Source organism: Passer domesticus, chromosome 4, assembly GCF_036417665.1.
Source record: "Passer domesticus isolate bPasDom1 chromosome 4, bPasDom1.hap1, whole genome shotgun sequence".
Classification (NCBI taxonomy): domain Eukaryota; kingdom Metazoa; phylum Chordata; class Aves; order Passeriformes; family Passeridae; genus Passer; species Passer domesticus.
In genome coordinates, this window is record NC_087477.1 from 80,031,375 (window position 1) to 81,184,807 (window position 1,153,433).

A 1,153,433-nucleotide genomic window follows, 5' to 3' on the forward strand; every position below is an offset into this window, starting at 1 on the left:
GAGACTTCATTTACAGCCCTGCACTTGAGATTTTTGCCCCTGTTGCAGTATATCACAGAAACTCATTAAACGAGGTGGCTGTGAACCACTTGCTTTGTATCTAAAAATAAGTTCAGGGCCTTATTTCCACCATGGGATCAATCCAAGAGGGAGATGCTTTTCTTAAGGAATCCAAATGCACCATCATGAACACTGCATCTTTTTGCCTCAGAAACCATATGGATTCACAGAGCAGGTGAAAAGGTTGTGAGGGTTTTTACTTCTGTCATCTGTCCCTTCCCTGTAGTTCTTAACTCTGGGCATTGTAAAGGAGGGTTGCACACTAAATTGCACCCACAAAGAGTTCAGGGCAGTACCAGCTGTCTGCAATGCCCCTATTGAATCGAAATAAGCTGATATAAGCTGGATGATAGGATGGCTGGTCTTGTGCTCTCAGAGCTTTTAAACCTCTGTTGAGCTCGAGTGGTGATCAGACTGAAATTTAACAAAATAAAGCTGAGAAACCTGTCTGAAACAACTCTCTCTAGCTTTGGATGAATGCTCTTTATCACTGGCAAACTTAAGCCTTTCTTCTAGGTGTTCACTCTGTGCACTTTATCTGCTCCCAGGATTGCTCCATTGTGAAAAGGAGCACAAGTGTGATACTGCTCTGAGCCACAGTTCCCTTGGGAGGATCTATCAGGCAAAGCTGCTGCTTTCTCAGCTTCTGCACAAAATTCATTCCAAATATATATCCCATATAAAACACATTTGATTTATTTTTTTTTTAAATACACCTCCCTGGCTCCAAGTAAATGCAGCTTCTGTTATAGCTCAGAATTAGAGCCTTGGATCTGAAGCTGGGATAATCATGATCAGACTTACCAGGACATGATGGCTCTGGTGGGGCTTCTATTCCAAATTTTCTACTTTTCCTTCAGAGGGGTTTTTTTAATCTTTTCCACAGGCATGACCTCCAGACAGCTTTTGAGCCATGCAGTTATCTGTGCAGGACATTTGATTTCTATCTTTCCTTTGGTAAATATAGCATTCATTAACAGCCTGACATCAATAGGATCTGTGAGCAGAAACATTTTTTCTGTTAGACCCCAAGACTCCAACATGGGTTGCAGGTATAGAAATTTGGTTTTTTCTAATTTCCTCTCTTTCCTTAGAATAGAGGAACAGGAGGGGAGTGATTGTGTCTCAGCAAACATTGAGACAAAAAAAAACTGAGGAAGAAGTATAAGAATCAGATAATCATTTAGGTTGGAAAAGACATTTAAGACCATTAAGTTCAACTGTAAATCTAATGCTGCCAAAGCCACCACTAACTGGTTAAGTGCCAGAACAGAGGTCCAAAGGAGTGGTTCAAACCTTCATCCTTGGAAAATTTCAACATTCAACTGGACAAAGTCCTGAGTAACATGCTCTGACTTTGAGGTTAATCCTTTTTTTGCATGGGAGCCTTCACTGCAGGCTATATAGTCCCTCATTTTTGTATGAATGCAGTATATAGACTACAAAAAATTGTGAACCAAAGGTGGGATTAAATATGTGCAAATTAAATCCACAAACACAGTCAACAGCTTCTTTAGACCTGTAGTTAGCTCTGTAGAGCATTCCTGCTCACTGGCCTCAGCAGAGGTGGACTGAGATACAGGACAGTGTCTGCAGGTGGTAGTGTTTGGTTGTGCTGATATTTAGCAGAAAAAGGAGCTGATGGCTTTGATTTAGGGTTTGTGATTTTACATAACTGACACGCCAGGCAGAGTCTGTGGATGGATGTTTTCTATCACAGTCAAATCAAAACAAATAATATGGTTAAGGCACCACACAAACTGTTTGTGATATTGTCATATCATTACATGGCTTCTATTTCTGACAAACATTACTTACATTTCAAAGCACTTTTTTCCCCCAGCTTTCCATATGTCAGCTGCTATCAAAATACACTATTTAGAGTTAAGTGGAAAGAAAATTAAAATTATTATTTTTTCCAGTCTCTGATCTTCAAGTGCTCGAAGAAAATCCCAGACACTGCAATGTGTGTTAAATGTCCAGCTTTATCCATAACTCTAGGATAACTCTACTGCCTGCAAATATTGTCCAAGCACTGGAGGATTCCAGCCTCAGCCTTGCAGCAAATAACAAAACTGTACCTTTCCCAGGCATTGCTTCAGTCATTCAAAGCTCATCTAAAATAGAGAGCTCAAGACTGGGATAAAGATTCTCCCATTTGATATAAATGCTAAATATGACTGTCTCTTTGGAGGAATACCAAGCTGTTCTATAGTGTCAATATGTGGTGCTAAAAAGCTAAAAATAAGAAATCAGAAGGAACAATACAGACTCTTACACAAAGTGAGACTGTGGGAAAATTTGTCACAGAACCAAAAGTCTTCTGGGTGATTATTGAGGCCCTATATCTGAAATACCTAATTAAGTTCAGAAGGTACAACCACAGAATGGTTTGGGTGGAACAGACCTTAAAGCCCATCCAGTTCCAAACCCCTGCCATGGCAGGGACACCTTCCACTATCCCAGGGTGCTCCGAGCCCTGTCCAACCTGGCCTTGGACACTTCCAGGGATCCAGGGGCAGCCACAGCTTCTCTGGGCACCCTGTGCCAGGGGCTCACCGCCCTCTTAGGGAACAATTTTTTCCTGAAATCCAGTCTAAACCTCCTCTCAGTTTGAATCCATTCCCTCTTGTCCAATCACTACATGCCTTGTGAACAGTCTTTCTCCATTTTTATTGAACCCTTTAGGGATTGAAAAGCTGCAGTGAGGCCTTCTCCTCTCCGAGCTGAGCAACCCCAGCTCTCCCAGCCTTTCCTCCTAGCAGAGCTTCTCCATCCCTCTGATCATCCTGGTGCCTCCTCTGGACTTTCTCCCTCAGCTCCAGGTCCTTCCTGTGCTGTGTCCCAGGGCTGGAGCAGCTCTGCAGGTGGGGTCTCACCTGAGCAGGGCAGAGGGGCAGAATCCCCCCTCTCCTGCTGGGGGAGCAGCCCAGGACATGAAGGATTTCAAGGATGGGTCATGTCCAGCTCTCACCCACCAGCACCTCCAAGTCCTTCTCCCAGGGCTGCTCCACCTGCTCATCCCCGGTGACTGGTCTGAGAAGTGACATGGGCACATAATCACATACAGTCTTTAAAGTTTCATCAGAACTGCTCCTAAATGGCTGCTTAAAGCAAATTTCAGGTCATAAGGAAAAAGGCATTCATCCAGTGTGCTTCCATTTCATCTAAAACCAAGTTCCAGGGAACACAAAAAGGAGAAAGTGCTGAAAGCATTCCAATATTAAAGAAAAAAACCCACAAACCTTTTTTGCATTAGCTGAAAGGATTTTTAAAGGAGTTCTCTTGACCTATTATGGAAAATGGTTTCTGCCAGTTCAGGTAAGGGTAGTACAGCAACAGGCACAGTGCTAGGAAAGAGAAATCACTCAGATTAATTAGCAATATAAATGCAGATTTCAACAGGTGAGTGACAAGCAATTGCTGAAGCTGGATGTACTTTCAGTCTTAAATTCAGATAGTGATGTGAGACTATGAGACAGCTATAGCATGTTAATGTAAAAAGCTACTCAAAAAGTTAAGATGAAGGTTAAAGCCTGCTTTGAGCATGTACACTTCAGTTCCAAATTTATTGATGGATGTGAATAGAAGAACAGTTTACTCATACAATGGTTTTACAGACCCTGATCTCATGTGTAGGGAAAAGCATTAGTGCCAACCTCATGCTAATAGATTGCTGGGAAACAAGAACAAAGCAAAAGATGATCTGCGTTGCTGAGAGACTCAGAGTTTGATACCAGTGGGAAATTTACTTCAGACAGGTTTACATCATGCAGTAAATAAAGCACTGAGTTTGCAAGATTGTGTGTGTGCTAGCTCACTAGGAAAGTTTGGCCAACAAATCAGTTGTAACCTTGAGTTTGTCATCAGCCTCCCATCCATTATCCTATACTTCCCCCTCTGCAGTAGCACTTACATTACATGTTATATCTCCTATTTTCTACAAGAGATAACCCAGATCCCTCCAGTCTTCTTCAGAGGCAATATTTCTTGATTTCTTATCACACTTCCTGCTTCCTTCTTCAGTTGATCCATATTAGAGTTGATTATTTATATCTAAATGTAGAATTTTGAACCTAAGTATGTCTTTTTTCCCCTTACTCCTTTTTTCTTAAGACTTTGGAATAATTAAATCCAGGTTTAGATGAATTGATTCAATCAGTCTTTGTTCTGAACAAATTATCATGGTGCCAATATTAATGGTGTGTGTTTATTCACATGGGTAATTACTGAAGCCTCAACACAAAATGCTTTCTGGCCTTGTACTTTGGTCTAAAATACCTGATATTTTTTCTAAAAATGACTTCTCCCCTCCAAAAATGTGATATGATCTGTGTAGGCTTTATATTTACCCTTATCCTATTGCACTGATCCAGCCAAATGGAGGCGTCTGAGTGGCCTCAGATCAGAAACAAAATCCAGGCAGAAAAAGGCTGTTAATTCACTGGGCTTTTCTTAGATCTCCAGATTTTCAATACAGTTACAGCTGACCTTGAAACTCTGGATTTGTGGCTGAGGAGATAATGGCAGATAGACTAACTAGTGTTTTGGGATATGAATCTGGAGTTTACTCCCACTGGCAGTATATCATTCTGCAGCTGAGGTATTACTTATCCTGCTACTCTTACCTCTGTCAGCTCTAGGAGTTATCTCCCTCCATGTCATTAAGGGAGAAAAACCCTGTAGAGTGGCATGAAACAATTTACACACTGGAACAAGGAAAAAAAAAATATAAAAGGGTAACATAATTTGTGTGCAAGCCATAAACTGTGTGGCAGTGAGAAAGGATGAGTCTCAAAGAGAGGGAAAACAAGAATGCAGTTACTTTATTACTACAACAGATTAAAACAATCCTAAAATCCTTCAACAGGGTATGTGTGTATGTGTGAAATCCCACACAAACACAAGTCCTTGGATACTTTTTTTAAAATTTCAAAGTATTTCAAGAATACTGATTACCACACACATTTTCTCAAATAAAAGGTAAAACTTATACTTAATATTTTACTGTAGGGAAACAGGTGATTTTAGTGGCAGCTGGTATGTTCAAGATCTTTAGAAAATACACCACTAATCCTTACCAAAATCTAAATTACTGCCTGCATTGAATCCCAATGATCGTGGAAGTAAAGGGAAGAATAATTCAAATGATGCTAAAGAATTTAAAGAATTCTCAAAGTAAAGGCAAGTTTTATTCAAATGATGCTAAATAATCCAAAGGATCCTCTAAGAAAAGGGACTGGTGATGTTGAGATCTGAACAGAGGCACAAATCTTCAAAATTCAGCCTGGAGCAAATTTCAGTGGCTGTGGTCATATTCCAGATTGCTGCAGTTGTTCAGTATTAATATTTTCTCTTATGTTATGTCCAATGCATGTTTGAAGAAACAACAATGGAAAATGAATTTGAAAAAAATGGACCAGGACACAGGAAATAAATTGAAAGTTGGACATCAAAATTACCAGGCAGGGAAATTCTAAAGCATCCAATTTTCACACAGACCTTGGTGATTCAAGAGAACATAATCTTAATCAATAAGCTTGTCTGACACATAGCCAAAGATATGTTTTGTACTTATAGACATTCTAAGAATGATTTGTAAATATTTTGCTACCAAGGTTTATTTTAAAACCTATAATATAATCTAAATATAGAGGGGGAAAGAATCAGAAACTTTCAAAATACTTCTTAAAATGAGATATAGGAAAAGAGTCGGTCTCAAATTCAGGGTCAGTTGGTCTCAAATTGTCCAAGCAGATCTTACTGCTCCACTGCTGCTGAGAGCCTGCCCTGGGCACTGATGAGTGAGACCAAATCACCCACCCCAAACACACAGACAGAGAGGGGGAATGGAGAACACAAAGTCTCACAGCTCCCACAAGAGACTTGGCTTGTGGAAGAATCCTGAAAATCATTGCAGCAGTGATGAGCAGGTAACATTAATATAAATTTGAGTTTTCTCTTTCAGTCTGGGGAGAGGGAAGGCACTCAGGAGAGCTGCAAGGGACTGGATGCTGCTGGGGAGGTCTCAGCCACCAGAGCTACCAAAGGGATGTGTAACTTTGCCTACTTTCATTTGGAGAGTGCCTTTTCCAGCTCACCCCTTGGCATCATTAACATAATTAATAATTGCTAGAAGCTGCCTGCTCTGCCCATGCTGGGAGTAGCAATTTCATGGGTAGCTGCAGATCCCCTGTGTCAAAGTTCCATGGAATGATGGGGTGAGGATGGAAAGTGAGGAATGTGCAGCCGTCTTTCACACACATAATGTTATTCTCCTCATGATGCAATACTTTCTCCAGTCCTTTTCCTGGCTGAACCTAGGGAAACTGAACTCTACCCCCTCCCTGCACATTCATTCTGTTTCTCTGGTCAAATAAGGTTTCAGACTTCTCAAAGCAGCAATATTAACTATATTGTAGTGAAGCCAATTGGATAAGATTGCTAGAGTGAATTTACTGAATATTCTCATTTGGAAGGGACCAACAAGGATCACCAAAGTCCAACTCCTAGCCCTGCACAGGGTCACTCCAAGAATCACACCCTGTCCAGCTAATATTCTGCCCTCACAAAACAGCTGCTTTGCCAGTGAACTGGCTGGTTAGCCAGCCCCCAAATGCCTCAGGTTTTACTTTTTGCTTTTCAGGGTGGCCTTGGGCAATTATTTTCCACTTGCCCAACCTCCCTTTCCCCCTGTACACAGGGTGTGCAAGTGATCTGCTTCTACCAAGTCTTGCAAGAAATTAAGATATTCTTTAACTTTGGAAGCCAACTACTCGCTTAACTGACTCTTATCTCCGCAGGCAAATTTTATTTTGCTGTTAAGAAAAAACAATAATCTGGAAAGGCACCAACAAAGAGCCTTCATTAGTGTGGAATAAAGATTGCCCTTACAGTCTTCCAAGACTGTTGGAAGTAGTACTCTGCCAGCTAAAGAACACAAATTATATGGCAATAATATCTTGCCTGCACTTTCTGAGGAGATCAAACACTTTGTGCTTGCAGATTATGCATTGTTTTTTCAGAATCATAGAATAGCTTGGGATGGAAGAGGCCTTAAAAACCATCCAGTCCAACCCACCTGGAAAAAGCAGGGAAAGAGGAGGGGTCCCCTAGAGAAGAGGACCCACAATAATTATTGCTTACTCTTTAAATCCCATTTCCCTTGGAAAGGGAGCAGCTGTCCAGCTGAGCCCTGCTGGAGAAGGCACCTGCCACATTCTGAGTCCCTGGATTTCCCCTGGGATCACCTCCACACCTCTTGTGTAACTCCCTTCCATGCTGTGCTCTCCTGCTCAACCCTGCAGCTCTGGACTGTGAAAGTGTCATATTTTACAGCTGACAGTGAAGATGACAACGCTCAGGAAATAAATCCTGAGCCCTCTGATATCAACAGGCACCTTCAATCACACGGGGAGAGCAGAGCACCCCAGCAGCTGCTGGCACAGCTCTCCTGACCTCACACTCCCCCAGCTTCCAATGGCCTCGTGCAAGGCAGGAGCAGCTTGGTGACATCAGGAACAATTACTGGTTTGGGTGGGAAAATCTGCATTGCATTATTATTTATCAGTTGGGTATTTTCTCTTTTTCTAAACCTGTGAGTGTTACTGCTGATGTTCTGGGAAGGCAAGCAGAGTAAGCTGACCTCCACCTAATGAACTTGTGCTAATGAATAAAAGAACTGGGCTGTGTTGTGGTCTTTTAAATTTAAGTTTTTGTTTTTTTGGTTTTTTTTTTTTTCTGATGACAGCAATGGTATTAAAACAGTCTTTTTGTACTAAGAAAATGGAATTCATAGCTATAATCAGAATTTTATTCTTATTGGTAAGCTAGAAAGAGAACACAGTCTATAATATCATATTGCTGGTGTGCTTCCACATTCATTGCTTATTTATTTCCCAAGAGCTTAAAACATTTTTACTTTAATCAGTAAAGAAGCAGCAATTTCCCATAATATCTTTCAGATCATACAACATCTATATTGAGGCTATCACGTGTTGTTTTTTCATCTGTGGTGGTTTTGTTTCTTTTGGAGGGATGGAGGGTGTGAAGAGGGAGAAGGAACAGCATTTGAGAAAGAATTGTGTAACTGAAACTACACCCTCAAGCTCTCAGTCAAAAACTCCCAGGCAACAAATTTTGCATCCAAGACACTCAATTTTAAATGAAGAGACACTCAAGACACTCAATTTTAAACTCAGAGATTAATCTCTGGGTTTATTTTAAAAGGAGGAAATAAAAAAAGGGGGCAGAGACTAAAAGAAGAAAAGAAAAAAAAAGGCAGTTATTCCAACTTCAGTAGTTAAATATTGACCCACACTCTGATTTAATGTGTCCTATTCCTGTTTCAGCCTGGTCATGTGCTCCTGATGGGATTTCTGTGAAAACTTGTACATAATCATCAGCAATTTATCTTCATCTGTCAAAAACCATCCAAGTCTCATCCACACCACTAGTGACCTTCCTGTGGCTCTGTCTGTGTATGCAGCTGAAAATTGTCACATTCCGGAGCTTCAGGCAGCACAAAGGCTTCACTGGTGCTGTGTCTAATGGATTCACACACCTCTGCATTCACATTAATATTTACTGCTAATTATTGTTGCCAATACAGAGCAAATAAACGAAGTGTGAGGATTTGTCTGGGTTTCTGAGTGAGGCTAACATTTCACAGCAATATCTTAAAGCTGCAATGCATCCCACAAAGTTTTATCAGACTTGTGCCACACAGCATAAGGGAAATAAATGCCAAAGGCATTAAAATATAGGTTCTTACTGTTCTTTGAAAAAGTGGCTCTGTGATCACATTGTAGCATAGAATGTAACTTTGTATTTCAAATATTTTTGTTCCTGTCTGTGTATGAGTGCATTGATAAGATAATGAAACATAGAAATAAGATATTACTGAACAGCTTTCCTGTGTGCAGCTCTGCCAGTTGGAAAAAGCACTATCAGCAGCAGGAAGAAAGCAGCCAAAAATCAAAGTTTAGGAAGGCTTAGGAAGATTATTGCATTACTTCCAGTGCAAAGGGGATACAGATCTTAAACATATTCCAAATCTATTCAGGCTTCAGAATACTTTGGAATGATCTGTTTTTCTCATTTTTATTGAGAGCTTATATATGAACACATATCCTAAATAACAGGGATTCTGAGAAGCATAAAATTCTGAAGAGTGCGCTACTATTTCCCTGGGCTGAATCAGCCCTACCTAACTCAGGTTTGGTTGGATCCACCAGTCAAGGAAAACAGGGAAAACGGGGAAAACAGGGAAAACAGGGGATGGAAGTTGTGCAGGGTCCTCCAGCAGGTGCCTGCCATGCCTGGTTGCCAAGGACCACAACCCTGCACACAGCAGATCCTGATGGAAGCTCTGGAGCACAGACATTCCATCAGACACAGAGCACATTGTCTGACACCTGATGCTATTGTATTTGCAGGGATGCCCCAACGAAGGAAGGAATGATGAATCTGACTCCATGTTCTCAGAAGAGTAATTTATTACTTTATTATACTACATTTTATTAAAGAATACTATACTATACTGTACTAAAGAATACAGAAAGGATACTTACGGAATGCTAAAAAGATAATAATGAAAACTTGTGACTCTCTCCAGAGTCCTGACACAGCTTGGTTCCAACTGGCCAATGAGTGAAAATAACTCACACTGGAGTCCAGTGGGGAAACAATCTCCAAGCACATTCCTGATGAGCACAACACAGGAGAAGCAAATCAGAAAAGTATTGGTTTCCTTTTCCTTTTCTTTGAGGCCTCCCAGCTTCCCAGGAGAAAAATCCTGGGCAAAGGAAATTTTTCAGAAAATGTGAATGCCACAAGATGCTGTGCTGGCCTGAGTAGGATGTGAACATTCCCAGGAGGTTATTTGGATCAAAGATACAGCCAATCACTTAAAGCAAGCTCAAGGGGAGTCAAACCAATTTTAAAGAACAAACAAAACAAGGTGGGACTAGGGGAATTAGCTTTAAGCTGAAAGAGGGAGGATTTAGATTGGATATTAGAAATAAATTATTTATTTTGGAGGCAGTGAGGCCCTGGAAGAGGTTACCCAGAGAAGCTGCGGCTGCCCCATCCCTGGAGGTGTCCAAGGCCAGGCTGGATGGGGCTTGGAGCACCCTGGGACAGTGGAAGGTGTCCCTGCCCATGGGGAAGATGGTCTTCAAGGTCCCTCCCTAGTTCAGCTACTCTATGACTCTAGGTTATTATCATCTTAAAGCATCTTGGAGCACTCATATTATCAAATATTTCCTGCCAAATTCAATGATGTTTCATTACTTGTTTTCATTCAATTAGCTTTTCCCTTCATGTGTCATTTTGCCCCACTGCAGTCCCCAAATCCTGCAGAAACTATCCTGTGGTTAATGGCTGACATATCTCCAGGTGGAGGACATGATGTCAAATATGTGTTATGGATCCTCATAAAGATCCACCTGCAGCTCACCTTAGAAAAACTTCAAGAGGAAATTCCACTTGCATTGAGCTTATGGATGTAAGATTGGCTGTTGAATGCATTACTGCAGTAGAAAAACAAATGATCACAACAGAACAATGATTTTCCCTCTCTCCAAAAGGAACACTGCAGAAATCCATTCCTGCTGAAGTACATCTTATCCTGAGAGGTTCACAAATAGCAGGTTTTATTCTTGACACTCACTGGTGGCAGGGTGGTTAGTTTTTAGATTTCATCTTTCCAGCAAGGTCATTTCCCCTAGTGAATCAGCACTTTGGCATCTGATTTTCTCTCTAAAATGGGGCAAACAGCATCTAGCATAGCAGGAACACATGGACACACAAAGTTTTGGAGATGAGAGACAAGAAAAGGGTCAGACAACTTCCTTTGTGCCAAGGAAATGATTACACTGACTGGTTGCTTTATTTAGATGTAATGCAGACAGCTTGCAGTGAGTCCATTAGAACTGCCTTGCTCTTAATTACATTGACTTTTAAAAGGTTTGATTAATTATGACAGAGAGTAAAGGTTTCCAGCAGAGAAATGACTGTATCAGAAAACAGCTCCTGATGCTGACCAGACCAGGTCAGTGTTTGAAGCATTTTATGTCCCATAATAAACTGGACAGAAAGTTGTCACTAGCAGGATTGTAGATGTTAAGAAATGTTTACATTTTTCAAAGAGATTTATGATTGCAGAAGACTAGCAATTTCTTTATTTATTTAAATTGGTGGAACCAAGTGAAAGAAAAGAGAAAAATAACAGTTTGGGGGGTTTTTGAAAGCAAATCAGAATATGTATTTATTGTAGAGATTTGAATTGAAATTAAAATTGAATTTAAAAAAAGCTTAATTAAAAAAAATTGTAAAATTCATTCACCGTGTGAATTACAAGGTCTTGAGAGCCTGTGTAAACAGAGTCAGATGTTTTGCATATTCCCACCTCATTTCCACCCCAACCCTCAGTGGCTTTCTCAGGTTGGTGCAGGAACTTTCTGATATCTATGGCACTATTATGAAAAATGATGTGCTTGCCTGAGTTGCATAAGGAACAAATTTGCATTCAATTCCCCAAAGAGCCATCAAAGGTTTACATGTCCTTGAAAGCATCACTTAAAGTGGGATTCATTGAAAACTAACTGATAGTGGAGCTTTTCAATGGCTCTGGGAAGGCAGCAGAGGGAAATTGAATTGCCCTGTGCCAGTGCTGCTGTGTCACCAGGAGCTCTGGCTGGGAGCTGGATGACAAGGTTAGAGTAGCTGCACAAAGTTACAGGACACAGGTCTCTCTGCCTCATTTTCTACACCTTTAATTTAGTGATGGCAGCAATTCCCAGGGCTACTCTATCAGGGCATGCTCATTAACATTTCAAGTCCTGCTACTAATGACAAGTATAGGTGACAGATTTAAGAGAGTGAGATTCTGCATCTGGACTCATTTTACAGTGCTGATATTTGTGGCTTCTTAAATCTTACTGTTGCAGACATTCCCACCTTCCCTGAGTTCAAAGCTTTTTTAAACCCCTGACAATTTCTGGCATTGTTTTTCTCCTTTATATTTATATCTGTCCTTTTTTTTTTTTTTTTTTTTAAATCTCACTACAGTGATTATTTTCCTTTTAAAAGCCTCCTGGAAATATATATTCTACTTTTTTCTTGATAATCAAATTATGGGTATATTTAGTTTTTAGCTTTACTATTTTAGTTAGAACCTACTGTAACATGCAGAATTGGTTTCAATACTGATATTTAAGTCTATTTGAATGATCTTTATATAATTTTTTTTTTTCATCTATGCTGTTACTCTTTCAGCTTTCAGACTAAAGCTTAGAGGAAATAGATTGTAGTACTGACAACACATACTTCTAGAAAATTCTGCTAGAATTTCAAGATATTATTAAATCTGAACTACTCCCCAGTTTCAAAAATACTGGTGGAAAATGTGTAACAAACACTCAGGAAAGAAGATATGATCAAATTAATTGCAATTGAAAAAAAATTCGGAAATGAAGTGACTGCAACCAAATATACTGAGATGAAATGAGGTGCAGTGAAAAGGACAGCAACTTGCCAAAAGGATTCACCCTGAAATCCCCAAATCAGGAAAGAAAGATACAAAAAGGGACAGGAGGAGAAATTGGAGGAATTAAATGCAACAAAAGAAAGAGAGAAAATCTTGGAACAAAGTGAAAAAAAGAACAGTGAATAGGATGACATTAAATGCACAGAAATGGACAAAACTTCACCTAATTGATCTTCATTGAAATCACAAAATTTCATATCCTTTCCTGAAAGCAAGAACTTGAAATCACAGAACAAAGTGGAACAAACACTCTGGAAAGGATATAGGATAAAATCAAATGCAATTGAAAGAAAAAAAATTCTAAATTGAGTGACTATGCCAAAATGTACTGAGATGAAATGAGGTGCAGTGAAAAGAGGTCAAGTGGGGATGAAATCAGGAGAGCATACATCAGCAGTCTTGGGGGTCAGGCAATATAACACAAAAGACACATAGAAAATTCAAGAGTCACCTCATGATGTATTGCTTTCCTCAGTGCCTTCAGAATGGGGCTCTGTCACAAGCACTACAGTGATATATTGGTGCTGTAGCTTCCCCACCCACCCCACCAAGTCCCTTTTCACATCTGACACAACCCTAGGTACAAAATAAACTTTCTCCTAAAAAAATCCTAGTCCCTGAGATGTCCCTTCTGAAGTTGCCACTAAGATTTCAAGCTCAGAAACTGAGGTAATTGCCCTCCCTGGATTTTAGGGCCAAGCTGTCATAGGGGCATTTCAGAAAAATTTTTGGCATTTCATTTCACAAAAACGAAGCATAAATGGTTCCTTGGTGGAAACCACACCTTCAAGACTTTTTAAGCTGTTGCGCTCAGAGGAGGTGTCCAAACAGCAAATTTCCCCATGTACAGAGGCAGCAAAGCTTAGGGGAGCACCATGAGCATATAGGTGCACATCCTGTGTGTTTTCCTGTGGCATTCACATTGTCTGAAAAAATTCCTTTGCCCAAGATTTTTCTCCTGGGAAGCTGAGAAGCCTCAGAGAAAAGGAAAACAATTCTTATCTCATTTGCTTCTCCTGTATTGTGCTCATGTGGAATGTGTTTGGAGATTGTTTACCCACAGATGATTGTTTCATTGGATTCTGCTGTGAGTTGTTTTCACTCTTTGGTCAATCAGGGCCAAGCTGTATTGAGACTCCGGAGAGAATCAGGAGTTTTCATTATTATTTTTTCAGAATTCTGTAAGTATCCTTTCTGTATTCTTTAGTACAATATAGTATAGTATAGTATTCTTTAATATAATATAGTGTTATAAAGTAATAAATTAGGCTTCTGAGAACATGGAGTCAAATTCATCATTCCTTCCTTCCTTTGTCTGGGGGCAAAGTAAATATCAAAGGCTGATTACAGGGAATTAAGGACCCCTGGCAGCGACAGTATGGGCAATCAGAGTGGGAAGCTCCATGAAAAAAACAACACTCTAATAATCATCACCTGAAAAAGCATATTCCCTACTTCAAGTCATGGTCCCACACGAAGCATTAAAAAGAAAGCTGATGTTATATTTACTGTCTGCACAGAAACACCTGTACAGAGAGTGAACCTCAGGGAAAGTTGAAAGTAACTTGGGCACGTGTAAGGACATCTGAGTGAAAGAAGAACTCAAACTTCTCTACAATTAGACCTTCCCCTCACTGCACATATTTTTATCCCTGACAAGAATGCATTTTCTGAAAGTTAAGAGGTCCAACCTCTCATCTACAGTCTTAATTATAGGAGAAAAAATTTACAGCTTAACTGCAAACATCAAAATTTGTTTCAACAACAAGTTCAATTCAAAAAAATATTAAAGTTCAATTACATATATTTGATTTAATAGTTGAATAACAAAACCTTCCTCTTTTCTCTTTCCTGTTTTAACTTGTAGAGGCCTTTGCCAGCATAATACCCACCCTTCCCCTTCCTTTTACCAGGGGCCAGAATGGGCAATTTTTAATTTTTTTTTTTACAGACCTGTCCATACTGATTGCCCCAGTACTTATTTTCTCCTGCCTGTAACATTGTTGTTACATACTGCAGTTATGTGCAATAGATTAAACCTGTTGTAGTAAACAAACCAACTTTCCATCCTTTGGGCAAATTTGTACAATCTCTCCTGCCTTCTCCCCACAGGGTCAGAGGTTCACATCAGAAAATAGAAATCAAAGCACTGAAAGGTGTCAGGTCCTCAGGAGCAACCGAGTCAGAAATTCTCCAGTGGCTGTGGAAAGGGCAGACAGCTTTCCCTGCTGGCAACGATCCTTAAGTTACTGCCTTAATTAAACATTTAGAGTTCTTAGAGATGTGAGGATATATTTCACACAGAACTGTGCTGCAATTGTAGCAGAGGAGTCTCCTCCTGGCTCCCTGTGTTGTGGGCACCTTCATTCCCTGTCTCCTCCTCATGGTTAGGGTTTGATTTGTTGATGTCTCTGTTCCCAAAAGTTCTCCCCCCTCACTGCAGCGACTCCAGAGGAACCCACCAAGGGCATCAGTGGGATGGAGCAGTTCTGCTCTGAGGAAAGGCTGTGAGAATTGGGATTGTTCACCCTGGAGGAGAGAAAGCTTTGGGGTGTCCTCACTGTGGCCTTCCAGGGCCTGAGGGGAACCCACAGGAAAATGGGGAGAGGCTTTACAAGGGCCTGGAGTGACAGAACTAGAAGGAATGGATTCAAACTGAAAGAGAGTGAAGTTAGATTGGATATTAGGAAAAAATTCTTGTCTGTGAGGGTGGGGAGGCCCTGGCACAGGGTGCCCAGAGAAGCTGTGGCTGCCCCTGGATCCCTGGCAGTGCCCAAGGCCGGGTTGGACAGGGCTTGGAGCACCCTGGGATAGTCGAAGGTGTCCCTGCCCATGGCATAGGTGGCACTGGATGATCCTTAACATCCCCTCCAACCCAGGCCATTCCATGATTCTATGATCCTTAACCCACTTTTCTCCATTTCTAGAGCAAATCAAACCTTAACACTTTAGAACTCTTTTTCCTTTCCTATGAAGTTTCTTTGGTGACTTTTTGTCCTCATCTCATCTGTCTTGAGCCTCTCTCTTCCTAACCTCTATGACAGTTCTTTAAAAACTTATTATGTCCCCATCAATTCCTCCCTTCACTGTGACAGTTTGTAGCCACTATAATAAAGACTGCAAAAGTGACCAGGGTCCAGAGGACAAATCCACACAAACAGTTCCTTGGGGTTTATTGGAAGGACATAAATAAACCAAAAATAAAATGGAGTCTTCTCAGCTGAGATAGTGAAAAGCTATCTTGTCCTCTGATATTCAAACATTTGGTAACAAAGGTTTTATTTTTATATATTCCTTTAATTAATAATCAAATTAAGCAAAAGGAACATCTTTTTTGCTTTGTATTTGGACAAGAATTAGCCCAGTGAAGTCTGGAATTGATGTCCTTCTGTACAACAAATGCTGATTACAGTCTCTCCTCTCTAGAAGTAATTGATTTATATTTTTCTAAATGATCATTAGTGAAATATTATTGAACTCATTAAAAAAATACCATAGACAAATTATATTCTGCTAATGAAGACAGAGATTCAGACCTTTCTGTTTTGTATCTCACAGCCCCACTGGAATCTGTCAGACATTTGATGTAATACCACATGAAATTGTATTTACACACCAGCAGGTACATTTATGCCATGTAATCTGAAAAAGAGGGAAAATAGAAAAATTTATTAAACAGGTGTTCAGCAGGAGGAGTGAGACCTCTAACAGCGCTAAGAACCTGGGTCACACTGGATCTTAAAACTACTCAAGGTTTTCAAGTGCTAATGAAATTTCCCTGCTAGAATTCATTATTTTCAACTGGCAGGGACCAGGGAAATTTTCAGAAAAGTTTCTTCCTTGTGTTGTTTACAGCTACTTTTAGATCTTTCACATGGTTTTCAAATTTCAGAAAGAAGGTGGAGGGTAAACAAATATTTTTAAACTAGGTGTGATTTTTTTTTCCTTTTCTCTTTAGTCAGCTTTGTTAAATATATTCACTACATAATCTTGAAAGAAAAAAGGGGAAAAAATTATTAATTCTGCTGAAATATACCAATCTTAGAGGGGTTTGAAAACACCCAGCAGAGCAAGAACATAAAAAAGAATTTTATAGCGTTTGTGAAATGATAAAACCTAAATTCGCAAATTTGTTTTTAGGCTTGCAACCCAGTGGAAGAGGATTTTTTTTTTTCCAAAGTTTCTTTAAAGTAATTCTTGTCACGATCAGTGTCTTGACTTGTGCCATCTTTGAACTCATGCAATGTAAGGAATGGCATCTTAAGATCTCAGCTCCTGTTTTACCAGTCATGCTGCGCACATTGCTTTGATCTCAACCAAATTTAGCTGAACTTTCCAGCAAAACCAGGACAGAACTCATCCAATTGCATGAAAATTTTAGTCTTCTCAACCTAATTAAGGAAGAGGCAGAGAAAAGCAACCTCTTAAAGAAATATTTGGATAAATAACGGCACCAAGTATTCAGTAGAAATTATTGGGCTGTCGCCAGTCCTTTTCTCAGTAAAACCTTCTCTACAGTTAAATCAATTAAATATTTTGGGGGTTTTTTATATTGATGGAAGTGTTTTGTCACTAGGTAATTTCTTTTATGGCATCTTGTTCTTATCTACAGAGTACCCACCTATCTTTATTTCTGCAATTGGACTTTCCTCCAAAGTTCATTGCCTTTAAATTTTTCCCTTCTATGAGTGCAAATGTACTTCAGAAATGCTCCTTACCTCTTCCAGCTCTCCTTCTCTATATGAAAGACGCTTATTTTCCTGTTTTGGGCCTGTTTGGGGATTACTTTCTTGCCTCCTGGGTCTCCTTTCAAAACCTTGTCAGCAAAGATGCAGGATGAGGAGAACTCAGCTTCACTTTCTTTCCATTAAAAAAAAACCAAACCCCACAACAACAACAACAACAACAAAAAAAATTAAAAAAATTAAAAAAAAAAACCAAAACAAAAAAAACCCACAAAAACCAAAGAAGCAAAACTCCCTGCATTTACTCCTAATCAGAAGTAATTTTCAATACATTACTGGAAAATCACACAACCTGACTCCATCTTTCTCAGGACAGCCCACTGCAGGTTGGGTTAGCCCAAACAATGCAAATCTGCTCATGAAAAACTTTTGTCACCATCACTGGGTTTAATTCCATAAGGCCTACACATTCCTCACCCATGGGAACTCCCATCTCACTTTCAGACCATGATCTCAAAAGGATTTCATGACATTGGGAGATTTGTTGTCAGTATTCCCACTCCACTGTAAATTTTGGCTTTGGAGGGCAATGTGGAACCTTGACAGTGATCCTTTTCTCCCTTCAATTGTCAGAAATGAGTTTAATTTGGTGGAATTGCATTAGTGGGAAACCAGATAATGGCCCTAACTCAATAAAGCTCATTATTTGTTTACTTTTCATCTGGCAGTCCCATTGAAGTTAGCCAGCCTTGAGTATATATTCCAGAATAGCAATGCTTTTTTGAGTGAGGATTGGAATACAAAGGTGTTCAGCCTGAATACTTCCCCTCTAATCTAATACAGAAGCATATGTTTATAATTTAGGAGCCTGTGATACAGGACAGAGAGAGAAACACTTGGCATGAATAACTTCACTAATATGCCTGTTATAGAGGGCTTTTTTAAAAACAGAGAATCATCTAAAATGGCCAAATTCCCAGGCACTGTCAAAGGGGGAGCAATGAAAAAGCAGAGTCCAAGTTAAGAGCATGATGTACAATTTGTAGATATTTGCACTGCATTTAGACTGTTGATCACACACACATACAGATCTCCCCTGTAGCAGGATTTAAATGGTTTATTCAGAAGCTGCCCCTTGATCCCCCTCTCCCCTGCTCTCATGTGCAAACGAGTCTCAGACCCCACAGCAACTCCTGCATTTGGCTTTGATCTTTCTCATCAGTTGTCAACCTGCAGATGCCCTGGTCTCTGTAGATTCTGAGTAAAAATAGCAGTCTGAAGAAAATCTCAGTCTTCAGCTGTTATTCCTGAGCAGTTTTAAATTCCTCTAACTTTATGCCTAAATTAAGGGACAATTATGACCAAACAAAGAACCCCACAGACAGGAGCTTCCAACCCCAGGCTGGTTGGTCTGTCTTGAAAAAAAAAGACTCATGGTAGTTTCATAAAATCTTCAATTCACATGAAGAACTTAATTTTAAACCTTCTCAGCTAAACACAGCTGACTGGCTTATCTCTATAACTACTAAGACTGTAATAAATTGATAGTAATTTACGTGGGTGTCCAAATAATGGGGTGTAATGAAGAGATTAGAACAATGTAAAAACTGCTACATCCTATTTTGACTGAATACAGTCTCAAGACAGATTACCAAATTAAAAGAAAAATATTTTGATTGCATTCTATGCGATCAAGGTTTTGTCTGCTTTGGAAATGGCAAGCAGTTAAACTGTATCACTGAAAAGATAATTTGTGAAGGAGCTCTGAAATAATATGCACAAAAAAACCCCAAAAGCCTTCAAAGAAGATGAAATATTTTTCAGGTCTGTCTTTGAAGCAGAGAAAACAAGAATATATTTATACAGCTGATAGAAAAACAAAAAGGCATGATGGTTTAGAAGTTAAAATCACGGGGTTTGTTTTTTTTTTTTTTTAATAGCAAGTGTTTAAAAGCACAACTGAGTCTTTACCATAGTAGAGGATTTAATTTTCTTTAGGATAAGTAGAGGATGGATTGGGCTTGGCCTTACAACTTTTAAGGCAGGTTAAAACCTCAACAGGCTTGCTTTATGACTTTCAGGCCTTATGCCCTGTGTCTTAATTCCCTGTTTCTAAAATAGGGGAAATGGGGTTATTTCTGTCTCCCAGGATTTCTGGGAGGATCAATAACTGAAAGATGCAAAACATTCAGATATGGAGGTGATGTGAACTGTACATCCCCGAGATGGATGGCTGCTGAATGGAAGCCAAACCCTCCGTTTTCAGAATCTCAGAGAGATTTATTATTCTGGTCCTTACACAGGGGAGAGCTGCATAAAGTAAATGTGACCTTGAGATTCTGTGTCTCCTGTTTTGATTGCCTCAGCGCCCAGTAAAAAAAAATCTGTAGATTGACCCAAACCTGCTCAATTTTCTGCTTCATTTTGGGGTCCCAATAAGTGACCAGACTCCTGCACTGGCCAATACCCTCTTGCACTGCCGGTTAAAAGGGAAGGAAAAGTATCATCCTCTTAATAGAGTCTTGTACCTTGCCCTGATGTGATGGCTGAGACTGGAACTCCAAGTGCAATTTGGTGATATTCCAGGTCTATAAAAGACTGACAATCCCACCCAGGAGAGAACTGTGTCACTTACACATGAAAGTGTCACTCTTCATATGTCAGTGACTGTCTCATGCCTTTGCCTCTCAGTTCCTTAAGAGATACAAAAAACACATTTCAAGAGAAATTTTCTCTTTTCTTCCATCCCACCTACCTGATCCATCAAGATATTGCAGCAAAGACCCCTGCAAATGCAGACAAATGGAACAAACTTGTGACAAAATGGAGATGGATATGGTCCTCCTTGTTTTAGCTTTTTCATTGCATTTCAAAATGTTAAAGCAAGTCTACCAATACAACCTACCAAATTCAAAACATGTCTGATACAAGATAAAATCAACAAAAAAATCTCTTTACAGTTGGAGAACTATTGTAGCTGAGTAAGGATTCAGAAAGCAGAATTCAGATCAGTGTTTCCTAAACAGACAAAGTGGAGGGGAGGATGCAAAAATCCACACTTGGAAATCGAGAAATATGGCAAGAAGGAGCAAGCAAGAACAAATCAGAGAGGGCAAGGTGCTAGAAGTCCAGGTTTTATACTCCTCATTTTAACATGAAGAGGGATTAGGAAGTGTTATTACTTCCCTTCTGTTCATTCACAGAACACAGCTAAAATAAGAAAGAGGATTATTTTTTAGCACTGAATGAACAGAAGCTATGGAAACTGAGAAGTAGGGTACAGCATTTATTTTGGTCCTAATTAAACACTTTCCAATTCCACACTGAGGGCAAAGTTCATCTGGTTTGACAGAAATACTGCCAGACAAAAGAGAAAAGGAAGGAGTCTAAAAGGCTGAAATCTCAGCTAATACAGCAGGAATAGTTATGAGATTCATGTTCTTCATACAACAGCAAAGGTATTCAGTGTTTGTTGATTCACTTGACCAAGAATTATGTTACACTCAAAACAAATAAGATATCAGGGAAAGCAGCACATTATTTCCTGCTATTCATGCATAAGCAGTCCAAGAGTTCTCACAAAGCCTTAATATAAGATAATTTAAGTACTAAAATAATAAAAAAATATTTTAATGTTTGGATTAGCCAGTTTAACCACTATACCATGTTTTAAAAGTAAAAACATAAATTGCACTAAAGAATTATCAAGGTCACAACAATCAGACAACGGGCTACTGTGTGCACTGTATTTTCTAATTATATAAGTTTATGTTAATTCTCTTCTGTTTCTTTCCACAGAGAGGGGAGTGCTCAATCTCCTCCTGAATTCTTCAGTGCTTATTACTATAGTAACCAAATGCTTCAAAAACATTAATTAATTTTCAAAATATCTCTCTGGAAAATTAAATCCATCTGGATATGGTCCTGGACAAATGTTTTAAGGGGGCCCTTGTTGAGCAGGTGGTTGGACCAGATGATCTCCAGAGGTCTCTTCCAACCTCAGCCATTCTGAGATTTTGTGAAAAATAACATTGTCCTCATTTTATTGAAGGGGAACAGAGGTAGAGGCTGATTAAGACTGCCTTTTTTTTTTTTTTTTTGCATCTCCCTTTCAAAACACATTTGTATAATATTTTAGGCATAGTTGCCTTTGTCTTTTCAAAGAAAAGCTCTTTCCATCTTTAATTTAGAATTTTTTGCAGATGAGATATAGAGTTTTCCTTGAGTATCAAACAACTGACAGTCTCAGCACTGAAGCAGCACTTTAGGATCAATCAGTCCCAGATCTTTTATTTTTCTCTCCTGCTTTCTCATTATCACGATCATCTTTATTTGTTGATCTCCAAACCACAAGCTATAATCCTATCAAGCTGCTTTCACCAGATAGTTTCGCTAAATTAGCATGCCTACATTTGTATTTAGTGTAGAGGGAAAAGGCAGACACTTCTGTGGCTGTCCTTTCTTCTCCAAAACCTCTCCCAAAAATTTTAGCTCAGGGAAGTCAAAAGAATATAAAGCTTCAGCTCAAAACCAGACTGCATCTTGAAAATTTACAAAAAATTGAACAGAAATATTTACAACAAGGAGAGTCAGGAAACAACATAATTGAGTCTGATGCAGAGAGAAGAAGTTTAATTCACCAGGCATTTAAATCATAGCTGTCTTTTCCCCAGTTAGGTTTAGATGACTCTAAATTAGGATGGGATTTTGTACCAGCTGAGCTTTGAAGGTAAAGAGAGGCTTTGGGGTATGAGTTTCTGCCTAAAGCTTGGATTCTCTACTTGGAATTTTAGGGCCTTTAGGAACTTTATCTTGCCTGACATCACAGCTGAAATAAACCCAGCTGGTATGACACCAACAAATTCAGGGACTTCAGCAGATTCTTCCTGGGAAAGGTCTCTAGCCAAGGGTGGGAATCACAAACCCAGCAGCAAACTCCGTGCAAAGCAAGCTCCAGTGCTGGGCTGGCTTCTTCCAGCTAGGAAGAACTTTGCAGGTAGCTGGGTCTCAGTGCCATGCAACTGCAGTCACTTGGCAGGCAGCAAACCAGAGCAAATTAGCGCCACTGAGTCCAAATCATAAAAAAACCCCTCAGAAACTTCAGAGATTAGCCATCACAAACTTCTAATTTTGTTATATATAGCAACAACAATAGCCAGATAATCATGTACTTGGGAGCCTAGCAGCCACACTAGTGGGTTTTTTAAAAATTATGCTGCTGCCAGACTGAAAATACAAAAGTAACAGGGAGGAAAAGTTGATTTTTTTTCCTACTTAAATTTTATTTTTCTTTCTTGAACTTTCCATAAACTTCCTGGTGATTATCCAACACTACTCATTGGTTACAACCATGTCAGCTTCCAGCAGGTCTGCCAACTTTCCTGGGAGCTGAAGGGCAATTCCACCTACTTGAACACTTCTGTTCACGTGCTGCTCTCAGCTAAGGCAGGCAGGCAATGTCTGCAAACAACCTGGTAGAATTCAGCAACTGAAGCAGAAACAGCTGAGAAGATCCTCAACATTGTCTCAAAGTGCAGTTTTTAGTAATAGTGCCAGCAGATTAATCAAATTTGAGGGGAATTTCAGAAGGAGGACCAAGTGAAGTAGATATGGTTGCAGTAGGAGGAGAGAAAGTAAAATCCTGGGTTTGGGTTGTTTTACCCCAGACTGTATGGAATATGTGCTTTTCTCTGGAAGGAGAGTCTCTATGGTACCTTTATTTCCTGCATTGTCACAGATGTACAAAAACATGTAGAGGGGCAGGAAAAAGAACTTGTACCTTGTAGAAAAATTAGCATTAAAGGAGGTAAATATTTGATTCCTTTGCAGAGTGGTACATGCACTGTTGGCTGACTTTTCTTTCTCCCATGTTCTCATTCCTTTTTCATTGAGGCCACCCCATGTCTGTCTCACACTCCCCAGGAAATGCTGCTCAGTTCATGTTGTTTCCTTTTCCTTGAAGTTATTCCTCTGCCAAAAATGCCATTTTTGCACCTTTAGCCTTTGCTTTTTACCATGACCAGCCCTTCTCTATTCACACTCTGCCCATCTTTCTTTTTTAGGTGAAAATTCCTCAGTGCAGGTTTTGTGGGTGTCTCTGGGTTTGCACAATATTTAGCACCAGTTACCATGCTTTTAATGGCAATTATAACATAACAAAATACACAAGCCATAAAAGGGGTGTGTCTGTCAAGTTTGAAAGTAAGAACAGTCCTAGAAGAAAAGTCTTCAGGCTTGTTCAATCTTGAAAAGAAATTCAGCACGGAATTTTATACATTAATTAGGACAGAAATAAATATTTGAAATAGGATTCTCCTTTTTTTTTTTTTCCAGACTGGCCATGATGACAAAAAAAATTATTCTTCTTTTACTGTGCAAAATTAGAGTTAAGTCCAAGCTAAGCCTGTTTACTTTCTTGAAATCCCATAGAAATATGTCATACTGCAAAGGCCTGAGGCTCAAAACTTCTTTAAAAAGACAAAAAAATCTCAGAAATCAGAAAGTGAGTGTAGTTTCCACAGATTAAAAGTTTTAATGCATCAGATGAATAAAGAGAATGTGTTTGCACCATCTTGATGTCATATATGTGTTCTATGATTGCATTCTAGAAAACCCTTTGAAGACAGGCTAATTTTATTATTACCATTTTATAAGGAGGATTGAGATACAGAAAGAAGGATCTGACATCTTTCTCAAAATCTGCAGTAAGGTCAAAAATTGACACATTCCTACTGTTCCAAACACCATATTCTGCTACCAGTACAAACTGCTAGACAAGAACCTTTTTCAGAAAGTATTAATTGGTTATGCACTAGTGTGGATGTTGCTTTTCATGTGCTACAGATGCTTGGGTACTGTACACACCAGGTTTCATGTCTTTCATAAAACAGATGACCAGGTGTAGAGAACTTCATAAGAATATTTAATATCTCAGCCATTATGAGATTTTTCTTTTTCGTGCAGGTTTTCATAGAGTGAAGCTAAGGATAAAAAGAGATTTAATTTTCTTTCTCTTCTAATGTGCCATTATAATTTATTTAATTGTGCAAACATATATGCTGAAATATATATGAATGTGAAAAAGAATTCTGTGGCATCATAGAATATTAATGTACCCTGCAGCTTTCTTATTACTTAGCTCTGAATTGTACCTGGAGAGGCACTGAGATTACTGATGCAGAAAGCAGCATTTTCTCAAGGTAGGTCTATTGTTTTATAGTCCAGCAGTATGCCTGCCACTGTCACCAGGTGCAGGGCATTCCTGCCATCTGCAACAGCATTTTGTCCTTATATAAAATCTGTTCAGAGCTCTGGTACAAATAACAAAATATTACTCCCATTTAGGGTTTTGTGTGGCGGCCACAGAGCCAAGCTCGAGGGTGATATCTTGGGTTTTAAGTTTTTCTGTTCTGTTTTGGTGTGCAGCTTTAGCTTTATAATAAGTGTCACTAGGATCTTTTCACAGGGTGGTGAAGACAAAGCAATCCTGTTCCAGCTGGAGACTCAAGGACAAGCTCTTCAAACTTCAGGCCCAAAGAACAAGCAACGTGAGAAGAGGAGGGCAGGCAAACAAGGAGGATGTAACTCCATAATTTGAAGCTATTAATTGGACAATTAACTCCTATATGCCAATGGACTAAAAGTTACAAAATGTAAGATCTGGTGACCAAGCTCTCTTTTGCTTCCACCTTGGAGCCATCTGGGCAGAGCCACAACTGTGGCTGTGGTACTGCCAGGGTGTGGCCTTTGAAGGCACTGCAATAAATATCAATAAATATCCTCTTTATTCCTCTTAAATCTCTCTAGCCTCTGTTCCAGCTCCTTAAGGCATCAAAGGGACAGAGAGGAGGGGAAGGTGAGAGAGGGGGCAGGAAGGGGAGGGAGAACCCACTGGTGTCACGAGAGAAACACCCAGTGGGCTGTGTTCATCTTTCAAGACTTCACTTTGCTTGTTCTACTTCTACTTTATGCCATTCCCACACAGAAAAATGATATTCACTGTGAACATAATGAATGCATGTCGAGAGCTAAGTATAAGTAAACATATAAGGAATTTTTTTTTTCTCTAAAGATACAGCAAAAATCACACAAACAGTGCCATAACTGGGAAAACAAGTGCTATAAGAGGAAATTCTAAAATACAGTTAATCCAAATGTTGCTATTTTTTGCAAAAATATTGGGCGTACAGCACATAAAGAGAGTCCCTCAAATAACTTCAATGCTTTTCTGACAGAATATTCTAAAGGGGAGTGACAAATAAACCACCTTTAAAATAGTATTTATCTGGGACAACTGATAATAAGTAGCAGAAAATACAATCTTCCTGTTACTAAATTATATTACTGTAGCCTAAATTCTTCCCAGAGATGTGACTGCTGAAGATACAATGGTTTGTTTTAAAATATCTAATCTGTGCGTATAGTTTTTAATTATTTTGTAAGAAATTACAGATGTATGCTGATTCTTCTGTTCAATAGCCTGTGATATATAATCCATCTATGCATGGCTAAATAAATCACAAAATTCCAACTTTAATGAAGATATATAGATATACATATAAATATGTTTATAAAATATTTTTACACATAGACAGAATACTGGTTGCTAAATAGAGATTAGTTCAGAGATAGATTTGATATTTTAGTCTTATCCTCCTGCATAAGGGCCTAGGAAGATAAATTTGATGCCATCTTCAGCTGGATTTAGAAAGACTCAAAGAATTGTTCTGGCATAACCCTTAAAGCTCAACTGTGTGTAACAACTTCATATTCTTCACTTTGGCAAAAGTTACTTCTGCTTGCATGGATTTAGTGACACAGCAAAATGTCACTGATTCTTCTGCTTGTATAAAGATCCAACATTTCAGAGAGAAAATGTGGCTGTGCTGGAGTCAGAACGAATTTTGCAGTATTTAAGCTGTATTCCTTGCATTTTCAAGTTAGGGCTGAAGACAAATGGCTGAGGCTTCTGACTAAGCCCTGGCTCGAGGGAAAAGAGAAAGCACTGATAGAATTTCCAAATACTTCAGAACATTATACCTTAGGCAGAGAAAGGAGTGGGTCCATTGGTAAAAAAGATTCATCTTAGGAAACAGGTTTAAACTCATTGAAGCACACTGAAATTTTTCTAATGGTTTTAAATGATTTATCTTATATAAGTTTTGGGTTCAATGGTATGATCTTAAAAAATTCCTGACTATGTTTGACCCCAGAGATGTGAAAATATACATCACATTTCTCAAACAATTTCACTAAGAAAAAAACTGTGCACATCAGAAAGGCCAAAACATTTTTGTTTGACATACTCAGAGCAAACTTCCTCACTTTTGCATGGTGAGATGATACCCCTTTCCACTACACCCACAATCAGCATGAATCAGTTTAAAAGAGGCTACACACAACCAGATTTTTGGAGGGGGTCAACTGAAACTGAAACAGTTTGGGTTATTTGCACATCTCCATGTATGAGCTGCATATTCAGCTGACACTGAGCAGCACGTTCAGCAGGAGAAAGAAGTTAAAATAGAGAAAGAAAAAATGACTTTCTGATCACGGTCCTTCCAGATCATTCCTGAAGTACACTGAAGCTTTCACTGCCATTGTCTATACAGTACTTGCCTGCTTTGTCATTAAATGGGTGAATCAATCATCACAGATCCTGAATTCACTGAAGAAATATTGGTTAGAGGAGCTGTGCCAGCTCACGGAAAAATGGCCCATTGACTTCTCCCTCTCAGTGACAAAGGGAAATGTTCTTTCAGTAAAAGGCAGAATTGATGGCCTTTTCTTGTTGATTATAAAGGTCAAAAGGCTGAAGGAAAAATACAGCAACTGGACAGAGAAAAACTATCTTGGCTGAAGAGCCCATGAACTTCCAGTGGCACCAAATGTTTTGTTTTCATTTGCATCGACGCCCTCAGTGAGGTTCACTGACCACCCCTCCGGCCTTATTCACCCCATAACCATAAAAATATAATAATGGTGCTCTCTCACCTTTTGCTACAAATGCAATTCTAAGTTTGAGAGCCTCATTCTGATCAATGAAACAACCACAGCTCATTTCCATACACCAGTGCAGAGCTGCAGAAAGCAGGAGGCACATTTCCCAGTCTGACAAGCTGGGATTTACTGCTGTGGGGGGTATACAGAGTCACAGAATGGTTTGGGTTGGAAGGGACCCTAAAGCTCATCCAGTTTCACCTCCCTGCTGTGGGCAGAGACACCTTCCACTAACCCAGATTGCTCCAAGCCCTGTCCAACCTGGCCTAGGACAGTTCCAGGGATCCAGGGGCAGCCACAGCTTCTCTGAGCACCCTGTGCCAGGGCCTCACCACCTTCACAGGGAAGAATTTCTTCCTTACATCCAATCTAAATCTACCCTCCTTTTATTAAAGCTCTTGCCCTCCCACATAGCTGTGAACTGTACATTGTCCTCCTGGTACATGGAAATAATTTAATTGGGCCTCCCCGTTCCACACTGAAGCAGGCTGTACATCTCACAGAACAGCAGTACACACATGCTGGTAGCCCATCTAAGACTGTATATTTTTAAAAATATGTTGTGAAGCTTTTATCAGTTGTTTCCTTTCACATCCAGCTGCTTGATCTCCCTCCAGTGCTAGTCCTGTGCAGAAAGCCCTTTTCCATCCCAAGCAGGCTTCCTGGGAGCACAGAAACCAATCTTCTTAGGCAAATCAGTTTATGTGCAACTCTAAGCATGTGCTAATTTGAGCTGATTTATTGATGCCAGCATCCCGCCCAGTGTGTGACAGCAGCTGCCCTGCTTTAAAGGATTCATAATCTGCCAGTGGGGGTAAACCACTCTGCATCCTGACATCCTTTCCCTTTTCCAGGCTTTTCTTCTGTGCCAGTTCTTGGGCTCCCTCATCTCAAGGACCACAACTGTGTCTAGCCTGGAGCAGGCTCTCCTGGGGGAGCTTGGAAAGCCTGTTGGCACTCATCTCCCACTCCCCCTGAACCCACACAGGGCACAACCGAGCCCATTGTGTCTGAACAATTTTTCTATTTGTTTTTCTCCCCCTGGGAGTTCACATATTGAGTAAGAGCTTATCTTTCATCTGGATGAAAAGAATTCCATCTGAATTTAGCAGCTTTTCTTACATCTAGCTTGTACTAGGGGGTTTGATCCAAAAACCTATGGCAGCTTTTCCAGTTTTTACAAAGTGATTTGGATTGGGCTTTTAGCAACAGGATTCTCTTCTGATGAACATAATTGTCCCACAGAGGCTGATAAGGTGCACACAGCCAAATCACCCCAGGCTGTCCCTGCCACTCACAAGTTAAGCTAGGTGGCCCTGTGAGTACATCTAAGAGAATGACAACTGTAATGCATCATTTTTTCCAAGTGCTATGGTATTGCAACCTACAGAAGGGTTACTTGATTCACCCCAGGTAAAGAAAAAAACCAAAAAAACAGTCACTGATTGTGTGTTCTGATTTTTCTGATTTGGTGTGTTCTGACCCAGTAATTTCTTTCAGTAACCTCTTGGCTCCACTGGACTGCAGGAACCCCTAAGTAGAAACCAAGGATTCATTCAGCTTATGCCATTCAACCTTATTGTAAAATCCATCAATATTTATGAGCATTATCCTGGAGATAAAGTATCTCTGAAAGTTACTGCACAGTGAACAGGCAAGCCTTGATTCAAAGACAATTTCTAAAGAGAGCTTACACATTCAAACACTTTTCTTTACACCAAAATACTTCAGGAAGATCTGTTGGCTGCTGGTTCTCTTGGTATATGAAGCCAAAGAGAGAAAAGCACATTAAGCTTTCTATTCATGCACAGGATGACTTCCAGTCTTAACTTTTGTGTGCTTCAGCCCACAGCTCTGCATCATGGAATAATCACAGAATGGTTTGAGTTGGAAGAGACCCAAAAGCCCACCCTGTTCCACCCCCTGCCATGGGCAGGACACCTTCCACTATCTCAGGTTGCTCCAAGGCCCTTCCAACCTGGCCTTGGACACTTCCAGGGATCCAGGGGCAGCCACAGCTTCTCTGGGAGCCCTGTGCCAGGGCCTCACCACCCTCACAGTAAGGATTTCTTCCCAATCTACCCTCCTTTCATTTTGAGATGAAACCTTATATATGAACAACTGAGGGAGCTGGGGGTGCTCACCTGGAGAAAAGGCGACTCAGGGGTGCCCTCATCACTCTGCACAGCTCCTGAAAGATGCCTGTGCTCAGCTGGGGCTGGGCTCTTTCTCCAGGCAGCACTGACAGAACCAGAGCACACAGCCTCAACCTGCACCAAGGGAAATATAGGATTTTAGGAAAAAGTTTTTCACAGAAAGGGTGATAATGTTCTGGAATGGCTGCCTGGGCAGGTGGTGGAGTCACCATCCCTGGGTGTGTTTAACAAAGCCTGGATGTGGCACTGGGTGCCAGGGTTTAGCTGAGGTGTTGGGGCTGGGTTGGACTGGATGATCTTGGAGGTCTCCTCCAACCCAAACATTCTGTGATTCTGTCAATTCTATGAATCAATGACTTCTGTACATAGTCAATTTATTAGTGATTATGGTACTCATTAGAATAAAAGGAACCACATAAACACAACTAATTTTTAAAGAAGAAAATATTTTTCTTTCAAATTAATTCTACTTATTTCTTTTAAAAAAATTAAAACCAATGAGAACTGAAATTGCATTATTCAGCCACAGGACTAGTTGATCTAGATTATAAATGTTCAGTACTTTCAAGGGACACATATTCCCTTTGGTTACTCTCTACTGAATTTCCTTCATATGTGAAATCTACTTTGAAGAGACCCTGGCCCTAGAGAACACTAGGCAATGTGCTTGGTGGGAAAGTGTCATATATCAAGTAATAGGAAGTAATGGCATTAATTCCTTCAACAAGCTGAAAAGGAGAATGCAAATCAAAGAGCAACCATGGCTTCTTCCAAGAGGAGGAAATCTGAGTGCGCTGAGGACATTTGAAAATCAGCCCTGTCATATCCTACTTCACAGAGCTCTCTATCAAATCATGCTTCCCATTGCATAGTACCTTAAGACTCCTGGGATTCTTTATTGAATCAAAGGCATTATGACCAGATCCTTGTGGGTGTCTGTCCAATGGGGCACAGCTGAAGAGATTTTTCAGAAGTATCTGCATCTTTCTGTATGACAGAAGGAGCAATATTAAAGTGCTGACAAACATGGATATCTCCCTGCTTTCTTTCATCTTTCTAGATCCCTATATCTATCTTCAGGCACCCAAACCTACTGATAATTCAGGTCATTTGCAATTTCAAGAAAACAACATAATAGACAATATCCCTGTGTGCTGTAACTACAAAGATACAGGCACAGAGCTAAATTCCATTCATCCTCAAGTACAGGTCACCCAGACAAAACGCAGCATAAATTGCATGGCACAAACTCTGCTGATCTATTTATCTGTGAAGCAGAACTTATAATTTGTGGCCCAAAGAGAAAGACAAAAAAAGAAAAAAAAATCACAGCACAAAAAACCCAACCAACCAACCAACCAACCAACCAACAAAAAGAAAAAACAAAACAAAACAAACAAACAAAAAACCCCCAAACAAACAAAAAAAACCAAAGCAAAGCAAAGCAAACATCAAAGTATCTTACAAGTAGATGAAAATGTTGGCAATTTACAATTATATAATATGTCATGCAAAATGCAAATAATGCTGAAGAAAAACTTCTTTGGCACAAGTCATTAGAGAACCACAGCCTCATGAATCAAAGCCAGGGCTCTTCTTGCAGGCAAGAACAATTTCAGATTTTCCTGGCCGTCCTTTTTCCAAACAAATAGCTGTGAAATTCCTACTTCCACAACTTCAGATACTGTTGGATCTATGTCAGCAGTAGAAGGTTGTTTTTATATTTTCTTTTACAGAGGCTGGACCATATAAAAATCCCTTTGAAAAAAAAAAACAAGACCAAAACCCACATGAAGTGTTGATTCCACCTTGCCAATATATCATCTGGTAGAGCTCATCCAACCTGAGTAAGCATGTCAGAGCTAAGCCATGCCAAGTAGTAGCTGGCACAGTTTTCTACCCTCCAGAGCAAGAATTAAACAAGGACCAAGTTTTTTAACTCCTCAAGTTTTCAGTTTTGCTGCAGCTCTGCTTGCCGGGCAGACAAACTATGCTTGGCCCCTCAAAAATGTTTAACACCACTTCCATCAACTGTCCCCATGGTTTGATTAGTGGTATTTAAAGGTCTTTTGCACTTTTACAAACTTAAAAAATATATTTCTTATTGTCAAATTGAGATGAAAATTATACAAACTCACCATTTTTATTACACATTCCCAATTTTCTGTGACCTTGCACTGTGAAGATGACAGACAGCTCTGTGTGCTAGGCTGGTCAATAATAGCTCTGGAAACTGAAAAATCAGTCTTAGGAAAGATCAAGTCTGATCTTAAGAAAGAAAACCTTCACATATACTTGAATCTACATTCAGAGGGTGAGACCTCCCCTGCTACACCAAATACCCCAAGTTTTGTATTAAAATGTCAATAACCCCAGTGAAAATCATGGCAGAGAAGGAAGAGTTAAGTGCAGCTCAATAAATATTATTATCCCCAGCAGGAGGAAGGAAGGACCAAACGTCACCTTGGCCAACAGCAGCTCCTGGTCCAGAATGGCTCAATTTCAGTCGGAGCTGCTGGTGACGCAAATTAATAAGGAGATGAATGAGTTGGCTGCTGTCAAAGGGTTGGCTTGTTTGTCAGCATGAATGCCTCGTAAGATTAAAAGATCTCATCCCCTCTAAAGGCAGGAACTTTGTTATTATGAGTTACAGAAAGCACATGAGATCCCTTTCATTTTAATATAATACTCTGTTAATTCATAATGAAGGATTCAGTTGATACACACACAGTTCAGCTTTTGATGTGCTGTTGAACATTATCTTCTGCTGCTGTTCATTTCTTCTTTTGTTGTGAAAAGAATAAATCCTGTATATCTGCTCAATCCTGCTCATCTTTATAGTCTTTTTTTGTTGTTGTTGGTTTTCTTTTTGGTTTTTCACGTTTTTTTTTTTTGTTGTTGTTGTTTTTTGGGCTTTTTCTTTTGGTCTGGTTTTGGGGTTTTTTTTTTGTTTGTTTGGGAGGTTTTTTTTGTTTTGTTTTTTAATTCTATCACATATATTTATAGTGAATATTAAAAAAACATATATATCTTACTCCCTTGCCCCAAAGCTTTCATTTAGTTTCATGACTCTGTTTCCTGTCTTGCATAAACATCAAACAGTTTATCTGTGAAGACAGTGGCTCATCAAAATCACTTGGAGTAATTTCAATTTCACACTGATCACTCAGATCTGAAACCTCTCCAAGCAGAGATTTTCATCATAACAGAAAATTTGGTCTCCTGTTGGGGTTGTTGATATTTCAGCTCTGTCTCTTGTTAGTTCTTGGAATAGCTGTGTCATGGGGGCTTACCTACAAAATTGAATTGATTGCAACAATGATTCAGGATTAAATAAGATTATTGCATTTCCTTCCAAGTAACATTTTTTCTCCCTTTTTTCCATTTTTATTTTTTTCCTCTCTCTTCACTTGTACTTCAAAACCTGGCCATTTTGAACAGTATAAATTCAGTTCCTGGTTTTGTCCCACCTTTCCACTGCTTTTTTTGCCCCTTTCCTGATGTAGTTTTTCTGTTATTAATTCTCTTGCAGTTGCACCTGGAGTCTTCAATCATGGGAGTGGTGGTGACAGGCAGTGCACAGGTTGTGAAGCATCCCCACAGTTCTCCAATTCAAAAACAAAGGTACAGAAAATGCAGCAGAAAGACAAAAAGGCATTTCTGGAAATCTATGAATGTGTCTCAGCTATTCTGATTTTTCTGGTCATGCTCTGTTCATGGTTTTTGACTGTATTATTGTCCATACACTGATTTGAAAATGTCTTCTGCAGACTGTGAGATCACTGACAGAGATGAAACCTGGTTCTTTGCATATTTGGAGCCATCATAAGAATAAAAATCATTAGTTATACATAGAACACAGTAACTAAGGTGACTAAATTTTGTGATAAGAAAATATTTACTCCTTTCAACTAACTCTGTAAAACTACCCCGAGCCAATTCAATACATGATTGTGAAGTCATTCTTCACAGATTTTCTTCATAATGGAAGAATATTAAATGTTTTAGGTGTTATGTACATAAATTCAACTTTTCTTCATATTTTTTAGAAGTACTTTTGGTTAGCCTAAAACCCTTTGGGCATGTTTTCAAAAAGACACATGTTGCATACTATGGTAATGAATGATCTGAAACAGACTGTGATGTTTAGGTCACCAGAAAGATGAATTGTTTTGAGCAATCTCAATGATGCTATTTTTTTTAAAAAAGAAGCAGATCCTGGATACCATGCATGAATATTAATTTCTCTTCTGAATAATGAGTCTAGCCTATAAATTAGGTGTAAGTTCCATGGTCTATTCCTAAGCAGAAGGGAAATCTTGATGACTTCCAGTGGTCCCTCCCAGGCTGTGTGACTCGGAGTCCTGGATGCTGAATTTATTCTTCAGCTCCTTCTCTTACTTAGAAAAGAAAACAATCTCCAATTTTTTCTAGCTCAGAACTTAATGCATGCTGCCAGGATGCAGAATAAATGCCTGATTTTCCCTGAGAGGATTCAAAACCTTGTCTTTCTCCAGGAGAATGCACAGCACCAGATTATAAATATTCTGGGCTAAAATGTGGAAAGGATATCCCTGACCTCTTCTTTTGAGTTTGTTTCATTTAATATAATGCAATTAAAGATTAGACTGGAGCAGGGGAGAGGGAGGGAGACAGAAAGAGAGACAGAGTTTAAATCTCTAGCCTAGGTGGTTCATGACTTCATCTGGGAAAATTCTGATTTGTGTTTTCTGCTCCAGGGAATAGGACTGTATTTTATACAGTATAGAGGTAAGAATAAAGACAACAAGAAAAAATGCATTCTAATTTAAATCTTCAGACTTTTCCTCACATCTCTACTGTATTATTTTTGTGAAATATGGCTAACATATTTCACATATTAAGCCCAAACATACTATAAAGCAGAACCTTATCATTCCTGATATCCCTAATTTAGAATATCTGTCTACAAATATTCTGTTACAACATATTTTTTAATATGTGCTCTTCTTCTCCTTCATATTACCAGAATAATTTTCCAGCAACAATATCCTTAAACCAACAACCAATTCTCAACAAGCATCTCAGCCTTATTTGATTTCCCATTGAGAGACTGTTATGGTAGTTAATAATGAGTTAATAATTATGTCAGGAATATATTTTAATATGTATTTGTCACATATCACATGAAATAGTCACACTTATAATTTTAAAGATTAAAGAAAAATAGATAAAATCAAAAAGAAGATATATCAACTTAGGCTGCAGACTGAGGGATATTTTTCCTGTTTAAAAAAAACAGAAAACACATAGGGAGGCATACGTTGTTTCCAAGGAGGAAAGTAAGCAGCTCTTTAAATGCTGGCACAAAGCTCTCTTCTTTTTAATTTTCACACTCCTCTCATCTTTTAGAAAATATTGCACTAGGAAATGCTGGACTTACTTAAAAAAACATTGCAGTAGTGCTAATCCTGGCCTCCTTAGCTGCGGGAAGGCTTGAAAAAGCAAAACTCTTCTCACAAGATGGAACATGATTTACTCATCTATTTGCTCATCAAGCTTAATTTATCCTTCAGTGGAAGAGTTGATACAAAGTTCATTTTCACCTCAAAACAATCTTGACAGGCAGGAAAAATCACAATAATTTTTTTTTAATTCTCCTGCATCTCATTTAAGAGAAAGCATTTTGATCTTTTTGTCATCATACTTTGACTCCTCATTGTCATTAAATGTTCGTTCCTCACCTGCCTTTACATTCCCTAATATTCTCTCTCCTAATGCAAGCAAGTTAGGACTCACATCTCCTGACTTTATAAACTTTCACACCTGAGCAAGACACCTCAAGGTCCTTTTTTCCCCTGTCAAAGGCACAAATAACTGTTTTAGAGTGTGATCTTCTTGCCCAAAGGTAGTTGCCTGCTTTAGGATGCAACTAGCAGCACCCTACAGTCACTTGCTCTTTTCATTTACTAAAAGAAGAGCCTTCAGTGACTCACTGTAATAATTTAAATATCTGCACTGTAGAGTCTGCTTGGACAGGCAACCTCATCCCTGACATCAGACTTGGACAATGCTCAGGTCATTCAACAAAAGATTGGAGAACATCTCAGTCTATCAATAGCTTCCTTTTCCCAAAATACACCAGGTTTATTTTTGAGGACAAAACATCTGAAGAACCAATCCCAGTGATGCCAGAAATTGTTCACCTCCCCCAGGAACACGAGAAAACAGCAGCCACCACCTTCCCCCAGTGCACAGGAATAGCCAGAACTTTCCACCAGAAGACAAACCAGCCCCCGAGCACAGCACAGGGAGGGCATTCCCTTCAGAGCCTCTTGTTTTCCCCAGCGTTATTTATTGCTCCTCATTTTACACCAGCTCAGTTGTAGGATGTTTGTCCCTCAATTTGCTTTACACAGGCAATTTATTTCCATTATTTCCACTTCTTTCCACCAAAACAAACCCTCAGATGGCACTTGGGGACATGGGTTTGTGGTGGACTTGGTAGTGCCAGGGTAATGGTTGGATTTAATAACTTTAGAGGGATTTTCCAGCCTAAATGAGTCTATGATTGAATGTGACTCATGTTTAAAAGACTTGCTGTAAGAATATGGGGGTTTATTTCAATTTTTTCTTCCCTGTGTACTCCTTGTATCCAACAAAAAGCTGAGCAGAATAGTCTGCTATCCTCAAGGCTTAATCCTGTCCCATTGCTGCAGCACAAGTGTAAGATTTCATTATTATGCAGAACACAAACCAACCAGAAGAGTTCTTTCTGTGGTCAAAAGTTGGAGCTACAAATTGCAGGGGAATGCAAAGAGTGACTGTTTAATGGAAACTTAAAGCTGTAATAGCAGGTCACAAAACTTCTTCCAACATAACTAGAATTTTGTTGTCACACACATAATTGCCCAAACAATTATGACACTGTCAAGACAAGTGGTGTGGTTGGAGAAGGACAGAAAATTTAGTGGTTTTTACTTTTCCACTCATGTCAGCCATTGATTTTTTTCTTCCCCTCTTATCAGCTTCTCTCTAGTGACCTATTTATTAGATAAACAAGATTCCTCTCCTTTAACTTTTTTTTTCTTTTAATTGCCTGTGATTATGAGAGAAGCACTTGTTTTCAGTCACTGTTTGAGCAGTCTCTCAGCTAAACACTGTGGTTAACCCTCTTTATATTACAGTAATTTTACACACGTCAGAAATGTCAATAAAGCACAAACAGGTAGCTACAAGCTTCTGTCTATTTTATCACATGCTGTATCCACACGGTAAAAGGTGGTTTTCCCTGTAAGGGTTGGAAATTGGTAAGTTGCTGACATTTCAAGATGAGGTTGTGTTGTCTGGGAGGGATGTGCTTTCAAATTGGAAATGTTGATAACTGAGACCTCTGAAGATATGCAAGGATATTATGTGCTCATAGATTGTCAGCTTCCATTAGAAAAAGATTTTATTATAACTAAAATACCTAAATTCAGCAGATCATCTCTTCAGAGTCTCATCTAAAAGACCCATTCTATCTTTGAGCCAGCAAAGGTATTATTAGATTTTTCAACCCAAACTGAAGTCCTATTTTAGATGATTTAAACATCTTTATAGGCACAGTTCCTAGAAATTAAATATCAAATTGTTTGTGTGGTCAAATGATTTGCAAAAGGCAGAGGCAAGAGCTGTGAGATGTAGAAGATCTTTTGGAAGAGTGTGAAAGGCTAAAGGGCATCAAGAGTCATTGGGGCTGTGGGGGTGAAGGGAGACATTGCTGGGAGGGGGAGCTTTGACCACTGCATGCTGCTTTTCACACCACCTGCCCACGTCACTGCAGCAGTGCTGGATCAGGGGTTTTACACTGCTCATCCTCACAAAAACTCCACGTGCATGAGCTGCACGTCAGGGAGCTCCTTCAGCCCTTCTGCAGCCCCTGGCACCTGTGGTGAGTTATGACCCAAAGCTTTGGCCAAGTCCTCATAAATTCTCCTCAAGATCCTGGTCATAAACACCCCCAGTTTAAACTGTCACAGCCCAAGAAATATAAAAATAACAAAAAAAACCTATCAACAATAACAACAACAACAACAATAATAATATACACAGGGTGTATTTCACCTGAGGACATGCTGATTCCTCCAAACCACCCTCCTTCAGTGTCTCTGGACTGTGTCATTTTACTCCCTCATTCACAAATAAATTAAGAATCAGCGCTGTGCACAGGATGTTAAAAGCTGAGAAGGGATTCCTCTGTGAAATTTCCCTGCCAACACACAATTGTAACCCAAACACTGATACCACTGCTAGACAGCACTACCATGGCCTGGCTAGATAAACTAAGATTAAATGGAATCCAGTGACTTGAAGCTAATGGGATTTGGAGTCACTCTTTAACTGCCAGAGGCCCTCAACAGCCTGAGGATTCAACTGGAGGACTGATATTGATTCCTTAAAATGAATACCAGTAATAAAAAAAATAAAATTAAAAAAAAAAGTGTACAAGCAACGAGACAGGATAGGAAGCGGGGGTGGAGCAGATGGGGGATATGGTGGAGAGAGACCATCTTGAGCAAGAACAGGCAGTTCTGAGGAAGGGGAATGCTAAATTATCCATCTTCAGCTAGTCTGTGATGTCTGATAGATGTTTCCTGAGAGTTATGCAACTCAGTAATTGCTGTTAATTTTTTTTCGTGCCATGCTGATTTTTATTAAACCATTCAGCAAATGCTAATTTCGGAGTCGCTTGTCCAATTAGTCACGACACTTCACGGGTATCTCTGCTAGTAAGCAGATCCTTCAGCCTTTGCTCATCCTCAGCAATGCTTTTACCTCCTAAAATAAGGTCCTGTGCTTCCCAGGGGAAAGCTGCTGTGATCTGACTTTTGACATCTCACCATACAAAAGCCCTTTGCTTAGTCTTGTGGTCAATTTCACAAAAGATGGCTCTTGTACATGATACTCTTCATAGAAAATGGGCAAAGTATCCACCAATCTAACTTTTGACAGATGAAACAAACATCTTTGTTTATAACACTTAGGAAAGTAATATATTTTCAGGGAAAGTGAAATAAGAAATTAGTACTTTTCCACTTTAACTAATTTAGATGTGGCTATTACCAATATGCCGCATTCATTCTGAAAGCTGAAAAAACCCTTCCTAATTCTAACTGCCAAAAAAATCCTTCCCAAAACCCTCTTTTTGTCAAATTCTTGAAAGTAAAATATTTTTTTTAAAAAAAGAACTGTTCAATAGAACATTTTCAAACAACACTATTAAGTCTGATAGCAGCTTGCAATTCAATCTTTTTTTACAGGTAGGTATTGCACACAAGACTGATGACTTAATTGGCATAAAGAGAATGTCTAATCTATTGTAAGTTTTAATAATTCCTAGTTTATTGAATTGAGCAGCGAACATTAATTTCTTTATTCTACTTTTATGATGCATGATACTGTAGAAATGGCATTTTACGATATTTCAACTTCTGCTGTGTGTACTGTTTGTAATCTATCTGACCTCAATTTATGCATCTGTAAAACAGAAGAAATAGTTCTGTTTCTTTTCTCCTTTTTTAAAAAAGTAATATTCCACTGATAAGAAGTGTTACATAGGAATCACTGTTAGAGAATTTTCTGTACATTTGCATTTTAATTACAAAAACATCACCATGATTATTCACAATTATTCCAGGACAGGATTATTTTCACAGACACGTTGGATACAAGAAATGCCAGGGATGTGAAGTACATCTTCCTTCACAAAAACCCCTCAACATAAGTTCCAGTAGTTGATCACAGGATAAAGTTTATGCCTCCATTACTACCTGACTCAGCTTCATTCCTTTTCACATCACAAGAATGTGGAAGCTGTCCCTGCCCATGGAAAAGGGTGGGATCTGGATGATCTTTAAGGTCCCTTCCAACACAACCCATTCCATGATTCTGTGAAGAATGACCTGAGACAAACTTGCATTTCTTAGGGACACAAAGCCAGGTGCTCAGCTTTACAGAGAAGTTGTTAATCCATAAACTTGGTGTCTACATTGATGTTTTGCTCTGGGATTTTGTGGAAGCTTGCACACCAAAACAGACAAAGACTTGGAGTTTGGTCAGTGTGTCCTTCCAGTGTTCAAAATGTTGAAAATCATGTTTTCTTCAGTAAAAATGCTTTGTTCAATTTTTTTTCTCTTTCTTTCCAGTTGAAAGAAGAAATTCTGAATAATATTCAAATCATTTTAGTGAGAAAAAGTAATTTATTTTCCCAGGGTAGCACAACTCTTTAAAGCGAGCTTTCACCATAACATTCCATGGAAAAAGTGGTCCAATTTTACAGTTATCTGATTTCTTGGGTTTCAGGACAGACAGAAAGATAATTGCTTGTGTTTCACACCTCATCCACAGAGCAGGAAGGACAGTGCTCACTTAATCAGCTGCCATTTGACACTCATCTTTCAGTTTACTGGGCTGTCCTGTATTTACTCTGCCCTTCAAAAACAAAATTGTTGATTTCTTCCTGAACCATCTAGTGTGCTTATCACTTCAAAAACCCACTACTTCTTAAATATTAATTAAATTACCCTTGCTGGGAGGCAACATGTGTCCATTCTACCAAGGGGGACCTGAAACACAAAGAGATTAAAACTGAGTAAATACAAATAATAAGGATTGTCCAGCCTGAAACACCTAGAATATTTTTTCAGGGTACTTATCCCTATATCCTGAGTTAGTTTTTTTTCCAAGCACAGACTCAGTGGCTTTGGCTGTTGCTGCAGGAGCTCAGACTCCTGCCAGTCACCACGTGGGATGTGAAGGTGAGAGATGCTCAATTAATGGCCATTTGTGCAAAGTTTGCTTTAAGTGATTTGCTGGGCATCACCTAATTGAAGGCAGAAGTGAAAATATCATTTATTCCCTGCTTCACCATGAGGATGTGTCCCCTTCCTGCTATCCTGGTCTTGCTCAGCCCAGCTGCTTACAGAGAGGATAAAGTCTGACAGACAACCTCCTCTAAATGCAGCCATGGTGTATTCCCAGAATTCCATCATACTTGTGGATTAAGACAGAATATTACTGAAAAAAATGTCTGTGCTTAAATAATTTAAAATTGTCCCATAGTTTAGACTAACATGATAACAGAAATTTGGATGTGCAGGTATCAGAGAGTCAGATATCTTAATTATGACTTTTGCCTGATTTTGCTGTGTTAAAGAAGTGCTGTCAGTAATGCTCTGTCTGCGCTGTGATTTCCTCCTTGGCAGTCACTCATCATACTCCATTTCCCTCAGAAATATTGCTCAGCTGACAGGCTCTGGTATCCTTCCACTGTCTTATTTACCTTCTTTGAACAATATTTAATTTGAGGAGTTGGCAGAGTGTGGACACCTATGAGCAAATCATCCTAAAGTGCCTTCATCACCAATAGTGAGAGAGAGGCATTTCCCAGGGCTTGGTTAATCTCACATATTTCATGATTATGTGTGAGGATGTAATGAACTGGAGCTCAGCTGCACCCAGCAGTGTCATCTTTGACTGCAAGATTTACGTGTCCCCATTAGCCCAGATGAATGTGGGGTGATTTCTAGTCCTGGAAAAAAAATAAATCTGAAAACATAGCAATCCCATGTGCCTTGCATCCACATTATTCAAATGGAGAGAGGGTTGGTATTTGGATAAACCAATATTTAGATAAACCAAGTAACTACAGGCACATCAGCCTGACAGTGGTTCTGAGGAAAATAATGGTTGACACAAGATATAGCAGATAAAGAAAAAGATGCCTGAAACAAGATGCTATAAATCACATTTTCTTTTGAAAGTGATCCTATCAAGCTAATTTAATGCCTCCTTTCAGGAAATTGCACATTATTAAAGTGTATGGTGTCAGATTTGCAAACTGAGAGTGCTACAAGACGTTTTTTTATGCCATCACACACCATTTGGGTTAAAAAAACACCCAGAATAATTTCTAACTCATAGTATGAATCTATACCCAGCAATAGAACAAGAGGAAACAGCATCAGGTTCTGCCAGAGGTTGGATACTTAGGAAAAATTTAGGTTTAGGTTGGATATTTGGGAAAAATTATTCACAAAAAGGGTTGGCATCGGCACAGCTGCCTTGGACAGTGTAGGAGTCCCCATCTCTGGAGGGATTTAAAACCATGTGGATGTGGCACTTGGGGACAGGGGTCAGTGGTGGCCTTGGCAGTGCTGGGGAATGGTTGGACTGGATGATCTCAGAGGGCTTTTCCAACCTCAATAATGCTACAATTCTGTGATTCAAATGGGACAGAATTGCTGTTTTTTTTCTCAGCTGGTTCATAAACACACAGCATAGGAAATGTTACTCTTTAAAGGATGTACTTTGGCAAAAAGGCCAGCATCCAAAAAAGAGCCTCTTTTAAACATGCATATTGGGCAAGAGCTCCAGTATGCAGAGCCTGGTGAGTCCTGCCTAAAATACTGTGTGAAGAATGCAGAAATCATCCTGTTTTTAAAATCCTATCAGGTAACAACTTAAAAGAACTTAAAAACATTAACTACTGATGACAGTGTAGTATTCTGGTTTAAATCAGATGATGGTGTCCTTTGTGGAGAAAGGTCTGATTCTTTTCAAAACACACAAAGCTGGAACTATATTTTGTTAATTTTTTCCTACACAGAAAAAAAAAAGTTGTTTTATTTTTTATTTTTTCAAAGAAAGCTTTGTTTGATTTAAAGTTTGACAACAGGAAGATCAGTTCCTCACTGTAACCCTTCAAAGCCTCAGTATATATTTTTCTTATTGTGAGTGGAAATAAATTTGACATTTTGGGAAACTCTAGTTCTTGGACTTCCTCCCTAAATTATATGCTAAGAAAATATGAAATAATGTAACAAATATTTTTCCTCTCAAAGTAAATACTGACAATTTCCTAGTCAAGTCTGCTTGAAAATGTTGCAATTCAAAGCAAGTAATGTTTTAAAAACATTTGTCTTGTATTTATTTAAGGTGGAACTGACAGGAGAGAGGGAGGATTTTAAGGACACAGAATCAAAATAGAGAGTTTTGCTGTCAGTTATAGAACAATATAGTAGGAAGATGTGGAGCACAGAAATCCTTCCAGCCTTCGATATATTTTATAAACTGAACCCTTCACCTGTAGCTCTTAAAATATTATGGCAAATTTATTCTTCATTTCTGGGACAGAGGTGTTCACATGGTGCATCATTTGAATAATATCTTGTCCTTCTTCAGAAAAAGTATCATCCAGGCTCTGTCCAACAGGGCCAGAGGTTGTCAGACAGAGACCAGAGCTGCCAGTGGCTGTTTTGGGCATGGAGCATCACAAGTCATCTCTAACTGTTCTGGGAACACAAGAGCCTCTTCAATTTGCTCTGAAGTGTTTTAAAATACAGAAACCTGATGGTTGCCAGGCTTCATTTTCTCCACCTGTCTGCATTCCCCCCCTCGCCCCGTTTGACATTTAACAGTGTTGATGTCAAGGTGCTCTGTGTTTCAGGAGTTATTCTTAAATATTCTAACTTGAACACAGACAGGAGCTCATTGGTGACACAGATCTCTGATTTCCTTCTTATTTTTATGCTCAGAGCCATTAGCTCTGTGCCTTGTACTTGTGGCTTGCTTATGAGAGGAAGTTTAAATGCAGCAAGGCCTCGGAGTAGAATCAGAAGTCTTGGTGGAATCACAGTGCAATAATAAAAAGATACACACAAGAACAGCTGTAGCCAATATTAAATACTCAGCCATCAATTATTGATGAAATATGCTCCTTGTGCCTGCATGAGAATGCTTTTTGGGATCTTATTATTTAGAATTCTTAGTAAGGCTTTGTCAAATAAATACAGCTTCCTGCAGTGTGAATACCTTAGAAGCTTTAGGTTGTTTAATGTTTGGGTATTTTTTTAGCTTATCCAAACTCACTCATTCAAATCATCTGCTGCTACAGCCAGAGCTGTGAATACAGGACCATATTCACAGAACCAAGCATGGAATGGTTGGGTTTGGAAGGGACCTTAAAGATCACTTTTCTTATCCCCTGCTACAGGCAGGGACAACTTCCACCATCCCAGGTTGCTCCAAGTCCTGTCCAGCCTGGACTTGGACACTTCCAGTGATCCAGGGGCAGCCACAGCTTCTCTGGGCAATCTCTGTCTCACCACTCTCACAGTAAAGAGTTTCCACAGAATATCCAATCTAAATATACCCTGCTTCAGCCTAAAGCCATTCCCCTTGCCCTGTCACTCCAGGCCCTTTCCCAAAGTCCCTCTCCAGCTCTCTCAGAGCCGCTTTGGGCACTGGAAGCTGCTGGAAGCTCTTCCCAGAGACTTCTCTTCCCCATACTTGCTTAGAAAGACCGTCTCATAAATTGGTATGTACAAGCCTGCAGGTTGTTTTAAAAAACCTACAAAACCAAAAATAACCAAACCAACCAACCAACAAAAAACCCCAAAATAAACCAACCAAGCAAACAAAACAAACAAAAACAACCCCATCTGTGGATTAATCTGGGCCAGATGCTGCACTGCTCCAGTTAAACACCAGTGAATTCCCTGTTCCTCTGGAGAGGAGCACAACAACACTGAGTCACTTCTCAAGCGGTTTCACATTTGAAGAATCCAAAAGGCACAAGACTTACAGAGCTGGTGATCCTTTAAAGGCACTCATTGAACACACTGCCAGTGAAAAAGGCAGAGCAAGCTCTTGGAACATGCTCTGCATGCCAGGGATCTCTGCCATGGTGCCAAGCAGTCCTTCAGCTACTCCCACCCAACAGCTTCCCACCCCCTCACTGCAGTGCTTCCCTGGCATCATCTGTGTTAGTCACCAGTGCTGCAACTTGTGCCACAGCCAGCCATTCCAGGGGCCAGGCATTCCCACAGTCCCCTGGCAATGGTGCTAAAGGAAAATCTGGGCTAGCATTTTAAATCTTACACCAAAAAAAAAAAAAAAAAACAAAACAAAAAACCAAAACCAAAAACAAAACAAAACAAAAATATATATACCAAAAATCTCAAACAAAACAAAAAGGTAATCAGCTGCCATTGATTGATTTCACATTGGTTGAAGTAAAGAAAGAAAGATTCTCTTCCCTTCTTTGAAACAAAGCAATGCAAAAAGACCTCGTGGAAAACATGTCCTTACTAGTACAAATTTCAGCTGGGGTCAAATCACTGCTGCTGGAGAAAATAGATGTACAAGAACAAAATTTTTATTCAATATTAGTGCATTGTAAGGTAAGATAATTTATGACTGAAGGGTCATTTTGGCAAAATAATTACAATCAATTTATGATAAAGAGAGGGTGTTTTGAATTGTCTCCTGTTTTATTTGTGCACATAAGGGATGTAAAGTCACTTTAATGTTACTGCGCAGGACAAGAATCCACAGTTATGAAAAATGATACACAGTTTCTTACCAGAACCTCAGACAAAGATAATTACAATAAAAGATATTTGTGACAATTTCAAAAAAGATTAATATAAACTCCGGACAAAATTCTTCACAAGGGGCCTCTCCATTGGTGATATGACTCATTGCTTCAATATTATTCATATTTTACTGGTATCTAATCTGCCAATATATGGATTTTAATATAGAATTAACTGCAGATAGAAGATTTTACATAGCATACTTATGAAGTTCCCATTCATTGATATACATTTATGACCTCAGGAGTGAAGCTCCCGCAATTCCTCCACCACTTATTGTCAAGTTTAAATTGGTTTCTGAAGCTTCCACGGGGAGAGAGCTTCTGTGCTCAAGTGGCCTCCTACAGACACGGTGTCAGATCAGGCAGGTTAATGAGACAGGCAGCCAGAAGTGAGAATAAAGGCAGAGCAAACAGGTTAACAAACCCTCAGCTTTGTGCTGCTCCTGGGCCCCTCCCCAGCCCCAACCTTCGGGCACTGCAGGCAGAGATTTCGTCTCAACACACACACCAGGCAGCAGGAAAAACTTCCACACCTGATCATGGAAATCATCCCCAAAACTCCCCCTTTCAGTGCAGAATTGCTGAGTATCTGAGTAATTTCTCTCAATTTATCTGAGAGAATTTATCTGAGCTTATCTGAGAGATCAGGTAAACTCAGCTTCCCCACTTGATCCCAAAAATCAATCCCAAAACACCTCCATTCCATAGAGAATTTCTGAGTATCTGAGTAATTTTTCTCAGTTTATCTGAGAGATCTGGTAAACTCAGCTCCCCCACTTGATCCCAAAAAATCAACCCCAAACCACCTCCATTCAGTGGAGAAGTTCTGAGTGTTTTGAAGAGGTCAGATAAATTCAACTCCCACATTTCCTGTCTATCCACGATCTGGTTTCCTTCTCCACCTCCACCACCAGTTCCCACGTCTTCCAGACTTCTGTTTATTTTTTAAGCAATCTGGCATTTTGGGGAAAGATTAGTGGCACCTCCAAATGCAACCTAACCCAAGGAATTATACTAAATGCCCAAATACTGCCTTTTATGTCCTACTTGCAGTAAACAACCCAACAGTTTTATGTTACCCAGCACACACACTTCTACACCATGGTCTGCAAGCAAGTTTTGTGAGTCTTACAAAGGCACAAATCTAAAAGTGGAGAAATTCAAGTGTCTGTAACAAATACACCAGCACTTCAGGGTCTATCTATGAGAATTGAAAGCCCAGAGAAAAAAGGATTTCCAGGCAAAGGAAGCTGTTGCTAAAAGGGCCAATGCTGAGTGGTTGGTTCCCACAGTAACACAGTTCAGACACCACACAAGTCCCCATAACATAAAACATGAAACTTAATCTCTCTCATCAAAGCCTACTCTGAGAAATCACACTTTGTCAGGAAGTAAATAAAAATCTGAACTCCCCCTAAATCCCAACAGAGCCAAAGTGAGGGAGGGCAACAATCCAGTTTCCAACTTGAAGTAGCTGGGAAGTGTCCCAAAAGTGTATGGAATTGCTGCAGGGAAAAAGCAGACCCCTCTCCTCCTGCTCTACATTGCTGGCCCACAGTGTGGAGCTCCTGAGGTGTTTTCCTGGGCTATCCCAGCCCAGTTACTCCCTGTAGTAGCCAGGCAGCAAAGTGAGCTCAGTGGTTTAGCAAAGAGGGTCTCAGGTCACTGTGAGTGAAGCCTGACAGGACAATGCAGAGCCAGCTGTCAGCCCTTCTCCCTGGGTAGTCACCACAGAATGGGTCATATAAAAGCAACTTTTGCTTCTGACAAGTAATGCCTTGGAGATGGTCTGGGATGGCCCTGCTTTTGGACAATCCTAATTCACACACCTGAGACAGAGCTGCACATCTCCACCCTACAACACCTGGGACAGAGGCTCCTCAGCCAGCTTGGGATAGGCAGAGATTGCCTGGGAAAAGGGGTGGGGAAGGAGATGATCCCTGGAGAAAGAGAAATTGGGCTCCAGAACAGAGCCAAAAGAAAGGGGAAAGACAAGGGGAGCACCTAGTGCAGGGAAGGGGATCTGAGAGGTGCAGGCATTGAAGCAAATGGAAAGGGAGTTTTTCTGAGGATATTTTCCAGTCAGAAAGCCATAAGTGATTGATGGAAAACAATTCCCTGAATTCAAGGAACCAGATGTGACAGTGCAGTGGACAAAGGTAATTGTTCATACTGGAGTTTTTTTATGACTATCCTGTTTCTTCAAGACATTTTTGCATTTTAGTTCAGAAATATTATGGCATAATGAATCTTGACTTTTACAGTTATTTTAATCTCCTTATAAAAGATCACTATAGAGAAAAGTCATGTCTTTTCTGTGTTGAAACCCTGGATAACTTCTGCAGCCATTGTAAAATGCTGCTTATCAGGGATTTACTTGCTCATAAAAAGGCTGTGGTGCCATTTTACTGCTTCTGGTTTCATGTGCACCTCAGGCACAGCCAGTTTGGTTATCTCCAAGTCATGTTCTGTGGCACAAGACAGATAACATCTCAAAAAACAACACAGGCAATACAGAGGCCTGGACCCATCTGAATAGTCTGAAGTGAAGATCCATGAGAATTCTGAAACTATTAAAACCTTTGTGATATGGATGCACTCAGCCCAAATTTTCTCTTGCAGAAATGTGTGATAAAGGATAAAGCTGTTTGAAAACACTTCCTCTCTCCCATGACACTAAAAAAAGCCTTCCTGATGCCATCACAGTGGGGAATTATAAGATGCCCACCCAATAAGGTTAATATAAATAATGATGCTTCTTCCTGAACACAAAATGCTGAGGAGGTAGGAGAAAAAAAAAAAGTCATAAAATAATAAGTACTGAACTATTTCTTTAAGCAAGAACAGAGCTTTCAATAGCTTGACTGCAAACCTAAAATCCCACAGCTTTGGAAGGAATAAGAAGAAAGTGAAAGCAGAAAATAAAAGAGCAAGGTGCTCTGTAGGATTGAATTAATAATGTAGAAAAACCTCCCAAGTAAGAAACACCAATCCTGAAAGGAAAAATAAAATGTCACTGCAATCTAAAATACTTCATCAATAATAGATGCAATTGACTCTGAATGAGGTCTGTTGGCTCATTTTTTTCCTGTAGAAGTGCTGTAAATGCAGGTTACCTCCCACAAGCTGCCCTTGTCACACACAAGAGAGAGATTCTGCTGCTCAGCTCCAACAATCTGAGAAGCCTCTGCAGCTCCTGCCATCACCCCTGAGCCCCCAAAACCAAACCAAAGAGATGAATGTGAATCCCTCTCTTGGCAAGAGCCTTGCCCACATCCTCACAGGCAGGAATCACCCTCCACTCAGCTGGGGAAGCTCCCGGGGAGCAATTAAACTTAATGGGAGGCACAGCTCCCAAATAAATCTGTATTTATCTCAACCAAGGCCCAGGGAAGCAAAGGTCAGTGTGGCCTCTGCAGTGGGATATTCCCACATCAGCTGCAGCCTTTCCTTTTCTCTTTTGAAGTTTAATTAATGCTCTCTTTTCCTAATCAGCTGCACCAAAGCAGTGAACCTTGATGAGGAGGGGATCATCAGGACACAGCTTAGTATGTCCAACACATGATGCTCTACAGGTCAATTAACAAACCATATTCTCAGGCAGATGTTTTTGGGATTAAAAATAGGATAAATTAAGAGGATTTAGAGCTGCCCTAGTAATTTTCCCTCTCTTTTTCTTCCCCCTTGCACCCCCAAGTTTGAAAGGCATTTGAGAAGGAGAGTAAGGGAAAAAAACTAATTTAAGGTATTTTTGCTCACATTTCTTATTAAAACAAGGCGGTAATTTCTGAAATGGAAGCAAACACTGGTCTTTTACAGTTACATTTGAGTCTGAAAGCAGATTTGTGCTCTTTCTGTAGTGAGGGAAGGGACTAAAAGATCCTTGTGCCTGGCTGTGCACAATTAATAATCTGAGGATAGGAGTCAAGCTAATTTATAAATTCTCCCAGATTCAGCCTGGCCAATACAATCCCAGAGTGAAAACCTTTATCCATGAAATCAGCATACATGTACCATCTGATTTCAGACTGAGACTTGAAAATTGCCCATAATCCACAAAATTTGAATCTGAAGATGTAACAGTTTCTCTGTGAAGGATGGTGACCATGGAGTGCAGCCCTTTCAGGAGGGGAGTTGCAGGTGTTGTGGTACAATATTTGTCGATTTAATAGCTGGAAAAATCAAGAGACATCTAAATATACATCAGGGGGCTCCTTTTTTTAATCTGAGTGGTTTCTATTGACTTGTGCTTTACTGGAAAAAAAAAAAAAACACAACAAACTGCAGATCATTTATTTTTTTGTAAACTTCTTAGGAATCACACAATAAAAATTATCTGAGGAGATTATGGTGACAAAGTAGAATGCTGTAGCAATATATGTCTCAAAATGCAACCCACGACAGTACAAACAGTATTTTTCTTGATGAAATATCTTTAGAAAATTAGCAGAGATGACTGGTTTTCATGTGAGTATCTGTGTGGATGTAGATTTAGACTAATTCAATTTTATTTTTCTTACTATCAACATGGTCAAGGATGTTCAGTGAGAGTCTCCAATATTTGTGTCTTATTCAGGGGACACAGTGGCCAGTGGTTTAGGTTTCTTTCAGTCTGAAAATTTATATAAAACTTTTAAAGACTTTTAATTTTTTAAAAATTATTTTCTTCTTTTATATACAGTATATATTTACACAAAGTGGGATGGGAAACACTTCATCAGCCTGGATAAGCACAATATGCTCATCTGGCTGCAATATCACATTAAAAGACCTTAGGATGATGAAAAGGGTTGAAGAGAGACATTGAAAATCTATCAAACCCCCATGTTTCCTACATTCTTCTGTAAGATCTATTAAAATTTAAATGAAAAAGGCTCTGTACACATTAACATCTCTCCTAAATTTAATATAAAATTAGGTGGTTTTTTTTAAATAAATACATATCTAATGTTATGTTAACCTATTTCTTCGCTTATTTCCAAGGAATTAGTCATAGAACTTCAAGATGACAATACCTGACCATGCCCTGTTTTATTTCAGGATTTTTTTTTTGAGGCCTCTTTCCAGAGTGTTTTCCAGTGCAAAATTCTTTTTCTCCTCCTCCTCCCAAAGTTCCTAATTTGAAAATTTTCAAGGTAGAAAGTGTAATTGCTTTCACACAAATGCTGTCTCAGAGATATGGACTGTGACACATTTTCATGAGTCTTTTAAAAGCAAAGACATTTTAAAAAGGATTGATTTGTGCAAAATAATCAAATCCCAGCCCTAGAATTTTAGTGGGTGAAATAGCAATCCAAGTCCCCTTCAATCAGAAGAGATTCTTCCAGCTTCTTTAGGTTGAAGTGATGGAAGTTTACTCATAAAAGAGAAAGAAAAGATAGAAGTGGATAATTCAAAACAGGAAAGAAGATATAGGGAAATAAAGAAAGAGAAAAGGCAACCTGGAAGGGCTTATCCAATACAGATTTTTGTGACTCCAGGAAATACCTATGATTTCTGAACTTTTATCACTCCTTCCCACAGATAAGTCTTTCATGTGTCCATGCAAAATAGGAGATCAGATGTAAACTGTTTTTTGTTGGTTTTTTTTTTTTTTTCCCCACAATCACTTTACAAAGTCGCTGTTGGAGGTAAAAGGAGAAAGAAAGATTATTTCTAAGAGCTGTAGAAGCACTTGAAGATGCCCACAGTGAGAAAAGCTAAAATCTCTTCCTGAGGACGGGTGACGAGTGAGGACACTCATGTTCAGTGTGCGATAAAGCTGATGTTTGAGATACCTGCAGCACACCCTGTACCCTCAGGCAGGGAATTTTTCCACTACTCCAAACAAACACAAACTTGTGGTTTAAACTGCTCCCAGTGACAGGGATCTCCCACAGTGCTTGGGGGATTTTTGGGACATGACTTCCAGCTAAGGGAGACCATAAATCTTTGCCCTCTGCTCCCCAAATACAGAAAATTGTCTGAGCACCCAAATCAGTTTAGATCAGGGCACTAGGGAAAGCTGGAGGAGCTTTTCTTCCCAGGACAAATAAATGACTCAGTGAAAGACCCCGGAGCTGCCTGAGCCCCAGCTGTGCCCTGTGCAGATTCACAGCTCTGTCTGAAGGAAAAGATGAACCTCAGATGAACCTCAGGTGCATGTGGGCTTCACCGAGCTCTGTGACAAACTCCAGTGATCTTAATTTATTCCACATTTATGGAATAAATAATGGCTCTTACAAGGCCTAATTAATAATGAAAGCTGTGCGTGACAAGGGGCAGAGGGGGTCTGGGAGCTCCTGCAGGTTCCAGGCCCGGGGCTGTGCAAGATGAGGAAACCAGGGCCTGGGGTTCAGCTGAGCCAGACTGAGCTTCCACGGAACCAAAACCCAACCAAAACCAAATATAAACCCACTAAAACTGTGTCTGGGTTCATATGTAAAATCATAGATTAATTTAGGTTGGCAAAGCCCTCTGAGGTCATCTAGTCCAACCATTCCCCCATTCCAGCACAGCCAAGGCCACCACTGACCCACAACCCCAGGTGCCACATCCACACATTTTTTTTAACATTTCCAAGGATGAGAGGCCACCACTTCCCTGGGCAGCCCCTTCCAATGCCTGACAACTCTTTCTGTGAAGATTTTTTCCCCAATATCCAATCTAGACCTCCCCTGGCCCAGCCTGAGGCCGTTCCCTCTCCTCCTGTCCCTGTTCCCTGGAGCACAGCCCAACCCCGCCGGCTGTCCCCTCCTGGCAGGAGCTGTGCAGAGCCACAAGGTTCCCCCTGAGCCTCCTTTGCTCCAGGCTGAGCCCCTTCCCAGCTCCCTCAGCTGCTCCTGGGGCTCCAGACCCTTCCCCAGCTCCCTTCCCTTGTCTGAACATGCTCCAGTTCCTCAGTGTCTGCCTTGGCCCAATATATGTATATATACATAAATACACACACACACACACACACACACACATATATATATAAATTCAGGCACTGGGATCTGCAGAGATCTGAAAAAACTCAGCACATCCCATCCAAAGGTCTTGTGTGACACTCGTGCAATATTCCACCTAAATAAATGCAACAGCTTCTTCCTGGGGAGAAGATTTCTGCTTGTCAGATTTTTGGCCATTTCTCTGTATCCTGGAAATTTTTGTGCAGGTACGCCTAGAGTACACATAATTAAAAAGAGTCACAGTTATAGAAAACTATTCAAATAGGTTATGAGAGATTAAGATTTAAAAGTGGATTTTTGTTTTCATTTTCCTTCTGCTAGCATCCAATTCTATGGTTCAGTGAGGAAACAGAGCCATAAAGATAATTTAATATGACCTCCTCAAAATGCAGGCCAAAGAACCTTTTTTTTAAAAAAATAATTTCTGCATGAAATATTTCAGGAAAAGAAAATAATAGATCAAACACATCCTTCTAGCAGAGTCATTACCTCTGAATATTTTAAGAGGCTTTGGAAACACTACTTTATCTCCTTCCTTGTTTTTAATTTTTAGTGAGCTGGGATAAAGCAGGTAAGTATAAACATTTCACATTCTGCAGTGATTCCACTCTTTTCAAGCCCATTATTATTCAGGACTTACCAAACAACACTGAAACTTTGAAATTTTGCCCAAAGGGGGAAGATAAGATTGGGTAACAGCTACTCACCTATGACACCTCACCTAACATTATCAAAAGGAGGAAACATTCCTCAAGTAATTAAATATTTATTCCTTTAAAGGTATAACTAGAGCACAAAAATACATTTCTACCTCCCACAGCTTTTATCAAGCTGTCAAGTTCTCCGTAACTTGGTGTTAACTGAGTCATAAAGGGAAAAATATCTAAAGCAGGAGAAATGTGTGAACCCTTGCTTGAGGATGCACTTGGTCATTCAGTGAGAAACAGGAAAAAAGTCTTGGTTATTCCTGATCTCTGCAGGTGCAGCTCAGCAGCAAAATCAGGGTGTGCTCAGCTTCCAAAGAGATGCCTGAATTCCTGCTAGGATGTTGTGGGATAATGTGCCTGCTCTTGGACACAGCTTCAGACCTGACCTTTCCCTTCTGGGCAAACTCCTGATGAAGTTTCAACCAACAAACTTTATCCTTTTTGTCTTTTCCATCTTCCTTTCTTCTCCACACACATACTCATCACCTGACAGATTAAATGAACAGCCCACTCTGGTCTGAGGGGTTGTTTATAAAAACAAGAGAGTGTATTTATAAAATGATTGAAAGGAGATACATTGACTTATTTCCATTATAAGCCTTTAATTCAGATTCATACCACGGATTTCATTTTAAAAAATAACCAAACTCCACACCTGCTATTTTTTTGCTTGAAAATCCAACTGAAAATTGCATTTTTTATATGCAGAAATGTCATTTTAAGTCTATCAATATCCATCCTCTGTATTAAAATCAAGTTTCAGAGGGACACAGGAACCTTGCTTTGGCCAGTTGTCTTTGAGATACAGAACAAAGCATCAGATATTAAAATATCCACACAGTATTTTTGTTTTCATGGGACTGTTTCCTTCTGGTTTCCACACCATGGTCTACCTCTTTCTAAGATGTGGAAGAACTGAACTATAGATCAGCATTTGACACTCTGAGGGCAGAGTAGCAGGAAATTACTGGATCAAAGCAAATCTCTGCAGATGCTTTAAACCCCACTCCCTTATTGTCAAAGTATTTGTTCAGCTTTAAACATATGAAAACTATCCTTCCTATGGAGCCAAGCACTTAAACTCAGGTGTGAGTTTAATAGTGAGCTTGAGATCAGTGGGAATTAAGGATTAAAAAGTGCTGTGTCTGAGTATGGACTAAGTTATTTTGCTACACCTCAGACCTGTATTCCTTTGTACTAACGACCTGCTCATTAGCTCCTTGATCTAAAATACACATTTAGCTATGTTAACTCTTCACTTTCAGATTCTCATTTTAATAAATAAACAAGGCAAAAAAGAAAAAAAAAAAACAACTTAGGAAAATTATTTTGAAAGTTATGTATAGGCTTTCTGTGTTCTCTGACTTCTTAATTCAGGAACTGTTTCCTTGCTGAAAATGTGTATTATAAATTGAAATACCTTCATTGTCATGTTCCTGTGGCTTATTAAAATGGGAAATTTATCAAATGGGAAGTTTATCAAAATGGAAAGTCAAAAATTCTCTCTATCCTTCTTCTTAGGGCCACAAGTGAAAACCTACAGACATTTCTGACTGATTTTGGTAACTCGGGTGTCTAATTCTCACAGATAAAATACAATACCCGCCATATGAATAACAAAAAGAATGACCTCAGAATTTAAAACCACACTAGAAACTGTCCCCAGCTCAGGAGGCCTCTCTGACCTTCATTCTGATCTTGAAAACAGTCATTTGCTGTCTATTTATCAGCTGGAAGCAACTTATTTAAAGATAACTATGTTCTGTCATTAAGAAATATATAAATATATTCACTTGCATTTCAGGTACAACTTGAACATTTTCCAGGTTGTAGGTACACAGGAAGATGTGTGATACCCACACATTTTGGTTGAGAACCAAGGGGATAGTCATGAGAAAGGGCTGCAGATTTCTGAGTGAAGTTGTGGAGTTCCCTATTTTCAATGGAGAAATGTTGCTAGAGAACATTTCTGAAATCCACATTATTTTTCTATGCCTACCCTTTTTACTACTCTCAAAATTCTTCTAGATCTGTAAGATTTGCAAGATTTCAAGATGGAAAGTCTGTGGGATGAATTCTTAATTGGTGCAGTTAATGGAATTATCATTGTGGCAACTGTGACATTGTGATTATGAATTTCACAATTTACTTATTTTAAGAAAAAAATCATTTTTTTTCAAAATATTGAACTTGCTGTTTTGACAGTTCACTTTGTAACACTGGATTTTTGAGTTCTAAGGGCCAGTGGTTACTTTTTGCTTATTTAGATTCATAGAACAATACAATGGTTTGGGTTGGAAGGGACCTTAAAGATCATATAGTTTAACACTGTCGGTGCCTTACCTGATTTAGACTCTCCTTGCATGACAGCAATTCCAGATTTTGTAATGCTTCTCATGTTTCCATGTACTTTCCCATCCCTTGTTTCAGATGAGTGGATGAAAACTGCATGAACAATTCGAACACAGGCACCCAATATTTCCCTCTGTCAAACCTGTCCTCATCCTGTTGGCTTTACTGTATGAGCTGGGAACTGAGCTGGTTGGTTCCTGGTTCATTTTTTCATGTGCATTACTTTATCATTTATCAACACCACATTTTGTTGTGTGATCATAAAGATATTTAGATCTTAGATGGACAAAAGGCAAACAATCCATCCAAAAGTAGGAGTCTAATGGCCATGGGCTAAGCTGCCCAAAATCACTCTGGATTCTTCCCTCATTGACTGATTTTCCTGGAGCATTTCACAGACACAGTGAATTCACTATTCTGAGGGAGTGACTGGTCCCAGACTCCTTTCACTGTGATCTTTATCCATGGAGCCCCCAGCACTGGAGAGTCCACATGTTCACAGGTTCCTTTAGATTCCATGCTTTCCTCTAAACTTTTTCCAAAGTTGAGATGCCTTTTAGAGCAACAACATAGTTTTAAAGCAGCCATCAAGCTAATCCATCAGAGTTTTAGAGGAAAAACACTTCTGAAGAAGAGCTATTACTTTTCTTCATTGTAAATTGCCTATTTTCCTTTTTCATGCAGCATGCTGGGACATTTTTACTTGTCTATTATTTGCTATTTTTGTCTTTAGACTCTGTATCTGTCTTTTGTCTCTGTAATCTCATCTGTAAAAATCCCTATTACTTTTAGGGGGTTAATTGTTACCAGCAGCAATGTCAGTCTGTGTCAGACTCCAGGGCTTTATAGGGAAAGCTCTGCAAGCACTTTCCCACATCTCATATATTTTGGTCATGTCTACGCTCTCCAGCTCTGATTGGGGAACTGCTTTATTACACAGTACAACTAAAGAAAGCAGAAATAGTAATTTCCTAAAAGACCTCTGAGAGTACATTTCTTTACATAGACTGTGTAGGAGGGCAATAGAACAAAATTTGGTGCTTTGCTATTCTGAGGAATAATCAGCGTATCTGAGACGACATCCAAACATCTCTCAAAAACTCTGCAAGGGCTACACTTGTCACTACTGCTGTAACTCAGTGTTTATCAGTGTTTCAAATCCCCTGTGGGGCCACGAATGTTCCCTTAACTTGATACTATCTAATTATAAGGAAAATTAATAGATATTCATTCTTTTCTTTAATATATACACTCAGACTTTTTGTTGATGATAACAAAGGCTCTGTAATTAAGTAAGTGTTGGTTCAAAAGGGAATAAAAGTAGATATTTGTGCAGTGGATGTTTTACAGGTCTGTAACATTGGCACAATAGGTGATTCCAAGGTTGTGAAGTGCCAACCTCACAAGTGAATAAATTGAATTATCTTTATGATTGTTCTGAGGTGTTGCATTTAAACAAATAATTTCATCCCACATGACACGTCTCATATCTATTGAGAGTTAAATCTGTCTCAGATTTAAACTCTGGTTTTGACCCACTGATCATGTTTGGTGTATTTTGCCTATTAAAAAATGAGAAAATTCACAAAAATTAAGAACAAAAGACAGAACTAGTGACTCTGTAATCAACTGTGATTCAGGAGATACACGTGCATTAAAGGAGACAAGCCAGATTGAGGATTCCAAGGTTAAATGAGTTTATTGAGTTAGTGGTTACAATGGTATGTCAGATACCTGTAATCCAAGCTACACCTACATATTTGCCTCTAAATTCTCACACTGTCAGTTTCCGTGTCTCTAAACATTCCACCACCAGGTCTTCTATTACTAATATAATAATAATAATAATAATAATCAGAATAATAATCATAATATAAAAGGCAATGCCAATCACCATATTGTGCTTCATACTCCACCATAAGGAATTCAATTGGCAAAAGTAAACCTCTGGTCATATTAATGGGATTAATTGAAATGTGAGCAGTCATAACACTACTAGAATATAAAGAACAAAATCTGGTTCAAAAGAAGCATTTTTAAGATGAATTAGTTTGAATCTGTTTTAAAAATTCACATACTATAATGAAGATGACTTAAAAGTTATATCATTTAATTATTGGGCCACACATTGAAGCATATTGGCTAGTACATTTTTGCACTGCAACAGAAGCAATACAAGCTTTATGGTCTACCATTACAATTCCTTTTTTTTTATTTTATTTTTCACTTAATATACCTGCCAACCTAATGTTTCTTGCATGCATAAAAATTTCAGGGTTTAGACTTGAATTTATCATTTATTCCACACGTATAGCCCCGTGACGCAAATTCTTTGGCCAATTTAATGCTATAGTTTAGTTTAAAAAGGAAGCTTGGAATTATGTCCACTTAATATCAGAAGGCAATGCCCTGAACTTTGGGCACTGCAGAGAGTTATTTACTGGAATAGAGTCTCAGGTCGCATGCAAATTGTCACTTTGTCCCCCCCATCCCATGCCAGACGCACACAAGTCGGCAGGTACGCATACAAAAAAGAATAAAAAACCCTCCTGGTAAAGCTCAGTGGTTTAGAATGAATCCATAGCTTTAAATTCACTTAAGGCCTGTACAGGGGAAATATGTTTCTTCTGGGACCCTCTCCTCACTCTTGTCTGATATTCTTCTGGTTTTTCTCTCTTTACTAGAGGTTTCTTCTCGGGGGCCTTCATCTTCCAAGATACAACTGGAGAGTTCACTGCAGCAGTGCCATAGACCTTCTGGTATTTAGTAGAAGCCACATATGATGCTTTCACTGTAAGGACCACAGCGTTCATCAGGTTTTTAGCTGCCTGGATGAGAGAAGTGGCACTGTCCAGCTACAAAGAGAAAACAAAATGAAATATAGCAAGGTTACTACAAAACAATATACAGCAAGGTCATTCCGTGGCTGGATCACTGGGCCATTTCCTGACTGGAGCCTGGATCCTCCCAGATTTCATTAAAGATGGAACAAATCCTCTTCCTCAGAGTACCCTGGAGTATCCATGCAGTGGCAACATCATGCACTGAACAGTAAAGGTAAGACAGTGGTACCTCACATTAATTTTTTTTTTATAAGTTAAAGGAAAAGCTTGTGTTGTCTGAGCATTGTTTTTTTGTTTGTTTGTGGGGTTTTTTGGTTGTTGATTCTTTTTCTACAATTTAAGAAGTTTTCTGTTTTCTCACAAAAAACCCTTTTACTTCTCACTTAAACCTTTAAAAATTTGCTGTTACACGTCAGCTGCAAAACAGGTCAACAGGCATTTTTCCCAAGTGTTCCAGTTTGTTCTAATTATTCCTGTTAGCCCAGGATAACACCCCCAGTGATGTCTACAGGAACAGTGTGAGGCCAGCACTGAGCTTGTTAAAGAATCCCATCTGAAAAGATGAAAGGAGCTTCTGAAACCCCTACAGAAATGAAAAGATGAGACAGTTAACTGCAGGTTTTGGCAGCTCCTGTAATGTGTGAGTTACTCCTGGTCTCAAGGAATGTTACTTTGTGGTTTCCAGGCTTTTTGTACCTTTGTGCTTCTCCCATGCATGAACCTGCCTGAGGTTCCTGGGTGTCCTCAGGATGTAAGAGCCCTCAAGGACTTGCTGAGCTTCAAAACACTGGGACTTCCAGTCAGCAAGCTTCCATCATACTGAAGTGAAGTTCATAATCCTGGCCAAAATTTTCAAAAGGATTTTAACATATAATGGGGACTTCCAAGGCAATGCCTCAATGTCCCACGATGTGAATCAGGTACTTGCCAGATCCAAGTGGATATTCTGAAAGTAATAAATCCTAAAAACATGCTCCTGAGGACTATAGCAAGGCAGGTTACTACTTATGATGTTCAATTATCCCTTTCCTAAAATACTCCAGAGTGAGATACACATTTTCTGTGATAAAGCCTTTCAGATATACCATGGAAGCTGCTTCAATTACTTATGTCTTTCCCAGACTGTAGAAATGATATGGGATGCAGTATTATTTTACCTCTTTGATTCCACCCCACATGCTCAGTAAGTTTTTAGCTATTTTGAATTAGTACAAATGGCCTGTGTCACTCCAAACCCTTCCTGCTCCCTATTTTGGGAGCACATGGCTGTGTAATATAAATGCTAAGCCAGGTAAGCAGGACAAACAGTCATGAGGCCATAACAAAAGCCACACCATACTTCACCTCAAGCATTCTGCATCATTAACAGAAGAGTTCAGGACAAATCTCCTTCTGAAGGGTCAGTGACTGATGTGAACAAAAACAGACATAACAGAAAGCCTGTATTTGAAACCACATTAATATATACTTACCTGGAGTGTTTTATTTCCTCTGCTCTGGCCTTAAACTCATTATGGTTCATCAAATACATAAACAGCTACATACAGTGAGGTGAAAACCAAAAAAAAAAAAGCATTTTAATGACATTCACATACGTGGTGCCATTCCCTGAAATGCACACTTAATTGCCTGCCCCTAGTAAATATTTTTCCTTGGGACTAATTTGTATTTCTGTTAGTAAAAGAAACGAAGTTAAAAGATGGAAAATTACATTACATGGCAGAAACATGACTGCTCAATACGGAGTAATGAAATATAATCCAGTCTAGTGTTATTCTATAACCACACTGCTGCATGATTTATAAGGCAATCTGTATGTTTGTTGGCAAATAACAGATCACACTCTATTAAATTAGGATATTCTAATTTACTGCAGAGATCTACAATCAAGCATTATTCATTGTTAAATGATTCTTTTTGAAACACTGGTGGATTGATATTGAATATAAAGTGATACCATCAAGTAGTGTTTACTTCACAATCAGTGTGGATAAACTGACTGGATTGAGCCTCTATTGCACATTCCTGAATGAATTCTGGTTGCAGAAGGTTTCCAACAGCTCCACATTTTCCACCACAAAAAGCTGTTTCACATATATTAAGAAACAGAATAATTAAATGAAGCATTTTAAAATGAGGGGGTACCAAAATTAGATGTTTAAACCCATACACAGAGTTTGATCTACACCTCTCAACACAGCAATCAGCAATTTTATGGATTGTAGTCATGCAGAATCTTGGACCTCACAATCAGATGCAGGCTGCAATGACACCTTTTAGGAAACCATGTTTTAAAAAATGTTTTGATGCTGTTAGAGTAGATAGGAGCTCCCAGTTTTCACCATTAATAATCACATTTTGAGATGCAGATACTCAGTCTTTAACCCTAATATCCACTTATCTTGTAAAACAGTTCCAAGTCTTGGAACCAGAAAAGAGACATAAAACCCCACCACAGGCTGTAAATGTTCTCCAAAATCTGCTGGTGGTCATTCCATGCATCCAATTTGGCCACCTAAGCACTTCCCATGATTTTCTTACAGCCTCCAGCTCCTTGCTTGTATTATGGCTCAGCAAAGAAGATATAAACTGAATGAACATCATCCCAATTAACATTTAGATCTTCCCACACCACTGTGTTGCTCCAGCTTTAAGCTGTGCTTTGCCACACTGGCACAAAGCTGGAATGAGGCAGCAGTGAATCAAGCCCCATGTGTGTTAATTCCTTACAAAATCTGGGCACAGAAACCTGTGCACTTTTCCAAACATTATGTTAATAATAAAAAAATCATAAGAAGGAAAATTAACATCTCAAATAAAAGCACTGCTAGGAAAATTACTTCACAGTACAGAAGGCAACCTTTACTCCCTGCAATACCCGCAGAATTATAGATATAATGATGGATTTTGGTCCTAACAGCCAAAAGAGCCTTTGGCTTGCTGCTCAAAGTAATGGTGTTCTGCTGCTTGGACTTCTTTTAAAATATGTTTTCCTGCTTTTAGGAAAAAAAAAAAAGCTCTCTCAACCATAAAAGACAAACTTGGGTGACTGTCCCACAAAATTCAGTGAATGCTGAGGAAAATTCAAAATTAAGAATAACTGCACTGCACCTGGTCACTTAGAATAATTAAGGCTGGAAAAGACCTGCCAAGATTCCAGGGGTTTTTTCCCCCCTAGAGAAGATCCCTCAGGTTTTGAGGAGTTTTTGAGCTGCTTATCAGCTGTCCTGCAATTTTCCTGAACGATTTGCAGAATTTTCCAGAATCTTGAGATAATCAAGATTTCTTGTTCCTTTTACACATAATCTAAGTAAAATAATCAACAACTGCAATAACAAAATAGCTGAAGAAATGGGATGGAATAAAGCTGGAAATTTTTGTCCTTAACAGTACAGCAATGAAAAGAGATGTTTTTCCTGCATTGTCACACTGCTGTAATGGGGAAGAATTATAATTTGTTTTAGAAAGGATAAAATCTAACTTCCAGAGATGTCTTCATATTAATAATAAAAAATATCCATAAATATTAAGGGAAATTGAGGGGGAAAAAAAAAATCAATCTGTATTGCCAGTGAGTAAGGATACAGAATGAGTAGTTTTAAAAGAGGTGGTTGCTTAAGAATGTTCTATATTCTTACTGCTGACTTTAATAAACCTTGAAAATGGGTGAAGATACCTAAAGAATTGTAGATAGTTTCTAGTGTCTAAATATTTGAACAATGAAAATAAAATAACCTGTGAAATTACAGGCCAGCTCAGCTGACAGCACTCCCAAATTAAATGATGCAATGTCTGTGGCAGACTCCATAAATAGAGGAAAGAAATGCAGTTAGTGGTAAACAAAGGGTTGTGTGGGTTAAAATACTTTCCAAGTAACCTACATCATATTTTGGTATGATTAAACTTTGAATTGCTTAAAATAATACTGTGGGTATAATTGGATCTTTGAAAGGTCTTTTGCTTAGTAATACATGACAGTTTGATTAAAAACTCAGTTGACACAAAACTAACAAGACACATACACAGAAGGATTCCAGATTCTCCAGCAGCTGCTTCCAGTAGTACATATATACACAAAAAAAAAAAAAAAAATCAGTGCTCAGCAGTGAATTTCACAGTGGGGTCTTGGAGGAACCATTTGGAGTTTTCACAATATTAATATTTCTTCTAATAGCTTGGAAAGAAAGTCACTTATTTGATGAAATTTGCAGATAACAATTGGGAAAGTGTCAAGTCATGCAGAGGGCAAATGATTGATATCTAATTAGCTGTTAAAAGCCACAAATGTAGATTCAATTCTGGCCAGATCTACAGCAGATGATACCTAATTATACAATAAGGAACTTTATTCTCTGCAGGATCCCAGGCAATCACTCCTTGAGTGTACAAAAAGGAGGAGACTGATTAAATACGTTCAATTATCATATTCAGTTTATTGTCTATCCACAGTCATGGGATACTGAGTCTTCTTCTCAATGCAAGAACAATACTGAGGAACTGGGAAAGAACTTAGAAAAACTTAGTAACAAAAACCATATTTTATGGGAAAGACTCAGCCAGCTCTGTTTTTCCCCACTTTCAAATGAATGACTAAAAAATCAGCAAGTATATGGTAACAAAGCTGATCATGTTTCAAGTTCCACATGTGAGACAAAGATAAAACAAAACTTAAAGGCCGAGAGGCGAAGCAGGTCATTTTAGTTATTAATTACCTCAAGTTATTTATTTAGCAGCTATATTAATTAATCACAAGACCTCATGAAAGATTGATTCTATTTCTTGAAATTGTGAAATCAATATTGGATGGTTTTGCTTAATATGTATTAACTAGTGGACATTTTTAGTGCACATCAATTCAGGGAGCCTGGGCAGCAGTTATGCAGGAAGGCAGCTTAGCTGATAACAACAGCCCCTGCTGACCTTGACAGGTAGAAAACCAAAAAATTAGTAAGAGGAGCTATTGATAAATAGAGTTTGGTCTGGTTTACTTTGTACAGATTGGGAGGAGAAATATAATTTATTCTACATGACCTGTAGCTCCTCAAATACTCTTGGCTAAGATTTGATTTGTACATCTTTAGCAGGTGACTTAGGCACTGCCAAGCCTTAAGGATTTCTGTGAATTCTGGGAGAATTCCTTGCTTCTCCTCCTCTCCAAAGGAAGATCACACTTTCCTGGACAAGGTACAGTTGCTCTTATCCCACCCCAAAGGTCAATCAACAGTCTCCAGAGAAAATAAGGCTACAGTTATGCAATTATGAACCTGGATGGTAAATCAGGAATATGGATTTCTCAGATTGTATTCTTATGCAAGAGAACATTTTCCTCTCAACTGCGCTAAATAGTAAATCCATACCTACAAGAGGTATGCCAGAAAAAGATCTTATTTATAAAATCACATCTTAGGTTTCTGTGGCACATTTCATGCATAAAACATGGCCCTGTTAGAGAGACCCAATGCAAGAATGGCTTGTTTGCTATTCAGATCCTCCCTTCCCTTTGGAAGGAGACATCTGCTCTTTATCAGCACTGCTGAGGGTCTGTTTGAGTCAGTCACTTCAAAATCTCACAGGGCTCTTGCTAACTACAGTCCATTTGGAGAAAACTATCCTAAATACTTGAAAATCTCTCTCTCTCTCAAAAGAAGTCTTTATCTGGAATGTAATGTGGTCACAATAATGTTAAAAATGGATCTGTAGCTACACAGAGAAAATTGTATTGCACTTGTCCTTTCCTAGCTATTTGTTTTTACATTTGACTGCAATTAACTTACTCCTTTACACATGATGAATATTTAATTCATTCTGGGGATAGTTGTGTTTTATAGGTGCCCAATTCACTGAATAACCACCCTCATCTGCATTTTTTCAATTACAGGTAAGAAACCCAGGGGATTCCCAAGCCCATTTGGTTGAATTAAACAAAGGCTGCCACATCCAAGGACATCAGAAAGCACAAAAATACAGCAATAACTGTGGATATCTTCTGTCTTCTGTGGACTGTAGTCATTTTAAAACACATTACCAACTGCTGTATGCTAATTTGCAAAAGCAGAAGCAAATAAAAATACTCCCAGAACTGACATTCCCGGTAAAAAGTCAACAGGCATAAGAGAAGTCCATTTCTACCTTTGCTTTACTTACTCCAAGTAAATATTTTAGTATTTTAGAAGCAAAAGGACAAATGACAAAATTATATCCTAATTCATTTGCTTTGAGAAGAACCCTTAATGGGAAAGCTCATATTTTAACAACTGAAATGGTGAAATGACAAAAAGACAATTGGAAACACCTGAAAGTTAACTAATTACCTAATTACCTAATTATTTTTCTGGAAAATAATTACTGCTAGTGTCTCTCCAGCCTGCAGGTTCCAAAGATGGAAAATACTTTTTAAAATTTTTGATAGATATAATTTTTTTCTATTCAACAAATGCATTTACAGTGAATAAATTATTTCTCCAATAAATAATTGCTATGAAAAACCCCCAACAATAATTCATCTAGTTACCAAATATAACATAGGTTATTTCCACAGTATTTAACATTTAATTAATATCTTGTTGCATTCATTTCAGAATTTAATGAGGGAAATTATTTTGACCCATAACAAAAAAATCCCTCAGAAACAATTAATTTTACTTTTTCTACTCATTATCAGCCATTTCAGAGGAGAAAAAAGATGCCAACCCAGTACAACTCTTACCACTCACCAGAACCTCTGTAAGGACAAGCAATCCTATACAGCACTGAATTTTTTAAATTAATTTAAAATTTATTTGCTTTAGCAATCTTTTTTTATGCTACAGCACAGTCTCAGAACTTTCAGAGTCTGCTGCTGAATTAAGTATTAAATTAAGAATTAAAGTATTTCACAATAATCTTCATGCCAAAATATCTGGAAAAACTCTACAGGACAAAGAAGAAATCCTCAGTGAATAAAGCTAAAGGAGTTTTGTAGATGGGGACAGGAAAATTTGGTTGTTTATACCACATGTTTTCTTTGCTAAGGTTGAATGTAGAAAAGAAACACTTTCTACATCAACCCACAACTGAGAAAAAAGGGAACGTGTCTTCTGCCATGATGACTTGTAATATTTTTCTTCCAAATCCTCCTCATTCTGTACAGAAGGAAGGTCTGGAGGATGATGCCAAGGGTGGAATGTCCTGGACAAAGAGCAGCATTGTCTAACGGCCATCACAATTCCAACGCTACCTGAAGCAAACTTGGCATAACCACACTTACAACTTCAAAACCATTCTGCCCCATGGAATTTGCTCTGAGTTTTTGGATGATTAACAGGAAACAGAATTTTGTATGTCTGATTTAAACCTAATATTCAACAAGATAAAACATCTGCAGCAAGATGAAGTCCAAACTGTATCTGATGGGAGAGGCAAACTCCAACTACAACTAAAACTTTTTTATGTTGCCAGAAGGATTCATGAAGAAAATTAGAGTAGGAAGTGTGTCAAAACTCAGTATCAAGTCAAATAAAAAAGCAATTTTTACTAATTTACACAGGGATTCACATGCCTGAAATCTATCCAAGACACAACACGGTCTGAACCTGAGGTCACAGAAAAGCAAGGGCAGGTCTCTGTCAAAAACATCAGTACACATTTCCATTATCATATCCAACTGCAGCTAAATCTGAAAAAAAAGAGGAAATAAATGATCTCTAACTAATCTGTGCTACTAATCTCCCTGCTCCCAGCTGGAGTTCTGACTTATAATTTGAAGATAGAGACACATTTTAAAAGCCAAAAATAGTCTAATGGTCTTTCAGTCTGAGTTTTAGGAGCAAATCTTTTTGTTCTTTATCTAGAGAACAGGTACAATAAAAAGAAGAGAAAAAACCAAATCATGTCTTTCTAACACTCTTACCTGAAATGAGTCCAAATCATGTCTGGTTGGCTGGAAATTGTACTCAGTGACGAAATGCAGGAGACTTTGGATACCAAAAAAATCAATAAAGCACAGAAACACTCTATGCTTTACAAGGGTAAATGTGTTATCTCCTGCTATTCCTCCTGATTTTGTCTCAAAGAAAACAAAATGAAAAGCAGCACAAAGCAGGACTTAAGACTACAATGCTGAAAAATGTGCTATTTCCCAAAATTCTTTTTTAATTTGTACCAGTGTCAGAGTGGTATCTGTATGTGATTTATCTCCACGTCTTCAGCTGTGAGGATCTGCCAGTTTTTGAGGCAAATCTGCTCCTTCAGCTCCTTTCCTATCTCTAAAGTCATGCTTGCCAGGCCAGCACAGGGACACTTTGAAGATAAGTGCTCCACAGGCACAACTGGTTTTCTCAGGAAAAGGCTCGGAAACAATGCATCAAACAAATCAGAATAAATAAAACAAAATAAAATCTTGTTGTAGAATGAGGGATGATACCAGGACAACTATTCCTTGCTTGTTAAAGTTTTCCTGCTGTTGTTCATGTGTATTTTAAGTCTTGTAGAAGCAGATAAAGCTTTGACCATTCAAGATATTGATCATTTTTGAGGTGCTAAAAAGATTTTACTCCCTTGGAGCTGAGGGTCCTTCCAGTGTTGATCAACTCAATCAATGAAAACATTCCTTTCTCTGATTCCCTGAGCACTCTCCAGGACTTTACAACAGTGTGCAATGAAATAAAAAAGGAAAAAAAATCCCAAAAAACTCCACCGTAGTCTTCAAGTGGAAGCTCTATTTCAGTCAGACAGAGATGGCTTAATCATATAGAACAAAAGAATTTTAATGGAAATTCTGCAATTTTATTCCAAATAAATTATTCATTAGTAACTGTTCTATTTATTTGGCCAACTCAATCAATGGTTAAACAACATTCAGTAAGTAACGAGAGCTCCCTATTAGAAGGATTTTTTTTCCCTGGTCAATTACTGAACAAACAATTTGTAAATGCATCTGTTCATTACATTTTTAACTTTAGCTAACACTAAATGTCATTAAAAACCATTAAAACAGGTAGTAATTACCTGTTCTTACTTAGTGCAAGCCAATGAAACCAGAACAAAACAAAAAACATTTGTAAAGGCTGTTGCAATTCACAGGGAAAGAACAAGTAAGGATGACAGCAAATTGAGAATAAATTGGAATGAATAAAATCTCGCTCTGAATTCTAAGGACTCATTTTTATTACTCATGTTTTATTATGCAAATATTCTTTAAGGATGAAAAGAACCTTTTGAGGCCATCTAGTGCAATGTCCTGTTGAAAATTTGAATTAGATTAGGTTGTTCTGGATTTTGCTGAAATTCGGGTATGTCTAAGGATGGAAAATTTCACATCTCTGGGCTAGAGAACTCCACCCTGCACTTGAATTTCACTACCATTTAGTTGAAACATTTTTACCTTATATTTAATTGGTATTTCCCACGTGAAAACTTTGTTTTTACTGCTTTTCCCATGTCCTTATGTCAATGCAACTCTGCCAGGTCTGGGTCTGGTTCTTCCAGACCCTCCTCAGAGGAAGCTGTAAACAACATTTTCTCTGAGCCTTCTTTGTACACATACAAATGTATCTATGACCTGCGAAGATGATGTTGGCAATCTCATTTTCACTGCTAAAAGGCCAAGTGTCCTATCCAAATTGGAAAAAAACCCCTGAAAAACTGTAGAAAAGGAGTAAAAAATTATAATATTTTGGCAAATTTTTAATAGCTCACTGAAATTGTTTAAGTCCAGTACAAGTCCCATCAGAAAATACTTGTGTTAGGGATTACAAATTTTCCTGGAGTCTCTTTTCCTTTGCAGTTCAGTACTTTAGGTAGCATTTTCCCTGAGTAACAAATGCAGTAGTACTGATATCCTCAATAACATCCAAATACTTTGCACCTCAGGATAACCATCCCTCCACAAAACAAATTAATTCAATCACATCTCCAAATCTTACCACTAATCCAGAATTTATGTAAAGGAGATAAAGGTATAGACTTCAAAAGTGTGGTGAAAAAAAGGCATTTGCAGAAGCTCTTTTCTTATACAGTTCTTATTTAAATAGTGTACATTAGTCATGAATAGACACAGACTTGACTGATGCACTTAGCTGGCATCAGAAAAAGTCAAACTTTTAATTATTATTTAAATATTTAATTTTTATTTAATTTTTATTTAATAAACTTATTAAAAAATTAATATTTAAATATTAGACATGGCTGGTGTTACTTGAACCCCCAGAATTTTTTCAGATGCCTCATTGAGCAATTTCTCTAGGAATGAAAGCAGGAAAATCAGGGCTGTTCCTAAAATCCATTGATTTGGCGTGTTTGGTGACCAAGTCAAAGTGTTCAGAGTTTTTGTTTCTGCAAGTCTTATCCTGCACTCAACCTACCTAATTCCAGGTTCTGGACCAAAAGATTCCAGATTCCTTTTCTGCTTGCTGAAGAAGACCATAGAGCACTCGAAATCTTTCATGGGTTCTTTCTCTACAGAGATGGGCCAGAGCACTTCACCTTTAAAACTCAGTTTAGAGATGCTAAATTGCATTAGAATCCTAAAAATACTACAGTGAATCTAGGCAGGTGCTCAACATCTGCAAAGAAAAATTAACTGTCCTTGGATTTGACCTAGTGGTCCAAGAATTCAAGCAACTTAATGAATGTTTTTGTGACTGTTTTCCTTAATTCTCCTTTGGTCCCCAAAAGGGTCAAATGGGCAAAACACACAAACTACAAGACATACAAATCTCTCCAACCTCCAGAACCTAAAGAGATCAGAGCATCAAGACAGAAAATTTACATAGATAAATGCTCCTTAATAAGCAATTTAAAAATTTCTGTTCAGGAAAAAAAATTAGGCATCAGCTCAATTCACAGAAAGTTGAATTTACTTCCATACCAATATTAACCCTCAAAAGAAGCCCAAGGCTAAACTTTCTAACTCTGTACAGTTTAATTCAACTGCTTATGCTTGTGTATTTTTTAAGGTGTTACCAATCTAAGCATTTATCAGTGTCTACCTGAAATAAGAATCTCTACCCTCTGGAAATGGCTCTTGAGTTCCACATTAAGGAAGGCTGGAGTGAACATCCCAGATGCAGATGTTTACACTTGGCTAGATGAGTCACTATTCACACAGCAATAGAGATGAGAGCAAAAACCTCTTCATAATTCAATTAAAATCTTTCTGAATAATAAAATAATCAGTTTCCATTACACCAGAGACCTACTCTCATCTTTTTGCACAGCTTGAGTGGGGCAGCCTCCCACTGTTACTGTAGGATTGCTTTCTAATTCTATCTTTTTCAAACCATACTTAACTTGGGTGAAGTCTTTCTCCAGTTGTTTTTTTTTTGGGGGGGGTGGGGGGGAGGATGCCAGTATTTGTGGTTCATTTTGATTTTTTGGGTGTTGTTTTATTGGTTTTGGTTGGTTGGTTTTGGTTTTATTTTAATTTGGCCATCCAGAGTGGAAACTGGAATATCAAATGGAAGGCAGAGAAACACTGGTATTGAACATTAACAGAGTATTTCAGTACCATACTGTTTTAAAAATACTAAACTAAAAATTTTAAGTTTTGTTTCTTTACATTATAAATAGGAAAAAAATTTATAAAAAAGAAGTATTCTAAAAAATTATTTCAATTCTTACTGCTTTTTCTTTTAGTTACTATTAATAACATTTTTCTTTATACCATTTTTACATTTTAAATGTACTTTATGTTTCTCCTAATCCTATCTCACAACAAGAAATAAATACATAAGTGATTAACCAACAACAAAACCCACCACACTCATCAATACATTAATTAAGAAATCTCCAATTTAAAAAAATCTTAAATTACCAAACCAAAACCACCACAGTCATGAAGAAGCATTTAGTGTTTGAAACCCATTGTGATTCTATAGATCCTTTCTGCCTTGAGCATGGCTCAGCATTATTTGTAGAAAGGAAATAATGACAATATTTATTTCTGCTTTCAGTTTTACCAGGGAACACCATGTGTTTGCTCTGAGACACTCAGATGGGACTGATAAAAATCCAAAGGATTATGATTAAAGAGAATCATATTCAATGTCTTTGAGTGCAACTGTCCCAGGACCAGAAAGTCCAGAGTGCTAAGGCAGTCCAAGTTCAAGTGTAAATGTGTGTAAATTTGTGTTGTAAATTCAAACAAGCTGAGGTCGAGGTTTAAAAGGACTGCAAGTGAAACCAACGTGAAGAGTCCTCTAGAATGCTGTGCACTGTCATTGTGACTTCTGCTTAAACAAGATTAAATCCACACAGTTTGTGTTGAGGCAATGGTGTTAAACCAGCCCAAAACTGCAGTAAGAGAGGGCAGGGGGAGAAGCATCTCTTTGCCAGCTGACATGGTTTGGGAACAGATGGAGCATTTCACAGCTCTCCCTCACTTCTCACAGAGAAAAAGAAGGTAAGAACCAACCCACAAAGTTTTAATTCAACTTGTAAGATAAACCAGCCTGGCAAACAGAGAAAAATTGGGAATTTCACATAGCTGCTTTAGTCATACTGGAAAAAATGCTTGATCCCTGTAGATGATCTTACATTATTAAACTATTGCTCACCCTTTGCCATTATGACTGAGGAATAAATCATCTAAATGTTGATCTCCTTAAATATATAGGTGTAAATAGACTAGTTAATATATTTGGTTTGTTTTGAGATGATTATACACAACGTGCTTGCATGTATACATTTTTTAAGAATACTGCATCAAAAATTTACTTTCAGTTTGTTAATAATTTATGAAGATTTAACTCATTTGAATTAGCATGTATTGGAAGAAATTTCTCAGATATTTGCTTTAAAAGTTTTCATATTAAACATTAAATCAGCTGAAATCTAGGCCTTATAACATTTTAATTTAATGTAATGTACATGTAAATAATATTAAACAAACTTCATAATTTAGTGAACACACATTTAAGCCAAAGCTGTAAATGTAGGAATATGTGCACTTTAGACATTTTATTATTTTTTTTTTAATCATAGCTGCCAGTAAAATAATTTAACAGAGGAATTAGCTCAGTAAATGTAACATTATTTTATTTATTCTCCCAATGTTAAGCTATTCAGCCAAACTCACAGCCTGGGGTTACCTGGACAAAAATCTGTTATTAGAATTGGCACAGACACATTTCAGGTTAATTATTGCAACAGTTCATGTAATTTGGAGTAACTTTCCCTCTACAAACTCCCCACTATACAGAAGTCAGCCAACTGCTAATTTGCTCATCTTACCAGACAACTTTAGAATGCAAATTTTTCTGGATTCAAAGTAATCCACTGACATCTCTGTTCCATGATATCCCCTCAGTGCTGATCACTGTCTCTAATTCACCATCCTTCCTGGATGACACCACTTCTGATTCTCTTTTCCCAATACTTACACCAGTCTTAAAAAGAGTTTCTCTATGCCACCAAAATGCTTTTGTGTCATTGTAGTGAGATTAGGGCACTGTACAGTTGCTCTTTGTCTTTTATCAATTCTGTGCAAAAACTGAAGTCTCCTGCATTATGCAAGAATAATTATGTGAGAAGGCAATTTGATAAACTCATCAGCAAAGGATGTGCTTGGGATCTAAATTAAATTTTACCTCCAAGCATTTGCCTCTGAAAAGAACAAACTTCAAATCATCTTTAAGAGCAGCAATTCCCATGAAGTTTTCCCAGTGAAACATTAGAGATTGACTAACCTGTTTTTTCTTTTCCTTTCCTGAAAAGATTAAAGTTTGCTGGGGAAGCTAAATTTGCCAGGCAAGTTCGTGGCTTTGCAAAGGAAGATTTGAAGATTTCATTTTTTGGTTTACTAAAGGAACAAACAGTAGTAATAAAACACCTTGTGCACATTATTCAAAGCTAGAAAAGCCTGTCAGGGAGACATTTTTATAATCTTTGTCATTATTTTTCTCTTTGACACGGAGGGAAAAAAACCCTTAGTGAAAGTTTTGGTAGATAGCTTTGTAAACAAGACTCTCACCTTCCCTGAACTCCATTTAGATGCCCTGTGCTTGGATACAAAGAGCATCCCTGAGTCATCAGGGAGGAATATCTATCCATCACTATGGACAATTCCCAGCAATGCCACTGACCAGAAGATGGAATGGTCTGCACCCTCACCCAATTGCTCACAGCCACCCAGTCACCTGAAAATAGAAGCACTTCATCAATCAGCCTATGAACCCCCTCTGCTGAAAAGGCCGGGACTGCACTCTCTTCCTGTGATTTATCCAGGACATGGTGCTGCCTTTTAGTGCCTCCCACTGGGATATGACCAGAGCCCACACGAAGCTGGTAAAGAGCTTTAAATGAACAAGAACAGCAAGATTTGCTGTATCCCTAGGGCCCAAAATCTTCATATGATCCTTCTTCTGCCCTTTAGTATGAGAGCTCTGACATCTTGACAGCTTTAATAGGTACCCAGGAGGCAGAACAAGAAAGGAAGATCTTCTTAGTCCATCTTGTCTTTTTTAATATGCTGAGGGATATTAAAACAGTGAAGCAGTAATACTTGGGGCTAAGGGAAATAGGTAACAAGACAATGCTTTAAAGTAAAATTGTAACATTTAGGTAGTGAGACAAAAAACACACCAAGACATTCAGTCAGCAGCATCCCTGTCCATCTCAAGTTCTTATCAAAGAGAAAATAATCAAATGCTTTGATTTATAATTTCAAAGGCTAAGTCTGAGTTACATCTCTTCTGGGTTTTCTGCTTAATGTTATGTCTTCCACAATTTACCTTTGAGTTTTTTTTCATCTATGAAAAAGGTCTTATAAAATGGCTTATTGTCATTACGCAGCTTCATAAATATTCTGGAAAAGGTGAATAAAAACAGTAATAGAGAATATATAAAAAAAGAAATCCTGTCCCATATAAACAGCCATTACCCACAGTTAATAATGATAAATATATAAATAACACCATCTATCTTTAATCATAAAGAGCTTCAGGAAAATTATGGCCCAGCACTGTAATTAAATACTGTAATTAAATTAATGGAAGTTCAGCAACTGAGTTCAAGGGGACCAGAGCCTGCCTTTACACAGGACAAGATAAATATTGATGGATCAGTTTAACCATCAGCCAATGGACCACAATGGCTTTGCAGGTGAATTTAACTCTGGGATTTCTGGACAGGGAGGAAACTCCTCTCCACAGGTGACTGAGACAACACATGCAATTAACTCTGTGAGTACTATGGTTAATTAAAACAAAAAAAAAAAAAAAAGGAAAGAGAAACTATTAAAAAAATCCCCCATTCTCATGTGCATTCCCTCCACCCCCAGACCTGTAAAGACAAAGATGAGACAGGAGGTTACTCACCGTTGAGGAGTCACCGCTTCCAGTCTCAAGCGTAGCTCCCTCAGCACAGGTGGGTGGGTGGGTGGAAAGTTGACTAGCCCTGCCCCCATCTATGACATCACACTCTACCTCATAAAAGGTAGTGAAAGTGCTCTGAACTCCAGTCTGATTTCCGAGAGATACAGAAAAGAGATAGTGAGAGAGAGAGCAAGAGAAATATCTGTGCCGTAGCGTAGAGTGAGGAGAGAGGGGAACGTGTGCTGAAGGAGCTATGCTTGGCCAAGGACACAGGGCCTCCTCCACGATGAGTAACCCCACTGGCTGGGGGTTCCTCTCACTCCTTCCCACAGCACAGGGCCAGCCTGCCAGCCCCACAGGGCTTGCTGATTCAAAAGGGGAACATTTTTGGCACCTTTTGATGACAACCAGAGAGGAGAGAAAGCTCAATCCCAATTAAACGCTGGCTGACATCATATCGGGCATGAATTTGGTCGATAGGTTCCCAAGTGACTCTATGTGTGGTTTTGTACAGCCAAACTGCACAAAAACATCCACACTGCATGCAGCTAAAATTTCAGGGATTGCAACAGGAATTACACTTGTGTTTCCTCCTGTGGGATAAAAATCCAATTCACACCTGTGGATTGACCCTTGAGTAGAGTAATCCAGAGGGTTGGGCCTCCTACACCACTGCATGAGGGAGGGCAGGAAAAGAATTATGGTTTTCTTGCATTGAAAATGAGAACTGACAAACTGTGCTGAAAGAACAAGTGAGGGAAGTATAAAAATTCTGGGCATACATTTATTTACAGAGCACACTTTCAAGTTCCAGAAAATAGCAATAAAATTGCAAAGAGGTGATGTTTTTAAAAATATACATTTTTATACAATGACAGCCATACAGGCTGAGGCACACTTTATTTTTCAAACAACATCCTAAGGACTGATACTGGAGGACTTAAAATGGGATATTCAGTCTACTTTATTGTAAATGGTATTTTTATCATCCAAATTCTGGAAAAGCAGGTTTGGGAGTATACATAATTGCTTATATTATGCGCTGGGATTTTCTTAATAACTTAGCTGTAGACTAAAATTGAAAAAAGAGTGTATTTTTTTTCTGCTGCTACACCTAACTCCATTAAATAAAACTGCTTAGAGAATGGGGGACTTATTCAGTGCCAGTAAAGACTGCTAGTGTAAGAGCCTGCCTTTTGGAAGAGGAAAAATAAATACTGCTTAAATGTCTTTTGAGGGTACATATTATAAGCACATGGAGTTAATATTGATGCTTTCCCTCAGGCTTTTTAGTGCTACAAGGTTCATGTGAATTATAATCTAATAATGATTAGTATTTCTGTCTTAATAATGATTAATGTGCATTCCCTGCTCTGTCAGTGCGTTCTTTGTTTTTCTCTCCTTTCCTTTACTGAAAAAAGGAAGTGTGTGACTCATGTCTAGTACCAGTCACTCCACCTGACAACACAGTCAAGCATTTTCCTTCTTAACCTTCAAAACTTTTATCATCGTGGTTATCCTGCAGTATCTGCAGATGTTGCTTTAAAGCAGTGCATTTATGGGATTAAAAACTCAACAAAAATGAGTGCCCAGTGGGCAAAATGAAGAGTTATTGTGGCTGTTAGAGATGAGATGTAACTGCAGGAACACAATGCAAAACTAGGCTGCAGCTGGGGAATGCTAAGTGATGAGAGTGCTGTTCATAATTTAACTGTTTTCTCTGTACATAGTCTCTTGATTACAAACTATTTGCCTGTTTGAAGACAGACAGGAGGAAAACCTCCTCTGGTCCCCTGTATTGCATTGACTCCTTATTAATATTTATGTCTTATGGCCTGATAAAGAGAAAAGGAAAATCCAATTTTTAAAGGCTTTTATGGTAAAAAGTACCAAGTAGTATTCAGTGAATTCATAACTTAGGTAACCTATGGCTTGACTACTGCACCACAGTTGTTTTTGCCAAATAAAGTAGGAACATATTTCAAACTCCTGTGACCACCAGTCCTGATGGAGTCTATGTGAGGTTGGGCCTTCTGATGAAGAGAAGGATGTTCAGAGGATATAACCTTAAATATCAGAAAAATTACAAATGTAACAGCAGTTCTAAGATCTTGTAAAGAGAGAGTTTAGAGAAATAAAGAGTTAAATTGCCTTTTATTGGTATGAAACATATGGGAATAGCAGAATTAAATCCTGGAAGACTGAGTATGGCCAAGGACATTCTCCAGTAAAAAGAGAAGAAATATGGAAAATTCCATCATGATAAGGTGATATAAACAGATAGACTGATTAGATCTTCAATAGATTGGGTGGCAGATTATACCCCATATGGTATTTTGGGGCTAGTACAACTTAAATCTCAAATCTTGTTTTGATCTGTAGTTGATAAAGAGAATATAAAGTGAAGAGCAAAGTTAAGAGCTGTGCACATAGACCTAAACACATTACTGAATAAAAGCAGAGAAAGAATACATCTCATGAAATTATTTTTAAAAATGTATACATATCCAAGAAAATGCATAAATCTTCCAAATGATTCAAGGAACACAAGATTAATTAAATGAATGCACGGAAATGCAGAGTCAGTAAATGAAGACTTTAATAGCAAGTATTTTCTTAAGGGATGTAAGTTAAGCCTAACAGCATAAGAAAACTATATAAATGCTGGTCAAGTAATTCATTTAGTTAGTTGCACCCAGGCACCAGAAATCAACTTAAAGTAGGGGTCCATGTTTAGTCTGACCTCAAAGATCTGATGAAAAAAAAAATCCCAGTGGGGTTTCTTTCTTGCTTAAAAGAATGAACACGTGGTGGGAAAGGGAGGCACCACACAGGTACCGCTGGGTGCTCTCTGAGGAGTTTGAGCACAGAGAACCAGCCCTGCAGAAGCATCTTCCAGACTGGTGCAGACACAGAAGGTAAAAAAGGATGGATTGTAAGAAATTGAAACGAAATCTGGAAAAGGCCATGTAAAAATGCCAAAGTGACACATATCATAAAAGCCTGAGAGCTTTACACAGACACAACTCTGATCCACAGAGGGCCAGCTGCTCTAGGGCATCAGCATGATGGATAAGTGGGAAAATTCTTTTTGTACATTATCTGTCATAGTTAAGGAATGATGAAATATGGAACATCCCACCTGACACTGAGTAAAGCTGTAACTTCTCTAACTTTTTGACAATGGAAATGTTGAACCCAGTCACAGGTATAAAAAGGGGATGAATGTTTCTGCAGTCTTTGGGCTCAGATATTGATGCTCTAATCCAGTTTGAACAGAATTCTAATTTGGTCTTTGATGAGATTTAGCACACAGTACTTGTATATATCATCTCAGTTTCCAGACACACTACCTGGTAACCCAGTTCACAAGGTTTTGATGATGTATTAGTTAGCATCAGAAAGAATTGATGTTAAAAGAAAGCTTTTGAGAATATCTAACAGTAAGAGGTTAGGATTGATTTTTCTGATACTGGATAGGTTTTTACTTTGACTTCATATCAATGTCTTAATTACATTATACAAAACAAACCCTTTTTCTTGAACAGCTGCTTATCAGTCATGTAAGATTAGATGTGATAACAGAACTTCCTTTGCTTCTGTGAGATACATAAATAATAATTTTAATAATAATATGTCCCAAGTGTGGAAGAAAATATTTCAGAGGTTAAAGACAGAAGGCTACTTTTAACCTTCCTCACTCAGTTAGCTCTCTTCCTAAAGGCCATTATGACCTCCCTCATTTAATGGAAACACATCTCTTTTGTGGATTTTATGAAAAACTTTGTTGTAAACGGTTCTGTTCAGTGTTTGCAGTTGATTTTGCTCAGGTTGGAAAAACATGATGATGTTTTCCCTTGGGTGCACATCTTCTTGTCTGTGAATAGATCTGTGTGTGTGTTACTCGCCTGCAACTCTGGTTGTCAAGGAACACAATTACAGTCAAAATAAGTGATGAGTCTGAACTTTAGCTGTTATTCTTTTAATATCTGCAAAAGCACCATCTGATAGTACATTAGAATGGGATTTAGTGTCACCACTTTCCAACTCAAGGAGTTTAATAATTGCAAGAGCTACAAGATGTACTTCTGTATAAGAAACACAATCCAAAATCTCCTATTGTGAATTAAATCTGTCATTATGGAAATTCAGCCCCCCGTAATTCCATGTGCAAGAAACAAACCTCATTTTCATTTATGGCCTTGGGATGACCCTATTAGCAAATCTATGCTGTGCATTAGGGAGGCCAACTGAGAATGCCCCAGGGAAAAGGAATTCTTATTTAATACAAAATGGTGATGCTTGGTCCCAAACCATCTCTGCTAAAGGCAATAAGACTGGGAAACAAGTGAACATAAAATAGTATCAAAGTCCTCTCTTTCTTTATAGTAATTCTTACAGGAACAGTCCTTTGGGACCATATCTTAGGGTGTGTTAGAATGGTCTTTGAGTTCTGCTAATTATTGTAGGGCTGCTGTAATTTGTGTATCACAAAGCCATTAAATTCCCATTTTCTTCCCAGCTCATTCAGCATGGCCTGGAACAGAAAAACAGGCTGAAGTGAAGCTGTAACCACTGTAGCAGGTGAACCTTGAATTTTTGAGCGGCTACTACTTTTAAAGCAAATGCAGTATGTAATGAAGCACATACAATATTTCCTTCAATTCTCTAACAAGTATTTCCTTCAATTCTCTAACCTTTGTCTATGGTCATATTTGTTTCAAGCCTCATTCTTGAATCTGTAGCATTTTACATTGTTTTCAAGGAATTAAATGGCTTCATATTGTTTGGTGTCAGAAATGCTTTTCTTTACAGAAAATTGTTCTAATGAGAAACTTCAACAAATTTAATCTTCACAAATGCCTGAATATTAGTCATTTGATAAAGCACAAGAGCACGGTCCCCAAAGCCAAAATGCTTCTTAATAAGGATAAAAGTCTGACCTGTCTAAATTTAAACCTACTGAATGCAGACATATAGATAGTGTGTGTGCTTCTTGTCTCCATGAATATATTATAATGAAGACAAGTGCAGTGTAATTTTGCTTTGCAAATTAAATTCTAGATAACATCTTTCCGTTTATGCAGGATATATAATTTCATATTTATGTGTGTTTATACATGCATTCATATAAATTGAGGTATTTTCATAGCCCTAAACATAGCCTTATAAAAAAAAAAATGGAGCTTCAAAAGAACTGAGATTATTGCACAAAAAATATTTTCTTGTTGGATTTTTTAGTTGTGTCTTGAGCTTTGCTCTTCTATTTTCCTTACATAAACTCTGTCTGCCACGTCCACCTTCTTTGATGGAACAATAATACACTAAGAAAAATAGATTACCCTTTCCAGAGGCTTCTGCACAGCTTTTTCTGTGGATCACAGTTATGATCCCCCTGATGCCAAAGCTCAGGGTATGCCCTATCATCCAATCCAGCACCTCTAACAAAGGCAAAACCTGTGAACTCCCTGCCACAGGAACAAGATCCTGCAGGATCTTTCACTTGGCTGAATCAAAACTCTGTAAAAACATCACTTAAAAGAGATCTCTGGAGGAGTCTTGTATAACTGTTAACTTGAAATGAGCTGATTACCAACACTAGATCTTCTCAGCTGCTTCACTGTCTGCTCCAGGCTTGAATCTCTCCAAGGAAGCCAACTGCACAAACCCTCTGAGCTCCTGGTCTGTGCTCCCTTTACTGGGATGCAACAGGTAAGCTACATATAATGAACTAAATTCCTGTTATTGTCAAATATTTGGGAGAGGTCTTGCACACAGCTTTAGAGCCACTACAGGTATATCTATTTGCCTCTTTAATTTTTTTTTTTATTCATCTTTAAGATGTTTCATAGGATAATTAGGAATTCTTCCCCATTTTAACTTTGAGAAAGCCCTATGACAGAGCTTCCGTAAAATACATCATATATAATGAATATATGACCATGAGGGATTTTATCAGCACTCATTTTGATTAACCTGCATAACTCACTGGTGCCTTTGTCCTTTAGGAGTAGTAAATTGACTCAGTGTCAGGATGATAATTTTTTTATGTTACCACATCATCAGGTAGTCCCTTCATGGACAGTGCACTGACGGACATTCTGTGCCAGCAGGAGTTGGAGACTCCTAAATTAGTCAGTTCAAACAATTTTGTTCCAGTTAAAGGTTTATCCAAACCTGTATAAGTATATATGCTTCACATAGCCATATAATTTGGAACTGAGTGCACTTACTATGGCTGTTTTTCACTCTCACGCGTATCAGTCTATCTGCATACATTCAAACACTTATGCAGAGGGTACTTAAATATATCTCCAACTCAAAATGTCCAGCTACAACATCTTTCTGTATTTTTCATGTCTGTTATGTCTCCCAAATGAGATGACATGAGCTACTTGTATACACTGTGTAGATCATGGTTTCACTTTCACAACCCAGCCCCAGCCTTCCTGTCCTGGAAGCTGTCTTTTCACAATGTCAAAATAAAGAACCTGAGATTTTTATTTTCTCTCCCTGCTTGCTGTATTAGGAAAGTAGAGATTATTGTGGAATTAACCAACTTTATGGTCCTGACTTTATCTCAGTCTTTTCCCAACACTGCAGTTCTTTGATTTCATACTCCTATCTTGCTTTGAGTTTGGCTTTCTTCCCCTGAACATTTCATATCTCCTATTTCTTTGGCTTACTTCCTTAGTATTTCCTAAATGCTGTTCTTTACCCTCTGCTTCCACAGAATCACAGGATTAACTAGGTTGGAAAAGACCTCTGAGCTCGTTGAGTCCATCCTATGACCCAGCACCACCATGGCACTGAGTGCCTTGTCCAGTCTCTCCTTAAACACCTCCAGGGACTGTGACTCCACCACCTCCCTCGGCAGCCCATTCCAATGTCTAATCACCTTTTCTATGAAGATGTCCCTCCTAATGTCCAAACTAAACCTCCTCTAGCCCAGTTTAAGATTGTGTCCTCTTATACTGTGGCTGGTTGCCTGGGAGCTGGGGAGAATCCCCTCCCTCCCCTGCTGCCCATGGTGCTTTGGATGCAGCTCAGGGAATGTGTGGTTTCTGGGCTGCCAGTGCACATTGCTGGGTCATGTGGAGCTTTTTCATCAACCAACACCCCCAAGCTCTTCTTCTTCTCAGGTCTGCTCTCAGTCCATTGTCCTCCCAGCCTGTGTTTGTGTCAGGGATTGCCCTGACCCAGCTGCAGGACCCTGCACTTGACCTTGCTGAACTTCATGAGGTCCTTACAAACCCACCCCTCCAGCCTATCCAGGCCCCTCTGGATGATTCCCTCCCCTCCAGCATGCCAGTGGCACCACACAGCTCAGAGCTGTCACAAAACACGTGCTGAGGGTGCACTTGATCCCACAGCCCATGTCAGTGACAAAGATGGTAAACAGTGCCAGTCCCACCCCTGAGGAACACAATCATCCCTGGTGTCCACTTGGACAGTGAGCCCTTCACTACAACTCTTGGAGTGTGACCAATCAGCCAGCTCCCTATCCAGTTTTCTACAGGTTAGAGACAAGGATATGTGAGCCAGTTGTTCCATTTCTATTATAAATTTATAGCAAAACTCATTTTGTCACTAGCTGAGTAACCTTTTTGCACTCCTGAGAATCTTGATGAGAAGGAACCCAACAGTTTTGTCAATTTACCACCTCTCCCTTCAGGAACCTTTCACATAATCCTCAGTTCTTGCCTGGTTCAGGAGAATGAAATTGCTCTCTTTACCAAACTCCAAATCAACACTTTTTCCATTCTCTTAAGCATTTTAAATGCAAAAGTTCTCTCTGATTGCCAACTTTAAAAAAAAAGGAAAACACCCAGTAAGGCTTTCTGTTTCAGGGAAATGAAACACTCCATCAGCGGCTCTTAAGTAACTGCTCTTCATCCAAATTCAGTGAAAGATGGCCTTGATCACTTTTAATAACAGGTGAACCTCAAACTACCTGATTTTTTCTTTGAGTCTATAGAATTAATATGGAGTAACTTGATACTTTACTGCCCACATGATACCAACTTCTTTTTACAGTGTGAGGTAGAGTGATTCAGCCTTAATTAAAAGAAAAGTAGGATATTTAAGCCATTTTTATTAGATGTAAGACACATAAGCAGAATTGATAGGAAAACTGCTGATGAGCTCATCTGAAATAACTGCTGGATGCTCACTGTTTTTCTCTGATAAATAATGAGGCTGATCCATATTTGATGAGGACTGGCTCTTTCTGGTTACCTTACTCTTATCACTGATCACAAATAAGCATGTAATTATTTTGCAGGATATCTGTATTTGTTCATCCTTTTATGCATCCACCCTCCCAATCCAGGTGTTATATCAATTTTCATCATGTCCCACCCAAAACTAATGGGATGGCTCCAGCCCTTTCCTCTTCCTGTTCCTGCTGAATTCCTCATTTAAACTCACCAAGAAAATAACTCCTTGATAAACTCACAATCTTACTTACGCTGTCTTGTATCTTCAACAGAATATAGGAATCCTTCTCTGGGTATCTCAGCTTAGCCTATTATGTTAAGATAAATAGCACTTGGAAAATAACTGGGAACTGGATCCAGGTAAAGTGTATGTTTGGAGTGTGTTTTACCTATTAATTCCATATTTTTAGACGGTGTTAAAGGCACGTGGCTGCTACTCTGTATGACACTGCATATCTGTCTGGTTCAGAAGTTTAAGACTCTGGCAAATTTTCTGATAATACAGCTGATTTTATCTGTAGGTCTCTAAATCAAACCTGAACATGATAAGGAGCTGCCTTGGATAAGGGATTTTTTAAAATTCTGCTCAACCTAATCCTAGAGGAAAAACTGTGGCAGATCTACTAACATAAAAAAGAACTTTAAAAAATGCAAGCTCACAGCCTAAATGGATATTAGGTAAATGAGCTGATCAGCTTCTGAGCAGAAGTAAACAGAACAAGTGGATATTTATTCTAGAATAGGAAATGAATATAAAGATTTGTTTTATTGTCATTCCCTTGCTAACAAGAGGCAGACAGGAATGCTAGAAAAATAAAGCAGCCCTAGAGTTAGAAGTCTGATTTTTTTTTATCCAAATAAGAAACATCATTAAAAGCAACTCTACTGAACAAAAGTAGCTCCCACAAAAAGGCAAGGCCATCAGCAAGAGTTAAGTATATGTAAATGGGATTTACTTCACTGAGAGCAGTGTACTCTCAGCACCTCAGAGGATTCATTCCAATACAATACTGCAAGTGATTATGAAGCAAATATGCATTACCTTAAATAAACCAAAGCAAGAGACAAAGCAAATTATTTTCAAGTGCTTTTACTCTGTAATTTCATTAAAGGAGGTTGTTTATTCTCAGAGGGGAACTAGAAATTGAATATTGAAATCTAAAATTACAGAAACATGTATCTGTTTATGGACCAAGGTCAAAGTAAGTTTTATTAGGACCATGGCTATCATCTACACAGTTAAAAATATTTTTAAAATATGCTTTAATTTTTGATATTAATTTCTTTTTGCTTTTATCTAACATCCTCCTCACCACTTTTGCTTATTTTCTTCCCTGCAATCTTTTTTTGGGTTTCCAGGGCTCCTCACTGAAGAACTGGTATCAGGGTTTTTCTTTATTTTACTTTTCAAAACTCCATTGAAATTAAGAGTCTCACCTTGGAAAATAAAGGGCTGAGCCAAAAGACAGTCTAAATTGTCCTTGCACTCTTAATATTAATGTGGAATTAGTTGATGTGTGCTAACTCCCAATTGCCAGGTCTTACTCAACTGATAAAAATAATTCTGCTATCTGCATGGAGGGAGTTTATTAGGAAAGATCAAAGGAGGAAAAGGAGCAGAGGGGAAAAGGAATGGGAGAAAAAAAAAGAAAAACAACAGTGGGTTCTTTACTGAAATAATTTACAGTTCAGGACAGTGACATTTTCTTACTTTTTCATCTGTTTTCCTATTTGCAGCAAAGTCACTGATGCCAAAAAGGACCCTTCATATGCTATGCTAGAATCATACCAATCTATAGAGGAAAAAAGCAAACAAGATCAGCTTTATGCTTATTTTCAGAGGTAAACCATACTGAACTACTGAATCTCGGACAGAGAAAAAAGAAAAAGAAGTTTCATCAAAAGACATACGGCACATTAAATGTTATGTACACAGTATTTCTGGAGTTGTTGCAACATATTTTTCTCTAACAAAACTGTAAGAACTGTGGGGTGGCTTTCATCTGTCTTTTAGCTTTTAATTGGTTTTATGTCTCTTTCCTTTATATATAAATATGCATACACCCACACAAAGATTCAAACATACATATGCATACATTCATTTCATTTCTAAATATTGATTAATATTCTTAATAATGAAAAAAATTAAGCAGAGATCCTAATCCCCATAATAGTTCTGAATTGCAAGTCATCTTTTGGATCACTGAATTGTCTCATGGTTCTTTGTAAACACAGTAGTAAATTAATATATTGTAATAATTGTCATGGTGCTTGATATTTACATCAAAACACTTCAATATACCACAATTACAGAAACTTACTTCTGTACTCATAGGTTGGGAAGCTTGAGTTCTGGATTTCTATAATACTTCTAACATTGTACTGTATGCAAGTTGCCAAATAATGGTATTTCATTTTAGTATAAATAAAATACTGTTTATTTGTAATTGGCTATCCAAGAGAGAATGAAGAAGAAGATGGAAGCAGAAGCAGCAAGTAGACAAGCAGATGTGGATGTGCACTTGTATACCAGACCTCTGGATAGCAAAGGAGCATACAGTACCCAGCACCCTGAAGATCAACAGCTCAGAAAACACTGTCAGGAAAGCTCTGCACTGACTGGGGCATGTCAGATCACAAGATAATGCTCTCACAAAGGGATGCACAGGAGCTCAACTCACTATACCTCCTCCTGCTCAGAGCACCAGCAGAAGAAGCAAGCTGGGCAATCTTCACATTTTCTCTAGGTCAGTTTTACCGAGTCTTTGGAACAGACCCAAATACTTTCTGTGGTTGAAGCTCATTTTGCCTTTGAAACTGACTGTGAAAACCCCACCAAACAGAAACACAATGGTGATGGAGCCTGGGAAGCAGCGGGTGCCAACAATGCCAGACTGGAATGATGAACTCAAGCAGTTTGGCCACTTATAATTCCACAACGGATGGGGATGTTCCAGGAACGAGGAGATGCGCAAGGCTCACAATGGCTTATTCAGCATCCACAAACACTGAATAAAGAGACTCGAAAAAAGAAACACACACAACCACAAAAGCCAAGCCAGGAGAAGCACTGATTCGGGGAGTTGTTTGAGAGAGATGAACATGACAAGTCGATGGGTATGAAAGGCTGGACCCAGATGGCAGGAGGTAAGAAAAGATCATAGCAATTACGATGCAGAATAGCTGTCAGTGATACAAGGACAGATCACGCCGCTGGTGTCAGGAAAATGGAAGAGGATCTTTTCATTGCTGTGGGAAGATCAAGGTGTTAAAATTACATACGTACATACGTCAAGAAGTGAAGACCAATTGCAGGACAGATACAGGAACCTTTAAGCAGCTCCTTTTAGGATTGTGTATATGACTTCAGAATGCCTGATCCAAGAAAGCCTGGCAATGTTTAAGACCTTCTATAGGGCTTTGCAAAAATAAAAAAAAATGTTATGTGACTGAGAACACTTTCTGTGACTTCTGATATGTTTGAGGAAGGCCAGTGATGCCACTGGGGAATCTCATGGATGGAATGAAGGGCACAAGTTTGTTGTCCTAATCATCTTCGTACTTGATTGGGCTTAAACAATGAAAGGGTGCTTTTTCAAAACCATGTTTGGAAACAATTTGTTTTCAGCATCTTGGGTCTCACAAATCACTATTGTTTTGAAACCACTCAGGAGAGTGGAATATGTTACAAATTTACATACATATGGTCTGTACTTGAGTTAGAGGATAACAAAAGTGTCATGGGGCTAAACTAGTGTCAAAGAAAAAAAAATCACAAAGAACAGTCATTAGTTCTTTGTGATTCTAGCATACTCCCAGAGGCTCAAAGGCCAACAAAGGAGAAGGAAAAAAAATACATTTAAAAAATGTAAAAAAACTCACTGTTTACAATATTAATGCTGCCTGTCTTTATTTCTACAAAAGGTTGTGTGTAAGAAGTTTGTAGTGTTCATTGAACATAACTGAAATAACTGTGTGGTATTAGAGTATATAATCACTGTGTTTGCAATAGTACTTGAAAACAGCATATGCATTAGAATTTAAAGTATTTTGCTGGCCTTCCAGTCTTTTGCTAAACCTAGTGTGCATTGGAACCTGAGTGAATGAATCCCATTAGTCATCACCATCTTAACAATATGCACTTCATAGAGAGTTGGCTTCTGCACAGAGGAAGGAAATTACCAGTAGTAACAAAGGAAAGAAAATTTATAATGAGCAAATATACAAAAGCTCCAAATAATTACAATATTTACAGCTTGGCAATGACTTTCTAGGCTATGAAATTACTTTTCTTTTGGAAGAATGAAGATTCTGCAAGGTTAGTATAAACAAAGGGTACTTGGAGAATCAAATTGCTCTACATAAGTTATTGTAAGGCCTGGAATAATGGTGATAGAATTAAAAAACAAAAACAAAACCAAAAAAACTTGCTTATGAATCAGTGGATTTTTGTTTTGCACATTATTGCAATCAAAAATTCTCCCTTTTAAGTGCTACATGGGAAACAAATGGCTAAACACAAATCCCAGCTTACCCCTGACACAATGAGTTCTCCTCCCAGGTTCTGAACTTCCGCCTTCACTTTGCTGCAGATATTGAGCTGGTGGCAGTACAGGGCAATGCGCTGCAGGTAGGCCAGCAGATCCTGCTTGCAGGCTGAGTCTGGGCACTGCAGACAACACAAATCCTGATTAGATGGAGCTGACTTCATGAGATTGGAAACAGGTAATCAGACAGTGGCAGTGTGTGTGTATTAGGTGGATCTATTCCACTTTGTCTTTACATGAGATACTAAATTAAATCTGAAAACTCAAATTCTACCTTTCATTTAACTCAAGATTTATGAATTGCAACCTAAAGATGCACTCTACCTTTCTGAAAAATGAGAAAGCTCTTTATCAGCATTACGAAAATAATAATTTTAAATTCCACTCTGCATTAATTTATTGTACTGAACAGCCAAAAGGCCAGGTTTAACTTGAAACTCCAGGTTGCCTGCTGGACATCCAAGTTAACATCCAGTATGGACCAGTTAATGTCCAGATAAACCCAGTTCTGAGTGGTTACCCCCACTCCAATGCCAACTCCTGTCTGCCTGGCAGCTCCCCTGGCATTTGTGCAGACGTTCAGAGGATTAGATTAGGTCAAATGTGCTGGATGCTGTGAGGGTTTCATAATCAATAGAACTAGAAGGGGCCCCAGTACAATTTATTCATAGTCTCTGGGACTCTTAATAGAAACTGCATCATCCCTCACAATATCAACAGCATAACAAACAACAGCCTTGTAGTTAATATTCCAAGCCTTGCCTCAGGAGAGCAGACCTCAGTAATTCACTCTGATGAAACAGAGCTGAAAGGGCCCACTGCTAACAGCATGTCTCCAATAAATACTCTTTGGGGCTACCCAGCAAAGTCTGACTGACAATGTTCCTGCATAGCTTGGGGAACAAAGATTCCAAATATGCCTTCTTATCACCTTACAGAGTTTATGCTCAATTAAAAATAAAAAAATATATATCAGAGAATTTCAAGAAAAACTGATAGAATTAAATGCACATGCGTCAACAACATCACAGTTCCAACCTTGAGATCATTGCTCTGGCCCCAGCAGATAATTCTGGAGAGGAATGTGCTCATGGTGAATTAGTTGGATATGTTGTTGTCTATAACCCCAAATGGAGACATTTGGCTTTTTTCTTTCCCTTTAAAATTAGTAATAAACAAAGCTGGAGCTTCACTGTGGCTGCTATAGAGCCTCTCTTCCTCAGACAGCTGCCACGCCTTTCAGGCATTAATCCCTAAAAGACCGCTTCTATGCACTGATATCAATTTAATATTAAAATATTTACTCAGTTCTTGTAGTCTCTGAACTAAAAGGAATGAATTTAAAGCAATATTTCTGAAGAGTTTTTAAGGATTTAAATGTAAATACCTTGGAATGAAAAAAAATGTAAGGGTTCTTTCATTGGAACAAAAATTAAAAACGCAACTGTCCACAAAAAGTTTATATTGCATAAGGGTCTCCAGAGTTTTGTGAAATATCATTAAAGTGCAAACATTAAAACAAATACTTCATTCTCAAAATAATTTCACTGCTTATTATTAGGGTTACAGTCCTCTGAAATTTAAAATATGACTCAAGTCAAGGCACTCTAAGCATAACAAGTCTCCTTCTGTTTCTTTCTTTAAAATATTCCACCTCTGCAAACACTGCAGACCAGGAATTTGATCAGCTGACAGATGGATTTCTTCTTTCTTGTGTTAAAATGAACAGATGCTACATTTGAAGGACCGGAATGGGTTAACTGCAGGAAAAAATGCTTGCTGCTGCTGAAAAAGACCTAAACCAAACATTTCTGAGGCTGCAGGAAGACAGAAGCTTTGGGGATTTTGCCACTCTGGCCCATATTCCATGGCAGGGTGTGTTACACACTGTTACACTCCTACTTGAAGAAGAAAACAACATTCTTATTTTGAAGAGAAAGACTAGAGGCCAGGAAGTTACCAGTTCCCACTTCCAGCAAATTTTCTCTTGATGTCATTGAAATGAAAGAAACTATAGAAAATTTACAAAGGGCGAAACAGGGAATTTTAATTTGTCTGAATCTAAAATTAGCTACGTAGGACCTGGATTTGAAATTTGGCTTTTGACTTTTAATACAACACTTCCTCTTGCTCTCCAGATGAATAGATAAATCTGAAAATATATATATACAGCAAGGTCATCTGTCCGGCTGTGACATTAATTTGGTAAAGGAAGTGGGGACACAGACCCCACAAAATACAAAATGCACTGAGGCAAACCAGAAAATAGGGAGACAGAGAACCTTGAAGGAGTAAAGAGCCAAATCAAGGGAAAATTGCTGGAAGAATAAGCTGAAAAGAATCTAAGCATTCCTAGGCACTTGGCAAGGGGAACAGAGCACCCAAATCCCTACTGCTTTTTTAATAGCAAATACGTTTTGGATGTGATGATCTCACAGGTCTTTTCCAGCCTGAAGGAGTCTCTGTCTAATTCTTTCAGGCCCAGAAGTGAGGATGGGGAACCAGTCAGGCATTTCTGAGCTTTGGAGAGACTCATTTATGACTTTCCTGTTCTGCAAAAGGCTGATGGGTCTAGAAGAACCAATGGGAAGATCAGGATCCAGACCCTCAACAGGTAATTTTCTGGTAAGACAGACTTTTCCTGCAAAAGGCAACTCATCCATGGAGGTTACAGTGTGTTTCAGCTCATTTAGGGGCTACCTGATCAGCTACTGCCCGTGCCAGTTTGTCCATCCTGGATCCTGCCTCTGCAATCTTCTTGGCTGCATTAATGACATCAGAGGTGTTCTTCAGGGGCCCTTTCCCTCTGTGGAATACAAGATAGTTATCCACAATTGCAATAAATCATGAAAAGCAACACTTTTAGTGACCCTGTTTAGTGCTCATTTTTAAAATAGTAACACAAATGTCTTCTTAATTTATTACAATTTTGCCTTTTAAGTACTTTGTAGTACAGCTTGATTAAGAAATCTTTCTGCTATATTTCCTCTCCCTTACAAAATGCCTCATTGGCAATTTAGTCCAATGGTGCCTTCAAGCACATGAGCTGTACTTAATAGTATATGCATTTTTAAGTGCTCATTAAGCCAGTGTTGTTCCTGGAATACACAACCATTTCAAAATGATGTGATTCCCAAGCCAGTGCTAAATGTTCAACCCATCATGTCTAAGGCAAGAATGTCACGTTTTAGAAAACTTTTTTTTAGAAGATTTTTTTGTTGGAAAATAAAGAGAGGTGAAGCATAAACATTATGTTACACACTTGAATGTTACACTTAAAACACATATAATTAGCTTTAGCCCTGATCTTTCACCATGTTTTTAAGATGATGCACAAAATTCTGATTTTAGTCATTAAAACTACCAAAATGTATTAAGACAGGAGGTCTCCACAGATTTCTGTGTTTTCATCAGACTCGAAACTTTAATCCTGTTTGTACCAATAAAAGTGTTGCTGCTCCTGAGAAAGTCTCAACTGGAAATGAGTTCATTTTCCATTTTCTTTAATGTGGAAAATGACAATATGATCAAACTTTTTTTTTAATTAAAGAGAAGACATTTTTTCTAAGCACGACACTGCATTATTTTTGGATTTTTAAAAAATCTATAATGGCAAGAATAACATGCTGAAACATATTTCCATTTTAATCTTCTTTCCAGACTTTCATTACCACTTTAAACAGATGAAATACAAGTATCCCATTTCTGGTGAACTTCAACTGCAGCAAGAATACCATGACCTCATGTGCTTCTACATTAATTACATGAGCAGATCTAACTGTCATAAACTCCATGCATTTGAAAAATTATTCTATTCTAACACTGCTGAGGTTACAGCCAACCAAAAAGGTGTGAAAGGCTTGTTTCTGTTTTAATGGAATATATTAAACAACTTGTTATTGAATCTGATGCAGATAGAGGTGCACTTTGATTTTTTTTTATTTACTTCAAATGTGTCAGTAGTCTTTATCTCATTCTCAAATTAGTTTTGTTCTTTTGATGCTAGAAAATACAATTATAAAACTTCCAATTTCATGCTCAATATATCAAAGGTTGTCTAGGAGGTTGCAGAAACTTTGCATATTCTGGGCTGTTGCTTTAGAACATCTTTTTTTCCAGCCATGATACAATGACACTATCTAGGCAGTTTTCACTCTATTTTTTTGTTGACAGAAGGATCAGAGACACCAAGACAATACAAATACAAAAGTAACACAGGATTCTGTAAAATATCTTCTCCATCCATTTCCACCCCTTGCCACTATCCAAGGTTGCTGCAAGCCCCAACCACCTGGCCTTGAACACTTCTGTGGATGGGGTAACACAAAGAGATGAATAAATGGATGTCTGATTTTAATCCTGAAAAGAAAACCCAGGAAGATTTACATCCTGTTTTGTGTAATCACGTTTTGATAAATACCATTTAAACTTTTGAACCCACTCAAAAAATAAACACTGAACAAAATTTAATTTACTACGGTGATCTGGAATTCAAAGAACCTTGTAAACCTTTCTTCCTGATGTGATTAACAATATGACCATAGTAAAAGACAATAATTCTGTTTACATTGTATCATTAATGAATGGCCTCTGCAATTAGAGAAGAATAAGACATCAATAGAGGAAAGAAATGAAAGCAAAAAAAAATCATTACTGACAGACTCCCATGAAGCATTAGATCAAACCCGTTTCATTTCATTTGGGATTTTTTTTGGAAGGAAGTTCAGTGTTCAAATGGTATAAATAGTTTTGCCATTATTTTTGATTGACACAAATTGTGCTGAAATGTTGAAAGTTCAGAGAGGCACATGCATTTAGATGGGTACTAAACAAAATGTCACTGGAGTGTCTGTAAGGTCACAGACTAACTTTACAAAATGATCTGCAAAGAAAAGAGACTTGCAAATAGCACAAAAACTTCATGTGATTAATCCCACTTGGACAAATACCCAAGGCAGTGTAAATAAGTGTTCCTTGGCTTTGCATCCCTAAAACCACAGCAAATCATCCCAAAAGGGTACAAATCAAGCAGAGAAGGGAAGATGTGGCCCATCTGAGCTCCTCACTGGGGTTATTTTGTCCTTACCTGGTGAAATCTGTCATTTCCATCATAATCATGCACATCTGCTTGGCCAGCACAATGATGTCATTGCCACTGTCATCCCACTTGGCCACCTCTGCATCCAGCTTGCTCTTTTCTTGGTGGAATATCTCCACCTGCTCAGCAATCTTTGCCTTCTCCTCCTGGGGCAGCTGGGCCATGATAGCCTGGAGAAAGAACAGGAGTTGGGAATGAAAAAAAGGAAGATACAGACTGGATCTTTCCAGTGGTCCCAACAGCTTGAGTTAATTTTTATGGAAGTTGAAGATGCCAAGAAAAATCTTGTAGGCATTTGATTTCTGTCATGACAGGTAAAAGCACATTCACAGCATGTTTATGTCTCTTCTTGAACTTTCAAGATGATGAAATTTATATTTATGATGTCGTGATTATTCACCAGTAGACAAAGGAGGATTAAATCTCAATTATGAGGTAGAATAAAATGAGTGACATTTATGGGAAAAGGCAGACTGAATTGCTCTGTCTCCCCTAGTCTCATCCTCTGTCAGAAACACAGGATTTCACATTAACACAACATTAACATAAGCTACGACATGAAAAACAATACATTTGAAGTGAATTGGAACAAATGTATATTTTAATGATATTTAGTGTTCTGATTTTCTCTTGGAAGAGATCCAAAAAGGCACTGAACAGGTTGGTACTGAGCTGCCTCAGCATGAACAAAGCACAAAGTTCTGCTCCCCTCCAAAAACACTCTAAAAAATTATAATAATTACTTTTGAAGATCAAATGGACACTTTGAAAAATGATTTCCAAGTTAAGCTATTATTTGGCTCTAGGGGTTCTGAAGACCACATTATGCATTTAATGGGGTGTGACACATATTTAAGTGTCATTACATTTTTTTCTTGTTTATGTCACTTTCAATCAGCTGAAGTCTTTTTCTACATATTCTTAAAATGCTCTTGGCTTTTAAAAATTTGTAATTGACCTTTTCCCAAACTGAAATTAAAATGGGTTATAAACAGTAGATCAGAAAATGAGAAATTTGCAAGTTAATCAAATTAAAATTCAAGATGAGTTTTAATTAGGCCTTATCAATGTAACTCAGCAGTTTCAAATGTTAGCATAATGTCTTTGCACAGAAAAATGCAGTTTAAGTCAAGTTAATAAATAAATATATAAAATGCACATAAAACAACAGAACTGAGGAATTAACTGAAGTTAAGAGAATGTGATAGGAGTAGTGAAATTTGGGACGTTTATCTGTATGTCTTGCCTGTGGTTTGTTCAGGAGGCTGCTTCACCTGAACACTCTTTAAACTGGTAAACAGTGCTTTAATAATTCTGTTCCAGCTGCTGATGTGCTTTCAAAGCAGCCATAACCTACAGCAAACGCAGCCTGTAAATTCCACTTTTATTTCTACTGAAGACCAACACAGGTCTTTCTACTAAAACACTACCAGCCTTATGGAGTAAGCATGTTAAACAAATCAATTACATTGCAAATAAAAGTATTTTGCATTTTTTCCACAGAAAAGATTTAGCTAAGATTCTGTTCTGCTCAGAACTCCAGACTGGGGACTGGGCAGCTTCTGCTTAGCATTGTTTCCCTTTTAGGTTTTTATGATTTGTTGCTTCCTGTGCCACATTGCAATCTGTGTAATTCAGGAACTGTCTTTATGATATATTATGTTTATACAGTGTGTAGCTGATCAAAGCAGAAGGATTTAAGCACAGCAGTAATAATAACCACAATAAATGTAGCAGAATTTAAGACTCCTAAATCCCCAGGTGAGCTCGATTCTTAGTAAGAAAAATTACTGCAGTCTTTACTTGGGTTTCAGATCAAGAAAGGATGACATGCTACCCAGTCCTAAATGTAACCAAAAGATGAGAAAGGCTGTGAAATCTGACAAAATCATCTGTACTCTATGTCATTTCTGTTATACCTGAGATTTGCTTTAGTAGTCAATACTTTGAATATCTCAAACCGGAGTCTATGCCCTTTAAAATATAAAAATCACAAAAGAGAGTCAACTACATCCAGAACAGTCCTGTCACCATTCTCTCACAGTAAGGAATCTAGGTATTTTTTGCCTTAGGGATGTCATGATAAAACTCCAGTTTTTCTGATACATGGTATGGCTTATTTACTATCTATATTCAATATTCAGGGAAATAATTTTAAGATAAAGCAAAATCTCTTCCCATTTCACTGGATCCATGCCTTGCATTTCTCCCACACCTCTGAGTAAGCTTCTTTCAGATTTTTGTTACTCCACTCTTTCTTTTCAGCGTGTAAAGTCTTTGTGTCAAGCCCCAACCCACAGCAGCTGAAAACTCTCTCCTGGTCCTCTGAGCTTTCACAGCATCTTTGCCTGCTGGTCTTTAGGTTCGCAGCCCTACAAATCCTCTTCCAGACTCCAAGGTAAGAAATGCCCATTCCAGTTACCAACTTTTGCTGGTGTTTGAGTGTGTGGGGAGGATGCTTCTTATTTAGTCCATAGCTTCACTTCTAGCACAACTGAACAAATCAGACTTGTGTGAAACAGCCATAAAAATCATTCAGGTAATTCCCAGTTTCCTGCTGGTTCTCTCCTGGAAAATGTTAAAATGCTTTTCTTAAAAAAAAAAAAACTTTCTTTCCAGTCAAATATATTTTCATGGCACATAAAATTCTATTCTGATATTTTTTTAATAATCTGAGATGAGAAGACTATTCAGTAAAAGGTAAACATTCATCAGAGGGTGGCATAGTCCTGAGTGTTAACAGACTTCACTTCCCCAGCACCTGTGACCCCCGAAGCACTCATCAGCTTAATTTGCAATCCCCATGCACAAGCTGAGGTCACAAATCACAGTGACTGGAGTTTATCATGATGTAATTACCCTGGTAAAATTACATTGACTCAGTAGCAAATGTCTTCAATTACAATTAAATTACAGGGACTACTCAGTAGCTTAAACAGATCTTCTTGACAGGTTTGCACACTGGGAAACATGACTAATGTAAGATTTCTCTGGATACAGCACATGGTGCGCTGATGGGATTTTTTTTTTTTTTTTACATTTGCTGACTACTCCCACAGTTTCGGCACATTCCAAACCTGCAAAGCCTCCTCTTACAGCACTAGCTGGAGCAAGCAGCTGATACTAGGCACCAGAAAAGCCTCAAGACCATTCAATAAATGCTACTTAAATAGGCTTGACATGAAAAAACCCTTCAACAGCTCCATCAGCCTGGTCCCATCCTTTCTTAAACAACCTTAAGGACTGGAAATCACTGCCTTTGCTTCCTGAGGCAGAGATTTATGGGTCACTACTGGACACTCACTGGAGGTGTGTGGGGCTTGTACTCACCCTTGCACTCTGGCCAGCAATGAGCTGGTCATCCTCAGTCTGGACACTGGTTCGGCTGCGCACGTCATAATCCTCCTGCTCAAAGTCTGAGTCGTCCTCGAGCTCCTCAGGGGTCTGGAGAGAGACACAAAAGCCACAGAGAGGAGATGACAAACTTAAAAAGGACACAGACCAAGTCCTCTGCACATTGAGCTCTTATTTCATTGACTACCAGCCCAGGAAATGCTGCTCCGTTCTCCTCTGAAATGAATTTGTCTGCCCCAGCAGTCAGGAACTGAAATTGAATTGTCTTAAAAATTAAATTGTTTCAACCCTAGTTTTCTTTACAAATGGCATTTGTCATTATCTTGCCACAACTTTTCTTGCTGCAATTTCTCTTAACTTTGTTAATATGATGAATGCAGTTCCAGGAACAAATATCCTTTGGAAACACTAACAACTGGAATGCAGTATTTCAAAATAATGTTAGTTCATATATAAATGGACACTAACACTATTATGTTACTGGAAACTGCATGTAATCTTCAAAAGAGAAAGTAAATATCTGGGAAAAAGCAACTAACATCCTGGAAGAAAAATTTATCAAAGCAAATAAAATATTTCCCATTGAAAGAAATTGTACATTATGTGAACTGGTTTTGAAACAAACATGAAATTCATAATCTGTGTAACCTTGTTAGTTCACATGGTCCTTTTCATATACAGAGCTTTGGAATTTGACTCATTCCCCTGCTGAGACAACAATGTCTCCACTGCTGATGCTCCAAATGATGGGAAGGTTTCCTGGAAGATTGATTAAATCAAGTTACATATTTTCAGGCTTCAGATTGTTTAAAATGTTGGAAGGAGGGAGAAAAAAAAATGATGGATCTGTTCATTTGGGGTTTTTCACCTTCTAGCAAAAAGTTCTGAGAAAAAAAATGTACTTATATAGAGAGAGATAGTCTTAAAATCAGTATTTAGTATGATATTTAATATAGATGATGCAAAAAAGTGGAATCTTTAGAAAGAAGATTGTATTCCATTTAATGGTTGAATAGAATCTGGTACAACAGCCTGAGTAAGTTCTGTGGGTACCAAGCATGACAAAGGTAACAGGAAAAGAAAACCACAGTAACTGCTGAGAAATCCTCACCTTCCTGGACAGTCATCACCCCCAGTAACAGCCTGGAAGACCAAAGCACTACAGAAGAAATCATCCAGGCTGGCATTTGGTGCTTGGAGGCAACGTCAAGTTTCCTAGCAGAGGTGCTAATCACTGCCAGTTGTCATTACAGCTCTGTCTGGGGGATGCTCAGTCACCAGGAATGGCTCCAAACCCTCTAACGTAGCACAGAGGAGTCTTCTGGTGATATTTCTGTTCCAGCCTGGCTTCCAACACCAAGTGCACATCCCTGTTTGTAGCTGCACAGTGAAGTGCACGGGATGGGGAGAGTAAAACACAGCCATCTTCGTGTGACTTGGACAGTATGAATTAAATATGTGCTTTGGTGCTGAGCTGGAGGAAGAAACAGCCAAGGGTGACAGTGTGGTAATGAAACTCGGTCTGCACCTCTGAAGAGAGGCATGCACAGAGAGCGTGTGTAACAGGCCAGGCAGGAGAGGAAGTTCAGATGAAAAAATGAATTTACCTTCTCTCTACTGTCACAGGTAAAATAGAAGGGTTAGTACCCATCCAATGGTCTTGTTTTCCAATCACCTCTAATCTCTTTGTTTCCTCTGATCAGATGCCTGAGGGCAGGATGAGACCTTAAAATCTGTCATAAACAAGCAAGCTACAAAGAGAATCCTACAACTCCCTGAGCAAAGAGTGTTTTGTATCACAAGGCTCAGCTTTTCATCTGCCTAGGCTTTGCTGCTTAGAACAAGAAGAGGGTGGAGAGCTTCGATAAACCAGCTGGCTCTTCCTCATCCTCCAAGTCCTCTCAATGAGCCAGTTTCAGTGGTCATTGTAAAGCCAGTACCCTTTCACACCCCAAATATACTCCTCCTAGTTTCTTCTGTCTACAGTTTTATAAATAAGATTATAGAACATAATGTGCAGTCCTTTCCAAGGCTTTCATAGTCGAACTTGAAGTAAAGATGTAATATTCAAAATATTACATCTTGACATGGCAACCAGTAAGGACATGAGGCTGCCTCTCAAAAACAAAAAAATATTCTTAAAATTCTATGCAAGGACTTATTCTTGAAGAATAAGTCCAGAAAAAAATGCATTGCTGTTACCGTCTGGCATTCATGATCTTGAAATCTGTGGCCTTTAAAAGACTGAAATTTAATAGGTATAAATGTTGAACTTGGAGAAAATGTAGTGCAAACCAAAAGGGCAAGTAATGCAACTGTTAGCAATATACTACAAGCCCAAGACATCTTCCTATTTCCCCTCTGTACAAGTGAGATCTAATTCAAAGTGATCTTTCAGATTCACTCTTTTCATGTTTTCAAGTGTGGTGAATTTTACACTCTTATTTTCTTCGCCAAACAGCTGCATTTTGCATTAGGGTTAAGAAGTGGGGTTAAGTTTTCTCTGTTTGCTGCCATTTCAAACATTTTCACATTTTTCACCGTTGCACAATTTCTTTGTCTCAGCTGATCCCCTGGAGATGCAGCCCATATAAAATAGAGTCTCTCTTCTCTTTAGACACAAAGGTACAAAAAAAATTAATTATATTGAATTTGACTTAAAGGACTACTCTTAGCAAGGCCTTCTAAACACACCAGAATTACTCTAATTTTTGTGCACAACTAACAGGACCTTGATATTTAAAACCTTGTTTCCAAGACAACAGAGTCAGAGACTTCATTTCTCTGAGCTGGAAGATGGAAAGACTGATTCTATCTTGCAGACACCTGGATTTATGGTTACACAAACGTAGGAATCACAGATCTGAGGTTGGAGACAGCTTCCAAACAGAGCTGACAGCCACCAGTGGCAGAGGAAGCTCAAGTAATATTCAAAACTAATGAATTTCATGCACTGATTGCTTTCAGCAGAAAAATGGACCATTTCCATAATTTTTAATCTGTTTTGTAGCACAAGCCATAAGAGTTTCCAAGATTTTTTTTTTCAAATACAATATCTCTACTACACACAACATTCATCTAACTCGGAGGAAGTCTTCCAGTGAAGAAGAATTTTCACAATCCCAGATAAATCACACAATAAATATATGCTTTCTCTTTTAAGATGCGTGTTTTATTTCTAATATGAATGTGGTGACTTTCAACTTCCAGGCATTGGAATATATATATATTTTAATATCTCTCTGGCTGTTTGATTGAAGAGCTTGCTGTGAACAAAATATCTTCCATCTATGTCATTTTTTTAATGTTTTGTGACTGCAGTGTGAAGATGTGAATTATACAAGTAACAGTAATAAAATGGCATATATATGCAGATTTATAAATGCTATTTGTTTCATATTTCACCAACTCAAATGTACTTGATGAAGATATAAACCCCACTTTGCTATGCATTTAAAAATTGTAAGATGCAATTACAAGATTTTCAGCACTGTTAACACCAAGTCAAGCTAACCTTGTAATGAGAGCAAAGATGGAAGAGATTAAAAGATCCTCCCCTATTTTTTACAATGAAAATTTCCTCTAATTCTAAAAGACAAGGAGAAAAAAACCCCAGACTTTACAAGGTGCTCTAAATCCAGCTCCACACTATTCTGTACATTTGTTGTGGTACCATTGCAGCCAGAGTGACTCAGCTGCAAGCAGCACCTGAGAGCCTCAATCAGAGACACTCTCTCACTGCAGGTCTTCAGTTGTTTGGTGATTTACAGTCAAATCCAACACTTCAAATTCAATCCGAGGAGCAGCAGGCACTCAATGGAAACACTGGACCCCACGACACCCTTTGGAGACAGGATGTTTCAAAAGATGATGGGATTCTGCATCAAATCTTGTTTTACAGAGGACCTGAAATGTTGCAGCACTTTGGATTTCACCCCCACCCCAGTGGCTACACCAGAGGTGACAAGTCTGGCAGAGGAGAAGAGCTTTAATACACCCAAACAGCTGGGGCTGAGGACCCCACAGTCATTTTTACTGAGGTGTTCTCGCAAGAAAAAGAAAAATCCCTTAATGACAGAATAGAATAGAAATGGAGTTAATAATAGAATGAAATATCCTGAATTGGAAGGAGCTCACAAGGACCATCAAAATCCAGCTCCTGGTCCTGCACAGGACATCCCCAAGAGTCACAATTTGCTCCTAATAGCATAATCCAAATGCTTCCTGAATTCTGTCAGGCTTGGTGTGAGAGACTGAAATGGTTAATGGCTTAAACACTGCTAGAAAAGGACTTTGCCATTACTGCAAAATTGTATAAAGAAGCTGTGAGCACCGAAGCACCATTCAAATCTGCCTCCTGAGGGGAACTGGGCTGTGAGTTAAGCCACCTGATGGGAACTTGAGCAAATGTAAAGGTGGTACTATTGTCCAGGTCTAAAGAGAGGTATAGGGAGAGCTAAACAAGGCTGGGGGAGCAGAATCAGTGTGGTTTGATGGCAGGGAAGAGAGATTTTGGGTGCATGACACAGGGAGTGAAGGCCCACCTTACTGGGCAACCCCAATGCAATGTGCTCTGACTCCATGATTCAGAAGGCTGAACAGATGCTTTATTAAGCTATACTAGATTACACTAATACTATATTAAAACTATTGTAAAGAGATACTATACTACTAAAGAAAAACCTGTGACTCTTACTGGGGGTCACAACACAGCTTTGACTAAATTGACCAATCAATCCAAACAACCATCAGCAGAGTCCAATTAACCACTCACTCTCGGTAAACAATCTCCATAACACATTCCACAGGTGCCAAACAACAGGAACAGCAAGTAGAAACAAGAATTGTGTTCTCCTCTTCTCTGAGCTTCTCACTACCTTCCCCAGGAAAAATCCTGGAAGAGAGAATTGCGTCTCTCTGTGTTCAGAGAATGTGAATACCACACCACCCTGCCTTACACAAACTGGCTCAGTTGTGAAACCCACCCGTGGATGGGCAGCCACATCCATAGAACATTCACATGAGGGGCAGCAGGGGAGGGGTCACAAACCATCAGAAAACCATCAAAGAGCCCCAAAACACTCCCAGACTCATTGCTGAGGCCCTGCAGCAGAGAACTGCATGTGATGCAAAGTGATGCCACAGACCCAGAGTCTGCTCTAACAGAGAGTTTCAAACTTGTCCCCCCAGAGGAGACACCAGGCATTGCCAGGTACCCAAACATACATTAACCCTGTGTTTTGTGGGACCCTCACCACTGAGAAGACCAGAAAAAGAGGATCAATGAGATGCTGTCAGGATCCACGGAGTGGTGATATTTTCTGTTTAATCTGTCATTCTTTTTCTTTCCCATCCTGCCCCTCTTTTTCTTTCTCTCTCTCTACCTCACACTACTGTTAAATAAAATCCATATGATCAACTTCAGTATATGGTCTTGTTTGCACCTTAACAAAGGCAGAGCCATCTCTCTAACAATTTTAATAACCAGATCTCAACACCTGGTGCTGTGACCACTTCCCTGGGGACCCTGTTTCAGTGCCCAAGCACCCTCTGGATGAAGAACCTTTTCCTGATATCCAACATAAACCTATCCTGACACAGCAGCTCCAGCCATTCCCTCGCGTCCTAAGATGCACTCAGAGAGCATCTCCAGGTATCCCCCCCAAAGAATCAAATTTACAGATATTTAAATTCTACTCTGTAACATGAACTAAAACATGGCATGGACATTGACTCCAACAGTGCACTCCTGAGCCGAACAAATGTAACACTCAGGTTGAGCTAGATGCCTCTAAAGAAGAGGCTGCTAATGGCAAAGGCCATGTTTAAAAACAATACATAACAATAAAGTGGCCTTGGAGATGCATAAGAATGAGAAAAGTTGCCATTGTGAGTCCTCTGACTGTAGAGAGGGTTTCTGGCCAGTAGCTGAGGGAATTTCATAAGCAGCTATGAAAACACAAAGTGCAATTTCATCCTTAGACAGTAATAGGAAAGGTGTTGGAATGAAGTTATTATTTTCTATTTTATTTCTGGGTTCTATAATTATACTCTTAAATTCATTTTTACTACTTCTTAACTTGTGAAAGAGATTTTTTTTCTGAATAGATAATAATAATTGTCTTCAATGAAAAAAATTAGTCTCCTTTCTCCTCCAGAGGGACAATAAATTCTCTCCTTTTGAGGGAAAAAGAAAAGATCAGAGACTATCTACCCTTTCTTTCAGCTTACTAAAAGTAATAATACCAACTAAAATTAATTTAAAAAGTGGCTTTATTTACTCTCTGGCATGAGGGGACTCATCTCAGATAAATTCAATCTTTCACAGCTTGCACACAAACAATCACTGCCTGAAAATAATTGTCTCAGATGCTCTAAAAAGTTTGCAAGGCTGGATTTTTTCATTTTTTGCAATTCTGAAAAAGTTTTACCACCTGAATTAAAGGGTGCATAATATTTCACAGATTATTAGATGAAAATATTCTAAAGGCTTTTATAGCCTCATCCTTTTTCAGTGTGAGATGTTCAGATGGAAATGTTAAAGAGTATCTCAAAGTGAAACTAATTTTGTTTTCCACAGCAAACAAGGTTCTGATTCAGCAAACTCTGGTCTGTGTAAGCTTTTATATGTGGATTTTTCCAGTTAACTCACATGGATAATGAGTCCGTTTATGTGCTTTAGTTCTTTGCCTGGGTAAGGAGTATTACATTGAGCTCCATAAATAAGTTAATTGTCTGAAGGCAAAAATAAGTCTTCCTAATCTGGGCAAACAGAATTCATTACCTCATATCATACAATGGGTGGAAAGTCATAGTAATATAATGTAAAAAAGTAACTTGGGATTTTCCCAAGGAGACTGAGAAGCCTGAATGTCAATTTGCTCTCCAGGTACACAGAACAGTCAGGCAGTGACAAAGGAAGTGATCAGGCCTTCAAAAGTCAAAATTTAAACTTAAAAACATCTCACCAGGATAGACATCTCATGCCAAACTCTTGGGGATAACTCTGTTGCTGGAAGATGGAACTCTGTGTAGGGAATTGGAAAACCTGGGTTTATAGGAGATCCCACCTGATGAGTCTGTGCCACAATCACAGTTTGAAATTACTAGAAAAGATTGAAGTGTGCTAAGCAGCTGTTCTTGTCATAAGAAAAGTGAAACTTTTTTTTTTGAAACTGTTGTTACCAACTAAGGAATTGGAAAATCACAGGGAAAACACAGACCCTTCACTATGCTGATCTTTCATTTCCCAGAGTCATAGAATGCTGGAATGGTTTGGGTTGGAAGGGACCTTAAAGCTCACCCAGTCCCACCCTCTGCCATGGGCAAGGACAAATTCCACCAGCCCAGGTTGCTCCAAGCCCTGTCCAGCCTGGCCCTGGACACTTCCAGGGATCCAGGGGCAGCCACAGCTTCTCTGGGCAAACTGCCCCAGGCCCCTACCACTCTCACAGGGAAGTAATTCAAGTAAAGATTTTCCTCCCCTTCCCTTTCCCTTTCCCTTCCCTGCCAAACCTCTAACACTGCACTCCCAGAGAACAGGATGGGTTTGCCCCCACCACAAGCCAGGACTATAATTCAGGCCACCTGGGATGAGCACTGGGTATGAGAATGGAATTTATGTTTGGCAGTTATGAAATTAAGCCTGTCAAAAGCTTTTTCTGTAAATGTTAATGCATAGTGGCAGATGACTAAAATGGAGCTATTTTGGAGTGTTCCAACTGCCTGAAGTCTTACATCAGTGCCATAATGCACTCACAACCACAAGTGCACGCTACCTGTTTGCTCAAAGGGATCAGTTGATGTTTCAGCCCTGTTATTTGCCTCAACATTTCCTCTGTGATTTTCTCCATAGCTTTACTTGTACATGGCTTTCATTAGGGCAGATTCAAGGTAATTTGGGTTTCAAATAACACTTTCAGTTGCTGAAGAGATGGCCAAACCAGGTTTGGTTTGCTGTTTTCCTTTTTTAAGTCTTTGTCTGCTGACTAAAGTGAAAAGCAACATACACCTACTATCACAATAATGATGTTCTGTGGTGTCTTTTATTTGTTTGTTTATTTTATTAAAAGATGTCTAAGCAAATTGAATCAACTGGTTAGTCAACATTGAAATGACGTTTTTTACCTTGGTAAACATTCAAAACCATCCCTGCAGTAGCTCACTGGAGCAGCAAGATAATTTATTCATTTAGATTTTAACCAGACCTACCTCACATCCCAGGCAGCACACATACATTGGGAAAAAACCCCAAATAAACAAAAAATCTACACAAACTTTGAAGAGCTTGGCAAATTAATGCTATTACTATGGAAACAGTAATGAAGTTTGAATCTATTGGCAGTTCTGATCAAAACTTCTAGCTGATTAACATACAAATTGTGATTCACCCACTAAATAACCTCATCTTTTTATTTACTAATTCTTTTGTTGTTGTATATACTTGTTTCATGCCTGTTTCAATGTCAATCTTTTATGCCTTATTACAAAACGAGGCTGATTCCAAGGACCTTTTGCATTCCTCTTATCCATGATGCCTGTAAACCCCAACTTCTCCCTCCCCAGGTGCTTTACATACCCTGATCATCAGGACAGCTTTCCTGATGTCCCGGACTCCGTCGTAGACCAGGCGGGAGGCGTCGATGAACTCGTTCTCCTCGAAGGGCTGGGGCACGTTGGCACTCAGGGCTTCAATGGCCACCTCCACTTGCTCAGCAAAACGTGGCATCACTGGGTTAAACACAAGGAGAGGCAGGAGGATTAGGTTTGTGTTCTCTCCTGAACACTTTGCTGCTGCTCTGGGGCATGGATAGTTTCCAGGAAGCAGAGCACACGCTCCTGGAAATTCCCAGGCAGAGGGAGGCTCATGGATGGGTTTGTACCCACCCTGCCCATGGACAGCTCTGGCACTTTATCTGATAACATGGAAATAACCATCCCTATATACTCTCCTCCAACTGTGCAACAAAGAATAGAAAACTTCCTTCCAAAACTGTGATTTACTAACTTCTAAAAGGCTGCAAGATACCTGAGCAGTTAGTAAAGTTCGTTTAAGAGCTTTACCTCCTGCAATGAGCACAGCAAATATTTGTATCATGTGATCAAAGTCAACTGTAGCCATTATGCCTGCTAATTTACATAACTTACACTCTAGCTTATACTAAATAATAATAATTTTATAAGAGACAAAATGCAAAATCAAAATCATTTGTGAAGGCACCTAAATGAATCTTCTGTTTCTTCACTATCACCATGTTTATAACACAAGACAGCCATAGATATTGGCTAAAAATATTATAAACTGTGGTATGAACTTATTCAATATAGAAATTAAAGCTATTATTTACTTTTGTAAATGGTTTCAGAGCATTGCTTGAAGTAGCAAGAGACTTTTCTTTAAATTTCGTGAAGGATTCCTTTGAAGGTATAATCACCTTCTTCACATTGTGCTTGCAGGAAAATAACTCTTCCCCAAATCAGTCCTTTAACAACTGAAACCAAAATCCTACAAACATGAACATCAGGTCCCACTGATTATACTGCACCGACATTCCTGTACTTGTTTATTCCTCTTCAAAATTTTAACATTAATATTGGAGGACTGTGCTCATAGAGGACAAACATAACCAATGTTTTATTAGAAACCTGGATGAAAAGATGCAGTTGGATTAATTCTTAAGAGTTTGAGGAACTAGGGTCAAGTTTAAGATTTATAGATAGCCATCTTTTCATTATATTCACATCACTTTTATTCTAGCATTTACGTATCCAGATCATGTATCACTGACTTTACTATTTTGGCAATACAATTAGAAGAACAGGAAATTATTATTCCCACAACAGTTATTACCTATTTTTTGTTGTTAAAATATTACCTTTTTTGCCCATCTTTTCCTTAAACCCTATTTTTAATACACTTACTGGTAACCTGAACCCAACTGATGAAAACAAAGGGGAATTTCCAGTGGTTTTATCTTCAAAAGCAGTGACATTCTTTCCCAGGAAGTTCTACTGTGATAGGAAACAACATTTTCTTCTTGACTAAATGTTCTTAAACATTTAGTATCTGCCTTAAAGTAAAACCACAAAACCCCATTATTTAAGAATAGTTTACATTTTGAAGAAGTGGCAGCAACCACGAACTCAAAACTTTCTGTTTCTGGCATTTAAATATTACGCATTGGATGCAAATGAGGAAACTTTTAAAGGGATATAGTGACTCAAATCTAGTTTATACATCACTATATATATATATATCTGTTCATACAGAGAGATGAAAGAACAGATTTGTATTTTCCATGCAGATAAAGTTCAGTAAGTTCCTGGGATACACAGGAGAAACAGGAAAAAGTGACAACAACAGTAGACTTTACAAAAGTAAACATTAACAAAACATTGCCAGGCAGAGGGGAAACATTTTAATTAGAAAAGGATTTTAAGAGAGATGAAAGTTTTGGAAAGAGTATTTAATAAATGCATATATCAAATTGCCTTAATTAATAGAACACTTGAAAGTGTAGTACGAGACTAATATGATTGCATAAGGAAGTCTCAAGACTGAATATCAAAAAGCAATCATTAAAAATGCAATATAAACAAGTAAACCTAAAGAATAAAAAATAAATTATATCAGGTTGTTGGGATAAAACAATCTCTAATATTAGAGATGCAATAAGGAGAGCAATAAAAAATAAAAAAAAGGGAGGTAAAGTACCCTAATGGTTATGGTTAAATTAAATTTAACCTTAAATTTCTGTCTAAAATTTCTTAACTAGCAGAGGTGGTCAGATATTTGATATAATTAATAGTAGGTGCAACAGGCCTGCATTAGGAATGGGCACTTTGAAGAACATCTACATAAGCATAAGGAAATTTATCTTTTACATATGTGTTCAAGTTAACAGTATAGTAAAATTAACCCTGCAGTTCTTAAGAAAAAAAATCAAAGCAATTTCTGAACCATTTTTGGAGAACTCAAGAAAAACATTAATGGTGAAAATTCCAGGGATTTGGGAAAAAAAAAAGGAAGCACTAGTTTATTTTAGATAAAGGCATATAATCCTAATATAAAGGTTATTGTAAAGGTAGAGAAGAAAGGAAGGAAGATTTATATTATATTCAACATAATTTCAGTTGAAATTTTATTTCTAGGTGAAATTTTATTTCACCTAGAAAGAAAATTAAACTTGACATGGAGCAATTAATGTTTAATTATCTGTAAATAATCAGCAGATGCTGGACAGGCAACAGATTAATGGCAATAAGTTGCACCAAGCTTTTACAATATTTCCCCTGACAGAGCAGTGATGGGGAGAAAGCAGATATGACACAGCTGGATTTGTCATGGCCACATATGACATTCTTAGAAGAAAACAAGGAGAATGTAAGTTAAATGGATGTAAGGTGGAAAGTTACACTTTATTCATATTCCTGAACACAAGGTATTCATTCCTGACCACATTTATTACCTCCACTGGGTGTGGAAGCTTCTCTGACCAGTTCTGATTTTGCGGACCTGACTATAATTTAGTCCCTAACTTGCATTATGACATGTAAACATTATCTGCTGTTTCAAAATGGGAATAGATATGAAACTGCTTTATGCTTGCTTGCTTGCCAATCGTATTTTCACATCAGTGCTGACTTTTGATTGGATAAGCAAGAAAAAAACACCTTTAATAGGGGGCTATTACTTATTGCTTCTCTAAGCATATGTTGTCATTTAATGCAGTGAAGGTTTTGAAAATGAGAAAATTGAGTGGACAAATGCATTATTCTCCAGTTAATATTATTGAGCTCCATGAAAAAAAAACCCTCCAGTTTTCCTTTATTATTTACCACACAAAGAAGGATCTTCCTGTGCCAAAGGTGAAAAAACCACAAGTAAAATTCAGGCAAAGGCATGCATTTGAATCTGGAGTTAAAACTTGCAGATGTATCAGACAGAGAATGATTCATTTATTATGCACAGAGAAATTGGCTATAAATTTTAGATTCAGAAGCAAATCAATACTTCTGGGGAAAAATTAAACATTGGTTTCTTAGTTTGAGCTGTGGCCTTGAAAGCAGTCACACATATGCTTAGACTGAAAAATGTGGTCCATTAAAATCTCTCAGCCTAACTACATGAATTAATTAGGCACCTGCATAAATGTTGACAGAATCAGGTCCCAAGTTAATAGAAACACTTCTAATTCATTGACTTTGTCATTCCAACAAAATAAAGATTTGAAAGCCTTTCTGTAGATGAGGTTCCAATGGCACAGAAAGCAAGACCAATGCCAACAAAATCTAGGTTGAACGACTGCTGGAGAAAAATCTGGAAGCAGAAAAGTTGAAATTACTTCCATTTTATCAACTGATTAATTCTTTTGAATTATATTTTTTTTTTTTGGCTGATGCAAAATAGAAATCCAGCATATCACCATGTGTGAATTCATGCCTTGATCAAACTTGCATTTTTTTGTGAACCCCTCTGTTCCAAAAAGAAAATATTTCCTCTGAAGCTCTTCTTGTTTTTCTCCCACCCACCCATATCTCCTACATATTAAAGTTATCAAGCAATTATCTGTTTCCAAAAAATATATTTCCTGTTGACTTTTTCTCCCATGGCAATCAGTTTGTACTGCAATTTTTGTACTTAGAAACATCACTGCAAATTTGTTTAGTGATATGGGAACAATAGATCCCTGATAGACAGAGAAATGCTAGGTTACATAATAAAATTATTGAGATAGAAATTAAAAAAATGTTTGGGCGTTCTTGTTCGTAGCATTAGAACAAAAAGTTTCATTAATATGCAAGATCAAATTAATGCCTTGCTGATTTATTGTGCTTTTATGGCCTTATTATTTAGGAACTTGAATTCCTCAGAATCTTAAGTAGATGTGAATGTTCAGAAATGAGGAAAGGGATAATTAAGACACAAAAAAGCAATAAAGGTCAAGGACCCTTCAGGTGCATGGATTTCTAATTCTCAGTAGCATCAATGGGAGTGAGGAAACTTGTCTGGTTTTGTCTCACATCATACAATTGAAAGTTTTAAATCTTTCCTTATACCAGGCAGAGAACAGTAGATGCTTCCATGAGACAATTAATCACACCTACCCTACACTACAGACTCAGGTTCGGCTGGATAAAATTCTGATTTTCCTCTGCCCACTGAACAGAGAGGGAGGTGTTTGGCTTAGACCAGATGTCTGCTTTAGAGAACCAAGTTTAGGCACAAATCAACCCCATTTGCACCAAATCCTGGCACACTCTTGGCTCTGAATCAGGCTGAGCACAAGGTGGCTCCTTTCCATCCCAATCTCACTGGAACTGATGGGTTCCCAGGGCTCTCATCTCATTTTTCTGGCCAGAAGATAATTTTTGAAAAGCAAAAGCTATTCAAACCAGCAGAGCTATTTCTTAGAGCTTCATTTTGAAAAGACGAGCACTTACTTGACTGTTTTTAGAATCCAGGAGCTTGGATCCAAGGGAAGCATCCTTCTCAAAGACCAGGGGTTGTTCCCTCAGACAAATCAGATATTTGAGCAGCAGAGAAGTGACTGTTCTCCTGTACCCACTGCACCCAGCTGTGCCTTCTGGCTGGCTCTCATACATCTGTATTTAAGCATTTGTAGCCATCCTTAAGAAAACTGATTTTCCCTATGCCATGTTGATAGAGACACATCATTTAAGGTGCCAATCACCTTATCTATGTAGCCCTTTAATGGCTTTAAAAATCTGGTCAGTTGTAGGTAAGACTATTCAAGAATGACATGGCAGTCTAAAGGTTTGCTAAAAGTTTCAGGGTCCCTGAAAATGTCTGTGCTTCTCCTGAACATCATAGTTGTTTGTGTCACATAAATCAAGAAAATTATCCAGAGTGACAGGCAGGATTTTAAAGTTATCAGGAGAGACTAAAAATTTAAAAAAAAAAAAACAAACCAACAACTATGAATGATCAATTACACTACCAAAAAAAAAAAAACCCCAAACAAAACAACAACAAAAAAAATCCCTTAGAAAAAAAAAAGCTCAGCCATTATCCAGATTTGAGAGGTTTTAGTATTAAACATTCATAAAGTTACAGCTTAAAAATTCAGGGCTCTGGATGAAATTTCTTCTGTTATTTTTTTGTGTTTGTGTGACTTGTTTTTTGTTTTGTTTTAAATTGTTAATTTACTTAACGGAAAAAAGCATGGAGTCTACTGAGAACTTCAAGTATTTAAAACAGGTATTTAAAAGATCATTCCTAAGGGATAGCTGACATCCTCTGTCAAAGACAGCACAGTTTCTCTGTTTCCTTTGACAGATGAATAAGGAATGAAATATACCTTATTTAGCTCAAACTATTTGTCAAAGTCTGTTTCTAAAAGAACTGTACATTCCTTATCAGGAGATTCTAAATACTTCACTGAATGTTTTTAAGTCCTGGTCTCATATAATTCACATTTCAGTCGCAGCTATTATTCTGCTAATTGAAAAGAAAAAGCTTTGTAAAAGTCTACTGAAACATTACATAACGTATCTTACAATCACAGAAGCATTTGGGCTGGAAAATATCCCTCAGATCATGAAGCCCAACCCTTAACCCAGCACTGCCAAGGCCACCACTGACCATGTCCCCAAGTGCCACATCCACACAGCTTTTAAATCCCTCCAGGGATGGGGACTCCAAACTGCCCTGGGGAGCTGTGCCAGGGCTGGACAAGCCTTTGGGTGAAGAAAACTTCCCTGCTATCCAATCTACACTTGCTGTGGCCCAGCCTGAGGCCGTTCCCTCTCCTCCTGTCCCTGTTCCCTGGAGCACAGCCTGACCCCTCTGGCTGTCCCCTCCTGTCAGGAGCTGTGCAGAGCCACAAGGTCCCCCCTGAGCCTCCTTTTCTCCAGGCTGAGCCTCCTTCCAGCTCCCTCAGCCTCTCCTGGTGCTCCAGACCCTTCCCCAGCTCTGTTTTGGTTATCAAACCCTGTGTGTCTCACACTGGTGAAATGTTTAAAAGTCAGCTGTAAAATAATGAATAATGAATAATGAGATCCTACAGCAGTTTGCAGTGAACACAAGACTTTCAGGAAGACTCAGCCTTCACTGCCAAACACGGCCCATAAAAACAAAATTCTCAGGCTTCCTTGAATTTATGGCCAAGTCCTGACCCTCTGGCCCACTTGTGTTAAGTCTTCTGACACTTCCCAGAAGGCTCCAACTTTATCTGTGGGTTTATGCAAGCCAGCAGATTGATGTGGGAATGGAAGAAATGGACTTGCCCATGTGCAGCCCAGGTGAGAGGGACATTACAGAAATCAATGGCACGTCTGGAGCTATGGTACCACGTGTTGGGAGACAGGGACACACACACTAAAGGGAAAACTCATCTTCAAACTTTGTCCTGACTGAACTACATTGACAGAAAGATAAATGTCAGGGCAGAAGTGCTGTTTGCATCCTGGCCAGCACAGGAGGCCACTGATTAAGGACAGATCCATCCCAAAGTGGACAGAGGAAGGTAACAAATGTCAGCTGCAGGGACATTTGTATCTCATCAGTTTCAGTCTCACTATCCCCTCTACCTGTGCTCACACTGTAAGCACTCCCAAAACATTATTACTGCCAAACAGAACACCCTTCAGGTTAATATTTCAAATGAAAGCAAACTCTACATAAAATTCCCTCAAGAAAGCAGTCTCATGCTGTTGGAGACCAAGTAGGTTATGTAAAAAGCAAACCACCCTTGCTGGCTTAGCTAGAAGTTTGTGTGTATCAATATGTAGGTGTGTGTAGGCAAGGGGATGCAAGGAATACCAGTGCTTTTATTTTAAAACATTATTGTACAATTCACACTTGTATTCACAAAACATTCTGTTGGAGTTGGTGGATGGATATTGACTCCATTTCTCTGCCTGTATTTTCTAGACCTGGTAAATTTCTTCCTACTTCCAACACCACCCTCCGAATTAAAAAAAAAAGGCTTTTAAGAGCATGAAATATTTTTGAGAACACATTTGAACAGTGACTAAATAATACAGGTTTATGAAAATGGGCATTTCTATTACATTAACCCACTATTCATCATAGAAGGTGTCTGGCACATCCAAAATAGATAACCCTGTGTTTTTAAACTCTCATTGAGTTAATTCACAGCTAAATCTTGAATTTATTGATTATGTAATCCTGTAAATATGTATCAATTCATTGATTATATAATTTATTGATTATGTAATCCTTGTCTTGACCTTCTTCCATTTCTGGAAGATCTTTAGACAGTGGAGAACAAGTGGAAATATCTCCTTGGGGTATTCAGTGAATACCCTCCTATAAGCACAGCCTAACATCTTCAGCATTGATGTGAAGCTGCTGAGCATGGAAAAATATGATTTCTCAGCTGCCCATTAAAATGCCACAGTTTTTCTGAGACAATGAATTAACTCAGAACCCTTCTGTCCATGCAGATAATATAGATTTAAGTGTTCCATTTACCTAGAGTATTAAATAAAAACACCTTTTAGTTTTGTCTCTCTCTCCCAACAAGCCCAAACAGCATTTTCCTTTTGGCAAACTTTGCTGCTGCCTATTCACCTGTTAATGAATGCACTGTACACCAACCACGGCGCTGGCCCTGATGTGACACAAGATTTCCCTTTCTGCTTGCTGAGAATTGATCACTTGTGCTTTGCCTTGTCACCAGCTCTTAATCCATCAAAGGCTTGAACACTCACCCCATGGTTACCTGGTTGCCAAACAGCTGTGGGTGCATGTTAGGAAAAGCCTTTGAAAATCTACATCAATTACGCTATAGTCTCCTTTAGCACCCTATTCCATTTTTAAAAGTGGAGAGAAAAAGAACTAGCGCTTCAGCTTTGAGCTACAGTGGTGATTTATTAATCTCTTATGTCTCATTTAATTGCTTTGTAATGCATTTTATATTATTTCTTAGTGTATTCCTCTGTATATTGATCAAAGTTTCTCTGGTTAAAAATTCTTTGGATCAAACCAAGCAGCAGTGGAACACAATCTTGGGTGTTCTCTGGTCCTTTTGTAAAATACCTTTACTTTAATAATGCATTACATTTTTCTTTTGTGGGTGGCACCTTGACCTTTGCATTCCAGTTTAGCAAAACTTTAAAGAAAATGCTACAGTACTTTGCAGAATAGAAGTCACAATTTGATCAGAACTCCTGTATAAATGATTTCATGTACTCAGGATGATGGTATCCATAAGTTTGACTATAACTACCTGAACTCCCATAAAACATGAATTTAACATCATTTATTTTTTAAATAGGCTCCATTTCACATTTTTTACCTCTCCCTCAGATTCAATATGGGTTTTTTTTTTTTGATTACAGCTATGCTTAAATTCATCTTCTTGCTTCTACATTTTGTTTCCCTTCACATCACTGCTGAAAAATCCATCTTTCCCACATTTTAGTATTAGGTTTGATAACATCATTGAGCTGCCTTTTCCTAGTGATAAATATCTTTAAAGTTTGCCCTACTCACACTGATAAAACTCTCACAGGCTTATTGCTGAATTGCCAGTAGTGCTGATTTTCAACTTCAGCCCATTCTGATAAAGACAAAATAAAACAAATTGTGTCAAAACAGAAGTCAGAGTGACCTACTTAAAACCAGTGAGTTACAAAGTTACTGGGATATTTTTAAAACATGCTAAAAGCTGAAACTCCAATTTCTGGTGTGAATCAGACGATTTCAAATTTCCAGTGTCCCTCACAGGAGTAACCCAAGTAGTATGGTACTTGCTGTTCCAGGATGGTTTCCAGACAGCCCAGTGCAAACCGGAGAAAAAAAAAAAAAAAAAAAAAAAAAAAAAAAAAAGGAAGATTTCACAGCCTTTCCCAGGCAGTTCTGGTCCTACTTGTTCTGCTCTTATCCCTTTCATTTCCCATTCACTTCCTTTCATCACAACCCTGCAATTTCTAATCCAATTTTCCCAGCTCAAACCCAACTCTCTTGGCCTTTAAAGAATGTCATGGCTTTTTCTCCTTCCTGAACCTCAAAAATCTTGGAAAATAGGATCTGGTCTCATTGCCTGTTCCTTGATTTCTTTCTTGGGACAATTATTTTTGTTTAGAAGGTCAGGCTTCTTCTCTTCAGTTTTTACAACTTTTGAAGTAACTGCTGAGTACACTTGAGTCTCCTCCTTGGTGAAGGCAATGGGAAAGTCTCAGCTGGCCTTGACTACTCTGGGTACTGAGCAGGATGAGGGACATCAGTATTCAAACAGCAATTCTGCTCTGTTTCCTCTTACTTCCTTCCCTTTCCTTTTGCCTTTATCCTTGCTTTTAACTTTTTCTTTCTTCTCTTTTCCTTTCCACCCTTCTCTCCTTTTTCTCCCGCCCTGGACAACTTGTAACAGGATGATTTCACAGCTTTCTACAAATCTGAATGACAATATAACACTTAACAGAGGCACCATAAAATAACTCAACCAAACAAAAAGAAAACCACAAAGAAACAACCAAAACCACCTCAAAGCCAACCAATTAACAACAAAAAAAATTTGAACATTGAAGCTCTGGTTTACGAGTAACACGAGTAACATCCACTAAAATCTATGAGTTTGGTGTTTGTTCCCATCGACTCTGTGGTTTTATAGATTTCATCTTTGATTTATAAGAAAATCAGCAAGCAAGAGCTACGTTTTTGGTGTGGTTTTTAAAGGAAAATGAAAGTCCTCTATTTTAAAAGTATGTTAACCAGTCTGTCACTCCCTAAAACTGCTGCCAGAGTAAAGAATCAAGTATCAAGTACTTGGCTTTAAAGGCAGTTTGCTAGACAGGCACAGGCAACAAAGCACTGAAACATTAAAAACCCCACCCCATATATTCCAATGGCTGTAAATTAAAACAACAAACTAATAAAACTTGGAGGTGAGACTGGTTATTGAAGCAATGTTTGCAGCTTCTCAGAAACTATCAGCATCATTTTTATGAGAGATTAATTTTCTCCCCCCTAAAAAAAACCCAAAAAAACCCCCAAAAACAAAATAAAACAAAACACCAAAAAACAAAACAAAACAAAAAAACCCACAAAACCACAAAAAACAAAACAAAACCAAACCATTATCAAGGTACTTGTCTTTCCAAAACACCGTATCCATTTCTCCACTGTGAATCCAACCCAGTACTCACAGAGGTTTTCCTTTTCGAAGTGGACAATTAAAAGCAAATAATAATTATAAGAGAAAGGTAATCTGTTTCTTTCTTTTCCATCATAATTTAAATAAATTTTTCCCAGCTTCCAAAAGCACTTCATTTAAAATTAAATTAAGGTCATTTAAAAAACCCCCAAAAAACAAAACAAACAAACAAAAAAAGGAAGGAATAAAGATTAAAACAGTGAGATGTTCATGACTGTGCTTCTCATAGAGATTTTGATGTGCACATGTGTGGGTGGAACCTGAATCCAAATCAACCCAAATCAATCCCTGCCATCATTCCTGAGCGTTCAATAACACCTGGGCAGGAACTTGAGGTGAGGAGCTGAAAAAATATTGAAATAAATGCATGGATCCATAGGTACCCAGATCAGGGAATAACTGAGGTTGGAAAATACCTCTCAGACCATCCAGTCCCACCATTCCCCCAGCACCACTGTGCTCACCACTGCACCCTGTCCCCAAGTGCCACAGCCACAGGGCTTTGGACACTTCCAAGGATGGTGATTCCAGAACGGCATAGGGGGACTAAATTCCATTTTAATCACTTTATTCTAAGGCACAGTTAATTCTGCTTCTTTTAATCATACAGAAATCATAATCAATGCCTTTGTAAATAGCCTGAAAAGCTGCAGATAGAAATTGTGCTCCAATATTAATGATTCACATTCACAACTGGCAGCAATTGTTTAAGGTTCATCAGCTTCATTGAATTTGGGCTCACTCTATTCCCTGAACTACTGCTACACAATTTGTACATGATATAAAGTTCTTAATATTATAAACATAATATTTTCAGGTTTTTTTAATACTCACAAGTTTATTTACACTTTATAAAATAAAAAAATAAATAAAAAACTTTGACTTGGAGGAACAGGGACTTGTTCTTAACTATAGAATCCCAATGATAACACATTGATGTTGTCAAGATGCACTCAGTCCACAGTTTATAACACTTAGTTATAATTCAAATTATATCAAAAACTGAATTAAATATGGAATATAAGTATTTGCTGTGCATATTATTGATCTATATAATGACACTTTATACCTGCTTGTTAAAAAATTTTAATAAGAAAATTTACAGAAGTTGGGTCACAAATTTTAGCTCAATATAAAGATCAAACATACATTTTGTTTTGTTTAATAAAGAAATCTTAATAGTAGGAAGAATTCTTCATATCTCCTCCTTGACCAAAAGACAACTTTAATAGAAGAGTGCAACAAAATATTTTTCCACATCAATCTGGCATTATTTTCCTTCTGTGAATTCATAAAACCAGCTCATAAACTTTTAAAAAGGAGCAAAATTTACAGTACTTATTCCACTGATCTATTGTAGGGTAATAAAAATAGGCTGACATTAAGCTGGGGCTACAATACCACAAGTAATATTTAATCATCCCCAAATCAGTTTTTAGCTTATTTGTTGATTCCCGTTCTCAAAGTGAACACAGAGACTGCAGAGCTAGAACAATTTTTGCTTTTCCATCTCACAGGGCAATTCCTGAGCTTTTGGTCCAAAAGCCACATTTGATGTGTCCTGAACTGGTGCAATATTCATTTGTTCCTTCTAAAATAATTTTGATGTTTTTAACCTCAGGTGAACAAGTGCAACAAGGCAGGGGAGGATCAGCTCAGACACCCACAATTCATGCACCTCCATCCTCCCAGGGCACCTGATCAGTGTGTGGAGACCCAGCCTGTGAAGTCAATGAAATTTGGAGCATGATTCACCCAAAACCACCCAGAGCCACTGCTTTCAGATGAGAGCACTTGGCAGCACTGCCTGCACTGAATTACTGAGAGCACTGATATAAAGGGCTTTAAAATGACCAGCACAGACCTAATCACCTACACTGAGATGAATCCAATCCCTGCTCTGGCAAGGCAAAAGCAGATTGAAAAAAAAAAAAAAAGAAAGAATATTTCTTCTCATTCTATCAATCTTGCAGACTTTTCTACTTTTATATAATCTATGTATTTTTATACAATCTAGCAGACTTTTATATTTTTTCAATCAGGTGGTGCATTTTCAGTTGCTTATATGTATTTTTCAATGAAAAGTTGTTTTGTTTAGCAACACTTCAGTCATCAACAAGTATATTCACATGCATAGACCAAAGAGTAATGTTTGCAGTGATTTTCTGGAGATGTACAATACATAATCAATCAACTCAGAAGAAAGGGCTGTGTATTATTTATTCAAATCATAGAAACTTTGATGTAGTGGCCTAGTCTTGATGTGTTACTGAATTTCTTCTCTTATATGGCTCCTGTCAGTATCAGTTCTGCAACATCACTGAGAAGAGAATAAAAGACACACTCCCAGCCATGAATTTATTTGTTTGTACCTTGCTTTCAAGATTTCCCTCAGAGTTACCGATCTCAGACAACCAAGTGAAAGTTTCAAATTACTAAAGAGAATTTCAATAATTCTTTCAGCGTTTCACCAAACTCACCAGTTTCAGAGAGCAGTTTGGTAGCTTCCAGCACCTTCTCAGTGTACACCCCAGTCTCATAGTTCTCCATCTCTGCGTTGATGATGTGGATGACCCTGGCTGCGCGGCCCCGGATGGCGCCCGCCGTCCTGTCCAGCGTGTCCACATCCCCCTCTTGCAGGGCAATCACACACTTGTTCACATCTTCCAGGATGTGGTTTTCTGGAATTCGGGTTAAAAATGCACCTGGGTCAACTGCACTCTTCCTCACAGCAAAGCTTACTCATTTGGGCAAATGTCAGGATATTAAAAAATGGATATCTACCTTTATCCAAGCTGTAAAACAAAAGCCCTTCTGTGATATTGTCACATAACAGTAAAAATCTGTGTGATATTTATCTTTAGTAGGGACTGGGCTACATCATCTTAGCTCTGCTGTGTGTCCCAACCTGTAATTCCTTGAAAACCAGTAATTTAATTTCAAACACCACACTGAATTTTATCATAATGAAATTGTAATTAAAATGAATTCAAAAGGGATAGCAGTCAAATATTCTGTAGATTCTATAATAAACAGCTGGGCAATTTTCTGAAGGTGAATTTACACTCTCCCATAAAAGTTTATTACATTTGGCTCATTTTTGCCTAAGTAAGTCAGGAAAAAAACATCACATTGAAAAGACAACAGCAAATGGCCTTTGTAGACAGCACAAAACCTGGGCATGAGCAGTTCATCTCCCTCACTCCTTCTATGCCAGAGAATAAGCTGGAAATTTCTAATAACACACCCTTATAATTATGTGTTACTTTGCATAATCTGAAGCAAGAGATGACAACAGTGACTCTGCTCATAGGAGGTGATATCAAGCATCTTAATTGGATTCTTGGGAGATGCATTGTTATTTTTCTGTCTCTGGATCAGATCATCTACTCTCATGTGCTGCAGTATCAGAATTTATGTAGTATTCTCACATACAAATTAGTGAAAGCATGAAGATTCTGACTAGGCCAGGCATTCTCTGCAGCCAGTAGAGTCAAAAATAATTTTAGTAAGACCAAGACTGAATTTCATACTTGACCAAACCCAGTCTGAGAAATTCAGTGACTCTAAACAGCAACTTGATTTTCTGCTAGAGACACCTCTGAACTGAAAAGGAAATGCTGTTCTTTGTAGTAGTAGTAAAACAGAATTAATCAGTTCACCAACTGTTTTTTGTTAATTATCCTTTGCCACTAGAAAGAATGACTCACTAATCTTCACAGTTAAAAATTCTGAGGTTGGATTATTTGAGGATTTCAGAAATGTTTTACATGATGTTGAATTTTACACTGCAACAACTTTGGATGGAAACTGAAAGTTCCCTGAGCTGTGAATCTGAGTAACTTGCAAGGCAAAATTCTTTGTTTAAAACACTTCCTATACAGAATGAAAAAGAAGTCCTTTGTTAAAATTTTTCTTTGCTGTTTCCATTTCACCAGCACCAATTTGCTTTTATCATGGCACAAACAAATTCTGCCCAACAAGAAGCAAATTTGGCCAGTGCATTTGGAATATGAAATAACTTCTTAAAATTATGGTCAGCTCTCTTTTGGTAGCCACCATATTACTAAAAAATACCTTCAAATGTGACTGTCAATATGAAGAGGAGGAGGTGTCATTTCAGGAGGTACATTTAACCAGATAGTGGTATTTTGAATGCTTCACTGGTTTAAGATCCAAAAATAAAAATACTCTGTGTAAACTGAGGCTTCCAAACTTTACAGCAAGAGCAACAGGATTTCTGTTTCCTCATGTTTAACAGAGATGTCTGTGCAAAGAATTAGGAAAAAAGGAATCTAAGCTTTACGAAATAATACTTCTCAGCTGCCTAGGAAAGTTTGGATTTAAGTGAAAACTCTGTTTGAAGGAATTAAGATTTGAGAAAAAGAAATTTAAAAAGTCATCATCCATTTAAATTACTTCTGGTTTATGGACACAAGCACTTGAAGTAAGCAAAGTCCTCAAACAAAGAAGAAAAAGGACATTTGAGCCAGATTTCCAGCATTTGCACATGGACTGGGTCTGCAGTTTACAGCCTCGTCATCCCTTTCTCTTAGAACTAGTTCTGTCAGAAAGTCTTTGTCAGCTTCAAATCTCAAATAAAAATCAATGTGCTCCCATATTCTGAAGTATCCTACTATTCAGAGAGCTCATTTTCATTTTCTTGCAATGGCTTGCAGGAAACACTTGCAGGGCTGTTGAACAGATGAGTGTAATTAACTAAACCAAACCATTTCCCTGTTAATAAGGGTAACAGGATACAACCAAACAACATAAAGAGTGCAAAAAAGGAAAAGAATGGATTTTTTTTAATTAATTTTTTTTCTTTCAATATTTTTTCCCCATAAACCTCTTTTGGAAAATTTAAGAAATATCAAGGAAAATAATGTAGAACAAAGCAACATTTTGGCCAGACTGTCTCATGAAGTTTGGCTCTTCTGAGATATTCGAGTAAGCAAAGGCCTCTTGGCACACTCTATGTCCTTACTCAACACTGCAATTCACCCTTCTAAGCAAAATAGAAAAATGAGTTTTCTGCAGCAGAAATTAACCCAAGCCATGCACCACTTTGTAACTACACCATTCATTGGGTATGATCAAATTATAACAATCCACTCTGCCACAAGTTGTAGCACTTTACCAGGAGGATGGAGGAAAGACTGGGACCCAGGGTCAGTGTCCTTCTCTTCTCCATCCCTTCTTTACCCTCCCCACCCAAACCATCTTGTGATTCTGTAAAATCCACTTTTCCTCCTCTTTCCTCACAAAACTGCACAAGATTACAACAATTTCTACAAATACTCTCGGCCTGTAACAGGTCTGGAGCTCATTTTTAGAAGGTGGGCAAAATCCTACTTTGTGCGTGAGTTGAAACAAAGCTTGTCCAGGAATAGAAGCACAAATAGGTGCTATTTTCTGGGAGGTGAAGAGGGATTGCTACCAGGGATTAATTAACACGGCGTGGCTGGTCCTACTGAGTAGAGAAAATCAGCATTCCAACCCACACAGACTAATGGATTAATGATGCTTTAGTAATTATAGCTTTTAACTGCTCTGACCCAATACTTTAATTTAGCAGTATATTTTTGGAAAAGCCTCTTGATCCCAGTACCTGAAACAGAGAGGAAATCATCCACTGAAGTGATGTCGTCGACAGCCTCAGTGAGAACTCGCACCTGTTTCTCCCACTGGTCCTTGAACACATCCATGTTGTCCTGGGCTACTTTGCTCTGGGGTCTGGCAGCCAACGTGAGTGCAGCATTAATTACCTGTTAATCAAAGCCATTTGTTACAGGAGGATTGGTAATTTTTTTTTAAATTATGATTATTTGGGGTTTTTTTTTAAGGGAAAGAGCAAATAGATTGTGGACTGTGTTAAAAATACAGCATTTGACATGAAGGATCTCAAGATATGGATGTATTTTTCACAGTTCATGGAAATCAGGCTACAGTCTCATGACAAAGACAAGGCTATGTTCTTCTTCTAATGCTTTTCGGTGCTAAAAGACTTCTCAAGTGGATTTTACCAGGAATCTTCACTCACCTGTGGGCACAGACTATCAATCTGTGTGGCTGCCATACGGACTAACTTCACACCTTCCTCATTATTGGAGATTGAACAGGCCAGATTTGCAACCTGCAATGAAAGCATGAAATCATCAGAATGAGAATCAAGTTTTAGTCAAGTGAGCCATTTCATACCTTTCTTTGTTCTTATTAAGCTTTGCCTGAAATGAAAGAGTTTTTTACAAGAGGAATAATACATCTTCTGTGCTGGTGAACAGAAACCCATGCAGACTATTTCCTTACTAGCAAAATGAACTACCCATCTTCTTTAGATTTTTCTCAGAATCTTCCTTCACTGTAAAGTGTTTCCCATCCTCCTCTATAGCTTGAAAATTATCTGCTGAGAAGCCACATAAGGAATTCAGAGCATTCAGATATCTGTACATTTCCTCTTCTCAGCTCCTTTTCCCTCTTATGAACTACTTTCATCATTAATACAGGCAATCAGGCTCATCTATATGCTCTGAGCTTGGCAAAAGGAAGGGTTTTTGATGTCCTAACACATAGAATCATACTTTTCAACCCATAACCAAAATTGATACTGGGCAGTTACATATCTCTCAAATATCTTCATTGTTTCTGATGGTTTTGTGCATATTACAATAATTTTATTTTTCATGTAGACTTCTTTATTTCTATGTGTTTGTCTGCCCCACAGTGAAATATCCATTAGCAACAGTAAAGTAACTTAGAGATGTGAAATAACTCTGTTGAAACCTTGTTCTGTAATATACATCTGAAGATCTCATTCAAAGGTTTTTAAATCCACATTTACTTGCCCTGTCACAGCTTTGGGAAGGCTATTTGGATAAGATAAAGACTTGGAGAGACATCTGAATGAGATCTAGAAACCAGACCATGTCTCCAGACACAGCAGGGCTGCATCTCTGTGGCTTGGATTCAAGTGGAGGAGCATGTTCTCCCAGCTCAGACAGCTCCTCCAAAAAACCGATTCCCAAAAGTTTTGTGCCAACTCCATGAATCTGCCCTGGGTTTTCCAAACAGCAATTCATGTCCCAGTGCACATTGTGATATTTAAATCACTAAGGTACATTTTGGGATGGGGGAATACAGGATATTTTTTAATCATCCAAAATTATGGCACGTCATTCTAATCTTCATTAAAACAAACTTATAAAATTTTAAATATGCTTCCTTGATATTATTCACTGTGCCTGAAGGCATAACTATCAGTTGGAAATGATTCATGAATTAGTTCAAATGCCCCCATCTTCCCAATTTTCCTCCAGTCTCCCCTTGTGCTATTAATCTGTTCTCATCTTCAGTGCACATCCCTGCCTTAGCCCTGATCCATCTGTTCTGCATGGAACCTATTTCACTTCCAGTTCTGTGCAGCGTGGTTTGCATAAATCAGAGTGCCAAAGCCCAGGCAAGAAAAGAACCCAAGGCTTCAAAGAGTCTTGCAGGCATTTCCTAGTCAAGATTTTATCAGAATGTTGTGATTTTTTATTTTCATTTCATGATGAGACAAATGAGTTGGTCTGTTTGTTAACAGCCTTACAGCCCTCATGTCAAAAACATTCTCCTGAGATGACATCTTCCAATTAATTTACCATTTTCTGTAGTCACTTCTTTGCACACATCAAACAAAACCCTTTCATCTTCACCAGAAACAACAGCTAAGCAGGATAATATTTAGAATTCATTAACATGAGTGGAATTTACAGACTTTAAAAACTAGTAAATTATACTGAGTTTAGCAAGAGCCACCTTCCTGTATTGGAACTAAGTGGCTTTTCAGACTGCCCTTACATTTTGTGATTAACACAATGAGAATTTGTCCCAAGGCTTCAGATGTAGCATTTACTTTTTTGCAGATAGAAATATGTGATGAAGGTGGCTGGGTGTCATGAAATGGCCATCAAACTATAAAGCAAGTCTTTGAGTTCCTCTGGGATGGAGCAATGCAGATATAAGCAGCAAAAAGTAAAACTTAGTAGTTCTCTGTGTCTGTTCATTACTCTTTAAATAGAATATGATAGACAATATTTGGATGTTGCAAAGTGCTTTGCTATTCCAAGAAAGCTACAGACACAACCAGAAAAATATCTTTTTCCCTTTTTTGTAAAATAGAGTTGTACGTTGTTTTGGGTGTTGCTATCAACACAAGAGTACAAATGCAATTATTGCTGCATTAAATATATATCAAATAGCATTGCAGTTATCTGTTTAAAAGAAATAGGGATACTCATAATGTATAATCCTAAATTTAATAGCTTTTTGTGAGATATTTCAAGCCTTGCATAAATCCAGCCCTGCACCATCAGCAGTCAGGCAGCAATACTGCTCCACAATCCAGCAGGGAGTGTGCCAGCCTGCACCACAGCAAGATCTGATTATGTCAAATAAACACACAGATAAGCAATTTCCACAATGGCAGATGCAATCTGGATAAAATTGAATTCAGCACTATAAACCTATGACTTTACCCAAGACTTAATTTTTAAAAGATGGCAAGAAATAGCCTTTACTTGCTCAAGCCTGAGTTTCAGTGCATAAGCATGGACCTGTGAAACAACACAAGCTTTGGGTGCTCAGTCACCAGATACCTCATTTCTTAATTACTTTGATTGACTTTGTTATCAAATACACAGTCAAGTCACCATCAATTAATATTCTTGCCACAGCAAGGTCCACATGTGTGCTCTTACTTGATAGAAACTACAAGGCAATTCCCCCTGCTTAAGCTTATTATAAATTCAGCAACTTCAGATATTTTTCCTACCTAAAATTATGAATAAAAAAATTAATATACAATTTTCATCCCACTTAGCTATCTGGATTAGGTGCCAAACTGATCCCTTTGGAAAATGGGTAAAAAAGGGGAGGGCCCTTCCAGGGGCTGTTCCAGGTGCCAGGTGCCTGCTTGGATCATCCTCTAGATGTGTCTGGTTTATTACAGCTGCCCTGGTGATTGTTGAAAAAGGTATTAGTGAGATAAAAGGTGTTTTACTGGTGAATAATAACTTGTTTGGCATGGGTGTATTTAATAGAACACGTTTGGTGAAGAACACAGAGACTTTTGAGGGTGGGAATTTATTTAATGTGCCACTCCTGGGCTGGATGGAGCAGAGAGCTTGGAAAGGAAAATAAAAAGGCTGTGTATTAGTGCAGCTGCCAATTTATCAGAACTTTGATTTGAAGCCTTTACTTTTGCAGTTCAAATGCTCTGTCTCCACCAAAGCACTGAAGGGCAAGTTTCCTGAGAGGCTACAGAAGCAACCAGGTAGTTAATTTATTTTTCTCTTTTTTTACTAAGTTCCTTGAGAACACTGAACTCAGTGAGTGCCTAAATAGAATTTAAGATTGTATTGAGATCAATTTGAACTGTCTGAAGAGTATTTATATCAAGGAACACATTTTAAATACCAAAATCAATGAACTGTGAATCATTCTCAAAAATATGTGGAGAACTTAATAACAGTGAAACTGCTGTGTAGATGAACATTATTGTCCAGAATTTCAGGTCTGCTAAGCTGCTCTTTTACCATCAAAACAATGGCTGAACACCTTAAACCTGTCCTGCAAGAGCACAGAGAGGTAATGAGCAGGAAGATAAACATCAAGCTTCAGTGATGCTGTATTTTTCTGTAATCACCAAATCCAGTGAACCAATCCTAGAACGGGGGGTGTGAAAAAGCAGGAACCAACTCCTCCATATGAATTTCTATCAGTGGCACTGGCAGCCCAAGATGCTTTTCTGCGCCTTGCCAGTATCTGTCTTTAATCATGTAAGGAGCTCCATCAGTTTCAGTGATTTAAAATACATACAGGACCAGTTCCTATAAAATTTATCTGTCTGTATTTTTTTTTTTTTTATTTTAGCCTCAGTTTCCTGCCGGATAGCAGATTGGGATGGGGAATGACTTTGTTTCTAATGCAAATTTTATTACTCTTTGTGGTGACCTTAGGAGAGGAAAATTTTATTTCTGCCACAAAATTGCACTTCAAACTACAAAAGTAATCAGGGATCTTTCATTTCAATTTACTTCATTTTTACACTGATTAAAATCAGGTGTAGCTACCTTTTATTGTGGTTTTAAATGAGACTATTTTCAATTTTTGACTTGAGCCCTTTGTATTATTAAAGGTAACTATGACTATCAAGATGCATTGTGCTCTTCTGACTACCAAAATCCATTGTCTTCTGGTTCAAAATTAAATTCAAAGATTTAACATGGCCATTTGGAATTCAACCTAAGTGAAATGGTCCAAAAGAAAAATCTATTGCTTAAAGCAAAAATATAAAAAAAGGAAGCAGTATAAGCTGCAACAAAAGAGCAATAGCAACACAAAAGCTGCAGAATATCATATTTTTTAACAATTTTCTTTTATTCTTTTTTTCTTGCCATAAATTGCTTAGAAGAAATGATACTGAAAAGGCTCTGTTGAGCTTCCCCAGTCATTTAACTATTCAAAGGTAGAGAATGTAATCTAGTGTTTTTTTTGTTTCTTAGTTTTCCATAGTTTTTTGTAAATATGTGATTTCTTCTTAAACATTTTTTATTCAGATTTTTCTATTTATGTAATTTATGTTTCCACTGTAATTAACTGGTGGAAGTAATAGGAAGAAAATAAATTGCAAGAAATTATTCTCTATTTAGGAAAATGCAGAGTAATTTACACAAAGCCAAGACACTGGTAAACTGATATGTCTGCACCACACATTTGAGAAGCTGAAACTTTTTGAGGGATTCAGCTTGAGTTGAAAGTGGTTTAAGTCAGAGACTTCTGCAGCACTCACAGGGGACTAAAGACAAGCAAATAATCAATTACCATGTTCAGCTGATGAGACATAACTTGCTGAGCTGTCCTATCTCAACTATTTGTAATTATTTATCCATTCACTTAGTAATTTATCCAGATATTGCTTCAATCTCTGAATCCTTAAAAATTCTGACATATATTAATGTTGGTACTGCTGTAGCAGCCCAGTGATATTCATGGAGCCACAAATAAGAGATATTTTTTTAAAGGAGAGCAAAGTTGAAGCCAAGTTACCCAAGATCTTCAACTTATTTCTCCTCGCTGTGCTCACTCAAGCATTCCATTATGAGCAAAACTCTATTTATCACTGGACAGGATGTTTTTGCACATACACAAACAAGTGCCAAAAAAAATCAAAATGTCACTGAGAGTACACATTGCAGCAGATTCCTGTTCCTCGTCATGCTCTGCAGTGCCAGCTTGTACTGCCATGCAAATATTAGACTGTGGCTTCTCCCTCCCAGCCTATTCCATATGGCATGGGGAGAACCTCATACTGGATAATATGGCAAATTTTCCCTCATTTATATTAACCAGTCACTTCTCTAAATAAGAGATGGATTTTTAAATTCAGCTGTACATATATTTCACATCTATTAAATAATCTAACTGCATGCAAAGCAGTAAAAAAAGGCATTACTTTTATAAATTAATAATGACCTGATTTACTGAGTTTTATGTTTGCTTTGAAAATTTCTAGCACTAAACCCTGAACATATTTAACATGAACTGCTCAGACATTTACAATATGTATCTAAGGAGATTGGTACCAGCAGGATGTTAGAAAGCTACAGTGCATGTCAAGCACAAGAGCTGAATGTTTTATTTCATGTCTTATATGCTGCCCACTGAACCTATGAAAACCTCTTTTCACTCTCAAAAGGTCAACAGCATTTTCTTTCATACTTACTACAGGAATGAGGCTTTTCCACACACTCCAACTCCCTTCAGACTTGCTCTGTATCAGATTTAGTTGGAAAAGCTTTAAAATATTTTTGGTTTGGGTAATGTTCCAAGTGCCTCAGACTTCAATAAATTCAGCAGGTCTTTGTCTGATATTTTTGAAGGAAACCTAAGAGTGTTGGAAACCTCATGTGTACAGAAAGCTCAACTCTAAATGAAAAGATCCTAATTTTAGACTATGTCAGTGAAGTGTTGTTAAATCATTCTGAATCTCCTTCATTTTCCAGGACCATTCTGGTGCATGCCACAATTATGGCCTGTAGGATGGAATAAAAGGGAGATCAGAAATGAAGTACCTTGAAAAGTCCTTCTACTTATTTTCATAACTGAAAAGAAGCCAACATTGGCTCATGTTCAATTATAGAGCTGTCAGTGAAGAACAGAAGAAAAAGGTATCATATTATGTTTGATATTTTACTTTTCATACCAGACAATAATAATGATTTCAGATATAAATAAAAAAAATGTAGAAGTAAATACCATCTCTTCTCTTCTTTCTTTTCTCTTTATATATGGAATTTGATCACAAAACTCTGTCTTCTTGAAACAGGGCAAGTTTTTACACCACATTGATGAGCCTGAACTGTGATAAATGTGCCTGATTGCGAACTCCTTACTGTGTCTAAAGACATTTTGAAAGAAGAGTGGGACAATCTGATTTTAGACCATCTTTCCAGGTCTTTGTGATTTCTCAGCAGGATCATCCCAAGAATTCTCTATGGAAAACAGAAGGAAGCAAATTGATTAAAGAAAAAAGCAGGTGATTGTCTCAGGGCATTTCTCCAATTTAAACATGAGAAAATCATTCTAGAAATTACTTCAGTTTTACTTTTTTTGTTTGTTTGCTTGTTTTGCTTTTTCTGGTGCTGTTGGTTGGGTTTTTTTTTGTTTGTTTGTTTTTTTTTTTCCCCAGGGTTTCAGTTCTACTTTACTTTCATTTGTAAAATTATTCAAGCAATGCTGTTGGACACTTGCAGTGGACACTGCCCAGAACTATCAACTGCATTCTCAGCTGGAACCAATGACCCTGACAGCAACTGCCCCAGCTCCTACTTGAAGATTCAATCTCACAATTAAAAATCCAGGCCTACATCTGTCAGGAATTCTCTGTTCCACTGAATCTCCAAATAGCTTGAAATTCAGGGACTTTAAAAAAGTGGATGTGGATGTTAATCCCCAGAGCTGAAACCAGTGGAAATGCTTTGTGCTGTGACTGAAAACTCCCTCAGGAATTATGGATGATCCTCCCTTGCTTTCTTAAGGCTATGTTTGTCAGCCATTCAGCTGGAATAGAACTAAATGATAGAAGCAGTGGGGAGCCCAGAGATAAGGACAGCAGGAAAGGGGTTCCCTCCTGAGGCTCACTCCCCCAGGAGCTGGGAAGGGAGCAGGGCACTCAGCCTCCTCCCTTCAATGGTTTGCTCACTACCTTGACGTAATTTCTGAATTTTCTCTCTATTTATGTGCACCCACTGCTGAAGAATTAAACAGCAAAGAGCTGGAGTAAGTCAAGAAGAAGAGCAGGACTTAGTTAAGACCAGATTTGTACTTTAATTTTAACTGGCCTTGAGCAATGTAGCATTGCACTGATAGAATGCAGTGAGTCTTTCTCCTACAAGAAAGCAGCTTGTAAAGATGCAGGGGATCTGTTCCTGTTGTTCATCTGTCCAGGTGGATCATGGAGTAGATAACCTGTTTTAAACAGTGCCACTCACATGACTGCTGAGCCTAGATAGTCTAGCTAAAAGTGATTAATTTCATTTACTGACTTTCTGAGTTACAGATAAAGCTGCATTTTACATCACATTGGTACACCTTCTTTCCTTTCCAAGAAAGCAAAGGGAAAATGCCCAACTACAAGAATTCCTTCTTCTGTAGAGGTCAGAGATCAAAGACCCATCTCAGAGCTTTTTCACCTCTGTTAGCAAGACTGAGTTCCTTTTCTATTTAATTTGATAACAGGTAAAGGATTTCAGACACTATTCCTCCATTACTGGTCTATTCACAATGAAACACCAGTGAACAAAGAATGCAGAGGAACACAACAAAAATGACAGCACTGGCTCTGAAATATCAGAGACACATTGTCACACACAACAGAACCTCTCCCCTACAGTAACTGTTATGTTCCAAGTGTGAAAAATGGTCAAAACAATTTCTTAGTCTGGTACATCAACAAAACTCAGGAAATTTTGTGTATTAATCCTTTCTGGTCAATTTGCAACCAAGGCCCCTGCTACTAAAATTCATCATGAATTATGAGCAATGGATCCTGAAATATCCAAGGAGCAAGAGGGCTCCTATGGTGTCCTATGGAAAGAAGATTTACAACACTGCAATGTGTGTGAGTCGATCCCATAAAGCAATTTTGACAACATACCCCTGACAGTGCTGTAATTAATAGATATTAATAGCAAGTAGTTACCAAAGCAATCCATCTATCTAATAACAGTCCACTATTTGGCAAACTGCTCAGTGACCCTGGGACATGGATGCATGCCTGACTAGGCTGTGATAATTAAATGTTAGTTATATTATCAGGGAGCTGTATTTTGACAGCTGTTGAAGAAAAAGAGGGGACTGTGTTGGAACTCAGAAAAGTTCAAGACATTAACAGAAGCTCTGAAGGCATTAACAGTGTGATATCAGACACCCCAGGGCATAAACAAAGCACAAATTATAATCACTGATCCCTGAAGAAACATAACTTGCAAGTTGGGTAGGACCAACCTTATTTAGCTGACCAATGTGGATGGAGCTGAACTTGGCAGGGGATGCAAAGAACAATAAGGGCTTGTAGAGGTACCTCAGCCAGAAAGGAAGGTCACAGAAAGTGCATCCCCCCTGATAAGCAAGACTGGCAAACTGGCAACAGTTTGAACAGAAGAAACTGAGGTACCCAACAACTTTTTTGCCTCAGTGTTCAACAGCAACCTCTCTTCCCAAAGGAGAAAAGGGAGCAAAGTCCCTCCTGCTGACAGAGAAATGAGGTTGAAGGCCAGCTGAGGAAGCCAAATCCACAAATCCATGCACAAATCCATGGGGTCCAATGCACACCAGAATCTAGGGGGAATTGGCTGATGCAGTTGCCAAGGCACTCTCCATCATATTCACCAAGTCATGGCGGTCAGGGCAAGTCCCAGGTGGCTGGAAAAAGGGCAACACGGCTCCCATCTTTACAAAGGGTTAAAAGGAGGACCCTGGGAGCTGACCCTGTCAGCCTCACCTCTGTGCCTGGGAAAATCCTGGAGCAGATGCTCCCAGAAGCTCTGCTAAAGGAGGTGATTCAGGACAGCCAGCACATCTTTGCCAGTGGCCAGCAGAGCTTTGCCAGTGGCCAGCAGGCTGAGGGAGCTGTTTCTGCCCCTCAGTCTGCCCAGGTGAGAGCACACCTGCAGAACTCAGCACAGAGAAGATGTGAACCTGTTGGAGTGGGTCCAGAGGAGAGCCACAGAATCAGAGAGCTGATTAGGGGTGAGTGAAGAAATTTAATTTGGAGTGGGAGTTGAAAGGCTCACAAAGTCCCATTCAGAGAAAGACTGATTTTATATGAACCCAATTTTTGTGCATGAGTAGTTTATGAAATGTTTTTACAATAATTTAGTAATGGCTCAACAGGAATGCAAAACCAAGTCATCTGCCCAGAACCAGAATGTGTAGACAAGGCAACAGAACTGGATGTTCCCTTTCCTATTCCTCCTGTCAGCTTTAACCCTCGCATGGAGAAAGCTCATATTGGCTTAAAACATCATTTAGTTTACTTGTCAGCTTAGAAGCCCTTTTTTCTGCTAACAAATTGCCTTTTCTCTGGAAAAGTGATATTTATGCTGATTATCCTTACAATAAGAGTGTCTGACAGCAAAAAACAAACATCCAGAGCATTTTGCAGAAAAGTTGTATGTTTATATGAGGTATTTTCCAAGTTTTGTATTATAAAAAACTCATCAATCCATTATTCTTGACTTTTTGTCCTGTCACTGTCCATCCTTGTGGTTAGACCAGAAGAAGAGATTTCTTAAATATATTTGTTTACCAGCAGCTGCATTTATTCCAGTAAGGTAAACACAGACGTGAGCACTTGCAGACACTCATCCCCCTTTTTTCAACTACAAACATAATCCTAGGCAGAATTTTACCCTGAATTACTTCTGGTATATCACATATGGTCTCTCTCATATTTATTAAAAAGATGTTGGCCAAAATGTTGGCACTGAGAAACCTCCATGTGCTCTTAAAGATATGACAATGGGCTGAGAAAAACTAGTTTTATATTGACGTCTCTCTTCTCATCTGAAATGGGGAATATGTAAAAAACAACCCCACAGTATTAATTATTCAATGTGCAGGGATGCATATCCTCAAATAATTTCTCCTAATTTAAGACTGCACTCTTAAGGGATTTTGCATAGAATTTTGATTTTGTTATAGTAAACGTGGAAATTTTCATCCTAGTTGTGAACTCAATCATGTTTATTTGACTAAAAACCATCTGAGTCAGTCTTACATTTTTGTCCCAGTTGTGACATGTTTGCAGTTATGTGTATGAAAGCTGATTACCTTTGCAAAGGATCACCATTAGCTGATAAACACCCAAAACCATTTCAACAAAACCCAGATTATTTATTGTGTATTACAGTGATGTTTTTGACTTTTCTGTGGCTCCTCAAAAAAAAAAAAAAAGTCATATGAATGCAGCTAACAAACAACTAGTTTTTAATAATGAGATTTTATATCAAGAGCTCTTCATTTAACTTTCAACATTAAACAAAGAATGGAAACAAACATATATTTAAAAAATCAATACTGACATCAAAATTCTAAACAGAACTGCAGACACCTTTAATTCACTGTGTTTTGATTTATACTCCTCCTGGCACAGAGAGATGACAATAATAAGTCAATTGTCTGTGCTGTTAGTTTAAAAAGCAATAGCACTACGAGTTTGGGATTTTTGGAAATTGCCATTTGAAAGTCAAGGGCCAGTAGGTCCATGATGAAGCTGAAGAGAGTCTCTCCAGCAGTCCACCTTAGTAATTTTTCAAGCTTTTGATTAATTTAATTCAAAGGAACAGAGAAATGAAAATTAAATTCAATGAAAAATTAAAATTTAACAAAAATTAAATTTCAGTGAAGGAGACAAACCTTGTTATCCTCCTAATGCCTCACTGAGGAAAGAGTTTAACTCATGGCTCACAGCAGGGAATCTGAGTAGCTGAGAAATTTCTTAAAATCTGTGGGAAAAAGCTTCACTTGGATCTGACACTTGACTGCAAACTACAAATCTCTAAGAAACCATGATTCATCCTGTCTGGTGTTTACAGAGCTGCTTCTCTGAGAGAAGAAAATCCTTCTTCCTAAAAACCACAGCAAGAACTGCACACCTGAAGAACCTCTGGCTGGGGAGCAGGAGACTTTGGGTACATGAGGACAGGCTTGGAGCTGGAAGATGTCCCAGTTTGCTTCCACAGGGCCTCGTGACCATTGGGATAATTTGAAATTAACACTTTTAACATCAGCCTGGATGTCTGAAACCCTGCACTGGGCCAAGGAGAAGCTGCAGCACTTGGGTTTCAGGTTTCTGTAAGAACCTTTTAGTAAATAATTACTTTTAAAATTAACCACTGGTGAAGGAATGATGAGAGTACATTTCCCCACTGTGTTATTGGGAAGTTATCTTTCATCACACTACAGGTCATCATTCAATTTTCCAAGAACTGTTTTTAGATTAAATGATTTCTGAGATGTCAACCTGGAACAGGAAAAAAATTGAAGGAAAAAAAAAGAAAATGCAAGGAGATATACAATAAAATGGAGTATTATTAAGTCCCATCATGGAGCTTTCAGAATTGATAATTTCACTCAATAATAGTCCAGGTAAGGTGATGGATGTTACCTGTATTTTTTTTTTTTTTTTAACCCACAGATTGCTTATCCGTGAAGCAAGTGAGGAATAACCCTCTGTCCTTTTGGAGCAGGCAAATCTAGTTTATTTCCATGTTGGGACCACGGTGGCTAAATCTGATCAGTTTTTACAGGAGACCAGAAACCACAGAACATCCATATCTCTGCACTGACATTAATATAACACTACCACAAGTTGTGGAAATTGGAGCTGAAAGGAAAGCTGGCAGATGATGCTCCTGTCTGAAGGCAGGATCAGCAGTGCCTGAACCACTGCTGGCAGGTGTTTGTTTCACTTAGAGCCTGCTTTGATAGCAGTTGTATGGATTTCTGTACATGGAACATTTAATTAGGGAAAACAAACAGCAGCAGTGTGTGATGAGGTCAGATTTACTGCTCCAACTGCAAGGAGTGTGCTCCAGTCTGTGCTCAGGGCCCATTCAAATGTATATTAAGAAATTGAGTAATGACAGCAACAGGAGAGTAAAAAAACTCAACCCAATAAATTTGCTCTGCACATTTCTCCTTTGCAGACTCTCTGTGAGCTAAACTAGGTCTGGTCTGTTCAAATTTGTGAGCGAAGACAAGGAAAAATCACATTTACCTACTGTACAGAATATTTGTATCCATTAGGACTATTTTTGCTTATAATATATTCACAGAAGTTTAGGACTTTAAAAAACCCCAAAATTAACAACAAACAACAAACCAAAAAACCCTTAAAATGATATATACCAAAAAGATAACACCAGAGGAGATGACATTTTAAACTAAAAAAAGTTTTGACATCCCTTCATGCTGTGTTTTTTGTATGTGCATTTCTGTGCTTGGAACATGACCCAAGGGATTATTGGCCGAGTCTAAAAAATAATCTTTTAAATTAAATTGCCACATTTTACCCAAGTTCTTACAATATCTTTATGCACTTGGAAGATCAAAGAAAAAATAAAACTAAAACATATCTTTGAAGGATTTTTCTTTTTCTCTGAGAACTGCTTTGTATCATCAGAACAGGTGACATGCTCTGATGTGTTTAATGTGTTGTTGCTTCTCCACTCAGATGTCTGTAATAGCTCAGACTCCCCAAACAATGCAAAAATAATGATGAAAGTTTGATCACTACTTATGTCATCTAAAGTGGATTGCAGTCAACTCAATTCTGAAAACCAGTCCCTGTTCTTAGAGTGAGAAAGAGCAATAGAAGCCCTGAACACTTTAAAAAAGTTAGCAAACTTTAAATATGGATTCTTTAAGTTATGTGTGTGAGAGCAAGAGATAAAGGGGGGTCAAGTGCAACTACAAACCAACAATTCAGCACTTGCACAGTAAAGGTTCTATTCACTGTCTCACTCAATAATTCTCAATACACAAACCCCATCCAGCCTCACACAAAATGATGGAGCCTCTTCACTCAAGTCATCCCCTGAGACAAAGCTGGAGATCCTCAGCTCATGTGGAGCAGCAAAGCTTCAGTGATTTACCTCAGCCCTGGCTCCTAGAACACACTCTGGTCTGTGAATTGTAGCTTTGAATAACTGAGGTAGAAATGAATTCCACAATCAATCCACCAACAGTACAAATGTTTCTGTGTTTTCACTTCTCCATCTGCACAATGGCATTCCAGAATGTTCAAGACACTCTGTGTAGAAGTGTCTCTGTAGTGCCACTCGATGTATTGAAATGAATAATAAAATAGTATTTTCTAAATGTGACAATTGATCACCAAGGCTTTTCTTTCACTGGCATGAACAAGGTATGATTTGCTGGCCAAAGAGCATGTCATAGTCTATATAAAAAAATGTATATACCATTGCTACCAGAAATAGTGGGTAATGCATTACAGAAATACATCAATCCTACATCCTTTTATTCTTCTAACCCTCAACTCTTCAATGGTTAATGTGTTATGTATTCTCTGAACAGCCACCAGCATATATTTGCACTACCACAAACTGGAATTTATTCATCTAGCTGCACAGAGGGATTTGTTAGTTATTGGGGGTCAGTGAACGCAGCTTTATAAACTGATATTGAACAGGAAGGAACTGCATTAGAATGAAGCCAGAATAACAATAAGCCAAAGAGTCTGGTGAGTATTTTTTGCTTCTGCTCTTAAATACACTTTTTTTTCCTACTGTCAGGAAGCTAATCATATATGTCCATATATATGTGTGTGTGTGTGTATTTAAAATCTTTACACTCTTTTCATTACTCTGCTGTTTAGCTCTTTAAAGCCCTTGACAGCTGCTGTGTAACAGGGGTTCCTCCCAGTGACAACAGGTCCCAAAAGGCAGCAGGTGCTCCAACCTCTCACTGCTAAAAGCTTTAATCCTACTTTTTCCTCTGTCTTTCTCCAAAAATGTGTTTCTGATATATCAAATTATTGATTCCTTCTGTGTGGTTTGTATTACAGGATCACCTGCCACAGGAGAATTAATCCTGATTTATGCTGGTGTGAGTGACAGGTGAAATGAGCTCAGTGGTTTTGGGGTAACAGCTGTTGAAAATGTTTATTTGTGTAAGCTCAAGGAAATCAATTCCATTTCTGAGGCAACGGAAAGAGAACTTACCCTAGGCAACTCCCATCTGAGAAACCACCTTTTCTGAGGGAATGACAGACAAATTGTCTGCAGGATATTAACTGCTACTTACACCAACATTACACTGCAGTCTTAAGAAACTCATCAAGAAATGAGGTAAATTCACCCAGAACTGTGCTGTGACACAAGAGTGATATTTGAAAAATATCACACCACAAACACCAGTAGTCATGCAGCCATTCAGGATTATTTAAATATTAAAACTTCAAACAAAAAAAAAAAAAGTATTTTTCAGTATTTCAGTTGAGGTCAAAATTCCTAAATTGTTGTTTCCTAGCTGTCAAAACCCAGTATAAATAAAGGCAAATGGACTTGTGCTGAGGATATTTGAACATTTGATATTTGAAGCTGAGAAAACACTGGTGTATTTAAGATCAGCATTACACATTTCAGAAGTTCACAGAGGAACAGCTGATTTTCACATTCTGTTATTCCCAGTTTAGACAAGCATTCAATTTGAGAAGGGAGCACAGAGGTGATTTAAATTTAATATCTCGATCTCATTTCAAGAGAAAGGCTTAAACGCAAACACGGTCAAGTTGAAAGTCTTAATGTTCTCCTTGAATTCACATGATTTATGGCAGGGCAAAAAAAGCCCTGCAGTGTTTCAACAGCCTGAGAAATGCTGGTTTCATCTACATGGGCTAGAGGAACCCAAATTCAAACTGCAGACACTCAAAGTAACATTTGACACTCAAAGTAACATTTAACACTCCAGCTGAGATTCAACACTGGCATTCAAACAAACATTCCAGCCAGGAATAAATCTTCCTTTGAAAAATCCTAAATATGAAATAGGGCAGATACTGCATTCATCTCCAGTGGTATAATTAGACATACAGGACTGAACTCATGTTCTTATCCTGGATTTATACAGTGCAATTGAAGCCCATCTTCAGTCCTCAGTCAAATGCCAAATATGCTGCTGAGAGGGCTCAAGTGGCAGCTCTTTCTCCTAAGAAATGCTGTTCAAATTGGAATTTAGATGCCCAAATATGCTAGTGAAAGCTTCTCAAGTATTTTGAAGCATTTTTATCCATTTCCAGAATCACTCATTGGCTTTAGTGAGCTGTTCTTCATGTTAGAAGTACACTCATGTATTAACCAAAATTCCATTTTTCCTTTAATAAATGGCTCTTTTTCTCAAGGCATTGAAGTCTCCACTGCCCAGTTCTCTACACATTCACATCAGAATATGAAAGGTGAGTGTATAATGGCAAAATGTGACAACCTTGTGCTCCTTTCTCAGAGACACCTGTACCCAGATTGCTGATATTGTTTTGCAGACCAAAGTCAGTGTATGAGACCATAGGCTTTCATAAAACCCCCCTAAATATGGGTGAAACAGAACAAATGCCAACACCACGAGCTTCAAGCAGCTCCCTGAGAGGTTTTTACAAGCTAATCTTTACCTGCAAAACACAAAGTAAATTTATTAAAATTTATTAAAGAACTAAACAAACTCCCTCATTTTGTCTGCTCTGAGGGAAAAACTTTCCTTTATACAGTGGATAAGCCAATTAGAAAAGAATTCCCACTAAACCCCAGTAATAAGTATTCTATCCAACTTGAGAACAACTCACTCACAACTCACTTTTGGAGTGGATGTTTCTTTTCTGGACTGCAGGCTCTTTTCAAACTAACTGGGAGAATAATCCTCCTTAATATTTACTGATGGCCCAGCTGCTGCTATCAAGCAGTTTTCTGTTTTTAATGAGATAAAACCTCATGTCCACTGTAAAAAGGTAGATAATAATCTGCCTGGTCTGAATTGGGAGAGCATTTTAACTTGGCAGTGATGCCAAAATCTGCATTAGTCTGTTAACAAAACGAAACAAAAAAAAAAATTCATGATGATGAACCAGAGACAATAAGAATTGGAATATTTTTCCTGCTGCTGTACTATTTTTTCCACGCTAATACCACACGTCAGGAAGTAATGAAGGGCAATGCAATTCCAGAAGTGAGGCTCAACTTCTGTCTATAATACTATAAATTTGAAACTCACTTGCTGTAAGTGATTAAAAACTTCTGTGCCCAAAATATGTTCATTTTTCTGCAACTTCATCCAGTTAACAAAACCCATAAAAGTATTTTTACTCAGGCTCTCAGGTTACTAATGCTTTCTGCAGCCAAAGGAACACTTGGGTTTTTCATTCTGCCTTAGCAATAAACACTTGCTTCAGCAGCTCAGAGCAATTTGTAGGAAACCAAATTTACAGAGTCTCAATCTGCTTCTGCTCTCACAGAACGAACAAGAGCCAAGGGAAAATCCTCTCTACCAAAGGGTCACAGCTGGTGACATTTTCCAGCAGGTGAAAGTCTTTGTCCTATCCCATTTCACCTTCCCAATAGCAGTGGTGACTCCTTGATTTTGGAATTTGGTGGGAAGAAGAGTTAGTATTTATCCATCCTTGTGAAACAACTTAATTTTTAGACATTTGGACCATTTCTGTGCTTTGCCTGTGGGTGCACAAACAGCTTTAACCTCTGCAGACAGGTTCCAGAGCACTTTTCACTTCTCCCCACTGCCTTTTGTAGCAAAGCATAAACACTGTGCAGAAAAACCTCTGGGATTCAGTGAAAATCAGAAAAGGTTTTGTTCCAAACCCAAACACAATCAATAGCAAATAATTCTGAACCTCCTTCAAAGGGTATTTGAAATAAAACAGTCATTCTTTGGCAAAACTCAGGCTAAAGCAGATAAAAGTGCTAAAGCAAGGGAATTCTAGTTCTTGAAAATCAAAGCAATCCTATCTAACCATTTATGTCTTAAAAAGGAAAATGTGTCAGCATTTCCTAAATGGTGTATTTCTTCAACAGTGAGCAAAATTTATTTGAAGAGAGTAATTACACACAATCCTTTATGCTGATAATATATGATCCTCCTTTAAACTGCTACAGGGTTCAGAAATTCTAACATATCTACTTTTTCTAATAAAACTAGCTTATTTCTGTAAAAAAAAAGAAAAGAAAAAACCCATCTATATTCCTTCAACCTACATAAAACACAGGATTTCCTTTCTATCTGAAATCACAGATCACATATCTCAATCTGTTGACTTCCAGGTGAAAAGAATGACAGAATGGTTTGGGTTGGAAGGGACCTCAAAGATCATCCCCTATCCACAATTTCCATTATCCCAAACCCCATCCAAGGTGGCTTTGGACAATTCCAGGGATCCAGGGGCAGCCACAGCTTCTCTGGGCACCCTGTGCCAGGGCCTCCCCACCCTCACAGGGAAGACAAGCACAGAAAACTGAACATGAAAAGTTATTTCCTTCACTCCTGGACAACTGTGGCTCTCCAATCACATGGGAAAAAAAAAAAAAAAAGTTTTCATGTAGAAATAACCAAGACCATGTCAACCTGCTGTTTCACTTTCCCCCTAGTGCATGCATTAAATACATGTCAGGATCAACTTTATTTTCTCTATTATCCATAGGTTGTTTTTATCAAATTGACAATTTTTTTTTTTCCCAGAACAGTCTGGTGGTTTTTATAACAGAGTTTATCAGCTGTTTACAAAAGAACCCTGGCATTTCCACATTTCAGCTTAAGGAAGGAAGTGAAGAATGTATCAGCTAAACAAAACTGAGGGGGATGAGTAAAATAGTTCCAAGAGCAATTAGTCAGGGCATTATGTTTGATATTACACACTACTGCAGGAAACATGACCAAGTTTCTAAAATATGCAAGAATTCCCACACAATTTCAAAAGATGATAGTAATACAGTAATTTATCCTGTGTTTTTTCTCCACTAAATCATTATTGCTATTGAAGTAGAAAACATATATGGCTGAGGGTTGCAATTGATTATAAACATATATGACAAATTCAGGAAAATTCTTTCATAACAAGAGAATAAAAACAAAGAAATTGTGCCAGACATACGATCTGTATGTGAAATATGTGCCAAAAATATAGCTGTTTAAATATTATTTTTTTTCTGTTTGGTGGCAACAAGGAAAAAGAATCACCAAAAATTGTGTCAGGTTGATATCAAGTAAATTCCTATTGAGCAGATCCAGCCAACTTTCACAAATATATTTACATATATTTACAAATATATTGGCCTAAAAGTGTATTTCTTACCAGGAAAACATTCATAGGAGATTTCACACAGTTTCTTTCAGGTCCCAGGTTTTTCCAGAATAATTCAAACCTATATTTTTATACTATATGCATTTCTGCATTTAACATTCCCAATGTACATTTGTTTAGAGGTGTCAGGAGATTTTGTGTTCAGTTTTATGGATTCATTCAGCAGCTTCTGAGCTGCTCCCCTGTTATTTTGAAATAAACCCACTACTTTTACCTGCCAGCTCTACCCTTTATTATCAAGGTTATTTTCTTAGTGTTTAGGTTAGCATTTAACATCAACCCAAACATTTAATGAGCTGTCTTATTTTTCAGTGCTCCTTTCATTGAAAATTTCTGCCTATTTTTCATGGAACTGACATTTTGCTGCACCATACTGCCATTTTTCAGCCCCATATAATCACATGCTGTAAATGCAGGTATATTTATCAAACCATTATCATCAATTGCCTGGGAGCTCCAGCTTCTGAGATATTTTATGAATTCCTGAAATTTTTCAGGGCACTGACATGACAAAATATGTGTCACTATGTTGTAAAATAGTTGAAACAGCATAACCAAAAAATGATGTGGGGGAAAAAAAATCATATTAACTACTACCTGCTACTACCCTTATCATGATCATCCTGCCTGTGCACATTTCAGCAAACAGTTTTCTGGGAAGGAACTTTTCTTTTCAAGGCCATTATCACAAGAGTCTCCCGGCACAAAGTGATTTCCACAAATGATTAAACACTATCCCTTCAGATTATCCATGTGCTCCCAGAAGATCTTCCCTTAAAATGCAACTCACTCCTGTAACAAGGGATGTAAAGGGTTGCTTTAGAAAGAGATATTATCCTATGTCTGCATTGTTAAATAAGAGAATTCCATTGAATTATATCAGCTCTTGCTTGAGCTCTCTGATCCTCCTTTATTCAGAATTACAGATATGTCTGCAAGGCCAAAAGTCTTAACTCACTGAGGAACTGCCAAAGAAACCTGGATTTCCTCGATGCCCATCAGACAAAGTAACTGCAGAGCAGGGAAAATATTAAGCAGAAACAGAAATTCTATTGCCTGATCAATGAGAAGGAATTATAACAATCCTGACAGGTTACAAGTACAGATGACAATCTATTGTAAGATTCATTTTTGTGGGAGCAGTTTTCAAACCTAAACAAACCAGATCAGAACTAAAGCATCAAGACAGAAGCAGATAAAGATGTTGAAGAAATAGTGATAACTTAAGAAAATGCAATGAATTTTTAATACAAACCACTGAAAAACTTCACTTAAAACAGTCCCATGTAAAAAGAGGAGCAGAAACTGAGAGGCACAAAGAGTTCCCAGGAAGTTTGGGGAAATAGGACATTAAAGGAAGCTTCAGAAATGTTTTACAAATGCATCCAAAGTAAGTGCTTGGGAAGAAAAAAAAAAAATAACCTCACATTCTGGTATGATTTTTCAAACCAAAATTTAGAAGATTTGTGGTCATTGTCAGAATAAAATTCTGGAATTGCTTTCCAAATTGCTCTTTGATGTAGAACTTGAAATTTCCTGGATTTTACAGATTAGAAATTGGACTGGAATTAGAAATTAGATTATTGAACACTTAGAGAATTTTAATGATGATTTATTTTCTCACACTTTGTTTGTCTGACAATCAGCCTATTATAAGCAGGGTTTTAATTGCCTCCTGTTTAGGCTTTGGTTTGTTTGTTTGCTGTTTTAGTCTTGTTTGTCTTTTCAGGCAGCCTCCTCCACCTTCATAGCAAGTATTCTGCTCTGCTGCTAAGTGCAGGATCTCATATATGCTATGAGAAGAATTTAATTATTTGAAATTTTAATTCTGCTCTGTCTTCTAACACAAGGCTCTCTTAGACTCAAGATGAAAAAATAATAATGATAATTATCATATGCATGACAGAGTTGCAGAATGAGGCACAAACATGAAATTTAATTTAATCAGAACTTCTTGAAGATGATTATTTATATAACACAGATGTATTCTTCACTTTGTAATAAAATTGCTTATGAAATAAAAGTAAGGTTTCAAGCCACAATATTCTTCCTTTATTTCTCTCTCCCCCACGCCTTCTATGAATCATCTCAATAAAGACTAAATAAGTCCCTCTTGTAAGATTCAGATTTCCATTTCTCTATGTACACAAATATAGCGGGGCTTTTTTTATTTTCAAATCCATATTACAACAAAAAATGTCATACTTAGACAAGACATGAAGAAGAGCACACAAGAGCTTGTTTTATTACTTATAGTACTGAAGAAAAATTCACATAGGAAGAATGAAAACAAGTACAAAAATCTATGAAGAAAAAGCTTTAGAAATAGATTTCTGCTTCCTTACTATAACAACTTCTATTGACAGCATCTGTATTATTTAGTTGCATAAAGTTGTTTTGTCCTTTTTTTGAAAGCACTGAAAGAAAATTATGCCATCTAGAACTAGACTTAATAATGTGCTTACATCTGGCAAAGGAAAATCAGTTTTCCAATATCTTTGTAATCAGATCGTGGTATCTGCTTGTATCTGTAACTGTGTGTGTAACATTTGTAGTTGGTTTAATTGAAGAAATCAGAATAAAAGGCCCTTGTACAAAGCACATGAGAGTTTCCCAGCAGCCCAAAGGAAGCAAGCATCAAATATGTTACTGTGCTACCTCAGTCAATTGTTTTTTAAAATTCAAGCATTCCATGTATTCTGCTCAATTTTAAAGAACGTGTCAAACATTTTTAAAAATATGATTCAATGATTATACACACACACACACACACACACATATATATATATTTAATATTCAAACTCCCAATCAGTGTTAGCTGAGTGCATTTACACTCCCACCCAACAAATGGGACAGGAGCCAAAAGGATGGAGCCTAAATTCATGTCTGAAAAATGAATCTAGGATGTGTAAAGGTGTAATAATAATCATCTCTAAAGACAAAAAACTGTTGAGAAAGGGTAAGTAAATGTTAATGAGACCTTTATCCCTCCCTCAGAAGCCAAGGGTACTTTTTAACTGCTTTTTAGTAACTCCTGTCTTTTACATTTTACTAGATATATAAACTTTTAGTGTTTATTTTTCTGGAGGGGATTGCATCCCTGAGTTTTGCAGTGGAGTACCTGAGTTTCTCCCAGAATTCTCTGTTAGAAAATAAAACCTGGCCGGTTAAAGATTTAGAGCTGGTAGCTAATGATCTTACAATCAGCCTAAAAAAGAAGGTAAATCCCCAAAAAATGGGGGCATCAGGAGCTGAAAACAACAGAACAGTGAGACCAAAGAGAAAATCATCTTGAAATGATTGAGATGATGTGGGCTGACCATTTCTTCAGCACCACTTTTCAATTGCCAGTGTTCCAAGCCCTGTTTGTCCTCAGCCTCTTTCCAAAGACAGCGAAAATCATGAATATGACTTTGGAATCTCTCCTAATAAAATCCATGTGTGCTCCTAACAACATTGTTTTCACTTCCTCATCTTGGTTGGAAGAAAAATCTAAGTTTTCCAGGCATTTCATCCCTCTGGTTCTCACTAAAATCAATGGAAATCCCTTCCAATCCCACAAAACCTCTATGAAAACTGCCCTCTCAGCTATTCCCATTGCAGGGTTGCAGCTGGCACTCGTTAGCTTGGTCTAGAGCATAAGAAGTTCTTGGAAGTTTATTTTATGGTAATAAAATCAGTTTAGCTATTTAAATGCTGAAAGTAGAGGTCAGCCAAGATGCAGCACGTCCCATCTGTTGTGTTACAGTTACATGCCAAGAGAGCTTTCCACGCACACAAGATGGAAACAGGAGCATCTTTGACAGACACTGCAAACTAAAATAAGCTTGGGCAACTCGAGCAGGTTAAGATCCAACTGACCCCATGGGCAGTGGCTCCAGGATGTTATTCTTTGGCTGCAGCTTAAAAGAAAATATCAGGGAAACATATCTTCAGCCTGCATGAGGTGGGAAATGCTGATGCTCCCCTAAGACACACGTGCCACTGGTTGTCTCACTTGCAAAGAGACTTGATATGATGGTGTTATTACAAGGGAAGGATTTGATGTAAATGAAGCATTTCAAGCTCTCACCAGAAGGTAATTACATGAACACAACATCCCCTCTGCAAGAAACTGAAGGCAGATTTAGAAGCACACCACAGGAAAGAGCAGCATCTTCTGTGGGAAAAGATTTTGCCACAGACATGACTTTTGACTTTCCAGAGGTTTCACCATATGCAACATATCGTGACCTGTCTAAATGACATGTTTTGCTCCTAATTGTCTAAGATCCTTAGAGTCACATCCAGAGCTGGAAGTGACACACAAGGATCATCAAACCTGACCCCTGTGTCTGCACAGACACCCCAAAAACCCCATCCTGGGCATCCTTGGGAGTGTTGTCCAAACTCTCCTGGAGCTCTGGCAGCCTTGGGGCTGTGCCCATTCCCTGGGGAGCCTGGGCAGTGCCAGCACCCTCTGGGGGAACAGCCTTTCCCTGATATCCAACCTAAATTGCCCTGACCCAGCTCCAGCCATTCCCTGGGTCCTGTCCCTGTCACAGAGATCTCTGTGACCCTGATGAGGTCTGAGCCATCTCCTCCAGACACAACAGACCAGTGATACCAGCTGCTCCTCATCCAGCTTCCCTTCCAGATCCTTCTCCATCTCCACAGCTCTTCCCCTGGCTGCTTTCTAACAGCTTTCTGATCTTAAGTATCAGAAAGCATCCAAGGGAGAGCTGCAAAGAGGGCAGATCCCTACGAAGATGCACTAGGGAGAAAGCGATATTCAGTCAATGCATCCCACATATTTTGCCCGATCCCTCTACTTTGGGATGACAATAAACACCTTCTAAATTCCATCTCCTTACTGTGCTGTCCCAGAGGGTACAGACAATAGCCATCTAAAAGGTTAAATTTGGGCAAAATTAATTTCGTCTTGTATGTCAGCAAGGTTCTAGCTATTTAAAATTAATCCTGGAAGTCTACTATGTTTACTTTTACTGGCTTAAATATAGTAAAGAGTAGGCTGCATCTAATGGTTTCTAAATGCTCAGAGTTTTTTGTTCACTTGTATCTAGTCTACTATTTTAAGTGATATGCAAACAAGTCAACCAAAAGTCAAAAGATATTACGGATAAAATGCAGAAATTGGAACAAGGAGTCTGAAAATCTCACTGATGAACCACTGATAGAAATCACAATGATCAGATCCTTTTTCTCCATCTGCCACAGGTTCACTAATAGGATAGTGCCTACAAAGTGGAGATCATATTAATGATGAAATTTGAAAAGCATTCTGAGTAAAAAAAAAAAAACCAAAACCCAAAACAACAACAACAACAAACCAAAACAAAAACAAAAACCAACAAAAAAACCAAACAAAAAACCCAAAAAAAACAAAACAAAACAACAAAAAAACCCCAAACCAAACAAATGAAAAAAAAACAACCCAACCAACCAAAAAAAACCCACAAAAAAAACCCAGAAGAAAACACGCCAAACCCCCAAAACTGGTGCAGGACAGACATTTGGTGCTCTTGAGCACTAAATGTGTTTGAGGCAAGAAGTATCACCTGAAGAGAACCAGAGCTGTTGTAGTTCTAAGTTCAGTCAAGGCCTGGAGTTCACCCCTGTTGATGGACACTAACATTGTGTCTGTGAGGATGGAGGAAGATTTATCATTTTATCCCAACCAAGCACCTTGTTTTACACGTTCACCTACAGCGTGAAAAATGCCAAAATCATTTGTGTCAAACATTACAAAAAAGAAAGCAATTAAAATTGCTATTCTGCTTTGAAGTTGTTGGAAATAATTGTCCTCTACAAGAGAAAAGACTTTATGAAGGCAGGTAACAACAAAGAATGGGATTGGACTCAGCAAAAACACTGGGGAAGGATTTTTTTGTATTTCTAACTGTGATGCATAAAAATGATGAATCACTCTGATGATTGCTACCAATTTTAGGTATGTTTGGGTAACACCTCATTCATTTGCAAATCAGGAAATTCAAAAAATGGGGACAAAAATGCAAGTTCCTCAGAAGAATTCCGAGTTTTATTAGAAATAAAACTAAAATAAAAGACGATTGATGGACATGATATGGATGAGAAAGAAGGCAACTTCAGTAGCAAAAGGCAAAGACAGAAAGCTGTTAGGTGAGACCAAGGTAAAACTGTGCTTGCACATTTGCTCTCCAGAGCTCCTGGTGCTGCCTGGCTTTTTGCCATCTCATTCTCTGTACACATTTCAGATGGGAAAACTGCTATCAGCGACTTTCAGAAATGAAAATATATGGTGTGACTCAGGAGTGCCTCTCTAATGCAAAAAGGAATGGAAAGGAGAAAAAAAAAATTTACCTGGGTTGGGGTGGAAGGGGGAAATAATGAATACTGGAATATTATAGTGCATTTGAAAGACTCATTAACCTCAATTTTTAATTGAGCAGACAGTAAATAAAGGACTGACTGGAAATAATCAGATTAAATTAATGATCTATGGTCTTAAAGCTTTTATCTGTTAGGCTTTTGAAAATCATCTGTCAGAAATGAGTGTAATTAATACTTACATTGATGTAGAACCTTCTGTATAATGCTGCCAGTGATCTGTTCATCCTATTTATTTATTTACCAGTATCCACTGAAATGGGCAAAGACTACAGGAATACTGACATATTTGTGTGCAAGCCAAGGTAGAAAATTTCATCTGCTCTTGCTTTCTCTCACAAAGACTGGGAATGTGAAGTGTTGCAGCTTCCTATTTGATTATTTACGTGTTTTACTTCTTTAAACCAGTGGGTGTTAAGGTAACTCAGTGATTAGCTGCAATACCATGCATGATTAGAGGTTTAATGTTACACAATATTGTAAGAACTGTGGTCAGTAGCAGCCATTCCTACCTACATTTCAATTTTTAGAACGCAAACCAACAAAATCACCAAACACTTTTGTTCAAAGGGATGTCCTTTGACACTGTTATTACCTGAGAAGGGTCTCACAAAACTCCAGTGTTTTTCCTCTCCTGCATAAACTTCACAACTATATTAGCATCCCAAAAAGAACAATAATCCCTCTGAGGACTGAGTCAAATAAGGTATCATTCATTATTGCTTCTTTCTCATTTCCCCCTCCCCTCTTAAAAATGTCTTTGCTCTACTGTTAATACACACTGCTGAGTACCTTCATGTTCCTTCTGACATTGCAGCAAGAACAATTCCTGTAATAAAAAAGTATCCATGGCACATTCAGTCACACCAGAAACAGTGGTTTCAGACCTTATGGCTGCACTTGCCTGTTCCCTTGGCCATGATAAATCCAAATCTTGATATTTCCAAATCCCCTGAAGCTCTGAACAGTACAAACTGTGTTTTGGGAAGGTAACAGCTGATGTGTTGCACATTCTGCATAGCTACAGTCAAAAACTGTCCTTATTTCATTACAACTAAAAGAAAACTAGAGTCCATGGATTGGTGCCCCAAAGGGCAGGAGTATGAAATTACAGACTATGAGGAGACAGCAACACCTCCATTTCTGGCTCTGTGATAAAAGGTTCTCACTGCAAAGCAGTGACTTGACTCTGTCACCCAGATAAATGACCCCATCATCAGGGTGATGGCAGCAGCCTTTCAGTTGCTCATCCTTCAGAAGCAAGACATGGATCCTACAAACTTCTGACTGCAGGAAGTTGATAAAATCTGGACTTTTCTTCCCTTCTCTATCTTGTGCTTTTTCAAGCATAACATATTGTAAGGAGATTAAGGCTTACAGAAGCACTTTTCCTCAACTTTTGAAGTCTTGGAAGCACTTCATGATCCTCAAAACAGGAATTTTATAACCTGTGTACTGTGAAACTAAACTTACTGTTGAGATTACACTTTCATGCTAAAATCCTTTTTAAGGCTACTTAAAAGTTCCTTAAGAAGTTGTCCTCAGGCTGAAGTTGCTGCTGCCTGCTCTGAGGCCATAGGAAAAAACTTTCTGAGACTTTGAAGAAAATCCACTTAATTGTTTTATTTGATTTTCAGAAGGCCAAGGCTGGAAATAAAGCAGTGAAACCAATGATTTTTTCAGGCTAAGTGATGGAGTCAGTCCTCCTTTATTACCATCAATATTTCATAAAAGATTTTCTAGTGAAGCCTGATCCACAGACTTGTCATAATGTTATTCTAACACAATAGTGAGGTGGTTTGTTTTATCTTTGAAAATTTAATTAAGGTAAAAAATAAATTTTCAAACACTAGGGAGATTTGTTATTAGGCTTATGGTATTTTACTCAGTAATATCTAGATATTTTCTAAATGAGCTTGCTGCTCTTTATTTTATGAGGCTTTCCAACATGTCTTCATAACTGAGCTCAACTTTTCACCTGGGATAATTCTGACTAAGAATACTTTCTTTCTGGATCCATATCTACATGACATGATGAATTTTCTTCTTGAATCCATGGGTAGTCAATAAGAAAAAAAAAAAGGAAAGAAAAAAAAAAGATAAAAAAAATATCTAGCCCCATATGTGCTTGACATTCAGCAGCAGCATTACAAGCAGGTATGAATAAAGCCACTGAAAATTCACCCTAAAACCCCAGCAGCTCTCCCAGATCACTATTTCCCACAGCCTGCTCTGTGCCCATTCATATCACCATCCTGATTTCTCCTAAAATTTCCCTCATGCAATTCTGTAGCAAAAGCTTCCAGCAAGAGATGAATATTTTGTCCAAACAACAACTGTCCTGAGGGAAACAAAGACATGGTTTATCTGACTCTACTGCTTATCTTGAGGATCTGCTTTGACAGAAAAGTAGTTTAGAGCTGCACAGGCCATTCAAGGCTGAGACTATTGGCATCAAAACACAACAACAATAGTTACTGAACCAATTCAAAATGGCAAAAAGTGCATTTTTATTCCTGAAAACACCTGGGATTCTAGGAAAACACACAAAAGAAGCAATGTGGGATATATCTATGACTGGTTTACCATAACCACGATGCTTTCTAGAATCCAGCTAATGGGATAGAGGGGAAAAACCAGGTAAAATCCACTATGACCCACACCTTGCATCAGCTGTAGCAACAGAGACACTCCAGTGCAATTCCAGAGTCTCTTGATACTGTGATTTAAATGCATATTTTGTTCTGGATTAATAAATTAACAAATCAATTTTATTACTCAGTGGTCTGCATTTGAATATTTGACACTTGTATTTTGCTTGCAAAATCTTTTTAAACCAAAAATGCTGTAACTTTTGTTCAAGATAATTTCTAGATAAAGGATTACAATTTCTTGTTCTGCATCAGTTCAAAACTCCATCATTAAACATGCTGTTCCGTGCTCAAATCTTTGACGTGTATTTTCTCTGGATATCTACTCATTTTTGAGCAGGTCTGAATGCTCTCCAATATTTCTGACTCACAATTTCCTTGTAAATGATTTTTTTTCAATTTCCTCAGAATTACTTACAGCTTTTACTGAACTTTCTGACTTTGTATATAGTTCTCCCCCTCCATTTCTTCCCTGAAATGGCTCAATTGTTAATGACAAATTCCCTTTCTCTACACTAATTAGAGCTGCTTGTTTAATTTCCTATTTTGTTGTAACTTTGGAAAAACAGTGTAGGTTCCTGTATTTCATCCTTTCATTGCCCACCACTCCCATTATTTCTCTCACACTTTGTGCTCTAGGACAGTCTATTTAATTGAGCTCTTACAGTGTAAGATGCTCATGAAAAAGCACAGTGCTAATATTTAGTGATTGAAATATAACCCTGCCAATAAATCACAGAACAAAGGCCAAGATGCTAAACTTTTTACAGAGTAATAAAATGTTAACCTGTTTTCAGTAGCAAGAATTTATCCAACACACAGGTTTTAGAAGGCACATTGAGGTACCCATTTTAAAGAAGCACAAGAGAAAAACATCAGTTCTGATTAGAGCACAAATAAAACACTGTACCAAATAGGATATGAGAGTAAAAAAGAAAGAAAGAGGGTAATTAGCTGGGGCTGTATAGAAAACATAATTTCTGAACATCCAGCATGCCAGATGTTGTACTGCACCATGGCATACTAAGGTTACAAACTCAAACAACTGATTTGGAGGAGCTATATCCTTAATTTCTGCATTCCGTTCATTAACAAAAGTACCAAGTGCTCTTGATTGTATTATTAACAAGTTATTGATCACAGAGACCGTGCTGTGATTGGATTGTAAGGGATAGTAGGCATAAATGGATACTAGAGTTTGTAGGAGTCCTGTTATTTTGGGAAAATATGAATCACACAGCACAGAGCATGATCAGACTGAAGTGAGAAGAAATTATTCACTAGAAAAATATTTTTAAAATATTGGTGATTACAAAGGAAGTAATTTGATTTTATCTCTTTTAAAAAGGCCTAAAATAAGAACGGTTAAAAGTTAATTATAAAAAAATCAGGTAACTGGAAAATACTGGGAAATTATTAAGTTTTGATGTAAGGAGGTAACCAGATATTTCTCATGAAAATAAGTAATAGAGAACACATAAATATGTGAAAGGATTACAGAAAAAAATGGGAAGAAGTGTCTGCATTACACTTTTGTTGATAGGAAATCCTCCAGCATTTTTTTCCAAGGTGTAAAACCACATGATAAATAATTTGTTAATGAATTATGACCTTTAAGAAATCAGATAACAGAACCAGCCCAGCACTGGCTTTATGTTTACAGTCCCAAAGCTAAAAATGCTTTCAAGTTGCCATGGGGGATTCTGCAGCAATTTCCCAGTTAGTATTTTTTCAAATTTAATTTTTAATCTTGTACTCTCCTGGGAAGGAAGAAAACCATCATCATTACCCACAAGTTGCTAACTTCATGTAGCATTTGATTCTTATTTACATTACAGAAATACGTGTGAACAAATAAAATTATCCTTCAACCCTTTTGGTGCTGCTGTGAAATGCAAGAGTGCAGCAGCCTAAGAAAAAAGGGATAAATTAATAGAAAATGATTATTCAAGAGAATAATTTCACTGTATATACAGCAATAGTCTCACTGCCTCTGGTGTGATTGTTTACTCAGGTGTTGATAGGTAGGAAGAAATTTTGGGACAGAGTTATATTGCCAAAGAAGCCATAAGATAAGGGAGCTCCTCCCCTTTCCAGCCATCCTGGATTCCTTGGCTTTACTGGAAATCTGCCAAGGGCAGGTGTTGATGGATCAGCATCTGCTGTAGCAAAGTTCCCCATGTCCAATTGTTTCTTTTCCCCCCTATTTCTGTGTCAGCAATGCAGTTTACAGAGCACAGGCTCTGCAACTGCTCCCTGGCCAAGCCTTGGAGTTGGACCCTCACAGCCTGAAAGCAGCGCTGGCTTCTGGACAAAACCAGTCTTGACAATGCAGACATTGAGTATTTACCTCCTTAAATCACCTACCTTCTTCAGAGACAGGAACACCAGAGGCTCTAAAAGTCACAAAGCAGCAGTTGTTTCTGTGTCTCAATTTGTCTAAGGCACTTTGATTCCATTTCAGCATTAATTGAGACACCAGAAGATGAAGCTGGCATGGACCCCAGTGGAGTATCAATACTCAGTAGTTAAAGTCAGTACAAAAAGGAGATAAAGAGTTCACCCACACCAAACTTTCTGCATTACCAGAAAGTTTATCCTGAAAGAACTGGAGCTCATTTTGCCTCAAAAGCATTCACCCCTCCAAGGAGGACAAACACATAAGATTTGGCTGCAGAAGGCACTCAGGAACTTCACTCAGAGTCCAGACTTCTCATTTTCTCACTGCAAATAAGTGGATTTGTGGCTTTAGCTACGTCAGTACAATCCTGATGTTTACTAGGAATTAGGAACACCTGCTGCACACACAGGGAAGAAAGGTCTGGGATGGAAAATAAAACTGAGCAGATGAAACATTAGGACACAAAGGTAGCTCACAGCTTTAATTTCAAATAAAATCTCTCAACTTGGATAAAGAGCTTGAATTAAACAAATCTATGACCTTCTTAACACTCCTTGATTAGAAGCAAGGATTACCACCTCCTAAACAGTACTTCTTAACTAGCTCAAATGTCAGCTAAAAGAAAAATGCAGAGTACAAGCTGATCAGTCTGTAAGATGTACAGATTTTTCAGGGTGCAAGTTGGATGCAGAAGCTATGACAGAACATTGACACTTTTTCTCCATCATCAGAAGCAAACAGCTAGGTGTGCACTCTGATGAAGCAGCAGTGTGCACTTAAAAAAGAAAAAAAAAAAAGAATAGAACATGTCAAGTACGTGTGAAAATATCAGCAGGAACAGTCTTTGTTCCTTGAACTGAAGTTGCAGAAATAAATGAGCCAATTTTTTTTTTTGCTTAGACTTCTTCTTCTGGGTTCTGTCTGTCTTAAATTAAAATCTGTCAGTTCATGAATTTATACAACATTTACAAAAGCACAAAGAAAACACTGTCACCTATAACTTAAGAAGGCCACTAGTGCCTCCTGGAAGGAGCTGAAGTGCCACACGTGAACACCCAGCACTGCATCCACCTCAGGTGCATTGCAGAGTTACACAGATGATCTTCACACTCCCTAGGAGAAAGTCTAGTTTTGCATTTCTTATGAAGCAAATAATCTTTGTGGTTTTCTGAGAGTTATTTCTGGAAAGAAAAAAATACTGGTTTGGATATTAGTTCTGTTAATGCTGATGTAAATTGAGATTAAATCCATTGTCGACCACCAGAGTAAAATCTTCTTTCACAATTTTGCCCCTTTTTTCTCATTGCCAAATGAGCTAAGAAGGGATCACTGAGCAGGCCCAGCTCTTTGTTTTGTGTGCTGTGCACATTGACAATGTTTTTTTCCTCCCCTTCTGTCGTCAGCATGCAATCCTGTTTCCACATTTATCATGGGAAAGATTCGAATCAGTCTGAATTAGGAAGCTCCAAGTAATACAATTCTTAGAAAATGAAAGGTAGCCTGAATTGTGTCTCATAAAGTAGTTGAAACTCTTTTCTTCTTCTTTTTTTTTTTTGCAAAATTAAAAAAAACCCCAAGCCCCTAACTGTCCCAAAGTAACCCCATTACCACCTTTGTGTGGTAGGTGTTAGAATTATCTCTTCAAAGTGGCAATTACATGGAGAAAATTAATAAAGGCTCCTGCAAACTTAATGGACAGAGACACAATAAACCAAAACCAGAATGATTCCGTTAGATTTCATCTGCTACAAATTACCACCCAACCTCATGATATTATTGATGTGTTTTCACTATATCCACTTTAAATCACCACAGATCATTCCCTAACTCAGTTCTTCCACTGGCCAGGTGTTCATACAAGGCAACTTTGATTATTTATCATGTCTCCAGAAATCTTTTAATTTCGTATGAGGTGAAACAGACAGATCCATGTGGGCTCCACAAAATTCTTCATAAAAATCAATTATTGAAAAGCAGTAAGGGACTCTTGAAAAGTTGATTTTTAAGTGCTTAAAATATGATGCTTCATCAGCTCATACTGAAGAAGAAAACACCCCTTCATTCAGGTTTTGTTGGAAATAAGATTAATGCAATTGAGTTTAACTCTTGGAAATGTTCACTGACCACCAAAATGGTGAAGTATTTCCATAAAAGCATTAAAACTCTCCAAAGGGAAACAACTAGTAGAAAATCTCTTGGACATTTACCCATCCTTTTGAGAATGGAAAGTCTGACCCAATCCACTATAATTTGAATTCCAACTGAACAGCCTGCTACCATGGCTCTTAAGAGTTTACTGGATGCTGAAATTCATCAACCAGGAAAATCTGTTAGATTTAATAATTTATTTTTTCAAGAAACAGTCCAGGAAACCAACAGTTAAACCGAAGAACCTCTAGTAAACAGAAGAATGAAAAATAATTAATTAGCTTCTTTGTAGTGCTTTGATAGATGCATTGAATAAATCTGAGCTGATTTATCAGTCAGGATTTTTGTGTGGTAGATATTAGAATTATCTGTCATTAACCTTATGCTACTAATGAAGGTGCTTGGGTAGAGAAGTTAAATGTTAAACTTCCCAAAGTCACATCTGAAGTTGGCATTACAACTCAGGCATTTACTATCAGTCACTGGAGATAATTTCTTAAAAAACATAAAGAGATTCATGAGGTACAGATCATGACCTGGAAAGGCACCATCATTTCTCTAACCTCAGTTTCAGAAAACAGAAAAAAAAATTGAGAGATAGCTGTGAAAAAACATTGCAAGGAAAAGAGTTACCCATCCAAGCTTGGAGTGGTACATCTAAATTCTGTTTTATTATATTATTACGATTTACCCCTGGAATCTGTCTGACAATTTGATTTATTGTGTATGATTTACATTACAGTTAAGTGACACCTCACTCTGTGTTTCCAACAAAACCCATAGACAAATCTAGCTGTCAGTGAATGTCTCAAATAATGACAATCCATCTTTGTTGTTATTAATGTTATGGTAAGAGGTAGGGAAGGGAAAATATTATATAATGAAAATGGCTTTTGAGAGAAGATTTAAATATTCTGGAATATGGACTATGTAAGAAACTTAACCTCATTAAGTCTCAAGCTGAGAAAATATATATTTAAAAATGTATTAGCTATGCAGAGAAAATTCTGCCATTTGTATTCAACAAATATCAAGAAGTGCAATTTTTTCCCCTCAGGTTGGAAAAATGCAGGTTTCTTGTAAAGAAATATTAAAACATGTATTATTTTTTCCTAACCTTTTGACAGGCTGCCTATTGAGCTTGGTAGGACATCCAAAAAATTCAGATTCAGATTTCAAAATTAATGATTAATACTACAGACTTTTCACAGTATTGAACTGGCAGTGCCAAATTCCTCTACCATGAGCAAGTGCAACTCCACGCATTTCAGCAGAGCTGTGTTTGCATATCTTAGCAAGCAATTCTGGCCCCGTGCCTGGGAAAGCATCTTACATTTCATAGTCACTTGATTATGGCTCATCTTTAAACCACACTTTACTATTTGCAAGATACTTAACCCACAAAACCAGAGAAGTCCATCTGCTAAGATTCCATTGTGCATGAGTAAGTAAAAACCATGAAGCTCTTTGAAGTGAAAAATCTAGTATGAAATGGACATAAATATATTCCAAATATGTATTTGCTTCTGCAGACTGATGAACTTAAAATTTAGGGTTAAAAATTTCACTTGCACTAGAAATTCATTTCTTCAAGATGCTTTTTACCTGAACCAGAAATAGTTCTTACTACTAATAGGGCAAGATCCACTTAAAAAAAAAAACATCCTTGGAAAAAAGTAAGAATGCACCCACAAGCCAGTAGCAGCTGTCACAGACATATAGGATTCAATTAAGAATCTGCTTCTAATAGTCTGGAACAACTAAATGGAATAAAAAAATATTAGGTATTAGCCTGAGACATCTATTGATACCAAAATTGTTGTTTTTTGGTGGGGAGCAAGCTAACCACATGTCAAAAATCATTAACCAACCTTCAGTTTGGCCTAAAATACTAATCTAATGTAATGTAAGGCCGAGATTAAATAATTGAAACTGTGCTTTATGTTTGGTTCCAAAGAATCATAGAACGCCCTGGGTTGGAAGGGAATTTAAAGTGCCACCCAGTGCCACCCCCTGCCATGGGCAGGGACATCTTCCACCAGCCCAGGTTGCTCCAAGCCCTGTCCAACCTGGCCTTGGGCACTTCTAGGGATGGGGCAGCTTTTTAGGGGGCATCAGGGTCTCAATCATGCTCACAGTAAAGAATTTCCTCCTAAGAATAAACCTAAATTCTCTCCCTCTGACAGTTTAACAGCATTATAGTTCTTTCTTCTTCCCATTACAGTTGTGGGTTTTCTGGCAGGGAGTTTCTGGCTTTTTTTTTTTAACTACACCCCTAAAACATATTTTTTCCTCCTTTTATGGCATTACCTCTTATGATATTTTTAAAATATCTACTTAGCTATTTTTAACTTTTTAAATAATGCTATTAGACCTGTCATTGCAACACTTTTCTGCAAATCTGTGGAGGATGTGACTGCTATAATACTAACCCCACATATGTTCATGCATATATGCCTACAACTCCACTGCCACTATAATATAACTATGAACAAACATTGTGGAGGGGTTTTCCATTTGTTTGGGGGTTTTTTTTTCCCTCTCTTTATACACCTACCAGCTATTTTCTTTTTCATTGCCACAGCTCCAGTCACAAGGAGGCAGCAATGAATCTTTGCATATACACAGGGGCTGGGAGGGAAGGTTGCTGACAGCCCTGTGATCCTCTTGCAGACAGCAGCAGTAAACCTTACTGGAATCAGTATTGTACAGAAATTTCAGACCACCAAGACCCTCCTTTAGGTACCTACAATTTAAGTACTACACCAAACACCAGATTTCCAGGGCACAATAAGGTACCTTGACTCCCTGTTAGGTACATGGCAAGAATGAGATGCTCCAAAACATTTGAAAACACACACCCACTGTAAAAACATATCCAGACACTTCTTTTTTAGGGAACTACCCAGATTTAGTCAATATTAACCAAGGAACCCTGACTCTTTGCCTCAGGTTCTACAGAATTAGGATGTTTCTTTTAACAGAAGACATTCAGAGGTATAGTTCAGTATCTGTCAGATCAGTAGTTCCATAATTGCATTTCCCTTTGCTAAACAGCACATTGTGTGACAAGAAAATATGTTGCAAAGGGGCTACAAAGCCTTCAAAACATTGCGACTGCAGAAAAATGCCACACAGTGTTATGGAGCAAATCACTGAGTTATATTTATCTTCGAAAACAAGAACCTTTCATAGTTCTTGGCCTGTTGGAGGGCAAACCAAAATTAACATTATCATCATTGTATTAGATGTCCATTCCATGAGTATCCAAGGTTTCAATCATTACATTTTTTACTCCTTATGGTAGAATAAAGCTATTTCAATATCATCCCTGGAGACTTGTAATTGTCACTGGTTGACTTTACAGTGTGTCTCCTCAGAAAGAGAAGGTACTATAAAGATATATATATATATATTAACTACAGACCTTTCAACACCATATATGTTCTTAAGGCTGTGCCTTCTCTGTAGGTCCTTTCCCTATTTCAGTTCAGACTGACAAATAATTAAGTCTAGAGCAGTCCTTGGATAGGACCAGATTGTGAAGCACTGATTTGGCTTTGTACTTCATAGACATTCAGCTCAATTGTACTGTTAGTGAAGCTGAACTGAAATGTAATTCTTGTTGCTCGTGTCTTGTGACAAACTGCTGGACACACCATTCCTAACATGCTCAATTACATTAATGAGCTACTAAAACACAGCATGTTCCTCTGCCCGTCATCCAAACATTTCCGGGGTGACACCGGTATGAAGTCGACCAAAACTCCTGGAAAACACCTCTAACATTTCACCCAGTCTGTAACTTTTCCTGCCTCTCCTGGAGGTGCCAGATGGAAATCTGGCTGTGTCAAGAAGGTCACTTACCTCCACTAACTTGTTGGCGTGTTCACGGAAGACCTGAGCGTATTCCTTCACTTCTTTCTCGTTGCCGCTTTTGGCGGCCTCGATGAGAACCAGCAGAGGGACGTTGGTCTCCAGGAATGAATCTGATATGTGATCCATCACTGCCTTCCGGAGCTGTGACAAAGGACAGCAGACCAGTAAATAAAGGACATTTATCAGCACGCATTCCCACTGTTCATATTGAAACACTGATGTGTTGCATCTTGCAGTGTTATGCAGGAATTTGGATTTTTTTGCTTTCTTTTCTTCAATATTTACAGCAAGCAAAATTAAAAACTTGAGGGCCTAGGCTCTGCAAACCCCTCCTGGGATTTGTGCTGACATACACCTAATCCTACTGGCCTGAATGGATCTGTACAGAATGATGGTGATAACTCATGTAAGACATAGCAAATTGATGAGAATTGAAAGCTCCACACTACTTGAAAAAACAGTTCAGCTCACTAAAAAACCAAATACAGATTAAGGAGCTTAACTCCAAGCAACCATTAAAAAATATTAGCCTGAATATTTCTAAGCCTTCTCTAATTCCTCCAGTGAATAGTATTCCATGCAATAATTAATATTTTGTGTAGCAGATGCCTTGTGCTTTGTATTCCCGTTTGAATAGCTCCAAGAAGTATAAACAGAAATCCTTTTTAGCATTTTCCAGGCAGATTAGAAAACATATTCCAATTTATTCTAAAGGAAGAAAAAAAAAAACACCTTAGAAGTTACTGAAGATTTAACACCTGTTAGTCCATATAAACATCTATTTGAAACAATATTACTGTAAGAATGATATCACTAAACTCTTTCCCACCTTGCTAATGACCACTAATTAATGTCAAACTTCTCCAAAATTTGAAAGACAGCCAGAAAGATGACTGAAATCTTAAACAATTCTTCCTGGAAGCTTAATTGCTCTGCAAGAGTGGATCAGAAACATCTTGATTATGTTTTCTCCAGCTTTTGGGTTGTTAAGAATGAAAAAGTGTGGACTCAAACAGAAGCTAGGAGCTATTCAGCCTGGAGCTGTGGGTACCCATTAGTCTCCTTAAATCATGCATTTTTAGTTAGATGAAGCATCCAGAGAGGTAATTTTCTCTATTCTGCAGCCCAGACAAGAAAGCTTTATCTAGACAAGGTGCCATCAAAACACCCAATCACACTGAAAACTGGCCTATTGTCAGACACTGCAAATACACAATCCAAGATGCATTTGCTGTTTGATGACAGCAATTCTCAGCTCTATTTGAATAAGGAGAAAGCTAACTTTGAATATTTTCCTTCATTCCCTGAGTGGTGCAGTAAAAACAAGCAAAGCAAAATAGCATATATGTGCTTGTAGGAGGCATTCGTTTTATTTCCATCACAACTGAAACAGTCAACATATTAAGCAGTTCTCAATTCTCCTTAAAAATTAATTCTACTCAGATTCAACCTGGAAAGTTTTTTTTTTTCCACTTTCAAAATGATTAAAGGCACTCAGAATAGCTAACTCAGTAACACATACAAACAGGGGGAGGAAAGAAGACAAAAAGAAGAAAAGAATCATCTATCAGAGACCTGACAACAGTTTGGAAGCTGGTGTGTGTTTGCTACCACCTATTACATTTCCATCTTGTACTCTTTATTTTTTCTCCCATCAATCTGCTTCCCTCCACTTGCTGACTCTTATTTTATTCTTACATTAAAAGCTCTTTCAGACCATGCTTTGGGTCTATTTGCACAGCATCTCACACAATGGGACTCTGATCCATGAATAGTTTTCATAGGTACCATCTCAATATAAATAACAATATTGTTCCAAATACATCAAAACATTGTAAGAAAAAGAAGAAAATATATTCTAAGATGCTCAGTGTCAGAGAATAGTGCAGCAGCACAGCACCCTGCATTATAAGGTTGATAGATTTCCAGTCAGTACCTATAAAAATTTTTAACTTAAGAATTCAGACACATGGTGGGATTCTTGGGGTTGCTCTGTCAAGGACAATCAGGAGTTGAACTCAATGATTCTTGTGAGTCCCTTTCAACTCAGGATAGCCTGTGATTCCCTATTAAATCAGTAGTTGCACCTATAGCCAGCATTAAGAGAGAAATACTGCCAGAGAAGGTGCATCATAAATTTGCATAATTCTTCTCTGCAGACATCCATTTCCCAGAGTGTAATCTGGCAATCTCCAGATCAGATGCCTGATTTGTGTGCCCATAGTTAGAGTTTGATGCCCATTGTATCAAAAAAGGCCAAATGGTGGCATTTCCAAAGGAACACACCAAGCTTTTTAAAATTCCATGTGGCTTCCAGCTCATTCTCAGTGAAAGATCCTTAAAAAATTCCACTTGCTCAAGCTGAATATATGCCAGTGAAAACCTGCTGTCCACTGCACTAAAACCCCTTACTTTAAATGCTAAATGAGCACCAACACTTTCCTGTTTGTGTCCTGCCATAAGGAGGGATCTGTTCCAAGGCTTGTATTTATTCAATGAACAGCAATTCAATTTTTAATCCAAGGTAATGTGGTGTTATGGATCAGGTTATAACAATATGCCCCATGGAATTGTAACAGCAGTCTCAGGATGTTCAGTAAGCAGCTTATTTTCATCACTGTTAAATATCTTCAGCCTACAACCGCATACCAGAAATCAATAAAAAGGACAGCAAGAGCATCAGCTAACCAGCAATTTGGGGTTTACCATAGTAAATATAGAGTAGAGCTCTTTCTGAATCAAAAGGATGACTAAAATGGATATCTCATTTCTAATGGTAACCGTGTGTTGTACTCTGAGGTTCATAATTGCAGCAGCTGAAAAAAAAGAGTCTGAATTCTGACTGTCACAAGTTTAATAAATACAAAATTAATACATTCCATTTTTCTTCTGCTGTGTTAATCATAGATGTCAGTGGGATATTTCTGGCCCCTCTTGTAAACAGGCACTATAATTTCTTTAGGAATTTGTTATCTGAGTTTTAGGATGTCCTTGCATTGAAGTTGAAAGGTAGAGTTAACAGGTTTAATGTACGCAAGAGACCACAAATTTTGCCATCCTTCACCACAAGCTGTAAAGAATGACTTGACAAAACCATTTGTTAAATGTGACAGCAGTATGAAGGCAAGACATTCATCCAGGAGCTCAAATGGATACATGACAAGGTAATATTAATGGCACAAGACAAGACATTTAAAAGTACTGGCTCACCATTACCAGTCTATTTGATCCAATTAGGGCTATTCATCAAGGTAAATAACTACTGGGAAAGCAATCTTGTGTGTTCCTGTGCATACTGCAACAAAGTCCAGTCTAAGTGATGGCTTGTGCACCCAGAGATTTCAGTTTCATCCAGGTAATGTCACTTCAGAAGGGAATGGGAGAAGGCTGTGACTTGAATTAGAGAGCAGCAAAAGCCCGTGGTGTTTTATTCCAAAATCAGCACCAGGGCTTTGCTCATGCACCTGCATTAACAAATGCCTTTGCAACGCCTTAATTTATGCTGAGTTCTGATGTAAATATTATGACATACACTATTACTTGTAAGACAACGCTTCAGGGTTTTTTCCCCCACAGGATTTTTAATTTAGAGATGAATTCAAAGCACAAATTCCACCATGTGAAACTTCATTTATTAGAGGAGGAGGCACGTTAAATTAAGGTCTTGCTTAATTCATTTTGTCAGAGAGAAAACTTTATTAATGTACATAAAGCTAACAGATTAATAAATTTGCCACACCAACAAAAAATATAGAAGGAAAATATCAAGACCTGCAAATATTTTTGAAAGCATGAATGGTGCACAGGCAGATTTTATGCCTTTCCAGTTCAGTCAGTTTTGTCAGTTTATGGTGCAGTCAAGTTGCTGTTTTTGATAGCATCATGCTCTACTGTTCTAAGCACTATTTAGGGCTGTTTTATCATTGTCAGTTCACAGCCATAATTGAGCTCAAAGAGGTTAAATGCCCACCAAAACGATGTTTTCCATGGCTATATAACAATTTTAGAACCAAAATGTCTCAGTGCTACTTACAGTCTAGTAGAGAATTAAATGTCTAATCCTGCCACTGGAAGGTAAAGCCACAGCAGGAGATTAATGACTCCAACAGATTGTTAAACTTTATAAAGCCTGGCAGTGCAGAGCTGCCTGTAACAAAAGTTTACCAAGGAGCACCTTATTCACCATTTTCCATTTAACAGGTGTTGCAACCAGCTCCAGTTTGCACCTGCAGAGAGCTCCCAAACAGGCATTAATTCAATTGAAAGGGATGAAAATAAAGCCTTCTCCACTGCAGTTAAGGTGTGTCACCTCCAATATGCTGTGAAATTGAGTTCTGGAGAATAAGGCAGGGACCATTAGAAGCTGCTGCAGTTTGGTGCTAAAGAGAAAGTCTCAGTCAATTCTGCAGACTGTGTCACGTAGGAGGTGACCAAAGAATGGTAACTTGGGGGATGGGGACAGCAACACCACCAGTTATGTCTTGGCAGATTAAACAGCAAAAAGACTAACATTTAGAACACGTATCACACTTGGATACTGAAACTACAGATCTATAGAAAAGATTTAAAAAGTAAGATTTGAGCCAAAGAGAAATCAGGAAGAAATGCTGTTACAAAGACAGGTAATACTTACTAGAATCATGAATTGGCCTGGATCTTAAAGATCATCCAGTTCCAACCCCCTGCCATGGACAGGGACACCTTCCACTGTCCCAGGCTGCTCCAAGCCCTGTCCAGCCTGGCCTTGGACACATCCAGGGGCAGCCACAGCTTCACTGGGCACCCTGTGCCAGGGCCTCCCCACCCTCACAGGGAAGAATTTCTTCCTAAAATCTAATCTAAACCTGCTCCCTTTCAGTTTGAACTTCTTAATATATTTTTAATGCGTGAGCTGTCATCTCTCTACAGAGAAGCAGCCATAATCAGGAAAAGATTTGGGGTGAACTTGCTAACAGAAAGCAAGCTGAAGTGACAATGTTTTACTAAAAATTGAAAGAGTATAAGAAAAGCACACAAAGAACATTCCTCCAAGTCACAGGCCACTACAAAGGATTTCTCAAAATAGTTCATGGCCCAAAGCATGGAGGAACCCAGTTACAAAGTGCTAAGGTACTTAATCCCCATTGATTTAAATTTGTTTGTCTGTTTGCTGGGGTTTTTTTGAGGGTCTAAGGTAGATTGCTTATCAATTTTCATGACAGAAAAACTTTATACTGCCTTTTCAAAAAAAAAAAAAATTCATTGAGGGCAAGCCTCAGGCTTGCTAGCAATATTAGTGAATAAAAAGCAGAGAAAAAAATTATATTTTTGGGGGAATGATAACCACATACCCCCAAACATGTGAGTATTATCAGGGTATGAACTCTTTCATGTCTGGATAGAACAATAAAGACCCAACTCCAATGGCAGTGCTGGGATTCTATTAAATACTTATTATTTCTAAAAATAAAGAATTATAAAGGGGATTAACAGGTAGAGGACAGTACAGAGATTCCCATGAAAAATGTGGGAAAACCAGAAATACAAGTAGGAACTGAGCAGACAGTGAAAAGCATTATGGAAGTCAAAATAACCCAGAAGTGAAAAGACAGTGATTAACTTTTGCATTATGTACGACCTGAAAGAGTAGAATTGTGATAAAGTGAATGTGGGAGGATGAAATTGCAGAACAGGAAATTGCATGTAGGAACAAAGAAGGGAAAAAAACCTATAGGTTATCCCAGCAGAGGAAAAAAAAAAAAAAAAAGAGATAAGACTTTGAAAAATAACCTTGTGAAAACTGAAGGGGACTGAAAAGTATCAACAATGTCACCAAAAGTGCAAACTTAAAGAGTCTGATGTAAAAGAGGTGGAACAAAGAAGAGGGTAATGAGGAAGAATAGAGATAATAGATTAAAAATGCAAAGATTTAACAAAGAACCACAATCTATTGTGTAGCTTAATTCACTGTCTCAGGCCCTGTTGAAATGATACTTAAATCAAGTAGAGCTTTGGAGCTTTATGGGGTTTTTTAACCAAATACAGTAAATAAATAAATAAAAGGGAAAAAGCTGGTCTGGGGAGATGAAATAGCTATTTGGTCAAGATGGGAAGGAAATTTTCTACCAAAACTTATAATGAAGTTATCCTCACTGTGAGCAGTCGGATCCAATAAGCCTTACAGGTTTAATACAATAAATGTCACACGTGTCACACTTGCAGTCCTACCTAACCCAGCTGCAGGAACAGCCTGGCATAGTAAATATTGTCTTCAGCTTCTCCAAGACCTAGAGACTGAGCCCAGTGGAAGCTGATGACAGCTCTTGGGCAGACTTGTCTCTAGAAGTGCCAGACAATGGCTAAAACAAGATTAAAAATTGATTGTGTGCTGCAAAAATGGATTTCTCATCACCCTGTCCAGGAGTCACTCAAAGTCACCAGTGGATCTTGCCCAATGGACAGAGATGATTGATATCTGATACTATCAATTATCACCCATGCCTTTCAAAAAGCCCTTACAGCAGTGATATCAGTCTGGGTTTTGTTCTTGGGTTTGGTTTTTTGTCTTTTTTCTTGTTTCACTTATACTTTGTTTTCTTCTCCTTTGCAGTAATTTTTACACAGTAAGAATTGGAAACTAACCTTTTATATCTGGTTGCTTAATTACAAGTAGAACATAACATTAAAGATATTTCATAACACTTAGAAATAGAGTTAGTGAACAAAATTAATGTCAATTAAGAAACAAATATAATGTTGAAATCCCATTTGGCAACTAAACTCTATGTACTGTGCCACTGCTCATAAAGCCATTAGGAAGATGGAATTAGAGAAGTCTTTGGAAAAGGATTATGTTTTCCTCCACATTTATAATGATCCCTAACTTATGCTACTGCACCAACATTTGAAGGTATTGTTATGAATCCGAACTTCTCTAAGTGCCTTTAGCTGATCTGACTACAGGTCATTCTTGAGATGATACTACAGAACAGTGAAAGCTTCTTTATGTAAAACAATTACCAAGATTAATCTCTTGAAATACATTTCTTGTGTTTTTTTTCTTATTTTTTTTAATCTAGTTTGTGGGTATTTTTATTTATAATGTAGCCACTTTACACACTTCCATGAGCTTCTCCCACATTTACAGTGTTTTTTATCAAAAGGGTTTTTTTTAAAAAAATCCATAATCATTCCTCTGCAGTGATTAGAGAGGTAGGCATCTTCTAAACACAAGGATTTGTTGAAATATCTGAAGTTTTATGAGGGCTCAGTATTTGAGGAATAATGCACAAACTATGTACAGTAATCTCTTCCAATGCAATAGAGCTGCCACTGAGTTCTGCCTCCTAATTCTTCTGAAGGCACTTTGAAAGGCCAACTTTCTGCTCACTTAAAGTGACTTCAGTTAAAAAAAGAAAAAATAAATAGATAAAATCAAGCCCCTATTTCAAAAAGCAAAAGCAGCCATAGTTACTACACCAAGGCTTTTGCCAGAAAAAAAAAAAAAAATCCATCATGAATGTTATGTTGCAGCTCAAAGTTTCCTTTGTTTGATGAAACTGTTTCATACTGCAGCCTTACCCAAATCTACCTGATAGGGCATGGTTTCCTGAAATATGGCACCATATGTGCATCAGTAAACATTATGTGTAGATAAATTAATCCAAGCCTTATAATTAGGCAGTAAGGAAATTACTGCAGACCTGAAAGAGTAAATCAGCAGTATTAAAGCGCTCTCCATTTCCTCTGAAGCACTTCAGAGCACCATAAAAACCTCAATGTCACAGTGATAAACACCTAGAAGTGCTTTTTGAGGGAGACACAGACATGTGCATTCAAAGTTGAAATCAAAATTCTTCTTGAATGTAATTCAAATAACAGCATTCTCCCTAACTCTTTAGATCAGATGTTTGAAAATTTTACTAAAAGTCCTTTCCTGAAGTAAATACTCCAGTTATTCTACCAAATGGGAGCAGACAAAAAGTATTGATCAGCATGCCAGAAGCTCACAGCTCCTCCAGACCATGCTGGTGACATTTAGCGTGTCCCTAATCCTGGGGCCATAAATTCAGTGGAAGCTGGAAGAGCACAGGACTTCATCAAGTGGGGCATTGCTACATCTGCCTTCTAAGCCAGCATCACATCAGAGTCCAACCTAACACCTTTGTACCTAGAAAACAGCTACAAATCTAGAAAAGAACTACACACAATGCAGTGCACCTCTATTAAATGAGTACAAGGCATAAACATGTAGCCCTGGCACAGAAATAAATCTGTACTAGCATTTGATAGACTGCTTTTGGGAAGCCAACTTCCACATTTCCATATTCAAGAGCACTGGAGTCACTGCAGGTGAAAATCAAAGCTATTAAGCAACAAGGAAAAGGTGCTGAGCTTCTCACAAGCAAGAGCTGATACCACAGGTGGCCCTAGGTTCAAAGAGGTTTAGATTAATTTGTGGCTGGCTCCCTTTAAAAAATGCCAGCATTTTGTCAAGATGTACTTTCATGCAACAGAGTGGGGTAATCTCAGCAATAACACTGCACTTCCCCTTGGAACAGCCAAAAACTTCTCCTTGGTTAATACAGCACAGACTCCTGTTGATCATCTATTTAAATGTGACCTTGCTTCAACTCTGCCTTTTCAAAATAAATCTTAATAAACATTACTGCCAGACTAAATTCTCAAGTTACAACCTCCTTGGATGTTCTGCTACTACTTCACACTTGCATGAAGTTTTGCATTTTCAGAACACTGCAGAAGCTCTTACAAACTCACACAGTGTTTTGTGAGCTAGGGAAGGTCTGTGACTATTTAATTCTCTGTTTTCTTCCCTTATTTAAATTATACAGATCTTGAATTAAAATAAAAAGCCCCCTTCAGGATTTATAACCTTACCCAATGTACTCTTGTTTGCAACAAAAGGCACATCAGAGAAGGAGAACAGAGTTCCCCAGCCCCCCCAGTGATTGCTGCACTATCAACTGGCTCTAAGGATAGCTGGAAAGCCAAAGGGCTCCTCACACAAATCTACCTTCAGGGGGCCTCAATTAGGAATCAGATTGTTCATGGCTCCCAATGTATAAAGAACTTACACAGAACACATCCTGGAAACACCCTCCAGAGATGAACTCTCCAGTACTGCCAGGGAGGCTGAAGGAAAACCACTTTTATTTCACCACCTGATTTCTATAACTGACATCAGCTGGTGTGAATGTTCAGAGTTCTCTCTTTCCTCTTCCCCCTATGCCCTCAAGTATGAGTTTTTTGTTTCTTTGGGTGTGCTCTTCATTATCTTTGGGAAGCTGAAAGGAGTTTGTTATTTATTGTATATTAAGTTTGATTTAGAATTGGGTTCACTGTTTTCCACTGAAGATTTTGTTTTGCTTTTTGAGCCCTTATGCTTCCCTTGGGCTCATATCTTAATATTCAGATGCTGTGCACCTCCTAATGCTGGTACAGCACAGAATACCTCAAGTGAGGCAGCTTCACCTTCAAAAGCAACTTATTTTCTGAGCTTCAGATTATTCTTCTAAAACTGGACAGTAAATCTTGCTAATCCTCACAGAGCACAGTAAAGAGAGGATAAACAAAAAAAAAATTAAATCAGTTAATAATGATTTAGAGCACCAAGATTTAATTTCTAGGTGCTGCTGGCCCTCCCTACAGCATTTGCAAGTCATCTGGTCTGGGTGTGAGACAGCAGCTTTGCTGTAATAACAGGATGATAAGATTTCCTCTTTTGGAGGAAGGCCTGTGTTTTCCTCAAAGCATTTGCATTCTGTGAAGAAGCAACCTGTGCATATCTTTGAGTATAGAGATTTAAGCCCACAGACTGAAAACTTATATATGTGTCTATCGATAATATAATTGACATTGTATGGGTTAGGTGTGATAAAATCTGTTCCAACAGAACACATTCTTTCAGTTTTAGGTGTCCCATCAGTCTAATTCCATGAGTTAATATTCATGCTTTTTATTCTGAGAGTCCTTCTAGAGTCTACACCAATTTTTGGCAGGCTTCAAAGTGCTAAACTTTTTTTTTTTTACCCTAAATAGCATTCATAAACAGCAATACAACTTAATCTACGTGGAAGAGAGTAACAGAAAGAGCAAATGGAGACACTGCTGCTCAAGGAACAGAGAGAGATGATAAATAAGCCTAAGAACACACTGCAGCCTGGGATGTAGTTCAAACTGGTGGAACCCATGTTAAACAAAGGACAGAAAATGCCAAGTCCTTTCAGAGACCTATGAATCTGATACAAACTGAGTATGATCAAGGCGTTGTCCCCAAGGTCTTTGTTTTACCAAATTTGCACAAATAAATTACAGGAGGTATTTGTCTCATCAAGCTTTAGGCTTTTGCAAGCTTGACTTGCAGCCTAATACTGAAACAATACCATCAAGGATTTAATGATCATGGTGGGTGCCTTCAAACTCAGGGTATTCTGTGACTAAAAGATAATATAATAATTGTAGATTGAAGGGAGGGATGTTAGAGAATATGGCTGATAGCAGGCTGATGAAAATCATGCCCAGAGTCCACCAAGTGTCTTACAGAGGAATTTGCAAGAGCCCAGCTTAGCACAGGGGAATGTAAATGACTGATCAAATATACATAAGGGTCATGTGAAAGGATGTACTTACTGCATTATACATAAAGAATTGATTAGAGGTGTAAAAAGAGCAAATATCACCTGGATTTTTTTTTTTTTTAATTTGGCTTCTGCAGAGTGTGTGCCTGGTAGAAAGACACCACAGCACGGTCACTGTTAACATTAGATCATGCCTAAATGGCCAAATCTGATCCTGAGTACCCCAAAGTGTGTCCCCATTCCTAGGACACTGATAGTGGCTACTGGAAAAAGCAGAAAAGAAGCAATCAAAATCCTACCCCATCAGAAAGAGGGAAAATTCATCTAAACCAATGCAGAAGCCTTGCAAAAACCTCTCTTACAGCTTTCAGCCTACCAAGGAGCTCTCATTTAATCACTAGTAACAAGGACAAACCCCAGATACACCTGAAAGCCATTTTTGGGAAACTGTATAGGAAAACAAGCTCTGTGGCACTGTGGAAATTACATAAAGGGTTTATTTATGAATAGTAACCTGCTATGGTTATACAATTCCAATGTTAGTGCAGTTGCAGATAGCAGAGGAGAACAGAACCATGCTCTGGGCTTTACTTTTTGGACTTGTGTTCTGAGGGAATGATGCCCATCACAGCAAATCTGCCCTTTTATTTTTCAAACACATATTAATCAGTTGGCCAATTTTAAAACCATCTGACAGAGAGAAAATATCTTAAAAATGGTGAATAGCTGGAGTTTGATGTAAAATTGTCTGGGTAGGAGAAGGGTAACCCAAATCAGTGTCTTGTGGAGGGAAATTCCTTATGTGAAGTCAGAAGCTGGCTGGCCAGAGTAACCACAGAGGTACCAGCTGAGCAGGAGCCAAAAGCAGCCCATCACTCTCTGCATTTCCCCTGGAGTAACAAATCAGCCTCAGATAACGAGGAATGAGAAGGGAGAATGATGGGGGTGAGAAAATGGGAGGAACCATGAGAATCAAGGACCTGACGTTATTGCTGTAGAAAGCCCTAAACAGACAGCACAATGCTAGAGAAACAGAATTTCATTAATTTAGATGTTCACAATTTTGGATTTCAGTCCTGTGTCTACACAACATGGGTTCCTCAGAGGTTTGTAGGATGCTGTCTGGAAAAGACAATCTGAAAAAGCACAATTTTGATAAAAATAAGTGCTGAAGTGGAATGTTTTGCCTCAGACATTGGTATGAAGAATTCTTTTTTCCATATTCAAAACCACTACCTGTATGTAGCTACTAAGAGGATGTTGATGTTATTCTGCTTTTTGTGTACCTGTCCAAAAACCTGAGCTGGATTTTACCCAACAACACACAAAGGCCACAAAACTATAATCAGATGGCAAAAAAAAAAACAAACCCATTTTTGATACTGCATACAGAAATTTAGATATCTAAAAGTAAAATTAATTTATGTGTTCACTCCATTAAAGTGAATGCCCAGGTTGTCAGACTAAATGTTCAAAAGAATTTATCAAAATGCAACTGGTAATGCAGATATTTCAGGACTTTCGACTCCACAGTTCATATTAATATATATGTTTTATAGAAGTTTTCTTGCCTAAAACTGCAAGGAGAAGCAGAAATCCAATATTAAAAAGAAACAGTACTTTTTATTTTTTTCTTTTTTCTACTTTCAGATGAAACATGAAAATTTAAAAACCATCAAAATTCTTTGAAACAAAGGAAAGTCTCCTTGGCCATTTTAAAAATGAGGGTTTAATTTTTAATATTTATTTTTATGTAAATATTTGTATTTGCAATGCTAGGCTAAAAATAAGTTAATAATTTTCAAAATGAAAACTGGAAACTGGAAAGTACTGGAAAAAGTCCACACTAGACTTTTCAAAGCTCTCAGGCTTCTTAAAAAAAATTCTGGATAATTTCTGGAAGTTTTCCACTTTTTAAGAAAATGATACTTTTCTGTGGAGAATTTATTTCATGCAGTATTTCTAAGCAGCTTTAGTAATAACATAAACCTCAGTCTGTAGGAGTTGGATGAATTCTCCTTAACAGCTGTATGACAGTATAATTTCCAGTATAAACTGAGAATTGGTGGTGAAAAAAAAAAAATTTCTGTCCAATTCCTTCCACTTGGAGGCACAGGAAGCCATGAACAGGCAAAAATTAAATAATCCAGGCAGGCTGCTGTAATGGCAGCACAGCTGGGTGGTATTTAAGGCAAAACAAATGGTTTTGGTTATTCCACCTCGAGTGGCTCGTGCAGAATGAAGCAGCTCAGCTTCAGGGGTGGCAGCAGGGACAGCAGGTGGGACGGCAGTGGTGGTGGCAGCAAAACAGTGGTGGTGACAGCACAGCTGCTGCTGCTCTGAGCTGTGCTCCAGGGGCTGTGGCCAAACCCTCTGGTGTGTCCTGCCTGCCTCTCTCTCTCTGTGTCACCCCAGAGCTGCAATGTTCAAAATGTCAGGTGTTCCTGCTGCTCTGGGGTTACCTGTGGCGTTTGAACTCTTGGGTTGGTGTTTCTCTTTCCTCCTATTGAGGAAAAATTAACAAAACAATTGGAATGAACCAATTCACTGCTGGCCTGGCTTGGTGTACCACATGCCTTTGTTTAGCTTTCGGGTTTTGTCTTTTTTTTTTTTTTAACTACAGGCTTGCATACCAGTGGGAAAAAGAGATTCCCAGTATTGCCAACTGACACAACTTCTTATCAGATCCAGTGCTTTCTCCAGCTTGTTCAAAATGAAAGGCTGATTCAGCCTGGAGAAAAGAAGGCTTCCAGATCTTCTAGCACCTTCCAGTGCCCAAAGGTGCTACAAGAGAACTGGACAGGGACTTGTGGAATGGGCATGGAGTGACAGGACAGCAGGAAAGGCTTTACACTGCCAGAGGGCAGGGTTACAGAATCACAGAAATTTTAGGGTTGGAAGGGACCTCTGGAGATCATCCAGTCCAACCCCCTGTCAAGGCAGTGCCACCCACAGCAGGTGACACAGGAATGTGTCCAGGTGGGTTTGGAATGTCTCCACAGCCTCCCTGGGCAGCTGTTCCAGTGCTCTGCCACCCTCAATGTGCAGAAATTCTTCTTCATGTTGAGCTGAAGCTTCTTGTGTTTTAGTTATGGCCATTGGTCCTTGTCCTGTTGGGCACCACTAGAAAGAGTCTGGCACCATTCTGCCTTGGAAATATTTATATGGATTTATGAGATCCCTCTTATTCTCTTTTCCAGACTAAACAAGCCCAACTTCTACAGTATCTCCTCATAAGGGGGATGCTCCAGACCCTTCAACATCTTTGTGGCCTCTGCTGGACCTTCTCCAGTAGCTCCTTGTTTAAATTGTACTGAGGAGCTTGGGTTAGATTTTAGGAAGCAATTATTCCCTGTCAGGGTGGGGAGGCCCTGGAACAGGGTGCCCATAGAAGCTGTGGCCACTCCTGGATCCCTGGAAGTGTCCAAGGCCAGGCTGGATGGAGCTTGGACACCCTGGGCTAGTGGAAGGTGTCCCTGCCCATGGCAGGGTGTTGGATACAGATGGGTATTAGGGTCCCTTCCAACCCAAACCACGCTATGATTCCATGAAAATCCTGTGAGGAATGGCAGCAGTAAGCCATGGGCTGGTGAGGTGTGTCTGCTTCCAAGAACCTGCTCAGTCTGACTTAGCTTGATGTTCTTACTGGCAGTTTATAGTAAGACATATAATTAGATCTCCATAGTCATCTCCTGATTCCCAGGAGAGTTTAAATGATGTAAGTTTAAAAGATGTAATTCTATCAGAATAAGAAATATTGAAGTGACTGTGAATTGTGAGGCAGAATTTTAGCACTGTGTGTTCCATCCACAATCATTTCCCATGTCTGCATGTTATGCAGATAATGAAATCAAATCTCCCAAATAAAGAGCTAAATGACCTGGGAGAAAATGAAAAATCAGTCTTAGATGGGTGAATACTGAAGTCTTGCAAGGGAGCCTGACTACCAATTGGGGAAAAAAAATCTATTTATCTATATTTGTATTTTTCATCACCTAACTCTTGTAGGTTATCTAGTTTTAATGGTGTTAACATTAAACATCCAAAGTCTGAAAAACAAGCTTTAAAAGGGATTCATTAAGACAAAAGGCATGATGGTATTCAAAGCTGGTTGTCTCTCTAATGATTTTGCCCAGAATACAAAAACTGAAATAGTGGGACACTGTATCCTCCACCACAGCTCATTTCCTCTGAACCTTCAGGCCTCTCTCCCCAGCCATCCAACCAAGCCCTTGGTGACACCCTCACATTCTGGAATTTAGCAGGGAGTGCACAGGCAGGTCTGGGCAGCCACACACAGGTACTCTGCTGATTATATTCATGTGATGAAGCAGAACAGTGATCATGATTCTGAGGGATCATGATTTACAGTCAGAATGCACATTGTTGAAAGCAGACTCCGTCTTCCTCTATGTTTGTGCAAAACCCAGCACAATTATGATTTAATCTTGATTAGTTTACTAGCAACTGCCACAATTTAATAAACATTATACCTACGTGATTAACTTCCATAAATATCAGAAACAGTACTAAAAGCTTCATCCCCAAGCAGGAAAATACAATATCTGTGCTTCATTTTACCCACATCCAGAGTTCCAAGCTCTCTGAGGCTGACATTCCACGAGGGTGAATACACATGAGAAGCACACAGCTTATTAAGACAGGTGCCATTTTTATATCACGTTTCAGAGTAAATTTGGCTTTAGGGATGAGTAATTCAGGCAACTGCTGAGAGCCTCACACAGAACTCACTCATGTGTTAGTCTGCTACTTCCTTGAGGCAGTGAGAACAGAGGTGGGAGGCAACACATGGTCCCAGCTCCACTGCAGAGCTGAGGATCCCACAAATTTGGAGGTCAGAACAGCAGAGATCTCTTTTCTGTCATTAGCTGAGCAGCAGATGTGATGCCAGGCTTTATATAGGAGACTCAAAGTGATTCATATTGTCTGTAGGTCCACTGCAATGGGTTTGTTATTTGGCAAAATAAGCTCTGAGATGATCTCCAAACACGTCTGCTAAAGGTTAAGGAGGAAGAGCTGAAATAAGCTGAGTTTTAGCAGTGCAGAGCACTGATTTCAAAATGCCTACAGGGGCCACTCTCTCCAAAATTATCATGCTGCAAATAGGTACTTGAAGATGCATTTAAATCTTTACTTGGTTTGGCAGTTTTCTGGATTTGGGATCACTTTCGCAGAGGCCAGGTAGAATTATTATTTTTTTTATTTTTTTTTGGTTAAAAAATGCAGAACTGGGATAATCTCAAAGGCAGAAAAAGTAGCTAAAAAGAGGCAATCTATCCTGCCTTTACTTGAAGGTGTAAAGAGAAACCTCCCCCTTTTGGTTGCCAATCTCCTTTCACTTTTCCATCTCAAGTTTTTCGAATCAACCTTTCTTTCTTTTCACAAAACACAATGATAAATGTAAGAGAAGAAAGACAAAATGTATGGTTTAAACTAGGGTTTTGCAGTTATTCATAAAATCATAGGATAGCTTGGGGCTATTTAAAGGTCATCTGGTTCATTTCCCTGTGCCATGGGCAGGGCCATGCTCAACGAGATCAGGTTGCTCAAACCCATCCAATCTGGCCTTGAGTGTTTACAGGGATGGGACATGCACCTCTCTGGCAAAATTGTTATTTATTATGACTTTCTGTATCTTCACAGGATCTTTATTTACTACAGTACCTTGGAAGTTCTCTTTGAATATATTTTACTCTTACAATTTTTTCTTTTTCATATTCTGCTCATCTTTCCTGTTACTCCAGTGAGTGTGTTCAAATAAAACACAAATAAGCACATATGCCAGTGTTTTTATGACTGGGGTTTTGAGCTGCCAAGGCAGGGAAGGTCTGGACAATCTGCCTCCTCTCCCACATGGAAAGACCATTGGTGGTTACACTTGGAATGCATTTCCTTCTCCCTTTTTGTTTTTTTTTTTTTGTCACAGGAAATGGTGCTACTTGCTTAATGTCATGCGCAATGTAGGGCCATATCTAAATGAGGACACCAATTCTTTACACCTCCTCATGTGGAAAACCAGCCTGAAGTTGTAAAGCAATGATTTCCCTGGAGAATCAGGAAACATTATGAAAAGCAAGGCTCACCTGTCTCCGAAGGTCTCGTGTTTTCTTGGTCATCTTGTCAATGGCAATGTTGAGTGGGTCTCCCTTCTCCTTCCTTCCAGTCTGTTAAAAACACAAGATTTTAGAGTTAGAGAAAAATCCTCTAGGCGATATAAACTTTAAAAAAAATATAGTAAGGATTCATCAAAGGAAATTATTGCAGCTTTTTTGTTTGCTACCATCAAGTTGTTATTTCCAAAGTAATGTTTTTAACATGTTTATGTGCAGTAGGCACAGAAGATTATTTTAGAACAATCCTAAATGATAAGAACAAAGATTAAGGTGACTCACCGGAGAGTTCAGAACTTTTCCACCAATAAATTATGTGCATATATTATAGCTAATACTCCAAAAAATCTGGCAAGACCTTTCACTATAAAATGAATATTAAGAGTTTCTAATCTCCATCCTGCCAAGCACTGGGAATGTTAAACATGATAATAAGCAGCAACACAGCTTGAGGACAGAAGGAAAATGGTCCCTACGCCTGTAACAGGAATCATATTGGCAGACATTAGGTTCAGTATAAAGAAGAATTCCACTTAAAACACTTTCCTGCAGGAAGTCTCAAAGCAAAACTCCTCACGAAGATTAAAAAGGGGGAAAAAAGCCTTTTGTGTCTCATAACCAATGGGGGGAAAATATGGTTTTCAGGTTCAATGGCACAAAAAGCATTAAGTGACTTTGTTAGCTGTATTACCTTTCTCTTAAGAGAAAAGTACTTCTCTAAAGATTTGTCACATCTTTTGCACATTGAACTCTGTTTGAAAGCTTTTCATCAAGAATCAAAATGATCTTCCATTCTTTCTGGCAGTACTCTTTCCTTCCCAAGGCTGTTTTCAAATGCTTCTATTTAGAATTGTTCCTTGCATATGATTAAGAGCGATTTTCTCTCTCCAGCTGAGCCTAATAGCACACGTTTCTGGGAGCTATTGAGAAGTCACTTTTGGGGTGGGATGGGGATTAAAGACACTCTTTCAATGATACCCTCTCATATGTACACCACAGTTATCAGCCCTACATTGGCACAAGGCCTCTGTTCCAGCCTTTGCTTTAGGCATTCATTCCAGAGAACGCCTGCTTTCTGTTACTGCCTGTAATTCTAATTATGACATGAGGCCAAAGCTTTTATGATCATTTAAAAATCTGTAAAATCCATCCCCTTTTTTTAATTTAGAAATTCAAACATAACAATATCAAGTGCCACCAGAATTTAATACAAAACATAAATTTACCTCTTAGCTTTCTAAAAAGGATCCATTAGAAATTGTGAAGTTAATCACACAAATTGACACCAGAAAACAGAGAGAGAAAGCATTTGCTGTCACACAAGAGGAGGCATCTGTGTCACCCGCTGATATTTTTATCTCACTTTTCTTGTGTTCATCCTTTGACTGAGTTCTTCTGGTCCCCAGCTGAAGAACCACATCTCTTCAGCCTGAGCAATGTCAGCACAGGCTTTTGGTTTTAGATGTCCCAAATTCAGTCCCTGGTATTTTGTTCCAGACAGCAGGTGTCATATGTGCACACAATCGAGCCTGTTTTTCAGGCTGAAATTTCACAATAAAGCTGAGGCAGAAAATTTTGGACCAGGAAGCCTCTCCTGACTGTTGGAATGATTCAGCAGAGACTTCCAGATGACCCAGTCTCAGCCAGGTTCTGGTTTGTTAGACTGCAGAGTTACAGTCTAAGAAAACTTAGAAAAAAAGAAATTAGCTGTGTGCTGTGCACTTGCTAAACCAAGTTTCCTTGGTGACATTCATGTTCTGAAATGCCTTATTTTCCCGGTCAAATAATTCAGTTTATCTAATATTTAAATTCTTCTCTTCCTTCTCATTGTTTAAGCTTTAATGGACTAGATTAGAAAGCTCCATAACCACAGAAGACATGTTAACACTTTTTTTTTTTTTTTTTAGGGCAAAGATAACCTTTGTTTGGCACTTTTTTCTCCTTTATTTTTAATAAAATCAGGGAATAATTTCCTAAACAGGCCAAAATTCCTGTGAGACTAGCATAGTGTGAATAATCAAAGAGCAAACACCAAGACACTTAAGACTACACAGGGATGGTATTTTACAGGTCTCAAATAAAACAAGTTCACAATTCCACTTCATTGACCTCATGCAGGGCAGATATATTTATATATATTGGATATATTCTCCACCAACATGGTGAAGTCAAGCAATTAATGCTTGGCACCCACTTAGGGGGTCAGAAAGTTGTCCTTGAGCAGGAACTTGGGAGTCCTTCCAGGGTAGTCAGCTATGGGACACAGTGACAATAAATAAATTAAGCATTTGATAAACTGCACCATTTAGAGGAGAAAGGCTCCTGGGCATTGGAAAAAAAATAAAGTAGAAATGTTGAGATTGACTTCAAAGTTTGTAATTTAGGTTCCTAATCTGGGTGTTTGGTGTGTCTCATAGGTGGGAACTCTCACTGAGAGCAGGCCCAGGCAGCCTAAATCCAGCATCCCTCCTAAACCTCCCTTCAAATCCATCCGGTAACTTTTCAACTCCAGTTTTAAATAAACAGTGTTTATATAAACAGTGGCCCTTAAGGTACATCCTATTGTGAAACAGAAAACAACTGGGAGCCCTTCTGTGACCCTTAGGCCACACAACACAAACTGTCCACATCCATCTGGCCAGTCCCTTGTCCCTCCAAAGCACAGCAAAGCCTGTTCCACATTGCTGCGTGCAATTGCCCAAACTGTGCCTCAGTCTGCCTGAGATGCTAAATGGGATGTGCTGGAAAACTAAACCAAAACAAGAGATCCAGTTGAGCTCACTCAATGGCAGTATTTTATTAACTCACACAAATATGGCTGAAGTCTCCCATTCTGCACGATTTTTACTTATCCAGGAAGTTTAACTGACTTTCACCTGTTACTTATAAAATGGCCTTTTAGTCTGTATACAAACCCCCTTCTTCAGCATATGATTTCAAAGAAATTTGTTTAGTAAATCACATTATTGAAAAATAACTAGCATGGCATGTGATGCTACATAGCTCCAGGCAGGTCTGTCAAATACCATCTGCTCTGCGCTGAAAATATAAGTTTATTAAAGTTTATTTATTTAAGTCCTTAAATACTCTTATTTTATTGTTGCTCTGTGATAAATTTTTGGCCTTCATTCCTAGAAGGGATAGAAAGGAATTTATTGGTTTCCTGAAAAAATGAAAAAGCTTGGTATTGAGCCATTTGCCATTTCTCTGTTAATCTTTCTCTGCAAAGGGAAGAAAGATACTTTGGGATGAAAAGGAAGTAAAAATTGCTGCTGGCATTGGGTTAAAAGGAGAAGGAGGAGAAATGCACAGAATTCCTTGAATGCCAAACTATCTGTATTCAATTTCCTATGGACAGAATTACATCTATTCATGGTGTAATGAGGAGAACTTTGCAACAGGAGAATATATTAATCAAGTCCCTGATTTCTTGTGACCATTACCAGCATTTGCATACTGCTTGTACTCGAGATATTTTCAAACAATTTTCTCAGTCTGAGTTGCTTCCATTCTAACTTCTTTAGAGCTTTTCCCTGCCCATCTGATTTATTCTCAGCTCAGGATGAGCCAATTCCCACAGGCTCTGGCCAGGGGCTGTGCTGCTGCAGACTCCCCCAGGTCAGGAGAGGATCTTCCACTGCATTTCTACCTCAAGGTTGCAGTTCCCTCCCAGGTCACTCAATGTCAGATCCAGCTCCCTGAATATAATATTCAAGTGGTTTTAAGCAGGATTTACCACCTGACATGAGAAGTTGTGTAGTTTCTCAACACATCCATGTCTGGTAGTGGAAGAAATCAAGGTACAGAGTGTTCTATTACTCCAGAAAATGTCTACAGTCTCAACCAGTGCCAACAGTATTACCTGAACAATAAAGACAGAACACAATCATTTATATCAAACAAAGTCTGAAAAGCCTTACAGGTAAAACTGCATGGTATTAAAGCCAGAATTAATTTATACAGGGAACTTCAACTTCATTTGGTTAGGAAATGAAATAAAATAAGAACAAAATGCACTTAAGGATGATGAGAAATTTCAGTATCTGCTGAATGCTAGAAAGATCTCTGCTAAGGTATAGCACTGGTTTTCTTTTTTACAAAGACCTTTTCCTCTCCTTCCATTTTTCCTTTTTACACTTTAAACTGTTAGAGTAAAATATTAAACTCTCTAAATATGTATCACAACTATTAAGGACATTTACATCCCACAATTTGCTCATTACAGAACTCTTCTGATCAGCATGAGGTACTTAACAGGACATTTTTCTAACCCTAGAGAATATCACAGAACCAAGACAAGGACAACCAGGCCAATCAGCCCAGAGGCTTGGTGCATTTTAGATGAGATATGCTCAACCTTGGAAGAAGATGCTCCAGACTGGAACTGTGTTGTTGGTTTTTAATAATTCCAGATACCACTAATGAGGAAATCACAGAGCTCAAATTTCAGCACATGAAACAGATGAAATTACTACTACCAAAATTATTATGATAAGGACAGATGTTATTGTAAAGAATATCTTTGCATCGAAAAGTTAGGATCACCTAGAAATGTTGGGGAAGCAAAGCCAGTGCTTTCAGCACATTATTATAAAAAAATACCAGACGAACAAGGCTGACAATGGTAAACTGTAAATGAAGGGAATGGAGTGCCAAGAAATACACAAAAAGTGGGGCAGCAGCAGGCTACAAAATAATACCACAGACAAAACCCCAATGTGTATCACAACTAAAGGAGTGATTGTTAGAGAACACTATTTTCCTTTAAAGTTTGCAGTTTAGAAGCTCAGGGATTCAGTTAAACAGTAAAAATATTAACAACAATAATCTATGTAAGATGTTTTGGAACCACCATTTTGAGACATTCCTCTTTTTTTTTTTCTCTGCTGCTTCAGATGTAAGCCAAAATATCTGGGAGAGTCAATCTCTTCAAACATCAAGTGTTGCATGTCCAAGACATCCTCACTTCTGTTTCAAGTAATTTAGCCTCCAGGAGACAGCTGGAAAGATTATCTATTGATCCAAACGCTACCAAACACTGATCTATTTTTATCTTTTCATCATCCCCTAGGTAGAGGGCTACATTATTTACAGGTTATTCAGAACTTCAATATCACAATGTTTTGTTAAGGCACAAATTGCTGCTCAAAAATATATCTGTCCTAATATTTTATTTTAAATGTTGAACATCACTTCTTTAAAACTATGCCAATGCTCAATAACCCTTTTAAAAGTGATGAAGAGAAGCTTAGTACTAAAAGAAAAAACGTTTTGAACAACAAGCATAGGCTGCATCAGTGCTTTTAAGCAGAAATCTAGGTTTAAACATACCAATACATAGTCCCCTTCTGAAAGAAGACAATTCATTTTAGGTCAGGAAAAGGCTTAACAATATATTCCAGGAGAAGTAGAGACTAAATTTCACTGGAAGTTGAAAATTCTAACAATTTTCTAAGGAGATGGGTTAGGAAAACAAGTTTAACAAAATCTGCATGGTTCCTCTAGAGATGATCTGAAAAAGACTTCTTAAAATAATAAGTTTAAGGAAAGATTGAGTGTTAGGAAGTCTCTTGGGAATGTGGTATGAACATGAATTACTGTTGTACTCAGTTCAGTGATTTTATCATATTTTTACTTGTATAAATTATTTTGGTTTTAGAATTTATTCTAAGGAGCTGCATTGGAGGTTCTGCAGTCATCCATTTTCCAGCTTCAATTTTGCTATAGTAACGCCTCCTGTGGAACTAAAATTTGTATGTTCCTATGCCCTCCTAATAATTCATTTATTTTCTCAGGAGAAAGAAAAAAAAGAGATAATATTGCACAAAAAAGGTTGCATGGTAAGGTCTTTAGAGCTTTGTTTAGGTGGTTGCAAAGGAGAAAGGCTAAGTTACCACTGAAAAGGAAAAGACAGAAATCATGGAATAACAGCATGGTTTGGGTGGGAAGAAACATTAAAGCTGATCCAGTTCCACCCCCTGCCATGGGCAGGGACACCTCCCACTAGCCCAGGTTGCTCCAAGCCCTGTCCAGCCTGGCCTTGGGCACTTCCAGGGATCCAGGGGCAGCCACAGCTCCTCTGGGCATCCTGTGCCAGGGCCTCCCCACCCTCAGAGAGAAAAAATTCATCCTAATATCTGATCTAAACCTGCTCTCTAAACCTCTCGCATAAGGCCATCCCCCCTTGTCCTATCACTCCATCACTTGTCAATTTTCTCTCTCCCTTTTTCCTGCAGGTTCCCTTCAGAAGCTGGAAGGCCACAGTGAGGTCAGCCCAAAGCTTTCTCTTCTCCAGGGTGAACAATCCCAAATCTCTTGGTTTTTCCTCCCAGCAGAGCTGCTCCATCCCTCTGACCATCCTGGTGCCTCCTCTGGAATTGCTCCAGCAGCTCCAGGTCCCGCCTGTGCTGGGTCAGCTCTGCTGAGGGGGCAGAGGGCCAGAATCCCCTCTTTCCTGCTGCCCACCCTGCTGTGGATGCAGGGAAATCCCATCTTGGTCACTGAATTACAGCCTCATCCTTCCACAGAAATGCTCAGTTCTCCAATGCCACTCACTAAATAATCTGCTCATAAATGTATGATACAGACTATAAGTTCTCTTTAAATAAAACAATTGCTCCCAGCAGTGTTTAATTACCTTGTGACCAGTGAGTCTATCTGGTTCCAGGGTAGCATGAATAATTACAGCTACAGAGAAAGCTGGGGAAGCCACATCCTTGCAATCTCAGATAGTAAATAAAGTCAATAAAATTAAAATGAACCATGAGCTGGACACAGTATCAGTACCTGAGGTGTGCAAATCTTATCCTTGGCCTGCAGCCAAGCAAGTTTTATCTAGGGCTGTACATAATTAAAACTAAGTATGTAATAAAATAAAGAAATCATAAAAACTGTACCCATTAATGGTTGAAGAAGACTCTCTTGTTATATTTTATGTGTGTTTTTTATGCAGGCCACATCACCACAATATCTAAATGCCTTCAAGTGGTGAATTGGTGAATTAAATGGTTTGTTTAATATCAGCCATGTGCAGTTTCTTCTTTTAACCTCTCCAAAGTGGGAAAACTTGTGTGTAGGGGAGTATTTTAATTGGTTTGTGTCATTATTTTTCTTGTTTTGCATAATTCACTTTTGTAGCTACTTCTTGTCTTTTGGCAATAACCAAAGATTTCCAGAAACATCATTAGTGGCAGCGGTTGGATTTGAAAATCCAGTTAGGATTAGGGCTTGATCATACTGGTTCCCAGGTGGCAGCTGCTATTATTGACTGATATGTACCCATAATCACGTACTGGCATCTGAGCTTCCAAAAAAAAAACCCAAAAAACCAAAACCCCAAAAACCAAAAAAAAAAACTGGCTGAAGAATTTACATATAAAATTATTAGAGGTTGCATAAAATGGAGAACTTTTTTTTTTTACTCTTGAGAATGAAGGCAGGAATGTTTTGGATTTGGTGATTTTTTTCTTTTTAATTTGTAGAGAATATACTGAATAGTTCTGTCTTTCTGTGTATTTTTGAACAAGGGTTTCCAACATCACTGTGGTGAGAACATATTCTTGCTTTTCTAGCTACTAGCCAAGACTGGATTTTACAGCATTCTGAAGCACTGAAAATTAAGAAATGGCATCTGGTGGGCCCTTCCTAAGTGCAAAAGGTTGTGTAACTTTCAAATCTCATTGATTTTTTTATCTCATAAAATACATGTATTGTTTGGAGGGGTTTTTCTTGACAAGGGGTGAAAGCCATGCAGCAATAAGAAATTCTTCCCCCTGCCATCATTAACGAGGTGTGCCATTTAATTAAATTCAGATTATAACGTAGCACTCTCTGTCATTCCAGAAAGCAGTGATAGTGCTCAGGGTAGGGCCATCCCATTTAATGTTGCCATTCTGAAATACTGAATCAAATATAGTTATTTTAGCTCCTTCTATATTCAAGATATAGTGACAGGCATTTTTAGAGCACCCATCTGTCTTGCATATTTATTTTAATACAAAGTACTTATCATCACAGGGGATTGCTTCCCTCCATTGACAGTGGAGGGGAGCTTGAAGCACTTGATGATTAATTCTTAGAAGAATACTGAGGTACTTGACATAAACTGCCTATTTAATAGCTGCAAGGAGTGTCCAGCCCTCCTAAGGATCAGGCTGGAGGTTTTATCTTGGAAAAATGTATGACTTGCATTATTTTCTTTCAGAGAATTAAAAAAAATACAGCATTATAAGGGCATGTTTTTTTACAAGGTTCTGCAAAAGATATTCTTGTCCTCCCAGGATGAGATATTTTTTTAAAAATCCCCTTTCTTCCCACTGTCTGAAAGAAACACAGTTCATAATTTAGATTCAACATTTAATCTTTAACACTTTCAGGTCCTTTCCAAGCTGGCAGCCTGTCACCAGTGGGGCAATATTGATCTTCAGGGATCAATATTGGGCTCAATAGTGTTTAATATTTTCAAACAGGCAAAAGAGAAGTGGGTGGGCTGAAAAGGTCCAGAAAGGGGCCAGGAGGATGATCCAAGCACTGGGAATGCCAAGAGAGGAAAGGCTGAGGGAACTGGGTCACAGAAACACCACAACTTAATGAAAAAAACCAAAAACCCCTCCAGTTACACCTGTATTTCTCTAATCAGGTTAACAGACATAGGGCAACATCACCCTAATTTGGAGCTGAAGTTTGCTGATAACAGGGCGAAACAAGGGAATGCATCTGCAGGAGCTGATTCCCTGAGAGAGGATTTCTGATACGTCCTGGAGAAACCTCTGGCAGTGTGTGTGTAATGTGATCTCTGTCCCTGGGAATGCAGAGGACAGGAGTGTTAGCATGCAAGTCTATTTCTCATCCTCCTTTCTGTCCCACTGTCCTTGGAGCTGATGTCTGTGAAGCTTCCCCTCACTCCTTCCTGATTCAGGGATGATTTTATAGCAATATGTGGTAGAATTTTAATCGGGAGGAATATTTTGTGCAGTTAAAGAACATCTTTTCCTTTGCAATGCCTACTCAAAGAGGGAAACATCAGGGTTTTCATAGAAGAAACTGCACATTTCTATTCAGAAGATGCTGGTACAGAAAATTGATGCTGTTACGCTTAAATGCTTACAAAAAATAGAATTTTTGAAGAAAGAAATGTGAATGATGTAAACTGTTATAAAAACATCAGCCTCACTGAAGCCACACTAATTTACACCAGCTGAGAATCTCCCCACTCATCATTTAAGCAAAATCTTGCAGATGTTTCCATTTAGAAGGTCAGAAATGTTTACTCCAGAATTCAAAATTATTCTAATTTCTTCACAGACTTCTACTTGCAAAGGGTCCACTACAAACTCCTCATTTAACCACCAACTGCTTTGCAGCTGTAAACTGCAATCTGCTTTTAAATTGCTCCTGGATGCCTTCTCTTAATCTAAAATAATGAAAAAGAGGAGATAGTACACATTCTTTTTTCTTTCCATTCAGACATCAAAGCCCTTAGTGAAGGACTATGCAAATAAAAAATGTCAAAATTTACCTACTTAAATGCAAGCTTTTGAGAAAAGTCTATTCTATTATTTTAAGCATAATAATGTTCCTGAGTCATATACAGTTATTATCAAAACCTTGTGCCATGCATTCTGTCGGTGAAAAAGTTGATGCAATATAAGCAACTAAAAAAGAGGAGGGGTAGAGAAGTAGAGAATCTTACAACACGTGATGAACAATACTTCATGCATCTAAACTCTGAAATATATTGACTAAATCTTTGTTGTGTCACAGATTAGTGGAAATACTTGTCAGAGCTCTTAGTGGAGGTGATATCCATGTCTGGTATTTCTGTCAGTTTTATGGTTTATCCACTTTTAAACAGCACCTGTACCTCTTCTCTCCCTGGTTGGATTTAGACTAAAGGGCACATTAGGAGTCACAGGAATTAAATGCAGGATTTCCTGAGACATCTCGGCATTCCTTCAAAACATCCTTTCAGTATTTTCCAGCTCTGTCTCTTGGAGGAATAGCAGAACCACATAATACTGTTTGGTTAGAAGCAAAGCCTTTTTTTTTGTTTAGGCATTTAAGAAACAGGCTCCATTTGGTAACAACATTTGTCTGCAATGTTGGCTTCCACACCGTGGATCTTTATGCATGTTTTTTTTTAGCAAAGAAGCTTTTTAACCAATGAAGTGACCACTGGAAGTTCATCAAAGCACTCACATTTACAGGTATAAAATGAACATTTCTCATGAACATATTGAAGCCCCAACACTGCCTTTCTATTTAGGTGCAGAATTACTGTTCAGGGCACAAAGACAAATATTACACAGAATTCAGCCCCCCTCCCCACCAAATGTCGCCTGTCTGTGCCCTGGAAGCACAGAACTGTTTGGCTGCACTTACAGTGCTTTGATTAACAAATATCACTGAAAAATGGGATTTCAACTGGTTGGCTGCATCGGTCACTATGCAATAGACCTCTGGATGAGATGTGTATTGACTATTACATCTGCATTTCTTTCTTTTTAATTGCATTGTGCTTGTATTCCTTGGGTGATCCATGAGGAAACAAGTGTTGTTTATGTCCAATCAAAAACGTGATCATCACGGCAGGCAGCTGAAAGTCAATGCCAACTCAATATTTCTACTTATAACAGAGGATTAAATACTTTATCCAATGAATTCTTAGGTTTTTTCCCCTTATCTTGCTAGTTTCTTCCAGACCACCCAGGGAGGCTTTTTTTCTCTGTTCATTCTCTTTAATAATCCAACTTCCTCTGAACACTTTATTACAGTACACAGTGAGACAATGTTTGACATAATTTTGGGTGACGTTTCTTGCATCCAGTGAAACCACTGCTGCTTTCCAGTGCTGGACCCCACTTGGCAGCTGCTGTGCTGCCAATTACCTGTGGATGTATCAATCCCCCAATTATCTGGGGATGTGTCAGACTTTCTGAGGGCACGACATGTGCTTGTCAAGAAGGGTTTTCACTCTGACACTCTCCTGTGAAAACCCCAGCTTCAAGCAAACAATGAGTGTGAGCTTTAATTGCACATGTGCCATAACTTCAGCTCCTGTTTGGAATGAATGGAGACAGAGCAAAGAAAAGAACTCAATCCTCATTATGGTAATTAAGCTTTCACTTTGAGTGCAGGCTCCTTTGTGTCCACATGCTCCTTTGCAGGACATCACAACTGTGAGGCAACAGGGATGAAATAAAAGAAAATAAAATTAGAAAAAAAAAAAAAAAGAGTTTTAAAACTCCAACCTGACTTCCAAAATAGTTCAAGAGCAAAGAACCAGCTCTATTTTCACAGAGCAAAGCCATGGTCTATTCCTGCCACTGCCTCAGATCAATGTGTTAAGTGATATCCATTCAAATTACTTGTCAGTTTAATCAGAGGAAGTGAAACACAATTACAGGGCATTAGTGTAAAAGCCAGCACAAAATAACAGAATGTCCATGTGGGATATCTGCAGAAAAAGCCTGTTGAAAATAACTCTGTGACATTTTCATCAACAGTCTTTTTTACAGAAAAAGAAACCCTTTGGAAATGCTATTACAAACTAATTAGGCATAAAATAATGCTTTACTTCTACAGACTGATTAGAGGCCTTATTTCCTCTTGTAGATATCAGAAATATTTTTGGCTTTTGTTTTGTTATTAGAATAAAATTAAATACATAAAGACCTTTACTGAAGTGATAACTGGTACATTTACAAAGCCTCTCTGTGCTCCCTCTCAAGTCAGCAGGAGTTTTGCCATTATTTCCACTGAATGATTGGAGCATTCATTTTTCATGGACACTCCAAATTTCCCTTGAATAAAAGATTTTTTTGGAATCCTCAAGCAGATTACTTGGATTAAGTGGCTGAAATGGGAGCAGGGAAGGGTAGGGATGACTCCTTCTCCTGCTGAAGGCAGGGCTGCACATTTGGTAGATTCCAAAGGACAAACAGATGCAAACCTGTCCTGAAATTCCTGCCTGGAGTCCCCAGGTGGGATCTGCTGGCATGGATACTGTGCCTGGAGTCCCTCTGACTCTTTTACCCCAATCTGCACCACAGCCCAGTTTCACTGGAACAGGTAGAAAAGTACCCAGGTTCAGAGGTGTAAAGGAAATAAGGATTTGTGAAACCCCATGATAGGACAGTAGACTGAAGCCCTACATGATCCTCAGCCATTAAAATTAAAGTGTAGAAGGTAGAATAACTTAGATTTTTTTTTTTCCTAATTTAAAAACCCCTATCAAGGCATGCCTTCAGGACAGAACTGAAAAAAAAAAAAGGCTGGAAAAAGCCTTCTCCTTCCAGACCTAATTGGATTTTTAAGATCCAGAAGAGATGGGGGCCTGGAGTTTACTCAGCACAGTGAATCTCCTGGAATGAAGTGACTTCACTTTTTTCAAGAGCCACAATGCATAGCCCAGGTACAGGTGCCCCTATGGTAAAATCACTTAAAATTATCATCTTGTAATTCTGAGCTCAGGGACTCTGGGTCTTTAATTGGATTTGGCCCTTTATCTTCTATATTCATGAGATAGTAATTAATTTGACCATCCCTGCCTGGTCCACAGGGTAATTGAATGAATAGCTCTGCACAGCACATAAATGCCTCCAAAAAGAGTTATTACTATGACTGTGCAGTGTGACGAGTTAACTCTGCCCCGTTGGTAATGATGGCATTGAAATTCCCAAGGAAAGTGCCACTGGAGCCCATCTCACAGCTAATGGGAAAGGAAGTAAGTGAATATGCAACATGTAAAACCATTGCAAAGTTGATACTCTGCCCTTTAAAATAGTGACAATTGAAGTGTTATCCTATTTTTCCAAGTTTCCTTGCCACAGCTTCATCTTCTGGCACTACTAAAACCCTGAAAATACCTCAGAAAGGGTTAAAAGCAACTTAGTTCTTTTGGTAGATTGCCACAAAGACTTCTTGTAAGAAATGAAGTGGAAAAAATGTTAAGGCATGTTAAATGAAATCACAGCAGACTGAAACCTGTGGTTCCAATGCAATACCTGAAATAAATTTGAAACAGATGCTAATTGGCACCACCTTCACTCTGATGTTCATAAATGAAATGAACGAGACTTCAGAGGTGCCAGAGGAAGACCAGCCATCCAAAGAACATTAAAACAGGCCTGGATTTGGTTTTTCAGCTCCAAAGTTATTTATATCCCTCTGAGTCATCTAGATCCTTCTGAAAATTCATCCAATGAGGCACACGTGTACATTTTTAAAAAGACTGAAAGTCTGTGGAATTGAAATTCTTAAATTACCTGGATGTGCCTTCCATTAGCAATCAGATTGGCTTTGGAGGTGAACTCCAAATCCAGGGTTGTACTAAGTTGCTCTCTGCAGGAGATTTTTCCCTGAGGAATGGGTAATGGTTTGTATCAAGACAAACAGGGTTGTTTGCAAGTCTCAGTGCAAATCATGCACGCCACAGACATCTGCAGCTGTTTGGAACCCCTTTTAATGACAAATGCTTACAAAACTAATTGCATGTGATAAAAGTGCTGACTGACCACTACATCTGGTTTGATCCTTTCCCTCCCAAAAAAACCTGATGTTACAAATCAATCTTATTTTTAATATATAAGGATATCAAGCATTTTAAATAGTGTTAGTCCAATAATTCAGCTTAATTCAGCTTTTAATTCAATCTTCTGTGACTTCAATATCAATTTCTGTATTAATACAATGCAGCATTCCACACTTCCTATTTATTATTCAGTTCTTATATGCCACAACCATAATCCCACTGACATTATCTTTGGTATTATAATTGAATAAATGCCTACTATAAAAATGAATGATTTCACTAAAACAAGAACAACTGAGGAAGTTCTGCATGTTCCACTTGGTTGTGATGTGCACCAAGAGGAGAACAACTGAATCCACAGTCTATGGGAATTTGACTCTACTTCTAATTCCCCTTCCTGGTATCTAATAGCCCACATTTTAGTGAAGTTTTCTTCAGTATGGCAATTAGTGTTAAGGGTGAGTCAATTCCATGATGATCAAACACCTAAAGAAATTTTAAAAAGAAAAAACAAACTAAAGCTCTGCAGGAGAGGCTCTGCGGCTTTCCACACCACATGATGCTTTTCACTTCAAAACTACCAAGTAAATTACTGAGAAAAAGTTGCTGTGAATAAAATGGGCTGCACTGTGTAAAGTAATTATTTCTAAAGTGTGAAATGGGTAGGAAGTATCTCATCTCAAAGTAGTGCCATGATGCATATTACCTCTCCAGTATAAAGTGAACAGTCTTTTTTTTCCTCCTCTTTTCTTTATCTCACAGGAGCAATCACAAGAATGAAAACTTTTATTTTTCTAATGATTTTATGTGTGGGAGAGAAGTGTAAAACTCAACCTGTGAAAAACTCTGCTGTGCTCCACTATTTGTCTTGTGCTAGGATTTCGAGGAGAATTTCTAGAGTTTCATGAACTGTCAGGAAATCACAGAATGGTTAAGGCTGGAAAAGACCTCTAAAATCAAGTCCAACAGCACTGCCGTGTTCACCACTACAAACTCTCAGCAAATTATGAATACATTTGAGTGATACTCCTCATTTAAGGAATTCAGGATAATGATGTGTTTTCCTATGTCAAAGACCAGCATTTCTGTGAGTGTTGAGGGATGCAACTCAGGGAAGATTTGATTTTGGAACAATGCAGGACACTGCTTGCATTAAGTTTGTCTTTCAATCATGTCATGCCACACACCCATTTTGCCCCTCAGTCCTGAAACCAGTGGTAACAAAATGTAATTTTAATTGAAAAGTTTCCTCACAGCATGGAGTAGGAAAATACCCTTCTTGCTTCTGAGAGAACAGAGGGGATTCTTGCCATTAATTAACACCTAGATGCACAACAATGGGCTGCAAGAAGAAAAGGCTGGGGGTTTTTGTTTTGTTATGTTTTTTTAAACAACTGTAATTAAAAGTTGCATGGTTTGAGAAAAAGAAAGGTGAAAACCATGTCAAAATCAAAGAGGAGCTTTCCCCAAGACAAAAGGTGACACAAATTGGTCGTAATGACCTGGCTAAATACTGCTGTCTATTTAAAGAATAATTAAACAGACATTAAAATATTTATGCAACATTCATATGAAAGTCAGTTCCAGATCAAAATCAAGAGATAGCCGAGATTAAATATGAGAATCCTAGTTCAGGTTTAATAGCTGACAAGCAGAATTATTTTTCCTTAATATTTTTCCTTAATAATCTGTTTCAACAACATGCAATACAATTTTTTGCTTTCTTTTGTTCATACACATAAAAGATTAATTGCAAAAAGATCAGAAAGGGTTATTTTCTGAGATTAAAGATCACATGAATATCCAAATGATACTTTGCAGGGCTGTGACTTCTGAACACTCAGAGCCATTCAGTGACTGCCTAAGATAAAGAGCAAAAGTGCATCTACAGAGTGTAAACTCATTCTGGCATCGGTCCTGAAACTATCTTTGAGGTTTGACCTTCAGAAGAACTTCACAGAACACAGATGGGTTGACTAGGGCTGGCCACAGGAAAGTGTTTAACAAGTCAGTGTTGCACAGCAGTTGGAAATGATGCAGAACAGGACTCTAAATAGATCAAGTGAGCTCTGCTGAGATAGCTGTGTGTTCATAGCTTGTTCTCTGGCAGCAGGAGGGGAATGGACAGAACAACTGATTTTTAATAGAGTTTGGGAATTATATGATATTATTTTTTATTTTTAAGACTTTATTATTTAATTAGTTTAATAATTAAATTTTATAATTCAGTAATTTAGTTAAATGTTTGAAATAATTTTATAAATGTGCGTACTTTCAAATACAGTAATTGCTAGGTGGGGTTAGCCTGTATTTAGAGGTAAAATGACAAGTCATTTTGGAAACTTCCCTGTGATGTAGGAAAATGACACAAAGTCACCAATGCTACATCAGGAAAGGCCACTTTGTCACATTCCCTGATTGCTGCATTCCTGCTGGGCATGGACAGGGAGTGGACAACCTCAAATCCATGACCACGTCAGACAAGGTACTGATAAAATTCTCTGGTGAGCCTCTTTCATCTCACATGCTCATGCAAAACAAAAGGAATGAGTTTGTTTACAAAGTTAATATTTCATCTGCTTCTCTTTACACAGAGATCTATGTCTTTTAAAAAAATAATTGCCTTAAGTGCACAACAGTGTGTACACATTTAAAAATACACATATTTTTAAACTCAAAAATGAAATTTCTTTTCTTAGATGACTTGCTAAACCAAGAGAAGAGTGCCCATCAATCATTTAATATAGCTAAATCCTGGTAAAGAGTGCTTTTTTAAAAAACAAAATGAGGCTGGTAGAACTACTGCCTATGCCAGCATTCACTTTGACTGATGAACTTCAGAGTAGTTTATTACAACAAATAGCATCTCCTACTGAAATTCTCTCCTTCTAATATCATTCTGTCTACAAAAACGTGGTTTTGGCATCAGAAACAAATTGCAACAACATGCAGAAGAATGAGTTGTTGCCTCTGAAAGCTATTTCCAAAATACCACATAACTTCCAATTTTATCAAGACAAAAAGAAAGCTGGGTGACACATATTTATTCATCTGTGTGTATGTAATGCTTTTGTAATTCCAATACACCATGTTTTACCATCAAAATAAATCAGAAGAGCCATGTTTTCTTGACTAGTATCATTAATAATTTCAATGCTAAGAAGGACAGGGCCCAATATTATGCACTGTGTTAAATATCTTAATTCAACTGCCATTTTTTTTTACTTTAATGACACTGCCCTTCTCAGCTGGGCAGGATAAGGTCAAGACAAGGACAAGGAGAGATCCCTCACCAGTTCCTGTCATGGGCAAAAGAGAGTTAACTGGGACAAACTAGTTTAAATTATTACCAAGCAAATCAGAGTAGGACAACCAGAAATAAAATCAAATCTCCAAACACCTTCTCTGCAGCCAGATAAATTATTTAGAACAGCAAAAACTGATGTGGAAAAATATTTTCTTCTGAATACAGAATTTTACAAAAACTTTTGGCTTTGTATCCTCATGACTTCTGGCTTAAATTGACTTTTGAATTATATTGACTTAACTAGTTTTGGTATGGCTGCTGATATTTTTTTATTATAAGACAAGCATTATTAGAACTGGTTATTTCTGTAAACCTTGAATCCAGTGAGTTAAATGTGACCATGATTCTTCCCTTCTGTAATAAATCCTAATAACCCAACTGGATTTATAACAGCCTATTATACAGCACATTCATGAATATAGACCAATTTTCAGTTTCCTGGACTAGAAATCATGATCATGTCTAATCTCCTGTGCCTGACAATAAGTTTATGATGTTTAGTGAAAAAGCTCACTGACTTCAGAGGTCACTGAAAGAGAGCAGAAACTATTTTACACAGCACAGTTTTTAGAAAAAGAACCTGAAACAACACCAAAACAGCAACAACAACAACACACCAACAAAACCCAAAAAAACCAACCAAATTAAAAAAACACCTCGTACAAGGAATATAAACCAAATTCTTCTATTGCTTTTTGTGTTGCTCTGTACTACATGGATTTTATGGGCCTTTTGATACCACAGATGTTATAATGAAATAAATACATAAACTCAGAGATTTTTTTCTCTTTTCTCGACTATTTGGGAATTTCAAAGGTCACATTTTGAGGTTGGATGCCCCATTCAAGGTCAAGTTGGACAGAGGTTTGATCTAGTGAACTCACAGCAGAGGGATTGGAACAGATGATTTTTAAAGGTCCACTCTATGATTCATTTGGATTCTGAAGTGTATTTTTGATTCAGTATGTTTGGGTTTTTTTCCTAAACATAGTCATTTAAACTATTTAAAACCTGTCCTTGGTATTACCAGAATGAGAATTAATTCACAAGTCTAAGAAACAAAATTTATATTTCTGAACATGCCCCAGATTTTGTCTCTGCATTCTCCCATTCTCCCACTCTGTGGAGTAGCTTTGAGCTCCTGGTTGAGCTCTGCTGGGAAAAGATGCACAACAGTGGCTGGATCAGCTGGAGAGTTCAGGGAATTGGAATTTGGGCTCAGATCTGATCCCTCACCTCCAAACAAAGGGCAAGACTCTACCTAAACTGTAAATAAAAACTGCAACTTTGTGATTTCCTGCACTGATACACACTGTAAAAACTATTACTTTTTAAAGTAATGCCTTGTATTGAATTGAGCACTGTAAAACAAGCATTTAAATACAATAATCCTTTTAAAAGAATGCATGGAAAATGAACAGATCTGCTTACTGCTTCAAAAACAGAGGGTGAAATGCTCTGCTTTGTAAATATGATCTGCAAATATTTATTTTTAAAAGCCAATAACCTAAACATTCTTCTGCCCAGGTCTTTATTTAAATGTCAATTACTATAGCACCAGAGAGCATTCTTACAGCTAAACGATGCTTCAACCAGCTTGCTTTGATAAATGTTCTATGACCACTATAGACTATCTATAAAATTCTTTTTATTTCATCCATTTGCAAGACTTGCATTGAACTAGCAAACCAGAGGAAGAGGAATAAACCCTCTAGTGATTCCTAGAATGCACTTTATAAATATAGTAGGGCAATTTTAACAAATTTCAACATTTACTATCTTTGCAAAATTCCTCTTTGAGAGCCCTTGTGGGATGATCCCCCTCTTTACATCCCTTTCAGGTGGCATTAGCACACTGTACTGAACTTAATAAAGATAAAATCCATAGATACAATAATGGCTATATGGAGAGTTTGAAATAGACACATAAACCCAAAAGAATGCTGCTTAAAATAAATTTTTAAAAATTTAAAATTAAAAGCCTTTTTTTTTCCTTTTTTTTTGTGTCTTAAGATACTGTGCTTCAAATATCTCCAAGCATGCCCATCAGTTTATTGTTTATTAGAACAAAATCGGGAACATTTTGCTTGAAACGAAGATATGAGAACTCAGAACTGAAATGTTTGGTGATATGGAAACAGCAGAGCTAGCTACAGCAACCACAAAACATAAACAATATTTACCATCCTCCTACTGCACCATCAAAGCCCTTCCCCGTTCTGGGGCAGTTGCCACCTACTCCCTCTGCCTCACTTCAGCGAAGGCTGCAAACACCACCCAACATTTCTTTTATGTTCCACAAACACATGCAAATCCTTGTGCATATGCATAAGCACAGAGACACGCCTCCAGAATGAAGCTCAGCTCCCTCCATCAAGGTCAGCGTCCTCAAACTCCCAGCTCCCAAGCCAAGGAGTCTGATTGGAATGGGCATCCTAGTGGGAAAGGGCAGACTGGGAATGATATTGTCACAGAGGATCCTTTCAGGCTGCAGGGTTCAATCCTTTGCGTCTCCAGTTTGGAGATTCTTACATCTTTTCTACCTTTCTTGACCACAGGTTCAAGGTTTTCTTCTCTAAGTGGCAGTTCTGATGTTTATTGCTGAATTTCTGTCTATTTAAACAATCTCAAATTGACTGCCTGGGCTATTGTTGTTTTCTTACAACAGAATCACAATTCTTTTTGTGTTCCTTTCTTTTCCCTCTTTCCATACACCCACTAAATAACCTGGGTTTCCTCTGACAGGCTGTCCATACTCTGCAGAACACCTGTGTGTGCTCAGGAATCTGCTCTGCTTCCAGAACAGTGTTTTTGTTCCCTTGGCTCAATATATTTTCTTTGCCTTCTTGTTTATCCAAGTCATCCTCATTCACCCATGAAATAATTGCTGGACTTGAGACACCTGAAGAGCCCATGAGGCTCCTGTGGAGACACCTCCTGGTTTGTTAAACTGGAAATGCAGCCCCTCAAAATATCAGACTTAAATCTCCTCTGCCTCATTGCTTCCATTTCTCTACTTCAATGCTGCCCCAAATTTTTGGACCAATTGACTTTTCAGCCTTTACTCTCTCCTGCCATACTGGATCAACACAAAGGTTTATTTTGAACAGTGGGATTGAATGTTGTGCCTTCATAGAGACACATGAATATCAAATGTGGAAAAGATTAAAAAAAAAAAAAAACCCCAAAAAAAAAACCCAAAAGGGAGCATTTCACAAGCCCAGAAAAATATAAAAAAATTTAAATTGTATATATTCTTTTTTAACCAGTGATTTTGCACAGTGATAAGTACGACAGCTAACTGTATTTGTGCAAACTCAATAAAAGGAATTGAAACACAAAATGTTGTAAAATAAATGAAATAATAGCACCAGTCATCTCTGAAATCATTATCGTACTTGAAAAACATAATAAAATTCAAGTGCATGAGACTTTCCTGGAAATTTCCCACACACTTTCTGAAGACATCTGTTCAAAGCAGAAATGTAGGGTAAATTTCTGGAGAGGGAAGAAAAGAAAAACAACAAAAAAGCTGCATCTTCTGGATTTTCCTGATAGATTACACGATACAGAGCAATTTCTTTGGGGCATTTTGTGACCTTTTCCGCTTGTCTGAACCTTTCCTGTGCTCTGGGGTGCTCCAAGAGAAGCCCTGAATCAGCTCTGGGAAGCTTCTCATGAGGAACAGAAATGGACTTTTAGCCTGGCATTCTGTGTCTACAGACCCATCTTTAACTCATTCATCCCATCTAAACCCAGTGCTGGTGATGAAGGGACACCCCCAGCACCCACAGGAACCTTTTGCTGATGCATTGTTAACAAATTTCCTGTCTGTGCTGATATCAGGGTACCATATTGCACTGATCAAACCCCATTAACCACTGCCACAGTTACAAACACAGGCAAGAATTCAATTTAAATGTCATTTTAAATTCCCACTATTAGACTTTGTCACTGTTACTACCCTAATTTTTTTTTTTCCTTACTCCAAGGCTACTGAGCATCTTTATGTTCACAGATTTTAATTTTAATTGCACACTCAACTATCCTAAATTATTAGGCAATGTACCAAGGTAGCGGGAAATTTGCATTATAGTGTTTTCTCCATATGCTAAGCAGGTTAAACTATATCACCCATATGCTAAATTCCTCTCTGCTGTGAGTAAAACCAATTAATATGGTCTTTGTATGCCTGTAACAAACTGCAGAACTGTTCAGATCTGCTGACAGCTTCAGCAGACCTTGAGGAACCAGCACCAGTTTTACTGGGCACATTTTCCTCTCAAAGTTCTAAATATTAAATCACTGGGCCTATATATTTGTATAACTTCTGTCTCAAAACTAACATTTCTACCAGTTCCATCAAATACTTGAAACTTACTCACAATATCAGTACCTGAAAATTTATGGGCTTTCGTCCCTGCTTTTGCCAATATTGTATTTTTCCATATCTGCTTTAACTCCTTCTGAGTCAGTTCTGCCTCTGTGCTCTCTCCTCTCTCACTACTCACCATTTCAACCTCACAACCAATACTTCCCTGCCTTTTAAATCCAGCTGTAATCCCTGGCTCTCCATTTACAAGCCATCCTTTAACCCAACCCCTCACAAAAAGCCAAAGTGCCTTGACCAGCTCAGCTTTTCTGGCCACAACAAATATCTGAGATTCACAGGAGAGGAGAAAGGGTTGCAAAAGCTGTCAGTGGTTCCTGCCTTAAAATTGCAAGTCCAGTAAAATCTTGTCTAGTGCCAGCTCTGAAATTCCATTCTGGCCAAATGATCTGGCCTGATTTGGGAACCAAAATATGGGACAAGGAACAGGCAGAAAACACTGAGGGGGGAACTCATAACTTACAAGGAAGAAAGCTCACACCCAAAAACCATATTGATCTGCAGGGTGAAATGGCTCTTTGGAAGGTGGTGGTGCCAAAACCTCCTCCCAGCCAAGCTCTCCCCAAGTCTGTGGCACAGGTTGGTCCAGGCAAACAAAATACTTTTAAAGATCATATTACAAAGACTCACTCCTCTAACTCATGATACAAAACAAGACATGCTCTGCATTAAGTGTTTCAAGGGACAGACAGATCCCAAAGGCATTAGGATTGGGATCTGCCTTTGGGATTTCTTCTGCAAATGCTTCTGCACAGCTGATGCTCAGGTGCAGAAAAAATACCACCACCACCTTGTATGACCATTGGCATGTGGCCATCTCCTGCTGCAACCCCCAAACCAAAGCAGGACTCATGTCCTGAAGGAAGGAGTAGCAGCCAGATAAAATGAGAAGAAGATCATAATTAGCAAGAGAGATAATAGATTTTACCACCCAGGGAAAAAAAAAAAAATCCCCTAAGCATTTAATAAGGAACATGAGATTTGAAGCTGCACTGAGGGTAGTTTTGTATTATAAAGAACATTTAAAAACTGTAACATGATTCAGCAGAATATTTCCACAGAGACTTTAAGGCTGTGGTGTCAAAAGGATGGAGCAGAACAGCTCTGAATCCACCTGCTGCCAGCCCTTTCCAGACCCCACGGTGGGAATATCTGCCTGGAAAACAGCACAACTTCTCTGGTTCACCAAGGGCTGGGGACAGGGGCCACCTGAGAGCCCAGGTGTCACCAGCCCATGTGTGACAGTGAACCCCTTCAGAGAGGCAGGTTACACAAAACAAATCCTGAGCTACAAATAAAGGAATGAGAAATACAAAAGAATAAGCCAGCTCTGGACAAGCTGCTCGTTTTTCTTTCCATGCCTCACTGAGGTATTATGACCTGGTGGGTATGAAAACCAAATTTCTGTGTGGGGGTGAGCTGAGCAGGATGTTTTGTGCAACAAGAGACAGAAGAAAAGGATTGTATGCCCACAGTGTCAGTTTGTGATTTCTGAAGCAAAAAATCTCTGCTTCAGCATAGGAATCCTGTGTGGTGTTTGTTCTCTTTAGTCTCTGTTTACCTTCTCTATAAGCAGGAATATTTCATGCAGGTGTTTTGAAGATAAATGACACAAAGAAAAATACCGGAATTGCAAAAATACTATTGCACTGGAATCTGCAGATATACTTTAGATAGCTGGAAGTGCCTAGAGTATTGGACAGGTGTCAAATAAATTGTAAGAAATATTATAATAGATCATTCCACATAAGCCAAAGTTTCATGGAAATGCAGTTTAGATAATATAAAAAAATCCTGTCAGTTTGTCATTTATTGCGTGTGTGTGTGACCTTGTAAATAACCATCCCAGCAAACCAGACCAAAGCAAACCTCTTTGGGTATATTCCCAGGAGAATAACACTATGGGAAAAAAAAATAACAGCAGTTTTATTTCAGCTCAGAAAACCAAAGGTGCCAAAGGGTCACCTCAATGAATATATTCTGCATGTGAGATGGTCACTGACTAACAGGGATGAAAAAGGCAGGCAAATATACCCAACTTAATGCACATAATACATTCCAGGCCTTCACTGCAATAGTTAATGCCTTTGAGTGTCCTCAGGGGCACAACTGTCCAGCTCCATCAATTTTTACACATAATGCAGGTAATCAGTAATTCAAATGGTATACTGAGCTCATGGAGACAGAATAGATTAATGTAGTAAGTCTTCTCACAGAAGCTCTACAGCTAGACATGAGAAGGTGTATTTATTTAAAATAGTAGAATCTTATTTCATATTAAAATAAAATTTAGGAAAATCCATAATTCAGCACAAAGTGATTTGTGCATTTAAATGAATGCTTACAATTCTCGAGCTCTGTGGGAAAGGCTGTTACACAATGAAATGTGGAGATGGGAGCTGCAGTTGTGTGGGCACCTGTGGGATCAGAGCAAAAACGAAGAAAATCCCTTTTATTGTGAGTTCTTGCAAATTTTCTTATTTAAATTACAGATCTACAGACTTTCTGGGCAGGCAGAGGAATGAAATATGCATTGCACTGCTTATGCATGTTACCTAAACACTCTTTCCTTCTCGTTACAGGACTCAGCTTGGCTCTAGGAGAGGAGAAATTCTGTTTTGTTCTTCCTGTGTCCTGCTCGTGAGCCTCAGATGGCACAGAGGCACAGTCAGGTCACTGTGACTCAAGCAAAAATTGAGAGGAGAAAAGGAAATCTTGGTGTAGGCAAGCTTTTCCATCACCACGCTTGATGCAGATACTTCCTTCTTTACACAGTTTCATTAACATAATATAATTATCCATGCTGTACAATGCACTTTTTACCTACAACAATTCACTTATAAATGACACAGAAAGGTTTTTTTCCTGGGTCTATCTATGTTTCATTATGTTTCATATCATCATTAATGACTTGGGTGATAGCACATGGACTATCCTTATTAAATTTGGAGGTGACACCGAGCTGAGAAGCACTGAAAGTGCTCAGGAGAGCAGAAAAAAAAAATCCAAAATGATTCTGACAAATTGCACTTATGTTCTCAAAAAGGAAAAAAAAAAAAAAAAAGATGCTATTCCAACAGGGTCATGTGCAAGATGTTCACTCAGTCAGGAAAAACAGCTATAAAACCCAGAACAAGTAGCAGCTCTATAGAAAATCTGCAGGAGAGGCTCCATGGGCTCTTGCACATCACGGGAGGATCACGAGCCACCAGTGTCACCCAGCTGCCACAAAGGCAGGTGCCCTTCTCCAGCAGGAAAAGCCAGCAGCAGCAGGAGAGCCTGTCCTCCCTGTCAGCAAGGTCTCAGCTTCAATACCTTGGGGGTTTTTTTGGCACTGTGTACTCAGAAAATGTGGAAAGTTTAGGAGGGAACCAAAACAGATCACAAGCAGCTACCAAAGATCAGCATAGGGCTGCACCAACAGGAGAAGCCTGGGTGCACTGGGCTTGTTAAACTCCTGGAATGTGAGAAGTGAAACACAGAATTGCAGATTACAGACTACCCTGAGTAGGGAGGGACCCACAGGGATGGCTGAATCCAGCTCCTGGCCCTGCACAGACACCCCAACAATCCCACCCTGGGCATCCCTGAGAGCAGGGATGTCCAAACCCTCCTGCAGCTCTGGCAGCCTCGGGGCTGTGCCCATTCCCTGGGGAGCCTGGGCAGTGCCAGCACCCTCTGGGGGAAGAACCTTTTCCTTGAGAAGCTGTCAGAACCTTCAGGAGGAGCTGATGTGTCAGGAATGACCAAATGAATATTGCCTTAGAGCAAAGACATGGACCAGGTGATTTCTTAAATCTATTGCACTTCCATGGACTAAGAAGTCCAGCAATAAAGCAAGGATGTAGCTTGTCCAGCTATAACAGATAGAAAGAATCATGTAAAACAGAGCAGAGCAACTTTTTAACTCTTATTCAGAGGGTTTTATATTTCTTTAAGGAGGCTGGGAACCTCCAAGTAAAGCATTATTTATAAGGAGGCTCCAAAACAGGGTCAGGGCTGAGACTCAAAGCTTTAAAGGTAATGCAGAAATCCTCATTCCACCATTTTGGTGAGAGTCCACCTCAGCTCCAGAGGATCTACAGATCAATACACATTCTTAAACTCTGTCTATTCTCCATATTCTACAAACACTCAGCACTGAAGTCAAACTTATTTTAGACTTCAAGTAAAAATATTTCAAAAATTAAAATGAGCCCCTAAAATAGCTCCACTGTTGTATTCTATCTTTACTGGTTAAAGTGGAAGCTAAATGTTAGAAGTTTCTGCAAAAGATGATGTCCTACATATTGACTAAAACTCTATTTTTTGTCCTTAAGGATTAAGTGCAACATTGGAGAAATAAATCTTGTGGACTTGATTTAGTAGTGGCCTTGGTGCATCATCTTAAAGGGCTTTTCCAACCTAAATGATTCTGTGGTTCTATACTTACTGCACCTATCAATATTTTTCTGTTTCTTAGTATTTTGATTAAGCTGACTGGATTACACATTTCATATGAGGGTGGTTTTTTTTTTTAAATTCCCACTCTGTGAAATGTTGTTTCAGCTTTATAAACTGTCAAGCAAAACTTAACTACACATGGAATTTACTCCGTTAGCCTTGACCTGATGTTATCTAAACTGGTATTCTCTAAAATTCCAATAGAAAATATTGCAACAGAAAATTGCAGGAAAGTAAATATATTTTTACAGTCTCCTGTAGTTGCTAAACTACTCTATTCTGTTTTGTAGAGAAACATCTGGAATATTGACTTCAGAATGAAAAGGAGTGTGATGTATGGTATATAGCAAAAGTAGACACTTTTTTTCAATTCCTGCAGTTGTTAGGCTAGAAATAAACCATAGAAATGGCTATAGGGGAAATTCCACTGTATATATAAAAGTAATTATTTATATTTAATATTGTGCTACAGACACAGCAGTTAGAGTGCAATATCCATTGTAACACCCACCATTTGCTCCAGATTTTGATGGGGCCTCTTAGGTAATGTCGCATTTGCAATCTCTGAACACAGCACTCAGGGAAAATCCAGTCAGCAGGAAACAATGAGGATGTGAATGTGCTTGTGAGCCATCCAAGGAACTGTCCTTGACAAGCATAAAGGAAAGCCAAACACCTGTCTGCCTATTATCCACTACCAATCTCTTTTAATATCAAACACCTTTGCATTTCAATGGATGCCTCAGTCTGTATAGCACTGAAAGAGAACAAACACTCCCAAACTACTGCATTTGCAAATACCACATCATCAGGTTTTAAAACCAGACCAGCAAAGGGAAAACATGCAATTTTGGTTTGGGCTCATAAACGAAAGATCTTATTATAAGTAACAATTTTATTTTATCTAATCACCAACATGAGAAGATTTTACAAACTAGGAAAAAACAAACAAACTTTTTTTGTTGTTTTTAATTTATTGAGTTACTGAATTCAGAAATACTTGCCCATATGAGTAAGATAGAAATTTTAAGGAAGAAAATTTTTATGAAGGTGTGTCGTGGTTTTGGCTGGGATAGAGTTAATTTTCTAGAGATTTGGATTTAGGATGAGAATGGTGTTGAAAACACACTGATGTTTTAGTTATTGCTTAGCCGTGCTTACTCTAAATCAAGACCTTTCCAGTGTCCCATGCTCTGACAGAGAGCAAACACATAAAAACTGGGAGTGAGCACGGCCAGGACAGCTGACCTGAGGTGGCCAAAGGGATCTCCCATCCATGGGACACCATTCCAGGGAATAAACTGAGGAGAGTTGGCTGGAGGGGCCAATCACTGCTTGGGGATGGGCTGGGCATCAGTGGTGACAAGTAATTGCAATGTGCATCACTTGTTTTGTCCATTATATTATTATATTATTATTATTATTATTATTGTTGTTGTTGTTGTTGTTGTTGTTGCTTTGTTGTTGTTGTTGCTGTTGTTGTTATTATTATTGTTATTATTGTTACTACTACTACTACTACTACTACTACTGTCTTTACCTCAACCCACAAAGTTGAATATTTTTCCCCAGCTCCCTTTCCCATTCTAGCCAGCAGTGGTGGGGAAGGTGACAGTGAGTGGCTTGTGGTGCTCAGTTTCTGGCTGGGGTAAAACCCCAACAACCCTTTGGTGACTGTTTTTCCTCCACAGGTTGAGGTTGATTTTCCATTCCACATCCTCATGTCCTCTCTTGTACAAATGGGGTGGCCTGTGAATGTTGTGAACATTTCTCCTCTCTCCTGAGCAAAGAGATTTTTACTCCCAAGAGCTGAGATACAGCTGGGGAGTAAGTTGAGACCAGGACGGGGTGGGGAGGCCCTGGCACAGGGTGCCCAGAGAAGCTGTGGCTTGGATCCCTGGAAGTGTCTAAGGATAGACTGGATGGGGCTTGGAGCAACCTGGGCTGGTGGAAGGTGTCCCTGCACATGGCAGGGGCTGGAAAGAGATGGATTTTAAGGTCACTTCCAATTCAAACCACTCTGAGATTCCATGATGTGCAGTGATAAGCAATATCTGGATTATTCAGAACAGGACTTGCAGGAAGCAATGATATTTACTACCCCTCTCATAAATACTATGCTCTCACCAGGAACTGTAAGATTTGAATGGCTTTTACCAGTATTTAAGTCATTGCTCTGCTGTGCTCTCTATTTTATTCAGAAATAACTGGCAATGACCTTTCCCAACACACAACATCTTCAGGACACATTCCTACACCACATCCTCACTGATGCAGGTGGCATTCAGTGGCGTTTTAGCAGTGAAAAAAATAGAGTCTTATAGTTCAGGTGCAGGGACAAATCCACAAACGTATGCTCTGCACTCCCTAATAGGAGCAACAAGGTCTTTCCAGCCCTGGAACAGAATTTTTGATGAAGTGCCTGGTGGCGAATTTGAAATACTAGCCTGGGGGCCCCGATGAGACATAATTCATTCCAGAACAAATCCAGCTTCTACATCCATTCCTCTAAAGTCATTATTGACCCAAGGGAAAATGCTGGCCTTAAGCAAGTTTTAATAAAGACTCTGGTGGAGTCGTTTCTGCAGCACTAAATGCGATAATGAGAAACAAGCCACTTAGCTGCAATAGACCCAGGACCTGTATATAACCTGAAAGTCAGTTTTCTGAGGTTCTTGGGATTCCTTCCAGAGATGAAACAGGCATCCAAAAGAGATCTAATTACCTTGCACACTAATTTGTTACATAAAAATCAGTCAGGCTTAAATGGACCAATATTCTGCTTGTCCTATATGAGTGTAATTTATTTTAATACCGTTTCTGTGAAGTAAAAATATCCATAGACTAATCAAGTCTGGGTTGAAAATCAAGGTTTTTACTAAACCAATAAAAGTGTGAACATATAAATCTGGCCTTAAATATTACTCTACTTTAAAACGTTTCTTCAGTTTATTTTACACAAGAAATGTTTGCATCTATGACTGGAAGACTGAATATAAAATAGCAAATTTTCCTACAGACTCTGGCAGATTGAGAGTTTCTTAAGGGATTACTGAAAGTTCTCTATGGATGAAGTAGGTAAAAAATCCCTGATAAGTAGCATGTATTAGTTTTAAGTTAGATTTGTATGTTTTTTTAAAAAATAACTGTCCTTCACTCTGTCCCTTTCTAACCATCAGCCTAAAAATAAAACCTTGCTAGTCACAGTGGAAGTGATTTGAAAATTAAACTACAGTCTTGATAGAGAGAGATAGAGAAAGGACCCTTTGTGTGACTGTTATGATCCTTAGCCTCCATCCCAGGCAGAGCAAGCACAATCTTTTGTGCCTGTGGTTGATGTCTGGCATTCACTCACAGAGAGATGCTTTGTTTTCTGGCTTCAAATTCTACAGGCAAGTACTGAAGTTGTGAAAGTCAGCAGAGGAAAAAACAGAAATAGACTCCTCTGCACTGGTGCTTTGGTGATACAATTGATGGGAGGGAATAGGAGCACAGCGAAGAGAGGCTGAGTGTGGCAGTGCTTCGGGCAGGAGGGAAACAGGAGAATATTCCCATGGCTAAACCATGCAGAGAACCCCTGGGCCAACTCCTGCCCTCACCCAAAACAAGCTGAATCCAGGTATATCATTATGAAATTCACAAATCTACAAATTTTACAGGTCTGATCAAGTGTTTACTATGAGCAGCAAAAATAAATAATTTGGCATAAATCAGGGGAAGATACACTTCATAGCCAGACTGTCAAACCTGAAGCCAGCATGCTGTACTTTCAATCAACCCCTTCTTTTATTTCACACAAAAAAAAAAGTTTGGGGTACTAATCCTTTTTTATTAAAATTCCCCAAATATTTTCTAAAGTTACGGGGGAATCAGTGTGTGCTTCATGATCCAGGAGGATTGACACTCACAGGCCTTTTTTTTAATCATCCTTTCGGAACTGTTTGAGTTGAAATCAGACACTGTGTGGTAATTTCAAGAAAAGTAATATTGACTCACGTTTCTGTGAAACTCGTAGCTATTTATACGAACGAGATGCAGGGGCGGGGGCACGGAAAATATGACTGGTTTGAATGGAGATGAAATGTCAGGAAGACTGGAGTTGCCATCTACTGGAATGTGCAACGAATGACAACTGCCATGCAAAAAATCCTGAATTTCAAGCGTTAGTCACAGTAACAGTCCAGGTACTGCCTGGCTCCCAGACAAAAAAATACACACACAAAAAACCCAATCAAAATTACAAAGTAAATCTCCAAAGACAAAGAATTAATCTCCACTCAGCTTTTGAGAAGTCAGAAGATGCACAAGGAGGCTGTGTCAAACCAATCTTATTTGCCTGTGTCTTTATCCACATTCAGCAATAGATTATATTTATCACTCCTCATCAGAACACTGATAATTGCACTTGCCAGCTTCAAAAGCACAAAAGAATGTCAGAATCTGAAAAGGAGAGAATTATAAATTCTTCAAATATGGGCATCTAATCACCACTGCATTTTTAAACCACCACTTTTTCATACAAGATAATATTTAGGAATATCTTCAGCTGATGAAACACAGAAAAACATAACACAAGTCTTCTTAGAGCTGCTTATCATCAAAGACAGTTAGTCCATATTAATTTTGCTCTTCCAATAATGTGTAGTAAGTTCATACCAGAAAAAAAAAAGTATTCAAGTATTCACTCTTGTGCTTGTAGATGATCTAAAGCAGAATTTTTGTTTCTCACATCCAGGCCTTGCAAAAGACCAATTATTTAGCTAAGAAAGCATATATAGGAAGTCTTTACAGCTGGACAGACAGACAAACCAGACTTCTCCAGGGCAATTCAGAGGAGAAAAGAAAAGAGATATGTCCTGAAAGTGCTGTGACTGAAATGACACCAAATGAGGAGGAGACTTGATGCTGACAGCAGCTACAGCCCAGAAATTCAAGGTATTTGCAGACATCAACAGATCACATCCCACCTCACAAGATCAAAACTATACACCAGGATTTTCTGCAAGCAGTTTAATATTTTCTCATATTTAGTGAAGATGTTTATTAGTCTCTTAATAAATGGAGAGTATGAAGTGACTGGAGAGAAGTATCTGACATGTGAACTCTGTTATTATGATTAATGGAGTTCACACATAAAGGGTTATTTCTGTGGAAAACGTCAGATTGAATAATTACTGGAATTACTCCCAAAGGGCTTTAGAAAATGTTCTGCCCAGTTTCAAGTCACGTTCTTATCACAGTTTTCTTTTGACTAGAGGGTGATCTTTAATTGCAGTTTTAAGTAAAACAAGTACTGTAAGCAATTCATTAAACATTATGAAAAATGATGTATTTCTCTAACAGTCCTTGAAAGCACTTTTTACTTTTTACCTTCATCTTTAGGCAATACAGAAACACCAAATCAATAAATAAAATGGCTTTCTTCTGCCTTTGAAAAAAAAAGCACACTGTCCCTGTTTCCCTGCACCAGACTAGGTATAGAATATCCTAGAATTGATATATAGGAATATTACTGGCAATATTATTAAGATAAGTAGGGAAGAGATGATAGCATTATTTGGTCTCTTGGATTTCTTAAATCTAATCAGTATTTAATGGATACAACGGTGCCAGAAAATCCAGACAGTCAGAGAACATAGCTCAGAAGCTTCTGAATGTGTTTCAGGGAAGTATCCCAAGGTCAGCACTACTTTGCAGAGCTGCAGATGCTTCCAACAGCCTCCACGGTCCTGCAGAGTGAGGGCCAAGGAAAAGCAGCACAGATCAAAGGATAAAGGCTTTCAGAACAGATTTTCTTTGGGCTGAAGGTAAAGAAGCCAATACCACTCAACTGCATCCCACTGGCACTAGGGAAGCTTCTTCCCACTAAGTTTTCAGTGTTTTCTGCTGCTCAGTGCTCTCATGACCCTGTTCCCTGTGGGAACAGCTTCAAGTGAGTTCTGCTGACCTGATGTCAGTGCCTGGCCCAAGCTCAGCTGCACAACAGGCTGCAGAAACCTCATTGTACAGATCCCATACCTGGGAGCACTGCAATACACTGAATTCTTGTCCAACAGTTGCCTTGAACACCAGAACTGTCTTATTTTAATTTTCATTATGGTTAGAGCACAGCTCATGTGGAGCCAGGCTGGGAGAGCTGTGGGTGTTCAGCCTGGAGCAGAGAAGGCTCCAGGCTGACCTCAGAGTCCCTTCACCTAAAGGGGCTCCCAGAGAGCTGGAGAAGGACTTGGGACAAGGAGTGGAGTTCCAGGACAAGGGGAATGGCTTTCCACTGCCAGAGGGCAGGGTTAGAGGGGATATTGGGAAGAATAAATCCTTGACTATGAAGGACAGGTTGTCTAGAGAAACTGTGGCTGCTCCATCCCTGGTGTCTGAGGCCAGACTGGAAAGGGCTTGGAGCAACCTGGAATAATGGAAGATGTCCCTGGCCATGGCATGGGGTGGAATGAGATGATGTCTTTAAGGTCCTTTTCAACACAAAATACCTGTGCTTCTCTGCTTGGGACACAGAAAAAGATCTTCCATGATGGGCAATATGCAGGGACATAGGAAGAGACAATCCCAGAAATTAAGAACTGGAAACAATAAAACCCAACAAAAATCAACAACAACAACAACTGTAGATGCAAGAATAAATAGAGCACAAAACAAACAAACAAACAAACAACAAGAAAAAGATATACAATTAAAAGAAGCAAAGTGAGGGTCTGGACCTGCTTCCAGGATTGATTTTTAGCAGGTCTGGCACTCACTATTGTGCATTGCTGAATCACCTTTTGTCCCCTACCTGCCACAGGTACACAACATCCTCAGCCAGCATTCACAAACCACACCAAGCGTGAAGGGGGGATCATTCAGGAGTTTCACACCAAAGGTTTTCCAAATTTTTAAGATCGCTGCAAGGAACATTACTGATGCAATCATGAAAATTGGTTATTTGTCCACTGCCATGTGTGCATCACACAGCATCCACTTAAACACAAACACGTTTTCATAGACAAAAATATCTGAATAATGGGGAAAAAACTACAATATATCTTAAACCACAAGCATTTTACAGATACTGACCTTTGGTTTTGATTTAGAGGCTCTAACTAATAAAGCTTGGCTTTGCACCAAATCTGAAGAAGAAAATCAAGTACACTCTTGTCAAATCATAATTAATTTGCACTACAAAAAAATAGCAGAACTAAGCCAAGCATTCTTTAAAACTGGTCTGTAGAATTCAAAACACTCCATAAAATGTCCTACATCTTGAAAAACAGGATGATATTTTCCTGCCTTTTCAAATTGATTACGCATCTTTCCACTCATTTAAAATATAAATTGAGTTTTAGGAAACAATAAGCTCTTCATTTTACAGGAATATTAAAGATTCAAAAGTACAGCAGTAGGAGAGGGAATGTGATTATGAAACACAGCTGAAGTGAACCCTAAAGTTTTGTTACTGTCTGCCCCCCAAATCTGCTGTTTCACCATTAAAAACATGGCAGGATCATTGACATTCATACTACTGCACAGATTTTGAGAATGTATTTGGTGTATTCTTTCTAAAACCTTGGAAAATTCAGGATCTTTGGATATGTTACTAGAATTTGGTTTGCTTCTATATATTTATTAAGAGTAACGGAGTAATACAAACTTTTTCTTGCTTTGTTTCTTCATTCTAAGACATGAAAAGTCTTCAAAACACATTGAAGCAAAACCAAACAAGAGTCAGGAATCCATTTTTCAAAGATTGCCATTGGATCTCACAAAATTAAATTAGCTGTTGAGCCAAGTTGTGTTTCTAAGATTACACACACACCACACACAAACCTCCTCCACCATATAAACTCTTCAGTAATGCCTTGAGTATTTTTAAGTTGGTTTAAAAAAAGAAGGTCAGGTTATTCTCTCTTTTTTTTTTAAAGGCATGACTATCTTTTGTTATGCCTTTAAATATGTCCTTCTGAGACTCCTGACCCATGACTATTTCTCTTAGACATTACATCAGTTGCAAATAAAACGTAATGAAACCATAAATATTGCAGGTAGTCAACAAACCATCGTCTTTAGGCTTGCAAAAATCACAATGACTTCTCTCTGAAATATGAGTCTTCATCCTGGTTTCTGCATTATTAATTCTGTCTGTGAGCTAATGATCCAGAGGCCCTCTAATCTCCCTGTAAGATGCAATACACATGCAACCAGGATTTCAATGCATTTTATCCTGAGATTTCCCTTGAGAATATAGATACCATTGGCTGGACAGGGCTTGGAGCAGACTGGGATGGTGGAAGATGTCCCTGCCCACAGCAGGGAATGGAAGGAGATGGTCTTTAAGGTCCCTACAACCCAGGCTATTCTCCAATTTTATGATTCTATTTTTGTGTGGAGTCAGTTCAAATGGTGTTCTATGTGATGGAAGAGAACTCAAGAAAAGTCTTATTCAATTTCAAAATACCAGCACCAATTTCATAACTAACCTGTGTTTCTAGAAATAATGTATCTACAAAGGCCAGCATAAAGTTCTTTTGTAATTTCTGATTTTGGTTTAAAATACATTTGGAAATGAGCACAAGAAATAGATTAAGAACAACTGGTTGTCTAATGCTGGGAACAGATTTTCTGTTCTGGGAAAATTTTCCAAGAGCAGTTCATCCACTTGTAAAAAGACTTTCCAGAAGACTGCCAGGAACAGCTTTTAACTTGTTCATCCTTGATTTTAATAACTGATTTCATAAATTCCTCTCAATTCTCCATATGTCCTGCACTTTGGAAATCTAAAAAGTGTTCACGGCCCCTCAAGGTATTGCTAAAAAGAAGGAAGGGTTTTGCATCACGAAGGTTATTCCAATCTGTTACCAATGACTTCTCTATAGCATGGTGCTACTGCATCCCCAGGTGTGACCTCACAACTTCCCAAGCAACACAAGTTATTCTGGAAAAGGCCACAAAATGCTGGTAAAACATCATGGGTTTAGGGTCATAACTAGTTTGGCTACAGGGGGGATTTTTCACAGTCCTAAACAATCCTGCTATTCTGTCACTTTATCCAACCTCTTGGTAAGTCTGAGTAAATATACCAACAGCCAACCAAGCAGCCAATTGATCAACCCCAGGTGAAACACCTGAGAGAAGCAACATCCATGGAAGAACAGAACCTTTCCATCAAAATGAGTCTCAAAGCACAAATAAAAGACTGTTTAGCACCAGAATTAATAAAAAAATAACCCTCACAGATGAACTATCAACAGTAGCAGAGGGCACAGTAGATGTATTCAAGAGTGTGGATAAGCTGTGGCCCTCTCTGCTTTTAAGAGAATTGGTAATTAATTACAGTTAATTTGCTGGTACCTCCAGAAATCCTTGGGAAGGTCTTGAGATAAACCTTTGTGAAGTGTCTCACTTAGCACTTCTGAAGGTGGAACTAATTGATTTCCAATCAAATATGATCAACTAAAACCTTCACACTTGCTAATCATTGCACTCCACAGCTGCTTCCTCCATGGCTTTCTAAGACATTTTTAGAGATATAAATTAGCAAGGGTTAATCAAAACCCAAGGTTTAAATTTTCACTTTTCCTGCAAACCAGGAGTTCCACCAACTTGGTAACGTGACAGTAACACACCAGCCTTTGCCTAGCCAGGATGTTACATGGTCTTCATGTGTTGATTAATCACAAAAGGATAATTTTACTTGTCTTTTTCCCAATTACCCCTGGCCATTCAGAACCAGTAACACTGTCAAGAGTTTTGCCATCATGTCCAGAAATCCAAAGGTATTTTCACAGATACTTAAGACAGCCAGTCCTTTTTTAGCTTATTCAAGTAATCTATGGGTCATGAATGGAGGAGAGAGCTACTTTTTCATACTCTGGATATGTTGTCCTAAAAACTGACATTTCTGCACTGCACTGACAATTCTGCACATGGGTCTCCTCTGTCAGTGACTTTCTAGAGCTATGCATGACTACCTGCAATGTGGCTGCTGAGGATGGAATGACTGCAATGAGACAGAAAAATGTTTATCACCTTGTCAAAAACAAAAAGGTCATTTACATAAGAATATCTATGATTTAAAGGTAGCCAGAAATTCAATATGCCTGTCAGGTACTGTAAGAATTTAATGATATCTGGAGCCAGCAGGACTATTTTAGTCAAAATATTGCATAATGTTACTCATTTTAATATCTACTAAAACAGACATGTTATAGAACTGGACTTCTTATCAGCTGAAATCCTAAATTTTATACAGAAGGGGCAGCCAAAAATGTTCAGAATGAGAATGACCAAGACAGAAATACAAGAGAAATAACAGATGTAGTTTGCTTTACCTTAGGTCATATCTTTTTTCCCCCTTTTCTGCTCTTAAATGTTTCTTTTATGCAAAATGCCATGGTTCAGCACACTTGAAAATTAAAGACTACCAAAGATCAAGGTTTGAGTCCTTCCATTCATGAAAGGAAATTAAAATCATCACTAAGAGCATCACTTTTTTATTATTCTGATATAAACCACTCAGAAAATGCCAAAAGGAAGAAGTATACTCAGTATTTAATAGGTTGTTTTGCCTTTTCCTATTTTGGTGGAGAATTTATGAAAAGCTGTGTATATGAATAGTTAGACATCAGCAGCCACATTCTGCTCTCATGCACTCTGTCCCAACTCCATCTGTCCAGGACTGGAAATTCAGGTAAGGTGAATACCCAGGCACAAACAGCAAAGGGATATCCAAGGGATTAGCAAGAATTAAATTATTCTGAGGCCAGTTAAGTTATATGGGACATTTAATGGTTGGACTGGATGATCTTAAAGGTCTTTTCCAATCTTGATGATCCTATGATTAATCTGAACACAATATTACAAATGTGTAGAGCAAACACATTGAAAGGTGTTTTTCCTTTCCAGACTGAACAATTCTGACCATGGCTGCCAATGAATTATCCTTGTCATGACTACAAGAAGGAGCTTCCCATCTAACCTTTCTAAAATTTTATTCATGTTGTTCTTCTGTAACCTACTTTGCATTGATTTAATCAAGCTCCTTTAAACACATACAAACTTAGTTTGCCATTCTTAAAATGTTTTATAATAGCACATTTAATAAAGCTAATTTAAATCTGCTAATTTATAGAGACTTGCCAAAGGCTTTGAAACTTCAGAAAATGTGTAAACTTAACAGTTTGGCTGTGATAACAGCTCAGACAGTGGAAATTAAGCCCTTTGCATTACAATCATCTTCAAAGTGGATTCCTGGTTTGATTGCAAAAAGGGTACATTGCAAAAATACAGTAGGACACCAATTTACAAAAGATATTTCACATGCCCCAGTTCTTGAATTTGGTCACTACTGTGCCTCAACATCAGAGCCTCAAACATACACTGAGGTCTCTCATCTTAAAACTACCTGGACTCTTTTTTACAACCAAATTTTGGATAAGAGCAGAGTTTCTTATTCAATAGCCCTCTGTCAGAGCTCTGAGAGAGTGCACTTAGGGCCATTAATTCTGGGTCCCTAATTCTGGTTGTCAGTCTTCCAGCTGCTGCTATATAGGTTTGCTACTGTCTGCTCTAATTCCTGCCTTTGAAAACCAAATGATAATGGATTATATGCCAGAGTGGGAATAGGCACGTTGGTTGGGATCCAAGCTGTATCCCAGGTGATAACAAGGAGAAGCAGTGAAAGAAAAAAAAAATCAGCTAGTCAGTGATGTATCAGGGAGCTTCATCTCTACCAGAAGAAGTCTTTATACATAGCATTTAAATGGTAACTAAGTGATCCTTATCATCATCTGATTTGCAGAAAATGGTAGCTTTCCTTGAAGATATAATTAAAATTTTCAGGGCTACTCTTGCAGACCTCTCCCTAAATTTTTACATGGGAGAAGGCATTAAGGCTTCCCCTAAGAAGACTTGTAGGGTTGCAGATTTTTTAGGGACACAACCTCATTGCTTTGAAGCTTTTTTTCAGTATCTGTGAAGTTCAAGTCATCCTTTAATTTTTTTCCCCTGCTAATTGCACCAAAATATTCATCAAGGCAATCTGGAATATATTCTTGGATGGAGTTTTTTAGTCTCTCCTGCTTCAATGCTTTTTCTGTCGGTTCTGTCACTGCTTTCCCTCCTGCTTTTGTGTACCGAGAAACAGAATTAAGGTGTACTGCAACCAGTGGACACTTGCATAAACAGCCTGCTTTGAATAAAACTGCATGATCTGGGGAGAAAAAAACCACCTTCAGCTCTCCTGTCCAAATGCTAAAACATAGATGAGGTTCATATACTATTAAAGCATCACATTTTTGCTTTGAGACCACTGAAATGTTGTGAAGAGCAGAAAAATGTAAATAAACTCAACAGGGAGCATAAAAGCACATTGATCCCCAGGTTCTGAAACCACAATTTAAATGGTTTATATTTGTAATTTATTTAAGACTGTTTCTGGCAAATCCATTAGTAATGAATCTCCTTCACACATTTTTATTTTTATGCACAAGAGCTTTAAGTTTGCTAGGACTTCTGCAAAGCAACTTTTACTGCATCAAATTACTGCATTCCTTGATCTCTCCCAGCACACACTCACAGCAGCCACACTCAAACACAATGTTTAGCTCTGCAACAGACACCTCCAAAACAAGGAATTTCTTTTAAATTAACACAGCTGTGAAAAAGAAAGCAAATACAGTGGTTTTTCCCTGTCCCTTCAGCATTTTGCATCCGATGTCCACTTAAAATCAGCCCGATCCTCTGCAATCCTTGCATCCTAAAATCCGTGTGGAACTTCTTCATTGGGTATTGATGCAGAATTGGGAGCTGTCAGCTCCGATCGCTCTCACCAGCACAGGGGCTTGAGATTCTATTTCATAATAGAAAAAGATGGCCAGCGTTTTCGTGACAGAAACACCGTACATTTTTCAGTCAGTAAAAATTACAGAGCTCATTGACGATGCCTTTCCCATAGAGAATGAGGACTGCAAAATACCCAGCAAAAGATTTTTTTTTTTTTCTTGGAACACTGAACAAAAATCAGCACGATCTGCTAAACTTATTAAGTAATGGGGTTTGAAACCCCCTCTTTGCATGCTGCCGACACGCTCACAGCAACCTATGCATTGATCTCATTCAAAAAGCACAGTAATCTTTATGCTGCTAGAATTTGAGTTCTGTGTGCCGTAGCATACACTGCAAAGAAAAATGAAAAAAAAAAAAAAAAAGCCTTTAGGAAAGGCATGTGCTGAACACACAAAATATGCAGGATGGAAAAAGACCAAATGTAATTAAAGCTTATATGAAATGAGACATTCCTATTTGCAGAGCTCTGGCTGCATTTTTCAGAGAAAGAATGCACAGAATTTCAAATCATGCTCTATTTAGACAATGTCAGAAGAAAAAAAACCACATTTTCCCCCCACACACCCCTCAATCCCCCACCCAAAGACCAAAAGGCAAATCTCATCATCGGAATTAGAGAGAAAAAGCAATCCAAAAAGACTGGTTTACATATTCCTTCCCAAACCAAGTGATCGAGTCTCTCCCTCTCCCGGCTAATAGCTTATAAATTCAGACTTTAAACAAAAGCATCCGAAGGAAAAAAAAAACCAAAAAAAACAGAAAGAATCCTAATTCTCAAGCTTCCTACTTAGCACTGCCTCGCTTTTGATGATTTGTGCGGCTGTGTGTGCGTGCCTGTTTGAGAAATGGCGAGATAGGCTTAAAGTATTTTCCATTTCATCAAAGAGCATATATTACTTTCCTGGTTCGCTCCGATGTTGGTTTTATGCCCACCCCTTTTCAATCTGCCCATGTCTGAGATGCACAGTGCAGGCGTACAATCATGAGCAGCTTACGACACTCAGTGAACACTGGGTGCCTCTGCATGCTCTAGCAACATACTGCTCAGCTGAAGGGAAGGGATTCTTGCTGTCTCTCTCTGCTCTAAGCATCACCTAACAAGCAAAGCGAACAAAGAATGGGAAATAAAGCGACCCTTAGCCGGTCTGTGAATGAATGGTAACCTCTCTCTGGAGTAAAGGTTGTGCCGGTCCATGGTCGTTGCAAATGATGGACATTAAACAGATTGACAAATCCTGTGGAGTCGTTAGTAAAGAGTTTGGAGTTTTTTTCACGCCACAGTGTTAACTGCAGAGGAAAGGACAGAGGGAGAAGGAGAAGATCAAGCTCATGTACATAGTTCTGAAACTTGCAGGTCCTAGGAGGCAGCTCAAAAGCTAGCTGGACAAGCCTTTCGCTCGTTGAGCAGAAGCGAAGTGAGACATTGTGAGCTTGCCAGCCTTGCACAACATTGAAAGGGACTGAATTTGTAGCACAGAGGGGTCTTTTTTAGCTCTGCATATAATTAGTCCAAACACAAAGGAAGCAACTGAATGGAGGTTGTCACTCTCTGGAAAAGGGTGGGTAAGACACTTTTTAATTAAATTCTTTCATGAAGAAAGATTTTTTTTTTTCCTTTGCTGCAGCATTTAACATGAACAAAATCACTATCATTTTACCTTTGAATGTCTGTGAACTTTAATGCTGCACAGCTCCTGCATGCTGTAAAGTGAAATATTTGCCTCTGTGTTTGTTCTGTTTGCTGTTTTGCTTTGGTTTTCGGGCTTTGTTTCGTTGGTTTGCCTTTTTGGTTTTTTTTTTCTCCCTTAAATAAAATATGATGTAGAATTTGAAAAGACTCAATGGACATTCTCAAGCATATTTGGAAATATTCTTGCTAATGGATTTCCTTCTTATTGGTCTCTGTTTAAACTGGCTGCTGAGGAAGCCCCCGGGGTTGATATTGTGTACGCTGGGTATCTTTTCTAAAATGCTTCCAGCTGTGAATAGTGGGTGTCCACAGCTCTGTCGGTGTGAGGGCAGGCTTTTGTACTGTGAATCACTGAATCTCACAGAGATGCCTCGCAACCTGTCGGGCATGATGGGCTTGTCTCTGCGGTACAACAGCCTTTCAGAGCTGCATGATGGACAGTTCACAGGGTTAATGCAGCTCACGTGGCTCTATCTGGATCACAATCACATTTGCTCAGTGGAGGGGAATGCCTTTCAAAAATTGCGGCGAGTTAAAGAGCTCACCCTGAGTTCCAACAAAATAACCCAACTGCCCAACACCACTTTCCGCCCCATGCCAAACTTGCGCAGTGTGGATTTATCATACAACAACCTGCAGTCTTTGGAGCCTGACCTGTTCCACGGGCTGAGAAAACTGACAACTTTGCACATGCGGTCGAACGCCATCAAGTTCGTGCCGGTGAGAATTTTTCAGGACTGTCGCAGCCTGAAGTTTCTAGACATAGGATACAATCAGTTAAAGAGCCTGGCTCGAAACTCTTTTGCTGGCTTGTTCAAACTCACTGAGCTGCACCTCGAGCACAATGACTTGGTGAAAGTGAATTTAGCCCATTTTCCCAGGCTCATCTCTCTGCACTCCCTCTGCTTGCGAAGGAATAAAGTTACCATTGTAGTAAACACTTTGGACTGGATATGGCAACTCGAAAAGATGGATCTCTCCGGCAACGAAATCGAATACATCGAACCTCACGTTTTCGAAAGTGTACCTCATCTCAAATCCCTGCAGCTGGACTCCAACCGGCTGACCTACATCGACTCCCGAGTCCTCGACTCCTGGAAGTCCCTCACGAGCATCAGCCTCTCCGCCAACGCCTGGGATTGCAGCCGGAACGTCTGCGCCCTGGCCTCGTGGCTGAGCAACTTCCAGGGTCGCTACGACAGCAACCTGCTCTGTGCCACCCCCGAGTACGCCCAGGGAGAGGATGTTTTGGACGCCGTGTACGCCTTCCACTTGTGCGAGGACGCCGACCCCACGAGCGTCAACACCTTCTCCCCGGTGACCAACAACAGCGAGCAGACGCTGGGCTATGGCTCGGCCACCGCCACCTACGACGCGCCCGACGGCGACGAGGACCGGACCACGTACGCCGTCACCATCACCATGCCCGGCGAGAACTCCGAGAACGCCGTGCAGATTCACAAGGTGGTGACGGGCACCATGGCACTGATTTTTTCCTTCCTCATCGTGGTTTTGGTGTTGTATGTCTCCTGGAAGTGCTTCCCAGCCGGCTTAAGGCAACTAAGACAGTGCTTTGTCACACAGCGCAGGAAGCAGAAGCAAAAACAGACCATGCACCAAATGGCTGCCATGTCAGCCCAGGAGTATTATGTTGATTACAAACCCAACCACATTGAGGGAGCCCTGGTGATCATTAATGAGTACGGATCTTGCTCCTGTCACCAGCAGCCAGCGAGGGAATGCGAGGTGTGATTTTCCTTTGGGATTTAAACAGTGTGCAACCAAATAACAGCGTGCAGGCAGACAGTGGCACGGGGTGGGGGGGGTTGCTGGGCTTTGCTGGTGATTTCTGACGTGCACCCCTGCCCAAATTGTTTAAGAGGGGCTGTCCGAGAGACTTGATATTTTAGCTTTATCGTGTCTTAAAAACCTTCAGGACAGCCAATCTTAAGGTTTCATATGCTAATACTCCCTTTGAAGATCTGTCAATATTCAGGAATCTGAGAGTGTAAAAAAGGTACCAATTATTGATCTTTTGTAAACTAAGAAAACTGTTTAAAATAAAAAAAAAAATAGCATTTACAGTTTTTACAGACTGGTGTATATTACATGAATGGTTCCCTGTATACAAAATGCAACAGTTTAACCTCTCTCTTCATGCTGAGTGTTGAAATGAAAAGTCGAGGAGCTAAGAAGCCACGTAAAATAGAAAGTTTAAAATTACCCAGGTGGCTTCCCATTGTAATTAGCACACATTCACGTCCATCATGTTGCTGAAGATATGAAGCATGACACTGGAATTCTATTTTTGTTAATGTGCTACCTGTAACTGGACGTCAGTACAACAAGGAGCCAGAGCACCTCAGAAAGGCTGAAGTTTTGACTGTGTCACTAGGACAGGATTTCTGAGGATTTTTAAGTACAGCTCACTTGTTAGTTGCTGTAAGATCCATAAAAACTGCATTATAACCCCTAAAAGTATTTTGTATCAAAACTGATGATATTAAGACTCACTAACAAAAAACAACCAACAAAACCCAAACAAGTGAAACACTGCCAAAATATGCTCATCAGAATTTTCTTTAATATTAAAGAACAAACAAAAAAAAGTGCTAAATTTAAGGGTTTTTATTTGCATTTACCACTATTATGCTTGTTTTGAGCTATGCCAAGAGCAAAGACCCCCTTGTTTTGTGCCCTGTGGTGCCATGGTGAATGGAGAAGAGCAAAAGCAATTATTTGGGTCTCAGTGGTGAATCTCAAAAGCAAAACCACTGTCAGGGTAGGACAGAGAGTTTTCAGAGAACCCTTCTGGGTCCTGTAGTAAAGGGCTGGCAAAGCCCAGCTCATGTCCCTCCCCTGCACCACCAGCCTTCACTAACAAAACAACCCCAAAACCTCTGCAGAGGCTGGAGGCAAATGTACCCTCCTTACCAAGGACTGAAAAATGGCATTGATGGATATAAGCAGTGATTTCATGATGTAGAATCCCACAGCTGTTTTATCTGACTGCCCTTAAATAAAGGCTTCCTTTCCTTGTATTTTGGATTTTTCATTCCAGAATGTGAACAAGCAAACGATTGATCTTTTCAGCAGCTCCTCTCACACTAATTGATGATGAGGGAGTTTTATAATATCAGGCAGAGCATCTTGAAATTTTCTTCCTACAGCATTACTTGTGAATAAAATGTTATGGATAATGAACTGGGTGACATTTCTATGCTTTGTACATGTTTCTCTATCCTCAGGTTACCACCAAGAGAGGAGCAATTCCAAAATTTTACATGTATTTTAATGTAACACAGATTTTCAGCTTTTTCATTGCATTACAGTGCCATCTACTCTTACAAGGGTACAGCAGACTTCTAAAGCAGAAAAAAAGGCACAGAAGAAATAATCTGCTTTCTTGCATAGCAGATTTTAGCCATTAATTTTAAATGCAAAGAGTGAATTTTGTGTTTCTTTTCTTACTGAAATTATTTTTAAGGAGTCAGAACTTATTTTCCTCTATTTGGTACATCTCATACCATGTATTATAAAACAGGAAAATAACCTCTTAATCAAAATTTTTACTCAAGTGAAACTATAATGTCATCTGTGAAAGCAATGAGATTGTGTACTGGGGGAGGACAGTGCCACAGAAAATTTAATGAAAAACAACTGCTTTTTTTTTTCCTAAAGCCACTGCAAATTCACCCACAGCTTTCAAACAAGCAAGCACTGTTAAACCCAGGCTTTTCTCTCTTTAAACAAATGCACATTTCTTTCTCTGTGCCTCAAGCCCACAAGGGCCTGATCCATCCTAAAACTCCCAAGTGACCTGAGGAGCTGAGTGTGCATGTGCAAGCCTAACAGGAGGGGCAGAGGGAAGGTACAGAGACCCTCCTCTCTTTGGGTTCCTGACCATGCTTGAAGCAAAAGTACTTTATGCCATGCTAAGTGTGGGCCCAGCTATATTTATTTTCCCCATTAAACCCTTCTCTGAAATCAATAGGGAATTTAACTGTGAAAAATTGGCTCTCTAACTTTGGACTGGGCTATGTGCTCCCCAAGCCCCCAGGCAGCACTTGGTTACAGCCACTTGCCAGGAAGCTTCAAAACCAACCAATATTGTTAAAATACTGTCAGCATATGGTAAAACAAAATATGAACTGGGTTTATTTTGATAATGACCCCCTGTTGCTGTCAGGAAATGTGTTGGTGCAGTCATGGTTTTGACCCTGTGAACCTGAGACAAGCCTGATACTAAAAAATAACAAACAATCATCCCGTGGTTGTATTTCTGTGTATTTTTAGCATTTTTGTGGGTTGTATTTGAAACACACGAGTGACTGCACCCCTCTGGAGTCATCCCTGCTGTTTATTGGTGTTAGCAACCTCCAGCTACGTTTGCAAAGATTTGAGCAATTCTGCCTTTGGAATTTATTCACCTCTGTGCTCCATGCATCTCACATTGACAGCCCAAGTAAATGGAACAGAGCATTTTTCTTTGAAGGTGCAGTGATTTCTTGAGTGAGAGCTGATTTGGGGTTTGCCTGTTGCCATTTCTCCTGGAGAGAGGTGATGGCCACCAATGGCTTGCCACCCTGAGCAGGATGATGGATGGATCCCTCCATGGAGAGCACAGCACTTATTAAAGGATGCCTTTCAAAATCCTCATGCAGAAATCTTTTCTAAGGATAATCCCTTCTAGGGACAACCTCCTGGTGATCCCCAGAGGATTTCTGGAGATCTTGACACCCTCTGAATATTTATTGGAGAAAAGAGGGTGTCACTGCCGTTACGTGGCATGAAGGCACTCCACAGGGTGCCCACATCCAGACTGAAAATTTACATGAAATATGTGTGGGCAATAAAGAAATAAAAGAGCCTGTATGTCATTTCAATCCAGCTATTGCAAATCCAGTTATTCATCCTGCTCCAGGCTACTTGCATTGGTGTATATGAGAGTTATTATATTTGTACTGCATTTAGAGCAACTGCAGGGACAGATTTTCCCCAATTCTTTCTTCCAAATTTCATGTTCAACAACTGCCCAGAGATAAGTTACTCCCTCTCTTTTTCTGCCTTATTATGGCCTATTGAATGGCTCCAAAATTCAAAAGGACAAAAAAAAAGAAAAAAAAAAATGATGCTTTTTGGTGAGTTGTGAACAGTGTTTTGTCCATTAAATGCTTGGGGGATATCAAAGGAAGGGAGATATTTTAAATTTTCCCTTTTTGATGTTCCACTTAATAGGACTAATCTCCCTTTTATAACTAAGTAATTAACATTATTTTTTTAATATATTTAACTGTCTTTTTGCACACAAGACAGGGTGAAAGGCAAGCAAAAGCACTACCTTCCCTGAGCTGGTTAGCAGTACCAATGTTACAGATCTCTAATATGCATTCTCTTGCTGCTAATATCAATACCCACTCACAGTGCACCCAGTGCTGAAGGAACTGTTGCTGTGTATGCTTTGAATGTATATAAGGGATGATTTATTTTCCTTTCTGCTTTTTTTCCCTTTCTTTCTGTACTACTTTAAAAAAAATGGTATGAAACCACAGAATCAATGCTAATGTACCACATTCTGTTTCTGGCCTGAAAATATAAAATACAAAGAAATTCTGTTAAAGGTGCCAATTCCCTCCTTTGCCATGTCTGGGTGCTGCAGGGGGTGAGCCCAAGGGATGAGCCATTCCTTGTGGTCACAGCAAGGATGCTCTGGACCAGGCTGATCCAGCTCCCTGCCTACCTGTGCCACAGAAAGACCATGAACCATCCCTAAGGGTATTTTTGTGTGCTTTAATAGATTCTGTTTGTTTTCATGGCTAAGGCATTGAGGGGTAGTTGAAACGAGTCTATTTGATGATTTTCTTCAGTGCTGATAAAAAACGCCAAACAATTCTCATTTGCTTTTGAGATGGACTACATTTGTTCCTTGTGTGAGTCTCATTCTGCATTAACAGCAAAAGGACTCTCTGAGTCCCCCTTCCTCCCCCCTCCAGCTTCTATAGTGGTATTCAGAATGGCAAAAAGGGAGTGTTTAATGAGGAAGCTCATTTCTAGTGCTATTATAATAATAACAGCAGTGATAATAATGAAATTAAGAGGAGACAAAAGATAAGAGGAAAGACTGGAGTAATGGCAACCAAACTCAGGGTGTTTCTGGATTCCTCTGCCTTTTCCTTTTGTAAAGATGGTTAACCTAAAGAAGCAGCACAGATGAAAAACCAAGACTGAGGGTGGGTGGCGAAAGCAGTTTTAAAAACTGTGCAAGCAGGGATGAAACAGCTTCTGCAAAGGAGGGTACACCACTAAATAGCTCCATTCAGCAGCAGAGAGAAAAGGAAGGGGTGAAGGGACAGGATGAAAGGGATGATGAGAGCTGGTGAGGAGGCAAGGGGGGCACTGTGCACACATGGGAAATGAGATTTTTCCGTGCCTTCCCCTCCCACGTTCGGGCTGTGGCAAGGACAACAGCAGGGATTTAAGGAGGATGCCCAGCATCTCTCTCTCTCCCAGCAGAGCAGGGAGGGAGGCGCAGCCGGACACGCTTCCCCAAACACGTGCCCGCAGCCCCGTCATTTCCTCCGCCACCTCCCTGGCTGTCCCCTGGGAGCACAATGTCCCTTCATCATCACTCTGCCTGCCCACCCTGCACTCTGCCTCTGCCACCAATTCTTTGGGCTGCATTTCTTAGCTATCCTAATCACAGTTCACCAAAGACTTGCAGGAAAAGTGGACTTTTCTACCCAAAATACATTTTTCTTTCTTTTTTTTTAATTTTTTTTTAAGAAACCCTCATCCAGAGGGATGGGTGATCTTGAGCTACTGCGAATTCTCCTGCTAATTATATCTACACTCATAGTCAGCTTTCACTTTCACAGCTCTAATGACAAATAGATCTGAGATATTTTTGCTGTGTTCAATTTACCATTATGCACCAAGGTTATACTCTTCCTTGACCTGCCCAACCCAGTGTAATATTAACAAATTGAGCATTTATGCGAGTTCCTTTCCAAGCATGAAGTTGATTAGGAATTTAGGAAATGCTGGTGATTTAAAGATTAACCTTTCATATAATTACTGACATAAACCAGAGCTATTAAGGTATTAGAAGCAACTATTCAGAGCATATTCTACATTAAAAACGAAATCACATTTAGAGACATGCGAAAGACTTTCCATACCAGCCAATTTTTTTTTATTTTTTTTTTAAACAGCAGAAGAAAAACCTGGTGAAAGGAAAGGAGTAAGCACAGCCTACCTCTAAAGTTATAGGGAGGAAAGCAAAGCTATAAAAATAATACAGAAACCAAGCAACAGTCTTCTGCTGGCAAGACACAGCTTGTAATTGGGTGGGTGGCTGTGAAGAGCTGAGATGAATGCTGCAGAGCACTGTAATTTTATTGCACCCTGTCTGCTCTAAAGTGAACATATTCGCAATGAAATCGGTATTTCTGTGAGAACAGGGCAATTGGGTTTTTTGGGGTTTTTTTGTTTTGTTTTGGTTTTTTGGGTATTTTTTGTTTGTTTGTTTTGATCTTCATTAAGATCATAACACTTGCTGGCATTCAGGCACAGTTCTGAGGCTTTAAGTAAATTACTGTTCTTACTCCCTTTGCTGGGGAGATAGCTGGGGGAGACAGTCAAAGGGAAGAGGCTGCACTGAAAGGAGTTTGAGCTCCAAGTCCCAGATTTGCATGACAAGAGGAGAAATTCAGTTGAAAATAAACACCAGCATTTCACCTTTCCCTCCATCTCTCCTCTTCCTAAAAATCCAAATATGTAAATATGATAAAAATCAGAGATAGGTGGCAGTGCTAAAGGATTAATACATTAATGCTATGCATATCTGTGCTTGGCAAACAGCACCTACTATTCTGCTAAGGCACTTTTCTTTTTAAATCATTTCCCTGCTCTCATGTTCTTCACATCCTCACCATACACAGTCACTACTGCCAGAAACATTTCTTTCAGCACGGGTGCTATGGGAACATGACCAATTCCCTTCAGTTTCTGAGCTAACAAAGACTAAATCCAAGATTTCAAAGGCAATAGGTGAGTAGTAAAATCTACTTCATCACTGAATTATCACTTTTAGCACAGCAGATTTCTCTGACTGACGTGATTAGACACTAAGCCCAGTTATTCATTTATTACCAACTTTAATCTGGCCCTTTTTGCTGATGTGCCTTTCTCCTGAGAGCAGAACAGAGCACAACACTGCAGAGAGGGTTGAAAATTTTTTTTGGTAAAATCTAAGATTTATAAAAATATGCATGGACACATCAAATTGATTTAAGGGCTGATCCAATGAAAAAAAAATGCAGCTTATGTATAGCAGATCTTCCTGCAGTAGCACACCTCTGTACCCTAGTGGTTACAGTCAGGTATGAGCAAACATCCTCCTGAGAGCTCGGGGACTCAAACTGAAAACAGATTTCTGAATACCTTTCAGAAGATATATTTTCCCTCTAATTTTTAACCCTTCTTACCCATTCTCACATTTTTCATTCCCAGAGCATCACAGGCAGGGTGAATAAAAAAAAAAAAAAACAAGAGGGGGAGAAGGAAGAGGAGAGCTCTGAAAAATCCCAAACTAAGCTGCAAGAATAGTCCACAGCTCTTGAATTCCTGAGGTTTTGAGCCTTTTCACAACAGTCAGCCCATTGAAACATGTCTGCTATCAACCCTCCTTGCAGGATGAGAGGTAAAGTGAGCTCCCAAGAGTAAACCTGGATCTGTCTTTGTGGTCCAGTGCCTCTCTGACAGCCTGGCTTGCTTAGAGAGCCTGGTAAATATTAAAGAATGTTAATAATAATGAGATAAACCATCTAGGGATTTTTTTACCCACTCTTTTTTTTTAAACTTGGCTCTATGATAAAGCTTATCATGACAGAAAATTTACTTCTCTGATCCACATTATTTCCCAAAGCTTTTTTTTTTCCCACAGCAAACAAATTTGTGGCTGCTGCTCAAAGGTTTGCAATCCTCGTGCTAAAGAGGCCACTGGATGTCAAATGTTTACCTTAATTCCATGTAAATGTCACTCCATATTGGACATTTTGTGTTTCTTTACCAGCAAATTCAGCTGCCTCCACCTTCACAAACCTTCCCCCTGCACCATAACTCCTTTTCCAAACAGCCCAGAACCTGCTGCTCCTGTCAGATCAAATTCCCAAAAAACAACTGGATGTCATGAATTTATTATGTAATTGCTGCAGTCTAATAAATAGGATGTGCATCCCATGGCCTGAGAGATGAAGAAATCATGGAGACAGCAAACAAGCAGGGGGAATGCAGCTGACATTCTCTCTCTGGGGAAAACCCACAAAACAAAATCCCTGCGTGGGACAGTGCTTGAGGAAGGTGGAGGGCACAGAGCACCAGCTGAAAGAAAAGGGGGAATTCATGTGATAGAAGAAATCACTGCTAAAAAATAGTGGGGGAAATTGTAAAGGGGACAGTTTGGTCCCATAACAGAAGAATCAGAAAGAGATTTAGATGAGAACCAACACAGCTGATCCTCACCAGGTGATTACAAAGCTCTGTGGTGATTTCTGATAACAAAACAAGCCTATATAAACCCACATCTGCAGTGGGAAACAGAAATCCACAAAGTCACAGGGAGCTGAACCCTGGTCTTATTCCTCTGTCCATCTTGGCTTTGTCATGATTGGCTTTTTGGTTGATTTTTTTAAAATTTCTGCTTTTTTATTGCACTCATGCACAGAACTGAACCCATGGAGATTGTGCTTTGGCTTCATGGGGAAATATGCTAAGCCAAAAGTTGTTTTCTCAATGGGTGGCACATCTGAAGATGTGAAACAAACCTTCCTATATTGCTTTATGTGTCTATTTCTCTGATTCTAGCAACTGTTGGGAATTACATTAGGTTATACTAGGTGGCAGAATGAAGAACTTCCCAAAAAAGTTCCCTGAGTAGTTTTATGAAGTTACACTGAGTATCTTTCCTAATAAGAGTTGAAAACTCTTTTTTTTTTTCCCCTGGTTCTCTTTTCCCACCATGTAGAATGCTCCAGCCCCAATCTGTCATTTTTCATTAGCACAGGAGTCAAGCTATGGCTATTAATGAAAACTCTTAATGAGGATTTGATGAATAAGTCCTGGAAAATCAAACTTGAAACAAACAAGCTAAAATCTGTGTCAGATCTATTTTTTGTATGCTAGAAATTGGGAAATGAAGGCCTGTATAAAGCACTAGGGAATTTAAAACAACAAATCATATTAGGACTTTTGAAGAGCTTTTGACAAGATATTCAGTTTCCCATAAACAAGACAAGCTCCATTGTCATAGAAAACTAGGTAGGAACTAAAAAATACAGTGGCTTTTTATTCCTACAGGGAAAAAATGGAGCACAGTGTGGTCCCAGGGTCAGGACTGCTGAATCATCTCAGCTATGATCAGGAAATAGATGGCATTTTTCGAATGACAGATTATTTATATTGTGAAAAATAATGGAAATTGTGTGGATGTGCAAAGGGACTTCCAAAGGCTGAAGCTTATATAAGCTTTGATGGATGAAATTCTGAATTGTCAAATACAAAGCAAAAGATAAGATATAAGGGAAACTGTTCATCTCTGCCTCGGTGATGTAAGTTATAGGCAACAGTTGGACAACCCTGTCATCCAGGGTATTGCATTAAAATCTCTGCCCAGTCTGCAGAGAGGGATAAAAAAAGAGGAAAAAAGAAAAGTGGAATAACATCTCTAATAGAGCAGCTCTCAAGAAATTAAATAGTGTGATATAAACCACTCCTATGGCTTCAGCTAGAAAATTCTGTCAAGGGTAAGTTAGAAAGGGATCTGAGTGCTAGATAAGGATAAACTCCTGCCAGGTGAAAGGATGAGTGATTTGGGAAAGTTTGGGAGGAGGGAGGCGAAGAAATCGGACCTACAAGAGCGGCAGGAGAGAAAAACGTGGATCCACCCCCCCTCTAGTGGCCGGTCCCCACCGGCTGCTGCAGAAAGCGCCCGAACCACCGGGCAGCAGCTTTCGAACAAGCACACACCCGTCATTTTTTATCCAAAAAACTTCAATTTGATGTTGCTTCACCGTACATTATTATTTTCTATTCCTCATTAAACTGCCTGCTGCATTCCTGTGTTGTTTCTTGTCATTACTCAGTGCACAAGCTGTTGTGCAGATGGATTTTTTTTTTCCTGCCTGCCTGCAAGAAGAGGATGCAGAGTGTGACAGTGGCCACACACCCCCTCGCATTAGGAACAATCATAAAATTTTAAAAATAACATTTGGAAGTCACTGTATAAGACATCACCAATACCAAAAATAAAAAAGCATTGAAAACAAGGAACAGTTGTACAGTAATGGGAATGTGGAAACAATTTGGTACATACTTCCCTAAAACTTTTTAGATTAAAAAATATACTGTTTTAGGAACAGCATTTGGGACAGAATATATGTTTTGTTTTATTTTTTTATGTCTTACTCATGGACCAGTCACTGAATTTCCATGTTTCCAACCAACCTGCACAGCTGGGGAAACTGAGGCTGAGTGAGCCCTTCACATCCCCACATCCTGAACACACACAAGTTATTCTTGGTCACTTACTCCTTCCTCTGTTTTCTGTAGGACATGCACTAAAACTGGAAGAATCCCCATTTTTACGATTTTTTTTTTCCTGAATAATTCAATATACCAGACCATCTTCTGCTGCTATTCTGTAACAATCTAGCCTGGAACACTTTGTGGACTGAGGAGAGGAGATGCTGAGCTGGGTGCAGAGAGGGGCTGGGAGCACCGAGCAGGAGCTCAGCCCTGTCTCTGGCTGAGGTAACACCAAGCACTTTGTCAGATCTGGGTGTTTTGTCAAACTTGCACATTTTACCCCCCAAAAAAACAAGAAGAAAACACAAGAAACCTGGAGCAGAAGTGAACATCCTTCAGCTGCATCTATTACAGCCCCAAGCTAATTAATTCCAGTGTACCAGGCTGGGCTTGTAGGGCAGATGAGAAGTCACAAGGAGTTGTATTTGCTTCTTGTAAAAATCTTTCCATCAATCTTTTCTCAATCCCTGCTTCAAATGTCACCCTCAGCACTGATTTTTAAGATGCAGCAGGTAAATTTATGTATTTGATAGGGAGAAATATTAACCCTTTCTACAGGTGATTTGCTAAGAAATTGCCTAAGAATGCATTTTTAATTAAGGCTTGTAAGACACTCTTGTATGCATTTTAATAATTAAAGAAGGGCTGCTGCCCTTCTATAAATTATTCTGAAATTACCTGTTGATTATCTAAGATGGTACCTTTTTGTGTCCTGTAATGGCTCAGATGGAGCTCAGAGCACCCTTAATTTAATTCGAATAATTAATTTGTTCAACTGAAACTGAAAAAAAAAATCACAAACAAGGCACATTTTTACTTTTCATATGCTAAATTTAAAGAACAAACCCATATTCAATGTGTCTTGATAATGGGAGCTTGCTAAAAATAGTCAGACAACAGATCATTCAAGATTTGTATATAATGATGTAAGCAATTTGCTCTTCCATTACCAAATTAATTCAAGTTTCTGTACATGGCAAATATTATTTGCTAAGTCTCTTCTGTGTGTATTCTGTGCTTCCAGAGGATTAAAGAAGGAATTTTGTCACTGAAAGAATAGGAAAACAGATTTGCAGATGTAGCAATCTTATAAAACCCTGAGCTCAGGAAAAAAAAAAAAAAAACATTTGCATTGCCACCAAGAAGGAAAAATCATTTCCCAAATTGTCCCAAGTCTCTTCCTACAGAGATTAAAAGGACAATGATGCACTTCCTACGTGACTCTTTTCAGCTGCCTGCAGGAACAGGCCAGCTCCCATTCCCTTCCCATGATTAGGCTCAGGATTATTTCACGCCTGTCTCTTCGTTCCTATATTTGTCATGTTAGGCATTTTTTGCAAGGTGAACACAAGTTATTTTATTCAGAGGTGTGAAAAAAATAATTAAAAAAAAAGAACTGGTTCTTGCTGCATTAGTCAGGTTTCCATCACTACGAAGTAAAGCATCAATTGGGATGAAAACTCTAGAAATCACTTTTTTTTTTTAATTCTTGCCAACTACATAATTACGCCTCAAATGATTTTGTGCCAGGTGGTTTGGCTAACAGATGGAATGGTATATTTGTTCATTCTTCGTAAACCAAGCTCCTTTCAAAAGCTTGTGAGCCAAAAGTATCTAAACTATTGATTGGCAGTTATATATGCCTAATAAGTAATTAAACTAGCTACAAATTACAGTGACTCCTGTGAGTGTTTAAAAAAAATCATATAGAAAATATGTGATTTCCAGTAACATTTTTAAATCATGGCAGATAAAAATATTGGTGTGAAATGATGCACTACAGACAAAGAGCTTTGGTAGGAAGCACCTTAGAAATGTCTAAAGCAGGACACTTTGCATAACAGGGATCAATGGGCTGAGACAGGGACCTGGGAGAACCTCAGGAGGTTCAGCAAGGCCAAGTGCAGGGTCCTGGCCCAGAATGAGCCAATCCCAGGCACAAACACAAGGCTGAGTGCAGAATGGATGAGAGCAGCCCTGGGGAGAGGGAGGTGAGGGTGCTGGGGATGAGAGCTGCACATAACCCAGCCCAGAGTCCCCCGTGGGCAGCAGGGGAGGGGGATTCTGCAGGTGAGACCCCACCTGAAGAGCTGCCTCCAGCCCTGGGGTCCAGCAGCAGAAGGAGCTGGAGCTGCTGGAGAGAGCCCAGAGGAGGCCACAGAGCTGCTCCAGGGGCTGGAGCCAGGCTGAGAGCTGGGGATGCTCACATGGAGAAGAGAAAGATCCAGGGAGAGCTCAGAGCCCCTTCCAGGCTCTAAAGGGGCTCCAGGAGACCTGGAGAGGGACTGGGGACAAGGGATGGAGAGACAGGATACAGGGAATTGCTTCCCACTGGCAGGGAAGGATGGGATACTGGAGAGAAATTCTTCCCTGTGAGGGTACTCAGGCCCTGGCACAGGATGCCCAGAGAAGCTGTGGCTGCCCCTGGATCCCTGGAAGTGTCCAAGGCCAGGCTGGATGGGGCTTGGAGCAACCTGGGACAGTGGAAAGTGTCCCTTGCCTACAGACAGGGTTGGAATGAGATGAGCTTTTTGGTCCCTTCCAACCCAAACCATTCTGTGATTCCATAAGATTAAAAGTTGTTCCAAAGGCTTACTTAACCAACTAGAGCTTGTGAGCAGATGTAACAAATGCAGTCAGGTTCTCAAGACTCTCCCAGACAACACATCCTCAATATAACCACCACTCTGGGAGGGAGAAATTAAACTGAGATCCAGCCACGAGGTAACCTTTGCTTTATCCATCCTGCATTGGGAGTTATCTGGGGCTCATTCATTTCTTGCCTGCACATCCCAGAAGGAAATGGCCAGGAGTCCATTTCACCAGGAGGTGTCACAATGACTGGGAATGTGCTCAACACTCATTTAAGGCACAGAGTAAATCCAGCCTGGCTGGAAGGTGCTGCTCTTGGAGCAGATCATTGTGCTGAGGAGGCACAGCAGGCATTTGATGAACAGCACATGTCAGCAGGTACTTTCAAGCTGGAAACAGCCTGGATTTTCTCCTCCTGTGCCCATCAGCTGGGCTACAAAGGTACAAGAACTCTGTGACAGGGCCGACCCCGTCCCATTAAACATTTCCCTGAACATCTGCAAACATCACTGATTTCCCAGCCTGTGGAATGAGCCTCATCATAGTCCCACCGAGCTGAGGGCAACAACAGATCCATTTCCCACCCAGCCCTCCCATGGGAAAATAGCAATTAATTTAAAGAAAAACAAAAAATGAGAAAAGCTTTTTGTCATAGTATATTAATATCTGTACTATTGCTATCACAGAGCTGTGCCAGAAACATTGATTTAATAGGCACTGGAAAGCAATTACCATGCAAATAATATTAGCCAGCAATTTATAATTTTTTTTAGTGAAGTCCTTGTTTTGGCTAGCAGACCACAGTAACAGATTCCAATAAAACTGGGTAATTGAAAGAAATTGCAAGTGTCTAAATAGCTGTGACACCAAACATATGAAGCAGCAGTTCTCAGCCTGGCCTCTTGGTCTGCTTGTGATTTCAAATATGGACAACCTGGGGAGCCAACAAAGGAACAGCCTACACAGCAAAAAGAGAGCACTGAAGCAACCAGAAGGAAAGATACTGAAGAAAACTCTCTTCATAGTGACATTGGCAAGGAGGGCAATGGAGAATAATGTAGAGGGTTTTAAGCCTCTTAGAAAACAGCATTCCCACCTCAAATCCTTCCTTTTCCCCTGGTTTTATTCATAAGAAAAATATTTTTTGGAGTAAGGCTATATTTTTTGAGGCAATATAAGTTCATCTATTTATAGCACAGGATTGGAGACTTGTTTACATTAACTGAAATGTTAATGTCCATGTTCAGCTTCAGAAGTTGCCCATTGAGCCTCTCGCCTTGGATTGATCAGAGCAATAGGATTTTACCTGAATCACTTTTGTGTTCTTCCTGTGACTACCAGAAAACAAAGTAAGTTGCTTAGCTCACACCAGAGTGCTGTGACATTCACAAAATTAAGGAAACTGCACATTGCAAGACCTCAAATATTTAATTCCCATACAAAAGAGATACTGACAGCTGTGTACTTCGAGACATAACGACATGGCTAACAATTAAATGATGCCTCCTAGGAAATCTGGGGCAGGAAAACATGTCACAGTCGAGTCTGTCATCCCTGGAAAGACCTTTGGAGATCATCATATATGCACGCACTCTCTGAGCAGGGCCAGCAGTAGCCAGAAAGGTCACTGGAAAGCTGGTAGAAAATGCCAATAGCGAAATAGATGAACAATTTTTACAAAAAAACTTTCAAACTATTTGAGACAGCAAAAATCTCTTCATATTTTCAGCACCCAGTTCACTACAGGACTGAATCAAAAAGCAAGGGAAGGGTAATGGGAAGAGTCTGTGCTATGTAAAGCAGGTTTATGCACAAACTCAGCCTGTTACTGAATCCATCCTAATGTAAGTGAACAAACATAAATGCATCATAAAGCACATGCCTCCATTGAAATAAATACCAGTCTCTTAATGTCTTTATGTCTCTAATAATTTTAATTATCTTAATTAGTTTTAATCTCTTAATTATGATAATCTTATCTTAAAAGGATACCTATGCTGGCATGATAACTGAATTAATACTTCAGCATTTTGCAGTCAAAATCTGCCTCATTTCCTCAACAGTTCTTCAGGCAGAATGGCAGCTGACATGACAAAATCAGGCAGGAACACATTTGGCATTTGCCACAAACCTATATCAAGATTCAGAGTCTTGACTCTGTAGCTTTGCCAAGGAGTAGGAGGATTCACAGGCAAGGATCCCAGTTTTAGACACCAGAGTTTTAAATACAGTCGAGGTGGTTAATAAAGCACCAACTCTACACCTGAATTCAGTGCTCAGCGTCAAAGCTGGCATGGATTTTCACAAACTGGTGGCTCATAGTGCTGGGCTGATTCTGTCACTGCTGTTTCAGATGTGACACTTTTTGGCAGAGCACAAACCCAGGGTCACTGAGGAGAAGGTGCCATTACTGTTCCCATCTAATGTGAACAGTGGGATGTCTCTCAATCCAAACATGGATCAAGTTTTTCCCATGGAATGGAGGTTGGCCTAGAAATGCTGTGGCAATAAAGACTAAAACCACAAAATCTGTAGGTGAGTTGATTTCGCTCCTCACCACAGAAGCCCTGGAGGAAGCCAAGCTAATTGAGCATAAATTGTAATCTTCTCATTCTGTGTAGGCTTTCACAGCCAAAAGGTTATTTCTAGACATATCCTAGGTCTAGACGTTGGTAGCTCAGCTCATTTAGGTTCCAAGTCTGAGTTTACCACAGGAATCTAAAAGACTGACAAGGACACCAGGATCACAGAGAAACCAGAGCCTCTTTGGTTATGGAGCTTTTCCCTTTGCCTCATTCCACAGATGGGAGCTCAGCATGGCTGATGCTGATTCAACTGGAGCACGTCTGGAGGGATCTGGAGACAGATTTTTTAATTTTTTTTTTTTTCTCAGACACATCACTCCATCAAGGGCTTGGCTAAATCTTACACCAATCTCTAATTCTTAGCTATCAGTGCAGTGCTCCTCAATAACCTTGTTGCCTTCTTTCACTGTTAAGGGCTACCTTGGGTTATTACAAAGCTTACAAAACACAAGCACTGGTGACCAGACCATTTCCTTAAAACTCTGTGAAAAAGAGTAGATATTTGAATCATATCAATGCTATCAGAGAAGAAAAAAAAATTGTTTTACTTCTGCCATGGTAACTAAGAGACGTGATTCTCAGATCACAGTCTGGTTCATCCAGAAGGTTTCTACTCCTCTAGTGATGTTACAGCCTTCATTTTTCTGAAAGTTTCTGCTAAATTTGTGTATTCAGCTGGCTGACTTCAGATTTTTCAAAGATAAGAGAAGATTCTCCAGAATTTTGCTGGCAAGGGAGTATCAGCTCTCCCCAGGTATCTGGAGGATTCTTGGGAAGTGTGAAGGGCTCTGGACACATTTCCTTGCATCAATAGAAAATGAATGGTCCTACATTTCAGAGTCAAGAAGGAACAGTCTTGAGTAACACAAGGACACACCCCAGCAGAGAGGACAGCAGCTGCTGAATGTGACTTTGAACAGCTACTTCCAGAAGCAGCCATAATTTCAGCAGTAAATTCCACTGAAATCACCTCCAGCAAGGTCCTTCAGCTCGGACTGATTGTGCAATACAAGTTTCCCTAGCAAGGCTCACCAACTGTTGCACTCCAAATTCACACCCCACTTCAGAGAAATTCCCTTAAGTAGGTAAGTAATGCCTTTTGAAAATAGAGATTTGCTTAATGTCAGAAAAAAGAACTCCTTGTAATAAGGTACTGCCACCAGCATATCAAATGGCTGAATTAGAGCTAATTTAATACTTTCAATCTAGGCTGGTGTCACCAGCCCCTAGAACTGCATCAGATGATATTCACGGGATAAGAAACTCTATTCCAGACGAGAGTGGCTCTGAAAAAACAATACAAGATTTTCAAGTCTTTTTTTAAGGGAAACTGTTCAATCATCTTATCTTCTATGCAGAGTAAGATAAGAAGCAATCAGCTCAATTTGGAATAAAAGAGATTTGTATTCCATATTAGAAAGCATTTGCTAACTGTAAATATAGCTCAGCACAGAAGATGAAGAAAGTTTTGTTTGTGCCCAGAATTTCAGCATTTTAATCCTTTATTGCAACTGAACTGAATTAAAACTCCTCCAAATAACTGTCAATATTATATTACTTTTTAGGAACTGGAACATTTTGCATTCTACTTCAAAAAATTAAGACCTTCTTTACTTATGTCACCTCATAATATTTTCTTAATTTAAAGAAACCTACACACACAAACATTTAAGTTAAATATATGTGTGCCTGCATGTGTATTCACAAGTTTCTGACAGCACACAAACTGGTACATAATTAAATCATTAAATTGAATTAAGGGAATTTTCAGGGAACATCTAACCTTGACAATAAAGCTGATGTGTAGAAATCCCTGGGATTGCTGGGGTGCTGGGATTCTGAGTTGTGAAATTCCTGAGTAGCCACCAGCCCTCCAGCAGGTCCGTGGGCAGCTGTGGGGAGAAGCTCACAGCAAGGTTTGATGGAAAAGTTGGTGTCACTCAGAGGGGCACAAACTCACACTTTTACTTGGAAGTGCATCCATATACTGTCGCTAATTCACTTTGGACAGACTGAACACTGCTGCTCTTCAAGGTAATGGAAATTCCTTTGATTGACAGCACAGACAGACCATTGCTTAGTGATTTTGAAAATAAAGTGTAATTGGAGACTGAAACAAGGACATGCTGTCAGCTTTATTCTGTTTCCTTGTTTTATATATAACATAAAGGTAGAGTAGGGCAGAGCTGTAAATCCCTGGGTTTATTTTATTAAGCTCCTAGTTTATAAATTGGACTATTTTTGATCCCTGCTTTTTTCAGTTGCTTTCATTCCAAGATTTTTTGTTATTTCAGTTTAAAGAAGGAAGATTGCCAGAAGAAAGAATGGGCATCACTAACTCAGATTGTTCATATTCAGAGCAGGACTAAAATTTGAACAATTCCAAATGGGTTTGACGGCAGGGATAAGGAACAGCTTAATTCAGCAATGTCTTTATACTTTCATTTCTAAAATATTGCATACAAGTCTATTAAACATTGTTATTCAGAAGCTAAAATGACAGGAGAAAATAATGGAAAGCATTTTAAGAATTTATTTAGCTTACTTGCCTGCAAAAGTCAAAATCAATTGTATCATTCTTGACAAATATGGCTATTATCAACACCCACCACTGATAAGGATTTTGCAGCATCCTCAGGCAAAATACTTCTCTGCTGTATTCTCCTTATTCCTATTACACTCTCCTTAATTCTAATCTAAACCTTTCCTGCTGCAATGTTATTCCAGAACTATTTCTCCCATCCAGTAGCAAAATGAAACCTGTTTATTCTATTCCACTTTGCAGCGGCATTTTTTGTCGTTCAGGACCTGGAGGAAAAATGGGTGCAATTTTCACTTTTCCAGACAAAACACCAGTTCACTCAATCTCCTCTCATTGATCTGATTTTTTCTAGGTCTTTGACCATTATTTTTATGTTCCTTTTCAATCTGACTTTATCTTTCTTGAAGTCCGTTCCCCAAATTGACACAGCATTCAGCAGTGCTCCTACCAATGTGCTGGGGTGATACATCCTGCTTACCCTATCTTAAAATATCTCAGAATATCTCAGAATATACCAGAATATTTTAGAATATCTGGCTGGCCCAGGAACTGGTTATGGTGCACTGTAACTGACTGACATCTTTCCCAAAGAATCACTGCACACTGGATTTGTTGTCCCTTTTTAGAAAATGTGTGTTTTGGTAGGTAAAGAAATAAGGGAAGAAGACCAAGATAAGATATTTAGGACAACAAGGGGGCTGGAGCACCTCTGCTATGAGGGCAGGGGTGCTCACCTGGAGAGGAGAATATTCCATGGAGAGCTCAGAACCCCTGCCAGGGCCTGAAGGGGCTCCAGGAGAACTGGAGAGGGATGGGGGACAAGGGATGGAGGGACAGGACACAGGGAATGGCTCCCACTGCCAGAGGGCAGGGATGGGTGGGGTACTGGAGAGAAATTCTTCCCTGTGAGGGTGGGCAGGCCCTGGCACAGGGTGCCCAGAGAAGCCGTGGCTGCCCCTGGATCCCTGGAAGTGCCCAAGGCCAGGCTGGACAGGGCTTGGAGCAGCCTGGGACAGTGGAAGGTGTCCCTGCCCATGGCAGGGGTTGGAATGAGATGAGCTTTGTGGTCCTTCCAACTCAAAGCAAACAATTCTGTGATTTTATGATTTTACTTTCTTATGAGTAAATACTGAAACTTTGCATATCCACACTTACTTGTAATTTTTTTTTTCCTCAGTGTAGTCTGTGTTTTGTTTAATATTTTACTTGCATTCATAAAATTCAGTTCTGGCAATACTGTGTATACATGAAACCACATTCTTTGAAGGCACCACTTTAGGTGAAGCAGCTCATTCATCTTAATTGATCACACATAAATTCATTTGCACCAGCAGAGCTGTTAATTTATATGCCTATTTCAGCCAGGTACTTAACCAGAAATATCCTTATCCAGACATATCAGTTTTTAAAGTGTCCTAAACTGGGAATAAGCCATTAAATATAAAATAATAATTCCTTCCTCTCACAATCTTCAGTCTGGAAATGCACCATATTGGAAAACAATTTTAGGAATTATTTGAAGGAAATTTTGTATCAGAAAATAATTTACTCATCAGAACAATTATATACTGGGCAAGACACTACTAAGCAATACTACTTTAGAAGTATATTGACGGGGTTTTTTTGTCATATGAAGTGGTTTCATTTTCTTCTCCCTCCCAGGGAATGGCAGCTATCCTGACAGTGCTGCATCTCTTCCTCTGGATGTGGCCCAAGTAAGCTGACATTTGAGAGACATCACAGAGGTGACAGGAACTATATTAACTTTTATGAAAAGCCAAAGCTGACTTCAGAATACCTCAAACAAAATCAATCATTCAGTATTGTGTAAAACAGGGTTAAATTACATCCCAAATATTATTTTAAGGTCTGATTTTTGTTGTAGGTTTTAATTAAACATTTTAAATTAAAAAAAAAAAAATACACCAAAGGACATATGAGGAAGAATGCTTTAATGAGAATATGAATATTCAGATGGGAGACGTGACAGCTAAAGCTCTGTAATGACCTGATTCAAAGGTCACTGAAGCAAACAGAGAGACTTCACATAGCACAAAATCACGGAATGGTTTGGGCTAGAAGGGACCACAAAGCTCATCTCATTCCAACCCCCTGCCATGGGCAGGGACTCCTTCCACTGTCCCAGATTTCTCCAAGCCCCACTGTCCAGCCTGGCCTTGGAAACTTCCAGGGATCCAGGGACAGCCCCAGCTTCACTAGGCACCCTCTGCCAGGGCCTCAGCACCCTCACACAGTAGAATTTTCCCCCAAAATCCCATCCGTCCCTGCCCTCTGGCAGTGGGAGCCATTCCCTGTGTCCTGTCCCTCCATCCCTTGTCCCCAGTCCCTCTCCAGCTCTCCTGGAGCCCCTTCAGGCCCTGGAAGAGGCTCTGAGCTCTCCCTGGAGCCTTTTCTTCTCCAGGTGAGCACGCCCAGCTCTCCCAGCCTGGCTCCAGAGGAGATTTGCTGTTGACCTGATAATTACCAGCCAAGGATCAGCCCCTAATTGTCAATACACACAAAGGTATCTCACACAAACTTCTGTTTTTTATCACAAATTCCCTGTGGTTTTCTTTCCCCTCTGCCTTAAACAGCTGGATGCACACCAATCTCCCTTTCCTTGTCTCCAAAGCTCACAGCTTTGGGCTGTTCTTTCTTATGCACCTTCCCATTCAAACAGCTTCTTCCTCCACACCTTTCTTGCCTGAATTTTTTTTTTTTTTTTTTTGTTCCATCCTATCCTGTCTGTTTGCAGACCTGGCACCAGCATCTCTCCCTTGTCTCTCTCTCGGCTGCAGCTTTAGCCCCTTCCACATTTGTACAAGCAAAAACATCTTCATGGCACCAGTCCAGAAAGGGTCTCTCAATATCTACAGCCCGTGGCTACAGACCTGAATTTATTATTAATTTCTCCATATCTAGCCACATCCTCTTTTTTTTATCTATTACAAGTGTTTTTCTTCTCTTTTTGCTAATTTCATACACACATTTCCTGCAAGTGCATTGCATCCTCAAGGCTCACTTTTACTCAAAGCACGTATTAAGCCAGAATGCCTTCCAAATATACTGAATTTCTCAGTTTAGCTGTAATATCAGGTTTTCAGACATTTGCTCCAGTTTCTGCTTGGGCTGTAATCTCTCTGGGACATGCTTTGTGTTCTCATTTGCATCCTGAATGTAACATTTCATAATTTATTTTTTTTAAATGTGAATTTTGTTGTTGTTGTTGTCACTTGTGACTTCAGCATTAAAGCTGTCACAGTTAGCATTTGGAAAACTTCGGTCTTTAGGAGGTTTCTGTTCAGTCCTAATTCAAGAAAAAATTGCCTGGATTTAATGAAATCTCTGACTAAATCCAGACTGACGTAATACTTCGATCTGTGAACACTGGAACTTTTCCATGACGTAAATGAATCCAGAGAAATAATCTAGAGACATATTAATAACAAGAACATTTATATATATATATATATGTATATGATTTAATGCTAAAGATTATCTGATTGGAGATCCTTTTTTTGTACATGTGTGTGAGTAAGCACAGCCTGGTATGTCCTGAGCTTTACTACTTTTCCATTACATTTATTCCCAAAAATTCTCATGTGGAAGTAGACAGAAATGCTGATTAGAACACATTAGCAACTTTATTTGGTATATTCAGGATTAAATATATCTTTTTACGAACATTCTTTTTTAACTGTCTCATTTTCAGACTTCAGAGCAAGGACTGCCAAGAGTTTGAATCCAATCAATTTCTTTGTGAGTCCACATGAGTAATTTGGATAAACCATCCTTGTATTTCACATGGACACTCTAGGACTGTTCAAAGCAGCAGTTCATCTCTTCATTCCAATGCAATCCCCAGCTGAATTAATGAATTCACTGCCTGGCCTTGAATCTTTAGTGTTTGATTTAGCACAGGCAGGGTAAGTCCCATACATAATCTCCCCCCTGGCACCTCTCTCTCTCCCTCCCATATATAAGTGTATATATAAGATTATAAATACTATATAAATATATAAATGGATATGTATATTCATGCTGAGTGATATTTCTGTTCCAGCCATGCTATCACTATCAGTGAGATAAAACTAATCCTAAGAATTTCTTGAGTTTCTTGTATTACATTTACAATAATTTAATATCATCAAGTAGTTAATACTTATCAGCATCTTCTGGAGCTCTTAGAACTAATTTTAACAGCAGAGAGTGTGCCCACCCTGCTAAAAATATAGATGCAGTGAAGAGAGAGAGCCTTTAGGAGAAAATAAGTTTCTATTATAAGGACAGAGACAAAATACTTCCTTTAGTTCCTCATTAGTTATCTATTTTAATGTAACTGCTGCTGTTGTTTTGCCTTTAGCAAACACAGAGCCTTGGTGAAGGCCCAGCAGTGATCCTCAGTCAGGAGTGGCAAAGATCCCAAAGAGATTTCAGCCCTATCAGATAATAATGCTGCTGCTGAAAGCCCCTTCATTGGGATCTTTAGATGGCTCTGCTAAAACGTTTTTCTTTCTGACTTGCCAGCAGCCAAACTAACAGGACTTCAGTGACAAATGACCTGTTTAACCCTCCAGAAAGGAATCCCAACTTGGCTTTCAGGACTGTTTCCATTTTTATGTCTGAACGACCAGACAAAGACACATCACCTTTCAAGGAAGTTGAATGCAATCTCAAAGTTTGGAGAAGCATCTCAAAAATATCATTTCACCACAGTGTTTTTGTCTTTTTGTTTGATGGCTTTTGGGAAAAGAAGAAGGTATATACAGAATACAATAAAAATCTGATCTACAGCAAGGTTGCCTTAAATTCCTGAGAGGCTATTTCCCTAATTCAGCAGAACAAACTAATCATGTATGTTTTTACCTTTCAGAGGTGGAGTCTGGAAAAAACACCTATCTCCTCACATTTTAAATGTCATTAATGAGTTGATGCAATGGCAGAGGCAAAGAGAACAGGTGTAGCTGGGACTTCTGGAGGCTATTTAATATTTCCTTTTCTCCGTGTCAACATGTCATGACCCTACACCAGCTAAAAGACTTTTGTTTTTGTATCTCAGACTTTTAAATGAAGTGAGTTTTGTTCTATTGCTAAGCTTATCTTAAAAAATTGTGAAGTTTTATTTAGAAAGAGATGTCCTCCTGCAAGGAAGTCTTGACCAAAGCAGTTAATTTTCAAAGATGCATTAAAAAAAAAAACCAGGAGACATCTGCAAAGTCATCTTGTACTTGAAACGCTCTCAGAGAAGCCAACAATATCTCACTGACTTTAGCATCAGATCTACTTCTTTCAGTACAATGACATTATTTTTATCTAAAAGAAACTGGTCAAGAGACTTTTACTGGTTATGTTCACTGAGCTGGATTAAGTCCATATTTGAAACTCTTGCTCAAGACATTGTGGATTTTCAGCTTTAATCCTCCTTGTATTCATTCCATTCTCTCAGAAACCACTGGAACTAAGAGTTACATAATCAGCTTCAACAATTTCTTTTTTTTTTTTCTGCAATATCCATGCTTTTCAAACACCTACATACATATCACATCCTCCTGAGTTGCTCCAGATCCAATGTTTGAACTAATTCTTCATGACAGGATGTCAATGTCGAGCATTATTGAGCCTTAAACAGAGACACTGATTGCCAAATGTAATATTCCAGCATCTTCCAAGCAAATTGTTGAGAGCTGATTGAAGGGAGGGGCTGATTCAGCTGCACTTACCTACTTTTCCAAAAATAGCTTTTTAACCTCTTTTTTTCTGTAACATCGGTTTCTGTTTCTTTGCTCTGAAGGGTGAAACAGTTCATTGCTCTGAGGGCTCATAGGAGAATTATGTCCAATTTTAATCACTGGAGCAGAAAAAGCTGTGAAGCCAAGGCACAGTAAAGACACTCTTGACAAATAATGTGTGGTCTGCTTTCCTTTCCTTTCACAATGTAATGGGAATGAGACAATGGTGCAGCTCAAAGGAAATTTTCATAGGCTCTTGAAAAATATATATTAAATTGTCTTTAAATTTTGAATCAAACGTACTTTAACAACCACTATTAAGGTGGATGATTCATAAAGAGAGGTATTACACAGGTAGGGAAAAACAAAATTGTGAAAAAAAGTGGATTTTTTTTGAAATTATTGTAATATATTGCTAAACCATCTTTATATACATGCATCTTAAGAAAATAATGACAAAAATTCAAGCCAGGCCACAGAAGTGGAAATCTGGCATAATTAATACTCTTTTTGACAACTGTGAAATTTCTGTTTTCAATTTGTAATTCAGCTGAGCCCATGACAGATTTCTCTTCATCATCACTGATTTATGAGCTCATCTTGTCAACTTTTCCCCCCTTCCCACACTATGTACACAAGCTGAGACATTTTTTTAATCCTCAGAACAAAGGACAGCATTTCAAGAAAAACTAACATAACTGCATTTTGAAATTAAGCAGATTTTGTCTGGATGCCACAGCTCAAGTACTCTAAGGAGAGGACATAAACAGAAAGCAAAACTAGCAGAACAGCATATGATCAGAGTCTGAATGTCTCAAACGTCTTCCCCTTTTTCCAGGGTTTTGGGTTTTAGTTTGGTTTTTAGATTTTTTTATTTATTTAATTTATTGGTTGTTGTTTTCCTGTTAGATGGGATCTGATAATTTGCTCATATTCTACTTTAACAGAAGGACTTTCATGAGAAGCAAGCGAGTTGTTGGATCATTAATTAGCACACTGCTACTAAGATATGATTAATAAGATGAGCAATAATGCATCTAACATTGATATCATCCAAAGAGAAATGTTAAATGAATATCTATTTAGGTATCTATAAAACATTAGCTGATAATGGAATATTTCACATTCCAGAGTTAAAAAGTAAGATATTAAAGAGTAACTCCAATAAAAGCTGGAGATTTGAATCTGAATGTTTAATTGGTTTGTGTTAGAGAATATTAACAGATCTAACTGGTCAGTGCTCTGGGAGGGAAGGGGGAGAAGAACACAATGAAAAATAGCCATAAAAATGCATTTCAAAAGTCAAACCAAACAAAAGGGGGAAAGGAGATTCCTTAATATAGCTATGTTTGGGCTGGAAATTTTAAAACTTTTCATTTTAGGCAGAGAAACCTCTCTGAGCATTGAAATATTTAAAAAATTCCAGCATTTAACTTCTCAAAGCAAAACTCATCACCCAGTTCTTCTTCTCTGTCCTTCCTCTTTTACAACTGCAATCATCTTTTTGACCTCACACCTCCAATCTGAAGAATAAAGCTTGGAAGACAAGAGTGTAGCCATGCAATTATGGTACTTTTATTATCAGGTAGTGTGTCCTTGTATGGAGCTGCAGAACAGGCAGGTGAGAGAGCCTGGCTGATTCTTCTGATTAGCTGAATAATCAGGCAGTTGTTTCTCCAAATGACCTTGCCTGTTATGATACAGTTTATTATTATCAGCTTCCTTACACTGCCTGCTCTCTAAATACTCCTCTCTCTATTGTAATCTCTTCCTTGACTCAGGAGAATATATTTTCTCCTTTACTTTTCTTCCACTGAAATTGTCCACATCTCTCATAGTGCTTCCTCTTTGACCTCTTGGATCAAGGTAATTGAATGCTTATCTCTTGTTTTTAAATGATACCATTTAAAGTTTCATTTCAACACTATTTCACACCACATATGATACACACGAGTTTCTGTAACCCTGCCAAGGAAGGAATTTTCTACAGAAACACCAGGGTCAGTTAATGTTTCCAGTTCACTTATCAAACATCACATTAATTCATTCAGCCTGAAATTCAGACAGGAATTTGTTAATTGTATTCAGGGGTCAAGCTTGACAAAAACCTTGTAGGAAGGATATTGTGCAAGAGTTTCTTGGGTACATCCTCCAGGAACAGTGGTGTGGGAAATCCAGTGTCTTTAAACAACAACATTTACAAGAAAAAGGGTATTTAATTTCAATAACTACCAGGTATGTGGTAGCACTTGTATGTGCTTCTTTTTGCTCTTGGTCCTACAGAGACAAATCAGTTTACCTGTCTCAAATGCTAGGAAAAAAAATAAATCAGTGCAAGTAGTTTTGTTGATGTAATTTATGGAGCTAGTTTAGAAAAAAAAAACATGGAATGTCAGCAAAGGGAACTATTTTTATCACAGTCTATTGTTTAACAACCCTTCACGGTCAACAAATGCAGTGCACCTATAAAATGCAAGGCAGCTGCAGGGGATGAACCAGCAGTTAAAAAAACTAAAGAGCCAAAAATTATCCAAACCTCCATCTCCCTGATCCACTGATATTGCATGGAAGTGAAGTGTATATACAGTTTTTACAAAAAGCTGTCAGAGTTTTAAAATTAGACAATTTTAGGATTCATTTAAAGCAATTATTAAAATTAGAAGAGTGAGTGACTGTCCAGAGCTGCAAGCTGAGTTGCTGTGCTCTGGAATAAGCAGAGAAGTGCTCACAAGCTTGAGGTGAAGTCCACAGAAGAATGTTGTGACATGTAACAGACACAGAGGACCAAATTCACACTTAATGAAACTTTTAACTGAAAATTTATAATGGTCCAAGCTACCATAAGATAAAATTTCATAAAAATAATGTTGTAGGGGGGGTTGATCTTGTTTTTGTTTGATTTGCATCCTGATGGCATGGCAAACAATTGATCATTGGGCTCACTCTCCAGTTTCCTGGGGGAATAAAGGAATGGTTGGAAAAAGCCTTGAATTTTTTCCTTGTTTCATTAGGTTGCATCTAGCCACCAAGTATCTGGCTCTGTATTGACTATTTTTGTCTTTCTGCTTCCATTCCTGCTGCTGTCAAGCCCACATCCCTTCTCTCCCCCACTGAAATCTCCATCACCAGCTCTGCCCTTCACCTCCCTACCTGCTCCTCTTCCCAGCACTCTTGCAGGATTTCATCTCCTCCCCTGGAGTCGAAGATACAGCTCAAAGATTTGGGCATTGACAAATATTTCTGTGAAAAGCTTGCTAAAAAGCTTAAGGAAAAGAAAAATCACTACAAGGAGCTGGAAGCCTGATCCAAGGAGCAATGAAGGAGAACCTTTCCCCACCTGGCAGAAAACCTCCAAGGCAGCACAGGGCAGACTCTATTAATGCTTGGCTGAGTAATATTTAGCTTAGAAATCTGCTGTGTGTAACAGCCAATAAATATTTGATCTGTGCTCTTATACTGTGTGTATAGGACTTGCAGAGCCTCCCTGTACTCAGCAAAAGGTGCCCCAAAAAAGGGATGCATGAGATTAAATTGTCCTGATGATTTTACCAGTGACAGAGCTGGTGACCCCTGATCTTGCAGCACTATAACAACCCAATCCCATCCAAAATCCCACCATTCTAAAGAAAAATCACAGCCATTGTCAGCATTTTGCAGCAGCTTCCTAAGTACTGTGTGTATTTAAGCAGGCAAACAATTCAATTTTATGTTATGAATGCTGTTTTGTCTCCCATTTTGTGCTGGAACCTTCAAGAGAGAAGCATTTCTGCTTCAGCCACAGCACCAAATGTGGAGGACAATCAGAGTCTGTGAGGTGGCTGATTTTTCATTCAAGTGGAAACAGCATGACACAAATAGTTGGCCACTACCCCAAAGAATCCATCCTGCCAGGCTGCTTTACAATCCTCCACTTTAGGAGATGGATCACCTGGTTCCTTTCCCTGCTTTTTTTTTGGAGAAATTTTCAACTAACACTCTGTTATTGCCAGGATTCAGGAGCAATTTTTAATAGTCTGTTTTTCACTTGGAGCGTTTGGTATTTTCCTAAGGAGCTGAAATTTCTTAGAAGGTGCTCAAAAATACGTCTTTGAGTAGGTGGCCTATGAATTCTCCTCCTATGGATAGTTTTGAAGTCAGCCAAGAAAAAGTGGTTTTAGTTGTGGGTTGCTCTTCCTTTGAGGATGGATTAAATTCAGGAGAAAACATGATCAGTGGGAAAAGTAAAAAAGGAGCCTCTCAGATGCTAAATGACCTGCCATAGCCTGATAGCCATGGTCTAATGCTATTTATTCATAGACTCCACTTTTTTTCCATTGGAAAAGCTTATCAAAGTGACAAAAGCCATTTAAACCTGACAGAAAACACAGCAGACATGAAGCATTTCTGTACAATCACAGCCAGGTAACTCTGCTCCTCACATCTTCCCTTTGGCTGAATGTGGGATTTCTACATACTGGACCTTATTATCCCTGCATTTCAGAGATCTTTGATGTCTCTGTTCACATTTTGCAAAGAAACTTTTGTTTTCAGTTCTGAGGGTCAGTCTAAGATCAAAAAGCCCTTGGTGATAATCAAAAGCCTAAAGTTTTCTGTGTCTCTGGATCTTTGACTTCAAAACACCTACCAAAAAATCAGTGCAAAAGGAACAGCATGGAATTTCATAGAATCACAGAATTTCTGAGGTAATTTATCCAGATAATCTCTAACAATATAGAGACAGTGTTAATCAGAAGTATTACCTATTAAAAAGTACCAAATTTACACATGCATCAGCTTTGTGTAAATTCATAACCTGAGTTATGAAGTCATCCAGCTCTTTCAAAAACATTTCTCTTTGTCTTTTGTTCCACAAGAAAATCAAGTGCGTTCTCCTAAGGATAGATTTTCCATATATATATCAGAATATTTCAGTTCATAGCATGCATCAACAAGTGGATATATCAAAGTAAAAAAGAAATATCTTTGCTGAGGGATTGGAATAGATGATCAGGATAAAAATTCAGGAAAGGGTCTGTGTAAGCTGGTAGCTGATGTTAGACTGGGATGGGTTTTCTTTAAATCAAGGAACCCTTTCCAGCTCCCTGCTTTCTAATCCTGGGGTCTAAGAAGAATATTAATATGATTAAAGGAGAATATTTTATACAAGCTAATAATAATATCCTTACCAATACTGCAAATTTTTTTATGTGAGACTGTAGAAGAGTCTGCATTCCTGCTTGCCTGTGTTCATCACTCCTGCAAACCTTCACACTTGGGTTTGTTTCTGTCAGAAAGATATTTCCACTTCTTTGGATGGAATAAAGAGATCCAATAAGAACAGGGGAAATAATTACAAAATAAAATGGGAACAAAGCTGGAAAATGAGTGTAGCACAGATCTGCATTTATGGCTGAAATCAGCCTGGCGTGAGCACAGCAGGGACACAGCACCAAAGTCCTCTGAATGTAACAACCACAGCTTTGGAAATAAACTGAAATCATACCTGGCAGGAAAGAGAGGTGGCTCCTTCACATTTTTTGCTGTGGAATATTCTGTAGTTCCAAACTGTTCCTGAGCTAATTTCACAGTTAGTGCTACAAAGGCATGTGCAGGGAGCACCCCTCAGAAACGTGAATAAATGAATTATTTGAATTCATTCATTAAAAGGGAGAGATAGTTCTGGCATAAACCCATTAGTCACTAGCCTGGTTACATAATTTTTCTAGACCTGTTCATGCTGCTCTGTGTCCCAAGCTTACAGGTGACAACAGAGCTCCTCTGGAAAGATAAACTGATCCACAGACACACATTTTTTCCACGCTAATATTCTCCTTCAAAGAACACATAAACAACCGCACTGGGAACTCCTACATAAATCACACAACTCAATAACTTTTCCACCTGCATATTTTTCTAATCCTGTCTTAAAAGATGCTGTGATTCTCCAGAACAGAAAAAGGAAGCTCTTTGTCTCTGCAGATGAACAGCAAACAGAAAATAAAATACACCATAGAAAGTCAATGTTTGGGATTTTTTTCTTTTTAAATATGAAAATTCTGATTCATCAGTATTGGACAATTTTGTCAAGATTTTATTTCTTTTTCCTGAACTCACTCTCTGAAATGAGGAAGACAGACCAAAAAAATTCCAACAGACAAAGAGCAGAATAAATAAATCCCCTTGTTACAGACCAGTGAATGTCTAACCGTGTATGCAAACTGAACGTTTCAGTGGGAGACACTAATTCCACACTTTTATTGTTTTGATTGCCAGGTTCAAATTCCTGTATCAATTCCTATACTCTTGTTATTTTGTGGTAAAAGGCTGGTCTGTGTTTCAAAATACCTTTTCCATTCCACCAAAAATTTTCATGGCATAAGAAATGGCTTTTGTAACTCTCATTTTCAGTAAATTTTTCTGGGGTATAAACATACAAACACACACATATGTGTAAACAAACACAAATTTACCTCCAAGGACAACAGGCAAATAAAAGGCACAACTGAAAGCTACAGAGCAACATTTGAAATTATGACTTGATTGAAACAGATTATTTCCATTATTAGAGACAGCAGTCTATTAATATTAATTTAAGGCTAAATAACTGCAATACTTAGTTATTTGATTAATCAGGCAGCAAGCTCTTCTTGGATCCTCTCAATAAACTATTACAGATCATTGAGGCTGAGATCTCTTGTGGCTGAGAAGCTGGGACAGCAAATCATGCAGAGACATGGGTTTTTCTCCTCCTATATTTTTTCCTCAAGGCTGACAATACACATTTTGAGAAGACGGGCAGAAGAAATTCTGAGCAAATCAGGCCATAAAATTGTACAATTGTACAGTTATGAACAAAAACTTGCTTTTTTTTTTTTTTTCCAGGAAGGTGTATATCTTTTGAAGTCTAGACATTTTGACATTAGACACAAACATTAAAGCCTTCAGATGGTACCTGAGCTGAGATTATGTGTAACCCAACCAGAATCTGAATCAATTGATTTTTAAGACCCTTAACAGTCTTTCCAAGTCCCCACCTGATCCATTTAATTCTGCCTGCTGCCAGGTACCAAAGGGATTATGGCTTTGCACCTGCTAGAAGTAATTGATTTAGGATGAGAGAAGTCTAATTCTAAGCATAGAAGTGATAACCAGATGGGGATGCATTCCTCAAAGAAATCCAAGCCCTCTGTGTGAATAAACAATGATTTAGGGAAAATTAAACCTGGGATTTTGACTCTGAAGGCTGCTGAGAAAGTTGCTTAGACACGGCAGTGAAATATCAGTGATATCAATGCCATTCTCAAAAGAATTGTGAAAATCTGAGGATTGCACTGAAGTTTGTCGGGGGAAGTCCTCCCTCCATCCTCAGGCTTCCCAAATTGTCTACCTGAGCCCTGATCAAGCAGACACCAGCAGCTATTTTTAGGCTGAGCAGCAGATAAGCAATTAGTAGGGTATAAAATTCAATATTAAGTGCATGTTGTGACAGCCCCACTCCCAGGAATTTCCTGGTGCCACCACAGAGACCATTACTGGAGGGGCTGATGAAGATCACCAGATGTACAAGCTTTGTTTCACTGCCAAACAAGTAAAAATAACAGCTGAAAACAAATGAACCTATTAGCATTGACTGAATGGGGAAGGAATTAAAAAATAAATTAATCCCTCCAAATCAGAAGAATTGGGAGGAAAAATCATTAGCAAAATTTCTGCAAAGGCTCAGGGTTTATAAAAGAAGCTTGAGACCCTTTTCACTTCAGAAGCCTCTTAACAAAGTGATATTCTACAGTGTCTTTTCACTTATTTTTGTATATCCAAAGTGAATGTGATCATGTCTTAGAGGAAATTATTTATATAATGAATCATCAGACATCACCAATCTAAGAAACTGTTTTGACCACCTATGTCAAATGAATTGAGTTTTAAAGGTTAAATTGAGTTTTCTATTGTAGTTATAGACTGGTGTAAACTCTGGGAAAAAAAAAAAATTGCAGCCTATATAATTTCTATCATCATTAAAATGTCATGACATTCAGTCCTTAAGCTACAAAGACCATTCTGAAAATTGAAAGGAAAAGAGATTTTGAAATAAATGACATGACCTTCAGTTCTTTACCACTGAACAGAAATTAAGGTGAAATTACATGCTCCTAATACCCACACTGCATTCACATTTCACCAAAAAAAAAAAAAAAGCCACTGAAAGCATTTACAAGAATTCCAAAAGAATTTGATCCCCTAAATTCTTGGATATCTAAAAGTCTAGATGATAATATAGCATACTTATCAGAATCTTATATGTGATATCAACGTTTTTTTACGAAGCTCTTTAAAATCTGTAACACCACTACAGAAAATCACCCCATTTTTAAAGTACCTGTACCCTTCAGTAACTCAGCCACTAAAATATCATAAATAATCATTTCCCACCTATTATCAGTAAGAAACAAAAGTGAGCACAGGTGTGGAATTTACAGCCTTGATGGTGGCTGAGGGCAGATTGCAAACTCCCATCCTCCCGAGACCATTTCCCACTGAGCTATTGGTGCATCAAGGCTTGAAATCAAACACCGGTCCCATGGTCCACACACCATTTTTCTTTCCAGCATATCATTTGATCAGACTGCAGGAATGTGACCTGGAAAATTGGGAAACCCTGAATCATAAATTATCCCAAACCTCTGCCAACAGGACGGGTGCTGGAGCAGCTGGGAAGTTTCACTTTCAATCCAGTTTAAGGTGTGTTGGCACCGCTGAGCCTCGTGCTGCTGCTCAGCCTGAGCTGGGTGACTTCACAGTTGTGTTTTCTCAATATGCAATAGTAACAAAATGTAATAAAAATGTTAATGAGGTAAATTAAGTGCAAGAAGTTAAATGATGCTGATAATATCATAACTTTATGTCAGCTATCTTGTGCACAACATCCACACTGAGTTAAGGGAAGGAGGAGGTGTCAGCTGCTCTTTGTATTCAATGTGACTGTTTTTGAAACCTAAAAAATCTCCTCAGATAATGAATTCACAGTATAAATTCAAAAAGAAAATATTTTTCAGGGGTGTGGAACATCTTTTGTTCAGATGTTAATTTGTTAATTTTGGAGGGAGGGAGGGAGGGAGGGAGGGAGGGAGGGAGGGAGGGAGGGAGGAAGGAAGGAAGGAAGGAAGGAAGGAAGGAAGGAAGGAAGGAAGGAAGGAAGGAAGGAAGGAAGGAAGGAAGGAAGGAAGGAAGGAAGGAAGGAAGGAAGGAAGGAAGGAAGGAAGGAAGGAAGGAAGGAAGGAAGGAAGGAAGGAAGGAAGGAAGGAAGGAAGGAAGGAAGGAAGGAAGGAAGGAAGGAAGGAAGGAAGGAAGGAAGGAAGGAAGGAAGGAAGGAAGGAAGGAAGGAAGGAAGGAAGGAAGGAAGGAAGGAAGGAAGGAAGGAAGGAAGGAAGGAAGGAAGGAAGGAAGGAAGGAGAAAAGCTTGCAATATACCCAAACACATGTCAAAAAGAAAACAGACTGGATATATACTGGTGATAGTAACCTGGTTTCTTACTTGCTCTGTGCTTCTCATGTATTTTCCCAGGAGCTAGAGTGTGCTTGAATTTCCAGGTATTTGAATTGTAGAAAACAGCCAGACTCCCCAGACAGAAATAATTCTCCTTTTGGTAAAATCACAGAGGAGCAAAATGAGAGGCAGAAACTCCACATCCCACTGCCGACTCCCCTGTGCCTTTGCCCAAGCTCACACCAGCCAAAGGAATACACAAGTACCAAAAAGCTTCAAATCCTCACTGCTAAGTTTAAGGTAAGCTCCCTTGGATTTCTGAAAATGCAGAAAACCTCAGTGGTCCCAAATGACAAGTTGTCTCAAACTGGAAGGTCAAAAGAGAGAAAAGAGGGGAAAAAAAAAATAAGAAGGACAAACAAAAGGAAAACTAAAGAGAAATCATTTACGAACTGGCCATGACCCATAGAGTGCTTCAATATACTGTAGGCATTTTTGTCATTTCACAGCAAGCTTTTATCAACTTCACTTGACAGACACAAAAACATACATTTTATAGCAATAAACTGCAAATTCCTACTTTCCAACTTTATTCTAAAATATGTATTATTAATAATCTAAGCACTATACACCTTGAGCTGGGTATTTTCCTGATTGCACACCTAGACTGGTTCATTACTGACATAAATAATGGCATAGAGAGTGCTGGGGTACAATGCAGTTTATACTGAGATCATGTATCTACTCTAAATTTCAATTATATGTATCCCAGTGTGTATAATATATAATAAATATATATATAACTAATACATTTTCTTGCCTCTTCTTCATATTGCAGTCACTTGCAACTCATGTTCCTTTCCCTTAGCTCTATGCATCTCCCTGTTTTATCCACTTGCATTGTTAATATTCCTCCCACACCTGCATTTCCTGACCTGTGGGGGCAGAGGTATCAGTACAGAGTTCAGCACAAAGATGTGGTACTGACTTCCATCACATTTGAATTTATTTGCTTTCAAGAGCAGTGGAGTGCTTCTCAAATAGAGTTAATTCTGGTTCTTTTTTTTCATGGTTGGATCAGACTTGAGTTCACATTGATGACTTCTCACCACCAGAAGCAGCCTAGATCATCTTGGAATTGCCTACACCTTGTTTTCCTTGACTTCCTTGCACCAAGTTTTATTACACCTGGCTGGCTCTAACATTTACACTTTTACCACCATCCTGCTGTACTTTTTTGGTTTTCCACTACACCTGCCCTGCTGCTGGAGGCCTGGAGTTGCTGCATTTGGTGTCTGACCCATCACAGCCTCAGCCTCCTTCTTTCCCAATTCCCAGAACATTCTGAGGGCTGAACCATCAACCCACTGCCCATCTCTTGCCTCCTCTGCTGTATTGGGCTGCCAAAACAACCTCACAGGCTCTCATAGGTTCTGTCTCCTTTTTATTTCTTCTCTTTCCTACATTTCTGTTATTCTCATACTGCTGTTTCTATATTGTTCTGGAAAACCCATCTTTGAGGATGTTCAAGTTTGCCTGGATAAGACCTGGGAGCAATCTGATCTAAGATGACCACAGGCTTGGAACAGAGTCTTTCACAAGTCCTTTCCAACCTAACTTTTCTGTGCTTGCCTCACAACGAAATGGGAAGGAGGATCTGAATTGTTCATTCTGTCTTGATGCTGGGTACTGCTCATGAAATCTTCACAGCACCATCAAATCTACCAAACTTTGCTCTGTATTTTCTTGACTTCCTTTCTTTTGTATGGAACTCTTGCTTACTTTTTTTTTTCCTTTGCCACCATTTGTTACTTCATGGGTACTGACATGAAGTAATCCTGTACCCAAATTCCATGTACAGCTCTCTGTCATCACTATTTGGAACCATTTCATTTGCTCAGATCTGCTTTTCTCAGCAAATGATTCACAATTCCTATGAACACTCCTGCTTCTAATTACAGATTCATTAACATTTTCAAGGCTAGTCCCAAATACCACAGTTCTAACACTGCAGTGTCTTCTCTTTCAATTTTTTATTCCATGTAAGAGAAAATGTAGAGAGCTCGTGAATAATGATCACAAACCACTGAGGGCACGAATCATCAAAACACACATAATTCCTTACCTTAGTGCCTATATAACTTCTTGAGCTATTTCCTTCCCAAAATAAATTTAGAAATGCTTAATTCTAAACTTGCAATTTCTGTTACCGCTATAATCCCAGTGCTTTTATGCTGGTGGGATGGTGACTCTGGCTGCAGCACCTATGGAAATTTATTCCACATTTTGGACTCACCAGACAGTGATCACTGAGAAGAGCTGGTTTCAGGTAACAGCATTTAAGAGACTGTACCAGCACAGAGAAACTCTGGCAGAGATTCTGCAACTGCAAGTTGTCTTCAAGACTGATCTTCCCTTATCTCCTCCAAACATTTATTTCCTACACCTGACCATGTCTCCAGCTTAAAGAGACACCAATGTAAATGCAGAATTTTAAAGATGTAAAAAGTTTGCACAGGGAATGTTGGAGAGCCAAGATTCCCAAGTATATTTAGCTTTAGAGTATTTGGATTAAGAAAAAGTCCGGTCTTTGGGGAACACCAGAGATGGTTTGTCCAGGGAGGGTGTGGCTGCTCCATCCCTGAAGATGTTCAAGGTAAGGTTGGACAGGGTTTGGAGCAGCCTGGTCTAGTGGAAGATGTCCCTGGCAATGGCAGGAGGTTGGAACTGAGTGGTCTTAAAGGTCCATTTCAATTCAAAGTATTCTGGAATTTTCTGATAAGACCCCTCTTTTATATTGTTTGTTTGTTTGTTGGGGTTTTTTTGTTTGGTTTTTTTTTTTTTAATTTATTGGTCTTCATTAATAGAGTTTTTAATGAAGTCCCATAAATAATTCCACTGAGAAGCACAGCTGGAATGCAGATTTCCCAAAGCACCACAGAGCAAATGAGCAACAGAGGATTAACTGAAAGTCTTGAATCACTTTTCTTTACCATAGAAAGAGAAATGTGAAGCTCTCCCCTAAAGGAAAATTTTATGTAAACCAGAGTGGATTACCAGCATGGCCCCAGCTGCTCTTGGATTAAAATATGGATCTGCAGTTGCAGAAATTAGAATCACCCAGAACTCTGCTGAATTGATGTCATGATGCTGAAAGGGATGTATGGAGGATATATGATGCTATAAAGGAGGCAACCTCAGAACCAGATGGTCTGATCAAAACCCTCCCTATGTCTGAGAAGAGTCTTACTGATTTTTATAGGATTTGAATGATTTCTTACTGTAATAGAACTTCCTTTGTTGCTGGAAGATATTCTCCATTATTCTGCATTTATAAGTTCCGCACATGTCTTAGTAATTTCCATTAAAAAATTCAAACCTTCAGCTACAACTTTCTGCTGATTTATTCCCCTTTAATTTCATAGAGATCATTCATAAATAAACCTGATTTACTGTATCAGATCATTTTTTCCCCTAACATCTTCCTAATACCCCAAAATGATCAAGAAGGCAAACTCTATAACACAGTTGGCTCCTTCAGTATCTGACTGTTGAGATGTATTTTAACAGGTAGGGTTCATGTTACAAGTAGTAAGTAAAATATTTCTTTTCAAAAATATTTAACAGTGGAAAAATAATCACTGAACATCTTCATTTTCCTTGCATCAACAAGAAAATATGGCACAGAATCAGAGTAATAAAAGCAGAGCTCAGCAACCCAGTGAGGTAGTTTAAGAATATTTCTGGAATAGTCAAGTGAAGGTAAATCTTCTCTACTGAAATAAAACAATGAAAGTGATGATTTTAAAATATCCCAGAATTGAGTGCATTTCTGAGGCTACTTCATCTTGAAGTAATACTTTCAACATGAACTTAAAAATTTACCTATTAAGAGAAATCTAAATTTTATTTCCAGTTATGGTGAAAAGATGGATAAAACAGAAATGCAGGGAAATGCAGATTAAAGAAAAGAGTAAATACACTTAGGGTTTAAAAATAAGACTCAATAGCTGTTTGCACATTTTTTTCCTGCATAGGTATTACTACAAAATGTAGGTTCCTATCACTGAAGGGGTATTGGGGACAGCCAAAGATGACACAGGTCATCATCAGAAGGCAGGAAAAGGCACTTTATTATTAGAAATCTACTGTTCTTATAGAAACAATGTTGGACTTAAGACCTGATTGGCCTTTAGAAATCTTCTGTCACACTCTTGGTGAACTATGAATAGCACACTCTGGAGAATCATATCTATAAACCACATCTATAAATGGTTACAGAAAGAGAGATAATTGTTTGAATTCTTTCCTCTAAGTTTCACACAGCTTCTACACAGCTTCCCAGGATTTTCCTGGGGGAACCATGTCTCTCTCTGTTCAGAGGATATGTGATTCCACAGGCTCCCTCTGCTTTGTTTTTTTGAAACTGTCCTTCTGAAGTGTATTCCTTGCTTCCTCACATATTCCATTCCATTTTTGATTCTTCAGTCTCTCACTCTCACTTCAGTTCTCTCCCCTTTTTCTTTTCCTGACAGACACTTGAGTGGTTTTGCCCTTGAGCCCCAACCTTTCCAGCAGTTCTCCATCTAGTGGGATCAGTGCTGCTCCAACAGCCTGCAATGCCCAGGGAAAGGGATGGGGGCACAAGGAGCCTGGCCTTGGATACAGCTCCAGACTGGGGCTCATTTCCCACTTACATTCAACTCTGAAATCCAGTTTATTTTACAAAATGTGGAGGACAATCCAAAATTGCTGTTTGTATTACCTGACCACCGTTCCAAGAGTTCTCAACACCTGTGGATTTTACAGAACATCACAACAGGGATTTTATCTTGCCTGTTTCAAACAAAAGTAAATGCACACCAGCAGCTTGGTATTAACACCCAAAGAGCCAGCTCTGCCTAAAGATGCACAACTGAAAGCAAAGATAAATTGATTCAAGTCCTTCCAAGCTCTTGCAACAGACTCTGAGCGCCAATTTGGTAAATAAAGCATTTAAGCCCTCAGTGCTATGTGGGCTGCTGTAAAATTAATATTTGAAAGTCTTTGGCACTGCAAAAAAGGTCTTTAATTTATTTTCACTCTAGGAATCATGGTCAGCATCAGCACAGGAAACTGGCTCTCTGGTTGTTCTTTTAATAGCAATGCTTTTGTGGTACTTCCATCTCTTGATTTTGTTTATTCACTGTGCATGGGGCCCTGAAGCACTGACTCGTAGAAGGTCTGTCCTCAGCACACAAATAAACTCGGATCTCACCATTGGGCTCAGATTTATTTGCAGCTGAGTTAGCATGTCCCAGGAATTTGGAATTTAAGTTGGCTGGGATTCGGGGCCAGCAAAATGAGCTCACCTGAGCCCAGCCAGGAGAGGGTCAGCAAATGTGTCTCCCACCAAGCAATGTGACATCCAGGCTGCATAAACCCCTCAAGAATACAATGCTGATGTCAGTGAAGTTGGGAGAACTTGAGAGGACTGAATGCAAACCCCTTGTTTTAGATTTTGCCAGCTTGTGGAACAAGGAGCCTCTCTCCCTGTTGGATGTCAAACACCAAACTCACTCCTGCTTCAGCTGGTGCATGGCACACTCACATACAGCCACTCAAAGACACAGAAATCCAGACATTTCTATGCCAGTCCACAGAACTCTGCACACCACAACTGCTTTAAGTATATGGCAACTTCAAAATCTGACATGTTGGAATGAAGGAAATATTTAAGGTTGCTTCCTTTTCAGGAGAGATGGGATAAGTGAACAGTCCAGAAATTATTCCTGGAGTCCAGAAGGACTTTAAAAGTGCTATCATCTTTTATCAGTGCTAATTACGCATGGTTGGATCCACCAAATCCTCACCTGGAACATATAAATGGTTATTTCCAAACCGATGTAGTAGAGTTCATAAGGTAGTTTGGGCTCCTCATGAAGGTAATGGACAAGGCCATTCGGGGCAGAGATGGAATTATTGGCTGCCACAGGTGCTCTGAGTGTTTCCAAGTTAGGCTCTGAATTTGCTATCAGTGCCCCTTGGTGAGGGTCTGTAGTGACAAAGTCCCCATACAGGTACAAAGGAGAGCTGCTGTATTGAAAAAACCAGGCCTTTTTCAGCAGTTAGCCCATTCTCATGGTTTTAAATCATGACAAACATAATTCAACCACCACACACTACAATGTGAACACACAATGGTTATATAACTTGTTTTTCTACCCTTAATTCAGCCAAGTCACTTTCTGACAGTCCTGTTCTACTTAGCCAAAGTCATAAGCCTCAGCCATGGTTTTACAAGGCCTCTCTTTCATAAAGCCTTTTTTATCTGTGACACCTTGGTTCAGTCCGTGAAGGTTTGTGTAACACAACTTCTCTGACTCTGAATGCAAAACAGTAGAACCACAGAACAATTTGGGTTGGAAAGGACATTAAAGCTCATCCAGTTTCAATCCCCTGCCATGGGCAGGGACATCTTCCACTATCCCAGGTTGCTCCAAGCCCCGTCCAACCTGGCCTGGAACACTTCCAGAGATGGAGAGAATGGCAACTTGGACTGCTCTCTTGCGTTGCCTGCTGATCTGAATGGGTTTAAACAGCTTTGGAAGCTCATGTTTGTACTGAACACAGTATTTAGGAGGTGAGACCACCACAAAGCAGAGACCAGTGCAGCACTCATGTTGCTCTGGTGCATGTGTGTGTGTTTATCTAATAATTCCAAGCTACCGTGACTCCAGCACCCTGCATCCCTGACCATAAATGCCACTCCACTGGAGAGAAGAGCCTCATGCTCAGGCACAGATCTCTGCTAGCAGTGAGCAGAACTGCTCTGCAAGTCCCATCTGCTGGGAGGTCAAGGCTTCATTATCAGAACGAGTAAATGAGAAATTAAAATGGATTCCGGCCAATTCAGCACATCTGCCATGGAGCAACATCAGCCACTGGAGCTTTCAGGGGAGATGGGTTATTAAATGGAGTCTCTCCAGAGACAGAGAAGGTGTGAGAGGCACAGCAGGGCTGCAGCTGCCTCTTGCTGGGACAAACCCACCTGACCCCATCCTCAGGAACACCCCTGGATGTGCCACAGCTCCCTGTGGTCTGTGACGTGATGGTGCTCCCATGGCTCTCATGTCCAAAAGTGGAGACATAACTAAAGCAACACAAAACTTCCTGGCACATCCCTGCCCATCTGGTACTAACACCCAAATTACAAATTCCTGAGAAATTCTTCAGTGTGGCTCATGAACAAGAGAGTACCAGAGAGGTGACTTCAATCTGCACTTAAAAGAAAAAGAAAATGGAATAACAAACCCAAAGAGTCTGATTTGCAATATGAACCCAAATCACCATGTAAGCACAAACCACAAAGCTAAGCACATGACTGCTGGTGAAAATCTGGTGCTGAAAATGGTGGTTTAGTGATTTATTATGTTAATTTTATGCAGTAAGACTAAGTACCGAACTGTATTTTTACCAGGGAATCAAGTTTGTTTGTAAAACACCTATTTCATTACCCCTGAGCAATCTACAATAGGTCAAAAACATTTTTCATATTTTTCTTTCCAGGTGTTTTGATGCACCAGTAAATCAATGCTTCAGGTTCTCAATAAATGCATGACTCAAAAGATATCCTAAAAAAATTGTTGCTTTTTTTTTTTTTAAATACAACAACAAAACCCCACAGATACTCTGATTTTTTCAGGAAAAAATGCTTTTCTTTTTTTCCATAATATAGGTTGGTTCAATAATTCTCATGTGGAATCATAGAATATGCTGATTTTGAAGGGACCCATCAGATTCATCAAGCAAAACTCGTGATCCTACCCAGGAAACCCCAAGAATCTCACAATGTGCCATGGAAAGACAAGCCTACATTTTCAATAACCAATATTAGTGTATTTATAATTCTAAATCCTAAAATCTCAGCATAAAATATATATTTACAAATTAATTAAATAAAGGCTAAAAAAGGCTTTTGCTTCCTCTTCTTACTGCCCCATTGTGACTAATTCTTTTTTAACAGGATGAATAATTCAGCAATAGTACAAAATTCTCCTATCTGTAAATAGAACAAGAGGAAGAGTGAGATGCAACAGCTCCAGGAATTATTTTTTTTTAATTAACTCGAATGATGACCGGTTTTTTAGGCTCAGGTCCATCCCTGCAGCAGTGGATGCCAAACTCCACTAGGTGTCGTCTACCACTGTATTTCTACTGGGAATATGAAAACGCTGGCTCTGAAGACACCTCACAGTAATATTTCTATATATTAGTCCTTCCTTCTGTTCAGTTCTCAGGATGAATCTATAAACTCCCATTCTATATATTACTTATGCACGTATCTTATTATTACAGCCACTGTCACTACTCTTAATTAGGCTTCTTTTCTAAGAAAATATACTTTCTTGCAGGCATGGAAAGCTGCCACGTCCTCAGAAAAAATGAAATAAAAATCATCAAACTAATTCCAAAGGAAAACAAAACCTGTTTTAAATGACATCCCTTATGCTTGAATGCTGCTGTTTTTTGTATGAACACACCATTTCTGAGATACAGCTAGAAACAATCAGTCAAGGGACCAAGATGAGGGCGTGTCAGGGAGGGTTGGGGTGGAGATCAGAGAAAGATTCTTCTCCCAGAGCATGCTTGGCACTGCTCAAGCTCCCCAGGGAATGGGCACAGTACCAAAGCTGCCAAAACTCCAGGAGAGTTTGGACAACACTCCCAGGGATGCCCAGGGTGGGATTGCTGGGGTGTCTGTGCAGGGCCAGGGTCTGAACTCATCCTTGTGGGTCCCTTCCAGGATATTCTGTGATTCTGTGATTATTTCAGTCTTGTAATAAAAGCCTTCAGTGGTTCTGAGAGCTCAGTGAATACTCTGGAAATACCAAGAGCACCATCAAACCAACATTGCTGAGAGGCTGCCATTTCTTGGGTAAGAGCTGGAGAGGCTGGGTGGTACCAAACCCAGGACAATAGTCCTAAACTGTTCCAGAGATCTAACTTAAGACAGTCTTTGCAACCCGTCCTGTAAAACTCAAATCTACTCTGGTCATTATAAACACAAATCAAACATTCAGCTGAGATTCCAAACCAGAAAATTACAAGACAAATGCTGTTTTCAAATGCACAGTGGAGTTCATGTAACATCAGCATAAAAAGGTATCATTGTTGCTGTCTGAGACACTGAAACTGAAATGTGAAAAAAAAAAAAAAATCCTTTCACTCCTGTCCAAGGCTGATAAACCCCAAATATAAGGACTGAGAGAAAATGGCTGCCAGTGCATTCAGCAGCACAGGGCTGACTGTGCAAGGAAGGGGACCCAGAGACTTGCTGTGTTTACAAGAGTAAATAAAACCAGAAGGATGTAGTATTTTCAACAGCCACTAACTCTAGAAGAAAACAGCAGCCAAGATTGACTCAAGTTAGAGGACAATTCTGCCCAAGAGCAATTAGATATGACAATCAATTAATTTCAGTTAATGCAGAAAAGATTAACCATTAAAAAGGTTAAGGTTTCTGAAATTACTTCTCAGCTGGGAGTATGAACAACTATTTTAAGGTGGACACTTCTCTGCTTATCAAACTTACATCATACAATTCCTGTTGGAAGAGGTTATGAACAAAAAAACAAACAAACAAACAATGGCTTTCTGAAGCAACTGAGATAATATTACTTTTTAATTAACTTTGTAATGTAACCCTGAAAATGAACATGTATCACAAATTAAATTTGATTTTATTTAGTTTATTATGCTTCAACATTTTACTATCTCAAGACTATTCTCTACCTCAAAGAAACAACACACTGTAATATAGTAAATATTTATTTCTGATAAGGAACCAGATAGCATTGCCCAAGTGCTAATTTTCACTCCTTCTTACTGCATTACTTATAATATGTTTCCAAACTCAGGCCTATAGCTAGAGTTTTTAAAATGTTGGTTTAAAATACTGCAGAATTATTAGTTATTTTATTTTGCACAGAGTTCATGCTACACATTGGACATGGGTGGCAGGAGTTGGAATGAGATGGGCTTTAAAGTCCTTCCAGCCCAAGCCATTCTGTGATTCTATGGTTCTATATTTTTTCTGCGGTGGTTCATAAAAGAGCTAGACTGGAAAATTTCCCAGAATTTCTGACTTAAAGGTGACTTTTGAGAATCATATTTAGCCAATTAACTTTAGTTAGTTTATCTGGTACAAAAAAAAAAAAAAAAAAAAGTCAAAAAATAAAAGAGAAAAGCTCTCCCTGCAGTGACTTTGTGGTTTTTTTTGCAACTTCATCCATATAATCAGTGTTTAACTCCACAGAAAACATTTCCCTTATTATTAACAAAGATGGTACAGCCTGGATCACTTCCCATGTGAGTCTCTATTGTATCTTTATTCCTACAGTTTCTCTTTGCCTTTCCTAATAACGACTTCCTTCATTCCAATCCTTATATCAATGACCATAAAATGTTGATGTGTTGGACAAATGATGCAGTGTCAGACTATCTATATGCACTTCCAATTCCATGTGCTGACTTTGCAAATGCCTTCTCTCAACAGTCACTGAGTGGAAAGCTTTACCCAGCCCATAGATACCTGAGCACCTGAAGCAGCCTAAATTCCCACTATTATGGGAAGCTTTTCCTCCTTCACCTCCAATGTGCATTTATTTGCAGTATTTCCTGCTAAGCAGTGGTTTATAAAAGATGCAGTAGTTGGGCTCTGAATAATAACACTGTCACCTGTGATTTCAGTAGGAGCAGTCAAGTCAGTCCTAAAAACCACTTTTTTTTCCCCACAATATCCCTGCACAAGCCCCTCAGCATGGGGAGACCCCTTAATTTCTTCCCAGCTGATCTTTTTCCATCCTGCCTTTTCTGACTGAATCAATTCACTATTATCATTAACCAGAAATTTCCCAATTTCCCAAACTGCTGAAAATTCAAATGATGAGATAAATCTAATGCTCCCAGATACAAACAAAGATTTACTCTGTTGGCAGCTTGGTTTTCCGTGCTCTGCCCTTTAAGGACACAAGGATTCACATAATATCGAAGACTGAGACCATGTATTTTTGAGAAATCCAGAAAAGCATGTCTAGCACTAAATGCTACATTTTGGTTGTGAAATGGAAGAGAAAGTGAATATTCTGGATGTACCAAGAGCACCATCAAACCTGCATTGCTGAGAGGCTGCCATTCCTTGGGTAAGAGCTGGAGAAGTTGGATGGTACAAAACCCACAAAAGTCCTAAACTATAGAGAGTTGTTTTTAATAAAGAAATGTTTCCACAAACTCTTATATCAGGATTATCCTTTTGGTTCCCTTCCATCTCAGGATATTCTATGACTCCATGTCAGCCAGGTCTTATGGTATTTAACAAGCATCACCAGGAGCACAAACAGTGGGATGTGTTTTTCCAACATGGAGCAGAAAGGATGGAGCTTTACCAGAAGGGAGGATAACAGATCAACATGAGGCATTGCTCTTGCATGGCCAAGACCTTCTCATAGTTGAATTTTCAGACATTTTGTACAGTGTCTACCAGTGTAATGATCAAGGTATAATACAAGAAATATTTACACTCCCTTCTTCCTTTTTGAACCCAAATCCTTAATGGATAATGTTGATACTGGACCAGACCTGGGGGAACAGGTTAAAAAAGTGAGAAAAAACACAACACAAACCATTTTGTGGTTCTACAATTCTATGTTTTCTCACAAATTCTTTCCATATCCAATGCCAGGGATGTAAATGCAGAATTTCTGCCTTGTCCTGAAGGGACCACTGTGTCAGCATTGCAACTACTGGCCTCAAAGACCTGCCAGCTTCAGTTGCATAAAAAGTTCAAAGAGTCATTACTTCAGGGGTTTTGCCCGTGTAATTATAAGGAGATAATGAACATTTGGTCCAGGAAATATTAGGAGTTGCACAAAGGGATCACAGCCCCGTGCTGCACACCTGCTCACATGAAAATGTCCCTTTTATCTTTGTACATAAATACACAGCAACCTGTGCAAGGTCTCCAAATTACTTCATTTTCTTGGGAGAAAGAAACTGTAATTGGGTGGGCTGTGCAAGCTCATTCCTCCTCCTGCTAGTTAAGCCAGGGACATTCATCTTTCCACAAAGAGCCCAAATTGTTCCCGTCTGCACTTGAATGTTTTGTTGTCTCATTTTAACTGACCCATCAGACCATAAACAGCGGCACAAGGCCCTCACATCTATTAACTGGTGTCATTAAGAGTCCTTTCTCATTTATTGTTAAGGACTAATACCTCCTAGAGAAGAACTGAAAGTCTCATGAGCAGCCACTCCGAGGCAACACTGATTAAATATAATTCCTCATTAAAAGATACCAAACAGCTGGGCCTGGCTTTTTGAGTATACAGACATTTCCTATTAAGGTTCAAACCAATAAACAAAGTTCCCTTTGTGGTTTTCTTTATCCTGCATTATTCTCCTCCTGGAGCAGGCTTCTGGCTCACTGTGAAGAACATCAGAATTATATCCATGTGACTCTTAAATTTCACCTACATCTCCCAAATAAAAAATATTATTTCCAATATAACTGCTGCCAGAAAACATTCATCAGCTGAAGGCTGTGAAACTTCAATTAACAGGTGACCTGTAGGCAGCATTGCCTGGCTGCAGGCCGTGAGCACACATAAAGCAGCGCATTAAAACCACTGCTACATTAAACAGCTTCACAGGGCACCGAGCACCTGAAGACACTTTGTTCTCTTTGTGCCTTCACAAAGGAGATTGTCCCTTCACCAATCCTGCAGGACACAAATGGTTCTTAGGGAAAGGCTCTGATTGCAGAACACAGAAGGACATTAATAATGGGATCCGGTCCTTTAGCGATGCGTTGCTGTCTGTGTATTTAACAAGGAATTGTACAGCCTGGATATCCAGTAATAAGGTCATCCTTCTTGCCTGGCCTTGTTAATAAAATAATCTCATGCTGACTGAATGGAGGTGGTTCAAAGGGTGCAGCAGGAATGTGCAGGAGGGCTGGGAGGTGATGGAGCCCGATGGCTGCAAACTGTGCCCGAGCTGTGCTGCCCGAGGGGACACGAGAGCAAAGAACAACTCGGAGATATCTGTGGTAGCCTAAAGAGCCTCCTGGAAGATGAACTGCCTACTGCCAGGCACACTTTTAAAAGTTCTAGCTTAGTCTTGCTTTACATTTGTGCAGGGGAGCCACACAGCAACTGGAAAATCCTTAAATGTATTCAAGCACCTGATTAAATGAAACTGTGTGACTATTCTGTTGGACCCAGCAGGGCTGGTATCTGTTAACCAGGAAGTTTATGGAGCTCTTTCACAGAAACAAGTCATACCTGAGCAACTATTCAGAAATTCTGATTCCACAGGTAATGGGATCTGTCCCTAAAGCCTTTCAGAAGCATATCAAGAACGTCCTTCCTGACTATCTTACTTATTTTTCTAATTTAAAAAAAGCAACAAGAAAATTTTTGGCAACATTTGGAAAAGCAAAGTTTTTTCTTGACTGCTAATGATGCAAATGATAAAAACACTCTTGGATCTAATTTACCTTCCACACAGAACTCTTACACAGAAATTGTATTGACTCAGCTGACAACAGAATTTACTCCCAGTTAATAAATAAAAGCCTCTGTATGATATAATCAATGAAACAAACAAGTTGTAGCACTTCTGTATCTCTCTTCATCCACGGTTCTGTTTTAACAGCTTTCCAAGTCTGCCAGACTCTTCTGTGCTAAGGGTTTTTCTGTTTCCATAAGGATTTGATGAATTATGGACACAGTGAAATCTTGTATATCAATGACATTTCTGCTTTGTCTGGTCTTCTCAACTTTCTTACATCTTCACTGCCCTGCAAACTTCCCAAGAATTATTGGGTAGCTGGGTCAGTAGGGCAGCTACCTCCCTTCAGCATGCTTCCTTCACCTTCCAGGGTGAAACCACACCCTGGAATATCAGAGAATAAAGGAACATGAGGGGTCAGCTTTCCCAGGGCTTGCTTCTGCAGAAAGAGTAGAAATAGGGGAGACCTCAAAAATACCAGGTTTATGTGGTTCACACCTTGTTTTTCTAATAGGCACCTTCAGTTGCATTCATTATCCCTTATCAGAGGTATTGAGGGTAAAAACTAAAAAGAACCATCCCAAATGTGAATGTCATTTCCTGTCACCAGGCTGGAAATAAGCCATTATCATAGGAAGTTGTCTAAATTTATCTGGTTTAAGCCAGCAGGTGTAAAATCATAAATCATTAAGGTCAGAAAATAAGAACACTGAGTCCAGCCATCAACCCAACACTACCATGTTCACCACTAAACCAGCTTCCCACATCCACCTTTTGAACACTTCCAGGGATGGAAATTCCACTCCTATCATGGGTAGCCTGTTCCAATGCCTGACCACCTTTTCCATGAATACATTTTTCCTAATTTCCAATCCAAACCTTCCCTCCTACAGCTTGAGGCCATTCCCTTTGGTCCTGTCACTACATGCCATGCAGTGCAGAAAATTTCATATCAATATACAATGGGAGAAAAAACCCCAAAAACATCAGTATATTAATTAAAAAATACTCATTCAAATTAATTGGCTTAAAATGCAGTGATATAGAAGAATCCATTGTTACAGCAGCAGAAATCAATAACTAAGAATAATTTACTGGTCTTGTCCCCAGTCATCACAGCTGCTCTGAACATGGTTTCAGCCTGACTCTTATGTAGGACAACTACCTAAGGACTCCTTGCCTAAAGTTTCATCCTGCTCCTGTTAATATCAACACAATTTAGAAAATCCATCATAATTTGACACCAAAAAGATAACACCCAAGGATATTAAAAAAAACAGTAACTCTGCAACAAATTCCTTGGATTTATTTTAATGACTCCTGGTAAATGAGCTCTGGGGGAGGCAGGTTGACACATCTACATACAGGGGAAAACCAGAAAGGGCTCTACTGAATAGCTCCAAGCAGATTTGAGGCATTGACAACCCAAGTGCATTCCTTGAGTCATTTTATAATATTCAGTTGGAACATTCTGGATGCTTATTTTGATGAATTGGCTCAAAAGCAAAAGCCTACATATGGATAGACTCATCCCAGATGTCTTGCAGACTTCAGATGAACTGCAAATAGTGTGTCCTTCTGACCCAGTTTCATCTGAAGTTTTACCCTTCTCTACAGGAGGAAAAGACTCTGACTCTCCCTGTGATGGTGGATAAAGATTTATTTCCATGATCCAATACTTGGGCATTGAAGCTGAAAAAATTCAGAACACCAATAAACACCTAAGTGAGAATAATAAACCCAGAGGAAAACTGATTAAGGCTCAGTGAAATGTTCAGATCAAAGCTGCAGGGGAAAGGTACAGATGTGCTGGATGTGCTGGATTTTGGGCAGCCCCAAAATCCAGCCTCAGCCTGGGCTGATCCCTCAGTGGGGCCAGCAGGGGAGGGGGATTCTGCCCCTCTGCCCTGCTCAGGTGAGACCCCACCTGCAGAGCTGCCCCAGCCTTGGGGCCAACAGCAGAAGGACCTGGAGAGAGCCCAGAGGAGGCCACAGAGCTGCTCCAAAGGCTGGAGCCCCTGTGCTCTGGGGCCAGGCTGGGAGAGCTGGGGATGCTCACTTGGAGAAGAAAAGGCTCCAGCGGGAATTTCAAAGACCCTTGCAGGGCCTAAAGGGGCTCCAGGAGAGTTGGAGAGGAACTGCGGACAAGGGATGGAGGGACAGGACACAGGGAATGGCTCCCACTGCCAGAGAGCAGGAAGAGATGGGATATTTGGAGAAAGTCTTTGTGATGGTGGTGAGGCCCTGGCACAGGGTGCCCAGAGAAGCTGTGGCTGCCTCTGGATCCCTGGAAGCACCCAAGGCCAGGATAGACAGGGCTTGGAGCAACCTGGGATAGTGGAAGGTGTCCCTTCACAGGGACCAACAGAGGGCTTGGAAGAAAATGTTCTTTAAGGTCTTTTTCAACCCAAACCATTCTGTGATTCCATGATTCTACACCAACTGGTCTGAGCTGGTTAACACACAAAGCCAGTCTAAACCAGAGCAAAGGCAGGGGGAACAGACAAGACCCTCAGCTGCAGCTCAATTTGTCACACTTTAAGTAACTGAACACATGGGATGACTCTTGAAAGGTTCTTGTCTCTTTTCCACTTACTTAAGAGAGCTAAGGCTATGACAGGTTTTTGGTTTTTTTTGGGAGATGAAGTTGGGTGAGATACATTATTCATCACCTTTCAAAGTAGCACTGACTTTATCACCAGACATAATGCAAGTGGAAATTTATGTCATATGTTATGCCAAAGGTCAGATTACACATAATCAGAATGGCCCTTTTGACTTTAAAATCCATAATGGTTACAGATTAGGAGCAGGTCCCTCGAAGGCAGCACAGTTACATGGATGGGAAACTGATGTGAAATGAAAGTCATTCATGACAACTCAGTTATATTTCTTTTTAATAATGGATGTCAATAAAGAAAGCTCAGTTCATTTTTAAATGACTGAACTTTTGAAGCGATCTGCTAATGGCTCCTGTGACATTGACAAAACCTGAACAACATTTATCAGGTACATAAAGCTGAGAACATGGTCTGTGCCTTGCACCAGAGGAATTTTCCCTAAGCTATCCTATGCTTGCTGGAATCTTTAAGAAAAAATGTCTTTTTTACATAATAAATATTATTACTGTCTCAAGAGAAAGATGATATTAAATTCTTCCACTTCTCACTACTTTTTATCTGCATAGAAGATTGTGGTTTGAGTTCTGTCTGGAAAAAATGCACTTTAATAAACATAACAATTTCAGAAGAGTGTGTTAGGCAAAAGGTGAATAACATCAGATTTACACGATTTTAAATAAAGATTGTCTGAAAATATTTTAATTTTTACCCCATTCAGTTTCAACATTTTCACTGGGATTTGCCAGTGTATGCACTGAAATAAGCAGAATGGGATATAACTGTGAACAGGACTAGAATTTAATGGCAAAAGAGATATATCACAATAGAATCAAAGAACATATTTTTCTTAAAAAAAGAAAACATTTTGGCATCTTCAAGGTTCTCCTTTCAATATGACCAAGGGTTTTGCTGTGGCTGCCACATCTCTGAAGTGTCCAAGGCCAGGTTGGACAGGGCTTGGAGCAACCTGGGATAGTGGAAAGTGGCAGGGGTAGAACTGGATGATTTTTAAGGCCCCTTCCTGCCCAAACCATTCTATGATTCTGTGATTGTTTTCCCCATTCATAACAATAAAACAGTTTCTCTGTCCTTATTATTTATTTTTTAATAGCACTTTCCCACTGACAGAATAGAATTATGTACTTTAATCATAAGCTGACATTTTTATTACTATACTGACATAACATAAATAAAATAATAATGTATCAGAGAAATTATCATTTAGCATGGCTAGGATGGGTAGTAATGCACAGTGGGTAACAGAAGCCAGATGTTACAGCTGAAATTTTATCTGAATATCATTAATGTAATTTCATTTCTCTGTAATTTGCTTACCTGAGAACTGGCAAGAATTTATTTTAAAAACCACTTGGACTCTCAGAAGACTTCTAAACTTAAAATTGAACTGGACCAGTCATCAGCGTGTAGTAGCTAGCTCAGGGATTATAGAACACTTTAAAGAAACCCACACTATAATTAAGTTATTGCCTAAATTCTTAGTGCAAAAGTTACAAGTAAAACCCACAGCAGGAAGAGAACACAACATCTTCCAACCATTCATATTGTCCTGCCTCCTCCTAACAAAATGGGCTACAGGGAACCAGTCAGTTCCAAAATGTTTAACAGCCAAAAATCCTTGTTAATCTTTCAAACGAGGAAAAAGATTCTTACTGCCCCCCAAATCAGCTGATTTGAACATCCTTAAGCAGGTGAACTTAATCTCAGTAGGAGCATCCTGTCCATGATGTAGCTCTAGGTGAGATTGCTCAATAATTCATAGCAAGGCAAGCAGAGACAGAGAAACAATGAAACCAGAGTAGGAAGAGGAATAAAGTCTTAATGATCATGAAAAGCCCTGGACTGTAAGGTGAATATTACATAAACACACTCCAAATCTTAGTTACATCCAAAGGTTGCAATTTCAAGATAAATGTTCTCTGGAAGTTATAAGTCTTCTTACTTTTTCAACACAATCACTTCTAGGAAAATGCATAAGTAAAGTATTTTACAGTTTTCTTTAAATTTTGATCAAATTTATTCAGATTTAGATTCTGTTTCTCTTCAATTTACTATCAAAATTTTCTTAATCAATTGTACAATATTTTTGCCTGTTTTTCTCTCCAGAATTACCACATTAGAAATTTTTAAGATTCACCTACTGCACACAGACACATCACCAGGCAAGGGTCAATGAGCAAGATATAATTAAACTTTTTAAGGCTTGAACAGGACCACCACATCAGTAGAATTTTGTGATTGATTCATTAACAGAAGCTCTTCAAGAATCTATCTGGTAACAAGGAAAAAATGCCTCATATATCTGTATCCTGTTAAAAGATCAAAGACAGTCAATTTTGCCAATGAGGGGAAGTTATGAGCAGAATCCCACAGGGATCTGCTTTGCCTCATTGCTCATCTTCATGTCTCTAATTGATCTAGAGCTGGTGAAGGAGTGAAATCTGCTTATATACCAAAATATTCAGCACAGTTAAAACTAGATGGGTATTAAAGTGTTGCATCACTCCAACAGTAGATTTACAACAATATTTCCTATTTTAGCAATTCACTCGGGAAGGAAATCTTGTGGTTGAGTCGTTCTGTAAAAGCACATTTATAAATGAACAAAAATAATTATTTTTAAAGGCTTAGAGAACAACCCAGGGACCATTACCCATTAAGGTGTGGGGGCACCTGTGCCTGCAGTGCCATAGCTGAGCCAAAGAACAGAAAATACAGACAAGAGTAATAAAGGTATGAAAATTTTTCCATTCAAAATGAGCTTTGTGGAGAAAGAAGAGGAAAAAAAAAAAGGCAGACCCATGCATTTATAAACTTAATGGAAAAGGTGACTAGAAGGTAATTATTCATTGCTCTCATTATACAAGACCTTGGGGAGAACTGCACTGAGTGATTAGACAGAGGAAAATAAATACTTTCTAACACACAAATATTTGTCATAGATATCTTGGAGCCATATATTAAAGAACTCCAAAAGCAGTTAAACAAATTCAAGAATTATTACACAAGAATGTCACAGATGCAACTTTTATCTCAGAAATGCCTTGAATGTAAAAGAGAAGGATAACTCAGCACTTATGGATGACTTCAGGAGCTGTTACCAGCTACTCTCAGAGGCAGTTTAGAGATCTTTGATCTCTCTACCTCTGCAGATATATCTCTGTCCTTAATCTCTGGTGAACATCCTCACTTCACTCCCACATTTTCCAACACCTCCAGTTGCTCTCCACAATGCACCCATAATTCCATGCTGTTCCCAAAGCACAAAATCAGGGACTCACAGAATGGTTTTGGTTGGAAGGGACCTTGAAGACCATCTAATTCCAGCCCCCTGTCCTGGGCAGGGACACTTTCCACTAAGCCAGGTTGCTCTGTGCCATCCATAGAATCTCTTCCCATCCAACTCTCCCAAACTCTGATGGGGTCTATTGGATTTGAGGGGTGCCCTGACGTTGGAAGGAAGGAATGATGAATCTGACTCCATGCTCTCAGAAGGCTGATTTATTATTTCATGATACTATATTATATTAAAGAATACTAAACTATACCTTACTAAAGAATACAGAAAGGATACTCACAGAAGGCTAAAAAGATAATAATGAAAACTCATGATTCTCTACAGAGTCTGACACAGCTTGGCCCTGATGGGCCAAAGAGTGAAAACAACTCCCAGCAGAATCCAGTGAAACAATCACCTGTGGGTAAACAATCTCCAAACACATTCCACATGAGCACAGCACAGGAGAAGCAAATGAGAATAGAATTGTTTTCCTTTTCTCTGAGGCTTCTCAGCTTCCCAGGAGAAAAATCCTGGGCAAAGGGATTTTTCCAGAGAATGTGAATGTGACAGGGGTCCAGCCATCCAAACCTTTTCACACAACCCTGAGCTCTTCCCACACTCCTGCCTCACATCCCTTAACCCAGAGAGACCTTTTAGGCTGTCACAGTTCCTTCTGTTTGATGAGGCTCCAAACTGTGCTCTGACAGTGTTGGCTCCTCTCTGATGCTGAGTTCTCCTACAAGTTTCACTACCCCTGGAGAAGCAAAGCCTTTTTTGCAGCTGCTTTCACAAGGATCAAACCCAGCAAAACCCCTGAGACAGAAAGCTGTTCTCACAAACTGTCATTATTCTGGAGGCCAAAAAGGAGGACATGAAGGAGAGCACCAGGTATCTCTGGTTTCCAGGCAGAATGGGTCACAGCCAATGATTTTCAGAACATTTGCTTCTCTTCTCAGTTCTTTGTTTGGGGTGGGGGGAACATCCTGCATCATTTACTAGCACAAAGGGCTCCTCTGAAGTGTGAATGCTTAGTATCTTTAACAATCAAGCAATTTATTCAAATGTCTAAAAATGGATATAATAGAAAATTATTTCCTTTCTGTCACTCAAAAAAAAAATACACTGAGATTCAAACTGAGACTCAATGGTTTCTGTACTGTCATATCTTATCCTAGAGTGGCTTAAATAAAACCCTTGAGAACTCCACCACGAGCCTATCAATGGGTTAGACTTTTGTGTTAAAAATGCTTCTTTTCCAGAAGGCATAAATAATTGCTGGGAGAACAACCAGAAGCCTCATCCAAAGGCATCCTACTGACTTCATCATACCTGGATCAAGCCCAAGGTTTGTATTATAGCTTAATGTATTTTTATACTGTCACTGCAATGAATTCCAACAAAAATAAAGCTCTCAAATGTTAAAGGGGGAAGAACAGGTTACACTGCTAAATCTAAGGAAATTTTGAAATGGAAGCACTACCTACACTCAGAGCATCAATCCTGCTCTTCTATTCCTGTCTACAACAACATAAAAGTCCCACTAGGTATAAAAATCTCCTCCTAATGCTGTCTCCTTTTCAATACATACAAGACAAAATGCACTCCCTAAGCATATTTCCCTTCACAAACTGGTATTTAAGTAACAATTTCATCTCCTCTTCTGCTCCTTGTTTAACTCCTGCATTCCCTTTCTCCAGCTCTGAACGTCTAAAGAGCTTTATAGCACTTTGATTAAATTTGTGAGGGTGTTTATTTCTTGCAATAATTTATGAAATAATCTATCAGTGGAGCTCTCAGCTCCTCAGGACAATATGCTTGTGAAAACACTCTTCTCTTTTAGGGATAAATCAGATTTTTAACTCCCATTGCTGAAGTCAGACCCAGAGGCATCCAAATCACCAGGACTGGAATTCCTTCAGGAATTTTCTTAGAGTAGGTAAGAAAAATGTTTTGATAGTTTTTGTTTAAGGTGGAAAACTTTACCTACAAACAGAAATTATCACCAGACCAAAGAAAACTAATCCAAAATTATGTTCCTCAAGTAATTATTGGTGACTTTGTATTTTGCACTTTCAAAACATGCCAGGGAAGAACTGGTGAGCACATTTCATGAAAATTATCAAGATGTTATGGTGGAAAACATGGGAATTTTTTTTATCAGAGAGGAAAAAGCAGTAAAATCTCATTCCCTCACAAAAGTTGGGTCATCCAGGATCACAAATCTTGAATGTGAGCATTGTTGTTTTGGGGTTTTTTTTCTCAAAACTGTTAGAATTGAGGTGCGATTGTTGGTTTGGAATCCTGTGCTGTACACTATGAATTTTAGAGTGGAATTTTGTCAGAGATATGAAGGACTGCAGGAATAAAAGATTAAGGGCAAGAGGTGGTGAACTCATCAATATTTGTACTTCTGGAGGACCCAACCACTGGCCACAAGGTCCTGCAGCATCACTGCATGGTCCTTCATGTAGGCAGCATTGTTTATTTTTTTCCCTTGCTCGGTGAAAAATGGTGGCAATTATATAAAACTGCAGAGCCACCAAGAATTTAATTTTGTGCTTTAACAATACAGAAATTAGGCACTGACACAGCTTTTCTAAATGAGATTTGCTTCATTTCCCTGTCTCCTAGACAGAATGTTCCCTCCTTCCAGAATAAAATACACCAAAAATCATAATAGCCCAAGGGAATCCCCTTGACCATAGATCCCCTCCAGAACTGGCTCATGGATAGAGAAATGTTGGGAGGCTCCAGATAGCAGCCTGAAGGAAACTCAAGACCCATACCTGTCCTCAAGCATTTCTTCTTTGCCTTCCCCCAGATTTAAACAGAATCATTTATTTTTCACCTTACCCTAGGTTTGCTAATTCCTTCTAGGCTTAAAATTAAGTTTGTTCAGATGTAGGTTAAACATTTTTCAGCTGCTGAGTTAATGCAGATCCCAGCAGGATCTATGTCCTGGCTGGTAAATGCAGCAAACTGAGCCCTGTGGAAAGACTCAGCAGGTAACAGCACCCTGAGAGCAACTCATAGCTTGATCAGTAATGTCAGCATGCCAAATTATGCTCTGCTTAATTGCTAGACACAGAAGGAGAAATATTTCAGTGGAATAGGATTTGTAAATAAGGATTTAAGCATTAGAATTGGGTTGGGTTTGGAGGGGGACTATTATTTTGGTTTCTAACTCGGCCAAAGCTATTACATACTAAGTATGATAAATGCACTGAAAAGTTACTGATTGTGTTACTGAACTAATAAAAAAAAAAAAAAAAAAAAAATAAATAAAAGAGGGAGCATACTTTAATGTCAGTATTGCACTAGATTATAATTTCTGGTGTCACAATAAAATCAGCTGAAATGCCTACCCTTCCTCCAATAATTTATCTTCCAGGGTTTTTTTGCAACGAGTATTAATGCCCCTTGCTGATCTAATGTCAGTGATATCAGTATTTATTGCAGTTTTTGATTAGCTCTGCTATTATAATTCACGGAAAACAAGGCACAGCACAAATAAGGAATGCTGTAAATCTGCAGAGGAAGCAGAAGCAATCAGGTTCCTATCAGGGCTTGCAGTTTAGGCCAGTTCTAATAACACACTTTATTGGGCACTTGGGCTAAGCCCATCTATGCGCTTCAGGTAGGTGCAGAATTTTGTGCTTTATCACATTTAAGCCAAATTTCCAGGTGCATGAACAGAAGAAAAAGTGGGGATTTTTTTTTGTGATAATGTGGATATTTAGGATGGTCCATCTCTGGAAGTGCCCAAGGCCAGACTGGATGGAGCTCTGAGCAGCCTGGCCTAGTGGAAGGTGTTCCTGCCCATGGACTAAGTGAACTTTAAATGTTCCTTTCACCCCAAACCACTCTGTGATTCTGTGATTGTACATCAATGCATCTCCCTTTGAGTTATTTGGAGCAGGCTGGGACTATGATATCTCCTGGAAAATGTTCACATTGTTCCAGTGGCCTCAGGACACCCACTCCTCAAGAGAAATCTAAATGAGAGCTATCTGAGAGTGCAGCAGCAATGGAAACTGATAAATCTCCTGTCAAATCTAACCAAGAATGAAACCCAAACCTCACGGGATGTGGCAGAGCACCCGGTTCTGTAACACAAAACTAAAACAAAACAGAAAACAACATCAAAATGAAAGAACACACACTGCACCTTCAAGCTTTTAAACAGAGTTTGTGGTGGGGTTAAAACTTTTTTTGGAAGATGGGCATTTGTCCCAAGCTGTGTCAAGGTGAGCACCAGAAACAGTCTTAAAAGCAGCACCAGTCCTTCTCTCCCCTTATGGAGTTTTACCAAGTTTTTCAGACTCTTGTGCCTGCTTCAGATGCCAAACCCATTTTGTTTTTCCATCAGTGAGCTTGACATGATGCTTTAATTATTCCTTAGGAGGCAGGCATAAAAATATAGGGGTGCTTAACATAGTGACAGAATTACAATGTGAGTTATGCAAAATTTATTCCCCTTTTAAAATACATAGTTGCAAATTATCAAGGAATTCTAATGATTTAATTTCATGTATTTATTTATTTATTCATTTATGGGCAGGAAAGAGGGGTGACTGCTAGATTTATAAATATATAAACCCTAAAATTATTCTGGCATTTTTGCCTTGTACATATTGGACATAAAGTTCCACAGAAGTTTGAAGGAAGATAACTTGCAATACAAGGCTCTTCCCACTTCTAACACTGGAAATATTTGGCACACTGATTTCTGGAAAATGTAACTTAGAGTGAGAATTCACTTAACCCCAACCCTAATATAAAGAACTTGGTTTATGAGGAAGACAACATAAATTGTAGGGACGAAAAGATCAGAAGCCAATATGTGAGGCTGATTAAATATTCCACAGAAGTCAGTTTTATATCATAATGGAGAATCTGCAAGCAAATTTCCATTGCAAATGTCATTTATCTATAAATATTAATGCATAAATATTAACTAAAGCTATTTCATACAGCTACATTAATAGAACTTGCATATTCACGATGTAAATAAAACAGTTTACTATTTTTAATTTTATTACTTGTAAAACAAGATTTCTGGGCACATTTTATATAACTAAATTATATAATTAACAAAATAAAATTATGGCTCTGTGTGCACAGCATGGAAGATGAGTATCATCATCCCAGGTGTACTTACACTTTGCAGGAAGAATTGTGACCATATTAAAGATAACAGTAAAACATAAATTTCAATGAGCAATATTATACTGCTTTCCAGATATACAATTAAGAATGCTCTGGAGATAACTATAATACTCTAACACAAGTTATTACTATAATCATACTACTGGTTGAAAGCCATTCAAAAAGAACCCTGAAACCTTCCAAGCTCTGCCAAGTGATGCCTGTTTGAGGGTGGAATATGCTCCCAGGATAAAAGGCAGATCATCTTTAGTTGGCAGATTTTAAAAGATCACAGTAGGAGGAAAAATCCTGATTTTCTAGGAAAACGGAATGAAGGACCTGAAATGGTTTTTTATTCATCTTGCAAAACACTGTCAAGAGATGGAGCAGGGGGTTGGAACTGGATGGTCTTTAAGGTCCTTTCCACCCCAAACCAGTCTGGGGTTCTATGGCCCAAATTGGCAATGCTCCACTGAGGCAAGAGTGAATGAAAGCGAAGAGTTGTCAAGTAAATTTGGGGTGGACATTCCCAAAAAAGAGATAATCCAATGAGGACCTGAAAGCAGAGAATGGGAAGGAGCACAAAATTGATTTTACCCAATCTCAGCCACCCCAAAGTTGTGCCTATAAACTACATCAGACAGAACAGAAATCCATGTTCAGAGCCTGATTCCACCCACGCTAACACAGCAGCTAGGGCAGTCTGTGAAATTATCCTCTTGCCTCCTTTTGTTGGCAACATGGAGAACACTGAAATGCTTAATTTTAATTGTCTAAAGAGTGGGTGAATTGCAGGAAGGGCAGGCCTTGACTTTGTACCTTCAGGAGCTCTGCGGGGCTGAGTCAGCAGTGGGGAGGAAATGAAGAAAAATGGGCTCCAACAGAGATTTCCATGACTTTTCTTCATGCTTATAAAGACTAACACAGATAAATTTCATTTCTACCTTGCTCCTGAAGTAGCACAATTACAGGCTGCTCTTTTCTGGGGGTGTCCTGCTCTGAAAGTTGGTCTAAGCATTGTGGTAACTGAATTATGAAAAATATATGAGGTGATCACTTGGAATTGATTTGTTGCCCGTCTGCATTGTCTCACCCTTCACATGAGACTGAAAATAGAATATAAGTTTTTAAAATGCCTCTCAGTTGCCCCATCTCTGAGTCAGAAAAGAGCTTAATCAAACTTGGATGTCCCTATTCCTGGAAGTTATAAAGGCCAGGTTGGATGGAGCTCTGAGGAACCTGGGATAGTGGAAGGTGTCCCTGCCCATGGCAGGGGTGGGACCAGGAGGTCTTTAAGGTCCCTTCCAACCCAAACCATTCTGGGCTTCTGTGATACTTTTGAACTGTACCTGATGACCAAATCCTGGGTGAAACACACTCTGATAGTCAAGATATAAATGTATTAGTGAAAAAAGTTGTATTAGTTTTCATAATCTAAGAATACACAGAGAACTTTTCCAGATGATTGTGGGGCACTGATACCAAATACAATCGAATATTTTCCTGTCATTTATTAACTTTTACTTTCTTTATTGTAAGCAGGAAAAAATTATTGTATTCCATATGCAAATTTATGCATAAAGAACTATCTGCAAACCAGCATAGCTTGGCTCTCTCTAAATATAGAGTATATTTCTCATGAAAAACTAATAAAATACTAAGAAGAGAATTCTGTACTGGTGGCCCCAGCATTAACAGGTGCTCACATCTCTGCTCCCAAACCTTGGAGATGACACAGCCAGTTGAACCATTTTCCCCTACAAATCCTCTATGAATACATAAAATATACAAACAGATTTTTTTCTGTAGTATTTATTCATTTTTTTCTGGAAATATCTGCTGGTTTCATGAACCAGAGCATGTTCTGAGAAGAGCAGATACTCCCTGGAAATGTGATTCAGGTATTTCCATCTGCTCTGTGCCTATCACAGCTTTGCAAAGGGGGATTCTAATAAAGAATTTCCCAGTGCCTACACAGGCAACCCCTTCCAAGATGCACATAGCCTAAAGTCACAGCCTTGGTCATTTTATAATTCAAATAATCTCACTGCAGAAATGCCTGGGAAATAAATAACAACATTTGATTAAGAAGTCAAAAAAAATGCAGCGGCAGCAAATTGTATCCAATATTCTGTTTAGGAAAGTACATAAATGAAGTTTTTGCCTTAGGGCAGGAAATGTAATTTTCTTTCAGTATAGAGCATTTAGCATCACAGGATCCAAATCTAGCTGATAAACATGTCTAGGCAAATAAAAGTCTTTTCCAATAAATCTGAGCACTTTTAATCAACATGCTTATCACAACTAAATATTTATTTACTAATTAAAATCTAAAACACAGGCTTTTAAGATTAAGGGAATCAAGCCAGAAAGTCTGTGTTTGTTGAATATGAGTTCTGTGATGTTTGCAGCCTGAGGTTTGTGGCTGGGAACCATTCTCCACACTTTTTGCATGCCTCTGTGAGCTTGAACATGATCCTACTTAAAAGAGACCACAAAAACCCCTCTCAGTTAAATCTCAACTTCATACAAGGGCGATAGCAGCTCTGAAAATACCTAATTCTGAAAATTTACATTCAGGAAGGTGCAGGGGACACATCCTAATTGTCACAAGAAGTCTGCAATGTCAACCCAACCTCCACCATCCCCTGGGGAGCCCAGCCACAACTCCCACAGCCCCAAGAGACAACTTCAGTATTTCTGCTGGAGGCTTCTGCTTCCTTCAGTCTAGGCCAGGCTTAAGAGCAGACAAACCCATGAAGAAATGGAGTTTATAAAAGCTGACATGGCAAAAATCTTCTAAATTCAATTTAGCAAACAATCGTTTCATTTGGGAATGGAATCTTGTCTGCCCAAGGATGCCAATATCAACTGAAATGTTGCAATTTAGGTTTCTTTATGAGAATCAAATCTCACCTCACTGGCTCTACAGCAATCACTGTATTTTTCAGCAATTTTATTTTCCTCTCACACTTTGTCATTGAAGACCTTAAATAAAATGGTTAGATATTAAAATAATACTGAAAGAATTTAAAAAAAATACTACTAAGGTATTTTCAGTGTTTTTTTCCCTTCCCTCTTTCCAGTTTTGCAGCACAGTCAGAACGTGGCTCTGCTCATAACTCTGAATGGCTCTGGCAAGTGCTGCTGTCACCTGATGATTTTATTTTTATGATAAAAATATGTTCTTAAATTAATTCATCATATTTTGTTTTAATTTTTATTGGATAATTTCAGCTGGTCCCAAGCTCACTGAGCACATCTTGAATCAGTCTCAAACGATCTTAAGTTCTGGTGGTGTTTTTCCCTGTTCAAGTGTTGTTGCTCAAGCCATTCAGTTACACAAAGAAAAACCCAAAACTTGGTGGACAGTCTGATGAACAGCCAGAGTAAAAAGAATTAAATCAACAAATTATATTACAATAAAACAACTGACAGGTGAACCTCAGCTTTGCTAGAACCTCACTAGCTAAGCAATTTGAAACCGTTTTATCTTTGATTTTCTACTCAATCTGCTAAATACTGATATTTACCAATGTTTTATCTGCTACTACAGAACTGGATGATTCCATTTAAGATAACAAATCTTATGAATGGTGCATAACACACTCAAAACTACAGAGAAGAGACCCGAGCAACTCTGCTGTGCTGGGATTCTCCTTGAGGCTCCATGGAGTTTTCTCTTCATTCCCTCCTCGTACCCAGGTACCCTCAATTAAATACTGCATATTCCATGTAAAAGAAACAGCAAATAGGAAAAGGATTATCTTTGAGAAGCACATTTATTAGCCAGGGCAAAAATCATCTTATGCAGGGTTGATTCACAAATACACACAGAGGAGGATTCATAGACAAGAAGGGCAGTCTTTCTAAATATTTCCTTAATTATGAAAACACAGAGAAATACTGAGACAGAGAGAGAGGTGTGAGGGTATCACACACAACCACTTCAAGGTTGTGGTAGCACCAGCTGCTTTGCCTGCCGAGGCATTAAGGCAGTTGGTAGATATGAGCAGTCCTCTCAAATGAATCCCATTACTCAGTTTAAAAATTTAAAATCAGGTACACATCTAACATCATTATGGCAGGAAACTGGAAATGCTGCTGGCACAACACATTTTTGCACAGTTTACATTGCCCACCAAACAGTGATACACAGTCATGCCCCTCAAGCTCTATACTTATTTATTTTTAAACAATTATCTAAGTTTGACACTAAACTATCCATTAACCATGCAATTCAAACCTAACCTAAACTTGCCTGCTTTGCTTGAAGAGTCTTCCCTCTGCTTTTGATTCATTCCTTCATAACTTTTCCTTGTAAAAAAATCCCCCATGCCTGCAGTCCTTCTGCCTTAACAGACTGGACAGTGGGGAGATCTCCTCTTTACTGCCATGGAATTATTGAATTTAGCAGCAGCATATTCAGGGAAGAAACTCCAGGAAAAAAAAAACCTTTACCCTTCCTGGAATGGGCTACTCACAATTTTTTGCAAAGAGAACTCTACTAGAGGGGCTCAGGGACTGCACTGACACTTAAACTGACACAGATCACATACAGAATCACACAGAAAAATAACATTTTCATTTCAAATTTAAAAAAAAATAAAAATAGGCTGCTGAAATTTCAAATTAAAATTTAAATACCTGTAATATAAATATTCAAAACACCTATAATTTTAAGCCAGCAATTAAAATAAGTGGGAAAAAAAAAAGAAAAAAACTCAAACACTTTCCCGAATGTCATTTGAAATAAATTAATCTCTGTGCTGAAATGGAAATTTATTAAGTTTGTCAAGTGTTTTAATGAGACCTTCTTGTTAGAGCTCACACAGAATCGATGTCTGAAGGGAAGTCCAGCTCATCAAGCTGCAGCAGCAAAATTTACTGACATATTCTCTCTCTAATAATATATTATCTTGACTTATTCTTGATATGAGTTGTCTGGTCCTAACAGTAAATACAACCATAAAGCAATGAGAAATCCCAGCAGGATGATGACACTAATTGCACTGTCTTGTCTTGAATTCAAATTTCTGAGCAGTAAATGAGATTACTAGCCTAAAGATAATCTTAATTTAAATGTGCAGTTGCATTTATCTCAGATACAATTTTCCAAAGTGCTTAAAAAAATAATACCAGGCAGGCATTGAAGAGGAACCTTTATTTCTGAAGGTTTCCAAGATAATTAAGGGTCCTCACGTGTTTTGTTCTCTGGCCACATTTTAAAACAAGCAGTAATTTGCAGATCAGAAGAGAAAAATAGAGGGAATTTCTTCAATTGTTGCAACTTTTTCTGCCTTTGATACTGTCTTCTAATTTTTTCCAATGTGGAATGTCTTTGATGAATAGAGAATCACAGAGTTAAAATAGATGAAATTTCAGACCCATGACTTATGGATAGTCCATCTTGAGTCAAGTAATTTTCTTGTAAGGATTGTAAAGCAAGAGAAAACCTTTAGAAAATTAATTTGGAATATTAATTAATTTACCAATCCTAAAAAGAAACTAATGTGCCAGGTTTTTTTTCAATTAAGGGATTATGCTGACAAGCTTAATTAGAAGAATCACAAACAGAAAGTGTGTTTTCAGTGTATTTGCAGATGTGTCTGTCCCCAGAATAAATGAGATTTCTCTGAAAACATTTTTCTTTCTCTTAAACTCAGAAAATATGTGGAATACATGCAGTTAGTAGGGGTCCTACAGCCTGCCTGAGATTTTCAATCCAGACTGATTGCAGATTCTTGGACACAATGTAAAGTTTCAAAAGTGAAAAAAAACCAAAACCAAACACAACAAAATTCAAAACAACCCCAAAGGCATTTGAAAGAAATACTTCAGAATGGATTAAAATCTTGCTGTGACATTTTAAAATGAAGATTTTTTACCAGATATGAGATCAGCATCTTGGTGAAAATATCTCATGCCTTCTTCATGTTCTCTTCTAAATTTCCTAAGCCTTTATTACCCTTAAGCAATATTTCTTACTAATTATGTTAATTCAGAGTGCTTAGGGAGTATTTTCTATACCCCAGAATTCTTCAAGCAGCTTCCCAGAGCAAATTGGATCAGGATTTATTGTATTTCCATTTGGAGCAGAAAATACAATTTCCAACTGCAAAGCCTCTGTACATCACAGGACCTGGAGCCCAGGCAGTGTATTAGAAATTATAAGGAGTGTTAAAGCTCCCATCACTTGAGTCTCCTCTCCCCCAAGTAAATTTACACCTGAGTTTTATGTCTGTTAATGCAATTGGTTTTTTGCTCACAGTAAACATCAGCTTGAAGAGCAAATACCAGGAGTAAGCAAATAATGGAGGAATGTAGCATTTTTTAACAAAAGCCCCCAACATTTTGATCTGAGCACAGAAATACATTTGCAATAGAGATATCTCCCCTGATAGATAGGTAAGGTGCCTATAGCTATATCTAACAGGGTCCCAGAATACAAATCCCTCCTCCTTCTCCCACATTTGAATGCTTCTCCTTGTAGCTCTGCTTGCCTCAGCAGGAGGATTTGTATTGATCTTCATTTGAAAGGCAATTCTTTTTATAATTGATAATTTTTCATCCCTTCCTAACTCCAGGCTGGCATTTAACAACGAAGCCCAGCAGCCTGTGCAAGTGCTGGAATGGAAAGGTCAAGGACAAGAAGGAACTTTTGTGAATTGCAGCTCTCCTCCCATGTTCCTTCCCAAGGTGCTTTTTAAATTAACAAGTCCTGTTGATGCTGGGCAGACATAAAAAACAAAAAAGGACCTGGTTTGTGTTTGAGTTACATGAAATAAAACATTTTGTTCCACCTGGCTCCTGTGCCTGACTGTTGGGGCCATCCCCCGTGCTGGCCTTGGCTTTGCCACCTCACAGCAGCTCTGAAAAGCTGAGTTCTGTCAAGCTGCAAAAAGCAAATGCCAACTGTGTTGTGACAAATGTCCCAAGATGGATAAATCAAGGTCTGCAGAAAAAGAATTCTGTTCCATTCCCAGCCTTGATGGTGAAAATGGTTGGAGGATTAATCAATGAGAACGCCTCCTGTTTTTCAGAGGCACACAAGCACTGAGGCAGACTGAGCCCTTCCTCAGTCAGAGCCCACTCTGCCTTAAAAAGTAATAATAAATCCATGTATGTCACTCCTTCTAGAAGGACCCAGCTTCTATCCAAAAGGATCAATCAATTTATGGTCTAGACATACTATTTTAAAATTACCTTTCCTCTGGGAAGATGCATGTTGGTAAGAGCAAAAGGAACTCCTATTTTCCAGTATAATATTCAGTTATTAGCACTCTTTGCTTCCTTTTTTTTCCCACTAGAACATACATTTGTTAAACATAATCGTTATTCTTTAGCTCTCTGGATATATGATATCCAATTATATTTTCTAAGTAAATGTAAACAATCACTTAATTCAGCATAACTGCACAATATCCTATGATTTATTAATGATGGTGATTTTATAGTCCGCCAATTTTTATAATGATCCCATGAAAGCTGTTCTATTAATTTAAAACATAATTGTTTGAAAAGAAATCTCAGAGATATTATGAATTCTGTGTAATGCTAAAAAAAGACTGATGTTACCTGTTCACATCTATCAGGTAACTGATGATTAATCTCAGCATCCATGGAATTCTATAAAGGAAAGCTTGCATGCACTCATGTTTTTATTTTCCTTATGTTTCCATTGCTATTATACACTTCTGAGGTACGTTCTTTCTTGCTCTTAATTGTGATGGATTTTTTCCATGGTTTATTCATTTCAGGTTTCTTGTTTGTGGTGTTTTGGTTTTCTTTTGTTGTTGTTGTTTCTGTTTTTAATAATTCCTTTTCAAAAATTCCTGGAATTTTAGCATTATGTGTTTAGAAGACAATTTCCATTTCGAGATTTAGCTCGTGGTCTTCGAGTAATTCTTTCATGATTATTTGTAAATATAAACTCTGTGGTGAATCAAGTCTATGACTCATCTAATTAATAAGCATCAAGTGTCTTACAAAAAAGAACTTAATTCAAAACACAGTTTTTCAGCCTGACCTCCTGTACCAGCAATGTCTGCAGGAATGTTAACAAGAGGCAGCTGGGAGTTTCTAGAAAGAAGACTGACAAAGGGAAGGGTGGAGGAGGAATTGTAAACCAGAAACACAAATCTAGAAATCTTCCCTTTAAAAAAAAAAATTCAATACCGGATTATCTGGTATTCTTTTTTTTTAGGAAATGATGGATGCTCTGCTGAGTACTTTTGGTCATTACAGCTTTGAAGGAGTGACATAAAATGTGATTACACATATGCAGTTTTGCCTTCTGTGCTATTCTGTTTCTGCTCTTTATGATTCCTGAAGTACCATGTGCTTGTATGGTGCAGCACAATCAGCTCTGGGTCATACCTAATGATTGGTTCTATGCAATCTAAAAAAAAGATTAACACATTCATTTGCATATAAAAAAATTGCAGATAGGTTAAGGGTTGGTTTAATTTCATTTAAATATAACCATTAGAAATAGGACATCCAGCCTTAGCAGTTATCCAGGCTGTCTTTACAAGGGAGAGAAGGCAGCTTCCTTAGAGGATACAGTCCCAGACAAATATTCTGGATTAGGACATAGTTCTGCTGAACACAAAACCAGATTTGACATTTGCATTTGAGACAACTGGAATGTGAAGTCAAATTCTACTCTCCATGATTTTCCTAAGACTGCATGACATGGCAAAGGCAGAATCCTCAGAGATTGGTCTCATGAGTCCCTTCACCACAGGAACATTCCCTGAACATCCATATGACTCAAATGCTTTCATTTTCAGATGATGCATCCATCACACAGGAGAAACTCAATTCAGTTACCAAAAAATGCCATTTTAGTGGAAACCACAATTGATCCACATGGGTATTTCACAGAACATCACTGATCTGCCCAGAGAAATCAAATTCCCAGAGCCATCCACTCACAGGCCATGGGGTATTGAGTATTTAAATTGTCTGGAGCTGGTAGCACCCCACATTCTAGGGTTTGTTGAGACTGGGTAGAAAATGTGAAAGAAAAGTTCCAGCTCCCTAAATGATAACCAAATATTTAGAAAGATTAGAAAAGTTTGAAAAAAAATTGAACTTGAATGGAAAAAATATATGAGGGGTTTTTTTCAACGTTAAGATTATGCCTACATATCCCTCATCAAGAACTGTAGAAAAATGGGATTTTGTATCTTTTCTTTTTTCACAGAATCCCATCCACTCCTGTTTTTTTCTTCCCTGACCCTATCTATGTCTGCTATAAAATTCTGGTTTGAAGAACTCCTTCCTATCTTTACCCCAAATCTTTCTAAATACAGTAGAAATCTTCCTTGTCCACTGACTAAAGTGTTCCCAAATTGTCTTTTACAGCACTACCTTTTATATATAAAAAAAAATAAGTTATGGCACTTTTAAAAGTAAGTTTTAAAAAGAAAAAAGTGTTACGTGTTTAAGAAAGTCCATTATTCCATTTGAGGAGCAAAATAGCATTCTCATGGTAAGCAATACAAAAAAGCACCATGACTCAGCAGATGCATAGTAGGAATTACAGCTGAGTCTTTCAAGCTGCAGAAGAAAATGTTCAAAAACTGTTGATTTTGATTATAACAACTCAAAGATTTCCATTCCTTTAGATGCAACCATAAAGTCAGACAGGTTATTAAAAAACACAAAGAAAAACAATGTTCAAGTGGGTAATTTGCTGAAGTGAAGCAGAGGTAGGCTTGGCTCAAGAGAAAAAAAAGGATTCCATCAGTTCTTGCAGTTCTGCAATATGCTCTTGGATACTTAAAATTATATGACACATATATTGTGATCCTGACAAATTAAGAGATCCTTTCTGGAGAGTAAAGGCAGGCCTGAAGAGAGAACATCAAAAATAATGTTACATGACTTTGTTTTCTGCATTGCTGGAGGAAAAAGCCCCCATCAAACTGAGCCTTCACAGCATCTGTACAAACACACTCTGCCCTGGGGCTACAGAAGGCAAGAGCTACTTTACCTCCCCTTTTACTTCAATTTTCTAGCTTTATTCTGCCTTTTTTTCCCCTTTTATTTTCTACAAGCGCAGCCTCCTGCTGACTGATGTAACAGCATTTCTTTTATATTTTATTTTATCATCTCCTTTTGTGACTTCACAAACCCAGCTACTACTGGTGTTTTCCTGAGTCAGCCAATCCTGCTGAGCTGAGATGGAGCAAGTGCTCCTCTTCCACACCTCCTCTCAGTTTTACACCATTTCATCCACTATCTCACTTCCCTGTGAGTGAAATGGTCCATCAGTACGTGCTGAATAGAGCAACCATCTCAGGAATGGCTGAAGTCTCCTTCTAAAGAGAATATACATGCTACAATTTATCTTAGCAAAATATACTTAGGGAGGAAGCAAGCGCCCCAACTTCCTTGGCAATGAGTAAACAGCAATAATAATAAATAAAAAAGAGCAGAATTGAAAATGCAGGACTTAAAATGGCCCAAGACAAAATCTGAGCAGCTTGAGGTCAATGAAGTTGGCAATTTAGGCATTGCAAGAAAAAAAAAAAATGAAAAAGACAAAATCATGGTGTTGTAATTAAGACACTCCACTGATGAACAGACGTCTTGCTGGACTTGGGGTATGGCACCAGACTTCTGGAACAAAGATAGTGCTGCTCAATTAAACTGCTTTTCTATCTGATGGTGCTACTTGAGTAGCAAAAAAGTTATTAAATGGGACCATCAGCAAAAATTCTTCTTTACTGCAGCCCAGCTCCTCCTAATTAGATTGATAAAACCCCTTTACTCAGGGGTTGCTCAGAGCATTCTTTAGAGCAAAATTCTTTCTTTAGGATCTTGTGATATCTACTGCAATGCGCCTCCAAAGCATTTCTGAGAATTCCAACTAATGTCCTTATTTTCATCACATTCTAATTTGCTTAGTTTTTTTTTAATCCACACTTTTGGCCTAATATAATTCATATTCTTCAATTCTTGCACATTTTCCAAATGCTGTTGTATCTTTTTGAAACTGCTACAGCCTTTTAAAGGAAAGTTGCACCGTGTCAATAACCAAAAAACAGTGCCAGTGCAATATTTTGTTTGCTTTGAAGAGAAAATTAATGGATAAGCTCATAATTATTTAAAAAGAAAGTGCATCTTAGGAGGCACATGTAGATATTCTTCTGCTGCTGTTTTACACCTAAGAAGAAAAGAGAGAGGGAAAGGCACAAAAACAGGGGGAAGGAAAAAAAGACAATAACAAAGAGAAAGAGAAAGTTAAATGAAATAAATACCAAGGAGATGACTGAAAGTGGAAGGAAAACATGTGAATCTTCAAACATTACTTGGAAAAGAAATATAACCTTCACTCACTTTTTGCTAGACTACCCTTGCTCAGTTTCTTTTTACCTCTTCTGTGGAAAAAACCTCAAGCTTTTCTTGTTTTGGAAAGTATGTCCTCACAACTTAGTATCCTCACCTTGGTTTTGCATGATGTTGACTTTAATTTTTCCCCCAAGTCCTCTTGAGACTTGTCAGAAGATATGAGGAAACAATATCAATCCCTTTATTAAGGTCATTTACCAACCCTCCTGATAATCATTTTGCCAACTGTTTTCTTAATAACCCTAACACTTTTATAATTTCCACTGGTACTCTGAAATTTATCCAAGGGTTAGCAGCCATCAAGATGTCCTCAAGCTAACCTGTTTGTACTTGGCCAAACTATAAGTTTCAGAAAATCATTATTTGAGTCCTTTGCTGCAAGAGCTTGCCAGAAGCATGCTGCTAAAACCTTTCAGATTTATCACAAAGATGGTAATTTTCTACTCACTTGATTTGATTAGACTTTACTTTTCAAAATACCTGCTGGTGGCCCAAAACTAAACAAACTGGAAACAGAAACATATTTCTAACACACAAGTAGTGTCTCATGCTTCTCAAGGGATGCTCTAAGGATTGTATGGAACTGGAATCCCACTTCAGAAAATAAATAACATCAAAACCAAAAAAACAAATCTGGATATGAAAAGAATTTTTTGAACAAATATCATGTGTGTCATCATGTAGAAAGTTAGAAATGGCAGGGTTTGGGTTTTTTTAGGAAAATCAAGCTACAGCTCAATTATCAAATATTTTTTGTGTCCATGAGGTATCTGGAGAACTGTCATGTTGAGTAAACACTGGAAAAGTGAGCAGGGATCTTTGACATCTGATATAACCCAAATTTAGCCAAAACTTTGGATATCAATACTGCCCATGGGAAAAGGTTGTACAGGGAAAATTCCAATCAGCCTGGGTTGTCCTCTTGTCAGAGAGCTTGGCCAAACTGCAGAGCAAAGGGGAGACATCCTGAAGTCATGTCAGAGGTAACTCACAGCACACACAGAAATTCAAGAGCAGCTGTCAGGGGTGAAGGAGATCAGTCTGAGCACCAAGAAAAGGCTGCACACCTTGACAATGCCACATAAAGAAAATCTAGGCAAATTATTTAGCATCAAAACTGAAGAGAGGATCCAAAAGCTCACCCAGAAGGGTTCTTGTATTTTTCCTTTCGTGCTGCCTATTCCTGTTTCCAACTATAGCCTTTCAATTCGCGTAATTAATGAAATAAGGAGTCTAAAGAAGGAGAATAATTCATTATATAACAGGGATTTATCTTGGAACATAAGTCACTGATCAGTGGTTATAATCAAAGGCTGAAATAATTTTAATTAAAAGACAAGTTATGCTTATGGCACCCTTTATCTTCAGCCATTCACTTCAGAGTTTTCTAGGTCTGGTTTTTGGGGTCCTCCCTGTTCCACTCCCTTGATTTCATTTTTCATCAAATCCATTTGTCACAACCAAATCTTTGTGTCTAAACTTTGGTAGTGCAGAGGAGTAAACTAAAAAACCTCCTGAGATCTTTCTCGCTTATATTTTATAATTACTGAATTAATTAATATAATTTAACATCATCACGCTAAAAATAATGCCACTGCTTTAAATTTGAGCAGAACTATTTGATTAAAACCAAAATATTTTGGGTTTATTCTGTTTAGTATGTATTTTCAGCTTAAGCAGGCAACTTTCAAAACAAAAAAAAAAACAACCTTAAATGAAATATCAGACACTATGGATAGCTGAGAAAACTGCTATTACAATATTAAACTCCCATAAACTATAAAATAAAAAAGTATATATTATTTTAGGTCAATGGCAAAGACCTGACGTGTAAAATACAGCATTTAAAGTGAAAACAGCACATTATATATTTGCATTCATTTATCTGAGGAGGCTATACCAGCTTCATAGGTGCATCTTTTCTGTTGGGAAAAGAATTCAAAATATAGCAAAAACTTCCCCAAAAAGCCAACATTTCAATTCAATAAAAAAATGCAACAAAACCCTCCCAAAAAAGCCAAATTCTGCTCAGCCCATACACAGAGAAGAGATGGATGATTTATAAGGCAGAAACCAAAATCCGTGGAAGGAGTTTGCACCGAGCAAGTTAAGCTTTACAAACTCCTGGTTAGGCAATTCTTCCTCCTGCAATGTACAATTTTTCAGCACCACATCTTTTTTCATGTCCTTTCTCCCACAAAATAAATCAGGAATATTTCCTGGTATTTTCCAAGGACAACCAATGCAATATTTACGCTGTATTTTAATAATGCTGAAAGGTACCTTAAGCAGTAAATATTCAGCTTTGCTGCCAGACATTTAATTTTCCTATTTTTAATACCTATTTTTGTACCTTATTATATATATATATTTTAAAAGCTATCAATTTCCTCACATACACACACTGATATTTACACTCATCTATGTTTAAATATCTGTTGAAAGATAACAACCCAACTTTGAAATATTTCTCTTATAAAATACAGACACTTGATAAAATATTATTTATATTAATATATATTAAAGGATCTTAAATTTTAGCATGATATTATCCCCTGTGTAAATCCTATGGGTGGAAAACTTTTCATACAGTCCCTCAGTTTGATCTCGGCTGTGAATTTTCAGGGACTGTCACCCCTCACTGCAGTTGATTATGCAAAATGAAACAAAATTACATGTTTCAAATGATGCTTTTCAGATGCAGCTTTGAGTCAGTTCTCACCAAAACTAAGGTCAGTTGTGAAATCCATGAGACCCATTACCTTGTAAAAACTGTTATTTTTCTTTAGCAACTGGAAAACCTTTTCTTTCCCCCACCCTAAACTAAAGCTAGTGATCTTTTAAAACTCTGGAATGCTTGAATGGTTTGAATTCCATGGATGGATTACACTTCCTAACAACTCAAAGTGCTGAACAACTGCTGAGACTCAAGAATATTGAAGAATCCTATGGAAAAGGACTTTTCCTAAAGATAATGGACACTATAACTTCATAATAAAGCTGGGTTAGGTGAAACATGAAAACAAAGGGCTGTTGTGATAATATTTAACAATAAATTTTGTAAGAATGGTCAAGTTTCTAGTGGTTACAGTGAAGAGTAAAACTTGGAAGATTCTTAGGGATAAAAAATAATAAAATGGGGGGAAAGCATGACAATTTCTATGATATTTGTGTTTCCAGGGAAGGGTCTGGAAGCTGAGGGAGCTGGAAAGGGGCTCAGCCTGGAGCAAAGGAGGCTCAGGAGGGACCTTGTGGCTCTGCACAACTCCTGACAGGAGGGGACAGCCGGGGGGGTCGGGCTGTGCTCCAGGGAACAGGGACAGGAGGAGAGGGAACGGCCTCAGGCTGGGCCAGGGGAGGGTCAGGTTGGATATTGGGAAAATTTCTTCACCCAAAGGATGACCAGGCTTTGGCACAGCTGCCCAGGGCAGTGTTGGAGTTCCCATCCCTAGGGGAATTTAAAAGTCATGTGGATGTGGCACTTGGGGACAGGGTTCAGCGGTGGCCTTGGCACTAATCGGGCTCAATGATCTTAAAGATCATTCTGTGGTTCTAAAACAAGTTTAAAACCATTAATAAATGCTGTGATGACCACATCAAATGGAAGCCATTAAGACAACTACAAATTAATCTTTTGCTTTCTGTTTTAAAAGCATCTTCTCATTTTTAATACCTAAGTGCCTTTGTAAAATACTTCCTAGGAAGTTCTGCTCGTTGCAGTTGCTGCCCTTCAGCTGCAGAGTATTGGAAGACAAGAAAAGTTAAGTGCAAGAATTAAGCACAAGAGGTATTTGCTTAAAGAAAAGATAAAGTGTTCTTGGCAAGAAGAGGGGGAGCTAAAAGCTGATTTCATCTTGCTTTCCCTAAAAGAAAGCACAAAATGGTAATTCTGCAAAGCATCAGTCTGAATGTGACCCTGCGAATGAGAAAGCTGGGCTTTTTTTTTCTTAAATAGTGCTACAGATTTTGTATCTGTTTCAACCTAAAGTTGTGAGTGCAATGGAAATCCCATTTGGGTTGAAAAGTTATTGGAAGCAGAATCTTTTAATGGACAAGGCATTAGACATGGTAAAATAACTTAGGATATATTGCTGTAGACTTCTATGACTTTGAGGAAAATAACAGACAGTACTTATTTTCCCTATCTGCAAAATTCAAAAGTGATACTTTTTTATCTTTTGTCATGTATTTTGACATCTCTATATAAAAGGCAAAAAGACAGATAAGCAATATTAAATTCTTTATTTGTGATGAATGCAATTATCTTCATCCATATACTTTTTATGGCCTTTTTTAAAAATTGAGTAGTTACATGGAGTTTCAAAATCCAACTTCTATTATGCCAAGTGATATTATTTTAGAAAAAGAAAGCATAGAAGATCATTACACTTGACAGATCCAAAGGATAATTTAACCTATCACAAATAGGTGCCTTAAGTAATTTATGACTTTTTTTCCTCTGTGTGTCTCTCCATTGACTGACTGTAGAAGGATGATTATCTTAAATTATGTGCAAAACTTTTCCACAGCTGCACAACCCTATAAACACAGTAAAAAGGATTGGGGATGTAAACTCACAGTTTTGGAGTTGTGAATTATGGAACTGTAGTGTTTGCATGTAAGCTGGAAGCTGAACACATTACAAGCCAGATGAATGAATCTTATCCACATGAGCACAAACTATTAATGTGATAGCAGGGACAGGTGAATTTTGGTGCTACAAAATCACGTTTTTAAGTGGAGGGGTAGAAAAGCATGCTGGAGATTACAATGTAGAGTCTCTGAGTATTTTTTGCCAAAATTTTATTTTAGCTATGGATTATTCCTCTTAGTTGTCTGATGAATTTAGTAATCACTGAGCCACTGCTCAATGGATTTCTGTGGAATCGACGTGACAACCACCTTATTATCAGGGAAGAAAAGTCAGATTGATGTAATTATTTATAAATTCAGATTACACTGTCTTAATTAAAAACATAAAGCAATGGGAATTTTTAAGTTTGAAAAACTTCAACAGAAACACATTTTTCTCTTTTTATATATAGCATTAGGACTTCCATCCAGCACATTCCAGGGTCTAAAGGGGCTCCAGGAGAGCTGGAAAGGAACTTTGGAGAAGAGATGGAGTGACAGGACAAGGAAGCTGTGGCTGCCCCTGGATACCTGGCAGTGTCCAAGGCCAGGCTGGATAAAGTTCTGAACAACCTGGGATGGTGGAAGGTGTCCCTTCCCATGGCAGGGGGCGGAACTGAATGGTTTTCAAGGTCTCTTCCAACCCAAACCATTCTGATTCTGTGACTTCTCTTTAACACTTTAAAGTCTGAATGAATCCAGCTGCACATAGGTCAGTACTCACAGGAAGTTCCTCCCTATTTAGCCCCAACTCAGAAAAACAAAATAACAAAGTCTTCAAGTGAACTATCTGGATGCAAAACCTACACACTGATATGTGCATATAGGTTCCTTTATAAATAAACCACACTGTTCCCCTCAGTTACAAATATACATAATTGCCCAAGCTTAGTTATCTCCCCTTTGAGCTGAAAAGCTGATATAAATAGTTTTCTCCGCACACTTCAGCTACTCAAAATAAGAAAGACATTTTAATATTGCAAAAGTAGCTAAAGCCAATATTTGTTCTGCAGCAAGAGCGTGTGTTGTTTTCTTCTCCACAATATTTTGAGCTGTTATAGAGACATTGCTATATTAAACCTAATGGATATCAAATTAATTCAGCATTTATATTCTGATCATATTTTCTATCTTATATCTGAAAGGATGCATTCAGCTGATAATAACAGGCTACAGGAAACAATACTGATTATTTGGAATTAGAATGGCTAAGTCAAAGCTATTTTATGCTGGAAGGAGCCTATCAATGCCTTAATTTGCCAGGTGCAGCCAAGTCATCAATGCAAGGACCAAGGAGGTGACAAATCAAGGTTAAGTGCAGCAGGATTGGGTGTTTTGTGACAGTCCTGACTTCCTCATCCATTCCTTTGCCTAGGAGAGCATCTGGAAAAGCTATGGAAGTTTCTTCCTCCTATTTTTTAATTATACCAATCCCATGAAAGTAACAGGAATAATCCCTTCTCACAGCTGTGGGATAACTCAGTGTCATACACAGAGACAATCAATAAATTGTAAGAGAACACAACCAGGGCTCATTGCTCAAATCGCACAGGAAATGTAATAAATGGCACATGCCAGCATTGCAGGTATCTCTTTATGTGCATGTAAAGAATGACGTGCGACATGAATTAACTGGCAATGTGAGCTTGTAGCCCAGAAAGCCCCCATGTGCCCCTGGCTGATCCCCCAGTGTGGGCAGCAGGGGAGGGGGATTCTGTAGGTGAAACCCCACCTGCAGAGCTGCTCCAGCCCTGGGGCCAGCAGCAGAAGGAGCTGGAGCTGCCAGACAGAGTCCAAAGTTGGCCACAGAGCTGCTCGAGCCAGGCTGAGAGAGTTGGGGGTGCTCACCTGGACAAGAGAAGGCTCCATGGAGAGCTCAGAGCCCCTTCCAGGGCCTGAAGGGGCTCCAGGAGAGCTGGAGAGGGACTGGGGACAAAGGAGGGACAGGACAAGGGGGAATGGTTTCCCACTGCCAGAGGGCAGGGATGGATGGGATATTGGGAGGGATCCTTCCCTGTGAGACTGGGGAGGCCCTGGCACAGGGTGCCCAGAGAAGCTGTGGCTGCCCCTGGATCCCTGTCCAAGGCCAGGCTGGATGGGGCTTGGAGCAACCTGGGACAGTGGGAGGTGTCCCTGCCCACAGCAGGTGTGGAACAAAATGAGCTTTAAAGTCCCTTTCAACCCAAACCATTCTGATTCTCTGCATAAGCAGAAATAATGTTTCCCTGCTATTTCAGGTGTGGTCTAACAAGGCTGAGTTCAGTGCAATACCCACCCCTCAGCATCCTGGCTGCTCCCCCTTGGACACAGCTATAGATTTCTGGCTCCAAGTGCAGCACTGATGTCCTTGGGCCCATCAGCACTTAATGTATAGGCAAATGCTGCTGCCAGCAATACCCAAATAATGGAAATTTATGAGCCCTTGTTCTTCATCTCCATCACCAACATCATCAGAAAGGTGATGTGTAGAGATACACATTTGTTAGAGACTGGAAGGTTTATTTTCATAAGAAAGGACAGATCTAGCTGCACTACTCACTGTGTTTAGCAATTTTACCCAAAACACATAATAATGACAATTGCCAAGGGAAAATGATCCCCACGCTGGGATCTTTCTGTGGCCTTACATAGCAATCAGTAATTGGCACAATCTCATTTTCAACTCAGAAAGAGGTTTTGACATCACTTGCCCTGGCAACCATTATCTGTCCATTAGATGGGAACAACAGAAAAGCTGAATCACAGAACTATCAAACCCACTCCGTGCTACTGAAGAGTCACAGCTTTGCACTTCTACAGCTTTTTCATGTATTTTAATTGCTTGGCAGTCCCCATTATCTGTATCTGACCAATTATCTGTACTTGATTGCACCACTGCCTATTTTCATATTTCTAATATACTGCTGGGCATTTTTCAAGAGGTAAAAAACCTATTTATCTGCATAAATCAAGATACTAATAACGAGAAATGTTACATTATTCTAACAAAACAATTTAAAACTATGCTTCATACATCAACTGCCTTGGAAATTTCCATGGCTTTTTTGTTCTCTACAGGATAAATTTTCACAATTCTTTCCCATAAAAAAAAAGAGGATTTGAAAGTTTCCAGTTCAGAAATTGTAATGTTCTCCTATTGCTTTTAGGTTTTTCTCCACCATAAAAGACTTGTAGCCTTCTCCAGTGATGAAGGTCGTGGATGGTTTTATCATGCAGCCAAGCAAATAACCAGAATTTGGCCAAGCAGCCCAAAATAATTTTTCAAGTTCTGCAGCTGTCTGCCACAGAGAGGTGATGGAGCCTGGAGACATCACTTTAATTAATCTCTCTTTTCCCTCATCTCCTCTCCATTCGAAGTGGGTAAAAAATTGACCTCATCCATGACTGTAGAGATTGTTTTGAAATTTTAGTAATAATTCACTAATAATTAACTGTCTCAAATCTGCCCAAATGTGAACCAGATAGTCTCTACTCAGCTAAGAAAAAGAGAAAACAAAACAAAAAACATGCACCCAAAATGTAAATCACAGTGACTTTACCTTTGCAGTTGTTCTTGCTCCACGAGGTAAATCTCTTACTCAATAAAAGACAACACATACATGTCTGTAAATAAATACCTGTGTAGCAGTGAAAGTCAGGAATAATACAGTATTTTGGAGTGGAACCTACATCTGGTCTAGCAAACCATCTCCCTGGGCTCATTTCAATCACCTGATTATGATCCTTAACACACCTGCTTTACTTTAGGATTAATAATGTTTACAACTTCCCTCTGAGGCTCGTCTAAGAACAGCAAATAGCCCACAGTGCCCATGGGCTGGTCTGGCTCCAGGTGCAAGCAATGATCCTTTACCACAATGACACTTTTCTAGGTCAAAACAAAACAAAGTTATGTGGAATTCAGCCCTGTGCTAACCAAGTGAAACATCTCAAACTGTTCCCAGCTCCTCCCCACCAGCCAACAAGAGCTAGCTTTCAATTATTGCCTACCACGGTGACTGAATCCAGACAACCATCTTAAAGCAACAACAAAAAAATCTATGCAGTTGAACATTAACAGAATTCATTTTCCAGTGAGTTATACAGCCTAAAACTCATGGGTAGATTTTAGCTCAGGAACTTAGAAGTGATTTTTTTTCTTTCTAAACCTGTGAGTTTGTGCCATCCTGCTGGGCAGGAAACCATCACCTTCCTGGAAGCTCCAGCCTAGGGGACAGCATTGATTTCCCTGGATCTGCAGGGAGAGCAGCACCCCTGTCACTCACTCCTGGCACAGAGGTAAAGCTCCTCACTGCAGGAGATGGGTTTTTATTGCTCAAACTACAGGGGAAAGAACCAAGCACAGAAAATAACAAAAATACCTATGTTCAATTAAAAATAAAGCAGATTAAAGAATATACAAAGATGTAGATAAACACAAAGAGAAATAAAGCTATAGATACAGGAAGATGAGGAAGCAGATCCAGAGATGAGTGTCAAGGAAATTAAGCATTAATAATGCAATGCCTGTCTTGCAGACAAAAGTATTTTTACTCTGAAAAACGATTAGAGGAAGGATAAATAGTTCATAGCAGCTGTTTGACATGTTCACTAAATACGCATTACTGGAAGATACTTCACTATAGTGGCAGTGAAATGGAAGAAGAAGGTTATGAGACCAAGAAAATGTAGGGATTTCAACAGCTGGACCTTTTAAAAATAATTGATATTTCAAATTTGACTTTAGGAGTATAATTTACATTAAAAAATAGCTATTCATTAGGGAATTGGTTTCAAAATTCTCAAATATAACAGATCCATAAAGAATTATCATTTGAAAAATAAAAAGAGCAAAGTGAACTAGCCCACCTGATTTTCAACAAGGACCACAATTGCCAAAAGTAGAAGAAACTGGTTGGAAAAAAAATAATATGCTTATGCCATGCAGTAGACAGTAAAGAAAACTCAGTTTACAAATCTGAGAAAAAAAGAGAATCTGAATCTGGATGGAGCAATCACAACCACTGGAATGAGGCCCTGACATCTCCCAGCAGCTCCTTCACCTTCCCTACCATCATTTCCATTTTTTTTTTCCTTTTTTCTTTTCTTTTTTTAAAAATGTCTTACTGGGAAAAAAAGAAACCAGGAGATGATTTCAGCTGACTCTCGGTGTAAGCCAGGCTGTGAATCTGCTGGAGCTGAGCTTGTCACTGTCCCCTGGGCTGGTTTTCTGCACTGACCTTTCTCCTGCATCCAGGATTTCAATGGCATTGCTGTGCTTCAGACAGAACTGCTGCTCTTCCCTTTGGCACACAAACTCTTCATGCCAAGGCCAAACCCAGACTCCAGGCTGACTTTACTGAAATAAATACCTTATTCTACCTGGGTATCAAGTGTTCACATTATGTTGCAAGTTTAGACACTGGAGAGTGGGAGTAAAAGGACTAAACTCTCATCTCAGTTTTCCCCTGAAGTTGTATAAATTATGATGAAGCTGTTTTTTCAAACCACTTTCCTGTGTGTCTTATACAGCATAACACAAACTCATTCAAAAAGAGATTATTCTTGTTTTTCTTAATCTGGACTTCTAAATTAAGTCCTCCTGCAGTTAACTCTATTTAAATTATTTTTCTAATGCACCATAGGATTCATCTATGTGAGAACACTGTTTCAATTTAACCATTCACAATTTGATTTAGTTGAATGCAACCTTGCTTTATTTCCATTTATCTTGTTACACTTCCAGCTAATGGGGAATTGACTGAAGTTCTGGCTCAGCTGCACAGAAGCAAACAGCTGTAGAGATTTGAGATTCTCCTGCTCTCCAGCTGCTCATTCTGTCCCTCTGCCAGATCTTACTGTCCATGAAAATTTGGCAAAAGTGGGTCTGTCCTATAGCCTCAAGCACTGTCGCTGACATTTGTCCTGAGGCAAAAGAATTTTCACATATTTTCCCTCTCAAATCTACTAAAGATGCAACAACCTTCAGAGAAGGGACACAACAGAGCACAGACAGTGTCACATTTGAAGGTGACTTTGCTCAGCTCCTACTGAACAGCACTGGGTCACATGGAGGGCACCTTAACAAAACTGTCCTTTCAGTGACATGAGAAAAATGCTCTGCACTGTGATGTCCCAAAGGTTTTCAAATATTTTGCATAATTAATAGATTTATCCGGTTCACTTGAATTCCTTTATGTCATGGGAATTTCATGCATTTTGAAGCATCTTGTGGGTCCCTTCCAGCTCAGGATATGCTGTGATTCTATGACCTGCCAGGTTTGTCTCACAGAACCACACACAGAATTATGGCAGAGTTTGGGTTGAAAAGGATCTAAAAAAATCATCCTGCTATGTGCAGGGACACCTTCCACCAGCCCAGGTTGCTCCAAGCCCTGTCCAGCCCAACCTTGGACACTTCCAGGCATCCAGGGGCAGCCACAGCTGCTCTGGGCACCCTGTGCCAGGGCCTCAGCACCCTCACAGGGAACAATTCCTTCCCAATATCCCATCCATCCTGTCCCTACTTAGCACAGTACCATTAAATTATCTCCCTTGCAAGTTTCCAAAGAGGATTTCTTAGAGCTCTCCTGGGAAGGGACAGCAGGGCAATGGAGCTCCTCCATTCCTGAGCAGTTGCTTTTCAGAAGTGACCTTTAAAATAGAGCAAAGCCAGACATCAAGTCCAGGACTAGTTTTTATTTCTGTTTCCTTCCTTGTTTCCTTGCTCAAGATAGAAACCCAGAACACAGTAGCAGGGCAAAAGTTTTAGAATAGAATTAAAAAGTATAGAATTAAAATTTTAGAATGCCTGCCCTTCATAAATGTTCATGTTAGTGGAGTATTTTTATAAAATGAATGTGTATCTTTCCCAAGTTGCCACTTTTCTGTCAGATCTCCCAAAAGACTATTCATGGCATAGTACAGGTGATAGCTCATGCATGCCAAGTATTTTCTCCAAAAACATCCTCCCACCAACATTTCAGGGCTCATGATGTCATAGCAACTACCTAAACTTCCACCCAGCCAGATCTGCCTGGGAGCCCATCTGTCACAACTCCATCTAAAATTATATGAGTGGCTCTTTAGAGAAAACAACACCAAATGTGAGAGATTGTATCATTTAACAATCTAATTTTTTTAATAGATATGGCAACAGTTTGGGCAAAGTCATAGGGAAAGTGGAACAGAACTTCCAAATTGCCTAAATATTTTCATCCTGGTTCTCACAAAAGGTAAATCCTGTGAAATGCACCCAATCATCGTGGTTTAACATGCTGTTAACCACTCCCTTCCAAAACCTCCTGACACTACAGCACAATTCAGGATTTATTTGATTCTATTTCCATGTCTTCATCTTTTTCCCTTAGAACTCAAAGGTTATTTCATACACTACAAAACACCTTCACGTAATTACATCCATCTGACTGCACTGGGGCCGTGGCATCCTTTCACACTGGAGTCTTGAAAATATTTTCTCTCTGAGGACTATTATTCTTCAGGTTTTGAAAAATTATTTATTGCCTGGAGTTTTTCTTAACTGATTAGCTGACAAAACTATATTGTACAGAAAAAAAAAAATAGTAGTATATATAACTTCTGTTTTCACCTATTTGTTTTTAAAATAAAAGACCTTGAACTTTAATAAAGGTGTTTATTACTACAATTCTATTCTTGAAAGTCCAAAAGCTAAACAAGAAATCCTTTAGAAGAACCTCCACATCTCTAATGTTTTATATTCTGGCCCTGCAGGTTTGCTTACGTTAATAGCAGGAGGTTTTAGGGGCTTTTTTAGCTAAATAAATTTAATTATTTTTGAAAGGTGTTTAAGACAGCAGCATTTTGTGATACTAAGAGGAAGAAATGTGGAGCTTATATCTCCTCACTTCAGGAATAAATAGTATATTCAAAGGACTTTTATCTGGCCTTTCTCTCATTGCAAGGTTTATTACCTGACATAAAATTAATCTCTTCACTATTTTCCTGCTGACATTAGACTAAGAGTCATGGGAGACTTTGTTTTCTTGCTTTTTTCCACCTTCTAAACAAGAAGGACTTCAGGTAGCAGCCAAAATATCTAATGGGAAGCTCTTCACTTGGTTAACTGTGGCACTTCAGCATAAGGTAAAATATCACATTCTGTGTTTCTGCATTGAATAAAAGCCCAGCACAACATCTGAGCTGGGCTGGAACAAAGCTGGAACATCCACACAGTGAAATACACTGGGATACCAAGGTGCAGATCTTTTGCTTGGGTGTATAAATCCTGTTTTTTAAACTACCTGACTCACACCCAACAAAGAACCCTTTGGTAAGGTCCATCTGCATAATACCAAGTTACACACACGGGAACTTGGAGGAGAAAAAAGCAAAAAATACTTTTTAGAATGTAATTGGAACCAGTGTTATTCTTGATTAGATCACAATAACACTCTGATTATGAAGGGTGAAGTACCCATGTAAAAATGCTAAAATGATAAGGATATTATATAGTGCAGGTGTCTGAATATATATATATGTTATAAATTTTATATATGTATATATCTATATATGTTATCTATATATAGATAGACATTATCTATATCTATTTCTGTATGCATCTATATATGTATGTATATATATATCTGTATCTATACATATCTATGTCTGTATATATCTCTATATATATGCATGTATATATATATATGGATATATATAGATAGATACAGCTATATATAGATATGTAAAAAAGTGTGAAATCATGCTGAAAACTCAGGTTTCCAAACAATGTTTCACCATACATTTCTCCTGTAATGCCAAAAAAACTATAAACCAGCCCCTGAGAGAAATGTCAGGAATAATTTGAGTGTAATATCACCAAAAGGTGAAGAAATAATCCCATTTCTTTGACTCATCCATGTCTGCAGATTCACCTTGCAAGAACTTTGTTCCACCCCCACCCTTTGCCCATTTACCTCTTTCCCTGGTGCTTTCCCCCCTGCAGGAATCAGAGCTGTGGATGGATCACCAGCAATCCCACAGAGGGAGGGAGCTCCCCACGCCTTCCTACCATGACAGCCTAAATGACCTCTCAGATAAAAGGAAAATGGAAACTGTTTATGAACAACACCACGGAGAAAGGCAAGTTCTGTTAAGCTTTATATAAACCAGAGGGGTGAATTGAAAATTTAACATGAAAGGCAATTTCCCAAGAAAACTGAAACAATTCCATGAGTGGTTGGAGGGAGGAAATAGACTGCTTAGTGGATTAAAAGACTGACAAATATTTCTGAGGAATCTGAAGATGGACAGCAGTATATAAATGCTCAGTGCTGTTCAAAGGAGTCAGTTATTTCCAAACCAGTAAATATGACAATCAGGTATTAGCTTAGAGACTTTATTTGCCTGATAACTACTTTGAGTGGTTTCATAAAAACTTTTCCTGCAGGACAAAGGTATTCAGACATTGAAGCCCAAACCTCATTCCAGTTCCCTTTATGTCCTGATCTGCCATCACTGAGTTTCTTCCCACTTCAACTGGATATAGAGGAGAGGGGGAAAGAAACCACAAGAAAGGAGGATGATCTCTTTAGCATCTCTCCACAACCGATCTTCCCACCTGCACTCCTGAACTTTTCCCTGAAACAGTGAAAACTTATTCCATTCCCCAGAGTTAAGGAATCTTTTCTTCCTTTTGTCCAAGGAGGCAGAATCTGATCTGCAAAGCACTTAATTATGGTATTTAATAATTGGGTTTTCCTGAACACAGAGAGAAAACAGGTTAGACACCAATACTTTTTTAACCTTGATTATTAAGGGAAAAATATAAATGCATTCAAAATTATACATTCTGATTGAGGGGGAAATAAACATTACAAATCATGTGTTTTAATGTTCTGGTGCAGCATTTCATCCATCTGCAAACCACCTCATAGCCTCACACTAATCTGACTTTCTACCTCACTGCAGGTTGACATCTATTGACGTCAGACTTTAAAAATGCTTCAATCAAGACCTCTATAATCCTCATAACTAAAATGTCTTTGTTCTGTTTTATGATCAAACATTTCTGAAAACAGAGCCACCAGTCCCAGCAAGCACTCAGGATGCTCAGAGGTGAGTTAAAGCACAATAAAAAACTCAGTAATCTCCCAAATCTCCTCTGAGAACACGTTTGTTTATCATTGTGCCTGCAGACTCTTACACTGCAAATGTGCTGGCAGCCATTTCTAGCAGACATGAATATCATTTGAAAAGTTTAAAGATGCACAGAAAAAGCAATCAACAGCCTCAATAAGAAATCTCAGGAAAAAGTAAAATGATTTGGTAAACATGAATGACTGATAAGTTCTTCAGTGGAAAAAATAGGTGGAAATCAAGAAGCAATGACCTTTTGTACCCATCCTTCAAGCAGCAGGTTTTAGAAACTTTTGTATTGCCTATAAAATTAGCTAGAAGATAAATCTCACTATGGTGATTTGCTCTTTATAAGTCCAAAGCCAGTGTTCTGAATTCTCACTGTATAATTACTTCAATACAGATAAAGCATGAGTCATCTGTTCTACTCTAACCTTTGCATTTAAATTTGAATTTTATTCCTGCTTATCTTTTTTCCTAAATTGATATTACTGTCTATTATGTTTATTAAAAACAACTTAAAGCCACAATGGATGTCAAACTGCACTGAGGCACCATTTGTTGTGTTATTTTAATTAACATGTCTCAGGGAGATTACAATTATAATAATTTATATTAAACTATGTCAAAGTTTTCTTACTCTAGATGTCAGATTTTGTTTCCTGTTTCAAGTTATGCCTTAATAACCCAGAAGGCTTTTAGTAAATGCTCTGCACACCCAGGTAGGAAACTCAGAGGCACTGTCCTGTTTCTCTGATAACAGCAGAACCCTGCTTGATCAGGCAGTGTCTTTAGCAGGTTCCCAAATCTGCCCCCTCTGGATCTCTTCCTCTTTTCCTTTCCTCAGTGAAACAAAATGCCTAAAACCTAGGAAACACATTCCCAGAATGAGATCAGTCAGAATCCCCTTCTCTCATTAATAAGCAGGTCCTGGGGGCAGGACTGTAATTGAAGGGAAATGAAAAGCCCACCACATCCAGATGAGAAGAGTTTAAGGTTAAGTCCTTGGGATCTCCACATATTTGCCCATGACTTACCACAATCCCTGTAAGGCACACTGGGGCAGCCAGCTGGATCTCAGGGTATTTACATGGCTGCAGGGTGAGCTTCTATGCACACAGAAAAGGTTTAATTCATAGAGTAGAACAGGGTGCTCCTGATGAAGGGAAGTGATTAGCATCTGACTCCATTGATTCACAAGGCTGAACAACTGCTTTATTAAACTATATTATATTGCATTATACTATACTATAACTATACTACAAAGAATACTAAAGAATGGTATACTATATAAAGACACATACTAAAAAAAACCTCCTGACTCTCTCCCCATAGTCAGGACACAGCTTTTTCCAGTTGGACAAGGAAACAAAACAATCTTTAGCAGAATCCAATTGACAAATCAGGTAAACAATCTTTTTAACACAGTCCACATGTGCAAAACAACAGGAGCAGCAAGTACAGATAAGAATTGTTTTTTCTCTTCTCTCTGTGCTTCTCCAGGAAAAACCCCTGAGAGAGAGAATTGTGTCTCCCTGTCCAGAGAATATGAATGCCACAAGTTCATACCTTGTTTGGGTGAATTTCTCACAGTTTGGACCCAAGTATCCATCAGTGGCTGTAAGCCACTGAGAATGGAATAAAATACTCCCCTCTTTAGGCTTAAGGCTTACTTTTTAAAGTTTTTTACCTTCTTCTTCCCTTTTTGGTGACCCAGCCATGAGATCTGCTCTCCTCAGCCATTATGGAACTGCAGAGTGACACTTTCTGCCAATGTGAACAAACAAGAGGACAGCACTTATCCAGCATTCTGAATGGGATTCCCTTCCTTTTGAAGGACTCTTTTCCATGGACAGGAGCTGGCTGGAAGGCTCGGTGTCCATCAGAGCTCTCAGAGGACCCTGCAGGGAGCTGACTCTGGAGAAGGTTTTGCACATCTCTTGCAGAGAGAGCAGGCAGACATGTCAGTCTCAAAGACTCCCACACACCACACTGAGACATTACAGGAATACCTGTTATTTTAATGTCCCTTTTCTTAATTAAAAGATAAGAGGGCCATATATTACCATCAAGATACTCTCACAGTCTGAAAGACTATGAGAGTCTTTCAGCTCTTATTTTCTGGACAGCAGGATGTACTGACATACACAACTTCACTACTGCCAATTAAATTCAACACTGCTGTCTACCTTTCTTTTGGAAATCCAAACAGAACTAATTGACTCTGGATTGCCTTCTTTCTCTACCTTATATATAAAAAAAATTTAAGATAAAGGTTTGGTACCACAGTCAGTCTTAAGATGTATCATGTAATTAATCTGCCACTATGGAAAATCAGACCTTTCTCTGCAGATTTTAATATCAGGATCTTTGAATGGAAGACATTGAAGTCTTACATATTAAAAAAAAAAATAAATCATGAAGTCTTTACACAAAGCCTGTGTTCTGTCTCTGCTTTTGTTCCACAATGCAAGACAACAAGAAAAATTCAATTATTGTGCCTCAATCTATATCCTTCAAATACGTTTAACAAATTCCTTTAATTCTACTGATCTCTTCATTCTCACTTAAAAGCATGCAGTACTTCTGCCTTCTTAATCACTTCTCACAATTCTTTGCTTGTCGTACAACCCTTTTTCTACTGTCTGTTGAATTTTCTTATATATTTTCATGCAAATTACCTGAGTCCTACCATAAATTTCAGGATGTTAGATAACCTTACATAATTATTTTCCAATGGCATAACTCTTTGCATAGTTCTTTATCCACAGTGGATCTAACCTGCAGAAATCATCAGCAGAGAATTCCCTGAGCTTCACCTGAGTCATGTCATTTTGCAGTTTCTGACACACCTGTGGATTTTTTCCCCTCATTTTCTCTAAACTGTTTTTTGCTTTTCTTGACATTTGAATGGGGCTTTTCCCTTTCTCCTTTCCGGTTAAAAAATAAAAATTAAAAAAAAAGAAAGAAAAAGTGGTTTGGATTTCAGAGTCCCTCAGTGCATGTTCAGAATGCCTATTTTGAATATAGAGCCCACCTAGGAAGGAGGAGTTGCAGGAGCTCTTTAGCCTAAAAACTCACAAGTAGAAACAAAAGATCAGCTCAAATCCACCAGCTTTTTTTCAGCTGATGCTCCTTTAACATTCACGTTTGTTGACAGACCACTCCAGTCCCCGAGCAAAATATTTTCAAGCCTGGGACCACTCAAGCTTGGGAGACTCTCCCAAGTGCAAGGCTCTGTTTCATCCCCCTCTACTTAAACTCCTCCATGCCAATGGCATAAAAGAAGTGAAAGAAGAGGTTTCTGTGTGGTTTCACATCCCATAGACCAATGCTGGTCCTGTTAGAAACTGCAGCCTCTCAGGCTCAGTGTCCACGGAGGGAGTGATTGCTGAGCTCAAAAATTTCCCATCCCCACCCGCAGAGGTTTCCTCTAAATCCACTCAACAGTCTCTTCTCAATCTGTGTTAAAGAGCTGAAGTGACACCAAACTGGGGTGGAGGAAGGGCTGCCCCTCCCTGAGACCCTGCCATGGCCCTAAGGAGACCACAACACAAATTCTTGGCTATCCTGAAGCTGGTTGGTGCTGGGAAGGCTGGAGGGAGTGCTTGGAATGGTGCCACTGAAGGAAGATTTTGGGTCAGCTGAGAGGCACATCCTTCCCATCCTTGTTTGCTTCAAGCCCCACCAGCCCGAAGTAGCCAAGCAGAAAGGACAACAAACACAAAATCAGACAAAATGCTTTCACTGTCTGAAACTCACCACACGACCTGGCCTGGCTTTTGTCTCCCTGGCACAGAAGGGCACTCGAGCAAGAGGAAAAGGAAGTGGATAAATGTGCTCTGAGATCTGTCCTCCTGGGAACTCGTTGCTCAAATACCATTTAAGAGTTCCTAACATCCCTTTCAGACCCTTGTGGGGGAGTATTTCTCAGGTGAAGAGCTCTCCTTTCCCTCAATTAGACTCTGGATTTAGAAGCACATCCTATCTCCTACCTCACCATCGGAACTCCTGAGCACAACTTGGCCAAAAGCCGATGGAGTGAAGGAGTGTTTAAAGCACTTCATGGAATTGTGACAGCTTTCCCAGAATAACCTCTTCACTAACTGGGGAGAGACTAAATTAGTTTTTCTAAGAACTGAACTGTCCCAATTTTAGCCCAGATTTTGCTAAAACACAGTGTAAAGAAAGAGTTCACCTTTGACTAACAGCTAAATGTTGCATTTCAGAAAAGGCTAAGGTGGAAAGAAGAAGAGGGACAAAAAAAGGGAAAAACCTAAAAACCCCCAAACAAACAAATAAACAAAAAGCAGCTTTCAGTTCTAAGCATTAAGACAAAACCCAAAGGAGACATTAAGGAAACCCTGAAAATGTCTCTGTTTAAAATCCATTTCCAGGAGAGCTGAATGGGGGCAGAGGAGAGGGAAAAGCTGAGGATTAGGAATTCACCCAGGCAAATTCTTTTCTGTCCTTATCCCTCAGTTTAGCCTTAGTGAATTTGCCCACATAGTCTTTCCCAAATCTTGGGAAGTCATGGAACTGTAACACTGTGAGATTCATAAATAAGAAAAATATTTTGATTTTTTTGTGTATGTCACTACTGATCCTGAAGCAGTTTCCAGATTGATGGCACTGACCTGCACCCAAAAGGTACATATGGATTTTGGCACCATTTCAGTATCAAATTCTTGCAAAGGAGAGTTAGAACACTTTGCTAACAGTGGCAGAGTTTGGCAGAGCCCTGTAATTAATGTCTTGTTGCTTTTCCCTTTTGTCAAAGTAGTCAAAATAATGTCATATGAAATGATTTATTTTTGTTTGTTTGGCAGCTCTCCAGCATTTCAATAGCAGGGAGGCTGCTGTGCTCAGTGTTGATTTGTCCCAGCACATTATATTTGTACAATTTCAACCCTGTAGAACACAGCCAGGCAAGGGAATAACACAAAAGTTTTTTTAATATTCTGCCTTTGCAACAAACAAACAACCCAGAAGAGTGTATTTCAATTTTTGCCTGGGGATTAACATACAAATGTTCTGAAAATTAAGGATATAATTATGTGAAGTCAATTACAATTTTCAATTACTTATTTCCTAAGGCTTTATGCTCAGCAATGTTGGACATTCTGGGCTTGTAGCTCCTCTCAGTCCTGTTTATCATCTACAAACAAAGAAACACAGCAGCCAAATGTCTCAGAATAAAAGGGTTTTAAGTATTTTGCAGGTAACCACAAATGAACAGAGTCGTGTCTCAGCTTCACAAAGTATTTGGGGTGATCTCAGGGCTCCTGACCCCACAAAGCTTTTGTTATGCTGTTGATAGCAACAGAGAGCTCAGGACACACAGATGGGTTTTTTTAGGGTTTAACTAAAATACAAAATAAAGTTACTGATTAATAAAACCAATATGTGTGAGTGTGTATGAGCCTTTGTCAAATCTTATTCACAGTTTATAAGTAATAAAGAAGTGAGAGTCAATTAACTGCACCGAATGCAATCACAAGCCCATGAATTCTTTTTACTGTATTGAGTTACAGCTTTGCATACTAATGGATCATAATCATTTCACTTTTCCCCCTAGAAGTTTCCTCTGCAACATGGTAATTACATAAATTGCAGCTTCTTTTTTTTTTCTTTTCTTTTTAGTGGCTATTAGAAAAACGTACATATGAATTTTAAAAGAAGCATTGTTTCCTTGCTTTTAGGAGATTCTCAGTCTGTACACCCCTGCATCACACCTTCAGAGGCAACACTTTTGGGAATTATCTGCCATTTCCATGACTGGACGAGTCAATTCTAATATTTTGCAGAATTAGGAGAGTCAACAAGTGAGACAAACTGTGCCAGGGGCAAGGTGACAGGGGATGGGGAAGGGATCCTCAGATAAAGCATCGAGTCTGCTCAGGGCATTTTAAGATACCTGAAAAAGTCTTGGAGAAAGGACAAAGGGGAACTGCAACCACATTGGAGATATGGGGAACATCATGTGAGAGAAGATTCTTTGTTTATTCTTCAAAACAGTTCAGAAAAAAAAAAAAAAAAAGATGGGTAGTTCCACATTAAGGACAGTATGAATAACGTCAGTCTGGAGAAGACCTCACCAGGTTGGCAGAACAACTTTTGGGAAAGAATTCTATTGTATTCTGCAATTAAATGAGTATAAGGGACAGGGTCATTTTTAAGGTGTCCTGTAGGTAATTCTGTGGTTCTTTTAAAAGATGATGAAAGGGTAAATCTGAACTGAAGGAAGCCTTAAACTATTTCATGTGGATTTTAAAGTTTTGTGACAGCAAATCAGCTTTTGTTTCTAGGTTACATAAAACAAAGTTTCCTATCTATTTGTTGCATGACTACAAACAGCAAAGCATTTAAATTATGCATGGCTACAAGAACTGCCATGTTTCTCGAGAAAATTACTGAACACCTTTATAAAATCCCTTGAATATCTCAATGTACTAATGACCAAAGTCATTGTCAGTGTTATTCCTGCTATTCACCCATTACAGTTCAGTTTTGAAATCTAAAACGTGCTTGATAAAATGAGATTTTCATCAGTTACCTACTGCCAGCTAGAAAAGCAGAAAATAGAGAAAATGGCCATTTCTATTTCATATTGCTTAATATCCATCACTTTAATGGAAATGAGATAAAGTAGATAATGGCAGTAAGAATTGTATTAACAGCACAGACATATATTACATATTTCTCAGAGGTACCATTGTTGTAGCATTTACATTGTTAATATTAAAATGTCTTGAGCAGCACAATCCAATGTAACCAATATTATAAATATTACCTTTAATATAAAAGAGTTGAATGAGCTTTTAACCTTGAATTTGATACAGTGTTGAAAATAACTTTAATACTTGCATGACCTAGCTCCTTGTGAATAGCTAAGTACTTTTCCCCTCAAATAAATCTTTCTCCAAAGCAAAACTTCCTTGCACTATTCTTAGCTGTAATTTCCACTGCACATTAAGTGATCATAGACCTTTTCTGTACTTCTTTTAAGTATAACTCAGAGGCAGAAATGTCAAATTAGATGAGGTTTTTGAAGCTAATGTTAAATACAAATAAAGACTTTAAGTAATGTTCCATTTTGCAGATGTTCCATAAAGAAGAGTGTACAGGAATGTTATACCCATGTTCATATATCCTGAGTCCAAGTTGAACTGTGGCTTAAAATGGTTTTTGAAACTGAATATTAAAAAAAAAAAAAAAAAGAAAAATTAAAAAAAGGGCCAGCAACAGGGTCAGGAATGAGGCAAAAATGAGAAGTCTGAACACAAAACAGTAATGTCAGGATTAGGAAAAAGGAGACTGTTGACTCCAAACTGCAGAATGCTGCAGCATGTCCAAGGAAGAGGTGGCAGGGCAGAGCTTAGGCAAGGGATAAACTGAAAAATCAGATGAGACTAAGATGATAGTACAATCACACATCCATGCTGGCAGTCAGGAAATTTGATTATGCAGACAAAATTGGGTAGAATCTAAAACACAAATCTGAGTGCCTCTCACTGTGAAGAGCTGGATAACCATGAGGTATAAACGTATCACACAGGTTAGAAATGAAGAGTGTGAAGCTCAGCTGTTTAATCTAGGGACCACTGGTAAGAATTTGTTTTAAGTCAGGCAATCATCAGGTGCAAATGGTACTGGAGGGAAGATCTATTACTCTAAATAAGTTTAATCTACCTGTGAATAAGGCAAGTGCAATACCAGGAGTGTCGGCCAAGCACAGAGAGGAAATAATTGATGGGATTGAGTAAGGCAGAGAGTTTTCATCTGGAACACTTGTCATTTATGTTCCAAAAAGAGGAGTCTGAATGAACAAAGCAGGAAAAAAAGGAGTTAGGAGAGCTTCAAAAAAGAAGGTAAAACAGCTGTGATTGTGCAGTTGTAGCAAAAGGAAGGCTGGGAGAGGCCATTGTAAAATTGCTCTGCTGAAAGATATGGAATGGAATGGTGCAGACTAAGATTTAAGATGAAGGATGTTGTTGGCAGAAAATTAATCCCGTGTGAATTGACAAGCAATAAACGCAATCTCAAAAATACAAAATCCCTGACAGTAACAAGACTGGGGTTCTGAAACAACCCATCATGAAGTGTCAGGACAAAAATAACCCTTAATTTTAATGACAATCTTTGTGGATTTGGAAGCAGGGTTGAAAGACAAGTCTGCAGTATTGGGGGTCTGTTGCTGAGAAATGTAAGAGACTTCTTTTTGGCTTCATTTCTTCTCTCATAAATAGATATTTAAGACAGATCAATTCATTCCCAGTGTGGGGCTTTCACTCCCTAAGCTAAGGCACAAACTCCCATCTCTGTGGCACACGAGAAACAATAGAAAAGTCCACTATTACAAACACAAGTACTGTTTTATTTTTCATAAAATGATGGAGTGATACCACAACCAGGAAAAGAAAAATAGTCAACTTCAGACCTCCCAAGATGACATTAAAAAGTTAAGCAGTACTTAGTCTTCTTTAAGGTGTCATTTCTGCTCAGTGTAACTCTAAGGTGCTTAATGCAGATGGATGGGCTGAGCAGACTCTGCAAAGACAAGGTTTCCTTCTTTACATCCAATCCAAAAGCTTTTAAAATCTCTCTGTCAGGAATGATTTGACTGCTTATCAATTGCATCCCCCTACTACTGCAAAACTTAAAATGAGAGAGGAGCACGGGGAAGAAAAACCACATTTGGAGAACTGACAGTAAAATGAAACGCTGTCACTCTGATGGGCTGCAAAGCTGGGGCTGTACATTAACCTCACTTTGCTCATTAAAGCTCTCAGCCAATTAAAATCGCAGCTGGGCTCTGCCTGAGTGCTGCCACACTTTGGTGCTGCCAACAAGTTCATTTGTGGTGTCTCTCTGTTGGCCTCATGAAGAACAAGTTCTGGGACAGCCAAGGTTTCATGGTTTGCAATACAGATCAACTCCCAGAATAAAAACTACCTCTCTTCACCTTTGATACAGAGGATGTGCAGTGCCTGTATGTAAGAAACAGGTCAAACATTTTTTCCTGGTGTTTTCCTTATGTATGTATTGTCTGAGGTTTCATACAATTCCTAAAGCATAGGATTTCTATGGATAAAACCACACTGCTCTAAAAATGAAAGATTTGGAATAGGACTCACTTCTTTCATATATTAAAGAAGAAGACATACAAAGTTCATAATTTATCCTGGCACTCTTGAAAGAAGAAAACAAATCAGTTTTATCCACAAACAATATATTTATCAACAGACTAAAATGAGAATAATTGAATCAGCTTGTATACATATCCATAGGAACAATCAAACTGATCCCCAGGGTGAGAGCCACCATTTCCCAAATGCTTCTATTCTACGTGTCACTAAAATTAGAATTCTTCTCACATCCTCTCCATTTAGCTCATAGTTTTCATAATGGCCTAATAAATAGCAATAATACTGGATATTTTAAAAAGAACAAACTGGTGGCTTTATTCTCATTTCACAACACAGCCTAAGCAAAGGCAAAAATAAAATAAATGCCAGACATGCAGGCAAGACTGGGAGCAGTTCCATTAAATTCAATAGTTATACATAAAAATACATAAAACGAGGAAAGAAGAAGGACAAATGTCTTTAGATAATGTATGAGAATCACAGTATGAACCGTCTTCTACAAAGAGAAGTTAGTCAGGAGAACTGATTTTTAACTTGCCATTTCAAGCTGAAGGGAGAAAGAATAAAAATTTCAGAGCAGCAGCACTGTCTGAAGAACCTTTTTGTCCTTAAACAGAAAGTCCTAAACAATTTTAAAGCTCAAAGCATGGAAATTAGCATCACAATCCATGGCTTCTACTGCTTTTATCTATGGTTAGAACTTGTTATTTAGCAGGACCATCAACTTGGCATCTTCTGTGACTAAAGCATTGCTTTAAAAAATAAGTCTCATTAGCCAAAGTATTTGCATTATTTTCAAAAGCTTTAAAATATGATATCTTTTCACAATTTAACAAACTGTAGGCATCTTTGATTTCCATCCCTGAATCAACTCAATTTAGCTGGAAGGAGAGGAAAAAAAAGAAAAAGAGGTTTCCTTTGTCAAGATTTTGTAAGAAGTTTTATTTAAAAGACAGGGTTTATAGAAATTTTGTGTTTTAACCTCAGCCTGCAACGAAGTACCATAGGACTGCTCATTCACTGCCCTGCTCCACAGGAATGGGGAAGAAGAGCCCAAAAATGGAAAACCCAAGGCTTAGGATGAAAACAGATGAATAATTGAAATAAAATTAAAATATTGTTGTTATTATTATTATTACTACTAATAATAATTGATGGTGATGATGAAAAGAGAGAGGCACAAACCCCAGGAAACACAAGTGATACACAATGCAGTGGCTCAGCACCCACTGCCCAGCCCCTCCCAGCACACTCCCCCAGTTTATAAACTGGGATGATGTTCTGTGATATGGAATATCCCTCTGGCCATGCTGCACCCCGGTTTCTTTCACTTTTCCAAAGTCTTGGAGCAATGCAATTTTAAAATTTTTTTTGTGTTTTTCTGGAGAAAAGCTGGCTTAGCAAGGGAACTGTTTGCTGCACTGTCTCCTCTCAGCTCCCGAGCAACTCCCCTGTATGGAAACACCGGATTCTTCTCTCTCCTCAACCCCCCTCTCCAGCCTCTCCCAGTTCTCAGTGAGCTGACCAGTAACAGGGACATTTTCCACTGGAAATCCCTGCTGCAGTGGATCAGCTACACCAAATCACCCCATGCAATGCTCCAAAGAGTGCAACTCAAGGCACAGGCACCCAATTCCCAGTTCTGCCTTTTGCCTTTGAGTGATTCTGTGCAGGTCTTACCAACTTTCTGCCCCCTGAGATACAAATATTCAATCTTTTATAAAACAGTTTGAAGTCTACAAAAAAAAAAAAAAAAGGTTTGGGTTTTTTTTGTTGGTTTTTTGGTTTTTGGGGCTTTTTTTGTTGGGTTTTTATGTGGGTTTTTTGTTGTTGCTGTTTTTGGGGGGTTGGGGTTTTTTAAAGTTTTGTTTTGTTTTGTTTTGTTTTTTTACTTTTCATTACTGACCCCTAGATTTTCTAATTTATTTTGGGTCCACTCTTCATTCCAAGTTTGTTAGTAGAGAAGGAGGAAGTGAAACAGGTTTGGCAGCATGCTGAGTTCCAGTACTGGGCCTTTAAGGTGTATATTCAATTCCAAGATCCAGGAAACTCAAGGAGTGGTTCCATGATGAACCCAATCAGTATAATAAATATATTCCAGCTTTATAGTGCCACAGATGCTCATTAAAGACTTGTTTGCTTTTAAGTAAGATTTATTTAAATAATACATCCACCAAATCAATAAAATGCCACCTCTGGCTGCATTTTTTACTCAACTCTCACCTAGCAGTTCAAAATATTCAATAGATTTATAGTGAACTTCATTGTCCCCAGCTGCTGCTGGGTTTTACATCCTTTCACACCTAATCCTCACCATCTGCACATTTAAGATTAGACATGATCCCTCGTGGACCTTGCTGCGTGCGAGCATCCAGCTCAGTGGCTCAGACAAATTTCTCTCATCACTCAAACCACATCCTGTGCACCCACAATTACTTCACAGCATCACAGAGAGGCTCACTGGAGCCACAGAAATACATTCATATTACTTGGCAATTATTCAGCACCTGGGAGGATTATACTTTTAAATTACTTGTAGATTGTTAGAAAATAGATGCTACAGGTTTTCAGGGATTTAAAAAATGAGTACCTGTGGTTAGTGTCTGTTTATCGCCTTATTAACACAGGGCCTGCCTTATTGCACTGGTTTGAGAATTTAAAATAGGAGTCTGATTGGTCAAAACAATCTGTGTGCAAAGTGTATACAAGTACCTTCTAAAGGTCAGTTCTAAAATGCTCATGATGGTTTTGGCATTTCAGATTTTATTTTTGGTAATCATTCAAAATCTCAGTCCTGGTGCAAAAAACCACACAATGCAGTTGGACAACTCTAAATGCTTCAGCCAATATGTGCTGTATAATTCACCTTTCACATCATTGAAAGACACTTCCCCAGCTTTCATCAACACTGCAGAGTTAACAGCTCCATTCTTGGCTACCAGGCCTTTGAAGTCACTGTTATCTCTGACTGCAAAATTGAACATTAAGCTGACATATCAGCTGTTAACTGCATTAAGTGCTGCTGCCCTATTTGTTGTTTTGGAGGTTTTTGAGTCATTTTTCTAAGGAAGAGATCCTAACATCCTCTTTCATGGGAGAATTAAAGCCTGAAGGATGCAGGCCAGCATCACCATCCACGTGATTGTGACAGCCCAGATATGGAGCTACTTTGGTATGTGGCAATTGAAGAAACAGAAATCTGGGGTTACCAAATCAGTGCATGTTTGAGTTCTACTGAACATGTGCAATTCAGCTGAAGAGGACAGGAAATGATGGTGACACTGCTCCAAACCAGGGGAGTGACATAAATTCAGATGACCAGCACAGAGCCACTGTAACTGATTGTGACAGCAACCGATCATCCTGGAAGTTCATGGCATGCTCCACATTCCCAGATGCTTTGGAATGGGAAAAGGGTTTTACATGGGACCAAATTCATCCATGCAAGTGGATCTGAGGGAGGAAAACAATCCTGACTCCTCTGTTTAGATATTCCTTTAATTCTTCTGTCTTTGCTATCATTAATTTCTGCTTAACCAGAGTCCAAGGTGTGCCTTGGATGGGGAGCTAAAATGCAGCCTGTGTCTTAAGAACAAGCTACTATTTAAATTAGAAATTAAATAACGCTAAAAAAAGCCTATGGGAGTTGTCCCAGTCATGAGGTAAAATGAGCAATATTTTAATTTAATAGAACAGTTCTCTTCCTCTCTAAAACTTCTGGCTCTTGAAGAAGTTTCAATCTATGGAACAGAAATACCAATTTTGTCCTAATGTATTTTCCTTGTTACTTTCATAATAATGAATAGTTTTAAATAAGAGAGGAAAAAAAAGTTGTAATTTGTGTCCTGGAAAAACACCTCTATTTTTGGAAAAGCAATGAGCATGATTATCTTCTATTGAAGCTCAAGAATAATAGGTATTAATGATGGCACTTCTCCTAATTTCATAATCCATCCTCCCAGCTGACTGAAGCAGGGTTTATTCAGGGAGCCTCACTGAATTCAAACATTTGAACACCACAAGGTGTTCAGCACTATACAGCACAGCCTAACACTGCAAATACTGTATTTTAGCTCAGTGCTAGATAATGGATTAGCTGTACTTGCAGTCCTCAGTAACAAATACTCTTTAAAACAAAATCAGCCTTTAGAAAGAGTATTTCAAAACAATCAGTGAACCCCGACAGCTTTGGGAAATACAATGCAAAGTCTGCAATAATAAATCCTGCAACTGCATTTTATTGCCTTCAGTGATTTTTCCATGGATCTCCTATCCCCTAATTTTAGAAAACAATTGTCTCACTCATCAGTTTTTTTGAATATAAAAGAGTCATTCCTAGGAACATGAAATATGGATGTCACCCTCTCATGTACAGACAGAATTATTCTCTCTTAGGAGTAACCATAAAAAAGAAATGAGCATTGGCACAAAATTCCTGGTTCATAGACCTGAAACTTTACAGGAATTGTTCTAACAGATGGGAGTCTTACTGTTCTTTGACCCACACAAAATGGGTCAGTTCATGATCTTTTCCAAAGCCAAGGTGCATCTGTTCAGTACCTGCTACTGAACATTCACGTGCAGGTACCTGGAGCTGCAGAGCCCCGCTCACATCCAAGATGGGCAAAACTTTCTGCCAGCCTCAGTGCTGGATTCCTGCCAGCCAAGCCGGAAACTGGTTCTTGAAATGGATCTGCAATTGGGAAGACAGGGCCACTGTTTTCACACACACATCCATCCGCTGAAGGCCAAGAAACTGTTCTTGAAATACCTGGGCACGTTCAGGAACTTCCCAAAGGCATTTGGAGATGGGGAAGGGAAATTGACCTGGCTAAAGCAGGTGAAAATCTGCAGCTGATGTGAAGTGAATGAGACAGGCTTTCTGCTGGCATGACAGCAGATGATGGTGTAATTAAATATTTACCATAATGAGAGGTCACAAGGGAATGTCTGAGCAAAACTCGTATTTGCTCCTGCCTGCTTGGCCCTGCAGCCCTCACCGAGCTCTGTTAACAATGTGTGTGTGTGAGTTAAATGTAATTATACACACACACACTTCCCCCACACGCCAGTTTTCATATGGTGACATTAACATCCCTTACGAATTAATTACACCTAACAAGACACCCATAATTAAGACTTCTGAGGTTTATTATTTCTCTTTTACTATTGGGAAACAGACCCAGGGAGATTAAGTGCCTTATCTAAGTAAATGAATCTCTAAATTACAGTGGGAACACAGTCCAGGGGCCCTGATTCCAAACAAATTGACTACTTAAGCACTGAAGGCTTTGTGCATGGGAATTAAACAAATAGTCTGAGTTTAGTTGCCAGTGTGTTTTTTTCAGGATGAAAAAAATATTTCTGGAACTAGATATTAGCCAAGTTGTGAATCTTTCCGTTAAAAAATTAAATCAATCCAACACCTGTCTGAACTTTTAATTGTGAGTGTTTGCCGTCAGATGACTTTCAGCAACACATTGTCCATTTATGTTCGTCTCTGTGAGAGGCAGGAACAGAGCCTTTACCAAGCCACTGCTCTAATTATTGAAATGTTTTTGCAGATTGAGAAATACATTAGATAAATTATATTTTCTATCATCAGGCTGTCTGATCAATTAAGAGAGGAGCACATACAAGTATTGAGGCATCATCTGGTTATTTTTTAACTTTCAGCTATACAGGACTTGGTAAAAAGCAATGAGATTTCAGAGAATGCTTCCTCTTCTGGATCACAAATAAATACTAATAAAGGTTCTGAAATATGACCTTGAGATGGCCTTTATTTCAAGGCCATTTCTAACAACTAGATAATAAAGTATGGGAAAAATATTTTAAAAAACTGTTATAAGTAATGAAAATTGCAGGAGTAGAGAGGACCTGAAAGACCATCAGTCTAATGCCAAGTGGCAGCTCCCATATTCCTAATGTAAAGAAGCCATCTAACAACCTGCAGTCAAATCCATTAGGGAAACTAATGACCTACTGACCTCAAATCACATTTTATACTCTCTGTTTAATTATAACATCATGAGTAACTGCAATTTAAGATCATCTGCAAGCAGCCCCTTATAAAACTTCTGTATGTGTGAGTTCTAAGGAGCCCTTGTGATGCAGACTGGCACAGGAAATGTCACCTCACCTTTGCACGCCATTCCAACTTGAAAGAGAAGCAGACACTTGTCCTTTTAGGCTTGAAATCCCTCATTATTGATCCACAGAACATTAACATGTTTCATGGCTTGTTTGTTCCCTAAAAATAGTAACTAGATTGTGTTCAAATGCCACTTTTTAAGGAAAAAACAAAACACAACAAAGTGAGACAAGCCTCAGTGCGCAGGTAGGTCAAGGCTGCCCAAAACCCACTTTGGAAAAGCCAAAATAAATGATTCCCCAAAAGCTACACACACCATTTGCCTCATCTCTCAGCCAGTCCTGGGAGCCTGGGAATCCTAAAACTGCAATTTGACTGAGTTTTTGTCTTTCTCTCTCCCCCATCTCTCCAATTTTCCATGTGCACAAACCTTCTGGCAGGCAGGTCATGGCTCAGGGTCTCTTTGGTCTGTATCAGTACCTCTTGCAGAAAAACCCAACATGATAAAACACACAATCAGTGCCTCTATCAATCATTCCAGGAAAAAAAAAAAAAAAGAAAAAAAAATTTACACACTAAGCAGTGATACCAGCAAACCTATGTTTTGGTTTTGTTTGTTTTCTTTTGTTTTTTTCATTTGGTGTAACTGGTCTGGTTTTTCCCTGCAGCTAAAAGAGTAGGAGCAGGCACTCCACAACCACTCTGCTGCTTTCTTCTTTCTCATTTTCCTTTGACTGTGACTTCCTGCCCTGCTGGAACTGCTCTTAAACCAGCCTGGCTGGAGATGCAAAGACAGAAACTCCAGAACAGCCTCCACCAGCAGTACCAAAAACCAGAATCATTTAGACATGTTCCAAGTACAGCAACAAACACAAGTACACAAGCACAGTTTGTCAAACACAGCAGAAGATGAGCTGGGAATCAGCCTTCAAGATACCTGAACTAAAAAAAAGATGAAAGCTGGTCGAACACTGTTATTAGAAAGAATTGAAAATATCAGTCACACAGGAATCTCTGGACAGGCGATACCTTTTCCCACTCCTAAAAATGACAGATAGAAAGGAAACATCCACAAAGCAGCATTGTATTGACTCATCTCTCCAGCCCTGCATTGAAAAGGAATGCCTGGAAGTGCTCTGGTCCCTCTCCTGATCTATTCAGGCCCTTGGAAAGGCTCCACAACCATCTGCAGGCATCAGGAGTTATCAACCACTCCAGCTCCCTGCTCCACTTCTGGGCAAAAAGAGATGAGTGGCAAACAAAAAATGAGAATTAACAAACCTTAAATCCTTAACTGTTGAAACAATGAAGGGCGGAGTGAACTTAGTGTGATAGTCAAGGGTATATTAACAAACACTGTTATACTGACATATAGAATACAAAAATTTGCTAGCTGGGGTACTACTGGTTTTAAAGCTGTTTCCATCTGTGCAGTTCTCAGTGCTGCTTTCTGGTTCATAGGGAGATCATTTTACACTTAGCCCTCAAAATATTTTGATGTATTTTTACAGTCTCATTATAGAAAAGCAGAACCAAGCAGTATCTTTCTTTTCTGCCTGATAATAAACCCAGTTCTGAGCAATATTCCATGTATTTATTTTTTCCCCCCATACTTGAAACCAAAAGCTGCCAGAGCTGAAGATTTACAAACAATGTGTGACATTCTTCTCACCTACATCTCACCTCCTCCTTTAGGACTCCTGCATCATTTTTCCTTTTCTATATTTGTTTAATTGCACCATCTATATCTCTTTTATATATCTACCCCCCTTTACTTCTCTATAGCAAACCACTTCCACATTCTCCATCAGCTTTCTCTTCTCTCCCAGCAGGCAGGTGCTTGGATTCTGCAGTTGTAGTGGCCAAACCTCTTGGCCAATTTTATCAAGAACACAGAGAGGAAAAAAAATTAAATGAGAGAAAAAATAATTACACTTTACCAAAAAGTACAATACAATTTTTTAAGTTGAATAATGATGCTTACACCAATATCAAAGGCACAGTGAGTCGCAGAACTGCAGATCCTCCTGTGCAAGAATTAATGTTGGAAACTAAATCCTTCAACTTCCCAAACTAACTAACAAGACCCAACAAGGTAAATTTTTCATAGTGGACCAAAAGAATGTAGGAAAAAACAATGGGTAAGAGGATTTAAGTGCTGTCAGCTTTTCAAAACAACCCTTCACTTCATGATCTAATGCTTTGACACTCCCTGTCTGAAAATTCAACTTATATTGACATTTTCTTCTTTCTCTCCTGTTCAGTTTAGCCATGAATCACCTGTTCTGCTGCTCCTGGGTGCAAGCTGCTGTTAACAATTTGACATCCCTACCACTGTGCACAAATCACATTCCAGTGCTTGCTCCTGCTGATTGCAAATGGGACACAGGGATCTCTCAGATAAAACTATTTATTATGGGATCACAATGCATGGTTACATTAATGCCTCGGTGGCCAGTAGTGCCTATCTAGCAATAAACATTTTAGGAATAACCAACTCAAATACAGAGGATGAAAATCTGGGATGGAGAATTTATATCTCCTAAAAACCACAGGATTGTCTCCCAGTGAAGTCATAATTCTGCCAGAAAGCTGAGCAGATCTACCAGGTGATTTCAGCATATCTAATTCTTATTTATTTTTTCCACTTCTGCCTACTTGAGTTTTTAAACAACTTTGGGGATCTGTGTCCCAATTCCTGTATTAGGTGTTACTTGAACAAATTCATAATAAATTTGAAACTTTGCCTCAGTTTCCCAGCTCCACCTGACTGCAGCAACAACCATCAGCTCATCTACAGGGCACAGCTGATTTCATCACCCAGGTATCACCAACAACCACCTCACTTTATAAGAGATCAAGGTACATGAAATAAATATACCTGGAGATTTTAAAAAGCTGGCTGAGAGATATTAAAAGCAGATAAAAAACCCAAACAAACAAAAAACTTGACAGTTGGGGTTTTTTCTGTCTTGTGGAGGGGAAAAAGTGAAGACAACCAAGAGAATACTACAATTATTTTGCTTATGAAGAGGAAATATACATGTGAAACACAGAGTTAACAGTTGCTGACTTTGCCTCTTTTTATTTCCAAATTTTACACTTGGAAAATTTAGGTGTGATTTGCTTTTTTCCAATTTCCCCCCAACCTCTAATTAAAAGTCACACTAAAAAAAAAACCCGTAATTCACTGATAAATGTATGGAAACTTTAATAGTTATCAGAATAAGTGTGCTAAATGTGGATACAAAATTAAATGCTAAAAGTAGAGCTATTTATCATCCTCCTTTTACTTTCCCATTCACATAATTTATATACATATATACTTTTTTTTTTTTTGGAGGGGGCCTATATTCAGAATTCTAACTCACATCCTAACAAACACTGATTTTGATTTTTTTTTCCTGAGAACAGCTCTGTACTAAAGAGCAGGAATGTTACACTTTATCATTCCACGATTCAGGAAGCATCACAACATTTGGGACAAACAAAATCGTGCTCTACACGTCTGTCTAAAATAACAATATCGCAGATTTGAGGGCTGAAGGAACCCAGTTCCCCACCCACATCCTTTTATACTATGACTGTTCTTAAGGAACATCATTTCCCTTTTCCAGAGGCAGCATCCCAAGTGCTGATGGCAGAGCCCTCACACTGCAGACACCACACAAATACCACAGCTTCACTTTTTGACGTTAATAGGTTTTCTCTAACATATGATGGAGCAAATGCCTCATTTCTCCCCATCATCTCCCAAAGAGATGCTAAGTGTCTTCAGTCAGCTGTGGCGATGCCACCATGTGTGACAACATTCTCACAGCTCTGACAGGAACAGGAAAATTTCCATAGTCTGGAAAAAGCAACAGCTTATTGTATGCAAGGAAAAGAGCCGGCCAGCTAATAAGAAAAATATTGTTATTTATTTTCACATTAGGAAACTGAGAATCAGACATAACTGCAGCAATGTCATGAGGGATCAGAACACAGGGAAAGCAGTGAGGTTCAACCATGGCTGCTTCAAATTCAACAGCCACCATCATCATCAGTTGTTGATGCTGCTCATCCATAGGGAAGTGGGAGCAAACCACCTGTAAGAAGACATTAGGACATGCTGGACATGTTAACCCATCCCTTTCCTAAGATTCCAGAAGATTCCACACCTGGTGAGCCAGGCACAGTCTCTGCTGCCAGAAGGCAGGTGGTAAAAGCAAATTAAAATCTGCTACCAACATTAAATCATAATTAATGATTACATGATTATTCATTACAATTAGTGATTAGAGGACACGACCCTGCCTTGGCGCACACACTCCAACTCCATCCACGATACTCCCTTTCCCCTTCACATGACACAGTCTTAGAATTCAGGAGAAACACCTTCCAATTCCAGATTTTGAGATAAGAAATTTACCTATCACAAAAGGATATTGTGGCTTCCCCAGTTCAATTTTAAAATGCAATTATTGAACAGCCTGCTCCAGTGGAAGGTGTCCCTGCCCACAGCAGAGGGGCTGAGATGATCTCTGAGGTCCCTTCCAACCCAAGGCATTCAGTGACTCCATGATATCATTTATCTATTATCTCACAGCCAGAAAGAAGTGCACTCCAGTGCATAAGTGCTGTAGCTCCAGCTCATTCTCACATTGCTTGTTGCAGTTTTATTTAGTTACAAAATTTGCATGAAACATTCAGATGACACATGATACATATGTGCAGACACTTCAGTATATTTTTTTTACCCCATTCCTGCTGTTGTTGAGTGAAATGATGGCATCTATCACAAAAGCAGAGTAGACTGTTACAACTCTACTACTAGAGGCAGAATGTGAATAAATGATCCTGAATGGAGAGGTTTTCTTAACTGCTGTTTGTCTTGTGACAAACAAGGCTTGGACTTGGGCTTCAGGCTGCGCCACAAAGCCAGGGCAGATCCCTACCAGTTATTCATTAAGCCAATTTTCTCGTGCACAATAAGCTATTAAGGTCATAATGAATATCCTATAACAGCAGTTGAAGAAAATAGAAGAAATATATACCACAGTCAAGCCCTTTACTGTAGTACATTAAACTTGTTTTCTACTCCATAGGGTATCCACAATTTTATGTCTTTCTTCTACAATGAAGTTTATAAGCAAGCTAGAGGATTTATCCTGATTTCACTCTCTATCTCCACACTAAGAAGACAGAAAAATCAGAGCATGTTCTGCAGCACATTATCTTCTTACAAACAAATCTCTAGCAATTTCAGGAAGAATATAGATTCTCACAGAATTCAGTTAACCTCTTGGGTAAAACTGTATTTCTAAGTATAACTCCATGAATTTGTAGACAACAAACAGGCAGTATAATTTAGCGTTGGCACAAAAATATTTTACTGGGCCGGCATAGCTCACGGCACTAACTCTCTGAAGTACTCAGTAATTCAGGAAGGAAAAATTGAGAGAATGCTGGAATTAATTTACTCTACCACCAGAGATGGGCTCCAGCTCTATATATGGGATACGAAGTTTAGTTTCTTTCAATCCACACATATAATTATGTTCTGTTTTTGTTAAACAGATACTGCAGAAAGGGTTTTGTTTGTGGGTGCTTTTGTCCTGTTCTCATTTGTCTTGGCTCACAGGAAAACAGAGGTATCATGGGAGACAGCTACGAGGTATTTTTTCCCCCCAAACAAACCTTTATAGCATAAAAATATACTTCAGCTTTTGTTTATAAGCCTTAACAATTTGCTGTCATGAAATATGTTGAGTGGATGGAAAAATATAAAGAAGCTAAAATCTTCAGGTTTCAGTTGCTATTTTAGAAACACAGATTTTTGTCTCAGACAGCTTTAATGTCCAGCAGCATTCAGAGAATCACAGAATCACCTCCTGCATCACTGCAATTCAGGAGTAAAGACCCAACATTTGTTTGACACTGCCTGGATGAATTCTCATCTCTTCAGTGGCTTTTCCTGTGCTCCATTTTCTGATGGCAATAATATTTTAATCTGTGTTAACTGGTGACTGTCAAGTGATGTTACAGCATCCAGGTAGGAACAAAGTGATGGCTGCTCCAAGTCTGTTCCTCAAAGGCAAAACCCTAAATCCAATAATAGCAATGCAGTATCCTCCTGCATGGGACCTACCCTACTTTTACAGACAGGTCGTTTCAAAATACCCCCTCCCTTTCTCTACTGTTTGAATTAATTTATTAATTTTCAAATTTTAGCCAGGAGAATCAGGGAGGGTTTAGCCAGTCAATGTTAAAAGACAACTAAATACAGGGTTCTGGTGTAATTTTCACAGACTCCATCAAATCATACATTTTTATCATTTATTTAGTTCAAACTCAACATCTGATGCATGGTTGCCTTTGATTCAGAGTGACAAGAAAAAAGTTTACCGTTAAAGATTAATCATGTTCTTCTGTTCCCACTCTCCTTCTGCTCTCAGATTTAGGAGGATGCACTCAGCTGTAGTTTTATTTTCACGTTATAAAAAAATCTGGTTTAGATTCCATGCATTTGTAATTTACTCTTCCACATTTCTTACTCAATAGTAATGTAAGTAATGCATGTAATAAACACACATTTCATTCATTCCATTTGTACTTGACTAATAAATGGTGACTACTCTCAAAAAGTCCTTCTGTTTATCCATGATTCTAAAATGTGTAGTTTGTCTGTTTTTCTTTGTTCTTCTCACCTTTGAAACATCCTTATGGCCATTACCTCTGAATTTAGCATCACTTGGAAAAACTCTAACTCTGTTTTTGGTACAGGGAGCACTGCTACTTCCCCTCTCCCAACTGTTCCAAGGCCCAGCTCTCACCATCACCATGCTGTAAAAAAATGCTGCACATCTCACCCATCACCCAATGGTCCTGAGACCAAGACATATTTTCCTCTTTTTCCCTGAAAATGTTCAGGGCCACCCTGGGCAGGGCTTGGAGCAACCTGGTTTAGTGGAAGGTGCCCAGGGGTTGGAACTGGGTGACCTTTACAAGTCCTTTCCAGTCCAAACCATTCTATGATTCTGTGATTGTTCTCTTCTACTTTTGATGTTAATCTTCATTTTGTATAAAGCCTGCTGTGTCAGGAGCAGATCTGTCATTCTAAAACTTACCATGTATTTATCAAATCACACTCATTAATAACAAAAAAAGGAATAAACCCTATTTTTTGTCTTTAATAATCTCATTCATTTCTTATCTGAAGCTTAACAAAGCCATATTTTCACAGCAAGTAGCAATCCTTCCCACAGGACTGTCATCAATGTCTACAGAATTGTAGCTTTTATTTTAAATTATATTTAAAAGAGCTTCTGTCATTTCTAGTTGCAAAGATAACTGCTGAAACATGAAAGCAAGAATATCAATGTTGTAGCTGCCTCCTAAGCCTGACAGATGCAATGCCTCTGCTGCTGCTCAGAACAAGATGCTGAGCAGCCATGGTGAAATTGAAAAAAAAAAAAAAAAAAAACCCAAACCAAAACAAAAACGAAAAAAAAAAAAAAAACAAAACCACCCAACCTAAAACTGATTAAAAAGAAAACACTTTCTGAGACTGACTCCCCCCCACTTAGTGTTGCTCCAAAGAAACTTGTGAGAAAACTCCTTTCTTTCCTGCTTGTCAAATATGGCAGGATTTGATGATAAAAAGAGATAATTAGGAAGAAATGGAATTGAAAAATATTCTTCTTTCAAAAGCAAGCACAGGGTCCTGCACAAAGGAGAGGAGAGATAAAGATGGGATCAGAAGGGGGAAGGGGAAGGAGGACAGATCACCCAGCTTCACTCTGTGTTCACTCTCCTCTGGCAAAGTTTATTTTTTCCTTTCTGGACTCCCATCAAGAGAAGCCCATTTCCCCATATGTGACTTTTCAGCTGCAAGGACCTAGCAGGGCCCCTGTCCCAAAGGAAGGAACCAGATCTGTGCCAACTCTTACACACAACACTGCAATCCCTCTGCCTGTGAGGGATGCCATGGCTGGGACACCAAATGGTAAATTCTCTGTGATAACACAATCTGCCCCACTCCAAGAAAAGTAACTCATCTGAATCTGAGACTTAAATCCAATTCTAAAACCATTTATTAAAAAAAAAAAAAGCTACATTCTCTTTCAACATAGAGGTAATCAAATATCTGGGCTGAATTGCTGCTGATGGATTTTACCTGATTAAATTACTACTGGGAGGACAAAAGTATTGGTGAGCTCAGAGCATTGAAGCAGTGAAACACAGAAAAATACTGTGCAACATCAAAATCCTGACAATCAAGGGGTTAATTGCAATGCTAGAATGAAACATATAACACTAATCACCAACATATAACACTAATCACCATTTTTGGCCAACTATTTGCAAATGTTTAGATAAACAAAGTAAATGGATGTGATGTATCCCTTTCAACAAACTAAATACCAGGTCACCAGGAATTAGAAAAATCAGCTATACATTAAGTGAATGAATTAAATAGAAAAGTTTAAAATACAATACATCTTTAAAGAGTGAAGAAACTTCATTTCTGGCCAAAGGAATTGGCAACACTGGAATTTGAACTGAGAAAGCCTCAGTTCTACAATTACATCAACCTTTACTGCAGTTGCAGAGAGTTAAGTTATTGCCCCTGGGATTGACTAAACCCTTCGCTGGAAATGGCCGGAGCATTCTGAGCTGAAAGATGATATTTTTATGGACTGCTGGTTGCTTTTAATTCCTTTATAGCACATTAAAATATAGTCACTCTTTTAGCCATTTTAACCTTGTTTGGCACAAATGGTTGCACTTGAAATTCATCGACTTAAATGGTCCATGGAAGGTGTCATTAAGAACTGCTATAGTGGATTTTTTTTTTTAACTTGCAATGCATTTAATTATTAATGACCCTCTATCATTTATGCCCCATTGTTTTTCAGATTTTCCACATCTTTCACCTTACCTGTTCAAGGAGTTACAGAAGCCAGAACAAAGAATTCCAGCTACAAAGGCATTCACAGTTATCACCAGACCTTGCAACAGTCCTGAGTGTCTGTAGTATGAGTTTTGGTGATTATATCCAAATATCCAAGGTTAGGCTCAATAACAAACTGAGGGCAATACTGTCATTTACACAAGACAATCTGGAGATATTATAGGCTCACACACCACTGACTATATTTGTCATGCATATATATATATATATATATATATATATATATACACATATATGCATTTTTTAAAATTTGTTCTGACTTTAGGATGACCTCTGAAAATAATTGCATTTTTGTTTCTTTGATCTGCAGTATAACTTGAGGAATACAAGTTAGCTCACTGATTTTCAGTAACAAGAGGGCCTGTAACCTTCACAGATTATTAATTTTCCTAAGTTTTCCTTGAACAACTCCAGTGTTGTTGAGATTTAAATCTGTCATCTGGAAATGCTTATCTCCTTTCTGTAAAAGCCAACATCTGAGTGACAAGCAGGGCTTGCCTTTGACTTAAAAAAGGAAAAATTATCCCGTAAAACTATCTTCATTCATCTAGCTTTTCTTTATATGTGTGTTTATGTATGTTAAAACAATTACTTTTGTAACATTGCTGAAGTAGTCAAGAACAATCTGCTTTCTTTTTTCTGTACAAAAACAGAATTGTAAGAAGAAAAACCACTAAACCAAGAGTTATTTATTTATCTTTCTTGGAATCATTACCTATTAGCTATTCCTTTCAAACATTACATATGATTTTTACTGTTCTGTTGATAAAACCGGACCAGGTCTTCCAACAAACATCTTCCCTCTGGTTGCTATTTTCCTGCTGTACACCAAAAAGTAAATTCCTGTTTCTCATCTTGGAGTAATTTATCCCAATCCCGTAAGAGCAGCCCCAAAAAAAGGGCTGAGCCTCACCACCATCACCTCCAACTTCCAAAGGGAATAGCAGGAGCCTGGAAGTGGATCTGGAGAGAGGGAAACAGCTGTAAAAGGAAGCAACTGAATTGAAGGAACAGCAAAATTGAAATTATTGGAGCTCTCAGGGTGACTGAGAGGCAGGGAATTTCAGGTTAAAGGGCTCTTGCAGAGGTGCCCATAATTTTCTCAAGCTTAAGTCAGTGCTACATAAATCAGTATAGAACAAAATACTTTTGGAAAAAATAAAACACCAAAAGATTATTTTGGAGGAAGAGAAGGGAAGAGTACAGCTAGAAACCCAAAATTCTGTATTCCTATGAAATAAAAGCATTTATCTTAAGATATATATTATATATGCCCAGTAGAAAAACAAAAGGGTTTATTACATGTGTGAAGAGTAACAAGAAAATAACATAATTTCTCTAAGACTTGGGTTTTCTGTGAGAGTGTTGATTTATACAGATTTACACAACCTGAGACTGTGTTAAGATCATGGATATATTGACTGAGTCTCATCTCACCAATTTTCTCTCCTAATCTTTGAGGAAAATTATCTGACATGAGGTCATGAAGTCCAGAGCTCCTGGTACCTAAGAATATGTTCTTCCCTTTCCTGGCCAAGCTCTAAACTAATCCTAATCACCACAAAATATCAATTTAGCACTTTCCAGGAGAGCATTAAATGGCACAACTCAGCTTTAATGCCAAATAAGCAGAAACACAATATAAAACCAGAGGTTTCAGTGTTGCAAACTCCTCATAGCCTTGGACATCATCTCTGGACATAAAGGCGATCAAACACACTGAAAGCTCTCCTTTGAACTTTTTAAGTTCTTTATAACTTGTTTGTGATGCTGCTAAATAACCCAAAGAAATAAAGGAATCCATTGACCCACTAAAGAAAAAAATCATATTAAAAAGCAGCAAAGGAGTAAAGACATCTGCAAACACTTTTCATTGCACATCTCTGTACTTTTATGTCTTTCAATAAAGGTGTATTTTCTAGGGAAAAAAGTTGATATAACAGTAAAGTTAAAATTTCAGGAAAAACAAACTGAATCTGCTTCAAGTTCCCAAATATGGCATTAAGGAAGCATAAATGCAAGTCTCTGTTTTGAACAACACATGTATGGAACCACCTTAGAAGTGAAGTTTATATTTTTATGCATTCTGATAGAAATTTGGATTTAATTAGCACAAACTTGACAGAGAGTAGCAGTATCCAGTAATCCACAACAGTGCAGAGCACTGCCCATCATGTACATTTTTCATACCTGCACGAGAAGTATGGAAACAAAACTTGTCCACTGACTTTTTAACAAATGCATTTTCATTTTCAGTCTGCTCCTCCTTTACAAGCTGTGATTTAGCTCAGGCTGGGGAAGCATTCTAGGCAAAAATCACTTCACACTTATTCCATGGATAAATTTTTCTCCTAGACACCTCCTGTTGCCTCTGCTGTTCTATGTTTTCAGAAAGTCGTGGGAATCTTATTAGAAACTGTTTTCCAAGGAATCTGTGCAATTCATGGGCAGATTGAATTGCAGGAAAAAATAAAGTCTAGTTCACCAGGTTTCTTCCAGAGCTGGAATACAGAAGCAGCAGCTTCCATGGGTGTAAACATATATATAAGTGTATATATATATATATTTAGGACTGATAATTCAGTATGAGCAGAACAGAATGTATTTTCTATATAGGAAGCAAAAAAAATCAAAACAAAAGTATGGAATAGCCAAGAATAGTCCTAAAATTTCTGCACAGCAACAGAGAAACCAAAGCTTTCAAAGTCAAATACGAACAACTTTTACAGGGTACTTTTCTTCTTATGCATTCAATATCTTGTCCAGAGTTACAGTAACAATTACTGCAACAATAGCAAGGTTTGCTGAGACCATTCATTACAATTTTATAAGAAAATAATGCGCTAATCCTTCATGTCCTCAGTGAAGAGCAGGTAAACTCTATATTTATTGCTGGGATTTCTTCAATAACTAATCCACACTGAATCATCAATACAGAATGACAGTCAGCAACTCACACCACTGACAGAGCCTATCCTTCCAGCTTTTAATGCCCAAAATTTCATTTATTTGGGCCATTATTTCTCTGTTACTTCCATTTAACTTTTTTGCCTACATTTGGTAATAAAACATAATTACCACAATATGTTTATTTAGATTATTATATATATTATACAGTACTCATTAAAAATGGAAAACTAATGAGGAAAGTTGCTTAAATGTTCCCTCCTGTTTCCCAGAGACTGGAAATTAACATTTTGAAAGTTATGATGCAAACTCATTTTGATATGTTATAGTCTTATTTATAGTCTTTAGCAATAACTAAGTCATATTGTTTCTCAAAATTCGTAATAAATTAAACTGCTGGTGTATTCTGAATTTTGCTACAGCACCTGCCTAATACAGTAAACAATTACTCCAACTATACCACTCATAGAACTCTGTTATTCAAGTTAACAGGCCCAGGAATAATTACAGATATTGCCCACGACTGTGCACAGAGAGCATGAAAACTCCAAATTTAAACAGCCCCATAGGAACTGTGACACAAATACATCTAGACAAATGATAATATCACTAAATAAATAACTAAATGGAAAAGTAAATTCTGGGTCAAATTCTCCAAGAAAGAAAAAAATATCAAACTGGAGAAAGAACAAGGTGGGATTTTCCTTTTTTGATCCTGGGTCTTCAAGTTGTACAGATCTTTAAAAAATGCTACAAACTGCAGTAGCATAAAGTTAATAAATTATTTTGATTTTAGAACAGGAAGATGAATGGGCACAATGGTTTCTTGTTAAATTACTGGGCACTTAGTAACTCTAATTGTACTGCATTCCTACTTTCAGAAAAATAATCCAGCATGATCTCAAAAGACAGTAAGAAATTAAACCCAAATAAAGGATATTAATAACTTCAGAGCACTGGGAACAACCAAGTATCTTTCCTTTTTTTTAATTCTGTTTTTGAGGTGCCAGTGGCATCATGGATTTACTATGTAAAATTCTCTGAATTCTCCCAATTCTACAAGAAGTCCAGTTCTAGCTCACTCTTTTGCATTTCCAAGGGGACAAGAGGCAGAAGAGCTGCTGCATCACTTGGACTGAAAATCATCTCTACTCCATAACCACTTCAAGCAAATTTACTTTCTCATTATACTTGAAATATATAAACTACAAGCAAGCCAGACTATGAGATCACCAACTAATCCCTTTTCCTGCTGCACAAACATGAAACCATCTCCATTTTTCTCAATTTCTCCCCTAAATTTTCTTGTTGCTGCTGAAATGTGTTTCTGGTGGGGGGAATCATAGTGAATTTCATATCCTGTGGTCAAAATGTGAGATTATTTTCACTGCCAGGGAGTTCACTTGAGGCTATATGAATAATGTATTTTTTGCTTCAGTCATACAAAACACTGACCTATTGATCTAGTATGAATCAACAATGACAAATACCAAATTTCCTGCTTCCTTCTCAAAAAATTACAGCTCAAATTATGTAACACACAGAACATCTCAATTTAGCATTACTTGAGAATATCAGAAAAGAGAATTTGGGAAATGTGATTTGTCTTCTTCCTTTGATATTATCAGGAGTTCTTTAAAGGAAAGCATTACAGAACATTTCCTCTCTCTTGATTCAACTCTTAATCCAAAGGTAACAATTGGTTTTTGTACATTATAAATCAACCAGGGTGTTCTAATCAAGTTCATTTTGTGTGTGTGTGTGGGAGGGGGTACAAGGAGTGTGCTTGGGGCTGAATTTATTTAAAGGAAGGCTGAGAAGTTTTCTGGTGAAAGACTCTGTTGATAAATGGTGGTTAGGAGAAGAAAACTGGTTATTCAATGAACAAAGTAGTGTGTTATTTATTTTACTTCATTAGATGCTGAATTCTTCAAACACTGCTAGGAATTAGAACGCTTTGAAACCAATTATTGTAAGTACATTTAATCATGGCTTTGAAGTTACTTTCAACATAGCATGTTCTTTTTGATTAAATTACATCTTTCTGTCATTCCACTACAAGTACCCAGGTCAAGGGCAGAATTTAAAAAAACCCAAACCTTTCAAAAGTCGTAAATAAAAACAACAATAATTTTGCTGGTTTTTTCTGAATTATTTCCACAACCTCCTACTGCTACAAGAGTACTAGTTCCTGCAGAAACTTGAGTACAATTTTGAATGCATAAAAATTACCACAAAATTAAACAATTATGTCATTATATATGGTACAATTAATTCCAAGCAGAGAAGCAGAATAGCAGGGAGCAGAAAGATGAACTAAAAATGCACTTGCAAGGTGCAGGGATTTTTTTTTTTTTTTTTTGAGCAAAGAGTAAAGGAGTTCAATAGACTCTCTCTCACCTTGCTTCTTTGTACATATGGTACTAGTAATTCAAGCTCTCTGTTATGTGATATTTCTCTTTATCATGATAAATGATGGCTGAAAGGAGAAATTTTGGTTCAAGCCTGCCTCTTGCTAGAAAGAAAATTTTGGTTCAGTGATTTAAGCAAGGCAAAGCACCATGAATCTCCTCCCTATTCCTGACTTGGACAGGAGCAACTGGAAATGGGACCAGTCCAGTGAGAGATCACAAACACAGCTCAAGGAGCTCTGCTGATCTCAGTGATCCCCAGTCACCTTCCCTATTCTCAAATGTGCATCTTGTACTTCAGTGATTTCACTGGATTTCAATTGGCTCTGTAAAGCTCTGAGTGAAGAGAAATAATGTTTTTATGCTCTTCTGAGTATTTTTTCTCTTTTCTTTTGATGTAAAGCACTAATACAATAATGCAGGACTGTCCATTACTTTAAGTAAGTCCCAGCCCTGGAAGTGTTCCAGGCCAGGCTGGATGGGGCTCGGAGCAACCTGGGATGGTGGAAAGTGCCCCTGTCCACAGGGGGTGGAACTCGATGATATTTAAGGTCCCTTTCACATTTTCTCACAAATAACCAACACACTAAAGGACAGAAAAATACTTTTTCTTCTACTCTTTCTTAGGATTATTAACTGGCTGCCCAGCTTGTAACAATAAATGGTAAATTACCGTATGGCAGAAATTAATGTATTTGCTAGCTTAGTGTTTTACTTATTTTCTTTTTTTCTTTTCCTTTTTTTTTTTTTTTTTTTTTTTGGCATTTCCATTTCTACAGCTAAAGGGTTGGGAAGGTTAACTGGGTAAGATTTATTTTGTAACTCTGCAGAGAACTTTTACAGCCTTAAATAGCCAAAAGAGTCCCACAGAAACAGAAACAAAAGTAGATCTCAGTGGGCTAATTTGTCTTAGCTTTGTAATAGAAAATAGTACCAAAGCTCTTTATATGAATCACCAGAACTAAAACCAAGAGGAAAGAAGTGGGAAAAGGCAAAGAGAGTCCTGGAGTCAGGAGCTTGTGAGGGCAGTTAGAAATTTCTAGAGAAAAGGTAGGTTAAGGAGGTAAAATAAGCAGCAATACTTTAGCTGATCAAACAGAGATGTATCAGTATAGAAATAATGAGATATCAAAGGGAAATAAAAGAACATGTACTGAATATTATCATCAACACTGGAGAACAAAAGAATGAGAGAACACCTCTTTCTTCTTCAACTCCAAAGCACAATATTCAACAAATCATTGCAGCCTATCCTCAAAATGTCACCCAAGTAAAAGAAAAACAAAACAACACCTTAATGGCACAAAGCAGTGGTTCTGCTTGTTCTTTTTACTTTCTGTCTTAATGACATATTCCATCAGTTCTGAATTTGTCAGAAACAGTGATTACAGGAAGAAAAAAATTCTCTTTTGTTACCATCTACCTTAAACTTCAAAGCAGCAGGGACACTGAGTGAAACACAACTCTATCAAAGTGAGCACTTCTAATCCTTAAGTTTGATATTTATAAATTTACAAGGCTTTCCTAGTCATGCTGCTCAGAATTATCACAGAAAAGCACATCACAGAAACTGTAAATATTCGGAGGCACCTCATTCTATTCTGCCTCAATCTGAGGGTTCAGTGCACACAGCCTATCAAGAGTTGGGGGAAAACCAAAACCCCCAAACATTTACCCTGCCTGCCTCAACAGAGAAAGACTCATTAAATGTTATTAGGTATCACCCACTTGGTGACATTCATTATCTTCAAACATTGGCCAACCAGTTCAAATATACCTTTTATACAAGGAATTTTCTTTAGAATATCCCACAGCCCTGCTCACCCTGGCTGTCCCTGTTAACATCATGCTCAGCCTATCTTTGAACATCCAAATCACCAGGATCTGAAATCATGGCTTAATCTGTTTTGCACAGGAAATTGATAAACCATTCCAAGCTTCCCAATCAATAATTAAATAAATTTCCATTGTGTAACTGAACTACTGGATAATTTCCAAGTAAACTGACAGACCCCCAATATTCGAGCACCCTGAAACTGCAGATTTTGTACTGAGTTCTATGGCAAACAGGAATATCTCTGCTGCAAATACCAAAACCAAACTGATAAGTAAAAAGGTGTTTGCAGTCTGTTTGTTGTGAGCCATATGATTACAAACATTATTTTAATAAAATTTTAATTCTTAAGCCTTTGATACTTGTAATTTCTAAACCAGCAACACATGGCTTTTATTGTGTCCATGCTCAGCTTTTATAGCAGCAATATTGGTGTAAAATATGCCACACTACACAAATTTGCATTATATGGGTTTCTGATTTGTTTTTTAGTTAAATACATCTTCTTCACATTTTACAATGTCAGCTCCTCAAATGGACCAGCTTTAGATAGCTAAATGTAGTGATTGTGTATTGCTAAATCACAGTCAGATTCAACACAAAACAGAATTTAGGAGATTATTGGTTATACCTGGACATTTTTCTTAAAGCCTTTATAAATATTTTCTCTTAATTTTGCTTCGTTTCCTTTGGATTATTGTGCAGACAAACTTTCTGGACTGACTTACAGGAGTCTTGCTGTCTTAGAGCTTGTGATGCTGTCATTGAAACACTTCTGCACAAGGTAACAAAAACATGCAGATAGAGCTGTAATTATGCAATTGTGTAAACTCAGTGACAATGAACTACCAGGGTCCAAAATAATTCCAGAGACAAAGAGGAAGGGTACAGTAGGAAGCAGGACTCCTTTTGGGTTGTAATCTGCAGCCAAATAAATGACAATTTATAAATAACACAATAAAGGCTTTAATAGCTGGGATAATTTTCAACGTATATAGATCAATGCATGTAAAAACACAAGAAGAGCCCCAAAACCCATTACTCTTTTAAACAGGTATAATGTATATAAAGTATATAAACTCTTTTTATATCTACATATATATAGTGCTTCCTATAATATTACCAGAAAATAATAATTATAATATTGCTTTCACATATTCAAAATTTTCTAAATTATTCTGATCTGAATATTCTCATAATTCCTTATTAATTACAAGGCTTCCTGCAATATTTTGCAGATTCTAAGTCACCACATTTCATATATTGATCAGCACTGTTGTATCTAGAGGTTTCATTTCCCACTATAATTATAACTGGACAGCAAATCTGCATCATCTTCCACAGAATTGTCAATACATAGCTAAAAGTAAAAGGAGAGACTTCTACTAATAAAAAAAAAAGAGATAAAAGAAGAGCATGCAAAATATTTAAAGTCTTATCAGAGGAGGAATTAATTTTTAATTTTAAAATATTTTTATTAATCTATCACACACTTTGACATTCAATTTGCTCTACAAAATGGCATCATGTAGAGCTGCCAAAGAAAAGTCACCATGCTAGGAAGCTTGTCAGCTCAGTCTTTTACTTACACTGGAAACAAAACCATCTTTAAAATATTAAATACAGCTGTGGGTTTTAGTCCCTCAGTAACTTCATGGCTGTGACCTTCATAAAAGACTTGGCAATCTCAGAGTCATAGAACTCATCCAGGATATTAAGGAGAGCCATTGAAGGTCAGCACTGAATTATTCTGATTAAATTCAAAATATAAAATCAGATTTTCAGTGTGCGTTTTCTTGCCCTTTCATAATTTAAATTATCCTTGGTAATTAAAGAATACAAAAAATGCCTTAAGAGTGAGATTATCCTATGGTGACCACTGCAGGTGGTTTATAATGTGGCTTATTTTATAACAATGATGTTCTGAATCAGAGTGCAGTGACAAGATAAAGGATAAAAACAACAATCATCAAAACATAATAAAACAATTCTTCCTGCTTCTAATTCATCATCTGGCAAATGTCAAACTGACCATGACCAGGCATCTACAGCAAATTGTCTGAGGGAAAATTTGGTATGCGGTGGAAAAATAAAAGAGATTTGGGAGGAATCAGAAGAAATGCAATTACTTAAAATTCCTAGCTCCATTAGGGTTTTATTCCAGCAATATCAGAGAAGGCATTGTGGGTGTGAAGTGGTTTCAAACCCACAACTGTGTCCCACAGCCACCCTCAGTGCATTAATGGAGCTCTCACAGCAGCCTCAGGAACCAAGATCCTCAGTGGGACCAACCAGAGTGGGATCACCCCACTGCAAGGAGTCATGGAATGGTTTGGGTTGGAAAGGACCATAAAGAACATCCACTAACCCCTGACCTGCAGGGACACCTCCCACTACCCCAGGGTGCTCCAAGCCCCGTCCAGCCTGACCTTGGACACTTCCAGGGATCCAGGGGCAGCCACAGCTGCTCTGGGCACCCTGTGCAGGGCCTCACCACCCTCACAGGGAAGAATTTCTTCCCAATATCTAATCTAAATCTACTTTATTCCACTTTAGTGACACAGCAGCCCAGTGGTTAAGCAGAAAAAAAAAATCTAAATCTTGCAAGCCATAAATAAACACTAACATTTTAAAATATTATGGTCAAATTTACAGTACAATTGTGCAACAAGGACCATCATTTATGAAGAGCAATGTTTTCATTTTAATACCTAATAGTCACACTGTAGGCATCTGCAGTCTGGGCTGAGACCAAAATGCCAACTCAGACAACAAGAAAAATCTAATTTGTCTACCACACTCATCAAAAGAAAAAAAAATCAAAGTGAAAAAGATTAACATCCCCTGGGTGAGAGCTGATGCTTTATGATAGTTCCTATCATGGGTTTTGCAGTATTTTTCAACAAAAAAGAAAAATCAGAAATAAGCCAATTGCTACAGTTCATTCCCCTCATCATTATTTATATTGATGGATGCTTTCTCAACTCTCACATGCAGGGAAGAAACCACATCCTTCACTGCAGAGAACCAGCACTCTGCAGATTTACAAGAGCCTCCTATTTCTACAGAGAACACCAAAATACTTCCCACAGCAAACATTCCAATGTCACAATGCCCTCACTTTCCCACATGGGCTGTTTGTAATAGAGGAGAGGGATGGAAGGAAGGAATTCCACCAAAGCACAAACCACAGTGTGGTGAGACAACAAACACCACCCCAGGTAGCACACACAGCCCTCCTGTTCTAGAATATTCGGTGTTTTTCAGAACTGATTTTGCCATTATTTCTAGGACATGTTTCTGTGGGGGAAAGAAAGTGGTCACTGTTGTCAATAGTTTTTGTGCATGAAGAAGAACATATTGATCTGCACTTTCAGTCTGGCCTGGTAGCTAATATCTAATACCTACCTGTGACTATTTAGCTACATCATCTAATAATAACCAGTGATTTAAGGTAATTTACTCCTCATCTTTAGGACTAATGGAAAAAAAAAAATCCAGCATGTCATTTTTTACACGCTGCAGTTTAGACCCAAAATTCATCTCACTTGGGGACGGCTCTTCTGCTTCCATGAGCTCCATCCAGAGCAGCAACCAAGCTGTACACACATCAAAAGCCACTTGTGCATCCTCAAAATGGCTCCCATGATCCCAACACGCTTTGTCAAACAGAGCTAACTTAAAGAATGATTCTCCATAAGCTTTTGTGGCATCCCCAGCAAAACCTAATCATTCAAAACACACCCAACTCTGATGTCATTGGGAGCTGGTATTTTTGGGTGAGCCTGTCCCAGAGCTCTCTTTACCTCCACTGCCTCAGCCTCCTTACTCACCTCATGGGCTATACACACACAGAATTCCCAGTTTTCCCAAGGTGGAATAGGCCAAGGGACCTGCAGAAGAGACTCAAACCCACCTAAGTGGATTGCAGAGAACATGTCTCCCAAAAAGGGATGTTCAGTGGTGCCCAATGTCTCCAACAAGAGTCATTTGTGGAAGGAAAATAAAGTCTTGTGATATTGTAAATAGGGATAGAGACTGCAGCTGTCTAGAGCACAACTTCATTTCTTGGAAAATGCAAACCACATTGGGAATGCTCCATAATGAGCTCAAGCAAGAGACAGGCCAGAAAAACAGTACTAAAAATAGGATTTTCAGAGCCCTGACATCCTTTGACAATTTAGGAACTACCTGGTTTCATTTCTGAGGCTGCTGAAGTACTCTGAAACTTACATTTTAACAAGAGAATTTCAGGATTATTGTGAGATATCTTGAGTTGCTTCACATCTCACCACCCAAGCTGATCAACCATTTAAAGATACAACAAATAATATGATTTAAAATCAAATATTCAAATACGTTGTGTCTTATCTGCTATAATTAAAAAAACTTGATTTGTTTGTCCAAAGCTGTTTCTCAAAGCACAGCCTGAAAGTACAAAATAACATCAGGTCACTCTTCAGGCTTTCATCCTGTGCTGTGTGCTCCTGTCAGAAGAAAATTATAATGCTTTAAAAAGGAGTTTAAGGAAAAGCCTAGAATCATGTCTAACACAAACCCTGTTCCAGAACAAACAGCCCATAACAGGGTTTTTCTTCAGATTTTAGCTCTACCTCATTAATAGGAAAAGTTCAACTAATTGGAAAGTCAAACGTCCCACTTTCCTTGCATTACTTATTGCCTTTCTAATGAATTTCTACACTTTTACAACATTTCTATCTGCATTACTTGAAATGGCAAAATGATGTCTGTGATTGGACAAGTGTCTTCCCTAATACACCATAAGGTGAGATATCTCATAGTTTGACAGCATTTAACAAGATCTGCTCATTTCTGCAAATCCCCTGTTGCCCAAGCCCTTGATCAGACAGCGTTTCTGTGAAATTCAGCTATCTAATTAGCTTGTTTGATTATTTGAAATAAAATTAAGTCTCCAAACTTGTTAAATCACCATGTACTTTTCCATTGCATTGATTTGCTTCAAGTGGAGAAAAGCTGAGTACTTCTCACCTGAACACTTCTCATCACACAAAAAGAATGATAAATCCATGGTTCTGTACCAGTTTGTCCAAGTTAAAACACCAGGGACAACTTGTGAAGAGTGGTCCAGACCCTGTTTGAGGAAAGGCGCTGTAGGAGATTCCTGTCCCATGTGGATTAGGGGCAGACTGGAGCCAGAGTCACCTCCACCCTCAGCTCTTTACACTTCCACCTCACAGAGGTGAACACTGTGGGGATGGTGACTCCATCACTTCCCTGGGGAGCCTGTTCCAATGTTCAACCACCCATTCAGCAAAGAAATTTTTCTAAAATCCAACCTGCACCTCTCCTGGATCACCCTGAGGCAATTTCTCCTTCTTCTCTCAATTTCTTATCTTCATGCATGCCTGAAACTCAAGGCACTACATCATGTAATCAGTGGCAGAGCTGTCATCCCTTGATGTCATCTGCTTAGCAACCACAGAACACCCCAGGGAATTCCACTCCCATGACAGAATATTTCAATACTTAACAAAAAGAGGATAAAAGATAGTCTGTTCCACATAATCCCATTTTGCTCCTCCATATTAAAATTCTGTTGGACTCACTCCCACTCATGATTAATCTCATTACTCTTCAATTAATTTGGGAAGACCAGCAGCTCATTTTACACTACCATAATTATTTCTATAATGCCAGCCAAAGCAAATTACCTTAATACATAACAAATCAACATGTGATGGCTCACATTAAAGGTTCTTCCTCTCAAAAAAGTACACACAGATCAAGGAAATGGAAGGAACTTACCTAACACTGCAAATGAATGTAGGAGAAACGGAGGAAATGCGTGTCAAACTCACAAACTTATTTTCCCCATCATCACATCCCATTAAACTGCTGGCTGTAACTTTATTACTCTTCCTCATTTTTTTCTCATGCATACACTTCTTATTTTGATCCCCTGTTTGTTGTTAAAATGGCAGTAATGTTTTATAGAAATAGCCTAAAATTAAGGCATTGTGCTTATTGCTGCAAGTTTTCAATTCCTTCCTCGACGTTATTTTCCAACATTACAATGAAACCTCTAGAAAATCTAATTTAAAGAGTAATTATCAGGTTGTATTAAAAACAAATAAAACCAACCCACCCTGATTTGTCATTATTATTCAGCTGTAGCAACTCTCAGCCAAAGGTCACTCAAAGATAACAAACTGGGTGACATCAGCATAAACTTTGCTGTTGTATTTCAGTGCTGCTGCTGCTGGGGGCTGTGACTAACAAACAGCAATAACAAAGTAGATCCCCTCAGTGGAAGCTCAACACTCCAGTCTAGGGCCATTTTCTCTAATTTTAAGGCAATTTTAAGATAATTAATTACCAAAATTCTTGGCTGTAGAAAAGCTCTTGGAACAGGCTGCCCATGGGAGGGGTGGAGTCACCATTTCTGGAAGTGTTCAGGAAAAAAAACAAAAAAACAACCAGAACTGGAACTTCACAACATGGTCTGGTATTTGGTCAAGGTTGGACTTGGTCATGGGGGTCTTTTTCAACCTTAATGATTCCACAGGAATTTGAATCTGATCTTGTTCTTTTCAGCTTTGAGAAGATGCAAAGCAATTCTGGAACTGTCCACCTAAATTTAACACACTGTACTGCACGACTTATCACAACATCTGCCTTCAAATAAATTATTCAGCTGAATATGAGCACTGCCTCCACATTCTTTTAATCAACTTATTAAATTGCACCAAGTTTCTAAACATTATATGTAAAACGACAGGTTAAAAGGATAATCATATACACAATGCAGGACAAGAGTATTCTCTTTTTAAAAAATGACAAAGCTAAATATATGTTTGAGGGCTTAGCATCTCTTCAGAGATCAGTAGATGCAGCAGTTCAGGTTCTACATTAAGAAAATGGTCAGTAAGAGATGGTTATTTGGAAGCTTGGCCAGCAATCAATAAATTAAGAGATCTAAAATAGGATAATCAGGTTGGACATTTAAAATGAACAACAATAATTACTATTTCATACGGTATCTAATTAAATTCAGAAACTCATTGTTGCAGGGGAGCTCAAACATATGAGTGGGTTCAATAAGTCTTCAGCAAAAAGAGTGGATTATGGGTCCACAGATGGCTATTAAAGCAGCAATTCAGATGCTAATTTCAACTCAGGAAGTTTCTAAATCACAGCCTGTGGAAGCTTGGAAGATTTAGCAAGGAAAAGCTCACTCCACACTTTCCAAGCTCCTAGAACTCTTTCTTTAACAATTCTTACTGGACAGGGAGCTGAAGGTCTGGTCTGACCCACTCTGACAGGTGTGTCCCGGTCTTACTCATTCCTTGCATGAGTTTCTCTCTTAAAAATAAATCTGCCTAAAAATAAATTGTCCTTTTTTATCTATTTAAATATAACTATTTAATATCTATTTTAATCTACTTTATATCTATTTAAATTGCCTTTTTTTTTTAATCTTTAGAGTTAGCAGAGGAGCAAGTATTTTCTTGCTCCAGAGGAATGGAGTAATGATACTTGACTTAGCTTGAAAGGGGGGTACAAACTACAGTATTTCCCCCAGATTTTCAAGCACAGCTTTGTTTACCTCTGTGGCCACTCCGGGTTCATGTGCTCCTGTATTGTAAGAGACCTAAAGATCATTTGAAAAGGAAATATATTTCTAAATGGTGGAACTGACATGGAAAATATCTGCAGGTGGTGCTGGTAAAAGTTCTCACAAAAACACATTTGTTTAAGGAATCCAACCATTATAGGAATGATTTTTTTTTTCAAAAGACAATAGCAATCAAAATGCAATGTACTATAAGTAAATTTTTAATATTGTAAAATTTCAGTACTTTAACTGTGTGATTAAATTCGCTGGTTAAGATGGCAAAATAATTACTCATCAAGCCCAGGAAAGTGCTTTTTTTCTGCATGCATGCTCCTGTGACAAAGTACAGTATTTCATTTAATTTTGGAGAAGATTACCACCTACCAGAAAAGGGATATGAAATGCACTAAATCAAATTACAAGCAATAACACTGACTTTGGTGGTTTTTATTTAGTATTTTCATATTTTTAGTTTTGTAGTGACAGCTTGTTTAAATGCAATTGTGTTCTTTGAACATAATAACAACAACACCTGGCACTTAGAAATTCAAATTACGTGTGAATTCTTTTGAAAATAACAATGATTTGATTCACAGGCATCAAGTGGAAACTACCAGTCACAACATGACAGTGAAGAGAAAAATGTTTACCAAGAGGAACAGAGTTATGATACTTGACTCCAAAACTGGGATGGGGTAGAGATTCATGTTCCCAGGTGTTTCCTTACAGATAAAACTCCATAGAAAAACAACTTGGGAACTCCTTTCTCATTTCTTTTTCTCAAGGTACTCTCCTCTCACACAGCTTTCCACCAATTTTTTTCTCAGCTTTAACACAAGAGTCTTGCTTTAAGCCCAAGAATAACATGAATTTTATTTTTTGGTCAGCTTAGAACAGTAACATTGTGCCTGTTCTATCACTTTTTAGTGCCAGGACTTTGTCACTTCAAAGGCACAAGAAAATTCTTTGGGTTTGATATGACTTTTCAAATTAATCTTGAGATTGGCAACTTTGCGACTTGACACTTTCCATAAGTTTGAAGTTGATGTATACTAGTAAAATTACAGAGGAAAGTTAGCTCTTATTTCATATATAAGAATTTAGCTGACAAAAATTCAATAATATGAGCAAGAGATTTCCCAAGTGTCAGCTCAACTCAACAAATAATTGCATGGTGATTAGTACCAATAAATCATTCACACTGCTTCAAAAATATTACAGTATTAAAAAAGGGCGATGAACAAAGAAAGTAGAGACAAAAATTGTTATGAAGTTCTGCTCCATTCTACTGTTTGCTTCCTGACAACTTTGTCTCTATGCTCTCATTCCCTTTTCCTGTCTCAATTTTTGAATACTTTTAAGGTTCAATTCAAGACCCATTACTTTTCCATCCTTTCTCTAACTTTGTGGGAATTTAGACTTAATAAAGAAAAACAAACATGGCACCACTGAAGAAAGCAAAGCAATCCTACTGAAAGAGAGGAAAGCCTCTTGTAGACCTCTTAAATTACAACAAAGTCCGTTTCAAGGAATGTCTCTTAAATATAATCAGTATGGATGCTCTCTGTTCTGGGGACAAGTAAACTGGGATGTTGGAGTCCTGGATGCTGAGAATTTCAGACTTTCTGTGCTGGCAGGCACTGACAACCAAGAGAACGCTGCATTGACCTGAAGCCGTAGAGAAGTCTTCCAAAATTGAATGACAGAACTGGGATTGTGGGAGTGTAGTTTGACAAGAAGTGTGTATTACCATGTGGTAGAAAACTTAGAGTTTAATGTTTCAGAATATAGTGATATATGTGACGCTAAGATAGAGGTTTTTTAAGTGGTAGCTAGTTGTTCGTCTTCACCTTCTTCTTCATGAGTTTAGGTAGTATATTGTAATTAGACAGAAAAGTCCACATTACAAGACACAAGTATTTAGTTATTGAGTTAAAAATAATTTGTGTCATTTCTTAATTAGTTTGGCCTTAAAAAATCTTGCAGAGAAAAATAGTTAACAATTTTGTACCTTGTTAGTGAAATGTTACAGAACTCACACCTTGCAACACTGTGATATAGATAGAAAATAATAAACACCTAAGTCTAAACACAAAATATTATCTCAAGAACTTCAATCCCGACCTTAATAGAAGGAGAAGAGAAGCTGAAAAATAACACTGAGGGAAACCAAAGAATGAAAAAGATGAAGAACAGGTAATTTAAAAGACAAAAGGGAAAAAATATAGTCAAAGCACAAAATAAGTAATAAACATCAGGTTCTGAAAACCAGAAAGGAAAGAAAAGAATGAGACTCAAACAAAACAAGATGTTTCAGTGAAGAAAAGAACACAGCTAAGCTTTTAATTTAGAATGTGAAATACATACAAACAATAGAATGTGCATCCTGCTCTTTCAACACTTTCAAAAATACCTATTAAAAGAACCTTGAACAAGTTACAAGCTGCACTTGTGAAATCTGAAGCTTCATTTTGAAGACTTAGCAAAGACAAAAGCAGAATGTGTTGAAATGCATTACTTGTCTTCTCCTGAACACTGTAATTGTGCTTACTCTGTATTCCTGCATGCAACATTGAATCCCTCAGTCTGCTGCCAGGTTTTCATTCCATATTGTGTATTATCAAAGTGTAAAACTGCTGAATGCGCCCCAGCACAATTTTAATCATTATTATAGACAATGTTCCAAGCTGATGTAATCAAATGCCTTTAATTATGGCAATCAAATACATTATCAGTTTACTATTGCTAACCCATATTGGGTACACAGAACAGCCTGGAATAGCAGGGTCTGCTATTTACACATGGCTTGGTTCAACCTCATGGCAAAATACCTCCTTCAGTTTAGGTGCAAATATTTTCATAGAATCATGGAGTGCCAGGTTGGAAGGGGACTCAAGGATCATCTGGTCCAGCCTTTCTTGGCCAAAGCACAGTCTAGACAAGATGGCCCAGAAACCTGAGCAGCTTTATCTTAAATGTGTCCAGCACTGGGGAATCTACCACTTCCCTGGTGTGACAGATGAGTAATGTGATGGTTGACTCTCACAATTAAAAGGCAAATATTATGTATAGACGTTAAGAGAAGTTTCATAGACTTATAGTTGTGTTTTACCCCTTCCATTGTTATCAGGGACGACCTGGGTTTGGGACATTTGGGAGGGTTGGCTTCTTACTATGGCAGCACCTGACCTCCAACCAAGATTTAAGGAAGTAAACTCCACCACTGGACAGCAAAGGAGTTGAAGACAGAACTTTGGGAGGAGCTAAAGGGTTAAAAGGCAAAACCTCCACTATGTGGATGAGCACATGGTGGGAAAGATCCTTTGCTCCCAGTGCTGTAATATTTTCTGTATTCAGTCTTCTGCTGTATTTTTTTGATGAGGTTTTAATAAACCTTTTAAATTTTTCAGAAGTGAGTATCATTTCTCACACTGGGAAGATTATTCCAATGGCTGAATGTTCCTGATGGGAAAAAATTCTCCCCTTGTGTCTAGCTGGAATCTTCCCACCAGTGACATGTACCCACTACCCCTCATCTTTTTGACAAGCAGGACTTTGGACCCTGCTCCCCCAGTGTCAAGCCCATGTCACTGATCCAGGCAACCCAGGGCCAAAAAACTCCCCTCACCTCTTCTAAGCACGTGGATTCTACCCGGATTCTACCCCTCCAGTATCTCTTTACTGATTAACTTAGAATAAAATTTGCTTTAATGGAAATGTATGCTTTATATACATTTAATCTAAAAAAAAAAAAAGAGATGAGTTGTTTTATGTAAAATTCACAAAACAAAATTATTTATTTATTGCAGATTCCCATTATGGACAGGGGGAAGCACTCCTGGAGAGGACTAAAGTTGCCCAAAGAGACCCTGGAGTTCACCCTTGGAGGCAGAGTGAGAGGACAAGACCCTGAGCAACCCCATTATACATTGAAGGCAGTTTTGCTTTGAGCAGACTTGATCAGAGACCATCCCAGGTTCCTTCCATCAAAAGGTATTCCCTGATTTTGCATTAGCACAGTAATAGCAGTCTTAAACTTGAGTTCTGTGTGCTAATGTTGGGGAAAAAACTCTAATGCTATGATGCTATTGAGAATAAAATTCACGGTGAGAACTACTAAGAGGTCATTAAGTTTCCTTGTTACGTACATTGAGTTTCATTATCCAAATAAATTACAATTTCTTACTAATCAGACAATCTTTGCAGCAAAATACAACAAGAAGCTGACATAGTTACACAAGTGAATCAGTCTGAGGGGGCCGTGAGAGTTGTCATGACATTAGGAATTCTATTTGGGGAAGTAATTATCCACACACGATGCAAATGATCAATCACTGTGAAGTTAGTAACAAATGTGAGGTTTACATGGCTCATTAGTATCCATGATACACAGACACACACACTACAGAAAGTTTCTTTGTCACTGACAATTACAAGCAATGCAATTTTTTTTTTTTCCTTGACTTAAACAGACAGGAATTCTGTGGAAGAAGAAGACAACATCCTCTTCTTTTATCCCAAAATAGTGTCAGGAGTCGGGATTCTTTCTTTGGTGCAAGGCTATAAAAGGAAGGGGCTCATCACCTGTGCTGCTCTCAGAAAACCTGAAGTATTGGAAAGGTAATAGCTCCCTCAGCCAGCAGGGAATAACAACCAGGTCTTGCAGGAAAACTCCAAATTTAGGGTGACATAGACATAAGCACTGGAATATTCACAGGATAAAATCAGCACCCAGTGCTGGGCACTTTTTGCATTTCAAAGCCAGGAAGGGGATTCATTGGCAATACTGACATCAAAGGCTGAGTCACTGAGGGGACTCTCTCACTGACAAGGAGCTTTAAATACTTTCCCCTGCTGCTTTAAGCTCTGAGGCTGCACAGTTTGGGAGATCACAGGTCATGAAAAGGCCGGAATTTAAACAACTTGGGACAAATCTTGGGATATCAGCACCTGAATCTAAAAACAGCAAGGTTACCACAGGAGCAGCATTTACTTCTCAGCATAGCCAAACCCTTCTCTTTAGAGATTATCTTGTTTGTTATTAAAGTAGTTGCCTAATTACAAAGGCAGCTGTATTTCCCTGTAATGACCCTGATTAATGATGTGAATTGACCTCAATTGACTACTGATTTTTGCAATTACCTTTTAAGTGTGATAATGGGTATGTAAATGTTGCATCTGAACACAAAGTACCTCTTCCAGATGCAGAATAAGTTTGTCCATCAGGCATTAGATTCATGTTTTTCTTGGTTTTCATGGTTTTCTGGTGGTTTTTGCCCACTGCTGGCTGTATCAACGCTAGTAAGCAAAGTATCACAGCACCAGGAGAAACTGAGACAAAGGCAAGATTTTACAAGGCTTATGAAATCCTGAACTGAGTAAACTGTCTAGGTCTGAGTCAGAATAATTTTAAAACAGGGTATTTGAAATACTAACTTCTTATTTTGGAGCAGATAAAACTTTTCCTAATAAAAGAAAATATAGCATCAAGCTTATAATTAAGATTATCAGAAGAAATATCAGCACCTTATTACTTATGAGTTGGACATCTACAGACTTTACTAAAAATTGATTTGAACTGTCCTAAAAAAGGAAAATTAGTCCTTCAAAGCCCTGAAAAACCAAAATCCTATTTTAAATCCATGTTCCAAAGCTGGATTTGGATTTGTATGCTGGGAAAAATTAGATATTGATTCTGGGCTGCTTTTTTCACATCCAAGAAGGAATATTGCTACCAGCGCTGAAGATGTTACCTGATGTATACTTGTTAGAAAATTACAAAAGCAACGATGAAAGCCAAAAATATAATTTTATGAGTTCAATGGCTTATGAAAGAATAGGCATTACCTCAAGGCAGAATTTTTGTGCTAAAAGGCAGACTATCAACACAAAAACGTGGCATTTCCAAGCTATCATTTGGCATTTCTTAATTCCCAGGTGACACGTTGGATTTTAGAATGCTGTCGGCTGAAATATGCGATATGAAAAGCCTAGGACCAGGATATCTAAACATGTACTTGGAAAAGAGGGAAACAGAAGTGTCACAATTTTTATAAACACCACAAGACAAATGAAAGAGGAAATGTAGTTAAATAAACGGCCACGTAAATAAAGCCTCTGCAACCACAAGACTACCAGCAACCAAGCAGGAGCTGTACAAGCTTCCAGTTTTAGAAAAAATCACCCTGAGAAGGGAGAGTGAACCAGATATCAGCAGTAGAGAGAAATTCCTTCCAGATTTCACAGCTGGAGCTGTTTTGGCTATAAAGCATCTTCAGCTTCAAAACACAGAAGAACAAATCAGATAATATCAGAGAATTCATGAAGAACACAATAGTTGACCACTCAACACCTCACAGAATGACAGAATGGTTTGGATGGAAAGGGACAACAAAGCTCATCCAGTTCCCACACCCTGCCATGGGCAGGGACACCTTCCACCATCCCAGGGTGCTCCAAACCCTGTCCAGCCTGGCCTTGGACACTTCCAGGGATCCAGGGGCAGACACAGCTTCTCTGGGCACTCTGTGCCTATTTCTCTTTGGTAGAAGAAAGCAGGAGACAAACTGCATTGAAATGCAGCAAGGAACAATCCAAATGTTGAGAAGTTGTATGTTTAATACATATTTTAGGCTTTCAAATATTTTTCTCACTAGCTATTTCCTCTAGTGTTTGTTAACTTGCTATTTGCTAAAGCACTCCAATATTTGCAGTGTCTCAGAACCTCATTAATCACCCTCTAAAAGCATTAAGCCAATCAGTATGTGAGGCACCCACCAGAAGAGAGCTCTGAACTGTGGTGTTGTCACCTACTTCTGTAATAAACTGCTGTCATCATCATTACTCCTAACATCGACCCAGTGTAGATGTTTTACTACATGCTGGTAAAACACCAGGCTTTAAAACTGCCATCTTTTTAGGAAATTATTTCTTCAAGATCCAATTAAAAAAAAAAAAAAAAAGAGAAGAAATTCAGTAAGTTAATAAATGAGTTTCTCAAATTTAAAACTCAGTTGTTTTTCTCTCCTCAGTAGAACTAGCTCATGTAAAGAGAAAGTCATATTTACCCAGTAAGGTATCTCTTTAAATCTTGTTTTAACAAGCTGCATTGACACACAGGAGATTCATATGCAGCATATCAAAATAAGAATTCCTCTGTTTTGTTCTTTGTCTGTGTGTTTGATACAAAAATTAAGGAAAAAAACCTCCTTAAGCTTCTCCTTAAGCTTTAAAGAGGATGATTCACCACAAAGATTTAATTCATTGAAAGGAAAAGACTACAATGCCTTTTGAAATAAAAGCGAGAATACTAACACCAAATCTCAGTTCTACAGAGAAATAGAACTTATGCAACACGCAGCTCAATATCCATAGGTTACTTATATTATTCACAACTTAGTAGCAGCCTACACTCCCATCATAAATTGCAATAAAGCTTTTCTTTATGAGAACATCTCCTTTCATCTCCAACTAAGAATGTAAAAATATACTACCCTACCTAAAATATGAATTGCATCACTTCTAAAAATATACTGGTATCTATATGTGTCCCTTCACTGGAGGAATTTTTAGCACTATAACCAGGCAGTATCCCAACAGCTCTTTCAAGAATTAGCAGGAAGAAGAAAGGGCTAAAATATCTGTTTCACTTGGGTCAGGCAGCCTCACTTAGCATCATATGGTTTCTGCAGGCTGCCAGGCAACAACACTGTCTGGCAATTCTTATCTCCACTTTCTAAATTTCTGAAATTCAAGGAGCAGAACGGCAGAAAACGTGCATTAATGAGCCCAGCATTCCCACTTGGGTACCTTCCTCCCATATTCCCCCCACTGGGTCCCTACTCTAACTCACTGGGTTCGATTTTTGCAGCAGGGCATTTAAACTCCTGTGGTAAAAACAAAACAACAGAGAAAAGGAAAACAGGTTAAAATGCATGAACTTGGTTCAGTACTCATGATTTACTAGTAGTAAATCAGCGAGTATAGCCCAAAGGAATGTTAACAGGTATTCACTGCTTTCAGAAGAACTTTACATGATTTGAATATTGCTTAGCAACACCGACTCTATTTAAAGGGCTGTGACAATAACATATGTATGAGTAGGTCCAGAAAATAGCAGCTTCATGACATCCATAGCGGTGCTTTATCCAGAAAGCTTGATTCTTCTGTTTTATGTCCTTGCTCCCTCAAGGAGCAGGTTCTCATTCCAGAGCCCAAACATGACTTAAAGCATCAAAGCAAGCAGAAGACAGAGAATGTCACACAGACCACTCACTTTTGGCTTCTAATTGCTTAAAACCATGGTTCTAACAAATACATTATCATTAAACTTATTTTTTATCTTTTGACAGAAGAAATTCCTACATTACCAAGTCCTGCCCTGTGCTTCTGAAACACCAGAACATCTTTTAAAATGGATAAACTGAAGGTTTGTTTAACAGAGGAAATAAATAGGAAAAATAGATGCAGTGGGAATTCTGTTGCTGTATCAGATAATGAAGAGGGGACTGGAGAGGTGACACAAAGATGTTCACTCCACCCTAATCCTCTCAACATCCTACTTCGTTCCCACACAGCACTGGACCATGCAAACAAGGTACCAGTCTCTCAAAATAAAATAGTGGCAGCGAGTCTGTAAGATCTATTTATTAAAAACACAACAGGGAACAGGATTTTGTAGGAAGTATTGCCTTTATCAGCTTAATGCAGTGGAATTGCTGCCTGTGTTTTAGAGTTAAACCACAACACGGGATTGAGGAGCGCAGCAGCAACGACAAAAGCGATCCACATATTTCACTGCGGATAGCAGGCATCACAATAGGATAAGACAGGCGTGGAGCGGAGATTTGGGGACATTATTCTGCCCAAGTGGTAAATGGCAGGCGTGATGGGGATGGGAAGAGTTTTGCAGAAGAAGCCATTTGCGGTGCGGGGCTTCGGCCGCTTCCAAAGCCGCGAACGGCGCGGCAGCGCTGCCACCTGCTGGAACTCGGCAAGGAGCAGGAGCAGCGCCCAGGAATGGGGGAAAACAACGGGGAGCGCCTGCTCACAAGGCAAAACGTGGTGTTTATAGCGAGAGCATGCAGATAAAACCCGATCAGATCCACGCATCCGAGAAAAGAGCATCAGTGCACTCTCGAAGTCCTTCAGAACAAATCACATTTAAGGATCCCGACTTCAGCGACTTCTCTGCGCTTGTCAGGAAGGATTCTTTCTTTTCTTTCTTTCTTTCTTTCTTTCTTTCTTTCTTTCTTTCTTTCTTTCTTTCTTTCTTTCTTTCTTTCTTTCTTTCTTTCTTTCTTTCTTTCTTTCTTTCTTTCTTTCTTTCTTTCTTTCTTTCTTTCTTTCTTTCTTTCTTTCTTTCTTTCTTTCTTTCTTTCTTTCTTTCTTTCTTTCTTTCTTTCTTTCTTTCTTTCTTTCTTTCTTTCTTCTTTCTCCTTCCTTCCTTCCTTCCTTCCTTCCTTCCTTCCTTCCTTCCTTCCTTCCTTCCTTCCTTCCTTCCTTCCTTCCTTCCTTCCTTCCTTCCTTCCTTCCTTCCTTCCTTCCTTCCTTCCTTCCTTCCTTCCTTCCTTCCTTCCTTCCTTCCTTCCTTCCTTCCTTCCTTCCTTCCTTCCTTCCTTCCTTCCTTCCTTCCTTCCTTCCTTCCTTCCTTCCTTCCTTCCTTCCTTCCTTCCTTCCTTCCTTCCTTCCTTTTTTTTATTTTTTCCCCCCCAAAGGGTTTGGGCAGTGGTCCAAGACACACAAAAAAAACATAGAAGAGCAAACAGAACACATGCTGGCCCAGAAACATTCAACCTACTGTAATGCAACCCAGCTGTAAATATCCACCATTACCAGAGTTATAGTACCATGAAAACATCTGAAAAGATACTAACTGAAGTGAGTTTTTCGGTATTTCTACTGAATGGAAAGAATATTCTTATTTTTACACAAATTGATCAGACTAACCTGCATTTCAGGCAAAAAAGTAGAGCTTTTCCAAGTAAGAGACAATTTGTGAATAAATTGATATATGAATATTGCCTCACTGCCACTTGCCTTTTTTCTTTACTGTTCTGTATCTCCTTCCTTCCCTCTACATCTTCCTACAATTCCTATTACTTTTAATGTTTCCATGGCAATGACAGAAAAAAAAAAAAGCTTTGTGTATATCTTTCTTTTTTTACACAAAATTTTGGAAGATGGCAAAGGGAAAGAAATAATACCACACATCCCTCAGAGAGTGATGCCAGACTCAGGCCAATAACTGATTATGCAATCACGAGGATCTACCAATTAGCAGCTATTTGTATGCTCATCTTCATAAACATTTAAACTGAGAACAACATCTCTAAAGACAATCTGTTAAAAAAACAGAGGAAGAGAAAGTAAGAAAGTATAACCCAATAGAGAATGAAAATTAAACTATTTAACTAGAACTGTTAAGGGTTATTGGATACTTTCCAGATAACATCTGAAGTGTATTCTGCATTTTTATTTTGAAGTCTTTATATTAAGGCAAAAAGTTGCAGATCTACAGTTAAGAAAAATAGATCTTTGCATCTGGAATTAAAATTAAGTAGGGGAGCCTATCCAACAGCTGCATTTTTTCAACCCTACTCAAAGCAGAGGGTTCTCCTTTAATAGTTCACTTGTTGGAGGAAGAATTCTGCAACTAAGCTGCAATCCCCACATCTCAAAAACCTGCCAGATACACTAAAAACATAACTGAGACCATTTCTTGTAGAAATACTTTAAAATGTAACAAGGAAGAATTCATTCTATTTTTAAAGCACTTTCCTGAAGCACCCATGGATCAATAACAGACATTTCCACCTCTTTCATGGTAACAAAACACCCTGTAGATGTTCAGTACAACCTTTAAAAATACTCAGAGGTGCCTGTGCCAATGTCGTTTAAAGAGAGAATGCCCCACTTGGGGAATTGAAAATACAATGCTTTGGTACTTGCAGCTGTGGGATTCAGGAAATCTGAGCTTTTCTCTCCTCCTGCCCCAGAGCTCCTCCATTTTGGTCAATATATTTCCTCTGAAAATGGAAACTGGGAGACATCCAAAGTATTTGTCAGTTAGGTAAAAGTGAATAAATTGTTCTGGTGTTTTTTTCCTGACCCTTTTTTTTTTTTTTTGTGAGAAAACAATTTCCCAAATTAAGACACTGACTCTAAAATGGTTGTGTCAAGGTTATGTTTAACTGGGAAAGGTAACTGGATTATCCAAAAATTTTAATGAATTTATATGATATTACTTAACTTCTAAACACAATCCAGCTTTTAGTCTTACAGTAAACACAAACATCCAAATCACTACAGTGGTTCCTTTTAAATTTTATTTTAAAATGGTTTAGACCAAAGCTGATTGAACTGTGCCTCAGGCTTTTCTTCTAGATATCCATTTTAAAATCCTTTGGTCTCTTTTACAGACAGCTGAAATTGCTGCAGGACGTTTCATTTCTTTCTTTAGTATTCAAAGTCTGCTAAATGCTGGTTTACTGATATTTAGAGATCTGGTCTATTTTCAGAGGAAAGAGATATTTATATTTCTCAGGGAGTTCAAGTGCCGAATATATGACAAGGCTCTGCAGTATCTACAAGGATGTGAACCCAAGAAATTCCAGTTCCATGAGTCAGATGAAATACTTCCCTGAAGCACTGCTAATGTAGTCATGTAGATATTGTATGTAAAAAGAATCTAGACCATCCTTCAAAAATTCAGATGGGTTGGAAATTGTATCAAAAATTGGCTTTTTCATTCCTATGCAGAATACACATCTTAACTCAAAAGGTTCAAATATCTTTGGGGATATTTTTTCCTCTTCACTTCTAGTCCATAAAGGATCCACCACCATCTTAGACAATGTGAAATGCTCCAAAGCTGTACTCTTGCAAACCAGATTGACAAATAGGTTTGGATGGCAGTTTTTTGAGATTTCAAGATTCCCAAAAACGTCTGTATTTGGGTCTCCACAGAAAATGGAGAACACTGATTAACCCTTAACTTCTACTTTGAACCACAGGGAGTTTATAAAAATTACCACCAAAATGAAAGTTTTCCTGTCCTGAAGTTCTGATGAGATGTTTAAAGCAGCTCTTTATAAGAAAGCAATAAATGTTGGAAAAGTGGACATTACTTATAACTGATTTCCATTCCCTGTCTGCAAGTGCTTACACAATTAACCTTTTGACATGAAGATCTCTTATTAATAAGAAATCTGGAATGTGTGTGCCAAGGAGTTTAGAAGTTAATATGATGTATTACTTGACTTGTCTCCAGAAAAATAAGCACACTGGCCTGTTATTGCCTATCTAACCACCTATTTTGTGTTCAAAACAGAGTTCCTATAATTTGAGTAATCCATCTTGATAGAATATTTTGTGATTAATTCATGTTTTCCCCTATTAAATCACCAGCCAAGTGACAATACATACATTTATATGAGAAAAAATTATCTAAGGAATATTCTGAGTTCTATTTCAGAACGTAATATATGATTTCATGTATTGTTCTTCCTCACTAAAGTACATCATCCTTTCTTCTCACGTTTGGTGGGTGATTTCTTCACTTTGTCTGTGAAGGTTATTGCAATTTACAGAGCCAGATTAATTTTGAAAGCTTTCAGGCCTTCTGGCCCTCTGATGTGAGTTATCTGCAGAAGGAACCACACCCTTCTCTCATTATTTGGAAATTTTCACTGTTACAAGGTACAGTAAGGAGTATGGATGGGTCCTTTTTCCCCTGGAAATGTATGACAGAATAAATTTCCACTAAACAAAAGTGTTTTCTTCCAGAAGCTGTTCATTCCCAAAATAAAGCGCATCTCTTCAGAAGATGTACTTCAAAATAAGAAGACATTTATTTTCCCTTTCCTTTCCTTTCCTTTCCTTTCCTTTCCTTTCCTTTCCTTTCCTTTCCTTTCCTTTCCTTTCCTTTCCTTTCCTTTCCTTTCTCCTTTCCTTTCTCCTTTCCTTTCTCCTTTCCTTTCTCCTTTCCTTTCTCCTTTCCTTTCTCCTTTCCTTTCTCCTTTCCTTTCTCCTTTCCTTTCTCCTTTCCTTTCTCCTTTCCTTTCTCCTTTCCTTTCTCCTTTCCTTTCTCCTTTCCTTTCTCCTTTCCTTTTCACACAGGTATTGTTTCCACTATTTATTAACTTAACTTCTCTAAGTCTAAGAATGTTCGGTCCCAAAAATCTTCTTTTTTCATCCAAAAAGATGAAACACAGATCCCCCCACCCATCTGGTTATTCAGAGGTTTGTGATGCTCATTTCTCTCCATTCCCTTGCTGCTCAGTCAAACAGCACAGAGATCTTCTAGGGCTGGGAACACATACTCCACCAGCATGGTGCAGCTGCTGAGACCATTCCCCACAGAAGCTGCAGGACACAGAAATCCATTTTCCTGAGAAAAGGAGTAACAGCTGGGAGTGAGAGAAGGGCAAATACCCAGAACAGCCAGAGCAGAGCCCAGCCAGGCCAGCCAGCAGCTCTCAGGGCTGCAATTCCCACCTGACACCTCCTAATGCCATTGGGGTGGCAGCAGTGATGGGGAGGGATGGGAAGATAATCATCATGGATCATTAAACCCAGAAAGGCCAGCAAACTGCTAAGAAGAAACTCTCTGAGAGTGAAAAGTATCAATCTAGTCCTTCTTAGGGTATTGCAAGATCTGAATCGAGGTTGGATTTGATGGTATTGGAGGTCTTTTTCAACCTTAATGACTTATGATTTCCCACAGATTTTTCAAACAAGGAAAAAATGTGCAATAAAAAATGTGATTAATGTCAAGACACTTGCAAATACATTGTCCATAACTGTAAATTCTCATACTCTCACATTTAACCAAGGTTTAAAAGTAAAAACAAAACAAAAGCAACCCAAAAATACCAAGCTCGGGATCAGGTGAGAATATATATCAATAGACTAAACATGAGAAAAGATTTAGAGAAGCCCATATAATTCAGAAAGAAACTGATAATGCAAAACTAAACACAGGTTTAAACAGCTATTTTTGAAAACCATGTAAAGGTTTTGAATTAGAAATTATTCTTGATGGTATTTGTAACAGCTTAATCTGCCTATTTAAAATAAATATCGTCTAATTACTTTCCCAAATGTTCTTCTCCTACTTTTAAATGATACAAGCTCATTTAACAACTGGTAGTCAAGCATGTTGCAAACTGCAGAAGATTATTGTGAAGAAAAAATAATTCTGCCATTCTAAAAAAAGTGACTGGCAATTAGTGATTTCAGTTGGCCTTTTCTCCAAAGTGTTTAGCAGAATGTTATATTTAAGCCTTATTAAAATGTACAGAGATTCTAAAGTCTTAAATATAGATTTCCTTGTTAATTCTCTGTAAACGTCAAATAGATAAAACATTAATGTGGAAACAATCTTAGACAATAGAAATGGAATGACCATATTGGGTAAAAAATAAATCATTGTATTAATGCATCAATATGGTCTGTATCACCATTTGATTTTCCAGAGCAGTACTCTCTTGAACACTTAATTTAAACTCTATTTTTACCTAAGAGTAGCTTGAAACCTAACAGGGTCAAGAGAAAATGAAAATGAACACTTTTAGAGTATATTTATATCTATTAAAGTTAAACTGTTGGCTTTTTCCTCATCCAAATTTGAACTGTCAGCTCCTCATGCATCTTTTTCACACACTAGAAAATTCCCTGCTTTCTTTGTCAGAAATATTCTACCCATAATTGATGGCTTGGAGAACACATAGAAGATCCAAACTATTACTGAGATTCTTTAAATTATGTTCTCAACTCATTTATCCATCAATCTCATCCTTTGTATAAAACTAGGGCAATAAAGTTTAATTGTTTTGCTTTTTCATCAAACTGAAAAGGATCATCTGATCCTGATTTTGTTATTCAATATTAACAAGATATCAGTGTATCCTAGAATGACATTTTTTTTACTAGCTTTTATCAAAATAAAGGTGAGCTGGGCTATAGCTTTAGACATATCCAGCACAAATTGTCTTCAAAGGTTTTCCCTTTGGCAAGAGGAATCAGTGATGGCACAAAACCTCAGAGCAACTTTGTGACCACCTTTCTGTGTGTTTCCAGGAGAAGAGAGTTTATATGTGTGAAAAAAAGGAAACAGAAACCCCAAACTCCCAGCAATGACCCACAACCAGATTTCCTGGGGCTGTGCAGAGGCAGTAAAAGTGAGGTTCACATTCTGGCCTGCCTCTTGCTTGCCCTTGCTACCCACAAAAAGAGGATTTAAATAAATCATAGAATCATTTAGGTTGGAAAAACCCTTCATGATCATTGAGTTAACCCAGCAGAACCAAGGCCACCCCTAAGCCATGTCCCCAAGTGCCACATCTACACATAAGAGCCCTTTCCATGGTGAAGTTCCTTTTGATTCTACAACCTCTACAGCCAGTATGGAATAACTAAGCAAAGACTGGATCCAATTAAAGACTCACACTGTATTTTAATTTCTAGACAGTTGAACAAGAAATATGTAGGTATCATGCACCACTTTTTGAAGTATTATATTTTAATATCTATATTATTTTTCAGCTCTGTCTCTGCAGATTGCTGAAGCCACTGCTCTTCCTTGCCCCTCCTGCATCTCCTGCACCAATGGATTGGTGTCCCATTCCCTTCCCCCTTTATTGCCTTTCCACCACTGTATCAAACTGTAACATAAATATTAAAACAGAGAAAAATACAGAGCAGAAAGAGTCTGTGTCACTCAGCAGTGAAGCACATATTGCCTTGTGGAATGGGTCACACACCAAATCAAGGATGCAATGCAACCTCTGGCAAAGACAAAAAGAAATGTTTTGATAAAGTTGCCATTTCCTCCCTTGACTTTGCCAAAACTGAACAATTGCAATTGCTACAGGGTCTCTCACTGACTATATGGCAAACACAGAAAATTAGAAGCACTCCAATTGTAAAGAGTGGAATAATAATATTAAAAATTAATGCAATTAAACTAGGTACTCTCGACTATCCAGCACGGGCATAATCATTTGCCTTCTGTATGTGCTGAGATTAAAGGTTGGAAAAATGCTCTTTTTGGGGAAAATTTCATCAAGCAAAGACAATCCTTGTCCCTTAAATAAGAAGACAGACTACATACATTAAGAAATTAATGCAGGAGGCAAGCCTCCAAGTCAGTGTGGTGAAAGCATTTCCAGAATAATGATAATATTTACTGACTTTCCAAATTTTTATGCTGTGCATAAAACTTTCCAATTATTACAAAGAATAACTCAGAGACAGGTTACAGAACAAAATTACTGGTATGTCTGTGTTTCCTTTTGAGAATGTGTTCATATTAATAAATATCAGTGAGATTAAATCAAAATAATGTGTATGGGGAATTGAGCATGAATTTATTGAATCACTGGGGATTGCTACCATAGTTATTTATAGGAACACAAAACAAAACTGTAATTATATTAAAATACAGGTGAAGCCTACATTAAAGCAGAAGAGGTGTAATGAAGATTAAAGAGAAAATACATCTATACTATTCTTTCAACAAACAGATAAAGACAAAAATTACCATTTCCCATTGAACAGGGAAAAATGCTTTTTCAATTCATTAAGAAGAATGAAGTGAAAAACAGGGTTTGCATACATTAGAAATTCTTGACCGCTTTAAAGATGTTAACAGCAGAAGGTACATTTTGGATCATATTTTGTGATGTTCAAGCTTAAAAAAAAATAAGTATTAAATTCCACTCAGTGTTTTGAACAAAGATAATAATCTCTTATACAGGAAATGAAGAGAGAAATATTTACGTGTACGTTTGTTTCTACTTATTTTCACATTATTCAGACAAATGTAGTTCAGAAACAACAAACAAATATATCTAAAGAAATAAATATTGGTTTTAACCAATCCTGTCCTGCAGAAAATGTAAAATCAACTTATTTTCAGTTATCTTGGCCCTGTGGTTGCAATCCACACACGTGTCCTTGGAAGAGCTGTGGCTGACACTTCCCAAAGCAGGTAAGAGCCCTGATTTCTCCCCGTGCCCAGGCTCTCAGTGGAAGATGGGGGATATAACAGATCCAGTCTGCTCTGATTTCAGAACTCACCTTTCTCTAATAAGAGAACCACAGCTGCTGTTTTAAAAAAGTTCTCCAGGTGAAGAAAACTTCAGGGAGACATTACCTGCAACAAGGACCTAATTAAACTGAATTGATTTCCTCCCAAATGTTTCTCACTACTTATGGTTTAGAAACCTGGCTGCACAGAATACTAGAAAAAAAGGAAGGAACACCCCAAAAAAAAAAAAAAAGTATATTCGAATGGCAATTATTTCTATTCCCCAGCTGCTTCTGGCAGTTATTTTAAAATGCCAGAGAATTCACTGCACTTTGATGAAGGCACTTGTTATTTCTTAGTTGTGAACAAGACAATTCCAGGGCACAAAGTTCAAAAGACAGCATTCACAGAAGGCAATAATTAGACTCAACCACACTAAGATGCTGTTGAAACTGAACAGCTCTGTCTGGTAGTTGTAGGGTCAGAAATTTAATGTTGCACCATTTGGTGTAATGGCTCTGGTAACTGCTTGCTTATTTTCACACCTACAGTGGAAAGTAATTAAAGTCAAATCCTTTTAGATGTAATTAGATGGCAGAACTCATTTAAATTGAAGGCAAGAAAAAGAAGAAAAGTAAAGGATCAGAAAAATGAAGAAAGCATCAGATTTGATAATTAGCAGGTCAGTACCTTCTCTAGTCTGAATTTATTCAGAAAAGAAAATTATTTAGTGAATGCCTGAAAATTACACACTTTTAGATTTTATTTTTCCTTCAAAATATCAAAAATACTAAAGGAAATTAATGTGATTTACCAATTTTAACAGAGCTTTTACATTCTACTCTTAGGAAGTAATTGTTTTAAAATAAAAGTATTAAAAAGTACATCTTCTTATATGGTACCACTTAGTATTTGCTTCAGGCTGGAGAAGAGAAGGCTTTGGGGTGACCTAATTGGTGTCTCCCACTACCTGAAGGAAGCCAGCAAGAAAGAGAAAAAGAGGCAATTTACAAAGGATGGATGGACAGGACACAGGGAATGGCTCCCACTGCCAGAGGTTAGCTGGGATATTGGGAAGGAATTGTTCCCTGTGAGGGTGCTGAGCCCTGGCACAGGGTGCCCAAAGAAGCTGTGGCCGCCCTTGGATCCCTGGAAGCGTCCAAGGCCAGGTTGGAGCAACCTGGGACAGTGAAAGGCATAAAATAAAACAATTACAATTTAAAAAGAAATAAAAGAATTACAATGCTGATGGTTTTCAACGATAAGTAGCACTGATTTAACCTTTGACAGTACCCAAGATGCACAAGGCAATTTTTTTGAACAAAAAGCCCATGGTAGGGGGAGGAATGGGAGGTTCTTTAAGATCCCTTCCAACCCAAACCAGTCTGTGATTCCATGATTCCACTCCTTCCCCTTGGGATAATGGCAAATCCTGCAGCACAAACGGGCTGTGGAGCACAGACCCTTCTCTGCATTTGCAGGAATCCTCCTTTAACTACTGAATTTAATTTCACAACCTTCCTGGACCTCTGAAGAGGTGAAAGCTTGCTTTGGTATTAGAAAGGGAATCAGCATGATTTGACAAGCCATTTGATGTATTTGCCTCTAATAACTCTGGCATTGCAACCTTCAGGGGGACAGAAAGCTGACAGCCAGAGAAAGGACACAAAGAAGAGAATTCTGCAAGCCAGAATTCTTTTTTTAATAAAAGACACCAGGGATTTTCATGAGGGGAAAAAATACATACATTTCTAAGCTTTTTTTAAACCTTTCTCATCTGGAAAACAAAGAATCTCTGATTGTGAGACATACCTAGTGATCAACATAAAAACTTGTAATAGTTTGAGCATAAAGTAGTCAAAAAGTCCATGAAGATAATTGGAGTATCTGATGCACAAATCAATAGTATTTATTTGTTGGAGGGATTTTGACTTCAAAATCACATAAAACTGGGGAAAGAGTCATAGAGAACTAAGACTTTGGAGTCTTTGCAGAAAGAGTCTTCCATTTGTTTTATCCTGGCAATGCCACTTCACCACAAAAACTTTCAAATCTGTTTCTTATTTTTCCTTTTTATCCCTTAATTTAAGTCATGAGTCTTACAGCTTCTTTGAGATTCTTGGCTTGACCATCTCAAATAATTTCATTTTTTTTCCCTCAGAAGTCCTCTCAGAAAGGCCTCAGCCTGGCTCATTGTGCAAACACTGAAGATGCCAGTGCAGAAATGTAGAAATCCCTCTAAAACTCCACATATCCCACTGTCTAACACTAGAGTATTTTATCCTGCATGTAAATCTGGAACAATTGGGAAAATTAATTAAGCAGTGAAGCATATAAAGAAAAGTGAGCAACACAGCCCAATACAGCCATTAAAAAAATCAGAATATTTCTGTAAGCAATTTATTTACACATTTTCCACTTCATTAATTTGAAATGAAAATGTATTTATCAAGTCACTGAAAATCTTCCTCCTTAAATATGCAAATATATCTTCCGGCATTTCCCAATATTGAGTCACACAAGCTGTACATAAACATTGAAACTCCAAAATATCATAAACTTGTTAAAGAGCAAGTTTTTTCCTCAATGTACTATAGAAATGAAAATTTATCAATTACATATTCTCAACTATGTTCCATCTATTGAGACTTAAAATTCTATATATAAGCTTGGCTGAAGACAGATATTAATGCTGGGGAGAAATTCCTGAATTACCAGAGGAAACATTAGGTTCTCTTAGGAATATAAACGTTGATAAGTGTGGCAGTTCCTTAACTAGAAAGGTTTTTAGCTGCATATTTAAGGGAGGGTCATTCATTTAATTTAAATGGCTTTTAACAATGCTAGAATTTTAGTAGCATCTTCATATGCTTGGTACTGCTTGGTACCACCTGGGATAAAAGCATAATAATCTGTGAAAAAAATAAATTAAAATGCTGATGGTTTTCAACTATAAGTAGCATTGATTTAACCTTTGACAGTACCCAAAATGCACATGGCATGTTTTTTGCATAAAAAGCCCAAGTCCTGGTCTTGAAAAGTTTCCCAAAGAAAGCCACAGGCTTCCTTAAACCTGTTCACAGAACTCTGTCACTTCTGGTGCTATTCATCAGGATTAATACTGGAAAACCAGATGATCAATCTTAGTAATCTTACATGGGTAAAATAACAATTAGAAATAGCAGTCAAAGCATAATGTAAGGCAAGAGAAACCTTTTTGAGAACTATTAATCAGTCTGAAATAAATATTTAAGAATTATTAAATAGTTAATCTTATCTTACTTAATCTGTTTTTAAAAACACAGTCCCCTCCCTCAGATGTAGGCATGGCTGTGTTACTGAGAAATTAGGAAATTACTAATAAAGTATTATCTAAATAAAAGACAGTCAAGCAGAATGGCAGCAAAAGATTACATATAACACGCCGGGGTTAATCTCACAAAGAAATAACAATTTCTACTTAGCTTGTTTACAAGTTTACAGAGAAATGCATTTAGAAAGAAACATTTAGGGAGATACTGGAGAAATCCCAAATTTATCAGACACAGACCAGGAAAGCCTGGACTAGTTGGTCCTGCTCTGAGCAGAGGGCTTGAACTGCAAGATGTCCAAAGGCCCTTCCAAACTCAAGAATTCTGTGACAGCAGTGAAGAATGAAGAATGAATCCAACTCATGCTAGAAAGCCAGCTTTGATGTTTGGGGATTTTCGGTTTTTTGAGTTGAAGTGAGAAACACTGAGGTCCAAAATGAGCTCTGGAAATGAGAACATTCATAATCACATCCAGAATCCAAAATTGTTGAAAACTGGGTTTCAGGAGATATTCCCCACTTTTATGCTGTTGAAATTCACTTGGGCATTCATGGTAGACTTCCTTCCAATACATTAAAAGAAACCAGCAGCACTGAATTTTCTGGAGTTCTTGGCTTGCAGAGCCAGGATCTGACCTGGTTCCACAGCCCTGTGTTCTCCCTCTGCTCGTAGGTTTGCCTAGAGACAATTCAGAGTAGACTGATAGATGTAGAAGCAATCTTTTGTTCTCTCATGTCATGACTGTCACAGAAGTGGTCCCATCACTGTTTATTCTTTCCCTGACAAAATCCTGAAGGAAATTTAAAAAATATTAGATGAGCTTGAGCTCTGGTTATCTATTTTGCTAAGACATTTAGTAAATCAATGCAAAACCACCAAAACATTCCCCAGGAATATATATATTTTAGTAGTCCACAGAGGAAGAACAACTTTATTTGTAACTATTATTCCTCCTTATTCAGTGAATGGTTTCAGTAAAACTCAACATTCATTAAAAATTATTCATCTCCCTTGGCCTTTATTCGCTGTTTCATGTTCACAATGAACCTAATGTAGCAAGTGATGTAATCAGACAAAAGCATGTAAGAGCTCTTCCTGCCAGTATAGGCACAATCATATTTAATTAAGAATTTATCATTAGCTGAAGGTATTAGTTAACTATTACAGGCCCACTATATTGTCTAGCTCAGAGAAGCAGCTTCCTCATTAACAAACAAGTGCTTGGATCTAATTGTTGCCTCTTTAATCAGCTCGGTGCATTAGTGTCTCATTAACAGGGCCTCACAGAACAAAATTATTGCTTTGATACCACTGGAAAGGATTAAAAAAAAACATAATAAATTCTTGGATGCTCCATCCAGCATCCACTCACAAAGGAGCAGGTGTAAATACCCTTTAATGACTACCTGGAAAGAGTGAGTGGAATTACATTGCATGGAGTGAAGCCTGGATAGAAGTTTCATTGTGGAGCCAGTATTCCTCAGTGAATTGCACACTTCCCTCTGCAGAGAGCTATTGAAACAGCTCAGGGATGGAAGGATAATGTCCAGCACCTACTAATTTTGTTTTCCATTTCTACAGACATTCTACATTCATATTTCACTTTGATCCCATATATCTAAGCTGACAGCACTCCTTTCTTTTCCAGGCATTACACTACTGAATAAAATAAATGTAATAACCACTAATTTTGCATTTGCTTGGCATTTTTTTACTGGGTAACTTTTTTTTTTCCTTTAATTTTGCAAGAAATCAATGAACAGTCTGGATCCTCTTGCTTTGTTCCCTTCATTTCTTTAATATTCCTTCCACAACTTCATAGATCAGCATGGGATTACCATGGATTCAGGAGATCTGTTGGGAATCATGCCTGTCTGTTTTTATGAGGCATAACTACCTCACAAGCAGAGGGTCCCTAAAATGTTAATTATTTTATACTTAGAAAAAGAAATGTTGACTAATTTATATTAACAAGCAATGTGATGCATTCAGATGATTCCTTTGTTTTCATCATATTAATCTGAATGTCAGCAGGAAAAAAATTCCAACTACCTGCACTCAATCCTTCAAGTGATTTTGACTTGGGGATTCAATGAGTCAGAGTTTCCATCTTTATGTACAGAAATTTATTACGTCCTACAGCTTGGCAGAACATAACAGAACAAGAGATGTAAAGCAATCTCATACTGCTTTCAGAACAATTTTCAATAAATAAATTGTGCAAGATAATGCTGTGGGAACAAAAAATCAAGCTGAAGGAATGTCTGCTATAAAAGTGATTTTGTCTGAATAACAATACTTTAAAAATAGGTCTTTTTTTTCAGAGATGAACTGATTTTTCACTGGAGAATAGGTCAGAAATACAAGTGCAATAAAATATTACTTCAGTTTTTTCTAACATTCTACAATGAGCAATTTGATCCATTATTGCCATTTTGAAAAAGGGAGTAGTTCATATTTAAAAGAAATGTTTCTAAGTAGTTTCTTTTTAGACATTAAAATAGAGACAGGCTTGTTTTCCTTTCATCTCCAAGAGACAATCATTCCAATGTGAAGGAAAACTACTTTGTATTTTTAAGAAATTCTGCTGAAAATGTAGAAATTCTAGATTTCTTTGCAAAAACAATCTTTAGTTTCCAGTTTATGCTCATATACTCACTGTCAAAAAGATGGAACTCAAGTTATTTGTAAGACAAAAGAAACAAGACAGCCCTCAGCGAATGTGAAATTTAAGAAAATATCCAGCAGTAATAGAGAATGTCAAAGGTGTGTCACTGGGGATCACAGGAGCATTTATTTGACTGTCTGTAAGAAATGCACATTGTCAGTGCAATGTGAGCACTGCTGCTCTGGAGGGTGCAATGAGCTGCATATCCACCAGGATAACAGGATTCTGTGTACTGGGAATCAGGGAATCCCAGACTGGTTTGGGATGGAAGGCACCTAATGAAGTGTCTTGGGCTGGAAATGCAAGTTGTGGGTTGTGTATTCTGTTCCCACCTGTCAGAGGTGGGGCAGTTCTCTTCTGTTCTTTGGGCAGTTTTCTTTATCTCTTCCACAACCAATCCTCCCTCCAGGAGATCTCTTCTGTTCATGGGCCATTAATTATTAATTATCTTCTGTTCATGGCCACTGAGTGTCCCTGCATGGCTGATCAAATTCCATCATCCCACTGGGAGATGCTCTGCCCAGGGCAGGAGCCAAGCATTCCTACCTGGATACAATCTGAGCCTGGAACAGCACAGCAGCCTTTGCCCACTGCATTCCCAGAGGAGCAGCTTTCTCCTGCCCTGCATTGCCAGAGGAAGAGCAGGCCCATCCCCAGCAGCCCTGGAGCTGCAGAGGAAAACTCCAGCCTTGTGCAGGATCCCTGCTCCAGCAGAACCACACCACAGCTTTTTTATTAATATTCACAAAGTCATTTGGGTTTTTTTTTTCAGAATACAGCAGGAATTAAAACAGAAGAAAATACAACATAATTTTTGGGACAGTCAAGCTGAATTCAAAAATCTCTCTGAACAAAACAAAACAAAAAAAATTATGACACAGGAAAACATTGTTTCTCAAATATAAACCCCCCAGCATTAGACCTAAATTTCCTGGTTACCAATTTTGGAGATTTAGAAGCTTAGTCTCCAAGTCAGTTTTTCTGCTGAACTTGATAAGAACAACTTTCCCTTGTTCTTGAATTCAACAGTTTAAGATAGAAAAGGAAGCCATTCTGTCCAACTTTTCACACATTTCAAAGATAAAGAATATAACAAGCATTTTTAATTAAAGCTTTAAAATTAAACTACAGGTGTTCTTCATTAAAAATATGGCAGTTTGTGCCTCCTACTAAAATAAAAAGAATAAAAATAATACTTTAAAGTAAGCGCTGAATTATTGTTGTGATGTGGAGCAATGGTTTTCTGCTTTCTCCAATGCTGCACAAAGCTTTGAATTTGCCTTTTCACCTGACACACTCTCTTTTTTTTTTCCCAAATCCTCTCTAATCTCCCTCCTTTGCTCTTTAAGCAGTGCTTTTCCAGACATGGATTTTTATTTTGTTATTTAATAACTATGGAAGCATTAACTTGTGTATATCTTAATACCATTGATCTCTACCTGTCTGTATATTGGCATTTAAAGCCATGATGCTGCTGTTTATTGATTTGCAGCATTCAGTGGATACTGTCACTAAATACAAACAATCTACATGGCCCATCACACTTCTAAAAATAAAAACAGTGAAACCAATATTTTCTATCTTGTTCTTTAAAATGTGCTGTTTACATGTTTACTTGGGTTTATGGTGGGTTTTTTTTGTAAAGTGTCCCCCCTTAAAAATACATGAAAATCAGCATAAAATAAAATAAATAATTTTTATACTAGTAAATGACAACGCCCCGCCAGAATCTTTCTGTTCTTGTCTCAGAAACAAAACATATCAGCTGCAGTATCTACTGACAAGTTAAACTTAAGCAATGTGAAAAGTTCAGAAAACAGCCTAAAAATGTCTATACAATGTTTTGAAGACAGAAAAAGATTAAGGCACTGAGGAATTGGGAAAAACAAGGAAAACAGGCACTGAATTCCCTGCCCACTTTATGCTTAGAGTTGCTTTTTCCATCTATAATATCAGCCTAATTTTTCAGTTAGTGCTCCTGGTTACACTGACACAAATAAAGAAGTGTGAAGAAACAGGGCTTCTATTTAATTTATTTTTCACACAAACATGCAAATGTTTGATTATTCATTTCTTTTATCTTTGCCTAGCAGTGGGAAATCCTTATCAGTAGTGAACAGCACCCAAATTACAGCATGTGTTTGCCTCTTCCGCAGTTCCATTCTATGGCAGTGAACTCCAAATCTTCCCATTAATGACTGCAGAAGGCCAAGATTTAATCTACAAGCTCAACTGTAATAAAGAATTGCAGGCTAAGATGGTCAGCAACACACAGCTCATTTTTCATAGGTACATGAAAAAATAAATAAATTCAGTATAAATCTATCCACCCGCCTGTCAGGGAGTTGTAGAGAGCAGCAAGGTGCCCCCTGAGCCTCTTTTTCTCCAGGTTGAGCCCCTCAGCTGCTCCTTATCAGACTTGTGCTCCAGACACCTTAAAATCATAATTAAATTGATAGAAGAAGGGGACAAAGAAAAAAAATTAGAAAGGTTTTAAATTGAAGAGACTTTAAGCCATTGCTGCCTGACTGGTCAGGAAAAGTGGTCAAAGACATTAGAATGAGAATGATGTTGATAACAAACTGATGTTTTAGTTTTTACTGAGCAGTGTTTGCCTTGAGTCACAGATGCTGCAGCTCCTCACAGTGCCCTGCCAGAGCTGACTGGGGGCACAAGAAGGGGACAAGAGGGGACCCAGCCAGGACAAACTGACCCCAAGTGTCCAAAGGGAAATTCCAGACCCCAGGGCATCATGCTGAGCAGGAAAACCAGGGGAAGTTGACCAGGACACTGTGATTGCTGCTGGGGAACTGGCTGGGCATTGATCAGTGCTGCTGAAATACCCCACTATGCATCACTGCTTCTGAATATTCTTTATCATCATTATCATTATTATCATTATTATTATCCCTTCCATTTCTGTCCTCTTAAACTGACTTTATCTTATCCCATGATTTTTATTTTTTTTTCCGATTCTGTCCCTCATCCCACTGGGGAGGAGCGGGGTGTTATAAACTTTGGGGTGTTAAAAACCTAAATCCTATCCTTCTCTCATTCCCTTTGGAGAACCGAGGAAAGGCAGGAGCCTCCTGCAGCTTCTGTGCAAGCACCTCACCATCACCTTGTACAGCAGAAGAGGACCAAAAAGACAGGAAATGGCTCAGAGGTCCCTTTTATCATTCTCTTGCTCTGCCAAATCACTGATTAGCTACTTTCAGACAATAACAGAAGATTTTGTTGCCAAGGTGACCTCATTTTTGAGAACCCAGATCTGTTCCCGGGTGATTACATTTCCATGCTAGAGCCCTGAAGGAAAAAAAAATCCCCAGTGCTTGTATTTATTTTAATCTCTGTACTCATCTCTAATTTTTAAAGGAGAAATTAGTTACACATTAAAAAAATTGAGTTAGTGGCTCATTAAAGACAGGCAGAATCTAAATGTCCCACTAAATTTATTATGGGCAGGCAGATATTTCCAAATTTGTGTGGCATGAAGACAAGACTGTGAGCAACAGATCAGTCATGTCCTGAATGTCACCTACCCTCCCCTCGGTGAAGGCAGGGAACAACGGAACAATTCCCCTCACTTCCCATCATTTCAATTATCTATTGAATAACATCATCATTATGCCTTCAACACTCACCTGAAGTGCTCACAAGACTGGATAACAATTAGTGTCTTAACACAGAGTGAGAAGGATGAGACACTGAGATCCACACAAGAAAACCTGATTTTCCACAAAGCCCAAGGGAAAAAAGAAGCAAACAGAGAATTGGAGATTTCTCTTACCACACTGAATATGGATTTAAAAGGTTCTCCCAGAATCTAGAGCATAATATTAATTTTGTCTTTAAGGGTATTTAAAAGTTTGGAACACACAGTTTTTTAAATAACAATTAAGAACTCAACACACACAGAAGACTAAAATATTTCAACAAATAAGCAGATTGTGCTGGAAATCACTACCCCCAAACACACACACAAATTTTACTGGATTAAATTAGTCTCAAAACACCAGTGAAAGGCACTTTCAAACCCCCCAAAATAGTTTGGATCCTGGTTAGCAGATGAACTGTACGTAGGGAGGCTGGGATTCAGATCCTCTCTGACTTTTCCCCATTCTGGACAGACATTTCAGTGGTGAGAGGCAGAGGGGAGCAATGAAATTCCAATTCTACTGATCAGCCACATCCTCACCTTCTCAAAAAAAAAAAAAAAAAAAAAAAAGGGAGTGGAACAATGAAGCACAGGAGCCTCTGCTTAGGGCCTGGAGTGGCACAAAAATGCCTTTGGGAATGAAAACAGAATTCATGAACACAGAAAGTTCTTACTCCTAAGCATTATTTGAAAAGCAAATGTTCTACAAACATGGTTCCAGTTGAATCTTATAAGAGTGGCTTGTCACACAGGACAAAAGCAGCACAACTGGATTATTTTCATTATACATCTCTGCATATTTTAAAATGTTTAAAATTCAAAATTCTTCTCACCCTTGCGTGGAACATGACACCTCTCAGAATCTCCAATACAGGATCAACTGCTAAAGAAGGTTCCAAGATTTTTCTGTTCCTAAACAAACCTTTACAATATGAATATTTAAATTACTAACTACTGTCTCCTTTATTAATTAAATGCATACCATTAATAAAGTAGTCTAGAAATGCTAACACCACAATATAAAGTTATATTACTGTGGTCTTCTCTATGAAAATAAAAATGGGACAGTCTACTGACATGCATGATTGAATAGTAAAATATTAAATTACCTCCAGCAAACTATTTAAAATACTCAAATGTGAATTGTTTTCTTCACCAAAATGACACTCTTGCCAATGCCACCTAAGTATCACAGCCAGATATCCAGACTAGATGGGGGTCTTTAAAAACCCACTAATTTTAAACTGGAATACTGTTAAAAAAACTTTTTTTTTTTTTTAAAGGCTTATATCACAAAAATGAATAGGTAAAGAAAGCCTATAGCCTCACAAATCACATTTTCATGGTTTGAACACAGTTTATGTAACACAAAATGTGTTTTAATTTGATTAACTGAAAACACAGCCACAAGTACTGATGCTGTGCCAGAATTCCAAGAACATTCAAGAAAAAGAAGCAACAGAAACTCGAAGGTGAGTCCTTGACTCATAAATTAGCACAACCACAAATTCAAATCACTGTTTTACATATTTGCTCAACAAATACAGGCACTGAGAGATTTGCAGCATTCATTGGGAGTCTCCATTTATTCTTGACACCAAAGAGGCTCCTCATTAGTCTTTTACCTCATGAAAGATTTTCAGAACATCATTTCAGGCAGAATATGCATAAATCAACCTTGCTATTGGAAATGAGAACTGGCAAAGGATTTATCTGCAAGTGTCCTGAAGTTATAATGACACAGGTAACAGTTAATAACATGTTAGTTTATTGGCTTGGAGCCTTCAAGCTTCAAATTTAGCTAATTTATTTGCAAACTGCAATCTTGTCTTTGGGCAGAAACACAGATCTATTGATAATTTAGAAGTAATTACAAATTGACATAGTGAAGTGTGCTTGAGCCTTATTTACACATATTATTTTATTTCTTAACATGCAAAATCAAAATTATTCTGAAAGGAAATTACAGAAGAAATGTAACTTAGGTTTAAAAAGTCCCAAAAATCTAAAAAATAAATTCTAATTAAAAAAAAATTGTTTAAAAGCCTAGTAAGAACTTTAAAAATTATTTATTATTGCATATTTCCACCATTTTTGTTCTTTTCCTTAATAAATTATTTAAAATAGAAAAATAAATTCTCAGGTAGGTGATGAATGCAAGTGGAGGCTAATGTAAGACCATTAAGCTCCAATATAAATTCTATTTGTGTTAACTTTGTGTTAACATATTATAAATATTAATTCCCAATTTCTCAACAGTACATTTTAATTACTGGTATCCTACAAAAAGATTCAAATAAATTTTTGAGGAGCAGAGAATACAATGACAAGCTATCACATCTAGTTCTGCCTGGAAACTCCTGGTTGGCTTCAGCAATTGAAGCTTCTCTGATAAAACACATAAGAGTCATAATATTTTCTTCCATAATATGGAAAAAGAGAGAGTAATTTTATTTGGTGAAGTAAAACATGATTTTCCAGTGAAAACCACAGAAAGAGGATATTTTATTGATTTTTTTTCTTAATCTTATGTATATTATCCAGATATACACTTTGCTTGCAGATTTTAGGGCTCTCACAAAGAACCAATGCACATTTCTTCTCTACTGAATTTACTTCAATAAGTTTCTAAAACACAGTTAACAGCCAGTGTAGTAAAGACCATTTTAAATTTTCCTAACTCTAGAAAAAAAGCAAAGTACTGACACTGTGTCCTTTCTCCATTATATTAAGCAGCAAAAATTACCAAACTTTTAGCTTAAAAGTTTGTACAGGCACACAGGGGTTGATTGAGAGTTATGCATCCCTTCACCCTATCCTTCTACAAGAAATCATTATCTATTTTTAACTAATAGTCTGTTTCTCTGTTTCTCAGCACCTGGCAGGAGTATCAGTTCCATTCCACTCTGCAAAATGCCAGGAATACAGACTTCTGTCAGCTGGAAATGGACAGGATGTCAAACAGGCTGTCACTGTGCCCAAACTCTCTTAAATATCATAGAATCATAAAATAACTCAGTCTGGAAGGGACTTCAGAGGTCATCAAGCCAAATCACCTGCTCCAAGCAGGGCCAGCTGGGAGGCCAAAACAGAGCTCAGAGCTTTATCCAGGAAGGTCTTGAAAAGCTCCACAGATGGAGATTGAACTTGTTCCAGTGCCTGACTCTGCTTTTGGAGGAAAACTGATCATCTTGTTAAATGCTCAATCCCTTCACTGCAGCAAAGTTTCCAATATTTCCTTAGACTTCCCTGCTAGGAGTTCCCTGGAAGTTGCAAGAGCTACTTAGGAGCTCAGGAAGGAAACCACAAACTGGAAGATGAGCCCTTCCCACAGATGTAAAGATTTCCTTGGGGGCTGTTCTGCATCCTCCTATTCCAGTTCACAAGTGAAGACAAAGCTACTTTTAGCTATACAAGCTCTTTATGTCAGGACAACAAAGCAGGTAATGTTTATGGGCAAATAAACACACACCTGTCCTTCAGACAGCCTGGGACAACAATGAGAAAGAGGAAAATCAGATACTGAGCTCCACTCCCTCACCAGCCCACAATGCTCTCCATCCACAGAAAAGCATTTAAAAGAACTCACTGAAAATCACAGAACACCAGAATTTGGGTAGGAAGGGACCTTAAGGATGATGCAGTGCCACCCCCTGCCAAGGGCAGGGACACCTTCCACTGTTCCAGGCTGCTCCAAGCCCCTCCCAACCTGGCCTTGGACATTTCCAGGGATCCAGGGGCAGCCACAGCTGCTCTGGGCAATCTCTGCCAGGGCCTCACCACTGTCGCAGGAAAAAATTTCTTTTCTCTCCAGTCTCCCTGTAGGTCCCCTTTAGGTACTGGAATTTCTTTTAAGTTTTAAAAAGGACAGGAATAAACCATGTTTTCCCAATAGACATGACCCACTTCTGCACCTTTATTTATTTAACTAAATAAATCTACCACGATAGAAAGAAATACTAGCTCTAAAAGCTAAAGAAAACTGGAAATATTTAGAAGTCCCCAAAACCAAAAAAAAAAAAAAAAAAAAAAAAAAAAAAAAAAAAAAAAAAAAAAAAAAAAATTAGGATACAAGGCAAATAACAAAAATTAAGACCATCATAAAGCAAAACCAGATCAAGTTTATAACTTTTTTCAACTATGTTTTTTTTACCATCCCTCTGAGAGAAATGGGATCACAGGTGCCAGACATACTTTAATATCATAAAGTGACAGGTGAAGGTTGCATTTCATATCCCAGTGTCAGGCCCCTTCTGCTCCCTTCCAGCTGAGGTCTTCACGCATTATGTTCCAGGTAAATCTTGTCAGTTATGTGTCAGGAAATTTGGAAAGGAGACAGGGAAATGAAAATGACTCCAGTAAGAGTAATACAGACATCAAGATCGAAATGAAAATGGTAAGGATTGTTCTGAATTCTTAATAACTTATTTGAAAAGGTCATTTAGCAGCTCTGACTTTACGTCCTTCTTCCACAAAGAAGAAATGAATGAAGTAAAATGGGTAAATTTTAGCACTTTATTTTCCCAAAGCTTACTCAATTAGCCAAAATACAATGAAAAATATCCTGTCCTGCCTCTCTTATGATAAAGGTTTGCAGCTCACAGAAAGCTGGGAAAAAATGCTGGGAACCTGAAGCAAAGAATTGGGCATGTAACCATCCATATCTGGTGTGATAGTCCAATCCTTTAGTAACCCAGGAGTAAATAAGTATTCCTTCCACATTAGGCTATGATGGAAGTCTTTGGATTCACAAAAGCCAGTTATAACAATCCTTAGCAAAATGTCATAATTAATGCCAACAAGCCATAATTAATACCTTTGCAAAAGCCTTTGGTATCAGCAAAACAATAAAAGCAAAATTTGCAACTCAAGTGAGGATTTGGATGTCCAGATTTAAATAATGAACTACTTTCATCTGGTATTCAGAAAAGAGGTCAATAAGGAAGCCAAGGGTCTCTCCTCCCCATCTTGACCTGGAAGATCTGGCTGTTGGTCAAGGGTAAACTCTGTTTTTGAAGAAAACCAATGAGGAACCTGAGAAAAGACAGCAATTTTTATTTAAGAAAACAATTAAACAAAACAAGAAATATATCCAACTCTCAGATTGGTGATGTTTCAGTCACTCAGTGATTGAAATCAACAGGATGAATTTCCATTCAATGTGCAGTATTTCGATGTCTTGAAAAGTCCAGATAACTGTGTTTATGTCTGTGTCCAGATTTCTATTTCCCAAACAAAGGGTTATTTTGGGGAATCTTTTTTTTTATGTCTTTCACCACAAATGTGAAGCTATTTAAGAAACTTTGTTAAATATTTTGGAGAATACAAATTTCGCAATGGAGATGTACTTATTTTAAGAACATCTTGCTGTGAATCCAGGAGAGATAAGGTTGTTAGCCAATATACAAGAAGTATTGCTACAACAAATACCTATTTTTATTTATAGCTCGTTGTAATAGAACATTAGAAAACTAGAAAACAGGTTTGTATTCTATTCTTGGTGGACATCACTGCTTTATTACTGAAGATAGATTTAATTTCATTTCCATCAGCTGGTGTTGCACTTCAGTTATTATGGCTCCAATGGGTGTAATGAAATGTCACTGCTCTGCAAGGCGAGAGTCAGGAACAACATTATAAAATCAATACTGTGGTCGGGCTATTTTGGCATTCATAAGACTTATGGGTTACATTACAAAACTCGTGTGCTAACTGCGTTAAGGTCTCTTTCCTTACATCTTCTAGATTTCAATTTTCTATGATATTGAAAAACTTCAAGTGCTCAACACAAATTCTCCACATTTGGCTCTATCCAGCGCTAGTTCCTTACAGAAAGTTTTATAGCTATTGCCTTTTATAATAGGCAAGACCAAAGATGCAGAAAACAGCAAGTTTAATTTGATTTAAGCCCTCTGCTATGTATTGCTGAAAGCTCCCTCCCTTCCTTTCATTAGATTCTTCTTTGGGTTCACTATTGCCAGTCAAACAGGGACTCAAGCAGTGCTTGAATGGCTCTGAAAATGGTTCAGCCTGCACAAGGCTCCATCTGAAATCAAGCCATAATGTCTCCTTCAGCAAGCTCCCCGTGCTGAAAGCTGGGAATTTGGAATAGTTGAGCTCTGCTGATGATCAAGCAGTACAGTCAGGGACACAGTCAAGGCTTGGAAGAGATGATGCACAGTTCAAGCATTGCAGCTGGGCAACAAAACGGTTCCCATTTATGCACAGACAGTGGAAATGTTTTGCTTCTTAAGCTCCAAAATGTGCAAACTGGCTGTTTCTTCCCTGCCAAGGCAAAAATTATTATTCGGGATATGCCTGAAAAAATACCAGCCTTAAAGTGAATAAATATTATACACATAATTGAAGTCACATACTCATTATCCAATGAGCTCATGAATACTCCTTGAAGTACTTGTACTTGCTACTTTTATTAATACAGATGTTAGAGCAATGTATTTCACTGAACCAGAACTGGTTACTCTCTTCCAGACCTATCAATTAACAAAGAAAATAGCCACAGTAAACCAACCTCAGGCTGGAAGAAAACAAACTAACATGGTTGAACAGCCTGAAGAAGAGAAGGCTCCAGGGAGAACCACCCAGCACCTTCCGATGCCTAAAGGGGCTCCAAGAGAGCTGGAGAGGGACTTGGGACATGGACCTGAAAGGACAGGACAAGAGGGAATGGCTTTAAACTGAAAGAGTGCAAGTTTAGATTAGATATTAGGAAGAAATTCTTGCCTGCAAGCATGGTGAAGCCCTTGCACACGGTGCCCAGAGAAGCTGTGGCTGCCGATGGATCCCTGGAAGTGTCCAAGGCCAGGATGGATAGGGAGCAACCTGGGCTAGTGGAAGGTGTCCCAGCCCATGGCAGGGGCAGGAATGAGATGGCGTTTAAGGTCCTTCCATCCCAAACCATTTGGATTTGATGGTCTGTGAGTCTGACTCTGCGTGTGCTCTGTGCTGCTGTCAGAGAGAGGGAACTGCAGGGACATGGCACCACTCATTACTGGAATGCGCACACAGACAAATCCAACCCAAAGAGCTCCTGCCAGCAGAGCTCAACCAGTCCCAGCTTATTACTCTCCTTGTTTCTCTCTAAAGCACAGATATCAATATTAACATGGTGTCTACTACATTTTAATAATGTCATGGAAAAAAAAAGATTGGTGTGTCTCACTGTCAATTTGGGAGAAAAGGCAGAGGCCATGTTTTGACATAAAAGACATGAACAGCAGAGAAATCTCTTAATTGCTGTGCTTTCTTCCTCCTTGTTTTCTTAGATCCACCCTGTAATGAACATGCAATTTTAATCAAAGCCCATTAAAGAAGTATTGCTCCTTTTCTCTCATCAACAAAATAAAAAAATTACACCAGACAGTAAGAACTTATTACAATGACTGGAATGCTGAGGGTCTTCTAAATCTATTTTAGTATGCTTTGAAAAGATACTTCTTCTTTAAGCACAGTCAGTGAGGCTGTAAAGCTGCACCTCACACGATCACTCTGCTGTGCCTCAGCTCTAGGCACGCACCTCAGAACCCAGACACCTGTACTATCAGCTAAATGTTAATGTATTCTGTCAAAACCAGATTACCTTCCCCAGTAAATTATTCAATGTCATTATCCAGCTCGGCCATCTGCAATCCTAATGCCTTGTATTCAAAAACCCAGAGCTCCTGCTGTATTATTTTTGTTTTACATTCCTACATAAATCCGTTAAACTCAATATGTTACAGCGAATCCACAAAATCAAATGCAATCTGCTGGGCTGTAAAACACCAGTTACTGAAAATCGAAGGGTTTATTATAGTAACAATTCAAGGAGTCACTGAGCAGTCTGGGTGGGCTGAAGGTCGAACCACATGCTAAGGAATGAGTTAGATAACCCATGCTGCACAACAAGGTATGTGTTTGCTAAACATAGCATGGCCTTGAACCCATTCGTGTATTTCATATCTAATAAAAATCCGAGCAGTTGGTCTGATTGGATTTTAAGTGATGCAAATTTGGAAATCAAATAGGCAGACTCCCTTTAGACTTGGTCTATTTAAACCATAATTGTAAAGAACTGCAAATTACATTTACGACACCATGGAATTCTCAAGGGATTCGGTAAGAATTTTATCATAGGAGAAGTTTTCATCATTTTAAATTTGTTATTAACAAATCAAAATGTACACAGTGTGTGACGCTCTCTTGTTTTGTTATTGCCATTTTGCTTACATGGCAGTACAAGTGTAACCACTCTTCAGTGAATGGAATGCTCTTTAGTTTTCACAGCCATTTAATTATATGCTTTGACAAAACCCAGTTATATTATTGTCATTCTGTTAGTCTGGCAACACTAAGTAAAGAGATAAAATGCCACTTACATTTCCCAGACTACAGATTAAGGTGTGATTTGGAGACCAGATTCTCATTCTCAATTATAAAGTAGAAGTTTCATTGTCACAAATAAATTTTAAAAGCAATGATGGACTTGAATAACTTTCTTCCTGTCACTTAATACTCAGGGAGAGACCTCATTTGCCTTTGGTTAAGAGAAACAGAAGCTGAAAATGTGACATGCACACACTTTAGCCAATGCATTGCTAAATGGGAACACATAGAAACCAAGAGAAAAGAGAAAAAAAAATATTTTCCCCCGTTATTAGTGTCTCCACCAGAAAATGACCTGTGTCCTAATTCTCCAGGCAGGAGATTTATGAGCATGGGCAAATCACAACAATGTTAACATTTCTGTGCACTTTCACATCCAAAATTCTTTTACTCTGCTCATGATTTGACACTGTTTTTATTCCTCCTCTCTGGAGGGAGTGTATTTTGGCACGGATTCTGAACTGTCTTAGAGGAAAACTCTTTCACTGAAGTAAAGCTTTACTGCACTATTTTATAATATTTTGTGACAAAGAAAAGTTCATTGACAGCAAATTCATTTCCACAACACAGTGCAGCCACCTTGAAGGTGCTGCATAAGGTGTGGGTTTTTTTGTTATCAGGTTTGTTTAAAAAGCACACAGGGAGAGTACAGGATTCCAGACCATCCCTGCTCCAGATCTTCACAGCTAATTTGAGGCAGATTTTCCCCAGCAGGAATTCCCACTGCTTTGAAAGATACTGGTGCTAGGGGGAGACAAGTATAGCAGAATTGCAGCAGGTGGAAATAAAGTGATCATATCTCAATGTATTAGGCTTGATACCTTTAAAATGGTGCAGCACATTCTGTTTTGGTTCAGTATTTGAGAAGTAAATGCAGGTTAAAGTGTGTCATGTCTACAAAACGTGGTTCAAAAAAGTTTTACCAAAGTATAGGAGTTTTCACAACACTCCTTTAATAACTGATTCTATTTCTCCCCTTCCCAACACATCCTGGACTAAGCATCTTGCAAAACTCAGGAGAGGAAAACAAGAGTTAAAAATAAAAGGACGACTGGGTCAAAAGAATGCAAAAATAGCTATTCCAGAGGCTTGTGTAAATCTCTTAAAATCTTAATGCTCTGCAGGCAGTTTAAGTAAGGATCTGGATTATTCACTTTTAAACAGCAAATATCACCTTTGGTTCAGGAACTCCCTGAACCATAAATTGCTGGAGGCTAAGATAATAAATTTTGCAAAGAGGAATCATAATCACAGCATGTTTGCCAGGTTCTTATATTCTTCTTGAGTCATCCCCCGTGACTATTACCAGAGATAAGATACTAGGCCAGATAAAGCTTTATTCTGAGCCCTTTTATGTTCTTATTCCCCCAAATATAACCACCTTCTTTGAAGATAAGACCAATTCTCAGCACTAAGAACCTATACACAATTATCTAACATCATTGAGACAAACTCCCAGAAGATATGAGCAAATCACCATGTGAAGTTATTTAATTCACAGTAACAGACAATCTGCTACATCCACATCTCTCTGAAATGTGGGACTGCTGAAAGGACCATGGCTATTCATTGGCACAATGTGTTTGAAACATTTTCAAAACCATCTTGATAATGTTGCCCTTCACAAGCTGCCTTCCCTTAAATTCTCTTCTCTTTTGGGTTGTTGTCTGCATAGATTTTAATGTCACTTCCAAGCTTCTTTTCTGTATGATCTAGTCATGGTAAGAGGAAAACATTCCAAGAAAATAATCCAGAGCACTTAAAATTCAGTATATTTTGAGGGTAGCAATCTTGGGGGTATCCGCAAGGACCTGGTTCCTCACTTACATGCCTGAGTGATATGAATCCAGCCTCAAATGAGCAATCTCACCCTAAGCACCTGAAGCATCCTAAATTCATAAACACAAGTAAAAATTCAATAGAAGAATTATATTAGAAAGCAAATAATAAAATCACAAAGTGGTTTGGGTTGGACAGGACCTTAAAGCCCACCCAATTCCACCCCCTGCTATGGGCAGGGACAACTTTCACTAGCCCAGGTTGCTCCAAGCCCTATCTAACATGGCCTTGGACACTTCAATAAATGGGGTATATCATTCTTGCACTATCACCTGTGCAAATTCATTGTAGTTTTGCATTTCATGTGTATTTTTATACATGCTCAGAGATGAGGCAACAAGAATGAGTTTAATTATCTACTGAAATAAAATCCAATAATAGGCAAAGACTGTCACAATAACTTCCTACCCAGGAGAGTTTCTAAGGAGGATAATATCCAACAGATACACTACAAATCAGAAAAAATATTAGAAATTGATATGAAACTCTAAGAAGCTGAGTCACCTCAGCCATTTATCTTCTAAGGAAAACTAGTGCTAGCTCCTGTCTCTAAGACACAAAGTAAAAGACCAGAAAAGCAAAGCTATTTACCTAAAAATCTAAATCACCCTAATGCAGTTAGACTACTGTGGGCTTGGCCATCTGGCTTAGAGGCTCATTAGTAAAGAAATGACCCCTTCACATAAAACACAGTTGGGTCATTCCAAGCTAATGAGCCTTCAAGTTTTATTGTTTTGTACACACAAATGGATGTAAATCTGCTTGGGAAGTCTGGCCTTACACACTCCACATCAGGCACACCTTTAATTGATTCACTCACCTCTTTATTTAGTTACAGTGAAAGGACAGGAAAGAAAACAGGAAGAAATTTTTTTAAAAGCCTTTGTATTTCTGCTTTGACATGTATTTCAGTAGTTAAATACTGATATTAAATAGGTTGGGATTTTTTTTTGTTGATTTTTTAAAAATCTGATTTCATAATTTCAATTAGAATTCACCCTGACAAAATGTCAATAATTGAGTATTTGGAAGTATCATGTGACAGCCCTCCAGGCAGAACACACCAGGAGGAACCAGACTCCATAAAATCCAGGACCCAACTCTCACAACATATACAATGAAGTTTTAAATCTTGTGAGTTAATTTTAATGCCTTTCCTGGGGGTATTGAGATACTGAAATCAGACACCTCATATTCCCAAGTGAATCCCTTAGAAATACATGTAAGAATGAACAACATTTCCTGACATGGCTCCATACCCTCACCCTATAAACAGAAATCAAAAATACTGCATGAAGCACAAGGTTTCATGCTCACATACCCAGTCAGAAGAATAAGACATAATTTTGTACTGAATGAGTGGATTTATGACAGACATCAACAATAAAAAATCCTCCTCTCACTTCCTTTCTCTTTTTTTTTTTTTTATAAATTTTTTAATTTATATAGGAAATTTTGAAAAAGTAAAGGCTGGTGTTTACTCTTATGGACTAATATGGTGTGCTAGCCATGACACTGACCTCTGTTCCATCTTAGATAACAAATTATTCACATTAAAGTTTGCCTTGCCAAGCCTTTAGTCATTAGACTATTATTCAGCTCCAAACAATTTTTAAAAAGTGTTTAAAAATAATATAATGGAATAACAAATGAGTTCAAATTTTGTAACTGCTTGAATTTTGTAACTGTTAAAAATTTCTAATAATCTGATTGCATCTCTGTGGAGAACAAAAAGAAGTTACAAGAAAAAAAGGTCATTCACCCAATAAAAATTAAAAATCCACAGCAAAATCAACTTAAGGTGCTTCACAGAGAAAAGAAATACACAAGCAAATGCTCTGGCCATTTGACATCACAGCAGCTTCTGTTCTGCTCTGTCAGAAACAAACCACCCACCACTCAAAAATCTTAGGAAATTCCCTGGGTGAATGGTCTCACAGCTTGGGAAAACTCAGCTTTGGGCTTTTTGTTTCCTTTCCCTCCTAAATGCTATAATAAAAACCAAGTAATGTGATTTTCTGCAGCATCCTGGGTCTAAGGGGCTCCAGGTACAGGGTTATGTCATTCTGTGATCCGTCTCTTCCCAGCAAGAGCTCAGCCAGGGTTCAGTGCAACAGCTTAAGAGTACCAAAGGTTTCATGGCATTAATAGTCTCTGGTTAATTCTACCTTATCTACTTGCTCGGCTTAGCCTTAAAACCCAATTAAAACGTAATTCATCTGATCCCAGGATTGAGGGCATCCCTGGCAATGCATTTGACAGCCTCACAGTAACCACATTATTCCACACCATGTGCTTTAGAGCACATCCCAAAGAGCTCAGCCACTGGCCACTTACAGCTACACAACTGTATTTTAGGGATCTCAGTAAACAGAAATATACAAATTTCATTGCAACTTTAATGCATAATTACAGTCAAGATACATCTGTCTGTGTTGCCCTTCTCTTTGTGCTGTTATTTTTTAAATAAATGCTAGAATTGAACAGCAAAGGCAGCAAAGATCTGGCAAACAAAAAAATATGCTATAGGTATTGTGAAAATGTGAGGTCAGTATGTTACCCTAACCTTAAACACAATTCACTTTATAAAGCAGATAATCTTAAAGCTTTGGTACAGAATCACAGATTAGTTTGGGCTAGGTGGGATATCAATGATCATAGAGTTACAACCCCTTCATGTGAACAGGGAGACAAATTAATTGAAAAATTATAGACCAATTAATTTCAAAAAATGCTTTGTTTCATTCTGTTATACCCAAAATATTGTAAAGCAAAATATTGTAAACAGCTGCAATATCTGTCAAAAGGAAAGGTTCTGAAAAAGTTTCCAAATATGATGAAGATTGAATCAATACTTCAAATTCAAAACATACTCCAATCCAAAAATAAAATTGTTTATTCCTTCAGCTCAGTCATCTAAAAAAAAAAAAGAAACCATCCTCTGACTCTTACTAAGCAAGTTTTCAGGGAACTGATTACTGCAGAGATCTTTTTTGTCTTTCATTCCTCAAAGGAAAATATAAAAACCAACTTCATGTGCTCCCAACATCTGGCTAATACACAACTCTGGAAAAACAACAAGTTACTGTGTCACAAAACGTGATGTCCTTGCATTTCTGTTGCAATTTGGAAGTTGTAAGATCATTTCCCAGATCAAACATCAGACCCCACCAAATACTGATATATCTAGCTTCACGTTATCATATATTTCACTGCTGTAAAACTTGGAAATTATTCTGTATAGGAATGCACATGTTTGCAAGCATTCATGTACCTATAGCTGAAATAATTTACCAAATTTCTATCTGACAGCTCATTCACTTAATACTCATTTTATTAAAATTCTTCTTTTTCTCAAACAACCTTTTGAATCTATTTGCTTCTGAAAAATCCATAGCTACTAACAAGGAAACATTTTCTTTTGTACTGTTACATTTTCCTGGATTACAGCTGTACCACATCAGCATGCAGATCTTTAGTGATGCACAAAACATTTCTGATGTGCAAGCATGCCCTCTTCTGGATATCCAGCACCATCATTTCAGCTGAAAATTCCCTAAATTACAGCAAATTCCTCCAATACTGCCTTGCAGAGCCTTCCTCTCATTTGTAAAAACATTCCTGGCCTAAACAAACAAAAATAATCCAAAGCAGTGCAGGATAAACTGCAGGTTTACACAGAACTGACATATTTTCTGTAGCTTGGATTGCTAATGGCACTAAATAAATACTGCAGTGACATTACTGATAGGAGAAGAGCTTTGACCTTTCTTCAGGTGAAGTGAATCCTTGACTATCCAAATGCTAATCTAACAATGTGTCATTTTTGTCTGACTTTTCAGTGCGACAGACAAACCAACGCCATTCAGAATTTGCCCAGTTACAGTAAAAAATCAGTCCCACTGCTGAGAAGATTCAGGTAGTTTTTAAAGAAAATAAATCAAAAAAGAAATCCCATGTCTTTGAAAATACAGATGTTTTGCACCCCCTTCAACAGTCAAACCCTACATTTATACAATTACTGAAGGATTTTTAATGTGCAACAGAAGATGTTTTGTAGCCTCCAAGGAGACACAGATTTTTGATGTGGTTTTCTAAAAGCTCACTAATTGCAGTAGGCCCGTGCTTCTTTTATTTTGATTCATTCCCAGTAGCTCTATAAATGCATTGGGAATATTTTTCTTTGCATCCAAAAGAATACAACACCCAAAAATGTTAATCTGGATTGTGTAAATATGGAAAGTAAGATTTGGACACCAAAACCAGATATACACTGAGCTAATAATCATATTATAGGTATAATATAAAATGCATGATAAACTTCTCTCATATTGACTTGCAGACATGGAAAAACAACAAAATAATAACCCATAAATGCTAACTTCAGTAGAAATAAAATTAGAGAGGTTATGAATCACACTATATAGACAAGACTGATAGAGGACTTTTTTCAGGTGGACAAACAGCTTTAACAACATCATTTTCAGACAGACTACATCTGAAATTGAGGCAATGCTTCCAGCATATCAAAAGCACTGGTGCAGAAGTCATTACTTCTGTAACCACACATTTTAGAAAAAACAAAACAACTAATTAATTAATGCAAAATTAAATGAGGTAAACATGAAAACCATTGCATGAACATGCAATTTTGGGGGATTGGTGTCCTTTGACTTTAATTGGGGTTCTTCTGAAGAAACAACACATTTTTATTTTCTATGAACACACTGAGTTTAAAATTATCAAGTACTCTCAAAAGGTACCAACAGTACAGTCAGACCTATATGCATGCATACATATATGAGATACAGCAATGAGGAATAACAAAAACATTTCTCAAGAAAAGCAAGTTCCCTGACTATTAATAAAATTGGGGGTCCACTTACTGAACAATTTATTCCCAACTATGGCACATGAGAAATTAATATAATATTTTATAGGAAGGCAGTTTGGGTTGTTCGTCAAAAACAATGAAAAATCATCAGAATTATATCCCACACCATTTTGACTGTTGTGCCATACATTCTGTCATGTGTTGGTTTTGTCCCAGCTTTCAGTTTAATGGGCAAACACCGCAATTATACAATTAATGCAGATTTTTTTAATGTGGGAATGGCAAGGCACTCAAACTTTAATGAATTAAGACTGATATGACCTCAATTTTAATGTTGAGTAGGAGAAGCCCAGGCAGACTAAGCCCTAGAGGAACTGAGAAAATCAGGTTTGGATTTACTGTCAGTCTAGAAAATCTCCATGCTAATTTGGAGGGAAGTATCTTGTTAGAAACATCACTCAACCTAATGCACCAATTCATCCTTAGATTCCATAAACCTCCTCTGCTTTATTTACATTTTAACATGACATACAACACTTTTATATTGACATATCATAGTCTGCCTTTAAAGACAAAGAGCAAAAAGGAGGCAGAACATTCTCTGGTTGGTACCACCAAGGAAAATCCAGCACTGTGGTTCAAAATCACCATTTCCACCCACAAATATTAGAATCACAGAGTCAGAGAATCAGTGAGACAGCTGGTGATGGATGAGATAAGGAAAGAGGGGAACCTTGTGAGGCAGGAACTGTTTACTTGTCCTTATCAGAGAACTCAGCTGTGGTAGCTCCCCTGCTCTGGAATTCCTGGGGCATTCACACGTGGCCTGAAGGTGTTCACTCTGCTGAGGGGCCATGATGGGCCCAGCTGCACTCATGTGACGGGCAGCTGTATGGAATTAGAAGGCATCAAAGACTCCTGAAGTGTCTCCTGATCCACAACATTCCATCATCCAGGTGTCCCTGATCCACAACATTCCATAATCCAGGTGTCCCCTGATCCACAACACAACATCACCCAGCTAAAGCTCCCCACCCCAGGGTGTTCCTACATGAACTTGAGTGAATATAAACCCAACAGATCTGGCCTTTTAAGGGTTTCTTACACCACCTCATGGGTCTAGTTTGTGACAATTATTTTGACCAACTACCAGCAAAATTACACTTACCAAGTCTCGTTGTGAAGCCTTTGGGTGGTGAGATAGAAAACGCACAAGAAGGATAAGAATAAAACTAAGGTGATTTTTGTCCTCTTGTATCTGTTTTCCTCTGCAACCAAATTATTCTACAATAAACACTACATGTGTATATTTACAAAAAACGCTCATTCAGGGTCATTTCACTCTCATCTACCCCAAGGGATTTATTGACAAGAACTGGGCTAGCCTCCCTTTTAGAGTAGATTGTAACAGGTAGCTGTAAAGAGCATATTGCTTTAGTAAATTTAAAAATCTACTCATTCCAAGAGGGATGTGTAAATCTGTAATCACCAGAACCTGAAATCAGGACAATTTTTAAGGATATTTGTCATTTCCAAGCCATGAAGTTTCATTTTGTCAAAGCTTTTAAATTTATTTCTGATTATAAAAAACAGTGTGGTCCTCTGAATCTGATAAGAAAAACAGCACACTCTGAATATAGAATTACAAAACTAGGAAATTCATGAATGAATAAATAAATCAAAACTAGCTTGTGCAATTGTAAATGAAACAGCATTTCTATAAATCTACTGAAAAATAATGGACATGCTTTATGATGAGGGCCTGACATCATCAAAATAGAAGAGACAGAAGGTTCCTGAAAAGGTGTCTCAAGTCACACTGCAGGTTGCATACTGAGACAGTGATTTACATACAATTGTGAGCAGTCAAGGCACTCAGGAGGCATCCATAAGTTCAAAAATCTTAAACTGACCAAGAAGCAATGCATAGGATATTTGGGAAAACCTATCCTATTCCTCCTATAGTATTCCTACCTATCCTATAGTAACTACAGTGTTTCTACTTGTTTCTTTCAAGTACACAAAGACAAAACTGCTCTAAAAGAGCCAAGTGAATAGTAAAATAGCTCATCTGCAGCTTGAAATACAGTGGAAAGCTTTAGACAAGCTGCTGTCCTCTAAAAATTATTCGTCCAGCCAGGAATTTGATAATGTTACCGATGGAAAAACTGCCCTGCTGTGCCAGTCACGCCTGAATCAGTCAATGCTGCTGCTCCAGCAGTCAATCTCTTGTCACTCATCCCTGATTCCTCATCTCAGGACAGCTCTAGACATTCTACTGTCTCATAACTGTAATTTACTGCTCACTGTCACCCAGATTAACCTCATGGAAGTCAGCTCCAGAGCTGAAATGTACACACCAATTATTGCTGATCTTAAATACGAATTGAGATGAAGCTGTTCAATGTGACAGCTGGCAGTATCTTGAGAGTTTATAGATTTTTCAGTTGCTATCGTGTTTTTCGTTCTCCAATCAAGCACAATAACCAGCTGTCTGCTAAGGACATTTCATCTTCATGTACTGCAGCACTCTGTTTTTTCCTTTGAGTGATTCCAATTTTTTACTGATATATTTGTGAAGAGAAGCTGCCAGCAGGCTTGTGCTTTCTCATTTGTTTTTCTGCTATTTTGTTGTTTCAAGAAATAACATTTTCTTCTTTATAGGAAACACAAATTAGAACCTATAGGAACTCAGGAGTGAGCAGGTATCACAGGCAGGTGGTAATTTTAGAGAGTAAGATTTCAAAGAGCAAACATTTCCCCCATGGTAAAGTAGGGTCTTCCTAAAGCACATTGCACAGAATTGTGTCCAGATGGTTCTGGAATATTTCCAGTGAGGGACATTCCACAGCCTCTCTGGGAAATCTAGTTTTCAGATGTGATCTTCACATCTAAACATTAAATCATCAGTAGTAATACAAGACTCCATTAAGGACTGATCATAGAAACATTATCTGTCCCAAAAAAAAAAATTATAATTAAAAAAGAAAAGCTCCTCTGCAATGTCGGCAGGGACTGGGAGCAGGAACACTGGGTAAGAGGGAAAGCAAGGCAGGAGAATGCAAGCTGGCTTAATAATGAGCCCAAAGGCTTTAGAGGAGAAAATCATATTTGAACCAGCTGGGAAATGCCTTTTCAAATGCAGATTTGAATTAATGCCAAGCCAGTACTGGAGTGAGTACAGAGGTCTTTAACACTCATGGCTTACTCACTTGTCAACTGCTTTCCAAATTTATCATTGATACACCCCAGCAACACAACATTCAGTCTGTCTCTGGCACTGAATCTGATGATGTCAGAGGGAATTCAAAGCATCCTTTTTTAAGCATATTTTTCTAAAGATATAATTTCCTCTCTTTCTTATGTTAATCAGACATCAACCCAGCAGCACCCAGAGTTTTGCTAGAAAGGGTGCCCAGCACTGAGTTTGGCAGCATATTTCTGAGCCAGGAGTTTAAGAGCTGGAACTCCCAGGTTCCTGGTATTTTTGCTCCCTGACAGCCTGCAATATAAATCATGAAGGATCCAGGAGAGAAAACCAGCAGGAAACTAGACCCCAATCAGAGCTAACCATCCGTTAAATAAAGCTTTCATTTAGACAAATGGAAAACAATTGCATTAAGAGCTTCTGTGGAGCTGCATTTAGGTCTTCTCTGTAGGACGGAAGTCTAGAAACATAATTTTATTTTGAAATAAATTATGGGATTTATCACATATACATAAGAAGCTGAAAAATACCCTATCAATTTTCTCTGAGAACCCGGGCAAAAAAAAAGTCATATGACACAGCAAACTGAGAACTCTCTTGCCTTTGCTTCCCAAAAGTAACAGTTTCTAAAGTTCAGTTGAGTTCATGAGAGAAATAATAGATACCAAGCTGGGAAAATATTTTGTCAAAGTTACTGATAAGGCAAATGAAGAATATGCATATTTATGGATATACAAAGAATAATGAAGCAGTTTACATCTCATGTCCATAGAATTTCTTGCAGAGAACTCCCAGGGATCTCCCTTACAGAGAGTTTAGGTACTGTGAGACTCTGGTCAATGCAGTAACTGTACAAATATATAATTATTCATAGAACTCGTAAAGAGCCTAGGGACTAATTAAAACCATTATTTGATAGGTAGGAAATGGAGCAAATCAACATTTATCTGAGGAGAAGCAAGCAGAAACCAAAACCCATCTTTTATAACACTAAATAATATAACTGAAGAAGCAGCACCATTTTCACTTACCTAAGTCAAAATCTCCCCTCTCCTTCTTTCTACCAACTTTTTCTTTTCAGATTTTTCTTTGGATGCCAAAATTTTGAAAGTATCTACTTTTTCTTCAACTCATAGCCCTTTCAATCAGCTCTTGAAGATTTGTAAGAAGGACCCTTCTGAACCCAAATCATAGAAGTAGATGAATGAAAAGGAACTATTTTAAGCTGGAGAAGGACTGAACTAACATTGGCCAAACAGCACATTGCCAACACCCTTCCCTTCATTGTCTGCATCTTTAAATATCACCAAAAAGTATTTACTTTGCTGTATGCTCACTTGATCAACACTCATCCCAAAAAAATCATCATTTTTCAGCTATCATCAAACAGAAGAAACCCCAAAATGTGAATGACTGATTAATTTCACAATCTTTAAAGCAAGAGCAGGATTGCAGTGGTTTAAAGCCACACAGGCAGAAGATGTTAAAGACGTGCATCTCTGCAAAATCAACCTTCATCAGACAGGACTGTGTCATGTTTGGTGCGTCCCATTCACTTTTACTCTTTTGAAACTCATGAAAGCTTTAAAACACTTTCCAAGTGAGATCTTTTGTTATACTGAACATGCTCAGAACTTTTGAGAACCCAAGAAAATCAATCCACAGGTTTCAAGAAAATAGGTTTAGTACCAAAGCCAGGGCAGAATGGATGAAATTCAACCCTTAAATAGCAGGAGCTGCCTACAAGCTCAGCATCTGATCTGTCCTGGCTATGTAGACTTAATTAATATATCAGAGAAGTCTAGAGATATTTAACGTACCCCCTGCCCCTATTAGATTATAACAGTTGCCATCTCAACAGCTCTTCAGGCTCTGTTTGCCATATTGATCTATCTCCAGTATTGATCTGGTCTCTGACAATTATAACTGCAGCTTAAGCAACAGAGGCTCAAATGATTTAATGAAGGAAGGAGTCTGGCAATTTATCCATTCCTAGAGCATACATGACATGGAAGTTGGCTGGCAGCTACAAATTGACCCACGGAGGATTAAAATTCCTTGGAGGGGCAGATTGAGGAGTCAATGCTCAAACAAGCATTGGAATTTTTTTAACCTGGTATCTTAAAATTACATCCAGCCTTAAAGAACTGAATTGACACCCCCTACTTTACCTGTCTCTATGTATAAAAAACCTAAGTTTAGGCATAGTAATATGTAATCTAAATCCCATCCGTTGTAACTGCTAACTTCAGTTTAGAAATTATCATTGTCAAATTCTACCACACCAGATCTGCTAAAATCAGAAGTACTGCATTTTATGTAATTTATGTATATATTCAATTTTTATAATGTTTACTGAATAGATATTAAAAAAAATCTTACTTAAGTTGACTACATTTCAGTATAAAGTAGAAAAATAAATAAATTACAGGGGTTGTGCAGCTCAGACTAAGAAGGACACAAAAAGAAAAAAAAATACTTTCAAAAACCATACTGTGGGAAACCATAAAAGCAGCTGCTTACACCATTATGTGTTTAAGTAAAAATGATGAAATTATATTAGCAGCCTTCAGAGTGGGCATAAATGCCTGCAGGAATTTAAAACTTTCCTCCCTCTGTAAATGCAGTCAGAAACACAATAAGAATGTTTCTGGTCCAGGGGCAAATTACACCATTACCAAAACTCTGTATACTGAAAAAGAGACACCACAATAAAATGCGAAGCCACCATTCATCAGTTCTCAAAGTTTTCTCAAAAGACCTTTAAGGATGACACCAGTATTGCTTTTACAAAGCAAGATTTTGTAGGAAGAAACCCAGCAAGCTGTTTTCCACCACAGCCTCACCACCTGGTATTTAATGTTCTCTTTCATAACTTCTAACCCATAACACAGCAGCAAAACTTCACATTCATTCAAGCTTTCACAAGAAACTGTCAACCATCATTTCAAAAAACTAAGAGGCAAATAATGCTTTCCAATTCAAACAGCTATTCCTTGAGGTGACTTGATTACATGGAACAGTATCTTTGAAAAGAAACATTTAAACCTGAACTGTAAAATGAAGTGTCTAAAGGACTGAAATTTGCACTACTGACATTGAATTCCTTCACTCTAACAACTGCAAGAGTACTAATGAAAATAACATTGTTAAAGGTCTATCCTTGAACACCCTCTTCAGCATTATTTTGATGACGATTCCAGCAAAATGGGATCCAAATGTGTCATCAGATACTCTGGGAGCAACCAAAGAAATAGCCAAGTAGAGGATGCTCAGTTTGACACCTCTTGGCAAACATTTTAATTTAAAAAAGGTTGTTGATGTTGCTTTGGTCTTTTCCCCACATCCTCAAAAGGACATGGCAATAGAGCATCTGAGTTTTAATACCCAACACTGGGTAGAGAGAATTTTCTGGGATAAGCTGTGCAGAACAAAGGTTATGCACTGCCAATTCACACCACATTCAACAATCCAATGCCTCTGGAAACCCTACCCAGAGAGTTGTTTTTAAACTGTGAACAGCACTAGTGCTGAACTCACTACTTTCATGGCAACTGAGAATTTCATCACTCCACCAGATAGTGAAACCTTCAGTGGTGTAACCCACATACCAAAAAGCCAACGTCTTGTGAATATCTATAGGTAACATCATAAAAATCAAACACAGTGACCATCCCACAAGGGCAAGCATGCTGAAAATTACCCATATTCATCTTCAATAAAAAAATAATTCTTGGGCCATTTCGCATTTAGATTACTCACTGTTATTTTCATTTTTAAAAGTATTCTACTTCCAAAGGAACTGCTAGTTATCACATAAGAAAAAACTTCAATGCCAAATTCACAGGAAGCACGGAGTTCCTTGGCAGGTACAACAGCACTCGCCATGAGCTTGTGATTGCGCCCAACTCCTGTCAAACACTTGCAACGCATTAAAACGTTCAACAACTCAAACAGCACCACCCCTACGCCCAGCACAGAGCCGTGTTACAACTTCTGAGATACATTAAAGCAGCTGCAGCCTCAGGGGGGCCGAGGCGCCCCGCGTGACTTACATTGTTCATGTACTCGGAGAGCAGGTCCTGCAGGGCCTGGCGCACGGCGTTGCACTCGGCCACGATGCGCTCGCGGCGGTCGTCGCGCGTGCACGAGGAGTCGGCCATGAGCGCCGCCCCGCTGATGATGCTCTCCAGACGCTCCTCCAGGGACGGCCGGAACCGCGCCTCGCTGAACGTCATCGGGTCCAGGATGATCTTGTTCTGGAGGGAAAAGGAAAACAAGAAAATGGTCAGCAGTCGCGGGTCTTTGGCATTTTCAGTGCCTTTGGAGAGGTTTATTTAGTCATTCCCGTAAATAATTTATCATAGAATACCAGGTGGGAAGGGGTCGCAAGGATTATGAAAACCTTCTTGGAGCAATTACTTACCAAATTCCTGAAAAAAGCAAATTTATATATATATATACATGTATATATGCATATATATATATACATATATATATATATATGTATGTATGTATGTATGTATATTAATAATATTGTTACCCAGAGAAGCTGTGGCTGCCCCTGGATCCCTGGAAGTGTCCAAGGCCAGGCCGGACAGGGCTTGAAGCAACCTGTGATAGTAGAAGGTTTTTTATTGTTTCCTATAGATAATTTATCATAGAATACCAGGTTGGAAGTGATCACAAGAATTATCAAAACTTTATTGGAGCAATTATCTACCAAATTCCTAAAAAAGTGAATATTAGAGAAATATATATACACATTTTAAAAAAATATATGTATGTTTGTGCATATATATATATGTATATATATATACACACACGTGTGTGTATGTTATGTGTGTGTATACATATATATATAAATATATTTATATAAAAATTCATAACCTCGTTACCCAGCAAAGCTGTGGCTGACCCTGATCCTGGAAGTCTCCAAAGCCAGGTTGGACAGGGCTTGAAGCAACCTGAGATAGTGGAAGGTGTCCCTGCCCATGGGAGCGGCTTGAAACAAGATGAGCTTTAACGTCCCTTTCAACCCAAACCATTCCATGCTAAAGCAGTATTATTTTTCCACAAATATTCTGAAAATGTCTTGGCTTTTCAAGACATTCATATGCAAGGTATGAGTTTTTTATTCCTGAAGATAGAGTAGGATATTCTCTGTTAGTAATTTCATTTTGATTATTTTAATAAGCAGCCTACACTGCTGAAGTGTTACGATATTCCCTCAATATTTCATGAATTTAAAAAATTGAGGAAGTTAAGACTGCAAGGAAATCATTACTAGATAATGACATTTACACAAAAATACTAAATCTCTGACTTCCATTCTGTAGAGCATCTTTCAACAGCTTTTTTGGGTTTTAGTCAGGAAAAAAATGCTGGATTAGTTAACTAAAAAGGGAGCACTACATGAAGATAATCTAGAAACATCTTCAGTGTGTCAAATAGTCTACTGGTTAGCAAAATATCTTTATTCTACTAGAAAATTAATTTATTTTCAAAGACTCTTGTCTAATAAAGGTTAATTCCAAATTATGATCACTACTAAACAATTGTGTACTGTATCTATCAAACTTATTGCTAAATATCAAATAGGTTTAAACCACATTGTTTCCACTCTTTTCACAGTAAAACTTCATGTAAAGTTATGAGTTTTGAGTCACTGCTGGATTATATTTTGATCTGCTTTTCTGCTTTTGCAGTTCAAGGTAAGAAATACAAAAGCAATAATCACCTGCTCTCACTCTCAGGCACATTTACAACACACTGTAATTCAGGAACCTTTTGTTGAAATCATGCAAAGTCTCCTAATTGCGTATGGACTAAAAATGCTCTGTAGGCTGTGAACTTATTTGAGCTTTAAAAAAGAGAAAAAAATCATTAAATAGGAATTGAAAATGGAAAAGCCTTCTGATTTCTAATAATCACACCTATTTCAAAGCACATAAGATTTGTTAATGAACCACTTTAATTTTTACAATGTTCTGATAACTTTATGATTAGTCTACTTCTTTTAATATCCAAGAGCAATCAGCAAGTGCAAGCCAAATGATACAAGTAATTTGAAAAAAACAAAAGAGCAAAACCAACAATGTATCAAAATGCACATTAAAATTTAGGAACATGAAACATAACCAGCATGTACCTTTAGCACTGAAAATTCTATCTGTTTATTATTAATCAGAAAATGCTCAAATGGATTTATTCGAAGATAAATATGAACTCCACTTTAATATCTTCTTAATTTCAGCAGAATAAGGCTCATAGAAAAGATCTTATTTCTCAAGAAAATTTCTAATTCACACACAGACTGCTCAGACAAAGGAACTATATAAGGAATTACCGTATGGAGCAAGGAACCTCTGAGAAATCTATAACTTCACAGAATCCTCAGAAGTTAAATAATAATAAACGCAAGGAATTTATGGAAATCCATTATTTAATAAAAGGACAAATAGAAGAATTTTAACCAGATAATGTATTGTTCCAGGTCCAGGAACTGCTGACTTGTCAGAAAAAAAATGCTGCATTAGCCAGAATGTGAAATAATGTCTCATATGTATCTTCTGGGGTCTGTGTTTCACAGTAGTAAGCAGAGCAGTTTTACAAGCACCTAAATTAGAAATGACTTCTCCAAGAGTTAGGTCTGTGCATATTTATGTAATGGGGCTTTTGAGCCAAAGGGTAATGCTTGGGATTTTAAGACATCATCTGTATAAATTCATTTTCACAACCTCATATTTCACATGGCAGTAGCAGGACTTTAATTGCACCAAATGAACTATATAAGCCACTTATGGAATTAGCAAGAAAAAAAATATTGAAAAGAATAGCTATTTGTTTCAGATCCCTAACCAATCCTCCTAGAAATGCCTCTCTTTTCCTCCTCTTCCTCACAGCCATAGGTGTAAAGTTCTCTACCTATACAGCAACTTTCAAATGTATCTTACATCTCTCAGCAAGTCATTAATCACATTTTGCTCCTTAGATTTGAAGGCCATGCACTCAAGTCTTCTGTGAAACCCAAAACCCTCCCTGGAATATGGAAATATGCATGTGCATATCTATTTGCATATGCAAATGCAGCATCCTGCACCTGTGGACCTGCACAGGCTGGGGGTGACCTGATGGAGCAGCTCTGGGAAGAATGACCTTGGTGTCCCTGAGCCAGCAGTGCATCCTGGTAGCCAAGAACGCCAATGGCATCCTGGGGTGCTTTAGATAGAGCATTTCCAGCAGTGCAGGGAGGGGATCCTGCCCTTCTGCTCAACCCTGTCAGGCCACATTTGGAGAACCCTGTCCAGTTCTGGGCTCCTCAGGACAGGCAAGACCTGGAGCTCCTGGAGCAGGGCCAGCAGCTGCAAAGGTGATGAAGGGATGGAAGTACCTCCCTGCCCAGGAAAGGCTGAGGGAGCTGGGGCTGTTCAGTCTGGAGAAGAGCCCCAGCTGAGAGGGACCTTCAGCCCTGGGTGTCCCTGGCTGTCCCTGGGTGCAGGAGAGGCAGAGCAGGGCCCAGGCTCTGCTCCAGGGCCCAGCAATGGCACCAGAGGAAGGGGCAGGGACTGAGTCCAGGGAGTTCCACCTGAACATGAGGAAGAACTTCTTCACTGAGAGCACTGAACAGATTGTCCAGAGAGACTGTGGAGTCTCCTCACTGGGGACATTCCAGAACTGTCAGCACACAACCCTGTGCCCTGTGCTCTGCCTGACCAGGGAGCTGGGACCAGGTGACCTCTGTGGTCCCTTCCAGCCTGACCCATCTGGGATTCTTCCATACTTTTTGAGACTTGAAAATGAACAATCTACAGATCAAAGATGAACAATCTACAGATCAAATATCTCCAGTATGTCTAAACCCTGAAACCCAATTCAACATTTTCACAAGCAGATATGTTGTACTCCATGAAAAAATTCAAGAATTTCTTTACAGACTACATACAAATACTATTTAGATTTTAAATAATAAATTGTGTAGCACAGAGGATGCATAATTAACCCAAGCCAGCTTTCCTCACTTTGAACTGTAAAAAGTGAATATACTTCTGTGGTATTTGTAAATAAGGAGAAAAATTTATGATGATCAAAACTTGGCTCATGAAAAATAAAAGTCACTCAGTTGTACTTAATAATTTTTCATCCATGTCCCATAAAACTTTTTATTTATAACTCATTTCTAGTCTTAAATATTATTAAGTATTTCTTTGGGATATCTGTTAATGACAATTCAGAATTACAGAGTAATTTAGGTTGGAATGAACTCCCGAAGGTAATACTTTTAACACATCTTTAAAACACAGACAACTTTGACTTCAAGTCAGGTTGCTCAAGGGCTCATCCAGTGAAGATGGGAATTCCATCCGTGGAGATTTTCCAAACCTCTCTGTCTATTGTTTGAATGCCTGATCAACTTCATGGATGATCATGGGTGACTTTTGTCCTTCCCAATATCCAGAATTTTCTCAGAATCACCTTGTGCCAATTCGTCCCAACACCATGAACCTCAGTTTTGCTTGAAATATAATAAATAATGATGTAGTTACTTTCTAATGAGTAGTTATAAATGCAGTGTAGATGTTTATTTTAAATCTTTCTGAAGTATGTCACAAGAAAAACAGGTTTTGGAGTTTTGGGAAAAAGGAGACAGGATGAAAACCAGCTCCATGACAGCTCCTGATGTTCAGTAACCAAAGAAACACAATTTTTGCTTACAAAAGCTATTATTCTTCTTCAAAGAGAACTTGGTGCCAAAATTCAACTTCAGACTATGTTACTGACACCTATAAAACTCTTACCCATATATTAACAAGGAAATCATATTCTTGGAAAGAAGAAAAAAATAGTTGGCAGGAAATCTGGCTAAATAAATTTCTTTAGAAGTTGCAATTTCCCATCGCTTCTTAAAAGCCAGTTAATGAAAGATGAATGCAAATGAACTGGAACATTTTACATTTCTAATTAGTTAACTAACATTAGAGCCATAAATCAAGGACTGATACTATAATTCAGTCCTTGTAATTAAGTGTTTCAAACCTCTTTATAAATGTTCAGATAACTGTAAACATACATCATTTTTGGCTGCAGTTGCTGAAAAAAAATCCAAGAAAATTAATTTTAATATAACTGAAGATTTGTTTGAAAACTGTCAAAACTTGTGATGAGATCTTCTTTCAATATAGCTAACTATTTTCTCTTCAACTCTTCTTTTTTCCTTAAATTATATCAAGGTGTGTTTACAGAGAAGTTGCCATGTTTTAATAAATATTAGAGACTTCTGAAAATAAACCTCTTCATACTAAGTACTGCTCTAAACCAACTTTGTCTTGCTCAAAAGGCAATAAACTATCTCATAACTAATAAATTAAAGGGCACCACTTCAGAAATTTTTAAAAAATTATAAATTACTCATACTTCAACTAAAAAAATGAAAATAGCCATACACCCTACATAATGTACTGTATAATCAGAGAGCAGATCATTATTGAAACTTTGTGAAATGAGATGAGAATCTCATTTTTAACCATACCAAAAAAAACTTCACAGTCTTTATTAGAAATATAATGGAAAGCAAAAGCAAAATGTTACATTAATAATTTAAAACAATTTTACAACTCCAAAAAAATTAGAATTACTGTATCATTGCCTGCATTTTCCAATTAAATGACTTCATTATTATGTGCAATTGCCTTATTGCTCATGAAAAATCTGCTCATCCTCTGGTTTCTGCACACAGAAAGTCTTAAGGAAATTTCAACAGCTTCTTCAGAACCTCTGCTTCATTTTTTTGTTAAACACGTTAATTCTTCTGTTTAGAATGTGAAACCTTCAGGGCAGAGACCATTTCCTAACATGGTTCTTTTAAAGATTTAGAATCACAGAATCACAGAATGGTTTAAGTTGGGAAAGACCTCTAAGACCATCAACCATAAACCCACCACCATGTTCACCAAGTGCTACCTTGTCCTGGTTTAGGGCAAATTTGGGAGGAAGCCTCCAAAGGGGTCCCACTAGAAAGTAAATTTAAGCAGCCTCTCTCCTCACCAGTTCGGAAGGCATAAATCTACTTTGAGAAAAGTGGAAAAAACTGTTTATTTAACAAGCAAAGTACTCATAAACATGAAAAATTAATAACATTAAACAATGGAATCTCTCATTGTTCTGAAGAGGTGGCAAATTCAGAGAGAGTCTTTTTGTGAGGTGTAGCTCAGCTCACCCAGTCTCTTATCAGTCCCTCCTGTGCTGGAAAATGTCAGACCCCAGGCCTTGGTGGGCCACAGGTTTGAACTTCTGGTGTTGTTTTGGGTTTTCACTTCAGAGAAGGGTTGAATAATTCCAAGAAAAAGAAAAGCCACAGTCCAAGGAACCTTTTTGACTCAGCTAACTAAAAAACTAACTGAAAGGAAAGGAGAGCTCTGTCCTGCTGTCCATGCTGCAGACAACACAGTCCAGGAGGGGGAATGCGGTGGAATCAGGTGCAGTTTCTGCAAACAAACTGTGTGTTTCTTCTCCCCTGCTTTGCTCTTAGAACCAGTCTTAAAAGGTGCAGAACTTAATAGCTAGCATGAACAGAACAATGGGGGATACACAGAACTCACAGAATTCACAGAATTATCAGGTTGGAAGAGACCCTCAAGATAGAATCTAAACCATGCCACATCCAGTCTTTTTTTAAAGACATCCAGGGATGGTGACTCCACCACCTCCCCAGGCAGATCATTCCAGTACTTTATCACTCCTTACATAAAAAACTTTTTCCTGATATCCAACCTGTATTTCCCTTGACACAGTTTGAGACTGTGTCCTCTGGTTCTGTCAGTGCTGCCTGGAGAAAGAGACCAATCCCACCTGAGCACAGCCACCTTTCAGGAGCTGTGCAGAGTGATAAGGTCACCTGTGAGGTGACCCAGCTCCCTCAGTCATTCCTCACAGGGTCTGTGTTCCCAGCCCCTCACCAGCCTTGTTGCCTTCTCTGGATGGGCTCAAGCATCTCAAAGTCCTTCCCAAACTGAGGCCCCAGAACTGGACAGAGCACTCAAGGTGCAGCCTCACCAGTGCTGAGTGTAGGGGAAGAATGACCTCCCTGCTCCTGCTGCCAACATACAATCTCATAAAGTCACCCTAGGACATACATCCTCGGGTTTCTAACACTTCCCAAGACAGTGAATATACAATTGCCCTTAGCACAAGGAAAATGCAATTTTCAAGGTAAATGCCACTGCAAAGTGTGATAGATATTTTTGGTAAACAATGCCACAACCACGAGAAAGCAGGAAAAACTGCCTTTGAGTAAAAGGAAGCATATGATATACTGAGGGACCTAGTTTTTCTAAGTAACCTGGAGACAATACCATATAAATAACAGTGTTTGATGTATTTCTTTCTCAGAAGCACCTGCACTACTGCAGGCAGTAATAAATAAATGCTGTGTGCTCACAGGTTTGGTTTCTGCACCTTTGTCCACGTCTCCTGTGATGCTAACAAGGCTGTTGATTTCCTGTTTTGCAATAAATCAAATGTTCCTACCAGCCACAATGCTGTTTTACACAGACACACCATACAGCTGGAAGAGTGTGACAGTGCAATGCTGAACTGCAGTTTCCAATGAGCTGCTCTGGAGTGATGAAACAACACAGAAATAATTCACAGGGGCTCCAAGAGAGCTTGAGAGGGATTTTCGACAAGGTTATGGAATTACAGGACAGAGGGAACGGCTGGGTTATACGGGATACTGGGAAGAAATTCTTTATTGTGAGGGTGTTGGTGGCTTCCCTATCCCTGGAAGTGTCCAAGGCCAGGCTGGATGGGGCTTGGAGGCACCTGGGATACTGGGAGGTGTCCCTGCCCATGGCAGAGGGTGGAACAAGATGGTTTTGAAGGTGCTTTCCAACCCAAACCATGCTGTGATTCTCTGACCTTTCCCTCTGGCACACCAGGCTGGATGCACCCACAGCAGCTTCACGAGCATCCCTCAGGCAGGAGTGCACAACTACAAGCAGAAGCAACAGCCCCCACCTTCCCAGCCCCCTCTCCTGACTGTTCTCCAAAATTAAATGGAGATGCTGCTTCCCTGAAATAGTGGAGGTGTTCACTTCTCACATACCTAAGCTACAGAAGCATCTCAGAGGTGCTAAATAAACACGGGCAAAATAGTAGCAAGTGTAGTCTAATTAGAACATTTCACTTAGTGCTCTTTTCGAGCTGTTATAACTAACCTGAAAGAAAATTTTTGATTTAGCACTTCATATATTCATACTTACATTAACAAGAAAATAAGAAACCTGCAATAATTTGAATAATAATGCAATAACTACTGCTACAGAAAACACATTTCCTTATAGAAATGATAATTAGGTGATTAAAGTGTGTTTCTTTTCTGTGTTTTTAGTATGTCTAACAAATTTGTGCTTGAGGGTTGATTACAAAAATTCCTTTGCAAATAAAGTGGCCTGCTGCAAACAGATTAAATGTATTTTGATAGGGAAGCACAGGTAGCAGTTGGTGTGTTGGCAAAAGGCTCTTTCTACCACCAAAAAAGTGGTAGCAAAATGCTATGGTTAAACACCAACAAGTATTTTTGATTGCTAAATCTTTCCACAATACTAGTTTACTATACAAGACCATTTCAGAGGGAAAAAAAATAATTCACAGACATAAAAAAAATAAACCAGAAGCCCACTAGATGGTGCTCCTATACAGCAAATACAGCTCAGCAGCACCATTCCCACTGCAAAAGGGGAATGAGAGCAGTAAAATCCTAATCCACAGTTACCCAGGGCTCTTCCCTTCACAGAGATCACATTTTGGCCATGCATTTGCTTCCAAAATCCTGACATCTCCAGTGCCATCCTTTGTACTCTGGAGCTGACCCTTTCCACAGTAATACATAAACAAGCCCAAACATACACAAAAGGGGTTGTAATGGGAAATGCAGCAATAACTGAAAGGAAAAGCTTGTTTGGTCCCACAGCATCATCAGGACCCCAAAAATTTACTCTGAATCTTCCTCGTTTGAGACATCCTCAGACATCCTCTGACACATGGCTCTGCAAACAGGTGAAGCTTTTGGGTTTATGTAAAATGCAACATTTTGCTGTTGGTTGTTATTTTCTTAATATGCAAAGCATGAGCAGTCTGATGTTTCTCCACTCAGAGGAGACCTGAGGAGTGCAGAAAGTGCCAAAGCAACTCACTACTGCATAGAAGTTTTAGAAACACTGATGTGCAGCCTGGCTGCCTTCACACAGGAAATACTTGGCTTGACATTGTTGCAGTGTAAAAGCCACCCCAGCTGCACCAGGGACAAAAAAAAAAAAAAAAAAAAAAAAAAAAATCCAACTTCATTTTGGGGCTCTCAACACAATAAATTTGTGGACATGGGGGAATGAGTCTAGATGAAACCCATAAACTTGATCAGAGAGCTGGAGCCCCTCTGCTCTGGAGCCAGGCTGGGAAAGCTGGGGATGCTCACCTGGAGAAGAGAAGGCTCCATGGAGAGCTCAGAGCCTCTTCCAGGGCCTAAAGGGGCTCCAGGAGAGCTGGAGAGGGACTGGGGACAAGGGATGGAGGGACAGGACAAGGGAGAAGGTCAGTTTGGACAGGGCTTGGAGCAACCTGTGACAGTGGAAGGTGTTCCTGCTTGTGGCAGGAGGTTGAAACAAGATGATCCTTAATGTCCCTTCCTTCCCAAACCATTCTGAGATTCTTCATCCAATATTTCTTCACCTGATATTTCATCCAAATCCATACATGAGGTTATCTGAATTTGCAGCACACTTCCCCAGTGCATTGCTAGTTAAATTCAATATAGAGTTGCTATTATACAGAAATTGCCATTTGCCTGGGCTAGAGCTACTCAAGCTCAACAAGTCTGGTTTCAAATTGCTGTCAGATGTGCAGTAATATTTTTGCAATTGTTTCTTATGAATTTGAGTGGCGAAACAAACGCATTTCAATTCTCCTTTCGAAGCTCACATTTCGTCCTGTTCTCTGCAGCATCACAAATCACTTCTCTGAAGAACACATTTACAAGCAAATTGCAATTCCATAAATGTTCTGCAAAAAATCCATTCTCAGATCATCTAGCAGTTATTTGTCCAAAAAGGAACATTTTAAAGGTAGTCACTTAATGACACAGCATTTTTTCTGTCTCCTACATTTCTGCCACATTTTGACAGCTCCTAATTTTATTACCAAATAAAAAAGAAAAAGCAGTCTTTGCTATTGCTATACCCAGATACTTTGTCTTTTCAGTTTCTCTGTCATGTTTTCCCCTCATTACACACTTATTAGATCTTTCACTCCATTTAAGGTGCACTGCATTCTCTAGCCATGCAAAATATTCCTTAAGGAGCATGAATGCATTCACAAAATATGTTATGATAGTCCATTTATTAATTATGAGCTGCATTTAACAGCCTGGAGGACAGTGACCAGTGTCACCAGACACTTTCTCATCAAATGCAGTCATCTCCCAGATAGCTGACTGGCTCTGTTCAAAAATTTATTAAAGATTGAGTTACTCTGCCTGTAATTTCTCAGTTCAAATGCTGCTCATGACAAAAAATAGTACAATTTCAGTACCCTGGGACCTATCCCAAATACATAAATACCTCAAGCACAAAAAAATCATTTTAACCACCTCTTTCAATTCTGAACCATATCAAATCATACGATCATTCTGAGTTGGAAGGGACCCACAAAGATCAACCAGTCCAACTCCAGGCCCTTCCCAAGACAACACCAAGAGTCTCCCACCCTGTGCCTGAGAGCATTGTCCAAATGCTACTTAACTCCGGCACGTTTGGTGCTGTGACCACTTCCCCTTATATTCCTTTATAAACCAAATTATTTTCGTACTCAGAAGTCAGAGAGCAAAGAGGTGACCCACAGGCTCAGCAGTTGAAGATGTAACAAGGATCAATGCTGTTGGATTGCAACTTTATAGACAAAATACAGAGAAACAATAAATCCAATGTTTAAAAAGATAAAAAATGATAAAACATCAGATAAAACACCATCAGCTATAGGGCTTGCTTGTTTGGATTAATTTATACCAAAACTAAGCACTATATATTTCTTTAAACAAGCAAAATATCATTTTATTGCATTGCTAGAGGCAGAACTTGCACACACAACCACAAAAGACAGGGAGAAAAGTCAGCCAAGCCATCTCATCAGTTCTTTCTGGAGCAATACAGAAAACAACAGATATTTGCTTTTGGCATCAGTGGAGGAAAGGGGTTTTGGTCCTTTTTTCCTTTAGATATCTTCTCCTCCCCTCTCTAAGTCAGGGGATTTATAAATTCTATTTCATTTTATTGCAGATAATCCAAGCCTTGCTTCAAACACAGGAATAATCCTTTTATGGAGTTATGGTGCATGCATAGTAAACAGCTTTATATTTACAACACCATTACACCCACACTCCCACCACTGTACAAGAATGATTACCCTCATTTTTCATATCCAAATCTAAATTACATTATTCAGAATTGCTTAAAATGTAGAGCACTGTAGGTCTGAAACCCCTAGAATCTGAATTTCCACTGTGATTAGCACTTCTGAGGTGTTGTCAGCACATCCCACTGGCACAGCTCCACTCCTCAGGACTCAGGAATTGTAATCCCAGTCCATATTCTGAGAGCAGGCACCCTCCTACTCACCAGAGATCCCAAGTGCCCAGTAAATGCTATTTTTGCCTGTCACTGCCCCCTCTCTATTCCATCATGGAGAACACATTTCCCAACAATCTGTGTGCAGCCCTTGCTGTGGCACAGACAACCATGGAATCACAGAATTGCTTGGATTGGAGAAGCTCTCTCAGATCATCGAGTCCAACTCCAGCCCTGCCAAGGCCACCAATAAGCCAAGTGCCACCATTCCCATGGCTTTTAAATTCCCCCCAGGACTGGGGACTCCAAACTGCCCTGGGCAGCTGTGCCAGGCCAGGGCTGGACAAGCCTTTGGGTGAAGTAAACTTCCCTCATATCCAACCTGACCCTCCCCTGGCCCAGCCTGAGGCCGTTCCCTCTCCTCCTGTCCCTGTTCCCTGGAGCACAGCCTGAACCCCCCGGCTGTCCCCTCCTGGCAGGAGTTGTGCAGAGCCACAAGGTCCCTCCTGAGCCTCCTTTGCTCCAGGCTGAGCCCCTTCCCAGCTCCCTCAGCTGCTCCTGGGGCTCCAGACCCTTCCCCAGCTCTGCTCCTTTCCCTGAACAAAGTTATTCCTAGATATAAATATATATTTTTACATCCACATATATTTTTACTTTGCAGTTAGCAAACACACACCAGTGTCAATGCCATCTATCTTCACCTCAGTTTTCATGAGGCACAGTTTTCTGGTCCTTCTCATTGCATTTCTTCTCACTCAATAATTTCATTCTCTTTCTGTCTACCTCCCCACCACACTCCAGTTTGATGTGCAGGTCCTGTCTCTGCTGCACACCATGAGGGCTTTGGGGAGGACACCAGATAAATCCATCCCACAGTTTAAACTGTGCCAATAAAGCAGTCCCTCAATAACCAGAAGAGATGAGAACTTACCAGATCAAAATCACCATTTCCTGAGTGAAAACAGAGCCTTTTCAGAGTTCAAAGTAAGTTCTTCAAAAATTTATCTATGCAACTTCCATAAATTTGGCCAAATATCATGAGGGGGAAATAAACCGTGCACCCCCATTTGCATTAAGGACTCAGAGATATTTCATAAACATAAAATATATGCCAAATTTTAATAATAAATTACTAATAAGACCAGTAACACCTACTTTTAAATGATCTAAGAGCAAAGCAGCAACATGGAAGTGAAAGGACAAAGCAACAAGGCATTAAAAACGTTCTTTTGTCATCAATCAACTTCAAATAGGACTTTAAAGGAAAAAATCTACTAAGAAACAGATTTTTGAGCTCTCCTTATTTCTATATTTCTATAAATTATCTCTGAGAAGCAATAAATGACAACTATCTTCACAACTTTGCTGCTAATAACTCACAGGTGACTTTACACAATCCCCCAGTGTATAGAGTGTGACAATTATCAAAAGACCTAGTTAAACACAATGGCTGTGCTTCAAATAGGTAGAATAATTATTTGTATTCCATGTGAAGATATTTTGACTGAGAAAATGTTGAAAATATTCACATTGCAGTTATTTGAAGCACTAAGCCACAGAACACTGATTCCAAAATCTGGAATAATGAAGGTTGAGAAGAGTTAAAATAATGGAAAAAACCCTGTAAACTTATTTTTAACACAGAATAATCATCTTGGCATATAACACAGGGTTTAGTAAGCACTTTTTACCAAATATAAACTGATCTCAATTAATATGACTGAGGCTGTAAAATAAATATTCTGCAAAAACATTTTCATTAGAAAATACAAAGTTCCTTTCCCTTGCTGAAGGAATATACTACCACCATACAAAGCAAGGGTTTTTCCTCCACTACCTTTTAACTCATGGCATAGTTTCACTAGTTTGCTAATATTGCTTGTTTTCTTGCTTGTAAAACACAAAGGTAAATTCACAATCATCCCACCATCACCAGCCATAAATTTTGACTTTCCCTGGAGGCAAGGGAATGTCATCTTTGTTGCAAAATTAGGTGTGAATAAATCTCATTCAACAGCTAAGCAGTGAGTTAGAAAATGAATAATACAATTGTTTCAGTCTCTGTATCCTCCTAAGCAAAGTTTTCATTTAGTTTCCTAAAATAAGAAAGAGAGAATTCCCCAAAAAGGCTGTTTTTTCCACATGTAATTATGAACAGAACAGGCTACTATGGCTGCACATCTCCCACACACATGCATGGCTCCTGCAACATCACAGAAAGTGGAAAAGACTTTACCTGAAAAGAAAAAGGATGAATATTCTCATAGAAGCAGGGGACAATATCTGATGTCTTGCACAGTCTTCACTACATTTATTTTCACAAAGCACAACAACTCTCTTTGCATTGAACAACAGTCTTTTTTCCAGAAGGCAGCAGCAGCAGCATCATCAGTTTGGGACAGAGAAGTCACATGTTTTCTGTCCCTGTTTGTCAAACCTTGCTGTCCGTAACATGCAAAGTCCCACACAAAAGCTGCAGCACAGTCAGACCACACAGGGATATTATTCCCAGGATCTTATCCACCAGGGACCAGTGAGCTAAGAGGGCCATGAAAACCCTGAGGAATTCCTTAAATCTTAACCCACAGTAATTGTGCAGGAAAAACCACTGATGTAAGAATACATGGACAAGCCCAGTCCAACATGCTGTGACATGAACCACCTGCACTACACCTCCACTTCCAGCCCTAAATGCAGCAGGACTGAGCAGCTCCTGATGTGACACATTCTGGGATTGCAACCTTGGGTGATAATCAAAGTGAAAAGGACACCATTCCCTAATAGTAACTTCAACAAGTCTTTGCCTTAAGTCAAAATGAAAGACGAAAATGTTGTCAGAGACTGTCTGCAATAACCTTTCTGTTCACTGCCTGAAGTACAATCCTCACATGTGAGATAGGGAGAAATCATCAGACAGGACTGCTAATGAAATTAACAGCTAAGCAATTAGCTGTCTGGAAAGTTGCTTAAGTGAAACCATATCTATTGCTGGAACAGAGGCTGCAGCACTTTGCCCACAGCTGAAATCACTGCTATCAACTCTGTTTGAAAGATGCTTTTTCCATGACTCTGATTAACATAATTCAAGATTCAAGTTGAATGTTAATGTTTCCAGGACACTGAGCTCCATCACCATTTTCATCTGTCTTGTCTTCCTGACTTGCTAGACAAACATGATTTTACCACTCAAGCAACCTCAGATCTTGGTCACATAACTAAACTGGCAGATTAATCAGACTTTGCATTTTCTAGAACCATGTAGTGAGATTTGTCAAGGATCCTAGAGATAACAAGAACTTATTTTTCTCACTATCCCAGCCACTCATATGAGCACAAATAACTCCTTGTAATTCCAGTCCATTAGCAGCAAACAACTATTCCTCACCAAAACCAACACAACTCAATGTCTGCCCTTTGCCTCTGCAGTCTGAGGAAATGGATGTGAAAGAAAAGGGGAATTTGAGTCCTGTATAACAACTTAGTTAAAAGCTCTGTAGATGGTGTGGAGAAACACCTCATTCTCCACACCCTGCTGATACTCACATCAAACTCATTCAAAGCAGCAGCCAGCTCTCCTATGCCAGTGTGGCCCTTGTTCTCATCGGTGGGCGACGTGGCCTGGGCAGCGTTGGAGATGCCAGCAATGGCCTCCTGCACTTGCTTGAAGACGTAGTCCCTGTTGGCCCTCGTGGCCGCCACGTCGGGGTGGCGCAGGAAGGCCTGCGAGGCCGTGTACAACATGGTGGCATTCTTCTTCAGAGCCCCGCGGGCCGCGGCCATCTCGTCCCTGCAGTGAGGATCCTTCAGCTCCTGCACGAGAGCACACAGCTTTCAGAGTCGGAAGCGAAAGGGTTTGTGTTAGAATGCATTGCTTTGAGCATCCGGGCATGGATGCCGTGCAGTGGTTTGGCAGAGATGGAATCCATGGCAGAACCCAGCACAAATCACTGAAAGAATTCCCCTCCTGCCCAAGGAAGTCCTCCTGTGTCACTACAGCTGTTACACTCTGCTCGCAATATCTTACCTAAGAGTCACTTCCCTTTTGCAAAAACCCATTACAAATGTACGCAAAACATTCAAAATTACTCTTCCCAAACAAATGGATTCCTTCTGCTGGTTCCATAATGGCAACACTCCTGTTGCAGCAAGTGACTTGTCTTTCTAATTATTACACCCATGTCCTTTATAAAATTATCATAAGGCAGACCTTTAAAAAAATCAAACTAGAAGTATTACATAGATGAATATCATAGAATGACAGAATCAAAGAATTGACTAGGTTGGAAAAGAGCTTTGAGATCGTTCAGTCCAACCTATGACCTAACACCGTATGGTTTTAGTTCTTAAAGACCTAACAAATATGCCTCTCAATATTTCTATTTTACTTCCCTTCATATTTGTTTTTATTCCTCATATCATTTAGAGTTTTCATATTTAGAATATGAGAGAAAACTTTCTTTTGTCTCCTCTGACAACAAGAATCAGATACTGCATAATATGTTATCAGAATTTTGTATTATTATTATTATTTAACCCCTGATTTTTCTTTTCAGTTATAGTGTATATCATATTGTCCTTGAATGTCTTACAAACATTAAGACAGCCTTCATAATATTAATTAGGAATAACAAAATGTTATTACTTCTACTTTAAAACTATGAACAAACCAGTCTGGAGATCTGAATAGTTTATTTATGTCCACACATGGAATCCATCACCAACACTGAAAAAGGACCCAGATATTCTGGATTTAAAGGCTCTACCCTCTGATTAATTTCAACCACATGTGGCTGACAGGTAACAGTCTTCAGAAAGAATTTTTGCCATATTCTTGTGTCTTCAATGAGAACTTAAAAGATATAAGCATCCATTAACTTTCATATTTTTCTCTTTTTTCCATATTTGCAGCTCTTTTTCCACAGGGGAAGTGTCTGAATGTACAGGAGAGCATTCTCCATATAGTGCCTAGATTGTACATTTTAATTTATTTGCCTTAATCAGATGGTTTGCTTTCTGTGGTCCTGCAAGGAGCAGGGAGATGAGCTTGATAATCCTTACAGGTCTCTTCCAACTTGAGATATTCAATGATTCAATTTTAGTATAACTCTTAAAATGCAATTTTTCATAAAAAAGCCCCACAATCATGATTCAGAAGAAAATTATCATTACTGCAATTCAGAAAATAAGGTAAATAGGTGGATGAATATGGAAAGCCAACTTTCCAAATCCAGTGTTCAATGCAGTACAAAGATGGCACATCCTTGAATTATTGGTGGTATTCAAATATAATTGAAGTTGGAGAGACCTTATACAACTCTACAGTGTCTTGAAAAGAGCACAGTTCAGGGGAAAGCTATCTTTATTTCAAAGTTGCATAATGACCAGCCTTGAATAAATGTTATCATGATTTTCTGGTCTCTTTTTCAGCTGTCTTAGCAATGGATAAATGAATAATTTTTTTAAAATAACCTGAAAATTATTAATAATGGTTTGAAGAACAAAGTAGATTTCTGTTCCTCCTGAACTTGAATTATACTGAACTAGCAAAAAGCTCGTGCTTTACCAGCTGTCAGAGTGACCTGAAATCTGCATAGGTTAGAATTAAATGGGAATAATCATCAAATTAAAACTATCCTTAACCTCTTGAATCACTTCCCTTTTCACCCTTCAATCTGTTAATAATTGAAGCCTCTTGGAAGGTACTCTTAAAAGAAATGGCACTTCTGAAAAACTTCATCACATTCAAAAATAATCAGTGTAATTAAACTATAGGCCATGACATAGCAATTAGTGGTTCATTGTACATTTTAAACCAGACTTGGATATAAAATAGGAGAACTTTAAAATGAAGATGGACTTTTCCAACCCCTCCTGTACTCACCTGTTGTCGCCTCGCAGCGACATAGTTCAGTTTAACCATTTCCTTCCCAAATTCCTTAAAGCGATTGGCTAAATCTTGCTCATTTGTTGCATTTTTCACAGCTTCTAGCGCCTCCTCTACCTACAACACAATAAATCAGCTCTGTCAGCATCTTAATCCACTCTTTGAAAAAATCTGTGACTGTTCCACCCAATACTCTGTCTTACATGGACCCAATTTAGGTTTCACATCCATCACTGTACAGAAGCTTTATGAAAGTCCCATGAACTTTAATTAGGTTTTTAATAGAGCAACTGTCACTCTGCAATTTTGTCTCTTTACTGTGCTTTGGGATCATGTAAAGCTAATGTCAAAGATATCACTGTTTTAATTTCCCTGCCCACACTGATGAAATATTTAATATCTATGGGGTTCAAAACAAAATACATGAGTATGTTCTTAATGTGTGGTACAGGCTTTTTGGGAAAACAAAGAAAGTTATCACTTCTGGACACAAAATATTTAAAAAGGAAATTCAAACTTACCATTAAGGTTTAAATTTACCCTGAAAAATCCAAAACACTATCTTTGTGAAACACATGACAGCTTCCACCCAGAATATTTGCATTATTTCTTTTTTCTCAGCTCTGAGCTTTCTTTCTTTAGTTATTCAACACTGAGAAAAGAACCTACCCAAAAACCCACACCTGACTTATGCAGTGATGCTGCAGCTAACAGACAAAAATATAAAACCCCAGTTATGCCAACAAGTTGATTCACCAAATGTATTGTGAACCTTTACCTTATGCAAAGCAAGAAAAATATCTTAAGGGATAAAATGCTCTTTTCATGCAATGAGTAAAGGAAACATTACTGTGTCTACATGGAAATTCAAAGTTGTACTTCTCTCCCTTGCAAGATAAAAATGCAATTTCAAGCAAAAACATTGAGAACTGAAAAGATGCTACTGATCCTTCTTGATAAAAGTGGTTGTTCAGCTAAAAGCTGCAGTTCATAAGAACATGCATAAAAAATTTTCCCGTCAAAAGGCAAGGGCTTATTGACATGGAGAAAAGCAGAGGTTTGCAGCCCTCCAGACACTGTTGGAAATTGATAAATTCAGCAGTAGCTGGTGTCTAATAGTTTAGAAAAGCACAATTATGTGCAGAACCTGTCTTTTTATTGCTTGAGTTGCTCTGTGTTTTCCTACCACTGAGAGAGTATATTTTCATTTTGAGCTTTTACCTACTTACTGCAGAATTACAAATTACAGGGCAGTGCAGTAGCAAACTCATACATTTCTATTGGAAAATGCATAATTCAGGAACATAAATTCATAGTTATTATGCTGGAAATTATAAACCAAGTTCTGTCAATTTACAAGCTACAAGCTTATTCAGAATCCAAGTTACCTCTTCTTCTACTCTTAACGAGAACAGTTTTTAAAAAATGAACTGACTGCCTTACCATTAACACAAATTGCAAAAGCATCGATGTATTAAATAATTTGCTCTTGCAGAACTTCTTGCAAAATATGCCCATTTTCCTTTTTTTATAAGGAAACATTTTCATTAAAATAGCTGAAAGTTTCATCTTTATTGTATTTGTAATGCCAAGCACAGGCATGACAAACTGATACACGTTTTTCTAAGTCCTTCCCCATATTAAATAGAAATCTTGAAAATTTTGTCAGAGATTCCACTCTGATAATCAGATTTCAAAGGATGCTGATCGTACTCTGTCATGTCAGTCAGGGCTCAAGACCACAAATTCCAAAATCAAGAAATCAGTTACGAGAAATACTAGAAAGGACAGGAGCACAAGCTCTTTTTTAATGATACTTTTATTATTACAATTTCTTTTTTACAAATTCATACTGGAGCAAGTTCTCCATCCTTGAGACAGCACTCAACTTCAACTGATCTGTTCCTCTGATTAACCAGCTTGGAATTAATTACAATAGATCTATAATTCTCTGTGTGCATGACCACATGCTATAATGGTACATGGTTTTTTAATGTGTTACAAAAGCTTCTGCAATAACCACTATTTCTAATTTTAGCAGTGTAAAAGATAACCTGAATGCAATGACCAAGTCCTTCCAGAAAGCACCTGCATATATTCCCTCTAAAATACTAATTAAAATGCACCATTTCCTGGGAAGCCTTTGACATGCTTTCAGAGAAAACTGATTACAGTACAATTCAGCATAAATCAGGCTTCATTACTCTGACATGCAGAATTATTTTAGTTCATTAATTTTATGGGTAACTTACACAAGTCTTTGAAGGTTACCTTTGAGTCAATAGAAGAGCTTTTCCTCCATCAATTTTGTATAGTATAACCACTTTTCCCCCTAGTAATTTGTCTAAAAGCAGTTAGCACTGCAAAGTGGTAAAATAAGGATATTTACATGTCCAATCCTCAGAAATAAATTACCCTTTTTAACATGAAAATAGAAGTCACAGTTAAGGTCCTTATGTTGAATTTTGCTGAAAAGAACCAGAGATCACTGACTTCTGAAACTGAACTTGTAATACCATTAGATAAATGCAGAGATTACAAACCACACTGCCAGACATGGCCCTTACAAATCTGGGGTGCAAACTGTGCAAGTAAATACAGCCACTTAAAAACCAGCACTGGACATTTGTATTTTACATAACAGTGTACTCTGCTTCAAAAGAACTCTCAGATGGGAGAACAGAATTTCTCATTGTCCATGAAAGAGCTTGAATACAAATTTTCATCATAATGTTCAGAAAAAACCTGTTGTTTATGATATTCAAGTGTTGGCCTTGCTAGGAAAGGACAATTTGAATTACAGTTACATGGAGCATTATAGAGAGGAAAAATGTAAAGCATATTGGAGAGAGACACTGCTTACACTGCACGTAACCAGAGCCACATGCTGACAATTCTGAGAGCAGCATTTTATCTATTAAAGCAGAGTTCACTAGAACCTGTGCTGAAAAATCAGCCTCTTTCCTTATGAAAACTGCTTTCCAGCTATTCAGGTTATCTGCACAGTTTGCAAGTTGAAAGGTTCTGTTTTTCCAGAACATGAGATTGTTGTACAGTTAAACTGTCAAAAAGACAAATTAAAAAAAAAAAAAAAAAAAAAGGAAAAAAACCCAAAACACTTTTTGAACAGTTGCTAAAAAGAAGCAACTTTACATCTCCTCTGTTGAATTCACACATGCATTCTGCAGGCTTTAAATATCCTGTATATGATTTTCTGCACAATTTTATTTTGTTTCAGAGGTTTTTGATTATTTGTTTCTGCAATAAAAATGTAACGGTGCAACAGCTAGGGAAGGTGGAAAAATGCATTTCCTACTTTCAACTGAAAATCTTCTTAACACTCCTGTATAAAAATGTGAATGGTGGTGGTCAAAAGTGAATAAAAATCTGTCTAAACTACCTGGTAATCTTTAATTCCTCTTTAATCTTTGATTACACCATTGTACTATTGTCTCTCTCCAAATTAAACATTTGATCTTTAGATATATTCAGAAGTCACAAAGAGAAAAAAAAGAGTAGACAACGAAAGTGCCTAAACTGCGCCAGAAAACAAAAATACTGGGAGAGTAACTGGGATAAGATGTGAGGGGAACAAATGCTTCAGCCACTGAAGACTCACAAGACTCACAGCTCACAAATTTTGCTTTAAGTGTTCAAATATTAATTTCTGCAGAATTAAAAAATGAATGAGACTAATGCAGAAATGTGTTAACTCCTACCTCTGATCAGCACTTCAAGAGAACCACATGGAGAGTAAAGGCTGTGAACAGTCACCTTCCTAACTGATTTATCCCGTTTTTCCACGCACAAAGCACACAAACCCAAGAGAGAAGGTGAAAAACGCCTACGATTTTGAGGTGTGAGAGGAGCCTCATGACATCAGCCATGTCAGCCAGGATGAGCAGGCGGGTGACGGCCGAGAGCAGGGCGCGGGCGGCGCGCACCATGGTGCCCCTCTTCACCGAGGAGCAGGGGTCGTCCGCGAACTCCGACGAGGCGATCCGCATCGTCTCTCCTGGCAGAGGAACACAAACGGCGCTCAGGTTAGCGGTCAGCCTTGTGGCTTTGGTTTTTCCACAGAGCATATAAAATAAGTGCTGCTGGGAAAAAAAATCAGAGAAACACCAAAGCCTTGGGTTGGAAGGGGATTTGAAGCACATCCAGTTCCACTCCACAGATACCTTCCACTGTCCCAGGGCGATCCAAGCCCCATCTAACTTCGCCTTGGACATTTTCAGGGATCCAGGGGCATCCACACCTTTCCTGGGCAACTTTTCCAGGGCCTCACCACCCTCACAGGCAAGAATTCCTTCCCAATATCCCATACAATCCTGCACCCTGGCAGTTTGAAGCCATTCCCTCTTGTCCTGCCACTCCATGCTGTGTCTCAAGTCCCTCTCCAGCTCTCCTGGGGTCCCTTTAGGCACTGGAAGGTACCCCAGGAGCCTCCTCTTCTCCAGGCTGAACAATCTCACTTCTCCCAGAGTGGCTATGATTCACAGATTTTATATTAACCCAACTTTTGCTGTTCTTAAAAGAAATCCTGTTTGTCTCCAGTGCAGAATCTCAAAAAGAAAGTACTTCTAACGTGAAATCAAAGCATATTTACATTGCTTTAAAGACCATTACAACAACATTAAAAAAAATCCCATATGGCAATATTTCCCATAAGACAATGCAAATAGTGAGGGAGAGATTTAAGATGGCCACAGTGATTAATTCCCATCAGAACTATTTTCCTTATTATATTTACCATTAAGACTGCGCCTTCAAATTATAATTTGCAAGCAGAGTATCTTGGATGATAAGCTGAAAATATAAAATTTCAAAATACAATTCAAGTGGCTCATTTCTAAAGCTATATATTCCTCTTATCTTTCCATAGGGTTGGCAAAACTCTCTACAAATTTCTTAGGAGACAATTAACAAACAATCATTGCTAGATAAAAGGAGAACAAACCACATTTCTAAACATACTTAAATGCTATAGTGCTCAGCATCACAGAGCTGAAATTCAAGGTAAAAAAGAAAACAAGGTTTCTGGAGGAGGACCACAGTTTGCTGTCCCTACCGTCCCATGAATTTTTAATGTGTGCCAAAAAACACTGAAGCTAGGAGCAAGGAATTCTTAACCACAAAGATTTTTTCTAAAACATACTTTAAATCAAACAGTTGTTTCAAAAATTTATCCACAACTCTTGGCTGAGAGTGTGCTAAAAATTGGGAATAAGCATTATTATTATTATTATTATTATTATTATTATTAGTCAATGACTCAAATATTTCATGGAAGAGGAGATACTGAGAGAGAGCACAGAACAGCTGAAAGCCCAGCATGTCAGCAAGGGTTGGATGTGAGTCTCCTAACTGGGAATTTGATTCCAGTGCAGGATTGGCTTCATCTAACGAGTGTAACATTGTAAGACATCATCATCCCTCCAATTATTTATTGAGGGAAAACAACAATCCCAGAGCACTGGGATAAGAGTTTGCTCCAAAATGCACTCTTAGAGCACAATGAGCTGATTGAACCCAAGGGGACACAAACAACCACAGGAAATCCCAGCAAGGCTTTCCCTTATTTAAGCTCTAAGTAGGATTCAGATGAGATGGAAGTGATTCCAAGCATCCAGCAGCAAAACCCTTTTAAGCGAAAGTACTGAATTTTAGAGAAATCCAAGCTGAAGTAGCAGACAAAGAAAGCTTTCAATTTTGGAATCGGATGCCTGAAAATTGTTTAACTTCCATTTTGTTACTGAAGAGATTTTAACATGTTCTGCCAAATTAGCAGTGTGTAGCTTCAGATAAATATTTATATAGGACTATGAAAGAAAGAGTAATATTTGATAATTGGCCAGTGGCACCAGGAAAGCAAGAAGGAAAATTATCTTAGTCTTGAATAAACAAGGAGACATACCTTGCAAAAACATTTAAAAATCAACACTCAATAGCAGAGGAAAAATGCACAGAGGGTCAAAAGGAAACATAAACAAACAAAACAAACAAAAAAAATTAAAAAGCTTGGATTAGATATTTAATCTTAGAAAGCTCACATTAGGTGAAATGAAACCCCAAAATGATGAAGTAAAAATTATTAAACAGACATAATAAAATAAGCAAACCAAAAAACTATGAGTATAGAAGTTCACAGCAGGTTGTTTAAAACTTAACAGATCTAGTAGTTCATAATTTAGAAACTAATAACCAAGAAACTAGCAGTTATGGGGAGGAAGGCTCATCTGATTCAGTGCCAATTAACATATTTTTACCCTTTTATGGCAGTGGTATCAAACTACTCTTAGGCTAAAGGTATCAGTGGAGCTTCAGCTAGCCCAATTATGCTTTAGAGAAACCTTTTTATCTGGAAAAAATCAACTGTACATTTAGTTATCCATTTCTTTCCAAATGCATTTCAAGTTGTTCTGTAACCTATATTAAATTACTTTCAGTGAAAATTGGGTCAACACAAGAAACACAGACATCTGAAGCCATCAGGTCTGCTTCCTTGACGCTGCAGTCAGTCAAGTGATAATATAATTAATAATAATCTTAATATGATAATAGCTACACTCATAAACTTATCAAGATTCCATCTTAGAAACAGCTCAGACATTTAACCCCAATTAATCCTATGTGAAGTGGGAAATTCACTCCAGAATGAACTCCAGAATCTGACAGGTTCTTTTCATTAGATACTTTTAATGCCATAATGCCTGTATTTGTAGATAATTTAAATCCATTTCTTCTCATGACCCATTTGTCCTTCAGTTTCACTGTGTTCTTCTTCCACTCTTGGCCCTATTGTCCCTTTTTAGCTTTGTGCATTTTTGTGAGGAGTCCTGACAGACTAAAGGCAGTACTTCAGTCCCTTCTAATTGCACACAATATCCATTTCTATAATCATTACAGCAGCCCCATGAAACAATTCTGCTTCTGGAGTACAAATGATAAGAACTGCAGGTTTCTAGTACCATTTGCAGCTATGAGAAATACTCATGGAATCCCAGAATATCCTGGGTTGGAACTGTAGGAATCACCGAGTCCAGCTCCTGGCCCTACACAGGACACCCCAACAATCCCACCATGTCCCCAGAGCTTAAGAACTGCAAACATCTATCAACAGATGATTGCAAAGGTCACCAAAAAAAGCTGCTGGAATTTCATGAGCAGACTTAAGGTAAAACATCTACCTGTGAGGAAAGCATTGAACCAAGGCTTTCACTGGTTAATAGACAGAGGAAATGTCATTTTTTCTAAAGCCTTGAAGTGTTTATTAAGAGATAGAAGATGGGAACCGAGTAGCAATCCAGAGAACAGCTGTGATCAGTAGGAGATGCTCACAATACACCAAACACCTGGAAATAATTACCAGAACAATGACAAATTGATTGGATGCACCACTCCTGAGCAGTTCCCAAATGGAAGAAGTTAATAAAGCTACAGTCTAATTAATGCATTTCTTTCAGATTTTTCCTTTTGTTCTACATGTCCATGATTAAAAAGACAGAACAAGTGATCCATGACATAATGGAAGTACTTTAGAGTGCTCTCCTCATAATTAGAGCAAAAGCACTGTTATGAAGCTGTCCTAAATTATAATAATATATAGACCCAAACCGAGTTGCACATTCCACATAAGAGAGTGAGGATTATACTAAATGATGATATGATAGATTTGAACAACCCATAATTGTTAATAAGGTATATTTAAATTATGTAAGCAGGTTTTTATTCCTTTCATCATGGATGTTGTCTTGTTAAGAAACAAAAGCAAACCCAAAGATCTGCAATTTTATCCCCCTTGGATTTGTCTAGAAATTCACCAAATAGAGCAGGATCACTCACTTTCCATACCAGTATATATCTGAATAGTCAAATTTTAGGAATAATGACCTGGATTGTTTGTTTCTCACTGTCTGTATTCCTCCTACCTTATTAATCACATTGATTATTTACCACATCTCTTAAAACATCATATTTTGTTTATAGTATTTTAAAAACCATTCTCCATAATTGAACATATTTATTTCAGTATCAACCTCTGTTTGATATTATCTGAATGTGGGAAGTTATTTTTGAGTATTTTTGTCCTGCATACTCACTAAATGCAAATATGCATTAAAAATTCTATTCAGAATTCTAAAAGCTTCACACAAATGGCTTTTTAGTCTTGCCTTTCCTTAAAACCTTTTTCCTAAATCTTTACTGCTACGTCCTCTAAACTCATCTCCTCTTCCACCTGCAGCTGGCATTTTGTTCTCCATTTGTAGGAGGATGACCACTGCTCTCATCATTTTAATGGATTTCAAGGCCAGAAAAGGCAGTCTCTGATCAAGCCCGATCTTTTCCTGTCACATTTCAGCTCCTGGAGCTGTGTCTGGAACTGATTGTACAGACAATCCAGCTCACTTACATTTGACTCACTTTACATTTGATATTTAGACAGAGTGATGGAAGATGAATCACTCTGAATTTTAAAGTACAATGGATATCCTTAAATCTAGTAAGTATTTTAGATTCAATGTTCTCTCTTAGATCCAAGAACACACCACATCATTCACTTCATGGACCATTAAAATATGTAATTTTAATTAACCCAACTACTTCTTTCCTGAGGGGCTGAAAATAGCAAGAATACAGAACTTTTAAGGTATTTAGCCAATATCTATGACAATGTAAGACAATTTATCCACTAATGTTATGTTTTAGAAAGAACTTTTCTAATTAATAGTCAGATTAATAGTACATTTGGAACATCACTGATACACTTAAGTACAATAAAAACCCAATTAAATTTCAATTCAAAACTAAATTGTTTGGGATGTGAGGATACATTAGCATCTCTAATCCCTCTTTGTCTGAAACTCAGTTACTCCAAGGATTAACATCCTTCAGGGACAAACTAAACTGATCTGCCTGCACTGAACTGCAGAGTGCAGGGAACATCAATATGAACATTTTAGATGCTCAGCACTGTGTCTGGGAACACAAAAATGCATTGGACCTCTTGAGATAAATACAGACGCAAATTTAAACACTCAATCTCCACTGAATTATAATGTGGCTTTATTTGTATGCTGGTACAAGTCATGCTGCTGAACTACAATGTTTGATAGAAACATGGAATCATAGAGAGGTTTGGGATGGAAGGGACCATAAAGCCCACCTTGTTTTATCCCCTGCCATGGACAGGGACACCTCCCACTATCCCAGGTTGCCCAAGCCCCATTCAGCCTGGCCATGGACACTTCCAGGGATTCAGGGGCAGCCACAGCTTCTCTGGACACCCTGTGCAAGGCTTCCCCAGCCTGACAAAGAACATTTTTTTTTTCCAATATCCCATTTACATCTACTCTAAGTTGAAATCTCTTCTCCCTTGTCCTATCAGCAAGTAGTTCAGCTACCAATTTTCCTGCAACTTCTATGTTCATATAAAAATTTGAAATCTCTAATTTAAAATAAGTATTTTCTCTTTATCCAAATGCTGCAAGGTTGCACCAAGAAGTACATTCAAAATAAGTAGAATAGTTCATCACCTAAGTAAGAAACTACAGTGGAAAATGTTGGGAAAAGTTGCTGTCTTTCTAGTGAACTGTGTATGGTACATTCATTAAAATCATTACTGTAAAAAAAAGGACTAAAATGAATGGAACTGACAAAGAAAAATCTGTAAGTCTTAGTGATTAACATCTTGAGTTTCATCATTTAATGTGTTTCTGCATAACAATTTATGAATTTAAATAGACCAGTCATTAATAAATTTAATGCATCAGGTATAGAAGGGAACAACATTTGAAAAGCACACAAAATTCATGGAAAAAGAATCACTCCAAGAAAACAACATTCAGCACCAGGCACACAGATTCAACCATTCTGAATATTATTTTCATTCTGGGGCTTGAAGAGCCCCATACAAATACTGTACAGGAAAGCAGGTTGAAGGGTAGATTCTATCTGTGCCCAAGGCACCATGAACTGAGTTCAAAATCATAATTAGAATCAGTTCCATCACTCTCTATCATCACATGAAAAGAAAATACCCAATAAAGAGTTTTTTTTTAAATTGATATTTTTTGAGATAAGCTTCAGTTCAAAGGGTTGGTATTTTCCAGCAAGATGCGTTTTCATAACAAAATTTATCAAAAAATCCCAGTGATGTGTGAAAAAGAGGGAGCAGCAAGTTGATAATGTCAGCACATGGGAAGCACTGTGAGGAGGGGGAAGGATTGATGATGAGATTGATCAATCTGCGGATTATCAACTTCCTGTTTGTTTTGAGGGTCACTTTTGTGCTCCTTCTAATTTATGATTTTCCTTACACTTAGATCCTACCTGAATGTCCTGAAGCAGTAAGAGAAGTAGGGAGCACTGCTTAATCTGAGGAGCAAACATGGCTAAAAGTAAAAAAAGAAACCCTTCCCACAACCCCACAAGAGGACAGGCATGTTAATGCTGGACAACTGAGAGGTTTGCAGCCAAGAAAGAAAAATAACAGAAAAAATTTAAATACAAAAATTTAGAAGGATACTCCAGTATGAGAGAGGATGAGAAAGGAGAAAAGCAGACACGGGAGAGTCATCAGCACAGGGAAAATCGACAGTGTAGACTTACAGTAAGAAAGAGATGAAAAAGAAGACAACATAAAATACAGAGAGAGTATCTGCAGGTTTACACAGAGAAACAGACTTGAAGGTACAAGAAGACTTTAAAAAAATATTTCAATTCTTCTATTAGTTCACATAATCTGCACACATTGTTTATAGTAACCTATAGTTGAGATCCAATGCAGTTATTTTTTTGCCATAAAACAATTTACCAAAGATTCTAAAATCATGCTCAAAGCCTCAGCTTACATGAAGATTATCTTTCCAAAATTGGGAATTACATTTAAAAATTAATTTTTGAAGACTAGAAAACCAATTTTGACTTGGCAGCATTTTAGTAACCTAAGAATTTATTGCCAATTTCAGTGGGAATTCACATACATGCAGTGACACCTATGTGTTAATATAAGAGCTGCTTTATATAACTATACTCGTTGCTTGAATGTTTAAAAACTGCAAGAGCTTCTGCGCAGAGATATAATGAGATAAGTGAGCTTCATGGTGTGAATTTACATTCCATTGCAGAGTTCAAAACACAAAACTAATCTGTAGCCCTCCATCAACACCCAGAAAGGCAGATTGCTGTTGTGCACAGGAAAGGCTCATAAACAAGACATGATTATCATTAAGTTTGTAATAAGAATAGAAAGAAATTATCTTTAGTCTCAGCCTGTATAGGTAATAGAAAAAATGATGGTTGATCATAAATCCTTCGTAAATACCTGGGCATGGCAGAAGGGAGGCTGAGGGGAATCAAGGCTGGAGATGGCTCTGAGCAACCTGGTTTAGTGGAAGGTGTCCCTGCCCATGGGAGAGCATTGGAACTAGATGAGCTTTAAGGTCCCTTTCATCCCAAACCATTCCATGATTCCATGATGTCCATCCTTTACTGGATGCAGAGCAAAATTCAGTCACAAAGGATGAGGAAAATGTTGAGGTACCAAATTCCTTCTTTGCCTCAGTCTCCAACAGTAAGAGGGAGTGTCCTTCAGGTACCCAGCAAGCTGAGCTGAAGGGCAGAGACGGGAACAGAATGAAGACCCCAAAATTGGTTCTACTCCTGTCATTAATGAATTTGTAGAATCCTTTTTTATTTGTTTTCTATGGCAGCAGCCAGATTTCAGTTCTAGCTGGTCTATGGCCCTTGCCATTTTCTCTCTGCATGACCTCCAAATGTCCCTGTAGCTTTCCTGAGCTGCCCTTCCCTTGTCCCTTTTCACAAAGGTCACAGACTCTCCTTTTTCTGCCCAAGTCCCACCCTAATTCTCTGTTCAGACAGATAAGTGTTGAATCAATAAAATAAGGGGAGATTTAAAACCATGAAGTCCACCACAAACAGGTGAAAGGAAGTAGAGGTGACATATTTTCTGAAGAAAAAACACATATATTTCATCACATATTGTAGAAATCACATAATATGAACAGAGGTTTACAACTGACTTATCTGCAACTAAAATACAAAAAAAAAAAAAAGCACCGATCTCAAAGTGTATCGGAACAATTACAGCTGAACGAAATTTGCAAACATCTGAAATCAAAATCAGTGGAAAGCCTACAATTTTATTTTTAGTAGATATGAAAATAATTCTAAATTCCATCAGCTATACAGAACAGTCTCCTTTTCCCATGTTCATATATAAACAGCAGCTGGAATATCTCACACATCTAAAGTCTAAAAAGAATTTTTCTCTGATAAAGGGATTAAAACAGAGTGAACAAGATAGCTGGAGATCAGAATGCTATAATTTGACACTTCTCAGAGGAAATCAGCGCCTGTTATTTGATTATAACATTTTATATTCCCTCACTCTGTAAAGCATTACTGGCCTTTGTAGTATGTGAAAAATGTACTTCAGAAAAAGATGTGTTCAAAATGGTAAATGGAAAGGCAATAAATTAAAGCCTTTTATATACTGACTAAGCATCTTTTAGGACTCAGATATTAGAAAGTATATTTCAAATTTTCATGCTGTCATTTTTAATACTTCTCTTATCGTATACCGCTTTCTGAAACCATATCCAAAATTAAAGCCTAATCTGTATGGGAGAAAGAAGCTTTTATACAACTTTTGAAGCTGGATGACTGCCATGGAAAATGCAGTCAAAAAATAAAGAACACTGAACAAAACGTACTGTAGGCAAATAGGACTGAGCAGGGGGGCAAACAAGACTCCTAGATAGAGCTTAGTGCTCCAGGGACTGCTTGCATCTTTCTCATTAAATGCCACTGGGTTATCACAGAATCATGGAGAGGTTTGGGTTGGAAGACACCTTACAGCTCATCTTTTTCCATCCCCTGCCATGGACAGGGGGACCTTCCACTAGGCCAGGTTGCTCCAAGCCCCATCCAGCTTGGCCTTGAACACTTCCAGAGACGGGGCAGTGTCTTGGTTTAAGACCATTTATACAGTTGGACACTCCAAAATAAGTCACCTCCGCTTAATTCCAACCAATCCCCCTCCACCAGTAAGGAAACATTATGAGTAGATATAAGTGAAAAAACAACTGTTTACTAACAAATGGAGCAACAACAGGCAAAAAACAACAGCAAATAACTGCTAGATACAAAAATACCCAATCTGACAAACCACACAGACACAAAGAGAGACCCAAAATGTTGGAATGAGCCTTCCCAAGATGGCGCCCGCCTGAGGCGGCCGTGGGGCTGAGGGACAAAGGGAAAATGGCGCCACACCCTTCCCCTCCAAAAGGGTGACCGTGGGCCCCAGGAACAAAGAGACAAGATGGCAGCAACCTGTACCAGAAAGGCAGGAGCCCACAGAGCAGTTCTAGAGGCAGACAAAAATTTTCCAGCTCTTTTGGGGCCTGCGCCGCTCCTGCTGCTGGTTCCCGCCATTTATGGGCTCTGCCACAGCCGCCATGGTGTGAGGGGATGAAAGGAGCGCTCTGTCCGCTCAGCCTCACCCCAGGACCTTGCTGACTTCTCTTGCTGCTGCCAGAGTTTGTAAAATTCACCTCAAAACAGTTTCTAATTGCAAAATGGATCTTTACCAGTGGCTGTGGTTGCAAACCATAAAACAAGCACGTCTGAAGAGAAGCTCCCACCTTTGCAAAAGCAGCCATGAAAGGAAGAGCCTCTGCTCCCAAAGCTTCTCTGGGCAACCCGTGCCAGGGCCTCACCACCCTCACAGGGAGGATTTTCCCCTCAGATCTAATCTAAACCTGCCCTCCTTCAGTTTAATGCCATTCTCCCTTTAAACTAAGCTGAAATAATCCTGGAAAATGCATCCAAACCCAAGATCCTCCCATGTTAGATGAATTACAGCAGTATTTACAGTTACATTCTAAATACAAAATATACCACTTTTAAAAACTTAATTCCTTTGTGGAATTTACTCAACAGAATGAAATTTTATTGTAAAAGTTTGTTGTCAATTTGTTTTGTTTTCTTTTTGTTGTTGTTGGGGTCTTTTTTTGTTTTTGTGTGTGTGTGTGTGTAATCATCACAAAGTCATTCTTGCAATTTTCCATTTAGTTTTTGAAAGACTGAAAATTCACTGTTCAGTGATGGAAGCATAAATCAATGACTGAACCTTAAGCTCATCTCCTTGACTCTTTCTCCCTTCAGTATGCTACTTCCCAATTTAAATATCCCAGACAAAGTCTCTGCACCACTCCTGATCTCCCACCAGTTTCCCTATCATTCATCAGACAGCTGGTGAAACTCTCAGTTCCTTTGCTCTGCTAAAAACTTCCATCACTGACCTACAGAGTCATCTGAGGTCAGGCTAAAAGGAATTTCTTTCCAAATACTTTTGATCCGACAGAGTAAAATAACTGATTTTCTAGTTCAAAGATGACTCAAACTTTTCCTTTTTTCCTTTTTCCTTTTCTCCTTCATAACATGAATTTCATGTTATGTTGTGAAATTTTATCTACTTTTTTTTTTATGTTGAAGAAAAAGAATTTCAGTTCAGAATTTCTGCCTAATGAATCAACAGTGATTTCATTTCCAGCACTCAGCTGGGACTCAGAGGAAGTTTCAGTAACACATAAATCAGAGCAGCTTCAAAAAGAGAGGTCGAGATGCTCACCCTGTGGTGCTCTGCAGCTTTACAGAACTTTTCTGAGGGGTCAGGAACTTCAGCTCCAATCTCCACATTGAATTACGCACAGAGGGGACACAAATACAGATTTCATGCATGGAGGAAATCTTGCAGAACATTGCTCATGGTTAGCTCAAAACTTAATTGAAAAGGCTGTACATTAAATGCTGCTGAGGATTACTCACTGTGGATTAAGCCTATCCAGTTTGGGAATTACTGTTGGAAGACAGAACAGAGCAAGATAACTGCCTGTGGTACCCATCCCATCTTATAAGATTTTTTTTTTTTCTTTTAACAATTTTCTTGATTTAAATCCTAATGAAGCTATTTTCCAAATTTGACCTGAATCCAGAAATTTCATGCATACTAATGGTGGCAGAGTTAAATATTTACTGCAAAACATGGCCTAGTTACAGTCCCTTGATAGGGATTCTTTTTTTGTTTTTTAACTGTGCTGCATTTCTGTAATACTTTCTCAAATAAAACCTTTACTAACAGTAATATTTCTTCTAAAAGAACAAGCAGTAATTTTAGGATTTGATTTTAATATTCAAATCAAATATTTCTGGAGGAACCACTACTTCCCCATCTTTCAGTTTCTGAGTATAATTTTATTTTTGACAACTGTGAGAAGTTGTCATGCTAAAGAAATTTTATTCTGATTTTTTCCCAATATAAAGCCACAACAGTATAAAATCTTCAAGGAAGACAATGTAAATAAATATAGGATAAAAAATCTGCCAAATGTATTAATTTATATTACTTTTCAAACTTATATCACTGCTTTTGAAAAATCTGTCTCAAACTGCCATGTTCAGGCAATATATCAAACACCAACTACCATTTATAACAAACATATCCGGGAAATGGAAGTCACTTTCATAAATTTAAACTAACATGAGCTTAAACAAAACACTGAAAAGTTAAATTAATATCAGAACAGCTCCAGCCAAGGCTAAACAGAAATAAATCTTTTGGAAATGGTGCAGAGAACAGAGAAGAAGCAAAGATCCTTGGACAGTCAGCTGGCATTACCAAGAACCAGTATCATCATCAGTTCTCCCAAAAAGCCTAAGCCTAATGTGTACAGAAAGTCATAAAATCATGGAATGGTTTGGGTTGGAAGGGACCTTAAAAGACTGTCTAGTTCCAACACCCCTGCCATGGGCAGGGACACCTGGATGCATTTCATTTTTTCTCCACTTTTAGTCTTCTCCTTAAGGAACAATCCTGATCAGGAACGGAGTGGAGCAGGACAAGACATTGGTGTTGTTGGGTTTGTTTCACAGAAAGATAAAATAGTTTGGGTTAGAAGGGATTTCGAAGGTTACCTAGACCATCCCTTGCAATGAGCAGGGACATCTTAATTAGACTAAGTTGCTCAGAGCCCCATCCAACCTCACCTTGAATATTTCCAGTGATAGGGCATACACCACCTCTTTGGGAAGACAGTTCCAGTGTCTCACAGAATCATGGAACGGTGAGTGCTGAGAGGCTGATGTGTGTGCTCAGCCATAAATATAAATTATATAAATTTATATTATATATGTATTATATACATGAGCTGGGTATGTGTGCTTGTGTGCGTGTACCTACTGGAAATACAGCATCAGTCTCATTCCTGCTCAAAACTGGGGCCATGGAGCTGCAGCAGCCTCACTCCTGGTTTTGGGAACCTCTGACCCTACTTTCCTACACAGCAACTCTTGGAGATGCTCTACAACATCTGCTTTTTCCTCATAAGTGTTTTAAATAATTTTGGAGTAGGAATTTTGATGTCTTTCTGCAGCTCAATTCTCAGAGAGCTGAAAGATAATTAATGGATGGAAGAGTCTGAAAGATGAAGCATTAGCATGGAATAGCATTTAGGGGCCCAGATTTCTCAGGAGGAGCATTGCAAACATGAATAACAATTGAAGTCGCTTCCATACATAACAACCAATTCAAAATAGAAAAGGAAAAAATTTTATTAACAAGCTAAGAGTTTTCAGGCCATGGCTCCAGTGATTTGCTGAATAGAAAACTTCAAATCTTTGTGCTAAAAGCTTTCAGCCCAGGCATGAGCCACCAGCCAGACAAAAAGCAAGTTGCAGAGCACCTCATCACAGATATTATTGGAAAAAAGAGAATATGTTTATTGTACACACAGGTTCTTGCAAAAGTGCAGATCAGGATTCATTGTCCTGTTAAGCAGGACTGCCCACATGCCCACTTCACCTTTCAGGATTAATAGAAATTCTACTTTGTCTAAAAAAACCTGTTTCTCAATAATTTCTTTCCACAGACACTTTTTCCTCTATCAAGAACTAGTACATGCTAACTTCTGTAAACAAAAAAAAAAAGTTCTCATATACTTCAGTGAAAAGGTTTATAAATAAGCATAGGGAGAACATATGTTTAAGTGAAAAGATAAGGGGTTTTTTTGTCTAAAAAAACCAGGTGATCTAGATTCTAGATTCTCTAGATTTCTCTAGAAACCATTTTGCATAGAATTTAGTTCTAGTTTTAAAATTTCATTCAAAAAAATTCAAAACTAGATGGTTAAAAGAATTAAAGCACTAAAAATATTATTTTTAGTATGTTCTGTTAGAGAGAAAAAAAAATGTCAATAAAGTTAAAGTCACTTTCATGTCTCAGAGATGTTCATCCACAATGTCAAGATGGTCACAGAGTACACAGGTCACATTCTTTTTCACAATGTCTATAAATCTGCATGAACAAAAAATTAGGTCTACCTCAACTTTACCCTTTCTTCAAACACAAAAAACATCAATAGCTATTTTCTGTCCCCTGCTGAATTTCATATTATGGTGTGAAATCTTACCTACCATGCTTGAAAAGCAAAAAAATTTAAAACACAACAACCAGCAGCTGGACTGAATCATGTTTTTAATGGAAGTTTCAGCTTTATGCAAGAAAACTTCCAGGAAAATTATATTAAAATCAGGCAGTCACCAGCACATACCTACAGACAGACATTGCCAAAGCCTTTTACCAGATAGAATACATTTACATGAATATAACCTATTTCCTTGTGTTGCTTTCTGCAGCATCCCAGGCTGTGTCCTAACAAATTTAATCAAACTGGAGCCCAGTGGAACTGCAGTTTTTGATAGATTTTTGTGTCAATCATGGCCTGAACTTCTCCTCCACAGGGAATTTCCTTCTTCTCTACTGATCAATAAAAGACCAGTTGCATTTAGACCCTTATGCTGTGAGTATAGCATATGATGTATTTTAATTCCTGTGAGTTCCTCTTCACTTCCCTGCACTTCCCAGGGTTTGTAGCTTCATTCTTTATGGTCATGGAATCATGGAATGGTTTGGGCTGGAAGGAACCTTACAGATCATCTGGTTCCAACCCCTGTCTGCTTGTCCTTCTCTCTAAAATAAAAAGACATGAATGACAAACTTCCACATTTCCCAGGTCCTCTTCGTCCCCCATCTGGGAGATCTTTTACACAACTCTGACAGTTCCAGAATAAACACCCACAAAGCAAAGTATTCAATGGCCCAGCAACTGGATAATCTCACTTAGGTGGTTTTGAAGAGTAAGTGTTCCTATCATGGAATTATTATGGGATACAGAGATACACAGGGATAAGCTTTAGGCATCAAATATTTTGGTCTTTGGTCTTTGTGTTTTTAGAATGGGTTTCATAAATCAAACCAGTTTATCACCAAAGTTTTCTACAGCCAACAGAAATTACACTTCCACACTACAGAAGGAACAAGAATCTTAACACCACGGACACTCTCTTTCATTGCAAAGCATTTTGCAATGATACAGAGCATATGTTCTACACCTATCAATGGAAAGCAGGAGTCCCTTGAGTGAATTGCTGCCTTTAGTAGGACACAACACTACCCAGCAACACAGGGCAGGAAATGAGGAGCACACCAAGAGCCAGCTGTAAGTGCCGCAGACATTTTTAGGTTGACGATGTAATTATCCCAGCTGGAACCCTACCAGGAAATCAGCCAGGAAAACACAGTCTCAGTTCATTAATCCAGCTCTTTATGCCACCCAGCTAAACATATCATTTCACATCACACCAGGGCTGGTCTCATTTACACGGCTCGTGGGTGCTAATAATGGTGTGTGGTGTCTCCTGCTCTCCTCATTATGGGATCGTGTTGAACAGGCCCCAAAAAAAGCTGCTCCACTTTTCTGACAGGCTTTTTTCCCAGCCTGGAGTGTTGACAAGAGATGAATGTCTGTGTCATTTTGTATAATTCTGTTTAAGATCTTTTTCCTCCTCTCTGCTTCTTCATTGTTGTTTGGGTTGTTTTTTCCTAAATATAGGTTAAGAAAAGTAAAAGTCATTTTGTCATGTAAAAAGTCAAAAATTCAGTCTAGATAAGGACTGTGCAAGTTTAGGTTGATGCCTGTAACTCAGAAGAAGGCTCCTGAGGAGAAGCTGAGTCAGCATCACAAAGCCAAAAGGAAAAAGGTCATTAATTCAGAAAGAACATGGGCATTCATGTCACCACTGAAGATGCTGAGCTACAACTTGACACTACACAAAATAAGACATGTAAGCAACAGGAAACTGAAGTAGTTGACAAATGAAAATTAATGCCAGAACAGCCAGGCATCAGCATTAAAAATAAAAAAAAAAATTAAAAAAAACACCCAACCAAAACCACAACAACAAACACCCAGCTGAAAAAATAATCAAAAAAAAAACATAAAACCCCACTAAAATACTGTAAGATCATTGTACATAGAGCATACAGCAAATACTCAACTTATTCCGATGTACTCGCAATTGAGTATTTAAGAAAACCCAAACCACACAGGAACATGAAAACAGTGAAACCAAATATACACAGAGTGGAGAGGAGGAAGAAAATACCCTCAGGATAGAAAAGATTGGAATATTCACTAATCAGTGCTTATATATACAAAATTTAACCCTGCTTTCTCTTATGATCACTTCAGTCCAATGTTCACAAGATTAAAAAAAAACCTAAAAAACAATATATTATGAGTTCTGGGGGAGTAACTCACTGAATATTAGTATTTTACACCCAAATCCTTTAGACTTCTTTTGAAATCTCATTTGGAGATTTCTCAGTCTTGTTCTAACACCCTGGGCTGATGATACTGGCAGATGGTATCTTTAGATTGTAGGACTTACAATGGAATAAACATGAAAGGTACTTAATTCTGCTGCACTAAAAATAATTACAAAGTCAGTAAAACTGAAACATTTTTCCTAGGTATATATTGAAAACATTTTCCCTCCACCATACAGTAAATTTGAAAGCATCTCATACCTATTTTATCTTTTGAAAGAAAATTGTCAGACCTTGTGAGTATCCATTTATTTTATCACCAACACCCAGAAAATAATTGTCTTAATATTGTTATTATACTTATATTTTTAAGCTTTGATACAATTTTTTTATATATTTGAAGCCACAAGTATTTCTATATTGCTCTTTTATCTGGTTGATAATTGTTAGATTGTTCAGAAACATATGTACCATAATCCTCGTTCTACATTTGCACCCACAGGCTTTAAACCACTGATCAGATTCAGCCAAGTGAAAAAAAATCACATCATTTTGTCATACAGCAGAATAAAAACCAGGCTGAAAATGGAACAGTAAGCTTTGGCACTGGGCAAAGTTCTACTCCCATCAAGAATTTTCCCTGTTGGAACCCTGGTTGCTGAGAATTTTAGGCTTTCTGTGCTGCTAGGCACTGACCCCCAAGAGAGCACTGCATTGACCTGAGGCCGTGGAGAAGGCTTCCAAAATGGAATGACAGAGCTGGGATTGTGGGTGTGCAGTTTGATTAGAAGTGTGTGATATCACAGGGTGGAAAAGTTAAAGTTTAAGGTTTTAGAATATAGTAATATATATAAAGCAAGATGGAGGTTGTAGGGCAGAGGCTGGTCCTTCTTGTTTACCTTCTTCTTCACCTTCTTCTCCATGGATTTTGGTTGTTTTGTGTAATTGGATAAAAAAGTCCCCATTGCTGGCACAGGTGGCTGGTTATTGGGTTAAAAGTAAATATAATTGAGGTGTCATTTCTTTATTGGACTGTTTATTCTTAAAAGACCTTGTAGAGAAAGAGATGGAGCTCCATTTTTACCTTGTTAGTGAAGTGCTGCAGAACTCATGGTTTGTGAGACTGTAACATAGATAAGAACTAAGAAAGATCTGAGTCCAACAAGAAGTACCATCTTACACATTTAATCCTGAACCCAGCAGAAAAGAAGAAAAAGAATCCACATTTTTTCACATACCTTGTTTTCGAACATCATCTACAGCAGCAACCAACTCCTCCTTGAGATCCTGGCTCTCTTTAGCAATTTGGTCTCCTTTTTCCAAGAAGTTCTGAGTGGCCTGCTCCACTGAGGCAGCCAAAACATGAGCCTTCTTCGAGCGCCCTTTCTTCTTGCCAGACGGTCCTTTATTGCTCGTGTTCACCAGCGTCGTTACCTTTGGGCAGGAAAAACAGGTTTTTGTCAGTTTGAACAATCCTCTATTTATACGAACACCCAATTCAATCCTCACACTATTTTCTGTGCCCTGGAAGGGATGTAGTGGCCACATGTTTTGAATAGATAAAATTGGAAGTATAAAATCCGGCGGCACGTCCCCCAAAAGAGGGTTTTCCTTTTAACCTGTCCTCAGTCTGGGCTAAGCAAATCACAGCCAAGCAGCAAAAAGAAAAAGATAAGACTGGCAGGTCTGTGGTGCCAAAGCATCATTTTTGTTACTTGTTTTCATTTTTAAAAAATGAAGACACTGATAAAATGGAATCTGAACACACAAGGGTCAGAAACCATTCAAAAAGCAGTTGTCCCTTGAGATAATGTACTGGCAGTGACATGCAAGTAGTAACAAAAACATTGTGGCCATTTTCCAGACATGAAAGGTACAAAGAGCTCCCACTGCAAAGATTATACAGGTTAAAACTCTTTGCCTTAGTGCTGCTTCACTTTATTCCTAATATTTTGTCATAAAACCACAGCAGGGCAGCAAAATGATCCTACCAGTATTTAAACAGAAGAAGGCAACTCTGCCTCCTTGTTTGCAGAATCTCCTGAAGGAATTCTTTATTGAGCTGCCAATAAACTGATTAGAAAGCTTAAAACCACAGCCCAGTGTGTATATCCCACAGCTGAGAGTGGGGCAAAGAGGGAATCCTGCATGACTCCAGCAGTACCAGGCTGCTGCTCTGTAAAACAGGAATATTGAATTGGGTACCATCAGGTGTTAATTGCACAAAAAATGAGCAGAGATGCAGCTCTCCCTAACCAGGATACAAACCAGGGCACCTGTAGTGTTGGATCAGTGTTCTAAGCCACAATTTTGCTGTAAGAAAATAAATGTCTTTGTCTAAATACAAAGTCTTAAATAAAGACATTTGACTAAAAACCAAAAGATTCTAAAACAAGTATTAAAATTCACTGTCTCATCCCTGCTACCAGAAGAGTGCCAAAGTCTGTGGTACAGTTTTGACCAAAAAGCCTTTTATCACGCTCTTTGTGCTACATTTTTTCTTGCAGTCTTTTTTTTTTTTCTTTTTTTTTTTTTGGGGAGGGGGTTGGGTTCCGAATCACATCTTAAAACTACAGACTGTGGAAGAATAAATATATGTACCTATATCTATATATATATATAATCAGGGTTTGAAAATACGATATACATGGATGTAGTGGAAGGAAAAAAAATGTAATCCAGGGCCTTCTTTCAGGAAAGAGTCTGCTTGGCTGCTGGAATGTAATATTCATTCATCATACGGGGTTTTTTCTTCCCCCCCACTGTTTATGTCCAGAAATAATATTTTCTTTATTAGCTTTCCCTTGCAAATATTCCTAAGGAAATTTCCTGAAGATCATTTCATAGTTATCATTGTCATTGGCATCTAGTTAAGGACACCAATAGAAATGGAAATAATTCTAACCCACCACCAAGCAATAAGAAAATTTATCAGAACTACCCAATGTGGAAATAATTATAAAATGAAATAAAATATTTATTACTATTTTCTTTAGGGCCTTTTTGAAATAAAAGAACTTCTTTTTCCTATGGTGCTTAATATGCAGAAATAGATAAAAATCACTTAGAGTGTCTACAAGTGCTCAAAATCTTCTCAGTTAAGAACTTCTGTGTAGAGCAGATGAACATATGCAGGTTCTAGAGATGAAAAGGATCTGGAACTGGCAGAAAACCTTTGCTAATGCTCTGAGCTGCTGAGCCCAGAACTAACACAGTCCATATGAAAATCCAAATTACCACAGAAGATGGAGACTTTTTCTACCACTTCTTGTAACTCACATGTAGGAAACAGCACCCCCAAAGTCAATCCTCTTTTTCAAAAAGAAATACTGGTGTATTCTGTTTGAGCCCGCTTCATAAATGTTTTGCTGTTCTTTTCTTTTTCTTACTTATTTTGTTTCAACCATTACAAAAATAAGTTTCCATCATGTCAAAAGGTGGGACTCAAATATAATCATGGAAGAGTGCCAGCAAGAGAGCACAAGATCAATGGTGCTAGAGGCTTTGTCTGGCTCAGTGATTTGTAAACTTGAAGCAAAGGCTTTAAAATTTTAAACAAAACCTACTGGCATGAAATTAAAAAAAAAAAACAACAAAAAAACAAAAAACTTACTACCCTCTGATCAACAGCATTCAGATGGAACAAGAAGAGAAATTTCCATGTGCGACAAGGACATTCCCCTGGAAAAGGAATTCTGGATTCCAGTCTCTGCACCAACAGGGTTCTGGGTAATACAGAGCTCCCATAGGAAGAAAACCACTCATAAAAACTGGAATATGGCCATTTTACCCACCTTGTGTCAGCTCCTTTAAATTACATTAAATCACGAGTTAAGAGGCTAAAAAAGCAGTCTCTTCCAAAATTAGAATTCCTGTTACATAAAGTCAGCTGTACTGGGACAGGGCAAAGGGGAAGGAAGGCTTCTGATACCTGTGACACAAAAATCCATGGCATCCAAGCCTCCTTCCTATTTTTAAAAATCCAATAACCTATGAATTTATATAAATTGCTTGAAAAAAAATGAAGAAATAATAATAATAACCTTTTATCTTTTTAAAATACCTCAGTTTTTCAGCAGGGCTTTAAAGCTAACTGGTTTATTTAAATATCTTACCCCACCTAAAGTGGTGCAAAAAAAGAATGTCTCTATCAGCTTCAGTTACTAATTAATGCAGAAGTCACCCAAAATTCCGTACAATTATCAAATATATCACTTGATAATTACCATAAGCTCATTTGGCAGCCTTGTAATGATCCTGGCTTTGTGATCACACTAGGGAACCTTGCTCTCTTATTTTATTAAAGAAGCTTCACACAGTCCTAGCACAGATCTCTGCTGAAATAACAGAACTTCACTAATTAATAGTTCAGCCCCATCCTGACTTAAGGCCTCCTTACCCAGCTCCAGCAGCACAAAAGAAAGGTGAGGATGTCTTTGCTAAAAGCAGAAAATTCCATTAACATGGATTTCCCTATGGCAGAGGTCAGGTGTGGGCAGGGAATGCCAGAAGTGAAAGGGAATAGAGCTGGATCACACACTCATCAAATCAATCCCCTGTCAGCGGCTCCAGCTCACACAAGAACATTCCTGGCTCCCTGAATTCAACTGTCTTCCCTACAGATTTCTGAAAGAGATAAGCCACAAGTTTAGGAGTTGTAATTCTCCCCCTTTGCCTTCTCTTTGCTCAGTATGTGCTCAAATTGCATTATTTACCCAAGACTTTCCATAACCACGTTAAAGACAAGCATATATTGACAACTCTTGAGGCAAATATTGATAGACCCTTTTTTTCCCTTTTTAAAAATTTTTTAATTATCCTGCTAATCCTTATGGTTTCTCTCTGGTCCCTCCCACAGGACAGATGCCTTGGTGTTGTGTTTTCCGCACTGGGTGATAAAAGTATTGAGAGAAGCCCTTTGGAGAAAGGCTTGAGGACACTGGTGGCATATGGCACGGGGACTGGACCAGGTGATCTTTAAAGGTCTCTTCCAGAACACATAATTCAATGATTCTGTGATTCTACACATTTAAATATCAATGACAGAGGCTGTTGGGAATTTTTCTAAGAGTGGACAGCATTTATATGTTTCTTTGTTTTTAATAAACCAAAGCAGGCAAATCAAATACAGCCCTGCAAACATTATGAAAACTCTTCAGACAAATTCTTGGCTCTGGTTGTGACAGCTGAAATAAACGTAAAAGAATTTATTTGAAAGATGACTAATTATTTACAAAAATTCACTGTTTTCCCCTATGTCCCTTGTATTTTCAAGTAACTATTATTTGTCCTTCCTAGTGGCATTTTTTGGATGTGAACAGCTACAAGTTATTCCTCTCTTCTCGTGCACTCATAGATCACCAAGGTGCTGGAAACACTTGATGACCTGAGCAAAGATAGCCCTGACATTTCAGTGGAAGAGCCTTTTTTTTTTCTGGATATCAGCTGCCCTTCCACTCCATTGCCCCATCTCATTGCCTCACTGGCTGTACCACGCTCACCCCCCGAGCACTCAAAACCTGCTGCTTCCAAAATAAGTCTGTTGCATCAAAGGGAAAAAAAATCATTACAACTGTCTGGAAACACAAAACCTCTTTTTCCAAACTGTCTCATGGCTGGGTTTGCTTTTTTGTTTGTTTGTTTCCTTTGGCAGAAGAGACCTTTCAAAACACCTGGAGAGAGAAGCAGATTGTGTTGGGCGTTACGGCACCAGCATGGGCATGGGAAGATCTAATTTGATTGCCTGCTCCAAATGAGGTAGAGAACAGACCTGAGCACTGTGTTTGTGACCTTCCCTTGGACCATCCAGCAGCACAGCAAACAGGGATGGGATTTTTGCCCTAAAAATTCCTGGCTCTGCACACCAAAGACTTAAGTTATGATGTGGCTCTCAGCAGCAGCTCATTAGCTGATCCCACTCCAACTGCAAGGTGTTACTGAGCAAAATACAGGAGAAAATGCTTTCAACAACTACTTTTCATTCACATACAAAACATAAAAGCAGCTAAATTGGATTTTTTCCACATTTCTGCAGAGGAGAAGATAACTTGCTGGGCTTTTTTTCCCCATATTTGTGCTTATTTTCTAGTGCCACACAAAAAGAAGGCTATTTTTTCCCTATTACACCAATATGTGTGAACACAGATGTTCTGCTGAGCACAATTCAGTCTGTAGCATAACTCCATTTTTTTGATAATAACTGTTCTTCAATTTTCCCTATCAACTTGAGTAATTTGCCACTGTCCTTACCCCATAAATCATAACAGCTTACATAATTAACTCTTGTAATTATCTCCGCACGATTAGCACCAGCTGTCTACCTAATTCATAGAACTGAAATTCTCTTTCTATTCTGTGTGGATGGATATTTGGATTCTCATTGATGAACAGAACTTTCCCATCCACGCTGAATTCCAGTGGTTTAACCCAGATTTCTGTACTCCTTCCAGCTCCCCTCAGTGTTTGCAAACACCTGTGGGTTAGAGGCATTCATAAATAAGCAGGCTCCTCTCCCTAATGCAGAAATTATTGGCTGGGGTGCTACAAAATGCCAGAGCCACACCTCCCTTTTGGCTGGGAAGCACCCAGACAACTGAGGCAACACTGATTAGAGCCAGGATATTTTATATTTTAATCCAGTGTAGCTTGAGGACAGCAAGCAGCCCTGATTCACGTTTCTGCTGCCAAGCACTGATTCCTGAACATATCTGCATATTTCTATTCTGCCCACATGATGCACCTTTAGGATGTAATTTGGAGATAGCAATACCGTTGCTGCTAATTTTTATTTTTCTTATCAGTGCTCCCACCACTGCAAGAGGTTTACATCCTGGCCAATGTGAATGAATATTATATAAGGCACTTTTAAAGTTCTTCAGCAAGTATTAATTCTCAGTGGAATTTCTGACTACTTGTTATGCTATCAAAAAGAATAAAAAGTAAATAAACCACCCAACACTTACTTTCCTCCTACAAATCTTCACGAGAAACTATCAAAAATGTCTACAGCAGACATACAAGCCTGAAATATGTTTTCACAAAACATATTGTTAAGAAAAAGAAGAATAGAAAAACACAATTAAATGAAGAATCATGGTTATGTTCCTCCTACAAATCTTCATGAAAAATGAAGCCACAAAAACCTGCAGCATGTTTTCACTGACTCTCCCATAACTGTAACAAGAATCAATTCAAATTAAGCTAATAAAATGTCTCCCATAATACAATTTGCCTCTAATTTGTAATAAATTAGACGCAAAGATTATTAAATTCTCCTTTTGTGACAAATTTCTCCTGTTAATTGGCACTAAAGGACTGTGATGCTATTTAGAAGCCAAATATGAATTCCAGGAATTACCTGGTAGACGGGAAAAAGAGATTATGTTAACATTTCACTCATGGAAGACAGAAGATTTATATTCCTCAGGTTCCCCAAGGATTCACTTGCTCCTGTACATTACCTTGAGGTTCCTCACACCATCTTATTTTCAACTGGTAACTCCAGGAGTTGACCATCTCTTGGAACTGGCAGCACAAGCAGCAACATCCATTACAAGATCCCCTCTCTGTGATGGCAGGATTGCAAAACCTCACTTTCAAGAACTAAATAACCCCATTCCTGAGCACATGTTTCCAGTATCTTGTTAGGATTTTGGCAATTCCAGCTTTTGCCAAGAGAGAAAAGGCAAAGCAGGTGTTTAATTGGAGCAACTACAAATTATTTAACAAAACCATTGGCTTGATGTGACTCCTGAAAAATCTGTTCAATGCATTTAAATGCAAGAAAATGATGAATTTTAGAAATTTAAGATGTTCCTCTCGATGTGTAAATCACTGTGGGTTTTCTAATTGCACAAAAGGGCCTGATCCCAGTCAAGTCCAACAGCCAAGGACAGCACAGACTCCACAGATTCCCATAATTTCATTTTTTTTATGTTACACCAAAGCACATTAGGCTGTACCATTTCAAAAATTCATATCTATGGCTTGTGTTAAACATGCATTTTCTCTCATCTCTTTCTTCATTATGCATAAGAGTTGTTCATGATCCCACTAAGATGAAAAGAGGAACAAGAATTCCTCCCCACACAATGGCCTGATTTTGGCAGGATGACCACCTTAGGGGCCAGGCCATGAACTGGGGGCACAGCATTGTCTTGGGGGTAAGAAATGTGGGTTTGAAGTTCCTCAGGCTCAGAGAGAAGTGAACCAGGTCTTCTTCCTTCAGGGGTGACCATTTTAATACCTGGGCTATTTTATAAGAAGGTGGCTGCAACACCAGCATGCTCGGGCTTGAAGAGTGAAGCTCATGAAGAAGAATGGGTCATTTTTGAACCCTGAAGGAAGATTTCAAGCTAAGTCCAAGCAAACATGTGCTCTATTAATCACCACATGATGTAAGCTCCCCTCTGCAGGCTCAGAGCTCAGCATGTAAATTCTGGAAAGGGATGGGATTTCAAAAAGCTCCCTTTCACATCTCTCCCACAACATCTTCTAAATCTCACTCCTAAGCTTCTCTCTTCTCTTCTCCATGTGTTGAAAAGGAGAACTAATCATGTAACTTCTGTTTATGGATTACACTCCCAGAGCTGGGTGCCTAAATGGACTTGGCACCTCCAAATCTTTGAGTCTTCCAAAGCTCTAAATCAAGGATCCTTCTGGGTTTTATATAGCAGAGATTGCATTTTAATTGGAGCAACATTTGGCAAATCCTTCCTCCTTGTGATCCTGTCACTATCTTCCTTCTGTTTCTCATTGTCCAAGTGAGACAACATCACGTATCCATGTGGGGACTTAAAATGCTGAAACCACCAAAGGCAAAGTTATTTGGCTCCAAGTGATCATCTCTGTGCAACTCAGCAGTGGTTTAACAGACCACAATGCACAAAACATTCCTTGAAAGAGTAAAACATGAAGTTCATCTTACCCCAGCTAAAAAAAATATCAAAAAGCTGGAAACTACCTGACAATCAGTAAATGCACATTAAATAAAGTGACCTCAAAGCAGCCAGGAATGTCAACTTCCAGTGCAGTGCTAAATGATCTTGGCAACCACTGAGCAGTAATTGAGATGAAGCAATTTTTTGCATTCAGTGACTTTAGTTAATTTCTCATAGTTAATAAGTTATTACTACTGCAAGCCCCTGCTGACATCTGTTATTTTCCTTGTTAATTAAAACAGTAAATGTCACTGTGTTTCTGCAGTTTTACCAACTTTTAATTTTGGGAAAAACTTTGTTGCGCTACTTTTAGAGGTAGAAGAAAAGCCATCATCATCTCCAGTTTGCTGTCAGGATAAGAAGCCCCCCAAAAAGCTGCCAATATACTATCTGAATGATAAAATAAAAAAGTACAAACCAAAAAGTATAAAGCATCACCTCATAACTCTAATAACTCCAGTTCCCTCCAAAACTGAATACAGCACTTGTAGTCAAGCTTACAAACACAATACATGCAAAATGTGAGATATATAGTCAATAGCTACGTATTAATATCACAAAATTAAGTCTCAAAGGGTATAAAAAAATAAAAGATTGCTGGTATTATGTATTATGTGGGAGAAAATCAATAAGTGAGTTTTCATTTCCATACTCAGTTATCAGCATTAATCAATCAGAAACTAAGCCACCTTGGCCTAAATATTACTAAGTGGATCCTCAAACACTAAAAATAAAAAAACCAAAACCAAGACAAGGAAAACACACATTTCTGTAGCTGAATTAGAACCAAATGCAAGTGTATTTATGCTCATCTCAAAAGCACTAAATCACTTGAGAGCTGTAAAGCAAAAAAAAAGCCAAAAACCTACTTGGCATCACACTGCCTTCTATTCCACTAACAGCCTTTATTTCTCCTGGTTCTTTAGCAGAACAGAGAATAAATCCAAGGGTGTCAGACTGACCCAAGGAAGATATTGCATTTAACCACATGAGGGCACACCACACTAGAGTAATAGAAAAACTCCTGTGAAATCCCTGCATTCATTGTACTTGTGTTGTTTTATTTGATCTATAGGAGAGCCCGAGCCTTGGCACTGTAAACAGCACAAACTTGACAAAGAGAAATTCTTAGCTGATATTTAACACACCATTTTCTTGCCACTTGTCCTTGGTTTAAAAATCTGCTAGCAATCTTAAAAGCAGCAGTATTTAAGATGTAGTTATCAAAGGAACTCAACCACTGAGCAGGCAGCAAGTTGTACTGGCTAGGGGAAAAAAATGAAGGAAAAAGTGAGACAGCAATTGCTTTAGTGAGTTCCACAGCTTTTCAAAACCAATTCTGGGGTTGTGGACTCTCCATCCCTTGAAGTGTCTAGGACTAGGTTGGAGGGAGCTTGGAGCAACCTGGGATAGTGGAAGGTGTCCCTGCCCCTGGCAGGAGTTGGAACTGGATGATTTCAATATCCCTTCCAACTCAAATAATTCTAGAATTACACTGAGGGAATAAAACACCTGCAAGTTTTATTTCCTACCTTACTAGATACCACATCTGGAATAGAAACTTCAGTATTATCTTTCTTTAGGTTTTTTCCTCCAATGACTCAGAAATTGTACAAGGAGAAATAACACAAAAGGATTTAAATAATCCTGAATTGGATACCAAAATAAGATAGCAGGCAGCTACAAAGGAAGGTAGGACAATATTTAAGCTTCTCACAGGCAGCTGATCTCCCCAGGCATCCAGCAGCCAAAACAGAAACACTGGTGCTCCAACTGATGGAACCACCAGGAGTTGCTTCCTCAGGGTAATGTTATTGTTTGTAACTGCCCTAAAAAGCACTGAAAACAATCTCATACATCACTAAATACCAAAGGCAAACGATTCTCAAGAGTTTCTGTTTCAGTTAATGTAAAGTACTGTAAGTGAAGGAAGTAAAATATTTCAGACATATGTGGTGAGTTAGTGCTCTGGTTTCTCTGTAACAACTAATATATCTTTTTTTAATGAAAACCTTTCCCACAAATAACACCAGAAAACCAGAAGCAAGCAATCTTCCACTCTATATATATATATACAGATTAAATAAAAACTCCCCCAGAACTGATACTACTTAATTTTTGGGGGGGTCTATTGTGAATAGTAAGAATAATAATGAAATTAACTTCTTCATGCTGTTCCATTGCACTTAGGCTTATGTTATGAACAGCAAAGAGTATCCTGGTGAGACCGCAAATCCAGAGCACCTATGAATTCCCACTAAGGAAGGCAGAAGAGAGTATTCCCCGAAGGGTGCTTTATTTAGGTTGTTTATTTTGCACATTTCACACACTGTATAAAATCTCCATCGCCAACTTAAAATTCTCAAATTAGCACAGAATCACAGAATATCCTGAGCTGGAAGGGACCCACCAGGATCATCCAGTCCAGCTCCTGTCCTTGCACACACACCCCAGAAATCCCACCCTGGGTGTCCCTGGAGTGTTGTCCAAACCCTCCTGGATCTCTGGCAGCCTCAGGGCTGTGCCCATTCCCTGGGGAGTTGGGCAGTGCCAGCACCCTCTGAGGGAGGAACCTTTCCCTGATACCCAACCCAAACCTTCCCTGGGACAGGTCCAGCCAGTCCCTTGGGCCCTGTCACTGTCACAGAGTGACAGATCAGAGCTGCCCCTCGGGAGGAGCTGCAGACCCTGACTCTTCTCCAGCTGAACAAGCCCAGTGACCTCAGCCACCCCTCGTAGGGCCCCCACAGAATCTTCACCATCTTCATAGCTGCTACATATATCATCATAACTCCATTTAGGCTGGAAGAGGCCTCTGGAATATCTAGCCCAGCTCCTCAACTAAGCAGGGCCACCTTCAAAGTACGATAAGGATTTGTTCCAGTACTGCAATGTCTGGTTCACTCACGAGCCCCAAAAAGGACTCAGTGCTGCAGACATGGTCTTAGAACAACTGCTTAGAGGGGAACTCTCACTTCACTCTGTTATTCTTATGTTAAACCCACCAAAACAGCTCCATGTTGATGTGGCTCTCCAGTCCCGTGTTCTGAATTTTCCAGCAGGACTCTGACATTCTCCCTGCAGGGCAGTGCTAGGTCAGCCTCTACCCAGCCCATGTCACACCACCAGGTGACTCCATCCCCCTGCAGGACTCTGCTTTTGCTGAGCTTCCCTTGGTTCTGCCAGCCCAGTTCCCCACCTGCTGAGATACTCCTCATGCCAGCCCTCCTTCTTGAGCATATCGACCTCCCTCCCAAATTGGTGTTACCTGGAAATTTATTGAGGGTGCATCTCACCCCACTGCCCAGACCAGTGACAAGACATTAAACAAGGTCAGCTTGACCCCAAGCCCTGCAGAATTCCCTAGCAAGTGATGGCCATCAATTTTCCACCCCTACTATTAAAGTCCAGAAGTCCAGCCAATTTCTGACCTCCTCTGTAGTCCCTGTTATCCCCTGAACATTGTAGAGAGACTGAGAAGACAAAGCCTGTATTTCATCTACAGTTAGAAAGCAAAGCCTCTATTTCATCTACGTTTCTCTCTATTGTGTACCTTTTGCAAAGCAATACAGGGGAAAAAAAAACTATCCTAAAAAAAAAAAAAACGCCACCAGAAAAAGAACAGAGTTGTGTTATTACAAACAACTTGTGTGAGAGATTTGATGAAGTCTGTAGAAAGGTTCCTTAAGATTTTTGGTTTGTTTTTCTGGTTTTTTGGGTTGTTTTTAATAACAACAGACTGAGCTTTCAAGTCATTACTATACAGCTCAAATGAGACTCAAAGCTATTTTGTGATGATCATGCACAGGGTGTATCTGCAATTGGAGATCAACCACCTCATCCACTTAAGCTGGGGGGGAGTCTCACATCCCTTTCCAGTACAGGATATTTCATGGATAACAAGGATATGGTGCTAGGCTGGCACACAAACACAGAATCACAGAATCATGGAATGGTTTGGGATGGAAGGGACTTTCAAGACCAGCTGGTTCCAAGTCCCCTGTCATGGGCAGGGATACCTCCCACTATCCCAGGTGGCTCCAAGCCCTGTCCAACCTGGCCTGGGACACTTCCAGGGATCCAGGGGCAGCCACAGCTTCTCTGAGACACCTGTGCCAGGATCTCACAGGGAAGAATTTCTTCCCAACATCTAACCTAAATTTCACCTTTTTCAGTCTAACCCATTACTTCTTGTCCTACCACTGCAGTTCCTGACGAAGAATCCCACTCTGGCTTCCCTGTAGCCCCTTGGACATGGAAAGGTCCTGTGAGGTCTCCACACATTTTTCTCCTCTCCAGCCCAAACTCTCTCAGCCTGTCCTCATAGGGGAAGTTCTCTGGTCCCCTTCTCAACTTTGTGCTCTCCTCTGGACTTGTTCCAACAGTTCCATGTCCTTCGTACACTGAGGACACCCAAAATGTACCCAGCACTGCAAGTGGGGTCTCACAAGAGCAGAGTAAAGGGGGAGAATCACCTCCCTCAACCTGCTGGCCACACTCCTTTGGATGCACATTTATTTTGGAATTTTGTCACTGGGGACCTGCCAAGGCAGAACAGATGCTAATTCAAACAGCCTGTTGTTCAGAGACAGAATTCCAGACATGGCAAAACAGAACGTTTCCAGAAACCTCCTTTGGTCAAACTTGAAGTAAGCACTGGCTTTCTCCCAGGCTTCTCCAGGAACTGATCCATCTCTGTCCTCCTCCTGCTGTTCTAGATATTTTGTCAGAAGAACAGAGAGCAGCAACATCATCCCACACAGAACTAACAGCCACTTCTGTCCCACACACTCCACAGACAGATCTGGTTGAGGAGACATCAACTTTTCTTTTTTTTTCCCCCTTTGTTTGTTTCAACAGAACCATGAGTAATAGATGTAATTATGCCACTGCATATGGCACCTAAACCTTCCTGATCACCCCAGCACCAGGCATTTGTCTGCCTACCTGATCCTTGGGTTTGGGATTGTGTTTTTCTCCCTCATGGCAAAGTTCAGGCTGTTTTTCCCTCCTGCTGCAAATTAAATACTCCTTCCTAACCCACTGTCCCTTGCCATTGCCACCATCAGCATGGATTTTCTGAATAGCAGCACAATACCAGGAACTCTGGATTAAACTTAACCCTGCGGGGAGGGAAACAACAAAATCACAAAATTTGAAGGGCTATAACCTCAACTGGCAGTGACAGCCAAGAAAAGTCTTAGAAATATAAAAGAAAAGAATCTGATATATATTCCCAGCACTAAGTGGCAATTGGCAGAACAGAACAGCAGGTGCCAAAGAGAAGTTGGTGTGTCTGAAACACAAAGTGACATTAAATTGGTTTTCAGCTCATTCTGACTAAAGCAAAGAGACACAAAATAAGCTTTTTACTAAAACCCAAATGCATTAATTAACTCTAAATATATGGACTTCAGGCTGTATTTGTAAGAATAAGCTATTTAACAGAGATGTCATCCTTAACAGCATATAATTCCATACTACATTTTAAAAACAATTATCTCAGTAGGCTATTACTGCTAAAAATTAAAAAGAAAAAGAACAGATCTTTTCAGTCAGCTTCTTAACAAGCACATCTAAACTGTTTTCTTTAATTATTAAAAGGAAAGCCTTTAAAAAATGCCAAAATTCTCCAACACAACTGTTAAGAGTACACAAAGCCCTGTAAGACAAATTTCCTTTCCCACAAAATACTGCTCAGGCAAAGAATGGTTGTTCTTCACAAATGCTACTTAGAAATTTTGAAAACCACTCAACATTAAGTCTTTGGGGATGCAGTTTAATTTCTCTGCCTTCAGAGCAATGCATAAAGTCAGTAGAAATCTGTACATCTCTAAATAGCAAAAAAAAAAAAAAACAAACAAAAAACCCAAAAAAAAAACCAAACAAAAAAAAACCCGCAAGGATTGACTCACAAAAAGTCCAAAAATTTGCAAATAAATCCAGCTGGATGTAAAATATGAGAAGTTTTAGGCAGTTACCACAGGGAATGTAACAGCTGGTAAAAATACCATCTATAGTATAACCTAGGAGACTCCAGAGACTGGGAATAGTAAAATTAAGATTAGTATCTATGAGTGGTTTGTTAAGTACCACAGTCAAAGCAGACAAAAAGGATTAAAAGAACAAGCATTTAGTCAAACTAAACATAAAAATTCTTCCAGTCTGCCACTTGAAAGCTTGCACATTAGGCTAAGTACTGCTCCTACTGCTGCTTCAAGGAGTGTGTTTATACTTGGGTTGGGTATTGTTTGTGTTCTTTTATCTTAGATATAATGAACCTCTTTTTATTAACCGTGTCAATTGATTAAAGTATAATTTAAATATGAATGCATCTCCTGCACTGTTTCTAGATAAATTCTCATTTTTGCTGTTTGCCATAAATTATATGAATATCATTCTCAAGGAAGGAAGAAAATACCTGTTTTTCCTTCTTCTTTTTTTTTTTTTGTTACAAAGAACACAGAGAGAAAATATCCATTATACATTAGAGAAAATATTCCCTTATCATTTTAAAGGGAATTCGATTCTATAGAGTAAAAGATTAAGCCAGGTATGTTTTGGAGTGAGTTAACAGAAGGCAGTTTGCTGTTAAATCACTTTAGAAGATAATTCTACATCACTGAACAAAACCTTCACTAAGATTTATATATCAAATTCTATAATTTGTTATTTATGGGGATTATCCACCAGGATGACAAAATGATGAGTAATTGAAACCAATACTGTTGTATTTGAGGAGATCCCAGACAAAGGAAAGAATGATGGATCTGGCTCCATGTTCCTAGAAGGCTAATTTATTATTTTATGATCTATATTACATTAAAGAATACTATACTAAACTATATTAAAGAATAGAGAAAGGATACTTACAGAAGACTAAAAAGATAATAATGAAAAATTTGTGACTCTCTCCAGAGCCCTGACACAGCTTGGCCCTGATTGGTCATTAAGTCAAAACAATTCACATGAAACCAATGAGACAATCACCTGTTGGATAAACAATCTCCAACCACATTCCAAAGCAGCAAAACACAGGAGAAGCAAATGAGATAATATTGTTTTCCTTTTTCTCTGAGGCTTCTCAGCTCCCCAGGAGAGAAATCCTGGGCAAAGGGATTTTTCAGAAAATATGACTGCCACAAAATACTTTCTTTAATGCAAATGTATGAAGTTTTGGAGGTGCCACCAGGATAAGAGAGATATAAAAGGTTTTTTATTTGATTGTTACAAAACTTTACTGGAAAGATGCCCTGCCAGAGCTGCCACTGCATCTCCTCTCCCACAAGAACAGCTTTTTTTCTGGTCTGCAGCCACAACAGGGATCTTTTTTGGGCAGCAGCACTGGCCCATCATGAACAGCAGTCGATGACTTGCAGCTGCTGGTCCTGCTCCACCAGCAGCCACAGCCACACCAGATTTCCACTTGTCTCAAATAAATTGTCTCATTCACCAACTGACGGAGTTAAACTTGTGCAAAGCCCACTATGGCCAATATCTGTGAATTTAAAACCAAGACCAAGCTGCTCAAATTATTTCATACACATGATCATGCAGTGTTAGCAGAACTAAGAGCCCTTATGCAAAGGTTGTTTGCATCATTTCAGTGTTTAGATGCCGTTTAGGATTTAGCTATCAAAAATTATGATCTTGCACTTTTTCCACTCAATATGTAAATACTGGACCTCTTCAAGGCAATTCTCTTTGGAACTCCTGACATTTAAAATAAAACAATGGTAGAAGCAGCAAATGAACTTTCTTAGTTTAATGCAGGACAGCACATTCAGACTCTATTTCTATTTACTGAAACACTCCATTTAAAAATTCCATCAGGATTGTACTGCGAGCTGGTTTTGCTGTCTTGTTACAATTATTTACTTGCTCCTAATACTTTTTGCCTCAAGTTTTCTCATTAAAAAATAAACATCCAAACCATTCCTGTACACACAATTTTGACGACACAGTGCTAAATAAAAGGAGCTTCCTAAAAACTGAAAAATAAAATTCAGTCTTACAAATTACACTTACTTATTACTACTTATTAAGTAAACAATTTAGTATTTAAAAGGCCTATTTTTAAGTTTGAAGATCTTTGTTAAGTGAACTGGTGTAGCAATAAATCTTAGGCCAAATAAATGTGATTTCTTGTGTTGACAAACCGATGGAAAGGTGAGAAGAGGATTTGGAGGAAGGCGTGGGAGAGGGATATAGAACAGCACATGCCTGACAAAGGTGGTTGGGCTGTTTGAGGTTTTTTTGGATTGTTCTTAATATTGCAGTGGGGAAAAAAAAAAGAATAAACACATCCTGTGGAAAACCCTTTCAAAAGGTTTGATCAGTTCTACATGATACAAAGAAGAGAAGAGAACTGATCAGTGCATACATAAATAAAATCATCAGCACTCTGAAATTTAATTATGCGATTCCTCCAATCTGTGCAAACCAAGAATCTTCATTTTTGATACAAACTGCAAAGTAAATTTTTATAAAATCTGGTTGGTCAGACTGTTTCTGAAACAGGAAAACACCATCTCCAGGAAACAAAAATATATTGATTTATTCTGAATTGTTGAAAGTTAATCCACAACTTGAAGAGAAACTTGGAAGAACAATCTCTCTGCACTCATCCCAGCAGTCGCACAGGTCTGCAACTGAGGGGCAGTGCCAAAAAACACATCCACAGAATTATTGAAGTAATTAATGTGTGAAGGAATTGCTTTTTGCTTACAAGAAACTCTCTGAAGCGTAACAACTGTCTTAACAAACATCTTGAAAATATCAGCAGTGAAGAAGAATGAGTCTAAAAAGAACAAGTGTCTTTTTTGGATCTAGTTATATGAAATTAAGGATGGGATTCCAGACATTGAATAGTTGGAAATGTTTGTTTTTAGGAACACAAACAGATCACTATGCTACACAAGAATAATTAGAAATATTTACATTTCTTGGATGCCACTTTCTCTTTTCTAATATTCCTCTGAGTATTCAAGATTTGTTGTTATTGTTGATTTTAATAATTTGAAAAATTTGCACCCATGACTGTGAATACAAATTAATTAAAATAAAATCAGGAGGAAAGGTTCCATTCTTAAGCAACTAAAATTAACCCAGGTCAGCATCCAAAGATTTCATGCAGTATTAGACAAGCAGAAACTGCTTCAATTAATATATTTAGATTTCCAGAAGAATTGGAAGCTGGTCAGTACTGGAATAAGCATTGATATGTTTATTCTGTTTATTCTCCCCCAAAGGCTTCCTTGGGAATTCAGATTTCATAGAAAATGTTCTAGATATCTTTTTTAAATAATGTTGACTATTGAGTACGTGAGACAAAATTAAATTACATGGTAAAAAACCCCATAATATAACATGAAAACAAGGGGCAAACAATAAACCTTGCCTCTAAATGAGGCAGGATCTGCCTTTAAGTGACAGATGTTGTTTTACAAACACAATTCACACACAGAACACCTTCAATATTCCCCATGTGTCACCACCAAGCAAACTTGAGATCTAAATAACCTGATGCTTACCCACACAGGCAAATGCAGGTGGAAGTAATATGTTCCTGAGGCTTAAATATTCACTTTTATTCATAAATGAAACAGAAGTCACAGAAAGGACATTAAGTGAAACAACCTCAGACAATTACCATAGAAACCCACTTACATCTGTTAAATATTTTTGGCCAGAAAATGAATTCAAGTCATTAAGTATTTATGCTCTCTTAAATACAATCTGTTATAAATGGAAAAATGATTTAATTTAATGCAAAAGCAAAGGTTTTCACACCTGCTGACTTCTGAAAACCCCAAATATTTCCTGTTTAGCCACAGAGGCTCTGAAGGCTGTGGTCTCCCTGCTGTTCCAACATCTCTGATAAAGTTTTTTAGGTCCAGCAGAGGCTGGGAAGGGAGTGAAGCCCAAAGAGGTGCCATTATTCATTAGGCACATGATGCTCCTGCCTGAGTAATGAATCCCAACTTTGCCCTGCTCTGACTTGGGGCACAGCTTGCACTCACAGATAAAGTCCCCATTTAAAATCCCGTTGCCACAAAAAGAGCAGCTGCTGATTTATCTCCAGCTGATGAATTCCCTGATTTTTAAGAAGGTGTTAGGTTGCTTATTAGTCTCAAAACTTGAGCACCAGCTCAGGGGGAAGCCAGAATTTCCTCACCAAGAATATTTAGGCTCTTTCAGACTAAGTGGAAAGGAATAATTTGTTAGGAGAATAAGAAGTCTCAGTGCTGACCTGAAACTATGCAGTCTCTAAAAATAATAAAAAGGAAAACCTACACACACACACTCCAGAGGAGCACATTCCTTCCTTCTGTTTAACACACAGGAAAGAATCATCCTTTCAGAGACAGCAGAGAAATTGCCCAGAAAAATGCAAAACACCATGAAGACTCCCACAATATTTAGTTAAAGTTGCATTTATCATTGTTTCTGATTATCAGTCTCTGTGTGAAGACAACGTGGTTGTTTATTCTTGACCCAGGCCTTGATCTCAATCCCACAACTTAATAAGAATCTTACAGCTTTTTTAGACTAGCACAATCTGACAATCTTTTTCTTCTTAACGAAAAATGTCTTGAGAACTGAAATGGGAGAAAGGTCAAAAAAAAGCATCATAACCTTTCCTGCTTGCACTATGAAAAAAAATCTTAATATTATGCCTTGTGTTTGTTCACATATTTTTTTTTTTCCTTTCAGGAAATTGCTCAGACTGTAATCATAACCTTTCCCAAAGCCCAGAATAATATAACTCAATAATAAATGTAATTAAAATGTAACTGCTAAGATCCCTGGACTCAAGATCTTACATAGAGAGTACCTCTGCTCATCAAAGGTCTCCATCAGTTTTCTTACTTTCTCTTGGGCCTGTGATAGAGATCTTGGAAGTGAAATACTTCAGCCTTCAAATTCAGCTGAAGGATAATAAATAAAAGGACATAATAAATAAAAGGACATAGGAATAAAAGGACAGAGGAAAAATACCCCAGACCTCAAGAACAGTTCTGGCATTTGATACATGAATAAAGTGGAAAGGAAACAGATGGCAGAGTATGCATAAAATCCACTATTATGCTAATGAAATTAATCAAACTAAAGCTGACCACAAAGTAGCACAGAGGACACTTGCTGCTTTTAGGGATAAAATGGGAGACAAACTTCAGTGCTAAAATAAAAAGTTGGCACAGAGAGGAAAAAACAAGGATATACATAAAGCTATTGTTGTTCCAAAGAGATGCTGTGATGTGATTGCCACTGTTCACTGATGGTCAGAAAGGCAAAGGAATGAAATTTAGCAAAACAAAAAGACAAAACAATCATTCTGTCACCATATGCTTGGAAAGGGTGTAAAAATTTGGGCTATCTCACACCAAAACAGGACCCGCTCCACCTCTCTGTCATTCCTGGCACTGGCATGGCAGAACTCTGCTTGAAATGACCCCAAGCTGCACCAGGGCAGGTTTAGATCAGGTACCAGGAAAAGCTTTCTCACAGAAAGGGTTGTCCAGCTTTGCAGCAGACTGTGCAGGGCAGTGGTGGAGTTGCCATGCCTGGGAGTGTTCAAAAAATGTGTGGATGTGGCACTTGGGTACACGGCTTAGTGGTGAACCTGGTGGTGCTGTGCTGATGTGTTGGGAAGGATGAAAGTTTGACAAGAAAGTCTCACAGACATGTGTGCTTGGCAGAAAGATTTTTGCATGTAGAAGCTGGGGAAGGAATAGAGATGGAAGCAAATTTTGATACAGAAGAAAAGAATTGCTGAGCCAGTCTTACTGGATAACCAAGGAGGCAAAGAGTATGTTAGTTAGAAGGGGGTTTTTATGACTTAGAACAAAGGATAAACCCACCTCAAACAAGATGTTTTTACCAAGCAGAAAGATAGCACAGGCAAACAAGTCAGCAAATGTTGCAAGTAGAAAAAAGGTCCCAGAATTTTCCACTGCAAGAAAGCTGAAAAACAACTTCTAGCTTAAACTGTAATGTACTAGCCTTTAGTGATTGGAGAATAGTGACATGAATATGGTAATTATAGTAGTTATGATAGGCTAGAGATAAAAGTTAAGGTATAGATTGGTTCTACTGCATTAAGATGCTCAGCAAAGTATATAATGCTTTTGTAACCTAAACTAAGGGTCTCCAGGCCTGCCTGCAGCTGGAGCTGACAGCTGTAGGCACAGGCTCTGTCACCCACAACCCTGGACTGCTGTAACATCTTGAATGTAATAAACTGCATTTTGAAGAGCCACCTGGAGTCCCGCATCTCTCATTCAGGCTCTTACACTGATGGTTGGACTTGATTATCTTGGAGGTCTTTCCCACCTTTAGTGGCTCTGTGGTTCTGTGAATACCATGCACTGCATGACTTCCTTGGGAAATCTATTTCAATGCCTCCCCAGTCTTACTGCAAGAGAGCTTCTTCCAATATCAATTTGCAATCTTCTGAGCTGGAAATTAACTCCATTATTTCTCTTCCTACCCACTGCTGCCACAGAAAACAAATTGTCCCGTTGCCTCCTTGTGTATTTGAGAACTGCCATGTTCCACTTCACTCACCTTTCCTTAGAATACCTGCTCCATTTTGTCCCATCCTTCACAGAAAGTCATGTCTTCAAGGTTTCTAATCTTAGTTATCACTCTTATCTACACCCCCTGTAACTCAAATCTTTGTTCAATGCAGGGCTTAAACTGGGCATTATATCAAATCTTGGAGGGACAGACACTGATCTCTGCTCTCTGTGACAGTGACAGGACCCAGGCAACAACTGGAGCTGTGTCAGTGGGATTTATATGGGATATTAGGGAAAAGTTCTTCCCCCAGAGGGTGCTGGCACTGCCCAGGCTCCCCAGGGAATGGGCACAGCCCCGAGGCTGCCAGAGCTCCAGGAGAGTTTGGACACCACTCCAGGGAGAGGATGGGATTGCTGGGGTGTGTGTGCAGGGCCAGGAGCTGGATCAATGATCCTGGTGGGTTCCTTCCAGCTCAGGATATTCCATAAATCTTACCTGACCAGTGCAGCCCCACCAGGCTGAAAGGCATGGAAGGAATATTTTTGAGGATGGATTATCTCTGACCCACACCTGATTTAGTGCAGGCCTGTTCAGTAAATCAACAACACTCTTGCCATCCTCATCTATGAGGCATTACAATTCCTTGTCCCCTCTGTGATGGCAGGTCACTGATGTGTATTTATACAGTTAATTACACTTGGCCAAAGGCTGAGTTTTCTAATTGTGTGGACTGAATTAGATTCTATATTTTCAGATTATCATTTGCACTTTGCCAAGGTTATGTTGACTCCTCATTCTGTCTCCCAGCAGGCTTCCAGCCCCAGCTGAAGCTTGGTGTTAAAGGCATTTCTCCATCCCATCATCTGGACCTTTAGTTAAAACACTGAAAAAATCAGAATACCATTCAGTTGACACACCTTTATTGACAGTGAAACAACGGAATAAATCTCAGTCCATAGCAGCTGCACCTCAACCATGGCTTCCCCCTTGACAATGTCACTTCAGGCAGTATTAAAAGTTTTAAACAAGTCACGACACACAGCAGCAGGCTCTCTTTATTTAGTCAAGTTTTGTCCCTGATACAGGAGGTAAGTGCAAAAATCCACGTTTCTTACACCCTGTACAAACACCACAAAAAGTGCTGACGAGAACTAGCTGAGAATCAAACCACTGCCTCAAAAACAGGCAGTGGAACTGGAACAAAAAACTGAGAGGGGAGGGTGACTGGAGAGAGCAAAACTTCCTTCCTCCACACCCCCATGTGAAACCTTCACCAATTTTGTGTTCTACCTCATTTTTTTGTCCAAATCTGAGGCTGAGGAAGTCTTGGCTCTTGCCAGTCAGTGATTCAAGGAGAGTGATCCCTGAAAATTTACCAAGCCAAGCCATCTCCCACAGCCACCTGCTCCTGGACACTGCTGAAGACAGCAAACAGGGCAAGCCCCAGCCTGGCAGCCCTTCCCAGCATCAGATCTCAGCAAAGCATCCATCCTTCAGGGGGTTTGGCTGCTTTTTAACAGGACTCTGCCTCTGAAAGGCAAAGGACTTAACAGAACTTTTGCCTCTGCCGCCTGGATGCAGCAGCTGATAATTCCTGTGTCAGTGTGTTATCCTCTTAAGAAGGCTGGAAGAAAATATCAACAGAACCAATTTTTGCCATCAAAAGATTATTTCCTGGCTACCATAGTACTAGAAACCATATTCAGTCCCACCTGAAAAATCTGTGTAGGAATTGCCTAGAAACTGCGTTGTTCAAGTCCATGGATATGTTCAGAGATGGCCCAAAATCTGCCCAGATCTCCCCAGCTGAGTGAGAGACAGAAAACATTCCTCACGTGCTGTGCCAGGGTATGGCACAAACACCTCTGCTGCAGCATCATTTTAATTACCTTTTTGCAGTCTCTGCATAGTTAAGGCCATGTTGTGTAATTTTTATTCTAACATCTAAAAAAACACCAGAATTTTAAAGCACAATACAGAAATTTAAAAAAAAAAAAGGTTCTATGTCTAATGCTCCTTCACAAGGAAAAGCACTTCTGTTGATTCCATCTTTGAATAATTTGATTTTACATTTATGTGTAGGAATCTGTATCTAAAAGCATACGTGATTTAAAATAAATCTAGGGATACTTGTGGAATCTGCAAGGTAAAAGTTTTATCAGCCCTAATGCTTTTTAAAAATGTATTTTACAGGCAATTTCCTGTCGCACATTAACAGCAAAGTTAACATAAATGTTTAAAATATTTTTGCGCAACTATAAAAAGAATTAAGATTGTATCATTTAAGAAAAATGTCTTTTTAGTAAAGTACAAAAATCAATCCAGGACAGTCCCACTGATTCAACAGGCTAAAAGGAATAAGATCCTATTTTTTTTTTTTTGTTTGTTTGTTTGTTTTGTTTGGTTTTTTGTTCTGGTTTGGTGGTTTGGGTTTTGTGGGTTTTTTTAGGGTTTTATTTTTGGTTTTTTGTTTGTTTTGTTTTTTCTTTTAATTGCCACTTGTTCATAACAACCACCAGTTAAAAAGAAACAGAGGACTATAAGTTCCAGTTCTTACCAGGAGGAATTTCAAGGAAAACCTGTACCCAGCATGGTACTTAAGTATGTCCTTAGCACTAAACAAGTACTTGCAGTAAAATTAGCAGGAATTTCAATTGTTTTCATAAATCAAATGAATAAAAATGAACCAGTAAATCCCAGAGTCATGCAACAGAATTAGAAGATACCACGTTATAAATGCCACAGTATTTCTCACAGCACAAACTTGTAAGGATGAGAAAGTAGAAAATTTAATTCCTCTCAGCTCATAAACAAATAAGTAGAGAATATTAGACTTGAGACAATCTGCTGCTAATACTCTGCTTTCAAGTATTTATGGATTTGCATGAAATTATATCTCCCCTCTTGCTCCAGTTTCACACTCTGGCTGTTGATATTACATTTTACTATTATATAATATTACTACATTATTGTGAAGAGCTCATCAACAGTGGTTTTACCATTTCCAGACCAGTATCACTCAGAAGTGTTTTTGTGCCAGTGTTCTGCAGCCTGTTTGCTGAGCAGACCCCACCAGTGTCCCCATCTCCTGCATGGCAGAGGTGCAGCTCAGGAAGGCACCAGAGGGAGAAGAGGCTGCCCAAGGTGGCATTGGCTGCTTTGGTTCTTCACCCCACTTTGAACCTTTTCCAAACCATGCCAAAGTGATTTCTACACCTCTCTCCTTCAGAAATCTCAAAATTAACAATAAGCAGGAACAAGTCAAAAGCTCACAGGACCTTTTCCCAACATCTCAGTTTTTCATCCACATTTTTTTTTTAAATCATAATTTCACTCTCCTATGTCTGACTATAAAAAAAAATCATTGCTTTGAGTAATGCAGATCTTAAATCAGCAGCATTTTTGTAACTCAATAATGAGAGATTCCCAGCATGGTTTGAGTTGGAAGGGACCTTGCAGAACACCCAGTTCCAATCCCTGCCATGGGCAGGGACACCTTCCTAGCCCAGGGTGCACCAAGTCCAGCCCAGCCTTGGGCACTTCCAGGGATCCAGGGCAGCCACAGCTGCTCTGGGCACCCTGTGCCAGGGCCTCACCAAAAATAACAACATAACACTTGCAAACCTTCCAATTTTAGTTCTTTCTGTTTACAAATACTCCAATTTTGGATGAGCAGATACATTTTGGGTAAAAAGAATGTGTTCTTATTGTGTCCTAATGCAGGGCAACTATGCCAGGAAAAAACAAACACTAGCAAAAATCTATGGAGCAAACACAAATGTTTTACAGACATTTTCTTTGAAAGCATACTGGTGTATCATCCCTGCAGTACCACAGCACCTCAAACGTGTGTCACAAAACAGCAATCTCTCTTCTGAGCTCCGGAACTTTCCAATTGCCTGCGGCACTCTCCAAATACTTGATGTTTTTGTTATTTTTCTTCTTTCATGAAGTTAGTCGACTACTCAGCTGTCTCATCCAGCAATGTTTTATTCCAATCAGCCACTTCAGAAGCAAGGCAAAGGCAGGTCAGGTTCTCATCATGACTAGATTTTGCTGATCTTTTATACACATCTGGTAAGAGACTCAGGGACAGCGTTGTTGTCATAAAAATTTACCTTGGGAGGATAAGTTGTCACATTTACATTTTCTGAAAAATCCCTTTGCCCAGGATTTTTCTCCTGGGAACCTGAGAAGCCTCAGAGAAAAAGGAAAACAATTTTATCTCATTGCTTCTCCTGTGCTGTGCTCATGTGGAATGTGTTTGGAGATTGTTTACCCACAGGTGATTGTTTCACTGGGTTCTGCTGGGAGTTGTTTTCACTCTTTGGCCCATCAGGGCCAAGCTGTGTCAGACTCTGGAGAGAGTCACCAGTTTTCATTATTAACTTTTTAGCATTCTGTAAGTGTCCTTTCTGTATTCTTTAGTAAAGTATAGTTTAGTATTCTTTAATATAATATCATAAAATAATAAATCAGCCTTCTGAGAACATGGAGTCAAATTCATCATTCCTTCCTTCATCTGGGCACCCCACAAATACAGTAATAAGTCTGAAAGCAATTTCTCTTTTGGATGAATTGCTCACCCTAAGTCAGACAAGGCTGTTCTGTGAGCACTCATTCCATGAGCATTTCAGCCCCTGAAAGGTTCTGATTTCCCAGATCCCCATGATTTGCTCCCCAGTGCACCCAGTTCCCATCCCTCCAGCTGCAGAAGGGCTGACTGGCTCCCTGCTCCTCCCATGGGAATAGCTGCCTTATGCTTCCCTGTGTGGAATGCCTTACAAAGATAAAGGTGTGTGCTCAATGAATAAACAGGATACAGCAAACAGAAATGCCTGATGAACAGTGAACCATCATTTGCATCTCACTGTCAAGCATAAGCAATTTTAGAATATTAACTGTGCTGGGGGACACAATATAATCAAAAGTCTTACATGGGGGAAAAATATTCAAAACATATTTTCCAAATTCATTTTAGAAGCAGATCGAACAATCTCATTCAGTAAAACTTTTTTCTTCCCCTTTGTCCTTCTTCCCAACCTTGTTTTTTTGTGTGTGGATGGATCACCCTCCTCTAAAACACCTCCTATAAAAGGAAAAATATTTGAGTAATGTGTGAATCCTGCCATAAAATAATTGAGCATTCAGGTCTAAGGTGGTTAATCAGACTTGATCAATAGGGTCAATAGAATGTGTTGACCTGATCAATATGGAAAATGCAATGCAAAATGCTATTTTTTTATATATATGCACCATGTATCAAGACAGAATCTTAACTAAATCCAAAATCTATTAAACCTAAATCTGGAATAAGTCTCAGAAATATCTGAAATACAGAGATTTAGTTACTTCAAAAGAAAATGTGTCAAGCCAGAATAAAACACAACAAAAAAGCCTCAGATCATGTTTTTTAATGTAAAGTTCTTCAGTAACCTGTACAAGATTTACTAAAGTAAGACTGCAATAAATACATTTACAAGGATAAGCAACATCATAAAAAATCTCATGAAAAGTAAAAATGGGTTGTGCAGGAGTATAAAATGAAATTACAAATGTTAATAAAGGCTTTATGAATATCAAGTTTCCCACATATTCTCAGTGGAAAAAAGTGGGGCTTAATGACTCCTGCAAAAGGCACATTTTGATGCCACAATTAAGTTTTTGATAGTTCCACTCTACAGAAATGGAAATTCTGGAATCCAGCATAGGCTTCCCTGCTGGACTTTTGTGAAATGAGATGCTGATTACACATATTCATTTTCTGGCTCAGTAAGACCCTTGCAGAGTGCTCAGGAGCTGTGGTGACAAATCCATCACCTCACAGAGCGCACAGTGACAGCCCCACAGCCCCACCCCAGCACAGCCCCGTGCAAGTTCAGAGCAGCCACCAACAAGGAAATCAATGGGATAATGTTCTGTACAGTTCTGGGCAGTGAGATGGAGAAAAGGGATATAAAAAAATGATATATTACATTCAATTTTATACCTTCCTTTGAAGCTTCAGCATTCTGATGGCCACATCAGTAACAGACACATTAGGAGAGCTCCTGACTCACAGCAACTGAGTTGACTCATCCAGAGTGTGTGTTACCTTTGTATCTGCCAGCAATTCAATGTGAAATTTGTAACTAAACCTGCAGCTCAGACTGCCAGCTCCACAGAACAATTGTAACATGACTGATTTTCCAATGAAGATTTCTTTAAACCAGCCTCATGAAACTCAATATGCAACCAGCCAACGACTCCAGACCCAACAGGCTGTTAGCCTGAAATGATTTTCTCTAAAACAGGTAATTCTAAACTAATAAATGCAACCCCGCTGATTTCTGCCCTTTCCTGTAATAAAAACACACAAATTCAAAAGCTGTGTCGGAGTCAAGGGTAAGAAAAACCTGGAAGCAGATGTTACCATGGGAGCCTTAAGGAGCACTGACACAACAATTGTAAAAGCAAGGACCTACTTAAAGAGCTTGGCAGAGAAAATCAAGGACCACCACAGAGTGTGGCCTGAAGAAAGGCACAACAACCTCTGGGTTAAAACTGCAGTGACTTTTAATTTTGTTTTTTAAAGCAGAGATTCTGAAAAGAATTTAAGAGGACCCAGGTCTTATATTCAGGAAGAATAAGGAGGAAGGAAAAAAAGAGAAGAAATTATCACAGGACCTAGATTGATGATCTAATAACTAGAGTTTTTGGGTTTTTTTTTTTTTTTGGACATAGGAGGTATTTGAAAGAATAGACAAAAATGGTCAAATGGGAGCAGTAAGACAATCCTTCATAAAGTCACTACAGGAAGCTAAAATCTGAAACTGAACTTCTCACACCCTCGCCTCCAATGTTCCAAAACTGCTTTCCTTCACAAAATTCCATTCCATACAGACTGAGACATTTAATGTTTTCAGTTGTTTTCTTTCCAGTTCAAAAATATTTAATTTAACTCTCTTGACATGCAATTCCCAATTTTTATAGGTATTTTGGAACAGGATGGAACCTGGGGACAAACCCAAGTGATTGGTGAGAGCAAAGGGCTGGAGGGGAGGAGCCCAGGAGGATGAGTATGTTACAGAAACCTAAAGATCCTTTGGGTTTCCTGTCCCAGAAGTCTTGTAGCAAAGGTTGCACAAGACTTTTGAAGGATTTATCCCACTTCAGGGTGAATCAGCTTTAGTAGCATCACTGTTGATGAAAAGGAAAGCTCATAAAGCATCTTCATTTATTCTTAGTTTTTGACATAATTGTTTTCTAATTTCTCTGCTGACAAAAGGATGTATAAAGTCACTATTTGATTATACACAAAACTCTCACAGGTCAGTACAAACTGATATTCCAGGCTTTCCATCTCATTTTCATGAGAGATGGAAAATAAAAGATCTATGGATGTTTAATGTCTTTGCTGGATCATCCAGGGCTGGTGCTGGGTTGTAAAACCAAAACAGTTACAAAACAAAGAAAAGAAATAAAAAGTACTGAAATCAAACAACCAAAGAAACCACAAAGCCCAAAAAAAACCACCCAGAAACCACACAAAAAAACAAAGCACAAACCCCACAGCCAGCACTTCTCACAAACTCTAATGTCCTCTGAGAAAACTGCAGGGCCAATCACTTGAAAAGAGAACACAATTTTGTAACTTGATTGTATCAATTTTACTCTTGGACACTTTCAGTTCAGTGAAAAAGGCTGAGAGGTGTGCAGAACAAGTGCATTACTAATCTCTCATTAAAGCTGTATAAAATATTATGCAGTGATCTGGTACACTGAGCTCAAAATTTCAGACTTCAGTGTCAAAGTGCTTAGTAACTTTTATTCAGTAAAATTTAAACACCTGAAAGAGCTCTAGGATGATGATCACAATAATCATTTCCACTCTTGCAGCTTGTCTACTGCTAGAAGAAACTTAATTTTTAAAAGAGACCGAATACCCTAAAGACCAGTACAACTACTGAAATTTTTACCAGCGTCAAAAAGTGTCAAAATCCATCCTCCTCACCTTTTCTCTAATGAAAACCTAACATTACTTTCTACACAATATTGAAAACTACTAATATTGAAAATGTAAATAGAGAGATGGACTCACAGAATGCCCTTTGAGAGGGTGAAAAAAAACCTGACAGACAACCAAGGTGGAAACACAGGAAAGCCCCTAACAAAGAGACTGAAATCTCCAGCAACCATGTACCAACCAAAATATAAAAATAGAAGATAATGTTCCTAATTTCTTCTAACTGGCCAAGCAAACCAGCAAGGAAGTAGAAACTTCTGTCTGCAGAGCTGTCTGCCACTCAGGGATGGGGACAGATGCAGCTCACAGCTGGACTTTCTTCTTCTGTGCTCAAACACAAGCACAGTTGTGGTAATTCACTTGTGGGGAATTGTGGAAGGAATTTGAGATGGGACTTCTGAGTTGGTTTTGATGATGTGGTTTATTTTCTTATTTTTTACATAGGTAGGAAGGGTGAGTTCAGCTCACATGGTTACAGGATGGTTCAGAAGGACACAAGACTTCTGGTTACATGACTTTTTAAGGTTTTATTGACTAATAAATACTGCTAACAAGGATATTTAAGTTTTAAACTTAATCTTTAAATATTTTGTCTTATGGAGTTATGGTACAGTGTAAGCTTTTTTAGCTAATCATGCTGGAGCACACAAACTTACAGTACTGCATTCTAATATCTTTGTTTACTTTTGCAGCTATTTCAGTTTTTTTAGATTTTAAACTCTAATCTTTCTTCGAATTAGCTTAACTTGTCTCTGCTTTGAACTATGAATCTGCATTCTTGCTTCTTTCACCTAAGTCTGGAAGCCTTTTACAAGGTCTTAGATCAAATCTTGTGTTTAATTCTAAACTTTGGCTTGCAGGCCCAAAGTTCTGAGAGTTCTCTGCATTTCGGATTCCAACACACAATTAAATTGGCTTTCAGGAACTCTTAAAGAGTTGCAGTAACACCATTAAAAATGTTCTGTGGATGAGAAGGGTCATGTGTAAAGTGGCATTGGAATGCTGTTGAATTCAGAAACTCCAAAATGAAGATACCTCTTTGCCAGTGGATTTAATCATCATATCAGTGGCTCAAAAAGAAATGTTTATTTTACAGGGCATGGACCATTATAAAATTAACTCACTGATCACAGTCAACAAGGGTACACCTGCACATTTCCAGCTACTCTAGCAAGTATTTCAGTTCTATCAGTCAGGAACTGCTCAAATAAAAACCATTTACTTTTCCATGAAGGGTAAAAACACTGCCACAAACTTTTTTAATCCACCACACTCCAACAATCAACAATATCACGCTGCACATATGTGAAAACACGGAGTCCCTCGGGTTAAAAAAATATAAATATTACATGCTATGGAAGCATTCATAAAGAACTTATGAGGTGGAACATAGGAATGAAGCAGATTTAAAGAATATGTACCTAGAAGATAGAAAAGAAAGAAGAAAAAGAAGACAGATATATATCTATATCTATATCTATTCTAATATCTATAGATACAAATACTAAAACAGATATAGATGATAGGCCTCATATGAATGCATTTCCCCCAAATCTTTCCATCATTGTCAGGAAAGCACAAAACTACCTGCCAATTAAAGTATTTCAAGCAGAGTAGTAAAAGCTTAATCACTCCACTCTAAGGGTGTAGATATATGTAATTCCCTGGGAAAAAGTTGAATACATTAATACATATTCCCTGGAAACAGCTCCACATTCAGAAGCCATTCAGCACACTGGATTCATTATGTTTTTACATGAACACCTTCCAATGGAAGTATTTATTATTAGCATAAGCAGATACAATACATTTTCATTACTAGGGAGCAAGATGAAATAAATCAGAAAAATTAATTCCTGTTGCAAATCTGGTTTCTCCAAAACCCTTCTCTGAAAACTTACAGATTGTTATTTGTACAAGGAGATAAGGATTTAGAGCAAGAAAGTGCAGAGGCGTCAGCCTTGTCCAGTGGTGAGTCCATCCTGGAGCTGGCTGGAATTGGCTCCAAGAGTGGGGAAGCTTCCAGCAGCTTCTCACTGAACCCTGTGGTCCCTTCCCTTCCAAACCCTTGCCATTCAAACCCAATATTTTTGCTTTATCCTTTTCCACATTACCAGTTTCTTAACTGAAAATTAAGCGGTATTTCTTAAAATTTTATGTATAATCAATTTCGTCTATTTTAATTTTTTAGAAGAGATTTATAAAGAACAATACTCATATCAAGTGTCAAGGTTACTTTGTTATGACTATGCTTTTTTTTGGCTTAACACCCTTTTATTCATGAAGGAAGAGAGGAAATTTCTGCAGATAGTTTTTTGTTCCACACTGACCCAAGAAATTGAATGAGAATGAAAATTATAGCGCTGACTTCATTTAGGATATTAAAAAGACTTATTTTAAAAACACAGATATCTACAAAAAAGAAAAGTTCTACTCAGCAGAGAAATATTCCTTGCGTATTCATCAAAGGTCATCTGCACAATATTGAATTAATCTGTGTTGAATAAGCTAAGCACGAGTTATATATCTTTACTACCCTCATTATAAATTAGTAAAAGGTTTGAAGTTTCATCAATGAGTACCAAATCACTACAAGAATACAGAGAAATAGACTAAATAAGAGAGGAACTCCAATATACAAAGAGGAAAATATTAATCATCTCATTGAAAGAGACAAGTAGAAGAGGATATTTCTTCCCAATCTGAGCATTTGCTGCTCAGACATAATATTCGAGAATACCAACCACTGGTGAGCTTGTGAGAAAAGATATTGAAAATTAATTTACCAAACAGGAAAGTAAATATGCTAATTTACACTATGTGCTTAAGGCACAATTACACCATTTTCTTAAGGCAAAACAGCATCTTAATTTCTCTGCCTGAAAATCAAGGTCATCTTTAAAATACACCAAAATCTCAGATCCTTCTAGTTAAAAAAAAAAATAAATAAAAATAGTTTCATATAACATCAAAATTACCAGACAATCTACTTGGATCCATTAAAGCTTACACGCCTAATGGAATCAATATTCCAAAGAAATTGACAAAGGAAACAAACAGAAATCAAGCCCAAAATATCCATACATGTACCCGTGCCCTGAGTCCTCTGAACTGCAAATAAATCAGTCAGTGCTCAGAAATACATATTGAAGGGCAATGGAACAGAAACTGCCTCTGCCTCTCAGAACATGGATCATTAGAATTAGGTTAATTAACACCTCAAAGCAAAATCTTGTAATTAGGGTATTATTTTTTGTAATTAGGATTATTTTCTATCCTTTCTAACTTTCGCAGACTGATGACACACACAGCTAATGAAGTTAATGAAAAAGAAGAAAGTGAGTAAGATTTTCAGATCACTCTGAAGAATGAAGCTAAGATGGATTGCAAACTTCAATATCCAAATTGCTCCCGAAGTCATTAGAAACATACATATTTAATCACAGAGGTGCTGTTCTAGTTTCTCTTTTCCCTGGCAAATCTGATCGATGACAGAAAATAAGCAACCCTGTCACCCTGTCCTTCTAAGTTCTTCTAAGCCTCCTGATGTTTACAATCCTGTAATGGACTTTCTCACATACTTTATGTAAATAATTAATTGCTTTGCATTCTTTTATGGAGGATGAGAAATTTGATGGACTGTTAGTTTGTCCAGTGTCATTGGAGAGGTGGCACTGCCATCCTCCAATCCACTGTCACTTTTGGATATCTATAAATGCTGGAGTCAGAAAATAAACTTCCCTTCTTTTACCTTGGAGGTTCCAGTGTCCACATTGTTTTATTTTATGTCTTAGAGTGACACAACTCTGTTCCCTCCCTGATTCAGAAAGAGAGAAGACCCATTACTGCAGGGTTTTGTTCTTCCACTAATTATTTCCCCAGTTTTATGACTCCTGGTGGACCTAAAGTATCTCACAGAATTATTAAGGTTGGGAAACACCTTTTAAGATCAACAAGTGCAACCAAGGACAACTAAACCACACCCTCAAGTGCCACATCCACAGGTTTTCTGACCACTTCCAGAGGTGGTGACTCCACTCTCTTAACAACTCCTTCCATGACAAAATTTTCCCAACTTTTTCCCAAATATCCAATTTGACCCTCCCCTGGCCCAGCCTGAGGCCGTTCCCTCTCCTCCTGTCCCTGTTCCCTGGAGCACAGCCCGACCCCCCCGGCTGTCCCCTCCTGTCAGGAGCTGTGCAGAGCCACAAGGTCCCCCCTGAGCCTCCTTTGCTCCAGGCTGAGCCCCTTCCCAGCTCCCTCAGCCTCTCCTGAGGCTCCAGACCCTTCCCCAAGTCCATTCCCTTCTCTGGACTCCCTCCAGCCCTTCAAAGTCTCTGTTATCATGAGGGATCCAAAGTGACCCCAGGGTTTAAAATGCCTCATGAGTGCCACACTTCAAAAATATATCCAATTCTTCATCAAAGATTCAGGTAGCACTAATTTTCCCATCTTTCTAGGAGTACTATTGCAACTTGTATATAATTTACCATTTATTTATATTTTATATTCATTTATCAGTTTGTTTTCAAAGCAGAGGATTTTGTAAAACTAATAAAAAAACCTTCACTACTAGACAACCTCTTGCTGCTACACAAGCATACACTGGTTAATCATAATACCTCTTAACTTACTAAGTTACTACTTGGCCTGCAAATCCCTCTCCAAAATCCTTGCTGAGGGTGTTTAGTGTTTGGATATTTTAGTTTCAGGGTGTGAATCCCATATTCTAGTTTAGTTTGGATTAGAATAACAAAATATTATTTACACTGTAAGTGCTACCAGAAATAGTCTCAAAATCTACACTGGCAGCAAATTTAAGACAATTTCTTTTTAATTGATAAGGCTTTGTATAGATGAAATGCATCCAAAGTCTTTAGGCTTCCATTAAAAGACAAAACTGCAATAATTCACATAATTCTTCTCTGATCTCATTCCAATTTGTCAACAGCTCTTCTGAGAAGGGGAAATCCTTCCAATAATAATCTCATTAACAAACACTATGTTACAACAATAATAACACTTAAATAGAATTTATTTTACACCCAGCAGTTGATGCACTTAGGGATCATTTTATCATGTTATGATGAGCTCACATTCAGTTGGATATTTGAAAACCTATTTTGAACTTGCTGCTTAACAAACCATACCAAGACCTGCTCATACAGTATGTGGCTAAAATTCTTTATTTCAATAAATTTTATTCACATTTAGTGATATTAAAAACATTTTTTAAAGTTATTCCCCTGATAAAGCACTACATTTGTATGAGAAAAATATCCTAGAATTACAACCATTCCAGTTATATAAATTACTATATTAGCACTTGTACCTACTGCAGTAACTCTGAAGTCTTTACTTTAACCACTGGGGAAAAAAATGCCAAATACTTTGAGTAAATGAGAGTTTATGGTATCAACAAGGATTTCCTTATCAGCCAAAATGAAAATCCATTTCTGATTTTGTATTAATGCCACTGCTTTTCAACTAAGGAGCATCTTTTAAAACATAAGGTGATATACCTATCCTGCTTTAATCAGCATTTTTAACATAAAAGAAAACAAATTTATTTGCTAATATACTTGTTAACCCTGAGAAATTTTACAAGTGACAGGCAGTTCACAAAATGTTTTGAAAAAAGCCCAAAACATAGAACTACTTTTCAAGCAAACTGGGAAAAATCATCTAAAAATGCAACCAAAACAAATTTTCCCTCAAAACCTTTAGATGTTCCCCTTCTACAGGGATGACCCAAATTAAAAAAACAGGATTGTTAAGAACCTGCTGAGTTGTGGATTTGGGGACATGAAAAAGACTCATCCCTGTTTCACTAGACCTCTCTATACATCTTCAAGGACATAAGCAGAAGAACACTTAAATAATTAGATTGATCTTCTTGATTAGAGTTTGGAAATCCCAGGCAAGAACATTTTCTGAAAAGTCCTCCATGCAAGCTGCCAGAAAACCATCTGCAGGAATAGAACTGGGTTAGAAAGCTGTCTAGACGAGTTCCAAAGATCCTATTTCAGGAAACAGGATGGAGACAGGATCAGGGACATCCCTGGGCTCCAGCAGTGAAACTGCTCCCACTAATTGTTCCCTACACTCACAGGAAAGAGTCAGCCAGGCTGGACAGGGCTCAGAGCAACCTGGGATAGAGAAAGGTGTCCCTGCCCATGGCAGGGGGTTGGAACAAGGTGATCTTTCAGGTCCCTTCCACCAAACCATTCTGCAAAGAAAATTATTTTGTCCGTATCACAAAAGACAAAAACACTTTCTGCTAACCCCAAGCTGCTAATAATTGCCTAATGATGAAGAAAATTGAGGAGTTATCCAATGCATGGAAAATCCAGCATTTCATATAAAGAATTACAAATTAGAGCAGGTTCGTTTTATCCATCAGCTTTTTCAGTCACAGCTTACTGCACACCCAAGATGCTCCCAGCACAATCTGCATTTCCAGCTACGACACACCAGTGACAAATTTTCTCACATCTTTCCATATTGACTGATGAGCAGGAGAGGAGAAAAAGCAGCCATCATATTGCACTGCTCTGAGTTAAGAACCATCATTCCATAAAAGCAGAACATGGGAGTAAGGGATGAGACCTAAATCTCTCTGAGTCCTCCTTACTGCCCTTGAAAATGCCAACCTGCACATGCACAAAATCCAAAGTACAAACACACTCACAAACACCTCTGAACAGTGAGTAAAATGGGAGACACAGACTGACAAGGACCAAATCTTTCAGGGCACTGCATGCCAAAAATACTCTGCAACTTTCAAGCGTGGGAGAGTAAAAATAGAAAAAACAAAAGGTTCTCCTAGACAGCACAAAAAGTCTCCATGCTGAGAGTATCCCAACAAGAGCTGACACAGAGGCACAAATGCTATTGAAACAATGGTAAACAAGAAACAGGGGTGGCCAGAGTGCAGCAGATGCCTCTCTAAAGATTGAAAAAACATCCTGAAGTAAAAAAGCAGCTGGCAGTGTTCAGTTCAGGAATTATTTTAAGCAATACATAGTAGAGACTTAGGACAAGAGCAAATGGCACAAACTGTACTATGGGAGGTTTAGATTGGATATCAAAGAAAATTTCTTCACTGAAAGGTTGGTCAAGAACCAGAAAAGGCTGCCCAGGCAGTGATGGTGTCCCCATCCCTGGCATGATATAAAAATTGTGTGGATGTGGCACTTGGGAATATGGGTGACCTTGGCAGTGCTGGAGAACAGTTGGACTGGATGATCTTAGAGGGTTTCTTCAATTTAAACAATTGTATGCTTCTATAATGCTAGAGAGAGAAAGGAGGATTCTCTTCCTATTCAACACAATGACTCCATAAAAATGTTTGAAGTTCAGTTTCAGAGAGAAAAGTTCCATATTCCTTTTGTGATACAATTTGACTTTGTCTCCCTGACACGGATCAGCCATCACCTAATCCAGGCACAGTCCAAGCTCCCACACTGTAACTGGCATCTTAAATTTATTGGGAAAAACCCACAAAACAAGCAGTGCAATCAGAACTCCACAGCAAATCTAGAAGGCCAAAAGTGTCTCACACTGAAGGAAAACAGAATCAGTCACAAACAACCTGCAACAGGAACGCTCACCATTATTTGTGCTGTTGTTAAAACTCTCTAATAACAAGTAACAGTCCAAAAATGTAAAAGGTCCTAAAAGGCACAACTGCTGAGTGGTTCTGGTAATAAAGGCACAGTTGTAAAGCAGCCACAAGGCTGAATATTTAAAATTCTTAGGCAAAACTAATGAAAAGAACCACAGACTGACATTAGAAAATTTAAATCTTAGCAACAGAGCAAATCTCATTTTCTTATCTTCAAAAATTTGACACAGCTCCTTCATCTTTTCAGCTCTTTGTACATACATGATTATTTTTTGGTGTTTTTCAAAAAACAGTTGCATGGAATCTGTGGCTTACAGTTGGCAATTATTTCTTTTCTCTTCTTAACATATATATATTGCATTCATATTCATATTTAATTACCACTCAAAACCACCACCAACAAAAAAAAATCCCCTGACTCCTTATGGATAACCTCCAAAAGTCTTATTTTTCAGCTATACATAAAATACCACGTAATTGCAGTTAAAACCTTCCTAAAAATGTAATTCTTCTTCTTAGGAAAACCACCCACAGTCTAACAAATAAAATTGCAACCCACTTGGTAACTATGCACGAAGGTGAGAGTAATAGGCAGCAACCATCAAGAATATGTCTTAGTTATATATTTCTTTATAAGCATGTAATGGAATTAAAAATTATGAGACTGATAGTAGAAAAAAAAAAGGTCAGGAAACAAAACTAGCAATAAATACAATTACCTTATGCTTTTAGCTAATTGTGACACTAAAGCCAGAGAAAACAAACACATTTCAATTAGTAATTTCAATGTTGTGGAGAACAGAAATTCTAATTTTTTTTTTCCAGCATATATTTCTTGGAAAATCCCAGTAATGGCAAGTTAATAAATGGTATGAGAGGCCCTACCTGCTCCTCTTCCACCATGACAACAAGCACTGGGAACAGGGTTCCCCAGCCAGCTCCCATCCTCCCACATCTCTGACAGCCATACAAAGTTTTAATTAGTTTGCTAGTTCAGGGCTTCCTAGAATAAATGCAGTTCTGTCACTTCTAATGCATTCTCATGATAGTTAATGGATTTTTGGATTTTTTTTTGCCTTCAGCTCAAACAACCTTCTTGTCTCATAATTTCTTCTAAATCAGTTCCTAGGTTATCCATATTTTCTCATCTGGAACACTAATGAGCTTGTCTAAAACTCACTTTTAACGCTCCATTCTCCTACCCTGACTCACTGAGGTGTTCTTTGTCAAACCCACATCACATCTCTGCATTACTCTCTGAAGCATCAGTAGAGACCAGTGGATGCACCATCATCTGGAAATCTGTCAGTCATGTGCCTACACATAGGCACATGAGTTCAGAGTCTAAATTCACAAAGGACTAAGTTAGCACTTTTGGAGCCTAAAACCTGTGTACAACAACTTCCAGTTTTTCCAGCATTGTCCAAAATCATACACAGCATGGAGAGCAAGAGGGTACTCTGATTATTCAAATGCAAATGCCAAAATGAAACATGAATTTGTCCTGCTGGTGCTGGAAGTCACAGGATCAGGCAAACTTTGGCTGTAGGGGACTCAGGATTTAATCTGCTCCAAACTGCTGGTCAAAATTCCTCTACAACTCCCTGAAAAGATGTTGTGCCAAGGTGGGAATTGGCCTCTTCCCCCAGACAACCTGCAAGAGAATGAGAGGACATAGCCTCGAGCTGTGCCAGGGGAGAGTCAAATTGGAAATCAGGAGGAAATTCTTCACTGAAAGGCTGCTCAGGCATTGGAACTGCCCAGGGAGGTTGGCAGTCCCCATCCCTGGAGGTGTCCAAGGAAGGGCTGGGTGTGGCACTCAGTGCTCTGGGTGGGGACAAGGTGGGGACTGGGCACAGGTTGGACCGGATGATCTTGGAGGGCTTTTCCAATCTGATTTACTCTATGGAAGTAGGATTGCCTTCAAGGGCTGCTCTGGAACTTTTGTGAAAGTTCTGCTGCATTTTGGGGCCATTAAATCTCTCTCTTCTATCCAGTGACCTGTTTCAATGACTTATGGAAGAACTTCCCATCTCTATGATCTCCTCGTTAAGCAGCTCATTTGAATCCACAAGTGGATTTCAGAGCTCAAACTGAATGGGATTAAATACCTATACATTTATCTATTTATTTATTTGCCAAGATAAAGTTTCCAATTAGATGTTCTCTCTCTCTCAGGAAGGAAATTGCTTTGAAACTTTTTAAGGAGATCCCAATCTTTGCACGTGGCATCTTGTGGAGGCTGCCACTGCACAGGCAGAAGTAAACCAGAGATTATTCCTGACCTGACCAGACTGCAAATGCTATTTCAGGCAGACAAAAAAAACTAAAAAGTCTTTAAAACTGGGATGATAGTTAACTTATCTGAGAAAAAACAGAAAGAGCAGCTGAATAGCCTCAGCTAGAAATGCAACAGATAAAGGCAATCTGAAGGTAACACATTTTTCATCACTTGGAGCTTTCGTGATTACGTTTGTGTGGCTCAGAGAACATGTTTTAGTCAAACATACTCCACTGGAATCAAAGTAGAGGGAAATAAGCAAATCTACTTATTTCCCTAATACAAGAAATCAAATTACATGTTCAAAAAGGAGGTTTTATTTTATTTATTTATTCATATTATCTAGAAGCCTATGAAAAGAAGAAATCAGAATGGAAAAATTCATAAAAGTTGAATAAAACAATAGCCTAACATTTCTCTACCCTCTCTTGACAGCATTTTATTTTCCCTAGTCTCCTTGACACACTGCTAAAATAGAAACACATTGTTGCTCATCAAAATACAATCTTGGGAACATGAGTTTTTGTCTCTGAAGAAATCCATGTCCTGTAGCTCAGCTTGTAATTTCTCGATTTACATTTGCTCAAGCATGGTGTCTACAAAGGTGTAGCTGAGCCCAAAGTTAACCCAGCACCTGGTGAAAATGTGAAGCTACAATGGTACTTCTGAGCTGATGTTTTCTCTTCTCTGGGTAAAGCAGGGGAAAATAAAGCAAAAGGAGAACAGGAAATTCCTCCCAGAGGACCCAGGAACTTGGGTTTCACAACAGAGTTTGGTGAACAGCAGCTTCACTTGCTGATGCTGATCAGTACCAGAGTAATAGAAAACTGGCAACCTCATTTTCAGTTGGTTTCACATTGAATTCAGGATTTCAGTCACATCAAGAACAAAATTATCAGGGTTTATAATGGAAGTTAATTACCATGCTACCACCACGTGGAATGAAAGAACGAACTCTCTGCCTGAGTCTGTAAAGTCATGCACACAGTTAGAGATTTTCATGACCAGAATAATTTCTAGAGAAATAACATAATTTTTTTTCAAAAACAAAAAAAAAGACAACCAGATATCATTTCTTGGGAAGTGTCTCACTGAAAGAGCAGAGGAACCATACAGAGACATCATTTTGGGGGAATTAAAGAAGCAGCTTTCCCTTATTAACAGCAAATCGGAAAGAAAAAGGCATCAGGCCTCTACAAACACTCTAATGTGATGGCAGCATGAAATGAAACAGGTTTATTTGTTTCTGTAATTTGGATGGTTGTTTTTGGTTTATTTTCATTTTGAACCCATCTTTCATGATGAAATAACAAACCAGAAGCACGTCTCAGTCAGATCCTTATCTTTGACTGACTGTTTGTTAAGTTTCTGAATTGCTTTATAAGACAGACATAAGTAAATAGTTGTTGCTACTGTATTCCTGCTCACATTTTGAGACTATAAATTATTTAGAACAAGAGTCTCTAAACATGTTTGAACAGAGCTTCCCAACAGAGATCACGAACAAAAACTGCTCATGGTTTTATTATCAAATACTATTAAGATAATTATGTAAAGAGAGTAAATACAGCATCAGGATGAAGGAAGAAACAAAACAAATCAAGACACTTGCCTGGGTAACAAGTGGCTCCAACAGTCTCTCTACTGTGAGAGTCCTGATTTCCAAACTTTTGGGGTCCCATTTCAAAATGATAGGTGACGTTGCAGAAGTCATACTCCCTGGAACAGATATTGAAAATTATTACTGCAATATCCACATACTGCATAGCATTTATTTAAAGAACAAATATGTATAGCCACATATTAAATACTTCTCCATAATCTTGCTGGTGTTCCTCTACTCCCAGGAACTCCCAGGAGCACCACTGCCACATCCAATGGGTGTTTAGATGTTTATATTCCACATTATTTTTACTCCTGTACCTCCAACTCCACAGCAGATAGGTGTGTCCTGAAGGAACCACATCCCATGGAGGGCACAGGCAGGAGCAGGTTTATCCTGAAGGACTCCATCCCACAGAGAGACCCCAAACTGGAGCAGGGGAAAAGTGTGAGGAAGTTTTATGAACTTACTGCAACCTCATATCCCACTACACCACTCATCGTGAGAGAAGCAAGGAGGTGGAAGAGTCAGATGTGGAATAAAACAAATTCAACAATTCTGTGCATATTTTTGAATCAAACTTTCCCCACAGTATTCAGCATTTCTTAATTCTGCATCAAGAAGAGGAGTACTCCGTTAAAGACAAAACAGATTCTCCAGACCACCTTTGGCTCAAAAGATTAAACAAAGCCCAAAATCAAGTCAACAGCAAATTGCTGTCATTTTATTCACCACTTCAGGTTTTCATGCAATTTTCTAAACAGTTGATTTCATTTTGGAAATTTCAGATACAGAGATGTCCAGCTGTCAGGATGTAAGAAACATCCAATGCACCTCATTGAGCTGGAAAGCGATTTAAGTATTTGGTGACAAGCAAAGCCACATATAAATTAAGTTGTCCACCAAACCAAAGAAGACAGAAAATCTAATAAAAAATCCTCATTTTAAATAATTCTGATTTAAATATTTCCCTTTATTTCAAAATTAAAATGAAAAATTAGAAGTCCTGTATACCATGACAACACTTCACAGGTAAAGACAAGCCAGTAATATCATATTGGATATCATGTGAGATTCAAGTCAGGCCCCTCTGTATACAATATCCCAAAAGTTTTAAATTGTTTTCTTGAGAAAACAATTTTAGTACTTTTCAGTTAGTAATTTTGGTATTATATCTTAGTATTTTTAATCAATAAGCTATTTTCAGTACTAAAATTTACAAATAAATAAACAAATTAATCACCACCGTAATTAAGGGAACAAAATCAAAAGAAATTCAGCTATTGCTCCTTGAATTACAATCCACTTCATGAAGCAGAATTCAGTAAAGTACTTACTCAGGATCTAGCAGCATTATCCAGTATACACAAAATAAATTCTACTGCTCTACTCAGGAGAGTGTTGTGAGGAATCACTATCAATCAATATAAACAGGCTGGTGAGTCTCTGCAGAAGATTCTCACTGGGTTTAAATACTTGCTCAAAATGAGAGGCATATCAGAACTCCCTAATCAATGTATTTATAAATCACATCTAAAACCACTATTAGCCTCCTCTCACTTGCAAACATTTGGTAACAGAATTAACAGATAATATCTAGTGAGTGCTAAAATCACTATTATTCAGTTTCCATTCTTCCACAAAAACCCATTAGGTTTCATGTTTTACAGTGCTGAAAACACCCAGGCGTGATTAAAGAAAATTGTGAGACAGTTTCTAGTTGCTGTAAACATGGGTGATGTGGGAGCTATCATTTTCCCAACAGACAATATTTAATTATCTTTCAGAGACTGTTTCTTTTTTATATAACGTTGGTTGCCACTCCAGTTGGCCTCTGGAATTCAAAAAACAAGTCTGAAGTAGACAATTATTCTAATTGGTTAATTATGAGTTATGATACTGTCAAATGTGTCACAGTCTTTTCACTAAGTACACTCCTCCTCACCAACTATTAGCATGAGTACTCAAACCTGTCATAATTCAAAAACAAATTCAAAGCTCTACCATAGTCCAGAGTCCACAAAAGCAAATTAAGTTCAGTGGATGGCAGTCATGCAGGTGATACTAAAAACAACGTGGGTGATCAGTTGTTACAGCCAGAATATGGCCTCAGGTTCAACCTTTACTAAAAAATAAAACAAATATCCCTCAGAACTCAATATAAAAGGGGGATTTCATTCTAATTTTTATTACTCTTTCTTTTCGTTACTATTAATAAATTTTTCTTTATACCCTTTTAAAATTTTAAACCTACTTTACTTTTTTTCTAATCCTACCTCACAACAACAACAACAAAAAAAAAAAAAAAAAAAAAAAAAAAAAAAAAACAGTAATAATTAACCAACACTAAATCCACCGCAGTGGCTTTCAAATATAAAATGGGAACATGCAAGAAAAAAACCTTATTAAAAACTTATGACACTTTTTCATTCACAGTCAAATCTACACCACGACAGCAAATAAGTAAAAAAAAAAGTTAAATTAATGTATTTTTCTCAACACTCCTTCAGCTGCTGTCACAACAGCAATTTTAAATGACAAGACTAAAGAGAAGTTACCTGCCCAAGTGTTTATGTAAGAATAGATGGAATGTTTCTTCCTTGCAATTTCTACACTGAACTTCCTACACCAAGAAGGCAAACAGGCACTGCTCACTTGGATAAAGGACAGGATGCTCAGAGTATTTTATGACTATTTCACCAAATATTCCCCAAAAGTAGCTTTAAGTACTGCACTGAAAGGAAATATAATTTAATAGTGCTGTAATAATACTTCCATAGAAGTGTACAGACATTGCAGTCCTAATCCTGAAACTAGCTCCAGACTTCCTTCAAGAACATATTTTAGAAATTCTATTGCCTGTGCTTCTTCTTCCTTGAGCATGTGCCAAAATGTCTCTTGTTCTAAGCTTTTAGCTTTTCCTAAATACAGCAGTACAGAAATGTCTCTATCCAGCTCAGTCATGTTCAGTGTGAGCATTTGTTTAGCCAGTCTGTCTTCAAAGCCTATCTGTAAAGAAAATAACTATTTACTTTAGCAAATACTAACAAGTATTTACTTGAACAAGTGGAGCAAGTGCTGCCAAAATCCACATCAGTAGAATTCTCCATTATATAACAGTCCCCAGAAGTCTAACCCCACACCACCCTTACCACCAGCCTCTTCACACAGCATAATTTTACTTTTTGGAACATCCTACGAACCCAAAATGTTCAGCATGTGGAATTGTTTGTCTGTCACACTACAACTCCCTGTTTTTCCTCCACAACAGATCCACTCTCCCTGTGACTCACACAGAGGAGCTTTCTGAGGGTCAAAGCTGCTCACAAGTGACTGCAGCTCATTTCTGGGCTGCAACTCCAACGTAAGAGTAAAAATATTTCAAATCTACATCAGCAAAAGCCATGTTTGCTGAAGCAAAGTGATAATTTTTTTAGAAATATAAACATTGCCAATCTTGAGCAGACCTCCAGCTGTTAGTCCAGCTCACATCTGCAATGCAGACATGAAAGACAGATGGTAAACACTTCATCCAGAATAAGGTAAAAACCCTTTCTACCTGACTCGTAGCAAAGCTGTAGGATTAATCAGCTGGCAGGAATAGACTGGCAATGCTGGCAGTACAAGTCTGTACTTCCAACACTCTACTTGCTACTGGAAGGCAAAAAATTATATTTATTAGTGAAAGAAAGATGTCCAGCAAGATTGAGGAGCAGTAAGGTGAGAGGAGTCAAAAGGCAAAATAGTAATAATTTAGCCTATCTTTCCAAATAGTAAAGTTAAAATACTTACTTTTTAATACTCAATGTTTAACACCTAATGCTTAAGGCACTGACATGGATAAATGAAGAAAATCTGCTTTACATCTGATTCCCCGCCATCAGTCACCACCCTGGATTGCAGTCCCTGTGTCCAGATCAATGGGACACTTCCACATGTGCTTTAAACCAAGCTGATCTCCCAGCTCAGCTCCTCCTGCAGGTTTCTACCTTCTCCCTTGGTGACAGGGCTGTGAATTCCAGCAGGAGCAGGACCTGCCTGAACACTAACTCACCCTACAGAGGTGCTCAGCTCCCTGCCTGCCTCTGCAGCCAAGGTCACAGCAGCACAGGTGACAACCAAAGCTCTCACAAGAGCAGCAGAGGCAGCCTCTCCACACACAAACTGGTTTAAGATGAGTTAAAAACTGAACAACACAGCCTGCACTTCCTTGGTTCTCATCTGAAGATTGAGAACCACGTCAAAACAAACACCTCTCTGCACAGAGACACTTCTGGCAGGAATACGGAATTCCTTCCAGCAGGATACACAAGCTCTCGAGACAGACAGAGAAAAAAATAATCTGACTGATTTCACAGACATTTGCTTCACTGGGAGGTGGAAATCTAAGCACATGAATGGTTATACCCTTGAGTCTGCCTACAGAACAAAACAGCGTTTAGAGATGCACGAGTTGGCTCTGGATTAGCTCAGGCACAGGGGAGGCAGGAGCACAGGACAAACCAGCTCAGACATCAGAAATCCTCCAAAACACAGCCCTGGAGAGCCCAGCCCTGGCTGACCTGGCTGGCAGAGAGCTTCACTGAGACACATATATATATATATATATATATATATAGACCTACATATACATAGCCAAGATGCTGCTCCCTTACATTTATCTGCAGTGCTGAGCAATGCAGCTGCACCTCTGCTCTGACCTGAGCAGCAGAAAGTGAAGCTGCAAGAGCTCTGATCCTCAAGGGAGCCTGGTTTCCAGCACAATTCCCAACCCATTTGCTCATTCTCTGTCTCCACTCACACAGGAATACAAATAGAATACAAATTGAGACAGAAGGACAAAAAGCAGGAGCACATAACAATTTCAGGGAAAGGAAATAAAGCAGAAATGCTAAGAGGACAGAGACTTACTATGAGGAGTAAAAGTGCAGTGGGAAAGGGAATGGAGAACATGCCTTTCTGCAGATAAAAAGCTCTTATCATTAGTCAATGACAGCCCAGCACAGCCTCCAGCAGATCTGGCTCAAACAATCAGAGTTCAAGCAGGCACTTCCCATCACCTTGCTTTAAAAAATGGAGAAAGGAGAAAGGGAAAAAAAAAAATAAACAGAGCAGGATGGTTTGGAGGAGTATAAGGAGTGTCTGTCTCCACACTTGAACAACAACTTCTTGACATACTCATTTATTTTGTTTCATGAATGTGACTCCTCTCTTCTTTCCTAAAACTTAGGTGGGGAAGAAACAAGCCAAACTAAAGCTTTTATGCCCCACTCCCAAGCTTAACCACACAGAGAATTTTTAACGAGCTTTTATAAGCTCTCCATTTCTTTTTGGATTCACAGCCCTCTCCCCTTCCACTAACCCTCCACCTCCACAGCAGAAGGGGAGAGATTCTACTTTGGCCTCAACAAAACCAAGCTCTTACATGGAAGCAGCCCATGGTGCAAACTCAGAATTCTAACCAATAAACCACCAAGGAAGGAGGGAAAAGGGCTTTACAAGGGGAGGATTACTGTGGTAACAGAGACCATGCAGAGTCCCAACACAGGAACGGGCAAGCTAGAAAAAGGCAATGATGGAGTGTGATTGATATTTTTCAGTCACATTAACCAGCTCAGTCTTGGAGGCAACAACAGCCTACACCAAGACCTGCACCAGGTGTGAGGGCAAAGTGCCTTCAGAAATCAAAGAGGCCCTGAAAATCTCCCAGGGAAGGTGCAAACACCAGTGTAAGGGTTGGAGTAACAGAGAGGTTCCACCCTCACCCACCTGCCTGACCCACTGCTGCCTCTGCTTTGACCAAAAAGTGAGAACAGACTTCAAAATTCCGTGCAAACCTTAACTGTATGCAGTGTCCAAATAGTTTTTATCTACTCTATGTCCTAGGAAAATAATTCTACTTTAAGGGCTCACACTCCTACAGCTGAATCTGAATGCCTGTTTGGGCTCTCCCATCATTCAGCACTCAGGTGAAGTTTATTATTTAGAAGATCTTCACTCCAGGGGGATGTTATATCCAATATCCAATATCCAATATCAAATCCTTAAAACACCTAAATTTCTAATGATTGGTTCTCCATGAGAAGCCTGGTGATTTAGGGAGTGCTATTCCTAGGAAGGATGAAAAATAGGATTGTTGGCATTTCTTTGCTTTAATAAATATTCCAAGTAGAACCACATGAAAAGTAATTTACTCCAATACGAGTAAGCAATCAAAGTGCTTGAAAGCTGCTTTGAACAGCCATACATAAAATTCCTAAATTCAAATAATTCATCTTGCATTATTTATACAAGCATGCTTTTTTTCCACTGAGTAACTTTCACAGTCAAGGTAGGGGGGTTTCCCTAAAAGCTCAGTGAAATAGAAGATTTTAAGGAATCTGTACCACAGGCAGCCCAGGCCGCAGCAAAAGGCTGTCCTGTCTCTTCTGTACAAGCACAGATTTTCCCCCAGATCACTCTGTATTCACACAGCTCCTCAACACCTCCTAATAAAAGTTCTCTCACAGCTCTGGACGTGATCAAAGCCCCTGAGCTCAGTGCTGCTGAGAGGCTGGTTCATGTCAGGTCACGCTGCAAGATCAGGAAAACCAAATCATTTTACATCAGGTCCTCGGTGCAGATCCTACACTCTGCCTTCTCTATCCATCATATTTCCCCCCCAAGACGCAAATTTCTACATACAGAAAAGTAATATCTGTAAAAGACACACAAATTACTGTAGATATGCTGAATTTACAGAAATTACCTTCCTTTTTTAGTAATAAAACCATAAGTTTTGAAACTTTTTTTCTACTTAAGGCAACATTAATCACACATCTTGCAGGGGAAAAGAAATCCAAACAAACATTTCTTCACTTCTTCTATTTCACTTCCTACTTTTCTTCATTGTATGAACTTGGTATTAGTAATAGCAGCTCGCATTTTACAAAGGCAGAGAAGTATTGAGAATCTTTGGTTTAAAATAACACATTTGCTCCCCTTACAACAGACTTAGTATCTCAAGTTCCAACAGTTCTTCAACAAGAGTTCTTGAACTTAATCCTAACCATGACTTTGCAAGCTTCTGTTTCTGCATGTAGGGGTCATCCTTTCACCAAAATAATCCTATTTACAATTCCTCATCCTTGGAAACTACAATTAACCTTACCTCTGTATTACCCTGCAGCTGCTCTTCATTCCTCTGAGAGAGAACTCTTCATTCCAGGCAGATCAACCACTGCTGCCTCCAAATGAAACAATTGACAGATTTTCCTATGGAGAGTCAAAACTTCAGGGCGTTTTGAGTTGTTTTTTTTTTTTTTTTTTTAATTTGGTTAGCTTTTTCAGGAGACTGTTTCCCTGCTGGTTTTACTAGAATGGCAAGGCTGTAGCAGCATCTCTACACATATTTCCCTTTCATTAAGTTTTAAATTATCCAATTATTCACCATTTTAATTAAGGGTTGTTTTTTTTTTTCTGTTGTTCCTACAGGTGCAACACTGTTTTCCTTGTACTGAACAGAATCTTTTAGTTATGTGAAGTACAGACACAACCAGCCAAATGCTTGTACAATTTCACTGGATGAGAAGAGTCTCCCCTTGCCCTTGGAAAGTCCACAAGCCTCCACACTGTGGAGAAGGAGCTGTGCCATTTTCCAACTCCATAATTAACACATTAAACAGGATTGGCTCCAAACAACACCCAGTGGAGGCGCAGCTGACATTTTCCTCAGCAATTAATATCTGGGGTCATTAACCACCTCTCTGAACATTCCCACCAACTTCCAGCTGTCACATCGTCCTGATCTGATCTGTGCAGCTGCTCATCAACTGTCTCTGAGAAACTCCTAAAAATCTCAGAGAAATTTATCATCTAACCTTGTGTTCATTAAATCTGCTCTACCTTTAAACATTTTACAGAAAGTTGCTCTAGCCTTAGAAAAACCTGTTCAGAATAGGCCTCATTCTGAGATAAGGCACAGTTGCCACTCTGTAATTATTTACCAACAATCCAAAATAAGGACAAAGTAAAAATCTGCAACAGTTGAACTACATGTCAAGAATAAGAACTGAAACTGCTTAATTCTGCTTGGTCACTTGTTATTGAACACTTTCCTGATGTTATTTTTATGCTGATGGATGTTTTAAATAAAGCACAATGCATGATAATATCCAAAAAGTTTTATCCTCTTGCCCAGTTGTGTGTTCACAGGATTTGCTGTAGTTCTTAGTTGGGAAAAAACTGAAATACAGCGTGGCATAAGAACTGCATCACATTATATTCTCAACTGAATTCATTGAATTAAAGATAATAAATGTTTTCTATTCAGAAAAGTCCTTTATTCAAAAGGAAGGTATGCAGACAATCAGGGAATATGCACAATTTCTAATGTAAAAGATGCCAACTGAAGCCTTTAAAGAATGTAACTTAAAAAAAAAAAAATGGCTGCTTCTCCCAAAACTTATAAACAACTTTGGAAAAATGTCATGTAAAGAGAGAGAGATAAGGCTTCTAACACCTTACCTCTCTCTTATTTTTCCTGTGTATGCAGAGGACTGAAGACAATCCAAAAAAGTCCAAAAAAGCAGCAGAATTATGTCACAGCAAAGCTGACAATTCAACACTAACCTCTCACAAAACAGTGGAAGAAGCTCACACTTGAACATGTAACAAAGTATTACATGGGGGGTAACAAAATTAAACTGGGTATCATACATAGATTTACAGGTATTTATTTAAGAGAACTTTAAAAACCATAAAAATAAAAAATGACTGATTATTGTAACAGACTCCCCAGTAAAGGTGAAGTGAATGAAAGCTGAAATTACACAGGTTCTTCATAGAAATAAACAGCTTTTAAAATATTTTTAAATAGGGAAAAAATATGTATGAGGAACAGGGACCTGAGATGGATTTTTCATCCCTGCTCATTTTAAATTCAGAACTTTACTGTCTCCAAGATAAGGAATACTTTAAACAGAACTGACTTCATTAGAAGATGCAGTGCATGATATGGAGGTGATTACACTAATCACATCTCTTCCTTCCTGCAGGACACTGTCAACAAAAAATAAAAAAAGGCAAAGGATGGAATCTGGCTCCATTTCAAAATGTCCTGTACAGCCATGCAAACACGCTGAAGGTCATTTTGCAGTCCCAAAAAAACAACCAGGTTTCAAGGAAAGTCAATTCACACGCTCCAGCAAGAACTAAACTGCTTTTATCCGGCTGGATTCCAGACCCCTTGAACTCCAGCAGTGAACACCACACAACCTACAGCACTACCTTCCATTAAGATAAGGAGCATATAGATTTAAGAGCTCCCACTAATTATAAATGTGCTGGAATGGGTCAGACAGGCCAGTGACTTTGGGAGATTTATGCTCCATGGCAACACAACTCATGGAGCTGGAAAGGAACTGGCACTGCCTGGTACAATCCACTATTTGTTTAAAGCTACCCATAAAACACAGAGAACTGTTTGGCCATAGAATGGACACATTGGAGGTGGCTTGTTTTAAGCAATATTTCTCCAAATAAAGGGATTCTTTTCAGGGCTAGAGATGATATAATCACAGAATCACAGAATGGTTTAGGTTGGAAGGGTCAAAAAGTTCATTTTGTCCCACCCTCTGCCATGGGCAGGGACATTTCCACTAGCCCAGGTTGCTCCAAGCCCCATCTAACCTGGCCTTGAACACCTTTCCAGACAGAAAAATCACAATCTCGTGGCAGCTGATATTTCCATTACACATACACAGCAGTAGAACAAAAACTCCCCATCATGGTCATTAATTTCCTAACTACCACTATTTTAAAGCTTCCTCCTTTACGTCTTATTATGAACAAACCCAGTTTTCAAGGCAGTAAGTTTCTTTGATTTGGCTCCCATCCCTGTCTTTAATAACTCCAGAGTATGCTGCCAGCCACCACAACGATGCATGAATGTTCCTGGGCTTTAGTGGGGTATTTGCAGCAGAATGAAAGAAAACCAAGCAGATAATTCAATAGTGACAAGTGTCATCACAGTTTCTCTTCACTGCACAGGCATGGAAAGTATCCAAAATCACCATTTGTCCCTGATCAAGGGATGTTCAGCCTTTATGCCCGAGTTCTTTTTTGTTTTGTTCCCTGCATCCCAAGAGGCAGTCAATAGGTGATTCTGCTGCCCTCACTAATCCATGGCATCCTATCACTCCTGCTGCTGCCACGTACAAAGCACTCTAAGCTTATCCCTTGTGGCTGTTTTGTTGTTGTTCACTTGGTTTAAACTACATGTTTACATCCCACTCCTTAAATTCCCCATTTGTCCTCGCTAATTCCTCTGTGCCATCCTATTTCTTCAAAAAAAATTCTTATCACTGTGGCTCCAGCTTTCTACTGTCTGAGAGCAGACTGACTGGGCTGTTTCTCAGCTACTCCCCTCTATTAATGCTCCACTTTGCAACAGAAAATATGATTTATTATCATCAGCCAGTATTTTTTGATTTCTGTGTAGTACTTAGAACTAGGCATGTTTTTTCCCCACCTATTCCTTGAAGAAATCAATCATCCCAAGGACATGGGAGAATTTTTTTTTATCTCAGATGTAATTGTGTTGTCCTCTTAGCTTTAATTTGCTGTCCAAGCCACCAGGACCTGCAACACCTTCAGAACATAAATAACTTTTCAATAATGTTGTGCTTTAGAAAGGCCCAGCATTTTATCTTATAAAAGATATATTTAGATGCCTCAGATTTGTGTTAATCAACATCTGAAATAGGGAGAGAGATAAAAAAAAAACAAAACAATAAAGAAAAGAATCAAAACCAAACCAAACCAAAAAATCAACCAGAAAAACAAACAAAATACAACAAAAAGCCCAAAAAACCAAAAAAACAACCAAACCAAACCAACCAAACAAAAAAAACACCTACAACCCAAAAAACAAAATCCAAGGAAAAAAAAAAAACTTACTGGCAAACAAAATTTGGATTTTTTTTAGTTTTCATGAGTCAACTGTAATACACAAAGATGTGTTAATTCTACCAGCTAGAACATCTATGGTCACTGTTCTAGAAATTTTTGGAATTTTCTTTTTTTGATTTAGCTGCTGATGTTTATGGTGTGACCACAAATGAAGACAACACAGTTCAATAAATTAGTGTCAGTCTAGACTACATCTGCAACTGGTAATTGAAAGACTTTCTCAGATTCATTACTGAGATTTTAATTGGGCCCTGTGTCAACCCCTGCTTTGAGCCACATCTACTCACACCTTTTCTTTCAGCTAGGTGAACCAAAAACACTACAAGGGCTTTGAATTAGTAAAACCAGATTTTATTAGAACACAGCTTGGCCATTACAATAAAGAAAATTCAGGAAGAGAGAATCAAAATGCAAGGGATTTATGAACAAATGTTATCTCCTTTCAGCTGCATCTTCCCAGGGTTGAGCTCTTCCTTTGCCTTTGCTCTCAGCTCTGGCATTTTGTGGAGTTTGCTGGGTAGCACCACATTTTGCCATGTCTTTGGCAGCCACAGAAAGTCCATTTCCACCCTGTTATAACACACTGGCAGGACACCTGACTGGGTATCTATTCATGACTCTTCAGAAGGCATCAGGTTATGGAATGCTACAGGTTCCATTCTCACTTCTGTATCTCAAGCTGCCTTCCTGATCCACTACACAGAAAGAACTCAAACTACAGATAGCCCAACATTTATTATTTTCCTTTACTTTCATGTCATTTCCCTCTCCTCTTATGTTTCCAGGAAACCTAGTTACTGACAATAAATTAACTGATCTCAGGACTGAACACATTACTGAAATGCAAAATGCCAGCCCACAGAATTTGATCATTTACCTGTTCCTCCCTTCTTTCCTTCCAAACAAACAAGAACCATGGAGCAGGATTGCTTTGAAGTTCTTACAATGGCAGTGAAAAATACAGATTAAATTTAACTTTGATAGATGCAAAGTGATAAAAACCAGGAAGGACCAGTATCCTGCCTGCATACATAACGATGGACTCTAAATTGGTTATTAAAACCCAGGAATGCAATCTGTGAATTGTAACAGCTTTCCGTAAATGCCAGTTTAACACAGAGCAGCAACAAAAATAAGGTGAGGAATGATTCTAAAAGGGAACAAGAACAAACCAGAAAACACCATTATGCCAATAGAAAATCCATGTCATTAATATAATTTAGCCATCACCTTCCTAAAAAGAATATTGCAGAACAGAGGAATACAGTGGCAACAAGGGCAGTCAAGGACTCCAAGTAAAAACTACAGAGATCAAAAAGCCTTCACAGTGCAGAACAGAACACCTAAAATCATAGAAACATAGGATATCCTGAGCTGGAAGGCTCCCACAAGGATCATCGAAGTCCAGCTGCTGGTGTGGCACAGGTGAATCCCAACAATCCCACCCTGGGCATCCCTGGGAGCATTGTCCAAACTCTCCTGGAGCTCTGGCAGCCTCGGGGCTGTGCCCATTCCCTGGAGAGCCTGGGCAGTGCCCACCACCCTCTGGGGGAAGAACCTTTTCCTAATAAATAATAATAACCTATAATGTCATGGATAAAATTATACAATGTTTTGCTTTTTTCTTTCCCAATGGAAATAAAAAACTTAACAAAACCTTTTTGGCGTTATCCAGAAAGGTTTGGGAACTCCCTGTCATAGTGCACTACAGATGTGAGAAATTTATATGGGCTCATAAAGTGCCTTATTTCATTCATGAAAGGGAACAGACATGGAAAAACCCACAAAACAGGAAAAAACCCACCTAACAGACTGCCCTGAAGCTGCTGAGCTGCAGGCTGCCTGAGGCTTGAGCGAAGTCCAGGAAAACTATCAGCACTAAAGTGCTTTCCTACACTTTTACTCAGAGGCATCAACCACTTCATCCCCTCATTAAATCGAGTGTAAAACTGTTGTCACCCCAGCCTGCTGCCTACTCTGGGATGGAGAGCAAGACAAATCACTTGGAGACAATCTGCAGCAGATAAGGAAACCTCCAGGGTACAAAAGACTGGGCCAGCTCTTAGGAGTGAGATAAATCTACTCCTTTTCTTCTTCCCATGTGATAAAGCACATGGTGCCAGGCTCTTAGAGCAGGAATGGCTTTGCACTGACAGGGAGGATCAGGAATCAAGGAACCCAGTGGATCTGAGGGGAGACACAGAGATGACAGCTCCAATTTGCCTTTCAAGCATCAGCAGCTTCGTTTACTAAAAGAGGCACACAGAGGAACCATTCAGCTTCACACAGAGGCACTCATGAAAATTAATTTTTGTCATAGACCCACAATGTTCCTGGAAGTGAGGAATCACCACTGAGGAGGGCAGGCATGGAAAAAAAACTCAAGGGTTGAACTGGTGGTGACATTTCCTCCTCCACTATCTACATGGCAGTGACACAGTTGTTCTGCTGTCAGTGTTCTCACATCCTGACAAGAGGGAAGTTCTGACAACTCTCCATGGGCTGCTAGTGCCAAGAGGGATGGAAAACACAGCAGAGGAAACAGATTATAAATATTATATATGATCTACTTATCAGGCAGAAAGAGAAGGCTTTTTTTGTCTTCTAACACAGAACCAATAAGGGTGAAGACCCTCAAGATCAGTACAGTCCAACCTCTGAGTATCACCATTCCCACTTATTTTTAGTGTCAGTTTTAATGAAGGGATGGGACCACAGTTGGGCAAAGAACAATTTATTGCTCAGATAAACACCAGTCTCAGAGGTTGCGAGATTTTAAAGGAGCAAGCAGTCGGCCATAGCTCAAAGTAGTCACATGTTCTTCAATACAAGACCACATAGAATTTTCTAATCCAAGGGATAGTTGCTACAGGGTTGGTTTTGCTTTTCTATCCTATCACCTTTACTTACTTCTGCTGCACTGTGGATACTTTTATCCAATGAGCTGCTATCTCACACGCACACATGAGATATATGTTATATATATTATAACTTCTCAACTCTTAGCTTACTCTATACAACCCCACCCCTGCATTATAAACCCTTCACCATCTCATCAATACAGTTTCTCACTTAAGGCATATTCTTTCTTACAACTACAGAACCATAAGTTTATGATTTTTCTACTTAATGTCTGTGTACTTTATTTTTACATCAATCCAAGCTTCTTCCAAGGCTGCACATCAAGCCCTCCTGTGTCTCTGGAAGTTTCTATCTTTCCATTTCCCACACTCACTAAACCATATTAAGCACCACATACATTGATTTTTTTGAACACATCCAGGGATGGTGACCCCACCACAGCCCTGGGCAGCCCCTTCCAATGCTTGGCCACTCTTTCAGTGAATAATTTTCTCCTACTATCCAGCCTGATCCTCCCCTGGTGTAACTTGAGGCTGTTTCCCATTGTCCTCTTCTCTGCCCTTGTGCCTCCTGAGAGCAAAGAAATATAAAAACCACCTTTAAGTCCCTTTCAGGTTGATCAGCTCCTTATTGTCATTTTAGTTTCACTGTAAAATAAAAAGTTGATATTAAATCAAATATTCCCATTTTTTTTTGCACCCCTTCCCTTCCCTAGCCCCTCCATAGTTCACACATTCCCAAAAGCAGAAACACACATTTAAATCCTCTATGCCACTTTTAATCAATGATGATCTTGCACAATTACTTAATTGTAAGATAGAAGCTAATGAGGAAATTCAAAGGAAAGCTAACTCATTTCAAGAAATAGGATTCTATTTAACAGCACTTAATTGCTTCCTCAGATCACAGAAAGGAAATCAAACATTCCTACCAGCAATTAATTTTTTTAGTATAATCAGAGCAAACTCAACTGAAACCAGATATTAATACGAAAATACTCACCTTCTGAAACTTCAATTTAATTCCAAACACATAAAATACACTGTAATCAAAAATATATCAATAAACTACTACTATTCTATTTCTACCATCACAAAAAAACATCCCTAAACTCTCACAGCAGGTGAAAAATTAATTATGTATGAGGTCATAGTATGAAACCCCAGGTACTGAACTTCCATTACTCTGAATTTCCTTATTAGATAGAAATTTGGGCACATCACTACAGGGCTGGCCTCATAAGGAAACTTTTGAGCAAGGATTGGTAACAATTAGTAAAATTTTGTAAGAAAAAATTAGCTCTACACAATTCCACCAGTTTATTGCAAGTAAGCAAAGTAAATTAAAATAACAACCTAAGGTAAATCTTAGCTATGCAATTCTTGCAACAAAATGCTTCACAACAATGAGCACATTTAATCAATTCCACAAATGAATCTCACCTATTAACACATGCCAAATCCAAGCCACGTTATACAGTTTATAACTGAATTACACAAAATGCTAGTCCCAGAATTTCACCACTATCTTGCCTACTTCTACATGGCAAAATTTGTTTACACAAACACAGGTCTGAAACCTACAACTAAACTTGGAAATTTAAATTAAGGTAGTGTTTGCTAAAAATTACAATACTAGAAATCAGATTTATGGGTCAGAGGCTTTTGCCAGGAATATCACAGCAATACATGTGTGTGCATTATTTTTAAATTTATTTTTCTTGCAAAAATAATAATGAAAAGTACAATTTATAAAAGGCTTAATATTTTATTTCTATTGCCACTGTGATCTCACGCTCAAAGCCTACATTCAAGTCGACCAAATAATGCCATTATTGTAAATATTTCTGGTTATCAGACACATTGACAGCACTTATTTGGCATCATTTATGCCATGTCCTGGGCCTTCCTCTCGTTTCTAATCATCTCAAGACAAAGGCAGCACTCGAGGATGGGATGATCCAAAGGGAGCAGACCTTCAGCATTCATCTTCACTCACTTCTGCACCTCCTGTACAACTCTCTGCAGATGGGGAGCCACAAACTTATCTCTTCCCATTAATATTTTTGATGCTCTGTGTTCCCTCTCAAAACATGGTATTCACGAGAAGAAAGCATAAAATCAGAAGAGATTATTTTGTGGAATTAATTTTGATCCTGCCATCAGTGAGACAAGTGGATAAGAAGAGGGGGAAAATGATGATTTCTTAAATGTTCTTGATACAATCAGTGTACTAATCACCACTGCTGTTCCTTACTCTTATTCAGAGTTATCTATCCATCATCCACTGCTCCATTCTCTCAGAATGCCTTGAGATAATGTTTCATTTTACCAGCCAGAGGCAGAGGAATGCAAAGTAGCTCAGTTATCCTGGGCAGATAAAAGCCATATACGCGGTGTGGACCCAGTCACTTTGGGTTCCATTAAAATAAACTTAATTAATTTAAATGTAGCATTTTCAGGAGCAGCTTTGTACACAGTTGACCTTGCTCCCTGAAACAATCTTCTGCACTGTCCTGTCTGAATCACATAAATTGTCTCCTTTGTCACTTCACTGCACTGTGGCTGTGATTTTTCCTTTTCATATCCTGTCCTTATCAACTACAAACACATCTCATAAATTACACTGTCTCAATGGTATAATTTTGTACTGTTGTTGTAAACTGCAGCTTAAAATTACAGCCAAAAATGTATGGAAATCCAAAGTTATATATAAATATTTAATGTGCCTTCTTGGGAGATAATTTAAATATATTTATATGGCTGAAAAATTGTTGTTGATTTAGGAATTATGAAATTTTATTTCTTTATTATTACTCTCCCCAAATGCAAAACAAACAAATAAAAAAGTGCATGTACATTTAAGTGAAGTAGGAAATTATAGTTATTCCTTCTAATTAAAAGGAAGAGAAAAGCATTTATAGTTCTTCCTGAAATTAAAAAGAACCATTTGACAAGTTACTCTAAATTTCCACATCCATCACAAAAGAACATAATATATGGATAAATATTATTAGGAACACCAGACTGTATAAGCCAGCTTTCTAACATAGGAGACAAACTTTTTTTACCTTTCATGGTTAAACAGGGAAGATACCCTAACTTGTATATCAGCAATTATACACCTTCTACCTCCTTTTCTCAAGTGATAACTGCTGAAGTGTTTAAATAAAAAATTGCACATAACTGATTTGAAATCATATATCTATAGATATGATTATATACATATTCATGCATAATTCTGCATTTTGCCTGCAAAATCAGAAATTCCCTATGACTGCTAGATGAGGAAATTTCAAAGTAATTTCAATTCTGTTTCAAAGTCTATTTCAATTCATAGTTTTGGGACATCCCAGGCATTACCTGCTGTTCCCAATGCCCACTCCCAGCATTCCAGTGCCTACAGAATTTCCAGCCAGGACTGAGAGTGCCACAGCCCTTGTCCAACCTCACCTCCAAGAAGTCCCTCAAAGGTTTCCTCCCCCACAGTCCAGAGCTGAAATGGGATTTGTCCCAGGGTTGTTTTTTAATGTAGCTCAAACTCAGCCCAACACTGCAGGCTGCTGATCCCACAGAATGCTGCAGCATCCAGCCTGAATCCCAAATTCTGAATCATGGCTTGTGCTTACAAGAACCTGATGAGTTTTTCATGCATTTATTTGCCTGCAAGTTACCATTTCCTATTATGCAACATTAGGCATGAGTGGTTAATTAGTTTTTCCCATATGCCAGCACATACGTAAATTCCAATTATTAGCAGTGTTAGCTTACACAAATTACCTTTAAATCCAATATTTGCATATCTTCTGGTCTGCACAGCCTCCTCCAGAAAACAGCATTTATGTTGTGGAAGATTTTATTAGTTCTTTGAAGAGATCTGTGTTTCCTGATATTTAACCAAGTATTTAAATTGTCGTTTGCGTCACCAAGGTCTCCTTCCCTTCAGCCGAGACACTTCACAATTTGAGCCAGGCTCACATATAGTAACTGATGGGCCCAATAATTCTGTTTCAAATGTAACATTATTCCTGCTCAGTGCACCACTAAAACTCATGAACCTGAGAGTGCTGGATGGAACTTCCAGATAAGGCTGAATGACATTTTCAATTTCATTAAAACAAAAAAAAAAAAAAAAGGCAGAGCATTCTCCCACTCAAATCACTGAAATCTCCATTTACTGAACTCCCATTCTTTCCTCCTTTATCAGGAAAATAAGGAACTATATTTGATTAATGACTCCACCACCAATCACAGTGAAATCCTCTGGGCACAGAATACACACTTGCTTTCATACCAGTGCCACACTTTGACTTATTAAGCAGCTACTTTTCCTATAACCTACGTAGAAACTCCACAGGTAATTAAGGTACTTTGTACAAGATAAAATACTCAATTAGATCATAAGCAAAATACAGAGCCAGGTTCTCAAATGAGTACTTACTTTGGAAGGTACAATGGGAAGGGAAAAGTAGTTAAAATATGCCAGCAACTCTCAGAAAGCTAAACAAAAAGCAAAGTTCCCATTGACAGCCACATTATGATCATCAAGATTTTTCATGAAAGGTGTTGAGGGATAAAAAAAAATAAAAGCTAAATTTCATAAAATAATAAGCAGAACAAATCAAGGTAAAATATATTTACTTCACTTAGGACTCTGGTATTATAAAGTACTTCAGCTTTGCTTCATGCTGTGTAACTCCCACAGAAACTTCCAAGTCATTTTCTTGTACTGCAGAAAAATGCATTAATTTCTCCCTTTTTATTTTTTTTTCTGAGGTTTTTTTTTGTTTGGTTTGGGGTTTTTTTCAGGAGGGGTGTTATTGGGGCTTTTTTGTTTTTGTTGTTGGTTTGGGGGTTTTGGGGGATTAGTTTTGGCTTGGGTTTTTTGGGTTTTTTTCAGTTGTTTGGGGTTTTCGGTTTGCTTTGGTTTGGTTTTTGTTATTGCTCTTGTTTTTCTTTACCATCTACGGAAACCTAAGACTTGGGTATCAAGGAGATATTCAAACAAGGTTTTGGACAGAAAGAGTTTCAGTATCTGCCATGGATACACAGATGTTTACTCATGCCAAAATGTGAGAATGGCATTCCCTCTGTAACACAAAGGGAGCGATCATCTGAAAAAAGGACCACACAGAAGACAACCTTGTACCCAAGGAAACAGAACAGCAAAGTATCTCTTTTCACACCACATCACACAAGCAGTTACAAATTCGAAAGGAAGTATGCTAAAAGGACTACTTTCCACTAAAAGAGAAAGGATATGAGTTTACAAGCCCAATATTATGTTTTCATTCATAAAATCTGGGAACGGGGCCAGACCTGCCTGCATACATTCCATTTGACCTTTCAGGAACATTTGTTTCAGTGCAGAACCTCCACACTAATACTTAACTTTGAATTCCACCACTAATGCCAGTCACAGCACCTCCCAGTGAAGCTGGAGTTATTTATAAAATCCTTCAGGGATCATAACCCATCAAGTATCCATCCCACAGATCACACCAGTGAGCCTGGCTGCCTGCAGGAAGTGACAGCTCTGGATGCCAGTGATGCAATTCACTAAATTGTGTTGATTAACAGGGAATCTTGCAATCATGGTGGTGAGTGCTCCAAGGAAACAGCTCCACTTTTCAGTGACTCTTCAGCACAGCAATGCCCAAATTTTTCAGCCAAGAAGAACATTAGCTTAGCCTGTTAATACGAGGTGGCTCCAACTACAGCAAGATGAAGGCAACCTACCCGTGGATGGAAGTCATGGCAGCCAGAAATAAAATAAATTGTGGTGATTGGAGAGTTTACAACTCTGCAGTGCCCATGTGAAACGATGCAGTCCAGGACCCCTCATCCTACCCAAGGCCAGAAGCTTGCAGGGAGCTGTTTCTATCAGAACAACTCCTACACCCCACACTCACTTTCTCTTCTCCTCAGGGACCTTTTGAGAGCCAGCCCTACCACAGGTAATTTTCCTCCTGGGGTGTGTTACACTGGAGTAGAAGCCACTGAATTTTGTTTCAAATATTTTCTTCAGCTTTTGGTTTTATTCAGTAATTTCAAGATGCCACCTCATCCGTGCCATTCTCTTTCTTTGCAACAGACAAACAGCATTTCCAGCTTGCCAAAGGAGAGAATAAATAAATTGGTTTTGTGAGACGTTCGATGTTATGATTTCAGCTATACAGGCGTGTTATGCAAGAAAGGAGAATATATATTACATTTAGAATGAAACTTTGTGTACTCAAAATAAGAGGACTTGGTCATTGAAGTGACTGGAAGCTCATTAATTAAAAACATAAAGGAGGACTCTATTACCATTTCTTTTCATTGTATATAGGACTTTTTTTAAAAAAGCAGCACTTTTACACAGAGCTACTCCAGCAGGGTCACCCCAGGCTGTGTTTGTGCCTGGGATTGCCCTGGCCCACGTGCAGCACCCTGCTCTTGGCATTGCTGAATTCATGAGTTTCTCAAAGCCCAAGTTATTTGCAGTAACAGAAACAATTAATACAATTTATTATTCGTTTGAGTCATGCTATCTCAGCAGATTCATTAAAAACCTTGGCAAAATAAAATTCAAAAACTACTTAAATATTACATGAATTTCAAAGACAAACTAGATTCTAACTGGATTTTTTTCAGACTTTTTATCATGAACCTAATGAAAAACCTGATACTCAAGCCTCATACATTCTCACTCTTCAGATTACTTGAAATAACTTCAGCTTTCTTTTTAGGCTATACTTACTGGTACTATAGTCAATCCACCACATTTAAGTTACAATTATGACCCCGAGTGCTGCAGATTGAGATAGGATTCACAAGGAGCTGGGCAATTCAGGAGTGTGTCAGACACGAGAGGATCTCACAAGAGCAGAGATTTCTGACTGCCCTTACAGACCATGATACAGGCTCTAAACCTGCTTTATTGAAACCAGCAGTAATTTTCTCTATTGCCTTCAATCAGGAAAAGATTTGACTTCCTATTATGTAAGATTGACGATGACTTCGTGGTGCTTAAAAGCACCAAAAATTCTCAAATGTGATTTAGCCCCTAGTCTTTTTGAAAGCCAGCTATTTTTTTCCAGTTTCCAATTTCCTTTTTATTATAGACACACGTTATTGCTTTATTAAGAACCTTTGGAGAATACTTCTAAATTTGGTGCAGCAGATGACTTGTCCCAATTCTTTCTTCTCTGAGTAGTTTTCAAAAACTTTTCTACAACTACCTTTTCCCATCAATGCAGCATTTCAAAGACATTTTTCTTTCTGTTGACAGTTTCTGATGATCATAATTGCATTTTTGCTAGTTTGTTTTAAAGTCAAAAATACAGAGGCCTAGTGCATTTAAATGTTTGAAAATAAAATTAACTATCAAAAAGACAAATAAATGGGAAGGCGATTTTGGATTCCTTTTGGTTCCCTTCATAATATCAAGCCAATGAAGTGTGACAGACTTAGCAGAACTGAACTTTATTCTTAGTCAGAAATAAAACCACTGACCATAAAGCCAACATCCAATGTGGCCTGTTTATTCTCTTTAACCAAATTTTCCTATTTCCTATTTTCTTATTATACCACAAACTCTGAAGTCCAGAGACAATTCGTGAGCAGAATCCCTAAAGCCAAAAGGGATGGGACAGTGCTAAGTGACCCAGGATAGGATGATTATTCCAAGTATTTGCACTAAAAGGTTGACTCCTATTTTTCAGACTTTCTCTGTAATCTCTTATGTTATTTAAATGCCTCATTGCACACACAACAAAAACCCAGTGGAAAAAAAAATAATTTCCATAGCAACTATTCCAAGGAACACAGTTCAGTCATTTGTACCATAAAATTTTACAGACTTTGACCAAGGCTTTTCTTTATCTATTTTTTTTTAATCTGGCTTTATCTATTTTCCAGTGGAAATATTAATATTGGGCATGAAGAAATTTATAGAAACTTATTATTAAAAAATAAACTTCACCAGATGAATGATCCCTAGAGGGACTGTGATTCTAAAGACATTACAAGCAAGAATTTGCTTTAATATTTGAAACATCTACAGTGACACCACATAAAAATAGAATTTATACAGATTTTTAAAATCAAAAAATAATTTTCCAGAGCAAAAAGATACAGAAGTAAAGAATAATTGAGTGCAATGGGTTATTTTTAATTTCTTTTTCCATTTAGATTTTTTTAAAGGTTTGAAGTAGATTAATTTTGTAAAATCGTTGGGGATTTGCACACTTTGCTCCCTCATGACAAGATATTACTATGAGTGCACTGTGTAGGGTATATTCATTCTTTTGGATGAACAAGTACAAACTATCAGCTCCAAACACCTCAGAAGACATTTTGATTCTACTGTGGAAATCATTAATATAATCTTAAGTCTCAAAACATGGGCTATTGAGTCTTAAAACATCAGAGGTGACAAAATGCATGATTTTCCAGAATAAGCTCATTTAAGTGAGATTATTTACTTAAGATCACCTGCCTATATTCTTGCTTCTTACAAAATATATTGGTACTCGTGTTTTTGACAGGAAAAAGAGAAAATTTTCTCCCTTCTTAGGAGAAAATTCCTATCCAACAGTGCAAAATCTCATTGCTTCTTCCTACTAGGGAACTCCCCTGATATAGGAATGAAGGCACATTCCCAGAATAACTTTACTTACACAAGAAAATCCAAGCTAATTTGGTAAACCAGGCTGGAAATCAGAACCAGAAGAATGCAGACACTTCACAAGCAATTTTTTGTTTGCCTGTTTTTACACGACCTACTTGTCCTCCTGTTCAAGCCACCAGATTCGTGTCAAAAACTTAATTATTCCTGGGTAAATTCACTTTTTGCTGCAATACTGAACTTTGCTGAAGGAGCCCACAGTAGAGTGTTAATCAGTATTTATCTAGTATTTATCAGTATTTTTATCTGTTATCAACAGAGCTTCAAATTAGCCCCACTCAGAGCAGAATGCCATGTGAAATAGTGGCTGGAAACAGAACAGACACTATCTTAAGCCCATTCTTCACCATTCTGTAGGAATTCAGATGACAGATCTGAAAAAATAATAATTAAGGATATGCAAACAATGTGACTGAAGCTTCCTCCATAACAGCCAGTCTAAGAAATTCCTGGGTTTAAGGCACTAAAAGTTATTGATGTCTGAGGTTTTTTTTATTAAATTCATTAATAGATAATGGCACTCAAATGCAGAGACATCAAAGCAGTGAATGCTTCAGCAACATCTGAGAAACAGTTAATGGTGAAAGGGAAGTCTTCAACCAAAAGCAAGACAAAGAGTGTTTTTATAACTGAATGGCCACAGAAACTGTTAAGTGATGAAAAGCACACAGAAAAGTGTGTTTACAGGTGCAGAAATAATCCTCCCAGGTACTGGTAGGGACAGACAGGTGACAAAGATCTCAGCCTTTGATTTAGGTCAGCTCATCCTTATGGAAGCTTTCCCATTTAAAGGGGATGTGTTAAACGTGACAGAAAATTCATGTAAGCTTCAAGAGAAAAGGGTGTGGTGGAAAGGGGAAAAGGAGAGCGCAATGTGTTTATCTAAGAAGGATCACAAAGTCATAGAAAAATCAAAATCACTGATTGAAGGGAGTACAGAAGCTTTTCAAAAAGCAGAGAGAAAATCAGGGCACTGAGAAGAGGATTCTCCAATGTGTCCCTCTGCTCCTTTAACCACTGACTTAAGAATTAAAATAAAATATCACAGAACCAGGAAAACCAAATATATCCCAATTTATTAGTCAAAAGGCCTTCACCTGTAAATTATTCACACTGAAAGGCCTATAAATAATGGTGAAATAAAGAAAAAATGGGAAAATTAGAATGTGAAAAACCTAAGTAGAGAACCCACAACTCAGGTTCTCTTTAATATAACCTCTCAAAAATTATCAGTTACAGGAAGGTGTTAATGGCCATCAAAATTAAACAAAATCCTACTCACTAGAACTTCCAAATCCTCCAAGTACCTGGAGCAGCAGCAGCAGAACCATTGAGGTCTCCACTAAAACCAAACCTCATAGCAAGAAAGGCCAAAAAGCCCATTTGATTATGCAAAGCATCCAATTTTAATCAAGCAGTCAGTTGATTACTCCAGAGAGAGAGGTCACTTAAAAATAACACAAAACAGAAATAAACATTGACTCCTGAAAGGAGTGGGGAGGAAAGGCAGGACCAAAGAAAACCTTTTCTATATCAGCCCAAAAAATTATTTAAAAATGTGCTTTTCTCCAGCTTCCCGGCAAATTTCCAAAACTTCTCCAGGGGCAACTGAAATATGGCTGGTTCTGTCATTTTTACTCAGACATCTACACACAAAAACCAAAAATTTGCCCATGGGCGAGTGGCAGCTGCAACAGCATTTGCTCCACCTTTCTTATTTTTGCACAACACAGCTCTGGAGTGAAACCTGGCTTCAAAATCCTGAGAGATGATTTCAAAATTATATAAAATAATATAATATTTAAGATCATCTTGGTAACTTACTTCTGTAAGTTACCAATATTGTCTTAAATTGAGCCTCAAAAATCAGAATCAGGATGTGTCACTCAGTGTCCTTGACACCTGTTCTATCAGATGAATTATTAAACCTGTCCAGATCTCTTCCAATGCAGCAAATTAACCAGATCCTGTTAATTTGAAGAAGAAATCACATCAGAGATCAACAGCAGTGTTTGTTCTCTTAAACACTTATGGATTTTAATCTCATCAGGTTTAGAACTTCTGATCAATACAATGAACTTCAGCTCACCAACATGAAAATTAATGAGCAAAACTGATTTAAATTGCAAGGTTCATAAATTCATAATGAAGATGAAGATAAAACCTCTTTATGGTTTCCTTTTTGCAAGCTTTTGGAAATCTTACCCAAGAACACTTTTCAAAATCGTATTTTATTGTTTGGTTGGTTTTTCTAATAAGTAATATATTAAATTTTAAGCCAATCCTCAGTTTATTTATTACAGAGAGAGCAGGGTAAAAATGCCCTTTATTCTCTGCAGGAGCTCTCGAGGTCAGAACTCCATCTGCATTTTTTAGTGCTATGCATATACTCTAAATCACAGTTGGATTTATGTTCCAGCTTTAGAATTTATATCCCATCTATGTCATGACTAATTCCACACCTCCATTCAAGGTTCAGGCTCTAAATGGTATTTGGAAATGCTGGAAAGTTTTGTTTCTTTTATTCATTTGAGCATTTAAAGAAAAAAAAACAAAACAGTATAATAATCAGAAATCTCCCACTTCTAAAAGTGAAATGATATGATAATATACATACATACCCAAAAAATAAATAAAACCATTTACAGCTATAGATAACATTTGTTGGACAGATTTAAACAGTAAGGAAAATAATGCATCATCCTGCATTATATATGGTCTTAAAATAAGAACTATTTAAATGTCAATTTTCTGTATGTTAATTAGAATTTCTATCCAAAAGTGAAACAAAAAAAGCAAGTCTATCAGATAATGTTATCCAGCACTCTTTAAATGCAAATTATTCCAAAAAATTTAAAATTACGCAAAGGAATCTAAACAGTTCATAAGCAGGCAGACAAAGGAGAAGACAACAAGGGAAATGTAGAATATAACAACATTACGTCAGTCTGTCAAGTATTGACTTCTAATTTTAATTTTAATGTTAGTATTTTCCATAGATATGATGCTTACAATAACTTGTTTTTATAGTGATAGATGAAAACTAATGTTTCAATGTGAATATTGTGGCCCTTTCATTCCCCTTTTATTAGGAATGTAAATGACAGATTGCATTTAAATGTAAATCAACTAGTTTTAGAGGTCACTGATCAAGAAGAATGATTTGCCTTTAGAAAAGCAATTGATGAGGAGGAAAAATGGAACAAACTTCAATTTTTTTTTTTTCTACTCACAATTCTTTAATATGAATGAGAAGTACAACAAGGAAACCACAAAAAGTGAGATACTGGATGCCTTTCCTATGGTGATCTGCATTTAGAAACTGTGGAAAAAACTTTTGGAAAGATCATTTGTGATTACAACAGACACACATTTGACAACATTGTTTAAGGGGTAAGAATCCTGCGTTGTCAAAAAAAATAAGCCTTAAAACTGAGAGGTCTTTTCCTCCCTCTAATTGCTTCACTTTTGGGCCTTGTGGATCACGCATTGCCCCACAGCAAAAGAGAGCAAGGAGTGTTTAAGACACAGCTCCACTGCCTAAAACATCAGCAAAAAATCCCAGAAAAGTGCTGATGGCCTTTCAAATTTAAGTGGTGGCTGCCAGCAGCGTGTGTTTATGTTACACAGATTTGCATGCAGCATTCCTGTGCTCTTTCACACTACCTAATAATTAAAAATAAAACACAGAGGTAACTGTTATTTCCCTTTCCATACAAAATGGGTTATCGTGTTCCATATCAAATACAGAACAAATAGTCTGTGTTTGTAAGAATATTGCTAATCTAAACAAAGTGAAATTAAAAAGTTTTATCCAATGTGTGTTATCTGGAAATATATGGTGAGAAAGAAAGATACAGTGAAATAATAATGATGCTATAACCATTCAGTGATAGGGCAAGACTTCTTTATTATTCTTTAACTACCTAAGAGTATCTCTATTAAATGCAGTTTCAAGATTTTCAAGGAAAAGAATTACGTTTACAATTTATTTCTGTTCTGTCCAAACATTATTCAACTGTCTAGGCTAGTGGCTATAGTTATTTTCAATCTTTATCTTTCTTTCAAGAAAAAAAATACTTTACAACACTAAAATGTAGCTCTAAAGCAGTAACTTGAAGCCATTCTGGGTTTAAACAAGTTTAAATGTAACAGAACTTCTTGGAAGATGGAGCTGAGACAAAGATGAGCAAGATATTCCAACTGGGCAGCTCAGCATCTTTCTCACGTATAATGCCTCCAGAGGAAATGTGGGATAAAATATCTCCCTGTTGGCTTTTACTTTCAGTCCTTGGCAATTTGAGTTTGGCTCCTTGGGGTGACATTAGTGCTTTGCGTCCCGTGGATTGTGGTTGGCTTGCACAGCAATCACAACAACCACAGAATTATTTAGGTTGGAAAATACCTCCACAATCATGGAGCCCAACCTGTGACCAGCCCCCAACAAAGCACTGAGTGCCACATCCAGGTATTCCTTGCACACCTCCAGGGATGGGGATGCCAACACCCCCCTGGGCAGCCCCTTCCAATGCCTGACAACTTTTCCAGAGGGAATTATTCCTGATGTCCAATCTAGACCTCCCCTGGCCCAGCCTGAGGCCGTTCCCTCTCCTGTCCCTGTTCCCTGGAGCACAGCCCGACCCCCCTGGCTGTCCCCTCCTGTCAGGAGCTGTGCAGAGCCACAGGGTCCCCCCTGATCCCCCTTTTCTCCAGCCTGAGCCCCTTCCCAGCTCCCTCAGCTGCTCCAGGGGCTCCAGACCCTTCCCCAGCTCCGTTTCCCTTCCCTGGACAGCTCCAGCCCCTCAGTGTTTCTCCTGCCATTAGGGACACGGAACTGGACACAGCACTCAAGGTGTGGCCTCAGCAATGCCCAGCACAGGGGGACAATCTCTGCCACTGCTATTTCAGAGAGTAAGGAAGGGACAGACTTTAACAGGAATAATTCAGTGAATTCCTAAAGCAGCACATGGGGGATGGAGAAAAGGACTGATCAATCCAACTTCCAATAGTAAGAGATTCAACAGCTCCAGGGCTGAAGCAGAAAAATCCCTCTGACCTAAAATGGTGGGGGTGGGGATGATGTCCTTCAGGCAGCTTTGTCAGTGGATTCAGTTAGGGGGGAAAGTCGTTTTTTGGGATCTGAAAACTGAGCTGGACTTGAGGGACAAATGTGTCAGAGCAGGCGGGTCCCCGCTGGGTAATAATTGACATAGACTCCATGTATTAAGATTTCTTTATTAAGAAACCTGTACTTTTATAGACAGTTACAATACAGCTGGACCTAATTGGCCCTCCAATCAAAACACCATCACCACTGGCTAATTAAGAAACCACCCTTTGGTAAACAAATCTCCATAACACATTCCACATGTTCACAATACCAGGTGCAGCAAGTGAAGATAAGAATTGTTTCCCATTCTTTTCTCTGATCTTCTCACAGCCTTTCCCAGAACGATGCCTGGGAAAGTTGTCTGCTTCTCTCTGTAGTCAGAGAGCTGCTGCCACACAAATGTGGTTGGAAAAGTAAGCTCTGTCTCAAGATAAAATTCTCCAACCAACTTTCAGCCTAAGCACCTTCACTTCCTGGGATAGGGATCATCAACTCAGCACCTCCAACTAAACAAAGAGGCCATATGATCTCTCCAAACCCCCATTTTCCTTATCTCCTAATTTAATAAAACATCTCAAAGCTACATTTCTATGCGGTAGAAATGACAAATCCCCTCTATTTTCCAAATGTGTGTTGGAAAAGAGCACAAATTTCTGGAGCAGGTTGCACTCCAGAGCATCTGAACCCAGCACCCATCAACCATGTGCCAGAGTAACATAAATCACGTGCCCAATATCCCATTTCTGAAACTCTGGAATGATACAGGAATAATCATAACTAAAAGAGTGATAATTATTTTTGTTCCTCAGTATATGAAAGCCAATGTGCATCTAAAAACTTCATATTCTACAGAACTGCCAATCTTTTCAATAAACAGACCAAAGCAGGAAAGATAAATCTGTCAGAGGAGCAATCAGTTAAACTGCCTGACAAAAAACCAAGGCTTTTCATTTTAATACTGATAATTACAGAAATTAAATAATGCTGGCAATGGTATGATGATAATTATACACACAGAAAAAAAAAGGAGCAGATTAACCAAATTACTCAGAGAAAGCTATTTCATGAAAATACACACTTTAATTTTTTTTTTTTTTTTTTTAGAGAGGAAATGGTAATATCACTTTAAAAAAAGGTTATTTGATTATCATCCATTTCTCTCAGAAAACAGAATTTATGACATCACTCACAGATTTCTGATCTACACTCTCCAGGAGCATCACCTTCATATCCATAGTCAAATAACAAAATTTAACACAACTAGGTTTGGCTATAGTCCAAAATTTAATCCAAATAAATAAAAACCAAAAAACACACTGCAAGCCATTTCTTTTTCTTAAAGCAGAACCGGCTGGATGCGCTGCTCAGAAATCTAATTAGATCTGCAACTGAAATTATTTTCTTTTATTCCAGTTGATAGTCCAAGTTTACTACACATTGGCACTCCAGCAAGAACCTGCCCAGCAACATCATAGTGAAAAACTGTCTGCTCATCTTGTCCCACATTTCCTCCCATCCCAGATGCTCCAGGGCTGGAGCCACTCTGCTCTGGAGCCAGGCTGGGAGAGCTGGGGGAGCTCAGCTGGAGAAGGGAAGGTTCCAGGGAGAGCTCAGAGCCCATTCCAGAGCCTGAAGGCGCTCCAGGAGAGCTGGAGAGGGACTGGGGACAAGGGATGGAGGGACAGGACACAGGGAATGGCTTCAAACTGGAAAAATGAAGGTTTAGATTATATTTTAGAAATTAATTTCTAAATGGGTCATGAGGCATTGGACCAGAGAGCCCAGAGAAGCTGTGGCTGCCCCTGGATCCCTGGGAGTGTCCAAGGCCAGACTTCCGGCTTGGAGCCACCTGGGCTGGTGGAAGGTGTCCCTGCACATGGCAAGGGGTGGAACTGGATGTTCTGCAAGGTCCTTTCCAACCCAAACCATTCCATAATTCCCTGACCCATCCACATTTCTTCATGCACTGCAGTGCTGGGCTACTCGAACATCTCCAGTTCCTGCATCTAAGAAATGCTCTATAAAACAGTGCTTTGCTGTTTTGTAGATGTGGGAGGGCTTCTGCTCCCGCCCCACTTCCCTGAACACCCCTTTCACCCTCGAGGCACCCCAAAAGCTGCACCTCCTGAGCTGCTCCCATTGCTCACTTCAAGGACAGCAGCACGTGAACCACAAACGGTGCCTGAAATGCAGCAATGAAACACAGGGACCAAACAGCTTAACTGCAAACTGCAGCTTCTGGTTTCTCATTTTATTCTGGTGTGAACAAATTAGCAAACTGTCATCAGCCTCAGTCAGAACTGAACTGGTGGAGGAAGAGCTGGGAGGAAATTTCAGGTGCCACTGAACTGGAACTTATCTAATGAACTTGCTGGTTTGAATTCCTGGCTACATTAAGTGCTTTTACTCTAAAGGCTTAGAGGGATCTATTACAACAATAAAGGGGAGGGGGAAAAAAACACCACCTTTTTTTTAATTCCAAATTTAAAACATCAAATACATCTGATGCAATTATTTCTTGTATGGAATAACAGGCCCAGGCTTTTCCTTTGTAAATCCCACAGTTCAAATTCACCATAAATTTGCTATTAAATCCATGGATGGGCTCAGTGATCTCAGAGGTCTTTACCTACCTCAGCAGTTCTATAATTCCATGAAGGAAATCAAGAAATCACTGTCTCTAGAACTGTCTTTTCATTCCAGCTTTGCCTCTGCAGGTCCCAGATGAGATTTCTCAATCATTTAAGATTTCATGCCACATAAAGTTTGCTGTACAAATGGGAAATTCAGCATTTAGGCAAATCAGTTCTTTTTAACGCAATAATTATTTCTTTTTATAAAGAGAGAAGTTTACAACAACAAATCTCTAGTTTTTTGGTCATTTGCTTATTTTTTTTAAATGATGAGCACACTGTTGACTTTTAAAGTGTTTGAAAAAAGTTTTTAATAGCACAACTGCACCATGCTTGACTATACTTTTATTGCCTATAAATGGAAAACTAACTCTTATAAATTTTCTAATTCATATAATTATTCTAAAATACGATAATTTCTTAAAACACATATTTTGACTTGAGAGGCATTTTCAGTCCTGCTTAACATCTGAATTCTTCTACCTTTGTTAAATCTCTGCAATGAGTCTAAGTTCCCATCATTCAAACATGTTCTGCTTGAAATCTTTCCTGAAATTATACCTAGAGCATCCCAGACTAAGGGAGGGGAGGGTTTAATATCAAATGTTAAATTAATATGTTACACCTCATGATTTTCAGTGCCAACTTCTATGTATAACTTAACAGTTTCTTCAAAAGCATGCATGAGGGCAGAAATTAATAATTTAATGATAATTGATATTTTTGTCCAGCTTCTGATTAACACTGAATGCAGCAATAAGCAATTGAAATGAAACACTGAAATTATCAAATACTGTTTACATACATCTCCATTCAAACTGTGATTTTATTGTGACTTCAATCTTAATCCATGCAGAAAGAATGCTTAGCCTTGCAGGTGACTTGTAGAAAACTGTTTAGTAAATTGTCACTTGTTCCAATGTATCAATACAGAGCTTATTCAGCCAATATTTGTCCCCTCAAAATCATCAAAATCAACAGAATTATGTTCACTGCTATAAAAAACCAGAAGTGAGATGTAAGAATATCTGCACCCCTAAATCAAATGTGGAACAACTGCCAAAGACTTACATCAACTTTCAGGTGACCAAAATAACCACTCCAAAAAATGTTTTATCGCTTTACTTTTCTTTCACCAAGACTAACAAGCACTGAGCAAATCAAATGCTTTAACTACCTGCTATGAGCACAAAGACCTTCCTGATACAATCCATTATCCACCTGCCTGCAGAAAATCAGCTTAAATGTTCCTAAGATTCCTCAGAAAAAAGATTTTCAGCCTGTTCAGGCTGGCTGTCCATTACTTGAAATAAAATATTTTCCCAAGCATCTCCTATTTTCTACAGGAGAAAGAATTAAAAAACAAAGAAGAAAAAGGAAAAAAAAACAGGTAAAGTGATGGAAATTGCAACAACCACACGAATAAAGAGAACACTAAAAATAGTTCAGCCACAAAATCTGATTATTTGGTAAATTGGGATCATTCATGAAAACCAATGCAATAAAAAATAATCAGAAGTAAAAATAAAAAGGAAATAACAAAACTAACTACTTCTGAAGGGAGTGGGAATAGTGACTAAAAGGTTTTAAAGGTCATATGAAAAGCAACAGAGCTGCCATGGTGCATTCTGTCTGGATACTCAGCTTTTGGAGCAGTTACCAAGAAACAAGAGGTACAGAAGGAAGTCATGTGGCCTCTAAACTTTCTATCTAGAGAATCACACTCCCAGTAAAAAATGAAATTATTATCTATATGTCCCGTTACACAGGTATTATTTTTGGATTTCTTCTTATGTTGTTCAATCCAACCTACACTTAAATCTGCCAAGATATTGCTCTTGTGACATTCTGACTCATCCCTATACCTGGAGCTATGCTTCCCCCCTCCTCTTCTTGATGTTATCATCCTGCACCTCACTGTCTGCACTCTCTGCTAACAGCAACCTCATTCCAGCACATGCACTCAGAAAACTACTACAAAGGTACTTCAGTTTTTTTGTAAAGTCAGTGCTTTCTCAAACTTCTCCCAAGAACTAAATCACCTCTCTGCATCACTCTGCTCACCTTCACTTTTAAAGCTTTTCAAAACTTCACTCAGACACCCACTGGGCTGCAGTTTAATGAGCCTTCCCTGCTGCAGCACTGATGGTTTCAGCAGCATCCACCTGCTCCTCACCACTTCTTCCCATCCACACGCTCTGCTCCCACTTCTGCTCATACAAGGAGTTGTTCAGGTGCAGAACAAACTGAGAGAAACCAAGAAGGAAAAAAAAAATCCAGGTTTGGAGTAAGTATTTCTAAAATGAAAGTTAATTTAGCGCACATCAGCTGTGCACAAATGACAGAGCACAGCTCAGGAGCTGGCACGGGATGAGAATCGTCAACAGCAGCTGCTTGACTTAGCCCTGGAGCTAAGGAATTACTGAAAATAAGCTGTCTGCAACAGGACACTGAGTTCAGCTCCAAACATCCCATAAAGCAGCCGACCAAACTGTTAAACAGGTGACACTGCACCCTCTCAAAGGCTGGGCTTGACACCTGCAAGGAAACTTTTCCAAAGATCTGTTCTCTCTTTGCTTCTTCTCAGCCTCCTCCCAGGGCTTGGCTTGGCAGCACCAAGGAAGAAAATTCAGCACTGGCTGGGATTGGGAAGGGTTGGTACCACAAAGCCTTGCCTTGGTGAGCAATTCCAACTCTGTGTTTGCACTCCATCTACAAAAATCCAGCTTTCACTTCAAACAGAGGGGCTGAGTCTGGTTTTGCCAGGGATTTACACTGCACCTGGCACAAACAGAATGGGAATGCTGCCCAAGACTCAGAACCAAAGGTACTGCAATAAGTGACACCCCAACCTCCCCTTCTCTCTCAAACAGTCATAAAAACCATTACAGAAACCATCTCTACCCACACGACAATGAGGTGAAGTTCTCTTGTTTTCCATCTCCCTCTTTTTTCTTGAAACAGAAATCCAATTTGGAAGTGTAGATGTAATGTTCATCAAATCACAGGCTGGTTTGGGTTGGAAAGAACCCTAAAGATCAGCCAGCTCCCCCCCCTGCCATGGGCAGGGACATCTTCACTATCCCAGGTTGCTCCAAGCCCTGTCCAGCCTGGCCTTGGACACTTCCAGGGATCCAGGGGCAGCCACAGCTTCTCTGGGCACCCTGTGCCAGGGCCTCACCACCCTCATAGGGAAGAATTCCTTCCCAACATCCCATCGCTCCTTGCCCTCTGGCAGTGGGAGCCATTCCCTGTGTCCTGTCCCTCCATCCCTTGTCCCCAGTCCCTCTCCAGCTCTCCTGGAGCCCCTTTAGGCCCTGGCAGGGGCTCTGAGCTCTCCCTGGATCCTTCTCTTCTCCAGGTGAGCACCCCCAGCTCTCCCAGCCTGGCTCCAGAGGAGAGGGGCTCCAGCCTCAGAACATTTTCTCATATGGCAAAAGCCCTGGGATGAGATGAAACACAGGAAGAGAAACCCGGGAGCTCCTGCACCACGACAGAGAGAACCCTGATGTGACATTTCCTTCTCTCTGAACTAAAGTGTCTGGAAGTTTCAGTGCAATTTTTGCAAACCACCTGTCTTCTGGAGCAGGTGGAGAGGCTGTTTGGAGAGCATTTTTCTGCAAATGGAATTTGATTAGTACACGAACCTTCCGTGTAATGTTCTTATAATGAGTAAATTAGTAGGTGATATAAACCTCTGGAAAAGCGAAGACTGTAATGAAAACCTGATTATCCTTTTTACAGTAAGGCTGAACAGAAACTGATGCTATGTTTAAATTGATCATGGTTTTATTCCCACCCCCAGGCAAACTGCATAAACTCAATGAGCAGTGTGATTTCATTAAATATATGTATAATGAACAATTTTCTTGTCCTTTGAAAACAACTGATTTGAAGGAAGACTGAGGCATCATGACTGACAGCTGGGTTCTACAGCCTTTTCACATGCACAGGATTTCCTACTAGTGAATGAAGGTGAAAGAATCACAAACACAGAGAAAGGAGAGGAAAAACAGTCTTTATAATAAACTGGGAGCACATGAATTTTAAACAGCTGAGAGAAATGCAGGGACTTTGTGGAGTTGGTGGGAAGTCTGCTATGCTGAGAAAGCTGTTCAAACATCCCCTCTGCTGAGCCTGGAAGAGGATGCTCAGGACTCCCATGGACTTCAAAGAAATCTGGAGCTGTCATGGATTAGAAACTGCCCTGACCCTGTCCATTTGTACCCAAAGCAGGCCAGCACTTGTCTTGGGAAAGCACTCTAGGAAACGGTGGAGAGAAAATATTTGGCTTTCCAGATACAAATCTCTGCTCTTGGGAAGGAGAGAGCAGCAGGGTATGAGACAAATACACAGAAGTTACTCAGCTTACTTAGCTTTGTCCTAACTCCACAGAGGAAAGAAACCTGGCTGACCTCTAAAACTTAGAAAAATCCCTACACCAAGAAAAAAACCCAGCATTTTAATGTGGAATTTTTCTGTATCTCCTACACAAAGAGGTCTGGAGAACAGTGCTTGATCCTTAAAATATCCATCACTCTACAACTGCACTTTTTGAACCAAGAGACACCTATAAACACATATGGTTACAGGCTCTACAGATCCAGTGAGAGAGGGCCTGTGTCAGGTATTTCACTGAGAATCCTCAAAATTCATTCATCTGGAAAAGCAGCAGCCAGACCCATATGGTCAGATGTCAAAAATCTGAGATGCCTGTGGTTCTGCACTGCCACATCCTCCCTTTCAAAATTATTATGGAAGTTTTAAAGATTACATGTCTCAAAATAACTGAAATTTTAAATACAAAAAAAATTTCAAATTTATTACATGAGGTTCAGTGCAGGGCATTTAAAAGAGTTTAAAGCTTTTTTTCACTGGTGCTATGGTGCTTTTCTCAGAAGGAAACTGATTTCACCACTAATGGATCTAAGAAGAATTTGGAGAAGCAATACAGAAGGGAATAATACAAACTCATAAAAAAAAAAAAGAGAGAGATATTTAACAGAAAATCTAAGACAAAATAGCACAGTAACTGCAGAGTTGTATTTTGAATTGTTTGCAACCTGTCCAAGCAATTACCATCACTCTGTGCTCTGACCACAGAGGAAACCAACATATCTAATCTGGTTTTCAGTCTTCAAAACACCTCTCCAGTCTGACTCTTACTGGAACTGAAAATCCCCCAAGTCAAGGAGAAAGACAGAAAAAGCGTTTTCTTCTTTAGCAACATTAAAACTAGCAGTAACTTCTTGCATAAATACATAAAAATCTGCATTCTGATGGGATTAATTAACAAGTGATTAGTATTTGCAGGCTAAAGGAAATGTGAGAAGAAAATAGGTGACAATGGAATGCCAGTCCTTCAAAAAAAGCAATTTTCCTAACATCAGATTAATTTTTCCACAGGGGAACTTTTCATATACAGTTTTCATCTTGAGAGTAAATCTTTGATCAGTATATGTGAAAAAAATAATCTCTGTGAAGATTAAGAAAACAGAAGAACCTAGATAAACTCAAAAGAGGCAATGAAACTTTCAGGCTATCAGGTAAATAAATTATTACAGGCACCTTGGTGGAATACAAAGAGTTTTCATATAGGATTTTGATGAAAAATGATAGGGTTGAAAAACAAAACAAAACAAACAAAAAAAAAAAAAAAAAGAAAAAAAAGAAAGAAAAAAACCAAGGGTCAAACTGGCACCTTTTCAAAGGAAGCAATATATTAAGTAGTGATACAAATTGGCAAAAAGCAGGCAATGTCAATCCAGGATTTAATCAATGCTCTCTGTGCTATGAAACCTGACCCCTGAGGCAGCTGCTGTATCTGACAGCACAACCAGGCTGAGACCCAACACGAATGCATGGTGAGCTAGAAAGTAATTCAATTTTAGTGACATGGTATCACTCATTGTATGTGTTTCCTCTAAAACACCTTTAACCAACACTTCAGTCTCAGCCACCTTTTCTGGAAGCTTCCCTGTGAACACCCTTCAGAGGCTGCTTCACAACAAGGATGTTCAGCCTCTCCCTGATTTTTCTTCTGGGCTTCATCCTCTTTGCATTTTACCTTTCCTACCTCCTTTTTCTACTGGCTGCCAACTCCCTGCAACACTTCTTGCTTCCAAAGCACTTGAAAAAGATTCATAATTGCTTTTCACATGTTGAACGTTTTTGCAGAATTATTTTTGGCCTCCCGTGTAACGTTTTGGGCTTTGAATACTTGCACATTATGATACTTTTAAAAAACCTTCTCTTGTTGAAAAGTAGCTTTTGCTGCTGTCCTGAGTCCTCATTGCCTTTCCTTCATTTTCTATTTTAATGAATATTATTTATTTTCCTTACTTCATTGAAATGGTTGGACTCTATGATTTCCCAGGTCTCTTCCAACCTAAATGATTCTCTGATTCTGTGAAGTTTCTCAAGAACAAAATCCCAAAGTGTTCTTTTTAATTGCCTTTTAATCATATCTCCCTGTATATGTAGTTCTCTTTGGAGATTAAACACTACCATAGTGAATTTGCCTTGTTCCCCCACCTCCTACAAGGCTTTGAACCAAAATTTCTGTGATCACTGTTTCAGATGTTTTCAACAGTAGCAGTTTTAGTCCCAAACTCCTTCAAAACCAAGTTTTCCTCTCCTGTGATCCCTGACTACACTTCAGTGAAGCTGTCTTCAGAAAAATTCTGCCTCATCCTCTCTGAGCTTTTCCTACTTCATTGCAGAACTTCAGTCCATGCAGTATAATTATACTGCCTGTTAAAACATTATCTCCTTTATTTAATTGGATTCTGAGCTTTCTGGAATGTAAAGCACAGCCTCACATCTTTCCTCTATAACTTGTACAGCATCACCAGTCCCCAGAATGAATTCCTGCCACCACTTTGGGGAAAAAAAAGGAGGCAAAGAGTAAAGTGAAAGAGAAAAGTAAATCATTTCTAATGAATAATATAAATAAATAAATTAAGCAGAACACTCCATCATAAATCTCCCTGTTCAGATTGCAGATTTTATCAAGCTCAGTGACCAGGGGCAAAAATGGCTAATGAAAATGCATTTTTCACCAGTGCACAAAACGAAGGACAACGTGGGAATAACAAGGGGAAAGGTAACTCTACTTTACATGTAAAATGGTTGGCTTGAAGATAGCAACTGATCCCAGAGCCCTCTGAAAAACTAAAGTTCTTCACAGCTTTGTTCAGGGAAAAAATGCAAAATACTTGTATGTCACTATCTATTATACACCTACATTCTTAATGACTCAGGTCCACAAAGGTCAGGCAGAAGCAGAAGATGGATCTGTAGAGTCTCCATGACAGGAGACATGGAATGCTTTCCACATGAAGAGAGTCTAAACACAGCTTATTATTAAATTTTTTAATAAATCACAGATAAGGAATATGATTAAACCCACCCCATCCCTGGAAATGTCCAAGGCCAGGTTGGATGGGGCTTGGAGAAACCTGGGACAGTGGAAGGTGTCCCTGCCCATGGCAGGGGGTGGGACTGAGTGACCTTTTAGGTCTCTTCCAACCAAACCATTCCATGATTTTGTGTGAAGACGGCATAGAGTGGAACAGAGCTCACAACAGCTCCTATGACACAAGAACTGAAATGCACCTCAAATTCTTCACCCATAAGATTTCAAACCATCCAACAGGCAACATTTGTGCCCTCAGACTGGTGGAACCAATTGCAAGCAGGATGCTTCAGAAGTGAGGGGAACATGAAGGAGGTAATCTATGAAACAGTAACATTTCTGTCCTTAATTAAAAACCCTGGTGCAGTTGCTGACCTGCGACTCACCAACATGAACAGCTGGTTCTTAGGGGCTGGATGGAATACCCAGGGATCAATCACACCACACACATCCTCCTGTTTCCAACCACCACCACAGAAAGAAGGACAGACTTTATCATTCACTTTCCCTCTGATCAGCATGTTTAGTATTTTCTGAGTTGCAGAAAACTTTGTGCAACACAGGCTCGGACTTGGGCAGAGTTTGGCATTCCAGAGATGTCATCAGACCAACCCACAATTCCACTAAAATCCTGCACTTGTTCTAACACATAAAAGCCAAGGAACTTCATCAAACTTTCAGTTTTCAGTTCACTTTCAAACTTTTTAGGCATCCACATGTTTGTGTTTATGTTTAGGAATCAAAGCTGCTGAAACAGAGTCAATAGAGGCACTTCAAAAATTCTTCAAAACATCTCAGACAGATATTCCCAGCCACAATAAAATTCCACTGAATTCAACTCATCCCAGTATTTGCTGATTTACAAATGTATAAGACAGCACTTCCCAAGTCTAATTAAAACCTTCCTCACACATCTGTTAAAAGCAAAAACAAACTAAAACCCCCCAAACATCCCCAAAAAGCAGCAATAATAAACTACATGCTCCACTTCCCAAAGCTGGATTTCATTCACAAATCTATCAGGTTTTATTCTCTACACGAGATGACTCACTGCATGTTCACTCCCTTCAATCTTCAAACATTTTGTTAATATATGCAGGAAACAAAGCTACAATGGTTTGCTTATGAAAAGGGAGGTTTTTCTATAAACCTAGAGCTTGCAAAGGTGCAAGAATTTGCCTTGTACAGAAAAGAATATTTAGTATACAGTGAAATATTTAAGTAACAGAGACATTCTTTCAGTGAGATTTATCCATTATTCATACATAATAACAGAGAAATAATGAAATAACAGAAATAATTATAATAATGAAGAATTATTCTACATGAAAGACAAATAATCAGGTAAATTTGGCCAAAAGCTAGAGGGAAATATCAGCCAAATATTGGTAGGGACTGCATGAGATTACCATTTTCTTTACCTAAGAAATGAACAGAAAGGCACCAAGCCCCAAAAGCTCACTTTCAGTCTGAGTTTTATGATGATACACTACTCTTGGTCAAAATGTAATGGAGAAGGCGAAAACACTGAAAACAGTAAAAACCAAAATTTACTCTCGCTCTTTCATCAGCCTGTTTTTATGGTATTTGACAGGAAGCCACCCTAGCAGCCCCTAAAGAGTAAGAACATCACAAATCTTAGTTTTATTGCCCTTTTCATACAAAAAGTTCTTCAAAAGCTCATGTTTTATCCATCTTCCAACTCCAGATTTTTTGACTTTGATCTTAAGTTTTAAACAGACAGGTATTTTCAACTTCTTTTCTTGTTGTGCTTTCCACTTGCACATCATAACACCTAACCTCTCTCACAGAACTCCTTCTACTCATTTTTATTTCTTAATGCAAGCCAGAAAAGTGCCTCCACTACTTTTCCACTCCCCATTCTGTACGTGGCAGAAATCTCTATTTCCTTTGTTTGATTTGAAATCAAAGAGAGTTGTAAGAAACTAGACAGCTCCTCACAATAGCAGAGGAAACATACAGAGAGCTCTGTTTTTCTCAAACACAAGACCTATCATCTTACCTCATCTAGAGAAGAAATAAACTCTACAATTCCTTTAAATCAGGCCATAGGATACAGCCTATATTATCAATCATAACCATTACTCAAATCCAAACAGTTCCAACATCCATAGGCCTTCTCTGGTAATAAAAACAGCAAGAACATTTTTCAAACTGAAATACTATGTAACAGTAGCAGAAAGCAGAGCAAATTAAAAATAGCCAAGTAAAATGAACAAAATATTTCTGTAGGTCCCACCATCCTCTGCTAACTGATGAGGCTGTTACTCTTCTTCCTCCCAGATCTTCAACTAAATACTTACTTCCAGGGACAGGGTTAATAAAACCCTGATGACAAAGGGCTCTTTAACTCTGAATTTCCCCCAGTCTCAGACAGATGCCACAGAAGTCTTGGTGAAAATAGAGACCTGTTGTGATGTGGGGAAAACTCACTTTTTCCTTTAAAACCACTTCAAACCATGTAATCATTTAAAGAAAAAAAAATTACCGAGGTATTTCTGGTTTGTCACCTCCTGGATTTAAATGGAAGTAGAAATATGGGCTCTTTGATCATTACAGAATGTTTATGAAGCTGCACAGAAATAATTCACAGTGCTGGCCTGTGACAGCAAAGCTGTTGGCAAAGCAGCACGAAGGGAGACAGTGATTTAATTTCCAACACCTCAGTGAGCCCTGGGTGGGTGCTAGTACTACAAAAGAGGAGAATCATCCTTGCTGAAGAGGCTCCTCCAAGTTCCTCCTCTAACCAGGGCAGATTTGGGCAGAAGGGCTGTAAAACCCAGGAGTCAGGGATAAAATGTGACATTCTTTCTAGAGGACAGGGAGCTGTTGCTTAGAAACTGTTTACAGACAAATCCTGCTGGTGTACCTAAAAAAAAAAAAAATAAATTAGGTCATTCTTGGCTGTAGGTAGGAGGGATCTTTATTGATATAAACCCCTCCACACCTCTCTTTACTGTCAATAATTAACAATGCTTTAGGAAAGCTGCTTGGATGCTCTTTCAACCAACAACTGCACATTCCCAATGACAGAATTACCCATTTTGAAACAATCTCCTGGGTAAATTGACATCACAGCTCCCTCAGGAGGCTGAGCCCAGGCTCCAGGCATAGACTGGACCATCTTAGGAAGGGACGGCATCAAAATTAAAATCAAAAGGGGGTGGGGGCAAAGTGCAATTAATCTTCTTAGTTGTTGGTGGGGGGGGGGGAAAGAAAAAATTAAGGAAAAAACATGACAATATCACCAGGCCAAAGGAAAGTTCTATTTTTTAAATGCCTGATGAAACCAGGTCTGCTAAAATTGAAAGGGGAAGGGCCACAACACTTCTTTGAAGCCATGAGAGAACAAAGTTTGCCTTGAAGAACAAAAGGTGAGGCTGGAATTGGATCACTTCATTAAGGGAAGTACTAAAAGGAGTTCCTAAGCATCTAAAACAAAGTTGCAAGCAAGCACTCATTGCTCACAGAGAAAACAAATTCGCTCAGAGCAGATGGGAAAGAAAAATTATATCAATCCAGAGCCAGTTTTCTCCTCCGCATAAATAATCCACGCTTGAACAATTTTTCCTCATATAAATAACTACATTTATAAGAAGCCTCAAGTAAGAAGGCTCTTATATCATTATTCACTTAAAAACCACTCCAAAAATTCAGACAAATCACTGCTTTCTAAGTAAAAGAAAATAAAACGCACAGCTTGTGGTAATAAACAGCTCATTGTCATCATTCCACAGAAAGTCACTTTTTTCTCTTCACTTAAAAAGAAACGTAGCACGGGCTTGTTCTCTTATATTGAGCAAATCACATTAAATTAATACAAGTATCAGAACATGGAACCTAATGGGGAGAAGGGACAAATGTCACAGGGTAAACCTCAAAAAACAAAGTTGGTGTTGTAGAACAAGCACCTCTGGTTCAGACTTCAGGGGCAGATCTCAAATCCATCAACCAAGCCCACATTCTCTGCAGTGCCAGCAGAAGGTCACCATGCCATCCTTAAGGCCAGAAAAGCAAGGATCAGGAGAGCCTGTGTAATTTAATTAAAGTTCCTTCATTCTAAGGACAACCACAAGCCTGTGTTGTGACACCCTGAATGACAGACTCTCTTAGGATGACTTGTACAGGCGTAGTTAACATGTAAGACACAAGTTTGGGGGTTATTTCAATGGTTATCACAACCTAACACAGGTTCAAAGTCTGGGAAAATTGTTTAACTCCTTCACTCAATGCATGGCTTCCCACCCAGGGAAGGGGATAAGATCACACTGCCCATACCAGAAACACAGACAAAAACAGCCAGGAAAAAAAGGAGTCTTAACACATCTATTATTATTTGCAAATTCATCCAGAAACACTCTTTGGATTAAAGCAATGCTAATTGTTTAAAAAAATTAAAGATAACGTGGCCCATTTCCCAAAGGCTCCCAAAGCCACGCAGGGGACTTGTGAAGCGTGGAGCAGAGGCCAACCTGATTTTTATTCATATGTTGTTGAGCTTATCTACATGGGAAACAGAATTATGCTCTATTTAGCCCTCTGTCAGGTTGTTCAGGTTTTAAAATAACTGTTAATGAAATCACAAGCCTTCAACACAAACAGCAGCAACAAAAATAGCACCAGGACAGAAAACATTGGACTGCAGCAGCTCTGAGCCAGTGTGGAGCAAAAAAGCTTCTCCCAACATTCAGCTGGCTTGAAATAAAACACAAGGAATAATAGATTGCATTTTACCGAGGCTTCACTACAATGATTCACATTTTGTAACGACCTTCACAGAAATGCAGCTCTTAAAAATTAAATTTTTCCTTTGGCTTAAGAACCTAACTTACCAAAGAGTAATTCAGCATGGGAAGTGCTCATTACTTTGACACATAAGATATCTGGAAATCACCTGAAGCACAATAATTTATCATAATAAAAAACAACATTTCCTATTTTTCAGCTTTTTCACAATATTGTGCAGAACTCAATTTTAACACATTCAAATGGTTTTAGCTTTGAAAATATTTACTGACACATAATTTGCTCTCCATTATTTAGAAATATATAGACATACACTTTTTTAGTCTGAAGTTTAGATTGAATTTTAGGAATAACTCCAAACAAAATTCTTTCTTTAAAAGAATAAAATCACAGGATCATGGGATCACACATCGGTTTGGATTGGAAGGAGCCTTTAAAGATCATTTAGTTCCAAACTTCCTGCCATGGGCAGGGACACCTTTCAGTAAAAGGTGGTGGTGAGTTTTTGCTTTGCATTTTCATGAGAGAGGACTTTTTGATAAATATGGTTTAAAACCCTTCTTTAATGGTGATTAAACATGTGCAAGGACTGTACATGGTGGTATCACTGCTGGGACAGAAGAAATCCAAGTGATTATCACACCTCCACCAAATCCATCTGTTTTATTTAGTGGGATACAAAAATGAAAACACAACAGTTTCTCCTCAGACACCAAAACTTCCTTGGACAAACAAATAACGAGACCTTTCTAACATACTGACTGTGATCACTGCCCTTGACAGACCTTGCATTTCCTTGTGATGTTTTCCACAGAACTCTGTGTTCAGAAACAGGCCCAGAGTTAATTCAGATTCATCACAAAGAATATAAAACACACACGTCTGTAATACCCAGAGTTTAAGACATTTGAAATTCTATTTTCACTTTGCTAAAATGCCTGTTCTCTCATGAAATTTCACCATCATTTCATGTACCCTGCCACACTAAAGACTGACCCTGAGTTGTGGTTCCTCCCAGGGCATCTTTGCATCCATGTGAGCACCTCTGGGGAGAAACACAGTGAAATTTATCAAGTAACTCAGTGCTTTGGTATGGCTGGGGCTGTTTCTGGCACTGAGATATGACCCAGAATATTGTACAGAATCAGAGCTGCATGAGCCCCATGCCCTAAGTGAACAGCAAAGCTGAACACTGCCAGGTCTCTCTGTCATATTTAGGGAACTCAATCCACCTGTAATGTTTTCTTCTACTGGCCCAAAAGGACAACAGAAGCTTCTCACTTCAGAGGAAAAGCAGTCTTTGGATTAAAACAATAACAACAACAAAAAAAAAAAAAGCTCATTAAAATGAAAGGTTGAGCAGTATGTATTGTGTATTTGCAGAAGCTCAGAAATCAGATGCAAAGAGCTGATGTACCAGACACTTATTGCTTTTTTTTTTTAATGTTAAAATGGAAAAAAAAATCCTGCTCACATAAATCATTTGCTTTCTAAAGCATGTAACAGACACAATCAGTGCTCACGACTGCTCTACAAGGTAACACAGAAAAACATTTGAATTTTCCAGAGATAGAAGCAATTTATGTATCACTGTAATAAGACACAAGACTGGCTCCAGCTCCACTTAAAAGACACAAACACAATCCACAGCCAAAGGCAGAACCAGCTCCAGAAAGTGTTGGGTAAGAGCTTTGCAACACTGATGAAAATTCTGTAATTAATTTCAGAGGATCAAGGATTTAATCTTGCATAATCTGAATACCCAAACTAGTCCCTTAAACAAGACAGCCAGAAACCATCTGCAACACTGGAAGAGGCTCCTGGTAAAATAAATCTTTCTACTCAGTCCTTGTTAAGTGTTCCTCATGTTTTGCACATTTCTTTAAATTGGAGAAACGGATTTCAGATTCAAGGCACTGAATTTACTGCAAAAGGAGGATCAAGTGATGACCAGAGTTTAGATTCAATATGGGTGCTTTAGTTTTATTTCAACACATAAAGGAGCTTTACCTGCTCACAAACACGACTTTTTCTTTTTTTGTATTTACATGTTTTCCTCTTAATAAAAGCACCTCTAAATACCTGAAGGTGTTAAAAGTCCTGCTGTGATGTACCTGTCCCCCAGCAGCTGTGCTTTGCTGTATTTCCCACACCTGAGCTGCAATGGCCCAGAGCTGACTTCTATTCCAATTTCCAATTACAGCTAGGTGGAAATTATTAAAACCACTTTTTTTTTTAAAGAGTGATTTCAAAATTCTTTCCTCATTTACATGATCTTGCTTTCACCTCAATGAAAACCAACTTATTAATGAAAAACAGCAACAAAAGAGAAACATCTGAACCAGCCCAGCCAAAGGGTGAGTGTAGAGGGTCACTCAAAATTTTTGGAGATACAATCAGTCTCAGCAGTTATTTCAAGCACACCTGAAGTGTTTAAACTCCAATGTCTTATTTTATAGAATCACAGAATATCCTGAGCGGGATATCACTTCCCAGTCTGTCCACAAATCCAGGACTTGCCCTTGATAGACTTCCTATGTATTCTGGGGCAATGTGGTTTTCAGGCCTTCCTTTAAAAGGTTCCTTTTATGTAATCAAACATTGATTTCTCTGATCCACCCATGTTCTATTCATTCCACGGCCCATCTCACTGTGTTTCAAGAAATATTTCATTACTGTGTACTATGTCCCAAGGGCTGACCAGGAGAAGCTTTAGACATCACAAATTCTGCAGCACCCCGAGGGTGACACCAAACTTTTTCTGGATATTGTAGCAACAGAACAGACCTCACAGCACCTTTAATGTGTTCATGGTGCAGAGAGAGCAAAATAAAGAGATCCCCATTTTTACACCATTATGGAAAACTGATGTTAAAAATACCCATCTCTAGTGTTTCCTCTTCCCCCTGACTGATCTTTTTTTATGAAAAAACAGCCAAGAAGCTGTTCTTGGGCTCTGTAATTTTTTGTTTCTTTTGGCTGACTGTCAACCACCCAGCAAAAATAAACTCATTAAGCTGACAAGAGACCTGAACACACTCATGTTGTCAGTGCATCTCAGCATCACTCTTGTGAACCCAAAAGCCAAAAAACAATTAAAACAAAGTTAAGCTGACTCCACCCTTACGAAGCAACCAAGTTTGCAAAGATCTCTCAGTCCAAAGTCAGTGTCTGGCAGCATCTGAGCTAAAGGGGATGTGCAGCTTCAGCACATGTCAAGCCAAAACAGTTCTAAAACTAGCAGCAAAAAAGGAGAGCATGGAGTGTGGAGCCTCCAAAAAAGCATCACTGCCACAATTAGAGCTCTCAACCTAATTGTGTTAGCAAGCCTACTATTTTTGCACCCAATCCACACTGCTCTCCCCGTGTTCAATCTGTCCAGCTAGCTGGGATTTTTCCTTTGCTGCCACCACATTTGTAGTTTGCTGAGCGGATCCCCAGCTTAAGGCTCACACAGAGCCTTGTAATCAGCGAGGTTTCTACTTAAAAGCAAAAGGGAAAAAAGTTACCATGGCTACTACAGTCACTCAGCTTTCTCAACTACTTGAAGACATTAATTCTGAAGGATTTTTGGCTATGTTTGCACAAAATGTATGCTTCCATACCACTCTGTCATGTAAATTAGGTTGTTCGGCAGTGTTTGAGATCACCTGGGACCATTCAATACCTTTGGCTGGCATTCCAAGAAGACTCCACAAGAAGCAAGGTGATAGTTTCACTGATCACATTAAGGAAATCATAATTAAATATATTAAATATAATTAAAAACAATAATGAAATGTTGTTTCTTACCCAGCCAAATGAAGGTAAATATCTGAACACAGATATTCTTTAGTTCTTAGGCTGAATTTGTAAACAAAATTGGTAGCAAGTACAGAATTAGAGCAAAGCAAACCATAAAGTATTTGCAGAAATGCTCTGGAAATGTACTTAAGTTATTCAGAAGATAAGTAAAGCATACAGAGAATGATAAAATGTGCATAACATTTGATGCTGGTTTTCATCCAAACCCTGCACGAGGACAATCCTGTCCAGGACTTGTGTCCCCATTGCTCTTTGGCACCTCAAAAGCACCTGAGCACTTCCTCCACACTCACCTGCATCCCCTGGGCTCAGGCGTGAATGCAAGGATTGGAATTTGAGTGCGAAAGAAAAAAACCCCAACTTTGTTCAAGGATGCAATTAGTGTGTGAGAGCATCGAGGGATTCAATTTGCTGCCTGAGCCACGCACAGAAATCTCCCTGAGCCACGCAAGGAAAATTAAATCACAGGATAGAAATAGTTCTTCTCTTTCCTTTTCTCCACCTTCCTGCTCCCGCTGGGCATCAGATGTGACCCAGAAACAACACTTAGCAAGGCCAAGAGTCCAAAATTCAATTCAGCTTGAATTTTAGGGGGTGCACAGGCCACCCACGTAAGGCAAGGAACAGCTCAGCAAACTCTGCAGCGCTCCCCCCAAGAGCAGGACATTTGTCAGAGCCTTTTTATCCTGATCTTCTCCCTACTCCACCCCATCCTCCTTCATTCACAGGCTTCCTGAGGATTCCTTGTTCTTAGAAGTATTTCTGGGAGCATCCAAGCACTGGGAATGGAGATGACGGAGATAATAGAGACGTTTAAAATTAGACTAAGCAGCTGTAATTCTGAATTTGCATTTCTGACTTGATTATAGTAAGCACTGAAGACTATCTGCACAAGAATTGGAAAGGAGTTCATGTGCTGCAATAAAAATATATGAATCTCTTTCACTCTGACCCCATTAAGGGGGGGAAAAAAAGAACAAATTGCACTTTTATGGAAGTTCTTTGCTATTCTATAACTTCATTTTAAAGAGTCTCCTATGGATTTTAATTGCAAGAATTAAAGTAACCAGCTTTCCTATATTTTACAATATATTTTCCTTATATTTTACTATTCTCCTGATTACCCTGGATTTTTCTTATTTCATATTTTAGTAGTTATCCATTTCATACTTATCCTTATAAGTCTCTACAGTCTCTTATCTGAACAGTCAACATTTGTAACCATGGGATAACAATTTATGAAGCACTTTGATAAATTCTCTATCAAAACCAAGCACAGATGACAACATTTTACTTAAATATTCTGTCACAATAAAAAATGTTAGAATCAATCTTGTTCTATTTTTTGTAAAAAATGAAATAACCATTTTCATAGTATGATTTTTTACTGAAATGCAGAAGAAAAAAAATAGTATTTGGGTTCTATATTCAAAGTTTCTCCATAAATATCATGAAGAATTAACCATGAGTAACTTATCACAGCTGGTAATTTTATATCGGGAAGAAAAACCTGATAATAACATTCAAGAAAGATAGTATTTAATGACAGAGGACATCACACCTATTTTCTGTTGATTTATGTTCATTCCTTTACTTAAAAATATTAATTTACAGAACCCTCTGAATCAGTTTAACATTCCAGAACAGCCTTGAAGAAGAAATTTCCCTATCCCAAGAATCATACAACAAAATGTTTTTCTGGAAGTAGCAAAGGAGAAAAAAAAAAAAAAACTAATTACATAAAAACAAGTCTCTTGGATTATTTGTTTGCAAATAATTCTTATGTCTCTTTTTGAAAGAGTTTATTCAATTCTCTTAGTGTGGATCCTCTGGAAAGGACACAACTATTGCCACTGACATGATGACACTGCAACAGAACTAAAACCAGTGCTTGTCAACATTTTACTCCGTTTTTGCTTTACTCCACAGTCTAACTTGAAAGTTCAATCTCTAGGAAGAAGCCTTTTGGAGTTTCTTTTGATGTTTGAAAAGACATAGAGAATGGATAAAAGTGGTTTTGTGCACAGGATGGACACAGCTTCTGTGTTTAAAACATAAGGAATATTTCCAATTGATCCTTTCCTTACGAGCACAACAGAGAGAACTGAGAGATTCAGCTGCTTCTGCTGTGCTGAATTGGCTTTAATGGAGAAATGCCATAAAAATGAAATATGCAAGAGTGGGTTTTGTTAGTAAATAACAGCATATTAAAAATTAAGCTTGATTAGTTGTAGAAAAGGGCAAAGTGAATAATCCATTTAGAAGTTTAAGTAACTTAAAAGCTCCTATTTGCAAAAGTCACCTGGGCAATTGGGAGCCTCCCCTGACCAAAACCACTTCCACTTTTTGTATTCAGAATTTAAGTTCCACTTACACTCAAATTGCCTTCCATTTGAACATTGTTGTCTGCATTAAGCATATTGCAACATATGCTTGTTGTTTTTTTAATACAAAGCTTCAAAGAAAAAGGCAAGTCCACAGGAGACAGAAATGTCACATAATAATCACTACATCACCAGTAAAAACAGCAGATTGGAGTATCTACAAAAATATCTTTAAAATACTCTGAACACAGAATTTTTTTGGTATAACTAAAAAATCTACTGGTTTTCTTACCTCTGAAATGCAATCCCTGTGAGATGTTCTTAACGTTACAGGATTCAGCTTCACTTAACTGAGCAATTCTCATTACTTAAGAAGCCTGAAAACTTGGGCAGTCTCTGCTGCAACGTTGAAAATGTCTCTCCCCTGTTCTCTGTAGCAGAATACTAATGCAGGGGGTGATGTGGCTGAAAAGCACAGCTAGACAAAAAATATTCCAAAGGAGGAAAAAAAAAGAAAAAAAAAAAAAAAGCCTGGCTATCAGAAAATGCTGATTCAGCAGAGTTAAAGTACTCCAAGGAAAGGTGTGCTTTGTCCACACAACCAATGAAAAACTACAGAAAAGCTTTCCTCCTGCCCCTTACAAAGTCAAAATGCTTTGTCTCATGACAGCACAAGACATCTGAAACAATAAAATGTGTATGGGGGTAGAGGGAGAAGGGATCTACTAGGGGAAAGATTGTTCATTTTGCTGGCAATTTTAAAATTCACCTGCTTGTTCCATGCCAAAACAAAAAAATTATTCAAAACACAAGGAACACAAAAATCCTGCCTTCCAATCAATTATACTGCTAACTGATGGTCACAACAGTTTATTTCCCCAGAGCAGCTGATCATTTGTTGTATAAATATGACTTCAATCTCTCCTAGTGTTTGGAAACATTCAGGAAAGCCTTTCTGTATCCAACCACTGCCTGGAACCAGATATCACTGCTCGCTCAGTGGCTCGTGTGTGATGCTGAGAAAATCATGAGAAAACTGAGATGTAGAGCTCTTATCCAGAAACCTGATACAAAATTCATTTACAGCTGCAGAGTGCCGAGCCTGCCCAACCAAAGACTTGATACAACAGTGTTATCACTCCGGGATATATTTGGATGTACCATGGATTCCTCTAAGACAGTAAGAAGCTACAATGCAATAACTTAAAATCAGAATAGGATAATGGAATGGGAAGGGACTTTAAAGACCATTTTATTCCACCCCCTGCTATGGGCAGGATAACACCCACTGTCCCAGGTTGCTCCAAGCCCTGTCCAGCCTGGCCTTGGACACTTCCAGGGATCCAGGGGCAGCCACAGCTTCTCTGGGCACCCTATGCCAGGTCTTAACACCCTCACAGGGATTAATTTCTCTGTATTTCTAACCTAAATTTCCCCTCTTTCAGTTTGAACCCATCACTCATCCTGTCACTACAGCTCCTGATGAAGAATCCCACTCTGGATTTCCTGCAGCCCCTTCAGATACTGACAGGTGCTGTGAAGTCTCCACATGACCTTCTCCTCTCCAGACTGAACAGCCCCAACTTTCCCAACCTGTCTCCATGGGGAAGATGCTCTGGTCCCCTTGGCAACTTCTTGGCTCTCCTCAGGACTTGCTCCAACAACTCCATGTCCTTCTTATACTGGGGGCACCAATACCAATGTGAGATAGCATGAGATAATGTGAGACAATTTGAGTTTTTTAACTGAGTTATCAATCACTTTTTTTATACAAAAAAAGTGATTTTATACCTGGTTTCTGGTCTTTGTTGTCACTTCAACCTTTTTTTACAGCAGTCTTTAAAAAATCACGTCTTTTTTACATTCCAGCACTGCTCAGGGCAGGCTGGACCCAGCAGCATTTGCTCCCAGTCAGGTTCAGGTGCTGTTGATCCAGCTGGAGGATCTCACCCATCAGTACTGGAGCTCCAGAGAGGAATGAGAGCCTCAGCAGCTCCTGCTCCCTGCAGCAGCCTGCTGGCTTGGGAAGCTGTGCCTGGGGAATGTTCTCAGAGCACTTAATCCCAACAAATGTAACAAATGCAATGTTTATAGAAAATCAACAAGTTTATCTTAGTCAGGACTAGCTCTCACCCTCCTGTGAAAAACAACTTTCTTCTTGTAACTTTCATCTTCCCATTCTGGTCTTTTTTATATCTCCTTCTTGTATCTTACCTAAAGCAGCTCTGAGGGAGCAATTCCTACAGACCTGAGCCACAAAACTTTCCATCAAGTAATGTCCTAAGCATGCCACTCTAAAGACTGACAGGTTAGTGCTGTTACTCTTCATTTCTGCACGTTGCCCTTCTCATTTACAACTGCATATAGTATTATTTATTTACTTCTTCCTTGTGAGTGAGGCACAGGATGCTCAGAGAAGCTGTAGCCACTCCTGGATCCCTGGAAGTGTCCAAGGCCAGGTTGCACAGAGCTTGGAGCAACCTGGGATAGTGAAGGTGTCACTGCCCATGGCAGGGGTTGGAACTGGATGATCTTAAAATTCTCTTTCAACCCAAACCATTCTGTGATTTTTTTTTTTTATTATTTCTGTATAGATGCCCTTCATCTTCCCATGGCCATTTGATATCATATCTAAATTCAAAGTATTCCTTTGCTTTATACACCTATGAACAAACTGTGGAGCAAGTGAAGAAAGAGTTCAGCTTTCTTTAGCCAAGCCTTAGAACATGCTGTATTAAAAGCAAAGCCTACTCACCTAAAATGTAACAAAACGTCTTTCTGTCGCTCTAGACAGAAAAAAAAATAAAATAATCTCATGCTGGTGTGTTCAGACAGCATGTAATACCTGCAAGGCATTGTCATAACTACTACAATTTGGCCACAAAACAGATTTCAATAAATACTGTGGTTATAATTCATAGGTAACAAGAAGAAAAGTGTTAAGGGATAAAAAATTCATACTTTTTGAAACAATAGGTGTAAAAAACTAATAGGTGAGGATGAAGACATTTCTTGGCAGCAGGAAAAAAAAGCAGGGGGGAACTGCAGGAACAAAAGAAAACTCGGCTGTCACACAGGTGTAGTGCTAAACAGGGACTCTGAGCTACACCAATAGTGCAAAAGGGCAGATACATTCAAAAAATAATTCTGCATGTGCAAAGAAGTTGATGATTCCCTGGTACCTCATGAGAATATTAATTATTTTTCCATCTCATTGCAAATACAACGTTAAAAGTGTTACTTTGCAGTAAATATTTTTGGTCAGCAGGACCAAAGATCACCATGGAGAAGCAGTCACTGAAGTGTCCAAGGAGTTCTCTGTCCTACCAGCATGGATTTTTAGGAATTCTGAAAATCCTGGGGTAATTCCAGCAGTCTGAATGAACACTTAGGTTACAAACATGCTGTGGTTGTAACCATAGGAAGGTTGGAACAATAGCAGTTCTGAACAAAACAATAATTTAAGAGAAATTATAGGGGACTCAACTGATACCTCAGAGCTCTGTAAAAAATAATAGGAAGTAAAATAATGAAATCTGATTTTTTAAAATGATTGCGATTTAATTCCTTGAGATAACTGATACTTCCAATTGGCAGAAATAAGTGTCTGCCTGTATAGACTTCTCTGGCATTAGTGCAGGGTTCTGTGAGAGCCTGACAACAAAACAGAACCAATTAAACTGGTGAAGAACTGGTTAAGTGACATCTCAAAAATAAAAAATAACAGCTTTTTAGAAGAACTCATCACAACATAACTCAGATTATCATGGAGCTCCCCAAAGGCAGAGCCACTACCACAAAACACCTTTTCAATTATTTGTAAGTCTACACCATAATTCATGACATAATTCGCACAAGTATAAATTGATAGAGTGCTACATAACTGAGATAAATCAGTTCCAAAAAGCCATCAGGAGTGTTGGGTATCATCAATCAATGCCAGAAACAGAATGTTATTTAAAAAAGCCACGTACAAAGTTATAAAGCTGCAATCAGGAAAACACATGCCAGTCTAGGGAATGATGAACTCTTGTGGAAAGAAACAGTCCTGCAAAGGGTTTTGCCACAGTGAGAGTACCCAGAGAAAAGGAGATCAAAATGCAGGGCTGCAAATGAAGGTTTAATATGTAAATGTGATGCAGAAGCAGGAGAGTAACAGCAGAGAGGTAATATTTAAACACACAAAACACTCCTGAGACAAAGCTCTGGTGTGCTGCATCCAGCTCACGTTTTCATAAAAATGCTGAAAAAGTGGATTTGGAAAAAACAATCCCCAGAAACTGAGTTGTGAGGAAAATGCATGCAGTGACAAATTTAAAGAGTTTCAGTTCACTTGGTTTTTCAAGTAGAAAAGAGAGGGAATACTGGGTTACAGCAGATAAATACTTCCATGGTAAGAAAATACTTTGAGTTCTTCAGCACAGTGGAGAAAGGCACATCATTAACCAGTGACTGGAAGCTGAAGCCAAATAACTTAATAAACAGCAGATTCTCTACCTCTCACTGTCTTCCGATCAAAATTCCAATTTTTCTGGAAAACATGTTTCAGCCAAATGCACATTATTGCATTCAAGAGTAACTGGATGAAACCCAACTGACTGCAACAGTCAGGGGTCAGAGCAGGAGATCTAATTGCTTCCTTTGGCTTTCAAGCCTCGGTCTACAAATACTCCTGGTTTTCAGTGCTTCAAAGGCATTTCAGTAGTACCATGCATGCTCAACATTAATATTAAAAGAGCTCTCAGCAAATCTGCATGAATTACAGTTGTATTTCCATGTAAGGGCTCGAGTGACACTGGAGCTTTCCTGTTGAGGCTTCTGTCACCAGCAGAGCCCATTAATGGAATTACAGCTACCTTGTACCCAGCTGAGGTGGTATTTCTGTAAACAAGCATTTACACAATCGAGTGCAGAACTTCACCCTTCAAGTCAGTACCTTTCTTCCTCTAGAAAGAATCCTGTTTGACCTGGAGTATGAAAAGGCTGATACAATGCATTGTATCAATCACAGGCACTACAGGTAAGAAAGGAAAACCAGCAGCATTGTAATAGCCACAAAGCCAGGAAAATCTGGTGTTCACACCAGCAGCATTGTTTGAGCCTGCCCCTGTTTATGCTCCTCATCTGCCTGGCACACCAGAATACTCACGGCAGTCTTGACAAGTCCAACATTTTTCAAGAATACATGCCAAGGTAAGGTACAACACACACGTTAAACATCCAGGCTCACAGAGTTGTGCTGTAGCATCGGCTGCTGTGGTATTTGTGGATTTCTAAAACAACAGGGGGTTGAAACGTTTCTATCCTGGTGAAGAATGAGCTAACTACGAATTCAGCAAGCAGAAGTTTGAAAAGGCTGGAATTGTCCTAAGCACGCCTGCAACCAAATCAGTGCTCCACAGGAGAGAGACAAGTGACAGAGTGACAGAGCATCACCTTAGAAAGAACCCAGGCATCACACACAGCCAGCGAGACACCAGGGAGGGCACTCACCCCTCCAACCTCCAGAGGAGGAAGCTCCTGCCACCTCACGCTACACCCCGCTGTAAATATGTATAAAAGTTTCTCTCCCGAAGCCCTGGCACTCGGATGTCCCGCCGAGCATCCCCAAGGTGCCACCTCCCAGATGGGCACGGCAGCCAGGCGAGCCTGGCACTCCCCACCACCACCACCAGCATAGCCGAGCAAAACTTCTCCCACTCCAAGGAGCCCCACAAGGAGACACTTTGGCTGCCGTCGCTTTCCAGCCAACATCCCCGGGGCTCCACGCAAAGACAAAGCCACGCTTTAAACTTTCGCTCCTCGCCCCCGGAGCGGATCCTCTGCCGGGAGCCGGCACCGCTCGGGCTGGGCGCTGCCCGGGATGTGCAGGGAAGCTCTTGGGAAGCTCTCAGACCCTGGGAGAGGCCTAGAGGGAAGGCAGGGAGGGAGGAGGTGCCCGCAGCCCCCTCCCCAGCGCCCAGCCCCGCTCCCCGACCCTTCCCCGCCGGCTCCCGGCGCACAATCGGAGCAGCAGCAAAGCACAGGGACGCACAGGGCGATGGATGAAAGGGAGGAAGGAGCCTCTAATGCGTGAAGAAAGGAGAATAATTTCAAACAATAAAAAAAAAAAATTACTTAAGACAACACGGAGCCAGGTTTCACCTCGAAGTGATGGCGGGTAAATAGATGAATAAGTGAAACAACACACCTTTGACCCTCTCTTTTCTTCCCCAAATATAATCCCCCTCTTCCCATAATACACACACCACAAAATGACCATTAATTCAAATCCATTCTTTACAGGAGGGGGGATTATCTCTGTGACCGACTCTGTCTCTTTCCCTCTCCCGGTCTTTCACTGCGCGAGAATTGAAATTGCATTAAGGAAAAAAAAAAAAAAAAAGGAAAACCGGAGGGGGGGGGGGGGGGGAAGGCAAGATTATTATATCTGGAGGGTGCGAAATGTGGGCACGGGGAGAGGGAGCCTGGGGATGGGGAGGAGTAGAGAAAGGTGGCTAAGGAGAGAAGAAAGGAAAGGAGGACCAGGAAGCGCAGGGAAGGATGAGGGGAAGGCGAGATAAGGGGGAAGGAGGATAAGGAAAGAAGGATGAAAGGAAGGAGGTCGGGAGGAAGGATGAAAGGGAGGAAGGGATGAGGGGAAGAAAGGAGGATGCTTTGCCCTGGCCTCACCTCAGCTCGGTGGGTGGGGGTGGGAGAATCTCTCGCCGCCGCCGCCGCCGCCTCCTCCTCCGCCACCTCCTCCTCCTCCCCAGCAGCGCCGGTCACTGACGGGCCGGGTGTGCGGCGCGGCTCCCTCGCCCGGTCCCCGCCTCCCCGCTCGCCTCGCTCCCTCCTCCCGCCGCCGGCCCGAGCCGCGCTCGCTCGGCTCTGAGCGGAGCCGGGCGCTGCCGCCGCGGCCGCCCCGCCACAGCCACGGGGGGAGGAGGCGGCAGCGCGCCTGCGCCGCCGGGCGCTGCCGACGAGGGAGGGAGGGATGGACCCGCCGCTTTCCCGGCTCCGAGGCCGGCCGTGAGTATGGAGCGGGCACGGCTGCGGCAGGTGGGGGGCTGAGAGCGGGGCACGGGCGCTGCGGGAGCGGGGGCCGCGGCCCCGGTGCGGGCGGTGCGGAGCGGGAGGCGCAGGGGGGGCGGGAGGCACGGGAGGGATGGAGAGGCTGTTTACGAGAGCGGGCTGTGACAGCACGAGGGGAGTGGGCTCACGTTGAAATAGAGTGCGTTTGGGTTAGGTAGTAGGAAGAAATCCCTCTGTATCAGGGCGGCGAGGCCCTGGCACAGGTTGCCCAGGGAAGCTGCGGTTGCTCCATCCCTGGAAGCGCCCAAGGCCGGGTTGGACGGGCTTGGAGCGAGCGGGGACTGTGGGAGGTGTCCCTGCCATGGCAGGGGGTGGATCGAGACGGGCTTTGGGGTACCCTTCCAGCCCAAAGCATGCCGTGGTTTGGGCTGGAAGGCAGTGCCGGCAGCGGGGGCTCTCCAGGCACAGCCGGGTGGCCCCGGGCCAGCGCCGGAGCTGTGGCGGCAGGGCTGGAGCGAGGAGCTGGGGCGTTCTCTGGGTGCGATCCTGCCATGGGCTGCCTCAGGCGCCTCGCAGGGGGAAGGAAGATCGGTGGGTTATGGATGTACCGCCAGGACTGATTGCTGGAGCCTCAGTTCTCCTGTTCAACTACAGAAGATCTGTGTATGTCCTTTCTTCCTTGGGTGTTCTGCAGCCCTACTGACAGGAGGGTGTAGCCAGGTGAGGGTCGGGCTCTGCTCCCAGGGAGCGAGCGACAGGATGACAGGTCACAGCCTTAAGCTGCTCCAGAGTATGTTCAGGTTGGACATTGGGAGGGATTTCTTCACAGAAAGGATGATTAGACATTGGGATGGGCTGTCCAGGGAGCTGGTGGAGTCACCATCCCTGGAGGTGTTTGAGGAAAGACTGGACGTGGCATACAGTAGTGTTGGGTCATTGGTTGGACTCGATAATCTCAGATGTTTTTTCCAACCTAACTGAATCTATGATTTGCTGATTCTGTGCACCAAATACCAGGGTTTGGTCCTCTCTGCAAAGCCTTGCACTTTCATTTCCCCCTTATTTCAACCCTATTGCTCATCTTATCAACCTTATATTTTCCTTTTCACTACGCTGGCAGCACCTTCTCCAGCCTCTTTTGGACAGAACGTGCTGGCACCATCCTGCTCCAAACCCGTGAGCCCCAGTGGTGGAGGATCCCTGTGGAGCGTGGGTGTCACCAAGGGATTTTGCCGTTCCCATGCAGTGCGAATCCCGCTGCCGTGCTGTTGTTCCAGGCATCCTTTGCACCTCTTGTGGCATCCATCTGCTTCCCTGGCTTCTACAGAAACTCATAGGCAACAAGGAGGGGAGGGGGAGGAGTCCTCCTGTGCTTTTACCTTTGCTTGACAGTTTTAGGCTTGCAGGGGATCTTGCCAAAACATTTTCCCTGCCTCAGCCTGTATGGGAATGATGTTGGTGGTACAGGTGACTGATAGGCCTCAAGTAGAGGCAGCAGTTTCCAGTCTTTTTCTTCTCTCTTCCCATATCAAAATATAGTCAGGATCTATATTAATGTTTGCTGTGAATAAGTGAGGAGCAGAGCTGCATAGGAACCTTCTCTCAGGGATTGAAGCCAGGGGAAAAAAATTTCTTAGGCAAGAACTCATTTAAATATGAATTTAAATGTGACCAGATGCTGCATGGCACATACTTGGTGCAGCCATGTAGCTGAAAGTAGTCACAGTCAGTAATGTACATAAATACTTTGAATTATTTTAATCTCACATTGTCAGGTGTGAACAGAGACCATGCTAGGCTGACCTTCCCTTTATGATGAGATGCAAATTCTTGGTGCAAGGCAAACTGGGGATTTAGTTTGTGCTTTAATAGGTGGCACCAAATTCCTGTGGAATTCCAATGGAGCTGTGTTGTTAGGAAACTGTTACCTGCAGACCTTCTGTTTCTTGCCTATATTTTTGTAATCCAAATGTTTTGGATTAAAGGTTGTTTCAGGTAGGGACAGTACCTTCCTTTGGATCTGGCTGGTGTTTTGTGAATATTAATGGCAACAAGGAATGTTCCCAAACAGAACATGGTAAATTACCTACTGCTTTATCACCCTGCATTACTTTGCTAATTGAATGTCAACTAAATGTTCCTCCAGGCATCTGACTGAAATAAGCATGAGCTATAGTGTACGTGTAAGACCACAAATAAGAAATAAGCATGATTATGAAAAATAGTATTTCTCCCCTTCACCATTAGCAAGGCTTCAAATGCATCTCTTGTAAATTTGAACCTAAGGACTCATTCAGCTGGTTTCGTATGTTTTTGTTTAAAGTGTGTCAATTTCAGAAATAAATGAGGTTACTTACCTAGTCCACATCACTTTTATGAGACAGAAGACATGGATTACTAGACTGTTGCTAAGAGATCTCCCAGAGTGCCATGAAGAAATCTGAAGATCTGGAAGAGCTGTATGAACTTACTTTTTTCTCGGTCCTGAAGGAAGCTCTGTCATTTCTTTCTTTCCTTTAGGTTATTAAGTGATTTTTTGAAATCACCCGTATTTTTATCACTGTCTCAAAGAAAAGGAAGAAAACTGAATTTGATACTGCTGTTTACTAAAAATTGAGATAAGCTGCTAAGCTGCTGAGTGAGTGAATGTAGCTCACCCCAGCCAGGGGAGGCCAACTGACAGCTCCAAAGAAATGTTTTTCACTCCATGAACTCTCCCACTGCCAATATCCAGCTACAGAGAGAGAAGAAACATCACCAAACCAGTGGAGATATTGGGCACTTGGACTAGCAAGACAGACAAAAGGACTGTTCTGCTTAAGGGAAAAATGCATGGATGCGCTTTTTTGGTGGTTTTTTTTTAGTTGTGTATCAACTGTGGAGCTGTGGATCCAGAACCCAGTTATTAAGTGGGTTTTGTGCATGATGAACCCTCTGACTGTGCACATTCACCTCCTATAGCTGGAGTAGCCTTTAGCTTTGGAAAAGGCCATCAGGGAAGGAGTGGGATCATTGATTGAACTCTGTAAGGACAGATTGACCAACCAGAAGGAGGATGCACAGGAGAATTTGTGGTGTCTTGTGAGTTCTGGGGACAGTTCACAGGATTTACATGGCAGGATGAGCACTGGGGTTCTCTGAGTGCATTCTTCTTGGAAGAGCTCAAAGCTCCCTGGAATAACAAGGAAATCAAAGGGGTTTAAGTTTCTCTGCTCAAGGAACTCTGCTTTGGTAATTGTGGCTTTACAGGCAGATTGTTGGTTCCAAGGGTATCACACAGCAAATTTCAGCACACAGCAGTCTGGTTTTCAAATGTTAATCTATAGTTTGCTGATGCCCAGACAGATCTGAGCTTGACTTTCTAACTCATATTTTGATTTTTTTTCTTTAATAACAACATTAGAAAGGAGAGACCTTGACATGATATAGTGTAGTATAAATAATTTTCTTCTACCTACCATCCAACAAATGCAGATTTTCTCCATAAGATTACAGGTGACCTGTTCTCTGACAAAGTTACTTTGATAGTGAAGACAACCGTCTAAAACTTTTACCTTTTCCAGCATGCCAAAAGAATTTACATTGAGGATAGACCTAAAATTAAACTGAACATGTTTATAAATATAATTACAATATTATTTCTTCATGCTAATTCTAGCTTTTTGTCTTTTTTTTTTTTTTTAATATAACAATCATTTTATCTCTTTTTTCCCTCACAATTGGCTTACCTGGACATTTAGCTTTTGCTATAATATCTGTCACATAATTTATCTCTTTTTTTCCCTTGTTTTGTTGTATTTTGCTTGCATCTAAGTACTGTACAATACCAGCTTCTTCAGTTAGACTAAATATTTGACATGTTTTCAGTCTTACCATGGCTTAGTCTGCTTCTTGAAGTATTACAAGCTGTGTTTTTATCTCTACATCTCATTCTTCTGAGAATACCACGGCAGGAATTTCCCTCCTTTGCCCAGCATAAAGTGTCAGCATTGTGTCTGTGTACACACAAAAAAACCCTCCACACCTTTTACTCATCTTTTCTGTTGTAGAACTTTCTTCTACACCGGGAGAGATCATTGCTGAAAACCATTTTGATTGTTTGCTTCAAGAACTTTTTTGAGTTCTTACATCTCCTGTTATTATCTCAATACCTCTGTGTCTAAATGGGCTTTCTTCACCACCTGATCCTGAATGCCTGTTCCTATTTGTACAGCATTTATGCTTTAGTGAAAAAGAAAATTTTGGAGAACAGGGAAACTAAGACTAGTGAGGGGTTTTAAGGAAAATAATCATTTAACTAATATCTAAGTGAGAGAAATTGAGGAGGATCTATCTCACAGGCAACTCAGACTGAAAGCTGCAGGTGGAACTTTGAATACTTTAAGCTTCTTTTAGGCCCAGTGATGTTTAAAGACAAACCAACTTGTTTCTTTAATGTAGATAGTTGGCTACCTGTGCTGAAGGGAGTTCCCAAAAGATCTTTCAGTGCCTTTTATAATAAGACATTTCTTTTTGGACTTGACTGAGTGGACATAAATATCCAGGGATTGACTAACATCACTCTCTGTCCCTGAACACATGTGGGAATCTGTATTTCAGTTTGGGTGTGTCATTTTTGACACATTTACTTGAGCGCTGTATTGCTCAAGTAAACGTGTCAAAAATATTTCCTGTAGTGAAGTATTTCCTTCTGTGCTGGGTGTTCCATGAGCAGCACAGTGAAGCCTTCCCATCCTGCAGGATACTTAAATTGGGTATTTTTTGGAGAGTCACTTGCAAGGTGGACTATGACACAGTGGTCCCTGCCATGCCCTCTGCCACCCCTTGCTCTGGCTCAAAAGAACCTGCCAGGCAGAGCATCCAGGGACTTAGCCTGCCTCAGACCCCTGAAGAGACTTGCAGGCAAGCAGCAGATGCAGTTTGTTTGGACAAAAACGCAGGGGGTCTGTCTGTTAATGCCAGAGAGGATGGGGCAGATACCTTCACTGCTTTCAGAAAGCTGAATTTAAAAATTCAGAAGAAACACAGAGAATACACCTGCTGTTTGCTGCTGTTGGACTTAGATCAATGCCCACCATAGCAGGCTGTTAAAAGGACTTTTCCTTAAATAGTTTCTTCTGAAAACCATAGGAACAGGCTTTAAATTTTGTTAAAATTTTCCTTTGAACTTCAGTTGATGCCACCAATTATCAGAGCAGGGGGTTGTGTGTTTGTGGAGATCATCTCTCACCTTTAATTGCAAGGACACTTTGCAGTAGCTTCATTAGGTCTCTGTATTTCCCAGGGAGATAGAGAAAGAAGGGTTTAGAAGTTTTGCATATATTCAGGGAATGTGGTATAAATTGTGGAATATTCAGTTCAAATGCTAGAACTTCTTTTTCTCACATTTATAAAATTAATGTGTTTCTGTCTCAAAGACTGAAACTCAGGAAAATGCATCTTCTCTGCTCTTCTTCCATAACTGCCTTGACTTCTTTAAAGCTGCCTCCATTTCTCTTACCTCAAAGCTTTCTTAGTTGTACATATATCAGAAAAAGAATAATTTTCTTTCTTACAAACCCCTTGTTCAGACAAGCAGCTCTTAGGCAGAGAGTTCTGTTTCCCACGTTGACCGCCACCTTCAAGCTGTTTGTCTCCCATCTGTTGTTTGTAAACACTTCATGCCTCGTGCTGCTGATGTTGTTAGCTCCTTGGAAAACAAGTTCTATTTTCTTATGTTTGCACACTGCATCAAAACAACAGGAAATCTGGCCTTGGCTGGGAAGCCCACGCAACGCCAGGATCGTTTTTTCTTGCTGGGGATCTCAATTAAGGAAACTTGTTGGAGGTAAACAGTGATGATGCAGGCTGTAATTCAGTGTGGTTCATCTGTGCACAGAATTTGTGTTCAGGGAGTCTTATCCAGGAGGGAGAGCAAGGAGAGGGAGACACCAGAGGAGAGGGAACTGGGATGAGTGTGTGAGAGAAGGGACAGGAGGTGGCAGAGGAATGAGGCAGAAGGTGAGCAGATTAAGAGCTGCAGGATGTATTTTTGGCTCTTGCCTTTGCAGAACTAGTTAAAAGTTGTCTTCTGGAACTTCTCCGTCCCTAGAATCCCTTTGTTTTCCCAGCCAAAGAAAAGCATAGGGAGAAGAATTAATATCCAGATCTTAATGTAACTGTCACAAATTAAGATTGACCTTTAATTGTCAGTCTGAGGGGCAGAAGGGTTTCTGTGCTGCCATGGCTGCACATCCAGTTCAGGAAGTATTCTGCTCTTGAAGAAAACAGCCAATGGACTTGCTTCACTTCAGGGAAGTTACTGCCCTCAAACCTTCTGATTTTTCCACTATTATATCTTGTGCTTTCTACATACAGGTGAGATGGAAAGCTGCCCAGTTATTGCTCATCACAGTGAAAATTGCTGGATTCATCAGTGTCCCAGTACTGTTCTTCAGTGTCCTGAGTATTGGGCTAAATTTTGATCCTTTCTCAGGCCTTATTATACAATCTCCTGTTGCCTTTATGAGATTTGTGGAGGACAGAACATGACAGGGATATATGTGACATATTATTTATATGTGACATAATATTGCATGTTGGTAGTCTAGAACAAGAAACTTGGGTTAAGAAACTTTTCTACCTGTATATAATTTCTGATTTGCTCTATGTTAATGATTCTCTGTGCTCAATCAAGGGTTAAAGCAGATGGTTGTGATATATAGTTTCCTAATGAGAAGAAATGCAATCAAATGTATTTTCTATCTTTTGAGCACAAAGCAGTGACCATGATTTGTTTTACTTACAATAATGTTTACAGGAATTATTTCCCATGTTTTAATGAATGTGAACTTTCTAATTCCTTTTTTTTTCTCTTGACAGAAGCCCAAGACAATGCATCCTTCCAGTAACTCCTGTAAAAATGCACAAGAGACTTTGAACAAAAACATGGCCTGAAGAAAGTTAATGAAGTTGTTAATAGTCTGTGTCACAAATGAAAAGACTGTGGATGATTCTGGTTTTTTCCTTCAGGCCTTGATGAGTCATGAAAATGATAGAAAGCTAATTTTTCTAATGGAGCAGGTTCTGTAAGTAAAAGAGGAAAAATGAAGGAAAAAACTAAAATACAGACATTTGATGACAAGAGCTACTACTGGTGGTGACCAGTGTGTTGTAAGCTGGAATTTTCATGAATCTTAATGAACATTTTGACCTAATTTACAGAGTTTTCCTTGTTAATTAACTTTTTTAGAAAGGTCAAACCCTTTTTTCCACTAAAGGTCATGTACTTCAACTAAGAAATATTTTCTTATCTACAGAACAATACAGCAACATAAAATTCAGGTGTTTTTCATTGTGAACATATTAATGGATCATGAGAAATATGCATGGAGTATTTCACACCCCTTTGCCCTGTCTTCATAAAATAATTCCTTTGTGTGTGTGTGTGAATGATTCCAGGGTTATGCAGTTATCCAGCAGCAGGCTCATCCACTGGAGCCTGGAGATGGAGGTAATTTCACACAGAAGGAAAATGACATTTCAAAAACCCACGTGGACCTGAGAATTGTGAGAGAAGTGTGAGAAGAATGCTCCTTATAAAACAAGGGTGCCACATTTAGGTAAAAACCTTGTTTTCAGTATCAGAAATGCTGTGAATGTTTCAGTTGAATTATGCAGCTTTTTTGCTTCTGAAAATGGTTGCACCTCTTGGTCAGTCAGGTCAAGTGGTACCTAAGGGCTCACAGGCCTTACATCAAGCACACCTAAAGCAGGAATGGCACTGCAGGAATATTGACATTTTCAGATCATTCTTCCTATTTGAATAACAGCTGAATGAACTGCCCCTTGAAAAGCCCAAACAACCTAAAGAAAGAAAACAGAAAATGCTTTTTCATTAAATTGGAATCTGCTCAGAAATATTGAAGGGACACAGCAAACTAGAGTGGTCACAGGACTTGCAATAATGTGGGGGAAAAAAACTACCAATATCCTAACTGGGGAATTTCTCTGACAGGAAACTAGAATCCATTCCATTTCACTATTTCTTCATGCAAACTACATAAAATATTTTATAAAACCTGAGTGATTTCCATCACAGAATTTTGGCAATTTAAAGCAAAACATTTTGCTATGACAGTTTCTACAATTCTTTTAGCTTTGTTTTGTATTATAAATATATCAAAACAAAGCCATTTCTGTCCAAACAAAAATTTTCCAGGATTTTAAAAAATATTTCTTATTTGCCAAAGTCAAAATGAAGGCTAATTTCAAATGCTCTGACTTAGATCTGCATAACCATAAACCCACAAGGACATAGCTTTAGTCTTATAAATAAGTAATGTCATTAGATACAGTATTCTTATTTTAATTGACTCTGTTTGCTACTCTGTATAACAGTGACTGAAAAATAAAAGACATTTAACATTGGTGAAACCTTTTCTAGTGGTTTCTGAACTGGAAGTCAGCAAGCACAAGCCACTGCCAAAAATGTTACTGGTTTTGAGGGGTTTGTTTCAGTAGTAAAATGCTAAGTGAAATCTAAGTGGATACAGGTAACTGCATCTGTCCTTTGTAAATAAGAATCAGGTGAAATCTAGAAGACAAAGACATAAAAATAGCACAGATTTATCATGCAGACATCATTGATGAAACCCCACATAAGGAACTCATTTCATTTTCTGCAGGTGGACCATTGTAAGTAAAAAAAGTCTTTTTATAGGGGATATTTACCAAGTTGGCAGTTGAGGCTTTTCTTTCAGAGGTATTGAAAGGACTGGGTATTTTCAGATTTGAGATTGTTTTACATCAGAAGAAAAGACGTTTAAGTTGGAAAAGGAGATGGCAAAGATAGAATTTATTTGTGTGGGGCAATAAAGTTGCTGAATTACAGTTCAAGCAGTTTCTTAAATTTAAATTCATATATATTCCTCCCTTAAATTAACCCAGATGTGTCCTATACATGAGTTAAACATGGGTTTAATCACAGATTATCAACTGATGGCATCTCCTCAGAGGGGCTGACATCTGAGTTGCTTTGTGCTGTAGTCTCTCAAAATGCAAGTCAAGAACTATAACATGGCAGAAATAAATACTTGAATTTTGTCAGGAAAGTAGAAATCATTTGATTAGTGGCAGTTTATTTCCTGGTGATGTGAAGTTGCTGAGAAAGAAGGAAAACGAAATATCCCAAAGCAAGAAACAAGCAGAAACCACACTGAAATAAAAGCAACAGAGGGTAGAATATTCTGAAAAAGCATCTGGAAAAGAGCTGATTTAAGATCAAGGAGATGAGGAACTGCAGGAGCCAGTGGTACCTGCATTTTTTCAGCACATGGTGAAAGGCTTTATTCTCAAAGAAATAGAACACAGACTTTTCTCTTGGTCTCTTCTACCCCAAGCCATGGAGCTGTCTCAGTTACATAAAGCAGATGGGAATGGAAGAGAAAGGTGCTCAGTAGAACTGTGATGAGATGTCACAGAGCCCTGTGAAAAGTGATTCTAATCATGAAATTTTAGGAAAAACTCCCGGTTTGTTGGTTTTTTATATATTCAGGCTCTAGCTAACTTCACTCTTTCCTTCCACCCACACACACTGACATTAATACAACTTTTGCAATTGACTTGAAGGACCAATATACATATATTTTATACTTTTATTTTAATGCTTCAGTGTTTTTTTCCCCTTAGCAGGTTATAAATGCATACAGATTGGGGAGAGTTTGGAGTAATAGGGAGCCAAATGAAAAGTGCTTCTGGGAAATTGCTTATTTATATAAAGCTGATGAGAAAACAAATATTTTATGGGGAGCCCTGACTCTCTTAAGGGATATTTGGCTCAAGGACAGGGTACTTGCTGGAGGACAAATTTAGGTGTGTCTGGTATTGCACTGCTTTGTGCTGAGAGTGGAAAAACAACATCTATCAGGGGCTTTTTATAATATATTTATTTTCTCTAAATGCCAGCAAGTGTTGGGAGTATACAGACTGATTATGTGTCCAGATTTCTGCTGCTACTGAGCCAGTCAGACAATCAGGAAAATATATGTAAAATTTATATAAAACTGGGAGTCAGCTCGTGTAAAACAACTCCTTTCAAGGCTCAACAGGTGTAAATGTACCAGTGGAAAAGACAGGAGTGCTAAGAATCTCTGTAACTTCTGCACTAGCTGTGACCCCGTCTGAGGGAGCAGAGTCATAGAAATCACAAGAACAAATGATAAAACAAAGATGTTCCAGCAGATGTGGAAACAATCAACACAATAAAGCAAAATTTACCATTTAGTGTCTGATTTCTGAAGGTGAGTGGCCAATAGAGGCCATCCCACAAGGTGCCCAACTCTGTTACTGATAATAGCTCAACTTACCCAACAGTAAAATGCTGTCAGAGTAGTTCAAATGTGTGGTTTATTTGACACTGTAAATGCTTTAAAAATCTTGCTAATGATTTAGGAAAAAGACGTGGAAACAAGCAGAAAAAATGAGCATTATCTAAAGTCAGTGTGGGTGTGGTGCCTTGACCCATTTATAGTATTAAGAAATATTCTGCATTAAAGTATTGAATATATATTTTCATTATGTATTGAGTGGCCTAAAATATCTTAAGAGCCTTTTAAGGTAATGTATAATAACATCGCTTCCCCAAAAGTGGGTCAAGGCTTACGTAGTCTGCATTTCCAACGTGGGTCCCTCTTAAAAGGAAAATCCCAATGGTACAGAAGGAGCTAACACAGCAAAAGGGTCCAAATCCTGTATTTTGTGATATCCTTTGACCTTGGTCTGCCCAAACTCAGAGCAACAGTCACAGGATGTGGTCTAATATATATTAATGGCGAATTATCTTGAAATAATTGTCTTCAGTGCTGCCAAAGTGCAATGATGATAATGATGATGCTGCGTACTGGCAATTTATTTTTTTTGCCTCCTGATAAAAACTCCCTATTTCCCATTAAAAGAGCAAGAAGAGGTGAGAGGAGGGAGGCTCCAGGTGACTGCCCACCTGACAGGGTGGTGTAAGAATAAAGGAATAACAAGCTCTGAACGTGACATAACAAAGCACCTAATGGGATTAGCAGGGCTGAAAAGGGAAGGAGTGAGCACAAGTTGCCAAAAGATCCTCCACTTGTTCAATTAAGACCTTAATTCTTCTGCTTGTTATTAGTTGCAGGGAATTACAAAGCCGTAAATTACAAGGTAATTTGATGAGTTACAGCTGCATGGACATCAGATACATGGACATCATTTGAAACTGTAAAAGTGAGATATTGAGCAAATAAGCTTAAATAATGCCCTGTTATGCATCTCACATCTCCCTTCTTGGACATTTTTTGCAGTGTTATTTCCAAACACTAAGTTTCAGGAGCAATTCCTTAGTAGGCAAACATTCAGATATTCCAAGATATTCTAACACACTGAGGACATTTACTTTAAATCTTTTTTTTTTCTCTGTAAGGTGACAGTGGTTATCTCTTGAAAAATTGCCTAATCTCTTCCATGTTTTATCTCCAGATTCCCTCTGAACACTGTATCATTAGAAATTGTAATGAAACTCAAAAAGTGACCAGAATAGTAATTGACAGAAGACTTGGCACCTTCAAAATGAGACTTGGATGCTCAGATAAATGTGGTGGAACAGAGCTGAACTGCCCTTCATGTGAGTTCAGAGCAGTCCTGGTAGGTGTGAGGTTGTGTAATGCACCCATTAAACGTGCCTCATCTGGGAAGACGAAGGGGAAGCATTTTAATGAGTCAATCTAAATTGCTGAAGTAAATGACCATAATGATAGAGACTTGGAAAATTATGTGTGCTTAGATGTGGGACTGCAGCACAGCAGAGGAGGTGCTGGCTCTGGCTGTCACACAGACCTCCTGCATGCTGGCTCAGATGTGCCTTCTGAGCCTTCTGTGCCTTTACATTTCATCCTAGAACCACTTCAGTGTCAGGAAAATGGAAATTAGAGATGCCATCTTCCAGTGCTAAAGGGAAAAGTGGATTGCAGACCAGCAGAGTACAGTTTCAGGCAATAAATGGTTTCCAAGCTCTTCACTTCTCATGCCAAACAGGAGGTCTGGGCACTGTTTCCCCTCTCCTCCTGCTCAGCAAAGAAGTTCCAGCAAATGCAATAAAATTAGGTTCCTAATTTCCACTCCTTTGAGTTAGCCTATAACAATATCCCTCTGTTAGGAACTCTGTCTTACAATCAGGTATCAACTTAAGGCACCCAAATTCTTTAATACCTCTTCTCTTGCCAAGTTCGTCTTTGTCCTGTAAGGTCAAACACCCTTTCCCAGACAAAACTCTGTATTAATGAGAATGAGACATCATTTCTTGCACCACAAATTTAAAGAGAGGGAAGGAAAACCTTTCAGCCATAGACTTTTCTGAACTAACAAGAATAGACTCAAAATTATTTAAGTATGAGAGACTAAAACAGTCAAGGTATTGCAGCTTTTCTGGGAAAGCTCATTTTAATGGACCTCCATGTTCAGTTATGCACAGAATAAGCTCCTCTATGAATAGCATTAAAAGACTCACCTTTCTGTGGATTTCTGTCCTATATTTTCTATACATTCTCCTCAAAAATCTTAAAGTATCTCCAGCTTTTATTGTGCCAGGTTTTTGACCCCCTCACTGCAAGAAATGAGCACATGCTACACAAAGCTTGGCTTTGCCAGTTGTCCTGCTAATACACATATGCTGTCAGACCAGCTGGCTCCTGGCAAACAGCAGAGGTAAATGTCAGGTTCTTTCCTGTCCCTTGCTATGAGGAGAGCACAAAACTATCCCTGAACAGCACAGCAACAGAGTCCACTGACTGAGTTTTGTTTCAATAATCTCCAGTATAGTAAAAAAATAGCAACAAAAGGATCAGACACATAAAGGGAAAGAAGGAAGCCGGTTGTTCTTAATCTCTGATGAGAAATTTAAATTTTGTGGTTTTCATTTAAGTTTTCCCATCTTAATCCAAGCAGTGTTACACAACTGATGAACTGTCTTAGGAGCATTTTTTTTTTTCTTCTATTAAGAAAAGTGTATTTATTTCTTACCAATGAGAAATGAAGGGCCAAACCATAAGATGGGAGAGAGCTGTGTTACTCCATTCAAGTAAGATTTACAACTGGCACATTCTGGTCTGCATATCTGCTTGTGTGAAAGGAAAGTAAATCCTCCTACCTGATTCTGTCATGAGTATCTTGTTAGGGATCAAATTGACCTCCTCCTCCACCATTCACATTTGGGAGATTTTAGCCAGATCAGGTCCATCAGCAAAGTGAGAGGGTTGTGAAATAGTGGGAGAATTGTGCTTTGACGTTTTTGGGGGGGGGTCATGCACAGCTGTGGGATGAGCAAGGATGAATGTTACTCCTGGATTGATCATGGCTCAAGCTGCACCAAGGGAAATACAGGTTGGATATCAGGAAAAAGTTTTTCACAGAAAGAGTGATAAAGTTCTGGAATGGCTGCTCGGGGAGGTGGTGCAGTCACCATCCCTGGGTGTGTTTAACAAAGCCTGGATGTGGCACTGGGTGCCAGGGTTGAGTTGAAGTGTTGGGACTGGGTTGGGCTCGATGATCTTGAAGGTCTTTTCCAACCTGGTCATTCTGTGCATTCTGTGGCTCATAAACTGGGAAGAGAAAATGTGTGGAAAATGTTTTGCTGTAGGAAGAAAAATAATAAGGATTGTTCTTGCTCTGTGGACTGGCCAGGCTGGACAAAACCTCCAGGCTAATTGTGGCTGTTGAGCAGCCAGTGACACCACATGAAAAGAGCTTTAGCAAGGGAACAAAAGCGACACTGTTTTATCTTTACTGCTGATTAAAGTCTGTAACTACTGTAGCTACAAAATTATGCACATTTTAAACAAAAGCCTGCACCATGTCACAAGCAAGAAAAACAAGTCACAGAGTGCAAGGCAAAGCTTTTCTCTGAGGCACTGGTGGTTAACCAGTCCCTCTCCCACAGTGGCTGCAGTGTTATCTGAGCTGGGGACTCACTGCCCTGTGCCAAGCAGTTGCCATAATACAGCTGTTTAACCCTTCCCTGTGCTCAGCTGAGCCACCAGAAATACCAAGCCTGGGGCAGAGAGAAGGGGTTTTAACTGATACTACCTCCAGTGAAACATAGGTTCATCCCAAAATACCTCACCAGACCCCACACCTCCTCCAAACAGTTAAAAAAATCCCAAACCCAGAAGGCCAGACTTTAAAAAAAAATTCAAACAAAAATAATCAATTACATCCTGTTAAAGAAAGGATTTAATACAGCAAAAAACCAAAAATCAGTCATAATTTTAAACAGGTACTAACAGATAAAGAGGTCTGGAGAAACTCTAGAGGGGTTTGCTCAGTATTAAATGATGATGAAACATCTGTACATTCCATCCATCACTGATTATGGGAAAGAACATTTGATTTGGCAAATTACAGAGAAGCTTAACCCTTCAGTTTTTACAGAGGGGGAAAAAAGAACAGGTTATACAGCTTTGAAAATATTCAATTTTTCTTTTGTGTACACAGAAGCAAATTTATGTACAGCTTTTTTGTGTGTACAAGGCTGTTTCTGAACAGCTACTCATTAAAAATATCAGTTTTACTCCTACCATGAAGAGCTTTCAAATATACCAAGGAAATGTGTTTTATTTAAAAAAGAAAATCATTTAATTAGATATAAATGCAGATTCAGATCCTACATATGAAAGGTTTGAGGTTCACATTGCCAACTCAAACCTGTTTTTAGAGCTGTAGTCCCAACTTCAATTCCAGACCATTTTGCCTTCCTAAAGTTAATGTAGAACAAGAAATAACACTGATCCTCAGTGAATCTTTCCTATCCTGATCCATTTAATGTTTGTTCATGTTCATGCTCTGTTCATGTTTATTAACCCTTCAAAAAGCACCTTCACTGTGTTTCCACCAAAGCAATTAGAGAAAAACATCTGGCGACAAAACCCTTGCTAGAACAGGCAACTACAAAGGGCCACCTAATTTGGAGAGTTTTCAGTCTCATCCACAAAATAACAACAATCCTGAATTTTAAGCTGTCATAGAATTGTGGAATGGTTTGGGTTGGAAGGGACCATAAAGACTCAGCTAAATTCAACCCCCTGCTATGGGCAGGGACAGCTTCCACTAGCCCAGGGTGCTCCAAGCCCTGTCCAGCCTGGCCTTGGACACTTCCAGGGATCCAGGGACAGCCACAGCTTCTCTGGGCACCCTGTGCCAGGGCCTGCCCACCCTCACAGCCAAAAATTTATTCCCAATATCCCATCTAACCCTGCCCTGTGTCACTTTAAGTTACCCCACAGCCAAATCTTCGACTACGAGCCAAAAGTCAGTCCTAGCCCAAATATCACTAACTGTGTCTCTAGAAGCTGCTGCCTTAAATCTCTTCAAGATGCAAAGTCTGATTGCTCTTTGCTCAAGCTGACACTGCTGCTTGCAATTCCCTTTCAATCTGAAAAAAGGCCACAATACAGGGGCAATGTTGTAGCAAAGGCATTTTGGGGAGCCTCAGAAGAGCATCCCCTCAAAGCAATTGCCAGCTATGTTCTCCACTTCTACCACGTTCAAAAGACAAAAGTCACTTTGAGAACTTGAATCAGGGTCTAACATTTCCAAAATGCACAGCAAAGCAAGAAGTGTCATTCACTCAAGCCATCACTGAAATGTTTCTAATTACATCCCTGACTAATTACATCACTGTGCCCCTTTTAAGTAGTGGTTTTAAAAGTACAACCCTTGGCTTAAAATTGATTCCTTGTTTTTAGGCAATTCTTCCTATCAACTTGAACCAACAGTGTTTAATCAGGTGATAAGTTTTCAAACAGAATTGCTGGTTATAGTCCCAAACCTGCAAAGTGCTGCAGGATCAGAGGGGGAAGGGACAATAAAAATATTTTAAAAAATGACTGGATCATTCAGCTAGGAATAATTAGTGCAGTTATTTTATATGATATCCTAAGGATATACTGAAACTCGCTGTCCTTTGAGTAATACCAAAAAAGGACACTGCAGATCCCAATTGAAAATAGGCCAGAAATTTGAGATCATTGCTCCCCACCAGCATTTCTGCCAGTGAATGGGACATTTCCATACAGCTGGAAGCCCTGAGTCTCCAAAAATTGTCATATAATCCATTTGATAAGCACTGGAGACACAGCTAATGCTGTGCCATTATCTTTTGCTTAAATAATTTGGCTCTGATGGCATGAAGAAGCCAAACGTCCCTGGAAGTGCCCAAGGCCAGGCTGGACAGGGCTTGGAGCAACCTGGGCTAGTGGAAGGTGTCCCTGCCCATGACAGGGGGTGGAACGAGATTATTTTTAAACTCTCTTCCAACCCAAATCATTCTTTGATTCCATCACAGCTTAAAATTCAGGATCATTGTTATTTTGTGGATACAAGACTGAAAACTCTTCAAATTAGGTGGCCCTTTGTAGTTGCCTGTTCTGGTGGCACAACCACGACCTGTTCTGTTTGGTTCTCTCTCCCACCCTCATCTCCCAACAGCAGCCACGTGCAGTCAACTCACTATTCCTCAAGTAATTGCATACTGATGGCCCAGAGGGTTTGGGAGCTATTTAAAACACACCAACCATACCAAAAGGTGATTTTTCCCTGTCCAAACCATCTCCAACATTATTCAGGCCCTTTAAGTGACACCTTAACTAATTTTTCTGATGTTTAACGTCTTGCTAAAGGCCTAAACTAATGGGTACAGATAAATCCTTGAAGGAATACATCTTCTCTTGCCAACATTCTTGGTAAAATTTATGTTCTTGTTAACAGTTTTGTACTTAGACATTAAACAACCCTTAAGTGCTCCCACTTGGCTGGATAAATAAGGTTTTTGTTCATGTGAATATTTCTGTTCAGCATATTTGTTGAGAGATACCTGACCCAAGTTTAAATCTGGAAAGGACAGGAAAAGGACAACAATTTCTATCCTTTCCTGGAATTTGGTTTGGACTATGAATAAAAAATCCACATTAAGGTCCAAATATTTTTGTGGCAGGTGTTGCACAAACATTAAATGGAGGCATCATTGCCCAGCAAACTTTATAGAGTAAAACAAAAATACATGAAATTGGACATAAAGTCTGAATTTGCACATAAATGAACATAATAAAGTATTAAAACATTTTGTGGTCCATTTATGTCTCTGAGAATGGGAAACTTTTCTATCAAATCTTTTTGATGAAAATAAAAAGCTGAATCATATCAAGCAAAATATGTGCATAATGCTTCAAAAAAAAAATAAAGAGAATGCTGAAAAGGATCATTTCAAACCAAAAGTAGTGTTTAAAAAGTCAATTTCTTTATAGTTAAAGATAGAGTTTAAAAAGGAATTCTAATTACTTTGTTTAAGGTCAAACAAATACTCTTTCAAGTCAAAATCATTTAATCTTTGTTTTCATTTTTTGCCAGGCTGACTAGAAATGAAAGTAAAATGAATTATCACAAGAAAATATTTCAGTCCACAGACAATAACAAAAATGAAATGAGGTAATTAGGCATTTCTAATATTTTTGTTGCTGTTAATACATGATGGAGGTTGGAAGTAAACAAGTACTGGAATGGAAAACATGAGTAGGTTAAATGAGAAAAAAGAGGAATAAACCAGTATTTAAAGAAAGATAAGGTAATAGATTTTTGAATTTTAATATGATACTTTTGCATTTGATGAGAAGTCCAAGGGACAGTGTGGAGATCCAGGATGAATTGACAGCTGGACAGAAAAGTTTGAGAATGCTGGGAAAGATCAGAGTCCTGATGAGTTAATGGATCAAAAATCTGGAGCTGAGAACTGCTGGGGTGTGAGCACAAAGCCAAGAAACCACTCCCTGCTGGAGAGGTGCACTGGGGGCTCCAGCTGAGCCATCCTGGTTTGGGCAACTTCCCCCAAATTTAGGGTTGGGTTCTTCTCGAAACCAGTGAGCGACAGGACAAGAGGAAACAGCTTTGGATTGTACCAGGAGGTTTAATTTGGGTAATGGGGAAAATTTCTTCACCCAAAGGGTTTTCCAGCCCTGGCACAGCTGCCCAGGGCAGTTTGGAGTCCCCATCCCTGGAGGGATTTAAAAGTCATGTGGATGTGGCCCTTGGGGACAGGGTCAGTGGTGGCCTTGGCAGTGCTGGGGGACTGGTTGGACTCGATGATCTTAGAGGGTTTTTGCAACCTTAATGATTTTATATGAGAAGTACCAATACAAAATATAATGGATATAAATGTGCCTCGTTTGTTTTCCTCATGTTCTCATCCAGTTTTCCTGTCAACAGCCCCAGAGGCATTAAGCCACCCTGGGTGGTACATGAGGCACAAGGTCTCAATTCACTTTCCAAAGTAATTCTTATTTGCCAAAGGGGAGAAAAAGTTTAAAACCTTTATTTCCAGGACTGTTTCTGTGCTACCTGAAATCTACAGTGTGATCTGTCTGTTATTTCCCATTACCACACCTATGTGGAAAAAAGCCTCATTAAAGAGGCTGTTTTACTTCCTGCGTTTCAGATATTCAGAGTTTGACATTGCTTTGCTGCTGTGTGGACAAAGGTTATAGTGTTCAAAAGCCATGCTCACCCCTGGATAATTTGCTTGTCTTTATTGCAGTAAATTTGTATATTGATCTTTATTACAGTATCATCTAACAGGATGTTTAGCATCCACACACTGTCATGCAGGGCTCTGCACAGCTATGAGGGAAGAATGCAGAGTAGGTATTATACCACACAGGAAACAATATATTTCTATTTTACGCATGTAATTTATGTTTATATGTAATAAAGAATTATATGTGCCTGAAGAAGGAATTTTCCTAATATCCAATTGACTATAACACTTAGAAAATATTTCCCCTGCTGGGTGGGGTGGGTTTTCTTCCAATTGTCCTTTCATGATTTCTTTTTCCTCTCTTACATTAATTTTTTTGGCAATTTTCTCAGAATTTCCCTGAGATGAATTTTTCTGCCTATTACACACCTCTACTACTTTTTTTTTTTTTTTTTTTTTTTAGTAATCTCACACTTGTTAGCATTTGGAAGGATATCATAATAGCAGAGCAGCCATGCTGTTTTCATTGGCCATTTCAATGAAGAAAAATAGGCTGTGTGTGACATAACAAATAGACATAGAAGAAAAATTAAGTCCTATTTCTCAGAGGAACATCTAAAAGTGAGCCTATATATATAGGCTTAAGTCATCTAAATGACTTGATGCATATTTTTATTTTAGTATCTGCAGGAAGATGGATCCCAGCCCATTAAAACTAAAATTTCCAAAAAGACAGGCACTCTGATGTATCATCTGTCAAGGTAAAGGGACTAAGAACCTCTAGCTGACTGATATGATGGATTTTCACTTTCCTACTTACTTCAAGAAGGAAGAAAGTGTGGAGCTGAACAGCTGGTAACATTTGCTAAAAGATTATGGTGCTGAGATTCTGATTTAAATTTGACTTTTTGGTCGTAAACACATGAACAACACATGAAATGTTCTTATTCCTTAGCATATTTTCACTGGAAAAGAGTGATTCAACTGCTTCCTCTATAAAACCTATATAGGATTAAAGAGCAAAGAGGTCTCCAGCTGAAAAAAAAGACATCTATTTCCTGGAAAAGGAAGTCATGCAAGAGGCTCAAAGCTTTCTTTAGGGTAGCTGCTACCACCTTCTGTAAGACTGTTGAAACACATGTAAATGAGAAGTTTAAAAGTATATATATAGAAATATTTGGCAATATAATGAGACTCTTCCCTACATTGTCCCCGCTAGGTTTAGAGGTCCAAGACTTTCCTGGTGTACATTTGCAGGACAACCACGTGAAAATATCTCTGGCTACTCCACCATATGATGTAAATTTGGAAATATTTTAGCAGTGATGTGAAACAAGCCCACAAGCTGTCACAAATACTGTCAGCACCTCTTGTGTGTGCAAATAAAGAGAATATCCCATGGTATTTGCAGCCTTTGCCCAATAAGGACGTAAACTTTGTGAGTCATTTTGGCAAATTTCAGACGAAAATATTGGCTCACTAAAGGCAGACCAGGACCCTCAAACTTGTTCAGTTAAAAGCAAATCAATCAATCAATCAATTCATAGTGTTTTCCAAGCTTTGTCATCAGACTTTGTCTATCAAAAAGCCATCCAGAAGTGAAAAGCTGAAGCAGCATGTGAAACTCTGATAAATTATAGAATCATTTAGTAGAAAAGACAGCTAAGATCATAGAGGAATACTATTTTAGTGGTTTTCTGAGAGGAGTCTGTAAACCAAATGTGAACAAAATCCATCAGAACTCTGTAAAATCTAAATAATATCTGGATAATAAATGGGGTAAGTGATCAGACTGCACCCCTACATCATTCATCAACAAGAGCTTTCACTGATAAAAAAATAATATCAATAAAACACTGATTTCGCAGAACATTGTGAACCCTTTGGTGAGGTGGCCTGATTTGAGCTGCAGAAACTTCAATAAAACCAGGGAAACCATACAAATAGGAGCAGAAAATATGTCAGATATTTCAGATATGAAACCACGCCTTGCAAAGTAGTGAGTCCAAAACAGTGTTTAGATTTATAGAGGTCTGGAAAGCCTTTTTTACAGCCAAAGACTGAACAATATTGATTTGTTTAGTTTATCTGAGGAAAGATTATGATTAAGTCACCTTCTAATCTGTAAGTAGGAACACGGAGAGAAGACTTCTGATAATGGAAAGCTCTTTAATCTGGCTGACAGAAGCATGGCAAAAGCCAACGGACAAAATCACTTAAATTATTTTGGAAATGAAACACACATTTTAAAACCACGGGGATTCTGCGTAACAGATTACTAAAGCAACTTATTGATTACCCATCATTTTGAATCCTTGGTTTTGTTTTTTTTTTAAGAGTCCTAATGTTGTCAGAAGTTACAGCCTTGATGCAAGAAGCGCTCTGTGAAAGTGCATGAACTGCACCAGTTTCAAATAAAGTGAATGTGTTGGTTTTTTCTGAGTATATAACCTGTAAATCTTCAATATTAGACCATAGTGATGCACATCTGTAGCTTCTGAGATAAGTTGTATCATCCTTTGAGGAAAAATAAACTTCATAGTTGATAATTCTATTATTTTCTTTTCATTTAATGACATCTCCCAGTCTAGTTGGCTGGCTTGTGCCTGTTGGAAAGGAAAGTTGGTGTTATTTAACACTTCCAAAACATATGGCTCTGGGCTTCATTTTGTACACTACAGCTCACAGATTCCAAGAATTAATATCTTGTGTCCATCATTCTCCCACACACATCACTTGTTCTTTTTTTTTTTTTTTTAGTTGTCCCTGATATTTTTTAAGAAATCCAGAAAACTTCCTAGAGAGCAGCAGCACCTAAATACTCTTATAATCTTCATTTCTCTGGTATATTGGGTTGTTTATGCATCTATTGCTGCAGCTGAAGTTTTGCATGTGGTTTTAAAAGTTTCAAGTGGGACCAATATTTGTGGGAATATTACAGGATACTGCTAAAAATATATACTGACAGATCAGTTTAGTGTGCAAGAGGGAAGAATTTGACAGCATTTTCTAATACCTGTAAATTATAGTTCCTTTGTTTAGTAAAAAAAAAAAAATTAAGATAGGATGATTTCACATAGCAAAGCAAATAGAGACACCAAGCTATAAAGGGGGTGTGTGGAAGGTGTCATAAATTGTGCTCATCAAGCACTGGAAGACTTGAGCAGAGGTTTTGTAGCAGAAATGTTCAGGGAGGGCATATCAGTCCTAGTAAATAGAATTGGTGAGAAGTGATTTTTGATAAATAATGCAGGAACTGGCAGTAATTTTAACAAACAGTTCTGCTGGCTGGGAGTGACTCACTCCAGCACAGTAAAGACTTTGTTGTTAAAAGTACTTACACTCACATTAGGAGCCTGAAATCATCCCAGACATAATGGCCCACATTGAAAGAGCAGGAAACATTAAACAGATTGTCCAATCCAGAGAAAATAATCATAGGAAAATTTATTGAAAGGCAGTTCACCAAATAGCTTATCCTGCAGTTCAGTCCAGTGGGTTTTGCTCCCCTCATACCAAGACTCCCGCCTGTGATTTCAACTCAACAGCATGACTCTGTAAAATAGGTCTTTCCAAGACTACAAAACTAGGAGAGATTTTGGGGCAAGGACTGCGTGAGGATAGAAGCAACAATAAAACCCTTGTTCTGTAAAGAGGAGGGAAACCAGTGCAGCAGCAGCATGATTCATCCTCCTTAACTTCAGCCATCCAAAAGGTAGGTGTGGAATCAAAGTTAGTCATTCCTTTTTTGTCACTTGTGGAGGAAGATGTATCCTGCCTGCTTCAGAGAACTACTTTGGGAACTGCTATTTAGGAAGACTTCCCTCTCTCCATTGCCATGGAGGATACCCAGGGGAACAGCCAGCAGAAAGCAACATCTTCCAACCTAAATCCAGACAGGATTGCTCTGTCTCCAGGTTGCCAAGAGAAGCTGTGGCTGTGCCATCCCTGGGATTGTCCAGGGCCAGGTTGCACAGGGCTTGGAGCAACCTGGGATAGTGGAAGGTGTCCCTGGCTGTGGCAGGGGTTGGAATGAGATGATATTTAAGGTCTGTTCCAACCCAAACCATCCTGTGATTCTCAGAAGTCCCTTCATAAAGCCCACTCTGCTGAAACCAAGGCTCTGTAATTCACTCTCTCCAAGGTGTATGCACAAAGGAGTGTTGGTTTCAGCGCCTACACAAGGGTCAGTAAAATAACCAGATAGAAGAAAGATCAGGAGATAAGCAGAGGCAAAGTAAAATTAATCACAAGACCTCAAGAATCACACTTGGCATCTTCAGCCCATAGCAAAAAAATCCCAAATGCCCCACATTCCTAATCTCAGTGAATTGAGGCAAGGTAAAAAATTGTGTTCACATGAGATGATTTAACAAATATACTGTCCCAGCTGCTGAGGGTTCAGGGGGGAAAAAAAAGGTAAAAATTAGCAATGAAAGTATAAAAATGGAATGAAAGAGAAGTTCAGACTGGCATTGCATTAGATCATCATGGGAAAGGAACAGGAAAACTGTGGCAGCACTGAGACATCCCTGGGGTGGTTAAAAACCACTTGGGGACATGGTTTAGTGGTGGCCTGGGCAGTGCTGGGGAAATTGTTGGACTTGATGACCTTAGAGGACTTTTCCAACCTAAATGATTCTGTGATTTCCTTTTTTAACAGCTCTCTGCTTCAGAATGATTTACTGCAGGGTTTGTATTGATTTACAATTATTAGACAGTTATTGTAATTTATGTTGATAAAGCAATAAGGCAGTACTGAAAATATTTATTAAATATGAGAAACTTTGTAGCATTTAGATATTAATCAAAGTTGATCATCTACAGTATATGTGCTAATAAACCATTAGTGAATATTTAACCTGCAAACACAATGAAAAAATCTGATTGATTACCTCCTTCAGGAACAGAGGGACTTTGTGGGAATTTTGAATTATTTAAATTGTGACACAGCACAGGATTTAGGAGTGGGAAGCAATTTTACTGTGAGATTTTCTTTTGTAGTTGCTGAGTTCCTGATAAAAAGAGTGATGGAACTAATTTTGTTTCTTGTTGATTTAAACATTAGCAATCCTGGGGTTTGCAAAAACATTGAAGATAGTTTTAAGGGTGAGTCAGATACTCTATTGTATAATGGAATCATTTGCCTTCTTTGAAAATCAAATAATAAAATAACATAAAATGATATGCATAATAAAAAAAAAAAAGAAAGCCCCCAGTAACTCAGGCTTCTCAGCACTTTGTTGCAGAAGTCAGAGAAGGAAGTATTAGGGGTCAGTTTAGCATTTGCCTAAGAGACCTGATTAATTGGAGATTAAATGATTGTTTGTTCAGCAAATGGTGCAGAAGACTGGGCATGCTTCCCTAACCAGCTGAGCCAGGCTTTGCTAGGCACATCTCCAGGCTAGGGGACACTTCTCATGCTCACCCTGTCCTTGGAAAGTTGGAGGGATGCTGGAAGGGACACAGCCTGGAAAGGAGTTAATCCATTAAAGCCTCCTGGTTGATTAATTTTCTGCTTCAACTCATTTAGATTCTCATTCTGCTGATTGTTTCCTTTCAGGGAGGGCATTTGTGGAAAGGTTATCAACTTCTTGGAAGGACATAGCAAAGCCTCCAAGCACAAACCTAGCCTACTTTTCCAAATAAACAGCTGCAGACAAATCCTGGCTTCATTGATGGGAATGGAATTTTTCAGAGAATCACAGAATGGTTGGGGTTGGAAGGAACCTCTAAGATCATTTAGTCCAACCACTGAAGCAGGTTTTGAATATCTCCAATGAAAAAGACTCCACAACCTCTCCAGGCAGTCTGCTCCAGTGCTGTTACTCTCACAGGATAAATTATTTTCCTCATATTCAGGTGGAATTTCCCATGCTTCAGTATGTATGTGCCCACTCCCCATGGTCCTGTTGCTGAGCACCACAGAAAAAAGTCTGGCACCTTCCTCTTGACACCCACCATTAAGATATTTGTAGGCATTGATAAATCCACTCTCACATGTCTCTTCTTGTGGCTGAACAGCCTCAGCTCTCTCAGCCTTGCACTGTAAGGGACATGCTCCAGTCCTCTCTTCATCATCTCCAGGAGCTCCAGGTTCCTCCTGTCCTGAGGAGTAGAATTGCACACAGCACTTCAGATGTGGAATCTGGAATGTGGCTGAGCAGAGGGGCAGGATCACCTCCCTTAACCTCCTGGAAATTCTCTAATAAACCCCAGGATCCTGTTGGCCTTATTGGCACAAGGACATACTGCTTGCCATGGACACTTCTTGTTCAGCACAACCCCACATCCTTCTCCCCAGAGCTGCTCCATCAGGTCATCTCCACCCTGAGCTGGTGCCTGGGGTTGTTCCCCCCAGGTGCAGGACCCTGCGTTTGAATTTCAGAACTTTGCTAAAATTCGGGACCTTTTTTTGTCCTAACAAATGAATCAAGCACCAATTGCTTTTCGGACAACATTCCACTGGTAAAATAAACATACCTGATGTTTGTTGGATATTTTCTTAGTTCTTCACATATCACAGAATTCCAGAATGGCTTGGCTTGGAAGGGACCTTGAAGATCATCCACTTCCAATCCCCCTACCATGAGCAGGGACACCTTCCACTAGCCCAGGATGCTTCAAGCCCTGTCTGACCTAGGCTTGGACACTTGCAGGGATCCAGGGGCAGCCACAGCTTCTCCAGGCACCCTGTGCCAGAGCTCATCATCCTCACAGAGAAGGATTTCTGGTGCTCAGGGTTATTCTTCCCCAGGTACAGGACTCTGCTATTGCATTTGCAGGGTGCCTCGATGAAGGAGGAATGATGCATCTGACTCCATGTACTCACAGGTTAATTTATTACTTTATGATACTATATAATTCACAGCAGAATCCAATGAAACAATCACCTGTGGATAAACAATCTCCAAACACATTCCAAAGAAGCAAACACAGGAGAAGCAAATAAGATAAGAATTGTTTTCCTTTTTCTCTGAGGCTTCCCAGGAGAAAAATGCTGGGTGAAGGGATTTTTCAGAAAATATGAATGTGACACTCTGCATTTGCCTTTCTTGAGATTCACTGGGTTTCTCTTTACCCAACTCTCCAACCTGTCCAAAGTCCTGCTGAATGGCCCCACAACCTCCAGGTGGATCAGCCACTCCTCCCAGTTCTGTATCATCAGCAAACATGTTCAGGGGACACTGTCCCTTCATCCAGCTCACTGCTGAACAAAGAGAACAGGACTGAAGCCAGCACTGGCCCTTGAGGCACAACACTACCTACAAGCCTCCAAGTGGACTCTGCCACTAGACACAACCCTCTGGGCTCAATGAAAGTGGTCAGTGAAGACCAAAAGTTGGCCTTAAGAAAAATGTTTCAGCCCTGAGCAACGTGTGTATTAGAAGCAGTAAAAATTGGTTGCTTTTTAATTAGGACTGGGGAAAAGAGTAAATGGGCCATAACACACCATGTTCAGCATGGGTGGGACATGCAATGAAAATCCAGTTGCAGTAGAAAACTGCTTTCAGCAGGACAGCATAATATGAGGTGTGAAACATGAAGCTTTGTAGATAGGGAGTCTCACTACACAGAAGTTAGATATAATTACCAAAGGAAATTATAACATTATGGCAGAGATCAAGGACATGTATGATGCATTATGAGAAAGATCAGTCTGAACTGCAAGGGCTTCCCTTAAACTGTCTTAATTTAAGGTTATTTAAAACTTCCCCCAACACCTTATTTAGATTGGCTGCAAAAGTACACTGAGTGTTAAAAATTTCCTCTCTAAAGTTTTGATCTGTGAGCCATTAATATTTCCCTTAATTTAGCTTGTGTGCTATTTAAAAATCTGAATTGCCTCCCTATGGAAATGGATTTCTTGGAGGTAGTTATTCCATTACAGGGGATGATTATTTTGTTGTTCCCCACCACTCCACCAGTTTACACCGCCAGACTATTCTGCTTACTCACAGGAATGAGCCTTCACAAGGATTTTAAAATCCCAATCACAATATTGATACAAAATACTTTCCATTCTTCCTAGGTATTCATGGCACACACTGTAACAATCCATCTGTTACCAGCACCCTGCTCTGCAGAATGTTTAAACTGTGTGAATTAGGAGTAAAAATGGGTAGGATTTCTTTCTTTCACTATACCTGTGATTTGCTTAGCACAGTGAGCACGGGAGGAAGGAGAAAATAGCTTGGCTGATGTGTAGGTTTTGAATTTTTAATATTTTTGACTATTATTGTTAATATTGTCAGCTGTGCTGCCCCAGGAGTACATGAGATAATAATATAGCCAAGCATAGCTGTTAGCAGAGCTCTGATTTTAAAATACTTAAAATAGAGATGTTCTGCTATAGTTTCTCTGAGGACCTTTCTCGTAGGTGTAATCAGTGACAGAGGTATAACCTGTCTTTATCACATCCTGTCAGCAGCACTGATGTTTCCAGGACTTTTCCCCCACCATATCTGTATCGATGATTCATCTGACTGTGTTACTTGGATTTGTTCACAGATTTGTTTCTGTTGTTCAATGTAAAGATGATGTTAATACCCAGCAAAAGTGATGAAATTGTCTTTTACTTCACACTAGTTAATAAATCAATTTATACACCAGTGAAAAGCTGCAAAAAATTATTCTTTTTATCCACAAGACCCTCATGTTCATAGCTTCCATTTGTGTACTAGATATACTGGAGGGTGATAGTGAGAAAAAAAAAAGCAACTCTGTAGGTATATCCAGCGATTTTCTCCTTGGCAGCATTTAAAGAGGAAACAAAAGAAGTTAATTCAGTACGTGCCTCAACGTGGTAAATTTTCGACAGAAATTCTGCTTGCCCCCAACATTTTTACGAGTTCCAGGTGGAAATTCTATGGCCTCAATGATTCTGCAATATCTGGAGACAGCACAACCCATCAAAAGTGCAGGAATCATCCCGATCCTTCCCGTCTGCTGCCAGCAGAATACACAGCCAGCAATTCCCAAAGTCTCCCTCCGGCATTTCTCTGTTGGATTCACATAACATGTCAAAGAAATGATTTTTCTCTTTGATTACTGCAGTAAAATAAAAAGCACTGAAAAAAGCAACATCTGAGAAACTTACCTTGCAGTTCCATGAAAAATCCAGCTCCCTGTAAAGAAGTGTAATGAGGAGGGAGTCACGGTCGTTACTCCTTGTTACAGCACTTTAGAGTAACAATGCCATTTGGAGACCCTTGCAGCAGGAAAGTCAGAAAAAGCAAGTCAGCAATCAACTCCCCAGGCCAATAGACTAAGATATATCAACTCCAACTTTAGTGCATTTGGACTCTAAAGAAGCTCCCTGTGTTGGCTGAAATGCAAAGGCTGGAGCACAGCAATATTTTTCTGTCCTGTTGGCTTTTTCTACCTCTTTCCACCTGGCAGTAACACTTAGTAGTTAAAGCAGGAAATGGAATTCTGGCTCTAAAGGTCTAAAATTGAGTTATTGTCTTAAGTAATCATGGAGACAAATATATATATGTTCAGCTTTAAGGTACAGGTGCTTAAGTTTTGCTAAACCAATTTAGAATTAGGCAGCTAAGCACCTTTCAAAAGCTTACAAATCCCTTTCAATTTCTGGCCCCTCTTTTTTCCCCCCCTTCTTTTAGATTTCTGAGACAACAAGAAACATCTGTGGGCTTTTTTAGTGCTTTACTTTCAGTCCTGCCAATTATGTGCTGTTCTAATTAGAGTCAATGAGAGGTGTGGGCTTCTACTCCCCCTGTTAAAACATCATCAAATGAAACAGGGCATTTTATTCCAGCCTTCTTACTTGATTCAGCACATCACAGGTGTGGCAGTGAAGCTGTGAATATTTTTTTTTTTTGAAGCCCCGAGAAGGAAAGGAGATGGAGATGTATTTGTGCATTAAGAGCTACAATCATTTGATTATTCTGGTTTTACAACAGGTCTAAGTGGAACAAGCACAAACTGACCCAGAGAGCACAGTGACCTCCGAAATGGTGCAGGCCTGGCTATGCAAGGCTGTAACTACAAAAAAAATCTTTTTTAAGAGCTCAAGATAACCTCAGCTCAAGATAACCTCAACTCAATTTAGCATGTTTTCAATACAGCAGGAGGACATTTGAGGTCAAGATCTCAGGATCCCCTGTTCAACACTCACTATTTCCCTTTCCACTCCCTCTAGCCATTCCTGCTACTAGACTTGGCTGGCTTCACACCACACTGAATTGGCAATTTTTTCTCTTTGCATTAGAGAACAAATTCAAAAAAACAGCCATGTGTATCATGGATAGAAAGGCAGGGAGGGGATTTAAATCAGCTGGGAAATTCCGAGGCTGGAAATGCTTGTTTATAACAAAGGGAAACTAATGGGTCTTACTGAGTAGCACGATGTTCAACTCTGCTTTCTCACCACTACTCCCCATCAAACAGGGCTGCAGTTACATATTTGTCTGGGGAGGGATAATGAAGAAACTGTGAGTAGAAAACAAAGAGCTTGTTACCAGTCAAAGATTAGCCCATGTTGTAGCCCAGACATTTTCCCTGCAAGCAATATAGTCAGCAGAGCATAAAACTACATTTTACTGTTCAAGGTGCATTCAAATACAGTGGTGATAGCAGAAAAATACACAACTTTTAATAAGGCAGCAAAATAACTTGGATTTCTTATTTAGCCAGGAGATTAATTTCCTCACAATTTGCCAGATATTCAGGATGGAAAGCAGATTTCTGCTTAGAGCTGTTTGTCCCATCAAAGCCCATTGGGTTGACTTGTGTCAAAAAATTGGGAAGGCAATCCCAATTTAGATACCAGGTGCCTGCTTTGAAGATTGATGATTAACTTAAGAAAATCCAGTGTCCTGGCTTTCAAACCGCAGTGAAATTACATCTGGAGGAAGATCAGACTGGTTTTGTACCCTGCAAAGGGCCATAAATGTCAGTCACCTGTCACACATGATGTTGGCATTTATCACAGTGTATCAGTAGAAAAGAGTAAGTGGTAAACTATAATTCAGGATATAAGAGAATTGATTCTGTATGGCTTCAGGATGTTTTCTAATTAATTATTCAGAGGGGAAAAAAAACCCCAAAAAACAACTGCTGGTTCCCAATGGAAATAGAGAACAAAGTCATTTAATGAGCTGCCATAAAACACAAACAAGTTCAGTTGGCATTATGCAGATAAGCTCAAAGAACTTTTTCAAGATTATAGTTTAAAAGGGGACATATTTCAGAAGTTCTAACAACATTACCTCATCGTCCAGCTGTTTATATTGTACTTGCAGCTCCTTTGAAAAGATGCCAAAATAAAGTAAAATTGAATATTATCTGCAGAGAACTTCTCTGTGGAATAATCACCAGACTGCTTTTCATTATACCACAATTATATCATCAGCATCTAATGATCAGAATGCAGAGCAGCTGATTATTTTCATAATGCAATTACTTCATTACATCTTAGAAAACTCAGCTGCATGCAAACAGTTCTCTCCAAATAACCCATTTGTCTGATTAATCATCTGACGGGAACTCCTCTCTCTTGCCCCCTTTTAAACATTCACCTGTTTTCCCTGTGCTTCCTGTCTAACTTGGTCATTACAGCATTAATCACTCAGGAGGAAAGAGGAAGATGGGCTCTTTCTCAAAACATACAGAGAGATCCACATTTTCCAAGTGAGGCAAACGAAATTGTTCCCAGGGATTTGCCCTTGCCACTTTTTGTGTGTCCAAGTCTCAATGTATGCATAAAAATCAGGTATTTGTGCAGGGGTTTATTAGGTGACAAATGCAGGTGGCTAACACGATGCTCCCTGGTACACACAGTGTCTGGTGGGTGTTTTTTAGGCAGACATTTCCAAATAGCTGACTTTAACCCTCCTCACTGTCAAGAGGAATCTCTAAGGTTTTTGCTAATAACTGCTGTCTTTCATGTGTATTTTAAAATAACTTTAATCCTAGTGGAGCAAACTAGATAAAAATATAAAAGGCTGCAGTGTTTGATTGTTCAGCAGGATCGTTTATACAGAGATGCTGGAATAAAAATAATTAGCACTTCTAGGGACTTCCAGCTGAAGATCCGAAACCTTGTTTGTGGAAAAAAAATTAGTTGGGCTTACATTTACTCCATGCCTTTTGCAAAACTCAGTGACTCAAAGAAGAAATGTGAGGGCCAATGTACTGCTTATTTTAGTTGTTTTTTTGTGCTTTGCTCAAGTTCACAAATCCCAAACAAGAAGGCCAAGGAGGATCACACCTCCAGATTCCTAATCCCTCTCCCCAACAGATAGCCCAGATAGCCACGGTACCTTGAAGGACCAATCACATGCTCAGAAAGGGAGAACTTATAAAAGAAAATATTTTAGGCAAATCTACTGAGGCCTAGACATAAGAAGAACGATATTTAATTGAAAGAGAATCTGAATTAAATGCCCATATGAGAAACAGACTTATGAGATTGTAAAAGAAAAATTATTGTAGCAATTATGATAGTAATAACAATGCTATTAGAGATAGGATTCCTTTTGTAAAGTCTTCTGTCATTTTGGGCGAGTAATTTATTCATTTTAATTTCTGTAGACTGGTATGTTGATAATCAGCTTTACTCCAAAGGGTTTTTCTACAATTTGGAAGGGGAAGAAATTTGTAAAATTGGAGCTCCTTATGCTTGAAATCTAATTACAGCTACAGAATCCCCTCTGTCTAACGTTTTACTTCATAGTGGTCCAAGTCGCATCTATCACAGCTGGGTTTCTCTACAGCTGTTACACCTCTGCAATTTCATTTTGTTGGGTAGGTGATGAACAGCAAGTTTAGGCTTGATTTTTAAACAGAACTTTCCATTGGCTGCATTTTTACAGTTCCTGTTTAAGAAAGTTAAAAACCTTCCCAGCGAAAAATACAGAACCGCAGAATTCCAGAGTGGTTTGGGTGGAAAGGCACCTCAAAGAGCATTGTGTTCCAACCCCTGCCATTGACAGAAACACACTCCACAGAAAAGTCCACCTTCCCAACTTTGTCCAAGCTGGCCTTGGACACTTCCAGGGATCCAGGAGCAGCCACAGCTTCTCTAGGAAACATGTTTGAAGGCCTCACTACCTTCAAAGGGAAGAATTTCACAAAATCCCATCTGTCTCTGCTCTCTGGCCGTGTGAAGCCATTCCCTGTGTCCTGTTCCTCTGTCCCTTGTCCACAGTCTCTCTCCAGCTCTCCTGGAGCCCCTTTAGGCCCTGCAAAGGTCTTTGAAATTCCCCCTGGAGCCTTTTCTTCTCCAGGTGAACACCCCCAGGTCTCCCAGCCTGGCTCCAGAGCAGAGGGACTTCAGCCCTTGGGGCATCTCTGTAGCTTCCTCTGGACCCTCTCTAACAGGTCCAGGACTTTCTTGTGCTGAAGAAGCCAGAGCTGGGATCACCCTGACCAAGGTACAGCTCCTTGTCTTGGATATGATGTTTTCCTGGGCACACTAACCAAGCTTGTCCAGGTACCCCTGGAGGTCTGTGCTCTTTTCTTGCACCCCTCGGCCTCATGTCACCAAGGGTGCCCTCAATTCCACTCTCTGTGGCACCGATAAAGAGCCCTGGTCCCAAGGCAGAGCTCTGAGGGACATCCCTCATTCCTGGCCTCCACCTGGGCATGGATCTGATATCTTATGAAAGCTGACCTAGAGCAAAGACTAGACAGGGCTAAAGAATAAAACAGGGATTTATTAAAAGGCCTCAATGGATGCACCTTGGGCAGCACAAGAGCCGAGCCAGGGTTGCACCCAAGATGAACCAAAATGGGCACAAAATGCACGAGCGCTGATGGGGCCTCTCACTTTGATCTCCTCTGCTCCATTTGCAGATTGCAGTTCATTGCCCAATTAGAGCTCCAGCCCATGAAGTCCCATCCTTCTTGCTTTTCTCTCTTCTGCCCACTTTGTTTGTGCTCTTGGACCTGAGATTTGGATCATTTGTTCTTGGTCCCCAGCTGGAGAAGGAATTGTTTTGTCTCCCTGCTCTATGCAGAGAGCTCACCATCCCCTGATGCGAAGCTCAGAAGTGCACACTAAAGCAGCACAGAACCTGAAAAATAGAAAAGCTAAAACCTGAGCCATTAGATCCACTGACCACAGCTCTCTGGATATGTCCTTTGAGACATTCCTTTATTCCCTTAGCACTCTATAAGTCAAATTTGGTTTCTCTCCAATTTGTACAGAAGGGTGTCATGTGGGACCATCTCAAAGGCCTTTCAGAAATCTGGATGGATGAGGATCTTTCCATCTTCCCTGGGCATATTCCTGCCCCTTATTTGTTTCAAACCAATTTCCACCTCCTCCCTGAATATTTGTGAACAAAAGACTTGTCAATATCTAGTACAGATTTTCCCTGAAGCAGCCAAAATCCCCTTCAAGACATTAGATGTGGTTCTACATATGGGGATATATCAGATCAGGAGCATAAACCCAAAAATAAATAGCACATCTTATCTGCAGGGAGATTCCAATCCAATGCATTAAACTGGTTGAACTGGCTCTTTATGCAGTGCAGGTATAGATTGGAAGAATTTCTGTAAAGCTCATGTAATTAGGGAAAAGGGCAAAAGAGGAGAAAAAAGCTGAAAGCCAAACAGAAGTGAGCTGGAGCTTCTCCCTGTGCTGTAGGAACGTCTGCATATCCTTGCTGGGTGGCTTTTACAGGGTTTTAGGATACAAGAAAGCATTTGGAGGCACTGAAGAAAAGCTGGGAATGCTCCTGACTCAAGCTGTGGAAACTGCTCTCCTTCTGTCCTCAGTGCTGGGGTTCAGGCACCTATCAGGAGCTTCACGTGTGGAAAACACATCCTGCTGGGTCAGCAGGACACAAACATCTCCCTAAACCTGGAGCCAGGACACGAACATCTCCCTAGACCTGGAGCCAGGACATGAGCATGTCCCTAAAACTGGCTCAGCAGGACACAAGCACATCCCTAAACTTGGATCAGCAGGACATGAGCATCTCCCTAAACCTGGAGCCAGGAAAGGCTCAAGCAACTCCTTAAACCTGGAGCCAGGACATGAACATCTCCCCAAACCTGGATCAGCAGGACACAAGCATGTCCCTAAACCTGGAGCCAAGACATGAGCATATCCTAAACCTAGATCAGAAGGACAAAAGCACGTCCGTAAACTTGGATCAGCAGGACATGAACATCTCCCTAAACCTGGAGCCAGGAAAGGCACGAGCAACTCCTTAAACCTGGAGCCAGGACATCAACATCTCCCTAAACCTGGATCAGCAGGACACGAGCATCTCCCTGAACCTGGAGCCAGGACATGAGCATGTCCCTAAATGTGGAGCCAGGCTGCCCCGAGAAAGCAGCAGGCAAGATGCTGGCTTCTCCCTCCATGTACCAGCAAGTAGGTTTGGTAAATACAGAAAGAAATTATTCAGGATTCTCCTTGGGATTCTCTTTCTCAACTGCTCTTATTCCCAGCAGCTCTGGGAGGCTGTTAGTTGAACGCCTTCCCAATTTCTTCAGCACTTTAAGCCAAACCATTTTCACTTAGTCATATTTTACACTGTTTTTTAAGCACATTGTCACAAAAACATTGGCTGAATTTGTAACAAACCCCCTAAATCTGTGGCAAATAAAGCATTTAAACAATCATCTTGGAAACATCTAAGTAAAAACCACCTAGTTATAAACCCTTTGGAGAACTTTAGGGGAACAACAAAGTCTTTTGGATCTTCCCAAAAAAAGCTTGGGAGACAATTTTCTTCAATGTGATATCTTCACATCCTAAACAGAGAAATAAAAAACTCCATCTGTGCCCCTCATTAGGTGCATGTTGTTTATTGTGCAGGTCACACTGGTAGAGTACAAGGGAGATATTACCCTGTGCACATCTTTCTTTTCACTCAGTTGGACTTTTGCCACTGGTTTCAAAGAGAACATGTTATCTCATAAGTAAAGAAAGCCCAGGAAAAACAGAAAAATAGGTCATAATGTCCAAAACAACTGTGATTCAATGCTTCTGGCCAGTTATTTTCCTACACTGTGATTAATTTAAGTTAATTTAATTTAGCTTGTTTTAATAATTGCATAACTTTTATCTGGATGCCCATGCCAGATGGCTCAACCAGCCTGAAAACAGGAAGATGCTGTAATTGTGGCAGCCTAATAACATTTATTTACTACAAGCCTGACTGTCTGTGACACGCATCAGAGATCTGCAATATTGTTCTTTGCACTATATTGCTTCAGTGCACTTCAATTTTAGCAGCACAATCTTTTGCCTCTCCCAGATTTTCTGAGAAAATTTGGATTTTTAATGCACTTTTCCCCTTTTGTGTTTCTTGTGAGAACTCAAAGTGTCACAGTTCTGGGTTCTGCCTCTTTGCCTCTGCAAATCATCAGGTTAAACTCTGTCAGCCTCCTGGACTGATCATGGCCTGGATGATTCCTGTGCCTCAATAATTATCTCATAACATGTGGACAATTAATATATCTTCAGGTTGTTCATTCCCTGATCCAAAATTGAGGAAATATTCTGCCTCCAATTTGTAACAAAAAACATCTTTGCTTTTTAAAGCTGGAAAATGAGTAACTTACTGCTTTCAACCAAGCAGCATTTCCTTTGGTTTGTTTCTGCTTATTTAATTTCCGTTTGCTCACAGTTAGGAAGTCAAAGTAATTTTTAATCTCAGATGTAACATTAGCAATTTCCAATACTTCTTTTCTCCAACCTGTGAGAATCTCATTTGGCCTTGTGCACCCCAAAATTCCTGGCAAAACTCTTGTATGACGTTTTCAGCAACTGAGCAATGAGGCAAATAAGGTGAAAATACGTCTGAATTAGATTATTTGAGGGGAAACATCTGAATTTTGGAGCCATTTTGGTACATTCTTTTCTTTTCTACTAGTTTCTTTTCTTTACTACTTCTTTACAATTGCCACACTGAAGATCACCTGCTCTGGCAGCTGATCCACCTATCAAGCCATGTAGAAAAAAATATGGATTGTCTTGAAAAATCCACTTCTGCTGCTGGTTTGCTGCTCTAATGGAGAAAGAGATTGTTATAAATACACACCCTTGAGTATGTTGATGCAAAACTTTTATTTTCCATCAGTATGAATTTATTTGGGGCATTTGCTGCTGCCATGCCCATCTGTATTGTGCTACCAAAAATCCAAATAGTTTTGTCAAACAGCAACCAGTCCTGTATAAACATCTCTTTTTGTCACTTTTTACAGAAGCAACGTGTCATTTTAATGGTGTTTTTTAGGTAGTGGGGACAGTTTTTATTGCTGAACTGAACCAACTATTTTCCTTAGGAGAACTAAAAATCAATTGACTTGAGGAGAGATTTCATTAACAGGGACCAAACCCTATTTTCAGTGAAATCAAATCAGCGGGAAATTTGCTATGCATGACCAGGGACCCACATTCTAATTACAATTAATCAGTTATCCCGTGTATTTGGCTGCTCTTTTCCTGTTCTCAAATAATTTGCAAATCACACTGAATTTCTTGCATGCTTATTTCTTGTCTGGAATTGTTCAATACTAATTTAAGTGAACCCATTTCAGCTTATGACATGTTCATGCATTATTTATTTAGATTTAAGGGGTATGTTTTCTTTTTCTGAATGAGACAAGGTATTCTTATTTCCTGCATAGGTGTCTGAAATACCAAAGTGGGGATGATTCAAAAAGAAATTATCGTCATTTTTTTGGAACTCTCATTTTGTTTATTGACCAAAGAATGTGTTCAGGTTTTCATTTTCCTTCCCTATTATCTATTAAAAGCCATGGGGAAAAGAAAGATGGGGAAAAATAAAGAAGACAATAGTCAGAAATACTGGTGTGCTTTTTGTTCTTTTTGAAAACCAATGACTGCAAAATGCTGGGCAAAGAGAAAAATAAGATTTCTTGAGAAATGATAGTTCTTTTAAAAAAATGAAATAAAAAAAATCAATGATGTCTCATAGGAGGATGTTGAATAAGAGATGGAAAATAACAATAGTATAATATTGTGCATGTAAGAATATAGGTGCAGAACAGCTGCTCATTGGGAAAATAACTGATTTTAGAGTTCAGTAAAAAACAAGAACTGAACAACCATTCTGAGTCTAAATGAATATTTCTGAATACTGATTTTACAGCATTCAGATAGGTCCTTACTCACTTTCTGGGGAATGGATAAATTAGGACATAAACTCATTGCTGGAACAATTCCCCTTGATATGAATGGACTTTGGATCAAGAAAGAAAATAATGAGTTGGAAAATGAAAAGAAACAATAGAGTGGTAAGGAACTGTCAGGGCAAGTGTGATGGCAACAGCTGGACCCTTTTTGTTTAGGCATAAATCCCAAATTTCTCCCCACAGCTGAAACAAGTGCCAGTACCAGGGACTGGCATCCTGTGGATGCCTCCCAGAGTATTAAGCACAGACCTTTGGGTTTACATTCTAACAGGGGCAATTTCTCTCCTCACCTCCAGTTTCCTGTAGCATCTTTTTTTTGATCCATCACCTCCGTTCCTGGCAGTTCACAGTTTTTTAAGTCATTCAGGAAAATTTACAAATGAACTTTCCCAACATGCTATATCAGATACCTCATTTAATTTGTCTTTATGGTGTCCCAGGATGATTAATTATCTTCTGGAAGTGCTCTGTGTATCTCAGACTTCTGTTTTACTGAATTTTTTAGTGTTACCTCTTTGTTGCCTGAGAGTGCACCTGCTTCTAATTTTATGCAGATGATATACAATTATATCTTTAGAAGGATTCAAATGACAATGTTTCTCTCACTTTTAGTGCTGCCTTTCTAACATAAAGCTGTGGTTTAGTACAGATTTTAACAAAGCTAAAATCAATTAATCATATACCTTGAATTACATCAGCTTAGGCATTGCAAAAGAAAAAAAATTGAGAGCTGGAGCCTCTTCATTCTAAATTGGGACAGTATCAGGGAAAGATTGTATGAATATTTTAATGTTAAGTGCTTTTAAATCACTATGGTATTTTTCTTTTCAACAATTCCCATTCTCACAGACAACTGTAGTGGCAGAATTTTGAAAATCAACTTAGAAATTTATAACAATCTCATTAAAAGCTTAATTTTACAACTCACAGTCATCTAAAAAGTTATTTTAGGCATGTAACACAATGTCTTTGAGCACCACTGGCTCTTTGAATAAAGAATCATTACAATCAAAAGTTGGCTAATGAAATTTAATAGAAAATATTAAGCTATAGATACAAATAGTGTTTTCTGAAGAGGTCGTAGCATGGATAATTCAAGAAATAGGAATAGATAGAATTTTTAAAAATGCAATTATTTTTATATTCTTTTAAACTTCTTTATTTCTTTTTATCATTTTAGCAGATACCTAAGTATTTTCTACATATTGGCAGAAATTTCTTGTTATAATTTTAGCAGATATCCAAGTATTTTCTGCATGTTGGTGACACAAGACTAAGAACAATCCTTGTCAGGTATGTCTAGAGCTATGCCCAGAGGCCTGTGTGTGAAATATTTACTCACTAAATACAATATTTACAATACAATATTTACAATATTTACCATTGCTTCTTCCAGAGCAGAAATGTACCCGTCCTCAAAATACTCCCTAATCCTGCCCTACTGCCAGGTGTGTCCATGCCCACCCTGCCAGATCCATGGGCAGGTTGCCAGGAAATGTGGCATTTCCACTGCCCATCTCCACCTCAGGAAGGAGAGATTAATGCATGCTCCAAGACAATCTTGGATTTGCATAAACTGTTTTGGAGTGACGTGATTAAAGATGGCAATCCAGGCAAAACCGCAGTGAAGTTTTTGTCATTTAATAGCTCTGCAGTGTCCTTAGTAATAATAAAGGAAATTGTGTTACTAAGAGCATGTGTAGATTGGTAAAAGGCATCCATTCCTGGTACAGAAAAAAAAAATTTACTGACAAACCTGCCGTACTGGTTTTCTGCATCCTTTATTCCTTTCCTATTAGGTAACAGAGAAAAAATTATCATTTTTTCTTGGCTACTCTGGGCATGAGAGAGGGATTCCTCTACTATATTCAAATCAAACACAAAAATGCATAGAATATTGGTTTGGGGTTGGAAGGGACCCCTAAGATCATCCAGTCCCACTCCCAGAGACATTTTCTACTGTCCCAGGCTGCTTCAAGCCCTGTCCAGCCTGGCCTTGGGCACTTACAGGGTTCCAGGGGCAGCCACAGCTTCTCTGGGCACCCTGTGCCAGGGCCTGCCCACCCTCACAGGGAGGAACTTCTTTCTCTGCAAGATCCCACAGCCTACACAGAATCTACAGGATTGATCCAAGGGCTCTGGTTCAGGGTCTTGTCCTCAAGCAGAAGGTGGTTGATGAAATCAGGTGCTGGTGGAGCACTGAACACTAATTCTGTACTGTGTGTTACATCAGTACTTATAATTTATTCTATTTAGCCAAGAAGGACACGCACAGACACAGGCTTCAGGAAGACCTGGCTCAGATGAAGAGGGAAATGGTGATTTCATTATCCAGTGGCCTCATCATTTCATGCCTGTTGGTAAAGATACAGCAAACCTCTGGGCTGAGTGATTACTAAATGATACTTTCCACATCTGCCCTTCCATTGCACCCTCTATCCGCTTATCACAGAGTGTAACTGAGCCTTTGCAGCTATTTATTATAATTTTCAGTGGAGCACAGTTGACCTTGTGTTTGTAGACAACTTCTTTTGACCCATCCACTTTAAAGAAAAAAACACCTCCAATCAGTTTATAACGGTGGAACAGAGGGAGGAATATAATGATATTGATGAAATGGATATAAGACTACTGAGGCTGAATTTTAATTCAGTCCTGGTGCTGTTTGCATCTAATAAAATTCCTCTCAGGGAATTTTTTTAAGCTGACCTCTTCAAAGTAAATCACAGCATGATTCACTGTACAGCCAGTTTTCATAATCACAGTGTGTGAGATAAAGCAGAGCTGCAGTCAGGCATGCAGCTACAGGACAATTGCAAACCATCATCCTGCTGGGAACGAGCAGAGAAATTTAATTAAAGCTCCACTTTTCATGAAGAATTGGTGAGGATTCATTCTTCTTGCGTGGAAGAGGAAATGGCACTCAGGATTTCAGCACTCAGGTCCTGGCATTGCCACCAGCCCTCTAAAGGTGGCCTTGCTAATGGAAAGACCATTTTTCCATGGTTGTTCTGCAGCTGGGGATTTCTGGGATGCTCTGTGGCCATTGCTTCATTGCTAAGTGTCTTGGTTTGAAAAGACAGGAGTCTGCTAAGGAAGGCAGGAGCCTCTTCTGAAGTGGAAAATGTAAACCCCCTCCCTCTGAATTATTATAATTTTGAAATTAAGGGGCTCTCAGACAAAGATATGGGAATAGGAATAACAGTTCTTTACTAGAAAATTAAAAATACGAATGCAACAGTACAAACAAAAAAAGACAAACACTGACAGTCAGAGCAGGAGCTGAGCCCTGTGTGTCAGGGTGGTGGCACAGTCCCATCCCATGGGGGCTCAGCCCTCCTGCAGTGCCAGCTGTGCTTCTGCTGGAGCAGGGATCCTGCACAAGGCTGCAGTTTTCCTCTGCAGCTCCAGGGCTGCTGGAGATGGGCCTGCTCTCCCTCTGGGAAAGCAGGGCAGGAGAAAGCTGCTCCTCTGGGAATGCAGTGGGCAGAGGCTGCTGTGCTGTTCCAGGCTCAGATTGTATCCAGGTAGGAATGCTTGGCTCCTGCCCTGGGCAGAGCATCTCCCAGTGGGATGATGGAATTTGATCAGCCGTGCAGGGACATTCCCTGGCCAAGAACAGAAGATAATTAATAATTAATGACCCATGAACAGAAGAGATCTCCTGGAGGGAGGATTGGCTGTGGAAGAGATAAAGAAAACTTCCCAATGTACAGAAGAGAACTGCCCCACCTCTGACAGGTAGGGATAGAATACACACACCCATTTCCAACCTAAAACACTAAGTAATGTAAGAACAGTTCTATGGGGTGTAACATTTGGCCCACCATGTGTATTTTTTAAGTATTTTCATGGTGGAGTAACACCAGTCCTTCAAAAACACGGTGCAGCAGCTTCTCCAAAGCCAGTCCATGATGGGAACCAACATGTGCTAAGCTGACACCAGCTCACTCCAAATTTAATGATTTTCCAAACTGCTCATGCAGCCTGACCTGAGGGAATAAGCTGATACCATCCATGGATTATGAAGCTTCCCATCCCATGGCAAAACTTCAGTGATGTACAAAGTCTGCTTTTGGATTCTACAAAGGCTGGGTGAACTCCACACTGGTGATCTGGGAAGAAGACACGAGTTTTAATGCTGAGTTTTACACCATGAGATGATTTGCAATAAAACTACTTCAAAGAGGAAACAGCTTTAAAATCCATCTTAACTTAAGCTCTTCTTCCTTCTCCCCAGCCTTAATGCAGTTTTATTTGCTTTTAAGATAGGGATTCACTTATAGGATAGTACTGAATGGTTGTCTCAGCCAGTCTCTTTTGAAACTATATTTACCTACTGCATGTGGCCTGTTATGAGGTTTAAAACATCTTTTAGAGGGAGAAAAATCAACAGCAATTGCTGATATCTTCAGCCGTATGGTCCTAATTTCCTCAGATTCAAGGATCACAATGCAGAGGGAGAAAATGCTGAAATAGTAATTTATAAATTTTATAACAGCAAATATGAGACAGAAAACAGCCCCTTACCTACATGTGCTGTGGGTGCAGACAAGGCAAATGGAATACAAATATAGTATTTTTCTAGTGAAAATGAATAGACAAAAAGAAAGAAGACACAGATCTTCCTCATCCTCTTCAGACCCTATTGAGGTATCACTGCTCTCCTGGATGGGAGTGGCTGAATTCTGTTCCTTGCATCACTGTCTCCTCACTGCATAGCTTGAATTGATTACAGCTGGGGCTGCTGGGATCTACCAGTTTGCTCCCCATTAAAAGCAGATTTTTTTCCACTGAGACACCGTGGGAAATACACAAACAGGCCTGTGGGAGTGGAGTCAAACTCCAGAAAAAGAAATGAAAACAACCTTGTAGTTATTTATGGGGAAGATCCTGGTGAGTCTGGAGTCACAGATTGGACTGAATCACTTTTTTTTTTTTTTTTCTCTTCATATCTCTGCTTAGGTTCCTGCTTCCTCATGTCTAGTTATCTACATCTGTGACAGGTGGTAAAGATGTTTGATTTGTCCTTTTTGCTGTTCAGTGTGTGGAGAAAATGCTGGCAGACCAGGATGTTTCCCTGAAACACTCCTGCAGAGGCCCAATTTAACCATCCTCATATTCTATTTCCCTCTCACACTGATTCCCTCTTGCCATGGAAGATAGTCACAGCACTGTGAAATTATAACAGTGTCCAGGCTGCCCCAGAACCAACAGGTGGAAAAAATAAGTTTATTCCTCTAAGGTCAGGTTTTATCTTAAAATAATTCATGCAGAAAAGAAAAATCACAAGGACTATCAGGAGCCAGTGTAACTTCCAAAACTTTAAGATCACAATCTGTAGTACTACACACACATAGGGATCCTGAAATATTTCAGATTATCTGCCACATGCTCCTTGTCAAAGTGGTTGTGCACCACTAAACTATCATTAGAAGCAGAATTTCTTTTATTGTGAGTTTTTAACAGTTTTGCTTTGAATTTAGAAATCTTTAAATGCAATCAGCACAGAAGCCTTTTTTTTTACCCAGGTTTTCTTATCACCAATCCTTCTTTGTACTCCTCTTTATTGTATCTCAAAAGAACAGCATGGTTGGCAGCCACTAGCTGTGACTGTGTTCAGGGCAGGACTGATTAGAAGGGAGAACTTCTTTCAGTGTGGAAAATAAATAAATTCCCACATGCATTTCAGTGCTGCCAGAAATCATCTTTCTATTTACAACTGAATGACCTGAATTACCTTTTTACATATACAGATGAACCAGGTCTCTGAAGGTAATCAAAAGACCACTGCACCATTTTAGATGCTGATCTCTGAAGCAGAATAGCAAGAAGTCCAGAATTGTGTGTAGTGGAAAATTCATGTTTCAAAATGTGTTTGCCAGGCTGATGTAGAACAGAAAGGAAGTTTTCTAAATGCATTTTTGGTGACAAATACAAAACAACCCTTTGCCTTCCTTAGAGCACACAGAGAGTCTGTGTGAGGTGTGGGGAGGCTGGATTCAAATTCCTCCTCCTTGTCTGTTGAAATGACATAGAAAGAAATGATCCTGGGCATTCACCTTCTCAGTCTCCTGGATTTTTCTGTCATTACTCTTTATTGAGCGTTTTCTTGGGGGAAAGTAAGAAAAATTGCATTTGATGGGAGTATTTTTTCACTAAATAAATGTACTCCTTGGGTTAAGTTTTCATTTGGACAAATGATCCCAGGTCTTGTGCACATCTGTGAGTGAAGGTGCCCCTTTTCCCAACCACTTTGTGCACAGCCTGTGCTCCCTGATAACCCAAGGTGTCAATTTGTGGTTGTGCTGGCACAGTGGCACCTCCCTCTTCAGCCTGAGGCAGTGGCAAGGCTGACCCCTCTCACACTCCCCAGCCAGGCTCCCAAACCCCCACTCCCCTGTGCTTCCAGAAAATGCATCCCCAAACCTGAGAAACCCTCATTAAAATTTCAGATACCCACCACATAACTGCCATCATCTGTAAATTCCCCAGCCAGCTCCCTTCTGACAAGGTTTGATATGGTGTAATGCAAAATGCATATTTATCCTTGTTTTTATAACATTTTGTTATTGCCTCCCATCATCAGGCCATACCCTGGAACTGATGAGATTGCAGCTGGTTGGGGCATGCATCACCTAAATTTTATAGAGTGTCTTCTACTCTTGATTTTCAATTGTCACAACCCACCAAAGATGTGCTGTTTCACAGCTTGGGGCTCTAAGTCACAGGAGATAAAGTGCATATTGGAAGAGTAAATTGAGTTTTTTACTTTAAATGGAAGGAAAGTCATAGTTGGGGTAGAGAAGAAATAATAAATCTATTTTCTGGAACAAATAGCAGCTCTCATGGTTTCCAGCAATAAAAGCAGGAAGAAAGGCCTAAAGACATGAACATTTAAACAAACAAGTTGAAGATCTTAAAGAAATGACAGTGGGAGCTCTGAAAACTGCTGCCAACTTTTAAAACAAAAAAAAATCCCTCTTTTATTTGTTTGGGTTGTTTTTGTACAGGAAGGAGGTGGGGAGGGAGAAAGCATTTTAAATAAAGGTTTCCTAACCACATGGGTTGAGGTAGAAAACTATGTTTTCATACTGGTTGCATGAAGAGACACTGTTATTTTAAAAAATTTTAAAGGGGAAGCTGTTAAAAAAATAATGGGGTGGAGAGGACTAATAAAATAACAGCAGATCCTCTGAACTGTGAGGTTTTGGGGAAGAATAAACAACCAAACCCCTGTCCCTGGTAGATGTTTCCCTGCTGGATTGGCTTTGCATAGCCAGGTTTTGGTGGTGAGTGGGATACAAGGGGGGCTTCTGTGGGAATCTGCTGCCATGTCCCTGGAGCCAGTTCCAGGAAGAACAGCCCTGCAGCCCCCAGATCAGTGCAGAAGTTGAATTTGCTTTCCCTGTGACGGTGTTTGGTGGGGGATCTCCCTCTGTGCTTACCTTGACCCATGAACCCTTTGTTAGATTTTCTGTCCCCTGCTGTTCAGGGCAGTGGCAGAGTGGCTTTGGTGGGTGCCTGGTCTCCAGCCAGGGTCAACCACATGTGCCAGGAGAAAAGCTCGGTAGAGGATGTTGCCCAAATCCCTTATTGGGGTCTTCTGTACTCATTGGTGTCCAGGGACTCAACTGCAGCAACAGGAATGTTCACATTTCCCTTGGGCTGCAGGAGCTTTGCTGTGCTTTATAACCCAGATTATCTCCTTCCTCCCTTCTCCTGTGAGAGCCAGAAACCCACCTGCAACTTCTGTCTTGGATGTATCACAGAATAGTTTGGGTAGGAAGGACTTTAAAGCCCATTTTTTCCAGCCTTTGCCATGTGCAGGGACACCTTCCATTATTCCCAGGTTGCTCCAAGCCAAGGATGATCCAGCCTGGCCTTGGACAATCCCAGGGATGGAGCAGATACCCCCTCCTCTCTGAAAAGCTTGAGGAAGGGAAGTATAACCATATTGCAGCTTCCTACTTTGCCTCTTTTTTCTTTCTTTGTTTAATTTATGACCCTTTGGCAAGTTTATGCCAAACCTTCTTCCAGCAGAGGTTCAGCAGAGAGATCTCTGCAGAGACAGGGCCTGCAGCAAAACTGAAAGCAAGGCATAAATATGTTACTTATTTTTCACATCCAATGTAGTCTCTTAAAATCTCTGCACTTTATTTGGAAGCTGAGCAACATGGAGCAGATTCCAGTGTAATATTTCATTAACTCTGTTGGAGTGACACCACTCTGTTGGTGTGCTGTGTTATTTAATACTTAGCCACAGACTCCACTGAGATGTGGAGTCAGATGCCAGCATTCTTGCTAGAAAAAACAATATTCATGTTAGGAATTCACATCACCATTTAATTATTAATTGTGCCTTAATTGGCTGTCATAAATTCATTTGCCCTTTGATCTACAACAATGATTCTTTGGGGTTGTTATGACTGCCTGCAAGCATGAGGAATGACTTTGACTTCAATGCAAAGATGTTAGAATAGTGTTGCTGCTACAGCTGAGGTGACTGAAAGAAATTGAGTTGTGGAGGTAGTGGGAAGGTGAAGTCACAGATTTCCAGCATTTCAAAGCATGAATATTTCACACCAGAGAAGATCTGCCAGAATAGTGACTTCACAAACATCTATTCTTGCAAATGAAAATTAATAGAAAATAATTGATTTGGCCTTTCAGTACCTAAACAGAGTCCAAGAGAGCTGGAGAGGGACGTGGGACAAGGGGGAATGGCTTCCAATTAACAGAGGGCAGAGTTAGATGGGATATTAGGAAAAAACTCTTTCCCTGTGAGGGTGGGCAGGCCCTGACACAGGGTGCCCAGAGAAGCTGTGGCTGCCCCTGGATCCCTGGAAGTGGCCAAGGCCAGGATGGACAGGGCTTGGAGCACCCTGGGACAGTGGAAGCTGTCCCTATCCAAGACAGGGAGTTGGAATGAGATGAGCTTTGTGGCTCTTTCCAATTCAAACCATTTTATAATTCCTTAAAAAGATAAGATTCTATGATAAAGGAAATAAACAAATAAAAAGTAGATCAAAATGAATGAGCCAAAGGGTGCTGCTGTCCCGTTACCCGGCAGCTCAGATAAACTGGGAGGCTGCTCTCGGGCTGAGCCATAAATCTGAGCTGGCTTAGTGCAAAGTGATACCAGCACACAGCACAAATGTCAGCCTTATGAAAGCTTTTCTGAGTGCACGGCCACAGCACCCTGGAGTTGGGGAAGAATCTCTTCAGGGGGGAATGTGGCAGAGGTGTCTGTGCTCGCAGCCCCGGTCCCGGCACGGGCGTCTGGCAGCGCGTTCACCCGCCCAGCAGAGTCTCACATCCCTCCCTGCCACTCCTGCACGTCAGAAGACACAAACTCCTCCACAGAACACTCTGGAACAAGCACAGACATTTGCACAAAGTGCCAAAAGTCACAAAACTACACGGAGGTGCATGAGAAGGAGTATTTTTAGCTCTAGTGGATAGCTCTGCATACATAATCTGTATAAGGATGTTTTTCCTCTGAGTTCTCTGGTGAGTTTTCCACTGGAAAATGCAGGTTATGAACAGAACCTGTCCCAGGCCAGTACAGGAACCAGCTGCTGACTTCTGCACAAGCAAGTTGGTGGAAGATTTGATCCAGGTCAGCAGTTAGAGCAAGAACATCCAACTGCATTACGTAACTTGGCAAACTCCTTCCTTTTCCAGGCTTCTTCATATTCAATATACCTCATTCCCTGCAGCTTGGAAGTGCAAGGAAGAGTCAGCTTTAGGTTTGGATTTCCTACCTCCTGCTCTGAAATAACCTCTCCCCCATCCCCATGTCCCACACATCAGTTTTAAGATCTTTTTGTGCACTACAGGTTTTTGGCTCACATGGATCCGAGCAGGCTGAGGGCAGGATGATACCTGGCTCCCTTTACAAGGAGGAAACTTCTCTCAGGCTTGCTGCTGCAAACATTGCTCTCCATCTCCAAGGAAACAGGCTGGGAGAGTCACTTTCATTGCCCAGCTGCTTCCAGAGATTCCCAGAAATGCTGGGGGTCCCTCTCTCTAAGGCAACAAACTTGGATTTTTGCTTTTTTTCACTGCTGTTGCTCCCAATCTGTTGTGTGACCTTGGCGTGAGTAATTTCCCCTCTCGCTTTGAATTTTGAATTTGTAACTCATTCAGGAGACCTGCTTTCTGCTTTTTTTTTATTGTTTTGTTGCAGGTTTTCTTCTTGTTGTAGGAGTTTTTTAATCACTATTTTTCTTATATTGCTTTTTTAAAAAATTCAAACCACTGTGATTTTATGGCATTCTGAACATCTTCTCTACTACTCCTTGTAATGTGAAGAAGAGAAAATAATAAGCTCTTTAATGCCTGTCATGGGCATCTTCAAAAAGCATCCCTGGTTTCAGAAGGGAATGACTAAATCTAACTATCAGAGGAATTACAGAAAGAAGGAAATGCCATTCTGCTACAGGATTTCTCTTTCTTGTTACAAATAGTGGAAAAATTCTCAATTTTGTTCTGCATCTGTGTGTGCTGGGGGTGGGGAAAGATGGTTTAAAATTTTGTATTTAATCATAGAATCACAGAATGGCTTGGGTGGAATGGACTTTAAATATCATTTTATGTCCCTGCTATGGGCAGGGACATCTTCTACCTTTAACCAAAAGGATCAACCTGACACAGGAAGGATTCAGAGCTATTTTCCTTCTAAGACATCTCACCCTGTGTGTTTGGCAGCTTCTTGTTCAGCCAAACCACCCACCTGCCTGGCCCCCTGCCATGCACTCAAATAAACTGCACTCACCACTTTCACACCTCCAAGTGTCGAGAGGCTCCTCTCTTGGCAATGGCACAGAGAAGAATTTATGCCTGAGCGCTGCTGAGTGACAGGGAGACAGCAGAAAAACCTCTGCAGAAGCACAAATAAAACAGCAGCAAGGAATCCCTCCCGGATGCTAATCTATTATTCCAGTCCCATGAGGAAGGCAGATGTCAGACAGCCCAAATCTATTCCTGGCTCACAGTCTCACCTTTTCGAACCTTGATTCTCCATGCAGAAGGTGAAGATGATCCCCAGATTCAGAGGATGCAAAGAGAATTAAAAGTGCTTGAAAGGAGCTTGCCAGAGTGCCAAATATTTGCAGTAATGAAAAGATACCTACAATATTGGTGATATTTTGGCTGGATACTGAATTAATCATCTGTTAGGATATCTCATCCAATTCAGCCCTTTCTCCTCTGTAGAATCAGAGAATCATTTAGGTTGGAAAAACCCTCTAGGATCATCCAGCTCAAGCATTCCCCCAGCATTGCTAAGGCCACCCCTATTGTATTTGCAGGTACCCCCGTGGCAGGGAGGAATGATGCATCTGACTCCATGTACTCAGAAGGCTAATTTATTACTATACTATACTATATTATATTAAAGAATACTATACTATACTTTACTAAAGAATACAGAAAGGATACTTACACAAGGCTAAAAAGATAATAATGAAAACTCCTGACTCTCTCCAGAGTCTGACACAGCTTGGCCCTGATTGGCCAAAGAGTGAAAACAACTCACAGCAGAATCCAATGGAACAATTACCTGTGGGTAAACAATCTCCAAACACATTCCACATGAGCACAACACAGGAGAAGCAAATGAGATAAGAATTGTTTTCTTTTTTCTCTGTGGCTTCTTAGCTTCCCAGGAGGAAAATCCTGGGCAAAGGGATTTTTCCAGAGAATGTGAATGCTACACACCCTTAACTCCTGTCCCCAAGTGCCACATCCACACAGCTTTTAAATCCCTCCAGGGATGGGAACTCCATCACTCCCTAGACACTCTGTGCCAGGGCTTAAAAAAATCTTTCTGTGAAGAAATGTTCCCCAGTACTCAGTCTAAACCTCTCCTGGTTCACTTCTGCTCAAGGCAGAATTGCATGTGTAGGAATCCATTTTCACATTTCCCTGCTATCTGTGACTGCCTCAGGTTCTGGGCACACGTTGTCTTTACTGGGTTATGAATATCTTCAGGCTTTACTGATTTCAATCAATTTGTTGGCATTGAGCACCTTTGGAAACTGGCAGACTTGTCAGTGTTTCATGGCATCCAGAGCCAGGAGGTTTTTTCTAGATTTTTACAGATTTAATGATTCAGTCAAGGAAACATAGAAGTGTCTTTATGATATCGCAAGGAAAAGAATCCAGAGTCCAAGTTCCCTGATTTAAACTCAGAATTGTAGAATCTGAAAATGGCCAGGCTTGACAGGGAATAGTGGGGGTTTGTTAAATCTTTCCAGGGAAATGGCACGTTTTTTATTTTATTTAATGAAGAGACAGCATATTTACATTACCAGTAGTAATACTTTTCAAATGAAAATGAAGCCATGAATGCACATCCTTCTCTCCCTGAAATTCCCTTCATTCAAGGCAAGCTTTACATAACCTAACATTTCTATACCACTGATATCAGACTTTATTCTTTAGTAATTACTGGAAGTGCACACAGCCACTCAGCATTAGTGCTGTTTCATCTCTCTGAAGGACTGAGATCTCCATGTCTGGGATAAGCTGAATTCTTTGCCTTTGATTCATTGAAACTCCAAGCATTTTGCACTCAGAGCAAGCGCAATAATTTTTTAAAAGTGCTTTTTTTCTCACCAAAGCTCTGGAGTCAGTGGTGAGACAGTCCAGGGAATGGGCAGTGTGGAGCACTCACCATGGCAGCTGCTCACATTAGCATCCTGTGGTCAGTGCCTTTTGCTTCATTATACTCTCCTTGGTTTATCCTCACATCATCTCCCCATGGGAGACTCGGGGCTGCAGCTCGCCCACTGTGGCATTCACATTCTCTGGAAAAATCCCTTCACCCAGGATTTTTCTCCTGGGAAGCTGAAAGGTAGGAAGAAGCCTCAGAGAAAAGGAAAACAATTCTTATCTCATTTGCTTCTCCTGTGTTGTGCTCATGTGGAATGTGTTTGGAGATTGTTTACCCACAGGTGATTGTTTCACTGGATTCTGCTGGGAGTTGTTTTCACTCTTTGGCCAATCAGGGCCAAGCTGTGTCAGACTCTGGAGAGAGTCACGAGTTTTCATTATTATCTTTTTACCATTCTGTAAGTATTCTTTCTGTATTCTTTAATATAATATAGTATAGTAAAGTAATAAATTAGCCTTCTGAGAACATGGAGTCAGATGCATCATTGCTCCCTGCCATGGGGGTTCCCAGCAATACAATAGCCCACCAGCAGCTGAAAGCTGTTTTCCCTCCACCACACCCTCCACACTTCAACCTTGCAGTGTTTGGAGAGCTGGAGGATGGGCAGTCATCATGAAAAATGGGGTTTTGTGTGGTTGTACAAATGAATTTGAGTCGACACCGATTTATTCGCGGTTTTTCTTTATGTCGTGTCAAGCCCCCTTTGGGTGCAATATGAAATTTTTGCTGCTTTTCCTCAGGCCCTCATTCCCTTCTCTCTATATGGGGCTGATTTTAGGGGGTTGATTTGCAGGCTAAAGCACAGTGAGGGAGAGGGGCTGAGTGACACCTGGATGTGCTCCCTTGGTCCCCTTGAGCCTCGGGGCAGCCCTGGGAGCCCAGCACTGCCTCTGCCAGCTGCAGATTTTCCAGCCTCAAACAGATTTGTAGCAATCAGCAGTTCCCAATTTCCAGAGGGACACAGCTACATGTTTCTGGATTGCTGCTCGTTTTTCTCATCTGAAAGCTCTTCTCCACAGGAAAAAAAAAAAAAAAATATATATATATATATATTAAATTTTTTTTTTTTTTTTACAAAGCCAGGGCAAAACCTCACACACTTCAAGAACTTCCTTTTTTCTCAGTTTCCCCTGAGCCTATCCAATGTTCATCAGCCTGTTATCACTTCTGCCCAGCATGATGAGCCCTCTCTGAAAAATAAGACCAAAAGACCAAAACCAGCTGAAATAAAGCATAGAGAAAGAAAAGAAAAATGGCAAAAACCCCAGACTGGCTCTCCCTCCTAAAAAATGATGTTATGAAATGTTAAGAGAAGCTTAGATATCCCAAAAGCTTTAAACCAGACTGGGTTTGTATCCTTTTATATTTCCTTGTGGATATAACATCTTTGTTGAAAAATGGTTGGTTTAAAACAAACCCACAAACTCTTCTGAGGGGAAGAAAAAATACACTTTGAAATTATTGGCTTTTGCAATGTGGCCTATATTTTTAATGCAAATATTTTTAGTGCAAATACAAGACTGTTTTATTACCTCAAAATTCATGGCACTGCAAACACATGAGGAGGTGAAAAGTCAAAAAAAAAAGGGTGTATTTATTCCACATAGCAAAATGGAAACCATTTCAATTTTCAGGAGAATAGTTTTCCTGTGGTTTCACCTGTTACACTTAGATATGTCAAATGATTTTTTTTTTTGTAACACATATGTTCTGACACATTTGAGGAATTACAAAGAATTAATCAGAAGTCTGAGCTGCCAGGTTATGTAATGCAGGAAGAGAAGGAATTGAGGTCAGACAAAATCTGATGCTTGTATGATATTAAGATTATCCAAATAGAAGCAACACTTCTGATTTGCTATTTTTTAACAATCCTGGGGTATACAAGGCAGAAGAACAAGTGTATTCAAGAAGAAATAATAAACCCCCTATGGCAGCTGTCAGAATACAAAAGGCAAAATAAAATGCTTTTTTACAGGTATTTAAAGCCACAAGCATCATTCGGAGCTTGATGTGACTTGAAGATAAAAAGAAAAATCAGTGAGTCTTAAATATGCACAGGAGGAGGAAAATCACAGACACACCACAGGGATGGCATTGAAGCCCTCTCCACTCCAGGCATTCCAGCTAATTGCTCGCTGTGGCAAAGCCCACATCCAATATTCAGTGACTGGCACAGGAGCTGAGATGCTGCTGCTGCTGATTCCTGATGTCGATGATGGAGAGAGAGTCCTTAAAAAGGATAGAAGCTCAGAATCTGTGTGAAATTAAAGAACACAGCTCATAAATTATGATTCATACAATGCATACAGTTATTAACTGCTTAAAAAGCATCTCAAAAATGCTTCTTCTGGTACAGATCCACCTGTCCTCTAACAAGAATTTTAACACCTGGTTTTGATTTAAGCTGGAATAGAGTGAAGGGATGTGAAGGAGTCCCAAATAACAAACATCTTCACAGGACACCCAAGGATACACACGACTGTGATCTCCACTGTGGTGGTGTTTGAGGGTCCCCAGCACGAGAGAAGAGATGAGAATTTTGACTCCATGTTTCAGAAGGCTGATTATATTATATTATATAGCTAAAAAGAATAGAGGAAAGGAAAGGAAAGGAAAGGAAAGGAAAGGAAAGGAAAGGAAAGGAAAGGAAAGGAAAGGAAAGGAAAGGAAAGGAAAGGAAAGGAAAATAAAAAACTCAAGACAGAGTCTGACACAGCTGGACCATCACTGGTCATCAAGTAAAAACAATCCACATGGACCAGTGAAAGATGCACCTGTTGCATTCCACAGCAGCAGGTAATTATTGTTTCTCTTTCCTTCTGAGGCTTCTCAGCTTTTCAGGAGAAAAAATCCTGGCAAAGGGATTTTCCTAAAGTATGGTGACACTCCACCTTAAAATGCAGTGACTTAGGGAATGGTACATTCATCCTTGAGGTGTGAGTGCTGCTCTGAAATCCATCCTCAGCCTGAGAGCCTTCATCTCTTCCAAGAGAACAAGAAAATGTTCAGCCCCTGACACACAGGCATCATTTATGGGGTCATGAAGCAATAGTTTAGGTGAGGTATTTGCCATTGGGCTTTTTTGAAGCTGCTGCTCTTTCCAGCCAAAGAACAAATCAGAGGACCAAGAAACCCCATAATATGAAAAAAAAAACCAGGTTACTGCCAATTTTTGCTGACAGATAAGAGAAAAAGGCAATTCTGCATTCTCTCCATCTTACCTGGACAGCTTAAGCACCTTCTATGACTGCTAAATTACAGGAACTGTCCCAGGAAGCAACTTTGGAAAATCAGAGACCTCCCCATGCTGAAGCAGCAGGCTACAGAGAGACATATTTATGCCATTTTCCCCTCCTGTACACATGCATCAAATAACAGCATTAAGAAGCGAAGTATAAAGTACCCAGAATAGCCCAAAGTGGAAAAAGATCAAATTTCTCTTCTGCAAGGTGAAATAAGTGGGCTGAAACCCTTTCAGAATGAAAAAGGAGGGGAGCTGAGCCTCCTGCTTTCATGCTGAGCTCTCCAGCCACCACCAAATGACATGAAAGGTGCTGAGTGTCACTTTGAAAAGACAGCAGTGAACTCCAATCACTGTTTTCAAAGAGAAGGAAGCAATTTCAGAGCGTCCTTTTATGCAAGGACAGGTTAAATGTTTGTACACTCTCCATGCAAGGGCTGGGTGTGCTGGATGGATTGTTCTGACTTTTTATGAGTAGCCCCGAGGCCCTAAGGCTGAACTGGCCAGAAGAGCCAGAAATTGACAGTGAGATGGGAATGGAGTTTAGAGAGAACCAAACTCCCATTTAAGATGGGTAAAACCATTTTTAAAATGGGTAAAACAGGCTCCAGAACAACCCTCACAGTGTGGAATAACCCCAAAATGTTTTTCAGTGGGCATGGCTATTTTTTAAATCTTGTGTTACACCTCCTCTTCTGTGCAGCGTGTGGGGCACAATCACTTTGCCTCTTTGCCAGGCTCAAGTGATTGGTAGATTTTGCTGTCCATTTGTTTAACATTTCCTCTGCTGAGGGAAACTCACATTGCATTAGACTCTGTTCTGTGTCAGGTTCACCAGGGCAGTGCTGGCATATCATTATATCAGATTGCAATGTAACACCAAACTGCTTTGCCTTAATCATGTTCTATCTTTCAAGGGGCAAAGGTTACCATTTTCTCATTTTTTTCCAACTATAGGAGGATCAAAAAATATCAATTTAACACTGCCCTGAAAATACAAGTCAACATAATGCCCTGTTCCAGAAATATAATGTAAGAAATCAGATTTTTTGCCTCAGAAAAATGGTTCCAAGAAGTACACAGAATAAACAATGACCATATACACTTATTCCTAAAGTGGTTCCATTGGAGTCCTTTGATATGAGCAGAATTAATTGCAGCATTGTGCAGCAGAGTTGGACAAATTGGGGAGAAAGATTTTGGACGTTCCCACAAATGGAAGGCTGAGCAGTTTGTTGCTGAAATCTCTGTGTTTTGTTCAAGAATGTTCAGGTGGGTGCACTGATGTTTATCACAATGTGGGCACAAAACAAAAGCTGCCCAGGGATGCTGTAAGCATGCCAGAACAGTCTCAATGGGACTGCTCTCACAAACATTTTGGAAAGCTCTCTTTTCAAAAAAATCACTTTGCTAGTGCTTTGTGTCATGTTGTGGCCGTGCCTCACCCTTGCATGTGATTTGATTTAGTGGGTCAGTGGAAATTATTTGGGGACACATGGGAGCTGTCCCCTGTCTGCATCACGGGGTGGTCAGAGGGAAATTTCATGGTGCTTTGAGGAGGATTCCACAGGACTGTTCATTTCTGCTCCTCATGCTGCAGGCTGGGTACATTTAAAGCCTGGAGGGTGGTTCAGTTTGCAAATAATGCCTGAGTCACCACTTAGATGGAAATAGAGGGGGGGAATGGATTTTTTATTTTAGAAAGATGTCATGTGAGGATGGTGACACATCCTACACAGATAGACCCTGGATAGAATCACAGAATCATAGCTTGGGTTGGAAGGGACCTTAAAGATCATCTAATTCCAGCTAATAATAATCATCAGCTCTGTTCTCTTAAGAAAATAGGTCTAGAAGTAGAAAAATCTGCCAACTAAAGATAGCTTGGTATGAGAGCAGAGAAGATGATGACACTTCATCACTATATCCTTTAAGGACATGGTTAAATCAGTCATTTTCAGAGACAGTTAAAACACACTCAATTTGTCCTCAAATTTTCCTCAAATTGTCCTCAAAACAAGTTTGTCCTCTACCTCCATGACTGGATCCCACAATGAGAACCATCTAGGGTTTGCCAGACAGGATTTCAGGAGATGGGAGATGCAGGTGGATTCAGATGGAGAAGGGGCTCCTTGGTTCAGGGAAGCTGAAACAAGACAGGCAGTGAAGGATAATTCCCTTTTCAATAGGCAGCTCTTGTGCCAGCTCTGGATGCCTCCTGGAGCAGGGAATGCTTCCCCAACCCCTTCATGGCTGTGTGGCAGCTCAGTGGATGTCACATCTCATGAGCAAGAACTGAGACATTTACAAATGGATGTATTGTTTTTGCAGGGCACCCCATGGCAGGGAGGCATGATGCATCTGACTCCATGTTCTCAGAAGGCTAATTTATTATTTTAGGATACTATGTTACATTAAAGAATACTAAACTATGCTAAAGAATAGAGAAAGGATACTTACAGAAGGCTAAAAAGATAATAATGAAAACTCGTGACTCTCTCCAGAGTCTGACACAGCTTGGCCCTGATTGGTCAAAGAGTGAAAACAACTCACAGCAGAATCCAGTGAAACAATCACCTGTGGGTAAACAATCTCCAAACACATGCCACGTGAGCACAGCACAGGAGAAGCAAATGAGATAAGAATTGTTTTCCTTTTCTCTGAGGCTTCTCAGCTTCCCAGGAGAAAAATCCTGGGTGAAGGGATTTTTCAGAGAATGTGAATGCCACATGGATGCCCAAGTTTGTCATCTTGAAATCGAAGCCAAAATTGTGAAGGTTATTTTCAAAATAAGTGCAATTTATCTTGCACCCCTGATCGGGAAGGAAGATAAAAAACGGTTTTATTGTGGAGTTTAAGGAACATGTTTACTCTTACTATAACCTATATAACTTTACTACATATATATTTTTTTCACTGTATTTTTGGCAACACAACAAGGTAACAAGATTAAGTTATAGTGATTAATGAATAAAAGTAAATAATTTTCCCCACCCACAAACACCACAGCTGGATAGAACAATACATAAGGATGTCATTCAAATTTACTGTTCCCTTTATTTAAGTACTTACAGCAGCAATCAGGATTTCCAAGAGTTTAAGGGGAAAAAAAAGTGATTACAATCAAGAAATCTCCAGCCATAAACTGATTTGAAGCCTCCCTTATTTCCTTCCTTTATTCTTCCCTCTCCCTTCTGTGTGGCAAAAGGCAATGGGAAATGAGTCCCACAAAGCCTGCATTGAGGGATGTTATTTGCATAATTAGTGGCAGTTCTCTGGTTTGTCACATTAATAAACCAGAGGGCAGAGAAGCATCTCAAGGACCTCCTCGGAGACCAGGAGGAGAAAGAGTGCAAAGGTTAAAATAGAGTTCATATAGTTTTTTGGCTCATATATTGTCAAAATAGGAGGAGGAGAGCAGTTTGCCAGCCATATAATTTTGAAATTGTTCTTACAGAGCAAATCCCAGACTTCCTGTGTCCTGGTCCTCTTTAATTCATTAATTATTCCCTCTTAAGGACTCACTGTGTGTAGGGCTGAGGCAAGCCCTGCTTGGAGTGCAGGATTCTGCTGGTGACTTCTTCACTCATACTTGAGCTCAAAGATATCACACAGGATGGATGGATGGAATTAGGCAAAAGAAAATGGAAAATTTCAGAGGAAAAAATCAGAAAAACTATTTTAAAAATTATTTTTAGATGCCACCAGCTGCCAAATGTTGTTTATTTCACCATATACTGACAAGTGAACAGCAAACCCAGGCCCATAGGGAAAGCTGTACCTTACTAAGGCTCTTGGAAAGTAATGTTTGGCTGTCGTGCAATTAAGTTTATTTGAATTAATCAGCTTTTTGAACTGTCTGGGCAAATGTTCACCCTGGAGACAGTTGACTTGTAGCAGTTTTCAGTGATGCGTAACAAAATTACCCTAAAAATCAAACTGGAGGCCTGGGTAAACAACCACCTGTAGGTGAATTCCCATGAGTTATGAAAATTCCTCTCCACAGCAGCCACTGGCCTTAAAGTCACCCTGGTTGGAAGAGACCTCAGGAGATCCTAAGCCAGAATTTCTGCTCAGAGCAAGGGCAGCCCAGAGGGCTCAAGGCTTTACCCCCTCAGCTTTTCAAGGATGATATTCACCCATAGCCAGGCTCTGTGTCTGTCCCATGCACAAAAAATGTGGTATTCACATTCTTTGAGAAAATTCTTTCACCCAGGATTTTCTCCTGGGAAGCTGAGAGGCTTCAGAGAAAAAGGAAAACAATTTTTATTTCATTTTATTTCATTTGTTTTTCTTTGGTTTTGCTCATGTGGAATGTGGTTGGAGATGGTTTACCCACAGGTGGTTGTTTCATTGGATTCTGGTGTGAATTATTGTGAGTCTTTAGTCAATTAGTACCAAGCTATGCTGAGATTCTAGAAAGAGTAATGAGTTTTCATTATTATAATCTTTTTAGCATTAAGTAAGTATCCTTTCTGTATTCTTTAGTTAGTATAGTATAGTATTCTTTAATATAATATAGTATTATAAAATAATTTATTAACCTTCTAAGAACATAAAGTCAGATACATCATTCCTGCCTTCATTGGGGCATTCCTTGCAAATACAACAAAATTGTTCTTATAAATTGCTTCCAGTTTACTTGTTTTACCTTGTATTTGCAATAAGAGCATTCAAAAGACCAGTCAGTGCAGTTTAGCTGATAAATGGCTCTGCTGTAACCACAGCAGTGTCAGTGCTTGCAATATTTCCACAGGGAACTACCTGTACAAACAATATTTAAATGAAGAGGCTGCTGACCCAGATTACAGCCTCTAGATGCTACTGGAAATATAGGAAATAAACACCACAATAATTAAAGTAAATAATCGAGCATTCTACGAGTTAGAAATAGGTTCTTACAGTGTTCTTATCCCCTGCAAATTGATTTTGTCCTATTTTAACTACGATAGCAGAGTAGCTTTAATTTTTATCACCACATAAATAATATAAAATAGGTTTTATTGGTGCCACAGTCCCTTTTTGCAGGGAGGTGATCTTGTAACCATTGAATGCACCAAAAGAAAACTCGGCTGCTTAGCTAGATGTGCAGGAGTAGCTTCCATGAGGACAAGGAGGGATTAAGTTTCTGCAAGCAGAGCTGCCAGCAGTGTATTTCTGTAGTGTGCACATTTTCAAGGCAAGATAGGTCTCTCTGAAGAAAGAAAACAAAGTATTACCCAGAGGTGTTTGGGACATTTCTAAGAAATTGCCTTTTCTTTGATGAAATGCAGTTTCATCAAAACATATTTTTTTTTATTATTTTTCTTGAAGCAAACTAGATATCAATTTTCTCAGAAAAGGCATTTGGGTGCAGGCAGGATTTCTTGTAGAATTGAAAAGAGATGGGGATAAGGGACACAGAGCCACCATCCCCTATTTCAAAGAGCTATTACCTCAGTGGGAAAGAGACAGGAGGCACTGAGTCTTGTATTCCTAACAAAACAGATAAACTGGAGTGGTCTAGGTGCCATAATGAAGCAACATGTGACACCACTTGCTTTCCTTGCTCTACAGTTTTTGTTGGTACCAGTTTACAAAGGGAGCTGAAGAGGCACCTGAGCTTCAACAATGTTCCCTTGAGAAAGTGTGTGAACCACTCAGGGGCTGAGATCCTGGAATGGATTGGAAATAAATGTCTTAGATTTTTTTTTGTCAGAACATGTTAAAACCCTTCCTTCCTTCCTTCCTTCCTTCCTTCCTTCCTTCCTTCCTTCCTTCCTTCCTTCCTTCCTTCCTTCCTTCCTTCCTTCCTTCCTTCCTTCCTTCCTTCCTTCCTTCCTTCCTTCCTTCCTTCCTTCCTTCCTTCCTTCCTTCCTTCCTTCCTTCCTTCCTTCCTTCCTTCCTTCCTTCCTTCCTTCCTTCCTTCCTCCCTCCATCCCTCCCTCCCTCCCTCCCTCACTTTATTCCACAATTATTGGGTTTTTTTGAGGTTTTTCTCCACACACAGACATACTATTTTCCAAATCCCACTTTTTTTTTTTTTTTTTTTTTTTTTTTTTTTTTTTTTTTTTTTTTTTTTTTTTTTTCCCGAGAGAGAAGAGCTGCTTCCTGCCCTGCTCTGATATTAACTGCTTGGTTCCTCAGGTTTGATCCCATTGTTGCTCCCTGCAGATAAATCTTGTTTAGTCAATAGGATTTGCCTGCCTGAAGGAATGCATGATCAACTACATAGAGAAGCATAAAATAGATTTTTGTGTTTCACATCCTTAAAATGTTTTTTGTTGGGAAATAATTCCCAAAGCTCTTTCTGGCTAATATTTCTTTTTCTTCACTGAACTATTTTCTTACACTTTTGCCTTGCTGAAGGATATGAACTGGAATCTCATTTATCAAGTCTTTTGGTCTAAATTTTACTTTTCCTTCCATTTTCTGAGTTTGCTGTACTTTAACATTTATTTCAACATTTTATTTCAACACTTTGGCTCGATGCTTTCTCTCTCAAGAAATTTGAATCCTTGATTCAGACAGGTTGAGCAGTCCAGCACACATTGAAGAAATCTGGCAATATTCCAGAAATCCTTAGAGTATTGCAATATGAGATGGAATAGTGCAGGCCAACTGGAGAACCCACAGTGTAAAACCCTCAGAAGTCTTTAATGACTATGAAATAGATTCAATAACCTGGCCAGAGGGGACATTTCCTCCAAACATCCTTTTCTGTCACTTAGTTGGTTATGTCACTTCTTCGGGCACCTATTTATCTCTAAGTTAGAAAGTTGACAATTATTTTGAAAGTGTTTAAGACCATGAGCTGACAGTTTGTAGGAATATGATGCACATGTTAATTATATAAAAAACTCCTCAGAATTTGACTTTTATCTGTTCATCTTTTGGACAGTGGCCAGCACCATAACTTGTGCAGCAGGACAGGGGAAAACTAGATTTTCTATTTATCTGTATTTCATTGCTTATTTCAATGTTGCCCTCACAGGTTTTGGTGGGTTTTGTTCTTTTGCGTTTTTTTTTTTTTTTTTTTTTTTTCCCTGAATCCTTTCTCTTCACCATAAATTAATTCACATTAGATGACAGTGCTCAAGATGTCTGCACACCTCTGACTTAGGCCTTGGCTTTGTAATATTCCCAGCCTTAAAACCTTTACCCTCTCTGAATATATCTTGGCATTTTGTTTTCTTCTTGACCCCTGCTGTGCACTGAGCAGATGTTTTCATGGACCGGTCTTCAGTGACAGCAAGATCTTTTTCTTGAATAATTACAGTTAATTTATAACTCAGCTATGCATATGAGCAGCTGAATTGTCCTTTCCAGTATGTGTCTCCTCAAATTTGTCTGCAGTGAATTTCATCTGTCATGAATGTTGTGCAGAGAGTTCAGTCTGGCCATCTAGAATTCTCCAAAGTCTTATTTAGTCTTGGCCAATCTAAATTATGTCACATAAACCACATTTTTCCCAGGGGAAAAAAAAAAAAAAAAAAAAGCCCAAAAAAACCCACACACACGCACAAAAAACCCCGAAAAAACCAAAATTATATTTGTCTCAGCTGCTGCCTGGACTTTGCAAGATATTTTTCATGTCAAAAAGAAGGTAGAAGCCATCCTCCAAGGAGTTTGATTTTGAGGCAAGGGATCCACAATACAACTGAAATATTCAGGGTGATCATTAACTATACCTTGCTAAAATAAAATAGTTTTTTAAAGCATAACTATATAATTTTAAATGACTTTTGGTAAAAAACCCCCAACTGTTCGTAGTTACACTTCAGGTTACTCAGTGTCCCTGTAGGAACATTACAGGGTTTCATTCTTTTGTGGATTCCTTTGACAATTATCCATGAAATGTGACTATCAAGTCTCAACCTTTTTTATCTTTTTACCAGTTTTTAACCCCAGGCAGAACCTTACCCCATGATAGATGACTTTCTTAAACAGCTTTTTGTAAGGAATGCCGTTAAAAGCTTTTTAATAAATAATGTTAACTGCTTCTCTTCTCACCACTACTTTAACAACATCCTCAGGCTCAGACCCAGCAGTCAATCCCTATTTAGCAGAACATTGTGCCATGAGCTAAAAACTAAACACACATCCCAGAGTTTGGTGGAGGAGTATTGCATTTGTGGGGTTCCTAGATGAAGGAATGATGAATCTGACTCTATGTTTTTAGAAGGCTAATTTATTATTTTATGATACTATATTATATTAAATAAATCTATACTGTACCAAATAATACAGAAAGGATATTTACAGAAGTCTAAAAAGATAATAATGGAACTCGAGACTCTTTCCTGAGCCTCATCACAGCTTGGCTCCAATTGGCCAATAAGTCAAAACAATTCACACGAAACCAATGAAACAATTACCTGTTGGTAAACAATTTTTTAATCACATTCCAAAGCAGCAAAACACAGGAGAAGCAAATCAGATAATTAATGTTTTCCTTTTTCTCTGAGGATTCTCAGCTTCCCAGGAAAAGAATCCTGGGCAAAGAGATTTTCCCAGAAAATATGAGTGTCACAGAGGAGAGCTGGATTTAACCATGTTTCTAGCTTTGCTGAACAGGTGATTTGCAGAGCAGATTAAGCTGAGCAGGGACTTGGACATCCAAAGTATTCTTTATAATGTTATCTTAATCTCTCAGCCTTCTGCCTTCATCTTTTTTTTTCATCCCAGCCACCTGCTGTGTGTGTAATCCAGGGATTGGAATTTTCCTGGGATACTGAGCACTCTGCTTTGCTACCTGCCTGCCTGTCCCTTTGTACAGGGAAACACCCACCCCCCTTGGTTTCATAAAGAAATGTTGTAGATGTGTGTAGTAAAGTAGTAGTACCCTTTCCTCTCTCAGTGGTTTGGAATGTCAGAGAACTTTCCTGAGTGCCTGAGTGCTGTTTGTGAGGGTAACGTTGGCAGGCTGAGAGGGATGGGGCTGTTCAGCCTGGAGAAGAGAATATTCCAGGGAGACTTTCCAGGACCTTGCAGCACCTAAAAAGGTTCCAAGAGAGCTGGAGAGGGACTTTGGACAAGGGATGGAGTGACAGACAGGGCAAGGGGGAGTGGTTTCCCAGAACCAGAGGGCAGGGATAAATGGGATATTGGGAAGGAATTGTTCCCTGGCAGGGAGGGGAGACCCTGGCACAGGGTGCCCAGAGAAGCTGTGGCTGCCCCTGGACCCCTGGAAGTGTCCAAGGCTGGGTTGGACAGGGCTGGGAGCAACCAGGGACAGTGGAAGGTGTCCCTGCTCAGTGCAGGAGCTGTAAATAGATGATCTCTGATGTCTCTTCTTCTGGGATTCTGTGAACATCCTCATAGAACTGAGATTACCACATTCCAGCCTCGTTTAGCCCTGCTGGAGAAGTGACCATCCACTTTGCCTGGAAGCAGGATGGAAAGTGTTCATTTTTCTGCAGCTAATTCCCAGCAAGAGGAGGTTTCAGTGTGTCACTTGTGCCTGCAAGTCTAACATTCATGGCAGCCCACAGAGTACCCAAACAGCTTTTAGCTGCAGTTCTGTTTTCTTCCTTCTTTGCTCAATTTATGCCAGACCAATATTCTGCAAAGTATTTCAGTATCTGGCAGCACAGAAGATTGATGTAGATCAGGCTTCTCAGTTTCCCCCATCACCAACTTGGCAATGACAGCCAAAGAGAAGAGCCTTTTACAGCACTGAATGAAGAATAAATCTATACAAATTTAATTAACCTCTGCAGAGCTTATTGAATCCTAACCAAGTTTAGTCACAGTTCTGTAAGTTTGGAAGTGCTTGGCATATTTTTGACTCTTGTACAATAGTTTGAGCTGGCTATATCTACAAATCATATTTGTAAAATGAAATTAATAGTTGCTCTTATTGGGGTTTACTGGTGTAGGAATTGCCACCTACATATACAAGCAAAAATACACTTTTGCTATAAATACAGCTTTTATTTATTTTTCTGGAATTCAGATAAGTAAAAAAGAGGAAAGCCAAAATCAACCAAGGTGACATGAATCCATAGATGGAAACAAAATAGCAACATTCTTTATTTTTCTTTCTGACTGGGCTTAACATGTCTGGTGCTCTTTGGGTCCCAAAGATGTCAATGTGAGTTATGTCAGCTCATGCTGAAAGAGAGGATTGAAAATGAGTTGTCTGGATTAATCCACCCCACCTCCTCTCTTTCAAGAGGATTGAGTTTAAAACTTTATTCCAGCACCTAGGACCCCTCAGTGCTACCTTTGTTATTTATTGTTGTTCAAGGCTGTCACTCCTGCACCTCGGGGTCACTGACCAAGGCTCCAGTGCACAAAGGGGGTGGGCAGGAGGTGTTTGGGCATTGAAAGATTGGCTCTGAGGGTGGAAGGAGGGAATTGTGTTGGAGGGAAGTCTGAGGAGGGAATAAAACCATGCTGGAATAGGCAGCAAGGCTTTACTGAGCTGCTGAGGGAAGCCAGGAGGCAGCTCCTTGCACTAAGGACACACAGATAGGCACAAATACCCAAAGTCTTATTTTCCACACACATTCTGATCCCTTGCCCAAGCTCTAGGTGAAATACAACTACTTCTGCTGCATTGGTGACCCTTTCTAACAAAGTGGAAAGGAGTTCTTGCTCCTGCTTTTCTTCCTCTGCAGTTAAATCCTTGTCCAGGTGTTTTGTCCTTTCCTAGAAGCCCACAGGAAGACTCTTCGCCTGACTTAATTTTTTAGAGTCAGACAGCAAATAAAATGCTTTAAAGAAGTCTCATGAGGAAGCCAGGTGTGACAAAGAACCAGAGCTTTAAACAGGGTCTCAGGTGGATGCTTGTAGCAGGCACAAGGCCTGCAAGGCCTTGGAGAACAGAAGCCTGAGCTAGGAAATACCAAGTCAGCATGACTAAGGGTTTGGAAGACCCTCTCTTCCGCCTTTCGGACCCTGTTATCTCTCTGTAGATCCATAGGCCACTTTTTCCCCTGACCCTTACTATTGGACAGTTTTCAATCCCCCTGTAAGGTATAAAAACCCCTAGCTCTGCCCGGTTCGGCAGAGGAGAGCTGTCCCTGGACCCTTCGCGGAGACCCCAATAAAGAACCCTGCGGAATCCACACAGCGCTGCTCTCTCTCTCTCTGCGTCTGCTGCGGCGATATCCAGGGTGACGGCCCCAGGCATGCTAAAAGAGCTGAAATCACTAAAGAGCTGAGCTGCAAATCACTATAGCTGCCTGGGCTGCCTGAACCCCCGCTGGGCGATCCTGGACCCTTCGTGAGCTATCCTGGACAACCGGCCTCCCCGCTGGGCTTCTGCCCCGGGGGGCCATAGATGCTTAGTCTGGTGTCCTCCCTTGGTGCCCACCCAGATTCTGGCTTTATGCCAAAAAGAAGAATTTCCATGGGATAACAGTGCAGGAACCACAGAGGGGATCCATCAGTCATTGCCCATCCAGTGTTGTCATCCCAAGGAGAAAAACAAGGTTCTTTTCCATTAAAAAACACTTTAAAAACATTTAAAAACATCATTGTCACCTCTGTCCTCAGAAGTTAAAGGGAACAAAGTATTTATACTTTTGAAGGTGGTCTGAGTGGACAAACCCCTGAATGAAAATCTGGCCCTGAGGGTCTCATGCCCAGTTTCTGGGTCTGCCACCCACCTTCCTCATCTGCCTCTCCACTCTTATCGTGGATCTCTCTCTCAAACAATATATTTATCTCTTTAACATTTTGCTTTTCTGCAGACATTTTAGCTCCTCTTACTGATTTCTTTGGGGTAAGGTTTAAAGAGTAAAATAAAAATATATTAGAGCTGTAGGGTTTTCTTTTTCCAGTTTTCACCATTAAAAATACCACATGTTCTGTCTTTTTAAACAAAATCTTTTTTTACTTTCCAGTACCTGAAAGGAGCCTACAAGAAAGCTGGAGGAAAACACTCTGTAAGGGCATGGGGTGACAGGACAACAGGGAATGACTGCAAACTGAGAGAGTAGATTTAGATGGGATCCTGGGCAGAAATTCTCCCTGTGAGGGTGGTGAGGCCCTGCACAGGGTGCCCAGAGAAGCTGTGGCTGCCCCTGGATCCCTGGCAGTGCCCAAGGCCAGGCTGGACAGGGCTTGGAGCAACCTGGGATAGTGGAAGGTGCCCCTGCTCATGGAAGGGGGTGAAACTGGATGAACTCTAAAGTCCTTTCCAACCAAAACCATTCCATGGTTCTGTGTTTCCATGCTTTTTATTTTTAAAAATCAAATATAAAGCATATTATTTTGCCATTCATTCATGAACTCACTTGTTTTCTCCAAGACATGGGATGTAAGCTCAGAATATCTAAAAGCCCTTGTAAATCTCCAGAGTAAATATCATGGTCAAAAAGTTCATTTCTTTGCCATGCTGTGACTTTCTTCCTTATAGTGAAAGGTCAAATGTGCAGCAGATTTACTGAGGCCAGGACAATATCCTCATAAATTTTGCCTCCCTGCTATAAAGGGCCAGATCCTTGCCTTATTTTTCTATTTTTCACACCTCCATAAAAATATATAAATGTACTAAAAGACAGGCAGACTTTATGTCCTCTAATTAATAATGTCCTTAAAAATAGAAACAAAAGCAACCCTACAACCCTCTGAAAGGGAAGCACTTCATTGCATGTTTGTCTTGCTGCAGAGAGGAGAAGAAGAAATGGGATAAATAATATGACATGATATGATGCTCTGTGTGGAAAGTGTTCAGATGTTGTGGGGATGATTTTGACTTTGATATAAAAGACTCCAAAGCAGAAGAAAAGTGACCTTGAAGTAGTTTCAGAATTTCAAGTCTACTTGTGAAGCACATGTAACACTTTGTCCCCCTTCTAACTTTAAAATACTGATTTCTGGAGCTGCTGCCCACATCATACAACATCACACAGAGTTCCTCTTCTCTGTCTGATCAGAAATGGGAGACTTTCAGTGCTGAAATATCTTCCTTCAGATCATCAGCTGGCAGAAGCCATCCATTGTCCATTACACACCTCTTTGCACCAGCTGAGCTTCCGACCACAGATGTTTTTTACTGGCAGTGAGTAGGAAATGAGCATTCAAGTGAAGCAGTAAGAGCTCTCTATTAATTATTCATGACAAGTAGAAGGAGAAAGAAGAAGAAGAAAGAGAAGAAGGAGAAGAAAAAGACTAAAAAGAAGAAAAAGATGAAAAAGAAGAAGAAAGACAAAAAAGAAGAAAAAAGACAAAAAATAAGAAGAAAAAAGAAAAAGAAGAAGAATAAGACAAAAAAGAAGAAAAATAAGAACAACAAGAAGAAAATAAAGAAAAAGAAGAAAAATATGAAAAAGAAGAAGAAATAAGAAAAAGAAGAATCATAAGAAAAAGTAGAAGAAAAAAGAAAGAAAAAGAAGAAAAATATGAAAAAGAAGAAAAAGAAGAAGAAAAAGTAGAAGAAAAAAGAAAGAAAAAGAAGAAAGAAAAAAAGAAAGAAAAAGAAGAAAAAGAAAAAGAAGAAATAGAAGAAAAAGAAAAAGAAGAAAAAAGAAAAAGAAGAAGAAAAGTAGAAGAAAAACGAAAGAAAAGGAAGAAAAAAGAAAAAGAAGAAAAAAGAGAAAAAGAAGAGAGAAAAGGAAGAAAAAGAAAAAGAAAAAGAAAAAAAAGAAAAAGAAGAAAAAGAAGAAAAAAGAAGAAGAAAAAGAAGAAAAAAGAAAGAAAAGGAAGAAGAAAAAAGAAGAAAAAGAAATCTACATTGTCCTATTCAGAGAATGTCTGAACTTTTGGATTCCTATGGCACAGGGAGGCAGGAGTGTCCACACTTGCTGTGCTGCATTACTCCTGATTAGGGGAAACAGACTCAGCATGGCTCAGAGCCTTTGGTGACTCATTTTTCATTCCATATGTGCACTCATGTGCTTCACTCACCCTTAGTCCAGCTGGAAGGGATGTGGAGAGAGGAGAAATCCAAGCTAATGTTTGAAAACCCTTTAATGTAGAATAAACTAAACCAGTGTTTTCTGTAACTGAAGGACAACACAGGTTATGTGTCATAGTTTGGGACCAAGGAGGAAGTGCTGGGCCTGTAATGGAGCTGGAGATCTTTGCTTTGCAATGACAAAATTCCTCCATTTGCTTATAAGCTCTTTGTGTCATTAGGTACTGGATTTTCAGCTTGCATGGAAACACTACTGCTCATGCTGCATCCAAATGAAACAAGATCTCAGGCAAGAAAAATTTCTTCTTTAGGCCAAATGGAGAAAAAGCCTCAAAAACTTGACATGATTTTGTGTAAAATAATACAGTGGCTGTATGAAGCCAGTCAGAGATTTCAGTGGTCAGAAGGAACTGGGAAACAAAAATAGTAAAAGTTAAAGTGAAGGTGAGAAGGGCATAAAAATGCAATTTATCACCTGCTTATGAGGTTTGTTACATGAATATCAACACCAGGTGGATTTTTTTGCATATATTCCTCATCTTTTCCAGCAAAATATCATCAGTAGCTCAGTGCACCAGGATACAGGATACTGGCACTTCCCAATATATCAAATATAGACACTCACATTTTGCAGTAATGGTCATTACTCTGGGCTATCGTGCAAATAGGTTTGAATGGATATTTTAAAATTCAACTTTAAACACTGCCAGGAAATGAGGAATGTGTGATCCAGTTGCAGGAAGAGCTGGGGGAAGGAAAATGCTAAATCCAAATGTGCATTTAGCTCAGAAGGGGCACTGAATACTCCCAACCCTTGTGAGCAATACCACGAGATTAGCTCACTGCAGGCTGTCAAGGGCTTGTCAATGTGTAATGTTTAATTATATATATCTTATGTTATAATTACACCTCGTTAGAAGCTTGGCTCGTTCCATTGTCAAGGCATGCTAATAATTGCCATTTCTAGATAAACCACAACCAAATACAAAATACCTATTAGGATGATTATCTTTGCAAGTAGAAAAGAATTAAGCTCAAATTAGGTTTGTTTCTTTTTTTAAGGCATCTAATTATTTAATTTTCTTCTGCTTACTTTACCAGGGTTTTGTTGAGGATAAACATATTTTCTATCCTGGCTCTTAGCCAACAAATGGAAGAAGATGGAGGGTAAAGGAGGAGAGAACCTTGATGATTGATTTGCAGCCTTCATTGCATAAAGGCATAATAATTATTTATTCATTTGTTCTGAATTCCTTAGGTAGGAAAAATGCTCATTCCTAAGAAACAGGACTGCCATACCTGGTGACACAGATCCAGTACAACCACTGCTGTTAGCTGGCTCTCATTAATGACTACAAGATTCTTGTCCAAGTCTAATTTAATTTTATTTTATTTTCCATATGTTGGAACATTTCATAATTTCCTTTTGTTACTCAAAGTGCCATAACTTTGTTGAGGATAAACATAGGTTACTTTCTAGTGCTTCTTAGTCACTTTTTAAAGAAGAAAGGCACTTTTAGATCCTTTATTTAGAAATGTAGTGTTTATTTTCCATTCCACAAGTAAGTGATGGAGAGAGGCTGATCCTTAGCTCGGGTGCTCTGCCCTTCTGCTCTGTGACCTCTGGAAACAGTCTCAGTAGAAAATGAAAATAAAATTTCCACTTAAGAAGTGGAATATTAGTATTTAGTACTCTTTTTTTTTAATAGTATGGGGACCCTTCAGGTGTGTTAGGTCTTATGTAAAGGCACAGAGACTCATCAGGTCCCCGGTGGAAGGTATTTAAAATTAATTTTTCTTGGGTTTGCTTTGGAATTGTGCAGTTTGGCACCAGACATAGACCTGATCCTTTTTCTAGCTGGAATTCTCATCAGAAAGTCTCTCACACCTGTTCAAATGCTACTGAGAGCCTAAAATAGAAGCACCGAGGTCACATCTGCTCTGCACACTGAGAGGAATGGGTGAGAACTTCAAGGCAATGGGAATGAAAAGGAATTTGTCAGTATTGTGGTGGTTACCAGTGGGAACTCTGCCTGTCAGCAGGCCATCACAATGAAAAAAAAACCCTCAAAAAAAAAAAAACCCTCACCATATGTTGGTTTATCTAAGCCATGTCCTTACAGAGCAGTCATGGATGGAGTGGTGGAAATGAGCAACGCCAACATTTTGGCTTCATCAGTGGAGTTTTTGGAATTATTTGGAATTATTTTGGAATTATTTTGGAATAATTCTTAAAAGGTAGCAAGGTGCAGCTCCTCCACTTGTCTGGAGCTTTTCCACTGGTAAGATGGTGCCTGGATATTGTAGCAATGGTCCTCTGAATGGGGAATAGTTAGTATTGACTCAATGATTACAGAAGGTTGATTAATTGTTTCATATTATATTATATTATATTATATTATATTATATTATATTATATTATATTATATTATATTATATTATATTATACTTATTAAGAAGTTCATAACTCTTACAGATAGTCTGATATAGTTTTGATGTAATTGGTTAATCTATCTAAACACTAGCTAGTGTCTAATTAAGAAACTACCCTTTGGTAAACAATCTCCATAACAAATTCTATATGTGCATGACAGCAGGTGCAGCAAGTGGAGATAATAATTGTTTCTCATTCTTTTCTCTGGGCTTTCTCAGAGCTAAGCTTCCCAGGAAAATCCTGGGAGTGAGCTGTGTCTCTCTGTTCAGAGGATATGTGATTACTACACCTGGAAAGCAGCAGTGTTGAGTGACTGGGAGCCAGCAGCTCAACACTGATGGGGACAAGGGAGAGCTTGGAGTGAAGCCTCAGGTGGGGTCATTGCATGGCTCTTGTGTGGGGTCTCAATATATGGAATATAAATGGGAACTAGGCCACAGCAGGTGTAAGGTGAGACAGAAGAGGGAATGGCTTCTAAGGTTTATTTTAATTGGATACTCCCTGTTGGCTTACTTAGCAGAATTTTGGACAAGAAGAAATAAGCTCAGTCTCTGTAGAAATGTTGGGAGACCCAAATGCGACAGAAGAGGAGGGATCTCTGATGGTCAAACCCATCCCTGTTGTATTTCTCCCCTCCTTTGCACTCAGGATTTCCTCAGGAAAAATTCCCTACATTTAGGCCCCAAATTCATAGAAATGAAGATGTAACTGCGATTTGTAGAATGTCTTGTCCTTTAACAATCAGATTTGATGATCTTAAAGGTATTTTCCAACCTTCATCCCTGACTCCATGATGCTGCAGCCACATTACAACAGGGCAGCTCTTGTGTCTCAGGTCTTGGAGTGGCTTTGCTGTCCTCCCCTGAGTTCCTGCAACATCAAAACCTTGTTTACCAGGAAGCAAAATATCAGGAAATGATAGAGCAGAACAAACCCTCAGGAGGCTGGAGATCTGCAGGATAAATTTGGGGGCAGCATGGGCCTGCTTTGCCAACAAACAGCCACTTTTTATGAGACAGTTCTATTAAATAATGATGACTCACTCTCCAGACAGTAATTTATTTATATGCCTTCTTTAATGGTTTGCAAATCACTGCTTTAAAAAATGTCCAGCTGGAAGACAGGGAGGCTTGGGAGACAGGGAATCAGCTTGATAGAGAATCAGATTAAATAAAAATGACATGGAATTTGACAGCCAGGACACATGGTTGGAAATAAAAAACATAACCATCCCCCAAGCAGAAATGCAGCCTCATTGCTGGGACTGGTTGCTGTAGCTTGAGATTCCAGGTTTTTACTGGATCCAGCGAGACAAAAACATTGAGGAAGATGGGAGGAGGAAATGAGACGTTGGCTGATATTTAGTGACAGCATTTCTTCCAGACTGAAACATTGATGAGCTTACATTTTTTCAAGCCAGAAGGGATTACTTTGATATCATAGTCTGAATTAAAAAACATAAAAAGAAATGCTCTGCCTTGTAAGAACAGACCAGTAGAACCAGGAAGAGACAAAAAATACTTTTAAATTATAATTAATATTGGAGAAATGTGTATGGTTCACACACAGAAAATTAGCATATCAACCACAGGGGAGGTTTCACTGCAGGTTGTAGAAGGTGTGACAGCCTGGGTTTGGTATCTGGACTGGCAGGAATGTAAGGACAAGGGGAACAGACAAGGCTAAAATTCCTGTTTGATTTCTAATTCTGGCACCAAGGATGCCTGTGTACCTTGAGTCCCCCAGCAGTGTATGGAGGGTAATGCCCTCCTCATAAGGTCCACTCAGTGTCATGGGTACTGATGCCTTAAGTTTTAGCTCTCATATTTTTCAGATTCTGTGCTGCCTTTTTGTGGAGTTCTAAGATTCATATTAAGTGTTAGCAAGTTCTCTTCACAGGGCCATTAGACAAAACAATCCTTTTCCAACTTGAGAACCAAGGACAACCATTACAGTCTTCAGGCCCAAAAAGCACAAACAACTGTGAATTGAAGAGAGCAGACAGGGGAGGATGGGACTTCACACCCTGAAGCTATAATTGGCCAACTCTCTTAGAATCATAGATTCACTTAGGGTGGAAAATATTTTAAGAACATAGAATCCAATTTTCACCCAGCACTGCCAAAGCCACCACTAACCCATGTCCCCAGTGCCACTTCCATATGGCTTTTAAATTCCTCCAAGGATAGGAACTCCACCACTGCCCTGGGCAGCCTGTGCTGGGGCTGGACAACCCTTTCTGAAGAAATTTTCCCTGGCAAAACTTGACACTATGTCCTGTTGCTTGTTATTTGGGAGAAGAGACTCCTTGGTATGATCTCATGTCAGGGAGTTGCAGAGAGCCACGAGCGGCTCCCTGAGCCTCCTTTTCTCCAGGCTGAGCCCCTTTCCCAGCTCCCTCAGCTGCTCCTCACTGTCTTTAGAGGATAAATCACAGCTGTTCTGGCAACCTGGCCAAACACCAGCACTGTCTATTGCCCCTCCTTAGAGAGGGCAGATGCTTCACTGCAGATTTAAACAGAGCCAAGGCCCTGCCTGGGGGTACAGCCAACCCCAGCCTGCCCTGCCCAAGCTCCCTGGACACGAGCCAGCCCCTGCCAGGAAACCTCAGAGCTCCAGGCCATGCATGGCTGCTCTCCTGCAGGAGCACTAATGCTCTAATGAGGTTATGCAACTTCTGGTGGGGAGCAGTGAGAGGAGATCAGGTCCTGGTGCGTGTGGACATCACCACAGTTTCTCCTCCAGTGTTCACACTTTGATGTTTCCCTTGGTTTGGGATTTTCAGAAAGCTCCTGAGATGCTTCAGTCTGAGAAATCTGAACCCCTGTGTTTTATCCCCCTCCCAGCCACCAACACTGAAATCCCCCTTGCCTTGGTTGACATTCTCTGTGTGTTCATTTTTTTAGGGGTACCCTGAGCTCCTCTGAAGATTCAGAGGTACTTTCATAGAAAGCCAAATGCACATGGAAAGAATGACTCATTAATAACAGAATTCTCCTAATTCCAGAATATTATAGGAGCACAGACTGCTGTAATTTCCACAAATTGATATTTTCCATGTTCTTCCACTAGTCAGGAGGACAGGGTAGCACATCACTTAAAACCAACATTTTTTCATAAATCCAGAGGCACAAAATCAATTGATGCTCTGGATCTGGGCCACAACCTGCTTCCAGGTGACCACCTTGTCCATGGGTAAGTGGTTTTCCTGATGGAAACCATTGCCTATCTTTGCCTTTCCAAAACTTGCCACCTTATCTCAGGAAGCTGTGTGCTTTTTAGTGTAAAATGAATGCACCTCTGGAATTGGTTCACGCTGTCCATGTGCCTATAGAAGGGGCACAGGTATTTGGCTTTCACTAAACACCTTCCCTAAATATCTATGTAGTGACTTTTAGATTTTGGCAGGCCTTGGTGACTTTTGGTGCTGGACACAGATGTGACACAGGGCTCTGATGTGTCACTGAATTCAGGCTTTATTTTTTATTACCATCAACATTTGATTAAATACTGTTGCTTCCAAAAATAATTACATCAAAATTAGGGGGAAAATCAATGGTCTTACATCAGTTCTTTTCTCCTGTGACTCTAAACCTGTGGTGATTTGTACTGAGATTTTGCTGTGAATTTCAGGGACAGAGAAGCATCATCTGTGGAAAATGCTGTGTAAAACCTGTTTTACACGTTGGTTAAGTCAGGTCTCTGCCAGGTCTGTGTTTCTTCCATGCAGTGATCTATCCCAGACCTCAGCATAACTCGATTAATGCTGCATTTCTTCTTAACATTTCCATCAGCAATTCACATCAGTTGGCTGCAAAGCGTTCCATCAATAAATCCTCACCCAATTCCTGCTTTATTAAGTAGAGAAACATCTGGACTTGGGTCTCAAGAGTATGTTTCAGCCCCTACCTATGGAAGGCAGGGCAGTGTGTGGAGGCACAGCACCACCAGGAAGGGCTGCATGCCCTGCAGCTGGGGGTGGGATTCCCCTGGGAGATTTGGGATAATGCTGGTGACAGTGCCCATGGAAAGTGCCTGGATGGAGATGGGGGTTTGTGGAGGGGCTGGCTCCTGCCTGTTGCCTTTCTGTGCAAATCCACACACCCAGGACCACACGGGAGCCAACAAACCGTGACCTTTCAAGGTGCAACCCAGTCCCTCTCATTACAATTATCGTGCCGGGTGCTGTTGTCCTCAATTTGTCCGCTTTTCTGCCTGTTCTTATCTTTTTATTTTCTCCCTGCTGTTCTTCTCTGTGCCTGGATGGCTGTGGAGAGCATTCAGTTCCACTTAGTTGTGATTTCAGGGAAATCCTTCTTGACATGCAGAAGAAGCGAGTTTGGGGATCTTGTTCCCTGTCCTTTTTCTGAAGTGCGTGCATTTCCTTGCACGCTGCTCTGTTGGCTGTACACAGGCTCTGCTCCTCAAGAGACAGGAAGGAATATTGTTTTGGTCTCCAGACACTTTGCAATGTCACAAGCTCTTTGTGAAACACATTTAAAATTTAGCAGTGAGAAAAATGAGGATATGTGTAGGATGGACTCTGCAATGCAGAAATGAGTTCTGGTGATTTTCCATCTTAAATATGAGCTTCAGTGTAACTTAATTATTATTTTTTTAGTATCTTTCCTTAGCTCCAGGTTTCATATCAACATTACAGCACCATTCAATTCCTGCTTGCTTTCATTCGGGGTCAGAGCCAGGAATTCAATGGATTTTCTCCTGTGTAAAACCACACTGAAGAGGGAATTGCAGTTCTTCAGCCTTGGCTCTTTTTCCTCGGCTCTCTTCTAGATTTTTTTCTCAAGAAATTTACACTTGAGCAGTCTGATGGGTATCTGCTAATACATTCTTGGTATATCTTAAAATTTAAACAAGATATGTATATTTTAAAAATGGCTTATTGATAAATTAAATTATCTCTTCCATTGGAACGAAGTGTTTTTAAAAAGTAGAAATTGGACTGTGGAACCTGACATGGTGGAAAATGGTCAAGGAAAGACTTCAGTTATAAAATCACAGTGTACCTGCACAGTCTGCTGCTGTTGAGAAGGTATTCTTGACCTGATATTGATAACTGCTGCAACATTCAGTAGAAATTTATTTTCCCTTCTCCCCCTCCAAGCAAATTAAAGTATTATTTTCATCTACATCCATGGAACTGGTTGGGGGTTTTTTCACTTTGATAGATATTTTTCCACTGCTTTTGGCCCTGTTTAAACAAAGCCTAATAAAACCCTGAATAGCTGTAAATTCTTTAATTTATCAGGTTACTTACTTGCTTTCAGTCCCTGCCTTCATCTTCAGCTTCATTATTATCTACCTGCAGTATTCTGTGTGCAAAATATAGTTTATAAATATGCAGTTCCAGGCAGAAGGATTATGACATTTTTACCCTCATTTTACCAGTCCAGCTCTCATCTTGAGCACAGTGACATCTCCAGCATTTAGAAAGGGTCTTTTCCTGATTTTTTTTTTTTTTTTGTATTCTTGGTTATCATTTAACCAAGAGAACAGAAAGGACACAAAACTCTATGGAAAAACAGAAAAGAAGCTGATTTCCAAGATTTCACAAACCCTTTCATCTTGTTAGGAAAAAATAATGTTATTTATTTTTGTAAAATAATATGAATTGGTTTGACTGGGAAGTAAGACAGAAGTCTCAGCAGGTTTGTGTTGCTGTGATAATCTGAAGCTTTTCAGCACTGTGGGATGTTTCTCCCATAGCCAACCAACACGGTTTTGGCAAATCACAGAATCCTTAAGGTTGAAAAGACCCTCAAGGTCATCAAGCCCAACTTTTGACCAGGTACCAGCTCTCCCCTCCCAAACCATATTGTGAAGTGCCACAACTACTCACTTTTTAGCCACCCCCAGGGATGGTGACTCCACCACTGCCCTGGGCAGCCTGTGCCAGTGCTTGACAACTCTTTTAGTGAATAAATTTTTTCTGATATCCAACCTAAACCTCCCCTGACAGAACTTGAGAACATTTGACCTTGCCCTATGAAATGGCTCATTAGGTGACATCCTATTAGGAAAAATTATTTTCTGTTCCATGTTTGACCCACACTGGCTCTTTCTTGTATCACAAATCAAGGTAGAATCTCTCTTTCCTCACTCACATCTCATTTTAATTTCTTTCTTCTTGCAAACAATAACGTAATATTTTCTGTTTAATATCTTTGTTGAACAGGGCTGGCTAGAAGTGTGTGCACAGCTCCAGATGAGAAAACAGCTGCTTTGGAAGGCACAACTAACATTTCCTGATGGCTCCTTGAAGCATTCAGCCTGAAGCCTCCAGGAGCACATTTGTCTTTTTGATGGCCTTGCCACGTCAGTGCCTCACAGCCATCCCCTGACTGACCAACACATCCTGTCATGTTTTCCTCTCAGCTGTTTGCACTAGAAAACTTGAAGCTTTACTAGATTAATAGTTCCTAATCTCCAAATGTGTGACCTTATCACTTCAAAGTGTTAAATCTCATCCCACTCTGTTATTCCAATTCCCATTAAATTATTTCAGTAGACTGAGTGCCACTGTGTCAGTGATGCCTCTTGTCATCAGTTTAATTAGTATATTCTCAGTTTTGCCAAGTTTATTAGTGAAAGCATTATCAAGACCATTGTCAGCACCCAATACTTGTAATTATCCTCAGAAAATCACTTTTCTTCTTCAGCCCAGTCCACTGACATCCTCTCACTGCCTCTCATCCTCTTACTTACCTCGCAGCTACAGTTCCTCCCTTGTTCTTCCACTGAACTTTCTCTGGAACAACTTATTAAAAATTTCACTTATATTTAAATGAGCTAATCTAACATCTGAACCAGCAGTTTCCAGGAGATGAGTGTCTGTGACAACAAAGAGCTCGTTTCCATATCAGTGACAAAGAAGGAAATGCTTTTCCCTTTGTGATATCAAGATTCCTAACTGGTGACATGTGCCACGCAGAGTTCTATCCCCTTGGAAAGGCAGCTTTGAGTACCAGGTTGGATGACACATATTTTATCTCTGAGGTTCTTCAAAAGGAGCTCCTTCCATGATAAAAAGAATCAGACTTGAGAGACAAGGAAAGGGAGAGCTCCAATCCCTGGCTATGAGAACAGGTTTCCAGCCTTTCTCAAGGCTGGACAAAGCCTTGTGTGACTTGGTCTGACCTCAGAGTTGATCTTGCTTTGAGCAGAGGCTCCTGATAGTCCTTCCAACCTGAATCTTCCTAGCACCCTATGATCCCGGATATTATTTTACACCATCTTTCTAAAAATGTTATCTGATCTCCAGGATATCCACAGCACCAGTGGAGACAAAGACAGTTCTCCAAAGACAAAGCTTCCTCCATAGAGATTCTCAGTTAAAATTAATTGATCTCCACTGGGTTTTTTGGGGTGGATATGTTTTCTTATTTGCAGAACTGAGAATGTGATAAAAAGGAAAAGTGTCTGAGTACCCACTGCTGTTTTTACAGGAGATTTGTTGGTAGTTTTAATTTTTTTTTCTATTTTCCCCACTATAATTTGACATGAAAAGCTCCTTTCACTACTCTGCCTAGAATTGTTGCGAAAAAGCTTTCTGCATGTACATGTTCAGAGAGCATAAAATAAAGTGGCCTGAATTGCTGGGAACAAACCTCAAGCTCCTCACAGACACCCAGAACAAACCACCGTGTGCACATAACACACCACAGTGTCTGCACTCCTTCCCAGCCTATAAACTCTGACATGGAGGTAAAACATGGAAAAATATCACCATGGGACAGGGGGTTGCTGAGGCTGTGATTGCCTGGAGCTAAGGGCTGAAATTTCTTCATGAAACACTGAGACAACTTTTTTTTCCTTCTGTCCTGAGGGCAATATTTCACTCTGCAGCTCCTCAAAACAAAAGGCCAAGGAAATATTACGACAAGTCCCCCAGTGATTTTTTTGCCACACAAACCCATATAGCCCCCATGGTTTTATTCCATTTCCTTTTAAACACCAGCTACTAATGAATAACGGGCAGGTTGAATGTGTTTCATATACGGAATAGAAAATAACTAGAAGAACAAAATGCTTAGGCTGTAAAGCCAAATAAGTAAAACTCAGGAAATGCCACAGTTTAAGCAGTTCATGCAACTTGACCTTGACTTTGTTGTGCCTGGGCTCTGGGTTGCAGTTATTGCATTTTATTTTCCAAAGGCACATGTTGCAATTAGGCTGTTTCATTCTGCTTCTCTCTGCCCCCACTAAGAAGTATCACATTTCCAAAAAAGCTCTGCTTATTTTCACTTGGAGTCCTCAAGCATTCTCGTCCCTCTTGTCCTCAACTTCTGTCCTGCCCCAAAAATGAAATAAAATTAAATAAATCAATCAACAAATCAATGAAAGTAGGGATAAAATACCCCTTGCATTTTTTTTCTGTGAAATTAGGAGAGCCAGGAATATTGCTTATTTCAACATGGCCCTTGTGTGAGAAAGCTGTGTTGGGAATTAAGTGGAAGGTGGCAGTAGAAATCTTTATATTGGTACACAAGTCCTCTGAATAAAAAGCAGTGTTTTCTATTGGAGAAAAGCAGTATTCTCCATTGGGAAAAAAACAGTGTTCTCCTTTGGATTCCTGGGGTCTGGTGCTGCTGGGAGTATTCAAAACTCCAGCTGTGGGTGCTGCTCTTGAGACTGTGGTGAAATAACTCCTGAGGTTGCAAAGGGTTTCTGACACAGGAATGGAATAAGCCACTGAGGCACAGCCCAGCTCCTTTATTGGAGAACCATTCTGCCAATTTTCCCACATTCCTTCCCTTCTTCATCCCTACATAGAATGACAGAAACATAAAGTCATGGAATGGTTTGGATTGGATGGGAGCTGAAAGACAATCCACTTCTAACCCCAACCACAGGCAGCAACAGCTTCCACCATCCCAGGTTTTGCAGAGCTCTGTCCAACCTGGCCTTGGACACTTCCAGGGATGGGGAATCCACAAACATCAAACACTGGGATTACCCCAGGGATGGGCATGATACAAATGCACTGACAAATCATCTTACCCTTCTCATCAGACAGTTTATGAACCTCTTGTGAAACTACCTGTCATAGATTTCTGAAAACAACATTTCTCCATTAGTTTTCTTTCTTGGCCTTGCAAACGCATATGGAGGAAATTAATTTCACACAGTTATTGTCTGTCAGTTACTACTTTATGCGTCAAGAGGTTCATTTGGAAAATTAGGGTGCTGCTCCTTCAAGCATTAAGCAGATGTTCACTGCTCACAGTGAAGGCAGCCCCCTGAAATCCATTAAATTATTTGTGAGTGGGAGGCTAAACAAACCTGCCTGCATTTGCAGGAGCAGGGACCTCTTAGCTAAAAATAATGCATGTTTTGGATAAAAGTCCAAGATTTCCAGTTAAGACAGCTGGTCCAGAACTTGTCATAGAGATACTGTTTGCTCTTTTTTTTTTTTTTATTTTTCCGCAATGATCTCCTATTAACCCTATAAAGGAAAAAGGGCAGAAGATAGACCTAGACACAGAAATAGCAATGGTAATTTGTCTGTTTGTGTTCATATAACCCCAGCATATGGTGGCTCACCCTTCACAATGTTGTCCTCCCCCAATCTGATTAAAATTTACTGAGGAGAGAGCTATGAATATTTTTTTTTTCTTGTTGGCATCACATATTAAAAGGTGACAGCTCTATCATAGCATAGCAGCAAACCTTTGCCTGATGCCTGAATCACACATTTCTCCAGGCTGACAGAACTGTTATTATTCTTACTTTTGGACACATGTGACCACATTGTAGAGCACATTGATGCTCCAATATGCTTAGAAATTTGTACTACCTGCATTTTATTTATGTCATTTTGGAGCAATTTCCATGCTGAGCTCCTTAGGATGAAGTGTAGACCCAATTAAATTGTTCCTATTAATGACTGCCAGTCATTTTCAGACACTTGAATGCAAGAATATTTGCCTTTTTTGATTAGTTTTTTGAAATAAGCAAAGAAAAAAAGTTTATGCTTTTTTTTTTCTTTTTTTTTTTTTCTTTTTTTTTTCTTTTTTTCCAAATGGAATGACAGTCACAGAGTAGTTTGGGCTGGGAGGGACCTTAAATACCATCTAGTCTCAACTCCCCTGCTATGGGCAGGGACCCCTTTCACTAGAAATTTCAAATTTTAAATAACATTTAATACAACCTTTATTTTCTTTCTGATGGAAACAGAGCGGAACTGGAGCAGAACCCAAATGATGTCCCAGGAGAAGAATCAGACTGTCTCTTGAAAGTGATTCAAAGCACTTGAGTGCTTTGTGCCTCAGTTTCCTCATTTGCAGAGTAGAAATACTAATGGCAGGGGTTTGGAGACATCCAAACGAAGGCCAAATCTGTATTTATGCAGAAGAGGCTCATTTAGACCCAGCTGTGACTCAATATCCTTTGGAGATGGATGAGGAGAGCACAGAGCCTTCCCTCCCCACTCAGGAAGGGCACAGCACCCGGGGCCAAGTGCACTCCTCCTGCACTGCCAGTTCTAGTTTTGATTTTACCCAGAGCATTTCTAATTTCCTTGATTAGCACAGCTGAAATCCAGCTGGGAGCCCCTTCTCCTCCCCTCATGCCATGACAGCACTGAAATCTCTGCTGGTCAGGTTTTTCCAGCCTAATGGTCCCTGTTGAAATCACCTCTTGATTTCTGGCAGTGACAAGGGCTTTGTAAGTCCTGTGTCACAGGGACACAAACAGAATTCACTTCCCTAAATCTTTATATTTATAACAAATGTCTTCACCTCTCTGCAAAATTCAGCTCCTTCCACAACAAGCTGCACATTCTAATTCTTCATGAACATCAAGTTTCTGGCCCTGGACTGCAATTGCAGATGTAGAAACAATTGCAACAACAAAGAAAACTCCAAAACTAAACCAGAAAAAAAGGAAAAAGAAAGACCATTGTCTTTTCCATGCAGGCTTATTAGACATCTACCCATGCTAAATGATTATAGAGTGAGTCCTCTAAAATCAAGCACAATTTTTCTCAGGTATTCATTTGTAGGAGATTACAGTAGAAACTGATGGCATAATTTGACTGTTTAGGCCTGAATGCTGTTTATGCCTTTGAAATTAAGGAGGTAGGGAAAGAAGGATTTTGGGAGGGAAAAACCAAGAAAACAATAGGAAAAACTGATTAATATTGTCATGACAAAAGAGCTTCCTTCAGGGGACAACAATCTGGGTTGATGTACTGTGCGTACCAAAAGCAGAAAAGATTTGTGGAGCTTGGCAATTCAACTGCTGCTTTTTCTGGAGTGGTTTTCATATCCTTCTTCTCCCCCACCCCAAGTCAGGAAACCAAGTTCATCCAGAGGTTTGGAAACTGAGGTGTTTCCTGCTGAAGGAATTTGTGTGGTAATATTTGTAAAATCCAGGTTGAGTGGGGCTTGGAAAAGCCTGGGACAGTGGAAGACCTGGATGGTCTTTAAGGTCCCTTCCAACCCAAACCATTCTGTCATTCTATGATTAAATTTTTGATGTAAAGAAGAAAATCTTGCCTGGACTGCCAAGCATATCTCTGCACATTTCTGTTTTTCTTAATCTGTTTCTTCAGAGTCAGTCGACCAAAATTCAGGGGCTTGATTCTGTGCAACAGACAAAAAAAGGAACACTCAATTAGGCAAAGCACAGCAAATGACCTGGCAAGGACCAAGGGTGAGGCTCAGGCAGTAGATGGTCCTGTTTTGGAGACATTTGAACTCCTTTGAGTTCTCCTAGAGAGCTTCAGAGGCACCTGAGCTCAGCTCTGAGCCTCAGTCTGTAACCTGGCACAGCTTCAGCCACAGCAAATTGAATTGAGGTGTTGTTAAGGATGGGAGATCACCTTGAGGCTCTTTGACTTCTTGGTTTGTTGTCTCTTTTCTTCCTTAACAGAATATTTTTGGCTTTGCTGAAGGGTTCAGGCAACATCAGACCAGACTTCTTCTGCAATGACAAAACTCATAGAATGAAAAATGCCTTTTTTTTTTTTTAATTTTTGTTTTTCCCTCTAAAAGAAGAATAAAGTATTGAAAGGAGAAAAAAACTCCTTCCAAGCCAGGATACTGTAGAAGCTGATATATATCCTTAAGCAGACTGATGAACCCTTGGGTCAAATTTTAAACCTTCCCTGCAGGTGGCGACCATTTTCAGAGCCTCTACCTTGCAGCCTCATCCTTTCACAACCAGCTCTTCCCCCCTTGAACCTGAAATTTTCTTTCAAACCTTTACCCATTAAAGATAAAAATGAAAAGGCAAAATCAAAGTGAGTTATTCTAGTGAAATGACAAATGTGATTAGTGTTATTGTAAAGAAGAGGTGGTGGAGCTGCAGTTTTGATCTCTCCCTACTTTGGGAGCCACAACAGACTTTAAGATTTCATGCTCTTGAGCAATGGGCTTTGCCTTTTGAAGTGCTTCCTTTTTTTTTTCCCCACTTCCCTCTTATTTCTCTCTTTTTTTCCCCCCCTTGTTTGGGCAGGAAAACCAGAGAAAACCAGCCTAGGATTTTTCACAGTCTCTAACTGATCTCTAAGCAGGGATGGACCCCACGGTTTGCAATGTGGCCACCAGGATCAAGATTGTGTGTTTTGAGCTGTTGGTTTTGTGTTGAACATGGTGATAACTCTTCCTAAGTCCCAAGGTGCTTTATGGATATAAAAGGGCAAGCCCTGTTTCACAGCTGGGCTGTCTGAGGTGCAGGGAGGTTGAGAAACCACTTAATTTAAGGCAGTAAGTAATGGAGCTACAAATGAATATTCACATCTCCAGGCTCCCATGCACTTATTTTGGAAATGAAGTAAAAAAATATAAAATGTGCAAGAAAACAATAGAATCATAAAACATCCCAGCCACCACCACCATCTCCATCTGCCAACCCTGCTCAGTGCAGAATAAAACCACTTTTTTTCTTATTGCTCCCTGGAGTGCTGTTTGTCATCAGCCTTGCAGAACTTTTCTGCTGTTTTTCTCAGTGTTAATCACAATGGTGGTGGCTCTAAACTGTATTTGAGGGGCTAAAATCTGTGCTTTGCCAGGAGGTTTGTGCTCACAAAACTCCTGGTTTTTTGCTTGAAGTCTGTGAAATTCTCTCAAGGAAAGCTGATCAATGCAAGTGGTTATTAACTAATTAGTAAAGACTTCAGTTGTTAATCTAGAAATCTGCCTGAATCGGGGTCAGTGCAGGATGGAGCCACAGCATCATGTCCTGTCCTTGTGGGGAGAGGAAATGAGAGGAGCTCCTCTGATTTGAGGTGTTTATAGGGCTCTGAGTTCTTGAGCATCTCTTTAGAGCCAACTGAGAGGAAGAAATGCTCCTACAACAAATCACTCATCCACCACCCTCAGACACCTAAAATCCACACTGTGATGGTCTGTATTGTAAATTCCTGTTAGAGCCATTCAAATTGTCAACTCACATGTGGACACTGGCACTACCTAAAGTCAAAATTTAGAAGGAAAGTGAATTCCAAATGAAATTATTTTATCTGCACAGCTGGATGTGGCAATCAGTTCTGTGGTTTAGTTTTTATGGTGTTTGGTCAAAGGTTGGAGTCGATGCTCTCGGAGGTCGTTTCCAACCTTAAGCGTTCTGTGATTCTCTGATTTATTTCTTGGTTTGTTAAGAATATTTTCTTTTCCCTGACTCTATGTAATTTCTATACATGTCTTTACATTTGGATGGAGAAACAATTACAAGAAAAAAAGGCTGAGGAGAGAAAGGGGTTGGATAGAACATATAAATATAATCTAGTTCAAGTCCCAGCCCTGTACAGGACAGTCCCAAAAATCAGACAAAGCTTTAGACACAGTCCCTGTGTCTGAGAGTGCTGTCCAAACACCCACTGGGCCTGGGGGCCATGGTCACTGTCCTGGGCTGTGAGATAAAGGACCTTGGCTTATTTCAAATTTCATTTTGGTGCAAAGGGTCCAAAGCATATGAAATGGAAATCAATAAGGCAGCACTGCACAGGAGTGAAGATGATGATGATGTTGGCAAAATCCTGTAATTATTGACTCTCAATGAAAATAAATGACTGATTAACTCAGTCATTACCAATTATCTGCATGAAGTTTTCTCCTAGAGATCCTGCACTGGACTCAATCACTCTTGCCTACAGTGACAAAAAGAAGGTCTGTACCTCGAAGACCTTATTCAGCCTGGTACCAGTATGAGAACTGGCTGCAGAGACCACTTTTTCAGCACAACACAGGCATCTTTGTGGCCTTTTTGCTGTTTATTGCTGTGAATGAGGGTCCTCTATTGAAGGTAAGAGCTTGGTGGTATGTGTTTCGCTCTGCATGTTTTATTTTGCTCACGTGGTTTTCTCCTTGATTCCAACAAAGTGGAACAGATCAAACCCACGGTTTTATAAGGACAAAAGTCTCAGGCAGAATTTCAGCATTGGGATACAAGTTAAGTACACCTTAAAGAGCCTCTCTTTAGACTGAAAGTTAAAAATAAGGCAGCAAGAGTACTGGTGTCCAGAGCTCACTGTTTCCACCATCAACCTCCCTGTTTTATAGGATTTATAAATCAGCTTTGAAAAGTTTCTCCAGGCTAAATTTTGGCAGAGAAGGTCGCAGGCAAGACTTGGTTTACTAAAACTCATTAAAAATGGTTTGATGTTTTAAATTACACTGAAGCAAGAGAGGAAAAATTCTATTTCTGTGGCTTTCAGCATTTCCTCCCCCACCACCCCATCCAATTTGAATTAAAATGTGTCTGAGTGACTACGCTATGGTACCACTTTCTTTTCTTGTGGTGTTGCCATCAAGTCTTTCTGTGGGTAAAGCAGTCCCTTTCTAATCTCCAGAATGTGCAGCTCAGCTGCTGAACACAGTTGGAAAACATTTCCATTTCAGAAGTGGTTTTTTTGCTTTGAAAACTTTGTGAAATCTGTGGCAACTTAATTCATCTGAGACCAGCTGAACACCCATCTATTTCTTTCTGCTGACCTCAGTGGACACTGGGAGAAGCAGCTTAAGAAACAAAAGGGACTCCTTTGGATGGTTTTTCATTGCAGGTTAGATATGGGTGGCTGGAAATGGGAAAGACAGATGGAATTTTGCTAAACACAAAGGGACCCAAGTGGAAAGAATCCACCATGAATATCCATTTCCAGTGAAAGGCTCTACATTAATTATTGCCACTCAGAGCAGGGATCTTGGAGACCTTGCAGGGGCAGCAATTAGGAAGTGTTTGGAGCCAGAAGGGGTCTTAGGGATCATTAGGATGGGAATGGAGATCCAAACCACCACCACAACCCTGTCTGAATCCTCATTTCTTGTCTCTCCTGAGATTTATGTTATCTCAGAATGGATAATGAACCTCAAAAGGAGGGGAGAAAACCACACAAAGGTGGCAAAGATGGTCAGAGGTGTGTAACAACTTCTGCAATAAGAAAAAATGCTATAAAATAGTTCCTTTAACTTAACAACAGCCAGGATGGACATAATCAGACACACAGAAAACAATGAGAGACATTGAAAAAGTGAGCAGAGAATTACTCTTCCTTTCTTGAAATACAGTGAATAGGGGACATCCAATTCAATTATCAAGCAAGCAGCTCAAAACAAACAAAGTGAAACAGTATTTCATATGGAGCCTAATTAAATTACCCCAGAAAGCTGTGGAAATTTAAATTATTGTGCTCAAAACCTGACATGAATTTTTCAAGGAGTACATATAAGTTTGAAACCATTAACTGCTGTGGCAAGTCCTTATGACACTGTCTGCCTGAAGGATGTACCAGGGAAAAGATTTCACTAAAAATGTCTTAGTTATCCGCTTTCCCTGGAGATCTGCCATGGGATAATATCAGAGGTAAGGAATTAACTTTGATGAATTTTCTATCTCTCTCGACACAGTTGTTTATAGATTCTTTTCTCACTTTATTTTTGGGTTTATAAATTCCAGCCCTGGAAAAATGTGTTTGATTAATTAAGTTTTATAGCCTGTGGGAGGGGAAATCTGTTCTGAAAAGCTTAAGAGAGCACATAAATCTACAAAAGAATGTCCAGCTGAGAGAGAGATTGTAGAGATGGGGAGGGTCAATTTTCAGCAATAATTGTAGATGGATGCATCCAGTTATTGATCCACTTCACCCTCATTCTGCATACTTTCAGGGAGATTCTACATCCACTCCTAAATCTGTGACTGTCCTTGCTGCTGTATGGTTGGGATAATGAATGTGAGCAGCTGGTGCATTCCTGTCACAAAATAAAGCTACACATCCCTTTATGCTGGCTTTGGGAGCAGGATGGAGCCCAGGGTCACACATCTCCTAACCCATTATTGCTGCTGGGAAACAGAAGCAGTTTATTCATCAGGTGTGACAAGGCACTAAATTGCTTTTCAGGGGTGAGCACTGTTAATGTCATAACTTCAGGATTCTTGTGATTATCGAGGAATCGCGGTTTTCACTTAGGAAAAAGAAATTTAAGGATGAGATTCAACCTGCTGAACAGATGGGAATCGTGATATCACAGGATCACAGGATGGTTTGGGTTGGAAGGGACCTTCAAGACCATCCAGTTCCACCCCTTGCCATGGGCAGGGACACCTTCCACTGGACCAGGTTGCTCCAAGCCTCATCCAACCTGGCCTTGGACACTTCCAAGGATGGGGCAGCCACAGTTTCTCCTTATCTCAAGTCCCTCTCCAGCCCTCCTGGAGCCCCTTTTGGCTCTGGAAGGAGCTCTAAGGTCTCCCTGGAGCCTTCTCTTCTCCAGGTGAGCACCCCCAGCTCTCCCAGCCTGGCTCCAGCCCTGGAGCAGTTCCACCGCCTCTTCTGGGCTCTGTCCAGCAGCTCCATGCCATGGGATGCTTAGTCTGGGATTTCTCACAGTCAATGAAATAATGAAATCAGTGAGTCCTTACAGATTCTACCTCGTGAGGCTGCTGGAGTAGTTTTCTCTCTAGGCAGTGACTGAGCGAGATCTCAGCTAGACCTCGAAATTCCAGAAAGCTGGAGATAGCAGAGATAAAACCTACCTTAAAATTTACTTATTTCCAATAAAAGGCTGCTAATAATTAGCCAGAAAGACAAAATACAATTTAAATCACTGGGTAAAGTAGCAAGACATAAAACTAATAATAAATATTTTGATTTTTTTTTTAATTTTGAAGCCATTTATCTTTGTCCAACACACCTGACTACCTTCGGGAAGACATATCAGGAAAAAGAAAGTCCCTATAAAAAGAGAAACTCAGAAGTGCTGGGAATTAATTGTTTGTGGCAGTTTGCCTGTTTTTCACACTGTGTTAACAAGAGACTCTTGTTCCAGAGCACAGGTACCTTGGGAATTTCTTTATTGGTTCAAAAGGTTTACTAAGACCAAGTTATGAGTTGTTCTTTGAGTCCCATCCCAGGTTATTGCTTTTTCTTAGAACAGCAAATTGTGTAACGTAACAAAGTTTTTGAAATAATCTCTGCTCCCACCTAGGAAGGAGCTGCTGTTCTCATAGTAACTGAAGAAAAGCCTAAAGAAATAAGCTGGCAATTACATCAATTTTTAGACATACATAGAAAGAATATCAAATTTATCTGTTCTAGAAACTTCCTGCAGTGGGGGCCAAGCTTTGGGCTGGTAATACCTTCAGGGAATGTTTATCTTTCTAAACATTCCTCAGACATTATTTTAAAATATATTTCAAAAGGTAGGATTCATAACAACAATTTCTGAAGGCTTGGATTAAGTGTGGAGGCAAATAAGAGAACATGCAAATCCCTGCTGTGATTCAGCAGGTTTGGCTTTGTTAAAATACCCCTGTTGAATCTTGCAGAGGACCAAGGTAGATGCACTTTATCCATACAGGACTTTATCTGTGAGATGTTATCACCTGCTTAACTTAATGCATTAAAAGTAGTCAGGTTCATGAATTTAATCTTCAGAGATAGTGAGTTTTCCTTCTGAAAATCCTGCTTTTACATAAAATCAAGAGTGGACTTAAAGAATATAAATTCCCTGTTAAGGTTTGAAGCTTTTTTTTTTTTGTTGTTGTTGTTGAGGTTTTTAGAAAATAGCCACCAAACCTTCTTTAAGATCCTCACTGACATGTACCATATTTTGAAACTGGCTACCATAATCAAGATCAGCAGTGAATACAATCTTGAGAGACAAAAGAAGCTGTTTAAACCACCTGAAACACCTTGTTCTTCTGAAGAATTAAATTTTACTTCAGAGTTTGTTTTTTTTTTTTTTTTCTTAAGAAACAGCCAGATAGTATACATTAAACTCAAACAACTTTTTTTTTTTTTTTCCCAACAGAAATTCTCATTAGAAGAATTGGTTTAAACCAGTTCTACAAAACATTCTCCTAAAAATGAACACTTGAATATGTTCCTTGATGTGGATTTGGCTTCTTATTTAAGAGTACAAACTTAAATTGCTTTCAAAAAAAAAAAAGTGCCCTTCAACACATCAGAATTTCAAACCATTTTGTGAGAGTTTTGGGTGGACACTGTCAGGCACTTTGCTGGTTGCATTTAGAGCAGAGTGAAGAGCTTTAACATGGTGTTGACAACACTGGCTTAAGCCTGTTTGCTTTTGTTCTAAATACTACTGGGCTTTTTTGCCCTAAACCATTGCAAAGTCAAAGTAATGAATGGATAGACATGAGCATTTTATGGCCTTTTGTTTTTGCAGAGAGAGAGAGAAAAGTATTATCTGTCTGTATTGTGTGAAATAGTTGCTGTGCACCCAAGCAATAATTATTAAAAGATGCAGCCAAATATCAGTATGACCTGAAATGCTTCATGCTCTATAAACCACATTCATGAAGAGTGAAGTTGAAGAATCCAGGTGGTGCCTGTGTGAGTGTTCCCCAGGGAAAGTTCATTCCTGGCTGGAGGTGATGCCAGCACTGGGGATCACACCCAGCCAGGGTAAAACTCCTCACCGTGGAGGTGTTTGACACCTCAGAATTATCCAGGGGATGGCTCTGAGAAGAGTGGGATATAGAACAAGGAGCTAAAACATCTTCACAGCCCCAAAATGACTGCCCAGCACTCCACTAGTTCATGGTGAAGCAGTGGGATGTGCAAACAGCAATCTGAGCTGTGACAAAGTTAATGCCTGACACAGGAATTAACAATTTTCATTCTTTACCTCATTGGTAGACAACTAAATGTCCCCAGGTGGAATTGTGGATCCACATCTGTCAACTCTGTGCTGGCCAAGAGTCCTCTGGAAGCTCCCTGAGGACCACCCAGTGCATGTAGATCATGGGCTGAAAACCACAGGCAGTTACCCAAACCTGAATAAACCCGGGATGGAAATCAAAATGAAGTTTCCAAATTCAAGAAGTCCATGGCTGTGTGTCAGAGCCTTCCAAGAGAAGAAATGGCACAGATCCTACTTGGCTTCCAAGCTCCACTGATTTCTGAATGAGATGGTAAAAGTCCTAAGAATTTAATTTTAGGACTACTTTATGTTTTCTAGTATATGTCCTTGAAAAGAAAAAAAAAAAAAAAATGGGAAACCTTTTAAAATTAACTGGAATTTTTGATCATTTAGCAGTCCTAGAAATTATTTTTCAAGCTGCTGATCATTTCTGGGGGGAAAATACTAGATAAAACCAGAGACTTTGTGCAAGGTCCCACATTTGGAGCTGCTTCATAGTTAAAACTGGTGGATATATGGCAGCAAGTTGGAGCTCCTGTATTTCCATGCTGAGCATATGGGCACATGCAACAATTCTGACAATTTTAGAAAGTATTGGTCCCTGCAATGATTCTGTTCTTGAGTTCCCCAGTTTTTTTCCCTAGAGGTCTTCAGTAGATCCAATACCACAACTGTCATTTCTAGGGTGTATTTACCAGTTTTATACCCTGAGATATTTTAATGCAGCCCGCAATAAGTTTGGCTTAAATTACAAACTGCTGACTTTAACAATATCAAGATATGTTGGAAGATTACTTGAAAGATTGAAAGCAACAGACCAAATGTTCATTGAGAAATGCCCACCAATTCTCTTGAGATGGGGTGGCTGAACATGCTTTGATCTTAGTGTGACTTATATTTTGAGGTAAAACCAGATTATCTGAAATAATTCTGAGGGTGACTGACATAACCCATTCAATTGCACACGTGAAGTGACTTGATAATGGCATGGCCATGGTCACACTCCTTGTGAAGGTCCAACTTCCTTTAGATCCATTAAGAAAAAATGTGAATTTGTCCATAAAATCATAGGATCAAGGAATTATAGAATATGCTGAGTTGGAAGGGACCCACAGATCCCAGCTCCTGTAGCTTTGCAATTTCTTCTCAACATATTAATTGTTGAAACAATTGTTGAAAGTCAATTTAGTTAAGCAAGCCCATTTTCAACATATGTAATACATTATTTTCAGGGCATCCTTCTGCTGGCTTGAGCCCTGCTGCAGTTTTAAATTCAAACAGCCTGGAGAGAGGTTTTTTGCCTGAATCCTTTTTCTGTTGAAGGCAATGGCAGAAGTCCACCCACTTCAAGGGGAATGAGATCTGGCACTAGTGAAGATGTTTGGCTAAAGTGCCCTTGCCTGAACATCACTTTCTGGGGATGTGATCCCTGTTTTGCAGTTTGGATCTCTTAAGGATATATCTCTTCTTAGGTACAATGTGCAAAGTTTATGCTTCCATTATGTGCCTAAATTGTTGATGATGACAGCTAAGCCCAACTCTGCTTCACAGAACTAATTTCTCTTATTTTTTACTGGCTAAACTGGAGTTGAGGAACACAGAGGTGTCACACAAGGCATGAGCTCCTGGAAACCTATGTTACCTTTGAGGTACATTAAAGCAATGCAGTGCAGTGCAACAATTTAAATTTTGATCCGGAAAGGGCAATTCCTGTTCTCTCTAAATATCAAATATTCCTATTTAGCCTTTAGGACATATTTCTGCTTCACCAGAGGCAAGTGCTTTTCCTTCCCTTCTTCCACCTGTGCTAAACAGCAGGGAAAAAAAAATCTTTCTTCAAAGATTCTCCCTTTATCCTCTTGGCATGAACATAAGCAGGAAGCAGGAAATTGCTTCCTTGCAAAATATCTGATAAACTGGCACTTAGAGCCTGACAGTGGAAAGACACAGCTTTTTATTTCCTTGGACTGAGGTGGAAATTAAAGTTATGTTAGCTGTCTCCTGGGGTATTGATCACAGCCCTGCTGCCTTTGGAAGGCTGCTGATGTGCACTTTTTGCACAGATGACCTCAGTGAGAAGTGTCCTCAAGCAGAGCCCCCATGCATCCAGCAAGGATTGCTGGATTCCTGTGGAGGGAGCTGTGGCTTGTAGCCTGCTGGCTGGGATGTTTAGAAAGGAATAAGGAAGGCAGGTTGATTTTCCTTCTGCTTTTCCTCTCTGTTTCTTTATCCTAATAATTTTCTTTGTCAACATTTCTGGAGAAAATTATGAATTAAGTGACTGAAATGTTTTGCTGCTCTTTAGGTCTACAATAATGCAGCCCATGGAGGTTTGTTCTCAGCCATGGAAGAGACAGGTTGAAATGCAGACAAAATGCTTACCTGGCTGTAGGATGTCACAGGAGCACATGAAAAGAGTGGGACTGATGGAAGTGGTCTCCACAGGAGGGCTTGTCCCTCTTTCCCCAGACAAGGACAAATTATTTCTGTGCCATTTCAGACAGATTTGATCTCCTTCATTCTACAAAAGTACCCTGCAGTGTTTTTTTCACTCTATCCCTCAGTGCTGGTGTCCTACAGACACTCCTGGTCTCAGCCTCCACTTCCTTCAGCTCCACAGCTCACTCAACAGCTTGATCACTCTCACTCCTCCTTCCTGGATTCCTTCCAACTGGACCATATTTTCTTTCAGCTGTGGTGTCCACGACTGGACACAGTGTTCAGTGGAGCTGCAAGTCCAGTTTAAGCCTCCCTGAGAGTTTTTTTCTCTGCAAGAGCCTTTCTCATCTCTAAGTCCTTCACTAATCCTGGGGTTCCAGCCAAGAGGCAAAGTGTTTGCTTAGAGAACAGCAGGATGCAAATGTTTAGCACAGCTTTCCTCTGGATGAAGGGAAATCTGTTTGTCATATTTTTTTTGAAGATTTGGGTCACTAGGACAATTAAATAGAGGGTTCACTTAAGCTGGCATCAGTCAGATCAGAATGTGATCCCCACTCAGGTGCAAACCTGGCTCCACCTCTGCCCTCTCCCTTCTGGCAGGCACAGGGATGTATTCCCTGCCTTGTGGGGAGCTGCAACGTGCTGAGGTGTGAAAGGAGGGGCTGCTCTCAGAGATGGGCTCACCATGCTGGATATTATCATGTCAAATGTGCACTGAACACTTCAGGAGCAGTCAGAGGGTTTGGTTTGGAACAGCTCCTTGGAATTGGTCAACAGGCAGAGATTTCTGAATGTTTCCCTATCCAGCTTCAGTTTTTTTTAAATTTGTTTTTTGGTGTATGGGTCATTCAAAGCAAAGTTTTGTCAAAATTCAAAGCACTGACCAGATTTCAGTCTTACTTGCTAAAAGCTTTACTGTATCTAGTCAAAATTTTTCAGGTTCATGTGTAAATAGAAAAAAAACAAATAGATTGAGAAGGGGAAAAAACCAACAAACCAGGAGGAGTTTAGAGATGAAATAACAGAATTTTGTGGGATTTTCCTTGCATTTTACTGCAATATTTGAACTATCTCCCTGTAACTAACACTTACCTTGCATCTCCACTGTGTATAGCAGGATGCAGGCTCTAAGCTGAATCCTGTCTAATAGTTCCAATTTCTGTGTGCTCAGGACTGATGGAATCAGACTTCATAGGAGGCAAATGCTTGCTCACAGATAAAATTTCCCTACTTTCCACGGTGAGATTTTCTAATCTTAGCATTTTTATTTGTCATTATGTACAAATATTCAAGGAGATGATTTCAAGAGCAATGACTCCATGGGGGCTATTTCTCTAAAACTGCCCTACAAACCCCTCACTCACAGGCTGCTGATTCATGGGCAGTTAATATCAGATATACAAGTATTAATAAATTCCCTGCAATTCTATTCCTTGAGGAATAGAAAACCAGGAAAACCCTTGGAACACCAGGGCTGATTTTAATCACACCTTACATTTAAATCTGGGTTTGACAATAATAACAATAATATCCATATCAGTCATACACATGTCCACATCAGCTGCCCATGTCATGGAAAGGATAATGTCTTGTCAAGGGAGGAATTTAAAGGCTCTAGATCAGCTTATGAATTTGTATAACATTTTGGGAAGCGTGCCAAAGCTGTAATGCAAGCCTGGCCTTTTTAAAGCCCACTGAATTGTGTTATTAACCTTGGAGTAAAAGAAGAGAGGACCATTTTCAAATTTTATTTTGATAATTATCATGCACAAGCGATAGAAAGCAAACAGCAACCTTCCCCTGGACACCTACTCCTCATTTGCACATTCTAATTACTTACATTTGCATACACATGTGAAAACATGGTGCTTTCCCCATTAGTGCTGATCACATTCCTCATTAAGTTAGTAAATACACTCAAAATACCAACACACTTGTAGCTGAATTTGACATTATTTCATACAGACTAACAGCCAATGCATTCTTGTGGGTTTTGGTTATCTTGGATAGTAATTTTAAAGAAAAAAAACCAACAACCACATGGTTTGATACTGAAAACAAATGAACATGTGCATCTTGGTTGGAAAAGACAGGCGTCTGTTAAGGAAGGCAGGAGCCTCTCCTGAAATGGAAAATGTAAACTCCCTCCCTCTGAATTATTATAATTTTGAAATTAAGGGGCTCTCAGGAAAAAATATGGGAGCAGGAATAACAGTTCTTTATTAGTGAAAAAATAAAAATAAAATATAAATGCAGTAATACAAAACAGCACTACCACAGTCAGAGCAGGAGCTGAGCCCTGTGGGTCAGGGTGGTGGCACAGTCCCATCCCATGGGGGCTCAGCCCTCCTGCAGTGCCAGCTGTGCTTCTGCTGGAGCAGGGATCCTGCACAAGGCTGCAGTTTTCCTCTGCAGCTCCAGGGCTGCTGGAGATGGGCCTGCTCTTCCTCTGGGAATGCAGGGCAGGAGAAAGCTGCTCCTCTGGGAATGCAGTGGGCAGAGGCTGCTGTGCTGTTCCAGGCTCAGATTGTATCCAGGTAGGAATGCTTGGCTCCTCCCCTGGGCAGAGCATCTCCCAGTGGGATGATGGAATTTGATCAGTCATGCGGGGACACTTGCTGGCCATGAACAGAAGATAATTAATAATTAATGGCCCATGGACAGAAGAGATCTCCTGGAGGGAGGATTGGTTGTGGAAGAGATAAAGAAAACTGCCCAAAGAACAGAAGAGAACTGCCCCACCTCTGACAGATGGGAATAAAATACACACCCCCAGGCACATCTTTCATTTGCAACCTCAGACACCTGTGGCTGGGTCACCTCCTGGCTCTGTTCTGGTTTTAGTCTGCAGTTGCCAGGTGCTGGAGAGCTGAGCCGCTGCTGGCACAGGCTGCTCATCTGCACTCAGCTAAAACAGCATTTCCTCCCTGTGAGTCCTGAATCCAGCTCTGGGCAGCCCTTGAATCACTGCTGCATCACCACGGGCTCAGCACAACCCTCTGCTCCAAACACAGAGAGAGTTTGGAGGGGAGGGTGGGAACAAACACATTGCATTCTGCTTGGAAGTTAGGATGGGTGTTGCATAATTGTAGGTGTTGTTCTGTGGGTGAGATTTTGGTGGAGCTGGTTGGTGAGTGCGGAGGTTCAGGCCACCACTGGGGCCTCTTGCTGGCATAAAACTTCAGCTCAGAATATTAGGGATGAATAGGTCATGACACCAAGATGAATACTTAGCTTAAACCCAGAGTTTACATTACAACAGTAATACCTAAATCCAGAACTTTGTGTTGGAAGAGATCTTAAAAACCACCTAGCTCCAACCCCCAAATGTGCTGCATGCTGTGACATAGCTCAGTGCTGGGCTGCTTTGGATTCTCAGAGACATGAGCTCTACAGCAATCCCAGTGTTCTCCTGCCCTGCCTTGAGCTTACATCTGCTCTGTATCAGCAGAGCAAAGCAAAGCAGGCACAGAATACTGACTCCTGCTCTGGGAACACATTCCTGCTTCCAGGTGTGCTGCTGCAAGTAGAAGAGTGCTGGCATAAAGATGTCAATTTGATGAAACCCTTCAGTATTTCAGTGAAGAGAGGGACAAGCTCATTTTTCCTCAAGGAAAAGCTATCAGTGGGGAAGCTGAGAGGTGCCCTTCAAACATGGTGGTGCTTAAAGGATGCTTTAATAATCTACAAGAGACAGAGAGCAGGGGAAAAGGGGAATTACCAGGTAACTACTGTGGTTTCCAAGGCAGGAGAAATTCTGACAAAAGGAGCCATCCAAGCTGTGCGAACAACAGAGGAAATTCAACTTTGAGATGCAAAAATAATGCATAGCATCTTGAAATACTCAAATGTTTATTTTATACAGCTGGCTATGGAAATTCTACATTGTTTCAGCTCTAGAAGATCTGTGAGTCATTATAAATAACTTAATGAAAGTGTTTACTGTGGAGGCAAGGTCAGTGGAACAGAATTGTAAGTGTGCAATGAAAAGCACAATGGGGAATAATAAAGAAAATTATACAAACCTGTGTAAATCAAAATGCTTTTTCACCTTGAATGCCATGTGCGATTCCAGGCACCTAAACTCAAAAGTGGACACAAGAGAAATGGAATTGATTCTGTGATTTGTAGCAACAACTATTAAAAAATGAGATCATTCATCTTAGAGAGGAAAAAATGATCCACATCACTAAAAATATGTATAAACAAATAAGCTATATAGATGTAGCTGTAGAACTCTGTTTAGCATTTTCTTAATTTTTTTAGAACAAATACTATTTCCTGAAATAGAAAGGCAACTTTTTTTTTTGTTTGTTTTTTTGACAGGAAAGAGGAGTAATTCTTGCAGTATAATCATAATTAGCCTTTGGACTGCATTGCTACACGATATTGTGGTGATCATAAAAGCTTAAAGATGCTGTCCAATAGCAGGTAAAAACCTGGGATTCCTGGGGTTTGTATCCTAAATCACTCCTCTTTCCTGGCCTCGTTGCCACCTCTCCCACCTGCTGGACTAAGGAGGTGGCCTGTGTCCCAGGCAGGACACACACACACTGATGAGTTAATAGGTATTTCTCTGAGAGATGAGATTAACATGTTAAAACCTTCCCTCTTTCTTCTTTCTTCCTAAAAGCTGGTGGAGCTTGACAGCTCAGAGACTTCTCTGGTTGAAACTGAGAAAGATGTTCAAAAGGGAAAGAGATAGAAAGGTTATCAGATCAAAAGAAATGAGGATAAAAGAGTCCTGCTTGTCTCTAGAGAAATGTAATTTGCTCTAGGCTGCAGTTCAGTTTTGATCCTGGAGCAGCTTCTGAGGAGCCTGATCCCAGAATGCCACCAGGTCTGGGGAATTGCAAAGGATTCTGTGAGTGTTTCCAGGGTTGGCTGAGCACTCAGTTTGGCCAGTGTTGGAGCCAGGAATGTGCCACTGCTGAGGGTGGCTCTTCCCTTCCTCCTGCCCAGCTCCAGAGGCAGCTGGAAGGGAAGGATGGAGCTGGGCAGAGGCAGGGCTGGATGCAGAGGCAGAGGAGCAGGAGGTTTGCTGGGGCAGAGCCAGGGCTGCTGAAGCCCATATTTGACACAGCAGAACTTGAAAAAGTTGCAGAGCAGCTTGATCAGGAAAGTTTGCCAATCTATTTCTGTTTGCTGGAAAGGTCGCGCATCAGGCAAGGCTTTTTGCTTCCTCCCTAGCTGCAAGAGATACATTCCCTAGTAATTGTGGATATTTACTTTATACTCAGATAAGCCTTTTATTTTCTCTGACATTTTTCCTGAGAAATAAGGATGTCTTGTCTCTGATACTCCTCTTTCAGCTTGCAGCACTAAAAGAGCAGATGCTGCTTCAAGAGAGTGAAGAGTGAGTGCTTCCCACCCAACATCACCTACCTGGCATCAAACAAAACTGTGTGCAGGAATAAAGTGTCTCCAAGAGACATTTTGTTGTCCCTGCACATCTCTTCTGTACAAACACAGTCTGGAAAATAAAATATCTTCTGCCATCACATGCAGCTAGAGATTCTTCAAAGTCAGGAAGTGCAATAAAAAGCAACATTTTTTTGAGCTGTGCAGCATCCTGTGCAAATAGCCCAGATTTTATCTGTACCCTGCTGCTGCTGACAGAGAGCAGTGGTGGAAGATTCAGTGGTACATTTTGATCTCTGCATCCTCTGGTTTGCATCAAAAACTTTTCCATTAGTGCTTCTGAAGCCTACAGTGAAACAAACTCAGGAGATGATTCTGCAAGCCCAGGTTGTAACTTCTTGATGTGCCTTCACTTTTGGGAGCCAACAAAAGATCAGGTGCTCAAGTTTTGAGAAGGAGATACTATGGGGCTCCAGAAAGAATAGATTCCATGAAAAATCCCACTTTTTACCACTGGGATAAATTTAAAGGTGTCTCTAATCTTTCTGAGTATCTGTGCAATATCTGTAAACTCACTTCCTTTTGTGGGAAATATATGGAAAAACCCATGGAGATGAGTGAGGTTTTCTAGGAGGTCAGGCCTATTTCCACCTTATTCAAGGGAGACCAAGTAGCAAAATGTTGAAGTTGGAGGTGTAGAAATATACCCTCAAAATTCCATTTTTTTTTTTGGTAGTTTTAGGAAATGTATGTGTGTGCCAAAGTGTTTCGTTGTTCTTCTGATGTTTTTATCAGATCCATGCAAAATGCAGTTGGTTCCAGCCTTGAAATGCAAATTTGTCTTACACTGCTCTTGCTGCCAGTAGGAAGACTAAAAATACATATGTAATGATGTTCCTGGAACATTTTCAAATGCCTTTAGATGATGATTCCAGTTTTCTTTTTTTCCCTGCTATCCAAAATAGTGTTAATTTTGCAGGCTCATTTTGGCCAAAATGTACGGACTTGCATTTAAATTCAAAATTCCTCTGAGGATAAAATAACTCAGCTATTAGAAGAACTTTGCCAAGTAGGTAGGTCACCAAAAGGGAGCCTGAAACAAAAAAATAAAATTAGGTTTTGCCAATTTATTATACATACATCTGGTTTCGTGATTTTCTTGTTACTTTCAACATTCTTTGCAGTATTAGAATCCCAAAGCAGCCCACAAGCCTGGTAATTCAGGAAGGCTTATAATTGAGGCAGGTCTATTTAATTTCGTTAACAGAGAAAAATGAGAGAAGCAACAAAAAAGAAGCATAATCATCATAACCAAAGGCAGTTGTTACAAAGGCTTCTCACTAATGCCAACAGCAATTTTTGAAAGTGGGGACGTTTTAAGGCTGATGTCTAAAAATATGGGTTTAGGAAAGCATGTATAAGTGACTATTTAAAGTGTCACAGTCAGGGAAATATTCCTGCTAAAACCACACTTTAAAACTGTCCTGAGTGGAGGCAGAATTAGATTGATTCAACATAAAATTCTTTAAAGAGTCTCCATGCTCCTGTGTTTTTTAAATGGGAACCAGGAGCACTCAGACCTCCTGAAAGCCAGGCATTTTAGAGATTTTGATCATGTAAGTCTATAAGGACAAGATGGGACATTTTGAGTTTGCTTCAATGTCACATTTTTAAATACAGATGTAGTTGTAGTTTTCATCTTATTGAACTCCAAGCACCCAGTGTGGATATTTCTGTTGGATTTGTCCACTTTGCCTCCAGGCAATGGAGGGAAGAAGGGATGAATCATCTTGTCCTAGAGCAGTTTTCTAAACCTGGTCACATGAATCTTCCCCTCCAAGGGCACATTCTTCTCCCAGGAGTGTGGGATGGGTGTTGACACCACAGATGTCTGAAATTTGGAGTTACATCTTGTCCTGGATACTAAAATCCAGGCACCATCCTGTGAACACTTTGCTTCAGTCTCTCTCCTTCCCTTCACCGCCTTTAACATATGATACAGCAATGTCCCTTTAATGATTTCTTTTCCACAGGGCTCAGAGGTGGAAGAGATTTATGCTGCTTGGTAAATTTAACTTCATACTCAGTGCAATAAAGAATGTGAAGGTGCACTTAAGAGTTATAAAAAAAATCTTGGCTCTCAAACCATAAAATTTCCGCAATGTGGGTATTTCAGGTGTCTTATTGCTGAATGTGCTCAAAGTAGCCCAAATGGGCATTGATGATAGGAAATCAGTATCAGGAACGTGGTAAATCAATGTGTGGTCTGGAGAGCAGGGTGAGGTTAAATATCCCAAGCAATGATATCAGAAAATGTTTTGAGAGATAACCAAGTAGGAAATTCTGGAGAAAGAGGCTTTAAGTTAAAGCTAATAAAAGATAACATGGCTAAGCTGGAGTGATTCAAGGTGAAATTCAATTCCCAGAAAATTCTTGGTGCTTTGACGAGAGCACAATTTGCTATCCTATCTACAGCTCCTAAACAGGCATGGCAGTATCAATCAGACTTAGAACGAAATATAGTTTGATAATTAGCTGCAGAAAAGGATTTGAAATTATACAGAGCATCAAGAAAGAAAGTAAATAACTGAAATGCTTGGCAAAATTATGTGTGTTTAATGAGAATCAACTTAGCTTCATTTAAAATTGTTGTAGAGACTTAAGGTCATTTCAGTCATCAGACAGTGATGATTTATTCCCTAGAAACGAATAGGCACACTCCAAACCTAAATAGAAATGAAGGATTTGCAGCATATTACAATATTCTGTATCGGCACTGAGCTAGAAGCCTTCCTGAATAAAAGCAAATGACTTTTTGTAGCTGTAGTGTGGTAATTGCTTGAAGAACAACAACAAAAATCTCAACAAAAAAAACCAGCAAGCTATTTCTGAAATACAATGCACTGACAAAATAAGAAATGGAATTGAATGAGAAAAATATATCTGCTGAGGACAAAATCAGACAGCAGGGAGAATTTATAGCCTTGTGCTAATTTCCTACTATCAGACACTGAGCTGGATGGGAAAATGACAGAAAATAATCTTATCTAATAGATGTGGCAGAAGTGATAGGTCTGAAAGATGGCAATCTTCATCTGAGCCAATAACAAAGATTCATATTCATAGAGCCAAATGTTAAACTTTCTCATGAAAATGAAGTGTTTGTACCTAATATATTTAGAAATCGAATCAGGAAGAGCCTCTCCTCCCATCTCATCCCCTATAGCTTTTTGGAATAAACTAAATGGCTTTACTGTGCTCAGGAAATCAGGTAAGTGCCTGCTGAGCCTGTTTGCTCATTTACTCCCATCACCAGCTAAAAGACTTGTAAATGTGTTTGTAAACACTGAGTTATGGGGTTCTGAGTTTGCTGTGCTGCAGGATTATGCAGGTCACGTAGTCCTGTACATTTACTCCTGCAGGTTTTCAAACCAAACACGAGCAGGGTTTATGAGGGGAAGGGGAGGCCCACGTGCTGCACAGAGATGGGGTCAGTGCTTCACTGGCTGACAGTCTGCCCTTTAAAATACAGAGTAGCAGGGAATGAAGCAGCTTTACCAGGATTTAAACCTCAGCCTTTTACTTAACTGCATGAATCTAATTTGGTCTGTTTTGCTTAAGCTTCTGAAAAGCTCAGGAGCACCAAGGGGATGCCTGAGCTGCAGCTTTGGGGTCTCTTGGGCTCTGTGTTGCATTAGGGTCAGCCCAGGCATTGTTAGGAAAATTAACCCACAAACATCAGAGGTTTATGTCCAAAAAGGAGACAGAGGAATTCTTTTACTTTATGTGAATGAAGGGAGAGGCCATGGGGCATTCCCCTGGGGTGTCTCAAATTTCTGGAGGATGCAGCCTCCTTTTTATCCCAATTTCCTGGCTGCATTTCCCTTCTCTCTTTCCCCATTTCTGAGGTACTTGAGAGGTACAGACTTCCCAGAACACCTGATACCAAAGATTTCCCTCTAATGTATAACCCTCCCTTTTAATTTTTAATTGATATGGAATTTCGGGGTTTTTCTTTCCCATTGTTTCTTTCATCTTTGAATATCTAATTTCATTTATCAGCAAACCTAAAGTTTATTTGTAAAGGCAAAGATATTTCTCCATTCATCAATCAGTGGAATCCTTCCCACTGATTTTTTTTTTTTATGTCCCAGTGTAAGTTTTATCTTCCTGCAGACCCACAGCTTGTTTGTAAAGACAAATCTGCTATTCCTCTCAGCATCATCTTCAATATTTCCTACCATAATCTGTGGCAGTGTCCACCTGAAAGTTCCTAGCAGACCTAAAATCAGTGTCATCAAAACTGAATATTTATTCCTTTCCCCACTAAACATCCACTCACTTGAGTTCTTCAGACATAGGCAACTTGTGTTCTCTTCTCTGATTCTCTGCTGGGTGGATTTGGCTTGGCTCTGACTCATCCCTGAGCACTCCTGGCACAGCCAGATCTAAGCTATATATAATTTTGGGTGATGTAATGACTTCAGGATTGAGGAATTCTCTTGGTCAGGTCATTCTCATCTCACACCCTCATTTGGTCTTTCCCCTGACAGCCTCTTCTTCATCCATGTAAATCCTTTTCAAATAGAGGTGAAATGACTGTTCCTGTAGTTCATAATTTAAGGGAATAAGGCACTTCCCCCTTTTTCCTTCTTCTTTTTTTTTTTTTTTTTTTTTTTTTTTTTTTTTTTTTTTTTTTTGCAATCCTTCATTGGAAATCTGCACAGAATTCAGCACAAAACACTTGTGCACTTTCACAGACCCCCACAGCTTTTACCAACCCTCCTGATGGACTCCTGGTTTCCTTATGCTTCCCAGTCAAAGAATCTGTGTGTATTGCAGAAATGTCATGGTTTAGCCATCAAATATTGATGGCCAAAACTGCAGGAGAAACATATCCACTGCTTGTCTTAGGGATGGATGTCTGAAGTGTTTGGTAAGGCCATTTAACACTGAAATATTTACTGTGTGAAAGGAAAGCCCTGCTAGCAATGTTGTGATGGGAGAGTTGGATGCTAACACATTGCTTTATATAGTAAGGAATTATAAATGCAGCCACAAAAAACAAAATCAGATACTGGCCTGGAGTGTGGGCCTAATGTAACCCTATTTGGATTGTTATTAAATCCCATCACCATGTCTATTATAACACAAAGAACTGCAGCTCAGGACTGAGCATGAGAGTGGGAGCAGAACTCACCTGCCTGCTGTCTTTCACATAAATATAGAAGATGAAATCAATTATACAAGAACCACACTCCTTGCTGGCTCATTTCTCTCCTAGCAAGGAATCACAGAAGTTTCCAGAAGTTCATTTCTTCCTAAACTCTTCAGAAGCTGGGACAACACATTATCTAAAGGAGACTGCAGACCTCCAGCATGTCTGAAACCATGAATAATAAAATAAATAAAATAAAATAAATTCACTCACCTGGGATGCGTGATTACTTCTGCACTGACATATTGCTTGAAGCATCCTGCTGTCTTAATTACAGACCAATCCTTGCACTTATAAGGATATCACACATTTATTTTGCAATGTGAATATCACTATATATATTTTTTTCCCCCTGATTTGTGAGGAAAAAATTCCAACCAAGTGTAGCTTGCTTCTGGTTAGCTGGAGTCATAATAGTGAGAAAATGTGTCAAAGAGAGGGAAAAAAGTGTTGGCTTCAGGTAAGATGAAGGCTGAGATTGGTGTGATCTGTTTGGCCTTGAATTGGTTAAAAGACAGGAGTGCAGAGCCTCCTGGCAAGGCAGTGAACAGATGGACAAGTTTGCCCAAACTAGGACTCCTCTCAAGGAGGGAAGTGCTGGAGAATCTGTGATGAAAGAGATATAAATGAATATTCCAGGAAACTGGTAAGATTTGGGCTGTAACTTTAGCTGGTACAAAGTGGAGTTCATGGAGCACTGAGCTGGGGGTTCTACCTGTTGCACTCTTCCTTCTCTCCACTAAATGAAGTGATGGAGAAAAAGAAAACCAGAAAAAAACCCCTACCCAGGTGTGTGAATATCAAAGTATCTGCAGAGATAAGGGGGAGTCAGGGGAGAGCAGAGAGAAGATATTCCATATGGAGGATATGCAGCAAGACAAACCAGGACACCGCAGAATACTTTGCAAATGTATTGCCAGCCTTAAATAAAACATTTTCTGCTAAAAGAAACATTTCAAGAAGATAACTCAAAGCCAGACTGGCTGCAAATCAGTGAGGTAAGCACAGGGCAGCCTGCTAGAAATGTTGGGGGCCACCTTCACCCTCCTTGGGCAAGGTGAGGCAGCTCTTTTTCACCCCTAGACTGGATGTGCAGCTGGCAGGCAGTTTTTGTGCTTCCACTGCATTCAAGGCATGCAGAAACGTTCCCTCCCATGCCATACAGTCTTTTATTGCTCCTGGGCTGCTAAAGGATTATCCGTAATTCAGGTGATTTGCAGAGAATTCCAGTAACAGTCTCTCACTGAGCCCTGTGCAAGAGATAACGATGAAAATGTATTTCAGACTGGAAAAAAGCTTCCTATCTCTTACCCAGTCAAAAGTAATTCCACAGCAGCAAGGTACTGTACTCTGAGATGGATTTTAATCTGCCTTACACCAGTTGAAATTAGAGAAACTTCGGGTGGAATCAGTAGAGTTGTGGTAACATAAATCAAATCCTTTTTCAGCTCTGCATGTAAGGAGAGATTTTTTTTTCCCCTAAATAAAGGAGAATTGAAAGGCAGAGTTCTCTTTCCCTGCATATCTCTTCCCTGAATGTACTGATGAATTTCAGGTAGAATGAGTTAAGACAGGGCTGTGCACAAAGGGGATCAAGTAATGTTGACAAGAAGTAGCTGGTGACAACAGCAGTTAATACCAAGGAGGCTGAGAGAGGATTTAGTGGTTATGGCACTATTACACAGACTACTGGAGATAAGGCAGAGTCAGCCAGCAAAGAGGCAGGAGCAACAGAGTCAGCAAAAGACAAAAGGAATGAAAGGAGCAGCTTAGTCATTAGGAGAGCAAAACCACTTAGAGGTATTTGTGCCCTTCACCCATGTGCTTGGCTGCCCTGGCAGCACAAGAGACTGTGCCACCACAGGAGAATGGAGCCCTGTGGGTGGGAAGGGTATTTATTTCCCATGTTCTATACAGCCAGGCAGTTACATGGCCCCCTCACCAGCATTTTGCCCAGTTTGCTTGGCACTCTCACCACACCTGTGGTTCAGATGGTGAAGGATTTTTCTCCTGACCCACAGGGACCAGCCCTGTGACTCTGCCACTCGCTTTCTACTCCCAATATCACACAGAAACTTTGTGCTGTAATTTACTCCTTCAGACTGTGTCAGGAGATTGCTTTTCATAAGGTCAGTGGCATTTTCAAAGAGCAAAGCAACAGGTTTTTGCAGGATGCAGCTGCCACGTCTTGAGCCGGCACCCAGATGCCATCGCCAGCCAGGCTACAAGGTGTTGGGAGCATTGATGTACTGACATGGAGCAGGGAAAAAAAGAATTTCTAAGTGCTTTTGAACTGCTTGGAGCACTCCTTTAGCCAACAGATTCAAAGAACTGGAGACAACAAGCACAAAACTGTGCTGAATAGGGATGAAAGAAGCATGGATTCAATGCTTTCACCCAGCTGAGTGCATCGAGCTGCAGCCCTGACAACCCCCTGGTCCTGGCACTGAGGAACTGCAGACAAAAAGCCCTGGCCCTGCTGACCAGCACACACAGAGGGGACAGGCTGCCAGCCCCAAGCATGTGTTCTGCCCAGAGGATTGATAATTTTCATCTCTCTTTTTAACCACCCAGAGGCCAAGACCCCCCTGGAGTCTGGTATTTATCTGTACTAAAGAGTAAAATTTCCCTTTTTAATAAGGAAAAGCAGGTGGAGGTTGCAAAGCTGTGGCTTTTATCAACAGAACATCTTTTTTTCCTACTTACTTGCTTAAATGTGAGCATTTAGGGAGTACCACGAAAGAGGTGCTCATCCATGTGTACCCAACTGTCTTTTGGACAAGGAACAATTTGGAAGATTTTACCTTGCAAGAACAAATACTCCTCTTATTTAAGTGAATAAGAATATTCTTTCTCTTCACTACAAATTGCTGTTGTTCAGCATGGAGATTTCAAATGTACAACACTGAGAGTAACACTGAAAGAGGTTTAAAAGCAGGGACAATAGTCCAATTTAACAGAGAGAGAAAAACAACCTTCACCTCCTTTTTGTCTCCCTGATTTTAACATGTGCCACCTGCCCCAAAATCCGTTCTGGCAGCTGGGGACCAACAAGCCAAATGTGGGCACGTGGATTTCCACCAGAAACCTTTGATCCTCAGCCCCATCCCTTGTCCTGGTCAGGGTGTAGCCATCACTGTGGCTTTTTAGGATTGTGGCCACAGTGACCCCGAGGCTATTCCTACTGGCACCAAACTGCACAACAGCCCCAGCAGAGCTGAGGATGAGGCCCTTGGATGTGGTCATGCAATGGGTTACATTTGGCACGAGCTTCCCCTCAGCTCTGAGCAAAGCTGTGCCAGAAGAGTGGTGGGAGCTGCACTGCATTTAAATGAGAGCCTGAAAGGAACTCAGAGCTGCTCAGATGGCAAAGACATCTGCATCAACATCCTCAGCCCAAGAATATAAAAGGCACAGATCTCCAAGTGCCAGGGCACAGTGTTAAGTTCACCACTGGCATGCAAAAATCAAGACAATACAGTCTTGGCTACTGATCTGTTGAGTCTGTTACCAAAAGGAGCCCAAGAAAAAAAAAAAAACAAAAAACCACCCCGAGAAACCATTCAGCACAGAGGACTTCAATGAGACTCTCCCCATCTCCTGCAGCAAGTTCATTTCCCACAGAAAATAATTGACAGAGAATGGCAGTTTCAACCCCTCTGTGTGTGTGAGAGAGAGAGAGACTGTCTCTGTATCTCAAAGCATATTTTTATGAGGTTCTGGAAAGAAGCTGGTCTGGGATAATTGTTGCTGGAGACACTGAGAGGCACTGAAAGCACCAGCAGGCATTTTTGACTAAACCCAAGAAATTCTTAAAATGTAAAACACAGTGTGAAAGTGGGGGGGGGGGGGGGAAGAGAAGAAAAGAAAAAAGAAAGCCCACTAACCTCCCCCAAACCCAAACTCTGCAGTTGTGAAGCCAAAGGAGCCCTCTGAAGACAGACAGTAAAGTCGACTCCCTGCAACTGAGAGTTCTTGCAATCACAGAACACACAAGTGAGAATTTTTTTCTTTCTTCATGACCTGGAAAAAAAAAATCTTTGATATTCTGGAGGGAATTAGGAAAAAAAAAAAATTGAAAGTGAGTGAACTTCACTAACAGCCTTCTCCCCATCCCTGCCCCTTGGCAAAAGGATCTTTTCTGACAGAATGCTCTCCTATTTGAAAATGTTTTTTGCCTGCTATTAACTGTTTTTCTGGATGTTTTCTATCTCCTTTCTGAAGGCTTATCTGTCTAATTTATTTGTATTTCTTAATGTCCAGAGTTTTACCTTATAGACAACAGCAAAATTAATTGTGTGGCTGCAAGGGAGGCCTGGAAATGTGTGATGCTTGGGAGGACCAACACAGGCAGAAGATCTGTAGTAATTATCTTTAAAATAACAACTTAAATCAGTAATGCATTTTGCTCAATTGCTTCTGGTAGGTTATTACTTAGCTGGAAAATTCAGGAGTAAATAACTAACAGGAGTTCTCTTGCCCAGGAGAGAGACATCTCAGCCCTCAGATATTTTACCAAAAAGGAGATATGTCCATATCAACAAAATCCTTTGCCTTATCTTATGAAATATAGGTAGATTTAAAATCTTTCCTCTGCAGCACTTAGCAAGTGAGCCTTATATGCAATGTGAGGAGCAGAGCAGCCCTTTTCTTGTATGGATTATCACACAGGAAATTTTCTTCTCTTTTTAATTATTCTTCCCATATAGTTATGTTTGAGGTCCCCTTTCATACTCCGAGTGGGTAGAAGACACCCTGAGAGTGGGAATGCCTCCCTCCACAGCATGTAAGTAGTTCCTCAGCAGTTCCCTCCTCACAGCAGATTTTTGGATAACACATGGAAACAATTCAAACTGGCATCAGCTGCTAAAGTGGCTACAGCTGCCCATTAAAAAGTAATTGCTTTTCACTGCCGTTAAAAAAAAAAAAGAATTTTCATTTGATTTTTCATCTTTGCTCTACAGTTGAGACTCTTTCATGCACCTGTCAGTATCATGATGTTGTCTGAAGAATGAAATTTCCTCCAAGCATCTGTTTCAGCTGATTGAATATTCTCTTACTGTATAAGATGAGTCCATTGTCTGATGAATGCCTGTGATCTAATTTTTGAACAACATGTCAGGGACTCCTAAGCTTGTGTATGCAAATTCTTTACCTCTATGAAAGAGGCATCATCTTTGCATCTTGATGGATCACTTTCAAGAGATAAGGCAGATGATTAATTTATTACATATATATTTGGTTGAAAATATAAAAGGGTGATTTAACAGAGAGAACAATTAAGATGATGTGAAAAGTTTGCAGAATTAGGAGTGCTGGCAATGCAGATTGGGTTTCCTCACAAAGAGCCTTTGTCAGAGACACATTGATATTCTAGGTAAGTCCAGACACTTCTAGGTTTTTTTTTGTTGTAGCTTTTTATTTATGGTTTACTTTAGATTATCTTTTTTTCTTTTTTCTTTTTTTTTTGGTTGTCTGAGGTTTTACAGTAGCTGCTCTGAGATGTACAAATTACCAAGCTAAACACAAAATGAAGTGGAAATGGGAAATTAGTTTACTGTGCAGTACACTCTGGCTGATGGATGGCTACAGTTCACTTTCAGCTTTCTTTGAAAACAATTCTGCTTTAAAAGTAATCTTTGTGAGCTGACTTTCCTTTTCACTCTCCCAGAAATAAAGAAAAAACAACAAAAAGGCTTGTTCTTAACTTGAATTGACTGGACATCATTACTTTGAGATAAAACCCGGGCTAAGACAAGGCAGTTTGGCACTTTAGCCCAGGCTGTAAATTAGAGCCTCCCTGAGGAGACAGCCCCAGGCTGGTGTAAATCAGGAGCAGCAGCCCAGGGGCTGGGAGAGCACCTCTGATCCAGACAGACTCAGTGACTAGCAGAGCACAGGAGGTTGCTGTGGCTACAGAGGGAATAAAAACAAACACCCCAACTTTTCCAGGAGTTTTCCCACAAATCAACAATGTCCTGTACCAGTGGGTTTAGCAAACCTGCTTTAAGCTGGCATTTAAATAGAGACTGGGCAGGAGACATGACATCAAACAGCCCCACCAGGCTCAGATTATTTAGGTTGCAGCCTCTTTGCCTGCCCACCCAGTCCTTTAGTGCCAGAAACTTTGGGTAATATTTTCCCAAAATGGCCAGAGCCGAAGCAGCTCCATGCTGGCTGAGCAATCCAAGGACCAGTGCACTGCCTAGTGCTACAGAAAATGTTCTGTATTAATGCAAAGCTGCTGCCTGCCCTGCCCTCAGTGAGCCCCTTCACAACCGGATAAACAATTCTGTCTCTCAGGGCTGTTTGATAAAGCTTTAGACCCATCCTGCATGTCCATGAGGTGACATAGTTGCAGGGATATTAAAAAGTACTCTGGCTGCAGTAAAAGCAGCTAGTAACAGTTCCTTGGGGCTCTCCAAAACCGGATTTATTTTATTTCTTTTTAGATCACCACAAGTATCAGCATTCCAACATCAACCTCGTGCATTGTGGAATAATACGAAAAATTCCTTTTGAGATTTAAGTACTGTGGGCAGGTTATGGATCTGTGTTTTATTAAAACAATAGGGATTTTTCTTCATATGCTGATTCATTCAGTTTTCTTTCTGGTTTCATAGAAGAGAAAGTGCCGGAGACAATTACAGGCCAGTTGTCTGGAGGACTCAAGGCAGGTTGTGGTTGTTGTGGGGAGTGCAAGGGGCTCTTTAGCCACATGGTGAATTATCCTGTATGCAATTGCAATAATAGACTGATTTTGGCTGGCAGGAACCTTAAAGAACACCTCATTCCAAACCCCTGATGTGGTCAGGGACACCTCCCCCTAGACCAGCTTAATGCTGAATGCCTATTTCCTCTATTTTGATGCTTAAAACAACATTTTTTTAGGTGACTGCTTAACAAACTTACCACTGATAACAACAGTGACAGCAGCACTAACTCCTACACCAAAAGCTTCACACCTGGTCACAGATGTTTATCCAAATCCTTTGCATTAACCACACAACACAACCTGCACCTCAAATCCCCCCGACCAAGGCTGAAAAGGATTCTCAGGTCCTCGCTGCCAAATTGTTCCTTCTAGAAATAAGTGCTGCTCTGTGAGGTTACAGCAGAGCTCCTGGTAAATGCAACTGGGAAAATCAGGGAATGGCAGCAGATTGTTCCCACCAGGGGTAGTTTATCACTGGATTTGACAAGGAGAACACTGGCAGGCTCTGTGTATCCACAGGGGAGGTGAGGTAATGCAAGCAGAAGCATTAAGTTTCCATGGGGTCACGTTCTCATAGCTGATGGCACAAAATGCAATTAGGGAGGGAGAAAAATTAGATTTAGTGACTTCTCATCTATAAACACAGGAGCTCGAGCTGCATTTTAAAGCAGGGCACAGTGAGATGCAAATGACTGAGTGGCTGCTTCATTTGAGAGACCTGCTCCTCAAGTCTTTGGCCAAGATAAGGAATCAAGGGCAGTTATCTCAGTGTGGAGGAGATTGAAGATTAGAGATCTCTTTTAAAATATTCATAGAATGCTTGAAGCATTCCATGGCTATCAGTGGATATCAGCGCTCCCTGGATAAGATTTCATTCTGAACTACAGACTCTGATGATTTTTTATTCTTATTGAGGACCAGGAAGGGAAGATGGTTCCTCCTTTGTAATGTCTTTGTACTCCTCCTCCAACTTCTGTCTGAAATGAATGTTTTTCCTACAAAGTTATTACATCATCCACTTCACTTAGTGAGGACCTAACCTACACTTTTTAATGTCCAGAACCAATGTAGAAACTAACTTTATTCTTCAGTTTTAAAAATAAATAAATTGTTGTGATTTTATCTTGCTCTATGACTTTGAGAACTGGGGTCTCCAAGTTGGTAACCTGCAAAACTGTGCTCTAACCTCTGTTTGAATTTCTAGGAGCTACAGCAATGATTCTTAACCCGTGTCTGGATTTCTAGCAGCTACAGCAGTGAGTCTTCCTGACAATGATGAGAAAAATGTTTATTTTTGTCTAAAATAATTTTCAAGGAAAGAGTAATTTGATTGTAATGATACAATACCTATTTTTAGATGGCTCTATTTTCAAAAAAAGTTGCCCTCATCATGTTTAAACAAAAAATAAATGTTAAAACATAATTGTCCAAGCCTGTTAATGTTTTTTTGTTCTTTAATGGAACGGAGGAACATTCTGCCAATCCTTCATCAATCCTCTGCTTGCCTTCCACTGAGAAATGAGATGATATAATGTATTTCTAACAGGATTTAAGTTATGTCTCAAATAATAGTTGTGAGGTTGTGTTATCTGAAAGGGGAGGGAAAATAATTGCTTTAATCTTGAGTAGAAACCATTACATTGGGGATTTCCAATGGGACTTTAACCACTTAAGAGTTTAATGTTTGATTTCAGGAAAATAAGGAATAGTTTTACAAGGCTATTCATCTTACCTCAAGATAGATAACCAAACCAGGAGCCTGGATCCTACCTGTTTCCAGTGAAAGAGTTACTTAATGAAGTATGACTTAATTAGTTGGTATTTGACATCTGGCTGTGGGATAAATCCTACCAAAGTGAACATTTTGAAAAGCCAGGCTGAAACCACATCAGAAGGAATATTCACATAGACAGGAAGACATGTATAAATCAGACCACTTTTCCTCCTATGCAGACATCATCACTCACAAATCATCTTTAATGTGGGTTATAAAAATAATCAATGGCCCAATTATAACTTATTTTTTCCCCACAGTACTTCAAACACCTAATGTGTGTAGGCATGCTCAGAAAATCCCAGAAAGTGCCTGTTTGCATCTGGAGGAGCCTGGAGATCTTTGAAAATCTTCTTCTGAGGGGCTTTGAAACTGCTGCCCTGTTTTTAGCCTTTTTTTATATGAACTTTCCTGCTGTTATGTTCATTCCTTACAATAATGAAATGCAGTGTGGTAGAACGAGGGAGAGATTCCCTCCAAATAGGTTTGGAAGCTGCACAGCAGCACTTACAAATTGCTTTTTTTTGTAATGATTCAACAACAAAGACTTGTTAGCTCCAGTCATAGTTGCACATATCTGCTTTGTTAAAGGCTGGCTTTGCCAAACAAAACATCTTGTAGTGTTGCAAGGAAGCTGAAGCTTGGACTTCTTATTCGACAAGAGGCTGCTGGTAAATCCCATAGCATTGCTTTTGTCTTTAAATAAACTATGGTGTGAATTCAACATAAAAGCAGACATGAAGCATGTTGTCTGATATTTTGGCTTGGGTTCTAATCAACAGTGTTTACTCAAGTGAAACATGGTGATAAATACTCTGAATCAGAAGCATGTTGTGATGTGCTGCAAAACCCTTAGTGTTAAATTGGCTTTTTCCCCTCCTGACTGAAACTCTTTCATTGTTTGAACAGAGACAACAAAAAACAAATTCTTCAAGGAACCTTGTAAGTCAAATTCTGCATGTATCAAAGTGTATTCAATGAACCTGAAACTTCTATAACCTAACTTGTAGAAAGCAAATTATTTAAAGAAGATTCAAATTCAAAACCCTGAATTGGATTTTGGCTTTTTTTTTATTTAGGTCTCCAATAAACTCTCATCCTTATGATTTTCTTTATAGTTTTTCCTAATTTCATTTATGCAAGTGAGAATTGGGAATGCCAGCACAGAGTGACAGAGAAGTGTGAAGAAGAAAAGAAGCCTTTGCATAAGACTTGTTTAGATTTTTCTTGATAGTTGCTGTGAATATTTAGAAGAATCATTTCGGCACTGCTGCATTTCATTGTTTGGGCCTCTGGGCAAACCAACCTTCCTTCCTGCCCACTGTCCTTTGTAGCATTCACATTCTCTGGAAAAATCCCTTCACCCAGGGTTTTTCTCCTGGGAAGCTGAGAAGCCTCAGAGAAAAGGAAAACAATTCTTATCTCATTTGCTTCTCCTGTGCTGTGCTCATGTGGAATGTGTTTGGAGATTGTTTACCCACAGGTGATTGTTTCACTGGGTTCTGCTGGGAGTTGTTTTCACTCTTTGGCCAATCAGGACCAAGCTGTGTCAGACTCTGGAGAGAGTCACGAGTTTTCGTTATTATCTTTTTAGCCTTGCGTAAGTATCTTTTCTGTATTCTTTAGTATAGTGTACTATTCTTTAATATAATATAGTATAATAAAGTAATAAATTAGCCTTTTGAGAACATGGAGTCAGATGCATCATTCCTGCCTTCCTTGCTTCCCTGCAAATATAATAGTCCTTTCCTCCAGCTTCCCTTCCTCCCCCTTCAGTCCCTTTAAATCCTGTAAAACCATAAGAAACAAACACTTCTCCCAGGAAAGCAGCAGAAACACAAATCCTGCAGGACATGCTTCCCCAAGCAGGCACAGCCTCCCCAATCAGCCAAGGATCCAAGGAAGGATGAGTCCCTGGTGAAAGCACCCAGGGAGGCTCTGGGGCCTCTGCTCTGTTCTGTGAGCAGCAAACCACAAATTCAGAACTGCTCTATTCTTCCTGTGACATTTACGACCAGATTTTCCAGCTTAGTTCACTGCCTCATGCCCAATGTCCCGAGGAAAATCTAAGCCTTTGAAGCCATTTTCCTTGATGATTTTCACTCCAGTCCATATGTTAGACAACCCTGGAGGCCCTAAGCCTGCCCAAAGGATGCATCAGGATGAAGACAAAACTTTGATAAGGGGAATTTGGGCTTGTTTCTTACATGGTCATCGAGGTCTTTGGAAAACCTGGTCTTGAATCTCAATTTTCCATCATACAGATGGAGAATTATCTTTTTCTCTACTTTCTGTACACCCTGTTTGCTTAAACTCCTTTAGGATGGTCTTTGGCGAAGCACAATGGGACCTTAATCCTGGTAAAGTTCCTGGATTCTTCAATAATTCAGATAGTGCAGAATCATCTCAGTTTCCACAAATGAGTATCGTGCATATAATGTATTGATTTTTTCCCACTTAGTGAGCTTCCCCTTTCTTTTCTCCTTTTTCCTCTGATCTTTTTGATAGATAAAGAAGATACAGATTTATGAGGTCAGAGGCCTAACAGAGAAAGAGCAATTTAACTGAAGCAGTGAAAAAAGAAATCTGAGCAAAAAAAAAAAAAAAATCAATCTGCAAAGGAAGAAAATTCAAAAGATAAATAAGAAGCTGAAGAAAGACCATATTTGAAAGAAATTTCCCCTTTAAAGGAGATGAAAGATGAAAGGAAAATGATCTTTAACATCAAAAAGCACTACCCAAACAGAAGTCCAAGATGATTTTGTTCTAAAGTAGTAAAGGGGAGAAACAATTAGACTTAATATGAAAGATGGAGAGAGAGATGGAGGGAATTTTAACTCAACAGCAAGCAGTGCAAAGAAACAGAATTGGAAAGCAAGTGGGAACTAACAGGAAAGGAAGAACACTTCTAGGCTCAGAAGGCCACACTGAGAAGAATGTTATTTTCAAGAGACACATCTCTAGTTCCTTGAAGCTTAATGGGAATACCTGGTGTGGAAGTTTCAGCTGGTTTTTGACATATCTGCTCTGGGATTTTAACTGGCAGCTGTCTTTCCCATCAATGTTTTGTCCTCACTTTCCCCCTCCCATTCATTACCAAAATGATGAAACCTCATGGTCCATTCCTGGCCAAGGAAATGCAGACTGCAACATCTGTGCAGGAAATGCATTTTCACAGCAGAGCTCATTTTAGTGGTGACCCCACACAGGCAGCTGCTTGGCAATAGACTAAAATCCATTTAAAAATGCCAGCTTGAAAGAGCAGCTGAAGGAAAGCTGGGCACACTCCCCTGAAATATAGGCTAGTGGTAGCTGGGTGCATTTTTTCTTTGAATTTAAAATCAAGAATTCTACTCAGTGACCTTCCCAACTAAATCTGTGTGTGCCAGAATGCATAGAAACCTGGAGGTAAAATAAATGCATTGCTGCCCCCCATCCCACATAGAAAAATATAATAATTATATAATTCAAAGCAATTTTCAAGGCAATTTTCTATTTCTGTTATCATTCACAGTAGGAGCAAATGTCCCAGCAGTGGGTAAATCATAATGCTTACCAATCTTTGGCACAGAAAAACCCCAAAACCCAAAAAAACTCCAATTTTCTTTTGTAAAATGTTTGCTAAAGACCTTGATTTTTTATCATGTAGGCATGGAAAGTGAAGACCTGCCTGTAACCTGTGAAGCACAGAAAATGAATGTTAAAGAATGCATGATGGGTCCCAGTTAGGATAAAATATTAATAATGTGAGTAGGGCTGTGTGGATATTGCAAGCCTGCTGCCATCTAATTAGAGTACATTGTCTCCTAGCAGAGTTATAATACAAATTGTTCTCCTGCATATTCCCAAACTCTCTGCTTCCCATACCCAAAATGCCTCTGAAAATTCAGCATATATTTTTGTTTTGACCTAAAAAAAGCCAAAAAAGCCTTTTTTTTTTTTTTTTTTTTTTTTTTTGTTCCATGGTGAAGGTGAGCTCTCACAGGAATTCAAAGTAAAAACTTTCAGAGTTCTTTTTTTTTTTTTTCATCTGCTGCATAAGGTGATTGAAAATAAGTGTTGAAGACAGAATGTTGCTTGGAATTTTTTAGAGTTGGTGTCTTTCTAAGCATCCTGAAAAGCAGAAACTCTGGATATGTTAAGAAATGGGTTTCTAGCAAATATGTCCCTGGACCTGTGTCTTCCACTTTGCTCTAAACGTTTGGAATTTGGGCAGATGTCTTGTCAGGTTCAAAACCATCTCGAGTTTCACTTGACTCACACAAGCACTTCTCTCATGGTTATTTATTACAGCAATTTTAGATCTTTCAGGAAGAAATTCTTCACTGTGAGGATGGGCAGGCCCTGGCACAGGGTCCCCAGAGAAGCTGTGGCTGCCCCTGGATCCCTGGAAGTGTCCAAGGCTAGGCTGGACAGGGCTTGGGGCACCCTGGGATAGTGAAGGTGTCCCTGCCCATGGCAGGGGGTTGAACAGGATGAGCAGTCAGCTGAAGATGCCAATTTCTCTGAACAGGAGTACACAGGTAAGAAGATTTTTCTAATCTTTTCAATGAGATAAAAGGTTGGATCTTGGCTGTTCTGCAGGGTAAAGAACTGAAAGCTGTGAACCAACTCCCAGGTATGGGACTGTGTCTGAAAAGAATTTGTGGAAAGAGAACAGCCTGAGTACTTGAAGTCGAAGCTTGTAGGTGCAGAAGAATGGATTACAAGTGACCTCACCCCTGATTACAAGTCACAGTTGTACTAATTACCAAAGAACAGCCTTGCCTTTAATGGGTGACTAATAAAGATAAGGGTGATGAAAGGGGTGGACCTGTCAAGGAGAGCCTAGAGGACCTAGAGGAGGTGGAGGAGCCCTGAGCAAGAAGGAACAATCCAGAGAGACACAAAGAAGAATAAAACAAGGAAGAGAGTTGCTGCTGCAGAAGATCTGCTGTAAGGTCAGTCTGGATCTGGTGGAGTTGGAGCCTGCAGCCACAGTCAAGCCAGGTAAAAGCCTGTGGTCAGAGGCAGCAAGGAAATATTTGCAGTCAAATTCCAGCAGGAATAGCCAGCAGTCAGTCTGTCAGAGAAGCCAACAGCAGGAGCTTGCTGTAGTCAGAGTCAGAATGGCTGAACTGTAAAGAAGAATAAACCAGGACCCTTTTCATGCTGTTAAGTGAGAGTTTGTGTCTTGGCTCATTTCTACCCCTAACGAGAGGTCTGCTGCAACACCTGAAACTTAAGGATATCTGAAGGCAACCAATAAAGAAGGAATAATCTACCTATTATCTGAGCTGCAGCACAAAGGAAAAGAAGAGGCCGCCTCCTACCTACAAACTGGAGAGGAAATGAACACTCCCTTACCTAGATCTAGTGGTTTACAGGCACAAAAGTAATTTGTGATATAGTCCACCTTGAACTGGGAATTGATGGTGATTCTTTAGGTTTTAAGGTTTTCTATTCTGTTTTGGTGTGCAGCTTTTAGCTTTATATTAAGTGTTACTAGGATCTTTTTCTTTTGTGGTGAAGACAAAACAGTCCTGTTCCAGCTGGACACTCAAGGACAAGCTCTTCAAACTTCAGGCCCAAAGCACAAACAACATGAAAAGAGGAAGATGGGCAGGCAAAGAGGATGGAACTCCATAATTTGAAGCTATTAATCAGGCAGTTAACTCCTATATGGAAATGGACTAAAATTTACAAAATGTGAGATCTCATGACCAAGCTCTCTTTTGCTTCCACCTTGGAGCCATCCAGGCAGAGCCACGACTGTGGCTCTGGTACTGCCAGGGTGTGGCCTTTGAAGGCACTGCAATAAATATCCACTTTATTCTTCTTAACTCCCTCTAGCCTCTGTTCCAGCTCCTTAAGGCATCAATGGGATAATGATCTGCAAACTTGATCATCTTCTTGAGAGCATCATAAATGAAGATGAAGCTGATCAGGGAGGAAAATCCTTCTTTGGTGAAGTACTTGACCAGGTAGCTGGCATCAGTGACCACAAGAATGAGACACTGGAGGGCTGACCAGAGGTAGAGCTCTAGGTAGTCAAAATCATTGTTCCTGTAACAAAAGCTCACACTTTTAATATTGGCAATAATTGGTATTTAAAAACCACAAGCCAGGCTCAAAGGTACAGCAAAACTAGCTGATAAATTATGCCTTAGAACTGGACATTTACTTTCTTGTCCTGCAGTTGCATTTGGGTGATGTTTGCAAGTTGTCCTTCCCAGAGATTTTTCTCCTTTCCTCAATGCCACATTTACCATGCCTTGGTTTCACCTGCTGTTCTTGAGTGTCAGCACCTCAGCAGTGTGATCCCACACAGGGCACTGTGGGACCCAGGATGAGCCATGCTTTATCACTGTAAAATCATAATTACTGCAATCAAAGGTTCCTGCACATCTGGCAGTGCAGACCTTGATTTTTTTTTTCAGAAGGTCATTTTCCTGTCATCACCTCGCCTGAGTATTTCACACAGGACTGCCTTCTCCTTCACAAGGTATGACAGGGAATGCTTCAGGCCTTGCCAGATGGCTACTACTTCAGGACTGGGAATACTTAGGTGATAGTTTCTCAGTTAATTCCATGTTTCTGTTGGATGTTTCCAACCACCCCTGTCAGAGAATCACTTTCTCCCTCTTTAACAGGAGCATTCAATTAATTTAAAACAAGAAACTAGACTGCAGCTTTACTACAAAGTCTACGTGTATGTAATAATAAATCACAAGCATATTTTGGTTTGCATCTTCCATCTAAGGATGCAAAGAATTTCACAAGAACTCTTGTGTTTGAAGTGATGCTCATGAAAGTGTTAACTTGAAAAAGGCAGCTTTAAAAAAGAAACTGCTGGGGATTTGCCTATGATGAATGTAGGGCAAGATCAGCCATTGAGATTTCACAGTGTTTCTCCCATGATCTATTAAATGTGGTTGTCATGTCCCATCTGACAGGATCTCGTTTCTAACTGGCTTTGTTGGGGATAGTCAGTAGTCAGGGCTTCTCCTGTAATTGAAGACAGACTCAGCCCCTGGCACTGACTGTACCTTCTAGGAAGGCACCAGGCTTTGACTGAAGACCTGACATGAATCACAGTCTACTCTCACCAGTGCAGAATTGTGTCAGATGAATGAGCAAGAATTTCCTGTTAAGAAACTCAGATTGTTAGGCTAAAATTGTTTTGGTAAGAAATAAAAAAAATACTTGCAGATGATCAGCTGAGGTGTGTGGCACAAAGCACTCCAAACACAGATCTCGTCCAAAATGTCCCAAAACTTTTTGCACTTACAGGAAAACACCCAAATATCTGGATTTCAGTTTTGTTTTCTCTAGAGAGTCAGGGTCTCTCTGTTTCCTGTGGTGACAAGTAACAGCTCAGCTCATTTCTTATCCTTGCTATCCATGGGAACACTTTACAGCAAAAAGTGTGGCTTTCCTCATTAGCATCCCAGTCATAAGAGTCATTCTTATCCTCATTATCATCCTAATAAGGGTATTTGAACAGGTGTCTTCTCCAGAAGGACATGACAAATCTCCATCCCTTATAGATACAAAATTCATTAGACATTTCTTTTTCTTTCAGTAATCCATTTACCTTTTGTCACAGACCAGCAGTTTTTAATTCTTGGTTTCTTACAGCTCTTTATCTTCTCGCAGACTGGAGTGGAGTACATGCCTGTCTGATCCAGCAGAAGCTGCTCTCTCCAGTGAGCTGGAAGAAATATGGCTAAACCAGAATTCAGCTGAAAAATAGGACTTCCTGTAGGTACTGCAACACTGGTTTTTGTATTGTTGGGAAGACCTAAGATGCTGTTTTGCTTGGTGCTGCATTGTTTTGTATAATATGAACCAGACAACTGTTTCTTTGCTACCTCTGCTCCGACGCATCTTACATCTTCCTACAAGGTGCCAAATTAACTCACAATTAACAAAAAATGTGAACTTTCAAAGACATGAGCTGCCCCAGGTGATAACCCATTTTTGGCAGAAATCTTTCTTTTTTTCTTGACTCTATGATGAAGTTCCTAATATTGATACTTCAGCAAATGTCCACAGTCAAAGAGTCTGGGGTTGTTGGGGAATTTTTGCTTACTTTGGGTTGTTTTAGCTGTTTGTCTGAAGTGTGGTCCAGAAGACCAAAAATCAGAGCCCAAGTTCCCATACGTACAAACCATGGCAGGGGTTGGGCAATCATTCAGTCTGTGGGACTGAGTTACTGGTGATGAAGCACACCCAAAGCAGTTGAAGGACACAGCAGTGGTTGTAGGAGCTTATCTGAAGTACCTGATCTTACTGCCCAGCCCTGCTTCCTTCCAAGACACTGTTCCTCCCCAAAAAGTAGATTTCTAACAGAATTTCAGAGTGAAGTTGAGTGTGGGAAGAAGGGAGGGTGGAGGGAATGTGTTTTAAGGTTTGGTTTTCCATCTCATCACCCCCACTCTGATCTGATTTTCAGTAAACCAAACCAATTTCCTCGCTCTGATTTCCTCTCCCCTGTCCAGCTGAGGGGGAAGTGACACAGTGGCTTTGGTGGGCACCTGACATCCAACCAGGGTCAACCTGTCACAGACAAAAATACTGGAAAAAGAAATCTCAGGCTCCAGATTCACTCATGAGTCTTTTCCCTTCCCCACAGTCTCCTTGACTGTCTTGGGTGTGTTCATCCACTTAACCCCAGGGTTTTGGCTTTTAATTTCCTTTTTCAAAATTTGTGATTTTACTTTGCAGTAGGACAAACCACTGTCCCTGTGGAATTAGCCTGTTTCCTGTGTTACCAAGATGGAAGAAGTTACAGCTCAAGCACATAGTTTATGATGGGGAAAAAAAAAAAAAGCTGAACTTGCTATGCCATGTGGGAGAAATGGGTTTTAATAAGGGCATAAATTCAAGTCTGCCAATTCCCTGCTTGAGTTTCTCTCAATGTCAGCAAAGCACATTTGTGTTGAACTTTCTCAATTGCCTCGAGTTCAGGCCAGGATTAACTTTGTACTAATCTTCAAAATTGGGAATGGCCTTAACATTTCCTGCAAGGTGAGCTCAGACACAAATACGGGAATCATTTGAATGTCATAAATTACCTCCACTCTCCTCTGTGTGTGTGTGCATGTATAAGTAAATAAACAAGTCCTTATGTTTTGTCCTTCTAAAGAGCCTGTGGAAGATTTTTTCAGTGTTAGGCTGACAAATTGAGTGTTTAATTTCCAAGAAATGCAATCAAATTTTGCCTGCTTCTAAATTCCCCTCCTGTTTTTCAGCTTCCTCTCCCTCACTTCACATTGTCTCCAAGTGCACAACCCATTTCTGTCCTCTGCATCCAATTATGTGTATGATGAATTTTGAAGCAGGAGAATCTCAAATATATGAACACTGAACAAAATTCAGTAAGGTTTTCCATGGCCTAAAGTAAACCAACCAGTTAGTTACTGCATATCTCATCCAAACTTCAACCTTGCATAGGCAAACTGCTTCCCAAAAGTGGGAATCTTTTAATGCACAAAAACCTAAATAAAAAGAAAAAACTCTTATCCTAACTCTTTCAGATCTAGTGCTACCAGGCATTCTGTGTCAGGGCTCTGCAAAAATTTTATTATTAAATTATAAGTTCAACACATTCCTTTGCTAGTCATTCCTTCTTCTAGAGCAGTTCCCAAAGTGGAAGGAATATATCTGATAAGTCAAATAACCTGACAATCATTCTCAAATTCCTCTGTGTATATAAAATTATGCTTAATTTCTACTTCTGCCAAAAAGCATTTAATCATGTGCTTAACTCTGAGTCCCATCAAAGGCAATTACTGTCAGGAGGAGACAATTTGGTGTTTTTGTATGCAGCCCATCTACAGATTCAATATTGAGGTAAGTGCTTGCTTAACATTTTCAGGAGCACTCAAATACCAACAAATTCTGGATGCAAATATATTTGATGGACACAGATTTGATTTTCTCTGTTACAAGCTAGTTAGACAAAACAGTCCATGTGAACTTTCACTGAAATATGTTCAATGTATTTTAAGGCCTTCATAGATTACTGCAATCCTTTATAAAATGCCAGCTTAGTCAAAGCAAGCACTAAGTCAGCTGTGGGCAACAACTTATAAGGACAATGACGGAACAAGTGACTTTGAAACTATACCTATCTATATTCAATTAAATAATGTAGTTTTTAAATTATTACAGCAAAATAACCTGTTCATCTCAAGTTTAATTAAAAAGAAAATATTGTAAAAGTTGTTTCTTACAGTGAAAAAAATTACAAACCACTGATAGTCCAAAGAGAACTGCAAGAAAATTAGGAGTGAATCATGAGCTGGATTCATCTTGGCTGTGTGTTGAGGTCAATGGTTTTCTGAGGAAAGGTTCTCACATGGAATTGCATATGCTTGATCCTACTGCCATACCCAACACATTCACATGTGCAGAGATGGGCTGGGGAAGGGTCTGGAGTACAAATCCGGTGAGAAGCAGCTGAGGGAGCTCAGCCTGGAGAAAAAGTGGCTGAAGGGAGATATTATCAATTTCTACAGCTCCCTGACAGGAACAAATCAGGGGTCAGGATCTGATCCCAGGGAACAAGGAACAGGACAAGGGGAAATGGCCTCAAGTTGTGCCAGAAAGGTTTAGACTGGATATTGGGGAAAATTTCCTCACTCAAAGGGTTGTCCATCCATGGCACAGGTTGTCCAAGGCAGTGGTGGTGTCCCCATCCCTGAAGGAATTTAAGAGCTGTGTGGATGTGGCACTTGGGGACACAGGTTAGTGGTGGCCTTGGCAATGTTGGTTGGGCTTGATCATAAAAGTATTTTTCAATGTAAATTATTATATTATTTTAATTCCTTACTATTTGTCTTAGCACCATGAAGCTGCAGTGCCAGAAGAGGCTTATCCTGTGTTGGGTACTGTGGAAACACACACTGAAAAGGAAGATCTTCCCTGAAGAATTTAAATTTAAAAAGAGACAAAAAACAAATGAACAGCATTACCCTAGGAAATATAGGAAAATAAAGGGATAAAACTGTTCACTATCATAGGACACAGCCTCAGGAGGAGTTTTGAATTTTCAGAGAACAGAAACACATCTGGGAACACATGTACCTGTCACAGTTACATTTGCCCTGACAGCATCGTGCCTTCCTGTCTGTCTAAAGGGTAGGAAAACATAACCTGTGGAGCATCCCTATTCCTCTTTTCCATCTGCTCATGGAGCTTAAATTTTTAGCTTAAACCAGATGCTGGGCATGTCTAAACACACCCAAGACAGCTAAAGCTAGGAAAGATGAATCCCAAGTGATGGGAACTTGAATGAGAGCCTTGCCTCAAAGTCAAGTAGAAAAGGCTGGCATTTCACTTGTTTTTATTTTAAGGTATGTTAAGAAAACTTTTCCCTGCCCTCAATCATGATCCCTTGCCTGAAGGACGACACAGGCTGTCTGAATTTGTGGATGAACACAAGAATGGCTAAAGAGAATGAAGATAGCCCAGAGGGAGCACAGGGAAGGATTATAAACTCAGTTCTGACCTTGCTGAGCTTGAATTGGTACATAATCACACAGAAGATGATGTGAGTTTTGCCTGGAGGGAGACTGGAGTAGAGAGATCAATCTCTGAGCTTCCTGCTTAGAAAGGATGAACATTTTTCCTGAGATTTACCTACAGGTGATTGACAGACCAAGATCAAGAAGGACCAGGGAAAGTGGCCTTATAAAGTGCAGAAAATATTTACCAGATGGGAGGAGGAGGTAGGGTGGAAACAAGAGTCTGAATTCATTTTCTGATTCTGGGCTTGCTTGATGACACCATGGCTACAGCTAAACTGACTCTGGGGTAATCTCTTTTTGTCATTGAAGAGAGGTTCAGAGGTGCTCTAATGCAGCTTCCAGCAGGTAGATATTGAGAAGTCTTCCTGGAAATCCAGGTGTTTTCCAAGTGTTAGTATCTTCTACTTTCAAAGAGCAAGGATACTCAGATTAAGAACACATTCATCTGTTGAGTGAAGTGTTTGCTTTCATTCGTGGAGGCTGTCTCTCTACTGTCAAATTAAAAGGGGAGGGAAAAAAAACCTGCAGACCTGAACTGTCTTTTTGAGGTTTGATATAAGGCATCTAAGGAAAGGTTGTATTTTGGAACACCAAGCCTGCTGAGGCAGCTTTGAGAACTGTACAAGAAGGAAAGAGAGTTCACACGTGCTCCACACAAAGTCCCAAGAGCAGCCCCATTCCCAGACCACTCCTCAGCAGGCAGTAATGAAAAAAAGAGAAGCATGGAACATGTCAGTGATTAAACAGCTTGGGCAGCCATGGATTAGCACTTTAACCAAATTCCCTGCTGCATTTTACATCAAACAGTTCAAGAAGCTGGAGGAGCACTCCTGACATTGGTCTGCTCTTATCATTTATTCCCTGAGGAACAAGAAGAGCAAAATCCACTCACAAAGAAAACTTAAAAGAAAAAAAAATCAACAACTCAGAATTTGTGTGAATCAAATTCTTCAGTGAGAGTCACATCTTTCTTCTGACCTATGCCACCCACTTAAAGGCATTTAACTGAGAGGACTATATTGAGACTTAAGTGATCTTAGGTTTTTTTCCATAGTTAAATGAAGGAAGCAAAATAAATTAGTTATTTAGAAAGTTTAAATTTACCCTTCAAGAATTATTTTTCCTATCCCATATTTGTGTATTTGTGTATTTGTTCAGTATTTAGTCAAACTGTAGTACAATATATAAATACAAAATAATGATATTTTTGTTTATTCTGCAAGTGATTACTGTTCTCCAGTTATTAATCAACACCAGTTATAAAATATTAATTGCCAAATAACTCTGAAGCTGGGATAAAAATCTACAAACCCATGAAGCAAAACTTCCTGTCTGTCAGAAGTAGGGAATAGAAGATGGTTTTCACATTCACAATCACTGCTAACCTAAGAAGAAGCAAAGAAAAGAACATCTTTGCTATATAGAAGGATATATATAGGTGTTGGATAAATGCTAGAAAAAGGAAAAAACATCCAATGCAGAGAGAGAAAAAAAAAGTTCATTTAGTTCTAGGTCACGGGAGGGAAATGAAAACTTCTGTAAAGGCAGTAATAGCAAAACTAATGAATTTGTAATAAAGGATGAAACATTGGCAGAGGTTGTTTGCAGAGGAGTTGGTTTTTACTGTTGTAGAAAACTTGAGAAAAGGGAAAATGAAACCCCAGCAAATACAGAGAACAAAAAGGAGCACAAATGAATGAGGAAAAGGTTCTGCCTGGTCAGGTGGTCATGCTGCTCCTTTCCTCTTGAAGGAATCACTCATACTGTAGGCAGGAGGAGGTGATTTGTATCCCACTGTGCAGAGGTGAAGGCATCTTCTCCACCTGGCACCAAAAACAATGTCTCTCCTACTTCACAAAAGCAGCTTAGAGCAGCAGCATCCCAGTTTCCACTGGGCCAGCTGTGAGTTTGTGTTTTTGCAGTTCACAGCCACAGAACCCAGCCCTGAGCTGGGCAGTGTTAATCACTGACTGATTAATTAATACCTGGAGGTGTTTACCCAACACAATCTCCAGGGATGTCAGGGTTAGTAACAGATCTGTCACCTTGCAGCTCCTGTAAAAGCCTCTCAATGTCATCTTTCAAATTATTTAATATGTTTTTTTTCATATTCCCAGTCTTATGTATAACAGTCTAGGAATGTTTGATCTATGTATTTTTATTTGTGTGCTTAGAAATAAACATCCACAAACACAAGCAAGAACCCATGTATGCAGGTGAGAGGCACTGGGCACTTTAGGTCACTGGAAATTTGGTTTGCTGCCCTCAATCCCATCCTTTTCCATGTGGTCTCATTTCCTGGCTTGTTTTATCAATACAGAACAATTACAGGGTCATAGAATAGAATATCCTGGATTGGATGGGACCTACAAGGACCAGCAATCCACCTCCTGGCCCTGCACAGGACACCCCAACAATCCCACCCTGTGCCTGTCCAAGCATTTCCTGTGCTCTGTCTCTCTGGGGAATCTGTTCAGTGCCCAACACCCTCTGGGGGAAGAACCTTTTCCTAATATCCATCCTAAATCTCCTTTTTGTGCCGTTTCCCTGAGTCCTGTCATTGTTCACAGAGAGCAGAGAGAGGTGCTGCCCCTCATGAGGATGTTGAAGACCACGATGAGTCTCTCCTCAGTTTCCTCTTCTCCAGGTTGAACAAACCTTCAGCCACTCCTCCTACAGCTTCTCCTCTAGACCCTTCACCATTTTTGTGGCCTTCCTTTGGGTGTTATAGCTTCATGTCCTTAATCCTGATTATATCCTTATGACATGGCTCAGGAAAATGAACTGGCCAAAATCTAGATGATGATGAAAATCTGCCTGGTTTCTAACTGCATCAGCACCCTGAGCTATGTCCCTACATGATATTGCATAAAATATCAATGTTTCTGACATATCTGGTAGTGCCAGTTGGAAGATGAAGGCAGGAACATGAGGTTGGGGGTGAAGGAGAGAGTGGCTGCAGGAGTTTGGCTAAACTTAATTTAAACTTAAGCTAAGCTAAGAGTTTGGCTGAGTTAAACCCTGTGGGATTGCACTCTTGGAGTGCATTTAGGGTTGTACAGTGATTTTTAGGGCGTCCTCACACACACCCACACACACACATACAGCCAAGAGCACGTGTGGAAATAAATGTGGCAAAAAACCTTGGACAGACAGCAAAAGTTCTGTTAATAAAATAAATCTTCAGGGAATGATGGTACCTTGTCTGTCTGTAAAGTCTCTAGCACACAATTGCAGCCAAAGGAAAAAAAATATTAAAAGATTAGCAGGCCTCTGGAACAGAGGAGGTTGGCAAGGGAAATGTTCCCAAAGTGAAAAATTTCACATGTGGAAATGAGGTGTGAGCCCTGCCATCAATTTGAGCCGTGGCTGATGGAACACAGCGAACGTGCTGCTGTGAAGGCAGCAGAGACAGCAGCAGATGATTCACAGCCACATGGCTCTCATCCTATTAAATGGAAATGAGGCATCCACAGCCCAGGCTGCAGCTCAGGGGAGGATTGTGGCTGTGGCCATGAAATAGCAACGGGTGAGGGATTTTCCAATTATTCAAACGACAGTGAGTGAGAAGGGCTGCCCTCCAGCTCACGAGTGCTGTGGCCACAGTCACACTTCCAGGAGAGTTATTTGCAAAGCTTTATAAGCTCCCTCACTTCAGCACACATTTAACCCATAACTTTAGGGCTATGGGATATAGGGACTCATCTAGATCCATGAAAATCTCTGCCCTCCCCAGGGAAAAAGTTGTATCATACTGGAAACCCACACTGTGTCTTCTAGTTGAGGCCCAGTCTTCCAGAACCAGTAAAAAGTTCATCAAAATCAATGGAAGTGCTTTTAGTCTTCCATCATCTTTGGATCAGGCTCTTAATGAAACAATCTGTCCCAATGCATTTTCACAATGGGAAAAACAGCTCCAGAGGAAGTTTGAAACCATTGTTCTTCCTTGTCTTTTGTTTTCCATCCTTCACCATCTACTCTCCCTTCTTCAAGTGAGAAATAAGAAGTTTTAAGGTGCCACAGAAAGAAATGACAAGTGAAGTGCAGCCCAGAAAACGTGGAAGCTGTGGACATGGATCACTCCCCATTCCTACCAGCATGAGTAAACCTGTGATGGCTTTGGAACAATGAGTGTGGCCTGAAGCTATTCCTGAGGTGATAATTTCTCAGCAGGAGTGTGGATACAAACACATGAAGGTAAATGCATGTATTGCAAACCCACCTTTTCATTTTCCTCATCCTGCCAGGTACTGAGCAGTGCTGAGTCAGTTTTCTGTGAATTTTGTTCTCTCTTCCTTAGGAAGTTGCTGCCAAAGCACAAGTACTTCAACCAACAAAAACAAGCATCTTCTAGAGAAATAGGAGTGCTACACAAAATCAAATCAAATGGGCTTTAAAAAAAATGGAAAGAAAACACTTCCCATGAAGCTTGACCATCCTCAGCTCAAAATTCATATAATCAGAAGAAATACTGAGATTCTCTTTTCACAGCTTGTTCTATTAACCTGTCTTAAGTGTGGCAAAAGGAATTGCTGAGGATTTGTTGCTGCTTTTTCCCTCTATGCCTGTTCTGCCACCTTTACTGATTGGATGATACATTGGATTTTTTTTCCCAAAAGGAAACAGTTCTATTTAAGCTCAAGGCTTGACTCAAAGCCAGCAGAAGTCATTCAGTGGGTGAAAAGATTTTCAGCCTTTTCTTTTACACGTTCACAGATCACGTAGGACTGCCCTGCCCCTACATCAGACAGTGTGTAATCTACACAGGGATGCATAGATACTGAAATACAGGTACTGAAATAGCATTTCTGTAGCTCTTTGTATAACTTTTTGTGTCTGCAGTCAATGAGAAAACATCTCACCAATTTGAAATCAATATTTAAGCTGGGATCAATGATACTTCCACAGGTGCCAAAATCCTTTTCCATCGACTATTGAGAACCCAGACAATGACCTTAGGTCAGGCACTGAGCTTTTAGATGCATCTACATAAATGAGTAGTCTTTGCTGTAAATTCTCAAGGCTTTCTGCTGCTTTCAGTAGTCACAGGAGAGCTTTCCCTTCCTCTGATACCCTCAGCAGGGCAGCCTGTGAATCAATCTACATACTGCTTCACAGACAAAAACAACAATTTTTTTCTGCATTCAGCAGGAGGGGCTGTAAATATTGTCCTCTTTGCTTTTCTCCACCTTGAGCTGCGATGGGAAAGGCAGTGAGATGTCAGCAGAGAGGAAATGAAGTTCAGGGACACTCAGTAGAATGTCCTGTCGTGTCATGTGGGAGGGATGAAAAGTTAAACTCTCCCCTGTGGTGGAGATAAAAATTTGTCAGGTTCTGGTATGGATGAACATCCCTGTTACCAGGGACATCATTTTCAAATACTGTGCTGCTCCAGGTCATTCTTAAATCACACTGGCTGCTGGAATGATTAAGGTGCATAATGTGAACTCAGAGACTCATGGTTATTCTCACAGACAGCAAAAATATGATCTTATTTTTTTTCCTGCATTAGTGGTCAAAAAATAAGTTAGGATTGTGATAAGAAAATGTGATTTGTGGGTTAGATTTCACTTCTGGCTCTTTTACACTCACCTGGAGTAGTGCCTAAAATGTCAGTAGAGCTGTAGGGTTTCCACAGCTCCCCTTAGTGTGGCTAAAACTCAGACAAAGCATTGCAAACACATCACAGAAAATTATCTGACTGGGGTCCCACTGCTGTGGGGAACAGGAGTCTTTTCCACTGCCTCAGGTGGGTGTGAGGAAGCTCTTGAGCACCTCATTTCAGAAGCAGTCAGATCCTTTTGCAGCCTGGTTGGTTGGAAAAGTGGATGAAAGGTTTTTAAGCTGTTTTTAGTTTATGCTCAAACCTAGCTCAGATCTGCACAAGTCACCTCTGAGCCCCTCTGTCCCACCAGTACACTTGTTTTCTGTGATCCCGTCTTATGTCTGCCAGCCTGCTCTCCACTGCTGTGCATTGAAATAACCTTTCTTTAAGGCTGATAATAAAATAAATGTAACAATACAAAGAATGTTGTATTAACCCCCCCAAATTCTCCTTGTCGACTTTCTGCAGTTAACTTGAAAAGCATAACAAAGTTAATATGCTGTCAACACTCAGCTCTGCAAATCCAGCTGGGATCTAAAGACAACAGATCAAAACCTGTCACTGGAATGGGGGCACAGTGCTGCTGTTGAACAAGCTGTCCCAATATTTACAGGTTGTTTTAAACAATAACAATGTTCTGATTCCCCCACTGATACAATCCCTTGGCACTGAGGGTGCATTGCAAATATCCTGGACATTGGCCCAGTGTCTCCATCTGATCTAAAGCTGCTGCTGGTGGCTGGCTGCAATATTGGATGATGTATGGCCTTCAACTGCTGGATGTGGCAGGAAGATGCATGAAGCCATGTGAGATAAGAAGGTCACAGGCAGAGCTCTCTGGATAAATGCTTCCTGGAGGATCTCTGCTGGCTGATATCAGTCAGTTGTCCCAAGGGGAAAAGAACATTTATGAAAGTCACAGACATAAGTGCATTCAGAACAAAACATCACGCAGAAAGGCTTTGATATAAAAGTGTTTACACTCCATGACTGGGGTTTGGGGTTTTAATTTACTGCTCTGGTCAGGCTAAAAAAGAGCTGCTGAATGTTTAAATGCTTGCAAAATGTTCCTTTACCTTCCCTTAAATAAAATATCTAAATGTATTTATTGTAGCTTCTATCTACTCATTTGAGCTCAGCCAGTGATGTTTTTAACTGCAGCCAATAACAAATGTACAGGTACTGGGTTGGGTAAGTGTAGCATTCACATTCTCTGAACAGAGAGATAATTCTCTCTCTCAGGGTTTTTTCTTGGAGAAGCACAGAAAGAAGAAAGAGAAAACAATTCTTATCTGTACTTGCTCCTCCTGTTGTTTTGCACACGTGGAATGTATTAGGAAGATTGTTTACATGAAGCGATTTGTCCATTAGATTCAGCTAAAGATTGTTTTGTTTCCTCGTCCAGCTGGAAAAAGCTGTGTCCTGACTATTGGGAGACAGTCACGAGTTTTCTTTAGTATTCTTTGGTATTCTTTGTAGTATAGTATTTCTTTAATATAATGTAATATAGTATAGTTTTAATAAAGCAATTGTTCAGCCTTCTGAATCAATAGAGTCAGATGCCAATAATTTCCTTCGTCAGGGGCACCCTGATTTTACTCTAGATAAATTCCTAAGTGCATTGGAACCTTGGAAAAGCAGAAGTGCCTTTAATCTGTTTGTAATTCATAGCTAAGAAATCTGAATCAGATTAAACCCAAAAGGCACAACTAGTAAATTTTTTCCTGTGTGTTGAAGCAAAAAATGCCACAGTAGGACGAGAGGCTGGACATGCCCTAGCCATGGGCACTCACAGCCCAGAATTCTCCATCCCCTGGGCTGATCCCCCAGCAGGAAAGGGGGGATTCTGCCCCTCTGCCCCCTCAGGTGAGACCCCTCCTGCAGAGCTGCTCCAGCCCTGGGAGCCAGCACAGGAAGGACCTGGAGATGCTGGAACAAATCCAGAGGAGGCACCAGGATGATCAGAGGGATGGAGCAGCTCTGCTGGGAGGAAAGGCTGGGAGAGCTGGGATTGTTCACCTGGAGAAGAGAAGGCTCTGGGGTGACCTCACTGTGGCCTTCCAGTGCCTGAAGGGAGCCCACAGGAAAGATGGAGAGACACTGTTGACAAGGGCCTGGAGTGACAGGACATTGGGGAACAGCCTCAAACTGAGAGAGAGCAGGTTTAGATTATAATTAATGTGAGGGTGGGCAGGCCCTGGCACAGGGTGCCTAGAGAAGCTGTGGCTGCCCCTGGATCCCTGGAAGTGCCCAAGGCCAGGCTGGATGGGGCTTGGAGCAACCTGGATTAGTGGAAGGTGTCCCTGCCCATGGCAGGGGTGAGACTGGATCTTTAAGGTCCCTTCCACCCCAAACCATTCCACAATTCTGTGATTCTCTGACAACGAAATGTGCTGCATTGTAAGTATCTGGAAAGTCATGGCAGTAGAGAGGGCTTTTGGACTGATTATTCTTTACAAATAACTGCCTCAGAAGTGCACTCTTTGCAAGAAGGACTGTACTCAAGAGTATTAACAAGGCCTAAGCAGATGTGAATGTCACTGTAATTTCCTTTTTCTGGGGTTTAGTATAGTCCAGATGTCAACAGCTGATGAAATGGATGACCCAAAAGCTCAAAAGTGTTAAGAAATCAAGACATCTTGACAAATAGATACCTGCTTGTCCAATATAACCATGACTCAGTGAAAAGAATTTAATTCATTGCTTAAGTAAGATTGAACATCCTTAGAGGACATTTTGGGAATGCACTTCAACAATCCGTGAAATACATTCAGGAACACAGCTGCAGGGAAGAAATAAAGTGTACACAATTATACAGAGGCTTGAAAAAGATACAAACTGGGCAAATTGTATGAATGTAATTGAATAAAAGCCTCCATTTTCATCAAATTATTCACTATGCACTAGCAAGGTAGTTAAAAATAAAAAGGGAATTTTAAAAATGAATGTTTGTGTTGGGATTTAGGCAAAGAAATGAGGTACCTTAGTGTAGCTATGATATTTTATGAAAAATCTTAGGATTTTTCCTGTCCTGAGGAGCTGAGAGCCTCAGGAAAGAAATGTAAACAATAATTATTTGCTGCTGTGGAATGTAATAGGTGTATCTTTTATTGGTTCATGTGAATTATTTTTAATTAGTGACCAATCACAACCACTTGTGTTAAGGCTGTGAGCAATCACAGGATTTTATTATGCATTCTATTTTATTCTTGGTTTTTGTAGATTTTTTATTATCTTCTTTCTTTGGTTTTTTTTTTTTTAAGTATAGTTTTAATGTGGTATTTTAATATAATATATAACATAATAAATCAGCCTTTTGAGAAAAATGGAGTCAAGCCTCACACATGGGAGGTTCGCCTTTACACCTTAGTCTGTCTATCTAAACACTGCATGAATTTTTGTTGCAATTAGCATATGGAGATCCCAGAAACAGCACTAGAATTGAAGGGTCTTCAACAACATGGGAAAAAGGGATCATTTTGTCTGTGTGCTAAACACAGGAGTGGTGCCAAGCTTGGTGCATCGCTGTTGTAAAATTTGGCCTTGAGTCATAATTGCTAATGCAAAATGCAATTCAACATTAAGGACACCCTAAACAATTTAATGACAAAGATAAGTAACTACTTGATCTAAACTCTCAGGGGCTCATCATTCATTGGACACTTAACTGTGAAAGAAGGTGCAAGTAGGTCTGCCTGATTTTAAATCCTTATCTTAGTAATTGTAGGAGTTAATATATGACTACAAATGAGGAGAAAAAAGGGCAACAGTTCTCAAGAGTTGAGCAACAGTTTTGTCTCTGCTTTTTTGGGTCGAAAAGATGGTGAAAAAGCTGGGGCTGGAGTGAAATGAAAAGAGAAAGTCGCAAAGTTTATTAAATAGAAACTTTGAAAGCACAGATAGATCTGATTGGTCACCATATGACACACAGGCTGAAGTGTAGGGCAAAGCTTGCTTTGAAAGACAAAAAACATACTGAAATGATGTCAAAGTTTACCTGTAGTGAGTGCTATCTGATATTCAGGATCTGTGCTGCCTCACTCTGCTCTTCCCAGACTCTGCCTTTAATGTTGCAGTGTCAAATCTCTTTGACTGCATCATCCTACGGATTTTCCCTGACTGCAGCCAACAGAGCAGCTGAGTCTTGCAGTAGAAATGGAATAAAAGGAAACCCAGATAAAAAGACAGGTAAGAATGGATGAAACCAAAAAAAAGTAGAGAAGAACTGAGGTGAGGGGTGACCTTTTCCACATTCCCAGGCCTCAACACTGCAGGGTAGCAGCCAGATCCTCAAGTACTGTTGAGCTGATAGAGGGAGACCCAGATTCAGCTTCCCAGACTTCACAAGGATTCCCAAATGTAGGATCCTTCTATAATTGGTGGAGACTGAGAGGAATAGTGGATTTGTCTTTACAAACAAGCTGTGGGTCTGCTGGAAGATAAAACTAGCAGTGGAAGATAAAAGAAACAATGGGAAGGATTCCACTGATTGCTGAATGGAAGAAGATATTTGCTTTTACAAATAAATTTTAGGTTTGCTGATAAATGAAATTAGACATGCAAAGATGGAAGAAACAATGGGAAAGAAAACCCCTAAATTCAGTAATAATTAAAAATTAAAAGGGAGGGTTATAATTAGAGGGAAATCTTTGGTATCAGGTATATCAGGAAGTCTGCACCTCTCAAGTACCTCAGCCAATGGGGAAAGAGAGTAGGGAAATGTAGCCAGGAAATTGGGATAAAAAGGAGGCTGCATCCTCCAGAAATTTGAGAGATCCCAGGGGAATGTCCCATGGCCTCTCCCTTTATTCAAATAAAGTGAAAGGACTCCTCTGTCTCCTTTTTGGACATAAATCTCTGATGTTTGCAGATTAATTTTCCTAACAAAACCATCCCACAACCCAAAAGACAGGGAGATACTTGTAATAGAAGATGCCCTACTCTTCCTTTGCTGGTTTTCAGAGCAGGAGTTTATTCATGTTTGCAGAATTTAGCATTGATTTTTGAGGCATGGATCATGGATTTCTGAATATGGGTCGTTGTCAATCCTGAGATAACCTGAAAAGGACTCAGAGGCTTTCAAGGCAGGGCTGGGGGCTCTTTTCTCATCTCTAATCTGTGTACCAAGGGCTAAAGTGTCAAAAGCAGCTACCAGAGGTGACAATCAGATTATTTTAAAAGGTAGAAAGGAAGACTTAGGGAACTACAGACCAGTGAGCCCCACCTGTGCTGGGAAAACCATGGAGCAGATCCTCATGGATGCAATGTTAGGGCATGTGCAAGACAAGGAAGTGATTTGTGGCAGTCAGGAGGGCATCACCAAATTGTGCCTGACCAGACTGGTGCCTTCTAGGAGAGAGTGACTTCAACAGTCAACAAGGAAACACCAATTGGCTTCATCTACCTCTGCAGAGGGGCATAGAAATCACCCTGTAAAGTTGCTTTTAGACTAACAAATCCATGGGTTTTTAATATAAATTCCCAAGTGGATTTCTATTTTTTTTCCTGCTGAAATTTTTGAAATGGCACAAAAAAAGTAAGCTTAGTATCAGGGGTGAATGCAGGCAGTCATGGGCCTTTTGAAATTCTGGCAAGATTTTACAGATCTCAGGTCAGGTTTCTTCCAGAGCACTGCGCTTAGGAAAATAAAATCCTGCTGTGTGTCTTGAGGTAGAGCAGAGTGCAATTAGGCTTATCTGAAATAAAAGGGATATGTATTAAAAATGTCAGATATATTGTGTTGCACTGCATTATTTGGTGATTGAGTGGTTAATTCTACTGGAGAAATATAATTCTGATGTCAAGATGTGAATTATATGGATCTAGCCTGCTGGAACATATCACAGATGTGTGAGAGATATTTTGGTTTTGACTGTAAAATGAATGGTTTAAAGGGAAAGGGAACACACTCAAACCCCTTTCAAGTGATCAGTGACATTTCAGCTTTCATTGTAACCAAAATGTTCTGTGTTTGGATGTTGTAAATATTACTGTTCAGTAGAATAAATGCTTAAAGCAAAGCATATCATGCAGTCTTTTAGGAATGACATTTCAGTCCTGGTCTCCATAAAAACCCACCCCAAGAAACAGCAGTCCAGCAAATAAATAAAACCCAAACCACTGATAAAATAAACCCATCCATGGGAATTAAAATTCTTTCCTCGTCAAAGAGCACAAGGAAAGCCAAGGTTTCTGAAAGCCACTAATTATATTCAGAGCATAGCATGTCCTGAAATTCAGCCTTCTTCAAGGTGTCTCTAGCTGAGCACCTGAAGCACCTGCAGTAATTAATTGCTTTTCCAAAACCTGGATGAGGACCCAGATTCCAGGGAATTCTCCGGGTCAGAAGAGCAATATTTGGTCCATTGATGAGATTTTTCTTCTCATGTCACACTCTTCTGAGGTGCATGAAAGGCAGGAAATGCACAATTTTCAGAGTGAGAGTGGAACTTATGCTGAGCTTGGAAAGCTTCCAGCAGTATTTTAGATGCTACTGCAGTACAGAGAAGCCCAGCAGTAACAAACCTTGTTTGCCATTAGATGTATTTTCTAAAATAAATGTGGAGGTAAAATTGTCAGCAAATTGGACCATCTGAGGCTTTTTACTTTCCTCCTGATTTATAGCAATAACACCCCTGCAAATTTTAAGCTAGCATCAAATCCCTGCAGAATCTTTATCCTTCTTAAGCCAAATAATTGTCTTCTGCAGGAATACAAATTTTCCAGTGCCTCTAGGCTTGCAGTCTTTCATAGAAATTTCTTTTGGATGCTAATTTATTTGGTTATATTACAGAGAGAAAAATCTGTTTGCTACCAGCTTCTGGTAGGGAAAAGTAATGTAAAATTACACCATCAATGTGTATTCCAGAAACATGATGAAAACTAGGAACAGGAGAAGGAAATGATGGATAAGTGGTCCTCCTGAATATATGGGATTCCCCCAAATATTGGGATTATTCACTCTAAGTGGCCAAAGGGGCTACAGAGGACAATGAAGATTAAAGGCTTGGCATGGGTCACTCAGAGGATCAGATTTATTCTTGGGCTGTTGCATCTCTCCAAAGAAATTGGCGCCTTTCAAAGTGGTTATTTGGACTCTCAAAGGCTGGTGTGGGGAAAGGAACACCTCTGGAGGATTTGCTCCTCATCCTAAGGCAGGGGTCTGTAATAGGTAGATAATTTGTCTTCAGAAAAATACATCCAGCTCATACAGTTCTCATTTCCAGCCAGATTTTCCTTCAGCTTTAGTAATTTAAATATTATTTTCCATGAAGAAGCTACTGGTGGGCCAAAAGCCCACTAGCAGCTCAGCTGATGTGACATCTGACAGGAATCAGAAGGACTCCAGCCTCCAGGTGTTTCCAGAGTTTTCCTCTGGCTTATCAGATACCACTTCAGTTTTCAAGTTTTCAAGGCTGATAAAGCAGCATCCTCCTGTTTCCTTTTCTTCTACAATCTCTTGGAGAAATAACTTGACTGGTAGAGCAATGAGTTTTATAACTTTGGTTGCCCTTTTTTTTTTTTTTTTTTTTAATGGAGGTAAATTTATTTGCTCTTTGCATCAGTAAAGATGATCAGTGCAAATCTGGGGTGCTCTAATTGGCACATCTCTAATTGTTTCTTCGACCTTGGGCTGATCCCCCAGTGTGGGCAGCAGGGGAGGGGGATTCTGCCTCTCTGCCCCCTCAGGTGAGACCCCACCTGCAGAGCTGCCCCAGCCCTGGGGCCAACAGCAGAAGGAGCTGGAGGTGCTGGAGAGAGCCCAGAGGAGGCCACGGAGCTGCTCCAGGGCTGGAGCCAGGCTGGGAGAGCTGGGGGTGCTCACCTGGAGAAGGCTCCAGGGAGAGCTCAGAGCTCCTTCCAGGGTCTAAAGGGGCTCCAGGAGAGCTGGAGAGGGACTGGGGACAAGGGATGGAGGGACAGGACACAGGGAATGGCTTCTGACTGCCAGAGGGCAGGGATGGATGGGATATTGGGAATGAGGAATTGTTCCCTGTGAGGATGGTGAGGCCCTGGCACAGGGTGCCCGGAGAAGCTGCGGCTGCCCCTGGATCCCTGGAAGTGTCCAAGGCCAGGCTGGACAGGGCTTGGACCAACCTGGGCTAGTGGAAGATGTCCCTGCCATGGCAGGGGGTGGAACCGCATGGGTTTTAAGGTCCCTTCCTCCTCAAACCATCCCATGATTCTGCGATCCAGACACTTTTCTGTGACACATTCCACGACACTTTTGCATGACTGACAAGTTGTAGATTTATGGAGCATCCTCACATTGATTAATTAAAGTGATTTTTAAGCTCAGGTGTTTTCTCACAGATGCAGTCAAATATGTCTTCAAGCAACTTAAATTCCACTGACACAGGCAGCAGAACTCTAAACCCCCAAGGACTTGCTGACAAAGGGCAAATTAAACCCTTCAAGTTACCTCTGTGAATTCACACCAAGACAGTGACACTGACATCCTGTCTGAGTGGGAAAGGAATTTGTCTAACCTGAAAAAGAGGTACTAAAAAAAAGCCAAAACCCAAACCAACAATCAAAAAAACCTCAAAAACCCATACCAAAACCAAGCCAAATCCCCCAAAACTTCTCATATTGACACTGCTAGACTACTATAAGAAGTAAAATGTCAGTATCAGCAGGAACCAAAGCCTTAAAACTAACTAGATGTCTGACTCATAATGCTCCATTTAGGGATTGTCCCTTTGATCCCTTTGGAAAATAAGCTTATATTTTAAAACATGTGATTTCCTCTTTTATAAAAATGAAAAAAAAAAAAACCAACCCAAAACCAAACCTCCTCTGGTGTTTATGCACCTTGCTCTGAGTAAATAAAAGAGTTACATACTTAAAATCTTCAGCCTGCAGAGCTTTTTTGTGTTGCTTTTTTTTGTTGCTCTTACCTGCCTTTGGACTTAATTACCAAGACTTCATTGTTCATCTGCAGAAGTTTTGGAAACAAGTCATTGTTCCTGCAGCTCTGCAGGCTGTGGGAAATCATATTTCTGAAGCTGCATGGGTCTCAACAAACCAGGATTTCAAAATCTTTATTACCCATAGGTGGCTGCTGCTCCAGTAACCCTATTGAGTTCTCCTTCTCTCTTGCTAAGCAACAAAACAATTAACTTGATCGATGTCTTTGTAAATTTAAGTCAAATTTTCAGCAGTTAGTTACAGAAAATGATAACAACATTACACTTAAGGCTGTGCAGTTTTCATTTCAGGAGAAGTGATAATGTTTCCTGCAAACCTGTATGCTCTGAATTACAGCATTAATTTGAAGTGGTTATTGTAATCCCTGCAATGATTAAAGTTTCTAGGGCAATTTGAAGGTAAGAGAGAAACCTCAGCACTGTTAAGGCAGAAAAAAATTATTAAATGAATCGTTGAGGTGACAGTCAGAGAGTTAAGGCAGACAGATTGTGGACCTTATTCTGTGCTGATTCCCTTCCCTAGAAGTCAGGGGAAATTTTCCCACAGTGCCTTCATTTATAGCAACACCTTTTCAGATGCATTATAATCTAACACTTATTGTTCAAATTCTCCAGCACTTTAAAATTAAAAATCATGTGATTCCACAGTTTGTCCTTTTGTGAATAAGTCACAAAGCAGGATTTTATCTCTGGGATTTTCCTGTCAATGCACATCACACAATGGGGCATTTGCTGCTATTCTGATTTTGCAGCAAGTCTGATTGAAAAATCCTGCTTCATTTCTGAACTGAAAGCAGGAATTAAGGTTGTATCTGTCTTTTTTAAATTTTGTTTAAACCAGGTCTCAGCTGAGAACTAAGGTATGTATTCGCACTTCTTTAAAAATGAAACCAATAATTTGGACAGGTGGCATGTTATATAACTCACATATTGCATAGTTGGCTTGTTTAAAAAAAAATTAACAAAAAAATATTCCTCTTGGTAAGTGCCTGTGAATTGATCTATGCAGCAATGTGCTGCTGTGCTTACAGACCATCATATCCTGAAAGAATTTCCTGCATTTTTATTGAAATAATCTTGGGGTTGTCACTGCTTTGACTGCTACAGCTGCAGTTCATCTTTTCTGGCTTGAGTTTGAGTTGCTTTTGGTCCTTCAGAGATCAAAATTGGCTTTTCAAGAAAAATGCAGCTACTCCTGCGTGGCTGTTGCAGTAGAAGCCTCATTTCTTGGGGGTACCCAGACACTGGAATGGAACCACTTTCTCACTGCTGCAGCACAAATCCATGATGTGGGTTTATGCTTTATGCAGCACAGATGCAGGGAAAAGAGTTACATCAGTGCAGCAACATAATGCAGAGGAAAAGCCCTTTACCTCTGCAAGCCACTCTTCCTCAGAGAAAGGGATGTTGTAAAACACACATCCTCTGTTAGAATCAGTGCTGGTTAGAGGTCAACCCTTCTTGAAGCATTCTAAGAAAGAGGTACCACAAACACAGCTGAGAAAATGTCTGTTTGCTTTCTCTCACACCAACAGGCTTCTCTCTGGTGGCCAGTGAGAGGAGCCCAGGGAACAGCTGGAGCTGTGTCAGGGGGATTTATGTTGGATATCAGGGAAAGGTTCTTCCTCCAGAGGGTGCTGGCACTGCCCAGGCTCCCCAGGGAATGGGCACAGCCCCAAGGCTGCCAGAGCTCCAGGAGAGTTTGGCAACACTCCCAGGGATGCCCAGGGTGGGATTGTTGGGGTGTCTGTGCAGGGCCAGGAGCTAGATCAATGATCCTGGTGGTTCCCTTCCAATTTTAGAGTTTCTAATTTTCTGTGACCTTAATGGTGCTGCCCTGTTGAGTGTGTTGGTTCACAGAGCAGCTCCTGACAACCCCAAATTCAGTGCCTCCATTTCAGATGAGAGATTGCCTCCAATTCACACCCCGTTTCTCATGTAGGCATTGGCCAACACCAAAATTTCCCTTTCTAGAAAAAGGACTTTATGGAAATGTTGGAGCTGCTTTTCTACCCTTCCACAAGGACTCGCTTTTTGTGACTCCTTCCAACTTTCTCCCTACCTGTTCTGCAAGGCTTGCCATGATTTTGACTTTGGTCTGCCAGTAAAATAACTTTGTCTCTACCTGATTACTTTCTGTAAATTATTTGATAATCACAGCTCTTTCCTCCATCTCAGTGAAGTACAAGTGCTTCTTACAATGCTACTGCAGGGCTTGTGAGAACAGAATGTGGGGAAAAAAACCTGGTGTTTCACAGGGGAAGGCAAACCAGGAATGAATTCACAGCAAATATTGAACTCTTAAAGGAGGGCTTGTAAGAAGCACTGAAACTGTGGGGTGGGTGGTTGTGGGTTCTCAAGGTCAGGACTGAAGGCACTTGAGGCAGTATTTCATGTTCAGATTCAGGTGTTTATTATTTCTTATCAGTGAAACAGCCTCATAACCATGAGTTGTGCAGCCTTTCATTAGCAAGGCACAAAATGGCTAATCGCTTGTTACAAGGTCTTTTAAGGCTAAACTATCCAATTCAGAAAGGACACCTACATTATTTTCCCTTTTAACCCAATAACTGATCCCTTGAAGCCCGTAATGCAGACTGTTCTGTCCAATCACAAAACATCACCCAAACCCAACTCAGCTTTTTCTTATGAATCTCTTGAGAATCAGCAGCTTTGGAAAGGACCTCCATGATTATTGAGTCCAACTTTTGACACAACACCACCCTGTCACCCAGAAAAAGAAGGAAGAAGAAGGTAAAGAAGAGCAACCTGCCTCTGCCCTAAAACCTCCATCTTGCTTCGTATTTATTTCTATATTCTAAAACCCCAAACTTTAAGTTTTCCACCCTGTGTTACTACACACGTGTAATCCCACTGCTATCAATCAATTTTGGAAGTCTTCTCCACAGCCTCAGGTCAAATGCAGAGTTCTCTTGTGTGTTTGTGTCTTTCAGCACAGAAAGTTTAAAATTCTCAGCATCCAGGGTTCCAACAGCTGGTGCCAGTGTAGAGCTCTCAAAAATACATAAAACTGTATACCTAAAGCTTAAAACTAGGCCAATCAGAATTCCCAAACACCTACCTAGAAAAAAAATATTTTAAATGTCTACCTATGGCCTTTTTTATCTGTAGTTCAGCAAGGATTCCCTCTTTGTTTATTGTATTGTGACATAAATCTAAATCTAATACAGGTAGTGCCAGGAACTGACCCTGGCTGAGAATCAGTCCCAAAGCCCTTGCTTGAGAATAGAAATTAATATAATAGAGAGGGCTTTATTTCTTTGTGTGTGGTTTTTTTCCCCTCTAGAGCTTAATGAATAAGGATAAACATTCTCCCATCAGCAGTGAGAATGGGAATGACTTCTTCAGTCATGTTTGCACTCATTATTAGCTTCCCAAGAAGACACATGATCTTCTGTCTACAAACCCAGATCTGCTCCTGCTCCTCCCTCCATCCTCTCCTGACTTTTGCAACTCAGTCAATTCCAAAAGTGATTTGAAGGGGAGGAGGTAGGAGATTCAGAGAGAATTCAATATCCTCAGGGTGGTGAAGGGAATTAGCACTCTCTGAATTGAAAAGCCAGGAAGAACTGACATCAGACAATTATCTGGTGGCAGCTGGCCAGCCTCACAGGCACTGGCCCACTGGCTGGCAGGCACCTCTCTGAAACAGGGATAACACACCTTGTTTCTCACCCAGCAAGACAGTGAGAGTCTCAGAGGGAGAGCTGGAATTGATGCTGTGAAGGCACAAGCCTGTAACAAAGCTGGGCTTTTACTTTCTCTGCTCACAGAATGACTTCCTTTATCTTTGCTTCATTAAACTCCCAGGAGCCACATCCATTTCATTCAACAACAATTACTGAATTTACTCAGGAGAAACCAGGTGAAATTTTGAAAACTTAAATTAGATGACTCCAGAAAACCCTCTGGCCTTAATTTCTGTGAAGCTGTGAAAAACACACAGATCAAAAAGGATGAATAAAGTGAATTCCTAAGTGGCCTGTGACAGTGGATGGTAGAAATGGACTGTTTGGCTGGCCATGTTCATTCAGATATGAATCAAGGCCCTGAAACTTTTATAGCCAGTGATAAATACACAACTGAGATTACATTTTAATATTCCTGGCCAGTGTATGACACCTGACACTGCCCAGAGAAGCTGTGGCAAAGTTGGGTTGGATGGGGTTGAGATCAGCCTTGCCTAGTGGAAAGTGTCCCTGCTGGAACTAAATCAGGTTTAAGGTCTCTCCCAACCCTAACAATTCTATGATTCTATCATCAAATTTCAGAAAAGGTGGCTGTGCAGTACAGTGAATTCACTGGATAATGTCACCATGAAATTATTTGCTCAACTCTAATTTCCTTTCCCTTCATGAATGGGATTAGCAACAATGGGATTTCAAGTGGAATGAATGAAACTGTTACAAGAGGGAGCACCTGGGAGAAGAAAATAAGAAAAGCTGGCCAACACACTCTTGTGCTTTAGCTTTTCACCTCTGGAGACTTGACTTCCAATGTCTTTTAGAGCCCAGCAGGGAAGAGGAGACAGAAGAAAAAAGGGAAAATTAGAGGCTGCTGGCCAAAGTTTTGCATAATATGCATCGCCTGAGTATTATTTGCTCCTAAAGAACAATCCCATCAGGGACCCCAGAGCCTGATTCCAATGTGTCTTCCCAATTACAACGTTACCCTGCTGGTCACTGATGGGGGAGAGAGGAGGATCAGGCTCTCTGTACACAGCCCCTTGTGTGGTGCCCAGGCAGGACAGAGCGTATCAAAGAGGATTGTGACTGACACAGCTCTTTTTTAAAGGGATGTTTCGTTTCCCAGAGAAGTGGGAATCTTGCCTAATCCATAATGACCCAAATCGTTTTGCAATACGTCCTTCTAAGCAAGTTTGGCCGTGTAGTTTCTCACTGACAAAATCCCTTGATTTTCTAGGGGTGTAGAAAAAGATTAGTGCATAAAAGACCATCTGTCTCCATGCTGCTGACAGGCTAAAAGATGGACTTTTCCCTCTCTGTGGAGCAGGTTGCAACCCTCCCAATCTGGAGGCAGCGAGCGTTCGTTATCTCTGAGAAACACCAGCCTGCAACAAGCATTTCCTTTCCCTCAATTTGCTGTCCTGGGATAAACCCCTGGCTGCTCCCTGGGCTGACCTGTGTGTGAGCTCCTGGAGCTGCCCACACCCACGGGACACAGGCTCATCCATCAGGTATGGATGGCTTGGCTCCAGGATTGGATATAATCCTGACTTTCTGCCGGGCACACAAGCCTTCCATCAGGAAAGCTTTCCATCCTGATTACTAATAAAATCCTGTGGGAAAGAAGGGAGACTTTCCCACCTGTCAGAGGTAGAAAAAGGACATTATTTCCTGTGTTGTGGCCAGTGCTGTGCACTGAGAAGCAAAGAACTGTGTGAGTCTCATTATTTCTCACACCAGTGTAGCATTTGGGGCCTGGGGCTTTTCCATACTGTCTGCTTTGCAAACTCAAAATAGCAACCACTTCCCTTCCTGGGGGATTGAAGCATGAATAGGTAAGGCAGGCAAAGAAAATAAAGACTTATATTCCTGTTTCAGGGATGGAAAACAGGCATGGAGACACTGAGCACTCTGCCCAGAATACCATGGGGTGTAAGGTCAGAGGTGGAAGACATTCTTTTCCCAATTTCTTCACTATTTCTCTGCAACTTTCCACTTGGGTTTGTCCACATTTTGTCACCCCAGGTATTTGCTGACACACAGAATATAACCACATTTGATAGTTTTTAGCATTTACAGTACAGGAAGCATAATTCACTGTCATGGATCACTCCATCCTTGCTTTTAGGTGTCTCATAAAAAATATAGTTACTTCCCCGTTACACATCACATGCAGTGGGCTAGTTTAATATCAAGTTAATATTTAATAGTTTCCAAAATGTTATGCTATCCTCAGGGAATGATGCTTTCTGAATGTAAAATGTAATCTCATATTTGGTGGATTTGAGTTTTGCACATGTCATTGGATCAGCTGCTGCTATTACCAGATAGGCTTATCTAGATCCTGACAGAGCTAAAAAATTGCATGTGTGTATCTTTGGGTTGTGGGCTGTGTATCCTACCAGCCACATTCAGTTTCTTCATTCTGGTGTCTTTTATTTTTCTTGGAAAGAAGACTTGGTTTCTTGCCTTCTCCCCTCCCTGCATAGTTTTTAGTTATCAGAATTCTCATTTCCCCATCCATAAAGCATGGATAATAAAATAGGGCTGTCCATAATGTGAGATTGAAACTCCTGGCAGCAAAACACAAACCATTGCAGCACTGACATTCCTGGGGGGCCATTGAAGGCAAGAGGGGGCTTACAATACCTTCTTATTGATCCATGTGTTTTTAGGAAGAGGAAAGCTTCAATCATAAAGTGTTTAATGTAAAATTTTTTTAACCAGCAAGAGGAAGGCAAGACCAGGAGGGAAGTAGAAAGCCAGGAGAAATGTTCATGTTTCTTCTAAGTGGAAAAAGGACAGAGACTACAGTGTTGCGTTTTGTGGGGTTTTTGTTGTTTTGTTATTTTGTTGTTGCTGTTGTTGGGGTTTTTTATTGGTTTTTTATGTTATTGTTGTTGTTGTGGGGTTTTTTGCTCCTTTGTTTGGGTTTTTTTTGGGGGGGTTGTTTTGTTTTTTGGGGTTTTTTTGTTTGTTTGGGTTTTTTGTGTTTTGGGGTTTTTTTGTTTTTTGGGGTTTTTTTGTTTGTTGTTTTGGTTTTTTTTGTTTTTCTTTTTATCTGGGGGTTCACATAGTTGTTAAAGCTTGTAAGAAAATCTATCTCAAATCCTCTTTCCTGAGAGAAGGTAGTTTTAGCTCTCACCAGAAAACTTCCAGGCTCTCCAAGAGAGAGCTTTAATAATGTTTTTTGTTTCCACCATGTGTGTAACACACAATCACAGAATAGTTTGGGTTTAAATGGACCTTACACATCATTTTATTCCAATCCCTGGCAGTGGGCAGGGACACCTTCCAGCCCAACACCAATCCTCACACCAGCTGCCCCAGCTCAGGGCTGTGCCATGTCTGTGACAAGCTTGGCAAAGCAGCAGAGTCACAAGGTTGTGCTCTTGGTGCTTTTTCCTACAACTGCTCAAGCTCAAATTTGCCATCGAGGTTTTCCAGCTCTTTGGCCATTTCTGCCCAGTTTGCCAGCAGCAGGAGGCTGTGAGAATGACTGAGCTGCATCAGATGGAAAGTCCTCCCTGCCCAGCATCCTTTTCCAGACAGCAATCAGCTCTGGATGCCTGGGAAGAGCTTGGGAGCAGGTGTGCATGTCATCCTGCTTGCTCAGAGGGCTTGTTCACTCTGTGAGCTCATGGCTTAGAGCTGTGCTAAATGAGAGCTGGTGTTTTCACATTTAGCTCTCCTCAACTTTTTCCTGTGAATCTCTTGAGAATCACCACCTTTGGAAAGGACCTCCATGACCATTGAGTCCAGCTTTTGACAGAATACCACTCTGTCACCCAGACCAGAGCACTGAGAGAATGTCCAGCCATTCCTTGAGCACGTCCAGGGATGCACTCCATCACCTCCCTGATCAGCCCATTCCCTGACTACCCTGTCAGTGAAAAAACTCTATCTGCTGTTCAACCTGAACCTCTCCTGGTACAGACTGAGGACTTTTCTTCTTGTCCTCTCACTGGCTGCCTCTAGAAGAGGCTGATCCTCACCTGGCTACAGCCTTATTTCAGGGACTTGTAGAGAGAGGTAAAGTCTCCCCTGACTGCCTTTTCCCCAGGCTAAACAAACCCAACTCCTTCAGCTGCTCCTGGTGCTCCAGACCCTTATCCATCTCTGTTCCCTTCTCTGGACATGCTCCAGCCCCTCAATTTCTTTCTGAGGGGCCCAAAACTGGACAAAGCACTCAAAACAGCAGTGCCCAGCACAGGGGATGGGCACTGCCCTGGTCCTGGGGCTACACCATTTCTGGCACAGACCAGGTGCCATCAGCCACCAGCCACAGCTGGTGCATGTTGAGCCCCCCATGTCCTTTTCTTCATTTTCCAGCCACTCTGTCCCAAGGGTTTGGTTTATCTCTGCACTGATGTAAACTAGGGTTGGCCCATTATGTCCTGTGCTCACTCAGGCTGGGTACTTCACAACAGCTTTTTAAATGCTTATTTAAACATGGAGAGGCTCTCTGCTGTTCAGGGGATATGGAATTTTTAAAAAGTCTTTGTTTCATTCTGAGAAAGCCATGCTACTTTACAGAGAAGCTAACCCAGATTCCTGCAGCCAGGAAGCTCAGATGGTGAGTTTTAAATACCAGCTGAAAAGAGTGTGAAATGAGTAGATTTCATTTACGATACTTGGATTGTTTGCCTGCTTCATAACCTCTTTGCTAGGAGCAGTTCAAACCCACTCCAGACACTTTTGCTGCCTATGGTTGTGTTTGAGGGTCCCAGGACAAGGGAAGAGATGAGAATCTTAACTCCCTGTTTCAGAAGGCTGATTTATTATTTTATGATGTTGTATTATATTAAAATGCTTTACTAAAACTATACTAAAAGAGTAGAGAGAAAGGATCTTTCAGAAGGCTAGAAAGAAATAGAATGGAATGGAATGAATAACAAAAGCTTGTGACTCTCAGAGAGTCCACACAGCTGGACCATGGTTGGTCATTAAGTAGAAACATCTCACATGGACCAATCAAAGATGCACCTGTTGGTAAACAACCTCCAGACCACATTCCACAGCCAGCAGATAGTTAATTGTTTACATTTCTTTTCTGACGTTTCTCAGCTAGAATAGGAGAAAATCCTAGCAAAGGATTTTCATAAAAATGTCATAGTGACAGCTGCCCACTGTATATCTGCAAGTTTTTCTCACTGCCACCTTCTCAAGGGTTGTGCTTCCACCACTCTTATTTCAAATGGTAAATTTTATGATTGTTGTGGATCTGACAGAAGCAGAGTGAGGTATGTGCAAATTTGTGTCTGTGCATCCATCTGATATGGGCAGCTGGAGCTCTAACGTGGTCCTGCCTTCCTTGCCAGAAGATTAGGAAAGGATTATGAAAGAGAAGGACACCAAGGGAAGCATCATTTCATGTCTGTGCTGCAGCAATCCTCCAGCTGGCATCAGCCTCCATTTGTTCTATGCTTTACATGGGGGATCAACAAGGGAGATGCACAGAGAGAAACCAGGAAAGCCTGGAAGAAGAAGGCAAATTTTCTGGCACTTTTCATTCCTTTATATTCAGTGTAGTGCGAGTCTGCAGGACAACTGCAGTACACGTGGGAAGGTTGGATTAAGGATTTGGGCACTGCCCAGAATTTGTGTTTCTGCTCCACCACAGACTCCCCATGGCCTTGGAGAAAGTATTAATGGCCAGTCCAGGGCAGAAAGATGTGATGCCTTGGGAAGGCTGACCTAGAACAGAGGCTGGACAGAGTTAAAGAATAAAGCAGGGATTTATGAAAAGGATCTCATGGATCCACCTTGGGCAGCACAAGAGCCCAGCCAGGGCTGCACCCAAGATGAACCAAAATGGTCCCAAAATGCACGAGCGCTCCCGGGGTCTCTCCCTGGGATCAGCTCTGCTCCATGTGCACATTGCAGTTCATTGTCCAATTCCAGCTTTAGCCCATCCAGTCCCATCCTTGTTTTTCTCTCTCCAGCCCACGTTGTTTGTGCTCTTGGGCCTGAGATTTGGATCATTTGTCCGTGGTCCCCAGCTAGAGCAGGAATTGTTTTGTCTCCCTGCTCCGTGCAGAGAGCTCACCATCCCCTGATATGAAGCCCAGACCCACACACTAAAGCAGCGCAGAATGTGAAAAATAGAAAAGCTAAAACCTGATGCATCAGGTGTGAACACACCAAGCACAGAGACTCTGTAAGAGGGACCATCAGGTGAGTTTTGTTGTCTCCACAGACACTACAAAACAATGTAGAGACACAGCTTGTGACAGGGCAGGGTGAAAGCTGGTGTAGACTTCTCAAAGTTGGCTACTTTAAGTTAACATGGCATAAATATGGATATTTCCACATCAGATTCCCTTGCAAGGCACAAGGCAGGGCAGAGGACGGAAAACAAGTTCCTAGGTCATTAATTATGACAATGAAAATTAGTTCTACAGCCCAGCCCTGTGCTGATGGAGCACTCACACAATCCCCATCCCATGGCCCAGATCTGATGCCACCCGGTCTCCAGTGTCCCATATATGCAGCCAGTGTCCTCACCACTAAGATGTTCCAGCTCACCTCTGGAAACTGTGTCAGCATCCAGGCAGAAATTCAATATCCACAGGGATGGAGGGCAAGTATTTGTGACTAAACAAATACTGCAAAATATAAAATCATTGGAATTGTGCGGTTATGGGCTTGAAGATCAGCACAGATATGATAAAATTCCCACTAATGTCCCTGAATTCTCTCCTTTTTTGGCTGGAGTCTCTTTCCAAAGAAGTCATGTCTTTGTGGAAGTAAAGCTGCTGTGTCAGGTGACAGCAAGTGGTATGTTTTAAATCCACTACACTGAACATGTTAAAGTCATGGAATTTGTCTGAGGGTTAGAGTGAAAAGGTAGTTTCCCTGGATATGTGCTTCCTGGGAAAAATCTTCAGGATGTGAGACAGTGAGTCCTCCTAGAGCAGAGGAGAATTGCAAAGCATGCAGCTCTTAAAGTTCTGAGAGGCAACCAGAAGCAAGGCATTACACAAATGGACATGAGATGAGCTAAAAGGTCATTTTTATCTTCCATTTTAAACATGCATCCAGAAAGAAACTTGCAAACAGCAAGGCCACCTCCTGCTACCAATTATTCAGAAAGGTAAGAGTCCAGATTGTGCCACAGAGAACCACTCAGACCTTATCATCAAAATGTGACTCTGGCAAAGTGAATACTCTGGGAGGTCAAATGCATTTCCACTCAGGGCAGTATCACTTCCAAGAGCCCGAATGAAGGATTAACAAAGATGACTTGACATTTACCTGGATTCATGTGCAGCTAATAGGGCTGATAAAAGTGCTCCATGAATAATGCATATTGGGTAATTCACAGATGGAAAGATTCATCTTCTTCCATAAGCAGAAGGGGTGGGGGAGGGTGGAAAATCAGACAGAAAAGATTGGTCTTTAGATCCACAATATCTTTATCAGTGTAGAGGCCAAGATTTACTATCTTAAGTGCTTCCATTAAGGAAGTAATTTTAATTACTTAGGAGGTCACAGCCCCTGTCTTTGTTTTGAGAGGGTTTTTTTGTGGGGGGGAAGGGGAAGGTGGGGGCTAAAGTAATTAGCAAAATGTAGCTGGTTTCTTTGGGGGTGGTGGTGCATTCACAGTCTCTGGAAAAATCCCTTTGCCCAGGGTTTTTCTCCTGGGAAGCTGAAAGGCAGTGATAGAGGCCTCAGAGAAAAGGAAAACAATTCTTATCTCATTTGCTTCTCCTGTGCTGTGCTCATGTGGAATGTGTTTGGAGATTGTTTACCCACAGGTGATTGTTTCATTGGATTCTGCTGGGAGTTGTTTTCACTCTTTGGCCAATCAGGGCCAAGCCGTGTCAGACTCTGGAGAGAGTCATGAGTTTCATTATTATCTTTTTAGCATTCTGTAAGTATCCTTCCTGTATTCTTTAGTATAGTATTCTTTAATATAATATAGTATAGTAAAGTAATAAATTAGCCTTCTGAGAACATGGAGTCAGATTCATCATTCCTCCCTGCAAATACAATTGGTGGTACATGGAGAGGCTGAGCACAGTGTCACAAAGGCACAGAACAGCTGAGCTCAGAAGGGACCTCTGGAGAATGTCTGCTCCAAAACCCATGACCACAGAAACACCAAGGTCTCCAGGCAAGCATTAAGGTAAGTTGGGTTTTAAAATCTCTAAGGATGAAAACTCCACAGTTCAATCACCCTGACAGGAAAAATGATTTTTTACCTTGTATTTAAATTGTTTCTTGTATTTCCATTTATGACCATTGTCTTTTGTCCTGTTACTAGACACCACCTGGTCCATTTCCTTCACTTAGCCATCAGGTATTTGAAAAGATCCCTCACAAAGATAAATCAAATCAAATCAATCTCAACTTTCTCTCAAGCCTTTCTTCACTGAGAGACACTCCACTTCTTATTCCTCTTTGAGGCCCCTGAGCCAATGCTACTGTGACCTGTTGTGGCAGCATTTTGACCATGGATGCAGTGATTCCTTGTCTTCCCAGGGAAAGGTGAATGTTTGGGAGAACATTTTCATGTCCCAGACTGCAGCTGACAGGAGCAACCATCCACTCTGTTCTGCAGTCCACAGAAGGGGTGACATGGTGACTACCTGTCACTGTTCATCTGGTGTTCCTCAAAATCCAGCTGTGAAATCTCTTGTAAGAGAGGCTTAGAGAAAAGATGTCTTGCCTGGAGACAGGATTAATGAGGCTGAGTCTTACTGGTGGCCACAGAACTGATTCAGTTTGGAAAATGTGAGGTTTTGTTTGTTACTGTGATGGGACCGCAAATAAAATACAACTTTCCCAAGGATGTGCCTGCATAATTCAGTAATATCCCCTTGAAGACCACAGTGCCCTTTAAATTAAAAAATCAGGATTTTACATGGACTAGAACAATTACATTTTTAATTAGCACAACTCAAAACAATTTGTTAAAGCAGATGAAGAAAGAGAAGACACTGTCTCCTTGTTTCTCCTTTTGATTTCAGTCAGCTCAGTGGTTTTCTGGGTTTCAACAAGTTCTAAATGGCTGCTTTGCTCTCTCCAGCAGTCTCCCAGTCTTGACCTGTGGTTTTCCAGGTCCTTGCTAAGTTCTCTGCCTGTGTCTTTCTGTACCTGCCCTACCCTTCAGTCCTGAAGCCTCCTTGAGAGGAGGTTGAGACCAATTGAGACCAAGACCAATGAAGACTGAGACCAATTAAGCCTTCTTGGGGAGACTAATTAAGCCTGGAACAGCTTCCCAGGGCAATGGTCACAGTATCAAGCCAAACACAGCTCAAGAAATGTTTGGACAATGCTTTATGGCACAGGATGGGATTCTTAGGGTGCCCTGTACAGGGCCAGGATTTGGACTTGATGATCCTGATGGGCCCTTTACAACTCCAAATATTTCTATGTTTTTATGACACTTAGTCCCAGAGGAATGACTCCCTGTCCCTCTGCAGATTTCCATCTGTCCCAGTCACTTTCCAAAGGCATGTGATATATGACACGTGTTTAAAAAGTCAGATATCCTTTGCCATAATTGATCAGCTGAAAAGGCTCTATCTATTCTGTTGATGCAAGAGGGCAGAATGAAGTTCCCCTGGCCATCAAAATTCTCCTTTCCCCACACTTAAAAGTTAATCTCTACTTCAATGCACTGTCCCTGAACCTTGAAGGACATCCACTTCTTCATTTCCCTCTAAATTAGAGCTGGATTTTAGTCTGAAGTTGCATTTGAATGAAGGGCAAAATTCCTCCTGCTTTCAACAGAAAGAAAATTTATTTGCTTGAGTTGAATTTTAGCCAGTCAAGAGTTCACACTTGTCTTGGTAAATAGGAAAAGACATCCCCAAGCTGGTGAGAGGGATTCTGACCAAACTCCCTGCAGCTGCACAGGAGGGTGAAGTCTTCAGGGACACAAAGCCAGGACATCTGTCTCCAACTCTGGAGTCTGCAGGGACAGAACTTGGGTGTGCCTTGACTTCAGTGGCACAACATGCACAGAGCTCCCATCATCACAGCTGTCCTCTGCTACCACCATGGGACCTCAAGGAGCAGTGACACCACTGCCAAGAATGAAACTTTTAGAGCTCCCTAAAGGGTTCAGCTCAGCCTGGGCTGTGCCCACAGACTGGTCCTGAGCAGGTGACACCAGTGTCCCTGAGAAAGGGAGAAAACCCCAAAGAACAGGAAACACTGGCAATCCACGTTCTGCACAAAACCCTCTGGATTGTGTGGCTTCTAAAGCAGGATAATAATGAGGGGCTGGGCTCGTTTGTGTGATGATTTTTAGCACTACAGTCAGCTGAAATTTGGCCTCCTTGTACATTCACACACTGTGTGAGACTGTGTCTGTCTGTGTGTGTGACAGGCACTGGCAGGCACATCTCCTCCGGGACATATTTGTGGAATATCAGCTATTTAGTGCCATCTTGTTCACTCAGTGGGCAAGCCAGAAACAACTGTGGAACAAACCCAAAACAAGCCTTTCCTTTCCTGGAGGATCTGGTGCCAATGCATCTCTTATCTTGCCAGGCATGAGCCAGGTGAAATCACAACGTCCTGTGGAGACTGGTCCTTGCTCTCCATTGGATGTGTGGTATCCCAAGTGAGGTTTCCATGCTGCTCTGATACTGCATCCAAGGCAAGGATTATTGTTTTTCTGTAAATTGTGGCTGGACTTTCACAAGAGGTCACTTCTGGTTTGAGACTGAACTGCTTCTGAGTACATTGGACTGAAGGCAAAGGGAACTGAGATTCAGCTGCTGGAGTGAAGAATGGCAATGATGTGGGAGAGAAAATAATCCATTTGGTGAAAACTGAAATAAATGAGACCACAGTGTGTTCATTTCATGCCAAGTGAAAAAAAAAAATCTTGCTGAATAAAAAATTTAAATATTTGCAACTGGGAGCACCAGGGAGAAAAATAAATAAGAAATAAAGGACCATACTCCCTAACTGGAAAAAAGGAGATGTTTCATTGCCCCAGCTACCAAAACACTGACCCTGGGTAAAGGAGAAACTGATTTCACCTCTGATTTTGCTTTGTTGTGTAGAAAAGTCACATCTCCACATCCTTTAATCTATTTGTTATTGGCTACAAAGGGCGTAATTATTTCTGCTATTGCTTTTCCAGCTTGTTTGTCCATTCTGGGTGTAGCTATCTGGGGACAGAATTCCCACCTCCCGTGTGTGAGTGCTCCTCCAGGTGCTTGGGTTCAGGGACTATTGAACACAGAATGTGACCCCTCTGCTAAGAGGATTTGGTGGAGAAAATACCACTACAAAACTGACCTGAGGCTGCAATCTCTGAAACAAGCAGCTCATCCATGTAAAGCAAAGACTCCAGGCTCCAGGGAATACTGACATAGAGGTAGAGACAAGTCTGAGCTGGGCTCACTAAATCTCTGCTTCATTTCACTAAGGCAGGGAAGAAGAATGAGTTTTAGCAACCAGGACAATTAATAATCAAGCCTTGTGTCAGGTGGAAGTGTAATTAGCAATGCCAGATGGAAGTGCATCAACAGGAGGCATGGAATGCTCCCTCTCCCTTGGAATATGTCACATTGCAGCCACACCACGTCCTCCTCCAGGAAAGCAGGGGCTGAAATCTCCTCAAGCAGAAGATGAAGTTGCATTTTGGTTTGTATTCATGGGCTGACACCACAAGCCCTGGGCAATTGGTTAACATGACCTGCTGTGATTATTTTGTAATTCTTATGCTCCTCTCCCCCTTTGTTTTCTATTTATGCTGCAGCTACTTAGTGAGTTGTCTAAAATCATGAGTAGTTTTGGGGAAAACCTATATGATGCTACCTGTTGGTAAATTAGCTTCTTACCCTTCCATTTCTTATCTATTTCTTATTCTCAAGTTTCTTCCATGGAGGAAACATCCAAATTATTGTGAAAGTAATTTTATTTTATTTTAAAGCAACCCTTCAGTAAACAAGCTGCCTCACTGCAGACTGCTCACTTCCATACAGAGGAGGAGGAACTCATCTAATAATAATTATAGTACAATGCTTCCCTTGAAGCACCCCCAGGAGACTCTCTTTATCTGGGAAAGGTATTGGAATATTCACACCTAATCACCACAACACAGAAATACAGCTCTTTAAAGGGGGAAATCAATTTTCCCTTTGCATTTGAAATACTAACAACGTACTTTGCTGGAACTAAGTGGTTGGATAAGATCATACATCCAGTGCTGATGATCAGTCTGAAAGGGAGGGGGCAAAAGGTGACAGTGGGGTTCAGTGACAGCAGTGACTAAAGAGAAATTTATTAATAAAAGGGAAAAAGGGAAATTGTTAGATGGTTCTCTCTCCTCAGTTCAGTTCCACACCAATACAAAACCCCAACAGTGTTGATCCCTCAGGTTAAAGGTCTGTTTGCCATCCTTTGTGAGATTAACAGGGCTTTTTGCTGTTAGCAATATCCACCGGGATTTGTGGCACAGACAAATGCTCAACACTTACCTGGAATTCTGGTCTCTTTTCCCTCTGCTGTACCCCCTCCTTTACTTGCTTTTGTGAGTTACATTGGTGGCAGCAGTTCTGTCCCCTGAGATCACATTAGAGACTTCCAGAGAAATTAATCTGGTGGAAAATTGCATTGTCAACCAAACCTAATTTTTTTAATGAAAAGCATTTCCTTCCTATAGGGAATTCACAATATCTGCTTAAAAAACTCCAAACAAACCCCCAAACTTAAACACTTTCATCTTGAATATTTCATTCTATGTTATGAGAAAATCTATAGGTGTAGAGTTCTTTTGTTTGCTTGTTTAAGAAAAAATCCATCATCCTACTCAATGAGACTTTATCATCAAGGAAAATATATGTGGATTAGATATTAGGAAGAAATTCTTCCCTAAGAGGGTGGGCAGGCCCTGGCACAGGGTGCCCAGAGAACCTGTGGCTGCCCCTGGATCCCTGGAAGTGTCCAAGGCTGGGTTGGATGGAGCTTGGAGCAACCTTGGGAGAGCGGAAGGCGCCCCTGTTGTTGAATAATCTTTAAGCCTCTTTCAACCCAAACCATTCTGTGATTCTAAGTGCAGAGTGTAGCTTAACAAATTTGGCCTATTTCTTCTCTACAACCTCTTTGTCTCCTGAGAATTTCACTTATGTCCCATTTGTCCCTGCAATCAGCCCACAGTGTTTATTTCTTTCCCTCTGTTTCTTTTTTTTCCCTTCATCCTGGCTTTCCCCTATTCCAAGGTCAGTGTAAAAAAATCCATCTCTGGGAAAACATGGAGAAATCTGGCATTCACTGTTTTTGTAACCCCAAACAGAAACCATATTAAAACCTGAAGTTTAGTGAGTCTATGGATGTATGCATGGATAGTTATGATTTATTGGATGTGTCAGGGGTTCATTTCATCTTTAAATAGGAAAACCATGAGGTGTGACTTGATGACTTATTAAAAAAATGTCACACTACCTAGGAAGAGTGACACCATAAAATACTTGCACACACAATTCCTGAGAGAGGCTTGTCAGGAGGATATCCCAGCATACCATTTAATGGGAAAAAATAATTATTCACGGATTGTTAGTTTTGCTTTTTACAAACAATGAGTCCAGTTAATTTTGTCATATCGCTGGCTTGTGTTTGCAAGCTTCAATCACTCCTTTAAAACAGGCCAGCCTTCCCAGGGCACATGGAGTGAAAAGGCATCATTTTAATGGGCTTGTAGCTAATTAAAATGTGTGACATTCAGAATGTGGCTGGAACGTGGCATAAAAAAGTAATGACAGGACAATACATCATGTCACGGACAAGTGGCTAAATGTGAGCATGTGCTGGCAAACACCATGGTGGAAAATCAGCTTGAACCAGGCTCCTCCAAGCATTCAGGACTCTGCATGTTTCATCCAGAAGTGGTGGATGTGTTTTTACAAGAGATAAGTTTCATGACCTGTTTTGCAATTTTCCAAGGTTCTGTTTCTGATGTCCTGGTGTAGTTTGACCTCTGTCCTCACAGAGGGGTGGCTGCTGTCAGGGACAGCATGGCAAGCAATGTTTGACTCCCAGGGGCAGCATTGCAGGGAACAACAAAGATTTGCGGGTTTTGCCTGATGTTGTGTATTCCAGGCTGCTTGGAATCTCCTTCAGTGCACCTGAAGGTATCTCCTTCAGTGCACCTGCTCAGGAAATGAACACATTCCAGTATCCCAGGTTGCTCCAAGCCCCAGTGTCCAGCCTGGCCTTGGACACTTCCAGGGATCCAGGGGCAGCCACAGCTTCTCTGGGCACCCTGTGCCAGGGCCTCCCCACCCTCAAAGGGAACAATTCCATCCCAATATCCCATCTAAATCTTCTTCGTTCAGTTTAAAGGTGTTCTCATTGTCATATAACTCCACACCCTTTCCAAATGTCCCTCTCCAGGTCTCCTGTACCTTTAGGCACTGAAGGTGCTGGAAGCTCTCCCTGGAGTCTTCCCCAGGCTGAACAATCCCAATTTTCACAGCCTTTCCTTGCAGGAGACACGCCCCATCCCTCTGGTCCTTAGAAGACCAGTTTCAAACAGCAGCCTGGCTTTCAGAAGGCAGCTCACCAAAGAACCCCAGCCTGAATCAGAAAGGCTCCAGAAGAAAATTTGGAAGTGGTGGTTGGATGGGCCAGTTTGGGTTGTGTTTGCACAACCTGTACTAGTGGAAGGTGTCCCTACCTGTGACATGGGGTTGGAACCAGAAGGTTTTTAAGGTCCCTTCCAACTCAAACCATTCTGTTCTATAACTGAGGATCCCAAACAGATGATGAAAGGAAATATTGCTGTATGGGCTGATAAAGTTAAATATTTTTGTGTCCTAGCCTTCTTCCTTTCTGCTTTTCAAACTATTTCTATTTATTGCAGATAATTAATTCTTTTTCTTTCTTAGCTATGAGCGTTGGCTCACACTACTAAAGAGCCTAAAAAGGCTCTTTTGCATTTAAAATCTTGCTAGAATTAACCCCAGATTCTTAACTCCACAGTCAAAATGGACTCCATGCTGAACACAGCAATTCTTTTTAAAAAAGGGAATTAAGAATTTCTATTTGTCTGCTTTTCAAGGAGACTAATATTAGAAAAGGGAAAAAAGGGGATAAAAAAGAAAACAAAATCTACCAGTACTGTTAGATTTATTGCCTTTATTATAATTTCTTTGGCTTATGTAAATTTAACTGAAATTTTTCAGACCATTAATCCATAACACCAACTATAGCCCTCTTTGTTCTTAATTAAAAACGGAAGGATTGATAGAAGAGGGATGAGTTTTTCAGAAGTACTCAATGCTGGCCAAACTCTACTTTTATGAAGTCAGTGCTGAAAACTCCCCCAGAATCTATTGAGAACAGAGCAGAGCTGAGCATTTCTGAAACCCCTTCCAGAGTAAAATGTGGTCGGGAATCATTTCTGAGAGCATTGCCAGGGGTTCAGCATTGTGGCTTCCATGAAGTTCAGTTTATTATTTTTTATTATTTTTATATTCAAACTGGTTTAAAATCTGCATCCCAAATAGATTTTTTTGGACTCTAACTTTTATTTCTTAACTTTTTAACTCTAAGTTTTTGGACTCTTGAGCTGTTGTAGTTGGGTTCAGAAATTTGGAGTGGCTTGCAGAAAAGTGCATTAAAAACACAAGTAGCAGTGCTTGAAAGCTGAAATGAGACAAATAAATGTGGCAGGAATTGATTTAGAAAGTCTCTCTGTGTTTATTACTTGCAACTGACACAAATCCCAAATGTCAGTAGTAGTTTTAACACCTCTGTCCTCTGGTGAAAACCAGAAAGCACAAAAGAACCAAACACAACAGATGACTCCTGGTGCAGAGCTGGGAGAGAGGAGCTACCCTGCAGCATCAGGAAAGAGAATTTATGGTTTAGAACACAACAGTTTAGGCCGGAACAGACCTTAAAACCCATCCCATTCCTTCCCCTGTCATGGGCAGAGACACCTTCTATTATCCCAGGTTGCTCCAAGCCCCATCCGACCTGGCCTTGGGCTCCTCCAGGGATCCAGGAGCAGCCACAGTTTCTCTGGGCACCCTGTGCCAGGGCTCAGCACCCTCATAAGGAACAATTTATTCCTAACACCTGCTCTAAATCTAAACATTTCAACCAAAGTCTTAAAACATCTTAAAATGCCAAAATTCCCTGTGATTCAAAGCATCAAGGCTGGTGTGGCAAAATTTCAAGCCAAGCTGTGCTTTTTTGCTCTTGAGGTTTTGTTTATCTTTGTCAGGGGGAAAGACACAACGTGCTACAGGGACTCATTTCTGAAGGGATCAGATGGGAAACAGGACATAAAGTGAAGAACTGACCTGGTGGCTGTGTCTCTAACTGGCCAAATGCCTGGGAATACACACGCTCCCTTTGCCACCACAGAGGCTGCAGGAGAGGCAGTTTAATGGGGCTCTGCACACAAGTTTTAGAGCCTTTCATAGCACAGATATAAATGATACATTTCATCTTTATGCCACCCTTCTAAATCACTAAAAAGTAAATTCAGTTAATGCTGAAAGGCAGAAGCCCTGAACTGCTGCTTTGCTTTGCTATTTATAGTGTCAGGACCAGCTCTGGCTTAATCTTCTGGGTGTCATTCAATATATTTCTGACCCAACCAGGTAGAACAGAAGACTTGGCTGTATTTCCAAGCTCTCAGAGGTTTTAAGACAATCCCACAGCTTTTGCAGCATGTAGTTTTTGCAGGGTACTGATTAATAATCTCAGGGAGAGTGTAATTGTCCACAGGAAAACACCAGCTGCAGACCAGAAAAGAAAATCACCCCCAAAATTTTAAAAAAATCTAAAACAACAAAAAGGACCAAAAAAAGAAAAAAAAAATAGAAAAGGGACACACTGACTTCATTTTCCCAGCAGATGTCTTTGCTGAAGCCCCTCCCTCCCCCGGCTCCATTTGTGCCATGTTAATTGTCATAACTACGCCCTGTAGCTCCTTGGTAGGAGAATTGTCACAATTAGCCTGTGACTTTGCACCAGCTGTCTTGGCATAGACAAGACAACGTGCTTTGGGCTCTGAACACCTGCAAACCCAGTCCGTGGTGGATGTTTGAATGCTCAACCAAACAGCTGTTGCATTTCAGGCTTGTTCTCTTGGGGAGGCCGGGGGGAGAGAGGTAGAAAAATGTCTATATGCCAGAATGCCGTAATTTTCCCTTTTTGGAGGTTTATTCTGTGCATTCTCTTCCATTGTGCTGATGGAGGGATGGCCCCAGCAGTTATCTGGAGATTACACAATTTGTAGGGTTCCATATGTTGGTAGCTCTGACTAGCTAAACAGAATGGGGGCAGGGGGTGAAAGAGAAAAAAACCTCCACATTTATTTTGATTTATTTCTAATTACTCCCTTTCCAGGGCTCTGAAAGGACAGTTTGGTTTGGTTGCTGCACTTCTGGATGAGTGTGATGTGGGAGCTGGCAGGCAGCACTTTGGCAGTTTTACCCCAGTGAGTGTAATAACCCAACAAGGATTGCCCAGAACAGTGGGATCAGATTCATGGAACGAGCCATGAATGCATTTCTGTTCCCCAGTAACTGTTCAGTGGGATTATTCAAGAGATTTAAACGTGGGTGGCATCAATTTGAAATGCAGATGGCGTATCTTATTAAACACCATTTTAGCTATTTGTAGTGCTCAGAACAGTATTTGCCCTGAATTTAAATAACGATGTACAGTATTTGTTAAAAAACATGCTTGGGCATGTTTTGTTTAATTAGTGGCTTGAAATTTCCTAGCATATGGCTTGTCATTTGCTAAAAAGATACGCAATTATGAAGTTCCTTGAAGTTTTACTATTTAAAAGCAAAATTAACTTGGTGTGTTCAGCAGTTAATGGCAGGCCATTAAATATAGTATTTACTAAACAAAAGACATATAGGAGCAGCTGAGTGTGCCTGTGCCATCTGTACCCTGAGCACTGTACATCTTTTAGTTCACAGGAGGTAGACTGGACCCACTCTGCTCCCACAGTTCATTACCAGAGTTCTCTGCACTTCAGTGCAAATGACATCGTGTCTGGTTATTATCTTTAAAGGCCTGGATGCTGCTTCAGAAGCATCAATTTAATTTCTATACTTCAGGAAAGCAAGCAGACCATCTGCTTAGAAATCCCAGCACTTTCTCAAGAGCAGCAGATACTTCTTTTCCCTGTCAGGTTTTGAATGGCCTTTTAAAGTTTCTGAAACTTTCAGTTGCCTGCCTGTTCATTTTTGATTAGGAAATGGAAATGAGAGTCTGGAAGACTGAAGGATGATGCATGGATTTTTTTTTTTCTCTCCATAACTTACCTGCTCAGCTTCTACTCCTCATCACGACAGATGACTAATTCAGCGTCTGCTCCCCTCCACCAGCTCAGCTCGAGCCAGTTCCTCCATCCAACACCTCCATCATTCCCCAGACCCAGCAGAGCTGATGGAAAGACTTGCCTCAGGCATCTCCACCACCCCTCATTGCAGGCAATATTATGCACTCAAATGAGTCACAGATTGGAGGATTCTCATTTTTTCTCCTGAGAGTGACTTATCTCGGGAAGCGGAGAGGGAAGCAGTGAAGCCTGATGAAGAAGTGAGAAGGGAATGACCCCCAGCCTGACACATTCCTTTCCTTCACAAGTCTGATTTCATGGCTTTATCACACGCTGCACTTCTTCAGGCACAGACAGCAGGATCCATCTCGGTGCATTATAGACATCTACACAAGAGCCAGCCCTCCTAGGCTGACAATTTATGCAAGAAATAGGCTCTTTTAGGATTTACCTCTTCTATACTTTTTCTTCTTGAAGAGGTGAATGGCAGCCCTGAAACCCCTGTTTCTGGTCATTAACTATGAAGGGAGTGTAGGTATTTACACTGAGATACAGACTCCTAGTGAAGAGAACACAAAACTCATGGTTGAAATCTTCAGGTATCGCTGAAAAACTCCTGTGGATTTCAGGAAATTCAGGGTTCTTCTTTGTTTCCTCTCTTACCACTACTGTATCTTTGTTCAGTAAGAACAAGATGCTCAGCCCATCAGAGGGACAACCAAAGCCATGATCCTTTCCAGGGTGAGCTGTCAAGGAGATGAAAAGAGAAAAAAAAACAAACAAGAGGTTAAAAGGTGGGGAATCAGAAGCATTTATCCATATCTCTGTTTCTTTGTGGATGGTATTTATCTTCTCATTTTAGCCAGGGTTGCCAATACTTTTGCTTATATTTTCCCCATCTTTCATCCCACTAGCCTGACCACAGTATCCCACCATCCCTCTGATCTGCTTCACTCACTCTCACCGTGACTTTTTCAGGATTCTCCCTTGATTTCCAGACAGAACTCCTGCCTTTACCACAGTGCTTCCTTCTGCTCACTCCTCACTCTGCCTGCTCCACTCCTTTTCCTGATCACTGCCGATTTCCTACCCCAGCTCTGTTATTTTTTACATGACTGTCTGATATCTCTGTCTAATGAACAACTCGCCCGACTCCCAGCTCCCTGCTAATGAAGATGGAGAGAGCTTTACCTCTTCACTCATAGAACCCTGGGCAATATCACGTAGCAAAAGGAGTTATGATACAAAAATAGGTTCATAATGTGCTCATTTTTTCTTCTTCTGTGACTGAGAGTGACTTCCTCCAGGGGAATGTTTCTTTTGTTATCCACCTTCAGCTCTTATTTCCCTGCCCAGTGATCAATTGTTTTTTGTGGGGCAGAAGGCTCATGCTCTGCACAAATGGGAAAGGAAGGGGAAGGGGAAGGGAAAAGAGAAGATGCACCTTCTGCCAGACCAGATTGTTCATCTAATAAATTGTCTTTGGATTGGTGCTTCTTTTTGACTTTTTAAGGCCTTCAAAGTGCTACTTTTTTGGTCCAGACATGGTGAGTTGAAATACTGTTTGATCCCCTGAGTGGATGTTCCTTGCTGGACAAAGGGACAATTTTTTTCTGCAAATAATTAAAGGGAAGAAGTTACAAAATGCCCCAGGTAATTAATTTTTTTTTGGCATTAAACTGTCACTCTAGCAGCAAAATAAGTCCACACATATCAGAAGAAACCAATGAGACTTGATAGCAAAGCATTAGAGGCATGGTGGAGGGAGGGAAAACACAAACACATTCTAAATAAATATGAAAATATGACTTTTCATCCCTACCCTCACACATTCAAATGGGATTCATTGTGGTTCAATTTTGACCTTTTCAGGTGCCCCAAAGTCTAAACAGTGTTTATGACATCCAGTTAAGGGCAACTCCAAAAATACATTGAATATTCAGAAGAAATAATAACAAGGATTCACCACAAGGAGCTCATTCCTCCAGGTGGTTGAGAACCAATGCTTGGGGTTTCTGTGTTTGGGGGTGTCATTTCCCAAGAAGAGGACATAAAAGACACCTTGACAAGTTGTCATTAAAGATTTCATGGCAATAGCTGTGAGTGCAGGAATTCCTGCTCTGTTGCCCTGGCAAAATTCACATTCAGATGATTACATTTTGCCTGCTTACACTCAGGCTGCATTTTCAATTCCATGTGTCATTGTCCTTGTCTTCTCATCTTAAATTATTGTATAGTGCTGCTGTGCATTATTAAACAGTTGCCACGTTTCATCCCAGTGGATCTTGCATTTAAATGATGGATTTACAAAAGTTCTGCTGCTTTGTTAAGCTTGCCTGTACAGCTGGTTGAGGGTTTACCTCAAGAAAAAAGTTTTCCTTCAAAGAAGACTTGAAAAATCACTGGGTTTCATTAAAAGTTGTCAAAATCTTTTCCCTCTTTCATTTTTTTCCCCAAAGTTTCTGGGTTTTTTTGAATTGAAAATTAAATTAAATAGAGGTATATAAAAGAAGCAGTGTTACAAATCAATGTTATTATTAACAAAAAAGCAAATTTTTCCAATTAAACACTGAAAACCATTCCAACAGTATTTTAGCCATCTGCTTTCTGGATATTACAGTGAAATTAAAAAAAAAAAAAAAGAAAGAAAGAAAGAAGGAATCTATTTCAAGCAACTGAGAATGAAAACAATGGCTGAGCTGCAAACATCACAGCAGAAATCTTAAATTGTTTCCAGCAAGTCCTTTTTGTGCATCATCCTTTGAAACTTGAAAATTTCACAAAGGAAAACTGCCTTTAATTCTGTTTCTTAGCACTTGTATCCATAAAACAAGACCCAAGTGCAGTTTGTTTCTTAGATTAGAAGCTCAATGAGACAGGGCTCACTGCTCCATGAAATTAAGCACCTTGTGTGTAGGCTGAGGGAACATTCCTGAAAATACAAAGTATTAGGATGTGTCCCATGGAGGATGCAGGGGCTGTCTAGGGGGTTTCAAGAAATGGAGAACTTAGTTACAGGCAATGGCATAAGATATAAATGGTATAAGATATCAATATTAGTGGGTGGGTAAAATGAGATGTTGAGGAGAGGGGTTGCCTGTTGGTATTCAAGACCAGGTTAGATGGTCTTGGAGGAACCTGGGGTAGTGGAAAGGGTCCCTGCCCATGGCAAGGGGTTGGAGCTCAAGTGTCTTGGAGTTCCTTTCCAATCCAAACTGTCCTCTGAACCTGTGCCATGATTCCATGGCATCTGTTATGCTTTGCTACTGCTCAGTGGCAAATGAAGAAAGGAGATTGATGGGCCCAGTCAGGGAAACCATCACAGAGTCAGTGTGTTGTGCTATCCTGGGGATAAAACAATCCCCAAATGCAAAATTAGATCAGTCAACACTCTTGGAAGAGAACTCAGACTATTTTAAGACCTGTGGAAAGATCTCTAAGGATGCAGATTCCCTAGAAAACTTTAAAACGCTTTAAAGCATCTCAATTTATTTATAGACGGTTTCACAAAGTCAGCTGCTAAAAGGCAGTGAGATCTGTGTTGGGGAGTCCTTTTAGAAACAATCCATTCCTCAGGATCAGAGTTCTGACTGGAGCTGAACTCCACACTCAAATGTAAATATTTTCTATAGCTTAAAGCACTGACTGCAGAGACAGCCCTAGACAAACACTGATGTGCAGGTTGAGTAGGTAAATTTGGAAAGAAACAGCAAGCCAAGATGTGCCATGCTTTGGAAAGTCATTGCCAAGCCCTACTCTTAGGAAAAATTTCGCTTTGTGTTTTTTTCAGTCCACAGTCTCCTTTTCTGACCATAAATAATTTCCAGCTCTGAGAACAGATGGGATTCTGCCTCCTGGATTTCATAGCAGTTTGTTATGGCTGTTAGGAAGATTTCAGGAGAAGTGCATTACTGATATTAAAAAAAAAAAAAAAAAAAAAAAAAGAGAGGCCTCTCATCACCACCTGTGCTGGATCCAACCTTTGTTTTAAAGGAAAGCTGAGATTGCTATCAAATAATCTGCTTTAATGGGCTGGGACTCCAAGAGAAACATGAAAACGATGTTGGAAGAAAGCACCACTATTCTTCATAATTACCACTTTTTAAATGGAACTGGATTAAGGGAAGTTGCCTCACAAATTAAAGGCAGCCTTGGAGCAGTTTGTAGCTTGAGTGATGGACAAACCAGCAGGAAGAAGTCTTCTGGATGACTTTGAAGGGATTGATCCTTTTTTCATCCAAGTTCAATAAGCAAGGCAGCATCTACGTAAGTGGAATCTTCAAGGATTTTAAAGTGTTTAAGGTGAGGTTGAATAGGGCTTGGAGCAGCTGGATGCAGTGGAAGTTGTTGGATGGTTTTCCAACCCCAACCATCCTGTGATTCTATGAACAGACAGGGATTTTGTGATAGCCCAGTTTTGGAGGTCACTAATATGTGGCTAAATGAGACAAAATTCTTAATGGGCAGCAGGAATTGCATGGGTGAATTCCAACAGTGCAGCTCATTTTATTTTCAGATAATTCCATGAGCATCAAGTAATTAATCCTCAAAGAACCTTAAAGCAGACAGCTGGAAAGGACAGTTAGGCAGACATGCCAGTAAATATTTAACTTCTTCTTCTTCTTCCTTTTGGTTTACTTTACTTTTTTTTTTTTTTTTTTATGGTCTGTTTTTATGGAGTAATTCCACAGGTGGGCTCATTGGTATCAGCTCGTTAGAAGAGGAAACAAATGTGACATGGTAGATAAGATACATTTTCAAAATATAATCCTAGAGGTGATGTAATACCACAAACAGAAATCACCTCTTTCAGTGGCACATTGCAGAGGACAAATGAAACAGCAAAATGTGCAGTGACACAGATGCTCAGGGGACCTGCTTTGAGACTCCTGCTTTAACTACAAAGGCAAGACTGATCCTTCTGTGCAGCAAGGATGTGCCAGTGGAGGGGCTGCCATGGCAGAGAACAGCCACATTAAAGTCTCCCAGCCTCGAGATTCTCTGCTCCTGTTTCCATCCCCTCACCCCTAAGGCCAGGCTGAGGTTCTAAAACTCAGACCTGGCACTCAGACCCACCAGGGAATTCTTGTCTGGGCAATATGAGGCTGGATTTTGGCTCTCTATTGTAAATGCAGGGCTACCAACAAAGGAAAGAATGATGAGGAGGAATCTATCTTATTAAAAGGTAAATTTATTATTATATTAAAGAATATTATACTATAATAAAAATTACAGAAAGGATACTTACAGAAGGCTAAAAAGATAATAATGAAAACTGGTGACTCTCTCCAGAGTCTGACACAGCTTGGCCCTGACTGGCCAAAGAGTGAAAACAACTCCCAGCAGAATCCAGTGAAACAATCACCTGTGGGTAAACAATCTCCAAACACATTCCACATGAGCACAACACAGGAGAAGCAAAGGAGCGAATAATTGTTTTCTTTTTCTCTGAGGCTTCTCTTGCTGCCTTTCAGCTTCCCAGGAGAAAAATCCCAGCTGAAGAAATCATGTTCAGAGAATGTGAATGCCACAGCTCTCCTCATCCCCACCTGTGTTGAGGCACACTCCGTGAGTCCAGCCTGATAGATTTTCTGCCCTTAATTATGCCCTGGCCATCTTCCAGCCAGGCCTTCTGGGACTATGATGTTGTTAAATCTGATTCCCTTGCAGGGTCAGGATTGATCAACACAAAGCTTATTTTTGGCTGCACAAAGGAAATGTTTATTGGCCAATTCCTGTACCAGTAGGAGATGTGAGTAAATCTCCCTGTGCCCTCACAAAGGTCAGCTTTTCAAATTACCCTCCTCCATGTACTGCACCAGGCTGTGACCAAAGGTGTTGAGCACCTTTGTCACACTGAGGAGAGGGAGGGCTATGGTTAACTCAGCACCTTTCAGGAGCAATTCTTCAGGTCCCTCTTATTCCACTTGGGCCAGGATTCAATTCATGCTTCAGCTTAAGAAGGAATCCTGTCTATTTCTGCTGGTTTTGCTTCAGCAGAAATGTGAAACCAATCTGCTGGCTGGATTTCAGCCTGGATAATTACATTTTGCTCACATAAATTACTTTATTAGTTTCAAAGAGGGGAAATTACTCTCTGCTAACTCTTCCAAAGCTATTTGGTAGTGTTAGTAGGGAAGATGAAACTGGCCAACCCACCAGAGAGGTGGCTGTGTTTTGATGGGGGATGAAATTCCCCTTGTAGGGAACGTGTTTTGAGCAGGGAACTTCAGTCCATGCCCAGCCTACATGAAAGATGGAAAGCTATTAGCTCCTTTCTGAAGCCTCACAGCTCTCAGCCTGTGATGTATCTCCCTCAGCCTGACTCTCATGTATCAGACTGGCTCTCTGACAGCTCTTCTGGGATGGCTTAATAAAGCCCTATTAAATCCTCATTTTCCCATTGTAAGCTGGCTGGATTTTGCCTTTCTTTCCTCTATCACCAGCCCCTTTCCTTCAGAATCCACTGGGCATTGCTTCCTGTCATCACCCAGGTTAGCTGCAAGGCTGCTTGGCTCTGCATCCATCACATCTGGAGGAGCTGGGATTTTCCAGACAAGATAAAAATCTTGTTGGTGACCTAAACACCCAGTTGTGCATCCCAGTGTCACACCATCCATCCTGGCCTCTGCCTGGCACAAACTGCAGCTCCCAAATTATTCCCTACTGCTTTGAATGATCCTTCTAGAGCCTGCTGTGGGAACTATGCTTTAACTTATCTTCACCCTTCTATCTTTCTGAGGCAAGCTGGTTTTTCCCCTCTGTACCACATCCAGTATTCTTATATTATATATTGGGCACTAAATCCATCACAAGTTTCATCTTTCTTATTCTTTCCCACCCTTCTTAAATTTCTTCAGTGTTCTCATCTATCACATCACTCATTTCAGCCTTGATATTTCCATTGTCATCACTCTTGGTGTCACTCTCATGCCTGAAATGTCCTAATTTTTCTCATCTTTAAAGTATGAGACCCAAAATGACATCCTGCCTGACTCAGGGAATCAGCAGCATTATCTTTATGATTATTCATGAAACAGAAGTTTTAGGACAGCTAATGCATATGCATAGACTTATTGTTCACAAATTCTGATTGTTCAAACACTCGTTCTGTGAATTGTTGCTGCAGGAGGAAATTTCCCCAGTGTTTGAGGAGCACAGCAAAAGACACACAGGATGGGAAGGTTTTGAAGTGAAATGGGCAAGATTTTCTCGCAAAACTTGTGATATTTGGAGGTGTTGAACTCATTCATTTGGTCAGACCTGGTGTTTTACAAGGGTTTATACAAATCTAATCTGAATATTGCCAGTGGTCCCACAAATTGGGATGTGCAGGAGGGAAAGGATTGGCCTGAATCATTGCATGGGGTGGATTTTCTTTGGGCAGGAATTTTAGGTAATTCCACCCATCAGCTGTGAGCTCGTCTCATTTTGGCTGCTGAAAGGATTATTATTTTTTTTAAATCTTCGCTTTTTCAATTTCTTGAGGTTGCAGCAGTTTTAATGGATTTGAGGTTTCTGACCTTGCACTGTTATTCAAACAGAGATGAAAAGCCCAATGCTGAAAAAAAATGCACAAATAAATTCTCTGAATAACCTTATAAAAATGTGAGATAAAAGAAATATTGTATCAAAATTTCCCTTTAAAAAAGAATGTGTTGCATCATGAACTCCATTTGAAAAGCTGTGGATGGTGAATATTTCAGACAGTGGAAGATCTTCCTCACCAGTCATTTTATTAGCTGATAATGTACAGTGTTTGCCATTTTCATCTTTTGAATATCCCTCTATGATTACTGTTTTTGTCATTAAATACTTAAATACCTTTATTTCATCAATTTGTGCATTTATTCTCCCTCAGTCCTCTCATGGGCAAAGCATATTTATGTAATAATGTGATTTGAACAAACACTAGGATGTAAGAAGAAACAGGGGTGCTGGACATGAACAGAAATTCAAAACATTTGCCCTAAATTACAGCAAAACTTTGGGCTCCTGTACTCCAAGAGAGCTTTGTTAAGGTCATCTACTTGTTAAGCCTTAGGAAAAAGCCACTGGAAAGGAAAATGTGAGTTCCATAAATTATCCTGAAGCCATGAAAAAAATTAAATCTTGAATCAATGGCAAAGAGGATGCATTGCTTTATTTTTTCCTCACTGCATTTTTGTTCTGCAGACCTTAAATATTCCAACTTTTCATTCCAAATTCACTGAGATAGTCTGATCACACCAAGGCTACATGTGTTTCTCCAAAACCAAAATGTGCTTCCCACTGGTCCTGCCTTTTGGTGGGATGAGCAGGACAAAGGGAATCTGCACGTTCTCCTCTGTGGAAAAAGAGACAGACTGCCAGGAGCTGGGAGCTTGGAACCTGGACAGCTGTGCTGTCAAATGCCTGGTGGGCTGGGAAATTTGGGTTTTAGTCAAAGGACTTGCAGTTCTGGTGTGCTTTCCCTATGAAAAGAGGCCAGATGAATTCTCTTGGTGCTGGGAAGCCTGGAAACATCTGATCCTGAAGAATCCACACTCAGAGCTTCCTGAAAATCCACCCAGCAGTCAAGGAGCCCAAGTTCATGGCAAAATTTTCTTGGTCTTCACTGAAAATAGATTCTCTAACTGAAGTTTCAGCTCTACAATTTCTAATGGAAACACATTTTGCTCTCAGAATTCCTAATTTTAGAGTTTCTCCAGAGCTTCAGGGCTGCTTTCCAAGGCTCAGCCTTTCCACTGGGCTGCTGGTTCCTTAACTTTTTTTCTGCTTCTGTTAGGGTTGGGACTGAAAGTGCTTGAGATGGTATTTTGATGATGTTTATTATTTCTTATCTATATTATAGTCTCACAAAGTGTGAGTTTTATAGTATTTTACTAACAAGTTACAAAATGCCCTCAAATCTGTCTTTACAAAGTCTTTTAAGGAAAAACTATCTAATTGAGAAATGATACTTAAATGATTTTTACTTTTAACTTAGTAACTAATTACTTGTGTCTTACAATGTAGATTTTTCTGTCTAATTACAAAATACTACTTAAACCTATGAAGAAGAAAGTGAAGAAGAAAACTAACAACTACCTTAAAAGTTTTATCTTAGCTTTTTATATGTTACTATATTCCAAAACTTGAAACTCTACATTTTCTACTATGTGATATTACACGCTTCTATTTAAACTACACACTCATAATCTCAGTTCTGTTATTCAATTTCAGAAGCCTTCTCTACAGCCTCAAGTCAAATATAGTGTTCTCTTGGGGGTCAGTTCCTGTCAGCACAGAAAGCCCAAAACTCTCAAGATCCAGAGCTCCAACACTGGGCTTACAGGGAAGCAAGGGAAATGTTGACTGCTTCTTTTTCACTGGGAAATTTCCCCTTTCTACATCACTGAGATACACCCACAGAGCTGCAGAGAAATGTTTTCTTCTTTAAAAAAAATTACATTAAAATCCCATAGCAGGTTACAGAAGCCAATTTTGAGATTACCTTTGAAATACTGGGATTCATATTTTACAAATTCTTGCTTTGTCATCAGTTCCAACCTGAGGAAATGCCAAATGGACATGAGCTAAGGTGTGCTGGAAAGGAGGGTTGTGTGGAGAGTCGAGTCTGAGGAAATGCAGCCAGACAATATGACAACAGGGATTAGACTCCATAAAAATTTCAGTGTTGTCCTTGAGAGAGAAGTCCTGGAACAACTGCATTGCATAACAGCACCATCACTTATTAAGTGTGTCTTATAATTGGTTAGGAAGCCATTAATGACAATTTGCTTCAAACCCAAACAGCTGGCTCTGTGACCCTCCAGGTAACAACAAATACAAGAACAGGAGGAACAGGAATAATTCAAATCCACAATATATCCAGTTGCTGTTCTAAATCCTAAGGTATTAACTTTTCATGTATATTTCAATGACAAACCAATCCTGACACTTTTTCTGTTCAAATTTGTAACCACTGATTCTGGAAAACAAAAAGGTGGATTTAGTTATTTGCTTATTTATTTTATTTTATCAGTGCAGTACTAGTTTATTTTGGTGTAATCACTCCCATTTGTGTCTAAAAAAACCCCTCAAGAATGCATTGTGTTCTCAAGACCATCACTATCATAAAACAGCGTAGCTGCACTGAATTTAGAAATGCTGCCATGGTTTATTTGATTTGTAGCAGCTGTGGATCCAGACCTCCATTCTTGGGTGCTTGGTACCAGCATAACCCATTACTGAACTTTACTAGAAAGTTTCTGATCAATAAAAAAAAAATTTTTTCTTTTTTTTCTTCCATGACAAGGATGTTTACTTCTCTTTTAGGATTCTAAGCCTGCAAAGTACTGAAACCCAACTTTCCTGCCATTTTCAAGGGCCTCTCATGGAGTTCAGTGGGAAACTGAGGCTCTTGACCCTCTGCTGGACAGGATCTTAGTGTTGGAAGGAAATTGCCTGGCATCTTGTACAACCTGCTAATGTGCTTGTGCATTCATGCACAGCAATTGATCTTACAAGCTTCTGAGTGTTCACTGGACTTGCCATTATACCATGAATATTTTATAGCTGCACCACTGTAATAACAGTAATTACATTTGCCCTTTTACAGAACCTTTTATATAAGGGTTTCAAGGTGGTTTATGGATGGTAATTAGGCCCCATGGTCTTCCTGTGGAGTAAGAATTATTATTACCTTTCTGCAAATGGGGAAGCTGAGGTACAGAAAATCTGAACTTGACCTTGCCCAAGGTCATATCTCAAATCACTGCCAGGATGAGGAGATGAATTCAAGGATTCCTGCTCCAAGGTTTCTGTACTTATTTATTTGGCTTAGATTATGCTTCTAACTGAAGACAAACTTTTAAGCTTAAAACTGTCAATATTTTCCAATTATTTGGAGTATCGCACATTTTTCCTGTTCTGAAGAGTTGCTGTGCCTCCCATCACATCCACGTGTCAGAAGGTACTGAGATGATTTTGAGGTGCTGCCCCCACAGGCCCTCATCCTACCCAGAGATGCCAGTGGGGACCTCACTAAGGATTAACCCAGGCCTGCAGGTACCAACACAAAACCATTAAAGCCATCCACAGCCCCTGGTTGAAAGGCACTTTTCTCTCAATTGCTTTGCTAATAGTGAAACAATGTCCCAAGGTAGATTGTAAAGTCACTGCCTGTCGTTGAGATGAATGGAAATGACTGGCTGTGATTGCTGCTTTGATAAACTTATTTACTACCAGAGTGCCAGCCCTTGGCTGGGCTGTAAAAAGGGTGTAATTATTATATAATGATTATATAATGAAAAACACCTAATTACCGAGGGGAAAATAAGCACATTCCTGAGTGGTACCTCAGTCTGAGTGGGGTGCAGGCTCACAGTCAGAGCAGGGCAGGGCAGCATTTGGGGAGGCAAAATTCCAGCACGAAATTCCCGAGCAGCGAGCCCACAAACGCAGCAGAAGGAAGCTGTGGTATTTTTATCTCAGTCACAGCTCAGAGGGAGCATGAAGTGTCTCCACTTTTCCAGCTTCAGATTTAATGTGACTGGAACCACATGTGGGATTTCCCTGCAGCTGGGGAGCAGATGGTGCCAGGTTATGCAATGTGGGACGTGGGGACAGCCAGCCAATGCCCCAGCCTGCTGCTCCCCGTGGCACTGAGCTGGTCTGGGAGAGGACAACCCTCAGAAATAGATACATAAATATAGACTGTGTTTTATATTTCTCCAAAAATACAGAATCCCGGCTTCACAGAAGTAACTGGGAAATTATCACTTAATTCTGCCTGTTCAGAACGTCCTTCAGGGAGTTCAGAGATACCTTTGGCACTCAGGAAGACACTGTAATTACTGTAAATGATGTAAAATCCTTTAAGCTATGAGAGATTCGACCAGTCTGATCAATACCTTGCAATAACAAGGTTTAGCTTGGTAAGAACTGTTGTGCAGTAATAACATTGTTTATGATTTATTCTGCTTAGCTTCTAAGTTTTTAGTCCAATAAACCTGTGTATTTGAACAAAACAGAGTGCTAGTGGACTGAGTCTTTTGGACTATGCCACAAGGCAGCAACATGCTCCTGGCCTGGGTGGAGGTTGAAAGGGAATGAGAGTATCAGCACATCCAAGATAAGCAGGGGTAAAAAGAAGATCACCCTAACCACAGAGAAAGTGCAGACAACACACCTTGAGAAAATAATTATTCCCTTAGCACAAGTTTCCCATCTTCTTTTTTTTTTTTTTTTTTTTCACTTTTCTTCCTTGTGGGATCTATGCATGGATCCTACCCCAAACAACAGTGGGGTTTCCTGTTCCTAGCAGGGCTCTATGAGCAGCTTTCCTTTTATTCTTTAAAAGAGGATAATTCATGGGAAAAACAGCCAAAGTAAACTACTTGCCATGTCTTTGGCTATAACTACTTATCTGAAATAAAACATTGGACATGGCAACATCCACTAAGTAATGATCCACAGATTGCAGCTCTCTGCACTGTGTGTTCTGAACAGAACTATATTTTAAGTTCAAGCTCTGATTTGCAAACACCTTAAAATGCCTGGAAATTTCACTGCTGCCTTTTTCTTATTCATTTCAGCTCCTGTGCCTCAGCACCTCTCAGCTTTGATGCATTGAGAATCATTAGTAAGTAAAGCACTTTGGATCTATGCTTCTGAGTTTATGTTTCTGAACACAAGCAAAAACTCATACCCATTAGTTATTTACTGAGCTGGAGACTGCTAAAATATATCTCGAGGAAGTTCAGAATTTTTTTTCATTTCAGTTCATATTATTGGGGGTTTTGTTAATGGAAGTTTCAGCAGGTGAGGAGCTCTTTTATTTTTACATGCACTATATTGCAGTCTAAATGCCATTTTGTTAAAAGCTGTTTATGAACAAAGCACTTGAAAGCAAATGTGAATTGCCCAAAGCATTTTCCCCCATTGTCTGTGCTCTGGGTGATCCCTGAAATCAAAGATTTGATGGACTTTTGTATTTTTTGCATTACAGGTTTTTATCCCATGCATGTAACAAATGAAAACCATGAATTGGAGTGGACGTGGCATTTTGAAAACCACAAAGCACTTGATTTATTCAATTTATGTTTACATAGGGATTATTTCACCCATCAGTGAAATGCAGCTGCCTCTGGCTTGGAAAACGTCAGTCTTTAAAAAGAAACATTGCTAAGTGAAAAGAACTTTATCTCATATAAAACTTGAGGAGGAATGTAGGCTTGCAGAATGTAATTACTCATTTGGATTTTAGCCCAGACACCAAAGCTATCATTGCCTCTTTAGCAAGAGGAACTTGGAATCTTAAGTGGTTGCACATAATGAAAGCCTTGATTCTGCAACCTTTTTGGAAAATAAAATTACTATTAGTAGTACAATGCTTCCCAAATATTTGGATGTAATTGCACTTATGATTTACATCACACTTTGAACAAGAGAACTCCAGAGGCTCTATAAAAGTAAAGGTGGCTTTGATTTCCAGAACAGCCCTGTTCCCTGCTGCTGGATCTCCACATTTCAGAGCCTGAAAAATGTTGTCACAAGGGGAATAAGTGACTCTGCTCTGGCCCCTGCATCCATGCAGAACTTCTCAGTGTTCCAAAAGGGAAGTTTCCTGCATGGATTGCTGCCAGCTGCAGGGATGTGGCACTCAGTAATGACTGTGACAGCAGGAGCTGCTCTGAAGGATTGATTCACCTCACAGCCTATTGATTGTGGGGTTTGTAGCAGCATTTTTAGCACTGGTGTCAAATCATGGATGGATTTGTGATAAAACTTCCAGGATTTTTAGAAGCAGTGAGATTCCAGAGTGGGCACATCCGTTTTCTCTGTGATGTCCAACATCTGTGCAATCATTTCTACCCACAGCAAAATTGGTGAGGGTGTTCCAGCAGTGAAGATGTTGTCTTTTTCCTTCTGTATCCTTGGCATTTTCATCAATTTCTCCAAAGGATTCTCTGTCTTCCCAGATTTTGAGCTGTTGCCAGACTGTCATCTGAAGATCTGTGTTATTTTAACATTGTCCCAAAAATTGGAGAAGAGAAACCTCATCCAAATGGTACTAAACCCCATATTTTACATACTATGCTCATTTCAGAAAACCTATTGAAAAGATAGGAAGAGAGTTATGGAGAAAAGAATGGAAGTTTGTGAGGAATGACACATAAATGAAAAGAATAAGGGTGTAGAGGTTTTTGTTTATTTCTTAAACAAGGAGTTTTGGTCTGTCTTATACTGACAAGACTTTTGGTCAGTGTTACCTTACAAGATGTTAGAGAGTCTGTTATGTGGAATCTCTGTAATAATAATTAAACCCAAAATAGTTCCCCACAGTTTATGATCAGAGAATCATAGAATTAAAGACTAACAGAATTAAGGAATCATGAAATTAAGAAGTCATGGAATGGTTTGTGTTGGAAGGGACCATAAAAACCATCTGATTCCAACCCAGTCATGGACAACTGGGTCCTGACTGAGGAGGGAAGTTGGGCAACAAGACTCCAGAGGTCCCTTTCAAAGTCAACCTTTCTCTGATTCTCTGATGCAGTAATTCTGTGACTCTAAATAACTTTCTGCCTTATGAAACTGAAGATCTCCAAAATAAGATCAGAGATGTAAAAACATCTGGCTTTACAGATTCCCCCCATCTGTCAGAAGTACAAGTTCTTCTAAGACCAGTTGGTCTGAAAATTCTCTTTTCAATGTTTCAAATGCTTTTTCACCTGGTTTAAAACATCCTAAACCAAAAGGGTTCTAATTATACATTGCCCCAGGGAAGGAAAATTGCAGGTTTCCTGCATCCTGCTGTTGGGTTTTGTGCTGCCCATCAGAGAGGGGGCAAGAGGTAGAAACAGGTCAGTGTGTGGTGGAGCAGAGAGCAGCAGGTGAGAAAGAATGACAGAGGAGTCTGAGAAATTGCTGGTAATTGTGGTCCAGCCCTTCAAAAATTCCTGTCAAGAGGCAGAACTAGACACATTTTGTTTTTCAGTAGTCTCTGAGCCTCTCATGGTAATGAGAGAAAATTGGGGGTTTTCCCCCTCTGCTCTGTATGTGTTTGTGGCCACATTGCATAGGGAGGAAGGAGCTGTTTGTTTCCTTACCAATTGATATTTGAAATCTTCTCCCCTTTTAACAAACTCATTCATCTTCACAGCACCTTTGCTACCAGGCAATTTCTACAAATCAAGCTGAACATTCGATCTGTGTTGTTTTTAATGATCTTTCTTGCCAATATTTATAATGTGCTTTGAAAGCTGAGGCAGACCATGGGCTAGATATTTAATATTAATTAATTTGTCACTCCCCAGAACACGCACATGCTGAGGAGACGAGTAAACATGTTTAATTCTACCAGAGGGGTTGGAGGCACTTGTAAATTGCTAATTCATTTTAAAGGTGTCCCTTCCTCCCTTTCTTTGGAGATTCATTTCTTCGTGCTCTCCCCTCCTTTTTAATTGCTGCAATCTCACTTCTGCAACCTGAATTTCACCTCCCTTTTGCCCACACTCCCATTGCCTCTGTCTCTTCCCAGCAAGATTAATAAAACTTTTTATAATTGCTATCAGCACCTATTCAGTAGCACCTAATGGGGCAGGGAGCTTTGGAAAGGCAAGAGAGGGTTTTGGAGAAAACGATCCCAAAAAACAGAGGACACAGAGGTGACTATAATTTTAAAAAATTCATGTTATTTCTATGCTGTGCTAAATGTCATTCAAGAAAGGCCAAGAGATATATTGTGAGTCAAGGCTAAGATAACAGATAGAATATATCAATATTAACAACAGATAAGGCAAAAGAAACCCTATGAGACAGCTTAGATCTGTGTGATAAGGAAACTATAAAAGTATTATGGAGCCGAAGATGATCAGAAAATCAACATTTCCTTCCCTTTTCTGTAACAGAACTGAAATCTTGCCTTCAGGACATCAGTAGCTTTGGGTCTGCTCTCTGACCACGCAAGATTTATTTTTTTTCTCAGAGCATGTAGAGTTGAGTTGAAGCATGGTGGCTTTTGTGCAGAGATATGACAGGTGATAAATTAAATGTCCAATGCAGTGGTGATTATGCACAGATTTTCCCTGCCTCCTGTGTTTATTTTCTGTTTCCCTTTTGCAAAGCAAAATGTCACACTACTGGGGTTGTGTCTCGGTGGAAATCAAAGAGGGTGAGGGTAATTTTGTGTCCTCTCAGCAGCTTTTTGGAGATGGTATTGGTTGGATTTGCTGCAACCTTGAATTGTCTCAAGTTCAGTTCTGGTGATTTTCTTATAAGAATGCAAAAAAAAAAAGTATATAGGAATTGTTTGTTTTTTCTGTCAAATGTCATGTTAAAACTATTAGTCTGAATTAAATTCCTAATTTATATTGGCTTTTTTCTGCCTTTATCCTCTTCCAATAGATCACTATTCCCATGTAGTCTTAAACATTTCCTAGAGCTCTTCCTTAGGATAAAATATCCCTTCCTATATTTTTCCCCTCTCCAGCTGCCTTATTCCTTATGTAATTCCTTCCTTATCATCTCAAGTTAGTACATTTTAAATGTCTAGTTCCCCCTTTCTGGATTAATGTGGGATAAACTAAATCATAGCTGCTGTTGAGAATAGCACAATGCAACTGATGGAATTAATAAGGAAGGAATGAAAATATGTTTTCAAAGTCTGCCCAGCTCTGTCCTAGAAAGTCCTTCAGATGGGTGTGAAGGGAATGCTCTGGGTTTAAGAGATATTAACAAATCCCAATAAACCCAAGCAGATTTCACTGAGCTCTGCATTTCCTGAACTCCCTGTTACCTCACCTCCAGCCTATTGGTGACATGCCAGCAGACTGATTTGCAAAATTTCTGTCTTTATGACATTCTATAAACTACTTTATGGGACAAAAGACAGATATATCCCTGTCTTACAGAGCTTCCAAATTGCAGCTTAATTAAAGGGCTGTGAGACACAAAGGGAAGACAAGGACACAAGATAAAAATCAGAGGGGTGTATTCTTGCACAATGGATTCCCATTACCCTAAAGAGAATCCTACCAGGGAATGGATGTCCCTCAGCAAGATATCTTTTATGACACTGTAAATACAGCAAGGAAATGCTCAAGTTTTCATTCTGTTGGGCAGGGAGAAGGGAAGGTCAGTCAGAAAAGGAGAAAGGAGAGCCTTTAGGGAATAAAAGGGTCCTTGGTACAGGGTGATCCTCGTTGGGCAGATTCCTGGCAAAAAGGCAGCAAAGCTGTGTGGTGGGAGCCAGACTAGGCAGTGAAAAGGCAAGGTGAAAATCTCTGGGTGTGCCAGCAAAAGGACCGAGCCACCTCCCCAGAGCTGCAGGTTCTGCATCCCCCTGGACCTCGCTGTCATGGGAAGTTGCTCCTTGTGTTGGTTCTGTCCTGCTCTTTTTATCTTGCTTTAGGTTTGGGAAGTGGTGCAGAACCTAAAACACAACAAGCACAAAGAGGAGAGAGAAGGGTGGTAAGCCCTGTGGTAATGGCATGTGTATGTCATTACACTTTGTAAATGTGATGTAGTGACAGACAAACTGAAGGCTCTTGGACTCAGCAGCAAAGTGCACATTTATTTCAACCTGGCCTTAAACAGTTGAGAGAGATAAGAAACACACCTGGGGACATGGAAAAGCAGTATTTGGCTACTTTTTGGAGATCTGATTGTGTTTAGACAAATTTAAACTGCCAATAACTATTAAAGCTGTTAAGTTTGTTTATTCAGAATGACAATGAAGGAAGATAAAAAATCCTGTCTTAGGAAGAGGTAGAACAAATCATGCCCAGAAACAATCCTGAATAATGATTTTAGTCAGAGAACCACAGAATACTGAGTTGGAAGGATCTCACAGAGATGGAGTCTGATTCCTGGTCCTGAAAAGGACAACCCCATTAATCCCATCCTGTACCTGAGAGCACTGTCTAAATGAATTCCTTGAATTCTGTCAGGCTTGGTGCTGTGACCACTGCCATGGGGAGCCTGTTCAGTGCCCAGCCACCCTCTGGGGGAAAGACCTGACTAAAGTGAAAGGATTGATTTAAAAAGAATGAACAGATGAACCTTGACTGATGTAAGTCAGGTTGCTTTAGAGCAATTAATTAAATGCAGATAGTTCCTCCCTGTGAGGGTGGGGAGGCCCTGGCACAGGGTGCCCAGAGAAGCTGTGGCTGCCCCTGGATCCCTGAAAGTGCCCAAGGCCAGGTTGGACAGGTCTCTGAGCAACCTGGGACAGTGGAAGTGATAAATTGGAACTTTGGGTGGAAAGTTTGGGGCACTGACTGGATTCAACAGCGAGGATTTTACACCATGAAATATTAGAGAAATGAAGCAATCCAGTCTTTTCAGAGGGATGTGTCCTACAAGGACATCCTGAACAAGCATAACATGCTGGTTTAATTCCCAGCCTCTTATGAATAGCTGGAATATTCTTAGCCAAACAGAATTATGCAGCAAAGCCACCCCAAAAGCTGTTCAAACCAGTGTGTTTTATTGTGAAACTGAGATGGACTGAGAACCCAACTGGTGGCTGTCAGGGAGCTGCCAGTGAGTGATAATTCAGTGCTTTTAGTCACATCCACATTCACATTACTTGGAAACTAACAGAGGCAAAAACAATATGAATAAAGCCAGAGGGGGTTTTGCTGAATTTTATTGAACTAAAAAATGGAGCTATGAAAAGAAGTTGGTCAGGCAATAAGATGTAGGCACAGGAAATTTTCAGCTTCAATAGGAGGATAATTGAAAACTGCCAAAGTTTAACATTAGGCTATTAGTGGTGGTTGAGCCTCAATATTAGAGCTCCAGATGGGGAAGAAATGAAAGGCTTTCCTCCTCCTTGTGGTATGTGTTGCACTGCAAGGAAAGAGAGAAAGTACCTAGAGCAACACATAATTACTTAATACCAGAAAATAGTCCTTCTTTGTTAAAATCAGCAGCTTGTGTTGAGATCCCTAAGTGGCTACCTCCTGGGCACTGTTCTTTAAGCACTATTAATTGCAGCTAATGGTATTAATTGCCTTCTGCATTTTTCTGTCAAACGTGGAAAGAGCTATATATTGCAAATTCTGTCTCTTCCCGATCTTCCTTTTCAGAAATAAGGTTGGGGAAGACTGTGGAGAAGAGGCTCAGAGTCATCCCAGCCCTGTGTGAGGAAAAATCTCACAAATCTCCCCAAGGAGAGTTGTAGCATTTGTGCTCAGACTTTGTAATAATAACAGGGTTTGGTTTAATATTTTATGGAGGGATCTTTTAAATTGGATCAGAATTCTGCCTAAAGTCTTCATTAAAAAGACATCAACCTCCTACCATGCCTAATTCTTCCCATGGAGCTGCAGATTCTGCTGATTTTGTCTCAGGGATAATAAAGCATTGGATCTGCTCATGGACTATAGGATTCAAAGCGACTTCCATGGCAGGGAGAAATGACAGGGTGCACTCCAGTGATATCAGAAGGCTAATTAATTACTTTATTATACTATATTACACTACATCTAAACTGAGTCTGCACAAGCACTCAACTCCACTGAGCAGAATCTTGTGGCTGTCTGCTGACCGACAGTCTGCACACCCGCTTGGCCCTGACAGGCCAAGGAAACAAAACCCCAGCACTTTGGGCAAACAATCTCCATATTGCATTCAGCTTTTGCACAAACACAGGCGCAGCAAATGAGATAATAATTGTTTTTTCTTTCTCTGAGGTTCCTTGCTACGATTCCCAGAAAATATCCTTGGGAAGTTGTGCCTTGCTTTTCTCTGTGAAAAGAGATGTGGCCACAGTGGACAGCACTCATTTCACATGGATCAAAACCCTGGCATGTGCTCAAGTGTGAGTGATGCTGAGCCTGTCCCACACAGCAGCTTAGAGGGGAGCACAAGTTCCCCTGCTCAGTCCCAGGTGTACCTGCATGTGACCATCTGCAACCTCTGCTGGGAGCCTTGTCCATAGAAAAAAAGTCTGACACAGGACTGTGTCTCCAAAATTTGTGTTATTATTGCTCAGGAGCTTATAAATGCCAAAGCCACAAACCATTTCCTATTATCTTTTTGCAACTGGGGCAAGAAAACCACCATGATGTATTGTATTTTTAGGGACCCTCATAGCAGGGAGGAATGATGCATCTGACTCGATGTTCTCAGAAGACTAATTTATTATTTTATGATATTATATTATTTTAAAGAATACTATACTATACTATGCTAAAGAATAGAGAAAGGATACTTACAGAAGGCTAAAAAGGCAATAATGAAAACTCGTGACTCTCTCCAGAGTCCCAACACAGCTTGGCCCTGATTGGCCAAAGAGTGAAAACAACTCCCAGCAGAATCCAGTGAAACAATCACCTGTGGGTAAACAATCTCCAAACACATTCCACATGAGCACAACACAGGAGAAGCAAATGAGATAAGAATTGTTTTCCTTTTCCTCTGAGGCTTCTCAGGTTCCCAGGAGAAAAATCCTGGGTGAAGGGATTTTTTCAGAGAATGTGAATGCTGCAATGATTTATCTGGGATCTATAAACACTGAGCCTGACAAAGATCTGCTGCAGAGGTTCTGCTTCCATTTGCTCTGTCCTGAACTACACAGGGCACAGGGGGAGCATTGTACAGCCACAGGAACAAAATTCCACAGGTTGTTCCTCACTGTGCTGTCATTTATTAATACAAAGATTAATGGATTTCATATATGACTGAATAGGACACCCTTCAAAAACCTCAATGCTCTCAGGCACAGGGTGGAGTTGTTGGGGTGTCCTGTGCAGGACTGGATGAACCTAAAGGATTCTTTCCAAATCCAGGTATCCTCTGATTCCATGGTGATAATCAAGCTGCACTGGACCACACAAGGGAGGGATGCAGAACCTGCTCTTCTAAACCATCTTTTATTCCCATTTGTCAACGTGGGAGATTGTCCATGCAGACAGACAGATGTCAAGTGAGCAGACAGCAAATCTTGGGTATATCAAGATTACTGTCTCCCTTCACTTGTATTTGCACTGGACTTTCAAGTTAAAACTTCAAAACGTAGATGTTTAAGCATTTTAAAATGTTAAAATGTTACAAATTTAATGGGTTTAGATCAAACTGTGGATTTCCTTTAAGTCATGCTACTGTATAAGCATGTTTGCTGCCAAATTTGGAGCAGCAATCAGTGATTTCCAAGACATAATTGGAACAGCTCAATTGGCAAAAATAGGCATTTGAGCACCTACTTTACAAAACTGATGTCAGCTTAAAAATGAAGAATATAGAAATCCTTAGTGACTGCTGAAAAATTTGGTCAAACATAACTCTATAGTCAGGGGCTTTACTTTCTGAAAAGTTAAGACCTTACTACAATGTAATGCAACATTAACAACACTATGTTCTCTTGAATCCATGTGTTTAGTTGCTTTTAGGATTGTTGGTAACATCCCTGTGGGACTCAAAACCCCCAGGGAGAAACTGGTTTCTGTGTGACCATTTCAGTCCAAGGTTTCAGCTGAACCTGCCACAATGGGGGCACACAAAGTCAGAGCAGCTTGTTCCCAGATCAGAGAGAAATTGAGATAGTGGGAACTTGAGCTGTGTTGATACAGATCTTTATCCAACCTGGAAATTAAAAACCTGCTCTCATTTTTAGCGGTACTGATCCAGCAAGTGTTTCCTGCACAAGGCTTGACATGAAAAATAGTTTTAATAAGTACTAGAGATGTGTTTCAAGATTTTCTAAGGGAAAGTGTAAGTTGTGATAAGTCTGGTACAGAGAAAGAAAGAGGGGGGGGAAAGATGAAGAGAGAAGAGAAGAGAAGAGAAGAGAAGAGAAGAGAAGAGAAGAGAAGAGAAGAGAAGAGAAGAGAAGAGAAGAGAAGAGAAGAGAAGAGAAGAGAAGAGAAGAGAAGAGAAGAGAAGAGAAGAGAAGAGAAGAGAAGAGAAGAGAAGAGAAGAGAAGAGAAAGAGAGAAGAGAAGAGAAGAGAAGAGAAGAGAAGAGAAGAGAAGAGAAGAGAAGAGAAGAGAAGAGAAAGAGAAGAGAGAGGGGAAGGAAGGAAGGAAGGAAGGAAGGAAGGAAGGAAGGAGAAGGAAGGAAGGAAGGAAGGAAGGAAGGAAGGAAGGAAGGAAGGAAGGAAGGAAGGAAGGAAGGAAGGAAGGAAGGAAGAAGGAAGGAAGGAAGGAAGGAAGGAAGGAAGGAAGGAAGGAAGGCTCAGAGGCAGATTGTTAAACTCATTTAGCAGCCAAGCAATCCTAAGCTAGCAGCTCTCTGTTATCAATGCGAGCTGTGCTCCAGGCAGAATTTCCTTGGTGCATTATTGACCTTAAAATTACATCCTACCCCCAAATATTGCTCCATGCTGCTATCTTTTATTATACCTGGCTTTCTTACAGCATTTGTTTATCAGTCTGCTCTTCTGTGTTTACCTTCAGCCTTTCAGAAGCAATTACAGAGGATGGACATAACTCAAAATAACAGGTGTAGCACAGAGACAAGAGAGGCTAACAAAGCTCAGGAAAAAAAGGGGATAGTAGAACTGGAAGAAGGAAACAGTAATAGAAATGATGTAGAGGAATCCTGTCACTTCTCATTAGGATTTGACAGCACTGCAGCATAAAATATGCACAAACTGGCCACCCTTGTTCAGAGCAGATGTCAGGTGCACAATCTGTACAATAACACTGAGAGATGCTGGTTCCACAAGGCCAGAAATGACCCTTTAATTGAGTCAGACCTTGGAGTTAACCTCAACCCCTCTTTAAGCAGGTGAAGTTGCTGAAAGGCTCTGTTTAAGTGGAAAGGGGAAGGGCCCAGAGGTGGTACAAGGGATCATCCTGCTGCAGCCAAGCAGGGGTTCTGTGTGATTTCAGGCACCACTGATAAATTGGTAAATCTGTCTTCCTTCCCTCTGAGCCTTGCCTTGAATAGTACAGTAAATACAAATAGAATCCAATTTCCTCCTGATGTGACTTTCTTCAAAGGGTTTTCTTTCTGGAAGGGTTCCCAGGACATGGCTATCCCAATAAAAGCATCATTGTTCCTGCTCCTGTTAACACTAGACAACAGATTTTTCCTGATCTTCATTCAGAGTGAAAAATAATTAATCTCGCCATATCTATTCAAGCAATAGATTCATAAGTAACAACAAATGGGAGAGAGCTATGTTGCTTTCCAGGGACATTTGCACTGTCTTGTGGAGTAGAAAAATACTGTAAAAAATAAAATAAGATGAAGAAAAATTGAAACATTGCAAAAAAATGTGAAATCATAGAATGGTTCTAGTAGAAAAGGACCTCAAAGTTCTTCTGGTTCCACCCCCCTGCCATGGGAAGTGACATATTCCACTAAACTGGATTCCTCCAAGCCCCATCCAGCCTGACCTTGAGCATTCCAAGGTGGCAAACTTGTCCTTGAGTCTTCTTTGTCTTGATATGGCAGCTTGCTGATTTGTCAGGTCTGATCTTGCTGTCTCGGTGCTCAGGGCTGACACAGCCACTCTGAATTTCTCCAGGCTCCTGTCAGGCAGTGGGGTGATGCTGGGAACATGGCAGAGGGATCTTCCCTTATTCCTTTCTTCATAATTAAAATTATGAGCAGCTTCAGATTGACAGCTGAGCAAGCACTGAGCAGAGTCACCCAGGCTAAAGGACACGTGGTTGCCACAATGTCTTTAAGTGGAAAATCAGCTTTTACTCCAGGAATCTCCCTGGGAATCTTTTGGAAGAAGCTGGATTGTGTCCTTTGTGAGTACTGGTGAGCTCCATGTTGCTCTAATGAAGACAAAACCCAAGGAAAAAATTGCAATTGAATATAAGGGGCATTTAAACCCATGAATCTCCTACACATTTTCTACTTTGTGTTGTCTGTACCTCATGGTTTAGTCTGATGGACTTTCTCTGTCATGTGCAGGAAAAACTAGACACAACTTACACAAGGATCAGATGCTGCTTGGCTGAATCCCAGAGCCTTTTGCAGAGCCATCCCTTGATTTGTGGAGACCAGTTAGCATAAGCCATCCTCTCCACCTGTGAAGATGAATGAAATAGCCCCTCTCTGTCTCACAAAAGTATTATAAACCCATTATAAAGATTACAAGGTGCTTGGAGGCAAGGAAGGTGGAAGAATTATTAACAGATTATTGTGTAGGAGTTGCACTGAGACCCCTGAGCTCATTTTCATGTAGACCTACAGTTATTTGTCAACAGCTAATGATTTTTTTACCTCCATCTGCACAAATTAAATTCAAAGTTGTGGTGTAGAGCACATTTGCCAACATGCCTCAGTCAGATCCATTCAAATCCTGGGTTATCCCAGCCCTGGAATCATGTTTTCCAATGCATGTGCTCAAACAGGGCAGATTCAGAGGGACCAGGTTGCCCAAGGAAGTTTTGGAATCATTGTTGCTAGAAATGTTCAAAAGAAGTGTAAATGTGGCACTTGGGGACATGGTTTAGTGGTGGCCTTGGCAGTGCTGAGGGAATGGCTGGACTCAATGATCATTGAGGGCTTTTCAAGCAATAATTATTCTATGATTCTATGAATAAGCTACTTTTGGGAGAGGTAATATTTATTTTTCCTGAACTTGTAATCAGATTTTCCCGTGGATCAGCAGGGAGGCCAGAGAGTATAATGGAAACATTTGCATAGACTTTCATAGGATTTGTGTTGGATCCATAGCATTGTGGGATAACAGAGTGCATTATTACTTCTTCATCTAATAATCCCACACAGCAATGGCCTTACACATATCCCGTTGCTTTCCAAGGATAAAAATACCTCCTTGATCAATTTTGCCTCCCTGTTGAATTATTCTGTCAATTATTCAGTGATTTTGTTTCTCTCATGATGGCTGACATCACAAACATAATTTCTATTTATTTTCAAATAGGTGTGTAGAATTTCTGAAGAATTCAAATCCCCTTTTTCACAACAAACCACCACAGAAAATACGTGTGTGTGGGTGTTTACGTCTTCGTGTGTCCTATCAGTAATTTGGTTCATTTCCCTCTGATACCATCAATGTGTGTTTGTGTGGTTTAGGACTCATAGAACTGCATTTTTCCGTGGCTTCATTAACCATGTCAGACCTTCAGCTGAATGTAATTGCAAGTGCCAGTCAGAAGAAATTCATTTTGTGGCTATCATCATTAGGCAGAACTGCTGGGGGTAGAGGAAACCCACAGAGCAAAACACAGGAGTGGGAGCAGCTATTTCTTTCTCATTTGGTAGCAGGAATTACTCATCAGATCATATTTTTTTTTCTGCTTTGAGCACATTTTCACTTAGTTCTCCATGCAAGGGAATTAAAATTTCAGGGAAAGTGTATCTGAGTAATCCTTCACCCTGCACAAATTTAAGCACAGCTCTTTGATATGAACAGCGAGGAGAGCAGCACACTGGCAATTCACTTTAGAGCTGTGGGCAGTGTTTGGCTCATCCTCTGACCTAAATGGTTCTTGAACAGGCAGGTGCATGGCAGCTGCTTTGGTTGGGGTCCAGGACAAAAGGAGCCTCACTGTGCTACAGATCTCCTCCCCAAAAACTCTTATTTCTTCCCACATGGCCCCAACTCTCCTTTCATTGCACATGGCCCAACTCTCAAACATGCTAAGCTAATATTTGCTGGTTTGGCTGTGAAAAGGGGTTTAAAGTTAATGTAGATAAATAAAATGCCCCCCAGGCCAGATGCCCACCCCAAAATAATAAGATCAGGGCAACTTCATTCAACCTGGCCTTGAACACTTCCTGGGATGGAGCATCCACAGCTTCTCTGGGCAACCTGTGTCAGGGCCTCACCACCCTCCCAGGAAGGAATTTCTTCCTATCAGCTAATTTAAATCTACCCACTTTCAGATTAAAACCTCTACATTTTGTCCTACAAGTACCAGATCTGGGTGCTAGACAGGGTCATTGAAGCTTTCATGGAATCCTTGTGATATCATAGAATTCTGGCATATTTTCTGTGCTGGGAAACCTCAGAAAAAGCAGCCACTCATTCTTCAAGGCCAGGTTGGATGGGGCTTTCAGCAGCCTGGGATAGTGGAAGGTGTCCCTGTCCATGGCAGGGGGTGGAATGAGATGATCTTGAAGGTCCCTTCCAACCCAAACCATTCTAGTGCTCCACGATTCTTTCTGGATCTTAAATTGTATTGTGAAATTACAGTTTTCTTTAGCTCACACTAAACGAAATATTTCAATACCTCAGGAAAATACATCCTGATAATTTTGGCCTCTTTACTCAATGAAGGCAAGGCTGAGTGAGAAGAAGTATTAACTTGTCCTTCCTTACTCTGCTCTGTTACTCCACTTACACCCTTGTCACCATCATATTTTCTGGAAAAATCCCTTCCCTGAGAAGCTGAGAAGCCTCAGAGAGGAAGGAAAACAATATTATCTCATTTGCTTCTCCTGTGTTTTGCTCCTTTGGAATGTGTTTGGAGATTGTTTACCCACAGGTGATTGTTTCATTGGTTTCATGTGAATTGTTTTGACTATTGACTAATAAGGGCCAAGCTGTGTCAGACTCTGAGGAGAGAGTCACGAGATTTTCATTATTATCTTTTACAGACCTTCTGTCTGTATCCTTTCTGTATTCTTTAGTATAGTTTAGTATAGTGTTCTTTAATATAATATAGATCAAAAAATAATAAATTAACCTTCTAAGAACATGGAGTCAGATTCATCATTTCCTTCCTTCATCTTGGAACCCCGCAAATACAAGACACCCTGGTGGTTTTGGAGTGTTCTCAGAAACAAAGTTTGAGTCCCTTCAAGCAGAGAATGAAATTGAACCCAGAAAAGTGCTGCAAAAATTCCATTTTGGGTTCAAGGGGGTTATTTGCAGGGTTCTTTTCTCTGCTCAAGTGCTTTGCTCTCCTATTCACTGCAAACCTGTGGGATTGCTCTCTGCTTTCCTGCTCCAGGAGAACAACTCCCAGACCTGGATTCCTCACACACTCCTGGGTGTTTCATGTAAACCACTCAGGCCCTCAGGCAGAGTCAGAAGAAGAATGTTTACAAGTAATTTGGAGATTCAGATGAGAATTAAATGTGAAACAGGTACTGGCAACCATGCTCTTCCCCTCCAGACAAGTAATTTGCTCATAAACGTGAACAGAGAATTGGGATATTTAGAAGATTTTCAGATTACAAAAATTCTAAATGTCTGTGGGTTTGGGGTGTTTGTGACAGGTGAGAGAATAGGACTTTTTTCTAGCCATCACAATCATCCAGCCCTCAATTTAATCTGTCTCCTTGTTTTGTCCTACACATGGCTGTGTTACAGACTCCAGAATTTTGTGAAAGTCCCAAAGATGCACTGAGAGTGGTTCCTGAATCACAGAGCTCGTTATTTCTCTATCTTTGCCTTAACAAAGAACCACTTTCCACCAGAAGGAATTTACAGGCCAACTTCCAAACTTTGACTGTGACCTTTAATATAAAAAAAGGTGCAGACAGAGTTTGTCTTTGAAATGGGAACATAAAAAGTGCAGCAAGGGGCAAAAGGGCCTCAGATATTACAAGTGAGCTGCAGCTGAAGATGGAAATGAAAGGGAATGACTTAAAGAAAGCATGAGAAGTCTGAAGAGAGCAGAGTCCAATATAAACAGCTTTTCCAAGTGCACTCAATCCTCATTAACATGCTCTGGGGCGTTGTTCCTCCCCTGTGATGGGTTTGAAGAAGGATTTGAAAATTTACTATTGCTTCTAGCAGGTAGGCTTAATTCCCCATCTAAAGCTCACTGAAGTCAAGGAAAAAAAAGGGTTCTCATTGAGGTTGGTGGACCTTGGCTCAGTCTCTCTGACATTTAGCTGAGGTAGCTGAAACTTGCTCCCCTCGAGCCACGCAGAGGTTCTGTGGAACTGAGCTTTCCCTCTCTGTGTGAGGTATAATAGGCCATAGTTGAACACATTAATGAAAAGGGAGGTCAGAAATTTGGATTCCTTGTTAGCTCTGTGTCCTGCTGCTCACATACTCCCTCCCGGCAGTGGGGTGGAGGAGAGAACTGGGAAGGAAAAAGAAATTTGTGGGTTGAGATAAAGATGGTATAACAGGACAGAAAAAGAAGGGAAAATAAAATAAAATAAAATAAAATAAAATAAAATAAAATAAAATAAAATAAAATAAAATAAAATAAAATAAAATAAAATAAAATAAAATAAAATAAAATAAAATTCTAAACTAGTGATGCACAATGCAGTTCCTCACCACCCACAGACTGATGGTCAGCCAGTTCCCAACCAGAGGTCCCAGGCCAACTTTTCCCAGTTTATAAAAGCACCCCATGATGCCATGTGGTCTGGAATATCCCTTTGGATCAGCCTGCCCTGGCTGGGTCCCCTCACAGCTTCTTGTGCCCGCAGCCAGCTCTGGCAGAGCAGAGAGAGAAGCTGAAAAGCGTTTGACTCAGTGCAAACAGTGCTCAGCAGCACCTAAAAATCCATGTGTTATCAACACCATTCTCACACTGAATCCAAAACACAGCACTGTGCCAGCTACTGGGAGGACAACTAGCTCTATCCCAGCCAGGGCACACTGCAAAGGCTCAAAATTTGTTAAGTACTCTAGAAGATTTTGAGGCAAAGTCACAAAACATTGGAGAATATGTATAGGAAATATGTATGTGTGAAAGACAAACAATTGGAAACAATTTATGTTTTTTCTTTGTGATAAAAAAAAAAAAAGAAACAGAAAGAAAGGGGAAAAGGCAAATATCTGGTTCTGTGTTGCTGTAAGCATCTGTTGTAGCAAAATAAGGTGGATGCAGAGCAAGATGCACTGCAGGAGATCAGCACCTGGCCTGGCAGAGCAGCATCCAGGGCTCTGGAAATGGATTCTCAAAAGCAGCATCCTGAGCTAAAACCCATCAGATTCTGCACAGAGGAAATGGCAGAAGCCAACAGTTTAATTTCTCCCAATTCCTCAGAGTATATTTCTTGTAGGGAAATAATTCCTATTTAGGACTGACAAATCTTATGTGTTCTCTCTAAAGTAGGAACTTTCTTTGCAGAGCTTGGCAGAGAGTTATTCCAGGTTTCCACTGCACAGTAGGTTGTTTCCACTTTGTATTTACAAGCCAGCTCTGTTATCAGAGCACCTGCAGGAAGCAGAGCATATCAAGTGCTTGTCTTTTCTCATCACCTGGATTCCAAACCCTGTGCTCAAGGGCAGAGTCATATCATGCAAGGTAAAAGAACAGCTCCTCATTCATTTTGCTGGAAGTTTTCATTGTTCGGACACAAAATGAGTGTGGATCACCCAGAAAAGGTGAAAAGGGGAGATAATTGTGGTGTGAAGCCATTAGGACACTCCTCAAAAAGAGGGTTAGGGTCTGAATTCAGGCTGGAGACAAAGATACTGACATCCTCTTCAAGGGCTAGATCATGCAATAAAAGAATGGATCCGGATTTTTAGCAACTTTAAAACTCATCCCATTCCCAACCCCCTGCCATGGGCAGGAACTCGTTCCACTGTCCCAGGTTGCTCCAAGCCCCATTCCAACCTGGCCTTGGACACTTCCAGGGATCCAGGGGCAGCCACAGCTTCTCTGGGCACCCTGTGCCAGGGCCTCCCCACCCACCCAGTAGATGCATTGTGTAAATGCAAAATGTAAATGTTAAGTTAAATACAGATATGTATTATAAATAGATTTGCAATTGTATAACCTGAAAAACAACTGCCAGAGCAAGGTCACTTTTGACATGGTTACACAGACTTTTTGCTGATTACATTCAGGTGGTGTTGCCTTTTTCTGTCTTTCTGGTCCCTCCACATCTCTGAAGTCAAAAGCCAAAGTTCTCAATATCTCTTCCTCTTTTCTCCTTTTCACCCAGGCTCTGTGATTTGGGTTTGAGATCATGCAAGGTGGGACAGGACACTCAACCTCATTCTTCCAGGCCCTTGCTGAGAGCTCCAGACCAGGTAAAGGCAGGGAAAGGTTCACAGGTTTTCCCTCCCTGTGAGGGAAAACCAGAGGAGTGACTGTGTTTTCTCAAGGGAATGATTTAAAAACCCCAAAACAAATCATCAGCACTGATGCACAAACAAACTCTGCCTTGCAATGGACCTGCAGTTTGACCTCTGCCTGCACCCCACCACACCCCACAGTATTTGCTGTGCTCAGAGCTCTGTTTCAGACATCTTCCACTGAAGGTTTCTGTAGGTTTTCTTTGCTAAGAGAGCTAAATATCCATATCCTCAATTGCTTCCAAAGAGCTCTTTCCAGATCATTATGCTGAAGATTGTTTTCCTGTGTGGAGTTAAAGGAAGGCTGTTACCACTACCTACAGAGCTTGCTCTACCTTGACAGCAATTGTGCTGGTGATTTTTAACTCAAAGGATTCACCTTTTCAACTTTTTATTGCTTTTTTTAGTACTTCTTCAGTGCAATCTTGAGGATAAAATTGGTTTTTATGAACACTGGAATAGAAGAAATGGTGTTAAGTTTAAAAGCCTGATTTTCATTCCATCACCTGAGTTTAAGCCATGTAGTATCACCTTCACTGATGTAAAATGCAAAGCTCCAAACAGGGGAGCAGGAGGAGCAGCAGAGCTGGGAGATGTTTTACACAAACCTGGCCAACCCTTACTACCAGCTGAAAATCAGATGTTATTTTCCCACATCCAGACAACTTGAATTTCCCCCCTCTGCCCAAGAAAAGCAAATATAAAGGTGTCTTTCCCAGAGCTGGACTCAGCCTTGTAAAGAAAATCATCATCTCGACATTATGCCATAACCAATTGAGCTCATTCTGTGTTCTGACCTTTTCCTGGAGGTCTGGGCCATGGAAATCAGATATTATACCTTGCAAGAAGCAGCTGCATCCCTTCCTGGATGACTCTTGAGTGTCCTGACAAAACAGAGACTTCACATAGTTGGTTTTGTCAGTTTTCTATCCCTTTGGCACACATAAAAATATAAAAATATGGGAACCAAAGAAGAAATATTTTAGTTCTAAAGCTCAAAGGTGATAAGACAAAGGATTTCTGGACAGGACAAATATTTCCAAGGATTTAGAAGGTGGGGAAGGGAGCAACAGGCTGCAGGACCAAGTGGTTTGTAATTTTATACAGAGGGGAATTGGTGTTGTAGGTGCTGGAGACACAGGGACAAAGTGCAAGACTGAAAACAAAGGTACACCTTCTCTGTCAAGGCATAAAGGAATCCAAAAGGCATCCAAAGAGAACACATTTAGCAACATGTGGAGTCCAGCTCCCTCCCAGATGTGTCCTTGCAACACATCCCACGCTGTGAGCCCATGGAACATGTTTGGAATATACCAGTAGCCTTCAAAGCTGTTTTTGAGCTAAACACTGTTATTTATGTCCCCAGCTGTGCCAGGGTGATTTCTTCCTATTATTTTTTATTGCAGTGCCAGAGATACATAACAGCTGCTGTACCCAGCCTAATTTTCAGTATGTTGAGCAATGGGATTTCTCTCAGTTTCCTTGTGAGGATCTTCTGCAGCCTCACAGATCAATCTGTGTGGGAGCATCTTTCTTGAGCCCTGCTTCCCTGGGTTCGTCCCATCACTTGTGAAATTCTACACAGACCTTTTCATCAGGAGAATGGATGTTCCCAGAGTAAATTTTCATGTTCTACTCTTCACTCAGGCTAAAGGGTTCTATCTGTGCAACAGGGAATTTCACAGTTATGGAGTCAACATATTTTAAACCACCATGATATATTTATAGGCCTCCTTGCTATACATCGGCATTTTTCCTTAAAGGTTTTTTTTTATTTCTCCCTAGCCTGGTAGAGATTTACAACAAGTTTACAGATCTCCTAACCTTGTTTTATTTATAAATTCAGACACCAAAACCCTACTGCCATAAGAGGAAGGGGTTTGAGGAATTAATCACAAGAATATTATTTTGTGTGTAAGTTCTGTTTTATTCTGGTTTGTCAATCTCCCCTTCAAGGTATCCTTAGCAGAAGCTTTCTGTGTGTAATTGGGTGATGAAGATAGTCAATTAAGAATCCCTGAAAAGTGTTTCTTTATTGACTAACAGCCTGCAGAATTGCATGTTCTTCCTTCCTGAGAAGCAAGGCTCTTCATCATGATTAATTACTGTCAAATCTCCACAGGTTTGTAACAGCAAGATAGAAGATATCTACCATAAATCACCAAATAAAGTATTTATTAGAGAAAATAACAAGAGGAACATTTCAACTGTCCTGATGAATTACATGCAGGTCTTTCTGGCTCAAGTGCCTTCTCTGAGCAGTAATAGAACCCTTTTTTTTTTTTCTTTCCTGTCCTTTTTTTTAGCTCCCTGGAATATTTCCTAGCAGATCTGTTGAAAAAGGGTTCTTACCTTGCACCATTCTTCTACATCTTCCTGTTGTGTCTGGAGCAATGCTTGAAATAATGTGTCAGATTTAGATGTCTGCTATCCACAAAGCATGAAGGTGAGCTTAGAAAGGATTTAGAAAGGAGCTACAGGAGGAAAATCTGAGACAAATACCTAAAAAAATGATTTATTTTCAAAGCTTATGTAGACAATCTGAGCTAAGAAAAAAGCAAGCTCGTTCCTTGATTTTTACTGGCAGCTAAGGGATGTGTAGTGTGGAAACAGTGACAAAGTCATTCATAGGTGAATTTTGAGAAATCATGTCTGGTTTTTTCTGTATAGTTAATAAACACAGAACACTCAGCTTTAAATTGAAGTCTTTCAGCCTTGTAGATACTTCTGTAGAGCATAGGGAACAGCTCAACCTAACTAGAAATTTACCACTGTGTTTTCTACGTCTCTCAAAAACACACAATGGACAATCCCCTTTCCACCTTTTAACTGAGTGACATCCTTACTTATCTATAAGCAAGGAGGCCAATTAAAGGCAGACAATTTGAGGCAAGAGCAAGGTCATGATGGAAGGGGTGCAGCAACAATTCATTTAATGGGAAGGGACTGTGCAATTTTTGAGGAAATTACTTTAGTGGGGAGGTGTCCTGCACTGCAAGATGTGGCTGGGGCTGTGTGTGTTCTATTTCCATCTGTCAGAAGTGGGGCAGTTCTCTTCTGTTCTTTGGGCAGTTTTCTTTATCCCTTCCACAACCAATCCTCCCTCCAGGAGATCTCTTCTGTTCATGGGCCATTAATTATTAATTATCTTCTGTTCATGGCCACTGAGTGTCCCTGCATGACTGATCAAATTCCATCATCCCACTGGGAGATGCTCCGCCCAGGGGAGGAGCCAAGCATTCCTACCTGGATACAATCTGAGCCTGGAACAGCACAGCAGCCTTTGCCCACTGCATTCCCAGAGGAGCAGCTTTCTTCTGCCCTGCATTGCCAGAGGAAGAGCAGGCCCATCTCCAGCAGCCCTGGAGCTGCAGAGGAAAACTGCAGCCTTGTGCAGGATCCCTGCTCCAGCAGAAGCACAGCTGGCACTGCAGGAGGGCTGAGCCCCCATGGGATGGGACTGTGCCACCACCCTGACACACAGGGGGCAGGGCATGTTCTGACTCCATCAGTGTTGTTTTGTATTACTGCATTGTTTATTTTACTTTTATTTTCTTCCCTAATACAGAACTGTTATTCCTATTCCTATATCCTTCCATGAGAGCCCCTTAATTTCAAAATTATAATAATTCAGAGGGAGGGGGTTTTATTTTCCGTTTCAAGGGAGGCTCCTGCCTTCCTCAGCAGACACCTGTCTTTTCAAACCAAGACAGGAGGCAGCTGAGTATCTGTCCTTAATCCTTTTTCTTCAGTCCTGACTGGCTTTGAAGCAGGAAACACTGTCAAGCTTGATGAGGGAAATCTGCTCCACAAGGCTACCCAGAAAGGCACAGCTCCACAAAACCCATTTGCCAGACAGTAAAGACTCAGAAACCCAAAAGATTTATTATTTAAGTACCAAAAGCAGCAGCAGTGGAGCTCACCAATTGTTTTCTCATTAGAATAAAACACTTAGATGTTTGTAGAAGGTAAAGTATCTCCTTTTCTGTGCTGTGCCACCAAGGACACCCACATGGACAGAAACATCTTTGAATCCAGACTTCAGAAAGCAGATCAGCAGGTTCCATGTGAGAAACCAGCCAGTGCTTGTGCTCATTCCCTGCTGAACAACCTGCCCAGCTGTTGAGAATTACAAAACCACCAGGGTTTTGATTGCACACCCCAGTGCCAGCTTCAAGTTCCAATTCCCAGGTGAAGAAATAATCCTGGTGCTCCAGGATTGCAAGGGGTCTGCAACACTGGAAAAAGGGGCTTGACAGAATTTTGGGCTGCCAGATTTGCATTCTCATAGCCAGCAGAGGGAAGTTCACTCTAATCTGAAACAAATGGAAATTTGCATTTCTTGCTTTTCTTTGTGCCCAGTGTTTAGCTGGGACCAGGGCAATCCTGAGGTAAGAATTAGAAATGGTAAGTTATTATAGAACAAGGGAGAAAACCATAACATGGGGAAAATGAATGGGAGAGGTGAAATGACAGAGAAAGGTGTCAAAATGAAGACGAGAAACATGACATCAAACAAATCTTGACATTTTATTCTTAGTTTTAATTGAATCTTGTTAATTTACTCTTTATCCAATATTACATAACAGTTGCAAACATTTGGAGCATCAATTCTTCACAGTCAATGCAAAACAAATGAATAGAATGTTGTATTTTCTTTACTAAACAAGAGAATATTTTCTGATTCCTGTTAAAAATTAAATATTTTGCTGTTTTTATAGAGGACCATAGTTCATTCCTGTTAAATTCAGGGTGTCTTCTTTCTTGGACACGTTGACCAGCTTTAGAAACAATGAGAAACATTTGCTTCTGTATGAATGAAAAGTTATTATGAATTTTCTAGGCTGGTGGGTTCGCAAAATGTGAAATACACATTATGTCAAACCAGAGGAGATGGAGTTGTAATCACTCTGATGTGTGACACGCAATTAACAACGTTTGCAAATTTGCATTTATGAATAAAATTCCAATTGAAACGGATATTCAGCAGGCAGTAATGAGGTTTAGAGGACACAGCCAAGGTATGTTCATACAACAGAAATCAATGAAGCATATGTGCTGAACAAACACATGAGCAGGGATAAAGACATTTCTTAATGAAAAAGTCAGAAAAATTCTGCCATGTAGAGCACTTTCATCATCAGCCTCTGTGTGCTTCTGAAAGGACTGAACCCTGGCAGCAGGACTGGGTGTTGGATCACCTTGAGGGACAGCAAACATTGCTCTGCTCAGGTGAGTTAGGAAACCATGCACAGGATTTTCACACCTCTCCCCATGCCTGCTCCTCCTCAGCGAGCAATCCCCAGCCATCCCTCACTGCCAAACCATCCTGCTTGGAGATGGGCAGGAAGGAGGGGATTCAAGCCCAGCTGACGTTTGAATGTGCTGGAAAATGTTGGTGGCTTTTTTCTTCCTCTTCCCTTTTTCTAATTTGGTGACCCTCCAATGTTTTTCCCTGCAATATTTCATCCAGACAGGTTTGGCTTTATTACAGCCTCAGGCATCCATGCATGCAGGTGTTCCTAAGTAATCCTTGGAAGTACCAAGCATGAGCATTAAGGTTTTGCCTCAGGTGAATTTGAGGAATATTTGAATTGGGCAAGAAAAAGGTATTTTTTTGTGAACACAGTAATGTAAAATATCCATAAACTATAAAAATGTGCTGGAGCACTCAGGGTGCAGGTTTTTCCAACCCAAGTCTACAAATGAGGTACCTACAATTTTTCTAGGAAATAAAATGAAGGCTAAACAGACCTTTGCCAGCTTGAAATGTATTTCAAGGGGATTGGTAAAGCAAAAAAAAAACAACAACAAAAAGAAAAGAAAGAAAAAAAAAAAAAAGAAAAAAGAAACAAACAGTGAGCAAAAAAAAGGTAATTGCAGGAAAAATTCCAAACCCCAGCTATCTATGAAAAGTAGACTAGCAGGTTAGCATAGGAATCAATTGTTAGCACCTCCTGCCCAGGCACATATTGATAAATTGGAAGTAAAGGATAAATTGGAGATAAAGACAAAGAGAAAAATGATTAGTAGGAAGAAGGGACTGACTGCTGAGAGAAGAGCAGAATTAATGAGGTAGAGCTTGACTAAAGGAGAGCTCAGGAAAGGGGCATAAATCTACCTGTCTGTAAACTGAATACCAAACCAATACCAAAGGCAGGGTTCTTTGGGTCAGATCATAGCAAAATTGGGTGATCTGGGAAGGAAAATGGGGAAAAAAGTTCACTAGAAAATGCATGTGGAGGGTGGAAATGAAGATTCTTATCCATTTTGATTGCCTGTGATCTGTATCAGACCCCTTGCTCCAAAGTGCTACATTTGAAACCTCTCAGTTCACTGTTTTTAAATGTAATGTTTTGACTTTATCCCATTTCAAATGATGCTTTAAGATTTCATGTCGTTGTACTTTACTGTTTACAAAAGACTTTTGTGTTTTTGAGCTGTTTTGTTTGACCTGAAACATGTTATGGAGAAGGGCTTTTTATATGGTAAGAAAAACCAAATGTGTTTCCTTTCCAATCAACCTTGATTTCCAATCAACCCTCCCCTCAGTTTGGCAACAAAACAAAATAAAGCAAAAAAAAAATCAATTATTCACAGAACTCTACTCCTGAGGGCACAATTAAGAATAATTGGAAGAAATTAAGCAAGAGAGAATGTTGGTTTCAATAGTAAGGACAGCTTTTGCCCTGGTGAGAAGCACAGGCTTCATCCTGAAAGTCACCCACCGAGTGTTGCTTGTGAGAGGCTCAGTCTCATTCCAGCATCCCATGGGAGCTGCCAGCAGTGTTGGGGCACTATTAAACACCCTGAGAGCACAGTTTAAAATCACACTGGTCATAACTGTTTGGAAACTCTCTTTGGGCCATCAGGCATGCAGGTTGTTTAGTCCAAAAAGGGAGGTGCAAACCAAAATCATCTCACTTCCTGTATCTGTCTTGTACCACTGCTTTTGGTGACAGCTTGTTTGACCCTACTTAATTGGAATTCTAATTTTTTTATTTTTTTTTTTTTTTTTTTTTTTTTTTTTTTTTTTCAGGATCATTGCTGTAACAATTCAGGCAGGATCTTTGGAGTTCTTGGATAGGTGTAAACGAATATTTGTATTTGAGGAGCTTCGAGCTGGGAGAGGTGGAAGGGGACTGGGGGTCAGACTGCAATTAAAGCATAGAACCTTGGTATAGCATACATATGTCTAACAGCAGCACCATATATAGCATATAACTGCAATTAACCCATCTAACTCCAACCACTGGGCATTGGAACTAGAGCAACTGTTGGAACCCTCCTTTGGGGGTGAATTTTGAGGAGCTTTCCAACCCAAAGCATTCCATGATGCCGTGACACACTCTGACCTCCACATGTCATGGTTACCTATGTTTTACTTCTGTAATCCCTTCCCTTCCCTTCCCTTCCCTTCCCTTCCCTTCCCTTCCCTTCCCTTCCCTTCCCTTCCCTTCCCTTCCCTTCCCTTCCCTTCCCTTCCCTTCCCTTCCCTTCCCTTCCCTTCCCTTCCCTTCCCTTCCTCTTTCACTCTTCCCCTTATCCAAAATTCCTATGGAATAGGACCCATTCTTGAAAAATTGCATTGCAAAACTATGTATTTAGTAAAAATTATTCCTGCACCCCTGTGTGTTAATACTGGAAAATAAAGGACTACCTTATAAAAATTTCCATGCCAAGTGTTTGATTTACTGATAAAACTTTTATTTTTTTTCAGACCCTCTGACTATTTTTGTTCCTTCTCAACTGTGGGCACATGCAAACCTTGGCTGCTCCCTTCCCTCAGGGCTGGGACACCACAGGAGGAGGTACTGATATTTTGTAATGTTTTATTTTTAGCTGGGAAGCTGTGCAATATAAAGGTGAGCATTTTAGGAAAGACTGCTACATTTAGAACCAGGTTTTCCAGGCAAAACAGCAATATAAAGAACAAAATTGAAGTTCTGTGCCAAGGCCCATTTTCCAGACACAGTTTTGATTGGCATTAATTATATTTGCAGCCTTTACCAAGGGAATCTCATAGAAGGTTTTCCATTATTTTGTGTGGGAGTGACAGATGCAGGGTGTCCAGCCTCACTCAGTATTATCTCCCATATTGTCCCTCCATCTCCTGGAGTTTCAGTGCAGTGAAATGATTTATTAACATTCACAGCAACTTATCAGCTGCTCCTCAGCCAGATCCATCAAAGTCTCCTGAAAGTTGTCTGAACTGGCTGATCATGAAAAGGGGGGACTTTGGTAGGTTTGGTTCTTTATTCCTTGATTTATTAAACCACTTATAAACAGTGCTGTCGTCACTAAAAATACAGAATAACCTCTTGGAATTTTCCAGGGTGGAAGTGTTTGGGGAGCACTCTTGGTGCTCTGTGATATTGTTCATAATGGTTATCCCTGTCTCCTGTGAAACTTTCTGCTACTAATCAGAATTATTTTGCACTAAATATATTTTTAATTTTCTGTGGCGCTGCTTACAACGTCTTTTACCCTCATTTCATCAGCTTCTCTTGTCAGTTAATCTCAGAATTTCTCAGTCACAGAAGTTGCCCTTTATTTTCATTTCTTAAAGTTTAAAGTTTTCCTCATTTTTCTTTTGTCTTGTTTTGGTTTTGTTTTTTGTTTTTTTTTTTTCAATTTCTTCTTATCTTTCTCTCATTGAGATGAGTGCTCAGTTTATTCCTATTTGATCTTGACTTGGTGGATTTTTTTGACTTTGCATCTATATGCTAAAAGAAAATCTGATTTTTCCATCTTTTTTTTTTTTATTCTTGCCTCTGTTGGTTCATCATTTTGGTCACATTGGGAAATCACCCTGTTGAATGACTAAGTGAAAATATTGCTGCTTAGACCTGTCCTCTATTTATCCTGCACATAATCAGGTTGTGACCACTGGTGCCTTAGCAACCATCATTTTCTAGTCCAGTGATTAATTCAGTTTTAGTCATCATACCCGATCCCCAAAAGAGTTATCTTGCATTCTGTGTGGCACATTTTCTTTGAAAATTCAGGGTATTCTGATGGAAGCAGGCTGGTTGATATTAAATTAACAGAAGAGGAGCAGACACCAAGAAAGAAACTCACAATATGTTTAAATCAGCACTTCACAGAGAAAAATAAAAATGGGGAGAAATGAGGAGGTTTGAAGCTCACACAAAGGGTGCTTAGAATGGAGGCCAAGCAACCCAGCAGAAATGCAGCAAAAATAAATCAAATCTTATCAATTTGCCCACACATCAGTTCATAGAGGTGCACAAAAATACTTTAGCACGTGAGACATATTTAATGAAGATGGTCCCAAAACAGCTGGAAAGCCTTTTCAGTTCAGCAAGCTGTTGGGACATGAATGTGTATTTATTTGCTCTGCCTCTAACTATTTCCAAAGAGCAAACATTTAAGAGTCCATTCTAAGACAAAATCCATCTGTTTCACCAACAGTTTTTAAAAACTGTTTACTTTCTCTAAAATTAACTCGTCTGACACATTGTCATGCTTGGTTACCACAGCAACAGCATCAACAGCCATGCCACGGGATATTAATTTCATCTGAATTTTTACCACCTAACTTTTTGCTTGTATGTGTGTAGATGTGTGTGTATGCAATTCAGAGTTCTGCACCAGCTCAAAATACCCTTTTTTCACTGACAGGCCTCAATAAAAACACCCATACCAATATTTCAGTCCTGAGATTTGTCCTTGCATTTTTATCGAGATGCAACCAGCAGTGTTCTCAGTTCTCTATCAACACAACGTGCAAGGCTCTTTCCTGCTGGACCCCGAGATCCCCTGGGTTTTACACCCCAGTCCTGACACCCCCACAGCACTTGGAGCAAGAGCAGGGGGCTGAGGAGGTGGGAAAATATTTTTGTGACAGCACAGAAGCACAGATTGGAGCTAAGAGCATTTTTACCAGGGTTTTCCCATTTCCTGCTTTCCCCATTGAAAAGAATTTCAAAATAAAATTAGTTCTAATGGGGTCTGATTTATAACAGGAGCTCAGAGGCTTTACCATTATAACATCACCATTATAACAGTGCAGGGAAACTGTGGATTTCAGCAATCTGCCTTAAAAATATGTGTGAGATCTTTCCTTGTCCTCCCTTCCCCCTGTAATTTCACCATCTGCCATCCTCAGCAAAGCAAACCCAGACTGATCTTCTCCTGGTCATTTTACAGAGCTGGGGATTGCGATGCAGGGGAAAAAATCTGCCATCATTTGTAAAGCCTTGTAAAGGTGAGCTTAAAATTTCATTTAAGATGACAGAGAAGTAAAGGGTATATTCAGCTTTGATCTTTCAAAGCTGTCAGTCTGTTGGGTGGCCCTAGAAAGCCTCAACCTGCGAGAACTGGAGTTTAAAAGAAAAAATCAATAAGAAATTATGCTGGCAGTATCAGAATAGATAATTATTTAAAAGATCACTTCCTTATCCAGGAAAAGTGCAAACCAAAGCAAGAGAATGACTTGGGCAACCTGCCCACCCCAGGAGAAGTGAGGAGAACTGGAAAAGCTCCTTAGATCCCATGAAACACCATCCATCAAACCTTGGAGAGCCTGCAAGGAAAAGGGATTGTGAATTAATATCTTGTGCATCATTTACAGAGTGATGTTAAATAAATGCTTCTATAGCTTGCATATTCTAATGGATGCTTCTTCCTAAGTCATGTGTAATTTCTGTGAGTTGAATCAATTTTTATCATAACATTAATGCAGACTACCAAAATGAAAAAGAAAAAAAAATCAAATAAATAAAAATTGTTTTGCTTCATTTACTGATCAAACCTCTGCCTGCAACAAAATTAGAGAAACCCCAACCTCCCAGAGGGTTTATCCTCTTTTCCAGTCCTTTGTGCTCCGTGAATGATACCCAGGAGGAAGATTGGCGTTAGACATCAACTGGGACACCGCCAAAATGCAAAAACAAAAGTGTAAAAGGGAATAAATCCTGTTCTTATAGCGAGCAGACACAAGAGGGTGGTAGAAGCATGTCCGGAAACCTTTTGGCTGTCATGGAAACATCTGAGGCTGGGGAGCAGCGATGTGCATCCATTGATTTGTACCAGCTATTAGGGCTCAGAGGCACCGCTGAGATCTTCATCAGCATTCCGGGTGGGAGGCGAGGCGGGAGTCGGGATGCACGAAGCACACGCCAAATAATCTCCTTCAGGAAGGAAAGGATGGTGCTCTGCCTGAGTGGGGACCAGGCAGAGCAGAGCAAACCGCCAGGTGATGAATAAAAAGGAAAATAAACACAAGCAAGGTGTTACAGACGGGGTGTAGGAGGTGAAGCGCTTCCTTAAAATGAGGGATGCCCACTTCCAGCGGCAGATGGGTTAGGAAAAATCTCCCTGAGATGCTCAGCCAGCAGTAAATGACAATTTGGGTGCTCTCTGCCACTGGGGCTGGCAATACCCATGGTTCTTGCTCCAGAATATCCAGTTGGTCCCTTCTGAAACCAGACTGGAGCAAGACCAGGAATTCAAATGTCCCAGCAAGCTGCTGTTACAGCTGGATGGGCCCTGAGTGCCTTTCCCTGCTCCAGAAACCAGGGAGAACTTGTTTGTTAACATCTCCTACATTCCAGCTGTGCTGAGACCTTGGCTTGAAATGCTGCCCAGTTCTCCTTGAAATTAAATATTGTCCTTTCAAATCCCAGTTGTGGGCACAGGACTTTTCCTGTAATGTAAATGGTGGGTGCTTTATGCCAGTGAGAATTATTGAGATAATTCTTGGATTCTTGGATGTCCCAAAGGATGTCACGTTGCCACTGGAGACAGAAACAATGTTGAGTCACCTCAAATTGAATTTCAATATAGCAGACAAGGGGGAGGTTGGTTGTTGGGATAAAAATCTGTAGCCAGTGCTATTTTCCTAAAAAAACAAATTCTGCTTGATGTGTGTGAGGAAAGGGTGGACCTCAGCTGGCAGAAGGGAACACAATTCCACTGCTGACAGCAGAACTGTCCTGCACAGTCTGGGATCAGCCCATCGACCTTTCCCGCATCCCAAATCAGAAGAACATTTAAAAATGCAGTTGTAATTTTATACTTGAGAACTTTTTCCAGCTGGGCGCCTGTCTCCGTAGTTTTCTCTCTCAACTTAAGCAGTAGAAGAGCTGCAAATCGATTTTATCAGGATTTAATTAAATTTGTGCTGTGACCTGCAATGCAGTGTAATCCACATGAGTGAAATCTCTGATTGCAGTGGGGCTGAGCATGGACATGAGGTTTGTTATTGGGGCCTTTTTGCAATCAACAGGGCCCAGCCTGCATTTCTAATTTATTCAGGATAGCCCTGGGCAAATGAAATTACTTCTCTGCCTGCAGCCTGTCCACTTCAACCTGAGCACATGAGGTAGATTAAATAATGTATTCAGAACTCCAAAAATCTGCACCAACCTTGGAGTTCAGACTAGGATTCCCAAGGGAAGTTCTTCAGTGTCAGGACAAATACCAACACTATGGTAGCATGTCCTTCCCCTCTGAAAACTCAGGGACAAATCAATGGATGTTGTGAATTCTCTGGAAAGGAGATTTTGATTTTGCATTGCCAGCCATTAACACCCAACAGTAATTAGCTTAATTACCATCACTGTAGCATTAAGCAGACACTTTAAATGTCAAAACAGGGATATTTAATTTTTTTTTTATTATAATTGTATTCAAACGTGACAGGCATTCAGCACAATTCACCTTGATGTGAAAGCAGCAGTCAGTCTGATGTCAATGCCAAACTCACTGAATTCTTGTCCTTACACTTTTTTTTCCCCCCGCAACTTATTTTTCACAACTCAGTCCACTGCACAATTGTCTGTACTTCCTTTGGGAGGAAACTTCATTTCCAGAGGGGGAAAAGAAGATTCTAATCACTGTGCTCACCCTGGAGTGCTGAGGATATTTCCAATCCCCCGAGCCACTGGAAACATTTGGCGACTTGAAAAGCAAGGCTGGTGCCCTGGGGTGGATTCCATAGTCTGTGGGAAGATTTGTAGGGTCCAGGAAAAGGCTTTTCCAGCCTGACCAGTTCTGGGATTCTATAAATCCATGTGGGACTCAGCTGCCCCTGGCTAACCACAGCTCACTGAAACTTTCATCAAGGGCTGCTGTTACTGCAAAATTTAGTGCCAAAGTCAACACCAGGATTTGTGGGGTCACTGGAGATGGACGGACACCTACTGACAGGGAAAGGTTGTTTAATCCTAAAGCTTTTTCCATGGAGCACCTTTGGATGTGTGACAGCTACAGAGGGAACCTATATTACATTACAGTAGTGTAATTTATATTGCTGGTGTTCAACCAAAAAGAGAGATATAAGAAGAAGAAACTCTACAAATGAACATTAATACATTGCATGCTTCAGTTCAAGGATTTATTAATATTCATAAATACCTTTAAAAATTAGTCATGTCTCATTTAGTTCATTGATTTCACCCTAACCCCTATGAAATTCCAAAGCATTTGGAATTTCCATAGCATTCCAAGAGGAAAATGTGATATTGGAGGATGCTTTCCAGCAGAGCTTCAACTCTTAGTTATCAGTTTCTCTGGGTCTGGATTGAAAGCACTTGAGACAGTAGTTTATGCTCAGATTCAGGTGTTTATTGTTTTTTATCAGTTAAACAGTCTCATTACTGTGAGTTTGGCAGTTTTTCTTTAGAAGGCACAAAATGGCCAACAAACTCTTGTTACAAGGTCTTTTAAGACTAAACTATCCAATTAAGAACTGACACCTGGATTATTTCCCCTTTTAACCCAATAACTGATCCCACAGAGCCTGCAATGCAGACTTTTCTGCCCAATTACAAAATGCCACCAAACCCATGAAGAAGGAGGAAGAAGAAGCATGAAGAAGAAATCCAGGACAACACCCTGTGCCTTCCATCCACAACATACTAAAAATCCCAAACCCTAAATTTCCCACCTAAGTGATACACCTACACTGCTCTCTATAATCTATTTCACATTTTAATGGATTCTGGTCTATCTTGAAGTCTAGGAAACTTTCTCCGTGAATGAGGGTGAAAGTCAGTGCTCCCCTGGGGGTCAGGGCACCCCAGAGCAGAGAGAGAAATATTCCCAGTGCCCTGGGTTTCCACACTTAGTCCCTGCTAACCCAAGAGAATCTGATTTAGAAAGGTGTCTATAAATTGGAAACTGGCAAGGAGTTTTATAAGGTACCTAAAGCAAACATATTCAAATTGTAATGCTGTATTATCTGCTTCAATATGGATTTCACTGCTCAGTTGCAGACATTTCACTTTGAAAGCATTAACTGAAATGTAGAGAGCCCAGTCCCAAGCATGGTTAATGAAGAATAAAAAAATTCCACTGAATAATTCACAAACATTTAATGTACTGAATAAAGAAAAACAACTTGAGCAGTGCAAAGTGAAACAAAATGTTTAAAAAGTATTACGTGAGAAGTCAATAAAAACACCCAATATTTATCAACAATAATTTAATTTAATAGAATTTTTAATCAAAATATGCCCTTATATCATTCTGTACATAAAGGCATTGAAAATTAAAATTATGCTGGGACATAAAGCCTTATCTTGATGTTGGGATATTTTTAATCTATTTCCAGCTTGTCTCTGGAAATGGATATTGGCTAATATTTAATGCCTTTGTGCTTTAGCATCTCTAACTCTGAAATCAAAATAATGTGGTTTCTGACTTAGCCATTTGAAATTTTTTTAATCAATATGTTTAAAAGATTTCAGGATCTCCATAGAAAAAAGTGAAATATTTTCACTGTCACTATGAAAACCCCATCCTGCACATTCCTACCTGCTTATGTGAAGTACAGACATCGTTTTCTTGGAAAAAAAAAAAAAAAAGTGTTGTCTTGGTGTAAATGGCTTTGTGTGAGCAGCTGAGCACAAATTCCTGATTTTGCTTGGTTTGGCTCCATTGTGAATACTTAAAGAGTCATCCAGGGTTTACGATCATGGAATTATGGAATGGTTTGGGTTGGAAGGGGCATCAAAAATCACCCATTCCCACTCCCTGCCATGTGCAGGGACATTTTCCACTATCCCAGGGTGCTCCAAGCCCTGTCTATCCTGGCCTTGGGCACTTCCAGGGATCCAGGGGCAGCCACAGCTTCTCTGGGCACCCTGTGCCAGGGCCTCACTACCCTCACAGCCAGAAATCTGTTCCCAATATCCCATCTAACCATGACCTCTTCCCAAAGCAGAAGAATAAACATGGGGGTAATGCTTTAAAGACATCTCCATATAAATCCATATCCCACAGGCATCCACTCATACTTTGCAGAAATGATTGCTGTATTCCACATAATTCCTGACAATGGACATTTCCCACTTCTTGAGATTTACTGGTGTCACTGGTGTGGGCTTGAGCAAGGCTGTCAAGCCTTTTGTCAACTTTTTTGTGATGAGTTTGGATCCAAAATCTGCTGAGACTCTGCATCTGTCACCTGTGAGTGATTTAATATCATTCAGTCCCTTGTTTATCAAGATCATTTCACTTCCAGGGAGTTCTTGCTTTCCATGTTGTACACACTTAAGGCTGGAGCATTTCTTTACTTCAGAGATGAGCTTGGGTTAATGCTGCTCTTCATTTCTCTGCCAACTTTGAGTGTTGGAGCTGCTGCTTCTAATTTTTTTGTTTAGCAGGTCCTATCAGTTTTAAATTCATTAATAGACTTGATGTATTAATACTATGATGTATTAGTGCTCTTGATGTATTAATCTTCTGGGAAAGTGGTTTGGACAGAGGACAGAATGAATTCTTGTCTTGTTCCCCCATAATTTAAGCAGTGTTTTCTATGATGATGCCTTGTATTTGGCATTTGTGAGTGCTGTGCCCATTTGGGGCTCTCCAGTGCAAGAAAGGGTGGTGAACATGGTGGAGAATAGAAAAAGACAAGGAAAGGTGCAAGGAATATGGTGTGCTTAGATTTGAAAGCAAGAGCAAGGGTGGATCACTCAATAGACAGAGGTCTTGCTCAATCCAACCTGTTCTGTGATGCTGTGATTTTATACAATATAAAAAAAAAAAAGGCAAATGTTTAACACCATCAAATAAAATCACAAAATCATAGAATTGTTCAGGTTGAAAAAGATCTGCAAGGTCAAGTTCCTGACCTCCAGCCCCTGCTCACCTCCACCAACATCCCCTGGGAACTGCTTTCCTGTCCTGCCATTCAAAAGCTGCCTGAGACTTCTTTTCTGCTGGAAATGGGAAGGAAATCCCTGCACACACCACATCTCATCAAATCCTCCCTGATCTCCACTCACCAAAGTATTGCACCAATTGGGAAAGGGGGATCGGGAAATAAAAGCAATCCTGCCCCATCAAACCACTTCACATCCCTCTTTGGAAGGAGTGTGGCAGCATCAGCCTCCCTGGCTGCAGGATTGTTGGTGGAAGAATGAGATGAGGGCTGGAAAGGTGAGAATAGGGAATTTCTCTGCCAGGATTCAACATGTTCCTACCTCTTAGCCTGACAACAGAGAATACACAAATACCTGAGGCAATTTCCTATAAACAACATAAGTCCACCACACTGCAGTCAGTGTGAAAATCTCTCCAAGAGTCACCAGGTGGATGAGCTGAGCTCACCAGCAAGGCTGTGCTCTCAGCATCCTCATATTCCCATCCTGAATATTGCACCAGGGATACACCCAGCTGCTCTCCATGATAATGGCTTCAATCCAACCAAAGATCCCCAGTTGCCACCCAGTTTCAAGGCAGGTTTTTCCCTCCACATATGTTGTTTTAATCACTACAGTAGGTTAGCACAAGAAAGGACTTTCCTTGAAAACAGCTTCTGAACAAGGCATGTGAAATAAGTGGACTGGCACTGGGAATTCGGATCAATCAGGAGGTCTTGGATAAGGAAAGGAAATTTGTCTCTGTTCTGCTGTAGATTAAGAGAATAAGATATTGATTTTTGCTCTCAGCACAGTATTGACCTGAGGGAATTGCACTTGATGACAGAGTGCAGTGGGGCTCAGGCCTCTCTTTGTATGACATGCAATCTCCAGTGGGCTATGGAATATGAATGGAAAAGTGGGCAATGATTACTTAAAAAATAAAATAAAATAAAATATCAGCAATAGAAACATGTCTGGTAACAAATGCCATTTCTCCAGAGCATCACTCATCCTCATCCATCTGAGCAACATCCCCCTCCAGAACTAATCCTGCAATTACAGGAATGTTTGCTTAGCTAAACACAAAATGCCTCTCGAGTGGAGCAGAGGATTCATGGCCTTATACTTTCAGCAAAGAGAAAGTGAAGCAACTTGGCCAAGCACAATAATCTCCTGATGGATACATTCAGCAAACAATAGGCTTCTGCTTGGTGTTTGCTGTCAGCCTCAGGGGCACCAGCTCTGCAGGGCTGAGGCTTCAGCTGCATCACTAAAATGAAATAAACTCAGCTGTGGCTTCTTACATCCCTTTTCCCCCTTAATGTTGGAATACTGAGGGGAGCAGATAAATTGCTAAAGACCTGCCTCTTTGAAGACTTTCTAGTGCCAGGAGGCCCCAAAAGATGGTGGGAGAAAAGAGTTGTAGGTGGGAGACAAGAAATGAGTGATTCAACCCATGAGAAGAGAGATCACAGGGAAGGAGCTAACATGGGATGGCAGAAATAAGCCACTCTTGGTTTTCATGGAAATAGCTGTTGCATTTTTAACACTTTCTATAAAAATAAGCTTTCATTTGTTTGTTTGCTGGTTTGTCATAAAGAAATAATCCTTCTCATTTTTTTACTTTTTCTACAAAAGCAAGTTTTAGCACAATTTTGAAACGCTGCTCTCATCTCTCCCCGAGGTTTTGGTGTGTTATGTTCTTATTCCATTGAAAAACACAGGGAAAATCTACCCAAAAATTGATAGATTTGCATTTTTAAAATGCCACCAATAAAGCAGTGGCAAACACCTGTTGTATGAAACAGGGGGAAAAATTAAAAGGTCATCAGTTCCTTTTGTTTTGTGGAAGCCTTGTGGGAAAATGAAGCAGTTCAAGGATGAAATATATGCACAGCCATCTCCAAAAAAGGAGACAAACCTCTTCTCTCTGCTAGGACTCCCTGGACAGAATTTTGCCACATGGAGCCAGAATCATGGAATCATTAAGGCTGGATAAGGCCCTTGGGATCAAGTCCAAGTTTAGTACAACCACCAAATATCTCCTGGGTTTGTTTCTAGGTGCAAATGTTGTGTTCAGGCTCAGGCAGGAAGGTTTTCCATTGTCCACCTTTTATCTGCTCTTCAAGGCATCTCCTGAGTACATCAGATCTCAGTTTGTTTCTTGTGTCTGAGGAAATAACATTTAGTGTCTCTCCACCTTGAACATGGTACATGTGCTCTCCATCAGAGACCATGTCAGAGCTTGCTTGTCAGAGAGATCTTTTCCTTGATTTTTGGGGATTTTTTAAGATTATACTGGCAATATCTCCTATCTTGGGCAGAGGGGCAAAGAGTGATTTGAGAGGCCTCAACCATCTTAAATGTTTATAATCTGTCACTACTCTTTAGCAGAGTTGATCTTTAAGCTCCCCCCTCAATAATTGCTGGAGCCAGACAGGGTTAATAATTTCTAATCAAGCATGATTAGCATATAAAATGGTATATTGAGATTTTATAAGTCACTCACTGTGTATTAGCAGATGAAAAATACTCAACATTGAATCCATGCAGAAACAAAATGTAGAATTTTTTAGAGTTAGCGGAAAAAATCAGGAAGATCCATATGTGATTTTTGCTCAAGGTCAGTGTCTATAAAATTCTGACTAACTGAAAATTTGGAACTTTTAGTTCTAAAGGTCCAATTCCAACTATCTTTGGTTAGAACTACCAAGAGGGAAGAAGAGATTCCTCTTTCCTTAACAGTTTCTGAATCAATAAATACAGTGAGAATACTTGACCTAAAGCAGGTTTAGAAAGTCAATTATTCAACACAGCACACATCAGTCCAGTATATTATAAATATTAGGGTTAAATCCCATCCATCGTGTGAAGTTCTGATATACCTATTATAACAGGACTCTAATTTTTTGCCTAATTGAAATATACAATCAATGTAAAGGTTTATAGACTTATTTCTTCCAATATATGGAGGAGAGTTCAGAAATTTGAGTCATGAATATGAAATTCCCTATCCACTAAAAGGAACACAGCCTGCTGGATTTTCCCATGAGATACAGAGTAAAAATCCGTCTTTGTGTCCCTTTTTTATTGCTGTCTGAATATATTTGACATATTGTATGAAATAATCATGCTTGGAGAGTCTTTTTAAAAGACTTTGACAAAATGGGCAAAAATTGAGGATTTTTTGGTAGTGTTTGTGAATGAGGGCCCAGCATTCATTCAGCACAGAGCTGAAATCATAGCACTTCACTCCCTCCCTGAGCTTGCTGAGAGAACTAAATCCAGGAATCTCCAACACCTCGACTGCTGCTTCACTGAGCTCCACAAAACTTTTATTTTATTATTTTAGACAAATAAACAGAAAATGCGATGCGTCTGAAAACTGTGACACAGAGGGGCTGCTAGAAAAGACAGCTAAAATGCCACTTGTCTCTAAATAGGTCTGATGGGAAAGGGAAAAGGAGCATGTTAAGATGGTGTGTGCATATGGAAGGCTCCCATTAATGTGGATGTTTCCCAGAATTGCTCCTGCAGCACTTAAAGACTTTGACGTAAGCTGAAAGAGCAGTAAATTGGGGTAAAAACATTGCTGATCCAAAAAAATGACAACTTCTCATCATCTATGGCCTGAGCATAGAAACTTTAGTCTTTCCTTAGTCAAAATTCTGGAGTTTTAAACTCAGTTTTTTATATGGATGCACCTACAAGAGCCTGCTTTTTTTTTTTTTTTTATTTTATTTTATTTTTTTTAAATGTATTAGATGTTAGCGATTCTCAAATTTTAGTCAAACTAAGCAATTCTTTAGTTAAACTGGGCAGGTGCACCATGTTAAAGCACTCAGTCCATGCTGCAGCTGGGCTTTTATGTGCTGGTTTTTCTTTTTCATTTCCCACCTGCAAAAGTCTGTCATGTGAGCTTGACCTCAAGTTTGATTGCCAGCCATAGACACAAAATGCACATTGCTTTTTATTGCAGTTTAGCTTAAAGTATCTGGGTATTAAATTCCAATGGAAATCTGAGACATGGCTCATAAAATGTCATGAAACACCTTCTATACCTGAGTGCCAGTTACTATCCCTCTCACGTGACAGCCTCTTCCCAAAGGGGTTCTGCAAGGAAAAGATAACCATGCAGCCAGGAGCTTCTTTAATAGACAAGCATTTATTTAAATGTGACTGGTTTTAATAATACAGTTATTTAATAATCCACTTATCCTGTCCCATGACATGGGGTGGAATCCAGATGATGTTTAGGGTCCCTTCCAACCCAAACCATTCTGTGATTCCATGGTTAATGTGGGAGCTTCCTAAATTTTCCTACAAGAGGAGTTTTCCTACAATTTTTATATCATCTTGCTGATCGTGGAATTCTGTTTCCCAAAATATTAATAGTTTTGTTAACTAAGATTTTTAAAAAAAAATTACTGGTAATTGGTAATATTTTCCTTGTTAAATTCTAACAACTCAGTGACTCATTCCTATAAATCATATTACTCGGTTTTCATTAAATCCTTGTGTTTTATGAGAAAATTATTCTGATTTTTAGTACACTGTTCTGACCTCTTCTGTCTAAGCAACACCAGAAAGCTGAAACACAATTTGATATAGGAACCAGGACATCATCTTAACCTGCCTCACATATTCTCTCGGTTTTAAAGAAGTCTTCATATTTCTCTTCTCAGCCTTTTGTTACCCAAACAATCCTTAGGTTGGAGGCTCCCAGCAATTTCAAGCCAGTAGCTGGGACATCTAAGGAAAACATATGGAGGAAATAATGAGGTTTGGTAGTTGTACACATTTTATCACATTTAACTTCACCCCTAGGAGTGAGATAGGGTATTTCAGGGATTCATCTAGGTCCTGTTTCGAGTTCCAGAATTAGGCCAATACAGTTTTTTAGCATGTCCTTCAGATCAGCCCTCTCAAAATCCCTCTGTCTCTCTTTGGTCCAGCTCAGCTAGAGTAAGATACAGCTCTAAAGAGGAGAAAAACGCTTCAAAATTCTGTTTTGAGCAAGTTAATCTGTGATTTCTCAGTGACAATCTGCCTTGCGAATTTGGGCGCTCCTCCGCGGAATTCCGCATGAGCTCTGTGTGCTGCCAATTGCCTGCAATTGTCTTTGCCCTCAAGGGCTGCTGCAGCTGCCTGTGTTCATCCAAATGATGAAGAGGAAGATCCTGAAGTCCTGTTTTTTTTCATTCATTCCAACAGACCTTGGATCAGGTCTTGACGGCTCCTGAACAAAGGGGAACATAAAGAAAGCAGCCTTGTGCAAAGATATTTGGGTAGGGGAAGGAGGGGAGGGAAGAGAGAGAAAGAGGGAAGAGGGAAACAACCTCTTCTTTAGTAGGGATAAAAGATGAACTTTTGAAACTTTCCTGACTTCTCTAAGTTGTCAAAATAATTTCGGGTATGTGCTTGAATATGTTGCAGCTGAAAAACTGCTATTGCTTGACCCCATCAAGACCTCTGCTGAGTTCTTGTCATGTTTGAGAAACTCTTCTTCCAAATGTCCTCAGTAACAAGCCTGATAGCATTTGGAAATAATTGGGCTCCATGTCACCTTTTACTTTTTCCTAAAAGCCATGTAGTTTTCTCCTTATTTCACTTCCTATCCGTGGGCATTTTTTGCTGTCCTGAATCACAGGAGGAAACTCTTTTTAAATTTTTATATTCCTACCTGCATATAAGTTCTGCTGTTGCAGGAAAGTATTCCATGAAAGAGTCATGGGAAAAAATCATCTGAGAGACACCTCAAATGTTATCCCGCTCATAGAATCACAGAATGGTTTGGGTTGGAAAAGACCTTGAAGACCATCCAGTTACAACACTGGCCATGTGCAGGGACATCTTCCACTATCCCAGGTTGCTCCAAGCCTTGTCCAACCTGGCCTTGGACACTTCCAGGGATCCAGGGGCATCCACAGCATCTCTGGGTACCCTGTGCCAGGGCCTCCCCACCCTGTGTGAAAAGAATTTATTATTTTAAGTTCTACCTCATTTCTTGACTAAATTCATGACATCATGAGTTTTGTTTTTCATGCATAAAATGTTACTTCCCATTTGGAAAAGGGAAAAAGTTTGGGAAACAAAGTCTAAGAAAAAGTGCTTCTTGCAGAGGTCCTTAGCCCAGTATAGGGCTGAATATTGTGTTCCCAGGAGCGTTCTCCCTAAAAGCCAAGACAAAGGTGGATAAAGTAACTGATGGGAGAGCTCTAAATTAAAGTGGAGGGTAATTTCTGCAGGGCCTTCCACCCACTGTAGCTCACTCCCCACACACCCCATCAGTGAGCATCACACTATTTTATTTATCATATTAATTAAATAGCATCCAGTAGGTTTTCCAAGCCACTTTGGAGTATCCAAAGCTGATAAATCCACGCTCCTTGTTGCAGCTGTTTACTTACAACTAGAACCAGCCCTCTGAAATAAAAACTTGTAGTTAATCCAATGTCTTAAGAGCAAAAACCTCCACAGAGTTGGAATGTGATTGGAGTTGACTTTATTTCTTCTCACATAACAATGGCCTCCTGTTGTAAATTATCAGTCCCAGCAGTGGAGGATGCCAGCCTGACAAAGCAGACTTTCACCTTGTTTTCCCTCCAGTTGCCCCAGCACTGTTTTTGAAGCTTTTACAGGGAATTGTTTTCCTATCATTTTCAGCAGAAATGACAGGCTGGTCTTTTTGCACATCATTAATGTCATTCCTGCCCCTGGCAGGGTGTGCTGTGCAGAATGAACCTTCCCGTAGCCTGGACTTGCAGGACGTGAGTTTTCTCACATTTTAGCCAACACAAGAGGGGCTGGGGTTTATCCAAATCCATTCCATAATGCCCTAAATTCTTTCCCACCTTATGCCCTGGCTCCATAGTTCTATTTCCAACTGCAGCTCTCCATCCCCAGCACATTCTGCATGACTGAATCCATGGAGAGTGGGATTTCACTGGGATACAGGAGAAGGACATAGGACCTAAAACAGGCCTTGCATCCCTGTTCCAGATTTTCCACTTTGTATATGCCATGTACAGCTGGGAAGGGTTTTTATATGGCAGTTGGATCTACAGTATGTAGGTGAGCCGGGGACTCCTTAGGCTTGCTAGCAATGCTGATAAGAAATTCAGTGCTATTAGAGCTTTCATTCTGAAAATCAAATTCCTAACTCATTTCTGAATGGCATAAAAATATTTAAAATAAACAGAATTTTATAAAGAAATGCCTAATTTTGGGGTGTTTGGAAACTAGTAGAAGTTCACTGAGCGACTAAAATACTTTAAATGACACAGATTTGTTTCCTTTTCCCTCTTTCTTTATTTTGTGTTTCCTTCCTGCCTTTATTTCTTTTTCTTATGGTTCAGGACCTTCACAATTTATGCAACCTTCTAAGTCACTTTAGAAATTTATTTCAGATGACTTGCTCTTTGTGGCTGGTGGAGTTTTCCAAGGATTTTTATGTGGGTGTCTGTGTGTGTGTGTGGAAAAGGAAAGGGAGAGCCTTTCATTGCAGGCAGTGCAAGAAGGACCAAGCCAGACTTATGACTTGCATAAAGAAAAGAAAAACAGCATAAAGGAAATATCTTTTTTGCTCTTCTGAGTGCAAAAATTTAGGGAAGAAAATGAAGTTTTCTTTGTTGGGACTGTGGAAACTTGCCCTAGGCTCTAACTGATGCTTAATCGATTATCCTAGAGCTTCTTTGAGAAATTGCTCTGAATTATACAAACTTATAGAACCATGACTGTTAGAATTACCAAACCTGTGCAACATTTCCCCAAGAGTTCAGTTTCATCCCCATTTCCCCAAAGAATAAACTGAAGCCTGATGATGCTGGATGACTTAAGGGTTGGAACAAGGTGATCTTTAAGTTTCCTTTCAGCCCAAACTTTCTGTGATTCTATGATTTTATGATTTGGGTAGAAAAACATGCAGTTAGGAATAAAACCCAATGAATGTCATGACTCATGCAATAACCAATAATTAATATTTAAGATTATGAAGGAGGAAAAAATTACCACTTTATCCCATGGTACGAGCCTGTCTGTATGTGCACTGTAAATATTTATCCCAGTATGGCTGGCTTTCCATCAGGATAGATCTTTTTTAGCAGAAGGAAGAGAATAGGATTAATGTTGATACTCACATTCGTTGAAGGAGCCTCCACAACCTGTGAAATTAATGTGACAAAACAACATTTTCACACGTCATTTATTTTTAATTTCTTTTCTGTTTTTTTAAAAAAATAGTCTAATTAAAGAAAAGATTGTGAGGGAGAAGAACGAGAGGGGAAGAAATCTCAATTCAGAACTTGAAAGCACCATATTGCAATTTGGGAAGAGAAGAGGGAAAGATGAATTTGCATGTAGATGCCTTTCATATCTATTCAACTAGAAAACTGTTTATGGAATGCTTTAGGCACAGGACGTTATAAACATGATCAGAACTTCAGCCACTCAAAATTACCAATGAAAACATGCTCTCTCCTTAAATGGAGGAAGTTCAGAAGCCAGTGACCCCCCCCCGGGTCAAATGCAACAGCATTGGTCCAAAAAGCAGCAAAATCTCTTTTGTAATCCTTCTCCCTGTGACAGTGCCAGGACCCAGAGAACGCCTGGAGCTGTGCCAGGAGAGGTTTATGTTGGATATCAGGGAAAGGTTCTTCTCCCAGAGGTGCTGGCACTGCCCAGGCTCCCCGGGGAATGGGCACAGCCCCGAGGCTGCCAGAGCTCCAGGAGAGTTTGAACACTCCAGGGATTCTCAGGGTGGGATTTCTGGGGTGTTTGTGCAGGGACAGGACTCGATGATCCTTGTGGGTCCCTTCCAGCTCGGGATATTTTACAACTCTATTAAATGTTTCCTTTCCAAAATTATTTTAACAGATACCCTTAGCTGAATGTACTGAGGCTAAAAATTAATCCATATATGTTGCTAGAACAAAGTGTTTGGTTTCTCCAATTGGAAAACTGAATCGGAACAGAAAAATCAAAAAAGCTGATACAAAATATAAGGGAAGACTAACCATAGCCACAAAAATCTGTTCTTGGCAGCTCTAACATTCATTAGTAGCAAGTGATAAACAAGAAAACTTTCCATTATGCTTCCACATAAAGTGGGAGTTGTCAACACTTAATGCCAAGAGGTCACAACGTTTAATGTCTTTTTTGCTTCAGCCTTCACTAAAATAATTATTCTTGGTCAGATACACTGATAAAACTTGCACAGGGCAAAAAGGCCAATCTGGATAAGGCAAGAGGTAACAAAACCAGGTATAAAACACAGGTGGGTGTTGTGGCAGGTATTAAAAGCTCCCCTATAACTTCATATTGTTTAATTACCTCTATGGAAACAACTGGTTTTAGTAACTCTCAAATAGGTTGTGGTTCTCCTATGGAATGGAAACCTGAATGAATAAAACTACCAAACTAAAAAACCCAAACCAAACCCCCAAAAAACCCACAAACAAACAACCAAAACACCACGCAAACAAAAAAATACCCAACCCAAACCCCGAAACATATTGACTATACTTTTAAAACCCTCTAATTTCAGCACTAAGGAATTATCTTCATCCCCAGGATAAACACAGACACTGAGGAAATCAGGACTTCAGGAGCTAACATGAACCTATTCAGTAACAAGAAATGTTTCAGGCCAGTCTATTTTCCTTTGAAGACACAATTTTAAGGGGAAAAGCTGTTGATGTCAACTCTTTACTTTTATTTTCACTTTCATGCTAACACTTTTTCTGTTATCATGCAGAACATCCTTGTGGTGAGATGTGAAAGCATTAGCAGTGTCCAGAGGGTGTAAATGCTCTGCAGAGAGTTCAAAAAGAGCTGAAAAAACTGTTCTCAGATTGTTAAAGGTTCAGTTCACACAGAGCCACATCTCTGAAACTCTCTTGAGTTTGGTGCTATTACATGTACTCTAACCCTGATTAATAAAATATTATGATTTTAGGGTTATAGACAAAGTAAAATTTTGCAGTACTGGAGAGGGTAACTAGAATGCTGAGTATTATTAATAGAGATGGCAACCATATTTATTACAAACAAGTGCAGCTTTCTATATTTAGACAGTGGTAATCTGCTTTATAAATGCAGAATAAGGAAAACTGGTTCCACAGCAAATCCACTGAAAAGAGATTTATTGTACTTCAAAGTGAAAACTATTAACAAAGTAAAACAAAACAAAAAAAAAAATCACATTTCTGTAAAAGGACAAACCTTATCCACGGTTGAAAAATGCTAATATTTTTATATATGTATACTAATAGTGGTATACTAATATACTTGGATTTTGTTGCCCAGAAAATCTGCAGCTGCCCCAGCCCTGGAAGTGTCCAAGGCCAGGCTGGATGGGACTTGGAACAACCTGGGATAGTAGAAGGTGTCCCTGCCCATGTACAGAGTTGGAAGTGGATGGGCTTTAATGTCCCTTCCAACCCAAGCCCTTCTGTGATGCCATGATTTGAGCACCACACCTGAAACCAGGACAACACCAAAGGGAAAAAAAAATTAAGAAACTGCAGTGATTTGGCCTAGAGAAAACAACAGCAGGTGAGGCTGTGGCCAGGATCTTCACACAGACCACAGGAAAATACAAAGGCAAAAAAATTGTTTTCAGTATACACAGAGATAAGACAAGTTATTAAGAATGATTTCCAGCCAGCAGATCCCTGAGGATAAGAGATAAACTAAATTATCATTTAAGATCCTTTTGCATTTTTATTTTTTATTTCTACTACAAGACCTCTTTGAATCTGATTTTCTATTTCTACCTCCAAGAAGAGAGCAGAAGTTAGTTAGTTAGTTAGTTAGTTAGTTAGTTGTTTGGTTTGCTTTTGGTTTGGTTTGGGGTTTTTTAAGTGGGGTTTTGAACATATATTTTTCTCCCATGATTCTGGATTCTGGGGATCATTTTAGATAGAAAATTGTCTTTCATATATATATATATATATATATATATATATATATATAACAGAAATGAACACTGTACCACTCTGCTTCTCGTTTACAAGCCCACATTTCTTCTTCCAATTATAAGGGAAATTATTGTTGTAACTCCTTTTGGACCTAATCATTAGCCCATTACTTTGGACATTCTTTCACTTTCCTACTTGTTAAGTTGTGGTGTATTTCCCTGGGGCTTGCAATAAATCCATAAATGCCAGCAATTTGACACGGGGATGCATTGTTAGAGCAGCAGGAGAGCCAGGGCAGTTACACAACCAGAACATTTCATCCCACAGGCATCAGGGGCACAAATAATGGCTATTTTATTCCTAGCCCTGTAGAAACCAGATTGCAGATGCTTTACTTGCAGTTTGGAATGTTTGTCCCCATGGGCCAAGGCATTTAGAAATCTGGCACTTTCATGTTGGTGTGATATTTCTCCCAGGCTCCTCAGGAAATCTGACATCATGCTTTGTGACACGTCTTGCAGATAGCATTTTCTTTTCGATTGCTCACCCGAATGTTCCCTGCCTGTTGTACACAATACAAATTAATATCACAAGCTGCTGCTATACCCTGCTGCTAAAATGTAATTTGTTCTTTGTATTTCTCCTGTGAAAAGCTGCTGACGTTCATTTCTAATGCTCAAATTAGAAAAGAAACTCAGAAATGAGGTTTGCAATTAGGCAAGGAATTCGATAAACATCAAAGAATTCATGACTGCTGCCTTTTTAAACCAAATATCAAAATAAATTCCAGAATGTATATGAGTTTGAATAGCCATTTATGCAGTGAATAAAGAATAAGAGAAATGTTTGACTTCAGAAGAGTTCCAATTACAAAAAAAATTATGACAAAAGCGTAAAATTTTAATTATGTGGCAAATATTGCCTAATGTAATCACCATGAAAGGAATGGATGGAAGTGAAGATACACCCACTTCAACTAAAAAAAAACCCAAACAAATGCACAAAATAGTTTTCATTATTTGAAGGCAAGTAAGTGACTGGAATTTTGAGAGAAATGTAGATTAAAAAAAAAATTTAGTTATATCTTACAAGATTACTGTGAGTCAACAGGAACACTTTGTTGAACTGAAACCAAAGAAGCCTTACCCTGATTTGCATATTTGGAATTGTTCTGCTATTTTTTATTTTAGCCTCAGCACGGGGATATTTTTGAGAATTCTCCACACTTTATTACTAGACACAAAACAAGAAAGCAAATGCACAAAACAAATATTTGCTCCTCAGGTGACAAAACTATTCCTACCATGTGGACCCCATGTCAACAAGAACCTTGGGCTTGCAAAACACACTAAGAGAACTGAGCACAATTCATCATTACCTAATTTATTACTTGTCCTGACTTTTGCTGACCAACCAGTTCCAGCAAGCCATTTGAAGCCTGTGGGATTTTGAGGGATAATTACTGGAAACTCTGCTTCCCTATTTTGTAGTCATGCACTACTGTAAACAAGGTGACCCCCGTGGCAGGGAGGAATGATGAGGAGGACCCCATCTTATCAGAAGGCTAATTTATTACTTTATTATGCTATATTATATTAAAGAATATTATACTATACTAAATAATACAGGAAGGATACTTACAGAAGGCTAAAAAAGATAATAATGAAAACTCATGACTCTCTCCAGAGTCTGACACAGCTTGGCCCTGATTGGCCAAAGAGTGAAAACAACTCCCAGCAGAATCCAGTGAAACAATCACCTGTGGGTAAACAATCTCCAAACACATTCCACATGAGCACAGCACAGGAGAAGCAAATTAGATAAGAATTGTTCTCCTTTTCTCTGAGGCCTCTATCACTGCCTTTCAGCTTCCCAGGAGAAAAACTTTGGGCGAAGGAATCATGTTCAAAGAATGTGAATGCCACAGTGCACTTTTTCCATGGAGAGGCTTGCAGGGATATAAACCTCCAGCTCCAAATTTACTAGGGGAAGATGTGAGCTGTGGTGCCACTGAACACCTTTTTGCTCAGGTAGGAGGATGGACAAGTCCTGTGTGTATTTTAAGATGAGAAAGGGCTGTGTCCCAATGACCATCTGGTCTGTCTAGGCATTCCCAAGCCACTGCAGCTGTGATGGAGAGCTTCAGGCTCATGATTCCATGTGGCATCATTCAGGGATATACAGAGGAATATATTTTGGTCCTGGAGTGCCACATATGCCATCCAATTAACCTTGCATGGATCTAGGAGTGCATCACATAAAACTCTGTGCTGCCTCCAGCCTCCATCCCCTGCAGGGCCCTGTCCAGCCTCACATCTCAGCAGTTCAAGGGAGTTGTGCATTTTTCCCTTCGAATGAATTAAGCAATAAATTTATCTTCTACCTAGGGACCTCAGTTTGGCTTCAAGCAGGAACGTGCTCCCAGGTCTCTGATATATTCCTTATAACATTAAATATTTATTAGGCTAAATCAAGGTCTAGATTTTCTCCGCAATTCAGCTTCAGATGTTTCTCCCAGGCAGCAGGAGACTCTAATGCAAGTCCCTTTTCCAACTAATATTTAGTTAATTCTAGCTGGAAGGGGAAAGACTGAGAGATCCCCATTTCACAACAATGTGCATCTCCTGGGCTAAAGTGCACACCCAGCAGGTAGAAAGAATTAGCACAATTTTTCACCCTTTTTCTCAGCTACAGGAGGTAAAAACAAACCAAACTTTGCACCAGCTTTGGGATTTGAAGTGCCTCTGCAACAAAATCTTTAAAGATGACAGTGCAGGAAATTTTAGGGACTTTTTAGTACAAAGCCCTTTGTAGCAGTCTGACACCTGCCACCTTCTCTCCAGCAGTGCCAGCAGCAGCTCAGGCACTTAACTCAGGTTTGTGGAATCTATCAGACAACTGGAGGCCTAATGGGCAGTGCTGAGTTTAACTCTGCTTTGTCAATCTCACAGAAAACACTTGTACTCAGACACTTTTCCCTTGGGAGAGCTCAGCAGTTCTCGTTTCCTGCGCATGGCAGCAAAGAGAAGTCTGCAAGTCTCCTTAAACCAAGAAATAATGGATAAAAGCTTCATTTCTTTTCATTTGTTTCCTGAGGCACACTAACCTGGGCATTGTGCTGAACACATCAGCCTTACAACCCTTTGTGGGCTCCCAGTCCCACTGCACAGAGACATGGAATAAGCATTCTGCTTCCAAGAATTTTTATTCCCAGTAGGAAAGAGACAAAGATGGTTTTGTTATGACATGTAACAGTGCCCACAGAAGCCATACACAGCACCACTAGAAAAAGCAGGAGTGATACTCAGTGGTACCTACAGAATTTTTTCCCAGCAAAAATAAGTGTGTGACCAGAATATTGATCTGAATATGCAGAACAGGGGATGGAAGTGCCAGAACAAGGAGAAAGATTGAGAAAGATTATTTCCAAAAGTACATAGTGACGGGAAAAGGGGGAGTGCATTTACACTGCCAGAGGGCAGGGATAGATTTTGGGATTTTGGAAAGGAATTATTTCCTGTGAAGGTGGTGAGGCCCTGGCACAGGGTGCCCAGAGAAGCTGTGGCTGCCCCTGGATCCCTGGAAGAGTCCAAGGCCAAGTTGGACAGGGCTTGGAGCAACCTGGGCTAGTGGAAATTGTCCCTGCCCATGGCAGGGGCATGGATTGGATAGATTTTCAGTTCCCTTCCAACGCAGTCCATTCTGTGATTCCATGATTATATAGTTTTAGTTAAATATGATAGAGAACAATCACTTTTCCAAGATCCTGGATGTCCAACAACCTCTATTTATCACTTTCTTCTTCCACTGCAGGGCAAGATGTGACACAGAGAAGTGACAACCTGCAATTAGAAATGGGCAGAGTGGGAGACAAGAGGGGTGGAAGGTGGGAAGTACAAACTTGTAAACAAGGCAACGGCCAGAATCTGGTAAAATAGTCCCAACTGCACAGACAATAAGGCAAATTAGTAAGATTGATGCTTAAGTTCTCTTCCTGCTCAAACACCATGGCAAATCTCAATATTCACAGAATCACAGAATCGTTAAAGTTGGAAAATCTTTCTAAGATCATCCAGCTCAACCCTTAACCCAGCACTGCCAAGGCCACTCCTGTCCCCAAGTGTCACACCCACGTGGCTTTAAATCCTTCCAGGGATGGGGACCCTGGAGTGTTGGAGTCCCCATCCTGGGGACTTGTCCATAAAGAAAATGGAAAAGTCCATTTCCATAGAGAAATTTTATCCAACATCCAATCTAAGTATGCCCTGGTGCAACTTGGAAATATGGATTCTTTGGAGTACACAGAGGCTGAATTTCTGTTGATTTATTCAGTTTGGGGGGGTAAGGATACAAAGAAAAAAAATTTACAAAGAAGCAGCTGGCTTTTTTACCTTTTTTTAAAGTTGTTCAGAACAATTTCACAGCTGGTAGCTGCAAGTGAAATGCAGCTATTAAAATGACTCACGAGCACAGGAAAAGCACAGTTTTTAGAAGGGAGATTGCAACCTGGCCAGCAGTACTTGTGAAGAAACTCTGTAATAAAAACAGATTAGCTGGTCAATTTATCAGTAAATAAATTCTTTTTCCACAAAAGAGTCCTTGTCAAGCTGTATGACCAGCATATTCAATTACCTTCCAGAGTAAATATAAACTGCTTTACAAGATTCTTTCCCAGAAATAAAAGAAAGAGGAAGATAGAACTGAATAGAAAATAGTGCCCTAGTAATTTCAGCCTCAGTCTCCCGGACTCCTTTATAGTGCTTTTCTGAGCTCACTTCACTGGAATTCTAATCTTCTATTTTATTAACTATAAATGGGCTTCTAATAATGAGAGCAACATGGAAATTGCAGACGCTCAGAACTTGTGCATGATTCATCCACTTGGGAATGTCAAGGATGGTTTCATTCCTACTCGCAAATCAAACTTCTTTTCCAGAACCCAAATGAACCAAGGTGCCCCACAGTGGCCAAAGCCCCCATTCCCTTCCTAGCAGACATGACTTTGAGTCGGAAAATATCATCAGAGATGAAATATTGCTGATTTTTCCAGTGTTTCCAGAAGCAGAAACATGGTGCAAGCATGTTTTGTGAGCTGCAAAATCCATTCTGGGGCAGAAGGTTCTGGGGATTTAAGAAGAGTTCTTTGGCTGGTTAGGAGTAAAATTTTGGGACAACATTGATGGGAAAATCAGCATTTCAAATAGCTCCCAAGAAGTAATTAATCACAGAATCATGGAATGGTTTGGGTTAGAAGGGACATCAAAGCTCATCCAGTTCCACCCCTGCCATGGGAAGGACACCTCCCACAATCCCAGGTTGCTCCAAGCCCCATCCAGCCTGGCCTTGGACACTTCCAGGGATCCAGGGGCAGCCACAGCTTCTCTGGGCAACCTGAGGACCTCCCCACCCTCACAGCCAGGAATTTGTTTCTAATATCCCATCCTACCCTTCCCTCCTTCAGCTTAAGGTTGATGAGTTGCTTTCCCTCACCAATCTTTGCTGAAGTTCATTTTCTGACATCCTTGCTTGACCACATGCAAGTACTTTAGAATGACTGCTGCCTCTTGGAAAGTATTTTGCAGTTTTAGGATTCTTTCATGATCCTACTATTTGGGTTTGTCATTGAAACTATGTTCACACCATAAAAAAACCCAACCCTTTAATGAAACACTGATGGCAGCCTGAAGTGTATGAATATATTAGTACCTTTCTGTAAAACAAAAAACCCCACACAGAGATAAAATTACTTTCTAAAACCACTTGTTTAAAAAAGAAACAAGAGTAGTACTTGAAACTTAGTACCTCAATAAAAGATTTTTGACATTGCTCATCTCTAAGTCCTTTAGGTTAAGAAAAACAATCTTTATTATCTGGATCATATCTGGATCTTGGTCTCCCAAAAGCCACAACTGTGAGGTAAACCAATGAGAAAATATTTTCTGAGAGATTAATTTTTTTAGAGATTTCCAGAGAGTTTGCAAAGATGGTGATTCACCCCTAATTTTGACTTTATGGGTTTATTCTCACTGGAGAGAGGGGAAAATAAAGATGGAAGGAAGGGAATGATTGAACTTGCAAAATATATATCTACATTTTGTCTGCCCAAGTGTTTGTCAGGGATCTGGTTTTGATTGGGTTCCTCTGAGATTCCCTGAGAGATACCCAGGTTTGGACTTTAAAAAATAAACATACAAGACTGAAACTGATTGTGCTGGAATCCAGTTCTTAGCCAACATTACCATACAGCAATTTCTTCATGTAGGCACATCAGAATTCCCCCAGAAATATTAAATTTTCAGTCATAGAAATGAACAAATATTCTGGAAACTGTTTTGTTTTAATTGTTTGGCTCATCCCCAGCAGGAGCAATGCAATATTGACAGTCCTCCTCCTATCATGGACACAACCAGTGCTGTATTCCAGCCAAGAGGGGAAATATGAGCACATTCTGTGCTATTTTGGCAAAATTAAAAGCCTTGAAATAACTGGGGGAAGCCTCGTGGTAGGCATATTAGAGTTTCACAAGTAGAACAGACAGCCTGCATGAATTTGGGCTGGGTTGACTTTCTTCTGTGACCAAGCTGCAAGAAAATATTTTAGGTTGGCAGCACTCTGAGCTGAAAGATTTGCCTCAGGCTAGAGGTTTCAATTTCTTTCCAAGGAATCTTACTATGGGAATGACAATGATATATCAAAGGTGGGCAAGTAAATCTCCTTGGAGGACTTTTCCCTCAGCTGATATCTAAGAAATCTTGTTCTGTTCAGACTGAACACAGAATACAGTGCTTAAAATGTTCCAAGCACAGGAGACAGCTGCAGAATTCTTGACCCATGTTTAGTAGAAATCAACATGTTGGATGAAAATTTCTCTGTGAAACCTAGCTGGATTGAGAATAAAAACAAACCCAGTCTGGCACAACTTGGCAGATCTAAGGACCTGTGCAGAGTGAGGATTTTCCTTTCTGTGAGCTGATGGCCTGGCTGTGGGGCAGTTTTAGGGATATGTGAAGGTGTGGTGGCTTCACCCCACCCTTAAAATTCTCCAGTTCAGGAGGTTCCTCACTACTCAGCACTGGTGAGACCTCCCTGCTTGGCCAGCTTGGGATCCCAAGCACAAGAGCAACAAGAGCACATGAGAGAGGGTCGTGTGAAGGCCCCTGAAGGTGACCAAAGGCTTGGAGCAGCTGCCACGTGAGGAGATGCTGAGTCAATTAGGGCTGTTTATCCTCCAGGAGGGAAGATCTTACCAACAGGAGTTGGTAGCTGATGACTACCTGATGTAGGGACCCAGATTTTTCTCAGTGGTATCCATTGAATGGACAAGAAGCAATGGGCAAAAACTGAAATACAATGAATTCCATATGAATACAAAAAACACCTTTCCTGTTTGGGATGTTGCATGGACACCTCATAGCAGCCTTTCAGTCTTTGGAGAAGGACACTTCATCAGGAAATGTAGTGACAGGACAAGGGGAAATGGCTTCAAACTGGAAGAATTAGATAGATTTAGATAACATATTAGAAAAAATTTTTTCCCTGTGAGGATGGGCAGGCCCTGGCACAGGGTGCCCAGAGAAGCTGTGGCTGCCCCTGGATCCCTGGAAGTGTCCAAGGCCAGGCTGGACAGGGCTTGGAGCAGCCTGGGACAGCGGAAGGTGTCCCTGCCCGTGGAAGGTGTCCCTGCCAATGGAAGGGGAGTCAAAACTGGATGGTCTTCAAAGTCCTTTCCAACCTAAACCATTCCCTGATTCTGTGAATTATAACAGAAACCACAGAGAAGCATATTCCAGCTTTTTGTACAACAATCCAGCCCCACTGAAGTCCACAAGAATGTAGCTAAAGTATTGTCACAGCTGTGCTTGCAGCAAAGAGGGAACACACAGCCCAGAGCAGCTGAGGATGGAGCAGGGAGCAGAATTTCAACATGCAGACACTGACAACGAAGCTACAAGGCTTTAATCACTGTTTTACATGTGCCACGCACGCCACTCTCTTATTTTGGGAACAGCTTATTACTTTGTCTGGTCTGCTGCAAATGCTAATGCATATAGATGCTAATCAAGATTCCTGCTCTGCTTTCCTGCCTCACCTAATTGGATTGCATTAGAGCTTGTTTGGGAGTTTGCACTCAGAATCACAAGTGGAGTTGGATCACGTCTCCCAGAATCACAAATGGAATTGGATCACATCTCCCAGAATCACAAGTGGAATTGGATCACATCTCTTAGAATCATAAGTGGAGTGGGATCACATGTCCCAGAATCACAAGTGGAATTGGATCAAAACTACCAGAATCACAAGTGGAATTGGATCAGGTCTCCCAGAATCACAAGTGGAATTGAATCACATCTCTTAGAATCATAAGTGGAGTGGGATCACATGTCCCAGAATCACAAGTGGAATTGGATCAAAACTACCAGAATCACAAGTGGAATTGGATCAGGTTTCCCAGAATCACAAGTGGAATTGAATCACAACTACCAGAATCACAAATGGAATTTGATCACATCTCCCAGAATCACAAGTGGAGTTGGATCAGGTGTCCCAGAATCACAAATGGAGTTGGATCAGGTGTCCCAGAATCACAAATGGAACTGGATCACATCTCCCAGAATCACAAATGGAATTGGATCAGGTCTCCCAGAATCACAAGTGAAGTTGGATCAGGTCTCCCAGAATCACAAGTGGAATTTGATCAGGTGTCCCAGAATCACAAGTGGAATTGGATCACGCCACCCTGGTCTCAGTGTGGTGGCAGCTGTGCTGCAGAGGAACAGCAAGCAAGCAAGGTCAAAATCTCAGTGCAGCCAAATAAATCCCTTTGTCTTGCAAATAAATGTTTGCCGGAAAGAAGCCTCAAGAGAAGGACAGCAGCATCTACTCATTTTGGCTTTTTGTGGAGAGAAAGACTGAATGGGTCCCTCTTAGTGGGAAATGAACCTCAGGAGCTCTCCAAAGAGCCAACTTGAACCCATCCATGGGATGTGCAGAAGTTGTGAGCACACCAAGAAGATGAAGAAGCCTGAGAACAAATTAACTTTTAAAGTGAAAAAATAATCTTTACATGGCATCTACTAGATTCAAAGAGAAGGGTGAGTATTAAAGAGGGAAAATAGGTACTGAAAGGGAGATTCTTTGCAAGAAATGAAGGTGTAATAACCCCAAATATGATAATTGCCACTGTCCTGGTGGTTATAGTTATATTTTACATATTCAAACTCAGAGACTGCACAGCAAAAACCCCTTTGGATTTCTTATAAATCAACTCCCCAGTTTATTATGAACACAGCCCAGACTGGGAATCAGCAAGAGCAATGATGAAAGAATTCCTTCTGCTCCTCTGAGAAGCCTGCCAGCTTTCCCTTTGCTAATGCTTCCTTTTTGTGTCTCCAAAGAGTTCAGCCCTATTTGCTGCAATCTTCATTGTGGGTGCTCAGTGTCTGAAATATCCCTGCCAGCCTGACATTGAGTAATAGCTCTCTAAAAATGCCTCAAAGGCCATTTTAAATGTGACAAAATGGTCTGTAACAAAATAGGTAAATGCAAAAACCTCATGGGATTTATATAAAAAGCTCCTGAAGAGGAAACTATTTGCTGTCTGTGTCCAGCTGTTCTGTTAAAACATCTTTTGCTTCAACACTCTTCATAGATACAATGCTGACACACTTTCTTCTGGGGAAATGTAGCTTTTCTCACATGAATGTCTATCACCTCAGAGATAAGACATTACTCTGGTCAAGAAACATTCCAGGAAAAAAAAAAAGTCACATATGGAAGTAGTTTCAGACACTTTATTCTTTTCCAAGGCCTTGCAGAGCCTTGTGGAAGATCCTTCCATGTGTCAATCATCTTCACAGTCCCAGATTCTGATTGAGAGGTGTAATAAAATCTCTGGTAATGGTGGGAAATGGTAAAACAGATCAAAGGAAAAATTTTCTGTGGTTGAAAGTCCTTCTGTCTACATAAACTGATCTATAATCTTTATGTGTTAACTTATATGTGAAATTTTATTCCGTATTCATAAGTACTGAGGGTTGTCAGCCCAACATGAGATGACAGAACAGTCTCTTAAATCACTGTTTTCTCAGCAAGCAACTTCTTGGGACTAGAAAGAAACAATGAAGAAATAATGCTTTAAGATAAAAAACCCCCCTGTTGGATAGATGGTTGCCAAAGACTTCATCTTCTGATAACTATCTTTTTCTGCTTGTGCTGGAACAGAAGCAGAGTTGATGAGCTTTGTTGAGGCACATTTTACGGCTGGGTTTTTTTTTTTGTGACCATGACACACAATCTCTGTGTGCTGTCTGAACTCCCTGCCAAGGCTGAGTGGGGATGAGGCTGCCCTGGGTGGGAATTTTACCTTGTTGTCACTGGAATTTCTTATCAGAGGCAGAGAAGAGTGTGTTATCAACGTGTGAGGATGTGCCACTCTCCCTACCACAGCGAGGAGCACCTCAGAGACACTTTTAGCACAGAAAACTTCACAGGAAGTGAATTTGGCAATCAACCTGGCAGCTTTCACTCCAGTGAAACCATTATTTCAATCAGCCACATCATGTCTTTCTTTTTTTTCCCCCAAAGTAGACACTGCAGGGTGTAGCCTGAGATGTACAGATTTTATTTCATAACTGTTCTGCTTTATATTTCATTTGTTTTAGCTTTTCTCTTAGCTCTGCCAGCTATTGGGAAGCTTTATTATTATTTTTACAGCTTTCCAAATTCATTGCAGGGTTATAACAAGCATTTTGAATGTCTTGAGGCAGTTCCCTCCTGCCTGTTGCTAAACTGCTTTGAGTAATGTGGTTATTCAAAAAATAAATACATCTCTGTGCAATGCATCTAAATGTGATCCTCTCTGAAAATGAGTTTAAATTCTATATCACATCTTTGGCTCAGAGGTTTTGGGGGATTTTTTTAATCCCTCTCTCTCAAGTCTTTCAGTCACAGCTGAACTTTCCAGGAATAAAACTTCCAAGAGTCTTATACATGATACAATGAAATTCTGCAACAGAAATGACACAAACTTTTATCCACTTGTTGGAGTCAGATTATTTCAAGAAATAGGTTCTGCTCAAAGCACCATCTTGTTCCTCTGCTCTGAGTGTTTCTGAAGCAGTCGTGGCTTTCATCACTTCACTTTTAGGGAGCCTTATGCTATTTCTCTGCATGCTGAACTACAGGCAGTGAGGACCTGTCAGTCTGAATTACTTTCATTCTGAGAGTCATTATCAGGAGGGGAGTAGAAGAAAATCTTGTTAAGAAATAACATCCTCTGCTTTTCTGCGTAACCACATTTATGTTTAAAAAAAATCTTTAAAGATACCTGCTTGGTGAGACCTTCTGAAATTAGTAAAAAAGGACAGAGAAAGCAAAATATCTTTAGAGGTTCTCTGCTGCACCCAACTGAATTTTGTGACTAAAAGCCCTTCTTTCAATCACAAACACCTTAAAAAAGAAAATAAAATAGATGCAGAACACATTTGATGTAAAGAAAGGTTCCCTAAGGAAAAGAAGCTTCCAGTTAGCTGACTGTCCTCTTTTAATTCTCGTGTCACTGTGACCCAGCTGCTGCACACCACTGACCAAGCCCCCTTCTCTGGGGCACTGTTAGGAAGTTTGGCTGCAGCAGAGCCCTGCCAGCCATAGGAGATTGTGGTGTTGATAGGGAACAGCAACTTGTGCTCACCCTCCAGTGCAGGAACAGTCCAAATGGGCATCTCAAGGACTCTCAGAATCATTAAGACTGGGAAAGACCTCTGAGATCACCAAGTCCAGCTGTCAACCCAGCACCACCACATTCATCACTAAATCACATCCTCATGTGCCATATTCTCATATTTGGGATTATTTTTCAACATTTTTGGGGGTGATGACTCCAGCACTGCCCTGGGAGTCTTGTTCCAGTGTTTAACAACTCTTTCCATGAAGAAACTTTTTCTGTTATCAGTCTAAACCTCCCCAGATGTATTGTATTTGCAGGGTGCCCAGATGAAGGAAAGAATGATGAATGTGACTCCATGTTCTCAGAAGGCTAATTTATTACTTTTAGGATACAACATTATATTAAAGAATACTATACTAAACTATACTAAAGAATATAGAAAGAATACTTACAAAAGGCTAAAAAGATAATAATTAAAACTCGTGACTCTCTCCAGAGTCTGACACAGCTTGGCCCTGATTGGCCAAAGAGTGAAAACAACTCACAGCAGAACCCAATGAAACAATCACCTGTAGGTAAACAATCTCCAAACACATTCCACACGTGAGCAAAACAGAGGAGAAGCAAATGAGATAAAATTGTTTTCTTTTTTCTCTGAGGCTTCTCAGCTTCCCAGGAGAAAAACTGTGGGCAAAGGGATTTTTCAGAAAATATGAATGTGACACTGATGCAGCTTGAGGCTGTTTCCTCTTGTTCTGTCCCAAGGAGACTCTGGGCCTGAAGAAAGTGTCTGTGGGTCAGTGTTGTCCTGGGAGAGCAGTGGTGACCTTGGTTTGGGTAGACAGAGGGTGACAGGCAGCAATACAAAGATAGAAAATTGTGCAGGGGAGGTGAATGTACTTTGGGTGCCCTAACTCAGCAGCTCCTCTGTTTTACAGCTCTGCCTACACAGCAGCTAAAACCATTTTTCAGTGAAGGACCAGTGAATTCATTTCTAACATCTTTTTAAAAAGATAACCAAGCTGGCTTGGGGAAAGCAGGCACAGGTATCAGGAGATGGCTCACAAAGCTTTGGGATAGGCTTGTAGCTGCTGAGCTAGTTGATGAGCTGCTGATGAAGTTGATTTTACCTGCTAAAGGAGGGAAGATGCTGACAGAAAATTGTGCATTTTGCATTTCTTTAGCAAACTTCATCTTCCGGCAAGAGTTGTTCAGGAAATCTTTTCCATAGTGTGATGATATCTGACAGAAAATTGTAGCTGCTGATAGAGAAAATGGTATGTGCTTAACCAGAAAGGAATTATCCATCTGCTTCTCACTACTAAAAATTATCTGATTATAATGGGAAAGGTCTAAAATATTTCTACAATTTTCAATTAAACACTTCACTGCACAAAGCACTACACAAGATTTTATTTGGGCTCCTGCTCAACATGTAGGAACAAGATGATCTATAAGGTTCCTTCCAATCCAAACCAGTCTACGACTTTATGACCTTTTTTTTTCTGTTTACCAATGTACAGACACTTGTTTTAAAAGTCACTAATTGTCAAAATAGAAATAAAAAAGACAATCTGACTCTTGGAAACAAATGAAAAGAACTTTTAATAACCTTTAATGACAAGAAAGGAATTGAAAAATAAAAACCATGAGGGTAATATGAAGGTCAACATGAAACTTCACATTGAAATGCTGTTCCAGTGTTTAGAGAAGCGTGAGCTGTGAAAATATATTGCTTTTGGCCCACAGAGTCAGACTAATCATGGGACAAGAATGATCCAGCAGAGGTTTTTAATGGAGCTCTGTGCATTGCTGGGATGGGGCTCTGGGAATTCAGTCCCATCTGTGTGATTAATAAACACCCAGTTAATGGGCAGAAGGGACCAGCAGATCAATCATGGTGACATCTTGCAGAACAAAGCTCATGGGAGCTCATCCACTTGTCCTGCACTGCTTCCAGAAAAACATCCAGTCTTGATCCATGGAGAGCCAAAGATGGAAATTCTGCTGACTCCTTTGGGACCTTGTTTCACTCTTAAATATCTCTGTCCTTCCAGTCACTGGAATACCCCTAGTTTAACTTTTCCAGCTGCTCTTTCTCACTGATATTTTCCTTCCCAACCTCAAAAATTGTTCTGCATTTGTGGTTATCTCTCCACAGAAAAAGTAACATTGTTGTAATTATTATCTAATAATAATGTATTCTTATTCTAAGTAATGCTGATAATAAAGGTTTTTTTTCTTCATGGGGTTTTTTTTATAAGACTTTATCAGTGTATGGCACTTCACAGCCCCCCAAAACTTTTTACAGCTCATTTTTTGTATTTCTCCAGGATTGTCCTGGTAGATTTTGCATAATGTGGACACCAGCCTAGTAATGCTCCAAATGTATATGTTCAGTAGATGTCAACAAATTGCAGCTTCTTGTTTGAAAGGTTTCTTCATCCTTCCAAGACAAAATGCTACATTTTTCACACGCTCAGTATTGTAATGAGTGTTACGTTACACATTTTACTATTTCTTTACTTCCTGACTTCATATGGCCAAATGTTGTGTCTGACATGCAAAAAAATGAAATAAACTACTGCATTATTTCAATTCAACTGGTAATTTGAAGAAGTAATGGGAAGCATTGTGTTGCATCTGTGCAGTTGCACCAGACAATTTTTCTAAAGGAAGTCAGTTCTGGTTCAGTCCTCTGCCTTCTACCTCATCTGTTCAGCCTGGATTTACTGATCACATCATCTTCCTCAAGGAGAGGAGGCTGCTGTACTTCCTGATTTAGAGCTCACTCCTCACCCTGCAATCACAGTTCTCACTCTAAGGGTCTGTCACACTGCTGATGGCCTGAACCGTGAAACCTTTTGTGCAAATTCACACCAGAGTTTAAATGCTCCCTGGCTGTGATTGATAGCCCAGCCATGGATGTCTGTCGTGGCTGAACTCTAGCCAGCACCAAGTACCACACAGGCCCTTGGTCACCCCACCCCTGCTCCCCTCCATGGTGGGATGGGGAGGAAAATCAGATAAAAACCCCAAAACCCCATAGGTTGAGATAGGAACAGTTTAATAACTGAAATAATAATTATAATTATAAAGGAAGGATGAGAAGGAGGATGAGAAGGAGAAAAAGAAAGAGAAGGACAAGAGGAAGAAGAAGGACAGGAAGAAAGAGAAGGAAAAGGGGAAGAAGGAGAAGAAAAAAAGAAGAAGAAGATGAAAAGAAGAAGAAAATAAAGAAGTAAAGAAGAAGAAGAAAATAAGAAGAAGAAGAGGAAGAAGAAGACCCAAGAGAAGGAAGTGATGCCAAATACAACTGTTCACCACCAGCCCTTCCCCCAGCAGTGGTTGTCCCCTTGCCCCTTGTCCCCTCCTGAGCAAATCTTCGAGATTAAATATTGTGAATTATATTCTATGGACTGGAATATTCCCTTGGCCAATTTATCCAGCTGTCCTGGCCATGCTCCTTCCCAGAACGTGAAAAACCAAAAAGTGCTTGATGTAGATTAAGCATGACATCGTAACAACTAAAACATCAGTGTGTTATCAACATTATTCCTATACTGAATTCAAAACACAGAACTGTGCCAGCTACTGGGAAGGAAATTATCTTTATCCCAGCCAAAATCAGGACAATGTCCCACAAAGCCTCTTTCTTGGCCTGCTCTGTCTCCCAGAAATGGTCTCACTTGTCATAAGAAACATACTGTTCTCACTTTTGCTTTGTCATCATCTGGCTAAAAATTATGAGTAATATTTTATACAGATGCATTCTGTCTGTCTGGATTTTGTGAAAATGAGGCAATCTGAATTTGATTCCTTCCCCTCTGCAATTTTCTCATGGGGTTCATCAAATCCCATTGTGTTCTCCCTGAAGACATTTCTCTTTTAAGCACTGAGTCAATGCCAAAAAGGTGACAGTCAGGAGAAGATCAGAGAGAACAACACCCACAGGTTTGGTGACTGTCTGTAGAGAGGAAAAAATGAACGAAAGAAGTTTCAAAACATGAGATAAACATTTTATTTTTAAAAAAAATTATTATAAAGTGTGTATTTGTGATACACACACAGTAATCAGAGAGGAGATGTTGCTACTTGCATCAAAACCCTCCCAAAGATTTATAGAGAATCTCAGAGTTACAAAATGGTTTGAGTGGGAAGGGACATAGAGATTATCTAATTCCACGCCCTGCCATGGGCAGGGACACCTTCCACTATCCCAGGTTGTTCCAAGACCTGTCCATCCTGGCCTGGGACACTTCCAGGGATCCAGGGGCAGCCACAGCTTCTCTGGGCACTGCCTCCCCATCTTCACAGGGAACAATTTATTCCATAAATGTAACCTAAATTTCCCCTCTTTCAGTTTGCAAGTAGCTTTTATTATTTTGTTCCTACTTGGAAGTAGAATTTTATTTCCTTAATAAAATCACTCCTGTAATATGGTAACAATGAAGAAAAACCTACCACATTTTCCTTTTTGAATTTGTGATTGGATTTTGTACTTGAGAGGTTTTCATGGCAAGGATTTCCAATGCCATTTAAGCACCTAAATCTGCTGCACTCTGAAGCTGCACCATCTGTTTTTTTCCAGTGTGATCTTGATGTGCTCAATGCAAGCAGCTCAGATACTGAGCTCTGCATATTTACTTTGGTCACATCTCTAGAGTTATTTGCCCTCTTGTTTTCTCACCCTTTTTACCCTAAAGCCCTTCAAAAGGCCCCATGACTCAAATAATTACTTTCACTAAACCATTCGTGCACATGCTGGATCATGTGTCTGTATTAGACTAAATTAAGGTTTTTGGCATTGAGCCCCTGCCCAAAAGAATTCCCTGTATCTGCATCTTGTTACAGGCTGCATCCCATCCAAATGCCAGGCTCAGCTCACAATTTTACAATCCTTTTGAGCAAACACAATGGAATATGGTTATTTTGCAGAATTTTGCTATAAATCTGGAGGAAAAAAATGTCCTTTGGAGGTTTTCTGGTCATGGAAACTTACAGAGCTGCTCACCCACATGAAAAAAACAAAAATTGTTTACCCAGAACTGTTCTGTTGAATCCATCATATTTGTTTGCACACTGTTTGGTTTCACCATAAAAAATAACTCTTTTTTTTTTTTGAATCACAGGACTACTAAAGCAATTGAAAAACATGAAACTAAAGACAAAGGTGATTTAAACCAAAATAGAAATCCCAATTTATACTACTTCATGGTTATTTAAAACAAGCTAATTTAAAACCTAAATAGATTAAAATGTCCTTCTGCAAATGGTTGAAATCCCTGGTGGAGCAAAGACAACCCAGCTGGACTTGGTATTTTTTGTGTTCAGGGGGTCTTTGCTCAGTATCTTGCAGAAAACTGGAGGGTTAATGAGGTCAGACCAATACATTTGTTGGTCAGAAGCAGTCACATTGTCAGAGAATTATTTGGAAACTTAGAAATTCTCAACCTTATGTCTTATTCTGTCCTAATAACAATGATATTTAGAGTAGATTTGATGAAGTAATTAAGTGTCCCACAGATGCAGATTTTTATTAGTTGGGCCATGGTTGGCTTTTACTGCAAACCTCAGCTTTGGGCTTCCAAGTTCCAATGGGATTTCAGAGCCAGGCTTGCTCCAGAGGCTCTCAGACTAGAAATGAGCTGTGAAGGACAACAATGGCAATGGAAGCCCACCTCACACAGAAACATGGAATATCCTGGGTTCCACAAGGACAGTCAAGTCCAACTCCTGCACTGGGTAGCCCCAAGAATCCAGGAGGATGGAGAGATGCTTTGTCTCAGAAAGGAGACAAGGATATTCATAATTCAGGAAGACAATGTTTGGTCTCAGGATATTTCACATTATGGGCAAATTTAATAAGATTATCAGTTTAATGTCTTGCATTTAATCATCCAGAACATCAAAATAGTTTAACTGGGATTTGGGATGGCCATAGAAAGAAAGAAGGACTGAAAAAGATCAGCTGAGACAGCAGGAACATCTCCAGCCTCAGAGGTTTCTCAGAGCAGACAGAATGGGTTTACACAAAGTTGTGCTTGTCCTGAAGCAGGAGGATGGACAAATTGACCTTCCAAGGTCCCTTCAAGCCCTCTCAACTCTGGTTTAATATTTCCTGTACATAAAATAGGAATGGATTAATTCAAATGCAGTAATGGCAGGGTCTGAGGTGGGAGCTGAGAACCACAGGTCTGCCAGGATTGTTGCAAGGCTGCTTTCTTTTCCTGCTCAGCATTCTGTGGTGAAAGGATTTATTCAGGCATTAAACAAGAAGCTCTTTTCATGTTCCATAGCTTGGTGGCAAGTTTAATTTCCTGAAGTTTGTAGAAACATGCACTGAGATTAAGGACCAACCAGAAGCACATCTTCTTCCTCTACCCTAAAGGTTATGGGGCAACATGAGGAAAAGGCAGATGAACCAAAAAGAGACTAGTCACAGCGAGAATAAATAATTTAGCCACCTTCCAGCATTTGATTCTCTCTGTGCTTGAAGAAAAATATTATTAATTCTGATATCATGTAATTCTCCTTTCAGGGTCACATTTACAAACCCCTAAGAGCTGGTTTCAGCTGCAGCACACATTTGTTCTGCCAGGGTCAATCTCTTTTCCAATTATCACCCTCCAGATCCCTTTGCAAACAAAATCAGTGCATGCAACTGGCTGTGAGACTTTTGGGAGCAACAAAGAGAATGAGGTCTTGAAGAAAAGGTCAGTCCTGATCCATACCTGACATCTCTCTCACTCTGTTCTGAAGCTGCTGTGAAGGGTTTCAAACTAAGAAAGACCTGTGTGTGAAGTCTGATCCTTTATTTTGAGTGGTATGGGATGACAGGTAAATCTTAGCTATTTTTAAATTTATTTGCAAACAGAAAGGGTGAATTTGTTTTTGTTTTTTTTTTTATTATTATTGTTTGTTTGTTTGTTTATTTGTTTTGGGGTTTTGGGGGTTTTTTTTTGGTTTTTTTTTGTTTTTTTAAGGAATGAACCTCAGCAGATTGACAGAAATAAATTTAAATCTTTTTAATTCCACATAGATCTAGGCCTTTTTTTCCTATTGCTGGTATCCAGACATACTTCCTGGTAACCTGAGAGCTTTTAGTAGAATATCCCCTCATCCTTGGAAGGGTTCAAGGCCAGATTGGACAGAGCTTGGAGCAACCTGGTCAAGTGGAAGTTGTCCCTGCCCATGGCAGGGGGTTGGAGCAAGATTATCCTTAAGGTCCCTTCCAACCTAAACCATTCTGTGATTCTATATTTGGAAGGGAGGAAAAAAAAAAAAAGAAAAACAAAGAAGGAAAAAAAAAGGCAGAGATTAAATAGATTAAAGATGCCTGAGGAACAAAAAGATAACTTTTCCTGAGAAAGCATCTCTGACAATTTTACTTCAAGTGCAACAAATATCCTAAGCCAGTGAAGAACTGTTGTTGTTTTCAGGACTCCCTTGTGTCTTCCTTATGATAACTCATATTTTTCTCCCTGAAAGACAACACAAGGACAATAAAATACATATGATCCTTGCTCACCAGAATAAGTAAGTGAAAATTTTGGGGGTGATCTATGTTGTTTTTCAAGAATGGGATGTCTCTACAGAAAATATGAAATGAGGCATGAAGATAAGCAATAATTTTTAATCACAGACAGAGTCACTGCTTAATGGAACATACCATTGAAAACAAACAAAATTATAGGGTGCAGTTGATTTAGGATTGTAGTTGAGGATCCAAGCCCAGTGATTTGAATTTTGATTATTCTGGATTTTTTTTTTTTCTTTCAACAGAAAAGGATTGATCAGCTATAAAATATTTCATGGAGACATCTGAACATAACCAAATGACGTTTTTTTATGAGATTTATCTCCATTCCCTTTAGCCATCTCTTTTTATTGAAATCTGAGGAGTTGTGGACCTGAGCAGCTCTAATCCAGGTTTGTCGTGATCTTACACAAGACAGAAAAATCACAGAATCCCAGAAAGGTTTGGGTTGGAGGGGACCTCAAAGATCATCCAGTGCCACCCCTGCCATGGCAGGGACACCTCCCACTGTCCCAGGCTGCTCCAAGCCCCATCCAGCCTGGCCTTGGGCACTTCCAGGGATCCAGGGACAGCCACAGCTGCTCTGGGCACCCTGTGCCAGGGCCTCCCCACCCTCATGGGGAAAATTCTTTTCCAATAGCCCATCTAACCTTGCCCTCTGCAAGTCTGAAGCCATTCCCTTTGTCATGTCTCTTGTCCCCAGTCCCTCTCCAGCTCTCCTGGAGCCCCTTTAAGCCCTGGAAGAGGCTCTGAGTTGCCCTGGAGCCTTCTCCAGGTGAGCACCCCCAGCTGTCCCAGCCTGGCTCCAGCAGAGGGACTCCAGCCTTTGGAGCAGCTCCGTGGCCTCCTCTGGACTCTCTCCAGCAGCTCCACATCCCTCTGATGCTGGGGATGTGCAGCTCTGCAGGAATCACAGCCCATCATTCCCACTGACTGAACCATGGCAGCTCTTTCCACACCAGTCTTGGACACTCCCCATGTGCTGGAGTGTGGCTCCACACACTTTTGGGACCTGATCAACTGTCCTTTCCCCCAGAGGTCTGTTCTGGATCTCTTGGAAATGAGGAAAGCAGTGCCAGTTCTCACTCTCTGTTTTCATACCGGGTGCTGACTCCACTCCCCAGTGACCCTAGAAGGGACAAAGGCCAGAAGTCACCAGTTTCCCTGCTGAGCTCAGATCTCGAGGCATCTAAAGAGAAAGATCCAGAGAGCTTATCACATCTCTTACTGAAGATTTATTAATTGCAGAAATGTATGCCCCGTTCAAGAATTCTGACTTGGCTTTCCCCAGACTCGTGATCTGTGCTGGTGGAAGGGGGAGGCACTGCTAACCTAGGAAAGGCTGAAGCTGTGAGCACCAGGGGGAAGATACCAGCCAAACTTTCTACAAATATTACATGGAAAATCTCTTGACTTGTGTTTACTGAAAGGCTTTAGCTGGGATTATCACTGAGCTCAGTCCATTCCTGCATGAGCTGAAGGACAGGATCTCATGAGCACTGGCCATAAAAGATGCACATTCTTAATCCCTGGACTCAGAGATGGATGTGAACTGCTCTATTCACTCCTCTGAGGGTTCTTAAATGTTAAAATGTCCACATTTGAATCCACTTCCTGCAAGAACATCTTCAGTTACTGGTAGCTGAGGGAAGAAAAAGTAAACAGCTTAAGGTCCCTCGAAAAATCTATTGCTTTTCTTTCCCTGCACTGCAAAAACAAGTGTTAAAGCACAGGGTGAAATGGGTTTTCAGTAACACCAGAGAGGGCAGAGCCAGGCAGGGACAAGGTCGCTTTGGGATGTTAATGAGCTGTTGCTTGACCCTGCCTGTGACCCAGAGCGAGTTTGTGTATTGCATTTATTTAATTTATTTCACCCCTTACTTGCTCTCACAATCCCACAATGCCAGCCAGCCTCTATGGAAATATTGAGCTCTCTCCTGATATTAATTGCTGTGCAGTGTGATTCAACACAAGAAATATGTGTTTCCATGCATGATGGGTGGTATAGGGAGCATCCTCTGTCATTCCAGAATCATGGAATGGTCTGGGTTGGAAGGGACCTTAAAGACCATCCTGTTCCAACCTCTGCCATGGGGCACCTTTCACTGCTTTCTCCAAGCTCCGTCATGATTTAGGGAGACAGTTCATGTTTCTGAGGCAAATTGTGTCTGATTTATGGATTAAGAGGCAGGAACTTGCCTTCTTCTGGGATCTGTCCATGTACAAATGAGCCATAACCACCATCCCCTCTGCTGCCTTAAATTTTTTGCCTAAAAAACTGGAATCAGTATCACAAGCAGCTTTAAAGCTGTGCATATCTCCTTTAAATATCCAGGAGTCATGGGAAGCAACACTTAATGAGGACCTCATTGTACAAATGGCTTCTCTCTGGACAGGGAGAAAAGAAGAGTGAGTTTGGGGACACACAGCAGCCTGGCAAGTGAGGGACAGGAGTGGGCATTTTCCCTGCTGCGACGGAGAGGGGAGGTGCATTCCTCTAATCCTCACAGGAAAACCCACAAGTATCAAATCTTATGACACTGCCCAAACTTGGAGAGTGTTGGACATCAAATACCTTTCACAATTTGCATGAAAACTGGGGTGAAATACTGCCATATCCATGCTGCTGGTTTGGATTATTTCACAGCTTTGCAGCCTCTGGCTCGGGGCATTGTCCCACTGTGCTGAGCTGTAAAAATACAAAATGAAAGGATTCTCTTCTTTCCCAGTCTGACCACATGACAATAAACAGCAGGCAAGTTGAGAAGGAGAGAACACCACGAGGGGATTGCTCAGCTTGTAAGGAGGACAAACAGCTCGTTTCATATAACAGCAAAGGGGAAGAGGCACAAACAAGAAGTGACGTGCTCAGATGAACTTCCCCAAGTCCAGCAGAGTGTGGGAGAGAAAAATTCTGCAGATGTGACAATCTGCAACCTTCACACTTCATAACAGCTATAAAGACACGAAATCAGGAGAGCTGAAGCTCTCTAGCAGAGATGACAAAATAACTCAGAAAGATTATCTGAAAGCACCACAAGTTTCAGATATGACCTGGGTTGACACTGAAGTCCAGATAAAAGCCCACAACTTTTGTCACCTGTGACTGTTTACAGCATTTCCAGGCATTGGAAACAGCTGTAAAAGAGTTAACAGAGCACAAGGCTCATCAGAGACTCAGCCCCAGGTGTTTTGCCTTCCTTTATCCAGTCTGATGGCTCTGACAGCTGAGCCACCTCATTTAAAGGTGCTTGAGGGGTGGTTTAAAGCCTCTGCTGTCAGCTCCCCATGTGCTGCTCCCAGGCACTGCTGGGCTGAGGTGCCTCAGATAACAAATAGAAGTGTCCAAGGGATTAAGGAAGAAAAAAAAATTACTGAAGGGTACTCAAGGGAAGATTAGCAATTGTGAGTAAAACATGTTTAGTGTGAACTAATGATTGGGCATAGGCAGAGAAAGCAAGAGGTAACTGAGTGAGGTTCTTGTAGTGTTTTGGGTGCCTTCAATTCTGTATTAAATGAAGCACATGATAGTCTTAACAGGCAGTTATTTTTTTCTTCTACATGTGCTGCCTGAACCCAGTATTAAACACAAACCAAAGGCACTCTGAGGTGTTGGAAAAATGGAAATAAGGAGCTTCAGTTTTGAAAACGATGCTATAAATCAGTTAGCTGAAAAAAATTACCCGAAAAGGATTAAACCTAACAAGGGCAGCTCCAAGAGAAGTAAACAAGCTCACTGCTTGCTGTTGGGAGATGTTTGCTTGGTGTAATGTGTCTTTTAGGTCACCAGGTCTGCTTAGGTAATCACAGGGAACTGCTCTTGTTAGCAGCATGCCTCTCCTGCACAGAATCTTAAATAGCAAAAGGCTGGTGAACTATGGGGGTGTTTAAAAGAAAAGAATGAAAAATAAGGACATCTTTTAATTAAAAATCAAGGCCATGTAGTTAATCTGGCTACAGCACACCCTCTTCCCATAGTAGAGGAAAGAATCACCTCTGGATGAATCTCTTCTTCCCAATCTGAGTGGCCAGGTATACATTTTACAGCTGGGCTAAAGAGAATGGGTCTAAAGGAGGTCAGAAAATGCAACAGTTAATTTTTAAAATTTTAATTGATGTAAGAAGATGATGCAGCCTCTACTTGGAAATGGCTCTTTTCACATCACAGGCTTGCTAGTGGGTCTTTCTTTCACCTACATGAAACTTTATGATCCCTGAGAAGAAGGGTCTCTAAAGTATGAGTAAGGAAACACAGGGTTCATGATATTTTGGGTTTCTTTAGTATAAAAAGAAGAGAGTGTGGTTTGAAAAGATCAAAGGTGCAAAAAGAGAGAACTCCATGTGGCTGTGTTTGTGGTGAAGGTTGCTTCCTAACCTGCTGAAAATTCCTGGATATTTGATGGAGCACAATAAGGTGATAAGAAACATTTCTGGGTTTAACCCTAAGGAGTGACCTGGGCCAAAAAAGACTGAAGGACTTAATCAATTTTTGCAACTAGAATTGCTGGAGCCAGATGGGCGTTGGTCACTTGTCCTGAGGAAAGAGCTTCAAGTTGTGCCAGGGGAGGTTTAGGTTAGCTATTAGGGAAAAGTTCTTCATGGAAAGGGTTGACTGCTCAGGGCAGTGGTGGAATTACCACCCCTGGAGGGATTAAAAAGCTGTGTGGTTGTGGCACTTGGGGATGTGATTTAGTGGTGTCCTTGGCAGTGCTGGGTTGAGTTGGGCTTGGTATTCCTGAAGGTCTTTTCCATGATTGATAATATTGTGGTTCTTTGACTCTGTTCCCCACAAACCTTTGACATTCAAAGCCTCAAAATTAAGCAATACTAAGCACAAGGAATTAATTTTAAGGTGTATTCCTCAGAGAAGCACTTCCACTGCCACTTGTCTCCTTGGGAAAAAGCCTGCTCCGAAGCCTCCAGTCACATCTTTGATGTATCAGGGTGAGTCTTGTAAACACACGAAAATTTACTGTGCTGCATTGCTCAGGAAGGTGTCACTCCCAGACACTGTGGCTGTCTCTGAGTGCTTTGCAAACATCAGATGATTCTGAAAGGCCTCAGGGTAACTTCTCTGGGCTGGAAAGCTGCACTTTGGAATGCACGGTGGGGAGCTGTGGTTTCCTGAGTGAATGGATTTGTGCAGCAGGTGTCAGCACAGCACAATATTTCATTTCTCCTGGGATCAAGTCTCAATCATTTGGTTCTGGTTGCTCAGCTGTTAAATCGCTTCCTGACGTGTGTGTAATGCAGTCTGTGCCTGCCCCTTTTTGCTGTAATTTCTTTCATTAGTGCTCAGTTGTGTTTTTCTCTGCTTGTTGAGATGGTTCCTTGCCTTATTAGGCTGTGCAAATGCGTGATAATTTTTTTCCGTCATTTAATGTTGCAGTAAAAAGACTGAAAAGAAAATACTGCTGTGCCATAAAATGCGTGATAAATGTTTCAAAGACATTTAGGAACGTGACTCAGTTCTTAGATGACATTTTAGTTATCAGTATTCTAATCCTTGCCGCTTTAGGTCCAGATTTGAAGGCATTTAGGCAACTGATCTCTAGTAAATTAAAAAATAAGAAGAGATAGGTCCTAGATAAACTATCTTTGATTCAGATTTTCACCTGTGAGCTCTCAGATTGTGCTGAATACTAAAGCCAGAGTTGCCTCTCCCCTTTGAGGAGATAACCAGGCAGGAGAAGAAAGAAGAGGAGAGAGACCACGTGGAAAACAGAAGACATGGGATCAAATCTCTTTTCTGATCAACTCTGGAAGATAGTTTCTAAATCCCAGAAAAGAACTATGGGTCTCAGACCATCCTGCAAACACATCTCTTAAAATCTTCACCTGAAATAATTTCATTTTGGATAAATAAATACTCATTGGAAGAAGTGTTTGACCTTGTGTCCTTGCCAAGATATTGGGAAAATACAATGACCAAACAGTAACTCCTCTTCTGGCTTGTTGGTTCTTAGGTGTGTTGGAAACTGAATTATTTGTACAAAACAAAGCAACTTCAGTGCGATTAATTTATCCAAACCTCACATTTGCAGCAGCATCTTTGCAGGAAACCTATAGTTTTTCTGCTTCTAATAAAACAAAAAGAGGTTTTCCAAATCCCAGAGTCCTCTAACAGCGGGACAAAGCCAGATAAGGGTTCTGTGTAAAGGGCTAATCCCAGATTTCCTTTTGCTTACCTTTGGAAAACCCCCAGAAGAGAAATCTTCCCAGGAAACCTGGGATGTCACAGAACTTTCGTGAGCAGTTGGATGATTGTGTTTGTGCCCACTGGCAGACAGAAAATTAGGTACTGCAGGAATATAAATTACGATGGGGTCATGTGGGGGGGGAAAAAGTGGGATTTGGAAGTTTTAGCTGCACCTGAGTACCAGGCTTCAGCATCTAAAGAGCTGCTGATTCTCTCTCCTTTTGCTGTCTCCACTCAGACCAGATGCAGTTTTTGTGGTGTTTGCATCAATGCTTTGGACTTGACATTGGGATGCTCCTGACTCTGGGCTGGTGACCCAAAGAATGATTTTCTGCATTTTATCTGAGCGGATTTTGTTAATTTTCAGCCTTGTTGTTCCCATTACAAGGAGAATCTGACATTCCCTTGGGCTTTTCTTTTGTTGGAAGGCTGCTGTTTGCGGGCATCACCTGCACAGTGCTGCTTTCTCTGCCCAGGAGAAATGTCCTCTCCTTCCCTTGGGTCCTGGTGACCACATCCTTCCATAAACCCCCAAATTGCTGCACTGACAGGTTGGAAAATGAGGAAAGCAGGAATAAGCGATCTTTTTGAAGTATCTTCCAAGTTTAATCAGGAAGGAGCTAGAGCTGTTCTCTTTGGTAAGCTCACGGCTAAATGAATTTACTAAATTACCTTTTTTGATCAGCTAGGAAAACAGTTTGGAACTGACCAGATGCAAAATCCACTGAGCCACATGGGGTGTTTTTATAGCTGTTAGTGAACTTTGGGTAAGAATTTGAGAATGCAAAATTCAAGCATTTGCAAGGAGTGTAATTGAATAGGGTGAAGGAAATTCACAGTTAGAATTGCTGTAAAACATTTATTTTGACATTTTGCGGTGCTGTTTCTTGCAAATTTACCTCTCAATGACACAAAATTTTTGCCAGTTTTGCCTTAAAACTTGAAGCAATTTTTGGTTGGTAGAAATGGTCTGGTAAGTTTTGGCTGAAGTTTGGAGCAGAGTTATGGGGAAATGGATATTTATTTTTTAGTCTTCATTCCTCTGAGAACACTACCTTTTTTAATTTTTTTTTTAATGGCAAGGGAATGACATGTTGCATGTCCTTTGAAGATTTTTTTTTTTTCAAAACACTGTTCATTTACGAGATCCTGTGTAAGGGGCTGGGAAATTATACAAGTGCTTTCCTCCAAGATACCTCCAGATGTTCCCACACATAATCCTAAATGTTGTTAGAGCAATTGAATGCAGGACAATGTCCTAATATGTTCCCTTACTACAGAAGTCACTAGATTTTTTTGCTGTCACTTCCAGCCCTCCCCAGCACCCACCTTTTCATCTACCCTGCATACAAATCTGCTTAGACTGCAGCATTCAAGTGGCAGGGGGTTTCTTTTTGCGTTTCTCCACCAGTCACTACAGAGGGGCTTTGATTCCTTTTTGTGGCTTCCAGGATTCCCCCAAATGACTGTGTAAATAAAAAGATGATCATACAATAAGAAAAAGAATGAGATGCAAATGAAGGCATATTCAAATCAAGGGAACAGGTAAAGTTGTTCTCTTGCCAACTATTTCTGGATCCAGAAAATCCCAAATATTCAGAGCATGGAAATCACAGGAATGTCCTGGCTTGCTGTGTCCTGCTTTCTAGGAGTGCAGGCAGCTGTGGGTGTGATCTTGCCCACAAACACATCAAACAGGTTTCTTCCACTAGCACATGAGTTTCCCAACGTTAAAAATAAATATTTGTTAAGGCTGTTTTGCTGTATTTCTAGCAGGTTGTACAGGTGTTTTATCTAAAGAATTTCAAAATGCTCTTAGCCCTTGTCAGGTTCTTTTACAGTGTGCTTGCACAGCCCCAACACCCTGGTTTGTAAGTTATAAATTACATCAATTGGCATTCATACAGGTGCAAACACTGCAGTCTGGTTTTCCTGAAAGGGAGGATGAGCAGTGAAAGGAGCTGGCATCTGGCTTAGCGCATCCTTGGTCTCCCTCTTCTGGCTCAGCTGGAAGGAGCTGAGCATCCAGGATGTGCTGCAGCTCAGCATCCCCTCCTGCCAGGAGCTGAAGGGACACTGGTGAGAAGAGCAGGTCCGGAAGATTTTTTCCAGGATGTGACTGAAAGCACCAGCACAGAGAACACAGCAGTTCAGAGAACACAGGGAATTTGCAGTCAAGCTCTCCACCCTCCTCTCATTTTTTAGTGCCTTAGCTACAAACTTTGAGAAAATCATCAATATCTCTTTACTACACACATGGAGTTGGGGGAAGGGATAAAGATTTGGAAATATGAGTGGGGAAATATGTTCAGGAGTTCTGTTACTGCTGAGCTCTGGCTCCCATGTTTTACCTGCTGGATGGTATTAAGGGTTTAAAAAGTCTAAAACTCAGACACTAAGTTAAAATACCATTAAAATATCCACAAATGTGGGGGGTTTGTGCATTTTTATACTGGTGCAAGTTTTGTCTCAGCAGGGCTAGAGCAGTGCCCGTCCCCTGTGCTGGGTATTGCAGAGGTACCTGGAATTTTGGGGTCAGTTTGGGACTCCTCAGGACAAGACACTGAGGGGCTGGAGAGTGTCCAGGGGAGGGAACAGAGCTGGGGAAGGGTCTGGAGCCCCAGGAGCAGCTGAGGGAGCTGGAAAGGGGCTCAGCCTGGAAAAAAGGAAGCTCAGGGGGAACTTTCTGGCTCTGCACAACCACTTGAAAGAAGGCTGTATCCAGGTGGGTCTCCCTTTCCAGGTAACAGGACAGGAGGAAGCAGCCTCAAGTTGTGCCAAAGGAGCTTCAGGTTGTATATTAGGAAAAACTTCTTCACCAAAAGGGCTCTCCAGCCCAGGCACAGCTGCCCAGAGCAGTGGTGGAGTCCCCCTCCCTGGAGGGATTTAAAAGCTGTGTGGATGTGGCACTTGGGGACATGTCAGTGGTGGCCTTGGCAGTGCTGGGTTAATGGGTGGACTCTGATTTTAGAGGTCTTTTCCAAGCTAAATGATTCCATGGGTCTCTAAGTCAGCCTGTCAGCAAAATCAGGTGGTAATTTGAGTTTCTTCTAAAGGGATTTTGATGTGAAGAGCACATTTTGTATTCCTTCTCTTTGCCTTTGGCTTTCTGAGCCTTTCTGCCACAAACTGGCCTGCAAGTAGTTTTGTTTTTCCTCCTTATTAAAAAAAAAGTAGTGGTTACAGCTGTTAAAATCTGACTTTAAAAAATGCAACATCAAACTTCTGTATTTCACAATACTGGGGTTTTGTGTATTTTGAAGCTAGGCATTAAACTGTGAGTGACAGCATCACCCACTTGAACTGGCTTCTTTTTCCCCACACCTGGATTACATATGTGTTACAATATGTGACATTTAGAAGGGAATTTGGCAAGGGAAAACTGAAAAATGGGGGTTAGATGGAAGTGTAAGCTCTGAGACACAGGAAGAGACCACAGGAGAAATGGTTTGTCTCTGTTGTGAAACTTCTGCCTCTGAAATACAGGGAATAATAACCCACTCTGGCTCTGTATGGTCCTGCTTCTGACACTTTTGGGACTTTTAACCTCAAATTTTATGGAAGAAACCTCTGCCTATATATGTAAAAAACAATACCAGAAAAGCTGGATTTGTTTTTGCTGTGCTGCTTGTTGCTGCTTTTGATTTTTTCTTCAATGTATGTCTCCTCACTGATAATTTATGTGTGAAATCAAAACAAGACTTCTAAAGTCTGGAAAAGAGCTTGTTCTGGTTATGTTGGGGTTTGAATTGCCCATCTTTGTTTACTGTCTTTGTACCAATATTTCCTTTGGAGAGACATGTGGAAAAGTCCTGCAAGAACCTTCTTGATAGGAACTACAGCTCAGCCCAACACTTGTTCAACATTTTAATCATTTAATGCCACGATTGGACTTTAATAATGATAATGACAAATAAAAGAAGACAACAAGTCTTAATCTTGTTAGGATTAAGAATCTTAAAATGAGAATATCATCTTCAACTTGACAAGGTGCAAACCACCAGTTCCTACAAGCAGTTGCCCATTGGTGCTTAAAATCACAACTTGCCCAACTCTGTAACTGTCTTACCCAGAAAATGGGATTTCTCTTTGCTGCAGCACAGAATAAAGTTGGCACTATAATATATTAGAAATATAGGGGGCAAAATAATATATTAGAAATATAGGTGGAACAAATAACTGTAGTAAGATTGAAAATGCATCCCACTTTGTTAGGGAAGGGGGAAAGTTGGCTTTAACACAAAAACTCTTTAAGCTGAGGATTTAGGAGCAGAGGGATGTAAATTGTGTTTAAATTTACAGGAACAGATGTATCTGTGGGCAGAAGTGAGGATGCCCAGCCATGTGATATGGCACAGTTTGTGTGCTGTTTCTTGGGATTCCTGAGGTCTAATTAGTGCAACACCAAGTGCCTGAACTAACCCTAGAGGGCTCTCACGACTCAGGAACAGAAAGGATGGGACTATCAGAGGAGAGACTTCAAGCTCTCAATTTTCTCCTTTCTTACAGAAATACCTGCTTTATGGTTATGTATGTGCATTGGTAAAGGTGCAACATTTGTGTTTGAAACGGAATTAGAAAGTATTTGGGGTTTTACTGTGCTTGCCTTTTCATGAAGGGAGAGAATTTAGTCACTAAGCAGGATTTTAAAAACATTTGTCAAATCTGTTGACAACTTCAAATAAGCCATTAAATGTCAGCTGATGAGCTTCAATTGTTGGAGCCTCTTATGAAAATTATGAAAATAACCCTGAATTGGAAAATGTAAAAGTAATACACCTTCCCTTCATTCAGAATGTCCTGGTACTTAAAAATAAAGTGAAATGCAAATAAGAGAGATGTGATAAAATTGTTCCCTGTGAGGGTGGACAGGTCCTGGCACAGGGTGCCCAGAGAAGCTGAGGCTGCCCCTGGTTCCCTGGAAATGTTCAGTAATTCTCCACTTTTTTTCTCCCCCACAAACATACCTTTAAAACAAAAATATATTTTGGGGTTTTTTAATACATCCACTCCTTTGGACTTTGGAGGCCAAGTCCAGGTCCTATTAATCATATTTACCCATAATCCATAACATTCCCTTAGCACAGTTTCATGTGCTGGGTAGTTTTTCCACATTTCTTGGATAAAACTGTAATTAAACCCTTGAATTTAAAAGTGAAAGTGCCCTGATTAAGGAAATACTTCCGTAGCATTAAGAGAACACTTTACATTAAGGATTTTCAAGTGAGTGTTTATGCACTAATGATTTTAATCCTAACGAGGACTTGAAGTTCTGCTCCTCTAGAAGAAAAAGCCCTGGTCTCAGCACTAAACTGATGCAAGCTTTTCTTTTTCCTGACATTCTAATTATATATGAGAACAAAAACAAGACAGCACTGCTGGCATGTCAGATGGAAATTTTTTTAAAGAGGAGAATGGCAAGAAACTGGTTGTAGCCAAACCGGAAAATCCCACATTATTATTCAGGATTTGTTTGTTTGGCTTTAAAAAAGCAGGAAAGGATTAATGCCAGGCATATTACCTTTTTCAGCTATATTGGCTGATTGGAAAGCATGTTAATAAGATGGGTAAAACATTAAAGATAACCTGGCTTGGGTGCCAGTGTACTCAAACCAAACAAAGGTGTAAAATACAAATAAAAAATAAAACTAATCTACCAGAGGAAGATTTTTTTTTCCTGAAACATGACTAATTCCTCAGGAAGTAAAGCTGCCTTATATTTTAGGGTCTGGTATAAAATACTCATAATTCTTTTGCCTTGTGAAATGTTCACCCTCAGTTTTTATTCAAGCATCAGAAGTGCTGCAGCACTCATGTCAACAAAGGGGAAAACTCTTCCCCTCTGGGGCAACTTTCTCTCATATGAAAAAAAAAAATCATCCAGAAAAGAGTAGGAGAAAGTAGATATAAATATCTTAATGTTATTTGAACAAAACCAATTATGCTCTTGCTGCTGAAGGTTGGGGGAGTTGAACTCTACTTTGATATCCACTGGGGCGTATCTCAACATTCCTAATACAGAGAGAATTCCCATGAAACATTTGATTTAAAATCAAATAACAGTTAGGATGGGAAAGAACAAGCAGTCATAGTGTGGCCTCCTGAAAAGGAGAAAGGAGATTTGGTGGTAAGGGATTGTTATTCCACAGTTTAGGAAGGACAGACTGGCAGAAGGAGCTGATTCATGCAGAGCTTTGCAAAACTAAACGTTTGGATTTGTACTTTTAGAAGCATCACTTTCTGCAAGTTCCCACCATGCAGTGGAAAAAAGTAACTAAAATTAAGCTAAAAACTTGCAAATTTAAAGCATGTAACCAATAGCTCTTTCAGTCTAGAAGAGGCACTAGGGAACACTGAAATGTTTGGGCATTTATTTATGTTCCTTCTAGTCCACAGTATGCTACCTTCTACCATCTAATCCTCTCTAGCTTCCTTCAAAATAAGCCACAAGCACATCCACTAGATAAAAATTAGAAGGACCTTCTGTAAAATCAAATTTTAATTTCCAAGGGGCCCAACTAAATATGCTGTGCAAGTCTAGTTTCAGGCCCAAAGTACTACAATACTACTGAATTAACTATGGAATCTCAGATTCAATATCTTTTCCTTGAAGCTATTAGTGCTTTTACTGCCTGAAATCCAGCTGTGAGAGAAAAATCCTTCTCATCCTTGTAACACCAGAAGAGATCTGGTAGGAGTGTGCTGTACATGGAGAATAACTATCTTTAAAAAAGAGGTACAGAATGTTCAGTGCAGGCTCTGTGCTTCATTGCATGATTCAATAACTCTTCGTTGAACAGACAAAGACTTTTTAGATGTTTGTAATAATGTGTATTGCAGGAAAATAGAAAAGAAGAGAGTCTGATAGATTTTGAGTCTTTGCGTCAAAGGATGAGCTGAGTAACAATTAAGTAAATGTGGATTTGTTTGGTTCTGATTTTTCTTTAAAAATACTGTTTCAGGCAAGGCAAACAGAACATCATTTCTTTAATTGGCATTTCCTGAAGCACATAAAGCACGTCAGAGAAAATTAAGGAGAAAAAAGAACCAACTGTCCCCTCATCTTAGCATTATTCCACCTTTAAGAAAGCTAAATAGAATAGAAAAAGGCTGCTGGAAAATGCCAGGATGGGAAACTTCAGCCCAAACTGGTTACAGTTCTTATTTTAGGCAGCCATTGGATGTTGCAAGATATTTTCAGGGAGGCTGGGCTGGGTGGGGCACAGGTCAGATGCCCAGGGATGTTTCTAACCAAGGGCAAGAACTGTGTCCCTGAAGGCAGAGCATGATCCTATCCTGGGTCTCCCAGGGGTGCAAGGTGCCCTGCGAAGCTTTGGGGCTGTGCCAGGTGCCTCTGGCTCCATGGAATGTTCCAGCATGGCAGGGACAGGGCTTTGAGAGACTCTGTGTCGCATTCACATTCTCTGGAAAAATCCCTTCGCCCAGGATTTTTCTCCTGGGAAGCTGAGAAGCCTCAGAGAAAAGGAAAACAATTCTTATCTCATTTGCTTCTCCTGTGCTGTGCTCATGTGGAATGTGTTTGGAGATTGTTTACCCACAGGTGATTGTTTCACTGGATTCTGCTGGGAGCTGTTTTCACTCTTTGGCCAATCAGGGCCAAGCTGTGTCAGACTCTGGAGAGAGTCACGAATTTCATTATTATCTTTAGCATTCAGTAAGTATCCTTTCTGTATTCTTTAGTACAGTATAGTATTCTTTAATATATATAGCATAATAAAGTAATAAATTACCCTTCTGAGAACATGGAGTCAGATGCATCATTCCTCCCTGCCACAAGGGTCCCTGCAAATACAATAACTCTGCTTGGGTGACTCTTGCCCTTTCATGGGGCACATCCCAGCCAGAGATGCCCATCAGGGTGGCCTGGGCAGGATGGGCCCTGTGCTGTCTCCAGTCCTGTCTGTGGTCCCTTCAAGCCTGTTATCTCTGTTGGATAAACATTTCTCCCACCTCCTCCATGGTGTGACAGTCATCCTCTCCTGTCTCTGCTGTCCATCTCTTGGGTTTCTGTGGTTGAGATGACCCCGAGGTGTTAGAAAGTCTCTTTTTTCCCAGCCTCGTGACTGAAGAAGTTTAGATTTGTCGGTTCTGCTATTCAAGGTTGTTTATTTCTTCTCATCTATTACATTCTTTCTCTGACCTGCTGAGATCTGTCCTGCAGGTCTGGCTGAGGCACAGTGCCTGCCTTTGGGGTGGTGTTAACATTTTATACTAAGAACTACGTGTGCTTGATTTACAAAAAATTTCCAGTACCTATCACCTATGTCAGACAGTCTGTCTCTAAACCAATCCAAAAGTGTCACCATCACAGCAGAAGATGGAGGGCAAGAAGAAGGAGAGGAAGGACAGGACACGCCCAGATTCCTCCACCTTGCCTCTTGAACCCCCATTCTAAACCCCCAAAATTCTACTTTTTCACCCTGTGACAAACTATCATTCTACTCAAACTCTTGTGGCTTGTAAATCTTCACACAAAGTTGGTAATTTTTTCCATGGACTAAACTCAAAGGCACAGGTGTCTTTGACTCTGTGACAAGGCCTGTGAACCCTTTGCCAGGGTCTCAAATCATCCAGGGCAGCCAGAGGAACGTCCTGGGTCCCCACAGCCATCCTGCCTGGGCAGACACAGAGCTCCAGGCCAATGTGGCCATGGCCCAGCAGATGTGGCAGTGAGGGGTTTCTGCAGCAGGAGATGTCACAGCTGTGGCAGGAGGTTGAGCAGAGGGCCCTGGAAAAAGCTTTCCTCCACTCTGTGTTTGACGGGTTCTTTTGGGCCTCTGTAGCCGCTGTGCTCCTTGAATTCTGCATGCAAAAGCAGCTTGCTCCAGCAGCTGCCTTGAGCAGGACAGCTGCAGCAGCGAAGAGGATGAGGAGAAGGATGAAGACCTCAATGGGACACAAAATGCTGCTAGGTCTTTGGCTTGGTTCACCCTATTTCCACTGCAGGAACTGCCTGGTCTGAGCAGGACTCTGAAGCAGCTGCTGGGTGACTTCTTGATCAACCAAGACTGTTCAGAGCACTCTCATGCCAAAGATTTCCTCACACACTGGCACCCATGAATCCTGGAGAGTCCACAAGAATTGAATCTTCTACCAGCTCCTCGTGCTCCTGCAGCCACCCCCTGGTCCCTCCTCCATCCTGGAGCAGGACACCGTGGGGCAGCACCCAAAGAGCTGCTCTGACATCCCTGTGGTGCTGGAGTGCTCCATGGAGCATCTGATGGGATGAGTTTTTCTTGTGTTTCTCCACTACTGGGACAATGAGCTGCCTCAGGATCAGAGCTCACTGCTCCTAGAAACCCTCTGCACAGGCTCCTACTTACAGCTGGAGCAAATCTCCATCTGGGTGAAAAACTGGCTGTGTTCAGCCTGGCCATGTTTGCCTCAGTGGTGTCTGAGGCTGCTCCTGCTCCTTGTGAGCAGCCCCTCCGAGGAGCAGAGCTGCTCTGAGATGGTTCTGGCAGCCCCTCCAAGGAGCCGAGCTGCTCTGAGATAGTTTTGGCAGTGCAGGAAGGCAGCACAGGCAGCTGCCTGATCCAGGGTAGGCAGCAGCCAGCTTCCCCAGGGTGCTGGTTTAACTGGGGGAGAGTTAGACTTAGGCTCGTGTGGGGTTATATTTCCACTTGGTGCCTAAAACTTGAAAATAAAGAGAAGCTCAGCAATGACATCTTTCTTGTACAGTGTCAGGGTCCTTTCTGCTCAGCTGGTGTCACCTCCAGGCTCACCCACATCAGTGTCCCAGGAGTGATGGGAGCTGCCACCACACTTGGGCTGAGGGATGATTGAAAAGCTGAGGGGACTTGGGGGGCTGAAAGTGACATGCTACATACAGCACTAGGGGTAAGAATAGGAGAAAACCACATGTGCTGTAGCGTGAAGCTGTTATAAAACAACAGCTCAGGCAGCTTTGGAATGAAAGTAGAAAATACACATTAAGTCAATCAGAAACAAATTTGGTCAACAAGAATGGAAAACAAGTTGCTGGGCTGTGTCTGGGCTGTCTGATGATCCCAGGTCTGGTGTGGTGGTTTTCCACAGCACCAAGGCATGGTCAGAAGTGGCACGAAGTGTTCACATGAATCACAGCCTGCTCCATGCCTGTGTCAGCCACACTGATCAACACCACCTGAATATTTGGCCCAGGGGTTGTGTTTTCTGGGGACAAGTGATCAGGTTTCAGAGCACTCTGTGGAAATGAATTTTTAAGGGTGTTGCTTTGGTTCCTTGCAATGTGAAATGATGCAGGTTGCTTTTTTTTCTCTCTCGCTTTTAACACAACAACAATTTTTGCCTTTGGGGACCTGCTTTAATTAACAGCATTCTCTGGTTGCACATCAAAGAGCTGGGGAATAAAAATGAGTTAAAACCTGGGCTTTTGGACCCTAGGAGTTTCTCCATCCTACTGAAATTGCAGGATATGAAAGTTAGTTTTTCTTCCTTCTACCAATAAAATATTTAGATGGATTCAGCTAAATCTGTTTTCTTGTTTTGAAAAAAAGAATTAACAAGTGTTTGAAAACCACCTTGAGTACTGTGTGCAGGCACTTTGAGTTCTCTGTGCATTTCTGGGCCCATCGCTTGAAGAAAGACATTGAGAGGCTGGAGAGATGGGTCTGGAACAAAAGTCCTATGAGGAGGAGCTGGGGTTGTTTAGCTTGGAGAAAATCTCAGGGGACACTATTCTATTAAAAATGCTCTAGAAAATGGACAAATACAAAAAACATTTTCCTGTCTTTCTCCTGCCATTTTTCAAAAATTCATAATTCCAGAACATTCAGGAATATCTGCTTTTTTGTGGCTGCTGAGAGCAAGAGTAGGAGGGCAAAAGGACTCAGTTTAGCATTTCTTTGTTTCACATGAGTGAAACTCTGGATGCCATACTCTCTCTGGGAATGTAAGGTTATTTGTAGTCATTTCACTTGTGTTTTTGCAAGCCCAAGGTTTTTTATTATTTGAAACAAGATGATTTACAGGTTGACAGCCCATCCCTGGAAGTGTCCAAGGACAGGTTGGATGGGGCTTGGGATCCACCCTGGGATAGTGGAACGTGTCCCTGCCCATGATACGGGGTAGGAACTGAATGGTCTTTAGGTCCTTCCCAACCCAAACCATTCCATGATCCCATTTTTCTTCAGGACCAAATGATTTCCCTACCCTTCCTTGTCCTTTTCCCAGTTTTAGACCCTGTAGGTGCCCAAGCAGAAAGGTCTCTTTGAGGAATCCAGCAAGTTGTGAAGCTCTCTGAGGTGCCCACTCCTCTCCCTCTGATAACTTGAAGCAGGTCCTACCCAACAATTTTCTTCCATGAGTTTGCTAGAGGAGGAATTGTAATTTTCACAAACACAACTGAAGATATTTGACCAAGTTTGAGAATCAGATTTCCTTTCAATGTTATCCTTAAAGTCCCCTTCAAGATACTTCATATCTTGAATTTTTTTCCTTGCTGTTCTCTGTTAGATGACTTCTTATGCTGACACTGTTTTTAACATTCTGACCCTTCAAAAGCTGCACTTTGATAATAACAAGAACTTTTCATTCTTTCCTGGGCAGAAGGAATTTTACTTGATTAAGAAAAAGAGCATAAGGAAAATTCCTTCTGGCTCCAAATTCCATGAATATCTCTGTTTTCCATGCTCATTTTTTATATAACTCACAAACAGTATTACAAGCTTGTCAGAGGAAACGGGTCACTGCAGTTTATAAGTAGCTTAAAGCACGCAGCAAACATGTCACTGATACTGAGGTGCTGAGAAAAGCCATCAAAGTAATATTTCCAGGATATTTTTAAATGGTCACACTTCTAATTTGCATCCTACAGGCATAAATTCTATGAAACTAGGAGTAATGTCTTGCCTTTTTTTTTTTTCCATACTGTGCAAGTAATTGAAGTTCCTTTAGCTAAAACTGAGAAATAAAAGCCTTACTTTACGTGGGGCTTTTTTGTGTTATTCCAAGAAGCCAGGAGCTCATTGCAACACAAGACTCGTCCAGAAATCACAGAAATATTTAGACTTGTGCCACTCACAGCCTGAAAGGCCAGGACCTGAGTCCTTTACATGTCTCCTTGAGGATAACCAATGCACGAAACCTCTCTGCAAATCAATTACTTGCTCACAGATATTGAGAGTCTCCAGACAATCATTTGTGCATTTTCTTCCAGTATGATGCAAAATGCAATGGATCTATGAATAAAAATGCTCACAGATATAAAATTGCTGCATCTCAAGGCAAACACATTCTTTCCTCCAAAGAATGAGTAATTGCAGTCTTTTTAAATTCAAATTAATCTAATTCTAATCTAATTTTTAAAAATTACTTCTTTTTTGTTAGGATATGGTTGCAGTCCAAAGTAGTCACCACAAGCCAGAGGGATGAGGAGTAATGACCTCTTTTATTTTGGCCATCTGCCTTTTCAAAAATTATAGGGTGATTGTGTGATATCCTGAGAAATGGACAGCCTGAACTTTTTATTACTTTGTGACCTCTGGCCTGAAACATTCACCTGAATAATTAATTTGCCAAAACTTTTCTACCTGTGTGTCTACAGGTACATGTGGTACACAAACACACTCTTCCAAAAAATTCATAAATAGCTGCACATGGGGTAGAGATTGAAGAACTGGCTTGGATTTAATTGTTCTCAAGATCTGGGATTGAGGGACAGGGCTGGAGTCCCTCTGCATGGAGCCAGGCTGGGAGAGCTGGGGGTGCTCACCTGGAGAAGAGAAGGCTCCAGGGAGAGCTCAGAGCCCCTTGCAGGCCCTGAAGGGGCTCCAGGAGAGCTGGAGAGGGACTGGGGACAAGGGATGGAGGGACAGGACACAGGGAATGGCTCCCACTCCCACAGGGCAGGGATGGATGGGATATTGGGAAGGAATTGTTCCTTGTGAGGGTGGTGAAGCCCTGGCACAGGGTGCCCAGTGAAGCTGTGGCTGCCCCTGGATCCCTGGAAGTGCCCAAGGCCAGGCTGGACAGGGCTTCGAGCAACCTGGGATAGTGGAAGGTGTCCCTGCCCATGGCAGGGAGTGGAACAAGGTGATCTTTGATGTCCCTTCCAACCCAAACCATCCTATGATTCTAGAAATCACAAGTTTGACAAGAAGATGTTCCTCCTCACTGTTTAAAAGATTGAGCCCATTTTTTATTACTAATTGCTTCACATAATTCATGCTGCTAGATGGATCCCAAACATCCAACCAGTCAGTGGTGTGTTTTCCTGTCACCTGAGGAGAGGCCCTGGAAACTGAACAGGACATCCCACACCAATCATCAGGGCAGTTCCTGCATGAATAGCACTGATTGAGGTTTTTAACAAGGACAAAAGATTCTCATTCCAAGCTGAAAATCTCGTTTGTTTTTAGCTCAGTTTCCTTTCAAACCTCTCTGAAAATGACAGTTTTACCATCACCAGTTATCATAGCTTCCATGATAACAGCTTGGAAAGACAGTGCCATCCAAACCAGCCTATCCCAGCTCCACCTCCAAAGTGTTTGAGAAGTTTTGCCAAACTTGTTGATGCTCTTTCAGTATTCAGCATGAAAATTCACTTCCCCCCCCCCATTTTTTTCCCCCAACAACTATATCATGGATATTTCCAGATCCTTACATCCTTTCCAAAAAAAAAAAAAATAGGCTTTTTCTATTCCACCATCCCATATATTTGTGAGCATAAGATAAACCTGAATTTCCTTCCAAGGTTTTTACAAGTTGATTTCCCAGTTTGTCGCCACATTTTACTCTCACTTGATGGTTATCTGTCCTTCACCAAATGCAGGTAACATCATTGCCTGTCTCAAGAACCAGCCAAGTATTGATCTTTAAAGCTTGGCCATCTCAGTGACACTCTAAGACTTGCTAAACATTGTTCTGCACAAAGCCAGTGCAGAAGAGCAAGAATTGCAATCTCAGTTTAGTTTGATCAGGTAAAAAATTCTTCGGTTTGTTTGGTTTGGGATTTTATTTTTTTTTAATCCAGTATTACAGTACCTTGGTGTTTAGGCAGTTTAATCTGCTCATAAATTAAAGTTCAGTGTAAATATATGCAATTTCTTGAAAATGTTAGAAAGGATGAAACTCTTTCTGCCCTGCCACTCAGATGTCCCACAGTGACAGGTTGTCTAAGAATATAGAATAGTTAAATACCTGGAAGCAGTTATTCTCCTTCCAGGTAATACAGAAGCTGAATCCCACATTTTACTCCCTCTCCCTGTATTTCAGTCCTTTATTATTCTGGGCTTCAATTCATAAGAGATTGGTGAATAAACCAGAGCTGGCCCTGTCTTTATGGCTCTAGGGTCATGTGTATACATATCAGGACCATATATTTTCATTTACAGAGAGTTTTAGATAAATAAATCTCTTTCTATGCCACAATCAAATGATCACCAGTGATCTATACCAGTCCAACATCTCAAATGGAAAAGAAAAACTACCACAGAAAATAGGTCTTTCTCTGTCAGAAGCAGTCAGAATTTCACGTTTTCCTTAACATTTGGTTTGAGCCAGGTGCAATTTAAAAGAACACCTCAAATCTTTCACTCTGCAGTGCAAATCAACTGTAATACCTGTTAACACTGCTTGGATGTTGATATTTTTACGACTTCCTCACTTGTAATTCATAGAGGAGCAAGTTTGTCATCAACTAATCCTTTGTATAAACTTCATACCTTGCATGAGTGAAACAGGACGTGAGTCAAAGCAGGCAGTGATTCTGGGGATGCTGTTCATTACAATTATCACGCCTTTAGCAGCTTTGCCAGCTCTTGCAGAAATGTTTGATGTTCCACTTTAGAACTTGAGCAACTTCTGGTTATTTATCAAATGAGATTCTGGGGGGGGAAGGGAAAAAAAGAATGGCAAATTTTCTGGCTCAAAGTTTGAGTGCTTGCTGAAAATCTCACTGCTTCCTAAAGGTTGAAAAGGATTTTCAAGGACTTACATCCTGACACAAACAAGAAATTCCTCAAGAATAATGCAGTTTTCTGAAAATATAACTAAAATCCAAGCAGAATCTGGAGAATCTAAGATTTTCTGCAGGTAGACTTTTCCAATTAATATGTTAATGTTAGTCCAGATCCAGTTGTTGGTTATTTTCTCATGTAAAACAATATTTATTTCTGAAATGGACTACCCCTCCTCTATGTGTGACTCATTTTTCACTGATTCCACCATTTCCACTTCAAAATCTAGAATCCTGCACGCTCCATCCTCAATTCTTATATAGGTGGGTGGTTTAGATTTTCTTTTCATGATGTATATATTAAAAAAAACCCTTTTATTTAAAGAATTTCAGCTTTGTTCAATTACAATGTGTGTTGTAACCAACCTACATCTGTAATTTCCCTCAAGGGCAGGTGTCCTTAGTGCAACCAAGTACCCAAGAATCCAGAAGAGAAAAAAAAAATTGGACTAAATGATTATGAAATAGGATTACTTTAACTCATGTCCTTTCTCTCTGTTACACCTACCTGCTCTACGCTGTACTCTCCACTTTTAAGTACAAAATCTCATTTTCACCTTATAATTTTCAATAAGATCCCTTTCCTTTGCAGAACAGCACAACCTCGTTGGGATACTACCGTGTTTTCTGTGATTTTGGACCCTTTTGAAAGTAAAAAAAATAATATAAAAAGCAGATGAGAAATGGCACATTTAGCTTTAAGGATGACAACTGAGAAGAGTGGTGAATTCCCCATATGAAAAGTGGATGCTTTTATAGGAGGTAAATTTCAATCTAAAGCCAGGCAGGAAAACAATGGGTGAAATTATCTGGGAAATCCTGTACCAGACAGGAAGGAAGATAAATTTTCTCCCATCTCCTTCCTCTCTGGCTTGCACCTATGAATCCCAATGGTAGGAATCACCACCTGCATAATATTCATCATGAGTTCACTGAAAGACATGATTTTTATATGTGAAAATATTTGCAGCAGCAGCCCAGCTTTGTTTTGCTGCTCCTCTGCAGATTTCACAGAGAAATGTGTCACTTCCCATGTTGGGTGTGGCATCTGAGGTCACTGGAATGACAGAAATAACCAGTTTCTTATATATTTGTAGAATCCTCTGGAAGGCTGTGGGATTTTCAGCTTGATGCTCCTAAGTTGTGCTGAAATCAGGTTTTGGGGTAGGAGCAGAGTTATCCTAAACTGCTGGAGGGACTTGCTGAGAACTTTTCCCAAATTTCCAGGGGTGGAATGAAAGAAAACAGCCTCAGCTATTGAATTTGCTGGGAATTCCCTGACAAAGGCAGGAATGATGCATCTGACTCCATGTTCTCAGAAGGCTAATTTATTATTTTATTATACTATATTATATTAAAGAATAATATACTAAACTATACTAAAGAATATAGAAAGGATACTTAAAGAAGGCTAAAAAGATAATAATGAAAACTGGTGACTCTCTCCAGAGTCTGACACAGCTTGGCCCTGATTGGCCAAAGAGTGAAAACAACTCCCAGCAGAATCCAGTGAAACAATCACCTGTGGGTGAACAATCTCCAAACACATTCCACATGTGAGCACAGCACAGGAGAAGCAAATGAGATAAGAATTGTTCTCCTTTTCTCTGAGGCTTCTCAGCTTTCAGGAGAAAAATCCTGTGTGAAGGGATTTTTCCAGAAAATGTGAATGCCACATTCAACTTTCATTTTTATTGCATCAGTGCTGTGCTTCATCAAGGGCACTGTGTGACCTTTCCTTTTGGCAGCACTGCAAAGCGTCCCCAGAGAGCTGCATCCAAAAAGCTCCAGCATTTTATTCCGTGTGCACAGAAGTGGAGTGTTCTTGTCTGGGGGCTGCTACAATTAATTAAGCTAAAGGAAATTTGGTTTGGGTGTTTGGTTCATTGGTTTTCACAGCTGAAGTGAAGGATAAAATCAGCTTCTTTATGATTTGTTAGAGGGGAAAAGCTTCCTTCTTTTTCTGTTTATTAAATTAAACTTCCACACCAGCTGAATTAAGTAATGAGTTGTTTCCATGTGCTCTTTATCCCTACTCTTTCATGCTTGTACACCAAATAAAGATCTTTACAGATGGAAAAAAAAAGGAGATAAATATCACAGTCATTTTCCAATAACAATTCCCTTTCCCCCATGTGGCTGCTTTTCTTCAGAAGGCATCTGCTCACCAAAAATAAACATGAGGATATTAAATATATTTTTTCCTGTAAGTCATATGAGACCTGATCATCTACTAAAATTGAAACTTGTCTGGGAGATATTCAAGCAAAATTGAAAGTCTTACCAGAAGAGCAGAAAACAAGCAGAAAGAAGGCATTTAGTTTCCTGAATTCAGAAACTGTTTGACAAGAACTACCTGCCTTAAGTTCTTATATTCACAGAAAATGCACTGGTTTCTCTCCCAGGACCCCTCTTTCTGTCCTGGCCTTCTAATTTATTTGGTTTTATTGAAGAGCTACAGAAGGTGCCATGAGCATGTGATTAAATGGCAACCACAGAATATTAAATATTAGTGGTCTAAATAACACCTTTATATAGATGGATATGGGAAAAAAAATCCACTTTTATTATATATTTCTAGATCCAAAATATATACATCATGAAAAGATGTTTTACCCTCAACCCTGATGCATGTTTGAGATCTGGATTGTCCTCCTCATCCTGTTTTATGTATAAATAACTTGGACATCATGGCACAGATTAATCTCAATTTTGGGCAAATATGTCTAAATACACAGCAAGATACAGGTAATTTAGGGTTTATGTAGTCTGGGAATGCCTTGGAAAAGCCTTTCCCTCCCATCTGTTATGGTAATTGCAGCTTGCATAATTGTAGATTCTACCAATTTGTGAACCAAGTTTATGCAAAAAAGAATCTTAAAATGTAGAGAGTAAATTTTTTTGTAATGAATAATATTTTTTAAAAAATAAACAATAATAAAAAATGTGTCATAAGGCAAATAGCTTCATGCTTCACATTTAAATTTCATATCTGCAAAAAAGCCTTGCTGAAATGATGGTATTTAGTTATTCAAATTCAGGCTTGTTACTCCTGCACCTTCCAAAGGTATGAAAAATTGGTGTGTTATCTAATGAAATATGCATTTCTGAGCTTTGCTAATGCTGCAAGAGATGCTAATTTTGTTAAAGTGTTAACTGTTTCTTTGCTTTTAGGGATTTGGAGTTTGCAGCTGATGGAATTGGATACTTTGCTGTCCTCAAGCTACCTCCAGTGGCCCATGCTAAAAGTGTTTGATTTGTGTCTAAGACCAAAATATGTTTTTTATCTGGACTCTTCAACCCTCATAAAACCATAGAATTCATCCCCATTCAGGGTTGCACAACCCGGAGTGACAGATCCTACACTGCTTCAACAAGGAATTTTCTTTGCGTTGATTAAATGCTGTTGTGCAATTAAAAAACATAAGCCAAGAAAAGCTTTGCATTTCTACAGCAAATGAAGAGCTCACAGTTTCTTCCTCAAACAACATCCAATAATTTTAGATGCTGTATTTAGTGGACTGCCTTCAAATTGACAATTAACACCAATTAACAGCAGCAAACTCAATTCAAAATCAACATAAAAACCAGCAGGTTGGTCATGCAGATGCATCTTTCTAAGACATATTAAGATTTCATGGCTGGAAACTGAATCTGGCAAAATCCAGGCCTATAATTAAGTCTGAATATTTCTTACAGTTGTTTCATTTAACCATAGGAACATCTTAGACTGTGTGAAATTTGTTGTCACTTAAGTCTTTAATTGAATCTCCAAGAAAATCACAGGCTGTGGGCTTGTTGAAGGGAGACATGGAATAAAGGACTACAGTTTGTGTTATTTAAATACCAGATGGGATAATTGCATTTTATATTCTGTGAAACGTGCCAGCAAAAAAGTTCAAATATAATTGAATTAGTTGATCCAATAAATCAATACTGAAAACTTGCCAAGATGACAGATCTCTTCCTCTTTAGTCTGAGGACAAAACAATCCCCAGCCTGTGTCAAACATATTTCCAGGGCAGCAGAGGTTGTGAAAGTGGGCACATATCTCTATGTCTTTAATGTGAGTGTTATTCCACAACCCCTAATTACTCACTGTGTCAGAAATATATTAAAAGTAACAGGAACTGCTCTTTATCTCATCTAATAGCATTAAAAAAAAAAAAAAAAAAACCAAAAACCAACAAAACAAAAAAACAAACAAAAACCCACAAAAAAACCAAACCACCAACAAAAAACAAACAAACAAACAAAAAAAACAAGTGATTAGCTGAAATTTCTCCCAGTTGGTTCTGAAATAGCAGAGCAGTTTGCAAAGACAGGGCTATCTCAAGCCACTGTGACCCAGCAGCTCCTGAAAACACGATTTCGAATTAATTTCTGTTATTCATTAGATCCCTCTGCCACCAGTCATCCCTGATGTGAAGGTTTGTGCCCCTATAAACCTCTGCTCACCTTTGCTGACCATTCTTTCACGAGTTCAATCAGAAGGTAACCATGGCAATCCTTTTAATTTTATTTTTCATCCAACCCTGCCACAATCAAAGGTCTTCTTACTCAATAATTTTCCTGATCATAGACAGACCACAGAACATTACCTTCATCCTGTGACCATTTTAAAATAGAAATTACCAATAATCTTGTGGATTGGTACTGTTTCATTCAAGTAGATCTACCCCTGATTGCTATAAGAGAATTTTATTCCAGGGTCATTGTTCCACAGTACATTTGGGTTGAACTATTCCATCTGGACTTTGCGGAATGCAAACTACCCACATTAGGTCATTAAGGAGTTACAATAATTATTTTGCAAATATTAATTTTATTTTTTTATCAAATACAGTAGATTTTCTGAAAGAAGGTAAACAAGGAATGGTATTGGGAAGAAACTGAAGAGTGTTCCACAGCTGATCTCATCTCAGAAAGTGATTCATTATCAAACTCACTGAAGAACACTTAATTTCATGCCAAGTAGCTACAAACAAGAGCACTGTGCAAAGAGCCCTTCCAAATTAATGAAAGTATATTAATAAAAATGTTTTTAATAGATCCTTTGAAATGTCATCAATAGCACTTGGGAAAGAGGAAAAGAGGCTTTAGTAGGAACCTGCTCTGCAAAACACAGAACAGAGGAATAATGGTGATGCCCAGGTCTCTGAGATGCTCCATAACACACTCAGGAACCATTTGGGGGTTGACAGAAAAGTCTGGAGCTTTTGTGGTGCTGGAATAAAATCCCATCTCCTGCATTTTCAGCATTCCCAAGTGACAGACTGCGGTCATGTCGTTTTTGCAGAAGCAGCAGCAGATCTGGAGAAAATGGCATTGCCAGATATTTCTCTCACTTTTTCTGCCAATTAAGGCAAAATGGGTCTCGTGGAGCACAAGGACACCTTTCCAAGTATCACCAAAGGAGTATCAGGGACAGCCAAAGGTGACACAGAGACTCCATCATCAGAAGGCATGAAAAGACACTTTATTATTAGAAATCTACACTTCTTATAGAAACAATGCTGGACTTAAGAGCTGATTGGTTTTTAGGAATCTTCGCTCACACTATAAATAGCACACTCTGGAGAATCATATCTATAAACAATGGTTACAGAAAAAGATAATAATTGTTTGATTTTTTTTGTCTAAGAAAGTTTTTAGACAAAAGAACTTAGAATACTTTTGTCTAAAAAAAATTCTTTTTTACAGCTTCTACACAGCTTCCCACGATTTTCCTGGGAGAACCATGTCTCTCTCTGTTTAGAGGATATGTAATTACTACATCCAAGGAATTACAAGAGCTGGCTTGAGGAGAGAAACCCTCTCTGGTGGATGGAAGACCATCCTTCCTGCCCGAGCAGCACCAGAAAATCACTTTACCCTGAAATAAATGGAGTTCTCCATGGCTGCAGAGCTCATTAGGTCAACACAGACAATCTGTGTGGTGATGGTACCTCAGGTGGTATCTGAACTGTAGGAGCCTTCACACAGACAATATCCAAGACCTCCAACCTTTGATGTGCCCCCAAGGCCTGGTTTTCTTCAGTAAATTGCTTTCACCGTCACAGGAAGAAAGGTGGAATAAAAATTAAAGTGAAAAGAAGTGACAGCTCATTCACTGCTACCTGGCTTGTAGGATTAACATGATGTGAGGCTGGTTTGATGAGAATTAACATTTTAAGGAAAAAGAGTATTTTAATGAAATGGGAGCATCTGGTTCTCTGTTACTTTGGAGATGTGAGGTTAAAAAATATGAAGTAGAGACAGGAGAAGATGGCTTATCCTGACCAGTTTTCTGGGGGATTTTTGGCTGTTGGAGATGTAACACAGCAACAGAAGATATGACAGAAACACAAACAGTGGAGAAGAACAAACTATATTTGCATGTAGTGCTCATTTGCTTGGTAAACCACACGGCCATTTTCTGAGGACTTAATATCCCAGCCCCAAGATGGGGAACACTGAGCAGTAAAGAGCACTGAGTGAGTGAATAAAAAGTGCTAATATCTGGTCAAACACAGATTAAATCCTTAGGTAGCTCCATAGGTGCTTTGTTGCTGTATAATTGTGAATAACTCTGAATTCTGCAAGGTCAAACACTGCAAACTTGTGCTGTAAACACCTGCTCACCCCCAGCCTGCACTGCTCCTGAGGTTGCCCAGGATCAGTACTGTAGCCATGCCCTGCAGGACATGTTTGCCACCAGATCTGGGCTGACATGGCAGTTCTTTGGCTCAGCTAATGAGGTTCACTCAGTGGACTCGATGATCTCAGAGGTCTTTTCCAGCCTTAATGATTCTGTGATCTCAGAAATGCTGAGGCTCAGCATTTTTTTCTAAAGGGAATCAGAGAAAATCACCCCAGGCTGGGGTGTCACACACATCCTTGGGCCTGCATCTCTTGGGCCAGGCTGAAAATTGGGCGGATTCAGTCTGCACAGGCTGAAATTCAGATGTTTCACAGTACAGCAGTGGGCAGAAACAGTCAGGCATGATTTTACACCTGGCAGCACCACCACTCTCTATTTCAGCTCCAGTTGTGCTGTAAACAACACTGACACTCCCAACACCAGCTTTTCAGCTTTTCAAGCTTTTCTTGTGGGTTATTCTGATTTTTCAACCAATAAATCTCATCTGATCATTGCTGAAACATGCCCAGAGTGAAGATGCCTCATTGTAAGTTAAAAACAAAGAAAAAATGAGAGAGGGAATTGTGGTTTTACACAAAATTACACCAGTTACCAGCCTTCCCTCAGTGGGGGCAGCACCAATTTTGTTCTTGCTGATCCTTAAGCTTTACACTTTAAACATCCAAAATTTTAGATGTTTGCCAGCTTTATCCTCCTTGTGTTCACTGCAGGCAGCTGCTTCCTCCTCATGGTGTTGTTCCAGACAGGCATTTCAGCTGAAGCAGGACAAGTTTGACCACCCTAAAGGGCAGCAAAGTTCCAGCTTGGGAAAAAATGTGTGTTGGAATGGGCTGGTCAGGATTAATTTAAAAATTCTTATCTATTTATATCTCACTGCCTGAGGCAGGCACCTGTGGACAGCAAGGGCTACTAGAAAGGGCCTGGGACCACTGTCTGAGGACTCCATGCAGGAAGAAAAACAAATTTCTCAGTCTGGGGACTGCCCTGGTCCCTGCTGGGAGAGAAGGCAGAAGAATCTCTCCTTTAAAAGAAAACACAAGGGTCTGCCTGTGGTGTGTCCTGAAGGAAAAGCTGCTTCTTTTTCTGGAGGATTCCTCTCTGTGAGCTGAAACCAGTCACATCCACGGGAATCACCCAAAGAGGCCAAAAGAATTACTGTAATTTCAGGTTTATTTTTAGGGGGGAAAAGAGAAAAAAGAGAAAGCAAAGGTGGTGGGAGAAGGACCTGGGGATATTAACTCCTATCTTCAGAGGTCACCTCATCACAGCACAGCTGAAATTAAAATAACTGCCTAAATTAACTTTTGACTTGGCAGAGGGTGTAATTTAGAGGGTAGATTTAAGTGAGAGGGGGTGGAATGACCTTACTTAGAACTGCAAAGCACTGGTGAAACGTGGCAGCTCAGAACTGCAGCCCCATGCTGGACAGTTTGTGCAGCTGTGTGCCTCTGATGGGAGAGCTGGGCCACAGCTGGGCCCGGAGGTGGGAAATATTCCAGAGGTCAGAGTGTTCACCCTACCAGATAAAAAAGGAGTGTTAGTGCTGGCAATAATGCAGTCATATTTTTACAAGTGCATTGGATAAATTAGATTATTTTTGACAAGAATTTATGGTTTTTGTAAAGAATCTCAAAGTTATTTATAAAGCCTCTAGAACCTGCTGATTTTTCATTTTTGATAACCTTAAAGCTAGAATCATTGTGTGTGGCCTCCAGAAGTGAGGTAGTCCATCTTTTGGTCCCAAGGTAGGATTAGGTATAGGTTTGACCTTATCAGTTATTTTGTTCAACCTGTTTCCAGAATACTCCATTAATAGAGCTTGAGCAATGTCCCAGACAATTATTTTCAACACTTCACTACCTCTGCTTTTAGACTCTTCTTCTAATTTTTTTAATACTGTTGTTGTTGCAATTTATGTGTCTCACTTCTTTTTCTGCATACCACAAATATGGAACCAGATTTCTTCCTTGTTTTTGCTGGAACAATTTCCATATATGAAAATATATGGAATATATACCTGTGAATGAAATGGGGGTGTCAGCTGTGGATGTCTCCTCTGTGACACATTGCAGAGAGCTCCTGATGTCCCAGGAGCAGCAAAAGAATAACTTTGTTGTGCAGCACTAGGTAGAAATTACAAGGAATGTGTTCCCTAGAGTGACTATAGTATGTTTTAATTGCAGTGAGGTCTTTATGAGCATGTTTGAATATGAAACTGGATAAAGGTGACATAATGAGGCAGCTAAACCACTCTCCTAATACCCACTGAGGTGCAAGAAGGGAAAAAATAAAAGGCAGAGGTGATGTTTAACAGCTCATAGGTAGCACTTTTATCCCTATCAGGAGCCAAGTCCCAACACCATCAGCTGCTTTGAGGTCAAGGTCAACAGTAGCTGAGCTGCTGAACCAACAAATTGAAACAAGCTGCTCTGTGGGGAATTTATTTGGTTCCTCTAAGGCAGAACATGTTGGTGACAGGGCAGGAATTGCTGCTGGTGAGCATTAGATGGCAGCCTTCCTTTAGGTTAGGGAGGAAAGGCTCTGAATTTGCTACAGTTCCTCCAACCTGAATAAAAAACATTAAAGCTAGATTCTTCCCACCTGTTTTCACTGGCAGGTTTTCATATTAGTTGCTAAGTCGACCCACCACCCACACTGAGTTCACCTCACCCACCCAAACCTTCCCTTCCAGAGCAATCCAAACCCTTTCCCACCTGCAGCTCGTGCCTGACTCACAGAGATGCTGTGCAGGGAAAAGTTGAGTACGTTCCTCCCTCTGCAGACACCTCCACATCAGCCTGGGCTGATGGAGGGATTTAGAGATCCAATCCATGCACAGGTGGTTTGGCAGGATATCCTGGCAGGACTGACAGGATTTGGGAAAGGGAGAAAGCCCTGGATTGTGCTGCAACATTCAGTGTCATATTCATGGAGCATAAAAATCATCTTCGTGACCTTGGCTTGATGCCTTTTCATTCCTCATCAAACTCATCTTTCCAGGCCATGTTTTTTTTTGTTTTTTTGGTTACTTTACACTCAATAAATGCCTTTAGGGCGCCCATGCTGATGGATTATTTTTTCATTCTTTTTTTAAAATCAAGAAAAAATCCCTTTCCATCAGCAGAAGATTTAAGCTGTATATAAAGTTCTTTAAATTGATTTTGGCATTCATTATGCATTGAATTGACTGCTTAGCTAGGTCATGATTTTTAATGCCAAATTGGAGGGATTATAGGGGGTGTCCCGTCTATTTTCAGCTTTGAAAGGCAAGTTGCAAATCAGCCTTAATATTCTTCCAGATCTGAGTGAAGAGAACTTGCTTAATAGAACTAACATGAAACAAAACAATCTCTTCACACTCCATGAACCAATAACGCTTTGCTCAAGACACAGAGAAATTGTGTAATAAATTGCTATAGAACTGATTAGGGTGGGATCAAATTACACCTAAAATGCTCCTCCAGCTTCATGGCACTCAGAAACGAAACAGAATTAATGGTATCTGAGGTGAGGAATCCATGCTTATAAGAAACCCAACTGGTGTGTTTGCTAAATTCATCAGTGCACCTGATAGCATGTTAAAACCAATAAAGCAGCTGACATTTACTGGTTGAAAATGTAATAAAATGCAGCGTTTCGGTAACTCGCAGTTTAGCAATTCTCAAATTGATGCTCCTGCCACGGTAAATTACGCAGAAGCATTTCATTTCTCCCAGCACCTGCTCTGCAGTTTATTTGCAGACATTTTGCCACGTGGAAGTGGAGCTCTCATTCATCCCTGGTCCCAGTGGTGCTGGTGTGAACCCTCCAGGTCATGAGGATGCAGAGGAAAGGGAAGCTGGCTGAGCCACCCACGCCTCTGCTGCTGTTACTGCTTTTATTATGTTTGTACTTAAGTGTTGGGACCCTGGATGCTGAGAATTTTAAACTTTCTGTGCTGAAGGGCACAGACCCACAAGAGAATACTATTTTTGACCTGAGAATTTTGGAAGAAGGCTTCCAAAATTAAATGATAGACCTGAGATTATGGCTGTGGAGTTTGATTAGAAGTGTGTAATATCACAGGGTGGAAAACTTAGACTTTAAGGTTTTAGAATACAGTAATTTCTATAAAGCTAAGATGGAAGTTTTAGGGCAGAGTCTGGTCCTTTTTCTTCACCTTCTCTTCCATGGATTTGGGTGGTATTTTGTAATTGGACAGAAAAGTCCACATTGCAGGGGCATGGGTGGTTGGTTATTGGGTTAAAAGTAAAATTAATTTAGGTGTCATTTCTTAATTGGGTAGTTTAGCCTTAAAAGACCTTGTAGAGAAAGATAATGAGCCATTTTGTGGCTTGTTAGTAGAATGCTGGAGAACTCACTGCTGTGAGACTGTAATATAGATAAGAAATAATAAACATTTGAGTTTGAACATGAAATACCATCTCAAGTGCTTCAATCCCCACCTTGACAGTGGCAGAAAAGAAGCCCAGAACCGACTCAGAGATTCCTGTTGGCTTGGCATTGCACTGAGAGGAGCACATGGGGCTTATCATTTAAGTAAAAATATTTCAATTGGGATGGAAGGAGAGTTATAACACACAGCAGCTGATTTGCTCTTGTTCCTGCCTGACACTTTAAGAAAAGTTTTTTTTTGACTGTGTGGACAAGAAGAAAATGAGAAACCACAGGAGGCTAAACCAAGTAGACTAAAAGGGAAGGAAGGAAGGAAGGAAGGAAGGAAGGAAGGAAGGAAGGAAGGAAGGAAGGAAGGAAGGAAGGAAGGAAGGAAGGAAGGAAGGAAGGAAGGAAGGAAGGAAGGAAGGAAGGAAGGAAGGAAGGAAGGAAGGAAGGAAGGAAGGAAGGAAGGAAGGAAGGAAGGAAGGAAGGAAGGAAGGAAGGAAGGAAGGAAGGAAGGAAGGAAGGAAGGAAGGAAGGAAGGAAGGAAGGAAGGAAGGAAGGAAGGAAGGAAGGAAGGAAGGAAGGAAGGAAGGAAGGAAGGAAGGAAGGAAGGAAGGAAGGAAGGAAGGAAGGAAGGAAGGAAGGAAGGAAGGAAGGAAGGAAGGAAGGAAGGAAGGAAGGAAGGAAGGAAGGAAGGAAGGAAGGAAGGATGTACAGGGAGAAGGGAGGATGGTGGAAGAAAGGGAAGAAACAGGGATAAAGCAGAAAAATTTAATTACATGCTACAGACAGCTCCTTGCATGCAGAGGTCTCAACTCAGATGGATTCAAAAAAATTAGCAATTTCTCTGAGGTGCCTTATTTAGGGATCCTGTTGCCTTGCATTTGCAACAGTACAGAGATGGAGATGGAGGCCAAAAATATCAGTCTTTAAAGTTTCTTCACTGCCTCCAGTGAGGATGGACCAGTTCTGGAAGGACTGGTCCATCAGATACAGGCGCCTCAGATGGATATCTAAATTTAGATGGGATTGATCCAGGTTTTGCTGTTTCCAAAGGGTGTGTGGTTTGGTTGGAAATCTCCCCGTCATCCCACACCCCACTGAGTTATTGGGAAGAGGGCCAAACACTTTACAACTTTATTTTTCCTGTGAGTCTTTGCTTTACCTGCTGCTGTTTCTGACAGCTGGAGAATTTGGAATTTTCTTTCTCTAGTTCCACATAATCCCCTACTGTCACATGGTGGAGTATAGTGGAGGATGGAAAGCCTCCTGGTGTATCCTGGCTAATCTGCTCTTCCTCCAGTATCAGCTGCAATTTAAATTGAGTCAGTTCCCAGAAAAAGAAAAGGAAAAGATCCCCATTAACACCATTTGTCACAACTCCTTAATATCATACTTGCCTTTTGAATGCCATCAACATTCAGAGGGGAAAAGAAAAACCAAACAAAAAACATTCTGAATAAATGAGATTTGACAGAACTTTCCTCAAGAACAATGGCTTTAAAACTGGCTGGAAGAAATGCTTTTAAAAATAGACCAAATTGATCTGTCGCCTTTGAAAAAAAATCAATCTTAAGAAGAAAGAAAAATTCTATTATTCCTATTCCAGCTTCTCATAATAATTTTTGAAGTCTGGGTTTCACCAAGGAAGCCTTTTCAGTTTGTTCTTTTAGAAGACTTAAAGAGTTCATCCATTCATTTGCCCTCTTTTTTTTTCCCCCTTTTATTTGGCAGCATGATATAAAACACCTTTCCTGTATGTATGGAAATAGAGGACGTAAATCCAAGTTCCAAGACCATGAAAATATCACCAGTATTGATGAAATTAGGCACATTCCTACTGCTGCTGAACAGATTATCAGAGTTGCTTTCATTTACTTACACATAATTTATTTTTGAATCTCTCTCTGGCAAAACAAAACCAGACAGTGTGAGGTACATAAAAAAAAGTCAATTAACAATCACTTCCCTGTGAATCCTGGTAAGCTCAAAGAAGATGTAGGCAATGCTCCAGCTCCAAAATGCTCTCAACAGCACTGATGGATTCATCCATCTGCTGATTTTGTACACCCAAATATTTGATTTAATGTTCATTCAAATCTATGGGAAGAGGGTTGTGGATTGCAGTGGGCTCTGTATAAGATTTGCAATTTTAATCTATTGCTAAATGCATCTGCCATGTCCCAAAAGAGACAAAAAAAGAGAGAAGAGAGGTTTCTCATTCCTCACCAGCTCACTGGGATGTACAAATGCAAAGATTTTGGAGGCTACACACTGACATGCATTGGTAGATTACTATGAGAAACTGGTAATTGCTTCCCAGCTAATTAGTTGCTCAGAAAATTATCTAATCACCACTTGGCACCAAAGATGCTTCGTGCCTGACTTCAGGCTCATGCATGACGTGACTTGGCCGAGCTCTCAGCTCAGAGTTAGTGACTTTTTTTGGGATTTTGCCACCCTGAAGCCTTGGGGAAGCTTTGCAAACTGGGTTGTGAGCTGGACCAGGATACTCAGTCATTTTGTCTGGTAGCTTTGGGAACAATATCCGTGTCAATGTTTTTGTGTCAAGGTCTGGGTTTCACACAAAACTGCAGAAGATAACTCCATCATAGACCTTTGCATGAGGAAATTTAGGAAGTACTCTCTCCTGAGACAGCCTTTTCCTAGACACAGAATATGGAAGTTGCTTTAAATCCTAAATCATTCAGGGGACTTTTTTTCTGGTATAAATCTGCTAATTCGTTATTTGACTCCCACATTTAAACAAAACTCTCTGTAGATTAACCCACATTTTTCTCAATGTTTGTTTGCGCTACCTGACAAGTGTAACAAGCCCTATAATACATCACAATGTAATTATTGCATTAATCACCAGCTGAATACATTAATTATCAAATGATTGCATGACAAGGGAGCCTTCCAGACAGCACAGAGCTAGATTTATCTGTGCTGTGTACTGTTACAAGTGCTCACAGTTGGGGTTAGGATTTCTAATTCTTTAGGATCATTGCTAAGGTATTCCTGGCACTTTTCTTCTTTCCCTTGTCTCAGATTCTTTCCCCAGAGTACCTTGGCACACACTTTGCACTTTCATTTATCTCCACTTTCCTAGGTGACTATTTAGGATGATTACCCCAGCAATAGAAATAAAGGGACAGCAGAAGGGTTTTGCCACAGAATAGGTCTATTTCTTTGAGATAACCCTTGACAGTTGCATCTTCTGAGTAAAAACCCAAATTGCTGGAACATCCAGAGTGAGTGGGTGGGAATTGATGGATTCAGAGCACACAAATTCTGATTTTAGATGTATTCAGCCAGTCCTTTATGTTCCTGACAGGACATAAAAACACAAATACTGAAACAAGCTGAAAGTGGCTTCACAATGCTGAAGACCTCTAACATTTTGGGTTTTATCAGTAGGGATAAGAGTTCAAACTTGCAAGTATAATGGAAATAAAACAATGTTTAAATAAATTATTTAAAATACTTTATTTCTGGGTAAAACTATTGAAATATTTGAAAAGCTTGAATCTAGACACATTTGGAGAATTCTGTGATTAAAAAAATAATTAATGGACTTGTCCAAATCACAATGACTACCGTATGAGCTTTGGATAAATTTTTGATATCTTTTTTTGATTCTTGGCAGTAACTGGTCAGCATCTTTACATTGTAACATCTTCACTGCAAACCCAGCAAAGTCTGGTCTCACCATGTCATTACATAATATAAATTATATATATTTTTATATACTACAAAAATTACACACATTTTAAATATTAAGGAGATTTCCCTCTGGGGAAGGAAAAAGAAGAAAGTTGAAGATGGCTGTAAACTTATTATTCCAGGGTACTAAAACTTTATACTAAACTTTATGCATTATTGAGATTTTAATATAGTTTCCTTTAAAGAAATTACTCACTGTATTCACTGGGGCTGTGTTTAGTAATAGCAATGGCCAGAGAACATAATTCCTCCTTGACCGGAAAGAAACTTCATCAAATATTCAACATAAATTTTTACAAAGCAAATATTTAATTATGTGTATGTAGTTTTGTAATTGCAAAGTAATCATTTGGTTCAATATAAATTTCCTCCATTCTAACATTTAACTGTAATTAAAAAAAGTTCAGGCAAAACTTGTGATAAGTATTTGAAACATGAACAGGATTTTAACCAGATATGTTTTCTTGACAGCTCTAGTAAACATATTGTCCCTGGTAACATTTAAAACTGATTTAAATGAATGCAACATGTCCAGTTCGGAGTTCACTGAATGAACAAGAAGGCTTTACATGAAATTAACTTTGCAGCAGGAATATAGGCAGACATTAAGACATTATCTGTTGATTAATACCCACTCTAACTCCACACCATCAATGTGATTTTTTTCCCCCATTTTATTGACTTAACAGACTGCAGTTATGCCACTGGATCCCAGATACAGTAAGAGATGATTTCACAAAAACCCTCCAGTCATGCCGAGAACATCATCAAGTTTTCCTTTGTCTGCGTGAAAGATTAAGTAGAAAACTAATTTCCCCATGGAGAGCAAAGCACAAATTGCATTGAGAAAAGGGAAAAAAGGAATCAAGGCCACCCCCACAAAATGTCAGAATCAAAACTTAAAATAAAAATCAAAGTATGTAGCCCGCACTTGAAAATACTTAACCAAAAAGATTGGTTAATTGGCTCCTGAATAGTGAGCATTGATTCACATACACTGAATAATGGATAATAAAGGCAGGTTTATAACAGGGAAAAGCCAGGCAAGTTTAAAGGCATTAACATGAAATCCCAAGGAATACCCTGCAGGTTAAACTGGTAAGGTAGAAAAGCTTCTTTTTGATAGGTTGAGAAAAATGCAATGGGGGAGATGAAGACAATGCAAATTACTATGCCAGGCCAAACCAAAAGGAAGGATTTGTAGTTCCCACTCACTAAATGCTCCTTGAGCTCTTTCAGGCTTGGGACCATGACAGCTTCTCTGGGTAACTGTGGCAGCCATATTTTTTGGAAAAATTCCATTGCCCAGGATTCTTCTTCTGGGAAGCTGAGAAGCCTCAGAGAAAAAGGAAAACAATATTATCTCATTTGCTTCTCCTCTGTTTTGCTGCTTTGGAATGTGTTTGGAGATTGTTTATCCAACAGGTGATTGTTTCATTGGTTTCATGTGAATTGTTTTGACTTATTGACCAATCAGGGCCAAGCTGTGTCAGGGCTCTGGAGAGAGTCACGAGTTTTCATTATTATCTTTCTGGCCTTCTGTAAGTATCCTTTCTGTTTTCTTCAGTATAGTTTAGTACTCTTTAATATAATATAGATCATAAAATAATAAATTAGCCGTCTGAGAACATTGAGTCAGATTCATCATTCCTTCCTTCATCTGGGAACCCCACAAATACAATAGGTAGCCTCTTCCACTGCCCAACCACCCTCTGGGTGAAGAAACTTTTGCTGATATCCAACCTAAACCTTCCCTGACACAGCTCCAGCCCTTCCCTCAGGTCCTGTCACGGTCACCAGAGAGCAGAGACCATTATTGCAATAATGCTCCCACTTCACATCCAGGACCTAAGACATCAAAATCAACCTGAGTGATCAGCCTTGCTTATATCCTTTCAAAAACAGCAGCAGAACTGCCCAGCACAAAATCACTCAAAATGTGTTTGATAGATGAGATAAGAAGCCGAATACACCCAAATTTCTCTGCATCCTGAGCTGCTGAACAATTCTCTTGTCTACTTCTGAGCCTCCCAGATTGCAATCAGTGGGATACTTCAGGCTGTTCTCCTTGACTGTGATATATTTTCAAAATTATTTTAAGGCTGTCTGTATTTGCTGTTGTTAGGGGCTCATTTTCACTATGCAGATGTATTTAAATGTATTCATCCTCCCCCACCTTTCCGTGTAGTGACTGTCAGCTGTGTCTGCACAACCTGCCAATTACAGTAACTTCCAGAACAATACCAGCCTAATTGATAGGCAGAGTAAATGAAGGAGCAAGGAGGAGATCATCAATGCTGGCAAACGAGTCCACAACACCCAGAGTGGTCACCGGGTGTTCTGCTCCCTTAAGGACTTGAAAGCAGCTATTTGAAATTCATATTGAAATGCATGAAGTGTGTGATCTTGCCTGCTTCACTCAGGATAGAGCAGAGTGGAGAATTTAAAATCATACAGGACTTTAGAGCCTAATTCTTTTGTATTTGAACCGAGGTCCTAAGTTTTATGAGGGAGGATCTTCTAGAGAAGGATCACACACAATATTTTGCTTAAGCTCTGTAGCTCCATATTGCCTTCAAGGGCATACAGTGCCCAAGCACAGCAGCAAAGTCCTCAGGCTTGATATAAATCTAGATATTTTCATAGTTTTATGTCACATTTCCACATTTCTATGTAGCAGATTGTATGTACTCAAATATTCCAAGTATGGAAACACTTATCTTACCCATGCAAAAGCATGAGATAAAAAGGTAATTCCCAAAACTGAACCTCAGATGGTAGACTGAATCTATTCTTGTCTTTGGGATGATGAGCAGTTAACTTCTACCCTCAGTAACGTCCTCAGTAACATCTGCCTCCTCTATTCTTGCTATGGTCATGGGTTGATTTCCTGGGCTGCAAGAAGGTCCTGGACAAAAGATTTCTGAAACCTTTGTGTCATGGGTAGTGTCTAAAATTTGAGGCAAATATTGTCTTCAAGCCTAAAGCAGAGATTTAGGTTATGGATCTGTCTCAGTTGGTCTGAGGGATCCAGGAAGTGTTACTGTTACACACATTCTGTCATCTTCCTTTACTTCAATTACATTTCGAGTTTTTTGGGGGGTTTTATTGAAAAAAAAGTCAGTGAGGAAAACTTTAGAACACAAAAAAATGCTTTGCTGCAATATTTACATGAGATTCTGAGAGCTGATATTTCTTATAGGAGGCTGTACATCTTATAGGATGTACCTCTCTTTCCTCCACAGCAAGTTCTATTCCATTACATACATAATAATATAAATCATTATGAACAAACACTGTAGTACTGATGTCATAATGAGCCATCCTGCCAGTTCCCTGTTGGAAGACAATGCTGAGGGTCAGGAGAACATGATGATTTTAGCAATGGAGTAAAATTTTTCTAGGAAAAAAGTACAGAAATGTCCATCTCTTTTAAACCAAAGAGGAAAAAACGAAAAAAGAAGCTGCAGAAATCAGAGTATCCTAGAAGACCAAGACTATAAATCCTTATGGGCATTTGTGTTACTGCATTAGTTACTGAAATCCAATGCAGGGAAGCATCACTTTAGCTTTATCTCATAGAGTCCTTCATACTGGAAGGTGTTCCATGCCCAGCTGCAGCTCATGGAAATTCACCTAAACATTGCTTTACAACTCAATTTTTTTCCCCCAGAGCTCTACCCCAAACAAGACACGGATTACTGAGCTTGAAAAGACCCAAAGAACAACATGGTGGTGGTAAAGCTCCTCCAAATCTTGAGGAAAATAAAGTCTATAGATGTGGGAGCATATAAATAAGGGAGCAAGTATAGGAAGGTAAAAGTGTCAAAGAGAAATACAACAAGGAAAAGCTCTTAGTTGGTGAATAGAAAATAAAAATATTATACAGAAATATACATGCTGAAATAATGATTTTAGTAGCCATTTAATGTACTCAATAGCTACAGAATAAGATCATTAATTCATTAATAATCATCATCGTAATATAGCTTGTGTATTCCTTTTGTCCAGAAAAATCACTGAGCACTTTACAAAGGAGATCAACACCATTAGTACTATTTTAGATTGTAAAATTCACCTGACAGGATTTTATATCTCTGGAGCCTGCTGTTGAATTTTGCTCATGATGCTTTCTTCCTTTGTCCGCCATTCTGCACAGCCTTGCAAAATTGCACCAAGTGATGTTTTTTCCTTTTGATATGTGAGTGACATTTATTTTTCTCTCCAATAACTCATCAGAGCAAAACCAGTGAAAACAACTTTGCTTTTACACATTTCTAGAGCAAGTAAACAAGGTTGCTTTAAGATTTTCCTTGGAGGGTTTTTCCTTCCATGTAATATTGAGTGGCACCATGTTCTCCAGTCTGAAGTGTTTCCACCTACATTGGGATCATTCCTTGACCTTGTAACAGCCTTCACCCACACCTTACCTAGAAATAAGTGAGTGAGATCATCCTAAGGCATGGTGACTGTAATTCAGAACATGAGAGCACAGTGAAATCCAGTTTTTTCCCTCCATGTTTAGCTGTGATCATTGGGATATTTTTAGTCAACTAAAACCAGGCTCTTCATTACAATGTATTGAAAAAGAATTTTCAGTATTTGTAGGAAATTTTTTTGAGGGTCTTGAAGGAGCCATCAGCATCCCTCAGTCTTTTCAAGGGCTGTGACAAGAAAAAGACTAAAAGAATTTGATGAGTGGAGCAATCACTCTGGATTTCTTCAACCAACAGTGGGAAGGAAATGAAACCACCCTCAAGCAAACAAACCAAAGACCAATAAAAAAATCCTCTAGCAGATTTTTCTCATTGATTGACCATGGTAAATAATTGCTTTAAATATCAAATTGCTCAGAAACTTAGAAGGAGAAATTGTTCTGTACCTCTTGCAACTCCCTTCACCTCCCACATTCAGGGGTGAGTGCTCCTTTGGCCTTATATAAATTTGGGTAGAGTGAGGAGAAACACTGAGAGTGAGTAATTTTATTTTATTCTCTGTGTCAGGTCACAACTTGAGTCAAACCCACTAAACCATAAAATTTTATACATGGCCATATAAAGCAAGGGACATTAATTCACATTTGTTTCAATCTCTACTGTTCAACCAAACTTCAGATCAAAGAGGAATAACCCACATTTCCAACATGCTTTGAATTATGAGGAAGTACTAGCATTCCACAAGTAAAAAACTACCAAATAAAACCATTATTAATCTAATTTTGTCCAGGACTGACCTAGTCTCAATGAAATTAGACGTCTCTATGAGCTTTAAAATCAGAATATTTTGGAAAGCCTGAAAACAATAATGGAAAATGTTTGGAAGCCAAAACATTTTTTCAAAGAGCAGAAAATAGAATTTATTGTGTATTTCCCAAATTTTCTCATGTTCTAACATAGAGTCATAGAATGGTTTGGGTTGGAAGGGACCTTAAAAATCATCTTGTTGTCATGGGCAGGGACACCTTCCACTAGACCTGGTTGCTCCATCCAACCTGGCCTGGAACACTTCTAGCAAAGTGGGGATTTCCTACTATTTGTTGGCAGGAGATACGAGTCCGATGCCTCAGGTTTTAGCTTTTGTATTTTTCAGATTCTGTGCTCCTTTAGTGTGTGGGTCTGGGCTTCATATGAGGGGATGGTGAGCTCTCTGCACAGAGCAGGGAGACAAAACAATTCCTGCTCCAGCTGGGGACCAAGGACAAATGATCCAAATCTCAGCCCAAGAGCACAAACAACGTGGGCTGGAGAGAGAAAAACGAGAAGGATGGGACTGCAGGGGCTAAAGCTGGAATGGACAATGAACTGCAATCTGCAAATGGAGCAGAACTGATCCCAGGGAGAGACCTTGTGGGCAGTTGTGCATTTTGTGACCATTTTGGTCCATCTTGGGTGCAGCCCTGGCTGGGCTCTTGTGCTGCCCAAGGTGCATCCATTGAGGCCTTTTAATAAATCCCTGCTTTATTCTTTACCTCTGTCCAGCCTCTGTTCTAGGTCAGTCTTCACAAGGCATCAAGGTAACTACAGGGTTGAACAGAGTTGTGCCAACACAGGTTTGCCTGGAGTCTGGATCAGATCCCAATTCTGCAACAAGAGATGTGTCCCTTGGCTGTGATTCCTTTAACAAATTACACATAAAGCAGCAACTTCAAAAAAAATCTCAAATCTCATCTCTGTAGCATGAGACAGGATTGTCATTGTAAACAAGAGGTAACAGCCTAGGGGGAAAGGAGACAATAACACCTGAAACAGCACATGCCATGAATTTGGGAATATTTTGAAATAAATTTATCCACCAGCTCTATTCCCTGACACATCACATATGCTACAAGGTATCCTGAGATGCCACTGCCTGTCCCAGCTTTCACACCAGCTACAAGCTCCATTATTTCGTTCACCCACTGAAAAATCACAGTGTGGGGAAGAGTGCTCCCAGCAGATGGAATTGATACAGCAAATATAAGTAAAATTCCCTGGCAGAAATCAAACTCTCATTTCCCCATCGTTCACTGCAGAGGGTGCTGTCTGCCCACATTCCTGGTCCTTAGGAAAAGGTGGGGAAAGAGGGTTGTGAACTATTTAAAATTGAAAAGACCAGTTGAGGGATATTAGCCAATGCTCTGAAGTCTTGCGCAATTAAAGACATAAAGTCACATTTCAGAGTCATGACAAAGTCACAGTGGACTAAAGCCACTGTCATAGCCAGAGTGGAATTCTGAACAAGCACAAGGCAGTCAGCCCTGGTTTAAATATATATTTTTTTTCAAAAAGAGGTTTTCCTCCCTGCCTTTAATGAAGTTTAAGTCTTTCTGAAGTTATTCATGTAGTCAGTGATGCTGAAGTTTAAACAGTAACTCCTTCCTGGTAAAATCACAAAGTTTTGGGGATTTGTTTTCATACTGAAACTCTGGAAAACTGTTGAAACATCAGAATTTTTTATGAAACAAGAAAAGTAGAAAAGTGAGGCTCAAAAATGGTCAATCCTGTCCTGTCCTTTGCACCTTTGTGGGGATGTCAAGGCAGATCTTGATTTCAGCTGAAGCCACTCTTCTGATAGCAGTAAAATATCAAGATTTTTTTTCCCAAAACTAGAAGAGTTTATCTGTTGTCCTGCTTAACCTATAACAGTGTTGTTTAAAATAAAGATGTACACATTTGGTATGCAGGGAAGATGCCAGATTTGCTCTCACCACTTCCCTTCAGACCTTATGCTTTTTCAGTTTCCAGTTTTCAATTTTCCAGCTTCCTCCTGTTTTTGCCCACAGACACCTTTTCTATTCTCATTGCTGTAAAAGATGTGTTAGCATGAAACCCAGGAATATAGGGCTGGGGGAATTTTAGGAATTAAATCCTTTCCTGTGGTGTGATAAGAGTTATGCACAGTGGAATCCTTCTCCGTCACATAATCTTCAATGAAAATTTGGATTCTCTGTTCCTAATCTCACAGCATTTTAAAGCTTTCTCCTGGAGCCAAGTCTAAGTGCTGTTGAAGTGGTGGTTTCACGATGTGAGAGGAGAGCAGGTACACAGTGAGGTTTAAAATCCAGAATAGTCTTAAAAATCATGACAGCTAAAATTAGGGAGCGGAGGGCAAATAAGCAGTTCTGACTGTTGTTATTCCCAGTCTTCGAGTATTTTCCTAACAATTCTTTTTCCCTTGAATTCTGCCTGCAAGAGCCTAAGGATTGGTAATATCAAGGCTTGACTGAGAGAAAAGAGTAACTCTTATCTACAGTTCTAAGTCAGTTATTTGCTCACCTTCCACACAATAAATTTGCCTTGACTGCTCAAGGAAAGCTTATGAAATTTGAGCTGAATCGAGTGAAGAACCTATTGCTTCTATCCCATTGAAGAATCTTTTGCCTCAATTATTTTTTCATTGCATTGGGCCAGTGAAAGTGAAGTCACAAAGATTTGGAACCAGTTCTAATCAACACAATTTATATATTCCATGATAATATGAGTTCATGGAGTTGTTTAAAAGCCTTCCCTCAGCTAACACAGACATAAGTCTGTGGTAATCACATATTCTCTGAACAGAGAGAGACATAGGAAAATCCTGGGAAACTGTGAGAAGCTGTGAGAAACTTAGAGAAAAGGATCAAACAATTATTATCTCTCTTTCTGTAACCATTGTGTATAGATCTGATTCTCCAGAGTGTGCTATTCATAGTTCACCAATAGTGTGACAGAAGATTCCTAAAAGCCAATTAGTTCCCAGGTCCACCATTGTTTCCATAAGAACTGTAGATTTCTAATAATAAAATGTCTTTTCATACCTTCTGATGATGGAGAAATATCACCTTTGGCTGTCCCCAATATTCCTTCAGTAATAAATCTAATTAAATCAACAAATCTTTAGAAATCTTTAAAACCTCAAGGATCTGGAAATACCTCCCATAAACCAAGGGTCAAAGGGCACTTTTGGGTCTGCACAGCTGACAGACCCCTGATATTCCATGGACCCCCATCCTGTTGCCTCCTCTGTGCACTCCCCAGGGGATTTGCCTCCAAAAAGCCACCCCAAACACAGCCATTAGGGATGCACCAGAACACCTCAAACACGGGGAGCAGGTGACTCACGCAGCCTCACCAGGCACCCCAGGGTGCCCAGGATTTTAAATTAAGCATGGAAAAAACAAGACGGAATTCAGGCAATAAATTTCTTTGGTGTGAGCTGTTTGAAGGGCCAATTAACCTTAAATTTAAAGGATAGGCACTAGAACACTTAGTCAGCTGAACTCTTAGAAAGTGATAACTTCAAGGGAATTTTGAGAGGGTAGAGAAGGAAATACAGTGATAGTCTTAATTTCAGAGAATTAAATTAATTAAATAACTGGTATTTTAGTGAACTGCTGATCACCAAACAGCTCTTTTTCCAGTAGAGGTGAATTCTACAATAGACATATGTTAATTTTTCCTCATATCACAGACTATTACTATCTTTAAATTTGTCCTAACTCCTTTATTTAATATTTATTAATATGCTAATAATAGCAACTTTACTATCCTCTTCGTAACTCATCCTTTTTTTTTTTTTAATTTATGTGGAGTACAGATATATTTTCTATTAAACTCTCCCTCTGCCTTTCACATCAACAAAATGCACCAATATCAACTCACCATCCCGGACTTGCATATATCAGCACTAAATTCCTCAAACCTCATGGAAAATTGTTCACATTAAGAACACTGAATGCTGCAGTGCTCTAATTTTTATGCCATATTTCATGTAAAGAAATAATGCGTAGATAGGCAGAACCATAAAATATTCTCTGTTCAGCATTATATTTCTACAATTAATTATAGAATTCAAGTCTGACAAGATCCTGGAAGATTTTCCTGGTCACTGGCTCACATATCAAGATTCAAGTCCTCAGCAAGTTAGAGAAAATACACCAAATATCTGCTGTGACACTCAGCCATAGTTACTTGATGCATTAAACTGTATTTGATAGTCATTTTGAGTGGGGAGAAGGAAAATGCACATTTAGCATTTGTGAAAGTTTTCTGAGTCACAGAGCAGAGATCCAGGATGAGATGGAAACAGCAGAGACCCTCTGGCCTCTTCACTCACCCCACTAACAAGAATTAGCTGATGTGTGAAACTCAGGGAAGAGGAGCATTTATAGGTGTTATTAACAGGGTGACTCCCCACTATCACTCTACACACGATAAATTCCTTTTTACTATCGTGAAATGTATTTCTGCATTATGGCATTTTCAGTTGTTGTTACCTTCTCTTCTGCCTTTGAGCTGAGCTTCAGAGAGGCAGCAAAGATCAACTCTAGACCAAAAGGTGAAAATTTTGGAGCTCCAGGGGAGCAGAGTTGAACTTCAGGATAAAGTCTCTCTTTTTTTTTTTTTTTTTTTTTAGATAACACAGGCAAATAGAATCTAAAATTTCATAGGGCAAATTGTGTTAATGTGGGAGGGATACTGATGGAAAGAGATACTCACTGTGAGGATGGAAGCCATTGGCTCCTCATGGCTTCCCTGTCCTCCAGCCCCACAGCTTGTGCTCCAATATAATTAATTCATTATATTATTAATTCAGTGCAGATAGTTGGTTGTTTAAGCTCCATACCTGTTTTGCAAAGAACTAGCCATAAATACATTCATTACTTGTCTTCCATGGGATTTCTAAAATCTTCTAATAATGGAGAAGAGTTTCTCAGCTGCTACACTGTCTGATCCAGATTCTTCTGGAATACATGGGGAAAATCCCTCAGGTCTTTTCATTGTTCTTGGGAGTGGAATTGAGTTTCTCTCCCATTTTGCAGACCTTTTTCTGAACACACCTAACTGTTCATTTAAACATCTCCTTATTAACACTTCTTTTAGTTTCACATCCTGTCAGATTTAATTACAAGCTTCATGTTTTCCTTCACACTATGTGTGCCTTTGCTGATGTTTAACCAATCTCTTTTTGTTCAGGGAGGAGTAGGGTTTACACAAAAGCTCTGATTATGGTAGAGATAATTGCATTTCAGTGTTTGGAGGATTATTCTGCTGAGGCATCTCTCCCTACATACTCACAGTCACCTCCACCATCTCCACAAAGCAATGGCCAAAACAACACCAATAGGTAAATAACAGTAAAGTCACCAAAAATGTGATCCTTCAAGGTGCAAAATGACCTTTTGTGTTCTCCTCCTTCTCCCAGCCTGCAGGGGCTGCAGTCAGCCCATCACACGTTGTCTCTGCAGCTCTTTTCTCCTTAGGGGAGGACTCCTCACACTCTTCCCCTGCTCCAGCCTGGGGTTCATCCTACAGTCCTTCATGAACGCCAACACAGGTCCTTCACCTGGGCTTCAGACCTCCGGGAACAGCTTCAGGGTGGGTCCCTTCTCACTGGGTGCATCCTTTAGGAACAGGCATGTTCTTAAAGGATTCAGCATGAATCTCCCATAGGGTCACCAATCCTGCCAGCAAATCTGCTCCAGAGTGGGCTGCTCCATGGGCTGCAGGTGGATCCCTGCTCTCCATGGAGCTCCCTGGGCTGCAGGGGCACATCTGCCTCTCCATGGGCTGCACCAGGAGCTGGAGGAACCTCAGATCTGACACCTGGAGCAGCCCCTGCCCCTCCTGCCCTGCCCTGGTGTGCTATTCACATGAGCTCTGAGCAGGGAGAAGCTGTGAGAGAAGCAGGGAAAAGGATGATCAAAACAATTCTTAGCTCATTTGCTGCTCCAGTGTTTGTGCTCACGTGGAACATGTTCTGGAGATTGTTTACCCAAGGCCATTGCTTGATTGGATTCTGGTGGAATTGTTTATGTTAATTAGCCTATCAGGTGCAAGCTGTGTCCTGACTGTTGGGAGACAGTCACGAGTTTTCTTTAGTATTCTTTAGTAGTTAAAAGTAAGTATGATATAGTATAGTATCTCTCTTTAATACAGTTGTAATGTAATATAGTATAGTTTTAATATTTTAAATAGTGAAGCCTTAGAGTCAGATGGCAATCATTCCCAGATTTGGGGTCACCTGATTTTACTATACCCTGGGGGCTGCAGGGCTGCTCCTCTCACATGTTCTCACTGCAGTTGTGCAGGTTTTTTCCTCCTTCTTACACACATCATCCCAGAGGTATCACTGCTAAGCTTAGCCTTATCCAGCTGGGTCTGTCTTAAATCTGGCTGGAACTGGCTCCATGGACATGGGGGAAGCTTCCAGCAGCTTCCCACAGAAGACACCCGTGTACCAAAGCCTTGCCATGCAAACCCAGGGCACCTTTTAATTCCACTTCTTAACTTGTTGCACACTTGGTTTCACCAGGAGTTCTGAGTAGCTCACCACAGGCTTGTTCTATTTTGTTTCCAGATGCATTCAGGAAGCAAATATCCTTTTAAAGCTAAATTCTTTCATTTTTGAACTGAATACTACTTTTTAGCTCCTTTTAAATAATCATAGTGGCACTTCCAAGATCTTTGTCACTTTTGTTCTTTTGTTTACTTTGCCTGTCTTTGATTTATTCCGGGTTGCTGCCTGACATTTTATGGTATATTGGTGGTTGATGTGAGTTCCTCCACTGCTCCTTCAGCACAGACAGCACTCAGTGCTTCCACCTTACTGACACAAAGTGACAAATTGCCTCATGAGGAAGCACAGAAAAGACAGAAAAAAACTGCTTTAACTACTTTTCCCATGTTCAGGAGAGATTATTTGCATATTTGGACACAGCAGCAAAAGGACCAGGGGCCTCCAGTCAGCTAGAATTCTGTTTTCCTTCTGTGCCTGTCAATATGGATGGATTTCTTTTTTCTGTCTTCCATTTTATTTTAGTCTGTGTTGACTTCCAGGAAGGAAGGAAGGAAGGATCCTGCCTTTATTTAGTAAAATTTGTACATTACAGAATACTCTGATGTGGAGAACACTGTCAAAAAGAGAGTCCTTGCCAGGGAATTATAAGGTGCATTTGCAGCACATGAATTTAGGTAATTTCTTGAATGTATTTAGGTGAAATACGGTAAAATACATATAATATTTATGTATGGTTGGCTGGAATTTTCCCTTCTGAAGTGAGTTTAGAACTTTTCTCTCCCTGCTTGCACCAGCATAATTCAAGAAAACTTCCAGTTTCAGAGCTGCTTTAAATGTGTCTTGTCTTACTCCAGAGGGACAATCATGTGGCTGTTTTGTTATTCTTTTTTCTTTTCTAATTTTTCTTCTAGAATGAAGAAATTTTGCTTTGCTGTGTAAGACGAAAAGGAAGAGAAAGCAATTCGACACAAACCCTCTGTGTTTTCAGATTTTGAAATTTCATCTTCACAATTGAAGACCACATTTGGTTTTGATACATTTCCACCTCTTATTTTTTATCTTTTATAATTTGTCATCACTGTGAATTTAAAATCACTTGAGTATAATTTAACAGAAATTTAATTTAAGGAATTACAGGATTAAAATAAAACCATCCTCCCCTGATTAAAGCTCAGTGTTTAAGAGTGTTTAAGACAAAAATTCTCATTCAAATAGATTTGGTGCTCTAAGGCTGATCAGCATTCTCTCTTTTCAACCTCACTTCTCTGAACTGAAGGGAGCTGAAATTATCCTGGTAGTACCATGCTCACCAGGACTGAACTTAATACTGAAAAAATTAAGGCTTTGAACTGGCAGGGTCAAAAGTGGGGGGTTTTGAAGTGATGTAGAAGCTTTTGGCTCAGAAGTGACTGAGAAGAAGGAGCTGTGTACATGGAGAGATCACAAACAGAGACACCGACTCTTTCGGGCCTGTGCTGCAAGAATTCCTGGGATCTGGACACACTGCTGAGCCAGGAAAACCCATGGACGTCCCTTAGCCATGCTCAGCAGTGCACAGAGGAGAACCAGGTGCAGAATCACAGAAACACAGAATAATTTGTGTTGGAAAAGACCTCCAAGTTCCTCGAGTCCAGCCTGTGGCTGATCACCAGAGCAGAGCACCGAGTGCCACATCCAGGCCTTTCTTGAACACCTCCAGGGATGGTGATCCCACCACCTCCCTGGGCAGCTCCTGCCACTGCCTGACCACCCTTTCCATGGACAAATTCCTCCTGGTATCCAACCTGACCCTCTCCTGGCCCAGCCTGAGGCCGTTCCCTCTCCTCCTGTCCCTGTTCCCTGGAGCACAGCCCGACCCCCCCGGCTGTCCCCTCCTGGCAGGAGTTGTGCAGAGCCACAAGGTCCCCCCTGAGCCTCCTTTTCTCCAGGCTGAGCCCCTTCCCAGCTCCCTCAGCCTCTCCTGGCGCTCCAGACCCTTCCCCAGCTCTTTTCCCTGGACAGCTCCAGCCCCTCAATGTCCTGCCTGAGATGAGGGGCCCAAAACTGGACACAGCCCTCGAGGTGTGGCCTCACCAGTTCCCAGCACAGGGGCACCATCACTGCCCTGGCCGGTCAAGTTCTGTGGAGAACTGTGAAGTTCTCACATCAGACAGGAAATTCAAATATACCAAACCCTGTTGAAACAAAAAGTTTGTTTTGTTTTGGTTTTGTTGGTTTGGGGTTTTTTTTTGGTTTTTTTTTTTTGTTTGTTTTTTTTGGTTGTTGTTTTTTTTTGGTTTTTTTTGTTTTTTTTTGTTTTTTTGGGTTTTTTTTTGTTGTTTGTTTTGTTTTTTTTAAATACGTGGGACAAAATGTTCTGAGAAAAACTCCAAAATATCTTTGCCATCAAACCTTATTGTTCCATACTGGAACAATGAAACACAGGAAAGATCCAGCCTTGAATAAGGAAGGGAGAGAATCAGCTGTTTTTTTGTACTTTAAATGTCTTCAAAAGTCTTGGGCTAAATTAACTTCACTTTAGGACACTTGCAGAACTAAGAGGCATTAGAAGTTATTTTTTACTCTTTATGGATGATGATTGAGCTTTCAAAGATGATAAAAGCTGCTATAAAACTGGAGGGAACCATCCATGCAAGTATAGTAATAAAAGTATCTACAGGCAGCCCTTCACCTCCATCCCACCTAAAAAACAGATTTTGCTCTAGAAAACAGGCAGAAATCTACTTTTAAATGTGACTAAACTAACATCCATGGTTGATGTTGTGTCACTTGGTGCAGCTCAGGTGTAGGAATAAATAAGTAGCAAATAAAGTATTTGATCTTTAGTCTTTGCAGTACTTAATGAAGCCTCAGTGTACCTGGTCCTCAGTGCCTCCCAAAGTGAGCTTGGGCTTCCCAGGAGGAAGGAAAAAGCAAGAAGAAATCCCTGGAAGCTGTCATGGCAAAGTTCATCTATGCAGATGCCAGAGCAGCAGGTAGAGACCCTGAAGGGGCAGGAATCCTGCCTGTCTTGGTTTGAAAAGACAGGTGTCTGCTAAGGAAGGCAGGACCCTCCCTTGAAATGGAAAATGTAAACCCCCTCCCTCTGAATTATTATAATTTTCAAATTAAGGGGCTCTCAGACAAAGATATGGGAATGGGAATAACAGTTCTGTATTAGAGAAGAAAATAAAAGTAAAATAAACAATGCAGTAAATCAAAACAACACTGCCAGAGTCAGAGCAGGAGCTGAGCCCTGTGGGTCAGGGTGGTGGCACAGCCCCATCCCATGGGGGCTCAGCCCTCCTGCAGTGCCAGCTGTGCTTCTGCTGGAGCAGGGATCCTGCACAAAGCTGGAGTTTTCCTCTGCAGCTCCAGGGCTGCTGGAGATGGGCCTGCTCTTCCTCTGGGAATGCAGGGCAGAAGAAAGCTGCTCCTCTGGGAATGCAGGGGGCAAAGGCTGCTGTGCTGTTCCAGGCTCAGATTGTATCCAGGTAGGAATGCTTGGCTCCTGCCCTGGGCAGAGCATCTCCCAGTGGGATGATGGAATTCGACCAGCCATGCAGGGACACTCCCTGGCCATGAACAGAAGATAATTGATAATTAATGACCCATGGACAGAAGAGATCTCCTGGAGGGAGGATTGGTTGTGGAAGAGATAAAGAAAACTTCCCAATGAACAGAAGAGAACTGCCCCACCTCTGAAAGATAGAAATAGAGCACATAACCCCAGCCACACCTTTGTAATCTAAGACACTGCCATGTGCTTGGATATGAGATATTTATCTGTTAATTCTTGATAGAAACACACACTGATGGAAAAGAGGGATCTGCTGATAAGCTTGTAAAACAGTCAGTGCTGTCATGTTGTGGGAATGAGGCAGGTATTCAAAAAGAATAATGGAGTTTCTTTTACTTTCCTGAGCATGTATTTGTTATTTTCTCTTAGAAACTCAATTTGGACAACCCCGCATGGGTTTTTTTTAAGATGTATCTTTGAATCCCTTACTGCATGGACCATAACAATATGAAGTTATTTCACATATCATTACTGATTGAGCACAGTACAAATTTAAAAGCAGATATTCTGCAGAACCATGTAACACTCACTTCAGCCAGAACTCTTTCAAAAGACCATGATTCATCAGGGAACAGAACAATTTCCATGTCTAAAACTCTTTTTTATTTTTTATTGTGTCTCTAAGTACCTCACAATCAGTGGAGAACTGTCATTTTCCAGCCCACTTTATGTCATGAGCTAAGTGACTAACCTGTTCAAAGTGTTTAGTGTCAGCTTGGAAAACAGAAAAATCCAGACAAAAGGAGAAAATTAGCATCCTGAGGAGTACAAAAAAGCTCATACAAAGATGAAGATTCAAATAATCTCCATTCTAATCTTCTGAAAAATACCCAAAGGCCTATGAGAAAGGAGTTTCTCTAAATTTTTGGCTGATGATATATCTAAAGCTGTTTTCCCCAAACAGAAGGTTTTATCACACTAGAAAAGTTGGCTTTTAGAATATGTGAAACTTTTGAGGAGCCTTTGGAGCATTGTGTTTGAAGAATCAGAAACAAATGAAATGGAAGATGAAATGCAGCCTTAGTGTGGGTAGATAACGACAAAATAACTTTATACCTTCCTCTGAAAAATTAGGACTTCCCATTAATAGTCTTACACATTTAAATCTGAGAGTGTGGGTAGGTTACAGCAGCTGCTGCAGTGCCATGGGGACATCCAGAACTCCACTGAGAGGACACCAGGAAAAGGGGAGGTGACATCAGGCAGCAGGCAAAGAACCCACTGGCAGAGTTCCCCAGGAAACAGGACTCAGGCCTCAGCTCATGTCATGGTTTCTGTTAGGAACTGGCACAGAATGACACTATAATTCAATTTCCCAATGAAAAGCTAGAGGGCATCTTCTATTAACAGACAAATCAGGACTTTATATCCTAAAAGCTGCGTGACCTCGAAGACTGGAATTAAAAGAAAGCTGAAAGGAATTTAAGAGAAAAAAAAGTAAGATTACATATTTGGAGACATTTTCGTTGTGAAGCTGGAACACAGCAGTTGGAAATTAGTGAGAAAGAGGAGCAGTGGTGCAGCACAGCTGCTAACAGGGCGAGGGGGAAATGCTGGGGTGATGCCAGCAAGGAGGAAGCTAAATGCAGCAGCCAAAGACTGTTTCCAAAAGACTCAAGGGAAATTGTTGGCCTGGTATGAGGAATGGAAGAGATCTCGTTTGAAATGCAGCATTCACATCTCTCTGTTCATGGCCAACAAAGATTGAGCCCTGAGGAGGTGTAAGGAGAGACTGTCCTGGTCAGGGAGTGAGAGCTCTCTTTGGGATGTGTTGGAACTGTAGGTACTGAGAATTTTGGGCTTTCTGTGCTGAAAGGCAGAGACCCTCAAGAAAATGCTATATTTGACCTTAAACCGTAGAGAAGGCTTCCAAAATTGAACAGTAAAACTGAGATTATGAGTGTGTGGTTTGACTAGAATGTGACAATGTGTTTGAACAGAATGAGTGGGGCAAAAGCAGCCTTGGTATTTCAAAAGGCCAAGAAGAGCTGGGATTGTCTTCTGTCAGTACCCCAGTGGAACAAACTCCAGGGATAGAAAGGATTTTTTGAAGCTGAAAAAAAAAACAAATTTAGAACAAGAGCATCTGATTTGAACTGTCAATGAGTGCCTTTGAGCACTTGATAGCAAAAAGATTTATGGGCCATTCACTTAAGAGTTGGACTTGATGATCACTGTGGGTCCCTTCCAACTCAGAATATTCTGTGATTCTGTGATTTCACACTTCAGGACTGGTGAAGCCTTGGAATAGCATTTAATAGAAGAAAAAGAAATAGAAGTGGTTTTGTAACAGCTGCCATGTGGGATTCAACTTCAGTTTCCATCTCTCACAAGAACAGAGGATGCTCTTTCTGAGCAAAGTACTATTCTCTATTTTGGGCTAAATTACCTCCTGGCTAAGTGCTCATCTCTGAATCTGCACAGCAATGCAATGATGATTTCTTTTCTGGCAGATGACAGCATGGAAAATAATGGCACCTCTGCAAATATTCTTTTACCCTCTCAGAGTAGGGCATGATGAGAAAAGACTCCTCTCTCTTGAGCCTGGGAGATGGATGGAGATGCTGATGGGTTCCTGTGTAACACATCATGATGAGAGCTCCTCTCTAAACTGCTTAAGTTCAAATGTTTACACCACTGACCAGCTCAGAAAAACCTGAAATGTGCTGCTCTACTTTGAGCATCTTGCAATTTTAGACCCTTTTTCATAAAAAAAGAATAGGATTGGTTGCATGTCATCTCTTAACCACTGGATAAAAACCCACCTATGTATTATTTCACTTATGCTCAGCTCTGAGTTGTCTAATATTGCAGCTGGGTTTTATTCATAAAACTATGGCTTTTTTTTTCAATTCAGCTAATTTGATTGAAATAAAATTAATTGAAAAGGGAAATGGATTTCTGTTCAAGCTCATTGCCCTGAATTTCCAGAAACACTACTCCTAACAGCATTGCTTCCCCTAACTTTAACTTCTTCCTCTTTTCTATTTAAATGAAACTTGTCCCTGCAGCTTTCAATGTGCAGCACAGAAATGTCCTGTGTGATGTGACTTTGAAACTTCACTGATGGAAGGAACAAAGCCTGGTGCTCTCCAGGGGGCTGATCATTTGGGAGAAATATTGGAGATTATCACAAGCCCTGTGTAGGTTTTATTTTATTACTACTTTTAAACATGTACAATGAAACATGGAATTAATCTGGACTCTCTCTTCTCAGTTGGTGAGAAGATTGTGGCTGTAATGTGCTCTGACACCTTCTCAATCAAATTTATTTTGTATCCTTTGTTCCTCCTCCATTTTTCTGGAGCTGCCCAAGTCCCATCATTTGCTTTTTAAGATGCACGTGGTGTTGCAAGTAGCTGTGAAAAATGCAGTGTACCCTTACCAGACATTGCTGGGATGCTCTTCTGAAACCACCTCTTTTTTCATCATTTTTTCCTTATATAACAATCTCAAAACCCTGCTCTTGTGCCCATAACTTGTGGGAAAAATCAGAATTCTTTGAGGCAGTAGAACAATCTAGAGCAATGCTGAGTGTATTTACTGACAAAATAGTGACTTGTGGAGCAAAATTCTTTATTTGTGGTTATTGGAATGAGGTAATGAGGTAAAAAGCCCAAAGCTAATGAGGTAAAATTCTGGCTAACTGATGGTTTTTATGGGTTGTAAGAAAGTAAAAAACCTTAGCAAACAGGATCCTACTTCCATCTTTATCTCCATCTTTGGAGGAGGGCCTGACATAATTTCTGGCTGACTTCAGCAGAGCAAGAACCCTCCCTTGTCAATGTTATTCCAGGTGAGACTTCCTTACAGCTTTGTTTTAGGAGGATGACACTGAGAGGAATGTTGTTTATGGTGGGTGTAAAAAATGCAGGATCTGGTTGGAGTAAAACCAGAGAGATGGGGTCTATTTCACTGGGGTTTTTTAAGGGATAACTCATTTGGACCTAGTTTCAAAGACAAGTTTTAATTAAAAGCACATTGTGCAGATTTGTAAGAAAGTGGCTAGCTGGTAGAAGGTCAGCTATCTTGTAAGCAGCAAGTCATGGGAAAATTGTGCTATTATGGGTTACATAAGCATAACAAAGCTTTCATCTATAATTACTATTAAATTCATCCTCTTTGAATAGGCTCCACAGCTCTGCTGGCCTTCAGGGCTTTAGCTAACATGGGGTTTGACTTTTTGCTAGTGAAAATACTTCCCAGTCAGCAAAGAATATAATGAGACCTGATTCTATCCTTTCAGTGGGCAGAGGAGAGAACAAAGGCAAAACAACACAGGGGGAGCTGGGGCAAAAATTGCAACAGATAAAAGACAGCTGGTGTTCCAGGACAGAGCAAATTTAACCCCAGAAAGTCTTTGTTCATTTATGTAACCTTGAGGAAGGACATGTCCTGAGATGACAGCTGATAAAAAGAGGCATCACTTGTCATCTGCCAAGAGTAGAGAGGTCTTGGGCAGTATGTTGTATTCAGAGAGGGGAATGAGATAGAAATTTTCACACTTTGCTGTATTTCTCCAAAACTAAAGCTGCCAGCAACTAGGACCCTGCAAGTCCTTAGAGCCCCAAAAGCCGCCTCTGAGCTGAGACCCAGACCCTGGGGAAATGACTTCTTTTTCCCATAGAAAATGGTATCCCTTTGTGGCTACTCACCCTGGCAGTTCTGTGTATTGCTTATCACAGCCGTTCCAGAAATTGTGCCAGGGAAAGGATTCATCCTCAGGTTCAGAGGTTGGAATCAAGGTCAGCACCACAGACATCAACCACTGGCTGTAGAGAGCAAGGAAACACAAGCAGAGGGCTGAAGGCTGGCAGGTGGAACAAGTATCACCAAAAGTCAACACAAATCTTTAAGTGTGACACGGAGCTCCTGGACTGGGACCAGTGGAGGCTGCAAAGGTGATGAAGGGTTGAAGTATCTCCCTGCCCAGGGAAGGCTGAGGGAGCAGGGGCTGTTCAGCCTCAGGAGGAGCCCCAGCTGAGAGGGGCCCTCAGGCTGTCCCTGGCTGTCCCTGGCTGTCCCTGGCTGTCCCTGGCTGCAGGAGGGGCAGAGCAGGGCCCAGGCTCTGCTCCAGGGCCCAGCAATGGCACCAGAGGAAGGGGCAGGGACTGAGTCCAGGGAGTTCCACCTGAACACGAGGAAGAACTTCTTCACTGAGAGCACTGAACAGATTGTCCAGAGAGGCTGTGGAGTCTCCTCACTGGGGACATTCCAGAACTGTCAGGACACAACCCTGTGCCCTGTGCTCTGCCTGAGCAGGGAGCTGGGACCAGGTGACCTCTGTGGTCCCTTCCAGCCTGACCCATCTGGGATTCTGTAATTCTTTATATGCTGTTGCAAAGGTTAAAGATGAACTTCTAGCTTTATTTATTTCCATGTTGTTTTGTTATAACCAAAAGCAGGAAAGCACTGTATACACGTGTTCAGGTGTATACAGGGCTAATCTTTGATGTCCTTCACTGGGACACATTTGCTTTGGTTCTGCTCAATTCATTCAGCTGTATAAATGTCCACAGAATAACATCTAGCATTAATGAATTAACATCTAGCATTAATGAATTGACATCTAGCATTAATGTATTGACATCTAGCCTGCTTGAAGTTGGACATGGCCTCTGATCTCATCTTAAATGTCACTGGTTGTGGCTTTTCCTTTCAAACTCTTTTTTTTTTCAAACTGATAAATGCCCAAGTAAGTCAAATTAGTCAAAACAAGTTACATCTGAAATTTTGACATGACTCTCCCCATCCAAACTGAAACATTACCCCACTCACTGGACATGAAAAATGCAGTCTCAGGTTTATTTAAAAGAATTTGCCCACAAAGAAAGCATCATTAGCTCAGGTGTAGAGCAATGCTGAGTATATTTACCACAAAATGGTGACTTGTGCAGCAAAAGTGTTTATTTGTGGTTCTTGGTATGCCCAGAGCTAATGAGGTAAAATTCTGGCTAACTGATGGTTTTTATGGGTTGTAATAAATCTTTTCTTTCCTGCAGCATGACACTGAGGCATTGCTTCTTGCAATTATTTTCCCCTAGGACTATAAATCTGCTAATTATTTCTATTTTACCAGTTAGGATAATGCAGATTGTATTGTAAGTTTTGAAGAAAAGGTCACCTAAAGAACAGAAAGTCCCCTAAATTTTGTTGCTGGTGCATGACCAGGTAACTCATGATTGTGCTTTTATGATGCTGTCTGGACCACCCAAATTCTCTAGAGAGATTCTTCAGCTTTTATGCTAAAAACACAGTCAGCTTCTCCCTTCTTCATATCATTTTTCAGGCAATATTATGTTAATTTATATAGATATTTATTTTTATTGAAGCTCCTTTATTTCCCTGGATGTTTTCTAGCTCTTTCCACAGCGTACAAAGAATTATTTCTTTTACTTTATTACACAGCACAGAGCCAATGATCTGCTCATCTTATTTATTACATGAATTATAAAATATTTAAATATACTTTTTCCTCCTTAAATATTTCAGTAGATACATAGACTAAGTGATGCGCAAATTATGGTTCTGGGGAGACAGAGACTTATGCTCAACTTTACAGATAAATGCCAGGGGACCACCTGTGCATACATTTTTAAGACTGGAAACTTAATGTGCCATAGAAGAATTGCTGCCATGGCCACTTTTCAAGGAACAAGACATAGAAATGTGTTTTCCCAACAGGTCCATTTTCCTTAACACCTACTCTCATTTACCTTGAGGAGTAAAAAATTACTCTTTGAAGATGCGTTCTCAAATGAAGAATTCCATGCCCAGGACGTGCTGCATGTGAGCTTTCCTCATATGGGAAAACAGCATGAAAACACACAAACACCTGGGCAAACATCTGCTGGCTTTCATTGCAGCTAATTCACCCACCACCTCCCTCATCCTGGGCTTTTCTCTCCCAGTTTCCACTGCTTGAGCAAACAGGTAATTTGGGGTTCAATGTCAATGCATAATATTCCACATAATCTTTCCCAACTCTAATTTTCTCCCTCAGTTTCTCTTCCTCTTTTTCCATATTAAGATTGCTGTGTTTATTTTTACCTGCAACCCAAGGAGTTAATTCAGAATATTCACCTGCAGAGTCCATTTTTCGTGTCTTATTCTCTTCCAAATAACAGAGTTTGGCTTTCAGCTTTGGAAGTGCTTGTGCAGTGATTCTTGCAAATTTATAGCATGGGAATGGGATTATATTTTTCTATCAAATATTACAACAACAGGATTTTATAGACATGGATTTCGACAAGCTGGAACAGGAAATGAAAAAGACAGTATATGGGTTTTCAGTACTTCTAGTAATTTCTGCCTTTCCTTCCTACACTTAGAATATATGGCTTGGGAAAAGAAAATATATTTGCTTGAAGAGTATATTTACATTTACAAAAAAAAAAAATGCTTGAGGGTTCCTGCCTTTCAATAAGACCTCTATGTACATAAAACATATTTCTACTTCTTAATTAGGATCCTTGAAAATTCAGGCTAAATATGTGAATGACACTGCTCATAGCTCGAGGGTTAGAGGGCATCTTAGAACAAATATAAATTTATAATTGCAGAAGGCCTTGAAATTGGAAAGCAAAATTGAAAACATGATTGTGCAAATATTAGCACAACTCAGAATGATCAAATTAATCCAATTCAGCTGGTCCTGATTTCCAGGGGTTTAAAGCTGACTAGACCAGAAAGATTAAATAAAAGTGAAATAATGTTGCTGCTTTATACCTGCTTAAAGTAATCCAGGACGTCAGACTTAATGAAGGTTAGGATTTTAGGTGATGTGTTTGTGTATGTATGAGGCAAAAAGATCCTGAAACAACAGCACTAAAGCTGCTTTGAAGATCATCCCTGACTTTGCTGCTATGTACCTCTGGATGCACTGTAAATACTAATTCATTTCCATCTCTGATTCCATGTGGGGGTTGTTTCCAATTTGTTCCCCCTCTTGTTTTCATCTGGATATCCTTTCTAAGCTTTTGGGGTTAACAAATTTACATATAGAGCTTTTCTTTCCAAAAGGACCAATTGATGATCTAAGTCAGATGAATTTTTCCTGTGACCATGAGAGATAAAACTTGTATGTCTGTAGGTCTGGATTTCCACTCTCCAGGATTTGAAGGATCTCCTCCTCTCAGCAAGCAATTAACCAAAAGCCACTTGTCAACATCCATCTGACAGTCCTGGGGCAGGGGCTGTGCTTCAAACTGTTCAAAAGCCTCACAAAACCATCACAAGATATCCCTTAGACACCTCTGTATGAAGAGATCCCATGATTTTCCTCTTTTCTCCTGTATTGTTCTTGACTAATATCTGTCTTTCCCAAATACAGCCAGTCTCCATCTGGAATTGGTACAGCTGCTGTTCTCCTGGTTCCAGTTGCTGTTACACTAGATGCTCCAATTCTCCTCTCAATTTGTCTCAAGTTTACTCTGTCCAGATCTTCTCTTGTTCATGAAAAAGTATTTTATTCCCTTATATTACATCCCAGTGCAGGAACTTACACACTTTAAAAAGCAAGTCTCCATCTTCTCCTCTGATAATCTCTGATTTTTATCCCCTTCTCACTGTGAGACCTTTAAAATCATTTTTGTGCCTCTTTTCTGAACCATCTGCCTTTTTTTTCTCTCCCAAAACTTTCTGATGCAGAAAAGCTTCATGTCACAGAACTCTCAGAGGCAGTAGCCATAAGAAAGTCAATCCAGTATTCAGAGACAAATTAAGAAAGTTCTAAGTTGTTTTTATTGCAGGAGTATCTGCAAGACAAATTGCTATAAACATAATACAGAAGTCCTTGTAATAAAACAGATTCATTTTTGGTAAAGTTTTGTTGGTTTTGCTGACAAAGATGAGATTCCAGATGAGAAAGGAACAAAAAAATTGTTAGTAATGGTAGTAATAGTAATAAAAATTTCCAATTGTACTGTCCCAAATCTGCAAGAAAGGTTTACTTTTACTACATAAAAAAAATCCAAGTTAGACACGTGAAGAAATAAAAAACTACAGAAGATCTACCCAACAGTTAACAGAATCAAAATCCAAAGTGAAAAGATAAAGCAAAAATAAAGGACCTTAAGGTTGCAAGCTGGCTTCAAACTGAAGCTTGAACTGCAGTTCAAAGTGGAAAATGTGGATTTATGTCAAGAGGCCACAGATTAAGATCTGCCACCTGCCCTGAAGACTTTACTCTCAGAGTAAATCAAAATGAATGTCTCTCTGAGGATTGCTGAGTGCCCCTGGAAGGAGCCTTGTGATCATAAAAAATGCCTTGGGGTATTTTGAATAAACTTTTTGTTTAGAAATAGATGACCCAAACTCTGTTTTCTGTTATCCTGCAATAAACCCATTGTGACTCTCCTGATAAAAACTTGGCTCGTGTGCCATTGCTGTATCTAAAACACTAACAAACTGTGGTGTTTCCAGATTGTAACAAAAATTGTAGAAAAAATAATCCTGACACAGTAAATCTGGGAAGATTAACTAGAGACTCCTTAAATTTTTGGCCTAACAGTTTCAATTTCTGGACAAAAATAAAATAACACAGAAATACAGAAACTAGGGCAAAAATTCCAGCTGAACACATGATTTGTGTGAACACTCTTCTCTCCCCAGCTGATAAGAAATAACAACATTTTGTCTCCTAATTTAGGTCATAGATAAAGGTATTAATGTCTCCATTCTAGTGCTGTAGAAACCTTTCCCAGTCTTCCCAAAGTCCTGCTGCAATGGATAATGGAAGCAAAGAACAGATGCTCAACATCAAAGCTATCTTTACACTAAGTGAAGTCTCAGAGCAAAATACAGCCACCAAAAAAAAAAAAACCAAAACCAGAAAGGACATAAAATCATAATTTAAAGGGAAAAAAAAGGGGGGGAAACTGAAAAATTGTCAGGAAAAAACCATTAGAAAATAATAGATCGATCTATCTATCTATCTATCTATCTATCTATCTATCTATCTAATATTATTGTATATACTATAAAATAATATATAATAATATAAATAATGATACATATTATTTATATATATTTGTATATATATAAATAATAGATCTAATATTAGAAAATAATAAATTGCTGCCATTAAGCTATGCTGTGGCCATCTGAGCCAGGGACTGCAAAACTGAGCAATGGGGAGGCTGCAGGGAAAGTTTGAAATGATTTAAAGATCCAAATGTCCCTCAGAGGGACAGGACTTCAGATCATTTTTGCAAAAATTGACTTTCTTCCCAATCCAGAGAACATGAATAAGTGTTCCTGAGGAGTGAGGAGAGATAATCAATAAAGTGAGAAAGATGCAAACACACAATGCCAACAGGTGGCTTGGTCACACATGCTGATCTCTGAGGCATTAAAGCTGAAAGGCAGAAAAAGTGTTTTCTAAAGATTTATTTTGTGCACAGCATTATTCTCACAAGGGCCCTGTTCATTTGTTGACACAAGAAGGAGTGTCCCATGTGCACACTTGGCTCTTCCTGTCCATCCAAGTCCTAAAATAGAGAGTTCTTAAATTAAAATATTAATGCACTTCGAAAAAATATGAGAAACTTAGAGAGGTTTCAACAGGTATTTTCTGCTCCATTTCCTATCTCATCATGGGCAAAGAAAGTAATTTCTAGAGGATATCATTACCCAGAGCATTCAGATACACAGAACAAGAAAATTTCATGGAATCACAGAATGGTTTGGGTTGGAAGGAACCACAAAGACCACCCAGTTCTACCATGGCAGAGATGCCACCCACTAGACCAGTTGCTCAAAGCCTCATCCTGTAGTGGTTATATTTTCTGGAAAAATCCCTTTGCTCAGGATCCTTCTCCTGGGAAGCTGAGAAGCCTCAGAAAAATAGGAAAACATTATCTCATTTGCTTCTCCTGTGTTTTGCTCCTTTGGAATGTGGTTGAAGATTGTTTATCCAACAAGTGATTGTTTCATTGGTTTCTTGTGAGTTGTTTTGTCTTATTGACCAATCAGTGCCAAGCTGTGTCAAGGCTCTGGAAAAAGTCACGAGTTTTCATTATTATCCTTTTAGCCGTCTGTCTGTATCCTTTCTCTATTCCTTAGTATTATTTAGTATAGTTTAGTTTAATATTCTTTAATATAATATAGATAATAAAATAATAAAATTTCCTTCAAAAACACAGAGTCAGATTCATCATTCCTTCCTTTGTCTGGGAACCCCACAAATACAATATTACCCAGCTTGAACACATCCAATTCAAACCCATCAGGAAAATCTCTTTCCTGTGTGTTTGTTGCAAAGTTAAAATTTGGGCTGGAAATTGCCTCTCTTTAGTGTATTTTTCAAAGTCTTTGAGGAACATGGTAAATGATGGGGAAAGATCACAGTGCAGGTGGGCAGGGATGTATGAAGAGAGTTTGGGATGAGGAGCAAGACGTGGGAGATGCCACTTGTTCACAGTTGGGAGTGTTTGAGGAGGTGATCCAAATGAAGAACAAGTATCCAAAATGGAAATTAGAATTTTGCACATCAGTGACTTGTGAGAAAAAATGGGTGTCAGTGTGTGGCTGTTTAAATACAACTCTAAATTACAAACCCCAAAGCCTTAAATACTTCTAAACTAGCATTTAATCACATCACACAAGGGTAATATGACAGCATTCCCTTTGCTGTACCCACATGCCCAAAGAGCCCCTCCTGAGGAAGCACAGGAAAGAAAGGGCACCACAAATTTAAAGAGAAAAATGCAAAATGTTGGTTGTGCCACTTTAAAATGACACATCATTGAGTCTCTGCATGACATGGACTTCAAGCGTTTTGCAGCAGTGAATGTCTGATAAACAAAAGCAGTATTATTGCTGAATAATTTGGGTAAGTAAATGAAACCCTTATTATGACTCTGGTACCCAGAGTGTGCTCTCTCTGTAGGATTTCATCCAAAAAGGCTGCAAACAAAGCACTGAGAATTAGCTGCGGCCAGATGAGAGCAAAACAGCAACAAATGAAGGCCAGGGAAATGGGAAGATGAAAGCTTCATGGCAGCACAAGTGTCCTACTTCTCCGAGCCAGCTCATCTTCAAAGCAAACTGAGAGCAGATGAACCTGGGAGCAGAATCCACAGAGCACCCTGGGCTCTACTGCTCCTCCCCAGGAGATGGGAGGGAGAGGATCCATCAGCCTCCTTCTCCTGGCAAGGGCTGGCTGTTCTCACCTGGGGGTATTGGAAGGGTTTCAGCACACTGGACCTCTCCATGCCCCCACAAGACCAGTTTCTGTTTTGTTCTGTGGCTGATAAACCAAAGCCTGGGGAGGTCAATTGACTCCTGGCAGCAAAGCTCCTCATTCCCGCAGAATGTAATCCCTCTTCTGTACTCTCTGTCCTGGAAAGTCAGCCAGGAAGATATAAATTTAAATATTTCATAGAACTAAATATTTAATCCCTCTCAACACCCACCTCTTCTCTGCTCTATTCCATTTCTTCACTCCTCCTCTATTGCAATGTGTTCATTTTGCCTCTTCCTTTACCCCCTCCGGTGGCTGGTCTCCCTGCAGCCCCTGGTTTCTACTATTTTTACCCTTTTACTCATTCTGTTGCTGCTTTCTTGTCTCTTTTATCCATCACCCAGGAGTGTGCAATGTTTTCTATCACACACTGGCTTGTTGAACAGAAATTCTTGAGAAAGGAAGCCCCTCATCTGTTCTAGGTATTCCTCCTCTCATCCTGGTTTCCAGTTTAGGGACTTTTTTGATCCCTGCTTGGCTCAGTGCTGTACGAGGGCCACAAGAAATGATCACATCTCATGCATTGGGATGAGTGTGCCCAAGGGCTGTGGCTGCCCTTGGATCCCTGGAAGTGTCCAAGGCCACCTTGGACAGGGCTTGGAGCACCCTGGCATAGTGGAAGGTGTCCCTGCCCGTGGCAGGGGTGGAACTGGATGATTTTTGAGGTATCTTCCAACCCAAACCATGTCCTGTCTCCATGAATTGGGTGTCCCCAACACCACCACAGCACTTGCAGGACCAGCTCCCAGTCCTGTGCCAGGGGAGTCATGTGGAGGGTTTTGAAAAGGGCTTGAGAGCTGCTGCTATTTGAGATCCTCTTTTGAAAAATATCAACTCCATCTCTGCTGGTGCCCAGTGATGTTAAAGGCTGCTCTGGAAATCACCACTCTCCCTCTCCCCTGCTGGGCCAATCAGATGAGCAAAGGATGAGAGGGAATGGAAAAGCTCATCCAGATTCCAGAGCAGGCAGGAATCAATTTAGAATCATGGAATGGTTTGGGTTGGAATGGACCTTAAAGATCATTTAACACACCTCCACACCAGTGTGACAGTACACAGCTGACAGGTCACACAATTTGGAAGAAGGAACATGTCAATGTACTCAGGAAAGCAAGGAAAAATACCCTGAATAAAGATTATCAGAAAGCTAGAACTTGCTGATTTTTACAGCACTTTGGAGACAGTTAAACTTTCACCATTTCACATTTATTATCATTTTTCATTCAAGTTCTGAACACATCTTACAGAAAAGGGATGGTTGTCACTAACATGACAGTGTCTGTACTTACTCCTACTTTATTCCTCTGTAATTTTTGAAGTTGTAGATTTGAGTCAATAATTTATTTATTCAGGGACTTTCTGCTTTCCAACCTCCACCTATGTTGTCACCCACTCAAACTAAGGCAGCAGGGTCAAATTCCATATATTTTTCTGCTGCAGCATTTCACACACCTGTCTTGCATAATTGATATTAGTCACCTGTTTCAATTCCCTGGACTTCTGCATGGAAACAAGTGAATAGTAATGGACAAAGACTTTCCTTGTTTCCAGCTGAATCAGTCCATCCACATCTGAAGGAGTGTTTGTATGAAGAACAATTGTTCCTTAACCCCCTGACTTAACAAAACAATCATCTACACAAAGAAGTGAAACAGCAGAATACCAAAAACAAGCAAGTTTGACCTGAGCACCTGTTAGGAATAAATGTTCCTTTGGATATTTGCAATCAAGGCATGCAAAACACTCTTATTTGTCCCAGATTTTGTGTCAAAGAGAAACACAAGCAGGCTTTACTGGGAGCTTCAAAGAAACTTCCAGTGACACAGGGGTAGGGTTTATGGTCCAAGGATTTGCTTAGCTTTTCCACAGAAGCAGGCAGTTTAAAAAGCAATCCAAAATCAACTCCAGAGCTCCAACACACAGGACAAAATAACTTTTTCCTGAGCCAGGGCATTGTGCAGGTTAAAGCAGCAGGCACATGCTGCCCACTGGCACCAACAATAAGGGAACCTCTTAAGCCCACTGAAGGCTGTAAATGTGTTCTTATTTCAGAGCCTGATATGACTGTGTAGTCAAACATTACTTCTCTTGGACTTTGGGAAATTTCCCTTCATCTTCATGTATAAAATAGAAGTTTCCTCCAGCAGGGTTGTTATTTTTGATCCTGGTGCTGGGCACCCCTGGTTTCTGAGTAGGCTGCTCAAGTCCTACAGCACTGCAGGTGATTGTTCCCACTTCTCCCATTCCTGATTCAAAAGGACTTTCACAGAGAAATTCTTCTTTCATCTCAGTGCAATCAGCTGGGAGCAATTGTGGTGGGAGGAATTTTAAAAGCCGGGTTGGAATCAGCATGTGTGTGAGAAATCAAGGAAGGTGACAGGCAATGGCCAGAAAATAAATAAACTGAACTTTATTTTGGTCTGAATAGTAGGACACTAGAGGGAGTGTCTGTCCTTTTCCTTCCAAAGACTTCTCGGAAGACGAAAGTGAAATAATTTCCTGCAAGCAGTGAGTTAAATGCAGCTGATATTTAATCACCCAGAGTCACTGGAGGTGCACAAACACAGCCCTGAGTCACCAGGCTGACTTAGCACCCTGACCTCTGCTCTGCTGGCTGCTCCCACTGCCTGGGAGGGCTTCTCTCCTTCCCTGTTTTCCATCCCCAGGTAAGATTGGAACCTGCTCCCTTCTCACTCTTCTGTGCTCTGCTGAGCTCCTCTTTCCCCCTTAAATAATTGTAACAAGAAGCTCAAGTTCTACTGAATTCATCAGGTCAGCTGATAATCCAAAATAAATCTCTAAATCGAGACATCATAAAGAGATGGAAAAATTTTAACTTTATAGTTACAGCTGGCAAGTAACAGTTTTGCAAACATTAAGGAAAGATGAGACTATATTTAGATATATTTTATGTACATATATTTCTACGCCTGATTTTTTTTTATATATATTGTATATTAACATGCAAAGAATCCAAGTAGGATCCAGAGAAAGAAATAAGCCTGTTGAGACTGAGGATGTGTTTCAGGGCATGTAACCTGCATTAACCCCCTGCATGACTAAAAGTGAGGGTGAAGCAGACATTTTTCTCCAAGTCATTAGGTGCCAAATAGGTCTTTGAGGTCCTCTTTGTTGTGCAAACAGCATTCAGAGGCCAGCCCCTTTACAGAAAAGGAGAAAAGGGAATTTCAGCTTCCCTCTGGCATCACAGGGGCCATACAGCTACAGCAAAGATAAGAGGAAACTTCTTAACAAGCACGTGCCAGTAATTTGGGAGGCTAATTGGTGTAGAAAGCAACATCCCTAAAGTTCCTGGAGAGATTAGATGGAAATTAATTAAAATTATTTAAAACACTTTGGATAACCAGCTATCAGAAGTGACGGTCTTGGATAGGACCATAAAATAACTGATTAAGTGGAAATAAATGCAATTGGATTTGGACAACTGAATCATAGAGAGCCAAAAGGGGATGGATTAGAAAGTGATTAGGCTAATCTTGAAGGGCAAGTGAAATGAGAGGAACTTTCCAATCCTTAAAGGCTGTCATTATATTTGTTAATGTGGACAATATTTGTTTTGAAGAAGGGGAGTATAAAAAAGAGGTGCACAAATTCGTAAATTATTTAGCAAATGAAGTCAAACCACTCCTGTATGCCCCCTTCCATACACCAAGGAGAAGGAAGGAAAGCAAAACATTTAGGAGACAACAAATAAGTGGAAATACTCCCTCAGAACAACTCACAATATCTTGAGTTCCCACATTTTTGCAGAATACCAAGAAGGATTAGAAATTCCTACAGGCACTACAAGCAGGAAAATTACTGCAACGTGTTGGGGAGAAAGATGTAGGAGGGGCCCTTAAAGGTTAGATAAATCATTCTCCAGAGTTAGGAACGGCTACATCTGTTTTCCCCTCCTAAATTGCCTTATCTCAGAAAGAGTTCACCAGTTTCTGTGCAAAAAAGTTCAGCCTGTTCTTCTGCACAGCTCCACGGTGCAGCTTTCACCATCCTCAGGAGACCACGGTGCAGCTTTCACCATCCTCAGGAGACAGAAAAGCTCGGTAAGGCAGCACATTGTTCCTGATCCTGTCCTGCCTGGTCTCTGGGTACAGAAACTTGGAGACAGCTTTTGCAGGTGCTCAGAACTGCCATAGCTGTCCTTTGGATATCTGAGCTGTGAGTTCTTGAGGTTCTTACAGCCACATCTGATTACATTTAAATTAAAAAGGTATCATGATGTCCATATGAGGTTTACAGCCCTTCCAAAGAGAGCATGAAGAAATAACAGGGAGCTTGGAGAGCTGGTTGTGACAATTCAGTGTGAGACACAGCAGCTTTTGGAAAGCTTTGGAAGTACACCAGTTTTCACCAACCTGTTGTGTTGGCTCTTCTTCCCTCGAGCTCTGTGAGAGCACACAGCCACTGCCAAAGAAAATGCTATTTTCTGAGTGTTACCTGAGAGCTGCTTGTCACAGCACTGAGGAGTCAAACCTAGGAGAGCTTCAGAAGCCAGGAATACAGAGAGGGGGAAAAGGAATGAGAGGAGCTGAACACAGTGCTGTTCAAAACTCAGGATATGTGACTTAGGGCTTCAGGCAGTTCCAGGAGCTGCCTGTGCTCAACTATGTGACAAATGAGTAATGAAATAGCTGACTCTCACAAATAAAGGGCAAATATTATGTGTATGCTAAGAGAAGTTTTATAGACTTATATTTTAACCCCCTTGTGTTGTTATCAGGGGATGACCTGGGTTTGGGACATTTGGGAGGGTCAGGTTGTTACTATGGCAACATCTGACCTCCAACCAAGATTTAAGGAAGTGATCTCCACCACTGGACAGTGAAGAAGGAGCCAATGGACAGAACTTTGGGAGAGGCCAAAGGGTTAAAAGGTGAAACCTCCATGGTGTGGGTGAGCACATGGTGGGGAAAGTCCTCTGCTCCTGGTGCCATAATATTTTCTCTATTCAGTCTTCTGTTGTATTTTTGATAATGTTTTAATAAACCTTTACATTTTTTAAGTGAGTGTCATTTCTCACAAGTACCAACAGGCACAGAGACACAGAATCCTCCCCAAAGCTGGAAAAAGCCCCAAGTGAGAAGTCAGACACACAGCATGTGGTGGAACTCAGGAAGAAGCCTACAGGTAGCAGCACAACTTACAAACAACATTTACTTATTTCTTGTAAATCTATGGCCAGAAATTCCCTTCCCCACCTCTGGAACCACTCTTAAGCCCTCCAGGTGAGTGATGTAGAGGGATACAATGAAAGGATTGGCCACTGCTTTGCTGCTCATGGGGGAAGATGAGCAATCCTCCAGGTTCAGATCTGAACAAACCAGTTAAAGAACAATTTGCTGCCCCTCTTTGGAGTCTGTTTTTGGTGTTTTACCCTAGAGCAGCAGGACCTCAAATCATTCCTCCACCTGAGCTGCCAGAACAGCTCTATGGCGCTGCAATTCTGGTTAAAAGGTTGAATGAACATTTTCCCACCCCTTTGGCTGATGGAGGATCTAACCTTGAGCAGAAAACTCTTTTGGAATCACGGTTGCCTTTATCAATACAATGAACAAGAGAAGAGTTTTAAAGAAAACAAACATAAGTACTTAATCCCCACCATATTTCATCTTTACTGTAGAAAATCAACCATTCTTTACTCAAGTTCCTGAGTTAAACAACTTGATGTAAAATCCAAACAAGGTGAGGATGATGCAGTGCAGAGTTTTCACTAAACATGCAAGTAAAAACCACAGGCTCCTCTGCAACCATAATTCTGCTTGGAAACACATGAAAATCTGCCTTGTGGGCAGAAATCTCTCTTAAATTCATGGTTTCTTGTTAAAAATGCTGAACACCTGAGCGAAAAGGAGGCAGTTTTCACAATCAGCAATGCTAAAAGCAGCTGACTTTAGTTACAATGTGGAAAGAGGGGAAGAGAGCAGATGGGGAAGTAGCTTGAATAATCAAAGTGGGAATTTCTGGGTTAATAAAAAGTAAAGTTTTTGTTGTGTGAACAAAATCAAAGGTGTTAGGGAAGGGAAATGGAAGGGAAAATTTGGATGCAAATGCAAAGTAGGAATAATTGATTTATGCTCCCTTCATTGTTCAGTCAGTTTTGACCTCATTTTATGTGTTCAGGCGCATGAAAATACAGAAGATTATGAAGGAATAAGCTACATACCCTTTCAAAAAACAGAGGGGAAAACGGAGCAATATGTTAAACAACGATTTTAAAGTCTGGTATCTCTCAGGTATACCTGAGAGAAACACTCTCACAATGTTTCCCAGACTGCTTTTAGTGGGCAGTAGAGCAATTTTGCATCACCCAGCCTTTTCTAGGTCTCAACTTTCCCTCTAAGAAAAGCCTCCTGGGTAGGTAGAACAAATCCCTCTTGCTGTAATTTGAACCATTTCTCTTTCCCCACATCTAGTGAACATCAAGAGTGTGTTTCTATTTCTGCTGCCTTTAACTCAGTGGGAGACACTTTTCACATCTTCTCTCCATCTCCTTTGAGAACCAGAGCTTTAGGGAGACTTTGTAGGCTCTTGAATTGATTTTTAACATGCTTGAGACATGTACAGCCCACCACAGCTCATCTCATTCACAGTAACATCTGCATTTGAGCTCATTACTCTCATCCCTGTTGGTAGTCAAGAGAGACAGACACACAGAGCTCTCAGACAGATACACAGCTCTTGGACATCTCAGACAGACACACATCTTCTGGAGCTCTCAGACAGACACACAGCTCAGGACTTCTAATACAGACCCACATCCCTGGAGCTCTCAGACAGACATACAGCCTGGAGCTCTCAGACAGACACACAGCTCTAATTCTCTGTTCATGACACACAGAACCACAAGGTGTTTACTCCCATCTCTGCCCTGCAGAAGATGGATTCAGCTGTCTAAGGGGGGGTTTGGTGCCACTCAAGATGTTTTAGAGCATACTGGACATCTGCATGGAGCAGGCAGATGTGCACAGCCTGTGGGATTTCTGTGCCATCCTGAGCTGTTCACAAAATTCCTGAAAATATGTTTGCCCTCTTGATCTTGGTTCTTCAACAAATTCTAACCCTTTTCCCTATATGAACCTGTACTAAAGCAGAGGGGTTTTCATGACTGTGTTATAGAGAGGTTGTTTCAGAACCCCAGAAATTGGGGAACTATGAGCCTTCTAATTTCTTTTCAACTCTACATGAGGTCATGGGAAATGCCATCACCTTTTGCACTAGTGCCAACATGTTCTTTAGCACCAATTGCTCCTTTTGTATTCTCTGCTGTTTTCCTGAAAAGTATAAAGAGAGAAATTTTATCCTTAACCTCATTGTCAGGTAAATAAGTAAATAAGATATTTTGCTTTCCTCTCGAAAAACTTCCTATATTCATGGTACTTTACAAAGCCTTCCATATTCCCATAGTGATTTCAACCCATTCCCATTTTACCAGTTCTGGAATTTTTGTCCCATGTTTAATGTCTCTGCCTTTTCTGCCTTAGTCCTGCTTCCCCCTTCTGCTGCCTGTGCTGCTGAGGATGGATCCCGGGGCATGAAGAATTTCCTGGGCTGTGAGTGCACATTGCTGGGTCATGGATGGGGAGCCTCTCATCAACCAACATCCCCAAATCCTTCTCCCCAGAAGTCCCTTCTCCCCAAAACTTGTATTTGTGCTTGGGATTGCCCAGACCCAGGTGCTGGTCCCTGCTCTTGCAATAAATTGCAGCTCATGAAGTTCTGAAGGCAGAATGGGGATGATCCTACCAACCTAGACAAGTTATTCTGCAGCATTAGGTGCTTACAACACTTCCCTCCTGCTTATCCTTTTCCTTGCTTGAAACAGAAACAAGCCTTGTGGCAGGCTGGCAGGGGATCCACACAAAAACTTCCCTAGTTTCTTCTACCAAAAAAAAAAAAAAAAAAAAAAAAAAAAAAAATTAAAAATATCAAAGTGGCAGCCTGAGGAGACAAACCACCTACTGCCTCTTCTCACTTGCCTTCCTCATCTGAACACAGCAGGTTCCGACACAGTCCAGGGGAACCTTGTTTTCCCAGCAGAAGAACAAACAAGGACAGATGGGGGATAAAGTGAATAATCAGAAAAACAGAACAACAACAGGGTTAGTATCTACCTGCTGGTTACTTCACTGCTTCACCAGGATGTGCATCTGAAAAGCAGTGAAACTCCCAGCCAGGAACAAAATCGTGGAGTTTCATCAGTGCTCGTTTACAAGCTCTCTACCCAGCACAGAGACTTTTCTGGAATTATTTATGACCTGTAAAGTCAAACAGCAGACTCCAGAACAGTGATCTCAGCTGATTTTTTTCCCAGCTACCTTTGATCAGAAATGCTTATGCCATTGGTCTGTTGTTTAACACAAGCTTCCATGAAAACTGAGCATCGTTTGTTTCCTTCTCGATGACTTTGGACTCACAGATATTTCAGTACACATTCTTTGATTGTTGTCAGACTTTTATTTCGCAGACCTGTGGATGGGGCACTTGGGGACATGGGTTAGTGGTGGCCTTGGAATGGCTGGGCTTGATGATGTTAGAGGTCATAAATAAAACCCCACCATGTAAATCACAGTGGCTGTTGTCTTATGATTCAAAGTGTTTGGGTTTATAAAAAGAAAGAAATAAATAAAAGCAATAAAATTTGCACAGGCAAAGGAAGTTTCATAATCATCTATGCTGATGCCTCCAGAATAAAGTTTTCACCAAATAATTTATGCATGAAACCTCATTACACCAACAGGAACCAGAACACCTTTGGAAGGAAGCATTCATTCTTTCGGATTTTTTAGGTAAACAATTCAATTCAAGCAGCACTTTGGGGACAAAAAGCCTTTCTGTTTCATGGATTATACAGAAGGATAAGGCCTTGAAATTAAAACAGAGATTTTTACTATTTGAGATAAAAAAAATTTATTTTTGGAATGTCTGAAATAGTAAGTTCTTAATCTGCATGTATAACAATTGCCGTACCATGTTCACATGAATTTTTCAGTAATATTTGTCATGTAAACATAGTCAACTTTATTAGTTTTGGTGAAAATTCTTAATCCCTCCATCCCCTTTAAGCCATAGTTAGTTCATTTTAATAGACAAGTGCAAGCACTCTTGTATTATAAACTTGTGTGTCTATCAGAAATCAAAGTTGATTTGATTAAAATATTTCGTTTTCACTTCCTAATCTGAGCATTGCCAGGAAATGAAAAGACAAAGCAGATTTATATAAGTATATAACACAGTCACAGAATTTTCTGAGATCAGTTTGCTGGAATGCTGTTTCTTCTACTTAAACTCTTGAAGAATTTAGAAAAATGCCACTTCCCATGCTAAATTCTGAATTTCCTGAGGGAAAGTTACCAAATGTAAATACATTCCAGTGAAGTTTCAAGTTGCTTGGCATTTATCAAATTTAATTATTTTGCCTGAATTATCTTTCTTCAGCTTAAAATTTTATTACCAAGATAAAAATCAGTCATTTATACTGAATATATTAATTAAAAAGATTAAAAGAAAAACTCTTTTCTTGGACTGATTGAAATTTTGAAGTCAAACATAAAAGTGCTTTATTCTAATGAGATAAATATTTTTAAATTTTTTTTTATGTCTATGGTTAATCACTTTTTTTTTCCTGCATTTTTAACAGAACTTTACATCCTTCCTAGAAAATGTAAGTTAACATTTACTGCAGAAGAAGAAATCAAGCAATGAATTGAAGAAAAAAGTGAATCTTCTTTCAAGTTGAACACTTTGTAGAAAAGAAAGTGGATCTTTTCCATCAGCTGTGGAGGACATCAGGTTTCTAAGATAACCTGTGATTTAATAGAAGTGGGACAGGACAGGAATATTCTCTCTGGGATTTTTGAACAATATGTTGCAAGAAAAATTACTTATCCTTCTTGGCCACCAAATCATCTTGTCTGCAAGGCAGTAAAATTGGAATACAAACCAAAACAATTTTAATAGGCATGGTCTGAATAGGTACAAATCTGAGACTTCTCAGCCCAGAAGTTCCAGTTCTCTGCACTGACTGAAAACAAGGCAATTAATTCAGAAATACAAAAATCATCTTTGTTCCTTCTCTTCATACACCTGCCCTGAAAAATATAATTCTGGGTTGTGCATTTCTTCTTTTGGCTTCCTAAGGCACTCCCAGAAGGAGCAGGGATGAAGCAGTTGCTCATCCCATTATTTACTGCAGTTCCTGACAGTCTGCCAGCCTCCTTCCACCACCAGAAACTCACGGGGTGTCTGCAGGCTGAGGACAGAGTCCAAGCTGGGGCTGGGGACACTGGGATTGACAATGAATGATCAGGGCTGGTCTTGGACAAATGAATTGTCCAAGTTCTCAAGTAACTTGAAGCTGGAATGGCTTTTCAGTGTCCTTAGAGGTAAATGTTGCCTTAAATTAGTGTCACAAAGATAATTACTGTGCAGGAAAATCAAACTGCTTTTTGAGGCTGAAGGAGAATAGAAAAGGTCAGGAGGGAGCACCTGAGAAATCTCCTGAAAGTTCTTTTACTGGCAGCTGTCAGAGAACTGTTTATCTCAGAATTTACTGTTGTTAAGAATTTATTGGCTTTGTTTATCTGAAAATTTATTATTTCTGAGAATTTATTATTTTTGTTTATCTGAGAAATTATTATTTAGATGGGGGTCTGAATCAGCTAAAATACATCTGCCTCCAAATGTCATGACAGACATTTTTGCTTATATTTAATTACTCCTACAAGCCCACACAACAACATTTTAAAGCAGGGCTGAGATCAAGAAGTTCTTGGTTTAAAAATGTCCTCTTGTCATCATCAGCTGATGAAACTGAAGAAGAAAAATGCCCAGGGTGCACATGCAGGATGCTGTTGCTCAATACCCAGAGACACAGGGGCAATTCATCCCCCCAAGGAAACTGGCTGAGATGGATGGGATGAATTAGGCCAATTCTGCCTCTCTCTCTTCTGAAACTGAGGGAAGTTTATAAGGATAACTTGTACCAGACAACCAAATTTCAAGCCAGGAGAACTCTACTCAGCTCCCATTAAAAGCCACGGGTAAGTGAATTGTAGCACTGATACCTGACAGAGATGTAAAGCCTAATATTTGACAAAGTGCTTTTCAAAATGCATGAAAACAGCTCTATTACCACCACATAAACGAAGACCTGTTAAATTAGAGAAAGAAGATGTTCTGTCCACAGTAGAACAGACACACACCACAAGCTTGACTTCTCTAAACTTCGCAAAACCTGAGAAGAAGCTGCCTGGTAAATCAAAGCAATGTTTTGTTGTGAGGAAATTAAGAATTCAAGGTCACAGTGTGGAAGTCAGGGCTGTTTGGGTTTGGAGTCATCCAAAATGCTGCATCCAATGTACCAAGGGGATATGGCCAGCAAGACACAATGAACTGGGTCACTATTGAACATTCAAAACTCCCTCCCATCTCTCCATGGGCTTCTTTTGTGCCATCCTTGAAATGCTACTCAATGCCAGGGTTAAACTTGTAAAGGACCTGGAAACACCAGTCACACTGCTCAGGATGCAGTCAGACTATTAAATTTTAAAGTATTTTGCTTTTTATTGGGTTTTAATGTTCTTATTTTGATGTTCTGATCTTTTGGACTGTGCAGAGTTGAGCACCAGACCCATTTTTATTGACAGCAGGGATGTGCACGACAGGGGAGTGGTACAGCAGCAGATAATCAGGTATAAAAAGGACACATGGATGGCTGCATTCTGCCATTGTTGAGTTGCCAATCAAAACCCACATTATTATTCAAAAATAGGTTGTTACATCCACGGAGATGGAACTCGCCTGTCAGTCTGGAGTGTTTGTAGACACAGACTCAGACCGAGGTCTAAAAATGGTTTGACTGACAATTGTACCCTGCAGTGAGAGCAGAATCCTCTGCTCCCAGTTTTAATTGCATGCTTCTTGTAAATAAATGTAGTTTAAAAATATTAACTAAGATGCAGCTGTGTTTAACTAGGATTTTTTTTTCTAATCTTCCAGAGTGTTCCTCAGTATTTTTCAAGGCTTTGGAGCACTGCATGATATGGTGAGTATTACTGCTATGCTGTCTGCTGCTCATGGAAATTACAGCACAGCTAAAAGAAGCAAGAGAATTTCCACTGTAACCCAGGACTGTTAGATGCTGAAAACTTCTAGAAAACAAAAGGGTTTAAGAGGGAAACTTTTCCTGTCACTCTCCAAGTTGAGCAATCTGAAAGAAAAATAAGATCCACCTTTTCTCACTTAGCATTTCCATTCCAGCTCGTTCTCTGACTTCCACTCTTCTCATGTTGACTCAAAATTACTTTCACAGTCCTCAGTGCAACTGCAAAGTCCCAGCTCTGAAAGCCTTGCACTTGATAATTCAAGGACAATGAGTCAATTGAATATAAACCAACCCAGATAAGTTTAGGCTGGAAAAGAGAATTTCTGCTAATTCTATGCAGCGTGTGTTATTCTGTACTAACCAATGAGATATAATCAAAGGTTATTTTAATCAGGATGGGTTATAAGGTTAAGGGACTTTTTTATCTTTCACTAAGTTGGAAACTAAATTTTCATTACATTTTGTGTCAAAGGAGACAAGATACATTTTTTAAGAACTTTTTCCAAAAAGACTCTAAATATTTTTTTTTTCCCAGAGTTGTCTGCCTTGAACTTTTTACATTTCTGTTTTTACAATTGCCATATGGGCTTCAGTTATGGTAATTTGTGTAGGGTGCTTAGGTATTTTTATACATCATTTTTATGCCTTTTAAAACAGCAGATGGAGTTGAGCTGAAGTTTGTAGAGCTGTAAACAAGTGGGTATAAACCAGGAGGGGTGTGAAAGGCTGTGCTAAGGGTACTCCATGTTATTTGTTTAATAGCAAGAAAACATCAAATCTCTTAAAATTATATTGGCACCAGGAATTGCTGAGTAGTGCAAGAAGGAACAAAACCAAACTACTGAGATTCATTGTACCAAACAACCCTCCCAGACACAAAAGGAGTCCCTGCTCTCCAAAACCTGCCTTGCAGAGGGGATAAACACAAAGGAGTGAATGAATAATCAGACAGGAATGGGCAAGGAAAGCAATGAGCTCCCAATAAATTTTCTGGATTAGCCAAACTAACAGATTCTGTTAACATTTCCAATGTGCTCAGTGGGAAGATATTGAATGTGACCAATTTACTTTTCTTTGTTCCATCAGGAGAGCAAAAAGTAGATGCCAGCTGGAGATGCTGAAAAAACAGGTTGTCCAAACCAAATAGGTTGACCTTTCTCAGATCAGAAATGGTCAGAGGACATGTCTTGGTTTGAAAAGTCAGGTGTCTGCTGAGGAAGGCAGGAGCCATCATTGAAATGGAAAATGTAAACCCACTCCCTCTGAATAATTATAATTTTGAAATTAAGGGGCTCTCAGGAAAAGATATGGGAATAAGAATAACAGTTCTTTACCAGGAAAAAAAAATTAAAAACCCAAATACAATAGTACAAAAAAACCCTAGAAAACAAACCACTGCCAGAGTCAGAACATGCCCTGACACCCTGGGGGTCAGGGGTGGCACAGTCCCATCCCATGGGGGCTCAGCCCTCCTGCAGTGCCAGCTGTGCTTCTGCTGCAGCAGGGATCCTGCACAAGGCTGCAGTTTTCCTCTGCAGCTCCAGGGCTGCTGAAGATGGGCCTGCTCTTCCTCTGGGAATGCAGGGCAGAAGAAAGCTGCTCCTCTGGGAATGCAGTGGAAAGGCTGTTCTGCTGTCCCAGAATCTCAGATTGTATCCAGGTAGGAATTCTTGGCTCCTGCCCTGGGCAGAGCATCTCCCAGTGGGATGATGGAATTTGATCAGCCATGCAGGGACACTCACTGGCCATGAACAGAAGATAATTAATAATTAATGGCCCATGAACAGCAGAGATCTCCTGGAGGGAGGATTGGTTGTGGAAGAGATAAAGAAAACTGCCCAATGAACAGAAGAGAACTGCCCCAGCACTGAAAGATGGGAAGAGAATACACACATATCTTAACAACGCAGGACAGGACACTGAGACCCCTCAGCACAGCCTCAGGCTGTGTCTGGGTTTCTTGGGTTTCTCTCAACCATCACCCGTCAGGAAGGAGCTGGCACAGAGTTGTTTGTTTTCAGAAAGGGAGATAATGAGTGGGTGATGTTTATTAACCATATTTCATATGTTAAATAGGGCAAATAGGGGTAATTAACCAGGCACCTAAACTCCCTCCAGAAAAAGAAGTAAAACATGGGAAATACCCAAATCTGCAGCTGCAAGGGAAATCAATGTTGTGTCACAGATGTTGCTTGATTTCTTTCATTATTAGTCCTCCAATTATGATAGGATAAGGTTATTAATTAACATTGGATCTGGGAATTGTATGAGAGAGGGGAGGGGAGAGTTCTCTGCACAGCACATCCAGCAGGGCACAGTCCCAGTCAGGATCTCCAGACAATAAACCAATGTATAAATAAATGGTTATTTCAAGTACCTAAAGCTGTTGGTGTGATTTATATCACTACCCTTTATCAAGTGCCTGCTAAATGCCATAGCCTTTTAATACAATTTCTTGTGCTCTTGTGTCAATTTTTTGAGTGTTTTAGGGCACTGAAATTCATTATAGATAGGACTACAGTGACATTTGGTTTAATTAATTTCTCTATTATGTCACAGCTTGAAAGAGAAGCAATCAGATATTACTAAAATATGAGAGCATTCTGCTTTTTTCATAGTTTGGAAGAACCTTAAATTTGCTTATGGAACTACCTTGGAAGTTGATTTGTAAAAGCAACATAGTTCTCTACTCCTCAAGGGTCATTGGGATTGGATTTTTCTCATTTTTATTTATGGCAGAAGCTGGTGTTGATAAAGTCCTTGTTTTGCTGGTGGAAGGGCCTCTTTACTCCTGTTTTAATCAGGTACAATGGAATTCCTGTTTTACAATGGCACTTCCTTGGGATGGTTACTGAAAAAAATTGATTATAATTCCCAAAGAGAAATATTAGGTTCAGCTTTTTTGATGACTGATCCTATGTCCAAAATCAGGGATAAAACTTAAAGCAATTTTATCTAGTCCTAGCAGTGGTTAAATCCCAGGTCTTCAGTGGAATTCCTTGTGCAGAATCCCTCTGGTTCAATGATCCACTCAAGCTGAGGTGGGCATTGTGGCTTTTCAGGACAGGGGCTGGGCTCACTTTTCAGGCAATATGTCAGAATTTAGAATCCTTTGGAAATGGGAAACCCTCCTTCAGCCCTGAAAAACCTGTGACCTGCAGGCTGGACACTGGAGAGGGATTCACCAACCTGGGTGTGCAAAATAAACAAAAAGAAACTGGTGGTGATTTGGGCACATTTTAAGGTACTAACAATGAATGATGCATCAGTGGGACAGGACGCCCTGTTAGTGAGACCTGAGCAATGATCCCAATAAAATGCAAGTGGCTTTTTAAGTGGATTTTAATTTTGAAGTCCATTTCATTAAAAAAAAAATAAAGACAGTCAAAATAAACAAAAAGAAACTGAGATGCACCAGGTCAGAGACCTGAGACTGTGTATGGCAATCCCTAAAAACCCCAATTCTCAGGAGACACTGAGATGCTGCTGCCAGGGCCTGGTTTACATTTATCCCAGTGATTTTTTAGTTCAGCAGCCAAAAAACCCCAACATCTCCCTTTTCTTGCCACAAGCTGGCATATTCCTGCTTGTCAGGGTTTATTGAACAGCAAAAATTAGCAGGTGGGCTCAAGGAGAAAAGCTTTAAATCGTGCTGATAAATGGCAGCTATTGCTTGGATGGGAAGTAATTAAGACCTTGATGATAGGTTTAGCTCAGGAGCCTGAGGAAACAGAAATAACACCCAGTATTTGCAGTCATTAGGCACGGGAGGATCTTGCCAATTAAAATCCTACAGCGAAGGGAATGCGTGAAGCATTTGCAGGGTGATGATTCACACAAACCTGCTAATGAAGAATTTTTCATGCCTTCACAACTGGATTTCTTCTCACCTGATCCCCAAATAATAACATCAGACTCAATTTATATTGAATCAAAATAACCTGGGGAGATAAATAATTCCCATTCCTTTAAAAACACACCTGGACAATAAGATCAATTGTCAGTGTTAAGTTAAAACATCCCAAAAAGCAAAATGATGTTGGTGGATATTTTATGGCATTGCAAGGGAAGGTTGTGGTATGGTTTAGACCATGCTGTCAAAGCTATGTGATAGAATGGGCCAGTCTGACATCACTGCTAACAAAAAATCATGTTTAAAAGAAAAAAAAAGAAAAAAAGAAAGAAAAAAAAAAAAGGTGTACACAAAGGAAGGGGTCAAACAAAAATTTTTTAAAAAGGAAGAAAAACATAAAAAAGTTCCTTGCAGCATAAAATCTTTGCAAAAAATATGAAATTAATATATGCCATGTGGGGGTAATTTTACACAGCAGAAGACTTGGTTTGACCCTAACCTGATACTTGCCTTAATTTCAGATGCTGCCCTCTGCTTGTTTTAAAGCAGGATATAAAAAGTCATACTCTGTTTTTATCTGCAGCTTTAAATTGTACAGAGGAAAAAAAAAAAAAAAAAAAAACAGAAGAGAAATCCCTAAATATATTATAATCAAGAGATAATCCAAAAGGCTTCATTTAAACAGATTTTTAAGACACTGCAGCAATCTAAAGGTTATATAAACTTCAGCTAAGCTTCTTAATATAGGTGTTTAAGCATTATGGAGATTTGATTTTTAACTTAGTGTCGGTCAAAAAGGCCCTCAGCCAGCAAATACATGAATTAAATTTGAATGCTAAGCAGAGATTATTGGTTCATAAAGCCACCATAAAGAACAGATTTTTTGTAGCTAACATGAGTCACCCAAACTTAAGACTTTGGGCATACATTTCTTTCAAAATATCCATGTTTCTGGGGGGGAAAAGTTAATTAAAAGTAGATTAGCATGTTCCCAGAAAGAAAATGCATTCAGATAATGCAAAGTGCCATAGAGGGAAGGATATTACTCATTCTTTTCTGACCTACAGGATTTAATCTTTCCTTATTAAAATTTAAAAAAAACAAAATCAGTAGACCACAGCCTCTGTGCTATCCGCCACATCATAAAGCCTTTGTGAATAATTTGGTTTAAATAAACACCCACCAAAATATTGGAAGTGGAGATGTTTCCTTCTCATTTCAGAGGCAAGAGCATCCAATAACCTGTTAGTGCCCTGGTCAGGAAGAGCAAACTTTAGAGATATTAATTAGCAGAAGAACAGCTTGTTTGTTTCTCACTGGGGATCTGTTCTTCAGAGGGGCTCTGAGAGCCCACAACACAAAAAGGATATTCTGGAAAGCAGAGGAAGCCAAAGCCATCAGCTTTCAAGAGCAAAGCAGTGTATTCCAGGAGGGATGAGCACGACAGGAGGGTGAGGGACTTACCCTGATCACAGGCTCTGAGCAGGGGGGTACAAATGTGGAGGAGATTTACACCAGCTTTGCTCCTAACAACCACCCCCTTGCCACGACCAACACTCCAAGAATTAGCAGGAAAAGAGGGTCACCAAGACTCCAGCCTTGCTGTGTCACCCCTCCCCAGCAGAGTTTTCCTCTTTGATCTTATTTAATTGTCATTCTCAGAGGGAATCAATTGTCTGTGATCATTGCCAAATTAAAGCACTTAGAGCTGTTATTACTGAAAATATATTTATTAATGTTTAGGGTCCTTCCCAAGAAGCTTCTGGCTTCTACAGCATTTCAAATGTAGGGAAAATAATAATTTTTAAAGAAGAAGAACTTTAAATCTGCTTTTGTTTTCTTTCAACTCAGAAATGTTCCTTCCACAGTGATTTGAGTCATTTAGAGGGCCCTTCATTTGCATAAGGAATCAGATTTCACTTTTTGCCAGTTTTGTGCTGCTAAAATTGCTGTTTATCCCTTTGCAGCTCCTTCTGCAGGAGTAATGTCTTGTACAAGTCTGGTAAATAATATACTTAATTTCTTTGTGTGCCAAGTGGAACACAAAGTCAGTGTGGGGTAGCATTCAGAGCTATCAAAAGAGCTCCCTGAAAAAGATTTTGATGAGATTTTACATTTTCTCTCAAAATGCCATTTAGCTTTATGAGAATCCTGGATTGTAACTTTTCAGGGTAATGAATAAAAGACATGACTCACGGTTATATTTCTTTTCTTTTCTTTTTTTTTTTTCTTTTTTTTTTTCTTTTTGAATAGGGGGGTTAATGCAGTTACTTAAAATATTATGTGTTTGAAGAACTTTATTTAATCCAGCAGAGCCCAGGACAGTAAATCAATATTAATCAGGTAATACACCCAGGGGAAATTGGAGCCATTGTCCCATTAGGCACAATTATTTGTTACATTTATGAGCTCATCCAGTTAATTAATTATCATAAAACTCACAGTGTGTCAGAGTGAGACCCTCTAAGGATTTCTCTCCTGTTTGCAAAGCAACTAAAACGTTTTCCATTTAACAGCAAAGGTGCAAATGTCATGAAGTTCTTCCAATCCTCTCTGGCTACACAAAATACTGTTTCAAACAGGTATCAAGAGATGGGATCGAGCCAGAGAAATGAGTTTCTATAAAGCAATTAGGTGTGAATTTTTCACCTGGTAGTTACTTGCAATGTCTGTTCTTGTGCATAGTTTTTAATCAAAAGAAGGTGGGCCATAATTTGGTTACCAGCCTCTGCAGGACTCAGAGAAATTTGGTTTGAGTTTTTCTCAGGACTGTACCAGCTGCAAAAGGATCCAAAGATGTGCAAAGGGATCTAAGGAGCTGTAAATCCACATCCTGCAGAGTTTATTTTTTGGAAAGAAAAAAATCTGATGGACAAAAGAAGATGGAAAAGCAAGTCCAGGTGTAATCCTGCTTGTGTTCCAGGAAAGCCTGGACCTGGGTCAAACACCTCTGCACTCCCCCTCAAAAGACTTCAAAACTGCATCCCAATAAAAACTTTTTATTCATAATTTGCATGGGCTCCTAGGAGATTTTGGGACTAAACAACAGCTTGAATTATGTTCTCACCAGAGGCTCTGCTGTTGTTGCATGAAGATGCTGCTCCTTCTGTGTTTCAACCCTTCACTGGATTTGTAGGATTTGTACATCATTGAACCAGAACCTTGTTTCCTGTGCAATCAACCAATTCATACCTTTTTTACATATATTAATTGTGTCTAAGTGCTCTGGGCTTTTACTGTGGGAAACAACAGCTGAGAATTTTTCTACCTTGGGGCAAAAGCTGAAATAAAACCCACTAATTCTTCATACAAAAAGAAAATATTTGATACATTGAAAAAAGAAAAAAAAATAGAAAAAAAAAAAAAAACAACAAATAGGAGGAGGGAAAGCAAAGAAAACCCAAATATATAAGACAGAAATAACTCCATTATCATCATACAGTTGGTATATTCATCTTTGAAGGACTTGTTGACAGGTTTCTTTAGACAAAAACTTTGAGCAGCAGAAAGCAGAGCAGCCCTGACATGAGTTGCAGGTTTCTCTCTCAGAATTCTGGCACAGAGAAATTGGAAAAGCTGAAATTTGGTTAATGGAAGCCCAAATGTCCTTCTCTTCCTTTCTAACAGCTTGAAAAGGATTGCATGAGTCCCAAGGATCTGCAAGAAGTGGAAGATCAGGAGGACACTGGCTGTGATGAGAAGCTCAGGAGTGCTGCTGCCAAAGCTCCTGCTTCCATGTGCCACCACCTTCACCTTCACTTACCTAGGGAAGGACTCCCAAAATTGCTAAGACAGCTTTAGAGCTGTCGCTTTTCAGCTGCTCCCAAATATGTCAAACCAAGCTAAAATAGTCAGGTTTCAGCAATTGTCCAAAACGTCAAATCTTATGACTTCCTACTGAACTAATTTTCAATCTATTATGTTTTCATTTCATTCTTCCTAAAAAGAACAAAGCCTTCTGTGCAGGAAGAGTACATTCTGTTGCTGTCACCTGGTTTTTAAGTCAGATTCCAGGACTTTCTCCTTTATTTTAGCTTTTCCACTTTTTTTTTTTTTTTTTTTTTTTTTTTTTTTTTTTTTTTTTTCCTGGACAGTTCTCAATCCTAACTTTCTCAGTGCATTGCGAGCACATCTTGGTTTAATTTACTATTTGTTTGATTTTGGTAAATAGTACAGGGGAAGTTGTCTAAAGTGATGTGAAATAAGTTTTGAAAACAGTTGCAGTATTTAGAATGATAATTGGATTGGCCAGAGATGAGTCATAAGTAATGAAATGCAAGGAATAAAAATTTGATGCTATCTTGTTTGGCTGAAACAGAGTTTTGTTCCTTCACCAAAAAGAGTCAATAATTATGTCTTCTACCTTCTATTTTTATGATTTTTTTTTTGTAATTTTTTTAATATAATGGGATTATGCATCATTCTAAAAGGGAAACATGGTTGTTATGAGCTTGCTCTAAAAACATAGTTATTTTTGGTTATGATCTCAGAATTGTTCTGTTTCCAGTCAAAGTCAATTCATTGCCTGTTTATGCATTATTACATTAATATCACCTGTAAGATTTATGGAAAGTAGCAATGAAGTAATAAATATGACCCTTCTGCTATCAATCACCCTTCAAAAGGGACAATACAAAAACATAACTTTTTTTTTTACAAATGTCAGGAGCCAAAATGAGAAGTTTCAAAACCAGACTTAAATATATACAGGAAAAAACACAGGAGCAGACAAGAGCCAGAGGAAGTGGTCTCAAGTTGGAGAGGCTTAGATGAAATTTAGGGAAGAATTCTTCACTGGGAAGTTGTAACAGGCTGCTCAGGGAAGTGGTAGAATCACCATCCCTGGAAGGGCTCAAGGCAGTGGCTGTGGCACTTGGGAACGTGGTTTTGTGGTGAACACGGTGCTGCTGAGGTAATGGTTGGACTCAGTGACCTTTCCCAACTTAAGGAATCAAAGAATCTATGAAATAAATGGAGGGAGAAGCCCCAGCTCTGTGGTGCACAGAAATTTCTGTATCAGGGGTCCAGCTGAAGAGCAGGAAGGATGTGTAGAGAAAATTATCAAAGTCTCCAGCCCTCATAAGTCTGAGTCCCAGGGAAGGGGCTGCACCAGCACAGAGACACCCAAGGTGCTAAAATGTTGGTTTTCAGCCCAAAATTTACTCAGCTATGTGGACTCAATACCGTCCTACCACCCAGAGGAATGGGGGCAGCAGCCCTGGAGGGGAGGCAGTGTTTTTTCCTCCTCACTCCAAATGCAATTACCATTTAGGGAGTAACAGGTTATCAAGTAATGCACATAAAAAAAAAAAATTCAGAGAAGAGTCTGAAACTTCTTATTCAAACTGCCTCATTCATTTTTATTATATATTTTTAATGAGCAATAAAAGGTTATCCCACTTACATTCTATTCAAGGAAAAAAAACCCAACACATTTGGTTTGATGGCCCATCAGAGACTTACGGCATTTTAAGAACCTTGAAAATGAATCCTAAATGTTTGTGAAGCTGGATCTACAGCAGTATTTAACAATGTGGATCTGCTGTAGGTTTAAAGAAGGGATAGAAAATCAGAATATTTAAGGAATTGTCAGGTCTCGTTGCCTTTAGCAACCTTTTCCTCCTAAAATGTTCAGAGACATGACTGTGAAGACAAAAGCGAGGGTGGCACCAGGTCAATGCTGAATTATTTCCAGAATGGTCTTGTCTTAAACCTTGGACCTCTGATACATATTTCCATTATGAAAATGTTATAGATTTAAGCTCTTTTTCTACAAGTCAGCCTTCTCCTTTGCTGTGCCAGAGAAACTAATTTAGCATAAGGTTTGGGTGAGGGTTTTTTGCCAGAGTTTCTCAAGATGAAGCCCGAAAGATGTAATTGTCAATTATTTTTCCTTCTTTCATAGAGTCACAGAATAATTTGGCTTGGGAGGGTTCTCAAAGACCATCCAGCTCCAAAACCATGCCATGGGCAGGGACACTTTCCACTACCCCACATTGCTCCAAATCCCCTCCAACCTGGCCTTGGACACTTCCAAAGGATGTGGCATCCACAATTTCTCTATGCAACCTGTCCCAATGCCTCCCCACCCTCAGAGGGAAGAATATGATATTTTCTCCTTTTAATGTCTGGCAGAGAACAAAAAACGAGCAACAGAAAGGCATAAAATTTCCATCTGTTAAAGGTATAATACCAACAAAAAGAAGTATATTCAAGGTTGATGCAGCCACTGCTGTGGAGTTAACATTTTACTGCACACAGGAACTTTGATGTCTGACAACAGAGAATCTACACAATAGATAACTTTTCCTTCAAGCCAACAAAAAGATTAGACTCGAAATAAAGGAAGGTTTTCCTTACCTCACAACGGAATTGTGTGTTTATGAAAAGGAGAAATTTGGATGCAGTTTCAGCTTCACATGTGATGTGCAGAAGCTCCTGATGCATATTTGTTTCTTGCAGGACATACATTTAGTTGCAAGCTGAAGCCATTGCATTTCCATATCCCCTGTGGTTAGTCCTGTGGGAAATGAAGCTACATGACTTCATGATTCAGGGAATTTTTTGTACTTCTCGGAACATTTTAAACTTCATATTCCTGGAAGGTGAGGTTGTTACAGCAAACCACAGTGATAAGGGCAGATTTATGGAGAGACAGTGCTATACCTCCTTCTTAACACCCTTAGAGGCCAAATTCTTCTCAATGTGCTTATTCAGCTCCTGAGGAATAAACTTGGCCTATAGAGTAATTCAGTAACTATGCAGGGGTGGTTTAGCTGCATTTGCCACTGGATTAATTTTCTGTAATTTCCAGGAAACCATGGGTTCAATACAAATGGGCTTGCAAGACCTCAGTAATGACGTGGATTGTCTTTCCAGATGAACTGAGGCAGCGTTTGGCTGATAAGAACCTGCCAAGAGGGATTAATGTTTTCATTAATGGATAATCAATTACTTCCCTCTTCCAAACATGAACATAAACACAGAATCAAAGCCCCCCACTACCCCAAGTGCTTTGACAACATGGTGATGAATGAGATAGAATTCAACTATTTTGCAGCATTTTTGAGAGCTATTGCTTGACAACAGGGAGTTAAACCCTGCTCTTCCCAAGCTTAATTCACAGCTTCTCCTGCAAGGAAGAGACAAAATCATCCTGTGAAAACAGTTTGGGAGTTGATTTGCATTAAACAATTCTGAGCATGTTCATGTAGTTTACAACTAACATCAATCACAGGGAAAAGATCAGCTATTGAAATGCTTGGGAAAGCTTCCACATGGAAAGTGTTTTGCAGAGTTATTGTACAGACAGACAATATGAAATTTATTTGGTTTGTGTCTTCCAAGAGACTGTCATTGATTAGTCCTCGCTGAAAATTACAGGATTTGAGCCTCCAATCTGGACATTCTGACCACTGGGAAAGGCTTAATCTTATACTGGTAAATCCTTCCTTGAGCAGAAATGAATTATATGTTCTGGAAATGTCCATTTCTCTCCAATGTGCAATGACCATCCAAGCCCACACACATCCTCACACATCACAGACATGAAGAGTTTGATGAGATGAATCACAGCCCACAGATCAGAAAAGATGAGTTTCTACAGCAACCCTCACCTAACTTATCTCTGGATAAATCAGTACTTATTTACTAATCCAGTTACTAATAATATACTGTCTTTTAATGTCAGTATATTAATATTATTTTATAATTAATTGTAGAGTATTATTAGTGACATTTATATTTTTCTTGCAATTTGTAATGCTAATTATTAATATTTATTAATTTAATAAGTATTTACTTCTTAAGTAATATGAATTTTTTTTTGTGGGAACAGCCCTTGGTCTTGTAAGTTTCTTAACTCCTAAAATGTCATGTTCCAGGAATATTTATTACTATCTGTTTTCCAATAGTCTGAGATGACAGATTAATTGCCCAATATCAGAGCCATCCACAGCAAGAGACACAACTTTGGTAAAAGGCCTGACACTTGGGACTGAGGAATAATGAAATCAAGGTTGCAGACTGTTCAACAGTGCTAGGATCTATCATTCGAAATAAGAAAGCATAAACTTCACAGAGATAAAGGGAAAATAACATATTTCATCTGACATTGCCCAGAGAAATAGCACTTGGAAAATACACACTACTGATGTGAGATGAAGAGCTCTGTTAAGTGAATATCAACCAGCATAAGGACAATTTAAAATAAATTAATAAAATAGTTTGACTGTCATCAGAATATGAGGGAAACTCGTCCAGATAAAATATTATATAATGATCTACAAGGTGCCATGATTGTCAAACATCCTCAATTCCAGTGTTCAAGATTCCCTGAATATATACAAAATACTCAAGAATCAGAAATATGTGTGTTGTACACTGCCATCTGCAATATCATAAACATTAACTCTCCTCGCTCTGCTGAAAGAACTAAGAACAGATTAATGTAATTGGAAAGACATTTTTCATAAATTGAACGCTGGCACACTGAGTGTTATCAAGATAAATTCTCTGCTCAGAGTAGCTCTCCCTGTTCTGCCCACTGATTGCCGTGAGCAGAGAGGAAACCTTACGAGATATCCAAGTGGTAACTGGCAAATTCATCTGGAGTGAAAAATGCTCTGGAGCTCAGAGGAGACATCAACCTCCCCAGCCTTTCCCCCTGACTCTTCCCAGTCCTCCCAGGAACACCCAGGTGGGAACGAGCAGGAATCAATGCTGCCTGCCTGGGTGGGAGCAAAGTCCCATTGATTCTCCGTGGGGTCAAGGAAAGTTGAGGGAGTTCAAAATCTCTTGGAATTAACACCTTAAATGAGGGATAAAGACCTCTCTTTCCAGCCAGCTCTGATGCTGTACCTATTTTCAGCCCTGTTTTCTTGATTTGCTCAATTTATTGCTGCAATTAAGGGCACGAATCAGCGAACTGCAGACAAAGGAAAAGCAGCTTTAAGATTGCCATTGTATTTGTATTTACCATTAAGAGTGACTCATCTCAGGGATGGGCAAGAGTAAACAAACAGAGCTATATAAAGAAAAATCTGCAGTTCAACTGATGCTTCCAAGGTGTAATGAGGTTGTTGATACTTGGTATTTTCAAGGTAAGTTAGGGCTTCTAATGGAAAATAATATTAGTAGGACTTGCTCCTTTTCATATCCAAAAGGAATTAACAAGTTTGGATTACTTGTGCAGAGGAAAAGCAAAGATGGGAGTATCAAGCAGAAATGAAACTTTGAACTGGGACAGTCCTGGAAACCTCAGGCTGCAGAGCATTTCCTGATGAAGGTTTCAATTAACAGCGACATTGACAGGAATCAAGGCCATGCACTAGAGGTGTAAGATGAAAAATTCATGCCACAGGATGTAGTTCAGGACTTTGCTTAATGTGTCTGTCCCTTCACCATGCTGTGAATGACTACAGAGATTAACTGATTTTCTCCACCAGGAAAAAACCTTAAAGACCTGCAGGCAGTGGAGAAAGGTCTGTGGTGCAGACCTAGGACGCCTGGCTGAAGAGATCATTCTCCTTTGTTTAGGGACTGCTGGAAGGAAACTTGGCCATGGCATCTCTGATTAATATAAAAACTGTTCACTCTTGAAAGAAGCAAGGGTCCACGTTCAGATCTCCATTTTTGGACACACAGAAATCTATAAATGTGGAGGTAATTGTGGATACACAGCATGAAATAGCTTTCAGCTCAAAGTGAACCCTACCAGTGCATTCTTCCGCTGGCCCTGCTTCCATAACTTCTCTGGATAACAGCAAAGAAACTTGATGTGGGCTTGGAAAATGTCTTGGAGGGAACCAGTTGTTCAGTTCCAACATTCTGCCCTGAAGGCACTGAAATAATGTCAGAAATAACTGATTTCACTGACAAAAATAAAGTAGGCGCCAAAACACACCAGTAGAGCAGTGAAATGCAAATGTTGGAAAGAGAGCTGAAGAGAAAACTAAACATAATTCACTCTAGATTATTTATGTTATAAATAATAATTGTTAATTGTTTCAGTCAGCATCAAGAATAATTTATTTAGCCACTCATTATACTTTTTTTTTTTTTTTAATTATAGGAACAGAGACACAAATATATCATGGCAGACGTGCTCTTAAAACTCTGTGTTTAGGTAAGAGTTTCCTTACTGACCCTGAATTAAGGTTTCTAAAAGTAAGAAATAGCTTTTTCCCAGTAAACTCTGCTATTAAATGGGGAAACTTGGATGACTGTACAAGGTTTGTACAAATAAATTGTCTGTTTGTTTTGCTGGTGGAAGAACACGATCCAGATTTAGAAGCAGGGTGGCCCCTTGTAAAGGAGGAACCTGGGCTCCAGGGTGTCCTTCAGACCTCTGAGCTCTGTCACAAGTTGGGAAGACCATTTGAGAAAGGCACTTTGCTGGTCAATCTTTGTCATATCTCTCTTGGAGGCCGTACAGAATTCCCATCCCACCTCTCAGTGGGTTTAAGGTGACCTCAGGAGCATTTCTGATCCTGCAATGAATGATGAGTGGCCTGGACACCACCGTCATGCCAGCTGTGGAGATGTTGCTTTCTTCCACAGGGCTCTCAAGGCTTTTATTTGGGTTTAGGTGGAACTTCTGTAGCTTTGAGAAAGCTGCTGGTTGCTCTGCCTGTGGTGGCTCTAGATGTTCAAAAGGAAATGTGGGAGCTGCTGTGGGTAGGGGTGTCCATTACCACAGAAATAGAAGTGAAGTTGCACCTTCACTGCCAGGTGAGGGCTTGAATTCACAGAGCTGAGGCTGAGCTCTCAATCCATTGCAGTGCTCAGGTGTTGACTTACTCTTTGGCTTAAGTCAAAGAAGTAGGAATGTGGGAAATAGTAAAGGTGAGACTTCCAGAAAGCTGTAAAAGCAGGCCTAAGAAACAGAAAGAACAGAGAACTAGCTGCAGCTGCAAAGTCTGAAAGTATAAGTTACAATGGTGTAGCAAGCAAGGACATTAATCAATAGCTTGAGTTTTAGGCTTGGCTGAGGTAGACCTTAAGACTGCAGGAAAGTATGTTTAGCAAGATAGAAGGTTTTAAGCTTAATAATGGTGTATTGTCAAAAGAAAGAAGACAAGCAAGAATTTTGTGAAGCAGGTGTACATGTACTTTAAGTAATTGGCTAAAACAACTGTCTGTAAACTTTAACAATGTGCTATTGGCTAGAAAGTTTTTTAAATGTTCTGTAACGAAGAAATCTTTGGCTGCTGTTGTGTGTGAGCTTTGCCATCTTCCTGTTGTCTCAGCCATGTAATGAGGCTGATGCTGCAAATAAAGGTCCAGGAATGTACCCCAGCAGTCCTGTCCTGTTTGTGAAAAGAAACCTCCCCAACACATGGAATAAGCCAGCTGGATGTTCAGGGGGACAGCACAGCCCCAGGGCAGGTGTGACAATGCAGGACAGGCACAGCTGGCACTCTCTTCACTTCCAGCTTCACAAATCCTCTCTTCACCTTCACCAGACCTCAACAGAGGAATCAGAGAATCCTAGAATAGTTTGCATTCAAAAGGACTTTAAAGCTCATCTCCTTCCACCCCCTGCCATGGGCAGGGACACCTTCCACTAGACCAGATTGCTCCAAGCTCCATCCAGCCAAGGACTGGCCTTGAATCCAATCCTTCCTGCTTTCCTCCTTCAGCTGTCCAACAACTGGAACATCTCCACAGAGTGCCTGAGCCCCACCTTTACCCCTCTGCAGGAGTCCCAGCAGTGGGTGCCTCTGCCCTCATCCCATGCCCACTCCTGTCTCTCCTCAGTGCAGCCCACACTCCACATCAAGCCAGCAGCATTCCTGCTCAGCAAGGAAGAATTCAGGAGCAGGATAATACAGTAGGTGTTAAAGACAGCCCCATTTTGCACTGGGAGAAAATGGAAAGCCAGTTGTTCTTCACACAGCAGCCTCAACAGGAGCAGATAATTAACAGGTCTGTCTGTCAGCAAAAACCTGATAAACAACCTGTGCTACCCACAGATTTCTGTTTTTAGGACTCCCTTGTGATTAAGGGTGGAGGCATACATACAGAAGAAAGCACAGATAAAAAGATACACTTTTAACAACCAATACTGACTACCACCAAAAAGTTGCTATTACCTTTGAGAAACACATTGCTGTGATTGGAATGCTACATCCAGTCAGGAATTCATATTTTAACATTCAGGAAAGTCATACAAATTATTCAAGGGGAGGAAGGCATGCCCTACAATGAGAAGGTCCATTGGTGTAGTTGCTGCCTCTCCAATACCAAAACCTTGCCACACAAACTCAGCACACCATTTAAAGCCTTCACCCCATTCATTTGGGATTTTCAAGCTGAGATTGAATTAGAAGAAAAGGTTACTCTAAGAATTGTTTTACATTGTGATAGAGACACTTCCAGAACACATCTCAGTTTAAGCCTGGCATTGCCTAATCAATATTGAATCAAACACTGAATAATTACTTCAATCCACATTTTAAAATTAACCTCAGCTATCAGCTAAGCTCTTTGGACTAGAGATGGAACAAAATATGCCTGCATTATCCTCAAAATGTTCAGGGTCCTTCCTGCTGAGCATTAAGATAAAGATAATATTGAATATTCATGCTTCAGAGTTCTGTGTCTCCTGGGTGAGTTGAGCAGGATTTGAATTTCCCTTGGCACCTCCTGGGGCAGATCCATTTTTGTGTAAAACAAAACCTTGCTTTGGCTGGGTTTCACTCCCACAGCTGGAGGCAGGGCAGGAGCAGCACAGGTCAGCGTGCACCGGGGCAGGCAGGGAACAGCTCCTGCTCAGAAACTCCACTTGCATCTGTGCTCACAGCAGGCACCAGGCTGGGAGTCAGGAATACATCACAGGGATTGCTGCCATCCACTCTTGGAGGCTTTTTTATCTGCTCAGGCCCCACCTGGAATCCCCCACCTGCCTCTTGTAAGCTGTTGGCCCAATGTCCTTCCACACCCACAGCGTCTTGTGAGGAATGAAATGAGAAACATCTCATGCTACAGCCACCAGACCAACAGGGTCCTGCAAATCATGGGGCAGGGCAGGCAGGAGCAAACTTGTTTATTTCTTCACAGAATCACAGAATTATTGAGGTTGAAAAAGCCCTCCAAGACCATCAAGTCCAACTTGTGACTGATCCCCACCTTGTCACAAGCCCAGAGCATTGAGTGCCACATCCAGACATTCCTTGGACACCTCCAGGGATGGGGACTCCAACACCTCACTGGGCAGCCATTTCCAATGCCTGACCATGCTTTCCATGAAGAAATTCCTTGTGATGCCCAACCTGAGTGTCCCCTGGCACAGCCTGAAGTCATTTCCTCTTGTCCTCTCACTTGTTCCTGGGAAAAGAAGCTGACACCCATCTTGCTCCCCTACAGAGTGGAGCTGGCCTGTATCATGCTACTTCAAAAACAATTTTTGCATCTGTCTGAAATCTGTTTTCCATGTAAAGATATCCAGGTAGGATTTAATGAGCAGCCCCAGTCTTTTCCCCTCACTACAAGAAAGACATTTAGGGCAAAAGTGCTGGGAAAGGGTCTGGAGCACCAGGAGCAGCTGGGGGTGGCTTAGCCTGGAGAAAAGGAGGCTCAAGAAGGACATACCCACCCTCTAGAACTACCTGCAAGAAGGTTGTAGACAGCTGGCAATTTCTGCTCCCAGGAAAATAGTGGCAGGATGAGAGGAAATGCCCTGAAGTTTTGCCACGGGAGGTTTAGATTTGATATTCAGGAAAATTTCTTCACATAAAGAGTTGTCAAGCATTGGAACAGGCTGCCCAGGGCAGTGGTGGAATCACCATCCCTGGAAGTGTTCCAAAAATATGTGAACCTAGTGGTGGTGCTGGATTGATGATTTGACTCAGTGATCTGATTAGAACTTCAATGTTTCTATGATTATACAAAGTTTAAGGTCAGGTGAGACCATGACTTTTATTCTGGCCTCCTTTTTATTACAAGTCCTAAAATGAGAATTCACAGTCAGTAAATATATTTAGTAGATTTCTCTTTGTGTGTTTCAGTTTCTCATGAAGATAAGCCTGGTAATTAAGGGAGCCTGTGCTCACTTCGAAGAGGTGTTGCAAAAATTAACTACATTTATATTTCAAAGAAAGAGCACTGTATTAATGAGACTGACAATTAAATCCATAAGAAAGTTGATTATTTTGAACCACATGTACTGGAAGCAGGAGCATCACTCATGGTAGAAGGAGGAAGATGAAGAATGAACACTTTTAGGGAGTGCTGTCGGGCCAAGGCCAGGCATGACACAGAGCTCCTGCAAGAAGAAAAGCAAGAGGTGATTCTCTAATTTCAAAACACAGGCACATAATGGATGACAAAATTAGGTAACCAGGAAATCCTCCCTTTGCCTTTTTCCGGTTGCAAAATTGTACCTACCATGTGTTCTTTGAAATGAAAAGAAGGGTGATGTGTTCATGTGCTTTTATAGAAACACAGTTGTTGTTTGACTGGGTTTGTTCCCATTCCCACAATGTGAGCATTACTGGTATTTCTAGAATAATTTTCAGACCTGTTGTGATTTTCAGGTCTTTCCCTGTATCTCTTTCCTGTACATGTCCAGAAGCAACTTTGTCAAGTGTTCTTGGTCATAAATGACAAAGTCATAAAACATGAGTTTTATCTGCATGAAATACATGTAACAGAATTTATTAATGACCATCAGAGAAACAGCTTTTAATTAGATCAACCCCAGCAGTGTTGTTATGATGTTTTGCACCTATGTAAAATATTACCCAATAGACCTCATGCTATTCATGATAAATTTCGGTTCATTTTGGCAATTCTCCACTACTGGGAAAAAAAAAAAACAAAACAACACACATTCCATCCCTTTGAGCAGATTTAACATTCCAGCCTAGTAGTGAGTTGGTGGTGTCATTTTGCCCAGTCTCTGAGACACCACAGGAGGCCTCAGGCAGAGGCTCTGGTGCTCTTCCCATCCTTCCCTTTGGGAATTCAGCACAGAACAGGGAGTAGAGCCATTACCTCCAAGGATTTTGGTTTCCCTCCAAAACTCTCCGTTTGCCTAACATTTGTCCATATTCCCTACCCAACATATCTTACTAAACCATGTGTGGGTTACTAAAAACATGTTTTACTGTTCCTTTCATTTATGCATATCTACAATGCAGCTGATTTTACCTAAAATACCTCCTTCTAGGCTACAGATTTTATATTTGTTGCCTGGGTAGATGAACTGATTAGCAAAAAAGCATTGGATTTTTTCCTTATTAAAAACATTTATGTCAGATGAGCTGCAATAGTTATACAGACACCATATTTAGTGCATTTTAGGTAATTTTCAAATAGTATTCTTCTGTCAAGGAGAAACTTCTGGATAAGTAACAATTAACTCCAAAGGAAATTTAGGATTTGATTCTATCCTTAGTCACTAGACAGCTCAATACATCTTTAAATCCACTAAACATTGAGTGTTTGGGGGCGAAGCTTTGCACCACCTCAGGTTAATCAATTACCAACTCCATCTTGCTTTTTTTGACATTTTAAAACCTTATAACCTCTGCACTAATGAGAATTTCAGTGTTATTTAACTGAAAAAAAGGTGATGCATAGCTGCCATGTAAGTTAGACACACATGGCACAGCAGAAGATGCAGACAGGATGTGAGGATGAATATGTAGATGCTACTTATTGCAGACACCTAAATGTGAATCTGCAGATTGAAGGGAAGAATTCTCCTGTAAAAAAAACACCAAAATGTGCCACCAGTTTTTAATGAGCACAAGAAAGACACTTTGATTTCCTGCTGTATATGACTGATAAAACTGTGATCCAAAGCAGAAAACTTTAATCCTTGTTCATCCTCAGCACACATGGACACACCAGAGAGAGGAGACTTCTCCTCTCTGAGAGGAAAATGTTCTTGCCATCAGGATGTTAACCCAGGACAGGGGAATCCTGCTTTTAATTCACTTCTCAATCCCAGTAAAGCACCTGTTAGGTTACTAAGCACCAGCTTCATTACTCTCTTGAAACCAATAGAGAAAAAACCTCCCTCCTCTCTTCAAGAGCTGTTGCCATGATAAATGTTTTTCAAGTTACAGGCAGTCTTGTAATAGATATTCCCTACAGTGATTTCTGACAAATCTGCTAAAGATGAGGGTAGATGGGTAACTGCAGGAGAACCATTCATAATAAATACACCTGTTCATCCAGAAAGATCTTTTTTAATTCTACTATAAACCCAGAAGTCATCATAAAACTCATCCCTGAAATTTATCAAGATGGAAAGCATTCACAGAGTTCTGCAGGCAGACAGAATATATAAGTACAAAAAGGAGGTTTCTTCCTAAATACAGAACTAAATGGTCAGAAGCAGCATGAATTTATCCTCATCTTTTTGTTTTCAATGATGCTCCAAAGCAAACAGAGTCAGAACATGAAAAATTAAGAGATATTGATCTTTTTTCAACAGCAGGTTCTCAGTTTTCCTATAAAATTAATATATTCTCTCAAACGCTCTTCAAATACTTTTATTAATGGGGAAGTTTTTCTGACTGTATTGATTTCCGAGGCAAAATCTCTTGAGATTTCTTCAGTAACCCCAAAAAATGAGCATCAATGTGATGGGTGAATTGTCTGAATCCCAACCAGGAATCAATGTCTTGCTCTTCTGAAAGGGAACAGTAGCAAGGCAAGATTTGCATTTAAGCCCTTCTGTTGTAGTCTGTTTTACCTAACTTCTTTTTTTATTATTTTCAGAAAAGCCTTAATAATAAAAGTGGTTGATGTTTGCTTTGCAGATTTATTGATGTTTCTACAGGTTTCTCAAAATGAAGGAAAATGCCCAAGCAAGTCCCATTTCCTATTCAGAGGACTTAAAATCTGAGGGGATTTTGACATCACCATGGCAGTGACAAAACACTACAACACATCCTGGGAGAACCTTGAAGGTGCTCAATACTTAACTGGTTTTGACCAAGTGTGCAAATTTCAAGTTCTTCCTTCTTTGAGCAGGCTGGAGTAGAGAGCTCCAGACTTCCTTCCCACCCCAAATCCAGCAGTAACTCAGTAGGAATTTGGGCACACCTGGCCTTCAAGACCAGCTTTGTACCAAGTGCCCTTTGAGAAGGACCCCAAATCTCCTGAGGTGCTGGTGAGTGGCTCTTTGTAGTGGCAGCAGAGCAGAAAGCAGAGGGTGATGGACGTGCACAGCCCAGGGGTCAGGAAAACTTCCCCCAAATGCTGTGAGGCAGGATGGTTTTCCTCACTGCCACAGTTTCCCTGCAGGCACAGGAGTGTGTTGGGAAGTTTCTGCTGTGGAGGGACCTGTGGAGCCAAAACACATTAATCAAACCTGAAGAAAACAGATTTTATCCCAGCACCTCGTCATCTTTGTGCTTCGTTGCCCCAAGCCTGTTGTTAATGTCACCTCTAAAATCCCATTAAAAATAGACCCCTTCAGGGCCTGGGTTAGGTCTCTTCAGAGCTAACCAAGCACCCTTTGGAATGCTGTACAAATATTCCTATCAGACCTTGAATGAAAAGTTAATAAATTCCAAAATTGTCCTCTGTGGAGCAAAAGGGGAGCAAACGCAGCAGCCACTTAAAGCAAATCATAATTCACAATCTGAAAATATGCAACATTAAGCACAGCCATATTTTAAATAGCAAGAATTACTTTGCAGGGCTGGAGAGGTTATAAAGCACTTCTATTTGTATTTCAGGAGCACTTACAACGCTTTGTTTTGAAAGCTTTATATTATCTTGTAAAATCAGCTCAGAGAAAGACATTGTTTTGTCATTGTCACCACAATGATGGCACCAGCTTGTCTGTCTCTGAGCTTTGTTCTCTTTATTGAGAAACAAAGATCCCACATATTTTATTCTTTCTCCTCCTACAGGCACTGAGTGGGGTGCAGCTCTGCCAAATGGGAATGGCAATTGCTCTAAAGAAATTAGAAGCTCTCAAAAAGCACCCCAGAAATATTCTTCTGACAAAGCAGGACCTTACCCTGCCCCAAATTCCCTCTCATCCCTGGTGCCTTGCTTTGAAGCCTGCAAATGGAGACTTCTCAAGCATCCTTGGATACCTGAAAATTCTGGATACCTGCAGGAGGAGTCTTCAGTGGTCCTGAGCTTGACCACTTTTGGTTGTTTTCTTTAAAAATCAAAGTGTACTGAAGAAAGCAGCTGACACAGAGCTGTGGATCTGGCTGTGATTGCTGGCAAGCTTCTTTGGTCCTGCATTCTTAAAATATTGACCAACTGCAGCCTTTGCATCTGGTGTATGAGTTGTAATTGATTCAAGTGCTTCTCTGTCACCTTGGCAAATTTTTAATTCAAGGTCAAAGCTATTTTATTATGATTATCTTCAGTCTCCAATACCTTCCAAGTGTTCAGAGCTCTCATGGGGAGAAGAGCTAAAATACAATTTTTAAAAGTTCATAAAATTTCCTATGAAAATAAACAGTAAGAATTAATCTTCTATCACAAAATATTCCTTTTAATCCACTGGTGTCCTGAAGGACAGGAAGAGGTTCCTGGAGGAGGGGTTGTCCTCATGGGCACAGCTCACAGGAACTTTCTGAACTTTGCTGTCTTGAAAACATCCAAACCCCTTCTAGCCAAGGTCAAAGCACGCAAAGACACTTATTTTCCCTTTTCTCTTCATAGCAAACAGCATAAAATTTTCATCAGTTCTATCCCCTTTTAGCTTTGCCTTCTAGAAATAATATTTAAAAACTCCAACCCCCTTCAGCTTTGCATTTTATCAATTGTATTACCCAAGGGAGGGATTAATGATGACCCAGCCTGGAGAAAATGAGGAGCACATGGATGTTTTCTGCACTTGAAAGAGCTCCTTAAATTGGCAGCCCTGGGACATGCATTTCCAAAATGCCATCCCCTGGAGCTGATCAAATTAATCTGACAGATTTGGAATGTTTCATATCAGCTGGGACATGGCCTGTGATATCCCTGACAAAAATACCTCCCACTCAGCACAGAGCTTCACATTGGCCAGTAGGAATTGCTTTTGTGGGCCAGAAGAAATCTGACAAATTTTCAGACTAAAAAAAATATATTTGAAAAGAACTCAAGTTTCTTGGTTCTGGAATATCAAACTTGAAACCTCCCAGTTTCAAACAAATGTGTTTTCAAATAAACATAATTAAAGACTAATTTTTAACTTCTGGTTTTTGGGTTGTTTTTTTTTTTTGTTTTGTTTTTTTTTTTTTGTTTTTTTGGGTTTTTTTGTTTTGTTTTGTTTTGGTTTGGTTTGGTTTTTTTTTGTTTTTTGGGGTTTTTTTCTTTTTGTATTTCATGAACTTTACATTTGAAGGAATTTGGAATTAGACTTCAGGCCTGGAAACTGGGTACTTTGAGTACTCAAATCTCCAAATTCAGCGTGCCAGCTTGAATTCATAGGAATGGGAACCTTCCCCTCCCAAAATCAGTTCAGCTGGCAAGACATGACACTGAGGAAAGATGTGCCTGAAGGAAAAGAAACCTTTTCCTGGAGAAGGTAAAAGTCACCAGCACCAGAGGGTAAAAGTTCATCCAGTGAGTCACTGCACAGCTGATAAAATTCCATCATCCCACTGGGAGATGCTCCACCCAGGGGAGGAGCCAAACATTCCTACCTGGATACAATCTGAGCCTGGAACAGCACAGCAGCCTTTGCCCACTTTCCCAGAGGAGCAGCTTTCTTCTGCCCTGCATTCCCAGAGGAAGAGCAGGCCCATCTCCAGCAGCCCTGGAGCTGCAGAGGAAAACTGCAGCCTTGTGCAGGATCCCTGCTCCAGCAGAAGCACAGCTGGCACTGCAGGAGGGCTGAGCCCCCATGGGATGGGACTGTGCCACCACCCTGACACACAGGGGTCACCCTGACACAGGGGATCAGGGCCTGTTCTGACTGTCAGTGTTGTTTATTCCCTAATAAAGAACTGTTATTCCTATTCCCACATCTTTGCCTGAGATCCCCTTAATTTCAAAATTATAATAATTCAGAAGAAGGTGGTTTACATTTTTCATTTCAGGAGAGGCTCCTGCTGTCCTTAGCAGACACCTGGCTTTTCCAAGACACATCAACAGAGATGTACAGCCTGCAGTGCAATGTGCAACCATTGCTGGCTGGGCTGCTGGGCTGCTCCATAGCTGCACTTTCATGTGAGGAAACAGGGCAGCTCCACAGCCCTGACTCTTCTCTTTGACCTGGAGGTGCTGCAGCATCATGAGAGCTGAAGGCCACAGAGCCTTTGGGCCTGTGGGTGGGCAGATGTGCAGCCAGGACACATCTGTTTGAGTTTCTGGGTGCTTTGGGGGCATTGCTGGAAGCTTCAGAAGAAAAATCAGAGTGGCAGTGACACTAATACCACATTAAAGGAAAGCCTGTGCTCACTTAAAGGTCAGCAGTGTATTAAAGTTCCCAGAGCTTCTCAGAGACACCTCTCACTAATAGACACGTTATTGATGCACTCAGGGGAGGACTCCAGTGCCCTCCAGTTGTGTCTGTACCTAGGATGATGGGAAATATATTCAATGGACAGAACTGAGCTATTATTTTTAATTTTTCCTTTAAAAAAGAAAAAAAGGGAAAAAGAAAGATTGCTGCATGTCTTTGAGCCAGATCCACCTAATTCATGCAGATTGTCTCCATGGCAGGGCAGCGTTGTGGGGAAATTGCAAAGCTTCTTCCTGACCTTTTCCAGCCTTCCTCTTCCCTATCTTTTAATCTCAGACTCCAAACATCTCCCCATCCTCCTCTCTCCCCCTTGGATACACACTTTGTTCTGTGTCTGACTACTACAGACATTCTATTTCAATATTCACTTGCTTGGAATAAAATGCTTCAGTTCTTTCAGGCTTTCCTCATTGGGCATGTTTTTTTAGGAACTACTCTGTATCTTAAAAAAGTAATTTTCTCCAAGATAAGAGCTTCTGAATGTGTTGTTTTCCCTGTAGACACCTAAATAGCACCACAGAGCACAACCTCTTAATGCTGACTTCCTTTCAGAAACTGTTCTATCTAATTAGTGGCTCACCAGAGACCTTCCCAAGCCAGACATCCATCTAAGGAAAAATTGCTTATGATTGCTACGGACTGAAAAACCCAGAAAGCCACAAGAAGAAAGAAAATTTTCTGGCTAATAATGTGTCCTCACGAGACCAAGTTTATCTCTCTTCTCTGAAACCACTGAAAAGGCACTAAATTAAGCTTGGAAACTGAAGGGAGTTCATCTGGAAGTGACTGGAGGAGGGAAGGAAGAGGTCTGGTCAGCAGAGGTTTTATGAAGACTTTCCACCCCTTAAGGCACAGTTTATGATCTCCCTATTTAACCTTCTTAGCTTTAGAGGTCTGAAATTTGCCATCTTTGCACGTAACTTGCTGAATACTGAGTGATATTTTGTTGATCCTGATGTGGCTCCTCCTTGATTTCCAGAGGAGTTTCTTGACTCCACAAGACACTGAAATACAGAAAGGACCCAGAATGGTAACACCAGTGCTTGTACTGTGTAGTTTTGCTTGATTTTTCACTGTGTTCTTTTTTCAACTGAAAATAGACTAATTAGCGTCTCTTTTTGTATGTGTGCTCTTGGCACTCACTTAAGGAGAGAAATATCACCAACTACAACTTCATCAGCTCTTCCCCAGCTGCTCACTTCTCAGCCTGCTTGTTATTTCTTACCTCATTAACCTTTAACCTGAAGATAAAAGTGTTTATTAATTTATTTGTTTATTTGATTATGGAAGGCAAATTATTTCTGAACCTGGTTTTGTAATTGCTAAAAGATCTGCGACAGAAAAAACCCCAGAAATTAGTGTAAGTGTACTTTCCAAAAACAGGGGATCTTCACTACGAAAAAATCCCAAATTAGCAGCATTTCTCCACAGTGGAAAAATGTCAGAGTGCTGACCCTGCCATGAGTCAGAGTGTCTGAATGGGCATAAATCACAGAGAGGGGTATTGATTGACTTCGGTCACGCTGCATAATTCATCAGTGAGAGCAGCTTGTCATGCACTGCCCCTGGACAGCACAGCAGCTCCTGCAACCCTGCTCACACAACCTGAGATTTCATCATTTCAGAGCCTGGGGGCAGTTTTAGCCAATGTGTTCCTTCCCACTGCAACAGGTAAAGGACATGGGCACAAGGAACTGCTGTGGCCCAGATGAGGACAAGTGAACCATTAAATGAAAGTAATTGAAATATTTATGGCCATAAATCCATGAAGTTGGGCTGGAATAAAAGCAACAATTTTAGAGTTTTTATATGAGGCACAAACTAACTTTGGCTTGACAAAGTGGAATTAAAAGAGTGCTGGAATGTCCTTTTTTTTTTTTTTTTTTGTTATATGCTCCAGTGTTGCATTATTTTGTCAAGACAGAGTTTCTTTATTGAAGAAATCTTTAACAAAAGGAGTCAGAGTCTACAACTGCAGCCCAGATTTATGGACTGAACTGAGAGGTCCTTGAATTTATTTACATTAGTCTTCCCTGTAAAATCACTGGAGGAAGTCAGACATCTCCAGAGACTTTGCTTGGAGAAGGGGCCAAATAAATCACCTGCCCAGAGGGGTTTTCTGTAGGGATTAAAAAAAAAAAAAAAAAAAAAAAAGAAAAGGAGATCAGCTTCCAAATTTAGGCATCTAATTTTAAACCTGTAAGGTGACAAACAAATCATTTTCCTTGTTGGTTTCCCAGAGTAACTTATCACTCTTCAATTAATTTCATGGCTCCCTGCAGACCATTCAGGTAGGTAAAGCTGAGGGCAGGTGGATGAAGATGAAAAATCTGGGCACTGGGAAGAAAAGAGAACAAAGTACAGAAAGCAGGGCATAAATGAAGATATTGAGGTCTTAACTGCCTTTAAACTGACAAATATAACTCAAGAAAGTAATAGGAATGTCCTCCATTCACACCAGCCTTCTGGTTGGCCTGATTTTCTCTGATTTTCCTTCAAATGTGAGCAAAAGGAATCAAAGAATGCTTTTAAAGACAAGGTGTAGATGAGGTTCATGACCTCCCGTTCCAGCAGTTGTTTTCCAGCACACAAAGTCAGAGTTGCAGCGACACTGGTCAGGTGAAGCCTAAGAGCAGCCCAAAGTTAAACTCCTGGATAATTGGGCAAGAAAACAGGAACAGGGGTAAGGAATAAAACAGGGCTTGCATGAAGGTCAGTCAGTGTAACTGAATTGAACAGTAGTTATTAAAAGTCCTCTTTATTCATCTTTGAGTTAAATTCCTCTCTGACTCCAGCGGCAAATTCCAAGTCTCACAGATTTGTGAGTAGGTACAAAGAACATATTTATTTTAATATTTCTGGACAGGCTTCAAGAGACTCAGTGTTGCCTCCACGGCACACTCAGAGCCTTTGGATTTGCCATCACTAACACTTCATTTTCTTCCTTCCAATCCATACCCAGCATTATTGCAATGAAGGTGTTAATGTTGCACACTCCTGCTCAGAAAACTGAATTTAAAAAGGGAAGCTTTCAGACCAACAAGAAGCCTTTTCAACCTGGATACAATCCACAACACATGAAAAGAAGTAGGAAATACTTTTTAGCAGTTCAGGGTTTGTGTACTGGAAGAATTCCTTGAGTTTTCAAACAGTCTCAACACCCTGCAGCCTGCTTCAAATGCCCATTCCTGAGGGCTGTGTTTGAGATAGGAAACAGAATTAATGATGTGACAGTACCAAATGTTTGCTGTGCCATGCTAAGGAGACCTCTAACTTCACACAGTAGTGCTGACTTAGCCCATAGCAGCAGCAAGAGCAAGTTAAAACAAGACTTGTTTTTAAACTTAGAATTACTTTTGGAATAGGAGTACAGCCTGAGGCAGTTTTATGCTCTGGTTCGGTTCACTCATTTTCTTAAACCATATTTTTTATCTCAGTTTATTTTACAAGTTGGGGATTTTTCTAACCATATGAGAGACTCATGCAGAAAAAAACTGCACAGACTATGAAAGACAAGAACACATCTTTGTATAACAGTGAAATTCATAATTCCCAAGGAAAGAAATAAAAACAAAAAACCAAAAAAAAAAACCCCAACAAACATAAATCACATTTGCAAGAAGCATATGGAACAGATGAGGGCAGATTTCTTTCTAAATTTCTTGTGCACAATCAGTATGACTTTAGTCGTGTGTCTTCATGGTCTTGAACGAAACCTTTCAGTAAGACACACTCCAGTGACGATGGAAACAGTATGAGTGGTCCCAAACACAAAATGCCAAAGGGGAGCTGTGTTTGTTTCTCCTCTCTCCCACTTAATGAGCAGATTTCCACAGCTACCATGTGCCCTCATGCTCATCCCAAAGCTTCCCTGAGTGAAGAGACAATTAAGGCAACAGCTGAGTGCTGCAGTGTGTGATGTTCTTATTCTAAAATGGAGATCTGGAGAGAGCTTATGCACGGTGGAAGACAAACTCAAGATAAATACACATTGTTTATTTTATATATACATACATATATATATATACACCTAATTTTTTTGGTTTTTAAAATAAACTTGTGTCCTGTTTGTAGCAACTTGAAGCTGCTAATGGGAAATTTCCTTCTGTCCTGATGGTTTTCCTGGTAAATATTCAGGTAATAACTCCCAGCCCAGCTCTCAGAGAGAACATGCTACCACACGGAGGAATTCCAGGCTGGAGCCATGAATTCAATACTAGAGCAATTAAACTGATAGGTTTGCTGCAAGGCTTCAAATCTGTTCAAGATATCATAAATTGCAGTTAACCCTCAATCCCACTTGGTTCAATCCCAAACAAGAAACAAGATCTTGTCCAAGCAGATCCATGACTCTGCCTGAATTTCACAGAATCCAAGATGGGCCAGGCTGGAAGGGACCACAGAAGTCACCTGGTCCCAGATCTCTGATCCAGCAGAGCCATCCCAGAGCACAGGGCACAGGGTTGTGTCCTGGCAGTTTTGGAATGTCCCCAGGGAGGAGACTCCACAGCCTCTCTGGACAATCTGTTCAGTGCTCTCAGTGAAGAAGTTCTTCCTCATGTTCTGCACCATCCCTGGGTGTGTTTAACAAAGCCTGGATGTGGCACTGGATGCCAGGGTTTAGTTGAGGTGTTGGGGCTGGGTTGGACTCGATGATCTTGGTCTCTTCCAACCTAATTGTTCTGTAATTCTGTGAATTCAGGTGGAACTTTCTGGGCTCAGTCCCTGCCCCTTCCTCTGGTGCCATTGCTGGGCCCAGGAGCAGAGCCTGGGCCCTGCTCTGCCCCTCCTGCACCCAGGGACAAACAGGGACAGCCAGGGACAAACAGGGACAAACAGGGACAGACAGGGACACCCAGGGACACATAGGGACACCCAGGGACAGACAGGGACAAACAGGGACACCTAGGGACAAACAGGGCTGAGGGCCCCTCTCAGCTGGGGCTCCTCCTGAGGCTGAATAGCCCCAGCTCCCTCAGCCTTTCTTGGGCATGGAGATGCTTCAATCCCTTCATCACCTTTGCAGCCTCCACTGGCCCCGCTCCAGGAGTTTTGCTCGGAGAGTTTCCTCACCCACCAAAGACTGTGGAATTGCCCATGGTCTCTGCTCTCATGAAGGGATGTCTCAGGGGTTCACTTTTGGGGCCGTGTTGCTCTTGTAGACTTTTCTGTGAGCTTATCTGATGGACAGAAGTGACGTCTGCAGATGACAGCACGAGATCTCCAAAATCTGCCAACAAATTCTGCATTTTACCAGTCATTTTCTACTCTAAAGGATGTTCTGCATGCCTGTCTAATTATAACAAAAACTGTACAGATTGTGTCAAAACTGCCCACTATTATCCAGGCTGTACCAGCCACAGCTGACAAAATACGCACAGCCCCTAATTAGGAACATTTTAAAACTGACTTATTTAAATTAAGAAAATCTCCCAACCTTCACTTTTTGACAAGTTACTCTGAGATTCTCGGAGGAGGAGGAGAAGGACAGGAGGAATATTTTAGATTTCTTCCCTCATTTCCTACCTCTACAGAGCACTAAAATAAATTACAATGTGCAAACAATACGTCAGAAAGAAAGGCTTTGGCTTGACAGATTGCAGGGCACAGCATTAAATATAATTGTGTTGTTCTGGAGATCTGAAGTACAGAATGTAACACACTTTAAATGCTTTGTTATTCTTGAGATCTCCAAATGTTTGGACACCTCAGGTGATAGCTTAATTCCTTCACCCATTGATGTCACTGTGTAAGAGAGCAGAACACAGCTTTGCTAATGGTACAGGAGGACTTCTAGCTTGATTTTCCCAAATTTCAGTCTGTGCTGGGGATAATGTGGATAAAGGCAGCAATTCCATCTGGATTCCTTATCTCCATATTACAGCTCACTGTCACTTTGTGGTGACAAGTGCACTTTGTGAGGTAGACACTTTTCCAAGCACCTGCAATTCTGCTCTCCAACCCTAGTTTGAAAGTCTTTACTTCCAACCAGCTCCAACTTGATGATGAAGAAAGAGCAAATTCTGCACCTAAGAGGATCCTATGCAATCCCAGGCTCCTTGTGTCTGTTTTCTAATACACCAGGGTCAAAAACTTAATTAAATAATTGAGCTCTGTGAAGATCCTAAGTGCAGGTTTCATGTCTAAAAAGTGATGAAAAGACAGGAAAGGGAAGAGAGAATGATTCACCTCAAAAAACAAAGCAGAGACACTGCTCTGGATCTCAGGGCATGAATCAGTGGATGGCGAGAAACTGAGCTGTGCAATGTCACTGACATATTTTATGAAAAATCCTTTTGCCAGGATCTTTTCTCTTGAGAAGCTGGGAAGCTTCAGCTTCTCTGTGTTTTGCTGCTTCTGAATGTGATTTGGAGAATTGTTTGCCCAGCATATGAAATTATTTTTACTTGATGACCAATGACAGCCATCTGTGTCGAGGCTCTGAACAGTCACAAGATTTTATTATCATTCCATTTCTTTCTTTTCTTTTCTAGCTTTCTGATGGATCCTTTCTCTCTATTCTTTTTAGTATAGTTTTAGTATAGCATTTTAATATAATATATATAATAATACAATAATATATAATATATATAATAATATAATAATATATAATCATAATATATATAATATATCATATATGATATATATAATATATATCATATATAATATATATCATATATTATATTATATAATAATATCATAATATAATAAATCGGCCTTCTTAAACACGGAGGGAAGATTCTCATCTCTTTCCTCATCCTGGGACCCTTGAACACAGCCAGAGTGCAACACTTGTTTAATATATTTTAAATCTTTCATAATTATTATTATCATTATTATCAAAATTAGTTACTTTCATCCAAAGATTTTCATTCAAGAAAGTGGTAATAATTTCAAAATCTCCAGTCAAAGTGATCTCAGATTGGAATTCTGGTTAAGGTTTTCAGTGCTGAAGGAGATTAATACAGCCTTCAAACAAGTTCTTGGCAGAAACAGAGTGAAAATCTCCATGTTTTAGTCCATTTTCTTCCAGAGCTCATTTCAGCAGGACAGAAAATGTCAGTTTGAGTTGTTTTGTCATTGTCCATCTTTAGGCCTTTTAGCATTTGATTGGTTTCTGCAGGTTCGTTTTTCAGCCTTGAAAAACATGGAGAGCTCATGAAACAAAGAAGGGCTATAGTCAGCTGTTACTGGGAATAAAAAGCTCCAAAAAAAATTTACAAAAAATCAAAGTGTCCCTTGGTACACAAGCAGAATTTGGTATGATTATTGCTTATTGATGACAAAAGCTATTTTTAAAGAAAAAAACTTACATACATATATATATATGCGCACATATATATGTATATTTTTGTGCTAACCCTAATAAACAATAATTAAGGTAAATCTGATAAATGCTAAACTAAGTACTGTCCAAAATTCATTATCAATAATGCTTTTTCGTTATATTTTCCAGGAGCTTGATCTGTAAAAACTGGATATGGCTAATTAAAAAATATGGTAGGCGGAGCAAGGTTAAAGGATTTTGATTTGCAGGCAGGCCAATATGTGGGGGGAAAATACTATGAAAATTCAACATCTTTTTGATAACATTTTGACATGGAAATTACTGTTAAAGCAATTCAGAAGCTTTCATGAAAATCACTTTAAAACCAAGGTAAGGAAATTTTCTGTTTCTAAGGTGGATCAGAGTCCATCTCAGTTAAAAACAGTGAAAGACAGACTTCAAGAAAAAAACATTTTTATTAATAATGTGTTTAGTGAACCTGATGTTTGGAAGAAGGGAGAACAGTGGTGAAGCACCAAGACTTCTTTTGTAAAACATGATAAATGTAAAATATTTCTAGTCACAGACCAAGTGTTAGAACATCAAATACTTCTATTTCATCATTGGTTCAATAAAACTTATTGATTCTCTGCAGATGGCAGCTGTTGTTCTCTAAGCTGGCAAATTGCAAAACTTCTTTCTCTATTATCATTCTTTCTTCATACCTTAAATAATTGAGAAACTGCAAAATTACCTTTATGTAGTCTCAAACACTTTGAGAGAAATAAAAGGAATTTAATTTCTCTTGTATTTAAGATATTCCTTACTCGAGGAGCCATATCTCCAGTTCTTGCCCTGCTGTTTTCAGATGCAATGTCAAGCTTTCCTCCAGTTTTATTTATTCATTATTCTAAGCATTAACTAGTAAATCCATTTTGGAGCTCAGAGTATGCTGCCCACTAATTTCATGAGTGCCCTGATTTTCAGCAGTCTTGCACAGGGTGATGATTTAATACTCATACTGCAGCCACTGAAAGATGAAAAAGTATTTTAGCTATTACTCTAGACAGTTGTTTGTTTGGGATTTTTTTTTGTCTGAAGAGAAGGAGCATGGCCTGAAGTACCAAAATGAAATGTTTAATGGATTTTATCTCACCCATGTAATATCAAGCCATAAGTAGTTATGAAAATACCTCCTTGAAGTATGAAATATTATGATGCCCAAAACTGGTGGTGCTTCAATTGTTCAAAATGTCAAACATGGTTTTTCTTCTCATTTGCACCTCAAAGCACAGCTCAGGGAGATAAATATTTCCTTTTGGGTTTGGTTGTCTCTTTCCCAGGCACTCATGAGCATTGCTAATTAAACTGTGAAGGTTTTCACAACTGCTACTAACTAGCAAGTGGAGGAGGAATCCTTTGCAAGACAATTTGCCTTGTGAACTGCATAGAAGAATTAAGGCTTCTTTATTTCAGTTGTTCCTGAGTTAGTGAAGCAATTCCTCTGTCAGCTGAGCCTCTCACTTCTGAGGGACATTGGAGCAGGAGCAGCTGCTCCTTGGGTAAAAACATGAGCACTCTGGGTTCTTCCTCCATTGTAACTTTCCTGCTAGGAGCGATATGTGGGATTTTTGGGAAGGTGGATGCTGCCTGAGCTGATTCTGTCCTGCCCCTCCTGGCTCTCATGGGTAGAGTTGATATTCCCAACCTTCATTAACTTCTGTGCTGCACACAGCAGGCCAGTGTGGGTTGTGTCATCTCCAAGTGACATAATTGGAAACTGGTGATCAAAATCCTGCTGCTTCTTCTTATGGAATCACAGAATGGGTTGGGATGGAAGGGATGTTAAAGACCATCCAGTTCCAACCCCTTGCCATGGGCAGGTACACCTTCCACTATCCCAGGCTGCTCCAAGCCCCATCCAAGCTGGTCTTGGACACTTCCAGGGGTCCTGGGGCAGCCACAGCTTCTCTGGGCATTCTCTGCCACGGCCTCACTAGCCTAGGTTTTAACTTCTTGATACATTCCAAATACAATAGTCAGAAGTCCTGAGAAAAAGATTAGTCCATCCCTACAGGGAATAAGATTGATGAATTCTTTTTTCCACTGTAGCTTCAGGGTTCCTTCCACAAGCATAGGGAGGAAACCATCTCATCAAGAAGTAGGTTATGGATTTCCTGAGGGTCAGGGGTGTACTAATCATGTTCAGTATGATACTAAGGACTACACAAATTTAAAGTTATGCTGGGGGAAGCACAATGCAAAGAGGTGATAAAGACACACAGAGAAAAGAAAGGATCAACATTGTAAATAGACTAAGCAGTGCAATGGCAGTAGGTGTCACATTGGTCCATTTAGGAAGTGAGAGGACACTGAGAGCAAGGATGTGCTCAGAGAGAGCACAGCTCTGTAATCTCACCACTGCCTGCACCAATTTTCCAATCAAATGTTTCACTTTCAGAGCTGAAGGATATCTCACACTGAGACAATCAGGGCCTTGACAGGAGCCAGGGGTGTATCTGACTTGAGATGGCAGCAGCTGTCCAAAGCTGTGCTCACCCTGCTCTCAGCTGCAAGATCAGAGCTGCTTTGTCAGCCCTCAGAGCAATTTACACTTCCAAGGTAGGGTTTTAGCTCAGGGACTTCGTATTCGATTGGTTTAACGTCAGTTCCAATCATCCCTGCCCATTATGTTCCCTTCCTCAGTGCCAGCACTCACTGTGGTGTCAGCCATGGATAATTGATCCCTTCTGTTTGAACTCCAGCTTGGTTGCTCCGGAGTGCAGCAGTGAAATCCTGTGAAATGAGTGTTATCTGAGAGAGCAGGGTTTAGAGGAGGCAGCGCCACTTCCTGAAAATGGCAGGACCTCCATGCCTGTGAAAATGTCAGGAGCCTTCTGCAGAATATTGCACATTTCTCCAAGAAGGCTGAATTCAAAGTCTCTGTTCAGAACTGAGTCCTTTGTTGAGGATGGTTTTGGGGTCACTCACTGACAAATACAGGTAGACACACAAATTACAAGCTTAGGGCGTCTACACCCTGCAAAAAAAGCTCAACAGGAAAAAAGACTCTGTTCCTAGGATTTCTGACAGCCCACCATGGCTCAGCATGCCAAAGAGCCCATCTCTGGGAAAAATTGGTTTGCAATGCTGAAATTTGCAATAAACTTCAGTAAATGCTGTGTAACAGAGTAGTTTAAAGTGTGGCAAATATTTCAGAAGAGCTTTCACAGGTTCCTCTGTGCTCACAGGCAATTACTAGTTTATAACTCTTCCCAACAGAGATCCCTGTGGTCGTAATTGCTGGTTTTCAAGATCTGAGAATCCCAAACATCTCCCTGATTTGCCTAGTGCCATCATCCTATAATTATGTTAATAGAAAAGACTATTTTTTTCAATATCATAATGAACATCTGCAGATTACAGTGGTGGGTTTGTTCTTCAATGTAAGATACTGGGGTGGTACCGTGGAAAAATAGGTTTTGTTCAAGTCTAGAATGTCTGCAGTGAGACATTTGACCCCTCTTCCTGTCCAGCAACATAAACGAATTAAAAGAATTAAAAAGGATTCTTTCATAAGATTAATGATTATAGTCTACTGAAAGTGTCCTAAATTATGATGGCTTTAATTTATAAACTTATATTTGTTCTTCCTTTTCACAATTTATTTTTGTCTCAGCTGGCTGAATGGTACTTTAAACACGTAAGGAAGCAATGATCTTGTGTAACCTGTTCTCATCACACATGGATCACTGGGAAGTTACTGAAGGCAAAAAACAACTCAGCACCTCAAAACTCTACTTAAAAAATGAAGAAAAAAAAAAGAAAAAAAAAACAAAGTTTCCAGCTGGAGTTAATTTAGTCTAACCTTTATTTTTTTTTCTTTCCAGTGTGAGCTAGACACCCAAGGCTCTCCTAAGCATTCAAAGAGAACTGGGCAATTTTAAATCATGACTCATCAGACCTCCTTTGCACACCTGCATCAGGAGCTGACTCATCTATCAGCCTCATTTGGGGAGACTCACTCGATTCCCAGCAGATGGCCAGGAATCCTGGAGAGATTAGCTCTGCTGTAGATGTTTGCACTGCTCGTGTTCACACACAATCTGAGTCCTTCCTTCAGCAGGAGATTGATTGCAAAGCTGACATTCCCACCATCCAGATTTTCATGTTTTGTGGACAAGGCTGAGAAAAAGACAGCTGAGAGAGTAAGACGAGAAAAAATTACTTTTTAAATATTTTTATATTGTCTATTTATATTGACTCTTCTGGTCACTTGTAAATGAAACCTCTTTCCTCCAGAAATTATCAACCAGCTCTGTTGAGAATTTATATTGAGCTTTTCCCACATTATCCATTGAAATCTGATCATAGGAAACCAATAGCAAAGTGAAAAAAGTCTATTCTGGAGACCAAGTAGATGTAGAGAAAGGATCAGGAATATTTTGCTATTTCTTGGATCAAACCTGAAGCAGGAGGTCCAGGTGACTCTGCAGGCTCTGTCTACTCTGCACAGCACACATTTTCTGAAAAATAAAACAGGACTTCCACAGCATTATCAGCAAATTAAGTCAAATTTTATCAAAATATTTCCAAGAGATCCTCGGTTCTGAGATTCAGGTGATAGTTTAGAAGGCATGGAACTGAAGTTGTGGGTGTTTCAGTTCACTTAGACATTTTCTCAGCTTTGCTGGTGGATTGAATTCCACATTCACTGAGGAAAAACTAGAACACACTGGTAAAACAAAGAGATGGTTCTCATGGTAGATAGTTCAGATAATAAGGGCAGGATAAAAATGGGCAAGAGTGTTTCAGAAGTGCTAATCTAACTCAGTTAATGAGATGGTATCATGAACACAGCTCTACCAAAATCTTTTAACCAATGTCACCTCTTCAATCATCTGGTCTAGCATTGTAGAGTTTTTCTGCACTGCAACCATGTAAGATGGTGGCACTTCCTGTTTTCCAGAAGCTTCTTTAACAAATGACAGGAAGACCGACATTTCTATCCAAACACTGATCAGACATACCAATGTCCCAGATGCCAGAACAAATCTGAGAGTTGCTTCAAGTCCTTGGCATCTGTGACCACAGATTTGGTGTGATAGCAGCATATTCACACATTTACTGCTGGGCTTCTCAATTCCAACTTCTCCACACTTAAAAAACATCATATAATCATGTCATCTTTTAACCTCAGTTCTAAAAACCCCTATGTTTTCCAAAATCATGTGGTATCCCATCCCAGAACCACAGAAGGGTTTGGGTTGGAAGGGACCATAAAGCTCATCTCATTCCAACCCCTGCCGTGGGCAGGGACACTTTCCACTAGACCAGGTTGCTCAGAGCTCCATCCAACCTGGTCTCGAAGACTGAGTCTGGTCCCTAAAATACCCCTATTAAACTCTAGGCAGAAATTAAGGAGAGGTTTACACACCCTCTAAACCTCCCCTTATGACCTGTTATGCTCACCCTGTGATCATAATTGATTTGTCAAAAGAATAACCCAAACCATTCTGTGATTCTATTGTTATATGATTAAAAATTAACTGAAAATGCTGAAGGTGGTCTTTTGTGAGGGAACAGAGAGAGCTGCAACCAGGAATGGGTGCTGGGGATGGCAGATAGTAGGAAGCCATAAAAGCTGGCAAGCATCACACATCTTCTAAAAAACAAAGAGTGTCTGTCAGAGAGCTTTTTGCATTTTGAACATTTCTTTTGAACGAATGCAGGGCTGAAATGTGAAGGAATCAGTGAGTTTGTCTGAGAAGAGATGTGAGTGTACAGAGATGAAAAGCTGTTACTGTCTGATCAAACAAATTCTGTACGTCAAAGATACAGAAGCCCAGAATTACAGCATGAGATAGCCTAAAGCTTTGGGAATCAGACAAAATTAAAAATTAGTGCAGGGACTCCCAAAAGCCATTTTGTGGAAAGGAGACAGAATAAATGCAGACACTGCTCAAGTCTGTGTGTTTCCTTTAGTCCTGGCCTTTGGATCTGGTTTATGAACAGTGATGCCAACAAGGAGCATTGTGCACTCTGAAAGTCACAGAAAACAGAGAAAGGGTGTTTGGTGCCAGGATACCAGGGGTTTATTGTTGTTATAATGCCATTATGCCTGGGGTTGTGGAGTTCTTGAAGTTGTTCATCTTCCTTTGCTATTTCTGTGTACAAGCACTTAGGAGAATTAATGGTGTTATTTCCTGTAATAACCTGTGGACCTGAGTGTTGCTCTGACTTAATCACACTCGTGTGTTGCCCACATGGTTTTTTAGGATGTGAAGACTTTGAAATGCCTTAATAAAAGGAGCCAAAGCCTCTGATGAGTCACAGCTGGTTACTCATAGGTGGGATTGACTCCCAAGGGGTTGGTTGCCCCCTCGCAGACCTGCCCTTCAAAATTCCCAGAAGTTGTCATGCTTTCTCCCACACTGCCCTTAAGAGCAGGAAGAACTCTGTAAATATCCACACAATCACCTTGTCCTCTAAATCAAACTCAAAATGCCCAGAGAAGAAGGAAACAAACTCAGCAGGGAGAGTCCATTGCAGCATTACAATTTTATCAATATGAATTTTCTTGTGCTGCTCCTGTTGATTCTTTTCCAACACGTTCTGCTTTGTTCTAAGGAAGTTTTCTAGGACAAGGACAGTCACACACACTGACGTTTTATGTACTGCCCAGCAAAACAGCACCTAAAGCTCATCTTAGATATGAATAGCACGAGGCAAAGCATTGCTTTAGTGTGACACCATTAAATTGTGAGCATATGTGAGGCTTATAGACTATAATTAAATCTGGATTATGTACAGGGCTGTATCAGACCTTGCACTAAATGAAGAATAACTCTTCCCTCAGTGTCTTCAAATAAGGGAGTTTCTCACTGAATTTCAAGCTAAATTTAAAATTTAAATTGTTTGCCAGTACCTTCTTAAACAAGGACCTTTTGAAGGGATGGAGATCCTTTCAGCTGAAGGATTGGGTAAATTACTTGGACATAAACCCACATCTAGTTCAACAAGGTTTTTTAAGTGAAAATGTCTGCATAAAAATGGTGGCCTCCATTGCTAGAGAAAATAGCTTATTCATACCAAAAACATATGGCCATATATCCTTTTGAAGATTCTGAAGAGAGTTTAAAAAAAATTTTAAAATAAAAATTTTACATTTTGAGTTTAAAATGTAAATCAATAGTATACAATCAATGCCATTGCCTCTGAAAAGAGTTTCTTCATAATCAGATGAAGAAAGTCTTGAGCTAGTATTAAAATTCAGAGAAAGCCATAACATTTCAAGGCCTAAGGTTATTTTCAAGCAGCAATGTAATTGAGAAATAAGGAATCAAATCTATAATTACAGCCAATTATAGGAGAAATGGGTAAAAATTCAGGACTGAGACATCTTAAGAAAACTTGTTTTGAGAGGACACTTAGAGCAGTCTTAACATGCTTATTCAATATATTCTAACCACAGTCATGACTCTTCACAGCTTTAAAGTGTACTAATACCCTTTAAAAATGGTGCTAAATAAATAAAACATATTGATAACTAGAGGCCAATCACCACTAAACAAACAGTCCTCAAATGGTTGTTTGGATCCTTTCTATGAGGCTGGCAGAGACAAGTCCCATTAACTTCTGACAAAGGGGGGTTCTGGTGCTCTCCAGCTGCTCAGAAAAGAAATATCTTACAGCTCACTCTGCAACATGCCAAAAAAAAAAAACAAAACCAAGAGCTTCAAGTTGTGTGGGTTTTGACTTATTAATATATGAAAGTGTCTCCTGGCTGTTGGAAGGAAAAGGTTTTGACCAACAGATAATCACTGTCAATAAAAATGCCATCAAAATGGCAGAATTGATCAAGAATAGTGAAGGGAAAGGAGATGGTATAACGTGACCCCTTCTCAAAAGATGACTCAGAACCAGCATTTTTTGATCTGGCAGTATCTGCAATTTTTAACAGGAAAATAGTGGCAGTGGCTGTCAGCAAGGAAGAGCACTGCTGTGGAAATCTCAGATTGCTTGGATTTATTGAGTTTGACATTTGAAGGTTTGAATTTCATCTTGGCAACTGTTGTTTCTTTTTGCTGCTTGACTGGCCTTAAGACCCTTAAGTGTTCAAAGAGCTGCAGATTTTACATGAACTCACTTAAAACAAATGTCTGCATCTTCCAGAAGGCAGGTAGGGAAGGCTTGGGCATGACAGCTCCAGGAAAGTCTGGAAAACATGGAAAACACCTGAAACTCCAGCTGATCCTGAGTTGAAACAAGAAGACTTGGAAAAAAAAAATGAGACATGCTTGACAAAAATCCCTTGAGAGAGATTAATGAAATTTCTGGGGAAGTTCTTGCTGTCTCATGAGGTCACAAGCCCAAGAATGACCCAGCTGATCATTCACATCAAAGGAGACTTCTCTCCACACTCATCACCAGTAATTAAAAAGTGGTGAACATAACACTTCCTTGATGAACACAAACCCATTTCCATGTGCCAGGCCTAGAGATGTGTGAGTGATAAATCTCCTAAATTTACTCTTCATGTGAGCGTGCCAGGCCACCCTGCTGATGCTGTGATCCACCAGACTTCTCAGGGGAGACAGGAAATTCCACAAAAAATATGGAGAAGCTGCTTATGACCGCTGGAGACACTGAGATGGAGAAATCTGTTATTTCTGTTTTCCCAAATAGAGTCAGACTATGGGACTCATTTCAAGAACAGCTCTATCAACACCTGGGCTAGGGAACATTACTGGAAATTACTATAAATTTCTAAGCCACCAGTGTGTGCTAACAGTTCTTTTGACTTAAACCAGTTTTCCCAAGGCCTGTAAACAAATAAATAGTTAAAAAAATAAACCAAACTCTGAAGGCAAGGCTGCAAAATGAGACATTTTGAAAGTTACCCAACAAGCATTGATTTGATTACTAATTGTGTCACTTAAGAGGCACTTGCTGATAGTCCTTTGGCTTTAGGTAATGTGTGTCCTACCAGGGATTTGTGGAATTGGAGTGATTCTAGAGCAATTCAAAGACAGCAAATTTCACACCTGGCATATTTTAGGCACCTGCCAGGTTGTGAAGGGTGCCTGTATCAAAAAAAAAAAAAAAAAAACCCAACTGTTCATCAAGAAACCAAAAAACCTGTGCAGGCAGACTATCAAAACCTTCAGGTCGAGGATGAGCATAAAGAACTCAAAACTTGGCTTGATACTGGCAAAAGAAAAACTGATCTAGGGTTGGACTTTGCTGTCTGCTTTGAGGGCAAATCTACTGAAGTCTGAGATGCTCATTATAGATAGGAAATACAATGTCATGTAGAGGGACTATATATATTAAAATAAGCTAAAGTTTGTTTCCCTTTAAACCACCAATTTTATACCTTTAGTTACATAATATGTGATACCACTGTGTGTTACACTTAAGTTTTTTTAATTTTTTTATCTTAATATCTTTATTTCCAGGTGCATTTTAATGCTTTTATTTTGCTTAATTTTGGAATGACACATCCTTATTAACTTTTTTTCCTAATTGTTTATTATCCTTTCAGCCTTAGCTCTAACACAATATTTTTTGTCTGAGAATTAATAACATTTGATGAGTTAATCTTGTTTTAGGCTTCAATCAAAAAAAGATTAGATCATTAGACAAAGTTATTGATGCCCAACACAGCTACAACACAACTGTTGGAAACAGTGCCAGAAATCTTGTCACAGCTGAAGGCAAGGTCAAGATGGGTCAAGATATTGGTGACTCATTTTTGGTAGAAATCACTTTCTTTAGTTTTTAAAAACCAACAGTACAGGGCCAGACAAAAAAGCAGATTGACTAAAAATTTACTTCTGTAGCTGATGTTTTCCTCTTACCCAAGAGAGCTTTGCATCAATCTGTTTCATCTTTCCAACTTTTTTTGCAAATTTCCTGTATGTGAAGTGACTCTTTTCTCCCTCTCACAAAAAAAAGGGCCCAGAGTTTCTAGGATTTTTTAAAAATTTTCCTTAATATCGATTTAAACTGGACATATTTTAAGAATGTATTTTACAGCTTTACTTCCTCTAAATGGCTTTATTTTCTCTCATTTGCAGCAAGAAAGAAAAGAGAACTCAGAACAGCAGACAGGTGAAGGGAATCCTTCAAATTCCATTTAATACTTCCTATAACGCAAGAGAAGAAAGCAGAGATGGAAAGAAAGCCATAAATCTCCATAGGGGGTCCATCAGCCAGCTTCCTTCTGCCTCTCCTCTCACCTGCAAGCCCTGATGTGCCTTTACCTGAACCACCAAGGAAAGGTCAATAAATCCCAGCACTGAGACTGGAGGGCTGCTCAAAGAAGCCTTGAAATTGTTAGTATTTATTCTCTGTTATTTTGACCACAGACAATGCAGAGGGAACTTGTTTAGATCAATATCCACAAAAGGAAAAGTCATTTTTAGCTGTTGGAGTTTTGCTCTGAGATTGTCTCTCCTTTCACTTACTGCAGTTTTTAATCCCACACACACAGGGGGATTGAGGAGTGTGAGAGGTCTGAGTGGAGAAAAACAACACAATTTACCAAAACAGCCATGGGGGGTTATGGCTGAGCCATGGGAAGTGGACTGTAGGATCAGAGAATTTCAGAAGCACAGGAGGGGTTTCAAGGGACCTAAAGATCATCCACAGGCAGCAACTCCTTCTGCTGTCCCAGGGTTCTCCAAGCCCTGTCCAGCCTGGCCTTGGGTACTTCCAGGGATTCAGGGGCAGCTACAGCTTCTCTGGGCACCCTGTGCCAGGGCCTCAGTATTAGGAGGAATATATTTTGTGTTTTCCAGTGCTAGCAGAACAGGTATTGAAGATTTTTAGAAATTTCCAACCTGCTCTGTGCTTTTATGCAAAAAAATCCCTACATTCCTGAGCCAACAGAATCTTTGTGAATTTCAGAGTATTTTAGGCAGTGATCTATTTAATCTGAAAAGTGAACTCAGGGAAAACTCACCTTTCATAATCAGCTCCATGAGATATAGAATAACTGATTTTATTTTTAAAAAATAGACAGAGATATTCTAGAAAGGGGATATGTTTGTAAGGCTACATTAAAGTGCTGATTGCACCTGAAATACAGGAACAAAGCTTCTGGATTTTAGCAGTTGTTCACTCCAGATCAATATAAATCAAGTAAAATTGGAGGAGTCTTTCAGAAGGGCTGGGAGGAGGGAGCTGGAATGGAAATCTCAACATGGGAAGAACAAAGAGGATTTTGTGTTTTAAGTGATGAGCTGAATGGAAAGTCTGATTGCCATCCACAAATGCATTGGGGTAGAATTGAAATCACCAGTGAAATTAAGACAGGGAAGGGACAAGAACAAACATGACCAGTAATATATTTAGGTTGGAAATTAGAAGGGGTTTTGCCATTTCAGAACAATGTAGCTCTGGAACAGCATCCCTTTAGGACTTGCAAAAACAATTAATTCGCTAAAGGTAATAAACCAGGAGGTCTCACCGATCCCCTGAGAATTTTGGAAGACAGGCATAACATTCAGAATGATCTGGAGAAATTAAAGATATGGTCTGAATTAAACAGGATGCTGTTCAATGTAGGAAATTAAAAGATACTGCTTCTAAATAAGAATAATCAACTGCATGGAAACAAGATTAAAAAAAATCCTTGCTACAAAGTTCTGTAGAAAACACACATGGAGGGAAGAGTGGGTAAAAGAAATCAAGAGTCAGCCTGGAGAACACACTCAAGAGGGTTTTGCATCAATCTGCTTTATCTTCCCAACTTTCATGCAGAGTTTCGGTGCATGAAGTGACTCTTTTCCCCCTCAACACTTCCCAGAAAGGAAGGCCCAGAGCTTTTAAGCCTTTTTCACAATTTTCCTTAATATCGATTTAAAACAGGCACATTTTGGGAATGGATTTTACAGCTTTACTTCCTCTAAATGGCTTTATTTCTCTCATTTGCAGCAAGAAAGAAAAGAGAACTCAGAACAGCAGACAGCTGAAGGGAATCCTTCAAATTCCTTTTAATACTTCCTATAACACAAGAGAAGAAAGCAGAGATGGAAAGAAAGCCATAAATCTCCATAGGGGGTCCATCAGCCAGCTTCCTTCTGCCTCTCCTCTCACCTGCAAGCCCTGATGTGCCTTTACCTGAACCACCAAGGAAAGGTCAATTAATCCCAGCACTGAGACTGGAGGGCTGCTCAAAGGAGCCTTGAAATTGTTAGTATTTGTTCTCTGTTATTTTGACCACAGACAATGCAGAGGGAACTTGTTTAGATCAATATCCACAAAAGGAAAAGTGATTTTGAGCTGTTGGAGTCTTTCTCTGAGGTTGTCTTTCCTTTCACTTATTGAAGTTTTGAATTCTTCTTTAAATACTTCTTGCCAAATTTAAATACTTGTTACCTAGGTGCCTCCTAGTGAAGGGTGTGAGGAGAAACACATCCTGCTTTTCTCAAGCACTGGGAATATCCCAGCCACCTCTCCCAAAACTCGAGCTACAGAAATACATGAGCAGTTCAAAGCCTAAAAAAAGGCAATAAGAATGGTGAGAAAAGGAGAGCTTCTAAATTAATATCCACAGGGACTCAGTGCAGTTATATTTCAGGGAAAACTGCATTGCTTCAAATAAATGAAGTTAATGAAAGTTTGAGGAAAAAAACCTGACTTTTTTTACCTCTTATTTTTGTCGTGCATTCTGCCTAATTTAATTTATTTGAGTTCTGTGCCAAACAAATATTTTAGAACTACTCAAAACAAAGTTGCAATGTTTTTTAAGCAAGTTATAAATCTGATGGACATATTTCATAGAAGCAAGACACATAAAGAGAGTCAAATCTGGAGTAATGTATCAAACTTCATACACATCAAAAAATATCATAAAAGCAACATCTAATAGATTCCCAGGAGCTAAAAAGTCATCATTAATGAAATTATGTATTGGTATTGATTATACAACAAAACAAAAATAAAATATTTCCCTTTTTCCCAGGCTGGTCTACAAATAGAAGCAGCCCTGGAGCTTTTACAGATAATTCTACACAGTCAAAAGCAGTTATCTAGATTTTTCTGTCATTTCTAATTAATAATATCATGTCATGGACTTAAGAATTTCCAAGGCATGGTGACTAATTACCACAAGGCAAAACATGAGCAATTGATCTTTTAAGCTGCTGTGCTAATTGCAAACCTGCCACTTGAGGGTGTTCTAAATATTGATTTCTGGTGTAAAGTCTCACTCAGCTTTTCCATATGGACATTTCAGTGTTGCTCATTATCGTGGTGCTCAAGTTTATGAGGACATCAACTTATTTGAAGGGATATGAGACAGTTAGGAAAGGAATTGGACACTAAAATAGCCTGATTAAAAAAAAAGAACCAAAAAACCTGTTTCTAACATATGACAATGTGAAAGCCTGGAGGTTAATTAATCTCTGATAATGTAAGTAAATTTGAAGCAAGTGGTGCTATTTTTCAGTGTGCAACTGCGAGTATGTGAATCTCTCTACTTCTGCTGCTTCTGGTTTTTTTTGCCAAGGAAGGAGATCACTGCAAAAAAACCCAAACCAACAACTCCAAAAAAACCCCCAACAAGAATAAAACAGAACCAGGATGAGATCACCTCATGTGCAGATGATGTATCTCCACAGAACAGTTTGGGTTGCAGGGGACATTAAAGCCCATCCAGTTCCACCCCTGCCATGGGCAGGGACACCTTCCACCAGTCCAGGGTGCTCCAAACCCCATCCAACCTGGCCTTGGGCACTTCCAGGGATCCAGGGGCAGCCACAGCTTCTCTGGGCACCCTGTGCCAGGGTGTCAGCACCCTCACAGGCAAGAATTTCCTCTTGCACCTTCTCCAGGCACCACTCCTTACCCAAAATAAAGGCAGAACTGGGAGGAGAGGTGGTGGCCTCCACGTGCCCCTATGGAGAGCACAGGAATGTGTGTTCCAGGTGGAATCAGGGAGGGCAGAGATCCTGATTTAAGTGCATGGCTCTGCACAGTGGGAAAGTAGCAGAGGTGACTAGAGTAGAGGAGAAATTCAGCCCAACCTCAGATGTAAATGCATAGAGAACAGCGAGAGGATTGAGAGATAATAGGATTAGAATGACTCAGACTTGTAGAGTTTATTAAAACTTTATATTCCACCCACATGTAAGGGAGAACAGCTCTTTCACTGGGGGGCCAGAACTCCTGTACTAGTAGAGATGAAATATCTTTTTCTGTGTGATTTTTCTGCGTGTTTTTTCTGCAAAACTTTTGGGATTTAGGTTAAAGGAAAAAACAAAACTAAAGTCCTCAGGATCATCCATTTCCCTATATTTTTCCTTATCTGTTTATAACACTTCTTGAAAAGCATCTTTGCTAATGCCTGCAAACACACTCAAAGCTTTAAGAAGGTGAATGAGGAGAGTCCATCCCAGTTTGTATTTGAGTCTGACAAGGGCACAGTTCAGTGCAGGGCAGAGGATTGGTGGCTGCTGTGGGGAGCATGCATCAGTGAGGAGGGACAAGTTAAGGCCATCTGTGGAATCTTTGCTTCTTTTTTTTTGCCAGGGTCAGGATTAAATGTGTGAGATGGCATTTCTTGTTTGGACTCAGATGTTTGTTAGTTCTTATCTATGTCACAGTCTCACAAACCCTGAGTTCTCCAGCACTTCACACTAACAAACTAAAAATGGAGCCCCATCTCTCTCTCTGCAAGGCCTTTTAAGGATAAACTGTCCAGCTGTCCTGGATTGCCAAGCAAATTGCATTCTATTTGCCATCTGGATGGCAGCTGTCTTTTGTTAAGTGGACAGTTTTCCTTATTTCTTCCACAACCACTCCTCAGGGGGGACATCTGCTGATAACAGGCTATGGAATGTCACTGCATGGCTGATAGGAATTACAGCATCCCATTGGGAAATGCTCGGCCCAGAGGGGAGAGCCAAGCATTCCTACCTGGATATAATTTTGACTTCTGGAACATCAGCATGGCTTCTCCACTGGATTTCCCAGAGAAACAGCTGCCTTTTCACTGGATCTTCAGAGGAAGATTACACCCTTTTTTGACAGGATCCCTGCTCCAACAGAACCACACCTGACATTCCAGAAGGACTGCAGCCACATTTCCAATTTGACTGCTACCAACACCCTGACCCAGAGGGTGTCAGGCTGTGTTCTGACTCTGTCACTGTTGTTTTAGTTTACTGCATTGTTTATTTTATCTTTTTATTTTCTTCCCCAATAAAGAACTGTAATTTCTGAGACCCCCTTATTTAAAATTTATAGCAATTCAGAGGGAGGGGGTTTACATTCTCCATTGCAGGGGAGGCTCCTGCCTTCCTTAAGAGACTCCTGTCTCACGACAGTCCAAACTAAGACACCAATTAAGAAATTACACCTAAACTATTTTTACCTTTAACCCAATAACCAACCACTCATGCCTGCAATGGGGACTTTTTATCCAATGACACAAAACCACCCAAACCCATGAAGAAGAAGGTGAAGAAGAAGGTGAAGAAGAAGAACCAGTCTCCACCCTAAAGCCTCCATCTTGCTTTATATATATCACTGTATTCTAAACCCTTAAACTCTAAGTTTCCCACCACATGATATAACACACTTCTATTCAAACTCCACACCCACAATTCCAGTTCTGTAATTCCATTTTGGAAACCTTCTCCACGGCCTCAGGTCAATGCAGTGTTCTCTTGGGGGTCAGTGCCTGGCAGCACAGAAAGCCTAAAATTCTCAGCAACCAGGGCTCCAACAGCCATCTTTAAGTGGGTTTGCAAGAGCTAAACAACCAAGAACATTCACTTTTGCACAATAAGCCCAGTTCTCTGTATTTGAATTTTTCCAACAAGAGAGTTTCGTCTTGAAATCCTGTTGAAATCCTCGAAATCCTCTTGAAATCCTTACATGTGCAATCCCTCACAATCCATCAAGCTCTTTTCCAATCATTGCTCAACACTTTGAGTTCAAATTTCTGGAGTTGGGTTTGGAACAGGCAGAAAACTGAAATCTTCCTCATTTCAGGAGAAAACACATTTTAAATCTCATTTTAAAGGAGAATAATAAAGTTATCCTGGAAAACAGCTCATGAGAGGGAACAATCCTTGTAAGATTATTGATGAATCTTCAGCTACCTTGCAACAAAAATCAGCTGATCAGTTCAAACTGAAATATATCTCTGTCAATCATATGGACCTGAAATGCATGGGTTAGTGTTCATTCTAGAGCTTGGAAATCTTGGTTAAAAAAGTGGAAATTTTTAGTAAAAGCATATTTTCCACTGTCTGACATTGAGGAGGGGGAACCCTAAACCCCAAGGAAAATTCTTTGACAAATCTTAACTTTCTAACTTTAAAATGTACTAGGATGAATATTCCAGTATTGGTTCTTGACAAACTTTTCACCTGTCATAGAAGGAGAAAAAGTAGCTGCAAGTATTCCTTTCTCAGCAATGCCTGTCTGGTTTTGTGGAAAAGGAGGAGAAATGACAACTCATTTTTATACACTTCACCTCTCACTTCTGGGGGGAAAAAAAAAAGTGCTTAGAATCTAAGAACCGAGGTTTTTCCTTCTCTTTCTGGTTTGTGTATTTTGTGGCTTTTTTTCTTTGTTGGTTTTGTTGGGATTTTTAGGAAGGAATAGTTCATAGAGCACAAAAAATATTCAGAGTGTATCATTCTTGGAATATTCAGTTCTTGACCATGTGATCTTTTCCTTGCTCAGGGCTACTGAGGCATCTTTGGTGGGTCTCAAACACACACTTAAATGTTATTTATAATAAAGAGCAAAAAAGCACATGGCTGCAGGCTATAAGAAAATTCCTAAATCTGTCTGGGCTCCTTGACATGTTGCTTCATAACTCTCCTAAAAAGGATACTGTGCTAGCTGCACTTGTGCATTAAATGCTTTAATGGGGTTTTATTGCACTCTTAAATTTAATAACATGCTTCTATATAAAATAAATACATAGGCTGGAAAACAAGTAATCCCTCAGTTTTGGAACAGGCTTTGATTTCAAGTTCAAGTGCTTAAGATTTTAGGTTGAAGACTGTAGTGGTGGTGAGGAGTGTTACTGAATAAATGATCACTTTTCAAATCTGACACGGGGTTTTAAATCAAGCAGCACAGAAGTTAAATAGAAATAGATCCAAAATATGTTTGTGATGTGGTATAATTTAACTTTGTTATTCATAGTTGGAAAATTTATCATTTAATTATGCTAGAAATCTTTGATAATCCATCCCTGCATGCTCCTAGCACCAGCTATGGATGTAAGAGACATGAGCAATATGTGAACTGGATTTCTGGTAAAAAATTTAATTTCTCCAGGCTTTATTCCTCCATGGATTTTAATAGTGTGTTGTAGAGCTTGTCCAAGAAAAAAGGAAATCATACAGGAAATATTAAATTTAGTGAAACATGACTCCAAAGTACAGCAACAGCCACTGCCCACAGATTATCACTGACCTTGGACAGGCAAATGGATGAAGAAATAAGGTAAAGATGAAGTTTTGTGGCTTCATCTAATTGAAACTTCATTTATATTCCAATCTAAAGGATGAGTTATAAAAAGGAGGTGCAACTCTGGTGTGTAACATGTTCCAGAAGGTGTCTGTGGGGAGTGCAGGGTACTTGTCTGTTTATAACAGTGTATGTTAAAACAGCTGCAATATTAATAATGTCAAAAAACCCAATCAGATATTCAGTGTAGAAAAATGTTTGGTTTCCCACTTCACAAAACTTACTTTCAAAAGGTCATGTGAGATGATTAATCATTTTTAGGACTTTTTTCCTTTGAGAAAAGAATAACATTTCTCACCAGCTGCCTTTCAATTCTTCCAGAAGTGCTCTGAGATAACTGAGAAAGAATCACACCATTCTATTATTATTTATACATTCCTTACGCTCTTTAATTTCATCTGAAGCATCTCACACGTATCTTCAGAAACCTGAGTCATTTCTGCAGCTGCTTCTGAGATTTATACCTTTCCTGACACTAACAACCTAATTTTGCCTCCATGAGAAATAAGACTTACATAGAAACCAATCTCCAAAAGCTTATCTCATCTCTGGGCTTGGACACGCTGGGATTTCAAAGTCTTTTCTCATCCTGCCTTTAAGACACCATTTTGTAGAGATACTTAAGGAATCAGTAAAAACTACTCTTAAAAAACTCCTGGTTGGTGGGAGGGGAAGGGAGTCAAGAGAATGGCAAGGCCGTGCTTTAAAAAGAGAATCAGAAATACTTCTCTCAAACTCCCTCAGCTTCCGTTTCTGGAAACGGTGGAATTAAATTATTAAATATTGCATAAGCACGTCATAGAGAGGTGACAAAAATATGGTCACTGGGGAGCTGTCAAGAAGAAATTCTGTTAAAGCAGATTATTTCCCTCTCTGATTGATGACTTTGCCCTGCATAAATGGAGAGGAAGGGGAAACAGGTCTTAAAAGTTTTATAATGCTCTGGTATGACGTTCTCCACAAAAATTAGGGAATATGGCCTATATTTTACTCATAACTCAGAAAATTTTTCCCTAAATCCTTAGAGCAGAAGAAAAGGACATGCTTTTGGTTATCTGTAAATGGCAGGCTGTTTCAGGTGGAAGTCCTGTGGAATATGTTCTGTTTCAATATTTTCATTGGTGATTTGACTATGGAGGTAGAAGGTGATCTGGTAGCATTTCTGGCTAATGGGCTAAAAAAAAAAAAACCCTCAAAATACTCTGGAAAACAGAATTGGAATTTTGGCTTGGTAACTTTGACAGCAGTTCTGAAATCCTTCTGGAATCATTCTATTGAAGAATATACTAAGTGGTTTAAGAATTAATCAAGAGGAATTCTGCAAAAAAAGGGCCTTGAGAGCTGTCCCCTCCCCACACTTTGGGGCCGAACACAGAAAAAGTAGAATCAGCATGGATCCTCGTGGAAAAATTTGAATTCTGGACTATATTAGTATAAGGTCTGAACTATATTAGTATAAAGTCACTGGTTTTCTCTATTTGTACACCAATGTCCTCAGCAGGAATTCTGCCTTCAGGTTTGGGCACTACAGTTACAATTCTGGACATACTTGAGTGAGTTTTCAGAGAACTGTACTGAAAATGAGAAGAGGTTTGAGAGAAAGGTTTGCAAAGCAAGGTTTAGAAAAACTGAATTTTTTTAGTCTAGAAAAGAGGGAATTGAGGGGAGAGTTTTGGAGGTTTGATAGATGAGGTATTGTCCAACACATTGGAAGCAGATTCATCCCTTCTCCTTCCGGTCTCAGAGGTGACAGCAGCCCAGGAGACCACTCAATGTTCCTTCAAACTTTATGTGTGTTTAAGAAAATAGAGACAAGGGAACAGTGAATAACAGATACTGCATGTCCCTGTCCTGCCTGTACTTTTTGGTGTCATGTTATCAGACAGATGAGCACAGCACAAGCACGAATCCATCAAGCTGAAAACAGCCAAGGTCTCTGTAATTCTAGAGTCAGCTTTTCCAGGAACGCAGTTTTGGATTTTTAGCACTCATCCCAGCTCTGCCATTTAACATTTCCTTTGAAAGGAGCACACAACTCTGCCATGTTGTGGAAGGCAAAATGTCACCCAGGATCACTGTGATCAGCACAGACCTTGCTGGCTTTTGAAAACCTGGGCATTTTCCCTTTAGTACTTGATGTGGGAAGAGTTCAGATGTCTAAGATGAAAAGGGAGCATAGATATTTCTGCTATTAAAATGTCAGGCACATTAACACCTCCACAAATTATGTTACGGGCTTTTTTATTTTCCCCAAGACTGACCTGCTTGAAATGGAGTGAAATATTCAATGTGAGTCAAACTATTCATTCAGCACTTTCAGTTCTTGAAACATCCTCCTTTCATGCTCCTTTTCCGTGAGCCCGTGCTTTTTCTTTCTCTAAGAGAACTTCTTAGGACATCCCACGTATGATCAGTTTAAGTGTATAATCAACACTCAACTCATCAGTGCTTCAATACCCCTAAAATACTTGTAAATGCTTGACCTTACTCTGTTTACAGCAGTTTTTACATAATGTTTTCTATTTACGTAAGAAGTCCTAAATTTAAGAAAAGTGACAGGAATGTAAACCAAGCCTTCAATGGAGTTTTTTTAGGGGGGAAGATTCTTCTATAACAAAACCTTTGCTCAGATATTCGTGTTCTGTACAGACAAATTTCCCTGCTTGACTGAAAGAGGAGGAGTTAAGGCATGTCAAAATCTAGGAGTCACTTTAAGAGTGCTCAGGGCAGAACCAACACACTTTTACTTCATATCTCTGCCAACTCCCAGTGGCAAACTCTCTGTTGAAGGCGAGGTGTCTGGTAGAGAAACAGAAAATTATCCAGAAAACAGAAAAGAAACAGAAAACACATGAACTAAATCATGGGATGACGCAGGAAAAAACCCCACAACAGTCTGTTTTCTCCTCATTATTCAAAACTGCCTAAAATATTGATATTTTCCCACATGGAGTTTGCCTCTTGAGCCTGCTGCTGTAGAGCTCTGCTGGTCTGTTCCTGACCCCTTCACTTTTCCAGCCATGGGAGCAATTGCAGCATTTTGTGGTTCAGTGCTGCCCCTGAATGCTCTGGAGAGAACTTCTCACATTTACTCTCACCAGCTCAGCCCTTGCACTAAGGAGAAAATCAGAAAATCACCACCACTTCAGCAGTGCCTTTGCAAGACCTCATTTTTATCTTTTGGTTTTTTGGTTTTTGTTTTGTTTTTGTTTTTGTTTGTTTTTTTTTTTCTTTGAAAGAATGCTCAGCTGCTGGCTGCAAATGAGGGCTTCTGTATTTGAAAATGCCTCATGGAGACTGTTCCCATCCTGTTGTCTGATTTATGGGGTCAGAAGAGAGCCACAGCCACTGGTGGAGGAAGGGTGGATGTTGGGGAGCAGGAGCTGAGACACCTGATTGAGATTCAGCTGGAGCAGAGAGGACATTCTGCACCAAACCACGATGCCAAAGATAACCTGATGAGAAGTGAGAAGCATCTAAACTTTGAAATGCAGTATCTCCTGACCCTGTTGGATTTCTACCAGCAAATTTCTAATTTAGAAAGAAAACTATCATTGAATGCAAGTGTTTGCAAGGCTGTCAAATCCTTTAGTGCCAGTGGCTCTCCAGCAGCCTGTCAGTCACAATGACCTTGGGTTTTGAGCTGCTTGGAGTTTCTTTCTCAATAACATTTTCTGTGATTTTGAAATTCAAGATGCACAAAGGAGTCTGTTATGAAGAAACAAGAGTTCCTCTTGCTAGAGAAGAGTTTTGTTGTTACATTTTGCCAGAGGCTCTGGAGAAGGGAATGGGAAGCCACAGCATATTTATTTATGCAGATCAAACTGCATAAATGCAATTATTAGAATGCCTTTTGCCATTATTCTTCTGCCCTGCAGAAATATTTTGTGGCATGGCCAGATTTCTCCCAAAGTTCTTGGGAGCTCTGGAGGTTCATTCCACTTTTCCAGTGTCAGCTCTGTAGTTGCACATACACTTTTTACTGATTGAACTTAAAAAGAAAAATATCCTTGTTATACAGCAGAAGTTGGTCTCTAAAATAGGGCCTGAAGGTCCAGGTGGGCAAGAAATTGAATGTAAGTCCTGTAAGTGTGACTTTTGTGGCCATAAATGCCCATCTCCATCCTTGTCAATAAGACAGGTCTAGGGGGGATATTTTTCCACTTATCCAGAAATTTTGATACATTCTTTCCCCCACTTTTTTGGTGTAATTGATCAGGGTTGTTCTGAAGAACACTCATATTTCTACTGCTCTGGTGTCTTTTTTACTCTGAACACCATAATCGCATTTTTTTGGCTTTTCAGGGAATAACACACTTCCTGGACTTGTCTCTGTGTTTGTAACTTCTTTGTGCTTTACAAGCTACCCAAAGTGTCTTCAGAAATTCTTTATTTGTGTTTAAATGAAATTCAAATTTTTACTTTAAAATCTCTCCCATCACACATCGTCAATTTTTTTACTGTTTTGTTAGCTCTTGGGTTTTTTTCCTACCTTTTCTTGAGATTTCCAGAGATGCTCCATTTTTCTTTAAATAATTTCTACCATGACAGGCTATAAATTTTGTCCTAGGATCACTGCCTTCTCAAACTCCGAGCAATATATCTGCATTTCAAATGCACTCAGCCCAGTATCTAAATGCCAGCAAGGCATTTAACCTTGTCATTTTGCCTGAAATTAGGTATTCAAATTCTTCCTCTTTGAGTTTTGCTATTTTGATTTATTAGTGAAACCCTCAGGTTGCAAGTTGCCATTTCAGGGTTGGCTCTGAAGGTGTTTTACAAGCACTGCAGATGGAAAGGGGAATTCTCTGCCCTAGTAAGAGTTTGCTAGAGATTATCCATATGCCAAATTAATTTGTATTTGGGCCAGACCTGATTTAAAAGGTTCACTCCATTATTTTAGAGGCGTATTTAAAAAACCCTTTGCTCATTTATTTTATTGCTTTGGAAGCAAGATACATTATAGGTTCTCCAGCCCTCTGGCTGGATCCTTAAAGAGATAAAATGATCTGTTACACCCTACAGAATCCTGACAGGCACAGCATTGACAGGCACTCAGTGCCTGTCAACCAAAGCTGCCACAAGTTCTTGAATGACACGAGGAACAAGGAAGGTCTTATTTCCTTTTATTTTTCCTTCTTTTTACAGATGTTATCATCCCATATGCAGAGAAGTCTTTGGCAAACAGGGATATATTTCCCCCTTGCCAAACTGCACCCATGCTGTCAAGGCCTCATAGGATGCTGGTAATAAACCCCTGGCTATTTATTTGAAATTATTTTTTCTGCTTCTCTTCCTCATTCCTTACCAGGCTCCCCTACATTTGTTTATTCCCTGGAATGCTGCAAATTCTTGTACAATTCCTATCTCACACAAGAACTTTTAAAAGTCTGTTACCACGGCAAGTCTTTCCCCATAGAGAGGTCATTTCTTCTGTGCCACTGAGAATTCCCTCAGGATATGAACCTGTCCTAAAGTGTTGTGTAGCTGTTTGGAGCCTAACAACTGGATTCACTTCAATACCCTTAAATTGACATATTTTTATTGTCATATTGACATAGATTCCTTCTAATTCAAAAAGGATGTTGAGTCTTTCTGCCTAAAGCTTGAACATCATTTTAGGGAATTCTCTTCACTTGATGAAGTTCTCTTACTAACAGAAAGGTGCAAGTTTTGCCCATTTTCATAGAGTTCGGGTATTTCTGGTGAATAACTTGGATTTAGAAGAGATTAGGTCTAAATTGCTAAAAAAAATTATTTAAGGCAGTCATTGAGATGGCCACTACAAAACACAAATTCTCTTTTCCCAGCCTTGAAAGCTTTGCTAGACAATTTCTGTCAACTCAAGAGAATCTAAACTTCATCTCACTGAAAACACATGAAGCTGACATGGTCAAAGGCCAAGGTTCTCACTTGTACTTGGGAGAATAGACAAGTTGAGTATTCTGTTTCCACACTTTTTTTATATCTCTAATCTGCACATTATGTTCATTGAAGGGGTCTCAGGAGTGACATCACTCACAGAAATGTGAATATTACTGGAAATGCCATTCAAAGGAGGGCTGACTTTGCCTTCCTGTGAAGGCATTAAGGTATAACAAATAAAAAAGGTACAGTCACAATCTAAATGATTGCAACATCTTTGCCAAAACTTGCCCAAAGGGCTTTGGCAAGGGGGCATCATTTTCTTAAGTGGTTGATAGTGCACAGGGGAGCCTTTCTTTATTTCTAACACTCAGACCTTGCCACCTGAATACAGAAGTTAAAGCACAAGAAAAGTTTCTGTAGGATTTTATTATACCTACTTCACTCCTGATGTCCAGAGTAGCAAAATCTCTGTCTGAAATCACAGAATCAGTAGAAGAGCCCTTTAAGTCATCAATCCCAACCATTCCCCCAGCACTGCCAAGGCCACCACAGATCCATGTCCCCAAGTGCCACATCCACACAGCTTTTAAATTCCTCCAGGGATGGGGACTCCAACACTGCCCTGGGCATCTGTGCCAGTTCTCCCAGTCTCACAGCAACACCAGCTGTGAATTCTAAAAAAAAACCTTGCAGTTTCAGTAATTTTTATCTGTAAAAAAAAAGCCAGAAGTCTACAGCATCATTTGAAGCTATGTGTGTCCAATGGGGCATGGAGACATTTAAACCCAAGCAAAGAATGGATCCTTACTCTGCTGCTCTTCCAAAAGCCCAAGTGTGTATTTTCTTATTTATTTTCAGGATTCTCTTTGTGATCTTTTCAACAGGATGCTTTGGACTTTTATACCTTTCCTGGCCACATATTTAGGGATCATCACAAAGCCTAAGAAGGAAATTTTCATCTCCTCCATCACCGCAGATTCCCCACTTTTGGCACCCACTCCTCCAGTTGATCCATCCCAGCCAGAGTTTTTCTAGGCTGGGCAGGACAGGCTGATCTGTGCCTTTATGTCACTCTGCATTTGTGCCAAAGCAAATCAGGACTTTGGCTGGATCCTTGATGGCCCTCAATAATCTCTTCTTGCTAATTCCCAGTGTGTGCAAACAAGTCTGCACAGAGAGAAGCCTGACACTGAAATCCCTGGATCACGAATATGTTCCCAGCATGTTTTGTCTCCTTTTAGGGTGAGAAGGAAAAGCTTCAGGAACCTCCATAATTTGGTTTTTTGCTGCAACAGCAACACAAGGATTTCATCCAAAGGATTTCCTTCTCCTCCTGTTCTTACCTGATCCAGGGTGCTTGGTTTGATTCAGAGCTGGGTTTTTGATGGAACAGAGGACAGAAAGGGATGATGTGGCTTTGATACAGAATTTTTTTTATCCGTTTAATGTTTTAATAATCTCCAGCCAGGCTCCTCCTCAAAATCACACACACATATGTTGTACATATCATTTACTCTGAGTATTTATTTCTGCCATTATTTACAGAAGTCAAAGATCCTCAGCAGGAAAATACCTGTAGAGCAAAGTCTTTGCCATGGAGAGACAAGAAAAACAAAGATTCGATTAAAGGAGGATAAAGTTAGTGATGCTAAAAAGCTTTTGAAAGCCAGGACAGAAAGTGTGTGTGAACAAAAGAACAATACATAAAGCTAACAGCATGCTCAGGGTGTTAGCTCTTAGTCACTTATTTCTACTGCATTATTTGTCAAAAAAATAATACTTCCTCAAACTTCTTCCCTCTGTTTGAATCCCAGTCACACACACTTCTGCTGCACACCCAGATTGATTATTCACTGCATTGTCATTGCCTGTTGTTCACTGAATTCTGACCTTTCCTTTTAATTCAAGGAAATTCCAGCTACAGACTAGAAAAAAATAATCCCCTGTTCTAAGAGATGACTCATTTCTTTGCTGCCACATCAGCTTGCATGGCATATTTAACTTTGAAATATTACTGGAGCAGGGGAGGAGAAAAGAAAGATGTGGATCAAAAGGTCATTAGTAAGTAATGTTTTAGGAAGGAACAGGAGAATTCCATGAGAATAAAGTTAAAAAGGGATGTGAGAAGGTTCCCTGATAAAAATTGAAAGGGTCAGCAGGAAGAAATGATGGGTTGTCTTTAGGGAAGATCACAAAGTAGACAAACCAACTTGAATGCTTTAAATTAAGAGAACTAGTAAGATGATCAATATTCTCCCAAATCCAGAGAGATCCATGCCAAGCTCAAAGCCTTTGGACAGCAGCGCTGCTCTAAGTGGCCAGAGGAAGTTTATGAAACTCAGCCACAAGTCAGGCAGGAAATGTACCGAGAACAATGAAAAAAAATAGTGGGATCAACACTGAAAACTCTTTATTTTAAAAAATCTTTTTCAATGTATGAGGAACAATTCACCCCTCCCCTGCTCAGCTGTTGATTGCTCTGAGCACTACCTGGAATTCATGGAAGATGATGAGCTTCTAAAAGCAAAGAAATGATAATGAGCATTCATCAGAACTACACCTCTCTGACACTAGAAAAACAAAAGAGGAGAAAGCTTTGTTCCTAGGACTGAATTTCTTTCTTATTTCCAAGAACTTGGATGTGAAGAAAGGAATAGATTTGTTTGTTGCATGTGGGCTCTATCTTACCAAACTCACAAAATTATGAAATGTGAGTGTTGAGGTGTGATTGTGACTCCAGAGAGAAGTTTAGGACTGTGGTCATATTGGAAAGTGTGAAGATGAATTAGCCATGCCACTATTGGGAGCACTCAGATAAAAAACAATAAAATATATTCGTGTCATTTTTCCCACTCCACAGCAGAAGGACAGTGTCTACCTGGGAAAGAGGGAACACAAAACGATCTTTAAAATGCCCACCATAAAATACACAGTGGAAAAATGGGTGGGAAGCCATCACCGAGGAAAGGTGATGGAGTTTTAAAATATGGTGTATAACTTTGACTGGATCAGAGACAAAAGTGACATTCCTTCTAAATCAATGCTCTTAACATGAGTGACCCTTGCAACAAGTTATGGGCTATCTTCAGATATCACCTGGTACAGAGTGATCTCAAAGTCTTCTTTTCCTCCCATGGTATCTTTTAGGCATTTAATCACGAATAAAAAAAAGTTTCATAAAACCAATATTCCCTCAAAATTCCCTTTCCAAGCCTATTCCCAGACTGCAGTCCACAATTTCAGCTCTTCCACAAAGAAAAACCACAGATTCAAAATAAAATCACAGATTCCTAAAAGTCTTGGGATTTAAGGGACCATAAAGAGACATCATTCTACCCCTCTGCCATGGGCAGGGACACTTTCCACTATCCCAGGTTGCTCCAAGCCCTGTCCAACCTGGCCTTGGACACTTCCAGGGATCCAGGGGCAGCCACAGCTTCTCTCATCTCTTTTGACACCAAAAATTCCCCTCTGACAATGGTTGTTCAGTGATCATATTTAATTCATTAAAACAACAAAAAGAACTTACAACTCCTAAAGATGAAATTGGAGCTCCATTATAACTCAATCTCCAAACAGAAGCAGCCACAAATAGGAAAAAAAAAAAGATTCCATGTCAAAAACCTGCTTTAGCATGTTTAAAGTGTTTGCCTACTGAGATTTAGAGGTGCCATTCCAGCATCTTTACAATAGGTATAATTTAGGCATTACTTTGACAATGTACTGCACAATATACTAAAATGAGTTAAAACTCATTAACTCAACTACACAGGCAAAAAAGATGGGTCCCAACAGCTTGGATTTGACAAAACCTGCAGTTGGTCAGCACAGACCCCTAATTTATCAGGCAATTATCTGTCTAACAAGGCCAAGGTATCAGTGTTATTGTTGAAAAATCCAGTCTGGATAATCCATACCACACACAGCCCACATCACAAGCAGGAAGGTAACTCCACCCTTCCTTATAAAACACCTCAAACTGAGGACAAGGACACCCAGCAGCTGAACTGAGATTTGGGCAGACCAAGAGCACAAACCCAGGCAGTCATGGAGAGTTTGTCTGTTTGCTGTTGCTGTTCATCTCTTCAAATTCTGTTCAAACCCCCCGTGTTTGCTCTGTAGACTTTGCAATTTCTGTTGTTTCGAAAGAGTTTTGCTTAATTAATTAATGTTTGCAAAGGACAGGATGTGGTAAATGCTGTTATAACTCTCTGAAAACTGCCTGATTAAGATGCAAAGCACAGGCAGAACAGCTGTCAGACCAAACTCCGGTGCTGTCGATGCCCTGACAATGCAGAAGACAGCTCTGGATACAAATTCATCAGCAATTAGTTCTTCCTTGAGTCACAAAATAAATTCTAAAAAGTGTCTCAATGAAATGATTCCCTGCATCTGTTTTTTGTTGCCAGATCATTCAGTAAAGGCCCTGTATTGCTTCCCTGGGCAGTTTCAACTCTTCTGAGCAAGCAGTTAGCCAAAGTCAGTGAGATTATCATAGAGATAAATTATCACAGAGATAATGTATCAGCTACTTGCTGCTGTTAAAATTTTCCTGTTGGAAGAGTCATTCTGGGTCAGGCTTTTTCACTAAGATATAAAGCATCAGGTGGACCAAACTGACATAAAATCACTGTCTCCCACTGAATTCAGACTCATGCTGACACCAGCAGAACTGGTTCATTTTGTTTTCCAGCATCAATTAAGAAACTGAAAAACTCACATAATTTGCTGGATCATAAAACTTTCCCCTTCAGTTTTTTCACCCTCTATTACCTAAAAATGTCTTGATTCACAACACCAACAGCATTCTAAACTACTTTGTTTTCTGGAGCTGCCCCATGCTGAAATCCCAGGGTGAGCTGCTTGGAAGTTCTGACTGACAGAGTTTTGGATCTTTTTTAAATTGCTATGAATGGAATCACAGGAGAGCACAGCTTGAAGAACCTGAGCTGACACATGACCAATGAAATAACAACCATTTTTCCAACCTTAAAAGACTTTTTCAGAAGACAAGTTAATCTTTACAGGATGCAACCATTCCTTATGACCTTGGATTAAATTAGCCCTGTTTCCATGGGAAGTTATTCTTTAGGCTAGCCATTGCTGGCTGCCTTTACATTTATTTACAATAGCGCCTAGAGTCTTCCACTGAGTTCCCATTATGTTTAAGTGCTGCAGCACCTCGTTGTAACAAATAAAAGTACTTGAAGGGATTCAGAATAATATCAGAAAAATGTGTTTAAGAATAATCAGTGAGTCCATTTTAAAGGGAAATAGCTTTTATGAAGGATATGTATCAACACATACCTAAATACTTTAATACATCAGTGAAGGAGAGCCCCCTTCTCTTCAAAATTATTTTCTGATGCTGTAACTGTAGTGCTTTTCTTACTCTCTGCCTTGAATACATGAACAGACTTATTTTTATTTTCATTTGATTCCACTGAACACAAGTGGTTTTAACCCTTCTGACAATTCAGGATCAATCTTCTCCAAGACAGAAGATAAAGTTGGGATATTTTTTCATACTGGTAGATTCAAAACCCATGAAAAAACCTGAAAGAATTTGGATCCTGGGTTTTTTAAGTTGCATACTACCAGACCAGATTTCCAGCTAACTCTCTCTGGGACATTAATATCCCCAATCTTATCTTAATTTCTAATTTTAAATTCCTGTAGAGACTCCTCTCTGCTGTTGTCCCAAATGTGTCAGAGGGAGCTGGCACCTGAGTACACAAGTGTGAATAAATTCAGCACTAAAAGCAAAGAAAACTAAATAATTGGTTTACAGAAAGAACTATAACTAAAACCACAACATGATCTTGTAAAAAGGCTCTCCCCATCTTTCTTGTAGGCTCCCTCCAGGTACTTAAAAACAAGGAAAAGGAGAAAATAGAATCACACATATTGAGCTTTTTTACTTCCGTTCCCAGTAACACCTTAAAAAAAACCCCACCAAATTGTTTCTAAACATCTAGGAGGCAAATTAGCCACTGAATTATATTTTATAAGGAGAATGTCAAGTCTCTTTTCTCTCTGCAACATGTTAATGTAGAGATGACACAAGATGCAACACAATATTTATCTTTAATTTTTGAAATGATTGCTGTGAAGACAGAATCTTTTTGTAGCTATTGAGTAATGTAAAACAAAAAATGGAGAATGGAAGACTTGGTCAGACAGCAGGTAAAAACTTCTGAGTGAACATATTTAAGAATCTAAAAAGGAAAAGTGTGTTTATCAGCAGAAGATTTTAATAACAAACATCTAGAAACCCATCTGTGGTGCAGAGAGATGTGACCTTGGAGAAGGAGAGAGAGGGTCCCTCATGGGTGAATTTAACTTCAGCTCTGGGAGGGGAACAATTGAAATGAAATATAAGAAATCTTGTAAATGTTAGTATTCAATCAGGCTTTATTGGATCTATCAAATGGTTTTCTGCTGCCTGCCACTAGTTAAACACCAGCATTCTTCTATTCTCCTATTCTTCATCCCCCTTCCCTGATAACGCACGCACATGATATTTTTCATTTCAAAACGAGCCTCACATAATTCCAAAAGACAAATCTATACACACTGCTCTGGTTCTAACAGCAGCTTAGATGGAGATGTCAAGGTTTGGGATATCAGCAAGAGCTGACGCAAATCCTATCTCCTGCTGGGAAATATAGGAGAGGATGTGCGGGACAAAACGGGAATAAGACGTCAGGAGCAGGTAGAGAGGACTGAAAATAGTTTGAGGCTGGAAGGCAGATTAAAACAGGAGCTGTTATTCTACCTCTCATAAAAAATACAAAAGGACTTCCTGAAGCATATTACAGAATCACACAGGGTTCAGAAATTGGTTATGAGAATGATCAGGGCGCTGGAATAAAAATTTCATAAAAAGAGATTGAAAGATTGTAGGATTGTTTACAGAAGGGATGAATACAAGGAGTTGTGATGAAAATATATTACATTTTGTGAAGTTAAAGGAAAGAGCTGCTTATTCTTCATTTTGCTGTATCTAAAATCTCAAAAAGAAACATCCCTAAAGTTCTCCAGTTTATAAATGTCATTAATGGAATTGCTGCTGCTTGAAATAAGTAAAGCAGTTATGGTATACCTATGACTGCTGAAATGTGGTATTGAGGATATAGATATGAAAATAAATATATATTATATTATATTATATTATATTATATTATATTATATTATATTATATTATATTGATTGCATTTAAAATCGAATCAAATACATTTTATATATAAAAAGTAAAATAAAATAGAACATTTATTTTATATATTATATGAAATTAAATATTGGTAAACTATAATGATAATTACAACAATAATTGCTCTGTTTTACCTCAGAAAGTGATTGTTTTTTCAAATAAATAAGCCTAAATTTTCATCTCTGAGTAACACTTGAAATGCAGCTCACAGTTATCCCCATTACAGTGGATTTCAGGGGTATCCTTGCACAAAATTCATGATGGCTCCCTGTGAGCAGATGAGCATAATGGACAAATTAAAATGTCATTTGGTTTTTGGTTTTTCCTTGCGCTTACCACTGTGTGAAACTATCCTGGCCAAGTTCAGCATCAGTTTGTTCTGACACCCTTCCCTTGATGCAGTATCTTCTTTAGCAAGACATTTTATTACTCCAGGATTCTCAGTGGGGAAGAAAATTATAATAATTTCCTCTATTTATATTCTTCCTCTGATCATACTCATAGAATAAACCACCAGAAAAAGAATTTTTTCAGGTATTCAAAATGAAAATGAATTTTAAAATGCAGGTGCATAAGGCTCTATTTTATTCCAGAAAAATCACCTTTCATGGGATGAAAGTCCTTTCCAAGCTCCTGTTTCTCTCACTAGCTACCAAAGGGTCCTAGTGCTTTGTCTGCTCTACTTGTGCCACATTTCCATTGTTCAGTTTAGGTAACTTAAATTAAAATCTGATAAACTCATCACAGCAGCACCAGAAGCTTTTTAATTTTTAAGTGTGTATATTCATAACAGCAAATGTAATGGTGAAATCCAGATTTTCTTCCCTCTGCCTGTTCTTCTTCACCTGGGATATGAAACTTTTGCAGTGGAAGGGGGCTCTGTACTAGAACTAAATTACCAAAACAGAAGCATCTGGTTTTCCTCAGTTGTCTGGTCAGATCAAATAATTCTGGTTTGAAATTATTTCAGGGATTTGTAGCTAACAAGTTCCATCATGGGTGTGTAATCTGATTTCTCACAACACCTGAACACCAGGTCTAAAACAATAATGTTTTAACAGTAATGCAGAATAAACAATTCTTACAAATTATTTTCCTGAAGTGACCACACTAAAAAAACTATTAATAATCCAACAACTTTCTCTACTAATTTGATAAAGAACTTTAGGCCCAAACCATGAATTGAAAATATCTTATATTGATATTTAATAATACTTAAAACATTGTTTATAACAGGCTGGAATATTAGACCATGTAAAAAAGTGTGTTTCACTGTATAAAATAGAAAAGTAAAAGAAATCTCTCTTTTAAAGAAAATTGTGTCTCAGTGAGTTGGAAATCCTCATGTCAGCCTAGAACTTGAAATATTTCAGTAATTTTGCTGCTTTTATTTCTCCTTGCTGTGCTCAAGCAAGAATTGTCCATTAAATGTCTTAGAAAGAAGTAAAAATTATGAGTTGACTCTTACATGCACTAATTATTGGGCCTCAGCTTGATGACCTCAGAAGAAATTGATCAGCCAAGAAATTTTTAATTTTTTTTATTTTATTTAGCATAAGTTGTTTTCCTTCTCCCTTATGCCCAAGTTTAGAAGTACCAAAGGAGCCCAGCTATATTATTAAAACTCTAAAAGTACTTGTTCCTTTATTAAAAAACAAAAAACATCTCTTGAATGAAAATTGCTTAGCACCAGCAGATATTAAAATTCATTAAAATATGAAAATAAAGAACAAACCAACCATCAACTGCTCTTTTTTCCCCTTATTTTCACTTCAATACAACCTCTCCTAAATACATGCAAAAAGCTTAAATACATTACAGAAGGATTATTGACTCAAAAGGACTCATTTATAAAATAAAGTCTCACTGGGAGGAGCTCCACTAATTGGCAATTAAGTTGGGTCATTATCTACGTAGAGAGAGAATACCTGCAGGTATAAAAGGAGCTTTGTTTAAGGCTTTTATACGACTGAAATATCATTCCTGGGGAAAAAAAAAAAATCAATTATTTTTAATGTTAAACAATATTGGCTTTTCAGGCTTTTTCAGAACTGTTTCTTCCAATTTTTTTTAATTACAAAGATATTTATGACAATACCAACATCTCTGATCACTTGCAGAGTATGAGAGGGGACAAAGCTTGGATATTTCTAGATGGTGTTAAATTCTTTAAAGTCTCCCAGGTTTTTACATAAAGATCTTGGGAGATAAAGCAGGAAGAAAATAGGCATCCTGACCTTTGAATCCTTAGCTTTTTCTTGACTAATTTCAATAATAATGTAATAATATTTTTTCCTTTTTGATAATGTTCTTGTGTAGCTGCTGTAGTAGAGAAATCACTGCAATCCTAATTTAGAAATGATGTTTCTAAGCTGTGAGGGCAAAACCTGCTGCACCTTTTCTCATCTCTTCCTGGTAAGGTGAAAGAAAAGGTGCAAAATAACTTTCCCTAATGGGCATAAGTGAAAATACTGAACTTCAGGTAGTTCTAAATCAAAAAGTTGGGTTTTCATCCACCTGACCTGCTGCAGGTCCCCTTTGCTACCTGTGTTCCTTCCTTGAACCTCTCTCAGGTGGCATCAAAGGGAGATTAGACAAATGCATTTTGCTAATCTGAATTTTAAAAATGCTTTGGAGCATTTCCTTCTCCAGGGGTAATGAAAGATTTTCAGGCAGGCTGGTTTGCTTTTTTGGAAATACAAATGGCACAGAACTCCACAGATGAACTTCTCTTCAAGACACCTCCCAGCGCTTTAAGACTCTGATATGAATTTGCATGTGCATTGCATGGTCTAAACTCTGAGAAAATCCCCTCACGCATCAAACTGGGGAACAAATTGAGCAGAATTTGGAGAAATGTAGCTTTTTAATATCTTTTTTTTTTCCTTCAAGGCTCAATTGAACAGCACTAAACACACTGGTGGTTATAATTAAAGTAGTCATCATCCTAAAATCTAGTTTAAAAATTCACATTCCACCCTGACTGAAAATGAAAACATATCAGAAAATTTGTAAATAACTTGGTTGGTAACCTATATGAGATGAAAAGTTGGTTTTCCTCAATATAAATGAGACTTAGGAAAAAGGATAAATAAGATGCTTTCTGGCTCCAAGGGGTGAACTTGGCAGTGTCTTGACCCTTAAATATGATCAAATATTGATGTGTGTTGGAGGAGCCTGAGCCTGCATAAAGCAAAACACATCGTCTGAAAATATTCTCTGGTCAAATTTATGTGGAGATTTGAGGGAAAAATACCAATTTGCTGATTTGGTGCTGGGGTGTGTAGAGGGTAATTCAACTTTGGGCTCCTGCGAGTCCCCAAAGCTAAAGGCAAGTGGGTCATTAACAGGGCACTGCAAAATTCAGTTTTGTGGAATTCAGCCCCTGTTCATGAGTGTGTGTTCAACCAAGAGCTGGGAGGAGCTGTTCCATCTTCTGCCTAAACAAGCGTTTATATTCCAGCCTGTATTATTTGCTCATATTCTTCTGGTTCTCAGTTTCTTTTTCCTGCCTCTGTCAAGGTCAGGATTGAAGGCACTTGAGATGGTATTTTGTGTTCAGGCTTAGATTTATTATTTCTTATTTTTATTACAAGTTCTGAGTCCTACAGCATTCAACTAACAAGCCACAAAATGGCTATCTTTTGTTAAAAGGTCTTTTAAGACTAAACTATCATATTAAGAAGTGACATCTACATTATTTTCACTTTTAACCCAATAACTAATCACTCATGTCCCACAATGCGGATTTTTTCTGTGCAATTACAAAATACCACCCAAACCCATGGAAGACAATGTGAAGAAGAAGGAGCAGCCTCCACCCTAGAACCTCCATCTTGCTTTATATATATTACTATATTCTAAAACCTTAAACTCTAAGTTTTCCACCCTGTGATATTACACACATCTAATCAAATTCCACACCCATAATCCCAGTGCCATCAATCAATTTTGGAAGCCTTCTCCATGGCCTCAGATTAAATATAGTATTTTCTTGTGGGTCTGTGCCCTTCAGCACAGAAGGTTTAAAATTCTCAGCATCCAGGACTCCAGCAGTATTCCTGTTGTTCATATTTGGCTTAAAATAATCTTAGCAATTGTATACAGAAGTTGATGTAAGGTTATTTCTTACCAAGGCTTTAACTGGTCACTAATTCATCTGAATGGAGTATTCCCCAAGGACTACTGGCTTGTTTAAATGCAGGAAGCACCTTCTTTTAATTTCCAAAGTACTTTGGCTCCTTCAGGCAAATCTGCATGTGGGATTAATCTGTAATCCCATCACTGATGCGATTGCAGGCAAAATTGGCCACCTTTGCTCTGGGATCTTCCCAATTGCTGCCTCTCCATGGTGGGGAGAGACCTTCTTTGTTTCCCTGTCAGCACATCTCCCAAAAGAAGGTTCAGTTGGCCACATGTTCTTAGAAGAAGGGGGACAGAGTGGGGGGCAAACAGATGGTTTGGAGAAAGAGGATGTCATCTGTAACAACAGTCACCACTTGAGATTCCACAGCAATCCATTTACTAGACAATTACCCTGGACCTGAGATTCATTAATAGATCACATCCAGTTTCTCTTCCTCTGCTGCTCATCCATAGGAGAAACAGGCTGGATTTTTTGTTAGCAATCTTTTCTTTATGGAGAAAATACTTGCCCTAAAATTCTTGACCTTCCTGCAAACCTTGAGCAGAGGGAGTGTATTTCTCTTTCTGTGCTTGTTTTGATGCCTCCCTCTCATTCTGCATCTGAAGACTTCTGACTCAAGCACCAATCCCATAGCACTGACCATCCAGCTGTGGGCTGTCCCAAATATCTGCCTGACCTTGCTGCCACGTGCAGGCAGCTGTGACACGAGCACTGCAAAGGGCACAGGGGGTTTTTGGATCCTAAATCACTTCACATTCCACTTACCTGGCAGCTCTCTGTTGTGCAGCTTTGAGCAAAGGTTACCTGATGTCCCAGATTGTAAGGCAAGATGTATTCTATTTGTCATCTGTGTGGCAGCTGTCTTTTGTTAAGTGGACAGTTTTCCTTATTTCTTCCACAACCACTCCTCTCTCCAGAGAGACATCTGTTGATGACAGGCTGTTGAATGTCACTGCATGGCTGATAAGAACTACAGCATCCCACTGGGAGATGGGAGCCCAGAGGGAGGAGCCAAGCATTCCTACCTGGATATAATCTGAGATTATGGAAATATCACACAGCTTCTCCACTGGATTTCCCAGAGGAACAGCAGCTGCCTCTTCTTCCACTGGATTTTCAGGGGAAGACTACACACTTTCTACAGGATCCCTGCTCCAGCAGAACCACACCTGACACTCCAGGAGGACTGCAGCCACATTTCCAACTGGACTGCTGCCAACACCCTGACCCACAGGGTGTCAGGTTGTGTTCTGACTCTGTCAGTGTTGTTTTAGTTTACTACATTGTTTATTTTATCTTTTTATTTTCTTCCCTGTTAAAGAATTGCTATTTCCTTCTTCCATATTTGTTGCCTGAGGATCCCTAAATTTAAATTTATAGCAATTCAGAGGTGGGGGAGCTTTACATTCTCCATTTCAGGGAGGCTCCTGCCTTCCTTAGCAGGCACCTGTCTTTCCAAACCAAGACACCTGAGAAGCCCTTGAGAAGTCCTTGTCTGCCTTCTTGCTGTGCTCCTGGAGAACATGATGTATTTTGTGTGGAGAGCAGTGCTCTGACCCTGTTTGTGCTGACCCAAACACCGTGGCAGCATGCCGAGCACCATTCCCATGATACACATGTTTATTTCAATCCTCCTCAGCCTCACGACTCTTGCTTAAATTTATCACACTGCAGGTCATGGCCACAGTTTCTTCAAGACTGGGAAATGTGAGATTACTGCTAAGGCTTTGGGGAAGTCCTCCATGGTTTTGGTGAAAGGGTATTCACTGAGCAGCTGCTGACACCACAGCTGTCAGCTGTAGCACCAAGGGATGTTTTCAGGCACAACAAACTTTTCTGCATTGTCTCAAAGACCTTCTCGAATTTTTTTTCCCAACAGTTGCAAAGTTACGGGTGAATAATGCACAGGGAGGGTTTCCAGTGCACACCAATGCATGAAAACTCTCAAGGACACTTTAAAAGTCTCCATATTTTTCTTACCACAGACCCCCTTTGGTATCTTCACAAGAGATCTTGTTTCCATCACTTTTTCCTTGTTTGTGAAGATCATAGAAACACAGAATGTTTTGTGTTGGAAGGGACCTTAAACATATTTTTTTCAACCCCTGCCATGGGCAGGGACAGCTTCCACTAGTCCAGGTTGCTCCAAGCCCTGTCCAGCCTGGCCTTGGACACTTCCAGGGATCCAGGGGCAGCCACAGCTTCTCTGGGCACCCTGTGCCAGGGCCTCCCCACCCTCACAGGGAAGAATTTCTTCCTAAGATGCAGCAGTGCTCTACCACGACCTTTTTAAGGATGTCACCATCTGGATTTACACCATAAAACCACAGGAGATCTCTCAGTGCTTCAATATTGATGCATTTTTGCAGCCATCTTGCAGTGCTTCTAAGAGGGAGTGAACCACTGTCAGGAAGCTCAGGATGATCCAGCACAAGTTTTGACTCCTGGAACTTCAATTCTGATGTTGGGTTGTTCCAGAATTTCAGAATTCATAATTATGCGTCTACAATTAAATTACTGACAAATAAGCAAAGATAAAGTGAAGGTCCTGGGGTCAGAACATAAATTAAAAGAATTCCACTTTTTTATCCCTTAATATTCTGCCACTAAAATTGAGACTTTCAAACATGTTGCTTGTTTTTAATAAGAAAGGCTGGCAACAACATCATCCCCTTTGTCCCAAATCTTTATTCACATGTATTTTGAGATTTTTTTTTTCCAAATCATGAAGATCTGAGTGATTCTTTTCCTTGCACCCTCTGGTGGCTGCAGGTTCCTCTTTGGTCAGTGGAGAGCAGCAGCCTGACAAAAGCTGGTGTTGCTGGGTCACTGCTGTCCTTCCCATGCCATAAACAGTCCAGGGAGCTCTTGGATCAGAGCCAGGGTGAAGAGGGAAAAGAAATTCAAGGCTATATCCACAGGACTAAATTCCATCTGACTCTCTCCTTTAGAAATATATTTGAGAAGCCTGTGAGTCACAATAAAGGACCTAAAATATAATCAAGATGTAGCTTCTATCTCCAGGTACAGCCCAATTTTATGAAGAGTAGGAATGGAAGTTGCATCAGCTTCAGAGTTTGGCTGTACAGCCTTCACTCGGGGAATTTTTTCTAGCTCCAGTGAGATGCTCTTTGCTTTTAAAGAAGAATAAAATTGATTTGCAGTTTTAAACACTCCACATACAAAGTGAAATTTGCTGGGTGTGAATATCAGCTGTAAGTTGCTGTGCCAATAATTTAAACAACAAATAAACATACACTTTCTATCTAGTGTTTGGGTGAAATATTTTTATTTCATGGAAGTGACAATCTGAAATGACTCTGTATATCACACAGCACTTAAACTTCCTCTATGATCAGCTGCAAGCACTGATATTTGAATATTGTGCTAGGGAAAGTCTGTGAGGGTTAAAAGTCAGCTTTGCCTTTGCAAGGCAGAGTTCAGCAGGGCTTAGCTTAATCTGTTATCCAGAGGGATATTGTGGCCCAGGCTGGACCCTGCAGCAGCCAAGCAGTCTGGGTGCCTGAGCTGTTTGTGTTTTCAACAGCCACTGCCAGGGCTGCTGATGGCTCTCAGGGACTCTGTGTGCAGATCTCCATCCATGCCCACACCATTCTGCCCTTGGGTTCTCCTCACCAGCTATGAATTATGCTGATCTAAAATAGGGAAGTGGCCCAGAGAGTTGTGTGACCCTTCAGAGGGACCTCAAAAGGTCAGAGAGAGGGGCAGAGAGGAACATCCTGAAATTCAATTTTCCAAGCTGAGCCCCTTTCCCAACTCCCTCAGCTGCTCCTGGTGCTCCAGACCCTTTTCCAGCTCTGTTCCCTTCTCTGGACACTCCCCAGCTCCTCAAAGTCTTGTTGTGAGAGGCCCAAAAGTGAACATGTTGAACTCTCCAGCTTCCCTTGCAAAGAAAGGTTTCACATCTGCCCTTATTGTTCCCACTTTTGGTCTATTCCTGGGTTCCTGGTAGAACTTTACCAGGCAGAGCAGATGTCAATGTTTATTTCACTCCAAGCAGAGAAATTCTTGATTTGCTCCTGTATGAATATCTCAGAAATAGATATGTTTATTGCCCACATTAAGGGAACAGGCAAAGTTGAAAGTTAAAAACATATGGAGTTTCTTGTGTTATTGCAATAAAAATCCAGTGAGCTGTGAATTTCTTTTCACATATGTGGGGGTATTTCTACTGTTCAGTTCTCAGCTTTATTTTGTCAGAATAAAAAATGTTCAGAATTTTCCTTCCCTAAGAAGAGATGAACATTGTCAGAGGGGGAAACCTGGTGAGTCCAGAGAAGGCCACCAAGCTGATCAGAGGGAGGGGGCAGCTCTGCTGGGAAGAAAGGCTGAAAGAATTGGGGTTGTTCAGCCTGGAGAAGAGACGGTTCTGAGGTGACCTCATTGTGGCCTCATCCAGTACTTGAAGGGATCCTGCAAGAAAGATGGAGGGGGACATTTTACAAAGGTCTGGAGTGACAGGAAAAGGGGATAGAGCTTCCCACTGCCAGAGGACAGGGTTAGATGGGATACTGGGAAGAAATTCTTCCCTGTGAGGGTGGTGAGGCCCTGGCACAGAGTTCCCAGAGAAGTTGTGGCTGCCCCTGGATCCCTGGAAGTGTCCAAGGCCAGGTTGGATGGGGATTGGAGCCACCTGGGCTAGTGGAAGATGTCCCTGCCCATGGCAGTGGAGTGGAACAAAATGGTCTTTAAGGTCCCTCCCAACCTAAACAACTCCTTGATGTTTCTGGTGGGGCTGTTTTGCATCACATCACACTCTAACAGTGAATTCCACAGAAACTCTCATGGAGCTATGGACACATCTGCATCTATGAATGGGCTCTCTGTCCTAGGCAGGAGGGGGACACTGGTGAGATACACCTGGTGAGTGGTGGGACACAGAGATTCCCCCTTGGCAGGACTAATAAAAAAAGAGGTTGTCCTTTCCTCTAAACACCCCACAGCAACTTGGATGCACTCCCAACATTTTCCATTCCACCCCCAAAGCCCCTTTGTCCCTGCATCCCCTAATGAGTTCCATACCCAAAACACCTGGTATCTGCCACAGCACAGTGCAGAAAGGGCTTTTTTTGGTTGACTGGCTGTGCTGGATTTCACAAGGTCAGTGATCTAATCCCTCTCCTCATCCCAGTCACTAAAGTCTGCTCTTCCCCAGCTCAGTGGGAGCCTCCACCTGGCATCCTTCCCCCATCCCTGCAAAGCCTTTTAGTTTGAGTCACCTCTGCTCAGTGCACAAACAGTGCATGAGCAAATAGCTATTCATTAAAGGACACACTCATTCTGTGTACAAGTTGTAAACACTGTCAAAAACAATTTTCTAATGCACATTCAGAAGTGGGTGGAATAAAGATTTCCTGGGCAAATCTTAATGTTACTTATTATTGATTTTTTTTTTCCTACAGCCCCCATTGTACATGAAAATTTTCTCTTTCTGCTCAAACATATTAGCAGGTCATGCAGGGCTTCTAGGTATGATTTTTTGCCTTTTTCATAAATGCCAGCAATCTTTCCTTATTTCAAAAGCTTTAGTTATCTCTCAGGGTGGGGAGGGGTGGTATTTCTTGGAGCAGGAAGGAACCTGAAAGCCTATTGACTGAGAGGTATTCAAAGGTTTTATTTTTAAAAGCTGAATAATCAGATATATATATATGCCTGAATCCTAAGAACAGAATTAGCTTGTAATTCAACACTAGTTTTTCATTAGTTTTGGGAATATAATTTAATTCTAAGAAAGAAAGTTTAAAAAAAAGCCATTCCTGTTGTACACATGACTTTATCACTGAGCCAGCAGGGTTTTCACACAGTCTGTCAGGAGAAAAAAGAAAACAACAAAAAAATCCCAGCAGCAAAACCTGACAAGTAGTTGGGGTTTTTTTTCCCCAGTGGCCAAAAAATATGCAAATTTATTAACAAACCAGAGGATGAATAAAACTGTAAATATTTGACAAACCACTGTGTTCCATTAGATCAGCCAGAACACCTTCCAGCTTTTCCTATTTTCAGACTTGTTTCCTCTGGTTTTGCTCAAATTGTTATAGTTATTTTCCCTTGTCCTCCTGTAAATGTGTACCCAGGGAGGCAATAAGTTCCCCAGCTCTCAGCAGTGGTGATGTATTCAACAGTTCTGAGCACAAAAGTGATTTAGACTTCACCTGTTGGGCCCTTAACACAAATACTCATTCCTGAGACTTCCTGATAGGCAGAAACACGCCTAAACCTTCAGTTGGTGAAATTTATTTATTTTTCACTCTTTATGCAGCTGAGCAAGTGGAGCTGGAGCAGCTGCTGGCTGGCAAAGCCAAACTTTTGTTCCCGGTCGTGATAAATGGGGCACTTAACCTTTCAGGATAAATGTGCTTCACTCTGGACAGCCTCCCTGGGAACAGGGCTTCTGGTTCCTTTTATTTCAAGCTGATTGAGGAAACATCAGCACACAGAGAGCAGTTTTACCCTCTTCAGTGAAAATTACTTGGCTGGCCTTGATGTCAGAGCAGAGACCATGGGATAACTCAGGTTGGGAATCACTGATCCAACCTCCCTCACAAAGTAGAGCCAACACTGAATTTAGATCAGGCTCTTCACGACATTATTTTGTGTGGTCTTGAAAGCCTTCAGGGATAGAGACCATGAAATATTCTAAAAAACAACTTCTTCTGCATTAATTCATGATTGCAAGTGCCATAAAATGGATGTTACTAGTCTGTATCAGCATATTAAAAAGGCCCCAAGGTCATACAAGTGCATGTTTCACTGTCATCAACTTTTAAACCACTAAGTCAATGACAATGATAAATGTAAATGGTTGTTATTTTCCTTCTTAAAGGTTTATTTATCAAATATTTAAATGGGATTAAAATCCCTCAATTCCTGAAAAAGATTATTTGTCGGTTTTGCTCAGTAGAGTGTTAATACATTCATTTCTCTTCTGCTAACATTTCTGTGTGGAAGTGCTTGAATCAAAGGTAAATGTTTTCTCAATAAATCATGATGGGTGATGCCTGAACTGGTGAATAAATATTCAATACCAATTCAGTACAAGAATATCTGTGCAACTTGCTCTAGGTGACCCTGCCTTGTCAGGGGGGTTGCATTAAATGATCTTGAGAGTCCCTTCCAACCCCAAATATTCTGTGAATATATTCCTGTATTTTGGAAAAATGAGAGGGACTTGTTCATTAATTTAATTTTACTTCCAATGAAGTTTATAAATAGAAACCTCGTTAGACAAATGAGCTGGTACGAGAAGCTTTAGCAATATTGCAAAATGTCAGTGTGAGATCCTTGATTAGATGGCAAAAGGATCATTAAGTACAGTTACAGTATAATTTTAAAAAATCTAATTACCACCCTACATTAATTCTTTTTGCATGAACTGAGGAGATTATGCCATATCTCCAAAGTGGTTTGGGGTTTTTATTGAGGGGGTTTTTTTGCGTATGTTTACAGGATCTTGCACAGCAGTTTTTTATCTCTGCCGTTTCTTTAGGCTTTGAGTTGCTCTCATCAGCAGTGCAAGGTCACCTTCTCCAACCTGCTTTTCACAGAGGGCAGGAAACACAATGGTTTGAGATAAAGCTGCAAAAAGCATCCCAGAGTTTTCAGCCCTGCCATCCATCCCTGTGATGAAACCATGGCACATAACCAAGTCCATAAACAGAAAACTCCCTCCTCATCTGCAAAAACAGGTAAGGTTTGTGTCCCAACTGTTCTTTCAACAAATTGTTTGGAGCCTTACTCATTAAGCTGCCACAAAAGCTTTTACACTTGTTCTGGATGAATTGACCCAGAAATTATTTTATTCTCTCTTGTGCTTTCCCCTTAATATTTTTATTCCTGATATTTTTCACTGGAAGTGACATATATCATGTACTTAACAGTAGAACTTTTTGGCTCTATCGTAGTAAGTTCTACGACCTCAAATCTAATTAAGAGAGTGGGATTTTTTAAGCTTGGTGGTATGAATTGCCCTGTAAGTATCCTCATAGTTTCCTGCTCTTACTAGTCCTAGAAGAATCTTAGGTTGTTCAAATAAGTTCAATTTGAATGGAAATAAACAAAAGCAAGCCAAAGACCCTTGTCATCAACAAACCAGCTCCTCTGGCTGCTTGTGTCAGGTAATTCACTCTTTCCTGAATGCAGAATAAATCATGCAGACTTCAGTGCTTCAGACCAGGGATCATCATGGAGCTGCAATGTGGCATTCACATTCTCTGGAAAAAAATCCTTCACCCAGGATTTTTCTCCTGGAAGCTGAGAAGCCTCAGAGAAAAGGAAAACAATTCTTATCTCATTTGCTTCTCCTGTGCTGTGCTCATGTGGAATGTGTTTGGAGATTGTTTACCCACAGGTGATTGTTCCATTGGGTTCTGCTGTGAATTGTTTTCACTCTTTGGCCAATCAGGGCCAAGCTGTGTCAGACTCTGGAGAGAGTCATGAGTTTTCATTATTTTCTTTTAGTATTGAGTAAGTATATTTTCTGTATTCTTTAGTATAGTTTCGTTTCATATTCTTTAATATAATATAGTACAATAAAATAATAAATTGGCCTCCTGAGAACATGGAGTCAAATGCATCATTCCTGCCTTCGTCGGGCCATTCCCTGCAAATACAATATTGCAAACCTACATTTCTCTGAGGGTATTTCTACAAATTCTTACTTTTACTGCAGCGTGACTTGCTAGGAACAAGCACCAATTCTTCAACCCTTAGCCTGCACTTTCAGAAGCATCTTTCAAGGCTTTATGTGCCTTTCCATGCCCTCCCCAGCACAAAAAGACATTCAGCTGTTCCATGATGAGGAGAGAGCTCCCTGACATCTCTCCCTAAGTCACAGCAGCTGTAAGCTTGCTCTAAACAACACCATGCAGTGGTGCAGGTTCAAAGTTAAATCACATTTTGTCCCCTTTTCTCCTATGCCTGCAGGAGCTTCTGAGCACCTAAAACCTTATTTATGAAATGCAGAAGTCCATGCTGAGCTCCAGTGTGCACACAGCCATTGCAGTTTAGGAATGCGCAAAAGGAAAAGGCCTGGATATGCTTAAAGTGTTCCTCATGTGTTGCCACAAAGTCATAGAAGGGTTTGGGTTGGAAGGAACCTTAAAGAACATGAATTCCAACCCCCTGCCATGGGCAGGAAGACCTTTCACTGCACCACCTTGCATTATTCAAAGGAACAACTTATTTAGGAGTAGGACTGTAAGGTAGGGAGACTAATTGTGTCTCACAAGGACAGAGAAAACATAGGATGACTGCAGGAAAGAACAATACTTAAGATCATGCTAAATTCTGTATCAGCTGTCACAGTGCAGGGTGGGGACACTCAGAATCAGAGGCCATTTCCATACATTTTCCTTAGCGACATTAGAACAGGATTTTATTAGGAAATAATAATTTTATTTCACTTAGAGGAAGGTGGTTGCTCTTTCTTCCAGCATTGCTCAAAGAGAAAAGTCAATGTAAACTAGAAGCTCTCCTGCTAGTTAACCTCCCTTCATAAGAGAGGTGAGAAAATTAAAAAGCCAGTGTAAACACACAGAAATAAGGTGCATTAATACCAAAGGATTTGGGTTCTGCTTTTGTGTTGATCAGCAACAGTGTTCAAATAATAAATTGCTCACTGGACCTATCACTTTCAAGTGATAGGAACAGGTAGATCTGCTCAAGTGAACTGGTTCTACAAAAGCTTCTGCTGGTGCAAAGTCCTTCTTTTTTTTTTGGTGTCACTGCTCAGGTGTTTCCACGCAATAAACTGGTTCCATGTTCAAGCATATTGAATTCTTGATGCAATTGAGCACAGCAGTGAGCAGGAAGAGATATTGGTGTTAAGCAAAGCAGGCCAATTCTTCTTCTTGTGACACAAAATGTGTCAGCAGGAAAATGATGAGTTGCATTTGAGAGAAGACTTGGCTGCTTTCATTTTCCTGTCTTGTGCTCTGTGATGGTTTGAGCATCATTTTTTCTTTTATAACAGGGTGCAGGCCAGGGATGTGATGCCCCAAGGGAATCATCCTCAGGGGGTGGGCACTGGCCAGCTCACACAGCAGAGATGAGAAAGGTGGAGAATAACCTTAGGAAATGTGAAAAATACTGCGAAAAATAACAGCTGATCATGTTAAAGTCATGTGGGGGCTGAATGTGTTCAGGTTAAAAGCACAGGGAGTAATGCAGATTCAAAACTTAGAAGTAGAGAACTTCCTTAGCTTTCAACATACACATGATTGTTTCACCCAAAGATTTAAAAGAACTCATAATTTATATTCAGACTATTCACCCATATATGATCATGGAATATGATAATAATTTTTTTCACAAAATCATGCCAAAATTTGTAAGAGAACAAGATAAATCATTTATTTCATCATAATTACAGTGGTAAAATCCCCTTGATTGGAAGGGATGACCCAGATTCTTTGATTTTTCCAGAGTGTCCTAAACACCAGGTGTTTGCCCGTGTGACTGTGACATCAGAACCAATATGCTGGTTCAATAAACCATATCATAAATAAAACAAAAAAATGAACCAAATAATAAATTTTCTCTAATAAACACATCATAAATCCAGGGGTTTTTTCCTCTTCAGCTCTTCCACTGCATTGCCGTGTTCTAGGGACCTGGTAAGGAAAACAGGATTTTCTGCTAATTAAGACATTGAGGGGCTGAAGCATGTCTGGAGAATGGAACAGAGCTGGGGAAGGGTCTGGAGCCCCTGGAGCAGCTGAGGGAGCTGGGAAGGGGCTCAGCCTGGAGAAAAGGAGGCTCAGGGGGGACCTTGTGGCTCTGCACAGCTCCTGCCAGGAGGGGACAGCCGGGGGGGTCGGGCTGTACTCCAGGGAACAGGGACAGGAGGAGAGGGAACGGCCTCAGGCTGGGCCAGGGGAGGGTCAGGTTGGATATTTGGGAAAATTTCTTCATGGAAAGGGTTGTCCAGCCCTGGCACAGCTGCCCAGGGCAGTGGTGGAGTCCCCATCCCTGGAGGGATTTAGAAGCCATGTGGATGTGGCCCTTGGGGACATGGTCAGTGGTGGCCTTGGAAGTGCTGGGGGAATGGTTGGACTCAACAAGGTTAAAGATCCTTTCCAACCTGAATGATTCCATGAATTATCCATACTTTTATTCAAGGCAGCCTGTTACCCCCTTCTCTTCCATCTTAGTGAGATCAGCAGCTCCTTTATAACCCTTACATGTTTTTCAGCTTAATATTGACTGTCTGAATTTGTCACAATTTCCCTTAATTAAGCTTTTAGCAATATTCTGCCTTCAGAAAATGATGAGTAATAACCAACATGTCAAAACTACTTGTATTTATCATTGGAGATGTATCATGGTCCTCAAAATGCTATAAACATATCCTAAATTTATGGGTCCAAAATTTTGTTGCTGCCACCTCCAAACTCTGCACAAACAAAAAAGAATTTGTGAAAAAGAAATCATAGAAAACAAATAAGAGAAAAAGTGAATTTCAGTAATATCAAAAACTGTCTTTGGAAAACTGAAACCCTTCAAAATAAGAGGGAAATGGAAAGGCTGATTTGAGATACATCCCCAGGAGAGAAAAGGAAGCCTTGATGGACCTCAAATACCCAGATGTATGTGACTCTAAAAGTATGAAATTATACACAGGAAAACTGCACATGGGTGAATCCTGTCAACCCAAAATTGCTCAAACAATGATCTTAATGAGGAATGAGCTTATTTAATGTATAAATCCATCACTAGACAGTGAGCTTTTCCCCTCTGTCAGCTTCACCCATTTTCTGGACATGGTGCTGACTGTAAATGAAATTTTCTTGACAAGAATTCATGATGGCACCAGTAGCTTCAGGGGACCTTGGCTTGACAGGAGCTGTGGAGATGCTTCTCTGGGTGGCTCTGGATTTCCCCTATGCCCTTGGGGGCAGAGCCCTAAAAGACTCATGATTTTTAGTTCATGCTCCTTGTCAATGCAGACAAAAATTTGCTATTATTGGAGGCTCGAGACTTTTATGTAATTCCACAGGAGAAAGATGTCGATGAATTCTAAGTGCATCTGATTATAAATTGGTCAATATACTGCTGGAAAACTCAGTGGAGAAAAAGAGGGGGGAAAAATTCAGCCTCAGATGCGTGATATGGAATATAAACATGCTAAAAATATTCTGTCCTGTGCCTGTATTGTTCTGACTCGATGGGAAACTGTCATGGATTTGTTTTCTTATTGATACAAAATGCCAAAATCCCAAAATATCTGCCAGCATCTCTTAAAGGCTTGTGTAGCATCAAAATTATATTGTGTCTGACATATTCTTCAGCTGGGAACAGTCAGAAATAGGATGGAAAATGCCTCTTCCTCACTGTGGGTTTTGATTTCCATTAATAAAAGTTCTTCTGAGTGTGACACACGGAAATAATAACAATCCAGAATAAAATATCTAATATTACAGTAAGCAAAAAATCCACATTTTTCCTGTTCTTGGGTGTTGTTTTAGAAAACTTTTTCCCAGTGGCTTTCACATTTCATTCTGTTCATTGTGGTACATGGTACAAATTCCATATAAAATATCAAGCATTAGAATACTGGGGGTGGGTTATGAAGGACTTGTCCACAGATATATATATATTTTTTAAGACTGCAAACTGCAGTGGAAGTCATTTTGTCAGCATTCATAAAACCTAAATAAAGGTCATGCATTCTGCTCAACAGAAAAAAATATACAAGTAAATATATATTATTCAATTATTTTGGTTTGTTTACACTGATCTTTACTCCTACTGTGAACATGTTTCCTTTGGATTAAATAGGAGCAAGAAGAAAAGAGAAAAACAAGTTTTAAAACAGTAATTTGGGGTTTTCTTGCAACACTTACTATATTCTTTTTTTCTGTAATTGGCTCCCAAAATGAATTCAGTCACCAGCAGCACAGTTAGAAGGAAATCAATCAGTTGGTGGAATAATGGGGATACTTTTCAAGTGGTGATGCTGCAGCACTGAAAACAGAAAAGTAATTTTTTTTCAGTAGGAAAGAAGTTGGATTTCCCCCTGTGGCTGCTGAAATTGAGCTTATAGGTAAATTTGTTTTCACAGAAGCAACCTCGCTTGTCTCCTGCTATTGAGGCAGCGTCTGCTGGCGTCACGGAGTGGTCACTGCTGCAGCACTGGAGTCTGCCTGCAGAATATTTATAACTGCTGCCTACTTCACTGAGGGAAAAAACACTTTCCCAAGGACCTACTGGCTCATTATTCCTTTTTCTGTTGCTCAAAATCATAGAAATAAAGTGCTGGAAGAGACCTCCAGAACACGTTCAGTGTGAGCAAATATCAGTCAGATTCAGAGGGTGATTTTTTTGGGAATTAATTGGACCCTGGGCTTATAGCCTCTTCAGAGAGATGTGGGACCATGGAATCACAGAATTGTTTGGGTTGGAAAAGTCCTCTGAGATCATCAATCCCAACCTTTATCCCAGCACTTCCAAGGCCACCACTGACCATGTCCCCAGGTGCCACATCCTCATGGCTGTTAAATCCCTCCAGGGATGGGGACTCCACCACTGCCCTGGGCAGCTGTGCCAGGGCTGGACAACCCTTTCCATGAAGAAATTTCCCCAATATCCAATCTAAACCTCCCCTGGCCCAGCCTGAGGCTGTTCCCTCTCCTCCTGTCCCTGTTCCCTGGAGCACAGCCCGACCCCCCCGGCTGTCCCCTCCTGGCAGGAGCTGTGCAGAGCCACAAGGTCCCCCCTGAGCCTCCTTTGCTCCAGGCTGAGCCCCTTTCCAACTCCCTCATGCCAGCAAATATTTGGATTTTGGAGCATGTAAACAAATAACCCCTCTGATTTTTGGGCAGAGTGGCCCTGAGGCTGCTCCTATTTCAAATTATGCATTGATCAGAAGGGTTTGGTCAAAGAGCTATAATTGTATGTGGTTTCAGAAGGAAATTTTGGTATCTCTCTCTTCTTGTAACAACTTCAAGGAACATAACCTGGCATGTCCATTCCCTGGTACCTGGTACAGCTGGTCAGCATCACCATGGAGTGAGATATAGCAGAATATTCCTAATCCTGGGACATTTCTGGGAGAATCCTCACACTGCTGGATGCCAGGGGTGACCGGCAGGCTTGGCTGCACTGGGGACAGCACAATTGTGTGAGGCTGGGGGCAGAAAACATCCCAGGCTTTGAGAAAATCTTGATTTTATGAGCTTCCCCATGCTGGCCTGGTGAATGCAGGACTTGTCTTTCAGTGCCTGAGTGCTGCTGAGTCAGGATTTGGGAAGGTTACCCTGGAAGGAAACAGCAACACTCACATGACACTCATCTCTGAGCAGAGGGATAAGAGGTGTAAGCAGCATCTTTATTCTGTTATCTGAGCTAACAAAAACACCCTGAAGCAAAAACAAATATCTGCTCTTCAGGAATCCAAACCACTCATTTCTGCAAATTAATTTTTTTAACCTTTTTATTGCCAGTGCCTCCCAAAGGAAAAGCACCTCATGCTGTCTTTGTAAACTGTTCCCACACACTCAATAACAAGCTAACAAGCCCGCTGATAATTTCCTTTGCAACTGAGCTTTCCTGGGACAACTTTGCTGCTGTGGAAGAGGGCTCAGGGGAATGATTAAAAATGTTCAGTTGAGAGCTGGCTCACGAGGCCAGTGGCTGCCTTGACAGCTGGAATGTGCAGGAATTTTGGTTTACCAAAAGGCATCCAAGCTCTTCTTGATGCTCTGGGATTGCATTCTCACTGGTGGCTGCTCCAGGGATTGTTCCAATATTTAGAGTTCCCTTTGCCTTGCTCAACCAACACTGAAAATTTGGAAGACCACAACAGGAAGATGTGTTAAACAGTCAATAGCACCAGAGGGAATTATAAAAAGAGCCTTTCAGCAAACAAAGCAGTTTTTTGATGAGAAAGTGGTATGGCAGAATTTTGGGTCATGAGTCAGCCTCATTCTAATAATCCAATAGGAGAGGATGTGTCCCATCTTCTGGGGTGAGAGAAGAGGATTTTATAGCAGTGGCAAAAAAAATTAATAGGAATTAACCTCAAAGGGAACCACTGCTCACATTTCAAGGACAGAAGGCATCCAAATTCAGCATTGTCTTCGAAACCACCAGTTGTCATTAATGAGAATAAATTTTCAATTCCTATGGAAAACCAGTTTTCCATAGGAATTTAATTGCCTGCCAGCTTTTGCATGCCCAGCCAAGAGTGTAAGATTTGCAAGGGGGACTGTAATGTGGGACTGTGGAGGGAGAGGCCAAATATCTCTGTAAAGAATTTTCCTTCTCTAGGACAGTCAGTGCAGCTCAGTAGAGACACTTTCCATAGCTAAAGGCATGGGTGATACCAGAGACTTTAAAAAGAGATCTCAAAGAAATTCTGGCAAACTGTGGACTGAATAATGGCTGGCAGCAAACCCAGATATCTTCTCTGGGTTTTCAATGGAGAAAGTTAATTAAAGGGAGGAGGAGGTGGAAAGAAAGCTTGTACCAAAGCAGTGTTTGAGAGACTTGGCTGCTGGTGCCAAGGCTGCAGCCAGACTGTGGCTCATAAACAGCTATAAAAACACCCCCCAGTACTGTGTAACTGACTGTAAAGTCCTAATCAAACACCAAAAGCCACAAACTAAACATGGCACGGGATAAGGAAACACAAGACAGCTTCACACTGCATGTTTTCTAAAAAAGCCAGAGTTTATAGGGCATCCCTTTGCAATGAAAGCTGCAGCTGGGCAAGAGCCAGGGCTCAAAGGTGGTGGAGGAAGTGCAAGGTGAGGATGTGGAGGCTGCCTGCTACATCAAGTCATACATTTATCCTTCTGGTCTCTACAAGCTGACCTATCTCCCATGTCAAACTCAGAATTATTCAGAAATTAGAGGAATGGCAGATTTGTCTTTACAAACAAGCTCTGGGTGCGCTGGAAGATAAAACTAGCACTGAGTGATAAAAGAAACAACAGGAAGGATTCCACTGATTGATGAATGGAAAAATGATATTTGCCTTTGTAGGTTTGCTGATAAATGAAATTGGATATTCAAAGTGAAAAAAACAGTGGGGAAAACCATAAATTCCATGTCAATTAAAAATTAAAAGGGAAATTAGAGGGAAATCTTTGGTATCAGGCGTATCAGGAAGTCTGTACCTCTCAAGTACTCAGCCAGTGGGGAAAGAGGGAAGGGAAATGCAGCCAGGAAATTGGGATAAAAAGGAGGCTGCGTCCTCCTTGATAGACCCCAGGGGAATGCCCCATGTCCTCTCCCTTCATTCAAATAAAGTAAAAGGACTCCTTGTCTCCTTTTTGGACATAAGCCTCTGGTGTTTGTGGATTTATTTTCCTGACAGAAATAAGGCAGTTTGTGCTTATTTCTCAACCAACAACCAGGTTTTTACCCTCACTAAAAAACCCTGCCCCTTTCAAATACCTGCTGCTGGAGCACTGAAAGTATCCCTGTAGCCCCTATGTGTGCAGCTGTAAACTCACCACCAGATCCTCAAATTCATGCTCAACCTTGTTCTTATCTTCCCCACTTCTCCTCCCTTTATCTCTTCTGGTTCCTGGGCCAGTGAAAGCAGCTGAACCACTCAGGGCAGAGATGATAAGGAGAACACTGCTGCCTGAGCACACACATCAATTTTGAAGGTTCTAAAATCTCCAAGTCTGGTGGTTTTTCTTAGCCAGACGTTTGTGAAGGCATGGGGTTGAACAACAGGAAAGGGGACTTGTGTAGAATTGGAAGCCTGTCTGGTTGGAACTGAGTGTCCATTCCCTAACAGGGCGCTCCACTGGCCCCTGCCACTGATGCCTTCCCAACCTCTGTGCTCCTGGATGCTCAAGTGTGAAGTTTCTCACATTCCCCACATTCCTTTCAACACCTTTTTCAAGGTGAGTTATCACAGCTGAGGCTCCTCCCTGGCCAGAATCCCTTAAGTGACAGAACTGCTCTGCAAGCAAATTCTTGGAAATTTATTTCCTTGGAAACTTATTTCCTTGGAAACAGGCTGTCTTGCTTCTCCTGTAAGGATTCTTGTACTCATTTGATAAGGCCAGAGGACAAATCTACCCCACTGCCACCTGGGCTGGTGCACATTCTTTAGCACTGACATATTGTATTTGCCCCGTGTCAGGAAGGAATGATGAATCTGACTCCATGTTCTCAGAAGGCCAATTTATTATTTTATGATACTATTTTGTATTAAAGAATGCTATTCAAACTATACTAAAGAATACAGAAAGGACACAGACAGAAGGCTAAAAAGATAATAATAAAAACTCATGACTCTCTCCAGAGCCCTTACACAGCTTGGCCTCAATTGGCCAATGAGTCAAAACAATTCATATGAAACCAATGAAACAATCACCTGTGGGTAAACAATCTCCAACCACATTCCAAAGCAGCAAAACACAAGAGAAACAAATGATATAAGAATTTGTTTTCCTTTTTCTCTGAGGCTTCTCAGCTTTCCAGGAGAAAAATTCTGGGTGAAGGGATTTTTCAGAAAATATGAATGTCACACTGATAGGTTAATGTGACTCCTGTGTCTCATTCACCTGGAGCAGGAAAAGAATTCTCTCCATGTTCTGCTTCACTGGTGTCCCTGTATGTGATGCCCAGAGCAGCTGTGGGTTCCCCATCCCTGGAACTGTCCAAGGCCAGATTGTTTGGGACTCTGAGCCACCTGCTCTGGTGGAAGGTGTCCCTGCTCATGGCAGGGGGTTGGAACTGAATAATCTTCAAGGTCCCTTTCAATCCAAACCATTCTGTGATTCACAAGTGACTTTGGTTTTTCTGACTAAAGGCTGTTTGCATCACTTCAGTGAGTTCAGCCACTCAGCTGCAGTGTGAAATCTTTTCAGGGTGTCTACCACAATTACCATATTTGAGGGTCATCAGCCACAAATAAGCAAAGTGTTTATTTTAGGGCTGTGTTTAAAAAGAGAGCTAAAGCTGAGAATAAGTTTGTAAAGTAGTCTGAAAAACAATAATCCATTTTAGCTGCTATTGCAACCTCCTCCTGTGTGCTTTTTTAAGCCTAGTAGAGACATGAATAGAGAAACTGTCACCCAATAATGTGACTTATTCCAAGAGCAGATGCACAACAGGAAACAATTAACATGCTGTGGATCTTACTACTGCCTATGGCACTGCAGTGAAAAATGTAGCTGTCCAAACAGCTTTTATTTTTATCAACAATTAATTTGTGCCCAGAAAGAGTTGAGATGAACTTGCAGAAGACTTCTCAGAAGGGCTATAAGGAAACAGAGAAAAAATTGAGGAGGCAGGATGCAATCCCAAGTGTACATTTGAAGTGAACACCTGAAAGTTTATAGAGGGAATTTGAAGTAATTCTCTATAACTTCAGGAAGACTATGATGCTCTTAATTGGTAAAGATTTCCTAGATAATAAATTAGTTCTTTCTGTCCATTCATTGCATCATACACAATGCAGTTTAACTTCTATTTTCAGGGGTGTGACACCAAAAATTCAGATAAATTTCACAGGTGTCACACTTGTAGGTCCTTCTTGCTGCTGAATTAGCTGTAAATGTAGATAATGTGGACAGAATCTTAATTTTCAAAGTCCTTTCTTACTTTGGGATTACAGCAAAGGGTCTGCAAATGCAGAGAGACTTTTACTGGCAGGAAAAAAAAAAGAGAATAAAACTATTTCACAGAAACACTTATGTTATTAATGCCTGAAAATGCAATGGTAGTATGTCATGTAGGACAGTAGAAGAGATGAAATGTATTATCTCTTTTGTGTCTAAAAGACAAAAAAACACAGCATCTGTAGAACTCAGTGCAATTCTTTTATGGGCAAGACCAGGCAAGACAAGAAAATGGAATTGATTTTTGGTATGTTTGAGTTTCTACACTATGATCTGTGTTCTTGGAAGCACTGCACTCTTTACATTCTCAATTCTCACACTGAGAACCAGGAACTACAACACTCCAGGCCCCCTCTTGTTGCAGCATGGCAGGGTGGTAGAAATGATTCACAGGATTCCACACCCTGTGACTGTAAAAATTGTGCAGCCTTTCTACTATTTCCTTGGAGCCTGGAATCAGCAGATGGATTGGAGATTTTTTAGTTTAATGTGGGAGAGTTACTGAAGCAAAGAGGAGCTGCAGAGCTGCTCATTTGCCATCTACCAGCTGGATCACACTCCGCTTTGAGGTACAACCCTCTACAACTTTCCCAGACATTTCCCTAATTAAATTATAACCCCAAAAAATCAGGGCAGTCTCTGAATGGCATTTGAAGGTATGGCAAGCTGGTGACTTGGAAAGGTGAAATTAGACAGCTTTGGTTTTGGGCTGAGGCTGCTGAAAGGGTAGTGGGTCATTTGTGCCAAGATTAGTTCTGAAAGTCACAGTTCTTTTGCTCATTCTCAACCACCACAAAACACAGAAGTCCTCAGAAACGCATTGATATTTTGGGAGTGTTGGGATCTGCCTGCTTGGAGGGATGGGACTAGAGTGGTTCCTTGGGTTGGCTCGTGCTGAAGGAACTCAGATCTTCTATTGAATACTTCAGCCCTGGATGACACCCCTGCCTTCACACAACTGCAGGGCCCAGAGGCCAAGCTCTGTCACAACACATTCCCTGCAATGAAACCAAAAACAGAAAGCTGAGGTTTGAATCCCCAAGATTCCTGCAAAGCCAGAAAGGACCATCTCCAGAAGCTTCTTCCAACTAATTCTTACATAGTTCCACACATTAAAGTCATATAAAAATCCATCATCTGTTTATTGCTTGCCAGCGCTTGGAGAGTTAACATTAAGAGCAGCTTTTTTTTTTTTTTTCTAATTTCTTTTCCCATTTACCTCTCATAGTAGTGTGAGTGGGAAGAAAAATGCTCCTTCACTCTCTCCAATGACAGCAGCTCCTGGGTACTCACCCAGCAGAGTGGCACAACTGATACCCAAAATAATGTTCATTGTGCAAGGGAGGGAGTGAGGCAAGGATTTGGGGAGGAGAGGGAACACAGACAGCACCAAGAGGAGCCAACATTCTCTCTGTAGGTAAACTATCACATTACAGAACTTGGCAATACAAAATACTTTCACTGAAAAGGAATGGTCTGAGGTCTCAGAACAATTCAATATTCCCACTCAATTCTTCCTCTTGTTGCCTAGCAAGAGTGGAATCTGCTGTTAATTGAGCCTCTGACAAATGACCGAGGCAAAAACAAGCTGATTTGAGGCCAATTACCAGCCACAGGGTGCTCATGACTTTGGATCATTTCATGAGGGTTTTTTTTTTAAGCTGACCACACATTCACAGGCAGGATGCTTTAAATAAAATCATAGGAAAGTGGATGTAGGTCTCTCTGAGGGCATTTGGGACCTTTCCAGTAGGGTTGGCTTGTGAACTGTGACCAAAAGCATTTGTGCAATCTGACATCCCTTAGCTGGTGGCCTCTGATCCAAATCCAGAGGGAAATGGAATAGTTCAATACACTGATAGCAACAAACAGGAAACATGGTTCCTGCGCAGGCTCCTCCATCTAATCAGAATAAGGGGGGTTTGGGAACCTTTTTTGGGCTGTTTTTAATGGCACAGACCATCTTGTCGTGGAATTAGGTTTGAGTGTGGGCAGGAAATCCATGTCATTAACATTTGTGCATCGCCATTTGGAAATTGTATATTCTGTCACATTCTTCACCAGGTCGTTGTTCTCTCAGGCAGCCTCTGAGTGTACCAGAGGTTTCTCAGAGCTCAAAATGTGGACCACAGCTCCAAAGTGGTTGTTCTCATTGGAAAGCAATGGCTTAGAGAAGGTCTGAAGGCTTCTGGAAACAGTTGATATTCTGTGCAGAGGATTGTTGAGAAAAGGGTTAACGTGGTGATGTGAAAAAAAGTGTGGTGGAGGGGAGGAACTGGAAGTACAGAAATGATTTGGTGTGGTGCAGTCTGGGGTAAAACTCACCCCTCAGAGTCCTCTCCATGCTGCTTCAGTGAACTGGCTCTGCATCAGCTGCTTTAATCATAAATCCTCACAAAGCATGTTTGGATTATGTAGCAGACACACCTTGGAAGGAGAGGAACCATGTCAGGATTTATATTCAGGAATACTTCTTTATCCTCTAAATTTGGTTGTTCAATCAATCTCACCACCATCTCAAACAATTGGTGTCTGAGGGTCCTGTTTGACTCAAAGGTCCTCTACATGGGTAAGGACAGGTACACATTGAATAGCACAAAAACGTAAAAAACCCAGCCACTACAAATAAATACTGTTTTTAATAAGCACTAAATTATATGGAATTAGAAGAGATAAATATGTAAATTGTTCTTTTAACCTTTTGCAGAGCTCATGATAAATGAAGCATCAGTTTCTACACAAAAGCAAATTTCTCCTAAAGAAAACAGTTATAAACACAAATTTCTTAAGATATTCATTTTTGCTTCTCTTTTTTTGTAAACCTAAATTATTATGTTCATTGTCCAGAGTTCACAGGCTAGAGCAAAGTTTAATTGTAAATGGTACACACTGAAAAATGCAATTCTGTATTCAGCTTCATGTTTTCTCACCTGATTTTACATCCATAAATTTTGTTGGTAAATTTGTCTATCACCACTAGCCTTGGGCACAGACTGAAGTGCAGAATGTTCCATCTAAAAAATGGGAACACTTTTTGGTCTAAGGATGATCAAGAACTGGTGCAGGTTTCCCAGTGAGGCTGTGGAGTTTCCTTCCCTATAAATAATTTTAAAACCAACAGTTTTCACACTCAGTCCTCTGCAATCAGCTTCGGGTGACCCTGCTGGAGCAGAAGGTTGGACCAGAGATCTCCAGAGATCCCTTCCAAACTCAACTGCTCTGTGACTCTGTGAATTCCCTTAAACATGGGAAAATTATCAATCCTCAATGTTCTTGCTTCTCGAATTAAAGCTTAGCAACAGTACACAGAAATGTCTTAGGAACTGCAGGATACAAAAAGTATTTTGTTTGAAAGATCAGGGTGGGTATTTTGTTCACCACCTCCGAATGCACTTAACTGTGAACTTCAGTCTGCCTAACACAACATCATCTGCCAAGACTGAGCAGTCAAGTGGAAAATTAGCTCAACTGCAGCTCCTGCAAGCTGTCCCACTCCTTTCCTGTAGCTGAGTGATTCTTTGGGGGTTCTGAAGTGTTTGGTACCCTTGCAGATGTCAAGGGGTGACCACAGAAGGAAACTTCAAGAAAAAAAATTTGAATTTCTCCTCTTGTTAGCAAGAATGAACCTTGCAGTCAGGATGAGTCCATTTTTTCTATTATAACACGTTGGAATTCCAGTGAAATGTCCTCTGTTTGCAAATATGTTTAAAATGCCACAAAAGGTTGTGAAATGACAGGGCCATGATTCATCCCCCTGTCAGCCCAGCTCTAACAAACTGCGTCACCCCGCTCCAATCACAGGAGCTCTGAGTGAGGTTTGGGAGGATGAGAAACAGATGAGAGCAATTAGATTTAGAAACATCATTAACTAATATAATGTAAAGGCAGGGAGTGAAGAGTGAAGCAGAGGGTTTTAAAAGTGTAAAAAGAAATTGTAAAAAAAGAAAAATGGCAGCTTCACATTTGGCTTGCTTTTCTTCTTTTTAGCATTCTTGTAAAGGGAAAGTCCAGACTTTAAATGAGCAGCACATAGCTCCCAGAAATACATTCAACACTCATCACATAATTGTTTTCACTCTGTCTCTTCTCACAAAGGCAAAAAAAGGAGCCAACATTTGAAGACTGGGATAGTCTAAGTTAGAGATAACAGTACTGCAGGCAGAGATGTAAAGAAATCAGGAACATAGAACAGAACAGTTGCCTGACAGAGAGAAAAAGGAGCCTTGATCAAGGGGGCTTGAAGACACAGCTGAATAATGAATTAATGATTCTCACAGCGAGCTGGAGAAATGTTATCACCCTTCAGATCACACTGCAGCTGAATGTGAAACTGAGAATGTGCTTTATCTCAGAGTCTCTGGGGACTGTATATTCCAGGTACCTGATAAAGAGAGTTTCCTCTGCTGGAGAACTGCTGAAAGGCTGCACTGCAAGGCTGAATTAATTTTAAAATTCAGTAATAGCCTTGGCTTTTTTTTTTTCCTTTATTTTTAGAACAAGAGCAGAACTTTTGCCAGCAAAGGGTGCAGATCCACTTTTTTTTTTTTTTATAAACACTAATGGCCAATCCATTTAATGATATAATAAGAGAAGGATTTGGGCAACTTATTTGGACACCTACAGCTATTTGCTGTAGGTGAGCTTCTGCTCTTTATTCTATATCAACAGGACTATTGAGGGGAGGAGGAAAAGAAATTGGCTTTGGGGGCTAATGATTTTGCCACAGAACTGGAAGCTCTGCAGGTATATGGAATGAATGGAAACAACTGGTCCTTGCAGTTAAAGAGGATACCAGGGGCCCTTGAAGTTTCACTATTTTGTATGCATTTTCACAGAATGACAGAATGATTTTGACTGGTCCCATCAAATCTGATGCACTATTAGTGTTCCATGTACTTGCCCATGTTTCTAAAATTAATCCGCTCTCCTGAGTGCTCACTCAGATTCCTGCCCTTTTCCCAGATAATTCACTCTGGGCAAAGAAGGTGGGACAAAGTGCATTTCTCTAAACCTCTGTACTCCATTGATGCTGGAAATGACCAGGTCTTACTGCTCATAATGGTTCCCACTGTCTTCCATAAATCTTTCAGAGAAAGGTCCAAGTTGGCATCCCTGAATTGAAAGATCCTCCCCTTCTGTTGTGGATGCCCCATCTCTGGGAGTGTCCAAGGCCAAGCTGGACAGGGCTTGGAGCAATCTGGGATAATGGGAGGTGTCCCTGCCCATGGCAGGGGTTTGGAATTAGAATTATGTGACCCCTGAGCAACTGGACATAGGTAAGCCCAGGATTGTGCCAGACAGGGCTCCTGAAGCATCCTAAAGAAACTTTGAAGCCATGGGAGAGTCCTGAAAATTCTGTGGAAAGTACTTTTTTCATGAAAATCATCATGTTGAAGCCTCCTCTTAGTTATTTTGGCATGCAGGTACAGCCAAGGGTACATCTTGATTTGAGTCCCAGTGGCTATTAATGCCACTTTATCCCTTTCAAAGCTTTAGAATATAAGAGGGAAAGAAGATCAGCATCTCTCCTCCTACCTTGTTTTCAATTCCAGTAGACAATCCCACGCAGCCAAGAGAGTTTAATTGTCAGTAAATCTGTCCCCAGAGGGAGCTCAGCAGTCATCCAAGCCCACACCAGCCTTCCCTGTTTTGAAACCTTTAGCTGAGGAACATGTACAGCCCATTTACTGCCCCCAAAATCTGAATTTAGAGCAAACTCTGTGACTACAGTGTGTTAATTATGAGCCAAGATATGAGGAGGAAAAGATGGATGAAAAATAATTAAAAGATTGCCTCTGTGTAAAAGTATTAATTTAAGTGATACCAAGCAGCAATAATCCAAAGAACATGAAAGCTTGTAACGTATAAAAACCAATATTTACTCCAGGAGTAATAACAGAGCTCTTCACATGAGTAACTACAGCATCTGTAATGCAATTTGTGATGCAAAATTGCTCAAGAAACTCTATTAAACTAAAGAAAATTTGCTAGAAGGGACGATAGAATTAAGGATGACAATAAATTGGAGAACGAGTGAGCCGAGGATGTGGAAAAGACCTTTTGCACAAATCAGCAGCTGGAGGAGAAAGACATTGAAGACAAATGGGGCAATAAAAGGAGCAGCTATCAGGATTTCTTCTGCATTCTGCTTTTTGGGAAAAGACCATTACTCCAGAGACAGATTTGAGCAAGCAGGTGGGAAATATAAATGATTATTAGACTCATGGACCAAGAGGATGATTTGAGTGCAAGTGATGGTAACTGCTGAGAGCAAGTGGAAACAGCTTAACCTCCATGAGAAATACATTGCAGTCATGATCTTTATATGTAGTGATTTTATTGTCCTCAATTAACACCTCCAGGCTTTGGTGAAATGCCCAAGAATTTCTGTAGTTACTGATGTTACTTTTTGTTTTTACTTCTGGCATTCAGTCTCCTAGCTGCATTGCTTACAGAATACAGTTATTTTTCATTTTTTATTTTTATTATTATTATTATTCAGAGCTTTGGTATATAGCTAAGGAAATGGTCTTTCAGAAGATTATTGTTGTCTAATACATCTTTAGGGGGTGGTGGTGTGTCCCTCTATATATATATTTAATTCCCCTTCAATTTATAGTGCCCCATTACAAAACTTTTGGGGTTTTGTAGTTACACAGAAAAGAAAAAAAAAAAAAAAAACAACAGGAGAATTTTGTGGAACATATTTTCTTTGCTTGCTGCTTTTGAAGATTTTACTTGCTCAATTTTCTAGTCCTGTTCTTTGTATCTCTTGTGCTGGAGATCAAAGAAACAAGAGAGATTTAGAATCAAAATAATACACAGTGAATGGTAGGACTGTCTTGTCTGAACACAATTCTCTGTAATTTTTTGGTCTTAATGTAAGACTCTTTGATAACATGATCCCATCCTATTGATGTTTTGTTCTTCAGCTTCGTCCTTGATCCTCTGCCTGTAACACCTGCAGGGTGGCTGTTCCAGAACTGGGGCTTTAAACATCCTTCCAGGTTTCACAGTGAAAAGAGTCTCCCTGCCCTGAAATGGTGATTATAGAGGGATGTTTTGCTAGTTCTCCCTTTCTATTGCCATCTCCCAGCTCATAAATATTGACAAGGATGAAATATTGAAAAATTGGTCCCTATAGTACCTGTGGATATGCACTGCATATGCTCTATATGGTCTGACCAGGATTCATTGGAACAGTTCCATTGACTGTGGCTAAATGCCAGCAAGAGGGAGCTGAATTTTCCAGATTTCCAGAGCTCTTTGTTGCTCATGTGGAAGCTCATCTGATGTCTTGATTTCAGTGGGGGTGTGCTAATTTCCTGTCTGTGTTTAATGATTCCATCAGGTTCTGAACCCACACAGCAAACCCTATAAAAGGACTTCATGCCATCACTTTCTGAGGAGGAGTCTGTATCTCCTCTAATGACCATGTCCTAATTAGCTCTTGTAATGATAACCAAAGGTTTGACACTCCGTGATGTAAAACAAGTTTTAGTTCAAGTTAAAAGTACATGGTGTCCTTTCCTTGAAGCTGGGAGTGTGGGGAGATGCATTATTGATGAGGATTTCTATATCAGTCCAGGCTGATTCTCCTTGGGACAGTTTTTTTATTTCTATGAAAAATGAAAGCTGGTCTTATGAATACCAACCTGCATTTCCTATAGAGGTAGGAAATGGGCACATCATTTATGGGCAGAACACTGGAATATCTGCATTATGAGTGGCTGTGTTGTTCAGGAGGAATTCAAGACCTTTAGAGTTCCCTTTCAATTAGCATTTCTACAGTTGCTATTTAATGATGTCAATATGGAAGGTGTGGAATGACTGTGTGTGCAGAAGAGCCCTCAGTCACATTTGATCATTTGACTTCTGCCAGCAGAACGAGTCAAGGCTAAAACTAACTTTGGAGGGTTATTTGGTAGTTAAGGTAATGTCAAGTGTTAATCAAATATATAACAATACTCTGTTGTGTATTCAATAAATATCCTCTGTAATACTTTATTCCATAGTATTTACAGATTTCTCAAAAAAACCCACAATATAATACTTCTTTGTACTCCCTCATTGCTGCTGTGCTCTCCTGAGCACTGGCTGATTCACAAAGGTGAGTAAAATATCTTTATTGCCAAGCTCAGCTGTGTTTCACAAGGATGCAATACCTGTGAAAAATTCACTGCAAAATCCAGGCCCAGCATTTTATCCAGTCCCATCTGTTCTTCAGCTTTCATTAAATGCTTTTAATCTCAGCAAAATTTGTTGCTTATGGCAATCCCTCCGTTCCTGGGTGATTATTCTCCTCCAGGTACTCTGTGGCAGCATCCAGAGCTTCCAGTGTCTCCCACAGCCAATTACTGTGTCAGGAAGTTGCTGCACTGTCAGGAAGCACTTTGGGGATGGCAGTTTTCCCTCTCATCCAGTGTCTCTGTGGTGACTCCAGCTGCCCACGATGACAATGAGCTGCAGCATCAGGCACAGAATCGATGGAGGCACTGCCAACCCTCCAGGGGCTTATTGTGGCTTTTGTGTTGTAGATTACTGCCAGGGAATAACCAACAGGAGGAGTTTATGGATCAGTTTATCTGGCTGTTAAAGGCCAGACTGCACGAGGGCTGAGCAGTTTTCTTGTGAAGGGTTCAATCTGCTTGGCACAATCAGAAATACCCAGCAGAGAAAAAGAAAAAGCGACTGACTACGATGGCATGACTTGGATGGAGTGGGGACAAGGATGATCCATGTCACCTTTGGTGGAGCATTGGATGCCCTCAGAGGTGAACAGATCAGCACCCCTGATCACCACCCCCACACTTATGGCTAACTTTGTCAAGATTCTCCCTGAAATAATAGAGAAATAGCTTTGAAGATATCACTTATATCCCAAAATAGAAATAAACCTCCTCTTACTGCAGGCCACAGGCAAGAGCTTAGAAATATTAAAGTTAAAATCTAGATTTGCTTGATCCAAGGTGAATCTAGGCCTTTGACAGTGTAGCTGGATGGTCACTGCTATATTGCTGAAAATTCCTCTGCATTCATAATGCTGTTAGAGTAAAAATCTTTCAAGGTATAGAGTGAGGGAGGAGAACCTTGCAAAATCCACCTCCAAACCCCACACTCCTTCCAAAATCCACAAGAGAATTGATTAGTTAAACACTTCCTCATGATTTTAACAAGTTTTGCAAGGATAGGAACCCTTCTTTCTACCCACCAGAAAACACAACCTAATGAGCTCTCTCCTCTAAAGGGCTCTGGGAGCCACTTTGGATGTTTTCCAGGATAGTCCTGCTATTATACCTGAAAAGAGGGAATTTGCAAGTCCCAGAAGTGATAGATAGTCCTGATATGGTTAGAAAATTGGAACTGAACAGTAGGAGTGAGTGGCTTTTATAAGGGAGGGAAGCAACAAAAGGATTCTGTAGGAAACTGCACTGCTGAATACATGCATTAGTGACCCAAGAGAAGTGTATTAATGGTGAGGCTGACAAAATTTTCTGCAGATGTGAATCTGTTTCAGAGCAATAAGTACAAAAACCACTTGTGAAAAATTGGAAAAACACTTTACAAGGTTGAGTGAGAAATAAAAGCACAGAATAAATTCACTGTGGATAAATGTGAAGTGAAGGGGGAGATGAATGTAAAGGTAGATGCCTGAAAACTAATCTGATGGGTTTTCATGAAACCATTATGACACGAGTAAGAGCTTGATAGGGTGGCAACAGTTCCACAAAAGCCTCACTGCAGAGCTCAACAGCAATCAAAAAATGCTAAATTGAATGCTAAGACTCATTAAGAAAGAAATGGAAAGGAAAATGGATCATTATGACACTGTATAAATTCAGGGTCCTCCCAGACTCTGAGCACCATGAGGAATTTGGCCACTCAGTGTGCTAAAGGGATTGTTATAAACAGAAAATCACCGAGACTGACAACAAGTATAATTAAAGACATGGAGGGACTTCCATACAAAGTGCAGCTGCATTGTCTGGGTCTCTCTGTCCTGGGGGAAAAAAACTGAATTCAGGGATTGGACAGAGGTCTACATAACCATGGACAAAGAGGAGTAGGGAATTACTTATTTTCTCATCAAATTCAAGTCCTGATCCAGCAGGTGCTCAGGTGGAAAAGACAGTTTTCCTACAGTATGAGGCAGACCTAGGAACTCCTTGGCAAAGGATAGAATTGAGGACTCAAGAGAGAGCATGTCTATTGTGAATTATTAAATTAGCTCAGAGAACAACTACTTCCACAAAGATATGGATTGGGTGGCTCAGCTAGAAGATTCATCTCCCTTCACTCTTCTTTTTGTGGCTCAGTATAGAAGTCACCAGACTGGACCACAAAAACCAACAAAGATCTGGTGAGAAGATCAACAAAGGAAGGCATTTTGTTGTGCCATGTGCTGTCCAAGGTTTTAATGTGATGCCACTGGAGCAGGTCCAAAATGAAGGAATTTTGCTTCAGCCATCGTTCCAGAGTGAGAAATTCCTTAGATCACGTGGATCAGCCAAGCTGCTGTGGCTGCCCAGTGAGTCATCTCACTGGAGAGGAGGCTCTCCACATCTCACAACCTCCAGCTTTGACTGCAGCCCTCTCTGAGCCTGACTGCAGAGTTTTATGATGCTCTCTGGCATCACTTAATTGGCTCCATCTTTCTGTTGATGGCTGGCTCTGTACAAAAGACAATTTTTTATTTGATGCTCATTTCTGTAAATTTAAGCTGATGTATTCAGTTGTGAGTGGGGGCAGCTCCTGCATAGCCTCTAGTTCCTTCCAGCAGGCTGAGCAGAGCCAGGAGAAAAAACTGTATAAAACTATTTATTAATAATTAATTAATTCCCTGTCCAACAGTGGGGTTTGGCAGACACTTATAGAAATGTACAGAAGTGAGGCAAGCTTGGTTCTTCTTCCAGGAATCCTACCCCAGCGTTTGGTGACTCATGAATTTCAAACAAAATCTTTGTATTCAACAATCTTCAAAGACTTTGTATTCCACTGATTTTGGAACCCATGGACTTCTCACAGCCAGCAATGAATTTTCAGGTTATCTCCACACTGGTGGCCACACCAGCATTAACCCTAAACTTTCATCCCCGATTTAAAATTCTAGATTTAGTATTCAACATCTACCCTTCTGCATTTTTTGCAACTTGAAAGACAAACTTATCCAGCTTAGTTGTTCCTCCCGGACATTGGGAAAAATAAGTTTGGGAAAAGCAAATTACCTTTAGAGACAGAGAGCTTTGCTAACTGAATTTATTGCATCACAGCTGGTCCTGGTATATGGCAGTGGGATCATCTTTAGCCTAAGGCAAGTGCAGGGCAAAGTATTTCACATACTTAGTTTAGTTTGGGTTTTATTAACGTTTGGAAAGAGTGGAGTTTTTGGTTTGTGATTCGGGTTTTTTAGGTTTTTATTTTGTGGGAGTTTTGTGTGTGTGTGTGTGTGTGTGTGTGGAGGTTCTTTTGTTTGGTTGTTTTTGGGGTTTTTTTTAATTATGGCTTGGAACTCCATTTAATTTTGATACTGGCTCCTAGATTTTACTTTTTGTAACTTTATGACAGTCTTCATTTTTCTCCTGAAATGCTCTTTCACTCTATCAGAGACTGAAATCTACATTGAATGTCTTTTCATTCATTTAAGAATGTATTGCCTGTATTTCCAAGGTTATTTTGCTTTTTACTGTCTGCTTTTTACATGGCAATATTTTTTTGCACTGCAAGATTAACACAACTTTATAATATTACAGTGTCAAGGAAAGAAGAAACTGTTGAACCCTGTGACTACAAAAGTAAAAATATCAAGTTCAGTAATTAGAATCATCATGAATGGGGAAACTAATATCCATCTCATCAGAAATTCTCTAATAAATTATGATTCAGGATTTTTTAAAGCACATGTATGCAGTTATACTAAATGAACATTTCCTAGGTTCTTCTTCCCTCTCCACTTGCTTTTGTGAATATTGGAGAAGGATGGGAATGTTTCATTTGGGGGATGCTAATAATAAATGAGTAAGTAACAAAATTAATGATGTGTTAGATATTTTGACACTTTATTTAAATTAATTTTTATTGGTGTAGCAGGACATTCTCCTGACAACCTCCATAATTATATGTGATTGTTGGGATCAAGTTTTTTCATTAATTATTGAGAAACAAAAGAGTTTAAAAGAACAGAGCTTGAGCCTTACCTGTGTGTGTATTCTACAGGACACAGGAACTTTTATCTGAGCATCTAAAGGCATTGAAAAGATCAGATCTCAACCTACACAGAGGAGAAAAAACCTTCTTGAAGGAACAAAGGAGAGTCCAAGAAGTATCTCAAGCTAAGAACAAGAGTCAGTGAAAGATATTAAGAAAGAAATACATATAAAACAAAATTTGTAGTAAGGCTGCCAAAACCTACTAAAAAAAATGACCAGTGAAATGAAGGACAGGGCTGGGTGACAGCACAGAAAATATGGAGTGTGACATGAGCATTTGACATTTCCCCCTGGACAATGTACAAGGAGCAGCCCTTTCCATGCCCTCAGTGGAGTCCAAGGAGTTCCCTCCTCTTGAACAACTCTCCAGGGAGCATGAAAAGTGTTTTAAGTGATCCTGCCTTATCCATAATGGGATCTGCTCAGGCTGCCCCTCTTGAACCTTCCCTCTGGACAGCCAGAGCACTCTGGCTGTGGCACTGGGAGCAAAAACAGAAGCAAGGAGTGGGAAGTGTTTGAAGCCTTGGGAAGCAACAGAGATAACTGTAGCCTGGCAGAGGGGTTTTTGAAGTATGAAAGGGCAAGCAGAGCTCCTTAGCTTCACTGAGAGGTGAGGCTTGGCTCATTTTCTTTAAAAATCATTATTTTTTTAAAGGTCTTTCAATGTTATCAACATTTATTCATCTTGGACCTTTTTCATTTCTTGTGGGATTTAATCCAACAGCAGGCAGGTGGCATGGAGAAGAAAGATGGTGTGAGGCACAGAGGGAGGTTCTGACAGCCTTTAAGAAACACTGGGGAGAAAAAAAAAACCCTATTCAGAAAACCTTTTGCATCCTAAAAATGAAGTTCCAGCTCTGACATGATATCACATTTAAAGAGGCAGCACAGATAAATTGAATCCTTTGATTTTGGTGTTCCTTTGGGAAAGAAGAAAAGTAGCAGAAACTCACCATCATCACAAGGTGATGGATCCCATGGATTGCCCTTTCCCCATTTTACTGTGGGAAGAGGGCAGGTCTCCAGTTTATCAGCAGTGCTGCACATCAGGGAGCAGCACACATCCCCCTTTGGCAGAAAATTAATGCAAAGTCTTTCAGCAGATGGGAACAGCCTCTCAGTCCTGGCAAGAATGAAATTAATTTTATTTTTCTTACAAACCTCTATTTACTCTCTTCTACCTTCCTCTGGCCTCTTTCCACTTGACTGACAAATGATTTCTGTGCTTGTCTGGGTGTGTTTTTGACAAAAAACAGATTTCTGAGCTTCCACACTTGCCCAGCTACACTGAAGATGAAGAGATGATGGGGACATGATCATCCTATGTTCCATCTTCCAGGCTACCAGCTCTCACAGTTGGAGAGGACAAAATGACCATAAAGAGGGTGTAAATTAATATGTTTTGATATTTACCCTATTCCAATTGCAATTCTTCCATTTTTTATTTTTCTCAATATTACAGGGAATCCTCCATTGGGTCAAACACACAGAATATTTCTGTGATGCTGTTGCAGAATACTGCCAGGAGCAACAAGAGGTAGATTTTAAATAGTTGAGTGAAGTTAACATGTTAATTAACAGACAGGGTGAGTTTACTCCTCCAGAGATGCCTGAGAGAAACCCACGTTCCCCCCATTCAAGTAGTACCATGCAAAATGAAGGTACAGTCAGGGTGAGTGGCCAAGGCAAGGGAGATTTTCTAAGTTTTAATCAAGACAACAATAACATGGAATTTTATAAATAACTGATGAAATTTTCGTAGAAGTTTTTCGGGATGTCTTGCATAGGAAAATGAAGTCCTGAGAAAAAGTGGTTTTGGAGACCAATTATAGAGCTCAAAAATTGGAAAAGACCTCTAAGATCATCAAGTCCAACTGTTAAATGTAAAGGGCTGTTGTAAGAGACATTTCTTGCTCCCACCCTCCAGCCATGCTGCTCCTGTCAGCCTTGTCCTATACAATCCTGAATAAAACTTGCAGTGAGTCACACAAATTAATCAGAAATACATAAAGGTCGTGCACAGAGCGGGAGAGTTTTATTGATTCCTGTAGTCACACAATTTTTATACCATTTCTAGTGCTTCCAGTCCAGATGTGAGTGTGGAGAAGGAGGACAATGGAAATGGTGCATTCCCAATTTAGGCATTTCTGACTGAATTATTTTTTCAAGTACCTGTCCCTGATATTTCTCCGAAATTCATTGTTGAGGATTTCTCCCTATCACCAGTTGAGGATGCAGTTATTAAATGGAAGAAGCATGATCCTTAGTTGATGGAAATAAGCACACCCCACAAAAAAGTGAGTCACTCCAGATTCCAAGGCCTGGGTTATGGAGGAATCCCACCCACTAATCCTTGCAATAAGCCAAATAGCCACCAGTTTACAGAGGTTTGTGACCTTACCAACATCTGCATGGCATTGTATTACCAGACAAGCAATTAGAGGGCTCACGACCAACTTTCAAATTTTGTAGTTTCTTCAGAGAGAAGAAAGGAAAGGAATGATTACTCACATACTGGACCATTTTGATAGTGAATCACAGAGCTATGTGTTGCTTCCCATACCCTGCTAGTCCATAGGATATACCAATTTTCTATTTATTACAGCCATAAAGTAGTTTTCAGGAGATGGAACAATGAATCCAATCACTGGAAATCCCTTCCTGGCAATGGTTATTCATTACAAGCCCAAACCTATTATTCAGCAGACTTTTACACCTTTTGCTCACATAGTTTGGCTGATTCACCTTCCAGGAAAAGTGACTGATTTACTCTTAAGTGACCCATTTCCTCCTGAGAGGTGTCGGAGAGCCCTTATCAGTCAAGCTCCTTGTCTTTGCTTTAGTGTAACTTGTCTTGGCTCCTGTCTGCCTTTCTCTGGGTTAGAGGGTGCAGCTCCTCAGCTTTCACAGTGCCTGGCTTGAGGAGGTGGATTTAGAGCAATCTGGCACAACCTCTGTCTTAATGGAAAAGCGAGTGCCAGCTCTTTCATGTTTTGGACTGAACTTCACACCCCTTGCAATTTGGGAGACAACCCTGAGAGTCCTGAGGGCAAGCTAAGGGAGGACTCATTCTGCAGCTACCCCCAGAATCTGTGGTGAGAGGGAACAGCCCCATCCCACCCTCTGGGCTGATGTTCCCCTCCCCACAACCCCTCCACCTCTCCAATTCAATGCAGATTAAGTTCTGGTTCCAGTACTTATATGGTCCCTGCTGCTGTGAGATGGGTTCCTTGTCCTGATGGAAATTTTTAATACTCCTAGAAAACAGTGCCAGCTGGAATATTCACCCTCTGTGTGTCCAGCAAGCAGCATTTTCCATTTCCTCAGTAAAAAATCCTCCTGGCTACAGCGAGTGCTGCAGGAACCCACACGCTCATGCAAACGAAGAATGACGCAGATTGGGATCTTGCAGGTTGGAGCTGCAGATTTGAGGACAAGGAACAAAATTGGATGCTTCAGAACACGAGGTTCATCTCCTCCAGGTGTCAGCCAGGTCACCATATCTCAACTCTGTGACGTTATAGAGCAATAATAGGTGTGCTCTGTGCAGGCAGGGCTGTGCCAGCAGCACTCATCCCTTTATCAGGCAACTGCTTTTCTTGGTGCAGGCTCATGGATTTCCAATAGTATCTATGAAAACAATCTTGTTTTGGAAAAACTTTTGGAGTGATATGTTCGAGGCTTTCTGCATGTAACACTGGGCCAATTGTCAGCTGTTGGCAGAAATAACTAATTGCATTATTTGCATGTATTTTTAATTCACGGCGTCTCATTTCCTGTTTCCTTTTTTAGAAAAACAAAAGCCCCTGATTGAGGTCCAGATTCTCAAACCTTTTGTTACTGAATAAACACTGATTTACACTAGTCAAGAAAATAGCACATAGATTTTCCTGGGTTTGGAGGGGGAGTTTATGATTTTGGCTTCCTGGGTGAAATGCATTTTGTCAAAAAAACCATCCTGGGAGTGAGATATATCCATACTAACAGTCACACTCAGGCTTTATATTCTATTGGTATTCCTCACTGTGCTGTCCCTGTCCTCTTGCACATGAATGCAAAGGCCCTGGAAAATGTCCAGTATTTGAAGCTTGGTATTCACTGGTGGAACTGATGACCCACAGGGACAAAACTGGAATCCAGGGCAATGACACTCATAACCAAGATATTTTTTCAGCATAATCTGTTTTTTCCTGAGGCAGACACTCTTCTAGTTCTGCAGATTACATGACACTCCTTAGTTTTTTCCCAGTTTTTCACAAGCTTCCCAGATGTTGGAGACCTGAGACCTTTTGAGCCAGACATATAAACCCAGATGAATGTCAGGACATGAAGTCTCTCAATCATCAGGTACTGCTAGAACTTTGCACTTACAGCTCTGAACCAGCCAAGAATTTTGTCTACACTTCCCCATGGGTTTGTGCCCTCATCAGCTCATTAAATGTAACCTCAGGACAGAGCCCAGCTCTTGCACAAAGGTACAGAGACAGGCTGAGAGCTGCGGTTGTTCAGCCTGGAGAAGAGAAAGGTTCCAGGAAGATCTTACTGTGGCATCTTAGTACTTAAAGAGGACCTATAAAAAACAGGGAAAGACACTTTTTATACTGGCAAATGGCAACAGAAAAAGGGGGAATGATTTTAAACAAAAAGAGATTTAGATTAAATGTTAGGGGGAAAAGTCTTCCTTGTGAGGGTGCCCAGAGAAACCGTGGCTGCCTCTGGACCCCTGGAAGTGTCCAAGGCCAGGCTGGACAGGGCTTGGAGCAACTGGGATAATGGAAGTTGTCCCTGCCCATGGCAGGGCTTGTTGGAACTGAATGGTCTCTAAGGTTTCTTCCAACACAAGCCATTCTGAGACAGTATAAGGCTCTCATCATCACTGCAGGGTGGTATAAGATGTTTGGAACGAAAGGTGCAATGGGGCAGTGAGATTAATCAATTTCTGCAGACCAGAAAGGCTAAAGGATATCCCCCAGAAAATCAGTGTGAGTATCACAACTCTACTCAGATACTTGCTTAGCCATGCTTGTTTCTCAGTGTGGGTAGCAGCCCCCAAAATTGCACAAGGGCTATAAACTTATTCTCCAAAAACCCAAGTCAGTAACTTGCTGAGCAGTCCTGTCTCTGTCAGCAGCAATGACTGTGCCCTGAATGCCAGCAAGTTTGGCTCTCCAGGATGTTATCTGCAGCAAAGGAGAACTTGGAGTGCTGTTTCACTTGCTAGAAAAAGCTTCAAGCCACATCAAAGCAAGTTTGTTTTTTTTTTTAAAGGGTCTAAACCACATTCCTACCTGGCAACTGCTGCTGTACAGAGAGTTCTGCTCATTTTCCCTGTCAAAGACTCTGCCTCACCCACTTCCCTCACCTCAAAAGCAGCTTCAGGAATGGTTTGCAAGCAACTATGTGACAAGCTTCAGTGCTCTTGGGTGATTTTTAAAATACAGGATCATAGAATGCTTTGGGTTGAAAGGGTCCATTCAACGAGATCAGGTTGCTCAGAGCCCTGTCCAAACTGACCTTGAATATTTCCAATGAGGGGGGAGCCTGTGCCAGTATTTCATCACCTCATTGTTCAAGAACTTCTTCTTTATATCTTGTCTGAATCTAACCTATTTTAGTTTAAAACATGTGTCCTATTGCAGTAGACCCTGCTAAAATTCCATCCTCATCTTTTCTGTACCTCCTTTGGGTACAGGAAAGGACTCATAAGGTCTCACCAGACCCTTTCCTGCTCTGAGATGAGCACCTCAAACTTTCTCAGTCTGTCTCCATAGCACTCACAGCATCCTCACAGCCTCCTCTGGACTCATTCCAAGAAGTCCTTGACTTTTCCACACTGAATATCAGCATTAACTCTGGTATCTAATTGCAAATTGACCCAATGTAGTCACAGGTTACGATAGGCCAAGAAGACCCAGCTCTGCCCAAGCCCAGCAGAGCTCTCCAAAGAGAGCTGCAAGGAGCCATACTGGGAATTCTGTGGGTGAGAGGTGATGGGGCAACACAAGGCACTGCCCTCTTCTGTAGATGCATTTTGCCAGGCCTTGACCTTTCAGATTCCTGTTCAGTGTCTCCTCCTTGCAAGAAAAGAAAAGAGTTAACATTTCGCTCCTGCTTCTCAACTGAGCAGCACAGATTTTAACAGGGCATGAAAACAATAATCTGTGTCACTTCCTTCCTTTAACCTTTAAAGGGAGTTTTTGTCTTTCCATGAACTCTGCTTCTGCTCTGTAATTTGAACTTGCTAGGAGGAACCTGGCATTTTAAAACTGATATAGATTTCTGATCTGAGATGCGGATGCTTGAAAGGACTGGTGTCACTGAGCCTTCTCCCTGCCTCAGCTGGTGTTATTTCCTGAGGTTTAAATGGATTGCTCCTTTTTTGGTTTTCTCATTGATCTGTCTCATTCCATATTTCAGTATTTTTCTCAGTCAAGGGTGTATATATTATCTCTCTCTTTTACTCCAACAGAAAAAATCCTCCGAGTCCATGAGCTCTGCACTGATCTCAGACCGAGATATCCTGCTCTCATTTTCCACTCTGCTCTCACAGCTTAGTGTGAAGCAGTTGGGATGAGAGATGGCAATCTCCCTCAGGAGAACACTTATGTTGTTCAGCTCCATGTGATTTTGTGGTATTTAACACAGTCTTACAGCATGTGACCAGCATCACACAACTAAGGAGCTCGGGGACTTTTGGAATTTTTTTCAATTTGCATTTCCAGCTGTCTATAAGTTTCAGAAAACCAGATCTTTTCCTATATACATTACATGCTAAGATGGTGTCCTTTAGCTTGATTGCAGAAATCTCAACACCTGTTAGAGGTGTTATGACCCACCCTAGAATGTGAGGGTAACCCAGGTTCTTGTTAATAAATCCCTTAGAGCAGATTAGAGAAATGACACTGAATGACTAGTGTCTGCAAGTACACACATGTAGGGTTTATTGTAGAACAATTTGGTTGCACAGGAAGACTGCTGTGGAGCCACTTTGGTTGTTACTATCTGTAGTAAATAGCAACATAAAAGCTTCACCTCACAAAATGTACAAAAAAGAGAAGAAAAGGAGCAAAAAGATCTCACCACTCATAGGCTCCACAGCAAGACTTAGCATAATTCATTGGCCATAGACTGAACCCATCAGACGGTGAAGGAGAGCCCCAAAACACCAGATCTGTTGGGTTTCTGTTCACTCAGGTTCAGGTAGGAACACTCAGGTACCTCCCCTGGGATGGGGAGCTTCAGCTGAGTGATGTTGTGTTGTGGATCAGGAACACCTGGGTCATGGAATGTTGTGGATGAGGGACACCTGGAGGATGGAATGCTGTAGATCAGGGACACCTGGATGTGAAATGTTGTGGATCAGGGACACCTGGGTGTGGAATGTTGTGATCAGGGGACACTTCAGGAGTCTTTGATGCCTTCTAATTTCATACAGCTGCCCATCACATGAGTGCAGCTGGGCCCATCACGGCCCATCATGGCCCCTCAGCAGAGTGAACACCTTCAGGCCACCTGTGAATGCCCCAGGAATTCCAGAGCAGGGGAGCTACCACAGCTGAGTTCTCTGACAAGGACAAGCAGACAATTCCTGCCTCACAGGGTTCCCCTCTTTCCTTATCTCATCCATCACCAGTTGCAGCCTGAGCTGGGCTGTGCTCACCCTCGGTACTCTGCACAGCAGCAGCTTCCCTCTGGTTGTTTGAGCCATCAGCATCCCAGTCTCTCTTCCAGGATCATTTCTGGATACATTTTTTCTCCCCACACCTGGGATTGGACAGTAATATCCCCTTTATAAGTCCCAAATTCCAGTCAGGAGGCATATTTGGGGAAGGGTGGCTTTGATGGTCACAGCTGTTTCTTTGCAGTTTGCTTTACAGCAGGCAAAACTCCTCTGATAATTTTAGCCATGAAAACATCAACCATTCAGTGTCTCACAGGAGATGGTGCTTAATTGCTAAATGTTCCTTCCAAAGGGATAACACTCCTGTTCCTCAGCAAATCCAGGAGCCAGTGGAGAGGAACCAGGCGTGGACTCAGCTCTCTCCTGTCTCCTGCTCAGACAGTGCCCACAAAAGCATGAACTCTCCAGTGCAAAGACCATTTGCATTTGGGACTGACGAGTGGCAGCTTTCCCAACTGAGTGATAATATTTTAATGGAAGGAAGGCAGAAGAATAATCCAATCAGGAGAATGTGGCGGTTTGGCTGACAAACAGGAATAGCTGGGGTAAGTACATGGGATTGCTGAAGGAGTGAAGTCTGGCAGGGCAACACTGATGTGACTCTCAGAGCAACCAAAAACTTGGTGGTGACATCGTTCTCGCCCGCCAGCTCTTTTCTAGAAGTTTATTCTGTTGAACTGGGCTCTTTCTCAGACCAGTCTGCATTTGGATTCTTGGAAATTTGACAAAAATATCTCCTGAGAACTGGACTGTTTCCTCTCTTTCCAATCTGACCTTTTAATGAGGTCTCATTTTGCTTCCATAAGCTGAGAACAGAGTGTACGAGACCAGCACAAAATGTGCATTGTCTTTCTAGGATTTCACATCTGGTTTATTCTCCTGCACATTTCCACTTTCCAGGGAAACAAATCCTAGGACATATTTCTTTGCCCTAAAATGAGGGATGCTGTCCTTTGAGCAACCAATAGAATGAATACATTTACCCTTAAAACCATCTCTATTCTCAGAGGTCCTAAAATAACCACTTTTTCACTGTAATTTCTTTCATAACTTAAAACAACTTTTCCACTTAAAATGGTTTTAGCTGTTTGGTTGGATTTTTTTTCCTCAGACAAATAAAGGGGGTGTTAACATAGCCTGTGTTCCTGAAATAAGGATTAAAAAAACCCTTTTTATCTGACTACTAACAAAACAATATCACATTCTGTGGGATATTTTTGCAATACAAGGCCTAATCCTGGTCTTATTCTAAGGATGAACCAGCATTAGAATTTGTCCAGCCTTGGATGTGTGATGGCCAGTTAGATTTATGTTACACCAACCCCATCATGGTTGTGTTTGCTGAAGAGATCCAATTTCAAAAGCATCACCCTCCAACCTAATATGGAACAAGAGGAAATGGCCTCACGTTGTGCCAGGAGTTTAGATTGATTACCAGGGAAAATTTCTTCATGGAATGGGTTGTCCAGCACTGGAACAGCTGCACAGTGGTGGAGTCTCCATCCCTGGAGGGATTTTAGAGACATTTTGGGGACGTGGGTCAGTGGTGGCCTTGGCAGTGCTGGGGAAACAGTTGGGCTTGATGATCTTAAAATTCTTTTCCAACCCAAAGGTTGGATTCCCTGATCTACCAGAGGATCACAGCTCACAGTCCTGAAGGTGAAAATTTGATCTTTATCCTACTGGATATTTAATTGAAAATCTCTAAGCCAACATTTAGATATTTTCCAGCAGTTCCTTGCAGCTTAGATGGAAAAGACAACGGATAGAAAATAACTGCTTGATGGGAGACAGGGATTCATGCACCTGCTCCTGAGATAAGTGACAGAGAACAAAGTGTTCACACTCCCAAAAATCGTGATAAAGCAGAGCTGGGCACTTGTAAGGGTTTGAAAAATGGAAGTGATAATATTTCATAGATGTGCTCACACAGACATAATCCTTGTTTATTGGAGCATTTCTTAAATGGTGTTTTGGTCTGTAGATCTCAGCAACAACTTTAACTGATCAAAATACATTCACCCACAGAGGAAAATAAATAGCTTGGTACAACAGGATGATGGCCTCAAGTATTCCAGAGTGAAACAGCAAACAAATTGTGAGTTACTGCTGTAATTCCTCCCAGTCTTTACCATTGCAAAAAGGTGTTGACTCAGCGTGTCAGGTCAAAGGGGATGGGACATAATAACAACATGCACTAGAGCAAGTTCCTAGGTTTGGAAGAGACTTTTATTATACAAATGTCATATTTTTAAGAGCAAACCAGAAAAGTGGATAGACTCTAGACATAGTGGATGTCTTAGGCAGAACCTCAAGGATAGTTGGAAGTCACAAAGCAGCCACTGAAGGCAGAATTTGTTGGAATGCTCAGGGAAGGGATTGGGATGCCCGAGGCTTTCTGAAGGCAGCTGGCACATCTCATTAGTTGTGAGAGAATACAGAACCCCAAACAAATGAAGAGCTCAGCTCTGGACAAATACAACTTCAGGGTGACTTTGCAAACTGGATTCCAGGGTTGTCTCATGTCAACAGCTCATTATTGCTCTGTATAAAGTCCCTGAGATGGTAAAATATGAGGGACTGATGCTCTGCATCTTCTGGTTGCTCCAGATAAGGATCACAGGTTTAACAGAGTTGGTACTGAGTTACTAAATTTAGAGATGCAAAAGTTATTCCTTGTGCATATATTTTACTACTTCTGCACTTTAAATAACAAGTTTATGATCCGTGTTTTTCTGTGGAAGAAATTTAATCGCATTTATAAGGACTTCCCTTCTTCTTCCACGAGCCTCTTACAGATTATTTGCTGCAGGAGCTAGAGAGATACATTTGATTTTGTAACATTTTCCTGTGGACTTTAATTTTACTCTGAATTTCTTCATTCTGGTGAAAAAAGGTGTCAATTTACATACATGAAAACTGCCTCTTCTTCCTTTCCTCACTTGAAGCTCATTGATTTTCTCTGGACAGCTCCTCTGGGAGCTTCAGAGAGATCAATATTTGAAGAAATGGCGAGGCAGCTGTAACCTCACTAAATCTACCCAAAAGAAATAATTCAATATTAACACCGATGATTTTCTCTTGTGGTTGAATCAAATGGACATTTAATAGAACTATCAGTATTTTCATATATAAGTTAAAAATTAGGGTAAACACATGAAAGTGCACCACGTTAGCATGATACACTGAAACCAAAATTAATTAGAGCAATGACCTCTGGTGGCTGTGTGCAAGGAAAACTCTGTTAAGCTCACTGTTCAAAGGTTCCATTTCAATTAATTCACTTTCAATTTAAAGCATGGTGACGCTCCTGCTCCAGCCTTCATTTTGGAAATTTTCTGTGGTTCTAGGGCCACAGGAGCATGAGGAGGTTGCTGCTGAACCAATGACTTTTGGGCATGGATTAACTCAGGGACTTGAGGAAAAGGACTGGAGAAGCCAAACAATGATCCTGAGATGTGACCCCCATCCCCTGAAGATCCCCTTCTTTGATGTATTTCAAAACTGGTAATAAATATTTATAACATGGATCAGACACCTACAGATTTCTATTTGTTACTGTCAGAAACAAGAGATATACTGATTTAATCATCACTGCAAGGTCTTTTGTCCTTCCACTCATATCCTATCCTGGCTGTGAGTTTGCCTCAATGGATAAACCCTCTTGCACTGGTGGCTGTGAGCTCATGACCTGTTTCCCTTCTCCACTCCCTCTCACTGGAAATGTAAAATTTCACTTAAAAAAATTATATCTTGCGTGCGTTTGACATGAAACACCTGGCAAAAGCTGCCTGGCTCAACCACAGAGAGTAGGAAAACTTATTTTAGTAGTAAATCAACAACAGCAAAAGAAACTGTTCTGTTTTGCAGGTTTGACATTCGAGGCACTGAGACAGTAAATAAGATTTGGCCAGGACATAGATTACAGTTTTCCATTCCCCTCCACACTCAGCACAAGAACAAGGACACTGATTTTTGATTAACAGCAGTAAAGGCACAAAGAGAATTCTTCTGTGAGATGACAGAAAAAAAATCCCAGGATTTCCAAGTTTAAAAAGTTGGAGGTTTATGGAGGAGGTGGTTTCCATTTGGGAGGGAGAAAGTCATTGAATTTTTTTTTTTTTTTTTTTTTTTTTTTTTTTTTTTTTTTTTTTTGTGATACACACAAGTACTTGTAAAGAAACTACTGAGGTTTTGTCTCTTCCTGCCAGGGAATGCTTTCATTTTAAAAGCACTTTCTTTCCAATTTATTCGTGGTGGACTATAATGATAAAGTCTTTCAAAGCCAACTAGACCCAAATATAAAGCTAAGGATTTGTCTTCTAAAATCTGCTTTCTGGCACTCAGACTTCTGCTGGCATCATCCAGTCCTTCCTCTCCCAACAAATATCTAATATGTTGGCTTTAAATCTGGTAATTTAAAAGATACATAAATATATATTTAAGTTGCTTAAATGTTTTCCAAAGGTTATCTTACCTTTTATGGAATTAGTGACATTTCATTCCACTATAACATTCATCCAAGATCACAAAATGATAATGGGAAGGGGTCAAGAAGAATTTAACCTAGCAAAATGAAAAAAAAAAAAATCCCCAAATAACAAATAACCAAAATACAATAATATCAATTATTTTAAATGTGGAATTTTATATCCAACCTGGAGAAATAAGCCTTGGCATTTTGTTGCTTAGCTAAAATTGATCTGAGTGCCAACAGAAATGCCAGCTGTGGGTTTTAATGTAAAAGACTTTGTCAAAGGGATATTTTTTGATGCTTTCTCCTTCCAATGAATCAATAGATTCCCTTTGGTGTCTCTTCCTGCCTTCCCTGGCACACTGCTGTTGACTGAGTGCAAAAGGAAGGGCTAAGGCTGATTCATGTCTGAGGACTTGTGCACATATTGGTGTCTGCATTGCCAAGAAGAGCTTCATTTTTGTTCTGAATCATGCAAAGGAAGAATATTCTACTTTAGTTGTATGACTCTTGCCTTAAACCATGAGGTTTTCTCCTCACCGTTTTCCACCTCTAGGGCATGGTTATTTCAACAAAATTCTCTTTCTCAGCAGCTTCCTGGGTCAAAACTCTTCCCTCCAGATGTTCTGCTCACAGTCAGCACAGATAAATGATCTGCTCCAAGTCCTTTCCTTGCCCAGCAGATGGGAATGCATAAATTATTGGCACCACCTATTGGTGAAAAAGGCAAATTATACAGGATTTGCGGGTTAGTTTAAATATCTTCAGTATAAATATGGCTTCAAACATTGCTCCTGCTTTGATTTATTTAATGACATGACCCAGCAAGGCCACTCAAGCTTTGCATTTCCCTGTGCCAGAGACAAATTTGAGTTTAGGGGTGATTTGGGATTCATTTGGCAAGAGGTCACACAACAGAGGAGTGGATAGGGCATGAACACACAGGTGGAGCAGGTCTCCTGAGTCCCACGTTATTTTAAGTATTTTTCCCTTTAAAATGCAAGCAAAGATGAAAAGGATTTTTTCACTCCAACACAAGCAGCAGCCACAGCTGGTCCATGAGTCAGAAATCAAAGTGGTTGCCTTTGGCTCTTGTGACCAGGAAAGGAGCTGTGTGACACAGGACTTGCTGAGACAGGTGCAGAATGATGGGAATTTCATGAGCAAAACCCAGGGAATCCTGGTATCTACATGAAAGGAGCTGCAAAGACCAAACCCATGATTTGGAGGGTGCAGAAGCACCTGCATTTTAAATTCCTGTGCTCATCCTGATGCTTGTGTCTGTGGGAATGTTTTTCGACTGTGAACCAAGGCTGAGTTGAGATTTTTGTGGTGGCCCTCAAAGAGCAGAAGGTAGTGGGAGGGATCTGAAAACATTGTAGGTGTTTTGAATAATTCCCTACCAAGAAGTTCTCACTTGAATTATCCATTGTAGGCTGGAAGTGGTGGAAAACCTCTGGGCCAGGAGACAGGTTGGTTCTTTGTGGTTACAGATGAACAGAATGATTTGCATTTTCACTGAATAAAAGAGAGGGGAAAGAGAGAATGGCAATTTGCTTCAGGCTGCTTTTTTTTGAAATCCCAAAGAGTTATTTTGTGTTGATATTAGCCTTAAGTTATCTACTGAGATGAATTTTAGCTCTTGGTGTGCTAAACTGTGCATTCAGGAAAGAGCACTGGACTCTGGCTCAGCATGAACTAATTGAAATGTGGAAGGGATCTGATGGATACTTTGGTAATATTGCAGCTATTCTCCAAAGTTTCCTTGAGTTTTTTTTCCTTTTTCCCTTCCTAGACTTGAAAAACCTTTTCTCCTTCCCTCAAAAATCTCCCACACGAATGATATCTATTTGTTGTTCTGGATGTCAGGGTTATTTGCTATTATTACCTCTCCCAGCAGGATGGGCTCTTGTGCTCCATTTTTTTGGAATTAGAAATAAGTGAGGACTCTTGATAGACACAGACTGAGACTTCCTAAAATGTATGAAGCAGTGCTTGATCTGTCTACAAGGTGTATTTAGACACTGCCATAACCTAAACTTTACCCTATCTGAGCATGGTACTCTGTGGAGTAGGACTGTAAAAATAGCTAAGCCCATATACCTCCATTTATTGTTAAAGAAAATATTGTTCTACACATGTCCAGTTTTAACTTAACTAGCACATGGATGAGGCAGTGCTAATGACAGAGAAAAATTCATTTGCCTGTTGGTTGTACTAACCTGTCAGAAAGGACATTCATAAAGGTGTTCCATCATGTCTGATCTGCTGCCTCTAATAAGTGGCAGGGCAGCTTCAGCCTTCAGAGGATCCATTTTCTCTCAAAAATACACCTCTCTTTAGCGGCTTCTGCTGCAAAACCCAACCAGAATTTCTATTTACAATGGGTGTCTAAAGTCATTAGACAAGCTGAGGATAAATAAAAAAAGCTTGGAGAATTTAGAAAGTGCCAATTTTTATTACTACTATTTAGATCTATTTAGATTTGTGAACCAGGCAGTGATCCACAGATTACCACCATGGTGTGAATCCACTCCAAATGGAATGACAAGAAAGTAGGGATGTCCTCAATCCAACAAGTAGGATAACAAATCCTTTCCTGACACTTAGGGCATCCTGTATAGTTTGCACCTGTGACATGTAGCACAGTACCAAGCAGGTTTTGACCAGGGAGTGGTCACATTCTATAACAAAAGATCTGTGGGGAAAAAATATAACTATAGAGGGAAAATGTCAATTAAATTTATTTCTCCAGCTCATGCCTGGTCTGCAAAGTGGACATTTAGGGGCAGTAGGGTATGATATGGGTGATGTTTGTAGTCTGATCTTCATGGGGACTAAACAGACCTGCCACGCAGAAACCAGCAGTTTTTGAGGGTGTGTTTTCTGGTCAGGACTTATTATCTCAATTGATATTATCTCAATTGATAATATCTTTATTGATATTATATTGAGATTATTCTATCCAAGATAGCATTTTAGGATCATAGAATGGTTCGTGTGGGAAGGGGCCTTCAAGACCATCTCATTCAAACCCCCTGCCATGGGCTGGGAACTTTCCACTTGACCTGATTGCCCAGAGCCCCATCCAGATCTCATACTGGCTGTGGGCAGCCAGCTCTGAGAATTTCTGGTCAGATGGTGGCAGATGAGTTTTATGGATGGCCTTTCCCAGGAGCCTGCAGCTGTTTAAATAGTCAGCCCTTGGGAGCCACAGCACCACAGCTATGTTTGACATTGTTATACCTCAGCAGGGACAGGGAGAACCATGGGGACAAGAAGTCCTTCCCACTTCCTGGCTTCCACAGCTTACTTTAATTGGTAAAACTATGCTCCTGTCACTGGGGAGGACGTCATAAAGTCAAACATGAATAAAAATCTGAAGCTCAAGAATCTGTTTGCCCCAGGGCTCAACAAAACCCTTCTGGGTAAAGCTGTGTCTGCAGGGAGCCGGAGCACCAGCAGTGGGAGGAATCCCTTGGAAAGGGGACAGGCTGTCACACCTCCCAGAGCAGGACATAGTAAACAATCCCTGTGGCTTCCTGCCAGTCCTTTGTTTGTTTGTTTGTTTGTTTGTTTCCCCAGTGATTTTTGGCTTTTCCATCTAACAAGCACGCGCATCCTCGGTGCGGAGTCATCGTCTTTCTGGGGTGAGAGAAAAATAACTCTGCACACATATATGTGAAAATCAAGGATGTTTTTTCTGATAAGATGCCTTCTTCCTGTTTTCATATTGAGTTCAGCATAAATTCACAATTGGAAGTGGTACTTAGTAGTTCTCACACTTTCAAACACATCTTTTTCTTTTCTGCAGTTAATTGACAAAATTTTTACGGGAACAAATAATTCTGATTTGTGACTAAACTCTGACAAGTGCTATTAAACTGCCTCCTTTAATCTGAAGCTGTTTATGCAAGCCTGTTTCATTTGTGATAGGGATGGACATGATCCACTTCACAATTTTAAGAACACAAAGAACTAGGATTTGAAGATAAACCATAATCTCCATATAAGTAAGCTAACAGTCCCCTAGACACTGTGTTTCATACAGCCAGTATTATTCTCATAACACATCTGAGATAAAAATCATTTTTATGTGCTCAAAAGATAAGATAATTCTAAATACAATCCTGATATTGCCTACAGTTGTTCTGGAAATAAAATTTATGTTTACTCTCCAGCCTCGCTGCTCTACACTCCTCTGCATAAAATCAGTAAAAAATTCAGATTTTTTTCCCTTAAATTTCTGTTAAATGACAGCTGCTGTTCTCCTGAGCCTACTACCCAACTCCAATGCTTTTATTTTCCTATACAAAGGGTCTGGGAGCATACATAGGTCCCATTCCTTAAATTTTAACACAGCCAGAGCAGGTTCTTGCTCTTCAAGCATCACAGTGCATAGGATGAGAGGGTTTCTTCCACCTCAGTTTTCCTCCACAGCACTTCAGCCATTTCCTTTTCAAGTCCAAAGGGAAATAATTTTCCAGTTCTTCCATGTGGCTCTGGGACCCTTTCCCAGTCTCCCAAAGGTACAGGAGCCTTCCATATACACACTACTTATCTTGTGTGGAAGTCTCCTTGGATCCCAGTCAAGACTCTAAAACCATAATAAAATCAGTAATAATACATTTTAAAGCTTGGCTTTAAGCGTGCTTCTCACAAAACCTTAGCAAACATTTTAGACCTGTGAAACTGTTAATAAAGCTTTCCCAAAACTGGTTTGGGTTGGGTTGAGTTGTGTTGGGTTGGATTGTTTTTTTCCCAGCAGGCAGAATCACATTTTCCATAAATTTTAAATTTTATTTCACTTTTTTTTTTTTTTTTTGGAGTTTAACTTTGCTTAAAAGCTTTAGGTATCGAGATTAACTCATTGAAAGCATGATTCAATCAGCAGATGTTCTGTTCAGTGTTGCTCTGATGCTCTTGTTTGATGGGTGTTTTGACATGATAAATGAAGGAGAAATGGAATGTTCTGCAACATAAGGGAGAAGTGGTGTATCCAACAGCCTTGAGACTGCAGATCCATGTCACAAAAGCATGGGAGATGTCATCCCAACATCTCCATGTCTCCCACTCTACAAGAGTTCGCTGTATAAGAAGTTCCCATGGCTGGGAGCTCAAGTTTCATTCCATAGGGGTTTACTTTGGAAAGAAACTTGTTCCTGCAGCTCGTGTCCATGTGACCTCTTCCAGTTTCTAAGTGCAGTTTGGGTTTATTCCAGCAAATGCTGCTAGATGGAAAATCCAATAGGAAGAGATTTCTTGCAGTTGGATGGAGACAGAATTGGAGTCTGAGCTCCAAGCTGGCTCCAACTTTTCCTTCTCCAACAAGGACAGGCCGATATCTTAGCTCCAGGTTTTCCTACCTATTTGTGGAGCAGAGGAAGGACACCGTGTAATCACTATCTCATAATCAATCCTATAAAAGCTACCAGATAAAAAGGTATAAATAGCTCTTGGAACAGGAACTGGAAACCAGCCCCCACATTTCAGGAGACAGCCCAATTCCTTTGGCTTGCAGATGGCCTTCCTGCCACCCCGCTTTGATCCAGAGGAGATTTAATCCCAGATCTGCTGCATAAAGACTCAGTTTCAGCACAATGGACAAAGAATGCTCTCCCCTGCCTCCCCAACACGTAGGCTGCCTGCTGGCAAAGCCATTAGTGGAGCCTTGTAGGAGAGTTTGAACCTGGAAGGCTTTCGGCTTCCCAGGATATGCTCAAAAGGCAGCAGCAATTATCTCCTCTCTCTGCTGTCTCCCAAGAGGGAAGAGGGAGCCTGTTTCATTCTGTCAAAGGTAAAAATGTACTTAGTGCTAGGTGAGGTGGCCTAGATAGTAAAGATCCTGGTGTGCAAGAGCCACACAAAAAATCTGTGGAAAGGGAAGAGCTTAAGACTCAAAGAATCACAGAATCACAGAATCACAGAATGGCCTGGGTTGGAAGGGACCTTATGGATCATCCCATTCCACCCTCTGCCATGGGCAGGGACACCTTCCACTATCCCAGGGTGCTCCAAGCTCCATCCAACCTACCTTGGAACATTTCCATGGATGGGGTATGCTGGTGTCTTCCACTCTCAGTCTGTCAGATGTTGAGTGTCTCTTTTGAAACCATGTTTTTCTTGAGTCTGAAAGGACCAGCTGAGGAGTCAGGAAACACTGAGTTAGGTATTGTGACTCTTTGGTGCTCATGCCATCTATTAATCCTCTTTTAAAATTGAGCTTCTGTCAAAGATTGTGACCTGTCTTAAGCTAGGTGAAGCACTGCTGCAGGCTGGAGGTTTTCCTCTCTCTCTCTCCATCCTCATTTGGCCTCTCAAAGACTCCATCAGATCCAGTGTCTTACATAAAGACATTAGTTGGGGTTTTTTTTAATTTTTTAAAGATAAATCCTATTGAAATCCCCTAACGTTTGGTGATTTTAACTTCTAGAGTGAGGCCTTTGTAAAACTGGAAGAAATGGCTGAGCTCACCCAATTTTTGTCTGCTTCCTCTATTTAGATGACAATTTTCCCCTAGTAGGCTTGCCTTTTAGCAAGTGTGTGTCTAACTTGCTGGCACAACAGCATCTGAGTGTTAGAAATGTGACAGGCTGGAGGTGTGTATTTGTCACTTAGAACCTGCTCTGCTTAAAAAAAAAAAAAGATATTTTGCTTTTAGGTTTCCTACAGCCGTCAGTTTGTTTCAAAGTGAGACATCCACAGCTTTTTACAGGAGGCACTTTAATGGCACAAATGATCTGTTATCCAATGAACAGTGATTATGGCTGTTCCCAAATCTCCTCCCTTTCCATCATCGGTTGAACTGTTGGATTTTTTTTTATTAAAGTTCCCAAACCAGCTGAAAAGCCACAGAGTTCTTGTGGGTGAATTTTAAATGAGCGTATCAGATGGAAAATATGGATTTCCAGTCAATTCCTTGAGAAAAAAAGAAAAAAAAAACAAAACCAACAATAAAGCACATATTTCACAATGGAGAAGTTCACAGAGGACACGGGAAATGGGGAAAAATGTTTCCTTCCCAGTTCAGTGCAGGAGCTACACAGAGTGTTCCAGCTCACAGAACATGCAAACAATGTCCACTTCTCAGACAAGGTCAGCAAAGCAGATGTGGCTTCAATTTTGCCACTTGTACAGCGTGAGAACAGTCCCCAGATAATGGGAAGACCTTATGGGGAAGCCATGAAGTGTCTCAGCCTGACATGATTCCCCGAGTGCCATTTCCACATTGCTCAATGCTCTTGGGGCTGCTGGAGCTGCAATGATTAGGGAAAAAAAGAATGACTTTGGGTTAAATATCTTTAAAGGCTGCACAGGGAGGGGGGAAGGAAATACCCAGAGTTTTCCTTGAAGATCATTTTGAAGGATGCCTTGTTCCCTATGGAGTAGTTGCACAAAAAGAGGTGTGAAGTTATCTTAGGATAAGATACATCCAGTCATTTCCTAGATTTTCAACCCCTCTTGGCTCTTCTGTTGGCTGCCACCATAAAAACTAAATGTACATATGGCCTTTGTGTTGGTTTGAGTAATTTCAGGTTCCACATTCAGTTTATTGAAGGCTTAATCCTTGACAGAGGTTTCTGCAGTGCATTTCAAAGAGGACAAGGAGTTGAAAACATAAATTACTGTTAGCACTAAAAGCAGGGCATTTTCCTTGGAAACTTCTCACAAACCTATCAAAAAGTGAGACCTGTCCAAATAAATACTCAGTTCACTGACAGATAAAGATTATCCATTTGCAGTGTTTTATCTTAATAAAAACATTAAGAAGATGGAATTCCCTTTCCAAGCTTTTGGAAGGGGAAGAACAACAACATTGTCAAGAGATGTATGTGACAGAGTAAATTAACCTCTGTAAATCTGACCAAGGTCAGGTGACTAAGGCTGGAAAATCAACTTTAATTCTCCTTTATCATGCTGGCTCTGGATTCCCTCGCACAGAGCTGTGAATCAAGCTTTGGTTTTCTGAGCATCTGCTATTGCACAAATTAGTAATGAATGGGAAGCTGAAGCTAGAAAAACTCCAATGTGATAATATATATTTCTTTTTTTTCTCTGAGCATATTGAATCACTAACACAAGCACACACCAAAAGCAATTACATTCTCCTTCATGCAGGAATCTCTGAACTGATAGTCTAGGTTTTCCTGGGAAAAAAATAATTTAGGCAGAATTGAAGAATCACTGATTATTGCTTGAGATTTGCTTTTTCTTTGCAATCAGCCCAACTGCTTTAATAGCATTTATTCTGCAACTGAGGAAAGCAATGGGTTAAAATTTATTTATGTGCCTTAGTGAAATGCATTTGTGTATAGAAAATTAACAATGGCCCCTTGTCATAGAATCATAGAATCACAGAATCAAAGAATCATGGAATCATAAAATCAGAGAATCATGGAATCATAGAATAGTTTGGGTTGAAAGAGACCTTCTTTGTAAAGGTCTTTGAGAAAGACAGAGTTTGAAAATAATTTTACCTTAGTCATGGCTTTGGAATAAAAATATCTACCTTATCATGGAAAAAATCATGGATAAAGTTATGGCAATTCACTTTTCTGACAGATCACCTTTTGTTCTCACCTGGTGGTGTGCTGTCTGATCTCTAAGAGGGCAAGGTGCCAGTTTGTACATTGGACTCAGCTATTCTGTGGAAAAATAATCCATTTAGGTGTCACAGGAATGAAGAGCTTCCAATTAATTTTCTTTCTTTACTCACAAAAGCTTAAACAGAGGGATTGGCACCTGATTTCCTTGCTCCAGAATGTGGGCCCAATGTTGGAGTGACTAAAAACTTCTTGAGCTTCTTTAAAAGTCTTGAAGTGAGAAATCTGATCTAACTCATACTCTTTCTGATGATGTCATGGAAATAGTTTTGTTAAATAGCAAAATTCTTTATTTTAACTCCACTCTCTGCAGGGAGACAAATAGAAACCCAGAATTGTCAACTTTGGGTGACTATTTAACTTTTCCACACCATTATGAGGTTTCTTTTGCATTTACTTGTAAGAAGTGAGACGCCATTTGGTTTTAAGTGCAACAAGTCCTTCAAAGTCTTAACTCATGAAAAAATTCACCATCTTTTTCTGCAGTTTTCACTCCAGAGAGATTACAAGATCACACACAGCAGTGAAAAGATTTTGCTCTGAAAGCAGCCAGGTGAGTTCAGAATTATCTTCCCATTTTGTCAACCAAAAAAGACATGCCAGAGCTCCTGTTGTCCCCCTATATTGAAGGGTGTGGAGAGGATGGAGGGGGGAATTTTGACATAAAACAATTATTTATGGAGCAGCTACAGGAATGTCTGGGTTTAGGATCCCATTTTCACTGTGAATTGCCAGATTGCTCTTTGCCCCAAGCACAGCCAAGGTTACCCCAACAGCTCTGCCTGGTGCCAGCAACTCTGCATGCTCTGTTCACTGCCCTGGGGTCACTTGGTGCTGAAAAATGATTTCTCTCCAAAGCAGGTGAGATCAGGGAATTGGGGAATGTTTCAAAGTACAAGCCTGTACTGGTAGAAGACAAGGCAGGAGACATCTTGCATGTTATTCATCCATGGTTTTAGCTTTCAGACTAAATTTTAACTTTCTAAAAACAGAAACAGGAGGCAATCATGTCTCAGAGCAAGGACCAGAAAAAAATTATTAGTTTCCTCTTGATTTTCTGTAGCAACATACAGCATATATTATAGCAAAACTGCACAGCAGAACTGCTAATATTTTATGCAACACTGAGCAGCGGAATTGATAAGATTCTGTGCAACCTCATAAGGGCTCTGTGTGTGTCTCATTTCAAGAGGTATTAATGTCAAACTTGGCTATACAATTCCTTTATGCCTGTGCTGTACATAAAATTGGGAATAGCAGTGGGGATACAGTGACAGATCACCCTTGAATTGTCAGGATGCTGGGTGAGAAATTAGAATTTCCCCAATTTATGGAAAATAATGGTGAATGTCATGTTCTAGATAAGACTGAATGTGCTGCAATAGCTACTTTGTAATTTTCTCTGCATTTCTCTAACTATTCAAATGTCATTTGAGTTCATGGATATGAGAGATTACAGAAGTTCAATTTAATTTATCCAGGAAAAAATCTGGAAGCCTTCCTGATGCCAGATCTTTGGCCAAGCTGAGTACAGATTTCTGATCCTACTGCACACTTCCATTTATCAGAAAGATTCACAGCAGGGTTGGATATCTGCCAGAAAAGCTGAGCAAATTCAGATGGAAGATCAAAACTCTCATTTTTGCCTTCCAAAGTTGCAAAACATGATGCCAGTTTACCACAGGACATAGCAAGGTCACTTCTTCTTAAGTCTTTATATCAAGGCAAGTTGGCTTTCTAGAACAACCTGATGTAACTCAAAAATTTAGTTCCTGAAAACTGTGAAATTCCTCCTCCTGCCTTTGTTCTGCAACAGGTCACTCCCGGTGACTCCTGACCTTAAACACAAAAATCTTTGAGTGTGAAGGGATTGAGAAGCAATCTTTGAGTGCAAAAGGGAAAGAAGCACGACATTTAAAGGACACATGTGTTTGCTGAGAATACAGGCTCTGTACTCATCCACTTGGATGACTGCTTCCCTGCACATCCCATTCCCAGATGAAGTGATCTTTCTGCCTGGTTTATAGAGAAATGTATTGCATGTAATGGTTATTTTCTTTTCAAAAAATCTAGGGAGACATGATCTGTCGGCAGTAATAAAAATCCTTGCCCTTTCCATCTGAAAACAATGTCTGGGTTTTTACGGTTCGCTGTAGCATTGTTTCCCACAGGGATGATTTTCAATATCACTGTGTTCTAACAGGAAAAGAGTGATATTTCTACAAAACATTAAGAATCTCCTTGTTCAGATGATTAAAGAACACCAGAACTGGGATAATGAGTCTGATGTCCACATTAATACATCCTTTAATCTCCAACCAAAAAATCAAGTCGTGCTTTACCTCAGAGCAGGGGCTGATGGGTTGTTTTCCACCATGTCCTGTCATTCCTGTAGAGATGAGGTCACAGAATTATGGAGATATTTGGGTTGGAAAGGACCTTAAAGACCATCAACTTCCAACTCCCTGCCATGGGCAGGGACACCTTCCACTATCCTAGATTGCTCCAAGCCCTGTCCAACCTGGCCTTGGACACTTCCAGGGATGGGGAATCCAAAACCTGTCTGGGCAATCTGTGCCTCACAACCCTCACAGTAAATAAATTCTTCCTAACATTCAGTCTAATTCTATCCTCTTTCCAATCTGTTCCTCCCAGACCATACAGAGATACAAAAACTGAGCAGAGTGATGGCAAGAGAGAGGGAAGCTGGAAAGGCAGAGGGGAAAGCAAAGGTGAAAGCTCAAGAGAAGACATCCAATTTTCCCCTTGGATCTCCCCCTTCCTCACTTTTCCCACACCCCTTTCAGCACTTCATTACCCACGAGTCCCACTTGCTCCCTTGAAGATGTGAAGAAAATTTATATCTGCAGGTCCATTAATGGCTCTTCATTTATGGTCAAAAATGCTTCTGTACAAGGCTTTATTTGCACATTAATAGATCTGTGTGCACACCCCCTTCCTGGCTTAAAATTATCTCTGAGTCTATAATTGCATGGTAAGACTTTCAGCCTCCCTTTCTCCTGCTGTGCTTCATAGCAAACACTATTTCATTGTTTTTGTTTTAATCTTCTCTGTTTCTTCAGCAGATTGATGGCACATTTTCACAGCTCTGGCATTAACACAGGAATAATGATGTCCTCACCCTGCCCATTTCTAGAGATGCTGCTGCATCTGATGATTTTCACCCCAGTGGGTTTCTAACAATCTTCTCAAGACAGTCCTAGTAATGACAACCATGCACGGCCAACCATGCAATGGTCCTGGGAATATCCTTAAAACATTTCATGTGGTTCCACATGAGCCCAGGTGTGCCCAGGTGGCCAAGAAGGCCAATTGCACCTGGCTTGTGTCAGCACCGGGGTGGCAGCAGGGCCAGGGCAGTGCCTGTGCCCTGTGCTGGCACTGCTGGGACACCTCCAGTCCTGGGGGTGGTTTTTGAGCCCCTCCCAGTAAGAAAGACCTGGAGAGAATCCAGGGAATGGAACAGAGCTGGGGAAGGGTCTGGAGCGCCAGGAGAGGCTGAAGGAGCTGGAAAGGGGCTCAGCCTGGAGAAAAGGAGGCTCAGGGGGGACCTTGTGGCTCTGCACAACTCCTGACAGGAGGGGACAGCCGGGGGGTCGGGCTGTGCTCCAGGGAACAGGGACAGGAGGAGAGGGAACGGCCTCAGGCTGGGCCAGGGGAGGTCTAGATTGGATATTTGGGAACATTATTTCATAGAAAGGGTTGTTAAAGATTGGAACAGACTGCACAAGGAAGGGGTTGTGTCACCATTCCTGAAAGTGTCCAAATCCTGTGCAGATGTGGCACTTGAGGACATTATTTAATGATAAACATGGTCGTGGTGCTGCTGGGTTGACAGTTGGACTTGATGATCTAAAAGATCTTTTACAGCTTTAATGATCCTATGATTTTTCCAGATTTAATGATTTTATGAACTCAAGGTGCCTGGGGACAAACATTTTCTAGTCCTTGCCCGTGTTTTCTAACTCAGAGACGTAATAGTGGCATGAAACTAGTGAAAATTAAGAGAAAATACAGAGATTTTTGTGTTTTGGTGGGTTTTTATATATATACAAATGGAATATCCAACTGCAAAAAAAAAAAAAAAAGCTGAAGCTCTGTTAAGGAAAATAAGTGAATCCACTGATTCTGCATGTCTGAAATTAATGCCTCTGGGTTATTGGTTCTTCAAGCCTGGATTAGACATTAGAAAAAGACTTGTGGAAGTTCAATTGTGGATGAAAATAACACTGACAGACACTCCTCCTACAACTCTCAACGCTACAAGCCAAGTTTAACAAGATTTCATGGAAGGAGAGCCATCTCATATACATTATGACCGCTTATGTTTTTTAATTATGTGACTACATGGAAGAGGGAAGTTCTGCTTTATGCCCTTTCTGAAGGAAGAACCCACACAAATTCTCACAAAAAGCCCCTCAATGTGACCTCTGCATCTCACTCTTGTCTTAGAGGTACAGGTCTTGTGCTAGCAGGAGCTCTCTCCAGTCCTGGGATTGTCTTCTGCTTGATTCAGAGCCTCTGCTCTGGGTTTTTAAATTATTTTCTTCTGAACTTAAAATTTCATCTTCAGGCTAGAGGGGAAATATGAGGCTGAGTCTCTCTCAGGAGCAGAGTACACTAAAGTTTGAGTCAAAACCATAAAATATAGAGATCTGACATGATGCAGTGATGTTTTTGAATATTCCTGGTTTAGATGAAGCAGCCTTGGAGTCAGACCCCAGAACTCCTAACAGGTTGTGGCAGGTGTAATGCTGAGAGGTGCCAGGCATGTAATTTTCTCCAATTAAAATAATTACAAGATTGATCATCAATTACTGCACTTCTGAAAAATAGCTGGGAATCCCTCACCCATGGATATTCTGTTTGACTGTTTAATACTTTCTGTCAGAGGTATGATAATCACAGCTCTGTGTGGGGCATCACATCCCCCAGCTCTCTCACACCCAGTTGTCTTTTGGCAGGTTGTTTCCAGCTGTATTAAAATGGCCTCACAAATGTCAACTAAATTCCCTCCTCATGCAATTTCCTAACGGTTTCCAGAAAGCTGGTAGGATCATCAGATTACCAAGGTGTAGGAATGGTAAACTGGGATAAAAGTTTTCCTCTCTGTACCTTTGAATATTTGGTCTGCAACCCTGACTTCAAGAACCAAAAATTGGTGTGAGTTTTATTGTATGCTAAGCCACCAATGAACCACTTCTCTGTCACTGTAGAGCAACCTGTTGGAAACCTTTCCTGATCAAAAATTCAGATAAGGAGGCCTCATCCTCTCAGAAGGGGAGAGAAACCTCACAAGGGCTGAGGAAAGGAAAAGCAGGTTGCCTCTCTTCCTTAGGCTGGGGGTGTGTGTTCTATTCCCATCTGTCAGAAGTGGGGCAGTTCTCTTCTGCTCTTTGGGCAGTTTTCTTTATCTCTTCCACAACCAATCCTCCCTCCAGGAGATCTCTGCTGTTCATGGGCCATTAATTATTAATTATCTTCTGTTCATGGCCAGGGAGTGTCCCTGCATGGCTGAAAAAATTCCATCATCCCATTGGGAGATGCTCCGCCCAGGGCAGGAGCCAAGAATTCCTACCTGGATACAATCTGAGCCTGGAACAGCACAGCAGCCTCTGCCCACTGCATTCCCAGAGGAGCAGCTTTCTCCTGCCCTGCATTCCCAGAGGAAGAGCAGGCCCATCTCCAGCAGCCCTGGAGCTGCAGAGGAAAACTCCAGCCTTGTGCAGGATCCCTGCTGCAGCAGAAGCACAGCTGGCACTGCAGGAGGGCTGAGCCCCCATGGGATGGGACTGTGCCACCACCCTGACCCACAGGGACAGCTCCTGCTCTGACTCTGGCTGTGTTGCTTTCTATTACTGCGTTTATATTTTATTTTTATTTTTTCACTAATAAAGAACTGTTATTCCTATTCCCATATCTTTCCCTGAGAGCCCTTTGATTTCAAAATTATAACAATTCAGAGGGAGGGGCTTTACATTTTCCTCTTCAAGGAAGGCTCCTGCCCTCCTTAGCAGACTCCTGTCTTTTCAAACCAAGACACTCTGCCCCAGGATCCCTCTGACTTGCTGCAAACACAGTTCAGAGCCAAAGCAAAGCTGTCTGGCTGCAGCAGCATCCTGTGATGGCACAAAAATGCAGGCGCTGTGGTGAAGTGGGAACATGAACTCCTGAGGGAACCACTCAGCATCAAAGGGGTGAGAGTTCATCAAGCAACGGGCTGGACTGCATCCAGGGCTGAAAATTAGTCCACAGTTCATGATTATCCCAACAAAGATGAATGCAGTAATCTTGTGGGGTTGTAAAAATGGCTTTTCCAGCAGCACAGCCTTTCTGGACACCAAACTGAGACCTGCAGGACAGAAGAGCCTGGGAGAAGCAGAATCAGCTCCCAGAAAAGACCCAAAGGAATTCCCTTCACCTACAACAAGAAACACTGTCAGGCAGGGGTGGAAGGGTGAGCAGAACCATCTCTGGGTGTCACAGAAGGGGAAGAGAATCAGTAAAGCCCTGCCAGGAAGGCACATATAGAACATGGATTTATATAACACAGAAACCACTGCAGAGGTTTGCAGAAACCCTCAAGGCCTTCAGAACCTTCTGGTAGAATCAGCCCGGTCTGAATTCACTGCAAGGCTTCATCTTCAGGTGCAGCAAATGAACTGGCATCTTCACTCCCAAATTCTCTCCCTCCTCCCCCTCAGCATCACAAGGGGATGGGGAGTGGGATCTTCAGCCATGAATATCTCACAGCCAGGGCAGCCTGTCTTCAGAGCTTTTGAATTTTAGGAAGAGGTTCTCAAGGGTTAAATGCTCTATTTATGAATCCTGCCAAGATTTTGTGGTGTCTCAAATATACTGGTGTATTTTTAGACAGACAATTCTAAAATTAACCACTCAGCCTTCCTAAAAACAACCTGCCACACTTCAATAGTTCCCATTGATGCAACATGAATGCAAAATACATTTTAGCTCGCCACCACCAAACAGAAGGAAAATGTTTCTGCCTCTAAGCAGAGGGAAAGGAGCATTTTCTTGAAGTGAACAAATCTCACATCTCAATCCTGCCATCCCGGAAAGGCCCTGCTTGGTGAATCATCCAGTTTGTGGGGGAAGTAGAAGAACCCTGAGGACCTCTGCACTTGAAAATTCACGTGGAAAGACACAGCTTTTTTGAGTAAAACAATGCCTCAAAGTCAGACATTAAAAGGACTAGATATTGTTAGCTTTGTAATGTGTTTGCTAGAGATTTTCATTATAAAATCAGGTTTTTGTCTAGGATACCAGAGGTAAAATCCTGTCTCCATGGGAGTCAGAATTTCTGAAGGATTTCCGAACCTTCAGAATTTCATCCATCATCTTATCCTTTCTGTTCCTTCTTCAACCTTTAAATATAAGGTACTGTGCAATAACAACAGAACTTTTAGCTCCCTCAAAAACAGGCACTACCCAGAAAAGCTTTTTATTTTGAGGTGCTCAGATGGGTTAAATCCATGTCATTCTTTCAGTGCTGATTATCCTTGACTTGACTGAGGATTTCAGCCTTTCTCTGATGTCTTTGGGGCTCAAAAACTGCAAACATCATCCAAGTTCAGGCAGTGGGACCACTGTAGTTGCCATTTGGGTCAAAAAAGATTTATGGGCTTGGGAAGACAGCTCAAATACCTCCGATATCAAGCACTTTGCTCATTCCAGATGACATTGCAAATTTCCATAACTGTTTGGGGAAACAAAGCCTTGCAGGACACAGGTTATCTTCAGCCATTTCTGTCAATTCTCTGTATTAATTTCAAAATCCCACATCCTTTTCTGTGTGAAATCAATTGTAAAACTCTTACATGTTCCTTGGAGACCCCGTTCCAGCTGATTTTTGGAAACTTAAATGATTTCACCAGTAAGCTGTCATCTTGCTGAACCGAATAATAATCACTGTTGGTTTTGTTCAGGTTTGTTGCCATAACTAAGATTCCAAAATAATTTAAAAGCCGGGTTCATTTTTCTGGATGGGAGATTTCTTCTTGAATACCCAGATTCAGCTTGGCCCCCACACTAACCACTTTCTGATCTCCTACAATGTTATGACAACCATACAGATACGTAAAATATTTGCTCTTTTTAAAAAGCAACAATAATTTCCACAGCCAAATGGAGCAATGCTGGCTGTGGTGGTGGAGTTCCCACCCCACATCTCCTAATTACTTTACAAGTTCAAAGCAATTTTGCCATCAGGGTAAAAACTTTATGAGTAAATCACTTTTAGATGACGTTAGTTAGCCCACTTGGATTTCTGAAAAGCGCCACTGAGACCAGGTATAGGACTATTTTTACAGTCTGAGAATACTTTACATGGAAATAGACTGACTTTTAAATCTCCATCTCGAGGAGGTCTTGTGGGACTCTCAGTTGTTTGTGCATTCAGGATCCTACGCACTGGCTGATGAGTGAGTCATCCTGCCTGACACCTTATCTGCACAATACCCTGCAATCTGCACACTGGGGCCACAGCAGAAAGGGATTTTACTACTCCTGGCTGCCCAGGCTAAAATCTGAAGCAGAAAATAGAGATTTTTTTTTTTTTCCCTTCCTGTGTCTTATGAAAATCCAACATACTTTTAAATTTTTTGATTCTGATTTGCAGTTAAAACTAACAGGAAATAAACCTTCTTTGCCTCTGTTGGATTCTTTGGTCTTTCTTGCCTTTGAAGTGCATCTCATTTATTTGGGCTAATTGATGTTACTTCCCTCCAAAAGACAAATCTGCCTTTACACATTTGAAAGGCAACACAAAGTTGGTTTCACATTCTTATCTGTACAAGAAAACTCCAGTCCAGGTCTGCATGAACTCAAGATTAGGCACAAGTGAGCAAAACAGCTCTGACATCAGACAAGAGCAAACATCTCCACCACTTTGTATGTGCTGATTCCTGGGGTACCCAGTGCAATTTCTGGCTTGGCAAGCTCCTCTGTTTTAAAATCTGCAGCTTCATCCAAGCCAAACACTCTGACCTTTACCAGACAGCAGAGCTGGGTGACAAAGTGCCTGCAGTTTCCCTTTGAGTGAATCCATACCTTTTAGAGAAAACCCTGCACCTTAGGATTAATTAAAAAAAAATTTAAAAAAAATCAAAACAACCCCCCCCCCAAAAAACCAAGTGACAAAGAATCAAGAAATCTATGGGGAAGTTGTTCCAGTGATTACTTTCTCTCACTAATAAAACGTCTCTTTATTTCTGATCTGAATTTCTCCAGAAGTTCACTTCAGACTGACTTCACCTATCACAATGTCGTTTTCTCCTACATGGAAAGGCTGTATCCTCCCAGGAAGGATATTTCTGTAGGTACAGAAATGTGACCTAACCAACACTTAACCTCCTTAAGAGTGAAGCTGAAGGGAAAACTCTTAAATGTTCTGATAAAAGTTGTCATCTAAGGCCACTTCTTGCTCCTTTTTAAAAAGCCTTTTACAGTTTTTTCAGTATTTTCACTGAAATACAAATATTGGACTTGAGTAAAAACATATCAATTTCTCCAGTTAAGGTTGCATTCAATGTAATGAGTTCAAGAAGCATCTGGACAATGTTCTCAAGCACCTGGTGTGGTTTTGGGGATGTCCTATGCAGAGCCAGGAGTTGGGTTCGATGATCCTTGTGGGCCTCTTTCAACCCAGGATATTCTGTGATTCTGTGATTCTGTTCTACAGCCCATCTGAAAACCCTCTAGTCAGATGTCAGAGCACCACATTGGCCATAGATGCAGCAGCTTTGTGCCTCTCAAGGGTTTCTCCACCATAACCCTGTTGTGGGGGATATTGACCCCTTCAGTGCTGCACTTTCAAATCCCTTGAGGAAATTTTTCACTCAACCAGGCAAACGGAGGAAAATGCTGAGGTTTATGCCACTTTTTGTTCAAAAAACACACCACAGGAGTGGAATAAAGTCACTTGGAGGTATCATTTCTCCTTGGGAAAGGGGGGAAGATAAATTGGAGGAAGGTGCAAGCTTGATCACACTGACTGAATTCCTGTTGTATTTAAGGGTCCAGTGACATTGGGTTGTTGATGTTCCTGCACTTTTCTGTCCTGGCTTTCTAATGGGAAAGTGTCTGCCCAGGAGCAGCCTGGAAAGGTGATCCAGGCTGGACAAAGGAAACCTGCCTGTGTTTGAACTCCACACCTGTTGATGGTTCACCTCCTACTTCAAAATCTAAAATCTAAACTCTGTCATTTCAACCAGCAGAGACATTACAAGGTTATTCCTTCGCTGTGCTCATTGTGTTGTGGTACTGCAAGATGACCTGACATGGGGATTTGGGCACAGAATCAGTCACCCACAGGGGTTGTCACCTTGGCTATTGCATTACTTTTGTGGTCCCTCTTCATTTTGGGTCTAATCTCCTAGATTGTTTTAATTCAAGGAACAGAAATCTATTAGATACATTCGTAGTGAATTGTTTCCACTTTCCATTCTTGACAGCCCCGTTCGGTCTGGAAATGTCCCTGAAATGGTTTGCTAAAAACAGGAGCCTGGTATGGTTAAAACCTTTTATTTCACTTCTCTATTGCATTGTCTGTCTAGACAGGATCTATTTATACTTGGCTGTACACCTAATTCAGACAAATAAGTTCATTTTGGTAGAAGCCAAGCCAGAAATGGCACAGACCTTGCCATCTCTGATCTTTAAACCTGAGCCATCTCACTGTGCACCTACCAAAGTTCCTGCAAATGAGGGATTTCCAAGCAAGGACAGATGGGACATGAGTAGGAGGGGATTTAAAGTCACACCCACTGCAGGCAAGATCACAGACACAATCTGATCTGAGTGTAATTAGTCTGTGGAGAAACCCCTCTCTTCCTCCTCTCCACACTCCCACCACTGTTATTCATTCTCTGATCACTGCTACCTTCACAGGAAGATAAAAACCTATAATAGGTCACACCTATTCATAATGTGCTGCATCATGGGCTGAAGTTATTTTCAAATCCATTTGATGGGTTAGCAAAAGCCTGGGTTGCTTCTGTCTTAATGAGCTGCTAATATTCTTTGCCCTGATTAAAGACCAGTGGTTTCTTAGGGGGCAGCTAAAGCCATTTTCTTTTTTAATATCTTGACATAGTCTGTCACCTCTAATCACTTTGGGCCAACCCCCTAAAATGCAGATCAAGACCTCAGAAAAGCAAATGCTTGACTTTTTCACTGGCAATGAAAGGATCACAGGATGATTTCAGTGAATTTTTGTTGTATCTGTGAACAGGAATTAGGGGAGGGGACGGGACACATCACTGGCTCCAAGATGACATTCACATTGCACAGCTGAATCCATTCTGTGCACTTGGACCAGAGCTATTTCTGTTTAATTGCACAGAAAATGTTTGTGCAGGGTCTCTTCCCACTCCAGGCATTCTGTGATCCCATGAACCATGGCAGGTGCAAAACACCTCTTTTCCATGTGGCTATAAAGCTCTTCCCAGTAAATGTACACTTGGAGGAGGTTTGCCAGTTAAGTCACACTGGGTTATGGGAGGAAGCTGCTGAGAGCAAGACTGAAAAATCACAGGTAGGAAGAGACTAAAGGGAACTCCTGCTCAGCATTCTCGAGCCATAAATCTGGGCATATTTACAAGTTCCTTTTTGATTTATTATTTTTTCCTCCTGGCTGTTTTTCTCCTGAAGTGTCCTTGTTTTCCCATGTTCTCCAGAACTAGCTGTTCATCAGAGACAATGTGCAGTTCTCAATGAAGAGATTGAAAAATAAATTGATTTTGTGTTGTTAGCTCTGTCAAAGGTTCTCAGGACTCACTTCTCTTTCTCTTCTTTTCAATGTCCCATGGCTGGGATCCTACTCCAATGGATGGAGAGGATCACAGAGATGTCCCAGTCTATTTTTGTCCATTGTCCTGGACACTATTTTCAGAGTTTTGGAGATAGAAATTAAAAGCTCAAGATTAAGAAGCACATTCCCAGATGCGGGAGAGCTCCAAACCCCAAACACTTCTTGCAAAAAGGGGCAAGTGCCTTGCTCTTGGATCAGTCTTGAAGGAGAAGGGATGTGGCTCCTGCTCTTGGCTCCAGCCAGTGCTGTCATCCTCTAAATGTGATTTGATCACATCCTTGGGGCAGCACGGGCAGCAAGAGCTACTCTGTGAACCCCAGTATTATTTAATCTTGATGTGGTTTTGTGGAGTTCCTCCACCACACCTCCAGCTAGGCTGAGAAGCAGCATCTAAATTGTTGAAGGTTTTCTGAGGTAAGAAAAGGCCTCTGTGGCCTCTTAATTGCCTCAAAAAAGGCAAAAGCAAAGTTTGACCGTGTACTTTTGGGAGCCAGGGGCTTTGTCCTTGGTGCCTGTAGTGCTCAGTTGTGACAATCAGTGACACCTTTGTTCCAGTCCTTGCTCTACCTCACAGGACTGTGTAAAATGCAAGAATAAATGACATTTGAGGGCTGGTCGTGCCCATCATTAACAGGACCCTGCCAGGGCCAGGGATGGATGAATTTGAAGGAAGCCCTAGGGACATGAAAGAACAGTTTGCACAGAGCAGGTCTTGTGTCAAGTTTCTCTTTTCACAAACTCTTCATTTTGGGAAGGTGTAAGGACACCAATTAAATTTCTTGTGTTAAGAAAAGCCATTAAACATTTGGACACTGAAAGGTTCCAATTGTGCTAGCAGCAGCACCCAAAGTTCATCTTTCCCATTCTTCTGGGGGGAAAAAAAGAAAAAGTGGCAGACAATATACCAAGTTCTAAGCCATTGTTTGCCATACATAATGAAAACACTTGAAACTGAAGGGAAATAACAAAAAAAGTCAAATTGCTCAATACAGAGCTCCTGTCCCATCACATCCTTTCTTAACTGCTTCTGTAACCCTTGCCATGAAAAGTTATTCCACAAAAAAAGGGCATTTCCACCTTTTAAAGTGGAAACTTCATGATGGGACAGGGCCAGGAAGACCCACTAAGTGAGCTGAGACTGTCAGGCAAGGTGTTTTTACTTAAGATTAGTGAAAGATATTTTTTTCTTTTTTCTTGTCTAATGACTGCGCTGTGATGCAAAAAATTACAGAGAAATCCTATAGAAATCCTAATTCTCAGTTTGAAAAAAAAAAGCAGCTGATTTTGTCACTTCCAACAAATAGTAAGGAGAGTATAAGGAGAGCAATGAGCTTGCAAAAGTGCACAACTTACTGTGCACAGGAGTTCTGCTTTTATTTCTTTATTGTCTTCTGCTAATAAACCTTTTTCTAGTGTCTCTGCTCCCTGCCCACAGTGCAGCTGCAGGGGACCCCCTAAACAGATTTGAGGGACTGGAGTTTGGGGATAAAGGTATAATAAGTCCCCAGGTGGGGATCAGACTTTTCCTCCTGGTAAAAAGTGATAAAACAAGAGGAAAGAGCCTCAAGTTGTGCCACAGAAGGAGTAGATTGATATTAGGGAAATTTCTTCACAGAAAGGGTTGTCAAAGATTGGAACAGGCTGCCCAGGGCAGTGTTGGGGTCCCCATGCCTGGAGGGGTTTAAAAGCCATGTGGATGTGGCACTTGGGGACATGGGTCAGTGGTGGCCTTGGCAGTGCTGGGGGAATTGAGCTCAATGATCTTAGAGGCCTTTTCCAACCCAAACAATTTTATGATTCTCTAACATCATAGAAGAGGGTGTTTCTAAAGAGGTTTCCAGCTGCCCAAGAAGGAGTTATTGCAGCAAGCCTGTTGTTCCCACTCTTGTGCTTTTCTTTTTTCTCTTTGCAAACATTTCACCCAGACCCTACAAGCATTTTTGGCTTGTTAGCCTAAAAGGATCCCTGCCAGAGGCATTCAGACATCCCACCCTGCAAACCTGGACACTGCTGGCAGGTTCCTAAGGCTGCCTCTGTAGGACATTCCACAAAGGCCAGGAGTCAGCTCTCAAAACCCCACCAGACCTCTTTAACCTGCTTTTTTTGGGAGGCAAGGATGTGACTGTTGATCTTTTTGGGGTGAATGTCCCAGAAGAGCATTCCTAAGGCTGGTAAAGCATGAGGGAAGGAGAGTTTTATTGCTGATCCCTGTCCAGCCTGGTTATGGCCCTTTATGACCCCTGTGTTCATGCAGAAATTTTTATTAATGATCCTTCCTGCACTGGTTTGTTTAGCACCATCATGAAAACCATCATCAATAACAACATTATCCAACGTGTGTTCTCATGCATCTTGTGCACCCCCATGCAAGAGTTTGGAGACGCTCCAAGAGGACTTCCTCTGGGAGCTGGCTGTGCAGCCAAGCAGCTCTCACTGCTATGAAATGTTTCCTGATCCACTCTGTTTATTCCCTCGAGAGCACCCTCACCATTTCCTGTCCCGTGGTATCGGCCCCTTCACACGCTTCAGATGGATGCCCTGGCATCCCCAGCCTGGCCATTTGGTGACATGCCTGTGCCATGGCAGTTCTGGAAGGATGGCTCACAAATTCATATTTAGGTCATTAAGCAAAAAAGCTTTTCCTTAGTTCTGGTGTTGGGATGAGAGTTCCTGCTGGTGGATGCAATCACGTGCTCAAGAAGCAAATTCAGTGTTGCTGAGCTATGTCTTTGTCTCATCACAAAAACAGAGTCCTGTGGCTGTATTTTTCCTTCTGATGGAGCACCCTCAGAGGCAGAAAAGGGAGGCAGAGAGACCCTATAGGTTATTAAAAATATTAGGGGTGATGAAATAAACTTCCTCATCCCCACCCCACAGCTCCATGCAGTCTGCACTGAGGCTCAAGAGCAGGATTTATTTTTAATAATGACATAGAGATGAAGTGTGAAAGGGTGGGATTGTGGAATATCATTTAAGGAGAAAATTAACATGAAAAACCAGAGCAGTGATGCCCCTGCCCTGACTGGGGAGCAGAACTCCAGATTCCTGGTGGAAATTAGTCATTTCTTCTGCCTTCCACCCCTGACAGATGAAGGGCAGCACAAAGAACCACAGAATATCCACAAGGATCACCCAGACCAAACCCTGGCCCTTCACAGGACTGCCCCAAACATCCCACCCTGTGCCCCACAGCATTGTCCCAATGCTCTTTCAACTCTGGCAGGGTTGGCCTGACCAAAATCTCAAAATAATGAAGAATGAGATATTCTGAGAAACAACCAAAGCAAAACAAAAAGTGTGAGAAAGATCTGTTGCCATGGGAACAACATGTATCAAACTGATGTCAAACATTCTGCAAAATAATTTCCCCGAGTTGTAAAATGCAGTGATGAAGGAGGCAACAAAAGGAGGCTGTCAGTGTTTTATTTATACTATTTTTTATCTACCTGCTTGCCTGTGTGGTGTGCATATATCACACCCACACTCCCACCCACAGCACACAGCTGTCTCTCTGAACTTTCTTAGATCTGCTCCAGAAATTCAGGTGGTGATGGGGGAGGAAGGAAAAGGAGAATAAAATAAAAAATAAAATATAAAAAATAATAATAAAAATAATAATAAAATAAAATAATAATAAAAATAAAATAAAATAAAATAAAATAAAATAAAATAAAATAAAATAAAATAAAATAAAATAAAATAAAATAACATTCAGATATGGCGGGAAAAAAGTAACTCTGCATCTTTTTAGTACCAGGTAGATGTGAGCTAAGGGGGCAGCTTTGGTTCTTGTGAAGATTCCCAGATCCTTTCCTGCCACACTTCTTCCCAGCTGAGTGGCCCCAGCAGAAACTGTGCCTGGGGTGCACAAGACTGGTCCTCCTCAGGTGCAGGAGTGTTCAGAGAAGTGACAGAACAGAACAACTGATTTTTCTTCACTCCCCCATATTGCAAAGGGGGAAACACAAGCTGGTGATGCCTTTCTGTGCTTGTAAATGTGGTGAGCACAGCGAGCTGCTCCAAGGACAGAGCTGAGGCCTGTAAACTCCTTACATGGATATTTCTGCAGCCACCAGAGGAAGCATCTGGGTCCCCTAATGGGATCTTGGAAAACCAAGAACTACCATAATTTGCAGCAAAGGAAGCAGAAGAGAGAGAGGCATCATCCCTGAGGGCTGGAGTGGGTTTGGAAGCAGCAGCTTTAGCAAGCAGCAATTATTTTTCTGTATGAGACAGGAAAGTTGTTTTCCCATTTGGCCCACACCAACCTCTGTCTGGCACTGTTTGAACTTCTACAGAGATGCAAGCACATATATCCAGCTCAACACAGAGTTCCTCTGATATTCCCTTCCCAATTTTCTGAGAGCACTTCCAGCGTTCATTAATGCCGATCCTCAGCTCTGAGAAGCAGTGGCCTCACTACCCCAGGAGTGTTATCCCAGTTCTGCCACATCCTGTTGTTTCACCTTTGCTCTGCTCCCAGACAGGTCTCTCCTTGTTCATACACCCCCTCTGCTGCCTTGATCTCCTCTGGAATCTCATCCTGTGGATCCTGCTAAACCTGACCCACTCAGAATCATGGAACCACAGACCCACTGAGGTGAAAAAAGGCCTTTAAGGTCATCAAGTCCAGGTGTCAACCACCATGTTCCCCCCCAAAAAAATCATGTCCTCCTGTGCCACATCCACGTGTCCCAGATTGCAAGGCAATGTGTGCTCTATTCCCATCTGTCAGTGCTGGGGCAGTTCTCTTCTGTTCTTTGGGCCATTAATTATTAATTATCTTCTGTTCATGGGCCAGTGAGTGTCCCTGCATGGCTGATAAAATTCCATCATCCCACTGGGAGAGGCTCTGTCCAGGGCAGGAGCCAAGCATTCCTACCTGGATAGAATCTGAGATTTTGGGACACCAGAACAGCCTTTCTACTGCATTCCCAGAGGAACAGCTGCCTTTTCCACTGGATTCCAGAGGAAGACTACACCCTTTCTCCAGGATCCCTGCTCCAGCAGAGCCACACCTGACACTCCAGGTTCCAATTGAACTGCTACCAGCACCCTGACCAACATGGTGTCAGGTTGTGTTCTGACTGTGTCAGTGCTGTTTTGTATTAGTGCATTGTTTATTTTATTCTTTTATTTTCTTCCCTAATAAAGAACTGTTATTCCTGCTCCTATATCTTTGCCTGAGAGCCCCTTAATTTAAAATTTATAGCAATTCGGAGGGAGGGGTTTTACATTTTTCCATTTCAGGGAGGCTCCTGCCTTCCTTAGCAGACACCTGTCTTTCCAAACCAAGACAACATGCATTTTTAAACCTTTCCAGAGATGGTTCACTGGGCACTTCCTCAGACTGGCCATGGTTCATCTTGTCCCACCCCTGTCCTTGCATGGACAATTCCTCTTCCACAATTTTTGCCAGCCTCCATCCCACAAACTCCTCCCTGACAATATCCCAGTTTTCCTCAAACACAACCTGTTCAGAGGCCTCTGCAAGGGCCAGACCCCAAAATTACAACACCAACCCATACAAGAAAACACAGGTGAATGGTGTTCTAAATCCATGAAAACAAGGACAAAAAAAAAATGTTTCTGTAAACCTAGCAGCTTTTTATTCCCGGTGACTCTTTGGTCCCTTCCATGGAACCACCAGGGGAAGAACTGCGCTCCTCAGAGTATGTGACACCTCCTTGATGACCTCAACAAATTTTGGGGACATAAACCTGAAATAAAACACTGCACATAATTATTCAGATGGATCTTTAGTGATGAAGCAGGAGTTTGTTCTGCACAAAACTGAATGCCTTTTTTATTACACCTTTATTCCGTGTTTCAGTTGATCAGATTTTGCCACTGGATGAAAGTTTATTTTGGATTTGTATTCAGGAGTAAGGCAATTTTGTGCAATCAAAACTGTTTACAGGAAGCACCTGATTTCAGTGAATTGCCTGTTTCTAAAACAGAATATCTGTGAGAAAACATGAGGAAAACCGTGATATTACACATTCCATTTTTGATACTTCCACCAGAAAAATTGATATTTTCTCATATGAAACAAACTTTCACAATAAAACTGCTGCTGCTTCATACAAGTATCTACTTTTAAAGGTTGAAACAAGGATAAACAGAGCCACCTTTCCTCCTCTTTTGCACCTGGTCTGTTTTTTGTAGTCAATTTGAACTTTATGCAGAGCTGCACCAGTATATCCCCAACACACCCAGTGAACATCCACCTCTGCTAGCAACTTTTCTCCAAAATGAAAATAAAACTCACAGGACTGTGTAATATTTTTGTTCTTCTGTCTAGATTTTAGGATTTAACTGGATTGTGGGGCTTTGTTGTTTTATTGTCTGGAGTTCCTAACCCTGGGGCAGCTGCATTTCTGCATTGTTTGCAGCTTACAAAATACTTTGGGGTTCTTCAAGGTAGCCCAAACTCCTGATCCCAGCTGATGGTCTGGAGCTCTGACAGATCAAGGGAAATGGGGAACTCAAGTGAATTTTAATTTTCTGATTAGGAGCTCCAACATGTAGAAGGACGAGTGGTCTTGATTCTTCCCACACATCTTCTAGGAGATACCAGTTTTCTGAGCTGAAAGTGAACAATTTTCCTCAAGCTGGGCTTTATGCTGTGTTTTTATTATCCACCTACTGAACTCCACATGAGGCACAAAGGACAGAGACCATTACACCTTACAATATTCAATATAAATTTACAGGGGAACAGAGAAGATCAAAGAGTATCCATGTTCCCTCTGCTTGCATCCACTGCGTTCTTGTATCTCCTGGAAATTCTGGAGCAACCAGCCCTGAACATTTCGATGTCTGGAATTACAGAGAGGATGGGTGGAGCTTTCTTGTTTGGTTTGTTTATGTTTTGTTGGGGTTTTTTTGGGAAACAAGCTGGAGGGATGAGCTGTTATTTAGACCTGGCCCTGTGCCAAGCTGCAATTTCAGAACTCCAAGCAGCTTAGATGTTAACCTTGGGAGAAAGTAAATCTTGTGCTTTCACTCCAATTAATGAACATGAGTGCTGTTGCCTGGCTTTTTGGCTTCAGGGGAAAAAAAGGCATAAAAAACCAGGTTTCTTTAGTCTGGATTGCTCCAGAGTTACAGTGGGGTTGAAGCCTTTCCTTTCCTCCCCTGCTACTGTTCATTCACCACTGCTTCAGAAGCAGCACAATCTCGAGGAATGAGATGGGTCTCCATGAAGGAGAGCTTTAAAAGTGAATTTTCAAGTCATTCCAAAAGGAGACAAGAAGACTTTTAAAACTCCAGTGATGTCAAGGGCTATTTTTGGATTTTGGGGGCCCAAGCCTGTTTGGTGAAGAGCCAAGAAAGAAGAAAGCCTAGAGATGGAATTTGAGCCCTTTGGACACAGCCCTCTGGTTTTATCCAGTGTTTCTGTCCAACCTTGAACCTGCAGCAGCATTGCCACTGACATATGGACAACTCTACTGCCTAACAGAGGTGTTCTTGTCCTTAATTCTGGAATTTGATGAAGTCAAGGCACGGTGAAAACTCCCTGTGTGTCCGACATAGCACTTGCCACGTGTGATCCAATGAATTTTCAAGAAGGAATGTGATAAATTCATTGTGTGGATGGAGAAACACCAGTTTGGGGAGGGGGGCATTACAAGCTGTAGCACAGACATCATCTGTGGTTGTGGTCAGCACATGGTGTCTACCTTTTACCTCTCTATAAACCCATAGGTGTGAGTTTACTATGGAAAATTAAGCTTATTTTAGCCTACTGTCCAGCTGCTTTTCCTGATGTTCCTCCAGATATTCCTGCTCTGTTTCACTTCAGCAAACTGATAGGAGCCTGCAGAAGGAACAAACTGGATTTGGGGTTGAAATAATCTGGAAGTGGCCTAACAAGCAGCTCATGCACCATAAATGCATCCTGAAAGTATGGCACTTATTGTCTAAATAGATATTTTGTCTCCTCTCTTTATTTCTGCACACTTCTCTGGTTTTAAAGAGTGGTGGTAACTATAGATGGGAAGAGGGGAAGAGGGATTTTTTTCCTAGAACTGACAGATGGATGTGATGATTTTTGTTATAGATTATTGAACTCTGATAGTGAAATAAGATAATAAACCCATGCCTGGATTCCCAGAGTGACATGTGAAACTGGCATTGCAAGGGAGTGACCTACTGGATGGAGTAATGGTCACAAAAATTTCCTTGTGGGTCTTCATTTTGATGAATGTATTTAATTAAACACTTTGGATACGCAAAAAGATCGTCAGCTGGACTAAAAATACTCGATGAACAAAGAGCTATAGGAAATAATGGGGTTTTGTGCTTCCCTTTGTTTACTCCAAGAGAAATTGGAAGCCTTCCATGTGTTTGGGTTGGTGTAAGTGTCAGTGAAAGCAGAGAACCATTGGTTTGGACTCACCAGTGGTTTCCAGCTGCGCTCCACAGACCTCTCTGGTGGGTGTGGGAAAGATCCTTGCCCATTGTTAGTCAGCTGAAATTCATAACCCAGATGCCTCTAACTCCACTAAGGCAATTTTTACAGCTGCCAAGATGAGGAGGGCTGGAAATCACAAGGCCCAGAGGCTCAGCTGGTGCAGGCTGATAGCGCTCCATCCCAACGTCAGCAGGCTTGGCTGTGTCTCCTTGGCTGGATCAGGACAGATCCCGTCCTCTGCCTTCTTGCAGTCCTTTGTACTCTGTTCAGTACAACCTGTTTAATCCAGGGGCCACATGTGCCAGGCAGATGAGACTCTGCTGCACAGACAAGGAGCATCTGAGGTCAGTGTAGCCTCTTAAAGGTCAATAAATCAGGTGGTCACGTTGCCAGTCCTTGCTCTTACAGTACCAGTGAATTCGTGCACACCACAGTGTTCACATATCCAAAGGGTTGGGAAAAGGTGGCACAAAGCCAGAGGCTCTGCCTTTTTTCAGATAAAATTTCTGTGAGAGAGGGAAGCTGGAGTGTGTTTGAGAATTTCTCCCTTAGGCTGCCCTGAAACACACGCTGAACAAATGAACAACCTGGTTCTGGAGCAGCCAGATTAGTGCCTCCAACACGTTGCATCATTGCTTCTGCCACAGGGATTTCCAGAGTGGAAAAGTGGATTTTAGTGAAATAATGCTTCAGGAAAGCTTAATTTTTCCAGGAAATTTCTTTCAGGTAAAGGAAATCTCTTCTTGGGGGTATTCTACAGAGCCTGCTCTAGGCACTTAACAGATACAGGTAGTGGCTCCTGTGTTGTTTGTGGAAGAAATTTACTTCTCAAAATGAGGATTTTGAAAGGATTCATCAGCTCTGAATCAACACCTGCAGCCCTTTACTCCCCTTCCCGTGGCCAAAGGAAACTGGTCTCCTGATTATGAACCAAGCATGAAGCAACCAACAGGTATTGAGGTGGCACAAAACAAAACAAGATCTCCAGCTCTGTGTACATCTGGTGCCATCCTGTAAATATGAAGCAACAAAAAATATTAATTTTCAAAGCACACATTTTTGAAGAGAGACAAAGTTGTAGCCCAAGTGGGTTGCAAAGTGCAAGCACACTCCATCCTCCAACCAGACACACCAGAGACCCTCCCAAACTGGCTACTGCCCCCAAGGAGATGTAGGAGAGACCCAACTGAGCCAAAAGGATTGTCCAGCCCTGGCACAGATATCCAGGGCAGTGGTGTAGTCCCCATCTCTGGAGGGGTTTAAAGGCTTTGTACATGTGGCACTTGGGGACATGGTGGCTTTGGCAGTGCTGAGTTAATGGCTGGATTTAATGATCTCAGAGGGATTTTCCAACCTGAGTGTTCTCTGAAAAGGCCCATGAAGGCATTTCAGAAACCTCCTTAATTTTGAAGCTTTCCATTGTCAGCACAACATTAATTTGCGTGTCAGAGAAAGCACCCACACCATAAAATCTGTGATGGATCCTCTGAAAGGGAACTGATGTATTTGTATCCAGACTGAGCAGAAAACACCATCCTGTCAGAAAAAAACAAATAACATCAACAACAACAACAAACCAAGTTCCAGACTGCAATTCCTTTTACATGCAAAGTCTTGGTGAACACTAAAGAAAAACTACAATTTGTGGGTGGGCAAAGTTGACTTTGGTTTGGTTTTGGCATAAAAAAGAACATAAAGCAGCACAGAGCAAGAAAAGCCAGTAGTAAAGGGAGGCAGGGTAAGCCTTCATGTCAAGGTGGGTAAGGGGCTACTGAGAGCTCTTCATGGAGCAGGAAAAAGAAAATTCTGTGTTTTCCCCTTTTTGCCACAACCCCGAGTCACCCAACACAGAACTGTCACTCTGAGTTTTGCTCTCTTTAGGGGGGTGTTAGGAGAAAAGGTGGGAGTGGGAAATTGGTTTATTCCAGTTCTGGGGAGGTTTCTTCCACTCTCACACACTCAGCCTCATTTCTGAATCCATACCAATGGCACAACACCACCAGACAATGACTCAAACTGTGTCAAGCTCTCATCCTGCAAGGCTCCAGAAAAATTTATCAGGAAGAACTGTGCTATAAATAAATAACATTCAGTTTACCTTTTCAGAAAGCAGGGAAGATTGGACACGCAGCAAGTCAGCAGAACAACCACCATGATTTGATGATTTCCTCCCTGACTGATGCTCCTTGCCCTGGAGACCTCAATTCATCAACCTGAGCTTCTCTTGTCAGGGTGGACAACTCACCCCCAGCTGATGGGAACAGTTCCACCAACCAGATAAAACAGGAGTAGCCCCTGGTTTTGGTTTTCATTCCAAGCTGGTGTTGGCATATAAACACTGAGATCTGCACTCAGATTTAATTACTGTAATCAAGTGAGACTCTGTGTAATAAGTCCACCTTGCCAGGTGCATGCTCTGATGTCAGCCAGATGTTTTCTGCCATGAATCAAAGAAAGCAAAGAGTAAAATTGTTCTCCATCTACTGGAAATGTGTGTTTTGTCCACACCTGTTAAAAAGATTAATGATCAGGATCATTAATGAGTCCTCTTGAACTTGGTTTGTGACAACTCAGATATGTAAATGACAAACATTTCCTTTATTCCCCAAATATGTGACAAACTAAAAAAAAACCCCATAATGTTGAATGATGATAAGTACTAAAACTAATCAGCATAAAAATGGAAACCTGGATGAAAGTGAAATTTCACCCCAGAAGGGGTCATCTAACAATCAAAAATTTTATTTCAAGGGTCGCCAGATCAATCTGTATTTTGATGTTTTCAGCAGTGTCATTCAAAAAATGAAAATCCAGGGCATAAACTGAGGGTATAAAAGTAGGGCAGGGGTATAAAACACTCCTCCAGCTGGGAAAAAAGTGGGAAAACTTGCATATCAATTCATTTTTCCAGACACACTGCTCAGCCACTCAGCCAGGGCATCAGTCACCCATGCTTGGACTTGTGCACTTCTTTCACTTCCACCCTTTGTCACTGAGCCTTTCCCAGCAAATAAAAATGTTCCTGCTGGGCTTGCTGGTGTCCCAGAGCTGACCCATCCTCCAAGGGCATTGTCCTGTGCTGTTAAATTGTCCTCGAGTTCCTCTGGGCAGTGACTCCCAGTAAATCTCAGTTACATGAAGATGGAGGGAGGGAGAACTGCTGGGGAGAAACAGCTCTTAGTTATTTAGATTTTCACATGATTTGTCATTTTTGGCTCGTGCAACTCTTGACACACATTCAGCTGTGTGATCTCTGAGTCTTCATTCACCCTCTTGAGCTGTTCTGAATGGAAGGAGCTCATGTCAAGGATTAAATTATATCTTTTTCTTTTTTCTTTTCCTTTTTTTTTTAAATTTTTTTTCTCAAATGGTCCAGGACAAACATACTCAGCAGTATAGGCACCTCCCACCCCTGTGTTTGGACACAGAGGTAAGCAAAGCTTTCTGGAGTGAAGCCCAAGTTAGTGGAGAAAGATCTGGTGAGAATCAAGAGTAACTTCAGGAAGACAGAGCAGAAGCAGGAGGCAGGTCATAAACGTGAGGTTAAATTAGGAGCTGGCTGTGATTTTATGACCAAATCAGAGAGAATCTGTCTCTCATTTTGTGCATCTGCCTGGCTGGGGCATTTCAGAGGCCTTTTTCATGCTCTTGTAAGAAGGCACTTGCTAGGTGACAGGGTGATCAGGGGATCCTGGAACAGGCACAGCTCTGTCCTGAGGGGAGGAGGAAGAGCTTCTCACCAAGCAGAATTCAGAAAACATTGAAAGAGGAACATTCCCTGTCTCTCCTTCCACAGTGAGTAAATCCATGCTTCCCTGCAGTGAGCCAAGTGAGTGTTTTGTCAAAGCCACCAGTTGCTAGGTTTTAATTTGCCACGGGAGCCTGTGTCAGATCACAAAGGAAAGCAGGATAACCCCAGCAGAGACCAGCACCAGAGCAGTGCTGCACTGACAGAAAGCAGAGCTGCTCAGCCGTGGGGTAGCAGGAATTTCTGTTGGAAAAGGTTGTTTGTAGCAGTTTGACACAACACTGGAGACCACACAAATCCTTGTTCTCCGTATTCTCAGCATTGCATTCAATTTAGTTGCTTTTAATGAGATAAAAGACAGCCCTGGGCTTGAGTCAGCTGGGAGCAGAGACTAAATGTCTGTCTCAAATCCTCAATGTGCAGCTGAGTGCTGAGACAAAGCTGAGTAATCCTGGAAAATAAGGATGTGGGATTGGGGGTACTTAGGTCTGTTCCAGACTCAGCAGGTGAGTCTGGTGAGAATATGTGAGTTAGTCACCCTTGGATTGCTTTAGCATCCATGAGAAGCTATCAGACACAATAGAGGGTGATGCATCTCCTCCTAAACTGAGTTTTCATCAGTGTATCAGGAGAATTCTCCCCTGGAGGCACCAGCTTCTGCCTTTTCCCTCTAATGGAAGGTCACAGTAATGGGCTTAGGGCAAGACATCTCATTTTAGATTTCTGAAAGTTAAGGGAGAGGATCATGCCCTGTAACCTCTCCTTGGTGCCATATCTGTGAAATAATAGAAAATGAGGATAATGGAAAATGAGAATAATGATTCTGTGCAGCTCAGGGAGGCTTCAGCAGCAAGTGGCTGAAGGCACCAAGGAAGTCTGCTGAAGGTGAGCTGAGTTGCAGTGGGAGAAGGAGGCAGCCCTGCTCTTGGCCAGTCGTGCCATGCTTCAGCTGCCGTCAAACTGAAAGAGAGTAGACTCAGATGGGATATTAGGAAGGAATTCTTCCTTGTGAGGGTGGGAAGGCCTGGCACAGGGCGCCCAGAGCAGCTGTGGCTGCCCCTGAATCCCTGGAAGTGCCCAAGGCCAGGTTGGACACTGGGGTTTGGAGCAATCTGGGATGGTGGAAGTTGTCCCTGCCCATGGCAGGGGGTTGGAATGAGATGGGCTTTGAGATCCCTTCCAGCCCAAACCATTCCATGACTCCACGAATCTCTGATTTTCTGCCCACAACAACCTGCAAGGTGCTTTCACTGCCTTGTCCCCTTGGAGGCTGCAGCCACGAGTTGTCTGATTTACAGTGGTTGTTGTTTATGCTGTTGTCAGTACGGAGAGCAGGGATGGTGTGGATGAAGCCCAAGGGAAACCCTCTGCTAATATCCTCTCCTGAAATGACAGGAAGGTCAGAGCCACTTCCCTGCATCTGCCAGAGCCACCCCCCTTTCCCATCCCTCCCCCTGCTCTGGGGACAGGCACAGCACCACTGCCAGAGTCAAGCTTGTCCCAGGGTTCATCAAAATGCTTCTGGAGGAGTTTGCTGCTGCAAGAAGCCAGATTGCACAAACAGGCAGATGTTTGCAAGCAAATGTCCCAAGGAAGATTGAAATCCCAAGGCACTTTTTTTTTTCATAGCTTGCATCTCAAATGCTGTCAGGATGCTCTGATCGCTCGCTGGAGACAAAATATACAGAAAGGAGCAGCAGAGAAAATAAGAGGTGGAAATTTCCAAACGGTGCCTTCTTTCTTGATGGGAGATGGGGTTTGTTTAGAGGGTGCAGCAGTGCTCTGAAATCCTACCAGAGACTGGGGCCTTGGTGTCTATGGACGCAAGGAAAGCCTGCTCCTAATCTGATAAAATAAATAAAATATTGTCCTTCAGAAAATAAAAGGGGCTGGCTGCACTCCTGCATCTGAGTTGTGTCAGACAACTCACTCCTGCCATCCCAAGTGGCTGTAGCCTGTTGTGTCCCACCTGAATAACTCTTTTACTCCCAGATCCTTGTTCAATCAACACCTCATTTTTCTCTGCCCAGAGGGAATCCTAGGACACATTTCAATACATTTATACTCAGCCATCTCTTCCTTGTAACTTCCCTTGCACAGAATCATCTGGCAATGTCATCTGTCATCTCCGTAATCCAACAGGCATTTCCTGACATCCAGGAAACCAAGGCTGGAGTAAGTGGCTAAGGGCTTCTTCTGAAGGTCTGTAAGACCCTTGGAAAGGCACAGCTCTCCTCTCTCATCACCCACAGAAGGGGGATGACTTCTGTAGCTCCTACAGAGAGATCAGCTGCAGGCAGATACAGATTTCCCTCAGTGCCATGTTCATTCCTCCCCTTCTCCTCAGAAATTATTCAGGTTTGTGCATATTTTCAGGTGCTACAAATCTTTTTTATATTGTAGAAACCAAAACTGCAACAATACCATGTCAGGGAGGTTCAGGTTGGATATCAGGGAAAGGTTCTTCCCCCAGAGGGTGCTGGCACTGCCCAGGCTCCCCAGGGAATGGGCACAGCCCTGAGGCTGCCAGAGCTCCAGGAGAGTTTGGAGAACAGTCCCAGAGATGTCCAGGGTGGGATTGTTGGGGTGTCTGTGCAGGTCCAGGAGCTAGACTTGATGATTCTTGTGTGTCCCTTCCAGCTGAGGACATTCCATGACCTTTTTTCTGCAGAAGTTCTCCACTTCTGTCCTTCCTCAAGTTTCACAGTTCTTCAACTCCTGTGCAGTTCTTTCCTGTGCCTGGTGCTCCCATCTCTCCAGGAGAATTTTTCCCATGGCTTCAGACAGAAGAAATTGCAAGAATAATTTACCCAGTTACTGAGGGAACTGGCATCCAACAAAGATGGCTTCATAAACAGGGCCAGGGAACTGTTGTGCCCAGCGAGCTGGCCCTGGGATGGGGATTTATTCCAGCAGATGTGAGCTGGGAGCTCAGCTATGTGGTCATTGCTGTGTGAGACCCTGCTGAGTCACACTTGGTGTGTTCAGTCACCCCATGATCTCATCCCTTGAAACCAGTGCCTAAACAAAACCAGTTTTCATTTTGTTTCATATCACACAAGTCATTAACGTCACTGGGCTGCGCGCTGGCTGAGGGAGCAGCTCCCTGGGAATTTTGGAAGGCACCCTGGACTGCAGCCCTCAGCCTGTCTCTCTACCTGTTGTCTTTCCAAACAAGCCTGGGATAGGCAGCCCAGCCAAGCCATCAAGTGTGCAGTTACTGGAGTGAGACTGTCTGGAGCCTCACATGAAATATGCCTGGGAGGAGTCCGAAGCTCGAAGCCAAGGCTGGACAGGGAATTAAAGGCCCTATTTTGGGTGCTCTTGCTGAACATTCCACTTGAAGGAATGTTCTCCTTTTAAGAAGGAGCATGAAATGGTCAGACACCATTAAAGTGACAATTTTGTATTTTAAGTTTGAGTGTCATCTAAATACAACAAGAAATCTGCAGGGAAGGGCAGGAAGAATGTCCTAAGGACAGCTCTTGGAAGACTCTCAGCTACATCATCCTTGAGCATTTTTTAGCTTAGGAAAACAGGGTCTCACATCCTTGATAGCCTGGGATGGAGCTTTTTGTACTTATTTTTAAATCCTTATTAAAAAATCCTTTTAGGGTTTTTGATTGCAATCTCTAAAGAGAGGGAAGGGAAGGGAAGGGAAGGGAAGGGAAGGGAAGGGAAGGGAAGGGAAGGGAAGGGAAGGGAAGGGAAGGGAAGGGAAGGGAAGGGAAGGGAAGGGAAGGGAAGGGAAGGGAAGGGAAGGGAAGGGAAGGGAAGGGAAGGGAAGGGAAGGGAAGGGAAGGGAAGGGAAGGGAAGGGAAGGGAAGGGAAGGGAAGGGAAGGGAAGGGAAGGGAAGGGAAGGGAAGGGAAGGGAAGGGAAGGGAAGGGAAGGGAAGGGAAGGGAAGGGAAGGGAAGGGAAGGGAAGGGAAGGGAAGGGAAGGGAAGGGAAGGGAAGGGAAGGGAAGGGAAGGGAAGGGAAGGGAAGGGAAGGGAAGGGAAGGGAAGGGAAGGGAAGGATATCATGTTTTCTGACTCTGTTTGGCTTATTAGTGGAAATGCAGTGCTAGTTTTATGCAAGACTTTCTGAGTTTCTTTATGAAACTTTTTTAAAATCGGCTCTTTTTTCAATAAGCTGGCTTGTAAATTGAAGTTTCAGTTACAAACTCAGTCATCAACTGAGCACAGATGGTTTCCCTAATCCTCTGCTTTCCCAGCCCACACCAGCAAAGGTAAGCCATTGGCACTCATCTTTATTCTTTGCCTCTGGATATCTCAGGTTTTTGATATTCAGAGAACAGCAGGGCAATACAAGCAGCACCACATGAAGGTCCCGTGTTCTGCCACATCTCCCTACACAAGTCAGGTTTGTGGTACTTTTCCACTTCCAGTTCCTTGTGGGAGTCCTTCCACATCCCTGGGATGGATATAATTGACATTTCTTCCTTGGTTATCAATAAAACCTCTGTGCTTTTCCTCTCTTTGGACTTTCTATTCCCTTTCATCATCCTGTTCCCTCCCCGCATTCATATTGGCCTTTGCTGAGACTTTTAACCATTATAATTCCCAAAGTGTGGACAACTTGTATGTAATCATCTTTTTTAACCTCTTGGCTGCCCAACTGCTCCATGTCCTCACTCTTTCTCTTTTGACACATGGAAGCAAAGAGGCCTTTGCTCATTGTTCCTCACCCTCTGCAGGATCTGCTTCCCCTGCTGCTCAACCTGGGATCCTGTGACATCTGCTGCACCTCCAGATTTCCATAGAAAAGGACCAGACAACCACAAAACCTTGCCTTGCATGCCCGTGGTGCAAAAATAAACTAAATGCTAACTTTTTACAGCTCCACGAGGCTGTGAAGAGCAGACCTGCCCACCTAAACTGGCAGGGAGAACTTTTCCATATCTTTTTATGACTCCCTGCTCTGTAATTCAGTGATGCTGCTTAATGTGCTCAAAATTGTACTTTTTCCCTCATAGAAGAAAAGGCTAAATGGCCAGATTCCATCCTGCTTCCCACTTTGAATAGGAAATTGCTCCTTAAGCAGCCTCCTCTGTGCAATCAGGGCTGAAAAAATCAAAGGCACACTCCCTCAGGGTCTATCACACGTGGAGAAATTGATGCCTTGTAAAGGCTGACTTAGAACTGAGACTAGATGGAGTTAAAGAATAAAGCAGGAATTTATTAAAAGGCCTCAATGGATCCACCTTGGGCAGCACAAGAGCCCGGCCAGGGCTGCACCCAAGATGAACCAAAATGGTCACAAAATGCACAACTGCTCACAGGGTCTCTCAGTTTTACAAGTTCTGCTCCATTTGCAGATTGCAGTTCATTGTCCAATTCCAGCTTTAGCCCATCCAGTCCCATCCTTGTTGTTTTTCTCTCTCCAGCCCACGTTGTTTGTGCTCTTGGGCCTGAGATTTGGATCATTTGTCCTTGGTCCCCAGCTGGAGAAGGAATTGTTTTGTCCCCCTGCTCTGTGCAGAGAGCTCACCATCCCCTGATACAAAGCCCAGACCCACACACTAAAGCAGCACAGAATCTGAAAAATAGAAAAGCTAAAACCTGAGGCATCAAGATCAAACTCCATGGAGGAATACCTGTCCTGCCTCATCAGTGCTCAGGGAGCAGGTTGTTCTCTGGCAACTAAAAATGGTTGCCAAAATGCTTTTCTGCCAGCTCATTTCTGTGTGCCAGAACTGAATAATCCCCACAAATATGGGTGTACTCAGGGCTGGGTGGAAGAAAGAGACCATCACTTGCTCAGAGCCGTACCAGTGATGTTCTGTGGCCCTGCAAGTACTTTTTTGTTGCAGCAGAACTGCTCTAATTACACCAGAAATTGATTCATTTGTGTTAAAACAGTGGCTCTCTAACCCAGAGCCCAGTCCAGGACAGAACCAGGGATTACTAAACCAGTAATTACAGTAATTAGAGAACCAGTAATCCCACCCCCAGGATCTGCAGTGCTTCCTGACCAAGCACACCCCAAACACCAACAGGTTTTCAGCCCTGCTTTTCCATGGTTTTTATTTTCTGGTGGAGATCAAGCACTCCAGAATTCACCAATGACACAAAAGCAAAAGAAGCAGCAAAACTCCAATTAAATGCTCCATCTGTAAAATGACCAAGAGAATTTAGCACAGACCACACAGAGAAGATTTAGCACAGGTCAAAGAGAGGAACAGGAAACCAACACAGACAAGATCCACCTGGTTCCCCAGTAACTAATGGCTTGTATAAATTTTAAAATTAGCACAAAATTAAGCAGTGTGTGATTAAAAGTGATTCCTGATTACCTCCACACGTATCCTCATGTGGATATTCCCAAGTGGCAGCATTTTCACATTGCCATCACTTGTTTATCTCCACAATGCACTGACATCTTCTCAACCTTCCCAACATCTTCTCACTTTCCTGAAAAAGTGAACTTACAAAAAAACCCCACAACTGAAAACAAGCTAATGACAACTCCCTGTATGGGATGTGGGACTGACAATGGTATGAGGCTCCTTCCAGTTTCATTGGCTTGGTGGTGATATTTTTTTCATCCCAGGCACTGTTTGCAAACAAAGAGAGTTCAAGAAATATCCATCAAAGAGATCAGGCATTTGCACTAAGAAATAAGAGGTTTACCTATCAACACATCCTACAAGGCATAAAGTAAATAAAATAACAATACAATAAAACTGTGCTAGGCAGAATATATGTGCTATGCAGGCGTGTATACAAAATGTTAGTGAAAATAAAATTGATACTTAAAATCAGGGGGGAAAGTATTTCTAAGGCCACCGCAGGTAATTCATAAACTAAGGCAGAAAATCCTACTTTTGGGCTGGTTTTTTTGCAGTCATTTTTGTCAGAAGCAAATGATGTTGTAGATAGTTCATCACAAAATGGTTTGGGTAGAATAATCCCTATTTCTCCCAGGAAACCACCAAAAAAACCCCAAAACCCGACCAGCTGGTACAGCATAGATTAAAACTTCACATCATCCCTTCAGCCTTGAGTGTTCTCTCTGGGAATTCGGAATGATTGATGGGATTTTGAACCCACCCCACTCCCTTGCTGGGGATTACAGGTTATGCAGCCTGGACAGAGGATGACCTGTGCTAATTACCTCTGCTAATTACCTCCCACCCCATTGTGGGATGGATCGCAGCTCACAGGAGCTGTGCTGGATGGCAGAGTGAGTGTGGCTGAGCAGAGGACTGGCTTTGTGGGAAGGCTGTTCCTCCCATCCTCCCTCGTTTTCCATGTCCCCAGGATTCAGGGTGAGTTTTCAGACTGGCCTCGGAAGGGTGGAGGGGAAATCAGAGCTACTCCTTGTCCCCACGGGACAGCACTGCAGGTATTAATGTTAGCCTGCCCCTTGCCTTTAAATCCAGATGGCTTCAGGATTTAATTAGTAAGTTGTTTGTGCTTTTTCTTTTCTCTGTTGAAAACCAAACCAGCCCCAGTCTTACAAGGAATACATAAAACATTTAATTTATAAAGTTCTGGGACAGCACAAATGGAAGATGCGACCAGCAAAACACTTGAAATGAAAACCAAAGCAAGAGGTGGCAAAGGGTGTTTTTGCACAAAGAATGTCAGCTGCCTTTATCAGGAATGCTCTCGCATGAGCAGGGATCACTGCAGCCCCCATTTCAGGAAAGGATTGCAACAGGAACCCCTCTGGCTCAGGGAAAGGGAAGCAGCACATGGAAAATGCCTTTCAGGAGACAGGAGTGAAATGGGTTTGTGATTAGATGCACTGTTAGGCAAATGCCAGCTTGATTTCAGCTCAAGGCAGAACCAACTCCCAGTAATCACACACAGAGTATCCCATGTAGAAAAGCCTGACAAGTTTTAAAGGGAATTAACTTTTTGGTTTTGAACATTTGGCAAATGCACCCACATCTGGATTTGAACACCTCTTATGAATATTTTTCTCCATAGTCAATGATTTCTGGTGGCCCTTTCCTTTCCAAAACATGAACTTTTCCCTCTGTTTCTCCACCCAATCCTTCCAAAAGAATTTTTGCCCTGTGACTTCAAAGGGTATCACAGGAAAGGTAGTTTGATTGTGAAGCCAGAAAACCAAGGAATTGCAATGAGATGAACCTGAATAAAGGCTCCTGGGAGCAACTGGAACAGTTTCTGTGGACACAAAAGGGTATTGAAGCCACCACACAAACATTATTCACTGATATTTAAACCAGTGTTCTGATACAGAACACTTCAAAGTCTGTATCAACCCCAAAACAACCTCAGGATGATACTCAATGCCTCATTTTTATTTTGAATGAGAGAAAACACGGCAGTGGCAGAGCAAGGAAAACCACAACAATTTCAGCCCATATACAAGAACTTCCCTTTGAATAATAAAACTGCCTTGAAGTTTAATGCTCAGAGTTCAAAGGATCCAGGCCAAATTCAGATCACCAAGCATGATTAAGGATTTCTTTGACCAGTCTGTTGACATTCTTATGTGTATTAAAGACCAGCAGATGCAAGGGGGAAGGTTACCTCTGGTGATATTTCATCCCAGGTACAGCAAAAAAAACCACCAAAATGACCCCAGAAAACATAACCCTGTCCTGATTCTGGGAATTGCTACATATTTCTTGGAAAACCCAAAAGAAATTGTGCATTTCCTCCTCAGCCTGTGGGAGGACACTGTGTGGACAAAGCAGTTTTGAAGTGGTTCACTGTTCTGCCTGTAATTGCAGTAAGATTTGGGGCTTGGTGGGGTTTTGGTTTCTATTTTTTACCCATTAATGATGCTGTTATATGTTCTGGGACCTGTTAAGTGTAAACAAATGTGGGCTTATCAATGCCCCAGCAGTGCTTTCTACTGTTTCAACTCCCTTGAAAAGCAAGCACTTGTGCTCCTGCTTTGCCACTAATAGACTGGTTTTCCTTTTCAGTTGGAAAACTCACAAGTGGGAATTTATTCTGAGGTGACAGAGGGAGGTTTTGGCTCATGGAGTCCTCAGAACTCCTACAGTACCTGAGATTATCTCACCCTGAGCAAAACCCAACTTTCCCCACATCTGTCCCCCCAAACATGCAGGGATGTGGTAATTCCTGGAGGAAAAAGAAGAAGGGTGGTGGAATAGAAGTTCTGCCACTCTTCCCGCAAGGGAGTGGCTGAGGCACCTTGTGGGAAACCATCCCTGCACATTTCCTGCTCTGCACCCAAAAATATCCCCACCTTGGCTTCCAAAAAACTCGCCTTGCCTCCCACTCAGCACTAATGCTGCCTTACAAAGGATTTGGCTTAGAAGTAAGGAGGCAAAGAGGATTTTTTTTTTCCTAAAATTTGTTTCAGACTCTAAATAGCAGATGAACTCTTCTGAAAAGCTTGCTTTGATGGTCGGTGACGAGCAGGTGAGCGTTTGGCTGAGTGCTGTAGAAAAATCAAGCCTGTGATGCTGAATAATAGAATATATAGACAGAAAAGAGCTGATCTCTTACTGACATTCCCCTCCAGCACTGCAGAATTGCTCTCAGCAACACATTTTCCTGAATCCATTTCCATGTTAGACAAAGGCTTGTGCTTTCAACCTGCACAGGGGGGAATGGATGAGAGAAAGCGACAGCATCCTGCTTCTTGGGCAAAAGGCTTCCTAATGAGCTCAGTCTGAACTAGCACAAGGATGGAAAGTTATTTTCCTTCTCCCACCTTCTGACAAAATACAAACTGGGAGATTCACACTGCTGGGCACTATTTGGGGGTCCACCATAGGATGGTGGGGTGCTGATATATTTGGTAAAGTGATGGTTGAAGTGCAGGCAATGGCCACAGGGCATTGAAAAGACAAGGTTTGTGCTTGTTTTTTAAGTCAGCTAAAAAAGAAACAAACAACCCCCCCACGTTTATGGCCAATAATCCTTTTTCCAGGTCCTGAAAACATCTTTCTCATTAAAGCATCCAGCAAAAGCTGAGGCTGAGGAAAGATGTTATCTCATACGAGACGCAGCCTACGGAAATAAGATTCTTTGTTTAGGGCTTGCTAATCTGACCTCCTTTCAACCATAGCCCCTGTTCTCTTCATTTATTAAATTCTGTTATCAAACTTATTGGGGTAGAAATCCACAAGTACACTTTTTTCTTTTTTTTTTTCTTTTTTTTGCCATTACTAGGAAGACCTTCCCAAAAAAAATGTTGGTTCTGAAGTCACAAACAGGCTCACCATGTTGGGTTTTTTTATCTCCCTCCTGGTTATGCTTGTGCCAGAGGTAGGGATGCTGCTGCATCCCTTACTGGACCAGCTTCTCCTTCATAAAAGGGAAGAGAAACACCAGCCCTACAAATGCACCTGGTTTGCAGTGGTGCAAAGAGGATTGGAATTTGTTCCAGGTGCAAAGCCCTGGAGAATCTGACAAAGAGAGCAGAGCCAGGGACATTTTTTCCCTTTCTTCCTCCACGTCTGCTCCTTGTAACTTTGACTCTCCATTGCCTGTGCTGGTTCATGCCATGAGCCACAAAATGTTGGTGATAAAAAGCCAGGATCAGGTGCTCCTGAGAGGAGAGAGTTCTCATGCAATAGAGCAAATGATTCACTTCATTGCAGGGAGGGAACAATTCACCCCCTGGGTATGAAAGTGCTCCTTAATCTAAATGGAGATCAAAACGAGAGCACTGAATGTGTTCTTACATCAGCAGAGAGAAGACACCAACCCTACCCATTAACTCTCTGAAGGTGCATAATTAGGGCCTGCAGACAAAATGAGAGCTTTTTGAGTGAGAACTAAGGTTCTTTTTTTTATAGAATTAAAGGTGAGTTTTGTGGCAAATATCCTCTTCATCCCTTGTAATCCCGCCGGAGTGACGTGGTTGAAAGTACTCATTTAAGAAAACAAATGACTGGATTTGGTTCAAGAATCAGCAGAGGAAGTCCTTTCTCTGCTGTTAGCTGGAGGTTAAGGTAGATGTGATGCTGCCTGTTGGGATTAAACACTGCAAAATTTGCTGTGTGTTTGGAGTAAACCATCACACGCTTCCTCTGCCCCCAGCCAGGCTGCTGAGGCTGAGGATTTCTGTAATCCCAAAACTGCCCAGGTGCACCAGCATGAGCTGATGCTCCTGCTGCAATGCCCCATCCTCCACAGGGACAGGAGCAGCCCCAGAGCCCCACTGGGTTTATTCAGGAGTGGATGACAGCGGGGGGACAATTTCCTCCCCCTGAGCACATACCCGGTGTCGTTGGGATATTAATAGAGGCTCCAGGGCTTCAAAGTAACAGCAGAATCTTTAATAAACTTATCAGCTGCCTTCAGGCTGCTGTCTACAAATCCCAGAGGGAAGCGTGGTCCTTGGACTGCCTCACAGCCCGTGAAAAGTAATTAAGAAATCAAAACTATTGTCAGCGAGCTGAAGTTTGCTACTTGGGGATCTGCGACTCAGCAGAAAGCTCTGAGGTGCCTAAAAACCAAGAAAAGTCTTGAGAACTTACAGAAAGTGGAACTTACAAAAAAATTAGAACTTACAAAAGAGAATTACCTAAATCAGCATAAGCCCCAGCTGAACTGTTAATTCTAACACCTTCACTTCAGCAGAATATTGCAGGGGATGGTGAATTTCTTCTTCCTGCAGCACCACAACCCCCATGGAGCAGCTGCACTCCTGCATCTCTTGCCAGCAATGGACAAGCTCTGGCTTTTACCCACTGTGACCTTTTGTGAGAAACACCAAGCACTTTGCTTCTTCCCTTGGTGGTGTGAAAAATCCCCAGCAGAAACGACAGGTCTGGGACTCAGATTCCAATTTCTGTTGGAAGATTTTCACTCTCATTTGCAGCCTGTGCTGATTTTCACAGGCTACCTGCTATCAAATATGTGTTTGCTTCTTGCTCTTCCTTTTACTATTTCATCTTTACCTTGTAACCAAAATGTCCTCTCCTTTCACAAAGAAGTGCTTTTCTTGCTGCCTCTGCATCAGATATTTTGCTGCTGGAACAGTGAATTTCTCTCCAGTGCCACCTGCCATAAGTTGTGGCCACTCAATGCAAAGTTGGAGGGTCTGTAAGATATTAAAATAATCCCCATTCCTAAAAGGCAGACAGGAACCACTTTGATTTGAGCTGCAAAGGAGAGACAACCAGAGAGAGCTGGGGTGTGAGGCTGTATGGGAAAAAATTGCACCTTGCAAACTCAAAATGGGGAAAATCTGCTGCTTGTAGCCCTTTCCTGTGCCACAGCACCCCATGAGAAGCAGAGACCCCAGATGAGGAACGACCTTAAAGGTCACACAATCATGAAATGGTCTGGGTTGGAAGATCATCCAGTGCCACCCCCTGCCATGGCAGGGACACCTTCCACTGTCCCAGGTGGCTCCAAGCCCTGTCCAACCTGGCCTTGGACACTTCCAGGGATCCAGGGGCAGCCACAGCTGCTCTGGGCACCCTGTGCCAGGGCTCAGCACCCTCACAGGGAAGAATTTCTTTCCTTAATCTAAATCTTCCCCCTCCCACCTTGAAGCCATTCCCCCTTGTCCTGTCATTCCATGCTTTTTTCAAAATTCACTTTCCAGCCCTCTTTGAGACCCTTTAAGTACCTGGGGACAGAAAAGTGAGAAATCAGTAAGAAGAACAACACTGCACATGCTGGACTGACAAATCCAAACAGCTGAGCCTTTCTGGAGAGCAGTGGAGGATGCTGCCTGGGTTGTAAAATATGTGTGTGTTTTATTCCCTGTCAGAGGTGTGTGCAGTTAACTTCTGTTCATTGTGCACTTTTCTGCATCTCTTCCATAACTAATCCTCCCTCCAGGAGATCTCTTCTGTTCATGGGCCATTAATTATTAATTATCTTCTGTTCATGGCCAGTGAGTGTCCCTGCATGGCTGATCAAATTCCATCATCCCACTGGGAGATGCTCTGCCCAGGGCAGGAGCCAAGCATTCCTACCTGGATACAATCTGAGCCTGGAACAGCACAGCAGCCTTTGCCCACTGCATTCCCAGAGGGGCAGCTTTCTCCTGCCCTGCATTCCCAGAGGAAGAGCAGGCCCATCTCCAGCAGCCCTGGAACTTCAGAGGAAAACTCCAGCCTTGTGCAGGATCCCTGCTGCAGCAGAAGCACAGCTGGCACTGCAGGAGGGCTGAGCCCCCATGGGATGGGACTGTGCCACCACCCTGACACACAGGGCTCAGCTCCTGCTCTCACTCTGGCAGTGGTTTGTTTTCTTTTTTTTTTTTTTTTTTTGGTACTATTGTATTTGTATTTTTAATTTTCCTAGTAAAGAACTGTTATTCCTATTCCCAAATCTTTGGCAGAGAGCCCCTTAATTTCAAAATTATAATAATTCAGAGGGAGGGGGTTTACATTCTCCATTTCAAGGGAGGCTCCTGCCTTCCTCAGCAGACACCTGTCTTTTCAAACCAAGACACTGCCTCACCCAGCTCCTCTGAAAGCAGCTGGAATAAGAGACCATTCATCACCCCTGAATTCCTGTGGTGGGTGGATTTTTGAGGACTAATAGTCACTGCTCACCTCTGTGCAAGAGAATTCCTAAATTAAAAAGAAGCTGGGCTGCAGGCACAGGGCAGGGAGCAGCAGACATTCTGTGGTACAGGACATACATCCTGTTTTTCGTTCCACCCCTCTTCCCAGCTCAGCTTCATTACCCTGGAGATATCCCAAATAAACCATAGGAATACCTGGAGTCCTTCTGCATCAAGATAACATCTCTCAAAAAGGGGACCATCCCTGATGGACCATTAAATTTACCTCCAAAAGATGGAATCACAATTTTTCAGTCAGCGGAGGGAAGAACCTGACTGAGAATGGGTCAAGCACAGGAGGATGCACCTTCCCCAGGCAGGAAAAGTGTCATACTTGGATAACCCTGAGTGAACATTTCCCCAGTTAATTTTTACTTCCAGAATTCTATTCCCTTTCTTTCTGAAGCTGTGTAAATATTGAGCATCCACAGCATCTTGCAGTGAGAGGTGCCACAGGTGACAGGATGACTGTGAAAAGAATTCTTCTTTTCTATGCCTCCTTTCCATTTCTTTACACACTGTTGCCAAAAAAAAAAAAAAAAAAAAAAAAGAAAAAAAAAGAAAAAACAAACATTCTTGGGCTTTAAAAAAATTCTTTGAGTTAGATATGAAAAGAAATTAATTCTCATTTCTTAGAAATGGGTGAAGTTTTATCTGAAATCTCACATCAAGCCAGGACACTTCAAGTCAGAAATGAATTGGAGGAACACCAGGGTTCAGCAAGAGTGGCAGGTGTGTTAAAAAGTGACTTTAATGAATTGCTGAGAAAGAAAAGAAAGCTTTTTGAGTTTAAAAATAAGAAGATTGAAGGGAGGATATAATGGTCTGCCCAGCTAAACAAAAAAGGCAAACCCAAAACAAAACTGGGTATAAAAAGACAATTTCTTTGTGTCTAGGAAACACCCTTTGGGGCAGAGCAGAAATTAATTCATTTCCTGTGCAGGAAAGCAGATTTTGGTTTAAAGTAAAGCCAATTTTACTAACTGTAAAGTGTCCAGCCCATGGGCTGGGGCGTGTGGGAATCCCCAGGACTGGGTCAGTCAGCTCACCTGGACAGATGGACAGATTTCCTGTCCACTTCCACTTCCAGTCTGCCTGGCTCCATCATTCCTGCCCTCCAGCTGCATTCAGAGGCTCATCAGTGTTTGATAGTGACACCTCAGCTTTTCTATCAATCTCTCCCAAAATGGAAAAAACACCATCTTCAATTTCTCTTTCTCTCTCTTCAAAAGGCCAAAAACTGAGAAATTTAACAAATCAAATTAAAACAAACAATAGTTCCATGACTTATTTGAAAGATAGAGTTTTGCACCTTAACTAAAAGAGCTTTAAAAAATAAGTTTATATGCATTAATTTATTATAGTAACCATATCAGTACTAGTGCCTTGTGTACTTCACTGTACACAGCACTCAATGAACAAGACCATCAAAAAAGTTTTTTCCGTTCAAGGGAGGGGGGAAATGTGGGAAAATGGATTTGTAGAGAATCCTCAAAGCCTGACATGAGGCTCACACAGTGTGCATCTGTATGCAAACCTTGAGACAAGAAATGCTGACTTGGAAATGCCAAGGGATAGGACAGACATTGTTGAGAGAGAAATGGAACAAGAAACAAGTTTCAAAGAGTAGTCTTGCAAATAAGACTAGATACTTTAGAGAAACAGAACTATGAAAAATGCGTTGTAACGAGACCCATGAGGGGTAATATTGTATTTGTGGGGTGCCCCAACAAAGGAAGGAATGATGAATCTGACTCCGTGTTCTCAGACGGCTAATTTAATATTTTATGATACTATATTATATTAAAGAATACTATACTAAGAAAACAGAAAGAACACTTACAGAATGCTAAAAAGATAATAATGAAAACTCGTGACTCTCTCCAGAGTCTGACACAGCCTGGCCCTGATTGGCCAAAGAGTGAAAACAACTCCCAGCAGAATCCAGTGAAACAATCACCTGTGGGTAAACAATCTCCAAACACATTCCACATGAGCACAGCACAGGAGAAGCAAATGAGATAAGAATTGTTTTCCTTTTTCTTTGAGGCTTCTCAGCTTCCCAGGATGAAGGGAATTTTCAGAGAATGTGAATGCAACAAGGTTATTTTAGATTATTGGCTTTAAGGCATTTACAGCATGGTGTTGCAAAAGCTGATAGGCCAAGAAACACTTATAGTGTATTGTAATTAAGAAATAGTTAATTTCTGACTATAATGGCATGAATTATAACATCTGTATTGTCTCACCCTTCACATGAGACTGAAAATAGAATGAAAGTTTTCAAACTGCCTCTCAGTTGCCCCATCTCTGGGTCAGAAAAGAGCTTAGTCCAACAACTTCCCTCTCCCCATTCCTGCCTTCTGGTCCCTCAGCCAGCCCTGAACACGATGAGAGGATTTCTCTCCCCATCCAGGTAAGAAGAGTTTTAGCAGCACAAAGCCAGTTTGCTTTTCTAAGAGTTCTACTTCCCAGGTTACCTCTATAGAAGCTCCAGCTTCTAAGGTGTTATTCACCTTTGTATGAGGCTCTGGGAACTGCTTTGAAGGCATGAGTAACTTCACCTCATTGCATTTAACTGCATGGAAACTCAATTTTTGATGTGCTTTCAGTGCATCAGCAGCCACTGCTTGTTTTGGCAACCTGGGCCAGGGCCTCACCACCCTCACAGGGAAGACTTTCTTCCCAAAATCTATTCCAAAATCTGTGTCAATGTGGAGCCATTTCCCCTTGTCTAGTGTCTTTTCCTCACCATTGCTAAAGCACTATTAATTAACCACTAATAGCGATTAACTGTTCATATTTGGAGGGGATTGAAGGTTCCCACATGTCTGATAGCATGCAAGGAGTAAGGGACTTTGTGCAGAGGAAAGAGGAAGAAGGACACGAGCAGAGCTCAGCTAAAACTGAGCTCATCACACCAGTGATCCATCCACCTGCTGTGATGGCTCCAGGAATTACAAGGACCAGAGCCTTAAAACAAATCCTCACAAACAACACTGAAAGTTAGAAGAATGGCATGTTTGAAGTGGATTTTTTGGAGCCTCAGACACTGTGGCAAAATTTTTACAGGGCTCTGTGAAGTCCCCAGACCTGTGGCAGGCCAGATGTTCAGTAATTATAAAAACATCTCTCAGACATATGAAGCAGAATAGCTCCAGTGAGGATACCACTCGTCTGCCAAATGAACAAATAAAATCCAGTCTGTTTTAATGGTATTGGTTTGTAGTGACATGGGAGTTTCTGCTCACTGCTCTAGAAAATAGAAAACTTTCAGCAGCCCTGTGGAGGAGGGAAACTGAGGAATAAAGCACTCTGAGCAGGTCTCTTCCTTTTAAGCCTCTTTTCCTCAGGAAATCAGGCTGCACAGTCATGCTCTGTGTGTTAGCTGCCTTCCTGTGCCAGCCTTAAAAAAAAATATTAGCCCTTTTTAAAGTATTAATCAAATTTATCAAGCAGGGTAAAGCCTGGAAGATATTATGACACATTAAAGATAAAATTTACATTAAAATACTGGTTGGGAATGATCCCCACTGCCTTTGTGATGAGAATGGGGGAGACTGCAGCTTGTTTCACTTCAGATATTCTGCACTCAAAAGACATAGGGGGTCCTTTTTTGTGTCCCTCCTCCCTCTGAACAAGATGCTTTCCAACCCCATGACCAGTACGGATCCTAAAGGGAAAAAAAAGCTTTTATTTTCTGCTGATCCTTTTCAGCCCAGAATGGCAAAATGCTGCAGACAGGGTAATGTGAGCTAAAGGCTAAGAAAAATTAAAGCACAAGTGGGCAAAGAGTGTGGTTTTTATCTTTGCCTTGTTATTCATGCTGCTGTCTTTCTCAGCACTTCTCTCCCACTTGTCTGGCAGATTAAAAACACAAGGAGATAAAATAAAAGGTTTCATCTCCAAAACTGGTACTTTTTTTTTTTTTGTGAATGGGTTTCAAGCCCTTTCTGTTCTGCTGTGGATGGGACTCCTGCAGCCACACTTTCCACCAAGCATGAAAGGACTTCAAACGCTCAAGAGCTGTGCTAAACATTTGCCACATGATGCAGAAAATCAATAATACCATTCTGGAGAGCTCCCAAAGCAGAACAGTTCTGGTGTACATGCACAGTCCTTGCAACCTGGGATCAGCTCTGTTCTGCTTCTGGGTGAGCTGAGGAGCAGAAGCAGCCAGTGAATTTATTGCTGAATAAGCCAACACTCCTAAAATAGTGAATGCAGCTGTAACTGCCCCAGTGGATGGTCTGCCCTTTTCCAAAACTCAGTTGTGAGTCTTTTTACCTTTTCTGTGCTCTGTGCTGCACATCCCAGCTTGGAGATGCCAAAAGTTGAGCTGAGAGCCATGAAGTCCAACAAATTTCCATCCAAAACATGACCAGCCACTGCCAAGCACCCGCTTGCCCACAGGTGCCAATTGCTCCCTCAGTAGTAAACAAGGAACAAACAGAGATGTCACAAATTGATTCTCTACTTTTTGACATATGCCATGAGGAATAAAAAGACTCAGGGCTTGTTTTCTAGGTGCAAGGCACACGTTGCATTCACACCTTTTTTTCTCCCCAGACAGGATTGCCTTTTCTGTTGTCCTGCCTTTTGGGAATGATCCTTGGCAGATGGCATCCCCTGAAACTAGGAAAGCACCAGCACAGGGTGAAATCACACCCAGGGTGTACAAGTTGGTGAACCAGGGCTGGAAAGAAACTGTTCCTGGAGCTGTTTGGAGGCATAATTCTGCAGGATGGCACTCCTGCACCAGTTCGAGGATGCACAGACATGGATTAGCCATGTCCTGGGGGCTGGAACAAGTCCTGGCTGTCTGCAGCCTGTGCTGGCAAACTCCTTCAAAAAGGAGGTTTTTTTTCATTAACTCCAGCTTTGTCCCCAAAACCTCCATTGTAAAAACATGCTCAGCCCCAAATGACAAAGGCAGGATTTGCCATTTAGGATTGATGAGGTGCTGGCAGAGAGTAGAACTTGTCCTGGGGATTTTACACATCTCATTTCCACCTCTGGAGACCACTGAAGCAAGAGAGGCAAAAAAGCAAAGCAAAACCACATATTGTCTTTATTTTCTTGTCGTGTCCAAGAGAGGAGGAATAATGCAAACACCAATAAACCCAATGGCTCTGCTGGGAGAAAATCCTGTCGCGTTTGGAAGAGGCTGTTGACAGAAAACTGGAAGCGTTGAAAGCGTCGTTTTGTTCGAGCTATTTATAACCATTGACAGTGCTGGAGCTGGAGGCAGATTAAATGGGAGGCAACTGGAGTTTTAAAGCAAATCCCAGTGTGTTTAGGTTGGAAATGGGCTGTGCCCCTGATACCTTAGGTTTTCAGCATTTCTGTTCTGTTTTGGTACGAAGCTTTTAGCTTTATATTAAGTGTCACTAGGATCTTTTCACGGGGTGGTGAAGACAAAACAATCCTGTTCCAGCTGAACACCCAAGGACAAGCTCTTCAAACTTCAGGCCTAAAACTTAAACAACATGTAAAGAGGAGGGTGGGCAAGCAAGGAGGATGGAACCTCATAACTTGAACAGTTAACTCCAATATGCAAATGAACTAAAACTTATAAAAAAGTGAGATCTCATGACAAAGCTCTCTTTTGCTTCCACCTTGGAGCCATCCAGGCAGAGCTACAACTGTGGCTCTGGTACTGCCAGGGTGTGGCCTTTGCAATAAATATCAATAAACATCCACTTTATTGCTCTTAACTCCCTCTAGCCTCTGTTCCAGCTCCTTAAGGCATCACCCCGTGCTCTGCTTTGTCTGCCCTGAGCCTTTCTCTGAAGTGAGGCAGAGCCACCTTTCACGCCAAAATTTCAGGCTGATTTTCCTCGCTGCTTGCTGCACGGCCAGTTGAGTTGGTCAGGCATTATCAAGTGTGAAATCAGCAGGAAAGGCCCCCTCAGATATCTGTCAGCAGCAGGCTAAAAATACAATCATCTGGGCCACTGGACTGCCCTGCCACACAGCAGTGAAGATCCCAACTCCAAGAACTGTTCCTCAGCCTGTGCTGCAGAGAAGCTCGTGGGGGAGATGTGCAATGATCCCTCACAAATTTTATGGTCTGTGAAACATTCCCTGTGACCACTTTGGGTGAGCAGCCATCTCCCACAGGCTCTGTGCAGATGTACAAAAATAAGCTCATTTTCAAGCTGCCCTGCCCAAATTCTGCTGCAACTTCCAGCTCTGCCGGATGCGGAGATCATTGCATGGAGCAAAGGTTTTTTACATGGGACTGTGGCATTGTTAATCACCAAGTGCCAAGAGGGCTTTTCCAGCATAAAAAAAATAATAATTTTTATGGCAATGCATTATGGAGAATTTATTTAGAAAGCAGTCTGGGGGATTAAAGGTTTTTTTTCTTTTCTCAGACAGTGAAGCAGAGTGGGCAGAGCAATGCACAAGAGACTCAGTTCTATTTCCAGCTCTGACAATGGCATAAAATACATGAGTGGGGCAATTCACTTCTCCAGCTGTTAAATGAGGTAAGGAATCTTGCCTTATTTACTTAAAAAATGTTTTGAGAACCACTGATTTTAAAAATCCCACAACAGATCAACATAAAAAATAAAAACCAGCATTACCAAAGCAAACTAATGCATTCTGTAGATAATTTTTACTCAGAGGCAGCAAGAAAGAGCAAAAGAGTCAGTGGTGACTTTAAAAAACACATAAATGTAATTTCTATGTTTTGTTCTGCTTTATCTACTCAGTCCTTCCCTAAATTTCTGCTTTTCACAGGGAATATTCCCAAGGTGTGACTTCGCCCACTATCAGACATATTTATTTGAAACTAGGGCTGGGAATGATCCTGACTTGTGGAAAAGCAAACACAAGACTTTTGCTGAGAATCAAACAAAAAAATTGAAAAACTATCTCTTTCCACATTTGTAGTGAAGGAGAAAGGTGCTGGAGGCAGAAGGTGAAGCACAGCCCCTCAAGAACCTGGGTGGATTCCATTTCTGCATGTTCAGGTGACAGCAGACCCAGGATGGGCTGAATTTTGGGCAACTCTGACTGTGCAGACAGTGATGGAGGTGGAAGGTGATGGGGGAGAAAAGGGAGAAGGAGGACAGGATGGTCTCTTAGGGGCTCCAGGAAGGAAGGGACCTCTGGGGTGATGGAGTCTGAAACCCCACCACATCTTCCAGACCCTGCCAACACAGTCAGCTCAGTGTTCTCCTCAGCCCTTAGCCCAGGTGAGACAATGCCCATCTCAAAGTCCCTGCAAAAGAGGAGAACTGAAGCAGTTAAGCTCTTTGACCTGTTTGAGGTTTTTTTCCTCCTTATTTTTCTCCTTTAGGAGTGAGGGGGCTCTTGCCCAGCAGGAAAGGCTGAAACTGAGCTGGGGTGCAAGCATTGCCCCCTGGAAGTGCCAATCCCATCATATGAGAGAATCCCAGTGTGGACTTGCATTCAGCACCACCTGCTTTCTCTGGCGTGATGAAACACAGATTTCTAGCTGGTTTCCTGCAGGTTCTACCCTTTATTTACCCCTTTCAGAATTTACCCAAATGCATATTAAAATATTGTTATGATTTTGTTTAAATGAAATTTAACATAATGACTTTCCAAGTTTATTTAGCTCTGTTTTGGGGGCATTTTTGTTGCCTGGCCATTTCCCCATTTTATTGTGGAAGTTTAAACTGCTAGAAGGACAGTTGTTGTGACTAACTGGGATGGCTGATGGAGGGGAAAAAGCTTTGGATCCCAAAGCTTTCACAGGACTGGTTGATTGAAACTATTTCAGGGCAATCCAAGGGTATTGTTTATCAGTGTATCTGAATAATCAGACTCATTTTCCAGAAGAAAAGAGCTGCTAAGTGCAGTCCAGTGCTTTGTGGCACGCTGCCATTCTCCCAGCTTTTTGACATAACCAGTCATTGACCCCACAGGGGTCTGCTCAGGGCTGCTGCAGCCCAGGCAGCTCCATCAAATCTCACTGCTTTGGACTCTTCTGGAAGTTCTACATGGGTGAGCTTCTCCAAAACAGATTCCAGTGTGAATAACACGTCCTGGTGCACAGCTGCTCCATGATGCTGGTTCCAATATTTACTCTGGAGCTCCTCAGGGAAGTGAACCTGATTTATTCAAAGCTCATCTGCACGGCTGCTAATGAAAATTGTTGCCAGGCTCATCAGCATCAAGAGGATAACTTAAAAACAGAACACAGCAAGCCTGAGTGATGGTATCTCTTCCATGAGTCCCACCTGATGGGGAATATGAGACTTCTGTGTGTCTTCCCAGCTATAAGCCCAGCGAGAGCCCTGACTCTCCCTTCCACTCCACAGAGGGCAGGAGAATCTTCATTTTTAAATTAAGTCTGGATTTACTAAAAGAGCTCATGAGAGGTTCTGCATCTCCAACCTGTGTTTTAAGTGGCTTCACACTGAAAGAGAATGGGTTTAGATTAGATAACAGGAAGAATTTATTCCCCATGAGGGTAGGGAGGCTCTGGCACAGGGTGCCCAGAGAAGCTGTGGCTGCCCCTGGACCCCTGGAAGTGTCCAAGGCCAGGTTGGACGGGGCTTGGAACACCCTGAGATAGTGGAAGTTGTCCCTGCCCATGGCAGGGGGTGGGAATGAGATTATATTTATGTCCCCATCCAATCTAAACCATTCTGTCATTGTGTGATTCTACAAACAGGTCACTGCACGCTCCACTGAATTCCTTCTGCTGTGCCCTTTAAAGAGCTGCTTGAAGAATTGGCTGACACAGAGGGAGTTAAATGTCAGGCACCCACCTTCCAGGCATGTGGCTTTTGCCAGCAGCCCTTTAGATCTTTAGAACTTTCACAGTCTTTCAAGTTTTTGAGGAAAAGTCTTATTAAAATGCTATAACTATTATGCTGGCTGGCATCTTGTTGCTCTGCATTGCCCATGTGCCCTTTTTCTTACAGGTTTTCTCTGTCAGTCTAATAAGTAAATTATGCTTTTTTAAAGGCATCTCAGTGTTGATATTGGGCTTTCTAAGTGATCTGTGACCTAACACCTTCTGCATCCCCAGCCCCATCCCGAGGCTATCATTAGACAGGGTTTTTTTCTGCAAATTGCTCCCATGGATTTGGCTATTTAATGGTGACTGGGTGACACTGGAGTGCTCAGGTCAGACCTCAATTGTTCTCTGCTGGACTGTGACACTCTCCACCCTCTGACTCCATGGCCTCTGTGACATGGCACTCTTTCATCTTCTGCTAATGGCCATAAATCCATGGTTGAATATTACTGTCACTCCAAGTTCCAGAGCTGGCTCAGCCTATTAGATTATTAGCAAAAGGCACAGATTTTGCAGTGGATTAGGCATAGCTGTCTCCTTGGAGAGCAAAGCCATGAGTGTTATCTCAAATCTGCCCAGGAAAGGATGCTCAGATAAGGAGCATGGTTATATCCCCTTGGACTAAGCCAAGCACGCTGCCACAAGATTCCTAAAATATTTAGGATTACACCCTTATCTTATTTGTATTTGGGGGAACTTTGCATAACTTGAAGTCAGCAAATATATGGTTTATTTTGCTTAATTTCTCATTAATATAAACCTGGTTTCAGTGCTAGGAGAGTCACTGGCTTGATGTCACACTGAAGTCTGAGAAATACTGCAGTTTTGGAGAAGTTTAACATGATTGAAAAACTTTGGAATGCTTTGATTCTGTTACTTGCTTAAGTACACTCTGCTGAAGTAGACTGATTATTCTCTCTTCCCCTCCCAGCACTGTTACCTCAGTTGCTCTATCACCTTGGCATCCCTGATAAACGGGTGTAAATGACAAATGCTAATAAATTCCTGTGCCATTCACAACAGGTCAAGAAAACAAGCAAACAGAAGATTAATACAACTGAATCAGATACTGCCTGCAGAATTAATTAAAGTATTGAAACACAACCTCTTTCTGGTTTTAATAATGGATGTTTGTAAATCACTGTTGCCACATGAGATCATTCAGCATCTCTCCTGCCTTATAACTTTCAGCCTAATTTTAGTAATGAGTGTTTTTCCAGTCAAACAATGTTCCTTAGATTTAAAGTTAGCACATTAATATGCACATCAAAAATAAGTACATCACCTCCAATATCTCCCTTGTGGCCAGGTTTCACTTTGCCTGACTGAATCATTATGTATAATTAATATTGGTGTGATTACAGTTTGCCAGATTAAATGATGTGCCCGTGGAGTAATAACAGATCCACAGAAGTTTTTTGCAAGCAGGATGGAGGTGAGAAATCTTGGTGGTTTCCTTCCACCTGCTGCAGCCTCCAGATAATGTAATTTTTGTAAGTTTTAATAGTTAAGTGGTGTTGACATCTCCCCTGTTGGTCCATGCCACAGCCACCAATCAGCACAGGAATTAATCCCTCTCTGGAAGCTGTAGGATGCCACAAGTGTTCTCAGGGTGCCAGATGCTGGGTGAAACTTCAACAGCTCTGGTGAATCCAGAAGTCTTTAGTGTCATTCTTCTGGGAAAAAAAAAAAAAAAAAAAAAAAAAAAAAAAAAAAAAAAAAAAAAAAAGAGAGAGAGAACAAAAGCTAAATAAATTTCAATTTTAATTTTTAGCATTTAGGTTTTCTATTAATAATATTCCTGTTCTCTTTGCCATAGGAATTGGCAACAAAGTGTGGTGGAAATGAAAGCAATAGTCACAGATTTGATGGAGTCACCATCCCTGGAATTGCTGAAAAAGGTGTGGATGTGCCACTGGAGGATATGGCTAAGTGGTGAGAACAGTGGTGCTGGGTTGAAATCTGGTCTTGATGATCCTCAGGTTTTTACAGCCTTAATGATTTTATGAGTCTGTGATTCTATGATTTGATTTCTGAGAAAAAGCAATGTGTGCCTCAGTTTCCACTCTGATGGACTCCAGTTTAGGAACTGAAAGGAATTTGTGGACATAACCCAGCATGGTGGCACTTCACAGGCACTTCTGACATGCATGGCCTTGGAGTTTCTGCAGGTCATGTTCATAAATCACAGCCCCAGTGCTCCAGACCATCACAGCTCCCATTCCTGTTGCTGTAATTCCAATTATGTGTATTTTTTACCATCTCTCTTGGTTTTCAGTTACACACAATGATCTCTACCAAGATGTGCAGTTTATTTATAGCTTATAAGGGACCCAACAATTCAAGGCAGACTGCACCAAAAGAAGCAGCTTGTTATCACTTTTTATTCTCCATCCTTTTGTTTGCTGCACAATCAAACATGTTTTTGCAGCTCTTTTGAATTTTCCAGCCTGTTAACTGCCCACAATTGTATTTTCTGAGTGAGCCTTGTAACTTCTTTGTAAAAAACTCCACTGTAACTCCTTCTACATGTACAAAGATGTTTTTTCCTTCCCCTCACAGAAAACATCCTAAACTGTGCAAAAAATGGGAGGTCAAATGTAAGAGAGACACTCTGACTTGTTCTCACCTTGTTCTTCACCGGCCAAACAAGAAGTTGGTCTCATCTTCTTCCTCCTCCCATGTTCTCACCTACACCAATGCAAGCACAGAATCATATTTTGTGTTTGATTTCCAGACCTTCAGCCTTTCCCTGCCTCCCTCTATCCAGCTCTAGGAGCTAAGAGCTGCTGAGATCTCTGAATGTTTATAGAGTGTTTTTCTAACTCCGCACATTTTTAAAATCCTCATTGCCACTACAGAAACCCAGATCATCATATTTTATTTTTCTTTGACTCCACTTTCTCCATCACCCCCACTGTGCTTTCAGCAGGCTACAAACTCAACATCTCCATCAGCACTAAAATTGCACCCCATGACCAACTGTCTTGGTTTGGACAGACAGGTGTCTGCTAATAAAGGCAGGAGCCTCGCCTGAAATGGAAAAATGTAAACCCCCTCCCTCTGAATTATTATAAATTTGAAATTAAGGGGCTCTCAGGCAAAAATATGGGAGCAGAAATAACAGTTCTTTATTAGGGAAGAAAATAAAAATAAAATAAACAATGCAGTAAATCAAAACAGCACTGACAGAGTCAGAACACAACCTGACACCCTGTGTGGGTCAGAGTAGTGGCAGCAGTCCAATTGGAATTGTGGCTGCAGCCCTCCTGGAGTGTCAGATGTGGTTCTGCTGGAGCAGGGATCCTGTAGAAAAGGATCCAGTGGAAGAGGCAGCTGCTCCTCTGGGAATGCAGTGGAAAGGCTGTTCTGGTGTCCCAAAATCTCAGATTCTATCCAGGTAGGAATGCTTGGCTCCTGCCCTGGGCAGAGCATCTCCCAGTGGGATGATGGAATTTGATCAGCCATGCAGGGACACTCAATGGCCCATGAACTGAAGATAATTAATAATTAATGGCCCATGGACAGCAGAGATCTCCTGGAGGGAGGATTGGTTATGGAAGAGATAAAGAAAACTGCCCAAAGAACAGAAGAGAACTGCCCCACCTCTGACAGATGGTAAATAGAATACACATTGCCTTGCAATCTGGGACACCAACTCTGGGGTAAAGCAGAAAGCCCTCAAAGGAATGTGCTTCACTTTTTTGTGTGTCCTGACTCAGTGCTCTGAGGTTTTCAGCACGTCTGAAAGGCATTTCAGTCAGCACAAACGTTGTCCTGCAGTAACTCCATCAGCTTTCTCCTGGGGCTGCTGCAGGTTCTATCAGTGTCAGTGCAGCAGGGCTGGCACGGGGTGATTATGCAAATAAAATCCCAAATTACCAAACTGCAATCACAGTGCAGGCGCTATTAGCACCTGATTCATCCATCACTACCTTATTAACCACTCTGATTAGTGTGAGCTGTGAGAAAACTCTCTGATCTGTGTCTAAATGCAGCCGTCATTGTGGTGGTTCCATACTGGAACCACACAGATCAAGCAATGATTTCATAAGTGAAAGCAAAAGGCAGCGTGTCAGCTCCTGCAGCATGAGCCAGGTTAGAGATACATCAGCAAATGAACAGCCTGGGGGAGCTTTTATTAGCACTGCCACGTTTGGAGACTTTCTCTGCTCCTAGATATCACAGAATCAAAGAATTATGGAATGGTTTTGGTTGGAATGGACCTTAAAGATCATCCAATTCCAACCCTCCTGGGTAGGGACACCTCCCACTATCCCAGGGTGCTCCAAACCCTGTCCAACCTGGCCTTGGACATTTCCAGGGATCCAGGGGCAGCCACAGCTTCTCTGGGCACCCTGCGCCAGGGCCTGCCCACCCTCACAGGGAACAATTCCTTCCCAATATCCCATCTAAACCTACTCTCTTTCAGTTTGAACCCATTCCTCCTTGTCCTGTTTCTCCATGCTCTTGGAAGAAGTCCCTCTCCATACATGTATAGATATATCTGCTGCAGCTGTAAACTGGGGGACACATCCCAGAAACAAGATGTTCTTTGTCTTGGGAATATTTATTGTTCCCAAAGTGTGATATGGCTGTCAGAGTTCTTGATCTCAGTGAATTCCAGTTCCTCTTCTGCCTTTTTGCTTCAGAGTTTCTAAAAAAAAATATTTTTGCTTGAAGCAATCTATTGCAAATCAATCAACACAAACTAATATTTTTTTTCAATATATACATAAATATATAGAGGTAAGTACACAAATCCTCTTTATATGCTTTGCTGGGATTTTCAGCACAGTGCTGGAGAGCAGGAATGATTCCTACTGAATTCAGGTTCTGCCAAATTTTCATTATATTTTCTGGATTAGAAATGGATGTATGTATGTCATTCTTGACCAACTCCCCTTGAATTCCAGGCACAACATTTTCAATAACTATGGAGAAACCTGTAAAAAAAAAAAAAAAAAAAAAAAAAAAAAAAAAAAAAAAAAAAAAAAAAAAAAAAAAATTTGTTTACAATATTTTTTAATTGTTTGTGGATCAAAAACTATTTCAGACAACTCAGGTTGCTTCATCTCCTTTAAAATCCAGAGTATTTATTCCTTTAGGCATAGCATTCCTTTTTCCCTGCTGGACAGCTGATGTGTGTGATTTGTGTATCTGGGTTAAGTTGGTTTATCTGAGAATTTTAGAGGGAATCAAAGGGCAAAATGTGTTCTGACACTTAATTTTACAAGTACATTTGTTCTGCCAAACAATTAATTCTTTAAATTCTTCCAAATGGGAAATCATGCTTTCTGGCCCACGAGCAGGCTCGTTATTTCTGACCATAGAGTATGAAAAATAACAGCCCTTTTTTGCAGCTATCAGTCCATGTGACACCTATAATTTACAGCATTTGTAAACACAAATGGAATTAATGCCAGGTGAGGTTTCCAGAGGGCCTGGGAATCGGATACACTTTGGAAAGGCTGCTGAGCAAGGATCACAGACAAGTCTCTTTAAGGGGCTTGCCTGGCACAGGGTCTTGAAAATTTTCCTCACGGAGGTAGCAGAGCTGGACTCAGCAGTTTCACATGTCTGGGTAGGAGCTGGCAGGATTCACCCCTCCTTAAATTCCTGCATTTTTACAGAGCTGTCTGAACATGTAGGAACAAGATCTAACTATAGCTGACTTGGTTCTGCTGCTCCTGCCAATCCAAACAGTCAAGGACTCGGGACATTAGCACCCTGTTATCTCTTTGTCTGTACATATTGAAATCTGCACAAAAGGGGAATTAACTCTTTCCCTCTTGCTTCCCACTTTTTTTTCTTAATTTTCTTTAATTATTCTGCACTTGCAATTCATTCTTTTCAGCATCTTCAGCTTGTATCGTTTGAATTTTTGCCTTTGAGGATTATCACAGAATCAAACTGATCTCGATATTCACCCCTTCATCCCCTCTAAAAAACACTGGAAAACAGAGTTGATAACAGCAATTATCTCTCCATGGAGTTGTTCCAGAGCCATCAGAGCAACCTGCTCTAGTGGAACCTGTTTTGAGCAGGGTGTTGGGTTGGGTGGTCTCTGGAGGCTCCTTCCAACCTAAAACTTGGAGTTATGGTTCCATGAAATTCTGGGTGAACCCTCCCAGCCAATACCAGTGTGTTTGCCAGACATCCTCATTCCCAGGACTTAAATGTGGTCAAATGAATGTGGCACAGTACCTAAATTCTAAATCCTTGTTCACCTGGAATTGTCTGTGGTCCCCTTTGTAGAAAAGTGGCACCACCCAGAATTTGGGAGAGCAGCTTACCAGCCAAAAATTGCTTGTGTGTCACCCATTACCATGCACAGCCCTCTGTCATCTCCTTTCTGAATTAACAGAAGAGCTCATCACAAACAAGGAATTTTCTGTAGACCAAAGTCACCAGGAGTTCTGTGCCAAAATCAAACATATAATTAGAAAACCTTCCCATTACCTCTCTAGGCTCCTTTTTTTGTTACTATCCAAATTAAAAAATTAAGAAGAGGTAATAAGAATACACCAACCCTGAAAAATCATAGACTGTGGAAATATTAAAATAATTTCCAGTAGATTCACAGCAATATGATTACACACATTTTAAGAGTGTTATGTCATATTAAAATGGTTTAAGAGAGAAAAATAGTTGTTATGAAGTTGATTGATTTTTATTTACAGCCTGGTGCATTCCCATCTCTGCAGGGTACTTTCCTCTTTCACAGCAGTGAGAATTCCTGACAAATGTTCCTCCCGTGCTGCTGTCATTCATCCATTCTCCTGCATCACCCAGCTGATTATTCCTTCTGGGGCTAGAATTTTACATTTGGCCTTACTGAACTTGACTTTATGATGATTTTCCCAATCCAGACAATTTTGGATTTCAGTCTTGTCCTTCTGCCTGTGCACATGGATTGCAAATGTGATCATACTGCAGAATTTCTAACTCATTAATAAAAATTGCTGAGTGGTACCTGCCCTATGGAGATTTATGCTTTTGTTCCTTAATTCATCACTGTGGTCTGATATTTCTCAGAGAATAGTTATGAATGCTTTGCTATTTTTCAGTCAAATTCCAGTACAATAAATAGCAAAATTATCTAATCTTTAATTCTCAAAATTGCTTAGGACACTATTTAGTAAATAATGTCCAGACCCTAAGTCATATCTAATATCTATGGAGTTTTTTTTTCCAATCCTTCAGGCCTACTGTTTTGTCAAAAAAAAAAAAAAGAATTTAAAATTCTTCAGCATAGGTTGTCTTTTAAAAAATTTAAAAGTTTTGTCTTTTATTCATCCCTCTGTTGTCTTCACACTTACAGAGTGAGGATTTATTTCAAGATTATTCTGAAAACTGGAACGATGCTGTCTCTGTATTGTTCTTTCCAAAGACTGGCACCCTGTAACTCTTTTCCCACCCCAGCTCCACCCCATGTTCCCAAAGGTCTTTTCCATAACTCTGTGGGTTATTCCAGTTACCATCAATAACACATGAAGGTGAATGATGTCAAGTCCAGATGCCTTGAAACACCTTCTCGATGCAATTTTTTTTCTCCCATTTTAGTCTAACTTATTGTTTCTTTTCAGTAATGTTAATTCTGACAAGTAAGTTTCCTTGAGCCGTTTTCCATGTTGTAATAGTCTGTATGTCTTCCTTTAATGGAAATTTCCTAAGGCATTGCCAGTTCTCCACAATTTTTCAGCTTAAAAAGTTCCCTTCTGAGTCTTAGCTTCTTCCATTTGAGCAAATGCATTTTTCTGAAGACTATCATCAATATCTTGCTCTTTTTTCCTAAGGCTCATCCATGCTGATTTAGTCTCATCCAGACTCTCCTCTTTCTGCATGTTCTCAGTCTGTTTCTACCTATTCTATTAAAAATTGTAGCATCTTTTTTTCTTTGTCTAGATTTGTTTGGTTGCTTGGGTTTATTTTTTTAGCTGCCCATCAAAAATTAGGGCTTATTAATTTCCAGGCTTTTCCAGGTTCTTTACACACCCTGCTGCACTCTCCTCTCCAGAGATGTCAAAGAATTCCTTTCATTACCAATAGGTGTCACTGTGATTAATTCAGCTAATTTTCCAGAAATTGATTCAAAGCTGCATTTCACACTGAGAGCTGGAAGATGGTTTTGGCACCTGACGAAGATGTCATGGAAACATAGAAAGGTTTGGGTTGGAGGAGACTTTAAAAATCATCCAGGGCCACCCCCTGCCATGGGCAGGGACACCTCCCACTCTCCCAGGCTGCTCCAAGCACTGTCCAACCTGGCCTTGGACATTTCCAGGGATCCAGGGGCAGCCACAGCTTCTCTGGGCAACCTGTGGCCTTACCACCAGTTTTTGTTAAACAAAGAGTGAATTTTGATAAAATCCTGCAGTTTTCTGAGTGTTTCAGGCGAACCATGCTCCTTTCTTCTCCTTGATTTGAATGCATCTAGCTAAAATAATATTCTTTGTGTGGGATGTCCGTAATGATTCATGGTGATTGCCAAGACTTAGAAGCAAGAATATAATACACATGTACAAAATTAATAAGCCAGCACTGGTCAGCTTGTGTAAGAGCATTTGGATGAACATCCCAGAAATCCGAGTTTGTATCACACCCTGGCATGTCTTGCTCTGGCTACACATCTCGATTCCATGACCATCACTGCGATCTGCCACTGAGAAGCCAGCCCAGTTTCTGGAGAGAAGCTCCAATTAAGCAAATCCCTCAGCTGTGCAGCTTTTCCTAATAGGAGCACGCTGCTTTGAGCACATTGTTTGCAAGGATATAACCTTCCTTTGCTGACTTTGGGAGAGTCAGCAGTGCAAGAATCCACCCAAGCTGTCCAGCAGATACTTAGGAATTAAGCATGTCATGTGAGAAGGAAACAACACATTTTCTAATCTTTGCCAACCACAGGGAGATTCATCTCTCTTACATTTCTTGTCCTGAGATGATGACCACGATAAGAACTGACTTAAATCCCAGGGACCTTGTTTTTGCTTGCAAATTGGCTTAAGCTCATCCCCTAATCAGGTAATTGAACCGTTTATGTGTCTTGGCTGAATCCCAGTCTGGGTTCATCTCTTATGAAATTATTCCAGGTCATTAACCAGTCTGGTGATCCTGAACCAGTCATTATGGGAAAATACAGTGCTTGTGGCCAGAAAAGCAAAGAGGACCAAGGCAGATTTCAGATAAGAGCTTTAGACCCTTTGTCTCAGCCTTGGGACAGATCTGTCAGTTTGCTTCCCAGAAATATGTCCCAGATTCCCCTCCCCTCCTTCAGCCTGGCTTATGGAGCTGAGCACCCACTGAGCCCATCACTCTTGTCCTAGACTATGGTTTGGGGTAGATCAGGGCATGGGAGGGGCAGCACAAGTCAGTGACAAATGTCAGTCCTAACAGAGCCCTGCTGAGGTGACCAAAGTTCAGCTCTCTCAGACTTCACAACCTGCAGCCTCGAGGGGCAACTGGGACCATGGTGGCCCAGGAAATCTAAATGTGGAGACAGAAAATTTGGCTCCTTTCCCTGAAGGATCTTGGTTAACCCCTTTGTTTCTTTGTCTTTAACTGTGGGAAAATGTGCAAAATGTTTCTGATTTTCTTTACAACCCCTTCCTTCCACGTGCCACCACAGGGCAGGGAGGCATCAAATATGTGCACTTTGTTGAGATGGGCTCTCCATTGGTGATGTTCCTGAAGCTGACTTTAAAATTGTCTGCCTTGTACAGAGTCAGGGAGGGCCAGAACATGGCATGAAAATATGACACATCCTCCAGCCCATTCCCTCAGTCTACCAGTCCAGAATTTCCTGATTTATGGAGTGCCACAATGGTCTGTGTTTGCTTTTCCACTGCAAACTTTCGTGGTGCTTGTTGTTTTACCCTATTGAGCTCTGGGCTGGTTCATAGAAATCCAAGGTATTTATGGAATTACCTATTACAGAGACAAGAGTCTGTAGCACTTTTAGGTGTCTTGTGTGACAGGAGATTATTCCTTCAGTCCCTGAACTGACACACCTGAAGGCATTGCTCCAGCTGCATGTATCACACCATTCTCACCACATTGAGCTTCAGCTCTTCAAGCTGCTGTTTAAAAAATCCAAATTAGGTTCTCCTTCATGAATCCAGCTCATTGCTTTTAAAGAATTAGCCAATGCCCATGGAATGATTCAGAAACACTTACCTGAACTATGAACATTAAGGGGTTTTTTTACACTGATTTTTGCCATCAGGTCCCTTCTTTGTCAACTCCATGTGTTTTTAAGATTCATTGCATCAATACCATTAAAAAAAAGATAAATGCAGGAAGAATTTCTTCCAGAAAGGGTAGGACAGGCTGCCCAGGGAGGTGGTGGCTGCTTTCAACATCCATGGAAGTGTTTGAGAAATGAGCAGTGGCACCCAGTGCTGGTTGGCCAGGTGGTGTTTGTTCAAAGGCTGGAGACTTTTTCCAACCCTTGGGATTCTCTGAATCCTGGTGGAAACTCAGGAGACCAGAAATCTGCTGTACATGTTATCTGAGTCCTGCTTCTTGGCCAGTAGCAGGTTGTTGTATCTCTGATTTTCCCCCAACAATTTCATTATTCCATTTTCATGGGAAATTCTGTGAGGATGAGATTAGTGCATCATCACATGCAACGGCCTCACTCCTCCTCTTCCCCCAGTATGAGCATGAAGAGTGGCCTTGCTGGGATGACAAAAAAAGTCTGGGGAATTTTCTGTGGCAGTGACAACAGCCTAGGAAAGAACCTGGGAGCGGAGCAGGCAGGTGGTCACACACCTGCATCCTCTGCTGAGTATTTACCACCCAAACTCTCACCAGAGTATCCAGGTGCATTCTCCTCCTGCAGAGACAGAGTTGATGTCACAGAATCATACAATCATAGAAAGGTTTGGTGTGGAAGGATCTTAAAGACCATCTCATTCCACACCCCTGCCATGGGCAGGGAAACTTTCCACTAGACCAGGTTGCTCCAAACCCAACCTGGCCTAGAACAATTCCAAGGATGGATCATCCACAACTTCTGTCATTTATCTCTGTCTTTGGTATCCTCACCAGCCCTTTTGCTCTCCTTTAATGCATTTCTTGGCAATTTTGGCTGAATTTTGCTTTAACAGCTAACCTGCAGCCAAAAGAATATCCAACCTTAGATAATCATAATTTGGCAGCTGTGCCACAGTCATCACTGTCAAAATGTGTCCACTCTGCAGGAAAATCCAGAATTTCTCACCAGTACAGTGCTGCACCCAAGTGCTTCATAAAATAAGAAGTGATCAGAGGTGGGCCACTGTTCTACAAAGAGATTTTCATATATTGTTGTGCTGAAAATACACAACTGGGTGTTAGAGCTCTCCTAAACAAATTATTTCCCTAGGATTCAACAAGCTAATAATTCATGCTAATTTTGCTCACGTTCACCCTCTCTCCTGACCCCTCAGCACTCTGCTAATGTAACCCCAATACCTGGAATTATCTGGAATGAGGAAGCATTCCTGGATGGTGAGGACCTGAATTCTGGTCTGTCTTGGCTCTAGGAACTGGCTGTTATATTCTCCATAAACAAATAGAACTTAAGGCAAACATTTGCTCCTCACACTTTCTCCAGCAAACACGGCTTCAAACATCAGGAGGGAAAAACAAACTCCATGACCAGCCTCTCAGCTTTCCATAACATCTGTGTTCATTTTTCATGTTTTATTTTCCCTCATCCTGGAAGCAAAGCAAAGCAAAGCAGGAGAAAGCATTAGCATCTAACCACAGTAATTTCCTGAATTCCAGAGAACTGCTGTCAAAACCAAGGATTCACTCGCTGCTGGGACATCTGTATCAGATTATTGCACTTCCATGTTCACTCCTGCATTGTGGAAATCAGCTGCTGCTCCAATCCAGAAGCTGGGAAAAAACTGTGTCGGGTTCCTACTGTTTTTCAGCGTATTCTTACTAATTTCCCTCTGCCTCACTTCCCAGATTTCTGCCTCTAATCTGTACCATTTTCTCCCACTGGCTGTCAAGCTGCTGATAACACACACTTTTCTAGAAATGTATTTTAATTCTTTTCCTCTCTGCATATTTTTATTCTAGTCCCTACCAAAAATAATGGTGATATTTTTAATGATGACTGATTCTTTGACCTGATTCAGCACTTTACGTAGCTGACGCAAGCAGATAATTCATTGTCTTCTCCAAAGCATTTTCCATGAGTCTTTGGGGTCACATCTTTTGTCTGATTGACTCGTTAGATCTCAAGATCTCTGATCACCAAGATCAGGGTTCATTTCAATAGGTCCTTCTGGCATTTTGCTCCTGATCTACATGTCAGGCCTGGATTTCTCTTGAGAAACCCTATGGATTAATCACCAGAAGAAATCATGACCCTACCAAATGTCCTGAAATTATTTTTAAGGTCCCTTCCAACCCAGACGTCTACGAGTTCCAAGGAAATGCTTGAAAAGGAAAAAGAGGGAGGTACATGGGACACCCCAAGGCAAAAATGGTCTCTGTTAAATGGTGGCTCTTTGCACTTTGGTGTTATCAAAATATCCTCAGAAATTTCTTTCCAACTCCCTCCTTCCACATTCAATGTATAATTTGAAAGGCACCCTCAGTAAATGAGGTTACTTCCTCACCAGTGGGAGATCTGGTCCCACTTTTGGGGTTTGGATCTACCTGGTAAGTCAGAAAATAAGGTGTCTGCTACAATTGCTGTGTGGTTGCTTGAAAAGTTTCAGCTTTGTGTCTAAAAGTTCACCCAACAGTGCTGCCCAAGGCCCCTTGGAACAGCAAAAAAGAGGAGGAGGTGACCATCTCCCCTCCTCAGCAGCCATTGGTAAGGCTGTTGTACTCCCATGGGATTTGGGAACCACATGGACAATTCCCAAACCCCACCAAAGCTCATTTCCAGAAACAGGACTTGTACCAAAACGCAAAACCACCAGTGAAGAAATTTGGAAGCTGCAGCTCCATAGCCTTTCCCACCTGGAGATCCATCCTTACAGTGGCAAGTCTGACTCAAGGCATCTCATTCAAGCTTTGCAAGCCTTGCTACATCCTTGGATGGTCATTCATCTGGAAAATACATGTGCATACAGCCCCTGGCTCCCAAAGCAGCTGCTCTTCCAAGCTCTGGAGCTCCAGGCACGTTTTTCTCTCTCCACTGCCCGTTCTCCTCTGGCCAGCAGCAAGCCCTGCCCTGGAAGGCCAAGTTCATGGGCTGCAAGGACAGAGCAGCCCAGGATCACTTGGGAACAGCTAATAAGAAACTGATGCTGCCATCCAAATACCAGAGCCATTGCAATAAGGTCATTCCTTCAGCAAAATGTCTCGTAATGGGCCTTCTCTGACCCGTTCACCTCCAGAGCAGAGAGCTCTCAGTAATGTGGTTTTGCTTTTACTGGCCAGTGCCTTTACTTTTACTGTTGTGCCCTTCTGGCTTCTAAGGCTGAAATGCAGCCCTGCATTACAGGAGAGCCAGGGGAAAGAGAACAAGGCAATCCCACATGTGCCCTGCTAAAAACAAACATCTGGCTAATGCCTTCACATGGCCATTGCTGTGCCTGTTGCTAAATTCATTATTCTTTTAGCTCTGTGGGTTGCAGCAGATTCAATATTCGGACCAGCAGCTAGAGACATTATTCAAATACAGCTCAAATCTGGATATTTACTCAGGTGCAATCTCTTTGTTGGAAATAATATTCCCAGACTAAGCAACATTAACATCACTCAAGGGGACATTTCTTGTTGTATTAATAGGGAGATTTGCAGAACATGAGGGTTCAAGTGGAAAAAAACCCAGAAATGCATTTCTGACTTCCATGGGGACATCAGGGGAGGCTGAGCTGATCAACAAGGTGCTGAAACAGGGATGAGAAAATGTTCTCCTGCTGCTTTCAGTGCTGCCATAGGATTCCACTTTGTAATGGATTCCATTTGATAAGAAGAAAAAAATGCCAGGCATTACGGAAGAGATGTAACTCTGTCAACCCCTCATAGAGCCAAAGAGGCCCTGAAAATTCTGATGCAGAGAGATGGCTGAGCTCAGTCCAAACTTTGCTTTGAAAAGGAAACAGAGAAACCACCACCAGGAAGCAGGAGGCACACAAAGCTGGTGACTGAAGACATCAGTGCAAGAGAAATTGTCTTGCAGGTGAAGTTTTCAAGGGGAACCACCCTCGTGGCATGGCTGTACCTCCACCATGTGTCCTTGCCCTCAGGTCATCAGCTTCAAGCACACATTTTATTGACTCCTAACCTGAGGTGGACATGAGGTGAGGAGCCCAGTCAGGGGTTGAACTTCATTAATGCCACAGAAAATAAATGAGTCTGAAATTTCTTTCTCATCCTTTAGTGCTTTAGGTGGCTAAAACACACTTAAAACAACCCTCACACACATTGAACCCAGATCTTTTTAGTCTGTCATGAGGTAGCTCCTAAAGTAACTCTGGTTAATTCCAACTGAAGGCAAAACTGAGGAGCATCACCTTTTAGTTTGCAGTCTAATTTTAGTCTGAGCCTGTGCCTCTCATTTTTGTGCTATGTTTTAATATTTGCTATTACTTACTTGTGTTAAATTGAAGTGTGGAAGCCTGCAAGCTCCCTGTGCTCCCTTAAGAAAGCAAACAAGCTCCTGGGAAAAACTACAATGTAACTTGAACTTATGGAAATAGTACATATTTATTTATCTTCATGCGTCATAAAAAGAGAATTGCAAAAATGCTGAAGTCTGTTGGGTTTTATCAGAATCAAGGTCATTACCTTGTTTCTAAAACACCCTCCTGGCCTAGACTAAAACTCCTGGTCACCTTTTTGCCCCACCTCTGCCAACAGAGCAACCCCTTGGCCACCAGCATCACCCTGATGCCCTGCAAGTGTCCCCTGCTCCTGACTGCCAAAGGCAGGTCCTCAAGCCAAACACTCAGGATTGCAAATCCTCCTCTCCTCCCAACATCTCCATTTCTCTACCCAACTCCCTGTCCACCAAAAGATCAGCTGTTGGGACAATCAATTACATTTTCAAGTTTTCTGGTTATCTTATGACTGACAGGGTGGAACCATGTCATGATAACTTTGTGAGTCATACAAGAAGAATATGTAAAGCTGTTAGAGAGTGTCCAAAAAAGGGCTGATGGTGGAATCCTAGATACTGAAAACTCTAAACTTTCTGTGCTGAAAAGCACAGACCCACAAGAAAAAACTGCATTTAACCTGAGGCTGTGGAGAAGGCTTCCAAAATCGATTAATAGCACTAAGATTATGAGTGTGTAGTTGGTTAGAAGTGTGAAATATCACAAGTTAGAAAACTTGGAGTTTAGAGTTTTGGAATATAGAAGTAAATATGAAGCAAGATAGAAGTTTTAGGGCAGAGGCAAGTTGCTCTTCTTTACCTTCTTCTTCCTTCTTCTTCACTTTCTTCTTCCTTCTTCTTCACAGATTTGGGTGATGTTTTGTAATTGGGCAGAAAAGTCCTCATTGTGGGCTTTGAGGGATCAGTTATTGGGATAAAAGGGAAAATAATCTAGGTGCCATGTCTTAATTGGATAGTTTAGTCTTAAAAGACCTTGTAACAAGAAATAGCCATTTTTATGCCTTCTGATGAAAAGCTGCCAAACTCATGGTTGTGAGACTGTTTCACTAATAAAAATAATAAACACCTGAGTCCAAACATAAACTGCCATCTCAAGTACCTTCAATCCCAGCCTCAAGAAACCAACAGGCTGTGAAGATGGTGAAGGGTCTGGAGGGGCCATATGAGGAGTGGCTGAGGTTCCTTGCTTGGTTCAGCCTGGAAAACAGGAGACTGAGGGGAGTCTCATCGGGGTCTGCAGCTCCTCCCCAGGGGCAGCTCTGATCTCTGCTCTCTATGTCAGTGCCAGGATCCAAGGGAACAGCTGGAGCTGTCCCAGGGAAGGATTAGGTTGGATTTTAGAAAAAGATTCTTTCCCCAGAGGGTTCTGGCACTGCCCAGGCTCCCCAGGGAATGGGCACAGCCCCGAGGCTGCCCGAGCTCCAGGAGAGCTTGGACAACACTCCAGGGATACCCAGGGTGGGATTGCTGGGGTGTGTGTTCAAGGACAGGGGTTGAACTGAATAATCCTTGTGTGTCCCTTCCAGCTCAGGATATTCTCTGATTCTACGAAGTCCTACTTTGGTGTTCTTTACCAGAAAATTTGGGCTTTTATTTATGAGCCAAAGAATCAACCATGAGAGGCAGGCCGTGACAAATCAGAGGGGCTTTGGTTCAGGGCTCATTCCATACCTGCCATTTGAAGCAGCTGATGGCCTGGATTTCTAGCTGGTAGGAAAATATACAGCAATGGCAAATAAACACTGACATTTCGGTGAAGTGAAATTTCGCAAAGAAATAAAACTGCCAACAGAAATATTTTTGTGTGATAACAGAGCAATTCTTTGTTGCAATTTTGACCTTTTGTAGCATTTTTATTTATATATTTGGTTCTGCTGTGATTTATCTCTTATGCTGTTATTTATTTCATTCTATACATCAGCGTGCTTTTTTTACACCGTCATTAGCCATTTTTCTGCTAATTGCTAATTCTTCCAGTAATTCTGAAGTAATTTGCCTTATGTTTTGCTCATTTTTCCCTGGAAAAAATAAAAGTGTTTTTCAATGTGGATCTAAAATGCTCTGCCTGGTATTGGAGTGTTTTATTATATGGCTTTTAACAGAGCAAAAGAAAAAAAATAAAAAAAAAGAACATCCCTGAGGAATGCTTCATTTTGAACACATCAACATTCCCACTGAAATAACAAACATGTCCCACCAGTGCTATAAACCACACTTATCTGCTTGTTCTATCCACCCATCCCACCTGCCATAGCCTCCCAGACAGCAGCATGGCCCTCAGAGCTCTTCCCCTTCCACACAACAGCTCCAGCCTCTCTCCTTGGCTCCTGCCCACTGGATCAGGCTGGGGCTGAGCCGTGGGGTGGAGGCCTGCACCTCCTGAATGCCCACATTCCCTGTGTCCATAGGCACTCCTGGCTGTTGGTCTGGAATCGCAGAATCACAGAGTGATCAGGTTGGAAGAGACCTCCAAGATCACTGAGTCCAACCCAGCCCCAACACCTCAACTAAACCCTGGCACCCAGTGCCACATCCAGGCTTTGTTAAACACACCCAGGGATGGTGACTGCACCACCTCCCCAGGCAGAAAATTCTAGAACTTTATCACTCTTTCAGTGAAAAACTTTTTCCTGATATCCAGCCTGTATTTCCCTTGGTGCAGGTTGAGGCTGTGTGCTCTGGTTGTGTCCGTGCTGCCTGGAGAAAGAGCCCAGCCCCAGCTGAGCACAGGCACCTTTCAGGAGCTGTGCAGAGTGATGAGGGCACCCCTGAGTCTCCTTTTCTCCAGGCTGAGCACCCCCAGCTCCCTGAGTGGTTCCTCACAGGGTTTGTGTTCCCAGCCCCTCCCCAGCCTCCTCTGGATGGGCTCCAGGATCTCTAAGTCATTCCCAAACTGAGGGGCCAGAACTGGACACAGCACTTGAGGTGTGGCCTCACCAGTGCCAAGTATGGGGAGAGAATGACCTCCCTGGTCCTGCTGGCCATACTATTCCTGATACAGGAAGATGCTTTACCACCTCACTTTATGCCTTGAAAGGTGCTTTGCCACCTCACTTCATCCCCTTTTTTTTTTTTTTTTTTTTTTTTTGAGTTTGGAGGGGCTCCAATTTGCCTCAGCCTCCCTCCTCCACTTACCGTGTCAGCTCTTGTGTCCAGGTAGCCAAAATAATTTCTGATTCTCAGAGAGTTCACTGTAAATCACAGCAGGGACCTGCCACAGCACCTTCCCTGCACTAACAGCACGGTCAGAAAGGAGTTCATGTGTTTGGTAATCCTTGTCCCGAGGCAGGGCAGTGACACCTGCACTGCTGTGTCCAGCTCTGGGTTCCTCTGCACAGGAAAGATGTGGATGTGGTGCAGGGGGTCCAAAGGAGAACACAGAGATGTTCCAAGGGCTGGAGCACCCCTGGTATGGAAACCGCCTGAGAAATTTGGGATTGTTCAGCCTGGAGAGGCTTAGGGCCCCTTCCAAGGGGCTCCGAGGGAGCTGGAGAGGGACTGGGGACAAGGGATGGAGGGACAGAACACAGGGAATGGCTTCCACTGCCAGAGGGCAGGGATGGATGGGATATTGGAAAGGAATTCTTCCATGTGAGGGTGAGGATGCCCTGGCACAGGGTGCCCAGAGAAGGCCTGGATCCCTGGAAGTGCCCAAGGCCAGGTAGGACAGGGCTTGGAGCCACCTGGGACAGTGGAAGGTGTCCCTGCCCATGGCAGGGGGTTGGAAAGAGAAGGTCTGATCCCCTTCCAACCCAAACCATTCTGTTATTATTTTTCCTTTTTTTTTTTTTCTATTCAGTTGCTCCAAAATTAAATTAAAAACCTGTAAGAGGAAGGTAATAAATTGCTCACTGCATCAGCTGGCAAGGAGCAAAGTTTAGACTAGACCAGAAACCTTCCAGCACAGAGGACAGGGAACCCACAGAAGGAGGAGAAAGCCACCATGAAGGGAGGTTTGGAAAAGAGAAATCCATCTTCAGGAAAGGGGCTTGGACCAGATCTCCACTGTGTATTCTGGGATCACAGCACTTGAGTAGGGGAGCAGACAGTTAAAAACCAAACCATACCACAATCACATGAAAAGGAGAAAACTGGGAAAAAATAGTAAATGTAGTAAGATGTGATAGCGGCTGGAATGGGTTGTGGGAGCAGGAAGGCAAAGGGAAAAGGAATTGTAATCCATATCCAAGCAGGTTTAGGTGGATATCATTAGAGAATGCTCAGAGTTTCTTTTCCCCCACCTTTATCATTCAGTTAACAAAAGCTATTTTCTTCTCCTTCCTGCCTCATTTATTAAGCCATAAACATTCACAGCATAGCCTGATTTTTCCTAGACTTAAATAAAATTGCAAGAATACAAAAATACCAACAAAATATGCATTCATCACAAAAACTTCACTTGCATCAACAAAATTAATTCATTCCAACAATGTCAAAATAACTTCTTAGAATCATTTAGGTTGAAAAAAATAACATCACAACACCAACAAAGGTGGAAAATTTACACACATACCCCACCCCCACTCACAATTAAAATCAAAATTCCCCACATTTCTAATGCTCTGGAGCAATTTCCCAGTCCAGGTTTTGCCCATTTCACCTCCCAGTTATTGTCCTGATCTCCAATTTCTCCAGAGCCCCCATGTTTCGAAACAAAAGGTGCAGCAGAACAGGTTTGAACCATCCCTTGCAATCACTTTTAGCTCATTTTTAATGTGCCTGAAGACCTGTGAGCAGCACAGGAGCCAGCAGAGCTGGACAGGACCTCAGAGCGACCAGCAGTGAAGACTGATCCTGGCTTTCCTGAGGATTTTTGGATGCCCAAGGCAAGACAAGCCTACTTTTACAAACACTTAAATATTATTAATTTGCCTTAAATATTATGAATATTCTGAATCTGCATTGGCTGTGAGCTGGATCCATTTGTCCCAGCTCTGGATCCAGGAGATGCTGTGGGCAGATGCACCGTGGATAATCTTCCTTTGCAGAGCAAGGCTACAGTCACAGAATCATGATTGGGGTTGGAAAGGACCTTAAAGATCATTTATTTCCAATCCCCTGCCATGGGCAGGGACACCTTCCACCCACAGTACCACTCTCCTTGGTATAAACCCCAAAGTGTTTGCAAATGTTGATCAAAATCCTTTAAGCTCTGGTGCTTTGAACCAAAAAATTGCCTTTTCTTTCCAATATTTGGGCATAACATGTAATTACAGCGCGACAAACTCTGTTCATCAGGTGTGTGTGTGTCTTTTTTTTTTAACTAAAGAGCCCTGTTCACATCACCATTCATAGTTCTTACATTGGGCCAACTCTTCAAGCTACTACTGAAAGCCACTGATCTGACCTCTTTTTTTGTTTTATTTTCCTTCTTGTTGAATGTCTGTGTTTCAAATATGTTACTATTATCATCCACTATCATTGTGGTATACTAAAATTGCTATTATTACTGTCATTATGTTTTCTTATTATTAAAAAAGGGAACAAGATGCCCAGCACATTTTGTAAATATTTAATGATCTAATCTCTCTCAAACTACCTAAATCCCAGGATAACCTCTGCCCCAAAAGAGTAAAAAAAGAGTGAGGAAAGGGATAAAAGGCATCAAGAGGGAAGATCCCAGGTGCTCACACACCTCTGTGTGTGTTTACTTCCAATTCCTCCACGCAGACCTACCCCAACATTTTATTTGGGTTTAAATGCATCAGCACAAACTTGTTCCTCATTAGTTTAAATTAACCATAATGGGCCTGATTTGGAGAGAAACATGAAAAGCAAGAGGGATGGCAGTGAGCTCTGATGTGCTTTAGCTGAGCTGCAGTGACAGCACAGGATGTGATCCCTCCCTGCCTGGTGGGGAGGGCAAAGGCATCAGAGCAGCCTCGAGGGTTTTCTGTGTGGTTGGGGCAGAAGTGGCAGCCCCCAGGCTCAGACCCCCACCAAAAATTGCCCCTTCCTCTCTCCCATCCCCAATCCTTGCACCCCATTCAAACCCTGCACTCCGTGCCAGCTCCAGCCTCCCAGCAACAGGGACAAGTTGTGTTTGGAGATATCAGGGGAGGAGGAGAGCTCACCCAGGGAGGGCAGGTGAGGATCCTTCTGCTTGTTTTTTGCCAGGATTAAATGTGTGAGATGGTATTTCTTGTTCAGACTCAGATGTTTATTAGTTATTATCTATGTTACAGTCTCACAAATTGTGAGTTCTACAGTACTTTGTAACAAACTGAAAAAATTGAGCCTCCTCTCTCTCTCTCCAAGGTCTTTTAAGGCTAAACTGTCTAATTAAGAAATGACACCTAAATTATTTTTACTTTTAACCCAATAACCACCCGTAGCCCACAATGTGAACTTTTTTATCCAATTGCACAATACCACCAAACCCATGGAGAAAAAGGGGAAGAAGAAGGTGAAGAAGAAGGACCAGCCTCTTCCTAAAACCTCCATCTTGCTGTATATCTATTACTATATTCTAAAACCTTAAATTCTAAGTTTTCCACCCTGTGATATCACACACTTCTAATCAAACTGCACACCCACAATCCCAGTTCCATCATTCCATTTTGGAAGCCTTCTCCACGGCCTCAGGTCAGTGCAGTGTTCTCCTGGGGGTCAGTGCCTGGCAGCAGAGAAATTCTGAAATTCTCAACAATCAGGGTCCCAACAGGCAGGCTCAGGGCAGACACAAAATCTTTATCCCAATGAACATCTCTTTTCTTCCTACGTGGTTAAAATCCTGCTGTACATGAGAAGCTTCAGTCAATCCCTCACTTTGGAGAGAGGCTCATGTTTTCTTTATCTCTGGGTGTCACTGGATAGATTAGATGAGATAAATATATCTCCACAGCAATCTGTGTTGCTGCAAAGATAGGGCTATGAAATTCCATGGATGAGATCTTCCCATGCTGAGTTTAGCATCAGAGTAAGAAACGATCCTTCATTTTGGTGGCTGACATGTTCTCATCAAAACATAAGGAAAATTAATTTGACCTCAAGTGTTGGGTGTTTGGGCTTTTTTTTTTTTAATTCACATTTTAAAAACTGTCAAGTGTTTGTTGGGTGGGTTATTTTAAGCAAAACCATCCTTATGAACATTTTTTCTTGTGCAGTATTTGTTTCTATTTTCTTGTATTTTCAAGTTTTCTTGTTCTTAGCAGGGCCAAAATCCCAGCTCAAGGAAGTTGGGTTAAATCTTAAGGGAAAAAAAAAGTGAATGAAAGAAATGAGGAAAATCAAAAATGTGTAATTTCCTGCATTTCCTGCAATGATTATCAAGGGAAATAAAGGAATATCCACTCTCATACCCAGTGAATCTGCAGATCTCCCATGCTCTGACAGCACCAGTTAAATCATCCCACTGTCCACTTGGCCTGCCCTTTAAACCAACTATTTTTTTAAAAAAAAAAAGTTGAAAAATTATGGATAAACACACTCCAAGGAAATATTTCCTGTGTACAGTAGAAAGAAGCTGAGGGAGAGCCCCTGTTCACCAGTAGGGTCAGTCCCCATCCCAATGTATGGAGGCAGGTCACTGGGAGGAAACCAGTGTAAACAGGATCTGCTTTTATCAGTGGGAAAAAAACCCAGTGCTGTTTAAATTAGCCAGAAATATGTTCCTATATGTTGTATGTTATAGTCAGAAGCTGCTGAGTCCAAGCTTGACTGCAGGGTTCAGTCATGGCAGGGAGATGAATGCAAGAGCCTGACTGTCCCTTCTGCTTTGGGAAGGAGCTCATGAGGGGATGCTTGCACCCCAAGGAGGATTCCTGGAATGGGGGGGTCAGGATTGGGAGGAACAGTGTTTGGAGGGATGCTGGATGCAGGACCACAAAGGAAAACTGGCAAGGCATCCTTCTGGTGGGATGCTGGGGGTGAACTGTCAGACTGGCAGGGCATTCTGGTGAGGTGCTGGGGCTGGGGATGAACAGTCAGACTGGCAGGGAATTCTCCTGGTGGGGTGCTGGGGCTGGGGGAAACAGAATAGCTGTGCACAGCATTCTCCTGGTGGGATATTGAGGGAGGCAGGGACATGCCAGCCATATAGGACGTCCTTGTGGTGAGACGCTGGGAGAGGGGCACGTCAGCCTGGCAGGGCATCCTGCTGCCGGGATGTGGGAGCTCAGGGAGGGCAGGCCAGCCTGGCAGGGCATCCTCCTGCCGGGATGCGGTCCCGGGGGTGCCGCAGGGCGGTCTCCAGTGGGTGTCCAGTGGGATGGGCGGTGCTGTCCCGGTGCTGTCCCGGTGCTGTCCCCGCGCTGTCCCCGCGCCCGCCGGGCAATCCCTGCGCTCTGCTGCCCTCCGGCGGTGACGGGCGGGAGCGCCGCACCCCCGGGACTGCGCCCCGGGACTGAGTGATGGTGCTGGGGCTGGACCCAGTTCTGAGTGATCCTGAGTGCTCCTCCTGGGGCTGGACCCCAGTTCTGAGTGATCCTGCTGGGGCTGGACCCCAGTTCTGAGTGATGCTGCTGGGGCTGGACCCAGTTCTGAGTGATTCTGAGTGCTCCTCCTGGGGCTGGACCCCAGTTCTGAGTGATCCTGCTGGGGCTGGACCCCAGTTCTGAGTGATCCTGCTGGGGCTGGACCCCAGTTCTGAGTGATGCTGCTGCTGCACCTCAATTCTGAGTGATCCTGATGGGACTGTATCCCAGCTCTGAGTGCTCCTGCTGGGGCTGGACCCCAGTTCTGAGTGTTCCTCCTGGGGCTAAACTCCAGTTCTGAGTGACCCCTCCTGGGGCTGCACCCCAGTGCTGAGTAACCCCTCCTGGGGGCTAAATCCCAGTTCTGAGTGCTCCTCCTGGAGCTGCACCCCAGTTCTGAGTGCTCCTCCTGGAGCCGCACTCCAGTTCTAAGTGATCTCCCTCGGGCTGCACCCCACTGCTGAGCGCTCCTCCTAGGGCTAAACCCCAGTTTTGAGTGATTCTGCTGGGGCTGCACCCCGGTATTGAGTGATCCCCCTGGGGGCTGCACCCCACTGCTGAGTGCTCCTCCTGGGCGATGCACCCCAGTGCTGCAAGACCCTCCTGGGGGCTGCCTCCTCCCAGAGCGTGCCTAGACCCCCATCATCATCTCGCCTGAACCCCTTCCATCATGATCTCGCCTGGACCCCCTCCATCATCAACTCTCCTGGACCCCCCCCCCATCATTATCTCGCCTGGACCCCCTCCATCATCATTTCGACAGAACCTCCTCCATCATCATCTCTCCAGGACTCCCCCCCCCCCCATCATCTCGCCTGGACCCCGTCCATCATCTCTCCTCTCCCCTCCTTTTCTGACGCCGGTTTCACTCTGCCCCGGGCTCTCCTCGTCCTGCAAAGCTGCCTCCTCCTCCTCCTCCTCCTCCTCCCCGGCGGCACCTGACGCGCGGGGCTCCCGCCCGCCCCCGGCCCGTCCGGCCCCTCCCGCCGCTCCCGGTCCGAGCGCGGAGCCGCGGAGCCGCCGGGCGCTGCCGGCCGTGCCCAGCGCAGCCCCCGGAGCATGCGAGGGCGGCGGGGGGGCTCTGACGGCGCTGCCCCCCCGGGGCTGAGCCGCGGGGACAGCGGGGACAGCGGGGACGGGGGGCAGCGCGGGCGGACGGCGTGAAGCGGGCGGAGGGCAGCGCGTCCTGCGCTCCCTCCCTCTCTCTCTCTCTCTCTCTCTCTCCATCCCTCTCTCCCCCTCCATCCCTCCACCCCGGCCGGGGGAGCGAGGTGCGGAGCGCGTCTTGGCGGGGGCTGCCAGCCGGGGATCATGCTGGGGGAGCTGCGCCTCGGCACCGCTTTCTCCTCGCCCTCCATGGAGCCCGGACTTTTTCTACAATGACTTTCCCCGAGCTGAGCAATGGCAGCTTGAGTGGGAACCGGACGGGACAAGGCGGCCAGAGCGCTGCCAACCGGTCCTGGGGGCTGCAAGGGGAGGAGACCCCCGAGGGCAACGGCACCACGCTGACTTTCGCCTTGGACGTGCAGGCGGTGGGAGTGGGGGTGTTCCTGGCCGTCTTCATCCTCTCGGCCATCGTGGGGAACATCCTGGTGATCCTCTCGGTGGCTTGCAACCGGCACCTGCAGACGGTCACCAACTACTTCATCGTCAACCTGGCCATCGCCGACCTGCTGCTCAGCACCACCGTGCTGCCCTTCTCGGCCACCCTGGAGGTTTTGGGCTTCTGGGTGTTCGGGCGCATCTTCTGCAACATCTGGGCAGCAGTGGACGTGCTCTGCTGCTCTGCCTCCATCATGAGCCTGTGCATCATCTCCGTGGACAGGTACATCGGCGTCAAGTACTCCCTCAAGTACCCCACCATCATGACCGAGAGGAAGGCGGGGGTGATCCTGGTGGTGGTCTGGCTCTCCTCCATGGTCATCTCCATCGGGCCGCTGCTGGGCTGGAAGGAGCCGCCGCCGCCGGACGAGAGCATCTGCAGCATCACAGAGGAGCCGGGCTATGCCCTGTTCTCCTCCCTCTTCTCCTTCTACCTGCCCCTCATGGTCATCCTGGTGATGTACTTCAGGATTTACGTGGTGGCCAGGCGGACCACCCGGAGCCTGGAGGCAGGGGTCAAGAAGGAGAGGAACAAGTCCATGGAGGTGGTGCTGCGCATCCACTGCCGCAGCGTGCTGGAGGAGCCTCTCTCCAGCACCCGGAGCAAGGGGCACAACTTCAGGAGCTCCCTCTCCGTGCGCCTCCTCAAGTTCTCCCGGGAGAAAAAAGCAGCCAAGACTCTCGCCATCGTCGTGGGTGTTTTCATCCTCTGCTGGTTCCCCTTCTTCTTCATCCTGCCTTTTGGTAAGTGACCCCATCCCAGCTCTGCTGCCTGGGGCTGAACCCCTGGGGATCTGCTCCTTGGGACAAACTTTTCAGGACACAACTCATGCATAGAAATGAGGGATAGGTGACTGATAGGTGAATAAACCAGTGATGAATTAATTCAATTAATTAACACTTATTCAATATTTATTAAGCAAAGTCATATAATCAATCAAAGTACATAGCAAATGAATAAAACAGAAGCATAATAATTGCTTTAATTAATTCATTCTGCGTTCAGCATTTTAACTAACAAAGTTTAGGCTAAGGAGGAAGCAGCTGTGTTTCAAACAGGCTGTTTCTATGGTCTCCAACAACTGTTTTGCTATCTCCGTGTTCTCCCATTTTGGGAACTGCACCTGGATATGCCCCTGTGGGTCCAGGACTCCCACCTCTATCGGAGATGAGTGAGGTTTTATCCCTACAAGGAGTGTGTCAGAGCCTGAAGCACAAATCTTGACTTCCCGGGTTGCTGTTGTTGTGCATGGATCTGGAGCAGGACTGGGTGTGATCCGTAAGGGTGCTGGGTGAGGATCCCATGTGGTTTTCCAGGACTGATCCATCACCCCCAGGAGCTGTGGCCCTGCTGTAGTGCCCGTGTGCTCACTTAGGGCTGTCTCTCGTGTTGTGCTGTAAAGTTTTGGCAAGTTGGTTGTGGAAAGGATGCTCCCCCCTGCGTGCAGGGGAGGCTGAGCAGGCACAGAGCCCACCAGGGACGTGTGTGAAAGTCCTTTTCCAGCACCAGGGACCCAGGATGGGCAGGGAAGCCAGTGCTCCTCATCCTGACAGCAGGCACCCAGCTCAGGGGACCTGATTAACCCTCTGGAATGCTGCAGCTAAACCTGGAGCTGGGAAAAACGAGATTAAAATAATTCCTGAGTGTCAGCAGCAGCCTTTGCACGGAGCTCAGCAAAGCAGAGAGGTCTGTCATTCCATCTGCCAGCTGGGACCCACGTGTCCCACAGCCCGTGGGGGACTTGTGTCCCACCAGCCCTGCAGCCAGAGGAGCATTCATCCCAGCTGGGGCTGCACTTTTTCTCAGGGTTTTTCAAGTCCTCTTGCTCGGGGCTGCCTCTCAAGCCAGTGGGAACAGCATCGTGTCTGCAGGACAGATTTTGACCTGCTGAGGTTTTGGAGCTCCCTCCAGCTCTGGGGCTGTTTCCCTGGGCTGTGTCCCCAGGCACAGCTGGAGCCCAGGGCTGTGGGACACCTTCCAGTGGGATAATCCATGGTGCCTGGAGAGCTGAGGTGTCCCTGGAGTGGTGAACCAGGGCTGTGCCTGTCTGCTCTCATTCTGCTGTCTGGTGCCTCTTTGCTCCAGTGTCTCCTGTGGGTGAGGGGGGGTGTTTGGGGGGTTTGGCTCAGCTCTCCATGGGGTGAAATCATTGCTGTGAGGAATTTTCACCCTGTGGGAGCGTTGCAGTTGATGGTATAACTCAGGCAGGGAGCAGAAAGGCTGCACTGAACTCCTCTCCCTGCAACACCAGGGATGAATTATCCCATTTGAGCATGCCTCAGTTTCCCTTTCAGTGCTCAGGTGAATTGGGGGGAATGGAGGGGAGGTGGTGTAACCTGGAAATAAACAGTTTGGGAATTGTGGGGCTCAGGAAGATGCCAGTACTGGAAGGCTGAGCCCTCTGAGCAGCCCCGTTGTGATATTCCCTTCCTTGGCCAACCAGGGCAGGAACCAGTTCCAAACCTCATTTGCACCTTTACACCTTAAAAATAATGAAATCACTGAATGATTTGGGATGGAACGGACTTTAAAGATTGTCTGGATCTAACCACCTGACAACCTTCCAGCTAATGAAGCTGGAAATCGGGATCCTGTTTCTCTGAGTAACTCCCAGCACTCTGAAATAGAGAAGGAACCTCGGGAAAATACTTTTCAGTAGAAAAAAAAAATTATTTTGTTTCACCATATCTGTTCTGCCTTGAGACCCTTGTGCCAGCTTCTCTGCTGATGTAAATCAGACAAGTCAAAGAAGGCACACTGATTTCCACAGCTAAAAATCCAAACTTCATTCCTTAGGTGCCTCCCACGAACCCATTTGCTTGCTCTGAGCACACAACTGGCCAAGTCCTTTATAAACACAGCTTTGATCTTTACTTCCTGCCATATTATATGTATAATATAAACATGGCAAAAGTTCATTTATTTTATGACTATAAAATATGCTGCCTCTGATTTCCCCTCCCTCCCCTTTATTAATGGCAATTTCCTATTCAAATCTGAGAATCGTTCAATGCTGTCAAGAAGGGAACAGAAACTTCTAATCTTGGATTTTGCAGCTCAGGAGACAGGTCTGAAACTTGCAGAAAACGGTAAATTTTACTGTAAATTCACAAGCTGAAACACGCTGTGACCAACTCTGCTAAAAAAGAAGGTTATAAGTGGTAAAGTAGAATGGGTTTTATTTCTTTCATAAAACAAAATTAGGTGAAAGAATTCGGGACCAACAGAAAATTATATTGATACACTTTAAATGAAAGTAAAACTCCCGAGAAAAACAAAATAACTTTCCATTGAAGAGCAGTGTATTGTTTCAACTTAAGAGTAAATGGTAATTTATTAAAATTCAGAGACATTTCAAACTGAGCCTTCAAATCGCATCAAAGTGAAATGAACAAGTGATCTATTTTCTTCTGAAAATATCCAAATGTTTTGACTTCTTTTTTTTCTCTCTTTGACATGAATTTGCAGGAAGTCATCATTGATTGAGTCACACTGTTCACTGATGTCTGATTAAAATTTTTAGTAAAATTAAATTTTTCAAGTGACAAAAGACTCTCAGCTCCACTTTAAAGTCCTTCAGCACTCAGAAACTTCCGTACTCAGTGTCTCTGAGTCTGCACACATCCTTGCCACTCTCTGCAGAGCAGCTCCCACATTAGTTACACAGGGGTAATATTCATCACATTGGTGCTGAAAAGCTGAAACAACCCAAAATTTCAAATATCGTGTGTGCCAAATGCTGCCAGCCATTTCTCCGTGCTCAGATAATCTGCAATGATTTTTCTTTGAATCAGCTCAAACTCCCCGATACCGCCACAGTCTGTTTATCAGCTGAGTAATTTAACTCCCCCTTGGATGTGTGATCACAGTCCCTGAGCACAGGATGCTATCACCAGCAGTTTAAATACAATTAAAAGCTTCTGTGGCTAATGAGGATCTTCAGCGGGTTGTTCAACCCAAGATGAAATCCTGGTTTGTAGTTTGTGTTTGGGTCCTGTCTTTGCCGAGTGTGGAGAGCAGTGGAGCTCTCCTGGGCTGCTGTCTGGGGATGCTGGGAGGTGGTTCTGGGGTTTGTGGCTGAGTTCCTGTTCCCTGAGCAAACACCTGCCAAGAGAATTTACCTGGAGACTTTTCAGAGATGTAAGGCCAGGAGTTTAAGGCTGGTTTGTAGCATAGGGTTCATCTCCCTTTGGTTGTCTCAAGCCATGGAGATGCTCCAAGGGCTGGGGCTCTGCTCTGGAGCCAGGCTAGGAGAGCTGGGGGTGCTCTCTGGGAGAGGAGAAGGCTCCAGGGAGAGCTTAGTGCCTAAAGGAGGCTCATAAATGGAGCCAGAACAACTTCTTATATGGGCTGAAAGTGATAGGACAAGGGGCAGTAGTTTTAAACTGACAGAGAGCAGGGTTAGATGGGATATTGGGAAGAATTTCCTCCCTGTGAGGATGGTGAGGCCCTGGCATAGAGAAGCTGTGGCTGCTCCTGGATCCCTGGAAGTGTCCAAGGCCAGGTTGGAGCAACCTGGGACAGTGGGATTTGTCCCTGCCCATGGCAGGGGGGTGTTGCTGGTCCCTTCCAACCCAAACCATTCTGTGATGATTCCATGACCACAAAAACATCCAGGTACAACTAATGAGCTGATGGTGTCTGCACTGCAGGTATTTGCAGAAAAGTGGGATATATCCTAGTCTGGATTTTTTACTCAATGATCTCTGAGGGCTTCTTCAACTTTAACAATTCTGTGGCTCTATAGAGGCTTCACTGCCTCTTCTGCTAATGGAAAATCCTGTTAAATTTAGGTGCTGGGTTTGTCCTTGCAGAAGGACACCTATGCTAGGTGGTCAAGGAACCAGAACCCCCTATAGGTAGATAGTCACCTGCTTTCTGATCCGGGAGGACATAAGTAAGAGTAGGAGGAGGGATGAAGGCCTGATTCCCATCAGTCTTATCTGCGGAGCACCTGAAGCTCAGCGTGAGTTCTCAGACAGGACCATCCCAGGAGTGGAGGTCAAGACCATCTCCATCAGCACCTCAGAAGGATCCAGAAGGAAACAGCCATCCCTTGGGATCAAGGATGGCCTAGCTGGTACCCAGGATGGTGATTTATGTATCTCAGTGCCTCAGTTTTTGCACGTGGTCTAGTCTGGGCTCCCATGTTTGTTATTCTTTAGATTTGGCCAGAAATCAAGACTGGTGTGAGAAAGAAAGACACATAGTAAGAAATGAGGAAATATCTTAGTACCACACAAGGGTGAAGGCCGCAAGCCAAGGCTCCCTTCTCCTTGTCCATCCACAAGCAGCAGGTCAGCCAGACAAGGAATGCCTGAGGAGATCCCTGAGCATGGAAAAAACCCTCCAGACTGACAGTCTCATCTTTGCCTGGGGTGGGTGACTTGCTGGGTTTGCAGTGGAAGCTGCTGCTCCTTTCCAAGTATAATGCAGAACAGTGAACTGGCTTTTCCACCTGCACCCTGAAGGAAAGGCAGCTGCTACACCAGCCAGGCTCTGAAAGGTCTCCTTCAAGCCAAAATATAAATATCTTTTGAGTTGCTGTTTGACATAGGGCAGGAGCCCTTTCACAAAGCATTTTTCAGAGCCATAGCAGTGCTCAACTTCAGGAAGTGCCACTTGTGAAATAAATTATGGGGAAAACACACTGAAAGCACATTTCATGTGAGACCATGTTCTGGTAGAAATTGAGAAGCTAATTCTGCTCTGATAAAAGAGCATTTAGCATGGTTTTCTAATAAAAAAAGGGGTTATGTTGTCACTCTGTGCCTGTGATGAACTCACCACCTGATGAACTCTTTTGTGATAGAATCACAGAATGGTTTGGGTTGGGAGGGATCTGAAAGTTCATCTCATTCCACACCCTGCCTGGGCAGGAACACCTTCCACCAAAGCAGGTGGTTCCAAGCCCCATCCCCTCTCCTGACCTGGTCACACTGCTCTGGATGGAGCCCATCATCAGCCCCAGTCGCATTTGAGAAAGTGCTAAAAGTGCTCTAATATCCCAAGTTCCTATTAAAATGGACAGATGGGTGAAGGACTGAAAACTCCTATACTCTCCCTCACAGAAGGAAGGTTCAGAGCTAGCTCAGCATCTGGTTAGATATCAGAAAATACTAAAAATCTGCCACAAGACATCCCAGGAAAAATCCAAACTTCTGTAGTGTTGTTGTACACAGGAGGACCTGATTAAAAAAAGTTATTTGAAAGCAGAAGGATAAAAGTACATTTAATTACTTTGATTGTCAGGACAGTTTCTTGTATCTCCTGAAATTTTCTGAGTTGTGGTGGAAGTGGCAGAACTGATGTTGAGAAAGGAATGCAAATTGCTCTGGAATAATTAACTGTGGCCCAGAGCATCAGATCAAAGTAGAACAAGAACAATTGATATGAACCATGCCATCTGCCACATGTCCCATGTTAGTCCTGGTTCACAGGAACCATACACTGATTAAAAACACCAGCAAAGATACTGGTGGTGTCAAAAGCTGCTAGGACCAAGCTCTGGCTGGATTTATTGAACATCATCCAGGGAAGAGGCACCACAGGATGTTCCCATCAAATGGGCTCAGGCCAAATTACCATAAATTCATTAAATTATAGGGGATGGATGGATGGATGGATGGATGGATGGATGGATGGATGGATGGATGATGGATGGATGGATGGATGAATGATGGATGGATGGATGGATGGATGGATGGATGGATGGATGGATGGATGGATGGATGATGGGTAGATGGATGGATGGATGGATGGATGATGGATGGATGATGGATGGATGATGGATGGATGGATGGATGGATGGATGGATGGATGGATGGATGATGGGTAGATGGATGGATGGATGGATGGATGATGGATGGATGATGGATGGATGATGGATGGATCTTCCAGCCCATCTCCCTTTCTCAAGAAGAGAACACTTGGCCCCAAACAATTTCTGAACCATTTCAAGGCTATTCTTAAAGCATTAAAGTAAGGGGAAATCCATTATTTTCCCTGACAAATGTTGCTTTTGCTTCAGCAGCCCTCAAACATGATTTCTGCTTCTCTTTTTCCCACGCAATAGCATCAGGGCTGTGTAGCAGCCTGCCAGTGTCATTCCTGGGGCATGACAGCAGGGATGTGTGCAGTGGGAAAGGCACAGGGACACGTGGGGATGTGCAGCCCTCTGGGACAGCACTGGGGGAACAGTGGATTCACCTGCAGGGATTGTGTCTATCTAGAGAAACTCTGTGGAAAAACAACCTGGGACCTGGGTTTCCCTCCAGGGAAAATGCATTTCCATCCTGCAGGAGGGGCACAGAAGACAATTCCAAGAAGGTGTGGATAACAAGACTACGAGTAAATTATACAGCCAAAGCATTAGACAGTGTTGATTCCCTCCACGTGCCCGAGTGCAGAAGATGCCAGGGTGCAGAAAAACAGGGAAACACTCCATGTTTGTTTGGAAATAATCAGCCAAAAACAATTATTTGGAGCCCAAGTGTTTCCTACCTGTGTGGGAAGCCAGGGGTGGACAGGGGGGCTCAGTGCAGTTTTTGCTGTTACAACAGATGCCTTATTCTGGACCTCAGTTAATGATTTGGACACCCAGATTTGAACATCTGCTCTGCTTCTGCCTGGCTAAAGCAATGCAGTGATTGGGAGTAGGACCCAGATATTCCATGACTTGTATAAGGAATTATTCTGCTTCCAGTCCACCCCCTACACCACCAAATAAAACTATTTAAAGCCAAATGTCCATTTTTATATAGCAGAGTCCTGACGCATCTCGAGGCAGTTGCTATAAGGAGAGTACCACAAACAGGGAAAAAATAGACCCTGAAAAAATTGAAACTGCTGGGATTCAGTGAGAAAAATGTTACAAAATCTCTCAACAGGAGTTTTGGAACCAATACCAGAATAAACTACATAACAGTAAATTCATCTATATTAAGCTGGATTTGATGGCTTTATTATATTTGGAAAAACAAGTGTATTTCCTTGGGAAAGCAACCTGAATTATCTTCTGATGGATCAATAGGAGTTTTACCTGCTATGATTACTGTGCTGTATTCTAGGTAGGGATGATAGCACCTTTTAATACTATGGGACCCTTCTGGGATAGAGTCCCAGTTTCTGGTGTCAAACATTATCTCTCAGGTGAAATTTTCCATTCTGTGTCTCTGTAACAAGCTGAGTTTGTTCTGCCAACTGTGAAACAACATGAGATGGGCAAACCTGTGAAAGATGACAGGCAAAACACAGAGTTTGGTTCTTGGGGTCTCTATCCTTGCAGGTACAGAGCAGGAGATTTATTTCCATCATTTCTTACGGGATAACTTGGTGTATTGATTCTATGATTGTAGTGAATCAGCTTTGTTCACTGATTAGGATTTTTTCACTGATGTTTAGGAAGAATTCCTTCATGGGAAGGGTTGTCAAACACCAGCAAAGGTTGCCTGGGCAGTGGTGGAATCCCCACCCCTGGAGGGATTTAAAATTCCCATGGATGTGGCACTTGGATTTTGTGATCTTAGAGGGCTTTTCCAACCTGAATGGCTCTGTGATTCCCTGATTCTGCCTACCCTGCATTCTCTGGTTTGGTGCTCTGTGAAACTGTCGCATGGAAACAGAAGGCTGCACTTCTCCCTGCACCATAATTTATGGGTGAGATCAGCCCAGGGATGGATTAACTGGAGTGGCTGGAACAGGAGATGGTTTTTAGCTGCTCCTAATGAATAGCCTTTCTCCAAGAGGGCTTGTAGCTGATGCCTTTGGAGCCAAGCCCAAGAACCACCAGATCTGGTGGCAGAAAACCAACTGCCAGCTTGATCAAGAGAGGGCATTTCCTCCTCCTGGGCAGTTTCCAACCCGAGGCAATTCACAGCTCAGTCATTAAGGCCCCTGAAATGCATCTTTTATTTTTAACCCCCTCCAGTTGCTGGGGGAAAAAAGAAAATTAAAAAAAAAATTAAAGGTTTAAAAAAGAAAATAAAAAAGGGAAAAAATTAAAATAAACATTTACAAGGGATTCCTGCTGGGAGAAATCCCTGCACTGGACAAATCCAAGCTGCCTTTCCTGTTGTTCACAGTGAGCACATCGATGACATTCAGTTAAGGAAGATCAGCAGGACTGGCCCCATACATCTCTTTCCAACACAAATCTTCCCAAGAAGTGTGCCTGGAGCTGTAGGAACTTGGGATTGTTGGTGCCACTTGGTTTCAGGGCCTGTAATCAAACTTGCTCCTCTTGTGTCCAGGAGTTTGTTTATCTGTCATGTTTTATGGGATCTGTATTTCCCCCCATGAGTCAGAGGCTGGAGCAAATCACAGGGACTTCCCTGTCTGATCTCTTGAATTAAAGAACTCCTGGCTGTATTCCCCTGCAAGGCTCTTGCAATGCAGGACTGCAAGTGCTCAGAAACCCAAGAACAAAGCTGCAAACCTTCCAAAAAACGTCCATGATAGGAAAAAAAGAAACAGCCATAAGGCAGCCCTGCAAGAGATCTCCAATTAAAGGATCAATTATGCAAACACTGAGCAGGGAACAGCCCCCACTGCACAAGAATCTGGCCCCAGACTTTGCTGGAAGGGCTGTGCCAGAGCTCAGTCCAGGAGACAGGGGCAAGACCACAGTGAAAGCATTTAGGTGGGGAAAAGATAAAAAGAAACTTGTTTGGAATTGGGGAAAATCATATTCTCAGCCTAAAACTGATGGTTTGTAGCATAGAGACAGTGAGGAATGGGGGTATCTTTGTAGCAGAGGCAAGAGGGGCAGCAGGACAGGAAAGGGACAGGAATCTGCCCTGCAGCAGGAGGGTGATGTGGAGCCAGGCACTGCTCAGGGGAGGATGTCACCAGCACCAGGGCTTGTGTCACATCTCATCCCTGGCTGTTTTCCAGCTCAAGTTTCCTCAGAGCAGTTCCACAAATCACTGAGAAACAGCTCATGAGTAATGACAGGGATCATGGAGGGCACTGACCCCAAAATCTAGGGACTGAGTTTTGAGCCCCTAGGGCAGCAGAAGAAGCTGGAAATGGTGTTATTCCCTGCCCTCTCACCTGAGTGCCCAGCAGGAGACCTGACACCTCTGTTCCCTCCCCAGCTGTGTTCTCAGAAAGGCAATTGAAAGGGCATGGGGCACATGGAAAACACAGCAGTGGTGGCACCATCAACTGCCCCTTGTCCTGGTTTGAGAGCAGAGGACTTGGGTTCAGAGCAGCTTCCAGCTCCTGATCCTCAGCTTTTGAAGCCAAGTTCTCTCAGAGACGCTTTCCAAACTGCACCGCAAAAGGTTTTCAGCCATGGGCTCTTTCTGTTCCTTCCATAGCAATTATCTGGAAAGCTGTGAGGATGCAGTGTGAAGTCCAGCTGGCAGCCAGCCACGGACTTGTGGGCATCTGGGGAAACAAAGCAGAGTGACTTTACATCTCAGGGTTTGTTTCCTGTGTATTCCTCACTCAGAGATTATCATACAATCACAGGTTGGTTTGGGTTGGATCCCAAATGCCATCCAATTCCACCCCCTGCCATGGACAGGGACACCTCCCACTATCTCAGCTTGCTCCAAGCCCTGTCCAGTCTGTCCTTGGACACTTCCAGGGGCAGCCACAGCTTCTCTGGACACCCTGTGCCAGGGCCTCACTACCTTCTCAGTAATGAGAAAGAGAAAGAAGGAGCAAAGTGCAGGATTTTCCAAATATTGCATCTCTCCCTTTCTTCTGCCTTGCAAAAACTGGATTATTTAGGATTAAATTATGGTGTGATTCACTTCCAGTGACACCACACAGCTGCAGCACTCCTGGGCTCTTTGCAGACTGATGTATCTGAGATCCTTCATGAGGCACCAGCCCATCAGACAGGTGCTTCAGCCTCTTCTGTGTCAGGGGCTGTTCAAACACTAGTGTTATTTCTAGACTGGAGCAGCTCAAACTAGTGGATCCAGATGGATGTGGGAGTATCTGCATGCAGGCAGACTGCAGTTTTGCCAGCATTTAGGCAAAGGAGTGGTGCAGATGCTGGCAGAGAGCTTCTGCTCTCCTGGGAAAGCCACCCAGGAGAAGGGAACAATTCCCATTGCATCTGATCACCTCCCTTGCCACCACCTCCCTGAGTCCCCTTCCCTGAACACCTTAATCAGTGCTTCCCTTCTCATCCAAGACTCTGGTAGACAAGGAATGTAATCATTCCTGGTGTGCAGGTAGACACAGAAATTGGGACCAGACTCACAGGTGAAGACTTCTTTGGAGAGCTGTGGATGTCTCATTTCCCATTATTGTCCAGGCCTACAGAGCCTTGATTGCCCACCAGGCTTGGATTGCAGTTTACTTCCCTGAAATATGCCTAGTGTCACCCCTGAGGTAGATGAGGGAACCACGTGAAGTTTTGGTTGCAAAGCAGGATGGAGAGAAGCTCCATGCTTTTCTAGAAGGACACCCAGGGTCCAGGAGGGACATCCAGGAGGGACATCCCAGGGCATTTATTTCCAGTGGTACAAGACACAAGGGCAACCTCAGTGTCTGCTTTCAGATGGCTGGATTGCACCCTGGATTGCTTTCCCAAAAAATTCAGAATTAAACCAGGCACCCTTGTGGGAATTACATCCAGTAACCTCCCCACCACGCTGACATTTCATCCTCTATCCCAAAATCTGGAGTTTAGGATGAGCCCTGCAGCTTGGTGCCTTGGCATGTCAACACTTTTCCCTCAGATGCACCTTTCCACAAGCAGGTTTTGAAGCTGTGTCCTGAAAATTAAAATAAGGGGGTCACTGCTGCCTGCTCAGATGGCCTGAGAGAAGCCAACCTGGCTTCCTTCACATTGCTGCCAAGCATTGAAGGGCACACCTTTGCTTCAGTGCAGCAATAGTAGGAAATATGTACAGAAGTCTCTGAAGGAAAGGCTTAATTTTTGCTGATGGGCAGAGAGAGCGAAGAAAAGTCATTTATGGGATTTTACTGGTCTGACCTGACTGTTTCTTCTGTAGTCTCTGTGAAAAATGCCAATCAATATTTTTTAAATTTTAGAAGTTTAATAGCAATAAAGTGCTTGTAAAAATAGTAATATAATTAGAGTAATAAAAATTGGGACAATTAGGATGAGGACAATGCAAGACAATAAAAACAAAGAGTTACAGACAGTCTGGGTACCTCTTTCTGGGCAAAATAAGCCCAAAAAAGGTCCCACATTAACAGAGGGTTAACCCTTAAAAGCAACAGCCTTTTCCATATTCATACATCTCATCCATGATGCATAAATTCCATTCAAACAAAGGATTCTGTCTGGTCACTGTCACCTTCTTCCTTTAATCCTGATGGCTCTTCAGGGCTGAGCGAGGCAGGAAGAAGTTAGTTTCTTCTGATAATGGAGCAATAAATTCTTTTTCTTTGAAAGATTCAGGTGTCCTGTGGCTGCTATCTCAGTGCAAGTACCTTATTCCTCTCTTTAAAAATATCTTACATAGCATAGTTTCTATTATAACATTATGTTATAACCTAAAACTATATTTAACACACTACTTAAGAAAATTAATACTGCATGACTTCCTAACATAACACATATAATATTCATTTGAATATTTGCAAAAAGCCAATCATAAAATACGCATTTTTCACGGTCTCCATCACTTGGCCTGTGCTCCAGGAAAGCAGGACCCCACTGACTTTCTCAGCAGATGGAAAACATAGATTCGTCTGCCAGTTTGGCCTCTCCATTTAGGACAGGTAGTGACAGTAGGGTGTTGGACAGGGTGGTGGTGCACACAAGATTTATCCTATCACAGCTGTAGGTCTTTGCCCACCTGCTAATGCTGAGGTGTGAGAACCACAAACACAGAAGGCGAGGTTGGATGGTGCTCAGAGAAACCTGGGAGATGTCCCTGTCCATGGCAGGGGGTTGGAGCTGGATGATATTAAAGTCCCTCCAACCCAAGCCACTCTACAATTCCAAGATTTTCTAACACATGTGATGCTCAGACCCTTCCTGGGATTCATTAACAACCCCAATGGCTGCTGCTCTCCTACAGGAAGGATCCATGAACTTCCCCCAGAGGTCAGGGGAATGAGGACGTGGGTGGTTTCATTTTCCTGCTGCAAGGACAGGGCAAAGGGAAAGTATTTACATTCAAAACAGGACTTTCCCAGTGTCTGTGACTGCTCCAGTCAAAGGCAGGGAGGGAAGGGGGCTGGGTGGAGAGTGTTTACATTAAATGGGGCCATCAGCCTGTCAGGATGAATTCCACACGTTCAGCTGGAAAAGGTCTGTTCCTTCCCTGTGTACTCTCGCTGCACACCCCTCAGCATGCACTCAGAGAAACCACAGGTGATTAAATTAGCAGCCTAATGTATGGAACAAAAATAATTTGCTCCAAAACAGAGCGTTTACTGCTCAAAGCAGAGCTGGGTGACTCACAGCAGAATTCAGATCAGCCATTGGAGAGCAGCACTGCAGAAATATCATCACGTCTGCCATCCCACAGGTGCACTGGCAAACCCTCAGGTGCCTTCTGCCTTTGTAGCTCTTCATCTTCTTCTCCCTTTTTCTGATTCTCCTCCTGTCTATACCCCTCCGTGGCTCTGGTGGCAAATACCATGGGCAGTTGTGACATTTGGAGAAAGGATTGAGTTCCACTGCAGTTCCCCATGGATCAGCCATGATCCCATTCAAAACCATGTGGGCTTCATGTGTGTGCCAGTCCCTGAACCTCTGCTGCTGTGCTTTGGGAGAGGCCATTCTGGATCTTACTGCATCCAGTTCTTGGAAATTCTGTTATTTGCAGCAGGAACATATCCGTGTCCCCTTGCAAATTCATTCGTTCTGTGTCCGTGTCATCTTCTTTAAGTAATTGGATTCTTTCCTTGGATTTCACCCTTCTGGCAAACAACTTCTTAAAGGTCTTCTCCCCCTGTAGCCTCTTTTTGTTGAATCCATCCTATCTGATGAATTGCTTCTGCCTTTACCATCCATATTCCCCCACTGATCCATCTGGATTTACTCCCCTGATGGTTTGGGTGGTTTGGGGGACCAGCCTTGTACTTTACACTCAAACTCTTGAAGATACAGCAGAAAAATGGGTGTCTGGGCAAGCAGTTCTGTGTGATAACAGCCCTGATGTCCCTGTTAGCAGCCATCCTGACAGATCACACTTCCCATCTGGAGAAGAGATGGAGAAGAGAACCACCTGGATTGTGTGGTGGATGTCCCCTGTGGCTGCCTCTGCCCAGGCTTTGCAGGTTGGTGCTCTGCCTGTGAAGCCGGCTGGGTTTGGACAATTCTGGATCATGCCACAGAGATCTCCAAGGGAAAGTGTCCAAAAAGTAAATGGTTGCTCCCTGCCATGCCCAAGCTCTTGCTCAGGGTTGTACCACAGGGTGAATTTCATAAGCACATCTTTTTCACTGCTGTTTTGCTCCATAAGGGATTTTTCATAGGATCCTTCTTCCAAAATCAGCTGGAAACATCTCCCCAGGTCACTGGAGGAGTCACACCTCGAAGCCCTGAGGTCCCCATCTGGCAGCGCTGAAAAGGGGATGAAGAAATGCTGCTCCCCTGCCAGATGTGAGGATGTGAGTCATCCTCCCTGTCCAACACTGCCTGATGGTCACCATGGGGACTGGGTCAACCACCTCAGCAAAACGCTCTGGGAAAGTCCATTTTTCTGTCTCCCTATTTATCTTCTCCAGCCCAGGAGTGACTGCATTTCAGGTTCATAGGGGAGTAAGGAACCTTTATTTTATTCCAAACTGCATCATCAAGGAGGCAGCACTACCACACACGTTTGGAAAAGGTGTCAGAGTCCACAAGAAATCACTTTTCCTGTGAAAAGACAGAGGGACTGAGCCAGCTGTAGGTGAGGAAAGACTCTTCAGGGTCTGGCAGGCACCCAGGCAACACTATGGGCACTTTTAAGGGCTCTGCAAAGCAAGACACTGAATTTAGGTGTGTGCACTGGGGTCACCACTGTTGTCACCCTGGTACCTGCACAGATCTTTGTACCCAGAGATTGTTTTCTTCCTTCTCAAGGTTCAATCCTTCCTCCTTGAGTGGTTGTTGGTCTCCACCCCACTATGAATATCTTTTTTCTCCAATTCTGGTAGTGCTAGGCTGGTCACTCAGAAGTTTCAGCACTAGCAAGTTTTCCCATTTTCATCCTCTCCTTGGTTATCCTTGTTGCTTTGAGCTCCGTTTCATTCCCTGCAGGAAACAGAAACACTGTGGCAGGTTTTAACAGGTAAACTGGAGTTCAGGCCCTGCAGGTTTCAAAAAACCACCAAGTCTGACATCAGTGCTAAGCCATCCATTCCCCCAAACACTGGCATGGAGTAAAACCAATCCCACTAGACAGATGTTTCCATTAAATTTGGGAATGTCCACAAAACCACTCAGAAAAGGCCTACAAATTAAAAGCAAATTAAGCTGTTTATTGCCATTAACAAACAGGAAAAAAAACCCCAAACAAACAGCAAAACAACAAAGAATGCAAGAATGTGATCATTTGGGAACAATTCGTTATTTGTTATTTGTTATTCCTACTAATAAAATCTATTTGGGCTGCAGTTGTGTCCAGGAACATGAGGGTAGGAGCTGGAATTCCTATGGTAAAATGATAATTCTTCACTCCAAAGAGTTCACTGCTTTGTTTTTGTGAGTTTAACTGTGCAAATCATTGACCTCTGGGTACCATTAGGTTGTGGGGCTGCCACGAGTGCTCCACAGCAGATGCACAGAAGAATATCAAGCATTAAAATCTCTGTGTTTTCAATGAAAAGTTGGATAATGAGGATGTGGAAGCACCCAGGGGAGATACAGAAGGCTCATAATGGTCTTTTATCCACAGATTTAGAATCCAGTGAGGGAAGAGTTGGGCCAACAGAAAATTAAACTCTCTTTTTCAAAATTACCCATAATTTTCTATTTCCTCTTGAGTTTTGATTAGATTTGGTTTGGTTTGTAAACTTAAATGTAAGCAAATTTTAGTATGAAGTACTTCAACATGTGTGTTCCTCCCTACCCCAAAAGAAAAGTTTTGCTTAGAAAAGTTTCAATATTGAAACTTCGCCTTTGTTTTCCAAATTCTTTCTTTCTCTCTCATCTGCTTTGGCAAAAATAATTTGATGAGCTTTCTCCACATGAAAATTTGTTTTTGCCTCCTCCAATATGCGAATGAAAGAGGCCACCAATAAATTTATGGCACCGAGTCAGGATCAGGCACAGGGACAAATCCCTCCCAGTGTGATCTCCAATCCCTCTCTGGTGCTCTGGGCATGGATGGTATCACCCAAACCTCCTCAAGCTGGCCAAGCTGGGACAGCAGTGCCCCAGGAGAGCAGGAACAAGGGCAGGTTCATGACCTGGGAGATTCCCAGGTTGCAGGGCCAGCCCGTAACTCGGGCTGTTTCCTCCCTCTCAGTGGGAACATCCAGGGATTTCTCCGTGCCAGGACATCAAAGAGGAGATTATAACCAGCTGTCTGAGAGGCCTAATTGATAGCAGGCCTCTTTATTCCACAAGGAGGTCTCTGAGGGAGCCAAAGGTGATCCAAAAGAACAACAAAGGATCCTGGATGTTCCAGGGTGCGAGGAGGGCAGAGACCACCTTCACCCCAGGGAGAATCTCCCAGCTGGTCCAACCCCTCTTCCTTCCCTGAGGGCAGATTCCTTTAGTTGGAGAGCTGGGGCTGCTCACTTGAAGAGCAGAAAGCTCCAGGAAGGCCCCAGAGCCCCTTCCAGGGCCTAAAGGGGGCTTTTAAGAAATATGGAGAGAGGGTCTGTACCAGGGCCTGTAATGACAGAACAAGGGGAAACAGTTTTAAACTGAAAGAGAGTAGGCTGAGATTGGATTTAAAGGCAAAATTGTTTACAGTGAGGGTGGTGAGGCCCTGGCACAGGCCGCCCAGAGAAGCTGTGGCTTCCCCATCCCTGGAAGTGCCCTTTTTTCAAGGCATGATTTGACCATCTCCACAAACTGAAAGAACTTTCTTCCAATAGAAGGTGAAATTGTCTAAGTGGAAGCATTTTGCCCTCCATTCTCATCAGAGACCAAAAGAATAAGAGACTCAATTTGCCATTGCCTTCAGCATTTCTGTCCTTCCAAATCAGTGGCCAACTTGGTGCCCCATCCAGCCTGGCTGGGGAGGGAAGTGTTGGCTTTTCCAGCAGCCAGGAGTGCAGGGCTGAAATGTCTGGTGGCATCCATGCTGCTGCAAAGCACAAACCTGCCTCTATTTGCATTTTCAAACCCTGGAAATGGCTATTCCAGCTCCAAAACTGGCGGTTTAGCTGCCTGCAGGTGATTGATTGCATCTTTTACAATAAATTGCCGGGAAATGATGCGTTATATATGTGAAGAATGAGCTAGAAAAAAGAAAAGACCACTAAGCAGAGGTTAAAGTGGGAATAGAGAACAGATCCATCTGTGCAATCTTTCCCTTTCTCCTTCATTGATGAGCTATTTCAGAAGGTCCAGTGCTCTCCAGTGTCAATCCAGGGTCAGGAATAAATTGAAACTGATCACATTTGATCTTCTTGCTGCAATACCTGGGGCATGGACTCAGCCTCCTGCACATCTGCAAAGCACTTGCCACTCTCCTGGGTGCAGTGGCCCAAAGTGAGTGAAACATTTATGCAGAATTTATGAGATTCCCAAGTAGCTGGTCTGGGTGCTGGCCAGCGAAGGAGGATTCCGCTGGGAAACGCCAGTTGGAAAACCAAGCGGAAACATCCCAGGTTTAACAGCCTCCACTTCAATCACTTCTCATAGCTCCAGGGCAGCCCTTCCACGCCAAGTTTCCATGGATTTCTTACCATGCAGCCATCAGAGTGAAACCTTGGCAGCTCTGGGCTAACCTGGGATTGACTCCTGGATCCAACGCCAGTAACCTGGAAGCCCTGAGCATCCTGGCTCCAGAAAGGGTTTTCTCATGCTTCAAGGCTTCCTGCTGCAAGTATGTTAATTTGGAGGACTTCAGCACACTCCAGATAGCCAGATTCATAAATTTCAAGGATTTCAGGATTTCCATTTCCTGAACTCCTGTGTGGTTCAGTGCAGGGAAAGCCCAGGGAATGTACTTGGCCAAGGACTTTACATTTTCACAGAATCACAGAATTCACAGAATGACCAGGTTGGAAGAGACCTTCAAGATCATCAAGTCCAGCCCAGCCCCAACACCTCAACTAAACCCAGGCTTTGTTAAACACACCCAGGGATGGGGACTGCACCACCTTCCTGGGCAGCCATTCCAGAACTTTATCACTCTTTCCATAAAAAACTTTTTCTTACTATCCAAACTGTATTTCCCTTGACTCAGCTTGAGACTGATTTTCTGCACTGTGATTTTCTGATTTTCTGCACTCTGTGGTTATGGAAGCTTGGCAAAGAGGAGAGAGCAGGCTGTCCCACGGTGTAGATCTATCTAGTGGTGGTTGACTGCAAGTGTTTCCATGTCAGCTGGTAGTTGTCAGGTTCCCAGGAATCCCTTCTAGACAAGAGTGTGCACTGCAGGTTCTATGATTTTTTTTTGTTTGTTTTAATTCATAGCTCCTCAGAAATTTTCATTGATTTTTTTATTGTTGCTGGGCTGGTTTTTTTGAGGTTTTTTGAAAGAAGACAAATATCAAACACTGAAATTTCCCCCAAACCACACATCTGGATTTCCAGGTGGCTTTTTTCCTCAGCATGGGTTGACACATTTTGCAAAAGAAGCAAGTCTTAACAATTCCATCTCATCACATTGAAATCACAGGGATTTGGGCCACTGGCTTTGTGGAATTGTAGATGATTGGGGATGGGAACTGTCTTAAAAGATGACCTTGTCCCTCTCATGACCTCAGGTCAGAGGAAATAGATCTATAAAATGAGCTCTTGGTGGAGCATTTCTGTTACATGGGAACTTCTGGCTGTCCCGATGTTATGAAACTGATTGCAGTGTGCAAATCTGCTTTTGCTGCTTTGTGCAATCCAGGCAGAATCTGCATCACTACAAGGCAGTCATCACTGAGGGAAAAGCTTTTCCATCCTACAGCAGTGCATATAGAGAGTGTGGTGACATAAATTCACCCAAAATCCAGTTCCTGATTAATACTTCAGCCTCTGCTGCCTCCTCTTTCCCAACAGCCCCATTGCCCCAATCTCAGAAGTGATTTTTTTTTTATCCCAGGCTCCCATACACACAACACCTTCCATCCTTCCAACATCCTCACCCTTCCAGCTGTCTGGGAGTGTAACTGGGATCCCTGGAGCCTGTTTTTAATGGGGGTGCTGTTATCAAGGAAGGACTCTGAGCTGACATTCCCATTTCTTTACCAGGTCAGGACTGACATGCCAGTCTTTCATCTCTCCAAGTTTTTCCCTATGCATGGATAAGGCCACGTCTGTTCAGCAGCTTGCAGCTTTGCCTTCCAGAAGAGATTTTATTTGGATCCAGGATGACTCCAGGCTCAATTTCATGCCTGACAAGGAGCTCCTCCTTTTCTTCTCAGGCATGGGCTGGATGGTGTTAGGCAGGGTATTGTTATTTTGTAGGTACTTTTAAGAGGAATTAAAGATGTTATCAGACACGGGCAAGCACAACTCAGCTAATCTGAGCTCTTGAGCTGGGAGGACAGTGGAAAAAAAGAAATCTACCTGGAAAAACTGATCCTTAGAAATTCATCATTGGGCAGCCACATGGCTGTGTGCAGTTTGGAACTAAATAAACCCCACATTCATGGAAAATTTATCCATGCAGTGAAGGGATTTGGGTCTTCCAAGTGTAACAGGAGGATCCAAAAACACTCGGGGGTGCAAGGGAAAGCATCACCTCCAGATATCCATGGTTAAATGCAGAGGTGCAAAGCCTCAAATACTCTCTGATTTGGGACTCATATACAGGAACAGAAGCTCCTCAGCTCAGCAGTCTGTTGTTGATTAGTTCTTATCTATGTCACAGTCTCACAAACCCTGAATTCTACAGCACTTCATTCTAAAAAACTAAAAATGGAGCCCCATCTCTCCCTTTCTACAAGTCCTTTTAAGGTTAAACTGTCCAATTAAGAAATGACACTTAAATTATTTTTAATTTTAACCCAACCACCTATGGCTTGCAATGTGAACTTTTTTATCCAATTACAAAATACCACTCAAACCCATGGAGAAGAAGGTGAAGAAGAAAGAGCAGCCTCCACCCTAAAACCTCCATCTTGCTTTTTATATATAGTACTAGATTCTAAAACTTTAAATTCTAAGTTTTTCACCCTGTTACACAGTTCTAATCAAACTCCATACCCACAATCCTGGCTCTATCATTCCATTTTGGAAGCCTTCTCCATGGCCTCAGGTCAGTGCAGTGTTCTCCTGCGGGTCAGAGCCTGTCAGCACAGAAAGTCTGAAATTCTCAGCATCCAGGGCTCCAACAATCTGTGTGGTTTCTCAGGGCCTCGTGTATCCCCTTTCCAGCCATCCAGGATGAGTCTGGCACTGCAGCTCCAGCTGGAGAGCTGGCACTGAGGAATGTGTGTGTTTGCTGGCCTGCAGTGCTTGTGAAGATATTTCCTGAAAAAGAGCCATCTCTTTCTCTCCTAGCCTTGTGCTCACCTGCTTCCCAGGGACTGCTTTTCCACCTTCACATTCAGGCTTTTAGCCAATCTCTTCTATATCTCATAACTGGCATTCTGGCCAGTTCATGAGAGATACATTTGTATTTTATTATTTTCTGAATATTAATTTCATTTTGGGAAGTGGAGCAGCTCCAGCTCTCCAGTCTGACCAAGGAGAGCAGACAGGTTTGGGAAGAACCTTCCCTCTAGGATTTCCCTGACACCTTGCAGTGAGGGGTCCAGGGGACATTCACCCCATCTGAGTCCCAGGGGGGAACACCTCAGGGAGAGGAATCCTGGGGACAAATGGAGAAACAAGGTGATCCCCTACCCACCTGCAGGAGAAGCAGTGCAGGTGATGGCAGAACTGGGATGGAAAAGCTCCCAGCCCCCAGTGCTGGAACTTGCAGGGCTCCAATGCCACTGACAGGGTTTGCCAGCTGCCTCAGGCACGGCTGCCCTGGGGTTGATTTTCCTCTTTGGGGCATGGCCAGGGATGAGCTCGTGCCCTGTGGCACCTGTCCCTGAGAGTGAGATGTCACCACAGGGAGGAAAGCACAGGAAAGAGTCACTGGCAGGTGTTGTTTCCTTGCCCTGACAGGGAACAGAGAATATTTTGATGGGGATCTTCAAACAGTGACCCCAGAGAAAGCATTAGGTGTGAGAAGGGGAAGGGAGATGTTTATTTATAATAAGTCTTTTGGTTCTTTGAGGGTTTTTACTTCTCTTGATCTTGGTTATTCATACTCTGCTGGATTGAGAGGGGGAAGGTCACATATCAGGAGAAAGGCATGTTGATAGAAAAGCTCTTTTCCATTAATACATCTACTTTTCCAGTTCCTTGGGGGGTCCTTAGAACCACTCCCAGGTGGGCTGTGTGTCCCACAGATACAAGGCTGTATCAGCAGTCAGATACCAAACACCACGGGGACAGCCCAGGCTGCTCCCCACAGCTGTCCCAGAGCTGCAGGGCAGTTTTAGCATCTCACAGAATCACCACAGGATGGTTTGGGTTGGAAATTACCTCAAACATCATCCAGTTCCACCCCCTGCCATGGGCAAGGACATCTTCCACCAGCTCAGGGTGCTCCAAGCCCCCTCCAACCTGGCCTTGGGCACTTCCAGGGATCTAGGGGCAGCCACAGCTTCTCTGGGCACCCGGTGCCAGGGCCTCACCACCAACAAAGAGAGGAATTTCTTCCAGATATCCAGTACTCTGAATGTCACACATTGCTTTCCTTGGCAGCACCAAAAAAAAAAAAAGGAGATTTAATGTTGCTGGGACCTGAATGACTGCTCACAGCTGGCTCAGGGCTCTGCTCATGGCATTCACAAGGTCCTTGCAGACCTTGATACCTGTGTCAGTGAGTGGCAGCAGCTTTCTTTCTGAGGAAGGGCCCAGAAAGGCCTCTGCAGTGCTTGTTTCTTCCCAGTTTTTTTTTGGTCTGGGTAATTATTGGTGCACCAAAGGATATTAAGTCTGGACGTGAGAGCACTGCTCTCAAATATCAACAGTGTAGTTCATTGTAATTAATTAAATGCTGACATGATCCCCCAACTAGCAAAACCTTCATTATGCTCAAATGAAACCCCCTGACACAGATTCTTGACTCACTGTCAGTGCTTCCAAGTGCCATGAAATGCATAGAAATTCAGACATCACAGCACACATGTGGAACACAGGGAAAGATCTTACAGCAGGGAATAAAGGTCACTGCCATTCCTAATTAAAGCTGTTTCTTAAATAGTTCTTGCCCTTATCATGTCTGAAGTTCTCTGTGTCAGGATAAGTTTTACAACTCTGTTATATTCAAGACCCACCACGTTTTGGGATGGAGTTCCAAGGTTTGGAGGGACTGCTCTGTCTGCAGTCATTCACAGACACCTGCAGCCCTAAGCACCTCATTCAATATTTTTTTCAGCTCACCCATAATTCAAAGACAAATTTTCTCCCTGAAGAGACACTCAGCATTAACTCAGGACTGCAAATTATGAAGAATCCCTTCTTCCAATTATGTTTTTCCCAAGTGTTTTATATCCCTGCTACTACAAATGGCTGCTTTCTTCCCAGAGTAAATTTATCTAGCTAGAACTTCAAGCCAGTAAATTTTTCTACCATTCTTGGCTAGATTAAAGATATGTTTGCTGTCAGGAACAACTTCTCCTGTATTTCACCATGAAGTGTGAGCAAATCAGTTTCTCCTGGGTAATGCAAATACATCAAAACCCTTTAATCTCATGGTCCAAGTCAAGTTTTCCAGACCTTTGTGTTGCTTTGCAGAGCTCCTCAGAGCATTTTCAGTTTGGCTCCTTTTCTGATCTGTGGGCACAGAAAAGGGATGTGATTTTCCATATGAGTAATCTCCATTTTTCAGTCTTTCTTGGTCTGGTTCACCTGCTCCCATTCTTGGCATTTTATGATGTGAGCGTTGAGTTATTATTATAAATTCTCTGTGACATGTTGCTCCTAGGTGAATCACACCTGTCTTTTTGCCAACAGCCCTGACAGCCATTCTGTGAGGGAGGTGACTGTAACAGCAAGTCATCAGCTCGTTCCTGGAAGGAAAAAAATTCCTCCAATGAATCATTTAACCAAAATATTCGCACGTGCTACTGCTCAGGGTGAGCACAAATACTGACCCAGAACTGACATTATTGCTAATAGATTCAGTACTGGGGTTGATGCTGGGAACTCTCATGTTCAGAAGATATTTTCATGCTTAATGCCTGTGAGTTTAGTCAGAGTTCAGTGTGTAACAACCTCTAAAATCTGTGCCACAACCTTTATTGTAGGGATCATCACACAGCTCAGCTTCACACAGTAGTACAGAATATTTAATTATGAACAAGTTGATAATATCAAAGAAGCAGGTCAGTGGTGTTGTCTGAGGCAGATGGCTTCAGTTGCCAGGGAATTTGCTCTTTTTGGATATCTGGAGGAAATTTGTAGGGGATCTGCATTGGAGGCAGGCTCAGTCCTGCCTCACAGCAAGAGAAGAGTCTCCTAACCCAGCCTGGAATTCATCACAGAGAGAGGGGACTGAACAGCTCTGCTCGAAGCTCTTCTGACCAAGACACCCTGGGGACCAGCTGGGACCCCGCCAGTGTCCCCCAGGATCCCCCAGATTTTAGACAGCACTGCACAAGCAGAGCCAGTCACTTATGGCATGGGCTTTTTGTTCCCTTGAAATAAGAACACATCAAAGTGACCAAAGAGGGAGGTGGCAAGTCAGGAACTAGTTGGTGATGATGGAAAAAAAGAGAGAATAATAATTTCCTGGGATGATTCCTTGCTTGATAAGGGCTGTCCACAAAAGCAGCACTTTCTCAAGGAGAGTTTGAAAGCCTGCCTAGAGTCACTTGCCTGGAATGAGAAGTAAACATGCAAAATTTGAATATCCAAGAGCTAATTAGGAATCAAGGCCATATCAAGGCAGGGAGAGTCTGGTATTTCTGAGCAGGGAGTGAGGAGCATGGGAGCAAGGAGACTTAAGTTTATCCAAGGAAAAGGTGGAAGAGAAGCAGACAGAATCTCATGGACAGTACTCAAAGTGCCACGAAAATGGAATGCATATCTTCATCCTTTCCCTTCAGGTTCAGAAATTAAAAAATAAATAGGGATAGGGCTGAGATGGAGCAGGAAGCATGTCAGTGCAGAGACAGCCTCATTATCATGAGACACTTTGAGACACTCTTCTCTCCTCAGCAGAGATCCCACTGCCCTTTGCAAGCATTTAAACCAGGCAAATGCAGCATGGTTTTTGCATTCCCTCTCCTGAAATACCTCCTTAAAACTCCCTGTGGCTGTGAAGCATGTACAAAACCACTGTGAGGTAATGGTTCATCTGCTCCCACATTTCTTGGTCCTTCCCAACATCATCTCTGTGCTTGTCCCAGGCTTGGCTCTATGGAAAAGACAACCAGGCAGCCAATTTTTGCCTCTTGTGTCAAAGTACGTGGCTTAAGTGCATCACTGCTGAATAACCAGAGAAGAGCAACCTGCTGTAGTGGTGCCATCCCTGCCCATGACAGGGGGTTGGAATGAGGTGGTCTTTAAGGTCCCTTCAAACCCAAACCATTCCAGGATTTTGTGGTCCCATCAGACAGACATGACCCTCCCTGTGGAGATGAGGGAAAGGACCAAGTCAGAGGTGTCCTTCACAGGCAATCAGTGCAGCATTTAACAGGAGAATTTATCCCTTCAAGTTAAGGGCATCAGGAACTGTTGGGAGTGATGAGGATGTTGTTATCTCACCACTCCTGATATATTTTTGGAGCTCAGTTCCACTGACCCATTGTTTTCTGAGAGAGGGGGGAAAATGTCTCTTTTTGAAGTGCAATGTGTTTAGAGCTCCATATCAGCTGAAAAATGTCTTTCAGGGCTGGGGAGAGACAGACCAACTCTTTGCTATCTCCCCTGAATATTTCCAGGTTGGGGCAAAAGACGGAAATATGGTTTGGGGTTTTAAGTTTCCCTTCTTATCACAGGAAAAAAACATCAAGAAAGAGAAAGTGAGCGATGAGAAACCGTGGATTTTTCCATGCAAAGTGAAGCCAAAAGGGCTGTGCCTTGGAGCCGAGTGCGGAAACAGGGCAGGCGTTGGAGGATTTTCCCCTCCAAGCCTGAAAAGAAATAAGAAGCTGTCTGGCTGATCTTGAATAACCCCTCCTAAGCCTGTGAAACCAGCCACAATTTTTTGTCAGAGCTGAAAATACCCACCTCCCCCATCCTTTTTTTCCCCCCACCCTTTCCTCCGTGACGCCATGGCGCGGCTCTCTGGAGGATGCTGTCCAGCATCCATCAGAGCTGGCAGCAGTGTTGGGAGGGGACACGGGCTGCAGTGCCAGGCTCCACGGCCAGTGACGTCCTGTCTGCCCAGTTCTGGTACAAACAGAAAAGCCCCCGGGGCTGGCACGGTGGAAAAGTGCCGAGGAAGCTCCCACACTTCCTCTCGATGTCGTGTTTTCCCAACGCTGACATCCCAATGTTCTCCCCAGCATTCCCAGCCATCAGCCACCACACTGGCTCACTGTAGGGTCCTTCCAGACCAGTGCTGTCACCTGTGTTGGGGTGCTGGCCACACTCAGCCGCCCCAGTGAGTTCTGCTCACCCCAGTCTTCAAATTGAAGTCGGGATTTTCTCGTTTTGCGCTGGGTATAATTTTTTTTCCCTGAGCTGGGTTGGTCCCAATGAAAAATTGCCTTTTTCCTCTGTGCAGCACAGATCTGGCCTCACTGTACATAAAATGCCATGTGTTCCCAGCAGGATTCAGCTCTTCCAAGGCCTACCCTGCAGCCAAATCTGATCTACATATTTACGAGCTTGTAAACAGGACGGGGCGGGTGAGTTCACATTCTTAGAAAACCAAGTGCAGAGAAAAGAACTTCTGAGTTGGAAAAACAAGGAGTAGTCTTGGGCCCAACCCAGGCAAACACAGTGGTTTTTCCAAGACTTGGATGGCTTGCTTGAGAATCATTCCCCTCCATTCCTTTTCCACAGGATTTCCCAAGCTTACCTTTTCATGTGGGAAAAAAAACCCACACATTCCCAATGTTTCTGAGCAGAGTGGAGCAGGCAGCTTGATAGAAAAGGGACATTTTTTCTTGGAGGTGAGTGGAAGCCAGACTTGTGTTTGCAGAAGCCACCAAAGAGCAACAGTTCCTTGCAAAGGGAATTTTAAGGAAGGTGTTAAAAGGAGTTGAACCGCAGAAGGCAACTGGAGGGCTCACCACAAAGTACCACTGTCAATAAATGCAAGGAGTAGTCTAGAACTGTAATTCCAAAACTGTGCTCTCCAGGTCTTAACAGTCCATCAAGGTCTGGTAAATAAGTCATGGAAAACTAGAGTGTAAGTGAGCCAGGTAGCAAAAAAATTTGAGGATTAACAGTTTGCCATAGAATCATGGAATGGGTTGGGTTGGAAGGGACCTTAAAGATCTCATTCTAGTCCTGGCCATGGGCAGGGACACCTTCCACGATGCCAGGTTGGTCCAAGCCCTGTCCAACCTGGCCTTGGACACTTCCAGAGAAGGAGCAGCCACAGCTTCTGGGCAAGTAGTTCCAGAGCCTCCCCACCTTCTGAGCAAAGAATTTCTTCCTGGTAACTCATCTAAATCCCTCCTCTTTCAGTTCAAGAACATTTCCCCTCATCTGATCACTGCCCCTGTAAAATCAATGCCTATTGTTGGATTTTTGCCCATGAGACATTCTACCTATGGCTTATTCCTGCTGAGATGGCAGCAAGTCATCTTGTCTGTAAATGTTTCCTTTCCCCAAGCTGGTGATCCTGGCTGTGCTTCCCCACGGTGTGCTCAGGAAAGAGATTCCCAGGCTCGGGCGCAGCACAAGCTCAGGATGCTTCAGTTGGAGAACGGAGAGCCCCGGGAATGCTCCTCTCTGAGCAAGCTCTGCACTGCCCTGGAGGGAGCTTAGCAACCCCACAAGGCCATTGTGTTCGTCCACATCCCGAGCCAGATGGAAATTTTCTTTTTAAAGGCTGCCCTGAGCGTGTTTCCTCTGGTGAGCCATCCCAGCACGGATCTCAGCCATGCTCAATCCAACATCAGCACATGGATCCCAGCCTCCTTCCTGCTCAGACAGCAGGGCAAGAGCTCTTGACATGCAGCTCGGTTGCCCTGACTTTTTCCTTCTCTCAGGAGACTCTTTTTTTATTTTTCTTCATTTGCATTTGGTAAATAAGAACCTTCCTGATGTCTCCCTTTGGATTTGACAGACTGGTCAGTCTTGTCTTTTTCTTTTTTTTGCTAATTTTATTTATGTCCTTTTGCTGAGTCTCATGATTCTAAGATTTGTTTTAAACTCTCCTCTGGGGCTGGAGTCAGGCTATTATTTGTGAATCAAGGAGCAGGGAGTCGGATACACATATATCTTTCCCAAGCATAAGGAACACTGCAAAAATATTACCTTTAAGGGAGTCTGTACTAAAAGTCAGATTCCAAACGCCTACATCTTTGTCTTCCTTTTAATTTTGTGATTAATTTCAAAGTCCATCTTCCCACTGACCACGCTTTATTCAGCACTATCTGTGTCCTGATAGTGGCACAATTCCTTCTTCATCTCTGCTGGTGGTGCTCATGTTGATGCAGGTCTTCCTGCAGGGTGGCCCCTGCTCATGAAGTGTCCATTTCCTTATTCTGTTTGGTATTGATACCTTAGGTTTTGGCTTTTCTATTTTTCAGATTCTGTGCTGCTTTAGTGTGTGGGTCTGGGCTTCACATCAGGGGAGGGTGAGTTCTCTGCACAGAGCAGGGAGACAAAACAATTCCTGCTCTAGCTGGGCACCAAGGACAAATGATCCAAATCTCAGGCCCAAGAGCACAAACAACGTGGGCTGGAGAGAGAAAAACAAGGATGGGACTTGATGGGCTAAAGCTGAAATTGGACAATGAACTCTAATATGCAAATGGAGCAGAACTTATAAAAATGAGAGACCCCGTGACAGGTTGTCCATTTTGTGACCATTTTGGTTCATCTTGGGTGCAGCCCTGGCTGGGCTCTTGTGCTGCCCAAGGTGCATCCATTGAGGCCTTTTAATAAATCCCTGCTTTATTCTTTAACTCCATCTAGTCTCCATCCTAGTATCCAACCTTCACAGCCTTCAGCCTTCACAGTATCAGCTTTCACAAGGCATCAATATCATCAGGAAAATTCACCAGGATACACCTGGTCCCATGATCTAGTCACTTAGGAGATGTCAAACAGCCTTGGGAGTGATATCAATCCCACTGGTGACAGGCTGCCTCTTTGGGAAGAAGCTTTCTACCACCTCTCTCTGGGTGTGCCCTGTCAGCCAGTTCCCCACCCACTGCACAGACCACTTTTCAAGACCAAAGTGCCTCAGGTTCTCCAGGACACTGTGGAAAATCATATGGAAAACCTCGGAGAAATCCAGTCAGTCAAGATGCACCACTCAGGGCTTCTTTTGGTGGTATCCACTCTGTGCTGCTGGTACAGTTTCTCTGTACAAACCTTGGTATCAATCCCTCTGCAGTACCAGCCCACAATTCCTGGGTTATTCCTTTGTTTAAAACATGACTTCCTTCTTTAGAGATCCCTCATGAAAGATGGAATGTGGTGTATTCCTTGCAGGGCAAGAAGTTTTTGTGATGGGACATCCAGGTGTTTGGAAGGAGGATGCAATGGATGAAATCACATTCTGGGGATTTGCTGATGATGATTTCAGCTGTGAGTGCCCAGGTGAAGGGTCAGTGCCCTCCCAAGAAAGATGGTATATAAGAGGATTTGGGTTATTTAGCCTGGAAAAGAGAAGGCTTTGGAATGACCTAACTGTGGCCTTCCAGCACCTGAAGGGAGCATACGAGAAAGAAAATATTTACAAAATCATCAAGTGACAGGAAAAAGGAGATGGATTCCATTGAAGGAGAGCAGGTTTAAATTGAGTATTAAAATAAATTCTTCCCTGTGAGGGTGCTGAGCCCTGGCACAGGGTGCCCAAAGAAGCTGTGGCTGCCCCTGGATCCCTGGAAGTGTCCAAGGCCAGGCTGGACAGGGCTTGGAGCAGCCTGGGATAGTGGGAAGTGTCCCTGCCTGTGGCAGGTGGTGGCACTTAAATGATCTTTCAGGTCCTTTCCAACCCAAACCATTCCCTGATTGTATGATTGAACCTTCTTTGTACCCCCTTGTTGGTTTTCGGTTTCTTTTTTTTACTTTTGTTGAGGTTGGGATTGAAGGTACTCGAGGTGATAGTTTGTGTTTAGACTTAGGTGTTCATTATTTCTTATCTATGTTACAGTTTCACAGCAGTGAGTTCTCTAGTCTTTCATTAACAAGGTACAAAATGGTTAACTATTTTTTGTTACAAGGTCTTTTAAGGTTAAACTATTTAATTAAGAACTGACACAAATTATTTTTACTTTTAACTTAATAACTACTTGAAGTCTGCAATGCAGACTTTTTTTGTCTAATTACAAAATATTACTTAAATTTATGAAGAAGAAGGAAGAAGAAGGTAAAGAATAACTGGTTTCTGCTCTAAAATTTCAATTTTGTTTCACATATATTACTATATTTTAAAACTCCATGTCTCCCTCACCTCATATCAAAAACGCACATTCCCAGTAATATTCAGCAAATTACAAATTTTAGCTGTAATTTGGTCAGGAATCAAACTAAGAGCAGCTATACTGTCAAAAAAAAAAAAAGGAAAAAAAAAGGGGAAAAAAACAGTTCATGATCTCAAGCCCCTGGAGCAAGAGCTGTAGAGCAGAGAAGAGCAGAGGGAATACTTCACAAGATCTTGCCCAAAGCCTGTTTTGTGCCCCATGCAGTGCCCCCATGGTCCTACAGCAGAATTCCTGTCCTGTGAAGTTGAGGATCTGTGGCAGAGCAGGGGGAGCTGTGTGGCAGCCCCCCAGCCTGGAGCTGCAGTGTGGAGCAGCAGCTTTGCCTTCCCTGCCCTGTGATGTGGTACCTGGAGGTGGTTAAGGGAGCAGAGTCTGCTGGGGCAATGCTGGGGGGCTGCAAAGCCAATTCCCTATGTTCTTTTCAGGATGGGTTTGTTCCCTGGACCAAATTCGTCTGGAGGTATCTGGCTGGACCACGCTAAGCAAATTAGCGCTGTTCAAAATTCTTGAATTTAGTTGTGAAGTTTCTGTCAGGGAACAGTGTAGAGGAACCTGTGTGGCTTTCCACTTCACTTCCCACTGGTGAAATTCTTCCTGTGCTCAAAGTCCTGCCCCACACAGGGGAGAAACTGGTGCATGGGAAGCTTTGGCAGCTTCTCAGAGAGCATCAGATCACCAGATGATCACGACATTGAGGGTGAAATCCACCAGGAATAACCTTGGATGCTGTGGTGTGGTTGCCCATGAGCCAGGACTCTGAGTCCAGGCATCTGAAACCTGCTGTGATCCATCTGCCTGGTGACTTAGGAGGAGATGGATCACTCCATTCTCACCACAAAATCTGCCATCTGAGCCACTGATTGTAAGAGGAGCCCCAGGACCTGCTCAGGTGCCTGAACTCAGGTGATCCACACAAGAACCATTATTTTCAGGAAATCTGATGCCTCATAAACATCCTCACATCAATTACTCCCACCAGTGGTCCAAATTCCCAGGATTACTCTGAGAAGATCTCCAATATTTGAGGGGAATAAAGGGCAATTTTGGTCAAAGTCCTACTGTGATGTGCAGCACTTTAGAGAAAAGTTTTGGGGACATCACTAGGACCATACTCCTAAATGTTGGGAGACAGGTTTGAGGGCTGTGAATTTGACAGTGAATGACCAGAGCAAGGCTCTGATTCATTATCCTCCTCTTGCTGACACACAAACCACACCCAGACCTCAAATTTGAGATCCTGCTTGAGAGTGTTGATGTTTTTCAGAGCCCTTGACTGGTTTCTCCTCCCTTTGCAATCTGCCAGACAAATGTTTCCCTGACCTCCATCACACCTAATGCTTCCCTCCCTCCCCACCAGGACCCACACACCAGGTTTGGCACAGTCAGGGGCTCTCCAGGAGCATCTCTCCGACCATGACCTGGAATAAAACATTGCCTGGAAGGTCAGCAGTGGCCAGGGGAGTGGTGGCTTCTCCCTGCTTCTCTTTGGGGCAGAGCAGGATGCACAAGTTGGACACACAGGCAGCAGAGAGACACGCAGGCAGCTCACTGGGGCTTTCATTGGGAAGCTGCTGCTTATCTGTGACATTGTTTATGGGGTTGGCTGGAGGGCTGACAGGCCTGAGGAATTCCACCCGATATCCCAATGCCATCGTCCTCCAGGGAAAAGGCTGGAGTGGCTGTGAACATGCTGTCCTCCTCCCCAGGCCAAGCAGCTCTTGGATCCATCCTAGCAGGGCAGTGAACTCCCTGATCACTCCAAGACACACCAAGGAGGTGTTAACCCTCTAGGGACCCTGACATGCCTACAAATACCCAGTGGAGGTGGCTAATAGAGAATGGAGGAGAAGGTCAGGAAAGACCAGTGAGAATCTGAGTCCCACACGCTGGGAGAAGTCCTTGCTGAAATCCACAGCTCCCACAGCTTGGCAGCTGCATCAGGAAAGTTATCCATCATGGGGGCCTAGGAAGGAGCTGGGAAGGAGAGATGCAAGCTGGGTATTGAGCAGAAAGAGGCAGCTCATGATTGTTTTGGAGCAGATTTAATTAATTTACTTTGTGAGAGTCAGAAAAAAAGAGAAGGAAGAGAGTGAGGGTGAATTTAGGTTGGATACAAGGAAAAAGTTTTTGAATATGAGGGTGGTGAGGCCCTGGCACAGGGTGCCCAGAGAAGCTGTGGCTGCCCCTGGATCCCTGGAAGTGTCCAAGAACAGCTTGGACAGGACTTGGAGCAACTTGGGATAGTGGAATGAAATGGGCTTTATGATCCCTCCCAAGCCAAACCACTCCATGATTCTCTGACTTCCTTTGGCCAGGAGGACCCACAGTGAGAATCTGTGCTGCCTCCTGTGCCAGGGCTTTTTGTCTAGCAACTGCAATTTTTTTTACTTGCTGCTCTGATACCTCCCAAGGTAGTTCTCAATCCCCTCCTGAACCTTTGAGTCCACATCCAAGAGAAGCTCAGGTGATGGCACACCTGTCCTCACCATAGTCCTAATCCTACAGACGGATTTCTGGAGCTTCCTATCTCAGAAACAGAATGGTCCACTCATTGGTTTTGGTTTTTTGGGGTTTTTTTTAATTTTCCATGAGTTTGGCCAATCAATTTTTACCTCCTGTTTGCAGGGACACCCACAGCTGAGCAACCTGCTGTGAGATGAACCATGTCCTCTTCTTAGCTGTTCACCTGCCACCGCCTGTGGAAGGTTTCACCTTCCCTCTCCTGTGATGACACCTGTAAGGCCCAGCTCTCCAAAAGCTTTTTTTTCTTTTTGCAAGCCCATTCCTGATTCAAAGCCCACACCAAGTAACAGCAACACCTTTATCAGTGTTGACCAGCCCTGCTGCTCCTTGCATTTCCAAGCTGGGGCAGCACTGGGACATGACTTTGTCCCTTTGTTTTTCCCACCTGCTCCCAGGTCTGCAGCATTCCTGCTCCATGGACTCTTCAGGACATGCTGCAGAGCAGGGACCTTTTACAACAAAGATGCCCTTGCCAACTAAGCCTGCTCATGAATTCTGGCTGTACACTGGGAGCCAGGGCCAGAATTTAGATTGGACTCGCTCCATTTGCATTGGTGCATTTGTCTTTTTTTTTTTTATTCTTGTTTTGCTTAATTTTTTTGAGCGCTGAACACTGGGACCAGCAACTCTGAACAATCCAAGTGATATCACCTTCCAGTGAGTCATGGGGAGGGCAGGGTGGAGAAGGGCAGGCGAGGAGAGATCATGAGATTGTGTTAGCTCAAACAACCTAAAAAAAAAGGGATATGTGTTTGGATACATGGAGGGCAGATTGCATCCACTGCCACCCACCACAGAGCGTCACAATTTTGGGAAGTATGCCCATGGCTCCAGAGATTTTTACCTGGTTTTCCCCAAACATGAGCATGGTGACATTAACAAGTAACAATAATTTTTTTTAAAAAGATATGAGCACATACTTTATTGGCTCGACTTCTGCATCACCAAAAAACTGAAGTGAAATAAACCAAAAAACACAGTCTTCAGATCATCGTGTTTAGTCTGTAACTTCAGTCACTTTGCACGCTGCAAGCAGGCTTTTCCTGAGTTCACCTGCAGCTTTCTTAATTTCTCAGTGGTCCTGAAGATAATTACTCAGGGTTACAACAGGACATACAGCCCTTGCCCTGATCCAGCTCTGTCAGACTAAGATCTTGCAAGGTGTGGGACAATTTTTTTATAAAAACATGGAAGGAATAAAGTCCCCAAATGGACTGTTAAGACCCCAGCATTATTATTATAAGTTCTGATGGTTGTCCCTAAGGTGGGTGGCACCATCTCCTCCTCCCTCACCCCATGAGGTGTTGAGCTGGATGCCCAGGAGAGGAGCCCAGAGGGCTGGTTTTGAGTGCTCAGCAAAAGCTGCTCTTTAAACAAGACAAGGTTTCCTGATGAATTGTGACAGATCCTACAGAGATCATGTTTCCTCTTCTTTGATGATGCCCTGTACTGGCCTTGATGATTTTGGGACCAGATCACCCAAAATTGCTCTTACACTGAGATAACAGACTGAAGTGCTGGTGCTTCACTCTGTGTTGCTATTCCTGATCTCTTACTCACATTTCTGGACCTTGGACACATCCTTCTGTGTTTCCTGAGCTCTTCAAGTGTCCATCATTCAGTACTGACTTTCAGTTATTTATATAGAAAATGTTACAAAGCCCAGCCCAAAACCCCTCCAAGTGTTGTTGCATATTCAAGTATAAAAAAGCAAGAGATGATTTCTTCGATTTTTTTACTCATTCCCTAAAAAAAACCCTCAAATCCTCATATGTTCTGCCTCCCAGTGCCCATCAGAAGATTCTGAGGCTCCAGCATGTGCAGAGGAGCTGTTCTGGGGATTCCCTGCCCAGTTCTGTTCATCCCAGGGCGAGGAAATGAGGAAACTGTGGCTGCACTCAGGACACGTCCCTTCCAAGGGGCACGCTTATTTGCATGGTAATGAGGATGCTAATGAGCCCCTTGTCTTCATATGTACACAAGGTTCTCGCTGGGAGAAAACCAGCCAGAGTTGAAATTCAGAGAATTCATAGCTTCTTTTCCTTTTCAATTTGTGTTTTCTATCTGGATGCAAAAGACAAAGCACATAGTACAGAAACTGCATTGTGCCCTGAACTGCCAAACACCAGATAGAAATTATTATTTTAGCAACCATCTGGCTGTTTAGGCAAGCCCCAGTCTCTTAAGTAGCCTGGCTCAAGCAGTAATTACCAATTGAATTTAAAAAGAGACCCTTCTTTTATTTGCTTTGTTACCATAGTTTTTTGTTTTCTTTTCCTCTCTCTTGAAGCTAAAAAAATGCTTCACAGAGCTGCAGCTCCTCTGAGAACCCAGAGCATGCTGCAAACAGGGTTCACAGCAACACTGTGAAGAGCTGTGGTAATTAACCCTTTCTCTGAGGGGAAACTGAGGCAGGAAACCTCTCCCTGACAAGGGAATAAGCAAGATTGCATGTTCAGTGAAGTCCTTCATCTTCCTAGGTCACATTTCCTGACACATCCATGGTTCCTGTAGGTCCAGGGGGGTGGGCTGGGGGCACTGTGAAAAATAGGGATGGTCAAAGCCAAGGTGGGATGAAGATGGAGATGTTGTATGGATGGCCCCAGCATCACTGGGGTGGTTCAAAGCTCCTGGCTGTCACTCAGGGAGGTGTTTCTGGTGGGGTTAAAATCAAAACTGGTGATTCCAGCAGCCCAGAGCCAACCTGGAAATCTCAGCACTGTCCCTGAAAGAATAAACTCCTTTTATCTGAAACAACCAAGGTGGGGTCACTGCCTCTACAGAAGAGAGCCCTGTGTTAAGGGAGCTGACAGGGAAGGTGGAGAGAGAATATTTATGGGGGCATGGAGTGACAGGACAAGGGGGAATAGCTTCAGACTGACAGAGGGCAGGGATGGATGGGATATTGGGAAGGAATTCTGCCCTGTGAGGGTGGGCAGGCCCTGGCACAGGGTGCCCAGAGCAGCTGTGGCTGCCTCTGGATCCCTGCAAGTGTCTAAGGCCAGGCTGGACAGGGCTTGGAGCACCCTGGGATAGTGGAAAGTGTCCCTGCCCATGGCAGGGGGTTTGGGATGAGATGACCTTTCAGATCCCTTCCAACCCAAACCATTCCATGATAATTGCTCCACTCAAAGCCACCACCAGCAGCTGCTCATTCAGCTGCAAATGCCTTCATTTCCAGGAAAGCCCTGAGTCTTCCCAGCACAGAGATATCAGTCCTGCTCACTGTCCTTATTCCATGCCCCTTCAGCACACACTGACAGCCAGCCCGAGCTCCTGCCTGCCTTGGGTGGGCCTTCAGCAGATATTTAATCTGCTTTGCCTGCCCAGCCACCATAAAATGCTGGGATGTGTCTGTGTTCTCCCACATACCCATGATGGAGCTGCCCACGCACCTAATGTTGAGTCTGGCTGAAATTTCTCCACTTTTTAGGGATGGTGTACAAAAGCTTTGCTGGAACCAGTTCTCTGAGCTTCCTGGAGGATGGTTTTCCTCCAGCAAACAGCCCGGGGAGCTTTTATGTAGTGTCAGTCATGAATTTCTGGCTCCTGGCACCTGTTTTACTGTTTTGACACCAGGCTTGGGAGCGCAGGGGAAAATAATAATGATATCTGGAGTTAATGTTATTTACTAAAATACAAATTAGCGCTCGGTCACATGGTGGCATGATTTGTCATCTGGAGCTAAAATTAAAAGAAATTAAGGCTGAGTCAGAAAGTTATTTCAGATCCAAGTGGGGAATGCTGTTCTGAGGCCATGTGGGAGCAACACTGACATCTTCTGGCTCAAAAAAAAATATATCTCCAGCTTTTTCACTGAGCAAACCACTGGGAAAATCTGCAAAAACCTAAGGAGGGATGGGGTGGACAAAAGTTTTTTAAAGTATCAAGGACAAGCTTTGGGGCAGTGGATATTATCTGAGCCCACTTTAACAGCCTCCCTTAGCATCTGAACAGAGGATGTGTGGCACTGATGACCCAAAATACTTGAGAGGAGGAGGTGAAGGGGTGTTGCTCTTCTCTCAGTGCAGGTGACAGGGCTGTGGCCATACTTTTATGCACAAGTCTATAAGTCTGGAGGCAGTAAATTACCTGAAAGTCACATTCCACTAGGCCAGGTTGCTCCAAACCCCATCCAACCTGGCCTTGGACAGTTCCAGGGGTGAGGAGATGCAATTTCTCTGAGAAACCTGCTCCAGGGTCTCACCACCACACCATCAGCCTTCTCAACACATCTCCCCTCTTCCAGACTGGATTGACCACCAGCTTCATGACGGATACTACATAAAAGCTCTCTGGGCTGTTTGCTGGAGGAAAACAATCCTCCAGGAAGCTCAGAGAACTGATTCCAGCAAAGCCTGGCTATAACTTCTCAAGAAAACTCACTTCTTTGTCAACCTACGACACCTTACCACCTTACTCCACCACATCCTTCCACTTCCTCTAACCCTATTCCTTTCAATCTCTCCCAAGGTTCTTTCTTCCCGTCCCTGAAGCCCTCAGAAATCGTCTTCAAGATCATCTTCTGGCTGGGGTACTTCAACAGCTGCGTGAACCCCATCATCTACCCGTGCTCCAGCAAGGAGTTCAAGCGCGCGTTCATCCGGCTGCTCAAGTGCCAGTGCCGCCGGCGGCGCCGGCCCATCTGGAGGGTCTACGACCACCACTGGAGAGGGGCCTCCATCAACAGCTCGGTGCAGGACTCAGAGACAGACCTACGGCCCAGGATTAACACCCTGAACAGCTCCTTCATATTTAACTCCTCCTTCCAGGAGAGAGGCAGTAAGAGGCGAACGCTCAGCCTCAAGGGCTGGAAGATGCTGACGCCTTTCCAGAAGCCAGCGTCCACCCAGCTGAAGGAGAAGATGAACAGCCTTTCTAACAAAATCCGGGGTGGCTCCAGCAAAGGGGGGGCCACAGCCACCTACAAGACAGAGGTGGAGTCTGTCTCGATCGGGATCCCTCATGATTTCACAGAAACCATTGACTACCAAACCCATGACTTAACAGACTGCTGTGGGCTGAGAGAAACAGATATTTGAAGGCTCTGGGGCAGCTGTCAATGGTTTCTTTAGAAGAAACATGGAGGGATACCACCTGTGGGTCTGTCAGGCAGGCTGGAAGCAGCGATCAGGTATAAAATGCAGTTGCCCAAAGGTTGTCCAAGCATCCCCCACGTGGAGCTCAGCCCCTTCTGTGGGATTATGGGTTCCTCAGATTAGAGCCAATGGCATATCCCATTCTAACAGCCACAGCAGGAGGAGAAGGTGTGGATATGACCTTAGGGCAAGAGCTGCCTCCTCTGGTGGATGGTTGTCTTTGGCTTTGGAAGAAGCTGTGCAATTAAGGGAAACCAGGATGTCTCCTTTGCCTTAAAAACACCACGGTGAAATCTGACGGAAAGATTGAATCCCAAAAGTTGCCAACCCTGCCTTAGTACATGTGCTCATGTCTCCATCCAGAGGCAGCCCCCAGGAAGGACACTGCCAAGCAGTAGCTGGCAGCTGATCCTTTATGTGGGTGGGTTGGGAGCTTGGAGGTCCTGAACAGGACATCCAGAAGAGGCCTTGGCTTTGGAGAGAGAGCAGACCGGGGTATTCCCAAGCAAGGTGAAGGGATCCCAGCTCTCAGTCATCATCTCTGCAGTGGCCACAGCTTTGGCCCTTCCACATCACCTGGTTTTAGGCCAGATGAGTATTCCAGATGTGTGTGCTGTTGCCAGGGGGTGTGCAGGTCTCTCTCCTCTAATTCCATCCTGTGAAGCATTTGGCATTTCACTCTCCAGTGAAACACTTGCAACCCACCTTGCTTTAGTGAACATCCATCTGTGACACTCAGAGAAACCAGCTCCTTTTGGTGTCAGTCATCCCCAAACCTTCCTGTCCCTTTCTTTGCTCTCGTTTTTCTCAGAAAACGCAGGATAAAAATGCATCCCAGGGGCTTCACTCAGGACAACAAGAAATGGCCTCAAGTTGTGCCAGGGAAGATTTAGACTGGATATTAGGATGAATTTCTTCACTCAAAGGGTTGGCAGGGACTGGACCAGGCTTTCCAGGGCAGTGGTGGAGTCACCATTCCTGGAAGTGTTCAAAAGATGTGCAAATGTGGCCCTGGAGGAGGTGGTTTAATGGTGAACGGGTGGTGGGTTGGTGGTTGGATTCCAAGAGGTCTTTTCCAACCATAATGATTCTGTGATTCTGCAATGCGGGTCCTCAGCCAGCCTGTGCTGTGGCTCAGGAGAGCTGGGATGGCTGAGTTGGGAAGTTTGCATTTCTGCTGCCCACAGAGTCCAAGCTGAAGTGGAGCTGAGGTGCAGAGGGAGCTCACTCAAGGGGAGGGATCTTCTCCCCACTCAGGGTCACACTCATGATCCTTCTCCCAAGGGACTTCCCACATGCTTCATGCATCAAACTTCTGGTGGCTGCCAAGAATTGCCTTGGTTGTGTCAAAAGTAATGACAATTAAAGTGTTTTTTTCGCTGCTCACAGTCCCAGAGTGTGAGCACCCCTCGGGAGGGCACCATGGCCTCCTCCAGGAGACTCCAGGAGCTGAAGCCATGGCAAGCCCACCTTGACCAGGCAGCTCAGGAAATGGTCACCCAAATTCTGCTTGGCTGTGGATTGCAGGCACAGGTTTCAAAATTCAGAGTGTTTTAACCAAATTTCAGATAATGAGCCCCAAGGAGTGACCATCAGGTTAAGCCATGGGCAGGAGACATGTAGGTGATGGAGGCAGAGGAGGGATCTGAGGTGAAGTGCCTCAAGCCAGGAAACTAAAAAACAGGAATAGGAAGTCCCGAGGGGTGGAAACGTGGCATGAACGTGTCCTGGGTGGAAACTGCTCCACATGAGCAGTGCCCCTCAAAACCATGAGGAGCCTTTCATGGAAGTGCCTGCAGCACATCCAGCTCACCCCACTAAGGGTGGCTGCCAAAGGAAGATTGAAGGCTGCCAGGCACAGCAAGGAGAATGTCACCTTTCTTTCTGATGTTCTGATTTGCTTTAAAGGAAAAGAGAACAGGAGGGAAGTTGGAATTTTTTAATGTTTTTACTCTTTTGTGTAGTGCATATTGAGACAAGATATCTGGAGTTGGCCCTGTCTCAACACCCTTTACTTGATGCAGGACAAACTGGACCAATTATTGCACAAATACCAGCAGATTTTGTCCAGATATTTTCCTCCCAGCAGCAAATCCCAGCGCTTACACTGAACTCAGACTCACAACCACCTGCACGTTCTCCAGCTCTGCAAAACCAGCCTGAGGTTGCCAGCTCTGCCCTACCAAAGCAGGGACTTCCCAACACCCCATGGGAGCTTCTGGGGGGAAATATATTTTTTTTATTGTGTTATTTGGCTCTGAAGGGAAGTGAGACCTTACAGTGATGATGGGGTGGCACAAAAAGTCATTTTGTAGTGTGAGGACTGCAGCTGCCACTGTTTTCCTGGGTGTTTTTGGGATCCTGATGGGAAGCACTGGGGATGTGGCAGAGAAGGGACCAGGGAGAGGACATCCATGACCAGACAGACAGACACACACACTTCACTGTGTTTATATAAATGTGTCATTCCCAAAATACCAGGCATTCTCCTACAAATGGGCAAGCATCCCTCTATAAATGAACATTTAGCTAATGCTGGCAAGCAGTGCATTCCCATAAATGAGCTGGTATTACTGCTTACACTTCTCCCTGACTTTTTCAATATACTTTCTTTTTTTTTTTTTTTTTCCAGTATTGAAATATTTATATTTACAACCTCCAACCCCTTGACAGCTTTTTGGGAAGAAAAAAAGACTTAGTCTGGAGGTTTGCTGCCTCTCCATCCCAAGTCTTTACAGACCTACAAGGGAGAAAATGAAGTCAGTTTAGACACACACATACACATAAATGCTCAAATTCTGGCTCAGTTCCTCACTGTATTTGATCTGGCCCCAAGAGATGCCCTGGAAGGAGCTGTAGGAAAGCCTTGAGTTCTGCTGTGCTGCATTCAGGCAAAATACTTGGTTTTCACCCTGCTTTCATTTGGCATCTTGCATCAGAAGCAGTGCCAGGACTGGACTCTGAGGCTGCTCATGCAGAGCCTCATTTAGAGGAGACAGGGCTGTCTTTGCTGGCAGAGAGGAAGGAAAATCTTGTATGAAATATGACCAGAGTGCCTGGAATGGAGCATTTCTCCTTGAATCCCCTGATTTCCAAGCTCTCCCAAGTTTGGAAAAACGGGCTCAGACTTTCAGGAGGTAAATTCAGCCTGATCCCACAGATTTCCCTGGATCCACAAGGGTGTGCCCAGCTGAGGGAATGGCCCTGTTCCAGCAAATTTTCCAGGCAACATTTCCCAAAGCACCTGCACCTCAGTTATCCATCAGATCCCACCTCATTGCACTGGCTCTGTGTCACAATTGCATTCTCAGACCTTGCTGCTCCAGGGAACCAAGAGTTGGGGGTGGAAAATGGGTTTTTGTGTCACTGGACTCTCCCAAGTCCACGAGGGAAGGAAGGTCCCTGTCAGCCTGAGCTGGGCTGCAGCTGGGTTGCATTACTATTGTTTACAGTGTGTATATAAGTGTACATTTTCTTTAGCAGAACGTTGGAATTTTTTATGTATAGATTTTTATTTTTCATGCCCAGATGTATTTATTAGCCGGAGTATTTCTGTTTTGTGTATCAGGTTCTGCCAGATTGATGTAAGCTCTATGAAACAGAATGCACATATTTTTGTTTGTTTGTACCAAATACATGCACAAACCTGTCTAAAACATTGCTGTAAATCGTTGCTGTGTCTGATTTTTAAAACAAGGGTTATAGGGGATGAAGGAGGGAGGAAGAAAAGCCTGAAAATTATCCCCTCTTGCTTATTTCCCTAAGACATTTTTTTGCAATTTCACAGGGATAATCTTTCCCACTTGGAAGAATTAATGATAAAAGCAAGTCAGGAGAGGACACTCTCAATTTCATGACACAGAGGCATGAAGGGATTGCACCAGGCACATCTAGAGAGCAGGTTTAGATTGGATATTAGGAAAATATTGTTCCCAGGCTTTCTGGGGAGGCCCTGGCACAGGGTGCCCAGAGAAGCTGTGGCTGCCCCCGGATCCCTGGAAGTGCCCAAGGCCAGGTTGGATGGGGCTTGAAGCACCCTGGGATAATTGGAGGTGTCCCTGCCCATGGCAGGGGGTGGAATGAGATGGTCTTTCAGGTCCTTTCCCACCCAAACCATTCTGGGATTCTTGTCTATATGATGCATATCTGAGATTGGAAAGGAAAAGACGAAAGGGAAAACCAAAAGGAGATCTAACATGAAAACACTGGATCAATATTTGATAGCAGTCAGAGGTGAAAATTATTTTGGGGAATTTGGGGGAATAAATAGAGACTGGAAGAGATTGAGAATGACCTCGAAAATATCTTTGCACTTCTGAATATGTGTAATTTGACTCCTGTTTGCTTTTGGGGTTATTCAGTTCAAAAAGAGTAGAATGGACTTAGAATGGACCAAAGGTACAGAGCAGTCCCCATCCAAGGAACATTTAAATCAAATGGCACTCTGATGACTGAGAATGCAGGTCTGTAAAACCAGGAGTGCTGGGGAGAAGACAAGCAGGGAATGAATGTTCACTTCCCCTCATGGTACAAGAACTGACATCAAACCAAATTATCAAAATGAACCGAGTGAGCGAGGTGATTCTTCACATGGCTCACTTCTGAAGGGTGGAACTCATCACCACGAGATACTGCATCTGTCTGTAGGGGTTAGAACAGCAATTAGGTGCCTCGGTGACAGATAAACCCATCAAGGGCAGTTGGAAACGTTTATGTGATCTCTGAGCTGAGAAATCCCTGAGGCAGCAATTGCTGTCAGCTGGGAGGATATTTCAAGGCATATTTCACTCTTGGATTTTTTTTTTCCCCTCTATCCCTTCTGAATTTCAGAATTCAGAGAGGGGACTCAGAATGAGCCAGGCTCAGCCCTCTCTGTGTCCCTTCCCTCTGCACACTGGCAGCCCATCCATGCCAAAATTCCACCCTGCTTTTCCCTCCCCATAGGCAAAAATGAGAAAAAAAGAATGGAAAACTCAAGTTTAGTCCCAAACGTACATCACATCATCAAGGTCAAAAGATTGTGCCAGTTCCTGCTGGGAAATTTCTTTTGCCACCCAGAAATTGAAAATCAGACCCTCAATAAACAGACTTTTACAATCTTTGAGCAGACCAGGAATTGTGGCTGGGACTGGGAGATGCCCCAGAAGTTTCCCAAGAAACTTGAGCCATCCTGGGCAAAGGTTTCAATGTTCTTTTCCACTTTCAGACCTCTAAGGGTCCCTCCCTGGAGACTCACAACACACAGAGTGACACTAAGGTCACTGACAAGTAGATTTGGGGGGTTTTTGGTACCTTTTGTGAGATTCAGCACATGGATTAAAACCTCTCCATTCCAATGAGGTGTCTGTGAATGAGACATGTTTAAATATCATTGGAGGAAAAAAAATAATTAATTCTGGTTTGAATATGGGCATTTCATGCCATTTGAGCCATTCTAGGCTATGCAAGACATTTGCACACATCAGGAAACAGGACAGAAAACCTGATGTGCAAAAAACAAAACTTGCCCAGATTTAAAGGTTTCCTGTGTGCAATGCTGGTAGGCAACAGATGTCTTGGGGTTTGAGGGAAGGGTGGAGGCATCAAAAATAGGTTTTATGCACTTTCTTAGAACATTATCTGGCATTTATTTTGCCCAGATCTCAAATTTAACTTTTTATAATACAGCCCCGAGCAGGACATTTCACAGTTTGGAGGTTGCTTTCTTCACTCCTCTCCTTTGCCTTCAAAAAGACTGAGGCAAGGGGGGACTCAGCCCATTTTAGTCAGCTCACCGTGGCTAAAAATCTCACTAAAAGAAAGCATTTGGGATTTTCATAAAGAATTAAGGCCTGATCCAGCTCCTGTGCTGGAAATTTACTCTTCTTTCCTCCATAGCTGCTGCTTTCTGGATGGAAGAAAAAAAAAAAAAAAGAAAAAAAAGAAAAAAAGAAAAAATATCCCTGAGGGCTAGAGATGATTGGTAAATCTCACTGAAATGTGACCATATTTAAGTGGCAGCAGCACTGCTGAGAGGCACAAACCCCTCTTCAAACCCCTCTGCTCTCCTCTGGCAGATCCATGGTTGCTTTAAAACCTGGCAGAACAAGGGATGGATCAGGAATTTGAGTTCAGCTGTGGCAGGAGAGTGGTTTTGGAAAGAGAAGGCTCCAAATCTTAACAACAGCCCTGGCCAGGAGGCTTCAGCTGGAATTATTAGGACAGGAACACCGTGCTCTTTCTCCTTGTCAGTGGAGACTTCCCATTCCCAAAGCTTGCAGGAGGTGTTGGAAATTCACAAAACTGAGAGGAACACAAGAAAAGACTCCCAAAAGCCCCAAACCCGGCAGAGAAGGGTTTACCAACAGGAACAAAAAGCCAAAATTCACTTAGGCAAGGTATCCCAAAAGCTTTTCCTCATTTGCAAGTTGGAGATTGGAATTTCTCCCACACATCCTTGGGAAAAGGGAACGCCCTTGGGAAGCCCTCCCTGTTTTTCTCACAGCAAGGTGCTTTTGTGGGTTTAAAAGGTTTGCTGCCCTGGCAGCACAGTTGTTAATATGTGAATAAATTGCCATTGTTTTATGCGTGTTTATTACTGCAGTCCTCAGCAGATGATTCACAGGGCAAATCCAATTTCACTCTGATTGCTGTGGGGCTCTCATTTCTCAGCTGTTTCAGAGTTTCAAGCCTAAATGCTGCTTCTTAAAGCTTCAGGGGGCTGGGGTTGACAGGGTATAAATGTGGTTTAATACAGGTGTATATTAATAAATTTGTATTAATAGATATGTCTGTCCAGACTGCATGTAAACATAGATAAATACGTGTAGAATTTATCCTTCCAACCTTCCCTCTGTGCTCTCTTTGCCAAAGCACTCACAGGCCTGGGTCCCAGGTGCTCCTCAGGCCTCCCAAAATTCCATGTGTTCAGTGCAGCTGCTGAATCACCACACAATGCAGAAATCCACAATGAGCGTTCTGACATTCCACTAATGAAATCACTTGCCCAGCTAGGACGTGGGTGTGTGGATTCCTCCACCAGGTAAATATTTATCACAGGTGGCATTTCAGATGGGGTTTGAGGCTTCTGAGGCTCCCGTGAGCTGCACAATTCCATGTTCTGAACAGTTCCATGTGTTTGCTCTCAGCTTCTTTTTTAAGGAGATTGTTAAAAAGAGGGCAAGCAACTTTTTATATATAGTGACAGGATGAGGGGAAATGGCATTAAGATGAAAAAGGGCAGGTTTAGGTTGAATATTAGGGAAAAATTCTTCCCTGTGAGGGTGCTGAGCCCTGGCACAGGGTGCCCAGAGAAGCTGTGGCTGCCCCTGGATCCCTGGAAGTGCCCAAGGCCAGGTTGGACAGGGCTTTATTCTTCACAACACACTCCCAAGGAATTAGAAACTGGGAGTTTTTTCAATTTTTGTGCCTTGGCCAACTATTTCTGGTTGCACAACAGGTATTTATCCCACCTCCAGCTTTTCAAACTGAGCAAAGACGAATAATTGTGCCAAGAAATTGCCTGTGAAAAGGAATAAACACACCCCTGCTGATTAATGTACCAGGAGACGTGACTTAACTTTGGTTTCCAGTCTCCACTTTCTCCAATCAGCCCCTAAATTATCATCTTTGCTCTGGCACAGAGTTATTCCTGAGAGTCTCACAGGCTCCAACTGATCCCAGCCTCTTGGGAAGCAGGATTCTGTCATTCAGCAGACAAAGGAATAGAAAATCTACTTTTCTAGAAGGAAGATGGAAATAATTATTTTTTTTAATTAAATTCAAAATTGTTTCAAATTAAAAAATTAAAATTAAAAAATTAAAATTAAATTTAAAAGCAAAATAAACACAGGGTGTTATTAACAGAGCAAATTTTCTCAAAAATGTGAGGGCAGAGGGGTTGAAATGCAAAACTTGGGAGAAAAGAGATAATTATTTTGCAATGCATGATCTGGCTGAGGGAAAAGTAATGGGTTTAATGTAAAAATTTGTTCTCCTGCCCTGCTAATACACGAGGTCAGGCTCAATTATCAAAATATGCTGTCTGCCCTTACAAATAAAACTTTTTCTGTCTGACTTGGCAAGTCCTGCTGAGCTTAAAGTATTGTCCAGAGATTGCACCTGTTTTGCAAAGGAGAAAATGATGTGCTGAGGCTTCTGCCACTGGTCCAAAGGAACCTGAAGAGAAAGGTAAGGACTCTCCTCTCCTCTCCTCTCCTCTCCTCTCCTCTCCTCTCCTCTCCTCTCCTCTCCTCTCCTCTCCTCTCCTCTCCTCTCCTCTCCTCTCCTCTCCTCTCCTCTCCTCTCCTCTCCTCTCCTCTCCTCTCCTCTCCTCTCCTCTCCTCTCCTCTCCTCTCCTCTCCTCTCCTCTCCTCTCCTCTCCTCTCCTCTCCTCTTTTTCTATCTATTTACTTAATTTTTACTTTGTTTTTAGCACCCATTCTCTTTGCATTACATTTTTCTACCAGGGCCCCCTCAGCTATTTTTCCTGCTGGGTATTGGCCAGATCAGTTATTTTTTTTTTACCCTTTTCATTTAGGTATTTATTTTGGAGGGATTTATTAGCAGAGAGGAGAACCTGACTGACAGACTGAGAGGTCTCTCTCTCACTCCAGCCTCTCTTTAAACTAAAAAAATTGGATTTTGACACTCAGGACATGCAAAGCAGGGGTCACCAACAGGCTCCAAATCACTGGATATTTCTAACTTCTTTTTCATCCCACATCTACTTTCAGGATCCAAGCTATCCTTTGGCAATAACTGCTTCCAATCTGCTGTCCAGGGATGTGTGTAATTAATTCACAAATTACAAGCCATCATGTCCAGCCCCACCATCCCTTTTCCAATGAAGGAATCCTGTCCCAGAATCCCAGAATTGTTTGTGCTGGGAGGGACCTTTAAAATCATTTCATTGCACCCCCCCTGCCATGGGCAGGGACATTTTCCCTGTCCCAGGATGCTCCAAGCCCTGGAACACCTGGAACACCTCCAGGGATGCAGATCCCAGCCTATCTGAGCAGGAGGTTTTTCCAGACCTTTCAGTTTCCTCCTTCCCTTGACCTTTCCTAGGTCTGTTCCCTCCTTTTTAGGAACAAGTGGCCAAAGACAACCTGACTATTGCAGTAGCAGCTCCTCCAGGGATGTCATTACATTCATAACACCATCATGCAACTGGAAAAATTTTTTTTTTTTTATTCACAATTCCTTTCCAAGCAATCCCTACCTATTTTTGGCCATACTGACCACAGAGCTGAGGTTTCCATTCCAGCAGCCCTTCCCTGGGTGCTGCTGCCTTCTCCTGAGTGCATGACCACCTCAGCATTAAATTCACCACCTGCTGATGCAAAAATCAGACATCTCTCACACAAATATTCACAATTAGCATTAGCTTTGCCCTGAATAACAAAGGATTGTCACCAAACTTCATTATTCACACTTTTCCCCAGGTTTTTCTGGAATACAGCAACGATTGTGGGATCTAATAAACTTTGTCCAGTGTCACAAATTACTTTAATCACACTTTTTCATTCTTCTCTGTTTATTCCATTTGTTATCAAATCTTTATTCCACCTTCTACCTTATCCTGTGAGAGCTTAGAGGGAGGGGAACTTTTTCAGGATAAACTGCTGAATGTAGAAACAAGGCTGCAAACACAAATAAACCTTTACAAAGGAAGTCAGTATTGACTATATGGGAAAGAAAAGTGGAAGAGGAATGGGTAACAGAGAGGAAATCATATCACAGGAGAGAAATTTCAAAGACCATCAGGATTTGGAGACTGTGTACATTATATCTCACATTCCAACTTCTCTAAATCAAATGCTTTTTTCCATTGGTGCAATGGCAGGTTAACAGCAAAATCCAATGTGACAGGAAAGTGCAAAGTAAAAGAGTTTGTCTATTTATTTATTTTAAACAATAAAATGGTGTTTATGTCAATGTGTTTCTGAAAATACCACTGGCAACACAGGGGAAAAAAAAGTCATGGGCAGACAGAATGAACAGACTTGAAAAGAACAGAATGATAGACATGAACATACACAAATCAGAATTAGTTTATATATTTTAATAATTTAAGTAAATAGAAAAAAAAACAACAAAAATCCATAATTGAATTAGGTTAGAAATATCTAACAGAGCGTAAAAATATTCCAAACCCCAGGTTTCTACAAGAGGCAATATCTAATGGAGGGATAAAGTACCAAAATAACCGAAAAAAAGATTATGAAATATCTTCAAAGGAAATTGCAATCTCTTGGCTGAGTGCAGAACAAAAGGAGGAAAAAGGCTCCCAGCTCTGGAGCTCATTCTGAGGCAGATTGAAAGAGGATCTGGGTGAGAGACTCAGACCAAACAAAACAACCAGAATATCAGCATGAATTGAAAAGAAAAAGGGACAAAAATGAAAGAGAAAGGAAAAGTACCTTAGTGGACCATAAATAATTAATCAATGAAAAGAAAAGTTAAAGCATTAAATGCTTCCCCATGGAGGGGAGCCATCTGGGCTTCCACCCTGGAGCCCAGCGGATCTCCAGGAGATTTCCCTGGGATAGGGACAGTTTGGATAAGGATGCCTCTTTGCTGGAAGGCCAGGCTGCCATGGAAGGTGACCTGGACAAGGGAGTCCAGAGGCACAGGAATGGCCAGGAGTTTGGAGGATGCACTCAGGGAGATGCTGAGGGAGCTGGGTTCACCCACCCCACAGAAAAGAAGGGTTTAGGTGGATGTCTGGCTGCACTGCTCAGTGGAGGTGCAGAGGAGACAGAGCCAGGCTCCCCTCAGAGGTGATGGGGTCAATGTCCAACAAGGGGAATTCCAAATAAACAAATGAAAATTATTTCCTCTGAGTGCAGTGCAGCCCTGGGCCAGGGTCCAGAAGGGCTTTGCAGCTCTTGGAGACACCTGAAACTACCCAGAGCAAGACCCTGGGCAACTTGATATTGGCCCAGTGTTGAGAAAAGGGCTGAATTAGAGACCTCCAGCATCATTAATTGTGGAAACCCAGGGCACTGGGAATATTTCTCTGTGTTCTGGGGTGCCCTGACCCCCCAGGGGAGCACTGACTTTCACCCTCATCCATGGAGAAAGTTTCCTAGACTTCAAGATAGACTGGAATCCACAAAAGTGTGAAATAGATTATAGAGAGTAGTGTAGGTGTGTCACTTGGGGAGAAATTTAGGTTTTGGGATTTTTAGTATGTTGTGGATGGGAGCAAGATGGAGGGCACAGGGTGTCATCCTGGGTTTCTTCTTCATCCTTCTTCTTCCTTCTTCTTCATGGGTTTGGGTGGTAATTTGTAATTGGGCAGAAAAATCCGCATTGCAGGCTCTTTGGGATCAGTTATTGGGTTAAAAGGGGAAATAATCCAGGTGTCAGTTCTTAATTGGATAGTTCAGTCTTAAAAGACCTTGTAACAAGAGATTGTTGGCCATTTTGTGCCTTCTAATGAAAAGCTGCCAAACTCACAGTTGTGAGACTGTTTTACTGATAAGAAATAATAAACACCTGAGTGCAAACATGAACTACTGTCTCAAGTGCCTTCAGTCCTGACCTAAAGAAATTGACAACTGGTACCCCAGCAATTAATTCCTCAGTCCTATGATCCTTTGGAAAATAGATCCCATCTGTGTGAGGCCTCCAGCCTTAGGAGATGGGTTTTTCTGTAGACCACCTTTTGTCTTGGATGAAATTCCTCTGAGGCTAGGATGAGAAATCCCTTCTTCCATGAGGTGCAGAGGGCAGAGCTTTCCATTTTCTCCTGGAGAGAAACAACCAGATTCGAGGCTCTGAAGAGCCTTGGAAGCAGCAGCTCTTATCAGGCCTCAGAGCATCTGTTCATACACTCCTCAAACAGCCAGACTTGGCTGGGCACAGTTTTAAAGACACTTCATTGAGAAACACTGGCTGCCATCCAGGATATTAAAAAGATAATAATAAAAAAATGAAGAAGTAAAAGTGCTCTTCTTCCCTGCTGGTTTGGATTTGTTTACAGCCAGGGGGAGAAGGCAGTCCCTGTTGTTTAATCTCAGATGTGCTCTGGAGGTCGGCACGCCCTGCACCCCGGCAGTGCTCATAAATCAGGGATGACCTCAGCTTTCACCACCCAAATTTGCTCTGGCTGGTCAGAGCTTTTTGTTACATCTTTCCCATCACCAGAAGGGTCAGCAGCTGAAAGGGCACCAAGGTCAAGTGATGTGTTTCCAAGGGAAAGACCTTCCCACCCTAAAATCCCAGTATTTATGTTTGACTCTCACCAAGGTGGGTGCCAGGAAAGAGGAGAGGAGTCTGTGGACCACAGCAGGAGCTGGTATCACCACATGGGTGACATCAAGCTCACATTTCCAGCCTCAGCAGGGTCTGGGAGCCATTTGAGGCCACAAAAAGCATGGAAATGGAGAAAGTTAACCAAAAACGCCGCCCTCGGCTGGATTTTTCTCACTCTCTCCAGAAAAACAACAACCAAAAAAAAGTGTGTAAATATCATCAGCTAGGAAAAAAATGCTGATGATTGGAAGTGAATTTGCCATTGAAAGTGGAAAATAAATGTGGTGCACTCAGAAGCATCTAGACTTAGAGACTGAGTCACTTTTATGCTAATACATCCTCGCCGCCTCCCCAGTGGATATGAAAAATGGTCTTATTTATTGTAATTGGTGTTTATGATAAAAGCACTTCTATATCCTCTATGAACATACACAGTTACCCAGAAAGAAAATTTATTTTTTCTCTCTCTCTTTTTTTTTTTTTTGGGTTTTTTTTTGGGTTTTTTTGGGGGTTTTTTTTTGTTTTCTATAAATTCTTCCTTGTTTTCTCTTTGGAAAATGTGGTTTTCATGCAAAGCAAGCAGCAATATCTGCTCAGGTGTGTGAAGACAGAGGTTGGCTCACACAGGGACCACACTTCCATCACCCTTGTCCCTGGTCACCTGTGGCACCAATTGATTCTCACTGATGAGGTTCGCAATTTCATTTTTCACGTCCTTCTCCTCCTCTTTATCCTCCTCCTTAATGACTCTGAGCTAAGAAAAAAAGTGGTTCCAGCTTCTGGAGGGCTCTGATCTAAGGGAGTTTTAGTTCAACAGAAGCCCAAAATGCAGCACTGAGATGTAGAAAAATCAGCTCCAAAGGAAATAAATAAAAATCTGACAGTTGTTCTGATTTCTCGGGGGGGCGCTGGCTGTGAGCATTCCCATATCAGAGCACACTGATCCTGATCTCTCCCAGTGTTTTGTGTCTCTCAGTTGTGGCTGGCTCAGATCTCTCTAATTAGGAGTTTTGAGCCACACCAGCACCTTTCCTTCTCTCTCCACCTCCTTCCAAAACCTTGGTGGTGCTCAGAAAACTCTCAATTTTTCATGCAGGGATTGGCAAAATCTCCCACTCCCAAATTTCTTCCCCAGTATCCAATTTATCTCTCACCTCCACAACAGCAAGATTTGCTCCAGGCGACCGTCCTCCCTCCACTCCCACACTAATGAGCTGGAAATCATTAAAATTTGCATTATTTGTGGTCTCCTTGCATCCAGAAATCCACAATCACCTCTGCTCTGGCACTGAGGTGGAATGAGGCCAGAGGATAAAGCAGAGCCCAGGACTGTAAAGCTATCTTGTGTTTCATGGCACTGAAGGACCTGGAGAGCTCATGTGACCTGGACATCACAAAATCCCACCAGATTAAACCAGAGGCACCACAGAGAGGCCACTTCCCTGCCAGGTACATCAGAGGGATTTCAACATTTTCATTGCATCAACATTTTTTGGTTGCATCCCACACAGAATCACAAAATATCTCCATTTGGAAGGGATCCAGAATGATCACTGAGTCCAGCTCCCTGCCCAAACCCATCAGTGAAGAAAGCTGACTAATCACATGTGAAGGGACAAAATTGAGAGCAGATTCACCAGAAACTGCCTATGTCAGGAAAAAGAAAAAAAAAAAAAAAAAAAAAAATCCAGCAAAGAATATCGTTGCCCTTCCATGAATGATTCAAACTATGCAGAGAAGCTGCCAAATGTTTCATATGGCTGATGCTACCAGGGGTTTTGACTGCCTGGAAAGGGGCCAGTGCTATGATCAAGCATCTAAAACTTGTGTTTGGTCAGAGCAGCAGCACTTGTGGCTCTCAAAAGCAAACAGCCTCTACCAGGCAGGCAGGGGGCTCCAGAGGGGCTGCCACCACCCAGGTCCCCCTGGCATTTGGAGATGACAGCCACTGGCAGGAAGGGATGTGAAATTTAAAAAAGGAAAACAATCTTTTTGACAGTGAGAGCAGGGATGGTCATTCCATGCACCAGGAGGTGCTGCATTACTGGAAGGAGTTAAAGGGAGCTTGTGAAAAATATAAGCTTTTTAAACAGTCAGGTAGTGATAGGACAAGAGGGATGGTTTAAAAGTAAAAGAGGAGAGAATTAAATTCGATATTCAGAAGGAATTGTTCCCTGTGAGGGTGGTGAGGCCCTGGCACAGGGTGCCCAGAGAAGCTGTAGCTGCCCCTGGAGCCCTGGAAGTGCCCAAGGCCAGGCTGGATGGGATTTGGAGCACCCTGGGACAGTGGGAGGTGTCCCTGCCTGTGGCAGGTGGTGGCACTTGATGGGCTTTAAGGTCCTTTCCAACCCAAGTCCTTCTGAGATTCTGTGAAAATTTCTCACTGAAATGTGGAGCAAGAACACCTGCCCAGTGAAAATCTGTGTTTTTTCCTGGTGGTATTTCCATCCAGCAGCTCAAGTGCCTGGCATTGTCTTCAGAGCCCCTGCCTCATGGAGATCTCTCTTCCAAAACCCCACCCAAATTTAAAGGGAAACCTGTAAATTACCTTGTCATTTGCTCTCTCTCTCTCCTTACCCACAGATGAGCTCCTGCCTGTGTTCCTTGGGAGAGTGGATTGGCACATCCATTGTGACCAAATCCTCAGGAAAAGCAAACCTTTCCCAACCCAGAATGAGTTGAGGTGGGTCCATGTCCTGGACTGCAAGGCAATGTGTGTTCTATTCCCATCTGTCAGAGGTGGGGCAGCTCTCTTCTGTTCATTGGGCAGTTTTCTTTATCTCTTCCACAACCAATCCTCCCTCCAGGAGATCTCTGCTGTCCATGGGCCATTAATTATTAATTATCTTCTGTTCATGGCCACTGAGTGTCCCTGCATGGCTGATCAAATTCCATCATCCCACTGGGAGATGCTCTGCCCAGGGCAGGAGCCAAGCATTCCTACCTGGATACAATCTGACCCTGGAACAGCACAGCAGCCTTTGCCCCCTGCATTCCCAGAGGAGCAGCTTTCTCCTGCCCTGCATTCCCAGAGGAAGAGCAGGCCCATCTCCAGCAGCCCTGGAGCTGCAGAGGAAAACTGCAGCCTTGTGCAGGATCCCTGCTCCAGCAGAAGCACAGCTGGCACTGCAGGAGGGCTGAGCCACCATGGGATGGGACTGTGCCACCACCCTGACCCACAGGGCTCAGCTCCTGCTCTGACTCTGGCAGTGCTCTTTTGTATTACTGCATTTATATTTTATTTTTATTTCCTTCCCTAATAAAGAACTGTTATTCCTGCTCCCATATCTTTACCTGAGAGCCCCTTAATTCCAAAATTATAATAATTTGGAGAGAGGGGTTTACATTTCCTATTTCAGGGGGGGCTCCTGCCTTCCTTAGCAATCTTGTCCAGCCAATGACTTGGCTTTACTTGGGAAGAACGTGCAGAATGTCCCAGCTGTCCCCAGAGCAGGGTGAGCAGTGCTGAGCCTCCTCAGCAAGGCTCCTTCTCTCCCGCTCCTGCGTTCCCCAGTGGAAATGTTTGTCCTGGAGCAGCAGGCGTGGCCGCAGTGACGTTACTGCATAGCAAGGACATGACACCGAGCACAGGCTGGGGGCTGTGGGAAGGGATCCTGCTGCAGGGCGAGGGCAGAACTGGCCTGGGAATTCAAGGTCAGCTGGGCACTTTGCAAAGTCCACAGCAGGGGCAGCTCAAGAGAGCTCTGGGAGTGATATGTTTGTATTTTATATATTTCTACATTTATATTTCATATCTATATATATATATTTTATTTCTATTTTATTTTTATTATGTCTATAAATATATTATATACTTATATATTTATATAAAAATATATTTATGTATTTATATATTTTATATAAATATATTTGTATATTTATATATAAATATATAAATATATTTTATTCAAAAATATTTATATTCAGATATATTTATATATTTATGTGTGTGTGTATAACAATCTTATATTAAAATTTTATTCTACAGAAATCTTACGTTCAAATTCTACATATAATCCTTAAAATAAGTCTATATTTCAGATCAAAATATATTTATATATTTATATATTAAAATAAAGAATTTGAGTGTGTATATACATTACGAGTGTATTGATATATATGTTTTTATATATATTTATATACATTCTAGAAAAATGTTACATCAAATTCTCTCTATAATCCATATATGTGTGTATATATGTGTGTGTATAATAATCTCATATTAAAATTTTATTATATAGAAATTTTACATCAAATTCTACATATAATCCTTAAAATATGTCCATATTTTAAATAAAAATATATTTATATACTAAAAATATATAAAGAATATGAGTGTATATATTCATTAGGAGGGTGTTTGCATATATATTTTTATATATTCTATAGAAATGCTACATCAAATCCTACATATTCTACATATAATCCTTAAAATGTGTCTATATTTTAGATCAAAATATATTTTTATATTTATATATAAAAACATGTAAAGGATATGAGTGTATATATACATTAGGAGTGTATTTATATATATGTTTATATATATTTATATGCATGCCATACAAATTTTACATCAAATTCTACCTATAAGCCTTAAAATACGTCCATAATTTAGATAAAATTCTACATATAATCCATATATATGTGTGTGGTGTGTGTATATACATTAAGAGTGTATTTATATATATGTTTTTATATATGTTTATATATATTCTAGAGAAACATTACATCAAATTCTCCATATAATCCATATATGCGTGTATATATGTGTGTGTATAATAATCTCATATTAAAATTTTATTATATAGAAATTTTACATCGAATTCTACATATAAGCCTTAAAATATGTCCATATTTTAGACCAAGATATATTTATACATTAAAAATATATAAAGAATATTATTGTATATATTCATTAGGAATGTTTTTATGTATATGCTTATGTATATTTATATATATTCTATAGAAATTTTACATCAAATTCTACATATAAGCCTTAAAATATGTCCATAATTTAGAGCCAGTTGTGTCAGGAGGCAGCTTGATGTTCCTGTTCTTCAGGGATGGGGAAGGTTTTTGCTGTTTAAAAGTGGAGGGAGAAGGGTTTCCTTGGGCTCAGCATCATGGAAGAGTCCTGGAGGATCTCCCTGCCTTTCCCAGCCGTCCTGTCAGAACTTTGTGGGGATTAAATTGATGTTTTAATGCAGAGGGCAGCAGAAATTAAAGGATCAAAGCTCTCAGGTTGTCGGGGTCTGCAGCTACTCCTGAGGGACAGCGCAGGGACAGCTCCAATCTCTGCTCCTTGTGACAGTGCCAGGACCCAAGGGAATGGCTGGAGCTGTCCCAGGAGAGGTTTGGGTTGGGTATCAGGGAAAGGTTCTTCACTGCCCAGCTCCCCAGGGAATGGGCACAGCCCCGAGGCTGCCAGAGCTCCAGGAGGGTTTGGACAACACTCCAGGGATGCCCAGGGTGGGATTGTTGGGGTGTCCGTGCAGGGACAGGAGCTGGATCAACGATCCTTGTGGGTCCCAGCTCAGGATATTCCACGATTCCTGTCTTTTGCAGAAATCTTTTGCTCCTACCACACAGGAGCAAAATTCAAAATTTGTCAACACAAAAATTCAACCCATTGGCCCAGGGAACAGGAGTGGGGCCAGGAACAAGCAAAGATTGCTGCCTGTATTTATGAGCACAGGCACATCCAGGTGTCACCAAGATGGTCTGAAAACATCCCCAGGTCAGGAAGGAAGCATCCCTTTGCATTTTGAAGCAGGGAGGAAGCACCCACTGGGACTTTGAAGGGAGTTACCTGCAAGCAGGGACATTCAGGGTTTGCAGCTGTGCTGCAAATGAAGCTTGGCAGGGCAGGGAAGGAAAGGTTTGCTTTGCTGTCCCTGTGCTGGAGTTTCCTGGAGATTTACAGCCCTCAGCTGGTGACTCGGAGCACAGCCCCGCTGTTATCCGTGTTCCCATCTCAGCGGGGTGAGTGCCCTCTCCCCTGGCTAAGCCAGCATCTGCACCCATCCACGTCACCCACAGCAGCCAAAATTCCTCCCCTGAGCATCCCAAATCCCCTCCCAGTTCCTGGCATCTCCCACTCAGCCCTCACCCCTTGCCCAGCCAAACATGACATATTTAGCTCCAGTGTTTTTATTTTTTTTTTTTAATCTCTCTCTTTATAAATCAACTTTTCCAGCCCCTGTCTCTGCTGTTGTCTTTTCTCTTGGCAGTGCTCAGTTGACAAATGCCTGACAAATGGCCCTCAGGCAGCCACCCTGGCCAGGGCCACACTGCCCATGAGAAAAGAGATGCTGTTCCTCCTTCTCCAAGCATAATTCCCCCTTTTGTTCCTTTTTTTTTTTTCTTTTTTGCTTTTTTTTTGCTGTTCTCCCTCTCATGTCACTCCTCTTACAGGCACTCACAGCAAACCACCCGCTGTGAACCCACCAGGATAACTGGGGTTGGGAAATCTCTCCCTGTGCTTCCCAAAAGGATTTTGGAGGGGGTTTTGCTTGGGATCAGGTTGTAGCTGCTTTTCCTCTGTTTGGAGAAGTTTCACACCAGTTTCTAACCCTTTGTGTTTTGTCCAGTGGAAGGTTGTCAAGTCTTAACTTCTTTTTGCCAGGGTCAGGATTAAATGTGTGAGATGGTATTTCTTGTTTGGACTCAGATGTTTATCAATTCTTATTTCTGTTACAGTCTCACAAACTGTCAATTCTACAGCACTTCACTCCAACAAACTAAAAATGGAACCCTTTCTCTCTCTCTACAAGGCCTTTTAAGGACAAACTGTCCAATTAAGGAATGACACTTAAGTTATTTTTATTTTTAACCTAATAACCAACCACCTGTGCCTGCAATGGGGACTTTTTTATCCAATTACACAAAACCACTGAAATCCATGGAGAAGAAGGTGAAGAAGAAGGAGCAGCCTCCACCCTAAAACCTCCACCTTGTTTTATATATATTACTATATTCTAAATCCTTAAACTCTAAGTTTTCCACCGTGTGATATTACATACTTCTAATCATCTCCACACCCATAATCCCAGTTCCATCATTCCATTTTGGAATCCTTCTCCACGGCCTCAGGTCAATGCAGTGTTCTCTTGGGGGTCAGTGCCTGGCAGCACAGAAAGTCTGGAATTCTCAGCATCCAGGGTCCCAACAGAAGGTGTCCCTGCCCATGGCAGGGGGTGTACTAAGATGATCCTTAAGGTCCCTCCCAACCCCAAACGTTCCATGATTCTCTGAGAAACATCCCTGAAACTCAGAGAAATCCTCCATGTCCACCACCCAATGGCTGGATCTCACACAGGACCTGATTCATCAGTTACTTCTCCAAAGGCATTCCCAAATTCCCTGGGGGATGGGAGGCTCCTGAGCCAGCCACCAAGCCCCGGGCTCTGGGTGTCCCAGGGGGGCTGCAGGATGGCCAAAACCTCACATACCTGGGCTCTGAGAGCTGGGAGATCATCCAGCTTCTTCCACCCACCTTCCACAGCTCCTGCCAGCCCTGCAGGGATAGCTCAGGCACTCCAGGAATGGAAACAGAACCCACTGATAAAGGATCATATCTGTGCTCAACCCTCTGGGCTCCCACTGCTCTTCCCTCACATCCTCGTGTGTCAATTTGCCGGTATTTCCTGGGAATTGGCCAATTCTTACTGTTTCTAAATAATATTTTAATGCCACGAGATGGCAGCACAAAATCACCTTTCCTGGGGTGTGCTCAGCTTGCAGAAGCTGCTCCAGACCCTACACCACGGAGAAGTCAGTGCTCTCACCTCAGGGATCACTCCAGGAGGAGAAAATATCCAACCCTTACCAAGTGCAGAGCCAGAACCCAGCTTTTCCATCCCTTTAACCACCTGCAGATCCAGCACCCACTAATTTCCAGCACTGCTGTTCCACTGAGTTTGTCTCAGGGTCTCCTCCCAGTGGCTCCTAGTCTCCTTTTTCTGCTCTGGGTTTGTGTTTGCAAATAAATCAGCACCAGGGGAATTCCCTGGGCACTAAGCCCCATCCTTTACTCTGTTTTATCATCAGAATCCCCTGGAACAGCCTGGCTGGTGCCCACTTGCACAGTTCAGAGCCCAGTATGAATCCTGGGACACTCCTGCCAGGGGGAAAGGGCTAAACCCTGCAAATATCCACAGCCCTGTGCCAGAAAATCCTGCTGGAGGCCTTGAATGTGCTGGTCCTCTCTGTGCATGGACAGCCACAGGTCACTTCATGCCACCAACCAGGCTGGATGAGAGCTTAGAGCTCTTTTCCAGCCTTAATTCCATGATTCTGGGACTGGCCACATGGTGACACTAACGGGGGTCTCTGCTCTCCACGGATTTGGGCAAGGAGGGCTGTGAAGGCAGAAGCCAGGACCTGCCCTGTAATTCCACCACTCTCCTCGTGCAATCAGGGCTCTGAGCATCCACTTCAGCTTTTGCAGAAAAACCTCTTTTCTAAAGCATTTCTTGCTAGGGAGTTCAAGGAGCAGAACCACAGAATTGTTTAGGTTGGGAAATTCTGAAACAATTGAGTTCAACCATTCCTCCCAGCACTGCCAGCACCGCCACTGACCACATCCCCAAGTGCCACATCCACACGGATTTTAAATCCCTCCAGGCACAGGGACACCACCACTGCCCTGGGCAGCTGTGCCAGGGCTGCACAGCCCTTTCCATGATGAAATTTTCCTTAATAATTTTCTTTTTTTGTGGATGATTTTTCCTGGATCACCCAGTAAAGGGACAGCCATGCCCATTTCTCCCTGGCATCATCACCCAGGGGGGTTTGGAGCCCCAGCTCTGGCAGCACCCTGCTGCTCCCACCTGCTGCCCTCCCCACACAGCCAGCCAGGAGGAGCAATCCCTAATTAATGCTGAGTAATTAGGTGCCTCTTACCTTCTCAGCACCCCCATCTGCCTTCCGCCAACCTTCACCACTGAGCTCTTGGAATGAAGATGCCACAGGTCTTGAAGGGAGAGTAGCGTGGAGGGTCACAGAGCCCCGTGGTGACAGCACCTCTCCTTGTCACATGCTCAGGGTGGCCTTTGCTGCTAATTTTAAACACCTCTTAGTAAACAGCTGCTAAATTTAGTGCCTCTGGAACATGAGCATCATTTTAAAGGCTGGATTGCTGGTGAGGGGGATTGGCCTGACCCAGATCCCTGCTCAGCAAAGCCAGACACCATCATCATTCTGTCTGCACAGAGCAGAAAAAGGAGCTCTCAAACTCTGGCCACCAGCACAGCAGCTTTCCTTGGATGTCCCGTGATAAAGCCACAGGAATCACAGAATCATTTTGGTGGGAAAAGACATCCCAGGTCATCAAGTCCAGCCTTTTACTGATCCCCACCTTGTCACCCAGCCCAGGGCACTGAGTGTTCCTTGGGGACTCCACCACCTCCCTGGGCAGCCCCTTCCAGGGTCTGAGAATTTCTTCCTAAATTTCTTCACTGAAGAGAAAAAGCAACTAACTCTTTGTTTCTTCCTGTGTCATAGCCTCACATACCCAAAGGATTTGTTTTTCTCCTCAGATTCTGCTTCGCAACAGATCTGGCTGCTGGGAATCAGCTCTGGCTCCTTGAGGTTGAGGTCTGAGGGATTGAAGCTGGACAGTTTTTATCTCTCTTCAGTCAAGTGTGCTGCACTCTCCTGCTGCAGCCCAACTCCTTCTCAACTCAGTAACAGCATGAAAAGAGATAAAACTGGAGAAAAACAGCAATAAATTCAACATACCACCATCCTTCCCAGCTCTCCAGCAGCCAGAAAGGCATCCCACCTCCACACTACAGCAGGGAATCAGCAGAGCTCAGCTGAGCTTGGAGAGAACCAGACAGAGCTGGTGCCTCCTCTGCAGACATTTATCAGGGATGCACTGACTCACCCTCTGGAGGGGGAATTTTCCCTCTCTCTGTCCCTTTCCCTCCATTCTGTAACTCATTTATCAACACAACTCCCACCCCAGACACACGGAGAGGGAAGGGAGGCTTCACATGGGGCAGCAGATGCCAAAGCAGACACATCCCTCACTCCTCACATGCAGCTCTGGCCAGCAGCCAGCCAGATGGAGAAATGGAATGCAGGGAGATAAGGCAGTGGCTAAACGCCCATGGTCTACACCCTGAAAACTTTTATTTTTGGAAACTGTTTAGATATCTTTAAACTGTGCTGATGGCTACATTGTGTTCACTTGACTTTAAAGAAGCACATGATTTATCTCTCTGAGGAAGTTAAAAAAAAAAAAACTCATTCCTGATGGCAATTTCCACATAATGCAGACAAAACCTTGGGAGTCACTAACATCTGGAGTTAGTGACACACATCTGCACAGTCCAGGGGCTGCTTGGATGGGGTGAATGCCTCTGTTACACTGGATGACACACAATTAAAGCATAAGGCAACAAAAGAATACCCTGAGTTGTGAGGGACCCACAAGAAACATCAAATCCCTCTCCTGGGCCCTGCACAGGGCATCCCCAGAATCCCACCTGTGCTGAGAGCACTGTCCAAACACTCCATGAGCTCTGGCAGCCTTGGGGCTGTGACCACGCTGACCACAGTGCTGTCAGCTCTGCCCTAACCAGACCCCTTTGGTCAGGATTGTATTGCTGGCACAGAAAATCTCCAGTTTGGAGATTATTCCATACAAACACAATTTGTGTACTGTGTTTCTGGCCTATTTTCAACCTGTTTTCCTCCTAATCCAAATTTTATAGGAAGAGGAAAAAAAATCCTATTTTTGTAATGTTGAATGAAAGACTTGGAAGTTACCAAGTGAAGTGTCCAGGAAGTACCACAGCACAGTCTTTTTATTACAACATTTATTTTAGTATAGAAGGCACTTACAATACAGAAAGAAAAAAGAAACAAAACGAACATGATAGGCACCAAAAGTGAAATCAGAATTAAAATGACAGAGAAACAGTTTACCAGACCAAAAGGAGCACCCTTCCCTGTTAACAATACAGCACATGGAAATGAAGCTATTGGTGACTAACATTTTTAACAATTAGAGTTTTTTATTTTTAATTTTTTTTTAATAGAAAAGATAAAAGGCTGCTCTACTGCGAACTGAAATAAAACAGAACCCCCTCCACACAGCTGCAGGAGGATTTGGGAGGTGGTGGTGGTCGGGCAGGGCTCCCTCAGGGCGGGCACTGCAGCAGGTCCTGGTACATCTCGATGAGCCGAGCAGCCTCCCTCTGCCCCGAGAGCACAGCACCGTGGGTCGTGGAGTAATACTTCCTGTGAGTGGCCTCCCCTGAGAACATCACCTGCATGGGCTGCAGGGCACAGCACAAGGGGCACAGATCAGCACAGCTTACTGGGGAGCAGCTGGGGGCATAAAAGGAGACAAACTTTCTGTGCCCTCCCACACAGGATGGTTTGGGTTGGAAGGGACCTGAAAGATCATCCAGATCTTCCTTTATCCCAGGTTGCTCCAAGCCTCTCCTGCCTGGCCTGGGGCACTTCCAGGGATCCAGGGGTTTCCATCTGTTTTGGAGGGCTGGTTCTCAAAAGCCCCACAAGATGCCAGTTCCAAAAACCTTAACAAACCTGCAGGAGGCACAGAGCACCTGCTCTGTACCATCTCTTCCCTTTGCTCCCCTAAATTACATTTCAGCCTTTTAGGCATTAAGGGAATTTTTCTTCTGGACAGCAACTTCAGAAGAATAACAGCCATGTCTCAATACCCAGAGGGTGAGACACAGCATTTTATCTCTTATACCAATAGTGAGGTGCTTGCTAGAACTGCAACTTGGATTTGAGGCAGGAATTTCTGGGAGGTTTTCCCTGGGAACTACACAGAAAGATTCCTAAAGCTCCTACTGGGTTTTCTTAAGTAGATTTCTGCACTGAATAAAGTTATTTCTGTTGGGGCCAGGCTGTGGTGGAGGAAATGGACTGGGCAGCTGCTTGAATGCTGCATTTTCATCAGCCTTTGGATTTGGACACATAACCCTGAGTGATGGGGTGAGTTTGGCTTAATGTGTTCCTGAGCTGTGTAACCACCTCCATGTGTGCTCCAGCTCTCCTTGCTAAATTCAGAAAGCCAAGGCAGTGCCTGGGGAGAAAATTCATCATCCCCTGCCAAGGACTGGGCCTCCCTCAGCCTGCACTGCCAACACTGAAATATTTCCTAATATGCACCCCTAACACATTCAGACCTAGACATTAGCAGGGTCATATTAATAATAATAATAATAATAATAATAATAATAACAACAATAATACTTAAAACAGACTAGCACGTGCTTTCCCGAGGAATTCCGAACTGGACAATAGGGCTGATGGTCATTAAATGACAACATCACAATTTCAGAAGTCACACACATGAGCAGCTCTTGATAAATTCAGGAGAGATGAGGGAATCCCTGAGACGTTGGCATTCCAAACGTTAAAGAGATAAAATCCTACACACATCATTTGCAGGAAAAAGAAAGGGGGAAACACACTCCTGGAGGCCAAAGCAGGGATTTTCTCTTTCAACCTCCCTCCCCAAAAAGCTGCTGCCCCGTGTCCCATCAGGTTTATTGCCCCAGGCCCCATCTGGGCCATACTCACAGGAGTTTTGGAGCTCTCAGCATAAGGCAGTGGTTTCGCCAGTTTCTCCACGTCGGCCCCACTAGACCCAACCTGGGTGTAGGAGTAGGATCCACGGAAGTGGGGATTGCTGCCCCAGGAGGACCGCAGGATCCGGCGAGGTTTCGGAATGTTTGGATTCCCTGGGTGGAAAGCAGAAGGAAAAAAGTCAGACTGTGTCCAAGAGGGAAGAGGGCAGTGCCTGAGCAAGGTGTGGGTGACAGGGATTTCACTTTATTCAACATCCATCCTAGCAGAGCCCCCAAAGCAGATCTGTCTTCCATCATTGAGTTTTAACAATTTATGTAACAGAAATTGCCTCCCTTTTCATCTCAGCTCTTCCATTTTCCAGGGTGTTGGGGGAGTCCCACCTGGGTGGTGTCCAAGGAACAACACCTGGAGCTGTCCAGGGAGCAACTGGATGAAGCACTAAGTGCGCTGGTCTGCTTGATAAGGTGAGGAATTGGTCACAGGTTGGACTCCATGACCTTGGAGGTCTTTTCCGACTTTAAATGATTCTGTGATTTGTTTTGGGAAGGAGCATTAAAATGCTCCTTTAGGTTCCTGAAACACTGGGGAGCTTCAGGGAACCTTGGACACATCTTGGTTTGGAAAGACAAAGCATCTTCTGGTCACATTTGCAGTGGGCAGCCTGGCAGTAATCAAGATCTCACCAAAATGTAGGTATTAAACTGAGTGCCCAGTCTGAACTGGATGTTTAGGTAGCCTTGTGAGAGAGATGTGCCTCCAAAGAGGAAAGAAGGCAAATCTTCCTTATGTGGGGGCATTGAAAAACCTGTCAGGAAGTTCTCAAAACCTGTATTAACTCATTCCAACAGCTTCCCATACAGTTGCCCCCCAAATGAAGCAAAAATCCACGAGACTCTATTTATTCAATGCACAAGGCATGGAAAGAAGGCTTTTGAGGCTGGAAGTAGGATTTCTAGATCGCCATAGGATTTCCACTGCTAAGAGGATGTAGGACCTAGAGGAGAAGAATGCACTCAGGACAGGGTCACCAGCCACTGTCCCCATTCCAAAGACCTTGGAGAACCTGGGATCCAGGACTGCAGCCCACCAGCTGGTGGCACAAGAGCCTCAGGTACAAGCAGGGAGAGTCACACTTTGGAAATTCTCTTGCTGATTTTGGACCATCTCAGTGTCACTGCTTTTGTTGGAGTCCCATGATTGTATCAGGCATGGGAGGAGAGGAACATGGAGAATTCCAGTGAAGAGAAATTCCCTCTGCAGGAGGCAAGATCCATCCTTGAGGTAACATCACATATCCAAGCAAGGTTCAGTTACCTGAACCTTGAGTTGTCTAATACTTCAACAGCAAGGGGACTGGAACTGGATGATCATAAAGGTCCCTTCCAACCCAAACCATTCTATGATTCTTCATGGAAAGGGGTGTCCAGCTCTGGCAGAGCTGCCAGGACAGTGATGGAGTCACCACCCCTGGAGGGATTTAAAATCCATGTGAATGTGGCACCTGGGGACATGGGTCAGTGGTGGCCTTGGCAGTGCTGGGGGAACGGGTGGGATTGATGTTCTTAAAGAGCTTTTCCCACTTAATTCTGTGATTCCAGAAGTCAGCTCAAAAAGTAGGAGTTTTGAGATGTTCACATCCTATGCCTGCTTCAGACCCTGACTCTGTGACAACTCAGGATGTTCAGCCTGCCATGAGACAACCCAAATTCCCCCACTTTCTTCATCCCATTTGAGGGAGACACCCAAATGTAAACCCTGGTTAGGCACTGCATTATTTAGCTCTCATAAACTATTATTTAGCTGGGCCTTCAATTCCTTAAAATCAAGAGCAGGTCCTGGTTCAGCTTCTGCTTTCAGAAGTATCCTGTCAGCCAGAGCTATGGAATAAAGTGCTGGAACAAAGCAGAGGATGGCCTGCCCAGAGTACTCTGTGAACACTTCAAAACCAGGCCCCAGATCAAAATATGGCACAGACTAGCAAATAAATACATCCCACAAACAAAACACATCCTACAAAGCAATGTTGTTTCAGGAGTAAGAGCTTTGCATAACAAAGGCCTCTAAAACATGTTCCTGCAAGACTCTTCAAAGCAGAAATGCCTGGAAGTGGAAAGCCCAAGGGAGTCTGAGAACTGGGAGCTCTCAGATACATCAAGGAAGTAAGTTATCATGTTTTATTTTTGAGGGTTGTGGAAAAGCCCAGGAGAATACACCATGGAAGCTGTCAGAGAACACTCCCCAAGCAGGGCCAAGGCAGCCACCCATCCCACTGCACTGCACAAAAACAGCACATGAGGGGTTTTCAAATAAAAGGAGTCTCTGCAGTGGCCTGGTGGTGCCTCTTCCAGAGCTGGTGCATGTTTCCATATCCACATCCATTCCCATGAGCTCCTTCCAAGGTCTCCAGCACGTCAGGCCATGTTGGCAAGACCTAAGTGTCCACTGTGCAGCAACTGTGCCCCTGCACAATTCTGCACCTTTTAATGCAAGAAAAAATTTCCTCATTTTCTAAGAGGAAAATCAAGAGACCCAAAGGGGGGGTTTTGGTTGAAGGTCAGACAGGAGCACGTAGCACAAGTTCTGATTCTGAGCTGTTGTTTGAAGACAGAAACTACAAAGAGTGAGAGGCCACAGTCCTTCAAGGAACTTCTTTCACTGGACTTTCTCATTCTGCTTTTAAACAGGGTAAACATGCCTTTGTCTGCAGATAAAAGTAACAACACAGATGTGGAAACTTCTCAGTTCCCACCATCCAAAGAGAGATAAATGGCTAAAGAAAAGATGTTTGCGTTCACTAAAACAGGAAGGCCCATATCTTCATGGTACAGATTTCCACTTGTGAAGCTCTGGAAGACAACTCCCTGTGCCTCAAACAATCCCATTTTTCTTCAGCTCCTGGGAGGTGTGGATACAGAGATTTATTGGTTATGGGGCTGATTTAATTACTATAAAATCAACTCACCAATCTAAATTAAGGCATCCAAATTTATTTGCCTACCTGAGAGCAGGATGTAAGATTCCACCAAGGGAGATCTGTGGTACTGCCCCCATACCAGTGACTACAACCACCAGAGTGGCTACCCCAGACACCCACATGGGACTGGGAGATGTGATGCAGAACCTAAAACAGATCTGTTCCCCTCCTGGAGGTCAGGGAAGGAAAACTCAGGGCACCTCCAGCTGCAGCCTGCCAGGCTCCAGTGATCCCTTCAGCAGGGAGCCTCTGGCTTCCTACTCTGGGAGCTTATCCAACAAAGAAAGCAGAGCAAGGCTCCCAATTGCACTGAGATATTCCATTTAATCAGACTTGGAGGACACTGCTTTTCACCATCCAGTTGTAAAAAGCAGTAATTGCTGATGGTTCTTAGGTTAGAACAATCCTCAGAGCTTTTCACAGCAAAGCCAGATAATCCCCAACGCCGACCTGAGAGGAAAATTCAAGATCAGTTCACAGAGAGATTCTCAGTGTGAGCCTAAAAGAATGGATTTAACTTAAAACTGGTATAACATACTCTGAAGCCAAAGGAAAGGCCACCATGAGCAATAGACTGGGAAAACACAGTGAAAGATGGGAACCTACCTGGTAATGCATGAATTCTTTCTCAGAAGAATAAGAGCATGGGGCATTTCATACCCAGCACATGAAAGGCACAAAAAGCAAAAGGAACATTAAAAGGTTCAAACTATGTGCTTCATTATTGAATATAAGACTCCCTCTATGCTCAGTATAGAGAAAAGCTACTTCAGAAGATGTCACAGAGCACCACCAGGTGAGGTGTGGAGGATCTGAGCTGCCTTATGGAAGATCCAGGCTCTCCAAGGAGGTCAGGATCCTGGCAGGACTAGTTTCCTGACTTGGTTAGCCAACCTGTGTGAACTTGAGTGTTGGGAAAGGCTTTCAGAGCTGTGTTTGGTGGTGCTAATTGGACCAGAGGAGTGCAGCCGTGCTCAGAAGTGCCTGCAGATGTATCATGGGCTGCTGGTCTAGCCCCCTCTCACACTCCCCCTGGAACAGATCAGCAGGGAAGAAGGGAGGTGCACGGAGGGCTGAGCACACTTCTGTTATTTCAGCCAGCCTGGCACCTGGCCCAGATCAGCCCTGAGGTACTGCTCCTTCTGGGAACCTCTGGGGAAAACAGGAGCAAGGGAAACAGGATAAACCCAGCTCCCTTAGCCAGGGAATCCTGCAAGAGCTGTGAAAAGGTTTTCTACCAACAAAGGGACTGGGGGCAGAGTGGAACAGGTCATGCTGGGTAATGGGTGCTCCAAAAACAGGTTTTCCTCTCACAGTTTTGAGCAGCTGCAAGACCACTTTTCAGTGGATGCACAAAATGCTCATTGCAGGGCAAGGCTCTGGTAAATCCAGTCTGGAATTCTCCAAGGAGAGATAACCTGGGATTAGCTGTGTGGAAGAGCCTGATGGACAGTGACCAGGTGCAGCATCAGCTGGAACAGCAACTGCAGCACAGACCCAGGGCCCAGAGCCACATATTTCCATGCTGGGAGGACAGGAACATCCAACACACGTCAACAGTAACTGTGAAAAAGCCCAAGAAGGAAGAGGGAGAGCAAACTCCCACGTGCCAAACTACAACAGACCCAAACAGCCAAATTCCCACTGATGAATTGGAGTGGGTTTTGGATTTTATTTTTTTTTTTAAACAGGCCTTAAGCAAGAAAAGCTGCAACAGACAAGGTTGTTTGTACATTCAGCACTGCAACAACTTGGCCTGTGAGAGAACAGATTCCTGCTAATCCTGTGTAGAGCAGCAGTTCCCTGCTGGGGCCAGGGGAAGGATGGCACATAGGGAATGATGTAACACAGGACATGGGGACACCCAACACCCCTGAACACCAGCAGCTCAGGAGGCACAGCTGAAACAAGGATTCAGGCACTGAATCAGAGCTTTTCAACCCAGAGTCTCTACCCTACAGCTCCTGCAGAGTGGTAAAACCTCTTTTGCCTGTAGTCAGTTGTGCAGGAAGTCCTCAAATTCCAGAGCCCTTTCAGGAAAAAGGTTCTTCACCCAGAGGTGCTGGAACAGGCTCCCCAAGGAATGGTCACAGCACCAAGCCTGACTGAGCTCAAGAAGCATTTGAACCATGCTCTGAGGCCCAAAGGGATTGTTGGAGTGTCCTGAGCAGGGCCAGCAGCTGGACATGATGATCCTGATGGGTCCCTTCCAACTCAGGATATTCTGTGATTCTGTGACTCTCTGGATCTCCATGCTGTTGGTGGCAAATGGGCAGTAAGGACAGGGGAAAGCTGCATTTGTGAAGGCAAATTTCTCCAGTTAGCTGGACAAGAGGTAAGGTTGGAAACCCCCTGAGTGCTGAGACTGGGCTAAAACCAGCTAGTAGGAAGATATAAATCATTTAATCAGGAGCCATCTCTAAAATAGCACAAACTACACCTAATCTTGGAGGATGCTCCTCTTATAACTGCTTGTAATTCTGTATCAATTCAAAACCCTTATTTCAAAACTGCTATTAAGTCCACCACTATTTCTTTCAGTGTTACTACCTTACACCTGCACAGTGTCTCCCATCAGAGGATGTCAAAGACTCTCAGATACAAAAATCACTTTTCCTGGGAAGGTGTGTGACCTCTAGAGAAGTGACTGTGGACAAGCTAAAGCCCAGCATCCAAATGTTATTGCTTTAAGTGATCTCATTTGGATTTTCTCAGTGTAATGCACCTAAGATTTGCCTCAGTCCAACTGCTGCCCTTAAAGTGATGAAATCTGAGAAGTCCAGGAAGGTTTCAGTGATGCACCCAGAAAATGGGAACTCTCAAGATCAATAAATCTTTTTGAAATTTAGGTCTTGGAGATTATTTCCATCATTCTGATACTGAATGGAAGTCAGGGGTGTGACTGAACCACACCTCAGCTGATCTAAACAGGGTCAATTTCTGAAGTGGCCATGCTTGCTCTCCACAGCTGAGATCAGCCCTCAGAGCCCGACAGCTTCAGCTGTTGAAGAGTTATTTGTGATTCAATAAAACAGAGGATGTGGAATCCTCCAGCACTTCTGCCCATCACTTCCTGAGCTGGTTTATCAGCCCCTCTGTATAAATAGCTCTCAGGCACACCCAAGCAGGAGCTATGCTGGAAGCACACGCACATTCAAAGGGACACAAAATGCCAAAGAGCTAAAAATGACTTTAAAGCATTTCCTTCCTCGTGGTTATTTGATTCCCCAGCCCCACGCTCCCTCTCCCACCAGAGCAAGGCTGACCTGTAAATTTACGTAGCATTTCGGTGCAGGTTTCTGCCACAGTTTCATCATCACACTTCTCCATAATCAAAGCCTCTTCTCCACAGATCCAGCCACTGAGGACGTGGCCGTACCTCTCAGGTGGGTACAGCACATCAAAGCTGCAGATCTTCTTGTACCACAGCTCCTCAGGATAAGTCAAGCTCTCGCTCTCCGCCTCGTCTTCCCAGACAAACTGGATGCTGTTGCACTCAGAGCTCCAGAAAGGCTCTTCAAACTCCAGGAAGATCTTGTCAGTGGTATTGATTCCCAGTTTCTCAATGGCCATCACCTTCTCCTCAGGCAGGCGGGGATGGAACAGGCTCTCGTGGCGCTTCTTCAAGACTCCCAGGGACACAGTCACAATGACGTGGTCAGCTGGGATGAACTCACAGTCCTCGCACTCTACGAAGACATTGGAGCCCTTGTTCTCCTCGGGGAGGTCACTGTTGTGGTCAGCCACCCTCTCAATCTCCTTGCTGACCGACTGGTTCCAGTGGATGCACTTGACCGGCTTGCGGAGCTGAATGACAGACTTGGGAATGGAGCGGGCCAGAATCTCCACGATTTTAATGAAACCACAAGGAATGACGTGATGAGCCCCGGGGATTTCGGTCCATTCCCCAAATTCACTCAGCGAGACTTCATCCATGCTGTGGGAGCTGCTCTCACAACTCTCTACCTAAGGAAAAGCAACACAAAAGCAACATTGCCACAGAGCAACTCCTTTAGCCACAGCACAGCTCTGCAAGGGCACAGAGGAGCTGCAGGAGATGAGAGTGATGAATTCCACTCTGAAACCAGATTAGCTTTGCTAGTAAAGAAGTGCTTGGCCACAGGATCTGACAAAAATCAATCCTTAGCCTTTCTTGCAACCAGAGAAACCATTTTGTCATGGTAAAGAGTTGGAGTTGCATCTTCCAGAGTTCAGAGACCAGAGGGCTGGAGCCCTGTACAACAGAGCCCCTCTGATCTGAAGACAAATTGAGAGCAGAGGCTGTTCAGCCTGGAGAAGAAAAAGCTCTGGCAAGACCTCCTGACACCTTTCAGTACCTAAAGGTGCTACAAAAGAGCTGGAGAGGGACTTTGGACAAGGCCAAGGAGTGACAGGAGAAAGAATTATGGCTTTAAACTGACGGTCAAATTAAATTAGATGTGAGGAATAAATTCTTCCTTGTGAGGGTGGTAAGGCCCTGGCACAGGGTGCCCAGAGAAGCTGTGGCAACCAGAGCCCTGGAAGTGTTTTCAAGGCAGGTTGGATGGGACTTGGAGCAACCTGAGATGGTGGAAGGTGCCCTGCCCATGGCAGGGGATGGAACTGGATGGTCTTTAAGGTCCCCTCCAACCCAAACCATTCTGTGAATCTATCATTCCATTATGTCTTTGCTTTTGCACAATTCTGAGTGAAAGTTCTGGTTTCTATCCTTTAAAACCCTCTGCAGTGGCCAGGGACCTGCTGCCTGGTGCTCCTACAGCAGAACCTGGAGCTGCGTTAATCAGATGCTCATTCCAACATTAATAATGTTCCCACGAGGAGCCACAAAAAACTTCTGGCAGCTCTTTGTGCTGTCTGCAGCTTTCAGCCTGCTGTCAAACAGTCAGCAATCAGCCAGCTAACAATCTGCCAGAGGTGAGAGGACCCAGCACAGGAGGAACTGAAGGAGACGGAAAAGGGAAATGCCAAGATGTGAGCCACGTGTGTTTGATGTGATTACCAAAGCTTTAGATCCATCAACCTGTTGGTTAATGTTTGTAGGAGTATTAAGCATAGCTGCAGCTCCCAACAATCCCTGGAACAAAGGCAGGATGTTTGGCCTGTCTTGTGATAAGCTTCTAATGATAATCCTGATGCACGGGACACAGTGATCTTAAAATCTTCACATCACCGGAGTCACAATCGCTTGCACACTGTAATTCTCTAAGCATTTTAAGGACTATTACAATTCCTTACCTCACCCTTTTACCTATTTTCCAGACCTTTCCACACTTTCATAACTGTGCTTGGAAGCCTGACAAGCCTAGACTGTCTGCCTGTGGAGCACCGTGGTGCAGGACAGGAGTCTCTGTGCTGGGACAAAGTGAACAAGTCAGGGCTGTACCAGCAGCTCCCAGGCTGCTCCTGTGCCTGCAGTGACCAACAGGGTCCCTGACCAGGACCTTCCCTGTCCTGGTCACTGCCTGATGACTCCAGTGGGGACTGAGTGAAGACCCATCTTTGGACTGTGCTGTAGTTTCACCCTACCCAAGCACTGCCCAGACCTCCCCCAGGGTGACAACACAAAACCCGTGGCACACAGCAGGATCCTCATCCTGCCTGGATGCTCCAACAGGACACTTCTCATTATGAAGTTAAACACTGGTGGCTGTTTGATTCTTTCAACCATCAAGGCAAAATGCCAGGGGGAAAAACAAGCAACTAGGAAGACTCTAACACAAGACAGATTAATCCCCACTCTGTCATCTGATAGTTTTAAGTATGAGAAGCTTTGTTGTTCTCAGGTATTTGCATGAGAAGGGATTTGCAAGGCTTGCAGAAACAGCTCTGACTGTAGCAGCCTGGAGCAAGCACAGGATAAACCACAGGAAACCCAGAGCTGTATCCAATGACTTAACCCTGTCTGCATGGGTGTTGCTGTATGGGTAACACAATAAATAACTGAGCTTTACGTGGCAGCTGTGGAGATACCCTGTGAGAACAAGTTTTGGATGCTGAGGTATCAGGCTCAGGACACCACGGTTCAAACCTCAGCTTTATGTCAAATCTCCTGTGAGACACCTTAGGTCTTTATTCCTCTTTGGTTTAGCTTCCCACCTGAAAACACTGAACTCATGACAAAGTGCTGCTTGCCTCCCCTGCCTCATTTCAGAAGCTTTTAAGTCATCCTAATTGAAAGAAAAATGACTGATACACTATACTCGTGGAGTGCTTGATGCAGCATTAGGTCCTCATCCCACGGAGAACTCATTTAGCCAAAGCACCAAGGAGATAAAAAAAACTATGGAAGCTGTGTGGAAAGCTGGTTTTATATAGTCTGTCTTGGATTTTATTGCTTTACCTTCAAAATGCTTTCTGGGGATTTCTTCAGCAAATTACCAGCATCAAAGTTACATTTCTTCTGGTCTCTGAGAGGTAAAAAAGACTCAGGCAGGATCAGGGGGTGCAGGTATAAGTCACAAGATAAGACACTACTAAAAGAACCTGACAACAGAGTAGCTTCAGGTGGCAAAAAAACCCTAAATCACACCAGAAAATTTAACAAGGCCTAGGAAAGCCTCTTCTATTAAGACAGCTGGGGTTTTAAGGTAAGAAAAAAAAAATAGCAAAGGTATTATTCCTTGCAGCCCAGTGACTTTGGATGTGCACCAGGAGGGAAAGCTGTCAACAGAAACACAAACTGCAAGAGAGCACAGAAAGCAATTTCCAGGGCTGGGCAGAGCTCAGACAAGTGCCTGAGGTTGAAGATTTATTTGCTCCTAGTTTAAACCAAAACAAAACACCCCGATGCTGTGCACACCTACCTTCAGGTACTGCTGGATCATGGCCAGTTTCAGCCTCTTGACGGCCTCCGTGTCATCCGGGTCGGCCTTGACGCGTTTGCGCACGACGTCCCGCGTGAAAACGCCCACGCTGTTCTGGCTCTCAGCATTGACTGGTTTACCTCGTTGGAAGAACTCCTGAGTCAGGTTATAGACCTGCCAGAGACAGGACACAAGGATGGGATCATCCAGCCAGATGTTTCTTCACCTGTCCCAATCCAGCACATTCACCTCCTCCTCCCAGCAGAAGCCACGTCCTTCCTCACATCTGACAAAAAGCACCGGCTCTTCTCCCACCTCCATGTTCCAGGTGCAATCCCAGGCTGACACCAGCCCTTCCACCCTCTCCATTATTTAGAAGGAATCCATCAGAGTGGGTGAATTGAGTTTCACAGTTGTTTTTCTGTTGTCCCGTTTATGGGGATTTTTTAAGGAATTTTGAATGAGTTAGAGATGGGATTTTTGAGTGTTTAGATGTTGTCATTCATTTTTCCTATCTTCTACATCAACAGGAAGGGTGAGCTTAGCTCACACCTTTACTGCATGGTTTAGAAAGTCATAAGACCTTTTAAGGATTTATTGTTTAATAAAACACTGTTAATAAAGATATTTATGTTTTTTACTTAATCCTTAAATACTTAGTTTTATGGACTTACGCAGCAGTGTAAGCTTTCTTAGTTAATTATGTTATGATATATAAACCTACAGTACTGTATTCTAAACTTCTTGTTTACCTTTGTAACTACTTTTATTTTTTCTACATCCTAAATTCTAAAACTCTAAACTTTCCTCTTTTTAACTTAACATGTTTCTGCTTTAAACTATAAACCCACATTCTCGCTTCTAGTACTTAAGTTTGGAAGCATTTTCCAAGGTCTCAGATCAAATCCTGTTTTTAATTCTCAGCTTTGGCTTACAGGCCCAAGGTTCTGAGAATTCCCTGCATTTTGGATTCCAACATCCCATGAAATCAGGGTGACAAACAGCAGGGGAATTCTGTAGGCACACAATTTTACTTGAGCACAGGACAGGTAGAAATCCATGGAAAACAGTGACATCTCTAGAGCCCCTCACCAGGAGCCACAGTAAAAATCCCTTGTGACAAATCATTCTTCTCTGAAGATATTCCTGGTGGCTTTTAACCCCAGTTTTCCATACAAGCTACGTAAAGGCAAGGAAACACCATCCACCTCAGCCCTCTGCTTGTGGCTGTCTGGAAAAACTTGTATTTCTATCTACAATATTGCCAGAAGAGCCTGCAATTGCATCATGCCTCTTCCTTTCTACAGAAAAAAACAACTCAAAAGGAATCTTTTAACACAGGAAAGCTTTCAAATGATGCCTCTCAGAAATGCAGCACATCCCATTAATGATTTGTTTGTCCAGAATGTGTCCCCTTCTCATTCACACCATGCCACAGGGTGCACAATACTCTTACAAGCACAGGGGATATCCCTGCTTGGGGAGTTTTTCCTGTCAAAGATGGTTTGATTACACCTTATGATCATTTTTTGGAGACAGATGATTTGGATATGTCAAGAAGCTGAAGTCTACAGTAAATATCTGGTGCAAAGCTGGTAAAAAACTGTGGCAGCCTTGCCTTCAAAAAGCTCCTGGAGCTTCCAATTCCCTGCTGATAGGGCTAATCCACTCTGATTTATGTTCTTCCCACTCAAATTTTCCCCAAGGGCTTGATTTTATCTTGGGTTTCAGGAATAAAGTGAAATTGAGGTGGCAAAATAGAGAGAAGAAGAGGAAAGGGGAGAGAATAAACACGTTGCAGTGGCAGGAGTGAGAGAGGAGGTCTGTGAGCCAATGGAGGACAGTCAGTTGAAAAGTAAGGGATGAGGAGGAAATTGAAGAAAGTAAGTGAAAGAATGGAGAAAAAAAAGGGGGGGAGAAATAAATGATAAAAACAGAGAAGAAACAATCACAAGGAAAATGAGTGGGACTGGTAAAGACAGAAGAGAATTGCAGACACTGCCTGGGACATGGCCATTCCAAGGAGATTCCCAGACAAGAAAGGTGGGGCTCAACGTCCTATATGAAACAAAGGCTTCCAGCAAAGGAAACTTTGGCAGTTCCAGCATCCCTTGGTTCCCAGTCCCTGAATTTCTGAGGCCACAAGCACTTGCAGCAGGTCCAGGCTGCACAGACCTTGCGTCAGCACAATCAGCTCGGCTTTCATAATCTGATTGAGCTCTGTAAGCAGATAACAAACTCACAGGACAAGCAAAGCCCTGCTAAAACCCAGCCACCACTTGGCCCACAGGAGAAATGAGCCTGACTATGTTTTTCTTAACCATTATATTCTTCACTGCCCCACAGGGAGCAGAGCAGGAAGGCACAAGTTCTCTGTGCTGCAACCATCAAGGAAAGTCTTTCCTGGAGGTGCCATCCCATTGATCAGACAGCAGGTAGGTTTAATCACATCAGGATTTCATATTTCTCCTGTTATTTCCTTGCTTTTCAAGTTCAAGAAGCATTTGGACAACACCCTCAGACACAAGGTGTGACTTTGGGGGTTTTCCTGTGCAGGCCCAGGAGCTGAACTTGACGATCCTCCTAACTCAGGATATTCTGATTCTTGGGGGTGCTGAACCATCTGAGGAAGAAGAGGAGGCAAAGCTGTGGTAGGCAAGAAGGAAAAGGAGAAACAACAGCAGATCCTACACTGAGAGATATATGGTCAGAATAAATAAGTGAAAAAGATGCTTAAAATGTATGTTTTAATGAACATGAGCAGCAAATACATCCTGTGTAAGAAGCTATGGAAAAGCTTCACTAGGACACCTCATTTGAGGTAGATTTCCAATGAAGCAGGAGCAAAATTGTGCTGTCTGGAGTTGGAATTATCCAGGCTTTCCCTCTTCAGATGGAGAAAGCATTGTCATGCCTATGGGACCACCCCTGGGGTCACTGGGAACAGGCAGCTGTAATATCTGAAAACCCACACTCCTCCAATCATTTCAATATTTCAGCAGCAGGGATCCTGATAGAGTAGAAATGGGCTTTCCCTCAACGATCCTGGGGAAAGGTAACAACAAGGATGACCTGAAAGATTCTGCTGATTTTCTAGTTTCAAAATCTCCCTGCATTCAAACCAGAGCTCCATGTCCAGCAAGGAAGGCTACACCACACACAATCCAGACAACCTTTGCTTTTCTATTATCACACACCTGACACAAGCAGGGAACAAAACCAAAGGACAGACTGCATCAACTCCCATCTCTTACCACTGGCAATCTCACATCCCAGCAGGATGACCTAAACATGTCTCACTCTAAAGTTCCCCTGAGCTGGGACAGAGTAAGCGGCACTGGAATCCTGACTGAAAAAATAGAAGTAAAAAAACAGAGATCTCAAGTAACCATTCATTCTAGGCATTCTTCCTTCCCTCATTGCTTATATACAATCCTTCAGGGAATTCACAGAATCACAGAATGGTTTGGGTTGGAAGGGACCTTAAAGCCCATCCAGTGCCATCCCCTGCCACGGACAGGGTCACCCCTTCCATAATCCCAGGTTGCTCCAAGCCCCGTCCAACCTGGCCTTGGACATTTCCAGGGATCCAGAGACAGCCACACAGCTTCTCTGGGAAATCCATTCCAGGGTCTCACTGCCCTCACAGGGAACAATTCCTTCCCAGTATCCCATCCATCCCTGCCCTCTGTCAATGGGAAGTCATTCCCCCATGTCCTGTCACTCCATCCTTCACCCAAAGTCCCTCTCCAGCTCTCCTGGAGCCCCTTCAGGCACTGGAAGATGCTGGAAGGTCTCCCTGGGCCCTCTCTTCTCCATGCTGAACAACCCCAGCTCCCTGGGTCTGCAAGACAGAAGGGGTTAAAGGTAAGAAATTAAAACTAGTTAATTGGATGTCCACAGTCCTAAAACAGTTTCACTTCAGCTTCCATCTTCTGTCTCCTTTCTGACCAGCTTTGGGGCATCCCACAACCAGGGTCTGTGCAGGGAACGTGGACTCCAGCAGGGATGTCCCTTCTGTTACCTACAAGCTTCCTCCTCCACAAGTTTATTTACTACCTACGTGCTCCTCCACCACAGGAAAAAGCAGTTTCTTAGGAAGAACAAAGCTAAATAAAGAAGTTTCTCCGCAATGAAGGAGGTCAGGAAAGCACATCCCCATCCACACTCCTTCCTGTCAGCTCCGGTGACGATGCCCAGCATTGTCTTTTGCTCACTTGGCTTAAAAACTGCCGTGACTTAATCCCTGTCCAGTAAAAAGCCCTGATGGAGATAGGGCTGTGCTGTTCCCAGGCCAGACATCTGTCAGTGCAATAGAGGCGGGGAGGGAACGGTGACTCTCGGTGGCCCTTTGGTCCTGCTTTCCATGATAACTGCAAGGCAAGGCACTGGAGCTTAATTGGGGATGGCAGGAAGCCCAGCACGGGGTGGGGGTGTGGAAGATGAAAAATGCTGTCATTCTTTGGCTGCATCCCTCCCCCAGAAGCTGTTGCAGCACACAGGAGAAAGCTGACAGATAACAAGGCCATTAATTAGCTGATTGTTAAAGGGAGGGTTCTTGGGAAGCAGCTCTTTAGGGACCACATCCTTGCTGAAAAGCTGAAGTAAAAGCAGGCACTTCTCCTAAATCAGGCTGGTGATGGATTGTGATTTTTCAGCTGCATTTAACCTGTCCAGCTCACCACTTCCCACTTCTCACTAATACCTGGGAATCGGCTTTAAACACCTCTCTGGAAAGGGAAATGAGGACTCAGCAGGGACAGAGGAACAACTCTGAGATAAACTGTCCCTGTTCCCATTTTCTGAGGAGTTATACACACACAGAGACCCCAAAGGTGCAGACATTACCCTCAGAGATCCCACTCTGGTCATTTTCCTGAGAATCATGAAGATGTAGTATAAGCAAGAAGAGCCAAAATCCTCTCCCAGCCCCAGGATTCCCCCAATTATCCTAGAAGGAATGGAGAGGAAGGTGGGAAGATGACAAATACATAATCTGGGCATCACACCCTGGGGAACCACCCTGTGCTGGTGCCTCTTTCCTTTTGGAGATTGACCAAATGGAGTGACAATGACCCTGAGCAGTGCCAGCCCCACACAGCACATGGTCTAAGGAGGACAATCCTAAAAATCCTGCCCTGTCTCATGGTGCTTCCCTTGGCAATGCGTGGCTGGGAATCCAGGTGGACTGGAGACCTTCCTTGAAGGCATTGCTCTCCTTCCACTAAGAGAATTCAGGTCACCTCAATCTCATGACAAATCCTGACTGACCTCACTGCAGGGCAACAGGCTCTCCCAAGGAACTTTCTGCTGGAGAAATGAAGAGCTGAGCAGTCTTCAAGCAGTCTGACTGCTCCACTTCCTTGTAACCAAATAAAGGCTCCTGTGAGACATCCCTACAGCTATTAAAAATTCAGGCTACTGCAAACAAAAATGCAGCAAAACTTGTATTGAGGTAGAAGAAGCCAGCCAAAAACGATTGGATAAGTGCCTGGAAAAAGCCTAAGGACTTTCCAGATGAATTAGTGAGGCAAAGCTCTGGAGGTACAGAGGTGCTTTGCCTTTCACTCCAGGAAAATTCAGCACAGAGAGACCTCGCCTTGCTAAAATGCAGTTTCAGAGACTCCACATGCCCCAGTGAAACTCAAGGGAGACCCCCTGCACTTTGAATTCCCTAGAATTTGGTGTCCAGATGACAAGATAACTGGGGCTGCAGAGACCCAGCTGGAGGAGAAGAGCTGAAGGCACAGGCTGGAGCCCCAGCAGCTGCAGGCAAAGCCAGGCAGGGTGTGAGTGCGTGGGGAGCGAGCCGGCTGTGCACAGAGGGCAGGCCTTTGGAAGGGTGACAAATTTAGCCCTGCTCATTCAGGGATACATTTTCCACTGCTCATGCCAGTCCTACATCCCTGATTAGGCTTTGCATCCATCATGGGTTGCTGGCTGTTTTGTGGGGGGGTCTTTCTTTTCAGCTCAGGACAGGGTGTGCCACCTTTGCTATCTCAGCCTCCTCTGAAGAGGTGAGATGACATGATGGTGGGATTGCTAATAAAAATTTGAGAAAGGCCTGAGAGCTCCTGTGAGACAAGGGAAAACCCTGACCTCAGGATTTAGTGATCTGTTAGATGACTTTTTATGCTTTAACAAAACCAATCATAAAACCTGCCTCCCAAAAAGAAAACAGAGATGCAGAACTGAAAATTCTTGCTGCTCCTCCCCAGCATTCATTTCACCACCGGTTAAAGCAACAGAACTTTGACCCAAAAAAAAAAAAATTAATAACCTCTCACGAACAAGCAAAAAACCCCTCACAGAATCAAAGAATGGTTTGGGTTGGAAGGTACATTGAGGATTGTATTGTTCCAACTGCCCTGCCATGGACAGGGACATCTTCCATTCATCCAAACTGATCCAAGCCCTGTCCAACCTGGCCTTGGACACTTCCAGGGATCCAGGGGCAGCCACAGCTTCTCTGGGCACCCTGTGCCAGGTTCTCACCACTCTCACAGCAATGCTGGGGAAGCAGGGGACACCCCAAAACACAAACCAGAAACACCCCCGCCACACGCAGCATGTGTGGAACACCCTCTGCACTTCATGCCAGAGGAAATTGTCCCCAAAGCCACACACCTGCTCCTGGCTGCCCTCCCTCCAGGGCACTTGTTTTTCCTACAACAATTTTAACTGGGTATTTTTATGAGATCACACAGCTTGCCTGAATTCCCACATTTCCTAGGCAGAGCAGGGAATAAACCACAGCCAAATGCCTTAAATCAGTACAGATCCTCCAGCCTGGCACCCCGAAGAGGCTGGGACAAGCAGCTCAACAAAACCATGAGCTGCTCCTGCAAGAAATTCCAGCAGGCTTTGGAGGAAGGCAGAGAAAGCCCCTCCCAGCAAGAGCAATTAAGGGGCTGGCTGATGTCCCCTGCTTGGCTCCAGCTGTCCCTTAAGTATTTTTTATCACCACGAGTGGCTGCAGACATTTTTACAAGCCATAAATGTGAAAGCCTTTTCTGTCTCCTAGCGATAAAGATATCCTGTGGCAATGATAAGCTAATTAGGTGTTGTGTAAAGAAGATTAACTTTTAATGTGCTGTTCTCTCATGTCACTGGCTGCCCCTTTCTCTCCCCTTTAAAAGAAAGGGTAGATTTACCAAATTAATAATTTCTAAAACACTGGTACCTCGTTATGACCTTTATCTTACTGGGTTTATCTCAAAGCTAAGTGGCTCTCATCTCTGTACTCCCTTCTCATTCTGGAGTCTGCCCTCCCTTTGCTGGAGAATTTCCTATCATCTTCCAGACAGGATGATCACCAAGCCCTGCACACAGTTTGGCACCGTTCCATTTACATAAATAATGCTGCTCACTGCAGTATTTTCATTTACTCTTTCTAGCCCCAGTTGCTGTTAATCTTCCTCCACACACATCTCACCTTTTTTTTGCCTGCCTGGAAAAAGTCTCATTCATTTTTTTTTTAATCCAGTAATATGAAAAATTGTTCAGATGAAATATATCCACCTGCATTTGTCCAAGACATTGTCCACAGGTTGACAAATCCTTCCCAAAATGAGATTTCTTTGAAATTCCTACTACTCCTCTCTGAAACTGAAATGATTTTGTGCCATCCCATCACTGATTCCAGTTCAGAAACACAGGGCAGTGCCAAAAATCTTTCCAAAATAAAAAAAATATCCCTTTTTCTGCTCCCCACCCAATTCTTGATAATTCTTTACAGGCTGCAGTGACTTTTCTAATGCTCCCAGACATATTTTTAAACAAAGTATGCAAGAGTAACCTGAATCTAGTGAGTGTTCAGCCAAGAGTCAAATACTGAAGTTTGCTGTCAGATGAAAATCTGAAGGTTTTAGGCACTGTTACAGCCTGATGAAAATATTCATGTTTTGTTCCATTTTCTACAACCCACTGAGAGATCACATTACCTGGAGGGCCAGACAGTCTGCACTGACCCCTCTAAATGTACTTCATAAACAGCATTAAAAAAATGTGGGGAATAATTATAATTAACTTTGGCAAGCAAAAGAGTTTAAATAACCTTCAACTGAAGTCCATGCTGGTCTCAATCTCCCAGAAAATATATTCCTTTCCTTCTGATGCAAAAAAAACTTTCAATTCCTACAAAACTGCACTGACTTTGGCACACCACACAGCATTTCATAGTATTTATAACCAATAAAAAGTCACAGGGATACAATATTTAGCTGGTTGTTGCTAAGGTTTTGCCTTCTACTTTGTTTAGCAATTTGATCCTTACACTATTCTTTTAATTAAGTACTGGATTAATTACAGGATGTCCCCAGCAAATTATTGGATCTTCCCCAGAAATAGTCGCTGGAAGTGATTAAATGGATGACAAAAATGGAAAGATTGCTCTTCCTCACCACAGAGAGTTAATCCCACATCAAAGACAAATGGGGTGCAGTGAAGCAGGTGAGAGAAAACTCAGCATTGATTTTTTTTTTCCCAAATAAATTAAAGACATCGCTGTTTTTCTACCTTTGTCCTGGAATTTTCTAACCGCCAAGAGGCCTCAGCGTCCCAGGCAAATCTACCACTTGACAAAGCAGCTGGACACCAACCTCGTTGTATAAATCACTGAATTCTTCAACCACATCTTTCGGGATCCTCTGCCCGCTGTTGGTGAGGTGATAAGCCACCCCATTCTTGGAGTAAAGGCTGATCCGCCCAACGCTCCTCTCGCTGTCAGTGGTCTCTTCCAGCAAACCATTGTCTTCTGCTAGATGATAGACTGGGTTTCCATGTGAACCATGAATCCACGTAGCTCCCAGCTCAAAAGTGGCATGCCCTGCAGGAGAGGAAGCCAAGCAAGCTGGTTATGGAAGCCTGTTTTCCTGGAAGCTTCTCACGCTCAGCCCTGAATAAAATGTGCAACAGCAGAATTGCCCAAGGACAGCACATGTTTGAACATCCCTTAAGGGAGTTTTTCTCTCTTAGACACAATGCCAGCATTCTTGGAACTGGTCCTTTGGGATACAGGTTTGGGTATTGCCAGAAGGATGGGATGTTGTAATAAAGATCCCTCACAGTGCAACACCTCTGATACTTAAGGAGAAATTCAGCCCTTCTCAGTTCCCAGCTCTCACCAGGGTTGTTGCCAGCAGGGAGATGGAGGAAATATGGATTGCAACACTGGCCTGAATACTGCACGTTGTCCTGTGACTAAAAACGGTTGTTATTTACAAATACACCTCAGATTAACTGCAATAAAACATGCATTTCCATTCCCCAAATGAGTAAGTAGGCTGTATTTTATTACTTATGCCTTTGGAGGTTTATATAGCAGGTTCTTAGAAAGAGGCACTGTCAGGCTAAAACACCAAAAGCATTTTGTTTTCATCACCTGTACTCTCTGCTTGAAAAACACAAAGAGTTTGATCAGCTCCACTCTCCCCATCCCTTACAACTATCAGGATTTGCACCAGGGCTTTGTTCCCCCCAAATCCAGCACTGCCAGAACGGGCTGAGAGCACAGCTCAGCAGCTGAAAGGAGGTGCTAAAAATAAGCATGGGTCACGTATCCCCCCATATTTTGACAGATTCTCAGAAGGCCAAAGCAAGTTTAAAGTCTGAAAGTGCTGGGCATCTCCCAGCACCCCTGCAGCAGCGTGGGAATGCCTGATTAAGCAGGATAATTAATAGGATCCTGCTTGATGAAGAAAGGATGGTGCAGTTCCCAGCTATCATTTGCTGTTTAACATGTAAATGTATGCTCAGACAGAGGCACTGCAGCACTGAGCTGTGCTGCAGTCAGGTTTAAAGAGTGAAAGCTCCAAGGAATGCTGCTCCCTGGCTGCGCCCCTGCCTCTGAGGGAAGCTCCACTGATCTCATTTTCCAAGCAGCCCCTTTATCAGTGAGAGCTGTGCTGAGTGCTCTTCAAAAACCTGCACTACAGCAGGAGGTTTGTACACCACAGCACTGCTGCAGAGAGCAGCACCAACACACAGACCTGAACACTTCAGGTGCCACCAACTCCAGCACAGCCCAGAGCACCCAGCCACGTGGAAATGACTGAACACTGGCACCCAAAGGCACAGAGCTGATCAATATTGCAAGTGGCAGTCCCCTGGTTCATGCAATCCTCCTGCAACTCAGGCCGTGCCAAGCAGCAGCAGGAATGCTGCCTCCTGCTCTAGGGCAGGAGCTTGGTCTCTGCTGCACAGCAATCCTGCTGAGACACCTGATTTTGCAAAGAAAACAATTTGCCAGCAGCTCCTGCTGCCGCCTTAGTGCTTGGTGACAGTGATGATGTGTTCCAAGTTCTCCTGTTGAGCTGTGTGGAACATAATCAAATACCAACAAATTAAAAGCTCATTCTTGCCTGTAATATTCATGCTCACTATCATCACTACTAGATAAGCCAGGTCTTACCACATGTAAGTTAAATTATTAGCTATTTAAAAGTGTAAAATTAAATAAAATTCTTTTAAACAGAGACAGCTGATTTACTTTCAGGGCCTTAAAGGATTTTCGGTTCAAAATTAATGTATTTTGAATGAATCATGCCATACAACAACAACAACAACAACAAAAAAAACAAAAAAAAAAATTGGCAGAGAAACACACAGATTGTACATCAATCCTCCTGGACAGGGATGGCAACTTCACATTTCCCTTTGCAGCCCTGGCCATTTCTTGGGTATCCTGTTGTCAGATAGCTGCAGTGGATACAGAAGTTATAGGTCATGTGCAGGAAACACACAGTACACAAAGACACAAACCCTCTGCCTCACCTGTGCTAGAATCAAACCTCTGAATACCCAAATTATTCCCCTGAGAAGCAACAGTCTGTGCACTTGAGGGAAAATACTGTCCCCTGCAAGACATGGCTCAGTGAGGGGGGAAGGATTCAGATATAACCCTGAGAAGGTGTCACAATGCCAGAATGGTTTGGGGTTTGGAAGGGACCTTAAAGATCATCTTGTTCCCACCCCCTGCCATGGGCAGGGACACCTTCCACTACCTCAGGTTGCTCCAAGTCTGCCCAACCTGGCCTTGGGCACTTCCAGGGATCCAGGGGCAGCCACAGCTTCTCTGGGCACCCTGTGCCAGGGCCTCACCACCCTCACAGGGAATAATTTCTTCCTAATTAGTAGTTCTGCTAAAATTTAAATCAGATCTTTAGTCAAGTGTGCAGACAGGGGAGAGGCCAGAGTCAGAAGATGGATCCACCTTGGCAGAGAACTGCAGCCCACACCCACACAGGGCAACCTTGAGAGCTGGCAGATAAGAAGATAAGAGAAAGATAAGAAAAGACAGTTTGGAGTTTTAAAAAATTCTTAAAAGACTAAGACTTTGCATGCCAGCCTCTGCTCTGCAACTAACAGTTACATCTACAAATTCTGAAATTGCCTACTGACTGAAACACCTGCTCTCCTCAACCATTAATTAAGAGGTGTTAATGAGACGGAGATGGCTCCCCAGCAAAGTCAAATATGTGAGTTACTGGTGAAGGTGGGCAAAGATAAGAGAATCAGCCTCAGTACTAAAAACACCAGAACTATTTCACAGGTGCACTGGGAGAATGATCTGTGGCTCCCCGAAGATTTCAGCTCTTTCACACTTCCCTCCTCTCACAGGCATCATCCAGGATATTTTTAATGCAGCGGATTGTGTACAAAGGACACACTTCCCATCCTAACCTCTATGCCAAGTCTCAGCAGAATGTAAAGTGCCCTACTCAAAACTCTAGAGATTAGATTTTTCTGACTGCCTTTCCACTGGTTTGCCTTCTGCAAGTTCACAGGAGGCTGCTGTTTATTTACTGTGGTGAGTTTATCAGGTAAAACACAGTGATGTAAGCACCTAAGAAATAAAAAGAAAGCAGGGCAGCAAGAGGGCAAAGGTAATATCCAGAGTGGGGTCAGAAACAGAATTAGTTAATTGAAAGCAGGAAAGCAATTCAGGAAAAGCAGAGAGCTTTATGCCTCCAGCAGAGAAGAGACAGGCAATGTTCCTCTGGATACCAAGAAAAGCTCCAGTGGCTCCTGTGCTACAAAGGACAATGTTTGTTCCAGGAGTTTTGCCTGAGAGGTTTTTAAATTGACATGGCATTCAAATATTCAGAGTCTGCACCTTTATTACACATCAAGAAAGGAGGCTGCAGAGGTAGGAAAGCTGAAAATCAGGATAAAGGGATACATTGAAGATGTTTTTCCAGCAGTCTGATTCCCACTGGGTAGCGCCCCACACAGCAAATTAGTTGTAGGAAAATGAATGGGTTTGTTTGTGAAGCAGAACAGCTCGGGGTTTCCCCTTTCCAAGGGCTTTAAGCCCTCAGAAACAACCCATCAACAGCCTGGAGATTTACTGGCTGCTCCTGGGAAAGAGTCAAGCTGGAAAACCTGGGTGGAAACCGTCTGCATACAGTCACTCAATCACAGACCTGCTACACAGAGCTCTTCCTGTGCGACAGAAAACAATCACCCAAATCCTTTATTTTATGGAAACACAGGTTTGGAGCAGCCCTGGGTCACAGGTGAGGCACCAGACAGCACAGAACCACCCACCCACCCTGAGAGGAACCCAAGGACTTAAATATTTACTCTCCTGACACTGCCACACCTCAAACCATTTTGATAACACACATAACTCCATTTACAAGGTTCATTTGACCTCGTGGCCACACAACCCCACCAGCAGCCCTCTGCAGGCACTGATGCCATTTCCAGATGCCTCACTGTCCCTTCATGGTCACCAGAAGCTGATGCCTTAAACAGCTGGAACAGAGGCTAGACAGAGTTAAGGGGAATAAAAGGATATTTATTGAAGGGCCTTCAAAGGCCACACCCTGGCAGTACCAGAGCCATGGTGTTGGCTCGGCCCGGATGGTGCCAAGATGGAAGCAAGAAGAGGGCTTGGTCACAAGATCTCACATTTTTATAAGTTTTGGACCATTAGCATATTGGAGCTAATTGTCCAATTACAGCCCCAGCCCATGAAGTCCTATCCTTATTTTTCTTCAGTCCACATAGTTGGGCCTGAGATCTGGATCTGGCTGTCCTTGGGTCCCCAGCTAGAGAAGGCGTTGTCGTGTCTCCCTACTCTGTGAAGAGAGCTCACCATCCCCTTACACAAAACCCAAACCCGCACACCAAAGCAGCCCAAAAATCAGAAGAACTAAGCAAAAACCCAGACAGCTGAAGCCCGAGGGGGCTGAGTCTCACCGAGTTGGACGCTCTGCACGCGGCCCCCGATGCGGTCGGTCGCCTCGAGGACTGTTACATCCGTGAATCCGCTTTCCAGGAGCGCCTTGGCTGCCGACAGGCCCGCGAGCCCAGCACCGATCACGACTATTCGAGGCTGTCGCTTTCTCCGTAGGCCACTACTAAGAGGATCATCCGTGCTGTCTGCAGATATTTCACAACTTTGCATGCCGTCCAAGCTCTCTTTCTAAGGAACCTGTAGGAGGAAGCACACAGGTGTGTTCAGGGAGCTCGGATACAGCTTATCCTCTGGAGTTAGAAGGATCAAAAATGAAGAAGTCCGGTGGAAAAAGAAACTCGGTGAGTTAGACCCAGCCTTCAACATGGGATGCACAGAAAGGATAACTGAGGTCAAGCTGGGATGCAAAACAACTTTTTAGCCTGGAGCACCAAGAACTCCAGAAATCTCCACCCTTTCATGCCATGTAGACTATTTCCAAACGAGTCAAAGGACTTTCAAACGCCCATGTTTTTATATAACCTCCAAAAGTGGTAATTTTGTGGTGAAGACTTTTAAAAGAAAGAGAACCACGTCCCCAGTGCTGACAAGCTCCACAACCCAGCAATGAAGCTCCACTTTGCCACTGTGGCAACCACAAAGCCTGAATTTCAGATCCTCTAAGTAGAGGAGGAGGTAAGGAGGATTTAGCTCAAAGCAAGGACATTGGATCTCAAGCCAGCCATTACAGAAAAGAGACAGACAGGGAAATGTTTCAAATGATGTTAAGTCAACAAGGGCTACTCCCACATTTCACAAAATGCAGCCCCTGGAGCCAACACTGTCCTGCCACATCAGGCTCAGCCTCAGGCTTAGATGAGAGGTTCAAACCCACACCAGTCCTGACTAGTCCAAATCTACCCAAATCTCCACCTACCAATATATTCAACTGCTCCTCCAAGCAGGACTTTGTTTTCCTTGGCAAACTCCTAGCAGACACCTTTTTACTGCTATCTACCCTTATTTCTCAGGTCCCATCACATCATTTTAGTAGGTCGGACCTGAGTCCATGGTTAAGGTTCAACCCTGAGCAGGGATGAGCAGTGCAGGATGTCTTTATTCACAAAAGCCAGCGTGCACTTACCTGGTTCTGGATGGTTCACACCCACCCTCAGGAGCACAAAGAACAGGGTGCAGAGATTCCTACCCCTCCAGACCTGAGCTGACATGAGTCCCAACTTGCAAAGGATAAACACACAGCCCAGGATTTATCAGCCCTGGAATCAGCTGATGCCCAGTAATTTGGATAAAGCACAAACACAATTCCTTGCCTCCCTCTCCTCCCTCCCCAAAAAGAGACATCCAAGAAGCTCACAGTGTGCTGCCTCTACCTGTTGCCAAGCTGCTGGATATCCATTCTGAGTTCTTCCTCAATTCTCCCAACATTTGGCCACTGACAAAGATTCCTACTCCTCTCTTCCATCACCAGAAGGGTCGACTTAAAACACTGCTGGCCTACTGCAGTATATGATCACAGGAACTAATGAAGCAGTTTCATTTGGAGAGTCCCTTTTTCTCCAGGATTTTAGAGAATTTATGTATGTTGACCAAGCAATATCCACTCTTTGTAAGGGAGCTGACACCACACTGCAGTCGGCAGGGATTTCAGTGGTATGAAGAGGAGAGTGGTCCCACTGGAGCTCTGACAACTCTTTTGAAAATGTTTGGTTTCAACTGAAACAGCTTCAGCTCAATCCACCCTTCTGTGGACTCACCTGCAAGAGGGATTTGCACAGTGTGTGCAAACTCTGATTCTGCCACTGCAGCTTGTCCCAGCTGGCCCTGCATCAGCTGCAACTGCCACTGCAGCAGCTTCCAACGGCCACAGCCCAACAGAAGGCAGATCACAGAATTCTGATGGATGGGACCTTCCAGCTCATCCCATTCCCACCTCTACCATGGACAGGGAAGCTTCTACTACTTCAGGTTGCTCCAAGTCTGCCCAACCTGGCCTTGGGCACTTCCAGGGATCCAGGGGCAGCCACAGCTGCTCTGGGCACCCTGTGCCAGGGCCTCCCCACCCTCTCAGGGAAGAATTTCATCCTAATGTCCAATCTAAAGCCCTCTCTAGTTTAAAACTGCTCCCTCCTTGTCCTATCACTGTCTGCCTGTGTAAAAAGTCGCTCTCTGTCTTTTTTGTAAGCCCCCCTTAGGCCCTGGAAGGGGCTCCGAGCTCTCCCTGGAGCCTTCACTTCTCCAGGGGAACATTCCCAGCTCCCCCAGCCTGGCTCCACAGCAGAGGGGCTCCAGCCCTTGGAGCATCTCTGTGGCCTCCTCTGGACTCACTCCAGGTCTTTCTGTTGTTGGGGGTCCCAGCACTGCAGGTGGGGTCTCACTAGGGCAGAACAGAAGGGGAGAATTCCCTCACACAGACATTCTACAGCCCTCCCCCCCCTCCTTGTTCTCCTGATAACACTTTGATCCATGCATTTTCATTGCCACAGTAAAGGAACATCTTTTCTGCCATCTACAGTCAGTAGAAATTGAAGGGGTTTAGCTCAGTTAAGCACAGCTTTTCTCATCCTGGCTTTAGCAAGCTTCTGTGAATTGTTCACATGAAAGCTCCAAGAAAATGTTTTCCTCCCTGTTTCAGCATTTTAATACTGGATTAGGTGACCTGTCCAGACAGATGAGAAAATAGCAGGGTATTTTGTGTGTACAGAACCCTGATTTGGAAACCACCCTTAATTAGCCAACAACCTGTACCATATGATCAGCAGGGAAAGGCAATTAAAATTTAGCAAAAGCTTGAGCTTTCCAACCAGGATCCACATTCCACAGTGCAATGAACAGGTGGTAAAAATATAGAAAGCCCCCACTACACTTTATTTCTGTATCAGTTATTCCCTTTGGCACGCTCATGAGACAAGCACATAAAACAGAATTCCCAGAATGACCAGGTTGGAAGAGACCTTCAAGATCATTGAGTCCAACCCAGCCCCAACACCTCAACTAAACCCTGGCACCCAGTGCCACATCCAGGCTTTGTTAAACACACCCAGGGAGTGTTTAACACCACCTCCCCAGGCAGAAAGTTCCAGTACTTTCTCACTCTTTCCATAAAAAAAAATTCCTGATATCCAACTTGTATTTCCCTTTGTGCCACTTCAGACTGTGTCCTCTTTTTCTGTCACCCACTGTGTGCAGTGCTCTCCCTTCAGCACTTGCCAAGCCACCAGTCAGGGCTCTCGAGCCAGTGGATATTACCAGGTCCTCTGACACAAAGACAGTTTGGCTTTTTACTTCTTCTTGATTGCCAAAAAGGCTTGTTTCTCTTTTTTTGTTGTTTTTTTTTTTCTTTTCTCTTTTAATCACAGGGTAAGAAGTGTGTTGGCTGTTGTACTGTGGATCTCTCTCAGACTGTAATTTTACTTGGTGTCCGTCTAAGAGCAAGGGTAGCACTAAATCACAGCTTCACTCAAAAGTAAAATTCCCTGCTTTGTCTTGCTTACAGAGTTCCTGTGACACAGCCAAGAGGCACTGGTTACCCACAAGAAGAAAATATCCAAATACACGTTCTCCTTTTGTCTAAAAGACACAGCTTCAATCCTCTTAGCTCTTGTGCTTTTAAGTGCCCTACTCAGGATATTTTAATCACTTCTACTTCCAGACTTGCCCCCTTCTCTCAGTCTCTATCACCATTATCTCCCTGACTTCTTAGGAGAAATTACCTTCCATTCATCCCCTCTCACTCCTGCCCATTTCCTTAATTCAAAAAACAAATGAACACCTCCAAAAAAATCCCTAAGACCAACCCCTCCCAAAAAAAAAATCCTGAACATAACTGCTGTTTTCCAGCAGACAAATCTTTGCAAAAATATATCTTCTAAGATGGGCATCATTCTACCAAGCCAGAATCTTGGGTTTCCATTCCTGGCATTTGTACTCGCTACAAGTTCAGCAGGATGACAACTTCTTTCTTTTTTTTTTTCCATTATTTTGCCAGTAAAACCTTGCAGGTTACAAGAAAGAAGCCAGAGAATTAAGGCAGTTCACAACTGCCCTCCTTACTACAACAATACTCTGTGACCAGGGAATTCTTCTAGGACCCCTCAGAAAAAGGTCGCTGAGGCTCCAACTATTTAAAAATAGAAAACCAAAATAAACAAAAGCATTTCTCAAGGAAATCTGCTATTCTTAGCTCACCCAACTTCTCCTGTGGCAGTATTGTTGGAGCCCTGGTGACACAAAGACTTGGGCAAGGCAATGCTCTGAAAATGAGGTTTGTGTGCTTGAAGGCTTGGCTGAAGGTTGGTCGGGATTTGGGGCTTTGTTTGGGGTTTTCCACCAGGACTGGTTAATCTTTAAAAAGTGACCTTCCTTCAGACTCTGTATCACACAGCAGGTTGCCATTTACCCATGAGCTGGGACTGCTGGCACTCCCAGAACAAATTCATGGTCATCCCAGAGGGACCCATCTCAGCCCTGTCACTATTTCAGGTGTTCAGCTGGCATTTGCTGCCCACAGCCTTTGAGGGCATGGGGACGAGGAAAGATCCACCCTGCTGACCCCTGGCATTCCTGTCTCAGGATGGCTGAGCTGGAAGGGAGCTTACAGACAGTTTAGAAAGGTCACTTAACCTTTCTGAGTGCTCTTAAATTGTGTTGAATCAACAGCCTTCAGACTAACAAGTGCAACAGCCAGTCTGGAGGGTGAGAAATGCATCATCAACACAAAGAAATTCCCTGCTGACTGCACAGACCAGCAGAAAAATTTACCAGAATCACTTTATTCCATGGAGGTTTTTATTTGATGAGAATTAAGCATCATCCCTAATCAGAAAGCTAAGCAATGATAATGCATGTGTTTGAAAGGAACTTGGATAAAAGCAACAAGAGTCAGCTGAAAGACTAAATGGAAGCACAAGAAATAAACACACTACTATTTCTTCATTATTTTAAGTGCAGCTATTCAAAATACTATCAACACATGAAGGGGTACTGCACACACATGTGTTTATAATACAGGTTTGTCATCACAGCTGAAAGTGTTTACAGAGAAAATCTGACACCAAATTAATTCAATCCAAGCAGACACAAAGTGAGATTGAGAAACCAAGAGCAGAAGCTAGGAAAAAAATCACAACAAAAATAAAATATCTAATTTTAACAATGACACTAATCAGCTGTTGAAATACTTTCCTCTAAAGACAGAGAGGATACTGGTTGAAGCTTTCAACTCAGGATCCAATCTGTCATAAACATTTACACTCCAGTCTCAGTAGAATACCAGGCTGTGGAGCTGGGAATTATCCTGCCAATTCACTGGAGATGGCCAGGTTTGAATTGCAAAACAAAATTTTGTGGCCTTTGCACCTCAGAAATCTACCATGATGAAAACAGAAAGAAAAATAATAATACCAGGAAACTTTTTGATTCAGAGTTTCAAAAGCCTCTTTTCAATAGATGTAATAACCTCTATTATTTCATCAGCTGCATAAGGAGAAGTGTTTATCTGAAAGCACTGTTAGCTGAACCCAAGGCAAAAGCTCCACCACACAGAAAGAGAAAGGTGACTTATTCAGCAGATGTAAAGACACTGCAGTTGTTAGGCCATTAACTCATTACACAGCCCAGCACTCCTTGCACTGAGCATGGTTGTAGAGCATAACCCTCACCTAAGTAACTGCAATAACAAAATTTCCACTCATCATCTCTAATGCACCTTTTTCCCTAAGCTGAGGGAGAAGTGCTTGGAAGGATTATTCTGGTTGGAGCAATTTTATCTCCTTTAACACATTTGCAGGTTTCAGACTCAGGCTGTTCCCTGAGCACAGGTCAGGACACATCATATCTCTGAGCAGATACAGAAGTGAAGTGGAAGGGATTTCTGGGCTGGCTCCAGCACTGCCTGTCAGTGCCTCCCGACGCTGGGAGCTGTGGTTCTCCACAGCTCCTGGCACAGCAGAACAAGCATTTTGTAACTTCTCCCTCCTTCCCCCTTTCGTCAGCCTTCTCAAACACAAGCACATTAATCTTTACTGCCTGTTATTTCAAGATGCTCTTTCCAAGCTCTCCATGCTGCAAACATGTCAAACTGGAAGATGTCTCTTTTTCCCTTCTCCCTCCTTTTTAACCCAGTAGGCTGTACACCAAACTCACAACCCTTTTCAATATCACCACTTACACCCTTTCAGGAGTGTTATTAATTGATCCCAAGTCCTCCACATCAGTCAGACACAGGGGGTGGCACCAGCCTGCTGTTCCAAGCTGCCTTTGTACAGGTGTTGTGCAAACATCAGCCTGGGCCAGCTGTGTCTGCAGCTCCACAGGAGCAGACACACCTCGTTTATTTAGCTACCTGCAGAGCTGCAGGAGCAGGGTGATGGTCCACAGCCTCCTCTGTACATGCCAGAGCCCTTCCCCAGCTCATAAACCTGTGTCACTGACAGTAGAGCATCACTGGGATCAAGGTTAACTCGTGTTACACCTGCACATGCTGGCAGCTCACCTCCAGCTGCTGGGCTGACACCACCTGCAGAGTGACACTTCCTTGTCAGCTTCATGCTCAGGCTTTATCCAAGCCAGGATTTTAGTGTGAGCAGCTTTGCCAGGTGGATGAAGCAGTTGGAATGAATCCCCAGCCCAGTTCTGCTCCCCTCTTTTGCAGGCAGCTGCCAGATGTGAGCAGGGACCTGTCCTGACAGCTCACAGCAACTGAGTGTGGGTCAGAAAGGCTCTGCTCCAACCTGCTGCTCCAAGCAGGACCATCACCACCATGATCTCCTTGAACACAGTGTTTTCCAATACCTGAAACAAAGGAGACATGCAAAATCCCTGCTTTTCCTATCAGTGAGGCTCCATCCCCCCATCACCTCTTCCTGCCTGAGCAGAGCAAAGAGCCTTGCAGATGCTGCATGGGGACACATGAGCCTGAGTGAGCAACCCTGCCAGGTCTCAAGGAGGTTGTGAGTGGAACATCTCCATCATCTCTGCAGCACCCTCTCTACTGCATCCCACACCATTCATCCCACTGTGTGCCTCATCTCTGCCCACCAGCCCTCATGATGGAAAGATGACCAGGCTCATCTTTCTCACCATGGTGGTACAAGGAACACAGACTCCCAAAAACAAGCCAGCACTCCTGTGCCAACAAACAACTTGTGTCCTGCCTTGTATTTCCACAGAATCTGAAATGGTTTGATTTCCAGAGAGCTGCTGGATTTTATAGGGGTGGCTGTGAGAGAAAAACAAGTTGGAACTGAAGATAAATGCTACCATCCACTACAATTTATCCCTGTAAAAGCCCAAGCCATCAAGCATGGCTCAAGGCACTGAAAATGCTGATCTTACATCAGCAACACCAGCTCCATTTACAAATTACTGACCCACCCCAGTGACTGACACACAGGGAGTTCAGGCTGGCTCAGACATCAAGGAAGGAAAGGCATTAATGACACACCACGTGTACTCTTGGACAGCAGTGTGCCAAAATGCTTCCCGTCTTTCCCACACACCAAACCCGCAGCTCGCTCCCAAACCTCCTCAGCATTGGTTTTTTGAAGACAACAGGGACTTTCAGGCTGGCTCTGTGCTCTTCTTCCTCTGGACTCACCCCAAAAGAGACAGGAAAATACAGCATTAACCTTTGCCTGTCCAAACTCAGGTCTCCTTTACTCTGAGAAGTTGACCTTACCAAGCCTTAATTTCATTTACTCTCTCACTTGCAGGAATTTCCCCTCCCCTCATCTCAGGAGAGACAGGGAAGAGGCCATACTAAATTGTCTCCTCTTCCCAAGCTGGGAAGAAGCTGTGCTTCTTCAGTGCACACAGAACAAATAACAAACTACTGCAAAAGTTATGAAAGAGAAGAAGCCCAAAGCTGGTGGATATTAAAGCTGAGGCCATCACACCTTATGCAGAATACAGGCTGCCACCACAGCACCACTCTGTGGTCCTGCTGGCTCAGAAAATGAAGCAGAAATGTTTGAGTTCTTCAACAACAACAAAAAAAATTGCTCTGAGAAATGGTATTTTTTTGCAAGTATGATCCAGGACAGCCATCCCCTTTGCCTCTTTCCACAACATCATCATCAAGGAAAAACGCAGAAGGGAGCAAGAGAATAAACCACAGCACTCAAGAGAACCATTCAGGCTGAAAAAGACCCTTAACCATGACATTTGACATTTTATAATTAACTCTCAATCAACAAAAATGGTGGAACAAGGTCCAGAATAAGATTTCCTGCTACTTTGGAGTCACCAGGCACGTCCTCTGCCATTTGATTTTCCAGCAACACACTGAGTGGTCCCCAGAAACACTCGCCCCAATAAACCTCCTTCACTTTCCAAAATCACCAGCCGGGAAAATCTCTGCACTTTTGAAGGTCTGAAGGAGATTAATACAAAACAAAACCAAACAAAACAAAAAAAAAAAAAAAAAAAAAAAAAAACAAACAAAAAAAAGGGTACTGGTTGGTGCTTTTGATCAGGAAACCACTGCACATTTTTACCACTGTGATCCAACTTGTTTTAATGCCTGCAAATATCCCTTGAGTCAAATGAACTTGTTCAAAGCTGATTCACACCAAGGCTACTTTTTAAATTGGGTAGTTGTTGACAAGTAGAATATATTTAACAAGCCCCAAGCGTCTTGGCATGTAGTATAAAGACTTCCTATTATGAGCTGTATTTTTTTTTTTTTTAAAGGGAACATATGGGCAGAGCAGGTTGTCTGCCACGGGGCACTTCCTTACAGTGCTTGGCACTGACAGAGCTGCATGGATATCCAAAAAAATAAACCAAGGAACGTCACGCCAAGAGCACAGGGGATGAATCACACCATTTAAAACTCGCTGATAAAATGCATCATTATGTGTTTTTCAAATCCTCCTCATCTGAGGGAAAAGAAATGAAAATAATTGTGTTCCTCTGGCTGAAGGGTACCGTGAGAATGTGGCAGGATCTGCCAGCTCCAAGGGGCTGGGATGGAGGCTGCTATCAGGAACACACCTTGGTGAGTGGGGCAGCATCTTGATTTACAGTGTGGGGATAAAATGAAGGACTAGAGGATTCTCTCTACCATCACAAACTCCCTCTGGAGGCAGTCATCATCCTCAAATGATGCCCAGAGAAATGGGCTGAGAATGTAGTCTGGGCTACAGAGCTTCTCCTGTCCCTGCATCCAGCAGGATCAGAATTGCAATTGTTCGTGTGCCTGAGGCTCCAGTATTACACAGCTGAAAGGAGTTCCACTGCAGTGACAGAAAGAACAGCTCAGGCATGTTCCTTGGGCAACACAGGAGCAAATCCAGTACAGCCACTGCTCTGCAAATCCCCTGCAGTCTGAACAAGCACGTGCTGTAGCTGGCACATCAGCATCCCCTTGTTTGGAAGGTTGCAGATAGGTAGAAGGTCCCACCTACCCAGAATGCACCCCACAATATCCACCCATCACAGAGACAGCTGTTACTGCCACAACACTCTCCTGCTGTGTCAGGAGAAGCTGAAGAACAGGGGGACACCAGTTTTACTCAACCTGCCGCAGTGAACAGGATATTCCCATCGCAACCCTGGTGACAGAAATCGTGTTCTAGCCAAGAATTCCAGTGCCTTTGGTCTGCAAATCCTACTGACCACCAGGGATCCAGCAACAGCTGGCCAGAACCTAAACAGAGAGAGCACCAAACTGCAGTTTGGCTCTGTCAGCCTGACAGGACAAAGGGCTGACAGCTCAGGAACAGCTTGGACTTGTTGAACTAAACAGGACAAGCAACAACCAGTCCCAAACTGGCCTGCCTTCTCCTGTGCCTTTGTGAGCTTGCCAGGCTCTGGTAGATCCTTAGTGGGAATTGTTCCCTATTTCCAGCTCTGACGACCCCTATTTACAGCTCCTCAATCACACTGAGCATTGGGAGGTATCTGCCACTCCTACACTCCTGGCAGAAGTAAAGCTTGGTGTTTCAGGATTGTAAAAGGAAGGAAAGACAGACAGTAAACTGCAGGGGAAAATAAGGTTATAAGCTAAAAACACGGGCATAATTAATAGAACAATGCTGCAAACAAGTTTCCTGCAGAAGTCATATTCCAGCTGCCAAAAAGAGCTGTACCCTATCCCGTCTGCACAACCTTGAGATCTTATCTCTTCCACCCTCCTTCTTTCTCCTTTTGTTTGGGAATCTTAATTCATAAAACGAGCCTTAATTAAATGGGAAATATGCCTGTGTTTGCACAACTCAGAACACAATCATGTCTCAGTCAAATAAACACTGGTGTCCGTATTACACTTGGGAATTTGCTGTGGTTTGGGGTTTTAAATTCGTTGCAGCAAGCTTGGGAGCAAAATTTCAACAGGAATCTTTTCTTCTCCTCCCATCCTCTGTACCAGGAGGGTGAGACAGGGAACAAATCCCCATGCAGAGAGGCTCAGTATGGGCTCCAGCTCTATGTGTACATGAGGATCATTTCAGGACACACCATATGAGACACGATAGCCAAAAGCAATTATTTTTCCTCACCACTTCTCAGAACCCAGACCTACCAAACTGCCCTGAAATAGCAGCACAGCTCTTGAAATAGCATTATTTCTTCCCTTTTTAAAAGCAACACCCACACTGAATCTTTGATTTTAAGCCATCCCCAAGCAGTTACCACATCTTTACCATTCAAGCCACAGGGAAAATCATTAAATCCAACAGCAACACTATGGGAAGAGAACCAGAATTAGAAAAGCCAAACACCGCATGGATTTACTCCCACAGTAACTGGATCGACTTCAGCCTGGAACAGACTAGACGTGACTCCAGGAAAAATATGTCTCTCCAGGTGCAGCTGTATCAAAGAGATTTTCCCTGGGCTTGTGCTTTGCTGGAGCATTAAAGAAACCACATGTTCCAGCTCTGAGGCAGCAGACACGTACCCAGGGCTGGCCTCAGCACGCTGCGATTCACGCAGCCTTCTCCATCCTGCTGTCTGCACAAACACACCCCGGAGCAGCACAGAGCCCAGGGCAGGGGAATTCAGGCTGGGAAGCAAGTCCTTAGATCCTGAAGGCTGGGTTAGGGCTGGCAGAGTGGCTGTATGGTCCCACCAAAAGCTTCCCTTGAAGAAGATGGGAATTTTTCCCCATGGGTTTGTGTATGACAATAAGAAATATTTCAGTACAAAAGCAAAGAGAGTCTCCTCACTACACACTGTCTGCACTCAGGTCACCCAGAGATATCCAAAGGAAATCAGTATTGCCATGGAAAATCTCTTATACAGGACCACATCCCTGCTGTAAAGTGACAGGAACAATTCTCCCTGCTGAGTGATTTTCCTCCTGAGTGCAGAATGGAGCAGAGAGCAGAAACAGCTCACGAATCATGGAATCACAGAATAGCTGGGGCTGCAAGGGATCTTTAAAGGTCAAACAACACCAAAGACAAGAAACAGAAGGGTGGGTGAGGAAAGAGATGAAAACACAACAGTGACACCTTCACCTTCGTTCCCATCTTGTTGCAAACTTCAAAACAAAGCCTGAGGAGGAAATTTTGTCTGGAGATTCCAACAGAAAACATCCTCCAGTCGACTTCTTGTGCTTTGAGGTTTTAAGTGCCTTGCAGGTAAAGTGGAGCCTGGAGTGCTGTGGGATGCACTCCTGTGATGGATTACCACTGCTGCAAGGTGCCCTTCATTTCTCCCGACACACCTGAACTCAAAATGTTTCTTCTCTGTGACAATCAAGACATTTTACCAAAACAAAGGGAAGTTTACTTTAGTATTGATCCTCTGCATAAATTGTGCCTCAAACAGCTTCACATAACTGAGATGAAATGTTGCTCAGAGAGTAATTAAATATCACAGGCTGAGGAAAGAAAAAAAATATGTATTTTAGATCTAAGACATTCTTCACAGAGCAGGAAGATTTGTCATATGGTAAACAGTAGAAACTGTGAATTGGGACACTTGTGATTTATCTCTGCTTCCACAGCCTTCCCATGTGACTGCAGTAAAAGAGTGACAATCCTAACCATGAGCTGCTCAAAATAAAGTACAACTTCAATGTGTTTAGGTGGGAGCTCATTTTATTCAGCACACCACGCTGGATCCTTTCAGTATCTCAGCTCCACCGAATGTAAAACAGCACAAGCACCTGGCTGTGCCAGAAGAGCATTTCCACTAATGCCCTCTGAATGAAAAGGCATCAGTGTAAGGTATTAAATCCCTACCAGGACAGAGCTATGTGCAAGTCAGAGGAGATAACAAGCCAGTAAATTTCAAATCACCACTTGCATCCATCCCATAACGACATGCTGAAATCCCTCCAGCTAGGCTGGCGTGTTGGCAGGAAAAAAATTGTCATTTCTAAATTTAACAGACACCTCAATCATTGTGTGATGCTTCAAAAGCAATGGAGATATAAAGTGTAATTCGTAGGACACCATTTAAACTGAAATGAGAGCTCCGCTCACTGAGCAAAGGCTTTTCTTAATACCCTTCCTGTTTGGACAATTTGATCCACTTCTTTTTTTCCTCTACAACCACAAAGGTCTGTCCTGCAGTGAATGGATAGGCTTTTTTCTGGGATAACTTCCAGGTTAAAGAGAAAGGATTTACACTTGAATGAAACATAGGCACTGTATTTGGAAAATTTGTTTTGAAAACTTGGGAAGGAAGCAAAGCCTCCTTCATTTAAAAAGGGACTCAATTAACATTCTCCAACAAGTCTTCCTATCGAAAGGACAGTATTTGCTGGGGAACATGTGATCTGAAACTTGTTCTCCTCGCTCACAATGTTCCTTTCTGAAATACAGGGCACTGCTTTGGAGAGACACGAGGATCTTTGCACAGCTTTCCAAAGGACTGCCTGTCACAGGCCAGGCCTTGACTCCAGGCATCAGAGCTTCTGTGACTTAAGCTCAGGAAACTTAAAATAGTGCTTAACAACCCTAATGAAGACCTAGAGTGACACAATCCTCCTGTGGCTCCCTCTACAAGGACAGCTCATCCATGCTCAGCCACAAGGACGAGATGAATCCACGGTGTCACAAATCTCACCTCCTCACTGTCCTGATAAAACACATTTTTAAAACTTTCTGGAAACACATTAGAGACCAACCAAGCAGGTGCTCTGCTTTTGATTCCTGCCTGTCTGGGTGTGGGTTTGATCTGTAGCAGGCAGGGGCAGACAGGAGCACCCTAAGGGTTATCTTGGGTCTGAAAAACAATCCTGCAAGTGCTGGGCATGTCTAGAAATTGCCCACGCTGGAGGAAGAAAACAACCCATGCCATTATTTTTTTTCCAGATAAAGACGGGAAAAAATGCTACTGACAGTTTAATGTGCACTTTTATTTCTAAATTCCCTTATCAACTGCAAATGACAGAGCCTTCTTCACTCTTTAATAAGTACAGGTTGAAGTCAAGCCCAACTCGAAGTTGATGACGGATTGAGTCCACATCAATACCCAGCAGATTTGGATGGGAGATAAAGGCAATATTGGTGTGTATAGCTACAGAAAACGTGCTATCAACATATCCAAAATTTTGGGGAGACCATCTGTAGCAGCCCACTCTCCTTCATTTCTCCTGGATGCCTCCAACTGCAGCATGACCCAGGCACAAGCAACAGAAGGGAAGAGTCACCTGCAGCTATCCCCCACCAGTGCCTCAGAGGGACTACGTAAGCAAAACAAGGACACAGACTCTCTCCAGAGCCTGTTCCAGGAATTTGGCTGCTGAGATGAGAGCTACCCTTCGGAAAAAAATACTATTTTTCCCTGCTGATCACACTTCTAGTGCAGGCACTACATCAGGTGTGGATAACCATAAAAATTCTTCTGCATTCAATCATTACTCTTTAGTTCCTCCATCTGGGAGTTTGTTTACACCAAAACAGACCAAACAACCCATGGTGTCTTCCCTTCATCCAAAATAAAAGCAATTTAGGGGTTCTGTTTTGAAATAACATTTTCCATGGGAAAATCAGCAGGCTTTAAATTCACAGTACAGTGGAACTGTGTCCTCACACTTAACCTTTAGTGACAAGTGCCTCGCTCTTAACCTTTGCTGGTCACAAACACAGATGTCAGGACAAAGCAGCAGAGAATCCTCTGTACATCCCATACAAACCAACTACGAGGTGCTTTGCAGAGCTGGGAACGAGCTGCTCAGTGATAAACACACTTAATGGAGTTTACATTTGCTTAAGACACTTAGAGATTAAGAGGTTAGCTCATGTCTTTCCTGCCTAGCTACAGGCAGATTCTGGACAGCACAAGGTGAAGACACTTTTCCTGTGAGGTTAAGCAAGAAATTAATGAAAAGCTGTAGGCACCTCACACAGGGTACAGGGCCAAAAGTTGGGCTCAAATTGGGGTTTCTGTGAAAACAATCCAAACAATCCAGTCCCAAAGGAATCCAGAAAAAAAAATGGAGAGGACACAGTTCACAGAGTCACTCTCCCATTACCTTGAGTTCAAGATCCCCTTAGCAGATGCATCTTTTGCACCCAGAAATGTTCCTTGCAGATCCCTTCTCCTGAGAATAGAACAGGTGGTGACAACTCATGAAATGTGCTCATACCCACATCTACAAGAATCTGACTTACGTTTCATTGCACCTTTGGAAAGAGGCAACCCACTCCGAAAGTTTAAAACTGCAGTAATTGCATTTTTTTCAGGAAAAACAAGGGAAGAGTATTTAATAATCAAACAGCTTCTCCTCTCCATGTACAGAACTGTGGAAGCTTTCTGATCCTGTCCCCTGTCCATCTGCATGTGCTGGAAACAAGCTTTAGGACCAGGAATGTGCTGCAAAGTCCAGTACCACACAAACACACAGGACGCTTCTCTCTGTTCTGTCATGTTGGATTTAAAAACAAGGTATTAAGTTATACCACACATTTTATTGAAAATGTTAGAAAGGGATTTAACTACTAGAAAAACTGTGCTTTTGGAGGTGAAGTTGCCTGGCCAACATGGGTAAAGTCTGAAAGTCTCTGCTCTGGGACTCCAGCACTGATGTAAATGCTGCAGACACAGAGCCTCTGCCTCAGAAAGTTACTGGGACTGAAGTGATGGGGACACAGCCCCATATCTACACCCCTGCCCCACTGTGAATCTTCTTGTGTCCATTTGTCACCGAGCTCATCTTCCCCTCCCTGCCTCAGAGCAGATTAAACTTAATATACTTATGCAGTTGTGAAGTGTCCTGCCTATTATCCAATTAGGCAGCTAACGAGATCTGAGTAACAGCACGTAGGCACTGATAACTGCTGCCTGATAGCAGTACAGATTAGACACGTTCTTTATGTTCCCAGCCCTTGCAGAAAAAGGGTTGGGATTGGTTCAAAGGCTGCTCCGAAGGCTGCATTCAGGTAATTGTTTAATTTTGTTTAGGATCCATAAACACATCATGTTTGTTTCCTCTTGATCTCCTGGAGCTGTCATGTCACAATTGTCCCGTTACAGGAACTCCTGATCAATCTGGTGTGACTTGCTCAGCTGAACTTTCATTGTGGACAGGGGCAGGTCTCATCATCTCTGTGGTTCCTTCTAGCATCATAAATCTATGGAGCAATAAAGGATCTGTGCATCACCAGGAAAAAATGTACAGGATTGATTAGGAGATTCAGAAATGCAATCTGTATTAGATCTGATGCTGTTCCATCAGATGACATTCCCATAAGATCTACCTAAGAAAACATTAATTAGATGTAATCACCATAAAATGGCTGCATGACAACATCCTTTTCTGAGCATAATTATCAAGGGTTTGTTATCTAATTGGGAGGGCACTGGAAAGCGGGTCCAGCCAGGCATAAGAGCTGTGTAATATTTTCATTACCAGTTGGGATGACAGACTGGAATGTATGGCCATAAACCCAACAGATGATTCAGCTGGGAGGATTTGCAAGCACCACAGTGTACAGACTTCAATTTCTAAATGATCTTCATGCACTGATCCAATATCAACATCAGGTAATTAAGAAAGAGAAGGCCCAGGTATAAATACAAAAACAGGGAGCAACTCTCTATTCAGAAAGACTCCAGAAAAGGCTCTTAGAGGGTCAAGGCAAAATGGTGACACTCAACAACGTTCCACAGGTGCATGAAGGCAAAGCCCAAGGGATGAGCCATGGAAAGCACTCAGCTGTGCCTCACAAAGTCCTGCCCTGAGCTGCTCACTGCTCACGTGCTTTTGGAAACAGCAGACCTGAGAGTACCCTGTGGAGAACAACAAAATTAAAAAAGACCAGGTGTAAGACTTAGCTTGATCCATTTAACCCAGAAATGTTCCTAAGAACAGACTAGTGCAGGCAAGCAAGCAGGACACAGCCTTAGGGGAGACCTCTTCTTCCAAATCCAGCAGGAAAATTCAGAGTTTGGTTCCCTTGAATTGAACCGTCTGGCTTTAATCTCTGTTTTAAAACAAGATAATGGCATCAGTGTGGGTGGAAAGAACAAGAGTCCAGGGCTTATCAACACAGAAAAATGGGGGATACTGACACAGCTTTGAACTGACAGGGGGCAGGGATAGATGGGATATTGGGAAGAAATTCTTCCCTGTGAGGGTAGGGAGGTCCCAGCACAGGGTGCCCAGAGAAGCTGTGGTTGCTCCATCCCTGGAAGTGTCCAAGGCCAGGCTGGACAGGGCTTGGAGCAACCTGGGATCATGGACGGTGTCCCTGCCCATGGCAAGGGGTGGGGCTGGATGATCTTTATGGTCCCTTCCAACCCAAACCATTCTGTGATTCCATGACTCTGTGGTCACCAAATTTGCTTGGATCACTGAGCTGGAAAGGCAGCAGCCAACAGACTGGAACACCTGATGTGAGAAGGGAATGAGGGAACTGGAGCTGTTGAACTTGGAGAAGAAATGGTTGTTAGTGGGAGATCCAGTTACTGTCTTTACGTAAGTGAGGTTTACTGAGCAGATGGAGCCAGACTGGATGGCAGAAACCAAAGGACAAGAAACGATGGGAATTACTGACAGCGAGGGAAATACTGATCAGACAGGAGGAAAAGATTCCTCACCATGAGGGCACAAAGCATGGCATCAACCTGCCACTCTTGACTAAAAAAGGTCCAAAAAAGTTCAGCAGAAACCTACCTTTGATCCTGGCCCTGTCTGGAGCAGGAGGTCAGATGAGAGAGCTTCAAATCTCCTGTGCCACTTCACTTACTCTTCAGTTCTAAGAAATCTTTATCAAGGAACACTGGAAAAGGGATTTTGCCCAAGAGTCTACATCACTTTACACCTCTTCAGTGCTAGCAAGTACTTCAGACTCTAAAGCTGTCAATAAAATACCTTCCAAATGACTAAAGATCCCAATGTCTGCAAATGACAGAGAAAAAAGGTAAGGAATGAAACACCAGAGTTTTCACTGCAATTGGAAAGAGAACAAGAGAAACTGGGGACTCACATTACACAGGTTATCATACAAAAACTCTGCAAGAACACTGAGGAATTCAAAGATACATACTGATAGTTCAAACAAAAGAAAAAAAGCCAGACTGCTCCTCCCTACCTGCTCTTCCCACAGCAATAAACACAAGTCAGTGCCAAAAGATGTTTCAGACCTGTCCAGACCAGCCTTCAGTTTGGTGAGAGCTTCTTCAGTTGTCTCAGGACAAAGGCCCTCTGTGTGCAGACAAACCTTTCACACACACATCCTACTCTTTCCCACTGAAAGGTATAATAGAGGTGTTAACAGATCCAGAGAAAATACCTGGAACAATACACACAGGCAAGTTTTGGGGTTTTTTCCCTCAAAAATAAAGTGAAGGAGTTTACCTTAGCAAATAATGCTTCTAGTGCTGGCTCATCTGTTTTCTGTCATGCTTTATATTTGAGTGCTACCTCTCAGAACAATCTTCACATCCACTTTTTACCAGCTTTAGAATGCATGAATAGCTGAATCCTTCAGGGGAACAAAGAGACAGCAGGTACAAAATCAGATGCACAGAGTGTAATCACAGCAGGGAGGGAGAAGGGAAGGTCACTCCTGAGCTACAGCTGGCAGGTCAGAGCAGGAAAGCACAATGGCTGAGCTGTAATCGAGCTTGTCATGGGGAAAGCCTTGGTCAGGGCAGCTGGCAAGGACTTCCTTCACCTTAGAACAGCAAGGAATTATTCTGGAACAGTCAGAGATCCAGAACACATCCCTGTGGAAAAGATACTGCTTGAGCAAGAAAAGCAAGTGCTCTGTTCTTATAATTCCATGTCATAACCTTCCATGACAAAACACTTCACCAGTGCTTTGTCCAAAACTAAAATGCACTAATCACACCCCAAAAGTCTACTCGAGAGTCACAGAATGCTGTTTGCTGGCTCAGTACATGCAGGTGGTCAGACACAGCTCTCCAGGCAAGTTTTGGACGCTGCAGCTCAAGGAAGACACGGCCCAGAGATTCCCAAAGGCAGCTCCAGAGGACTGAACAGCTCACTCTGTACAGTAACAAAAGGGCAAGAGGGCAGCAATTCTCAACTGCTGCACAGACATCAATGTCAGAAACCAGGAAAATCACAGTAATGGCAAGAACAATTACAGAGTTTCTAGGATCACCCAGGGACGATGAGGAAAGTCCATCACTGGAAGCTTTTAACAACTGCTTTGGACAAACATCTGCTGGGAAAGTTTGAATAGATCTGACCCAGCCTTGGGGCAGGAGGTCAGATTAGACAACATAAAGTCCCTTCTGACCCTGCAGCTCTTCGCTTGTAACAGAAATATGACAACAGAACACGTCAGCAGCAGCCCCAAAGCACACAAGCCTCCCTAATATTTCTGTCATACGCTGGAGAAACACTGTAAGGTCCCACGTGCAGCAGCTGCCTGTTCCCACATGGTACCTTCTCCCTCCATTCCTGGGGGAGAAATACAGGGAGAACACAAAGAGCTGGACTCACAGAACAGGCACGGGAAGAGGAGCTCCCCAGCACAGCCCTCCCAGCAACAAAGTCCCTCTCACATCCCACGGCATGGGAACAGGTACTAACAGGAGCCCATTCCCATTGTCCCTCCCATTTGTCCCCTTCTCATCTCACCCTGCAGTCTGAGCAGTTCTCTCTTTCTTCTCTTTAGGGCTTTCTTCTTTTCCTCCCTGGAATATTTTCATGTGTAAGATCTTCAGGACTGGATCCCTGCCCACCACAGCCCTGGATCCCACCCCAAAGGGAATCAGGGGACAAAAAGATTAATGACCCGGTGCTTCACTCCAGAGCCCGTGGTCACACTCAGCCCTTTGTCAAGCTCTCTCAAAGCCCAAACAGAGACACCAGATGCCACTGTGACACTGGAGCAATGGTGTGAGCTCCCCACGACTAGAAAAGGACATTTAATTTAGTCTGCTAGGAGCACTTTATGCTCCTGCAAGCATTAATGAATGACACAAAGTGCCCCCTGGGGTCAGAGCATGTGAGCAGCAGAGTGTGAACTGCAAACTCTGAAGTACCAACCTTTATCTCAGGGTTAAAGCTTGACCTATCAAAGTGGTTTTAAGAAATTTTGCTTCCTTGTCAGCCCCCCAACAACCCTCTTGGCTCATTCTTGAAAATCCAAAGTCAACCTCCAAGCTCTGTCTATGGAACAACAAGGGAGAAAAGTGACAGAAGTGGTCCCAAGGAGAAATATTCACACATGTGAGAGTTTTTGTGAGTACATCCCAGCTATAACCACACGTGTGTGTGTTTGTCAGTACACCCCGGCACATCTGAGGGCACAGTTATGCAATCCCAGAAAACTTAGATCCCAGTTTGCACTGTCCTTAAAGGACAGCCCTGACTGTACGTGTAGTGCTGACAGCACCAGTCATGGGACGGGCCAGGGACTGGATCCAACTCAGAAATGACCCCATAAAAATAACAATCTTCTGCCAGGGTGTGTAGGCTCCCTGACCAAGATCTCGCACCCACAGTCAAACAGAAGATGCACAGGAATAGGATGACTCCTTTTCCTAGAAGTAGCATCTTAAATCTGTGTAAGTCACCCGCCAGCCTGTGCTCTGACGGCTGAAAAGAGTTATGCAAGAGAGGAAACAAGCAGTCGGAGACAGGACAGCTCAGAGAAAACATCTCAGGGCAGCTCCACTCCTAAAGCCAGGCTATTGCAAAACAACCCTCATGCCAGGCTTCCCCAAAGGGTCTGTGAGCCTCAGGAGCTCAAGCAAAGGATTAGCAGGCACATCTTCCTGGCAGAGTCCTCTGGGATCACAAAAGTGACTGATTTCAAAAGAGAAAATCCTGTTAGAAGAAGACCGGAGATAAAAGCAGGAGGTTACATCTACATCCTGGAACATGCATCCCATGGGACAGGAGAATTTTTAATTCAGTTTCAGACTAAATACTCGTCCAACAGAAACATCAGGTGAGTATGCTTGAATGCTGCACTTGTGCAACCTCTTTGAGAGAAAATCCATTCCCCACCTGCCAAAATTAATTTAACTGAACCAACTCTTATAAAGGAAAAAAAAACTCCTCCTTTTCTATGCAATTCCCTGCTTAGGGATAGGCTAGGACTATCTGCTTCACCTAGCACAATGCATTTTCTGCCTACATCAGCTACAAGGGAGCTTGAGTAAGTACTTCACAACACAAATGATCCAAAACCAACGTGTTTTTTCTTCCCTCTTCTCAAAATGTGCCAACATCACCATATCCTGTCCAATGTTTCAGTCATTCGGTGCATGCCAGCAACCCACACTATTCCATGCCACTCAGCTCAGTCTAGAGGACACACTTAGAAAAATCTGGCATTATCAAGAATAATGAATGCTGAAGAAATTAATAACTAAGTGTCCATTCTTCAACAGTTATCTACATCCATTTAATTTTCTACTTCATCAGTCAGGAAAACAAATATTTTCTTTATTTCTTAAAAGGTAGTTCCTGCCTTTGAACTCACTAAGTACACACACACACACACACTAAAAGTGGAATTAAATCAACTTTTCAAGCCACCATAAAGGCTTTGCAGCCCTTGAATGACCTATTGGATAAAAGAAATGAAAGTTACCAAACCAAAAATTCCCCACAAGCTGAAATTGCCTGGGTTTACGTCAGCTCAGCTCTTTAGAGCCCTCCACAGCTGAGATCTCCTCACTCCCTTGCTGGCACTGATCTCTTCTGTGGCCCCCAGTGCTCCCTCCATCCTTCTCCTCCAGGAAGTGAGGGGAACGTGACTCACAGCATGATATGGAAAACTGCCCCAAAGAGGGAAAATCCAACAACAGCCCCGTGTAAATCACTACTCTGCGGCTGCAAAACCTGTCTCGCTCAGACCCAGCAAGCTGCCAGCCACCATCATTTGGAATTAGAGAGCACCAACAATAAGTGCCTTGTTTGACTGAGACTTTAAAGCAGGGCCTGATAGCAGAGAACTACCCGAGAATAGCTCAGGGATCAAACTCCAGCAGCAAAAGCAGGGAGGGGCTTTTTCACCCCTCTTGCATTACATTCCTGCTGCTGAGCTCATCACCTTCAGAGCAACCCAGGCCTTCCTCAGAGCCAAACCACTCCTGCTGCATCCTTACAATTTCCCTTCCATCCCATCCTCACAACCTCACAGCCCTGGCCCCAACACGTCACAAAACAAAAACTTCAAGCCACCATGAAAAATAACACCAAATCTGCACTTAAAACCAAGGGCATGATTAAAATTCACCAAACACCACCACATTCACTGCATTTAAAGATTTCCAGAGGAAAAGGTCACCGGAATATAGAGCACATCTCCCACAGCAAATGTCCTTGTCACACTGCCGGCTGGGTTCAGACAGCAAATACATTGTTACAAAAACCCAGTGTGCTGTGTTATCCACAGCTCAGGGCTGCTGGCTGAACCACAGAATGGTTTGGGTTGGAAGAGACATTAAAAATCATCTCATTCCCACACCCTGCCATGGGCAGGGGCACCATCCACTAGCCCAGGTTGCTCCAAGCCCTGTCCAACCTGGCCTTGGACACTTTCAGGGATGGGGCACCCACAGCTTCTGTGCAGGGCTTCATCACTGTCTGACTAAAGAATTCCTTCCTAATATCTAACCTAGAAGTCCCCTCTGTCAGTGGAAAGCCATTCCCTGTCACTCCAGGCTCTTATCCAGAATCCCTCTCCAGCTCTGTTGGAGCCCCTTTAGGCACTGGAAGGTCAAAGGTATCCCTCAGAGCTTTCTCTTCTCCAGGTGGACAGTTCTCTCAGCCTGCAGCCCTGCACTGTTCCTCCAGCCTGCAGCTCAACCCCATCCCAGGGCCCCTCAGGGACACTGGTTCTCATGGAAACACAAAAACAGGGCCTCAAACTGAGGTTCCTCCAAAGCCACTCTCCAGAGCAGAGCCACCTGCACCACACCAATGTGCTCCTCAGGTGCCACCAGGCTTATGCTGGTATCTGGAGTCGCCACAAAGATTTATTTTCCAAGTGGTTCATATTCCCACCCATGGTATTTCTGGAATCTTTTGTTAAAACAAGAAGAAACCACTGAAATTTTAGATTATAAAAAGAAAAAATAAATAAATAGGAGAGCTTTTCAACCAATTTCCACAGTGACTTCTATAAACTCAAGATTTATTGCAGTGCACACACCCACGTGCCCTCAACACGGAGCAAGGAATGCCCAGACACAGCGAAGCCAACGCAGCAACAGAGCCAATGAAAATGGGACACAAAAATCAAGGTAGCTGAAAATGTTCATGTTCCCTCAACAGAACGACAACAAAGAGAACAACACAGTCTGGAAACACCATAAAGGTGGCTTTGAAGTGTCACTTGTAAAACTATTTGTGTCTTAGGATTCCATAATTTGATTAATTGGTTGCATTTGGGATTTTTTATGGTTATGCTTTTATTCCCTATTCTCATGGTGGGTTACCATCTCTCTCCCACTTTACTGCTGGGCTTAGATCAGTTTTTGCATGCAAGCAGTTTTTGCATGGACAGATCCCTCAGCCACATCTTAAAGCCAGAAGTTTAGACTCTCCAGAGAAAGAAGAGTTCAAATCCATTCTTCACCCACATCAATTCCAAGAGGAGATCTTTACAGCCCTTTTATTTATTATTTACTACTCTAACACAATGTTTTAGCTCACCAACAGAACTAAAAAAAATCCCAGTTATTTAATTTCCATAGACTTGACTTCATTAACTTCTGGAGAGGACTAATGTTTGTGGCCAGTGGGAAGGAGTATTTCTACATTTTTCCATTTTCTGGTCTGTTAATTACAATTACTGAGAGAAGGAGACAGCGGTGAGATTTGTGTAACACAGCACGCTGTGTTTTAGTACTTAAAAAAAAAAAAAGAGAAAATAATTTCTCTCTCTTCTTTGTATAACCCAATCACACAAAGTAATTCCACATACTTCAGAAGTCAGCATCACAATCTTCCTTAGACACGCACTTGGGCCAGCAGGAATTTAGTTGGAGAACCTCAGATTCGATTAGAATGGATTACTTTTCAGTGAGATGACAGGAACAGAAAACATGAAACGATGGAAGTGGGGTTGAGAGACAGGCAGATACACTCCTGAGGCTGGCAGCAAGATGCAGGAATACTCCTCCAAGTTTCTGAGGCAGAGGTGGGCAGGGGTCCGATAGCTTTTGAGGATGGATGAATGAGAAAAACCCAAATTACAGTACTTGGGTAAGGTGGAGGTCAGTAAAAGGACCATCTACACCTCTGAGATGCTGTAGGGAGCCCAGAAACCACATATGCTGTTTGTAATGAATGTCAACAGTTAGACAGAGCTCTCCAAACTCTACCTCAACCTCTTCAATGCCACCAAGTCAACTGAGATTCCTCCATCCCAGAAAAACACCGAGTTTCAGAGACACCACAGCTGACTCGTGACACTTTGGTGGGAGAGACACAAAGGGGAGAAAGAGCTTCCAGCTCAAACCAGAGAGGGACAAGCACGAGTGCCAGCAGCAGGGCTGAGGACACGGGACCCCAGGACACGTGCAGCGTGTTTGTGGTGCTCCAGCCGCACGCTCCAGCGTTTCAGGGGAGCGTGGCACAAACAGGAACAGCTCCAGAGCTGCTGTTCCATGGAGCCAAAGGATGGAGAGGGATAAACGACCACAGCACCCAGCATTTTTAGAATTTAAAGACCTCTACACCCCCTTCCACACACAGCTTAGCCAAAATACCAGCTGGATGCTGCTCCAAACCCAAAGAAGTCCAGGTAAACATTTGATCAGCCACACAATGAATTGGATCCAGGCACTGAGTCAGACCCAAACCTGTTGGATTTTTTGCCAGCTCAGTAGTCATCCAAACAGGCTTCCTAGTCCGGCTACCCACTCCACAACAGTGGCATTAGGGAAAGGCAGTGCTGGTTTTTTTAATAGGCAAAGCCAGCTGAAACCACAGAGCTTGCTACTCCCTAAAAAACGCAGTACATCTGCTCCACAGCAGTGCCATAAAAGATTAGTAAGTGCTGGCCTAACAATCTGGAAAGGGAAAAGGACCTAGGAGAGCAAAATGTTATCACTAAGTCAATAAAACAACATCTGTAAAGGACTGAAAACATAACAGCATTCTTGCACAACACATAGAAATGCTCCTGGGCTGACTTCTTGGTCTCCACTAAACCTGTCTGGTAACTCTGGGAACAGGACTGCATCATGCAGGCTACGGGAAAAGTGGATCAACAGGGTGAGCTAAGGACAGGGCTCTGGGCTCGACTTTGTTTGTGCAGGATCACAGAGTGGACATGTGTTAGGTGACATATATGGTTTCACTTTTATGTAAAGCTCGTGTTTACATCTAATGTATCAGGCAATTACAGCTGGTCCCGGCACCAGGTTTGAGACAGCACGTCTATAATCCACGGAAAGCACTTTGTGGGATGAGCAGAGCAAGGATGCAGCTCTGTGTGTGGGGCTGAGAATGTAAATAAAAGCTTTGTTTTGAGTTTCCGTAACTGACAGTTGGCTCTGTGCATTTACTACCCGGCATTCGGAACTAATCCCTCATCTACCACATCTCAAAGAGGGAGCAATTCCGCACAAATCAATGGATTCGACTGAAAACGCCGGTGTGAGCCGCCAAGCCCCCGGCATTGTAACAGCTTTGTATAAACATGAAAACATGAAACGCAAACAAGCCGGGTGTGAGCCTTGGCCGCTCGTCATTCGCATCCCCAGCACGGTGACTTCCCCACTTAACCTCTCCTCTCGGTGTCATCACCGGGAACGCCGAGGCGGGGAATGCGGAGGCACGCGCGGACTCGTGTCACATGCGGGAGATTCACCGACATCAACACAGGGGAAGGGGGGGAAAAAACACCCAAACCGCCCCAAAATCTCAACACAACCATGCGCATTCTGCCCTCAGCCGAGAGAGGGATGCTTTCTCCCACGGTCCCCATAAAAAGCGGCAGGGATGACACTTGCTCTGCACCTGGGCTGGGGTGTCAAGGGGCGGAGGAAGGAGGGTCAGCAAATTCCTGGGGTGGTTTGGGGTGCGTGGGATGGGGCACAGCGAACGTCCCCTGGAGTAGTTTGGGGAGGTGAGACTGTGGGATGGGGGACGGGGAATGGCCCCTCAGGGCGCTGTGGATGGGGCACAGGGCTGGTTCCTCCGGGGTCATGTGTGGGATGGAGCACCGGGCTGAACCCTGAGGATGGTGTCTGGGACGTGGCACAGGGCTGAACCCTCAGGATGGTGTCTGGGAAGGGGCACAGGGCTGAACCCTCAGGATGGTGTTTGGGACGGGGCACAGGGCTGAACCCTCAGGATGGTGTCTGGGAAGGGGCACAGGGCTGAACCCTCAGGATGGTGTTTGGGATGGGGCACAGGGCTGAACTCTCAGGGTGGTGTTTGGGATGGGGCACAGGGCTGAACCCTCAGGATGGTGTTTGGGACGGGGCACAGGGCTGAACCCTGAGGGTGGTGTTTGGGATGGGGCACCGGGCTGAACCCTCAGGATGGTGTTTGGGATGGGGCACAGGGCTGACCCCTCAGGGTGGTGTTTGGGATGGGGCATCGGGTTGAATCCTGAGGGTGGTGTTTGGGATGGGGCACAGGACTGACCCCTCGGGCAGGTGTGCGGGACGGGGCACCGAGAACGGCCCCCAGAGCGGCTCGGCGAGCTGGGCGTGTGGGACGGGTCCCGGCTCTGTGCCCCCAGACAAAGCCCCCCGCCCTCTCCCCGCCGCTGCCCGGGCGCTCTGTGCGGGGACGGAGTCGGGCAGCCCCGCCGAGGCGGCACCGGCCCTCCCGCCGCAGGTGCGGACTGAGGGGGCCGAGGGGACGCTCCGAGGGGACCGGGGCCGCCTCCCGCCGCGTACCTCTCTGTGCGGTGCCGGAGGGGACTGTCGGGGTCGGGGCGCCCGCCCGGCTCTCGCCTCGCTGCCTCCCGCGGCTGAGCGGCTCCCGGCGCGGCTGAGCGGCGGCTGCGGGCACTGCGGGCCGAGAACCAGCGCCGGCCTGTTTTCCAGCCGCCTCCCCTGCGGCCCGCCCCGGCTCCGCCTCGAGCATCCCCCGCCTCCGCCTCCTCCTCTTTCCCCTTCTCCGCCTCCTGCGCCGCCTCCTCCGCCCCGCTCCTGGTCTTGAGCAATTTGAACGTGAAACTCTTAAGGATATCAGCGGCTGTTTGGTGAAGTAAGCGTGTTAAACCTAATTTTCTTCCTAAGCGAGACGGGTCTTTTTCACCTTTTGCGGTTGCCGCTGTACTTCAAGGCTGCTTTGATACCCCTGCTCCGGGGCGTTCACCGAACTACAGAGAGGACCCAGTGTGGAAAATAGCTTCATTCCTGCCCGAGTTTTTTCCTATTCCTGTCCAAACAATGAAATTAATCTCATCGGAGTCCGTCTCACAATTAAAGCCCAGCCTGTGGTCCAGAAAAACACAGCCCTCCAAAGTCCTCCCCAAACACCGTCACAATTTCTTATCTCTCACCATCTGGTTTCTGCCACTCGCTGATATCAGTGTTCACCCAGTTGCATGGGGCAGTGTGATATACCGAAAAAAAAAAATTATAGAAAATCAAAAATAGGCATAGCTTTAAACTTTTTTTCTTAAAGTTTAAATGTCTTTAAACTTTAAACTTTAGCTTGAAGACCCCTAAAAGCTAGCGAAGGACCTTCTCCAACAGATATATATACACATACTATCATATATAATGTATATGCAATGTAAATATATGTATACATAATATATATATGTACTACATATATATTACAATATACATTTATATATTTATAAAAAATAAACATTTTGTGTGTATCTATATATATTTTATATATACATACATATACATACTAAATGTATATTGGACACCCCAGTCGTGGAAATGTTTAAGATCAGTTTGGACAAAGCTCTGAGCAACCTGTTCTAGTGGAAGGTGTCCCTGCCCATGGCAGGGGGTTGGAACACGAAGATCTTTAATGTTCCTTCCAACCCAAACCATTCTGCAATTCTGTGTATAATAAGAATACTCTCAAGTGGCTCTGGGCACAGGGCCTGTGCCATGGAGGCTTCTTCCAAATGGATGGGAAAGCCAAAAAAATCCAGTTCCAGTATCACAGTTTGGGAGTTGGCACTCAGAGCCCTAAAGCAAAGGAAAGATGTCCCTGTTCCTTCTGAATTCGATGCCTTTCATGCAGCTGCAGGGCAAAAGTCTCCTCTCCAAGCAGCAGCCCCATAAACACAGGTTTTATCCAAGCGGCAGCCCTGTTTATTAAATTACAGCTTCTTTCCAAAAAAAGTTTGTGACCAGGATTGAGCAATGTGTAACTCACGGGATGCGGGTCCACCATGGAGCTGGAGCACTCAGACATCCCGCAGCCTTCCCATTAAACGCTGGCTGAAATTGCTTTTGGATGCCTGGAGGGAAAGTCTGGAGGAAAGACTTGGATGGAAATCAGTCATGTCTGCATGCTGCCTTCAAGCATTTTAAGGTTTTATAAAACACGCTCAGCCGCCTGCCAGAGGTTTGCACCTGCACGGCTGGGCTGAGGTTGCTGAGCCAGCCAAAACATCTGGGGAAAACAGCAAGAATAATGTGGATTTGGGGTTCCCAGCTTCCCTCAGATACCAGACAACTGTGCAGACTTTTCAATTTCATATGTGCAGTGTTTACAGGTTGTTTTTCTCCAGACTTTGAGCTTCCCTGACTGCCCTTCAGTGCTGCCATCACCGCTGGACTTAAAACCCTTCAAAGCCCCTCGAAGCACCCAGATGCTGAAGCCACTGTAAATGTTTGACGGTCAGTGTGGGACAAGGGACAATAGAAGAAGGATATAAAGCTTTTAGAGCTTCCAAAGGAGCAGCATGAAACTGGGGAAGGCTCTAGAGGGAAAGCCTTACAAGGGGTGGCTGAAGTCCTTTAGTTTGTTCAGCTTGAGACTGAAGAGATGCCTCACCATGGTCTGCAGCTTCTTTAGGAAGGGAAGTAGAGAGGCAGCTCTCATCTCTGTTCTCTGGTGACCACTGACAGGACCCAAGAAAATGGCATGAAGCTGTTTCAGGTGGAGTTTAGTTGGATATCAGGGAAAGGTTCTTCCCCAGAGGGTGCTGGGCACTGCCCAGGCTCCCCAGGGAATGGGCACAGGCCCAAGGCTGCCAGAACTCCAGGAGAGTTTGGACAACACTCCCAGGAGCAGGATAGGATTGTTGGGGTTGTCATGTGCCAGAGGGGCCAGAAATTGGAGTGGTTAGTCCTTGTGGGTCCCTTCCAAGTCAGAATATTCTGTGATTCTATGGCCACACACTGTTTGGGACGTGGTTTGTGAGCCTCCACCCAGGAGCCGGCCTGTGCCTGGTGGTGGGCTCTGCCCTCCCACACCTGCCTCACAGCCTCAGCACTGGGCATCCACCGAGCCTACAGATGGAAGCAGAGCTTTGTGAATTAAAGGACTTCAGGGAAATGATCCCTATCCCTGTTCTAACCAGCTCTATCTGGAAAGAGAGGATTTGGCAACAAGGCTGGAAAGAGCAGCCTTTCCCACCAGACCGGACAAAGGCAGAGGTGATAAGGAAATAGGGACAGTTTGATGGTCCAGCTTGGAGATCCTTATCTGCAGAGGATGGAAGGGAAGCCAGGATTTCCTGCCTGGAGTCCTCAGCATCTCACAGAGCAACACCTGCCCCTCAGGGCTGCCTCAAATCCAGGCCGTGTTTGTTCATAGGCAAAGATGAGGCACAAAGGACAGACTGGTGCCCCCTGAACCCACAGAGAAGCTGAGCCATGAGGGATGCTTGTCACCCAGCAGCTGGGAAAGCTGGGGAGCCAACTCCTACTGAATGGCACTTCTATTTCCTCCACAGCAAATAAACAACTGTGCTGCAGGGCTGCACCAGTTCTGAGCTCGCCTGGCTGCAATGCGAAGGATTTGAACTAAATCTAGCAAGCTCTGGGTATTAGGAGTCCCCTGGGCTCTACCCTCTTTCTCCAGTTTAGATTTGGCAACAGAGCCAGCCCTAAACCCTAGGAATGCTTGTGAGGCGTTTTAAGGGTAGACAGAAATGCAATTACCTGTGGGAAAATAAAGCTAAAAAACCTTGCAAGTCCATGTTTAATACAGCGTTCGATGCATTAAGGAAGAGTAATTGACAGATATGACTGGGGCTGGTGCCTTTTGCAGACAGTAGTCCCAAGGAAACCTGATGAAATCCTAAAATCAGCATTTTTTTATGCCTTTGACATTTGTTTTCTACAAGCAGACCACACAGTGAATAAAGCATCTTTCCTGGGAAGCACTCTTGAAGGACAGGTTTATGACTGAAATGTAAAGCAAATGGTAAAAGTCTGGAGAGCTTAACCTATAAAAACAGGGAGGACAAAGACCTTGTGCAACCTGAAAAGATTGCCCAGAGCTGCAATCCAGAGATGTAATCAATGTGAAGAAAGAAAAGTGAAGGAAGGTTTTTTTGCACCACAGAATGGACAGAAATAGCTCAGGTCTCATGTCCTTCCACACACACCTTCAGATGGGGAAGGAATTCCAGAAAACAAATCAGGAGAGCTCATGGTGGGCACATGGAGGGTGAGAGGGTACCTGGGCACTCTGTGAAGTTGTATTTTTAGGTTTGGGCAGGTTTGAAGTCTAGCCAAGGAGATCTATTGGATTGACTGATGCTGCTTTTTTTTAATATTTTCTGCCAAGCAAAATAATGACTTAAAGCCATTAAGTGATTGTTCTCTAGATTCCTATTGACCAACATAATGCCCCATTCCTAGAACTGTCAGGTGAGATGAGCATTAAGCCTGGCATGAAGCTTTTTTTAGAAAAATAAGGATCCAGCTGGCTGAAAAAGGGAGCAAGACTAGCAGATAAAAACAAGCAGCCCAGAGTACCCCTCTGTGCTCCAAAACACCACATTTCTGATGTTTGGCGTAAAAAGGTTTTGCCTTTTACTGTTGTTGCACAGCATTTTTCATCCTCAGATTAAAAAATGTTGGGAAAATTGCTGTTATCTACTTGAAGTCAGGAATCTCCATACAAAGACCCCCCAATATGAGCCACAGGGTGTGCTGTGCTTCAGAGGTTGCCCACTTTTCCCAAGATTTGGCTTTGGCATTAGGAGTGTGTCTGCAGTGAAAAGGCCTCATGAGTTTGGGTCAAGTTTTTGGAGAATCCACTCCCACACTGACATCTGGCAGGACCCTCATGAAGCTAAAATATAACTTGAACAGAAAATATGTAAATCAGAAAAGGGGTTTCCAGTTTTCTAAGCCAGGAATTATTATCCTAAGGGTACCTGGGTACTGATTTTGGCTCCTGCTCTGGGCAGGGTGACACACAGTGACAAAGCTGCTTGTGTTTCCCTAAGCAGGACACCACGTACAGTCTGAAAAATTACCTGTGTTAAATAACTACAGCAACTCCAAACAAGCCCAGCTGGCTTTTCCATCCTCTGCACTGTTTGTTTACTAGAGAAAGACTAATCCCTTTTACCTGCAAAGCAAACTTACCATGAAGGCCCACACATAATGCTTTATTATCTTTCCATCCGTCCATAATACGGAATTTCCATGATTCATTCACCCACTTGAGGAACACTTGAGCACTCAAACAAAAACATACATTCCCAGGAGAAAAAAAAAAAAAAAAAAACAAACAAAAAAAACCAACCAAACCCACGTCCGGTGCAGGAGACAGAAACATTCTAACATAAATACAAAATCCCACCAGAAATTTTATCTGAAGCAAGGCTGTGGCTCACAAGCACAACAAGGAAGGACAGAGATCAAACAATATTGCCTCTTGTGGGTGTTTTCCCCTTTTCCTCACAATCCCCTGACAATAAGTCAATTCAAGGTTTTACCAAGACTACAAAGGGAACCTGAAAGCCCAGCAGCCTCCCTTGGAAAGCAAATTCAGGCTACAGGCAGTTTCAAAAGTCACTTCAGAGAGTCTGCCCTTTGCTAAAAAAGTCTTTGTGACCTTCCAGTCATCCCAGTGTAGCTGCAGCAGTTCATGGGAATGAGTAACAATGACCTTTGCTATTTGACAGGCTGTCCAAGTGACAGGGAGCTTTCTCATAAATATTTCCCCTTGATGATGAACGATGTGGACACAGAACAACCACCCAGCTCACCTTTGTGGTTAAAAATAAAACTAGACCAGGTGAGAAGGAGAAATTCCCCTCCCATGTTTGTTCATCCTCATTCCCTTCTAGGAAGGCAATTCCTGGAATGAGACTGCTCAAGCAGTAATTTCTTCTAATGTCCTGAGAGCTATAGGATTTGCCACTTTCCTACATGGATTCTGGAAGGATATAGCTGCTGAGAAAATTATCCAATCTCAACAATATGAAAAAATCCATGTATGGAAGATCCTTTGCAATCCTCAATAAATTGGGGTAGCAATCACACACCCCAAAAACTTGAAATGTGCTGCTCTTTCTGGCTTATATCTGTCAAGCTTCAAGTCCCAATTACTTATTCTTACCACAAATTTCCCTCTGCTAAATTTAAAAATCCTTCATGATTCCATTTCTGTGAGTTCTTGTACCTAAAGTGCCCTTTTGGTTTCATTTGCATGAGGAAAATTGGAAATGCTTTCCCTGGAGCACAGGCAGGAGGCAGATTAAAAGGTGGCACTATCTTCTCCACACACCTGTGTGCTGGCCAGGGAACAACCTGAGTCTCCACAAGTGGGAGAAAAAGTGGGAGGACTCACCACTCTCAGCTCCCAGCTATTTTCTGTCAGGGGCTTTGTGGGGTAGACATTGTTCCCCTGTTTTTAATAATCTTCTTTGGATTTGTTTCCATGAGCTGGTTTGCTTTCTTCAGGTAAATATTGACAATGAATCAAGGAATAATATCAGTGGCACATCCTTTGATTTGCAAGGAGCTGGTTATTTCCATTCATCAGAGAATCATGGATTCATGGAATGGTTTGGATTGGTAGGGACCTAAAAGTTCATCCTGTTTCAATCCCCTGCCATGGGCAGGGACACCTTCCACTAGCCCAGGTCACTCCAAGCCCTGTCCAACCTGGCCTTGGACACTTTCAGGGATGAGGCAGCCACAGCTTCTCTGGGCAACCTGCGCTCAGCACCCTCACAGAGAAGATTTTCTTCCCAATATCCCATCTATCCCTGCTCTCTGGCAGTGGGAAGCCATTCCCCTTGTCCTGTCACTCCATGCCCTTGTCCAAAGTCCCTCTCCAGTTCTCCTGGAGCCCCTCAGGCACTGGAAGGGGCTCTGAGCTCTCACTGGAGACTTCTCCAAGCTGAACACCACCAGCTTTCTCAGCCTTTCCTCTTTGGAGAGGCACTCCAACCCTCAGTGTTCTTATGTCCTTATATTGTGTGACACAGTCAACAGCTGGATTCTCAGAAATGTATCACTATTCTGTGCACCTCTAGCACATCCCTCACAACTTATCCCCAGGAGATCCAGTCTTGTCTCACCCAACATGCCTTCTTGTGAAAGCTGCTATGAACACTTACACCCCTTTGTCGCCAATTCAGCGCAGTTTGCGTGAAACCACAATCACTCAAACTATTCTGAACACAAAAAGAATCCAGGAAATGAATATTTGGCAGGTGCAAAGGAACAGGGTTGGATGTGGAAATCTGGGAGGAGGCTTTGCTGCTGACGGCAGCACAGCTCCTGCCTTTATCTCACAGCAGGTAGAGGAAAGCACCATGAGAAAATGCAGACTACTCCCATTTTTGATCTCCAGCACTGGCCAGGTGTTTCAATAATCAAAGAGAGTAATATATCTCTCTTCCAGGCATTATGTTACTGGTTTGGCTGTTTCCCTTCAAAAGCCAAGGGCTGATACCTGCAAAAGCCAGAGAATGATCCTGAGAACCCCTTTTGTTTCCATCCCAGCCTCTGCAGCCCCTGCCTCCCCTCCTGTGCCTTGGCAGTGCCCACAGCAGCCTCAGCCCTTCTCCCTGCCCAGAGCAGCTCCGTTTTCCTGCTGTGCCCTGTTCCCTGCCCGTGCCTGGCTCCCAGCTCCTGAGGGTGCCCAGTTCTGCAGCCCTGAGCACAGAGGCTGCCTTTGTGCCCCGCACGTGTTGGCTGCCAAGGGCTGTGAGCCATGCTGGCACTGCGCTCCCTAAAAATAGCCTTGCCCCACGGATAACCTGCCGCCTCTCCCACTGGCAGGTCTTAAAGATAAACCCTCCTATAAACCTGCAAAAAAAATGAGGTGAGGGACACTCCTGGGGTGGAGAGGAAAGCTCTGAAGGAACAGCCTAAGAGGGGTAATAAAGAGCACAGGCTTGGTACAGCCACAAAAGCAGTGCCAGGACGCCTGGGGAGCAAGTGCTGTGTATAACCTGCACACAGACGTAATGCAACAACTGCTGAGCTGCAGGGGGCTCTTTTACAGTCAGCTCCAAGTTCTGTGTGTGGAGACACAACCCTGCCAGCAAAAGTAATCCAAAAGAACAGCAATCCATCTGAAAAAGCTGAAAAAACACTTCTTCTTTACCTAGGGATGCGTATTTTGGATACAAAATACACCCAGATAGCATTTTTGCCCTTCCACAACTTGTAATATATCCATTGACTCTTTCACATTTTATTTTAATAACAGGGGAGTCAAGTGAGCTCGATTGACGGGCTGGTTCCCAGGGAAACATGAGCAACTTATTTCTCTTAAGTAGCAGGCACAAATGTTTCCTGTGTTAAACTGCACAGCCTGCTGTGACATTCAGATCTCCAGGATATAATCTCAAAAGAACAGAATGTGTTTGCCTGGCTCTGAGGTGGGGAAGGAGAGAGGTAGCAGCACACTACAGCTGGTGATAGGTGCGAGCAGGGATCTGGCACCCAAATAATTTTTGAGGAGCTATGTCCCTTGTCCCAGTCCCCAAAGGAATGGCAAAGCAAGAGTTAAAAAAAATTAAAATTTAAAAAAAAAAGGTAAAATAAAACTCTCCCAGTGTTGCTGGGAGAGAAATGGAAAAAGAGAAATCAGTAATAGCAAGCCTTTAAAATCTCAGTCAAAATGCCAGGCTGGCTGCCCAGTGTTGCTGGGACACATTAGGGAATAAAAAGAGCCACAGTGCTCAGGCTCCATCCAGCTTGGAAGCTGCTCTGGCTGGTGCAGATGAAGGTAGGAACAGACTTGGAAAAGAAAATGTAAAAGAAAGCTGAACATCCTCATAAGGTGCTCTCTGGTATCATTTGGAGCACCTCAAACCTTTAAAGGACACTTTCCTGCCCCTGGTGCCCGGGGATGCTGTTCCCAACTCTGCTCACATGGTGCAAAGTACCATGACTTCAGTGGCCAAGCTCATTTTTCTTCCTGCTGCTTCAGGTTAAAGTGATGGGAAAAGAAAATAAAAGCAGTGGCCACGAGGAGTTGCTCAAGGTTGGGTCTGTTGGAATTTGAAGTGCAAGGAACTCCCAGAACTTTGTTCCCCACAAGTAAATTATCGCAGGGTCAAACACACAAAACACATCTCCCCAAAGCTCTCCTTGCCTTCTTTATATTCACCTCAAGGGATGTCCTGAGCCTGCTGGGATTTATCTGCTTAGTAAATCCCAAAAGTTATCTCTCCATAAATTCCATCATCTCTCAGTTGCCCATTTACCTCCTGAACCTTTTTATATCCACAATATCCTTCAGAAAGACATTTCCAGATCAGCTACCCATTGCACGAGGAACCATCTTCATGGAGGTATCCCACTAATTTCATTTTCTGGCCACTAGTTCCTGTAGAGTCAAGACACTGGCTGGCTGTTCCCTCACTACCCTGTCCCTGAACACAGGATTTTTCCATTCCTCATTTTTGTGTTCTTTCAGTTCTCCTTTTACTTATCTGAGCCAATATTAAAGTGAGCAGGTGATAATTTGGCCTTGGAACAACTTTTTCCCCCTCCTTGCACAATTTCCTTTCTGGTTGAAAAGAAAAAAAAACTAAACTTTTTTTTTTCCTCTGTTTTCTTAGAATTCAGAAGCAAAAAAAGAAAAAAAAATCATGAAATACAGGGTTTGCTTGCCAAAGTTTCCAGGTGCCCAAAGTCTTGTTACTGGGATGCTGAACAAACAGCCTTCAAACACAATCCCTGCCTTTGCTCTGCCAGCTGGAAACACAGGTCACTCTGCACCCAGACGCCACCTCGGAGCACAGATATTCCACTGAGAAAAACTCTCCTTTCATCAGGCAAAGAACGCCAGAAAGGAACCTGGATTTTTTTAACTGAGATCCTGGAGTAGTTTGCTCACCAAGGAATATTTTCTGTGAGGTCTCTGTCCTCGTCAGTGACTCAGCTCAGCAAACAGCGCGGGTGATTCATCGCTCCGGAGCGTGCCAGCAGTGGCTGGAGACCTGTGTGCTGCTGAGTCTGTTCCTCAGCAGGAAACAACCTTAATAAATGACATCAGCAGCGTGATTCAGTCAGTAGGAGCATGGATTGCAAGGCTCCCACTCAGATTCCCCTTCCCCAGCCAGCTTTTTCTCTCCTGTGCCCCTCAGCTGTTGGCTCCATGCAAGGACTGGCTCCTGCTGCACAATTAAGAGCAGCCTCTGAGCTGGGCTGTTATGCAAACACCAAAGTGGCTGAAAGAAGGAAGATTTAGATGGGATATTGGGAAGGAATTGTTCCCTGTGAGGGTGGTGAGAACCTGGCACAGGGTGCCCAGAGAAGCTGTGGCTGCTCCATCCCTGGAAGTGCCCAAGGCCAGGTTGGACAGTGCTTGGAGCAACCTGGGATCATGGAAGGTGTCCCTGCCCATGGCAGGGGATTGGAACAAGATGATCTTCAAGGTCCTTTCCAACCCAAGCCATTCCATGATTCTACAATTCCATGACTGCATGGTGAATTCACTCGAACAACAGAATTCAAACCATTTCCCTGAACTTTTCATGAATAAACAGTAGAAAAATAAAGTTACCAAAAGAAAATGAAGTGGACCGACCACAAAAGATAACAGGCTATCGTTCATGGAATTACTTGCTCACAGATGCTCATCTCCAGTCCACTTCCAACTGGAAATATCTTGTGAGGTCATTGAAACAAATCAAAATAGGAGATGCGGCAGACTTTTAGTGCAGAAAAGTCTGATTTTCTCTCAGAAATCGTGAGAGTGCATTAAAAAAGTCATTCCTTTTCACTGCATTCAGGACAAACACCCAAACACCCAGCAGCTCTCCACATCCTGATGTTTCAGGTTTGTCTGAGTCTTGCAGATATTTTCCACAGAAACAGAAAAAAAGTTGTCTTGAATAAAATAACCACAGCCTTACGCAACTTAACTCTTCAGAACTAAGAATGGATGAAGCAAGCAGCTTATGCCCAATTTTCTTATTTTCTTCCTAAATATGAAGGGCATTTCACATCTTTTTGCAATTGCCCCTGTACACCTGCTGCCAACACATTGTACAACCCACAGAGCACACCAAACATGGCAAAATACTTAATTCCTGTACTATTTTTTCCTTTTCCTGTCCAGATAATAAAATTTATCTCATCAGAGTTCATGTCACAACCAAATCCCAGCCTGGGGACCAGAAGACCAGAGCCCACCACAATCCTACCCAAAAACCATCAGTTTTTTTTTATCTCCCAGCATTTGTTATCTGCCACTCAGACACATCAGTGCTTATGCAGTTCCACAAGGCACTGGGATATATAGAAGAAAAAAAAAACCTATTAAAAAATCAAAATCAGGCATAGCTTTAAACTTTTTTCAGCTCAAAGACCCCTGAAAGCCAGCAGAGAATCAGCTCCCACTTGTGCATAGCTCAACATACAACCCAATGTCCTGCTCATCTTTTTACCTTTTGTTGAATCTTGCTGGTGGTGGAGGTGGCTCAAAGCAGGTCCCTTTAAATCCTTTGTTGTGTTTGCACAAGTGGAAAACAGCTCCTATAAAAAAAAAAATCCCTTGCGTGTGCCAAGCCGTGTGTAGAGATTATGAATCACTAAATGGCAGCCACGTGTCAGCAAAAGTAGCAGGAAGTGTCTTGCCTTTGACCTTTATTTATTGTAGCAAGAACACTTCGTAGCATATAGTTATAGAGATCTAATCATCCCTGCTAGCCAAGGAACATCGGATCTGTTGCCTGCATAGTATGTTTTGGCTATTAAAATTAAATTAAAACAAGAATATTCAGCTTATCTGGCTAATATTTTTCAGTCAGGAGAGACTCGGAGAGAGGCCTTTCAGTTTGTTGCCCTTGTGTGTTTGGAAGGCAGAGAATTCCTCTGGAGATTCCCTGGGCTTGTAAAGGGAATGGAGGGATTTGAAATCAGGGTGAGCCTGGTGGCCTTTGGCCCACCTCTCTCATTCCAACACACATCCTTGTTCCGCAGAACTGAGCTGTGAGGCTGGGAAGCAGGAACGTGCTGACCCCTCTCCTTGCTGCACTCGGGGAATCTGATAAATGCCCTTATTTTTTACTAAATCCCACACATCAGAGAGCATTGCTAAATTCAGACAAAGCACCTCCAGGCTGCAGTCCAGGGGAGAACCTGGAGATCTTCCTGAATTATGCTGCTTTGTAAGGGCTGTGCCTGGCTCTTCCTCAGGTGCAAAAGAGAATTTTGAGATCTTTCCACATTAAGGGCAGCCAGGGTGCTTTTCCCACAGGAGAGGGGGGTGCAGTGGGGTCCTGAAGCATAAAGATCCATCCCTTAGGATCCCCAGACCTTTCTGCTGACCTGTCACTGAGGTAACCCATCAAGGAGATCACAGAATCACATATTCTTAGAATCACAGAATGGTTTAAGTTGGAAGAAATCTGAAAGGCCACTTAGTTCCAACCCCCTGCTATGGGCAGGGACACCTTCCACTATCCCAGGTGGCTCAAAGCTCTGTCCAGCCTGGTGTTGGATACTTTCAGGAATGGGGCAGACACAATAATCCATAATAATGCCATCTGTCCATAATCATGCCATCCATCACTATGTGCTGACTGTCCTGTGCCCACCAGACTCTGCACTTGGAAATTCAAACCTGCCAGGAGAAGAGAGCACCAGTCTCTGCTGCTCCATGGTCTTTCTCTGCCTTCCAGTGGGATCCTCTCCATGAACCCTCAGACAGAGTCCAGAGTCCCTCACCTGGATTTTTTTTAAATTAAAGCTCTCCTAATGACATAGAGGTCTCTATTCTACTTTTGACGTACGTCAGAGGTGCAAGAGCAGCCTGTGACCTTCCTTCCTTCACTGGGGTCTCCCTGCTTGGTCAAACCAAGCAAGAAACTGAGTGTTTGGTGGTCAGTGCTACTGACACCAGGGTCAGCTGGTGGCCACTCCCAGAGGTGGCACGTAGCAACAGGATCAGGCCTTTAACCATACTGTTCTCCATGGACTCCCATTGCCCCCCCTCAAAATCCTTTTGTGGCTCTTTCCTACACTTCTCCTCCCCCTGCTTTTTCTGGTTCAATATTGATTTGATCCCTGTGTTCCATCCACCCCATCCAGGGGCTTCAGCTGTGACCCCACACCCCACAGGCACATTCTTGGAAAGGGTGCACACACCCTGATGCTGGGGTGGCTGCAGGAACCACCCTTGACATCATCACCTTCCCCACGTCTTCCACTGTCACACAGGAGGTTGTGAAAGCCTCTTTGGCACCACAGCTGCATATTTGGGTGGCTGGGGAGGAGACTCCTCCTCCAAACCAGGAGTGCAAGGAGATGTTGTGTCTCCAGAAGAGCAGGGTCAGAGGGTGGCTTGGCAGCACCTGGATTTGTCCAAGGATCCCCCTGGCTGGCAGCACGGAGCTTGCTGCTTCTTTACAAAGTCCCTCATTCCTGCAGGATGCAGGTGGGACAAGAGGTGTTGTTCAGCCCAAACACTCCCAGCAGAGAGGAATCCATCCTCAAATGACATCCCTGTAGGACGTGATTCCTGGAGGTTACCCCAGGCATCCTGTGTAGGTGTGGACAACGCATGACTCTTGCTTTTGGTGGTGGCTGTGGCCGTTTTACAGTCAGGGCAGGGTCTGGATGCCAGAGCTCACTGGTTTTATCAGATGCCAGAAAACATCTCATTTCTGTGCTGATGCATTTTGTCCACCTGAGGTGTTTCTAGGACAAGGGACATCGCCAGCTCACACCTTGTCATCAGGAGTGTCCAAATCCTCATCACCCTTCCTAAGCCCCACCCTTGCAGTTGCTCAATAAGTGGAGAAACCCAGATTTTTATCAAGTCACATACACACCAAAATCCATTGAAATTTTCCAGCCTTCAGCTGAAGGCCTAAATTATGACTTCCAAACTCCTGGAGCCTCCCTGCAATCCCTTGAGGAGCACGTGAATTCTACAGCAGGAATGTTTTGTTGCTTCCACATTGTAGGCTTCTGGACAGCCAAGTCAAAAGTGCTACATTAACATGAAAAATTAACTTCTTCTTTTATAAAGCAGTTGAATCTCAGAGGATTTTAGAGGCTAATGAAGGATCTGGAGAGTGACTTCATGGGCTCTGCTCTGCAGAGCAACATCCAGAGGGGAAAGCAAAGGCATCCAGCCTGACTTTGGGCTGGGGAGAGCTACTACAAACCCCATACAGAAGGCAAAAGGGAGATAACCCTGCAAATTCCTTTTTCCAGACATGTGCACCTTGCTTGGCCCCTTCAGTCTCACCCTGCAGGGACAAAAGGAGGAGTGGAGAGAGAACAATAGTTCAACATGAACAATAGTTCAACATGCAACAAAGCTGACAATGCCTAATGATTCCATGTGGAATTGTGCCTTATGATCCCACTCTGGTGCAAGTCAACCACCAGCTTATATTTGTGGCTCTTGCCGTGAAATCTGGTGGAAGTTGGTCAAATTCTTCAAGGAAGGTAAAGAACAAAGGTCACATATGAAGCCAGGCCTCTTGTGCAAAGTGTGCTCACAAATGTTTCCTTAGGAGACCAAGATAAAGCCATGTTCATGGCAGAAATCCATGGAAACAAGCTCAGTGGGGACAGGGGAGCCAGGGCAGAGAGCCAGAGCCTTTATCCAAGAGTGACAGGTTATTCAGGTCTGGGATGAGGTTACACCCAAGGGGTGGGATGGACAGCATGATGCTGTCATGTTTCCTAACACCACACAGAGCTAGTCAGGATGCTTGGGAATTTTCCAGGCCAACTTTTTTTTTTTTTTTTTTTCCCCATCAGAATGTCAGATTTGTGGAAAGCTGGACATTTCACAGAAAACATATTGCGTTTGTTGAACTTCTGATACAGCACAGCCAGGGACATGTTACCACTGGACAGGACAAATTTCCATCAGGAAGCTGACTGCCAGTTCATGGGATGGTGTGAGGAGCTCCTCACAAACCAATTCCTCCATCCTCCCATGGAGCCAGGCTTGTTGATTTGCAGTCAGGATCCCAGCTGATGACTTGAGGAGCTCAAGACTTCTCCAAAAGTCTCTCCTGCAGCTCCTGATCAAATAATGGGATCATCTTGGCAGTTCATGGCCCTGGAGCACCTACAAATTCATCCCAACTCACATTATCCCTAAGCTGTTGGGCTGTAGGAAGCTTCACTGCCCCATCAGTCAGGTAACCCAATGACCAAAGCAGACCTAAATCCATTTGCATTGGTTGAAGTCGTTGCTCCTTCTTTTACCCTTAAAAATCCCTGCCCTGCCCCTATTCCCATGGCTCCCATGACAAGACAGCACACAGAAACCCCCAAACCAATCAGGCCAGGCCAGTCCATTACCCTGCTCCAGCCTCTCTTTGCAAACAAAGAGAGGTCCTTAGAGCCACCTGTCCATATGTCCAGTCACATTTCCTGCCTGGAGCTACTTTCTCCAGGGCTTAGACCTTCCCATTTCACTGTGTAAAACAAGGCCATGGGCTTTTTCCTCTACAAAAGGTCAAGCAGGTCCTTCATACCTTTTGAACCAGCTACAAATGATCTCATTAAGCAGGACTGCAGTCACATTGCCAGAGTCATTGTCCCCAGGAAGCAGTTCCTGGTTAAATGCTGTGGGCTCTTGTCTATTCTTGCCTGGAATAGATTAACCATGTCCCCTCTGAACTGGGATTGCTGCATGTCTTTTCTGGGTCACCTGTTCCTTCAGCTCAAAGACCTTGTGAGAGCTGTCCTCAACCCCCCCAGAGTGGTGCCCAGGGTATGTGCAGAATGCCCTTGGACAAAACCTTGGGCATATGGGCATGGCAGATGGTGCAGGAATGCTGGAGTGGTGCTGGAGAGCCCTGGCAAGAGCCAGGCTTCAACTTGAATGCTTTAAGCCAAGATGCCCAAACGAGGAAGGAGGGGAATGAAGCCACAGGCTGTGTGCAGCCCCCAGGCACAGGTTCCTCAGCCCCAGCATGAGCCCAGAGCTGACAAACATGTGCCAGGACACGTCCCCATGGTCAGGGATTGTGTCAGTGCCCATTCCAAGCTGCAGCTCACAGCTGTCACCACGCTCAGTGGGTTGCTGGTCTCAATCCAGGCATTGGTTCCCTGCCCCAGGACAGATCCAGTAGCTACATCCCCTGCTGGGGGCTCAGCCCCCACCCAGCCTGGCTGTCCCAGAGGTGCTGGCAATGCCCATGTGAGGCACAGATGTGTTCTGCAGGGCACCTACACACCTTTCCTTGTGCTGTCACCGTGTGGAGCATCACCACAGAATCACAATTTAGGTTGGAAAACCCCTTTAAGATCAGCACTCAGATCACCTTTTAAACCTTTAACCCAGCACTGCCAGGGCCAGCACTAACCCGTGTCCCAGGGGCCTCACATACATGTTTTTGAACAGTCCCAGGAACTCCACCACTTTCCTGCGAAGCCTGTTTCAATGACTGACCACTCTTACGGTGAAGATCTTTTCACTAGGATCCAGAGAGATTTACCCTTCTGGAAGCCAAATTTTTCCCTCCCACCATTGCCTCCCCACCCCAAATCACACATTTACCTTCTCTTCAAGCTGGCAAGCCTGTGTTACTCAAGGTCAGGCTGTTTAAACGCCAGCTGCAGCTTTGGTCTTGCTGTTTTGCCGAGGAGACAGTTTCAGCATGTACAGCACTTCCTCTTCTGGGACATTTGAGGACTGAGGCTGTGACCTTTGGCTGCTGTTTGGGTTCAGCAGCAGAGGCGGCAGTCCCAGGGGTGAGTGGGTTGAAAGAGAAAAGTCCTCTTCCTCCCCCTCCATCTCCTTGGGGACAAACTCAGACCAAAGCAAAAGCAGCCAGCCAGAGGTGGGACACACACCTGGGACACTGCAGAGACCTTCTCAACACAGACCACAGCTGGAGCAGGGAACTGATTCATCAGCATCTCAAGCACAGGAGTAAATCAGCCCATCCTCTGAGCCTGGGCAATGTTTAGATTCCACTCCTGACTTTCATATGGCCAGAAGTATGGCCCCATCCCTGGAAGTGTTCAAAGCCAGGTTGGATGAGGCTCAGAGCAACCTGGACTAGCAGAAGGTGTCCCTGCCCATGGCAAGGGGTGAAACTGGATTGTCTTTAAGGTCCTTCCAACCCAAACCATTTTGGGATCAAAGTAAGGGAAATTAATCCTGATGGAAAGTCTTTGCTTGTAAATATTAAATAGTACTTATCACGAAGTACCTTTTTTACTCAAGCTTTTCTGTATATTCATCTGTAGCTGAAGCCTTTCTGCTGCCTTATAAAGCAGGAATTATTCAGTTTACATCACAGTAGGATAAGCACAAAGGAAAAGGCTAGGGAGGTCAGAAGCCCCATGTTTGGAGTGACTTTGTCTGGTTAAATCAGTAGCTGAGGAGTCTGGATGCTCCCCAGGAAGAACCAGGATGCACAAGCTGACACACTCATCCCTCTCCTAAGGCAGAGCCCAGCACAGACACGGGAGCAGGCACATCGTGTGGGGCTGTCTCCAGGAGGATTTTCCTGGCAGGTATCATAGAAGAAGATTATGTCCCTTTGCCCAGAAACATTTACAAAGCTGTTGATGAAAATGGAAGTGACTGCAGAAGGTCAAATAGCACCATCTGCCTTGGCAGGGCCTGGCAGGACTCGGGGTGCTGCAGTCTGGCTTCTGGCTAAGGTGTGAAAACAAATCCTTCTCTGGGCTTTTGAAAGAAAACAAGAGGAAATCACCGTCTTGAGAGGCATGACCATCCTTCAGCTCTGCCTCAGTTCAGCCAAATTTGTGAGGAATCAACATTTTTGCAGCCCTGTGCACACACACTGACATCTGTGTCATCCAAAGGGTCTGGGTCTTGCTTGGGCACCAAAGGAGAGCAGATTTGGAGCACAGTGTGTAGCAAAGGTCAGAATTACAAACCATGACAGCCTTTGGACCACATTTCAGAAGAATTCAGAGTCCCTCCTGTCCTACACAAACCTCTCTTGTCAATCTGGTGACTTGGTTTGACCCAAAACTAAAATGTGGCCTTGGAGAGGAACTGGATTTTTTTCAAGCATTCAGCCTAAGATTCTGCCTGGGCAAGGACTGAGCAGCACACCTAAACTGGGGTGGACTCAAGGGATGGTTTAACTTGCTGTAAGAAAATTCATTAAACCAATCTCAGGTGCTTCCTCACTTGGCAGAGCATGTTGTACAAATTGAAGAGAAGTCAAGCTCTGATCAGAGTGCAGAATCCTGGACTCCTGAGCCCTCAGTTCAGGGTGTCCACATCCTGATAAAGCAGAAAAACCTCCAGAGTGTTTTATGCTTCAGGTGAAATGGGTCTGGAACACACAGAAACTCACAGCCTTGCACATTGGGTCACCTCTCCTTCTACAAACGCTTCTGATATCTCAACTTTAAAAATTACATGCAATAAGAGATTCTAAGCAAATACATAATTTGCTGCAGTGTGCAGCTACTCGAAATTCCCATCTGTTATGAAAATGGCCTATGAACCTCACACCTCTGAATCCCAATAAGGTCCTTTAGCTCTGAACAGGCTGGTTGCTGGATTTGCAGCTCCCACACCAGCCCTGCCACAAAGGTTCATGGGCTGGGAACTTGCAGGCATTTCTGATCTGAGCAGCACAGAGAGTTTTGGGCAGAAATGCTTCCTTTTATCTCTTGGGAAGGTAAACATGAAGTAGAATGCTGAATCAAAATGATTTTTTGTAAGCCTAAGGAACAGAAGGATCTGAAGCTGGGGTGTCCCAGTGGAGTAGTTGGGATGTAAGAAATGCCACCTTCACCTCTGCACAGTTGTGGCTTCACTGATGATGCCCAGAGGCATCAGAGAGATTCAGGCTCCCAATGAAATGATGGACATGAAGTACTGTAAAAAACTCTTCCTGCCCTCCAAATTTCAGCCTGTGTTTTTTGCCTTCACCTTCAGCCCCTCCAGCTGCAAATCTGCAAGGCTGTCACAGGATGACTAAATCTGCGTTCCAGCTTGGGGACAAAGTCACCTCTCACATTTGGCTCTGAACAGGGCAGGGAGTTGTCAGCAAGATGCACATTTTGGCTTGTTCCAGGCCTGCTGGAAGTGCCCTCCTTGGTCCTGTGGAGGGAGGCCAGATGGGGAAGCTGATGTGAATCTGCAGCTGCAGCAAGGCTGAGAGTTGGAGCTGTCAAAAAAGCAAGTGCTGTCATCGTGACTTCCCCCTTGCCTTGTGATCCGTGGGAAATGGGAGCACCAGGCTCTACATGGGGAAACTCAGCAGCCTGGAGCTTCCCAGGCACAGGACCCTCTTTCTTTGCTCAAAAGGTCACCCCCTGGGAACGTGCTGTGTCTCTAAATGTCACCGAGTCGAGCTGCGCTAGCAAGGACCACAGACAGCACCCAGCACAGGGCAGGGCCCAGCGTGCTTTGGTCACCTCCTGGAACTGGGGTTGATGATTTCCATCCCTGCTGATCCCTCTGTATTCACCCTGAGAGGCCAGTTTTACAAGAAAATTAAAACCTGCCTCAAGCCCCTGTTCTTCTTGACCAATGCACAGGTCCTGTTTCAAGGCACGTGGAGCCAGAGGTCACAAAACCAGCACCCCTGATGATGGCATTGTGCAAGCACCAATGTGCCTGGAATCTGAGGCTTCCCAGCATGGAGTCTTTGCAGAAAAACCTGCCAAAAGTGTTGCTGCTTCCTCTTTCCCCACCCATAAAATCACCACATGGATGGTGTTGATGTTCAGACATTTTTCGGGTGGATCGACTCCCATAATTGCATCTCTGTGTGGTCAATAAACAGAGAGGAGATGGCAGGGATAAAAATGGGGATGGGCACTGGGAAGGGGAGCATATTTGTGTTTTAATAGTACTGAGGAATGTTATTCAAACCCAAAACACAGCACTGCACCAGTTATTAAGGAGGAAATTAACTCTATCCCAGCTGGAACCAAGGCATGAGGCACTCAGGCTAAGCAGGCACAAGGGCAGGGAAGTGCCTTCAGGTCCCAAAGGTGCTGCATGATCTGATCAATGCTGCTGCTCCTCACAAGGCCGGGGAAAAGGCAGCAAAAGCTTCCCTGATGTGCCTTGGCTAGAAAACAAATGTTTGCTCAAAACAACAAAGGGAGAAATATGTAGAATTAGCAAAACTTAGTCTAAGCCTTCCTTAGAGATTACTTGAGATTACTCCTATGAATTAGGATCAGGAAAAGGATGAAATGTTCCTCAAAGCCACACTCGTTCCAGGTGTCCAGACTCCAGTAGAGGTGCAGTTACACTGGGATGGATCCCATTAAAGCCAAGGTCCCCCTGCAAAGGATCCACAGCTGATCTGCAGATGCAGCTTAAACAAGCACCTTGACTTGGTATCAGGATGTTTGGGGAGCATGAAATGTTAGGGACACAAACAGTTTCCAAGCCATTTTTTGGTCCCTGTGGATGTGACTGAAACCCCTACCTGTGAAAAACCTTAATTGTAATTTATATTAGCATTATATCCATGAGAAGACAGGAGAAACTCCCACAGCAAGCCACCAAAACTCCTGCAGCATCCTCACAAGTCCTGGGACCTAAAAAATAAATGGGGGGGGTCTAATCTATCACCAGGTAGGCACAAAAATGTGGGACTTGCAGAACGGCCATCAAGTTCCATTCACCCCAGTGACTTCTCTTTGGCCATGGCCAGAAATGTATATCTAGAGAAGAGTGTCACGGTACAGCAAATAATTTGAGATAATTCCCCAAAATATCCAGTCAGCTTCTAATTGGTAGGTTCCTGTGCCATAGAGATCAATTTCATATTTAATTACCCACAATATTGTTTTTTTTTTTCTTCCATCAATTTATCTCGTTGTTTTATGAACCTCCATCGATTTCCAACATCCACAACATCCTGTTGCAAGGAGTTCCACAGCTTAATTACACACTGGGGGAAGAGCCACCTCCTCTTGTTTGTTTTGGATTTACAATTTCTGGTTTCATCTGGTGTCCTGTAATTCTTGCAGAGATAGAGACAGGGAACATATTCTTCCTGTCCACCCTTCCCACACCACCCAGTGATTTACAGTCCTCTGTCACAACCCTTCTGATCCATCTCCCTCCCAGCCTGATGAGCTTTGAGCATTTTGGTGTCCTGGTTCTTTTCCAGGTTCCCTTTGTGTTCTCCTGCCTTTTGAGGCCTGGGAATCATCTTTCAGGTGCTCCCTCAAAGGGAGCATGAGAACTTGAAGTCTCTTTCCATGAGGGTCTGCCTATCCTGTGCAGGCTCAAAACAAAGGGGTTGCCCAACATGGGAGCATGGAATTATAGACCCGTGGAATGGTTTGTGTTGGAAGGCACCTTAAAAAACATCCAGTTCCAACCCCTGAAATGAACAGGGACACCTTCCACTGTCCCAGTTTGCTCCAAGCCCTTGGACACTTCCAGGGATGGGGCAGTCACAGCTTCTCTGGGCAGCCTGTGCAGAGCCTCACTACCCAAATAGGGAACAATTTTTTCCTAATATCTGATCGAAAACAGTTTAAAACCTCTCCCCCTTTCCTATCAGGATCTACTGTATTAAAAGTTCCTCTCTCTCTTTTATATAATCACTCTTTAGGCACTAGAAGGTGCTGGAAGGTCTCCCTGGAGCTTTCTCTTCTCCAGGCTGAGCAACCCCAGCTCTCCCAGTCTGGAACATGGAAGCCCATCAGGCCAAAGCAGCTTTACCTGCTCTGGTGACACATTTCTTCCTGCTCCCCTCAGCACTTTGAGTCAGCACACAGCTTTAGCAAATGGGCTTGGAAAGCTGCATTTTCCAAAGCCTCTCCAGCCCCCACTCTGCTGGGGAAACAACATCTCCTGAGCAGGACAGGGCAGATCCCACACGTTTCACTGGGCAAAAACTCCTGTCTGCCTGATGTTTGCAAAGCCAGCAGGGACAGGAACCAGCCCTGGAGGGACAGGAACCAGGCCTAGAGGCACAGGCTGGTTTTACAAACATGGACACACCAGGAACCTCTAACAGCCAAGGCAGGAGGCACCTTGAGCTCAATCCACAGCCTGGAAAGGTGGGAAGTGTAAGAGACCTTGTTGACTATTTTCTGCCCAAATCACAGAAATCACAAACTTGCAGAGCTGGTGTGAGATCATTTCAGCCCTCTCCCTGCTTCTCTGTTAAAATCAGAGTATCTAGAGAGTGTTTTGGCACTGCAGGGTGTTCGGGGTTGCACAAACACAACCAGCCCCTTTCCATGAATGCAGAAAAGCTTTAAAGAGGCTCAAACTGAGCTACAAAATCAGCAGCAGATCCTGTTGGTGCTGGCTGGCAATAACAGCCTGCCTGCCATGCACACATCCTCCTGTCTCCCAGCACCTTCGTGTCCTTTTGGGCAGCATCCCACACCTTTGCCTGTCAGCAGCTGGACTTTGTTGATCCTTGTGGGTCCCTTCCAACATGGAATATTCTATGATTCTCTATGATTTGTCAGCCTGGGGCACCCCAGGAAACAAAACTTATTGCTGTTGATATCACAGCTCCACTGAAAGAGATGTCTGGATTAAATTCACTTTGTCATTCCAGGCTCAATCAAATTCCTGTTCATTTAAAACCCCATAAGTCCACAACGCAACTACATATGGTCAGAGACCATCAGCAGACAGCAATATGAATAAAACCAATTATAAAGAAGTAAAAAAGACAATGCTGGGTCTTCCCAAACCTTCCATTTTGTTGCCATCTCCCAGTGTTGTAGTGTTTTAAGAAGATACTTAAGAAGAATAAGGATGGTTAAAATAAATTCTCCCCACCTGAGCTGCAAGAAGGCTGCAGACAGCATGGGCTGAAGAGAAATTTGGATCAGCATTGCATAGGGAAAGGCAGTGGCCAGCCACAGAGAATCCATGTAGTGAGGAAGGTTCCAGATGCCCAGGCTGTGGGTGTGCACAGGGTTGGGATGGACACAGCACAGCAAACACCATCAGGGTTTGGACACAGCAGGATTTCAGGGGCTGGGATAAGACCTGTGTAAGCAGGAGGGGACAAATTCACTGTGTCAGCAGCCCCAGTGATGTCCTCAGGCTCCAGGAAAGCACAGGAGGAAGAAATTAACTATGCTGGGCACAACCCAAAATCCGTGAGGTCTTGTCAGACACGGGCCAAGGCTTTAGTGAAGACATGAGCTGGGTCTTGGCATGGTTTGTGCACAGAAGTGGCAACCAGGGAGGAAATCAGAGCCGAGGGAGAGTTGTTTCAGATGGGAAAGATTAAAATGTGTTTGGGCTGTGAGCAGCAGAACCAGAAGCCAGTGGAAGGATAAGCAAAAAGAGAGCCAAAGCAAGAGGGAGCATCAGGTGACAGAGTGAGGAGGATGGTGGGGACATTTCTGAGGCAGGAAAGGGCTGTTGGAGGGAAAGGAAGAAATGTGCTCGTTTGCCAAAGTCTCCTTGGAACAGAGAGCTCCTGTTCAGAGCCAGAACGGGGGGAGGATGAGTGAGGAAATCAGCTCCATCACGAGATATCCCACAGCAGCAGAGCAGAGGAGGGAAGTGGAGGCTGGAAAGTGGCCAGGGCTGGTGGGATGGCCTGGGGGACCTGCAGAGAGCCAGGCACTGAGGACAGAAGCTATTTTGTCCCTTTTCAGCAATGGCCTTAGCCTATGGCCACCTCCAGTCATGGGACAATGTCCTTCAGGTCATGCAAAGTGTTCACAGGCAGCAGTACAAGTGCCACCTAGAGACCTGCAATAACTGAGGGGTGTAGGCTCCTTACATTCCCTGACAGCATCGTGGCTTTCAAGAAATAGCCCAGAAGGCAGAGTTTGCATTGGCCTGGGTGTGAAGTCAGGTTGTGATGCAAGCAGATGAAAACTGGAGCTTAGAAAAATGACATTTCAGCTCAGAGTTGGTGGGAATGTCACCATGGTGCCCCTGACTTGAGAAGTTCATGAGACTCATGGCCGTGCCTAGACAGCCACCCAACTCTCACAACTGTCTTCTTCCTTCCCAGATATCCAGACACCTCTTCACCTCCTCTGACACATGACAAGAAAAGCACTTGCCTGTCCATCAGCCAGGTGTACCAAAGCCTCTCTCAGGTCAGAAGTGTGGTACCTGGGCAAGTCCACACCCTAAGCCAGAAGCCAGCTCATCCTGATGGGATTCCCAATGCACAGAGCTGCCCCAGGAAGTCACTGTCCCCAAGGGCAGGGCTGTCTATGGCATGGCCACCCTCTAGTGGCCACCACTCCTTCCCAGAGAATCTCCTACATCAACATCCATGGCTTATTCCTCCGTGGTAAGGGGTTGACTCAGGAGCACAAAGAAACCTTTGTGGGAAATCTTGCTCCTTCCTGCCAACCCTTTGCAGCAGCTCAGTGCAAGAGTTCACTGACTGTGTGTTCAAAATTAGGGAAAAATACAAAAATTAAGGTTCTCACAGTGATTCCATGAGTTTGTCCTGATTTGTGGTCCAGCAGGACATTTGGCTTTGTCAGCACATGGCACCAGCATCACAAAGAGACCAGGTAGAGATCAAATGCTTTTAGGGAAAAAAATCCACAAGGTTTGTTTTGGTGCACTTTCTTTCCTGTTTTGAGTTGTTTGTTTTTTTTTAAATGGAATATTCTGATCCTCAAACATTTCTGTGGAATCCATCTATGGATTTGTGGAATCCAGTGACATCTCTCTGTTGAGTGTCCCCTCCCTGGAATTGTTCAGGGCCAGCTCGGACAGGCCTTGGAGCAACCTGTTCTAGAATGTGATGTTCTTTAAGGTCCTTTCCAGCCCAAACCATTCCATGATTTTTGCCTGTTCTCCTGGTGAACTCCATATGGATCAACCCATACAGCCACCTGTCAAATTAGGAGGGCATGAACACCCAGGGGAGGGTTTGCTGGGCTGGAAGGCACAGTGCAGCTCCTCAGGGATGAACTCTCATGTGCTGCACTCCCTCGGGATGATAAAGCATTGCACCACTGAGAACAACATTCCTCTCCCCAGGATCTATGGGGGCAGCTTGGGCACCCCATGGAAGCAGGGCTTGGTTTCCCCTTAACTCTTCCCAGCTTCCCCCCACCATGTGTGTTGGCCCCCAGGACAATGTGAAGGTTGCCCAGTGGGGTGCTGGGCTGGAACCAAAACTAAAACCATCCCAAATCAAGAAGGGAAGGTGAATGTTTTCAGACAAAATACCCTGCGGAAAACATGGAAAACAAACACATGCTGCCCCTGTGTGAGCAGACAGAGCAGAGTAGGAATCAAACTGGAAGGCAAAAAGGAAGTCAGCAGCCCAGGGGTGATGAGGAACTCGTTTTGCATCACTCAGGACCGAGTGGAGCCCTGTGGGGTTGATTCCTCCCTCACCAGCAGCATCAGCAGCCAGGGATCACTGCAGACAGCCAGGAGAGGCTTTGGAGCCCCACAACAAACTGTGACAGAGGAGCGACACAGGTCAGTGTGCACAATGACAGTGAAGTCTTCTGCAGCCATCCCCAAAGGATTTCCCACTGGGAAGAGCACTTCCAAGCCAGGAGGATGCTGCATGGGATGCCTGTCAACCATCAGGCTCATTCTAATAGCTGGCAAGTAATCAAAACACCAGCAAGGTGGGGGAATCATCTCTGGGGTTTCCTGGAATTTAAAGTGTTTGTCCTGTCAGCTTCATGTGATCACCCCTGATTCTTGAGCTGTGTGAGGCAGAGTCCTCATCCACACTCTTCAGAC

At 40.8% G+C, this 1,153,433-nt stretch overlaps 4 protein-coding genes and 18 long non-coding RNA genes across 49 annotated transcripts; 13 read left to right on the forward strand and 9 right to left on the reverse strand.

Annotated features, from left to right (window-relative positions):
* The first annotated feature begins 21,454 nt into the window (after window positions 1–21,454).
* LOC135300137 (uncharacterized) lies at window positions 21,455–25,092 on the forward strand. Of its 2 annotated transcripts, none has more exons than XR_010362021.1 (3): window positions 21,455–22,291; window positions 24,418–24,494; window positions 24,748–25,092. It is a non-coding gene; the product is annotated as an uncharacterized LOC135300137 (long non-coding RNA). The 2 variants fall into 2 exon arrangements; XR_010362022.1 differs by having other exon boundaries at window positions 24,761–25,092.
* Window positions 25,093–29,436: 4,344 nt separating this feature from the next.
* Window positions 29,437–31,770, reverse strand: LOC135300139 (uncharacterized). Its single transcript, XR_010362023.1, has 3 exons — window positions 31,589–31,770; window positions 30,326–30,437; window positions 29,437–29,564 (listed from the first exon to the last, which is right to left on the reverse strand). It is a non-coding gene; the product is annotated as an uncharacterized LOC135300139 (long non-coding RNA).
* Window positions 31,771–56,511: 24,741 nt separating this feature from the next.
* Window positions 56,512–518,715, reverse strand: CTNNA2 (catenin alpha 2). Of its 15 annotated transcripts, none has more exons than XM_064419026.1 (19): window positions 518,573–518,715; window positions 463,373–463,479; window positions 423,622–423,817; window positions 406,539–406,705; window positions 402,688–402,807; window positions 400,350–400,616; window positions 385,248–385,451; window positions 171,885–171,965; window positions 155,192–155,344; window positions 119,375–119,467; window positions 118,943–119,099; window positions 115,812–116,012; window positions 102,768–102,919; window positions 94,166–94,279; window positions 90,824–91,005; window positions 88,438–88,543; window positions 85,725–85,859; window positions 72,975–73,118; window positions 56,512–57,693 (listed from the first exon to the last, which is right to left on the reverse strand). In XM_064419026.1, exons 2-19 carry the CDS (start codon window positions 463,472–463,474, stop codon window positions 57,406–57,408), a joined length of 2,862 nt encoding a protein of 953 aa, XP_064275096.1. In that variant the 5' UTR covers window positions 463,475–463,479; window positions 518,573–518,715; the 3' UTR covers window positions 56,512–57,405. The 15 variants fall into 15 exon arrangements, with proteins under 15 accessions (XP_064275096.1, XP_064275094.1, XP_064275097.1 ...); XM_064419024.1 differs by lacking the exon at window positions 518,573–518,715 and adding an exon at window positions 512,193–512,235; XM_064419027.1 differs by lacking the exon at window positions 518,573–518,715 and adding an exon at window positions 468,275–468,296.
* On the forward strand, window positions 73,043–85,700 carry LOC135299692 (uncharacterized). Of its 3 annotated transcripts, none has more exons than XR_010361644.1 (4): window positions 73,043–73,092; window positions 77,494–77,555; window positions 78,605–78,683; window positions 82,928–85,700. It is a non-coding gene; the product is annotated as an uncharacterized LOC135299692 (long non-coding RNA). The 3 variants fall into 3 exon arrangements; XR_010361642.1 differs by having other exon boundaries at window positions 73,052–73,092; window positions 77,494–78,683; window positions 82,928–83,032; window positions 83,651–85,700; XR_010361641.1 differs by having other exon boundaries at window positions 73,052–73,092; window positions 77,494–78,683.
* On the forward strand, window positions 211,383–214,193 carry LRRTM1 (leucine rich repeat transmembrane neuronal 1). Its single transcript, XM_064419039.1, has one exon. The coding sequence runs from the start codon at window positions 212,296–212,298 to the stop codon at window positions 213,856–213,858; it is 1,563 nt and encodes a 520-aa protein (XP_064275109.1). The 5' UTR covers window positions 211,383–212,295; the 3' UTR covers window positions 213,859–214,193.
* Window positions 518,716–518,773: 58 nt separating the features above from the next.
* LOC135299691 (uncharacterized) lies at window positions 518,774–527,329 on the forward strand. Its single transcript, XR_010361640.1, has 2 exons — window positions 518,774–518,911; window positions 525,776–527,329. It is a non-coding gene; the product is annotated as an uncharacterized LOC135299691 (long non-coding RNA).
* Window positions 527,330–539,595: 12,266 nt separating this feature from the next.
* On the reverse strand, window positions 539,596–546,037 carry LOC135299693 (uncharacterized). The gene is made up of 2 exons (XR_010361645.1): window positions 545,846–546,037; window positions 539,596–540,046 (listed from the first exon to the last, which is right to left on the reverse strand). It is a non-coding gene; the product is annotated as an uncharacterized LOC135299693 (long non-coding RNA).
* A 158-nt stretch (window positions 546,038–546,195) lies between these two features.
* Window positions 546,196–548,804, reverse strand: LOC135300140 (uncharacterized). The gene is made up of 4 exons (XR_010362024.1): window positions 548,675–548,804; window positions 547,801–547,895; window positions 546,541–546,651; window positions 546,196–546,442 (listed from the first exon to the last, which is right to left on the reverse strand). It is a non-coding gene; the product is annotated as an uncharacterized LOC135300140 (long non-coding RNA).
* A 43,246-nt stretch (window positions 548,805–592,050) lies between these two features.
* LOC135300141 (uncharacterized) lies at window positions 592,051–594,646 on the reverse strand. The gene is made up of 3 exons (XR_010362025.1): window positions 594,523–594,646; window positions 593,075–593,129; window positions 592,051–592,219 (listed from the first exon to the last, which is right to left on the reverse strand). It is a non-coding gene; the product is annotated as an uncharacterized LOC135300141 (long non-coding RNA).
* A 29,213-nt stretch (window positions 594,647–623,859) lies between these two features.
* LOC135299695 (uncharacterized) lies at window positions 623,860–628,012 on the forward strand. The gene is made up of 3 exons (XR_010361649.1): window positions 623,860–623,937; window positions 624,651–624,727; window positions 627,861–628,012. It is a non-coding gene; the product is annotated as an uncharacterized LOC135299695 (long non-coding RNA).
* A 4,881-nt stretch (window positions 628,013–632,893) lies between these two features.
* Window positions 632,894–638,041, forward strand: LOC135299694 (uncharacterized). Of its 3 annotated transcripts, none has more exons than XR_010361648.1 (4): window positions 632,894–634,393; window positions 634,850–634,914; window positions 636,051–636,173; window positions 637,140–638,041. It is a non-coding gene; the product is annotated as an uncharacterized LOC135299694 (long non-coding RNA). The 3 variants fall into 3 exon arrangements; XR_010361647.1 differs by having other exon boundaries at window positions 632,894–634,118; window positions 634,263–634,393; window positions 636,051–638,041; XR_010361646.1 differs by having other exon boundaries at window positions 636,051–638,041.
* A 28,157-nt stretch (window positions 638,042–666,198) lies between these two features.
* Window positions 666,199–669,012, forward strand: LOC135300142 (uncharacterized). The gene is made up of 2 exons (XR_010362026.1): window positions 666,199–666,319; window positions 666,458–669,012. It is a non-coding gene; the product is annotated as an uncharacterized LOC135300142 (long non-coding RNA).
* A 17,207-nt stretch (window positions 669,013–686,219) lies between these two features.
* LOC135300143 (uncharacterized) lies at window positions 686,220–691,796 on the forward strand. 3 transcript variants are annotated; one of them, XR_010362028.1, is made up of 6 exons: window positions 686,220–686,344; window positions 686,768–687,248; window positions 687,368–687,499; window positions 688,177–688,368; window positions 689,029–689,075; window positions 689,442–691,796. It is a non-coding gene; the product is annotated as an uncharacterized LOC135300143 (long non-coding RNA). The 3 variants fall into 3 exon arrangements; XR_010362027.1 differs by having other exon boundaries at window positions 686,768–687,499; XR_010362029.1 differs by lacking the exon at window positions 688,177–688,368 and having other exon boundaries at window positions 686,768–687,499.
* A 64,076-nt stretch (window positions 691,797–755,872) lies between these two features.
* LOC135300144 (uncharacterized) lies at window positions 755,873–758,496 on the forward strand. Its single transcript, XR_010362030.1, has 3 exons — window positions 755,873–756,019; window positions 757,467–757,558; window positions 758,222–758,496. It is a non-coding gene; the product is annotated as an uncharacterized LOC135300144 (long non-coding RNA).
* A 27,131-nt stretch (window positions 758,497–785,627) lies between these two features.
* LOC135300146 (uncharacterized) lies at window positions 785,628–792,499 on the reverse strand. 3 transcript variants are annotated; one of them, XR_010362034.1, is made up of 3 exons: window positions 791,717–792,499; window positions 789,761–789,881; window positions 785,628–786,125 (listed from the first exon to the last, which is right to left on the reverse strand). It is a non-coding gene; the product is annotated as an uncharacterized LOC135300146 (long non-coding RNA). The 3 variants fall into 3 exon arrangements; XR_010362032.1 differs by lacking the exon at window positions 785,628–786,125 and adding an exon at window positions 787,998–788,149 and having other exon boundaries at window positions 791,717–791,941; XR_010362033.1 differs by lacking the exon at window positions 785,628–786,125 and adding an exon at window positions 789,202–789,328.
* A 25,972-nt stretch (window positions 792,500–818,471) lies between these two features.
* Window positions 818,472–821,512, forward strand: LOC135300145 (uncharacterized). The gene is made up of 3 exons (XR_010362031.1): window positions 818,472–818,771; window positions 820,847–820,999; window positions 821,150–821,512. It is a non-coding gene; the product is annotated as an uncharacterized LOC135300145 (long non-coding RNA).
* Window positions 821,513–899,991: 78,479 nt separating this feature from the next.
* On the forward strand, window positions 899,992–904,567 carry LOC135300165 (uncharacterized). Its single transcript, XR_010362054.1, has 3 exons — window positions 899,992–900,009; window positions 902,027–902,225; window positions 904,511–904,567. It is a non-coding gene; the product is annotated as an uncharacterized LOC135300165 (long non-coding RNA).
* A 28,122-nt stretch (window positions 904,568–932,689) lies between these two features.
* LOC135300147 (uncharacterized) lies at window positions 932,690–936,541 on the forward strand. Its single transcript, XR_010362035.1, has 2 exons — window positions 932,690–933,556; window positions 936,362–936,541. It is a non-coding gene; the product is annotated as an uncharacterized LOC135300147 (long non-coding RNA).
* Window positions 936,542–993,867: 57,326 nt separating this feature from the next.
* On the reverse strand, window positions 993,868–996,500 carry LOC135300148 (uncharacterized). 3 transcript variants are annotated; one of them, XR_010362038.1, is made up of 4 exons: window positions 996,265–996,500; window positions 995,989–996,126; window positions 995,012–995,073; window positions 993,868–994,058 (listed from the first exon to the last, which is right to left on the reverse strand). It is a non-coding gene; the product is annotated as an uncharacterized LOC135300148 (long non-coding RNA). The 3 variants fall into 3 exon arrangements; XR_010362037.1 differs by lacking the exon at window positions 995,989–996,126 and having other exon boundaries at window positions 996,318–996,500; XR_010362036.1 differs by having other exon boundaries at window positions 995,989–996,500.
* A 19,803-nt stretch (window positions 996,501–1,016,303) lies between these two features.
* On the forward strand, window positions 1,016,304–1,057,921 carry ADRA1D (adrenoceptor alpha 1D). The gene is made up of 2 exons (XM_064419040.1): window positions 1,016,304–1,017,717; window positions 1,053,638–1,057,921. Exons 1-2 carry the CDS (start codon window positions 1,016,751–1,016,753, stop codon window positions 1,054,204–1,054,206), a joined length of 1,536 nt encoding a protein of 511 aa, XP_064275110.1. The 5' UTR covers window positions 1,016,304–1,016,750; the 3' UTR covers window positions 1,054,207–1,057,921.
* Window positions 1,026,853–1,076,330, reverse strand: LOC135299697 (uncharacterized). Of its 2 annotated transcripts, XR_010361652.1 has the most exons (3): window positions 1,075,411–1,076,330; window positions 1,030,377–1,032,158; window positions 1,026,853–1,027,366 (listed from the first exon to the last, which is right to left on the reverse strand). It is a non-coding gene; the product is annotated as an uncharacterized LOC135299697 (long non-coding RNA). The 2 variants fall into 2 exon arrangements; XR_010361651.1 differs by lacking the exons at window positions 1,026,853–1,027,366; window positions 1,030,377–1,032,158 and adding an exon at window positions 1,063,419–1,066,000.
* Window positions 1,076,331–1,077,314: 984 nt separating this feature from the next.
* SMOX (spermine oxidase) lies at window positions 1,077,315–1,128,488 on the reverse strand. 2 transcript variants are annotated; one of them, XM_064419041.1, is made up of 7 exons: window positions 1,128,314–1,128,488; window positions 1,102,069–1,102,303; window positions 1,097,463–1,097,689; window positions 1,088,859–1,089,036; window positions 1,085,326–1,086,021; window positions 1,079,077–1,079,237; window positions 1,077,315–1,077,794 (listed from the first exon to the last, which is right to left on the reverse strand). In XM_064419041.1, exons 2-7 carry the CDS (start codon window positions 1,102,274–1,102,276, stop codon window positions 1,077,657–1,077,659), a joined length of 1,608 nt encoding a protein of 535 aa, XP_064275111.1. In that variant the 5' UTR covers window positions 1,102,277–1,102,303; window positions 1,128,314–1,128,488; the 3' UTR covers window positions 1,077,315–1,077,656. The 2 variants fall into 2 exon arrangements, with proteins under 2 accessions (XP_064275111.1, XP_064275112.1); XM_064419042.1 differs by lacking the exon at window positions 1,128,314–1,128,488 and adding an exon at window positions 1,103,821–1,103,955.
* Window positions 1,128,489–1,153,433: the final 24,945 nt, after the last annotated feature.

Coding starts and splice junctions, on each gene's coding strand:
- LRRTM1 (XM_064419039.1), top strand. CDS start 212,296: ATGGATTTCCTTCTTATTGGTCTCTGTTTAAACTGGCTGCTGAGGAAG.
- CTNNA2 (XM_064419026.1), bottom strand. CDS start 463,474: ATGACTTCTGCAACGTCACCTATCATTTTGAAATGGGACCCCAAAAGT. Junction 155,345..171,884: donor CACGAGACCTTCGGAGACAG/GTGAGCCTTGCT, acceptor CCTTTGTCACAG/CTCCGGAAGGCAGTGATGGA. Junction 116,013..118,942: donor TGATTTCCTCTCTGTTTCAG/GTACTGGGATCA, acceptor CCCGAATTCCAG/AAAACCACATCCTGGAAGAT.
- ADRA1D (XM_064419040.1), top strand. CDS start 1,016,751: ATGACTTTCCCCGAGCTGAGCAATGGCAGCTTGAGTGGGAACCGGACG. Junction 1,017,718..1,053,637: donor CTTCTTCATCCTGCCTTTTG/GTAAGTGACCCC, acceptor ATCTCTCCCAAG/GTTCTTTCTTCCCGTCCCTG.
- SMOX (XM_064419041.1), bottom strand. CDS start 1,102,276: ATGCAAAGTTGTGAAATATCTGCAGACAGCACGGATGATCCTCTTAGT. Junction 1,089,037..1,097,462: donor TCAGTGATTTATACAACGAG/GTTGGTGTCCAG, acceptor TGTCTCTGGCAG/GTCTATAACCTGACTCAGGA. Junction 1,079,238..1,085,325: donor AATGCTACGTAAATTTACAG/GTCAGCCTTGCT, acceptor CTTTCCACCCAG/GGAATCCAAACATTCCGAAA.